The sequence below is a fragment of the Pelodiscus sinensis genome, chromosome 15, assembly GCF_052426305.1.
Source record: "Pelodiscus sinensis isolate ZL-2025 chromosome 15, ASM5242630v1, whole genome shotgun sequence".
Lineage (NCBI taxonomy): Eukaryota > Metazoa > Chordata > Testudines > Trionychidae > Pelodiscus > Pelodiscus sinensis.
Window position 1 is genome coordinate 14164072 of NC_143066.1, and position 1147733 is coordinate 15311804.

Below are 1147733 nucleotides of genomic sequence, written 5' to 3' on the forward strand. Positions count from 1 at the left end.
TTGCGCAAACCCCCCCCTCTTGTGCAAGAGCCAGTCTTCCTGAAAAAAATGAGGAAGAATGGCTCTTGTGCAAGAGGGAGGTTTTGAGCAAAAAGGTGCTGTGTAGATGGTGCCTTTTTGCACAAAAACCTCTTGCGCAAAAACGGCTCCTAATTAATTATGCAGATGAAGCATGGCAATATGAAAATCTGTGCTTCATTTGCATAGGCTTTTGCAGAAGAGGGAAGCTGTGTAGACGTAGCCTATGTGTTCTACCAGGGATGTGTTGCCCCAAAGTGGGACAGGGAGGACTGTATTCTGCCTCACAGTTCACACTGGGGCCAAGTCTCCATTTGAACTCCCCTGGGTCAATGCACATTACGTAGCCCTTTAACTCAAATGCACAATCTAGACTCTGAAAGGGAAACATATGTTTTAGTATATTACAAGAGAATTTAACTTGAATGAGAAAGAAAAACCCTTTCTTCTTGAACGAAATCACTAGAGAACTTCCAGAGTACCCCAAACTGTTATACCGCAAAAGTTCTAGAAAAAACAAATGACAAGAAGTCCTGTGGCACCTTATAGATGAACAGATTTATTGGAGCATAAGCTTTTGTGGGAAAAGACCCACTTCATCAGATGCATCAGGAACTCTTGACCTTCCAACTATGCTGTTTTAGGACATTGTCATCTAGATATAGTCAAACAATTCAGTAAAACAAAAAATAGCATCAACATCATTTTTGTATAAAAAATAGGTGGGGTACTAATGTGTATCAAATGTGTTGTATTGCTATCCTGTAGTGGTTCTATGTACACATTTTTTTCTAATAAGCACTACTGTAATGGTTACCATATACTAATTGATAATGCATCATCAGTGATTGCGGCATACAATCCTAAAGCAAAAGGTACTTCCGGGAGGCTGGTCCCTTCAAAACCATTTTTACTAGGTATCCTCAACGATTCTTAAAATCCTAGGTATCCTTAAGATTCTTGAAGAGATTTTTTTCAGTAGCTATTGCATTTCAAACACTGCAGAATCACAAGAGGATTCTCTGTGTTGTGTAATTCGAGGTTGCAAACAAGCTGACATGATATTTCTGCTTCTGACCTTATAAAATACTTTGCAACTCTGAAATGGAGTTGTTGTGTCATGATAACATATTAGATGTTAATGACCAGATTATGTGGGGAGTTGTTCTGGGAAGGAAGATCATATTTCTGTTGGTTGTTCGTCAAGGTCATCTTCAGACAATGAGGAGCTTTTGCTTACTCTTAGTATAAATATGGAACAAATGTAGTTGAGGAAAACTTCATCAGTATTCAGCTTTCTGGAGATCTACTCAACAATTCTTTGACCTGTATTGGTACAATCTAACAAATCAAGCCAGATATTGTGAGATAGATGTGAGGTGCACCGATTTTAAACAGAAAATAACTATCATGAGTGTTTGGGTTTGTTGAGATAATCATCTTAGTTTTGTATATTCGAAAGAATGGTGTGACACTGTTGGCAATTCATCCTGACAAGATTGCAGAGAGAAATTGTAAAAAATACAAAACAAAAAAACAAATAAAAAATAATAATAAAAAAATTACGGTGCACATAATTCTCCACCACAATGGCACTAAAAGTAATGTCAAACACTTGGAACATTTTGCAAGAATGTACTTCTACAAGCACAAAATAGATAGTTGGCCAATGGTTCTTGTCTTCAATATATTTGATGTTGCTGGCATTACAAGTTTAATCATTTGGGTCTTGTTAGGGGGTTTCTTACCTATCTTTGCAGCCCCCCCTCCCCTTATGAGGGGTGCTTGCTAGTCCCCGCAGCCTCCTTCCCACACGAGTGTCTTTTAGTTCCACCGTTAGGGTTGGTTTGCCAGTCCTTAAAACCCCCTCCCTCCAAGGTTGTCCTACAGTTCCACCTCGCCGTTCCTCATAGCTGTCAGAGTCCTCTTAGGTTCATCTAGACCACAGGCTTCTGTCGACCGAAGTTTTGTTGACAGAATCTGTCGACAAAACTGCTGTTGACAAAGAGCGTCCCAACTACATCGCTTTGTCGACAAAGCGATCAGCTTTGTTGACAAAAGAGCGTCCAGACTGCGGGACGCTCTGTCGACAGAAGGCGGCACCCAGAAGTGCTTCTGGAAGATCACAGGGGCAGCCATAAAGCCCAGGCATCCCTGCATGCTCTCTGCAGAGACGCATGCTTAAAGGGATACTCCTGGACAGCCGTTCCTCTGCTCCTGCTTCTGGCTTGCCTACCTCCTAGAGGGAAAGCAAAGCTGCTGCAGGTTTTTTGGTTCTGGTTACCCTACTTTGTCAGACACCACAGCAGTTTATTTTCTGGTTTGTCTGTTTGTCTGTTTTTTTGTGTGTTTGCATCTGTGCTTGTTTGGGTTTTGGCTTTTTCGGTTTTTTGTTTCTTGGTATTTTTGTCCTTTTGTTTGTTTGTTTCTTTTGTTCTTTTGTTTGTGTGTTAATTTGGCTTTTTTAGCCATGGAGCCTGAGCTGCCCCTGGACAGGCGATGGCCCCACACCATGCTACTGGAAACTCTGCTGCATGCTCAGGAGAGCATGATGACCTACGCGGCAGAGCTGGATTCTGAGCCCAGCTTTGAGCCCCTCGCTCAGGATGCAGCCCTGCTGCCCTTGCCCCCAACTTATTCCTGGAGAGGCAAGTTTGGAGGCTAGACACCAGTTTGGACTGGTGGGACCGGCTAGTGCTGCAGCAGTGGAATGACGATCAGTCGCTCCGAAACTTCCGCATGTGGAAGGCCACCTTCCAGGAGCTCTGTGTCGGTGTGACAGGGTGCCTGCCCTGCACTGGGCCTTTAAGCCCAAGGCTCAGGCCTTGAGCCTTAGGGTGGCTGGAAAACCCAGCTGAAACGGTTAGGCTAATGAGCCCCAGCTGTCAGATCTGGGAAGCCCGGGTGGCTAGGCAAGCCCAGCTGTCAGCTATAAAGGGAGAAGCCCAGTTTGCTGGGGGGAGTCAGTGTAGGGCTGACTGCAGAGGAAGCAGGAGCTCCTTGGAGGGAGACAGCTGCAGGAGAAGGACTGGAGAGGAGAGCTCTCCCTCAGCAGTTGCCAGGGACTCCAGGAGAGGCCTGGAGGAAGGCGGAGGCAAGTTGGTGCCACCCGGAGACTAACTGCCGAGGGGATGCCGGCCTGGAGAGCGCAGCCAGCTGGAGCCGTCCCTCCCGGCCCGAGAGCCTCGGTGCGTTTCGGCTGGATGGCCACACCGAGGGAGTGACCTGATACCCGGTCGCTCACAGAGCCCTGGGCTGGGACCCGGTGGAGTAGGGTGGGCCCGGGTCCCCCTACCTTACAAATGTGGGATTACCCCATACCCCCAGTGCCTTCCTCCCCAAAACCCCTTCTGGCCCCACATTCACACATTCTACTCCTTCCTCACACACTGAGAACAGAGACAGGTGTGGGTGAAACATTTCAACTGTTTATTGCACTGTTGCTTTTTTGAAAAAATAAAATAAACTCTTTTGTGCAGAGAAAATAAATTGTAAACAAAAGAAAGTGCTTCCCTCAATTACTGTCACTGGGGGGAAGGGGGACTGTCAACTGGGAAGGGGGAGGAAGGCTGCCTGGAGAAGAAAGGAAGAAGGATGATCCAGGGAATTATAGGCCGGTCAGTCTTACCTCTGTTACTGGAAAAATCATGGAAGGGATCCTAAAGGAATCCATTTTGAGGCACTTGAAAGAGAGGAAAGTGATCACGAATAGTCAGCATGGATTTACGAAGGGCAAGTCATGCCTGACCAATCTGATTAGCTTCTATGATGAGGTAACTGGCTCTCTGGACATGGAAAAGTCAGTGGATGTGATAAACCTTGACTTTAGCAAGCCTTCTGATACAGTTTCCCACAATATTCTTGCCAGCAAGTTAAGGGAATGTGGATTGGAAACGGTAAATGGACGGTAAAATAGATAGAAAGTTGGCTATAAGGCAGTGATCAACGGCTCGATGTCAGGTTGGCAGTTGGTTTCTAGCGGAGTGCCCCAAGGTTCGGTTTTAGGACCGGTTTTGTTCAATATCTTTATTAATGACCTGGATGAGGGGATGGATTGCACCCTCAGCAAGTTTGCAGATGATACTAAGCTAGGGGGAGAGGTAGATATGCTTGAGGGCAGAGATAGGGTCCAGAGTGACTTAGACAAATTGGAGGATTGGGCCAAAAGAAATCTGATGAGGTTCAACAAGGACAAGTGCAGAGTCCTGCACTTGGGATGGACGAATCCCAGGCATTGTTACAGGCTGGGGACCAATCAGCTAAGTAGCAGTTCTGCAGAAAAGGATCTGGGGATTACAGTGGATGAGAAGCTGGATATGAGTCACCAGTGTGCCCTTGTAGCCAAGAAGGCTAATGGCATAATAGGGTGCATTAAGAGGAGCATTGCCAGCAGATCCAGAGAAGTGATTATTCCCCTTTATTCGGCTCTCGTGAGGCCACATCTGGAGTATTGTGACCAGTTCTGGGCCCCCCACTACAAAAAGGATATGGATATATTGTAGAGGGTCCAGGGGAGAGCAACCAAAATTATTACGGGGGCTGGAGCATATGACCTATGAGGAGAGGCTGAGGGAGTTGTGTCTGTTTAGTCTGCAGAAGCGAAGAGTGAGGGGGGATTTGATAGCAGCCTTCAACTTCCTGAAGGGAGGTTCCAAAGAGGATGGAGAAAGGCTGTTCTCAGTAGTGACAGATGGTAGAACAAGGAGCAATGGTCTCAAGTTGTGGTGGGAGAGGTCCAGGTTGGATATTAGGAAAAACTATTTCACTAGGAGAGTGGTGGAGCACTGGAATGTGTTACCTAAGGAAATAGTGGAGTTTCCCTCCCTAGAGGTGTTTAAGTCTCGGCTTGACAAAGCCCTGGCTGGGTTGATTTAGTTGGGATTGGTCCTGTCTAGAGCAGGGGGCTGGACTTGATGACCTTCTGAGGTCTCTTCCAGCTCTATTGTTCTATGATTCTCTGATTCTATGGAGGAAGAGCCCCTGGCACTTTGGCTCCGGAGGCCTTGTCGCATCTGGCTGTGCATGTGGGCTGCCACAGCAGGTAGCTGGGCAGGAGGTGGGGCTGGACCTGAGTCTGGGATGGCAGGGTCTCGGGGGAGGGGGGCTGGGGGGGGCGGGCAGGCTGAGGAGAAGGGGCAGGATCAGGCACAGGACTGGGGAAGGCCATGGCCTTCCGGATCGCTGAGCAGATGTCCCTGCGCTGCTGGACGAATTTGTCCAACAACTGCTGGCAACACTCGGCCTCTGCTTTCAGCCTCCTCTCCATTGACTCCTGCATCCTTTGCAGGACTCCAACGTGCTGGCGCACCAGGTTTAAGTAGGTATGGCAGTGCTGACGGGTTCCCTGCAGCTGTCTGGGTGGTGGGGCAGGTGTGGCGCCCCCCTCCTACTCAGCTGGTCCAGCTGCGGAGAACAAGAGGGAAAAGTCATCAGTCATGCATGCTCACCCTTTCCATGAGAGGGCCTGCCCTCCTTCTTGTCAGCAGGCAGTGCCTGTCCTAGAAGATAGGATACACATAGAACAAGTTAAAAATCACTTAGGAAAGTTAGATGTCAGCAAGTCACCAGGTCCTGATGAAATGCATCCCAGGATACTCAAGGAGCTGATAGAGGAGGTATCTGAGCCTTTAGCTATGATCTTTGAAAAATCATGGCAGACAGGGGAGATTCCAGAAGACTGGAAAAGGGCAAATATTGTGCCCATCTATAAAAAGGGGAATAAGAACAACCCAGGAAATTATAGACCGGTCAGTTTAACGTCTGTCCCAGGGAAGATAATGGAGCAGGTAATTAAGGAAATCGTATGCAAACACTTGGAAAGTAATAAAGTGATAGGGAATAGCCAGCATGGGTTTGTGAAGAACAAGTCACGCCAAACTAATCTGATAGCTTTCTTTGATAAGATAACGAGCCTTGTGGATAAGGGAGAAGCGGTGGATGTCATATACCTAGACTTTAGTAAGGCATTTGATATGGTCTCGCATGATATTCTTATTGATAAACTAGGCAAATATAACTTAGATAGGGCCACGATAAGGTGGGTGCATAATTGGCTGGATAACCGTGGTCAGAGAGTTGTTGTTAATGGTTCTAAATCCTGCTGGAAAGGGATAACAAGTGGAGTTCCTCAAGGGTCTGTTTTGGGACCCGTACTGTTCAATATCTTCATCAATGATGTAGATATTGGGATAGAGAGTACTCTTATTAAGTTTGCAGATGATACCAAACTGGGTGGGGTTGCGACTTCTTTGGAGGATAGGGACATAATTCAAAATGACCTTAGCAAGTTAGAGAAATGGTCAGAGGTAAACAGGATGAGGTTTAATAAAGAGAAATGCAAAGTGCTCCACTTAGGAAGGAACAATCAGTTCCATACATACAAGATGGGAAGCGACTGTCTAGGAAGGAGCATGGCGGAAAGGGATCTAGGGGTCATAGTGGACCACAAGTTGAATATGAGTCAACAGTGTGATGCTGTTGCAAAAAAAGCAAATATGATTCTAGGTTGTATCAACAGGTGTGTTGTAAGCAAAACTTGTGAAGTCATTCTGCCGCTCTATTCTGCACTAGTTAGGCCTCAGCTGGAGTACTGTGTACAGTTCTGGGCGCCACATTTCAAGAAAGATGTGGAGAAATTGGAAAGGGTACAGAGAAGAGCGACAAGAATGATTAAAGGTCTAGAGAACATGACCTATGAAGCCAGGCTTCATGAACTGGGCTTGTTTAGTTTGGAAAAAAGAAGATTAAGGGGGGACATGATAGTGGTTTTCAAATATCTAAAAGGGTGTCACAAGGAGGAAGGCGAAAATTTGTTCCTCTTGGTTTCTGAGGACAGGACAAGGAGTAATGGGCTTAAAGTGCAGCAGGGGAGGTTTAGATTGGACATTAGGAAAAAATTCCTAACTGTCAGGGTGGTCAAATATTGGAATAAATTGCCAAGGGAGGTGGTGGAATCTCCCTCTCTGGAGATATTTAAGAACAGGTTAGATAGACATCTGTCAGGGATGGTGTAGACGGAGCTTGATCCTGCCTTGAGGGCGGGGGGCTGGACTCGATGACCTCTCGAGGTCCCTTCCAGTCCTATTATTCTATGATTCTATGATTCATGTGTGTCTCAGTAAGGCATAGTGTGGCCTGGCTCACAGCCACAGCTTCCCTGGAGCCCAGAAGGTGTGCAGGCCACCATCCTGCCCCCCCTCGCACACACCCCATGGCCAAGCAGCACAGACAAATGTCAGGCCACAGTTGGGGCTCCCGCAGAGTGCTGAGAGCCTTCAGCTGTGAGGCAATCCCAGCATTCCCGACCCATGCCTGCCCCTGGCATCCGTACCTGCAGGAGCAGGTGGTGCCTAGCAGCCGTGAGGGTGCAGGGGTATGATGGCCCTCCCTGAGGGCGGCCATGGGTGTGCCCCCATTCTCCTCAGGCTGTGATTTGCATGACATGTCGCAGTACTGCACTGTGCACTTTTCTCCCACCTGCCCTGCCCTGTGTGTGTTGGACTCTCATGGCACTCACCTGATGTTCCCTCCCCGGTGTCCGAAGTTTCCTGGGAGGCCTCCTGCGCCTAGGCGTCGGGCTCCTGGGTGCTCCGGGCGCTCTTCTCCTCCTCCTCCTCCTTCTCCTTTTGGACCTCCAGATTCTCATGTTGCTGTTGCGGCCGTTGCTGAGCAGGGGTCTCCAGCCCAGACTCCACCAGCTGCTCAAGAGGCAAGAGTTCCCCTGGCCCCAGGATCCTGTCCAGCTCCTCAAAATATGCACAGGTATGTGCCGTTTCACTGGAGCAGGAGCTGCGCTCACAGGCCCTGATGTACCACTGTCTGAGCTCCTTGACTTTGGCCCTGACCTGTGGTGCCATGTGGGGATGGTGGCCTATACTGGCCAGGCTGTCAGCCATTAGGCCATAGATGTCAGCATTCTTGTACCTGCTTTTAACGAGCTGAAGAGCCTCTTCCTCGGCTCACAGGTCCAGGAGAGCTTTCATTTCATTTCAGGAGGGTGGCTGGTGCTTTGTGCCCCTGACTTCCTGGGCGGATGTGTCCCTAGAAGGGCCAGTGGGGTCTCGGGGGGCTTATCACTGCACCATGGCTCACCACACAACAGAGCTGCACAGTCAGGGTCCACTCTGGAGCTGGCTTGTTGCCAGAGTGCCAATCCTGGGTGCCTGTGTCTTTTAAAGATGGCTTCAGGCAGGAACAATAGAGTTGAAAGCTGTGGCAGGAGTGTCCGCCAGGGGTCCTTCCTGGAGGCCTTTTCTGTCGATATAACTTCTCCCCTGCATCCACACCTGCCTTTTGTCCACATAACTCTGTCGACAAAGGAGTTATTCCTTGTGGAATGAGGTTTACAGCCATCGACAAAACTGCTGAGTTATGTCAACGTTATGTCGACAGAACTCAACGGCAGTGTGGACGCAGGTATAGTTTTGTTGACAAAACCCTATAGTCTAGACATACCCTTAATCTCCACGAGGGAAGGGGGACCTGGACCCTCCCTCGCTCCAGGTCCCAGCCCAGGACCCCGAGAACAGGAGTAACAATGTCCTGTTCAGCCTGGGGGGCGATGCCACAACTCACCGTCCCCGTCCTGGGCTCCTTCCTCCTCCCGGAGTTGCTCCGTCTTTCAGGATGAACCAGTGGTCTTCTGTTAGCTTGGGGCCGGGGTCACACTTTCCCGACGGCCCGTCCATCTGGTTGCTCCAGCCGCAGCCACTCTTCCTGGTGCTGGTCGCCTCTCGGCCTCCCATGTCTCACCGTCCTCCAGGTCCCCTCTTCTCCTGGTTCTCAGGACCGTGTCACCAACGCATCTCCTTTCCCGGGAGTAGGTGTGCTCCATTTTCAAAACCAGCAGCCTCCTTCTGGGATACCGGCACATGCGCTCCCCGGCTCTCCGGCGCGGTTGCCGGGGAAATCCCAGTACCGGCGCAAGCAGCGGCTGCCAAACAAGTGCTGCAGAGCTGCTTGCACACCACAGCACCAGGCTTCAGCGCTGCCCCAGTGCAGGGTGCAGAGCTTACCCCTTCAGCCCCCACCACCCCATCACAGGTCTGCAATAATTCCACTTGTCACCACTTGACCAAGACAAAAAAAGTATTTGTTGCTTGTCAGTCTAGGAAAATGACTTGATATCCATCATCTCACCATGTCCAACAAAGTGGCATTCTTGTCCCTTGCTGCCACAGTGTGACCACTGAGAGTATGTATTTCCACATTTGTGCAAAGTCAGCTGTCAGGAAGAGCAACCTCTGTTCTTCTCTATTACCCCCAGTGCTTAGGCTTCTGGTGCTGCCTTTCCTGTGGTGCCATGGCCTGGAGCTCCTTCTCCTACCACTGCTGCCAACTGCCTGCACCGCAGAGAATTACTCTGCTGCTCAGGCCAATGTTTCCATTTCTGGCCCCAGGCCCTGTCCTGCCCAGTTCCCTACCCAATCCCTTTCTCTGCTGAATATCCTGCTTCTCTTCCCAGCCTGCTCCTCTACTTCATCCCATCCCTGCTCCTGTTCCTGTCTCATACCTTGTCCCTGCTGTTCTCCCTATCCTCTTCCCCTCTCCTTACCCTATTGCTGCTACTCCCAGAGGAACCTTATTTGTTTTGGACCATTGGTCCCCCAAGAGGCAGTTTTTTGTCTCTCTCCCAGTATATCTGGGGCTGTTCTCCTTTTGCCACTATCTCAATCCCTGCTTCCCTGTATCACTTGGCTAAAGGGATCATAAGGGGGTCTGACCTGAAAACGTTTGGGTGCCTGAGACCCTGACACCTGCTGTGCTAAAGTCTGAGATGTGTGGTTTCTTGAAGAACAAGGGCTACGTCTAGACTGGCATGATTTTCCGGAAATGCTTTTGACAGAAAAGTTTTCCGTAAAAAGCATTTTCAGAAAAGAGTGTCTAGATTGGCACGGACGCTTTTCCACAAAAGCACTTTTTGCGGAAAACCGTCCCTGGCCAATCTAGACGTGCTTTTGCGCAAAAAAGCCCCAATCTCCATTTTTGCAATCGGGGCTTTTTTGCGCAAAACAAATCTCAGCTGTCTACACTGGCCCTTTTGCACAAAAGTTTTGCGCAAATGGGACTTTTGCCTGAACGAGAGCAGCATAGTATTTCCGCAAGAAGCACTGATTTCTTACAGTAGGAAGTCAGTGCTTTTGCGGAAATTCAAGCAGCTGGTGTAGACAGCTGGCAAGTTTTTCCGGAAAAGCGGCTGATTTTCCGGAAAAACTGGCCAGTCTAGACACAGCCAAGGTGTCTCTTGCCCTTCGGTGCTAGGAAAATGACCACTTTGTTCTCCAGACCTAGTCCTCCCAATGCTGCCATTCATTTTTGCCACTTTGAACACCAAGGGTTACAGGTTGGGTCTCCACTTGTGTCAGGTGCTCTATTTTCTTTGGGAAGGGGGAGTACTCCATCATATTCCTGCAAAAGACCCACACCACTCCAGCCACTAACTGGTAGCTGTACAAAGGCCTACCTTTTGGCTCATTAAGCCAGGATGGCAACCTTGTTTTCCCAACACCCATAGCCCAAGATGCTAGGGACTACCGAGGTTATGCCGGCTCACTTCAGCTCTTTTGATCCTCAGTTGTGCCTGGCACTGGGTGGGGATTTCAACTGCACCTTGGAGGGTAGAGTATCATTCCCTGGTGGACGACTGGTGAAACCACCCCCAGATGAGGACACTGCATTCATTTTTGTCCAGGTGGAAGGACAGTGGTCTTTCCACGCTGAGTTGGATCACATTTATGTTTCTTACAACCATCTTTCCCAGGCCTACTCCACCAGCATTCAGCTGGCCCCTTGCTCAGACCACCACTTGGTGTCCATGACTACCTCTTTCTCTTCAGAAAAGCCAGGGCTGGCCTACTGACATTTCAACAACAGGCTGCTGAAAGACACGGGCTTTGTTGCATCCTTCGAGGAGCTCTGGGTGTCTTGTCATGGACAGCAGTGCCCCTTTCCCTCTGAGCAGCAGTGGTTGGAAATGGGAAAGGTGCTTTCCCAACTCCTATGCTGTGACTACACTCAGGGTACTAGCTGGCATTGGGATGTGGCAATAGAGCAGTTGGAGCAGGAGGTTTTGGGGCTGAAGAGGCCATCAGCTCCAGAGATCCATCCCTCTGTAGAATGTACCAGGAGAAGCAGGAGTAGCTCTGGTTCTCAATGACCTTCGGGGACAGAGTGCCTTTGTTCATTCGCACATCCATCTCTTTTGGGAAATGGATCATGGCTCCCATTTATTCTACTCCCTGCTCACAGATCTGATGGAGTTGTGCTCTGGCCTTCTATGTTGCCCTTTTCTCCCCAGACCTGACTGATGCTGATACTGGCTGATGTCAATGCCAATGCTCTGGGTTGACCAGTGTGGGCGACTGTCAGTGTGGGCGACTGGGACCAGCTGGAGCTGTCTGTCACTCTGGCCAAGTTCTCAGAAGCCCTTTGTCTCATAGCCACCAATAAATCCTTGGGCATGAATGGGATGATACCCTGGTCCTGACCCCAGTTTTCCTCGATGACCTCCTGAAACTGATGCTTGGGTTCTTCTGGCCAGGACTACACTGGGTCTCTGCAGGGATTCTCCATCTTCCTCGGAGGAGGAGGGCAAGGCCTGACATGCTTGTGCAGGAAGGTCCATGTCTTCCATCTCCATGTCCTACAGAGGCTCCTCTGCGATGCATGTAATCTGGCATGGAGCACATTGATGCATGCCTTCCTTCACCACTTCCAAGGGCTCTGATATGACTGGCAGCTACTTTTTCTCCATCTGAGAAGTCTTCCATGAAACCTGTTTGAGCTGCCAGCCTTCTTCCAGGAACTTCTCCGAATCTAGAAGTTGCTTTCAGAGACCAGGTCCTTGTGGCCTGCAATGGGGGCAAACCTCCCCATGGAGCACCTGCTACAGAGTCCACTGCTATGCAGGTGGAAGAGACCCCCTCAGTGCATCAGAGTTTGGTTCTGGTGGAAGTCACCTGGATTGGAGACCTCCTGGACTATGACCCACAAGACTGGGTGGATCCTCTGATACTCACTCAGCACATGGAGCTCTTCACCCTTCATATTTCCCAGCATGTACTTCAGGAGATGAAGGACTCGCTGCTCAGGTTTACCTCAACTGAGTCCAGAGAGGGTGTGCACCCAACCCACTGCTCACTCTTGATCCTCTGGATCTCTCTATAGGCCCACAGGCCCATGTGCCTTCCCGGTCACCTCTCCTCTTGTCAATCACCGGCTGCATGCATTGCAGCTGGTCTGCTTTGAACCACACTGATACACCATCTATAAATGTTTGTGCTTCACACTCTTCACTTTCCCACTCTCGTGTCTCACCCAGATACCATGTGGTGGTACCCATTATCACGAGCCTATTTCCATTCCTGTATCCATTCATGCTTCCAAATAGAGTTCCTGTGAGCATCATCCATAGGTTCACTCAATGCTTTTGAGGAGCAGTGGGCACTGTCCAAAGCTCTCTGCTCAGTGATCCCTTCTGGTTCCTTTGTTTGGCCCTTTCACCTTCCTACCTGTACCTGTTTTTCTTTTTATTTGTACTAAGAAATCATCTGGTTTCCTGCTCTCAGTGAATCCTCCCCATAGGTAGGCTTATGCCCACCCACTGTTTGGGTTCCAATAGGACTGTGTCATGGCCTGTGCACACCCCGTCTCTTGGGAGAGGTTATCCGAGGGTATGAACGCCACTTAGTCAGCTGTTGGACCATTGGCAGTTTCTCTTTTAGTCTAGGAAGCCTGTGCCTAGGTCCTGGGTAGTATAGCCTAGTGGCTAGAGTCAGTGAGAGGCAGCCCTATGACTCAGGGTAGCATGGCTGAGTAGCCCCAGTCAATAAGATATGGCCCTTTAACACAGGGGCTATGTCTACACTGGCATGAATTTCCGGAAATGCTTAAAACAGAATAGTTTTCATTATAAGTATTTCCGGAAAAGGAGCGTCTACATTGGCAGGCTGCTTTTCCGGAAAAGCCTTTTTTCTGGAAAAGCGTCCGTGGCCAATGTAGATGCGCTTTTCCGGAAAAGAGCCCCGAGTGCCATTTTCACGATTGGGGCTTTTTTCCAGAAAAGACTACTGGGCTGTCTACACTGGCCCTTTTCCGGAACAGTGTTCTGGAATAAGGACTTATGCCCGAGCGGGAGCAGAATAGTTTTTCCGGAATAGCTGCTGATTTTGTACAGTAGAGCATCGTTGCTTTTCTGGAAATTCAAAGGCCAGTGTAGACAGCTCGCAGCTTATTCCAGAAAAGCAGCTGATTTTCCAGAATAAGTGGCCCAGTGTAGACACAGCCAGGGTATCAAAGCTTGGTAGTCCAAGTCAATAGGGTATGGACCTTTAATGCAAGGTGGCACTGCTTGGTAGCTCAAGTCAATAAGTTGTGGGGTTGGACCAATTGCCCTGGTAGGGGGACCCAGGCCCCCCCCCTGCTCCATCGTGTCCTGATCCAGGGCCCTGTGAATGGCAAAGCAGTCTACCTACCACTCTGTTGGCAAGGAATCCATCCGAGAAACACTGGCTATGTCTAGACTGGCATGATTTTCCTCAAATGCTTTTAACGGAAAAGTTTTCTGTTAAAAGCATTTGCGGAAAAGAACGTCTAGATTGGCACAGACAGTTTTCCACGAAAGCACTTTTTGCAGAAAAGCGTCAGTGCCAATCTAGATGCGATTTTGCGCAAAAAAGCCCCGATCACCATTTTAGCTATCGGGGCTTTTTTTGCGCAAAACAGTATTGTGCTGTCTACACTGGCCCTCTTGCACAAATGACCGTGCGCCTGGGCCTTGCCCACCATGGAGCAGCAGCTAGGTGTCATGCAGGGGCCCTGGCCTTGCAGAGGGGGGCTGGGTTTCACCCACCTTGTTCCCAGGGAGAATTGACCGCTGCTCTTGTTTCACCACAGCCGCAGCACCTGGGACTGCAGGGCACCCCACCCCGCCTGCAACAGTCACTCGCACCCAGGCCAGCAGGCACGCCAGGAACCAGGAGGACTACCAACAGCGGCACTGCGGTTCCTGGAGCACCAGCTCTGCACCCAGGACCACTGGGTCCAGGAGGACCTGCGGCTGTGGCAGCGGAGTGTGGAGGCACTGGAGGAGCAGGGCCATGCCTTCAGAGGCCACCTCCAGACCTTGGTCGACAGGTTCCTGCCTCCTCCTGCTCCAGCCCCTGCGGCCGTCCCAGCTCTCACTCCTCCTCTCGCCCTTGCTCCCTTTTCCGCTTCCTCCGCACCCCCTGTCCCTCCTGCCTCACCCTCCACACCCACTCCCCCCCGATGCCCCCGCACCCACAGTGCTGTGAGATGAGAGAGCCAGCAGGACCCCCAAGCCTGAGCTTTCCCTTCCTCCCCTTCCTCTCCCTCCTCCCAGGTTTCCCCTCCCCTCTCCCACCCTCCCTTCCCCCTCCCTCCTCCCCCCACCCCAGTTATGTAAAATAAAAAGAGATTTTGGTTGGCAAAACAGGTGTCTTTATTTGACATTAGGAAGGGGGGTTATGGAGGGAAGGGAGGAGAGGGTGGAAGAAGGCCCCAGTGGGGCATGCAGGGAGAGTTCAGTCCTCCTCCTCCACCTGGAAGCTCTCCCACAGGGCTTCCTGGATTCGGACGGGTCCCCTCTGGGCTTCCTAGACGGCAGTGGTGCGGGTCTGAGCGTAGTGGCCAGCCATGTGCTCAGCCTCAGCCATCCAGTTTGGCAGGAAGGCCTCCCCCTTTCTCTCGCACAAATTGTGCAGCACACAACATGCTGCCACCACGGGAGGGATATTGTGCTCGGCGAGGTCGAGGCGGGTGAGGAGGCACCTAAATCGTGCTTTCAATTGTCCAAAGGCCCCCTCCACCACAATGTGGGCCCTGGTGAGCCTGGCATTGCAAAAGGCATGGATTTCCTTTTCCTGTTCAACCACTGGTGAAGATTTGTTGCGCAAGTGTTGCAGCACATGTGTGGGGCCCACCTCTTGTCCTGATCTCCAATTTTGCAGCCAAAATAAAGGTGATAGGCTTTCTTAACCATAGTGGTTATACTGTGCTTTTGTGATGCAAAAGTCACTTCACCACAAACATAGCAGAATTTATCTGCACTGTTCACACAAGTATGAAGCATCTCTGCTCACTTTGGCTAAACAGAAATGTGTCCCTTTGCAAAATCAAACACTGACAAATAAAGAGAGCACAACACTGTATGATTTCTAGAGCTGATATAGGGCAATTTGTTCAGCAGAGTGATGTAAGCTTCGTTATGATTGCATCATCCACGACTTCTAGGAATAACATGATACAATTCATAGCATGTATGACACAATACCAGCTTCAGATTGCATCATTCATTGTTTTGCCTAAAAAGCAAATATTGTTCAAACTCAGTCATAGATTTATTCATAGATCCAGTCAAAGATGTATTATAGTCATTTCTGGTTTAAATTGAGATCCCTTCCCTTTATAACTCACTTATCCTCCGCCATTCGCAAGTCAAGGGTCGTATATACTGACCCAGTAGCATATCTTGAAAACTAGAGCCAATCAACAATTTTAGGCATCATTTTCATTCTCAGTGACCCAGAATTAGTAAAGTTTGACTACATTTATTTCAGAAGCATTTTGGCTGTATAGCAGTGTTATTAAAGTGCTTATACACAAACACTAGAAGCCTAAATTGTAAAATGGGTGAACTGGATTGCCTAGTTTTAAAGGAGTATATTGATATAATAGACATTACAGAAACTTGGTGGAATGAGGACAATCAATGGGACACAGTCATACCAGGGTACAAAATATATCGGAAGGACAAAACAGGTCATGCTGGTGGGGGAGTGGCACTATACATGAAAGAAAATGTAGAATCAAATGAAGTAAAAATCTTAAATGAGCCAAAATGTTCCATAGAATCTCTATGGATAGTAATTCCATGTGCCAATAATAAGAATATAGTAGTTGGGATATATTATCAACCACCTGATCAGGACAGTGATAGTGATTATGAAATGCTAAGGGAGGTTAGAGAGGCTATCACATTAAAAAAAACTCAATAATATTGGGGGATTTCAACTATCCCCATATTGACTGGGTACACATCACCTCAGGACAGGATACAGAGATAAAATTTCTTGATATCTTAAATGATTGCTACTTAGAGCAGCTGGAACCCACAAGGGGGGAGGCTATTTTTTATTTAGTCCTAAGTGGCGCACAGGATCTGGTTCAAGAAGTAAATATAACTGGACTGCTTGGAAATAGTGACCATAATGTAATAAAATTTAACATCCCTGTGGTGGGAAAAATTCCTCAGCAGCCCAACATTTTGGTATTTAATTTCAGAAAGGGGAACCACACAAAAATGAGGAAGTTAGTTAAACAGAAATTAAAAGGTACAGTGACAAAAGTAAAATCTCTGCAAGCTGCATGGAAACTTTTCAAAAACACCTTAATAGAGGCCCAACTTAAATGTATTCCCCAAATTAAAAAACACAGTAAGTGAACCCAAAAAGTTCCACCATGTCTTAACAACCAGGTAAAAGAAGCAGTGACAGATAAAAAGATTTTTTTTTAAAAAAGTGGAAGTCAAATCCTAGTGAGGAAAATAGAAAGGACCATAAACTTTGTCAAATTAAGTGTAAAAATTTAATAAGAAAAGAGAAAATGGAGTTTGAGGAACAGCTAGGCAAAAATTCAAAAAGTAATAGCAAAATGGTTTTTAAGTACATCAGAAGCAGGAAGCTGGTTAAACAACCAGTGGAGTCCTTGGATGATCGAGATGCTAAAGAAGGACTCAAAGATGATAAAGTCATAATGGAGAAGCTAAATTAATTCTTTGCTTCAGTCTTCACGGCTGAGGATATTGGGGAAATTCATGAGCCTTTCTTTTTAGGTGACAAATTTGAGGAATTGTCCCAGATTGACGTGTCATTAGAAGAGGTTTTGGAACAAATTGATAAACTTAACAGTAACAAGTCACCAGGACCAGATGGCATTCACCCAAGAGTTCTGAAAGAACTCAAATGGGAAATTGCAGAACTGTTAACTGTGGTTTGTAACCTACCCTTCCAAACCTAATGACTGGAAGATTGCTAATGTCATGCCAATATTTAAAAAGGGCTCTAGAGGTGATCCTGGCAATTATAGACCGATAAGTCTGACATCAGTACTTGGCAAACTAGTTTAAACTATAGTAAAAAATAAAATAGTCAGACACATGGATGAATATAATTAGTTGGGGGAAAGTCAACATGGTTTCTGTAAAGGGAAAGCATGCCTTACTAATCTGCTAGAGTTCTTTGGGGGAGAGGGGTGTCAACAAACATGTGGGCTACGTCTACACTGGCATAATTTTGCACAAGAACTCTTTTCCGGAAGAGTTCTTGTGCAAAAACTCTTCCAGAAGAGAGCGTCTACGCTGGCATGTGCGTTTGCGCAAAAGATGTGCTTTTGTGCAAGAGCATCCATGGCAGTGTAGACACTCTCTTGCACAAGAAAGCTCCAATGGCCATTTTAACCATAGGGCTTTCTTGCGCAAGAAATTCATGTTGCCTGTCTACACTGGCCTCTTGCGCAAGAACAGTTGTACAAGAGGGCTTATTCCTGAGCGGGAGCATCATAGTTCTTGCACAAGAAGCACTGATTTCATACATTAGAACATCAGTGTTCTTGCACAAGAACTCGCGGCCAGTGTAGACAGGTAGCAAGTTTTGGCACAAAAGCAGCTCCTTTGGTGCAAGATCACGCCAATGTAGGCACAGCCATGGACAAGGGGGATCCAGTGGACATAGCAGACTGAGATTTCCAGAAAGTCTTTGACAAGGTCCCTCACCAAAAGCTCTTAAGTAAAGTAAGTTGTCATGTGTAAGAGGGAAGGTTCTTTCATGGACTGATAACTGGTTAAAAGACAGGAAACAAAGGGTAGGAATAAATGGGAAGTTTTCTGAGTGGAGAGAGGTAACTAGTGGGGTCCTCCAAGGGCCTGTACTGGGACCCATCCTATTCAACTTGTTTATAAATGATCTAGAGGGAGGGGTAAATAATGAGGTGGCAAAATTTGCAGATGATTCCAAATTGTTCAAGATACTTAAGACCAAAGCAAACTGTGAAGAGCTTCAAAAAGATCTCACCAAACTAAGAGACTGGGCAATAAAATGGCAAATGAAATTTAATGTTGATAAATGTAAAATAATGCACATTGGAAAAAAGAATCCCAACTATAAATACAATATGATGGGGACTAATTTGGCTACAATTACTCAAGAGAGTGATCTTGGAGTCATTGTGGATAGTTCTCTGAAAACATCCACTCAGTGTGCAGTGGCAGTCAAAAAAGCAAATAGAACGTTAGGCGTCATTGAAGAAGGAATAGAGAATAAGAAGGAAAATATCTTATTGCCTCTATATGAAACCATGGTACGCCCACATCTTGAATACTGCATACAAATGTAGTTGTCTCATCTCAAAAAAGATATATTGGCATTGGAAAAGGTTCAGAAAAGGGCAACAAAAATCATTAGGGGGGTGCAATGGGTCCCTATCGGCCGATGGTCAGGGCAGAGTGTGTGTGTGTGTTACACCCGAGTCTTCAACTGCTGGGATGCAAAGTCCTGTCACAGTGGGCAGCCTAGGGAAGGCTGACGGGTGCCCCGGAAAGTTTAACGTCTATGTCTTTGACTACTAGGACTGGGCTACCTTTGCGGCGGGCAGCCAACAGGCTGACAGACGCCCCAGAGTTTACTGGGAGAGCTTATTCCACTTCAGACTTTGACTGCTAGGATACATGATCCCTTCGCAGCTCCTATGGATGTGTCCTCTGGAAGCGACACAATCCAATTGCCCAGCTCTGATTGTATCTGTCCCTTATGACCGACTGGACTTCTCTTAAATTGTGTTTGGTTCTGTTACAGCAACTGAAGGAGTCAGGTAAAAGGCTTAAACAGTTAGGGTAAGTCTACACTACAAAGCTAATTTGAACTAACTTTCATAGGCACCACACATACAAACCACTAATTCGAACTTAATTCGAACTAGCGGAGCGCTTAATTCGAACTAGGTAAACCTCATTCTACGAGGACTAACGCCTATTTTGAATTAAGTAGTTCGAATTAAGGGCTGTGTAGCCACTTAATTTGAACTAGTGGGAGGCTAGCCCTTCCCAGCTTTCCCTGGTGGCCACTCTGGGCCAAACCAGGGAAACTCTTCTGCCCCCCTCCTGGCCCTGGAGCCCTTAAAGGGGCATGGTCTGGCTACAGCGCTTGTGCCAGGTGCAATCCTGCCAGCACCTAGCCAGCAGACCCTGAACTTGGCATGGCATGAGCCAGCCACCCGCTGCCACCCAGCCTTCCACCTCTTCCCAGGACCAGGCTGGCAGCTCCCAGGAGCCTGCCCGGGGCCGCAAGAGGCGGGCACTCGCCTGGTCTAGTGCGGAGATCATGGACCTCATCCAGGTTTGATGGGAGGACTCCAACGTCCATGACCTCCGCACTAGGCACAGGAACGTGACCGTCTAAGGCAGGATAGCTGCCAGCCTGGCCACCAAAGGCCACATGCGAACCCAGGAGCAGGTTTGCATGAAAATCAAGTTGGTCCAGTGAGTCCCCCGACCCTGAGCTTAGAACATAAGAACTTAAGAATGGCTGTACTGGGTCAGACCAAAGGTCCATCTAGCCCAGTAGCCTATCTGCCGACAGCGGCCAACACCAGCTACCTTGAAGGGGATGGACCGAAGACAATGACCAAGCCATTTGTCTTGTGCAATCCATCTCAGCCTTCCACAAACAGAGGCCAGGAACACCGTTCCAACCCCCTGGCTAAATAGCACTCCATGGACTCAACCTCCATGACTTTATCTAACTTCTCTTTAAACTCTGTTATAGCCTTCACAGGCTCCTGTGGCATGGAGTTCCACAAGTTGACTATTTGCTTTGTGAAGAAGAACTTTCTTTTATTAGTTTGAAGCCTGCTACCCATTAATTTCATTTGATGTCCTCTAGTCCTTCTATTATGGGAACTAATGAATTTTTCTTTATGCACCCTTTCCACACCACATGATATTATAGACCTCTATCATATCCCCCCTCAGTCTCCTCTTTTCTAAGCTGAAAAGTCTCAGTCTTTTTAGCCTCTCTTCATATGGGACCTGTTCCAAACCCCTAATGATTTTATTTGCCCTTTTCTGAACCCTGTCCAAGGCCAAAACATCTCTTTTGAGGTGAGGAGACCACATCTGTACACAGTACTGAAGATATGGCATACCATAGTTTTATGCTTCCCCTCCTCCTTCTTCCCCTGGCTTCCCCCTTCCAGCTCCCTCCTCCCAGGTTTCCACTTCCCCTCTCCTACCTCCTTTTCCTAGTCTCCCCAGAGGTTAATCCCCCCCCCAGTTTTGTTAAATAAAGAGAGTTTCTATTTTTGAACACACATGTCCTTTATTTTTTACATCAGGAAGGGGGGCTAGGGCGGGGTGAGTGGAAGGAGGTGAGGGAGGAATGGGGTATGAGCCCCCAATGGGGAGGACTGGGGTGGCTCTACGGGATCCTCGGGGTGGAAGCTCTCCTGCAGGGTCTCCTGGATGCTGACAGCCCCCGATTGACCCTCCCAGATGGCAACCTGTGGCAAGTGCAGCTGGGCTGATGGCTGAGTGCTGTGATGTGTCGAGTGTGGGCACTCAGGGCACTCCAAGACAGGACTGCTTTGCTGTCCCTCATCGAGGTAGACAAGCAAGTGGGGAACCCTGAGAACTGTCTGTCCGGGGTGGGGGTCGGGTCCCTTTATGCACAGCCCTTGGCTAGCCTGAGGCAGCAGCTCCACGCTCTAAGTCCTAATCTGATGCCCTGCCAGCACCTGTTCCGGTCAGGCTTAACTTCGGTTCAGGGTCCACTCAGTTTGGACATGCTAGTTTGAATTAGCAAAACGCTAATTCGAATTAGTTTTTAGGGCTAGATGCACTAGTTCGAATTTGCTTAGTTCGAATTAAGTTAGTTTGAATTAGTGCTGTAGTGTAGACATACCCTTATTGGTTTATTAAAGAGGCTTATAAATCATATGGTTACAATGGCTATTGCTCTATTTCTTAACTGCTAGTAAATACAGATCTTAAAATGGTTACAAAGGAAAAAGGAAGATAGGAAATAATGGTACCAAGTGACAGCTTAATCTTTAAAGAACTGTATTCTATGTGTTGAAGCAAACTCTTCACTCACTTTATGCGGCTAAGCAGACAGCTTTATTGATCAGTAAAGCAAAGTGAGCCAAACGTGGTCCCAGTAAGGCTGGCTAATACAATCAATCCTAGTATCTTTATACCCTTAACCAAACAGTCTGATGTCAGGGTATCCAGTTAGAGAAATTATCAATTAAACTAGGAAGAACAAAGTCTTATCAACAAGATGGCAGACAGGTACGCGGGCGTACCTTTCCTGTCTGAATCAGCCCAATTAACACATTGCAATAGCACATCTGTCTTGGCCTGGTGCATGGGGTGATAGAAACTTCACTCTGGTCTATGTGCAAAAGCAAAAAGCTGAAATGGTTTCTATTATACAAGATGGCTTCTACCTAAATGTGAAATGGTTTCTCCAATTTCAACATATGCATGCACTAGAACAAAAGGACACATACGGGTACAGTTTTTACCCCCTTCTGCATCGCTCAGTCCCAGCGTGTCAGGCCGGGATCGGTCCCTCAATTCCTCGGAAAGATGAAATACGAGGTGGGCGTCCCCGTGGAACCTCGGGAGGCAATGCACCTAATCCGACCAGCAGGAAAAGGGTAGATTGGCACTCAAAGTGAGTGTGCTGCTGGACACATCTTTATACGCATGGGGTCACGTATTTCTCTTTCTTATCTGTGATGCCAAATGGTACTCGTCTGTCTTTGTGACGCCAGTTCTTACAAGGGAGTTGTGAAATTAATTTATACTTGTAAGAGAGAGAACTAAATTGGGAGGACTGGATATTCTTTTCTCAGTGGAAGACTCCTCTCCTAGGGACGACTGTGTGTGATTGTATCAATATAGATGCCAGCCAGGGCAGTTCTCTCAGCCTCGAGGTCAGCTTATTGACTTGATCGCTCTCTCTCCTGGAGCCTTACCCTGGGTAAGGGTCAGATGAGCCAGCATATCCAGGCCTCTTGTCAAGGCTTCAAAGACTATGCTGATTTTTATTGCTCCTTCTCTGCCCTGTATACAGGCACTTCAGAGGGGCAAACAAGATGGATGTGACGGGGGGGGGCGGGGGGCTGTCTGGCTACAGTCCCATATGAAGAGAGATTAAAAAGACTTGGACTTTTCATCTTAGAAAAGAGAAGACTAAGGGGGGATATGAGGTCTATAAAATCATGACTGGCATGGAAAAAGTGAACAAGGAAAAGTTATTTACTTATTCCCACAATATAAGAACTAGGGGTCACTAAATGAAATTAATAGGCATCAGGTTTAAAACAAACAAAAGGAAGTTTATCTTCACTCAGCACACAGTCAACCTGTGGTATTCCTTGCCAGAGGGTTCAGTGAAGGCTAGAACTTTAGCAGGGTTTAAAAAAGAGCTAGTTAGATTCATGGAAGTTAGGTCCGTCAATGGCTATTAGCCAGGATGCGTAGGAATGGTGTCCATAGCCTCTGTTTCTCTAGAGGTAGGTGACAGGGAAGGGATCACATGAGGATTACCTATTGTGATCCCTCCCTCTAGGGCATCTGGCATTGGCCACTGTCAGCAGACAGGAGACTGGGCTAGATGGACCTTTGGTCTGACCCAGTATGGCTGTTCAGATGTTCTTTGTGTCCTCAGGGTCTTGTACCTGGGCCTGCTCCCATGCTCGGCTCAAGATTTGGTTTTCCCTTTACTTCTATAGGAAATCTATATCCCTTCCAGTTCTACCTGAAGATCTTCCTCTGCTAGGCCCTCCTCAGGGTTTGGATTTACTAGGAGCCTTGGATGGCTGGAGGGTCCTTCCTGAGGGTCCGTCTCTACGGGGAGCCCCAGCACTCTTATTCCTGGAGCCGTATGCTGTTGCCTGCTAGGGGGACACTAGTTGCAGTCCCTTACAACTTTTCTAAATGTAGGTAAATCTTGCCCTAGCTGGACTGTTATGCCCACCAGGAGAATCTCCTTTTGGCCTCAACCCTCCAAGTTTACATGAGCTGTTGGGTAGGGTCACACATCTCCATGGATGCATTGTAGGTGAATTGTAGGCTGAGTATGAATTGCATACAAGTCCCCAATGCCTTCGACCACCACGGGGCTCACCAGTTTTCTGGGCTAGGATCTCTGTGCCTGATGCCCTGTGACCCAGGCCTGTCCATAGTTGCACTCTGTGGGGCAGTTTTTCCAGAAGTGTCCTCCTTGGCCATATTCCCAGCAATGGTTCCGGGGGCCTGTAGGTCGGGGACCATCTTTGGAATGACTTCCCTCCTATCATGGGGGGGAGGGGGCTTTCTTTCCCCAGTACACTCTGGGAGTATGTCTACACTAGCCCCCTAGTTCGAACTAGGGAGGCTAATGTAGGCATTCAAAGTTGCAAATGAAGCCCAGGATTTAAATATCCTGGGCTTTATTTGCATCTTCCCATCCGGGCTTTATTTTTAAATCCCCTTAGTCCTAACTAACTGCTTGCAGCTACACGCGACAGTTAAATGTTAATTCAAACTAAGTCCTTAGTTCGAATTAACTGTTACATCCTGTGGAATGAGGGGGCTAGTGTAGACATACCCTGGGTTACTGCTTTTTGGTGTTCATTCCTGAGCATCTCGGCTTCCTGAGCGTCATGCATAGGGTGTGTGGAGAGAGGAGGGTCCCACAGATTCTGTTTTCTGTGGTCTCCCTCTCCCCAAGGCCTCTCATCTCCTTGGGTTATTCGACCACTGAGGTTGAGCTCCTGTTTCTTCTGCTGCCAGGTAATTTTCTATTAGGGTCACTGCCACTGTCAGCATGGTTAGACAATGTCACTGCACCCACTCCTTGGCTTTTGGAGTACCTGTATGAATTGCTCCAGGGCCACAGCCTCTGTGACTTGCAGGCTGATGAAGTGGGTCTTTACCCACGAAAGCTTATGCTCCAATAAATCTGTTAGGGTATGTCTACACTACCACCCTAGTTCGAACTAGGGTGGTTAATGTAGGCAACTGAAGTTGCAAATGAAGCCCGGGATTTGAATTTCCCGGGCTTCATTTGCATAAAGCCGGGCGCCGCCATTTTTAAATGTCCGCTAGTTCGGACTCCGTGCCCGCAGCTACATGTGGCATGGACTAGGTAGTTCGGATTAGGCTTCCTATTCCAAACTACCGGTACACCTTGTCATGATTATGAGGGTTAGCCAGCAGCCTGGGGATTAAGGGGTTAACTATACCTAGCCAGGTGGAGAGACCAATAAGAATGTAGGTGGGACTTTTCAAACTGGGACAAAGGAATTTGGGTTTTTTTTCCTTTCTCCCTTTTTGTCTCTCTGAGAGTTCTCTGCAGCTACAGAGAGGGACAAGCATGTCTCTCTCTCTCCAAGACACCATTCTTCATTTTCTGTAGGTAGGGTAAAGTTTAGGCAGTTTCGTTAGATTTTATTGTTTTAAGGATTGGGTATGGGATCTGAGATCTGGCACTGTGTAAAAGATGTTTTGGCTTTTCTTTGTAACTAAGTTCTAGGCCCATGGAGTTTCTCCATGAGTATATTTTGTTACCTTCCTCTCTAGTCATTATACTTGCAACCAGAATATTGTTGTAATAATAAAAGTTCTTTCTTTTCTTTTATGAACCTGGCAGTGGTTAATGGTGTGCCCTGATTTTTGTTTTAGGGGGAAGATTTCCCAAATGATCTTTCCCCTGGTTTCTTTAGCAACATTTGGGTGGTGGCAGCAGAAGTTTTATTCCCAAGATCTAGGTTTTTAAGATCTTGGGGGAAGTTTTATACCAAAGCCTGGTAGGTAAGGCTTTGGGGTACACTTGCTGGCCCCCACTTCTGCATTTATCATGCCAGAGTGGGGAAGGAGCCATGACATGGTGGCACAGCGGTGGGATTATTTTGAGAACCCAGGATTTTTAAAAAGGGCACAAGTTTTCTTTTGAGTTGCAAGCTTTGCAGTTTTCCTTTTGTTTTTCTTTTGTTTTTGGGCTGCCTCAGGGAGGGGCAGACCTTAAGCCAGACACAGACCTACCCAAACAGTTTGTTTTTTTCTAGCTTTCGGGACAACTGGATAGCTAGGCTAGTTAAGACAGGATGTCCAACTCTAGGACAGATTCATTCCCCAAGGAGAGGGCAGGAGCAATGTATAGCAGCGCTTCTCCCCCCTCACCAATGCCTTCTACATGGGAAGTTGCCTGTAAGATCGGCAGGCCTCTAACTGACAAGGAGATGGAGTTTTTCCTACAGCTGGAGGACAGGCGTGCACGAGAGGCCGAAGACAGGCGTGCACGAGAGGCCGAAGACAGGCGTGCACAACGTGAGGCCGAGGAGAAGCGTGCCCAGCAAGAACATCTGGAGAGGCTAGCAGCAGCACAGGCGAGGCTAGCAGCAACACAGGCAAGACTAGCGGAAATAAAGGCCGAGACCAGGGGAATAGAAGTGGAAACACAGGAGAGGATTGCTAAAGCGAAGGCCCCATCAACTGACCATCCTGCTCCCATGAATGTTCCAGTCCCTGTTCAATATCCCAGGAAACTCCAGGTCCAGGGAGTGGAAGAACAACAGAGACTGTATCCTCAGGGGGGTTCAGTGGAGAACCATGTGGGGATGGGGTGTGATTATGGCATGAATAGTATGTATAATCAGGCGGATACCTTAACCCAGCCCCAGAACATGCATGAGGTTTGGGAAGGGGATGAGTGTGAATCTGGGAAGTTGTCTGTGGCTAGTCAGTCCTATGGGGAGCCAGGTAAAAGTTTTCCTCAATGTTTGCCTGAGGGAGAGAGCTGTGTGTCTGTGAGTGAGGTTTCTGCATATCTGCCTGGAGTCTCAGAGAAGAGGCTGGTGTCAGATTTTTGGGCTCTCCCTGCCCTGTTTCGGGAAAGGGTCCCTCTGGTGCAGTCTGGAGTGGCTGGCCAGAGTGAAAGCTTAGTTGGGAAAAAGATCAAATTCTGGAGGGTGTTCAGTGTGAGCAACCTCTGTGTGTGGAACCTGGCAGTTTGGCTGCTGAGGAGGGAGGTATGCATGTGGGGGAAGGGTTTCTTCCCAGTTCTTTGTCTACCGGAGGTGCCTGTCAGCCTGGATTGGCTGAGAAGAGTGCTGTGGGCCCCGATTTAGCTCTGGGGGCAGCTGAAGCCCAGAAGGGGGAGGGGGAGGTCTCTGATCTTCCCCCAGAGGAGTCTGGGTGTTTTCCTGAAGGGGGGCTGTGTGAAGACCTGCCTGTTCAGGGGATAGAGGGATCGCAGGAGGAGTTGGTGGTGGCTCAGCAGGGTGATGCTGCTGTAGAGCCAGGGGAAGATGAGCTTTTGCTTGCAGAAAGTCATAAGGAAGAGGATCCTTATGGTGAGGCTGGCCAGCAGGTTGCTGTGCCTGAGGGGGGTAAAAGTGACTTGGGGATAGAAAGATCCTGTGAGGAGCAAAGGAATTCCATAGCCATTGTGAGCAGGGGAGCCACACCCAGCCAGGCCTACCTCTGTGTGGGAGGGAGTTCACAACCTAAACCCACAGGGCATGGGGGAGGGGCAAGACTTGTGTTTGCCCAGGAAGGTTGCAACTTTTTAAATGTAAAAAGCCAGAATTGTCAATGTACAGTTGGGGTGGATGTGTTCCTACTGCTTATGTTAACTTGCATAACCACTGTACTGCTGTTACTAAGAATGGTAACTATGTCCACTATGCATGATTTTGTACCAAAACCCTGGAAACTGTTACAAGATGTACCCAAGGACACACTGGATGTTCAAAAGCTTTGGGACCCTGGTATTTCACTGTTAATACTTGTAATTAGTGTTGAAGCTTCTCACCTGAGAAGGGACATTCCAAAATTGATATGCTGTATGGGAAGGGAAACTGAGGCACGGCAACATTTTGTGCAAAGGGACCCATGTAAGGTGTCTAATGAAAGCTTGTTCACTGTTGATTCTATGTATGAGACATGTGTACAGGTGTGATGTTTATATATGAAGGTTCTCATTAACAATCTTACTCTCGACATTTTCTTCCTTTCAGTAATGTATCTTTAGAGTTTAGATTCTAAAGGATTGGCCCAGCGTGATCTTGTGGGTAAAATCTAAAGTGAAAATTGGCTTGGTACTGTGGCTGAGTCCTTTGGACCAGGAGGATCTGTTTGGAGTTGGTGAGTGGGTTTTGGTAACCTCTCACCTGTGTATGGAGGCCTAAGTCTGGTGATGGCACCGGGAAGCTGAAGTGTCTAAGGGGTTTTGCTGGTGAGGATTCCGGCTGACCGGGGAGGCAGCTGAAGTGCTCGGTGTAATTTGAGGGGTGCCTGGGAAAGGACCCCAGTTGAGGGCGGTAAATAGCCCTGGTTTTGTGCTCGGTGTAATTTGAGGGGTGCCTGGGAAAGGACCCCAGTTGAGGGCGGTAAATAGCCCTGGTTTTAAGCAATTCGCCCTGAGCTGACACCCTCAGCGGTGCCAAGACCTGGCCTGGTGTATGATAGTGGTATTTTTGCAAGAGGCACAGGACCTGGTCAATTGAACTTTAGATCAAGACCCCACGCTATTCTAAATTTGATTTTGAGACTGAGAGTTTGATTGGGTAATGAGGCATTTCTGGACTCAACTACTTAATATTCTCTGTATAGCTGTGATGGTACTCTATGCTTACTTTTTATGTCTTCAAGCGTTTAGTCAAGTGTGCATAATGTATTTACTATGTTTTATCTTAGACCTACAGGAAGAAATCACAGCCAGTGTGGCCAGAGGCTGTCCAGCACCGTCTATGATTTGGTGGGCATGTCATGATTATGAGGGTTAGCCAGCAGCCTGGGAATTAAGGGGTTAACTACACCTAGCCAGGTGGAGAGACCAATAAGAATGTAGGTGGGACTTTTCAAACTGGGACAAAGGAATTTGGGTTTTTTTTTCCTTTCTCCCTTTTTGTCTCTCTGAGAGTTCTCTGCAGCTACAGAGAGGGACAAGCATGTCTCTCTCTCTCCAAGACACCATTCTTCATTTTCTGTAAGTAGGGTAAAGTTTAGGCAGTTTCGTTAGATTTTATTGTTTTAAGGATTGGGTATGGGATCTGAGATCTGGCACTGTGTAAAAGATGTTTTGGCTTTTCTTTGTAACTAAGTTCTAGGCCCATGGAGTTTCTCCATGAGTATATTTTGTTACCTTCCTCTCTAGTCATTATACTTGCAACCAGAATATTGTTGTAATAATAAAAGTTCTTTCTTTTCTTTTATGAACCTGGCAGTGGTTAATGGTGTGCCCTGATTTTTGTTTTAGGGGGAAGATTTCCCAAATGATCTTTCCCCTGGTTTCTTTAGCAACATTTGGGTGGTGGCAGCAGAAGTTTTATTCCCAAGATCTAGGTTTTTAAGATCTTGGGGGAAGTTTTATACCAAAGCCTGGTAGATAAGGCTTTGGGGTACACTTGCTGGCCCCCACTTCTGCATTTATCATGCCAGAGTGGGGAAGGAGCCATGACACAGCTCATTCCACGTAGAATCCTATTGGCAACAGACCTACTCCTTGGGTATGTCTACACTGCAAAGAAGATGACCCTCTGGAGGTCAATCTTCTAGAGATTAATTTAGCAGGTCTAGTGTAGACCCCCAAATTGAATGCTGAGGGCATCTGTCAAGGTTGTTCCCACTCTGGCACTCTGAATGCAGAAGTTGGGGACCCACAAGAGAGCTTCAAACCCTTGCCTCTACAGGCACCAGTTAAAAAAATGTCCCCGCAAAAGCCTAGTATACAGATTTTGGGGAATTTGCTGCCACCATCAAGTGCTTTTCGATCCCTAAAAAAATCCAGGGGTGAACACTTGAAATCACCCCCAGGGGAACCCTGAGCTCTTTTGCCTCAAAAGAGCTTGAAAAAGAAAAGAGAAAAACAAGCTGCAGTCTCTGGTAGCTGACCCCTCATTCAGAGGCATGCAGATACCCACAGACAGACTTTCCAGGACACAAGAAGAAAATCATCACCTTAAAAGAAGTGATTTTTATTGCAAAACAAAAGATAAACTTGATAAAGCATACTTGGTTGCTAGATGTTACAGAGCAACTGAGGAAACCGAATTAAAACTGATAAAAAAAAATCTGGCACAATGCTTATAAGGTAAAGGGGAGGTGAGGTATAGAATCACACAGAGCAGTTCAAACCATATCACAAAATAAAGAAAAATTACCCTTAATTCAACTGGACTCACATTTTCCTGGTACTTACCTTCTAATTTTCTCTTTGTTCAGTCCGCTCCCATGCCCTGAATTCTATGGCGGGTGGGTATGGTAGTGCTGCCTGGGTTTAAATCATTCTGTGTCTTTCAACCCCTGATGTAACTCTTCCACTGAAAGAAAGCATGTAAGGAGCATATAACCAATTCAAATTTCAACCCTCTATCTCGATTGGTTCTCCCGGCCCCCTGGCCAACACCTTTGGCTAGGTACCTGAGTTAACCCCTTAGTCAGCACTCCTGTTCATGACAGCATCCCTGACTGGTGTCTTGTATCCATTCTTCCAGGCGTAAGGGAAGCCGACGAGAGCGTGTGCTTCTGTCAGCCTGCCGCTGCAAATGGCAAGCTGGAGCCAATGGGAGCTGCAAGGTTCTGTGGCTCTGGAGCTGATAAATAAACAAACAGCAGCAGTCAGTTAGCAGGTTTATCAAAATAGATCCACGGACCACTTTGAGAAACACTGCTATGTAAAATAGCTTACCTTCCTTTATTTCATTACTAATCAATAATGATTTAAAAGAAAATATATACTTCTGGCTCTCATAATTATGGACAAAAGCTTTATCAAGTGACCCTACTGCAAAAGAAAGGCTCAGAAACCAGATGAATATAACAAACCAAAATGTATATATTTTTAAGTATTGAACGATTTTTAAGCCAATCTCACTATTTTTTGAGTCCCTACTCATGATTTTTGAACACTTGGTTCTAGCAATGTTAAAAACTCCAGTAAATGTACCAATAGGGAACAACTGTACACTAGCAGGAAATTGGACTAGATCAGGGGTTTTCAAACTCTGGGTCTCAGCTTATAAGGGCAAGTGGCTAGCTGGCCATGAGATGCTTTGATTACAGGTATAGGTGATTGCAGCTCCAATGTGGAATGGGATACCACTCTCCACAGCTCCCATTGGCCAGAAATAGCGACCTGAGGCCAACAGAAGCTATGATTACCTGTACTTGCAGAAGTGCAGGTAAACAAAGAATCTCCTGGCTAGCTAGCGGCTTGACCTTATAAGCTGTGACTCAGGGTGCATCTACACAGTGCCAAATTTTGAAATAATGCAGTGTTTCAAGTCATCCCTTAACCCTAGTGGAAAAATATTTTGCAATAATGGGCAGCTTGTGAAGATGCGGGGTAGCTATTTTGGGACACCTCTGGTATCCCGAAATAGCCGTGCAGTGTAAAAGTACCCTCTGGCCACGTCTTCACTGTGAGATCTTCTGGCATAAAATATACTAATGAGGAGCTCATTAGCATATGTCATGGTCTCATTAGCATATTTTCTGAAGTTTCTTTTTGCGCAAGGGGTTTTTGCACAAAAAGAAGCAGTGTGGACTTTTTTTGGCTCAAAAACCCCATTTTGTGCAAGATCCTTATGCTTGTCCCAGCCGGGCATAAGGATCTTGCACAAAATGGGGTTTTTGCACAAAAAAACCCCCATCCACACTGCTTCTTTTTGTGCAGAAATCCCTTGCGCAAAAAGAAATGGCAGAAAATATGCTAATGAGATAGTGACATATGCTAATGAGCATGTGTTCCTCACTAGCATATTTTCTGCCGGAAGATCTCGCAGTGAAGACGTAGCCTCTGAGTTTGAAAATCCCTGACTAGATGACCTAATATGTCTTTTCTGTCTCATTTTTTAACTCTGTGAAAAAAAAAATTCTTCACTGCCAATGTTCAAAGGTATATATGTGCAGTATCGAAAAGAGAGTGTGGTTCTAACATTTCTACCTGCTTTGAATGTGCTTCATGTTTTGTTTTGTTTTTTAAATATTGTAAATCCCAAATGCATACGAAATCTCAATGTATGTGTAAACAAGATACTTAGTCTGTGTCGATATAAAACATGAGTTCAAAAAAGTCATTTTTAATTAAGCTAGAACCTGATTTGTCATGTTTTATTGTGGAGATATTTTTCTGTAAGGTCTCCTGGCCTTAACTTTCAAAATAAGTTTCTGACGTGAATTATGTAAAAGTTGCATTTCCCAGATTCTCTGATTTCTCCCCCGAGTACCATTTGTTTTTTTTCCCCTGGAGCCTTATTTTCCTTCAAGATGTGCGCCCACTTTTTTTGACATGTTGTACCATGACCATCTTTTTTTGACATGTTGTACCATCTGTTTATCAAGATGCAATAGGACTGCTCCTCAGTCTCTTAACCTATCAACCTGCTGAGGGAAGGTATTGTCTCTTGTCTGTGTTTACATGGAGCCTATTATTTTAGGGTCCCAGTCTATACTGGGGCTTTTAAACAGACTACCTTGCAAAATAGGATACCTCATTGTTCACTCTTGTTTAATCTATTCAAATAAAAAGGAGTCAGCTGTGAACTGGGCAGTCTCCATTCAGGAATACTGAAGTTTTGTACCAGTTGTTAATGAGTAATAATTTTAAAATAAATACCAATAGATGCAAGACGCAATTGCATTAGTTTCCATGATGGTGGTATATTGTGTGGATCGATTCAGTGAGATCCAAGGGAAACGAGAGAGAGACTTAACCACTTCCTTATTTATTGCAAGTTTTAAGCAGTTAATACTGTCCTTTAAATTTCGCAACCCTTAAAAGCAGTTAATACAGTTTTATGCATGTGTTCTACAAGCCCCAAGAACCATTATTAAAAAATAAAGCAATGCAATAACTATGAATGAAATACAGAATGCAACACATACACTTTATACATAATTCTTATTGCAAGCCAGTTATTACAATGTTAAATTCAGCTCACTCACAGTCCACCCATATCTTAGCTTTTCAATGCCAGACAGGAGGTCATTTGCCTCTTTATTTTCACACTCCTCGAGGTGTCCATAATTGTTGTTCCCAGGATGAACAGGTGATTACTTCTAGTTGCAAATGAGCAGGATCTGTGGGTCTATCCTACTCCCTACCTCCAGAAAATATTTTTGTAAAGCCTATTTTTATAACAAAGTGAGACTTGATTATTCACATTCATAATTGTCACATTTTCCTATGTATAAATAATTCCCTATTCTACTAACTATTACTATGCTGGCTTTTTACCTTATCTCATCTGTTCAGACACTAACATACAGTTGTCCCAAGTTGTTTACCCATTTTGTGGCAGGCATTTCTGAGAAATGCAAGGTGTGTCTATTATTTTGCTTTCTATTCCCACAAGCCATAGCAAAAATAATTCTGGAAAGTTTCAGCTATTTTGGTTATTTATGATCACACTTAGCAGTTTCAGCATTTACTTGTTCTTTATGATCAAGCCTTATGCAAGTCTGAGGGCAAGAATTTACATTTCCACATATTTGCTTGCGTGGGCCCTGCCTGCATGTACACTTGCACCAGGCTTTAGCAGGGCTTCATCTTACAAAACTGAACTTTCAAGCCTTTGGTCAATATTTCAGTCAAGGCACAGCCATGTGGACTCCTCCACACTCCCGCATCGACCAAGTTGAGTCTTTGTTGGTAATAGGTTCAAGTGGGAATGTAATTATTGAACTGAAACTGGATACAAGCAAGGCAAGAAACCATTTTTTTTGTATACAGACACAGGACTAGCCACAAGATAAGTGCTCCTAATACTACAAGGGGATGTATTAAAACTCTTAAAAAGCACTCTTGCTATGGGGGAATATTCAGCAAATATATTATACCAATATCAGTTACTCTATATCTGCTGCCAGTTTAAGCAACTGCTTCTTGTGGGCTACGTCTAGACTAGCATGATTTTGTGCAAATGCTTTTAACGGAAAAGTTTTCCGTTAAAAGCATTTTCGGAAAAGAGCATCTAGATTGGCACGGACGCTTTTCCACAAAAGCACTTTTTGCGGAAAAGTGTCTGTGCCAATTTAAACGCACTTTTGCACAAAAAAGCCCTGATCGCCATTTTCGCCATCAGGGCTTTTTTGCGCAAAACAAATCTGAGCTGTCTACTTTTGCCCGAACGGGAGCAATATAGTATTTCCGCAAGAAGCACTGATTTCTTACATGAGATCATCAGTGTTCTTGCAGAAATTCAAGCGGCCAGTGTAGACAGCTGGCAAGTTTTTCCGCAAAAGCAGCTGATTTTGCGGAAAAACTTGCCAGTCTAGACACAATCATGGTGTATAATTATAACAAATGCCTGCCTCTCTTGGATCAGGGCTGCACCATAAGTGATAATGGCCTGCTGCAATTGTCCTAATTAATTATAAATGGCATTCCATTTAGGGCCCAGGATGGTTGTCCAACTGACCAGAAAAACATCAATGTTTTCAGGGCCGGCTTTAAGCCGATTCCACCAATTCCCCAATTACACCATTTCCCCCAAATCGGGCCCTGTGCCTAAGAGGGCCCTGTGCCCTAAAGCTGTGGTCACGGACTGGTTGATCGCGAGGCGTTCGGGCCCCTCCACCCCCATTGTTCCCTCACCCCCGAGAAGCCCCACTACCTACCTCCAGCGTAGTTCCAGCTTCCTGCACTAGTCCTGCCTGCAGCTTCGCACCACTTCAGGGGGTTCCAGAAGTGTGCTGGCTCCTCCCCTCCCACAGCTCTGTGGCGTGCTAGGCATGCTGCGGGAGGCGGTGTTAGCCCTGGAGTAGGAGTGCGGTGGCTTCCCTGCGCCGTAGGAGGGGTGAGTTGAGTGCAGGGGTTTCCCTGCGCTGTGGGAGGGGAGGGCTGGCCCTGGGGTTTGGCCTCGGGGCAGGCGTGCTGGTGATTTAAAGGGGCTGTGACTCTTTTTTTGTGTGTGGTGTTGGGTTTTTTTGATCAACAAAAAATCCTGGCTGCTGGGGCCCCGTCGAAACAGTTGGGCCCCGCACTTCCTAATGCCGACCCTGAATGTTTTGGGATACTGCTTGAACGGGTTAGCATAAACTACTCCCTGGACAGTAAGTGCAGTACCATTGCAACAAAACTCACACACAGGAGAAGAAGAATTGCTTCCACCATTCCAGACAATCATCATGGTGAAAACTATACACAAACACCCTCGAGAGTTTTACATTACTATAGTATTTTTATTTTGTTGATAGGACAAGTCTAATACACAAGCACTGATTTTGATATTGTCCAGACTACAGAGGTCTGAGAATAAATGCCTAGTTTTACAATAACATTCATGTCTTCCCTACGGCTATGTCTAGACTACATAGTCATGTAAAATAGTTTATTTTACATAATAATTAAATAGTTTATTCGGCATAAACATGGCCACTGCGCTGTGCTGACAATCAGCTGATCCAGCACTGTGGGGCAGTCTAGATGCACCACGGTCAACAAGGGAAGCCTTTGTCGACCACTCCGGTAAACCTAGACTGCCCCGCATTACCCAGGGGGCCCAAATATAGTCCATTACAATAATGGAGACAAGGATATACTGATGAATGGGGACAAATTTGGTGTTTATAAGTACCAACTGGGCATGAATTTAACCTGATAACACACAGGCGCTTGAGAAAATAATATTAACAAACCAGGGGCTTACATTGTGTGCACCATGTGAATAATAACTGTGACAGGTTTATATTGGGCCTGGCTTGAACCAATTCAGCCTGTCTTGCATGTTGATTAATTGCAAAAATTTGCATGCTGACACAAGCAAAGACCATTCCCACCACAGTAGTCATATCTTCTAGGGTTTGCAGGAGCATTTGAGATACCTCTACCACCTTATGCAGACGCTGGAGGGTGACATGGAGGGTATTGCTATGGGTGGAATAAAATCTAGCACTGTTCTATAGTACACCATCTATAATTTAATAATTTAGTTGTTCCAAATTAGCCAATTTATTTTATACTGTTTCCTGGGCTACCAAATTTACTATTTCAGTACCCAGTCTGCTAAGTACCCAGTCCCTTGACAGCTGTTAAGTCCCTCTGAGCCCTTTGAGTACCCTCCTTATCCTGCATCCAGGTGTTGAGTATGGGATTAGCCCATTTACTACAATTGGGATTGTCATGATTATGAGGGTTAGCCAGCAGCCTGGGGATTAAGGGGTTAACTACACCTAGCCAGGTGGAGTGACCAATAGGAATGTAGTTGGGACTTTTCAAACTGGGACAAAGGAATTTGGGTTTTCTTTCTTTTCTCCCTTTTGTTTCTGGGAGAGAGTTCTCTGCAGCTACAGAGAGGGACAAGCATGTCTCTCTCTCTCTCCAAGACACCATTCTTCATTTTCTGTAAGTAGGGTAAAGTTTAGGTAGTTTCGTTAGGTTTTATTGTTTTAAGGATTGGGTATGGGATCTGAGATCTGGCACTGCTTAAAAGATGTTTTGGCTTTTCTTCGTAACTAAGTTCTAGGCCCATGGAGTTTCTCCATGAGTATATTTTGTTACCTTCCTCTCTAGTCATTATACTTGCAACCGGAATATTGTTGTAATAATAAAAGTTCTTTCTTCTTCCCCCCAAGATCTTAAAAACCTAGATCTTGGGAATAAAACTTCCGCTGCCACCACACAAATGTTGATAAAGAAGTCAGGGGAAAGAACATTTGGGAAATCTTACCCCTAAAACAAAAATCAAGGCATACAATTAACCACTGCCAGGTTAAGGGGATTATGAGGGTTTAACCTGGCTACATCTTTTAAGCAGTGCCAGATCTCAGATCCCATACCCAATCCTTAAAACAATAAAACCTAATGAAACTACCTAAACTTTACCCTACTTACAGAAAATGAAGAATGGTGTCTTGGAGAGAGAGAGAGACATGCTTGTCCCTCTCTGTAGCTGCAGAGAACTCTCTCCCAGAAACAAAAGGGAGAAAAGAAAAAAAACCCAAATTCCTTTGTCCCAGTTTGAAAAGTCCCACCTACATTCCTATTGGTCACTCCACCTGGCTAGGTGTAGTTAATCCCTTAATCCCCAGGCTGCTGGCTAACCCTCATAATCATGACAGGGATGCGTATGGGAAATATTAATATTCCATTTTAGAATAACAAAATATTTGATAATCCCAGGTGAAAACACTATAAAATCTTCAGGTATAGCATGACCCAAAAGAGTGGATACCTCCACTGGTTTAGTGGGCTCAGTGGATAGATAATACTATGCTGAGTCCTCCCATGCCAAACCCCATCTATATTCCCATGTGTACCCAATTTATTCTGCCCACTCTTCCACGGGTTTCCCACATGCCTGTTCCTGAATGTACGCTATCTGGCTTTTTGTCATAATCAAGTGAGCCATTTACATGTGTGATTATAACCATACATTTAAGTTGCAATCCATTTATAACCAAATGATTATAAGCCCACTATACAGCCCCAGTCCAATCATACTGCAGTAACATACTCATTATCTTCTGCCCATAATGTCCAGTTCATGTTGTTTGGGACTTAGGATATATCTACACGGGAACACTATTTTGAAATAACTAGCACTATTCCGAAATAACTTAGTCCACATCTACACAGCAGGCAGTTATTTTGAAATGGTGTCAAAATACTGCCAAGTTGGAGGACTTACTCCAAGGGTATGTCTAGACTGCAGAGGTATCCCAGAAAAATTCTGCTGCATCCAGGGAATGCATATGCTTTTTTGGAACAGTCTTCCTTATTTTATGAGAAATAAAGGATCTTCCGAAAGAGGAGATTTTCCCCAAGTTTGGCACTGGGCCAAATGTCAAAAAAGCCTCTTCTGAAAAAAAAGTGGAAAAAGCTATGCAAATGGCTTTTCACAATTTGTGTATCTTTTTCCAGAAGAGGAATGCAGTATAGCCATAGCCCAACTCTTGTAATCCTCATTGTACAAGGAATAAGGGGAGTTGGAAGAAGAGTGCTCTATTTTGAAATAAGTGCTGCATAGACGCTCCCTATTTTGAAATAAGCTATGCAATTAATGTAGCTCAATTTGCTTAGCTTATTTTGAATTAAGTCCTGCTGTGTAGACGCACCCTGAGATGTTAAATTAAAAATAAATTACTGGCTCTGCTAAGGATGACGATGCCCTCATTTCACACTCCCAAATTGATGCTGGCAATCTTTAGTCTGGGTAGACCCATATGCAGCCTATAACTCCAAAGGTGACATTAGAGATACTCACAATTTACCCAGTTGATAGATTGTTGTTAGTGGAAAAGTATGGTTCTTGCCCTATACAGTATTTGAGCAATGGGAGGACAAGTTAAGTTGACAGATATCAGGTGTGGAGCAACAATGGTTTTTACATTTATTCTTGTTTAAATATGTTAATATTCAACTGCTTTCACCATTCATAGGCATAGGATTAACAGCATCTGCAGAGAAAATACAAAACTATCTTGGGGTTTTAGATGTATGCCCAGCACAGAAATTAAGATGTTGCCAAGAGTTAAACTGCAATAGCTGCACCCCGCACACATGGCAAAGATAACCCCCTGTCTCCTGGCATTAGTCTTGAGATCCAGGTGCATAGCCAGTTTACCAACCCATCCTGGGGTTACAGCAGGGAGGGCATGCATTGTTTCCTATTGTTATCTCTGCATGTGCTTCAGGAATGGAGACTCCCCTTTAGTCCATCTGTTGTTTATATTTCATACCACGTTGGGCAACTGCCCATCCTTCAAAAGTTACTTTTACTAGCTTAAACAATTACCATACCAAGCTGTTACAATTCACAGGAATCTAAATTTTCTGTGCCTGCATTTCCTTTTCTTTTTTTATCCCTTTCACTAAGCCCTCTCTCAGAGCTGCTGCTTGTTTGGGCCCTATCCTTTTTTTTTTAACTTGCTAAACAGTTTGGCTACGACTACACTGGCAGCTTCTTGCTTAAGAACTGTTTTGCGAAAGAGTTCTTGCACAAAAAGTCTTCCACAAGAGTGCGTCTACACTGGCATGTGCTTTTGCGCAAGAGCATCCATGTGGACGAACTCTTCTGCAAGAAAGCTCTGATGGCCATGTTAACCATAGGGGCTTCTTGCGCAATAAATTCATATTGCCTGTCTCCACTGCCTTCTTGTGGAAGAGCTCTTGCACAAGAGGGCTTATTCCTCAGGGGAAGAAGAATAACTTCCGGAAGAAGCCCTGTTTTACAACGCTATACTGTAAATTTACTTGTGCAAGAACATAAAGTATATGTTCAATGTAGATGGCAGGCGAGTTTTTCCACAAGAATGCCTGTTCTTGCGCAAGAAGCTGCTAGTGTAGACATAGCCTTCCTTTTTATGACTACCTGCTCCAACCTCTGCTTTACTTACATAGTTTCAACAATATACTTAACTTTAGCAGCTTGCCAAGCCCTGAAAGTTTGCCGTAACAACCATGCTGCTGCCCAGTCCTTGGTCTTTAGATGGACCACCATGAAGATGAGTGTATAATTTGGCAGGAAGTGAAGGGGTAGGGAAGAGGCAGAGGTCTGATTAGAGAGTCATTGAATTTTCCTGCTTATTTCAATATCCCCCCTTTTCCCAAAACAATATACAATGCTAACATTGAGAAAAGCAGCACAAAATAAACATAAACCATAAAACATAATTTTTGTCTAAAAAATAAATCCATGGCTATGTAGCACTTTAACGACTAACAAGATGGTATATTAGGTGATGAAAGCTCCTGTTTTTTGTTTCAGCTAGACCAGACTAACACAGCTACATTTCTATTACTATTCAATAAATCCATGTTATTTTCAGTTGCTCTTCTGCTGGTACCAGCTCTTTCTGGGTATGTCTACACCACCGCGTTATTTCAAAATATCTTATTTCAAAATAGTTATTTCAAATTAGCTGATTCCAAAATAACACGTCTAGACACAAAATACATTTTGAAATAGCGTTTGCTATTTCGAAAAAGTGCATCCACACTAATCAGATGCTGAATCGCATTTAAGGCCGGCTGGAACTGGTTCTGGTAGGGCATCAGGTCAGGAGTTACCTTGTGTGGCTGCTGCCTGAGGCTATCTGAGGCCTGTGCTTAAAGGGACCCCCCCCCTCCCACCCCCAGACAGCCAGTTCTAAGGTTTCCCTGCTTGCTTGCCTACCTCACTGAGGGACAGCATAGCATTTTTTCTCTGCGTGCTCTGGTTGCCCTCACTCAGCACACCACAGCACTCTGCAGCATGGAGCTGGAGCCGTCCCTGGGCACCGCTGATGCTTCTCCTGGATGTATTGCTGAGAGCTTGGCAGCACATTCTACAGGCAGTAACAGTCTCCCTGGTGTGCTCCACTGTGGGCTTGAGCCTCATTCCTCCCTCACGTCCTTCCACTTAGACCTCCCTAACCCTCCTTCCTGCTATACAATAAGGCTGCATCTAGACTGGCAAGATTTTGCGCAAAAGCTCGGAGCTTTGCCGGAAAAAAGCACCAGTCTAGATGCGGATCTTTTGGAAAATAAAGCCTTTTCCGAAAGATCCCTTATTCCTCTTAAAATAAGGAATAAGGGATCTTTCAGAAAAGGCTTTATTTTCCAAAAGATCCGCGTCTAGACTGGCGCTTTTTTCCGGCAAAGCTCTGAGCCGGAAAAAAGCAGCAGCCATTTTTATGCAAATGAAGTTGGGGGGATTTAAATCCCCGCTTCATTTGCAATTGCAATGTGTCTAATTTGCATCCCTTTTACGGAAAAGGGATGCAGTCTAGACACAGCAATAGTGTGGTGACTCAGAGCCACCTTAAGGCTCAGTGTTTCTAATATTGCCATTTTTCCTTAATTCTTATACTATAAGTCTTATTTGATATTTTACCAAGAAACCCAAAATCTTTACTTGTTGATTCTCCCGCCCCCCCCCATTTTTCTGGTTCCAGCTGCCTCTTATATCAGCCATAACGTGATCTATAATAATATAAAGTATTGAGGTACCTTAAGAATTAAATACTAAGTACCAAAAGCCAAACAACACTAGTTACCTATATCTGGCAAAAGTATCTTGTCAGTTTTACAACTCTGAATGAAATGGCATTATTAAAAACAAATCCAAACCAATTAATTCATCCAAAGCCTACAAAACAGAATTTCATAAACACTGGTTAGGTCCTAGAAACCTCACTATATATATATTGTCATACACACACACACACACACACACACACTTTAAACATTTGTATGCTATTTCTATGTATTTGTAAAAAAATTACATTTCCTTTTATTCATTTTGGGTAGTTAAGTGTCAATAAAAAACCCTTATGCTCTTTTAACAAATTTTACTAGAATGTCATAATTAAATTATTTAAATCAGATTGTCTCTTTGCCTGGATTATTTACAGACATCTCTCAGGAAAGGGGCCCATTTTTCCTCCATAAAGGCTTCAAAGAAACCAAGAATTCTTTTTCACTTTTTTTTCTAGCACTTTTACAACATTTTAACTGCTCAGTTCCCTTCAGACTTTGCAGAGTTCATGTTTAACTCTTTTTTTCTTACTTCCCCTTTTATAATTCTATCAATTCCCCCAGTTTTCACCAAGCTGCTTAAATTTCGTCTTGATCTCAGCCCACTAGCAGCTGAGTTTGGCTTATATAATGTGCAAGGATAGTCCAGGGGTTACCAGATGACCATCTTGGCATCATCCCCTGGTCCTTATCCTTTCCTCCCACATCATTCCTGAAAAGTTGCATGGTTCACAAATGTCCTGGACCTGTCTGGATCCCCGCAGATCCTGTTCGTGATGTCAATTGTTGTGTGGTTCAATTCAATGATTTCCAATGGAAACCAGGACATACCAGAGAGACTTAACCACTTCTTTATTTATTGCAAGCTTTTAATCAGTTAATACAATCTGTTATGTTTTGTAAGCAATTAATACAATGTTAAGCATGTATTCTGTAAGCCTCAAGAGCCATTATTACAAAACAAAGCAATGCAATAACTATAAATGCAATATAGAATGCAACACACACACACCATACATAATTCTTATTGCCAGCCAATTACTACAATGTTAAACTCAGCTCACTTTGGCTACATCTACACTACAGGCTTCTTGCGCAAGAAGCTTTTTGCGGAAGTAATCTTCTGCAAAAACTTCTTGTGCAAGAGAGCATCCAGACTGCAAAAGTACATTGGAAAAGTGATGCGCTTTTCACCAGAGAGCATCCAGACTGCACGGACGCTCTCTCACAAGAAAGCTCTGATTGCCATTAACAAATAGCCACCAAGGCATCTGCTTTTTTCAATAGGCTGTTTTTGCGAACCCCCCTCCCCCCGCCCACACACATATTTTTGCGCAATAACTCTTGCGCAAAAAGGAGTTATTCCTTGTAGAAAGAGGGATACCTATGCCACAAAAACCCGTCTGTTTTGTCGATTCACTGTAAATTTTCTTGTGCAAAAGCGCGTTTGAGGTGTGGACACTCCTTGAGTTTTTGCACAAAAACTTTGCAGTGTAGACATAGACGTACAGTCCACATATACCTTAACTTTACAATAAAGAGGATGCTTGCCTCTTTATTTTCACTGTCTTCAAGGTGTCTGTAATTGCTGATCCCATGATGAACAGGTGATTACTTCCTGCTCATTGCAACTAGATCTGTGGGTCTATCCTACTCCCTACCTCCAGACTATATTTTTGTAAAGCCTATTTTTATAAAAAAGTGAGACTTGGTTGTTCACACTCATAATTGCCACATTTTTCTTACCCATATTCCCTATTCTACAAACTATTACTGCTCTGGCTTTTTAACCTTATCTCATCTATTCATACCCTAACATATGAAGTTATCCCAAGTAGTTTACTAATTTTGTGGCAGGCATTTCTGAGAAATGCAAAGTGTGCCAGTTATTTTGCTCCTTATTCCTGTAAGCCATAGAAAAAATAATTCTGGAAAGTTTCAGCCATTCCAGTTATTTATGATCACACTTAGCAGTTTCAGCATTGACTCGTTATTTACGATCAAGCCTTATGCAAGGCTGAGGCCAAGAGGTTACATTTCCACATACATACTTTGCCTAGGCCCTGCCTGAATGTACATTTGCACCAGGCTTTAGCAGGGCCTCATTTTACAGAACTGTACTGTCAAGCCTTTGGTGAAAACTTCAGTCAAGGCCAGGATTTCCCCACAGTGTTATATGGGCCATCAAACAAACAAAACACATCAAATGTTTTTAAATAAACACATCTTCTCGATCATCTCTCATCTCTTGTGTTTAATCCCAAATGCCTGTAGATAAATGATACTATGCCAACAGATGAAAAATTTTGAATACCAGAGAATGAATGGAGACTGCTGCTAGGTTAAAAGTGCATGGCTGCCTTTATTCTGCTGACCTAATTATGTTTAACTAAATTTGGTTTTCCTATAAACTTGACATTGCTCATAGTTTCTTTTTGCATAAAAGCAGCTGTTCTAATTTTTTTTCATATATGTGGTTTTCTATGGGTTTACAAGGTAAGGCACTCACAAATTTCAGAAGGCTCCTCATCCTATGCATCAGTTCATCTGTGAGGGTTGATAAAAGTAAATTGCTTGGATTGGCTTGTTTTCTTATTGCATGAAAATCAGTAATATATAGTACTCACTATTTTTTCAAATGACCATCTTGAACATGGTTTATTTTTCTTTTTCATGATGTGGGACAATTGTTCTTTCTGCTCTATCAACAGAGCAACAGTTATTTGCAGTCTACATGTCACTGAGGGTCTAGTGCATGTCAAGTGGTTTTGAGGCTATCTTTAAACATGTGGACACCTATTTGAACGTACCATTCCATGTGGTGTAGAAATGCTGTGTTAGTTATTTAAAAACAATTCTAATAAGCCCTGCCATTCTTGAAATCTTTATTCAGACCATATTCTAAATGACCTTAATGTGGGGTTTTAACCTGGAAAAGAATTGGGTAAGGGTAGTAAACACAGGTTACCGTGTGTGCACTTGTCTCCGCCTAGTGGCTGGCTCCAGTGATGCCAGGAACCATTTACTTATTTACTACAGCTAAATTTTGCTTTTCATTCAGATGATAGAACCTGTGCTTTTGAAGTTCAATCCAAAACTCCCACTGATTTCAATGTGTCTTGGTCAGAACTTTCATGATGAAGATTCTTTGTGGCCTGCACAAAAATGCTATATGTGCCTATAAGAAGAATGTCCTTTTATGAGCCCATATGTTCATTATATATCAAAACAGGTTGTAAATACCTGTAATTGTTTCCCCCCTTCCCTTTAAAAAAATATTGTTGTATCTTTAAAAGTCTCAGAGGGGTAGCCGTGTTAGTCTGTGACTGAAAAACATTAAAAACAGAAAATAGTTCTGCAGCACCTTAGAGACTAACAAAAAATATAAATGGTATCATGTGCTTTTGGGGGCATCTAAAGAAGTGGGTTGTGCCCATGAAAGCTCATGATGCCATCTACAGTTTTGTTAGTCTCTAAGGTGCTGCAGAACTATTCGTTATTTTTTTAAGTTTTTGCTGTATCTTGTTCATTAACTTAACATTAACAATTTCAAGTTTTCTTCTATCATGTCTTTGGCAACAATGGTTGTACACGCTTGTTTAAAATCAATTGGTCAAAGTAAAATACTTGCGCCTAATTATTTCCCAAATTAAAAGTTCATTCTCTTCCTTTGACTTCCAGTGGAATATGTTATGGATCACTTTCAGGCCTGTATCCTAACTGTAGATTTTCAGATATGAGACAAAATTAGGAACTATAGTCCCTTTCAGGACTGTTCTTTTGGCTTTCCATTCTGATGACACCTACTCTTTTAGACCATATTGAATAATTCATCCTAATTAACTATTATATCTAGTTTTATAATATATGATATGCTCCTCAGACTCTGGTTCACCAATTAAATGGCCTCATCTAAGATTTAACTCATTGATTCAATTACTGGGGTTCAAGGCCATGAAAGTCTTAATTGTTTTCCCTTAATTCTTTTGAAAAGCTAATTCAGACAGACTCATTAACTGCAGATGGCTGCAAATTTGGATAATGCCTTTAATCAAAGAAGTTTTAGCCACCCTTGATTAAAAGATTTTTCACAGATGTCAATTTAACTTTTGAAGTTTATCCACTGAGCTTCAGTTAAAGAATGAGTTTAATTCTCCAACATTTAAACTTCCTTAAACCTTTTCAAACATGCCACAGCACTAGATTTCCTCCCTAAATTTATAAGGGATCTGAATGGTAATTGCTATAGAGTAACATTTATGTTAATTCATAATCATTATAATAATTACACAGTAAGGATACGTCTAGACTACAGGGTTTTGTCAACAGAAGTTTTGTTGACAGATACTGTCGACAAAGCTTCTGTCGACAAAGAGCGTCTAAACTACATTCAGTTCTGTCGACAAAGCAGTTTGCTTTGTCGACAGAACTGAATGTAGTTTAGACGTTCTTTGTCGACAGAAGCTTTGTCGACAGTATCTGTCAACAAAACTTCTGTTGACAAAACCCTGTAGTCTAGACATTTAGACGTTCTTTGTCGACAGAAGCTTTGTCGACAGTATCTGTCAACAAAACTTCTGTTGACAAAACCCTGTAGTCTAGACACAACCCTACATGCAATAACACCTTCTGTCGACAGAAGGCGTTATGCCTCGTAAAATGAGGTTTACCAGCGTCGACAAAACTGCTGAGTTCTGTCGACGTTATGTCGACAGAACTCAGCGGTAGTGTAGACGCAGGTATAGTTTTGTCGACAAAAGTCCACTTTTGTCGACAAAACTCTGTAGTCTAGACACACCTTAACTGAAAAAATCTATGAACAAACAATTACATAAATGAGGCAAATAAACAAACAAGCATACCGTGCACTTAACTAGGTATTTCAGCACATTAAAACATTGAGATACTGAATTACCCCATTAAACATCATCCTGGAAGTATTCTTTCATGAGTAGGAAACCAAAACAAGGGCATATGTTAAAATTTGACTTGACAGATCTCAGCACCACAACTAGGCTTATGATCACTTTTGTCAGTTTTCTTAAGTTTGGAAGTGGCGAGGTGTGGAGAAAATGTTCTTTATCCTCCATTCAGATGGCCTCTGTAGATTCTCCACCATCACATTTAGTGTATGCCCATGCAGAGAAGGTCTGCCCTTTCTTGAGATCTGTGATGAAGAATTAGTTTTATGTAGGCCAGGGCTCAGTGGGGGCTGTGCCAATTTATAACAGCTAAAGTTCTAGCAGTAAAGTGTTTAGAATGTGAGCAATTATGCATGATTGCAACAAAAAGGTAATACCAGTATAAATTAGTGTCTGTGTGTATCAGTCTAATCTATTTTATATATATACAGAATGTCATTTCATATGACAGCAGACTGTGAAGATCTTGAAAAGGATCATAGAGCTGGAAGAAACCTCAGGAGGTCATCAAGTCCAGCCCCCTGCCCAAGGCAGGATCTCACAAAACTGGCAGATGAAATTCAATGTTGATAAATGCAAAGTAATGCATATTGGAAAACATAATACCAACATAATCCCAACTATAATTCCAACCTATAAAATGATGGGGTCTAAATCAGCTGTTATCACTCAGCAGAGAGTTCTTGAGGTCATTGTGGATATTTCTCTGAAGAAATTCATTCAAAGTACATTAGCAGTTAAAAAAAAGCAAATGGAAAGTTGGGAATTGTTGAAAAAGGGATACATAATAAGAAAGAAAATATCAACAAGGATTAAAGGAAAAGAACAGGTGTCATGTAAGGAGAGATTGAAACTGACCTCTCCTTGTAGTGGTGGAGATGCTTGCATGTTCCAATGACCCCGAGAGTGAAGCTACCTGGAGTCATGTACTTCCTGAGGGTCACCAATGGCAGAATAGTCTGTTTTCTGTGGCTACGTCTACACTGGCATGTGCCTTTGTGCAAGAGATGTGATTTTGTGCAAAAGCATCTGTGCCAGTGTAGACGCTCTCTTGCACAAGGAAGCTCCGATGGCCATTGTAAACATCGGGTTTTCTTGCGCAATAAATTAACGTTGCCTGTTTACACTGGCCTCTTGCGCAAGAACAATTGTGCAAGAGGGCTTATCCCTGAGCAGGAGCGTCAGAGTATTTGTGCAAGAAGCACTGATTTCCTACATTAGAATGTCAGTGTTCTTGCGCAAGTACTCGTGGCCAGTGTAGACAGGTGGCAAGATTTTGCACAAAAGTGGCCGCTTTTGTGCAAAATCTTGCCAATGTAGACTCAGCCTGAATGTTTTGAAATGTTACCTGTGAAGTAGAGCTGGTTTACACTTTAGGGTAATTCTACAATTTGGGCTAAGAGTGGGATTTCTTCTGCTTGTATACAAATACTCACATTAATAGTCTTTGCACTAAAACAAATATAAATAGCAGGGCAGGCACAGTAGTATGGGAAGTGGTAGCAGAGGCTTCACTGAGCCATGCTGAGTAATATCCACTTGTTTTCAGGAGGATTTACACTCCTGCAAGTATGACCGCCCTGCTAATTATATTGGTGTTAGCTGAGTACACAAGAAAGAAAAATCACATCCTTAGCTCACAATACAAACATAGCTTCTATAACAACACCTGAACTACACAAAGTCTGCCTTAGCTGGGATTTCACTACTATTTCCTCTGGCTTACTTACTGCTGTATCTGAGCACCTCATCATTTTGAATGTATTTATCCTCACTGCACCTCCATGAAGTCCAGCAGTGTTGTCATTCTCAGGGTGTGTCCAGACTACACCTCTCTGTCGGCAGGAATTTCAATTTTGTAATGGTTCAGTGGTTAATGCTAGCATGTGACTTGGTAAAGCCAGTTTCAGTTTCCTGCCCAGACTATCAGCAAGAACTATATATGAGAGGGATAAATACCAGGGAGGGAGAGGAATTATTTAAGCTTAATACCAATGTGGACACAAGAACAAATGGATATAAGCTGGCTAGTAGGAAGTTTAGACTTGAGATTAGACGAAGGTTTCTAACCATTAGAGGAATGAGGTTCTGGAACGGCCTTCCAAAGGTAGTAGTGGGGGCAAAAGATCTATCTGGCTTCAAGATTAAACTAGATGGGTTTATGAAGGGGATGGTTTGATGAGATAACAGGATCTTGGTAACTAATTGACCATTCATTATCAGTGGTAAATAGGTCAATGAAGGGATGATAGGAGTTACTATAGAGAACTTTCTGGGTGTCTGGCTGGTGAGTCTTGCCCACATGCTCAGGGTTTAGCTGATCGCCATATTTGGGGTCGGGAAGGAATTTTCCACCAGGGTAGATTGGCAGAGGCCCTAGAGGTTTTTTGCCTTCCTCTGTAGCATGGGGTACAGATCACAGCTGGAGGATTCTCTGCATCTTGGGATCTTCAAATCATTTGAAGGCTTCAATATCTGAGATATAGGTGAGAGGATTATTCTAAGAGGGGGTGGGTAAGATTCTGTGGCCTGCACTGTGCAGGGGGTCAGACTAGATGATCAGAATGGTCCCGTCTGACCTTAAAGTCTATGAGTAAAGTCTAACTCAGACACACTAGACTCTATGCCTCAGTGCCCCATCAGAACAACGAGGCTATGTCTAAACTACACCCCACTGTCATCAGAGGGACGTAAATGAAGCACTCGAAAGTGCAAATGAAGCAGGGATTTAAATATCCTGCGCTTCATTTGCATAATCGCATCATGGTGCTGTTTCGAACAAACACCATTTTGAAACTGAAACCGCAGTTTAGACGCGTTTTTTTCAACAACGGAGTGATTTTTCGAAAGATCAAAAAATGAGTCTAAACTGAGGTTTCAGTTTCGAAATGGTGCTTGTTCAAAACAGCACCATAACACGATTATGCAAATGAAGCATGGGATATTTAAATCCCCGCTTCATTTGCACTTTCGAAGTGCTTCATTTGCATCCCGCTGCCGACAGAGGGGTATAGTTTAGATGTAGCCTCATCGTTCAAATGGGGGCACTGAGGCATAGAATCTAGTGTGTCTGAGATCTTGCTGACAGTCTGGGCAGGAAACTGAAACTGGCTTTACCAAGTCACATGCTAGCATTAACCACTGAACCATTACAAAATTGGAATTCGGGCCACATTTATTGGTAAAGGCTCCACAGCGTCAGTAGAAACAACCTAACCTTTTTTTTTAAACTCTTCAGGTTCATATGAACCAACAGTCTCAAAGTACGTCACCTTGAGAACTAAAACCAAAATAAATCTATTGGATACAGCTCCCACATGGCTTGAAATTGCTGGGTTTTCCATAGCTCTAAATAGTTCTTGATGGGTCCAGAAACAGTACACCCAAGTAGGTGGCATTTTGACAAAGCTGTTCAGAATTAAATCGTGCTGTAGTGAGTATATCGTGGACCAGATGCTATGCCTTCAGTGAATTATTAATTGCTTTCTTCATTTCCTTTAGATCAATATCAGCATCTTGTTCTTTCCTTTCTTGTCATTGAGATTTCTCAAGAACATTGTGTGCTGTACATAAATAGAAATGTAATGCTCTGTAAAGCAGCCATTAGAGTTCAGCTTTCTAAGGGTGTGTCTACACTACACCATTTTAATGGTCGTTATTCCAGAAAAACAAGCATCCACGCTGCCATGGAGGGCTTTTTTTTGATAGTGGTAAACCTTATTTCATGAGGAAGAAGACTTTTCCCGAAACAGTTTTTTCGGAAAAGGGTGTGTGTGGATGCGGAATATTGAGTTATTTCGAAAAAAGAGACCTCCAGGAAATAACACAGGTTCCCTGCTGGTCACTCCATCCACACTTATCACAACTCTACAGTTCTTGTTCCTCAGCAGCTCTTAAAGCTGCAGACACAGGGTACAGGGCTTGTGACAGGAAGGAAACCTTGGGAGCTTCCAGCCTCAGCACAGCTGCCAGTTCCTGACGTCTGGGCACTATATCCAAGCCACAAGATCCCCAAGAACCCCCTGCTCATCCTAAGGAGCCTGCCAGGGGACACAAGAGGTGTGCGCCATTCTTGTCTGGGGCGGAGATCCTGGCACTCCTGGAGGCGTGGGGCAACCAGGAGAACCACCAGATCTCCACTGCAGATGCAGAAATGAAGACATTTATGACTGGATAGCCAACAGCCTGGCTACAAAGGGCCATACCAGGAGCCTGAAGTGGGTCCAAAGAAAGGTAAAGGAGCTGTGGTAGGCCTATGCCAGCACAAGGAAGCGCACCTCATGTTCTGGGGCAGGACCACACTCCTGCCCCTACTATGATGAATTGCACCGCATCTTGGGGGGTGATGCAGCCCCTTACCCACCCCTGATAATGGACTTGGGGATGGAGATGCCTCTTGTTGCCTGTTTGGGGGTCCCAGGCCATGTGGAAGAGGAGAGCAAAGCGGATGAGGAAGAGGATGCAGTCAGGACTGTCACTGTCTTCACTTTGGAGCCAGTGCCCTATAGCCTGGATGTGTCCCAGGCATCCTCTGAGGCTGGGGAGGGATCATCAACTGAGTGCTTTTAGTTTTTCACACACTGGGGGGGGAGGAGGCGGCACAGAGGGGCTGCGGTACAATCGTTGCTCAGCCTTCTCAGCTTGACCATCATGCTGAAGTCTGTGCACATGGATGCACATGCAATGCCAATCTGCACCATGCAACCCCAGGAGGCAGCCCTGGAGCATCCCTGGGCTCCTGCTCACAGGGCTCTGGGGAGGCCATCCACACTCCTGACCCCCAGGGCAAGACACCCTCCCACTACGAGCCACTGCTGGAAGGAAGCTGGGGACAAGGGCACAAACACACATGGACACAGACTCTGGAGTGCAGCACATGGCACAGGGGCATGCCTGCATGCTCGAGGCAGCACCCGCTCCTGGGGACAACGCTGCCAGGTGCAGGTGTGTGTGATACCTATGGAAGTACAGGCTACTTGAGGCCTCTCTCCTGGCCAATGGAACTCAGTGTGGCCAGCCATTTTCCTTGCCTGTTTGTCTGTGGGACGTGGCGGGGGGTGGGAAGCATGGTCCCCTGGGGACCTCTGGACCCCTGAAAGGCAGGGCCCACTGTCCTTGCTCCTGGGACCTTACTGTCCTCTGACCTGGAAACTGTTGCTCTCAACTCACTGATGAGGACAAGGCTTCAGGGACAGTGTCTCCAAGTATGACTGACCATCTCTCTTTATTCTCCCCAGCAGGACCATCCATGACTTTGAGGTGATTGACAGCAGTAGAGCCAGTTGCCCAACCCTGGGGAAGCTGCAGGCATTGGAGGGTGCAGGACCTGATGAGGAAGCATGTCTCCATCCTGTGGGATATGAAGCAGACTCTGGCTGAGAAGGTCCAGGACGATGCACAGTGGCGAGCCTAGATGTGGACTGAGCTGCCGCAGAGGGATGCAATATGTGTGTGACCATCCAGGGGATTGCGACCTACCCAGCAGCAGTCCCAAGTCCCTGCTCCAGTCTCTGTTCCAGTCATTGTTCCAGTCCCTGCTCCCCATCCCATACCTGACCCCACTCACCCTCCTATGACTTACCCTGCTCCCAGCCCCCCCTCCTGCATATCCCTCTATCCTCCCAGGATCCCCTTATCCCTGAGGTTGCCGAGGTCCCCAGACACGAGGCAGAAGAAGCACTCAAGACATGTGCCACTCTCAGTCCCAGCTTTGAGCCTCTCCTCCTCCATCCAAGTTTCTCAGCCTCCCTCTCCCATCTGTAAGGGGACTGTTACCCCTTACTAAAACTCTGTGGGAGTTTTTTGGTTTACCAGCTTCAGAAGGGGAAGGGTTCATGAGACTGACAGACCCCAGAGACAATGGAAAGCAGTCAACACTCCAGCTCAGCCTGACTGACAGGTTGTAAGTGGGGATTGTTCTGGCTCTCTCTCTGAGCAAACAGGGAGCTGAAAGAGCAGAGCGAGCTGTGTGCAGGAGAAGTCCTGCAAAGACAGAGATCTGGAAGAGGAGTACAAGAAGAAGTCCTGCAGCGACAGAACCAGACACAGACAGGCCAAGCAGTGCAGACCCTGTGTTGAGCAGCAGACTGGCAGTGCTCAGAAAGCCAAAAGGAACAGAGAAGCCACACAAGGAGCTGGAATTGGCCAAGCTGCACAGCCTGCAGCTGGATGTGGTGAGCTACTGGGACCTGCAAAGTGTGGGGAAAGGCTCTGGACTGGGAGAGGGGTCTGGCCACTTAGAGCTTGAGGCTGTGTGGTCACTGCCAGTGCAAGCGTGTCCAGCCTGCAGCCCCTTGCAGCACTTCCAGGGCTTCTAAGGAAGAGACTGTGAACTGTCCTTACACTCTGCAGACTGTTGTGTTGATGTCCCTGTGCTACAGAGCAGGGCTGTGTGTTCTCATTTAACCATTCTCATTGTTTCTTATTCTATTCTCTTTAATCAGTTAATGTTTAATAAATTGTATTTGCTTTGAACCTTATGAAGTGATCACTGGGCCAAGAAGGCCTGCAGTGTAAAGAGAGCACCTCGGAGTGGGGACACCCTAACTCCTGCCCCTAGTGACTACAAGGTCGGGGATTAAGCCCCAGGAAACCTGGGCCCAGCCTTGTTGGGGTTTCGAGGGCTCTGCTACTCAGGAGAGTGAAGGGGGAGCACTCAGGATCAGGGAGCCGTGGGGTAAAGGAAGTGGGAGCAGGGACTCAGATCCTTTCGCTGGTTCATTTCACCGGGGTGGTATAGAAGCCAGGAAAGTTCCCCACAAGAGCGGGATCATTCCCCCGCTTACACATCAAAGGTTCTCAGCCCCCTAGTCCAGTCCCCAATTCCAGGTTCTCTATCCCCCCACTTCAGTTACTTCTATCCCAAATAAACAACTAAACAGTTATTTTTTCAAAACAAAACATGGTATTTTTTCTGGAAGATCTCTTCCAAAAAAGCTTATTCCGAAAGAAGTGTGCAGTGTAGATGTACCCTAAGAAGCATATTATTCTGATGTATTAAATGTCAGTTCTGTAATTTGGGAACATGTGAGTAAGGAATCATAAATGCACCAAAAGTAGGTTCATCTGAGCCATTGATTAACTCTGCACCACTATCAGGAATCTTTTTCTTTTCATTTTTTCTGTTCTTTTCTTTTATTTATCAGCTTTACTATTATGAACGGACAGTGCACCTGGTACTGTAAAAGATGTGAAGAGAAGATCCTGGCTCTTAAATGCTTAAATTAACTACACAAATAAGACTCTAAACTCACTGGATTTTTAAAGAAGTTGGTAAGAGACGGTGTTTGTGCTGAGGTGAAAAAATAATGGCAGGTTTTCTGGAAAATGTGAATGAAATAAACCAGAAATAAATAGTTCTACTCATCCCAGAACTATTTGAGCATAAATCTCTTTTGTCTTCCCTTAAGTGGGCTTCCTGCAAAGTGTAAGAGCTATCTTGGAAGCTGTGCTTTTAAGGCAATATGGAAATAAGCTAACATGTGCATGCATGTGTGTAATTATTAATATTTGCAATGTTTCCTGCCTCACCCACATTGCAATGAATAATAAGAACAAAAATTGTCTGAGATGTAATAAGTGATAGAGTTTAGAATCTCTGGTAACATTTAATATGGTCATTTAAAATTCCCTATTATGTCTATCTCAGTTGTAGACCTTGTGTTGCCCCTTGTCAAAAGGCCGATTTTTCAACAAAGATTGTACATATGGCCAATATCAGCAATGTTATATTTGACACCTTTTCAAATAATAATTAATAAATAATAATAATAATAATAATAATAATAATTTAAAATTAAAACTTAAAATGAAAAACAAAACAAAAAAGAGGAAAAGATTCCAGTGGTGATAGACACTGTAACTTACAGTTAATCAGTGGCTCAAAGGATCCACCTTTGGCCCATTTCAGATACCATGCTAACATGCTTTCATTTTCATTAAGTAAAAATTGAACTTTGGTGCAAATAACATCAGGCACAAGACACTAGATAGTATAAAAATGTTTTGGAAGTGTCACTTTTACTTAGATACCATGAATTTTAAATTTTCAGATGGCAATGAAATTTTTGATTTTCAGGAATTAGTGTGCTATCTCCATAAAGTTGACTAAGGGCAGAGGAATTCTGAGTGATAAATTATTCACTGGCATTTAAAACTGGTCAGGAAATAATAATTTCCTTATGAACATTTTCAATTAAAATTAAACTTTGTTAAAGTTTAAAAAAAAAAATTCAGTGAACTTTTGTGTTGTATATCATAGCCTATAGTGGTTAGATTTCCTTTATATGAAAATCTAAAATTTTAAAGAGAAAATTTTTGCACACCCCCCTAAAATTTAAACCATATTTTTGACCAGCTCTACTGCTACTTCAGTTCTTTCCACCCCCTTCAGACCAAGTAAGGAGGATGAGTTTAGCAATTGAACAAGAGAAGAAACAAATCATACAGACATAGCAAATAAGAAAACTAACAGCCTTTCATCATCTTAAGACTAACGAAAGATATAGATGGTATCATGAGCTTTTGTGGACACAACCCACTTCTACGTGTGTTGTTAGTCTTTAAGGCGCTACAAGACTATCCATTGTTTTTTAAGTTTTTCTGTACAGGCTAACTTGGCTACCCTTGTGAAGCTTTTGATTGAAATTACGGATGCTCATGTAAGTGGTGAGAGATAACATAGTCCAGCACCAAACTTGGGCCAGAGCCAGGAAGACATACAAGTCTGTATGTGAGAAGGAAGAAAGAGGATTCTGGACTCAGACCTCACAATCACTAAGCATTGAGGAATGTTGAGAGTTCTAAGATATGCCAGTGAGTACTGATACCAAATCTGTGGCATGTCATCAGGAATTGTCCACAGGCTCTGGTAGCTAATGACTGTTTTTTATGTCAGTATAGTAAGCTGTATGCTTTCTAAACAACGGTTGTGCATATGGCCAATATCAGCAATGTAATCAAATGTTTGCTTTATCATTTTCACCCACATAGTCTCCCTTGACATTGAATTTACTGTTTTGAAGGTTAATGATACACAAAATCCTTGTAGGTTGCTGTATGGAATGTACATGTCTGCATTTAATTAATTCCCCAGCAAGCATTGTCATACTGTTCAGATATTCCAAGCAGCATGTTCAAGCTGTAGTGTATTTACACATGCCCAGAAGCCCGACTGCCTTCCCTAATTGAAGAAAGCATAACAGAGATAGTTTGCCAATGTGTCTGTGTTATCCAAAGCAGAGGTGAATGCAAGGAAAGTGATGTCAGTCTAATTCAAAAAGAGAAATATTTCCTAAATTCTGTCATTATACCTCCAAAATATTGAAAGGAAGAAAATAATCGATCTTCAGGAGCTCTCTGTACCTTAATACAAACTGGATTTCTGATTTTTTTCTTGCATTTCTTTTAGGATTACCACCATTAAATTACTTATTAAAACTAACATGCATGTACTACAAAGTAGGCCTGTCAATTAGCTTGTAGGATGTTTGAGTCAAAGGCATGACTATCTGCCCAGGAATCTCTCCCCCTATCGCCTCTCCTTTTCACAAATTGCTTCACTAGTGGACAAAAAGCATCCAAGGATAATTGTGTTGAATGAGCATCCAAAAATTCAGATGCTCATCTGAAAATACTGCAGAATGCAAAACTGTGATGCTTGTTTGTTTAGAAAGAATTTGCTGGTTTAGAAGAGTTATTGGTCCTGGTGAAATAAAATCTTGAAAAACAGCTTGAAAAAATGGTACAGAGATACAAGAAAAGTGAAATTTTATTAATGACCTGGATGAGGGGATGGATTGCATCCTCAGCAAGTTTGTGGATGACACTAAGTTAGGGGGAGAGGTAGATATGTTAGAAGGCAGGGAGTGACCTAGGTAAAGAGTGACCTAGACAAATTGGAGGATAGGACCAGAAGAAATCTGATGAGGTTCAACAAAGACAAGTGCAGAGTCCTGCACTTGGGACAGAAGCATCCCAAGCATTGTTACAGGCTGGGGATGGACTGGCTAAGCAGCAATTTGGCAGAAAAGGACCTGGAAATTAAAGTGGATGAGAAGCTGGATATGAGTCAACAGTGTGCCCTGGTAACCAAGAAGGCTAATGACATATTAGAATGCATTAGGAGGAGCATTTCCAGCAGATCTAGAGAAGTGGGACCTCTTGGGCAGTTAAAGCCTCTAGAACTGAGTGGGGCAGTGTCAGCCGACGGTCAGGGCAGTGAGTCCCTTATGACCGGCTGAAGTTCTTTTAAATTGTGCTTGGTTCTGTTACAGCAACTGAAGGAGTCAGGTTAAAGCTTAAACAATTACTATTTTATTGTTACAGGGTAAACTTAGTTGTTAAATGCTACTGCTGTGTTACAGATAACACAGCCACTACAAAGGACAGGACAGAAATTACACTAATAAGTCACTTACAGGTACCATGAAACCTTTTGGTTCTCTGAGCTCTTATTAAATGCATGCAAAATACACATAGCAGGTATATATTCTCACCCCTGCGTTCCAGACTTGGCGTGGCCAGCGTCTTTCTCTCAATCCCTCGGGAAGAAGTAGGGCGAGGTTGGGCGTCCCACAGGCCTCGGGAGACAATCAATACCTGCCAGCAGGTATAGATGATTGGAGCTCAAATAGGGTGGGCTGCTGAACCTCTTTTATACCCCTTGGGTCATGTAGGCTTCTTCCTGGGCTCAAGTGGCCAATAAGGAAAAATGGCTTTGAATGCCAAGTTTCCCACGAAGGGTGCAAAGCATAATTCACACCTGGGAAAATGCAGACAATGGGCACCTCTGGTATGTGATGGGCGAAGATTCCTCTCTGGGACAGTGCAGGCGTGTCAATTACTGGTACTAGCCATCAGGGCGACGGGAGGCCCCGGGTCGTCAGCTAGCCCATTTACTGTCTGGTAGGGCATCAAAGGCTGACTGCCTTTCTCTTGCTCTCTGGGGGGGGGGGGGGGGGGGGAAACAAGATGGGGCTCGTGGAAAAACAAGATGGGGTTTTTGTGTCTGGCTACAGGCAGGTGCCATTCCCAGACCCATCCCTGAGCCCCCCCCCATTTGCCTCCTCCCCAATTCTCCATTCCAAGTTCTTTCCCCAGTCCCTCCCCTGTTTTATATCCCCCAAATAAAGTGACTTGTTTATTCAAAAAAGGCTTTTTTATTTGGTCTACTGGGGAGGGGAGAAGATGGGAAGTGAAGGCATGGGAAGGGAGGGATGGGGAAGGAAAGGCACACGGAGGGAATGCAGAGGCCCCTTGTGGAGAGGCTGGGGGGCGGGGAGGAAGTCCCACAGCTGGCCTTGGCTGGAACTCTCCCTTAAAGCCTCTTGGATGAGCACAACCCCTTGATGTGCTTTCCATATGGCACTGGTATCCAGCTGCTCATAAGCCCTGGCCAGCCATTCAACTTCTGCCCTCCATCCTGTCAGGAAGGTTTCCTCATTGGTCTCACAGAGATTGTGGGGCACACAGCAGGCCACCACCATGAAGTGGATGATGTACTCGCTGAGGTCCAGGCAGGTGAGGAGACTCCTGAACCTCACCTTCAAGCAGCCAAATGCACACTCCACCGCCATGTGGCACCTGCTCAGCCTGGCTTTGAAGTTCTCCTTGGTGTTATACTTAAAGAACTGCACCAAATCTTTTTCAGGAGGAGAAGGCAAAATGCCACATTTACTGGTAATATTTATCAATATTGTATTATATGTATATAATTTACCATACTGGTGTACTCATACACACAACACACTCTGTCTTGTTGTTCCTTAGTTACCAACTTTTTGCTCCTCTTAACAAGTTCTGTTGGTTTGGACCAATGCTCTGATGTTGACGAGACCCAGGGTCCCATGCAAGACACACCACAATTATAGGAGCTTCCCTCTCATGCAAACCTATGGGCTACATCTACACTGGCATGATTTTCCGAAAATGCTTTTAACTGAAAAGTTTTTCGTTAAAAGCATTTTCGGAAAAGCGCGTCTAGATTGGCAGGATGCTTTTCCGCAAAAGCACTTTTTGCAGAAAAGCGTCCATGGCCAATCTAGACGCGGTTTTCCGCAAAAAAGCCCCGATCGCCATTTTCGCGATTGGGGCTTTTTTGCAGAAAACAGTACTGTGCTGTCTACACTGGCCCTTTTGCGCAAGTCTTTTGGAAAAAGACTTTTGCCCGAATGGGAGCAGCATAGTATTTCTGGAAAAGCACTGATGATCTTACATGAGATCGTCAGTGATTTTCCGGAAATTCAAGCGGCCAGTATAGACAGCTGGCAAGTTTTTCCGGAAAAGCTGCTGATTTCCCCATGCCAATGTGTGGCATCTGCAAGGGCAATGAGAGCACACTATGTTCCCTTTGTGTCCTATGAGGGGGAAGCAGTGTAGGACTGGTATGTGTGATGCAGCCATAGAGAAGAGCCCCTAAAAGCAGGTGTCTCAGCTAGCCTGACTAAGCAGCCACAGGAAGTGTCCGCCCTGCTGGTGCCCTCCCCAGATTGCTGCTGGGGGCTGTAAATCCAAGGCAGGCTCCAATCAGTGTGGACAAGCTATTTTAAAATAATCCTGAGCTATTTTGATTTTGTTATTTCAGGAGTTATTTCGATTTTACTTATTTCAAAATGATTTCCTAGTATAGATATGACCCATATAACCTACCTTGTATCTTTGTCTCCTTCTCTCTTTGTCCATCTCCCACCCACTGTCTGCCTTAAGTGTTTAGCTTCTGAGCTCTAGAGGTAGATATGGTCTCACGTTGTGCCCAGCCACAGTCCACAGGGGGCGAGGCAGTCCCTTCCCCTTCCCTGGTTGTAGACTCTGGGCTCAAGATGCCCACTGTCATCCTCGCATTGGGGAGAGATGACAAGGAGGAGGAGGAGGAGTACCCAGATGAGGCCAGCATCACCATCCTGCTGACCTAGGAGCCCCAAAGCCACCTTGTAGATATGTCCCAGGCATCGTCTGAGGCTGGGGAAGGTACATCATGTGAGTGCCATCACTTTCCCTTCATATAGGGGATGGAAGGGATGGTGGAGGTGGGAGTGGGGAGCTGGGCACTCCACGCTTTGCTCTTGCTGGCCACAGATTGCTCAGCATCCTGTGCACGTGGCCCAGGAGGAATCCACAATGGACCCTTGGGCTATTGGCCACAGCGTGTCTGGAGAGGCCTGCCATACTCCTGACCCTGGGGTGGGACACCCTCCCTCCACAAGCCACCTCCAGATGGGACACTTTCCCTCCATAAACCACCTCAAGAAAGAGGCAAGGGGCACACACACACACACACACACACACACACACACACACACACACACACTCACTCAGCAGTCCCACAAACAGCACATGGGCATCCCCACAGTCTCAGGGTAGCACCTACTTCTGGGGACATGTGGTCCCACTGGCCATAGCACACATGGCCTTGCTCCAAGCACATAGCCTGTGACAAAGCTGAGAACTGTCGCTCTCGGTTTGCAGATGGGGGCTAGGCTTCAGGCACTGTGTCTCCTGGGATGACTGACCATGTCTCTTTATTCTCCACACCCTGACCAGCTGTGAGAGGGGAGTGGTCAATACCACTCAGGACAGCCTTCTGGACCTGAGGCTTCCGAAGGCACCACTGTCCCATGGAACTCCTTGCCAGAGGAGGCTGTGAAGGCTAGGACTATAACAGAGTTTAAAGAGAAGCTAGATAATTTCGTGGAAGTTAGGTCCATAAAAGGCTATTAGCCAGGGGACTGAAATGGTGTCCCTGGCCTCTGTTTGTCAGAGGCTGGAGATGGATGGCATGAGACAAATCGCTTGATCATTGTCTTCGGTCCACCCCGTGGGGCACCTGGCGTTGGCCACTGTAGGTAGACAGGCTACTGGGCTAGATGGACCTTTGGTCTGACCCAGTACGGCTGTTCTTATGTTGTTTAAGTTTTTCCTGTTACAGACTAACTCGGCTACCCCTCTGAAGCTTTTCAGTTTTTGAAAGTTTTCTTCATTATGAAAGGAATGGCTGTCTGGTTATATTGTATTAGGGGGTGGTTCCAGAAATATATGTCTAAACCAGAGAAGCTTTTGTTTTTCTAAGACTGGAAGTGATTCATAGTAGATGTCTGTCCTTCCTATGAAAGCCTAAGTTACACTGCAATAAGCATCTACAGCTGAGGCAGTTGTTGGCTAACACTCAGACTTCGAAAATGGTTTGCTGAATGGACACAAATTAAATTAGAAGTAAATATATGTTTATTAGGCAGTTAACTCCTATGCCTATCTGGAAATATGCAACCATGTATCCTGTGAAAGTTCAAAGAAAACCAAAGCAGAGATGTATGGTTCTTAACAAAAGATTTTTTGAGTTGCTTAACTTTAAAAAAAAGTTTTAACATATCCAGAAATAAAAGTAACAGAAGTGCTAATTGAGAGATTCTAGGAAGTTTATAGGGAAAAAGCAATACATTCCACTACCCATCCCTGTCACCATATCAATATATTCAAATAGTTACACTATTCCAGTGTAATGTTACAGTATTTACCTGAGGTCTGTGGAATAGACCTTGCTGGTCACGAGTCTGGTCACTTATTTTATTGTATTAAAAATATGCTAAAATGGTTTCCTAATGCTACTCTTCTAAAAAAGCATTGCTATGGTTTCCACTGGTATGTCACATGATCACAAATGGGAGGAGCTAGAAAGATAGTATATGCCACTGGAAAATACAAGTAATTAGGTTAGATGAAGGAACTACTGGCTGAGATTTACCTGTGTCATGCAGGAGGTCAGGCTAAATGGTCATAATAGTCCCTTTTTGTCTCAAAATCTATGTCAACCTCCCCAGAATCTCTTTGGGGGAAACAGAAGCTGCTTTATCACCACGTGGTGCTTTCCCCCACTGCTTCATGGTCTGCACAACTCCTGACTCAGGAGAGAAGCCAGAAATACTCCCAGACTTGTATTAAGAATTGAACATGGAATGGCATTAGGTCATCATCTATCCATTCATTGATGCACCAACCATAGCAGATCATGGTTCAATTAAAATTTGAGAATGAAAACTTTAGTAATCCCTCCTTTGCTAGCAACTCTTATGCAAATGTAACCCTCTCTTTTCTCTCTGGGTTACGTTCACTAGTGTGCCTCCGCACCTGATGGTTTTAACATTAAAGGAGATCCTGAGTATCCCAGTGGCAATGTTGTACAGTTGGGGATTCCCAATCCACCACCTTGGTGCAGTCCATTGCTACGAAAGGAATATACAATGGCAGTGCCTCTGTCTGCCTACCTCTTAATAGTGTACCTTGGGAGCCCCCAGGTATAAAATTATTCCACTAGTAATCTGAATCTAACTCCAAAACAACAATTATAAATAATATACATCTAATTGATTACATTACAATTAACACACCATTACTTAACAACTTAAAGAAGCAGGGCATAACAGACTAAAAGCGAATAAAGTCAATTAACAAGGTACACAGAACTAAAGGAAACTTAACTGGCATTTACACTGCCACCATTTATCCAACCTCAGAGTGTGCACTTCTCTGGATCTCAGAGTCCCAGACACTTGCTTGTGTGGTCTGCAGCTGGAATGGAGCCAGCTTTGTGCAGATTCTGTATCTGTCAATTCAAGCTAAGCATCCAGTCCAGGCAATGCAGTCCAGCAGCTCTGATACACTGGGCAGATCACTCTGCTTCTCCTTGAACCCAGCGTCAGTCTGTTTTCTGTGCTCTGTCCCAGGCAGTACTTTCCCAAGCAGCCACAAGTAGTCACAGTACCATCTATGCAGAGTTATCCAGGACCTTCTCAGCCATAGGCACAGCCAAAGTCTCTCCCCTTCAATCAGCCTACTAGATTCAAGCCCCATAAAGCTCTCAGCAGCAGGCTCTAGTTTCCAACAGCAGCTCCTGGCCTGGAAAAGGCTCCATACCAACAATCTGGCTCCTCTCTCCAAAATGGAACTCCCCCCCCTGCAACTGTCTCCTAGAAGAGAACAAGAGTTTTCCCCTCCTTTTCCCCAAGGGCTCATGGGAGTTGTAATCTCTAGGGATAGATTGCAGCACAAAGAATCCTCATGGTAAAAGTCAGAGGCTCCTATAGTAAGGGGACTACATAAACAAAACAAATGAGTCGCCATTCTCAAAATCTTAAATAGATTAAGAGAATAAAGTAGCTTTATAGAATTTAGAATGAATCCTTTAATCATGCATAATGAAATGGTGAGAGAACCTCATTTTTTTTATTGCCATTATATACATTTTGCTTTTAGTGGGACTTGTGTAGGACTTTGAGATGATTCTGAGGTAAAATATATCATGCACTAAAAGCAAGTACACATGACCTGTCCATGTGCGAGAAAAGCTAGATTTGACCCATCTCACATTAAACAAGGAGAAAGGAAATCCATTTTATAAACAAGCATAAGGCTTTATCATACCAAAATGTCATGTATGGCCTGTAGTTTATTTTTTATTGATGTTTGTTTGTTTCAAAATGAATTAATGTCTGAATAGCCATTAAAGGCCCTGTTCCTGAAGTGTTTTCTCAGGCAAAACTTCCATTCACTTTAAGGGTATGTTACTGGCATTTGAAGAGGGATTTGGAACTTCATCCCTAACTGAGGATCTGGCTAGTATAGTGTTTGGATAAACGAGATCCACTTTTCACTTATTGCTATTTGTATTATCATAGGCTCCAATACAGACTGGGTTCCAATAAGTGAAATAGACAAATGGTGGGAAATGAAGTGACTTGACCAAGGATGCACAGATGCCAGTGGGAAACCCAGGAAGAGAACTCAATGCTCTTGAATGATAGTTCAATGCCCTGTGCTCTAACTCAGCTGTTTCTGCTTTTTTCACACAACATTTGGAGAAAATTAATGAATTTCAGAGAAGTTTGGTCAGCAACATTTTCTCTTCTTTTTTTTTACAAGCCTACACGGCTGAGATCAGATATGGATGTGATGGAAAGGAGTCAGAAAGCTTTCTTGTCTTGTGATCACAAACAGGAGATACTTGCTATTTTATGAGAGAACCTATGTTTGTGACACTTCCTGACCCCTTGCATACTCCCATTAGGTCAAATGGGTGCAAATGAGGGCACAGTCTGTCTCCTGGCATTTTTGGCTATGCTCTGCAGAAAATGTTGAACCTAAGTTAAAATGGCTGAAGTGGCTCATCTGAACCAAATCAAAATCCCCTGTGCTCTTAAGATTCACCCAACACTGATTGCTGTCAAATTTCTATTTAAATTCATTTTGTCCTAAAAATAGCCTTTTGCATGTTAGGTACAGGAAGGAGAACATCTGAAGAGACAGCTATTTGTCTCTGACCTTTGCAAATCTTCTAAAAATGGCTTTTGTGACACAAACATTACTGAATTATTTATAGGCTCAAGGGCAAATGTTAAACCATTGTATTCTTCTTTAATTTACATGGTCAGGGAAGAAAGAACTGCAAACATTGCCATACCTTCTTGGGCTAAGTGAAGGGGTTTGTTAAAGCTGTGCATGTTTTACAAAGTAAAGCATTCCTTTTTGCCCAGTATTCTGAGATTGTGGGGTGGGATTTTCAGAAAGTTGTCTAAGGGTAAATCTGCAGGCCTGCACCTCAGAGACAAGGTCATCTTTCTTGGTGCTTGTGCGGCTCATTTTATGGGCCTAAAAACAGAAATGTAGATGTTGGGACTTGGGCTGGAGCCCAGGTTCTGAAACCCTTCAATGGGAGTGGGTCTTGAAGCCAGAGCCCAAATCTCTACTTAATAGCATGAACTTGAAGCTATGTCTACACTGCTGGTTTTTTAGGCAGAAGATATGCAAATTGTGTTCTCATTTGCATATCTTCTGCAGATCCTTTTCGCAGAAGAAGTTTTGCCACTAAAAACCTGTGTAGACAGGGCCATTTGTCGGAAAAAACCTTTTTTTGTAAGATCCCGTATTCCTCAAAAAAGTAGGTTTATAGGATCTTGTGAAAAAGGGGATTTTTCAACAAATGGCCCCTTCTACATGGGGCTTTGGAGCAGCAAAACCTCTTCCACAAAAAGGATCGGCAGAAGATAGGCAAATGAGAGCGCGATTTGCATATCTTCTGCTAAAAAAATGGCAGTGTAGACATAGCCTGAGTCAGCTGTTTCAGGCACTATGGGTACGTCTAGACTACATGCCTCTGTAGACAGAGGCATGTAGATTAGACTAGCCGGCATAGGAAAATGAAGGGGCGATTTAAACAATCGCCGCTTCATTTAAATGTACATGGCTGCCACGCTGAGCTGATCAACTGTTTGTCGGCTCAGCACAGTAGTCTGGACGCGCCGCGGTCGACATCAAAGGCATTTGTTGACCTCCCAGGTATGCCTAATCCCAGGAGGCATACCTGGGAGGTCGACAAATGCCTTTGATGTTGACCGCGGAACTACCAGACTACCGTGCTGAGCCGACAAACAGCTGATCAGCTCAGCGCGGCGGCCATGTACATTTAAATGAAGCAGCGATTATTTAAATCTCCGCTTCATTTTCCTATGTCGGGTAGTCTAATCTATATGCCTCTGTCGCCAGAGGCATGTAGTCTAGACGTACCCTAAGACTTGCTGCCAGTGTTTTGTCTTTTAGGTTTTGGGCAAGGTAAATCAGCTGCTGTGTTACTTTCGATACAAGTACCACTATATTTCAATGCAACTTTTGTTCTTAAATTGTTTAGGGGCCAGATATTTCAAAGGTAACGGTCAAATCCTACTCACTTTATTTTGATATGAAGTAGTTCTGATGTCACAACTAAAGTGGAAAATCAAGGAAAATACTTCTGGACACATGCATAAACAAATGCAAGAAGACACTTCTAATATTTTAAATGTTGAGAAGACACACAATTTTGTGTTTTTACTTTTGGTCCAGAACACTCTCTCCCCTCCCTGTATTGAATCTGATGATTGAAAACACAATTCTATTTTCCCTCAATATTTAGGACACAAAGATGTAAACCGCTTCATTTTGTATCCATTTTTAGAGATAGATTTCTAGTGCCATGGCCCTCAAATAGTCTTTTTCTAGGAGCTTTCTAACTTTGAAACACAGTTCATCTTCATAATTGATTAGAAAAATTAGAAAAGTTGGTTAGAATCAGGTAGAAAAGTCATAACCTGGGGTGTGTGTAGACTACACCTCTCTGTCGTCAGAGATGTAGATTAGGTACATCGAAATTGCTAATGAAGAAGGGATTTAAATATCCCACACTTCATTAGCATAAACATGGCCTCCATGGCCGCCACTTTTTTCAAAACAGAGCTTTTTTGAAAAAAACCGGCAGTTTAGACGTGGATTTGTCAAACAATAAAGCCTTTTTTGAAAGATCCTGTAAACTACATTTTATGAGGGATAAGGGATCTTTCAAAAAAGGCTTTATTTTTTGACAGATCCATGTCTAGACTGCCTTTTTTTTTCCAAAAAAGCTCCATTTCAAAAAAAAGTGGTGGCCATGTTTATGCTAATGAAGTGCGGGATATTTAAATCCCCGCTTCTTTAGCAATTTCAATTTGCCTAATCTACATCTCTCTGTCAACAGAGATGTGTAGTCCAGACACACCCTTAGAAAGAAAAAGCTTGAATGTACTGCTCCTATGTGATAAATGTGGGTTACATAAGTATAGAACAGGTTTTACCTAGATCTGTGGTTCTCAACCAGGTATATGTTCCCTGGGAGTACACAGATGTCTTCCAGGGGGTACATCAACAAATGTAGATATTTGACTCATTTTACAACAGGCTACATAAAAGCACTAGCAAAATTAGTACAAATTAACATTTCATACGATCAGACTATCAGACCAAAAGGGGCTCATTCACCCACACATCTACAGCTGTGATATATGCCATCATGGATCAGCAATGCCCCTCTGCATTGGCCAAACCAGACTGTCTCTACACAAAAGAATAAATGGACACAAATCAGACAAAGAATGGTAACATACAAAAACCAAAAGGAGAGCATTTCAGTCTCCCTGAACACTCACAGGGTATGTCTACACTACCGAGTTAGTTCGAACTAACTTAGTTCAAATTAGTTAATTCGAGCTAAGCTAATTCGAACTAACGCGTCTAGAACTAAAAACTAGTTCGAATTAGCGTTTTGCTAATTTGAACTAGCAAGTCCACATTGAGTGGACCCTGAAAAGGGCTTAAGGATGGCCGGAAGCAGTGCTGGCAGGGCATCAGAGGAGGACTTAGAGCGTGGAGATGCTGTCTCAGGCTAGCCGAGGGCTCCGCTTAAAGGGACCCGACCCCCACCCCGGACAGACAGTTCTCAGGGGTGCCCCGCTTGAAAACCAGTCCTGGCTTGGAGTGCCCGGAGTGCCCACACTGGGCACATCACAGCACTCGGCCATCAGCCCGGCTGCACTTGCCGCAGGCTGCCATCTGGGGAGAGGGGACAATTCGGGGGCTGCAGGAGAGCTTCCACCCCCAGAAGCCCGCAGAGCCAGCCCAGTCCTCCCCATCGGGGGCTCGTACCCCATTCCTCCCTCACCTCCTTCCACTTACCCCTCCCTAGCCCCCCTTCCTGATGTACAAAATAAAGGACAATTGTGTTCAAAAATAGAAACTCTCTTTATTTAACAAAACTGGGGGAGACTGGGAAAAGGAGGTGGGAGAGGGGAAGAGAGAGGCTGGGAGAGGGGAGGGCAACTAACATGATCAGGGGTTGGAAACAGGTCCCAGATGAAGAGAGCCTACAGAGACTGAGACTGTTCAGCTTAGAAAAGAGGAGATGGAGCGGGGACAGGATAGAGGTCTCTACAAGCAGGGGTTGGGTGGAGAGGGTGCATACAGAAAAGTTCTTCATGAGTTCCCATAAAGAAGGGCTAGAGGACACCAAAGGAAAGGAATGGGTAGCAAGCTTCAAACTAATAAGAGAAAGTTGTTCTTCACAAAGCAAAGAGTCAACCTGTGGAACTCCTTGCTGCAGGAGGCTGTGAAGGCTAGAACTAGAACAGACTTTAAAGGGAAGTGAGATCAAGTCATGGAGGTTGGGTCCATGGAGTAGTCTTAGCTAGGGGGTAGGAGTGGTGTCCCTGCCCAAAGTTTGTGGAAGGCTGGAGAGGGATGGCACGAGACAAATGGCTTGGTCACTGTCTTCGGTCCATCCCCTCCAGGGTCCCTGGGGTTGGCCGGTGTCAGCAGACAGGCTACTGGGCTAGATGGACCTTTGGTCTGACCCAGGACGGCCATTGTAAGCTCAGAGCTCAGGGTCGGGGGTCTCAGTGGACCCCCTTGATTTTCATGCACACCTGCTCCTGGGTGGCCAGGCTGGCAGCTCTCCTGCCCTCGATGGCCACTTTCCTGTGCCTAATGCGGAGATCGTGGACAAGGTCCACGATGTCCGCACTAGCCCAGGAAGGTGCCCGCCTCTTGCGGTCCCGGGCAAGCTCCAGGGAGCCGCCAGCCTGGTCCCGGGAAGAGGGGGTAGGCTGGGGGACATCGGGTGGGTGGCTCTGTGCTGTGCCAGGTGCAGGGTCTGCTGGCTGGGTGCTGGCAGGCTTGCACCTGGCACGGGCACCGTAGCCAGCCCGTGCCCCTTTAAGGAGTCCGGGGCCGGGAGGGGGGCATAGAGTTTCCCTGGTGTTGGCCAGAGTGGCCACCAGGGAAACTTGGGGAGGACTAGCCTCCCACTAGTTCGAATTAAGGGGCTACACACCCCTTAATTCGAACTAGTAAGTTCGAACTAGGCTTAATCCTCGTAAAATGAGGTTTTCCTAGTTCGAACTAAGTGCTCCGCTAGTTCGATTTAAATTCGAACTAGCGGAGCGCTAGTGTAGTGCCTATGAATGTTAGTTCAAACTAACGTCCGTTAGTTCGAACTAACATTGTAGTGTAGACATACCCTTAGTGTTTTGCTAATTCGAACTAGCATGTCCACATTGAGTGGACCCTGAACCGAAGTTAAGGCTGGCTGGAACAGATGCCGGCAGGGCATCAGGTTAAGACTGAGGGTATGTCTACACTACAGCACTAATTCTAACTAAGCTAACTCGAATTAGCGCATCAGACTTAACTAGTTCGAATTAGCGTTTTGCTAATTCGAACTAGCATGTCCGCACTGAGTGGACCCTGAACCAAGGTTAAGGATGGCCGAAAGCAGTGCTGGCAGGGCATCAGATTAGGATTTAAAGCGTGGAGCTGCTGTCTCAGGCTGTGCTTAAAGGGATCCGACCCCCACCCCAGACAAACAGTTCTCAGGGGTTCTCCGCTTGCAAAGCAGTCCTGTGCCCACACTCGGCAAATCACAGCACTCGGCCATCAGCCCGGCTGCACTTGCCGCAGGCTCCCATCCGGGGGGGGGGCCGGTAGTCAATCAAGGGGCTTCAGGAGAGCTTCCACCCTGAGGAGCCCGCAGAGCCAGCCCAGTCCTCCCCATCGGGGGCTAGTACCCCATTTCTCCCTCATCTCCTTCCACTTACCCCTTCCTAGCCCCCGTCCTGATGTAAAAAATAAAGGACACGTGTGTTCAAAAATAGAAACTCTCTTTAACAAAACTGGGAGGGGTGTGGAATTAACCTCTGGGGAGACTGGGAAAAGGAGGTAGGAGAGAGGAGGTGGAAACCTGGGGGGAGGGAGCTGGAAGGCGGAAGCCAGGGGAAGGAGGAGGAGGGGGAAGTATAAAACTATGGTATGCCATATCTTCAGTACTGTGTACAGATGTGGTCTCCTCGCCTCATACAAGATATTTTGGCCTTGGAAAGTGTTCAGAAAAGGGCAACTAAAATGATTAGCGGTTTGGAACAGGTCCCTTATGAAGAGAGGCTAAAGAGACTGGGACTTTTCAGCTTAGAAAAGAGGAGACTGAGGGGGGGATATGATAGAGGTCTATAAAATCATGAGTGATATGGAGAGGGTGAATAAAGAAAAGTTCTTCATTAGTTCCCATAATAGAAGGGCTAGAGGACACCAAATGAAATGAATGGACAGCAGGTTTAAAACTAATAAGCGAAAGTTCTTCTTCACACAGCACATAGTCAACCTGTGGAACTCCTTGCCACAGAAGGCTGTGAAGGCTAGAACTATTAGGGTATGTCTACACTACCCCGCTAATTCGAACTAGCGGGGTAATGTAGGCATAGTGCACTTGCAAATGAAGCCTGGGATTTGAATTTTCCGGGCTTCGTGGAATGAGGAGTAACAGTAGTTCGAACTAGGAAGCCTAGTTCGAACTACCTAGTTCGTGCCGCGTGTAGCCACGCGGCACGGGGTTCGAACCAGCCGGGATTTAAAAATGGCGGCGCCCGGCTTATGCAAATGAAGCCCGGAAATTTCAAATACCAGGCTTCATTTGCAAGTGCACTATGCCTACATTACCCCGCTAGTTCGAATTAGCGGGGTAGTGTAGACATACCCTCAGAGTTTAAAGAGAAGTTAGATACATTCATGGAGGTTGGGTCCATGGAGTGCTATTAGCCTGGGGGTAGGAACGGTATCCCTGGCCTCTGTTTGTGGAAGGCTGGAGATGGATGGCACGAGACAAATGGCTTGGTCACTGTCTTTGGTCTATCCCCTGCGGGGTACCTGATGTTGGCCGCTGTCAGCAGACAGGCTAGTGGGCTAGATGGACCTTTGGTCTGACCCAGTATGGCCATTCTTATGTTCTAAGCTCAGGGTTGGGGGTCTCACTAGACCAACTTGATTTTCATGCAAACGTGCTCCTGGGTTTGCATGTGGCCTTTGCTGGCCAGGCTGGCAGCTATCCTGCTCTAGACGACCGCATTCCTGTGCCTAGTGCAGTGGTCGTGGACGTTGGAGGCCTCCCCCTAAACCTCGATAAGGTCCACTATCTCCACACTAGACCTGTTGGGTGCCCACCTCCTGCGGCCCCTGGGCAGGCTCCTGTGAGCCGCCAGCCTGGTCCTGGGAAGAGGCAGAGGGCTGGGGGGCAGCAGGTTACTGGCTCATGCCGTGCCAGGTGCAGGGTCTGATGGCTGGCAGGCTTGAAACTGGCACGAGCACTGTAGCCAGACTGTGCCCCTTTAAGCGCTCTGGGGTCGGGATGGGAGCAGAAAAGTTTTCCTAGTTTCACCCAGAGTGGCCACCAGGGCAACCTGGGAAGGGCTAGCCACAGAGGCTAAGTCTAGAGAGCAAGCTTCTTTCAAAATAAGCTTTTCCAGAAGAGATCGTACGAAAAAACTTCTTGCAAAAGAAAGCATCTGCACAGCAAAAGGGTATTGAAAAAGAAATCTGCTTTTTCAAAAGCTAGTGTCCACATTGATTGGATGTTATCTTGTATATGAGACCACCCGGAACCATTTTAAGGAAGGTGTGAGGGGGTTCACTCACCACCGCAGCACCCTCTGCCATCTGTCCTAGAAATTAGTTTCTTTGGCTGGCAGGGTACCTTCCCTCAGGTGGTGTTTCCCCTCTTTCTTCCAAGCCGTGGCGTCCTCTTCCATACACTGCCCTCTGGCAGTGCCCAAGTCAGTCTCTGAGCCCCCCTTCCGGGGGTAGTTGTTTCTCCAGCAGGCCGTTACTCAGGCCCTGCAGTCAGGGGGTTTGCTTGGCCAGAGCTCCGCTCCGCTCCGCTCCCCTTGCCTTGCCTTGCCTTGCCTTGCCTTGGCTCCAGGGAGCCTCCTACTCCCCCAGCAGCCAGGCTCTCACTGCCCTCTCTGGGAGCAGCAGCCCATGCTCTTATATAGCTCCCAGCTGGGCCCTAATCCACTAATGCAGCCTCAGCTGGGGCTAAACTCCTAGGCCCTGCTCCAGGCTGGGGTTTGCCCTTAAAGGGCCAATGCAGGGCGAACACCCTATCACACACCCTCCCCCTTAAGTATCTCTCACGGGGACGGGGGGGGGGGGAACCCTTAGCCGCAGGTCGCAACTGCACTGTCAGTCTTTATAGGGGTTCTCCGAGGCGGAGGGGGACCTGGGCCCTCCCCCTCTCCAGGTCCCAGCCCAGGACCCTAAGGATAGGCATCCTAGATGCGCTGACCGACTGGGGGGGGGCATGGCCGCAACTCGCCGGTCCCCGGGTCTCCCTGACCCTGTCCTGGGCTGCTTCCTCCGTCTCAGCCAGTCCTTGTCCATCTCCCCCTGGGTTGGGGGGAGGGGGAGCTCACCTCTCCTTGTCGGGTTGTTCCACGCTCCGGTCGGTGCCTCCAGCACCCCGTCAGTCCTGGTTCAAGTCTCCGCTGGCTCGGTTCTCCCTGGTCAGGTTCCCTGCTCTGTGCTCCCGCTTCCAGTAGGAGCCCGCCTTTAAAGTTGGCGCCTCTTGCCGGGGACACCGGCGCCTGCGCGCTGGGCTGTTGGCTCCCCTTGCTTGGGACGCCGGTGCCTGTGCACTGGGCCGTTGACCTCCCCCGCCCCCGGGCAGCTGACTCGGGGGTCGATTGTGCTTGCGCAGGCAGCCGCCGCCGAACATGCTCGGCAGAGCCGCCCCATCTTCCCGCCAGCTACGCCGCCCGGTGCTTGAGTGCGGGGTGTGGGGCTAGCGTCTGCAGCCCCTGCCGCCCTGTCACACACCCCCCCCTTTTGGTTTCTTGCCTTTCTCCCGTCTATGACGCTTTCCGGCTCGTCCGTTCTTGAAAAAAGTCCGCGTTGTGTTTTCGGCCCAGGTGGTGCGTCACTTTAAACCTGTAAGATTATAAGGCCAGATACCACCTTGTTATTCGGGGGTTTGTCTCTTTCATAGACTGCAGCCACTTTAGGGGGCATGGTCAGTTATTAACTTGAAAGAGTTCCCGAATAAGTAATACCGTAGGGTCTCAATTGCCCATTTTACTGCTAGTGCCTCTTTTTCTATCGTGGCGTATGCCCTCTCCTTGGGGAACAGCTTTCAGCTCAGGTATAGGATGGGGTGTTCCTCCCCGCCCACCTCCTGAGCTAAGACTGCCCCTAATCCTACCGCTGATGCATCCGTCTGCACTATAAACTCCTTCGAGAAATCCGGTTGCCTCAACACCGGGGCCCGCATTAAAGCCGTCTTTAACTCGTTAAAGGCCCTTTCTGCCTCCCCCAAGGGTATCACCCTTTTTGGTTGCTCCGCCCTCGTCAGGTCCGTGAGGGGGGCTGCTATTGTTGCAAATTGTGGGATAAATCTTCTGAAATACTCCACCAGGCCTAAGAATTGCCACACCTGCTTCTTGGTCACTGGAAACCTATACTCAGCTATGGCTTTCACTTTGCCCATCAACGGCCACAGTCTCCCCCTCCCCACCATGTATCCTAGATAGGCTACCTCCCATTGGCCTATATGGCATTTGGTGGGGTTGGCCATGAGACCAGCATCCCTTAACGTCCCCAACACCGCTTGCAGGTGTTGCGTATGGCCCTGCCAGTTCTGACTGTAGATGACTACATCATCAATATAGGTTGCTGCGTAGTCCCGGTGGTCCTGCAAGATTCGGTCCATCAACCTTTGGAATGTCGCAGCGGCCCCATGCAGACTGAACGGCATTGTTTTGAACTGAAATAACCCGAATGGGGTTGAAAAGGCTGTTTTTTCTCTTGAGGTTGGGGTAAGAGGGATCTGCCAGTACTCTTTCATCAAATCTAGGGTCGATATGTACCTGGCCTGCCCTAGTCTATCTAGCAGTTCATCCACGCGGGGCATTGGGTATGTGTCAAATTGGGATATCGCATTCACCTTCCGGAAATCCACGCAGAATCGGCGTGTCCCGTCTGGCTTCGGTACTAGTACGATGGCACTCCTCCAGCCACTCCGGGACTCTTCGATCACTCCTAGCCTTAACATCTCCTGGACCTCTTTTCGTACGGGGTCCCACATTTTCCGGGGTAGGGGCCTTATTGCGTCACATACCCTTTTCCCCGGGGTCATCGAGATGTGGTGATAAATTGCTGATGTTCTCCCAGGGGTCCTCGTGAGCGTGGTGGCGTACTCCTGTGCAATGACCTCCACCTCTTGGCGTTGGGCTGTCGTGAGGTCCTCTCCCATAGCTGGGGCTACGTCGTCCATCATCTCCCCCGCCCAGGTGCCCACTTCCGGCTCCTCTAGCTCCGTTGTGATCAGGAGCGCTTCGCGGGGTTTCCACTTCTTCAAAAGGTTGACATGATATATCTGTGATTTCGCCCGCTTCTCATCTAGCCGTACTTCGTAATCCACCGGCCCGACTCTCTGTACCACCTCAAAGGGGCCTTGCCACCGGGCTAACAGCTTTGATTCTTTTATTGGCAACAGGAGGAGAACTCGATCTCCAGCCTCGAACTCCCTCATTTTAGTGCCCCGGTTGTACGCTAGCTCCTGGCGGTCTTGAGCCTACCACAAATTTCTTTCTGCAAACTCACCGAGCCGCTTCAGCCTCTCTCTTAACTTTAGGACATAGTTTATGGTCCCCTGGACTCTGGACTCTTCCCAGGTTTCCTTGACCAGGTCTAAGATGCCTCATGGCTGTTGTCCGTACAGCAGTTTGAACGGCGAGAACCCAGTCGAAGCGTGCGGCACCTTTCTGATGGCGAATAACAGGGCCGGCAGGGCCTTATCCCAGTCGCGGGATTCCTCATCTAGAAATCATCTTAGCATTTCTTTCAGGGTCCGGTTAAATCTCTCAACCACCCCGTCCATCTGGGGGTGGTAGACCGAAGTCCGCAACGTTTTTACTCGTAGTAACCTGCACAACTCTTGGATCAAGTGGGATGTCACGTTAGTCCCTTGATCCGTTAGGATCTCTTTGGGAATTCCCACCCGGGCGAATATTTTGATTAGTTCCCCTGCTATCGTGGCCGCGGTGGTGTTCCTCAGTGTCACGGCCTCTGGGTAACGGGTTGCATAGTCCACCAGGACCATGAGATATTGGAACCCAGTCGAGGATTTTTCCACTGGTCCTACCAGGTCCAGGCCCACCCTATCAAAGGGGATTCCTACTACTGGGAGGGGCACCAGCGGGGCCTTGGGGCATAGCTGTAGGCACGTGCACTGGCAGGTGGGGCACGAATCACACTGGCAGGTGGGGCACGAAGTCCCGAACAGCTCTGTATATCCCCGGCCAGAAAAACCATTGCGTGATCCACTGTAGAGTCTTTTCCTGGCCGAGATGCCTGGACCAGGGATTCGCATGGGACAGCTCCAGTACCTTATTCTGGTAGCGGCGTGGTACTAGCAACTGCCAGACCACCCCCAACCCCTCGGTTTCTCGGGCTACGCGATACAGGCGATCCCCCCGTACTTTAAAGTATGTCTCTTGTTGGTTCGGCACACCACCTTCCTCCCCTCCTCGGGCCTGCTCCCAGGCTCGTACCAGTGTGGGGTCGTTTCTTTGTTTGTCGAGGAAGTCGTGCTCTGTGACCCAGTTGGGCTCAGTTTCTGTTGCCTCCAGCCCCTCTCTCTGCCTGTAAAATCCGACGGAAGCCCGGACAATCCCATCCTAGGACCACTGGGTAGGCGAGCTGGGGAGCCAGCGCTACCTGGCAGATGCCTTCTTCTCCCTCACACTGCAGCCGTACCCAAGCCGTGGTGTAGGGCTGTACATCCCCATGGATACACCTCACCCATACTGTGGTCCCGGCGGGCTCGGGGTTCAGGACCAAGTCCTCACGGACCATCATCTGCCCGCAACCCAAGTCCGCCAACGCCTGAACCGGGACCCCCTCTACCAGTACTTGGGTGGTTACTGTAGCTCCTCAATTGGGGCAAGGGGACACCCCCAAGGGTACCCCTTGCCCAAAGGAGCAGTCCATGAAGGGGCACTCCCACTTAAAGTGCCCCTCCTGTCCACACTCGTAGCAGCGGTTACGGGAGGACCCCCCTTCGGCCACTCCTTCTCCGAATGTCTCCTCCTGGGTCCCTCCTATTCTGGGGTTCCCGGGAAGGCCTTCCTTTTCGGCCTCCAGCTGCCTCCTCACCCATCCTCGCCCCAGGCCCCCGCGGGCCTCAGTTCCTTTGCCTCCCCTTTCTGCCTTCCCTCTGCCCCTTAAGGGTCGCTCCCCTCGGGCCTCTCTATCACCTCTCATCGGTCCTCCCGGAGGCTCGGCAGCCATATAATTTTCCATTACGGTGACCGCATCGGCCAGCATTTGGGGGCATTTGGGGGCATTGCTGGGCCCTTGGGGGGAGGATTTGCAGAAACTGTTCCAGGACCACAACGTCCGCTATCTGGGGGCTATCCCATTTGTCTGGTTCCAGCCATCGCCATGCCAGTTCCCTTAGTTTCTGGGCCACGGCTCTTGGTCGCGCCCCGTGGGAATATCATTCACTCCGGAACCTCTGCCGATAGGTTTCTGGAGTCACTCCTATCTGGTCTAGTATTGCTTCTTTGACTTTGTAATATTTTATTGCGTCCTGGGCTGCCAAGCTCCTATACGTGAGCTGCGCAGGCCCTGTAAGATAAGGCACCAAGAGGGTGGCTCAATATTCCTCAGGCCAGCGTGCAGCTTGCGCTACCCTCTCGAAAGTGACCAGATACGCTTCTGGGTTATCCCGGGGCCCCATCTTTGTTAGCTGAATAGGCAAGTGGGGGGAGAGGGGCGACCTGAACTTTTTGTGTCCTTTTGTGGATTTTGTGTCCACTGCCTGTCTCCCCAGCGCTCCAGGATGATGCGGTCCCACCAGTCGGTGCTGGTGTCCAGATGCCAGATGAGGCGGGGCACGCCGGCGTCCGGGCGCCGCCGCGGCTCCTCCACGGCCCCCAGGGAGGCCAGGCGGAGAGGCAGGGGGCTGACGTGCACCAGGTGGTGCCAGGCAGCCTCCAGCCATTGCTGGCAGGCTTGCAGCAGCAAGTCCACAAACTGCACCAGAAACTGAAGGGCGAGCTCTGGCTTCATGTTGCCACCTGCAGCGGCGTCCCCGAAGGGAAGCACCGACACAGATGGGCGCAGAGAAAAACGCTTTGCTGTCCCTCAGCGAGGTAGGCAAGCAAGCGGAAAAGCTGAGAACCGGCTGTCCAGGGGGGTCCCTTTAAGCACGAGCCTCAAATAGCCTCAGACAGCAGCCACACAAAGCAACTACTGACCTGATGCACTGCCAGAACCGGTTTCAGCTGCCCTTAAGTGCGCCCCAGCGTCCAATCAGTGTGGACGCTCTAGTTCGAATTAGCAAAACGCTAATTCGAACTAGTTTTTAAGTCTAGATGTGCTAATTCAAATTAGCTTAGTTCAAATTAACTGATTCGTGTGTGTGTGTGTGTGTGTGTGTGTGTTAGTTAGTTCGAATTAGCGCTGTAGTGTAGACATACCCTCCACTATTGTCCCAATAGAGTGGTAAAGTGCTGGAATGGGGTACGCTAGGGAAAGAGGGGGTTAGTGCTGGAAGCCTCCTAGCCCGGGAGGTTTTTCACTCCCTCCTTCACAAAGCCTTGCTAGGGGATTGGATGAATAGGGGGTTTCTCCTGGTGTGTTGTGGGAAGGGGGGTGCTCAGCGACGTCCCAGGGGCTCTGGCAACCCTGTGATTCTGGTTGTCTCTTCTACAGGTGGTGAAAGCCACCAACACCATCCTAATGCACAGGGTCATCAACCTTGGCGATGTGGACCCCATCATTGCTGGCTTTACTGACATGGCCTTCCCTAACTGTGGGGGAGGGGGAGCTACTGATGTCACCCACATCACCATCCAGACCCCTGACCACTGTGCATCTTTATACATCAATCAGAAGGGGTACTTTTCGATAGTCCGGCATAGTGCTTTTTTTGTAACTGTACATACCGGTATCTGGGAACACTCGCACCATGCTGCTTTCCCTTGGCACAGCCCCTAGCTGGCCATGGGAGCACTTGTGCAGCACTGCTTTCCCCCGGCACAGCCCCCTGCCAGCCTGGGAGCAGGAAGAAGGGTGGGAGAGGCATTTTTCAAATTTACTTTCCTCAAGAAATTAGTACTGGCACTTTGTGTGTGTGTGTGTGTGTGTGTGTGTGTGTGTGTGTGTGTGTGTGTGTGTGTGCAAAAAAAGCACTGATCCTACAGGCCATTACAGACCACCAGGCTGGTTCACGGACAGCTACATCGAGTGGCTGGCGAAGGCGTACGACACCTGTCTTCCGCAACTCCAGGGTCTTCCAGAAGCTGCACAATGGCACTTTTTTTCCTGACCGCACCATCAGGGTTGGGGATGTGGATGTGCTGATTCTAGGGGACATGGTCTAACCTCTGTTGCCCTGGCTAATGAAGCCCTACACAGGACACCTTGACCACACCAAGGAATGCTTCAATGCCAGGCTCAGTAGGGCCCACATGGTGGTGGAGGATGCCTTTGGGTGTCTGAAGGCGCGGTTCAGATGCCTCCTCAACTGGCTGGATGTCAGGGAGTGGAACATCCCCCAAGTGGTGGTCGCATGCTGTGTCCTTCACAATTTTTGTGAAAGGAAGGAGGAGACATTCCTGCCAGGGTGGGGGGCAAAGGCCGACCTGATTGTCAGGGCCTTCGAGCAGCTTCATGTGGCCGCCTTCCAGCAGACCCTTCAGGGGGCTATGTACATCCAGGAGGCCCTGAGGGAGATTTTCTCACAAGGACCCCAATGACACTGCCCCCCTGGGCCTCCCCACTAGGGGCCTGTGCATTGCCCCTCTGCACATTTCCTTCCATACCCCTGCCTTCCCCTGGCCTTCCTCCCCTGAAGAGACAATAAACCACACTTTTTGTTTTGGGAAAAATAAACTCTTTGGTTTTTTATTTGTAGTATAAATAACTGGGGGAGGAATTCAGGAAAGAACTTGGGAGAGGGGACGGGGAAGAGGGGAAACGAGGCTCAGGGCTGAGGTTGGGAGTATCACCTGGCTCTGGTGGTCCCACCATGTTGGGTACGGGGACCTTGGCAGCCACGGGAGGGGCTGGAGCAGAACCAGGAGCAGCAGCTGGAGCACAAGCAGGCACCATGATGGCGATGAGTGCTTGTACAGTCACACAGATGATACAACTCTGATCCAGCATCTCCTGCCATGTCTCTTGCCGCAACTGGATGTCCTCCTCCAGTATCTGGTACAGGGTGTGCTGCAGGACTCGCCGTGAGGACATGTGCTCCCTCTGGGATTCCTCCTGGGTTCTCCTACACCGCAGGTCACTCAGAGTTGGGAGGCTTCCCCAGGTGCCCTCTCTTGCAGCTGGTCTGGCTTTGAAGAACAGAAAGAAGATCAGTCATCCCTGGAGACACTGTGCCTGAAGCCTTGCCCTCATTTGTGAACTGAGACTGAAAGGCCCTTTTCTTCAGGGGCCCAGATGTCCAGGGGGGTGCCTCACTACCCCCACATCCCAGGGACAAGCATGCATGGGAAGGTGTCAGCCAGAGAGGGATCCTGTAGGAGAGAAAGGGTCTATGGGGCATCTGGGCTTCCCTCCATGCTGTGCACATACCAGGTACAGTTGTGGCAGCATCCCATGGAGAGTGGACTTGTATCCCTGCCCACTGGAGGAGAGGAGGGCAGTGTGTTGGAGGGGAGGTGTGTGGGAGCAGCAGATGCTCCTGAGCTTGGCCGTGCTGTCCCCAGGAGCAGGTATTGTCCCGAGCATGTGAGCATGATTGTGTGTCATGTACAGCACTCCTGAATGTGTATATGTCTCCATGTCCCCAGCCTCCTTCTAGATGGCTTGTGGTGGGAAGTTGTCCCACCCAGGTGTCAGAAGTATGGCAGGTCTCTCCAGACCCTGTAAGCAATAGAACAAGGGTCCACTGGTGCAGCCTCCTGGGGCTGTGTGCCCTGGACAGGTGCTCCATCTACACTCACATACACAGACTGCTACATGATTCCCAGGCTGAGAAGGCCAAGCAAGGAGTGAGTCCCAGCCCCTCGCTGCCCACCACTTCCACTCTGTGTGTGTAGAGAAAGTAATGGCACTCACCAGATGTGCCTTGCCTGGCCTCAGATGATGCCTGGGAGACATCCGGGGCATGGGGTACTGGCTCCAAGGTGAGCATGATGCTGCTGCTGGCTTCATCCAGCATTTCCTCTTCCTCCTCCTCCACATCTCAGTTCTCTGGAAGGGAGACAATGGGTGACTCCAGCCCTGAGTGCATTACTCGGGGGGGAGGGGTGTAGTGGTCTCAGGCTGTGGGTAGCCTTGCCACCTCCTCACAACCAGTCTCAGAACCCCATTGTGGGGTCAGGGTGAGGCGAACAAACAAACTCTTAGGCTGTGTCTAGACTGGCCAGTTTTTCCGGAAAATCAGCCGCTTTTCCGGAAAAACTTGCCAGTTGTCTACATTGGCCTCTTGAATTTCCGGAAAAGCACTGACTTCCTACTGTAAGAAATCAGTGCTTCTTGCGGAAATACTATGCTGTTCCCATTCGGGCAAAAGTCCCTTTTGCGCAAAGCTTTTGTGTAAAAGGGCCAGTGTAGACAGCTCAGATTTGTTTTCCGCAAAAAAGCCCTGATCGCAAAAATGGCGATCGGGGCTTTTTTGCGGAAAGCGTGTCTAGATTGGCACGGACACTTTTCTGCAAAAAGTGCTTTTGTAGAAAAGCATCCGTGCCAATCTAAACGCTCTGTTCCGAAAATGCTTTTAACAGAAAACTTTTCCATTAAAAGCATTTCTGGAAAATCATGCCAGTCTAGATGCAGCCTTACAGTTTAAAAGCCTGGGCCCTGGTTCAGGGCGGTGCTGCTGACAAGCAGTTTATGAGCCATAGTTCGGGTCTCCTTGCTGGTGGAGAGCTGACAGGTGCAGGCAGTTTCTTTTGGCCAGAACACACAGCCCAGCTGACCTCCATGTCCTTGACTGGTGCTAGGTCAGCTCCACCTGGGTTTCCAGTCACCCCTGGGGTCCTACCTTGCTCCAGATCTGATCGGCAGGCTCTGCAAGGGTCGAAGGAGCTGGCAGGGTATTCATAGGTTCCTCCTGGGTTGACTCAAGCAGAGGTCTGGGGGCCCAGCCCATTCTTTGGGGCCCAGTCTAGGTCCTGGGGGTCCAGGGCAGGCCTCAGGCCTTAGCAGGGATCTCTACAGCCACCCGTGATCACTGGGCTCTCTCAGTGGTCGCAGCAGCCTGGAGCAGTCCTCCACGTACGGCAGTGGTCCCAGCTGCTCAACCCAGGCCATGCTGCCTCCTTACAGGGGGAAGGGTCTGACCCACCCCCTAGGATGTGGTGCAGGTCTGAATAGTAGGGGAAGGTGTGGAGGTCAGCCCCAGAGCAGGAGCTGTGCCTCCCTGGCCTTGGCATAGGCCTGATGGAGCCCCTTGACCTTCATCTGCACCTGCTTCTGGGTGCAGATGTAGCCCTTGGTGCCCAGCCTCTCGGCCATCCAGACATAAACGTTGGCATTCCTGATTCTGGTGCAGAGATCCTGGAGGTTTGCCTCCACACCTGAGACCTCAATGAGGGCCAGGATATCCACACTAGACCAGAAAAACGTGTGCCTCTTTGGTCCCTGGAAAGGGTCCTAAGAGTCTGCTGTCCGCTTAGCTGAAGCCGTGGAGGGCTCGGATGGAGCATGGGAGTGGCTCTTGGCAGTAGTGACAGCTTTGCAGGTGTGTCAGAGGAAAAGTATGGCCTGCTGTCTGTCATAAGCCCTTTCCCCTGTGGCTGCCTCTTTAAGAGCTGTAGGAGAAGGAGGTTTTGATGGATGTAGACAGAGGGACCAGAAGGACACCTATGGGAAAGGCTGGAGGCTAATTCTTTTGAAATAACTCCAGCCACCCTGTCTACACACGCAGAATTCTGAAATAGCTATTCGGAATAGGCGTTATTCCTCATAAAATGAGGTTTACAGAATCTAACATAAAACACTTCTTATTTTGAAATTATTTCAAGATAACAGGCTTGTTGTGTGATGCTCACAAAGTTATTTTGGAATAACACCCGTTATTTTGAAATAACACTGCTGTGTAGACGTGCCCTTATTGACCAAAGTGGTTGAGGATATCCATAGAGGGAACATCTACAAGGAAACTGAAAAAAAATCTTTGTTGGAAGTGCAGCTTTCTTCATCTCTTCATTGTTAGATCACTTATCAAATATGCATCTTTCTGAGTTTCTACACTGCCTTTCAGCTGGCATAGATACAATTTCTCAATGTGCTGCCTTATCTATATGCCACTTCTGGGAAACGCCAGCATAGAAGAAACTGAGAGTATTTGGGTCGATATTATAATTCTGAATTAGGTTAATATGTTTGGTGGTTTTGATTGTTTCCTTTAATTCATCTTGAAAAGTTCCTTTCTTCCATAAGTTTTTAAAAGTTGGATGAACAGGGAGATGGAGAGTGTCTAATTATACAGTAAATAGTCATTAACCTAAGTATCATAGAATCATAGATAATAGAACTGGAAAGAACCTCACGAGGACATCAGGACTTGTTTCATATACCTATGGCAGGACCAAACAGCATCTAGATCATCCCTGACAAGTGTTTGTCTAACCTGCTCTTAAAAGTCTCCAATGATAGAGATTCCCACAACTTCCCTAGGGAATTTATTGCTCCTTAGTTCTCAGAAGAGAGATGATTCTTGATTAATCTGAAGCACTGGTCTATTAGCTGGGAAAATATCTGTAATTATATTTGTTTTTCAGTCATCGTTTTTATTAAACTTACAGCATTTTAGCAAAGAAAACACTACTACAGTTAAATGGTTATTCTGCTGTTCTGAGTTACACAGCTGTATACACAGACATAGAGATGAACAAACTTTTATAGTCTTGGGAAAACATTTTTGAGGGCAAATTTTAGACTCATTTTTTCTTGGGGAGGAACTTCAGTGTAAATGAGATCAAACTTTGGTCTTCTGGGCTAAGGTCATTCAAAACAAATCTTTTCAACCAAGTTATATATTGGCCTTGATTTTCAGTAGCATGATGGCCAGTTTATGGGAAAATAATGTAGTCCCAATTTACAGCTTCTTTACTCTTCCAGCAGTTTAAAAGGGTCTTACTGTAAAGAGATTCAGATAGTAAATGATGATGTCATTTAATCTAAGATAAGGTAAGTAAAATAATTAGCCACTTCCACAACTAGTTTGAGTGCTGCCATATGAATTTATACTAGCTAAGCATTTGTTTTGCGGTTATGACTGAAGCAGAATAACATAACTCAACTGCAAGGACAAGTGCAGAGTCCAGCACTTGGGATGGAAGAATCCCAAACATTGTTATAGCCTGGGGACCGACTGGCTAAATAGCAATTCAGCAGAAAAGGATCAGGGGATAACAGTGGATGAAAAGCTGGATATGAGTCAACAGTGAGCTCTTGTCGCCAAGAAGGCTAATGTTATATTAGAGTGCAATAGGAGGAGCATTTCCAGCAGAACTAGCGAAGTGATTATTTCCCTTTATTCAGCACTGGTGAGGTCACATCTGGAGTATTGCATCCAGTTCTGGACCCCCCACTATAGAAAGGAGATGCATTGGACAGGGTCCAGTGGCGGGCTGGAGCACATGACCTACGAGGAGAGGCTGAGGGATTTGGCATAATTCGTCTGCAGAAGAGAAGGGTGAGGGGGTATTTGATAGCACCCTTCAACTTCCTGAAGGAAGGCTACTAAGAGGAAGGAGAGAGGCTGTTCTCAGTAGTGACAAATGGCAGAACAAGGAGCAATGGTCTCAAGTTAAAGAGGGGGAGGTCTAGGTTGGATATAAGGAAAAACTATTTCACCTGGAGGGTGGTGAAGTACTGGAATGGGTTACCTAGGGAGGTAGTGGAATCTCCATCCCTAGAGGATTTTAAGTCCCAGCTGGACAAAGTCCTGGCTGGGATGATTTAGTTAGGGTCAGTTCTACTTTAGGCAGGGGGCTAGACTCGATGACGTCCCAAGGTCTCTTTCGGCCCTAGGATTCTATGATTCTAAGGATACTGAAAAAAAGGCAAAGTTTAAAAAAGCCACTTGAAAAAGGAATGGTAAAGGAGGCCTGTAGAGCTGAGTCAGGCTGTGGGTTGCAACAGGAACTAATGAATTCTTCAGTTCATGCTGAAAATAGTCAACAGTGCCGTTGTTTTTTTAAGAAATAATTGCTTTATTCAGGTAACTTTCCATTTTTTAAAATCTGTTTTGTGGAAAGCCACGGAGTTGAAACATTGAGTTGATTTAAGAAACCTAATGTTCCATTTACTTCAGAGCTTTGTATGAGGGAATAGCTTTTGGCTTCATGAAAAGTTAAGTTCTGGCCCTGGGTGAATGTCATTGACTTTCTGGGGCTAATCTTCGAAGCCAATAATAAAATCCCATTGACCCCAGGACTAGACTGTTCATTAGGCCACTGCCTTGGGAGATGGATATTCTGAGTCAAATTATGTGCTTCAGTTATGTTACATTCAGTACTGGGGATGTAAGGAAGCTGGTCATAACTCTTTGATTCTCTCTTCAGGCCCAGTGCAACCTATAGGTGCTCTAACCCATATCAGCTATCAGCAGTTGCTAGGGAACCCTCTACATGCTAAGTATAGTCAGAGTTCAGTAGCCTGTGGCCACTCTTCCTTATCTACCCCTGTGTTGGAATCTGCAAGGAAAGTGGCATAGGAGGCTATGTCGATGCTGCAGAGCTTTTCTGGGATACTTCCTGTATCCTGGAAAAGCTCTGCTGCATCCAAAAAAAAAAAAAAAAAATTCAGAAAAGCAGATGTGTTTTTTCAGCATCCCTGTAAATCACATTCTGCAAGAAAGAAGGGATGTTCTGAAAGAGGGTTTTTCTGACATTTGGCCCCGTGTAGATGGGAAAAGCCTCTTTCAGAAGAAAAGAAGAAAAAGATATTTCGAACAGCAATTTGCGTATCTTTTTCTGACTTTTCCCTGCAGCGTAGACATAGCTGAGACAGTTATGTTGTCTATATACCATTAAGGCCTTCCCAGTGCTGAAGGAATCCTCAGCTAGAAGGATATAGCCAGGCTCTGTAGCTCATCACAAAAACAATGTATACTTGGACTATGGAATTCATTGCCACATTATGTGGCTAATAAAATCATCCAGAGTTCTCCAATTTATTACAGCAGTATTTTTGAAAGGATTACTAAATGTTTCAGGGCTTAAGCCAATTCTTTAACTATTGGAGATCAGAATTAGACCTACCATGTCTGCTTTCTGCAGGATTCATGTACCTTCCTCTGAAGTGTCTGGTACTGGCTACAGATGGAAAAATGAATACTGGGTTAGTAGACCTCTGGTGTGAAGCACGTTTGGTCAATCCTATGTTCTTTTTATTGCCTGAGTAATGCAAAAGGAAAAGAACAAGGCAGAAAATCTACAGCTCTGTATGGCTATGTCTACACAGCAGCATTATTTTGGACTAACAACAGTTAATATGAAATAACGTAATGCACATCTACACATCAAACCCTGTAGGATCTGTCGAAAAAGGCTTTCTTTATCGACAGATCCCCCTCTAGACTGCCGCTTTTTGCTGACAAATGCTGAGTCGGCAAAACACGGTGGCCATTTTTATGCAAATTAGGTACAGGATATTTAAATCCCTGCCTCATTTGCAATGTCGACCTGCCTAATCTGCATCCCTCTGCCAACAGAGGGATGCAGTCTAGACATCCCCCTAGTGTAGCTCAAGTTTCATAGCTTATTTCGAGTTTAGCCCTGCTACATAGACATGCCTATCTAACTAGCCTCTCATTTCCCAATATCCCTCAATGAAGAGTCACTGGATAATATTTTTATATCATTCAGTATAATACACTGGCAAATTATTATGTCCCTTTAACATGCTTTGAGTCACTGATGTGGGCTGAACTTCCCTCCAAAAGCAGCTCCAGTCTATTGGCATTTCTCATTGATAGCAAATGACAAAAGACTCCCCTGAGAAAATCACTTTGTACAAATGATCCCTTTGTAAGATTATCCATGGGTAATGCAATGCCAAATTTGTTTGTATTTTCTTCAGCTATGCCAATGAGACCTAATTTATAAAACTCCATCTGGGCTTGCTTTCTTTAGCACTTCAAAGATTGTCACCAATAACAACCTTCTAGAACCCGAGCATGTAGATATCTTGCTAATCCTAAAGCAAATTAATCTGTTGACTAAAATTTAAACAGCAGAGCTAAAACCCAAAGATGTGAAACCATGCAGAATGTGCATCTAAAAATCAAGGTGACCTTTTATATCTGAATGATTTCTTTTGCACTTGAGGAACATTAATAAAAATGAATTATGGACTTGAAAGATAAATCCTCTTTAACAAAATGAACCTGAATATTAGTTACTAAATACCGCTATTGAAAGCTAGAATAACCATACAGTGTTAAATTGACATTGGTAATAAATGTTTCCACAGTTTATTGGACTTAATTAACTAAGAAGTGCAAAACAAATTAAAAATTAATATAGCCAGAGTTTTCAGCAAAGCAGTTTAATAGGATCAGCAGATTTCTTGTTTACAGGTAAGCAGTGAATTTTACTTGGTCCTCCCTAGTGTGAAACAGATTAACCCATCTACAACTTATTAAAATACAATCATAGTTAAAATGAAATAGGGATGCCAAAGGGTATTTTTCACAAAATAACAAAGAATGCTAGGGGACTACTTAATAAGAGGAGTATGACATTTCATAAGCTTCTACATAAGAAGGGCACGTCTACACTACAGCATTATTTTGAAATATCTAATTTAAAAATAGTTAATTCGAAATAAGATGTTTAGAAATAATGCATCTACACACAAAATGCATTTTGAAATAGCATTTTGCTATTTCAAAATAGTGCGTCCACACTGAGTGGACTCTGAATTGTATTTAAGGCTGGCTGGAACCAGTTCCGGCAGGGCACCAGGTCAGGACTTACTGTGTGGAATTGCTGCCTGAGACTAACTGAGGTCTGTGCTTAAAGGCCACCCCCTCCCCCCCCCCGGACAATCAGTTCTCAGGTTTCCCTGCTTGCTTGTCTACCCCAATGAAGGCCAGCAAAGCATTTTTTTCTAGACATGCTCTGGTTGCCTTCACTCAGGACATCACAGCACTCAGCAACATAGAGCCAGAGATGCCCCTGGGCACTCTGGTGCTTCTCTTGGACGCATTGCTGCAAGCCTGGTGCACTTGCTGCAGGCTGCCATCCAGGAGGTCCATTAGGGGGCTGTCAGTATCCAGAGGCCCTGTGGGACAGCTTCCACCCTGAGGAGCACTAACAGTTTCCCTGGTCTGCCCCACTGGGGGCTTGTGCCTCATTCCTCCCTCACATCCTTCCACTTACCCCTCCCTAACCCTCTTCCTGGTGTAAAATAAAATACACATATTTTCATAAATACAATCTATCTTTATTTAACAAAACAGGGGGGCGGGAAATGAAACTCTGGTGAGACTGGGGAAAGGAGGTGGGAGAAGTGTGACGGACCGGGCCGTGTCTGGGCACAGCGGAGGGCGTCAGCTCAGGGCGAATTGCTCAAATCCGGGGCTCCTTACAGTCCCCCTGACTGGCGACCTCTCCAAACAGGCCACAAACCAGTCTCACAGAGCGCTTCAGCAGCCTGCCTGAAGCCTCCCGAGCAAAACCCCTCCGACACCCCAGCAATATCCGTGCCCCAGATGGCCCCGGGCCTATACACAGGTGGGGGGTCCTAGCACCCAATCCCACCTACCCCGAACAAGTTCTGTCCGGTTCCAAGAAACCAGCCACAGATCCCTGGTCAATTTACCCTCTGGACCTTACCCACAAATCACGCTGGGCCAATCCTTTAGAATCTATATCTAAAGGTTTATTATTACAAGAAAGAAAAGCATGAGAGTAAGGTTATTAAAGTACAGTACGTTACATGCACCGAATCTCCCAGTCTCCCAGTCCTCGATGCAGGCTCTAGCAGAGATGTTGCAGCTGCTGGTTTAAAAGTTCTTATTGCACATCCTAAGGTCAGGATGGGTTCACAGGTCTTCCGGGCTCTTCAATCCCTGCAGTGCTGCCTCTGGGATGAAGTGCTGAGCTGAGAACAAAATGGCATCGACCACATGGCCTCTTTATACCCCCTCCCTGGCCTCTTCTGGTATGCAGCAGGTCACCTGGTCAGAGGCCTCTCTCTGCTGGCAGCTCTTGGGTCTCCGCCCTCCTGCTTTAGGTGTGTCTTTGGGCCATCAAGGGCCATTGTTCCACAGGGCTTCACTACTCAGCCTGTCCATAGCAATGCTCAACCACATTCACAGAAATATTCAGCTTCCACACAGATTACAGATTCCTACCTACACACATAGACATTATACACTCACATAAATAGCGTACATAAGATCAACAAACAATAATCTCCCATTCAATACCCCACATGGCTCCCCCCATACCAATTTCTGGGGCCAACACCCTCACCTAGGGGTGCAGCAGCGATCTGGCTGCTTCCCTCCAATTCAGCAACGTGACAAGAAGGGAGGGGGAGATCTGGGAGGAGGGAGCTGGAAGGGGGAAGCAAGGAGAAGAAGGAGGAGGGGAAGCTCAGGGCTCAGAGTTGGGGAGTCTCACCTGGCCACCTGTCTCCCAGCACTGTGGGTGCGGGAGCCTTGGCATCCTTGGAGGGATGGGGAGTGGATAGAGGGTGGGGGGAATGTGGAGGGAGAAGACGAAGGGGGAGAAGGAGTGGGAGGAGGAGCGCTAGTTGGGGAGGCAGCACGCCCTGAAGCGGCAGAAGGCAGCATGTTCTGCACCAGGGTCTGCAGGTGCTGGCAAGCTGGGCAAGCTGCTCCTGCTGGAGCTGCAGGTCTTCTTGCACCCCAGTGCTGGACAGTGTGGTGCAGGGCTTGCAGTACCCCCACGTGCTGCTGCTGGTACCCCTCCACTGCATGGATGGTCCTGCGGAGCCCTCGGGTGCGGAAGCATGTCTCGGGCGGGGTCGTGCGCCCTGCACATACAGCTCGTGCGGCTGTGGAGAAACAAGAGAAGTGGTCAGTTATCCCTGGGGACACAGTGGGTGAAGGCCAGTCCTCTGCAAGGCCAGGATAACCGTGCCCTGCACCATCAGAGCCAAGTCAAGAAGGCCCCTCAGGGGGAACTGGGAAGTGGCCCAGGGATAGCGGACATTGGGTCGGATGAGGACATGGAGGTCAACTGGGCGGGCATTGCAGTCAGGATCCCTGATGACCCTGTGACCTGCTTGGTGTGTTGCAGCCAGGATCCCTGCTGACCCAGTATTAGCATGTGCTGCCACTGTTAGGGCCCTGGGCTGCAAAGCAGTGGAGTGGGTGGGCTTGCGTTCCCTCTCACGTCCCCCCGCCACCCATTACCTTGTGTGTCAGGCTTTCCCCTGTTGGGTGAAACTCCTATGTTTGTTGGTTCTCTGCCAAAGAAGGAGACCTGTCATGCACAGACACACACACACATGCTCAACCTGCAAACAGGCCTGAGTTTTAAACTGTGTAACTGTTGTACTGTTGGTTTGTTGCCCTGCCCTGACCACGGGCTGGGCCTTATAAACTGTTTGCTCAGCCTGCAGCCATGCCTGAACCTTCAAATTGTTTATTGCCCTGACCCAGGACCTAGGCTTCTGGACTACAGCTCATCCCACAGGGAGGTTTGAGCCCTGAATTGTCTGTAGACCCCAACCTGAACAAGGGCCGGGTCATTGAACTATTGCTTAGCCCAAAGAAGGCCTGTGAACTGTTGCTTGACCAGAGCACTAGCCTGAGTCCTAAGACCTTTGACTGCCTCACCCTGACCTAGTGCCAGGGCTGTTATTTGGACAGGCTATAGGTTGGAACTCTTCCCTAGACTGTGGTGGGCCATCCTGATAGCAGGGCCTAATAGACCTACCCACTGGTAAGAGGGCAACGTAGTGAGTCAGCTTGGCCTCCCTCCATCCAGAGACAAGTACATTTTCCAACTCCCATCTTTCTTGTTGTTGGTGTTGGAGGGTAGAATTGCTGAGTGGCAGGTCCCTAAAGATTTTTTGGTCCAGTCAGAGGGATGGAGCTTGAATCCCATAAGCACTGAGTAATTCTGCCATCGGTGAGTATGTCTGGAATGAGGGGAGGCTGGGCTGAATTAAAGAAACATGTTTTGCCTTCATATAAATATTGATTCTATTTACTTGTGAGGAGAAAGGAAGAGAAAATGATCGTTTATTTTTAATTCCTTCATAACAAAATGTATAGTTCAAACTGAGCTCTCTTCTAAAGTGTTGACTGTGCGGCTTCTTGTATACAGGACTCCTTTGTGCTCCAACAACCACTGAATTAAAGGTTTGTTTCAGCACCAGGATTGCTACACAATACATCTTTTGGAAACACTTGTGTGAAACTGAAAAGAGAAGCAGTGTGAAGGCTCAGTTCTGCCACAACTGTCTTTTGGAAAACCAACTGAAAACTATTACGGTATTATGAGAATATGGAAAATCAAAACCATTTTCCAGTTATACACAGCTGTCTGCTTCATACTGCTAATCCATTTACAAAGCTCACCTCACATATGTAGCTTAAAGAGAGCTAGTGGAAGATGCATTGGACTCAGACAAAAGAAACTAGAGACAATAAAATATATTTTTCTTCCTTCTGCTTTCCTCCACTTATATGTCATTGAGGTTTTGTTTTTCCTTCTCTGTGCTATATGAGTCATGATGAATGTACAACCTCAACTACTTATTTTCAAGGGAAAAAATGAGTAATGTGTATATGTATATTATCATGAAATTTTTGTGGGCAAAACTCACTTCTTCAGATGAGTGGAGAAACTACAAAGAAATATCTCCCAATTTAAAGTGGAAAAAGAAGGGGTAGGGGAAAAATCCGGTCAATTGTAGTGCTGGTGCTAAATGAGGCTGAGTGGCCTGTAAGGATCTGTCTAGACTATATGGCTCTGTTGCCAGAGCTATGTAGATTAGTTTACTAGACATACCCAAATGAAGCAGCAATTTAAATAATTGCCACTTCATTTAAATTAAAATGGCTGCCGTGCTGAGCCAATCAGCTGTTTGTCGGCTCAGTGCGCTAGTCTGGACACTCCGCGGTCGACATCAAAGGCATTTGTCAACCGCCCCTTTATGCCTCATGGGATGAGATTTACCAGGGTGGTCGACAAATGCCTTTGATGTCAATCACGGAGAGTCCAGACTAGCGCGTCGAGCCAACGAATAGCTGATCGGCTCAGCGCAGCAGCTATTTTAATTTAAATGAAGTGGCAATTATTTAAATTGCTGCTTCATTTGGGTATGTCTAGTAAACTAATCTACATAGCTCTGGCAACAGAGCCATGTAGTCTAGACATACCCTAAGTGTCCTATACTTAGCTTTTGATGTCATTTGGGTATTGAGTATAACGACCCATGCAGTTCATGTCTTTGTTGTTTTTGAGAGATAGTGTCAAATTTGCATATGAAGGCCAGTTCCACGGTTTCCCTGTAGTTGGCTCCTAAAATTACTTTGTAGAAGAATGGCTACTTTTAAATCCATTAATGAATGCCCAGGCAAGGTAAAATGTTCCCCTACAGATTTCTGTGTTGTCATTTTTAATATCTGAGAAGCATTGCTGGCACTTGATGGCATAGATCACATTACAGGATGTGCAGTTGTATGAGCTTCTGAGGTAGTGGCTTATGAGGTTAGGTCCTGTGATGGTGTCACTTGTATAGATGTGTGGACAGAGTTGGCAACAGGGTTCATTGCAGCAGTAGGTTCCTGGGTGAGTATATTTGAGATGTGATACATATTTGCTGGAAAGAATTTGCTTCTGGCAAAGGGGTTGTCTGTAGACAAGTATTGCCCTGTCTTCCAAGGCCTGTGAGTGAGGGATAGGTTGTGGATTGTTAATGATGCACTGGAGGGTTTTAAGTTGGGTGTTCTGTTTTGCTTGTTGGGCCTATCTTGAAGAAGCAGATGCCTGGGTACTTGTCTGACTCTGTCAATTTGTTTTCTTCCTCCCCCTCAGGGGGGAGGGGGATTTAAGTTTTAAGAATGCCTGATAGTGATCCTGTAGGTGCTACAGGACTACTCGTATTTTTAAAGTTACAGACTAGCTAAAGTTACAGCTACCCCTCTGATGCTTATTTTCAGGTATTTCAAGTGGCAAGAAGCCCAACCAGGATCCATGTTGGAAAATGTATGTTAGGTAACTTGTTTATCTGCCTCTCAGTGGCAACTGTGTTTTAACCTCCCTTGGACACTTAGACCTGTGGATTCTCTGTTTCATAGCATTGCATAAAAATACCAGCATGCTCCATGTGCCAGTATTGCCTTACAGACTTAACACTCTACCCTGAATTGCAATAGAAAAGCAAGCTGCTTGAGTCCCTGTGGTTTGAACCTTTGACACTTTATTTTAAATACAGTGGGGCAAATTTTGCCCTTGAATGAATGGTCAAGTGGAATTCCCATTGACTTTAGCTGGAGCTCTGGGTGTGTGTAGGCAGTGTTTGGCCCAGTGAGCAAATAGTAAGATCTAATACAAATATAAGTATCTAATCAGCTGAAACTCTGAACATTCCTTATACAATGGAAGGTGTTACAACGATAAAACACTGGAAACAATCTGTGCTAAACATATTGAAGGAAAACATTATATTGGTGTTAATTAGGAGTTTTGTTTACCATCTTTCTTAATACATATTTATAGGTGTTTCCTCCTTTTACACTCACCATTGGCTTCATCACTTGGTTCCCTGAGATGGGAACTTCCTTGGAAGAATCTCTGAAAGTTTGCCTTACTATGGCAAGTTCTGTTCTGTGAGTGTATGTCTACACTACAAAGTTAATTTGAACTAACCGACGTTAGTTCGAATTAACTTTGATAGGCACTACACAGGCAAACCGCTAGTTCGAACTTAATTCGAACTAGCAGAGCGCTTAATTCGAACTAGGTAAACCTCATTCTACTAGGAGTAACGCCTAGTTCAAATTAAGTAGTTTGAATTAAGGGCTGTGTAGCCACTTAATTCGAACTAGTGGGAGGCTAGCCCTCCCCAGCTTGCCCTGGTGGCCACTCTGGGCAACACCAGGGAAACTCTTCTGCCCCCGTCCTGGCCCCGGAGCCTCTAAAGGGGCACGGGCTGGCTACAGTGCCCGTGCCAGGTGCAAGCCTGCCAGCACCCAGCCAGCAGACCTTGCACCTGGCACAGCAGGAGCCAGCCACCCGCTGCCACCCAGCCCTCTGCCTCTTCCCGGGACAAGACTGGTGTCTCCCAGGAGCCTGCTCAGGTCTGCAAGAGGTGGGAGCCCGCCTGGTCTAGTGCGGAGATCGTGGACCTCATCCACGACCTCCACACTAGACACAGGAAAGTGGCCATATAGGGCAGGATAGCTGCCAGCCTGGCCACCCAGGAGCATGTTTGCATGAAAATCAGGGCGGTCCAGTGAGACCGCCAACCCTGAGCCCTGAGCTTAGAACATAAGAACATAAGAATGGCCATATTGGGTCAGACCAAAGGTCCATTTAGCCCAGTAGCCTGTCTGCCGACAGCAGCCAATACTAGGTACCCTGGAGGAGATGGACTGAAGACAATGACCAAGCCATTTGTCTCGTGCCATCCATCTCCAGCCTTCCACAAACAGAGGCCAGGGACACCATTTCTGCCCCCTGGCTAATAGTACTCCATGGACCCAACCTCCATGACTTTATCTCACTTCTCTTTAAACTCTGTTCTAGTTCTAGCCTTCACTGCCTCCTGCAGCAAGGAGTTCCACAGGTTGACTATTTGCTTTGTGAAGAAGAACTTTGTTATTAGTTTGTAGCCTGCTACTCATTAATTTCATTTGGTGTCCTCTAGTCCTTCTATTATGGGAACTAATGAAGAACTTTTCTTTATGCACCCTCTCCACACCACTCATGCTTTTATAGACCTCTATCATATCCCCCCTCAGTCTCCTCTTTTCTAAGCTGAAAAGTCCCAGTCTCTTTAGCCTCTCTTCATATGGGACATGTTCTAAACCCCTGATCATTTTAGTTGCCCTCCCCTCTCCCACCCTCTCTCTTCCCCTCTCCCACCTCCTTTTCCCAGTCTTCCCGAGTTTTGTTCAATAAAGACAGTTTCTATTTTTGAACACGTGTCCTTTATTTTGTACATCAGGAAGGGGGGTTAGGGAGGGGTAAGTGGAAGGAGGTGAGGAAGGAATGGGTACAAGCCCCCGATGGGGAGTACTGGGGTGGCTCTGCGGGCTCCTCAGCATGGAAGCTCTCCTGCAGCCCCCCAATTGACCCTCCCACCCAGATGGCAGCCTGCAGCAAGTGCAGCCTGGCTGTTGGCCGAGTGCTATGATGTGCCGAGCATGGGCACTCAGGGCACTCCAAGCCAGGACGGTTTTGCTGTCCCTCATCGAGTTAGACAAGCAAGCGGGGAACACCTGAGAACTGTCTGTCCGGGGTGGGGGTTGGGTTAGCCTGAGACAGCAGCTCCATGCTCTAAGTCCTAATATGATGCCCTGCCGGCACTGCTTCCGGCCATCCTTAACCTCGGTTCAGGGTCCACTCAATGTGGACATGCTAGTTCGAATCAGCAAAACTCTAATTCGAACTAGTTTTTAGGTATAGATGCACTAGTTCGAATTAGCTTAGTTCGAATTAACTAATTTGAATTAAGTTAGTTCGAATTAGTGCTGTAGTGTAGACATACCCTTAGTTACACAGACATTTGCATCTTGGATTCATGGTGGTGAAACCATTTCTCAATTGTCTGAAAATGTGGTCAGAGAGAATTATTTTTTAAACGCAATGTGGTGGGCCTGATCTCACAAAATACATGGAGGAGGAGGAGGAAGATGATGAGGATGAGGAAGAAGAGCAGGAGGAAGAAGAGGAGAGAAATTTCCAGGGAAGGGGAATATGCACTTGAGGGGGCAGATTTTCAAGCACTCAGCATCTGCTGTTGGCTCAGAAGAGCTCAACTTGGCATGTAATAAGGGACAAATAATGGCCCAGCTTCCAGCAGCTCATATTAAGACAGGGTCAAGTTTTCCAGGACTAAACACCCAGTGCACTGAACCTTTCGGGAAACTGGATCACCAAAGGGAGGTACCATATGGAGAGCACAGGGGCTCTATATTAGTGAGAATCATGTCACATAGTCAATGATCATCCTCTTGCTGTCAGTATGAAGTGCAGTTTACTTAGCTGCATTTAAGGATTATGTATAATCCTAAATCTCTTTAAAAAGAGATTTTTAGGTTTATGTATAATCCTTAGAATGCACAAAACTTATTCCCAGCCTACTCTCTTCGGACTAATGAAACAGACAGGGCAGTGCTTTGAAACTTAATTCCCCTATGCATAAAAAAAAATTAGGTGATGAGCTTTCATGGGCTAGACCCACTTTTTCAGATCATATTCTGAAAGAGAACTGGCATGACCATATATAACAAAAGAATACAATGAAGAAAGTGAACACATTATAAACTAACAAATCCGATTTTAGAACAGAAGGTGGTGCGAGGGAGAGGGAAGGAGGAAATAACTTATTGTAAGTCAATGAGTAGCTAATCTGGAGTTACTAGGACTATCGATAGGTGGGGAAGCTGTAAGATTTCAGAATATGATCTGAAGAAGTAGGTCTGGCCCACGAAAGCTCATCAGCTAATAAACTATCTTGTTAGCCTTTAAAGTGCTAGATATTTTTTCCTTTTGTTTCACCAAGATCAGACTAACACGGCTACCTCTCTATTACTCCTCTATATGGAGTACAAGTCAGCTATTCAACCTTATTTGCACCCTGCACAGCATTCATTGACACTTTCACCAATTTATCAACACTCTGTTTTCTACTGTGCACTTCCATAGGTTTGTTCAGTTGTTGTTATAATGATTTTTAATACTGTGCTAGGTCCAAGATAAACCTGTAAATCTTGCCATTCTGCCCAAAGCCTTTATATAAAACAAGACTGAAGAAGTGACGCTAATAAACATCAAGAGCATAGTAGTGGAGGGAAGATGACTGGAGCAGCAATGAAAATGCATAGTCTCTTAGGCTGGGTGGGTGCACAAAGTCATGGAGCTGAATCTTTTACAAAGGAAGGGTGATCTGTATGAGAGAGAGAGTAAAATCTTGGGCAAATCACTTGGGACTGTGCCCCTCACTTCTCCATCTGTAAAATAATAGCATTGCCTAAAATTACAAGGGTGTTCTGAATATCAGAGCATTAAGACTGTGAGGGTTTCAGGGTTTGTCTCTTCTTCTAAGACTGTTAGCATCTATTTAGCCTGATTTGGAAATGCTTTCTTAATAGTCTTCTGTGTGTTGCTTCTATATTCTCCCTCCCTCCCTCCCTCCCACTCACCCATCCACCCGCCTGAACTAAAAACAGAACAGAGAATACAGAAAGGTAGGGGAATCAGAAAAGTTGACTCAACTTGTTCAAATATCAGTAGCTTTCCTTCTTCACTCCCTCCCCTCCCTATTTTTCCCTTTCATTCTCTGCTCAGTATTTCAGTTCAAGTTTTAGGAAACATTTTTACTTTATTCAGATTACTTTACTGTCTGTTCCCAGCAATAAATCTGGCCTGGCACCTTTGATCCTTATGGGTATGTCTACACTACAAAGTTAATTCGAACTAACAGCCGTTAGTTCAAATTAACTTTAATAGGGGCTACACACGCATATGGAGCACTTAATTCGAACTAGGTAAACCTCATTCTACTAGGAGTAACGCCTAGTTCAAATTAAATAGTTCGAATTAAGGGCTGTGTAGCCACTTAATTCGAACTAGTTGGACGCTAGCCCTTCCCAGGTTGTCCTGGTGGCCTCTCTGGGATAAACCAGGGAAACTCTTCTGCCCCCCTCCCGGACCTGGAGCCCTTAAAGGGGCACAGTCTGCCCACGGTGCCCATGCCAGTTGCAAGCCTGCCAGCACCCAGCCAGCAGACCCTGCACCTGGCACGGGATGAGCCAGCCACCTGCTGCCACCCAGCCCTCTGCCTCTTCCCAGGACCAGGCTGGCGGCTCCCATGAGCCTGCCCAGGGCCGCAAGAGGTGGGTGCCCGTCTGGTCTAGTGCGGAGATGGTGGACCTCATTGAGGTTTGGGGGGAGGCCTTCAACATCCACGATCTCTGCACTAGGCACAGGAACGTGGCTGTCTACAGCTGCATGGCTACCAGCCTGGCCACCAGATGCCACATGCGGACCCAGGAGCAGGTCTGCTGCAAGACTAAAGACCTGGGCAGGCCTACTCAAGGGCCTCCCAGGCAGGGGCCAACCCGGAGGCATGCCCTCATTATGAGGCCCTGGACCACATCCTGGGGGCTCACGCAGTCCATGCCCCAAAGGTGGTGATTGACCCCAGGACAGAGAGCCCCATCCCTGACACAGAGGAAGAGGCGAAGGATGATGAAAGACAGAAGCCTGCAGGGAGCCTTCCCAGGACCCAAGGCCCCCAAGGCATCCCACAGAGCACATCAGCTGTGTTGTCTGAGGCCGGGGAGGGCTCCATATGTGAGTACCTTCATGCTCCCCTTATGTGTATGGGGGGGGGGGGGGTGGAGAGGGAGCCCAGGGACCATGCCCCTGGGCCTTGCCCACCATGGAGCAGCAGCTGGATGTCATGCAGTGGCCCTGCCCTGTTCCCCACAGGCCGACTTCGCCTTGCAGAGGGGGGCTGGGTTTCACCCACTATGTCCCCAGGTAGAACTGACCACTGCTCTTGTTTCACCACAGCTGCAGCACCTGGGACTGCAGGGTGCACCACCCCGCCTGCAAGAGCCACCCGCACCCGGGCCAGCAGGCGCACCCGCAACCTGGAGGACTATCAGCACTTGCGGCTACTGAAGCACCAGCTCCTCACCCAGGACCACTGGGTCTGGGAGGACCTACGGCTGCGGCAGCGGAGCTTGGAGGCGCTGGAGGATCAGGACTGTGCCCTCTGCGGCCACTTCCAGACCTTGGTGGACAGGTTCCTGCCTCCTCCTGCTCCAGCCCCTGTGGCCGCCCCAGCTCTCACTCCTCCTCCCAACCCTGCTCCTCCTCCCACTTCCTCTGTGCTCTCTGTCCCTCCTGCCCTACCCTCCACACTCAATCTCCCCCCGACGCCTCCGCACCCGCAGTGCTGTGAGATGGGAGAGCCAGCAGGACCCCTAACCCTGAGCTTTCCCTTCCCTTCCTCCCCTTCCTCCCACTTCCAGCTCCCTCTTCCCAGGTTTCTCCCTCCCCTCTCCCACCCTCATTCCTCCCTCCCCCACCCCAGTTATGTACAATAAAGAGAGGTTTTTTGGCAAAACAGGTGTTTTTAATTTCATTAGGAAGGGGGGTTAGGGAGGGGAAAGGGGAAGGAGGGGAGGGTGCAAGAAGGCCCCAGTGGGGCATGCAGGGAGAGTTCAGTCCTCCTCCACCTGGAAGCTCTCCTGCAGAGCTTCCTGGATCTGGACGGCCCCCCCGCTGGGCCTCTCGGATGGCACCACCACGGGCATGATTGTGGCGGGTGAGGAGACATCTAAATCAGGCTTTCAGGCATCCGAAGGCCCCCTCGACCACAATGCGGGCCCTGGTGAGCCTGGCATTGAAGGCCTGCCAGGAGAGGTTGAGGTGCCCCGTGTATGGCTTCATCAGTCAGGTGTGTAGGGGGTAGGCCGCATCCCCCTCCGCCTGGGCAGGTCCATGTCCCCGAACCTGATGTGGTGGTCGGGGAAGAAGGTCCCAGCGTGCAGCCTCTGGCACACAGAGGAGTGGTAGAACACCCTGGCATTGTGTGCCTTGCCAGACCAGTCCACGTTTATGTCCGTGAACTGGCCCTGGTGGTGAGACATGGCTTGCAGGAGCACGGAGAAGTACCCCTTGCGATTGATGTACTGAGAGGCCTGGTGTTCCGGGGCATGGATGGGGATGTGCATCCCATCAATGGCCCCCACTCAGTTGGGGAAGCTGAGGGCGCCGAACCCCTGGATGACTGCGTCCAGGTCGGCAAGGCAGACCACCCTGCAGAGCAGCATCCGGTTGATGGCCTTGACCACCTGCAGAGAGAGACACCAAACCGCAAATCACTGGGGCACCCAGGTGGCTGGGAGTGTTCGTTCCCTGACACTGCCCCGCACCCCACTTCCGGAAGCAACCCCCACTGCAATCCTGGCCACCAGGGGTGGCGTGTAGTACGGCCGGGACAGACCGAACCCTCCTGTGCTGGGCTCTTTCGCCTCCTCCCCCCTGTTTTCCCTGGGGCTGCCCTTCCCCTCCTTGCAGCCCCCTTGCCCTCTGGTCCAGTGGCCGATGAGTGCCGTACCTGCATGAGCACTGCTCCGACGGTGGATTTCCCCAAACTGAACTGGTTCCCGACGGATCGGTAGCTGTCCGGCACGGAGAGCTTCCACAGGGCAATGGCCACACACTTCTTGAGGGGGATGACGGGCTTCATGCAAGTGTCTTGTCGCTGCAGAGCAGGGGCGAGCCACTCACAGAGCTCCAGGAAGGTGTCCTTCTTCATCCTGAAGTTCTGGCTCCACTGTTGGTCTCCCCAGCACTCCAGGATGATGCAGTCCCACCAGTCACTGCTGATGTCCAGACGCCAGATGCAGCAGGGCATGCTGGTGTCCAGGCGCTTCTGCAGCTCCTCTATGGCCCCCAGGAGGCCAGGGGGAGAGGCAGGGAGCTGACGTGCACCAGATGATGCCAGGCAGCCTCCAGCCATTGCTGTCAGACTTGCAGCAGCAAGTCCAAAAACTGGAGCAGAATGCCCAGGGCGAGCTCTGGCTCCATGGTGCCAACTGCAGCGGCGTCCCCAATAGGAACCACCGACACAGGCAGGCAGAAAGGAAACCGCTTTGCTGTCTCTCGGCGAGGTGGGCAAGCAAGTGAAAAAGCTGAGAACCGGCTGTTCAGGGGGGTCCCTTTAAGCATGAGCCTCAGATAGCCTCAGACAGCAGCCACACAAAGCAACTACTGACCTGATGCCCTGCTGGAACCAGTTTCAGCTGCCCTTAAATGCAACCCAGCATCCAATCAGTGTGGATGTGCTATTTCGAAATAGCAAAATGCTAATTCAAATTAGTTTTTGGGTCTAGATGTGTTATTTTGAATTAGCTTTATTAATTAACTAATTCGAAATAAGTTAGTTCGAATTAGCTCTGTAGTATAGACATACCCTATCTGGTTTGTGATCTTTGGGTCTCTCTTGGAGTCTGCTGCAGAGACTAAGTGCACAAGTCGAAATGGCACACATCACTGAGCACACACGCAAGCAGCCTTCTAGTTATCATCATCAACAGAGCCAGAGACCTGTGAAGACACCTTGGCAGTGAATCTGGACCACCTTCCCTGAATAACTACACAAATCACTTACAAAATCGACCTTATGTGGCTAAATTCAATGTAGATTCCTGGCGTACACCAGGCCTTAGAAGAATCTGCCATGGTCAACCTAAGGTTTATGCTGGTTTCACATTAATGCTCACTTTTTATCTCCCTGCACACAGGTGAAGTGTCATCTAATGAATGATCTTGTAGCCCTAACATTCAAATTTATTTGTATTCCTCAATTTTGAGCTATAGAATATTAGGTAGTCAACAGGAAAAACTATAATTTCTCAGAAACAAACCTTATATGATAACTACAGAGCCTCACACTATTTCATCCAGTACCTCCTTGGTACACTGATAGAAGCGGGCAAACACTGCAGCCATTGTTACCAGCTGGTTCGTCTGCTCTCTGGATTTCAAATTCATGTGTCACACCCTCCTTTATTTTGTATTGACACACTGATACCTGTTGATGACAAATATTTAGTTTCAGGCTAGTGTGCCAAAACAAGTCACTAAAAAAATGGTTACATATGGAATCCATATCAGTATTAAACATATGAGGAAGGAGACAGAAAAATCATGAACTCAGAATATCATTCTCCAATATTTTAGTAGATTACAGTCATAGGGGTCCAGACCCTGAGGTTTGGCAACGCTGCAAAGAGCACTGCTTAAGGAAGGTCTGGTCTTGGGTTTTCTCCATAGAGGACTGATTTCCAGTAAATAGAGCAGTTCTCAGGGTGTTTTCACTCATATTGTCAGCTCACATCAAATGGAGAGGAACCACCATGAGCAGTGGGTGAAGTTGCTGCTTGGGGAGACATGCTCTGCCTATGGCCCTGCCCATACAACACTGTTGCTCCACCCTCACTTTGCAGAGGTCCTACCTACTCCCCACTGACTCCCTCTTCTCTTCCACTTCTTGCTCACCCCTTCCAGTCAAATCCCTGAACTCAAATGAAGCAGGTGATATTTAGGGGAAAAAAACCCTCTTCTGCTTTTTCCTTCTAAAGAAAATGGAGTACATTTTCAACTGCACAATGGTAAAGACTGGACGTACTTAAAAGCAATACATTTGAGAATAAAAAATGTCAGTCACAGGTCATAGTGTGTGTGTGTGTGGGGGGGTATGTCTACACTACAAAGTTAGTTCGAACTAACTTTAATAGGCGCTACACTAGCGCTCCGTTAGTTCGAATTTAATTCGAACTAACGGAGCGCTTAGTTCGAACTAGGTAATCCTCATTTTACAAGAATTAAGCCTAGTTTGAACTAGCTAGTTCGAATTAAGGGCTGTGTAGCCCCTTAATTCGAACTAGTGGGAGGCTAGCCCTCCCCAGCTTTCCCTGGTGGCCACTCTGGCCATCACCAGGGAAACTCGTATGCCTCCCTCCCGGCCCCGAACCCCTTAAAAGGGCACAGGCTGGCTACGATGCTCGTGCCAGGTGCAAGCCTGCCAGCACCCAGCCAGCAGACCCTGCACCTGGCACGGCACGAGCCAACCACCCTCTGCCACCCAGCCCTCTGCCTCTTCCCGGGACCAGGCTGGCGGCTCCCGGGAGCTTGCCTGGGACCGCAAGAGGCGGGCACCCACCTGGGCTAGTGCGGACATCGTGGACCTCGTCCACGATCTCCGCACTAGGCACAGGAAAGTGGCCGTCTAGGGCAGGATAGCTGCCAGCCTGGCCACCCAGGAGCAGGTGTGCATGAAAATCAAGGGGGTCCACTGAGACCCCCGACCCTGAGCCCTGAGCTTACAATGGCCGTCCTGGGTCAGACCAAAGGTCCATCTAGCCCAGTAGCCTGTCTGCTGACACCGGCCAACCCCAGGGACCCTGGAGGGGATGGACCGAAGACAGTGACCAAGCCATTTGTCTCGTGCCATCCCTCTCCAGCCTTCCACAAACCTTGGGCAGGGACACCACTCCTACCCCCTGGCTAATACCACTCCATGGACCCAACCTCCATGACTTGATCTCACTTCCCTTTAAACTCTGTTCTAGTTGTAGCCTTCACAGCCTCCTGCAGCAAGGAGTTCCACAGGTTGACTCTTTGCTTTGTGAAGAAGAATTTTCTGTTACTAGTCTGAAGCCTGCTACCCATTCCTTTCCTTTGGTGTCCTCTAGTCCTTCTTTATGGGAACTAATGAAGAACTTTTCTGTATGCACCCTCTCCACCCAACTCCTGCTTTTAGAGACCTCTATCCTGTTCCCCCTCCGTCTCCTCTTTTCTAAGCTGAAAAGTCCCAGTCTCTTTAGCCTCTCTTCATATGGGACCTGTTCCCAACCCCTGATCATTGTAGTTGCCCTCCCCTCTCTCAGCCTCTCTCTTCCCCTCTTCAACCTCCTTTTCCCAGTCTCCCCCAGTTTTGTTCAATAAAGACAGATTCCATTTTTTAACACAGTTGTCCTTTATTTTGTACATCAAGAAGAGGGGCTAGGGAAGGGTAAGTGGAAGGAGGTGAGAGAGGAATGGGGTACGCGCCCCCACGGGGAGGACTGGGCTGGCTCTGCGGGCTTCTGGGGGTGGAAGTTCTCCTGCAGCCCCCCAATTGTCCCCTCTCCCTAGATGGCAGCCTGCAGCAAGTGCAGCCGGGCTGATGGCCGAGTGCTGTGATGTGCCCAGTGTGGGTACTCTGGGCAATCCAAGCCAGGACTGCTTTGTAAGCGGGACACCCCTAAGAACTGTCTGTCCGGGGTGGGGGTCGGGTCCCTTTAAGCGGATCCCTCGGCTAGCCTGAGACAGCAGCTCCATGCTCTAAGTCCTCCTCTGATGCCCTGCCGGCACTGCTTCCGGCCATCCTTAAGCCTGGTTCAGGGTCCACTCTGTGTGGACATGCTAGTTCGAATTAGCAAAACGCTAATTCGAACTAGTTTTTTAGTCTGGATCCGTTAGTTCGAATTACATTGTAGTGTAGACATACCCTGTGTGTGTGTGTTTTTCCCAACTGTGCTGCTGTGCAGGATCATCCACCTTTGTGACATGAACCCCATTGTCACTGACTTTCTTTCCATATGCTTCCCCAACTGCCGGGGGGGGGGGGGGGTATAGAATCATAAAATCATAGAGCTGGAAGAGACCTCAGGAGGTCATCATCTGCAGCCCCCTGACTAAGACAGGACCAATCCCAACTAAACCAACCCAAGACAGGGCTTTGTCAAGCCGACACATAAAAACCTCTAGGGATGAAGATTCCACCCTCTCCCTAGGGAACCCATCCCAGTGCTTCACCACTCTCCTAGTAAAATAATTTTTCCTAATATCCAACCTAGAGCTCTCCCACTGTAACCTGAGACCATTGCTCCTTGTTCTGCCATCTGTCACTACTGAGAACAGCCTTTCTCCATTCTCTTTGGAACCTCACTTCAGGAAGTTGAAGGCTGCTATCAAATCCCCCCCTCACTCTTTGCTTCTGCAGACTTAACAAACCCAAATCCCTCAGCCTCTCCTCATAGGTCATACACTCCAGCTCCCTAATCATTTTGGTTGCCCTCCGCTGGACCCTCTCCAAAGCGTCCACATACTTCCTATAGTAGGGCGCCCAAATTGGATACAATATTCTAGATGTGGCCTAACCAGAGCTGAATAAAGGGGAATAATCACTTCTCTGGATCTGCTGGCAATGCTCCTCTTAATGCAGCCTAATATGCCATTAGCCTTCTTGGCTACAAGCTCACACTGTTGACTCATATCCAGCTTCTCATCCACTGTAACCCCCAGGTCCTTTTCTATAGAACTGCTACTTAGCCATTCAGTCCCCAGACTGTAACAAGGCATGGGATTCTCATCAGAACCTCATCAGATTTCTTTTGGCCCAATCCTATAATCTGTCCAAGTCACTCTGGGCCCTATTTCTGCCTATTTCTACCTCTCCCCCCTAGTTTAGTGTCATCTGTGAACTTGCTGAGGGTGCAGTCCCAGAGGCATAGCGAGGGTGGTATGTGCCCGGGGGCAAAGGAAAAATTTGTGCCCCCCTCCCCTACCACCATGTGGCACGGCCCTGAACCTGGTGCATAGCTGGGGGAACTTGTAGCACATCTTCCCCCACCCCCTACAGTTTGGGGCTGGGCTCCTGCATGCACTAACCTGCCACCCCTGACAGCTACCACTCCGTGGGGCATCAGTTTGGCACGGGGAAGTCTACCATTGGGGACATCTTGAGGCAGGTAAGTTACTCTTGGGGTGTCCTGAAGAGTGGGGGGAGGTTGAGAAAGGGGGACTGCCAGGCAAGGGCAAGAGGGAATAGGGGATGGAGGGGAACTTGGAGGCCGCTCCTTGGCCACCCCAACACTGATGAGGGGGAAGGGGGCATCCTGTCAAGAGGAGAGGTGGGAGGGGAGAGGAGAAGGGTCCCCCCCAAGCACTTAGGAAACCTGTCTAACTCCCTGGTTTCTGTCTGTCTATTCGTCTCGTGTTGCAGGTGGTGAGGGCCATCAATGCGGAGCTGCTGAAGAGGCTCATCTGTCTTGGGGACCTGGACAACATCATCACCGGGTTTGCCACCTTTGGAACTGCGGAGGATCCCTCGATGGGATACACGTTGCAATCCACGCACCGCCCAATCGAACAGCCCAGTTCATAAACAGGAAGGGCTACTGTTCAATGGTGCTGCAGGTGCTCGTCGACCACCAGGGACACTTTACAGACTTTTGTGTCGGGTGGTTGAGGCAGGCACATGATGCCCGCATATTCACGAACTCCTACCTGTATCGCAGATTGCAGGCAGGAATATTTTTCCCCCAGCGACACCTTGCACTCAGAGGCATAGCGGGGGTGTTATGTGCCATGGGGCAAAGGAAAAATTTGCACACACACCCCCACCGCCATTTGGCACAGCCCGGAACCTGGTGCACAGCTGAGGGGAACTTGAACCACATCTTCCCCCACCCCCTACAGTTCGAGGCTGGGCTCCCGCATGCTCTAACCCGCCAGTGGAGATGGAGGCGGGTCGGGCTTGGAGCAGAGAGGCAGGGAGGAGGTTCCAGCTGCCAGTGGCAGGCAGAGTAGGAGCACGTGAGCTGAGGGATGATGGGGGGAGAAGAATGGGATTAAATTGGCACCTCCATACCATGGTGCCCAGGGGCAACTGACCCCTCCAGCCCCCTCGCTACGCCACTGCCCCCCCTCCTGCAGATCTATCGTCTTATGCATGTGCAAGATCTGTGAGAGCCATCCCATGAATCTACTGTTAGTGTCTGTGGCGCCTGCTTCTGGGGGGGGGGTCTCAATGTTGCCACATTCACCTCCAAAGAGGGGGCTTCCCAAAGCAGGCCCTTGCTGCTGACCCCCAAGTCATCCACAGGTCCAGTCTCCTTTCGATGGGCCCACTTCCCAGGACTCATTGATCTTGGATCTGGCTTCCATTCCCTCTCCAACCTTTGCAATTGCCCAGAGGTGCTCACCTTCCGCCTTATCCATTCCCACCTCGTTCAAGGGCAGCCCGTGCCTATAGGTAAACTAGGCAGCCGTCTTGGGTGCCAAGTTACATGGGGCACCAAATGCCAAACCCTGACCCTTCCATTTCCCCTTCCCCTTCCGGTGCCTTACCTGGAGCACGGCTTCCCTGTGGCAGGAGGGGGGTAAGTCCTGGGAGAGGCAGCACATGGAGGGGTTCCCCTGTGCTGTGGGGGGTCATCCCCAGAGGAGGAGGAATGCGGGGGTTTCTCCTGCCCCGTGGGAAGAGGGGGGTTGGCCCCGGGGAGGCAGGTGCCGGCTTCCCCTGTGCTGTGGGAGGGGGGGCCACCCCAGGAGAGGCACATGCCAGCTTCTCTCTGAGGGGGGTGGGATCTTGGGAGGAGGAGAGTGCAGGGGACTCTCTCCCCGGCCCGGCACCCTGTTACCTCTCCCCAGCCCCCAGGCCCCAAACTCCATCCCCAGCCCCCCAGCCCTCAGCCACAAAACTCCAACTCCATCCCCAACCCTTTGGCCTCCTGGCCCTCAGCCCCAGACCTCCATCCCCAGCCCCTCGGTCACCAGCCACAGAACTCCATCCCTGGGCCCCAGGCCCCCAGCCAGTAGCCACAGAACTCCATCCCCAGCCCCTCTCTCCCCAGAACAGAACCAAAACCCTCAGTCGATATCTGCCCTTGGGGTTGAAGGAGGCAGGGGCGCTGATTGCCTTGTTCGCCTAGGTCGCCAGTTGCTGGCAGCTAGTCTAGGGCCGCCTCTGACCTCATTCACCCCACAGGGACAGTCTCTGCCTCTCTTGTCCTAGGGACTATTCTACCAAAACGCAATACAATACAAGGTTTCCATGTGAAAGGACTCAATTCAAAGCTAAAAACTTCAATGAGAGAATGAATAATACAGAGACATGTCTACATCTGCTGCAGGGAGACACCTCTGCCTGCCTCCACCCCTCTCCCTCACAGGCTACAGCCCCATTGCAAAGCGGGGGAGAGGAAGGAAAGAGGCTGAGGCCCATCCAACAGGGCTGAAGCAGTCATGAGCAAGCCATGCCCGGGAACCATTCTCCTGTCCATTGCAGGTGCTGTGTTGCTTCAGGCACGCTGAAATGCAGTCACCTCTAGGGTGGGCTGGACAGCTGTTCAACACCTGCACGAGGTTTCAAGTGCAGGTTGCCTTCCTGCAGAGCCCCCATCAGAACCACTGTGCCCTCCTGCCTTAGGAAAGGAGGATTGGAAGTTAACGTGTACTGCTGGCAGGGAATGAGCCAGCTACATTAGGCCCCAGCTGGAGTATCGTGTCCAGTTCTGGATGCCACATTTCAGGAAACGTGGAGAAACTGGAGACAGTCCAGAGAAGATCAACACAAATGATGAAGGGTCTAGAGAACATGAGATATGAGGCAAGCCTGAAGGAATTGGCCTTGTTGACCTTGGAAAAGAGAAGACCGAAAAGTGACATGAGATCAGATTTCAAGTATCCAAAAGAGTATCATAAGGAGGAGGAAGAAAAATTGTTCTGCTCTGCCTCTGAGGTTAGGATGAGAAGCAATGGGCTTAAATTGCAGCAAGGGAGGTTTAGGTTGGACATTAGGAAAAACTTCCTGCCTGTCAGAGGGTATGTCTACACTACAGCACTAATTCGAACTAACTTAATTCAAATTAGTTAATTCGAACTAGTGCATCTAGACCTAAAAACTAGTTTGAATTAGTGTTTTGCTAATTCGAACTAGCATGTCCACACTAAGTGGACCCTGAACCAAGGTTAAGGATGGCCGGAAGTAGTACTGGCAGGGCATCAGGTTAGGACTTAGAGCGTGGAGCTGCTGTCTCAGGCTAGCTGAGGGCTGTGCTTAAAGGGACCCCACCCCCACCCCAGACAGACAATTCTAGGGAGTCTAAGTGGGAAATCCTAAGTAGATCAAAGCTCTTATTGACTGCAAGAGAGACAGGATTTCACCCTAAGGGTGGGTCTAGACTATTACGTTTCTTTCGAAAGAAGCTTTTTCGAAATAACCTTTTGAGAAAGCTTCTTTCAAAAGAGATAATCTAGACTGGGGTGGCCAACCCGTGGCTCGTGATCCGCATGCATCTCTTCACAGAAAAAATTGCGGCTCCCGCACCTGCACCTGCACCTGCACCTGCGGCTTGCAGCTCTTAGAGGGGCAGCATGTTTCTGTCTGAAAGAGGCAGAGCCAGAGTCGTGGCATCCTGTGCAGACTTCAAAATGGCAGCCTGACTTTTTTTTTCTCAACAGCTTTTTTCCCTCAGCTCTTTGCACTGTATCCACCACTATTTTGGCTCTTTGTCTGTAACAGGTTGGCCACCTCTGGTCTAGATAACGATCACTTTTTTCGAAAAAGCAATCTGCTTTTTCAAAAGAAAGCACCCAGGCAATCTGGATGTTCTCTTTTGAAAAAGCCCTGTTTGCGTTCAAGAACACCTTTTTTCCAAAGAACTCTAGAAAGCTGGCTAGACTGTCGGGCCCAACAGGAAGTGATCAACTGCTCGATGTCAGGTTGGCCGTCGGTTTCTAACAAAGTGCCCTAAGGATCTGTTCTTGCATCAGTTTTGTTCAATATCTTTATTAATGAACTGGATGGGGGGCTGGATTGCACAGAAGTGTAGTGAAGAGGAGCGGGGGGGGTAATTGCCCCCCAGTCGCCATGCTAGGGGGTGCCAGGCTGGGGTGGGAGCGAGCGCATGCTGCGCAGGCTCACCATATGCTTAGATCAGTGAGCCAGCAGCTGGGCCATGTGCTACCACCCGGAACACACTGAGCAGAGGCAACCAGCAGAAGCAGCCTCTTTTAAAAGTAAGATTAACTTGCCTGACTGGTTCCTCTGGGAGGGAGATTTGGTTGGGGGGTGAGTGCTGGGTTGCTTAGCTCTGAAGGAGGGAGATTTGGTTGGTGGGAGATGCGCTGGGGTTGCCTGTCTCTGAGGGAGGGAGATTTGGTTGTGGGAGGAGCTGGGCGTACCTGACTCTGGCATCATCTGGTAGAAAACCTGCCAGACTCCAGCGGCAGCTCCTGGTTGGGCAGGCCAGGGCCAAAGGGCATGGAGCAGGGGGTGGGGGGCCAGAGGCGTGTCAGGGCAGGCAATGGCAGGGGGAGAGCACAAGTGGGGGGTGGATCTTGGGAGGAAGAGGTAGCTCAGGAGAATTTTTGGGGTGTGGGACAGTGTGTGTGTGGGAGGCCTTGGGGCAAGAACAGCAGGGTGGGGGATCATGGGTCTGGGTGCTTGTGCCCTCCAACCCCATGTTTTGGGCATTTCTGTGATTCTGGGCTTGGAGAGCTGGGTCTGCTCCTGAGCAGTGCCCAGCCAAAGCAAGGGACAGCACATGTTAAAGACCCAGAGTAAAGTGATGGCTAGGGAAAAGAGCTTTGTCATTTGTGAACTCTGCCCACAAGTACTGGGAGTGGAGGCGTGAGGAGCCCCCTTCCCTGTGGTGAATTTGCCAGTGACCTGCTGCCTCGCACTCGATTCCCTACCCACTGTCTTTCAGCCACTCACTTGCCTGTCACTGGACTGCCTCACTTGATTTCATCTGGACACAAAGCGCTATCAAGCAACTGATGGCACCATCCACCCACTAGAATGGTACCAAGCCCGTGTGACCAAGGCTTGTCCTTGCCAGCCCTTGCTCTGCCCATTGGTAACACTCAGAGGGAGAGCAAGGAGGCCAACATTGTTCCTATTTTACAGCTGAGGAAATTGAGGCACAGTGGGGGCTGTGACATGCCTGAGGTCACACACCAGGCTGGACTAGAAGCTCAGTTTCCAGTATCAGCAGAACTGACTTAAATGGGGCCTGTGTGCTGTGTAGTCTTGCCTTAAGCTTTGTAGTCATACCTGTCAGTGTGAGAGAAGCTATTTGTATATATTTGCTTGCATATGCAACCACACTTGAGGCCCTCAGCACGTTCTGTAAGTATCAGTGTGGGCCCCGGGCTTCCAAAGTTGTGTTGTCCTAGCTCATCCCTGATAGCTAACATGGTCTTAAATATCTCCAGTGATGGAAATTCCGCAATCTCCCTGGGCAATTTATTCCAGTGTTTAACCACCCTGACAGTCAGGAAGTTTTTCCTAATATCCAACGTAAACCTCCCTTGCTGCAATTTAAGCCATTGCTTCTCATCCTAACCTCAGAGGCAGAGCAGAACAATTTTTCTTCCTCCTCCTTATGATACTCTTTTAGGGTATGTCTACACTACCCTCCTAATTCGAACTAGGAGGGTAATGTAGGCATACCGCAATTGCAAATGAAGCCCGGGATTTGAATTTCCCGGGCTTCATTTGCATGAAGCCGGCCGGCGCCATTTTTAAATGCCGGCAGTTCGAACCCCGTGCCGCGCGGCTACACGTGGCACGGAGTAGCTAGTTCGGATTAGGCTTCCTAATCCGAACTAGCTGTACTCCTCATTCCACGAGGAGTACAGCTAGTTCGGATTAGGCTTCTAATCCGAACTAGCTACTCCGTGCCGCGTGTAGCCGCGCGGCACGGGGTTCGAACTGCCGGCATTTAAAAATGGCGCCGGCCGGCTTCATGCAAATGAAGCCCGGGAAATTCAAATCCCGGGCTTCATTTGCAATTGCGGTATGCCTACATTACCCTCCTAGTTCGAATTAGGAGGGTAGTGTAGCCATACCCTGAGATACTTGAAAGCTGATCTCGTGTCCCTTTTCGGTCTTCTCTTTTCCAAGGTAAAAAAGACTAATCCCTTCAGGCTTGCCTCATATCTCATGTTCTCTAGACCTTTTATCATTTGTGTTGATCTTCTCTGGACTGTCTCCAGTTTCTCCACGTTTCCTGAAATGTGGTGTCCAGAACTGGACGTGATACTCTAGCTGGGGCCTAATGTAGCTGGCTCATTCCCTGCCTAGGGGATGTGAGATGGGTCACATTAATTTCCAATCCTCCTGTTTATTCCTTTCCTAAGGCAGGAGGGCACAGTGGTTCTGATGGGGGCTCTGCAGGAAGGCAGCCCGCACTGCCCGCTGCCTGAAACCTTGTGCAGGTGTTGAACAGCTGTCCAGCCCACCCTAGAGGTGACTGCATTTCAGCGTGCCTGAAGCAACACAGAACCATCAATGGATAGGAGAATGGCTCCCGGGCATGGCTTGCTCATGACTGCTTCAGCCCTGTTGGATGGGCCTCAGCCTCTTTCCTTCCTCTCCCCCGCTTTGCAATGGGGCTGTAGCCTGTGAGGGAGAGGGGTGGAGGCAGGCAGAGGTCTCTCTGTATTAATCATTCTCTCATTGAAGTTTTTAGCTTTTTATTGAGTCCTTTTACATGGAAACCTTGTATTGTATTGCATCTTGGTAGAATAGTCCCTAGGACAAGTGAGGCAGAAACTGTCCCTGTGGGGTGAATGAGGCGGGAATGTATAATGCTGAAGGCGAGCACCTCTGGGCATTTGCAAAGGTTGGAGAAGGAATGGAAGCCAGATCCAAGATCAATGAGCCATGGGAAGTGGGCCCATCGAAAGGAGACTGGACCTGTGGATGACTTGGGGGTCAGCAGCAAGAGCCTGCTTTGGGATCCCCTCCCTTTGGAGGTAAATTCATGGAGGTTGGGTCCATGGAGTGGTATTAGCCAGGGGGTAGAAATGGTGTCCCTGGCCTCTGTTTGTGGAAGGCTGGAGATGGATGGCATGAGACAAATGGCTTGGTCATTGTCTTCGGTCTATCCCCTCCAGGGTTCCTAGTGGTCGCCGCTGTCGGCAGACAGGCTACTGGGCTAGATGGACCTTTGGTCTGACCCAGTACGGCCATTCGAAGCTCAGGGCTCAGGGTCGGGGGTCTCACTGGACCACCCTGATTTTCATGCAAACCTGCTCCCGGGTGGCCAGGCTGGCAGCTACCCTGCCCTAGACGGCCACTTTCCTGTGCCTAGTGTGGAGGTCATGGATGAGGTCCACGATGTCTGCACTAGACCAGGCGGGCGCCCACGTCTTGTGGACCCGGGAAGGCTCCCGGGAGCCGCCAGTCTGGTCCCAGGAAGAGGCAGAGGGCTGGGTGGCAGCGGGTGGCAGGTTCGTGCCATGCCAGGTGCAGGGTCTGCTGGCTGGGTGCTGGCAGGCTTGCACCTGGCACGGGCACCGTAGCCAGCCCGTGCCCCTTTAAGGGCTCCGGGGCCGGGAGGGCGGCAGATGAATTTCCCTGGTGGTGCCCAGAGTGGCCACCAGAGCAAGCTGGGGAGGGCTAGCCTCCCACCAGTTCAAATTAAGTGGCTACACAGCCCTTAATTCGAACTAGTTAATTCGAACTAGTCATTAGTCCTCGTAGAATTAGGTTTACCTAGTTCAAATTAAGTGCTCCGCTAGTTCGAATTAAGTTCAAACTATCGGTTTGCCTGTGTAGTGCCTATCAAAGTTAATTCAAACTAACGTCTATTAGTTCGAATTAACTTTGTAGTGTAGACATACACCTTGACAGGATTCCCCCTTCCCCCTCATCAGTTTTGGGGTGGCCAAGGAGCGGCCTCCAAGTTCCATTCCATCCCCTGTTCCCTCTTGCCCTTGCCTGGCATTCCCCCTTTCTCAACCTCCCCCACTCTGCGCGGCCTGTCACCCAAGAGTGACTTACCTGCCTGAAGATGTCCCCAACGGTAGACTTCCCCATGCCAAACTGATTTCCCACGGAGCTGTAGCTGTCAGGGGTGGCCAGCTTTTACAGGGCGATTACAACCTGCTTCTGCAGGGGGATGGTGGGCTGCAGGTGGGTGTCCTGGTGTTCCAGAGCAGGGGCGAGCCAGGCACACAGCTCCACGAACATGGCCTTCTACATCTGGAAGTTGCAGAGCCAGTGTTCGTCATTCCAGAGCTGCATGACGTGCTCGTCCCACCAGTTTTAACTCGTCTCGTGCCTCCAAATCTGCCTGTCCCCAAAAAAGTTTGGGGGCAAAGACAGAGCTCCTGCATCCTGCAGGAGGGTCTCCTTGGTGCGGTCCAGGTCCTTATGGGGCAGGAGATTCATGGCAGAGTCATGCAGACGCAGCAGAAGCTGCAGTATGGCAGCGTGGGGCAATCACCTGCCCAGGGACAGCTCAGGCTCCATGGCCAAATAAAAGGTGAAAAGTAGAAAAAAAATGCCAGAAAATAAATTTCTGTGGTGTCCGAGGAAGCAGGACAAACAAAGCTAAAACTGCAGCAGCTTTGCTTTCCCTCTGGGAGGTAGGCAAGCCAGAAACAGGAGCAGAGCAACGGCTCTCCAGGGTGATCCCTTTAAGCACACGTCTCTGCAGGGAGCATGCAGCGGTCCCTGGGTTTTAAGGCTGCCCCTGTGACCTTCCAGAAGCGCTTCTGGGTGCTTTCTTTTGTTGACAGAGCGTCTGGCAGTCTGGATGCTCTTTGTCAACAAAGTGGATTGATTTTTCGATCCACGTAATGCAGTCTAGATGCTCTTTCTCAACAGAAGCTTTGTTAACAGATTCTGTCAAAACTTCTGTCGACAAAAGCCTGTAGTATAGACATAGCCCCTGTTTGGCAATGTTCCTGGCCCCAGCCTAATGATGCCAGACCAGCAGTGTTGCTGGACTGGGAATTCTGGATTATGGAGTTTCAACCTGCACTTTTTTATGATGTTGTCATGTATTGAAAAGTGCGTTGCCAACATGAGGATTGACCGTGGCTAAATAAATCCAACATTTTACAGTAAGGATGAGGTAATGGGAACAAGGTTGCAAAAAGCTAGATAGGGCAAAGTTTATGTAACCTTGGGGCTGGACACTACCATAGCATGCGGTGGGGGAGTGCAGAAAGGCTGAAAGAAACACAGAGCCCCTCAAGTCCACCTCCTTCCCATACTGCATTGCCTAGTGTGTTTATCTGGGAGCTGACCTTGTCCGTGAAGACAGAAGCAAAGAAAGCATTGAGTACTGCAGCTTTTCCCACATCATCTGTCACTAGGTTACCCTCCCATCCAGTAACGGCCCCACACTCTGATCACCCTCTTATTGCTAACATGCCTGTAGAAACCTTTCTTGTTACCCTTCACATCCCTTGCTAGCTGCCATTCCAATTGCGTTTTCACCTTCCTGATAACTCCCCTGCATTCTCAAGCAATGTATTTATACTCCTCCCTAGACATCTGTCCAAGTTTCCACTTCTTGTAAGTTTCCTTTTTGTGTTTAAGTTCACCAAGGATGTCCCCAGGGAGCCAATCTGGTCGCCTACCGTATTTGCTTTTCTTGGTGCATATCAGGATGGTTTCTTCCTGTGCCTTTAATAAGTCTTCTTTAAAATACTGCCAGCTCTCCTGGGTTCCTTTCCCCTTCATGTAAGCATCCCAAGGAATCCCGCCCATCAGTTCTCTGAGGGATTAAAAGTCTGCTCTTCTGAAGTCCAGTGTATGTATTTTGCTACTCTCCTTTCTTCCTTTGGTCACGATCCTGAAATCTACCATCTCATGATCACTGCTTCCCAGGTTGTCATGACCTCTACTTCCCCTACTAGTTCTGCCCTATTTGTGAGCAGCAGGTCAAGCTGCACATGGCCCCTGGTCGGTTCCTTCAGCACTTGTACCAAGAAGTTATCCCCAACCTTCTCCCAAAACTTCCTGGATTACTGCTGTATTGGTCTCCCAAGAGATGTCAGGGTGATTAAAGTCACCCATTAGAACCAGGGCCTGCAATCTGGAAGCTGCTCTCAGTTGTCCAAAGAAAGCTGCGTCTACCTCCTCCACCTGATCAGGCGGTCTATAGCAGACACCAACCACAACAGCACTCCTGTTGCTTCCACCTGTAAATTTGACCCATAGACTTTCAACACTCATTTCTCCGACACCACCTGCGCTACCACGAGTTTACTTCCTCAATTTGACGATCCCCACCCGGACCTTTTCCTTCAACCAGAAGGATGGACGAAAACACAACTTGCGCTTCAAATTCCTTGATCTTTCCTCCCAGTGCTACATAATCTGCTGTGACTCGCTCAAGGTCATTCTTGGCCGTATTGTTAGTTCCTACCTGGAGAAGCAGGAACGGGTAGCGATCCGAAGGTTTAATCACTTTCGGAATACACTTGATCACATCCTGAATGCGAGCCCCCAGTAAGCAGCACACTTCTCAAGCTTGCATGTCTGGACAGCAGATGTATGACTGAGTCCCTCAAGAAGCCCAAAGGCATATTAGCAGCAGCAGCTTACTTTCAATTCTACTGCTCCTGTTGTGGCCCAGGAGCCATGGGTTGTGCATTCCTACTGGTTTTGCAGTAGGGAGGAAAGGAGGAGGCAGGGTGGCAGAAGGGGGAGAGGCTACATCTACACAGCAGTGTTATTTCAGAATAATTGACATTATTCTGAAATAACAAAGGGTATATCTACACTACAAAGTTAGTTCGAACTAACGGACGTTAGTTCAAACTAACTTTCATAGGCGCTACACTAGCGCTCCGTTAGTTCGAATTTAATTCGAACTAACGGAGTGCTTAGTTCGAACTAGGTAATCCTCATTCCACGAGGATTACGCCTAGTTCGAACTTACTAGTTCGAAGTAAGGACTGTGTAGACCCTTAATTCGAACTAGTGGGAGGCTAGCCCTTCCCAGCTTGCCCTGGTGGCCACTCTGGCCAACACCAGGCAAACTCTACTGCCCTCCTCCCAGCCCAGGAGCCCTTAGAGGGTCACGGGCTGGCTACACAGTTTGTGCCAGTTGCAAGGCTGCCAGCACCCGTGCCAGCACACCCAGCAGCTGACACCCATGAGCCAGCCACCCTATGACACCCAGCCCTCCCCCTCTTCCCGGGACCAGCCTGGCGGCTCCCAGGACCCTGTCCGGGGCCGCAAGAGGCGGGCGCCCGCGTGGTCTAGTGCGGAGATTGTGGACCTCATCGAGGTTTGTGGGGAAGCCTCCAATGTCCATGATCTCCGCACTAGCCACAGGAACGTGGCTGTCTACGGCCGCATTGCTGCCAGCCTGGCTGCCAGGGGCCACCAGCGAAGCCGGGAGCAGGTGCACTGCAAGATCAAGGACCTGCGGCAGTCCTACTCCTGGGCCTTCCTGCCAGGGGCCGACCCGGAGGCGTGCCCCCACTTTCTGGCTCTGGACCACCTCCTGGGGGCTCATGCGGTCCATGCCCCCCGGGACGTGATAGACCCCGGGGCAGAGGGACCGCTCCCAGACACAGAAGAGGAGAAGGAGGAGGAGGAGGAGGGCTCCGAGAGCCTGCCGGCAGCCTGCCCAGGACCCAGGACCCCTGAGGCACCCCACAGAGCCGCTCACCTGTGTCAACCTGTGAGTACCATCATGCTCCCCTTATGTGTACGGGGGGCTGGGGCGAGAGGGAGCCCAGGGACCATGCCCCTGGGCCTTGCCCACCACGGAGCAGCAGCTGGGGATCCTGCAGGGACCTAGGCCTTGCAGAGGGGAGCTGGGTTTTACACACCTGGGCCCCTGGGGTAATTGACCGCTGGTCTTGTTTCACCACCGCCGCAGCACCTGGGACTGCAGGGCGCACCACCCCGCCTGCAGCAGCCATCCGCGCCCGGGCCAGCAGGAGAGCCAGGAACCAGGAGGAGTACCAGAGGCGGCACCTCCGGTTCATGGAGCAACAGCTCCGTATCCAGGAGCACTGGGTCCAGGAGGACCTGAGGCTGCGCCGGAGGAGCTTGGAGGCACTGGAGGAGCAGGGCCGTGCCCTGTGAGGCCACCTCCAGAGCCTGCTCGACCGCTTCCCAATTCCTCCTGCTCCGGCTCCCCCTCCTGCTTCCCCTCCTGCTCCACCTGCTCCTCCTGCTCCCCCTCCTGCTCCCCCTCCTGCTCCTGCTCCTGCTTCCTCCACACCCCCCGTCCCTCCTGCCCCACTCTCCACAACCATTCCCCACTGACGCCCCCGGACCCACAGTGTTGCGAGACAGGAGAGGCAGCCGGACCCCCACCCGTGAGCTTTCTTTTCCCTTCCTCCCTTCCCTCCCCTTCCAGCTCCCTCCTCCCAGGTTTCCCCCTCCCCTCTCCCACCCTTCTTCCTCCCTCCCCCCACCCCAGGTATGTGAAATAAAAAGACTTTTTGTTTGAAAAAACAGGGAGGGGAAAGGGGAAGAAGGGGGGGGAGGGTGGAAGAAAGCCCCAGTGGGGAATGCAGGGAGAGATCAGTCCTCCTCCTCTACATGGAAGCTCTCCCGCAGGGCTTCCCGGATCCGGACGGCCCCCCGCTGGGCTTCCCGGATGGCGGCGGTGCGGGGCTGACCGTAGTGTCCAGCCATGTGGTCAGCCTCAGCCATCCAGGCTGGTAGGAAAGCTTCACCCTTTCTCTCACACAATTAGCAAAATGTTAATTTGAACTAGTTTTTAGTTCTAGATGCGTTAGTTCGAATTAGCTTAGTTTGATTTAGCGCTGTAGTGTAGACGTACCCAAAGAGTGTGCCTATACTGCAAGCCATTATTTCAAAATAATGATGAACTGTAGGACTTCTTACTCTGATTCATGTAACCTTCTTTTTACAAGGAGTAAGGAAGGTCAGAGGAAGAGTGTTCTTCCTTTGCCTTACTGCTTTTTGACAGTGTCAAAAGCTGAATTAAGCTATTTTGATGTAAGCTATGTAACTGATGTAGCTCAAGTTGCATAGCTTAATTTGACTTTAACCCTGCTATGTAGAAGTGCCCTATGTGTGTTACTAGTATCTCTGTTACCATTCCCTCCATGGTTTTAACTAACCATGCTGTGAAAGAAATTGTTCTGTACACCTCAGATCTTGAGTTCTACTATCCTGGTTTCCTTACTGGGACAATAATAGCATTTTCCAGTCCTTAGGTATTTCATCTCTTCACCTTATGTTATATAATTTCAGCATCATAATCAGGTTTCTCAGCCTTCTTTCTGCTCTCAGCTTCCTGGCTTCGTACAAACTCAGACTGCCTCTGTCTAGTTGGGCTTCATCTTCAAGTATCATGTCTTGCAAGCCCACTTTTCCCTGAAGGTGCATTTTACCAGATTAAGTAGCTGCTTTTCAGTCACCCTTCATGGCAGGTATTAGCTGTACACCCATCACACCAAATTTAAAGGTTTGCAAATACACTGTGATGAATCTTTTTGGTTTTTTTTGTTTGTTTGTTTTAAGAAAAACACCATCATGCATGAAATCACACTTCAAAATATTCCAATATTTCTAATGTACAATAGTTCAGCTACAGATTAATAACACTTAATGGAAGTTCTACAGTTTAACTCCCACCACCGTATTTAAAAAATGACTCTTAGAAATTATCCATTTTTGGTCTACTCACATAGGATTTTGTAATTTGTGCATGCCTATTTGCAGCAACCATGTCTGCTCATGTAGGATTTTGTAATTCTGCTCTGGGGTGATTGCCTGTTTGTGCCAACCGTCTTTGTCCACAGCTCTCACAGTGTGCCACCTTTATGCCACTCCTCTTCTCTCCTGCCCTATTCCTGTCATTCCATGTCCCCTAACCTGTCCTTCCATTTAGATTCCCCTCCTGAGTAAATCCAATCTCCCCCTCCCCCTCATATAAAGAAGTAACATCTTTGCCATCATATCATTCACTGTGCATGTGCACTAGATTTCTTTTTTGCAGCTTGTGTCTGTCCTATTTATTTAGGATGTCAGTTCTTCAGGGCAGAGAATCTCTGCTACTTCATATTTCTGCAGTGCCTAGCACAATGGAGCCCCATTCTTTGTTGGTCTTTGAGTACTAGCATCATAAGAATTTTTATTAACACCACTAGCATTAGCTAAGTAGGAAGAAAGTGGCACTTAAACTTTTCAAACCTCAAGAATTCAGTAATAGCTAAAATGGTTAGCTATTATTCAGTTGTGGATGGAACAGTCTAGTGCAAAAGCACTGTGGAAAACAATGATGTGTAATGAGGAAAGATAGGTATTGGTTAGCATATACAATATATCAGGATACAATGAAATGCTGCTACATTAATTGTAATCAGAGAATTCATTAATGTTGGCATCACCTTTTGTTAATGTACTTAGTGTATATGCAGCTGTCTGTTACAGATGTTTTAATGAATTGCTCTTTCCAGCATTGTCTTTTTCAATTTGCACAGACCTGGGTGAAAAAAGTTGGTCAGTTATTCAAAAATATGTACACTAGCTCTGCACCACACAAAATATACATTCTCATCCATATATGCTGATTGGAATGGATTTACAGCTTATTTAAATACATTTTAATTGATTGTTGCCTAGTCATCAAAACTCTGTATGCTTGCAGCAAAGTCAAATAAAATACACGTGGAAAGAAACACGTCACAGGCATTCCATTTCTGCCCTCCAGTAAGATTTTCACTTCATCCTAATAGCATCTGTTGAGTGGATGCTTCCCAACAGTTTTCTAAAGGGTGGTACAGGAGTTAGAAAGTAGGCCACCAGCAATCTGTTCTTAATAGCAGTTACTCACTGAATGCACAGTTGAAATTTCAATGGAGAGAGTGATATTTCTTTATTAAAGAATAAAAGCACAGGGCCAACTCCTGAAGCATTCTGATGTACAATATGAAGGAGTTTATCTACCTTCAGAGGTGGCTGCCCTTCCCCGTTCAATGCAAGTTTCCTCAGAAAACCTTTACTTACTACATTTTGTAAAGCATGTTGAGGTCCCTTGATAAACAGTGCTAAACTCAGAAGAGAATTCCCATGTGAAACAGTGTCAGGCCAGTTATCCTGTTCACTTGAGTGCATTTATTGGAAATATTTGAAATAAATCACAAACCTCTTATGCTGCTTATTCCCTTGAGGAAAGTGTGCTTCTTGTTTGAGTATCCTGCATTAATTTTTGAAGTGAACATCACTCTTCTCCTTGAAGGCTGTTTTTTAACATGAATCATCTGGAAAGAAATAACTGCTTTATAAATGAGCCACAAGAGTGGACATATTCTTTATTCACATGACATGGGTAGGGAGGAAATGTGATGCCCAGCATCAGCTGCACAAGATCTCAAGTGAGGTGGGACAGAGAGCGAAGTCAGTACAAGATTCTCTGGCTCTATTGCTATTATGTGTGTCAGGATTTCCACTGGGAATCATCTTGCATAAGAAACACTAATGAAAATAGTGACTTCCAACAAAGGCAAGTGTAGCTTGACTACTAGTAGCTCAATCAAGACTGTGTTGCTTGTTAAAAGTCTTCAGAGGGGTAGCCAAGGTAGGGTATGTCTACACTACATAGTTAATTTGAACTAACGGACGTTAGTTTGAATTAACTTTGATAGGCGCTACACTAGCGCTCCGCTAGTTCGAACTTAATTCGAACTAGCGGAGCGCTTAGTTCGAACTAGGTGAACCTCATTTCATGAGGACTAAGCCTAGTTCAAACTTACTAGTTCGAACTAAGGGCTGTGTAGCCCTTTAGTTCGAACTAGTGGGAGACTAGCCCTTCCCAGCTTACCCTGGTGGCCACTCTGGCCAACACCAGGCAAACTCTACTGCCCCCCTCCCAACCCCGGAGCCCTTAAAGGGGCACGGGCTGGCTACAGTGTTTTTGCCAGTTGCAAGCCTGCCAGCACCCAGACAGCAGACCCTGCACCTGACACCCCATGAGCCAGCCACCCAATGCCTCCCAGCCCTCCCCCTCTTCCCAGGACCAGCCTAACGGCTCCCAGGAGCCTGCCCGGGGACGCAAGAGGAGGGCGCCCGCGTGGTCTAGTGCGGAGATCGTGGACCTCATCCATGTTTGGGGGGAAGCCTCCAATGTCCACGATCTCTGCACTAGCCACAGGAACTTGGCAGTCTACGGCCGCATGGCTGCCAGCCTGGCCGCCAGAGGCCACCACCGCAGCAGGGAGCAGGTCCGCTGCAAGATAAAGGACCTGCAGCAGTCCTACTCCCGGGCCTGCCTGCTAGGGTCCGACCCGGAGGCCTGCCACCACTTTCTGGCTCTGGACCGTATCCTGGGGGCTCCTGCCGTCCCTGACCCCTGGGTGGTGATTGACCCTGGGGCAGAGGGACCACTCCCTGACACCGAGGAGGAGGAGGAGGATGCCGAGACCCAGGAGCCTGCCGGCAGCCTGCCCAAGACCCAGGACCCCCGAGACACCCCACTGAGCCTGTGTCGTCCGAGGCCGGGAAGGCCTCCACATGTGAGTACCATCATGCTCCCCTTATGTGACGGGGGGCTGGGAGGAGAGGGAGCCCAGAGACCATGCACCTGGGCCTTGCCCACCACGGAGCAGCAGCTGGGTGTCATGCAGGGGCCCTGACCTTGCAGAGGGGGGCCGGGTTTCACCCACCTTGTCCCCAGGGAGAATTGACCACTGCTCTTGTTTCACCACAGCTGCAGCATCTGGGCCTGCAGGGCGCATCACCCTGCCTGCAGCAGCTGCCTGCGCCCGGGCCAGCAGGAGAGCCAGGAATGAGGAGGAGTACCAGCGGCGGCACCTCCGCTTCCTGGATTACCAGCTCCGCACCCAGGACCACTGGGTCCAGGAGGACCTTTGGCTGCGCCAGCAGAGCTTGGAGGCGCTGGAGGAGCAGGGCCGTGCCCTGCGAGGCCACCTCCAGAGCCTCCTTGACTGGTTCCCGCTTCCTCCTGCTCCTGCTCCGCCTGCTCCTGCTTCCTCCGCAGCCCCCGTCCCTCCTGCCTCAACCTCCACACCCATCCCCCCCTCGACGCCCCCTCACCCGCAGTGTTGCAAGACGGGAGAGGCAGCCGGATTCCCACCCCTGAGCTTTCTTTTCTCTTCCTCCCTTCCACCCCCTTCCAGCTCCCTCGTCCCAGGTTTCCCCCTCCCCTCTCCCACCCTCACTCCTCCGTCTCCCCACCCCACTTATGTTAAATAAAAAGAGATGTTGTTTGCCAAAAAACGTGTCTGTACTTGACATTAGGAAGGGTGGTTAGGAAGGGGAAAGGATAAGGGGGGGAGGGTGGAAGAAGGCCCCAGTGGGGCATGCAGGGAGAGTTCAGTCCTCCTCCTCCACCGCCAGGAAGCTCTCCCGCAGGGCTTCCCAGATCCGGACGGCCCCCCAGTGGGCTTCCCGGACAGCGGCGGTGCGGGGCTGAACGTAGTGGCCAGCCATGCGGTCAGCCTCAGCCATCCAGGCTGGCAGGAAAACCTACCCCTTTCTCTCACACAAATTGTGCAGCACAGAAGATGCTGCCACTACAGGAGGTATATTGTGCTCGGCGAGGTCCAGACAGGTGAGGAGGCATCAAAAGCGGGCTTTCAGTCTCCCGAAGGCCCCCTCCACCACGATGCTGGCCCTGGTGAGCCTGGCATTGAAGGCCTGGTGGGAGGGATTGAGGTGCCCTGTGTAAGGCATCAGCCACGGTTGTAGGGGGCAGGTGGCATCCCCCACCAGGCAGACGGGCATGTTCACGTCCCCGACCCTGATGTGGCGGTAGGGGAAGAAGGTCCCGGCCTGCAGCCTCTGGCACACGGAGGAGTTCTGGTACACCCGTGCGTCGCGTACCTTGCCGGACCAGCCCACATTAATGTCTGTGAACTGTCCCCGGTGGTCACACATGGCCTGCAGGATCACGGAGAAGTACCCCTTGCGGTTGATGTACCGGAAGGCCTGGTGTTCCAGGGCATGGATGTGGATGTGCGTCCCGTCGATGGCCCCCCCACAGTTGGGGAAGCCCAGGGCGCTGAAGCCCCGGATGACGGCATCCGGGTCGGTGAGGTGGACCACCCTGTGGAGCAGCACCCGGTTGATGGCCCTGACCACCTGCGGAGAGACACAGCAAAGCGCAGATCACTGGGGCGCCTGGGTGGCTAGGAGTGTTCGTGCCCTGGCAGTGCCTCGTGCCCCACTCCCAGAAGCAACCCCCCCCGGGCGGCGTGCAGTATGGCCGGGAGAGACCGGTGAGGGACACTTTCGCCTCCTCCCTCCCCCCCCTTTTTCCCTGGGGCGGCCCATCCCCTCCCTGCAGCCACCCTGCCCCCCGGTCCAGTGGCCGATGAATGCCGTACCTGCATGAGCACTGCTCTGACGGTGGATCTCCCCACACCAAACTGGTTCCCGACGGATCGGTAGCTGTCCGGCGTGGAGAGCTTCCAGAGGACGATGGCCACATGCTTCTGGAGGGGGATGGTGGGCCTCATGTGAGTGTCCCTTCTGTGCAGAGCAGGTGCGAGCCACTCGCAGAGCTCCAGAAAGGTGTCCCTCTTCATCCTGGAATTCTGGGTCCACTGTCGGTCTTCCCAGCACTCCAGGACGATGCAGTCCCACCAGTCACTACTGGTGTCCAGACACCAGATGCGGCGGGGCATGCCGGTGCCGGGGTACCGCCGCGGCTCCTCCATGGCTCCCAGGGCGGCCAGGTGGAGAGGCAGGGGGCTGATGTGCACCAGGTGGTGCCAGGCAGCCTCCAGCCATTGGTGGCAGGCTTGCAGCAGCAAGTCCAGAAAGTGCACCAGAAGGTGCAGGGTGAGTTCTGGCTCCATGTTGCCACCTGCGGTGGCCCCCCCGAAGGGAAGCACCAACACAGACTGGCACAGAGACCAACGCTTTGCTGTCCCTCGGCGATGTTGGCAAGCAAGCGGAAAAGCTGAGAACTGGCTGTCCAGGGGGGTCCCTTTAAGCACGAGCCTCAGATAGCCTCAGACAGCAGCCACACAATGCAACTACTGACCTGATGCCCTGCCAGAACTGGTTTCAGGTGCCCTTAAATGCCCCCCTGCGTCCAATCAGTGTGGACGCGCTAGTTCGAATTAGCAAAACGCTAATTTGAACTAGTTTTTAGGTTTAGCTGCGCTAGTTCGAATTAGCTTAGTTGTAATTAACTAATTCGAACTAAGTTAGTTCGAATTAGCACTGTAGTGTAGACATACCCGTAGTTTGTAATGGGAAAAACTTAAAAAACAATGACTAGTCTTGCCTTAAAGACTAACCAAACACGTAGGGTATGTCCACCCTACCACCCTAGTTCGAACTAGGGTGGTAATGTAGGCAACCGGAGTTGCAAATGAAGCCCGGGATTTGAATTTCCCAGGCTTCATTTGCATATAGCCGGGCGCCGCCATTTTTATATGTCTGCTAGCGCGGACTCCGTGCCGCGCGGCTACACGCGGCACTGACTAGGTATTCGGACTAGGCTTCCTATTCCGAACTATCATTACTCCTGGTAACGAGGAGTAATGGTAGTTCGGAATAGGAAGCCTAGTCCGAACTACCTAGTTCGTGCCACGTATAGCCGCACGGCATGGAGTCCGCACTAGCGGACATTTAAAAATGGCGGCACCCGGCTATATGCAAATGAAGCCCGGGAATTTCAAATCCCGGGCTTCTTTTGCAACTCCAGTTGCCTACATTACCACCCTAGTTCGAACTAGGGTGGTAGTGTGGACATACCCGTAGATGGCAGTTTTTCCAACAAAACCTGAGTTATGTCCACACTGAAATCATGTTCTTCTGAAACTAAGTCAGAAGAACAGAGGGGTTTTCCCATCATTGGCAATCCTCTTTCTATGTGGAAGAAGCCTTTTTCCAAAAGAGCTCTTTCAGGGAGGAGGGTTTTTTCGAAACAAGAGGACTCCAGGAAATAACACAGTTGCCCTGGTGGACACTCCATCCACATTAATCAGGACTCTATAGTTCCTGTCTTCTGGCCCCTCTTAAAGCTGCAGGCACCCTAGACAAGTCTTGTGGCAGGAAGCCGGACTGAGAGCAGCACCTCACCATGCGGCTGTCTCTTCCACAGGCCTTGCCACTCATGGCCCAGCCTCAATCCCCCCGCGGACCCTCCCGGCCCTCACATGGAGCAGCCCCAGGGGTCTAAGAACCCATCCAGGGGAATCAAGAGGTGTGTATCCTGCTGGACTGGAGCAAAGATACTGTCCCTCCTTGAGCTGTGGGGTGAGGAGGACACTTTGCAGGCCAGCACAATGCCAAAATATTAGAGTGCACGGCTGAGTACCTGGCAGAGCACGAACACCCACTCTGGACCTTGGAACAGTTGAAAGAGCTCCCCCAGGTTTATGTCTGGGACAGAGAGGGCAGCTCGCTCTCAGGGGCAGGTCCCCACACCTGCTCCTATTTCGATGAGATGCACCAGGTCCTCAGGGGTGGGGAAACATCTTCCCCACCCGTCATGGTGGATTCCGGCCTCCAGGCCCCCATCATCACCCATCTGGAGGTCATGGCAGAGGACGAGCAGGAGGACCAGAGCCAGCTAGAAGAGGAGGAGGAAACAGAGACCATGACTCTGTCACTGGAGCCAGTGTCTGTGAGCCAGGATGTCTCCCAGGCCTCGTTGGATGCCGGGGTGGGATCTTCAGGTGAGTGGTCTTAGTGTGTCACACACACAGGGCAGGGGAGGCTGGCGCACAGGGGGCCAGGGGCAAGAGTCGCTCAGGCTGTTTGTGCTGGACATCATGCTGCAGTCCATGCACGTGGAACAACGTACAGCATTAGTGTGCTGCATGTGGACTCAGCAGGTAGCCCGTGAGCATCAGTGGGATCCAGCTGCCAGGCTCAGGGGAGACCACACACATCCTGCCATAGAGGGAAGGGGGGCTCCCGTACCTCCCACGGCTGGAAGAAGGCTGGCCACAAGGGTGCAGGCGTGACCCCAGACACACTGAGGAGCGCTGCACACAGCACACAGGAATGCTAGAATGTGCGAGGCACCACCCTCTCCTGCGGGCAGCGCTGCAAGCCCCAGTTGTGTGTGCAGACACCAGTGAGGGCCAGGCTGTTCCCGACTCCTCTGCCACCCATGAAGGGATCCCACTGGTCAGGCACTTCCCTTTCCTGCTTGTCTGTGGGCTATGGGGGGGAGGTTGGGAACCAGGCAGCATGGTCCCCTGGGCACCTCAGGGCCCTGTGAGGCATGGCCAACTGTGCAGGTCACACATGGTCTTGCTCCCAGGATATCCCCCTCCTATGCCCCGAGGACTGTTGATCGCTGCTCAGAGGAGGGCACAGCCTCAGGAACAGTGTGTGCATGGATGACTAACCACCTCTCCCTCTTTGCGTTCTCCACAGCTGGGACTGAGGGGCAAGCCACACCACCAGAACCAGCCTCCAGAGCCTGGGCAACCTGAAATCAGGCCAGGGTCCATGAAGACCTGACGTGGCAGCATCCTTCACGATGTGCAGCAGACTCTGGCGCAGAAGGTCCATGAGGACTCAGAGAGGCAGAACCACACATAGGACTAGCTCATGCAGCGGTATGATAACGTGTGCCATCATGTTGCGTATGATGGCATACCCGCATGCTGTCGCCTCTTCTGGCTTCCACCCTCCTGCCCTCCTGCTATGCCCATTCCCCCTCCACGTGCCCTCCATGCAATGCCTCTGCCCCCTCCCCAGGTGATGCCCATGCCCCCTCTCCCTGCCTTCACTGCCATCTCTGACCCGGCTCCAGCCCTCCCTCCTTTCCACCCTTCTGTGGTCCCCGCACCCACCCAACCTCAACTCCAACAAGGTCCCCACACATGAAATGGCACATCTAGATGCTCCCTCCTCCTCTATGTTATGAGCCCTCCTTCCCCTACCCACCTATTTTCATTGTAAAATAAATACAGACTTTGTTTTGTTAACAACCAAACAGGTGTCTTTATTCTGAGGTCAGGGAAGGGGAGAAGGGAAGGGTTGTGGTGGGGAAGGGATAGTGCTGCAAGCCAGAGGCCCCTACTGGGAAGGCCCTGGGGAGTGACTGGGGTGCTTGAGAGAACCTCTTCCTCAGGGCCTCCTGGATGGGCCTGTCAGATGGCAGCTGTCCATGGCTGCTGGAAGGCTTCCCCTTGTGGCTGGCATCTGACCCCCACACTGAGAGGAAGGCCTCTCTCTTCCTCTCTACAATATCGTGGAAGACACAACACGCCGCAACCACCTCAGGGATGTTGTGCTCCCCACATCGAGGCAGGTCAGCAGATACCTGAACCACACCTTGAGGTGGCCGAAGGAGCACTCCACCTGGATCCAGGCCCGGCTGAGGTGGGCATTAAATTGGTCTGTGGTGGGGTCCAGGTGTCCAGTATATGGCTTCATTAGCCATGGCATCGGGGGTAGGCTGCATCCCCCACAATGCATAATGACATGTGCATGTCCCCAACTGCAAAGTCACGGCAGGGGAAGAATGTGCCTGCCTCTAGCTTTCCAAAATACATGGGCATTGTGCCCTGCCTTACTACCCGAGAAAAATGTCCATGAACTGTTCACAGTGGTTGACCAGGGCCTGCAGCACCACAGAAAAGTAGCCTTTCCTATAAATATACTGGGCCGCTCGATGCTCTGGTGCTCAGATCAGGATGTGGGTCCCATCTATGGCTCCAGCACAGTTCAGGAACCCCAGGGTGGCAAATCCAGCCATGATCGGATCCAGGTCTCCCAGGCGGATGACCCTCCACAGTAGGATGGAGTTGATGGCCCTCTCCACCTGCAGATGGAGACAAACAGACAACACAAAGAATGACAGAGGGAGTGCCTGAACCCTTGGGAGGTGCCTGCCCCCCTCTCCTTCCTTCCCCTCACTGCCTCCATACACCCCAGGAACCACCCCCTGTGAAGCTGGCCCCCAGCAGCAGGGCTGTGTGAGGACAGGAAGGCACAACCGCCCAGGGATTGGGCTTTTCTCCACCTCCACTCCACTTCTCCAACCCCACTTTCTGGAGGGTCCTCCTTTAACAGGACTCCCCCTGCCTCATGTAGGGACTGCAGTGTGAGAGTGCCTTACCTTCATGAGGAGGACCCTGGTTGCTCACCGAATGGTAGCTGTCTGGGGTGGCAAACTTCCAGACGGCGATTGCAACTGCTTCTCCAGGGGGATGTCGGGCCACAGGTGGGTGTCGCATCTCTGGAGGGCAGGGGCAAGCCAGGCGCATAGCTCCAAAAAGGTGACCTTCCGCATGCAGAAGTTTTGGAGCTACTGCTGGTTGTCCCACTGCTCCATGATGAGCTGATTCCACCAGTCTGAACTGGAGTCGAGCCTCCAGAAATGCCTTTCCACAGTGGGTTGAGGTAGCCAGAGTGAAACTCTCGCTCCCAGGGAGAGGGTCCCCAGAATGACCTCGGGGTCGAGCTCGGTCAGGACCAGGAAGGCAGCTGGCACTAAGTGCTGAAAAAACTGCAGCATGACTGTGTGTTGCTTGTCATATGCCCAGGGGCAGCTCTGGCTCCATGGCACCAAAAGAAAAGATGTGGTGTCCAAAAAAACAGGGCAACCACAGCAGGTACTGAGAGCTTTACAGTCCATCGAAGAGGTAGGCAAGCACACAGCAGAAAGCAGAGAAATGGCTGTCCAGGGGGGTCCCTTTAAGCACATGTCTCTGCAAGGCTCCAGCATCGGAACGTGGAAACAACGGGGTAGGGGCAGTCCTGTTAAAGGAGGACCCTCCAGAAAGTGGGATTGGGGGGCATGGAGTAGAGGTGGAGGAAAGCCCCATTCCTGGAGGATTGTGCCTTCCTGTCCTCACACAGCCCTGCTGCTGGGGGCTCAGGACTTAATGCCCTGCCTGAAGTGGTTTCGGTGGCGAAAGAGCGAAAGAGCATCCAATCAGTCTGGATAGCTTTTTTGATGTGCTTTTGTGTGTGGATGCGCTCTTTCTGAAGAAGGTTTTTTGAAAGATTAGGTTAGGTTTCACTTCTTCTGAAAGAAGCCTGCAGTGTAGACCTAGCTCTAATGACATATAAAACCAAATAATGGGTACTTAAGAACAATTTGCACCTTCTCTATCAGTTTCAGGTGGCATGGACATGCTAATTGACTATTTCTTTTCCCTTTTTTTCCTTCTCTCTCAGATGAGCAGCATGTGGAGCCCAGCTACAGTGGTGCTCAGCAGGGGCCCATCAATCTCTGGGCTCCATGCAGCCCTCCTACCACACAGGGAAGTGTTCTGCACTCAGCAGACAGCTGAGGCAGCAGCAGGGGGCTCTGGGGATGGGGCTAGTGCTGAGGGGCTCTGGGGATGGGGAGCTCTAAGAGGCAGGGGAGGCTGACACTGAAGTTCACTGTGACATCCAGGATGGGGAGCTGGCACTGGGGAGCTCTAGGGGTGGGGTTGGTAACGAGGGAGTAGGGGGCAGGGCTGGCATTAGGGTCAAGGCTAATATTCATGGAGGTTATGTCTATCAATGGCTATTAGCCAGGGTGGGTAGGAATGGTGTCCATAGCCTCTGTTTCTCTGGAGGTGGGTGACAGGAGAGGAATCACGTGAGGATTACCTGTTGTGTTCCCTCTCTCTGGGATATCTAGTATTGACCACTGTCAGCAGACAGGATACTGAGCTAGATGGTCCGTTGATCTGACCCAGTATGGCTGTTCTTATATTCTTATGTTAATATTGGGGGCTGGCATGGAGGGCCTGGGGGGACTGGGTGAAGTGGGGCTCTGGAAACTGGAGGCTGGCACTAGGGAACTTTGAGGGCAAGAAAGTGGCACTGTGGGGTTGGGTGCAGGGGATTCTGGGGTCAGTGGCTGGTGCTGGGGGGCGGTAGTGGAGGGATGAGGGGATCTAGAGGTTAGGGCTTGCACTGGGGGCTCTGGATGCTTAGTCTTTTTATCATAGGTGTAAGCAGCTCATTTCATTAGGGTGTGCACCCAAAGAATTTTTTTAAAATGTACTCTTTGACCCCCATTAGCCACACCCCCTGACTCCCATTAGCCACACCTCTGAAGGTAACACTCTTGGGGCAAGATGGACACATGACCTAGAAGTAACCCCCTCTAAGAACATTTCCCATCCTCCTCCTACCACTAGGGATTAGTTTAGCCCCCACCAAATCCCCCTCATGCAACTATCCTGCAAATGCATTAACCCAATGTGTGTGACATTAATTCAGGGGCAGAGAGGCTGAGGGAAGTGTTCCTTCTAAGAGTTTCCTCCCATGAGCACAATGAATTTTGTACTGTGCACTAGTACTGAGTTCATGTGGATTGTTTGGATGTGCCACTGTGGCACCCAAGTTATTAATAAATATCTTACAAACCTCTACCTTTTCCCTCTACTGCCATGTCTCCTCCCCTTGCTCCATCAGCTCCCCTGGTGCCTGCTGCCCCCCAACCCCTCACCTATCTCTGCTGTCCTGACTCCTGCCCTTCTCACTGCTCTCAGCCTTCCTGAGACCTGCCTCCCTCCCCCAGCCCTTCTCTCCCCCCTGTGTCCTCCTCCAGTAGCCCCATTCTGATCATGTGAGCTACCCCTCCTCATCCCTTCTCCTAATACCTCCCTCTACACACCTGCCCTGCCTCTCTCCTCTGGTGCTGGTCCCTCCACTGCAGGTGTCTGCCCTTCTGCTTCTCCCCCAGAATCCCCTGGCACCTGCACCTTCCCTTGCACCCTCCTGGTGCCTCCCCCTTCCCTCACTGCCCCTGCCCCCTTTGCTCTTTTTCCCTTTTGCCCACCCCCTCAACACCCTCTGCTCCCGTTCCCCTCATGCCCCTGTGCCCTCACACATGCCTTGCTCCATCCCCGCCTTCCTCATGCCCATCCCTTCTTTCAAGCCTTCTCCCAGTACCTCCCCCTCTTCCCTCTAGCCCCCAGTGCCCTTACCCTTTCCTCTCCCAGCATCACCCTGTCCCCTCTCTCACTGACACCTCCCCTCTTGCCCTTTTCCTCATTGTCTCCATTTGGCCCCCTGGTATTTGTCTCTCCTGCACCCTTCCCCTTGGTGCCTTCCCCTTTCTTCTCCTGATCTGCCCCACTCCCCTCAGCACAAGCCCCTTCCGCTCCCACCCTTTCCTCCTATTTTTCCCTCTTCCCCACCCTACCTTACCTTAGGCTTCTGCCTTCCAGTTTGCAGGGCTGGAGACTGTGGTCAGGCCCCAGAAGTCCCTGCAGCCCTGGCCCCAGCTGCTTCTGGGGCTTCAGACCACGTGTGGGCCATGCAGTGCAACGCTGGGCTCGCCCACGCCACCTCGGGTTCCTGCTGGGGTGCAGGGCGGGGAGAACACAGCCAGCCTCCATGCCTCCTGGCTCTCCTACTCTACCGCTTCCGCCTTCCCACCGGTTTTTAAATTCCCCATGCTTGACGGGACAGTGGGGTGACCTTGCTGTGTCCCTGCTGCCTCTTTTCACGGGGTCCTAAGCCCCGCCGGTTCTGACTGCGCAGCGCGGTGCGGCGTCTGTTTCCCAGAGTGCCAAAGTGTCACGCCTTCTAGCTCAGGGGCTCGCACCAGTCACATGGCCCTTTGAGACATTAGGATGTACCTGGGCCCACCCCATGCACACGCCTATACTTTTTATACTGTGCACTGGCAAACCTACTCACAACTTTTGGCAGACTGGTAACATTTTATATTAATATTTGAATATTTATTTGCACAATTAATATGCAAACATAAAAATAATTTTTTTCCAGTCCACCAAATGTTTGTGAATGGATTTGCCAGTCTCTGGTATAAAAAGTTTGGGAACCACTGATTTAATATAAACCAAATTAAGGACACATTAATTTGCAACGAGAGCGTCCACACAGAGTTTAATGCACTTTAAGTTTACACCTTTAGTCAATTTGGATTAATTTTCACAGGGCAATGGTCTCCAACTTTTTATACCCAAGATCACTTTCTAAATGTCAGGGCAAGCCAAGATCTACCCCATCCCTTCACTGAGGCTCCACTCTCTCCATTCCCTCATCTCCATTATTTCCTGTCTCTAACCCTTACTCACTCTCACTGGGTTGAGACAGGAGAAGCAGGCCAGGGGAGGGAATAAGGGATTTGGATGTGGGAAGGGGTGAGAGGTGCAAGCTCTGGGAGGGAATTTGGGTGCAGCAGGAGATGGAGAAAGGGATGCTGGCTCAGGGAAGGGGCTCAGGGAGGGGGTTGTTGGCCAGGGGAGGGGAGAGGGATAGTTCGGCCAGTACCTGGGGGTCCTGCAGCTGTGCGCTAAATCCAGCGTCTCAGGAAGCACGCACACTGCTCCTTCCCTCTCCAAAATAGCCAGTGTGCTTCCTGAGACACTGGCGCGCAGCTGGAGGACTTACCTCCCACACTCCGCAGGAAGCTGGTGCTACCTTAATTTTCCCAGGAGGATGTAGTGCCAGTGCAGGCTCCTTCTTGAGAATGGGGAAGGGGAACAAGAGGGAGGCTGGGAAGACTTTGTGATCAACTGGTTGTTCCCCCACAATTGACCAGTCAATCGCAATCAACGGGTTGGTAACCACGGTTGTAGGGTGTATCTGATAACAAGACTTGCAACTTTTGATCTTTGAAGTGCTTTAGAAATGTTGACTAATGAAGCCTCACAGAACATTTCAAAGTTAGGTAATTAAACATTATTATAATAGTTTAACAAATGGGGAAACTACATATGGCACTCTGCTGTTTCCTCAGATGTGTGGTTCACTTCTGATCTCCCTTTCCTGCTGAAAATCTCTCTTCCTTCATCCCCTGCATCCTCTTCTCAATCACAGACCCTTAGATTCACTACTGCCCAGTGACTCTGCAGCAGGAAGAGAGGGGTAAGGTTCAAGGTGTTGAGGGTTCATTTTCATGTCCTCCCTGCCCCTTCAGGAGCACTATAGGTTCTAACTGCAGAGCTGCTCCTCATCCTTTTCTATTCCAGCCTGGGTATCTTCAGGACATGTAGAGAAGAAATGGGACAGTCCTGCTGTTAAGACAAGGAAACTCTAGATACAACTTCCATTTCTGATGGAATGAAAAATGTGAATTAATAATATACTTCATTTATTATAGCAGTCTGTGCTAGTAATCTTTACAATTCCATTTTATGTCCTCTGAATTATCAGCAAAAAAGTACATTTTGAAATATTGTCGGGAAATTGCCCAGATTTAATTGGAAGGGAACTAGTTTCCTCAAACACTACTGGGAACACAGAGTGAAAGATGTTTCAACATTCTGTTTTTGTCATTACCAGTCATGATGTCTGTGAACTTCCTGTACATTGCAGAATAAACGTTTTCACCTGTTTCACTATAGAATTTTTAAACACATGGGCTATGTCTACATTGCCCCCTCTTGCACAAAACAACATGCAAATGAGGTGAAGCATGGAATACTGCTGCCCCTCGTTTGCATAATTAATTAGTCTCAATTTTTGTGCAAGAGCCATTCTTCCTGAAAAAAAGAGGAGAAATGGCTCTTGTGCAAAAGGGGGGTTTTGCGCAAAAACGGAGCCCCATTAATTATGCAAATGAGGCACGGCAATATTCCATGTCTCACCTTATTTGCATTTTTTTTACAAGAGGGGGCAGTGTAGACATAGTGGTATTTTTCATATCAACTTTATTTTTTTTTTTAAAGGAATGCTCTAAGAAACCCAAACATGCTATTAGCTTTTGAGCCAAAACTGGTATATGGAGACTACCTGGATAAACTGTCTAGTGATGTTTTGAGGATTTTGCTTTTTTATGAGGTCATTTGCTCCATGAAGTTTGTTAGCATTGTAACTGTCAGTAGCCATAGCACACTTCCATACTGTAGAGGAAGCAGACTCAAAACACTCTCTAGGGCGTGTCATGAACTGGAGGAGTACTGACTAGCACCCAGGGTATGTCTACACTAAAAAGTTAGTTCGAACTAACTTTGATAGGCGCTACACTAGCGCTCCGTTAGTTCGAACTTAATTCGAACTAACGGAGCGCTTAGTTTGAACTAGATAAACCTCATTTTACGAGGATTAAGCCTAGTTCGAACTGGCTAGTTCGAATTAAGGGCTGTGTAGACCCTTAATTCGAACTAGTGGGAGGCTAATGCTTCCCAGATTTCCCTGGTGGCCACTCTGGCCAACACCAGGGAAACTCTATTGCCCCCCTCCCGGCCCCGGAGCACTTAAAGGGCCACGGGCTGGCTACACAGTTTGTGCCATTTGCAAGGCTGCCAGCACCCGTGCCAGCAGACCCTGCACCTGCCACACCATGAGCCAGCCACCCGAGGACACCCAGCCCTCCACTGCTCCCCAGGACCAGCCTGGCGGCTCCCAGGAGCCTGCCCGGAGGCGCAAAAGGCGGGCGCCTGCTTGGTCAAATGCGGAGATCGTGGACCTCATCGAGGTTTGGGGGGAAGCCTCCAATGTCCACGATCTCCGCACTAGCCACAGGAACGCGGCTGTCTACAGCCGCATGCCTGCCAGCCTGGCTGCCAGGGGCCACCAGGACAGACGGGAGCAGGTGCGCTGCAAAATCAAAGACCTGCGGCAGTCCTACTCCCAGGCCTCCCTGCCAGGGGCTGACCTGGAGGCTTGCCCCCACTTCCACGCCCTGGACCGCCTCCTGGGGGCTCATGCTGTCCCTGCCCCCCGGGACATGATAGACCCCGGAGCAGAGGGACCGCTCCAGGAGACGGAGGAGGAGGAGGGCTCCGAGAGCCAGGAGCCTGCCGCCAGCCTGCCCGGGACCCCCGAGGCACCCCACAGAGCCGCTCACCTGTGTCGTCCGAGGCCGGGGAGGCATCCACCTGTGAGTACCATCGTGTTCCCCTTATGTGTACGAGGGGCTGGGGCGAGAGGGAGCCCCGGGACCGTGCGCCTGGGCCTTGCCCTCCAAGGAGCAGCAGCTGGGGATCCTGCAGGGGCCCTGGCCTTGCAGAGGGGAGCTGGGTTTCACACACCTGGGCCCCTGGGGTAATTGACCGCTGTTCTTGTTGCACCACAGCTGCAGCACCTGGGCCTGCAGGGCACACCACCCCGCCTGCAGCAGCTGCCCGTGCCCGGGCAAGCAGGAGAGCCAGGAATGAGGAGGAGTACCAGAGGCAGCACCTCCGGTTCCTGGATCACCAGCTCCGCACCCAGGACCACTGGGTCCAGGAGGACCTGAGGCTGCGCCGGAGGAGTCTGGAGGCCCAGGAGGAGCAAGGCCATAACCTGCGAGGCCACCTCCAGAGCCTGCTCGACTACTTCCCATTTCCTCCTCCTGCTGCTCCCCCTGCTCCCCCTATTCCCCCTGCTCCCCCTCCTGCTCCAGCTCCTGCTTCTGCTCCTGCTTCCTCCACACCCCCTGTCCCTCCTGCCCCCCCCTCCACAACCATTTCCCACTGACGCCCCCGGACCCGCAGTGTGGTGAGACGGGAGAGGCAGCCGGACCCCCACCCCTGTGCTTTCCTTTCCCTTCCTCCCTTCTCTCTCCTTCCAGCTCCCTCATCCCAGGTTTCCCCATCCCCTCTCCCACCCTCATTCCTACCTTCCCCCACCCCAGTTATGTGAAATAAACAGACGTTTTTGTTTGAAAACAGGTGTCTTTATTTTACAGTCGGTAGGGAGGGGAAAGAGGAAGGGGGTAGGGTGGAAGAAGGCCCCAGTGGGGCATGCAGGGAGAGGTCAGTCCTCCTCCTCCACCTGGAAGCTCTCCCGCAGGGCTTCCCGGATCCGGACAGCCCCCCGCTGGGCTTCCCAGATGGTGGCGGTGCGGGGCTGACCGTAGTGTACAGCCATGTGGTCAGCCTCAGCCATCCAGGCTGGCAGGAAAGCCTCCCCCTTTCGCTCACACAAATTGTGGAGCACACAACATGGTGCCACCACGGGAGGGATGTTGTGCTCGGCCAGGTCCAGACGGGTGAGGAGGCATCGAAAGCGGGCTTTCAGTCACCCGAAGGCCCCCTCCACCACGATGCGGGCCCTGGTCAGCCTGGCATTGAAGGCCTGGCGGGAGGGATTGAGGTGCCCCATGTAGGGCTTCATCAGCCACGGCTGCAGTGGGTAGGCGGCATCCCCCACCAGGCACACGGGCATGTCCACGTCCCCAACCCTGATGTTGCAGTCAGGGAAGAAGGTCCCATCCTGCAGCCGCTGGCACACGGAGGAGTTGCGGTACACCCGGGCGTCGTGTGCTTTGCTGGACCAGCCCACATTTATGTCCGTGAACTGTCCCCGGTGGTCACACACGGCCTGCAGGATCATGGAGAAGTACCCCTTGCGGTTCACATAACGGGACGCCTGGTGTTCCGGGGCACGGATGGGGATGTGCGTCCCGTCGATGGCCCCACCGCAGTTGGGGAAGCCGAGGGCGCCGAATCCCCAGATGATGGTGTCCGGGTCGTCGAGGCGGACCACCCTGTGGAGCAGCACCCGGTTGATGGCCTTGACCACCTGCGAAGAGAGACAAAGCAAAGCGCCAATCAGTGGGGCGCCCTGGTGGCTGGGAGCGTTCGTGCCCTGGTAGTGCCCCGCGCCCCACTCCCGGTAGCAACCCCCCTGGCGGCGTGTAGTACGGCTGAGACAGACCGACCCCTCCGGTGCGGGGAGCTTTCGCCTCCTCCCGCCCCCCCTTTGTCCCTGGGGCGGCCCATCCCCTCCTCGCAGTCCCCCTCCCCGCCGGCTCAGTGGCCGACGAGTGCCATACCTGCATGAGCACCGCTCCGACGGTGGATCTCCCCACGCCGAACTGGTTCCCAATGAATCGGTAGCTGTCCGGCATGGAAAGCTTCCATAGGGCGATGGCCACCCGCTTCTGGAGGGGGATGGTGGGCCTCATGCGAGTGTCCCTTCTGCGCAGGGCAGGGGCGAGCCACTCGTAGAGCTCCAGGAAGGTGTCCCTCCTCATCCTGAAGTTCTGAGTCCACTGTCGGTCCTCCCAGCGCTCCTGGACGATGCGGTCCCACTAGTCGGTGCTGGTGTCCAGACGCCAGACGCGGCGGGGCACGCCGGTGCCGGGGTGCCGCCGCGGCTCCTCCACGGCCCCCAGGGTGGCCAGGCGGAGAGGCAGGGGGCTGACGTGCACCAGGAGGTGCCAGGCAGCCTCCAGCCATTGGTGGCAGGCTTGCAGCAGCAAGTCCAGAAAGTGCACCAGAAGGTGCAGGGCGAGCTGTGGCTCCATGTTGCCACCTGCGGCAGCCCCCCCGAAGGGAAGCACCGACACAGGCGGGCACAGAGATCGACGCTTTGCTGTCCCTCGGCAAGGTTGGCAAGGAAGCAGGAAAAGCTGAGAACTAGCTGTCCAGGGGGGTCCCTTTAAGCTCGAGCCTCAGATAGCCTCAGACAGCAGCCACACAAAGCAACTACTGACCTGATGCCCTGCCAGAACCTGTTTCAGCTGCCCTTAAATGCCCCCGTGTCCAATAAGTGTGGACGTGCTAGTTCAAATTAGCAAAACGCTAATTCAAACTAGTTTTTAGTTCTAGACGCACTAGTTCGAATTAGCTTAGTTAGAATTAACTAATTCGAACTAAGTTAGTTCGAATTAGCGCTGTAGTGTAGACATACCCCCTGTTATTGCTAACATGCCTGTAGAAATCTTTCTTGTTACCCTTCATATCCCTTACTAGCTGCAATTCAAATTTCTCCTTCACCTTCCTGATAACTCCCCTGCATTCTCGAGCAAAATATTTATACTCCTCCCTAGAAACTTGTCCAAGTTTCCACTTCTTGTGAGCTTCCTTTTTGTGTTTAAGCTCATCAAGGATTTCCCCAGTAAGCCTTTCTAGTCACCTACCATATTTGTTTTTCTTGGTGTGCATTGGGATGGTTTCTTCCTGAGCCTTTTATATGGCTTCTTGTTGTTTCTTATGTTAGCAGCCAGAGGTGGCTAGGAGCAGTACATTTGGGCAGCCCTATCTTTGCAGCATATTATTTGTCTGCACACCCCACAACTGTCAAGAGTTTCTACAGTGGCATGCACTACTGAGATTCCACAGTAATTCACCCCTTTACTGCTTTTGGCTGCTGGTTTTGCTCTGGCATGTTGTATATACTAATGCTTTTACCCCTGGCAACTGTATGCAGAGCCTATGCCAGGGAAATTTCCCTTTGGCCAAATGCAGGGCCCAACTAGGCTTGTATACCAGTTCAGCATCATACATTGGCTTAGAAGGATTTATATTTTTAATGGGCGGTCTCAGTAAATGTGGGTTTCACCATATACAGAGAAAAAATATTTCCATGGCTAATAATTGAAATTTACATATGGGAAAATAAGAAAAATATTGCTTGAGGACAGGGAATGGGATTTAACAATATTTTAACATGATATAGATAGTATGTCTTAACAGTTCTAAAGGTTTAATTTATTTTAATCTCAACATCTGTTATTAAATTATTATTGTCTAATCCAGGAGTCGACAACCTATGGCTCATGAGCCAAATATGGCTTTCAAGGGAGCCAGATATGACTCTTCTAGAGCCCCAGCTCAGCTTCCCCCTTGATCCCCCCACAGCAGGGAGCCCATGCTGGAGCTACAACCTTTCAGCTCCCACAAGACTTCCCCCACACCCTCATGACCAGACCACCCCCCACACTCCTGGCCAGACAGCCAGACACCCCTTACCCTCAGTCCGCTGGCCAAAATCCCTGGCCAGACACTCCCTGCCCTTTGCCCCCAGCTAGACACCTCTTGCCTCCAGCCCTCTGACCAAAATCCCTTATGCCCCCAGGCTAGACAGCCCTTGCCTCTAGACCCCTGGCCAACATCCCCCCAGTCCATTGGCTAAAATCCCCCCAGCCCTTTGCTCCTTAGCCAGACACCCCCAGACCCCAGACCAGACATATCCTGCCCCAAGCCCTCTGGCCAACATTCCCCCTTTCTCCAGCCCCCTGGCCAGATAGAAACATAGCAAGGATGTTATGCACCTGGGGGCAAAGGCAAAATTTGTGCCCTCCCCGCTGCTGCCACTGTGCAGCAGGGTCCGGAACCTGGTGCATGGCTGAGCTCAACCCTGGGAGGAGGCAGGGAACTTGCACCATATCTTCCCCCACCCCCTTCAATTTGGGACCAGGCCCGTGCACACACTAACCCGCCTACGGAGATGGAGGAAGGTTGGGCTGGGGGCAGAGAGGTGGGGAGGAGACTCTAGCCAGCAGCAGGGGGTGGAGGAGGAGCATGCAAGCTGAGGGATGACAGGGGGAGTGTAAGGGGACTAAATTGGCGCCCCCCTAGCGTGGCACCTGGGACAACTGCCCCCTTACCCCCCTCACTACGCCACTGGCCAGACACCCCTTGCCCTCTGGCCGTTGGCCAAAATCCCCTTTTCCCTCTGCTCCCAGCCAGACACCCTCTGCTCCATGGCTAGCCAGTCCCTAGCTCACTCCTGCCTCATGGCCAGGCAGCTTGCCTCCTGGCCAGACCTCACCCCCTCCTTACATCCTACTTCCACCTGCCCAGACCATCCCTATCCCATTCATTGGCAGTCCTGTCCCACACACTTAATGCCTCATATTTGGCCCCAACCTAGAGGCTAGGGGGCCCCACAGAAATCACTGACTCTGGAACCTCAGAAGAGTAAATCTGGCTTAAGGCCTTGAACCTCATTCCTCCCTTCCCCTCCCCCCACTATCGGACTGGAGTACTAGGGGAGTGTGGTGTTTCAGTTGGGGTCACATAAGTGAGGGTTGGGGGGTTTTGGAGGTTTTATTTGTTTTGCTTCTCACTTGTGTGCTCCCTGACTGATTTGTCTGTGGGTCAGTAGCCCCAACCCAAAAACGGTTCCCCACCCCAGGCATAAATATAATGACAATGTTGAAACCTTTTGTGTTGGACATAATATTTTACTTTATTTAAAAATGAAGCCTGGCCAACAAGCCTCCAATTGGGGCCCAGCCCCCATCTGGCCACAGCGTCATAACACTCCTGCACCCCCACACGTACAAATGCTGAGCCTATCATATACCTGAACCCCCTGCCCTGAGCCCCTCATACCCCCATATCCCTAGTCCACTGCCATAACGCTCCTGAACCACCATACACCCCCACCTTGTGCCCCGAGTCATCCCCATTTCCTGCCTGAGCCCCTCATACATCCCAACCCAGACTCTTGCACCCCCACCTCTCCAGCCCCCTGGCATAAATTTGACAGAAAACAGCCTGAATATGTGCATGAAACTGGATTTGACCAGTTACGATATAAATTTCAAAGAAATGTGCAAAAAGATAGAGCAGCAAAAGTTCCATTAAATAAAGTCTGTCAGTACAATGTTTCATTTATACTATTATTAATCATTATGTCAATTATCAATAATTTAAGTTTGCAAATGGGAATTCTTATATGGCTCTAGCCAGCAGTCTTATAAAAAGGCAGCCAGAGCGAATACAGTAAGCAGCAAAACAGGGCAGTTTGCCTGGGAAACATTTGGGAGGACCTCAGGTAAGTGTGGGTCATGGGGGGTTGTCTTGTGAGCTGGTGGGATCATAGAATCATAGAGCTGGAAGAGACCTCAGAAGGTCATCAAGTCCAGCCCCCTGCTCTAGGCAGGACCAATCCCAACTAAATCAACCCAGGCAGGGCTTTGTCAAGCCGAGACAAACTGAGTATCAAAGTTTTTGTCTGTCTGTCAGCATTTGTTTGACTGTGTGTTTGGCTGTTTGAAAAGTGTGAATTGGGAGTGCTTTATTCCAGGTGGGCCTTCAAGGGCTGATTGGATTAGAGGCAAGGCTTTGAGACGGACCTACCCAGCAGAATTATAAAAAGTCAGTGGGAGTTCTGGATGCTCAACACCTTTGAAAATCAGGGTACCTATTTATTCAGTGAAATCTATACAAAAGATCCAGGAAGACATTTGCAGAGTCAAAAAACAGACATTCAAATCCCATTTTTGCCTTCTCTTAGGGACTAGCTATAAGCCCCTAGGGGTATGTCTACACTACAAAGTAAATTTGAACTAACAGCCGTTAGTTCGAATTAACTTTAATAGCGGATATACATACAAACTGCTAGTTCGAATTTAAATCGAACTAGCGGAGCGCTTAATTCGAAGTAGGTAAACCGCATTCTACGAGAAGTAACACCTAGTTCGAATGAAGTAGCTCGAATTAAGGGCTGTGTAGCCACTTAATTCGAATTAGTTGGAGGCTAGCCCTTCCCAGGTTGCCCTGGTGACCACTCTGGGCCAAACCAGGGAAACTTTTCTGCCCCCCTCCCGGCCCTGGAGCCGTTAAAGGGGCACAGTCTGGCTACAGTGCTCGTGCCAGTTGCAAGCCTGCCAGCACCCAGCCAGCAGGCCCTGCACCTGGCACAGCATGAGCCAGCCACCCGCTGCCACCTAGCCTTCCGCCTCTTCCCAGGACCAGACTGGCAGCTCCCAGGAGCCTGACGGGGCCGCAAGAGGCGGGAACCCACTTGGTCTAGTGCGGAGATCGTGGACCTCACTGAGGCTTGGAAGGAGGCCTCCAACATCCACGACCTCTGCACTAGGCACAGGAATGCGGCCGTCTACGGCAGGATAGCTGCCAGCCTGGCCAACAAAAGCCACATGAGAACCCAGGAGCAGGTTTGCAAGAAAATTAAGTTGGTCCAGTGAGACCCCCGACCCTGAGCTTAGAACATAAGAATGGCCATACTGGGTCAGACCAAAGGTCCATCTAGCCCAGTAGCCTGTCTGCTGACAGCGGCCAACACCAGCTACCCCGGAGGGGATGGACCGAAGACAATGACCAAGTGATTTGTCTCGTGCCATCCATCTGCAGCCTTCCACAGAGGCCAGGGACATCATTCCTACCCCCTAGCTAATAGCACTCCATGGACCCAACCTCCATGAATTTACCTAACTCTGTTATAGTTCTAGCCTTCACAGCCTCCTGTGGCAAGGAGTTCCACAGGTTGACTATGTGCTGAAGAACTTTCTTTTATTAGTTTAAAGTATGCTACCCATTAATTTCATTTGGTTCCTCTATTCCTTCTATTGTGGGAACTAATGAAGAACTTTTGTTTATTCACCCTCTGCATACCACTCATGATTTTAGATACCTCTATCATATCCCCCCTCAGTCTCCTCTTTTCTAAGCTGAAAAGTCCCAGTCTTTTTAGCCTCTCTTCATATGGGACCTGTTCCAAACCCCTAATCATTTTAGGTGCCCTTTTCTGAACCCTTTCCAAGGCCAAAATGTCTTTTTCAAGGTGAGGAGACCATATCTGTACACAGGACTGAAGATATGGCATACCATTGTTTTATACTTCCCCTCCTCCTTCTTCCCCTGGCTTCCCCCTTTCAGCTCCCTCCTTCCAGGTTTCCACCTCTCCTCTGCCATCCTCTTTCTTCCCCTCTCCCACCTCGTTTTCCCAGTCTCCTCAGAGGTTAATCCCTCCCCCCCACCCCCAGTTTTGTTAAATAAAGAGAGTTTCTATTTTTGAACATGTGTCCTTTATTTTTTACATCAGGAAGGTGGGCTAGGGAAGGGTAAGTGGACGGAGGTGAGGGAGGAGTGGGGCACGAGCCCCTGCTGGGGAGGACTGGGGTGGCTCTGCGGGCTCCTCAGGGTGGAAGCTCTCCTGCAGGGCCTCCTGGATCCTGACAGCCCCCCCCCCCCCCCGATTGATCCCCCTGGATGGCAGCCTGCAGCAAGTGCAGCCGGGCTGATGGCTGAGTGCTGTGATGTGCCCAGTGTGGGCACTCAGGGCACTCCAAGAAAAGACTGCTTTGCTGTCCGGCATCTAGACAGACAAGCAAGCGGGGAATCCGGACTGTCTGTCCAGGGTGGGGATCAGGTCCCTTTAAGCACAGCCCTCAGCATATGTCTACACTACCACCCTAGTTTGAACTAGGGTGGTAATGTAGGCAACTGGAGTTGCAAATGAAGCCCAGGATTTGAATTTCCCGGGCTTCATTTGCATAAATCCGGGCACCACCATTTTTAAATGTCCGCTAGTGCTGGATGCAGTACTACAGATGTGGCCTCACTAGTGCAGAATAAAGGTGATTAATCACTTCTCTAGATCTGCTGGCAATGCTCCTTCTAATGCACCCTAATATGCCATTAGCCTTCTTGGCTACAAGCTCACACTGTTGACTCATATCTAGCTTCTCATCCACTGTAAACCTCAGGTCTTTTTTTATTGAACTACTACCTAGCCAGTCGGTCCCCAGCCTGTAACAATGTTTAGGATTCTTTTGTCCCAAGGTCAGGACTCTACACTTGTCCTAGTTGAACCTCATCAAATTTCTTTTGGCCCAATCCTCTAACCTGTCCAGGTCATACTGGACCCTATCCCTGCCCTCCAACATATCCACCTCTCCCCCAGCTTAAAGTCATCCACAAATTTGCTGAGGGTGCAATCCATCCCCTCATCCAGGTCATGAATAAAGATGTTGCACAAAACCAGCTCTAAATCTGATCCTTGGGGCACTCTGCGTGAAACCGCCCACTAACCTGATATTAAGATGTTGATCACTATCCATTGGGCCCGACAGTCTAGCCAGCTTTCTATCCACCTTACAGACCACTTATGCCTTCCATATTTCCTTAACTTTCTGGCAAGAATATTGTGGGAGACCCTATCAAAAGCTCTGCTAAAGCTAAGGTATATCACATCCACTGCTTTTCCCATATCCAGAGCCAGTTACCTCATCATAGAAGCTGATCAGATTGGTCAGGCACGACTTGCCCTTCGTGAGTCCATGTTGACTATTCCTTATCACTTTCCTTTCTTCCAAGTGCTTCGAAATGGATTCCTTGAGGATCCCCTCCATGATTTTTCCAGGGACTGAGGTAAGGCTGACTAGTCTGTAGTTCCCTGGATTGTCCTTCTTCCCTTTTTAAAAGATAACTGGAAAAAGTCAAATGTATCTGGGATCTCTCCCGATCTCCATGAGTTTTCAAAGATAATGGCCAAAGGCTCTGCAATGACATTTGCCAACCCCCTGAGTACTCTCGGATGCATTAAATCCAGACCCATGGATTGTGTATGTCTAGCTTTTCTAAATAGTTCTTAACCTGTTTTTTATCCAATGAGGGCTGCCCACCTCCTTCCCGTTGTGCATTGCCTAGTGCAGTAGTCTGGGAGTTGACTGTGTCTGTGAAGACAGAGGCAAGAAAAGCATTGAATGTGTCAGCTTTTCCTACATCATATGTCACTAGGTTACCTCCCTCATCCAGTTATGGTGAGGGAGGTCTAGGTTGGATATTAGAAAAACTATTTCACTAAGAGGGTGATGAAGTACTGGAATGGGTTACTTAGGGAGATGGTAGAATCTCCACCCCTAGAGATTAAGTCTCAGCTTAACAAAGCAGGGTTGATTTAGCTGGGATTGGTCCTGCCTTGGCAGGGCACTGGACTTTATGTCCTCCTGAGGTCTCTTCCAATCCTGTAATTCTATGAGAGCACAGGCTTAGAAGAAGGATTATTTTGAATTGAGCCTTTTACAGACTGAACCTCTCTAGTCCGGTACTCTCTCATACAGCAACTTCCATGGTCTGACATGATTTTATTTAGGTAGATGTCCACTTATCATGGGTGTGGACAAGTATCCCGTGGTCCCATAAATTGTATTTACAGCCACCAGTCCTGACTCAGTGTTCTGTGCTATTATTTAGCTCTACTGCATTCCATTAATGGCAGTAAATATTGTTATCCTGTCTTTACATTTTTAGTTGGTTTTACACACAGACAAATTAAGAACAGAGACTAACCAGACAAATATGTAGATCGTATCATGAGTTTTCATGGGCATAATCCACTTCTTGCCAGGTGTCCTTTACTCTATTGAGCAGATTATCCTCATTATGAAGTAAAGTTTCTTTCTGTTGCACCTGGGAGCAAGAAGGAGGTGAGAAGTTGCCTTTATTGTTGGAAAAGAAGGTATTATTCAGATAATTCCAGAAAAGTTTCACTCGCACGTTAAAAATAAAGGGAGAATATTTGTAATATGCTGGCTGTAATGGTGCTAGGGATGATAAAGCAAATATGTTTAGAAGTGCTTTGCTTTGATGCCTCTGAATCCTATTTGTAAGGCTCCTTATCATACGGAGATTTAGTTCTGGACTGATTTAGAGCACCATGTTAACCTCTGAGGATCACAACAAAAATACCTGGCAATTCTGGGTTTTGGCTTAAATAAGAACAGCTAACCTACAGTATTTTAAAAACCTAACAGGTATTTACAAGGTAAAAAGTTCATCCAGCTAAGCACATATGGTAGACTTTAAGATGAACATATACATAATAACATTAATTTGGTGTGCTATTACACTGGAAGAATGCTGCTCAGGAGAAATGTTGTCTCCTAATATAATCTGTTTAAGAAGCTTTTGGATGCAAGGCCATCCTTACCCATACTCAGAATACATAGCTGCACAGGGCATCTGAAAATCTGGAGCACAACTGGGTTTTAATGTCCACTCACCTCTTCCTATTCCTGTTGTGTGGCTCTACTTCCTTCAGAGAAGAGCTAGTTAACTTAATAAGTCTGGCAGGCTTTCATTTTTAACAGAACATTGAACCTGTGAGAGCCAGTCAAGTGGCAGTGAAGCCATTTAACAAGCATTTGCCAATCCCACTCCTAGGCCCTAGAACGCTGTTCAGTCCACTAACTCACAGATTTAAGTACAGCAGCATGGGTCCTGCTTGTCCTTGTTGGCATAAGGGCTTCTGTCCCTCAGTTCAAAGGGTTAGTTGGGCTGATGTCCCTGGTCAGCCTGAGCTGGGTAACCAGTCCTCCCCAGCTAGGAGGGTGGGCTCTCAGGCTATTTGGGTTATGGAGTCCAAACCCTCCTGGTAGGAGCCCCTCACCTACTCTTTTATATCTGGCAATGCTGCTGTTTTCTATTTCAGTTTTTCTGATTGTTTTCTTATCAGTTTTGGCTTCTCTTGACCTCATTCCAAACTCCCCAGTCTCCATCCTGGTCTCAGTCTTGGTCTCATCTCCGCTGTAGTTGGGGAAGGCTTTTTAAAAGGCCACGTGGCTGCCTAGAGTCAAATCACCTGGTCCTTAATTGATTTGTAGCAGCCCCATCCCAGCTGCTTCCATTCTTCCCTTAATAGCCTCAGGCTAGCTGCTCCTGGTTGCCCTGAAGTAACCTTCTCTTCTCTCTTTCTAGCCCTCTAAGCTGCTCTTTTACAGTTTATAGTGTTAGTCAGCAGGACCTTAGTTTAAAATTTGCTATAAATATTTCATTAGTATGTTTTGAAGATTATAAAAATCACGTCTCTGGAAAAAATCATTCCTCCTAGGCTGCAGTTGGGCATAGGGGCACAGTTTAATAATACTGTGTAGGGTGTTATAAGCCCTATGGATGTCCTTGGGTGGCTAGATAATACTGGGAGCAGGCAAGCCAGGATAAAGAGCAATCCTGTAATATAATTTGTGTGTAAGAAAGTCATTGGTAAACCCTTATTCATTGACAGAAGCATGCATTTCCTGGCAACTTGAGGTAAAAAATAAACCCTTCCAATTTCTTCCACAGGCAGTAATAGTCTGTGATTAGATAAAGGGAATTCTGGATCCAAAATTGCCTCAAGATTCATAACAACTGGCAGCTGGCAGATCAACCCCATCAAAATGCTGGCTGGGTTTTATGCGATTTCTCAAGTCCTGCTTAGGTTGAATTCAGTGTCAGCCTGCTAGACTGTCTTTCCAAGATTTATCTACTTGGACAATTGGGTAATCCAGAGATACTCATGCCAGGATCCAATTTTCAGAAGTGTGGCAAAAGATGTACCCACAATTAAATGGTCGATGAAAGTATAAATACAACTTCTCCTAATTTTCTGATTTTGTGTAATGCCCCAAAATGGAAGGCCAGGAATCAATACATAGGACAAGTTTGAGGTAACTATAAACCACTGAAACAGAATAATTCCACTGAAACTTTATGTACCAATCTCCAGTTACTCTCTCTCGATCAAAAATAAGGAGTTTGTTTTCCCATTTTCATCTTATTGTTCTTTTGTAAACTCCACTCTCCTTGACTTCAGGTCTATGAACTTTTGCACCTGTAACCCTGTACTACTCTGGTTCTCCTTGAACCTCTCCAATTGCTCAGTGAGTACTTCCATAGAGGATCTTCCTGTATTCCTCCATTCTGCCAGAGCTTCACGGCTTTGTCCTACACTCACCCTTTTCTACCCATTTGTACACATGATTTCAGTTATCTGAGTCACTCTCTGCTAATGATTCAAATGACTCTCTACATATGCTGTCTCCACTTCCATCCAGGATCTGTGATCTTGCTTTGTGATTGGCTTTCTCACATATCATCAGGGCCCTACCAGATTCATGAAAAACACATCACAGACTATGAGATATGTTCTACCACCAAGAAATCTGGTCATTTGTGAGCATTTACACTAAACTATACAGATTTTATGGAGGAGACATGCATTTCTGAAACTATTTTCAGGGGTAGCTGCAGTATTTCCACCCTTACTTCTATGCTACTTTCAGAGCTGGATGGCTGGAGAGCAGTGGTTGCTGAGAGCCCAACTCTGCAGATAGTAGCACAGAAGGAAGGGTGTTAATACGATTCATGCCATCCTTACTTTTGCACTGAAGCTGGCAGTGGCGCTGCCTTTAGAGCTGGGCTCCTGGCCAGCAGACACCGTCTCCAGCTGCCCTGCTCTGAACTCAGCACCACTACCACAAGCAGCGTGAAAGGAAGGGTAATAGTCCTGCAACTCCCTCTACCTTGCAACACCCCCTACAACTCCTTTTTGAGTTGAACAATTATAATATGAAATTTCAGATTTAATAATGCATTTACTAATTTTAAAATCCTATCACAGTGAAATTGACCAAAAGGGACTTTGAATTTGGTAGATCCTACATATCAATGGGGGAGGTCTAGGTTGGATATTAGGAAAAACTATTTCTCTAGGAGGGTGGTGAAGCACTGGGATAGGTTACCTAGGGAGGTGGTAGAATCTCCATCCCTAGAGATTTTTATGTCCCAGCTTGACAAACCCCTGGCTGGGATGATTTAATTGGGTTTGGTCCTGTTTTGGGTAGGGGGCTGGACTTGATGACCTCCTGAGGATTCCATGATTCTATGATATCACATCAGCATACCTAGAAAAAGAAACATTGTTAAAAACTGAGCTCATCAGTTCTCTTTCTGAGCTCTATTCTCTTTCTCCCATTTTCATTATTGTCTTGAAATATTCAAGTGCTTCACTTTAAAAGAAGCCAGCATTAACATGCTAGATATCAAACTAGATGGGGACTTGGAAGACCTGAATGCTATTTCTGGCTCTGCCACTAGCCTGCTAGATGACCTTGGTCAAACCACTTGATATATGTGTAACACAGATAATTATGCTGACTGTTTTACTTTGTAAAGAACATTGATACCTTCTACTGAGCATTATTACATTTAAGCTTTCATGTGTTTGCAAGGGAGAGGCCTCAGACTGCAAGCTCTTTGGGGAAGAAGCTCTGTCTTTGTGACTTTTAAAGCCCTTTTAAAACACAGGGCTCCTGGCTGAGTTATGCCAATCCTCCCCCACTCTTGCCCTGCTACCCAACCTCCTCCTTATGCCTGGACTCTGTGGTCCAGGAACATCCGTGATTCTGCTGGACCATGGATGTTGCTGGATCAGAGTCCCAGTTAAGGGAGGTACAACCTGTATAACACTGGATTATGATTAAAGCCTTTTCTATCCAGACATAATCTTTTTGCAATGAAACATCTATATAGGTGAATAATAATAGCTCTGTCTCAGTAATCTATACTCAGTACAAACTCCCTGCTGCAAAAATTAAATCTTAAAAATTAATATCCCATGAACGTGATAAAGACTCTGACAGCAAACTATTTTCTCTCTCTTCCCCTCCCTTTTCTTGTGACTTGAACTAGTCCAAGAGCATTTTGTTTTCAAAACGAAAGGACAAATAGATGATATTCCTGGCTGAGTCTATGCAGAGAGATTTTTTAACTAGCTCAATTAACTCTTGAAATGGAGGAAGTGGTTATGAAATACTAACATGGTTTCAGTCTGAGCAATGCTAGCTGCTTGCACTATAATATATACCCACACTTCCATTCTATTATTTGTAATTTTAGACATGACTAAGGTTGTCTCTGGCACATTGTAGGGAACTCATAAGGGTTCCTGTTTTGACAACAGTTTGCTGGCTACAGTTATTTTATTGCCATGCCATCTGCCATAGGGTATGTCTACACTAGCCCCTTAGTTCGAACTAGGGTGGCTAATGTAGGCATTTGAACTGGCAAATGAAGCCCAGGATTTAAATATCCTGGGCTTCATTTGCATGTTCCTAGGCGGGTGCCATTTTTAAATCCCCTTAGTTCGAACTAGCATTCTGTAAACTATGATACCCACACAAGAAAGTGAGGAAACAGATTAACAGAGCCAGATGTGTACCCAGAAGCCTCCTGCTACGGGACAAGCCCAAGAAAGAAACCAAAAGAACACCACTGGCCATCACCTACAGTCCTCAGCTAAAACCTCTCCAACACATCATTAGTGATCTACAACCCATCCTGGACAATGATCCCTCACTTTCACAGGCCTTGGGAGTCAGGCCAGTCCTTGCCCACAGACAACCCACCAACCTGAAGCATATTCTTATCAGCAACTATACACCGCACCATAATAACTAACTCAGGAACCAATCCATGCAACAAACTTCGGTGCCAACTCTGCCCACATATATAAGCCAGCAGCACCATCACAGGACCTAACCAGATCAGCCATACCATCACTGATTCATTCTCCTGCACATCTACTAACATAATATATGCCATCATGTGCCAACAATGCCCCTCTGCTATATACATCGGCCAAACTGGACAGTCCCTACATAAAAGAATAAATGGACACAAATCAGATATTAGGAATGGCAATATACAAAAGCCTGTAGGGGAACACTTCAATCTCCCTGGACACACACTTGCAGATCTAAAGGTAGCCATCCTACAGCAAAAAAACTTCAGGAGCAGACTTCAAAGAGAAACTGCTGAGCTACAGTTCGTCTTCAAGTTTGACACAATCAACTCAGGATTAAACAAAGACTGTGAATGGCTAGCTAACTACAAAAGCAGCTTCTCCTCTCTTGGAATTCACACCTCCAGATCAGCTACTAGAAGCGGGCCTCATGCTCCCTGATTAGATCCACCTCATCATCTCTAGCCTGATTCTGGCCTGCATATTTATACCTGCCTCTGGAAATTTCCACTACCTGCATCTGACGAAGTGGGTCTTTGCCCACGAAAGCTTATGCTCCAACACTTTGGTTAATCTATAAGGTGCCACAGGACTTCTCGTCGCTTTTGCAGATTCAGACTAACACGGCTACCCCTCTGATACTTAGTTTGAACTGACTGCCCGTGGCTACATGCGTCAGTCAGAAGTTAATCCAAACTAAGTCCTTAGTTCAGATGAACTGTTACACCTCATGGCAGGACTTAGTTCGAATTAATGTTTCACTGCCGCATTTAGCCGCATGGCAGTGAGTTTGGGCTAGTGAAATTTCAAAATGGCGACCAGACGGGAACATGCAAATAAAGCCCAGGATATTTAAATCCTGGGCTTCATTAGCAACTCCGGTCACCTCATTTGCCTACCTCTCTTGTGTAGACATACCCCTGCTGTTTTATCTACACAGAGTAACTAATAACAGTAAGAAGGAATAAAAGAGGTTTAGCTAGCTATAGAAAGTAATACTATTGGGAAAACATTTCTAAGGCAGCAAGGTGTTATTGTCACTCATTGCCAAATATTCTTCAGTACAGGAAGTGTGATCATGGAAAATTTCCCAGTAAATACAGCTATCCCTTAGATCTACACTTCAGGGAGCGGGGGAAGAATTAAGGAAGAGGACTAGAATAATTAAACCTATAGTATACTACAAATGAGTTGAATCTCCCAACTGTTCTTTATTTCATTGAACTTTTTAAACATACTGGCTGTGTCTAGACTGGCAAGTTTTTCCGCAAAAGCAGTTGCTTTTGTGGAAAAACTTGCCAGCTGTCTACACTGGCCGCTTGAATTTCCGCAAGAACACTGACTTCCTACTGTCTGAAATCAGTGCTTCTTGCGGAAATACTATTCTGCTCCCATTCAGGCAAAAGTCCCTTTTGCACAAAGCTTTTGCGCAAAAGGGCCAGTGTAGACAGCTCAGATTTGTTTTGCGCAAAAAAGCTCCGATCGTGAAAATGGCGATCGGGGCTTTTTTGCAGAGAAGTGCATCTAGATTGGCATGGAAGCTTTTCCGCAAAAAGTGCTTTTGCGGAAAAGCGTCCGTGCCAATCTAGATGCTCTTTTCCGCAAATGCTTTTAACAGAAAACTTTTCTGTTAAAAGCATTTGCGGAAAATCATGCCAGTCTAGATGTAGCCACATTATATTTGTGCTGCTTGCACAAGCTAATTACTTTATACAAATAGATGCTATGACCCTGGTCCTCAAAGTTATTTAGACACATAAATCACCTAGATTTCAATAGAAACTAGGTGCTAAATACTTTACAGGATCTAGGACTATTTCAGTTATTTAGAATTAGCAAAATTCAAACTAAAAGTAGGCAGAAATGCTGGGAAGTTTGAACCCCTATAAATCTAATAGAATTTTTATGCCAACATTTCCTGTGCAATGGTTTCTTTTTAGCCCACCAAAATTTAAGCTATGTCTACACTTGCAAGGTTTGGAGACGAAAGTTCTGTTTACAGACAGGTGTCACCAAAACTGGGAACTTATCAAACTGTTTTGTGGTACCCATTGCTGACAAATCATGGCCACATCTGCAGCTTCCCCATCGACAGAAAGAGCAAAGCATTGCGAGCTTGCATACTTCACACACTAAGCACTCTGGGAATATGATGGGAACATGCAAAACATCCCATCAGCCATCTCTTTTCTTCTCAGAAATCTTTGGGTGTTTCCAGATTTCAAGAAAACATGGATCCCAGCCTTCTGGCCCTTATCATGAGCTCTGTGCAGAAGATATCACACATTACAGCATATCTAATTATGGACCTACCAGCAGGCAATTATGATGACTTGTCAGATTCGAATTTTGATTCGAAATTGGATTCAGATTCATCAGAATTGGAGGACAATGAATGAATACATCATTTGGCTATGGGAGACCTGATATACTCATTGGATATACTTTTGGACGAGGGAAACCAACTCCAAGTGATGGGACCATATTGTCATGCAGGTGTGGGATGAAGAGCAGTGGCTACAGAACTTACAGATGCATAAAGCAACTCTCCTGGATCTGTGTGCTCAGCTGGCCCCTGAACTACAGCATAAGGACACCCGCTGCTCTCTTGGTAGAAAGGAATGTTGCCATTGCTTTATGGAAGTTGGCCTCTCCAGATTGGTACCATTCAGTTGCAAATCAGTTTGAAGCAGGCAATTCTACTGTTGGGACAGTATTTGTGCAAGTGTGCAAGGCAATAAATCACATTTTGATGGACAGGACTGTGACACTGGGAATTGTGGATGACATAGTGGTTGGCATTCCTGAAGAGGGCTTTCCTAACTGAGGCAGGGGAATAGATGGGATACACATCCCCATTATAGTGCCACCCTACCTTGCCTCAGAATACATCAATCATAAGGGGTACTTCTCCATGGTGCTTCAGGTGATTGTGGATCCCCATCGCTGTTTCACAGACATAAATGTGGGATGGTCTGGAAAGGTGTATCATGAATGCATCTTCAGAAACAGTGGCCTGCATGCTGACACTTTCTTTCCAGACCAGATATTTGCAGTAGGAGATGTAGAAATGTCTATGCTTATCCTAGGCGGCTACCCCTTGCAGCTCTGGCCCCAGAGGGAGGGAACACAACAGGTAATTCTCACATGATCCATCCCCTGTCACCCACCTCCACAGAAACAGAGGCTAGAGACACCTTTCCTACCCATCCTTGCTAATAGCCATTGATGGACCTAACCTCCATGAACCTATCTGGTTCTTTTTTGAACTCTGTTAAAGTGCTAGCCTTCACCACATCCTCTGGCAGGAGTTCCACAGGTTGACTTTGCGCTGAGTGAAGAAAAACTTCCTTTTGTTTGTTTTAAAGCTGCTGTCTATTAATTTCATTTAGTGACCCCTAGTTCTTGTATTGTAGGAATAAGTAAATAACTTTTCCTTGTTCACTTTTTCCATGCCAGTCATGATTTTATAGACCTCTATCATATCCCTCCCTAGTCCCCTCTTTTCTAAGCTGAAAAGTCCAAGTCTTTTTAATCTGTCTTCATATGGGACCTGTTCCAAACCACTAATCATTTTTGTTGCCCTTTTCTGAACCTTTCCCAATGCCAATATATCTTTTTTGAAATGAGGCGACCATATGTAATATTCAAGATGTGGGTGTACCATGGTTTTATATAGAGGAAATAAGATATTTTCTGTCTTATTCTCTATCCTTTTTTAAATAATTCCTAACATTTTATTTCCTTTTTGACTGCCACTGCACACTGAGTAGATGTTTTCAGAGAACTATCCACAATGACTCCAAGAGCTCTCTCTTGAGTAGCTGTAGCTAAATTAGTCCCCATCATATTGTACGTATACTTGGGATTATTTTTTCCAATGTGAATTAGTTTACATTTATCAACATTTAATTTTCCATTTTGTTGCATAATCACTTAGTTCAGTGAGATCTTTTTGAAGCTCTTCACATTCTGCTTCAGTCTTAACTCTCTTGAGCAGTTTGGTATCATATGCAAATTTTGCCACCTCAATATTTACCCCTTTCTCCAGATCGTTTATAAATAAGTTGAATAGTGAGTACCAGGACAGACCATTGGGGGAACCCACTATTTACCTCTCTCCATTTGGAAAACTTACCATTTAGAGACACCATGAAGGTGTTTCTATTGCAGGCTGGTCCTTTTGGAGAATCATATCCCCAAGGTGGTGGCCACATGTTGTTGCATGCATAATTTCTGTGAGAGTAGGGGTGAACTGTTTCCCCATGGGTGGAGCACTGAGATATGGTGTTTGGGCTTACACTATGAACAGCCAGACACTCGAGCTGTCAGAGGAGCACATAGGTTGGCTATCAATATCAGGGAGGCTCTGAGGAACATCTTTGAAAATGAGGGGACCTGAGATTTATGTATGTTGGAGGGCCACTCCATGACATTGTCTTTATTTGTATTTTAACACTTAAAAGCTGTGCTAATGTCCAGCTGTCATTGTTAGTTTCATAGGGAGTAGAGTGTAAGGGGAAGAAACAATTGCTGAACTGTGATGTGTGTTGAGGAAGGGTTGCTGGATGCAGAATGGACCTTTGCAGCAATGTGTGATGATGTGGGGGTGAGAGGTAGAGGCACAGACTAGGAAAAGAGTTACGGATGGGGAGGAGGGGTTAGGTTATGGTCTCTATTATTGTTCATGAGTATTATGCTTCTCAGGATGTCATTTTGGTCCTCCATGAGCTGGAGCATGTGTTTGGTGGTCTCCTGTTTCTGTTCATTGGCCCTATCTTATCCCCTCCAAACATAACAACGGAGATTACAGTGGAAGAAGGACAATCCAGGGAACTACAGACCAGTCAGCCTTACCTCAGTCCCCAGAAAAATCATGGAGGGGATTCTCAAGTAATCCATTTTGAAGCACTTGGAAGAAAGGAAAGTGATCAGGAATAGTCAACATGGATTCATGAAAGGCAAGTTGTGCCTGACCACTCTGATTAGCTTCTATGATGAGGTAACTGGCTCTGTGGACATGGGAAAGTCAGTGGATGTGATATACCTTGGCTTTAGTAAAGCTTTTGATAGGGTCTCCCACAATATTCTTGCCAGCAAGTTAAGGGAGAGTGGATTGGATAAATGGACAGTAAGATGGATAGAAAGCTGGCTAGACTGTCGGGCCCAATGGTTAGTGATCAACAACTCGATGTCAGGTTGGCGGTTGGTTTCTAGCAGAGTGCTCCAAGGATTTATTCTAGGACCAGTTTTGTGCAACATCTTTATTAATGACCTGGATGAGGGGATGGATTGCACCCTCAGCAAGTTCTCAGATGACACTTGTCATGGCTCCTTCCCCACTCTGGCATGATAAATGCAGAAGTGGGGGCCAGCAAGTGTACTCCAAAGACTTACCTACCAGGCTTTGGTATAAAACTTCCCCCAAAATCTTAAAAACCTAGATCTTGGGAATAAAACTTCCGCTGCCACCACCCAAATGTTGATAAAGAAATCAGGGGAAAGATCATTTGGGAAATCTCACCCCTAAAATAAAAATCAGGGCACACCATTAACCAATGCCAGGTTAATAAAAGGAAAGAAAGAACTTTTATTATTACAACAATATTCCTGTTGCAAGCATAATGACTAGATAGGAAGGTAACAAAATATACTCATGGAGAAACTCCATGGGCCTAGAACTTAGTTACAAAGAAAAGCCAAAACATCTTTTAAACAGTGCCAGATCTCAGATCTCATACCCAACCTTTAAAACAATAAAGCCTAATGAAACTACCTAAACTTTACCCTACTTTCAGAAAATGGAGAATGGTGTCTTGGAGAGAGAGAGACATGCTTGTCCCTCTCTGTAGCTGCAGAGAACTCTCCCCGAGAGACAAAAAGAGAAAGGAAAAACCCAAATTCCTTTGTCCCAGTTTGAAAGTCCCACCTACATTCCTACTGGTCACTCCACCTGGCTAGGTGTAGTTAACCCCTTAATCCCCAGGCTTCTGGCTAACCCTCATAATCATGACAACACTAAGCTAGGGGGAGGTGTAGATATTCTAGAGGGCTGGGACAGGGTCCAGAGTGACCTGGACAGGTTAGAGGATTTGGCCAAAAGAAATCTGATGAGATTCAGCAAGGACAAGTGCAGAGCTCTGCACTTGGGACGTTAGAATCCCAAGCATTGTTACAGGCTGGGTACTGAATGGCTAAGTAGCAGTTCTGCAGAAAAGGACCTGGGGGTTACAGTGGATGAAAAGCTCGATATGAGTCAACCATGTGCCCTTGTAGCCAAGAAGGCTAATGGCATATTAGGTTGCATTAGGAGGAGCATTGCCAGCAATGAAGGGGCGGACTGCCTCTGCCCCTCCGAGGCGGATCCGCCCCACACTGACCCAGAAGTCGCCCTCGCACTCCTTGGGGTGGGCCGGGGGGCGTGGAGACTTTGTCCGCCGTGCATAGCTGCGGCAGCCCAGCTGAGCATGGGAGCGGGGTTCAGCGCATGAGCAGGATGTGGAGGCAAGAGGAGCCAATGCAGGCGGGGGGAATGACGTCATCGGGGGGCTGGGATGCAAGGACGTAAGGAGGATCGGTGGGTGATGTCAGGAGGCAGGAAGATTAAAAGACAGACAAGGTCCAGCGAGAGGGGGGAAGGAGGAAAAGCAGAGGAAAGAAGCAGATGGTGCACAGAGGGAGATGGGAGTGTGGTACGGGAGAAGGAGGGGGGAGGACTCGGCACAATCAAAGAAGGGGATTCGACGCGAAGGAGGGGAAAGGAAGGGAGAGAGTCACCAGACCACGGGGTAGGAAGCAGCCCAGGGTGGGGCCTGGAGGTTTGGCCGGTTAGCCGACAGGTTGCGGGCTAAGACCCCCACAGGCTGGACAGGTTCAAGGGAACCGGCCCTTAGGGCCCTGGGCTGGGGCCCATCAGAGAGGGCAGGCCCGGGCCCCCCTCCCCCGCGGCCACCTGTACGTAGAGGCTCCATTAGGAGAGGTGACGGATATCCTCTGTTCTCGGAGGCGGGAACCCCCCCCTTTTTTGGGGCAGTAGGACAGTGAGTGGTGGGCCTCTCGTATTCTGAACTGACTGGTGGGCCCCACACCTCAACACCAGCAGATCCAGAGAAGTGATTATTCTCCTTTATTCAGCTCTGGTGAGGCCACATCTGGAATATTGTGTTCAGTTCTGGGCCCCTGTGACAGGGCGGCGGGGATCGCGAGCTCCAGCCCCATGCCCTGCACTGGGGCACCGCGGGAGACAGGCGCCGAAATGCCTGAGCGGCTCTGCCACACTTGTTCGGCGGCAGCCACTGGCGTAAGCGGGGACAGGGCAGCGGGGATCGTAAGCCCCAACCCGGCGCCCTGCACCAGGGGCGCCGAGGGAAATCGCCACGGGGATGCCCGAGCGGCTCTAATGCGCCGGCCCAGGGATGGCGGCCGGCGCAGGCGCAGGAGTCTTCACCCGGAGGGGCCGCCCCTGCACATGCCCGCCCCCGCAGGCGCCGGCGTCCCTGAGCAGGGGCACCGGGTTTAACAGCCGGGTGGCCAGGACGCAGAAGGGGGAGGAGAAAAGGGCCGGAGCCCCGGCAAGCAAGGCGCGGAGACTCGCGCCGGACGGCAGGACATTGCACGGACCCAGACCGACGACCAAGCATCCTGGGACCGGAGTGGGTGAGTTAACCCCGAGACCCCGCTGAACCAGACCAGGACCGGCAGACCTAAGAGGGCGGAGGAAGTAGCCCAGGACGGGGTAGGAACCCCAGGGACCGGTGTGTTGCAGCCATAGCCCCCCCGGTCGGGCAGCGCATCTCAGACGCACTCCCTTAGGGTCCTGGGCTGGGACCTGGAGAGGGGGGTGGGCCCAGGTCCCCCTCCGCCCGGTCAGATACCGGAGAACCTCCTGAGAGACAAAGGAGGGCAAGATAATGACCCCTCACCCCGGGGAAGGGGCCGGGATTGTTACAGCCCCCCACTATAGAAAGGATGTGGACGCACTGGAGAGGGTCCAGCGGAGGACAACCAAAATGATTAGGGAGCTAGAGTGCATGGCCTATGAGGAGAGACTGAGGGATTTAGGTTTGTTTAGCCTGTAGAAGAGAAGAGTGAGGGGGGATTTGATAGCAGCCTTTAACTTCCTCAAGGGAGGTTCTAAACAGGATGGAGAAAGGCTGTTCACAGTAGTGACAGATAGCAGAATAAGGAGCAATGGTCTCAAGTTACAGTGGGGGAGATCTAGGTTGGATATTAGGAAAATCTATTTCACTAGGAGGGTGGTGAAGCACTGGAATGGGTTACCTAGGGAGGTGGGGGAATCTCCATCCCTAGAGGTGTTTAAATCTTGGCTTGACAAAGCCCTGTCTGGGTTTATTTAGTTGGGATTAGTCCTGACTTGGGAAGGGGGCTGGACTTGATGACCTCCTGAAGTCTATTCCAGCTCTGTGATTCAATTTTCAAAGCAGGTCTATTCAAAAAACTTTTATAAAATTTGAATATTGACAGATGAAGTATCTTCTTGACTTGGTTTATGTTTTTAAATTTAAAATTAAATAAAACACAAGCCAACCAAAGTCAATGGCTCAGATGCATAAGTGCCAGCAAAATCAAAGACTAAAATAAGTAACAGTAAAAAAAAATCAGGTGATTACATCTCAAAGAAACTTTTTTTGAAGCAGACAGATGATTAATGAAGGAAGCTTGCCTAAAGCATATTTTAGAGTATCATTTGAAGGAGTGGCATGTGGTCACCATCTGATACACAGGAAAAACTGTAACTATTTTAGGTATTGAGGGAAGTGAGGAAAAAGAAACAGGATGAGGGCATGATTACATAATCCAACCGCCCTCCCCCATCTTGCCCCTCCCATGTCAAGCTCAATTAGAATAAAAAAATGAAAGTACACTATAAAAATACAGAATGGTGAATGTAATAGTCCTTTTAAATGTTTACTATATAAACCAATAAAGCTATACATCCTTTCCATTCCTTAAAAGCTATTCTAATTACAGAAAATCTTTGGATATAACAATAAGGAGTGGGAAGGTGAAAATTTCACAATAGAACAAAAACTCTCTAGAGGCAAAAGCAGTCACATGCCTAATAACTATTTTAAAATATTATGTTAATTCCTTTGTTGTGGGTAACTATTGCAGAGGTGTGAACAGTTTAATAAGACTTGCTTCAATTAGCAGATATGTAAAATAAATATGCTGAAGACTTATTTAAATAATTTTCTCTCCCACATACTTAATTTGACACTTTGAGTAATTATAAATTAAAATAATTTATTAATTTACTATTTTTCTTCTTGTGTAGTGTCACGTTAATGGATTTTGAGGGGAGCAGCCAGATCACTGCTGCACCCATAGGTGGCGGTGTTGGCCCCAGAAATGGTATAAAAGGGGGCCATGTGGGGTGTTGAATAGAAGCTTACTGTCTGATAATCCTGTGTACGCTAGTCATGTGTATAATGTGTGTGTGTGTAGTTAGGAATCTGTAATCTGTGTAGATACTGAATATTTCTCTGCATATGATTGAGCAGTGGGAAGAGCCCGGCCTATGGACATGCTAATCATCGAGGCCCTGTGGGACAATGGCACTCAATGGGTAATCCCCTCAAAATCCATTAACGTGACACTACACAAGAAGAAAAATAGTAAATTAATAAAGGACACACCTAAAGAATGAGTGGTGACTCATACGTAAAGGCTACCAGCAGGGAACACAGGAATGAGCCGTGGGCCAGGTGATCTGCTGTAGCCAAGAGGAGACCAGGAAGGAGGGATAAAGAGGCCATGTTGTCAACGCCATCTTGGTTCTCAGCTCAGCACTTCATCCCAGAGGCAGCAGTGCAGGGATTGAAGAGCCGGAAAGACCTGTGAACCCATCCTGATTCTAGGATGTGCAACAAGGACTCTTAAGCCAGCAGCTGTAACATCTCTGCTAGAGCCTGCATCGAGAACTGGGAGATTCGATGCATGTAATGTACTAACCTTTAACAACCTTACTCTCATGCTTTTCTTTCTTGTAAGAATAAACCTTTAGATGTTAGATGCTAAAGGATTGGCCCAGCGTGATTTGTGGGTAAGGTCCAGAGGGTAAATTGACCAGGGATCTGTGGCTGGTTTCTTGGGACCGGACAGAACTTGTTCGGGGTAGATGGGATTGGGTGCTAGGACCCCCCTACCTGTGTATGAGGCCCAGGGCCATCTGGGGCACGGATATTGCTGGGGTGTCGGAGGGATTTTGCTCGTGATGCTTCAGGCAGGCAGCTGAAGCGCTCTGTGGGACTGGTTTGTGGCCTGTTTGGAGAGGTCACCAGTCTGGGGACTGTAAGGAGCCCCGAAGTTGAGCAATTCACCTTGAGCGGACGCCCTCAGCTGTGCCCAGACACGGCCCGGTCTGTCACATGTAGTGAATTTCATCAGCATTTAAAAAATGTAGGAAAGATGCTTCTGTGTTTGAGTTTGATTTTAATTCTCTGTATATTATAAAATATCTTTATAAACCATTCAGAGAGGTAGCCATGTTAATCTGTTTCAACAACAAGGAGTCTGGTGACACTTTAAAGACTAACATATTTATTAGGGTATGTCACATACCGACAAGTCTAGTCACCAGCAGGGGCTCCCCCAGTGTCTTTTTGTGCATGTTTGTAGAGCAGGGGCGGATGAGAGTGCTGCGGGGCCCAGGGCAGCACCGCGGGTCCCCGGGCAGTGAAATTTCACGGGGCCCCTCCTTTGACATGGCACATGCGCTGTGGTGCCATGGCGCATGCGCGGGGCCTTGGGAAGCGCGGGGACCAGGGCAGCCATCCCGCTCGCCCTGCCTTAAATCCGCTGCTGTTGTAGAGTACCATACCTGAAGGGATCCTGGTCTCTAACTAGCACTACGACAAATAAATGGGAATAAAATTTGGGCATATAATTTTACTGAAATTTATATATTTAACAGACTAACTGATGATGAAAAATAGTTGCAATTTAATGTGAATTAATACTACAAGAACCTTAATTTGTCTATTTCCAGACATGGGCATTTAAATTTACAAATTCATCCTAGGTTTTTCATTTAATGTTTCCAGTAGGTATATGATAGATTTGTGCCATTATTTGATAAAGAAATTCATTATTTCTTTTATTAAATTGAACTAAAGGAAAGAGGAAACCTTTTTATTATTTGTTTTTAGAGGCAGTCTAACATGCAATTTTTGATGATGTTTTGAGGATTAAAAAGTTGAGCGTAAAAATATATTATTGTACTGCAAAGTACAGTACATCGTTTACCTAACTCATATACTATTGATTAAAGCACTCAACAGTTCTAATATTTCACTTGATACATTCCAAGGTAATTTTTTTCATGGGACTGCCAATTTGAAGTACTCCTAGGTTACATTTATATGAGAATCTGGATAATTAGTGTTTTAACTGTTTCTATAGTGTAAACCATTTAAAAGGTTATTTTCCGTATTCTCAAAGGATATATAATTTAAGGCTAGATTTTGGCTTGGATCACTAGCAGGGCCAACAGCTACTGTAGGCCCCCAGGCAAGGTGGGAGGGGAGGCGGGCTCAGCTCTGCACTCCTGGAAAGAGTGAGGCCAATGACAGAAGAGGAGGGACCAAGGGGCCCCCCGGCCCTCAGCACCATAGGAATTATCACTACAGTGCTTCAGCAGCAGTTCAAAGGGGCCCGTGACAGTAGTGGTTGTGGCAGCTGGGAGTTCCGGACCCCTCTGAATAGTCACGCCCAGGGGCAATTACACCCTTGCCCCGCCCCAATCAGGAGGAATCTGTGGATCAAATCACCCACACAAAGAGTGAGAATCCTTCTTAAACCAGTGCAGGCTTCCTGGGCCTTGTGTAAACCTTGGCTCTGCCCCCTTGAGCAACAGCCAGTATGGCTAAACAATTCTGAAAGTGTCCTAATTTGCAGGTGCTAGCAGCCCCTTTAGGAAGGGGCAAGAGGAGATAGAATTGTGACTCATTGAGGTGTCTGAGGCACTGTATCTCCCAAGGCTGCTCCTGGGGTTGGTGCCATTTACACCACACCATTTAGTTAGTGCTGGCCTTTGTAGTTTCAATACTAAAGCTGTATGCTCATGGCGGATCTTGTACATCAGACTGTAAAATGCATGTGTCTCCTTTGCAGTTATATCTGCAATACTTAGGCACATTTTTAGTCATACTAATTCTTTGGCTCAAGTCTTAGAAAGGAAATAAGAGTTAAATGATGGACTTACCCCCCAAAAAGGCTCCCACTAAGGAGAAGTGTGAGGCCCAGTGGCAGGGAAAGCATGCCTTTACTGTGCTGTGTCTGTTCTGTAGGTGAAGAAAAAGCTTCAGTCCTAGCAACACCTTCCATCGACACTAAAATTCACTTTACAAATTCAGTTTGGGATGTAAACACTGGGTTTCTTATTCACAAGGATTAGTAAATTACTCTATGAGAAATCCTGTTGAGGACAATGGGTCTATAGGACTTGTAAAATACAGCTCCATGTGAGTAAGGATGACACAGTAATGATAGGTGACCAGATACCATAGTGACAGCTATTTATTAAACTAGTATGAAAACTCCATGGGAAACAGGTATATTATGCAGTCTTAGTAAGGAAGACACTTTATCCAACATACACATTCACAAATCTCTGAATAAGGCTATTGGGCTGAATCCTAATCAAGGATAAAGCTGGTCAAATGTAACTATTTATATAATTTAATTGAAAATAGTGGTGAATAGTAAAATCAAATTGAGCGCTATTCTTTTTCATTATGTGTTAGCTTAGGGATGAATCAGGTGATGTGTTAGTTTTTAAAATCAGTATAGAAATCCTATAAAACTGGAATTTTGTAAATTACTTTTTATAGTTGTTCTCCTGCAGGTACAGTCTACACATTTAATTGACGCTTTTATTACCTGGTCAAGCCTTGTATGGTGCCCCATTCACTTCCCTTTCCTACACAAATCTCTTGATGCAGCCACAATAAACTCTGTGTGGGAAATAACTTTAAAAAAGAGAGAAAGAAATGCTGGAACTGAGATCATCCAAAACATAGTGTTCCAACCCATTAAATGTCAAAGAAAAACATTCTCTGCTTTTCCTGAAATGGGTCCCGTCCCCCCAACAAGCTAAAGATAGATTACCTCCACAGCAGGAGGCTGACTGCTGAAAGAAAGCACTTGAAATACTGAAACAGTAACATCACACAGTGACCTGTATTAACATCAGGTGGTGGACTCAACAGCAGCTGAGGGCGAAGGGGGGAAACAAGGGGGAGGGAATAAATGAGGGCTTTTGCATTACCATTACAGGCAGTCCCCGGGTTACGTACAAGATAGGGACTGTAGGTTTGTTCTTAAGTTGAATCTGTATGTAAGTCGGAACTGACGTCCAGATTCAGCCGCTGCTGAAACTGACCGCCAGTTCTGACTTACATACAGATTCAACTTAAGAACCCCAGGCGTCCCCAAGTCAGCTGCTGCTGAAACTGATCAGCGCTGATTCCAGGAAGCCTGGGGCAGAGCAACTCTGCCTCCGGCTTCCTGTAGTCAGCGCTGGTCAGTTTCAGCAGCGGCTGACTTGGGGACGCCTGGGGCAGAGCAGCTGGGGTGCTGCTGGGTTGCTCCAGTAGCACCGCTCCTCGGCGCTACTGGAGCAACCCAGCAGCACCCCAGCTGCTCTGCCCCAGGCTCCTGATTCAGCCACTGCTGAAACTGACCAGCAGCGGCTGAATCAGGACCTGGGGCAGAGCAGCTGGGGTGCTGCCGGGTTGGTCCAGTAGTGCCCAGAGCAGGCGCTGCAGGACCAATCGGCAGCGCCCCAGCTGCTCTGCCCCAGGGTCCAAAAAAAAAGCCTGGTCCCCCCCCGCCCCCCCAGCAGACCAGGGACACCGGGAGCAGAGCTGCAGCGGCAGCGGGGTGCCGCGCCTCTGAGGCTTTGCTCTGGCAAAGTCTCAGAGCCGCGGGACCCCCCCCCACGGCTGCGGCTTCAGTCCCAGTGCCTGTGGTCTGCTGGGGACGGTCCCCAGCAGACCACAGGCACCAGGACTCAAGCGGCAGCAGCGGCGGTTCCGCACGCTTCTGAGGCTTTGCTCTGGCAAAGCCTCAGAAGCGCGGGAACCCGCCCGGTGCCCCTGGTCTGCTGGAGACGGTCTCCAGCAGACCAGGAGCACCCGAGCAGCTTACGAATGGGGCTTTCTCCCCCGGAGCTCGCAGGTAGCAATCCGCTACCTCGACCTCCGGGGCGAGAAAGCCCCGTTCGTAAGTGCGGATCCGACATAAGTTGGATCCGCGTAAGTCGGGGACTGCCTGTACTGATTACTGAAGACAGTGAAGCTAGGGAATATTAGACAGAGGGTGAATTATGAAAACAAAGTTCAGAGGCCGAATTCTCTTCTTACAAGGATGTAAAACAGGAATAATCCAAGTGAAATCAATGCAATCAAATTAGAGCATAAACTGGTGTTGAATCAGAAGACAAAGGGTCACATTCATTCATGGAGGATTGGGCCACAAGAAATTTGATGAGGTTCAACAAGGACAAGTGCAGAGTCCTGCACTTGGGACGGAAGAATCCCAAGCATTGTTACAGGCTGGGGACCAACCAGCTAAGTAGTAGTTCTGCAGAAAAGGACCTGGGGGTTACAGTGGATGAGAAGCTGAATATGAGTCAACAGTGTGCCCTTGTAGCCAAGAAGGCTAATGGCATATTGGGCTGCATTAAGAGGAGCATTGCCAGCAGATCCAGACATGTCATTATTCCCCTTTATTCGGCTCTGGTGAGGCCACATCTGGAGTACTGTGTCCAGTTCTGGGCCCCCCGCTACAAAAAGGATGTGAACGCATTGGAGAGGGTCCAGCAGAGGGCAACCAAAATGATTAGGGGGCTGGAGCATATGGCCTATGAGGAGATACTGAGGGAGTTGTGTTTGTTCAGTCTGCAGAAGTGAAGAGTGAGGGGGGATTTGATAGCAGCCTTCAACTTCCTGAAGGGAGGTTCCAAAGAGGATGGAGAGAGGCTGTTCTCAGTAGTGACAGATGGCAGAACAAGGAGCAATGGTCTCAAGTTGTGGTGGGAGAGGTCCAGGTTGGATATTAGGAAAAACTATTTCACTAGGAGGGTGGTGAAGCACTGGAATGGGTTACCTAAGGAAGGAGTGGAGTCTCCACCTCTGGAGGTATTTAAGTCTTGGCTTGACAAGGCCCTGGCCGGGTTGATTTAGTTGGTATTGGTCCTGCCTAGAACAGGGGGCTGGACTTGATGACCTTCTAAGGTCTCTTCCAGCTCTATGGTTCTATGATTCTATGTATGAAGCCATGACAATCTTACAATCAATATTGCTGATCACTCAGAACTTCCACTGATTAGGTCTTTGCCACAGGCTCTGTTCATAGGGCAACACATGGAAGGAATTGTGCCTCTTCCCTGTGCCAAAGGACATCTTTATCAGCTTCAAATTATAATTCTGGTGCCTGCCCAGCCAAAGCTTTCCCCACTCCCTTCACCTTTCTACTCTAGGTAGTGGAGAGGGCAAAGAGCTACCTTAGAAGCCCATATGTACCATAACAGAAAATTTGGTTTACTCCTCCTTAACTCTCTGGGTATGTCTACATTACAGCACTAATTCAAACTAACTTAATTCGAATTAGTTAATTCGAACTAAGCTAAATCGAATTAGTGCATCTAGACCTAAAAACTAATCGAATTCGTGTTTTGCTAATTTGAACAAGCATGTCCACATTGAGTGGACCCTGAACCGAAGTTAAGGCTGGCCGGAATTAGTGCCGGCACTGTATCAGGTTAGGACTTAGAGTGTGGAGCTGCTGCCTCAGGCTAGCCGAGAGCTGAGCTTAAAGGGACCCTACCCTCACCCCAGACAGACAGTTCTCAGGGTTTCCCACTTGCTTGTCTACCTCGATGAGGGACAGCAAAGCAGTCCTGTCTTGGAGTGCCCACACTGGGCACATCACAGCACTCAGCCATCAGCCCGGCTGCACTTGGCGCAGGCTGCCATCCAGGGAGGTCAATCGGGGGGCTGTCAGAATCCAGAAGGCCCTGCAGGAGAGCTTCCACCCTGAGGAGCCTGTAGAGCCACCCTAGTCCTCCCCATCGGGGGCTCGTGCCCCATTCCTCGCTCACCTCCTTCCACTTACCCTTCCCTACCTCCCTTCCTGATGTAAAAAATAAAGGACACGTGAGTTCAAAAATAGAAACTTTCTTTATTTAACAAAACTGGGGGGGGGGGGAGGGAATTAACCTCTGGGGAGATTGGGAAAAGGAGGTGGGAGAGGGGTAGAGAGAGGGTGAGAGAGGGGAGGGGAAAACCTGGGAGGAGGGAGCTGGAAGGGGGAAGCCAGGGGAAGAAAGAGGAGGGGAAGTATAAAACTATGGTACGCCATATATTCAGTACTGTGTACAGATGTGGTCTCTTCACCTCAAAAAAGACATTTTGGCCTTGGAAAGGGTTCAGAAAAGGGCAACTAAAATGATTAGGGGTTTGGAACAGGTCCCATATGAAGAGGGGCTAAAGAGACTGGGACTTTTCAGCTTAGAAAAAAGGAGACTGAGGGGGGATATGATAGAGGTATCTAAAATCATGAGTGGTGTGGAGAGGATGAATAAAGGAAAGTTCTTCATTAGTTCCCATAATATAAGGACTAGAGGACACCAAATGAAATTAATGGGTAGCATACTTTAAACTAATAAAAGAAAGTTCTTCTTCACACGGCGCATAGTCAACCTGTGGGACTCCTTGACACAGGAGGCTGTGAAGGCTAGGACTATAACAGAGTTTAAAGAGAAGTTAGATAAATTCATGGAGGTTGGGTCCATTAAGTGCTATTAGCCAGGGGGTAGGAATGGTGTCCCTGGCCTCTGTTTGTGGAAGGCTGGAGATGGATGGCATGAGACAAATCGCTTGGTCATTGTCTTCGGTCCATCCCCTCCGGGGTACCTGGTGTTGGCTGCTGTCGGCAGACAGGCTACTGGGCTAGATGGACCTTTGGTCTGACCCAGTATGGCCATTCTTATGTTCTTATGTTCTAAGATCAGGGCTCAGGGTCAGGGGTCTCACTGGACCAACTTGATTTTCATGCAAACCTGCTCCTGGTTTGCATGTGGCCTTTGGTGGCCAGGCTGGCAGCTATCCTGGCTAGACGGCCGCTTTCCTGTGCCTAGTGCGGTGATCGTGGACATTGGAGGCCTCCCCCCAAACCTCGATGAGGTCCACGATCTCCGCACTAGACCAGGCTGGCGCCCGCCTCTTACGGCCCTGGGCAAGCTCCTGTGAGCCGCCAAGCTGGTCCTGGGAAGAGGCGGAGGGCTGGGTGGCAGCAGGTGCAGGGTCTGCTGGCTGGGTGCTGGCAGGCTTGCAACTGACACAAGTACTGTAGCCAGACCGTGCCACTTTAAGGGCTCCGGGGCCGGGAGGGGGGAAGAAGAGCTTTCCTGGTTTGGCCCAGAGTGGCCAACAGGGAAACCTGGGAAAGGCTAGTTTCCAATGAGTTCGAATTAAGTGGCTACACAGCCCTTAATTCGAACTACTTAATTTGAACTAGGCTTTAGTCCTCGTAGAATGAGGTTTACCTAGTTTAAATTAAACGCTCTGCTAGTTCGATTTAAATTCAAACTAGCGGTTTGTATGTGTAGCCCCTATTAAAGTTAATTTGAACTAACGGCTTTTAGTTCGAACTAACTTTGTAGTGTAGACATACCCTAAGGCAACTACCCAAGGGCAATCAAGTGCTAAATCTTTGCTTTTATGCTCAAACCAAACTTGACCAAGAAGTGATTTTGGTTTGAAGATTTGGTTAATATTACTTCATTCACTTATGTGGTCATTGAATCCAGCCCGCTGCCCAAAGTAGGACCAACAGTAACTAAATTATCCCAGCCAGGACTTTGTCAAGCCAGAACTTGAAAACCTCTAGCAATGAAGATTCCACCTCCTCCCTAGGTAACCTTTTCCAGTACTTCACCACCCTCCTAGTGAAATATTTTTTCCTAATATACAATCTAGACTTCCCCCGCTGCAACTTGAGACCATTGCTCCTCATTCTACCATCTGTCAGTACTGAGAACAGCCTCTCTCTTTGGAACCCCCACTTCAGATAGGTCGAGTCTGATATCAAATCCCCCCTCACTCTTCTCATCTGCAGACTAAAGCCCAAATCCCTCAGTTTCTCCTTATAGATCATGTGCTCCAACACCCTAATGATTTTGGTTGTTCTCTGCTAGACCTGCTCTAATGCGTCCACATCCTTTCTATAGTGGGGAGCCCAAAACTGGACACAATACTCGAGATGTGGCCTCACCAGTGCTGAATAAAGGGGAATAATAACTTCTCTAGAGCTGCTGGAAATGCTCCTCCTAATGCACCCTAAGGCTATGTCTATACCAGTGGGGGTATGTCTACACTACCCCGGTAGTGCGAACTAGCGGGGTAATGTATGCATACCGAACATGCAAATGAAGCCCGGGATTTGAATTTCCTGGGTTTTATTTGCATAAGCCGGCCGGCGCCATTTTTAAATGCCGGCTTGTTCGAACCCCGTGCCGCGCAGCTACACGCGGCATGGGCTAGATAGTTCGGACTAGCAAGCTATTCCGAACTATCTGTACACCTCGTGGAACGAGGAATGGCTTGCTAGTCCGAACTATCTAGCCCGTGCCGCGTGTAGCCGCGCGGCACGGGGTTCGAACAAGCCGGCATTTAAAAATGGCGCCGGCCGGCTTATGCAAATAAAGCCCAGGAAATTCAAATCCCGGGCTTCATTTGCACATTCAGTATGCATACATTACCCCGCTAGTTCGCACTAGCGGGGTAGTGTAGACATACCCTGGGTTATTGTGCAAGAACGGCCGTTCTTCCTCAGAGCATCCACACTGCCCACCCGCTCTTGCGCAAGAAGATTTACAGTATGGCGTGGTAAGAGAGGGCTTCATGTGCAAGAGCTATGCTCTTTTCTAACAGGTGTAAGCTCTCTTGTGCAAGAGCTCTTGTGCAAGAGGGCAGTGTGGACGCACGGCAGGGGTTTCTTGTGCAAGAAAGCCCTATGGCTAAAATGGCCATCAGAGCTTTCTTGTGCAAGAGAGCGTCCACACTGCCATGGATGCTCTTGCACAAAAGCACATCTCGCACATGGCAGTGTGGATGTGTTCCTGCACAAGAGTTCTTGCACAAGAAGCCACCAGTGTATACATAGCCTAAGACTATACTACAAGGTTTTTGCGTCCACACCTCAAACATGCTTTTGCACAAGGAAATAGACAGTTAATTGACACAACAGAGGGCTTTTTGTGGTGTATGTATAGACTTCTATGAGGCATAACTCCTTTTTGCACTACAACTCTTGCACAAAAAAGCAAGTGTGGAGGCTCTGGAGAGGTTTTTGTGCAAGACTTGGCCCCCAGGGGAAAAAAATGGCCACTCCAGCCAAGTCAATCACAACTCTATAGTTCCTGTCTGCTGGCCACCCTTAAAGCCGCAGGAACCCTGCACAAGCCTTGTGGCTGGAAGTGTGCCTACAGCAGGTGCCCTCACCGCACGGCTCTGCTTCTGCCACAAATGCCCTCCCGGCAAGCTCCCCAAAACCCCTGGCTCTTCCAGAGACCAGGTGTCACAGGACCCTCCAAGAGGAACCAAAAGGCATGCCCCCATCTGGAGTGGCCCTGAAATCACCACCCTCCTGGAGTTGTGGGGAGAGGAGGAGTTCCTGCAGGATCCCCGGGCCAAGCACCACAATGAGGAGATCTTCTCCCGCATGACTGTATCCCTGGTGGAGCGAGCTCACTCTGCCTGGACCATGGAACAAGTTCGGGCAAAGGTGAAGGAGCTCCATCAAGGGTATGTAAAAGCCAGGGAGTGCACGGCTCACTCAGGGGCAGGACCCCACACTTGCCCCTACTTTAGAGAGCTCCACCACATCCTTGGAGGTGGAACCCTCTTCCCCCTCCATCATGGAGGACTCTGGCCTGGAGGATCCTGTCCTCTAATGCCTGGAGCCTTTCCCTGAGACAGAGGAGATGGAGGGGCAGGTCCAGCCCCTGACAGAGGAGGAAGATGGGGACCAGGACAGTAGGACTGTCACCTTGTCCCAGGAGCCAGTTCCTGCCACCCTGGATGTCTCCCAGGCTTCCAAGGAGCCTTGGGAGGAATCTTCAGGTACGATGGCACACACACACACAGGGCAGGGGAGGTGGGTGCACAGGGGACGGGGGGCACAGTGTCGCACAGGCTGCTAGGCCAGCACATGCTGCTGCAGTTTGTGCATGGGCAACCATGTGCAGCAGGAGGGTGTGGCATGCGGCCACAGCAGCCAGCCCATCAACATGTCCGGGAGCCTGCTGTCAGCCTCATGCGTGGCCACACAAGTCCTGCCCCCAGAGGTGAGGGAGCACACCCAGGTGCAAGCAGGTTAACTGCAAGGGCAGAGGCACAACCCTCGCCCCCCCCACCCCAACACACCCTGCAGTGCTGCACACAACACACAGGTATGCCTGCACGTGAGAGGCAGCAGCCGCTCCCACTGTGTGTGCAGACCCCAGTGAGAGGAAGGCTGCTCATGGCTCCTCTGCCCCCCATCAGGGGATCCCACTGTGGCTATATACTTCCCTTGCTTGCCTGACTGTGGTGTGTGTCCGTGGAGGGGATGGGGGAGGGACAGGGCAGCACGACTATCGGGGATCTTGTGACACAGGGCTTGCTGTGCAGGCCACACATGGCCTTGCACCACGGACATCCCCTTCCTGCAGGCTGTGGACTGGTGCAGTCGCCGCTCACACAGGAGGGCATGGCCTCATGGAATGTGTGTACAGGGAGGACTGGCTGCCTCTCCCTTTTCTGTGTTCTCCTCAGCTGGACCAGCCAGTGCGGAGGGACCAGCCACACCACTGCCATAGCACCTGCCAGAGTCCGGGGGAGCTGCAGATGAGCCAGGCCTGGGGAGGAGCTCATGCAGCAACAAGTCAATGTCATGCCCAACATTCATGACACTGTCACACAGGCTAAATGCCAACCTAGAATGGTGTAAGCGTGCGTGGACTGAGATGATATTGCATTGCGACATCTGTAACATCCTGTTCCGCATTGGGGAACACCCACCCAATGCTGCTGCTCCCGCCTTCCACCCTCCTGCTCCCCCTCCTATGGCCATTGCCCATCCATCTGCCCACCCTATTATCCCTCTCTTCCCTCCCCATCCCAGGCCTCTGCTCCCTCCCTTCCCAATGTCCATCCCCCCTCCGAAAGTGATGCCTATGGTCCCTCCTCCTGCCCCCACTCCCCACTAATCCTGACCCAGCTGTAGATGACCCTCCTGCCCAACTCGTTCAGTTCCCAGACCCACCCAACCCCGAACACATCCCCACACCCAAGGTGGCAGAGCAGGCCACCCCACTAATCCTCCCAGTCCCAATCCCCCCTTTTAGTTCAGACATCCCCCATCCCCCCTTCTTGATGTTGAATAAGAAAAAAAGATTCATTTTGTTTTCAAACCAAACAGGTGTGTTTCTTGGGAGGTCAGGGAAGGGGCAAAGGGGAAGGGAGAGAGTAGAAAGGCAGAAGCCCCTTTTGGGGAGGCCCTGGGGACAATTACTGGGGGGCTCAGAGAACCTCTTACTCAGGGCCTCCCGGATGTGCATACCCAACTGATGGGCCTGGAGGTGGCAGCTGGCTGGGGCTGCTGAAATGGCCCTCATGGCCAGCCTCTACCACCCACTGCAGGTGGAAGGCCTCCCCTTTGCACTCCACAATATTGTGAAGCACACAGCACACTGCCACCACCTCAGGGATATTGCACTCCCCAATGTCCAGGAGGGTGAGGAGGCAGCGGAAGCATCCCTTGAGACACCCAAAGGTGTATTCCACCTGCATCCAGGCTCAGTTTAGGCAGGCATTGAACAGGTCCTTGCTGGGTGCAGGGCTTCATTAGCCAGGGCATGAGTGGGTATGCTGCATCCCCCACTACGCACACTGGAATGTTGTGCTCACCCACCGCAAAGTACCGTCAGGGGAAAAAAGTGCCCACCTCCAGCTTGGCACACAGGCTAGAATTCCCAAAAACTCGGGCATCATGTGCTGTGCCCAACCACCCCACATAAGTGTCTGGATAGTGGCCCCGGTGGTCCAGGGCCTGAAGGACTACTGAACAGAGGTTGATGAAGTGGTCTGCTTGATGTTCTGGGGCCTGGATGGGGACGTGCATGCCATCGATGGCTCCCCCACAGCTGGGGAACCGTAGGGCAGCAAATCCACACATGGTTGCATCCAGGTCTTGGAGCCGAACGACTGCGCAGCAGCAGGGTATTGATGGTCTGGATGACGTGAAGGAGACAAAGAAATACACAGAACAGAGAATGAGAGAGGGGTTGCATGAGCCTTTGGGAGGTGCCCATCCCCCTTCCCTCCTCTCCTCCCCCAACCTTCCAGCAGCCACCTCCTATGAGCTTGGACTGCAACCCGGAAGCTCCTTACCTGCATCAGGATGGCCCCGATGGTGAATTTCCCCACCCCAAACTGGTTGGCCACTGACAGGTAGCTGTCTGGGGTGGCCAGCTTCCAGAGGGCAATAGCGACGCACTTCTGGACAGGGATGGCAGTCAACAGGTGGGTGTCGCATCTCTGGAGGGCGGGTGTGAGCCAGGTATAGATCTTGAGGAAGGTGGCCTTGAACATTCAGAAGTTGTGCAGCAACTGCTGTTCATCCCTCCACTCCATGACCAGCCGGTCCCACCACTCTGAACTGGTCTTCAGCCTCCAGACCCTCCAGGGTGTGGTGGGGTGTGGCAGCCACACTGGAGCAGCTGCAGACATGCAGAGAGACACAAGGAGGAGTTTGGTATCCATGTCCAATTGCTACAAGTAGGCTGCTGGGATCAAGTGCTGCAGGAACTGCAGCATGGCCGTGTGAGGCTGTCGCATGCCCAGGGGCATCTCGGGCTCCATGGCACACAGGAAGGTAAGAAGCTGTGTCGTCCCCAAAGAAAGCACAGGGCAAACAGCTTCCTAGGAAGCAGAAACAGAGAAGAGGCTGTCCAGGGGGGGGTCCCTTTAAGCATGTGTCTCTGGAGGGCTCCAGCAGCAGCACTCAAGCTCAACTTGTGACCTCTAGCCCAGCTAGAACTGGTTCTGGGTGGCTTTTATAAATGGGAGAGCGTCCAATAGTGTGGATGCTCTCTTGTGCAAAAGTGTATCGCAAAAGCGATGCTCTTTGAGGTGTGGAAGCAATCTTGCACAAGAAGTTTTTGCTCAAAAACTCCTAAGCAAAAGTCTTCTTGTGCAAGAAGCCTGTAGTGTAGACGTAGCCTAATATGCCATTAGCCTTCTTGGCTACAAGGGCACACTGTTGACTTATATCCAGCTATTCATCCACTGTTATTCCCTGATCCTTTTGTGCTGAATTGCTGCTTAGCCAGTGGGTCCCCAGCCTGTAGCAATGCTTGGGATTCTTCTGTTCCAAGTGCAGGACTCTGCACTTGTCCTTGTTGAACCTCATCAGATTTCTTTTGGCCCAATCCTCTAATCTGCCCAGGTCACTCTAGACCCTATCCCTATCCTCCAACGTATCTGCCTCTCTCGCTAGCTTAATGTCATCTGCGAACTTGCTGAGGGTGCAATTCATCCCCCCATCCAACTCATTAATAAAGAAGGTGAACAAAACCAGCCCTAGAACTGATCTTTAGGGCACTTCACTTGAAACCAACCAGCAACCAAACATCAAGTTGTTGATCACTATCTTTATATCTCAACAATCTAGTCAGCTTTTTATTCACCTTACAGACCAATTATGTATTATAATTCCTTAACTTGCTGGCAAGAATTATGTGGGGCACCAAATCAAAAGCTTTGCTAAAGTCGGATATATCACATCCACCAACTTCCCTATGTCCACAGAGCCAGTTACCTCCATATAGACGGAAATCAGGTTGGTTGGGCATGACTTGCTCTTGGTGAATCCATGTTGACTATTCCTGATTACTCTTCTCTCTTCCAAAAACCTCAAACTGGATTCCTTGACAACCCTCTCCATGATTTTCCTGGGGGCTAACTGGTCTGTAGTTCCCTGGATTATCCTACCTTCCTTTTTTAAAGATGGGCACTACATTTACCTTTTTCCATTCATCCATGACCTATCCCGATTTCCACAAGTTTTCAAAAACAATGGCCAAAGTCTCTTCAATGACATCTGCCCATTACCTCAGCACACTTGGGTGCATTAAATCCAGCCCCATGTATTTGTGTATGTCTAACCTGTTCCTTCTCCAATGAAGGCTGCCCACTTTCTTCCCATACTGTCTTGCCTGGTGCAGTAGCTTGGGAGCTGACCTTGTCTGTGAACACAGAGGCAAAAACCAAACAAACATTTATTACTGCAGCTTTTCCCACATCATCTGTCACTAGATGACCTCCCTCATCCAGTAAGAGTCCCACTCCCTCCCTGATCACACTCTTATTATAAACATGCCTATAGAAACCTTTATTATTTCCCTTCAGATCCCTTACCAGCTGCAATTCCAATTGTGCTTTGGCCTTCCTGGTTACAGGCTTTCTTTTTGTGTTTAAGCTCGCCAAGAATTTCACTGCTAAGCCAAGTGGGTTACCTATTATATTTGCTTTTCTTACTGTGCACTGGGATGGTTTGTCCCTGTGCCTTCAATAAGGCTTCTTTAAACTACTGCCAGCTTTCCTGGACTCCTTTCCCCTTCATGTTAGCATCCCCAGCCCATCAATTCTCTGAGGGAGCCAATGTCTGCTAATTAATTTAAATTCATTTTTTACCTTCTCTGTTCAAGGTCCAAATGGAAAGAGAAACAGCAGATTGTTGCCAAAATAGCTATTATGACACCATTTCAGACCAGGCAGCACACATAAAAGCTTCTGCTTTTGAAATTGTAGCCCAGCTATGAAGATGCGTGAGCTTTTTGTGCTTAGGATAAACTTGAGCTGAATTTTGATATTTGAATGTTGTCTTAAACCAAATGCAACACTTTCAGTAAAATATGAAAACAGCTAACAGAAGTTACTTAAGGTATTGTTTGTATGTAGTTGATGCTTCTTCTTTCTTGTCAACCTTCTTTTGGCCCAATCCTTCAATTTGTCTAGGTCACTCTGGAACCTATTCCTACCCTCCAGTGCATCTTCCTCTCCCCAAAGCTTAATGTCATTTGCAAACTTGCTGAGGGTGCAATCCATCCTCTCATACAGGTCATTAATAAAGGATCATCTGTCCTGTTTTTGCAGCAAGAACCAGTTTTTGCAAGTGACTCCTTAAACCAGGAAATGGAAAACAATTTGTTTCTTCCTTTTGAATTTTTCCTATACTGTTACACAAACTATATTGCCTTGGAATAACAAATTGACAGAAGTGAGAAAAGACACTGAGATAAGAAGGTACATGTCTGCAAAACAAAAGCAGTTGATAGGCCTGAAGAACTATTCCCATCATTTGGCAACCTCTGAGAAAAGGAAAACAGCAGCAATTCCTATATGAGTCTTTAGAGATGTATAAAGCAGTAGTCACTAGCTAGTGTATCTACACTAGTCACCATCCTTAGTTTATTTTTCAGTGGTCCAAACAAAATCCTTTTATGACTTAGTTCCTATTATTTAACATTTGAAAAGATATTGCACTCATTTACATGTGAGCAAGTGACCCAGACTAGCTGAGAATAAAAGGATCCAAATGAAAATAATTCAGGGATGACTCATGCATCTCCATTCTTTTCTTTTCCCCATCATCTCTTCTGTTACATTTTTTAATACATGCTGATTTGTCTCACTTTAATGTGTAGAGGTGGATCAAGTTGCTCCAGATATCTTAAAATATGGCTGCTGCAGCCTTTTTAGTGTCTTTTAGATTATTTTCCACAATTCAGTAATGAGCAATAAATGTCACTTTATAAAGAAAACCGTGAACCTATGGAAACTTGAGATTACAGAGTTGCGTGGACTGATTTGGAAAGCTGTTCCAACACCCTAAAAACCATTTCCTGTTTCTTGAACTGCACCAGAACTCAGTCTTTGGAAGGTTAGGATCTGTATGTTTCTGTTTTTTCCCTCCACCCAAAAATGGAAAACTCTATGGAATCTTGCACTAAGGATTGGACAGAACAACAAAGGTATGGCTGTATCTATTGTTAATTTCTATTGTGACCTAGACCCCACTAATGCAAGATTAGGACTTTGTTTTGCTAGAAATTGTGTTCCAATGACATGACAATCTATTTGACAAAAGACAATGAGTAGGTACAGTGAACAGGTGGGAGAAACATAGTGAGACAGTGAGCTAATTATGGTTAGCACATTCAAGGCTGCCAATATTTTGCACAACAGAAGTGAGTTTTTTAAGAAGGATATGAAGTAGGACAATATAGTCATTTGCAGGTATGTAGAGGAGCAGCATTGTTGACTTTTTCCACTTTTATTTTCTATAATGTTATGACTTATAGCAAGTGAGAAAATGGCTTCTCTCTCACAGCATGCAAAGACCTTATACAATCTACTAGAAGAAGCATGCATAAGCTTCTTGATTTAGTATATATAAGTAGCAGGAATTGCCACCTAAAAGTATAAGTTATGGTGTTGTTGGGGTCCTTAGCTTTTGAAATAAAAATGCAATAAGGGCTAGAAAACATGGACTACATACTTCACTTGCCATGCAATTTAACAATATACAACTGGTATGCAAATGCTGACCTTATACACAAAGAAAACCAGAGTCACATCCACAGGCAAAATGTAAGTGGATCCAGATTGTGATTTTAACACCTTCTAGCCCACTTGTTCCCTTCTACAAAAAAACTTTGGGAAGGGATGAGAGCTTTTGGCCTCCTTGTGTCTATCTAAATTTCTAGTGTCCTATTGCTACTTCCAGTATGTGAACATGATGAGAAGAAACATAGATAACAAAACTAACTGAAGCAGCACTGAGTATCAAAACTGACTCAGTTATAGAGTCTCAATGCCCCTGGACCAAATGGATTGTCTCCAGCTATCTGCATGAAGGGGGTGATGAGCAGGGATAGTATGATGGGCCTAGAACATGACTAACTCACTCTTAAGCCTGCTCCTTTACCATTCATCAAGTCTGGAGACTTATACCATATACCAGGGGTTCCCAAACTTTTTGACACGGGGACCAGTAAATCCATTCATGAACTTTTGGAGGACCAGTAATGTTCATTTGCATATTTGCGTATTCATTAATCAAATGATGAATATTCAAATAAGTTGTTTCTGGTCCTCCCAAAACCCCCAGTGCCAGCTTTAGCAAAGCTTTTGATATGGTCGCCCACAATATTCTTGCCAGCAAGTTAAGGAATATGGATTGGATAAATGGACTGTAAGACAGACAGAAAGCTGGTTAGACCAGGGTTTCCCAAACTTTTTACTTTAGTTGGAACCCTTTTTTTTTCCAATACTGCTTTTTGCAGCCCAAAAATATAAACACATAAAAAAACAAACTGAGAAAATACCAGACATATAACATGTCTGGTATTTTCTCATTAGATAAGTTGTATTATTATTAGATGTATCAGTTTGTAGTTTCGAACTGCCTGGCTGGTAAATGTGCTCAGGCTCCATGAGTGTGTCTCCCAGACAGACAGTTCGCAACTACTCAGGGGGAGTGTGTGTGGGGGGACAATAGAATCCCCAGGCTGGACTAACTCATGCGGGGGGTGGGGGGGGCAACAGGGGAACAGGGGCAGCGTCCCAAGATCTACATATGGCCAGGTCTGTCCCACTTCCCGCAGGCCGATTCATTCCTCCCCCCTGCTCCTCCCTCTGTGCCACTGGCTAGCCCCACTTTCCTCAACCCCCTCCCAGGCAGCCATGTCCACTTCTCCTCCCAATCTCCCTTGGCCAGCCCTACTGCCTGTATCCAGCCCTCCTTCCAGAGGCCGCTTCTTCTCCCCACCCCCAACCTCGCGCCCCCCCACCCCAGCAGCCCTGCTTCCACCGGCCCTCCAATTTCCCCAGCCTGCCCCAATTCCCCCATCCAGTGCTGCTTCCGGTGGCCAGCTCTCCCCTCCTCCTCACCCCAGAATCCCCTGGCACCTGCACCTTCCCTTAGCCCTGCACTCTCCTGGTGCCTCCCCCTTCCCGCACTGCCTCTGCCCCCTTTGCCCTCTCTTTCCCTGATACCCAACCCCTCAGCACTCTCTGCCCCATCCCCTCCTGCCCCTCTGTGCCCTCACACATCACTTGCTCCATCCCCACCTCTCTTATGCCCACCCCTTCTTTCAAGCCTTCTCCCAGCACCTCCCCCTCCAGCCCCCAATGCCCTTCCCCTCTCCTCTCCTCTCCCAGCATCACCTTGTTCCCCTCCCACTGACACTGCCCCTCCTGCCCTGTCCCTCATTGTCTGCACTTGGCCCCCTGGCATTTGTCTCTCTCCTGCACCCAGCCCCTTGGTGCCTTCTCCTCCCAAGCCCCTTCTCCTTCCACTCCTCCTCCTCCGCGCAAGGCCGCCGCCGCCTCCTCGCCTCCACCCAAGCCCGTTCCCTGCCTTCCACATTGCTGGGCCGGAGGCCGCCTGAGCCAGCGTGGCCCCGCCATATGGCTCCGAAGACTTTTAAAATCTCGGGCCGTGACGTCACGTCAAGCCCGGGCGTTTTCCCCGCCCACGTGCAATGCCGCACATGGGCAGCAACAGGCGGTGAGGAGGAGCCGCGCACGGCGGGGACGCACTGGGGGCGGGGAGGGAGGACACGCGGGGGGGCCCGCACCAGGCAGAACCGGGGGAGAGACCCAGCTGGCACCTCCGAGTTCAGGGGCGCGGGGCCCGAATCGGCCTGAGGCCGGCCCTGCCGGCAGTCACCAGGCACGCTGAGGCCCGGTATTTTTTTTCCGCGGCCCGGTACCTGGCCGCGGCCCGTAGTTTGGGAAACGCTGCCATATACTGTATCAGCAGGTCTGAAGATCATCAAAATCCCCTCACCTCCCACTACAAAGACCTTCGAGAAATTCTTGTTGGAGATGGGAGTTGCTAGTATCCCAGCCCATTTCAGGACCTCCAAAGTTAAAGTGTTATTTAATGTGAAAGTGGCAGGAAGGCACCTTCATAGCTGGGTGAAAATCAGAGAATGTGCTTTATTTACTAGCTGGGCAAAGTAAGCTAATGCTATAGACATAATCCTGAAAAAGCTGCTCACTAATATGATCTATCCTTGCACTCCTGCCAAATTAATAATTTGACATATCCAGCCCTACTAGTAACAACCACTTACTAATTTGTAAGTATTGTCACTTCATCAATGATTGCTGCTGACACATGAGGAGAAGCACAAAGGGCCCTTTAAAATGGATCATGTTAGATGAATAAAGACATTTGTCGTTTATTCTAAAGACAATGTGCATCAGCTTATTATAAATTTTAATTCAAAAGAATTACTTTAGGGAAGTCCTAAATCTAAACCCATTGGATGCACTGTTTTAAATGTGTCCCAACAGAATGCAATGCCCTGGGGAAAACAGTGTTTCCTTATGACTAGACCACAGGACATGTATCAGGAGACCAAGGCTCAGTTCCCAGCTCTGCCATTGGCTTGCAGAAAGAGAAACAAAGACCTTCATAACACCCTCTGCAATCAATTCCACAGATTAAAGTACTACAATTCCATAGAAAAAGTACTTCCTTTTACTATGTTTTAATCCTTCTACATATTAATTTCATTGGGTGACCCCAGTTCTTGTGTAATGAGGAGTAAAAAAAGCTTCCTTGTTCACTTTATCCACACCACTCATGACTTCACAGACCTCTATCATATCCTCCTGAGTTTTTCAAGCCAAAAAATTCCAGTCTTTTTAATCTTGCCACATTTGGAAGTTGTTCCATACCCTTAACTGAACTGATTCGCTTGTCTGAAAAACTCAAATAAATGGCTTCAGTTGTCTTTCCCATCCCTCTCAGCCCTCTCTCTCTCTCTCTTTTTTTTTTTTTTTTTGCATTAGGTATTTCTTGTCTGAAGAAAGGAAATCCCTTTTATCTCGGGGCCAATTAAAAATAGACTAAACAATAGTAGGTGCATACTTTATTCTGGCTTTAAATGTGTCTTGCTTTCGGGGCTTTTTGCTGAATTAGCAACACATAGGCAAGAGCCATAGGGTATGTCTACACTACAAAGTTAGTTCGAACTAACGGACGTTAGTTCGAACTAACTTTAATAGGCGCTACACTAGCGCTCCGCTAGTTCGAATTTAATTTGAACTAGCGGAGCGCTTAGTTTGAACTAGGAAAACCTCATTTTACGAGGATTAAGCCTAGTTCGAACTAGCTAGTTCGAATTAAGGGCTGTGTAGACCCTTAATTCGAACTAGTGGGAGGCTAGCCCTCCCCAGGTTTCCCTGGTGGCCACTCTGGCCAACACCAGGGAAACTCTATGCCCCCCTCCCGGCCCCGGACCCCTTAAAGGGGCACGGGCTGGCTATGGTGCCCGTGCCAGGTGCAAGCCTTCCAGCACCCAGCCAGCAGACCCTGCAACTGGCAAGGATTGACCCACCCGCTCGATTCCCCCCAGCCCTTCCCCTCTTCCCGGGACCAGGCTGGCGGCTCCCGGGAGCTTGCCCGGGACCGCAAGAGGCGGGCACCCGCCTGGGCTAGTGCGGACATCGTGGACCTCGTCCACGATCTCCGCACTAGGCACAGGAAAGTGGCCGGCTTGGGCAGGATAGCTGCCAGCCTGGCCACCAAGGAGCAGGTGTGCAAGAGAATCAAAGGGGTCCACTGTGACCCCCGACCCTGAGCCCTGAGCTTACAATGGCCATCCTGGGTCAGACCAAAGGTCCATCTAGCCCAGTAGCCTGTCTACCGACAGCGGTCAACCCTAGGGACCCTGGAGGGGATGGACCGAAGACAGTGACCAAGCCATTTGTCTCGTGCCATCCCTCTCCAGCCTTCCACAAACCTTGGGCAGGGACACCACTCCTACCCCCTGGCTGATACCACTCCATGGACCCAACCTCCATTACTTGATCTCACTTCCCTTTCAACTCTGTTCCAGTTCTAGCCTTCACAGCCTCCTGCAGCAAGGAGTTCCACAGGTTGACTCTTTGCTTTGTGAAGAACAACTTTCTGTTACTACTTTGAAGCCTGCTACCCATTCCTTTCCTTTGGTGTCCTCTAGTCCTTCTTTATGGGAACTAATGAAGAACTTTTCTGTATGCACCTTCTCCACCCAACTCCTGCTTTTAGAGACCTCTATCCTGTCCCCCCTCCGTCTCCTCTTTTCTAAGCTGAGAAGTCCCAGTCTCTTTAGCCTCTCTTCATATGGGACCTGTTCCCAACCCCTGATCATTGTAGTTGCCCTCCCCTCTCCCAGCCTCTCTCTTCCCCTCTCCCACCTCCTTTTCCCAGTCTTCCCCAGTTTTGTTCAATAAAGACAGATTCCATTTTTTAACACAATTGTCCTTTATTTTGTACATCAAGAAGAGGGGCTAGGGAAGGGTAAGTGGAAGGAGGTGAGGGAGGAATGGGGTACGAGCCCCCGATGGGGAGGACTGGGCTGGCTCTGCGGGCTTCTGGGGATGGAAGCTCTCCTGCAGCCCCCCAGTTGCTCCCTCTCCCCAGATGGCAGCCTGCGGCAAGTGCAGCCGGGCTGATGGCCGAGTGCTGTGATGTGCCCAGTGTGGGCACTCAGGGCACTCCAAGCCAGGACTGCTTTGCAAGCGGGGCACCCCTGAGAACTGTCTGTCCGGGGTGGGGGTCAGGACCCTTTAAGCACAGCCCTCGGCTAGCCTGAGACAGCATCTTCACGCTCTAAGTCCTCCTCTGATGCCCTACCGGCACTGCTTCCGGCCATCCTTAACCCCGCTTCAGGGTCCACTTAATGTGGATGCGCTAGTTCGAATTAGCAAACGCTAATTCGAACTAGTTTTTAGTTCTAGATGCGTTAGTTCGAATTAGCTTAGTTCGAATTAACTAATTCGAACTAAGTTAGTTCGAATTAGCGCTGTAGTGTAGACGTACCCTAAGTTATCATGAGATGGTTGAGTTCAGGAACCTGAAAAAAGGAATAAAGGAGAGCAGCAAAATACATATCTTGGACTTCAGAAAAGCAGACTTTGACTCCCTCAGGGAACTGATGGACAGGATCCCCTGACATACTAACATGAAGGGGAAAGAAATCCAGGAAAGCTGGCAGTATTTTAAAGAAGCCTTATTGAAGACACAGGGGCTGTGTCTACACTGGGCCACTTATTCCGGAAAATCAGCTGCTTTTCCGGAATAAGCTGCGAGCTGTCTACACTGACCCTTGAATTTCTGGAAAAGCAACGACGGTCTACTGTACAAAATCAGCCGCTATTCCGGAACACTGTTCCAGAAAAGGGCCAGTGTAGACAGCCCAGTAGTCTTTTCTGGAAAAAAGCCCCGATTGCGAAAATGGCGATCAGGGCTCTTTTCCGGAAAAGCGCGTCTACATTGGCCACAGACGCTTTTCCGGAAAAAGGGCTTTTCCGGAAAAGCAGCCTGCCAATGTAGACGCTCCTTTTCCGGAAAAACTGAAAACAGAATAGTATTCCGTTTTAAGCAGTTCCGGAAATTCATGCCAGTGTAGACACAGCCAGGAAGAAACCATCCCAATGTGCAGTAAGAAAAGCAAATATGGTATGCGACCAGGGTGTCTTAGTAGTGAAATCCTTGGTGAACTTAAAGACAAAAAGGAAGGTACAAGAAGTGGAAACTTTGACAGGTGAATAGGGAGGAGTATAAATATATTGCTTGAGAATGCAGGGGAGCAATCAGGAAAGGCAAAGGGCAATTGTAATTGCAGTTAGCAAGGGATCTGAAGGGTAACAAGAAAGTTTTCTACAGCCATGTTAGAAATAAAAGGATGATCAGGGAGGGTGTGAGGTCCTTAACAGATGAGGAAGGTAACCCAGGGTACGTCTACACAAATGTTATTTCGGAATAACAGCTGTTATTCTGAAATAACAATATGAGCAGCTACACAGCAATGCCATTATTTCAAAATAAATTCAAAATAACAGATGGCTTCTGTAAACCTCATTCCACGAAGAATAACCCCTATTTCAAAATAGCTCTTCTCCGGTGCCATTCAAAGTAATTATTCCTCAGTACCTCCTGGGGCTCTAAATCAAGGTAACACGTCCACATTAGGGGAGCCTGTCTCGGGCTAATTTTGATGCTTCCCTGTAGTGTAGATGTGCTATTTCACAATAAGCTATTTCAGAGTATTTGCTTATTTTGAAATAAGTTGCAGTCTAGTCACACCCCCAGTTACAGATGATGTGGGAAAATAAGTAATCAATGCTTTTTTTGCCTCTGCTTCACAGACAAGGTCAGCTCCCAGACTATTACACAAGACAACACAGTATTGGAAGGAGGTAGGCACCCCTCAGTGGAGAAAGAACAGGTTAAGAACTATTTGGAAAAGATAGACCTAAACAGATCCATTGGTCCAGATTTAATGCATCTGAGGGTACTGAGGGAGTTGGCAAAAGTCACTGTAGAGCCTTTGGCCATTATCTTTGAAAACCCGTGGAGTTTGGGAGAGGTCCCGGATGACTGGAAAAAGGCAAATGTAGTGCCATCTTTTAAAAAAAGGAAGAAGGACAATCTAGGGAACAACAGATCAGTCAGTCTCACCTCAGTCCCTGGTAAAATTATGGAGGGGATCCTTAAAGAATCCATTCTAAGGCACTTGGAAGAGGGGAAAGTGATCAAGAATAGTCAACATGGATTCACCAAGGGCAAGTCATGCCTGACCAACCTGATAGCTTCTATGATGAGGTAACTGGCTCTGTGCACATGGGGAAGTTGGTGGATGTGATATACCCTGACTTAGCAAAACTTTCGATTCAGTCTCCCACAATATTCTTGCCAGCAAGTTAAGGAAGTATGGATTGGATAAATAGACTGTAAGATGTATAGAAAGCTGGTTAGACTGTCGGGCCCAACAGAACAGCTTTCTATCCACCTTACAGTCCATTTATCCAAACCATACTTCTTTAATTTGCTGGCAAGATTGTCAGTCACAACAGGTAGTGATCAATGGCTCAATATCTAGTTGGAGGTCAGTTTCAAGCGGAATACCCTAAAGGTCAGTTCTAGGGCTGGTTTTGTTCAGCATTTTTGTAATAACCTGGATGAGGGAATGGATTGTACCCTCAGCAAATGTGCGGATGACACTAAGCTAGGGAGGGGGCGAGAGGTAGATAAATGGGAGGGTAGAGTTGCCTAGACAATTTGGAGGATTGAGCCAAAAGAAATCTGATGAGGTTCAACAAGGACAAGTGCAGAGTCCTGCACTTTGGATGGAAGAGGCTGAGGACAGAGTGGCTAAGCAATAATTTGGCAGAAAATGACCTGGGGATAACAGTGGAAGAGAAGCTGGATATCAGTAAACAGTGTGCCCTTGTAGCCAAGAAGGCTAATAGCATATTCAGTTGCATTAGGAGGAGCATTGCCAGCAGATCTAGAGAAGTTATTATTCCCCTTTATTCGGCACTGGTGAGGCCACATCTGAAATATGAAGGGGGATTTGATAGCAGCCTTCAACTTCCTGAAGGGAGGTTCTAGAGAGAATGGAGAAAGGCCGTTCTCAGTAGTGACAGGTGGCAGAACAAGGAGCAATGGTCTCAAGTTAAAGAGGGGGAGGTCTAGGTTGGATACTAGGAAAAACTATTTCACTAGAAGGGAGGTGAAGCTCTGGAATGGGTTACCTAGGGAGAGGGTGGAATCTTCTTCCCTAGAGGTTTTTAAGTCCTGGCTTGACAAAACCCTGGTTGGGATGATTTAGTTAGGGTTGGTCCTGCTTTGAGCAGGGGGTTGGACTCTATGATCTCCAGAGGTGTCTTCCAGCCCTAGGATTCTATGATTCTATTAGCACTGAAATTCCATACAAAAGCTTTTGTGAATGCCTCTCCTCTTCCTGTCCCAAAAATGTGAAAGTTGTGTAGAACAAAGGGTTTTTTTTAACAATAAGTCAAATGCTGCTCACATTTGAGTTCCTCTGGATTTACAGCAGTATAAATAAGAGCCAAATCTGGCCTAGCAAAATGTAAAAGTTTTTTAAAAAAACTTTCTTTCTGTTATCAGATGGAGTAAGCTTTAATTCATATTCTCTCTGCTTAGTATCTTTTGCATGAGCCAAACTATCTAATTTGTGGCCCGTCACAAAAACCAAACCATAGTGTAGCGCCTATGAAAGTTAGTTCGAACTAACATCGGTTAGTTCGAACTAACTTTGAGGTGTAGACATACCCTTGCTCCTTCCAGCCTCCCTGCTGCCACTTCCATCTGCCGCCTCCTTGCTCCTGCTTGCTCCACCTGCTGCAGATGGGTTTGGATCCAGGTCAAACCTAGTGATTTCAGCTCTCTGTGATTCCAGCTTCTCAGTGATTTCAGCTCTTGACCCACAGTGCAAGCCAGCAGAAAATAAAGAGACTCCTTAAGGAGTCTGTGTTAGTTCTATCATTAGAATGGCGGCAGGGGAGGGGAGAGAAACAGGTTGAACCAATCTTACAGCGCTTACCTGGAGGGCATATAGCCTTCTGGTTCAGAGTTCTGCTCTGCTCTCCCCCCCAATTCAATTCACTTGAGTCTGGAAGGGAAAGACTTGTCCATCCGAGATTCTTTACAATGACAGTGTCTCTTCTGCAAGCATTGGTAGTCATATTTTACAATTCCTACTTTTAGGGTTAACATGGATTGCGACCACACAACAGCCAAATTAGTTATAATAGACAAAATACCATTCTATCAGGTGTATAGCACTGGCTGAACTGTATTTACATAAACATACCCAGGATTTCTTTCCCATTCCAGCATGAACTGCATTTACATAACAGTTGAATACCTTACAGGGCTAAACAACTGAGTGAACATAACCACATTCAGGATTCCTTTTCCATTCCAGCTGACTGCATTGGAAATAGTGATTCAGATCCTGCTTACACATATACATAGATGGTTTGGGCAGGACTGAATTTCAATCTTAGCTTCAAATCTCCTTATTATGAGATTATAGAAGCTGATTGAGCCAAAGGGTTGCATTACACAGAGGCTTCTGGGATAACCAAACAGAGTGGGTGCATCTAGACTGGCAAGATTTTGCGCAAAAGCACATGCTTTTGCGCAAAATCTTGCCGCCTGTCTACACTGGCCATGAGTATTTGCTCAAGAACACTGACTATGTACTGTACAAAATCAGTGGTTCTTGCGCAAATATTCCGATGCTCCCGCTCAGGGATAAGCCCTCTTTGCACAAGTATGCCAGTGTAGACAGACTAGTTGATTTCTTGCGCAAGAAAGTCCGATGGCTAAAATGGCCATCGGAGCTTTCTTGTGCAAGAGAGCGCCTACACTGGCACGGATGCTTTTGCGCAAAGGCACATGCCAGTATAGACGCTGTCTTGCGCAAATACTTTTAACAGAAAAACTTTTCCATTAAAAGTATTTGTGCAAAATCATGCCAGTCTAGACGCAGCCAGTAGTTCTACTGGGGAAGCCCAAGAATATCATGTTAATAACAGGCTTTACACTGGCCATGGAGAAGTGGTCATTCACCTGCATCCAATAGAATTATGCTGTTTAAGTGGGGCACTACTCATAATTTAAGGGCAGGCCTACACTTACCCTGAGATTGACATTCCAGAGATCTATCTTCCAGGTTTTGAGTTAGTGGGTCTAGTAAGCACCCACTAAATCAATCACTGATGGCACCCCATCAATTCCAGTACTCCATGGGGTCATGCGGAGTAAGGGAAGTCAATAGGAGAGTTTCTCCTGTCAATCTCCCACAGTGGGAATGCTGCAGAAATTTGACTTAAGGTACAGTGAGGAGTTGCGTATCTTAGGTTGAGTTTCTTGCACAGTGTAGACCTGGCCTAAGTCTCAATCCTGCAAGGTCTTGGCCACATTACGCTAAGCACTGCACCAACACATAGTAAGGCTATATCTAGACTGCAGAGCTTTTCTGGGATACCAGAGGAATCCTGGAAAAGCTCTGCCACATCCGAGGAACACATCTGCTTTTTCAGAACAGTTTCCAAACAAGTGGACATGTTCTTTTGGCATCCCTGTATTCCTCTCGGTAAGAGGAATAAGGGATATTCCTAAAGAGGAGTTTTTTCTGAAATTTGGCCCCGTATAGATGGGCCAGATTTCGGAAAAGCCTCTTTTGGAATTTGCATATCTTTTTCTGACTTTTCTCTGCAGTATAGACGTAACCTAAGATACAGTCCCAAAAAGCTTCTAATTTAAAGAGACAGAAGAGAGGAGAGAAAAACACAGAGCACAAAGAGGGAACATGGTTTGCAGAAAGCCACACAGTGGCTGCACTGAGAATAGAAACAATATTTCTTAATACAGTGCTCTCTACATGTTGGACTATATTACTTGATACAGTTGTTAAAGACACAGGAGCTACGTCTAGACTGGTATGATTTTCCGCAAATGCTTTTAACGGAAAACTTTTCTGTTAAAAGCATTTGCAGAAAACAGCGTCTAGATTGGCACGGACGCTTTTCCACAAAAGCACTTTTTGCAGAAAAGTGTCTGTGCCAATCTAGACACGCTTTTGCACAAAAAAGCCCCGATCGCCATTTTCACGATCGGGGCTTTTTTGCGGAAAACAAATCTGAGCTGTCTACACTGGCCCTTTTGCGCAAAAGCTTTGCGCAAAAGGACTTTTGCCCGAACGGGAGCAGCATAGTATTCCTGCAAGAAGCACTGATTTTAGACAGTAGGAAGTCAGTGTGCTTGCGGAAATTCAAGCGGCCAGTGTAGACAGCTGCTTTTGCAGAAAAACTTGCCAGTCTAGACACAGCCAGGTATTTTTTAGCTGTGCTAAGGAAGACAAATGTAAATGCATCTACCACTTTAAAATCTCTGTGGAATGTCTCTAGTGTTTCTTGGCCATGTGTCCAGATCATAAAGATGTCATTGATGTAGCATAAGTAGAGAAGGGATAAAAGGGGACGGGAGTTGAGGAAACGTTGTTCTAGGTCAACCATAAAGATATTAGCATACTGTGGGGCCATGCGTGTACCCATGGCTATGCCGCTGATCTGGAGGTATAAGTTGTTCTCAAACTGGAAATGATTGTGGGTGAGAACAAAGTTACATAGGTCTGCTATCAAATTGGCAGTGGTGTCCTCTGAGATAGTGTTTCTAATTGCTTATAATCATGTAGGATATTGGTATATAGAGCTTCTACATCCATGGTGGCAAGGATGGTGTTATCGGGGAGGTTATCGATGTTTTGTAGTTTCCTTAGGAAGTCAGTAGTATCTCGGAGATAGCTGGGGGTGTTGGTTGCGAAGGGCTTGAGAAGAGAGTCTACATAGCTGGATAAACCAGTAGTGAGCATGCCGATACCAGAGATGATGGGACATCTGGGGTGTCCAGGTTTATGGATTTTGGGAAACAGATAGAACAATCCTGGTCGGGGGTCAGAAGGTATTTCTGTGTGGATTTGTTCCCAAGTAGCTGTAGGGAGGTTTTTAAGGAGACAGTGTAGTTTCTTTTGGTATTCCGAGGTGGGATCAGAGGAGAGAGGTTTGTAAAATGTGGTTTTGGAGAGTTGTCTAGTTGCCTCCTGGTTATAGTCGGCCTTATTCATAATGACCACAGCACCCCCTTTGTCAGATGGTTTGATTATAATGTCCAGGTTGTTTTTGAGACTCTGGATGGCATGGTGTTCAGCGCGGCTGAGATTGTGTGTCGCTTGTTGTCGTTTAAGAATAATGTCAGTCTGTGCGTTGTTGCGGAAGCTTTGTATATAGAAATCCAGATTGTAATTTCGACCATCAGGGGGAGTCCATATAGAATTATTTTTCCTTTGGTGTTGATAGGGGGACAAACATCAGACACTTCGCCAAAGGATCAATGCCCACAAAACAGATATTAGACAGGATCACAAAGAAAAAACAGTTTCTCGCCATTTCAACCAGAAAGGACATTGTCTCAATGACTTGATTACTTGCATCCTGCTTCAAAGGCCTTTTAAGACTACACTTGAAAGAGAATCCTCTGAACTGTCATTCATGCTTAAATTCGACACTTTACGCCTAAGTTTGAATAAAGACTTTAATTATCTTACCCGTTACAAAGATAGCTTCCCCAATTATCACCTCTAATATCATTAGCTCACAGACATTTACCTCTTCCCCCCATCCCCCTTCTGTTCTGAAATTTGATTTGTCCTTTTCATATGTGTTCATTTTTGTAATTGTATCCTTTGGTATATATGGTTGTGACAATTTTCTTTCACTATTTGATCTGAGGAAGTGGGTCTGGCCCACGAAAGCTCATCACCTATTAAACCATCTTGTTAGTCTTTAAAGTACTACATAGTCTTGTTTTTTGTTTCAGCTACACCAGACTAACATGGCTACATTTCTATCACTATCATCCTTAAGTGGAACCATTGACCTCTGCCTTAACATCCTTCTTCCTGCTTACACACAAACAACTTTACCTTAACATCTCTCTTCCTGCTCGAGGAACAAACAACATTTCTTTAATTCATTCTACTTTTACAATATAATTCAACCTACTTTCACAGGTGAAACAAAGCAGAGATGCCTCAACTCCTTTTCCTTCCTTACCAGCCTTCCATGGAACTCAGGGGCAGATTCATTTTCAGACTCTAAAGCAGGGGAACTGTAAGTGCCAGTTTTACTACCTTTTTGGGGTCTCTGCGTGGGGCAGCTTCATATTCCACCAGCAAATGCATAGGAGCCATGTGGAGTGAAAGCTGCAGGAAGGATGTACTTAATATAAATATTTTTCCAGTGTCCTGGGCCCACCTAGTGCTAGCTGCAATTAGTAAGGGAGTGAGGACCTCTTTTCTACACCATCCAGTATAGCCCACCCTGGTTGAGCCTTTATGGTTCATGTTTTTGAGTTTTTCCCTGCTATCACCAGGGATAGAAACTTACAAAGATGCAAGCCAAGAGGCTCACATAATCATATGATTCCAGCAGCTGGCACTTTGGCAAAAAAGCACCAAATATCATGCAAGAAGGTAACACTGTGGACCCTCTCCTTGTTCACACTTTCTGTTGCTGTATGTTCTAGACTGTGGTAAATGGTGGAGAAAGCTATCATAAATAGAAGTGTTGTCAGACATGCCATAAATGTATCGAACACATTTTGGCACAATGGGCATTTACAAACAAGACTATCCTAAGATGCAAATTAAACTCTCTCAGCAAGCAATGCTAAATCATTAAAAACAACCCAGACCTTATGGGAGACAACACAAGCCAAAGGAAAGGACACTGGATAGGAAATGAAGAGATTATTCTGTTCCCAAAACTGACCTTGATTGAAGGTGTGGCACTTTTTCCCTCTAATATCTTATTTTACCACCTGTAAAATAGGCATACAAATGTGTACTTTGGGAGATTTACAGCTTGCAATCACTGAATGGTTGTGTTATGGATAAGGCTTATGAGACAATTTCCACTGGAACAGTGTGATGGCGTCAGCATAGTCTGATTAAACAAACAAAAGGGCTTCAGTTAAAACAACTATCTGATTTGACCCAAAGTTCTCTTGACTTTCAGTGAATTTAAAGCACTTAAGTTACATAGGCTCCTATGCCATATAAGCACTTGGATGGAATGTAGTCACAGAAGACCCATTGGGGCTGCTTCCTAGTGTGCTGACAAAGCCACTGACACTAGCCTTCTTGCTCTCTGGGGCTTCCCACTATCTTTTCCTGCTGGGCCAGATACTGATCTCCCCCAGCCAAGGCACAGAACTGAGATCACTCCCCTTCCTCCTCCCCGCCCCCAAAAGAGCAATACTGACAGTGTCTGAGGAAAATGCACTTTCAGGCATAGCAATCAGAAAACCCACTCCCCAAAGGGGATAAGAATCCCAATCAATCAGCAAGCCCCCTTTAACAATGAAAGGAAAGTCTACACATGGATTGCTCCTCTAGGTAACAATTATTTACACTGGGCTTGACAGTAAATAAAAGTAATTTTATTAAGTTCAGGATTTAAGTGGTTGCAAATTAGAACAGTCAGAGCAAAGTAAAATACAAATGTTAAATGAACAGAGAATGCATAGCAAGTTCTAACACATTAAAGCTTATTGCAAACTTACCCTAAAACTGTTCTTATTTCCACTAAAACTCCAAGCCAGGGAAGATCTTTTTCCCCTGAGGTTTTGGGGGGGGGACCACAGGTGGATGTCACATCATTGGAGGGCAGGGGCGAGCCAGGCACACAGCTCCAAAAAGGTGGCGTTCCGCATGCAGAAGTTTTGGAGCCACTGCTGGTCACCCCATTACTCCATAACCTGTCGGAAATGGTGTCCCACCTCCAAAACCTCCTCTCTACTGTGGTGTGCAGTTGCGTGGCTCCCACACACAGGGAGAGGGTCTCCAAAAAGAGCTCTGAGTGGAGCTTGTGCAGGGCCAGGAAGGCAGCCTGCACAAACTGCTGCAGAAACGGTAGCATGGCCGTGTGTGGCCATTGCGTGCCCAGCAGCAGTTCTGGCTCAATGGCACAAAGACAAAAGCTGTGGCATCCAAAAAAGCTGGGCAACCAAAGCAGGAACTGCAAGAGTTTTGTTGTCCCTCAAAGAGGTAGGCAAGCACGTGGCAGAAGCAGAGAAACGGCTGTTTCTTAAAGGGTTCCCTTTAAGAGTGTATCTCAGCTAGACTTCGGCACTAGCACCTGGAAGCAAGTGGTGACCTAAAGCCCTGCCTCAAGTGGTTCCAGGTGGCCTTATATATGAGATAGCATCCAATAAGTCTGGATGCTATCTTTCGAAAAAGCAGATCGCTTTCTCGATGCGCTTTGTCAGCGTGGACACTCTCTTTTGGAAGACTGTTTTTTGAAGATCTCTTCTGGAAAACTTCTTCCGAAAGAAGCCTGCAGTCTAGATGTAGTCCCAGAATCTCTGAGGTATACTTGGCATAAGACTCAGTGGCTGTGTCTAGACTGCATCCCTTTTTCGTAAAAAGCACTTTTTGCGGAAAAGCGTCTGTGCCAATCTAGACGTGCTTTTGCGCAAAAAAGCCCCGATTGCCATTTTTGCGATTGGAGCTTTTTTGCGCAAAACAAATCTGAGCTGTCTACACTGGCCCTTTTGTGCAAAAGCCTTTGCGCAAAAGGACTTTTGCCCGAACGGGAGCAGCATAGTATTTCCGCAAGAAGCACTGATTTCTTACATGAGATCGTCAGTATTCTTGCGGAAATTCAAGTGGCCAGTGTAGACAGCTGGCAAGTTTTTCCGCAAAAGCAGTTGCTTTTGCGGAAAAACTTGCCAGTCTAGACACAGCCAGAGAGTTGATGGGTATAGGCAGCACCAGTAGAATGTCTGACAGCTGTTGGTTTGTTACAGTTTTCCATCAATCCCTCAATAGAAAGTTTCTTCAGCACTCTGCAAACATCAGGGATATTCAACATATTTCTCCAAACTCACTATCATTGATATAAATCATCCCTACAGTTCAGTGTTACACTATGCTATCGAGGCATATAATTAACAAGGCAGTAGGTGGAACAGCAATAATGTAAAACTGCAAAGTTCAGCAACACAAGGAACATTAACTAAAATATGCATTACTTATTAAGATCAACAAGTTCTGCTTAAAATTCAGGTCTAAACTTTCAGTAAAACTGATTTCATCTACAGTACTTAGCAATTCATTCATTAAAATTCATTGTTTACAGATAGAAATATTTTTAAAGCAAGAAAGTTGGGTACATAAAGAGGCATATAATTATAACTTCTTGTGAAAGCCTATTCACATTAGATACTCACTATTCACTTTAAATTAGTATTTTCACTTTAGTGTCTGATTTAAGCTTAGTTTTACTGTAAACATTACAGTAAATACTATAATCAGATATCACAGCTGTGGAAAGCTGTGGGCAACCAGTGGCATTGCATAAAATGTTTAGAGTATAAAAAAATGTATTAATTCCACTCAAACTTCCATTTTGCTAGCTTCAGAAGGGTATCCGAGTTAGTTTGTAACTGGAAAAACTTCAAGAACAACAAAGCCCCTCTGCTTTTTCTTTCTTTCTTTCTTGTAATAAATAAGAAATTGGTTAAGTATCTCTGGAGTGTCCTGGTTTCCTTTGGATCTAAAATAAATTGAACCACATGACAAGTAATAAGTACCATCAGTTTTAGCATAGACTAGAACAGTGCTTTGGAAAAAACTCTGGGGCTGTGTCTAGACTGCATCCCTTTTCTATAAAAGGGATGCAAATTAGACATATCGCAATTACAAATGAAGCTGGGATTTAAATCTCCCCCGCTCAATTAGCATAAAAATGGCTGCCGCTTTTTTCCAGCTCGGAGCTTTGCTGGAAAAAAGGGCCAGTCTAGACGCAGATCTTTCGGAAAATAAAGCCTTTTCCAAAAGATCCCTTATCCCTCTTAAAAAGCGGCAGCCATTTTTATGCTAATGAAGAGGGGGAGATTTAAATTCCCGCTTCATTTGCAATTGCGATATGTCTAATTTGCATCCCTGTTACGGAAAAGGGATGCAGTCTAGACAGAGCCTGGATGTTTTAATCTTTAATTCTGCATAAAGAAATCATGACTGCATAAGTTTAGATAATGATGCTCATGATTATCTAATCAAATTAAGGCTCTTCCATACAGCTTGGGTACAACAGAAGCAGCGGTAGACACCAAGTGCAATGTTCACATTGAAACATAGTTTGAAAAAATCGATTTCATTACATTTTTCAACAGGAAAAGGATTTTTCTAACATCAGACACTTCCAAAGGTCTCCAGAAAAGTCAGTTGTTCATGATCTCTCTTTCTTTACTGTTCCATTTTATGTTGTCTTGCTGGCACTGAGCCTGGGAAAGATGACATATTGCACATGTATTTTTCAGATGTTTTCAAAAATACCTGCACAATATGTTTTGTCCACATGAGCTGCTGTGCATTTTAGCACAGCGAGGATATACTCCTCTGAGTAACTGTGCAAGGGCACCTGGGCTTAAGTTAGTACTGAAACTTTCTGCAGATCCTCCTTCCCCTCATTAAGGAAAAAATCTTTAAATCCACAGAGAAAGGACCTTTGCTTTATCCCTTGCTACCCCCATCAACAAGAGGTGATCTATGGCCATGTTTTCAAAGTGCAGAGAATGCTGATCATAGTGCATTGCACTTCATCCCCACATTATCCCAACATTCATACATTTTCATCACAAAGAACAATGGCTTTCTGTTACAAGCTACACAGTCTGCTTTTTCCACCTGCAATATGCTGAGCAGGGCATATACATCCTTCCCTCACACATCCAGATGGAATCCCATTAAATTTTTAGCCTCATTTGAGCAGTGTTCACGTGTTACTGTCAGGAATCAACATACAATATAAAGTGATGCCTAAGTATACAGAGAACAGAGGCAAACATCCAAAAATATTTAAATAGATAGTATTCTTATTATTTTTACAGTGTGATTAATTGCCTGATTCATCAAGATTAATTTTTTTAATCACTTGACAGCCCTAAAAAAAGTGTTTGGGTTGGACTGTCTGTCTTTACAAGGTTAACCTTCCGTGTGCCTATTCCCAAGGCAGCAACAGAAAAGAAGAAAGAAAAAACTCCAAAGCTTGTAATCAGTCAAAAGAAAAACCTGTGTCCTTTTAAAATTCTGAATTATCAAAATGATTCCACACCACTGATCATCATGTCACGGCTCAATTCCCCAACATGGCACTTCAAGTGTAGATGTAGGGGCTGGCTAGCTGAATAAACTCTATAAGAACCTGTCTCTGTAACTCTCAGAGATAAACTTGTCCCGTCACAGTTTCCTTGAGACCCCAAAAGAAAGATGATTGGTTGCTGAAACCATTATAACAATTGTGTGCATCCCTCCATCTGGCTATGTCTACACTACCTTTTTTTTCCCATAGAAGATATTCAGATCTCACTCTCATTTGCATATCTTCTGCCGATTCTTTTTGTGGAAGAGGTTTTGCTACTAAAAATGAGGTTTACAGGATCTTGCGAAAAAGGGTTTTTTTCCCCAACAAATGGCCCCATTTACAAAGGGCTTTTTAGCAGCAAAACCTCTTCCACAAAAACGATTGGCAGAAGATATGCAAATGAGAGCGTGATTTGCATATCTTCTGCCAAAAAAATGGCAGTGTATACATAGCCTCTTTGCCCAATCCACAGAAGATATGAATTTGTTACGGTTCATGACTAGCGAGCCTGGCTCTTTGGATCAAATTGTAGAGACTGAGCGTTTCAGTGCTAAAGGTTCTTGGTTCAACCATTACTGTTAGCCAAGATTCATACATTCATACATCACAAAACAACATACAGTAAGGCTGGTCTTACTTGTCAATTATAAGGATGGGCCCAGCTTAAAGCCCTGTGTACAAAATCCACTTACATCTTGAGCACTGAACTCACATTCACATGGAATTATAAATAAGCTCTCTATTTATGATGGGCAGAACAAAAACAAACAAACAAACAAACAAAATCCCCACAGATTCATAACCTCAAGAACTATAAAGAAGCAGTGTAGTCTGGAACATAGGTTCAAATCTAGGAATCAGAGGACTTAAATTATATTTCTGGCTGTACCCATATTAATAATGAAATCAAATGTAGAGTCACTTATATCTGTTAGAGAAGAAACAGGCAACCCAGGAACGGATGGGGTAAATGGAACCGCTTTATTGCCCATGCACAATAACCTCGGACCCCCAACACATCGTTCCAAGTGGCAACAATTTGGCACCAATTACACCCTTTTATCTATTTTAGTATGTTAATACACATGTCTATCACTACTTTCCCTAAAATTGTATTTGGTATATTAATGCCCATACAATGAATATTAATAATCAGGTGATTAATATTATTATACCCGCCCCTAATTACTATTTACAGAATTTCTAAACAAATCAACACTTTCCTACACAATACATTTTCTGAATCAGCAGATTACAGAGATTATACAAAAAGTAACCCTGAAATATTTATATAGAGCCAGTGAGGGTAAATAAAAGACACGACAAAGAAGAGTAGCTGAAAGCTTATCTAATTTCCTAGGCTGCAAAAATGAAGGGAAAGAGCATATATATATATCAGAAAGGATAATATCTGCTTTGGCCAGACCCTAATCTAACTTTCCAGACTGCAGAAACAAAGGGAAAAAATATGCTTAAGGGCAATGCATGCTGTGGCTGAAATCCTTAACCACTAAGATATAGCCATCCCTATTAATTTTTACATATCCCAACACTATCCAAGCCTGGGCACGTCCCTATCAATAGTGAAGTTTCAAGAGAGCAAGGGGTCAGTAGCTGTGTGCACTAGGATGCAGCTTGCTTTTCTCTCACTCCTGGCTGGTGAAGGGAGGGGGCAGAAGTGTAAATCATGGAATCCAAGTACTTTCCCCTCACTCCTTTATCATAGTGCACACAGCTGCTGTGCTGCCTGCCTTGAAACTCCACCCAAGATCTCCCTCTTTATTAATATGGTATTTGTGTCTTCCTCAAGGTCCAATCACTGTTAGTGATGCCTCCTACTGGCCTTTCTGGAGATTTGCTCTGGCCAGCATTGTGCCTCCCACCAAAAGCATCTCTCCAGTTATTCTGTGGACCCCTCTTAGTTCAGGAACTCTTCTTCATGGCTCAGCCCTCTAGCCAGGTCACTATGCATGTTTCCCTCTTCTGTGGTACCTGTAATAGTCTTTCCAGGACTACCAGGCTGTCTCCTGTCTGGTAGGTGAACCCAGGTTTGTCTTTTACCCCAGATTCCAGCTCAGTAACCCTCCATTCATCAGCAAAGGTCTACAATCCTAATCCTTGTTGCTAATCCTCCAAGACAGTGATCACCAACCAGTAGATCAGGATCTACCAGTAGATCTTGGAGCCTCTGACAGGTGATCCTGACTGGACTGGCCAGAAAGCTGGCACTTCAGCTGCTCCTCCCTCTCCCCACTGATTGTCATGCTGCCCCTTCTCTCTGCCTTAGAACTTTCTTGCTGGGAGCCTCCTGCTTGTTGTGCAGGCTGTGGGAAGAGTAGTGGCTCTGATGTCAGGGTGCCCCTCATTACCCCACTCCTATACCCTAACTCCACACAGAGAGAAGGGGGGAGGAGAGCTTGGCAGTACAAACCTGTCACTCTTAGGGTATGTCTACACTACAGAGTTAGTTCGAACTAACGGACATTAGTTCGAATTAACTTTGATAGGCGCTACACTAGCGCTCCGTTAGTTCGAACTTAATTCGAACTAGCGGAGCACTTAGTTCGAACTAGGTAAACCTCATTGCATGAGGACTAAGCCTAGTTCGAACTTACTAGTTCGAATTAAGGGGTGTGTAGCCCCTTAATTCGAACTAGTGGGAGGCTAGCCCTCCCCAGCTTTCCCTGGTGGCCACTCTGGCCAACACCAGGGAAACTCATATGCCCCCCTCCCGGCCCCGGACCCCTTAAAGGGGCACGGGCTGGCTACGGTGCCTGTGCCAGGTGCAAGCCTGCCAGCACCCAGCTAGCAGACGCTGCACCTGGCACGGCTCAAGCCAGCCACCCGATGCCCCCCAGCCCTCCCCCTCTTCCCGGGACCAGGCTGGTGGCTCCCAGGAGCTTGCCCGAGTCCGCAAGAGGCGGGCACCTGCCTGGGCTAGTGTGGACATCGTGGACCTCGTCCACGACCTCCGCACTAGGCACAGGAAAGTGGCCAGCTAGGGCAGGAGAGCTGCCAGCCTGGCCACCCAGGAGCAGGTGTGCATGAAAATTAAAGTGGTCCACTGAGACCCCCGACCCTGAGCCCTGAGCTTACAGTGGCCGTACTGGGTCAGACCAAAGGTCCATCTAGCCCAGTAGCCTGTCTGCTGACAGTGGCCAACCCTAGGGACCCTGGAGGGGATGGACCGAAGACAGTGACCAAGCCATTTGTCTCGTGCCATCCATATCCAGCCTTCCACAAACTTTGGGCAGGGACACCACTCTTACCCCCTGGCTAATACCACTCCATGGACCCAACCTCCATCACTTTATCTCACTTCTCTTTAAACTCTGTTCTAGTTCTAGCCTTCACAGCCTCCTGCAGCAAGGAGTTCCACAGGTTGACTCTTTGCTTTGTGAAGTACAGTTTGAAGCCTGCTACCCATTCCTTTCCTTTGGTGTCCTCTAGTCCTTCTATTATGGGAACTAATGAAGAACTTTTCTTTATGCACCCTCTCCACCCCACTCATGCTTTTATAGACCTCTATCCAATCCCCCCTCAGTCTCCTCTTTTCTAAACTGAAAAGTCCCAGTCTCTTTAGCCTCTCTTCATATGGGACCTGTTCCAAACCTCTGATCATTTTAGTTACCCTCCCCTCTCCCATCCTCTCTCTTCCCCTCTCCCACCTCCTTTTCCCAGTCTCCCCGAGTTTTGTTCAATAAAGAGAGATTCTATTTTTGACCACATGTTTTCTTTATTTTGTACATCAGGAAGGGGGGCTAGGGAAGGAAAGTGGAAGGAGGTGAGGGAGGAATGGGGTACAAGCCCCCGATGGGGAGGACTGGACTGGCTCTGCAGGCTTCTGGGGGTGGAACCTCTCCTGCAGCCCCCCAATTGCACCCTCTCCCCAGATGGCAGCCTGCGGCAAGTGCAGCCGGTCTGATGGCCGAGTGCTGTGATGTGCCCAGTGTGGGCACTCAGGGCACTCCAAGCCAGGACTGCTTTGCAAGCGGGGCACCCCTGAGAACTGTCTGTCCGGGGTGGGGATCAGGTCCCTTTAAGCACAGCCCTCGGCTAGCCTGAGACAGCAGCTCCACGCTCTAAGTCCTATTCTGATTCTCTGCCGGCACTGCTTCCGGCCATCCTTAACCCCGGTTCAGGGTACACTCAGTGTGGACATGCTAGTTCGAATGAGCAAAATGCTAATTCGAACTAGTTTTTAGTTCTAGGATGCGTTAGTTCGAATTAGCTTAGTTCGAATTAACTAATTCAAACTAAGTTAGTTTGAATTAGCGCTGTAGTGTAGACATACTCTTACTGTGTGTGTCTCTGTCATTCTCACAAACACACACTGTCCTTCACTCTTATCTCCTAACCCAACACACATGTGGGTTGTTGCTGTTACTTCTTTTACTGCTTGCAAAGTGTGTTGTTTTTTGTTTTGTGACTGGTCTGTGCATTTCATAACTTTCATTTCTCTCTTACACTTAAATTTAATTCTTTGAGTAGTAAGTTCTAAATTGCCAAACCTGTTGTGGCTGGAGTAATTATTCCGATGGAAATTGCTGCTCCTGGAAGTGGCTGGCATATCCCTGCATCCCCTGAGAGACAGAGCAGGGGGTCTCCCCATGCTGTCCTTTCCTACAGACACCACTCCTGCCATTCCCATTGATCAGTAATGGGGAACCGTGGTCAGTAGAAGCTATTAGGTCAGTGCCTGTAGGAACACATGGAGCCATTGCTGTACATGCCAACTGCTTTCAGGAGTGGTGCAGGGCCAGGGCAGGAGTAAGTCTGCCTTAACTTCACTGCTCCACCATCTGGAAGTAGTACCCAGCCAAAGCCTGCTTCCTGAACCCCGTCCCAGCCCTGAGCCCCCTCCTGCACTCAACCTCCTGCCCCAGATGTGAGTCCTCTTGCACTCAAACTCCTTCCTAGAGCTTGCACCCTGAACCCCCTCATGGATCCCAATCCTCCACCCTGGGCTAAGGCTGGAGCCCCTCCCACACTCTGAACCCTTTGGTCCAAGACTAGAGCCTGCACCCCAACCTCCTACTCTATCATGGTGAAAGTGAACAAGGTTCAGGGAGGAAGGGGGATGGAGTGAGCAGGGTGAGGCCTTGGAGAAGAGGTGGAGCAGGCCTCAGAGGAAGGAAGTGGGGCAAAGGTATTTGGGTTTGAGGTAGATCTTATATTGCACTTACATTGAAAAAGTGATCTTGTGGTTGGAGACCCCTGCTCTAAGCCTTCACCTAGTTCCTTGGCTTCCCCCCAGCTGAGTTTGCCAGTCTTCCAACTCCCTCCATTCAGGGAGTAACTGCAACCTGCTTCCCTACAGCTTCCTTCTGTTCCCAGCTACCTGTCTTTATTCAGTCCTCATCTGTTTCTGCATACCTCAGCCTTATTTCACTTACGGTTCCCTGCTGGGGGCGGAGAAAGACAGGAGGAGGGAGTGGGGATTTCTCCACCTAACCCCTTCTAGTCTTGTGTGTGAGATGGACACAACAGCACAATATCCTTCTCACATCAATCCTGTTATATTTGTTAAGTATTCCCTCATCTGGTCTCTCAGCAGTAAAATGTTCGGCTACATCTACACTGGCATGATTTTCCAAAAATGTTTTCCATTAAAAGCATTTTTGGAAAAGCACATCTAGATTGGCAGGATGCTTTTTCGCTAAAGCACTTTTTGCGGAAAAGCATCCATGGCCAATCTAGACGCGGTTTTTCGCAAAAAAGCCCCGATCACCATTTTCGCGATTGGGGCTTTTTTGCAGAAAACACTACTGTGCTGTCTACACTGGCCCTTTTGCGCAAAAGCCTTTCGGAAAAAGACTTTTGCCCAAATGGAAGCAGCATAGTATTTCTGGAAAAGCACTGACAATCTTACATGAGATCATCAGTGCTGTTCTGGAAATTCAAGCGGCCAGTGTAGACAGCTGGAAAGTTTTTCCACAAAAGCAAATGATTTTGCGGAAAAACTTGCCAGTCTAGACACAGCCTTCTATAGAAGGAAATTAGTTTGATTCTGCTGCTTGGTTTAAAACTCAGGTGAAGATTTATTTCACTATATAGCAATGGTTCTTTAGAGGCCACATTTTTTTCCCCACGTCAGAAGACCAGCTAGCTGATGCTTAGTCAAAATGCTAGTCTTCTGCACTGGAATGAGATTTGATCAATAACAAATACACTACAATTATTTCATCGAAAATAAAGACTAACAATATGCAACTGAATACTAACATGAAAAAAGAAAACAAACTTAACAGCAACATCTCTAATTACTTTTTCTAGACCCAAAGAAAATCTCTACAGAAAAACTTCTCTTCTCCTCCCCTCCCCCAATCTGAAATTGGTCTAATAAGATACATAACCTTATCCACTTTGGGTATGTCTACACTACAGATTTTTTTTCAGAAACTGTCTCTTGCTCACAGCCTACCTCTGTTTTATATTAGCAAAGTCTTGACCATTGCTATCTAGGCTTTAGGCCTCATAACTGGCCTGTGATATGTGGGCTTATGATTTAGGCCTTCATCTTACTACAGTTAGAACCAAAGAAAAGTTTGATGCCTCCTTACAAAGCATATGGAATTGGCAGGTAAATTGTTTTCAAGCTGCTGGTAGTATTTTAAGCCATAGCATTTTCTTTCTTCCCTCTTGTTACCGTTATAGAATGGAGCAACAATGCAGTAATGCAGCCAAACCAATTACAGAAATTTTCTTGGGAGCCTCAATTTTCAATTAATAACTTTGCTCTGTATGGTTTGCAGAATTGTTGACTCGAGTCCCACGAGTTGAACTTGAGTCCGACTTAAGTCACCTAGGTGACTCAACTTGAGACTCAACCTGGGTTCATAGTTTGTGACTTGAGACTCGACTTGAGAGTTGCTAACTTTGTTAAATCGACTTGGTGAAAAAATTGTCCGAAAATGCTGATATTGATGGCTTGTACAAAAGTGACCTGACATTTTTTAAATTAAGACTTAAGACTCGACTTGGGACTTGACTTGAAAGTGACTTTAGGGACTTGAGACTCGACTTGAGACTTGAACTGTAGTGACTTGAGACTCGACTTGGACTTGACAATGACGACTTGAAGACAACACTGACGGTTTGCAAACTCAGTCAGCGTTAGAGATCAAAGTATATAATGGCTGTTTTTAGCATCTCTGCCTTAGGCTTTGGTTCACTTATTCTCTTTACAGCATATCTGCAGGCCTGTTTCATGAAGATGGGTACAGACAAGCCATTTGTCATCAGAGTGGGGCTATAATATATACTGATGCCCTCTCTCTGTTAGTAGATCCTAGATTAAATGTTAGTCATCAGCTGCCAGGAATGATTTTTTTTTCTTTTGCATCTGTAAAAAGAGTCTGTCATACCAGAGCATTTTGTGAAGGCTGAGAATTCTTTCTGTAACCAGTTATTCTGGAGAGCCGTAAGAAGAATTGACATCAGGGTGCCAGAAGCCTTTTGTGGTCCTTTATCTCTGCAGAGCCTTAAACATGTTTACTCTCTGATTAGCACAGCAGCTCCTTGCTGTAAGCCTTCACTGTGATATTACTCAGTCTGTTATTTGAAGATAGATTAAAGTTGAGGCTTGATATTACTTTACAGCCTTTTTCTTCTCTTTCTTCAACTGACAGGACAACAGCTTAAGGGTTTAACTTACAAAGCTTCTGAACGTCAGTGCATTTTGACTAAACACCCCAAAGTTTGGATATTTACCACTGATTATCCATGTTATTCAAACACTTCAGGCTCTTTCACTTCTTATCTTGAGACAACTACTCCTGCTCGCCATACAACTCCCTGTGCCTCTACTCTGCTTGAGCCATGCTCTAAACTCAGATAGATCTTCAGGTTTGCTATCCCCATCTAATCTAGAGCTGTCTTTATGGGTGGTGAGAAGGAAATCCTATTTCCTCCCTCCATCACAAGGCCCATGTATCTTCAGAATGTGATATGGGTGCAAACTACACTTCACTGGTGACACAGAACACCACATACTTCTTTATTGCATCCTGCTGACTGCTTTCAAGGCAGATTGGGGGCAGGTTTGGTTTTGTCATGGCCCAGAGGGCAATAACATGAAGAAATCCCCACGTGTGTGGACTCTCATCTTTTGTTCATGAGCCACTAACCTCGGAATGTTCATTCATTATCCTCATAAGGACATCACAAGTGAAATGCTTGGATATCACCACCAGAGGATGGATATTTGTACAGCCAGTTCAAGATAACGGGCACCTACAAATGTAAGGCAAAAAAGTTGCCTTAAAATGCATGGTGAAAGCTGCATTGCTTTCTACACCCAGTGCCACAGATTTAGCATAAAGAAGAGAAAACTCTCAGAACTTTGAGGAAGGGTCCCTACAGGGGGAATGTTGTTGCAAATGAGGGGGGAATATGTTCTCAACCATATTCTTGCACCTGACTAGAACTCTTCACATGAAAACATGATGGAAAAGATTGGTATTACTGGATCTTTAGACTGATACTCATAGACTCATAGACTTTAAGGTCAGAAGGGACCATTATGATCATCTAGTCTGACCCCCTGCACAGTGCAGGCCACAGAATCTCGCCCACCCCTCTTAGAATAATCCTCTCACCTATGTCTCAGATATTGAAGCCTTCAAATACTTTGAAGGCCCCAACATGCAGAGAGTCCTTCAGCTGTGATCTGTGCCCAATGCTACAGAGGAAGGCGAAAAACCTCCAGGGCCTCTGCCAATCTACCCTGGAGGAAAATTCCTTCCTGACCCCAAATATGGTGATCAGCTAAACCCTGAGCATGTGGGCAAGACTCACCAGCCAGACACCCAGAAAGTTCCCTATAGCAACTCCTATCATCCCTCCATTGACCTATTTCCAACTGGTAATGAATGGTCAATTAGTTACCAAGATCATGTTATTTCATCCAACCATCCCCTTATCACAGAGTCATAGAACTGGAAGAGACCTCAGAAGGTCGTCAAGTCCAGCCCTCCGCTCTAGGCAGGACCAATCCCATCTAAATCAACCCGGCCAGGGCTTTGTCAAGCCGAGACTTAAACACCTCTAGGGATGGAGACTCCACTACTTCCCTAGGTAACCCATTCCAATGCTTCACTACCCTCCTAGTAAAATAGTTTTTCCTAATATCCAATCTGGACCTCTCCCACCATAACTTGAGACCATTGCTCCTTGTTCTGCCATCTGTCACTACTGAGAACAGCCTCTCTCCATCCTCTTTGGAACCTCCCTTCAGGAAGTTGAAGGCTGCTATCAAGTCCCCCCTCACTCTTCGCTTCTGCAGACTAAACAGACCCAAGTCCCTCAGCCTCTCCTCGTAGGTCATATGCTCCAGACCCCTAATCATTTTGGTTGCCCTCCGCTGGACCCTCTCCAATGCGTCCGCATCCTTTTTGTAGTGGGGGGCCCAGAACTGGACACAGTACTCCAGATGTGGCCTCACCAAAGCTGAATAAAGGGGAATAATGACATCTCTGGATCTGCTGGCAATGCTCCTCTTAATGCATCCTAATATGCCATTAGCCTTCTTGGCTACAAGGGCACACTGTTGACTCATATCTAGCTTCTCATCCACTGTAACCCCCAGGTCCTTTTCTGCAGAACTACTACTTAACTGGTTGGTCCCCAGCCTGTAACTATGCTTGGGATTCTTCCGTCCCAAGTGCAGGACTCTACACTTGTCTTTGTTGAATCTCATGAGATTTCTAGTGGCCCAATCCTCCAATTTGTCTAAGTCACTCTGGACCCTATCTCTGCCCTTAAGCGTATCTACCTCTCCCCCTAGCTTAGTGCAAGCAAAATGCAGGACAATGTAGCACTTTAAAGACTAACAAGATGGTTTATTAGATGATGAGCTTTCGTGGGCCAGACCCACTTCCTCAGATCAAATAATGGAAGAAAACAGTCACAACCATATATACCAAAGGATACAATTTAAGAAAAATGAACACACATGAAAAGGACAAATCACATTACAGAACAGAAGGGGGATGGGGGGGGGGGGGGGGAAGGAAGGTGAATGCCAGTGAGTTAATGATGTTAGAGGTGGGGAAGGGGAAATGTCTGTGAGTTAATAGTATTAGAGCTGATAATTGGGGAAGCTATCTTTGTAATGTGTAAGATAGTTGGGTTCTTTATTAAGTCCGGTGTGGAGGGTGTCGAATTTTAGCATGAATGCCAGTTCAGAGGATTCCCTTTCAAGTGCAGATTTGAATGTCTTCTGAAGTAGGATGCACGTTAGCAGGTCATTAAGACTGTGTCCTTTCTGGTTGAAATGACAAGAAACTGTTTTCTCTTTGTGATCTTGTCTGATATCTGTTTTGTGGGTATAGTGTCATCTGCAAACTTGCTGAGGGTGCAATCTATCCCCTCATCCAGGTCATTAATAAAGATATTGAACAAAACCGGTCCTAGAACCGAACCTTGGGGCACTCCACTAGAAACCGACCGCCATCCTGACATCGAACCGTTGATCACTACCCTCTGGGCCCGGCCTTCTAGCCATCTTTCTATCCATCTTACCGTCCATTTATCCAATCCGCATTCCCTTAACTTGCTGGCAAGAATATTGTGGGAGACCGTATCAAAAGCCTTGCTAAAGTCAAGGTATATCACATCCACTGACTTCCCCATGTCCACTGAGCCAGTTACCTCATCATAGAAGCTAATCAGATTGGTCAAGCACGACTTGCCCTTTGTGAATCCATGCTGACTATTCCTGATCACTTTCCTCTCATTCAAGTGTCTCAAAATGGATTCCTTTAGGATCCCTTCCATGATTTTTCCAGGAACCGAGGTAAGACTGACCGGCCTATAGTTCCCTGGATTGTCCTTCTTCCCTTTTTTGAAGATGGGCACTACATTTGCCTTTTTCCAATCATCCGGGATTTCGCCCGATCTCCACGACTTTTCAAAGATAATGGCCAAAGGCTCCTCAATGACATTTGCCAACTCCTTCAGTACCCTTGGGTGCATTAAGTCTGGACCCATGGATTTGTGTACGTTTAGTTTTTCTAAATAGTTCCTAACCTGTTCTTTACCCACCAAGGGCTGTCCATCTTCTTCCCATCTTGCGTCGCTTAGCACAGAAGTCCAGGAGCCGACCTTGTCCGTGAATACAGAGGCAAAGAAAGCATTGAGTACTTCAGCTTTCCCCACATCCTCTGTCACTAGGTTACCTCCTTCATACATTAGGGACTGCACACCCTCTCTGATCACCTTCTTCTTGTTGACATGCCTGTAGAAACCTTTCTTGTTATCCTTCACATCCTTAGCCAGTCGCAACTCCATTTGCGCTTTCGCCTTCCTGATAACCCCCCGGCATTCTCGAACTATACATTTAAACTCCTCCCTAGTCATTTGTCCAAGTTTCCACTTTCTGTAAGCTTCCTTTTTGTGCTTAAGTACACCAAGGATTTCCCCTGTAAGCCAATCCGGTCTCCTACCAGGTTTGCCTCTCTTGCTACGCGTCGGGATGGTTTCTTTCTGTGCCTTCAATAAGGCTTCTTTAAAATACTTCCAGCTGTCCTGGACTCCTTTCCCCTTCATGTTAACATCCCAGGGGATTCTTTCCATCAGATCTCTGAGGGAGTCAAAATCTGCTTTTTTGAAGTCCAAGGTGTGTATTTTACTACTCTCTTTCCTTCCTTTGGTCAGGATCCTGAAATCTACCATCTCATGATCACTGCTTCCCAGGTTGTCACCCACCTCTACGTCCCCTATTAGTTCCTCCCTGTTTGTGAGGAGAAGGTCAAGCTGTGCCCGGCCCCTGGTCGGATCCTTCAGCACTTGTACCAAGAATTTATCCCCAACATTCTCCAAAAACTTCCTGGATTGCCTGTGTACTGCCGTATTGGTTTCCCAACAGATGTCAGGGTGATTAAAGTCCCCCATGAGAACCAGGGCCTGCGATCTGGAAGCTTCGCTCAGTTGTTCGAAGAAAGCCTCATCTACCTCATCCACCTGGTTCGGTGGCCTGTAGCAGACACCAACCACAACATCACTGCTGTTTGCTCCTTTAAACCTGACCCATAGACTTTCAACAAGTTTTTCTCCCTCTTTATACTGGAGTTCAGAGCAATCATAGTGCTCTCTTACATATAGTGCAACTCCTCCTCCTTTTCTCCCCTGCCTATTCTTCCTGAACAATCTATACCCTTCCATGACAGCGCTCCAGTCATGCGAGTCATCCCACCAAGTCTCTGTTATCCCAATTAAATCATATTTCTTGGTCTGGGCCAGGGCCTCCAGTTCTTCCTGCTTGTTGCCCAGGCTTCTCGCATTAGTGTACAAACACTTCAGGTAACCAGTTGATTGCACTATCTTCTCCATTCGAAACTGGGGTCCTCCTTTCTCACTCCTTGCTCTATGCATTTCTTCCCGGTATCTGACTTTCCCACTCCCCTCAGGGTTTTGGTCACCGTCCCCCGACGAACCTAGTTTAAAGCCCTCCTCACTAGGTTCGCAAGCCTGCCCGCGAAGATGCTCCTTCCTCTCTTCGTTAGGTGGATCCCATCTCTTCCTAACAATCCTTGCGCCCGGAACAGAGTCCCATGGTCGAAGAAACCAAAGCCCTCTCTGCGACACCACCTGCGCAACCACGCATTTACGTCCTCAATTCGACGATCCCTGCCCAGTCCTTTCCCTTCAACAGGGAGGATGGACGAGAACACCACTTGCGCTCCAAAGTCTTGGATCCTTCTTCCCAGTGCTACATAATCCGCAGCAACCCGCTCAAGGTCATTCTTGGCCGTATCATTCGTTCCTACATGGAGAAGCAGGAAGGGGTAGCGATCTGAAGGTTTGATCAGCTTGCTAAGCCTCTCAGTGACATCCCGAATGCGAGCTCCCGGTAAGCAGCACACCTCTCGAGATTCCAGGTCCGGACGGCAGAGGGATGGCTCAGTCCCTCTTAGGAGGGAGTCCCCGACCACCACCACCCGTCGTTTCCTTTTGGGGGTGGTGGCCGTGGAACCCCCATCCCTAGGACTACGCATCCCATGCCTTTCAGTAGATGGTGCTCCCTTCTGGTTTCTACCTTGTGAGGTCCCTTCCAGAGCTTTCAGCACTGCAGAGCCTGTGGAGAGAGCTTGAAAGCGATTGCTTACCTCTATAGCATCGGGGGAATCCCGTGCTGGCCTTTTTCCCCTTCTAGAAGTTACATGCTGCCAGTTCTCTTCTTGGTCGCGTACTACCCTCACTGGCTCCTCTGCCTGCCGTGCTTGAAGGATCAATTGCTGCCTTCTATCGAGGAAGTCTTTATCCTCTCTGATCAAGCGTAAGGTCGACACTTGGGCCTCCAGTCCTCTAATTTTTTCTTCCAAAATCTCAACCAGCTTGCACTTGGTGCAGATGAAATCCGTTCTTTCTTCCGGGAGGAAGACAAACATGGCACACGCCGTGCAGGTAACAACAGCAGCAGACGTATCATCAACCATCGCTGCTGTCCTGGAGAAGGGATTTAAAAAGAAAGACAAGAGAACCTCCCGCCCTTCCCTCTCCCCTTCCAAACTCCCTCTCAAAACTCCCTGTTAGCAATCACCTGTTCGCAAGGTGAAACAGAACAGTAGGTACTGCCTAATGAAGGACTGTAGAGTACTTTTAACTGTGTTAGTTTCTAGCAGGTGGTGTTGGGGCAGTATGATTTGCAGATGTGAGGGTACGTCTACACTACAGCGCTAGTTCGAACTAACTTAGTTCGAATTAGTTAATTCGAACTAAGCTAGTTCGAACTAACGCATCTAGAACTAAAAACTAGTTCGAACTAGCGTTTTGCTAGTTCGAACTAGTAAGTCCACATTGAGTGGACTCTGAACAGGGCTTAATGATGGCCGGAAGCAGTGCCGGCAGGGCATAAAAGGAGGACTTAGAGCATGGAGATGCTGTCTCAGGCTAGCCGAGGGCTGCGCTTAAAGGGTCCTGACCCCCACCCCGGACACACAGTTCTAAGGGGTGCCCCGCTTGCAAAGAAGTTCTGGCTTGGAGTGCCCTGAGTGCCCACACTGGGCACATCACACCACTCGGCCATCAGCCCGGCTGCACTTGCCGCAGGCTGCCATCTGGGGAGAGGGAATAATTGGGGGGCTGCAGGAGAGCTTCCACCCCCAGAAGCCCGCAGAGCCAGCCCAGTCCTCCCCATCGGGGGCTCGTACCCCATTCCTCCCTCACCTCCTTCCACTTGCCCTTCCCTAGCCCCCCTTCTTATTGATGTACAAAATAAAGATAACGTTTCTTCCAACATTGACTCTGTCTTTATTGAAAAAAACTGGGGGAGACTGGGAAAAGGAGGTGGGAGAGGGGAAGAGAAAGGCTGGGAGAGGGGAGGGCAACTAACATGATCAGGGGTTGGGAACAGGTCCCAGATGAAGAGAGGCTACAGAGACTGGGACTGTTCAGCTTAGAAAAGAGGAGACGGAGGGGGGACAGGATAGAGGTCTCTAAAAGCAGGGGTTGGGTGGAGAGGGTGCATTCAGAAAAGTTCTTCCTGAGTTCCCATAAAGAAGGACTAGAGGACACCAAAGGAAAGGAATGGGTAGCAGGCTTGAAACTAGTAAGAGAAAGTTGTTCTTCTTGACAAAGCAAATAGTTAACCTGTGGAACTCCTTGCTGCAGGAGGCTGTGAAGGCTACAACTAGAACAGACTTTAAAGGGAAGTGAGATCAAGTGATGGAGGTTGGGTCCATGGAGTCCTATTAGCCAGAGGGTAGGAGTGGTGTCCCTGCCCAAAGTTTGTGGAAGGCTGGAGAGGGACGGCACGAGACAAATGGCTTGGTCATTGTCTTCGGTCCATCCCCTCCAGGGTCCCTAGGGTTGGCCGCTGTTGGCAGACAGGCTACTGGGCTAGATGGACCTTTGGTCTGACCCAGGACGGCCATTGTAAGCTCAGGGCTCAGTGTCGGGGGTCTCAGTGGACCCCCTTGATTTTCATGCACACCTGGTCCTGGGTGGCCAGGCTGGCAGCTCTCCTGCCCTAGACGGCCACTTTCCTGTGCCTAGTGCGGAGATCGTGGACGAGGTCCACGATGTCCGCACTAGCCCAGGAAGGTGCCCGCCTCTTGCGGTCCAGGGCAAGCTCCCGGGAGCCGCCAGCCTGGTCCCGGCAAGAGGGGGTGGGCTGGGGGGCATCGGGTGGGTGGCTCTGTGCCGTGCCAGGTGCAGGGTCTGCTAGCTAGGTGCTGGCAGGCTTGCACCTGGCACGGGCACCGTAGCCAGCCCGTGCCCCTTTAAGGGGTCCGGGGCCGGGAGGGGGGCATAGAGTTTCCCTGGTGTTGGCCAGAGTGGCCACCAGGGAAACCTGGGGAGGGCTAGCCTCCCACTAGTTCGAACTAAAGGGCTACACAGCCCTTAGTTCGAACTAGCTAGTTCGAACTAGGCGTTAGTCCTCGTAAAATGAGGTTTACCTAGTTCGAACTAAGCGCTCCGCTAGTTCGATTCAAATTCGAACTAGCGGAGCGCTAGTGTAGCGCATAGGAAAGTTAGTTCGAACTAACGTCCGTTAGTTCGAACTAACTTTCTAGTGTAGACATACCCTGAGATAGTTATTCAAGCAAATTAGAGAGGAATTTGTTCAGGGACAGAACTGACTAAAGTGTGGAAAGATTAGAGTTCAATTAAAATATGTCTATTCAGCAAAGCTTAATCTGTGATTTACCCATTGTGTCATGAACCACTGGGGTATTATGTCTTCACTATATAGTTAGACCTTGGTGCTAATGACACAGGTTGAATACCCAAATTATTTTTTCTAGGGGTTAGCATCCCCATGGCAAAGTCCAACCCATATTAATGTCCACACTGTTTCTGCACTCCCCCATGTGGGCCTGGGAACATATCCCAGAGTTCTTTGCACTTAGATGCTCTAGGAGTCTTTCCCAGCCCATTTTGCCAAGTCTCAGAGTATGTCTACACTACAGCACTAATTCGAACTAACTCAGGGTACGTCTACACTACAGTGCTAATTCGAACTAACTTAGTTCAAATTAGTTAATTCGAACTAAGCAAATTCGAACTAGCGCATCTAGAACTAAAAACTAGTTCGAATTAGCGTTTTGCTAATTCGAACTAGCGTGTCCACACTGATTGGACGCAGTGGCGCTGAAACTGGCTCTGGCAGGGCATAAGGTCAGTAGTTGCGTTGTGTGGCTGCTGTCTGAGGCTATCTGAGGCTCGTGCTTGAAGGGACCCCCCTGGACAGTCGGTTCTCAGCTTTTCCTGCTTGCTTGCCAACCTCACCGAGGGACAGCAAAGCGTTGGTCTCTGTGCCTGTCTGTGTCGGTACTTCCCTTCGGGGACGCCGCCGCAGATGGCAACATGGAGCCAGAGCTCGCCCTGCACCTTCTGGTGCACTTTCTGGACTTGCTGCTGCAAGCCTGCCACCAATGGCTCGAGGCTGCCTGGCACCACCTGGTGCACGTCAGCCCCCTGCCTCTCCGCCTGGCCACCCTGGGGGCCGTGGAGGAGCCGCAGCGGTGCCCCAGCAACGGCGTGCCCTGCCGCATCTGGCATCTGGACACCAGCACCGACTGGTGGGACCGCATCGTCCTGGAGCACTGGGAGGACCGACAGTGGACCCAGAACTTCAGGATGAGGAGGAACACCTTCCTGGAGCTCTGCGAGTGGCTCGCCCCTGCTCTGCGCAGAAGGGACAGTCGCATGAGGCCCGCCATCCCCCTCCAGAAGCGGGTGGCCATCGCTCTCTGGAAACTCTCCACGCTGGACAGCTACCGATCCGTCGGGAACCAGTTCAGCGTGGGGAGATCCACCGTCAGAGCGGTGCTCATGCAGGTATGGCACTTGTCGGCCACTGCACCGGGAGGGGGAGGGGGGCTGCAAGGAGGGGATGGGCCACCCCAGGGACAAAGGGGGGGTGGGAGGAGGCGAAAGCGCCCCGCACCGGAGGGGTCGGTCTTTCCCAGCAGTACTACATGCCGCTAGGGGGGTTGCTTCCGGGAGTGGGGTGCGGGGCATTGCCAGGGCACGAATGCTCACAGCCACCAGGGCGCCCCACTGATTGGCGCTTTGCTGTGTCTCTCTCCGCAGGTGGTCAAGGCCATCAACCGGGTGCTGCTCCACAGGGAGGTCCGCCTCGCCGACCCGGACGCCGTCATCCGGGGATTCGGCGCCCTCGTCTTCCCCAACTGCGGGGGGGCCATCGACGGGACGCACATCCCCATCCGTGCCCCGGAACACCAGGCATCCCGTTATGTAAACCGCAAGGGGTACTTCTCCATCCTCCTGCAGGCCGTGTGTGACCACTGGGGACAGTTCACGGACATTAATGTGAGCTGGTCCGGCAAAGCACACGATGCCCGGGTGTACCGCAACTGTTCCATGTGCCAGCAGCCGCAGGACGGAACCTTCTTCCCCGACTGCCACATCTGGGTCGGGGACGTGGACATGCCCGTCTGCCTGGTGGGGGATGCCGCCTACCCACTGCAGCTGTGGCTGATGAAGCCCTACATGGGGCACCTCAATCCCTCCCGCCAGGCCTTCAATGCCAGGCTGACCAGGCCCCGCATCGTGGTGGAGGGGGCCTTCGGGCGACTGAAAGCCCGCTTTCGATGCCTCCTCACCCGTCTGGACCTGTCCAAGCACAGCATCCCTCCAGTGGTGGCAGCATGTTGTGTGCTCCACAATTTATGTGAGAGAAACGGGGAGGCTTTCCTGCCAGCCTGGATGGCTGAGGCTGACAGCATGGCTGGACACTACGGTCAGCTCCGCACCTCCGCCGTCCGGGAAGCCCAGAGAGGGGCCGTCCGGATCCGGGAAGCCCTGCGGGAGAGCAGGGGCAGCAGGGGGAGTAGGAGGAGCAGGGGGAGCAGCAGAGGGAGCAGGGCGCGCAGGAGGAATTTGGAAACGGTCGAGCAGGCTCTGGAGGTGGCCTCGCAGGGCACGGCCCTGCTCCTCCAGTGCCTCCAAGCTCCTCCGGGGCAGCCTCAGGTCCTCCTGGACCCAGTGGTCCTGGAGACGGAGCTGTTGCTCCAGGAACCGGAGGTGCCATCTCTGGTACTCCTCCTGGTTCCTGGCTCTCCTGCTGGCCCGGGCGCGGACAGCTGCTGCAGGCGGGGTGGTGCGCCCTGCAGTCCCAGGTGCTGCGGCTGTGGTGAAACAAGAACAGCGGTCAATTACCCCAGGGGCCCAGGTGTGTGAAACCCAGCTCCCCTCTGCAAGGCCAGGGCCCCTGCAGGATTCCCAGCTGCTACTCCGTGGTGGGCAAGGCCCAGGCGCACGGTCCCGGGGCTCCCTCTTGCCCCAGCCCCTCGTATACATAAGAGGAGCACGATGGTACTCACAGGTGGACGCCTCCCCAGCCTCGGACGACACAGGCGAGCGGCTCTGTGGGGTGCCTCGGGGGTCCTGGGTCCAGGGCAGGCTGCTGGGAGGCTCCTGGCTCTCGGAGCCCTCCTCTTCCTCCTCCTTCTCCGTCTCTTGGAGCAGTCCCTCTGCCCCGGGGTCTATCATGTCCCGGGGGGCAGGGACGGCATGAGCCCCCAGGAGGTGGTCCAGAGCCTGGAAGTGGGGGCACGCCTCCGGGTCGGCCCCTGGCAGGCAGGCCTGGGAGTAGGACTGCCGCAAGTCCGTTATTTTCCAGCACACCTGCTCCCGGCTGCGCTGGTGGCCCCTGGTGGCCAGGCTGGCAGCCATGCGGCCGTACACTGCCGCGTTCCTGTGGCTAGTGCGGAGATCGTGGACATTGGAGGCCCAAACCTCGATGAGGTCCACGATCTCCGCATTAGACCACGCGGGCGCCCGCCTCTTGCTGCCCCGGGCAGGGTCCTGGGAGCCGCCAGGCTGGTCCCGGGAAGAGGGGGAGGGCTGGGTGTCATCAGGTGGCTGGCTCATGGGTGTCAGCTGCTGGGTGTGCTGGCATGGGTGCTGGCAGCATTGCAACTGTGTAGCCAGCCCGTGGCCCTTTAAGGGCTCCGGGGCCGGGAGGGGGGCAGTAGAGTTTGCCACCAGGGCAAGCTGGGAAGGGCTAGCCTCCCACTAGTTCGAATTAAGGGTCTACACAGCCCTTAATTCAAACTAGTAAATTCGAACTAGGCTTAATCCTCGTGGAATGAGGATTACCTACTTCGAACTAAGCGCTCCGTTAGTTCGAATTAAATTCGAACTAATGGAGCGCTAGTGTAGCGCCTATGAAAGTTAGTTCAAACTAACGTCCGTTAGTTCGAACTAACTTTGTAGTGTAGACATACCCTTAGTTAATTCGAACGAAGCTAATACGAATTAGAGCAGCTAGACTTAAAAACTAGTTTGAATTAGTGTTTTGCTAAGTACTTTGAAGTAGGAATAAGAGCCTCCGGAAAAGGGCGCTTTTTCCGGAGGATCGGAGCCAGTGTAGACGCTCTTTTCCGGCTTTTTTTAAAGCCGGAAAAAAGCGGCGGACATTTTTATTTAAATGCCGCGGGGGATATTTAAATCCCCCGCGGATTTCCCTACGACGACTCATTAAATTTACATGCCCCTTCCGGAAAAGGGGCCAGTGTAGACGTAGCCTGAGTGTACCCTGAACTGGGGTTAAGGATGGCTGGAAGCAGTGCCGGCAGGGCATCAGAATAGGACTTAGAGCGTGGAGGTGCTGTCTCAGGCTAGCCGAGGGCTGTGCTTAAAGGGTCCCAACCCCCACCCCAGACAGACAGTTCTCAGGGGTTCCCCACTTGCAAAGCAGTCCTGGCTTGGAGTGCCCTGAGTGCCCACACTCGGCACATCACAGCACTCGGCCATCAGCCTGGCTGCACTTGCCGCAGGCTGCCATCCAGGGGGGGTCAATCTGGGGGATGCAGGAGAGCTTCCACCCCGAGGAGCCCGCAGAGCCACCCAAGTCCTCCCCATCGGGGGCTCGTACCCCATTCCTCCCTCACCTCCTTCCACTTACCCCTCTCTAGCCCCCCTTCCTGATGTACAAAGTAAAGGACAAGTGTGTTCAAAAATAGAAACTCTCCTTATTGAACAGATCTCGGGGACACTGGGAAAAGGAGGTGAGAGAGGGGAAGAGAGAGGGTGGGAGAGGGGAGGGCAACTAAAGTGATCAGGGGTTTGGAACAGGTCCCATATGAAGAGAGGCTAAAGAGACTGCGACTTTTCAGCTAAGAAAAGAGGAGAGTGAGGGGGGATATGATAAAGGTCTATAAAAGCATGAGTGGTGTGGAGATGGTGCATAAAGAAAAGTTCTTCATTAGTTCCCATAATAGAAGGACTAGAGGACACCAAATGAAATGAATGTGTAGCAGGCTTCAAACTAATAACAGAAAGTTCTTCTTCACAAAGCAAATAGTCAGCCTGTGGAACTCCTTGCTGCAGGAGGCTGTGAAGGCTAGAACTAGAACAGAGTGTAAATAGAAGTGAGATAAATTCATGGAGGTTGGGTCCTTGGAGCGCTATTAGCCAGGGGGTAGAAATGATGTCCCTGGCCTCTGTTTGTGGAAGGCTGGAGATGGATGGCACGAGACAAATGGCTTGGTTATTGTTTCGGTCCATCCCCTCCATGGTACCTAGCGTTGGCCGCTGTCGGCAGACAGGCTACTGGTCTAGATGGACCTTTGGTCTGACCCAGTATGGCCATTCTAAGCTCAGGGCTCAGGGTCAGGGGTCTCACTGGACCACCCTGATTTTCATGCACACCTGCTCCTGGGTGGCCAGGCTGGCAGCTATCCTGCCCTAGACAGCCACTTTACTGTGCCTAGAGCGGAGATTGTGGACGAGGTCCACGATGTCCACACTAGACCAGGCGGGCACCCGCCTCTTGCGGACCCGGGCAGGCTCCCGGGAGCCGCCAGCCTGGTCCTGGGAAGAGGTGGAAGGCTGGGTGACAGCGGGTGGCTGGCTCGAGCTGTGTCAGGTGCAGGGTCTGCTGGCTGGGTGCTGGCAGGCTTCCACCTGGCACGGGCACTGTAGCCAGCCCGTGCCCCTTTAAGGGCTCAGGGGCTGGGAGGGGGGCAGACAAGTTTCCCTGGTGTTGGCCAGAGTGGCCACCAGGGAAAGCTGAGGAGGGCTAGCCTCCCACTAGTTCGAATTAAGTGGCTACACAGCCCTTAATTAGAACTAGTTAATTCGAACTAGTCATTAGTCCTCGTGGAATGAGGTTTACCTAGTTCGAATTAAGCGCTCCGCTAGTCCGAATTAAGTTCGAACTAGTGGTTTGCATGTGTAGCGCCTATCAAAGTTAATTCAAACTAACGGCTGTTAGTTCGAATTAACTTTGTAGTGTAGACATACCCTCAGAGAATTTGTCTGTCTTTTGGGGAGAATGGTGGGAAAGGGACTGGGGGGACAGACAGCTCAAATGATTTCTCTTGCAAACTCACTGCAAAGTTGACAGCCCAAGTTGAAATGAGGTTCAAATTTTAATGTATATGCCCAGATAAATAAAATAACCTGGGATAAAAGCATGGGAGTCTGGTTTGTAAGACAGAGGGAGGCTGTGCCTACCCAATGCTGGGGCTACTGGCCCTGCCCCTACCCTTCCCCTCCCTGCCTCCAACTGCCATGTGGGGTTGCTGTAGAATGTTGTTAGCAGGGTCTAGGGTGGCTGGGAAGGCAGAGTAGCAGGGAGCCTTCTCCGCAGCCTTCCCCAAACGTGCATGGCACAGACACAAGGCTCCAATTATAGTCACATGGGCTTTCAGACAGCAGATAAGCTTCAAGAGGTGTGCTAATCCTTTTCTGAAGAGATCACCACACCCAGCTTACTGTGTCCCTGTTGCTGCTTGCTGATTTAGCTCTCTCCCTGATTGGCCCCTCACCCATCCAGTCCCCTTCCCTGCACTTTGGCGCACTTTTTTCAGTGGTTGGGAGCAGGGCTGGATGGAGGCATGGGCGAGCTGGGCAGCTGCCCAGGGCACCAACTGATGGGGGGCGCCTGACGGCAGCTGTAAGGGGTGCGTGGCATCTCTTACAGCTGCCATCAGGCGCCGCGCGCCCGGCTCCCGCAGCGCCGTCCTGCCCACAGCACTGGCCAGCAATGCCCTTCCCCCCATGGCCACGGCGCCCTACACGGCCCAGCGCTCACCAGCAGTGACAGCTGAGCCAGACTGCGCCGTGCGCCCCGAGGGCAGGCCCCAGGCTGTGCACCAGTGGCCGTAGCCAGGCCGTGCATGCGCCATGCGCCTAGGGACAGCACTGTACGCCCGTGTCCGGGGCACCAGAATGCCTCGGGCCAGCCCTGGTTGGGAGATTACGTTTGCCTGGTGAGAACAGGGCTGGGGATTTGGTTCCTTCACCCCTGAGGATATTGGATCTCCCAGTCTGATACACAAAGCTGGCACCATCATGACAGTGGGACATTTTACCTTCTTCGTTCTGTGAGCTGAACTGGTGCTGCTATTGTTAAAGCAGCAGCCATCCTGTATTTTACTGGCATGTCCCTTGGCAATTCTTATTCATTGTCTGAGGTGCTTACTGCTGTTGAAAAGATCAACATAGGAAGCCCTCAACCTGATTGTGTGAAGTAGTGAAAATGAGGTGGCAACTTTTGCAGTCTAATTAAAGTCATTTTCTTCTTGTCAGGGGCAAATGCCAGCTGAAGACTAGGCCTGACACCTTGTTTGGTTGTGTGAAGAAAGGACAGAGATTCCTCAATTAGCTTTAACTGGGCCTTGCCATTCTGTGTTCCACAGGATCAATTACAGCGGCTTGGGGCGTTTGCAAGCTGCCTGCATGTCAGCAATGAGGTATATAATAAACCTTTGACTGACTTTTCTTATTCCCAAATTTAGTGCTGTTAATTAGGTACCTTCTGCATGTGTAGAACATGGTACAAAACATGCTCCATTTTGTTGAGAAAGAAATCGTAGAAAAGTGGAGGTTTTTTTCAAAAATAATTTGCTTGGGTTCAGGTATTTGACTGGAAGGGGACAAGCACACAGTGATCAGAGACACAGGATGTGCAGGCAAGAGAGGAGGGAGACAGTGGGAAGGGGGCAGAGAAGAGGGGTGGGGCCTGGGTTAGGGGCTACTGCCTCCCCAAGTGGAAGCTTCACCAACAATCCAGGAATTTCCACCTCCAGTTCAGTGTGTGAGTATGGACATAGGTGGCAGGGATATGCTTGGATTAAAACCTGGGTAAAAGCCCAGTTTAAGTGGGCAGTGAAGACCTTCTCAGAAAAGCCTGTCTTGTCACTGTAGGCTAAATACAGACAATGTTACACAAAGATATTGCCTATTTCCTTGAGCTAAATAAATGCTCCCTAAAAGTCAAAGATATTGAATGATTGTTGATCATTATTTAACAAAGGAATTGGAGAACTGCCATGTATTACTATACTCTGCAAATCTTAATGAAAAATGATCCTCATAAGATCCAGATAGCTGGAAGTTTAATTAAATTAGCCATTTCCCTTAGCTGGCACTTTGCACAAAGAAGCCTTGCCAAACTAAGAGGACTGGTTGAGAACAGAATTTGTCTTATTGCCAGAAGGTCATGATGTTCAGCAGAATTTTGTGATACATTTGTAATCAAGAGTGATGGCCTGAGCTGCTGCTGTTCAGTTTTTATAAGAAAGCCAAGTTATTTGATTACCTGTGATTGGTACTTTAAATAGTGGCTGCTTAGAGTGGGATGCTAGCTACAGTCAGGTTTATGTATGGTGCATCTCTCAAATGCCTGCAGCATGAGGGAAAGAGGAAGATGAAATACTAAAGGGCAAATTTCTACCTGGATTTATGCCCTGTGCAATCTTCATCAAACTCAGTGGCTGTGTCTACACTGGGCCACTTATTCCGGAAAATCAGCCGCTTTTCCGGAATAAGCTGCGAGCTGTCTACACTGGCCCTCAAATTTCCGGAAAAGCAATGATGCTCTACTGTACAAAATCAGCCGCTATTCCGGAAAAACTATTCTGCTCCTGCTTGGGCATAAGTCCTTATTCCAGAACACTGTTCCGGAAAAGGGCCAGTGTAGACAGCCCAGTAGTCTTTTCCGGAAAAAAGCCCCGATCGCAAAAATGGTGATCGGGGCTCTTTTCCGGAAAAGTGCGTCTACATTGGCCACAGACGCTTTTCTGGAAAAAGGGCTTTTCCGGAAAAGCAGCCTGCCAATGTAGACGCTCCTTTCCCGGAAAAACTGAAAATGGAATAGTATTCCGTTTTAAGCATTCCTGGAAATTCATGCCAGTGTAGACACAGCCAATATGTAAATCAGAGTACAATGTGGCCCACAAAGCTTAATAATCTGAAATTTATCCTCTATGTTTTCAAATGAGAGAGAAAAAAGATTAAGGACATAGGCTACATCTACACTGCTGGCTTTTTGTGCAAGAACAGCTGTTCTTGCACAAAAACTTGCAGAGCATCTACACTGCACGCATGTTCTTGCACAAGTAAATGTACAGTAAAGCATCAGAAGAGAGGGCTTCTTGCGCAAGAGTTATTCCTCTCCCCATGAGGAATAAGCCCTCTTGTGCAAGAGCTCTTGCACAAAAAGGAAGTGTGAACAGGCAATAGAGGTTTCTTGTGCAAGAAATCCCTATGGCTAAAATGGCCATCAGAGCTTTCTTGCACAAGAGTGTCCACACTGCCATGGACGCTCTTGTACAAAAGCACATCTCTTGCGCAAAAGTACATGGTAGTGTGGACGTGCTCTTGCGCAAGACATTTTGTGCAAGAATTCTTGCGCAAAACAGTTCTTGCACAAGAAGTCTGCAGTGTAGATGTAGCCATAGGGCATGTCTACACTACAGTTTTTTTTGGAAAAACAGTCATTTTTCTGACAAAACTTTAATTACTCCCACACTGCAATCATGTTCTTTTGAAAGAAAACTGAAAGAACAGAAGAGTTTTTCCAGCATTGGTATTCCTCTTTCTATGAGGAAGAAGCCTTTTCCCAAAAGAACTCTTTCAGAAAAAGGCATGTGTGGACAGGGAAGAGGGTTTTCTTTCAAAAGAAGAGGCCCATGGGAAATAACACAGGTGCCCTGGTAGCCACTCTGTCCAAAGTAATCACAACTATATAGTCTCTGTCTCCTGGCCCCTCTTGAAGCTGCAGGCACCCTGGACAAGCCTTGTGGCAGGAAGCGGGCCTGAGAGCAGCACCTTGACTACTTGGCTCTCCCTGCCACGGGCATTCCCACCCATGGCCCAGCCTGAAGCCCTCCGAGACCACCCTGGCCCTCACAAGGAGCAACTCCAGGGGTCCCAGGACCCTTCCAGGCAGACTAGGAAGCAGGCACCCTCCTGGTCCAGAGCAGAGATCCTGTCCCTCCTCGAGCTGTGGGGCGAGGAGGAGACATTGCAGGATCTCTGCTCCAAGTGGCAGAATGCTGATAGTTTTGAGCATATTGCCAAGACCCTGGTGGACCATGGAACAGATCTGGAGTAAGGTGAAAGAGCTCTGCCAGGGATATATGAGGACCAAAGAATTCAGCTTGTGCACCATACTCGCCCCTATTAACAGAAGCTGCACCAACATTGTGGACTCCGGGCTCAACATGCTTGTCATCGCCCTGCCGGCGGTTCTGGCAGAGGAGGAAGAGGAAGACCAGGGACAGCAGCAACAGGAGGAGTAGGTGGATGATGCGGCCATTGCCATGCTCTCGTTAGAGCTGGTTCCCCTGAGTGTGGTCATCTTCCAGTCCTCCTCTGATGCCAGGGAGGGATCTTCAGGTGAGTGCTCTCAGTTTGTCATTCACAACGGGTGGGGGAGGTGGGTGCAGAGAGGAAGCAGTGTGTGCGTCTCTCGGCCTGATCAGGCTGGACATCGCACTGCAATCCATGTACGTGGAACCACGTGCAGCATTACTGGGCACCACGCGGACTCAGCAGGCAGCCCCTGAGCAGGGCTGCAATCCTGCTCCCCACCTTAGGGGAGGTCACACTGGGTACTGGGGAGGGGACAGCCTCCCTCCACCTGCCACAGCTGAAAGCAGGCTAGCCACAAGGTCGCAGGCACAACCCCAGACACACGAGGAGTGCCGCACACAGCACATGGGCACGCCTGCATATGTGAGGCACCACCAACTCTTGCGGGCGGTACTGCCGGGGCAGATGTGTGTGCAGGCCCAAGGGAGGTCCAGGCTGCTCCCAGCTCCTCTGTAACCCAAGGGGAGATCCCACTGTGGCTGGACGCTTCCTTTGCCTGCTTGTCCGTGGGCTGGGGTGGGGGAAGTGGGTAGCATGGTTCCCTGGGCAGGCAGGGCCCACTGTGCAGCGCACTCGTGGACTTGCTTCTGGGACATCCCCCTCCTCTGGCCCGAGGACTATTGGTCGCTCCTCACAGAGGAGGGCACGGCCTCAGGGACAGTGTCTGCATGGATAACTGATCACCTCTTTGTCTTTATTCTCCACTGCCGGACCAGCCAGGACTGAGGGGCAAGCCAAACTACCCGAGCCAGCCACCAGAGCCCAGGGTACCTGAAAGTGCGCCAGGGTCCAGGAAGACCTGATGCAGCAGCATGTCAGCATCCTGCGCAACATGCAGCAGACCCTAGCACAGAAGATCCAGGAGGATGAAAAGTGGCAGAACCGCACCTGGGGCCAGCTCATGCAGTGGTGCAATACCACGTGTGCCATCATGACGGAAATAGATGGCACACTTGGCTGCTGTCACTGCTCTGGCCTATACTCTCCTGCCACCCTGCTATGCCCATTCCCCCTACCCTTGCCCCCCAAGCAATGCCTCTGCTCCTTTCCCAAGCAATGTCCATGCCCCCTCCCCTGCCCCCCTGTCATCCCTAACCTCACTCCAGCACCCCTCCTGCCTACCCCCCTCTGGTTCCAGGACCCATCCAACCCCAAGTTCAACCAACCCAAGGTGGCACATCCAGCCACCCCCCACTCCACTCCCAGCCCTGAGCCCCCCTCCAGGTTATGAGCCCCCTTCCCATCTCCAGCTTTTTTTAATGAAAGATCAATTGGCTGTGTCTAAACTGGCCAGTTTTTCCGGAAAATCAGCCGCTTTTCCAGAAAAACTTGCCAGCTGTCTACACTGGCCGCTTGAATTTCTTCAAAAGCACTGACTTCCTCCTGTAAGAAATCAGTGCTTTTTGCGGAAATACTATGCTGCTTCCATTCGGGCAAAAGTCCTTTTGCGCAAAAGAGCCAGTGTAGACAGCTGAGATTTGTTTTGCGCAAAAAAGCCCCGATTGCGAAAATGGCGATCGGGGCTTTTTTGCGGAAAAGCGCGTCTAGATTGGCACGGACGCTTTCCCACAAAAGCACTTTTTGAGGAAAAGCGTCCATGGCCAATCTAGATGCTCTTTTCTAAACACTTTAAATGCAAAAACTTTTCCATTAAAAGCATTTCAGGAAAATCATGCCAGTCTAGATGTAGCCAGTTCATTTTGTTTTAAACCAAACAGGTGTCTTTATTGAGATGACTATTCCTAATCACTTTCCTCTCTTCCAAGTGCCTCAAAATAGATTCCTTAAGGATCCCTTCCATGATTTTTGCAGGAACTGAGGTAAGACTTATAGTTCCCTGGATCATCCTTCTTCCCTTTTTTGAAGATGGGCACTACATTTGCCTTTTTTGCAATCACCCGGGATCTTTCCCGATCTCCACAACTTTTCAAAGATTATGGCCAAAGGCTCCTCTGACATTTGCTAACTCCCTCAGTACCCTCGGATGCATTAAGTCCAGACCCATGGATTTGTGTAAGCTTAGCTTTTCTAAATAGTTCCTAACCTGTTCTTTACCCACCAAGGGCTGTCCATCTTCATCCCATCTTGCGTCACTTAGCGCATTAGTCTGGGAATCGATATTGTCCGTGAACACACCCACCCTTCCGCTGCGCTAAACTCATACCTCCTGTGGTGCGGGCAGCCGACGCACTCCTCCTCGGGGGCCGGCAGATTTTTGGTGGTGCCCCATTAGCCACACCCTCTGACCCCCGTTAACCATGCCCCAACCTCCATTAGCCACACACCCCGACCCCCATTAACTACACCCTGACCCCCATTAACCACACTCTGACCCCATAAGCCACACCCCTGACCCCCGTTAACCAGGCCTCTGGAGGTAACACGCTCAGGGTAAGATGGATATATGACCAGAAGTAAAAGATGTCACGCCACCGCTCTCGAAGGACTTTCCCCACCATCCTCCTACCAACAGGGATTAGTTTGGCCCCCACCAACCTCCCTCATGCAACTATCCTGCAATTGCATTAACCCAATGTGTGTGACATTAACTCAGGTGCAGAGAGGCTGGGGGAAGCGTTCCCTCTAAGGCTATGTCTACACTCGCGGCTTCTTGCGCAAGTACAGCCGTTCTTGCACAAGAACCCACTAAGCAGCCACACTGCCCGACTGCTCTTGCGCAAGGAAATTTACAGTATGGTGTGGTAAGAGAGGATGTCTTGTGCAAGAGCTACGCTCTTTACTAACAGGTGTAAGCTCTCTTGCACAAGAGGGCAGTGTGGATGCTCAGCAGGGATTTCTTGTGCAAGAAACCCCAATGGCTAAAATGGCCATTGGAGCTTTCTTGCTCAAGAGAGCACCCACACAAGAACCCTTGCGCAAGATGTTCTTGCACAAGAAACCACCAGTGTAGACGTAGCCTAAGAGTTTCCTCCCATGAGCAGAATGGATTTTGTGCTGTGCACCAGTACTGAGTTCATGTGGATTGTTTGGATGTGCCACTGTGGCACCCAAGATATTAATAAATATTTTATAAACTTTTACCTTCTCTCTGCTGCCATGTCTCCTCCCTTGCTCCATCATCTCCCCTGGTGCCTGCTGCCCCTCAACTCCTCACCCTCCTCTGCTGTCCTGACTCCTGCCCTTCTCACTGCCCTCAGCCCTCCTGTGACCTGCCCCCCATCCACTAGCCCTTCTTTCCCCCCTGTACCTACTCCTCCAGGAGCCCCACTCTGATCATGTGAGCTACCCCTCCTCATTCCCGCTCCTAACACCTCCCTCTACGCACCTGCCCTGCCTCTCTCCTCTGGTGCTGGTCCCTCCCCTGCAGGTGTCTGCCCTTCTGCTTCACCCCTAGAATCCCCTGGCACCTGCACCTTCCCTTACTGCCCCTGCCCCCTTTGCCCTCTTTTTCCCTGATGCCCACCCCCTCACCACTCTCTGCCCCATTCCCCTCCTGCCCCTCTGTGCCCTCACACATGACTTGCTCCAGCCACACCTTTCTCATGGCCACCCCTTCTTTCAAGCCTTCTCCCAGCACCTCCCCCTCTCCCCTCTAGCCCCCAATGTCCTTCCCCTCTCCTCTCCTCTCCCATCATCATCCTGTCCCCCCTCCCACTGACACCTCCCTTCCTGCCCTTTCCTCATTGTCTGCACTTGGCCACCTGGCGTTTGTCTCTCCTCCACCCTGTCTCTTGGTACCTTCTTCTTTCTTCCCCCTTCTCCTCCACACAAGCCCCTTCCTCTTCCTTCCTCCTCCTCCCCCTCCGCACAGGGTCCCCACCTCTGAATATTAACTTGTCTCCCATGGCACCTGGCACAGTTCCAGGTTCAGGGCTCGGGGCCCCTTTAGGTGCAGGGCCTCATTCGGAGGAATCGGGTGAATCGGACTAAGGCTGGCCCTGTTCATAGGTCATATGTTCCAGCCCCCTAATCATTTTGGATGCCCACCACTGGACCCCCCCCCCCCTCCGATGCATCCACATCCTTCCTGTAATTGGGGGCCCAGAACTGGACACAATACTTCAGATGGGGCCTCACCAGAGCCGAGTAAAGAGGAATAATCACATCTCTGGATTGACTGGCAATGCTCCTCTTAATGCAACCTAGTATGCCATTAGCCTTCTTGGTTACAAGGGCACACTGTTGACTCATATCCAGCTTCTCATCCACTGTAACCTCCAGGTCCTTTTCTACAGAACTGCTACTTAGCTAGTTGGTCCCCCGCCTGTAACAATGCTTGGGATTCTTCCATCCCAAGTGCAGGACTCTACACTTATCCTTGTTGAACCTCATCAGATTTCTTGTGGCCCAATCCTCCAATTTGTCTAAGTCATTCTGGACTCTATCCCATCCCTCCAGTGTGTCTACCTTTCCCCCTAGCTTAGTGTCATCTGCAAATTTGCTGAGGGTACAATCCATCCCCTCATCCAGGTCATTAATAAATATGTTGAACAAAACCAGTCCCAGAACTGATCCTTGGGGCACTCCGCTAGAAACCAACCACCATCCTGACATCAAGCCGTTGATTACTACCCGCTGGGCCCAACCTTCCAGTCAGCTTTCTATCTATCTTACCGTCCATTTATCCAATCCACTTTCCCTTAACTTGCTGGCAAGAATGTTGTGGAGGACCGTATCAAAAGCCTTGCTAAAGTCAAGGTATATACCATCCACTGACTTCCCCATATCCACCGAGCCAGTTACCTCATCATAGAGGCTAATCAGATTGGTTAGGCTTGACTTGCCCTTCATGAATCCATGCTGACTATTCCTGATCACCTTCCCCTCTTCCAAGTGCTTCAAAATGGATTTCTTGAGGATCCCCTCCATGATTTTTCCAGGGACTGAGGTAAGACTGACTGGCCTATAATTCCCTGGATCTTCCTTCTTCTCTTTCTTGAAGATAGGCACTACATTAGCCTTTTTCCAGTCATCCGGGATCTTTCCCGATCTCCACGACTTTTCAAAGATTATGGCCAAAGGCTCCTCAATGACATTTGCCAGCTCCCTCAGTACCCTCAGATGTATTAAGTCTGGACCCATGGATTTATGTACGTTTAGCTTTTCTAAATAGTTCCTAACCTGTTCTTTCCCCACCAAGGACTGTCCACCTTCATCACATATTGCTTCGCTTAGCGCATTAGTCTGAGAACTGATCTTGTCCATGAAGACAGAGGCAAAGAAAACATTAAGTACTTCAGCTTTCCCCACATCATCTGTCATTTGGTTACTGTCCTCATCCAGTACGGGCCCCGCACCATCTCTGATCACCTTTTTCTTGCTAACATGCCTGTAGAAACCTTTCTTGTTATCCTTCACATCCTTTGAGAGTTGCAATTCCAATTGAGCTTTCGCCTTCCTGACAACTCCCCTTCATTCTCGAGCTATACAGTTATACTCCTCCCTAGTCATCTGTCCAAGTTTCCACTTTTTGTAAGCTCCCTTTCTGTACTTAAGTTCACCGAGGATTTCCCCAGTGAGCCAATTTGCCTTACCATGTTTGCTTCTCTTGCTATGCTTCATTATATTATCTTGATGCTTAATTATAGAATTCTAAACTACATTGTCATGCTCAATCCATGATTCTATTGGCATAATATCAGTGAGAAGACAGAACATGTGACATCTTATAGATCCATATCTTTACCAGTAGCTTTTAAAAGCCCAGCCACTGATGGGCTTTTATACCATGTAGTTATGTAAAACACTACTGGAGGAAAACCCAAAGCTTTACAATTTCGTAGGTGTGACTGAGTGTGGTCACAGAAGGCTTTTTTGGGGCTGCTTCCTGGTGTGCTGAGAAAGCTATTAATACTTGCCTCCTTGCTCTCTGGGGCTTCTTACCACCCTGTTGTGTTGGACCAGTCTTCCCCCAACAAGCCACAGAGTTTAACTCACTGCCCCTCTGTCCCCCAAAGAGCAATGCAGACAATTAATCATTTGAGGTCTGAGTAGAATGCAGTTTCAGGCATAGCATCCAGGTAACCAACCCCTAACTGGGATCAGAACCCCCAAATAAACCATTCAGGTAAGCCCCCTTTAACAATTAAAGAAAGATGAACAGATTGATTGCTCTCCCTATTACCAATTATTTACACTAGGCTTGATAGTATATAAAAGTAATTTTATTACGTATAAACAGTAGGATTTAAATGGTTGCAAGTGAAACAAAGAAAAGTAAATTACAAATTTAAGCTAAACAAAAAATGCATCACTAATTCTAACACATTAAAACTTATTGCAGACTTACCCTAAAACTGTTCTTATTTCAACTAAACCTCCAAGCCAGGGAAGATTTTTTTCCCCTGGGATTTCTGGTTCCTTTTTGGGTTTCTCATGCCAGCCAAAGACAAAGGGACAGCTAGCTTCCCATTATTTTATAGATTCCACTTTGGGCAGGAACTTGTTGTTCTCTCTCCCGTCTTCTATGGAAAGTTTTCTAGTCAGGCCCTACCAGATAAGGAGGTCACATGTCTTTCTAAAACCAACAACTGCTTAGACTAAAAGGACAAAAGTGGCTGTTTACAGGTCATCACCCAGACATTGTGGGAAACACCCCTGATGCCTTTCATTTGCACATTTTAAACCATAAACCATTCCATATCCCATATATTTAAATTTACATAAAAAAAGATTCATACACCAAAATCAGATATATAGATCTAACACACTGTGACTTTAAAAATAATAGGTTACATGAGGTATTTTGTCCAAAAAATCTTCGAGTTATGCATATTTGTATCTATAAAACAATTTAATAAAGCATGGGGGGAGAGGGACCATCACAATACACACAATTCTAGTGGGATTTTTCCTTCAATTCTTATTGTCAATAAAAAAAACCCAAACAAATTACCCCTAAAACGAATAGCGGAGGCCTCAAAGCATATTTGCACTTAATGGAACTCGACAATTTACTACTAAAGGTATCTTAATTAGTAGAATGGGTAATCAAAATTACTCTTCGTATTTAAAGTTTGCTGAACTTATTTATACTCTCTGAACTAATTAGAATCCCAAGATCTTCTATTTCTTCTCAAAGACTAATGTTCCCAATCACTTGATTAATATTTCTTTTAAAGTGAACTACTGTAGGATCTAAATTTAGAAAGGCATCTGAACATGGACAGTTTTTGCATAGCTTACAGATTAATAGCTCATGAATCATTCTATGACAGATTTACATGACTAATATATTTTCTGTAATGAGCAGTATATATGTCTTTGTCAAACTTCACACTTATTTGGAAATAGACGCAATGTCCCTCCAGTACCCTATATAATACAATTTGGGGGGTACTTATACAATTAAAATGAGATTGAGATTTTAGCAATATTGCACTGGTTGGAACATTATGAACTGGAAAAAGGTTATGTGAAAAGGATGGCAAGCATACTTATGTGTCAGGACATTAAGCCTGTTAGGATTTTCACCATGCCCTAGTATATTTGAACAAGGAGCCATGGTCTCAAGTTACAGTGCAGGAGATCTAGGTTGGATATTAGGAGAAACTATTTCACTAGGAGGGTGGTGAATTACTGGAATGGGTTACCTAGGGAGGTGGTGGAATCTCCATCCTTAAAGGATTTGAGTTTCGGTTTGACAAAGCCCTGACTGGGATGATTTGGGATTGATCCTGCTTTGCGATGACCTCCTGAGGTCTCTTCCAGCCCTCTGATTCTATGGGATGACCTAGCATTGCGTAGCCAGTACTGCCAAGAAAGTTCTATGGTTCTATGGTATTTCTCTCTATGGTGGAAGAGATGGTAGCATGTTTACTCTGATGGGCCATACCAATAACATGACTAGCTGAGAGTCAGTACATCTGATGATTCTACTAACCACATTTACCTAGCCTATTCCTGTCTATAATTGAGCAACCTCAGAAAATACATATTTAAGGCTAGAATATAGTAATGATATAATACATGGTACAAATGAAAGAACATCGTATAGTAACTAAGGTCAAAGCAGCTAGTGCACTGTTGCTTTTGTGTATTTAGCTTTTCTTCTAATTATGACAACAGAAAATGGAATTTCTGAACCCCAATGGGAAGGGAAGATCACTCTGTTACTAATAGTTCTTGTTGTCTCCATGTTGCTAAAATTGATCATCGGCACCGGTGAAACCATGAGGGGAAAAAGGTTGCTTGGCCATTCCTAATGGTGCCAAAGTGTTATCTTCCTAATGCCATTAATAAAGCCCTTAATTTTTTTCTAAACATGCAATCAGCTACAAATTTTGTTCCTTACAGCCATCAAAAGCAAAGCAGGAACACACTTCACAGCAAATTATAGACATATAGACTGTGTCTACACTGGCATGAATTTCCGGAACTGCTTAAAACGGAATACTATTCCGTTTTCAGTTTTTCCGGAAAAGGAGCGTCTACATTGGCAGGCTGCTTTTCCAGAAAAGCCCTTTTTCCGGAAAAGCATCTGTGGCCAATGTAGACGCGCTTTTCCGGAAAAGAGCCCCGATCGCCATTTTTGCGATTTTTTTTCCGGAAAAGACTACTGGGCTGTCTACACTGGCCCTTTTCCGGAACAGTGTTCCGGAATAAGGACATATGCCCAAGCGGGAGCAGAATAGTTTTTCCGGAATAGCGGCTGATTTTGTACCATAGAGCATAGTTGCTTTTCCGGAAATTCAAGGGCCAGTGTAGACAGCTCGCAGCTTATTCCGGAAAAGCGGCTGATTTTCCGGAATAAGTGGCCCAGTGTAGACACATCCATAGAGTGCATATGTGGTTTCATCAGCAGTATAATCATAGTGAACATTTATTAAGGTTACTGCACAAAAGTCTTGATTTACTTTGGTGTAACTGAGGTTAGAATCTGGCCTATATGCAGCTTTTAAGGAAATCAGAATCTGGTTCTTAGAAATGTTGTCTACTAATTTGTCATTGATGCCAGCCTCAACTATCTGTTTATCCATTAATCCCCAAACCAGTGCTCAATGCATGTTGGAATGCTCTGGATTTCTATTCTAGCACTTGTTTAGAAATGGCATTACAATAAGAGAAAAGAGGTGAATCTGAGGGTATTTAGGGAAGTAGATTGGAATCTAGGAAGGAGGCATGGAAACTGGAATCGGATGCTAGTGCGGGAGAAGGAAACTCAGACTGGGAATTGGGGGAAGCAGGCTGAATCAACAAAACTAGGAGCTGGGGAGGAACTGTAAGGAGGTGGGCAAGGACACTGGGATTAGGAAACAAAATGGGAAGAAAGGGAGGGAGATTGAGATCAGAAAAGGAGCCAAGGAACAGACTGGGATTGAGTACCAGTGGAACAAGGATAAGAATGGGGAAAAGGAGACACATTTGACAATACAACAGAGTTTGGGGGTACATTGGGGCAGAGGTACTGTCAGAAAAAAGAGCATGGAACAAGAAGCCCAGGACAGGAAATGACAATAAGACTGGAAAGGTTACCGAGGCAAGAAAACTGGGACAGGCAACCAGGCAGAGATGGAGAATGGGGGCAGTCTTCAAGTAGTGACTGGAAGCCGGAGTAGAGGAGAGAAGATTAGATGAGAAATCAGCAATGAGGATAGAATGAGCTTGCTAGGCATGGAGACTGGAATGGAGAACCAGTGGGACAGGGATAAGAGTTTGAAGGAGGACAGGAGACAGTTCTGATGAGGTGCTAGAATTCAGGGGGGAGAACCTGGGACAAGTTATGGGGGAAGGGTACTAAAATTGGACAAGAATCCCATGAAGGGGAGATTGGGACTGGGATGCACTGGGGAGAAGGAATTTGAGAGGAAGGAGGACCACAAGAGGATCTAGTGTTCAAAATAAAGCCCTAGTTTGAACTACCTGTTAAACCTCATTCCAGGAGGAATAACAGGTAGTTTGAACTAGGGCTTTATTTTGAACTACCGGGTCCCTGCCACGTGTAGATGTGGGCAGTTAGTCCAGACTTGTAAATTTCAAAATGGTGACCGGTCGAGAAGATGCAAATCAAGCGCGGGATATTTAAATCCCGGGCTTGACTTACAACTTCGAATGCCTACATTAGCCTCCCTAGTTTGAACTAGGGGGCTAGTGTAGACATACCCTCTCATTTCAGAAGGCATTGTGGAGTCACTAATGTTTGTGAAGCTCTCAGATGTTGTAGTGACAAATGTAACAGAGAAGTTCTTGACAATAGTTTTGTCTTCAGAGCAGGACTGAATAATGTGCAGTAAATATTTTGAATTATACAGAGAAAAAATAAACAATGCTGCTTACTGAGTGACAACCATTTGATGCACTTAATGAGGCAAAATTCCTGTGGGAAAATAATGTGAGTATATAATTAATGGCTATCATAAAGCATATGCACAAACAAACTGAATTAGGTTCTGGAAGTAGTCCTCGTGGAAGGTACTGATTGTGGAACAGCTTCATGTGATGATGAACATGAAATAGTGGAATAGGTTAATCTTTATCTGCCTCAGTGTTCCCCATTTTCTGGATATACAACTTGATACCCTATCACTCTCAGGATCATGACTTAATTTTTAAAAAGAGACCCACTTATAAGGGCTGTAATGCCTTAGAAAATTCTGCAGAAGGAAACAACCTGACCCTAGATCTGGGTCTTGAAGAACAAGGAATAGAGAAAGTGTTTTTAAGGTTTATAATGTCACAGATATGGTCTCCAATAAGCTTATGATCTCTAAAACATTCTTTTCTTGGTAACGAGAGATTCTACCAAGATCTCTCCCAAGACCGTTTTGGAGGAGGAAAAGACACCTCCAGGAAGGGATTTCTATCACCCCCCAGAAAAAGATGCTGATAATGAATAGAACTGCTCCAAAAGAGAAGCAGATATCTGAGGGATGGAGATAGGTTGAGGAGATCCAGAAACAACTTTAACAGATGGAGATTGGTATGCTGAGGAAGATGGATGCAATAACATCTTTATCAATAATACACTGGGTTCTGGTATCAGGAGAGATTTTAGGTATCACTGATTATGGAGAAGAATCTGGGAGTGGAGACTCCAGTTCCGAAGTAATCACCAGATCAACAGGCAATATAAATGCAACCAGAACAGAGGAACTTTGTACTGAAGATGATGGACAGTACAAGGACAGTTCCAAGTGGACTGGTACTGAAGCAGATGCTTCATAGATTCAGGTATTATATTGGAATGCAGTTCCAAATATTCTGTAGCTGTTGGTACTGTAACTGGCATGGCCTAATCAGAAGAATAGCTCGTAGGCCTTTTCTTGGTCAGTACCTTCAAATAGTTATTGGCACTAAATGCAATCCAAAAATACTTGCCTCTTTCTACTTTACAAAGCATGCCTCACTAACTGAGGGTATGTCTACACTACAGAGTTTTTTCAGAAAAACATCCGTTTTTCTGACACAACCCACGTTACGTCCACACTGCAATAGCATTCCTCCAAAAGTAAATTGGAAGAACAGAGGGGTTTTTCCAGCATTGGTAATCCTCTTTCTATGAGGAAGAAGCCTTTTTCCAAAAGAACTCTTTCAGAAAAGGACATGTGTGGATGGGGAGGAGTTTTTTCAAAAGAAGAGGCATCCAGGAAATAACACAGGTGCCCTGGTGGACACTGCATCCAAAGGAATCAGGGCTCATGTCTTCTGACCCCTCTTAAAGCTGAAAGCACCCTGGTCAAGCCTTGTGGCAGGAAACTGGACTGAGAGCAGCACCTCACCATGTGGCTCCCTGCCAAAGGCTTTGCCACTCATGGACCTGCCTCAAGTCCCAGGTGACCCTCCTGGCCCTCACGGGGAGCAGCCCCAGGGGTTCCAGGACCCACCCAGGGGGACCAAGAGACCACTGTCCTGGTCTGGACTAGAGATCCTGCCCCTTCTCTAGCTGTGGGGCGAGGAGGAGACATTGCAGAATCTCCACTCTAATCTCCGAAACCCAGACATATTCGAGCACATGGCCGAGACCCTGATGGAGCGCAGACACCCACCTCGGACCTTGGAACAGGTCCAGAGTATCCGTCAGGGATATGTCTAGTACAGAGAGCACAGCTCGCAGTCAGGAGCAGGACCCCACATCTGCCCCTATTACCAGGAGCTGAACCAAATCCATTGTCATGGAATCCAGCCTTGAGACTCCTGTGGTCACCCGGCTGGAAGTCATGGCAGTGGAAGAGGAGCAGGAGGACCAGGGCCAGCCAGAGGAGGAGGCAGAGACCATCACCCTGTTCCTTGAGCTGATGCCTGTCACCCATGATGTCTCAGGCCTCATCAGATGCCAGGGAGGGATCTTCAGGTGAGTGCTCTCAGTTTGTCACACTCACAGAGCAGGGTAGACAGGAGCAGAGGGGGTGGGGTGCAAGTATCACCTGAGCTGTGTGGGCTGGACATCATGCTGCAGTCCGCGCTTATGGAACCATTTGAAGTATTAGTGTGTGCTATGTGGAGGCAGCAGACAGCTCCTGAGTACCGGTCGGATCCTGCTGCCAGGCTCAAGGGAGGCCACACACATCCGGGCTGAGGATAGGAGGGCCCTCCCAACACCTCCCTCGGCTTGAAGCAGGCTAGCCACAAGGGTGCAGGCATGACCCCAGACAAACCGAGGAGTTTTGCACACAGCACTTGGGCTTGCCTGCATGTGTGAGGCACCACCAACTCCCACGGGCAGCACTGCCAGGGGCAGGCTTGTGTGCAGGCCCCAGGGAAGGCCAGGCTGCTCCCAGCTCCTCTGCTGCCAATGGGGGGCTGGACGATTCCCTTTCCTGCTTGTCCGTGGGCTGGAGGGTGGGAAGAGGGCAGCACGGTCTCCTAGGCCACATATGGTCTCGCTCCTAGGACATCCCCCTCCTCTGGCCCAAGGACTGTTGGGGACAGTGTCTGCATAGATGACTAAATGCCTCTTCCTCTTTTTGTGTTCTCCACAGACAGACCAGCCGGGACTGAGGGCTGAGCCACACCACCAAAGCCAGCTGCCAGAGCTCGGGGGACCAGGAAGACCTCACATGCTGGCTTCCTGCATGACATGCAGCAGACCCTGGTGCAGAAGATACATGAGGGCTCAGAGTGGCGTAACTGTGCATGGGACAAGCTCATGCAGTGGTGTGATACCATGTAGTAGCTACCTATTCCACAAGGAGTAACTGTAGTTCGAATTAGAAAGCCTAATTTGAACTACCTACTCCGTGCCCCATGTAGCCGCGGGCACGGAGTCTGCACTAATGGGGATTTAAAAATGGCAGCGCCCGGCAAGATGCAAATGAAGCCGGGGATATTTAAATCCCGGGCTTCATTTGCAACTTCGAATGACTACATTAGCCACCCTAGTTCGAACTAGGGTGACAGTGTAGACATACCCTAACGGAGCAAGGTCACCCTCTTCGAACCATGGAACAGGTCCGGGCCAAGGTGAAGGAGCTCCATCAGGGATGTGTCAGGGTAATGGAGCAGAGGGGGTGCTCAGGGGCAGAATGTCACACCTGCCCCTATTATAGGGGACTTCACCACATCTGGGGGGGGGAACCATCTTCCAACTCCATTGTGGTCGACTCTGGGCTGGAGCAGCCCGTACTCCAGTGCCCGGAGCCTGTCCCTGACCCAGAGGAGATGGAGGGGCAGGTCCAGACCCCCCCAGAGGAGAAGGAAGAGGAGGACCAGGACAGCAGGACCATCATCCTGTCCCTGGAGCAAGTCCCTGCCAGCCTACATGTCTCCCAGGCCTCCGAGGAGGCTTGGGAAGGATCTTCAGGTACATTGGCGCGCGCGCGCACACACGGGGCGGGGGGCACAATGTCACATGGGCCAGCACATGCTGCTGCAGTCTGTGCACATACAGCCATGTACAGCGGGAGGTGCAGCATGCAACCACAGCAGCCATCATCTCAACATGCCTGGGAGCCTGCTGCCAGCCTCATGTATGGCCACACAAGTCCTGCCCCCAGAGGGTAGGGGGCCACACTCAAGTGCAAGCAGGCAAGCTGCAAGGGTGCAGGCACAACCCCACACACACCCTGGAGTGCTGCACACAGCACACAAGCATGCCTGCATGAGCGTGGAAGCAGCTGCTCACACACACAGCACAGTGAGCCGAAGCTGTGTATTCACCCCCCAGGGAGAAGCAGACTGCACATGGCTACTCTACTGCTCATCAGGGGATCCCACTGTGGCCACACACTTCCCTTGCCTGCCTGGCCACGTTATGGTGGGGGGGGGGAAGGGGTCAGCACAGTCCTATGGCCACTTCGGGGCTCCTGTGACACAGGGTGTGCTGTGCAGGCCATACATGGTCTTGCACTCAGGATATCCCCCTCCTGCAAGCTGCAGACTGGTGTGATCACCACACACACAGAAGGGTATAGCCACAGGGAGAGTATGTCTACACTACAGCGCTAATTCGAACTAAGCTACTTCGAACTAACGCGTCTAGAACTAAAAACTAGTTCGAATTAGCGTTTTGCTAATTCGAACTAGTGCGTCCACACTGATTGGACGCAGGGGGGCATTTAAGGGTGGCTGAAACTGGTTCTGGCAGGGCATCAGGTCAGTAGTTGCTTTGTGTGGCTGCTGTCTGAGGCTCGTGCTTAAAGGGACCCCCCCTGGACAGCCGGTTTTCAGCTTTTCCTGCTTGCTTGCCAACCTCGCTGAGGGACAGCAAAGCGTTGGTCTCTGTGCCCGTCTGTGTCGGTGCTTCCCTTCGGGGACGCTGCCGCAGGTGGCAACATGGAGCCAGAGCTCGCCCTGCACCTTCTGGTGCACTTTCTGGACTTACTGCTGCAAGCCTGCCACCAATGGCTGGAGGCTGCCTGGCACCTCCTGGTGCACGTCAGCCCCCTGCCTCTCCGCCTGGCCGCCCTGGAGGCCGTGGAGGAGCCGCGGCAGCGCCCCGGCACCGGTGTGCCCCGCCGCATCTGGCGTCTGGACACCAGCACCGACTGGTGGGACCGCATCGTCCTGGAGCGCTGGGAGGACCGACAGTGGACCCAGAACTTCAGGATGAGAAGGGACACCTTCCTGGAGCTCTGCGAGTGGCTCGCCCCTGCCCTGCGCCGAAGGGACACTCGCATGAGGCCCGCCATCCCCCTCCAGAAGCGGGTGGCCATCGCCCTCTGGAAGCTCTCCACGCCGGACAGCTACCGATCCGTCGGGAACCAGTTCGGCGTGGGGAGATCCACCATCAGAGCGGTGCTCATGCAGGTATGGCACTCGTCGGCCACTGCACCGGGAGAGAGGGGGACTGCGAGGAGGGGATGGGCCACCCCAGGGACAAAGGGGGGGCGGGAGGAGGCGAACGCGCCCCGCACCAGAGGGGTCAGTCTGTCCCGGCCGTACTACACGCTGCCAGGGGGGTTGCTACCGGGAGTGGGGCGCGGGACACTGCCAGGGCACGAATGCTCACAGCCACCCGGGCGCCCCACTGATTGGCGCTTTGCTGTGTCTCTCTCCGCAGGTGGTCAAGGCCATCAACCGGGTGCTGCTCCTCAGGGGGTCCGCCTCGCCGACCCGGACGCCGTCATCCGGGGATTCGGTGCCCTCGGCTTCCCCAACTGCGGGGGGGCGATCAACGGGACGCACATCCCCATCCGTGCCCCGGAACACCAGGCATCCCGGTACGTCAACCGCAAGGGGTACTTCTCCGTGATCCTGCAGGCCGTGTGTGACCACGGGGGACAGTTCATGGACATTAATGTGGGCTGGTCCGGCAAAGCACACGACGCCCGGGGGTATCGCAACTCCTCCATGTCCTTCTTCCCCGACCGCCACATCAGGGTCGGGGACATGGACATGCCCGTGTGCCTGGTGGGGGATGCCACCTACCCACTGCAGCCGTGGCTGATGAAGCCCTACACGGGGCACCTCAATCCCTCCCGCCAGGCCTTCAATGCCAGGCTGACCAGGGCCCGCATCGTGGTGGAGGGGGCCTTCAGGCGACTGAAAGCCCGCTTTCGATGCCTCCTCACCCGTCTGGACCTGGCCGAGCACAACATCCCTCCCATGGTAGCAGCATGTTGTGTGCTCCACAATTTGTGTGAGCGAAAGGGGGAGGCTTTCCTGCCAGCCTGGATGAATGAGGCTGACCACATGGCTGGCCACTACGGTCAGCCCCGCACTGCCGCCATCCGGGAAGCCCAGCGGGGGGCCGTCCGGATCCAGGAAGCCCTGCGGGAGAGCTTCCAGGTGGAGGAGGAGGACTGACATCTCCCTTGCATACCCCACTGGGGCCTTCTTCCACTCTACCCCCCTTCCCCTTTCCCCTCCCTACCTACTGTAAAATAAAGACACCAGTTTTTCAAACAAAAACGTCTGTTTATTTCACATAACTGGGGTGGGGGGAGGGAGGAATGAGAGTGGGAGAGGGGAGGGGGAAACCTGGGACGAGGGAGCTCGAAGGGGAGGGAAGGGAGTAAGGGAAAGGAAAGCTCAGGGGTGGGAGTCCGGCTGCCTCTCCCATCTTGCCACACTGCGGGTCCGGGGGCGTCGGTGGGGAATGGTTGTGGAGGGTGGGGCAGGAGGGACAGGGGGTGTGGAGGAAGCAGGAGCGGGAGTAGGAGGGGGAGCTGGAGGAGCAGGGGGAGCAGGGGGAGCAGCAGAGGGAGCAGCAGGGGGAGCAGGAGCAGGAGCAGGAGCAGGAGGAATTGGGAAGCGGTCAAGCAGGCTCTGGAGGTGGCCTCGCAGGGCATGGCCCTGCTCCTCCAGGGCCTCCAGACTCCTCCGGCGCAGACTCAGGTCCTCCTGGACCCAGTGGTCCTGGAGACAGAGCTGTTGCTCCAGGAACTGGAGGTGCCGCCTCTGGTAGTCCTCCTGGTTCCTGGATCTCATGCTGGCCCAGGCACGGGCAGCTGCTGCAGGCGGGGTGGTGCACCCTGCAGGCCCAGGTGCTGCGGCTGTGGTGCAACAAGACCAGCGGTCAATTACCCCAGGGGCCCAGGTGTGTGAAACCCAGCTCCCCTCTGCAAGGCCAGGGCCCCTGCAGGATCCCCAGCTGCTGCTCCGTGGTGGGAAAGGCCCAGGCGCACGGTCCCGGAGCTCCCTCTCGCCACAGCGCCCCGTACACATAAGGGGAGCACGATGGTACTCACAGGTGGACGCCTCCCCGGCCTCTGTGGGGTGCCTCGGGGGTCCCAGGTCCTGGGCAGGCTGCCAGCCGGCTCCTGGCTCTCGGAGCCCTCCTCCTCCTCCTCCATCTCCTGGAGCGGTCCCTCTGCCCCGGGGTCTATCACGTCCCGGGGGGCAGGGACGGCATGAGCCCCCAGGAGGCAGTCCAGGGCGTGAAAGTGGAGGCACTTCCCAGGTCTTTGATCTTGCAGCGCATCTGCTCCCAGCTGCGCTGGTGGCCCCTGGCAGCCAGGCTGGCAGCCATGTGGCCGTAGACTGCCGCGTTCCTGTGGCTAGTGTGGAGATTGTGGACATTGGAGGCTTCCCCCCAAACCTCGATGAGGTCCACGATCTCTGCACTTGACCAAGCGGGTGCCCGCCTCTTGCGTCCCCGGGCAGGCTCCTGGGAGCCAACAGGCTGGTCCTGGGGAGCAGTGGAGGGCTGGGTGTCCTCGGGTGGCTGGCTCATGTTGTGGCAGGTGCAGGGTCTGCTGGCTGGGTGCTGGCAGCCTTGCAACTGGCACAAACTGTGTTGCCAGCTCGTGGCCCTTTAAGGGCTCCGGGCCCGAGAGGGGGGCAATAGAGTTTGCCTGGTGTTGGCCAGAGTGGCCACCAGGGCAAGCTGGGAAGGGCTAGCCTCCCACTAGTAAGTTCGAACTAGGCTTAATCCTCGTAAAATGAGGTTTACCTAGTTCGAACTAAGCGCTCCGTTAGTTCGAATTAAGTTCGAACTAATGGAGCGCTAGTGTAGCACCTATGAAAGTTAGTTCGAACTAACGGACGTTAGTTCGAACTTACTTTGTAGTGTAGACATACCCGGAGTGTGTGTGCAGGGAGGACTGACTGCCCCTCCATCTTGTGTTTTCTGAACAGCCGGACCAGCTGGGACAGAGCGCCATGCCTTGCCATTGGAGCCGCCTGCCACAGTACGGGGGAGACCTCCTATGGCCCTTCCTTCTGCCCCCTGCCACCTCTGGCCCGGCTCCAGCCACCCCTCCAGCCCACCACATGGGGTCCCCAGACACACCGAACCCTGACGATGTCCCCACACCTGAGGGAGCTCGGCAAGCTGTCCCACCACTCCTCCCAGTCCTGATCCCCCCTCCCAGTTCAGATGCCCCCCCCTCCCCCTGCCCATCCTCATTTATGTTTAATAAAGAAAGAATCATTTTGTTGTAAAACCAAGCAGATATTTTTATTGGGAGATCAGGGTAGGGGAAGTGGGAAGTGGTGAGAGGAGGAAGGGAGAGATAAGGAAGGCCAAAACTCCTGTTGTGGAGGCTCTGGTGAGAGTTACTGTGGTTCGTGAGAGAATCTCTCCCTCAGGGCCTCCCGGATGTGCACCCCAGCCTGATGGGCGTGGCGGGTTGCAGCTGTCTGGGGTGCTCAAAGCCCCAGTCCTTGCGGTCGGCCTCTGACACCCACTCCAGGAGGAAGGCCTGGTTGTGAGCACACAGCAGGCCGCCACCACCTGTGCTCCCCAACGTTCAGGCAGGTGAGGAGGCAGCAGAATCATCCTTTCAGACTCCCAAAGGTGCACTCCACCTGGAGGCAGGCTCTGTTCAGGTGTGCATTAGAAATTTCACCGCAGGTAGTGTAGAATGGCCCTGGGGGTCCATTGCATGCCCAGGGGCAGCTCCGGTTCCATAGCATGCAGGGCAGAGTAGGCAAAAGCTGTGTCATGCCCAAAAAAGCACAGGGCAAACACAGCAGGCATTGCTGAAGCTTTGTTTGCCAAGGAAGCTAGCAAGCAGGAAGCAGCAACAGAGAAGCAGTTTTCCTGGGGCGGTCCCTTTAAGTGTGCTTCTCTGGAAGGCTCCAGCAACAGTACTAAAGAGCGACTAGTGACCTCTAACTCAGCTAAAACCAGTTCTGGGAGACTTTATATGCAGGAGAGCATCCAATAGTGTGGACGCTCTCTTGAGCAAAAGCACATCTCAAAAGCAATGCGCTGTGAGGTCTGAACGTGCTTTTGTGCAAGAAATTTTTACACAAGAACTCTTCCACAAAAGGCAATGTGTGTGTTGTGACTGGCAGGTGGAAGCTGTAAGCTTCTAATTACGGTTTGAAATCTAGAAGCCTCTGCTCATTGGTTGAGCCTTAGTTGGGGGAGGGAGGGTCTATCAGTCAGTCCAGGGCTTTATAAAGGAGTGAGTCAGCGACCACAGAGCTTGCAAACAGGAGCTGTTAACAGGGAGTTTGGAGAGAGAGTTGGGAAAGGGGCAAGATACACTTGCCATTCTTTAACATCTTTTCATTATACTCCTTCCCTTCAAGGAGGCATTGAATAATAACTGAGGAATCTCTCAGAAGGAAGGATGGTGATAGGTCTGCTGTTGTTACCTGCACAGCATGTGCCATGTTTGTCTTCCTCCCAGAAGAAAGAAGGGATTTCATATGCACTAAGTGCAAGCTGGTCACCATTTTGGAAGAAAAAATTAGAGGACTGGAGGCCCAAGTATCGACCCTACATTCTATCAGAGAGGATGAAGACTTCCTCGATAGAAGGCAGCATTTAATCCTGCAGGCACAGGAGGCTGAAGAGCTAGTCAGGGCGGTACAGCACAAGGAAGAAAACTGGAAGCATGTAACTTCTAAAAGGAGAAGAAGGCCAACTCAGGTATCCCCCATTCCTGTAGAGGTAAGTAAATGCTTTCAGACTCTCTCCACAGGCACTGCGGTGGAGAATGCCCTGGGCAGCGAAATTTTGCGGGGCCCCTCTTTTGACACAGCACATGCGCCGTGGCGCCACAGCACATGCGCGGGGCCTCGGGAAGCATGGGGTCCGGGGCAGCCACCCCGCTCGCCCTACCAGGGGCAGATGGCAAGGGAGTCTGGCCAGGGGGCAAAGGAGGTGTAGGGAGACCCAATTCCAAATCTCTGTTCCAGTGAAAATGTAATTATAGAAAGAGGATAAGCTTCAGCAGGAAAGATAGAATTACCTAGCCTAGGATAGCCTGGTACTAGGCCCATCACATGGGAGAGAGGGAAATCTAGGGTCAAATAATCTTTGGACTAAGAGTTATATATTGGAAGCTGCTATCTCCTCTGGCTATGTTATGAATCTAGTCCAATTTTTTTTCTGGATTAACAAATTCATGTCAAATGTGTGAATAATTTTGGGTTTACTGAAATGACTTGTATCAGTAAATAGACTATTTACAAAATGTCATGATCCTCTTTGGAACTGGAAAAGTACTTCACAGTTGCCTGAAAGAGCTTCTGTAGGCCAGGAAACATGGAGGATGCCATTTTGTCTGCATCGGAGCCTTTTTTTTTTCTATCACAGCTCAGAGAGCTTGAAAGCTTAGCAACATGTTATAAACTCTACTTGATGTAGTTCCTAAGTCTTTTCTTATTGAGGAGCAACTCAAGCTAATCGACTTGGTCCTTTTCATGTCCTTTCTACAATAAAGTGGAAAAAGGGAGCACAATGTCTAGCTATAGGCTTATTCACCTTTTGATCATTTGTAACAAGAAAAGATGACTCGAACTGTAGGAGTGGTACCACCTTTCAAATCAAATTATCAACTGAATAACAATATCCACAGGTAATCTTAAATTGTAGGTAATCCTAAATCCTAAACTTTGTACAGTAAAACTCAAATTGTCCAGCATCCAGTGGTCCGGCACTCCTGATAGTCTGGCACCAAATGGAACCCGGAAGTGCTCTGGCCAGCCATACAATTGGAGCTGCTCTGCCCCTAGCTTCCCCAAGTCCGCCGCTGTTGAAACTGACTAGCGACTGACTTGGGGAAGCTGGGGGCAGAGCAGCTGGAGTGATGTTGGGTTGGTCCCGCAGCGCCGCTCAGGTGAGGGACCACCCCGGCAGCACCCCACCTGCTCTGCCTCCGGCTTCCTCAACTCAGCCGCTGCTGAAACTGACCAGCTGTTGACTTGGGGAAGCCGGGGGCAGAGCACTCCAGCTGCTCTGCCCTCAGCTTTTCCAAGTCTGCCACCGGTCAGCAGCAGCTGACTTGGGGAAGCCAGGGGCAGAGCAGCTGGCTTGCTGCCGGGGTGGTCCCGCAAAGCCGCCCTCTCCCATGCTGTGCAGTTCCCCGCCACCCCCGCTCCCACCCCACACCCCTTATAGCCCCCCTTCCGGTACTCTGGCATATCTGATAATCCGAAACCCTCTGGGTCCTAAAGGTGCTGGATTATCGGAAGTTTACTGTATAATATAATAAGCAACATAGACAAGAGTAATGACTGTTTTTTATTTTCATATCAATAGCCAGAAAGTATCTTTATTAGAAAAATGAAATTTTCATGTATTTACATTTTTACATCATCTTATACTTGGCACATATGTTTTCCTCAACAGTTATATACATTTCAGTTTACCCAGACATGTTCCTCATTCACATAACATTTTTCTACATCTTTAACAAAAAATGAAGAACACAATACACTTTATAAGGTAACCATAGTAATTATATATTTTTTCTATCATAAAAAGTTTGAAGCAAACAGTATTTAGATATGTCTGAAAATATTTACACAGTATTAGCACTTAGTCATGCACTGAGTTAAAATATGTTAAGGGTAGATTGTTGGGAGACAGAATACATAGCAAAGGAAATAAAAATTATAGGGTTCACAACTCCTTTGGATTGTAGTGTGTGCTATTTGACAAAAACCAAATTACTAACCAGGGCTTTAAAGATACGATGTGGGAGAGGGGAAGAAGAGTGATCAGCAGTGTACAAACTGCATTGCAGATTGCGTGTGTGTCTGTCGTAAAACCCTTGTTTGAGTTCATTAAAATTAATCCTATCTGATAAAAATAGGTTTATAATTGGAATGTTAACTAATTTTTATTCATTGTATTTTTTCATTAACTTCTTTTTTGAAATCCATCAGGCTACTAAACACTAAACTCTATTCTCACTTACAAATGCATTATTTATTCTTTATCCCATTTGACAAATAAGCTTTTATTTTGAATCCAGTATTTTGATTTGTTTTCCCAGGCATTAAGGGATCGTCAAGCCCTTATCATTATTTTCTAGGGCTATGTCTACACTATGGCTTTTGCTGAAAGAGGCAATGCAAATGAAGCACTGATTAGCATTTTGTTGCGCTTCATTTGCATAACCTATTCTGAGCTGTTTTTGCACAACGGGTTTTGCTCAAAAACAAGCAGTGTGGCCGTGGCAGTTTTATGCAAATAGGAAACGGCAACACTGCTGGTACGATTCCTGGTAAGATGCTATTGATTTAATACATACTTTTCCTATTGGGGGAAGTTTGCTACTTTGTACTTGAAGAAAAAACAATGCTGGAATGATTAAATCTAATGCCTTTAAGGAAAAAAAAGGCTTTCCGCTGCTATTGTGAGTTTGTATTTTCAGAGTATACTAAGAAATGAAAATAATCTGGACTCAGAATTATGAGGCACAAACCAATATCAATGTAACTATCACTTAGAATTTACAGTACTATAAATAAGTCATGCCCAGGCTGAAAATTCTACTCTGTTCTCTTCAGACCTGTCTGTAAATTTTACTCTAGGATTCTGATCACAGTAGTGGATTTTTTCTTCCAAAAAAAACAATTTTTGTACATGAACATTATTGGAAATAACATTTACATTCAAGTAATTAGAGAAAACATTTTAAATTGTAACTGTTTTTTTAATCTTAAACAATTAGATTTCTCACTGTTTTTGATCCTGGTAGCACACCATCAATCAAAATAATTAAACAAGAAATGTGAAATTAATGAAAAAGGGCATGAAATGCCTTTTAGGTTTATTGTGGAACAAATTTAAATATGATGGATTAAAATTAATGCTATTAACTCCTAAATTATAGGCCAAGCACAGCACTTGAAAACAACACATATAAAAATGTGCATACAAACAGGATTGATGCATCTTCCTGACACTCAAGACTCTGTGTGTGTGCATGTATGTGTATGTGTACAAATTGATAGATCAGATTGTCTTTTCCAGTGCAAAATGCTAGTTGTGGAATTAATAAGATATTAGTTTAAAATCTTAGCATCAATTCCATTCAAAAGTGCACATAAGAAAGCTAATGTAAACTACAAATTGTAAACAGCTCTTATTAAAAATTGTACAACTTCACATAATTAAACTTTCATCCTTTTACTGCTCATCACTTGATCTATAGATCATTTCTGGATAATGGAGAAAAATAAATCTGATCCATCATTACTGTCTGAAAACATTTCTACTTAAATCAATTAGATAATACTTTAGTAGGGAATCCATGTTTGGTCCAGACAAAAGTAAATTAATTAAAGATAGTTTTATTGTAGACAAAGGACCCTCAATGAAAGATGCATGCATTCAACTGTAAGCAAAATTTGACCCTAAGGATTTTTCCCCATTAGGATTGAAGGAGGAAAGGTTAATGGACACAATTAAAATTATCAGTTAAAAAACCCCCAACCCTCAGGAAAACCTTGAGTGACCTTTCCAAAAGAGGAGTTATGGGAGTTTAATGAAAAAGCATGCCAAGAACTGGATACTTTTTATAATAATTTTTGGTTATTATAAAGTTTAGAGATCCATCAAATACTGCAGTCTTTTCTCAGCCCTTTCTCAGTCAGTGCAAGCCCTGATGACTTCATGAGCTGGCCCATTCAGGATTATTACCCCACCTACCTTGTCTCTTCCATTGAGAGGGTCACGCTATGACCACTGGCTAGACTATTTAAATGGATGCACTAGCAGGCAGTGAGGATATTTATTGTTGTGTGTTTCTAATAGTGTTAATAACTGATTTAATATATCAAACTCTAGGGGCTGGATCCTCAAAGAGGGTAAATCAGTATAATTCCCTTGAAGTCAACATAGTTGCACTGACATTCAAGCTGAGGATTTGGCTTTTCAATTTAATCAGCATGAATAAAATCTGCTTTTATTTTGGTCTAACTAGTTTTCACATTTATTATAAAAGAACAAAATGTATTTAGTTTGTCAGCTCTTTGAGACAGGGAATGTCTCATCCAAAGTGTTTTTACAACAATGGGCCTCTGGGCACTACTGTAATATAAATCAATCAATGCAATAAATGCTTCTCAGCACTTGTGGCATTATTAATATGAGGGTTTTGAGGGAGAAAAATGTAGTTACTTAAAAATAAAATATTTCTTGAAATGCTTCCAGTAGTACAACACTTGTTTCAGGAGATTGCTTGCACATCATCACAATTGCATGTGTATGCTTGTGTGTGTACGTATACTGTATTATATATTTAGGTTAGCATATTTAATTTAAAAACATTCTTATGGTATCTCATAATTATAATATCAGGCTCAAATAATTTAATAGTGCATCCAACAGTAGTAATATACAAGAAAATTACATTTTTTCTATTATACTTGTGCATATCAACATGATAGGATTTACTTTCCATAAAATCAATCTCTACCTATTTCATTTTATACCTTGTCCCCTTTTTGCTAAATAACCCTCATCCTTTTCCTCCAGTTTTTTTAGTGATAGGCTAGCATTATAAATTCAACAGGGCTCGAATCTTCCAGATCAAAAACTTCTTTATGCTCCAAAATTTCTCACTCTGTTAACCAGTATCCTAACTGTAGGATAGCTGCCAATATACATAATTTTAAATCTTTCAATTGTTTCCTTTTTCCAGTTCTGAACATAGGCTATGGCTATGCTATGAGCATTGCCAGAAGAGGCAATGCAAATGTAGCGCAGATTAGCATTTTCTCGCGCTGCATTTGCATAATCTCTTCCGGTCTGTTTTTGCGCAAGGTATTTTTGCGCAAAAACATGCAATATGGATATTTCCTTTTTGTGCAAAAACACCTTACACAAAAACAGACTGGAAGAGATTATGCAAATGAAGTGCGAGAAAATGCTAATCTATGCTTCATTTGCATTGCCTCATCCAGCAAAGCTCATAGTGTAGACAAAGCCATAATGTTCACTTTGACATCTGTATGATAAATCCCTGACAAAATCTATGAAGGCCTTTTGATATTTTATAAATAGTATTTTGAGTAAATATGCGTCATGGACAGTATTAAAAAATGGTTCATATAAAAACAGATAACACTGCTATTGATGTACATATGCAAAAATCTTGCATAGTGTGTGGGCCTTTAGTGGCACAACTCCTAACGTAAGTTGCAGAACTAAAAATTCTGTACGAGTCTTGACAATGCAGCTCAGAAACAGAATTCCCTCCCAAAGAAATTGCATAAATTGGTTTTCTGATTCATCAATGATTTATAATCAAAGAATCAAAAAATGTTTTTCTCCTTTTGACAAAAATCTGTAAAAAAGGACTTTTCTAAGAATATGTATACTGCAAAATACACTATTTAGATTAAAAGTTATTTAGTCTCATTATGTATTACCTATAGAAAAAACAATTATCTCCCTTTCATAAATGTGGTTCTTCAAAATGTTTAATTCATGTCCATTCTGATAGTTGTATACACATGCCATGTGCACGGATGTTGGAGAATTTTTCTCTTAGTGGTACCTGTTCGGTTGGCTGTGGAGCCTTTTGGTTTGGTACTTTCATTGAGTAGTATAGGACTCTGCAGATACCCCACCCTCTTAGTTTCTTCTTACCCAAATATTCTGACAGAGGGAAGGTGGGTGGGATTTGGAATGCATGTGAGCAACACATCTAAACAATAACAGTTATGAAAGGTATGTAACCATCTTCTTTGAGTGATTGCTCATGTATATTCCACTAGGTGACTCACCAGCAGTTTCCATGGAGGAAGGATTGGCGATCATCTGGATGCTGACTGCAGGACTGTCTTGCCAAAGGCCACATCATCTCATGCATGCTGGGTAATGGTGTAGTGAAACACGAAGGTGTGAATTGGATGAACATGTGGCTTCCCTTCAGATGTCCTGAATAGGAACCTGTGTGAGAAATGCTGCTGAGGAAGCATGCACCCTCATGGAGTGGGCTGTCAAGGCTGGTTCAGACCCTGATGCAGGATGTGATCCACAATCAGAGGTGCTAGGGCTGAGATGAGCCCTAACGCAATAAAGAGTTGTATTGATTTACCAAATGATCTCATGCTGTCTTTGTAAAATGCCAGGGTACTGTCCAGAGAATATTATTAGTATGGGGTTTTGGGAAGAACATTGTAAAAGAGATGTCCTGGTTTATATGGACATGTGAGATCATCTTAGATAGGAATGCTGGGTGAGGGTGTAGTTGCACCTTCTCCTTATAAAAATGGTATATGATAGTTCTGAGGGTGAGGGCTCAGAGCTCAAAAATTCAGTGAGGTGAGGTGATGACCACCAGGAAGACCACCTTCCAGGAAAGGTAGGAAATGGTAGGTTGGTAGGGGCTGAAATGGGGGTCCCATAAGCTTGTATAGACCCCTGATGAACTGCCCCACCATGGGGTTTCTAAAGATAGATTTACCACATTCCCCTTGGTGAAATGTTGAGATGGCCACTAAGTGGATTCTTATGAATGATATGGCCAGGCCCTGATGCTTTAGGTGTAGTAGGTAATAGAATAATGGGGATAGAGGCTTGCTGTGAGTGAATGCCTTGTTAAGTGGACCAAATATCTTCCACTTAGCCAGATACATTGTCCAGGTAAAAGGGTTTAGAGCTACCCAAGAGGACCTCATGGATAGGGTCCAAACACTGTTGCTCAAATTGAGTCAACCACAGGGAGGGACTCCAAATTGGTCCTGGATGATAAGATCTGGGATCGGAATCTTTGCCAATAGCCTATCCACTGACAGATTGTATGACAGTAATATGGTGAACCAGTGCTGCATGAGCCACTCTAGGGCCACCAGGATGAGGGGTGACTTGTCCTGCTGGACATTGAGGAGGGCACTGTGTATAAGAAGGAAGGGCAGAAGGTGTATAAAAGGTGGAGCAACTGGGACAGGTGGAACAAATCTGCTGTGACTTTGGAAGAAGCAGAAGAGGTGGCATTTCTGGTTGCTCCTTGTTGCAAAGAGGTCCAAATGGGGATTACCCCACCTGCAGAAGATGGACAAGCTGAGATGGTATACTAAGTGTTCTGCACCCCAGTAATGCTAGTAGGTAGATGTGATGGGATATGCAGATGTCCCAAAGGAGAATGGCCTCTTCGAGGAGAGGAGTGAGCATCTCCCCATTTGTTTATATAAAACATTGCTGCAGTATTTTCTGTCATCACTGGGAGTATGTCTACACTAGCCACCCTAGTTCGAACTAAAGCCCCTAATTCGGACTACCGTTCCTCCTCATTGCAGGAGGAGTAATGGTAGTCCGAATTAGGATCTTTAATTCAAACTACCTAGCCTGTGCTGCATGTAGCCGTGGGCAGGGAGTTCGAACTACTGGGCATTTAAAAATGGCTGCGCCCAGGAACATGCAAATAAAGCCCGGGATATTTTAATCCTGGGCTTCATTTGCAAGTTCGAATGACTACATTAGCCACCCTAGTTCGAACTAGGGTGGCGACTGTAGACATAACCTGAGATGCTCGGCTCCTACAGCTGCATCTGGAATGCCTGGTAGGCTAGGTGCACTGCCCACAGGTTCCTGATGTTGATGTCCAGTGTCAGTTTTGTAGAAACCACAGCCTTCGTGTCTTAAGAGTGCCTATTGACACTGGGCTTGTAGTCCTAAGCCAGCCAGAAGTGCAGTAGAGGCAGACATAGCCTGATATGCTGAACTACATAAATGCAGCCATATATCCCAGGAGCTGCATACAGTTCTGTGCTGCAGAGGTGGGGAACTGCGGAAGGGAGCGGATGAGATCCAACAAAGCCTGAAAGTGGCCCTTGGGCAGAGTCATTGCCATCCTGAAATCCAGCAGGAGCCAATAAACATTATGCTTTGAGTTGGGACCAGGGTGGATGTAAGCTTATTTAAGTGGAGTCCTAGATCAATGAAGATAGTCCTTGCTAGTGTGACAGGAGCCAGAACTTGTTTTCTGGACTCACCATTGATGAGAATCATTCAAGTGCAGGTAGACCTGTACTCTGCACTTCCAGAGAAAGGCTGCCATGACTACCATGCATTCTGTAAACACATCTCAGGGCCATTGAACAACTGAATTGGAACACAGTAAATTGATAATGGTGGTTGTTAACCACAAATCTGAGAAATCTCCTGTTGGCTGGGATAATGGATATGTGGAAAAATGTGTCCTTCAAGTAATGGATGGAGTACCAGTCCCTAGATCTAGGGAGGGTATGATGATGGCGAGGGAGACCATCCAAAAGTTGAACCTTTTGATAAAGGCATTGAGATTCCTCAGATCCAGAATGGGCCTGAATCCTCCCTTGGCCTTGGGAAAAAGGAAATATCAGGAGTAAAATCCCCTGCCCTTGAACTCCTGGGGAACCTCCTCTATAGTATCTTGTGTGAAGGAAGTGTTTATGACAATGGTTCCTGAAGAAAATATCCTGTCCCTACCATGCTCAAGAACCAGACATCCGAGGTGATCCGGGCCCAGGCATGGTAGAAGTGGGATAATCAGTTGCCCACTGGTGCTCCATCCTTGGGTGCAACCTCAAAAGTTGGGTTTCAATCTGGGGGTTCCTTAGAGGCTCAACACAGATTGAGATTGGCACCTCCTATGATACTGGCCTCTACGTTAGGAAAAATGTCTCAGTTTTCCAGGCTGTGCAGGCAGGAGGCTGTGTTCTCTGTGAAAACTGTCAAACAGGTCCTGGATGGTACTCTGGATTCTTGTAGGGATACCAGAGAAGTGCAACCACAAGCACCATCTCATGGTGATAGCAATAGCCCTTGTACAGGCTGCTGAGTCAGCAGAGTCCATGGCCACATGCTGTTTTCCCTTTTCTACAAGAGCTGCAAATTCCTGATGTGAGTTGGTGGAAACAAGCTCCTGGAACTTTGCCTGGGCACCCCAGGAGTGGAAAGAATAGCAGCTCAGCATGGCTTGCTGGTTGGCTACCTTAAGTTGTAGGCCTGAGGAAGTATACACCTTGTGCTCAAAAAGGTAACTCTTTTTAGGATTCTTTGATTTGGGCACAGGTCTCAGCTGCCCCTGATGCTCTTTGTGGTTCACTCCTTCCACCATGAGAGAACTTGGCTGTGGGTGCATGAAGAGGTACTTGTATTGCTTGTGTGGCACAAAGTATCTTCATCTTGGCCATAGGTGGCATGTATTCTGGGGTTTGCCATAACGCCTTTGTGGTGTTCTGGATTGTCTTAATCAGCAGCAATGCCACTTTTGAGGGACCATCAAGGACAAGAATGTCAACCACAGGGTCAGTGTCCTCAATGATCTCCTCTATCTGCAACTGCAGGTTTTATGCCATGCACTGTAAGAGCTCCTAGGGACCCTTAATATTCATGGCAGGGAGGTGAAGGTGTCTACTGGTGAAGGTGCCAGCCACCACCTCATCTGGGGATGGGGATGAGGACGAGAAGGCCCGTGGAAGAGAGTTGTCTTGGCCTTCCTGCTCCCTAAGTGGTTGGATTCAGGTGCTGCTTGTTGATTCGTGGCCACATCTGATGCAAGTGCCACATGAGATGAGACCCCGAGAGATTTCAGTGCTGTGCTTGGTGCAGCAAGAGGGGACCTCAGTGCCACACTTGGCACCATATGCACGGGCATGTATGCCTGCTTCCTCAGGGAATGCCATTGATCCAGGGGAACAGACAGATAGAGTGCAGGGCATAGATGCCATCAGTGTGTCCCTAAACGGCTTCCACTGGGTTTGGTGGTAGGCCCACAGGGTCCAAAAGGGCCATTAGACCAGCAATTGCCAGTGCTGCAGTTATGGAGGCATTGGTGGCAGTGCAGTACGAGGCCTATGATGCCAGGAACAATACCTGAAATGTGAGTAGTATTGGCTTCACCTAGATGTGGAGGACTCTTCACTTGAATTCAATGAGTACTTGAAGCCAGACCATGGTAGTGCTGAGGCCTAAAGTGCCAGGAAGCAGAACTGTGGTTACAGCAGTGTTGCATCATCAATGGTTTGCCCTGATGCCGGCCGCCTATGTCACAGATGATGCCGAGGAGGCTGCTGGAGATGAGGCTGACAGAGATGGCGATGCTAGGGGCCTCACTGGTGACTGTGATGGTACAGGGTCATGTGTTTGTGTGGAAGAAGGTGCTGGTGCCAGCACCTGCTGTGTCAGGGACTGTGCTGTCATGACTATGATATCCCTAGAGGCATCAAAGATGTCAGGCATGGATGGGAAGTCTCCCTCCTCTGCCAGTTCTTCCCTACTAGGGAAGACAAAGAGCACCAGACTCAACAAACCCCTTGCGGGGCTGGAGTTGATGGTGCCAATGCCTGCTTCCCCACCTTCAATTTATGGCACACCCTATTAGCATTCTTCTGAGTCGACTTCTGATCTGGCACCAGGGAGTGCGAATGATGCCATGTGGTGCCTGCTTATGGTGATGTGTGGTGTCAATGGTCCCTCAAGTCTTCTTTACGTGATGCTGAGAGGTCCTTCACTAAGGCTGGTGTGCTGCTCACCACTGGAGCTGGTGCTGACTCTGGTGTATGTTGAGGCCGACAGCTGCCTCCATAAGCAGGATCTTCAGGCAACAGTCCCACTCTTAGTCGGAGGCCTAAAGCTCTTACATTTAGGGCACTTATCAGTTTGATGGCCCTCTCCAAGGCACTTGAGGCACAAAGAATGCAGAACTCCCTCGGGCATAGGCTTCCTGCAACTCTTCAGACTCTGGCATGCCCTGGTCAGGAGAGCCGTAAAGTGGACGGGAACAAACTCTAATTCTAATACACAACAGAGGTGCTTTAAACTAACATACCAAGAACTCACTTGCAAAGCAAGAGGACAAAGAAGCTCCAATGACCATCACTGGCAATAAAATGGAACTAAAAGGTTGAGGGGGGTCAGTGGTGTCCATTATATCACTCCATGAACGTGCCACAGCTGACCCAATAGGTGCCGCTAAGAGAAAAATTCTCCAATGATCATGCACATGCCTGTTGGGTTGTTCATGAGCAATCACTGAAAGAAGAACATAGCCCTAATCCTGACAGCAGGACAACTACAAAACAAGAGCCTCTCCATGAGAACTTCATGTCAATGTAAATGCAACTATTTGACCCCATTAAAGCTTAGTACCATTCATGAAAAATGAGGGAAATTTTATTAGTTCCCTAATGAAGTATAATCTTACTTGTAATTTTATATTGCACTGCATTAGTATCACAATATTATATTTATTGGTATTTATTTTCACAGTTTTATAACATGCATATAGAAATATACTCTTGAACTATATTTGTAAAAACTAACACTAATACAAAAGGGAAAGGACAAAAGTATCTGAGAACATAACTAGTTATCACCATTACTTTTTAAGTTGTGAAGAATCAGAAACCTCTCTCTTTTAAATATTATGTAATACATTTTACACCAATTTAGTTTAGTTTTTAATACAAATAAAGAATTAACCCAAAATTATTAGAAAGGAGAATTCAGATATTTCAAACCAAAACAAAAAAGATCTAAGAAGCAAAGAGGTAATTCGGTGATCACCTTAATACTATTTTTGGTTCTTAAATTATAGGTATGATTACATAGTGAGATCATTATTGCATGATCCGCAGTGGAATCCTGACAGCTCTTTAGACTAACATTAATTTTAAAACCATTTAAACCATTGACGGTATATCATATATTTTATATGATATATATCAGATATAATAAAATACAACTCATGAACATGCAATAAAAAATAAGAGCATTTTCAATGTTTTGAAGAAACCTGCATTTATAATCCTAACTTTAAAAGATGCAGGATTTTGGAAGAGCACATAATTCCACAGAAGACACTCAGTAGGGGGAAATGCTGCAAAAAATGCAATATGTAAACTGATTGTTGACATGAGAAATAATTGGGGATCTTATTTACAAACACTGTGGTCTGTTCCGCAGAGGACTTCTACATCTCACCCCACATTTCAGTGTAGAATAGACTGCAATGAATACAAATCAACATATCTTAAGATCACAAACATGGTTCTTATTGCATTATAATGAAAAATTGGTATTCTACTAATACGATAATAAAAGCTAACCATTAACAGTAACCTTACAGTATGTACAGTATGCTTATTTCAGATTGAATATGCTGATAAATTATCAAAATTATGTAACAAGCATTTTGGCTTCCCTTTCAAAGCCAGCAGGAGCTTTGCAATTTACTTTGGTGAAAGCAGGTGGAGCTTTTTGTTTTGTATCATGTATAAATATGCAGTTGTGTTTATATTCACAAGTATACATGTGCATTTATTAATTTTTCCTATGAATGACAATAAATACTAATATTATGCAAATATAATAATACTAACACAGTATAGTGTTGATTGACTAGGAAAATGATTCTACAATGATAAAGTGATTATTTTTTCAGAAGTACTTTCAAGCACTGTTCAAATAGGGAAAGGATAGAACAGTATGTGGAAGAGTCTCACACTAGAAAGGATGCCTAGCCAAAAAAGTCTGCCATTTACATCCATTTGTGGAAAATACTTTCCACACCAAGACTACTTTACCCTTGTAATTCTATAGTATGTACTTTACATTGTAATGTACATTACCCGTTCTGATGAACAATCTGTAATAAGGATCCTAAGGATTTACACAGGATTTTTAAGGATGGAGAGATCCTCATGACAGAGTGCATGTTTCTACTCAGATTGAATGGAGCACATACTGATGATGAGTATTTGATATAGTCCATCAAGTATGTAAAGCAGTTATCACTGCATATTAAGAAATAGAGGACTGGCCAATAATGATGAATGTATTTAATAGCTCTTATCATATATCTTAATGAAATAATTGTGACTCAATCAGGAACAGATTTCATCTATTAATTTTTCTAAAATCTGAGGTTGACTCTTAGACCTTTGCCTTTGCTATGGTTCAGATCAGGAATCCCTAATCTATTGATTGATTTAGAGGTTTAAGCACATTGAATAATTCCATATATGCCCCTGCATTTTTTCTTTAAAAGTACATATAGTAATATAGCAATAACATAGACTTTAAGTTATTTGACAGGCCAACAGATTGTGATGCTCTACATTGAGTTATACTTTTACACCATGTGTGGTCACTTGAAAAACAGTGGGAACACTGGGGAGTAAGGTATTAGAATCTGACCCTAAATTATACTTTTACATATTTTGAAATTGTAGTTATCAACAATGAAATTAGCAACATCTGACTCTTTGCTTCCTTCAAAACTGTGTGGATAAAATTTACTTTTCATCAGAAAAAGATTTAAACCTGTTGTGTGGTCTTATGCAAAAGCAGCTGAAAGACAATGCTGACATGCAGAAAGGAAAGGGTGAACTATGAGAGTATGCTGGAACAGTTTGCTACATGTAATTGGGTTCAATTCCTCCCCAGAGCACCTGCCTATATCTGAGATTCTTGAGTACGGGGATAGTGAGGTAAGAGAGAAAAACAGGCAAAATATCAAATGAAAATTTGCCAGAAATAGGAAAAACATGTTTTTCTCTCCTCCCCTTGTGTTTAAAACTCATGTTTTTTCTTTTTCTTGTGGGAGTGGTAGTTAATGGGTGGCTGCAGAATATAACACAAAACCACAAAGAAACCTCTAAAATTCCTTCGAAACAGAAAAGGAACAAGAAACAAATATATCAGCAGTAGCAGTTTTCACCCCTATGTACCTGAGCTACGTAATGCTTCAGACAAAGTTCTTGGTCATAATAGTTATAGTGATGTGGAGTCTGATCCAGCTCCTGTTGGAGCCAATGGGAGTCTTTCCATCAACTTCACTGGGATATGGATCAACTCTTTAGTGATAACACTGACTAGCAAACTGCTATAGTAGTAATTGAGAAAGTGTAACAAGTCATGGGTGCTACCTAAAATAGAATTACAGTGATGGTGGTCAATGATGCACAAGGTTTCCCTTTCCTTCTCTAAGAAAGAGGAAGGAGATAAAGAAATCCTTGATCCCATTTTGATTGTTAAGTGCTATGGTATCAACAATGTGAGAGTACTACAGACAGAAAATCCAGACTTCCCCAGGCTTCTATGGCTTAGTAACACATGCTGAGGCTTTTCGCTCTATTGACAAAAGATTTTTTTCAGTTTTAGAAATTGCCTTTCTTTACATAAATCCATCAGTAACCATCCTATCATTGCCCTTGAAGATGAGCCTTTCTATTTCTTTTTTGTTTAGTTACATTGTATGCCACAATATCAAGATGGCAAACACACTCAGATAAGAATCCCCATAATTTCTGTAGTTCCTCCCATTCATTCCCATGTGAACAATTGTATTGCTTCTTAAATTTGGTTTCTTTGTGCTGCACATTTACTTTGCATCTACATAATCATACTTGTCTACAATGGCAAGTTACTGCACTACAATTTTCTCCTTCAGGCGTGTGAAAAAAAACCTCCCAGAGTGTACCAGTTACAGCACTATAAAATGTCCATGTAAATAGGCTCCAAAAACTGTTACTACATCAAGGTGATTTACCTAGGCTGTGTCTACACTGGCATGAATTTCTGGAACTGCTTAAAACGGAATACTATTCCGTTTTAAGTTTTTCCGGAAAAGGAGCGTCTACTGGCAGGCTGCTTTTCTGGAAAAGCCCTTTTTCCGGAAAAGCATCTGTGGCCAATGTAGACGCGCTTTTCCGGAAAAGAGCCCCGATCGTCATTTTCGCGATTGGGGCTTTTTTCTGGAAAAGACTACTGGGCTGTCTACACTGGCCCTTTTCCGGAACAGTGTTCCGGAATAAGGACTTATGCCCGAGCGGGAGCAGCGTAGCTTTTCCGGAATAGTGGCTTATTTTGTACAGTAGGGCGTCATTGCTTTTCTGGAAATTCAAGGGCCAGTGTAGACAGCTCGCAGCTTATTCCGGAAAAGCGGCTGATTTTCCGGAATAAGTGGCCCAGTGTAGACACAGCCCCAGTGTTCTTGCCATGACCATGCTGCTGCATGCAGTTTGAAGCACAACAATCTGCAGAATTCCACACACTATAGAAAAAGAACACACCATCGTAGTTTTCATTACATCAAATCTCCTTATACATTTCATAGAAGTATAACAATATTTTGCAAATGGGGAAAAAAAATCAACATTTGTAAGCACAGAATGAATGTATATATTCCACATTTAAAGCATGTGTGTATACACATAGAAACAGATGACACAACAAACTTATAATTATCAGATTGAAAGACTTACTGCAAATCATAATGATTAAGATGAAGTTGTTGCAAATTTTCATTTTGTAACAAAATTCCTAGTAACTTCAATATCACAGGTAGGGATGACAAAATAATTTGATTTATATAAGAGTTACTCTGCTTGTTCAAAATAATCTAAGCAATTAGATCATAGCTAGCATTGGACAAGCAGTGGAAACAATTTGCCACAAATATATTTGCTAAACCAGTTTGCGGTTCAATATAATAGTGTTTATACCCTTGGTTTGTTCACCTTCCCACAAACATAAGGCCAGCCACTTTTTGTCCACATGATTTTGTGGAAATAACAGAATTTTCTGAAAGAAGAGCTCACTGAACCACCTATGTGCTCTGAGTTTGGGTGTTTGGGAGTAAGAGTGTTAGGAGGCAAAAAGAAAAGTGAAAAAGAATGGCAGATATTTTAAAAGATCCCAAATAAACAATCACACTAAATAGCAATGAAGAGTAGGGCAGATGATGTTGAAAGAGCAGAACATATCCTTGCCCAAGGACATGTAATATAATCCAGTCTAGAAGATGGAGAAAGGTGCCTGCAACATGATGAGATACTAAGGTGGAAGGGATTTGTTTCTGGGGACAACAACTTCTCCAAACAAATCCATATACACACACTCCTACAGCCATATTGTTACCTGCAAGACATCAATGAACTCTTACAGACAGGGAAGAGGGTAATAGGAAGCACTTGAACTAGTTAAGCTCCACTACAGTAAGGTGGACAACAGTTAGAAGATGGTGCCTTAGAATTTCCTATTCCTGCTTAGCTAAGACTAGGTTTCTTGTCCTTAAGAGTAACTCTTAGCATCTTAGCATCTCTGAGAAATTCAGTGCCTCAGTGATTCAGGCTGGCATGTGCCTGTTACTCAGAAAACTTAGGCCAACTAATCAGGGACTCGAAACCCCACCAGTGACTCATAGACTTATCACAGAGACCTAAATTTTAATACAGATTTATTAAGGGATTACTCACTATGAATAGCAGGCAAAACCTCATAAATTTTATGAGGACCTAATAATTTCAACTGAGATTTTCTAAGGAGCTGAAAAGAGTTAGGTTCCCAATTCCCATTGAAATCCAATGAGGGTTGAGTGCCCAATTTCCTTTGGAATCTTTAAAAATACCAAAAACAGTGAGTAATCCTGCGGCTCCTTAGAGGCTAACCAAAATATATAGAATTGTGTGCCTTTGTGGGTAAAACCCACTTCATCAGATGGAGGTTTTGTCCATGAAAGCTCACAATTCTATATATTTTAGTTAGTCTCTAAGGGTATGTCTACACTACCCCGCTAGTTCGAACTAGCGGGGTAATGTATGCATACCGCACTTGCTAATGAAGCCCGGGATTTGAATTTCCCGGGCTTCATTAGCATAAGCGGGGAGCCGCCATTTTTAAATCCCCGCTGCTTCGAACCCCGTGTAGCGCGGCTACACGGGGCTCGAACTAGGTAGTTCGGACTAGGGTCCTATTCCGAACTACCGGTACTCCTCGTGAAACGAGGAGTACCGGTAGTTCGGAATAGGCACCCTAGTCCGAACTACCTAGTTCGAGCCCCGTGTAGCCGCGCTACACGGGGTTCGAAGCAGCGGGGATTTAAAAATGGCGGCTCCCCGCTTATGCTAATGAAGCCCGGGAAATTCAAATCCCGGGCTTCATTAGCAAGTGCGGTATGCATACATTACCCTCCTAGTTCGAACTAGGAGGGTAGTGTAGACATACCCTAAGGTGTCACAGGACCGCTTGTTTTTAAAGTTACAGACTAACATGGATATCCCTATAGATAAACCTTCTGAGATTTGAAAATGTCACTCACTCACTACCATCAACTAATTTGTAAAAAACTCATTATGGGCAATTCATTAACTGAAATGAAGCTCACATTATGTAATAAATTGTTTTCAAGAAATTGTTGAAGTAGCTGTAATAATGACTACATTTTGTCTCATCCCTCATTTTAGCCTTCTATGGTGAATGCACTCTATAAATATGTAGAGCACAAGAATGTTGTCTATATTTTCTCTCCTATGAAGTATTCTACAATTCATGACAACAGTTGATACTTATTATTGTACTTGTTTAATGTAGTGCAGATTGTAATATGAAATAATTTGGTGAGCTCAGAAACAAATATGTAAGAATGAATCTATACCTTCTGAATGGCTTTTAACCATTGATAGGTTATTTAACATGTCTCATGCGTGATAACAAAGATATTTTTCCTTCGTTTCTCTAGAACTACATTATTACATGTGGATTCGTTAAACCTTTATGAAGGGTTTGATTAGACAGGTTTAAAAAAATTAGCCTGGTGTTCAACAAACATAGAAGACATTCTAGAAGGAAAAAGTCACTAAAAGGGTGTTAATCTTTCATAATATAGTATAAGCGCAAAAATGGTATTGCATTCCTTATTGATTACATTAAACATATGTTGGTGTCTGACACAATATTAATAACTGTCATAATATTGACACACAGTTAATTAGATGTCATCACTACTGAATTGTGAACAATGAGCTAAAGGTGGTTTTATTATTATTTTGGTTTGTAATGAAGGGATAAAAGAGATACTATACAGCCCTGAGTAATGACCATTTGGGGTAAATGCAAACTTACATAAATATTAGGTTTCAAGATAAATAATGAGGTCCATAGCTCCACAAATTTAAACTCCATATACTGATATCTAAAAATATATATTCTAGTTTATGCAGCTTATTTTTGACATCACAATAAAACTGCAGAACTTTCTAGTAACTGAGTTTGTTAGTGCTTGTGAAATATAATGAAAGCATTTGTATGCCAGCATTAACCAATATCTATATGCCATCCTTTTGATATATAACAGTTTGTCCTTATATTTTCCACATTTATCTTTGTGAGATTAGAATGAACATAACATTTTTGTGCTAACACAGTTTTTTATTCCATTTTAGGGCCCTGAGTTTTTTTCTTTTTATTTATTTAGACTGTTTGAAAACAAATATGAACTGAAAATAGTTTTTAAAATTTAAATCTCTATTCTCTTTTACAACCCTGCCTTTTGTGACTGTGCAAATGCACTCTTAAGTGTTTTGTCGGTCAAACTTAAACATACATACCATATTGCTTATCCAGTATTAGAAAACCATTAAACATTCCCGATGACAGAAATAAGTTGAGTGATGCTAAGTAACAGAATTTAGTATAACTAAAATGGTAAAATAATCAAAATATAAAACAGCATAGTTGCCAACATATCTTGGCATAGGTGTCAAACTCCATGGCTACGTCTACACTGGCATGATTTTCTGAAAATGCTTTTAACGGAAAAGTTTTCTGTTAAAAGCATTTTCGGAAAAGCACATCTAGATTGGCAGGATGCTTTTCCGCAAAAGCACTTTTTGTGGAAAAGCATCCATGGCCAATCTACACGTGGTTTTCTGCAAAAAAGCCCTGATCGCCATTTTCGCAATCGGGGCTTTTTTGCGGAAAACAGTACTGTGCTGTTTACACTGGCCCTTTCGCGCAAAAATCTTTTGGAAAAGACTTTTGCCCAAACGGGAGCAGCATAGTATTTCCAGAAAAGCACTGACGATCTTACATGATCTTACACGATCTTACATCAGTGCTTTGCCGGAAATTCAAGCGGCCAGTGTAGACAGCTGGCAAGTTTTTCCACAAAATCAGAAGATTTTGCGGAAAATCTTGCCAGTCTTGACACAGCTCATGGGTGTACTCAGGCACCCTGGGGAAAAAAATAGGGGAAGCTCAGCACCCATAAATCAGCTATTGGGTGGGGTCACCGACAAGCACTCAGGGGAAGATGGAGTGCAGGTGGAGTACCCACTGGGAAAAATAAAAGTCAGTGCCTGTGTTCTTTGGGGCTTCTCAATTCAGCTTCCATTTATATAAATGGCTTCCCCCCACATTTCAGCAAGCTCTGGACACACACAAAAAGATGTCATAAACCTATTAGAGTACTGAGGATACACTGAGTGTTTTGCATATAATCATTTAGCATAGTACTGTTTAAGAATAGACTCTTTGCCTCTAAGATGGTGGCAACTATGATTCCCTATAGATAAACTGTAAATGGAAAATTTAAACATCTGATTCAATACTAGGCATTTTCTTATACACACGTCTATTGCTGCAGGAATTTAAAACTCTTGGAGTTGAGTACACGCTATTCTTATTTGCAACATAAGGCATAACATGCTCTGAAAGGTACATATCATTATGGATCCGGCCATCTCTGGAACTGTATGATGCTGTGGATCTTATGGATGACCTTGAATAATTATCATTTCTTGCTTTTGACGCTAGTGATTGTTTATAAAGATCAGCAGGACTTCGCCCAAAAACTAAGTGCTGGTCATCATGACAGGAGTGCAGGAAAGGGTTATCTGCAGAGTGATCAGGATATAATGATTTGCTTCGCTTACTGTCCTCCAGAGTTTGCGCTGTAAGTGAGGACTTGTTACTGAACAGTTTGCTTGGTGGGGCATGAAATGTATTTGCATAAGAGCTGCCTTCTAGAAACCTTTCTTTCTCTTTCAAGCTTATGCTTCGAGTAGGTCTTCCCATATCTATTTCCCTGCACTTATCAAGGAGGTTGTCAAAAGAGTGTTGCCTGTTGATCCTCAGCATGTTCTTTTTCTGATATTGGTCTGCATTATTCTGGACCCAGTCATGTTCATACATTTCTTCAGGATGCTCAGAATTGACTGCTTCCTGCAGTATTTGATCTTCATCAATATCATATAAGTTCCCCATCCGCAAGCAAGCATCACATTTATAGGGAGACCTGCTTGAATAATGACCTGTGTAACTGGGCAAATTGGAAAGGCAGCTCCTGCAATGAGTAAAATTCTGTCTGTATTTATCATTCACCTCAACTAAGGAAGCATTTTTATCTTTTAAGCTATAGTGCTTTGAATAAAGTTTGTATTGGTCATTATTTGGAAGACTGTCTTCATTATGTAAAGGAGTCCTCTTACCATGCTCTGCTTTCCTGTAGTTGTCATTGTGATCTTGGTAAACAGCAGGGAATTCAATAGTCTCCGGAAGGATAATATTTTCAATATACTGGGGTGGATTCACATGGAGGCCTGGCTGCTTGTCAGCATCGATTGTGTAAATTTTATCTCGAGGAGTGCTTTGTTTGGTTTTCAGATATGTCAGCTCCACTTCACTACAGTCCTTTGGGTATTTTGACCCCACTGATCTTTTTTTAACATTGTCCTTGGTTTTGTGGTGTTTATTATTGTGTTCAGGTTCCATATGGCAAGTGGCTCGGCTTGAGGTCTCAGATACATCCGAATGGACAATCTCTTCAGGAAGGTATCTTTGGCCCTTCACAGAATGCTGCCTATTTTCTTCTGAGCCATTTTCTCTTTGTGAACCTTGGCTCTGACGAATAGATTCTTGACGTAAAGATTCCACAGATTTCTTCCAAAGCTGCCTGGGTCGAGAGTTTACTTTTGCTTCTGCTGTAACAGCAACCTCCACTGTATTTGGATTTGATTCATTTAGTGTAAGAGGATGCTGACCTTGGAAAACATAGTTGTTAAGATTGTCTTTGTGGCGGTTGCTGACAAATGTTTGTAGTTCACTCATATTGTCACCAAAAAGGTTGTCCTGTGGCTGAAAGGACCTGTTTTCAGAGAATATCAAATTCCCCTTATCCATGACCATGTCCATAATTAGTGAACCCCTTTGAATGAAATCATCTGTTCTTTTGGGGGAATTAATTCTTGAAGAATTTATATTGGTCATATTTTTAGCTGTTCGAAGTAGTTTTAGCATGTTAGTCTGCGAGTTGGTTAAAGTAAAATCAGGCGATTTCTTTTTTTCCTCAATGTGTACTCCATGAATACAGCTAAAAATACCCTGTAGTAAGAGTAACATAAACAAATTACTTAAAATACTGTAATTTTTCATATTGCATTATTAGTAATAACATTTAATTGAATGTCACTTATTTAATGAGCACAAAAAACAGAAATGCATGCCTTTCTTCTGCAGCATATTTCTAGAATCATGCAAAAGACTAAATATTTCTTGATTTCATCTATGCAACAGTAAAAGAAAAGTATTGCTAAAAATAAAACAGAACATTTTCCCCAAAGTATATGATTCTTTGGCACCATCGGCCTCTGGCATTAAAAGGGAGAATGTTATACAATTATACTGTTAACATTAGATTAAAAAAATAGTTCCATGCATCCCGCCATATGTAAGCCACCACCTGCTCCCAATCTGTTACCAGTGTTCTGACTGGTATTTTGCTCTGTCCAATGATGATAAGCATTTGGCTGCATGTGTGTGCTCCCCCATATGTTGCACTGGCTCTGTGCAGGTTGCCAGCACAGCAGACTCCGAGAGAACCTCCAAGAACCACAGAATCAGATAAGGCACAAAGGCACCCAAATCAGGTTTCTTTTCAATGAAGCACTGTCCTAGTGTCTTGGCTCAAAGGTGCACTAACACATGTATGGCTGTTGCAACAGACACAGCTCAGCAGTCAGTGGTGGGAGTTTTCACTGCCCTCTTAGTTGCACAAATAATTAAATCGAGGTATTCCAACATTTATAAACTATAATAAATAATCTGTGATACACGCCTTATATATCATCTTACAGGTTTCATGACATTTTTGTTACCTCTACTGTAACTGTAAACTTTCACTCCTGATGTTTCAAATAAAATATCTCTATTCATTACTTTTGTCAAACTATTTTATCATTTGCTAAGTTGGGTGTCCATATATTGTCATGCTGTAATGAGTTTACATGTTCTATGCGTTTTAGCTGTGTTAACAATACTAAAGCTGTGTTCATGTCTGGACACTGACTTGAAGGTAAATTCTTGCTTTTAACAGGGCCTGCCTGTTACTCAATAGTATAATTCCTGCTCACTTTGGTTGAGGCCTCAGGCCTTACATCAGGTTCATGCGTCAGATTCTTTCTCCTACAGTGGGGGAAAGAAAGTTAAGAATATTTCTGGGCAGGAAGGAGGCAGGTCAAACAAGGACTTGAGCTCAACATATATCCTGACTCCTCTCTTTTTCTACAATCCTCCTCTGTGCCACAGCAACACATGAATATTCAAGATCCTGGGAAAATCATTAATCTTTAATGTATCATCCTCTTTGGCCTGACTGCCACCCTTACAAATATTGAACAGTTTTTAACTCTATCTGTGATCCTATTGAAACAATGGAACTAATTACATAGTAGGGTACTACTCAATTTAAGTATGTCAGGAACAGATCCTTCACAATAGTCAGTTTACAAAGGACTAATATATAGTGCAACATCAGCAGTGAATCTGAATGGGTGGCCATGGCTTCCCTAGTGAAAACATTGAAGATGTCTTACAGTTTTCTTGAATGCTAATCTTCACTTCCTGCTGGGTAACTGGTGTGACAGGTAGGTAAAATGTGTGACATACTTAAGGGTAGAGGAGTACCACTTGAAGGGCACTGTGACAGGGCAAGATCGCCCCACACTCCGAGTGCCCCAACCCCCTCGCTGAACGGGGAGCATAGAACCCAGTCCGCCACCTGTGCCACATGTTCACACGCCGCGGTGCAATTGAGTGGTACTGCAGTATGGGGCAGGGCGCCTCAGCCGCATCACGGGCACGCTGCAAGTGACGTAAGGGAGGGAAGGTGGAGCATCTGGGACACGCAGGGGAGATGTCACCGGGAGGGGCGGGCGTAAGAAGTGGGGCAGGAGATACAAAAGTAGAGTTGACACAGGTGAAGGGGGAAGGTGAGGGAGCAAGTAAAGGAAGCAGAGCCTGGAACAAGGGAGAGGGAGAGGAATGTCAGTGGCAGTGTGCCATCTGCATGGACTGAGGAGACAGCCAGGAGGGGTGCAGAGCCCTCCAGCTGTAACCGGGGTAGGAAGTAGCCCATGGCGGGGCTTCCTTTCCTAGCCTGCGGGCTGGCAAGTGCAGCAGGAGACCCCACCAGCTGGACAGGAACACGTCTGAGCCTGTCTGTAGGGCCCTGGGCTGGGACCTGTGAAAGAGGGCAGGTCCGGGTCCCCCTTCCTCATCTTCCAAGGGCGGGTGTAAGTGCACAGACTATTGTAAGCCGGGACTCACATGGACTGCTGGAGGGGAAGGTTGGACTATGAATAACCTGAACAGGGGGGAAATTGAGGGCCTGAGTGAGGCCCAGAATGGAGGGGAACTATCATGCTCCTTCACAGGCACCTACAAGATTTCAACAATTGTAACAATGATAACAAAGAGAAAATTTCATTTGATGTCTACAGACAATTGAAATACTAAGTTCAATAAAATATTTCTGTAAATTAAATTCAGTAAAGAGCTGCAAATTATGTATCTAAATGCATTTTATATTTTATTTGTTATTTGCTGATAATGATCAGCTACGGGGTAATTATGAGCTCTGTATAGCTATAATTATAGGGAAGTTTGGCGAGGGAGTTCTTCAGGTAAAGGAGGAGTGGTTATGTGACCATTGTGGTAAGTAGTTGTGTGTTTGTGTTTGGGGTGTTCTTACTGCTTCCCTGAAAGATACCATGTGCTGAGCTTTTTTTGTTTGAAGGACCATGTGCTGAGGTTAGCAGTCTGAGAACTTCTTAAAGAGGCTTTCAGATATAATCTTTTACACACCCATCAAGCCTTAACCAGGGGCCAGAGCTACTCAGGAAGGCCAGGGCTTTAAAAAGCCTGCTCCTAAACGACAAGTGGAGCTAGCAAACAGGAGCTAACATGGGAATTTGGTGAGGGAGTTTGAGGAGAGCTAGATATGCTTGATATTCTTTAAAACTTCTTGAAACTAAACTAAAACCAAAATCATCTCATTAAAAAAAAAGTCCTATCAAGAAACTAACTAAAGTTTTTGCCTGGGAGTAAAAAGAATGCAGCCAGAAACCCAGTAGTAGAGTGGAGGCTATCCAGTTTATTGCACCAAATATAGCATGTATGATTATCTGACCAATGGATAGGTGGCGTATATGTGCATTCAGTGCAAGGAGCTCCTGGCCCTCAGAGACTGCATACTAGCTTTGGAGACCAGGGTAGCTGAATTGGAGGAGCTAAGCAAGGCATTGATGAGACTTTCCAAGACACAGTAGAACAGTCCCACCCTCAGTCACACAGCCTCTGTGTTGTTGAGGAGAGTGAAAGGCTCAGGGAAGGAGCTCATCCAACTGTAGTAGAGGGAAATAATCCCATAGTTAGGACCCTCCTTCCAGATGCTGTTGCAGTATCCTCTCACACTGAGTATACTTCTCTGGGGGAGGGAACTCCAGTTATTAGGAAAAGGCAGGTGTTAGTAATGGGAGATTCAGTCATTAGAAACATGAACAACTGGGTTTGCAATGACGAGAACCGTACTGTGCCTTGCCTGCCCGGTGTGAAGGTGGAAGGTCTGTCGAGACCTCTAGATAGGTATATATGTCATACTGGGGTGGAGCCCGTGGTCATGGTACCAGTGGCTTTGGGAAAGATGGGAGAGAAATTCTGGTGGCCAAATTTAGGCTGTTAGGAAAGAGATTGAAATCCAGAACCTCAATGGTAGCATTCTCTGAAATACTTCTAATCCAATGTAGAGGGCCAAGTAAAGAGGCAGAACTGCAGGGTCTCAATGTGTGGATGAGACAATGGTACAGGGAGGAGGGGTTTAGATTTATTAGGAACCAGGGAAACTTTGGGATAGGAAGAGCCTATACAGGAAGGATGGGCTCCAGGTCAAACAAAATGGAACCAGACTGCTGGCATTTAAATTCAAAAAGGTTATAAGGGCTGTGTGACGGGCCGTCCCCGTCACTCACGCCGCATCCAGGCGGGCAGGCAGCTCGCGCGGCGAGCGAAGAGCCGGGGAAGCGCTGGCTGCATTGCCGCGCATGTGCGACAAGCTGGGAGCCGCTTTTAAACGCAGCCCCGGCACACCTGAGGGAGAAACACGCTGGCAAGCGGGAAACAGCGGCGGAGGACGCCAAGGAGGGGCGGAGGACACAGGGAAGGGCCGACGGACCGTGGAGGCAGTGGGCGAGCGGAGGACCCGGACAGCGCCTCCCTACCACCCCCCCAGGCAAGAGGGGCGCACTGAGAACCGCGGCAGAGAGCCCGAGCTGGGACTGACCAGACCCCAGGCCACAGAAGGGCAACTGGGCAACGCGAGACCACGGGAGTGACGCCCCGACCTGGACGGTGTCCCCGGACTGGTGAGAGCTGGACTAGAGGGATCCCCGAGACGGGGACCTTGGGGGGGGGGGGGAGGAGGCCATGGGGTTAAGTAGCAGGGTCCTGGTCATAGTGGGGCTCGACCCCGTTATAAGAGAACCCTACTACGCCCTATAGGCCAAGAGAAAAGGGGTCAGGGGTAGCGGGAAGCCCCTCCGTGAACTGAACGCGGGCTCCCTTACCCCACATTCCTACGGGGCTAGATGGACGGGGGGGGGGTGGTGGTTCCCTCGTGACAGGCTGTTTGTAAATAAGGGCTGGAGGAAAGCCAACAGGTGCAGAGAAGCACATGGATCAGGCAGAGACATCCCTATGGGGAGGAATTATAAGTACAGGTTATCTATGTACTATTGAAGAGGAGAGGATGGAAAATAAGATGCAAGTAAGAACAGATGAGAAATAGTCAAATGAAAGTGTCCCCTTCACTCACATCAGGTAACATCAGATAGCTAAATAGTGACAAGTTTTTAAAATGCTTATATACAAACGCTAGAAGTCTAAATAATAAGACGAGTGAACTAGAGTGTCTTGTATTGAATGAGGATATAGCTATAATAAACATCACAGAAACATGGTGGAATGAGGATAATCAATGGAACAGAGTCATACCAGGGTACAAAACATATCGGAAGGACAGAACAGGTATTGCTGGTGGGGGAGTGGCACTATACATGAAAGAAAATGTAGAATCAAATGAAGTGAAAATCTTAAATGAACCAAACAGTTCCATAGAATCTTTATGGATAGTATTTCCATGCTCTAATAATATGAATATAGCAGTAGGGATATATTACTGACCACCTTACCAGGATAGTGATAGTGACTATGAAATGCTAAGGGAGATTAAAGAAGCTATAACATTTAAAAAATCAATAATAATGGGGGATTTCAACTATCCCCATGTTGACTGGATACATGTCACATGTCACTGGATACATGTCACTTCAGGATGAGATTCAGAGAGAAAGTTTCTTGACAATCTTAATTGACTGCTTTTTTGAGCAGCTGGTTCTGGAACCCACAAGAGGAGAGACAGTTCTTGATTTAGTCCAAGTGGAGTACAGGATCTGGTCCAAGAGGTGACTGCTTGAAAATAGGGACCACATTATAATTAAATTTAACATCCCTGTGGTGGGAAAAACACCACAGCAGCCCAACATTGGGGCATTTATTTTCAGAAAGGGGAACTATATAAAAATGAGGAGATTAGTTAAACAGAAATTAAAAGGTATGGTGCCAAAAGTAAAATCCCAGCAAGATGCTTGGAAACTTTTCTAAGACACCATAATAGAAGCTCAACTTAAATGCATACCCTAAATTGAAATCATGTCTTACTAATCTACTAGAGTTCTTTGAGGGGATCAGCAGACATGTGGAGAAGGGGGGATCCAGTGGATATAGTGCGCTTAGATTTCCAGAAAGTCTTTGACAAGGTTCCTTGCCAAAAGCTATTAAGCAAAGTAAGCTGTCATGGGATAAGAGGGAAGGTCCTCTCATGGACTGATAATGGGTTAAAAAATAGAAAACAAGGGTAGGAATAAATGGTCAGTTTTCAGAATGGAGATAGGTAATGAGTGGTATCCCGTAGGGTTCCGTATGGGGACCAATTCTATTCAATATATTCATAAATGATCTGGAGAGAGGGGTGAAAGGTGAGGTGGTAAATTTTGCAGAAAATACTAAACTGCTCAAAAGAGTTAAGACCAAAACAGACTGTGAAGAGCTTCAAAAGGATCTCACAAAACTAGGTAAATGGGCAACAAAATGGCAAATTAAATTTAACATTGATAAATGCAAAGTAACGCATATTGGAAAACTTAATCCAACTATACGTACAAACTGATGGGGACGAAAATAGCTGTTATCATTCAAGTGACTGTGGATAGTTCTCTGGAAACATACACTCAATGTGCAGCAGCAGTCAAAAAAGCAAACAGAATGTTAAGAATAATTTAAAAAGGGATAGAAAATAAGATGGAGAATATCTTATTTCCTCTTTATAAATCTATAGTATACCCACATCTTGAATACTATGTACAGATGTGGTCTCCTCATCTCAAAAAAGATATCTTAGCATTGGAAAAATTTCAGAAAAGGGCAACAAAAATGATCGGGGGTTGGAATGGCTGCCATATGAACAGAGATTAAAAAGACGGACTTTTTAGCTTAGAAAAAAGGAGACTATGGGGAGACATGATAAAGGTCTATAAAATCACGACTGGTGTGGAGAAAGTCGGGGCTGGACTTGATGACCTCCTGAGATCTCTTCTAGCCCTATGATTCTATGATAAGTGAATAAGGAAAAGTTATTTACTTGTTCCCATAATACACCAACTGAATTTAAAACAAGCAAAAGAAGTATTTATTTACCTAATGCATAGTCAACCGGTAGAACTCCTTGCCAGAAGATGTTGTAAAGACCAGGACTTTAACAGGGTGTGACAGATACCCTCCCCATGCATTATGTAATGGACTTATGTACATGAAAATACATAGCTCAAAGGTGTTTTGAGCAAATTATGTCGTGTTACCCATCAATCGTCATGTCACGATCCACTGGTTCTGTTTATCTTACTTTGATGTATGTATCATGTGTGTGTGTGTGTAAAATTAGACATATGGGGTACATCTAAGCTACATGGCTCCATCAACGGAGCCATGTAGATTTCTTTGTTCAGCAAAAGGAAATGAAGCCGCGATTTAAATAATCGCGGATTCATTTACATTTAAATGTCTGCCTCGCTGAGCCGACAAACAGCTGATTAGCTGTTTGTCGGCTCAGCGCACTAGTCTGGACACTCCCGCACCGACATGAAAGCCTTTTATCGACCTCCTTGGTAAACCTCATCCTACGAGACATAATGGGGAGGTCAATAAAGGGCTTTCAGGTCGGCGCAGGAGCGTCCAGACTAGCGCGCTGAGTCGACAAACAGCTGATCAGCTGTTTGTCGGCTCAGTGCGGCAGCCATTTAAATTTAAATGAATCTGCGATTATTTAAATCACAGCTTCATTTCCCTTTGCTGATCAGCCTAATCTACATGGCTCCATCGATGGAGCCATGTAGTTTAGACACACCCATGGAGTGGGGAATACTTTGTGGGTTTCAGTGTATGAATGAGAGACATGGAGGGTGTTACCTTCAAAGTCTTGATGAGGAACTATTAAACTATCCCTTTTGTCCTTAAGTCCTAGCAGTAGTTGGTAGAGAGGGGCCTCAATTCTTTAACAAAAAGAATAGGAAAGCAGAGGCCTTGGTCTTTTGACTGGGCTGCACCTGAAGGAAGGAGCTGAAGATCCCAGGGTGGGGTCAGCCCTGGTTTGGAGTGGCAGCTGGAAAAGAGGCTTTAGAGTGAGTTTGAAGAGTTTGTACTGAGGTTTCAGTGTAGAATAGTGAAGCGTTTTGTTTCTTTTGATATGTAACCTACTTTGCTTTGCCTGTTCTCGCTTATTACCACTTAAATCCTACTGCTTCTATTTAATAAAATCATTTTTATTTTCTATTAAACCCAGCGTAATTGTTACCTGGGGAAGGGGGAGGGGGCAACCAGTGTGCACATTCCCCCTTTTATTGTTAAAGGGGGCTTACCTAATTCTTTGGGGTTTGATCCCATCTGGGGAGCGCTATCTCAGGAGGCTGGGCCCTAAACTGCACTCTACTTAAACTGAAGTGGTTCAGTGTCTGTACTGATTCTCGATGGGGGCAGGGACCTCAGCTCGGGGACTTGGCTGGGGGAGACCAGCAGAGCTGGCCCAGTAGGACCGGGCGGTGAGGAGCCCCAGACAGCAGGAAGGTGAGTGGCAGTGGTCATGTCAGCACCCAAGGAGGCACCCCTGAGAGGTTATCTGTGACTGCACGCCATCATATAGGGTTAAAAAAAGAACTAGATAAATTCATGGAGGATAGGTTCATCAATGTCTATTAGCCATGATGGGTAAGAAGAGTACTCCTAGCCTCTGTTTGTCACAGGTTGGGAATGGGTGACAGGGGAGGGATCACTTGATGGTTGCCTTTACTGTCCATTTCCCTCTGGGGCACATAGCATTGGCCACTGTCAGAAACAGGATACTGGGCTAGATGGACCTTTGTTCTGACCTAGTATGACCATTCTTATGTACAATGCACATAAATACATATCTGCTGCTCTCCCAATATTCTTGCTAACATAAAGAATGTCTGCATTTTTTTCCTACTTCTGTTTCAGCATGATAGCTATGCAAAAGCATTGGAATGCACTAGTTTATGAAGAAGGCCTCACAGATTGCTCACATTTGGTGAACTCAACTATAAAGTTGATTCTAAATAAATTGGTCAATTAGGAATTTTGGTGTAACGTAGTTTAAATACAAAATGCAAGAAAAGTTCTAAAAGTTACGTAGCATGTTAAGGTGTATGGATGGGATTGTTAGAAAGACCTTTGAAATCCTCAGCTTCTTAGTCACTGAGCAGATAGATATCCCAACACAGTTAAATGGCCAAATGCCCAGGTCAATCAATAATTTTGTATTCAGTCCTTACTGTAGTAAGTTGAGAGTCAGTAACATGGAGTCAGCAGGCCTGTAATATGAAAACAGCAATAGGCCTATAATCTAGTGGGCAAAACTTTGGTGCAGTAACACAGGAGCCAAGAAAGAGGCCCTATTGATAATTGTTAAGTTCGGTGGAGCATGGAAGGACACAGGGAGGCACTGGGTACAGACTGTAAGCCAAAGGGGAGTAGCGGAACATCTTAATAAGAAATGTCTTGGTACAAAGACTCCCCAAAAACTAATGTACATACTGACCTAGGTTCAGGACCAGGTTGAGACTGACAGCATAAAATATAGTAAGTAAGCCCCTCTTCCATAAGATGAGGGGTGGTAACTAGGCAACAGAGGGTGGCAACCTGGTACGTAAAAAAATTATGTAAGTTATTTGTACGTCTATAAAAGGACACCGCAAATGATGCACACTGGCTGACCTTGAGGGTGGAGGGGGGACACTAGGTGCCTGAACAGCTGGTGTCATTGCCTAGACTTTCAGAATGCACAGTGGCTTAACTCTGACTAACCGCTGTGAATATCTGTTATATTACAATAGGCCTGCTATGTGTTGGTACCTTGTCAACGTGGGCCAAAGGCGCAGTGGTGTAGCATTGTAGAATCTCTGCTACCAACTGTTAGAGCTTTGAATTTGACAATAAACCTGCTCAATTGATTTCAAATCTTGCCTGCATCTGTTGTTTCTGGGGGCTCTCAGAGATCTCCTGTGTTGACCCAAGTGCATGGGGTCTAACACTCTAGATAAAGGGAGCAATGATAGTTACGCACGCAGCCGAAAGTTTATCATCACCGATGGAGTAGAGGTCCTGACAGGAGCGCACCGGGACAACCCCGAGAACCCTGACCAGATGACACTGAATCGCTGACAGTACAGACCACTGAAGTACAACACTTTCTAGGGAAAAACTCTCATGACTGCAGCCAGTATTTTGCTCATCAAAAAGTGAGCAAAAGCAAGAGAATTTAGCCATAGTAAAATGCAAATCAAATATTAAAGGCCTTGCCCTGTTGTAACTGACTTTTTTATAATATCTTTTGGGTTTATTACTCTTATCTTACTTGTTTAAAAATCCCTACCCATCATTCCCTTTTCCTTTCCTTTCAACAAAATATTAACTATAGCCAACAATGAGGAAATCATAGAGGTTCAGTGAGAACCCAAAAGACTGGATGTTTATCTGAACTACTTGCACCCGTTTGGTTTCCAACACCAGAATAAAAATTGAGCAAGAACAGTCATTCCCATTTCTGGTACAATAGAAAAAGTCTGCACTTACTCTACTACAGCTCTGCTGTTTCCTGTCCCAGTCTGAATTAGTGTAGTGTATGGCAAACATGAAAAATAAATGTTCTAAAATGTTAAATTAACCTTTTAAAATTGGATTTGGCTTGTGTTTTGGAGTGAAGATTGAAGTCAGTTATTATTTTAATTTAAACCTTTTTACCCATCTGTACTAGGATTCTACTAAATTTTAAATTCTCCTTTTAGATTTATTAGCTGTGAGTTTGCTTGTGAAAGGAGTGGCTTTTTCAAAGAAGTTGGGAGAATTTCAAATATAAATAAGAGAATATAACAGGCAGACTTACAATATGTTGTAAAACAGAGCAGTTCTTTGGTTGCAAAAGCACAAGATCTTTGTTACAGGATTACACTAACATTTAAGGGAATGTAATAAGTCCATTTTCTGAACATTACAAAAGTATTTAAATGGACAGGACAGATAACAGGCTACATAGAAAATATTTGCATTAATCAGGATAAGAAAACCCTTAATGAACATCAGTAATTCCCATCAAAGGGAAAGTTTCCACAGGAATTTCGACAACTTTCACCCCACCATCAACCTTAGCCTGGACCAGTCCACACCAGAGATCCACTTCCTTGACATTACAGTACAATTAAATGAAGGCCATGTTTCCACCACCCAATACATTTTCCAATCAACTGTTTACAGCCAAGACCTAAGATATAACCGGATTTGCTCCAAGACCACAGACAGAGACAAACACCCACAGGATCTATACCAACCATTCTTAAAACTTAAATATCCACCCGGGGAAGTGAAAAAACAGACTAACAGAGCCAAATGAGTACCCAGGCATCAGCTTCTTCAAGATAGGCCCTACAAAGAAAATAACAGAACACCACTGGTCATCAGCTACAGTCCCCAACTTAAACCCCACCAGCTCATTATTAACAATCTACAACCTATCCTGGAAAATGACCCCTCACTCTCACAGGCATTGGAGGAAAGGCCAATTCTCGCCTACAGACAACCCCCTAACGTCAGACAAATTCTTCCCAGCAACCTCGCAGCACACTTCCATCATACTTATCTAGAACCCCACCCCTGCAATCAATTCTGGTGCCAGTTCCGTCCACACATCTATACAAGAGACCTCATCACAGAACCTAACCACATAAGCCACCACATCAGAGGTTCATATAACTACACATCCACCAATGTGATCTATGCCATCAAGTGTCAGCAATACCTCTCTGCCATGTATATTGGCCAAATTGGACAGTCTCAATGACAAAGAATTAATGGATATAAATCAGATATTCAAAATGGCAACCTAGAGAAACCAGTTAAGGAACATTTTAACTTGCCTGAGCACTCACTAATGGAGCTAAAAGTGACTTCATTATTACAAAGCAATTTAAAAAAACAGCTCGAGAGACAAGCTGTAGAACTTGGTTTTATTTACAAGTCTGACACCTTGAACCAAGGCCTGAACAAAGACCGTACTTGGATGGGCTGCTACATTTAACACCCTAATGACATTACAAGTTATGTATCAGGCATATATAGCCCATTCTATTAGCCTCAGTTAGCATGGACACTCTAATTGACACTCTGTTTGACCATTCTTTCCCTTTCCTTTCCTTTCTTTTCCTTTCCCATCCTCTCTTTTTCTGCTATTTATTTGCAACTCTGGACCCCTTGCTCCATTCATCTGAAGAAGTAGCCTGTGACCTTGAAAGCTTATGATGCCATCTATGTTTTTTGATAGTCTCTGAGGTACTGCAGGACTACTAGCTGTTTTTTAAGTTTTTCATCACAAGGAAGTATGACATACACCAAAAAAATATAACTGAAGATGCAATATGACAATTCCCTTTTCAAGTGCCTAGGTTTTACAAAGTAAATGAGAACTTTCCTTTTTAGCTACTCAAGCTCTTCTGAATTTCCATCTTAAAGTTGGTGTTATTTGTGTAGATGTGGGTTTTATTGCTTTCAGGGATGGTTACTATCTCAAGTCCTTCTAAGTAGACTAGATAGGCTCGTAATAGACTTAGATGTATCTTCTATGACATATCAGATGCTTTAAAAATAAAACTGTAAGACCAAGCTGATACTTTGGAGACTAGTTCCTCAAATATTTTCATAGAATCATAGTATCATAGGGTTGGAACAGAATTCAGGAAGTCATCCTGTCCAACCCTGCTCAATGCAAGACCCACCCTAAGTAAATCATCTCAGCCAGGGATTGTCAAGATGTTATGTAAAAATCTCTAGGGATGGAGATTTCACCATCTCCCTAGGTAACCTATTCCAATGCTTCACCACCCTCCTAGTAAAATAGTTTTTCCTAACATCCAACCTAGACCTGACCCAGTGCAACTTGAGACCATGCTCCTCATTCTGTCATCTGTCACCACTGCGAACAACCTCTTTCCATCCTCTTTGGAACCCCCCTTCAGGTAGTTGAAGGATGTTATCAAATCTCCCCTCATTCTTCCCTTCTGAAGACTAAATAATCCCAAATCCCTCATCCTCTCCTGACAGGTCATATGTTCCAGCCCCCTAATCATTTCATTGCCCTCTGCTGGACTCTCCGATTTGTCCACATCCTTTTTCATTGAGGAGCCTAAAACTGGATGCAGTACTCCTCACTGGTGCCGATAAGAGGGGAATAATCACTTCCCTCAATCTGCAGTCAATGGTTGGTCTAATGCAGCCCAATGTGCTGTTAGCCTTCTTGGCAACAAGGACACACTATTGACTCATACCCAGCTTCTCATCTCCTGTAATCCTCAGGTCCTTTTCTGCACAACTGCTGCATAGTCAGTCAATCTGCAGATTGTAGCTATGCATGGGATTCTTCCATCCTAGGAGCAGGACTCTGCACTTATCCTTGTTGAACCTTATCAGATTTCTTTTGGCCCAATCCTACAATTTGTCTAGGTCACTCTGTCCCTTACCCCTACCCTCCATCATATCTACTCTTCACCTCAGCTTAATGTTATCTGTGAAATTGCTGAAGGTGAAAACAAACTTCTCATCCAGAAAATGCTGAACAAAATTGGCTCTAGGATCCCTGGGGTACTCCCCTTGATACTGGCTGCCAACTAGACCATTGAGCCATTGTTGATTACTCGTTGAGCCCAAATTCTATCTACCTTATAGCCAGATTTCTATCTACCTTATAGTTCTTTCATTCAAGCTATATTTCTTTAACTTGCTGACAATAATGCTATTGGATACCATATCAAAAGTTTTGCTAAAGTCAAGATATTCACATCCAACACTTCACTCATATCAATAGAGCCAGTTATTTCGTCATAGAAGGCAATCAGATTGGTCAGGCATGACTTGCCCTTGGTGAATCCACGTTGACTGCTCCTGATCACCTTCCTCTTCTCCAAGTGTTTCAATGTGGATTCCTCGAAGATCATGGATTTCATTATTATAGCGTGTATCACAAATTAATAGATTGTTCAAAAAGAGGTGCTAGTCCATGAGACAATCATATGAACCATCCATTCCTCACCACATAACATCCTTGAGGTAACAGGAGCAATGACTTTTGTGGAAGAGTAAAATATTTTCAATGAAAACCAAAGGAGGGGAGGCAGAACCATATGACTATTTTACTATCCTGTCAAACCACTTGTGGTCCATACCACATAATTTGGGAAATGATGTTATTTAGAGCAAAGCAAACACTGGCCTTCCAAAACTCCATCTCTTCTGACCTTGATTATTGCCATATTTTTTCTCTATAGCCTCACAATGCTTCAGATCTTTGTGCACTAATATATGTAGGATGCTGCTGACTGCTGTCTCCCATGTACAAAGAAGCACAACTACAGTAGTAGCATGATGAGAATGGGCAGGTGGGTGGGCTACTAATTTGGGTGGCTGGGAAATGACTGGGGGGTTGGAGCTTTGGGGCTGCCTTTCTCCCCAAGTTGGCCTTGAAAGAGGGAGAGGGATAGATGCTCTGGCCAGGGGACATGACAAAAAAAAAGGAAGCGCCCATAAAAATGTGTGCCCTGCACCCTCAACTATCTTATCCCCACACGCTGAACTCTGTCTGCCAGGCATTTCTGCCCGGGAGAGGAGTTGGGGCGCAGGGCTTGCTCTGGTCTGTCCACCTGCTACTCCAACAGAGAAGAGTCAGGTTGCTGGGGCTTGCAGTTGTCTGCCTACCTGGTGCTCCCAGAACAGTGTGGGGTCAGGGTGCCTGGGTTTGATTTGCACCGGCACACCAGTATGTGTGGGGTTGGGTTAGTCCTGTTCTGCCTACCCAGTGCTCCAGCATGGGAGTGGGGCTTGAGGCTTCGGGGCTTTCAAGTCCCCAACTCAGGGAGTGGAGCAGGGCAAGCTCCCAACCCCACTCCCAAGGTCCAGCTGGAGTTCTGGGTGGAGAGGGGCAATTCACCAAGTTCTGGAAGGAGCAGAGTCAGGACTGGGGGTGGGTGGCCCTCTTCTACACCCCTAAAATATAGCAGCCTCATCTTCTTGTAAGTACTCCATAGCCTCCTGCTCAATTCAGGATCAATTAAAATCATATCCTACCAATGTACCAGGCATTGGTTTCCCTTCCACCTTCCCCTACTACCTCCTCTCTCCCCACCCAAAAAACACCCTCAACACTATTGAAGCAAGAGCCTTAACCTCTGCAGTTACTGTCAATCTGAAACAGCTTCTCTCTCTTTCTCTCTCATCAGTTCTGCAACTCATTACGAAACTTGCCTACTCATCAGACCTCTCACTTCTCTCTCCCTTGGTTATTTAATTCAGTAATTATATATGGGAACGTCTACACTAGCCCCCTAGTTCGAACTAGGGAGGCTAATGAGGGCGACCGAAATTGCAAATGAAGCACGAAATTTAAATATCCCGTGCTTCATTAGCATGTTCCCAGCCGGTTGCCATTTTGGAAATTGACTAGCCTGGAATAACTGCCCTGGACTACATGCGTCATAGAAGGGTGATTCCGAAATCAACCCTTTACTTTGAATTACCAGTTAAACCTCATTCCATTCCATGAGGTTTAACTGGTAATTCGAAGTAAGGGGTTTATTTTGGAATTGTCCTGATGTAGGAATCTACACAAAGAGCTGTTTGCACCTTCATTGAATGTTAGGTTGATAGTGCCCGAAACATCCTTTATCACAATTAAGTCCAATAGCATGAGAATTTAATTTTAAACAGCGATTAGGAAGATTGAAGTGTTCTCCAACAGGTTTCTGTATGTTCCCTTTACATATATCTGATTTGTGTCCCCTGTTTAAAAGATCTTCAAGTGTCTGTCTTGTCACAAACCAATTCTACTAACCAGATACACAGAAAAGTATTGGAATTAGAGTTCATCCGCAAATTCAATTCTCATGCTAATGGACTCAATCATGATGAAGGATGGTTGGGACAAAACTCTGGTCATCTGAAGAAGTGGGCTGTGCCCATGAAAGCTCATGATACTATCTATGGGTATGTCTACACTACCCCGCTAGTTCGAACTAGTGGGGTAATGTATGCATACCGAACTTGCTAATGAAGCCCGGGATTTGAAGTACAGATAGTTCGGAATGGCTACGTAGTTCGAACTATCTAGCCCGTACCGCGTGTAGCCGCACGGCACGGGGTTCTCACTAGCCGGCTTTATGCTAATGAAGCCCGGGAAATTCAAATCCCGGGCTTCATTAGCAAGTTCGGTATGCATACATTACCCCGCTAGTTCGAACTAGCGGGGTAGTGTAGACATACCCTATGTGTTTTGTTAGTCTATAAAGTGCTACCAGACCATTTTTTGTTTTTTTCTGTACAGACTAACTCAGCTACCCCCTGAAGCGATAATAATGAAAGTTAATCTTTATAATCTGATTAATGCAGGGTGTCATGAATAGTAGCTGCAAAGGAGAGTCTGACATACCTGGAGAGTGAGGAAATGGGTAAGCAACTTTGGAGATGCACCTGACAAGAGGGGGCTTTGGGCATTCAACCAATGAAATGCAGATAGGAATTTCAAACTGAGAGAGGGTTTCCCCCCCCCCCCTTTGTTTTTGGTCAGCAGCAGTTTTTCCCCGGGTAGCAGGAGAGACAGACTCTTCCAGGAACAGAGTCCTTGAATTCATTGAAATGTTCAAGTAGGGAAAAGTTTAGATAGCACATTGGGTTTTATTATTTTCCTTGTTTGGGGGTTTGGAAATTATGTCTGAGCTGGTTATTCATTTTTCTCTTTTGTAATTAAGGGTACGTCCACACTGCTCGCTTATTTCAAAATAAGCTATTCCAGAATAGTTATTCTGGAATAGCTTATTTTGAAATAGCACCTCTACACTGCAGGGAAGCCTCAAAATTAGTCCAAGGCAGGCTTCTCTAATGTAGACATGCTACCTCGATTTAGAGCCCCAGGAGGCACTGGGGAGGAATAACTTAGGGTCTGTATACACTTGCACCCTCTTTCAAGAAAGGGATGCAAATGAAGACATTCGAAATTGCAAATGAAGCACGGGATATAAATATCCTGTGCTTCATTTGCATTAAGGCGCTATTTCAAAATAGTGCTATTTCGAAATAACAGATGCTGTTAAGACGCGGTTATTGCGAGTGAAAACCCTTCTCTAGAAATAACCCTTATTCCTCATACAATGAGGTTTACCAGTTATTTTGAGAGAAGGGGTTTCTCTCAAAATAACTTCATTTTAAAAGCGTCTTTTATTTCAAAATAGCGCCATAACACGAATATGCAAATGAAGCACGGGATATTTAAATCCCGGCTTCATTTGCAATTTCGAATGTCTTCATTTGCATCCCTTACTCGAAAGAGGGTGCAAGTGTAGACATACGCTTACAATATCCCTGGTGAGGGGCTATTTCGAAATAGCAGCAATGGAGTATCTACACACACCTTATTTCAAAATAGCTATTTTGTAATAGGTGTTATTCCTCTTAGAATGAGGTTTACAGATTTCAGAATAAGCCGTCTGTTATTTTGAAATTATTCTGAAATAACGGAATGGCTGTGTAGATGCTCACATTGTTATTTTGAAATAATGCTAGTTATCTCAAAATAATGGTACACTGTAGACACGCCCTAAGGATTATAGCCTAATGATTCTTTCTGAGTCTATTTCAATCCTGGCTTTTAATACCCAGTCATTTACTCTGCTTGCAACAGTAGTTTTGTTTTAATAATAAAAGTGTTTTCTTTTTGTTTTGGTTAACACTTGGTTGATTTTTGTGTCTTTAAACTTACATGCCTAAGTTACTCAGGATGAGCAGAGCCCCTACAGATTCTACAAATTCTCTCTGTTTTTTTTCCTAACTCCAACCAAAACAGACATTGGGGCAGGTGGAGAGCTTTGCCTCAGGAAGGGAATTCCAAGTGTTGTCTTCCTTGGAAAATGGGTTATTTTATATTTTTAGTTACACTTGGTGTGGCAGCAATCAGTCTTCTTTCTTTTTGGGTCTCAGAAAAACTGAGACCAGACAAGTTTGTCTCTGGGAGTTAGAGAGACAAGTTCTTAGGGTATGTCTACACTGCCACCCTAGTTCGAACTAGGGTGGCTAATGTAGGCATTTGAACTTGCAAATAAAGCCCGGGATTTAAATATCCTGGGCTTCATTTGCATGTTCCCTGGCGCTGCCATTTTTAAATGCCCCATAGTTCGAACTACCTGCCCGCAGCTACACACGGCACAGACTAGGTAGTTCAAATTAAATCTCCTAAATTGAACTACCGTTATTCCTCCTGCAAGGACGTTTAACAGTAGTTCGAATTAGGAGCTTTAATTTGAACTGCCTCGTCCATGCCGCGTGTAGACACAGGCAGGTAGTTCGAACTACCGGGCATTTTAAAATGGCGGCGCCCAGGAACATACAAATGAAGCCCGGGATATTTAAATCCCAGGCTTCATTTGCAAGATCGCATGCCTACATTAGCCACCCTAGTTCAAACTAGGGTGGAAGTGTAGACAAACCCTTACAGAGTTTATTCTGCTAGCTGGCCACCATATATACACTCAAACTGCCAGGTAGTGGAATTGAGCTGTGACACAGGATTTTTTTAAAAATTGCTTCTTTCCAATGACTAGCGTGTTCCTGTTGATGAGCAAATCCTGTATTTCTTCATCAAACTTTTCTCTAATGACAAATCTATAGCCTGTTATTTCTGTATTTGCTTATTGACTATCCTGACATATGATTGTTCATCAGACTGCTTGCAGTTACAGTGGACAAATGAAAAACAATATAAAATCCCTAGGTATGCATATGAAATGCAATTGTAATAGACGCTGTGCAGAACATCTTATCAAAGTTTTAAAAATATTTCAAATAGTAAGCAAAGGGGTAAAATGGGAGAAAACATGTCTGCCTCAGAGGATATTGATTAGTGGCTTTAAAAAACTAATAATTATATTAACTACTGGATAAAAGATGTTTATGAAAGTTATACTAACCCTACTGATTGAGAACAACAATCCTGGCTTATCTGTGCAGATCCCAGTGAAGCAGAATCTGAGTTTCCAGTAAAACAAATGTTCCCAGACAAAGGTTATTAGGCTGAGTGCCATGGCTGCTGCGAGCATGTAAAATACGCCTGCCATGTTGTCAATATCCAGCTGGCTGCTCATGACTTCATTCTTCTCATTATGACAAATACCAGTCAGCCACAGTGTTTCCAATTCTTCCATCTCTCCTGCAGAAGACAAGAAATTGTACACTTAGGGTTTGAAAACCATCATGCATAGTATACTGAAAAAATTAAAATCTAGGATATAAAAATTCCATCTTGAAAAATACAGCACTTTATAGTTTCTCATTTATTAAGTGACTCTATTTCTATTTGCTAATTTAGGATTAAATTACTGAAATAGATTGCAGGGTATAATAATACCTCAGGGTGTATCTACACAGCAAAGTCATTTTGGAATAGCGGCCATTATTTCGAAATAACTATGCAAGCATTTACACAGCAATTCATAGAATCATAGAATCATAGAATACTAGGACTGGAAGGGACCTCGAGAGGTCATTGAGTCCAGTCCCCTGCCCTCATGGCAGGACCAAATACTGTCTAGACCATCCCTGATAGACATTTATCCAACCTACTCTTAAATATCTCCAGAGATGGAGATTCCACAACCTCCCTGGGCAATTTATTCCAGTGTTTGACTACCCTGACAGTTAGGAACATGATTTCCTTAATTACTACGCCATTATCTTCCCTGGCACAGAAGTTAAACTAACTGGTCTGTAGTTTCCTGGGTTGTTCTTATTTCCCTTTTTATAGATGGACCTTATATTTGCCCTTTTCCAGTCCTCTGGAATCTCTCCTGTCTCCCATGATTTTCCAAAGATGATAGCTAGAGGCTCAGATACCTCCTCTATCAGCTCCTTGAGTGTTCTAGGATGCATTTCATCAGGACCTGATGACTTGCAGGCATCTAACTTTTCTAGGTGATTTTTAACATGTTCTTTTTTTATTTTACCTTCTAAAACTACCCCCTTCCCATTAGCATTCACTATATTAGGCATTCCTACAGACTTCTCGGTGAAGACCGACACAAAGAAGTCATTGAGCATCTCTGCCATTTCCAAGTTTCCTGTTACTGTTTCTTCCTCCTCACTGACCAGTGGGCCTACCCTCTCCTTCGTCTGCCTCTTACTTCTAATGTATTTATAAAAAGTCTTCTTGTTTCCCTTTATTCCCATAGCTAGTTTGAGCTCATTCTGTGCCTTTGCCTTTCTAATCTTGCCCCTGCATTCCTGTGCTGTTTGCCTATATTCACCCTTTGTAATTTGTCCTACTTTCCATTTTTTATATGACTCCTTTTTTTATTTTTAGATCATGCAAGATCTCGTGGTTAAGCCAATGTGGTCTTTTGCCATATTTTCTATCTTTCCGACACATCGGAATAGCTTGCTTTTGGGCCCTTAACAATCTCCCTTTGAAAAACTGCCTACTCTCCTCAGTTGTTTTTCCCCCTCAGTCTAGATTCCCATGGGACCTTACCTATCAGCTCTCTGAGCTTACCAAAATCTGCCTTCCTGAAATCCATTGTCTCTATTTTGCTGTTCTCCCTTCTACCCTTCGTTAGAATTGTGAACTCTATGATTTCATGATCACCCAAGCTGCCTTCCACTTTAATATTCTCAACCAGTTCCTCCCTATTTGTTAGGATCAAATCTAGAGCAGCTTCCCCCCTGGTTGCTTTTTCAACCTTCTGAAATAAAAAGTTGTCTCCAATGCAGTCCAAGAACTTATTAGATAGTCTGTGCCCCACAGTGTTATTTTCCCAATTACAGTATTTTGAAATAATTTTGAAATAATGAACAGCTTATTCTGACTTCTGCAAACCTCATTCTATGAAGAATAATGCCTATTCTGAAATAGCTATTTTGAAATAAGGCGTGTGTAGACGCTCCACTGCTGCTATTTTGAAATAGCCCCTCACCGGGGCCATTGTAAATTATTCCTCCTGGGGCTGTAAATCGAGATAGCCCATCTACATTAGGGAAGCCTGCTTTGGACTAATTTTGAGGTTTTCCTGCAGTGTAGACGTGCTATTTCAAAATAAGCTATTTCGGAATAACTATTCCAGAATAGCTTACTCTGAAATAACTGTGCAGTGTAGATGTAGCCTAAGATAGCTCATATTTCATCACCATATTTAGTATTTCTAGCTAGAAGTTAGCTAAACTTGATTAGACAGGGATGATCTAGATCGGGGTTGGCAACCTTACCAAACCAAAGAGACAACCTACGTTAAAATTCAGAACAAGTGGTCAACAAAGAGCCATATAAAAATGCCCATTTTCATGACTGAAAATATACAACCTAATATTGTAAGGAGGTGCAGGAGTCTGCACTGGGGTGTATGAGGGCCTCAGGGCAGGTGGTTCAGGTGTCTGATGGATTCAGGGCACAGTGTTGGGGTATGAGGGATGCAGGAGTGTTATGGCAGGGGGCCAAGGATGTGGGGGTGCAGGAGTCTTGGGCTATGTCTAGACTACGGGGTTTTTCCAGAATACCAGAGTTATCCCGGAAAAAGTCTGCCATGTCCAGCAAACGTGTCGGCTCGTCCACTTTTTTTTGCGGAAGAGCAGACGTGCTCTTTTCGAAGCCCTGCGTTCCTCCTCCCAAAAGGAAGAAGGGCTCTTTGGAAAGAGGGGGTGTAGCTGGGCCAAATTTAGGAAAAGCCTCTTCCGAAAAAACTATTGGAAATGGTATGAAAATTGCAGAGCACAATTTGAGTACCTTTTTGCAATTAAACCCCATAGTGTAGACATAACATCTGTTGGGATATATGAGGGGCTCAGGGAAGGGGGTTTAGATGTATGATGGACTCCAGGCACAGGGGTGAAGGTAGGGAGGATGAGGGAAGTAGGGTAGGCCCTCCTAATGGCTAAGACCTCAGCCCCTAGAGCTTGGGATTGTAGGGTCAAATCCTCCACCCACCCCAGTCCCAGGAGCCACCACCACCAGCCTCTCTAGTGCAGGAGCAGCAACATTCCTCATTCCACGAGGAGTAACGGTAGTTCGAACTAGGAAGCCTAGTTCGAACTACCTAGTTCGTGCCGCGTGTAGCTGCGAGGCACGGGGTTCGAACGAGCGGGGATTTAAAAATGGCGGCGCTCCGCTTATGCAAATGAAGCCCGGGAAATTCAAATCCCGGGCTTCATTTGCAATTGCGGTATGCCTACATTACCCCGCTAGTTCGAACTAGCGGGGTAGTGTAGACATACCCTACGAGAGCAGAGAAGCTGCAGTGGTATGGGTTTCAGCCCAGTCTGGGTAATTCCCCTGGGTTATGGGCAGATTTGTACAGTACTCAAGTAAGCTAGCTGTGATTGCCATGTAAACAGACACTTAGTTAAAAATTAGTTGATTTTCGACTTTGTACATTTCAAAGATTTATCCACTCTATATAAAAAATAGTTCATTCTCATGAGAATTACAGTGCTTACTTTTTAACACCTCATAACACCATCCACAAGGAAGAACAGTTCTAAATTGTCCTTAAAAAATCACTTTATTCTGGGACTATAAATACATTTATTAATCACAATTGTAGCCCGTGATCAGGGTCCTTATATGTACTCCCTTAACTTAAAATATTAGGATTTTTATTGTTTGGTTTGTATTACAATAACTCCTCAATGAGATGTTGTTTTCCCATTTTTGTCCTCCCTAAGATCTACCATTAAAACACACAAAGACTGAAGAAAAGAAAAATGAAAGTCAATAGAAAGTGTAATATTTATTTCGTGTGTGTTACCTTCAAAGGCCCAGACAATGCATCTTTATTGATGTCCACAGTAAAATCAGTATTTCCCAACACTGTCAAAATAAGCTTGGTATAGCTGCTGTGCTCTTTCACCACAAATTTCATGGTGGGATTTAATTCTCTTTTTTATTACTGTGTATTTTGCATTTCCCTTCCTGCAACATGTACAACTAAAGTAACTAGTAATAAGACAATAAACAGCCTATTGAAGAATGACAGCACAAACAACCCATGCTTTTTTAAACTCAGATGTGGCTGTGGGATCAGTCCTCACAAGGGATGTTCTGGGATAAGGATGTTAAGCAAATGCTTATCGGATAGTCAAGTCAACTAGTCAATACCCCTTCTTCCCCCACTGCCTCTATCAGATAGAAGCGAAAAAGGGGGTCGAGGAAGAGGGGATACTTCAAAGCAGCAGTGCCTCATGGAGCCCGTACCTGGGATCTGTGTGGCACTGCCACTTTGAAACACAATGGCAGCATTTCAAAGGGGCAGCATCACACAACTGATCCCAGGCTCAGCTGTGCATCACTGCCCCTTTGAAACTGACCCCGGGATCCATGAGGGCGCTTCTGCTTTGAAATGCACCCTGGGACTCTTGTACATTTCAAAGCTGGCATGCTTGCATGCAGCCCGGAGTCAGTGGGACTTCCCACTGACCCCACGTTGCACGCAGAGTTCTGTATTCCTCCTTTGAAATGTACATCAAAGGAGGAATGTGGAAGTGCCTATCGACTAGTAGAGTAAGTTCATGGAAATTCCATCAACTACTTGACTAGTAAATTAACCGATATTTAACATCCTTAGTCTGGGAGCACCATCCAGTTTCATTCCTGACCCTAGCAACCTACAAGGAAAAAGGTGTTTTGCAGAGGTGCAAGTAGTGCTGTTGCAATACGTCTCTTTATACCTAGTTAAGAGTGCAATCATTTCTAGCAGACGGCTAATATATACACTCCACAACAATGTGTCTCATTTTGAAACTACATAACGTTCACCCTCCCCTACCCTCCCTAAAGAGCACCTGAGGGATGGAAGGCTCAGGTTTGGGGTGGTCCCTAATGGGGGGGCACCCCTACCCAGCCCCTTTCAACTGCTTGATGATTCTGGCTCTTTTCTGTCTGGTTTTATGAGAAGCAATCCTACTCCATGCACATCCCATTTTCCTGGCATAATCAAACTCTTACCTTGCTTTAAGTTATGACAAGAAGAAGCCATATACCTAGCTAAGTTACGATAAGAGGATACAAAACTGTAATGATAAAACTATATACCTAGCTCTTACCGTTTAGGAGGAGTTCTTGAACAAACTGACAGATTCACTCACAGGCAAACTCTCTGAAAAGTACAGATTATTTGAATGTGTGTGTTTTTTTTGGTGTGTTCACATAGTTTATTTTGTATATATACAATTGGTTATTCAATTACAGTCAAGTTAAAGTTATTGTAAGGCTGAACTTACACAATTTAATTCCATTGACAACACATGTCATTGAGAGAACACATGTCATTTCATGGTTTATCATTTATAAACATTTTGGTGTAATTATGGAATCTGATTTCAAATATCCCAAATTTTGGATTTGGGGTTTGGCTTAGGTCATTATAGTGATAGGAGCTATTTGCAACACTGAGTGAATTTGAATTCAAAGCACTGAATTTTGGGGTGGTCTTAATTTTGGTTCAGAATAAAGATACAGATTTTAGGTCCTTCAGATAGTCAGTACTCTGAGCTGGAAGTGGCCAGAGAAAAATGAACAGTAGCTACAGGTAAAGGACTAATCGTCTGTCCGCATATACTCTCCACATATGTGATGATGATGGCGCTCACTCGTTGCTGAGTATGATCATCTTCCATAGGAGTTGTGGACCTTCAAGTGAATTATAAGAACATAAGGACATACGAATGGCCACAGTGGGTCAGATCAAAGGTCCATCCAGCACAATATTCTATCTGCCGAAAGTGGCTAGTATCAGATGCCCCAGAGGGAGGGAACACAACAGGTGATCATCACGTGGTCTGTCTCCTGTCACCCACCTCCAGAGAAACAGAAGCTAGGGACACCATTCTTACCCATTCTGGCTAATAGCCATTGATGGACCTAACCTCCATGAGTCTATCTAGCTCTTTTCTGAACTCTGTTAAAGTCCTAGACTTCACAATATCCTCTGGCAAGGAGTTCCACAGGTTGACTGTGTGCTGAGTGAAGAAAAACTTCCTTTTGTTTGTTTTAAACCTGCTGCCTATTAATTTCATTTGGTAACCCCTAGTTCTTATATTGTGGAAATAAGTAAATAACTTTTCCTTTTTAACTTTTTCCACATCAGTCATAGGCCTCTATTGTATCCCCATTAGTCTCTGCTTTTCTAAGATGAAAATTCCTAGTCTTTTTAATCTCTCTTCATATGGGACCCATTCTAAACCTCTGGTTGTTTTCGTTGCTCCTTTCTGAACCTTTTCCAATGCCAATATATCTTTTTTTGAGATTAAGTTACCACATTTATACACAGTAGTCAATATGTGGGCATACCATGGTTTTATATAGAGGCAATAAGGGTATGTCTACACTACCACCCTAGTTCGAACTAGGGTGGTTAATGTAGTCAATCGAAGTTGCAAATGAAGCCTGGGATTTAAATATCCTGGGCTTCATTTGCATCTTGTCGGGCGCCACCATTTTTAAATCCCCGGTAGTTCGGACTCCGTGCCCGCGGCTACACGCGGCACGGAGTAGGTAGTTCGAATTAGACTTTCTAGTTCAACTACCGTTACACCTCGTTCCACGAGGAGTAACGGTAGTTCGAATTAGAAAGCCTAATTCGAACTACCTACTCCATTCCATGTGTAGCCGCGGGCACGGAGTCCGAACTACCGGGGATTTAAAAATGGCGGCGCCCGGCAAGATGCAAATGAAGCCCGGGATATTTAAATCCTGGGCTTCATTTGCAACTTCGATTGACTACATTAACCACCCTAGTTCGAACTAGGGTGGTAGTGTAGACATACCCTTCGAGATTCACCTGTGGGCTGGAAACAAAATCTGGCAACTGAATTCCTTCCACAAACTTCATTGAAGAGGTTGGATTCAAACTCCAACAATCAAACCCATGCCTAAGATTCTGGATTTGTCTCAGACCAAACAGGTTAGGCTTTCTTTCTAAAGTGCATTTGGATATGGTCCAAGTCAACAGAAAGTTCATGAGAACAGATGTAAAATTTCAGCCACAACTGAACTTTAGAGTGTGAATCTCAGAAATTCTAGCCTAAAACCTGAACCCTGAATTCTAGCTCTGTATCTCAATCCTCTACTTCTGTGCATAACAAGTTAATGGGAAAGCAGAAGGGCTAATGATCAAAGAAATATAGGAGATAAAAAAGACTAATAAATCCACATATTCCACAGATACAGTAAAAGACTCACCCAAATAAAAATAAAGGATAGAAATGCTTAAATGGAAACCTTGCCATGGCTAGTTTAAATTTTCCTGGCCTGGTCTCCGACCAAAGGTGCTTTTTAAAAAACAAACTGATTTCTTTCAATGACAAGTGATGAAGTAGTTGAGTATGGGTACAAAACTGAAAGTCAACAGAAGAAAACTACTTTTTGAAAATCACCCTTTGGCTATGCACAATGCAGATGTGCTAGGTTTACAAATGCTTTTTGGCAATGATGGAGAAAAGACAAAAAGGCTGTACTGTGAATGTTCCTTGAATGCAACAATTTGCATTATTTATCATTAAAGAAATGTCAAGAGAGAGAATACAAGCATGAACAATCTTTGTATCAGGAACTGGCTCACATTCTCGCTGCCTGAGGGAAAAAAGATTGAATCTTCAACATTTTAAATGGAGAGCCAAAATTCTCATTCAGCATGGATTCAATTAGAATTTTGCGACTAGTGTAAAGATAATGTTCTTGAACTTCTTCTGAAACAGATCAACAGCAAATTCACCCAATTCAGTTTCAATCCAACATTTAAATTATTACTTTTTTGTCAAAATGAGAGTTAAGCAAATTTCTTTTCTCTGAAAGATTTTCATCCATGCAGCAATAATGAAACATTTTGCAAAGCTGAATTTTTTATTCAAAACAACTTGACATTTAAAAAATTCCTTCAGTTTTATTGATTTTTTTGAAAAGCGCCTGAAATCTAAATTAATTGTTTTGATTAATCTGAAATGCATCTTCTTTAGAATTTTCAGTTCACAAAAAGTTTCATTATCAGCAAGGGAGCTGACAACCACCGTGGGCCTGGGACAAGGTGCAGGAGACCCAGTTCCACACCCGTTCTCATTATTCTACTGGAGACAGCCCTCAAATGTTGGTTCTGTAAAGACTGGGATTGCATTGCATACTGTATCCAGGGATACTCCAGCTTGAGGAATTTTTAGGTGATGGAAATGCTAACAGAAATGGCTGACTGCTTGATTCTGAAGAATCTCAGAACTAGGACAAAGGCTACCAATGCTGAAAGCTAAGTCTGAGTGTATCCTCCCTTCTTGAGTACAGATAGTCAATATCAACAAATTTGTATCAAGAGCCTAACTGAGGCCTATCCTCAAGGTGCCTCTTTTGGGCCACCACAGGATAAAATTAAGACACTAAGGACAAATAATGGAGAACAGATGATAGCTGGATTGAGAGCTTAATCATAGGAAGATATCAGCATGGTAGTCTGGATGCTCTGCGGTTGACAAGGGAAGCCCTTGTCGACTGTCCCGGTAAATCTCATTCCATGAGGCATAATGGGGCGGTTGACAAGGGCTTCGCTTGTCAACCATGGAGCGTCCAGACTACTGCGCTCTGCCGCCAAACAGCTGATCAGCACAGCACGGCAGCCATTTTGATGTAAATGAAGCAGCAATTACTTAAATCGATGCTTCTTTTTCCTATGTCTAGAAACCTAATCTACCTGGCTCTGTCGACGGAGCCATGTAGTCTAGACATACCCTTAGAGCTGTGGCTACAGATAGCACTAGCAGCAGAATATTCTTGCTTCCACCCAGTATGATCCCACAACAAAGTGTTCTACACGTGTTTTAAGGAATAAATGTATTCCTTAATTTTAATCCAGATTATTGCCCTCAAATGTAAAGAGAAAGGTTTATGTCCTCCCATCTAATTTTCACACTTGATCTGCTGTTTACAAATGACTGCTTTCCATCCTTTGGAGTACCACAAGCTCTCATAGTCACTGTATTATATATGCAGATGAGATGCAGATTTGAAGTATTGATAAAACTTAACACAAACAGAATTCCACAAACAACCTTAAATCCGAAAACCAAACAAGAAAAGAAAGATCTAATGAAAAATTCTGCAGCCCTGACCTGCAAGATTTGACTCAAATACCTGAGACATTAAAAAATGGATTATTGCTTTCTAGAGTGAAAATGAGAGATTATATTTATACTATGAGCTCTATCATGGAAAAGGTACCTACTGTAACAACTTGCATGGTTCTTGGGAAGAGGTGCACATATTGCAGGAGAAAAGAGTTTGGGAAAGGCACTGGAAGTTAGTCCTCATGAGTATAGTCTGAGGCTATGACTCTACTGCCATTTTTTCTAGTTGTTTTTTTGGAAGAGGCTTTTCTGAAATTTGGCCCATTTACATTGGGCCAAATTTCAGAAAAACCTCCTCTTTCAGAAAAAAATTGTCTTCTTCATGAAGACAGGGCTTCCAAAAGAGCAAAAAATGTTGGAAGAGCAGATGCGTTCCCTGAATGTAGCAGAGTTTTTCTGGGATACCTCTGGAAAGGTATCCTGGAAAAACTCCGCAGTCTAGATATAACCTGAATGAACGTCACATTTATAATACCTCTGTAAATAATTCTTTTAATAAAGAGCCAGTTTAGTTTGACAAGCAAGGAGTCCTTGTGTGATCATCTGAGCACTACAAAAGGACAATATTGAATACATCTGCACAAGTCATGGGTACTGATCATTGTATAATGGGTGTGGAGAAGGCACTGTACTAATGATAGTTGTAAGGGGTTTTTTTCCTTTCCTGTATCTCAGATTACCTCTCTGCTGTGGCATGGAGCAGAGAGTAGTCTTTTCAAGACTTTGATTTGTATATGTATATGCATGTTACACAGAGTTAAATCTGATAGAAGCGTTATAACAATTACTAAATACATATATACACACACATTTGCTTATAACAGTTGATTTAAAACCCTTGAAACATTTTCAAAATATTGTCAGTAACAATTCTTGTTTCCAGACAACTCATTTGGGAAGTTTCCCCCCAAGTTTTAGTGCTTATTAGTATCACAAGATCAAACACAAATTATAACGGTGTGTGTGAATATTCAGACATCCTTAGGCTCTGCTCTGAGAGGATTTATCCTTCTCTATCTCTATGGAATGATACTCAAAACTTTTGCAGGGCATGCCAGCTCCTTACTGTAGGGAAAGAAGAAATAGTTTTATACAAGATGTCTACACAGCAACTAAACACTTATGGCTGCCCTGTGCCAGCTGACTTGGGCTTGCAGAGCTCAAACTGAAGGGCTGTTTCATTGTTAGCTGGGCTTGGGCTAGAGTCTAGGACCTATTCAGCTTGCAGCCCAAGCCCTGCAAACCTGAGTCAGGCCAGCTGTGAGTGTCTACTTTCAGTGTAGACATTCCTATAGCTTCTTTCAAACTCCCCTGGAATCTTTTCAATAACATTCTGCAGTTTCTTCAGTCTAAAGTAGTATTATTCATCTTTCCTCCTGGGATGAAGGACTGTGCAGCTTCATCCAACAAAGCTAGCTGAGTCTTTCAAACACAGACCCTACAGAAGAGTTTTCTAGTCATTGCCAAGCCGCTTCCCCACAGTGAAAATCACCCACGCAGAGTCAGACTGCTAATGAGCACACTTAGACTATGTCTTCACTGCAATCTTTTTTGGAAGAACCATTTTTCAGAAGAGATTGTCCAAAAAATTTCTTCCTAAAGAGAGCATCCACACAAAAAAGTGCATTGAAAAAGCAATCTGATTTTTTGAAAGATAGTGTCCACACTGAATGGACGCTATCTCTAAGATATGATTCCTATGGACAGAGTGGCCACCAGGGCACCTGTGCTTTTTCCTCTTTCCTCTTCTTTCGAAAGAACTCCCTCTTTCCCATCTACACATGCCTTTTTCCAAAAGAGCTCTTTTGGGAAAAGGCTTCTTCCTCATAGAAAGAGGAAGAATTTTTACCAATGCCAAAAAATCCCCTCTGTTCTTTCGATTTACTTTCAGAAAAACGCAATTGCAGTGTGGCTGTAACTCAGGTTTTGTTGGAAAAATGGCCATTTTTCCTACAAAACTCTGTAGGATAGACATACCTGCAGTGTCCACCCAATTTCTAGGTGATTCTAGCCCACCCAGCAAAGTCACATCAACCCATCCAGCAAGTCTACAGGCATAGATTTCCCCAGAACAAAAACCAAGTACTCCTCACTATTTCATCCCTTATTTATACCACTAAATGCTGCAACGCAAGCATCTGGGTCATACTGCAACAGACCTACCATGACAAAAATTGTCTGCAGTGGGATGGAGAGCTAATCCTCTTCCTTCCACCAATAATCTTACCCCATGCAAGATGGACTATTGCCTGGGGAAGTAAAAACTGTGAAAATTAATTTCCTGCCTCCCATGATGTTCTACTCCATGTCCTGAAGCTATCTTTCTGAGAGGGTATGTCTACACTGAATCCCTAGTTCGAACTAGGGATGCAAATGGAGACAATCGAAGTAGTTAATGAAGCGGGGATTTAAATATCCCGCGCTCCATTAACATGATCTCGCCGGCGCGCTAGTTCGAATCACAGCTGATTCGAACCAGGAAGTGCGCGCCGGGACACGTTAGTTCGGACTAAAGCCCTTAGTCCGAACTAATGTTACTCCTCAAAAAAACATTAGTTCGGACTAAGGGCTTTAGTCCGAACTAACGCGTCCTGGTGCGCACTTCCTGGTTCGAATCAGCTGTGATTCGAACTAGCGTGCCGGCGAGATCATGTTAATGGAGCGCGGGATATTTAAATCCCCGCTTCATTAACTACTTCGATTGTCTCCATTTGCATCCCTAGTTCGAACTAGGGATGCAGTGTAGACATACCCTAAGTTCTTGATGGGTCTACCTTATAGGTGGGAGTTTCCACAGAGTTACCAATTCCCCAACTTCAAGGAGGAGCAAGTTTCAACTACTAAAGAGAGGCAAATTGTAGGTAAATTATCAAAATTAAACAAATGTGATAAATTATCAAAACAAAACCTAATGTGATATACCTTGATTTCTTTTTGAATGTCGCCTTATTTCTCTACAGCACTGCTGGCTCTCTAGCCCTTTAAAATGCACCATCTTCCAGGACAGCCTGATATGTAACTTAAAAAAAAACAAACTACCAATCTCTTGCTCTGCCATGATTTTTCATTGAGATGGTGAACAAACATCATATAGCATGAAAGCACTGAGGAGGGTTATTCGCTACATTTGTCAGAGAAATGCACAGGAATGCCTGTTGCAACTGATTTCACTTCAATCTCAGTGTTTTAGCAGATTGAGGATTTCTCTAGCTTCCCACATCGTTAGCAGAAAATACACACACAAAACTCAGGCTTTCCACATTGAAAACATTATTTTCAATTACCTCAAATTCAGTTCTGTTCTGCTTTATCAACCTTTGAAATTAATGGGGTTGCACAGGATGTAAATTAGGGCAGAATTTAATTTAAATATTTTAGAGTGCTGTTTTATCTGTTAAGCTTGGCAGAATCTTTGGTTCCAGTACCTTCTTAGGGTCATTTAAGAGCATAGCCAATCCTCCCAGAAAAGGAGGTCACAGAACAAGAGGATCTAGCGCTACTAATTAGAATAATCTAAAGAGCCTCAAAAACTTCAGAAACAGTTATGTCTGAGGCTCCAGGATGATACAAGACTGAAAACCTGCATAAACCAAATGATATTTCTAGAAAAATCAGGTAAAATATTAAAGATATAAGGTGGGTGAAGTAATATCTTTTATTAGGCCAACTTCTGTTGATGAGAGCCCTGGCTTACATAGGGCTGTTCAGGAAATGAAGATGAGTATTTAGGTCCTGAAGAAGTGTTCTGTGTAAGTGTGGCCAGACAGACTAACCCCCATATCATCCATCTTATTTGCCTTCCTGAAGCATACAGGACAGAGAAGGAGCAGTAAAATCAGCATAGTCTATGCTGGCTCATCTGATCCTGAGAAGCTGAAAACATAGATATGAGGAGAGAGCGATTAAGGCAATAAGCTGGCCTTGAGGCTGAGAGAACTGCCACCGGCTGGCACCTATGTTGATTCGAACACACACACAGTCCCTGGAAGAGGAATTTCCCACTGAGAAAAGAATCCCCAGTACTTCCAATTTAGTTATCTCTCTTACAAGTGTAAATTAAGTTCACAACTCCCTTGTAAGAACTGGTCTCACAAAAGACAGACCAGCCCCATTTGGCATGACAGACAAGAAAGAGAAATACGTGACCCCATGAATATAAAAGATAGGTCCAGCACACACTCACTTTGAGTGTCATTCTACCCTCTACCTGCTGGTCGGGTTAGGTGTTTGACCTCCTGTAGCCAGACACAAACCCCATCTTGGTTTTCCACGAACCCCATCTTGTTCCCCCCCCCAGAGAGCAAGAGAAAGGCAGTCAGCCTTTGATGCCCTGGGAACACAGGTGTGCTGCCTGTCCCTGACTCTACCATAAACAGAAACCAGACAGTAAATGGGCTAGCTGACGACCCGGGACCTCCCGTCGCCCTGATGGCTAGTACCAGTAATTGACATGCCTGCACTGTCCCAGGAGAGGAATCTTCGCCCATCTGCATTTTTCCCAGGTGTAAATTATGCTTTGCACCCTTCGTGGGAAACTTGGTGTTCAAAGCCATTTTTCCTAATTGGCCACTTGAAACCAGGAAGAAGCCTTCATGACCCAAGGGGTATAAAAGAGGTTCAGCAGCCCACCCCATTGGAGCTCCAATCATCTATACCGGCTGGCAGGTATTGATTGTCTCCCGAGGTCTGTGGGACGCCCAACCTCGCCCTACTTCTTCCCGAGGAATTGAGAAAAAGACGCTGGCCACACCAAGTCTGGAACGCAGGGGTGAGAATATATACCTGCTATGTGTCTATTTTGCATGCATTTAATAAGAGCTCAGAGAACCAAAAGGGTTTCATGGTACCTGTAAGTGACTTATTAGTCTAATTTCTGTCCTGTCCTTTGTAGTGGCTGTGTTATCTGTAACACAGCAGTAGCATTTAACAACTAAGTTTACCCTGTAACAATAAAATAGTAACTGTTTAAGCTTTAACCTGACTCCTTCAGTTGCTGTAACAGAACCAAGCACAATTTAAAAAAGAACTTCAGCCGGTCATAAGGGACTCACTGCCCTGACCGTCGGCTGACAGAATTGGCGTAGTCGGCAGGATTGTGCTACTGGTTCACATACAGCAACATGAAGCTTGTCATGATAGACATGGATCTTAGTGGTATAGAGAAAGGGTTTGCCCAGGAAGGTTGGGGCAACCCAAAATGGAATAGAGAAATGTTAGAAAAATGATTGGGGGAATCCTGAGGAGTTGTGGGTACAGTTCTGTAAGTATAGAACTGCCTGCAAGCTAAAGAATGGGACAAAGCCTGAGTCTGTGGAAAGGAGCCACTTTCCATTTAGCAAGGAAAACAGGATCAGGCCCAGACAAGCAGGCAAAAATGGAAAACAGGATCAGGCCCAGACAAGCAGGCAGGTAACAGATAAGATTGAAAGCCTTGTGGTAGAACTGAGAAAAAGGCTGTAAGTACTGGAAATCTAAATCCTTAAAGCATACTTACAAGAGTAATATCTGAAACAAGGCCAGTTTTATTTTAGAGATAAGAAAGTGTTTTAAAAAAAGAGAAACAGAGAATTTAAACTCTGCAGAGAATGGAGAGAATTGAGCAGTTGTGCAAATGCTAAAATGGTGTAGATAGAAATTGTGGTTTCTTTGCAGCCATTCTGAAGGAAAAATGGGCCCTTTTTCCAAAGGAATGTCTGTAAATAACACAGGCAAATTTGACTCAAATCCGTACATTTGATTAGAGAGACTGCTAAAAGAACTCTAAAGGGAGGGGGTTCTATTGGAACTTAACTACTCCATTGAATAAAAAGGGAATGTAATTGTTGTACAGCTATGTAGAAATAGTGTAAGAAAGGTTCAGAGAGAATGTATGTGTATCTGTGTGTAGATATATATATATATATATAGTGTAAATAATATGAAGTTTTCAAGGTCCAGTAATCTTGTTTGTAGGTTTAAAACAAATTGGTTTGGTAAGACCATTTTAGTCCAAGTTGTTTAATGAAGGTACAGGAAAACTGTAAGCATAAAGAAAGAGTTACACTATATGAAATTTTAATGTGGCTAAGTAGTGTTGTAAACAAAGATTGCACATTTTCCTGTAAACTATAGAATGAGTAAAAACTGCAAACAGACTAAAATGCAGTGAAAGCTCCAGGAGCCACACCAGGTTGTGATTTCCTTTGTGGTGCAAATGCCCTAGCTGGCAGCACAAAGAAGCTTTGCAGGTAATAGCTAAGTTTGATTAGCAAACTAGCTGAGATCAGAAAGTTCAAATTGTAACCCTCCAGAAAGAAAGAAAAAGGAGGTATTGGTATTGCTGTTTTAGTCCCAATAGGAGGTTGGGTATACTAAAAAAGGTTTAAATGTAAGCAGTCTTTTAAGAAGGCAGAGAGAAGACTGAGACAATTGGCATTTGTAAAAGATGTTACCCCTTTTGAACAAAATCTTGCAAAGGTTCGAGCATAGCCCTTGGTCTGATCAAGTGTTAATTGCTGTCCATACAATTTCAGACCTACAAGACAAATTGGCTAACTACTTGTGGATATGTAAACCCTTGGCTCCAATGGAGAGGGAAACAGCTGCAGCTTTTGTCTTCTATGGAAAACCTGTAATGAGGTGTTCTTCAAAATTGACTGAATAAGAATACAAATATGAAACTGCAAAAATGTAAAAGCCTCTGCTGCAGAAGTAAAAAGGTAGAAATGCATGTCCCTCAGTACCCAGACGAGCTAGATTCCCTTAAGGATGGGTGCTGAGAGTTAAAGCAACTCTCAGATTTATATTTTATTTTTTTCCTTCCCTCAGGAATATGCTTAAGAACAGGACCAGGAGGCATGAGGCTTAGTGAACAAGCTCACCCTCCTTACCAAATTAATAGTAGACAAACATGTGTCATTGTAAAAAGTCATTTAGCAGGAATTAGGATGGACCATAAGAAGGGGAAGGCAAAAAGTTTGGAGCCCTATAGGCAGAGCTGAAGGAATAAGGAAAGTAGAGCAGACATTGGAAAGTTACTAGGAATGAGAAACATTTTCTTTGAAAGAACAAAGCAAGTGATTTGAGGGAATGTGAAGATAAAGGTGGACTCCATGGGAGTGTGGAAGGAACTAAGTGGTGGTTGTAATATGTGAAGGGAAATCTTGTTTTAAAATGACACCTTGTTTCTTTGCAGCCTCTTAACAATGTGCAAACCATCTATGCAAAGAAACAATCAAATGTAAACATTTTGTCTATGGACACCTTTGTTAAATCTGCAAAGGAAAATTAAGGATTCTACTGAAACTTAATTGGTTAACTGCATAAAGGAATGAGCTCTATATATTGTAACCCTATTTTGTGGGTTTCAAATGAACTAGTTTCATTTTGTTTTGGATAATGTCCTCTTGCTTAAAATTGCAAACAAACAAGGCACAAATTGGTTAGTGCTTCTGTCGGGCATTCAACTCTTAAGGACATTTAACTTTCTAGAAACCAAATTATTAGTTTAGAAACTCAAGCTTTAAAACTTAACTGTCTCTTTCAAGGCTGAGTTGATAACACTTTTGGCTTGCTTTTAAATTCAACATTATATGTGAATACAGGCTGCCTGGTTATTTCAAAGGAAAGTGGACAGGGAAGGATGTTGCTGTTTCAGCAGACACATACACTGCACCCCTGTCCACAAACATAGAAGGAACAGCTCAGCTTGCAGAGCTGGCAGCAATCAATTAGCTTGTGAGGCAGGGGCCAGTACCATCTACACTAACTCCTATGCTGTATGGGCTGGAGCCACTCAGTGGATAACTAATTGAAAGAATAATAACTGGAAAATAGGAAAGCCTGTTTGGAGATTGGAATACTGGAAATGGATATACCAGCATGCAACCCAACATGCCTTAAGCATAAGTCATGTGTCCAAAAGAAACGACACCCTGGCTGCACAGCTAAATAACCTAGCAGATGCAGCAGCACAAATTTTTGCTGCCCAGGTGGATTGGGAACACCTGTACATTTGGCTACATGAAACCTTGGGACACACAGGAAGCGATGAGCTGGTGCGGCAGGCACATGCCAGGGGGTGGCCTATCACCCACAAACAAGCCAAAGATCTGGTACAAGCTTGCACCCTATGTGCTGAACTCAGGAAATATATAGCAGAAGGACAATGGTTTGCCAGACTAAGAGATGGAAAAGTACTATGGGCAACCTGGCAAGTAGATTATATTGGTACACTACCCACCAGTTAGCAAGGGTGGAAGTATGTTTTAACTGGAGTGGAAATTGTTTCAGGAATTGGTTTTGCTTACTCAACCCCAGTGGCAACCAGGTTGTTCACAGTCATGGGACTAAACCGCTTAATAGCCCTTGTCCCAACACCCCAGTTTGGGAACACAAATCCATTCACTGCACTCCTGCAAGGGAAAAGGAGTCTGGAACACCAATAACCATTACTGAGGCTTGGATTGTATCCAAGACCGGCGAACCTTATGTTTTATCACAGGAAACTGAGGCAATATCCCTGAACAGCGCTCCAGTGGGATGGATCCCTCCCAATGCTGGTGTGGATCTGGGAAACCACCATGAACTTTTGTATGTATATATATATATATATATATATATATATATATATATATATATATATATCGCTTGCTGTTGTAGCGCTTGCAACCACTGTTGTTAGTTACAGACTATTGAAATGAGACATGGTACTCCAACTCGCCATGGTCTTCTTCCTCATCCCAACTGCTACTGCTGTACCAGAACACCTTACTTGACTCCTCCACTGGACTGGGAATCGAGTTTGTCCCTCTCAGCCCAAATGACTGGTGAAACAAGAGTGACATCTTCAGATGGGGACCGGTATGGTTCGATGACAGCAACTACCGCAGCCCTCAAAATAACTTTGGGGGGAGGCAAGGGAAATGGCAACAAACGGTATGGGATAAGACATGCTGTAACTAAGAATGAAAATAACTCATGGCTAACTTGGTTAGCCCAACAGCTAAAACTTTCCTTAACTCCTTTCCTACACTCTATTATGACCACTGTTTTAATTGTTTTGATTGTTGTACTCCTTTTCTGCATAGCCCTATGTATTGTGCAATGCCTAGTTAATGTAGCTATCTCTTGTGTGCACATTCGATACACAGCACCAGGAAAGGTCCCTAGTCAATTCCTAGATCCTAAACCCTCTAATCAGGCCATTGGGTACTTTTAAATTCCTCCAAGGTGGGCAAGAGGTACTGGCAAGCCACCATCTTGCATTCCTGGGACGAGTTGTGTCGTATCAGGGGGTGGAATGTGGCCAGACAGACTAACCCCCATATCATCCATCTTATTTGCCTTCCTGAAGCATACAGGACAGAGAAGGAGCAGTAAAATCAGCATAGTCTATGCTGGCTCATCTGATCCTGAGAAGCTGAAAACATAGATATGAGGAGAGAGCGATTAAGGCAATAAGCTGGCCTTGAGGCTGCGAGAACTGCCACCGGCTGGCACCTATGTTGATTCGAACACACACACAGTCCCTGGAAGAGGAATTTCCCACTGAGAAAAGAATCCCCAGTAATTCCAATTTAGTTATCTCTCTTACAAGTGTAAATTAAGTTCACAACTCCCTTGTAAGAACTGATCTCACAAAAGACAGACCAGTCCCATTTGGCATGAAAGACAAGAAAGAGAAATACGTGACCCCATGAGTATAAAAGATAGGTCGAGCACACACTCACTTTGAGTGTCATTCTACCCTCTACCTGCTGGTCGGGTTAGGTGTTTGACCTCCCGAGGTTCTATGGGGACGCCCACCTCGTATTTTCGTCTTCCCTAGGAATTGAGGGACCGGCCCTGGCCTGACATGCTGGAGTCGAGAGGCACAGAAGGGGGTAAAAATTGTACCTGGATGTGGTCCTCTGTTGTAAGTGTACACATAGAAAGAGTAAGCTGTTACTTGGTACCATTATTTCTATTTTTCTATCTTTATCTTCTTTGTAACCATTTTTAAGATCTATATTTTGCTAGTAGTTAAGAAATAGAACAATAGCCATTGCAACCATATGATTTATAAGCTTCCTCAAATAAACCTGTAACTGTTTAAGTTTTAACCTGACTCCTTCAGTTGCTGTAATAGAACCAAGCACAATTTAAAAGAACTTCAGCCCGTCTTAGGGACAGATATAGGGAGAGCTTGGGCGTTTGGATTTGTGTCACACCCAGGTGGCACAATCCACTGGGGCACTCGTCAACCTCCTCCAGGTTGCCCGCTGCAAGGGACCCCGGTCTCAGCAGTTAAAGTCTCGAGTGTATAGTATACACATACACACCACTCATTCCCCTGACCATCGGTTGGCAGAATTGGGGCACTCCTCAACCTCCTCCAGGTTGCCCGCTGCAAGGGACCCCGGTCTCAGCAGTTAAAGTCTCGAGTGTATAGTATACACACACACACCACTCACTGCCCTGACCATCGGTTGGCAGAATTGGGGCACTCGTCAACCTCCTCCAGGTTGCCCGCTGCAAGGGACCCCGGTCTCAGCAGTTGAAGTCTCGGGTGTATAGCACACACACACTGCCCTGACCGTCGGCTGACAGTAAGCTCAAAAGCTTCTTTCTCTCACTGTGATGGGATGTAGCAACCTTGCACTGGGCCTGAAAAAGTGAACCAGGGATAGCTGACTGACAGAGCCCCACCCCCACAGCCTCGCTGGGCATGCTCCAACTGGAGGACAGTTATGAAGTCCAGTGGAGCAGCTCAGTCTGGGCTGACCGCTGCAGAGGAAGGAGCTACTTCCAGAGCTCTGCAAGAAGAGGTATGGAGGGACCAAACCATGGAGGCCAGACAGCAGGGAATGGTGGAGAAACCCTCAGCCAGGAAGAAACTGGAGAAGAAGCAATCAGCCCTGAATAGGGTAGGAAGTAGCCCACGGCTGGGAGGTAATTCCCGAAGAGCTTGGTGGGTTTCCTGCTGAGCTAATGGTGGGACACACCCATCACTGACAGGGCTTTGGGCTGGGACCCAGTGGAGAGGGTGGACCTAGAGGGGGGCTACAGCTGTGATCATTGACTCTGTCCATTAGATCTCACTGCCCTAAGGAAAGGGCACTAATTCAGGCCACTAGGCCCCACTGTTCTAAGGGAAGGGGGTGGAAATGACCCTGGCTTCTGGGCCTCACTACCTCAGTTCCCTGTAGGCTACGCACCTGCATGGGTGCACACAAAATATTTGAATCCCACCCACCTCCTCAGCAGAGCTGTACAGCAGCACTCATCTTCCTGGAAGGTAAGCAGCTGGTGGTGGACTCTGTGAGGGTATGTCTACACTACCCTCCTAGTTCGAACTAGGAGGGTAATGTAGGCATACCGCACTTGCAAATGAAGCCCGGGATTTGAATTTCCCGGGCTTCATTTGCATAAGCGGGGAGCCGCCATTTTTAAAACCCCGCTGGTTCGAACCCCGTGCCGCGCGGCTACACGGGGCTCGAACTAGGTAGTTTGAACTAGGATTCCTATTCCGAACTACCGGTACACCTCGTAGTTCAAACTAGCGGGGTAGTGTAGACATACCCTGAGAGAGTGGGGGGACAAGGTTGTGTGGTGGCTGCCCAGCTGCTCCTGAGGTGTACTGCATGGTGGGTGGCTGCCCTGTGTGCCAGTGCTGGAGCTGGAGTCGGCTCCAGACCAGTACATGGGGCAGCTGCCTGCCACATAGCCTGCCCAGGAGCAGCTGGACAGCCACCATGCAGCCCTCGATGTAGCTCTGTCCCTTCCCTAACACTGAACCTGTGGCCAGTGTGGGCTCCATGACAGCTGCCAGAGCTGAACCACAGCTGCACCGCAGCCCCAGCTCCAGTCCCGGGTCATGGGGTAGCCACCCACCATGTAGCCCACCCTGAGAGCAGCCAGGCAGCCACCACACAGCCTTTGCTGTAGCTCCAGTCCTTTAGGATTAGAGCTATGGCCAGGGTGATGTGGTGGGTGGACAGGGTGGCTACAGGGATCTGGGACTGCCTGGCTGCTCCAGCAGCAGGGACTGCTCCGGTGGCTGGGGCTGTGTGCTAGGCAGCTCCTCTGTAAGAAGCAGCCTGGGGCAGTCCCTGTTCAGTACACAGGCTGCCCCAAGAGCAGCGCTCCCTGGGGAGGGTACATCTTACCTTCTCCGCACTAGGTGTGGGGGGGTGATACCTGGGAGCAGGGCTTGGGGTTTCTGTGGTTGGAAAGTCTCCCAGTGAGCAGTGCCACTGGTGAGTGCTACACATTCAAACAAGTGCATGTGACCTTATTATTGGTGCACGAGACTAAACTCATTCTGCTCATGGATGGAAAATCTTAGAGGGAACACTGCTCACTACCCTCCGAAAAAGGGTACAGTACTGACTCTGGCAACTAGATTGGACTAATGTATGAGAGAAGGTGTGTAGTCAGAGCCAGCACCCCCAAAATCATGACATATGTAATGTAATTTATAGATTAATTTTGACTTATTAAAAATCTGAAAAGAAAAGAAGGATTGAGTAATAGCTGTGAACTTATTGTGAGCTAATGACTAGTCTGCATGCCCCTGTCATTCAAAGATGAATAAAATCAGAACAGCTAATCATGATTTCCAACATTACATTCTCTCTCATTGCTGTTTAGCTACACGCCCCCACCCCACATATCCACTCACACTCTCCAGTCACATTTGTTCCACTCACTGCTTAAGGAGGACACTAAATATATAAACAGAAAACACTGGTGCATTCTTCCTAAGCAACATGCACTATAAATATGTACTTTTAATCACAGCACATTTTTCTCTAGTCCTTTAATGTACAGTGTGACTCACAATGTATTATAATTAAAATATCAACTTGGAAAGCTTATACAAATGCATACCAGGAAAATAAGAGGTCAGGTTAGGGCTTTTTTTTCAAAGATTTAATGAGAAATCTTTTTTCCACATTTACATTTTCTCTGATAAGGGAGGGAAACACACATCTATGCATTGAGATTCACAATCAGTATAAAAAGCAGGTTTCCAGGCCATAAAAATTAACTAAAATTTGGTAGATTTAATTAACAGAGTAAGGGTATGTCTACACTACAAAGTTAATTCAAACTAACGGACGTTAGTTCGAATTAACTTCGATAGGTGCTACACTAGCGCTCCGCTAGTTTGAACTTAATTCGAACTAGCAGAGCGCTTAGTTCGAACTAGGTAAATCTCATTCTATGAGGACTAAGCCTAGTTTGAACTTATTAGTTCGAATTAAGGGGTGTGTAGCCCCTTAATTTGAACTAGTGGGAGGCTAGCCCTCCCCAGCTTTCCCTGGTGGCCACTCTGGCCAACACCAGGGAAACTCTATTGCCCCCCTCCCGCCCCGGAGCCCTTAAAGGGGCACGGGCTGGCTACGGTGCCCGTGCCAGGTGCAAGCCTGCCAGCATCCAGCCAGCAGACCCTGCACCTGGCACGGCTCGAACCAGCCCCCGAAGCCCCCCATCCGTCCCCCTCTTCCCGGGACCAGGCTGGCAGCTTCCGGGAGCTTGCCCAGGACCACAAGAGGCGGGCACCCGCCTGGTCTACTGTGGACATCGTGGACCTCGTCTACGACCTCCGCACTAGGCACAGGAAAGTGGCCGTCTAGGGCAGGAGAGCTGCCAGCCTGGCCACCCAGGAGCAGGTATGCATGAAAATCAAGGTGGTCCAGTGAGACCCCTGACCCTGAGCCCTGAGCTTACAATGGCCGTACTGGGTCAGACCAAAGGTCCATCTAGTCCAGTAGCCTGTCTGCCGACAGCAGCCAACTCTAGGGACCCTGGAGGGGATGGACCGAAGACAGTGACCAAGCCATTTATCTCGTGCCATCCCTCTCCAGCCTTCCACAAACTTCGGGCAGGGACACCACTCCTACCCCCTGGCTAATACCACTCCATGGACCCAACCTCCAGCACTTTATCTCACTTCTCTTTAAACTCTGTTCTAGTTCTAGCCTTCACAGCCTCCTGCAGCAAGGAGTTCCACAGGTTGACTCTTTGCTTTGTGAAGAACAACTTTCTGTTACTAGTTTGAAGCCTGCTACCCATTCCTTTCCTCTAGTCCTTCTATTATGGGAACTAATGAAGAACTTTTCTGTATGCACTCTCTCCACCCCACTCGTGCTTTTATAGACCTCTATCATATCCCCCCTCAGTCTCTTCTTTTCTAAACTGAAAAGTCCCAATCTCTTTAGCCTCTCTTCATATGGGACCTGTTCCAAACCTCTGATCATTGTAGTTGCCCTCCCCTCTCCCACCCTCTCTCTTCCCCTCTCCCACCTCCTTTTCCCAGTCTCCCCAATTTTGTTCAATAAAGAGAGATTCTATTTTTGACCACATGTTTTCTTTATTTTGTACATCAGGAAGGAGGGCTAGGGAAGGGTAAGTGGAAGGAGGTGAGGGAGAAATGGGGTACGAGCCCCCGATGGGGAGGACTGGGCTGGCTCTGCGGGCTTCTGGGGGTTGAAGCTCTCCTGAAGCCCCCCAATTGCCCCCTCTCCCCAGATGGCAGCCTGCGGCAAGTGCAGCCAGTCTGATGGCCGAGTGCTGTGATGTGCCCAGTGTGGGCACTCCAAGCCAGGACTGCTTTGCAAGCGGGGCACACCTCAGAACTGTCTGTCCGGGGTGGGGGTCGGGTCCCTTTAAGCACAGCCCACGCTCTAAGTCCTCATCTGATGCCCTGCCGGCACTGCTTCCGGCCATCCTTAACCCTGGTTCAGGGTCCACTTAATGTGGACATGCTAGTTCGAATTAGCAGAATGCTAATTAGAACTAGTTTTTTAGTCTGGATGCGTTAGTTCGAATTAGCTTAATTCGAATTAACTAATTCGAACTAAGTTAGTTCGAATTAGCGCTGTAGTGTAGACATACCCTAACAGCTCAGTGAAAATCTGAGGGAAAAAAAGTCTTTCCACTAACTTATTTCAAAATCTCCATCTCTACCATTGTCATGTCAGCCGATTTTTAAAGGCCAGTGCTCTCATGGAGGCCTCTTCCCAGATCTCCACTAGGTTTATCTCCTGGATTGTTTTGAAGGTAGGGGTCTGGCTTAGAGGTTGGTTAGATTGACTTTTCTTATAAAACTTTAAAGAGCTCAGTGAGACAAAGTGGTTATTATTTACTTTAATCAGATCCTTGCTATTAGGGGAATAGAATCCTACCAGTAGCCAGAACCATGATGCTGGCTGATAGCAAACAGCAGCATTGAACAGCATACCAATTCTTCCATTGCTTGCAAACCCAGTGCTACTAGGGTAAAGGGACATTTTATTTCTGGATATTAGATAAATGTATGCATGCACTTCAGTTACTTTAAGGAGCCCCTTCTGTGTAACAAACTGTATTGAATTGTATCTTGAAATAGACATTTTAAAAAATAAAACTGCAGATATTAATTATCAGGCTGGAGTATGTGTATAAATAAGGCAGAAATAGGGGGCAAAATCAAATCAGTATCTTAGATGCCTTTATACAAATGCAAGGAGTATGGGAAATACATGAAATGCTAATAAATGCTAATAAACACCACTATGACATTGTTGGTATTACAGAGACTTGGTGGGATAATACACACAGTTGGAATTTATAAAGGGGTACCAGTTTGCTCAGGAAGGATAGGTAGGGGAAAAAGGGCTTTATATATTGAAAATGTATTCACTTGGACTGAAGTGGAGATGGACACAGGAGACAGACTTGTTGAGAGTCTCTGGGGGTATGTCTACACTAGCTCGGTAGCTCGGTAGGCAAATGAGGGCAACCGGAGTTGCAAATGAAGCCCGGGATTTAAATATCCCGGGCTTCATTTGCATCTTCCCGGGCGCCGCCATTTTTAAATCCCCCTTAGTCCAAACTCCGTGCCCGCGGCTACATGTGGCACAGGCTAGGTAGTTCGAATTAGGATCTGTAATTCGAACTACCGTTTCTCCTCATGAAACGAGGTGTACCAGTAGTTCAAATTAGAGATTCTAATTTGAACTACCTAGCCCATGCCGCAAGTAGCCACAGGCATGGAGTTCGGACTAAGGGGGATTTAAAAATGGTGGCCCCTGGGAAGATGCAAATGAAGCCCAGGATATTCATTTGCAATTCCGGTTGCCCTCATTTGCCTACCTAGCTCGAACTACTGACCTACTGTAGACATACCCTGGGTGAGGCTAAAAGGGGTAAAAAACAAGGGTGATGTCATGCTAGGTAGCAACTACAAACCACCTACCAAGGTAGAAGAAGAGGTGGATGAGCCTTTTTTTAAACAACTAACAAAATCATCCAAAGCATAGGTGGTAATGGGGACTTCAACTATCCAAGCATATGTTGGGAAACAAAAACATCATGGCACAGATTATCCAGTAAATTCTTGGACTGCATTGGAGACAATTTTTTCAGAAGGTTGACAAAGCTACTGAGGGAAAACTGTTCTATATTTGATTTTAATAGGGAGGAACTGGTTGAAAATTCGAAAGTGAAAGGCAGCTTGGGTGAAAGTGATCATGAAATCACAGAGTTCATGAGTCTAAGGAATGGTAGAAGGGAGAAGAGCAAAACAGAGATAATAGATTTTAGGAAGGCAGATTTTAGTAAACTCAGAGAGCTGGTAGGTAAGGTCCCATGGGAAGCAAGACTATGAGGAAAAACAACTGAAGAGAGTTGGCAGTTTTTCAAAGGGACATTATTAAGGGCCCAAAAGTAAACTGCATCGGAAAGATAGAAAGTGGCTTAACCAGGAGATCTTACATGATCTAAAAATCAAAAAGGAGTCAGATAAAAAGTAGAAATGTGTCAAATTACAAAGGATGAATATAAGCAAACAATGCAAGTTTGCAGGGCCAAGATTAGAAAGGGAAAGGCACAAAACAAGCTCTATCTAGCTAGAGACATAAAGGGTTACAAGAAAACATTCCAGAAATATATTAGAAGCAAGAGGAAGACCATGGACAGAGTAGTCCCATTAATCAGTGAAGAGGGAGAAATGATAACAGGAAACTTGGAAATGGCAGAGATGCTTAATGATGTCTTTGTTTCAGTTTTCACCAAGAAGTTTGATAGTAGATGATAGTGGAAATGGAGTAGGTTTAGAGTTAAAATTTTTAAAAAAAGTTAAAAATTACTTATACAATTTAAAAGTCTTCAAGTCACCAGGAATGACGAAATGCATCCAAGAATACTCAAGGAGCTGATAGAGGAGCTATGTAAGCCATTAGCTATCATCTTTGTACAGTCATCAAAGTTGGGAGAGATTCCAGAAGACTGGAAAAGGGCAAATATCGTGCTCATCTATAAAAAGGGAAATAAGAGCAATCTACAGATCAGACAGCTTTACTTCTGTGCCAGGAAAGATAATGGAGCAAATAATTAAGAAATCCATTTGCAAATATCTGGAAGATAAGAAGGTGATAAGTCATAGTCAGCATGGATTTGTAAAGAACATATGATGTCAAACCAATCTGATAGCTTTCTTTGATAGAATAACAAGCCTTATGGATAAGGGGGAGATGGTAGATGTGGTATACCTAGACTTTCATAAGGCATTTGATACAGTCTGACATAACCTTCTCATAAATAAGCTAGGGAACTATAACCTACATGGGACTATTATAAGGTTGGTGCATAACTGGTATTATAAGGTGGGCACATAATTCATTCTCAAACAGTAGTTATCAATGGTTCAAAGTCATATCTAACAAGTGGGTCCACAGAAATCAGTTTTGGGACCATTTTTATTAAATATCTTCATCAATGATTAAATAATGGCATAGAAAGTACACGTTTAATGTTTGTGGATGACACCAATCTTGGAGGGGTTGCAAGTGCTTTGGAGGATTTGTCTGAGATAAATAGGATGAAATTCAATAAGAACAAATACAAAATACCCCACTTAGGAAGGAACAATAAATGTCATACATACAGAATAGGAAGAGACTGTATAGGAAGGAGTACTGCAAAAAGGGGTCTTGTGGACCGCAAGATAAATATGAGTCAGAGTGACACTGTTGCAAAAAAAGCAAATATCATTCTGGGCTGTATTAACAGGAATGTAAGCAAGATATGAGAAGTAATTATTTTGCTCTACTGTGTGCTGATCAGGCATTATTTGGAGTACAGTGTCAAGTTCTGTGTACCGCATTTTAGGAAAGATGTGGAGAAATTGGAGAAGGTCCAGAGAAGAGACATGATTAAAAGTCTAGAAAACACGATTTATGAGGGAACACTGAAAGAATTGGGTTTGTTTAGTTTAGAAAAGAGAAGACTGAGGGGGCCATAATAGCAATGTTCAAGTATCTAAAAGGGTGTTACAAGCAGGAGGGAGAAAAATTGTTCTCCTTTGCCTCTGATGATAGGACAAGAAGCAGTGGGCTTAAATTGCAACAAGGGAGGCTTACAAAGGAAGTTTTTTCTAATGTCCAATCTATCAGGGTAGTTAAACACTGGAATAAATTGCCTACAGATGTTGTGGGATCTCCATCACTGGCGATATTTAAGAGTAGGTTGGATAGATATCTATCAGGGATGATCTAGACGGTGAGTGGTCCTGCGGAGGGCAGGGTACTGGACTTGATAATCCTTTTCTTCTCTAGCATCCTATGGTTCTATAATAAGGCCATTGAGACAAAAAAATGGATATCTGCTATTGTTACGCATGTTTAATTCATTGTCTCTAACAAATGGGAAAACAAAAATATCAGCCTAAGTATTAAGAAAAGGTCAAATGATCCTCAGTAATTGATGTGATTCCTAACAAATGAATGTTTATCTTATATGTCCAGAAACAGGACTAGCCATAGCTGTATGGACAACTTAACTGATGAACATTTGGGACAACAACCCTTGACAACAAATAGGTTTCCTCATCTTATATCCTTTCTCTTGGACTTGTGAACTCTGTCCAGTCACCTAGCTGCCTTCTCCAATTTCTTATTAGGACAGGCAATTGATCATTTAGTATCATACTTCCTTCTTACCAACCATAATTCAGAGATGGACTCCCAGGTTATGTCTACACTGCCTCTGTTTTGTGCAAGAAATATGCAAATGAGGGGAAGTGTGGACTATTGCCGCACCTCATTTGCATAATTAATGAGGCTCTGTTTTTGCTCAAGAAATGCGGAAAGAAAAAATCTGAAAAAAATGTGAAAGAACGGCTCTTGCGCAAAAACCTCTTGTGCAAAAATGGAGCCTCATTAATTATGCAAATGAAGAGCTGCGATATTCCTTGCTGCACCTCATTTGCATATTTCTTGTGCAAAACGGGGGCAGTGTAGACATAGCCCCAGAGTACATGATATTTGGCACCATGACTTCACTTTGCAGTAGAACCTTTCCTACAATTAGGATATTGTCAATGTATTTTAATACAGCTTACCCAGTTCACAAGCAGCCCATAAACACAAACTCATATACTTCTTGTACCTGCCCTAGTAACCAGCATGTGATGGGATGCAGTCACAGAAGATCCCTTGGGGGATGCTTCCCGGTATGCTTTTAAAGACACTGACACTCACCTCCTTGCTCCCTGAAGCGTCTCACCACCCTGTCTTGATGGGCCAGATCTACTAGTCTCCCCCAGCCAAGGCATAGAGCTGAGTTCACCATGCCCCCAAAGAGCAAAACAGACACTGAAACTCTTCCCGTCTGAGGAGATTGCAGTTTAGGGCATAGTAGATCCCAACTCCCAATCTGATCAGTACCCCAAATAAATCATTCAGGCAAGCCCCCTTTAATAATGAAAGGAGGATATACACACTGATTGCTTTCCCAGGTAACAATTATTTACACTGGGCTTGATAGTAAATCAAAATGATTTTATTAAGTACAATCAGTAGGATTTAAGTGGTTGCAAGTGAAAACAGGCAGAGAAAAGTGAATTAAAGATTTAAAATATAACAAGAAATACATAGCTAGTTCTAACACCTACTTAAGCTTATTGCAAACTCACCCTAAAACTGTTCTTGTTTTGGCTAATGTTACTTGGCAAACCAGGGAAAATCCTTCAAACCAGGAAAAAATCCTCTTTTGCTTGTGATCTCTGGTTCATTCTCTTGGGAGTGACATGCTAGCCAAAGACACAGACTGAAACATTTTGCATCTTAAATAACCTTACTTTTAGGTGGAAATTCTTTGTTTCACATTCTCCCTTTCCATAGAAAACTACCTGGTTAGAGCCTACCAGTTGGGGTGATCACATGCTTAGATTTAAAAGACAATGAAGGCTGTTTACAGGTGATTACCCAGACATCAAAGTGTCTCAGCATTAGAAACACCCTTGATGGCTTTCATTTACAAATCTTAAAACCATAAACCATTCTCTAGTCCATATTTCTAACTTTACATACAAGAGTGATACATACACCATAGTACGATATACAGAGCCAGAAGATTGTGACATTAAAATTGATAAGTTACATGAGGTATTTTGTCCAAAGCATCTTCAAATTGTGCATATTGGTATTCATAAGTCAATTTAAAAAAAAGGATGGGTGGGAGGGTTTGTCACACAGGGGAACATCAGTTCTTTTTAAATGTCATCAGAGCTGCTTAATAACAAAAGGGGGACTTCAAATAATTCAGATGGTCATAGAGAATATCTGCATACACTGGAAGGCATTGAAAGAAGTTCCAGTATAAACCTCGCTTTCATACTAGACATTCATGTTCTGTGTTGACAAACCACGGTAAGGATAGTGCCCAAGCATAGCGACATGTCAGTTTGAATTGAGGGTCATGACAGAAAGTTAAAGCAACTTTTGAGCTTTAAAAATTACACACACACACATCACACTACAGGAATCCATCTAATTGGTAAGGACAAATCAGAGACGTGCACAAAACCATGTAGTATGTATGCTAGTTATGTTCACATGCACATATGTAACAGTGCCTTGTTCCCATGCAAATATCTGGCTAATACTTTCTTATTGAGAAAGTATGCAGATCAAAAGGTAATGTTCTTGTAACTCATTAAGAACTTTTCACACTCTTTAGATTTATAATTATTCATTGATATTCCTCAAAAAGAGATAAATATTCTCTTGTTGATCATATAATTGGAAGGGACTTCAAGAGGACATCAAGTCCAGCCTTCAAAGCAGGACCAACCACCATCTAGATCATCCCTGGGAGGTGTTTGTTTAACCTTCTCTTAAAAATCTCCAGTGCTTAACCATCCTGACAGAAAGTTTTTCCAAGGTAAACCTCCCTTCTTGAAATTTAAGCCCATTGTCTCTTATCCTTTCACCAGAAGTTAAGGAGAATAATTTTTCTCCCTCCCCTTGTAACAATCTTTTAGGTACTTGAAAGCTGTTATCATTTCCCATCTCAGTCTTTTCTTTTCCAGACTAAACAAACCCAGTTCTTTCAGTTTTCCTTCATAAATCATGTCTTCTAGACCTTTAATCATGTTTGTTGCTCTTCTCTCGACTTTTTTACAATTTCTTCACATCTTTCCTGAAATGTGCCACCCAGAACTGAACACAATACTCTAGGTCTACGTCTAGACTGGCATGATTTTCTGCAAATGCTTTTAACGGAAAAGTTTTCTGTTAAAAGCATTTTCAGAACAGAACGTCTAGATTGGCATGGACACTTTCCGTGCCAATCTAGACGTGCTTTTATGCAAAAAAGCCCCAATCGCCATTTTCGCGATCGGGGCTTTTTTGTGGAAAACAAATCTGAGCGGTGTACAATGTCTCTTTTGTGCAAAAGCTTTGCGCAGAAGGGACTTTTGCCTGAATGAGAACAGAATAGTATTTCCGCAAGAAGCGCTGATTTCTTACAGTAGGAAGTCAGCGCTTTTGCGGATATTCAAGCAGCCAGTATAGACAGCTGGCAAGTTTTTCCAGAAAAGCGGCTGATTTTCTGGAAAAACTGGCCAGTCTAGACAAAGCCCAGGTGAGGCCTAATCAGAATGGAGTAGAGCAGAAGAATTACTTCTTGTATCCTGTTTACACATCCCAGAATGTTTGCATTTTCTGCAATAGTACAGCACTGTTGACTCATATTTAGATTAGAATCATGGAATACTAGAACTGGAAGGGATCTCAAGAGGTTTTCAAATCCAGTCCCCTGCCCTCATGGCAGGACCAAACACCATCTAGATCAAGGGTTCCCAACCTGGGGTACGTGTACCCCCAGGGGGGTACGAGAAGCTTGTCAAGGGGGTACGGGGAATATTTGGTAAATAACTAGATTATCATAATTGAAATATTCCAAAAGTAGTTTAGTGAAAAAAGTTGTGGATTCTAACGTCTAGAATTTATTTCCTTTCATATTGAATAGGGGGTACAGGAAGGTTTACTAAAAGCCAAGGAGGTACAGGGACCGAAAAAGGTTCGGAACCCTTGATCTAGATCATCTCTGATGGCTTGTGGTCCACTGTGACCCATAGATTCCTTTCTGCAGCACTCCATCCTAGGTAAAAAAATCTCAGGCAGCTGTGTTTGTCTATAAAACAATGAGTGGTCCTGTGGCACCTTAGGGTGTGTCTAGACTACAGGGCTCCATCGACGGAGCCATGTAGATGAGTTTACTAGACATAGCAAAATGAAACAGCGATTTAAATAATCGCCACTTCATTTACATCAAAATGGCTGCCGCGCTGTGCCAATCAGCTGATTGACAGCACAGAGCGGTAATCGAGATGGGGATCAGCCGACCCCAGAACCCTTTGTCGTCAGATCCTTTATGCCTCGTGAAACAAGCTCCTCTCCCCCACCCCATGGCTGCCAAGGGCGCTGCACACAAGGTGGCGGGACCACCCAAGGCAGGTGCCAGTCTCAGCCCCATCCCTAAGCCCTTCCTTCTCCTTCCTCCCCTCTCCCAGGTTCTTTCCCCAGTCCCTCCCCAGTTATATTTATCCCAAATAAAAATAACAGTTTATTGTTTCAAACCAAAAAGTCTGGTTTATTTTTTCTTCAAGGGAGGGATGGGGGAGGAAAGGCACACACAGGCAATGCAGAAGCCCTTGTGGGGAGTCCCAGGGGAGAGTGTCACAGCTAGCCTTGTCTGAAACTCTCCCTCAGGGCCTCCAGGATGCACACAGCCCCCAATGGGCTTGCTGCATGGCAGGGGTGCATGGCTGCTCAAATATTCTGACCAACTGCCCTCCAACCTGGCAGGAACATCTCCCCTTTGTTATTGCACAGCAGGCTGCCACCACCTGGGGGATGTTCCAAAGGCGCCCTCCACCATGGAGCCTACTGAGCCTGATGTTGAATCGTTCCTTGGTGGAGGTCTATATGTCCTGTTTAGGACTTCAGTAGCCAGGGGAGCAAGGGAAAGGCTGTGTCGCTAACGATGTACATGGTCATGTCCATGTCCCTGACACTGATGATGCGGCCAGGGAAAATTGTGCTGGTGTGCATCTTCTGGAAGAAGCTGGATTTACAGACAATGCGGGTGTCATGTGCCTTCCCCGATCACATAATGTTAATGTCTCTGAACTGGCCTTGGTGGTCCATGTAGGCCTGCAGCACCATTGAAAAGTACCCCTTCTTGTTGATGTAATCAGAGGACTGATGGTTGGGGACCTGGATGGGGATGTAGGTGCCATCTATCCTCTCACATCCCTGTTAGGGAAGCCCAGGGCGGCAAAGCTAGCGACAATGGGGTCAACATCACCCAGGATGACTACCCTGCGCAGCAGGATGTTGTTGATGGCTCTCAACACCTATAGAAGGATACAAAAGAGAATCTTAGGGATGCCAGAGCCCTCAGGAATAAATTCTCCAAGCCCAAGCCCCTTCCCACAGCTGGAGCAACCCTAACTACTCCTGGCAGGGCTTTGTGAAGGCGGGACTAGAAAGCCTCCAGGGAGGGAGACTCCACCAACCCTCCTTCCTAGAGAACCCCATTCCAGTGCTTCACCACCCTCCTGGGACAATAGTCAGAGAGTCATACCTGTACAAGCACGGTCCCGATGGTCGATTTCCCCATGCCAAACTGGTTCCAGATGGAGCAATAGCTGTCCAGCATGGCAAGTTTCCAAATAGCAATGGCAACACACTTCTGGAGGGAGATGGTGGATTGCATGCAGGTGTCTCATCACCGGAGATGAGGGGGGTCGTCCCACTGTTCCAGGATGATATAGTTCCACCAGTCTGAACTTGTGTCCCAGCACCAGAAGCAGTGGTGCACAGTGTGCTGGGGAGGGTGAGAGGGGTTTTGGTGCATGAGCAGGATGTGGAGTGGGGTGAGGAGGTATCACAGAGTGAGCTGCTTGTCCTGGTCCTGCAGTGCCACATAGACAGCCTGCAGTAACTGTGCCAGGAGGTGCAGCATGAGAGCCGGTGAGTGCTTTGCAGAAGGTTCAGCTCCATGGCAGAAGTGCTGTGGCATCTGTAAGGCAACCAGAGCATGCAGTGGAAAGAGTTGTCTGTCTCTTGAGGAGGTAGGCAAAGGTGAAAAGTCTGAGATGTGGCTGTTGAGGGGAGCTCCATTAAGCACAAGCTTCAGGTAGCAGCTCCAGGAAGTGATTGCTATGCCAATGCCCTGCCCAGAGTGCTTTTCGGGGGCTTTAAATGTGATTCAGGCTCCAATCAGTATGGATGCATTATTTCGACATAATTCTGCACTATTTCAAAATAGTTATTTTGAGAGTTATTTTTTCAAAATAGTTATTGTGAGAGTTGAAATAACTGTGTAGAGTAGACGTATCCTAAGATCCCACAGGACTTACTTGTTGTTCCCTATTTTCACTGGCATTCATTATTTTATGCCCAATTGCCACAAACCTTGGTGATAAAGAATAATTATCTGGCAGCACCTCTTGCACAGGATTCATTTTTATGAGCCAATCCTACAGAAGTGAGTGAAGTGTTTATGCAATCAATACTTTGTGTATTTACCCAAAGAACTTAACTGACTCGCATGAAGGTGTCCCGTGAGGATTATCACAAGCATTTACTTTTTGGTTCACTTGACAACTGAGCAAAGATGTTCAGAGAAGTATCAGAATAATCTTCCTCTTTGGACTCTGTGTTCATGCTTTCTGAATACCCAATACTCAGTTATACAAAGTCTCACTTGAAGGAATTGTTGATATAACCATTGAAATTAGTGCTGGATTACATCCATCAAGTCATTTAGTCCCATCTCATTCCTACCAGAGTTGAGTTACTGAACACATTCCATTTTCTAGCGCTTTGTTCCATTTTATTTTCAATATGACAATTTCACTGATGGAGTTATTCTTAATATTATTTGTCAATTTTCCTTTTCGTGAGATTATCATAGAATCATAGGGTGTGAAGAGACCTCAGGAAGTCACTGAGTCCAATCCCCTGCTCAAAGCAGGACTAACTCCATCTAACTCATCCCAGCCAGGACTTTGTCAAAACCTCTAGGGATGGAGATTCCACCACCTCCCTAGGCAAACCATTTCAGTGCTTCACCACCTCCTAGTGAAATAGTTTTTCATAATATCCAACCTAAACCTCCCCACTGCAACTTGAGACCATTGCTCCTTGTTCTGCCATCTGTCACTACTGAGAACAGCCTCTCTCCATCCTCTTTGGAACCTCCATCAAGGTAGTTAAAGTGTGCTATCAAATCCCCTCTTTCTGGGTATGTCTACACTATGGGATGAGATTGAATAAAGATACGCAACTTCAGCTACATTAATTACGTAGCTGAAGTCAAAGTACCTTAACTTGACTTTTGGTGCTATCCACACTGCAGGAAGTCAAAGGGAGAACATCCTCTCTTTGACTTCTCTTACGCCTCATGTAAACAGGACTACCAGCATCAACTGGAGTTCCCCTCTCAATTTGAATTAGTGTGCCTTCACTAAACCCGCTAATTCAAACCTGAAGATCAACAGCGGCAGCTTCGATTTCTCTGCAGTTTAGACGTACTCACTCTTCTCTTCTGTAGACTAAATAAGCCCAAATCTCTCAGCCTTTCCTCATAAGTCATGTGCTCTAGCCTCCTAATCATTTTTGTTGCCCTCCGCTGGACTTTCTCCAAAGTGTTCACATCCTTTCTGTAATGGGTGATCCAGAATTGGATGCAGTACTCCAGATGTGGCCTCACCAGTGCTGAATAAAGGGGAATATTCACTGCTCTAGATCTGTTGGCAATGCTCCTCCTAATGTATCCTAGTATGCCATTAGCCTTCTTAGCTACAAGGACACACTGTTGACTCATATCCAACTTCTTAAATTATATATTTTCTTATCTCTAAATTTGGAGACAGGAAGAAATATTCCTGCAGGATATAGAATAAATGATCTTTGATAGAGTAGCTGGCTTAACTTCTTCTAGAACCTTGGGCAGGTAACCTACATCTGTATAGAATGGTGTACATCATGGAAATTATATCCTTCTATTGCAGGAAATTGGTATTGGTGGAGATCCTCCTTTCTGACTCTGTGTTGCAAACCACCATACTTCTTAAGCTGTGACCAAACAATATATTTTTTACAAATTTAGCCAGGTTCTTTAGAACAGAAAATGCACGTTTAAAAAACCTGAGCGGCCCAGAAATTCTTTTAAAGACTAAAAATAACCCAACATTATACATTTGTTCATATTCTTCATGGTATATTTATGAAACGTGTGTTTAGTTTCTAAGTGTTATTTAGGCAAATAATGTGTACTCCTGGAGACAGCCAGTATCGCATCCTCGACATGCATTCCATTTACACCAAGATCTAATTTATGCTGAAATATAGTAAATTAATCATAGTAAAAAAATTTCTAAAAAGTTAGACATGTCTTTAACGTAAGTTTCTGTGCCCCACCACACAGAGACTAACTGTTTTTCATCACATAGACAGAGCCAGGGCAACTAGCTACAATAGTTTGCTGGAGAGAAGATATGCTGGGATCTGGGTGAATGGTCTTCTGTTTCCTGAGTGAACTTCCAGAGACTGCTGCCACATAGTCAAGGCTAATTAAGAGCTTGCCTGAAGGAGCAGGCACCTGCAGCCAATTAAGGTCAGTTGCCCTATTTTAAAAGGTTCCCTTCAGGTAAGGGAGAAGAGTGAAACACTGAGAGGAGGAAGTACATTGCTGGAAAGCTGAGAAAGGAAAGACCTTTCCAGCTGTAGCAAGAAAGATTTGCTCAGGTACCATGGAGGCGGTACTAGGGGAGCATTTGGGAAAGTGACCCTAGGAAAAGATTACTGTATTGGGGCTAGAGAAAATCATCTGCTGCTACTTAGGAACCCTGGACCAGAACCTGGAGTAGTGGGAGAGCCCAGGTTCCCCCAACCCTCCCCATACCACTAAAAACTCTGCTTCTGAAAAGGGAGGCCAGGATTATGTAGAGGTTTCGCCCTAATCCTTTAACTTTGCCAATTATGACACTGGCTATGATACTGGCCTCTAGAAACAATAAGAGGAAGTGTGAAGGGTCACTATATATATATATATATATATATATATATATATATATATATATATATATATAAAATGACAAGATCAGTCCCACTCCTGGGTCCCAGAACCCTGTCCAGTCCACAATCCGCAGTCTAGGTACTGCAGCACAGGTCTTGCTTGTCCCTTTCAGCGTGTTGTGGTGAATGTCCCTTGGCAAAAATGGCTGTTGGGACAGATGCTCATGGTCAGCCTGGGCTGGGTTACCAGTTCTCCCCAGCTACCAGCTGGACTCTCTAGTTACTTGAGGGAAAGGAGCCCAAACACTCCTGTTGGAGCACCTCACCTTCCCCGTCCTTCAGCAATGCTGCTATTCTCTATATCAATGTCTCTGACTCTTAATCTTATCAGCTGTAATTCCTCTCCACCTCTCTCCAAGCTCCTTTTACATTCTCCTTCTTGCCCTCCCCCACTGAGAAGCCTTTTAAAGAGATCCAGGGGCAGTCTGAAGTCTGCTCAGTGGGCCCTCATTTGCTTTAAAGCAGCTTTGTCTCAGCTGCCCCCAATTAACCTTGCAGTGTTTGGAGAAAGAAGTTTTGCCTTGGTATTTTCAGCATCTTTGCTGGGTTTTTTCTTATTATTTTTCCAAAAATGCACATAACCTTAATTACTAATTTTCAACAGAGAAACTGAATTGTAAGCAAAACAAATTATTCTCTTACATGAGAGGATGACAAGTAACACTGGAAAAAATGTAGAGTGAAGAATGTAAATTATGAATTACAAAGTTTACATAATTTAGATTTTAGTCTACAAAGAGACATTATCAGAGAAATGCTTTGTATTGGACTAGAGCGATGTCGACTAATATTAACCCCAAAGCCAGCATTCTTACCCTGATTCTGACAATGATTCCCTTTGTGTCCTTTAGCAAGTAATGTAATCAATCTGCCTCATTTTCCCCAAATACAAATTGGAAATAATACTACAACATTTAAACAATCTTAGAAAAGCTGGCCATTGCACACTGAATACAGAAAGAAAGGAAAATAAACATTGTAATCAGTAAGAATCAAGGGAATTCATAAAAATAGAGTATTATTTTGTTTTATACTGGCTTTTTTGCTTATTAGCTGGCATAAGTAAAAAAGGTTTCTATCGTAGGCATCTCTGAATCAAACATATCGGTGATGGTGCCAGGCGAAACTGTTGCTCCACTTCAGACAAAAGTTAATGAAATGAGACAATGACATCTATTCCAGCGATTTTGTATTACAGAAATCCAAGCAATGCACTGAAACATTCACATTCTTAATATCCCCCCCATTTGAAAATTAATTCATTGATCTTGCCTTGATATGTATGAAGTAAGACCACTGGCCTGTCACGCTGTCCTATTCCATTGATACTGTCCTTTAGTTATACTTGCAATTACTGACCAGTGTTCCCTCTAAGCTGCGTGCCAGGGAAGCTCCACAGCTGCTTAATTAGCTCCACACAGGCAGTTCCATGAACGGAGCCCTAAGCCCCAACTGTGTGGGGCTGATTAAGCAGCTGTGGGGTTGTGCTGCTGTGCATCTTAGAGGAAATACTGTTACTGACCCATAAATCTATATTTGTTTCTCCGTTAGGCCATTCCATCCTAACGGATGAGGGCAGGAAATTTGTATAAGAGACTGTGGAGTTAATTTGACCTAACAACTGAAAGACTGATAATGGTCCTCCTAGTACAGGAATTTTCATTATGCTTTTACATTTATTGAGATATTGTCTATCGTGCACCCAGACAGTGGAAGAGTTAAGTTTTTCACTAGGTTCTGCTAGCCCTATAAGTTTCATAACCTGAAGAGGACCTCATGGGCAGTGGGTGAAGGTAGGGCTGAGGGAGGCAAGACCCATCCCAACCCCACCACTTCTGCCCCGGCTACACCCCGCAACAGCATGGGGAGGTTGGGTGGCATGCAGCCCCAGCCTCCCTAGCCTCAGAGCACAGGGGAGGGTGAGCGGTAGGGATGTTAGATAGTGTGTAATTGAATAGTCATGTAACCGCATGAAATTTTATCAGTTACACAACTATTCAATCATTCCAGTGTGTTCTGGCTCTACTCCTGGGGAGCCCCTTGCCACCCCATGCAAGGGTGACTATCAGATGCAGCAGCACAGGGTGACACGTGGGAGCTGGTCCGCAACAGGAGCCAGTTTAAAAACCAGACGCTTGTGCAGACTAGCTCCCACCTGTTGCCCCGCATGGGGCGGCAACCGCTCCTATCCATGGAGAGGTGCTTCCATTGAGCAACCTCTGTCTGCAGTGGGCCCAGGCTCGCCACAGACAGAGGCTGCTTCATGGAATGCTAATAGAGGCAACAGCATGTTTGTCGGTGGGAGGCAGGCAGCACCATGGAGCTGGTGCTGGGGGCAATTGGCTTTTATGTTGTCTACACATTGACATCACTAGCAAGTGATGTGCAACACCAGTCTCCCCTGCCCGAGCACTGGAGAGAGCAGCTAGCTTTCTGATTCAGACTCTCCGGCCCTAGACCACCAGGGAGGAAGGAAGATGTACAGCCTCAGACCACTGGGGAGTAAGGAAGGAGTGAGGGCCCAACCTCCTTTGCCCTGGAGCATGGGAAGGGTAGGCACTTGGGAGCAGCAACACTCCTCCCCCAGTACATGTACAATAGCATTTTGGGGCAGAATGTGGGTGGGGCCAAGCAGGAGATTTGGGAAGGCAGTGCCTTCCTCCAACTAGTATACCTGCCACCCTGAGAGGAGAGTGATCCACTCTTGTTCCTTAATAAGCAGTCATTAAGATCATGAAGTTGGAGGGGAAAAAGTGTATTGGGAGGGAGGATTCTCATCAGCTGGAGCTACTCCTCTCCAGTTGTTGGTCAGGAAGGAAACAGAACTATTAAGCCAATCACCTTGGTATCTGATTCTCCAGTGTCTTGTACTTTGTGTACCCATTTGACCCCAAATATAGTGAGCTTAAATGAAACCCTTCTGATTTCCATCCAATTTTCACAGGTATAATTGATTCACAAGGTGCAAAGCAGTAGAGAATCAGAACCTTTTTATTGTCTTTTGTGGTTTGGTTTGCTTCCTTACAAAAAAGAAGAGGCAGAGCAGTAGTTAGTTGACTGTTTAAAAGAAAAAAAATTCTGTCAACTCCTCTAGATACATATTTCTCTATTTGGATCATAAAAGAATGGCTTGTCTCCACTAAGGCAAAATATCTGTTTTAAAATGATTCTGAGGCCTTTTTAGGATCATTATAAATAATAGCTAGATAAAAGAGAAATAAACATTTAAATCTGCCACTGTTGACGAAACTTCAGGAAAAGAAGCACTTTAAACTCAGTATCAGCATTGTTCAATAATTTTCTTTGTAAATGGTCTTTACTCTTATTATAGTCATTCCAATTGTACAAAATTTACCAGATTTAGCAAGATTCAGAAAAGTAATTTATCCCACTAATGAACATTATTGCTAATGATCAACTATTAAGTCTTCAATAGACATCACTGTGATGCGGTGCTGTCACAGAAGACCCCTTGGGAGTGCTTCCCAGAGTGCTGACAATGTAAACCACTGACACTCACCTCCTTGTTCTTTAGAGCTTCTCCCCACCATGTCCTGCTGGAAAGATCTTCTAGTCCCCCCCAGCCAAAGCACAGAGCCATGATCACGCACCCCCACACTAACAAGCAACACAGACACTGAAACTCTTCAGGTCCAAGGAAAATGAAATTCTGGGTCCAGCTTCAAGGGAAACCAATCTCCAAATGGGATCAGAACCCCAAACGAAGCCCCCTTTAACAATGAAAAGAGGAAGTACACACTGATTGCTCTCCTGGTAATAATTATTTACATTGGGCTTGATAATAAATAAAAGTGATTTTATAAAGTATAAACAGTAGGATTTAGGTGGTTGCAAGTGAAAACAGGCAGAGCAAAGTGAATTACACATTTAAAATAACAAAAACGCATCACTAATTCTAACTCACACTCAAGATTATTACAAACTCAGATTAAAACTAGAAAAACTTACAAAACAACAAATAGACTAGTAGCACCTTAAAGACTAACAAAACATATAGATGGTATCATGAGCTTTCGTGGGCACAGCCCACTTCTTTAGATGACAGGAGTATTAGAAGTCCAGATCCAAGAATAAATAAGGGAAGCGGATTAGGGGGGAGAAAAAAAGGAGGGGGAAAGGAGAAAAAATAAAAAGAGAGAGACAGTGAATAGATGGATCAAATAGTTACAACAAGCTGATAAGAACAACTAGCACTTCCATTGTTTGGTTGGTAGGTTAAGTCATAGGATGTGGAAGATATCCTTGTTCATACTATTTGCAAAAGTATTAAACTTGTAAATGAAGTTAAGTTCCAATCCTTCTCTGTCTATTTGTCTTGTGGAATTAGCCTGAAAGGGTACTTCTACTCTACAAAGTTAATTCGAAATAACAGCCGTTATTTTGAATTAACTTTAATAGCGTCTACACATACAAACCGCTATTTTGAAATAAATTCAAAATAATGGAGCCCTTATTTTGAATGTGGTAAACCTCATTCTATGAGGAATATCACCAAATTTGAAATAGCTAATTTGAAATAAGAGCTGTGTAGACACTTATTTCGAATTAGGGGGTCTCCAGCCCTTCCCAGGGAGCCCTGGTAGCCACTCTGGGCACAACCAGGAAAACTCGTCTGCTCCCCCCCCCAAACCCAGAGCCTTTAAAGGGGTAGACTCTGGATGAGCCAGCAACCCGCTGCCACCCAGCCCTCCACCACTCCCCAGGACCAGGCTAGCAGTTCCTAGGAGCCTGCCAGGGGCTGCAAAAGGCGGGCACCTTCCTGGTCTAGTGCGGAGATTGTGGACCTTATTGAGGTTTGGGGGGAGGCCTCCAAAGCCCACGATCTCCGTACTAGGCACAGGAATGTGGCTGTCTACAGCCACATGGCTGCCAGCCTGGCCACCAGAGGCCACATGCGCAGCCAGGAGCAGGTGCACATCAAATTAAAGAACTGCGGCAGGCCTATGCCAGGGCCTCCCAACCAGGGGCTGACCTGGCGGACTGCCCACACTTTGAAGCCCTGGACCGCATCCTGGGAGGTCAGATGGTCCACGCCCCCCTGGTCGTCATCAACCCCGGGGCAGAGGGCCCTGCCCCTGACACAGGGGAAGAGGAGGAAGAGGAGGATGATGGCAGTCAGGAGCCTGCAGGGAGTGTGCCCTGCACCCAGGACCCCCGAGCCGAACTGGAGAGCCCATCAGCAACCTTATCCAAGGCCAGGGAGGCCTCCACATGTGAATGACATCATGATCCCCTTTTGCAGGGTTGGGGGGGAGGGAGAGCCCAGGGACCGTACGCATTGGCCTTGATGAGCATGGAGCAGGCGGAAACCTGTACATCTGCCATGCCATCCAGGTCATGTGGCCCCAGCTGGGTGCCATGCAGGGGCCCTGGCCTGTTCCCCACACATGTCTACGCATGAAAGCATGTGACAGGTTCCTGACCCCAGGGAGAGACACTGCACATTGCCCTCCCTCCAGACACCCCCTCTACACAGAGTCAGGGCACATCTTCCCTCCCCCGCCCCCACCACCACACTATAGGCGGCACAGGGGCTGGGATGCAGCCAGCTCATACTCCCAGGGATAGCAGGTGCAGTTCTCACCTTGCAGAGGGGGGCTGGGTTTCACCCACTGTGTCCCCAGGGAGAACTGACCACTTCTTTTGTTTCACCGCAGCCGCAGCACCTGCGAGTGCAGGATGCACTACCCTGCCTGGACCATTCACCCGCACCCGGGCCAGCAGGTGCACCCGCAACCTTGAGGAGTTCCAGAGGCAGCAGCTGTGATTGCAGGGACAGCAGGTCCACAGCCAGGAGCAGTGGGTGCAAGAGGACCTGCAGCTGCGGCGGGAGAGCTTGCGGGAGCTGCAGGATCAGGGCCGTGCCCTCCGCGAGCACCTGAAGGCCCTGGTGGACCGATTGCTGCCTCCTGCTGCTCCAGCCCCTGTGGCCACCCCAGCTATCGCTCCTCTCCCCACCCCTGCTCCCCCTCCTGCTTCTTCTGCCCTTCCCGTCCCTCATGCCCCACCCTCCATACCCATTCCCCCCTGAGAATGCCGAGGCCCCTGCACCCGCAATGCTGCGAGACGGGAGGGCTGGTAAGATCCCCAACCCTGAGCTTCCCCTCCCCCTTCCAGCTTTCTCTTCCCAAGTTTCCCCCCCTTCCCTCTCCCACCCTCATTTCCCTCCTCCCCCTACCCCAGTTATGTTAAGTAAAGAGATTTTTTTGTGGCAACACAGGTGTTTTTATTGTATATCAGGAAGGGGGGTTAGGGAGGGGAAAGGGGAAGGAGGTGGGGGTGGAATGTAAGGCACAAGGCCCCAGTGGTGCACACCAGGGGGACTTCAGTCCTCGTCCACATGGAAGCTCTCCCGCAGGGCTTCCCGGATGCAGACAGCCCCCCGAAGGGCCTCCCAGCTGGCAGCCGTGTGGGGCTGTGCGTACTGGCCAGCCATGCGGTCAGACTCTGCCATCCAGGCTGGCAGGAAAGCCTCCCCCTTCGTCTCACATAAGTTGTGGAGCTCACAGCATGCTGCCACCACGTGCAGAATATTGTGCTGGGAGAGGTCAAGGCGGGTGAGGAGGCACCTAAATCGTGCTTTCAGTCGTCCACAGGCCCCCTCGACCACGATGCGGGCCCTGCTGAGCCTGGCATTGAAGGCCTGCTGGGAGGGGCTGAGGTGTCCTGTGTAGGGCTTCATCAGCCAGGGCTGTAGGGGGTACGCCGCATCTCCCAGCAGGCACACTGGCATGTCCACATCCACGTCCCTGACCCTGATGTGGCGGTCGGGGAAGAAAGTCCTGGTGTGCAGCCTCTGGCATATGGAGGAGTTGTGGTTCACCCGCGCGTTACGTGCCTTGCCGACCAGCCCGCATTGATGTCTGTGAACTGGCCCCGGTGGTCAGACACGGCCTGCAGGATCACAGAGAAGTACCCCTTCCTGTTGATAAATTGGAGGCCTGGTGGCCCAGGGCACGGATGGGGATGTGCGTGCTGTCGATTGCCCCCCCGCCCCCACAGTTGGGGAAGACCAAGGTGCCGAACCCGTGGATGACCGCATCCAGGTTGGTGAGGCAGATGACTGTGGAGCAGCTCCCTGTTGATGGCCTTCACCACCTGCAGAGAGACACACCAAACCGCGAATCACTGGGGTGCTTGGGTGGCTGGGAGTGTTTGTTCCCCACCACTGCCCCGCTCCTCACTCCCAGGAGCAACTCCCGCTGCAATCCTGGCCACCGCAGGTGATCTTTAGTATGGCCGGGACAGACCGAACCCTCCCAGGGAGGGCACTTAAACCACCTCCCCCCCCGTTTTCCCTGAGGCAGCCCATGTCCTCCTTGCAGCTCCCCCTCCTGGTCCAGTGGCCAGTGAGTGCCATACCTGCATGAGCACCACTCCAACGGTGGATCTCCCCACACCAAACTGGTTCCCCACGGATTGGTAGCTATCTAGCATGGAAAGCTTCCAGAGGGCGATGGCCACCCACTTGTGGAGGGTAATGGCGGGCCTCATGCATGTGTCCCATTGCTGCAGAGCAGGGGCGAGCCACTCGCAGAGCTCCAGGAAGGTGTCCTTCTTCATCCTGAAGTTCTGGGTCCACTGTTGGTCTGTGTGATCCCACCAGTTGTTCCTGGTGTCCAAACACCAGATGTGGCAGGGCACGCTGGTGTCCGGGTGCCACTCCTCTAGGGCCCCCCACAGGCGGCAGGGAGAGGGCCACGGGGCTGGCCTGCAGCAGAAAGTGCCAGGCAGCCTCCAGCAATTGCTGCCAGGCTTGCAGCAAGACGTTCAACATGAGCACCAAAGTGCTCAGGGATGGCTCTGGCTCCATGATGCCGAGTGCTGTGGTGTTCCAAATGAGAGTGACCAAAGCAGACAGAGAGGAAAATGCTTTTCTGTCCCTCAGGGAGATAGGCAAGCAAGCAGGAAAGCTGAGAACCGGCTGTCCAGGGGGGTCCCATTAAACACGAACCTCAGACAGCAGCCACACAAAGCAACTACTGACCTGATGCCCTGCTGAAACCAGTTTCAGCTGCCCTTAAATGCGATCCAGCATCCAATCAGTGTGGACGTGCTATTTTGAAATAGCAAAATGCTATTTAAAATTAGTTTTTGTGTCTAGATGCGTTATTTCAATTTAGCTTATTTCAAATCAACTAATTCGAAATAAGTTAATTCAAAATAGTGCTGTAGTGTAGACATACCCAAACAAAGCAGTGACTTGGAGATCCATTAATGAGTGTCCAGGTAGATTAAAGTGTTCTCCAACAGGTTTTTGTGTATTGCCTTTTAGGATATCTGATTTGTGTTCATTAATTCTTTCCCACTAAAGAAAGTGAATCTACTCAGTGTCTCTCTGCAGTGATACATGTTTACAGTCACTTCTGTGGCTCTCAGTGGTCTGTGTTGTTATTTAGCTCTAATTAACCCTAAATGTCTTTTAAGAGCCAGTAAGCAGTGAAAATGTTGGTAATGCTGCTAGGCAACATTGACCTCCCTTGGTTCAGCAAATTCTCTGGTTCAGTCAGGTCCTGAAGGCAGGAGCTACAGGGCATATTTTTGAAAAAAGAAACCTCAAGAAAAATATTACATGTGAAAAATAATAAACTTATTCAGGTATCCACAATATGGGTCAATACACATTATCATCTCCTTTACAGAAGACCACATTTTTATTTAGTGTACATAATGTTATTTTGAGGACACCAAAAAGCAACTATTATGTAAATTACATCTTTGGGTTCTCTTCCCTGTCTTTTACTGCCTCAAATTACTAGGTACCTCTTTTGCCATGGTCCAGAGTCCACTGAATCAAGCTGGTACCTTACCTTTGAATTCAGAGGCTCTGAATTAGATCATTTGTTCCTGCTTGATAAATCCTTTCAGATTTTTTTAGTAAGAGCTGTAATATAGCAAAGTATTCTTGTCAAAACCCTGATATTGACAACTATTAATGAATATGTTAGAACCTGAATGCCATTCAGTGATTTAGACATGCAGACATAATCTCTAGCAACAAAACCAGTTGATTTGGCATATTTGTGTGGAAGTAGTCTTTTCATGAAAATATGACTCAATGGTCTTGAAGAATGTGGAGTGAGTTGAAGGGAATCACTGGGCTAGGTTGTAAACTACTCATCTCAGAATCTAGAAAGAATTTCAAAAACACTTACTTGAACAATAAAGTAAAATAATTATCTGTGCACACAAAATAGAAAAGAAAAAAAATTCGGCCCTACCATCACCAACAAACTGAAGGAGTGCTAGGTCAATCTGTCTTTTCCAAGGTGATCCCTTTTGGAGAGCTATTCCATAGCCTGTAGTGGCAAAGATGTATCCACTGCCTATTGTTACAAGTTTGCAACCCTCATCTCTTCCAGCCTTGTAATTCAGCACTGCTGCATCATAGATGAAAGCATCCAACTTCCTGAAATAAAAGACAGCATTTTAACAAACCAAATCATTAGGGACCAAAATTGTCTGTCTTCTTTCATTCTGGACATCATGACCCTGTTAAATGTCATTAATGATAACAAAGAAGCCAAATGACAAGTTGATGTGATGTACATTCTGATATTAACAAAAATCCATCTATATTTTAGATTTAGTTAGGGTTGGTTCTGCTTTGGGCAGGAGGCTGGACTCAATGACCTCCTGAGGTCTCTTCCAGACCTAGGATTCTATTATTCTATGATTTAGTGTGTGTGTATGGGACACAGGACACAGTTTTGAACTTCCATTTTAAGGGACCCTATTAAAAATAAACAAAGAGCATGACTAGTTGTAGTAATGACAAAGACCACCACATTATATATTTGTGGTTCATAATGAGCAACCAATACCTTGATATTCAACATAAACTTAAAGGACAATGGAAATGCTAGTAAATTAGAACAGAAGAAAAATGAACAATGAGCTTTTTAAAAAAAGCAGTAAGTCTGAAAATCTTGACACTTCCTTATCTTTCTCTCTCTTTCCAAAAATACAATGCACTAATGAATGAAGGTGCTGGATGAAAGATTTTTCCAGACCAGGGGAGGTCATTTCTGCCCCTGCCCTATCCCTCCCTCTGGGCTTCCTGGCTTCCCCCCACAGCCCAGCTGAGCTGCCACCCCCATCCATACCCTGCAGCCCTGCTGAGCTATGCACTGGCTTCTGTCCTTCCCTTCAATTCAGCTGTATTGCTCCCACAACCCCCTGCACGCCAGCTGAGCCACACACCTGACTTCCCAGGTCCTGCCTGCACATCACCTTCCTCCCCCAAACACATCATGCTAGGCTCTAATCCCTTCCACCCTCTGCAGTGCCCTTCAGGACCACAGATGTTGCTGGAACAGAGAGTTCCAGTTGATAGAGATGCAGCCAGTAGAGAGGAGAAGGGCATTATTCCAGAGAGAGAGCAAGAGTTTGCACACTTGTGTAAGTGGAGGCCAGTCAGTCAATGGTTAGCAGAGTGAAAGAGGATCTGATTCTAAGACAGAACATGAAAATGTATAGTGGTTAGAGAACATTTGAGCTAATGACTTACCGGGTGACCTCAGGAAACCCAAATTATGTCTCAGTTTTCCTAATTGTAAAATGGATATAATTATATATAAAATAGTAAAATAAATTATTTAGCTTGCAAATACAAACATTCCAAAGTCAGGAAATGCCAGATTTATGGTGACCTGTGCAGTCTTAATTCTGTCTGCTCACGTCTTCAAGCTGTGTGCTGAATGAAGTAGGGGTCTTGTGGAAAAGACAGTACAGGCAGTCCCCGACTTACGCGGATCCGACTTATGTCGGATCCGCACTTACGAACGGGGCTTTCTCGCCCCAGAGCTCGCAGGCAGCGGTCCCGCCACCTCGACCTCCGGGGCGAGAAAAGCTGCTCCCGGTGCCCCTGGTCTGCTGGAGACCGTCTCCAGCAGACCAGGGGCACCGGGAGCAAAGCCGCAGCCACCAGAGCAAAGCCTCAGAAGTGCAGGAACCCGCTGCTGCTGCGGCTTTGCTCCCGGTGCCCCTGGTCTGCTGGGGGGGGGGGCGCAGCTAGTGCCTCGGAGCAAAGCCTCAGAGGTGCGGCACCCCGCTGCGGCTGCGGCTGCGGCTGCGGCTTTGCTCCCGGTGTCCCTGGTCTGCTGGGGGGGGGGGGGGGGGCGCAGCTAGTGTGCCCCCCCCAGCAGACCAGGCTTTTGTTGTGGACCCTGGGGCAGAGCAGCTGGGGCGCTGCCGGTTGGTCCCGCAGCGCCGCTTTGGGCACTACTGGACCAACCCGGCAGCACCCCAGCTGCTCTGCCCCAGGCGTCCTGATTCAGCCACTGCTGGTCAGTTTCATGGGTTTTGCTCACAAAAGCTTATTCCCAAATAAATCTGTTGGGGAACATCTACATTACAACACTATTATGGGATACCAGAGTGTCCTGAAATAGCCATCCCGTGTCTTCCAAGCAAGCCCATTATTTTTGGGCTTGCTATTCCGATGTCCCTATAAACCTCATTGTACAAGGAGTAAGGGATGTTTCAGAATAGCATTTTATTTTAAAAATTCGGTGCTGTATGAACAGCACCAAATGACAAAATAAGCTATTTTGAAATAGCATTGAAATAAGATAAGCAATTTGTGTAGCTCAAATTGTGTATCTTATTTAAAGTTACAGTGCTGTGTAGCTGTGTCTTTGGAGAATGTCTACACTGGGGAGTTATTTTGAAATAACTTCCCTTATTTTGAAATAAGAAGCTGAGCTTCCACACAGCAAGTCTATTATTTTGAAATAACAGGCTTGTTAGTTTGAAATAATATCTCCTGCTCCTTATGAGGAATAATGCCTATTTCAAAATTGTTATTTTGAAATAGTGTTACTGTGGATGCTAGCTGCTATTTTTAAATAATTGGCCTCCACAGGCCTCTCACAGCTGCACTTGTGGCTACTCTGGCCACACACATGACAACTCTAATGCTCCCCTTCTCTTGCAGTTTTTAAAGCTGCAGACAGAAGGGAAAGGGCTTGTAGCACCACACTGGCCCTGCCAGCCCTGTGCCACACAGCAGCACCCTTCAGTGCAGTGATGAACAACCCCAGTGCTCCCTCCAAGCCCCCCACAGCTGCGAGCACACCAGCAGCCACCTCTGAAGCCCCTGGCCAGGGCCAGGGCTGGACTAGACTGGTGCAGAGATCCTGGATCTTATTGAGGTTTGGGGCAAGGAGTTAAACCTCCAGGAACTCCGCACCAGCTGCCAAAATGCTGATGTCTACAGTCAGATGGCCACCAGCCTGGCCCAGAAGGGGCACAGCTGCACCTTGGACCAAGTGTGACTGAAGATGAAAGACTGAGGAAGAGCTACACAAAGGCCAGGGAACAAAATTCTCACTCTGGGGTGTCACCACATACCTGCTGCTATCATGAGCAGCTGGATGCCATCCTGGGGGGGGGGGGGGGACCAGTCACCTCCCTCCTCCCCCATTGTCAACTCCGGCCAAGACATGCAAGACAGGATAGCATCAGCCTCCATGAGAGAGGGGCTGTGAAGGAAGATGACAGCAACAATGAGGAGGAGGAACAGACCAGCCAGGACACCGTGCCCACCAGCCAGGTCATCTTCAGCCTGGAGATGCCCCTCTCCTACCAGGATGTCTCCCAGGGCTTGGATGAAGTTGGGGAAGGCAGTTCAGTTGAGTGCTATCACTTTCCACATGTGGGGACAAGTGGTGGGCTGCGAGGGGCTGCATGCTCCTTCTCGGCCTGGGGGTTGCACAAAAGTCTGTGCACATGGAGGACTCAGCTCCATGATGCTCTCACACAGGCACACCCAAATCCTTTTCACAAGGTTCCTGCACAGGCCTGCCTTACTCTGGACTCCGTGGTGGGACACCTTCCCATGAAAAGCCATCACTAAGGAGGCTAAAATCTTAGAAACACATGGCAGTACCACGCATGGCACAGGTCCTCTCAGGCAGCATCTGCTCCCGATCAAATGTGGCGATGAGGAGGACACTGAACCCCTGCATGGAAACTCTCCCAACACCCTCCCCTCCTCTCCTCCAGCAGGCAGGCATAGAAGTTTTCTCTCTGTAGGATGCTACCATTGCTGGCCTTGGTGTGTGTGGGATACAGTAGGAAGCCAAGCTGCCCCTTCCCCCACTCCAGCCAAAGTCTCCTGGCCTAGCTGGCAACTTCCCATTCTTGCTTGTCCCCAGGACATGGAAGTAGTGAGGCTCCGCAGGATGTCTGTGCTCCTGCAGGAAAGTGTCCACTGTCTAGCAACAGATGGCCTTGCTTGTAGCACATCACCATTATCTGACATTCAATGAAGGCTCAGAGATTAGGGCGGAATGCTGGGATCGTCGCTCTGACTGGGGGCTGAGACAGGCATTCTGGGAGCAGCTGTTCTATCAGCATGAGGCTATCTGCTCCTCGATCATCACTGTTGTGCAGCACCTGGTTGTGGCTCTTGAGTGGTCCATCAGCCACCCCCAAACCTCCCCCCAACTCCCAGCACCTGCACCCACCCATCTGGCTTCTTCTCCTAGTCCTCCACGGTCCACCAGGTTCCACGAACGCGTGGTAGTGGAACCTCTCAGGCAAGCTGAAGCCTCATGAGGTACCCAAGGCAGGTGCCAGCCCCAGCCCCATCCTTGAGCCCCTCCTCCCCACCTTCCCTCTTTTCCTTCCTCCCAGTTTCTTTATCAAGTCTCTTCCCTGTTGTATATTCCCCAAATAAAAAATTAGAGTTGTTTTAGTTGTTTTTCAAAACAAAAAGACTTTTTATTTGTTCTGCATGAAACGGGGAGAAGATGGGAAGGGACAGCAGGGCAAGGGAGGGTAAGAACATAAGAACATAAGAACGGCCAAAGGTCCATCCAGCCCAGTACCCTGTCTGCCAACAGTGGCCAATGCCAGGCATCCCAGAGGGAGTGAATTGAACAGGTAATGATCAAGCGATCTCTCTCCTGCCATCCATCTCCACCCTCTGACAAACAGAGGTTAGGGACACCATTCCTTACCCATACTGGCTAATAGCCATTTATGGACTTAACCTTAATGAATTTATTTAGTTCTCTTTTAAGCCCTGTTATAGTCCTAGCCTTCACAACCCCCTCAAGCAAGGAGTTCCACAGGTTGACTATATGCAGTGTGAAGAAGAACTTCCTTTTATTTGTTTTAAACCTGCTGCCTATTAGTTTCATTTGGTGGCCCCTAGTTCTTATATTATGGAAACAAGTAAATAACTTTTCCTTATTCACTTTCTCCACACCACTCATGATTTTATATACTTCTATCCTATCCCCCCTTAGTCTTCTCTTTTCCAAGCTGAAAAGTCCCAGTCTCTTTAATCTCTCCTCATATGGGACCCGTTTCAAACCGCTAATCATTTTAGTTGCCCTTCTCTGAAACTTTTCTAATGCCAGTATATCTTTTTTGAAATGAGGAGACCACATCTGTACGCAATATTCAAGAAGTGGGCATACCATGGACAATAAGATATTCTCTGTCTTATTCTCTATCCCTTTTTTAATGATTCCTAACATCCTGTTTGCTTTTTTGACTGCCACTGAACACTGCATGGACATCTTCAGAGAACTATCCATGATGACTCCATGAGCTCTTTCCTGTTTAGTTGTAGTAAAATTAGCCCCCATCACATTAAATGTATAATTGGGTTTATTTTTTTCCAATGTGCATTATTTTACATTTATCCACACTAAATTTCATTTGACATTTTGTTGCCCAGTCACTAAGGGTACGTCTACACTAGCCCCCTAGTTTGAACTATTGAGGCTAATGAGGGTGACTGAAATTGCAAATGAAGCACGGGATTTAAATATCCCATGCTTCATTAGCATGTTCCTGGGCAGTCACCATTTTGGAAACTGACTAGCGTGGAATAACTGACTGCGTCTACACGCAGCAGTGAAACGGGAGTTCGAAATAAACCCCTTAACTCGAATTAGGTGTTAAACCTCATTTCACGAGGAGTAACAGCTAATTTGAGTTAGGAGTTTACTTTGAACTCCCGTTTCACTGTCGCGTGTAGACGCGGGCAGTTATTCCGGGCTGGTCAGTTTCCAAAATGGCGACCGCCCGGGAACATGCTAATGAAGCGTGGGATATTTAAATTTGAACTAGGGGGCTAGTGTAGATGTACCCTTAGTTTGGTGAGATCTTTTTGAAGTTCTTCACAGTCTGCTTTGGTCTTAACTACCTTGAGCAGTTTAGTATTGTCTGCAAACTTTGTCACCTCACTGTTTACCCCTTTCCCCAGATCATTTAGAATAAGTTGAACAGGGTTGGTCCTAGGACTGTCCCTTGGGAACCACCACTAGTTACACCTCTCCATTCTAAAAATGTACCAATTATTCCTATCCTTTGCTCTCTGTCTTTTAACGAGCTCTCTGTCCATGAAAGGATCTTCCTCTTATCCTATAACAACTTAATTTACTGTGCTTAAGAGCCTTTGGAGAGGGACCTTGTCAAAGGCTTTCTGGAAATCTAAGTATACTATATCTACTGGATCCCTCTTATCCACATGTTTGTTAACCCGTTCAAAGAACTCTAATAGATTAGTAAGACATGAATTCCCTTTACAGAAACCATGTTGACTTTTGCCCAACAAATTATGTTCTTCTATGTGTCTGACAATTTTATTCTTTACTGTTCTTTCAACTAATTTGCCTGGTACTGACATTAGACTTACCAGTCTGTAATTGCCGGGATCACCCCTAGAGCTCTTTTTAAATATTGGCATTACATTAGGGCTACGTCTACACTGGCATGATTTTCCAGAAATGCTTTTAATGGAAAAGTTTTCCGTTAAAAGCATTTTTGGAAAAGTGCGTCTAGATTGGCAGGACGCTTTTCCGCAAAAAAGCCCCGATCACCATTTTCACAATCGGGGCTTTTTTGCGGAAAACAAATCTCTGCTGTCTACACTGGCCCTTTTGCGCAAAAGTTTTTCAGAAAAAGACTTTTGCCCAAACGGGAGCAGCATAGTATTTCTGCAAAAGCACTGACAATCTTATATGAGATTGTCAGTGCTTTTGCGGAAATTCAAGCAGCCAGTATAGACAGCTGGCAAGTTTTTCCAGAAAAGCAGTCGCTTTTCCGGAAAAAGTGGCCAGTCTAGACACAGCCTAGCTGTCTTCCAGTCATTGGGTACAGAAGCTGATTTAAAGGATAGATTACAAACCATAGTTAATAGTTCCACAATTTCACATTTTAGTTCTTTCAGAATTCTTGGGTGAACGCCATCCGGTCCCGGTGACTTGTTACTGTTAAGTTTATCAATTAATTCCAAAACTTCCTCTAATGACACTTCAATCTGTGACAAGTTCTCAGATTTGTCACCTACAAAGGATGGGTCAGGTTTGGGAATCTCCTTAACATCCTCAGCCGTGAAGATTGAAGCAAAGAATTCATTTAGTTTCTCCGCAATGACTTTATAGTCTTTAAGTGCTCCTTGATCATCCAGGGGCCCCACTGGTTGTTTAGTAGGCTTCCTGCTTCTGATGTACTTAAAAAACAAAATTTTGTTCTTATCTTTTGAGTTTTTGGCTAGCTGTTCTTCAAACTGCTTTTTGGCTTTTCTTATTACATTTTAAAACTTGCTTTGGCAGTGTTTGTGCTTCTTTCTATTTACTTCACTAGGGCCGTGTCCAGACTCAGGGTTTTTTTCGGGAAAAGTAGCCTTTTCCCGAAAAAACTTCCCCTGCGTCCAGACTCAAGCCGCGTTCTTTCGAAATTATTTCGAAAGAACGCGGCTTTTCTTTCGATGGCAGTAAACCTCGTTTCACGAGGAAGAACGCCTTCCTTCGAAAGTTCCTCTTTCGAAAGAAGGCGTTCTTCAATGTAAAGAGGCCGTCTTCAAAAGAGAGCATCCAGACTCGCTGGGTGCTCTCTTTCGAAAAAGCGGATTTCTCTTTCGAAAGATCCGCCTGCAATCTAGACGCGATCTTTTGAAAGAGGCTCTTTCGAAAGATGCTTTCGAAAGAGCCTCTTTCGAAAGAAGCCTGCAGTCTAGACATAGCCTAGGATTGGACTTCCACTTTTTAAAAGATGTCTTTTTATCTCTCACTGCTTCTTTTACATGGTTGTTAAGCCACGGTGGCTCTTGTTTAGTTCTTCTACTATGTTTTTTATTTTGGGGTATACATTTAAGTTGGGCCTCTATTATGGTGTCTTTGAAAAGTGTCCATACAGCTGGCAGGGATTTTACTTTAGTCACTGTGCCTTTTAATTTCTGTTTAACTAACCTCATTTTTGCATAGTTCCTCTTTTTGAAATTAAATGCCAGAGTATTGGGCTGCTGAGGTGTTCTTCCCACCACAGCAATGTTAAATGTTATTATATTATGGTCACTATTTCCAAGTGGACCTGTTTTAGTTACGTCTTGGACCAGATCCTGTGCACCACTCAGTGCTAAATCGAGAATTGCCTCTCCCCTTGTGGGTTCCTGTACCAGCTGCTCCAAAAAGCAGTCATTTAAGGTATCAAGAAATTTTGTCTCTGTGTCTCGTCCTGAGGTGACGTACCCAGTCAATATGGGGATAGTTGAAATCCCCCACTATTATTGAGTTCTTTATTTTGATAGCCTCTCTGATCTCCCTCAGCATTTCATAGTCACCATTACTGTCCTGGTCAGGTAGTGGGTAATAGGTCCCTACTGTTATATTCTTATTAGAGCAGGTAATTACTATCCATAGCAATTCTATGGAACATATTGATTCGTTTAATATTTTTACTTCATTTGATTCTAAATTTTCTTTCACATATAGTGCCACTCCCCCACCCGCGTGTCCTTCCTATATATTTTGTACCCTGGAATGATTGTATCCCATTGATTGTCCTCACTCCACTAAGTTTCTGTGATGCCTATTATATCAGTATTCTCCTTTAACACGAGGGACTCTAGTTCACCCATCTTATTTTTTAGACTTCTAGTATTTGTGTACAAGCACTTTAAACACTTGTCACTGTTTATTTGTCTGCCCTTTTCTGATGTGTCAGATTCTTTTTTATGTGAATGTTTTTCATCTGATCTGGCCCATACTTTACCCTCTTTCATCCTCTCCTCCTGACTAAAACCTAGAGAATCTCTATCAATAGACTCTCCTCTAAGAGACTTCTCTGTCCAATCCACGTGCTCCTCTGCACTAATCGGCTTTCCCCAATCTCTTAGTTTAAGGGGAGGAAAAGCACACAGGGGCAATGCAGAGGCCCCTTGAGGGGAAGCCCAGCAAACAGTCTCACCGTTAGCCTTGGCTGAAACTCTCCCTCAAGGTCTCCTGAATGAGCACACCCCCCTGATGGGCTTGCTGAATGGCAAAGGTGCCTGGCTATTCAAAAACCCCAGCCAGCCACTCAGTCTCTTCTCCCCATCATGGAAAGTCTCCCCCTTGTTTCACACACATTTTGAAGCACACAGAAGGCTGCTACCACCTGGGGGTGTTCCGGTTACCATGTTCCAGGCAGGTGAGGAGACTCTGGAACCTCCCCTTGAGGCAGCTGAAGGCACCTCCACAACTATGTGGTATCTGCTGAGCCTGTCAAAGATCTCTTTGATGGAGTCCAGGCTGCACGTGTAGGGCTTCATCAGCCAGGGGAGCAAGGGGTAGTTTGCATCACCCATGATGCACATGGACATGTCAACATCCCCAACCCTGATGGTGCAGTCAGGGAAAAAAGTGCTGACATGCATCCTCAGGAAGAAGCTGGAGTTCCTGAATACATGGGGGCCAGTATGGGGATGTGGGTGCCATCAATGACCTTCCTCTCACAGTTGGAGAAGACCATGGTGGCAAATCCAGTGATAATGGGGTTGATATTGCCCAGTATGATGATCCACCACAGCAGGATGCCATTGATGGCCTTCAACACCTATAGAACCATAGAAACATAGAATCACATGGTTGCAAGAGTCATTGGGAAGTCACCAAGTCCAGCGTGATGAACTACCAAAGGGCGATGGTGATGTGTTTCTGGTGGGGAGATGGCAGGTCTCATGAGGGTGTCCTATTACTTGAGGGCATGGGCAAGCCACTTGCAGAGTTCCAGGAAGGTGGCTTCCGCATGCGGAAGTTCTGGACCCACTGCTGGTCATCCCACCACTGTCTGACGATACAGTCCCAACAGTCGGAACTGGTGTCTTGGCACCAGAAGCGGCATTTCCCCGTGTGCAGGGGAGGATGGAATGGAATGTGGTGCATGAGGATGACCCAGGCCTGGGTGAGGAGGTCCCCCGCTCCGCGCTGGTTGTTGTGCTCCTGCAGCACCATGTGGGCAGACTGCATGAACTCTACTGAGGCAAAGCAGGAAGTTAAATAATCTATTACTGCTTTGCAGAAGCTTTGGCTCCATGTTGGAAGTGCTGCAGCATCTGCAAGGGCAACCAGAGCGTGCGGCATGAGTTTACTGTCCCTCAAGGAGGTAAGAAATGGAGAAGAGGAGCATGAGATGCGCCTGTAGAGAGAAGTTCCTTTAAGCACAAGTCTCAGATAGCCTGTAAGCAGCTACAGGAATTGGTTGCAGTCCTGATGCCCTCCCTGGAGCGCTTCTGGGGAGGCTTTAAATGTGATTCAGGCTCCAATCAGTGTGGATGTGCTATTTCAATATAAATCTGTGCTATCTCAATGGAGACTTGTAGTGTGGACAAGCTATTTCAAAATAGCTATTTCACAGGTTATTATTGTGAAATAACTTATTTAAAAATAATCTTGTAGTATAGATAAAACCTTAGTCTCTAATCTCTGGTCTGCTGTAGGGAATAAATTCAAATTAAGATATGCAGCTTCAGAGACATTAATTGCAAAGCTTAAGTTGAAGTATCTTAACTCAAATTTTGGTGCCATTCACACTGCGGGAAGTCGAAGGGAGCATAGTCTCCCTTTGACTTCCCTTACTCCTTGTAAAAGCAGGACTATTGGCATCGACAGGAGTGCCCCTCTCAGTTCAAATTAGAGTGTCTTCACTAGACCCACTAATTCAAATGTTGGAAGATCAACTGCAGCTGCTTTGATCTTATCTGTAGTGTAGACATGGCCTCAGGTGCCATATGACTCCTCATTTGTTTGTGGATGCAGACTACCACAGCTACCTTTCTGATACCTGACTCAGACAAAGAATTATGAGGGCCATTGTCAAGAAAGTGCTTTGAAATCTTCAGGTGAAAGGTGTTACAAGTTGAACCTCTCTACTCCAGCACCCTCAGGACCTGACCAGTTCTGAACAAGAGAATTTTCTGAACTACATGTGGTCAATATTGTCTAGCACCATTACCAAAACTTCCACTACTTACTGGGTTGTTAGAGGACATTTAGGGGTAAGTTAGAGCTGAATAACAGCACAGAACACTGGGGCTACGTCTAGACTGGCCCCTTCTTCGGAAGAGGCATGCTAATTTCTAACTTTGGAATAGGGAAATCCGCGGGGGATTTAAATATCCCCTGCGGGATTTAAATAAACATGGCCGCCGCTTTTTTTCCGGCTTGGGGAAAAGCCAGAAAAGAGCATCCAGACTGGCGCGATCCTCCGGAATAAAGCCCTTTTCTGGAGGATCTCTTATTCCTACCTGAAGGAACTGTCAACAAAGCCTCTGTCGAAAAAGAGCATCTAGACTATAGCCAGTTCTGGTGACAAAGCAAGCCACTTTTTCGACAGAGTCTAGATGTTCTCTTTTGAAAAAGTGCAGTGTGGATGCAATAGCACCTTTTTTCGACATAACTCTGTAGAAAAAAAGGTGTTATTCTTTGTAGAATGAGGTTTACTGCCGTCGACAAAACTGCTGCATTCTGTCAACTTACTGTCGACAGAACTCGGCGGTAGTGTAGATCCAGGTATAGTTTTGTCGACAAAAGTCCACTTTTGTTGACAAAACCCTGTAGTCTAGACACACCCTGAGAGCCAGGACTAGTGGCTGTAAACAAACTTTATGGGACTATGGGAAAGGTGGCCACACCCATGAAAAGTGGACATCTGGCTAACTAAAATCATTCCAGATCATGGATGTTTCTGGATGAGAGAGTTGTGTATTAGAGAAGTTCAACCTGTATAGAATTTCAAATCATTGCTAATATTAATTAACACTATGATTTAAAATCCTCTCTCCTACCTGAGAAATAATGCTTCCAAATAGTAAATAGGTATCAAAATAGTGCTTTTTAAAATTACATTTGTTCAGAACAGGACTAAATTGGTCACACTTATATCCATAGTACATCACTGGTGGGCCCCTATATAAGCACCTAGACACACAAAACAGATTATTGCCTGTATTTTGGGCATAGCATTTGGCTGTGACAACTGTGGAATCTGAGAAATACTGGCAAAGAGCTTCTGTCTGTAAACAGCTAGCTGTATAAATCCAGTGTTTTGCACTTATACTGTATATTTGTCATGAGTTGGACTCAGTTATTATGGCAACAAGTAGCTATTTGTTGAACTGAAGCCAGAAATATTTGAAGAAAAAATTAAATGATTCCTTGGGGACAAAAGCAGCAAAAGCATATCAGCAACAAGCCCCAGGAAGTAGTTTAGAGCAATACCATTATGCCAAACATTTCAGGCCCAATTATATTCTATATATGACTTGCAAACAGCTATGCTCAAGCATGAGCACTGTGACAGTTCTCCACAGGCAACATTTCTACCCTTTCTACAGTGACATTCTGTCTACAACGTTCCAGGATTTACAATAAAAAATGCAGTATGCTTCATGGGAAAAACAAAAACAAAAATAAGGAAGGCTAGGGAAGACAGACAGCTCTTGATTCTGGTAAGATTTCAACAATCTAAGCCATCTTTTAAGTCAATAATCTATAAGGATAAACTGAAGCACAGAAAAATTAAGTGTCATGCCTAAAATCATTGGTACTTAATGTAGGTCCCAGGAATCACAGGAGTCTGAACACCATGCTTCTTCTATAGCCACTATCTCCGTACTTTCACAAATATTAAGTACATTATTTACAGCTGTTTCATTACAAAGAAAATGTGAAGAAATGTAAGAAGAGAGTTGGTTGATGTGTTCAACATTAAAATTTGTCAAAAATTCAATGCAAAAAATTAAAATTTATGCAATAATTGTCCATATTGTGTGAAATTTTCTGTAACATTTATTGTAGATATTTTATAGAAATGTTATCAAAACACTTGCAAAGTATTGGCTAATCTGTTAGTGAAGAAAATTGTCTACCATGATTAATAAAAATTGAATAAAAATATTGCCCAAACCAGAAAGTCAGTCCAAAACATCTTCAGAAATATTTGTGAAATTGTTTTGTAATTCAGCTTCTGTTCTTTGATGAAGTTCTTGGATCTAATTCACTCTATGGTATAAATTGGTAACTTTACTTATATCAGTAGAGTTGTACCTTTTTATGTACATAAAACTATGGGCTAAATCTGGATTTATGAGCCACACTTCAATGGGAGAGCCACACAGGGATTTTAATGCAGAATAAGCAGCAGATGTTCACAATGAAGAAAAAATATGTGTGTTACAGATTCCAAAACAACATTATGGAAACTGCTCCATATTAAACCAACAAAACATAAGCCTACACAAAGGTTTTCCTCGACAATTTCATCTTAATTTGTAGCAATCCATCACCTTGCTACCAAATAAGATCTCACTGACATGCTTTATAGTTTAAGTTTCTTTATAAAAGATAATTTAGGGACAAAATAGAAACAAATTTGCATGGTGAAATCCAGTACTTAAATACTTAGCACCTGATTTTCAGGGGTAATAATCAAAGGTTAGTTTTGGGTACCATTAAAAAGCAGGTGTTTAGGTGAGAGTTGGAGAAAGGAAGGCTAATTATTGTGTGTGACTGATATGGTTGAAAACTGCAGATGTAATTAGCACGTAGGCAAAGATGAATGCCAAAATTAGGCATTAGAGAGAAAAGTCACATTAAGCAATGTAAAATCAGTCAAACGTCACAGAAGCATCAGAACAGAGAGAAGATACTGTCCTTGGTCTTTTGTTACTACAAAAAGAGGAACTGTTCCCCATGTTTCCTGTATTGCTTTGGTTGCAGTTCAAGGACAGTCATCAGCTCAACAGTCACAGTCTGAGTCATAGTGAAGCAGAAGAAACCCAGTTTCTGAGTTTTGAGAAACAAAAGGTGTTGCAGAAGATAACCGAAGGGATGAAGTTGAGTTTAAGTTTAGGCCAAAAGAGGGGTTTTTTTCTCTCCACTTCTTCCTCAAACTTCATTTTTTAAATCCTCAGCATGTGTAAATCGGCATAGCTCTACTGAACCAGAAGATCTGGTCCTATTTTATTATATATTTAATATCCTATGATGCATTGCTAAAAAGCCTACATTTTGAACATTTCAGCTAGCTATTCAATGAACACTTGCTTCCTCACTTGCATCAGCTATTTCTATTTTAGCTATCATTCTCTTCTTATGTGTCTCTCTTGCTTTTGTGCAGTACGTTTAAAGGCAAATTATACAATTAGGACTAATTAATGGAAGGTGGTTAATAAACCACCTCTTCTTTTAATCATTTGTGCAGATTAATTTATGAAATCACAGAATCTTTTTTATTTTGGAATCTTCCCTAAATTATTCCTGATGTAACCAAACTTTACCCTAATACCTCTAGATTTTGTTTAAACAACTGACAGAATGACATGTGATGCAAAGTTTCTGTGGCATAGTTTATTGATATGGGCTATTGATTCTTCACAGAGAACAGAGAAACAGTTAATGATTCTTCAAACCATTGGTATTTTACAATGTTGTTTAGTAAGAGTATTCCTGGTTTTTGACTTTGCATCAGGAGCATGATTCTATAACTAAACTTATTTTGGATGTCAGCATAATTTCTACATGAACTCTGCAGACATTTTACACCTATTCTATCCAAATTCCTTGCCTTTTAAAAATAAATTCAGCAGTAACAAGAACAGCTTTCAGTTTTACTGAATCCCTTAAAGAAGAATTTTATTTTATTTTATTCTATAGAATCTACTGGAGTCCTGCTCAAGACTCGATGAAGCATGAGCATGACGTAGCCTTACAGAACTAGGTTGATGCAATGCAGCTTACATTGACCTAAGTCTAGGCTAGACACTAATCTAGGGGGAGAGGTAGATGCACTGGAGGGCAGGGATAGGGTTCAGAGTGTCCTAGACAGATTAGAGGATTGAGTCAAAAGAAATCTGATGAGGTTCAACAAGGGAAATTGTAGAGTCCTGCATTTGGGATGGAAGAATACCAAGCATTGTTATAGGCTGGGACCAATTGGATAAGTAGCAGTTCTTCAGAAAGGACCTGGGGATTACAGTGGATGAGAAGCTGAATATAGTCAACAGTGTTACCCTGTAGCCAAGAAGGCTAATAGCATATTAGGTTGCATTACGAGTATCATTGTCAGCAGATCTAGAGAAGTGATTCTTCCCCTTTATTTGGCTCTGGTGAGGCTGCATCTGGAATATTGTGTCCAGTTCTGGGCCCCCCACTATAGAAATGTTTGGATGCATTGGAGCGGGACTAGCAGAGGGCAACCAACATGATTAAGGGGCTGGAGCACATGACCTATGAGGAGAGGCTGAGGGATTTGGGCTTGTTTAGTTTGCAGAAGAGAAGAGTGAGGGGGGATTTGCTAGCAGCTTTCAACTTCCTGAAGGGAGGGTTCCAAAGTGGATGGAGAGAGGATGTTCAAAGTAGTGATGGATGGCAGAACAAGGAGCAATGGTCAAAAGTTACAGTGGGGGAGGTCTAGTTTGGATATTAGGAAAAACTATTTCACTAGGAGGGTAGTGAAGTACTGGAATGGGTTACCTACGGAGGTAGTGGAATCTCCATCCCCAGGGTTAAGTCTATACTGTTTCCCTCCTATGCAAAAGCCTATGCAAATGAAACGTGGATTATCATTTTGTGGTGCTTCATTTGCATAATTAATTAGGGGATGTTTTTGCGCAAGAAGCTTTTGCTGAAAAAGGAGCTGTGTAGACGGCTCTTTTTTGTGCAACCACCCCCCCTTGCACAAGAGCCTTTCTTCCTCATTTTTTCAGGAAGAATGGCTCTTGTCCAAACTAGGGTTTTGCACAAAAAGGAGCCATCTACACAGCTCCTTTTTGCACAGAAAACTCTTGCGCAAAAACGGCCCCTAATTAGTTATGGAAATGAAGCATGGCAATATGTTAATCCACGCTTCATTTGCATAGGATATTGCACAAGAAGGAAGCAGCAAAGACGTAGCCTAGAGGTTTTTAAGTCTTGGCTTGACAAAGCCCTGTCTGGTTGATTTAGTTGGGACTAGTCCTGCCTTGGGCAGGGGGCTGGAGTTGATGACCTCCTAAGGTCTCTTCCAGCTCTATGATTCTATGAGCATTCTTCTGTTGTGACCTGAATTGTGACACATTGTCAATCTAATTCCATTCAGGTCCTTCTTATTCCCTTCCAAGTATCTTCCAAATCCATATAAAATTTCTATCAGCAACAAAAATGACTGAAAGTAAAAGGTATTATGATGATGATGATGATTATTATTGTTGTTGTTTTATAATAGGATAGGTCTTGTTTCAATCTTAGAAGACGTGTGATGAAGTACTTCTAAAGCTTCAGTTTTTTAAAAGAAGAAACTCAAAACAAATATCTAGATGAGGGAATATATTTTTTAGATTTAAGTGTTAGCCTCAATTAAAGCACCAAAGTGAAGGATAAACACAGCACATATTAATGTGTGTCTTTCCTCGTGAAGAAATCAAACTGACAATAACACTAACACAGTAATTTTTCAGGAAAAACAAGAGATTTTCCAGATGAAATGGAGCAAAACAAGTAGTCCTTTAACTAATTCAATTGCCAGCCCCGTTATTTTATTTTTATTTTTTTAAAGGCTAAATATAATTATATTTTAAGGAGTGATTTAGACAGAAATAGAATTTAAAAAAGCCCTCAAGGATATGTATATTAACACCTACATAATGTCTAAAGGCATTTAGAAACATAGAGAAATAAATGGCCATAAGTCAGTATTTTCCGAAGTGTGGGGCACAATTTTCTGGGGAGCAAATATCTCTCAATTGTTCTTAACTTATTTTCTCCTCTTCTTAAAAATAAGTTTATCTGTTACACTTACAAAGAAAATCTTTAACATGTGACCTACCTGTAACTGACACAATGACTTCTGAGTTTGTAAATAATAATTATCATGTGTGAACTCCCCCATTCACTCTAATTGGTACTATGTCAGACACCAATGATACTTTAAATGGAGGCAGCATTACTAATTAGTTTATTGTTCATTAAAATATGTCAGAAAGGAGCGGAAAAAAATCACATGCAGTTCTACACAATCCACTATAAAGTTGACATTCTTTTCATACTGCAGGAATGATGAAAAGTGCCTACTTTTATTTTCCTAATAAGTAGATAAAAGAGCCTCAGCTTTCAAAAGTTTGGAAAACACTGCTACAAAGTTATGGACAATTTAATTCTCTACAATTTATGCACTCAGTGGCACATCTTACCTGCACTTCAGAGACTAATTTATGTTTACTTCAGGTAATAATAATAGTGCAATAATAAAAAGGAAGAAAATTAGTCCCAATTCAAATGCAAATTTAGACTTCTTAGATTTCACAACTGATATTTTAACAAACAGACCTCTGAATAAAGCTTTGTACTGGAGCAGCAAGATTATTGATATTACCCTTGTAACTCCCCACACATTCAAAAACAATTTTCCTCCCAGTGCCCAATCTGGGTGAATTAAGCTGTACATCAGCTGAGAATAAGTCAATTCACTGTGCAGATACGTGAATGTGAACTGAGGTTCAAAATAAAGTACAAGAATGCAAACTGAAGTTGAAGTGCCACAGTCATACAAAAATAAATGAAATTATTGACTATGGACGTTGACTGAACTCACTCAACCAGGAGAAAAGATATTGAAGTAGGACGATCATCTCAGTGGAATATTTGCATAGAATGACACCTATAAAGCCATTGCTCACACGTATACCTGTTCAGATGTTTTAAAGAAAACCTACTTGTATTTTACATTCAAAATTAAATAGGCACTGCTCATGTGTAAAGGTGCATCTTAAGAAGGCAAAGTATTTGTAAGGTGACTGGGAACTTTGCCTAGAGCACTTAGAATTAGAAGTTACTAGTGCATTTCTCTAGCAGTGTCCAGAAGAAGGAATTTCTTCACCAATATGATATGTTTTCAATTACTGATGAATTCAATTATTGATTATTCATAGGTCTAGTTCTGGTCAGGCAAGACCAGAGGTGGCCTTTGCCAGACTAGTCACAGTTCTTAAATCTGCTTTTCTAGACTGACAATTTCTTGACAGACCAATCTTTCTGTTTTTTCTAATCATGAATACTACAGGGACAGATTGTTTTCAGAATATCTTCTTGTAGTTCAGTCCAGAACCAGAAAATAAACAGATATAAAAATAAAAATGAATCTATATACTTAATGAAAAAGATTTTCAGAACTTTTTTGAACTTCAAACAAACTGGTCCAGATTCCATTTGAATCATGCCTCAAGTTCAAATAAACTAATTTATCTGAATTAATTTGCTTATCTATGTTTCATATTTCTATTAACATTTAGTTGCTGCTTTACAGATGTAAATGTCAGAAATGCATTCTTAGTCTACAAAAGTCTACAATTTATTTTCAGATAAATGGGCTGGCAGATGCAGTGTAAGGATTAAAGCTACCCAAAGGCTATTTAGGTAAATCCCAAGAGATACTTTGTTTCTTTGCCATTTCCTTGTAAAATATTGACAGTCAATTATTTAAAGCAAAAACTATTTATTTAAGTTAATGTTAAATTTATCAGTATATAATTTTATCAGCTCCTAAAAAGGAAGATCACTAGGTGCAATAATTTGTTCTTCAGCACACATGTTATTTAGACTCACAAAAATCTCTATGTACTAATGTCCTAAAATCCTGAAGAAATTTTGTGTAGCAAGTTTCCTGCAAGTTCCTTCTGTAAAGAATCTATACAAAGTATAATATAACTTGCAATTTAAAAGGCTCTCAAGTATTTAAGGGTATGTCTACACTACAAAGTTAATTCGAACTAACGGAGGTTAGTTCGAATTAACTTTGATAGGTGCTACACTAGTGCTCCGCTAGTTCGAACTTAATTCGAACTAGCGGAGCGCTTAGTTCAAAAGAGGTAAATCTCATTATACAAGGACTAAGCCTAGTTAGAACTTACTAGTTCGAATTAAGGGCTGTGTAGCCCCTTAATTTGAACTAGTGGGAGGCTAGCCCTCCCCAGCTTTCCCTGGTGGCCACTCTGGCCAACACCAGGGAAACTCGTATGCCCCCCTCCCGACTCCGGACCCCTTAAAGGGGCACGGGCTGGCTACGATGCCCGTGCCAGGTGCAAGCCTGCCAGCACCCCACCAGCAGACCCTGCACCTGGCACGGCTCGAGCCAGCCACCCGATGCCACCCAGCCCTCCCCCTCTTCCCGGGACCAGGCTGGCAGCTCCCGGGAGCTTGCCCAGGACAGCAAGAGGCGGGCACCCGCCTGGTCTAGTGTGGACATCATGGACCTCGTCCACGACCTCCGCACTAGGCACAGGAAAGTGGCCGTCTAGGGCAGGATAGCTGCCAGCCTGGCCACCGAGGAGCAGGTGTGCATGAAAATCAAGGTGGTCCACTGAGACCCCTGACCCTGAGCCCTGAGCTTACAATGGCTGTACTGGGTCAGACCAAAGGTCCATCTAGCCCAGTAACCTGTCTGCCGACAGTGGCCAACCCTAGGGACCCTGGAGGGGATGGACCGATGACAGTGACCAAGCCATTTGTCTTGTGCCATCCCTCTCCAGCATTCCACAAACTTCGGGCAGGGACACCACTCCTACCCCCTGGCTAATACCACTCCATGGACCCAACCTCCATGACTTGATCTCACGTCCCTTTAAACTCTGTTCTAGTTGTAGCCTTCACAGCCTCCTGCAGCAAGGAGTTCCACAGGTTGACTCTTTGCTTTGTGAAGAACAACTTTCTGTTACTAGTTTGAAGCCTGCTACCCATTCCTTTCCTTTGGTGTCCTCTAGTCCTTCTATTATGGGAACTAATGAAGAACTTTTCTGTATGCACCCTTTTCACCCCACTCATGCTTTTAAAGACCTCTATCCTATCCCCCCTCAGTCTCCTCTTTTCTAAACTGAAAAGTCCCAGGCTCTTTAGCCTCTCTTCATTAGCCTCTGATCATTTTAGTTGCCCTCCCCTCTCCCACCCTCTCTCTTCCCCTCTCCCACCTCCTTTTCCCAGTCTCCCCCAGTTTTGTTCAATAAAGAGAGATTCTGTTTTTGACCACATATTTTCTTTATTTTGTACATCAGGAAGGGGGGCTACGGAGGGTAAGTGGAAGGAGGTGAGGGAGGAATGGGGTACGAGCCCCCGATGGGGAGGACTGGGCTGGCTCTGCGGGCTTCTGGGGGTGGAAGCTCTCCTGCAGCCCCCCAATTGCACCCTCTCCCCAGATGGCAGCCTTCGGCAAGTGCAGCCAGTCTGATGGCCGAGTGCTGTGATGTGCCCAGTGTGGGCACTCAGGGCACTCCAAGCCAGGACTGCTTTGCAAGCGGGGCACCCCTGAGAACTGTCTGTCCAGGGTGGGGGGTGGGTCCCTTTAAGCACAGCCCTCGGCTAGCCTGAGACAGCATCTCCACGCTCGAAGTCCTCATCTGATGCCCTGCCGGCACTGCTTCCGGCCATCCTTAACCCCGGTTCAGGTTCCACTAAATGTGGACGCGCTAGTTCAAATTAGCAAAACGCTAATTCGAACTAGTTTTTAGTTCTAGATGCGTTAGTTCTAATTAGCTTAGTTCGAATTAACTAATTCGAACTAAGTTAGTTTGAATTAGTGCTGTAGTGTAGACATACCCTAAGACACTTTATGGTTACTCCTATCAGCCTGTCACAGAACTGGCTCTTTAAGGCTGTGTCTAGACTCGCAAGTTTTTCCGCAAAAGCAGCTGCTTTTGTGGAAAAACTTGCCAGCTGTCTACACTGGCCGCTTGAATTTCCGCAAGAACACTGACGATCTCATGTAAGAAATCAGTGCTTCTTGCAGAAATACTATGCTGCTCCCGTTCAGTCAAAAGTCATTTTGCGCAAAAGCTTTTGCGCAAAACGGCCAGTGTAGACAGCTCAGATTTGTTTTGCGCAAAAGCGCATCTAGATTGCCCACGGACACTTTTGCGCAAAAGTGCTTTTGCGGAAAAGCGTCCGTGCCAATCTAGACGCTCTTTTCCGCAAATGCTTTTAATGGAAAACTTTTCCGTTAACAGCATTTGCGGAAAATCATGCCAATCTAGACGTAGCCTGAGGGTGTCAGCTATGCAGCCTACCTCTACTGAAGTCCACCTGAGTATAGTGAATTGTATAAGTAACTGGACAGAAGTTAATTAAGCAAGGAGCATCTGGGCCCAATACAATCCTTAAGAGAGCTGAGCTATAAAAAGCTCCTGAGAAACGAATCTCCAATGGACAGGTCTTCCATGGGTGCAGGAACTGGGCAAAGGCTCTCCATGCAGCAAGGCCTGAGGAAGAGACCCTGAACAAGCAGGAGAAAGACTGCAGATATTTCCAGGCAGCAGAAAAGCCTAAGGCATTATAGCAGAAGGAGCTGCTGAGAGAAGCAAGAAACTTTTGTTTTGGGACTTAAGTGTTAGCTGGGCACGGAGGTAATAACCTTTAAACTCTTCTTTCTGAAGGCTTTACTAAAATGACATATACTGTGGAGTATTTGGGTTCTCCATGGCTGGTGGAGTTTGATTGACCTCATTAATGGAAACAAAGTCTGTCTACAGGAAAGTCACTCCTTTATCCCTCTGGAGGAAATTCATAAAACACTAGGGCTGTGTCTAGACAGGCAAGTTTTTCCGCAAAATCATCTGATTTTGCGGAAAAACTTGCCAGCTGTCTACACTGGCCACTTGAATTTCCGCAAAAGCACTGACGATCTCATGTAAGATCGCCAGTGCTTTTCCAGAAATACTATGCTGCTCCTGTTCGGGCAAAAGTCTTTTTCTGAAAAACTTTTGCGCAAAAGGGCCAGTGTAGACAGCAGAGATTTGTTTTCCGCAAAAATCCCCGATTGTGAAAATGGTGATCGGGGCTTTTCTGCGGAAAACCACATGTAGATTGGCCACGGATGCTTTTCCACAAAAAGTGCTTTTGCGGAAAAGCATCCTGCCAATCTAGACGTGCTTTTCAGAAACTGCTTTTAACGGAAAACTTTTCCGTTAAAAGCATTTTCGGAAAATCATGCCAGTGAAGAAGTAGCCTAGAACTGGAACTGGAACAGTCATACTGTTGACTCATATTTAGCTTGTGGTCCACTATGACCCCTAGGTCCAATTCTGAAAGACTCCTTCCTAGACGGTCACCTCCCATTCTGTATGTGTGAAACTGATGTTCCTTCTTACACAGAATACTTTGCATTTGTGCTTATTAAACTTCATCCTATTTATCTCAGACTATTTGTCCAGTTTGTCCAGATCATTTTGAATTACAGTATGACCTTATCCTCTAAAGCAGCTGCAACCCCTCCCAGCTTCATATCATCTGCAAACTTTGTAAGCATACTCTCTATGTCAATATCTAAATTGTTGATGAAGATATTGAACAGAATTGGTCCCAAAACAGACCCCAGCAGAACCAATTTGTTATGCCCTTCCAGCATGATTGTGAACCATTAATACCTACTCTCTGCGAATGGTTATCCAGCCAGTTTTGCATCCACCTTATAGTAGCCCCATCTAAGTTGTATTTGCCTAGTTTATTGATAAGAATATCATGCAAGACCGTATCAACTGCCTTACTACAGTGTAGGTATACTATGTCCACCACTTCTCCCTTATCCACAGGACTCGTTATCAGATTGGTTTGACATGATTTGTTCTTTACAAATCTATTCTGGCTGTTACCTATCACCTTATTATCTTCCAGGTCTATACAGATTAATTCCTTAATTACTTCCTCCACTATCTTTCCTGGCACAGAAGTTAAACTGACTAGCCTGTAGTTTCCTGAGCTGTTCTTATTTCCTTTTTTATAGATGGGAACTATATTTGTCCTTTTCTAGTCTTCTGGAATCGCTCCTGTCTTCCATGATTTTTTGAAGATGATGGCTAAAGGCTCAGATATCTCCTCTATCAGCTCCTTGAGTATTCTAGAATGCATTTCATCAGACCTGGTGACTTGCAGACATCTAACTTGCAGACATCATCTGATGGGATGCCGTGTGCCCCTTACAGCTGCCATCAGGCGCCCCCCATCGGTTGGCGTCCCGGGCAGCTGCCCAGCTTGCCCATGCCTCAGTCTGGCCCTGCTTCCCACTAGCATTGACTGAGTTACGCATTCCTTCATCAGATTTCTTGGTGAAGACCGAAACAAAGAAGTCATTAAGCACCTCTACCATTTCCAAGTTTCCTGTTATTGTTTCTCCCTCCTCACTGAGTAAAGTGCCTACCCTGTCCTTGGTCTTCCTCTTGCTTTTAATATATTTATAGAATTTCTTCTTGTTTCCCTTTATGTCTGTAGCTAGTTTGAGCTTGCTTTGTGCCTTTGCCTCTCTAATCTTGCCCCTGCATACTTGTATTGTTTGCTTATATTCATCCTTTGTAATTTGTCTTAGTTTCCACTTTTTATATGACTCCTTTTTTATTTTTAGATCATGCAAGATCTCCTGGTTAAACCAACGCAGTCATTTGCCATACTTTCTGTCTTTCCTACACCATGGAATAACTTGCTTTTGGGCCCTTAATAATGTCCCTTTGAAAAACTGCCAACTCTCTTCAGTTCCCCCCCGCCCTTAGTCTTGCTTCCCATGGGACCTTACCTACCAACTCTCTGAGCTTACAAAAATCTGCCTTCCTGAAATCCATTGTCTCTATTCTATTGTTCCTCCTTCCACCATTCCTAAGAATCATGAACTCTATGATTCCATCATAACTTTCACCCAAGCTGCCTCCGCTTTCAAATTCTCAACCAGTTTCTCCCTATTTGTTTAAATCAAATCTAGAACAGCTTCTCCCCAGTAGCTTTTTCAATCTTCTAAAATAAAAAGTGGTCTTTAATGCAGTCCAAGAACTTACTGGATAGTCTGTGCCCCTACGTACTTCCCATAGCTCTTGCATTTGCATATAGGCATCTAAGACACTAATTTGATCTTGCCTCCCACTTCTGCTTTGTCGCTCCTTTTTCTCTGATATTATAGCCCACACTCCCTCCCATTTCTGACCCATCTCCCAGATCTCCATGTTCTTCACTTATATGTGGGCTAGAATCATAGAATCATAGAACTGGAAGAGACTGCAGGAGGTGATCAAGTCCAGCCCCCGGCCCAAGGCAGGACCAATCCCAACAAAGTAAACCCAGCCAGGGCTTTGTCAAATTGAGACAAACAACTCTAGGGATGGAGATTCCACCACCTCCTGTGGTAACTGATTCCAGTGCTTCACCACCCTCCTAGTGAAATACTTTTTCCTAATATCCAACCTAGACCTTTCCCACTGTAATTTGAGACCATTGCTCCTTGTTCTGCCATCCGTCACTACCGTGAAAAACCTCTCTCCCATTCAGGAAGTTGACGGCTGCTATAAAATGCCCCCTCGCTCTTCTCTTCTGCAGACTAAACAAACCCAAATCCCTCAGTCTCTCCTCATAGGTCATGCACTCCAGCCCCCTAATCATTTTGGTTGCCCTCCACTGGACCCTCTCCAATGCGTCCAATCCTCTCTATAGTGGGGGGCCCAGAACTGGACACAATAGTCCAGATGTGGCCTCACCAGAGCTGAATAAAGGAGAATAATCACTTTTCTAGATCTGTTGGCAATGCTCCTACTAATGCACCCTAATATGCCATTAGCCTTCTTAGCTACAAGGGCACACTGTTGATTATATTCAGCTTCTCATCCACTGTAATCCCCAGGTCCTTTTCTACTGAACTGCTATTTAGCCAATTGGTCCCCAGCTTATAACAATGCTTTGTATTTTTCCATCCCAAATGCAGGACTCGACACTTTCCCTTGTTGAACCTCATCAGATTTCTTTTGACCCAAGCATCTAATCTGTCTAGGTCACTCTGGACCCTATCCCTGCCCTCAAATGTATCTACTTCTCCCCCTAGCTTAGTGTCATCTGCAAACTTGCTGAGGGTGCTGTCCATCCCCTCATCCAGGTCATTAATAAAGATATTGAACAAAACTGGTCCAAGAAAAGATCCTTGGGGCACTGCTAAAAATCGACTGCCAATCTGACATCGAACCATTGATCACTATCCGTTGGGCTCGACAGTCTAGCCAGCTTTCTATCCATCTTACAATCCATTTACCCAATCCATACTCCCTTAACTTGCTGGTAAGAATACTGTGGGAGACCAGGGCAGCCCGTGATTATAGGTGAACTCGGCCACCTCCTAGGGTGCCGCCTTCATTGGCGTGCCCGAGGGGCCCGATGATGACCTCAGTCCATTGTCAACTCTGCAGGCACCAATCGCGCATTCTGACTGGGGCGCCAGCTGCCACAGCCCACCTCAGACCACTCCTGTGGGAGACAGTATCAAAAGCATTGCTAAAGTCAAGGTATATCGCATCCACTGACTTTCCCATATCGACAGAGCCAGTTACCTCATCATAGAAGCTAATCATATTTGTCAGGCACGACTTGCCCTTCATGAATCCATGCTGACTATTCCTGATCACCTTCCCCTCTTCCAAGTGCTTCAAAATGGATTCCATGAGGATTCCCCTCCATGATTTTTCCAGGGACTGAGGTAAGGTTGACTGGTCTGTAGTTCCCTGGATTATCCTTCTTCCCATTTTTAAAGATGGGCACTACAGTTGCCTTTTTCCAATCATCTGGCATCTCTCCCGATCTCCACAAGTTTTCAAGATAATGCTCCGCAATGACATTTCCCAACTCCCTCAGTACCTTCGGATGCATTAAATCTGGGCCCATGGATTTGTGTATGTTTAGCTTTTCTAAATAGTTCCTAACTTGTTCTTTCCCCACCAAGGGCTTTCTACCTCCTTCCCATACAGCATTGCCTAGTGCATTTGTCTGGGGGTTCACCTTGTCTGTGAAGACAGAGGCAAAGAAAACATGGAGTACTTCAGCTTTTCCCACATCATCTGTCACTAGGTTACCTCTCTCATCCAGTAAGGGCCTCACACCCTCTCTGATCGCCCTCTTATTGCTAACATGCCTGTAGAAACCTTTCTTGTTGCCCTTGACATCCCTTGCTAGCTGCAATTCTAATTGCTCTTTTGTCTTCCTGATAACTCCCCTGCATTCTCGAACAATATATTTATTCTCCTCCCTAGACATCTGTCCAAGTTCCACTTCTTGTAAGCTTCCTTTTTGTGTTTAAGCTCACCATGGATGTCCTCGGTAAGCCAATCTGGTCGCCTACCATATTTGCTTTTCTTGCTGTGTATCGGGATGGTTTCTTCCTGTACTTTTAATAAGGCTTCTTTAAAATTCTGCCAGCTCTCCTGGACTCCCTTCTCCTTCATGTAAGCATCCCAGGGAATCCTGCCCATCAGTTCTCTGAGGGAGTCAAAGTCTGCTCTTCTGAAGTCCAGGGTGTGTATTTTGCTACTTTCCTTTCTTATTTTGGTCAGGATCCTGAAATCCTGAAATCTCAGGATCACTTCTTCCTAGGTTGTCACCCACCTTTACTTCCCCTACTAGTTCCTTCCTGTTTGTGAGCAGCAGCTCAAGCTGTGCATGGCTCCTGGTCAGTTTCTTCAGCATTTGTACCAAGAAGTTATCCCCAACATTCTCCAAAAACTTCCTTAATTGTCTGTGTACTGCTATATTGTCTCCCAACAGATGTAAGGGTGATTAAAGTCACCCATGAAAACCAGGGCCTGTGATCTGGAAGCTTCTCTCAGTTATCCAAAGAAAGCTTCGTCTACCTCATCTATAGGAGACACCAACTACAACACCACTCCTGTTGTTTCCACCTCTTAATTTAATCCATAGACTCTCAACAATCTTTTCTCCCTCTAAGTACTGGAGCTCCAAGCAATCATACTGCTCTCTTACATACACTGCAACTCCTCCTCCTTTTCTCCCCACCCTGTTCTTCCTGAACAGTTTATATCCTTCCATGACAGCGCTCCAGTCATGTAAGTCATGCCACCAAGTCTTCGTTATTCTAATCTAATCATAGTTCTTTGACTGGGCCAGGGCTTCTAATTCTTACTGTTTGTTTCCCAGGCTTCTCACATTGGTGTACCTTAGATAACCAGTTGATCACCCTGCCTTCTCCATCTGAATCAGGGGTCCTTCTTTGTTGCTCGTTCCTCCTTGTGAATCTTTCCAGTATCCTTACTTACCTCAGGGCTTTGGTCACCATCCCCCAATGAACCTAGTTTAAAGTCCTCCTCACTAGGGGTATGTCTACACCACCACCCTAGTTTGAACTAGGGTGGTAATGTAGGCAACTGGAGTTGCAAATGAAGCCCAGGATTTGAATTTCCCGGGTTTCATTTGCATCTCGCCGGGCACTAGGCTTCCTAGTCCGAACTACCTAGTCCGTGCCGCGTGTAGCCGCGTGGCACGGAGTCTGCACTAGTGGACATTTAAAAATGGCGGCGCCCGGCGAGATGCAAATGAAGCCCGGGAAATTCAAATCCCGGGCTTCATTTGCAACTCCAGTTGCCTACATTACCACCCTAGTTCGAACTAGGGTGGTGGTGTAGAGATACCCTAGGTTCGTAAGCCTGCTCGCTAAGATGCTCTTTCCTCTCTTGGTTAGGTGGATCCCATCTCTTCCTAACAATCCTTGTGACTGGAATAGAGGCCTATGGTCAAAGAAACCAAAGCTCTCTCTCTAGCACTACGTGCACAACCATATGTTTACTTCCTCAGTTCAACGATCCGTACCCGGATCTTTTTTTTCAACTGGAAGGATGGACGATAACAGCACTTGCACTTCAAATTCTTTGATCCTTCTTCCCAGTGCTACATAATCTTCTGTGACCTGCTCAAGGTCATTTTTGGCCGTATCATTAGTTCCTACATGGAGAAGCAGGAAGAGGTAGCGGTCCGAAGATTTAATCACTTTTGGAAGACTCTCAGTGACATCCTGAATGCAAGCTCCCAGTAAGCAGCATACTTCTCAAGATTTCAGGTGTGGATGGCAGATGGATGACTACCCATCTTCTTTTGGGGGTGGTGGTCGTGGAACCCCCATCCCTAGGACTGTGCATCCCATGACCTCCGGTAGATGGTGTTCCCTTCTGATTTCTTCCCTGAGAGGTCCCTGCCAAAGCATTCTTCACTGCAGTGCCTGTGGAGAGAGCCTGAAAGCAGTTACTTACCTCTACAGGAATGGGGGATACCTGAGTTGGCCTTCTTTTCCTTCTAAAGTTTACATGCTGCCAGTTTTCTTCCTTGTCCTGTACTGCCCACACTGGCTCTTCAGCCTGCTGTGCCTGCAGGATTAAATGCTGCCTTCTATCGAAGAAGTCTTCATCCTCTCTGATAGAATGTAGGGTTGACACTTGGGCATCCAGTCCTCTAATTTTTTCTTCCAAAATGGTGACCAGCTTATACTTAGTGCAGATGAAATCCCTTCCTTCTTCTGGGAGGAAGACAAACATGGCACATATTGTGCAGGTAACAACAGCAGAGCTATCATCATCCATACCTGGCTTCTTTCTGAGAGATTCCTCAGTTGTTATTCAATGTCTCCTTGAAGGGGAGGAGTATAGTGAGAAGATGTTAAGGAATGGCAAGTGTATCTCACCCTCTTCCCAACTCCCTCTCCAAACTCCCTGTTAACAGCCCCTATTTGCAAGCTCCCTGGTCATTGACCCACTCCTTTATAAAGCCTTAGACTACCTGATAGCCCCTTCCCCTGATTAAGGCTCAACCAATCAGGAGAGGTGTCTAGATTTCAAACCCTGATTAGAAGATCACAGCTTCCACCTGCCAGCCACAGCACTCACTCCATGAGGGGGGGAGGGAGGGGAAAGAGAAAGGAGGGGGGAAAAACAAACAGCCAAACACAAGCTCAGCACACTGCAAGAACCCTCCCCCCCCCACCCACCCACCCACCCACCCACACATTACAGACAGCCACTTCCCTCAAGCATCCTGTATTAGCTCCCTCCTTTATTTGGAGAACTCCCTCTCCAAACTCCTTGTTAACAGCCCCTGTTCGCAAGCTCCCTGGTCGCTGACTCACTCCTTTATATGTGGAATTTAAAGCCCTCCTCACTAGGTTAGCCAGTCTGCATCCAAATAAGGTCTTTCCCTTCCTCGAAAGGTGAACCCCATCCCTGCTTAGCAGTCATTCTTGGAATAGCATCCCATGGTCGAGGAAGCTAAAGCCCTCCTGTTGACACAATCTTTGCAGTCAGGCATTCACCTCCAGGATGCTCCTGTTTCTGCCTGGGCTCTTACCTTTGATAGGAAGGACTGAAGAGAATACCACCTGTACTCCCAACTCCTTCACCCATATTCCCAGAGCCCTGTAGTCACTTTTGATCCTCTCAGCATCACACCTTGCAGTATAATTGCTACCCACATGGATGAGTAACATGGTGTAGTAGTCAGAGGGCCAGATAATCCTCGACAGTGGCTCCCTAACATCTCAGATGCAATTCCCATTTGTGTGAAAAAGTTGCAGCTGAGGGTATTGGCCATGATATTCTTGTTCCCAGGCAGGTATGTCTATGTGATAGTTATGTTGTGGTGGATATACCAATTCCAAAGTTAGATCACCTCTGCACACAGTGAAGGGGATTTCGCATCACCTTGGCAGTTGATGTAAAACATAATAGTCATATTAGAATCATAGAACAATAGAACTGGAAGGAACCTTGAGAGGTCATTGAGTCCAGTCCCCTGCCTCAAAGCAGGACCAAGCACCATCCAGACTATCCCTGATATTGTCAGTGAGGATATGCACCAAAGAGCCTCGAATATGTGGAAAGAAGTTCTTGCACGTGTTGTGAACTGCTCAAAGTTTGAGCAGGTTGATTTGGACTCATCTTTGGACCACTTCCCTAGCACATATTGTTGTTTGAAGTGTGCACCCCAACCTAACAGTGAGGTGTCTGTAGTGATTTGTTTGGACAGTTGATCCTGGTGCAAGGGCACCTCTTTGCAGAGGTTCTGTGCCAGGGTCCACCACTGTAAGGAGATAAGGACTTTTGGAGGAGGTGAAACATGTCTATGGACGTGGAGGCTGGTTGGTGTATAAATTGAGGTGATCCAGTGTTGGAAACATTGAAAGAACACTTTAGCACATGGAACAACATAGGTGGCTGTGACAAGTTAGGATGGAGATGGTTGGGCTGGTGGTTATGATTGTGACCAGGCTTCTTATATTGTCTAAATGGTGATTGGGAAAGATAGGCACATGCTGTTGTGGAGTCTATGTAAGCTCCTATGAACTCTAGGGATGGTGCGGGTCATAGTGTGGACTTCTGGTTGTTGATAATGAAACCTAGAGACTAAAGGGAGGCCTTTGTGAATCTGATCATGTCCCTTGTGGTCTGTTGGGAGGGACCTTGTGTGACGGCGCGTTGGGGGTTCCCCATCTCCTGCACCCCGAAATGGCACAAACAGACTCCACCAGCCAGTGGAATTGAGGGTGGTTTATTGCTCCTCCAGCACAGCACAGCACAGATGTAATCTGGTTACAGGAACTGGGGCTAAGAGGCCTCAGTGCCCCCCCTTGAGATAGGGGAGTCCCAGCCCCCTCCCCAGCTCCTTATTCCCTGCCTTCCAGCCAGGAACTAACTAACCCTCTACCAGCCCTGCCCCCCAGCCAGGGCAGCATTCCACCTTCCTTTGTTCCTCTCCATGGGGGGTGTCTGGCCACTGGTTCAACAAGTTTGGCATTACCTTGGCCTAGTGAGGCTTTCCCTGCTGGGTCTTGCTCCAGACAGCAGGGGTCACCACAGCCCAGCAAGTACCCCCACTACGTCACACCTTGGATGAGGCAAACATCTAAATAAAGGAACATTGTAATACCATTTCTTCTGAGATGCACTGCTGCAACTGCCAGTGTCTTGGAGAAGACTCTGAGAGAAGGGGAGAGTCTGAATGGAAGGACTTTGTACTGAAAATGGTCTGATGCTACTGTGAGGCACAGAAAACGTCAGTGCATGGGATGCATCATGATGTGGAAATATGCATCTTGCAAGTCAAGGATTGCAAATCAGTCCTACCTGTCCAGTGCGGAAATGATGATGGCGAGTGTAACCATTTTGAAGTGTTGCTTGTGAAGGTATTTGTTTAATTGATGAAAGTCTGAGATAGGTCTCCCATCTCCTGTTCTCTTTTTGGTGAGAAAGTAGTTTGAGTAAAATCCTCTCCCTTCATTATTCAGGGACTCGTTCTATGGCTCCTCTATTGAGAAGGTGTTGAACTTCTTGGCAGAGCAATGTTTTGTGAGAGGGGTCCTTGAAGAGGGAGGGAGAGGGTGCGGAGATTGGGGAGACCGCTATAAAAGGGATAGAACATCCACGGATGATAATTTCTAGAACTCACCAATCTGTAGTGATTGCTGCCCATTGACTGTAAAAGGGATACAAGCAGTGGTAGAATGTGTTGAACTCACCTGGCACTGGAGTGGAGGGGAGGTTGGGCAGACCCTTGACCAAACTTTCAAACTGCTCTTTATAGACCTGAGTCACGGAAGAGTGGTTGTTTAGGGCTCTTCTGCACTGGTTTCGTGGCCAGAATGTAGGGATAAACATATCAATGTATTGAAAATGATTCCCCCAAATGGAAGTGACTCCCCATAGTTTGTTCCCCACAACTTAAAGTGTTTAGATTTATTATTAATTCTTCTTCTTATGATTATTATTTGTTAAGATTGTTAAATGTTTAGATTTATTATTATTATTGCCCCTTTAGAATATAATGTATTAGGTCATGTAACTTAGAACTGTTAAGAATATAATCCTATGTAGCCAGAAACAGCCCCCCTCTGTGCCCCAGGGCATGCTCAAGCTTGTGCAAGGGGCTGCTTGAAATTGACATTGCAGAGATACATTGTCATGGCACTAACTCTGCTATGGGAGCCAAGCCCTGTAATTGACTAAGGGCATTGTTACATAATTGACGCCCATTCTCTTTAAAACATTGTAACTTTACTCAGCACTCAGAGAATGTTTTAAGCAATACCACCCAGAAACTTTTGTAACTACAACTTTTATTATTATACAAAATACTGTATGGGAAACATTAATTAGGGAATGTATGTGACAGAGAGAGAGAGTGCTTGGACGATGAATGAATGGTTCTGAGAGGTGCCAGCCTGAGAATACAGCAACAAAGGGCTGAAGAAGGCGTCAGGTGCCAGTGCAACCAAAAGGTGTCAAGTGGAGAAAACCAAGTACTGGAGGTCCACCCGATGAGATCACTGACGAGCACCTGGCAGCCACCCTGGAGACATCAGCGTGATGCAGCAATTTCCATAGACTGGCATAGGAAGAAATTCCTATAAGAACTGGACTAAAAAAACTATGGAATCAGAGTCCAAGGTTCTGCTGCCAGCCTACCAGGAGCTTCAGATGCACATCTGATCAGCACTTCGCTCCCCACTACCATCACTTGTGTACAGAATACCTGGCCAGTATTCTGTCACAAGCAACTTCCAGGCTGGTAACTATAACAAATACACAGAACCTGAATGAATGGATGAATGAATGTTTATATGTATATGGGTTAAGTAGTTAAACAACGTTGTTTGCTTATATCTTTTCTTTATTTTTTTATTATTATCTTTACAATAAATGTGGCTTTTTGCCTTATCCCCCTCATAAGAGCCTGCTTGCTTCTATTTGGTATAACAAGAAGCAGTTTTGTTCAAATGGTCAATACTGCTGTTGTCTGCCAAAGGCTGTATCCCTGTGTCTCTGGTAGGGTGCGTAACACTTCCTTTGCTGTGGGGGAGTGTCTATCCGCAATGTATGTAAGGTGGTACATGAATCTTTCTAGAATGTAAGCCTTTGTCCATCCCTGAAGCAAACAATTTGGTCTTATCGAATGGTAGGTCCTCTACTTTGTCCTGGAGATCCTTAGGAACTCCTGCTGCTTGAAGCCAAGATGCACATCTCATTACTACTGGCGTTTCAGTAGCTCTTGGCGTGGTGTCTGCAGCGTTGAGGGCCATTTGTAGAGCTGTATGGGATATAGTATATCCCTCTTTAATTATGGCTTTAAGGATACATCTCCTGTCATCTGGGAGATGTTGTTTGAGCTTTGTTAGTTTCGCATAGTTGTTGAAACCAAGATTGGTAAGTAGGGCTGTGTAGTTCCTCCCAAACACATTCAAGTGTTTATGTTCTTTGTCTTGTGTATATGTTTTGTGTTGAAGATTTTTAAACCTTTGATTTGCAGCATCAACCATTAATTTTATAGAGGTCTATAAAATCATAAGTGGTGTGGAGAGGGTACATAAAGAAAAGTTCTTCATTAGTTCCCATAATAGGACACCAAATGAAATGAATGGGTAGCAGGCTTCAAACTAATAAAAGAAGTTCTTCTTCACAAAGCAAATGGTCAACCTGTGGAACTCCTTGCCACAGGAGGCTGTGAAGGCTAGAACTACAAGGCTACATTTACACTGGCATGATTTTCCGAAAATACTTTTAAAATTGCCAATGAAGCTGGGATTTGAATTTCCCACACTTCATTTGCATAATCAGGTTATGGTGAACTTTAGAAAAAGCACTATTCCGAAAGTAAAACCGCAGTCTAGGTGCAGTTCTTTCAAAAAGGGAAGGCTTTTTCAAAAGATTCTATAAAGCTGTCGAAAAGGGGACATAATCTAGACACAGCAGAGAGCATCCGTAATCATAACCCATGATTTGGACCATCTGCAACTTTTGTTCTGCAGAGTCTACACAGCACCCTAATATTGAAATAAGATACACCATTTGCGCTATGCAAATGGTGTATCTTATCTCGAATCTATTTTGAAATAGCTTATTTTGAAATTTGGCACCTCTATACAGCATCAAATTTTGAAATAACGCGCTATTTTGAGCCATGCAACGATGTTTACCAGGATGACGAAATAGCATGCCTGTTACTTCAAAAAATATTTTGAAATAAGGGTAGCTTGTGTAGACATAGGGTAGCTATTTGGGGATACTTCCAGTATCCTGAAATAGCTATGCAATGTAGACATACCGTAAGGGGAAATTATATCCAATCCCTTCTGACTATAGTGTTAGAATCCTGCTGGCATGATAGTCACTAGGATATAATCAAAGTAAAAGTGACACTTTTGTAGTCTGAAACTTCAGGAGCTGATGGTATATTTTTATTTGCCTTTTAATCCTTCTTTAGATGGCATGAGACAAAACACTAAAGAACTAAGCTAGAAGGAACAGTTGTCTCATACTGATCTGGAAATACTGTACATGGCAGATTATTTGCACCATCTGCTGCAAAAGTGTCAGTCAAGGAAAGCAGGGAAGATATTTAGGAATGTCCAGGTTGAGAAAACTCTTAAGAGGAGGATAAGAAACTCCAGTGGGAAAAGTTTACAGAAATGAGTAGTTCATCTGTCAAGAGGATTAAATCATATAGGGAGGAGGAACAGCTGGTGCAACAGCTGTTGTAAGTTTTGATGTTTAGTGGATATTCAGAATTTCCCTGCAGCCTGATAACACCCTTCCTTCACATGTTAACCTTGAGAAGTGTCTCATTTGTGATTCACAGCAACTTCTTAGAGTCTTTCATAGTACAAAAAGAGTAAAAGTTATATGCATAAAATGTGTACAAAAGAAACATAAAAAAATACAACAGCCCAAATACACAATCTTTGGCCAAAGCAAATATTTTTGTTGAGTGTAGCTACCTTCAAGAAGTTTCATACAGGAAGCAACAAGGCTCAGCGCTCCCAACACATGCACAAATTTGAAAAGATTTAACTTTTACTATTTAGGCATAAACTGCAGTGATGCTTTCAATTTTGGACACCTTATATTTTAAAAAAGACACTGACAAATTGGAAACAGTTCAAAAAAGAGCAATACAATTATAAAAGTTTATAGGGTTCCTTCTAACATTTCTATCCTTGGCTGGGTTGAATTTTCTTTTGGGTGAGTTGAAATTTCTTATGTGCAACAGCAATATTGAGGTAGAATGTGTATGTTCACCACCAATACAAACAAAACACATACACACATAGTGGCTGTGTCTACACTGGCACTCTTTTCCATAAAAGGGATGCTAATGAGACACTTCGGAATTGCAAATTCCGCAGGGGATTTAAATATCCCCCGCGGCATTTGAATGAACATGGCTGCCACTTTTTTCCAGCTTGGGGTTTTGCCGGAGAAAAGCGCCAGTCTAGACGGGATCTTGTGAAAAATAAACCCTTGAAAGTAGGAATAAGGGATCTTCCGGAAAAGGGCTTATTTTCCACAATATCCCGTCTAGACTGGCACTTTTCTCCGGCAAAACCCCGAGCCGGAAAAAAGCAGCAGCCATGTTCATGCAAATGCCGCGGGGGATATTTAAATCCCGCACGGAATTTGCAATTCTGAAGTGTCTCATTAGCATCCCTTTACGGAAAAGGGTGCCAGTGTAGACACAGCCAATATATATATATATATATATATATATATATATATATATATATATATATATATATATATATATATATATATATATTAAGCAGTCCATATGTGTGGAAGAAATATATTAAAACAAGACAACTGTGTCTAGTTGCTGTGTGGTAACATGGTAACATATACACAGCAGCACTAAAGTCGAATTAAGCTACACAATTTCAGCTATGTCAATTGTGTAGCTTAAGTCAAAATAGCTTAATCTGGCTTTTAGCGCTATCTACACAGCAGGAATTTGAAGGAAGAACACTCTTCAACTTCCCTTACTTCTCAGAAAGTAAGGGGTACCATGAGTTGGCATAAAAAGTCCTCCAGCTGGACATTATTTTGAAATAAAGGCTTGTAGTGTAGACATGCACTATTTTATGTCAGGATAATGTCAGTTATTCCAAAAGAATGCTGCTGTGTAAATCTACTTTTTGGGTGCATCTACACAGCACCCTAAACTCGAAATAAGATATGCAATTTGTATGCCTTTATGCAATACAATTTACCATGTATTAATTAGTAACACAGGATTTTAAGAAATCATTAAGTTTGGAGTTTTAGATATCTGCAACATTCCAAAAAACTTCTGTTGAAAAAAATCTTTTTCTTTCTTATCTTAAGCCATTAACACCTATGCAAATTTTGTTTGAAATGCAATCATGCAAATATTCTCCTAGCACAACCCTCCATGCAGCTTGCTTTCCCCTCTCTATCCAGCCTAACAGAGAGGACTACAACAAGTCAGGAGGACAAACCAAACAAGCTGCCCCATCTAACTGCACAGATGCCAGCACCTACCTACCCCATGCAGCCAGCTCCCTTCCCAGGCCAGGAGGGTTGAAGAGGCTGCGAGGTTTCTGCCTTTGCCACTTTGTGTCTCTCTCTTTCCTCTGGCAGATGGGATTCTCCAAACTCCCCTCCCCTCTGACTTTCCCCAAGCCAATAATGAATTACTCATTCACTCCTCCCAATCACTTATTGCCCTTTTATCTTTGCTCCTTAGCTTGCCTGCTTTTCTGCTCTGAGAGCTCCTCAGTTCAGCATGCAGCAGCATTTACCTGCTGTTTACATATGCCCAACCCCCACAGGTCAGCTGAGCTCTCTGCCTGCACAGAGAGCTTTGAACTTCTGAGTGGGGCTCAGAAAATAGCTGTGCAGCTGTGCAGCAAAACAGCTTAGAGGAAACTTTGAACTGGACCTAGAGTACATGTAAAGGCTAACAGAGACTTGATCATCTGGATATAAGAAGAGACATAACACAACTGTCTATCAGAACACAAAGAAGGTTTATATTAAAATGATAGGCTCCAGTTATTATGATTGGCCCAAACAAAATTAACAGGTTAAAACAGTAGCAGAAAAAATTAACTCCCATACTCATTTTAAATATTTATAAGAAAAGCTATGCATATGAGTACGTGACATTGCCACTGGTAGAAATATACTGCCACTTAATTCAATATTTGTTTAACTTGAGCATCTCATTTGATCAATACATTTGGAATTAAATTATCAATAAAAGTGAATAATTGCCTTCTTTTATTATACTTAAATATGATTATTTTATTCAGGCTTTAGTAAGAAAATGCCATATTCTGAAGATAATCTATTAGTTTATAAACGATTATTACAACTAATGTGTTGTTCAGAAGTTGCTACTGTAGTGATATGCACTGGTACATGACATGCAAGCAATGAGACACACCCTAGGGACAAATGGAGGGAGACCGCAAAGAGAAAAGATGTTCAAAGAAATGAAGGCAGTATACGTTTACATCTAAGTTAAAGTATTTCAGGAATAAGGACAATGATGCTGTTAAAATGCTGGCAGATGAATTAGGAGCCAATATTTGAGACTCCTCCCATCCCAAATGTTTTCACATCTCTTTTTATTTTTTTCCTCAATTTGAGAAATTTTAATTCCACATTTTGAACCTAGTGTATATTTGGTATCACAGCCTCCAACATGATTCAAATGGCACACATTATGTGCAGACAGCCTTTTCTCCCCTCTGATTACAAAGTTCATCTCTGAGAAGGAGAACCATACAGCCAAAATCAAAGGCCTGATGTCTGACCATCGCTTACCTTTGTAAGTGTAAATCAATATTCTGCGGTTTCTGTAAAATTAAAACAATAAAAAATTCTTACCCAGTTTTCAAGCTGACCAAGGCATCCTCAACACCTTTCTGATTATACTTTGTCATATAGAGATGCATATCTGGGTAGTTGTTTCTGATGTTTCTCTCTGTGCTCCCATTTGGAACTGTTCCAAATCGAAAGGGGGGTGAATAATCATATGGTCTTTGAAACTAGAGAGAAGCAAAGAAGCAGTCAAAAAAGACATGTAAATGCATGGCCTAGGTGAGACAACTCTATCAGATGTATTTCCCATTAAATAATTTGCATAGAAGGCCTGAGCTTTGTCAAGCTAAAAGTTCCATATATCCTGCTTCAAGGACAACTTGTGTTTCTGCCATGCTGGACTGACACCTTTTACAAAAGCTCCTCTTGTGTAGCTGTATGAATGTGCTCATGTCCAAAGTAACGTCATCACATTTACTCTACTATAGCTCTCTCACAATCTCTAGGGAATCTTCTTATGGCAGCTTAGTTGTCCACAGGAGGCATTATTAATTCTTTGATTAATAGTGAATTAATGCTCACAAATCAGACATCAGACATCTTCACAAGGAAAAACCAGTTGCTTTTCATTTCAGCCTACCTGGACATAATCTTAACGTCCTTACTACATGCATGTTACTTCAAAGAGACTTTAACACCAGATTACAGAGGGAAACTTCAGAACTTTCTTTCATGCTTAAATTTGACACTTTAAAAATGGGCCAAAGATGCTAATTACCTTAACCATTACAAAGATAGCTTCCCCACTTATCACCCCTGATTAGCTATTCATTGACTCATAAATGACTATTCCCTCTTTCCCTCTCCCTCACCCCACCTTCTCTATTAAATCTGATTTGTCAGTTTAATAATGTGCTCACTTTTTTCATGGTATATATGGTCATGCCAATTCTCTTCCAGAATATGATCTGAGGAAGTGGGTCTGGCTCACGAAAGCTCATCACCTATTAAACTATCTTGCTAGTCTTTAAAGTGCTACATGGTTTTCCCTTTTGTTCTTGAAAGATCAGACTAACACGGCTACCTCTCTATTATTACTCCGACTCCTGTAATCATCATTGTGAGAGGAAGAGTGTTCTATTTTGAAATAAGTGCTGTGTACACGTTCCTAATTTTGAAATAAGCTATTATGAAATAAGCTACGCAATTGATGTACTTCAATTTGCATAGCTTATTTTGAGTTAAGCCCTGCTGTGTAGATGCACCCTGACAGTTCTGGCTGGGATAATGCACACATAAGCCCAGCCCCAACTTATGACTTAAAACTGACAAGCTATGGAGCTAGGAAAGTCAGCATGGACAGGCACCATACTAGGAACACCTCAGTATTTCCCTTTGGGCTTATGGGTTTCAGACTGAGTAAACATTTGGATATCATTGTAAGAGAGCATTACCAGAAGTGAAGGTTAATTAAAATATTTTGCTAAAGTTTCCCCTAAAGTAACTTGACTAATGAGGAGCTTCAATTTAATATGACTAACAACAATTAATAGTGGGAAAGACATTATCTATGATCCTCACTCCACAGTTTCAGTGGTAAAATGCTCTTTCTATTATTACTGTAAAGGTTAGAGTCCCAATCCATCTACTGTATGGTATGAAAGTCAGCCAATATTCATTTATACAGCAGTTGCTTCCTTTGGACCACAAAGATAGTGCTTGCCTTTGTAAATTTTGCTCTTGCTAAAACAAGAATTTCCAGCTTCCAATGCCCACTGTGAGACAGATTTGTATAGGCTTGCCTATAAACTATTTGCAATAGGGACATTTTCACTTCCATCAAACCTTGGTTTTAGGCTCAAAATGGTTTCTTTATGCAATATATTTTCATGGGATGACACTGCAATTAAATATTTCATTTTAACAAAGCCTATGACCTAGAATTAAACTTTACTTTTATTTAATTTTGCTCCAATACACTTCTTCCTGTATATCTCTGTTTGCACATTCACACTCCTTTCCCATTTAAAGGATTATTTCCCTACCTTATCTGTGTCAGTTGATTTAGGTTTACCCTAAAATCAGACATTTACGCTTTAGCTCATACTTCTTGCGACTTATTTCTTGCTCTCTCCTTTCTGAATTTTGTAAGCAGAGTAAGCTAGATTATGTTCCCTGACATATACCCACAACTTCCAATTATGCCAGTGGGAGTCAAATTCTGAGAAAAGAATTAGGTCCAGGTATTTGTTTCACTTTACAATTAATATCTTAGAATTAATACGACTAATTTGTTAAGTACTAAGTCTTGCTTCTAGTTACTTCAAAGGCTGTTTTAATTTTGTGGGCAAAAATCATCAGATTTTCAAAATTCCAACCAAAGTTTTTGCAAAAAAATTAATTTTTGCTGTTATTGAAATAATTGACATTTTCAATATTCTGTTGAATATGGAAAGTTCTGTTCATATTACTAATGTATAAAAGCAGAATTGGAAAAAAAGTGAAAACCATTCCATGATGAGTACAGCTAGTTCGGATTAGGAAGCCTAATCCGAACTAGCTGCTCCGTGCCGCGTGTAGCCGCATGGCATGGGGTTCGAACTGCTGGCATTTAAAAATGGCGCCGGCCGGCTTCATGCAAATGAAGCCCGGGAAATTCAAATCCCGGGCTTCATTTGCAAGTGAGGTATGCCTACATTACCCTCCTAGTTCGAATTAGGAGGGTAGTGTAGACATACCCTCAGTCCTTTATTCTCATGCTGAGGTGTCTGTTGAGAAAAGCCGCTTCGCATCTCCCTGGTCTGCTGGGGGGTGGGGGTGGGGCGCACGCTAGCTTCGCGTCTCCCTGGTTTTCTGGGGGGAAGCAGCTAGTGTGGGGTTGCCTCACCCCATTTGTAAGTAGGGATCCGATGTAAGTCGGATCTATGTAACCCGGGGACTGCCTGTACTGCAAATATTTCCCCTAGCTCTAAGTAGAAATTTGAAAATCTTGATACATTAATAATAACTATTCTATAGGCTGGAGGGAGCCTACAGAACCACAAGTCCATAAAACATGGTTTTGAGGAAGTAGCAAAAAGTCCTACATCTAGCAAGCCTTGTTTTTAGACTCAAATTTTCACATATTTTCAATCATTTTGAAGCAACCTGAGGAGAATTAAAACATATGACAACTGTCAGGAAGCTGTTTTCTTTTTAGACCTTTTGTGAAGTATTTTCAGTTCATTTTAGTAATAAAATATTGAAATTAAAGGCAGAAAAAATTAATTTTGATCATAATAGGAATTTTCATATTATTCAAAAGGCTATCAGTCCCCATATTATGCCTGCTACTAGCACTGCAGCATATATAGCAACCAAAAATTCTTATCCACTGATCTAGGATCTCCCATACACATATATCAGCTGAGAGAACAGTCTTAGTCTCATTTTTATAATTTGTTTTTGTTTCTATGCCTTTCTACTCCAGATGATTTCTTCCAAGTGACTGATATCAGGTTATTATTCACAAGTAACTTGATCCTTCATGAATATATCCACATTTGAACTCTCTTCCTTTCCAAACAACACTATGGTTCCTGATATGCTGCCATCAATCTATTTCTTACAGTTACAGCATGAAGTGGAATTAAAAAAAATTATAGTCAGAGTTATCAAAAATACAGATAGAAGCTTCTACCTGACAATTCTGATGACTCTTTTGGAATGTCTGTTTCTGCTGGGAACATGCCTCCTATCCCAGATAGACAAACATATTATCTTGTGTCAAGCTAGCATACTAAAAATAGTTGTAACCATGTAGCTAAAATGTAGCTTTTTGCAAAGTAATATGCTTCAGTGTACTCTGGCAGCTACACTTCCTGAAAGCAAAAAGGATCTTTGCCTTATGCGGCATATTGCCTTTTCTCCCATAAAAATCCCAGGTGCTTCTTATAAGTGTAGCATAGTCGTATAGTCACCTGGTCGTATGGCTGGTCACCTGAGCATAGGTGGGCTGGAACCTAGGCAAGTAGTCTGTGCTACTACTTATGCCACAACATTCACATCACTGTTTTTAGCACACTCACTCAGGCAGAGCTGGTGCATATTTATCTACCCAGGCTGTCTATGTAGACATTTGGGCCATGTCTACATTGGCACCCTTTTCCGGAAAAGGGATGCTAATGAGACCAGTCGGAATTGCAAATGCCGCGGGGGATTTAAATATCCCCTGCGGCATTTGCATAAACATGGTTGACGCTTTTTTCTGGCTCAGGATTTTGCCGGAGAAAAGCGCCAGTCTAGATGGGATCTTGCGGAAAATAAACCCTTTTCCGGAAGATCCCTTATTTCTACTTGAAAGTAGGTGCTTTTCTCCAGCAAAACCCCGAGCCGGAAAAAAGCAGCAGCCATGTTCATGCAAATGCCGCGGGGGATATTTAAATCCCCCGCGGCATTTGCAATTCCAAAGTGTCTCATTAGCATCCCTTTTCCGGAAAAGGGTGCCAATGTAGACACAGCCATCCTGTGTTGCTCTAATAGCAAATGGGAAGGGTAGGAGGGGGAGAGAGGACAAGGCAAAACTTCTGTTCCAACTAGCCATTTAGCCAGGATGCATGTCGACTTAAGTCTGCTGTACTCTAGCAAGGATGCAGTGAACCATATTTCAGTAAACAACTGCTCAAACACACACACTATATTAGTCAACACAAAAAACTATGGTAAAAAACTTCATGGATGCAAAGTCAAGTAGTCCAATGTTAGGAAATACGAGAACTAAGGCTGGCTGTGAAAAAAAATCCAACAGATGCAGACATTCAATACATAAAATTTCAGCTTGAATAGTTAAAGTTTGGTAAAGTTAAAAGCAACGAAAATGATCTTATAATGGTGAGTGCAGGGCAACCTTAATAACAGGTGCAGTTGGAAGTCCTTAGGTTTGAAAGGATTTGATTTTTATCAGTTAATATCAGTAAATCTTGATTTCACTGTACTCACAAACCAATGACAAAAATAGTTCCATTGATAATAATCAAAATTTACAGATAGAGTTAAAATCCAATGATTTAGATTTTTTTAATTAGGGTGGTTACAAATATACTTTGTATATTTTGATAAATGATATTAATTTGTATTTTAATGGTTTACACAGCTTTAGCTTGTTTGAATTTTAATGTCTATCACCATTACATAATTATAAGTGATGCTGTTCCAGACATAAGGATTTCTAGGAAGAGATGGGATCCACCTAACAAAGAGAGGGAAGAGCGCCTCGTGGACAGGCTTGCAAACGTAGTGAGGAGGCTTTAAACTAGGTTCCTCAGAGGCCAGTGATCTAAGTCCTGATTAGGTTAGTGGGGAAGTAGGATACAAGGAAGAAGGTGCAACGGAGGAGGATCCCTGATTCATATAGAGAATGTAGGGCAATCAGCTAGTTATCCAAGGTGTCTGTACAAGAATGCAAGAAGACTGGGAAGAATTAGAAGAACCAGGAAGAATTAGAAGTCCTGGTGCAGTCAAGGAGTTATGACTGTTTGTTTGGAATAATGGAGACTTGGTGGGATGACTCACATGCTTGGAGCACTGTCATAGAAGGGTATAAACTGTTCAGGAAGGACAGGCAGGGGAGAAAAGATGGAAGAGTTGCGCTGTAAGTAAGAGAGTAGTATGATATAGAGGAAGAAAAGCGTAGAGCTCCAGAATATAGAAGAAGAAAAGCCTGTTGAGTGTTTTTGGGCTAAGCTTAGTCGCAGAAGCAACAGAGGTGATGTTGTGGTTGATGTTTGCTATAGACCACAAGATCATACGGAAGAGGTAGAAGAGGCTTTCTTTAGACAACCAGGCCCTGGTTCTCATGGGGGACTTTAATCACCGTGACATCTGTTGCAAGACCAATACAGCAGTACACAGACAATCCAGAAAGTTTTTGGAGAATGTTGGGAATAACTTCCTGGTACAAGTGCTGAAGGAACTGACCAGGGGCCATGCGCAACTTGACCTGCTGCTCACAAACAAGGAGAAATTAGTAGGGGAAATAGATTTGGGTGGCAACGTAGGAAGCAGTGATCATGAGATGGTCGATTTCAGAATCCTGACAAAAGGAAGAAAGGAGAGCAAAATACATACCCTGCTCTCGAGAAAAGCAGACTCTGACTCCCTCAGAGAACTGATGGGCAGGATCCCCTGGGATGCTAACAAGAAGAAGAAAGGAGTCCAAATTGCAAGGGACGTGGAGGGTAACATGAAAGGTTTCTACAGGGTTGTTAGCAATAAAAGGATGGTCAGGGATGCTGTGGCTATATTGTTGGGCTCAATGGATAGTGATCCAAGGATTTATGTCCAGCTGGTGGTTGGTTACAAGTAGGGTGTCCCAAAGATAGGTTCTAAGGCCGGTTTTGTTTGACATCTTTATTAATGACCTTGATGAGGTGATGGATTGCACCCTCCATACGTTTGTGAATGACTTTAAGGTAGGGGGAGAGGAAGCTACATTGGAGGTTAGGGATAGGGTCTAGAGTGACCAAGACAAATTGGAGGATTGGGCCAAAAGAAATTTGATGAGGTTCAACAAGGACAAGTGCAGAGTCCTGCACTTGGGATGGAAGAATCCCAAGCACTGTTACAGGCTGGGTACTGAATGGCTAAGTACCAGTTTAGCAGAAAAGGACCTGGGGATTACAGTGGAGAGATGCTGGATATGAGTCAACAGTGTGTCCCTGTAGCCAAGAAGGTGAATGGAATATTAGGGTGCATTAGGAGGAGCATTGCCAGCAGATCTAGAGAAGTGATTAATTTACTTTACTTGGCACTGGTAAAGCCACATCTCAAGTGAGTCACAGAAGTGAGACGCAAAAAAATAAAACAAAACAAACAAAAAATTCCTCACTGATGTGTCCCCTGAAGTGTGTTTTGCCCATGAAAGCTCATACCATCTACATGGTTTGTTAGTCTTTAAGGGTATGTCTACACTACAGAGTTAGTTTGAACTAACTTAGTTCGAATTAGTTAATTCGAACTAAGCTAATTCGAACTAACGCATCTAGAACTAAAAACTAGTTCGAATTAGAGTTTTGCTAATTCGAACTAGCATGTCCACATTGAGTGGACCCTGAACAGGGCTTAAGGATGGCCGGAAGCAGTGCCGGCAGGACATCAGAGGAGGACTTAGAGCGTGGAGATGCTGTCTCAGGCTAGCCAAGGGCTGCACTTAAAGGGACCCGACCCCCACCCCGGACAGACAGTTCTCAGGGGTGCCCCACTTGAAAACCAGTCCTGGCTTGGAGTGCCCGGAGTGCCCACACTGGGCACATCACAGCACTCGGCCATCAGCCCGGCTGCACTTGCCGCAGGCTGCCATCTGGGGAGAGGGGGCAATTGGGGGGCTGCAGGAGAGCTTCCACCCCCAGAAGCCTGCAGAGCCAGCCCAGTCCTCCCCATTGGGGGCTCGTACCCCATTCCTCCCTCACCTCCTTCCACTTACCCTTCCCTAGCCCCCCTTCCTGATGTACAAAATAAAGATAACATTTCTTCCAACATTGACTCTGTCTTTATTGAACAAAACTGGGGGAGACTGGGAAAAGGAGGTGGGAGAGGGGAAGAGAAAGGCTGGGAGAGGGGAGGGCAACTACAATGATCAGGGGTTGGGAACAGGTCCCAGATGAAGAGAGGCTACAGAGACTGGGACTGTTCAGCTTAGAAAAGAGGAGACGGAGCGGGGACAGGATAGAGGTCTCTAAAAGCAGGGGTTGGGTGGAGAGGGTGCATTCAGAAAAGTCCTTCATGAGTTCCCATAAAGAAGGACTAGAGGACACCAAAGGAAAGGAAAGGGTAGCAGGCTTCAAACTAGTAAGAGAAAGTTGTTCTTGACAAAGCAAATAGTTAACCTGCGGAACTCCTTGCTGCAGGAGGCGGTGAAGGCTACAACTAGAACAGAGTTTAAAGGGAAGTGAGATCAAGTCATGGAGGTTGGGTCCATGGAGTAGTCTTAGCCAGGGGGTAGGAGTGGTGTCCCTGCCCAAAGTCTGTGGAAGGCTGAAGAGGGATGGCACGAGACAAATGGCTTGGTCACTGTCTTCAGTCCATTCCCTCCAGGGTCCCTAGGGTTGGCCGCTGTCGGCAGACAGGCTACTGGGCTAGATGGACCTTTGGTCTGACCCAATACGGCCATTGCAAGCTCAGGGCTCAGGGTCGGGGGTCTCAGTGGACCCCCTTGATTTTCATGCACACCTGCTCCTGGGTGGCCAGGCTGGCAGCTCTCCTGCCCTAGACGGCCACTTTCCTGTGCCTAGTGCGGAGATCGTGGACGAGGTCCACGATGTCTGCACTAGCCCACGAAGGTGCCCACCTCTTGTGGTCCTGGGCAAGCTCCCGGGAGCCGCCAGCCTGGTCTCGGGAAGAGGGGGTGGGCTGGGGGACAATGGGTGGGTGGCTCTGTGCCGTGCCAGGTGCAGAGTCTGCTGGCTGGGTGCTGGCAGGCTTGCACCTGGCACGGGCACCGTAGCCAGCCCGTGCCCCTTTAAGGGGTCCAGGGCCGGGAGGGGGGCAATAGAGTTTCCCTGGTGTTGGCCAAAGTGGCCACCAGGGAAACCTGGGGAGGGTTAGCCTCCCACTAGTTCGAATTAAGGGGCTACACACCCCTTAATTCGAACTAGTAAGTTCGAACTAGGCTTAATCCTCGTAAAATGAGGTTTTCCTAGTTCGAACTAAGCGCTCCGCTAGTTCGATTTAAATTTGAACTAGCGGAGCACTAGTGTAGCGCCTATGAATGTTAGTTCGAACTAACGTTCGTGAGTTCGAACTAACATTGTAGTGTAGACATACCCTAAGGTGCTGCGAGACTGTTCATTGTTTTTTAAATTTTTTGAGGAGAAAGATGTTCCCCATATTCTGCTCACACACCAGAGCCTTGAGGGGGAAAGGCAGGCTAGTATATTTTGTGTGCTCCAACCCTGCAGCGGGATGACAGGCAGGATAGAGCAGCATTGCATGTTTCCCAATGCTAGGGGGAGCTCAGAGTCTCGGAGGCTGGATCCAGGCAAGCGAGAGAGCCTTAGATTTCCCACCTCCGAGCTAAACAAACAATATAATGTCAATATCTAAATTCAATCTACAAATTATGGCCATACTTGTGCAGATGCATTAAAGGGGCACACACATCCACACAGAGCTAGCACTTGAAGGAAGCTGGCCTGTGACTACCAGTGCCTACTTCTTCGGAGGGGTAGCCAAGTTAGTCTGTAAATGGAAAAAATTAAAAAACAACAAATAGTCTTGCAGCACCTTAGAGACTAACAAAATATGTAGATGGTATCATGAACTTTCATGGGCACAACCCAGTTCTTCAAATGAATGGAGTTATTAAAGGTCCAGTTTCTAAGGGTATGTCTAAACTATGGATTTTTTTCAAAAGAGGATATACAAATTCTGTGGGAATTTGCATATCTTTTTCTGATCACTTTTTCAAAAGTGGGTCTTTCGAAAGTGAAAGGCATCTCAACACGTTTTTTTCATAAAAAAAAAAACAGAAAAAATCACTCTTCCCCCAAAGAAAAGGAGGTTTACGCAGGGAAAGCTCACTCCACAGGGAAACCTTAGACCTTAACTTCATTTACAAGTTTGATTCCTATAACAGAGGTGTATGTATAAAGTCATTGGCTGGATGGCCAAAGCTACAGTATACTGTGAAACTTACAGTTGGGGATGGGAGGGAAGCCTTTTCTACATCTTACAAAAGATTTTGTAAAACCTTCAGAAATCTGTGCTCCCCTTTTTCCCACCTTGTCTCTGTTGTGCAAGGGCCAGTCACATTCAGTTTTTGGGCTCCCCAGAGAACAAGGCTGATACAGAACTGGCAGTCATAGAGACAGGTGGTCACAAACGAATGGAGCCACCAGTCATGGAGAAGACCACATGTTAAGGTGCCCATCAGCAAAAAATCCTAATTTTCTACTATTGTTCAATAATCTTTGTCATGCCCCCTGTGACAGGGCGCCTGCCCTGCACTGGCCCTTTAAGACCAGGACTCAGGCCCTGAGCCGGGGCTGGAAACAGTGGCCAGCTGAAGCTGTTTGGGCTAGGGAGAACCCAGCTGGCAACTATCTAGGGCAGCACAAATGGCCTGTAAAAGCCAGCTGAAACCATTAGGGTGAGTGAGAGCCCAGCTGGCAGGTATATAGAGAAGCACAGTTTGCTTAGAGAAGGAAGCCAGTGAAGAGCTGACTGCGGAGGAAGCAGGAGCTCCTAGGAGGGAAACAAGCTGGGGAGAGCCAGCAAGGGCTGGGAGAGGGCCAGCCAAGACTCCCCTTGGCTAGGGGCTGGAGACAAATCCCTGGTTTGGATGTGGATCACAGCACGGCTTAGGTAAGCAGGGCTGTGGATATAATCCCAATGCCAATGATGAGCAACCCATACAGACTGTAACTTGCCCTGAGAGGGGCTATATGAGGACAGTCAGGGGGCACTGAGGCACAGTGGGGGACGTGCACCCTGACAGATGGTGGAGAATGCGGGCACAGTAACCCCACCCAGAGGCAAAAAGGGGCTAGTGTGAGCCAACGGTGGTCAGTAGGCCACGGGACAAGAGTGGGGAATTGGGGGAGGGGGGGGAATGAATAAGTATTGGAGGGCCTGGGAGGCCCTACATGCTAGGCCATGGAAAAGGTGGAGCCGGCCACTACAAAGGTGCGACCCTGGACTCCATGATAAACCAGGCTCCAAGAGTTGGGGGCAAGGGCCGAGACTGAAAACTTGTTTTGCCTGTGGGCACAGGGGACACCTGAGGAGGGAGTGCCCCTACGGGGTGGGAGCCAGGAGGCCCCACACAGCTAATAGAGACAAAGGAAGAGCATCCCCTGTGAAGGCAAAAGGGGAGGCATGGACATGTTGGGCCTGTGGGGAGCCTGGCCACATACGGAGGGTGTGCCCTAGGAGGACCGGGGGAGCCCTGGCTAGCACGGGGGGAAGGTTGAGGCGACAAAGTGCCTGGAAGAAGACTCGGGACCACCGGCCCTGGATGGTAAGGGAAACCAGAGGGCGAACCGAAGGTGGTTTGGACGCGGTCGAAACCAATGAGCCAGAGAGCTCAGGCTGGAGTCCCTCCCCAAGGCCTTATGTGCCGGAACAAGTAGGACGCCGGCAAGCAGGCAACATCCATACAGAGGGTGCCTATGGTCAGGTGATGGCTGCTGACCTACGGGCGAAGCCACAGGATAGGACAAAGATTACCCTGCAGGTAAGGCTAGAGGGAAAGCCAGTGACTGCTCTGGTAGATTCTGGGTGCAGCCAGACAATGGTACGAATGGAGCTGGTCCCAGAGTGGGAGGCGGCAGGGGGAACCATCTCAATGCAATGCATACATGGAGATGTCAGAGCCTACCCCACCGGGTGGGTTCGTCTGTCAGATGGGGTAGACGAGGTGATCTGCAGGGTAGCGTTAGCCCCGAAACTAGTATACTTGGTACGACTGGGCCGTGACTGGTCGGGTTTCAGACGCATCCTGTGTAACTGGGAGGAGCAGGGGCAACTGCCGCCAGCAGGGATGGAGGACTTGAAAAGGGGAACATCCCGAGACCCAGAGGAGGAGCCCAACCCAGAGAAAACCTTCGCGTCAGAAGAAGTAGGAGGGGATGAGGACTTCCAAAGAGACCAACGAGAAGACCCCTCCTTAACCCATGCCTGGGAACAGACGGCAGGCGAGACCAGGAACCCCGACGCGGGAGCAGCTGCCCGACCAACCCCGCGATTCGAGGTAAGAGCCGACTGATTATATCGGATCGCGCAGTCAGCCGATGGGCAGACAGAGGTTAGCCAATTGTTGGTCCCCGCAAGGTACCAGAGGCCTTGCACATGCTAATCCCTGGGCAGGACATTTGGGGCGGGAGAAGACCCTGCAGCGCATAACGCAAAGATTCTTTTGGCCAGGGATTTATAAGGAGGTCAGAGACTTCTGTGAATCCTGCCCTGAGTGCCAGAGGACGGGTCAGGGAGGGGTGCCAAAAGCCCCCTTAGTCCCTCTCCCCGTGGTAGAGGTGCCCTTCGACCGGGTGGTTTTAGATTTAGTGGGACCCTTGGAGAGGTCCCGAAGAGGACACCAGTACATACTGGTTATAATTGACTATGCCACCCGATACCCTGAGGCCATCCCACTCAAGAATATGACGGCATCAACGCTGGCACATGAGTTGGTGCAAGTATTCTCCCGGGTGGGAATCCCGAGGGAGATGCTAACTGACCAAGGGACCAATGTGACTTCCAAACTGATGGCAGAACTTTGCCGCCTCTTAAACATTAAGACATTGCGTACCTCAGTTTACCACCCGCAAAAAGATGGACTTGTTGAATGCTTCAATAAGACATTAAAGGGGATGTTGCGGAGGTTTGTCGAGCTAGACCCAAGGGACTGGGACCGATTACTACCGGCACTGTTATTTGCGGTGCGAAAGGTGCCCCAGGCACCCCCCTTTATGAAAATTGACTTATGAATATAATACATAATTCAAAGACACTTTAGGCAAAATGCATTATGTGACATAACATTTTTAAACTTACAATCTGCTGAATGTGGATATTCTATTTCTGTGCATGTATCATTCTTAAATATGAAGTTAGCAATATGAAGTATGAATCTGTTTATAATTCTAAATGTGCTAATGAAAACCATTAGTGAGACTCCAGTAACATAATGGCTCAGTCTATGAATAGCTTTAGTTTTTCCTGTAAACTGTGGTTTGTCCTACAAAGACATGTGACCATGTCACCTGGTGCTGTAATCCATGTTGAATCTGGTATTTTTCCATGTGGCTGAGGAGATTTTCAAAAAATATTCCTGCCCTGGGCAAATGATATTTATGGGATGGGTGAGCCTTGGAAACTGCCTTTCTACCCAAAGAAGATACAAAAGTGGATGTTAGACCTAAGGTAGAGAAAGAGAAACTCTGTCTTGTGAAGGATTAAGAACCTAAGAACGGTCATACTGGGTCAGACCAAAGATCCATCTAGCCCAGTATCTTATCTTCCAACAGTGGCCAACCCCAGAAGGAGTGAACAGAAATGGTAATCATCAAGTGATCCCTTTCCTGTTATCCATTTTCAGCCTCTGATAAACAGAGGGTAGGAACACCATTCCTACCCATTTTGGCTAATAGCCATTGATGGACCTAACTTCCATGAATTCATCTAGTTCTTTTTTTAAACCCTGTTAAAATCCTGGTCTTCTCAACATCCTCTGATAAGGAGTTCCACAGGTTGCCTGTGTGCTGCATGAAGAAGAGCTTCCTTTTGTTTGTTTTAAACCTGCTACCTATTAATTTAGTTTGGTAACCCCTAGTTCTTATTGTTGTGTATTGGATTGTAGCTATAGATCTTGTTGTTATAGCAACTGGGTTAGGTTAATAGGGGTGAGCCCAGCCAGTTTGGTCTGGTTCTAGTTAGTTCTGTGTTATGAAAAAAAATGGACACTTGCAACTGCAATTTCATTTGCCATTTTGTTGCCCAGTCACTTAGGGTATGTCTACACTACCCTCCTAGTTCGAACTAGGAGGGTAATGTAGGCATACCGCACTTGCAAATGAAGCCCGGGATTTGAATTTCCCGGGCTTCATTTGCATAAGCGGGGAGCCGCCATTTTTAAATCCCCGCTGCTTCGAACCCCGTGCAGCGCGGCTACACGGGGCTCGAACTAGGTAGTTCGGACTAGGTTCCTACTCCGAACTACTGTTACTCCTCGTGAAATGAGGTGTACCGGTAGTTCGGAATAGGCACCCTAGTCCGAACTACCTAGTTCGAGCCCCGTGTAGCCGCGCTGCACGGGGTTCGAAGCAGCGGGGATTTAAAAATGGCGGCTCCCCGCTTATGCAAATGAAGCCCGGGAAATTCAAATCCCGGGCTTCATTTGCAAGTGCGGTATGCCTACATTACCCTCCTAGTTCGAACTAGCGGGGTAGTGTAGACATACCCCCTGTTTGGTGAGATCTTTTTGAAGCTCTTCACAGTCTGCTTTGGTCTTAACTATTTGAGCAGTTTAGCATCATCTGCAAATTTTGCCACCTCACGGTTTGCCACTTTCTCCAGATAATTTATAAATAAGTTGAATAGGACTGGTTCCAGTATAGACCCTTGGGGAACTCCACTAGTTACCTCTCTCCATTCGGAAAACTTACCATTTATTCCTATCCTTTGCTCTTTGTCTTTTAACCAGTTCTCAATCCACAAAAGGACCTTCCCTCTTATCCCATGACAACTTACTTTACTTAAGAGCATTTGGTGAGGGACCTGGTCAAAGGCTTTCTGGAAATCTAAGTACAGGCAGTCCCCGACTTACGCGGATCCGACTTACGTCGGATCCGCACTTACGAACGGGGCTTTCTTGCCCCGGAAGTCGGGGCGAGAAAGCCCCGTTGGTAAGCTGCTCCGGTGCCCCTGGTCTGCTGGAGACCGTCTCCAGCAGACCAGGGGCACCGGGCGGGTTCCCGCGCTTCTGAGGCTTTGCCAGAACAAAGCCTCAGAAGCGTGGGGAACCGCCGCTGCTGCCGCTTCAATCTGGGTGCCTGTGGTCTGCTGGGGACCATCTGGGTCCCCAATCTGGGTGCCTGTGGTCTGCTGGGGACCGTCCCCAGCAGACCACAGGCTCCCGGACTGAAGCCGCAGCCGCGGCGGGGTCCCTCACCTCTGAGGCTTTGCCAGAGCAAAGCCTCAGAGGCTCTGCTCCCCGTGTCCCTGGTCTGCTGGGGAGGGGGGGGCAGCTAGTGTGCTCCCCCCCCCACCAGCAGACCAGGCTTTTGTTTTGGACTCTGGGGCAGAGCAGCTGGGGCGCTGCCGATTGGTCCTGCAGCGCCCGCTCTGGGCACTACTGGACCAACCCGGCAGCACCCCAGCTGCTCTGCCCCAGGCGTCCCCAAGTCAGCTTCTGCTGAAACTGACCAGCGCTGACTACAGGAAGCCCCAGGCAGAGTTGCTCTGCCCCAGGCTTCCTGGAATCAGCTGCTGATCAGTTTCAGCAGCAGCTGACTTGGGGAGCCTGGGGTTCTTAAGTTGATTCTGTATGTAAGTCAGAACTGGCGGTCAGTTTCAGCAGTGTCTGAATCTGGACGCCAGTTCCGACTTACATACAGATTCAACTTAAGAACAAACCTACAGTCCCTATCTTGTACGTAACCCGGGGACTGCCTGTATAATATATACAATGGATCGCCCTTGCCCTCATGTTTGTTGACCCCCTCAAAGAACTCTAGTAGATTAGTAAGGCATGATTTCCCTTTACAGAAACCATGTTGACTTTTCTCCAACAAATTATGTTTTTATGGATCTGAAAATTTTATTCTTTTCTATAGTTTCAACTAATTTGGCCAATACTGATGCTAGACTTATCGGTCTGTAATTGCCAGGATCATTTCTAGAGCCCTTTTTAAATATTGGTGCCACATTAGCTATCTTCTAGTCATTAGGTACAAAAGGTGATTTAAAGGATAGGTTACAAACCACAGTTAATATTTCTGCAATTTCACATGTGAGTTCCTTCAGAACTCTTGGGTGAATGCCATCTGTTCCCAGTGACTTGCTACTGTTAAGTTTATCAACTTGTTCCAAAATCTTTAATTGCATGTTAATCTGGGACAATTCCTCAGATTTGACATCTAAAAAGAATGGCTCAGGTTTGGGAATTTTCCTAACATCCTCAGCCATGAAGAGTGAAGCAAAGAATTCATTTAGTTTCTCCACAATGACTTTATCATATCTGAGAGCATCTCGATCATCCAGTAGCCTCGCTGGATGTTTAGCAGGCTTCCTGCTTCTGATGCATCTGAAATAAGGACTGGGATGATAATTATGATTTGTAATGATCTCTCTTAGGGTACGTCTATACTGCATGCTTATTTTCAAATAAGCTATTCCGGAATAATTATTCCAAAATAGCTTATTTCAAAATAGCACGTCTTCACTGCAGTGAAGTTTCAAAATTAGTCAGAGGAAGACTTCCCTAATGTAGATGTGCTATCTTGATTTAGAGCCCCAGGAGGCACTGGGGAGGAATAATGTACAATGGCCCTGCTGAGGGGCTATTTTGAAATAGCAGCAGTGGAGCCTTATTTCAAAATAGCTATTTCAGAGAAGGTGTTATTCCTCATAGAATGAGATTTACAGATTTCGGAATAAGCTGTTTATCAAAATAATGGTGCAGTGTAGATGCCCCCTTAGTGTATTAGGATTAGCTGACATAATTTGTTTGTTTTGTCTTAGTAATTTACTTTGATCTGTGTGTTTTCTCTTTCTGTCACTTAAATCCTACTTTTTTATCTTTTGTTTATTATCAAGCTCAGTGTAAATAATTGCTACCCAGGGGAAGAGAGAAGCCACAGCTGTGCATCTCTCTCTTTTATTGATAAAGAAAGCTAACCTTATGAGCTTTCTAATTCTAAAGTTTTTATACAGATTAAGATGGATTTATTTGGGGGTTTAATCACTCTTGAGTGTTGTGTTCCTGGATACTGTCAAGGACCTGTATCTGAGCTCTGGTTCAGCATCTGTGTTGCTTTGCTAAGGAGCGGGAGCGTTACCCCAAATCTGTGCCTTTGGTGTGGGAGACCAGAGCATCTGGCCCAGCAGGACAAGGTGGTGGGGAGTCCCAAAGGGCAGGTAGATGGGCTCAGTGGCATGACCAGCACACTGGGTGACATCTCCAAGGGGATCTTTGTGACCAAATCTTTCATAATCTTCCCTATGGTTCTTTAAAAAGACATCCTATGGTATAATAAGTAACAGTTGCTCTGAATGTCAACCTTTTGCATGTACTTGTATTTATATAAAAAGCATACTGAGACTTCTAAAAATCCTTTAAAATAAAAAAGGATGTCAAAACATAATTTCTCCTTTCTTCTAACCTCTTACAGCATTGTGAGGAAGTTTCTGAACACCCACTTCCACTACATGCTGTGTGGGCACTCCTGGTGTGACAAGAATCACATGGAATTCAGTGACTCATTTGCAAGATTGCTGGAGAGAAAGGAGTCACAAAGGTTTCAAAGCCAAGGACAAAGGTTTGTCACCATATATTTATCAAAAACAATAGAAGAAGGGAGAAACATTCCTTAGATGGGAAGTTATTAAATTTTGAGTCAGGGACAATTTGCTCAAAAGAGGAGTCAGTCTCTCCTGACTTCTGCTCTCTTCTGTAAATACATCAGTGAGGGAGTGGACAGTAACACCCCATGTGCCTGGGTGGGATCACTTAATTGCAGTGACAATATTGACAGAGGAGCTTGACTTTTCATTTGTGACTAGAGAAAACAAGAAATATGTATTGATTAATCAGCCAAAAATTCAGATAATCAAGGGATTTATGTGCATCTTTATATCCAGCTCCTTAAAAATATATTACCATAGAGCATCTCTGTAACAGGTCTTTACAACTACTGGAGTTTTTCTTTAGCTGTTATGCAGAGTTCATTTGAACTGAGTTTCAAGATTGTTTGGTTCCTCCCCTGCCTAGAATCTAATCTTGCTGAGGATTTGAATTTACTAAAGAAAACCACTAAGAACTCATGGGTTATTGTATGAAAAGCATTAGGAAATCCTAGTAATGCTACCAATGGATGAAAGAAAAAAAATATTTACTTCAACCTGATTAGGATTGTTGCCCTCATAACTCATGGTTACTTTTTAAAAATGCTAATTCTTTTAAATCTGTAAAGCCTGAGAACATTTCAGGACATGGGAAGAAATGTGTGTATCTAAAAACATCTTGAAACAATCCACTTCTTTGACACCATAATACAATTCAATGATGGCAACATTACTACTACCCTATACAGGAAACCTGCTGACCATTATTCTAACCCACATGCCTCTAGCTTCCATCCAGGACACGTAATACAATCCATTTGCTCCAATCGCACAGACAGAGACAAACACATACAGGATCTTTATTCTCAGACACTTCACCAAAGGATCAATGCCCACAAAACAGATATTAGACAGGATCACAAAGAAAAAATAGTTTCTTGCCATTTCAGCCAGAAAGGACACTGTCTCAATGACTTAATTACCTGCATCCTGCAAGCCTTTTAAATCTGCACTTGAAAGGGAATCCTCTGAACTGTCATTCATGCTAAAATTCGACACTACGCGTCGGTCTCAACAAAGACGCTAACTATCTTACCCATTACAAAGATAGCTTCCCCAATTATCACGTCTAATACCATTAGCTCACAGACATTTACCATCCCCACCCCAGCATCCCCTTTCTGTTCTGTAATGTGATTTGTCCTTTTCATGTGTGTTCATTTTTTTTAAATTGTATCCTTTGGTATATATGATTGTGACTATTTTCTTCCACTATTTGATCTGAGGAAGTAGGTCTGGCCCATGAAAGCTCATCATCTAATAAACCATCTTGTTAGTCTTTAAAGTGCTACATAGTCCTGTATTTTGTTTCAGAATCTTTATTAGGCATTCTTAAAACTTAACACCCTCTCTTCCCCCTGGGAAGTGAAGAAACAGATTGACAGAGACAGAGAAGTACCAGGAATCTGCTTCTTCAAGACAGGCCCAACAAGGAAAATAACAGTACACTAGTCATCACATTAGTCATCACTTAGACCCCAGCTCATACTTCTGCAGCGCATCATTGATAATCTACAACCTATCCTGGAAAATGATCCCTCACTCTCACAGGCCTTGGAAGACAGGACAATCCTGGCCTACAGACAACCCCCTAACCTGGAGCAAAATTTTTCCAGCAGCCACACATCACTCCCCCAACACACTCATCCAGGAACCTATTCATGCAATAAACAGTGTTGCCAACTCTGTCTACACAGCTATACTAGCAACACCATCACAGGCCCTAACCACATAAGCCACCACATCAGAAGCTCATACAACTGCACATCCTCTAATGTGATATATGCCAGTAGTTCCAACTGCTGGTTCATAGACATGTGCTGGGCTGTGAACCACTGGCTGCTGGGCCACTGCCAGAGCTGATATGGTTCTTTTGGGGAAAAACCCCACCCTTTTTTGAAAGAACCCATACTCCTCATTTTTTCAGAAAGAACCACATCTAGACTGTGGTTTCACTTTAGAAAAACCCTTAAATCCGCGCTTCATTTGCACTTTCGATTTGCCTAGTGTACATTCCACTTTCAAAAGAGGAATGTAGTTTAGACGTGCCCAAAGAGTGAGAGTCACTGAGGAACAAGGGGCTGGGTTATTGCTAGGAATTAAGGAGGAAGATCTGGGGCTGAGGGAGGGCAGGGGATAGAGGGCAGTGGGCAAGAGGGGGTAGGTTGCAGTGGGTCAGTGGTTATGGAGCCTTGTTTGGCACAGCTAGTGCTTCTGTCTCAGGGGACAGCAGATCTCAGGGTATGTGAGCAGGTTTGGGGGGTCATTGAGGGAAGATCACAGTTTGGCACAACAGGCACTTATGGAGTTTCTGGAGCAAAGGGCACCAGGGGTAGTGCAGCAGGATCAGGGAGCACTAGAAGTGGTGGGGCAGGATCTGGAGAAATGGGAGGCTGTCAATTTAAATCAGGGGTTGCTGGGGCACAGAGTGCCAAGGTTGGTAGTGACAGCAAATGGAGGACAGGCTCCAGGCAAGATAGAGGTGGTTGGCAAAAGGAAGTTGGCAAGCAGTAGAGGGTGTTGGGAAGTGGGAGACGGTAGGTACTGGGTGAAAGGCTTGGCAAGACAGACTTATGGGCTGTGTCTACATTGGCACCCTTTTCCGTAAAAGGGATGCTAATGAGACCAGTCAGAATTGCAAATGCCCCGGGGATTTAAATATCCCCCGCGGCATTTGCATGAACATGGCTGCCGCTTTTTTCTGGCTCGGGGTTTTGCCGGAGAAAAGCGCCATTCTAGACAGGATCTTGCGGAAAATAAACCCTTTTCTGGAAGATCCCTTATTCCTCCTTGAAAGTAGGAATAAGGGATCTTCCAGAAAAGGGTTTATTTTCCGCAAGATCCCGTCTAGACTGGTGCTTTTCTCTGGCAAAACCCCGAGCCGGAAAAAAGCGGCAGCCATGTTCATGCAAATGCCGTGGGGGATATTTAAATCCCCTGCAGCATTTGCAATTCCTAAGTGTCTCATTAGCATCCCTTTTACGGAAAAGGGTGCCAATGTAGACACAGCCATGAAGTAATGGGGTTCGTGGGATACAGGAGTTACAGAGCCACAGAGTACCAGGGTTGCCTGGATGGGATCAAAGGGTTCTGGGGCTGGAGTTAGAAGGATGTGCAATGACAAGACAGGGTCAGCAGGTAAGTGGATCAGCAGGTGAATGGGTTGGTAACATTTCATTTGCATTTTACATATTTGCATATTCATTATATCCAGATATAATGAATATGCAAATAATCTGTTACTGGTTGGCCAGTTTGTGAATGGGTTTGCCGGTCCACAGTATAAAAACGGTTGGGAACTACTGATAGATGCCATCCAGTGCCAGCAATGCCCTTCTCCCATGTATATTGACCAAACTGGACAGCCTCTACAACACAACAGATATTAGAAATGGTAACACAGAGAAACTTGTAAGAGAACATTTTAACCTGCCTGGGCACCCATTAATGGATTCAAAAGTAGCCATTCTTCTACAAAGCAATTTCTCAAGCCAACAACAGAGAGAGAGTGAGGAATTGACCTTCTTGGGCCTAAACAAACACTTGAACTGGTTAACATATTATAACACCAGCTTTCCTTACATTGAACACCCTATTAACATAAAAAGCTAAGTATAGGTGTGACGGGGTGAACAGGCCCTGCACTGAAGGTCTGGGAGTAGCCCAGGCCCAGCTGGCTGAAAGAGCCCCGCCCCTCCAGCCCTGCTGGGCACACTCCCAGCATATAAAGGCAGAGGGAGCCCAACAGAAGAGGAGGCAACTGGAGGGGAGAAGGGCCCAGGCCGCAACCCTGGTGTTCCCGCAGCAGCTGTGGCCAGAGCGAGGGCCAGCATCGGACTCCGGGAGTGAAGCCGGCAGTCTACCCCGCCTGAGGGACTGGACCACCTACACCACCAGCCCCGGCCCTGGTAAGGACCACTGCCGAGGCGGACAGACCATAGGGGTGCCAGGGTGGTAGGAAGCAGCCCAGAGCAAGGGATTGCTATCACAGCTTGGTGTGTATCCGCTGGAGTCTCCACCGAGCAGGCAGGAGCAAGAGTTCCTGCCTACAGGGCCCTGGACTGGGACCCGGTGGAGAGGAAGGGCTCGGGTTCCTCTACCACCCCTTTCCGCACCCTGGACAATCACCCCAGCAAGGAGAGGTTTTTCCAGGAGCTAGGCCTCAACTACCATATATGCCCTGATAGAGGGGCCTGGACTTTGTAGTGGGATGGTTAGTACCATATATGCCCTGTTAGAGGGGCCAGGACCAGAACACGGGACCTTAGAGGGGGGGACGCACCCCATGTCAGGGGCGTGCCTCCCCGCCCGACAATGGGACATTTCTAGCCTAGATGTGGGGTTTGAGATGGAAGCTGAAGTCACATTATTGGATTTTAAAGTGAGCAGACAGATCACTGTTGCACCCATGGGTGGTGTTTGCCCAAAATTCTGTACAGAGTGGGTCATGTGAGGGCCATGAAAGCTTATGCTCTGCTGATTCTATGTATACTACTCATATACTTGTATAATGTTTGTATGTGGAGTTATGAATATGGGCCTGTCTGGGAGGGAGCAATGAGCCTAGACTAGCTATTGTGAGGAATGATAGTTCAGTGAATGGCTGTGCTAACTAGCACTGCTTCATGAACAATGGCTCTCAGAGTGGCCAATACACATCTGAGGAATGTGTCTGGAAGCCTGCAGACTAGCCAGTGCCTCATGACTGCTTGCATGTGAGAAACAAATAGGTCACTTGATCATGTGACCAGCTCCAATTTGGGAGACACCAGGAATATAAAAATCCTATGGGGGCATCTCCATCTTGTCTTCAATCTTGCTCCTGATTCCAGATGCATCCTTGCTAGGGACAGAAAGCCAAGACAGATTGCAGACCCATCCTAATACAGGATGTACATTAGAGACTTTTAAGCTAGCAGTTTGTAACATCTCTGCTAAGAGCCAGTGTCAAGAATTTGGTGATTGATGTATATAATGCATTCTCCTTAACAATCATACTCTCTATTTTTTCTTTTATTAATAAAGCTTTAGATTGTAGATTCTAAACGATTGATGCTCTTGTTGGTAAGATCTAAAGTGTAAATTGACCTGGGACTGTGGCTGGTTCTTTGAGACTGGGAGGATCTGTTCGGAGTTGGTGAGATCGGATTTTATAACCTCACCTGTGTGTAAGGGCCGGGGCTAAATGTGGCACAGGGAAAGCTGGGGTGTCTGAGGGGTTTTGCTCATGAGGCTTCTTGCTGGCCAGATTGGCAGCTGAAAGGCCACAAGCCAGTCACACAGAGCACATTTGGGAAAGGTCTCTAGTCAAGGACCATAAGCAGCCCTGGTTTTGAGCAATTCACCCTGAGCTGACACCCTCAGCAGTGCCCAGATCCGACCCAGTCTGTCACAGATGGGTGCATATGGGAGCTCGGGTGCATATGGGAGTTCAGGTTATTGGACTGGGGTGCAGGCAAAGGTGTTGTATTTGAGAGGGAATGTGGGTGAAAGAAGGGGTTGTGACCTGGAGCAGGGACTTTGGGTACAAGGTCTGGGAGGGGGGTATGCGTGCGGGAAAGGATTGTGATGTAGGGGAGAGGTGTAAGAGGGAGAGCAGAGTCTGGAAAGGAGTTAGTCAACCTAGACCTCCCCTATTGCAACTTCAGACCACTGATCCTGGTTCTGTCATCTTACTTCTGAGAACAGCCTCTCTCCTCTTTAGAACCCCCACCTTCAGGTATCTGAAGGCTGCTATCAAATTCTCCCTCACTCTTTTCTTCTGTAGATTAAATAAGCCCAAATCCCTCAGCCTCTCCTCATAAATCATGTGCTCCAGCCCCCTAATCATTCTTGTTGACCTCTGCAGGACCCTTTCCAATCCTTAATGAAATGATGGGCGCAGTACTCCAGATGTGATTCATACTCTAGTCTGGTCCTAATGCTGGACTATGAGTCATCATTTTGTGGCTGGAATCCCTGTCATTCTGCCCATTTTGTAGGGTAGCTGCCACCGCTGGAGTTCAGTGGAGGGGATAAGATGTCCCCATTGAACCGCAGGGATAGCAACCATATTGCACCAAAGATTAGGAGTTCACCCCCTGCCTATATGGAGTTCACCCCCTGCCTCAACCCCTAGACAACTTTAGCAATCACCTCCTGCCTGAGCCCCTAGGCAGCTACAGCTCTGCCTTGAATAAAGGCCACAACCCTATTTGTGATTCTGCCCGCTGAGAGAGAGCCAGTGCCTATCTACAGGCTATTTGTCACTGTCTGCTCCAATAATAGGAAAAACTGTGTAGTGGCTGCAGACTAAAGACTGTGGCTCTGCTCCACGCAGATAGCTAGAGCTTCCTGACAGCCTACTAATCACAGCTGTTAATTATTGTTTGCTCCAACCAGGTTGGCTAAAACCTGTTGTGTTTCACTCCAACCAGGGGGCTGGAACTCTGCCCTATGACTGTTACTTGAAGTCTGCTTATAATGAGGCAGTGTGGCCTCCCTCTCTTGTGAGTGAGGGACCTCTACAGTCTCACAATGAGACACAAGCACCTCACATGGTGATCACTGTGGGGATGTCCCCCCCCCCCACACACAACAGACAGCTCTTGAACCCTGTTAATAGTATCACACATGGCAAACTATTGTACTTAAACTCAACCTATGTAACTTATCTACAGAGAACCCCCCACAGAAATCAGAAACCAAAAGTGTGAGGTGAAAACCAGCTCCAATTCTAGCCATAGGCAGAAAGAAGGAAGTAAAGGGGGTTGAGGTGTTAATGCCCTAGGCTTATAGGGTGTGTCTAGACTACAGGGTTTTGTCAACAAAAGTGGCCTTTTGTCAACAAAATTATACCTGCGTCTACACTACTGCCGAGTTCTATCGACATGATGTTGACAGAACTTGGCAGTTTTGTCGACGGCGGTAAACCTCATTCTATGAGGAATAATGCCTTTTGTCGACAGAGTTCTGTCGACAGAAGGCATTATTGCATCTACACTGTCCTTTGTGTCGACATGAGCATGTCGACAAAGTGGCTTGCTTTGTTGACAGAACTGGATGTAGTCTAGATGCTCTTTGTCGACAGTATCTGTCGAAAAAGCCTTTGTCGACAAAAGCTTGTAGTCTAGAAGTACCCATAGAGTTGAGAGTGGAAACTAGCAGTCTAGGGCAGTGTTTCTCAACCAGTGGTACGAGTACCCTCAGGGCTACTGAAAATTTGGAAAAAACTGAATTTGTTAAGTTTTACAGCACTTTATTATTTTTTGTACTTTTAACACCCGAAAATTTCACAGCCCACCCGGCTATGATTAAATTATTTAAACAAATGTGGTGCAGTGGTAGAAAAAAAATTGTGTCTGAATACTGTAGGTACTGGGGTTACTTAATTTTTTTTAAAGGGGTACTTTATAAAAAAAGGCTGAGAAACACTGGTCTAGGGTATGAGTGCACTTTTACAAGTGCTGCTGGGCAAAATTCTCTGGCTTCAGTGAGCTGGGAATATGCATACTCATGGAATAATACACAACTACTTCTACGCAAAGAATGTAAGTTTGAATCATACAACTTAGTTTTAGATTACTTCATTGAATTGTATATTTTTTCCTTCAAAAAAAGAATATGAAGCTTCTATAAAAATAGTTTAATATGTTTTTATTATTTGAGCCTGGATTTTTAAATAAAGAAATAAGTTTAATATGAAACCACATAGCTTCACTGAAAGCAGCGACTGCAAGTCCTTGATAGGGACTTTTAGCATCTAGCATATCTTTGATTAATTGAATACAATAAATGGGAAGCTGGAGATTGTTTCTTTTTTCAGAGCTTGGACACATACCTTTTTATCACTAAGCCCAGTCACTTGATCAACAAATTCCTCTTGAATCATAAATGCAGCCAGGTTGGCAGTGTAGCTAGCCAGGAAAATGACAGCAAAGAAGGCCCAAACAGACACCATGATTTTGCTGGTTGTCCCTTTTGGATTTTGCACAGGCACAGAATTGTTAAACACCAGGCCCCAGAGCAACCACACTGCTTTTCCAATGGTGAAGGATGGCCCATGGGGAGCTATAATTGCAAACAGCACAGTAATTTTAGTTTTACTTGACTGCAGTTCAATTGGGTTAAATACAATACATATTAACAAAATATTCTCAAATAGGTGATTTAAATTCTTTCATAATGAACCCATCATAATCCTGATTTAATTCTTTAACCACTGTATTGAACACTGTAATTGTAGTTTTCATATTCGTTAACACATTATTTCAACATTTTTCAAGGTAGAGTTTACCAAAAATCAGTTTGAAAATGGAAACTGAAAGCATGCACTGTTAAGTTTAGATTTGGATGGCATACAAGTGAAGGGGATCACTCTAAAATACAAATTTATGCCACTGCATTTACCATACTATTAGTCTTATATGGCACTTAAAATTTAAAATGCAATACATTGGGGTGAGTGTTTTATAAGTAATTGCAAATATTTCTATTATTCAAGTCTTTGTCCTCTCTGCTCTATTTTAATCGTGCTTCTTGACATTATAAACTCTACTGATTAGTTTTAATGCAAAGCCTTTTCCCACTTAATTATTTACCTTCATAAGATAAAATTCTGACCTGAATAGTTCAGTCACATTTAAGGAAATTTCCATTCTGAATTCTAAGGGCCTATATTCAGCAAGGTTTTTAAGCACATACTTAACTTTAAACATGAGTAGTCCCATTGGCTATAAAGGAAATACTCGCATGCTTAAAGTTAGATATTGCCAAGTACCTTATTGAATCAGAGCTAACAGGTACATTTTCTTCTCAAAATGTAGAGTTAGTTCCCACTATCTTTGATTAAAGATGTATTGGAGGAAGAATCTGACAACGAATCATAGGTTTGATTGGATTTGAATTCACACTTCACAAGAAAGATGAAGAAAAAATAGCCACCCCTATACTCAAACAAAGAGGAATGATTCAGCAAGGATATTATCTATTTAAAAGTCATTTTATTTATATAACCTTGTATCAATAAGATACTAGAAAATTAAATTTAACTAGAACTCAGTAGGAAACTGTTTTCTGTCCTGCAAGAAGTTTTGAAATTTAGAAAAATTTCCCCCCAGAAGTCAATCTTAACTTTTGCAAACCAAAATTGAAAAGAAAAAAAAATCAGGACAAAATGTCAATCAACATGTTTAATTTATAACGTAAAATTGAAATAAAAATGAACTTAAATTTATCAAAAAATGTTTTCACCTCTGCCAAAAAATCAAACATTGTTTCAAAAATGGCAACCTGGACATCACTATTTCAAAACTGTTTTTTCTATTTTTTAAACTGAAAATTAGCTAAAACTGATCTTTCAAACAGTTTCAGTTTTCGAGACTCTGGGGTTCCTAATGCAAAACCATTAAATCAAAATTCCCAATCAACACTAGAATTAATAGCAATTGATTGACTTGTTTTTAGCTTGATTTACAAGAATTAATTTCTTCATAATTCAAGATTCACTATTAACCATTTGAAATACATAAACAATAGACAAATATTGAAAGGAATGAAAAAAACATTCTAAAGCGATAAACTACTACTCACACCAAGGGTATGCACTTTATAATTTATACTTTCAGCAGAACTCTTCCTTTACTACAACATTAATTTTTGATGTTACATTCAAACAGAACAACTTTGGAAAAGATTTTCTGCTTCCCTGACTGTGGTGGCACTATGAGAATACTGTGCAATAAATATTTGTAATGGAACTGACTTCTGGTTTATGAAAGCACCTTCCAATGCCATTAAAGGCTGAGCTCATAGTGTGGATAAAATGTACTTTATGTGTGGAGATAAGAAAATCATAAGCCATTAAAGAAAAGCCAAGCTGGATATAAAATCTTCAGTTTAGATTTTTTTTATTGCCATTCTTTTTGTTAATGGAATCTGAAATACTATTGGCTCTGATCCTTTGCTCCTATGAGTAGCACTATCCAACATGAACAAAGGTGATGCGTGGGAGGGCTAAGAAGGATGACATGCCCTTCCCCAGATGCCAGCAGGGACACATTCAGGCTATGGCTACACTGCTGGTTTTTTTCTGAAGAAGATATACAAATCGCACTCACATTTGCATATCTTCTTCTGATTCTTGGTTTTGCCATTGTTTGGCCCCGTATACACGGGGCCAAATGTTGGGGGGGGGGGACTTTCATGAGACCCCTTATTCCTCATAAATTGAGGTTTAAAAGGTTTCATGAAAGAAGGGCTTGTTCCAACATTTGGCCCCATCTACACGGGGCCAAATAGTGGCAAAACCTCTTCTGCAAAAAGAATCAGAAGATATGCAAATGTGAGTGCAATTTGCATATCATCTTCCAGAAAAAAACAGCAGTATAGCCGTAGCCTAAGAGAAACACAGCAGCTAAAGGAGCAGACCTTTGGGGTTGCCCAGAGGACCCTATGCCAGCAGCTCCTCCAGCAAAGCTGAATTGCACCCATCCTCACCCTCAGCCCTTCCACACAGCTGTGTCTCCTATTTGGGGTCTGTATGGGACAGAGCTGGAAGCAGGGCTGGGGATCGTTATGACTGTTACCTCCATGGTTTAAGAAATCTGGCTTATGAATATAAATATGCCTAATCAATTTTAATGTCAGTCTGCTGGATCTGAATATCATATTCTGGTGCATGTATCATCCTTGTATATAGGAAATTGTTTATCGTTTTAAATGTGATAATGAGAGCCATCAATGGTGCTCAGGAAGCCTCAACAACTGGGTAATCAACATAATGACTTGTAAACAGCCTTGATTGTCCTGAAGTTCAAAGGTGATTGAACTAATAAGACACCTGATAGTGGAATTCCGTTTTGACCAGGTAGTTTTCCATGGAAGGGGAAATGTAGAACAAAAGCTTCCCACTCTGCGGGAAAAGATTATTTAAGCAAGGGAAAGTTATTAGGTTTTTGTCTTTGGCTTACCAGGGAAATACTCCAGCATGCTTGGATACACAGGCTACGTCTAGACTAGCAAGTTTTAGCGCAAATACTTTTACTGCAAGAGTTTTTGCATTGAAGTATTTGTGCAAGAGTGTCTATACTGGCATGTGCCTTTGCACAAAAGATTTGCTTTTGCGCAAAAGCATGCATGCCACTGTACACGCTCTCTTGTGCAAGAAAGCTCCGATGGCCATTTTAGCCATCGGGCTTTCTTGCGCAAGAAATTGATGTTACCTGTCTACACTGGCCTCTGGCGCAAGAACACTTGTGCAAGAGGACTTATCCCTGAGCGGGCGCGTCAGAGTATTTGCAGAAGAAGCATTGATTTCATACAGTAGAACATCAGTGTCCTTGCGCAAATACTCGCGGCCACTGTAGACACAGCCATAGAACTCTAAAGAAGGCTCAAGACACAAGTGAGAATAAATAAGAGTTTGTCTCTGACTTAAGACTTCAAACAAAAACAGCTCTTTAGGGTAAGTATTTGCTTGCAATCAGTTTTTTAGTGAATTAGAACTAGCTGGGCATTCTTTCCTTTTTTAAGCAAAATGCAGGACAATGTAGCACTTTAAAGACTAACAAGATGGTTTATTAGATGATGAGCTTTCATGGGCCAGACCCACTTCCTCAGATCAAATAGTGGAAGAAAATAGTCACAACCATATACAGGCAGTCCCCGACTTACGCGGATCCGACTTACGTCGGATCCGCAGTTGCGAACGGGGCTGCCCCAGAGTACACGGACTGCGGGACCTCGCGGTCCTGCCGCCCGTGTACTCTGGGGCTTTGCTCTGCATCTCCCTGGTCTGCAGACCAGGAAGACGCAGAGCAAAGCCGCGGAGGGGCTCGGGCAGCGGGGCAGCCCCGCTGCCCGAGCCCCCCCCCCCACCCGCGCGGCTTTGCAAAGCGCGGGGAAGCCGGCGGCGGGGCAGTCCAGGCGCGCCTGGGGTGCCTCGCTGCCCGAGCCCCCCCCGCGGCTTTGCAAAGCCGCGGGGGGGGCTCGGGCAGCGAGGCACCCCAGGCACGCCTGGACTGCCCCGCCGCCGGCTTTCCCGTGCTTTGCAAAGCCGCGGGGGGGGGGGGCTCGGGCAGCGAGGCACCCCAGGCGCGCCTGGACTGCCCCGCTGCCGGCTTCCCCGCGCTTTGCAAAGCCGCGGGGGGGCTCGGGCAGCGGGGCACCCCAGGCGCGCCTGGGCTGCTCCGCTGCCGGCGTCCTCAGAGGCGCTCCCCGTCTCCCTGGTCTGCTGGTCTCCAGCAGACCAGGGAGACGGGGAGCAAAGCCGCGGAGGACCCAGGCGGCGGGACGCGCAGCATCTCGGTCCGCCGCCCGAGTCTTCCTGGTCTGCTGGGGTGGGGGGGGCGCAGCTAGTACGCCCGCCCTCCCCCCCCAGCAGACTAGGCTTTTCTCCGGACGCCTGTGGCAGAGCAGCTGGGGTGCTGCCGGTTGGTCCCGCAGCGCCGCTCTGGGTGCTACTGGTGCAACCCAGCAGCACCCCAGCTGCTCTGGTCCTGATTCAGCCGCTGCTGGTCAGTTTCAGCAGCGGCTGAATCAGGACACCTGGGGCAGAGCAGATGGGGTGCTGCTGCGTTGCTCCAGTAGTGCCGAGGAGCGGCGCTACTGGAGCAACCCAACAGCACCCCAGCTGCTCTGCCCCAGGCGTCCCCAAGTCAGCTTCTGCTGAAACTGACCAGCGCTAACTACAGGAAGCCTGAGGCAGAGTTGCTCTGCCCCAGGCTTCCTGGAATCAGCTGCTGATCAGTTTCAGCAGCAGCTGACTTGGGGACGCTTGGGGTTCGTAAATTGATTCTGTATGTAAATCAGAACTGGCGGTCAGTTTCAGCAGCGGCTGAATCTGGACGCCAGTTCCGACTTACATACAGATTCAACTTAAGAACAAACCTACAGTCCCTATCTTGTACGTAACCCGGGGACTGCCTGTATACCAAAGGATACAATTAAAAAAATGAACACATATGAAAAGGACAAATCACATTTCAGAACAGAAGAGGGATGCGGGGGGGGGGGGGGGGGGAGAAAGGAAGGAAGGTAAGTGTCTGTGAATTGATGATATTAGAGGTGGGGAGAGTGGGATGTTTGTGAGCTAATGGTATTAGAGGTGATAATTGGGGAAGCTATCTTGGTAATGGGTAAGATAGTTTGAGTGTTTGTTCATTCCTTCTCGGAGAGTGTCGAATTTTAACATGAATGACAGTTCAGAGGATTCCCTTTCAAGTGCAGATGTAAAAGGTCTTTGTAGCAGAATGCAGGTGGTTAAGTCATTGAGAGAGTGTCCTTTCTGGTTAAAATGGCAAGAAACTGTTTTTTCTTTGTGATCTTGTCTGATATCAGTTTTGTGGGCATTAATCCTTTGGCGAAGTGTCTGAGATGTTTGTCCAATGTACATAGCAGACGGACACTTTCGGCACATGATAGCATAAATTATATTTCTGGATGCGCAGGAATATGTGTTCTTGATCTTATAACTCACTTGGTTAGGTCCAGTAATGGTATCAGCAGAATGAATATGTGGACAAAGCTGGCAACGGGATTTGTTGCAAGGGAAGGTACCAGGGTTGGTATTCATGTTAAAATTCGACACTCTCCAAGAAGGAATGAACAAACACTCAAACTATCTTACCCATTACCAAGATAGCTTCCCCAATTATCACCTCTAATACCATTAGCTCACAAACATCCCACTCTCCCCACCTCTAATATCATCAATTCACAGACACTTACCTTCCTTCCTTTCTCTCCCCCCCCCCCCCCGCATCCCCCTTCTGTTCTGAAATGTGATTTGTCCTTTTCATATGTGTTCATTTTTTTAATTGTATTCTTTGGTATATATGGTTGTGACTATTTTCTTCCACTATTTGATCTGAGGAAGTGGGTCTGGCCCATGAAAGCTCATCATCTGATAAACCATCTTGTTAGTCTTTAAAGTGCTACATTGTCCTGCATTTTGCTTCAGCTACCCCAGACTAACACGGCTACATTTCTATCACTTTCCTTTTTTAAGTAACTTACTTTGATCTGTTTGTTTTCACTTGCAATCACTTAAATCCTACTGTACTAAAAACAGTTGCATTTACTACTATTTACACAGGCTTAGTGTAAAAAATTGTTACGTGTGGGGAATATCAAATGTGCCCTAGAAATGCTAGAATTGCATTTTCCTAGAGTTGAACTGATTCAGTGTCTGCATTAGTCTTAAAGGGGGCGGTAAACCCAACTCTGTTCCTTGTCTGGGGGAGACCAGAGAATCTGAGCTAGCAGAACAGTGTGTTGGGGAGCCCCAGAGAACAAAAAGGCAGGTGTCAGTAGCATGATAAGCACTTTGGGGAAAAATCCGAAGGGGTTTTCTGTGACTGCATGCCATCACAGTGGCACAGCAAGAAGGGTAATGTGCACAGCTGGTTGCTCTGGTTGATAGTAGCGATTTTAAGTGTGTTCTAAGTGTAGTGTTTAGTGAACCAAGTAGTTGCTGGTTTGTTGTTTTCTGTTTGCTTACTTTGGGTAAGGAAAATAGAGGCAGGAAAATCAGCAAAAAGAATGAGAAAAAAACTGGAACGTCAAAGAGCCTAAGCAGCAGAGAAGAAGGCAGAATATAAAAGACAAATGGAAAGAAAAAAGCGTGAGGTAGAAGCCATGCTGCCAGGAAAAAGGCTGCCCATGAGAAAGCCCTGGAACTCTTGAAAAAGCTTAAACAAAAGGCTGCTCATGAGCTAACTCTAGAAATCCAGAGGGAAGCCTAAAAGCTGCGTGAGGAGAGGGAGAGACTGAATGAACTGGTTGTATTTGACTAAGAGTTAGCATCCCAATGCTGTAAGACCCTCCTCTCCAAAAATCCAAGAGTAGGATGAACTGTGCCAGCTTATAATGAGTCTAGAGATATTGCTGAATATTTCATCACCTTTGAAAGTGTGCACTTGGTCAAAATGGAATTCCAATAGTAGGTGGTATGGTCACATGTCTTACTAGTCCAGTCACCTTTGGATTTACAAACTAAACAAGGCTGTTTACAAGTTATTCAACTGATCACCCAATGGTTCATGCTTCTGAAGCACAAGTGATGGCTCTCAATAGAACTTTTTATAATATAAACAGTCTCATACGCCTATTTCTAACTTTCCATACAAGAATGATACATGCACCAAAATAGGATATACAGATCCAGCAGACTCTGTAACATTCAGATTGATAAATTACATAAGGTACATCTTTGAGCTATGCATGTTTATATTCTTAAGCCCAATTTCATAAAGCATGGGTGGGGGAATGTCACAGTTCTACAGCCATGCTTGTGGAGTTGCCCAGTGAACTGAACCACAGGGCTCTCCTGAGAATCAGTGGCAAAAGAAGCAGTACTCCCAGTGTTGGCAGCTCCTTCAGTAAGGCTGTAATGATACCACCCCTAACCATGCCCTTTTGAGGCCTTAACAGCTCCACTGACAGGAGATGCAATTGCATAGAAGGGCTGGTGCAGAGCTGGAGTCCTTATAGACACGCTGGAGGCATGCTCAGCATGGGGCCATCCAGCAGCACCATGTTCTGCTCCTTTCGCCACTGTTGTTCCTGGGAAAGCCTTGCAATTCAGAAATCAGTATCTGGCCCAGCAGGAGGACAGCCCACTCTCTGCCCCTCCCCCAAGTAATGTTGGATAAAACGGGACAAGGAGAGCATGAGGACTATGGGCTGAGGTCAGGAAGAAGTTACCTAGAGGCTTCACATAGAGGCGTCACATGCCCTGCCTTTATCTGGTGCTCCCATTGTGTCTCTGCCATGATTTACCGACACAAGTATCCTGATGATTCCAAGACACATGTGGTTGGAATTAAAGGGGGGTATTGACATATATTTAGTGAAGATGGAAGGCCTGATGCCTAGGGACAACAATTAAGACTTTGGTAATATAAAGCAAAGTTAAGCTGTGAGGAAAAAGGAGGCTTTTCTAATAGAATTCCTACTTCAAAGTAGGAATAAGAGATCCTCCGGAAAAGGGCTTTATTCCGGAGGATCGCGCCAGTCTAGACACTTTTTTCCGGCTTTTCCCCAAGCCGGAAAAAAAGCGGCGGCCATGTTTATTTAAATCCCGCGGGGGATATTTAAATCCCCCGCGGATTTCCCTATTCCCAAATTCAAAATTAGCATGCCCCTTCCGAAGAAGGGGCCAGTGTAGACGTAGCCACCGAGTTCATGGTTTAAAACATGTTTCTCCAAGTGTTCCATGGGCCTGCTTTGAGAAACCAGCTAGCAGGCCCACGCCGCTTTGTTTATCTAAAGGGTCTATAGCCACGGAGCCTTGCAGCTCCCAGTGGCTCTGGTTCACCATTTCCCCTGGCTCCCCTTGGCTGGAAACACTGAATGGGAGCCACAAGGCTCTGTGGCTATGGACCTTTTAGGTAAACACAGTGGCAGAGGCCCACTAGCAGCTTTCCCAAAGCAGGCCCGACAATCACTTTGAGACACACTGGTGTAAAACACTAAATGGTGCCATGCACAGGCTATCAACACATTGCAGGAGGAGTAATGGTAGTTGGAATTAGGGGCTTTAGTTCGAGCTACCTAGACCTTGCCGAGTGTAGCCGCGGGCAGGGAGTCCGAACTACCAGGCATTTAAAAATGGTGGTGCCCGGGAACATGCAAATAAAGCCCGGGATATTTTAATCCCGGGCTTCATTTGCAAGTTCAAATGACTACATTAACCACCCTAGTTCGAACTAGGGAGGCTAGTGTAGACATACCCTTGGTGTGTTGGCTATTTGTGCAAGCCAACATGATACACAGAGGGGCCAAACATTCAGCCAAATATTTATCCTGATTGATGGAGTAGGAGACCTGGTGGGACATTTCACTGGTGAATCCTGGCTCCTATAGTGGCATCTGTTTAATTTTTCATGGCCTGATTTTCAAAGGCATTGAGTCAGATTCAAGTAGCCAGGACCTCAGGAAGTCAGATAAGCTCTATTTTAAAATTATGTCAAGAGTAAATATCTTTGCTCATCAGCAGATGTACAACAGTTATACAATATGATTTTCCTCTGAAAATAACAGATCTTCGTAACACTTAATGCATTAAGATAGATCAGACTATTAAAACCATTAGGGTTTGTTAATATTTTATAAAGATTAAACTATGAAGGCTGCTGGATATCTAAGAATTAGAGGAAAATGGCTAGATAGAAAAAGTAGAAATATTGCTCCTAAACTGCTTCTTTTACTGGTTGTTTTCATAAGGAATCTCTTCAGAAAATATTCCTAAATTCTTTTGAGAGAAATCCTGAGGAAAAATATAGTATGTCAAAAGTTTATTAACAATTGATATTTATAATCTGCCAAAGGTGGGTCTTCTACCTATTTCCTTAATTTATTATATGAGTACCTTTCTTCATAGTATCTGAGCATCCTGACACTTATGACACATGCTAGAATCTACTAACAGCATACAATAGTTCCTATGTCATTCCTCAACTTGAAAAGTTGTACTATAAAATAAAAAATGTGTGTTGCAGAATTTAAAAAAGCTAACCTATTAAACTGAATGTAAAATCACTAAGTTAGACGCACAGCATGATATAAATGCATATAAGAAATACTGACTCTTGGAGCAAAAGTGCTTCCACTATAGTTTATCATTTGATTTAATTGACATAGGTACATTCCCCATAATTTGATGTAGTGGTATAATTTGAAAGTCATTTTTGGGGGGAAATAAAGGAGTGAGTTCAACATACAGCTTTGCACATTATATTTTAAGGAGCATGGCTGCTCCAAGCTTCCCTTTTTAGAGATGAGTTTATTGCAAGGGATTTTTTTTTTAGCAAGGACTGTATTAGTGGTTTAGATCAATGAGTTTGAATGCTCAGTCAGTTCCCAAGAATCAATGGGAACTTGGCACGGCTACATTTCTATCACTATTGGAGTACAAGGAAACTGTAATCAGATTAATATGTGCTAATATACAACTGTATTAATTCCAGATATTTCCCATATCAGTACTCTGGGCTTACTATGGTACCTTGACCACTACATAACTTCAATGTGATTTTTCTATAATAACACTCATTCACCAACGTAGTTATTACAATATATTAATATGAAACATGACAAGACAGGCTTTCAAGCTGAGAAACATTTTAGTTAGAATAAATGTAATTATAAAGCTATTCAAATTGCTTTAATATTGTTATTTGTTTTGAGAGGTGGGAAGGGAGGGAGGTGTGTAATTCTTCACAGTCCTTGATTTTGTAAAACATAAAGCTTACCTTTCCCTTTCGCTAAGTTCCTGTTATATCCTACAGGACTAAAGTACTCAAATATAAAGACAGCCATGGCGGACACAATGAGAAGCATCACAAACATCATCACCCAGACAGAAGCACTAAAAGGCTCTGCAGCAAAACAGACAAAAGAAACAAACACAATTCATTAAACTAGTCACAGCACAACAAGAATTCTAATGTCTAGCAACTTTTTTGTAAACTATCTTTTACCACCAAAACACTAACTATGTAACGATATAGAATGAGAGGTCTGGTTGAATGGAATATTGAAAGAGGAAGAACCTGCAATCTGTCCTTGATTGCTGCTTCTATATTTAATTGTAAATAAAATTAAAATATTAATTCATCTTGAGTTGAAATTCAAGAATGGAGGCTGCATTTTGCTATAAACACTGGGCAAAATCTATCTCACATTAAATTTTAGTTTGATTTTTATCACATATCTACTGATTATTTGGTTCTCAATTATATAAGCATCTTGTAATTTTTGTTTATACATTTAATTATATATGCCTATATAAATATAACCACCCTAATCTATCTGAATCAGGATTATAATGAAGTACATATTCATCTCTTCCCCCCTCCCCCCATTTTCCCCCATTTATCTTAGCTAAGCCAAACTGTCAGGAAAAAGGGTAAATATCCGACTTTACAGACAAATTTAAAGAAAAACATTTACCATGCTCAGAAAAGGAAAGGATTTGCTGCTTGGAGAATCAGTTTATACCCATAATTATTACAAATATTACAGTTCTATTGAGGTTAGTACAATGAATCTATAATTTCTGAGCCTGTGATGATGAATCAGGGAATTTAGGTATCTTGCTGTGGGGACATCACTCAGATGCCTCATGTAAGGGCATGTGACCACAGAACACTGAAGAGAGCTTTTACTTTACTTTTTTTCTTCTCTTCCATTGAGCAGGCATTGCTATATGTTTCTACAATATGCAAAGATACCAGTTTGCAAGTTACATTTTAATCTCTGGATTAAAAGTTTCTTAAGGTAAATAGTAACAGTTCTTGGCTGGCTTTTAGCAGGTGTATCAATTTTGCTAAATTTGAATGACATGTTTTGAAAGATCATTTGAAAAGGGAGTGATGGACAGAGATGTATTTATTTAAATAAGATATCTCAGACCCATCTGAAATGAGAATAAAATTGCTGGCACAATGTAGCAAATAAGCAAAATAAGAAGTTTCTTAAGAGGTACAGGAAACTTCGACATTCATTTGGAAGTACACAGACATAAGGGAAGCCCTTTTAAGAAACCCAGCATTTGTTGATAACTGCTAATAATTGTAAGCTTCAGGAGGGTAGCTGAGTTAGTCTGTATAGGATAAACTTAAACAACAAATGGTCTGGTAGCACTTTATAGACTAACAAGTAGATAGTATCATGAGCTTTCGTGGGCACAGACCACTTCTTCAGATGACCAGAGTGTTAATTATTCTTATATCGATTGGCATAAGAGACATAAAAATGAGAGGTTAGGATGTATTTTCAAAGCAGTATTGAAAACCCAAAGATAATTTGAGAGGCTGATTTAGAAAAAAAAACTTAATACATTTTAATTTGGGAGAACCTAGTCAAGACACGACTTGAAATACTGATCAGAGGTTATAGAGTACAGTATTAGAAAAATTGTCTCAGAGGTAATAGAATGTCTGAGGATTTCTGTTCAGAAATAAATATTATATACAAAATATTCAAAACTCAGCTCAAATTAAACTCGAATAGAAATAAAACAGAACAGGGCACTGCAGCTAAGCTGAGCTATAAATACAAGTTTAAGAAATTGCTCTTAAATAATATAAAAAGCCTGGTGATGAGGTGGAGAATTTAAAAAAACAAACAGAAGCAAACCAAAAAGAGCAAAAAGCAGCACTGAACAACAAATGTAGACTAAATAACTAAGTGGATCTTCATATCTCACATTGTTACTTATAACAGGTCTGACCCAGTCATATGGTGTGTGAAGGATCGGAAGAGAGAGGGCATACAGACCCTGTTCAACCTGCCTCCAAGGCAAGCATCTAATAATAAAGCAGTGTCAGCAAAAGTTACAATCTACTAAAAATATATTAGAAAAAATGTGTTTAAATGATACCATCATGTACATAATTTGATTCGAAAGAGCAGAATTTCACCAAAGGTAAGACAAGAAAAAGAAATGCTACGGTGCATGTAACCTATCCATAGAAGTCATGCATACAAAGGATGAGCTTTCCGTTGGGAGGGATACTGCTGGCTCTCTCATTTATATCTAGGCGATCTCTCTCAAAGGTAGGAATTTTCTAAACAATAGGAAGTAGGTCAGGGCAATCAGTGCAGATTTAAAAAAAAACTACTTGCAGGATCTGATTTGTAAGATATGTAAAAGGGAATAAGGGAATTTGTGTGCAGCCATCTTGGTCTTGTTAACAAGAGAGCAAGAGTCAGGCTAAGTCTGTGGCCTGACAACGTGAGATCTGTAATTAGACGCTGCCTTTGCCTCTTGCCTCCATACGGAGATAAGGACAGAATGCTGACTCTGGCATGGACCTTGAGATATGGAGCATCTGGGTGGAACTAAAATAACTGTTAATCATTGGTGTTTGTAATGGGAAGGAGACTAGTTGTTGTTATTATATCTAATAGACAGTATATAAACTGCTTCATAATTGCTTGTATTCGAAGATCTGCCTCGGGGGGGGGGGGCTCCCCCCTGTCTGAACCAGTTTTTCCCTTGCTGCAGCTCATAATAAAACTGCCTCTGGCTACTTGTTGCTTAAACACAACACAGAGTGAAGGCTTGTTTTCTTCCACAACTTGTAATATTATAGTTAAGATATTCATAAACATTTTATAAAATATTATGAACTTGAAAACGTAACAGCAAATAGAGGAGCAATGCAATCAGATTCTTGGGGATTTAGATGTTTTAGTTCAATGTGCACAAGTACAGGATAAGTCTGAAGGAAATAAAGGTAGAGAGAACTGATCATAAATAGAATGATAATGCAGTACAATTAAATCTCTTTATTTGAGAACCCTCAGGACCTGACCGGTTCCGAACCAGACAAATTTCTGGACCACAGGAGGTCAATATTGTCTACTAGTATTACCAACACTTCCACTGCTTACTGAGCTGTTAGAGGATATTTAGAGGTAAATTAGAGCTAAATAATAGCTCAGAACATTGAGAGCTAGGACTGGTGACTATGAACAACTTTATAGGACCATGGGAAACTTGGCTACACCTATGAAAAGTAGACATCCAAATAACTAATATTATTCCAGATGATGGATGTTTCTGGACCAGAGAGTTCTGGATTAGTGAGATTCAACTTATACTGATCTAGAAATGAATATGTAGTTATCATAGAAAAATTCTCATTGCAAATATTATCCTCAACTCTATGTGGACACAGCAGTAGAAGAATAACAAACATATTAGACTCATCTTAAGATTTTTTTAAAATTAATCTTTAGTAAAGGTTGTACTATAAAAAGCATCTTTACATTTGTTTCAACAAGCGTTCGATCAAGACCTTAAAAGATCTGAAACATAGGGTATGTCTAGACTACATGCCTCTGTTGCCAGAGGCATGTAAATTAGACTACCTGACATAGTCAATGAAGCCGGGATTTAAATAAAAAATGCATTGGTAATCCTGACCATGCACCCACATAATAGAGACAGCACACAAACAATACACGCTTCAGTCCCAGGCATTCTTCACTATTTTTGTTGCAGCAGGATTTGCTGCTGTGTGAACTGACAATGCTGCAGTCAGATGGTTACACTTAGAGTACTTTCCATGATCAATGAAGTAATGGTTGACAGACTCTCCCATGCTTTATGAAATGGACTTATGGACACAAATATACATAACTCAAAGATGCTTGGGACAAATTGCCTCCTGTAATCTATCAATCTTCATGTCATAATTCACTGGATCTGTTTATCTTACTTTGATATATGCATCATTCTTGTGTGTAAAAAAAAAAAAAAAAAAAAAAAAAAAAAAATTTGACTTAAGGAGTACGGAATGCTTTATGGTTTTAAATGTGCAAAGGAAAGCCATCAAGGTGTTTTCAATGCTGGGATGCCTCAATATCTGAGCAATCATATGTAAATAGCCTTTTGTCCTTAGGAAGTCACATGCTCTCCCTAAATGGTAGGGACTGACCAGGCAGAAGTGGGAATCTTTAAAACAATAGCAAACTAGCAGGTTTTTGTTGCTGGCTGGCATGGCACATTCAAGGGACTGAAGCAAAGACCCCAATGAGTGGGAGACCCTGGTTTGATGGCTTAGCTGGAAAAGGAACAGTTTTAAGGTGAATGTGTAATAAGCTTGTACTGAGGTTTTAGTGTTAGAATTAGCTAAAATGTTTGCTGTTATTTTAAATTTGTAATCTACTTTGCTCTGCCTGTTCTCACTTATTACCACTTAGATCCTGCAGCTTATCCTACTTAGTAAAATCACTTTTATTTATTATCAAGCCCAGTGTAAATAATTGTTGCCTGGGGGAGCAATCAGTGCATGCATTCCCCCTTTCATTGTTTAAAGGTGCTTACCTAATAATTCACTTGGGGTTCTGATCCCATTTGGGGAGTGATATCCTGAGAACCTGGGCCCAAAACTGCATTTTCCTTGGACCTGAAGAGTTTTAGTGTCTGTACTGCTTCTCAGGGGAGCAGTGATCTCAGCTCTGTTGCTTGGCTGTGGGAGACCACATAGCTGGCCCAGCAGGACAGAGCAGTGAGAAGTCCTAGAGAGCAAGAAGGTGAGTAGCAGTGGCCTGGTCAGCATGCTGGGAAACACCCCTAAAGGGTCTTCTGTGACCACACCCTGTCACGATGGTCTTTCAGTGAACCAGTAGATTAATTCTAGTTATTTACAGAGGGTGAAATTCTCTCTATTGCAAAATTGCACAAGAGTTTAGGTAGAGTATAGGAGTGAACTAAACCCTGCACCCCCACACAATATTATCTGGTACTTCGTGATAACTAGTTGTAGCTTCACTGGAAAACATGAGAACTATTGCAAATTTAATGCTATTGCAAGACACCAAATTATTTATATCATTATTGCACTGATGGATGTGGTCTGTACATGTTAAACTTTTACTTTACATTGCCTGGGGAATTTCAGTTCTGTACAGTTTTCCTTAAATATTTCCAATGCCGATAATATTGACATTATTTTCCCCCAGTCCTGTCCCTGAAAGCAGCACTGTAACATGCAAATTCTACAGAGAGGAGAATCCATGAGAGATAAGGATGTAAAATATTTCAGAAGGTGCATTTTCTGCCCTGGAAAGACTGGGGAATACCTCATAGCATTTTTAATCACTCTCTTTATCAGTTGTAGATGGAGATGATTCTATTTACTTCAGCTACAATTTAGCCCAATTATGAGAAGCAGAGACACTGAGGTAAGAAGGTAAATAGGGGGAGGAGAGGGAAAAATAAAACGAAAAGCTATAAAATGAAAGAAATATATAGCAAGATTGAGGGAAAAGAAAGAAAATAGAAGAATTTAATCCCCGAGTCTTATCACTTTCCTATACTATGATTTGCTTTTCCTTCAATGTCTCCATTCTTCATCTCTCTGCAAAATTCAGAACGCAGAATGGAAAATTGACTCAGAAGTTAACTAGGTTCTGTATGTTACTCAGTTAATGCAAATTATTTTTTAGTATTTAAAGTCACATCCTTGTGTTGTCAACTAGAATTTAATCTCACTGTACATTAATTCTTTTTTCATTCACTCCAGAAGGTTTTTCTCTTATTAATACTGAGTTTACAAAATATAAGAGATGGGGAACTAATTATGGCATATAGGGTGATAAATATTATGCAGCCAGAACATAATTTTAAGAGGTAATTCTCTACAGGAAACTATTTTTGAGAAATGTATTTATAGTGAAGTTAATTGACTGGTTCTTAACTAATGCACCCAAAATAGCTAAAATTCCCTCCTTGGTATGTAGTGCACCTCACATACATTAATAGATAAGTCTGCTGTCCAAATTTTCTAACAAGTCAAAAAGTGACAGAAGTGTGTCACAGAAAACTTAGGTACAGGCAGTCCCTGGGTTACATACAAGATAGGGACTATAGGTTTGTTCTTAAGTTGAATTTGTCGGAACTGGTACATATTGTAGGGGAAACTCTAGCCAAACATTTCTCCAGAGCTCAGTTTTATTCTCCCACACCTCACTTCCCTCAGTCCTTTATTCTCAAGCTGAGGTGTCTGCTGAGAAAAGCCGCTCCGCATCTCTCTGGTCTGCTGGGGGGAAGCAGCTAGTGCGGGGTTGCCTCACCCCATTTGTAAGTAGGGATCCGATGTAAGTCAGATCCATGTAACCCGGGGACTGCCTGTATATCAAAAACTGTCAAAGTCTTTGGAAATTCAGTTAAATTGATCTGGAAAGAGAAAATAACATACCTAGAAATGCAGATGGAGAAACTGTACCATTGCTCCTTGACACCATGACACTTATTCCAGTCTCAACAAATGGTACTGAGAAGTCAACCACTTCTGAACGCTCTTCATTAATTGTAAGAGAACCGACAGCCATAACTGCTCTCTGATAGACCACCTGATCCAGAAAGAGAAGGGACATGAAGAGAAGAAATCAACAATGTTACCCTTACGTGGTATGCCTTATTTCCCCAAATTAATTCAAGCACTTGTTTGACAAGTTTTTACTTAAGAGTTTTTACCTAACAGAACTTACTTCACCAATCATTCCATTCCATACATTATTGACCTTTTTGCCATGCTTCCCATTGGTCACCAGATATAGGTCATATGTGAACTTCACAGTTCTAGATAACTTCTTCAGGATGTCAATGCAGAATCCCTTGCAACATTTCTTGATGTTAGTTCCTTCATTAGTTGAGTTGCTGATAAGATGACAGAAAGAACCAACCAATTCAGTTATGAAAAACAGAAGATACTACATACCACCAAGGTGAACTGCGCAATTTACCCATTTTTTTTAAAAAAGGGACACCTGCAGAAGGGTTTGAATATGGGACCATCCCTTTAAATATGCAAATATTGGTTGAACTTCATAACATTCCAGTGAGGTTGGTAAATGCCTTTACTATTACTCATTGGCTGTGTCTACATTGACACCCCTTTCCGGAAAAGGGATGCTAATGTAGACTTCGGAATTGTAGACACAGCCATTTTGTTATGTAGATAGTCACAGCTGGGTTAAGGGCCTGATTCAACACTACTGAAAACAATGAGATATTTCCTCCTATTGACCAGTATGGCACTGGATTAGCCTTGATGACAAGTCCAATATTCCAGAGAAAATCACAAACAGAGGCAGCAATAGAGCCTGGGAACCTTAGTCTGATAAGCATAACACAGAGTTTTCCCTTACTAAAAAGATGTAGTTTGTATAATATTATACATCTGCCACTGTCAGAGGATTCATCAAACCAGGAGAATTTCAACATGACTGAACATTCTTAAATCAGTTTTAAGAGCCCATGTTAACCTTTTCCCAGGAGTGGAATCTATGTCTATATGACTCAAATGACTACGTGGCCTTTTTTAGAAAAAACTTCCCCTGTGTCTAGACTGCAGCCGCATTCTTTCAAAAGTAAATCAGAGGAACGTGCCAGTTTTTTCGACTGTAGAAAAAACTTGTTTTACAAGGAAGAATGCCTTTTTTCAAAAGTGCTCTTTTGAAAAAAGGCGCTATATAATGCAAACTGTGCTTTTTTTGAAAGAACATCCAGACTGCCTGCATGCTCTTTCGAAAAAGTGGCTTGCTTTTTCGAGAGTACTGGTTGTAGTCTAAACACTGTTTTTTTAAAAGCTTTTTTGAAAGTATCTTTCGAAAAAGCCTCTTTCAAAAGAGACTTGCAGTCTAGACATAGCCTAAGTCTTCATGACTGAGAATTTACTGTGAACGTCTTATCCAGATATTGATTTACTATGATGTAAATAATATTATTCACTCTCAATTGTATAATCGTCCAAATTACAGAAAGGAAAACTGTGTACAAAGACATGAATCATGGGGCAAAAGAAAGAAATGCAGAAGGAATGGAGAAGAGAAAAATAGAAGAGAAAATTGAAATATATTTAAAAAAATGCAAAATAAAGGAAAGAATTGATGGGAAGAAAACAAAGCTAAAGATCAGATGTATTTGAAAACATTGTGCAAGAAAATTTATACTTACTTAATTTTGACAAATTTACGACATGGCACCGTATTTTTTACACAAGTTTCTGTCAAAGGATCCATATCCTCAACTATGACAAATGGAGCCTCCTCCAGGGTAACAATACTCAAGTGGTTGTCATCAGGGTCACTGTCTGCGAAAGAACTAAATCTTGGCCACACAGAATACCTCAGGCTTAGGGTCTTGTTCTCCCATTTTCCTACCTGAAAAATGAAGACATGCACACTGTTGACACATGCTTGCTAGGTGTCGTCACTCTTTGGCTGTGTCTAGACTGCATCCCTTTTCTGTAAAAGGGATGCAAATTAGACATATCGCAATTGCAAATGAAGCGGGGATTTAAATCCCCCCCCACTTCATTAGCATAAAAATGGCTGCCGCTTTTTTCCGGCTCGGCGCTTTGCCGGAGGAAAGCGCCAGTCTAGATGCAGATCTTTCAGAAAATAAAGCCTTTTCCGAAAGATCCACGTCTAGACTGGCGCTTTTTTCCGGCAAAGCTCCGAGCCGGAAAAAAGCAGCAGCCATTTCCATGCTAATGAAGTGGGGGGGATTTAAATCCCCGCTTTATTTGCAATTGCGATATGTCTAATTTGCATCCCTTTTACGGAAAAGGGATGCAGTCTAGACACAGCCTTTCAGATGCAACTTTTAGTGGTCTAGTACATAGCTTCAAACAAATTGTACTGGAAAATCAGTTTTAATTTTCCAACAGAATTGTTTTAGAAATATTCAGCTGACACAATAAAAGAGAGAAACCAGTATGGACAAGTCAACTGAGGATATATAAAAAAGAGCTAGATAAATTCATGGAGGATACAGCCATCAATGGCTATTAGCCAGGATGGGTAGTAATGGAGTCCCTGGCCTCTGTCTGTCAGAGGAGAAGATTCACTTGATGTTTGTCTGTTCTGTTCATTCTCTCTGGGGAACGTGGCGTTGGCCACTGTTGGAAGATACTATACTGGGCTAGATGAACCTTTGGTCTGACCTAATACAGCCGTTCTTATTTTCTTATATTTGCACTACTCTGCAGCAGCAACAGGCACCCCCAACTGTTCAGTCTAAAACACATGCAGTTTTCCCTGCTCTGAAGAGTTTCCTCAGCCCTAACTTCTGTACCTCACACACATCTGAACCCTCTAACATGAGTCTTCCCCTCTCCCCCACACACAGTCTACCCCACACTTAAATATCTTACAGGTACTATTGTATGGCCATGCACTCCCCTACCTCCAACCTTATACCCCTCAAAGGGACGGGCAGATTGATAGGATAGTATCTGTAAGAAATTTAAGTTACCTTCACCCCTGGTTCATTCCCTCTGAAATATTGCACTGGCCACTGCCAGAAGATGGGATACTGGTCTAGAGCAGTTCCTAAACTTTTCGGCATCACGTACCCTTTTTGATTTTTGAGAAACCCTCATGCCTTCCCCAGCAGCAAAACTTGTTGAGCAAAAAACAGTTTGGTCTAAACCCATGGTCTAGAGGGACCTTTGGTTTGACCCAGTATGGCTGTTCTTATGCTCTGAGGGTATGTCTACACTACCCCGCTAGTTCGAACTAGCGGGGTAATGTAGGCATACCGCACTTGCAAATGAAGCCCTCATTCCACGAGGAGTAACGGTAGTTCGAACTAGGAAGCCTAGTCCGAACTACCTAGTTCGAGCCGCGGGTAGCCGCGCGGCACGGGGTTCGAACCAGCCGGGATTTAAAAATGGCGGCGCCCGGCTTATGCAAATGAAGCCCGGGAAATTCAAATCCCGGGCTTCATTTGCAAGTGCGGTATACCTACATTACCCCGCTAGTTCAAACTAGTGGGGTAGTGTAGACATACCCTGACTGAAGAGTGATGTATTAAATCATTGTTAGAGTTGACTAAGTGAAGCACCAACGATTTCACTTTTCTGTGACCTGTAAAAATGACCAGCCCTAATGTCATATTTGGCAAACATGAACTCCAGTTGTGCATGTTTTACTTATTAAAAATAATTTATTCTAGCTTCTAACTTTACTGTAAATTTTATATTTTAATTTAGTTTTAAAAATTTGACCTCATTCCTAAGGTTATAGCCCTAATCCTGATCAATCCTGCATAAGTTTTACACCAGTGCCACTTACGTGACTGATTTAAAATAGAGTAATAAAGATTAAAATAAGGCTCAATATCAGTCTCTGCTCAACTAGTCTTAACTCTTTCTTTGTCCAAACAGTGACTATTTCCACATATTAGTTCAATACTTTGGGAACCCTTTTCATCTCTTTCCTCTTCAGACTTTTTAGCTGCTTGGCAACTGCAAATCCAATTGCATGGTTTACCTGAGCCCTCTGGTGATACAAAGTGCAAATAAGTGATTAAGCCACTTACCATTCATCCTAAGAATGTTTCCCAATCCCTGACTAATTTAGCAAAAACCCATTTAATAACATAATAATGAATCTGACAATCATTTCTTTCTCTAAAAACCAGACTGGAATTAACAATACAATCTGTTAGGCCAGATTCATGAAAGCAACATAGGGTTTGGTGGTATTTCTACATTCTTTTAGAAATTAAAAGACTAAATACTATTGATGTTTTGTCATCTTTAAAAATTAAACTGAGATAAATGAGGTTCAATTTCATTATAAATTGAAAACTGACCATTTAAGGGAGAGAGATCACAATCTGATGGTTATTTAAGTATCAGTTTTGTATGAATATGAAAATTCAATCTTACATTCAACTTCCCTAGCTACAAACACTACAGATATCCATCACAAACCCCACAACATTTAATCTTCCAAGAACTCCTGGGGTGCATCTTTTGAAGAACTGGCCTGTTGTCATCCTGGCTTTATATAATTTTCTATTCAGTGACTTAAGTGAAGCACTTCCCAATTGGCTCAAGTGGAAGAGGGAGAGGAAAAACAGGTACCTCACCTAAAATCCTGCAAAAAGAGGATCATCAGAAAATTCAATGGGTGTCTCATAGGTCTCCAGACAGTCATAGGCGAATATGCTGGTAGCACGCTGCTCCCAGACCTATTCTTAACATGAGTGAAATCTTTGGCTCAACTTTGCTGCCATAAATCATTCTCTGTGTGTCTAGACAGCGGCACTATTTTGGGATACTTTCAGTATCCCAGAATAGATATTCTCTGTCTTTTAAACAACCCTGTTATTTTGAAATGGCTTTCGAAATAACAGGCTCGCTATTCCAACGTCCCTGTAAATGTTGTTCCATGAGGATTAAGGGATGTTTTGGAATAGCGTTCTATTTCAAAATTTGGCACTGTGTAGACAGTGCCAAATTTCAAAATAAGCTATTTTGAAATTCACTTGAAATAAGCTATGTAGTTTGAATAGCCCAAATTGCGTAGCTTATTTTGAGCTGTGGGTGCAATATAGACACATCCCCAGTGACCTTGCTGATGGAGATCAGAGTGTGCAGCAGAAGTTAATGCTGCTTTTGGAAACATTTATTTATTTTCTTTTTTCAAGCCATAAACTACTTTTATTTGAATTTTTAGAGTCCTATCTCACATACTCCAGATAGAAGGACTTGTAATCAAATTGATCACATTGCTATCAACCAGAAGTGGAGAAGATCCATGAGAGATGTCCGAGCGCCTAGAGGAGCAGATGCCAACAGCGATTATCATCTTCTTCTTTGCAAGCTGCAGCTCAAGCTGAAATGGCTGAAAAGGACAGACAGAAAGACTGGTGGCCAGCTCTTTGACTCCAGTAGACTAAAACATCCAACAGTGAAGATTCAGTTCACTCTAGAGCTGTCCAACAGATTCAGCCTGCTCGAAGACCTGATAGCAGATGATATTAATATCACTGTGAGGAGATCTAGAAGGTATACCTGGAAACCAGCAAGATTGTACTGGGGTACAAGAAGAAACAGAGAAGGGAGTGGATTTCAGATGCTACATGGCAGCTCATTGAGAACAGAAAAGCGGTTAAAAAGAGCACTTGCAGGCAGTGACGAAGATAAAATAACAGCTGTACAGGTCTACAGGGACCTAAACGTTGCCATGAAGAGAAGTGTACGAAGAGATAAGAGAGCATATGTGGACAATATTGCCATGGAGGCCCAGTTAGCAGTAGACAGAGGTGATACTAGGACAGTGTACAAGATCACCAAGACTCTTATAGGAGACTTTACCAACAAGTCTACTGTAGTAAGAGACAAGAACGGGAAAATGCTGGTGATAGCAAAAGAACAGCTCAGCAGGTGGATGGAACACTTCAGGGAGACTCTCAACAGACCAGACCCAGAGGAAGAGGCTGACATTAGAAGTATGAACCGCCAAGTAGACATGGAATGTGGGGACATCAGTGAGCTGGAGATAGCATACACTATCAAACAGACGAAGGGCAACAGAGCGCTCGAGGAAGACCAGATCACTGCTGAAATGCTTATGGCAGACCTCAAGGCAAGTGCAAAAGCTCTGAAGGGTCTCCTCAACATGGTCTGAGAAGAAGAAAGGGTACCAGAGGCCTGGAAGAAGGGCATCATTGTGAAGTTACCCAAAAAAGGCGATCTGTCCATCTGCGGGAATTGGAGAGGCATTAATCTGCTGTCTGTGCTAGAAAAGATTTTCTGTAGAGTCCTGCTACAGAGAATGCGAAAGGGCATTGAGAAAATCCTCAGAGAAGAACAGGCTGGCTTCAGAAGTGGAAGGTCATGCACGGACCAGCTCTTCGTCCTACGCACCATAGTAGAGCAGTTAATAGAGTGTAACTCTTCGCTCTACATTAACTTCATCGATTTTGAGAAGGTGTTTGATAACATCCACCACCCCTCACTCTGGAGGATTCTACAAGCATATGGGTTCCCCGAGAAGATCATTAACATCCTGAAGGACCTGTACGCTGGGAATCAATGCTGTGTGCGACATGATGGACAGCAGAGTGACTGGTTTCACGTGAAGACGGGTCAGACAAGGCTGGGTAATCTCATCTGTTATCTTCCTTGTGGTCATCGACTGGGTGATGCGCAGAGCCACTGAGGGCAGATCAAGGGGAGTGCTATGGGGACCGACTGCTCAGCTTGAGGACTGAGACTTTGCAGATGACCTGGTGCTTCTCGTGCATGATCAGCAGGGCATCCAAGAAAAGACCGACATTGTTGAACGACAGCCAGAAGCGTTGGGCTCAGAATTTACCCTGACAAGTCCAAAGTGATGAAACTGAGGACAACTAACACCAATGAAACCACCATCATGGGTGAAGAGTTAGAGGAAATAAATGACTTCAGGTATCTCTGCAGTTACATCTCGGCAGACAGCAACATCAACAAAGAGATCTCCGCTAGAATTGATCTGGCAGCACAAGCCTTCCAAAAGCTTAACAACATTTAGAAGTCGTCAGTGTTGCAGACCAGGACTAAACTGAAGATCTATAGGTCGAATGTGCGCTCAGTCCTGCTGTATGCCGTAGAGACTTGGAGGACTAACAAGAAGATTGAGAGCAGACTCAGAGGCTTTGAAGGATGGTGCCTTCGTCATATCCTCAGTCCGCTGGGAACACCATGTTACTAACAAGGAGAAAAGCCAACACACTGGCATCAACAATGTTGTGGATGAGATCAAGCAGAGACACTGGAGATGGCTGGGGCATGTCCTTCCGATGAGCGAAACAAGACTCCCTCATATGGCACTCAGATGGACTCCACCTGGAAAGCGTAGAAGAGGGAGGCCGTTGGGCACCTAGAAGAAGACTGTGGAGGAGGACATGAAAAGGAAGGGCATGACCTGGGAAGAAGTCAGCCGGCTTTCTCAGGACTGTGAAGGCTGGAGAAGATACGTTGGCGCCTTATGCTCCATCAGGAATGAAGAGGACTAATAATAATAAATCTCACATACTATTGATTTTTATTATTAGTCACTGTGCCAATTGCTGTACAGTCAAAAAGATACAAAAGACACAACTACCTCCAAAGAGCTTATGTAAGGCATACCACATGCTTAAATCTACTCCCATTCAGGGCAGCACTTAAGCATATGCCCTCTAGCCTCATTTCTATTCAGTTTGTGTGTTTCTGCCTTCCTGGGATGCATAGGGACTCAGATCAATAATGTTAAATTTTACAAAGAACCCCAAGAATGGTTGCCTATATATTAAGGCTAACCTTTTCAAAGGTGCTGAATAGGTGTCCAATTCTAAATCAATGGGATCTGGGAGCATCCTACTTTGAAAGTTCTGGCCCAAAATTTGATAAATACAACCTTTCTCCATGTAATTCTTTTAATTAAGTCAGTCTATTGTGAGGAAAACAATGTCACACGCGTGAAAATAATGTTGTATATCTGCACAACACAGCTGCATTTCAAAAAGGGATTATCTGCCAGGTGAAAGTATGCAATCCCATTTGCAGCAGTATCCAGGCTAGTGTGTGTTAGCAGACAAACATATGTACATTTTTGCCCATGTGAAACCATTTGATGAACACTGCCAGCTGGTTCTAGGAGAATTGCAAAAGGATTAAAAACTTCAGTCAAAGGACAAACATTGCAATAAAAATAATCTGAATTTTAAAATGCAGATGGAGCATCTACCTACCACCTGCCTATTCATAGGGATATTTAACTAGCGATTAATTTACTAGTCAAGTAATCAATGGCATTTTCATTGAATACTTAACAAATTGATAGGCACTTCCACGTTCCGCCTTTGAAATGAAATGCATTTCAAAGTTGGAATGCCTTGTGGAGCCAAGGGCCAGCAGGAAGTCCTTCTGACTCTGGGCTCCACGTGGGCGCTTCCGCTTTGAAAGGCACAAGGGGCTCTTGTCGGCATTTGGCCTCTGGGAACGGAGATCCTGCATTGTTTTCTCCTCCCTCCTGAGCTCCAGGAGGGACAGGATCTCTGCCCCAGATCAGGAGGGCACCCAGCATTTGGTGCCCCTGGGTGGGTCCTCAGAGCCCAGGTGCTACTCCCTGTGTGGAGGGAGGGCTTGTGGCTATGCCATGGGTCAGCAGGCCTTTAGCACTCAGCTGTGCGGTCAAGGTGCTGCTGCAAGGCTGGCTTCCTGCCAAAAGGCTACTCCAGGGTGCCTGCAGCTTTAAGAGCTGGCAGGAGACAAGAACTATAGTCTTGTAATTAGTGTGGCTGGCGTGTCTACCAGGGCACCTGTGCTTTTTCCTGCCTCTTTTTTCAAAAAAACTCCCTCTTGGTAAATGAGGTTTACCAAGGTCAAAATGCCCCCTGCATTCTTTCGGTTTTCTTTCGAAAGAATGCAATAGCTGTATGGATGTAAGTGAAGTTTTTTTTGAAAAAACAGACATTTTCCTGAAAAAAGCCTGCAGTCTAAATGCACCCTTAGTGTGGTAAAAACACAATTCTCATGGAAACTCATTCAAAACTGCCAAGTTTGTAATCAAAATGAAAAAGAGTTTAATTATTTTTTTCAATATTGTTCTTAGCATTTTGTGCATGAATATGAAATTGAAAATAGATTTTGGGAAAAATATTGGAAACCTGTTAAGAATAGATTAGTACTTGAAGCAGTAAGATACAGAAGTGAAATAACATTAAATACTATTATTTTAATAATGCACTATATCAGTCTAAGATTTGTCCTCTTTTCAGCCCAAATCCTGTGAAGTCACACTTTGCCATGAGAATGTTGCCATTGACTTTAATGAGACAAAGCTTTGGCACTTGATGAATGTCTCCTCTACAGATTGTTGCAAAAATAGGTTTGAATTTGCACAAAGAAAGAACTCTCATTGATCCAAAGCTTACAATAAGTTTTAGTTTCAGTGGTTTGCTGAGCTTTGAGCCTGCAAGCAATAATAGGACTGACCCTCTGATAATGCAGGCTCTGGATCTGTCCATTACAAGACTTTGAAAAAATAGTTATCTTCTGAAACTAACTATATTTTTGGTGTTTGGATACTGGCTAAGAATGCTCCAGTTTTTAGAAACAAAAATAAATGTCCACAAAATTAAATTATAACACTGCTTTTGCTTCTACTATATTACCCAAAGCTTGGCAGAACTGATGGATTATTTTAATGAAAGCGACGAAGCCAATGCTAATTTGGACTTTAGCATAAACATTTAATAATATTAACCTTATTCATAGCAACTATGGTGCTACATAGCAAGCAGGACACACTAGGCAAAATTTTCAAAAAAGCTTAGATCCCATTGGGACTTCTGAGGATACACAGACTCTAAAGTCATGCAGATGCTTGTAACATTCTCTTCACTACAATTATATTTGAATACCACAGATACCATGAATCATGAGTAGTCATGATTTGTAAATTTTGTATTAAAGCTTTGAGTGTGTATTGGATCTAATTTTCTGCAATGTAGTGATCCCCAGCTTGGATGCATTCCTCTTTAACTGAAATACGTAAAAGATATTTTTCAAGGTATGGTGCTGACTGTGATGGGTTGGATCAGAGATCCCTTTGGGATTGACACCCAATGATCATACCACAGAGCCGGTCTACCTGCCCTCTGGGCCATCACCCTGTCTTGCTGGGCCAGAAATTCTGGTGTCTTCCAGAAAAGACACAGATTTGGGGTAATTGAGCCTTCGCAGACTAACAGACACTGATAACAGCTCAGCTTTGTGAGGGCGCAGTGACAGGGACTTAACAGCACCTAGGAGCACAGTCCCAATGAGATCAAAACCCCAGATAAATTTGTCATATTCTTTATAAATGTTTTACATTGAGAACTCAAAATTTGCTCTCGATCAATGAAAGAGAGATATGCACAGCTGTTGCCCCTCTTCCCCGGGTAACAATTATTTATACTGGGTTTGATAATAAACAAAAGTGTTTTTATTAAGTATAAAAAGTAGCATTCAAGTGATGACAGACAGATCACAGTAAGTTAGCAAGCTAAAATAAACAAAACATGACAGTTAAGCATAATACATTAAAAAGAAATTGTTACACATCATAATTTCTCACCCTAGTCCTTATTTGAGGTAAAGTTCTTCAGGTCAGAACTGATTTTTTTTTTTAAACTTGGGTCCAGCTGTCTTTCCCTCCCTTATTAGAGTTCTTTGTTTCCAGGTCTCTTCATGTGTCCTCTTGTGGTAGCAAATAGTCTATCTTCACCTGGCTGTATAATCATTGATTGCTACCCATCCCTTAAATAGAATTTCTGCCAATATGGGAACTCTTTGTTCAGTTCTCATTAGAACATAAAAACAGCCATACGGGGGCAGACTAAATGTGCATGTAGTCCAGTATCCGGTTTTCTGACAGGAGCCAATGTTAGGTGCCTTCAGAAGGAATGAACAGAATAGGTAATCATCAAGGATCCCTTCCTTGTTACTCATTCCTAGATTCTGACAAACAGAGGATAGGGGCACCATTCCTACCCATCGGCTGTGTCTACATTGGCCCCTATTCCGTAATAGGGATGCAAATGTAGCACTTTGGAATAGGCAAATCCGCAGGGGATTTAAATATCCCCCACGGCATTTGCATTAACATGGCTGCCGCTTTTTTCCGGCTTGTAGATAAGCCGGAGAAAAGCGCCAGTCTGGACGCGATCCTCCGGAAAATAAACCCTTTTCCGGAGGAGCTCTTAAGTAGGAAAGCCTGCGGCTTTGCTACCGGTGCCCCTGGTCTGCTGGGGACCGTCTCCAGCAGACCAGGGACACCAGGAGCAAAGCCTCTGAGGATGCTGGCAGCAGGACAGCCGCGGCGCGTCTGGGCTGTCCCGCTGTCGGCTTCCCCCGAGGCTTTGCTCCGCGTCTTCCTGGTCTGCAGACCAGGGAGACGCGGAGCAGCTTTTCTAGCCCCGGAGTACACGGGCGGCGGGACTGCGAGGTCCCGCAGTCCATGTCCTCCGGGGTGAGAAAAGCCCCATTCGTACCTGCAAGTTGGGGACTGCCTGTATGTTTATACCCGGCGTATAAGATGACCCCCGATTTTTGGGGGATGTTTTTTAGTATAAAAAGTCGTCTTGTACGCCGGAAAATACGGTAGTTCATTGTACCACTAATGGCTTTCACTAGAATTTTTAGATTAATAAGCAAATGTACACTTCATATTTCTTCAGTGAGGTTGTTTGCTACATTTTGCATAAAGCATATTTGAGTTATGTATATTCATATTCAAAAACATTTTTATTACAATATGCAGACTCACAGATGACAGCTTTAAAAAGTATCTTTACTCAGACTGCTGTTTTATTAAAGAGATGAATAATTGACTTTAATTTGTGTTTAAGCTCTTGTAACTATTTTGAAATAATTATCTCAGTGCAGAAAAACAGTATTCATATTTAACTAATTTTTTTGACTAATTTTAAACTTTTATTGAGGTAAACTTAGTGTATAGGACTGATATTCTATTCAATGATGATGATTAGCCCTTTTCACTTAAAATGTTTAATCTGAGGGACTGAGGTAGTTTATAAACATTGAACACACACATCTTAAGTAATAGATAATTAAATAGTTGAGTATTTACTATATATGGAAATATTTTGCCAAAGCTGGAAATTTTGTATGTAAGTGCATCTAACGGTTTACAATTCAATGCAATGATAATGAAATTACTTAATTTCCTGTTCAATTCTCTAACTTTGATTGTCTGATTTTAATTATATGAAACTCATAGATTTAAAGGAAGTTGGAAACTTTATCCTCCAATCAAATCTGAAAATCTACTAGCGAGTCAAATTGGGTTAGTTTTGTAAACAATTTTTCTCCCATTTGACTGTATCACTTACAAAGGCACAGAACACTGACCCTGTATATTATGTTTCAATATTTTAATTTATATTTTCTAAAATCTAAACTATATTTGATATGCATATATTTGTATGTAGAAACTCAAAAACAGGAAATGATCTCTCTCAGCTATGAATGAATTAACTTCAAAGCTTTTTAATTGTTTAGCAGTAGGTGTACAATGCTTGAGGGAGATAGGTGCACATTAGGAAGTGGGTTGTAGTATTACATCAAGGGCCTCTGGAAAAATTTTGGGTCAAGAAACATGTTCTCCTGGTTTAAAACATAGCTTAACTAGATCCATACCAATGTAATGGGATTTTTTTTTAATTGTATGCAAACACTTAATATATTCTGATGAAAACAGGCTTTTTAGATATCAATCTAAAATATGCAGAAAAGGAAAGCTGCCTCTTGGGGATGAAAGCTCTATTCCTGTGTAACAGGCAAAGAACCTGAATCAGAGGCTGGTATGAGGCTTAAGGCCTGGACTAAAATAATGGTCACGACTTTGCTAATTTAAAGCAAAGTAAAACTGTGAATAAGAGGCACATCTGCTCACAGAATCTGGGAAGAAGAGGGCTGATATTGCAGAAACACAACTAAGAAGTATGTGTCATGTAAACACCTTCTAGGTTAGTACCAAAACACCTCAACAACAGCAGACTCCCCACATAAGAGTTTATTGACCCATCCTAAGGATTGGGTCAGGATGACGGCATGATGAATAGGGATATTTTGATTGAACCAACACACATAAGATAATGGATGGCACTCAGCATGTTAGAGGTATGTATAACTTATTTTGGGGTGGATTTACAATGAAATCATGCCCTGGCATGAGCCCCCCCCATGACTTAGGGCCCCCATGGTCGGGCAGCGCAGTGCTGGGTCTGGAACACCCCACCCCTTGTGCAGGCTGTGGCCTCTCTGTGGAGGCGGGAAGTCCCTCTGCATAGAGGGCTGTGGGGTGCAGGCAGGAGAGCAGAGAGGCTCAGAAGAGCACAGGGCATCTATGTAGCTGGCTGGAGAAAAGCTGCATTCTGAAGCAGGAAAGTGCCACTTCAAGGGGATGGAGAGCCTGCAAACTGCACTGTCAGCAGGAAAAAGCCACACTTTGAAGCGGGAATGCACTTCTTCTCTCTGGCAGCTGGCTATGCTGCCCCTTCCTCCTGAGTCCTCCAGCCCTGTTGCACTGTTGTTGGTTGCCACCTGGTGAGTGGCTGTTTCCCCTGGGTGAAGGGGGCAGTGGCTGGGGGATGGAGAGCCGGGGATGGGGTGGAGGGGTGAGGGAGCAGTCAGGTGACTGTTGGAGCTATGCTCCCCATCACCTTCAGGTAGATAAGTTGAATAAGTTTCTTCAGAAGAAGTAAACTTTTATTTTTCCATTCATGCATCATCTAAACATTTTATTTTTACACATTTTCCAGATTAGCTTAATGGAAATACAAGCTTTCATCTAGAGCAGAAGTTCTAAAATTGTGCTCTGGGAACTCCATTAAGTGGACTGAGGAAAGGTTGTTAAGTTTTTATATATATATATAAATTGCTTTTATCCAAAGCACTTTACAATAGTTAACTAATGGTACAAACAATATTTGGAAAGATCATTAAGTGGTCCACCAAGACCCTCAGCAATTTTCAAGGGGTCCGTGAAAAAAAGTTAGACTACAAAAACTATCAAGGTACCTCACTTATTCTCATTTACTTCTTATTGCTTATAATATAGGAGGAAGATGAAGAAAAAGAATGAAAAATGGGAGTGGGAGGAACAGAGAATGTTCTTTTTCTTGTCTTGGTGTCCCTAGCCGCTCTAGTAACTCATCCACGCGGGGCATGGGGTAGGCGTAAAATCGTGACACGGCATTGACCTTTCGGAAGTCGATACAAAATCGCAGAGATCTGGTTTTGGAATGAGCACTATGGGGCTGTGCCACTCGCTGCGTGATTCTTCGATTACCCCCATCTCCAGCATCACTTGGAGTTCTTTCTGTACAGGCTCCCACATTTTCCTGGGTAGTGGTCGGTGCTGTTTCCGAACTTTATGGCCTGGTAGGGTGCTTATATGATGACTCATCACGTTAGTATGGCCTGGCTGGGTGGACAAGACGTGGGCGTACTTCTGGACTAAGTGGAGTAGCTCCTCTTTCTGGGCCGGGCTCAGTTCTTCTCCCAGGATGACCGGTCATTCTGTGGCGGGGTCGGCAGCCAAAGGTCCCAGGTTGTCATTGGATGGACAGGGAGCAATCAAGAGTCCTTCCTGTGATTTCCATTTTTTCAGCAGGTTCACGTGATAGATCTGCACTTCTTTCCTCCTCCCCGTCAATCTCACCTCATAATCTACGTGCCCCACCCTATGCACCACCTCGAATGGGCCTTGCCATTTGGCGTGTAGCTTTGACTCTTGTGATGGTAAAAGTAGGGGCACCCGCTCACTGGGCTCAAAGGTCCATAGTTTTGTCTTTTTGTTGTAGTACTGGGCTTGGGTCTTCTGTACCTGTAGGAGGTTGGCTCATGCAAACTCTCCTAACCTCTGTAGGTGCTCCTTTAGCTGCAACACATAGGGGACAGTGCCCAACACCCAGGACTCCTGTGTCTCCCAATCTTTCCTTAGGAGGTCAAGTATTCCTCGGGTTGCCACCCGTACAGCAGCTCCAAGGGGGAGAAGCCCGTCGAGGCTTGCGGCACTTCTTGCACGGCGAAGAGTAAGACCGGGAGAAGTTTGTCCCAGCCCCGGGGGTCTTCCTCTGCAAACGTACGAAGCATTGATTTCAACATCTGATTAAATCACTCCACCAAGCCGTCAGTTTGTGGGTGGTATACGGTTGTTCGCAGGGCTCTGATATTTAACAGTCTGCATAGCTCTGCCATTAATCTAGATCAGGGGTCTCCAAACTTTTCAGCCCGAGGGCCGCATTAACTATCAAACAGCAGTTGGGGGGCCGACTACACACTTGAGGTCCAAATAAAAAACAATCAAAACATGGATGTTGTTTTTAATTATTTATTTAATATTATTTTATTCAGTTATTATTTAATAACACATTGATACACTACACATGAACACCTGTATTAGTGTGAATGGTGAAATTGTTTCCTGGATGCCAAAATTGTTTCCGTAGACAAAAAGGTCTCCACGGGCCGGATGAGAGGGCCTCGCGGGCCGCATCCGGCCCGTGGGCCGTAGTTTGGAGACCCCTGATCTAGATGATACATTTGTGCCCTGGTGAGTCAATAGCTCTTTTGGTATCCCTACCCTGGAGAACACCTTAAGGAGATCTGCAGCTATAGTAGCGGCCATTGTATTTCTCAGTGGCACGACCTCGGGGTATCTAGTCGCATAATCCACTATAACCAGGATATATTGGCATCCCGAACTGGACTTCTCGAGGGGTCCCACCAGGTCCAGCCCAATGCGTTCAAAGGGTATTCCTACCACTGGCAGGGCCACCAAAGGGGCTTTGGGGACTCCCTTTGGGTTGGTGTGCTGGCAGTCTGTGCAGGATTCGCAGAACTCGTGCACCTCCTGATGGATCCCAGGCCAGTAAAACCTCTGGTCCACCTATTGTAGGGTTTTCTCATGGCCCAGGGGTTGGCATGGCCCACTCGCAACACCCCCTTTCTATACCTAGTGGTAACTAAGAGCTGCGCCAGTTCCTCCTCTGTCTGCGGGTCACAGACTACCTGGTAGAGCCGGTCGTTGCGTACCTCAAACCTGGGGCTTTGCTGCCTCAGTGCGCCCCCCCGGCTCCTTGCCCTCTGCCTTCTGGACCTGTTCCCAGGCGCGGCTCAATATTGGGTCCTCCCACTGGTCCCACAGAAAGTCTCCTCCGACACCCAGCCACTTTGTCTCGTTTCTCTCTGCTGGCGGCTGCGGGGTTCTCGCTTGGCCCGATGTCTCTGCTTCGCTGCCCGGTGCTTTGTTGCGTTCCGGGTTGTCCCCCTGGGCTGCTACCGTCCCACCTCAGGGTCTCCTTCCTACGTCAGATGGTTCCTCCTGGGCCCAGGCTTGGAGTAACCCGTGGAGACCGGGCCAATCTCGCCCCAATATCACGGGGTACGCCAGGCGGGGGGCCAATCCCACCCGGCAAATCTTTTCCTCACAGATATCGGCTATTTGCACTCAGGCTGTTGGGTATGACTTTGTCCCCACGTACACACTGCAGCAGGATGGGACCCCCGGCAGGCTCAGGGTCCACCACCAGGCTCGCCTGTACGAGCGTCTGGCTACACCCTGAATCTATTATGGCCTTGACCAGGGCCCCTTCCACTCGTACCTCCACCACGACCTTGGCTGACCCACTTCCCCGAGCCTGGCACCCTCGGTCAGTACCTGGGTGTATTCACAGTCCACTATCGCCCCTGGTTGCAGTTGCTGATCTTGCGGGGCTCAACACCCCTCGCTCAGCTGCTGGAAACGCTGTTGTTGGTGCTCCAGTTGGTGGTCCGTCCATCTCTGCAATGTCTCCCGCAGCTGTAGAAGTTGCTCCCACTGTCTGTCAGCCATCACCTCCAGCAATTTTGCGGGTTCCATCCCGCTGTCTTTAAATCCCTACGGGTATGTCTACACTACAGCGCTAATTCGAATTAACTTAGTTCGAATTAGTTAATTCGAACTAAGCTAATTCGAACTAACGCGTCTAGAACTAAAAACTAGTTCAAATTAGCGTTTTGCTAATTCGAACTAGCACGTCCACGCTTATTGGACACGGGGGCATTTAAGGGCAGCTGAAACAGGTTCTGGCAGGGCATCAGGTCAGTAGTTGCTTTGTGTGGCTGCTGTCTGAGGCTATCTGAGGCTCGTGCTTAAAGGGACCCCCCTGGACAGCCGGTTCTCAGCTTTTCCTGCTTGCTTGCCAACCTCGCCGAGGGACAGCAAAGCGTTGGTCTCTGTGCCTGTCTGTGTCGGTTCTTCCCTTTGGGGACGCTGCCGCAGGTGGCAACATGGAGCCACAGCTCGCCCTGCACCTTCTGGTGCACTTTCTGGACTTGCTGCTGCAAGCTTGCCACCAATGGCTCGAGGCTGCCTGGCACCTCCTGGTGCACGTCAGCCCCCTGCCTCTCTGCCTGGCTGCCCTGGGGGCCATGGAGGAGCCGCGGCGGCACCCCGGCACAGGCGTGCCCCGCCGCGTCTGGACACCAGCACCGACTGGTGGGACCGCATCGTCCTGGAGCGCTGGGAGGACCGACAGTGGACCCAGAACTTCAGGATGAGGAGGGACACCTTCCTGGAGCTCTGCGAGTGGCTCACCCCTGCCCTGCGCAGAAGGGACATTCGCATGAGGCCCGCCATCCCCCTCCAGAAGCGGGTGGCCATCGCCCTCTGGAAGCTCTCCACGCCGGACAGCTACTGATCCGTCGGGAACCAGTTCGGCGTGGGGAGATCCACCGTCGGAGCGGTGCTCATGCAGGTATGGCACTCGTAGGCCACCGTGCTAAGGGGGAGGGGGGCTGCGAGGAGGGGATGGGCAGCCCCAGGGACAAAGGGGGGGCGGGAGGAGGCAAACGCGCCCCGCACCGGAGGGGTCGGTCTGTCCCGGCCATACTACGCACCGTCAGGGGGGTTGCTTCCAGGAGTGAGGTGCGGGGCACTGCCAGGGCAAGAACTCTCCCAGCCACCCGGGTGCCCCAGTGATTGGCTCTTTGCTGTGTCTCTCTCCGCAGGTGGTCAAGGCCATCAACCGGGTGCTGCTCCGCAGGGTGGTCCGCCTCACCGACCTGGACGCTGTCATCCGAGGATTCGGCGCCCTCAGCTTCCCCAACTGCAAGGGGGCCATCGACAGGATGCACATCCCCATCTGTGCCCCGGAACATCAGGCGTCCCGTTACGTCAACCGCAAGGGGTACTTCTCCGTGATCCTGCAGGCCGTGTGTGACCACCGGGGACAGTTCACGGACATTAATGTGGGCTGGTCCGGCAAAGCACACGACGCCCGGGTGTACCGCAACTCCTCCGTGTGCCAGCGGCTGCAGGACGGGACCTTCTTCCCCGACCACCACATCAGGGTCGGGGACGTGGACATGCCCGTGTGCCTGGTGGGGGATGCCGCCTACCCACTGCAGCCGTGGCTGATGAAGCCCTACACGGGGCACCTCAATCCCTCCCGCCAGGCCTTCAATGCCAGGCTGACCAGGGCCCGCATCGTGGTGGAGGGGGCCTTCGGGCGACTGAAAGCCCGCTTTTGATGCCTCCTCACCCGTCTGGACCTGGCCGAGCACAACATCCCTCCCGTGGTGGCAGCATATTGTGTGTTCCACAATTTGTGTGAGTGAAAGGGGGAGGCTTTCCTGCCAGCCTGGATGGCTGAGGCTGACTGCATGGCTGGACACTACGGTCAGCCCCGCACCGCCGCCATCCGGGAAGCCCAGCGGGGGCCATCCGGATCCGGGAAGCCCTGCAGGAGAGCTTCCAGGTGGAGGAGGAGGACTGACCTCTCCCTTGCATGCCCCACTGGGGCCTTCTTCCACCCTACCCCCCTTCCCCTTTCCCCTCCCTACCTACTGTAAAATAAAGACACCTGTTTTTCAAACAAAAACATATGTTTATTTCACATAACTGGGGTGGGGGGAAGGGAGGAATGAGAGTGGGAGAGGGGAGGGGGAAACCTGGGATGAGGGAGCTGGAAGGGGAGGGAAGGGAGGAAGGGAAAGGAAAGCTCAGGGGTGGGAGTCCGGCTGCCTCTCCCATCTTGCCACACTGCGGGTCCGGGGGCGTCGGTAGGGAATGGTTGTGGAGGGTGGGGCAGGAGGGACGGTGGGTGTGGAGGAAGCAGGAGCGGGAGCAGGAGGGGGAGCTGGGGGGGCAGGGGGAGCAGCAGGGGGAGCAGTGGGAGCTGGGGGGACAGGGGGAGCAGCAGAGGGAGCAGGAGCAGGAGGAATTGGGAAGCAGTCCAGCAGGCTCTGGAGGTGGCCTAACAGGGCACGGCCCTGCTCCTCCAGGGCCTCCAAACTCCTCCGGCGCAGACTCAGGTCCTCCTGGACCCAGTGGTCCTGGAGACGGAGCTGTTGCTCCAGGAACTGGAGGTGCCGCCTCCGGTAGTCCTCCTGGTTCCTGGCTCTCCTGCTGGCCCGGGCACGGGCAGCTGCTGCAGGCGGGGTGGTGCACCCTGAAGGCCCAGGTGCTGCGGCTGTGGTGCAACAAGACCAGCGGTCAATTACCCCAGGGGCCCAGGTGTGTGAAACCCAGCTCCCCTCTGCAAGGCCAGGGCCCCTGCAGGATCCCCAGCTGCTGCTCTGTGGTGGGCAAGGCCCAGGGGCATGGTCCCGGGGCTCCCTCTCGCCCCAGTCCCCTGTACACATAAGGGGAGCACAATGGTACTCACAGGTGGATGCCTCCCCGACCTTGGACGACACAGGCAAGCGGCTCTGTGGGGTGCCTCGGGGGTCCCAGGTCCTGGGCAGGCTGCCAGCCGGCTCCTGGCTCTCGGAGCCCTCCTCCTCCTCCTCCGTCTCCTGGAGCCGTCCCTCTACCCCGGGGTCTATCACGTCCCGGGGGGCAGGGACGGCATGAGCCCCCAGGAGGCGGTCCAGGGCATGGAAGTGGGGGCACGCCTCCGGGTCGGCCCCTGGCAGGCAGGCCCGGGAGTAGACAGCCGCGTTCCTGTGGCTAGTGCGGAGATCGTGGACATTGGAGGCTTCCCCCCAAATCTCGATGAGGTCCACAATCTCCGCACTTGACCAAGCGGGTGCCCGCCTCTTGCGTCCCCAGGCAGGCTCCTGGGAGCCACCAGGGTGGTCCTGGGGAGCAGTGGAGGGCTGGGTGTCCTCGGGTGGCTGGCTCATGTTGTGGCAGGTGCAGGGTCTGCTGGCTGGGTGCTGGCAGCCTTGCAACTGGCACAAACTGTGTAGCCAGCCCGTGGCCCTTTAAGGGCTCCGGGGCCGGGAGGGGGGCAATAGAGTTTGCCTGGTGTTGGCCAGAGTGGCCACCAGGGCACGCTGGGAAGGGCTAGCCTCCCACTAGTTCGAATTAAGGGTCTACACAGCCCTTACTTTGAACTAGCTAGTTTGAACTAGGCTTAATCCTCGTAAAATGAGGTTCACCTAGTTCGAACTAAGCGCTCCGTTAGTTCGAATTAAGTTCGAACTAACGGAGCGCTAGTGTAGCGCCTATGAAAATTAGTTCGAACTAACGTCCGTTAGTTCGAACTAAGTTTGTAGTGTAGACATACCCTACCTCACCTTATTACTTCCGAACTGTCCCCTCAGTTCAGGGGTGATCGAGCGCCTGCATCCTCCACCAAATTGTCGTGGTGTATGCCCCTGACATGGGGTGCATCCCCCTTTTAGGGTCCTACGTCTCGGTCCCGGCCCCTCTCTCAGGGCATATACGGTACTAGAGGCCTAGCTCCAGGAAAAAGGCTCTCCTTGCTGGGGTGATTCCCCGGGGTGCAGAAAGGAGTTGTAGGGGGACCCGGGCCCTCCCTCTCCACCGGGTTCCAGCCCAGGGCCCTGTAGGCGGGGACTCTTGGTCCTGCCTTCTTGGTGGAGAATCCAGCTGATACACACCAAGCTGCATTATGAATCCCTTACCCTGGGCTGCTTCCTGGCACCCCTATCGTCTGTCCGCCTTAGCGGCGGTCCTTACCAGGGCTGGGGCTGGTAGCGTAGGTTGGCTGCCGGCTTCTCTCCCGGAGTCCAGTGCGGGCCTTCGCTCTGGCCTGAGCTGCTGCAGGAACACCGGGTTTGCAGCCTGGGCCTTTCTAGCCTCCAGCTGCCTCTCCCTTTGCCGGACTCCCTCTGACTTTATATGCTGGCTCTGCTGGGAGCATGCCCAGCTGGGCTGGAGGGGCGGGTCTCTTTCAGCCAGCTGGGCCTGGGCTACTCCGAGTCCTTCAGTGCGGGGCCTGTTCGCCCCGTCATAGGCTCCAATTTGGAGAGGGGAACAAGATTGCTGCTGGAAGCTAGAGCCTGCTGCTGAGAGCCTGCTGGAGCTTTGATCTAGCAGGCTGCTTTAGGGGCTGTTGGTGGTTGTCCCTGAAGGAGAGAGACTCTGGCTGTGCCTGTGACTGATAAGGGCCTGGATACTGTGAGTAACTGTGGCTATTTGGGAAAATACTGCCTGACTCTGGGTCCAAAGAGAGGCAGAGTGATCTGCCTAGTGAAACAGAGTTGCTGGTATTTGGTGGGGCCTGCTCCAGTGTCAGAGGGTTTTGCAGTTGTTGCTTCCTGGAATGATACACACACAACATGCATAGTGCTGTCTCCACACTAGCTTCAGATCTTCAAGTGTGCCCATGCAATCTGGGATTATGAGATCCAGAGGAGTGCACACTCTGGGATGGGATAAATGGGGCCTGGATACTGTGTAAATGCCAGTAAGATAAGTTTCCTTTAGTTCGGTGTACTCTGTTATTTGATTTTATTCACTTTTAGTCTGTTAAGCTCCATTTCTTTAAGTTAAGTAAAGGTGTGTTAATTCTAATTTAATCAATTAGATGTACATTATTTATAATTGTTATTTTGCAGTTAGATCCAGATTATTACTGGACTAAGTTTCTTTCTGAAGACTCCCAGGCTGTGTCTATACTGGCGCAATCTTGTGCCAAAGCGGCCGCTCTTGCGCAAAAACTTGCTGCCTGTCTATACTGGCCGTGTGTTCTTGCTCAAGTAAACTGATGTTCTACTATATAAAATCAGGGCTTCTTGCACAAGAACAATGGGCATGTTTACACTAGCTCGTTAATTCGAGCTAGGTAGGCAAATCAGGGAACCAGGATTGCAAATGAAGCCTGGGATTTAAATATCCCGGGCTTTATTTGCATTTTCCCATCTGGATGCCATTTTTAAGTCCCCCTTAGTCCGAATGAACTGCCCGCGGCTACACGCAGCAGTTTAAAGTTAATCCGAACTAAGTCCTTGAGGAGTAACTGTTAATCCGAACTAAGGACTTAATTTGGATTAACTTTAAACTGCCGCCTGTAGCCACGGGCAGTTCGTTCAGACTAAGGGGGATTTAAAAATGGCGGACGGACGGGAACATGCAAATAAAGCCCGGGATATTTAAATCCCAGGCTTCATTTGCAACCCCGGTTCCCTGATTTGCCTACCTAGCTCGCATTAACGAGCTAGTGTAGACATACCCTATGATGGTCTCACTCAGGAATAGGACCTCTTGCGCAACTGTTCTTGCACAAGAGGCCAGTGTAGACAGGCAACATGAATTTCTTGCACAAGAAGGCCCTATGGTTAAAATGGCCATCAGAGCTTTCTTGCACAAGAGAGCGTCTACACTGGCATGGATGCTCTTGTGCAAAAGCACATCTCTTGCACAAAAGCACATGCCAATATAGACGCTCTCTTCTGGAAGAGTTTTTGCACAAGAACTCTTTCATAAAGGAGTTCTTGCGCAAGAAGCTGCCAGTGTAGATGTAGCCCCAAGGTACACCATTACATGTGTACAGGGGACAGCCAGGCAGAGGCATCACCATTATGTATTTCTTTAGAGGTAAGGGACTGCAGCAAGGGAGTGGATTGGGGATCCTCACCTATCCAACTTCACCACTGGGATACTCAGGATCCCCTTAAATGTTAAAACCATCAGATGCCCAAGCACACAGGTAACTCAGGGAGGAAAGCGAAGGTTACAGATACATCTCAGAGGGGCTATCTTTGTCCAGCCTAGGCAGCAGTGGAAAGTCCCACTATTTGACTGAGCTGTGTGCATTGTAGTGGACACTCATGTGTTAGTGTACATGCAACCATCGAGCCAAGACTTTGGACCAGGCTTCATTGACAATAAACCTGGCCTTCACACCTTGCTGCTTGTGCAGTGAGTAGGGGTTCTCTCAGAGTTTGCTATTCTGACTACCTACCTGAAGTCAGGGCAGCACACAGATGCAGCACACACACAGAGTGTGATATCTGATAACAGCTAACAGAATGCTACCCCAGTGGTAACATTGATAATAATTATCAACATCTGTCAATGCCCTTCTCTGCCTCAGCACCACCCCCACTCTGCCCCAGATCTACCTGCTCCCCACTGTCTCTTCCTTCTCTTCCTTCCCTTTTCAGCCAGATCCTGAAACCCAAATGTAGCAAATGACATTTGAAAAAAAACCCACTCTTATAAAATGTCTTTCAAAAGAAAACGGAGCATGTTTTACACTTTATATCCAGATTGTGAAGAATGGACATGCAGAAGGTACCTAATTAAAAGCACTACATTTGGGAATAAAAAATGTCATTTTTTTTATATACCCTGAATTTTATCAGAGATTCCTTTGGAAAAACTTTGCAGTGAGGGCAAATCAGATGTCCTGCTGGATACAGCATTAAATATTATGGAATACATCGTGCAGCTCTTCTCTGTCTTACATTTTCTTAATCAGTATTTCTAAGCTGATTTTATATTTCAAGTGCACTCTTAAGCTTTCATGAAGTAATCATTCCAGATTGCTATATATTTAATGCAATAAAACAAAAACATTATCTTAACTTAATTAGTCAAAGCAGTTTAGTGTGTTCATAACAAAATTTATTGCTTTAAGAAAAAGGGAACTCCAATTTGTGTGATCTCCATAACAAGAGGCATGTTTATGAAATCTCACCATATATTTATGTTAAAAATGTTTCCAAAGATTTTAGGCGTAACAAAGGATTTTATATCTTACTAACATAGGTTATGTCTACACTACAGCGTTATTTCGAATTAACTTATTTCAAATTAGTTAATTCGAAATAAGCTAATTCGAAATAACACATCTAGACCCAAAAACTAGGGTCACAGACCCAGTGCTCCTGGTCGCGGAGCTGCTGCCCCAGTAGCCAAAGGTGCCACCGCTGGTACTCCTCCTAGTTCTGGGTGTGCCTGCTGGCCCGGGTGCGGGTGGCTGTTCCAGACAGGATGGTGCGCCCTGTAGTACTAGGTGCTGTGGTTGTGGTGAAACAAGAGCAGCGGTCAGTTCTCCCTGAGGGGACAGTGGATGAAACCCAGCCCCCCTCTGCAAGGCGAGGTCATCATGAGGGGAATGGTCCAGGGCCCCTGCATGACACCCAGCTGCTGCTCCATGGTGAGCAAGGCCCAGGCACACGGTCCCTGCGCTCCCTCTCCTTCCCCCCCACATAAGGGGACAATGATGGCACTCACATGTGGAGCCCTCCCCGGCCTCAGACGACACAGCTGATGGGCTCTGTGGGATGACTCGGGGGTCCTGGGTCCTGGGCAGGCTCCCTGCAGGCTCCTGCAGCTCCTGGCTGTCGTTGTCATCCTCTTCCTCATCTTCCCCTGTTTCAGGGGTGGGGCCCTCTGCCCTTGGGCCAATCACCACCCGGGGGACACGGACTGCGTGAGCCCCCAGGATGAGGTCCAGGGCCTCATAATGAGGGCAGGTATCTGGGTCGGTCCCAGGTTGGGAGGCCCTGGAGTAGGCCTACCACAGGTCTTTGATTTTGTAGCTGACCCACTCCTGGGTCCACAGGTGGCAGCAATGTGGCTGTAGACGGCCGCATTCCTGTGCCTAGTGCGGAGATCGTGGACACTGGAGGCCTCCCCACAAACCTCAATAAGGTCCACAATCTCCGCACTAGACCAGGTGGGCACCCATCTTTTTCAGCCCATGACAGGCTCCTGGGAGCCACCAGCCTGGTCCTGGGAAGAGGTGGAGGGCTGGTTGGCAGCGGGTGGCTGGCTCATGCCGTGCCAGGTGCAGGGTCTGCTGGCTGGGTGCTGGCAGGCTGGCAAGTGGCAAGGCACTGTGGCCAGAATGTGCCCCTTTAAGGGCTCTGGGGATGGGAGGGGGGGCAGAAGAGTTTTCCTGGTTTGGCCCAGAGTGGCCGCCAGGGGAACCTGGGAAGGGCTAGCCTCCCACTAGTTCAAATTAAGTGGCTACACAGCCCTTAATTCAAACTACTTAATTCAAATTTGGTGTTACTCCTTGCAGAATGAGGTTTACCAAGTTCGAATTAAGCGCTCCAATAGTTCGAATAGCGGTTTGTATGTATAACCGCTATTAAAGTTAATTCGAACTAATGGCTGTTAGTTCGAATTAACTTTGTAGTGTAGACATATCCATACTGATTTTTTATGGAGTATTCATCAAATAGTCAGAAGTGAAGAAAGTAAAGTTCAGCTTTCTGGAAGAAAAAGGGGTTTTATCTCTTTAAGGGCTCTCTTCAACATGGAGAAAGATTATAGCAGGGATGGACAGAAAGGAGAAGAAATCTTTGGAAGAAAATTTGTGTATTACAGTAATTAAAATGTTTACTTAAGTGTGGCCACTTGAAGAATTTATTTACAAATCTGGATATCCGAAGATCCAAGTATTAAAGGCTAAAGATGAACTACGCAAAAATGAGGAGTTTAGTTAAATATAAATTAAAAGGTAAAATTTCAAAAGCTGCATGGAAATTTTTCAAAGCCACCATAATAGAGACTGAACTTTAAGGCTGCATCTAGACTGGCAAGTTTTTCCGCAAAAGCAACTGCTTTTGCAGAAAAACCTGCCAGCTGTCTACACTGGCTGCTTTGAATTTGCGCAAGAACACTGATGATCTAATGTAAGATTGTCTGTGTTCTTCTGCAAATACAATGACTCTCCTGTTCAGGAAAAAGCCCTCTTGCGCAAATGCTTTTGCACAAGAGGGCCAGTGTAGACAACTGAGAACCCTTTTGCGCAAAAAAGCCCCGACGGCGAAAATGGCAATCGGGGCTTTCTTGCGCAAAAGCGTCTGTGTCAATCTAGTATCAGAGGGGTAGCCGTGTTAGTCTGAATCTGCAAAAGCGACGAGGAGTCCTGTGGCACCTTATAGACTAAGTGTAGGAGCATAAGCTTTCGTGGGCAAAGACCCACTTCGTCAGATGCATGTGTCAATCTAGAAACTCTTTTCCACAAATGCTTTTAACGGAAAAACTTTTCCGTTAAAAGCATTTGTGGAAAATCATGCCAGTCTAGACGCAGCCTAAATGTATACACCAAATTAAAAAGGAAGGAGAAAATGTGTTCCTCTTGGTTTCTGAGGACAGGACAAGGAGTAATGGGCTTAAAGTGCAGCAAGGGAGGTTTAGATTGGACATTAGGAAAAAATTCCTGTCAGGGTGGTCAAATATTGGAATAAATTGCCAAGGGAGGTGGTGGAATCTCCCTCTCTGGAGATATTTAAGAACAGGTTAGATAGACATCTGTCAGGGATGGTGTAGATGGAGCTTGGTCCTGCCTTGTGGGCGGGGGGCTGGACTCGATGACCTCTCGAGGTCCCTTCCAGTCCTATGATTCTATGATTCTATGAAAAAACGCAGTAAGTGAACAAAAAAAGTACCACTGTGGCTTATCAACCAAGCATAAGATGCAGTGAGAGATAAAAAGGCATAATTTAAAAAGTGGACCTTAAATCTTAGTTAGAAAATAGAGAAGAACAAAAACTCTGTCAAGTGAAATATAAAAATATAATTAGGAAGGCCAAAAATAAATTTGAAGAAAGAGCTAGCCAATAATAGCAAATTTTTTACAGTACATCAGAAGCAGATGGCCTGCTAAACCCCCAATCAGACCACTGGATGATCGAGATGCTAAAAGAGCACTCAAGGATGATAGGGTCATTTCGGAGAAACTAAATTAATACTTAGCTACAATCTTTACAGCTGAGGGCATGAGGCAATCTTTTTAGGTGACAAATCTATGGAATGCGCTCACACTGACATGTCATTAGAGAAGATTTTGGAACAAATTGATAAAATAAACAGTAGCAAGTCACCAGGACCAGATGACATTCACTCAAAAGTTATGAAAGAACTTAAATGTGTAATTGCAGAACCACTAACTATCATTGTAAACTATCCTTTAAATCATTTTCTGTACCAGTACTGGCTGATAATTATTGTGACTCTAATTTTTTAAAAGAGCTCTGGAGGTGATCCTGGCAATTATGGGACAGTAAGTCTAACTTTAGTACTGTGAAACTATAGTAAAGAACAGAATTATCAGACACACAGATTCACTTATTTGTTGGGGAAAAGTCAATATGGTTTCTGCAAAGGGAAATGATGCCTCATGAATCTATTAGAAGTCAAAAGCATGTGGACAAAGGGGATCCATTGGATATAGTGTACTTATAGTCTCAGAAAACATTTGAAAAGGCCATTCACCAAAAGATCTTAAGAAAGGAAGTTGTCAAAGGATAAAAAAGGAAGGTGCTCTCATGGCCTGATAACTGGTTAAAAGATAGGAAACAAAGGGCAGGAATAAATGGTCAGTTTTGAGAATGGACAGAAGTAACTAGCGATGTCCCAGAAAGGGTCCGTACTGGGACCAATCCTATTCAACATATTCATAAATGATCTGTAGAAAGGGATAACAGTGAGATGGCAAAATTTGCAGAAGATACTCAACTACTCAAGATACTTAAGTCCAAAGGAGACTGTGAAGGGCTTCAGAAGGAGCTCACAAAACTATGCAACTGGGCAATAAAAAGGCAGATGAATTTTAAATGTTGATAAATGCAAATTAATGCATATTGGAAAACATAATCCCAACAATAGGGGTATGGAACTGCTGCCATATCATTAGAGATTAATAAAACTGGGACTTTTCAGATTGGAAAAGAAATTACTAAGGGGGGGGATTTGATTGGTTTATAAAATCATGACTGGCATGGAGAAAGTGAACAGAGAAGAATTATTTACTCCTTCCCATTACAAGAGCTAGGAATCACTAAATTAAATTAATAGGTAGAAGGTTTAAAACAAAAAAAAGGAAGTACTTCTGACAATGCACAGTCATTCTCTGGAACTCCTTGCCAGAGGATGTTGTGAAGTCCAAGACTGTAACAAGGTTCAATAAAGAAACCATATTCATGGAGGATATGTCCATCAATGGCTATTAGCCAGGATGGGCAAGAATGATATCCCTAATGGCTGCTTATGAGAAGCTGAGAATAGGCGACGGGATAGATCACTTGATGCTTGCCTGTTCATTCATTCCCTCCGAGGCACCTGCCATTGGCCACTATCAGAAAGTAGGATACCTGTCATATGGCAGTTCTTATGTTCAATGATTTCCTGAGAATGGTAATTTGGTAGCAAAAACCTTTCCAAATCTAAATCAGTACTCTGTGTTTCACTTGTTATGCTGGACATGCTTCACTTCCTCTATTGGCTATATGAAACAGAAGATTTTTTTGCCAGATTGAATTCTCTGTGGAGAATTTAGTTCTCTTATATCAGAAAGGGATTCCTTGCCACAACCCCTGATATGGGCATTATATCTTGCACATCAAGGCTAGCTCCTGCTTTAATCAAAGTGCAAAATTGAGCCTCGGCCACATAGAAACATAGAATCATAGAAATGGAAGAGACCTCAGGAGGCCATTGACTCCAATCCCCTGCCCGAAAGCAGGACCAACCCCAACTAAATCATCCCATCTAGGACTTTGTCATGCCAGGACTTAAAAACCCCTAGGGATGGGGATTCCACCACCTCACTAGGTAACCCATTCCAGTACTTCACAATACTCTTAATAAAATCGTTTTTCCAAATATCCTCCTACCCTAGGTCACATCCCAAATCCCTGCACTCCAATCCCCTGCCCTAAGTCACAACTGCCTTCTTCACCCAAACTCCCTCCCAAATGCCAGTCTCCTTCCTGCACCCCAATCTCTTACTTCCTTCTGCACCCAATCTCCATCCCAGACCCCGCATCTCCTCCATTAATATCATGGAAGAGTGCGGCCCTTGATCACTTTACAAAATCTTGGAGTGGCTCCCTGTCAAAACTTATTGCCCATCCCGGTCTATCATAACATCTTGGTGGGTGCATAATGAACATTCCCAGAAGTGATATTTTTTCAACCAACCTTTTTCAAACTTGATTTTGGACCTCCCATTCCCATCCTCCTATTACCATTATTTAAACACTAAGTTTAAATTTCAAAGATTGCATGTATGAGTCATTTATAGAGGGAAAGTGATTTTTTTTTTTTTAGTTTTTACAAAGAGAACATGTATCCCCTTTTTAGCCTGTAACGACTCAGCTGTGGCTGAATGGATTTTCTGCACATTTAAATCTTGCAGCTAAATACAGCATAGGTATTTTTAGACCCAAAAGAGAAATCTTATGGAAGCTATAATGGAATAAAAACAAATTATTATATTATGAGCAATGGGAAACTGACTCAGGGGTGTTCATATTAAATCTTATACCTTCAGGAGAAAAGTAGAAAAAAAGGACTTCGCATTAAACAGAAGCAATTACTCACACTATAAGGTAATGATATGGCAATTTGTATGTACATTAGTTATACTGCAAGGACTAGTGGACTGTTGTACTATCAGTATTTTACGTGAGTGACCCATATAGTTAGACACTAGGATTTGATTCTTTTCATATATTAGTTGAGAACAATACTTGTAAAATCCCACTGAAACAGAACTAAGATATGACCCACCGAAACTATGCAAATTCAAGTAAAATTATTCTTAGCAGGAAATCAACAAAAGAAAGATGTTGTCTCTAAGTTTAATATTGTCTAAAGGTGTCAGACTTTCTGTCAAACTCCATTTTTTTGCAGAAGAGGATATGCATATTGCACTCTCATTTGCATATCTTCTTCACATTCTTTTTGCGGAAGAGGTTTTGCCACTAAAAACCCCCATGTAGATGGGGCCATTTGTCAGAAAAAAACCCTTTTTTGCAAGATCCTATAAACCTTGATTTTTGAGGAATAAAGGATCTTGAAAAAAAGGGTTTTTTTTTTTTGACAAATGACCCCATCTACATGGGGCTTTTTAGTGGCAAAACCTCTTCCACAAAAAGAATCGGAAGAAGATATGCAAATGAGAGCACAATTTGCATATCCTCTTACACAAAAATGATAGTGTAGCCATAGCCTTACACTATCTGGGGGGTACCTAGCAACACACTGCAAAGTGCAGAGTACAGGGAGTCAGCTCTCTACTAATCTAGACATAGGAAACCCCAATCCCCTTCCTCAGCTCTCTTAAGAAGATCAGGAAAAGTACATGGATCAGCTCCCCATTGACAAGATGTAGGAGTCACAACCCCACCCCTTATTAGTCCCCATAAGGCGTTTTTTTCTTCATAGTATTTTTCAATCCAATTTACCCCATGGCAATATCCTTTCCATACAGAAGACTGATACCCTTGGCTGCCTCTCTTACCCCCTTGCCCTCACTAGGCCCCCAAAGTCCACAGCTTCTCTTTCATTTTTTAAACCAAGGAGAGCCATATTTGCATCCCGTGTCTGCTCCTAAGCTACCAAAGAGTGTATAAGGTTACAGTAGATACAGCAGAGATGAATTCATGAATTCTCATCCTTTTTTGAAGCTTTACATGGAACTACAATGCTTCAAAACATATCTAATTACATGCAGCAAAGCCTGTACTCAGTCGTCCTCACTCTCCTATGATGGTTGCTTATTGAAATAGACACAAGTATTTGAATTCTGGAGAGTGTTCACACAAAGGAGTTTGGACATTCCCCATTCCCTGGTCAGTTTTCCTAAGCAGTTACTAGTTTACAAAACTGTATCAAGCCACTTGCTCCCAGTCCTTTGATGGTCTCTTCAGACAGATGTAATTATAAAGTTTATGATATTATGGTACCATGAGGATCATTGCTTATGTCTTACACCACTTGCTCTTTGAACTGCCTTATGCTAGTATTGACCTCACAGTGTGTTGTTATCAGAGTGATTTTTCCACAGGATAATATATAATTGGCAAATTAATGGTTACACAGAAGAATTCAGATTTTCATGTTTAGTTCACTCTGCATAATTTACATAATTTAATTCATGGCAATGAGTGTAAAGGAACACATCACATTATATGGAAAACTCTCTTTGTATGGTTATGATGTTTATTGAGACATTAGTAACTCCATCTAGATCATACACATTCAGCTCAGAAATTGATTCAGCAACATTTTGAGCATGAGTGGCTCAATGTCTGGTTGGTGGTTGGTATCAAGACATGTGCCCCCAGGGCCTGTTCTGGGGTCTGTTTTGTTCAACTTCTTTATTAATGACCTGGATGAGAGGGTGGATTGCACCACTAGCTTTTGCTAGTGCAAATTTTTTGCATATGACACTGAGCTAGGGGGAGAGGTAGATATGCTGGAGGGTAGGGTTAGAATCCAGAGCGACCTGGACAAATTGGAGGATTGAGCCAAAAGAAATCTGATGAGGTTCAACAAGAATAAGTGCAGAGTCCTGAACTTGGGATGGCTAAGCAGAAGTTTGGCAGAAAAGAACCTGGGGAATACAGTGGATGAGAAGCTGGATATGAGTCAACAGCGTACCCTTGTAGCCAAGAAAACTAACAGCATATTGGGGTGCATTAGTAGGAGCATTGCCAGCAGATCTAGGGAAGTGATTATTCCCCTTTATTTGGAATTGGTGAAGCCACATCTGGAGTACCACATCCAATTCTGCCACCACCCCAATTACAGAAAGGATGTGAATGCATTGGAGAAAATCCAGTGGAGGGCAACAAAAATGATTAGGGGGCTGGAGCACATGACTTATGAGGAAAGGCTGAGAGATTTGGGTTTATTTAGTCTCAGTGCGTGTGTGTGTGGGGGGGGGGGGATTTGATAGCATCCTTTAATTACCTGAAGGGGAGTTCCAAAGGGGATGGAGAAAGGCTGTTCTCAGTAGTGACAGATGACAGAACAAGGAACAATGGTCTCAAGTTGCAGTGAGGTGGGGGGCGGGATCTATGTTGGATATTAGGAAAAACTATTTCACTAGGAAAGTGATGAAGCACTGGAATGGGTTACCTAGGGAGGAAGTGGAATCTCCATCCTGAGAGGTTTTTAAGACCCAGTTTGACAAAGCCCTGGCTAAGATGGTTTAGATGGGATTGGTCCTGCTTTTAGCAGGGGTTGGACTCAATGACCTCCTGAAGTCTCTTCCAACCCTAGGATTCTATGATAGTCTGGCAACTGGAGCTGCATTCTGGGACTTCATGGATTTCTATGGGAGCTTTGGTTTCCCAAGTAGTATAAATTCAAGCATTAAGCATGTAAAATATATCTGTCAAGCTTATGTCTATTTTTACTGGGCCTTGATACAGTAAGCATGATGTCAATTCCAGCTTGCTCACAATGAACAGTCCCTTATTTGATTAATAATTGCATTCTTTTTAAGTGTATGCATAAATTTGTCAGAATCTGGCCCTCAGTAAATGCAGTTTCTATGGGAATACTATAAAATGAAGATTTGTAGGATTAGTCTCGTGATATATTTATTTATGTTCTAGATCACCACATTGCACAGCTTTAACATTTATCAAAGAAAACAGCATTACTTATTGGCTATAGTGCATTTTGTTCCATGGAGCACATTCCTTGGGCATGGAGGTTTATGTGCACCAATAAGAGCTTAGCTTGCAGTATAATTAAATGCATTTTAGATTAATCAAAACCTCCAGCCAAACTTAGAAAGCATTAAAATCAGGGGCGGCCCATCCATATAGGCAAACTAGGAGGTCGCGTAGGGAACCAAGTTAAATGAGGCGCCAAATGGTTGTGCAATATCATTGAAGGGTTTGGAGGTGGGGGCGCTGATTGCATGTTTTGCCTAGGGTGCCAGTTGCTGGCAGCTAGTCTAGGGCCACCCCTGATTAAAATTAATACTCAAAAGAAATTTAACACAATGAGTGTTAATAAATATAATTTTGCATGAAATATTGACAATTTATAAATTTAGGGTATGTCTACACTAGCCCCCTAGTTCGAACTAGAGAGGCTAATGTAGGCATTCGAAGTTGCAAATGAAGCCCGGGATTTAAATATCCTGGGCTTCATTTGCATCTTCCCGGGCGCCGCCATTTTTAAAAGTCCCTTAGTCCGAACTCTGTGCCCGCGGCTACACGTGGCACGGAGTAGGTAGTTCGAATTAGGATCTCTAATTCGAACTACCGTTACTCCTCGTGGAAGTAACGGGCGGTGCTGAGGTTTCTTGGCTCTGAGGGAAGGAGATTTGGTTGGGGGGAACACTTGGGGGTGCCTGGCTTTGAGGGAGGGAGATTTGGTTGGGGGGGCGCTGGCTGAGGTTGCTTGGTTCAGAGGGAGGAGGATTTGGTTGGGGCGCTCTTGGTGGTGCCTGGCTCTGGCATCAGCTGCTAGAAAACCTGCCAGTCTCCAGTGGCAGCCCACGGTCAGGCAGGCCAGGACCAGGGGGCATGGAGCAGGTGGGCCAGAGGTGCAGAAGGGCAAGCAGTGGCAGGGGGAGAGCGCAAATGGGGGATGGGTCTTGGGAGGAAGAGGTAGCTCAGGAGCATTTTGTGGGGGAGGAACAGTATGTGGCGGGCTTGGGGAAAGAACAGCAGGGTCGAGAATCACGGGTCCGGGTGTCTGTACCCCCCCCAATTCCACTTTTTAGGCACTTCTGAGACTCCACGCTAGGAAAGCCGGGCCCGCCCCGGAGCAGTGCCCAGCCAAGACAAGGAACAGCACATGTTAAGGACCCAGAGTAAAGTGATGGCTTGGCTGGTGAGGAAGTGAAAATAGCTTTGTCATTTGTGAACTCTGCCCGCAAGAGCTGGGAGCAGAGGTGTGGGGGGCCCCCTTTTCTGTACACTGAATTTGCCAGTGACCTGCCACCTGGCACCCGGTTCCCTGCCCACTGACTTTCAGCCACTCACCTGCCTGTCACTGGACTGCCTCACTTGATTTCATACAGACACAAAGTGCTGTCAAGCAATTGATGGCAGCATCCACCCACTGGAATGGTACCAAGCCCATGTGACCAAGGCAAGGCTAGTTCTCGCCAGCCCTCGCTCCGCCAATTGGTAGCATTCAGAGGGCTTTCCCAAGGAAGCCAGCATTGTTGCCATTTTACAGATGGGGAAACTGAAGCACAGTGGAGGCTGCGACATGCCTGAGGTCACACGCCAGGCCAAACTAGAAGCTCAGTTTCCAGTGGGTCAGGGACTGTCCACACGGGTAGCGAAGATGTGACCATAGAACAGGCCGGCATAATCTGGCTCGCTGTAATCTGGCTAATGTGGAGAACAACTGCGGGGCTGGTAGCTTCAGCAATCACGCCCTGGCTAGCTCGAGCTGCAATCAAGCTGCCCCTGCTCAAAGGAGACAGTCCTGGAAGCTGCCCTCCCATCCATGGTGCAGCCCAACTAATGGCAGCGAGGGGCAGAGACTGATAACCAGCAGCCACCCCCTGCCCCTGCTTCTCCTATCCGCTCAGCCCCACCCCCAGGCTTGCTGAACTCTGTGAGAGGAACGCTTCCGACCTAGCCAATTCACTCCCCTAGTGCGATGACACCTTCTAGGGGCACCCCAGGGCAGCCCCTGGGAGCCCACACTGTAGGAGAGAACAGGGCCTGATCTGACACCTAGTTCAAGGGATCCACTTGAGGGAGGGGCCTGGCACCAAAATCCCACTGGTGCTCAGGAAGCTACAGGGCCTCTCTAGGGGGCGCTGGCTCCAGTTCAGTGCCAGGGCAGGGGGCACAGGCTGGCTCACAGAGGTATGGATGGGCTCTGGGGACCCGTTCCCTCTAGGGGACACCAGCCTCTATCTAACCCCATGTGGGCAGTATAGAATCACAGAATACTAGAGCTGGAAGGGGCTTCGAGAGGTCATTGAGTCCAGTCCCCTGCCCAGGGCTACTCAACACATGGCCCATTGGCTGCATGCTGCCCATGGCCGGTTTGTTTGCAGTCCGCGGTGCAATTTGGGTTTATGTGGGGATCAACATGTGGCCGGTGGGTGGGAGCCAAAACAAAAAAGTAGTCAATGTAATGCTCTTCTGTTGAGATGCACAGTTAAATTCTTGGACTGTCATTGCTTGTGAAAAGTGCTGTCATATGGGTGGAAATCGGGTAAATGTTGCATTTTATTAATAGAGGATGTGACGCCCCGCCGCCACCCTGTGGCGGCGCCCCCACTCTTCCCCCGTGCGGTGTCCCTGCACCAGTACTCCTAGTCTTTCTTTCGCTCAACTTTGTCTTCGGTTTCCCTCTCCCAGGCAAGACGGGAGGGGAAGGGGGGCCCGGGCCCACCCACTCTCACGGGTCCCGGCCCAGGGCCCTAAGGGTGCGGGTTTGGTTCGACCCGCCCCGGCTGACGGGATGTGCCCCCTTAACGCGTCAGCCCACCAGTCGCTCCTGACTCTGCCCTGGGCCACTTCCTTCCCACCCCGCCACCGGGTGACTCACCGCCCCGCCGCTCGGGGTTCGCTCGGAGGAACTGCCAGGGGTGGGTCCACCGACTCCTTGGCGGGCCGCCCGCCTCCGTCCTGGTGCGTTCCTCTACTCCTGCTCTCGGTTCTGGCTTTTTAAATCTGGCGCCGGCGTCCCGGCGCCAGTGCGTCTCGGCGTCGCCGCCGCTCCGCGCGGACGTCGGCTTGTTGCCCCGGCAACGTGGCTGGCGCCGTGGCGCGCTCCTGATGACGTCACCCGCCACGTTGGGGCTGGAGGCGGCACGCGCGGCTGCCGAGCAACCAGGGCAACGCCGGTGGCTGCCTGACCTCCCGCCCCACAATGCCTCCCGGGGGGCTATCTCCGCGTGGTGCGGGCTTGCCTCGTCACAGAGGAACTAATTTAAATGGGGCCTGTGTGTTGTGTAGTCTTGCCTTAAGCTTTGTATTCATACCTGTCAGCGTGAAAGAAGGTATTTGCATATATATTTGCTTGTATATGCAACCACACTTAAGTTGAGGCCCTCAGCATGTGCTATGAGTATCAGTGAGGCCCCCAGGGCTTCCAAAGTTGAGTTGCCCTAGCTCAGTGGTCACCAAATGGTACATCAGGATCTACGAGTAGATCTTGGAGCCTCTGACAGGGGATCCTGACTGGCTTGGTCAAGATGCTGTCAAGTGCCTGCACTTCAGTTGCCTCTTGCCGCTGCTGCTGCACATCTCCTGCCCTTTGCCTTGGAGCTGTCCCCTCGGGGAGGGAGAGGAGGGTGTCAATGTCAGGGTGCCCGCCCCCAACTCTGTAGCCTATCTCCACAGAGCAGAGAGGGGACACAAGAGGACTTGGGAGGGAGTTTGCTGGCTGATTTTGGGAGTGGGGCAGGGCCAGGGCTGGGGTGAGCCTGCCTTATCCCGACTGTACCACCACCCAGGAGCCACCTGAGGTCAGCAGGGCCCAGCCAGAGCCCACATCCTGAAACCTTACCTCAGTCATGAACCCCCTCCTGCACTCCAAGCCCCTGCCCCAGCCCCGAGCACCCCTACATCCAAACACCATCCCAGAGTCTGCGGCTAGAACCCCCTCCAGCACCCCAGCTGCCTGTCCTAAACTCAGCTCAGAACCTCTCTCATATTCCAGATCCCTTCATCCAAGACCAGAGTCTACACTGCAACCCTCAGCCCCAGCCTGGCGAAAGTGATGGAGGATGGGGGAGGGAGGATGAAGTGCCCAGGGACAGGGGGCCTCAGAGAAGGGGCACAGAGAAGGCAGGGAAAGGATATTTGGGTGTGAGGTAGTTCTTTGATTCCACTTAAATTCAAACAGTGATCTTGTGCTTAAAAAGATTGGAAACCACTGCCGTAGCTCATCCCTGATTGGTGTCTATCTAACCTGCTCTTAAATATTTTCAGTGATGGAGATTCCACAACCTCCCTTGGCAATTTATTCCAGTGTTTAACCAACCTCACAGGTAGGAAGTTTTTCCTAATGTCCAACCTAAACCTCCCTTGCTGCAGTTTAAGCCTATTGCTTCTTGTCCTATCCTCAGAGGCCAAGGAGAACAATTTTTCTCCCTCCTCCCTGTGACACTCTGGGTACGTTTACACTACAAAGTTAATTCGAACTAACAGCTGTTAGTTCGAATTAACTTTGATAGGCACTACACGCGAACCGCTAGTTTGAACTTAATTCGAACTAGCGGAGCACTTAATTCGAACTAGGTAAACCTCATTCCACGAGGACTAACTCCTAGTTCGAATTAACTAGTTCGAATTAAGGGCTGTGTAGCCACTTAATTCGAACTAGTGGGAGGTGTGAAAGTAGAAAGAATTATACTGTAAGAGAAAGATGAATTGTGCTGTAATAATTGAATAAGTTGAAGGAATTCTGTTTGTCTTTTAAGAGGAAGAAGAAAAGTATGTTAATGTTGATTGTAGGTATGCAGATCAAGGTGCTAGCCAATTTGGGCCTGAGTTTAACAGGAAAAGAAACATTAGGTGTTAGACAGAAAGCAATTCTAGATAATCAGGGAGATATAGCCAGGAGATTGCTGTGTGCTTGATATTGAAATGAAGATACTTAACCACACTAATAATGTGAAGTTTTGCCACACCCTTTGATCTTGTTAACTTGGCCTTTTGACTGTATAAAATCAAGGGGTTTGAACCTTGTATGGTACTCACATTTTCTGAATGCATTTTAGCAAAGCTTTGCTGAAATAAACAGAGCAGTCTGCCAAATCTGTGAGTCCTGTCTAACTTTGACAATTTGGAGGTTCTACTGAGATGGCAACCGTCTTCGCTGAGGCTGTGTGATCCCTGACTGTCTTGCAGGATGACCGTGGTAGCCGGCACCTGGGCATTTGGCCTGAGCGGTCCTCTGCCAGAATGGAAAGGTGCACAACCATAGCGAAGTCTACGCTATCGAACCTGTTGGTTCCTGCTCTGTTCTGGTAGGGATCCCGGGATCTAACATTAGGACTCTGGTCAGGTAATTATTTTGTCCGGACTGAGGACTGTCTTGTCTCTGTGTCTATCCGTCTTCCCTGTGGTGTGAGTGAGTCTGGGAGCCATCCCTGTCCAGAGACTGGCCGACCAAGGGGCTCCTGTCCCCGCGGTCTGTGTGACTGGAATCTGCACAATCGCAGCCGCACCGCACCTTGGATAAAATCCTTGGAGTGAACGCAAGGGCGATTGAGGCAGTAGCCTGTGGGCTTCTTTTATGTGTTGCACTGGGCACCGCTCTGACGAACCCGAATTTCCTCCTTGTGTAATTGGTGTATGAAATCCTCCTGTATGGGTAACTAGACGTCTAAGCAGGGATAGTTCCCTAAAGGCTCAGTTTATATATTTTAGAAAGGGTCCGGACTCCTGTAAATTTCTGGAAAAATGATCTAGATTAACTCTGGGGGGATCCCAAAACTCAGTGGCCACTGTTAGGATCTTGGAACAAAGACCAAGTGGACGTCTTAAAAGACAAACTTGGCCTTCCTAAAACTAAATTGGCTAGAGGAGAGGTAGATAGCTTCATGCAGTGGTGGGACGAGGCAAATCTTAAATGAACTGAATCGAAGCTCGCCTCCCTTAAAAATTCTAATTATAAGAAAAAGCTTTATTGGAAACCTCCTCTCCCACCACCAGACCGAGCGCTTCCCTTTACCCCGTCCTCCAAGAAGACTCAGACCGGTCCCACTTGAAGCTATAAACCTTGGACCCACACGGAGCTCCACTCGATTTTAAAAGGTTTCCCAAAGCCCCAGGAAAACCATACCAAATTTGCAGAGGAATTTTGCTAGTGTGCAATGCCTATGAACCCTCTGAAGCAGACCTCCTGCAACTGTGTAAGCTACTTATAACCCCGTAAACAGCAACAAAGAGAAAAACCCGGGCAACTATCACACAGATTGACTGATGGTTTTTTTTGTGTGTTTGTTTGTTTGTTTGTTTGGGGGGTTTTTTGGGGTACAGCAACCAGGTAAAAATGGACAGGGCGCCCTGGCGCATGAGTTTGTTAATAGCCTCTTATCTGCTATTAGCAGTATGTTAAAGCAAATAAGTGTTGGATGGGAGGCCAAGACCATGGACAAATTGCAAGCAGTGGCAGAGCATTGCCACTGCACTCTAAAAGGAAAGAAGCAGTCCTCACAAAAGTTGATAGCTCTGCAAATACAGCATTATTCAGGGCAGGGCAGACAGTACTGGGAACGGGGAGGGTACCAAGAATGGGGATAAGGTCGGAGAAGGGGTTGTGGCACCCAGTTTTTGGGATTTAGAGGTTTCAGCTCCGGTCATATCCACCCTGTGGGAACAAGGCATTATTGTCCCCTGTTCCAGCCCCTGTAACACCCCTATCCTCCCAGTTCGAAAAGCTGATGGTAAATCATGGCGGTTTGTTCAAGCTATTAACTGCATTGTTGTACCCACCTTTCCTGTAATCCCTAACCCAGCAACTATTCAGGCTTCTATCACACCAGATGCAACTCATTTTACTGTTATTGATCTGTGTTCTGCTTTCTTTCTGTCCCGGGTGACACAGGTCCAATATGTAAATGATCTACTCCTCTGTTCCCTTTCATTATCTGCCTCAGAAACTGACTCTTTAGTGCTTCACACTGTCCCCTCCCCCTCCCCCCACCTTAGGGTCACCTAACTGCTGTAAGCCTTTTACCCTTTTCTGCCACGAGCAATCTGGTTGTGCACTTGGGGTTTTTACTCAGGAGCATGGTGGCAAAAATCGTCCAGTAGCTTATTTCTCTGCCACCTTGGATCCTGTTGCCCAAGGTCTACCCCCCTGTCTGCGGGCTGTGGCTGCCGCGGCATGCCTAATTGAAATGTCTGAGTCCCTTGTCTTCCGCTCTCCTGTTTCTCTCATGGTCCCTCACTCTATAGAAACTCTCCTGCTACAATGTAATACAGCTCACCTTTCCTCCGCCCGCCTCACTTTTACTGCTTTCGGCTTCGCATATCACCATAAAGTGCTGTTCTCAGTTGAACCCTGCCACTCTCCTTCCTCTGTCTAATGATGGTGAACCCCGTGACTGCCTTGCAAGTGCCTCTGCTGTCACCGTCCCATGCCCCGACCTTTCTGATGTCCCTCTCTCTAACTCCGACCTTGTGTTATTCACTGACGGTTCCTGCTTTAGAGATAGCCAAGGTCGTCTCCTTGCAGGATACGCTGTGGTATCACTCTCTGAAACCCTAGAAGCTGCGCCTTTACCTTCTGTGACCTCACCACAAGTTGCTGAACTAGTTGCCCTAACCCGCGCTTGCTTTCTGGCTGAGGGACGCTCCGCCACCATTTATACTGATTCTCGATATGCTTTTGGGGTTGTACATGACTTTGGCACCCTCTGGCAAGCTCGGGGTTTCCTTACCTCTGCTGGTACCCCTATCAAGAATGGCCCCTACATTGCTGCTCTCCTGTATGCACTCCCATCTGCATTAGCTATTGTTAAGTGCCCTGGTCACTCCACAGCAGATACTGATGTTGCTAAGGGTAATGCTGCCATAGAACCTTCCCCAGGTGCGTTTCTCGGTTCCCTTTCTGTTTCTGTACCACCGCCGTCCCTTTCTAAAGTCACCCTGCTCCAAGACTTTGCCTCAGAAACAGAAAAAGACTCCTGGGTCGCCCAGGGTTGCTCTCTACACCCTGATTCCCTTTGGCGCCCCCTTATTGGTGCCTTTGTGGCCCCCTTTTCGCTCTACCCAGCTCTGGCCGCCCTGCTACACGGCGTTTCGCATGTCGGAAAGGAGGGTATGATCTCTGCTGTAACTAAGGCAGGATGGTGGGCCCCCCATTTCAGCTCTTTTGCAGCTCACCACTGTGCCGCCTGTACCACTTGCCAAAGCTACAATGTTGGCAAACCTGTAAAGGTAGCTCAAGGGTTCTGGGGCCTGCCCCAAGCACTGTTCTTGCATTGGCAGCTTGATTTTGTACAAATGCCTGTGTGTCAACTATATGAATTTATTTTGATTATGGTATGCTTATTTTCGGGTTGGATTGAAGTCTTTCCTTGTTGCAAAGCTGATTCACTGTCTGTTGCCAAATGTTTGTTAAATCATATTATGCCTGCCAAAGGAATTCCTGCCACTCTGTCCAGTGTGTACACATTTTACTGAACAACTTGTTCAGCACCTGGATCGTGTGTTACATGTCACACACCTGCTGCACTGTCCCTACCATCCCAAAGACATAAATTAAGTCCTTTTGAAATTGTTTATGTGAACAATGGCTACCATTACTCCAGTCTCAGACTTGAACTTGACTCACAGTACACTCCTTCAGTACTGCAAGGGACTAATGCAAGCTGTAAGTCACTTCCATTCACAGGTTCAAGCTGCCTGGGCGACGGAACCCATCTCTGATGCCTGCCACGTGCTCGAGACAGATGATTGGCTCTATGTATGACACCACCAACGAAAACATGCCTTGGAACCCCGGTGGAAGGGCCCGCATCAGGTGCTGCTCACTACTCAGACGGCTGTTAAGCTATCTGGCATAGCAGCATGGATACATGCTTCTCAGTGTAAGAAGGCACCACCCCCAGCAGACCAGTCATCGCCTCAGGACCACGCAGAGTCAATTTTGACTCCAGAAGAAGACGTAGAGGAACAGCCTGCAATACCTTACAACCTACGTTCACGTAAGGGTTGCCTGAAGCAGACGACAACCAAAAGCAAGGCCCAAGAAGAAGCAGCAGTGAGCCTAGCGCCTGCTGCCTGGTGGACATAAAACCGTGACTGCGGTTCCCTCAGCTGAGGTTGTCAGAACCAAAAAGGGTCTTGCCTCCAGCATGTGCCTCTGGTGAAGCCTGTTCCTCAGCTACTGGTGTCTTAAGGTCTGGGGAATCCACAATGACAATGACAATTCTTTTATCCACCAGCAAGTATGGATTGCTCAGACCCTTAATATCTCTAATTGCTGGGTCTGCAGCCACATTCCATCCCACTCACAAGCTGGTTCCTGTCTTGGCAATCCCACTTAATTCCCCAGGCCTCACCCGTTTAACAAGACATGGAACAGTAATGACACTTGGGAAGCAGTGGGAATAAATGTATCTAAACGGATAAGTGTGGAGGAGAAAAAAGGTCACTGGTGTTTGGTGTGTAATGGGACGGGGCTGAATCTGGGGAGGAGCAGTTGTCTCCAGCATATTGTAACATCAGTACAATCTTTAATGCCATGCAAATAACACCACTCCCCGTAAGGAGAATCACCGTGTGCCCTTCGGGGGATATTACTCGTCCTTTGTAGACACCTATATGGCAAAGGGGTGCAACCGACCCTTCCCGGCTTTGATAGGGCATCATTGGGTCTGTGGGACAAAGGCCTATACCACATTACCAGTTAACTGGTCAGGTATCTGTTATCCCGCCCAACTCTTCCCACAATTCCGAGTGTTAGAGTCCTTCCCACGAGAACGCCTCCGTAATTTTAGGCGAAAAAGAAGGGACTTGTCGGATGCCCAATGGTATGTGAATCACATAAGCCCTTTAACTTGGGAAGAGGCTATTGGTGGTTCCTTTATCCCACTTGGAGGAGTAATACATCATGCAAAAAGGCTTCTGAGGTTACAAGCAGTAGTTGAAATCATGGCAAATGAAACTGGAGAAATTTTAAGGGCCCTGGCCAAAGAAACGGGAGCGATCAGACAAGTGGTCCTCCAAAACCGTCAGGCATTGGATATAGTGCTGGCAGTAAAAGGAGGGACCTGAGCTCTCATTGGCAAAGAATGTTGTGTATATATACCAGACAACACCAATGATGTAATAGATCGCGCTAGCTACTTAGAAAAGATTGCATACCTTTCCAACGAAGAGCCAAGTTCCCTGTGAAAATGGCTAAGTAACTTGTCCAATTTCTCTGGCATAGGAAACTGGTTGTTTCAGGAAGCCCTGACTATCCTATTTGGGATCTTAATAATTTTTGTATGTTTTCAGTTAATCTCCTGTTGTATCCAAAACTGTGCAAGACATGTCACAGACATGTCCCCTCACCAGAGTGCTAATCTGATGATTTTAAATATCACTGATAAACAGAGAGACAAAGAACGGTTAATGCAAGGAACCCAGTAATTGTTGGTCATAGGCGAGGCTTGACCAAAAGGAGGGATTGTGAAAGTAGAAAGAATTATACTGTAAGAGAAAGATGAATTGTGCTGTAATAATTGAATAAGTTGAAGGAATTCTGTTTGTCTTTTAAGAGGAAGAAGAAAAGTATGTTAATGTTGATTGTAGGTATGCAGATCAAAGTGCTAGCCAATTTGGGCCTGAGTTTAACAGGAAAAGAAACATTAGGTGTTAGACAGAAAGCAATTCTAGATAATCAGGGAGATATAGCCAGGAGATTGCTGTGTGCTTGATATTGAAATGAAGATACTTAACCACACTAATAATGTGAAGTTTTGCCACACCCTTTGATCTTGTTAACTTGGCCTTTTGACTGTATAAAATCAAGGGGTTTGAACCTTGCATGGTACTCACATTTTCTGAATGCATTTTAGCAAAGCTTTGCTGAAATAAACAGAGCAGTCTGCCAAATCTGTGAGTCCTGTCTGACTTTGACAGAGGCTAGCCCTCCCCAGCTTGCCCTGGTGGCCACTCTGGGCACCACCAGGGAAACTCGTCTGCCCCCCTCCCAGTCCCGGACCCCTTAAAGGGGCACGGGCTGGCTACGATGCCCGTGCCAGGTGCAAGCCTGCCAGCACCCAGCCAGCAGACCCTGCACCTGGCACAGCTCGAGCCAGCCACCCTCTGCCACCCAGCCCTCCGCCTCTTCCCGGGACCAGGCTGGCGGCTCCTGGAAGCCTGCCCAGGTCTGCAAGAGGCGGGTGCCCGCCTGGTCTAGTGCAGACATCGTGGACCTCATCCATGACCTCCGCACTAGGCTCAGGAAAATGGCCGTCTAGGGCAGGATAGCTGCCAGCCTGGCCACCCAGGAGCAGGTTTGCATGAAAAACAAGGGGGTCCACTGAGACCCCCGACCCTGAGCCCTGAGCTTACAATGGCCATACTGGGTCAGACCAAAGGTCCATCTAGCCCAGTAGCCTGTCTGCCAACACCGGCCAAGACTAGGTACCATGGAGGGGATGGACCGAAGACAATGACCAAGCCATTTGTCTCGTACCATCCATCTCCAGCCTTCCACAAACAGAGGCCAGGGACACCGTTTCCACCCCCTGGCTAATAGCACTCCAAGGACCCAACCTCCATGACTTTATCCAACTTCTCTTTAAACTATGTTCTAGTTCTAGCCTTCACAGCCTCCTGACTATTTACTTTGTGAAGAAGAACTTTCTGTTATTAATTTGAAACCTGCTACCCATTCATTTCAGTTGGTGTCCTCTAGTCCTTCTATTATAGGAACTAATGAAGAACTTTTCTTTATGCACCCTCTCCACACCACTCATGCTTTTATAGACCTCTATCATATCCCCCCTCCGTCTCCTCTTTTCTAAGCTGAAAAGTCCCAGTCTCTTTAGCCTCTTTTCATATGGGACCTGTACCAAACCCCTGATCATTTTAGTTGCCCTCCCCTCTCCTACCCTCTCTCTTCCCCTCTCCCACCTCTTTTTCCCAGTCTCCCCGAGTTTTCTTCAATAAAGAGAGTTTCTATTTTCGACCACACGTGTCCTTTATTTTGTACATCAGGAAGGGGGGCTAGGGAGGGGTAAGTGGAAGGAGGTGAGGGAGGAATGGGGTACAAGCCCGCAATGGGGAGGACTGGGCTGGCTCTGCGGGCTCCTCGGGGTGGAAGCTCTCCTGAAGCCCCTCCACTGACCCCCCCTCCGGATGGCAACCTGCGGCAAGTGCAGCTGGGCTGATGGCTGAGTGCTATGATGTGCTGAGTGCGGGCATTCAGGGCACTCCAAGCCAGGACTGCTTTGCTGTCCCTCATCGAATTAGACAAGTGAGCGGGGAACCCCTGAGAACTGTCTGTCCGGGGTGGGGGTCGGGTCCCTTTAAGCACAGCGTTCGGCTAGCCTGAAACAGCAGCTCCACGTTCTAAGTCCAAATCTGATGCCCTGCCGGCACTGCTTCCGGCCATCCTTAACCCCGGTTCAGGGTCCACTCAATGTGGACATGCTAGTTCGAATTAGCAAAATGCTAATTCGAACTAGTATTTAGGTCTCGATGCATTAGTTCGAATTAGCTTAGTTCGAATTAACGAATTCAAATTAAGTTAGTTCGAATTAGTGCTGTAGTGTAGACATACCCTCTTTTAGATACCTGAAAGCTGCTCTCATGTCCCTTTTTAGTCTTCTCATTTCCAAGCTAAACAAGGCCAAGGGTATGTCTACACTACCCCGCTAGTTCGAACTAGGAGGGTAATGTAGGCATACCGCACTTGCAAATGAAGCCCGGGATTTGAATTTCCCGGGCTTCATTTGCATAAACTGGGCGCTGCCATTTTTAAATCCCTGCTCGTTCGAACCCTGTGCCACGCCGCTCCTCGTGGAATGAGGAGTAACGGTAGTACGGACTAGGAAGCCTTGGGGGGCAGAAACTGCCTTGGTTGCCCTGGTAAATGACCTATGCCAGGAGATAGACAGAGGGAGTGCATCCCTATTGATTCTCTTGGACCTCTCGGTGGCTTTCGATACCATCAATCATGATATCCTTCTGGAGTGCCCGGTGGAGCTGGGTATCAGTGGCACCATCTTGCAGTACTTCTGGTCCTACCTGTCAGGACACTTTTAGAAGGTGGAGCTTGGGGACTGCTGCTCAATCCTGTGACAATTGTGCTACAGGGTCTCGCAAGATTCCATCTTGTCCTCTATGCTGTTTAACATATACATGAAACTGCTGGGAGAGATCATAAGGAGATTTAGAGGATGGTGCCATCAATATGCAGATGACACTCAACTCTATTTCTCTGTGACATCAGATCCAGGTATGGCAGTGATCCATCTGAACCAGTGTCTGGAAGCAGTGATGAAATAGATGAAGTCGAATAGGCTGAAGCTAAATCCAAATAAGACCAAGGTCCTGTGGATCAGGAAGCCATCTGTCCAGGAATGTGGTGTGTTACCTAATCTGGCTGGAATCACACTGCTCATGAAAGAACATGTACGCAGCTTAGGAATCCTCCTGGACCCTTTTTTAACATTTGAAAATCAGATTTCCTTGGTGGCCAGAAGTACTTTTGGGCAGCTTTGGCTGATCCACCAGCTGTGACCCTTCCTGAATAAGAATGACTTGGCTACAGTGATTCATGCTCTTGTCACATCCTGATTGGATTATTGTAATTCGCTCCACGTGGAGCTGCCTTTGAAAAGTCTTCAGAAGCTTCAACTGTCTAGAATGCAGCTTCTTGAGTTTTAACTAATACTCATTATACGGAGCACATTATGCTGGTGCTCCAGCAGCTGCACTGTTTCCAGGCACAATCCAAGGTCTTAGTTATGAATTACAAAGCCCTAAATGGGTTGGGACCTGGGTATTTGAAGGACCATCTCCTTCTATACAAACCTGCCCAGGGATTGAGGTCAGCTGGGAAGCTCTGCCCCGTGTTCCTCCACTTATGGAGATAAAGTTGACATCTATGTGGAGAAGGGCCTTCTCTGCCTTTGCCCCTAGGCCCGTGGTCCCCAACCTGGTGCCAGCGGGCGCCATGGCGCCCGCCGGGCTCTTTACATGCGCCCGTGGAGCAATCTGGGCTGGCAGGTGCCAGCCCCGGGCACATGGCCGGTCCCGGCCCCGGGGGCGCCGCGCGTACCCTTGCCAGCTCCGGCGCCGGACTTGGCCCCGCCCCCAGGAGCACCGCGCATGCCCTTGCCGGCTCTGGCGCCGGACTTGGCCCCACCACCGGGGGCGCCGTGCGTGCTCTGGCCCCGGCCTTGGCCCCGCAGCGCTTACGGGGGGCGCCGGCCCCGGGCGCGCGGCTATGGGGGGGCCCCCCCGGGCATGCGGCTGGGGGGGCCGCCCCCGGGTGGGCAAGTGTCCCCGCCCCCTGGCGCCCGGCGGGCGAACGGCCACGCCCCCTGGCGCCCGCCAACCTGAAAAGGTTGGGGACCACTGCCCTAGGCTATGGAATTCTCTCCCCCGGGACATTCACCTGGCACCAACATTGGCACTGTTTCAGCACCAGGCCAAGGCCACCCTTTTGGGGTCCTGTAGTTCACTGTTATATTTATTTATGTATTTATTTATTTAACTATTTATTGATTTTGTTTTTAAAAATTTGTAAGCTGCCACGAATATTTGAAGTAGAGAGGTAGGGTAAAAACATTTTAAATAAATAAATAAATTTAAAATAAATAAATAAATACAATATTTCATTAAATAGGAAATGTTTTGCAGAGATGTACTGATTTTGACATGTTTTCAACAGGAAAGTTTCTGAGGTCCTAGAGGGCTTTTCTAGTCACTTCTGACATGAAAGAGAGGAACCCTGGCATTGAAAACATGACAATTTTGATACAAAAATACTTACATGCATTGAGACAATTCTATTTCTCAAAAATGTTTGAAAGGTTTCTTTGTCATTTCAATAACAAGCAAAAACAAATTTCAAAACCTCAGGAATTGTTGCAAAATAGAATGGTCATCCATCAGCCAGCTATAATAACTATCTTGAAAATACTGCGCTCTTACAGACAACCTGTGACTGGGGTGGACCAGTCTTGAGTCTCCCTGCTAGAGGCCCTGTGGTCCTGCCACACCGAAAGGAAATAGAGAAGACCTCCAGGCAGACTAGAGTGGCTGCAAGGGACATAGCCAAGCAGGGGTGAGGAAGCCTATTTAAAAAGAGCTGCAAAGCAGAACAGAAGTTAGTTGCAGTATGGAGCTCAAGGGATGCAGACAGGGTGATGGGTTGGCTGAGAAAGCAGCACCATTGACAGCTTCCTGTCGAGAGCTTATTGCAGACCAGCGGACTATGCTGGGATTTGGAGTAAAAGACCTGAGGTGAGGGGAAAGACTGCCTCTGGGAGGGGAATGCTTGTGGGACCATTCTTTTCTGGAGTGGGGACTCAGAGACATTACAGAGGGCACTGAGATGGGCCCTTCTTAGATGTGTACCAAAGAAGGGGTTTGTATACTTCAGCACAAGGTATGTGTATATGTGACTTGGCTCAAAAGCTGAATCACTAAAGAACCTATGAATAGGAGAGAGTGCAGGCACATGCACTTGGCCAGAAGGAGGCTTGCAAGAGGTGAGTGCTGCCCTGTTACACAGCCTTACATCTAAGGACTTCAAATCACGAATGTATTAAGAGTCAACAATATTCCTATTAGGCAAATATTGTTATCTTTATTTTACTTAAGGAGAAACTAAAGCACTTAAGGTCACTCAAAATGTCCAGAACAAAACCAGGGGTAGAACTCATAAGCCCAGACTTTGAGTTATATGTTTTAGCCCAGTGGATCCTCCTTCCCCTACCTTCAGTCAGTGGCATGCACATTTGAAAGTATATGTTCCGTGTACATAGCTTAATATACACATTATGTTGAAAATAAGCTCATACCATAGCCCCAATCTATTTTGGAGATTTGCCTACATTTACAATAAGAATAACGGTGTATTCACTTCAACAAACTAGGAATTCAGAAGTTTTTCATGGGAGTGGGAGCAGCACTGAAATTTTCTCATCTTGCCTTCCAGGACATTAACACAAAGACACAAAGACAAATGCTCACCTTTTCCCATTTCCGGTCTTTATTCAGCACTATCACCACAAGCCTTGGATGTACCTGGTAGCCATCTTCTGTGAAGGACAAATCTTTACCTTCCCAGGTCACATTCATCATAAACCTAGCAGGAAAAAAGAAAAGATCAGTGAAAAAAGAATGAGCTGGCCAATAGTTACTAAGAACATAAAAATGGCCATAGTGGGTCAGCCCAAAGGTCCATCTAGCCCCATATCCTGTCTTCCAACCATGACCAATGACATGTGCCCCAAAGGGAATGAACAGAATAGATTATCATCAAGTGATCCTTCCCCTGTCACCCATTCCCAGTCTCTGAAAAACAGAGGCTAGGGATACCATTTCTACCCTTCCTGGTTAATAAGCATTGATGAACCTATCCTCCAAGAATTTTTCTAGTTCTTTATTGAACACTGTTAAAGTACTGGTCTTCACAACATCCTCTGGCAAGGAGTTCCATAGGTTGACTGTGTGCTGCATGAAGAAATACTTCAGTTCATTTGTTTGTTTTAAACCTGCTACCTATTAATTTCATTTGGTGATCCCAAATTCTTATATTAGGGGAACAAGTAGATAATATTTCCTTATTCACTTTCTCCATACCAGTTGTGATTTTATAGACCATATCCCCTTTTAGCCTTCTTTTTTTCGGAGCTAAAATGTCCCAGTCTTTTTAATCTCTCTTTATATGGCAGCTGTTCTAAACCCCTAATTTTTGTTGCCTTTTTCTGAACTTTTTCCAATGCTGAGAACTTTTTTTGAGATGAGACCACATCTGTATGCAATATGCAAGATGTGGGCATACCATGGATTTATGCAGAGGCAATAAGATATTCTTTGTTTTATTCTCTATCCCTTTTTAAATTATTCCTAACATTGTTTGCTTTTTTGACTGCTACTGCACATTGAGTAGATGTTTTCAGAGAACTATCCACAATGACAACAAGATCTCTCACTTGAGTGGTATTAACTAATATAATCCAGTTATATGAACAAAATTATGGGGACTAAGTTTTCCAATGTGCATTACTTTGCATTTATTAACATTAAAATTCATTTGCCACTTTGTTGTCTAGTCACCTAGCTTTGTGAGATATTTTTCAAGTTCTTCACAATCTACTTCGTTGAGCATTTTAGGATCACCTGCAAACTTTACCACCTCACTGTTTTACTCATTTCCAAGATCATTTATGGATCTGTTGAATAGGATTGGTTCCAGTAAGGCCCCTACAAGCTAATAAACAAGCTAATACCATCATCAGAACAATACTGAGGTCGTGCACACATTAAATCCTATTGCTGTTGTGAAAATCCAATGCCCATTTCTTGAAGGGAAGAGAAAGCAAAATATTCCATGCACATGACTTGCAATGCAGAGACAGACTATTATTTTCTACCTAGTTATGGGATTTGCTTTCCATCAATTTATCATTACTTCATTGAAGGCAGTTGAATAATAAAACACTCTGTGGTTTTGATGTGTCCTTTTACTGCACAGTAGACACATAGTTGAAAACTGTTGTGACAGGGTCAGAACTGAAGGCTATAAAAAAGTAGTGAAGGGGAGATAGATAAGCTTCAGACTGAGGAGATCCCTGCCTCCAGAGTAACAGGGATGGTCTGGTTTAGAACCAACAGAGGTAGTGGAACACCTGGGGCTAGCTGACCAAGCCTGCAGAGTCAGCTATAGCCTGTGCGTGGCTGGGAGGAAAGGAGATAACAACTAGGCAGACAAACGGGAGAGAAGGAAGGTGCTGGGGAAGGTGTGGGGAAGTAGCCTATGGGTCTTGGAGCTGTATTCTAGCAGGTGTCGAGAGTACTTGATGGGCCTGGAGTAGAGGGTGGTCCCTGTTTCCCCCCAATGCACGCCCTCTATTTCCACTTGGAGGAAGGACTATGGAGTTTATTCTCCATTTTACCATATACTAGCCAATGACGAGAAGAGCTCAACAAACAGCAAATTAAAACCCTGGGAATGATGCCTAAAATTATGGGCTTCTGTGAGCCTCTGAGGCAAGCAAATCTGCCAGGAAGTGCAGAACTGATTGAGTTTTCATAGGCGCTTTGTTACACTGTACAGTTCAACATAAGTCAAAGAAGCTCATGCAACTTTGTTAATAGATATTGTTTAGGCTAAGGAACAAACTGTTAATTTGAGTCTACATTTAATATATGCTCATACATCTATATTTTATGTCCTTAGCTATAACTTTACTGAGCTTTAAGTAAACGTATTACCAAAGAGGAACTAGATGCTCTATCTATATTGATACTGATGTTATCAGTAATCATATTTGATATTTGCTTACAATAAAATACTCAAAAAGGTGAATCACCCATTTTATCTCTATTTACATTGATAAAAGAGGAAAACTATAGAGAAATGCTACAACCTTTATGTTATACAGATCAACTGGAATATCAGACCGTGGTAACAAAATTTTTAAGCAACTTAATATCATGCCTTACTAGGGTCTTCCAATCTGACCTGAACCAGATGGGTTGAGGTTGAACGGGATCAAGTCTTGGCTCATCACCTTCTCCAGCAGCTTTGTGCCCTGCTTCATCTTGCCATCGCCCTCCCATTGCACTGTGTGTGTTACAGAGTGAGTGTGGCATGTGAGGCAGTGGTGGCTGGCAGCAGTGGGTCATGCAACTACTGCTACTCCAATTCCATGGGTAGGAAGCAAAGAGAGATGGATTGTGGGAAGTAGTGGAAATCCCCCACCAGGTCAATCCCTGAAGATGAGGCAGAAGTGTCACCGACATGGGTTCCAGAAGTGTTGGGACTAAAAAACACCTGACACTCTCAGATTGGGTTAAAAATCATCTGTATCTGGGCCAAGCTCAGGACTGGGTAGAGCTTTACAATTAGACCCAAGCAGTCATCTGTAACTTACCAATCTTCTATGTTATCTCTTTCCAATATTAACTTGATCTCCTTCATTCTCAACTAATCCCTTGGCATTTTTCTGTATTAAAACACAATTTGTTTGAATGGACCGAGGATCTCAAGCAATCCAAGTAACTCTGCATGGCTGCCCAATCATCATAAATATCTACCAGTTTGTGCATCAGCCATATATTTTATCAGCAATTATTTTATATTTACTTCCAGAATTTGTTGAATACCATCAGGCCTAATACCAATCTCTGTTGTGCATCACTAGAAACACCCCTATTCAGTGATTTTCTCCCACTGGCAACTATTTTATTTGTCAGTTCTTAATCCATTTAATATATGCTCTATTGATATCAGAAGACTAATTTCTTTATCAGAGTGTTGTACAGTACTAATCAAAATACCTTATTAAAGTCTTAAGTATTTCACATCTATGAAGTTACCATTATCAATCAAACTTGCAGCCCCATCAAAAAGTGAGATCAAGTTTACTTCACAAGACCTATTTGCTGCAAAACCATGTTGACTGGCATTAAGTATATCCCTGTTCATTAATTCTTTATCAATTGACTCCCACATCAACTTTTCCACCATTTTGCCTGGATTTTGATGTGAGGATAAGCAGTATGTCATCTTTTTTGTCCTTTTCAAACACTAGTAACCCATAAGCACTCTTGCAGTCTTCTGAAATTCTCCCCTTAATCCAAGAGGGTATGTCTACACTACAAAGTTAGTTCGAACTAACGGATGTTAGTTCGAACTAACATTCATAGCCGCTACACTAGCGCTCCGCTAGTTCGAATTTGAATCGAACTAGCGGAGCGCTTAGCTCGAACTAGGAAAACCTCATTTTACGAGGATTAAGCCTAGTTCAAACTTACTAGTTCGAATTAAGGGGTGTGTAGCCCCTTAATTTGAACTAGAGGGAGGCTAGCCCTCCCCAGCTTTCCCTGGTGGCCACTCTGGCCAACACCAGGGAAACTCTATGCCCCCCTCCCGGCCCCGGACCTCTTAAAGGGGCACGGACTGGCTACGGTGCCCGTGCCAGGTGCAAGCCTGCCAGCACCCAGCCAGCAGACCCTGCACCTGGCACGGCACAGAGCCACCCACCCAATGTCCCCCAGCCCACCCCCTCTTCCCAGGACCAGGCTGGCGGCTCCCGGGAGCTTGCCCTGGATCGCAAGAGGCGGGCACCTTCCTGGGCTAGTGCGGACATCATGGAACTCGTCCACGATCTCCGCACTAGGCACGGGAAAGTGGCCGTTTAGGGCAGGAGAGCTGCCAGCCTGGCCACGCAGGAGCAGATGTGCATGAAAATCAAGGGGGTCCACTGAGACCCCCGACCCTGAGCCCTGAACTTACAATGGCCATCCTGGGTCAGACCAAAGGTCCATCTAGCCCAGTAGCCTGTCTGCCGACAGCGGCCAACCCTAGGGACCCTGGAGGGGATGGACCGAAGACAGTGACCAAGCCATTTGTCTCGTGCCATCCCTCTCCAGCCTTCCACAAACTTTGGGCAGGGACACCACTCCTACCCCCTGGCTAAGACTACTCCATGGACCCAACCTTGATGAATTGATCTCACTTCTCTTTAAACTCTGTTCTAGTTGTAGCCTTCACAGCCTCCTGCAGCAAGGAGTTCCACAGGTTAACTATTTGCTTTGTCAAGAACAACTTTCTCTTACTAGTTTCAAGCCGGCTACCCATTCCTTTCCTTTGGTGTCCTCTAGTCCTTCTTTATGGGAACTCAGGAAGAACTTTTCTCAATGCACCCTCTCCACCCAACCCCTGCTTTTAGAGACCTCTATCCTGTCCCCCGTCCGTCTCCTCTTTTCTAAGCTGAACAGTCCCAGTCTCTGTAGCCTCTCTTCATCTGGGACCTGTTCCCAACCACTGATCATGTTAGTTGCCCTCCCCTCTCCCAGCCTTTCTCTTCCCCTCTCCCACCTCCCTTTCCCAGTCTCCCCCAGTTTTGTTCAATAAAGACAGAGTCAATGTTGGAAGAAACGTTATCTTTATTTTGTACATCAATAAGAAGGGGGGCTAGGGAAGAGTAAGTGGAAGGAGGTGAGGGAGGAATGGGGCACGAGCCCCCGATGGGGAGGACTGGGCTGGCTCTGCGGGCTTCTGGGGGTGGAAGCTCTCCTGCAGCCCCCCGATTGCCCCCTCTCCCCAGATGGCAGCCTGTGGCAAGTGCAGCCGGGCTGATGGCCGAGTGCTGTGATGTGCCCAGTGTGGGCACTCCGGGCAATCCAAGCCAGGACTGCTTTGCAAGCAGGGCACCTCTTAGATCTGTCTGTCCGGGGTGGGGGTCGGGTCCCTTTAAGCGCAGCCCTCGGCTAGCCTGTGACAGCATCTCCACGCTCTAAGTCCTCCTCTGATGCCCTGCCGGCACTGCTTCCAGCCATCCTTAAGCCCTGTTCAGAGTCCACTCAATGTGGACTTGCTAGTTCGAATTAGCAAAACGCTAATTTGAACTAGTTTTTAGTTCTAGATGCGTTAGTTCGAATTAGCTTAGTTCGAATTAACTAATTCGAACTAAGTTATTTCGAATTAACATTGTAGTGTAGACGTACCCCTAGCTACTCCGTGCCGCGTGTAGTCGCGCGGCACGGGGTTTGAACTAGCTGGCATTTAAAAATGGCGCCAGCCGGCTTCATGCAAATGAAGCCCGGGAAATTCAAATCCCGGGCTTCATTTGCAACTGCGGATGACTACATTACCCCCACTAGTTTGAACTAGCGGGGTAGTGTAGACATACCCCCTGACAGTTAGGAACTTTTTCCTAATGTCCAGCCTAAACCTCCCTTGCTGCAGTTTAAGCCCATTGCTTCTTGTCCTATCCTCAGAGGCCAAGGAGAACAACTTTTCTCCCTCCTCCTTGTGACACCCTTTTAGATACTTGAAAGCTGTTCTCATGTCCCTTTTTAGTCTTCTCATTTCCAAGCTAAACAAGGCCATTTTCTTCATCCTTGCCGCAAAGCTCATGTTCTCTAGACCTTTCATCATTTATGTTGCTCTTCTCTGGACTTTCTCCAGTTTCTCTGCATCTTTCCTGAAATGTGGAGCCTAGAAATAGACACAGTACTCCAATTGAGACCTAATCAGTGCAGAGTAAAGCAGAAGAATGACTTCTTGCGTCTTGTTCACAACATTCCTGTTAATGCATCCCAGAATCATGTTTGCTTTTTTTTGCAACAGTGTGACACTGTTGACTCATGTTTAACTTCTTGTCCACTATGACCCCTAAATCCCTTTCAGCGGTTCTCCTCCTTAGACAATCACTTCCCATTCTGTATGTGTGAAACTGATTGTTCCTTCCTAAGTGGAGTACTTCGCATTTGTACTTATTAAACTTCATCCTGTTTATCTCAAGCCATTTCTCTAGTTTGTCCAGATCATTTTGAATTTTGACCCTATCCTCCAAAGCACTTGCAATCCCTCCCAGCTTGGTATCATCTGCAAACGTAATAATCGTACTCTCTATACCATCATCTAAATCACTGATGAAGATATTGAACAGAACAGGCCCCAACACAGACCCATGTGGAAACCCACTTGTTATGCCCTTCTACCATAATTGTGAACTTTTAATAACTACTCGCTGAGAATGATTATCCAGCCTGTTATGCTCCCACCTTATAGTAGCCCCATCTAGTTTGTAGTTCCCTAATGTATTGATAAGAAGGTCATGTGAGAAAGTATCAAATGCCTTACTAAAGTCTAGGTATACCACGTCCACCACTTCTCCCCTATCCACAAGACTTGTTATTCTATCAAAGAAAGCTATCAGATTCTTTTGACATGATTTGTTCTTTACACATCCATGCTGGCTGTTACCTATCACTAAAATAATAATTCTAGATATTTGCAGATGAATTCCTTAACTATTTGCTCCATTCTTTCCTGGCACAGAAGTTAAACTGACTGGTCTGTAGTTTTCTGGGTTGTGCTTATTTCCCTTTTTATAGATAGGCACTATATTTGCCCTTTTCCAGTCTTCTGGAATCTCTCCTGTTTTCCATGATTTTTCAAAGATGATGGCTAAAGGCTCAGATACTTCCTCTATTAGCTCCTTGAGCATTCTAGGATGCATTTCATCAGGCCCAGACATCTAACTTTTCTAAGGGTATGTCTACACTTGCACCCTTGTTCAAACTAGGGATGCAAATGCAGGCATTCGAAATTGCTAATGAAGCGGGGATTTAAATATCCCACGCTTCATTAGCATGATCTTGCCAGTGTGCTAGTTCGAATCACAGCTGATTTGAACCAGAAAGTGCATGCCGGGACGCATTAGTTCGAACCAAACCCATTGGTTTGAACTAACGATACTCCTCAAAAAATGTTCTTTTTTTATTTTATCTTCTAAACCTACGCCATTCCCACTATCATTCACTGTGTTAGGCATTCCTTCATCATCAGACTTTTTGTTGAAGACTGAAAACAAAAAAGTCATTAAGCAAAATTTCACTAAAACGTATTTAATACTTCTTTCATGTAATAATTAAAATTTATTTTGATCTGTCTGTTATCACTTGCAACCACTTAAATCCTACTTTTTATACTTGATAAAATCACTGTTGCTTTTTAATGAACTCAGTGTTAGCAATTAGAATAGTGATAGAGATGTAGCCGTGTTAGTCTGGTGTAGCTGAAACAAAATACAGGACTATGTAGCACTTTAAAGACTAACAAGATGGTTTATTAGATGATGAGCTTTCGTGGGCCAGACCCACTTCCTCAGATCAAAAATGGAAGAAAATAGTCACAACCAAATATACCAAAGGATACAATTTAAAAAAAATGAACACACATGAAAAGGATAAATCACATTACAGAACAGAAGGGGGATGTGGGCGGGGGGGGGGGGAAGGAAGGTGAATGCCAGTGAGTTAATGATATTAGAGGTGGGGAAGGGGAAATGTCTGTGAGTAAATAGTATTAGAGGTGATAATTGGGGAAGCTATCTTTGTAATGTGTAAGATAGTTGGGGTCTTTGTTAAGTCCAGTGTGGAGAGTGTCGAATTTTAGCATGAATGCCAGTTCAGAGGATTCCCTTTCAAGTGCAGATTTGAATGTCTTCTGAAGTAGGATGCAGGTTAGCAGGTCATTGAGACTGTGTCCTTTCTGGTTGAAATGACAAGCAACTGTTTTTTCTTTGTGATCCTGTCTAATGTCTGTTTTGTGGGCATTGATTCTTTGGCGAAGGGTCTGAGACGTTTGTCCAATGTACATAGCAGACGGACACTTTCGGCACATGATAGCATAGATTATATTTCTGGAGGCGCAGGAATGTGTATTCTTGATCTTGTAACTCACTTGGTTAGGCCCAATAATGGTGTCAGCAGAGTGAATATGTGGACAAAGCTGGCAGCGGGGTTTGTTGCAAGGGAAAGTACCAGGGTTGGTATTAGTGTGGTATGTCCTGTGGTTGTTGGTAAGAATCATCTTGAGGTTAGGTGGTTGTCTATAGGAGACTATGGGTCTGTCTCCCAGAGCTTCTTGGAGTTTAGTGTCCTGTTCCAGTATAGGCTGTAATCTATTGATAATGTGTTGGACAGGTATAAGTTGGGAGCTGTAGGTGATGACAAGTGGTGTTCTATTGTTGGTTTTCTTGGGTCTGTCTTGTAGTAGATGGTTTCTAGGTATTCGTTTGGCTCTTTCAATTTGCTTTTTTATTTCTCCAGGTGGGTAGTTGAGGTTTATAAATGCTTGGTAGAGATCCTGACTTCCTAAGGAAACTACAAAACATTGATAACCTCCCCAATAACACCATCCTTGCCATAATAAGCTATTCTTCAAGAGGTCTGTATTTTTATTCCCCTTGGGCCCCTGTGAGGCAGGGCCCACTGTCCAAGCCACAGTTGGCCTTACTGCTGGGACATCACCATCCTCTGCCCTGAGAACTGATGCGCTCAGCTTACTGATGAAGGCAAGGGCTCCGGGACAGTGTTTCCAGGAATGACTGATCATCTCTTTTTATTCTCCAAAGCCAGACCAGCCATGACTGTGGAGCGATAGACACTACCCGAGCCAGCCGCCCAACCCCACAGGCATCAGAGGGTCCATGAGGGAGCATCTGGGACATGCAGCAGACGCTGGGACAGAAGGTCTGGAACAATGCACAGTGGTGGGATCAGATGTGGACTGAGCTGCTGCAGCAGGGCTGCAACATGTGTGCCACCATCTGGGAGATTATGGCATAGCCAGCACTGGTCCCAGTTCCTGCTCCAGCCCCTGCCCCTCCCCTCCCCATGCCAGCCCCTGCCTTGCCTGACCCACTCTAGCCTCCCCTCTCCCCCCGCATCCAGCAGCCTATGCCCCTGTTCTCCCAGGATCTCCCTACCCCAGAGGTCACTGAGGTCCCCAGACATGAGGTAGAACAAGCACCTGAACCATGTACCAGTGTCAGCTCCAGCTCCGAGCCTCTCCTCCCTACTCCAAGATTCTCACTCCCTCCCCAGTTCCAGTTCTCAGCCACACACACCCTTCTCCCTAGTTAATTTTATCCCAAATAAAAAAACCAGTTATTTTTTTGAAAACCAAATAGTTGGTTTTTTTGGGTCAGCAGGGAAGAAGGGTTGTAGGTGGTTGTTCAAAGAGCCTTCTCTCCCAGCTGGCCTCCCCTTCCTCTTCACAATGTGTTGCAGAATACAACAGGCTGACACCACCTGACGGAATTTGTGCTTCCCCACATAGAGGCGGGTCAGGAGGCACCCTGAACAGCGCCTTCAAGCAGCTGAAGGTGCATTCGGGCTGGACCACTTTTCCCTGCTTGAGTCAAAGTGGCTGATATACGGCTTCATCAGGCTGCATCCCCCACAATGCACAGTGGCATCTCAACATCCCCAACCATGATCTTGTGCTAAGGGAAGAATGTGCCAGCCTCCAGCTTCTGGTAGAGGCTGGAGTTGCAGAAGATGTGGGCATTGTGCGCCTTCCCCGAACAGCCCACGAAAATGTCTGAGAACTGTTCACGGTGGTTTACCAGAGCCTGCAGGACCATAGAAAAGTATCCCTTGCAGTTTATATAGTGAATGGCCTGGTGGTCAGGGGCATGGATGGGCATGTGAGTTCCATATACAGCCCTCACTCCCCCCCCCCAGCCGCAGTTGGGGAAACCCGAGGCAGCAAATCCAGCCACAATGGGGTTCAGGTCTCCCAGACAGATACTCCTATCCTGCAGGATGGTGTTTATGGCCCTCACCACCTGCAGAAGGAGACAAATATACAAAACATAAAATCAAAGGGGGTGTCTGAGCCATAGGAAGGTCACCAAGCCCCTCCAAAATAAACATCCCAGGAGCCACCCCCTATGAAGAGGCCCCCCTCCCAGGGCTTTGTAGGGTGGAACTGCAGAACCCCCTGGGGAAAGGGCTCCCCCCCAAAGTTCACCCCTTGTATCTCCAACACCCCCTTTCCCTAGGGTCTCCCTTTCCAGTACTCCCACTCCCTCCAGGGACTGCAGTCTGAGAGTGCCTTACCTCCATGAGGAGGGCCCCAATGGTGGAATTTTCCACATCAAACTGGTTGCCCACGGACCAGTAACTGCTAGGTGTTGTGAGCTTCCAGATGACAATGGCGACCCACTTCTCCAGGGTGATGGCGTCACATCTGGGTGTCATGTCATTGGAGGGCAGGGGCGAGCCAGGCATGCAGCTCCTAGATTGTCTCCTTCCTCATGCGGAAGTTGTGGCACCGCTGCTGGTCATCCCACTGCTCCATCACCAGACAGTCTCACCAATCGGAACTGGTGTGCAGTCTCCAAAAGTGTCTCTCCACCGTGGCGTGTGGTTGCAAGGGCCTTGCTCCTGCACACAGGCAGAGTTTCTCAGTGATGATCTTGGAGTCGAGCTCATGTAGGGCCATGAAGGCAGCCCGCAAAAATTGCTGCAGAAACTGCATCATGGCAGTGTGGGGCCAACACATGCCCAGAGGCAGCTCTGGCTTCATGCCAGGGAGGACTGAGGTGTCCTGAAGCAGGGCAATCAGAGCACGCACTGCACGAATCTCAGATAGCCTCAGGTAGCAGCACCCTGAAGCAAATGCTGACCTAATGCCCTGCCTGAACTGGTTCCAGGTGGCTTTAAATGTGAGATAGTGTCCAATCAGTTTGGATGCTGTCTTTTGAAATAGCACATCGGTATTTCATTGTGCTTTTTGTGTGCGTGCGCTCTCTTTCGAAATAAGCTTTTTTGGCAGATCTCTTCCAGAAAAGCTTATTCCAAAAGAAGCTTACAATGTAGACGTACCTGAGTCAGTGAAAGAGTACAGAAAAAGTCCTTGGGGTAGATGAGCAGTTACACAACACCTCTCTTGGGTCTTCCAAAGATAAAAGAATATAAAGAGGGTGATCCTGTTTACCAATGCCAGAATCCACAGACAATTTATGAAACTTCAAGCTGATTCTTCCGTATCTGTGCTTTGAACTGATCTTTGTCCATCTTAGGGAGGTCAGACAATAAGGCTGGCAAATTTTTTACAGTATATGGAGATTGAAACCTAAGGTTGATATAGAATGAGACGATTCAATGATTTCAGATATTGCCAAGCATTCATCACGACAAACATGACATCAATCATGCCAAAAGAAGTTCAGGGTAAAGACATGGAGACACTCAGAACCATGGAGACTGGAGCAACATATTTACTTGCAGAACATACACAAACTGAGCAGCACAGCTTACACGGCTTTGTTCCTGATGAAAGTGTCACACCTGGCTTCTCTGGAAAGCTCTGAGCTGATCACTGCACAAGAGGTCGATCGGTTACTAAAAGTGGTGTTCTTACAAGGCGGAACTCTCCTAGCTGTTAAAAGAGTTTGTTTCTGACACTTCAGTGTTTCAATCTTTTTAGTATTTCATCCCCAACTGGCCAAACATTGTACCCAACCTACTGGGAGAATCATGTCAGAAAACAGTAAAATAAACATAAAATTGTCAGGTGCCACATATGAGGAATGTTTGAAGAGCATAAGCCCAAAAACCCCCAGGAAAAAATATTTATAGAAAAAATATTCTAGCTCTTTACAGGCAGACTTCTGGAGTCAGAGCACGACCCTAAATTCCAGGTAGTGAAGAAATAGACACACTACTACCTACCTACTTTGCAGGGTGGTAGGTTGAGCATCCTTTCTTTCTGGATCTCAGAGCCCAGAGCATTTACATTGTTATTTTTAGTGGCATAGCACAAAGCTGAGTCAGTTGATCAAGGCTCTGAGACTTTTTGGTGGGCAGAGGGAGGTGACCACTGTGTAGACAAATTGAAAACAAACTGCTTTCAGTCTTCCAGGGTCAGGAAAAGAGATGAGAAATAGCAGGTTTTACGGCTGCTGCTGCTGCTTAAAGAACAAATGCTGACAAGAGTCTAAGCATCAATCTGCAGGCCAGACTACCTTTGATTGTAATAATATCAAATCTGCCCAGTGTTGTGCAGGATTGGCCTAGGTGATTCTTGGATCGGAGACTACCAAAAGCAAAGTCTGGAGCAAGTTTTGGTTTAGTAGTGGGTGTGATCCTGTTAAGTTCCACAGAATCACGTCCTCACATTGTGCTAAAGGTCACTCTGCTCCAAGATAGACTCATAGACTCATAGACTTCAAGGTCAGAAGGTACCATTATGATCATCTAGTCTGACGCCCCCTGCTCAGTGCAGGCCACGGAATCCCACCCACCCCTCCTAGAATAATCCTCTCACCTATATCTCAGGGTATGTCTACTAACGGACGTTAGTTCAAACTAACATTCATAGGCGCTACACTAGCGCTCCGCTAGTTGGAATTTAAATCGAACTAGCGGAGCGCTTAGTTCGAACTAGGAAAACCTCATTTTAGGAGGATTAAGCCTAGTTCGAACTTACTAGTTCGAATTAAGGGCTGTGTAGACCCTTAATTCGAACTAGTGGGAGGCTAGCCCTCCCCAGGTTTCCCTGGTGGCCACTCTGGCCAACACCAGGGAAACTCTATTGCTCCCCTCCCGGCCCCGGACCCCTTAAAGGGGCACGGGCTGGCTACGGTGCCCGTGCCAGGTGCAAGCCTGCCAGCACCCAGCCAGCAGACCCTGCACCTGGCACGGCACAGAGCCACCCACCCGATGTACCCCAGCCCTCCCCCTCTTCCCAAGACCAGGCTGGCGGCGCCCGGGAGCTTGCCCGGGACCGCAAGAGGCGGGCACCTTCCTGGGCTAGTGCAGACATCGTGGACCTCATCCACGATCTCCGCACTAGGCACAGGAAAGTGGCCGGCTAGGGCAGGAGAGCTGCCAGCCTGGCCACCCAGGAGCAGGTGTGCATGAAAATCAAGGGGGTCCACTGAGACCCCCGACCCTGAGCCCTGAGCTTACAATGGCCGTATTGGGTCAGACCAAAGGTCCATCTAGCCCAGTAGCCTGTCTGCCGACAGCGGCCAACCCTAGGGACCCTGGAGGGAATGGACTGAAGACAGTGACCAAGCCATTTGTCTCGTGCCATCCCTCTCCAGCCTTCCACAAACGTTGGGCAGGGACACCACTCCTACCCCCTGGCTAAGACTACTCCATGGACCCAACCTTCATGACTTGATCTCACTTCCCTTTAAACTCTGTTCTAGTTGTAGCCTTCACAGCCTCCTGCAGCAAGGAGTTCCACAGGTTAACTATTTGCTTTGTCAAGAAGAACAACTTTCTCTTACTAGTTTCAAGCCGGCTACCCATTCCTTTCCTTTGGTGTCCTCTAGTCCTTCTTTATGGGAACTCAGGAAGAACTTTTCTCAATGCACCCTCTCCACCCAACCCCTGCTTTTAGAGACCTCTATCCTGTCCCCCGTCCGTCTCCTCTTTTCTAAGCTGAACAATCCCAGTCTCTGTAGCCTCTCTTCATCTGGGACCTGTTCCCAACCACTGATCATGTTAGTTGCCCTCCCCTCTCCCAACCTTTCTCTTCCCCTCTCCCACCTCCTTTTCCCAGTCTCCCCCAGTTTTGTTCAATAAAGACAGAGTCAATGTTGGAAGAAACGTTATCTTTATTTTGTACATCAGGAAGGGGGGCTAGGAAAGGGTAAGTTGAAGGAGGTGAGGGAGGAATGGGGTACGAGCCCCCGATGGGGAGGACTGGGCTGGCTCTGTGGGCTTCTGGGGGTGGAAGCTCTCCTGCAGCCCCCCAATTGCCCTCTCTCCCCAGATGGCAGCCTGCGGCAAGTGCAGCCGGTCTGATGGCCGAGTGCTGTGATGTGCCCAGTGTGGGCACTCAGGGCACTCCAAACCAGGACTGCTTTGCAAGCGGGGCAACCCTGAGAACTGTCTGTCCGGGGTGAGGGTCGGGTCCCTTTAAGTACAGTCCTCGGCTAGCCTGAGACAGCAGCTCCATGCTCTAAGTCCTTATCTGATGCCCTGCCGGCACTGCTTCCGGCTATCCTTAGCCCCGGTTCAGGGTCCACTTAATGTGGACATGCTAGTTCGAATTAGCAAAACGCTAATTCGAACTAGTTTTTAGTTCTAGATGCGTTAGTTCAAATTAGCTTTGTTCGAATTAACTAATTCGAACTACGTTAGTTCGAATTAGCGCTGTAGTGTAGACATACCCTCAGATATTGAAGCCTTCAAATACTTTGAAGACCCCAAGATGCAGAGAATCCTCCAGCTGTGATCTGTACCCCATGCTACAGAGGAAGGCGAAAAACCTCCAGGGCCTCTGCCAATCTACCCTGGAGGAGAATTCCTTCCCGACCCCAAATATGGCGATCAGCTAAACCCGGAGCATGTGGGCAAGACTCACCAGCCAGACACCCAGAAAGTTCTCTATAGTAACTCCTATCATCCTTCCATGAACCTATTTACCACTGATAATGAATGGTCAATTAATTACCAAGATCATGTTATCTCATCAAACCATCCCCTTCATAAACCCATTGGCTGTGTCTACACTGGCACCCTTTTCCGTAAAAGGAATGCTAATGAGACACTTCGGAATTGCAAATTCCGCGGGGGATATTTAAATCCCCCGCGGCATTTGCATGAACATGGCTGCTGCTTTTTTCTGGCTCAGGGTTTTGCCGGAGAAAAGCGCCAGTCTAGACGGGATCTTGCGGAAATAGGAATAAGGGATCTTCCGGAAAAGGGCTTATTTTCCGCAAGATCCCATCTAGACTGGCGCTTTTCTCTGGCAAAACCCCGAGCCGGAAAAAAGTGGCAGCCATGTTCATGCAAATGCCGCGGGGGATTTAAATATCCCCCGCGGAATTTGCAATTCCGAAGTGTCTCATTAGCATCCCTTTTACGGAAAAGGGTGCCAGTGTAGACACAGCCATCTAGTTTAATCTTGAAGCCAGATAAATCTTTTGCCCCCACTACTTTCCTTGGAAGGCTGTTCCAGAACCTCGCTCCTCTAATGGTTAGAAACCTTTATCTAATCTCAAGTCTAAACTTCCTACTAGCCATTTTATATCCATTTGTTCTTGTATCCACATTGGTATTAAGCTTAAATAATTCCTCTCCCTCCCTGGTATTTATCCCTCTAATATATTTAAAGAGTGCAATCATGTCCCCCCTCGGCCTTCTTTTGGTTAAGGTAAACAAGCCAAGCTCCTTGAGTCTCCTTTCATAAGACAGGTTTTCCATTCCTCGGATCATCCTAGTGGCCCTTCTTTGTACCTGTTCCAGTTTGAATTCATCCTTCTTAAACATGGGAGAGCAGAACTGCACACAGTATTCCAAATGGGGTCTCACCAATGCCTTGTATAATGGCACTAACACCTCCTTATCCCTACTGGAAATACCTCGCCTAATACATCCCAAGACCGTATTAGCCTTTTTCATAGCCATGTCACAATGGCGGCTCATAGTCATCCTATAATCAACCAGGACTCCGAGGTCCTTCTCCTCCTCCGTTACTTCCAACTGATGTGTCCCCAGCTTATAACTAAAATTCTTGTTATTAATCCCTAAATGCATAACCTTACACTACTCACTATTAAATTTCATCCTATTACTATCACTCCAATTTACAAGATCATCCAGATCTTCCTGTATGATATCCTGATCCTTTTCTGAATTGGCAATACCTCCCAATTTTGTGTCATCCGCAAATTTTATCAGGACACTTCCACTTTTGGTGCCAAGGTCAGCAATAAAAAGATTAAATAAAATTGGCCCCAAAACTGATCCCTGAGGAACTCTGCTAGTAACCTTCCTCCAACCTGACAGTTCACCTTTCAATATGACCCGCTGTAGTCTCCCCTTTAACCAGTTGCTTATCCACCTCTCAACTTTCATATTAATCCCTATCTTTTCCAATTTAACCAATAATTCCACATGTGGTACTGTATCAAATGCCTTACTAAAGTCGAGGTAGATTAGATCCATTGCATTTCCTTTATCTAAAAAATCTGTTACTTTTTCAAAAAAGGAGATCAGGTGTGAAAGAGGATGTGCCCTCTTTCAGATGAAATGTGAAACCAAGTTTCTGAATGCCTGGGATATTGCAGTGGACTCTTTGAGACTTCACAAGAGATATACTACTAATCCCAGAGTCACAATTGAGTAGTTTCATTCTGGTTATCTGTATTTACCGCAAATTTCAGTTCAATTAAGTCACTGTCTCTGACTCAAACTTCTGTGTAAACATGCACTGTGGCAGGGGTTCTCAACCTTTTTCTTTCTTGAAGCCCCCTCCAACATGCTATAAAAACTCCATAGCCCACAACAACTGGTTTTCTGCACATAAAAGCAGGGATGACATGAGGGGCTAGCAAACAGAGCCATTGCCTTAGGCTCTAAGTTATAGGAGCTCCTGCAAAGGTGAGTTCATCTTTGGACCCAGGTGATAGGATTCAGCGTCATGCATTGGGGTTGTGGCTTTCTGAGCTGGCCCTGATTGGTGAACCCCCTGAAACCTACTTACAGGCCCACAGTGGGCCCTAGAACTCTGGTTGAGAACCACTGCACTAGGAAACATTCAGTGTGTACCAGCAGAGTCTACATGGGCTAGTGCACAAAACATTTGTGTGCTAGAATTCACACCTCACTGGTGTGCATTACTGTACTGTGAGGACAAGCCATCTGCCTTTTAATTGAATGGCCATTATCAAACGTCTCTGAGCTGGATCTTGGCTGGATTCAAGTTAGTAGGAGTTTTGCCATTGATTTGTTTATAGCAACAGTAGTGACCTCACTGTATATAAAATAGGACCCTACCTTACATACCAAATTCATAATCCATTTTGGTCAATTTCATGACCTTAGGATTTAAAAATCATTAATAATTTTGATCATTTAAATATGAAATTTCATAGTAGTGTAATTGTAGTGCCCTGACCAAAAAAAAGGAGTTGGGAGAGTCACAAAATTGAATAGTTTCATTCTGCTTTCCTCCATTTACCCCTCATTTTCAGTTCCATGAAGTCACTCTCTCTGAATTGATATTTCAGATTGTGGTAGTGCTACCCTTACTTCAGCTGTGTTGCCTTCAAAACTGGGCTGCTAGACAGCAGTGGCTGCTGGCTGGGAGCCCAGCTCTGAAGGCAGAGCAGCCACTAGCATCAGTGCAGAAGTAAGAAGAGCATAGTATGGTATCGACAACCTTACTTCTGCACGACTGCTGGTGAGGTGCTACCTTCAGAGTTGGGTTCCTAGCCAATTCTCTGGCCACCAAGCTCTGAATGTAGCACAAAAGTAAGGGCAGCAATACTGCAGTCCTCCTAAAATAACCTTGTGACTCCCTTGCAATTCTTTTTTGGATCAGAACTACCAATCTGAGAAATGTTAGTCTCCCCTGTGAAATTTAGAAAAGAACTCAAAAAGGTAAAAGCACACAAGACCAGTTTTCATGGTCTGCGATGTATTTTTCCTAGTCATGAATTTGAAGGACCATATATATAAATTGATTGGGTCTTCCAATGTTTGTGACTTCATATATATTTTAATGGAAATGAATGGCCAGAGGCCACTGGAAGGGACACCATATGATGACTTTCATAAATAAGTTCAGGAGACAGTGTGATTTTGCTTTTAGAAATGGAACAGCTAAGACAATAGCATATCCCCTTCCTGAGAAAGGTGAAAACATTTCATGTCTCTCAACAGTGTGCCTTGTGAAAATGGTGCTGGTTAGTCTTAAACTAGGAATTTCAAAACTTCTGTCTTTAAGAGTCTTATTCTAATTACAAGAGAAATTTAATTTCCATTGTAGTTCACAAAAGCAATAGGGGCATCTAGTGGCCAGATTACTTAACTACAGAAAAGACTTCTCACCAAAAGAATACATAGTGTTATGAACCTATAACATGAACCTTAGTCTACTTTCAGTTCTGCCTTATAATGAAGCTATGAGCTATAAATCACAGTGAGGAAGATGGTTACAGTCTAACCCAACAAGTCACAGTTCTGTTTGGATTCCAGTTGCCCTGAAATTGACATTTGGAATTTCTGGTTGCCTTCTTGACAACATTAATTTGAACGGACCAAGATGTTTTAAAAAGGTAACACTGATCCCACGCAGCTCAGGAAAAGAGTAATAATCAGATTACAATATGAATATGACTTCTGAAGCTCATGTCATATCTAACTACAAAACAAATCATTGGCCTGGCAAGAAGTAGTTTAGTAGGCAAGGAGTAAAAGTCATTAATAAAAAGTAATTAATTAATAAAAATATCACTGCTAAACTAAACATGAACACTAACAGAATTCAATGGTAATTATATTTAGGAAATATAATACATGTTCTGATAGAAAGAAATTACAAGTCCTTAGGATCCCTTACTATCTCAACTACAGCCAATAATTTCCTGGCCTTATCTTTCAGCCAACAAATTGATAAACTCAATAAATGTATAAGGTGGCATCATCTAGGATTATCATTTTTCATCTGCTGTCTGTCTCACTGCCCGGCATTGCAATTCCAAAACAATTGCAGGCAATACACAGAAAGTGAGAGAGATTGGAGGCTCAAAGAAATATGTATTTCATCAACACTTTAAAAAAAAACAAATTTCTAGACTTCAAAGTGAATCTTATCTCTTACAGGAAACATGATGTTTGCCAATATTTCAGTTTTCTTCAACGAATATGAATCACCAACTTTAATAACAGAATAAGACAGCCTATTTTGGCTTGGCATTCACCCAGTACTGAAGCTTATAAAACTTGGATCCATTTCCACTTTTTATCTTTGTTTCTTCATTTCACTGAATCCATGAATTATTGAGCTGCCATAATGTGGTTTTATGTGAGACTTTTGTAATTTTGGAAATACTAATCAAGAAGCACACCAAAAATATACATTATCAGAGAGTTCTCTTAACAAGAAAACATTCTAGAAAAATATTAGAAGCAAGAGGAAGACCAATGACAGGATAGGTCCATTACTCAATGAAGAGGGAAAATGTGTAAATGGCAGAGGTGCTTAATGACTTCCTTGTTTCAGTTTTCACTAAGAAGGTGATTGGGTGCCTAGCATAGCAAATTCTGGAGAAAACAAGGTAGGTTCAGAAGTTAGAATAGGAAAAGACCAAATTAAAATAACTTAGAAAAGTTAGATGTCTGCAAGTCACCAGGGCCTGATGAACTGCATCTTAAAATACTCAAGGAGCTGACTGAGGAGATACATGAGCCATTAGCTCATGAAGACCTCATGGAAGACAAGAGAGGTTCCAGAAAACTGGAAAAGGTCAAATATAGTGCTCATCTATAAAAAAGGGAAATAAGAGCAACCCAATAAACTACAGATCAATCAGCTTAACTTCTGTGCCAGGAAAGATAATGGAGCAAATAATTAGGAAATCCATTTGCAAACATCTGGAAGATAAGAAGGTGATAAGTAACAGCATGGATTTGTAAAGAACAAATCATGGGAAATCAGCCTGGTAGCTTTCTTTGATAGGCTAAACTTTAAAAACAACAAATGGTCTGATAGCACTTTATAGACTAACAAAACATGTAGATGGTATCATGAGCTTTCGTGGGCACAGCCCACTTCTTCAGATGACCTGAGAAACTGAAGAAGTGGGCTGTGAAGAAGTGGGTTTTGCCCATGAAAGCTCATGATACCATCTACATGTTTTGTTAGTCTATAAAGTGCTATCAGACCATTTTAAGTTTATCCTGTTGTTGACAAAAAAAAAAAAAAGCGCCTTGGAGCACAGGGAGGGTGGGCGCTTAGGGAAAGAACACTCAGCTTCAGTATGCCTACAGTAGGTGTTCTTGGGCATAGTGTGAGAGGGGCCATGCCTGGCAGTTTGGAAAGACTGTGCCTTCCCTGCCTAGCCGACAGACGGTACGGCTAGACTCCAGGCTTTTGTCGACAGAGAGTTTGTCGACAGATACTGTTGACAAAGCTACTGTCGACAAAGAGCATCTCGACTACATCCAGTTCTGTCGACAAAGCAAGCCGCTTTGTTGACTTGAGAGTGTAGACGCAAAGGACAGTATAAATGCAATAACGCCTTCTGTCAACAGAACTCTAGTGACAAAAGGTGTTATTCCTCGTAGAATGTAGTTTACCTCAGTCGACAAAACTGCCAAGTTCTGTCGACGTTATGTTAAAGGCCACTTTTGTAGACAAAACCCTGTAGTCTAGACACACCCAGAATGCCCATGCTTCTCTGGGTATCATATAAATGCCAATGACCTGACTCATTCACTTTTGTATTTAGCTTGTTTTGTTACCTATCTGTTTTAAGCTCTGATACATTTTTAGACTGTTGCTCATAACTACATACAATTGTACACTTAGATGTTTTATTTTTCTTAGTTCTTAAAATATGGATTTTTACTTCTCTTTCTAATTTCATGAGTGGTGGTAAACAGGAATTGTTCCCCATTGTCCTGGGTACATCTTATCTGGTATATCCTGGTTCTGTGAGAGAATTCTTGTAGAATTCCAGGCCTGGAGCCAGCACAGGATGGGAACAATGTGCTCAGCGGCTGTGAAAAAGTAGTGTCATGCCAACCATCTACGCCTCCTGCCAGCTGCTCCTTAAAGTGTTAGTTACATCAGCTTTGGCAAAGTCATGTTGTCCAGGACTGTACAAAATCAGCAGCAAAGTTCAGGACAGTTTAAAAAAGTTGAGGGGAAACTTGAAAAGGATGTTTCATCAGTCTACTCTGCAATATCAGTCATTACAGACTAGCAATAATGCAGCATATCTCAGACTCAGACTTTAAGGTCAGAAGGGATCATCATGATTATCTATTCTGACATCCTACACAATGTAGACAACTGAACCTCACCCATCCACTCTTGCAATAGACCCCAACCTTTGACCGAGTTACAGAAATCCTTTAATTATGGTTAAAGACTTAAAATTACAGAGAAAAACCTTTTACACTTGTTTAAACCTGCCAATGAGCCGTGTCCCAGGCTATACAGTAAGGTAAAATGATTTAAATGAGGCATGTACATTTTCATTTTAGTTTTCAAAAAACAAAAATTAATTGAGTTAAGGACCTGGGCAATGCCAGGTAAATTTTATAGTTATTTGAGGTTCATAGTTTCCAAAACAAAAACAAAAAAATTACATTGGTGTTTTGCCACTTGATGTAAATTTGCATCTCCAAACATAGCTTTTCTCTGAAATCTGATAAAATCCATGGGTCTGGATTTAATGCATCCAAGGGTACTGAGGGAGTTGGCAAATGTCATTGCAGAGCCTTTGGCTATCATCTTTGAAAACTTATGAAGATTGTGAGAAATCCCGGATGACTGGAGAAAGGGAAATGTAGTGCCCATCTTTTAAAAAGGGAAGAAGGACAATCCAGGGTACTATAGATCAGTCAGCCTTACCTCAATCCCTGGAAAAATCATGGAGGGGATCCTCAAGGAATTCATTTTGAAGCACTTGGAAGAGGGGAAAGTAATCAGGAATAGTCAACATGGATTCACCAAGGGCAAGTCATGCCTGACCAATCTGATTAGTGTCTATGATGAGGTAACTGGCTCTGTGAACATGGGAAAGTCAGTGAATGTGATATACCTTGACTTTAGCAAAGCTTTTGATACGGTCTCCCACAATATTCTTGCCAGCAAGTTAAGGGAGTATGGATTGGATAAATGGACTGTAAAGTGGATTGAAAGATGGCTAGACTGTCGGGACCAAAAGGTAGTGATCAACATCTTGATGTCAGATTGGCAGTCAGTTTCTAGCAGAGTGCCCCAAGGATCGGTTCTAGGGCCAGTTTTGTTCAACATCTTTATTAATGACCTGGATGAGGGGATGAATTGCACCCTCAGCAAGTTTGCAGATGACACTAAGTTAGGGGGAGAGGTAGATATGCTGGAAGGCAGGGATAAGGTCCAGAGTGACCTAGACACATTAGAGGATTGGGCCAAAAGAAATCTGATGAGGTTCAACAAGGGTAAGTGTAGAGTCCTGCACTTGGGATGGATGAATCCCAAGCATTTTTACAGGCTGGGGACCAACTGGCTAAGTAGCAGTTCTGCAGAAAAGGATCTGGGGATAACAGTGGATGAGAAGCTGGATATGAGTCAACAGTGTGCCCTTGTAGCCAAGAAAGCTAATGGTATATTAAGGTGCATTAGAAGGAGCATTGCCAGCAAATCTAGAGAAGTGATTATTCCCCTTTATTTGGCTCTGGTGAAGCCACATCTGCAGTATTGTGTCCAGTTCTGGGCTTCCCACTATAGAAAGGATGTGGACGCATTGGAGAGGGTTCAATGGAGGGCAAACAAAATAATTAGGGGGCTGAAGCACATGACTTATGAGGAGGGACTGAGGGATTTGGGTTTGTTTATTTTGTGGAAGAAAAGAGTGTGGGATGGATTTGATAGCAGTATTCAACTTCCTGAAGGGAGGTGTAGGGGGCTGCTCCCCCCTGTCCTGGGGTACACCTCCTTTTTGAAATCCTATGCCTGCTCAGGGTCATTCCCCAACAATATGCACTTTCCACAACGCCCACAAGGGGGAGTGAGGGGGGCTTGGGCCTGCCCTCTCTCGGAGTCTCAACCCAGGGCCCTAAGGTAGGGGGGACTCCTCCCCCACCTGACTGACAGGGCTGTCTGCCGCAACTCGTCAGCCCGCAATCAGAACTCCATCTGCCTGCCCTGGGTTGCTTCCTCACCCCCTCCAGGCTCACACTCCATGGACTGGCTACCTTGTCCGCCCGTACCCTTGCCTCCTTCTCCGAATGCTGACCCCTCACTCGGACCTGTTGCACCCTTTTGACAGGTTAACCCATCTTTCCCCAGCCATTCCCAGCATCCCCCGGCCCCATGTGCCATCCCATGCCTCCAGGTACGGCTTTCTACGACCTGGAATCTCCCCCAAACCCACCATGCATGCGCTGGGGCTTAGCGCCATCGCTGGCTCTCCCTTGCCCTGGCCCGTGCCAGCCGCTGAGTCTCTGGACCCTGCGCAAGTGGGGTTCCAGCCTGCTACCGGGAACACTTTTTCAGGTGGCTCCCCAGCAGTGCGGGGTTCCACTGCCCCATCACAGGAGGTTCCAAAGAGGATGAAGAAAGGCCGTTCACGGTAGTAACAGGTGGTAGAACAAGGAGCAATGGTCTCAGGTTACAGTGAGGGAGGTCTTGGTTGGATATTAGGAGAAACTATTTCACTAACGGCGACGAGTCCTGTGGCACCTTATAGACTAACTGAAGTGTCGGAGCATAAGTTTTCGTAGGCAAAGACCCACTTTGTCAGATGCATGTAGTGGAAATTTTAGATCTGCAATTGTGTGTCCAGGAAGATTGAAGTGTTCCCCTACAGGTTTTTGTATGTTGCCATTCCTAATATCTGATTTGTGTCCATTGATTCTTTTACGTAGGGACTGTCCAGTTTGGCCGATGTATATAGCAGTGAGGCATTGTTGGCACATCTCGGGCATTGGCACTCTCACTGAAGGACTGTCTGGCTATGTGGACTCTCCGCTCAGACCCTATGCCACCAGCACTCCCAGTTACCTCCGTGACACTACGGATTTCCTGAGAAAACTACAATGCATAGGTGATCTTCCAGAAAACACCATCCTAGACACAATGGATGTAGAGGCTCTCTACACAAACATCCCACATGCAGATGGAGTACAAGCTGTCAGGAACAGTATCCCTGATGATGCCACAGCACAACTGGTGGCTGAACTCTGTGAATTTATCCTCACACACAACTATTTCAGATTTGGTGACAACATATACCTTCAGACCAGTGGCACTGCTATGGGCACCCGCATGGCCCCACAATACGCCAACATTTTTATGGCTGACCTGGAACAACGCTTCCTCAGCTCCCGTCCACTTACACCCCTTCTCTACCTATGCTACATCGCTTCATCATCTGGACCCATGGGAAGGAGACTCTGGAAGAATTTCACCATGATTTCAACAGCTTCCACCCCAACATCAACCTCAGCATGGATCAATGTACACAGGAGGTCCATTTCCTGGACACCACGGTACAAATAAGTGACGGTCACATCAATACCACCCTATACCAAAAACCTACCGACCGCTACACTTACCTGCATGCCTCCAGCTTCCATCCTGGACACACCACACGATCCATTGTTTACAGCCAAGCACTGAGGTACAAACGAATATGCTCCAAACCCCCAGACAGAGACCTACACCTACAAGTTCTTCAACAAGCATTCTGTAAACTGCGATACCCACACGAGGAAGTGAGGAGACAGCTTGACAGAGCCAGATGTATACCCAGAAGCCTCCTGCTACGGGACAAGCCCAAGAAAGAAACCAACAGAACACCACTGACCTCTCCAACACATCATTAGTGATCTACAACCCATTCTGGACAATGATCCCTCGCTTTCACAGGCCTTGGGAGGTAGGCTGGTCCTTGCCCACAGACAACCCGCCAACCTGAAGCATATTCTCACCAGCAACTACACACCGCACCATAATAACTCGAACTCAGGAACCAATCCTTGCAACAAACCTCTGTGCCAACTCTGCCCACATATATACACCAGCAACACCATCACAGGACCTAACCAGATCAGCCATACTGTCACTGCTACGTTCTCCTGCACATCTACCAATGTAATATATGCCATCGTGTGCTAACAATGCCCCACTGCTATATACATCGGCCAAACTGGACAGTCCCTATGTAAAAGAATCAATGGACACAAATCTGATATTAGGAATGGCAACATACAAAAGCCTGCAGGGGAACACTTCAATCTTCCTGGACACACAATTGCAGATCTAAAGGTAGCCATCCTGCAGCAAAAAACTTCAGGACCAGACTTCAGAGAGAAACTGCTGAGCCACAGTTCATCTTCAAGTTTGACACAATCAACTCAGGATTAAACAAAGACTGTGAATGGCTAGCTAACTACAAAAGCAGCTTCTGCTCTCTTGGAATTCACACCTCCAGATCAGCTGCTAGAAGTGGGCCTCATCCTCCTTGATTGGATCCACCTCATCATCTCCAGCCTGATCCTGGCCTGCATATTTATACCTGCCTCTGGAAATTTCCACTACATGCATCTGACGAAGTGGGTCTTTGCCCACGAAAGTTTATGCTCCGACACTTCAGTTAGTCTATAAGGTGTCACAGGACTCCTCGCCGCTTTTGCAGATTCAGACTAACACGGCTACCCGTCTGATACTATTTCACTAGGAGGGTGGTGAATCACTGGAATGGGTTACCTAAGGAGGTGCTGGAATCTCCATCCCTAGAGGTTTTTAAGTCCTGGCATGACAAAGCTCTGGCTGGGATGATTGAGTTGGGATTGGTCCTGCTTTGGGCAGGGGGCTGGATTTGATGACCTCCTGAGGTCTCTTCCAGTTCTATTATTCTATGATTCTAAAATAACTTTTTTATATACCAAAAAGCAAGATTGTGCCAATTAAAAAATTTGTATTTTAATGCCAGCTTCAGGTCTATTTGTGCCAAATGGCGGGAAAAAGTGGCACATATTTAAATCACAAAATGTGGTAATCCATCTGTGAAACAGGCCTACTTTTAAATTCCTAAAGAAACTTTTGTTGTTAATCTTTCCTTCTGTCTCTCATCTACATTGACCTAATTTGCCAAGAAAAAGTGTTGTTTACATTTGAAGTAATTATAAAAACACACTTCTTCTTTACTACCCAGCCAGATCCCAAAGCATATTGCCATGCATAGGACTCTTCGTCCTGCAACTCCTGTTTTGATGGTGGAACATGACAAAGAGTTCTACCAGTTCATTTGCAGCTGATTAATGCCACTCTAGACAGTGCACTATGCTCTTCAGTAGTGAACTACACTTGCCATACAATCAGATCAGTTAATTATGCCAATCAGGAGCTGTCATCCATTCAGAAATAAACTAGAGAAACTATTTGAACATCTAATCTACCCGTTGTCATCAGGAAATGGCTCTCTGCAATGTATTTCTCAGGCATTTGTTCAGTTTAGGCATAATTTTTTCAGATCACCTTTTAGGTATCCTTGAATGGGGTTGTTTAAATGTAAATTGGTAGGACTGGAAGCCTGACATTTATTTGAGGCCCTTCATCTAGGCCACTTGTTTTCTCTGAAGATCTGAAAGATGCCAGATTTGGTTATTTTCACTCAAGGTGCGTCTACACAGCACAGTTATTTTGAGATAACTGACTTGATTTCGAAATAACAATGTGCATGTCAAAGGCGTAGTGAGGGTGTTATGCGCCTGGAAGTGAAGGCAAAATTTGGCCCCCCTCCCCCCCCGCCGCTGCCACTTAGCAAAGCCCCAAACTTGGCAAATGGCTTAGCCCAAGCCTGGGAGGAGCGGGGGGAGCTTGTACCCGATCCCTTCCAGCTTGGAGCTGGGTCCCGCATGCGCTAACCTTCTAGCAGAGGTGGAGGGGGGTCAGGCTGGGGGCAGAGAGGCGGGCAGGAGGCAGCTCCAGCCAGTGGTGCCAGGTAGAGGAGGAGCAGGCGAACAGAGGAATGACAGGGGGAGCGAAGGGGGACTATACTGGTACCCCACTAGCATGACATCCAGGGCCAACTTCCCCCCACCCCCTCCTTACTACGCCACTGTAAATAATCCATCTCTTAGGATATTTATTAACAAATTATTTATTTTACTAACTACAGACATATAAATTATAAAGTTTTGTGGTTTACATTCTGTTAAATAATTTTTTCTCTTCAATTTGTTCATATCCCGTTCTCATTAGGTTAATGTCTTTTACATAAAAATGTCAAATTCTCAAAATATATAAGTTTTATAAAACACAAGAGAAATAAATGTTATACAACCTAATATAAATTTCATCACTATATTTCAATCAAGCAGTTAAAACCATTGTTATAGAAAACAAAGCCTATTGCTTTAGGCTATGTCTAGACTACAAGCCTCTTTTGAAAGAGAGCGTCTAGGCTGCAACCACTTCTGTCAAAAAAGTGAGCTGCTCTTTTGAAAGAGAGCACCCAGACAGTCTGGATGCTCTCTTTTGAAAAAGCCCTGTTTGCATTCAAGAATGCCTTTTTTCGAAACAGCACTTTCAAAAAAAGGCATTCTTCCTCATAAAATCAGGTTTACTGTGGTCGAAAAAACTGCCACGTTCTTTCAATTTAATTTCAAAAGAACACAGCTGCAGTCTAGATTCAGGGGAAGTTTTTTTGAAAAAACTATGTAGTCTAGACACACCTATTAATGAATAAAAGTTAAAAAGATTTTGAGCATCTCAAATGTATTGTAAGCAATCTGTAATGCTTCCTCACTGCCTCATTACTTACCTAGTTAACCTAATTGTTTTTCATACTATTGAACAGACGTAAACTACATGAGAGTTATGAATGTCACATATGAACTTACCTGTTAAAATAACATTCAGAAAAACTTTGAAATAAAACTAACACACAACACAAGAATCACCCTTACTTTCTTGAAGGCACTTGAAGCAATAAGCAATACCAAGACGTGTGTGTGTGTGTGTGTGTGCACGCTCGCGCGCACTGATTCATATGCATATGGTGTTGACTGCTATATGTGTGTATCACTAATAAATGTAGCATTTTGCCTTTTCCCTCTGAAAAGATAATGTGCAGTACTCTTAAGTACAACACAACCACCTTTCCCCCAGTGCCAAGCACCCTCAGTGCCCCCCCCCCAACCAAAACCCTCTCCCTTAGAGCCAGCCATCCGCAATGCCGCCACAACCAAATCCTCCTCCTTTAGAGCCAGGCACACCCAGCACCCCCCCCAACCAAAACCCCCTCCCTCAGAGCCAAGCACACCCAGAAGCCCCCCCCCCCCCTGCCATCAAATCACCCTCCCTCAGAGTCAGGCATCCCCAGCGCCCCCCCATCAAATCCCCCTCCCTCAGAGCCAGGCATCTCCACAGCCTCCCCCACCAAATCCCCCTCCCTCAGGACCAGGCACCCCCAATGGTCCTCCCCCCCAAATCAAATCCCCCTCCTGCAGAGCCAGGCACAGGAGGAACTGGACGGGTAAATTAATCTTACTTTTAAAGTGGCCGCTCCTGCCACCTGGCCAGCTGCCTCTGTTCGCAGTGTGTTCAGGGCAGCAGCACGTGGCCCAACACCGAACTCACTCTTGTGTAAGCATCAGGTTGGCCTGCACAGCATGCACTCTGGTTCCACCCCAGCCCGGCACCCCCCTAGCGTGGCACCTGGGAGCAACTGCCTCCTCCTGCCCCCCCCCTTCACTATACCTCTGGGCTACGTCTACACTGGCACCCTTTTCCAGAAATGCTTAAAACGGAACAGATTTCCGTTATAAGTATTTCCGGAAAAAGCGCCTCTACATTGGCAGGATGCTTTTCGGAAAAACACTTTTTCCGTGAAAGCCTCCGTGGCCAATGTAGACACGCTTTTCCGGAAAAAAGCCCCGATCGTCATTTTCGCGATTGGTGTTTTTCTGCGGAAAAGACTACTGTGCTGTCTACACTGGCCCTTTTCCGGAACAGTTTTTCCAGAAAAGGACTTTTGCCCGAATGGGAGCAGCATAGTTTTTCCAGAAAAACACTGACAATTTTACAGAAGATCATCAGTGCTTTTCCAGAAAAGCAAGTGGCCCAGTGTAGACACAGCCCTGGTGAGTGTCTACACACCAATTCTGTTATTTCAAAATAATTTCAAAATAACAGATGGCTTATTTTGAAATATGTAAACCTTATTCCATGAGGAATAACTATTATTCCGAAAAAGCTATTTTGGAATAGCAGTAGTGTGAAAGCTCCACTGCTGCTATTTGGAAATAGGTCCTCTCTAGGGTCATTCAGAGTAATTACTCCCCAGTGCCTTCCTGGGGCTCTAATTAAAGGTAGAACGTCCACATTAGGGAAGCCTGCTTTGGACTAATTTTGAGGGTTCCCTGTAGTGTAGATGTGCTATTTCGAAATAAGCTATTTTGGGGAAAAATCTGAAATAACTTATTTTGAAATAAGTGTGCTGTGTAGACTTTAGGGCTCATATCCTCTCAAACACTTTTAATCAACTAACCATCACTATAGAAGAGTAGTAGTTTCACTTGCCATTTGGCTAAGCCATCTTTGTTTAGTTTCCTTCTTAAAAATAATCTGTTATGAGGCACAGTGATGAACACTGTCATATAAAAGTAATGGGATAATATAGTATCGGTGACAGGAAAGAATTTACATAAGCAATTTTTATTCAAAAAGGCTAACCATAGCCATTAAAATAGCAACTTGGTCAGGAATAGGACAAAATATGATACTAAAAAGAAAATATCAAGTATGCCATCCACCTATGTAATGTAAATAGAAATTCTGATGATTGAATCTTAACTATAATCTGGTACCAAACACAGAAGGCAAAATTAATCTCTGGTATAATCAGTGGATATGAAATGGGTCCAATTCAACAGTGAAGGGTACCTCAGAAATTAAAGAAGAAGCACTAGCAAGAAAATGAAAAAGGAGTGAATTTTTTCTTGTATTTTCTGAAAATAAAAGTATACCCAAATATACTTTTATCTTTCCATAGTGATTTAGGACAGCACATCATGGTGCAGTCTATGCAGTCTCTTTCTTCGACTTCCCTTACTGCTCGTGAAATGAGGGTTACGATAAATTGGAATAAGAATTCCTCCAGCTTGACATTATTTCAAAATAAAGGCTGGCAGTGTAGACACACACTGTGTTATTTTGGAATAATGTCAGTTATTCCAAAATAATGCTATTGTGTAGACGTACTCCAAGGCTACATCTACACTGGCATGATTTTCTGAAAATGCTTTTAACAGAAAAGTTTTCCGTTAAAAGCATTTTCATAAAAGCATGTCTAGATTGGCAGGATGCTTTTCTGCAAAAGCACTTTTTGCGGAAAAGCGTACGTGGCCAATTTAGATGCGGTTTTCCGCAAAAAAGCCCGGATCGCCATTTTTGCGATCAGGGCTTTTTTGCGGAAAACAGTACTGTGCTGTTTACACTGGCCCTCTTGCACAAATGATTTGTGCAAGAGGGCTTTTGCCCGAATGGGAGCAGCACAGTATTTCCGCAAGAACACTGACGATCTTACATGAGATCGTCAGTGTTCTTGCGGAAATTCAAATGGCCAGTGTAGACAACTGGCAAGTTTTTCCGCAAAATCAGATGATTTTGTGGAAAAACTTGCCAGTCTAGACACCGCCCAAGTGTGCTACTAGGAATAAAAATATTTTGTTCCAGACATAATCCATCTATTTATTTGAGAGAGTTTGTGTGTCTGTCTATACAAGAACTCCTCCTAAATGGTAAGAGCTAGGACCACCAAATTCAGTATGCAAGTTCTTCTTATCATAACTTAAATCAAGATAAGGGTCTGGTTGTGCCACAACAATGGGATGTGCATGGAATGCAATTGTTTCTCATGAAATGAAAAGGGAGGACTCTGATAGCAGGGACAATTATACTTCAGACTAACCACAGGGTCATTCCGGCCCTGGTCAAGGATGCCCCTGCCACCCTGATAGTCCTGGAAAGCTGTGGAACACCCACTATCTGGGCAGAATGGCCCATGCTGCCCCTGTCTGCCTCAGGGCAGCAGCCAGTGGCCAGGCAGCACAGCCCCTGCCATCCTGTCCTGTCCTGGGAATCAGTTGATGGCGGGCAGGGCAGCCTCTGCAGCCTGTCCCAGTCCCAGGGAGCAGCCAATGGCTGGCCCCACCCACTGCCCTGAGCCTCTCAACCCCTGCCCTAATTCCTGCACTACCCACCCCTGCCTTGAGCCCTTCCTCCCTCACCCCAGAACTCTTACTCCTCCATCCCAACCTTTCCTCTGAGTCCCCCCACTTCCAAGCCCCACCCTGACTCCTGCACCTCTACCCTCTGTCCTGAGCCCCCAACTCTCTTCCCTTACTCCAGAACTCCCCATGCCTGCCTTGAGCCCTTCCTCACACCCAAATCCTGACTCCTACACCCCCCATGACTCCAAAGTTCTGTCTTGAGCCCCACAACCATGACTCTTGCACCCCATCCCTTCCTCTGAGTCCCCCATTACCTGCCCTGACTTCTGTACTCTCCACCCCTTCTCTGACCCACTCCTGCAGCCCCAATCCTGGCTCCTGTACCCTCCACACCTCCAGCTCTTTGCTCTGAAGGACTGAAGTAATGCCAGGTAAATCTAGTTTATAAAACATTCTCAATCATGTAATAAATGGTGTAATGTTTATTTATTCCAATTTTTGACAGAATTTAATGAAATAAGAAAATCTGCAGTAAACTGTCTAAATATCTGTCACTGCATACAAGCATTACACAGACTTGTCAGATTATTCATTAAACTATTGCAAATCTAGGATTGATTCAAGTTCAAAAAATTGTTTAAAAGAACTAATCTGGCATTGCTAGAGGCTGGAATCCTCTAGCAGGATGGAAACCTAATTAATGAACACAATGAACAAGAGATTGTTATATAAAAAACCTTCTCACATATAGCATGGTGGGGAACCTACAACCAGTGGGCTGGATCCCGCCCCACAAGGCTGGAGCATGAACATCAGCTTGCCTTGCAGCACTGCCTTCTCCTTCCTCTCCCCCGCCACCCTGCCGCAGGGCTGGAGCACTGCTGAAGGAAGTCTTGCCTGGACTGGTTCAAAATAACCAAACTATCTCTTGTTTGTGCTTCTTACTTGTGTATGGCCCCATCCCTGAGATACAGGTTACAGGTTGGCAACATCAATACATCAGGGATGAGACTAAAATCATGGAATGAAGGAGAACGAGAATCATGTGAAAGACTAACCTCCACATGAGTTCAAATTTCCAAAGTTTTTAGGCTGGTTTGTTTTTATAAGCCACATTGTATAAACTTGAAATCATCAAAACAGGAAAATAGGTATTTGTCAATGTTTTGTTGATTTGTTTGCTGAATGAGGCCTCAAAGTTCATTCAAAATGGTCCCACTTCATGTGCCTGATCGTACTACTGATTTCGACTGGACAACCTTCTGGAGTAAGGGGCTACTTGTATCACCAGAGTTTATAGAAGGGTTTGAGAAAGAGCTCTGTGTAACTCAAAAGCTTCTCTCTTTCACCAAGAGAAATTGGTCCACTAAAAATATTTCCATGGACAAGTCATGCCTAACCAACCTGATTAGTTTCTATGATGAGGTAACTGGCTCTGTGGACATGGGAAAGTCAGTGGATGTGATATACCCTGACTTTAGCAAAGCTTTTGATACGGTCTCCCACAATATTCTTGCCAGCAAGTTAAGGAAGAATGGATTGGATAAATGGAATGTAAGGTGGCTAGAAAGCTGGCTAGATTGTTGGGCAGAATGGGTAGTGATCAATGGCTCAATGTCTGGCGAGTGGTCAATTTCAAGTGGAGTGCTCCAAGAATCGGTTCCAGGACTGGTTTTGTTCAACATCTTTATTAATGACCTGGGTGAGGGGATGGATTGCACCCTCCGCAAGTTTGCAGATGACACTAAGCTAGGGGGAGAGGTAGATATGTTGGAGGGTAGGATTAGAGTCCAGAATGACCTAGAGAAATTGGACAATTGGACCAATAGAAATTTGAGGAGGTTCAACAAGGACAAGTGCAGAGTCCTGCACTTGGGATAGAAGCACAGCTACAGGCTGGGGACTGACTTACTAAGCAGTAGTTTGGCAGAAAAGGACATGGGGAATAAAGTGAATGAGAAGCTGGTAGGTATCAGCAGTGTGCTCTTGTAGTCAAGAAAGCTAACAGCATATTGGGGTGAATTCAGGAGCATACTGGCAATCAAAATAGGACCGGGAAATGGGTTGAGAACGGCCCTCCCCATTACGTCACCCCTACGTGCCCCTCAAGCCCTGCCTCCTGCGTCATGTTCAGCATGTGGTAAGTGGCTGTCTGGAGTGTGTGTTTGTATGTGGGGGAGTTATTTGCAGTGTGCTGAGCTTGTGTTTGTCTGGATTGTTTGTTTGTTTGGTTGGTTGGTTTGTCTGTTTGAAGGAGCTTCTAAAAGGTTTGAAATCTAGAAGCCTCTGTTAATTGGCTGAGCCTCAGTCGGGGGAGGGGCTACCAGAGCTATATAAGCCTGTGACTCAGTGACCAGGGAGAGTGCGACCAGGAAGAGCTAACACGAGAGTTTGGAGAGGGAGTTTAGAGGGCACTTGTGACCTTCTTTAAAACATAACTCTTAGAATAATCTATACTCCAGAGGTTTAAAAAGAATCCCAGTTTATACTTAAACTAATTCATTAGAAAAATGGAGACAGAAGCCCAGCAGCAGAGTGAGGGCTATCCTGTTTATTGCGTTGAGTGTAACATGTATGATTACCTGCCCTGTGGGCGGGTGGCGTACGTGTGCACCCGTTGCAAGGAACTCCTGACCCTCGGAGACCAAGTTCGGGCTTTGGAGGCCAGGGTGGCTGAACTGGAGGAGCTAAGGGAGGTAGAGAGCTATGTTGATGAGACTTTCCGGGACACTGTAGTATTGTCCCACCTCCAGTCTGAGAGCCCCAGTGCTCTTAAGGAGGCTGAAAGTCTCAACGGAACAGAGCATTCAATGGGAGCAGAGGGAAACCATCCTGTAGTTGGGACCCTCTTCCCAGAGGATGTTGCAGTATCCTCTAGCACTGAGGATACCTCTGAGGGGGAGGGAATGCCAGTTAGGAAGAGGCAGGTGTTAGTAGTGGGTGATTCGATCGTTAGAAACATAGATAGTTGGGTTTGTGATGACCGGGAGAACCGTATGGTCACTTACCTGCCTGGTGCAAAGGTTGCGGATCTCTTGAGGCATCTAGATAGACTTATGTGTAGTGCTGTGTAGGAGCCGGTGGTCGTGGTACATGTAGGTACCAATGACATAGGGAAGGGTAGGAGAGATGTCCTGGAGGCCAAATTTAGGCTGCTAGGAAAGAGACTGAAATCCAGGACCTCTATGGTGGCATTCTCGGAAATGCTTCCAGTTCCACACGCAGGGCCAGGTAGGCAGGCAGAGCTTCAGAGTCTCAATGCGTGGATGAGACGATGGTGTAGGGAAGAGGGGTTTGGATTTATTAGGAACTGGGGACACTTTTGGGAGAGGGGGAGCCTATACAGGAAGGATGGGCTCCACCTAAACCAGGGTGGAACCAGACTGCTGGCACTAAGCATTAAAAAGGCTGTAGAGCAGTTTTTAAACTAAGAGATGGGGGAAAGCCGATTGGTGCGGAGATGCACGTAAATCGGAAGGAGACTTCTCTTAGAGGAGAATCCATTGATAGAGATTCTCTAAGCTGTAGTCAGAAAGAGAGGAGGGGAGAGGGAAAACCATGGGCCAGAGCAGACAAACAACCGCATACAAAGGAATCTAATGCATCAGGGAAGGGCAGACAAATAACCAGTGGCAAATTTCTAAAGTGCTTGTACACAAATGCTAGGAGTCTGACTAATAAGATGGGTGAACTAGAGTACCTCGTATTAAATGAGGAGATTGACATAATAGGCATCACTGAAACCTGGTGGAATGAGGAAAATCTGTAGGACACAATCATCCGGGGATATAAAATATATAGAAAGGATAGAGCAGGCCGGGTGGGTGGCGGAGTGGCACTGTATGTGAAAGATAATGTAGAATCAAGTGAAATAAAAATATTAAGTGAATCAACATGTTCAATAGAATTGCTATGGATAGTAATTCCATGCTCCAATAATAAGAAATTAGCGGTAGGGATATATTACCACCACCTGACCAGGACAGCGGTACTGACATTGAAATGCTGAGGGAGATTAGAGAGGCTACCAAAATAAAGAACTCTATAATAATGGGGGATTTTAATTACCCCCATATTGACTGGATACATGTCACCTCAGGAAGAGAAGCAGAGATAAAATTTCTCAATGGCTTAAATGACTGTTTCTTGGAGCAGGTAGTGCAGGAACCCACAAGGGGAGAGGCAATTCTCGATTTAGTCCTGAGTGGAGTGCAGGATCAGGTCCAGGATATAACTGTTACCGGACCGCTTGGGAATAGTGACCATAATATAATAACATTCAACATTCCTGTGGTGGGAAGAACACCTCAGCAGTCCAGCACCCTGGCATTTAATTTCAAAAAGGGGAATTACACAAAAATGAGGAGCTTAGTTAAACAGAAATTAAAAGGCACAGTGACTAGAGCCAAATCCCTGAAAGCTGCATGGAAACTTTTTAAAGACACCATAATAGAGGCCCAACTTAAATGTATACCCCAAATTAAAAAACATTGCAAGAGACCTAAAAAAGAGTCACTGTGGCTTAACCACCATGTAAAAGAAGCAGCGAGGGACAAAAAGGTATCTTTTAAGAAGTGAAAGTCCAATCCTAGTGAGATAAATAGAAAGGACAGAAACACTGTCAAATCAAGTGTAAAAATGTAATAAGAAAAGCAAAAAAAGATTTTGAGGAACAGCTAGCCAAAAACTCAAAAAGAAAAAACAAAATGTTTTTTAAGTACATTAGAAGCAGGAAGCCTGCTAAAAAACTTGTAGGTCCCCTAGATGATCGAGCTATACAAGGAGCAATAAAGGACGATAAAGCCATTGCGGAGAAACTAAATGATTTCTTTGCTTCAGTCTTCACGGCTGAGAACGTTGGGGAGATTCCTGAATCTGAGGAACTGTCCCGGATTGAAGTGTCATTAGAGGAGGTATTGGAACAAATAGAAAAACTTAATGTTAACAAATCTCCGGGACCGGATGGCATTCATCCAAGGGTTCTAAGAGAACTAAAATGGGAAACTGCTGAGCTATTATCTGTGGTTTGTAACCTATCCTTTAAATCGGCTTCCGTACCTGATGAGTGGAAGGTAGCCAACGTGACACCAATATTTAAAAAGGGCTCTAGAGGCGATCCTGGCAATTACAGACTGGTAAGTCTAACTTCAGTACTGGGCAAATTAGTCGAAACAATAGTAAAGAATAAAATTGTGAAGCATGTAGAAGAACAGAATTTATTGGACAAAAGTCAACATGGTTTCTGTAAAGGGAAATCCTGTCTTACTAATCTGTTAGGGTATGTCTACACTACAAAGTTAGTTTGTACTAATGGACGTTAGTTCGAACTAACTTTCATAGGCGCTACACTAGCGCTCCGTTAGTTCGAACTTAATTCGAACTAACGGAGCGCTTAGTTCGAACTAGGTAATCCTCACTCTACGAGGATTAAGCCTAATTCGAATTTACTAGTTCGAATTAAGGGCTGTGTAAACCCTTAATTCAAACTAGTGGGAGGCTAGCCCTCCCTAGGTATCCCTGGTGGCTACTCTGGCCAACACCAGGGAAACTCGTCTGCCCCCCTCCCGGCCCCGGACTCCTTAAAGGGGCACGGACTGGCTACGGTGCCCGTGCCAGGTGCAAGCCTGCCAGCACCCAGCCAGCAGACCCTGCACCTGGCACGGATCAAGCCACCCACCCGATGCCCCCCAGCCCTCCCCCTCTTCCCGGGACCAGGCTGGTGGCTCCCGGGAGCTTGCCCGGGACCGCAAGAGGCGGGCACCCGCCTGGGCTAGTGCGGACATTGTGGACCTCGTCCACGACCTCCGCACTAGCACAGGAAAGTGGCCAGCTAGGGCAGGAGAGCTGCCAGCCTGGCCACCGAGGAACAGGTGTGCATGAAAATCAAGGGGGTCCACTGAGACCCCCGACCCTGAGCCCTGAGCTTACAATGGCCGTCCTGGGTCAGACCAAGGGTCCATCTAGCCCAGTAGCCTGTCTGCCAACAGCGGCCAACCCTAGGGACCCTGGAGGGGATGGACTGAAGAAAGTGACCAAGCCATTTGTCTCGTGCCATCCCTCTCCAGCCTTCCACAAACCTTGGGCAGGGACACCACTCCTACCCCCTGGTTAATAGCACTCCATGGACCCAACCTCCATGACTTGATCTCACGTCCCTTTAAACTCTGTTCTAGTTCTAGCCTTCACAGCCTCCTGCAGCAAGGAGTTCCACAGGTTGACTCTTTGCTTTGTGAAGAACAACTTTCTGTTACTAGTTTGAAGCTTGCTACCCATTCCTTTCCTTTGGTGTCCTCTAGTCCTTCTTTATGGGAACTCATGAAGAACTTTTCTGTATGCACCCTCTCCACCCAACTCCTGCATTTAGAGTCCTCTATCCTGTCCCCCCTCCGTTTCCTCTTTTCTAAGCTGAAAAGTCCCAGTGTCTTTAGCCTCTATTCATATGGGACCTGTTCCCAACCCCTGATCATTGTAGTTGCCCTCCCCTCTCTCACCCTCTCTCTTCCCCTCTCCCACCTACTTTTCCCAGTCTCCCCCAGTTTTGTTCAATAAAGACAGATTCCATTTTTGAACACAATTGTCCTTTATTTTGTACATCAAGAAAAGGGGTTAGGGAAGGGTAAGTGGAAGGAGGTGAGGGAGGAATGGGGTACGCGCCCCCGATGGGGAGGACTGGGCTGGCTCTGCAGGCTTCTGGGGGTGGAAGCTCTCCTGCAGCCCCCCAATTGTCCCCTCTCCCCAGATGGCAGCCTGCGGCAAGTGCAGCCGGTCTGATGGCCGAGTGGTGTGATGTGCCCAGTGTGGGTAGTCCGGGCACTCCAAGCCAGGTCAGCTTTGCAAGCGGGGCACCCCTGAGAACTGTCTGTCTGGGGGGGGGGGTCGGGATCCTTTAAGCGCAGCCCTCGGCTAGCCTGAGACAGCATCTCCACGCTCTAAGTCCTCCTCTGATGCCCTGCCGGCACTGCTTCCAGCCATCCTTAAGCCCGGTTCAGGGTCCACTTAATGTGGACATGCTAGTTCGAATTAGCAAAACGCTAATTCGAACTAGTTTTTAGTTCTATATGCGTTAGTTCGAATTAGCGCTGTAGTGTAGACGTACCCTTAGAGTTCTTTGAAGGGGTTAACAAACATGCGGACAAGGGGGATCCAGTAAATATAGTATACTTGGATTTTCAGAAAGCCTTTGACAAGGTCCCTCACCAAAGGCTCTTGTGTAAATTACATGGCTATGGGATAAGAGGGAAGGTCCTTTCTTGGATTGAGAACTGGTTAAAAGACAGGAAACAAAGGGTAGGAATAAATGGTAAATTTTCAGATTGGAGAGGGTTAACTACTGGTGTACCCCAAGCGTCAGTCCTGGGACCAATCCTTTTCAACTTATTCATAAATGATCTGGAGAAAGGGGTAAGCAGTGAGGTAGTAAAGTTTGCAGATGATACAAAACTGTTTAGGATAGTCAAGACAGAAGCAGACTGTGAGGGACTCCAAGAAGATCTCACCAAACTGAGTGATTGGGCAACAAAATGGCAAATGAAATTTAATGTGGATAAGTGTAAAGTAATGCACATCGGGAAAAATAACCCCAACTATACGTACAGTATGATGGTGGCTAATTTGGCTACGACAAATCAGGAAAGAGATCTTGGAGTTATCGTGGACTCTGAAAACTTCCACACAGTGTGCAGCGGCGGTCAAAAAGGCAAATAGGATGCTAGGAATTATTAAGAAAGGGATAGAAAATAAGACCCAGAATATCTTACTGCCCCTGTATAAAACTATGGTACGCCCACATCTTGAATACTGTGTACAGATGTGGTCTCCTCACCTCAAAAAAGATATTTTGGCCTTGGAAAGGGTTCAGAAAAGGGCAACTGAAATGATTAGGGGTTGGGAACGGGTCCCATATGAGGAGAGGATAAAGCGACTGGGACTTCTCAGTTTAGAAAAGAGGAGACTGTGGGGGGATATGATAGATGTATATAAAATCATGAGTGGTGTGGAGAGGGCCGATAAAGAAAAGTTATTTATTAGTTCCCTAAATAGAAGAACTAGAGGACACCAAATGAAATTAATGGGGAGCAGGTTTAAAACTAATAAATGAAAGTTCTTCTTCACACAGCGTGTAGTCAACCTGTGGAACTCCTTGCCAGAGGAGGCTGTGAAGGCTAGGACTATAACAGAGTTTAAAGAGAAGCTAGATAATTTCATGGAGGTTAGGTCCATAAAAGGCTATTAGCTAGGGGATAAAATGGAGTCCTTGGCCTCTGTTTGTCAGAGGCTGGAGAGGGATGGTAGGAGACAAATCGCTTGATCATTGTCTTCGGTCCACCCTCTTTGGGGCACCTGGTGCTGGCCACTGTCGGTAGACAAGATACTGGGCTAGATGGACCTTTGGTGTGACCCAGTATGGCCGTTCTTATGTTCTTATGTGGCGCAGGCAGTGGGTCGGGCTCTACATGCCACATACAGAGCGGACGCGGAGCTGCTCAGAGTGAGGGGCAACGGTGTGCGGACACAACGGCCCACCAGACAACGGCCCACCGGGAAATTCCCGGTATCCCACCGGGCCAGTCCATCCCTGGGCACATTAGTAGGCTCTGGGGTGGGAATGAGGGATTTGGGTGTGGGAAAGGGTGAGAGGTGCAAGCTCTGGGAGGAAATCTGGATGCAGGAGGAGGTGGATAAGAGAACACTGGCTCTGGGAGGGGGCTCCAGGCTGGGCAATGTTGGGGTCCGATGTAGGGTTAGGGTACTAAGTAAGCCACAGACTTCTGGATGTGAAGGTTCAGGAATTTGTGTTGGGGTATGTGAGGGGCTCAGGGCTGGGGGTTCCAGTGTATGATAGGCTCAGATGTAGGGCATGGGGCAAAGGACAGTGCAGGAGTGTTACGATGCTGTGGCCAGATGTGGGCTTATCCCCAATTGGGGGTTTGTTGGCCAGGCTTCATTTTCAAATAAAATACTATGTCAAACACAGAAAGTTTCTGCATTGTCTTTATTTCTGAGAAGGGCAGGGAACCTGTTTTGAGTCAGGGGTCACTGACCCACAGAAAACTCAGTTGGGGCTATACAAGTGAGATGCAAAAAAACCCTCTTTCAACCCCCCCTCCCAAACTTCACTAATGTGGCCCCGACTGTGTTGGTGGGAGCAGGGAACATACTACTGGGGAAAGGTGCTAGTGGGTGCTTCGGCAGGGGACAAGGTGCCAGTGGGGACAGGTTTCTGTCTCTGGGGAGTAGGAAGAGGGAACAGGGGGATAGTGGGGGCAGAGAGTCCCCTGCACCTGCCTCCTCCCAGGATTCTCACCCCACCCAGAGGGAAGCCTGCACGTGCCTCCTCCAGGGCCGGTGCGTGCTTCCCTCAGTGCAGCCAAACCCCCATGGGCTCCTGCCCTGTGGCCAAACCCCCCTCCCGTGGTGCAACCAAACTCCTGTGGGCGCCTGCCCCGGGGTCAAACCCCCCTCCTGCGGTGCAGCCAAACACCCGCGGGTGCCTGTCCAGGGGCCAAACCCTCACCAGTGCCTACCCCGAGGACAAACCCTGGGGCTAACCCCTGCTCCCGCTGCAATTGGAAATCCCTGTGCTCGACTCACCCCTCCTGAAGAGCAGGGAAGCCGCCGCACTCCTCCTCCGGGGACAATGGCCCCTTCTGCAGCACGCCCGGCATGCCACGGAGCTGTGGGAGGGGAGCAGCCAGTGCGCTTCCGGAACCCCCGGAAGTGGCATGAAGCTGCAGGCAGGACTTCCGTCTACCCCATGGGAAGCTGGCACTACGCTGGAGGTAAGTAGTGGGGCTTCTCGGGGGTGGGGGGAAAATGGAGGGGCTGGGGTCCTGAATGCCTCACAATCAACTGGTTGAGGCCTGTTGATTTAGTCTACAGAAGAGAAGAGTGAGGGGGGATTTGATAGTAGCTTTCAACTGCCTGAAGGGGATTCCAGAGAGGCTGAAGAAAGTCTGGGTATGTCTAAACTACCCCGCTAGTTCGAACTAGCGGGGTAATGTAGGCATACCGCACTTGCAAATCAAGCCTGGGATTTGAATTTCCCGGGCTTCATTTACATAAGCGGGGAGCCGCCATTTTTAAAACCCCGCTGCTTCGAACCCCGTGCAGCGCGGCTACACGGGGCACGAACTAGGTAGTTCGAACTAGGCTTCCTAGTTCAAACTACCGTTACGCCTCATTTCACGAGGAGTAACGGTAGTTCGAACTAGGAAGCCTAGTTCGAACTACCTAGTTCGTGCCCCGTGTAGCCGCGCTGCACGGGGTTCGAACCAGCGGGGTTTTAAAAATGGCGGCTCCCCGCTTACGCAAATGAAGCCCGGGAAATTCAAATCCCGGGCTTCATTTGCAAGTGCGGTATGCATACATTACCCCGCTAGTTCGAACTAGGAGGGTAGTGTAGATATACCCTCTGTTCTCAGTAGTGACAGATGGCAGAACAAGGAACAATGGCCTCAAGTTGCAGTGGGGGAGGTCTAGGTTGGCTATTAGGAAAAACTATTTCACTAGGAGAGTGATAAAGCACTGGAAGGTGGTGGAATCTCCATCCTGAGAGGTTTTCAAGTCCCAACTTGACAAAGCCCTGGCTGGGATGATTTAGGTGGATTGGTCCTGCTTTTTAGTGGGGGTTGGACTCGACCTCCTGAGGTCTCTTCCAGCCCTAGGATTTTATGTTTCTACCTCTCCTACCTTGTCTCAAGGGTTTATAGGATCAGGCACTGTGTTTTAAGCACTGGTTGTCTTCAGTATTATGCCCTTTGCACCACCTGAACTCTGCACTGAAGGTGAATGAAGTCAGGTACAAGAATGACTGCTCTGTATTAGGCTTTGCATTCCTGACACCCCTGCTTTATGCCTTGCACATTTATGTTGTGCAAGGAGTAAGCAGGGGCTGCACACATGAATCCAGACCCACAAATAGGGATCAGATTCACTACCTATCCAAGCATAGTTTCTGGTCAATGTAGCCATAAAGTAGGTGCATGGATTTCACTCACACTGGTTGTATCTATATATGCACTTGCAAAACTCTGAGGGCAAAGAACAGACATTTTGCCATGCTAATCAAGGTACAGGTCATACCATCCCCTGACTGATAAAATGCCTTCAGACAGTGCATCACAGGAGTCAAGAGGTGAAAAATGTAGAGTTTTTGCTTTGTCACTAATTTCAGTTAAGAAAAATATTTTCTTTTAAAAATCATTATAATCTAGATGTGAAAAGTAGTGTGAAAAATGTTACCTAGCATCATTTACACACGAACTAGGTATAATGAAGAGGGTTTAGAATACAATGCTAGGTTTCAAGCTGAATTTGACAGTGATGATAAAAGCAAGGGTCTTAAAGCCTATTCCTCCCTTGCTTCTTTCCTGAGCTTCATTTAGCAGCAGGTAATACCTCCTGTGGGCCGTTTTTCAAGATACATTACTTCCCACAATTCACAAATTTGTCCTATTTCTGATTCCCTGATTTGTGATTCCCTGAACTGCACTCTCATCCTTGTAACCCATTTTAATGGTAGCTTTGCTCCTTTACAAATGCTTGAGCCAAAAATTTGGACTTTTATTTAAATCCCCAGACCAAAAAAATCACCGTAATATAGGGTGTTTATTGGGGGAAGAAAGAATACGGTCTGGATGGTTTTTTAAATTTCCCATATGAGTACTAAACAAGCAACCTTATGAAAGCACTAACACATTTCCAATGATTTGAAGACAAATAAAGGTAATTTTAATACAAGTTGACCCTCTCTAGTCCAGCACCCTTGGGATCTGATGAGAGGTCAATGTTGTCTACTAGCATTACAACACTTCCACTGCTTACTGGGCTCTTAGGCTACGTTTAGACTGGAGCACTTTTCTGGGATACTGGAGGTATCCCGGAAAAGCAATGCTGTGTCCAAAAATACATCCACTTTTCTGAAAAAAAATTCAGAAAAGCAGACATGTTCTTTCACCATCCCTGTAAACCTCCTTTTATGAGCAAAAAGGGATGACTCGAAAGAGCAGGTTCTTCTGAATTTGGCCAAATTTTGGAAAAGCCTCTTTCAAAAGAAAAGTAGAAAAAGATATGCAAATTGCAGTCCGCAATTGAGTTAACAAGAAGTTGCTTTAAGTGCAAAGGAAAACTCAACCTGACTTATGGAATCACTCACAACTGGTACCACTAATACAAAAAGTCTTAGTGGTAATAATACTTTAAGAAAATTCTACATTCTCAGAACCAAAATACTAATTCCTTCTTTTTATTGGAACATCCTCCTGAAATGTGTGAAAGTTAAAGGCTGCAATATTGTGCTTATGTAGGGGAAGAAAAAAGTTCTTAATAGGTAGCAGGTTAAAACAAACAAAAGAAAGTACTTCTACACACAGCACACAGTCAACCTGTGGAACTCCTTGCCAGAGGATGTGGGGAAGGCCAGGTCTTCAATTGGTTTAAAAAAAAGCTAGATAAATTCATGGAGAAGAGGTCCATCAAAGGCAGGAATGGTGTCCCTGGCCTTTGTTTGTCAGAAGCTGGGAATGGGCAACAGGGAATGGATCACTTGATGATTAACTGTTCTGTTTGTTCCCTTTGGGACACCTTGCTTTACCACTGCCAGAATACAGATTACCAGTCTAGATGGACCTTTGGCCCAAAGCAGGATGGCCATTCTATTTGTGACACACCCTTCCCCCATGCTTTATGAAATGGACTTGTGGACATAAATATACATAACTCAAAAGTGCTTTAAGAAAATCTTGTCTTGTAACCCAGCAATCTTCATGCCATGATCCACTGGTTCTGTTTATCTTACTTTGATGTATGTATAATTTTTGTGTGTAAAGTTAGACATAGGGTGTGGGGAATACTTTGTGGGTTTCAAATGTGTGAATGAGAGTGTTACTCTCAACTGTTAAACAATCTCTTTTGTCCTTAAGTCTGAGCAGTGGTTGGCAGGGAGTGGCCTCAATTCCTTAACAAAAAGAATAGAAAAGCCAAGACCTTGGTCTTTTGGCTGGGCTGCACCTGAAGGAAGGAGCCGAAGAGGGGGAGACAGCCCTGGTTTGGAATGGTAGCTGGAAAAGAGGTTTTAGGGTGAGTTTGAATAGTTTGTACAGAGGTTTCAGTGTAGAAGTAGCCAAGCATTTTGTTTCTTTTGATATGTAACCTACTTTGCTCTGCCTGTTCTCGCTTATTAACACTTAAATCCTACTGCTTCTATTTAATAAAATAATTTTTTATTTTCTTTCAAACCCAGTATAAATAATTGTTACCTGGGAGGGGGCAACCAGTGTGCACATTCCCCCTTTCATTGATAAATATGGCTTACCTACTGTCTTTTAGCGAATATACCCTGCACCCAAATATACCCCGCGTTTTTTTCCTTTTGAGTTAAAAAAATCTTGTATACCCTGCACACGAGTATAACCCGTGGGGTATACAAGGCTGTGCCGGGAACATTTATGGTGCGGGAGTGGGGGTGGGGAGGGATTTAGCCAACCACTCCCCTGCCCAGTTCCTGCGCAGCCTCCAGCCTCTGGGTGGTGAGCACTCCCCTGCCCGGTTCTTGCGCAGACTCCAGCCTCCGGGCAGGGGAGCTTTCAGAGCCAGAGGCTGGAGGACATGTTCATCTGCACAGCTGGATGAGCGCTCCTGCTGTCCCTTCCTGCGGCTGCGGAGGAACCAGGCGGGGGAGTGCTCACCGCCCGGAGGCTGGAGGCTGCACAGGAACCGGGCAGTATGTAAAAAAAAAAGCTGTATACCCCGCACCCAAGTATACCCCACGGGAGGTTGGGGGGGACGGAGGGTTTGTAAAAACAAATATAACGAATATAATTAGCTAAATTACGGTACTTCTTTGGGGTCTGATCCCATCTGGAGAGTGGTATCCCGGGAAGCTGGGCCCTGAACTACACTGTCCTCAGACCTGAAGAGGTTCAGTGTCTGAACTGCTTCTTGGTGGGGGCAGAGACCTCAGCTCGGGGCCTTGGCTGGGGGAGACCAGCAGAGCTGGCCAAGAAGGACCAGGCCATGAGGAGCCCAAGAGAGTGGGAAGGCAAGAGGCAGTGGCCATGTCAGCAACCCCGGGAGTCAGTCACTCAGTTCACTAATTGGTCCTGCCAGACTCAATTTTTTTTTTATTGCTCTTCTCTAAACATCCTCAGACTATCATTATCTTTTTAGGTATTGTGGTACCATAATTAAATCATAGAATCATAGAACCATAGAGCTGGAAGAGACCTCAGGAGGTCATCAAGTCCAGCCCCTTGCCCAAGGCAGGACCAATCCCAATTAAATCAACCCAGCCAGGGCTTTGTCAAGCCGAGACTTAAACACCTCTAGGGATGGAGACTCCACTGCTTCCCTACGTAACCCATTCCAGTGCTTCACCACCCTCCTAGTGAAATAGTTTTTCCTAATATCCAACCAGGACCTCTCCCACCGCAATTTGATACCATTGTTGCTGTTGTACCAGAGCCATTTACTGAAGGATTATTACCGCCAGGCTGTGTCTACACTGCACCCCTTTTCCGGAAAAGGGATGCAGATTAGACAAGTTGGAATTGCAAATGAAGCGGGGGATTTAAATCTCCCCCGCTCCATTTGTATAAACATGGCTGCCGCTTTTTTCCGGCTCGGGGCTTTGCCGGAGAAAAGCGCCAGTCTAGACGGTATCTTTCGGAAAATAAAGCCTTTTCCAGAAGATCCCTTATTCCTCTTAAAATCAGGAATAAGGGATCTTTCATAAAAGGCTTTATTTTCCGAAAGAGCCTGTCTAGACTGGCGCTTTTCTCCAGCAAAGCCCCGAGCCGGAAAAAAGCGGCAGCCATGTTTATACAAATGGAGCGGGGGAGATTTAAATCCCCAGCTTCATTTGCAATTCCGACTTGTCTAATCTGCATCCCTTTTCCGGAAAAGGGGTGCAGTGTAGACACAGCCCCATGGTCTATGAGGTGTTATCTTCAGCCCCAAATCAAACTGCCCTTTTTCTCAAGGCAAACTCATGTCTAATTTACTCTCCACTACCTTCCCTAAATATCATGGAGCATTACTGCTCTTTGGATTTTTTATCCCTGGTTGAATATCTGGCTTTTAGAGTGTTATTCCACAAACTCCGTTGCTTTCTATCATCCAGGGTAAATCTTATTCCATTTTCCATTCATATTTGCAGCCTCTTTGCATCATTTCTCTGCCCTCAGTGGTGTTCACAAGTCCTCCTAATTTAGTTTTATTTTCAAATTTCATCAACATGGTATTTACTTCCTCTTTCAGGTCATTAATACAGATGACAAATAACACCGTCATTCAGCACAGTGTGTGAGCAAATAATTAAGCTTGAAGTGATTTGCTGAATAAGGATGGCTGAAATAAAGAATGTTTCCAAGTTCTGCTCTGAACTGTGGCCTAAGGCCTCAATTCTGTAACTTACGTGAAGGAAATACCCTGTGTTTTCACAGAGCCCCTCAGCAGGCAGTGTTGCTATGTGTAGGTACAGGGGTTTATTTGCACGTTGTAAATTGCAAGACTGGGCCAAATCATGCTCTATCACCAGTCCTTTAATACAGGCAGTCCCCGGGTTATGTGCAAGATAGGGACTGTAGGTTTGTTCTTAAGTTGAATTTGTATGTAAGTCGGACTGGCGTCTAGATTCAGCTGCTGTTGAAACTGACCAGCAGCTGACTACAGGAAGCCTGAGGCAGAGCTGCTCTGCCCTGGGGTTCCTGGAATCAGCCGCTTATCAGTTTCAACAGCGGCTGAATCTGGACGCCTGGGACAGAGCAGCTGGGGCACTGCCAGGTAGGTCCCCGCAGCGCCGCACCTCGGCGCTGCAGGCACCAACCCGGCAGCGCCCCAGCTGCTCTACCCCAGGCGTTGGCGAGAAAAGCCTGGTCTGCTGGGGGGGGGGGCAGCTAGTGTGCCCCCTCCCCCAGCAGACCAGGCTTTTCTTGCCCGCGTCCTCCGTGGTGAGAAAAGCCTGGTCTGCTGTGGGGGGTGCGCACTAGCTGCGCCCCCCAGCAAACCAGGGAGACGCGGGTGGCGGGACCACCAAAACGTGCCACGGTCCTGCTGCCCGCGTCCTCCGAGGCTTTGCTCCACGTCTCCCTGGTCTGCTGGGGGGCGCAGCTTTTCTCGCTGCGGAGGATGTGGGCGGAGGGACCGCGGCGCGTCCTCCATGGCGAGAAAAGCCCCGTTCGTATGTAGGGATCCGACATAAGTCGGATCCACGTAACTCGGGGACTGCCTGTACTCCATTCAACATATCTCTCAGTTCAGTTTAGTGCCATTCATTGCTTATGATTGTTTAGAATAATTTCCCATCCCGTGGTTATAGCCAAGTCAATTTGAATTAATTTTAAGGTAATATTTTTGGGAGGGAGCAGTAAATGCTTTACTGAAATCTAAAGGTCTGGTTATGCTGTCTGTTGTGTTGGTGAACACCTTTTCACATAAGTAGGCTCATTTACTTTGACAATAGTAGTTTTATAGTAATTTTACAAAAGGGAAATCAAGTTTTCCGGTGAAGATTTGTTCTTCTTAAATCCATGCTGCTTATTTGTAATATTGTCTTGTGAGTTGCCTGATTCTGCAACTAATGAAGCAAGTGGAAGAAATCCCATTAATTGTAATTGACATTGGATCAGAGGCAGGGGTCGGCAAATTTTTCAAACCAAAGAGCCAAACTACATAAAAATTTAGAACAAATGGTCAACAAACACCCCTCTGGACTAGTGATGGGTGCCGAGGGAGCAAACTCTGACCCAGTGAATCCCCATTGGTCTGGATTAGCTCCCCCTGTGACATGTGAATCCGATCTCTCTAGATTAGTCCCCCCGGGACCAAAGGACATGAAAGGCCCCTCTGGCCAATGAGACATGGATGGGTAGCAGAAACTGAGATAAGACAAAACTTGCCTCACTAGAATGGCAATAAATGCTACTGGGAGCAGATTTCAATCAGCTGCTTCTGACTCTACACTGGTCCCGCCGCCACTGGGAACTCTTGGGGTTCCTCAGAAGGGGTGGCCCACCTCAGCTAACCCCTCTTCAGCCACGGGTTCTGTGTCCGGGGCTGCCCAATCTGGCCCCATTGCCATCAGAGGTGTCCTGAGGTTTCAAACCGGAGCCACCCGGCTGCTTCCAGCCCTGCTGCCATGCAGGGCAGGGGGTAGAGATCCCCAGCTGGAGATCCCCAACAGGACCGCCTGCGATCAGAAGCCCCACTGCAGCTGGAGTCCCAAGCTGGGGCTGGGATCATTATAGAATCATAGAGCTGGAAGAGACCTCAGGAGGTCATCGAGTTCAGCCCCCTGCCCAAAGCAGGACCAATCCCAACTAAATCAACCCAGCCAGGACTTTGTCAAGCCAGGACTTAAAAATCTCTAGTGATGGAGATTGCACCACCTCCCTAGGTAACCCATTCCAGTGATTCACCACCCTCCTGGTGAAATAGTTTTTCCTAATGTCCAACCTAGACCTCACCCACTGCAACTTGAGACAATTGCTCCTTGTTCTGCCATCCATCACTACTGAGAACAGCCTTTCTCCATCCTCTTTGGAACCCTCCCTTCAGGAAGTTGAAGGCTACTATCAAATCCCCCCTCACTCGTCGCTTCTGCAGACTAACTAAGCCCAAATGCCTCAGCCTCTCATCATAGGTCATGTGCTCCAGCCCCCTAATCATTTTGGTTGCCCTTCTCTGGACCTCTCCAATGCGTCCACATCCTTTCTGTAGTGGGGGGCCCAGAGCTGGATGCAATACTCCACATGTACTCCGGCCATTTGGTCCAGATCATGCCAAGGGTTCCTTTGCCAGGGCAGGAGCTTGGTCCAGCCACTGCTAGCCCAGCTGGGGCTCCCTAGCCCACGTTATCTCTGCTGGCTCCCACTTCCACCTCCAGGACTCTTTGGTCCAATAACATCCTGCTGGACCAGAAAGTCCCGGATTTCAGAGATTCAACCTGTACCCTAACAGAAGACTAGAGAGGATAGATATCATGTGTGTTTATTGAAACTAAACAAACAGTCACCAGTTAATATTGTGCTACTACTTCCATGTTAATATTGATGACTTTTTACATAGGCTTTTTCCAAGGTAAAATACTTATAAGCAGAGGTAGCAATACACTACAATAGTAACAGACTTCTGTTCCTGTCTGTTACTAGTTACTGAGATAAGCCTAGACTTTTATAATTTCCTGCATCATTACCATTTTAATACAGAGTAAAAAGATGTGCAAAGTATTAACTGATTAGATTCCTCAAAAAGTCAAGGCCTTCATAGAATTTTGATAATTTTACCCTTACATGATGATATTGGGAAATAATTAAAGACAAAATGGATATTTAATGTCCCACCAACCCACTATGCTAAAACCAAATTTCTGAAGGTATCAGATCCAATGAGGTGGTAGTTTGTACCTCAAGGAGGATGACATCATTTCCATGCATAGAAAAGTACAGGTAACAACATACCAAACATTTCAGCAGATTCCCCTAGAAATCTCTGATAAACAATAAATACAGCATATATTTTTTTAAAAAAAGGCTTAAGGAATTACTGAAAAGTATTATTTTGTTACAGGGAAATATGTTGGTACTAGTCTGGGAGGAAAAAAAGGCATCAAAACCAGTTACAGTATAGGAAAAAAGAAGAACATCTTACCTATATAGTGTGTGAGATGGCCGTTCATTCTTCTCCAGTTGTCCATAGCAGCTGGTTTTTGCTTCTGGAATGAAGGAATACTTTTCCAACATGGCTGATGCAGCTGTGCTGATAATCCCAAGACCGTCCCGCACCCGAGATTCTAAACTATAGTCCCATTCATCATAGGATGCTGAAATTAGCCCCGAAGGAAATTCCTTGGGAGTGATTTCTGTGTTGCCACTAACCAGGCTGGGGACTATCCAGAAGAAATCATAACCTGTAAGGCCTAGGGAACGGGCTTCATCCAAAATGTAAACAGCTTCATCCTTGGAACAGTAAAGCAGGATAACAGATGAATGAATTTTCTTCAACTGAATCTGGGTTTTGGCATCCCCAATGGCAGTATCTAGTGTGATCACATTCTGCATGTCCCAGCCCACAAAACTGTTTTCCACTGTGGTCTTGATGAAACTTATAAAGTCCCGATATCCAGGAAATGTGCTGGTCACCAGGGAAAAGACATGCCAGTCATAATCCTGCATCACTTTGAGCATGACAATGGCTTCCTGCTGGACAGAAGCCCCAAACTGGAAGAATGTAGACATCAAATCCTAGAATATACAAAAGACAACAAAAGGTTACTATAATTGGAGTGATGTTCAAAGAGGAGAACGTCTGTGTCTTCTGTGAGTGTGTGAAGTTAAAACAATTTTTTAATATATTTTATACATAACACAACCAGGTGGATGATGCTGTTTTTTTGTAGGCAGGAACACCAACTGACAGTAATTACTATGATTAAATCTTTAGGAAAAACAACATGATCACATAGTTATCAACTTGGGAAATCTCTCTAAGCACTTAAAGGTAAATGAAGTCAAACAAATAGTTACAGATAAACCATATAGCTCTCTACATTATTCAAATGAATTAACTCCCACCATATCAAAGAACATTTACCAGATCTTACTGTGAAGCAATGTACTCTACTGGATTGTTGACATGGATTATTAAACAAAAGGGGAGCAACTTTATTGAGTATGCAGTTTATATATGAAACAATACTTTACACACAGGCCTGATTCACAAAGATGGTGAGTTACCACAAATTTAGTTTATGTCAGTGACTGCTGTCAGCTCCTCTAAAAATTGAACCCACTCACATAATTGATGTTTACCACTCATCACGTTACAGTCAGGTCACACTTTTCATTTCAGATTAGAATAATATTATGTGCTATAATAAAACAACTACTATTGATTTATAATTATGATAATCTAGGAGGGTATGTCTACACTACAAAGTTAATTCGAACTAACAGCCATTAGTTTGAATTAACTTTGATAGGCGCTACACAGGCGAACCTCTAGTTTGAACTTAATTCAAACTAGCAGAGCGCTTAATTCGAACTTGGTAAACCTCATTCCACGAGGACTAACGCCTAGTTCGAATTAACTAGTTCGAATTAAGGGCTGTGTAGCCACTTAATTCGAAGTAGTGGGAGGCTAGCACTCCCCAGCTTGCCCTGGTGGCCACTCTGGGCACCACCAGGGAAACTCGTCTGCCCCCCTCCCAGCCCCGGAGCCCTTAAAGGGGCACGGGCTGGCTACGGTGCCCGTGTCAGGTGCAAGCCTGCCAGCACCCAGCCAGCAGACCCTGCACCTGGCACAGCTCAAGCCAGCCACCTGCTGCCACCCAGCCCTCCACCTCTTCCCGGGACCAGGCTGACGGTTCCCGGGAGCCTGCCCAGGTCCGCAAGAGGCGGGTGCCCGCCTGGTCTAGTGCAGACATCGTGGACCTCATCCACGACCTCCGCACTAGGCACAGGAAAGTGGCCGTCTAGGGCAGGATAGCTGCCAGCGTGGCCACCCAGGAGCAGGTGTGCATGAAAATCAAGGGGGTCCACTAAGACCCCCGACCCTGAGCCCTGAGCTCAGAATGGCCGTACTGGGTCAGACTAAAGGTCCATCTAGCCCAGTAGCCTGTCTGCCGACAACGGCCAACACTAGGGACCCTGGAGGGGATGGACCAAAGACAATGACCAAGCCATTTGTCTCGTGCCATCCTTCTCCAGCCGTCCACAAACAGAGGCCAGGGACACCATTTCTACCCCCTGGCTAATAGCACTCCATGGACCCAACCTCCATGACTTTATCTCACTTCTCTTTAAACTCTGTTCTAGTTCTAGCCTTCACAGCCTCCTGCAGCAAGGAGTTCAACAGGTTGACTCTTTGCTTTGTGAAGAACAACTTTCTGTTATTAGTTTGAAGCCTGCTACCCATTCATTTCATTTGGTGTCCTCTAGTCCTTCTATTATGGGAACTAATGAAGAACTTTTCTTTATGCACCCTTTCCACACCACTCGTGCTTTTATAGACCTCTATCATATCCCCCCTCCATCTCCTCTTTTCTAAGCTGAGAAGTCCCAGTCTCTTTAGCCTCTCTTCATATGGGACCTGTTCCAAACCCCTGATCATTTTAGTTGCCCTCCCCTCTCCCACCCTCTCTCTTCCCCTCTCCCACCTCCTTTTTCCAGTCTTCCCGAGTTTAGTTAAATAAAGAGAGTTTCTATTTTTGACCACACGTGTCCTTTATTTTGTACATCAGGAAGGGGGGCTAGGGAGGGGTAAGTGGAAGGAGGTGAGGGAGTAATGGTGTACGAGCCCCCGATGGGGAGGACTGGGCTGGCTCTGTGGGCTCCTCGGGGTGGAAGCTCTCCTGCAGTCCCCTGATTGACACCCCTCCCCGGATGGCATCCTGCGGCAAGTGCAGCCGGGCTGATGGCCGAGTGCTGTGATGTGCCGAGTGTGGGCTCTCAGGGCACTCCAAGCCAGGACTGCTTTGCTGTCCCTCATCGAGTTAGACAAGTGAGCAGGGAACCCCTGAGAACTGTCCAGGGTGGGGGTCGGGTCCCTTTAAGCACAGCCCTCGGCTAGCCTGAGACAGCAGCTCCACGCTCTAAGTCCTAATCTGATGCCCTGCCGGCATTGCTTCCGGCCACCCTTAACCCCGGTTCAGGGTCCACTCAATGTGGACATGCTAGTTCGAATTAGCAAAATGCTAATTCGAACTAGTTTTTAGGTCTAGATGCGTTAGTTCGAATTAGTGCTGTAGTGTAGGCATACCCGGAGTGTCTAGCCACAGGTTCCAGTTCTAATGAAATTAGTTAAATGGCAGTAAATTTGAAAGATGGTCTTGCATTGTATAAATTTCATTTATGTGTATTGTTCTGGTGGATACAACTGCATACTTAATTTGTATATCAGCCTATTATGTTTATTTCATCTAAGAAAAATGGTAGACATCCACTTATACCGTGATATTTGTGTGCACTTTATAATAAACTCTTTATAGGCTTCCAATATATCATACACGAACAAGTCATTTTCTAAATTTCTAATTGGCTTTTATATTCTAAACGTGTACAAATTAAGATTACTAGATTACCAAAGCATATGCCACCATTGATATAATTGTACTTTATTCCCAGTGATGAAAACACATGTTTATTTCATTTTCAGGCGCATGATATTGTGCATAGACTTTCATGCTAATATATGTATTTAAAGAATTACAGGCATCAGCTGTAAAAGGCTTCTAACACTACTGTTAGAAAAGTGATAGCCTTTATTATCACTAATGACTTTGGGTACTGTGACAGAGCAGGTTAAAGGACTTGGGGGAAGGGGAGAAAGGCTGCTCTAGCAGAGGGAACAGCAACAATCCTGGCTAATTAGGGGCAGCTGAGAAAGGGTGGATTCAAATCAATTAAGGGCCAGCTGAAGCTGGTTGGGGCTGCCACCAAACCCTCCCTGAGGGAGAGGAAAAGGGGGAGAGAAGGAGCATGGAGAGGAGGAAAACAACCCAGTGTAAAGGAGACTCAGAGTAGAGGAGCAGGAGGAACCACCATCCCTGCTAAAGGCTACAGGGGGAGGTGAGGAGTTGAGCAGGAGGTGTTGGAGGGCTCCCTTACCCCCACCCTTCAGGGCAAAAAAGGGGGCTTTCTGGTCAGCCGTGACTGGCCCAGGGCTTCAGCCCCATACAACATGCTTTATGCTAAGGGCCAGGAAGGCCCAGGGTCAAAAACTGCAGGCGAGGGTGCTGCTGCAGCCCTCAAAGTCTGGGACAGTGGACAGAACAGTGGTCGGGGACTCAGGAGAGAGACTAACCCTGCCACAGTACGTATACACTTGCACCAGCTAATGAGGAGTAACGTTAGTTTGAAAAAATGAGGAGAAACATTAGTTTGAACCAAGGGGTTTGGTTCGAACTAACGTGTCCCAGCACGTGCTTCCTGGTTCAAATCAGCTGTTGAGTGGAGTAACGTGCCGGAGAGATCATGTTAATGAAGTGTGGAGTATTTAAATTCCCGCTTCATTAGCAATTTCGGTCGCCTACATTTGCATCCCTAGCTCGAACTAGGGAGCAAGTGTAGACGTATCTTTTATTATCAGTACAAACATATAGTTCACCACAAACTGCCTTATGAATTCAGCTAAAAACTGTGACTGATTATAGTCACAGAGTAAGTCGGTGAAACCACACATCAATTAACCACAACTGAAACGCAGGTCTCTTAATGGCCAGTTCTGTACATTCACTATTGAACTATAGTGGTTCCATGCAGAAAGCCCTCTGCTCAGTTGTTTGACTCTTTTTGTTTGCAAAGTACCCAACAAGAGGAGTTTCTAGGGCTTAACCACAATACAAATCCAGTCACTGGGTCTGTAAGAGGGGGTCGCCTACCTCCGCCCGGAAAGACGCACCCCCCTGCACTTGGGGCTCAGACCAGGAGAAGCATTCGCCCGACAGCCTCCGGCCACTGCGGGCTTGCGCGTTAGTGACCCCACATGGGGCCGCTTTAGGACCCTGGGGAGGGATGTGTCACAGCAGGAGGCATCCGGCTGCACGAGTCGGCGGAGCGGGATGCTGGGGAGAAAGGCAAGGAGGGAGGTGAGGAGGGGGAGTTGCAGGGGTGATGTCATCCCCGAGCGCTGAGCCAAGGCCTGGTGGTAGGGGATTTAAAAGAGGGCCGACTCCCAGAGGGAGAGGGGGAGAGGATCTTGGCGTGGGCAGTTGGTCGCACTCTTATCCTCCTTTCCCCCCGCCACAGCAGGTACAGCGGCGAGGAACGCCAAGGAGCCAGCGGGCCAATGTAACAGCCTCAGGCCATGACGAATGGCAGTTCTGAAGCGAGGCAACTGAGCATGAATTTGAACTTTAAATGACCAGAAAGATTTGAACCTTGAAGAGGGAAAAAGCCAGACTAAAAGGCAGCGCAGGAACTATTAAGAGCCAGACTGGGGGTCTGGGTAGAACCTGCCCTGCCACACTGGTGGAGAATGTGGGCACAGTTTAATATAGTATAATAGAATAAAATTGAAAAAAAAAAAAGAGAGAGAGAATTAAGCTAGAGATAAAGAGTTGTGGTGGAGGCTACCCTTTTTGGATTTTATTTTGTCGCTTTGTTTTTTGTTTGTTTGTTGTCTTTTTCAATGACAGCAAAGAGGTGTGACCAGAGCCTGATGGAGACAAATAAATTACTCGAATGGCTGGCCGAGACTCACAGCCAGCATCAACAACAGCAAATGCAGTTACTGCAGCAGATGACCAACCAACAAAGAGAGCAGCAACAATTACTTTGAGAGATGGTGGAGCTCCAGCAAAGACAACAGGAAAGGTAGGTGCAGCAGGGGATCCTGAGCCCCGGGGCGGGAGCCAGGGGAAACCCCTTGGAGGGAGTAGGACCAGGGGTGGCCTGATATTGCCCTTACAGTTAACCAAGATGGGCTCAGGGGACGACGCAGAAGCCTTCCTAGTTATTTTCAAGAGGATGGTGGCCGTGGCTCGCTGGCCTGAAGATCATTGGGCCATTCTCCTAGCACCCTAACTGACGGGGTCAGCACAAATCGCGTATAGGAGTCTGTCTGCATGGAATGCCCTCCATTACCATCAGGTTAAAGAGGCCATATTAGACCAGACGAGAGTGACCCCAGAGAATTACCGCCGGAGATTTAGGGCAGAACGGTACCGCTCCGGGGAGTGACCCCGTGCAGTGCCTGCGGGATGTGGCCTGGTGTTGGTTGGAACCAGAGAAAAAGTCCAGTAAGCAGATAGCGGAATTGATAGTGTTAGACCAGTTTCTCCAGATCCTACCTGATGAGAGTGGTATCTGGGTGTGACGACACCAACCTTCAACACTGGGAGAAGCAGTCTCCCTGATGGAGAATTACATGGCAGTGGAGAGTGGAGAGATGAGAAGACCAACAGGGTCTGAAGATCAAAAGGGCCTGATCAGACAAGCCCATTTGGGATGAGGACGTGGCCATTTCAGCATAGGACCCATCACACCCAAGAAGGTGGAGGAGTCAGTCCGGAGAATGGCGGCAGAGGGGACAAACCGGATTGGACAAGGAGAGAATACCCCACTGTGACGGGGCAGGCACATGGTCCGCGCCGCCCCGCACTGAGACAGGGAACCCGGGAACAGGATCCCCGGCCGAGACGGCCGTCGGCCCGCCGCTTTCCCCGGCGCCGGGCGATGACGTCACAGGAGGCGACGGGGAGAGCGCGGGGAGGGGCGGGGCCTGGAGTCACGGGACCACGCCGGCCCCGGCGTCCGTAGGGGAGCGGGCCGTTCAAAAGGCGCCTGGCCATGGACAGGAGGGAGAGAGCACCGGAGGCAGGACAGAGGAACCGGGCTCGTTGGGAGGCCCCGGGGAGGAGACGCGTTACCCGCGGCGGCTGAAGCCCCACCCGAGACAGGGGCTCCGGGTGAGTCTGTCCCCTTGCTGGGGGGAACGTGCCGAACAACCGGCCGGGAAGAAGTGACCCAGGGCGGGGCCGTGGACCCCGCGAGTGGAGGGTTTGGGGGGAACGTAACCCCCTCCACTGACTAGGGACTAGCGTCCCCGTCTTAGGGCCCTGGGTCGGGGCTCGGAGTGAGGGAGGGCCCGAGCCCCCTTCCCGGCGTCTGCGAGCCAGTGCGGGCTCTGACATCCCACACGGTCGGGCGGGAACTACGATCGGACAGAGGGCCAGGAGTCCGATCAGCTGGTTAGGACGAGGGTCACCCGAACTCGGGGTGACCACCAGGGCACCGGGTTACACGTGGTGGAGAACGTGGGCATGACCTGAGCCCCGTTTAAGGGGGCACATATACACACACTCAAAAAAAAAAAAAAAAGGGGGGGGGGGGCTAGAGTTAAGGGAGCAAAACAGGTCGGTCTTCCCAGGGGCAGGGTCCCTCCTCTGGTTGTAACAAGCTAATTTCCCCAGGGATAATGGAGCTGAACAAAGTAGTGGACTGGCTAATAGATAACCAGAAACAGTGGCAGCAGCAGCAGTCGCAGGCGCTGCAACAGGTCCTGGATAAGCTCCAGGAGCATCAAGCTGGAACCAGCATGGCCGGTGGGGTCGCGACACCGGCGGGAAACGACGAAGACGTGGTGGGCCGCCAACTCCCCATCAGGCTGACGAAGTTGGGCCCTGAAGACGACCCAGAGGCCTTCCTGGTAACCTTCGAACGGGTGGCGTTGGCGGCGAAATGGCCACAGGACCAATGGGCAACACTCCTAGCTCCCTACTTGTCAGGGGCGGCCCAACTGGCTTACCGAGGAATGTCCGCAAGAAACGCGTTATGCTACTATAAGGTAAAGGAGGCCATCCTAGATCAACTAGGGATCTCCCCGGAATTCCACCGGCAAAAGTTCCGCGAAGCCCGGTACGGCCCAGGGGGTACGGGAAGCGGGGATGCGCTGGCTGGAACCCGAAAATAAGTCCGGAACGCAAGTGGCCGAGGCGGTGATCTTAGAACAGTATGTGAAGATCCTCCCAGCCGAGGGGCAGCGTTGGGTGAGACGACACCTCCCAGAGACTCTCGAGGAAGCCATCACCTTGATGGAACGCTTCCTTGCCGCCGAAGGAACAGAAGCGCCGCGCCCCCGCACCGGGCCACGAGAACCACATTTAGGAGGCCTTGCCCCAGCGAGAAGTGGCACAAAAACACACGGCCCCAGAACGCCGGCAGGCCCAACCATGGGACGAGGACTGGCACCCCGGTGGGACCACCCGGAGGGACGAACCCCAGATGCCGGAGGGCCAACCCCAGGGACGGAGAGGAACCCACAACCCGAAGGAGGAACCAAAGGAGCCTGCTACCAGTGCGGACAGGAGGGGCACTTTAAGAAAGACTGTCCCATGATGGATTGCACCTTCGGGCAAGGCCCCACGCGAAAGGTAACCCGGGGCGAACAGGGGCGGAGGCAAATGTTGCACGAGATAAGGGTTAATGGACGCCGGGTGAAGGCGGTGCTAGACTCCGGGTGTGGGCAAACGATAATCCGGGCCAACATCCTGGGGTCCCAAGTGCCCCGGGGGCCGAGAGTATACATGAAATGTGTACATGGGGATATCCACCCCTATGCGACGACAAGGGTGGAGATTGACGATGGGAGGATAAGGGACTCATGTATAGTTGCAGTGGGCCCCAATCTAGCATACCCCGCGCTGCTAGGCCGGGACTGGCCCGGACTGGGGTACCTACTAAGTAATTGGGGGTTGGGACAACGGAGTAAAAGGGGGGAAAGGGACAAAAACCCCAGGTTTGCAGCTCACGGGGAGGAAGTAGACGACCCAGCCGCCGGAGAGGAGGGGACGAACGGGACAGAGACACCAATGCCCCACCTGGACCTGGACGAAGGTGATTTCCTCGCACTCCAGAGAGAGGACCCGATCTTACAACACGCATGGGCTCAGGTAGGAGAAGCCAGAGACACCGGAAGAGGGGGACAGGGTCCTCGGTTCGAGGTGCATCAGGATCGCTTGTTCCGGGTCACGCCACAAGAAGGGGGGACGGAGGAGAAGCACCAGTTGCTCGTGCCAAAGCCCTACCGGGGGGGGGGGGGGTGCTAGAGCTTGCCCACGATCACACCTGGGCTGGACACCTAGGGACAGAAAAAACACAGCACCGGGTGCTCCAGAGGTTCTACTGGCCTGGGGTATATCAGGACATAAAAAATTATTGCGCCTCATGCCCCCAGTGCCAAAAGACGTCACCTACAAGGGTGCCCCCGGCACCTCTTATACCTTTAACCATCGTAGGGACGCCTTTCGAGCGTATTGCACTAGACCTGGTGGGGCCACTAGAAAAGTCCAGCAGGGGCTACGTCTACATCCTCGTCATTATAGACTACGCCACGCGATTCCCCGAAGCCGTCCCCTTGAGACGAGCAACCGCGGGGGCGATAGCTGAAGAGCTAATGAGACTATTCTCGCGGGTAGGCCTACCAAAGGAACTATTGACAGACCAGGGGACGAATCTAACGTCCCGAATAATGACAGAGTTATGCAAGGTTTTACAGGTACGAAAACTACGGACGTCGGTATACCACCCTCAGACAGACGGCCTTGTGGAAAGATTCAATCGTACCCTGAAAGAGATGTTACGAAAATTTGTCAAGGAGGATCCGCGGGACTGGGACCAACTACTACCCGCTCTGATGTTCGCGGTACGTGAAGTCCCCCAGGCATCGCTAGGCTTCTCGCCATTTGAGTTGCTGTACGGGAGACAACCCCGAGGGATCCTAGACCTGATAAAGGAGGGATGGGAGGAACAGAGAACGCCGGCCCTGGGAGTAGCCCAGTACGTGGGCAAGTTAAAAGGGAACCTCCGCAGGTTGGCAGAATGGGCCCAGGAGAACCTGAGGAAAGCCCAAGAGAAACAGCAGGCCCACTATAACCGAAGGGCCCAGGTAAGGGCGTTCGCACCGGGTGACCTAGTCCTCCTCCTACTCCCGAAGGGAGACTCCAAGCTAATGGCCAAATGGCAAGGGCCCTTTAAGGTAGTGCGACAAGTTGGGCCCGTAGATTACGAGGTATTGATTAACAGCAACCGAAAGGAGACACAAGTCTATCATATAAATTTACTAAAAAGGTGGAACCCGCGGGAAGCGCTCCTAATAGACCCGCGACCCCTAGATATCGAGTTCGGGCCCTGGGGTGAACCGGAGGTAGCGGTCGGCCAGGCCCAAACTGGGGAGGGTCTGTCACCCACCCAACAAGACCAAGTGAGGGCAGTCCTGCGGCAGTTCCAAGAGACCTTGACCAGCCGACCGGGGCAGACACAGGAAGTCTACCATGAGATAGCAACTGAGCCAGGCAAGATAGTTCGAGACCACTTGCGGCCCGTACCCCGGAAAATGTGGGATACAGTGAAGAAGGAACTGCAGAAGATGCTAGAATGGGGGGTGATTCAGGAATCACGCAGTGAGTGGCGGAGCCCCATAGTGTTGGTCCCAAAACCAGACGGGACCACTAGATTTTGTATAGATTTTCGAAAGGTAAACGCCATATCACGATTCGACGCGTACCCCATGCCGCGCGTAGACGAATTACTTAACCGGGTGGGGAAGGCCCAGTACTTGTCAACAATAGACTTAACAAAGGGATACTGGCAGATACCCCTGTCCCCCGAAGCTCAGAAGAAAACGGCGTTCGCTACGCCCTTCGGACTATACCAATTCTTAAACATGCCATTCGGCTTACATGGAGCGGCCGCTACCTTCCAGAGACTAATGGACCACCTGTTGCGGGACCACCACGAATACGCCGCCGCCTACATAGACGATATTGTCATTTTCAGCAGGTCCTGGGAACAACACCTCGAGCACATCGCGGCCGTTCTAGAGACACTCAGACGGGCAAACCTGACGGCTAACCCAAAAAAGTGTCATTTTGGGGAACGAGAGGTCTCTTATCTAGGATATACAGTGGGGCAAGGCAGGCTTAAACCCCTGCTGAGCAAAATCCAGGCAGTTCGGGATTACCCAGCCCCACCACAAAGAAACAGGTCCGCCAGTTCCTCGGGCTAGCCGGATATTACCGACGGTTCGTAGATAACTTTGCGACGGTAGCCGCACCCCTAATGGACCTCACCCGGAAGGAGCAGCCCCAAAATGTGAAATGGACGGAGCAATGCAACAACGCCTTCGAAAGACTGAAATATGAGCTCACTCATGCCCCAGTGTTAATTCAACCCGATTTTAATAAGCCATTTATCTTACAGACGGACGCGTCGGACCTCGGACTGGGAGCAGTACTCGCCCAGGAAGAGGAAGGGGCCGAACACCCCGTGTTGTACTTGAGTCGCAAATTGTTCCCACGGGAAAAAGCCTACGCTACTATTGAAAAGGAAGCCTTGGCCCTTAAATGGGCCGTTGACTCTTTACGATATTTCCTTTTAGGTTCCGAGTTCACGCTGGTAACGGACCACGCCCCCCTCCGATGGATCCAGGGGATGAAGGATACGAACCCCCGTATAATGAGATGGTACCTGAGCCTGCAACCCTACAAATTTGAAGTAAAACATAGGTCAGGTACTGCAAACGGGAATGCTGACTGTTTGTCGCGGGTACCAGAAAGGGGGACCGGGGGAGAGGCGGGGGACAGTGGGGGTACCTGGCTGGTTTCTATGCTGCTGGCTCTGGGGTAACCCCCACTGGCTGCCGTGGGTACCACGACCCAGCAAAACAGGATGAGTCACTATGCAAACCAGTGGCCAGACACCCCCCATGGAGAGGAACAAAGGAAGGTGGAATGCTGCCTTGGCTGGGGGGCAGGGCTGGAAGTTAGTGAGTTGGTTGGTGGCTGTCTGTGAGGATGGATGAGACAGCCTAGGGAGAGGAGCTGGAGTTTAGGGGCCCAGTCTCCCCCATCTCAAGGGGGCCTGAGGCATCCTAGCCCAGTTCCTGTAACCAGATTACATCTGTGCTGCGCTGTGCTGGAGGAGCAATAAACCACCCTCAATTCCACTGGCTGGTACAGTCTGTTTGTGCCATTTCGGGGTGCAGGAGACGGGGAACCCCCAACGCGCCGTCACACTGGTGTCAGGGGTGGGATGCACTGCACCCCGTGGATGAAGCTTCCAGCGGCAAGCGACAAGGCGCAGTAGAAGCAAGAGCCCTGGAGCCAGGTGTGCTGGAGACAGAGCGAAGCGGTGCCTGGGAATCGTGGGGCGCTGCAGCACTAGACTGGTGAGTCTGCACCGAGGGGCCCAGCGGGCAGATGGCCTACGCCCGACTCTTGAAGGCAGAGCTGGTGGGGCTGTGCAGAGAGAGGGGCTTGCCTGTGCGGAAAGCAACCAAGGCCCAGCTGATTGCTCAGCTAGAAGAGAACGACCAGCCACAGGGCCAGGATCTTGTCCCCAGGGGAAGCAGCCAGACCCCCCCTGAGAGTGTGTCAGGCTCAGAGAGGGGGAGGAGCGCTGGAACCCAACGGAGAGATGAGACAGCGTCTCCCGGGAGGCCTGCAAGCCGTAGCCCATCTAGGGCAGGGGCCAGCCCAGCGGAGCTGCGGCGGCTGGAGATCCAGCTGCGGATCAGGGAATTGGAAGTAGAGGACCGAGAGAAGGAGCGCCAGGACCGAGAGAAGGAGCGCCAGGACCGAGAGAGGCAGCGGCAGCATGAGCTGGCCATGGCAGAGCGGAGAACCGGCGGGGCTCCGGCTGCGCCAAGTGCGGATGGGCCCCAGGGTCCCAGGACTGCCAGGCGCTTGGAGAGGCTCGTGGTGGCCCAATTGAAGGACATGGGCGACATAGACGGGTTCCTCAGCTCCTTTGAGAGGGCCTGTGGACTGCAACGGGTTCCCCCAGCTGACTGGCTGCAGGAGCTCATCCCCGCACTGAGCCAGGAGGCGGCCGGAGTGCTCAGTCAGCTGGAGGACCTACAGCCAGGGGATTACAACCGAGTCAAGGAGGCCCTGCTGCACAAGTTCGGGCTGACCCCCGAGATGTACAGGAAGAAGTTCCGGGGGGTACAGAAAGGGCCACGGGAGACCTATGTGGACCTGGCCTCCCGCCTGGCACAATACTGCCGCAAGTGGGTGTCTGGAGTCGGAGCCCAGACCGCAGAGGAGCTGCTCAAGCTGGTCATGATGGAGCAGTTCTATGAAGCGTGCCCACCCAAACTGAGGCTGTGGCTCAAGGACCGGAGACCAGAGAACCCCCAGGAGGCCGGGAGACTGGCGGATGAGTTCACGGAGAGCCGGTCCGGGTGTGAACGGGAGTCCCGGAGAGAGAGGGAACCGCACAGAGACCGGATCTCGGCTGAGCGACGGAGGGAGTCAACTACGGGGCGAGACCAAGGAACAGGTCGTCTGCGCCCCGGAGAACCAGCCAGGGCCTGGACAGAGACAGCCCAAAGCCTAACTTGCCATCGCTGTGGGCAAAAAGGCCACAAGAGGGCTCAGTGCACCAGGTCCCGGGACCGGGGACTTTCCAGGGTTAACTGGCTGGGGCGGGAGGAAGGGCAGGCTGCCCCAGAGGCAGGGGCTGGCAGGCAAACCTCAGCTCAGAGAGAGGGGAAGGATGCTCAGTGCACCTCCCCTGGGAGGTCTGATTCTCAGGAGGCAGATTTCTCCATGTACCGGGTGGGGGCAGGACGGCCCCTGCGGAGCGAGTGCCTCATACCCCTGGAGGTGGATGGTAGGAAGGTGACGGGCTTCTGGGACACGGGGGCGGAGGTGACTCTGGCCCGATCCGACATAGTGGCCCAGGAGCGGATACTACCCCACGCGCAGCTGACCCTGAAGGGCATAGACGGGTCCCCGTTTAAGGTGCCTGTAGCCAGGGTGCATCTGAAATGGGGGGCCAAGGAGGGCCTCAAGGAAGTGGGGGTGCACCCGCACTTGCCCACCGAGGTGCTGATGGGGAATGACCTAGAGGAGTGGCCCCATGAATCCCAGCGGGCTCTAGTCACTACCCGGAGCCAGAGCCAGCGGGGGGCTGACAACGTGGGTCCAGGGAAGGACTCCTGGCAGCATCCTCAGGGTCCCATCCCAGTGGACACGGGGTCCAGCCAGGCTGGGACTCCGGACCTAGGCAGAGGTGGGGGACAGGTCCCGATCCCTGCCTCAGCAGCTGAATTCCAGGCTGAGGTGCAGGCAGACCCCTCCTTGCAGAGGCTGAGGGACCAGGCTGGCCTCCGTGCAGCTCAGCCCCGGGGGAGAGGTGGCCAGGAGAGATTCCTGCGGGAGCGTGGGCTCCTGTTCCGTGAGTGGCTCCCCCCCAGGAAGGCGAGGGCATGGGGGGTCCAGCGGCAGCTGGTCGTACCCCGAAAGTATCGCCTCAAGCTGCTGTATTTGGCCCACGATGTCCCCGTTGGGGGCCACCGGGGGATCCGGAGCACCCGGCTGAAGCTGCTCCAGCACTTCTATTGGCCGGGAATCTTTACAGCCGTGCAGCGGTACTGCCGGTCCTGTGACTCCTGCCAGAGGGGCGGGAAGGCCCAAGACAGGAGGAAAGCGGCTTGGGGGTCTCTACCCCAGATAGAGGACCCTCTGGGCTTGCTGAGAGAGTTATGGGAGGGGAAGTCCTCCCTGGATGGAGCATCGGGGGTGGAAGCCGCCCTGGCTGTCCAGAGAAGGCTCACTGGGCTCATGGCCCCGGCCCGAGAGACCCTGGCCAGAGATCAAGGCCAGTGGAAGGGTGGGTGTGACCCCCGAGGACAGGCCTGTGCCAATCACCCTGGAGCGGGGCGGCGAGTGGACAGAGGGAAGCCAATTCATGTGGGGCCTCGCCACGGCCGGCCCGAGTCAAGGGGAGCACCCATGTCCCCAGGGCGGGTTCCCACGCAGAGGACCTGAACTTCCCTAGGTCACGAGCGGAGTGACCCTGCTCAGTTCGCTCTCGGAGGGGGGAGAACTGTGACGTAGTGGGGGTACCTGGCTGGTTTCTATGCTGCTGGCTCTGGGGTAACCCCCACTGGCTGCCGTGGGTACCACGACCCAGCAAAACAGGATGAGTCACTATGCAAACCAGTGGCCAGACACCCCCCATGGAGAGGAACAAAGGAAGGTGGAATGCTGCCTTGGCTGGGGGGCAGGGCTGGAAGTTAGTGAGTTGGTTGGTGGCTGTCTGTGAGGATGGATGAGACAGCCTAGGGAGAGGAGCTGGAGTTTAGGGGCCCAGTCTCCCCCATCTCAAGGGGGCCTGAGGCATCCTAGCCCAGTTCCTGTAACCAGATTACATCTGTGCTGCGCTGTGCTGGAGGAGCAATAAACCACCCTCAATTCCACTGGCTGGTACAGTCTGTTTGTGCCATTTCGGGGTGCAGGAGACGGGGAACCCCCAACGCGCCGTCACACGGGGGTAGACAGGAGCCTAAGGGGGGAGGGATGTGACGGGGCAGGCACATGGTCCGCGCCACCCCGCACTGAGACGGGGAACCCGGGAACAGGATCCCCGGCCGAGACGGCCGTCGGCCCGCCGCTTTCCCCGGCGCCGGGCGATGACGTCACAGGAGGCGACGGGGAGAGCGCGGGGAGGGGCGGGGCCTGGAGTCACGGGACCACGCCGGCCCCGGCGTCCGTAGGGGAGCGGGCCGTTCAAAAGGCGCCTGGCCATGGACAGGAGGGAGAGAGCACCGGAGGCAGGACAGAGGAACCGGGCTCGTTGGGAGGCCCCGGGGAGGAGACGCGTTACCCGCGGCGGCTGAAGCCCCACCCGAGACAGGGGCTCCGGGTGAGTCTGTCCCCTTGCTGGGGGGAACGTGCTGAACAACCGGCCGGGAAGAAGTGACCCAGGGCGGGGCCGTGGACCCCGCGAGTGGAGGGTTTGGGGGGAACGTAACCCCCTCCACTGACTAGGGACTAGCGTCCCCGTCTTAGGGCCCTGGGTCGGGGCTCGGAGTGAGGGAGGGCCCGAGCCCCCTTCCCGGCATCTGCGAGCCAGTGCGGGCTCTGACATCCCACACGGTCGGGCGGGAACTACGATTGGACAGAGGGCCAGGAGTCCGATCAGCTGGTTAGGACGAGGGTCACCCGAACTCGGGGTGACCACCAGGGCACCGGGTTACACCCACACACGGAAGAAGGTGACGCACCGGGGGGCGTGCTATGAGTGTGGACAGGAGGGACATTTTAAAAGAGACTGTCCTTTCATGGACTGCTCGTAAAGAAGAGTATTGGCTGCCGACCTCCGAGCCCAAGTGTGAGACCTCCACCAAGATTATCACGCAGATAAGGGTAGAAGGCAACCCAGTAGATGTCCTTGTAGATACGGGATGTAGCCAGACTCTAATCAGGGCAGGGTTGGTACCTGATGAGAGGCCGGGGGGCCCACCTAGTTCATATGCAATGCATCCATGGGGACAGCAAAGCCTACCCAATGAAGTGAGTAACCCTGTCAGATGGGGTCATAGAAGCAGTCTGAAGGGTGGCCATGGCCCCCAGAGTGGCCTACTCCGTTCTCCTCAGCTGCCATTGGCCAGGATTTGGACGTTTAATACAGCTAAAGATGGGGGAAGCGGTAGAGTGCTGGAGCAAGCTTCCCGGGCTGAGCGCAGGGCAGCCAGGCGGGAGCGAAGAGAAGCGGCTTCCCGGCCAGCTGGGCATAGCACTCAGCCAGGGTGCACCAAGCTCCATGTGGGCTAGCGCAGAGGAGAAGCTGCCTCGCCAGCTGGCTGTGGCCTTCAGCCCGGAGGAGACTGAACCCCGCTCCAGCTGATCGGGCAGCTTCCCTTCTGCGCCTGCCCACGTGGAGCGTGGTGCACCCTGGCTGAGCACCATGGCCAGCTGGCCGGGCAGCCGCTTCTCTTCGCTCCCTCCCGGCTGCCCTGCGCTCAGCCCGGGAAGCTTGCTCCAGCACAGCTGGAGCTAGACGCAGCCTCCTTGGGCTGAGCGCAGGGCAGCTGGGCTGGAGGGAAGAGAAGTGGCTGCCCAGCCAGCTGGCCATGGTGCTCAGCCAGGGTGCACCAAGCTCCACATGGAGAGGCGCAGAGGAGAAGCCGCCTGATCAGCTGGAGCGCGGGGCAGCCTCTTTCAGCTGAAAGCCACAGTCAGCTGGCTGGGGTGTTTCAGCCTTCCCGACTTCCCAGCTCCCACCATTCCTTGCAGCTACTCACCTATGTTGTTGGTTGGTGAGTAGCTGCTCCTCAAATGAGGAAATCTAATGTAAATGTACTGCACAGGCGTGCAGTTCAGAGAGGGCTCAAGAGCTACTCTTAGAACCCCTGAGATCTACTGGTAGATCACGATCTACTGATTGGTGACCACGGGGTGAGAGAATGTAACATGCTTAAGATTTTGGAAAAGTTTTTGTGCCTGCTGGGGACAAGAATAAAAGGATCCCAGGATCGTGCAGCTTCTAAGTTAATGACAGTGCATGGGCTTAGAGCTGGGTGTAGCAGCAGAGGCACAACTAACCTGTGTGGAAAGGGAAACGGACACATGCTGCTTCACAGCAATGGTGACTAAATACAAAGACGTGCATATGGAGGGATGTTGCTATCTACATTTGGGGGGCACTGCTATACCCCCACATGTTTTGGATCATCGGGGGACAGGAACCCACAACTTTCGAAGAACTGCCAAGACTGACAGCACAAGGTTTGGTGGCACTGTATGGTTGGGCAGCCAAAGCCCAGGTGAACTTCTGGATACACTGCCTTTGCATTAGACACTGTCCGACCCTCTGGTAGGACTTTCAGGGGAAAGGTGTGATGGACACCCCCCATGATTTATGAAATGGACTTCTTGACATGAATATACATAACTCAAAGGTGCTTTGAGCAAATTCTTTCATGTAACCTTTCATGTTATGATCCACTGGTTCTATTTATCTTACTTGGTTGTGTACATCATTTTTTAGTGAAAAATTAGACATATGGAGTAGGGAATAATTTATGATTTTTAAATGTGTAAATGGAAAACTATCAAATGGGGCCCACAGTGTCTGGGCAGTCATATGCAAATAGCCTTTTGTCCTTGAGGCTTAGAAGTGGTCCATAGGGAGTGGCTGGGTGATTCCCCATACAACAAAGGAATTCTTTAAAAAGAATAGGAAGGGAGGAGTCTTTTGTCTGGACTGCACCTGAAGAAAGGAGCTGAAGACCCTCCGGTGGGGAAACAGCCCTGGTTTGGAGGGGCAGCTAGAAAAGAGGTTTTAGGGAAAGTTTGGAAAAGTTTGTACTGAGGTTTCAGTGTAGAATTAGCTAAGTGCTTTTGTTTCTTTTGATTTGTAACCTACTTTGCTCTGCCTGTTCTCACTTATTACCACTTAAATCCTACTGCTTGTACTTAATAAAATCACTTTTATTTTCTATTAAACCCAGTGTAACTAATTATTACCTGAGGGAGCAATCAGTGTGCACAGTCCCCCTTTCATTGTTAAAGGTGACTTACCTAATTCTTTGGGGTTTGATCCCATTTGGGGAGTGTTATCCCAGGAAGCTGGGCCCTAAACTGCATTCTCCTTGGATCTGAAGAGGTTCACTGTCTATACTGCTTCTCGGGGGAAAGGGGGGATAGGGACTTCAGTCCAGGGCCTTGGCTGGGGGAGACCAGTAGAGCTTGACCAGCAGGACCAAGCAGTGAGAAGCCCCAGAGAGCAGGAAGGCGAGTGGCAGTGGCCATGTCAGCATCCTGGGTGCCATCCCCCTGGGAGGCCTTCTGTGACTGCATCCCGTCCTAGTGGCGCCATGAGCAGGTTACTCAAGATGCATAATTTAAATACCAATCAAGAACATCAATTCTACTTAATTATGAACTATATTATGAGAATAAGGACATAACCAAGATATTTGCTATTTATTTTCCCCCTCGCCCTACTATTTAGGGGAAAATGTACAAGAAACTGCATATTTTTCTTTTATTTTGTGATCAGCATATTTTGTAATAATTTTGAAGATTTTATACCAGGTGTAGTAAATCATCCTCTGCTTTTATATTTATTTCTCTCTAGTGGTAAAGAGTTTCAACAGACTATTTTAAATTTTCATAAGAATGAACAGCTGAAATTCAGAAAGGGGTATTAATGAGCTTACTTTGATTAGCTGAATATCAAAAGCAGGAAAATAATCCTACAAGCTCAAGGGTGAGTGGCTATCATAGCTTGTAGAATAGCTTTGTCCATTTTTCACTACTTATTTCATATGTAAGGAGAGTGTAATTTTAGTTAGTATCAGAACTACTTTTGCTTTTTTTTTAACCTTGCATGAGGGAAAGGAAACTAGAGTCTGAAGATGGTAAGGAGTTGAATTGTCCCCTGCCCATGACTTACAAATATATGCTACATCCATGTTGTAAGACTTTAGAAAAATAAAATATCCAAGTTTATTGCTTAAAGGAGCAAAGAAAAGAGAAGCAGGATTTTAAAAAGTAAAGTTTAATCAAGCATGTTCATGCTTATCACATTTTTGTGGGATCTTTGGCATCAAGTAATAGCTCAGTCACGAACATCTTTGGGTCTTTATGCAGGCAAAACTTATAGAATTAGTTTGCAGAATTTGTTATCTTTGTTGAATCTGTAAGGGAGACTTGTGTTTTTGTAACATGGCTCTTTTCCAGTCTTTAGCTAAATAACAATATTAAAGGAATTATGTACTATTTAATTTTATAGAACTCTTCAGTCTCCCTGCTGCTCTGGTTCAAGTTTGAAGAGAGTACTAAGTTTTGTCTATATATATATATATATATATATATGAGCTTGCCTATCGGTTAGTCTGTCTGTCCATCTGACTGTTCATCTGTAAGTCCATTTGTTCAAGAACTCCTAAATGATAAAACCTAAGACCACCACATTTGGTATGCAGCTTCCTCTTAAATAACATAAAGCAAGATCACGGTTTGGTTGTGCCAGGAAAATGTGAAGTGATTGGAATGGGATTGTTTTCCATAATACAGAAAGGAAAGGGTCTGACAGTGAGCAGGGGAACAGTTATACTGCAAAGTGAGGGGAGGAGGGAAGCAACCACTCCAGGAAGAGTGTGACCAGCTGAGGCTGCAATTCTTCATGTTGCAGGCCACCTTCCCAGGTAAGTGACCTCTGCCCTAAGTCCCTCCTGCCACAGAAGCCATGTCAGCCAGGGCAAGGGAGTATGGCCCCGGTGTCCCACCTCACCTGGTAGAAGCCATGTGGCCCAGCCCTGGCACCCCTCTTTCTCCACCCGTCCCAGAAGTGCCACCAGATGGGCAGCATGGATTCAGGTGCCCCAGAACCAGTATCACTGCAGCAGCACTGCCCTCGCTGCTGTGGGTGGTCCCAATGATTCCCCCAAAACCTCTCAGCTTTGATATCTGCAACCTTCACCTTCTTCCCTGAGCCCTCACAAAGACCTGAGCAATGCTGGGTAAATCCTCTAGTTTTATATAGAGCAGAAAATCAAGTAAATACAAATACAATATGAATGAGTGGGAGGGGATGCTGCTGCACATTGTAGAATTCACTTTTCTGTGCTCCTTTATGTTCTTTTCATAAAGGAATGTGGGATCTAGTGTATAAAGTGTGTAAGACATGCTAGCACCTTGAAAAAAATGTAGGATTTCTAAAGAGAAAATAGTTTTGGCCACTGAGCATAATAATGTTATTTTAATTGGTACATACTTTGAGTTGTCACAGTGAACATTTAGGCTAGGTCTACACAGCAGCATTATTTCGGAATAACTAATGTTATTCCAAACAAACAAAGAGTGTGTCTACATGACAAGCCATTATTTCAAAATAATGACGAGCTGGGGGATTTTTTTATGCTGACTCTTGTAACCCTCATTTCACGAGGAGTAATGGAAGTCAAAGGAAGAGTGTTCTTCCTTCAACTTCCTGCTGTGTAGACAGTGACAAAAGCTGACAAGCTATTTTGACTCAAGCTATGCGATTGATGTAGCTTAAGTTGCATAGCTTAATATGACTTTTGTCTTGCTGTGTAGAGGTGCCTTTAGTGATTGCTCATACACTGGAAACTGTGGAGGCCAAGTCAGAGTTCTGTTCAACTGAAAAGGCTAAGTGAAAAATACTTGAAAACAAAAATGAAAGATAGTTAAAGGAGAACATTAGTGCAGTGCTCTCCAACCTTTTACCAAGATCACTTTTTAAATGACAGACCAAGTCAAGATCTACCGCCACGCTCCTTCCTTGAAGCCCCACCCCTTCCCTGAAGCCCCGCCCTCTCTATTCTCCTTCTCTCCATCACTTGCTATCCCCAATCCTTATACTGCTGCCTTTTTTTAAAAAAATTCTTCTGTAGGAAGAGATTTTTCCAACTTTTGGCCTGTCTAGACTGGACCAAATGTCAGAAAAAAAAAACCCTTCTTTTGGAAGCCACCTTATTCCTTGTGGAAAGAGGAATATAGGGGTGACTGAAAGAGCCTGTTTGCTCTTCCACTAAAAAAGCAGAACAAACGCAACCCAGGATGCAGAAGAGTTTTTCTAGGATATCTCCAGAATCCTGAAAAACTCCTGCAGTCTAGCTGGACCCTTGCTGTGTTGCGACAGGATGTGTAGTCTCTGGAGTGGGAATGAGGGATTTGGGTGTGGGAAGGAGTGAGATGTGTAAGCTCTGGGAGGAAATCTGGATGCAGGAGAAGGGGACACTGGCTCGGGAAGAGGTGCTAGTGGGCTCTGGGGCACAGAACAGAGTGTCAGGGGGGCAGGGGAGAGGGGGCAGGGTGCCAGGACAAGTTTCTGCAGCAGGGGACAGGGTGCTGGTGGGGACAGGTTTCTGTAGTGGGGAAGGCAGGTTTCTGCAGAGGAGAGCAGGGGGACAGGTTTCTGTAGTGGGGAAGGCAGGGGGACAGGTTTCTGCAGTAGGAGACAGGGTGCCAGAAGGAACTGGTTTCTGCAGGAGGGGCAGGTTGCCGGGGGACAAGTTTCTGCAGGGGGGGGGGGGCAGGTTTCTGCAGTGGGATGGAGGGGCAAGGGAGAGGGAACATGGGGCCAGGAGGGTGGGGGACAGGTTTGGGGCAGAGGAGAGGGAACAACGTTGGGGGCAGGAAGTTCCCTACACCAGCCACAGAGGGAAGCCTCCAACCCGCGCTCCCTCTGGACCGACCGCAGGGCAGTCGGGCTGGAGGGAAGAGAAGCGGCTGCCCGGCCAGCTGGCCATGGCGCTCAGCCAGGGTGCACCAAGCTCCACGTGGGCAGGCGCAGGGGAGAAGCCGCCGATCAGCTGGAGCGCAGGGCAGCCTCTTTCAGCTGAAAGCCAGTCAGCTGGTTGGGGTGTTTCTGCCCTCCCGACCTCCCAGCTCCCACCATTCCTCACAGCTACTCACCCGTGTTGTTGCTCGGTGAGTAGCTGCTCCCCAAACGAGGAAATCTAATGTAAATGTACTGCGCAAGTGCGCAGTTCAGAGAGGGCTCAAGAGCTACTCTTAGAGCCCCTAAGATCTACTAGTTGGTGACCATGGCATTAGTGAGTACATACCTGGTGACTGAACCTGGTCCAGTCTTATGTCAGACACATGGTGATACAAAAAGATCCATCAGTGATAGGCTCAGGAACCTGATAAAAGAACATTGCAAAACTGCATCCTTCTACAGCATGGGTTCCCAAACTGGGGTGCGTGCCCCCCTGGGGAGACATGAAGAAATTCCAGGCGGGGCGCAAGGCGACCCAGCCACACACCCCCCTGTCAATCCCACCCCAAGTTTTGCTGCTATTTTTGGGAGGGGGGGCGGGAGGGTTTCTCAAAAATCAAAAGGGGGCATGATGCCAAAAAGTTTGGGGACAACTGTTCTACAGGATAATTTTCCTCGCTCACGGTTATAGGGTGATTAGAGTGGATAAGCCTGCCCTTGTGAACATTCTTGCCTGTGATTTAGGAGGAGGTTGGATTTGTTGACTCTCTCAATACAGGTTGAACCTCTCTTGTCCGGAACCCATGGCACCTGACTGATTCTGAACAAGAGAATTTTCTGGACCATAGGAGGTCAATATTGTCTAGCAGCATTACCAACACTTCCACTGCTTACTGGGTTGTTAGAGGACATTTAGGGGTAAATTAGAGCTGAATAACAGCACAGAACACAGAGCTAGGACTAGTGACTACAAACAAACTTTATGGGACCACGGGAAACTCAGCCACACCCATGAAAAACGAACCTCCAGCTAATTAAAATCATTCTGGATGACAGATGTTTCTAGACAAGAAAGTTCTGGATAGAGAGTTCAACCTGTGTCTTGACAAGGACAGGTACCAGGCAGCTGACCCTTGCAAGTCCAAGAAAAAGACTAGGAGATCCTGACTTCACCTTAAATTTTAGGAATGGTTAAAATCTACTGGTGCACCTTCTCCCACTCCTGTATTATGGCAACTGACTAATATGAGGAAGCTGAATCAGTCCTGGATGTGGAACTCTTCAATATTTTTAATTAATGACTTGGACAATGGAATGAAGAGCATGCTAATACAATTTTCAGAGGACACTAAGTTTGAAGGGCATGCAAGTTCTTCAGAGGACAATTAGAATTCAAAATTATCTTGACAAATTGGAGAATGGGTAGTATTAAAGACAAGTAAAAAGTGAGTGATTTAGGAAGTAAAAATTAAATATACTGCAACAAAATGGGAAATAACTGGGTAGGTGATCATGTTGCTGAGAAGTATCTGGGGATCATACAGGTTGAACCTCTCTAATCCAGAACTCTCTTGTCCAGAAACATCCATCATCTGGAATGGTTTTAGTTAGCCAGATGTCCACTTGTCATGGGTGTGGCCAAGTTTCCCACAGTTGCATAAAGTTTAATTACAGCCACTAGTTCTGACTCTCAGAGTTCTGTGCAGTTATTCAGCTCTCATTTACCCTAAATGTTCTCCAATGATCCAGTAAGCAGTGGAAGTGTCGGTAATGATGCTAGACAATATTAACCTCCCGTGGTCCAGAAAATTCTCTCATTCAGAACAGGTCAGGTCCCAACGGGGCCGAACTAGAGAGGTTCAACTTGTAGTAGATTACAAAATGAAAATGAGTCAACAATGTGATGCAGCTGTGAAAAAGACTGAGATCACTCTGGCTGTATTAACAGGAGTGTTGTGTACAAGACCCAGCATATATTATCCCAGGCACCACAGCGCTGGTGAGGCCTCAGTTGGAGTACAATGTCCAGTTCTGGGCATCATTCTTTAGGTCCAGAGAAGAGCAACAAAAATTATAAAAAGAGTAAAAAACCTGACCTCTGAGGAAAGGTTAAAGATTAAAAAACAAAACAAAACTTGGGAATGCCTTAAGAAAAGGCAACCAAGAGAAGACCTGATAATCTTCAAAGCTGTTGTAAGGAAGATCATGATAAATTGTTGCCATATCCACTGGAGATAAAATGAGAAATAATGGGCTTAATCTGCAGCAAGAGAAATTTAGGTAGATATTAGGGAAAACTTTTTAACTATAAAAGTAGTTAACTCTGGAATAAACCTCCAAGAAAGTTTCTGAAATCCCCACCATTCCAGGTTTTAAGGACATGAGATTAGACAAACAGCTGCCAGGGATGGTCTAGGCTTACTTGGGCCTAATGCAGCACAGGTGATACACTTCATTTCTATGATTCTATGAAAGTCTATAAATCAATCACTTTATTGCAGCTTCTTCTCTACTTCAAGGAATATAGCTAACACCTCAAACTTCAGAATTCATTGAGGACACAATTAAAATTTTGCACATAATGTTCTTTAACTGATAATTTTTCAGACAGTTATTACAAATGATTGGAGATCTATAAGGAATGTTAATCTCTGTTCAAAAATAGAAAGGGCTGTTGCGATTAATCTACTTTAGCAAAAGAAAATACATTGCCATTGCCAGCTGTTTCCAGGAATTAAAATGAGACTATTAGAATTCATGTTCACAAATGTTTAGGCCCAAAGGGATCATTGTGATCTTCTAACCTGACCTCCTGCTATCACAGACTATAGAATTCTTTAACATAGCCAACAATATATCATGTGAAAGAGAAATGGTACACATAGCTCATTTGGATTTTCAAAAAGGCCACCGAATAAAATCCTCTCAAGATGCCTATTAAGCGGACCATTGGGTGAGAGTGAACATTGTGTTGTGGATTAGAAACTATTTCAAAACTAGAAAACAGCATAGGGAATATCTGGCCAATTTTCAGTGTGGGAGGAGGTTAACAGCAATAAGCCCCAACAGCTGTTCTAGGACCTGTGCTTGGTATCTGTTAATTAGAAAAGAGATTAAAGTGTGGTATCAAAATCTGCAAAAGTATTTAAATTAATCAGATCTCAAAAGGATTTTTAGGCACTTCAGGAGTAACAAAGCTTGGTACTTGGCAGCTAAACACAATAGCATATGAAGTTAGAAGAAGAGTGAGAGGTATATGGGAAGGAACAGTTTGAACCACTCATGTGTGTTGATGGGTTCTAAGTGAACTTACATCTCAGGAGAGAGCTAGGTGTCATTGAAGATCATCCACTGGCAATATCTATTAATTGCAGTGCAGTCAAGAAAGCAAATAAATGGTTACAGATTATTGAAAAGGGATACCATTATAAAGATTTAAGCATTATTCTCCACTATAGAAAATTAGAAGACTAACATTTGTAACTTCTTACTCTCAGAAAATAAAGCTCTATCATTAGGGAAGCTAGAGCCTTATGAATTCATAATGCAGTAAACATAAAAATTGCAGACCAATTCTGTGCGCCTTTCACAACAACTTATGTTGTAGGATGGAAAAGTTGTGTGAAAAATCTGCTCAAGTGCAGCTGCTACAGTGCTGAAGACTGTCAAGTGTAAATGGGCACTTTCCAATTAAGGGCTGCAAAACAGTAGCATTTGTTGCCACCACTGCACTTCATTAAAGAGCCCAGCAGAGCACTGCTTGGTGCTTGCAAGTGTGCTCTTAATGAGCTCATGTACAACTAAAGGGAGGTTCAGTGTCTCACCTAAAGTTTTGGCCGAGAGCTACCAAGATTAATTAAACAAGAAAAAATTTGCATTTGTGTCAAGAAACACAGCACTACTCCTGCTAATAATTTTGATTAAAGAAGCACCCATCTCCAGTATGCAGTATCAGAAAGCGGTCACTCAGCTGTCAGCACTCCAGGCTACAGAATAGCTGTAAATGAACTTCAAACTTATAAAGAGGCCTTAAAGGTAGACTATTATCAGTATCTCAGTATAGGTGCTGTGGAGATAGTCATACCAAATACTCGACACTGAAGAATAAGCAGACCTCTTTTACCTGATAAGGTATGGATTTGGAAAGAAAATGATATCCTATAGCAAGATACTGGTTTACAGCTTAGACATCTGTTGATGTTACAGAAAAGTTGTTCCATATATTCATTACCAAGTCAGAGAATTAAAAGTAAAAAAAAAAAATCTGAATTGGACAATCTATTTTTGAAGACTTATATGACGGGTCTAACAGGAGCTGAATGGGAATGTTATAATCCATGTAAGCACTTTCACAAACACGTAGCCAATTACCATGTTCACACTCTAGGTTTGATTTTGCTCCCCAAGGGATGGTTCACTATAGGATGGTTCGAAACTGTAGTCCCTTGAGAGAGTCCAGTAAAAATCCATTAAACTGACCTCTAATCAGTCCTCTGTTGACTCTGGTACTCCAGCATAACAAGATGAGTCAGGAGAGTTGACTGGCGAGTTCTTTTCTGTTGACCCCACGCAGTATGGACTCTGCTGTAAATAGATCTAAGCTATGTCCATTTGATTTACACTACTAACGTAAATCAAATTGCATACCTTAGATTGACCTATCCTTGTAGTATAGACCTGACCAGTTGACACAGTGTGCAGCTGGTAGCAACTGAATCAGGCCTAAAGGCATTCCTGATGCACATCAGGAACTGAATTGCTATTAAACAAATGCCACTTTGGCATCAGGTTCATATTTGGAAACATTCTATATGAGTTGAATTCCAAAAATTCTCACTGCATTTTGTGGCGGGTGGAGGCAGAAGGCAGAAGAAATATTCTAATATTTAACCAGTGGATTTGAAAATGGTCTGTTTTTTCCAAGTGATCTATCAGCTTATCATTGTGGCCATGGGCGTACATAAAAAGGAGCAGGTCAACTCCATCCATATTAAAGCAAATTAAGATGCAAATAGCTTTTATAGATTTCTCAGAAGTGCCAATTACATCGAATTTTGCACCTCAAACTAGCTCAAGGAAAGATAATCTTTGATCATGTTTTATCCAATAAAATTAAGGATATAAATGTAACTAGTATGCTGAAGAATAACATTAAAGTTACAAGTTTTATACTAATACCCATTGCGGAGCCTTTATTCATTATAGCCCAAAACAGGAACTTCCTGAAGACTTGTTTTATATACTTGGATAGTGAAATGAATCCTTTGTTATGTAAAATATATGTTCCATTATCCCAAGCTAAAACATCCTTGTGAGATACAGCACTCTCACTTAGGAAACTGAGGAGATAAAATTCAGATAGGTACAGATACATAAGCTATGTCTACACTACAGATTTTTTGCCGAAAAATGGCCACTCTTCAAGCACATTTTTGTGCAAGAGAATCAAAAGAACAGAGGGGGTTTTGCACAATTCATATTTCTCTTTCTACGAGGAAGAAGCCTTTTTGCGAAAGAGTTCTTGTACAAAAAGATGTGTGTGGATGGGGAAGAGGGGATTTTTCTCTACAAGGAGGCTGGCACATTCTTTCCCCAGATGACTTTTGGGTTGAGGACATGCAGATGCCACTGTGCATCATAGGGAGGGTGGCCTATCCCCTCATGCCGTGGCTGATGAAGCTGTACACCGGCCACCTGGTCCCTGGCTAGGTCCTGGGAGTCCTGGGCATGCTCTCTGTGAGGGCCAGTGAGCTCCTGGGGTGCCTGAGACTGGGCCATGGCTCAGGAGCAGTGTGACAGTGTAAGCTGCACAATGAGTTGCAGCTCCCAGGGCCAGCTTCTGCCACAAGGCTTGTCTCAGGTGCCTGCAGCTTTAAGAGCTGTCAGGAGACAGAAACTATAGAGTTGTGATGACTTTGGATGGAGTGGCCACCAGGGTATCTGTGTTATTTCCCGGAGGCTTCTTTTTTCAACAAAACTCCTACTTCTGCATCCACACACACCTTTTTCCAAAAGAGCTTTTTTGGAAAAGGCGTTCTTCCTCATAGAAAGAGGTTTACCGCCGTCAGAAAAAACCCTTCGTTCTTTTGACTTTTTGTTGAAAGAACGCAATAGCAGTGTGGACGCAAGTATTGTTTTTCCAGAATAATGACTGTTATTCTGGAAAAAGGCTGCAGTGTAGACATACCCTCAGTGTTGCCATCTCATTTCAGGATGCATTGATTTAGAGTCAATACTTCTAAGAATAGTGTTGTAATTCGTCAAGAAACCTTTCAAGAATTGTTTGAACAAATAATACTCTGCGCAGATGCATACTAAGGGTAACAAGGATTTTCCACTATGAACTGTATCTATGTTATCACGTTATTACACTTTAGTTGGGAAAAGGTAAAATATACACAGATGTGGTCCTTATTTCTAGCAACTATTAGAAAAATGTAATTTTGCCTGCAATATGGAGTATGGATAAAGGACATGAGAGCAGTAAGGGATAGCTAGAGATGAATTCAAGTTGTGAAGTCTAGATTATAATAGTTTCTCACATTTATTACCTCTTTATTTATAAGGTTTAATGAAAAGTTGTAGGGAGGTTTACAAATATTATGCTGGAATGGATTCTTGGTCTAGCAAATTGAATACTTTGTTTTTCGTGGTGGACAAAAAATAAAAGAAAAACAAATCCTCTTAATATGCTTAGCCAAATATTCGATGTAGTCTCATGGGACATGAAAGGATTTTCCTGACTCCTGAGTGTTTTAATGTCCTGAAATGTGAAACAATTACCCTTCTATTAATGTATCTAAGCTACATATTTATAATGGTCATAAAATCATCCAATCACTTTTGTGAGGCTTCCGCTAGTCATTTCACATTCACGATAACTTTATACTATAATATTTCATTTGTTTCACAGTATCATAAAAAATTAGAGTTGGAAGATACTAGGGAGGTCATCTAGTTCAACCCCCTGCTCAAAGCAAGACTGGCCCCAGCTAAATCCTTACAGACAGGGCTTTGTCAAGCCTTACCTTAAAAAACTCTAGGGATGGAGATTCCATAACTTCCCTAGGCAACCCATTCCAGGGCTTCACCATCCTCCTAGTGAAATAGTTTTTCCTAATATCCATCCTGGACCTCCCCCACTGCAACTTGAGACCACTGCTTCTTCTGTCATCTGTTACTACTAAGAATAGCCTGGCCCCATCCTCTTTGGAGCCCCCCTTCAGATAGTTGAAGGCTTCTGTCAAATCCCCGCTCATTCTTCTGTAGACCATATAAGCTTAGTTCCCTCAGCCTCTCCTCATAAGTCATGTGCTCCAGCCTCCATTTTTGTTGCCTTCCACTGGACTCACTCCAATTTGTCCACATCATTTTGCGGGGTGGGGACCAAAACTGGACATAATACTCCAGATGTGGGCTTACCAATGCCAAATAGAGGGGAATAATCACTTCACTCGATCTAGTGGCAATGCTCCTATTAAGGCAACCCAAAATGCCATTAGTCTTCTTGGCAACAAGGGTACATTGTTGACTCATATCCACCTTTTTGGACTGCTGCTTGGGATTCTTCTGTCCTAAGTGCAAGGCTCTGCACTTGTCCTTGTTGAACCTCATCAGATTTCTTTTGGCTCGAACCTGTAATTTGTCTAGGTCACTTTGGACCCTACCATCTAGCATGTTTACCTCTCCCTCCAGGTTAATGTCATCTTCAAGCATCATCCACCCCATCACCCAGAAAATTAATGAAGATGTTGAATGAAACTGGGCCCAGGACCAACCCCTATAGCACTCTACTTGATGCCAGTGCCAAGATAGACATCTTATGGTAAATGGAAAAAATGGCTAGAGAAATGTTCTTAACCTTTTTGCACAATACAGAGTGTAACCTGATAAAATTAATAGATAGCAGATTTAATAGAAACCAGAAAAAATACTTCCTTTCCACACAATGCATAAGTAAGCTGTGAAAAATCGTTGACTTTGGATGTTGTGACAGTCAGAAGTATAACTGGGTTATAAAAAGAGCTTGGTAAATTCATGGGAGTTCAAGTTCATCCATAAATGATTATTAGCCAAAATTATCAAGAACAAAATCCCATGCTTACACTGAACCTGATCCTTTGACAACCAGAAGCCAGGAGTGAAAGACAGTGGTGAATCTCTTCATAACTGCCCTGCTCTGTACATTTCCCCTGAAGTTCTGGCTCATACTACTGTCAAAAAGAAAATACAGGGCAAGATGGACTATGGTCTGATCCAGCATGATTGTTCTTGTGTTCACTCTTTCTAAAAAGCCAATTGCAGTTCTCAACTGTTTCAGGTTTAGAATAGTATGGTCATAGCTATTTCCTAATAAGCAATAACACTTTAAAGACTAACAAGATGGTTTATTAGATGAGCTTTCGTGGGCCAGACCCACTTCCTCAGATCAAATAGTGGAAGAAAATAGTCACAACCATATATACCAAAGGATACAATTGAAAAAATGAACACATATGAAAAGGACAAATTACATTTCAGAACAGAAGGGGAATGTGGGGGGGGGGGATGGTAAATGTCTGTGAGCTAATGGTATTAGAGGTGATAATTGGGGAAGCTATCTTTGTAATGGGTAAGATAGTTAGCTTCTTTGTTGAGACCGACGCTTAGAGTGTCGAATTTTAGCATGAATGACAGTTCAGAGGATTCCCTTTCAAGTGCAGATTTAAAAGGCTTCTGCAGCAGGATGCAGGTAATTAAGTTGTTGAGACAGTGTCCTTTCTGGTTGAAATGGCAAGAAACTGTTTTTTCTTTGTGATCCTGTCTAATATCTGTTTTGTGGGCATTGATCCTTTGGCGCAGTGTCTGAGATGTTTGTCCAATGTACAAAGCAGACAGACACTTTCGGCACATGATAGCATAAATTATATTTCTGGATGCGCAGGAATATGTATTCTTGATCTTATAACTCACTTGGTGAGGTCCAATAATGGTATCAGCAGAGTGAATATGTGGACAAAGCTGGCAACGGGGTTTGTTTCAAGGGAAGGTACCAGGGTTGGTATTAGTGTGGTATGTCCTGTGGTTGTTGGTAAGACACTCTACGCGTCGGTCTCAACAAAGATGCTAACTATCTTACCCATTACAAAGATAGAGGTGATAATTGGGGAAGCTAATACCATTAGCTCACAGACATTTACCTTCCCCTCCCTGCATCCCCCTTCTGTTCTGAAATGTGATTTGTCCTTTTCATATGTGTTCATTTTTTCAGTTGTATCCTTTGGTATATATGGTTGTGACTATTTTCTTCCACTATTTGATCAGAGGAAGTGGGTCTGGCCCACGAAAGCTCATCATCTAATAAACCATCTTGTTAGTCTTTAAAGTGCTACATAGTCCTGTATTTTGTTTCAGCTACACCAGACTAACACGGCTACATTTCTATCACTAATAAGCAATACAAATCCCACTCTTGATTTACCCATTTGAGTCTCGTGTGATAATAGATATATATTAAAATAAATTGTAGACATGGGGACTAGTTTAATATTTTCAGAACAGTGAGTTTATGGACTAATTTACATATTGATAACACACTACACATTTAGCACCAAATCTTGCAAGATGTTGAGAGCTTTCAGCTAAATCAGGAGTATCTTACCTTCCCATTGAGGTAGTCAGACATTAGAGCACACATTAATCTGAACTATTAGCCTCAGAGGTCAATTGAAATCCATTAACTAGATGTCACTTTATAAAGCCAGTCTTCCCTGAATTTAACACTTCATTTTTACATCAAAAGCTAAGTATGAGACACTTCCAGCCCATTTAATTAGCCTCATTAGCATCGGTCCTACAATTGACAGGTACCCTTTTTTTCTGTTATAAAATACTTGGTTTCTCTTATTCCTCTCCAGCGCATCATCTGATGAAGTGGGTTTTGCCCACAAAAACTCATGATACCATATGCATTTTTGTTAGTCTCTAAAGTGCCACAGTACTACTCATCCTGAAATACTGTGACAATGTTAATACAGGCAGAGGCATAAGGAACATTTGTTCTATGAGGCTACATCTACACTACGAGGTTTTTTGGCAAAAAGTATGCTAATAAGGGACTCATTTGCATGAGTCATGATCTCATTTGTATATTTTCTGCCGATCCGTTTTTGCGCTAGGGGTTTTTGCACAAAACAAGCAGTGCGGATGGGTTTTTTTTGTGCAAAATCCCCTTTTTCCACACAATCGGTATACTCCTTTTTGGGGGCATAAGGATCTTGTGGAAAAAGGGGGTTTTGCGCAAAAATAAAACATCCACACTGCTTGTTTTTGTGTAAAAATGCCTAGTGCAAAAATGGATCGGCAGAAAATATGCAAATGATAAGGCGACTCATGCAAATGAGTCCCTCATTAGCATATTTTTGCTGAGAAAACTCGTCATGTAGACATAGCCAGAGTGCATGGAAGGTTAATGTTCTCTAACACTAAAGCAATTTGTGGATCTATATTAGCAGTAAAACAATTATCTGAATATAAGAAAATGATTTTTGTTAAGGGAATTGAAGGTTGGTGGGATTTAGGCACCTAATTCTTAGGTTCTTTCAAAACTCCCATTTTTTTTGTTGTGGACCAGCTGTGATCTTTAACAGACAAAGCACTTGATCCTGTGTGAAGCAGAGTACCCTAACCCTGATTTCCTCTAACTAGAGTAATAGGCATATTGTGCATCCTGGAACTAAGAAATGATTCATAAAACTTGTTGGTGAACCTGGAATTTGCAATATGGATTCCAATTTAAGTGACACAAGTTAGTGTTTCATCACCAAGCAAAGAGACCAGCTCCAGTAATGGAAATCAACTGGAATACTTTCATTTACGCACAGTCCCTTGAATGACAAGGCTGTCTCAAAGCGTCCAAGTGAAAATTCTCAATACTGACAGCAAAGTCTATCTGAAACTGGCAACATGAAATACTGAAGGAAAAGAGGAGATGTCCTGCCTGTTACTGGAAAAACAAACAAACCAGGTAATATTAAAGAATTGGTTATTAGCAGCTAAATGGTGCACTTGGGGCATGCAGTTGGATATTTTCTTATATAGTAGCCCCTAATTTAATTTTTCTCACTACAGTTATTTAGCAAGAAAGACTATGAAGTCCTTTAAGTGATTCATTGCCAACAAACCTCATCTTGGGTAAGGTTTCTGCCAGACATTTCACAACAATGACTTTTATGCTCTAATATTTCACTGTTTCATCTTCTCCTAAACATTTTTGAAGGATATGGGCCCGAATTTCAAATCAAGGGTCACTGTCATGTGATATGCTATTGAAAAGGGAGAAGAATGGAAAACAATGCACTGAAATGAGATTAAATTAGAAGGCCCCACCAGTAGAAAACTATTCACAGGACAGTTTTCATTATCTAGTTCTATTGGTGGGGTGGGAAGAGATGTTCTGGCAGCTTCCATCAGCTCCCACATGAAATGTGTAGGATGATTGAGCCTCTAGGGGCTCCAGGCCCAGGCTCTATAAGACTGCTACACAGCCCCTTTGGTCCATTGGCAATGGAGATGCCATCTAAAGATGCCTCATTCCAGTACTCAAAAAGGAGATTTCTACATTGCTAAGAGCTCATATAGACTGAAGAAAGCTCCAAGTTAAAGGAGTTGGTAAGATGATGATGCACATAATGCACCCATCCCCAGGTATATGACCATCTCTCCCCACAAAGATTATTTTACCTTGTCCCCTTTCTGTGCAGAATGGAATGAGGATGGTCCAGTTTCCTAAGATGTATTATTCAGCTTCATTCAATTATTTATAACAGAAAGCAGGTGAGCTTGGAAAGTAGTCAAGCTAACCAATACACTGGAAACATCATTAGAACTAGTTAAAACCAACTTAACATATTTTTGAGAGTAAAAGCAGAAATCTGATCTTACTATGATTAGTATGTAATCCATTATTCACAATTACTTGGACAACCACTGAGTATTCATAAAAGTGTAAGACATTAATTCTGACAGCTTTACACATTTTAGCATGTATGTTTATTTTTCTGAAAATTGAGACCAGAAGTCTGTTTATGTTCATTCCTATTTTCCAATTTAAAAATATTACAAACATCCAATCTGACATAGGACTGCAATTGTACACTAGGTATATGGAATTATCAACCTAAAACATTCACGAACATCCACTCCAAATTATTGAGCAAATATTTAAGAACAACAAATAATGTTTAAAGAAATCAGCATTTGTCAGCAAATTAACCCAATATGGGCCTAACTAATTATTCTTCATAGCATGGTCCAACCAGCTTTAATTATCTGTGACACTACACATTATATTTGAACAGAAGGTATTTTATTAACCTTATTTATCTGTTTCTTAAATATAAAACATGAAGATTTGCTTTGTAAAAAGATGCAAGCCAAGAACAAGCAGAAATTAGTATCTTCTAAAATATGAACTTCTTACTAACTGCAGCAATTATTTATTCTCGAAAATAGACCATCAGTTTGCCACACTTCACTCTAATTGTTTACCTGGCTTTCATAGAAACCCTTTGAAATCATCGAAACTCAGTCCTTCAATTGATCACAATCTGAGCAGAGCGGCTGTTTCACTCTAGTCTTTAAACAATTCTGTTCCAAATGTGCATTTACAGGATGTGATAGTGCATTTAGACAGAATGGGTGTCCAAGGCCTAAAATGTGATGGGGGAGGGAGGGGTTAAATGAAAAATGTAGTACAGGAACATGTAGAGTCTGATGACATTAAACACTATATTTCATTATTTGCACTGAGACCAAGCTTCATGTTGTAGCTCTGCTTTGTCCACAAAATATCTTCTATAGCAGAAAAGTCATTCCTTCTATTATATTGTGTGTTCAAACACTCAAATGGTATGGAATATAGGGTAGCTCTGGAAATTAATTGCCTCTAATAGATGGACATAATTTAATTCATTCCATGGTCAATAAATCTTGTGAACATATCAGATTTGTTAATCCTCAGTCTTTTCACAAAAACAAAACACTTTGAACTAAGTGTAATCCCTTGTTTATGAAGAAACATGAAATCAAGTGTTAGGTCTAGAATAGCTGGAATATTCTAGGAGTTGTTTTCTGTGAAAAAATTGTTTTCAGGTGTGCGCCAGCGACTTTCTTCCCCCCGCTGCTTTCCTGCATGGTGGGGGGGAGTTGGAGTCCCGGAACCACACCAGCTCCAACTGCTCAGTAAGTGTGTGTGCTCTGCTACTCCACTCCCCACAGCAGCTGAATGCTTCCTGAGCAGTTGAAGCTGGTGCAGTCCCGGGACTCCTGCTCTACCCCCATGCAAGAAGGCAGCGGGGGAAGGAAATCACTGGTGTGAGACAGACTTGGCATTTCAGGAAATGCGCTAGTTGTTTGGGGGAAGGGGAGCAGCCTGTGTACTTCCTAAAACCCCAGACATGGGGCACAGCTGTGGGACTTTAAAAAAACCAAACCAAAACAAAACAAACTTTCCCTCCATCCCGCAGGCAGCTGGTGCTACCTCCATTGTAGGAGGTAGCTGGAGGTAGCATCAGCAGGAGCTTCTTCTTGGGGGTGGAGGGAAATGGGGGGCGAATGCCTCATGATCAACTCGTTGAGCCCCCTCAATCAACCAGTTAATTTCAGTCAATGGGTTAGTGACCATGGATGTAGACAGTGCTTGGTCCTGCCCTGAGGGCAGGGCATTGGAGTCGATGACCTCTCTAGGTTCCTTCCAGTTCTGGAATTCTGATTCTGTGATTCTATGTAGATAAGAACAGTGGTCAATAGGTTTCTGGTATAGGATGGTGTTAATGTAGCCATCATTTAATTGTACGGTAGTGTCAAGGAAGTGGATCTCTTGTCTAAGCTGAGATTGATGGTAGGGTTGAAATGGTTGAAATCCCTAAGGAATTCTTCATGGGTCTGCATCCCATGAGACCATTTGATGAAGATGTCATTACTGTAGCATAAGTAGAGAAGGAGGGCTGGGGGCAAGATGGTAGATGGTATCATGAGTTTTTATGGGTCCAACATCTGAAGAAATGTTGTTTGAAGTCAGTCGTAAAAATGTTGGTGTATTGTGAGGCCATGGGGGTGCCAATAGCAATGCTGCTAACTTGGAGGTTTTGAAGTAGGAATAAGAGATCCTCCGGAAAAGGGCTTTTTTCCGGAGGATCGGGGCCAGTGTAGATGCTCTTTTCCAGCTTTTCTAAAAGCCGGAAAAAAGCAGCGGACATTTTTATTTAAATGCCGCTGGGGATATTTAAATCCCCCACGGATTTCCCTATTACGACCTGTAAAATTAGCATGCCCCTTTCGGAAAAGGGGCCAATGTAGACGTAGCCATTTAGTCTACAGAAGAGAAGAGTGAGGGAGGATTTGATAGCAGCCTTTAACTATCTCAAGGGGGTTCCAAAGAGGAGGAAGTCAGGCTATTCTCAGTGGTGGCAGATGACAGGACCAGGAGCAATGTTCTCAAGATGCAGTGGGAGAACTGTAGGCTGGATATTAGGAAAAAACTATTTCACTAGGAGGGTGGTAAAGCACTGGAATAGGTTGAATAGGTCACCTAGGGAAATGGTGGAATCTTCATCCTTAGAGGTCTTTAAGACAAGTCGGGACAAAGCCCTGGGTGGGATGATTTAGTTGGGGATGGTCATGCCTTGAGCAGGGGGTTTGGACTACATGACCTCCTGAGGTCTCTTCCAACCCTAATCTTCTATAACCTGGCCTTTTCTCAGCTTCCATAGCCCTTTTGAGGCAGTTAAACACCCTGTTACAGTCTGGTAAATATATATAATTTCCTAAGGGAAGCACTGAAGTCCCCAAGTAAAATATAATTTTGACACCTTCATGGACTCCTTGCAGGCACCACATTTCAATCTCAGGCCATTGCTCTCTACATACTGCGGTATAATGCCACAAACTTCAGCAATTCACCATGATCACCCCAAGTAAATCTGACTTCAGTTTAGCACCTGCAGATCCATTCTCAAGGGCAATAATAGGGTCATTTATTGACTAGGAGATAGCAAAAAGCAAAGTACAATTTATTCAGAACAAAAACATTTACAAAAATACAGTTTAAGACCACACAGCTTATCCGCATATACTACCACCTGGAGAAGCTAGCAACTTTTAAATGATTCAGAGCCTCTCAGAAAGGTCTGTTTCTGTCCACAGGCTCATGCCTGCCATTTTGGGTATGGCTACATGGTGGGGTTTGCATGTCTTCTCTTTTTTTCGGAAGAGGATTTTCTGATATTTGGACCGTTACATGGGGCCAAATGTCAGAGAAAAAAATTTGGGGGAGGCCCCTTTATTCCTCGTAAAATGAGGTGTACAGAGGGCTTCTGAAAGCTTTTCCCAACATTTGGCCCTGCACAGATGGGCCAAATATCGCAAAAATCCTCTTCTGGAACAAAAATCGGAAGAAAATATGCAAATACAAGCACAATTTGCATACCTTCTTCGAAACCCATCCCCCTACACCCTACCCCACAGTGTAGCCTTACCCTTTGTCTGAGTCTAGACTGGCAAGTTTTTCCGCAAAAGTAGCTGCTTTTGCGGAAAATCTTGCCAGCTGTCTACACTGGCCGCTTGAATTTCCGCAAGAATACTGGCGATCTCATGTAAGATTGTCAGTGTTCTTGCGGAAATTCTATGCTGCTCCCGTTCAGGCAAAAGCCCTCTTGTGCAAATGCTTTTGAGTAAGAGGGCCAGTGTAGACAATGTGGTATTGTTTTGCACAAAAAAGCCCAGATCGCGAAAATGGCGATTGGAGCTTTCTTGTGCAAAACCGTGTCTAGATTGGCACGGAGGCTTTTCCGCAAAAAGTGCTTTTGCAGAAAAGCATCCGTGCCAATCTAGACACTTTTTTCCGCAAATGCTTTTAACGGAAAAACTTTTCCGTTAAAAGCATTTGTGGAAAATCATGCCAGTCTAGATGTAGCCTTTGAGTCTAACTCACTCTCTCCCCAGGTCAGAGCTAATATTTTAGTTTCAAGTTTTTTTTTCTTCTTAGACCTTTTCAACCAGGTCAAACCTATGCTATTCTGTTTCTCTAAAGGGGTCAAACTTCAAAGAAACTTGTTGCCTGTGTTGCTAAAGTATTGGGGATTGATACTCCTTAATGTAATGTAATGGCTTAATGTAAACAGTTTGAGATTCATCCTATAGCTTCAACTTTAATTACAGTGTCATAGCATCTTTGGTGGTGAACCAAAGAAAAACATACCATTGTAAAGTATCTACTGTACTTCTTACAATAGAATGCAAGTACCAGCTTTTTAATTTGTGACAAATTATGTAAGCCTCTTGTCAGACTGTAATCTAAGTGACTTGTTAATTTTTTGATCTGTGAGGGACACCATTAGAAATTGCATGGCATGACACTTCTGAGAGAGTAATGAGCTACTTGAAACTAAATTTTGTCAGGAAAATTACTTTTACATTAATGGCATGGAAGAATAGTTTCTTGCATTTTGCTGATCTGTGGAAACACAAATCTTCTGTCATTAAAAGGCTAAGGATGGAAATCAGTGGTGATTTTCTCTTTTTCCAATAATAGAAAGGAAATTAAATTCCTACCCTTTCAGATGAGTCATTTCAATCAGCAGTGGGAGAGAGTCCTGAGTGATCCATGTTACATGGGCCAGACCCTCATTTGAAAGAAATGGCACTCAACTGGACTTCTTTGCAGGGGAACTGCACTGGAACCCTTACATTTTTTACATATAGACATTTCTACAGAATTAATCACTAGCATTTCAGTACTTCATAAACCTTAATAAGTTTATCCTGAACACTGTAGGAAGCAATGGTATCCCACTGGTAAAGAAGAGAAACTAAGACACACTGTAAGTGTCTGATATCACACAGCAATTTTGTGAAGCCAGAATTGAACCTAGATTCATTCCTAGCATAGTACTTTAATCACAAGACAAGCTACTGCAACCTCCCCCTTTCTTCCCTCACCATGTTTTACCTCTTCATCTTTCACTCCATCCCAACCCAACAAAAGTTATCTTCCTGTTAATGAGGCTGCAGTAACAGAGGAATACCTGTGTTGTTGCTCAGTAGCCCATAATGGTAAAATTCTAACTTCCACTTCCTAGCTCTGTTTCAATTCCATTTACTAGGGCTTCTCACAGAACCCATTGAGGCCCATATTTTCACTTTATCAGCAGCAAATATTGCACTAAAAAGATGGTTAATGCTAATTTAGTAATAGCAGAGTCAGGAATGAGTATCTGTTTCTTATAAAATTAAGATAAATATCCAGACTAGAATTTCTAAATACAAGAAAATTATTTAGAAAGCTAAAATGTCTGACATCCTATTCTTAACTGAAGAAAAGAGTGACATTGATTACATTATATTGATCATAGGAATAGCTCATCCTAAAGGATATTATTTGTTGCAATTAGATGTAAGGCTCTACTGTCACCAGAATTCTGTTAGGCTATGTCTAGATTGCATTGCTTTTCTGGGATACCGGCTCGTTCGCCATACCTGTAAACCTCATTCTACGAGGCATAAGAGATGTGTCGAAAGAGCACTTTTTTCCAAAATTTGGTTCCGTGTAGATGTACAAAATTTCGGAAAAGCCTCTTTCAATAGTAAATTGAAAAAAGATATGCAATTTGCATGCCCCAAATTGCAGAGCTAAATCAGAAAAAGATATGCAATCTAGACATAGCCTAAGATTAGTCTGTCTAGACCAACATACCCCAGTCTTGCCGAACTGTCATTAACTCTGTTAACATTCTAGCCTTCACTGTATCCTCTGGCAAGGAGTTCCACCTGCGAGTACAGGCACTTCATAGTATGTTGTAGTTGCCATTGCAAGGTACTTATGTGCTTGATACATTAAACATTTGTATGCCCCTTCATGCTTCAACTTGTATCTTTTTTACAATGCAAATATCTGTAAATAAAAAATAGTTAGTGTTGCCAATTAATTGCAGTTAAAGCAGGAGATTAACACTTTTTAAAACAAATTAACAAATTAACAGTTTAAAAATGTGCATTACTCATACCCCTCCTCTCACTTCCCCAAGCTACTCTGGACTGGTAGCCTGCCTTCTGTCTGCTGTGCAGAATAGGAATAAGATCATGGGGAGAGACTGATGTTAGGATATCGCCCTTGACTGTCCCATATGCCTGGTTGCCCCTGAACTAATACTGGGGACAGGGGTAGCCTGGTAGCCTGCCTTCTGTCTGCTGTGCAGAATAGGAATAAGATCATGGGGAGAGACTGATGTTAGGATATCGCCCTTGACTGTCCCATATGCCTGGTTGCCCCTGAACTAATACTGGGGACAGGGGTAGCCTATCTGCTGCTGGCTCAGGAGTGAGTGCCAATAATAGCAGCTGCTGCTGGCTGGAAAAGCATTCAGACTCCTGAGTGCTCTGTTTAAAGAGAGAATACATTCCCAACACACACACACACACACACAAATATACACACACTCCCTCAACACCTAAAATATTTAAATAAATGATATTCTATTATTGTTTAACTGTGAGATTAAAATGGCAATTAATCACAACTATTTTTTAATCTCATGATTAATTACATCACAATTTAATCAATTGACAGCCCTAGTTCAAAATGACAGAAAAGATCTACCACAAATATCGACCTTTGCCTCAGCTAATCCAGAAGTGTTCCTCAGGCATAGTCTCCCTTAGTGCTTTGTTTGTCTGTATAACTTTCCTTATATTCAGACAAGGTTTTTTTTGTTTTAAAATTTCATCCCCTTCAGTCCTAGTTATAACCCCTCCCACCTACTTAGCAATTCAGCTCTCTCAATGGCATTTAAATCCTTTGAATGTATGTGGATGATTGCATAACCATTCAGAACTGTTGCTCCATATTCAAAAAGAGAAAGGATGGGTGAATATAACAAAAGGAACAGACTACCAGAGTCACACAGCCTACAACACAACACACTTGTACTGAAGCCAGAAGACACATGAACAATGAGAATGCATACATTGAATAGTACAAGGAAATATGGCTCAGTGCACAGATCTGAGATGTCTGGAGGCATGGTTTTCCTATAAAAATAATGAAAGAATCCCAGTGGGTGCACTCTGTCTCCCTAAAGACTCCATTTCATCTGTGGGCTGTTTCCAATTTCTAATTCTCCTCCCCTCCCGCCAATAAAATATATGTTGGTAATTCAGAATTCATGCTATAAAACAGCACACTCACCTAGGGTATGTCTACACTACAAAGTTAATTCGAACTAACATCCGTTAGTTCGAATTAACTTTGATAGGCACTAAACTAGCGCTCCACTAGTTCGAACTTAATTCGAACTAGCGGAGCGCTTAGTTCGAACTAGGTAAACGTCATTGTACGAGGACTAAGCCTAGTTCGAACTTACTAGTTCGAATTAAGGGCTGTATAGCCCCTTAATTTGAACTAGTGGGAGGCTAGCCCTCCCCAGCTTTCCCTGGTGGCCACTCTGGCCAACACCAGGGAAACTCCTCTGCTCCCCTCCCGGCCCCGGAGCCCTTAAAGGGGCACAGACTGGCTACAATGCCCGTGCCAGGTGCAAGCCTGCCAGCACCCAGCCAGCAGACCCTGCACCTGGCACGGCTCAAGCCACCCACCCGATGCCCCCCAGCTCTCCCCCTCTTCCCGAGACCAGGCTGGTGGTTCCCAGGAGCTTGCCCAGGACCGCAAGAGGCGGGCACCCGCCTGGTCCAGTGCAGACATCGTGGACCTCGTCCACGATTTCCGCACTAGGCACAGGAAAGCAGCTGTCTAGGGCAGGAGAGCTGCCAGCCTGTCCACCCAGGTGCAGGTTTGCCTGAAAATCAAGGTGGTCCACTGAGACCCCTGACCCTGAGCTTAGAATGGCCATACTGGGTCAGACCAAAGGTCCATCTAGCCCAGTAGCCTGACTGCCGACAGCGGCCAACCCTAGGGACCCTGGAGGGGATGGACCGAAGACAGTGACCAAGCCATTTGTCTCATGCCATCCCTCTCCAGCCTCCACAAACTTCGGGCAGGGACACCACTCCTACCCTCTGGCTAATACCACTCCATGGACCCAACCTCCATGAATTGATCTCACTTCTCTTTAAACTCTGTTCTAGTTGTAGCCTTCACAGCCTCCTACAGCAAGGAGTTCCACAGGTTGACTCTTTGCTTTGTGAAGAACAACTTTCTGTTACTAGTTTGAAGCCTGCTACCCATTCCTTTCCTTTGGTGTCCTCTAGTCCTTCTATTATGGGAACTAATGAAGAACTTTTCTGTATGCACCCTCTCCACCCCACTTGTGCTTTTATAGACCTCTATCCTGTTCCCCCTCCATCTCCTCTTTTCTAAGCTGAAAAGTCCCAGTCTCTTTAGCCTCTCTTCATATGGGACCTGTTCCAAACCCCTCATCATTGTAGTTGCCCTCCCCTCTCCCACTCTCTCTTCCCCTCTCCCATCTCCTTTTCCCAGTCTCCCCGAGTTTTGTTCAATAAAGAGAGATTCTATTTTTGACCACATGTTTTCTTTATTTTGTACATCAGGACGGGAGGCTAGGGAAGGGTAAGTGGAAGGAGGTGAGGGAGGAATGGGGTACGAGCCCCCGATGGGGAGGACTGGGCTGGCTCTGCGGGCTTCTGGGGGTGGAACCTCTCCTGCAGTCCCCCAATTGTCCCCTCTCCCCAGATGGCAGCCTGCGGCAAGTGCAGCCGGTCTGATGGCCGAATGCTGTGATGTGCCCAGTGTGGGTACTCCGGGCAATCCAAGCCAGGACTGCTTTGCAAGCAGGGCACCCCTGAGAACTGTCTGTCTGGGGTGGGGGTCGGGTCCCTTTAAGCACAGCCCTCGGCTAGCCTGAGACAGCAGCTCCACGCTCTAAGTCCTCATCTGATGCCCTGCCGGCACTGCTTCCGGCCATCCTTAACCCCGGTTCAGGGTCCACTCTGTGTGGACATGCTAGTTCAAATTAGCAAAACACTAATTCGAACTAGCTTTTTAGTCTGGATGCGTTAGTTCGAATTAGCTTAGTTCCAATTAATTAATTCGAACCAAGTTAGTTCGAATTAGCGCTGTAGTGTAGACATAACCATAAACAATATGGGTAATCTTCATTATTCAGTGAGGTTCCAGTTCAATTCCCACTAAAATTCAAGGAAGGGCTATTGCCAACTTAACTGTGCATTAAATCATCCTTTAAACAGACTGTGCTAAGGGAAAGTAAATGGTAATGTATCTACATCATGAACCTACACTGTGGAGTTGCTGTTCCTGTATCAGAGGCCTTGTCTACACTACACAGTGCCGATCTACTTCAGCTATGCTATTTGCAAATAGCATAGCTGATGTCAACTCGTACCCCATGACATCCTGTGTAATAAAGTCTGTGGGGGATGCTGTCCCATCTATGCTGGCTACTCTTCCTATCTTGATGGAGTACCATCATCGCCAAGAGCGCTCTAGGAGATCAATTTATCACATCTACAGTAGCCACAATAAATCGATGGCTGGTGGGTTGATCATTGCAGCATCAATACACCATATTGTGTATGTAAACAAAGCCTCAGATCTGCTTTACATTCACCAATCCATAGTTTTCTTAAAAATATTTTAATTCAACATGAGTTCAAATAATTGTATAGTTGATACAAAGAAAGCACCTTCTCCCAGATGTTAACAATATGCACCAGATCATGAACAAGAATGGAATCTCGTTAAGAAACCTCTGCAATTATGCTTGCTTGCAATAATATCTAGCTGAAGGATCATTTCCTTTATTTAGGAAGGCTCATTTCCTTTATTTAGTCCCATTATGTGCAATATGAGGAAATAGAACCTTTATATTTCCTGTGAAAGTGAACCCCTTTAAACTATCCAAATCCATTAGCAAAAGTTCCCCATTTACAAATGAACAAATTGCAGCAAGAAAATTGTAATAATTTGTCTTTTTAAAAAACCACAAGTGATGAACAGATTTCTTCAATTTAATAGCATTGAAGTGAAAGTTCTTTATACAAGGTTGAAAAACTAATGCACACAAGAAATATTGTACTGTCTCTCTCTTTTGGAATGAAAACACTAATAGAGGCATATTTAGTTAATACCACAGTAATTAATTTCTCCATGGTTATATAAAGCTTAACAGTTTTTGATGTGCCACATTCAGATTTGGATAGCTGCTAATATTTATTGTAGCACTTATTGTGACTTTTCACCCCTATATTTTTATGAAAATATGTTTTGAATATGAATGTCTAGCCTGCATGTGCTCTGTTCAAAATTTGGCATGTAACATACACTGATCATTGGAAAACTTGTAACCCCCTAAATATGTGTTTTCTATTTGTGTGCATGTATCATTCCTGTATTTGAAGTTAGAAATATGAAGTATAAACCTGTTTCTGTATCTAGATATGCTAATGAAATCCATTAGTAATACTCAAGGAAGTTAATTGACCAGTACTCAAGACAATGATTTGTAGATAGTCTTGTTCTTCCTATAAGCCTGGACTAAGGTTTGTCCTACAAAGGCAGGTCACCTGTTGCAGGAACCCATTTTGGATATAGTACTTTTTCCTGAGTGCTATAAAAAGGTTGAAACTGAACACAAAGGTTTCCCACCTTGGCCAAAATCTATTTTTAGGCAAGGAACCAGACAATAGGGTAGTTGCTAGACACAAAGGCACCCTCTGCTAACCACTGAGATGACTGCTGGAAATGTTGTGAATTAGTGAAGCTCAAATTCAATCTCCCAGTCTCTTCAGTTACTGAATTGGAATCAAACCTACATAAGAACGGCCATACTGGGTCAGACCAAAGGTCCATCTAGCCCAGTAGCCTGTCTGCCGACAGTGGCCAGCACCAGGTGCCCCAGAGAGGGTAGACCGAACACAATGATCAAGAGATTTGTCTCCTGCCATCCTTCTCCAGCCTCTGACAAACAGAGGCCAGGGACACCATTTCTATCCCCTGGCTAATAGCCTTTTATGGACCTAACCTCTATGAAATTATCTAGCTTCTCTTTAAACTCTGTTATAGTCCTAGCCTTCACAGCTTCCTCTGGCAAGGAGTTCCACAGGTTGACTACATGCTGTGTGAAGAACTTTCTTTTATTAGTTTTAAAGCTGCGACCCATTCATTTCATTTGGTGTCTTCTAGTTCTTCTATTATGGGAATTAATAAATAACTTTTCTTTATCCACCCTTTCCACACCATTCATGATTTTATATACCTCTATCATATCCCCCCTCAGCCTCCTCTTTTCTAAACTGAGAAGTCCCAGTCGCTTTAACCTCTCTTCATATGGGACCCATTCCAAACCCCTAATCATTTTAGTTGCCCTTTTCTGAACCCTTTCCAAGGCCAAAATATCTTTTTTGAGGTGAGGAGACCACATCTGTACACAGTATTCAAGATGTGGGTGTGCCATAATTTTATACAAGGGCAGTAAGATATTCTGTGTCTTATTTTCTATCCCTTTCTTAATAATTCCTAGCATTCTAGTTTCCTTTTTGACCGCCGCTACACACTGTGTGGAAGTTTTTAGAGAACTACCCATGATAACTCCAAGATCTTTCCTGATTTGTTGTAACCAAATTAGCCCCCCTCATACTATACGTATAGTTGGAGTTATTTTTCCCAATATGCATTACTTTACACTTATCCACGTTAAATTTCATTTGCCATTTTGTTGCCCAATCACTCAGTTTGGTGAGATCTTCTTGGAGTCCCTCACAGTCTGTTTCTGTCTTGACTATCCTAAACAGTTTGGTATCATCCGCAAACTTTACCACCTCACTGCTTACCCCTTTCTCCAGATCATTTATGAATAAGTTGAAAAGGATTGGTCCCAGAACTGACCCTTGGGGGACACCACTCATTACCCCTCTCCATTCTGAAAATTTACCATTTATTCCTGCCTTTGTTTCCTGTCTTTTAACCAGTTCTCAATACAAGAAAGGACCTTCCCTCTCTTGTGAGCCTGCTTCACAATCATTGTTTCATGCCTTAAATTTGACACAGTAGCAGGGCCTCATTCCACGAGGAGTAACGGTAGTTCGAACTAGGAAGCCTAGTTCGAACTACCTAGTTCGTGCCGCATGTAGCTGCGCGGCACAGGGTTCGAACGAGAGGGGATTTAAAAATGGCAGAGCCCAGCTTATGGAAATGAAGCCCAGGAAATTCAAATCCCGGGCTTCATTTGCAAGTGCGGTATGCCTACATTACCCCGCTAGTTCGAACTAGCGGGGTAGTGTAGACATACCCAGATGCATTAAATCTGGGCCCATGGATTTATGTATGTTTAGCTTTTCTAAATAGTTCTCAACCTGTTCTTTCTCCATCGAGGGCTGCCCACCTCCTTCCCATACTGTGTTGCCTGGTGCAGTATTCTGGGAGCTGACCTTGTCTTGAAGACAGAGGCAAAAAAAAGCATTGAGTACTTCAGCTTTTCCCATGTCATCTGTCACTAGGTACCTCCCCTATCCAGTAAGGGTCCCACATCCTCTCTGATCACCCTTTTATTGCTAACATGCCTGTAGAAAGCTTTTGTTACCCTTCACGTCCCTTGCTAACTGCAATTCCAATTGAGCTTTCACCTTCCTGATTACTCCCTCGCATGCTCAAGTAATATATTTACACTCCCCCCTAGTCATCTGTCCAAGTTTCCACTTCTTGTGAGCTTCCTTTTTGTGTTTAAGCTCATCAAGGATTTCCCTGGTAAGCCAATCTAGTCACCTACCATATTTGCTTTTCTTACTGTGCATCGGGATGGTTTCTTCCTGTGCCTTTAATAAGGCTTCTTTAAAATACTGCCAGCTCTCCTTGACTCCTTTCCCCTTTGTGTTAGCATCTCAGGGGATCCTGCTCATCAGTTCTCTGAGGGAGTCAAAGTCTGCTCTTCTGAAGTCCAGGGTGTGTATTTTGCTACTCTTTCTTCCTTTTATCAGGATCCTGAAATCTACCATCTGATGATCACTGTTTCCCAGATTGCCACCCACATCTACTTCCCCTACTAGTTCCTCCCTGTTTGTGAGCAGCAGGTCAAGTTACAGATTAGCATTTTCCTGTTTGGCATCTGCTGTGTTTTTACACTTAAAGAGGGACCTACCAATTGTGCAGCATTCTTCCTCCACAGTATGGGTACGTCTACACAGCAACATTTCAAAATAACTAGCATTATTTTGAAATAACTTAGTTCATGTCTATACAGCAGGCAGTTATTTCAAAATAATGCTGAAATACTGTCAAGCTGGAGAACTTCTTACTCTGACTTCTGTAACCCTCTTTGTAAAAGGAGTAAGGAGAATCAGAGGAAGAGTGCTTTATTTTGAAATAAGTGCTCCCAATTTCAAAATAAGATATGCAATTGATGTAGCTCAATTTGCGTGGCTTATTTCTAGATGTATATATGTCGTATAGATGCACTTTATCACATCATGTGCCCAAGGGTTCTATTTTCATGACACCTTTTTAGGAAATTATAATGTCTACAAATTGAGAGTTTATCTTCATACACTTTTCTGTATTCATAAAGAGTCAATTAGTAAACCACTTGTACCTATAAATAAGCAACTGCTGAAAACACGATAGTGACTCCAAACATTTTAAAATATTGCTTCACTATTTCAAACCTGTTTAAAATTAGGATACACCAAATTCACATGAAAATATGGTATCAACCCATAATTCCCACTTGGGTTTGAGTTCACAAAGCAGTAGCTTACAGCTAAATATAATAAGTGCTTAGGTTTGTAGGAATCCTTACAGTGTCTGAGTGAATTAAAATTGTAGGTGAAAAAGCATCCAAAGTTTGACGGAAACTCCTCACAATGCATCCATTCCTAGAGTTGAGACAGATCTGATTTAATTAATCCTGACAGTTTCACTTCAGTACTATTGCTCACAGTTTCTGCAAAGGAAATGAACAGCTAATAATCCAAATGCCAAAATGAAACAGTCTGATGGGAAGACTAGGCCCTGTGGATTTAAAATATTACTGAATAAATTTTAACCCTTAACTTTCTCTTCTATGTACAGAAATTTCTGTAGATACATCTTTGCATTACTGTACTTTTAAGTTTACCTCCCTACAGTTAGAGAGCCTACACTCAGGGGAGCATAATATCTTCTCATACAATGAAGTTCAATCAGCATTATAACCATCAGGACAACATTTGGTGAAAAGAATCTTGAGGAGCTAACAGACACTAACAAGGCCAAAGCAGTTAACATTGGATCCATAAGCATATTTGCTCTGGAACAAGCACCATATTGCTAAGGCACTGTGTGAACAGGATGTAAAGCAGATGGATTTCTTGCCATTTCAGTACGTTACAGACTACACATTCAGTATCCCTGGATATTGTGGAGCAGATTCAATTCTACTATTTTTTTCACAAGCAAGCTCTGCAGTAGAGCACAGCAGGATAATACCAGTTATCTTTCTTCCAGCTATCCCGAATCACAGGATAATTTTTAAAGTACCTACAATAAGAGATAACTGGACATCTCAGTGTGGGCACCCCAAAACTGGAGCTTCTGAAATTACCACTCACTTTTGACAATCCTGGCCATTTCCCTTCTGGGTTCCAGCTAGCTAGGATATGCAATAGTGAAATGGCTCTATTCCAAAATGCAGTCAAATGTGGTCATTCTCTTTTTCATTCCACAGTCCACAACACTGCCAAAAATGAGGATGAAGTTTCACAATTGTTAGAGACATGGCATGAGTGAATGTTAAGCAAAATTGTATCAATAATGGCACAATGCACAATGAAAATTTACTAGAGAAGAAAAATACAAAGTATCTAATGGAGAGTGTATTGAGAAAGAAAATGGAATTGGAAACTCACTTGTGTCTTAGATATCACCAGTACAGAAAAAATGTGCAGGATGCTATTCCCAATAGAGCTAAAATACTAAGTTGGAAAGGAAAAAAAGGCCAAGCTAAGCAAACCCCATTTTAACTATTGATTCTTCACTGAAACACAAATAACTTCATGCAAAAGAATTCAGATGCATTTTTATCAAAAGTTATGTGGAAAAAACTTCATGCAAAAGAATTCAGATGCATTTTTATCAAAAGTTATGTGGAAAAAATGTAAAGACCCAAACTATAAGGGACTTACTAGGATAATATCCAGAAGGTATACTGGCCATATATGACATGTGAGGAAAGCACAGTAGAAAGCACAGAGAAAAATACTTTGAGGTCAGATCTTCAACTCACGCTTCCAGCCCAAATGACTAAATGGAACTAGTCAAATGGACCTTAATGCTAAGGCCAGGTCTACATTAGGGGGCCATCTCAAACTAAGGTACGCAACTCCAGCTAAGTGAATAGCATAGCTGGAGTTGACATATCTTAGTTTGACTTACAATGGCATCTGCCCTGTGAGGAGGTCGATAAGAGAAACTCTCCCATTGACTCCCCTTCCCTTCTCACTCTGGTGAAATACCAGAGTTGATGGGAGTGACCTAGTAATTCAATCCCTGGGAGATCGATCCCCACCGCATCAATTTCCCATAAGTGTAGACAAGGCGTAGAAAACAAGGAGTTGGGCAAAATGGAGTCCTGCTCCTTGCTGCTGCTGTTAATTTTCCTACAATTATATTAAAAGAGCTTTGAAAAACAAAAGATAAAAAAGACTGTTTCCTCTGCATCTCAGCAAGGCATAAGTGATGGCCAAGGGAAAAGGTATGTCTGGGCCAAGTATAAAAAGGGGTGAAGGATCAGCTGTTCAGCAAAGTTGCCTCAGATGCAAGAGCTGTCAATCAATTATTAACCAAAAGTACACCATTCTGACAGATTCCTAGGCATTTTGGGAGGCCACCAGGCATGTTAAGGAGAAAAGTCCCATCAGCAGTGCAGTATTTGTAATTGATCCTAAAAGCCAGCTGTCCAACTCTGCTAAATGGGTTTTTCAGGGTGTATAAGTATACAAGGACTATAATACATTAGGGTATGTCTACACTACCCCACTAGTTCGAACTAGCAGGGTAATGTAGGCATACCGCACTTGCAAATGAAGCCCGGGATTTGAATTTCCCGGGCTTCATTTGCATAAGCCGGGTGCCGCCATTTTTAAATCCCGGCTGGTTCGAACTCCGTGCCATGCAGCTACATGCGGCACGAACTAGGTAGTTCGAACTAGGCTTCCTAGTTTGAACTACCGTTACTCCTCATTCCACAAGGAGTAACGGTAGTTTGGACTAGGAAGCCTAGTCCGAACTACCTAGTTCGTGCCACGTGTAGCTGCGCGGCACGGGGTTCGAACCAGCCGGAATTTAAAAATGGCGGCGCCCGGCTTATGCAAATGAAGCCCGGGAAATTCAAATCCCGGGTTTCATTTGCAAGTGCGGTATGCCTACATTACCCTGCTAGTTCGAAACATTCTGTTTGTGATCAATTCTCATATTAGCTATACAGAAAAAATGTGGGCATGACTGTCCCCACATAAATTTGCACAAACTGATAATTAACAAGAGTTACTTGCATGCCCGGGTGTCAGCTAACAATGCTGAGTATAGTTGAGGAAATAAACTTTGTTTAAAAATCCATTGTTAATAGGTTCTGAAAAGCTGAGCCTTAAAAAATAAGATGGTTCCTATACAGATAGGACGTAAGATTAGCACTAATCTGAGGCAACACTTATTGTGGTATCATTACAGACTGTCTTTCACAAGGCTGAACACTTTTTTCAATATGTTGGGGGCCATGTTATTTTCTGAACCTCAAAGGAACATACCTTTTCCACTGAAATAAAACAGGCTTAGTAAAGCATCAGATTTGATAGCTGTCATTTGATTCATCCATCACCCATAGTTATTCAATGTTTCTAGTAGCTTAAAGCAGAAGTTTGAAAAGCTGGAGGAGTAGCAGGCTGGCTGAAAGGAGCGCTCTGCATTATGAAACCAGTTTGTGCCATTTCATCAATGAATTGCTGGGAGCTTTGTATTTTAAAGACATTCATAATTTTATGAACAGGCCAGAGGTAATCTAGCTCTTGCCTGTTATTACAAGTAATAAGTCTATATGAAGACTAACCGATTTTCCAGATAACATTAGTAATGAACTAGTTTCATCTAATCTCCATCCAGATCAAATACAATACTATGCTTGATTGTTCTTCAATGGATGTTATAGTCTTTCCATGTGTTATATTTAGAACATTTCAGTGTCTATACACAGTGGCCAAATATTTTTGATAATACAGATAATTTTCAGATAATTCCCCAATATTATCTCACAGAAGTGTGTTTTACCAGAGTACCAATGATTATATCTACTAATTAAAACCACTAGTCCTTGCTTTTGTCTTCTTATCTATGGTAGGCCTGACAGTGTTAGAATGATTTGGCTTGTGGATTGCATACTGATGGGAGGGGAGACACAGGAAATACGGGATAATTTGCCCATTTAAAAAAAGCTAGGTACAGTGCAGGAAAGCTTAAATACCAGACTGACCCTTTAAAGATGGGATATCTGGTCTTCCTATTTGATATTGCCCTCAATGGACTTGGCAGTTCAGTTTAAATCTTGAAAATTCATCTGAACTGTGATATTGTCTCTCATCAGCTCTCAACCTCCTCCACTATCGTTCAAGATCTGTCTTTTAATATGACACCCCTATACTTTTACACCCTAAGAGGAGTACTTTTCCAAATTTTTATATAAGCTAAAAAGTTGTGTTTGATTTACACGTAGATTTGAGCTGAGGATCTGCACAATTCTTATTCACTATGTCACATACATATCTACTTTAAAAAAAAAAGAGCAATTTTTCACTTTCAGCTACTGCTCTTTTATAGCAGTACTGGCTCAGGAGGCAAAGAGCATTTTTTTCTATGTGATAAAGAAAACAGACCCAAAGGCAAATTTCACCATGTCTGTTGGATACAAAATATTGCACAAAGCTCTTGTATCATAGCTCTGCCAGCCACACTCTGCTGATTACATTTAATTGTCTCCAAGAAGATCAATGGCAATTTCTTTAAAATAAAATTAGTTGTGTGTACTAATAAAAGAAATCTGCAAATATTGCTGCATTTAAAAAACCTTGGATATGCTTAAGGGATTTTTGCCATGGCAAGAATCCAGTTTGCAATTAAGCAGGCAATGATTTCTAAATTATTTATTAGAGAATGGAAACAAACAAACAAACAAGGAAAGAAGATTGAACAAGAATTCAAAATGGAATAGGGCTCCACATTCCAGCACTATTCATCACAGATGTCCATCCATGAAATCATCTATGGGACAGCAATTTCAGTAAGCATTTAAAATGGGGGGGAGGGGAATAGTCCTCAGAAAGATTTGAGGAATGGTGGTGGTAAGTCCACTTGAAATATATATCGGTACCTAGAAATGCAGACCTGAGCTAGCAATAGATTCTCAAGATATTTTCTAGCACCCCTCCTTTCAGGTTCTTCTGAAATAAGTGCAAACTTGTAAAAGCAATGTAGCTTGGGGAAAATAACATCAAAACTAGGGATGTAAAACATGATTAACCGGTAAGTGTCAGGCTTACCAGAATGCATAGTTGGTAACTGTCTAATTGAACTCTAGCTATGTGGAGCCAACAGCTGGGAACCAAACCAGGTCAGGGCAGCAGGCAGGGCAACATAGTGGGAAGGCTGAAGCCCAGCCCAGCCCAGCCCCGGAGGTGACAAAGAGGACCTGGCCCCAGCTCTGGTCACACAGCATCAGCCCTAGAGGGAGCAGACAGGACCTGGCCCCAGCCACAGAACCTGGCACCAAATCCTGATCGCACTGCAGCCCTGCTACAGCAGCCCCAACCATTGCAGCCCCAGACCCCACCAGCAGTGACCCTAGTGGCCCAGAACTCCACCTGCAGCTCCAGACCTGGTGCCCCCCACTGGCTCCAGTTCTAGCAGCTCCAGTGGCCCCAAACCCTTGCAGCGACCCTGGACCCCAGCTGTTCTGCAGTGGACCTGACCCCCCAACATGACAGCCTGTCATCCTGGCTGCCCTGCCCCCTGCAACAGTTAACCAGTTAAATGACATACTTTTAATTGCTTCAGAGGGGTAGTCAAGTTAGTTTGTAACAGGAAAAACTTAAACAATAAATAATCTAGTAGCACCTTACAGACTATCAAAACATGTAGATGGTATCATGAGCTTTCATGGGCACAACCCATTTCTTCAGATGACTGGAGTGTTGGAAATCCAGTTCCAAGAATAAATAAGGGAAAGGGCTGGGGGGGGGGGGGGGGGGGGGGGGGGGGGGGGAGGGGGGGGGGGGGGGGGGGGGGAAAGAGACAATAAGTAGATATGCTTCAGAGGGATAGCCAAGTTAGTCTGTAACAGGAAAGACTTAAAAAACAACAAATAGTCTAGTAGCACCTTAAAGACTAAATAGTTACAAGAGGCTGATAAGAACCATTAGTTTGCACTTGGAAATTTTAACTCTGTAACCAGTTAACTGTTTTGATCTATATTTACATCCCTAATTCAAACATGTATAGACCATTTTTTAGTTTCTCTTGTACAAAATTATTTGTTAATCTCAATTGATACTTTTTTAAAAATCACAAAATTCAACCAAAATCCAACAGAGGGATAGCCATGTTAGTCTGTATGTGCAAAAACAACGAGAAGACTGCAGCACATTAAAGACTAATGGATTGATTTTTTTTCCAATCACACGTAGTTTTCCAATTATACTCCAACCACTCCCATGGAGCTTTCTTCCAATTGAAAAGCTAATTTCATACTTTTACTGAGTAAACTATCAGATGAAACTAGTTAGCATCAAGAAGATAAACTGTTGCAACTGTAGATAATAGAAGTATAAGGGACTGCAGGAGATGAACATGAAAAAACAGATCAGTGTGGAGATCAGTGACTTATCTGTAGTTTTGTTACCCGGAATATAACTATGCATACACAACTTGTTCTCCAATAAGACAATATGGAACCAGAACAGACAAACAATAAATTACATTAAGATTACAGAAGAAAACCAAGGCCAGGTCTGCACTAGACCAGGCAAGTCAGTTTAAGTTATGCCATCCAACTAAGCAAAATGTATAACTGGATTCACCATGCAGAGAATAAAAATAATTGATCTTGCTTCTAGAGAGACACTGCAATTCAGAGCAGGTGTGTGGGCAGTTGTGGGGCGGTTTTTGTGCACATTGTGACCTTACCCATCACATCTACAGATCACACTCTTGAGGAGATCTCAGATGGGCTGATCATACCCCTGAACCTGCCTATCCCACCACAGGGTATGTCTAGATTGCATCCCTCTGTCAACAGTGGGATTCTGATTAGGCAGGTCGACATTGCAAGTGAGCAGGGCTTGACAAATAATACAATCTACTCGCTCGGAAGAGCCGGGTTTCGGCGATCTGTGCATGCACAGATTGCCGGATAGTGCAGCTGGCAAGCGGGGCTCGCAGCGGTTCAGTGAGCCCTGCAAATGAGGCAGGGATTTAAATACCCTTCACCTAATTTGCATAAAAATGGCCACCGCGTTTTGCAGACTCAGCACTTTGTCGGCAAAAAGCGACAGTCTAGAGGGGTATCTGTCAAGAAAGAAAGCCTTTTTCAACAGATCCTGTAAACCTCCTTGCAGGAGGCATGCAATAGACGGATGCAGTCTAGACATACCCACACTGTCCTGCTGAGCCAGAAGCTCTGCTCTCTCCCAGAAAAGGAACAGAGTTGTGGTAAAAGCCCCCAAGCAGAGTAACACAGAAAAAAAAAAAAAAAACACTCAGCTCTGAGAGGGCTCAGTTACAGAGATTTGACAGCACCCAGGGAAGACCAAACCCCCAAATAAATCTCTTACTCTGTATAAAAGTTTAACAAAAAAAGAGAGAGCTCATAAAGTTTACTCTTTATCAACGAAAGAGGGATATGCACAGCTGTTGTCCCCCCACCTCCGCCCCCAGTAACAAATATTTACACTGAACTTGCTAATAAACAAAAGCTCTTTTGTTTAAGTACTAGCTGATTTACCCAGCATTGATCTGGACCTTAACTCAAATTATTTTTTGCTTGAAATGAAAAGGACATGTTTTATTTAAATAATTGTATTTTTCAAACATTGTTATTTTTATGAAGTTATTTTTTCTTTCAGATTTCTTTAAAAAGAGATTGTTAAAATTTATCAATTTAATGTTTTTATTTTTTTAAAATGGGAATTGCAATGTGTATTTTTTTCTTCATCTCCATAAACTCTTATTATTCACTATGGGTACGTCTACACTACAACGTTAATTCGAACTAACTTAGTTAATTCGAACTAAGCTAATTCGAACTAACACGTCTAGAACTAAAAACTAGCTCGAATTAGCATTTTGCTAATTCGAACTAGCAAGTCCACATTGAGTGGACCCTGAACAGGGCTTAAGGATGGCCGGAAGCAGTGCCGGCAGGGCATAAGAGGAGGACTTAGAGCGTGGAGATGCTGTCTCAGGCTAGCCGAGGGCTGCGCTTAAAGGGCCCCGACCCCCACCCTGGACAGACAGTTCTAAGGGGTGCCCCGCTTGCAAAGCAGTCCTGGCTTGGATTGCCCGGAGTACCCACACTGGTCACATCACACCACTCGGCCATCAGCCCGGCTGCACTTGCTGCAGGCTGCCATCTGGGGAGAGGGGGCAATCGGGGGGCTGCAGGAGAGCTTCCACCCCCAGAAGCCCGCAGAGCCAGCCCAGTCCTCCCCATCAGGGGCTCGTACCCCATTCCTCCCTCACCTCCTTCCACTTACCCTTCCCTAGCCCCCCTTCTTATTGATGTACAAAATAAAGATAACGTTTCTTCCAACATTGACTCTGTCTTTATTGAACAAAACTGGGGGAGACTGGGAAAAGGAGGTGGGAGAGGGGAAGAGAAAGGCTGGGAGAGGGGAGGGCAACTAACATGATCAGGGGTTGGGAACAGGTCCCAGATGAAGAGAGGCTACAGAGACTGGGACTGTTCAGCTTAGAAAAGAGGAGACGGAGGGGGGACAGGATAGAGGTCTCTAAAAGCAGGGGTTGGGTGGAGAGGGTGCATTGAGAAAAGTTCTTCCTGAGTTCCCATAAAGAAGGACTAGAGGACACCAAAGGAAAGGAATGGGTAGCAGGCTTCAAACTAGTAAGAGAAAGTTGTTCTTGACAAAGCAAATAGTTAACCTGTGGAACTCCTTGCTGCAGGAGGCTGTGAAGGCTACAACTAGAACAGAGTTTAAAGGGAAGTGAGATCAAGTCATGGAGGTTGGGTCCATGGAGTAGTCTTAGCCAGGGGGTAGGAGTGGTGTCCCTGCCCAAAGTTTGTGGAAGGCTGGAGAGGGATGGCACGAGACAAATGGCTTGGTAACTGTCTTCGGTCCATCCCCTCCAGAGTCCCTAGGGTTGGCCGCTGTCGGCAGACAGGCTACTGGGCTAGATGGACCTTTGGTCTGACCCAGGACGGCCATTGTAAGCTCAGGGCTCAGGGTCGGGGGTCTCAGTGGACCCCCTTGATTTTCATGCACACCTGCTCCTGGGTGGCCAGGGCTCTCCTGCCCTAGCTGGCCACTTTCCTGTGCCTAGTGCGGAGATCGTGGATGAGGTCCACGATGTCCGCACTAGCCCAGGAAGGTGCCCGCCTCTTGCGGTTCAGGGCAAGCTCCCGGGAGCCGCCAGCCTGGTCCCGGGAAGAGGGGGTGGGCTGGGGGATATCGGGTGGGTGGCTCGAGCTGTGCCAGGTGCAGGATCTGCTGGCTGGGTGCTGGCAGGCTTGCACCTGGCACGGGCACCGTAGCCAGCCCGTGCCCCTTTAAGTGGTCCGGGGCCGGGAAGGGGGCATAGAGTTTCCCTGGTGTTGGCCAGAGTGGCCACCAGGGAAACCTGGGGAGGGCTAGCTCCCACTAGTTCGAATTAAGGGGCTACACCCCCTTAATTCGAACTAGCTAGTTCGAACTAGGCTTAATCCTCGTAAAATGAGGTTTACCTAGTTCGAACTAAGCGCTCCGCTAGTTCGATTCAAATTCAAACTAGCGGAGCGCTAGTGTAGCACCTATTAAAGTTAGTTCGAACTAACGTCTGTTAGTTCGAACTAACTTTGTAGTGTAGACATACCCTATGTTTTACAAAATGGGCTATATTCAATTTGGTTTCCAATAACATTTTCTTCTAGTTTTCAAACCTTTAACCGTTGATTTGGCAGTACCAAAACAGAGTAATACCCAAAAATTCTCCCTTTTTATCTCTTTTCTGTAGGTTTATTGAGAAGCAATCATATTCCAGGTTCATCCTATTTTTCTGGCTCATCTTGGTTCACTCTCTTTCAACAGTCACTCAGCCTAGGTCTACACTAGAGAGTTATTTTGAAATAGAATAAGTGGAGCGCCCACATTATGGGTTTCAAAATATGGGGGGTTATGTCTACATTGCATTCCTCCTTTGAGAGAGGAATGCAAATGCAGACAAATGAAATTGCAAATGAAGTGCGTATTTGAATTTCCCATGCTTCATTTTCATAATGGCGTCCGGCCGCTTTTCCAAAATAACGTATTTTGAGGAAAAAACTGGGGTTATTTTGAAAAGAAACCCTTCCTTTGAAATAACTCTTAACCCTTACTCCTTAAAAAATGAGGAGTAAGAGTTATTTCAAAGGAAGGGTTTCTTTTCAAAATAACCCCAGTTTTTCTCGAAATACGCTCTCGAAGGAGGAATGCAATGTAGACATACCCTACCAAGCCTGTTATTTTGAAATAATGGGCTAACTATTTTGCAAGCTGTACTCCTGCTTTCCTTGGGGAATAAACTTATTTTGAAATAGTTATGTTAGGAGTTATTATTTCAAATTGAGTTATTTCAAAATAATTTCCTATTGTAGACAGGTACTCAGTTATGTCAGTTTAGAGGACTAAACAGGCAGTCCCCGGGTTACGTACAAGATAGGGACTGTAGGTTTGTTCTTAAGTTGAATTTGTATGTAAGTCGGAACTGGTACATATTGTAGGGGAAACTCTAGCCAAACATTTCTCCAGAGCTCAGTTTTATTCTCCCACACCTCACTTCTCTCAGTCCTTTATTCTCAAGCTGAGGTGTCTGCTGAGAAAAGCCGCTCCGCGTCTCCCTGGTCTGCTGGGGGGGGGGGGGGGGGTGCTAGCTTCACGTCTCCTTGGTCTGCTGGGGGGAAGCAGCTAGTGCGGGGTTGCCTCACCCCGTTTGTAAGTAGGGATCCGATGTAAGTCGGATCCATGTAAACTGGGGACTGCCTGTACTTCATTTGGCGATTCTTTCTCTCTTCTATTTGGCTTCATGAGAAACAATCCTACCCTGGGTGCATCCCATTTTCCTGGTACAACCAAAACCTTATGCTGCTTTAAGTTAAAAGAGAAAGCTATGAATGAGGTGGCCTCATCTCTTACCATTTAAGAGGAGTTCTTGATCATACAGACAAATTCGCTAAAATATATAGTAGATAAAATGTAGGATTAAAGTGGTTGCAAGTGACAATAGGCAAAGTAAGTCACTAACTAAAATAAACAAAACAAGCAGTCTAAGGATATGTCTACACTACAGCACTAATTCAAACTAACTAATTAGAATTAGCGCATCTAGACTTAAAAACTAGTTTGAATTAGCGTTTTGCTAATTCGAACTAGCGCGTCCACACTGATTGGATGCTGGGTCACATTTAAGGGCACCTGAAACCGGTTCCGGCAGGGCATCAGGTCAGTAGTTGCTTAGTGTGGCTGCTGTCTGAGGCTCGTGCTTAAAGGGACTCCCCTGGACAGCCAGTTCTCAGCTTTTCCGTTTGCTTGCCTACCTCACCGAGGGACAGCAAAGCGTTTTCCTCTGCACCTGCCTCTGTTGGTGGGTCCCATTGGGGACGCCACTGCAGTTGGCAACATGGAGCCAGAGCTCGCCCTGGGTATTCTGGTGCAGTTCTTGGACCTGCTGCTGCAAACCTGCCAGCAATGGCTGGAGGCTGCCTGGAACCACCTGGTGCACATCAGCCCCCTGCCTCTCCACCTGGCCTCCCTGGGGGCCGTGGAGGAGCTGCAGCAGTGCCCGGACGCCAGCATACCCCACCGCATCTGGCGTCTGGACACCAGCAGCGACTGGTGGGACCACATCGTCCTGGAGTGCTGGGGAGACAGACAGTGGACCCAGAACTTCAGGATGAAAAGGAACAACTTCCTGGAGCTCTGCGAGTGGCTCGCCCCTGCTCTGCAGCAACGGGGCACTTGCATGAGGCATGCCATCCCCCTCAAGAAGCGTGTGGCCATCGCCCTCTGGAAGCTCTCCACACCGGATAGCTACCAATCCATCGGGAACCAGTTCGGCGTGGGTATTATGGGGACGTGGGGATCATGGGAACGTAGGGATCATGGACGGCGTGAGCCCCCAGGATGCGGTCCAGGGCCTCAAAGTGGGGGCATGCCTCCAGGTCGGCCCCTGGCTGGCAGACCCTGGAGCAGGACTGCCGTAGGTCCTTGACCTTGCGGCGGACCTACTCCCTGGTCTGCATGTGGCCTCTGGTGGCTAGGCCGGCAGCTATGCAGCTGTAGACGGACACGTTCCTGTGGCTAGTGCAGAGATCGTGGATGTTGGAGGCTTCCCCCCAAACCTCGATGAGGGCCACGATCTCCGCACTAGACCAAGCAGGCACCCACCTCTTGCAGCCCCGGGCAGGCTCCTGTGAGCCGCGAGCCTGGCCCTGGGAAGAGGAAGAGGGCTGGGTTGCAGCGGGTGGCTGGCTCATCCCGTGCCAGGTGCAGGGTCTGCTGGCTAGGTACTGGCAGGCTTGCAACTGGCACAAGCAGTGTAGCCAAACCATAGCCCTTTAAGAGCTCCAGTTCCGGGAAGGAGGCAGAAGAGTTTTCCTGGTTTGGCCCAGAGTGGCCACCAGGGCAAGCTGGGAAGGGCTAGCCTCCCACTAGTTCAAATTAAGTGGCTACACAGCCCTTAATTTGAACTACTTAATTCGAACTAGGCATTAGTCCTTGTAGAATGAGGTTTACCTAGTTCGAATTAAGCACTCCGCTAGTTCAAATTAAGTTCGAACTAGCGGTTTGTATATGTAGCGTCTATGAAAGTTAATTCTAACTAACGGCTGTTAGTTCGAATTAACTTTGTAGTGTAGACATACCCTAATACACTAAAAGAAATTGTTATATATCATAATTTCTCACCCTAGCCCTTATTTGAAGTCAAGTTCTACATGCCAAAGATTATCTTTTTTCTAACCTGGCGAGCAGTCTGTGAAGCCAGCTAAAGAAACCCATAAATAGTTTCCCAAGGGTGTGAAATCTTTGTTCCACACTTCCCAAACCTATTAAAAATACCAAATTAAAGATGTATTCCAGTACTAGGTGGCCTGGTCACATGTCTTTGTAGAACCAACCCCAGGTTAGGCTACAGGAAAAACAAGACTATTCACAGATCATTATCTTGAGCACTGAGCCATAAAGTTCCTTAAGTACCATTAATAATTTTTGTTAGAAGACCTAAATAAAAAAGCAGATGTACACTTTATATTTCTAACTTCACATACCAGAATGATACATTCTGCACAAAAACAGCATATACACATTCGGACACTTACAAGCTATTGAAATACTTGCCCAATTTTGCATATAGTATATTTGAGTTATGCATATTCATTTTCAAATTTCTATAAAATAAATGGGTGCACAAGGTCACAATAGAATTTATGGCATTTCAATAAATGTTTGTTACTTGATTTGCATCTTGGAGTAAGACCATGTTTGCTGGCTTAAATAGCATGATGTAAAGCACACCACTTCTCACAGAAATATATCTTAGAAATTATGGGTGGTATTCTTAAAGGTTACAAGAGTCTTACAAGTTGATTTTGGTACATAATTTAATTAAGACTGCACAGCTTCTAGGGACTACAATGGGCACTTTAAGTTAATAAACTAACAGTGTACTCATTTATTTAGTTGTGAGTATTAAGATAGTTTAGAAGGTTATACCAGCTAAATTTGGTGACTGTGATGCATATGCCTCTGAGGATTTTGTGTGCCTTAAAACCCTTTATCACTACAAGGATTTCAAAGCGACTTAAGCATTCATGGCATGAAACATTTAAGACACTTGCAGGTTACAGTGTCTGCAGGCCATAGTCATATTAAGTGTGAAAGTCACATTCATGATATTGTCCTGAGACAATAAAAACTTAGCAAAATTAATGTAAAACACAATATCAAATTCAACTTGCATTGGTAAAGCACAGAAAGTTTGGTAAATGAAAAGGTTAAAGTTCTGACACTTCAGAATAATAACTCCTGAAATAACTATTTCGAAAAAGCACATCCACACTACAGATGCCCATCAAAATAGCACAGAATTATGTTGAAATAGTGTGTACACATTGATTGGTGCCCCAATCTCATTTAAAGCCCCCTGGATGCACTGCGGGCAGGGTATGAGGACAACAGTCACTTCTGAGGCTTGTGCTTAACAAGACAACCCTCTATAGCTGTGTCTCAGTCTCCTTTCCATTGCCTACCTCCTTGAGGGACAGCAAACTCGTCTCACTGCATGCTCTGGTTGCCTTTGCAGATGCCACAGCACTTCTGCCATGGAGCCGGACCTGCTGCAAAGCACTCACCGGCTCTCAGACCTCATGCTGCACCTCCTGGTGCAGTTACTGCATGTTGCCCATGTGGCACTGCAGGACCAGGACCAGCAACTCACTCTGGGTAACCTCTTCACCCCAAACCATGTGAACTGTGTGAGTGGCTTATCCCTGCCCTCAAGCAATGGGACACCACATGTGACCTGCCATCCCCCTCCAGAAGTGTGTCAGTATTGCTATTTGGAATCTGGCCACGCCAGACAGCTACTGCTCTGTTGGGAACCCATTCAGCATGGAGAGATTGACCATCATGCAGGTTTGACTCTTACTAATGTCCCAGGATGGTGATGAAGCATTGGAATGGTGTTACCTAGAGAAGGGGATAGTAGAATCTCCCTCTGCAGATGTTTTTCAGTCCTGCCTCTACAAAGCCCTGCCAGGAATGGGGTAGTTGGAGTTGCTTCTGTTGTGGGAAGGGGCATGGGCTCAGGGACTTACCATAGGCTCTGGCAATCCGGTGATTCTTTGTATCTTCTCACAGGTGGTGAGGGTCATCAATGCCATCCTGCTGTGCAGGGTCACCATCCTGGGACACGTTCACTTAATTGTGCCTTCATTGTGCCCAATTGTCATTTGCTATACCACCATGGGCTTCCCCAACTGTGTGTGGGGGCCATTGATGGCATCCATATCCCCATCCAAGATTCTGACCACCATGCCTCTGATTACCTTGTGAGGGGGTCACTCACCACCGTAGCGGGGGTCCCTCGTCTGTCCCACGGAATCAGTCCTCTCCGCCCGCACTGGCCTCCGCTTACGTGGCGTTTCCCCTCTGGAATCGTCCGGTCGCGTTGCTCTCTTTGCCACACTGCCCTCCGGCAGTGCCCAAGTCACTCGCTCTGAGCCCCCCTTCTGGGGGTTTGGTGTCTCTCCAGCAGGCCTGTCCGCAGGCCTAGCAGGCTGGCCGGTTGGCTGTCCGAGCGCCCTGGCCCAGCCTAACTCTCTAGCCCTGCCCTAGCTCCAGAGAGCATCCTGCTCCCTCGGCAGCCAGGCTCACAGCCTTGCCGCAGGCCTAGCAGGCTGGCCTGTTGGCTGTCCAAGCGTCCTGGCCCAGCCTGACTCTCTAGCCCTGCCCTAGCTGCAGAGAGCGTCCTGCTCCCTCGGCAGCCAGGCTCACACTCTTGCCGCAGGCCTAGCAGGCTGGCCAGTTGGCTGTCCAAGCATCCTGGCCCAGCCTGCCCTAGCTCCAGAGAGCGTCCTGCTCCCTCGGCAGCCAGGCTCACACTGCCTTGGCTGAAGCAGCCTTTCCCTTTTATAGCCCCCAGCTGGGCCTTAATTGGCCAACGCCGCCCAGCTGGGCTGACCTCCCCGGGCCTGCTCCAGGCTGGGGTTTGGCTCTTAAGGGGCCAGTACAGGGCAGCTGCCCTGTTACATACCTCAACCAGAAGGGGTACTTTTCAATGGTGAGGCAGGCATTCATTGACCACCAAGGCCACTTCACCAACATCAATGTTGAGTGGTTGAGAAAGATGTGGGCATTATATGCCTTCAGGAATTCCAGCCTGTTCCAGAAAATCCATGCTGCCACTTTTTCCCCTGACTGCACCATCAGGGTCAGGGACATGAACATGTCCATGTGCATTGTGGGCAAAGCAGCCTACCCCTTGTTCCTCTTTAAGGGTTCTGTCCCAGTGTCCCGATGAAGGTGGTAAATGTCCCAGAAAACCCGTTGGGATCCAGCTACAAATGGCACTGCCGTTTCCCCCCATCTCCGGGTCATCCTCGCAGACACCCAGCACTAGCGTGGCACAGCAGGAACACCCTGCCTCCACCCAACACATAAGCGGCTCCCTTGCTGCTTTGAGCGGGCACCCAGGACTGCTGGTGGTGGTGCGCAGTGTCTGGAGTGCCAAGCTCACCTGCAGCATGCGGCTGTCCAGCACGAACACCCCCCTTCCTCCCACGGCCCTTCCCTCCCGCTGTGTGACTGCCTCTGCCATGCACAGCCTCCAGCCTAGCCTCCTCCATCTGCTGCTGGAGTTTCGGCAGAGCACAGAGCCCAGCTGGAGCGCTGGAGAGCGGGGAGCGCTTGGGCTCTGCTGGTGCACTCTCTGCATGGCCCTTTCTCCCCCCACCCCTCCCCACTCCTCTGGGGGAGCAGCAGTGCACAGCCCCACTCACATAGCCATGCTCCACAAGCCAGATCTGGGGGGTGGGGACTTCCCCTCTCCCCCATGCTCCTGCTAATGTGAGCCAAAGTTGGTGCAGGGACTGCAGTAAAATTAGCACTGTGGGCAGCCCAGCTCCAGGCCCGGAAAGCAGTCCTGCCCCAGAAGCAGCTGGGGCTGGGACAGCGGGGACTTCTGGGGCCCGACCACAGACTCCAGCCCCACCAAATGGAAGGCAGAAGGTGCGGGAGGGGCAGAAGGAAACCTGGGGGAAAGAGGGTGGGAGAGGAAGGGGCTTGTGCTGAGGGAAGGGGGGAGGGCAGGAGAAGAAAGGGGAAGGCACCAAGGGACAGGGTGGGCATTGTGTCCTGGCTGGTCACCTCTCCACCTCCTTGTGCACAGCCCTGCCCTCCAGGAGGCTCATGATGGGTGTCTCAAGACTGGAGTCCATGTGAGGGGAAGGGACAGACTCCCCTTCCAGGATGTGGTACAGCTTCTCTTAAAATTGGCAGGTCTGTGACGCTGCTCCTGAGTAGGAACTATGTTCCCTGGCCTTGGTGTTGACCTGCCTCATGTTTTAAATTTTCATGTGCACCTGCTCCTAGGTGCACGTGTGGCCTTTTTGGCTGAGGTTTGTGTCCATCTGGCAATACACATCGGCATTCCTGCGCCTGGTGCAAAGATCCTGGAGACTAGCCTCCTCTCCCCAGATCTCAATGAGATCTAGGATCTCTGCACCAGACCAGGAAGGGGCACTTTTCTTCTGCCCCTGGGCAGGGGCTTGAGACCTAGTGCCAGCTTGCTAGCAGCTGTGGGGGCTCAGTGGCAGCACTGGGATTGCTCATGGCAGCACAACTGGGACCTGCAGTGCAGCATGGGGTTGGCAGGGCCTTCTTTGTGCCATGAGCTGTTTCCTCTGTGGCTACAGCTTTAAAGACTTCAAGGGGAGGGAAACTATAGAGTTCTGAGGGGTGTGGACAGAGTGGCCACCATGGTACCTGTGAGAAGGTTATTTTGAAATAAGCACAGCTGTGCCATCCACACACATCTTATTTCAAAATAGGCATTATTCCTTGTGAAATGAAGGTTTATTCCAAAATAAGAAGACTGCTATTTCAAAATTATTTTGAAAGAATTTCAAAATTATTTTGAAAGAATTTCAAAATAATATGTTTGTTGTGGATGCTCGCCTTATTTCAAAATGACATGAGTTATTTCAAACTAACACTATAGTGTAGATGCATCCTTAGTTCATTGTTTGACATAATATTTTCAATTCTTTTTTCCCTTCATTGAAGTTGCAGCATGATATATCACTTTTGGAATAAAATTTGCATAGGATTTTTCAGTGGCCAATTTAACATTGCTATTGAAATTATAGTTTTAGAATTTCTCAGCTTTTTGCTGAAACTTAAATAATTATTTTACAATTAATATATAAATAAAACAAAATTGAAAAAAATTGATCTTAACAGATAGAAACTTTACATTTATAATGCTATGGCCTAGTGAATGACTACTCCCTACTGTTTACAAATAAAAGAACTACTAATATGGCATCAAGTTCCACAACAGTAGTATACTTTTTGCTGCTACGCACAAGAAAAAAATTCCACTCACACTTAATACAAAGACAAAACTATATTATTAACTACATTACAGCTATATATTTCTGTAGCCAACTGCATTGATTATGTTATTACATAGAGTTCATTTCCAGAAGAAAGTCAGGTGCGTCCGTGAAATTAAGCACATTGTGGAAAGGTTACTTGTTACTAATCTATTTTGCCAGAGTCTTCTACTCATCTTACCAAGCAGAAAAAATGATATAGAATAGGGGAGAAAGAACCACTTCATGACTCAGCCAATAAATATGTTTTGTTAGTTTCCAAATGACTGGTCAGAAACTCAGAATCATAGAATCCTAGGGTTGGAAGAGACCTCAGGAGGTCATCGAATCCAGCCCCTTGCCCAAAGCAGGGCCAATACCAAATAAATCATCCCGGCCAGGGCTTTGTCAAGCCAAGACTTAAATACCTCTCGAGATGGAGATCCACCACCCCCTAGGTAATCACTGACCTCCTCCATTGTAATTTGAGGCCATTGCTCCTTGTTCTGACATCCATCACTACTGAGAATAGACTCTCTCCTTCCTCTTTGGAAAATCCCTTCAGGAAGTTGAAGCTGCTATCAAATCTCCCCTAACTCTTCTCTTCTGTTATTTGCTCCAGCCCCCTAATCATTTTGGTTGCCCTCCGCCTGACCTTCTCCAATGTGTCCACATCCTTTCTATAGTGGGGGGGCCTAGAACTGGACGCAATACTCCAGATGTGGCCTCACTAGTGCCGAATAAAGGGGAATAATCACTTTTCCAGATATGCTGGAAATGCTCCTTGTAATGCACCCCAATATGCCACTAGCCTTGTTGCCTACAAGGCACACTGTTGACTCATATCCAGTTTCTCATCCATTGTAATCCCCAGGTCCTTTTCTGCTGAACTGCTTCTTAGCCAGTTGGTCACCAACCTGTAACAATGCTTGGGATTCTTCCGTCCCAAGTGCAGGACTCTGCACTTGTCCTTGCTGTACCTCATCAGATTTCTTTTAGCCCAATCCTCTAATTTGTCTAATTTGTCACTCTGAACCTTATTCCTACTCTCCCCCCAGCTTAGTGTCATCTCCCCTCCTCCAGGTCATTAATAAAGATGTTGAACAAAACCAGCCCTAGAACAGATCCTTGGGCCATGCCACTTAAAACCGACCACCAGCCAGACATTGAGCCATTGATCACTACTGATTGGGCCTGATAATCTAGCCAGCTTTATATCCACCTAACAGTCCATTTATCCAATCCATACTTCTTTAACTTACTGGGAAGAATATTGTGGGAGACCGTAACAAAAGTTTTGCTCAAGCCAACATATATCATATCCACTGACTTTCCCATGTACATGGAACCAGTTACCTCATAATAGAAGCTCATCAGATTGGTCAGGGTTGACTTGCCCTTGGTGAATCCATGTTGATTATTCCTGATCACTTCCCCTCTTCCAAGTGCTTCAAATGGATTCCTTGAGGATCCCCTCCATGATTTTTCTGGGGACTGAGGTAAAGCAGACTGGTCTGTAGTTCCCTTTTTAAAAGATGAGCACTATATTTGCCTTTTTCCAATTATCCAGGATCTCTCCTGATCTCCACAAGTTTTCAAAGATAACGGCCAAAGGCTTTGCAATTACATTTGCCAACTTCCTCAGTACCCTCAGATGCATTAAATCCAGACCCAAGGATTTGTGCATGCTTAGCTTTTTCAAATAGTTCTCAACCTGTTCTTTCTCCACCGCAGGCTGCCTACCTGCTTCCCATACTGCATTGCCTAGTGCATTTGTCTGGGAGCTGATCTTGTCCATGAAGACAGAGGCAAAGAAAGCATTGAGTACTTCAGCTTTTCCCACATCATCTGTCACTAGGTTACCTCCCTCATCCAGTAAGGGCCCCACACCCTCTCTGATCACCCTCTTATTGCTAACATGCCTGTAGAAACCTTTCTTGTTACCCTTCACATCCCTTGCTAGCTGTAATTCCAATCGTTCATCTTCCTGATAATTCCCCTGCATTCTCAAGCAATATATTTATACTCCTCCCTAGACATCTGTCCAAGTTCCCACTTCTTATAAGCTTTTTTTTTGGTGTTTAAGCTTGCCAAAGATTTGACTGCTAAGCCAAGGTGGGCGCCTACCATATTTGCTTTTCTTACTGCACATCAGGATGATTTGTTCCTGTGCCTTCAATAAGGCTTCTTTAAAATACTGCCAGCTCTCCTGGACTCCTTTCTCCTTCGTGTTAGCATCCCAGGGGGTCCTGCCCATCAGTTCTCTGAGGGAGTCAAATCTGCTTTTCTGAAGTCCAGAGTGTGTATTTTGCTGTTCTTCTTTTTTCCTTTTATCGGGTTCCTGAAATCTACCATCTCATGATCACTGCTGCCCAGAAGAGGCAATACTTTAAAGAAGACCTTAAAGTACACAGGAGTGGTGAACAGTGGCAACCTTAATATGATCTGCAGGCCTTGATGCAGTGCTGCGTGGTCAGCTCTTTTTCAGAGTTGCCCTGAGCCACAGCAGTCACTCATGTGGAGCCTTGATGCACAGACTGGGAGTTCAGCTCTGGTTGGTTGGTTGGTTGGTTGGTTGGTTGGTTTGAAGGCAAAGGTTTCAAGACTTATTTTTCTGTCCACATGTCAGATTAATTGATATACTCTGAGGGCACCAGAAAAGCTTTTCATTCTCTGAGAGAGCTCATTAGTGGAAGTGACATTCTGTGAACAAAGGAAGCACCTCCTCCATACATGGTCCTTTCAGGACAAGTTGTGTCTCAGCCACATACATCTGTAAAGAAACACTAAGGCTATGTCTAGACTGGCATGATTTTCCGGAAATGCTTTTAACGGAAAAGTTTTCCATTAAAAGCATTTTCGGAAAAGCGCGTCTAGATTTCTCACCATAAAAAAATGATGTGCCCATGGTGTCAAAGCACATAGGCCACAACTATACTGACCAGCCAATCAACTCCGCACAGGTTGATCTTCTGGTGTTAAGTTTGGAGGGAAGGGGTCTATACTAAGCTGCTGAAAGTAGCTCCAGCCAGTGCTGGTATTCCTGCTTCTCACAAGAGAAGGGAGCATTTGCTCCCATTGGCCTCTTGCTGTGTGCACAGCATGGAAATGCAATTTAAGATATTTCGATTCCAACTATGTAATTAATGTAGTTGGATTTGTGTATCTTAATTCTGCTGTATTGTTGACCAGGTCTAAGAGATGGACAAGCAGGTATACAGGATCATGCACACACGATATATAGAGACTCTAAGACGAGTCTGTGCTTACTGAATTCAGAGGGAATTATTATAAATTTCAGGGAAATACATTTGCCAGCTTAAGTGCATGCAGACAAGTATGAGATGAGTTTGCCTGGTTTTATGCAGAAATCCATGGACCAGAGACTCAACAGAGTCTATTCTAAAACCAACAGATTGTGGAATTACTTTACATGTTGTGTGGGGAATATGGAGAAAAATTTAAGTTACAGAGAAACTAAAGGGAGTTTAAAATACTGTCAAAAATAAACCCTGTACTGACATAGTCAGCTACAGGCCACATGCAACTTCTTTGTAAAACTTCTCAGTTTACAGAGGGTGACCCATCCAACTTGAACTCAGACTTCATTTCCATTTTATTGAAGGATTGCTAACTTCATTCATATCTTTAAAACTTGTGTGGGCAAATGAAGTGTCAATTCCATTTGACATAGTTGACAGAGATCTTCTGTCAACAAGAAAGACAATTGTTGAGATTTTTTTGTAAGATACAATACAGATTCCCCAGTATTTGCTGATATCATTTTTACCAGGTTTTACATGAATTTTCCTTCCTTTCCAATTGGTTTAGAACTGTAACTTCAGATTACAATCAACAAAGCTGATGGAACACAACCCCTTGTTGCCAGGGGTTCAACAAGCACAGACTAGGCCAGCATGAAGCCAGTATTTACCCAGTGATAGAAATGTGTTAGTCTGGGGTAGCTGAAGCAAAAATGCAGGACAATGTAGCACTTTAAAGACTAACAATACCTCTAATACCATTAGCTCACAGACATCCCACTCTCCCCACCTCTAATATCATCAATTCACAGACACTTACCTTCCTTCCTCCCCTCCCCCCCCGCATGCCCCTCCTGTTCTGAAATGTGATTTGTCCTTTTCATATGTGTTCATTTTTTTAAATTGTATCCTTTGGTATATATGGTTGTGACTATTTTCTTCCACTATTTGATCTGAGGAAGTGGGTCTGGCCCACGAAAGCTCATCACCTAATAAACCATCTTGTTAGTCTTTAAAGTGCTACATTGTCCTGCATTTTGCTTCAATATTTACCCAATCACACTAGATATCTGAGCAGGTTTGTTGTTTACTGCAAGCCATTCACTCAGAAGAATTCACAATTCCCTACCACTTTTGTCTCTCACCTATAATATGTGCTAAACAGCTTACAAAGCAGCATCAGGCTAATTATCATCAAATCAGCTCTAATTGGAAGTGATTCAGCAGTCTTAGCTCATAGTAGAATTCCTTTCAGGATACTCTCATGTGGAAGGCTAATCCTGACATCAAGAAGTGTGCAGCTGTTAAGCTCCCAGTTTCAGAATGAAAGTTATGCAGTAACTGGAAAGTGTTCAGAAGCTACTTGGGACAAAGTATTGATATATTTAATTCACACTATTGGATCAGTTTGAACATAAAACCACCAACATCTGCCATAACATGCTTTTATTATTAAAGGGGAGGTCAAACCCAGTATTCAGTGGTCCAATAATCAGACTATGCTTTTGGCCAAAAAACTACCCCTAATCAAAATTGAGATCATGCAATCTGAGGGTACATTTATACAGCAATGTTTGGAATAACATCCCTTATTCTGAAATAACTATGCAAGTGTCTAAACCGCTAGCCAGTTATTTCAAATTTTTGGTGTTTGTAAACCTCATTCCATGAGGAATAACACCTTTTCTGAACTAGCTCTTTCAGAACAGCAGTAGCATGGATGCTGCACTGCTGCTATTTTGAAATAGCTCCTCCCCCAGGACATTCAAAGTAATTACCTCCAAGTGCTTCCTGGGGCTCTAAATCAAGGTACCATGTCCACATTAGGGGAGCCTGCCTTGGACTAGTTTCCAGGCTTCCCTGTAGTGTAGGAAAAATAGCTATTTTGAAATAAGCTATTTTGGAGTATTTCTTCTGGAATAGCTTATTCTGAAATAAAAGTAGCCCAGTGTCAGAGTCTGTAATGCCGAAATGCTGGCTGTTTTCTCTGGGGGGACGCTGTTGCTGAAATGCTGGCTGTTCCCTTTGGGTGACCCATGCTGCATCGGGAGTGCAGGGCCCAAATGACCGCTTGCTCCCCCGTGGCAGCCTGGCTGAGCAGCACAGAAGTCAGCCGAGCGCCATGGCGGGAGGGGAAGGGGGGCGGGGAGGTGATGCTCCAGGCCCCGCCCCTTGGCCATGAATGTCACTGCCCTGCCCCCCTTTGCCTCCCGCCGTGGCGCTCGGCTGACTTCTGTGCCGCTCAGCCAGGCTGCTGCATGGGAGCAAGTGGCGCAAGCGGCCGTTTGGGCTCTGCGCTCCCCATGCAGCACGGGAAGTGTTGAGCCCAAAAGGCCATTTGGACTCTGTGGTCCCCCGAGTGAGAGGCAGGAGGCGGGGAGAGCTGAGAGAGAGAGAGGGGGAGGCAGGAGGAGGAGGAGAGAGAGACATGGAGCGAGAGACCAGAGGCTCAGGAGAGAAGACTGACGGGGAGGAGGGACCTGAAAATCCCATCTTCTGGCTAATTGGCTAGTTCTGAAATAATTGTGGAGGCTACCTCTATACTGCACCTCTCTTCCACAAAAGCTTATGCAAATGAAGCATGGATGAGCATATTGCTGCACTTCATTTGCATAATTAATTAGGGGCCGGTTTTGCTCAAGAGGCTTTTGCACAAAAAGGAGCTGTGTAGACTGCTCCTTTTTGTGCAAAAACGCCTTCTTGTGCAAGAGCCGTTCTTCCTGAAAAAATGAGGAAAAATGGCTCTTGCTCAAGAGGGGTTTTTTGCGCAAAAACAGTCCCTAATTAATTATACAAATGAAGCATGGCAATATGCTAATCTGAGCTTCATTTGCATAAGCTTTTGTGGAAGAGAGGCGCAGTATAGATGTAGCGGAAGTGTAGATGTAGCCTAGGACAGCTGTGGCAGTGCAGTTAATTCCCCAATCTTTCTGAAGTGTAGTTACTCAGTTTATAAAGGGACCAAATTAATACAGATACAGGCAGTCCCCGGGTTACGTACAAGATAGGGACTGTAGGTTTGTTCTTAAGTTGAATCTGTATGTAAGTCGGAACTGGCGTCAGCCGCTGCTGAAACTGACCGCTAGTTCTGACTTACATACAGAATCAGCTTAAGAACCCCAGGCGTCCCCAAGTCAGCTGCTGCTGAAACTGATCAGCAGCTGATTCCAGGAAGCCCGGGGCAGAGCAACTCTGCCTCGGGCTTCCTGTACTCAGCGCTGGTCAGTTTCAGCAGCAGCTGACTTGGGGACACCTGGGGCAGAGCAGCTGGGGTGCTGCTGGGTTGCTCCAGTAGCGCCGCTCCTCGGTGCTACTGGACCAACCCAGCAGCACCCCATCTGCTCTGCCCCAGGCGTCCTGATTCAGCCGCTGCTGAAACTGACCAGCAGCGGCTGAATCAGGTCCGGGGGCAGAGCAGCTGGGGTGCTGCCGGCTTGGTCCAGTAGTGTCCAGAGCGGCACTGCAGGACCAATCGGCAGCGCCCCAGCTGCTCTGCCCCAGGGTCCAAAACAAAAGCCTGATCTGCTGGGGGGGGGACACACTAGCTGCGCCCCCCCCAGCAGACCAGGGACACGGGGAGCAGAGCCGCAGTGGCAGCGGGGTGCCGCGCCTCTGAGGCTTTGCTCTGGCAAAGTCTCAGAGGCGCGGGACCCCGCCGCGGCTGCGGCTTCAGTCCGGGTGCCTGTGGTCAGCTGGGGACCGTCCTCAGCAGACCACAGGCAGCGGGACTGAAGCGGCAGCAGCGGCGGTTCCCCGCGCTTCTGAGGCTTTGCTCTGGCAAAGCCTCAGAAGCGCGGGAACCCGCCCGGTGCCCCTGGTCTGCTGGAGACGGTCTCCAGCAGACCAGGGGCACCAGAGCAGCTTACGAACGGGGCTTTCTCGCCCCGGAGCTCGCAGGTAGCAATCCGCAACCTCGACCTCCGGGGCGAGAAAGCCCCGTTCGCAAGTGCGGATCCGACATAAGTCGGATCCGCGTAAGTCGGGGACTGCCTGTACATTCAATCTAAACAGTCATATTTCATGATTTTCAGTTGCCGCTTAATAAACTTCATGCCATGCTCTATTATTCTTACTAAAATGTACAAACAATGAGAAACTAGATCAAAGCAAGAACCTGATCAAAGCTTTGTTTTGGTTAGACATGCTCTTTGATTTTAATATGGACATAAAAGAGGCAGCACTCCCCCCTTCCACAGGAAAAGATGAGATGTCCACAAGTACTAAAACTCAGAGGGGGTACTGCTCCCCAGGCAAAGGGTGAGGAAGGGTGAGAAACTACCAGTGTACTAAAACTACAGTGATTAACGTGCTGACAACACGGCATCTTTTCCTTACTATCACTTCCCTGGTTATTAGATGACTTGCACCAAAGGAAACATGAAGAATTGAGATTAATTCTCCTAGTATCCTATAGGTGATCTGTACAGAGAAAGTACTGAGGGAGCCATGATATCCATACACAGAAGTGTCCGAGTCAGAATTACAACAATGGCTGCCCGTCGCAGGGAGCCATAGCCTGTAATACCTCTAAGGCTGGTATAGGGGGCTCTGTCTGTGAGGTGGAGTGTTTTCCATATAAGGGCATGTAAATTAATAATCTTCCCCTGCTCGCTACACCCATTGCAGTGAAAGATCAGCCAATGGGCTGACTTGTGCTCAGGCCTGCTACTCCACCCACTGCAGCAAAAACCAACCTATGGTGTGATAAGTTCACAGGCAATAAAACGGGCAGGCAGCCCCTCTCTCACTGGGGATTCGCATCGAGTGAACGCCTGGCCTGATCACCCAGACGCCTTGCACCCCCCGCTCTCGAGTCTTACTGAGCGTACTCTGAGTTGGTCGACCCGAGTGGAGACAGTTTATGAGCATGTGACCGGTACTTGTGTTCCTGCTGTCTCCAGAACTGGTATAACCCCCCTCCCCCCCCGCCATCATCCCTATCCTAATTGATTTTTTAGTTGTCCTTATTGCTTGTCAAGTGACAGTGGCTAAAAAGTTACTAAGTTAGTTTATAAATAGTTGTGGTTTAGGTTTTTTACTGTTTCCTTGTATAAAGTTGTGTAAATAATCAGCCCTATGGACAATACCAGTGTTAATTCAACTGTTCCTAATCCCTGGGCAGTTATTGGGAATTATTGTGATTTAGAAAAGCCTCAGGGAATTGTTTTGTGTTGTCTGGCAATCTGTTTAATTTTTGTTCTGATGAATGTCTGGCGTCATCAAAATAAAATCAGTTTGTGCTTTTTGAAACCCCCAGTTGTGGTCTCATCCTTTCCGGCATCCCTTCGAACCTCGTGTATTACGAGGACTGACAAGAAGCAGCTACATGTATATGGCTATCAGTGCCATTATTCTTCTGGAAGTCTAGCATGCTGGTAAGGGATGTCAGGAAATACTTCCTATGCTTTTGTATCAGTATCAGCTGATGTGCTGAACAGGCTTTCCAATGCCATGGGATATTAAGGAGATATCACTTGTATTTCTCCACAACAGTCAGAGAGAAGACAAAGAGTTCAAGCAGAATCGCTATGTTAAAGTGCACCTGGACACTAGCCAAGGGACCAGTACCTGGGTTATGTATTTTTGGCTGCTTGCTTACTTCTCACAGCTGTGATGTCTGCTTCATCACCTTCTTTTGTGTACACTCATACCCTTGACTACTAATAGCTTGCTTTCTGAAAGATAGCCTAGGGCAACATTCTATTGTAAAGCATTGTCTGTTCCGCTATCACAGTTTGGTCTTCTCCTGAAAGATTCCACATATATCTGGGTTTTTTTTAATAGCCACCATATCTGAAGGATGCAATTTCCTTTTTTTTCTACTGTTCAGGCATTCTATTTTCATGGAAGTGGTATATTTTCAGCCCAATAAAGGAAAATTAATTACTGCAGTTCTCCAAATACTAAGAATAGTTATTGTGATGCATTTTGTGGCAGGGGCTCATTTGACTCTCAGTGAGCACTTTTACCAACCAGGAGTGTTTGCTGCTCCCTGCTCTCTCTCCATGTTGATTGCAGTGACCCATCCTGGCAGTTAATTTCTACGGCAAGTTTTCAGAGACTCATTCGTATGGCCAACACATACACAGAATGAAATACACAACAAAAAAGACCCCTTCTGGGACAAGCAATCCAACATGGCCTATAACAGTTCTAGTCCAACTGGGCTTATCATAGTACCCTACTTATTGCTGCTCCAGGACTATTTTTCAAGGCATCTTTTCACCCCTCCTGGGCTCACTCAAAGGAGAAATCAACAGCATCTATGGATGTAATCAAAACCAAGAGGGCTGCTTTTTTATATGCCTTCCCCCACAAAATAACAAAGTGCCTCACTTCCATGATTGGAGCACTGTCGTGGAAGGGTATAAATTGTTCAGGAAAAACAGGTGTGGGAAAAACGGTGGAGGAGTTGCACTGTATATAATAGAGCAGTATAATTGTTCAGAGTTCCAGTATAAAATGGGAGAAAGACCTGTTGAGAATCTTTGGGTAGGAGCAACAAGAGTGATGTCATGGTGGGTGTCTGCTATAGCCCACCAGATCAGGTGAATGACGTAGACGAGGCTTTCTTCAGATAGCTAACAGAAGCTTCCAAATCACAGGCCCTGGTTCTCATAAGGGGGACCCCATAATGGGGTGCATTAGGAGGAGCACTGATGGCAGATCTAGAGAAGTGATTATTCCCTTTTATTCGGCACTGGTGTGCCCACATCTGACGTTCAGTTCTATGCCCTTCCCAATTACAGAAAGGATGTGGACACATTGGAGAAAGTCCAGCAGAAGGCAACAAAAATGATTAAGGTGGACATGGAGGACATGATTTATGAGAGAGGCTGAGGGATTTGGGCTTATTCAGTATACAGAAGAGAAGAGTGAGGATGGATTTGATAGTAGCCTTCAGCTACCTGAAGAGGGGTTCCAAAAAGGTGGGAAGATTATTCTCAGTAGTGATAGATGACAGAACGAGGAGCAATGATCTCAAGTTGCAGTGGAGAAGGTCTAGTTTGGAAAAAAAACTATTTCACTAGGTGGGTGGTTGTAGCCAGACAGAGACCCCTCCCCCCCATCACATCCATCTTGCTTGCCCCTCTGAGGTGCCTGGAGCACACAGGACACAGAGAGCAATAAAATCAGCATAGTCTTTGATGCCTTGACAGAGGCCTGGATATGCTGGCTCATCTGACCCTGGATAACTGTAAACACAGATACAAGAGGGTGATCAAGCCAATAAGCTGACCTAGAGGCTACAAGAACTGCCCTTGGCTGGCACCTATATTGATACAATCACATAGTCGTCCCTGGAAGAGGAATCTCCCTCTAAGAAAAGAATGCCTAGTATTCACAATTTAGTTATCTCCCTTACAAGTGTAAATTAAGTTCACAACTCCCTTGTAAGAATTGGCATCACAAAGACGAACCAGCACCATTTGGCACCATAGATAAGAAAGAGAATACGGGACCCCACGGGCATAAAGATGGGTCCAGCAACACACTCACTCTGAGCGTCAATCTACCATCTACCTGCTGGTCGGGTTAGGTGATTGCCTCCTGAGGTCCACGGGGACACCCACCTCATATTTGTCTTTCCAAGGAATTGAGGGACCGATCCTGGCCTGACACGCTGGAATCGAGAGACGCAGAAGGGGGTAAAAATTGTACCTGTATGTGTCCTTTTGCTTTAGTGCATGCATAGAATAGAGCTCTATAAAGATTAAGCTGTCACTTGGTACCGTTATTTTCTATCTTCCTTTTTCCTTTGTAACCATTTTAAGATCTGTATTTGCTAGCAGTTAAGAAGTAGAACAATAGCCATTGTAACCACATGCTTTATAAGCCTTTTAATAACTGTTTAAGCTTTAAACTGACTCCTCCTGTTGCTGTAACAGAACCAGACACAATCAAAAGAACTCCAGCCGGTCATAGGGGCAGACACAGGCAGAGCTGGGCGTTGGGTCCTGTTGCCTCCATGGGACAGACCCCCTGGGGCATCCGTCGGCCTTCCATAGGCTGCCCACTGCGAAGGGACCTTGTGTCCTAGTAACTAAAGACTCAGATGTAATACGCTCTCCCTGCAAACTTTGGGGCACCTGTCAGCCTTCTCCAGGCTGCCCACTGCAAAGGGACCCCGGTTCTAGCAGTTGAAGGCTCAGGTGTATAACACAAACACACCACACACCACACACTCCCCTGATCATCGGCTGACAGTGGTGAAGCACTGGAATGGATTACCTAGGGAGGTCGTGGAATCTCCATCCCTAGAGGTTTAAGGCCCAGCTTGATAAAGCCTTAGCTGGGATAATTTATTTGGGATTGGTCCTGCTTTTAGCCAGGGGTTGGATTTGACCTCCTGAAGTCTCTTACAAACCTATCAAAAACAGGTGGAGGCAACTGAGGCCTTTAAAACCAGCAAAAGATAGAGATCTCATTTTCTAGCTATGTCTGCCCCAGGAGACAACTAATTTAAATCTAATATTCCTAAAGGCTTCCCCTCTGATGCTACTTTGAGAGGGAGGACACTGGGGCTACGTTTAGACTAGCATGATTTGCCACATATGCTTTTAACAGAAAAGTTTTCCGTTAAAAGCATTTGCGGAAAGAGCATCTAGATTGGCACGGATGCTTTTCCGCAAAAGCACTTTTTGTGGAAAAGTGTCCGTGCCAATCTAGACACAGTTTTGCGCAAGAAATCCCCAATCGCCATTTTCATGATCGGGGCTTTTTTGCGCAAAACAATACCGCGTTGTCTACACTGGCCCTCTTGCGCAAAAGCATTTGCACAAGAGGGCTTTTGCCTGAACGGGAGCAGCATAGCATTTCCACAAGAAGCACTGATTTCAGACAGTAGGAAGTCAGTGTTCTTGAGGAAATTCAAGCGGCCAGTGTAGAGAGCTGGCAAGTTTTTTGGAAAAACTTGCCAGTCTAGACGCAGCCTGGGAGAGAAGAAAAAGTGCATAGTTAAACCTGCTTGCCTTTTCTTAAAAACTAGCTAATTAGACCATCATAAAATGGGGTTTTCAGGTCTCTCCTCCACGCCCTATTCCCTTTCTAGCTCGATCTTCTCAACTGAGCCTCCAGTCTCTCGCTCCGTCTCTCTCTCTCTCTCCCTCTCTCTCTCTCACTCTCTCTCTCTCTCTCTCTCTCTCTCTCGCCCCTCCTCCTACTGCCTCCCCCTCTCTCTCTCTTGCTCATCTCCTGCCTCTCTCTTCATCTCTCTTTCTCTTCTCCTCCTCCTTCTCCATGGGGAGCGTGGAGACCAAACGGTTGTTTGCACCGCTTGCTCCCGCGCATTAGCCAGGCTAAGCGGCTTCCTATGAACTCCATCTTTCCCTCTGCACCGTTTCCCTTCATCCCAGCACTGATTCTGCAGCCTCCCAGTTGTCCTCCACCTTCCTCTCCAACTTGTTTCCCCGCCCTCCCCCCAGCCAGGGTCTGTTAACGACCAGGGGGCGGGGCCTGGAGCCACTGTCATGCCGCACGTCACTGCCCCGCCCCCTTCACCTCCCACTGTGATGCTCGGCTGACTTCTGTGCCGCTAAGCCGGGCACTGCAGGGGAACAAGTGGTCATTTGGGCTCCCCCGCGGTGGCCCAACTGAGCGGCACAGAAGTCAGCCGAGCACCACAGTGGGAGGCAACAACCCCACCCAGAGGGAACAGCCAGAGTTTCAGCATTACAGAGTCACAGACATTGGGCTACTATATATATGATTACTGTAGAAGTGTTTTGGGGATCAAATGTTGGTGTTTTGTTTATGTTTATTCCTCTTCTCAGTGGTAGAGTTACAGGAGAGAAAAAGAGTGAGATTTTGTTCTTCATATGAACCTTGAGGCAGGGCACAATGGGTATGTCTAGACTACATGGCTCCGTTGACAGAGCCATGTAGATGAGTTTGCCAGACATAGGAAAATGAAGTGGCGATTTAAATGGAATGAGGAGTAACGGTAGTTCGAATTAGGATCTTTAATTCGAACTACCTACTCCATGCCGCGTGTAGCTGCGGGCACGGAGTTCGGACTAAGGGGGATTTAAAAATGGCGGCACCGGGAACATACAAATGAAGCCCGGAATATTTAAATCCTGGGCTTCATTTGCAACTCCGCTTGCCCTCATTACCCTACCTAACTCAAACTAACGAGCTAGTGTAGACGAACCCTCAGAGATTAATACATTTTTTCAGAGGCAGTATCCTATTCTTCAAAGTTGATAAGTCATTTACTTTTGTACCATTTCTATCTCATGATTCTATAACATTCTCCTGCTTTCCTTGCACACTTAGGATATGTCTACATTGTGCCCTGTTGCACAAGAACATATGCAAATGAGGCACGGTGATGAATATCGTCACGCCTCATATGCATACTTAATGAGCTGCCATTTTGCGCAAAGGGCTTTTGCGTAAGAAGGAACAGTCTACACTGAACAGCTCTTGCACAAGAGGGGGTTTTGCGCAAGAAAGAGCAGTGTAGACTGCTCCTTCTTGCGCAAAAGCCCCTTGCACAAAATGGCGGCTCATTAAGAATGCAAACGAGGCACAGCGATATTCATCACCGCACCTCATTTGCATATGTTCTTGCACAACAGTTCACAATGTAGACATAGCCTTAGGGTACATCTACACAGCAGCGTTATTTCAGAATAATTGACATTAGTTACAAAATGCATGTCTGCAAAGCAAGACTTTATTTCATAATGATGTCGAGCTGAAGGACTTCTTACTCCAACTCCTGTAACCCTCATTTCATGAGGGGTAAGGCAAATCGTAGGATGAGTGTTCTCCCTTCGATTTCCTGCTATGTAGACAGTGCCAAAAGCTGAATTAAGCTATTTCAACTTCAGCTATGCAATTGACAATTTGCCCTGCAGTGTAGATGTGCTTTAGACTCCTCAGAAAAGTATTTATTCCTCTTTACTGGGAGGAAAAATAGAGCACAGAGTGGCTTTTTGCTCAATGAATATGTTGCAAATACTGTTTTTTAAAATTGCTTCTTTAGATTTTTGGTGATTTCTTTAATGTTCCAATTGATAAATACCTTCCCTGCTGACACTGCATTTATGGAGGTAAAAGAAGCCATGCTTTTAAAGAGTGAACTAGTACATGTAGCAAATTAAAAGGCAAGGAAAAAAGTTTTAGAACCATGTTGGTACAATCAAAATGTAATACTTATATGGACAGAATTTGTAGTCTCAGTCCACCCCAACTGTCAGATGTGCAATTTACTAAATCAGTTTGCTGAATTCACATATTGGTATCCCTGCTAGCAGTCTCAGCCAAGAGGAAAGACCTCCATCCTGGGTCTTTTTCCAGGTCAGATTTGAGGAGCTGTTAAAGGTCATGGGGGAAAATTGTCCTGTCTCTGCTTATGTTGTATGTGTTCTGTAAATTAACAGGGGACTGTAGCCTTCAGAGAATGTGACAGAAGATCATTTTTAAGATGGCAAATTAAGCATCTAAGAAGCATTAAAGATAGAAGCACTTACTCATAGGAAAAAATCAGCACAAATGCTCAGCTACAGAAAACATCCAGCCAACAGCAAAATGTGTACTCTTCCCAACAAGAAAACATAATGTACGTTAAGACTAAGAATAGTCTAACAAAAATGAGAGCTGATAATGAAAAAGCATTTTGGAACTCAATATACCAATGTAAAAAGTTAACTTTACAATAAGCAGGAACTACAGTACATTTATTTTTAGATTGTGCATTTGTTCACTTCGTCTGTACTTAAAGGTTCTTCCCTTATTCATGCAGTTTTTAGTAGTTTGCATAATGCAGACACTAAGAGCAGAAACTAAGTAGAGTCTATAATATGAATTTATTGCAGATGATAGAAATGGAACAGTGAAAAAAAAAATCCATCCAGACCTTGAACTGAAAGATATTTGTGCTCAATGATTCAAACTTATCTTAATATTTATTTTTTTCTACAAAGCCTATGAGTGTTAATTGTTTCTTCAAATTTGTCAGTAAGTCCACCTAGCCACAAGAATAATGTTAGGATAAAGTCACTTCCTGTCCCTATTTCATTATTAATATTGTTTTCATTAATATTGGCCATCTATAATAGGATTTTTTTCATATGCTCACAGATGTTTTTAATCTGTGTAGAACATTGTTATTCACTCAATTTTATGGTGCTGTGACAGCAGCTGCAACAATATTGATTTTTCTTTCATATCTATTTTTCTCTCAATTGAATGAGCATTTGCCAAAACATGTGAAGTCTAATATAAGTTAATAGCACAAGGCCTTCACTCGCAATTGAAAGCATGGACAGACTTCTACATGTTAATAAGCCAGTAAACTGAGGAAGCTCTAATGTCATATTAAAGTAGTCTTGTTTGTGCTTATTCTTTAAGCATTTTCATTGGCGATAAAAGTACTTTTTCCAAAAGAGCTCTTTCAGGAAAGGGCTTCTTCCTCATAAAAGAGGATTACCAATGTAGGAAAAACCCCTCTGTTCTTTCAATTTTTTTTCTGAAAGAATGCAATTGTAGTGTGGACATAACTGGAGTTTTTCTGAAAAAACTCTGCAGTGTAGACATACCCTTTGGCTCTAGGTTTCTCATGTCAGGCACTCAAACCAGAGGCATCCAGAATCAGAAGCCACTTTCGAAAACAGACTTAAGAAACTTAACCAAACCAATACATGGCAGAGCCAGGATAAGAATCAGTCAACCTCACCAGAGTGGATTAAAACAGCATTGTAGCTCTTATTGCCAGGGAAAACAACAAAGATTTACAAAATACCGTCATGAGGATGTTAACAGCTGCATATGTAACCCACACACCTCTTAGATGTGGTGTTCTGTTCCAGCTAGTAGCAATGTAACCATTTGCAGAGAGAAAAATGTGTCTGCTTTGTAGCCTTAGCTAATAGAGCTGGTTTAGCTCATGCAGTAGAGGTTTATGCACTAAACTCCACAGATCCCAGGTTCAAAAACAAGAGTCTTAATGGAATTGTGGGGAAATGGGGGGAGAAGAGAGTGAAAAAGAAAGTTGTTCTAGATTTCAGACCAAAATCAAAGTTTGATTGTTATCCTGTAGCACAACTGTGTTCTGTTAAGATAATATTGTCCCATGAGCATGTCTGTGTGTTACCTGATTGCTATGAAAGGACAGAGACTTGATTATTCAGCTCCATAGTTAACAGACTGTGATCATTAGGACTTGATTATAAAAGGTCCTGAAACCTGAGAGCTCACTAGGGATGTTCGATAGCATGTAACCGAATAGTCAAGTAACTGCATCAAATATTAGTGGTTACATGATTATTTGATAGTCCCCGAGGGAGGGGTCAGCAGCCAGTGTGCTCCTGACCCCACTTCCCAGGAGCCCCTGCCATTCTGCATTGCTGCCTTTCTACATGTTGATATCCCTCCCAACATGGCCCATGCTGTGCCCAGCCAAGCCTTGCTGCTGGCCCATTGGCCTGGAATTTGGTGGCTTCTGGGGCTGCTGGGACTGGGGCTGCCATGACTGCCGGACTCTGTGGACACTGCTGGTCCCCAGCTACCACCCAGCAGCAGGGGCCATAACTCCCTGCTGTGACCTACTCCCTCAACCCGGGACTCTTGACTTAGTTATTCCCCTCCATCCCTGCTTCTGCCCTGTGGTCCAAACTCCTTATACCTAGACTCTGTGATCCAGGAACATCTGTAGTCCTGCCAGACCCTGGATGATGCTGGATCACAGAGCCCTGGTTAAGGGAGATACAATCTGTACTCACAGAACTGCAATCCATATTTATCAAAGCTGGCAAAATGGTCCCACCTTAGATATTGGTTGCCAGTCAATATAGGGATGGGGAGAAAAAAATCTACTTTCCTTTGACATTTCTGCCTGTTAAATGGCAAAAACTTAATTTAAATATTTTACTTTTTTGCCTTAGAAATTTTAAAATGAAAACTGGCATTAGATGATTAAACCTCACCACCATATTCCTAAATGTATTTGCAAAACAATATAATTAAACACATTTTGATCTGTAATAAATTAGATTCTAATACAGGCAGTCCCCGAGTTACGCGGATCCGACTTATGTCGGATCCGCAGTTACGAACAGGGTTTGCTCTGCGTCTCCCTGGTCTGCTGGAGACCAGCAGACCAGGGAGATAGGGAGCAAAGCCGCGGAGCACGTGGGCAGCGGGACAGCCCAGACGCGCCGCGGCTGTCCCGCTGCCGGCGTCCTCAGAGGCTTTGCTCCCCGTCTCCCTGGTCTGCTGGTCTCCAGCAGAGCAGCAGACCAGGGAGACGCGGAGCAAAGCCGCGGAGGACCTGGGCAGCGTCTCCCTGGTCTGCTGGGGGGGGGGTGCAGCTAGTACGTTCCCCCCCCCCGTAGACCAGGCTTTTCTCCGGACGCCTGGGGTGGGGTGCTGCCGGTTGGTCCCGCAGCGCCGCTCTGGGCGCTACTGGACCAACCCGGCAGCACCCCAGTTGCTCTGCCCCAGGCATCCTGATTCAGCCACTGCTGGTCAGTTTCAGCAGCGGCTGAATCAGGACGCCTGGGGCAGAGCAGCTGGGGTGCTGCTGGGTTGGTTCAGTAGCGCTGAGGAGCGGCGCTACTGGACCAACCCAGCAGCACCCAAGCTGCTCTGCCCCAGGTGTCCCCAAGTCAGCCGCTGCTGAAACTGACCAGCGCTGACTACAGGAAGCCCAAGGCAGAGTTGCTCTGCCCCGGGCTTCCTGGAATCAGCTGCTGATCAGTTTCAGCAGCAGCTGACTTGGGGATGCTTGGGGTTCTTAAGTTGAATCTGTATGTAAGTCGGAACTGGCGTCCAGATTCAGCCTGTTGAAACTGATCAGGGGCTGATTCCAGGAAGCCCGGGGCAGAGCAACTCTGCCTCGGGCTTCCTGTAGTCAGCCGCTGGTCAGTTTCAGCAGCGGCTGAATCTGGACACCAGTTCCGACTTACATACAGATTCAACTTAAGAACAAACCTACAGTCCCTATCTTGTACGTAACCCGGGGACTGCCTGTACATCCATTTAAAAATAAGTCACTGAAAATTTAAAGTACATCAAGAGAATAATTATAGCTGTCTGATAATATAGATCAAGGCAGAGCTCATTTTCCATCTGAAGCAGCTAGAAAGTAGGAACATTCCAAATTTTTGTAAAGCAAGTTCTTATTATGTGAACTCTTGATATCCTTGCTCATCCATTACATTGAGGTCAAATGAGTTTGCACCAAGTAAAAACCAGACAGAAATAAATAGTAAGGACTTCAAGATTTTGTTCATTATTTTTAAAGTTAGACAGATTCCAGTGTCTTAACTGATGTGAAGTTACGGTAAATAGTAATCTAAACAATTTTCCTACAAAAGCACTGGGAGTCTTTATTGCTTTCCATACAAGGAGTTGGATTTTGTCATTTTCTTTCCCTCCCAGGATATCATGGCTCTGTACACGTTTCATTACATGATTCAAAACCAGAACAAACTTGCCTAATTTCACATTGTATTCAAAACAAGAGACTCATGTGAGACCAACTGATGGGTTGGGTTGTGCCCTTGAGTGTGTGTAGGGCTTTATCAAATTCACAGCAATGAAAAAACAGACTATGGGTCATGAAAGCCTTGTATGCTTTTACCCTATAGTATACCAATTCCAATTCTCAAACTGGAGGTCCTGAGCCAAAAGGATTTGCAGGAATATTGCAAGGTTTTTTTATAGGGGATCACGGTATTGTTACCTTTACTTCTGCGCTGCCGTCAGAGTTGGTCGGCAGGAGAATGGTGGCTCTTGGCTGTGCATCCAACTCTCAAGATAGCACCCTGGAAGCAGTAACACACAAGAAATCCTTACTTCTGAGCTACTGCCTGCATAGCTTGGAGGTCAGAGAGTGGCAGCTACAGACTGAGAGTCTAGCTCGGCAGTTAGCAGTGCACAAGTAAGGTTGGCAATACCATGCAATGCCATCCTTACTTCTGTGCTGCTGCTGGCTCTGCTTTTAGAGCTGGACTTGTAGCCAGCAGCTGCTACTCTCCAGCTGCCCAGATCTGAAGACAGCACTACTACCAGCAGCAGTGAGATAGTGAGATATGTCTTGCGGTTGTTGGTAAGAATCATCCTGAGATTAGGTGGTTGTCTATAGGAGACCATGGGTCTGTCTTCCAGAGTCTATTGGAGTGTAGTCTCCTACAGACAGCCACCTAACCTCAGGATGATTCTTACTAACAACCACAGGACATACCTCACTAATACCAACCCTGGAACTTGCCCTTGCAACAAACCCCGTTGCCAGCTTTGTCCACATATTTATTCTGCTGACACCATCATTAGACCTAACCACGTCAGTTACAAGAAGGGACCCTGTCCTAGCAGTTGAAGACTTGGGTGTTTAATAGGGCTCACAGACCACTCACTGCCCCAACCACCGGCTGACACTTACCTATTACAAAGATAGCTTCCCCAATTATCATCCCTAATATCATTATCTCATAGACACTTGGGCTGTGTCCAGACTCAAGGGTTTTTTCAAAAAAAGTAGCCTTTTTTTGAAAAAACTTCACCTGCGTCTAGACTACAGCCACGTTCTTTCGAAATTAAATCGAAAGAACGCGGCTTTTCCTTCGACAGTGGTAAACCTCATTGCACGAGGAAGAACGCCTTTTTCGATGGAGATCCATCGAAAATAAGTGAGTGTGGACGCGGGGAGGCCATTTTTTCGAAAATAATGGCCTCCAGGAAGAAGCCCTGGTGGACAATCTGGGGCATGCCTTGCATGTCTCTGGTTCCTGTCTGCAGCCATTTCTTAAAAGGACAGGCACCCTCACAGAAGTGGCAGCAAAGCAGCCAAAGCACACGGCTGGTTAAGTGCAGCATGTCCCAGCCCCGAGACCCTCCTGGCCCTTCTAGAGACCCTTCTGGGGACCCAACCAGGGGCTCCAAATGCTGGGCACCATCATGGTCTGGGCCAGAGCTCAAGACCCTTCTCGAGCTCTGGGGAGAGGAGGAGGCCTTACAAGCCCTAAAAAGCCGGCGGCAAAATGCAGACATTTATGGCCGCATGGCAGAGGCCCTGGCCCAGAAAGGACACTACCCCCGCACCCAGGACCAGGTGCACTCCAAAGTTAAGGAGCTGCGCCAAGGATATGTGAAGGCCAGGGAGGATTAGCTCCCGTTCTGGGGCAGCCCCTATTATACTACCCCTACTCCTGCCCCATTATACTGAGCTAGACCACATCCTGGGTGGTGGTGAAGCACGTACACCACGGCGTCTCGTGCAGTCAGGCTTAGCGGACCCTGTGGTGGACGCGCCAGAGCAGGACCCAGAGCAGTCTGGAGACGGGGACATGGTGCCAGAGGAGGACATTGAGGAGACGGCGACCCTCACCCTGGAGCCAGTCACACAGACCCCAGAGGCCTCCCAGGTGTCATCTGATGCCAGAGATGAAGCAGCAGGTGAGTGCAGTGAGGTTGTGTAACACCCGGGGGAGGGGGAGGGTAGGTGGGTGCACAGTGGGTGATGCACAAGGGAAACCTGTAATGCTCAGGCTGATGCCCAGGTCACACACAGTGTTACCTTCAGAATGTCTGATTCCCCTGTCTCAAGGAGAGGGCATGCCCTTTTGGACAGCTGTTGCACACATGACTGATTGTGATAGAAATGTAGCCGTGTTACTCTGATCTGAGGAAGTGGGTCTGGGCCATGAAAGCTCATCCCCTAATAAACCATCCTGTTAATATTTTAAGTGCTACATAGTCCAGTTTTTTATCACTGATTGTGTCTTCCTCTTTTCCTCAACAGCCGGACCAGCCATGTAAGAGGGCCGCAGCACCCCAGCCCCACCTCCATCTCAGGGACATGGGAGCCGCAGACACAGGCATGTGTATGCGGACATCCTGAGGCAGCATGTGGAGGCAGTGCAGGAGCTCAACACCATCCTGCGAGAGAGGGTGGAGGCAGAGGATCGGTGGCATGACTGGCTGATGGAGGAGCTGGTCCAGCAGCGCACGTCCCTGTGTGCCAGTCTCAGGGAGGTTTGTGGCTTGCCTGTTCCTGTGCCTGGTCCTGCTCCTCCAGCACCCCATGACCCCGACCCACCAAACCCCCCTTCCACAGCAGCATCCCTTTCCTCCCCGGCCCTCCTCTCCCCCAGGCCTCCCAGTCCCAAGAGCACCTACCCACTGTTATCCAGCCAACCAACAGGCGTACCACCCGATCCCGTGGCCATGGTGGACCCCGAACACGAGGGCCAAGCAGGAGACTGAGATCAGGCAAGCACCGTGCAACCTGATCCCCTTCCCCCCTCCAGGTTTCAAATGCCCTTCCCCCCTCCAGGTTTCAAGCACTCCCATCACCCCAGTTAAATGACAAGGAATGTGTTAAAAAAAATGTTTATTGTACATAGTTTGGCATGAAAGTATATTTTCTACATCAAAAATGAACAAAAGCTTTTTTATGTTTGCAACAGTTATACTATTTTCTAGTGAGTGATATTTAAAAAAAAAACAGAACTTATTCTTTTGAGACAAACCCTGGTGTTTATTATTTCTCCAAACAGGGTCAGGAGATGGGTTGTGGAGGGAAGCTTCTATTGGGCCAGGGCCCAGTCCCCAGGCAGAAGCCCCTCAGTAGAGTCAGTGGCCTCCAATTGAGAATTGCTCCCGTAGGGCCTCCCGTATGCAAACAGCAGACCGGTGAGCCTGGCAGATAGCAGCTGTCCAGGGCTGGGCAAAGTGCCTCTCCTGACCATCAGCACCTGTACCCCACCCTGGTAGGAAGGCCTCCCCTTTCCTCTCCACCAGGTTATGAAGAACGCAACACGCAGCCACCACCTCAGGGATGTTGCTCTCCCCCATGTCTAGCCGTGTGAGCAAGCACCGGAATCTCCCTTTTAAACGTCCAAACGCACATTCCATCTGGTTGTGAGCCCGGTTAAGGTGAGCATTAAACTGCTCTTTGCTCTCATCCAGGTGGCCGGTGTAGGGCTTCATCAGCCACGGCATCAGGGGGTAGGCGGCATCAGCCACTATGCACACCGGCATGTGCACATCCCCAACCGCAAAGTCGTGATGCGGGAAAAATGTTCCTGCCTGAAGCCTCCGGTAGAGGTACGAGTTCTTGAAGATGCAGGCATCATGTGCCCACCCTGACCACCCAACACAAATGTCAGAAAACTGGCCACGATGGTTGACCAGGGCCTGGAGGACCATAGAAAAGTAGCCCTTTCTGTTAATGAATTGGGCTGCTCGATGGGGCGGTGCACGGATTGGAATGTGTGTCCCATCAAGCGCTCCTCCACAATTCGGGAAGCCAAGGGCAGCAAAGCCGGCCATGACGCTGTCCAGATCTGCTAGACAGATGAGCCTGTTCAGCAGCTCCGAATTGATGGCCCTCACCACCTGCAGAAAGAGACAGACAACAAAATGTTAGAAGGGATGCCTTATCTCTTAGGAGGAGAACCCACCACCCACTTTCCCTCTCAAACACCCCAGGAATCCCCTCCTCAGAACCCCCCCCCCCAACAATTCAGGGTGAGTGGAGGAGCTCCCTCCCACTCACACTCCCCTTTGCCCTTCCTGACAGTCTCCCTTCCCCCCACCCCAAACTGTGACTGTCCCCAGACAAGGACTTACCTCCATCAGGATGGATCCAACAGTAGACCTGCCTACTCCAAATTGGAGTAGGTAGCTGTCGGGGGTTGCCAGCTTCCAGAGGGCAATGGCGACCCTCTTTTCCAGGGGGATGGCGGGCCGCAAGTGGGTGTCCTGCCGTTGCAGAGCAGGGGCAAGCCAGGTACACAGCTCCTGGAAAGTGGTCTTTCGCATCCGGAAGTTGCGTAGCCACTCTTGGTCATCCCAGAGCTCCATCACGAGCCGATCCCACCAGTCAGAACTGGTGTCAAGCCTCCAAACACACCTGTCCACAAAGAAGTTTGGAGGCAAGGGCAGTGGGGCTGCTTGACGGACGATCCCTTCGTACCTGTAGTCTGGGTCCAGATGGGGAAGTAGCCTCATGACTGTGTCATGCAGATGCAGCAACAATTGCAGTATGATGGCGTGGGGCCATCGCCTGCCCAGGGGCAGCTCTGGCTCCATGCCAAAAAAACGGGTCTAAAACAAAAAAACCTCCACACAAAAAACCTGCTGGGGTGTCCCAGGAAGCTGAGCACTCCAAACCAGCACTGCAATGCCTTGCTTACCTCCTAAAGGGACAGCAAAGGCAGCTGCAGAAGCAGAGCAACGGGTGTTCAGGGGCGTCCCTTTAACCACGCGTCTCTGCAAAGGGCAGGCAGCAGCACCCGGAAGGAAATGTTGCCCCCATGCCCTGGCAGAAGCGGCTCCAGGTGGCTTTTAATTTCGAAAGAGTGTCCAGCAGTCAGGACGCTCTTTTTCGAAAAAGCGGATCGATTTTCCGATCCGCGTATTGTAGTCTAGACGCGCTTTTTCGAAAGAGGTTTTTTCGAAAGATACTTTCAAAAAAGACTCTTTCGAAAGAGGCTTGCAATCTAGATATAGCCTAACTTCCCCACCCCCTCATTCCTCCTCTGTTCTAAAATCTGATTTGTCAATTTTATATGTGTTCATTTTTTTTATTGTATCCCTTTGGTATATATAGTCATGCCAATTTTCTTCCACAATTTGATCTGCGGAAGTGGGTCTGGCCCACGAAAGCTCATCACCTAATAACCCATCTTGTTAGTTTTTAAAGTGCTGCATAGTCCTGTTTTTACTTTCATAAAATCACAGGCACCCTGAGGCAGCAAGTGCCTGATCTTGCCTCTGCTCTTTGGCGAACTAGTGTGTAGATATCAGACTCTGAGATCCTTATGCACCACTGTGCCTCTGGCAGTTTGCCACCAATGTGTCGCTAGGTCACAATATTTAATACAGATAGTTTCTCAAATAAAACCTTAACACTTATTGAACATTTGCTAAGATATTAACAGACTTTTTCCCTCTTGCTAAAAGTGGAAGCTGTAAATTGCCAAAAATATCTATTTGAAATAAGTCATAAAACACAAGATAATGAAGGAATTTAAATGTTTTTATGTAAACAAAATGGCAAATGCCAGTTTTCAAAGTTACATAAAAAACTGGAAAACGAAAGGTTTAAGTAAAATTCTTTTGCTGTTCTCACTTGAGATGGCTAAATGAAACAAAGCTTCATCAATACTGCCATCTAGAGAGCACTGCACCACAACAGGACAATGGAACAGCACTGAAATTGCTCAGTCATTTGTAGCCTGACAAATACTTGGGAACTTTATGTGTGACTCCTGACTTTGACATAGCAACACTGCCTATAATCAAACACTATATGGGCATTTTCCTCTACAATAATAGGGAAAAAATCCAAGTGCGGCATAAAAAATAAAAGTTCCAATGACTTCAATGTTATTGGTGTCCACTTATACAATGGACAGAAATTGGCCCTCGAGTATAAATGACATGAATTGCTGGCCAAATTATAATAAGAACTTCAATTTGTTGGAGCTTTTGAGATCTGTAATATATATTCCTGATACCGTATTCTCTTTCTGTAAGTGAGAGAATTGTCCTGCTACTGAGCGGCATTTTCCTGGCCTTTACACTACACCAGTGAAAGGATCTGAGTCCCCACTCTCACTTCCTTTACCCAGAGGCCTCCCTGACCTTAAGAGCTCCCCTTCCACTCTCCTGTGTGGCAGAGTCCTCATAATCCCAACAAGGCTGGATTCCCATACGTGTAGTGGTGAGAGGCTCATCCCCTACCTTGTTGTGGTCACTTAGGGCAGTGGTTAGGGTGATTTCACTCCTAGGTGCTTTCTTCATACTGGACATTTCCCTCACCAACTGATCATTATATACAGTTCAAAGCAAATACAATTGATTAAACAGCAATCAATTCTTAAAAACGAAAAAATGGGAAAGTTAATGTAAAACATGTCATCCTGCTCTATGGCAAGGGACATCACAAACACTGTCTCTGGAAAGTAAGGACAGGGTCTGTTCCTTGTAGATCCCAGGCCTATTTTTCAGGTCCTGACTGAATTGCAGGGATGCAGGGACACTCTCTCTGCTGGTGGCTGCACACCATCAAGCTCTGGGTGGCAGGACCTTTCTCCCAACATCAGCTCCACACAATTGAGGCTCCGATCCCCCTCCAAGACTGGCCTAAAAGGCCTCTTGGCTGGTGGTGTCTCTGGTTCCAGCTCCCAGTCTGCTGCTTTGGGTGGCTGCAGCTCTCCTCCCAGCATGTTCTCTAGGCTGTGCTTTAGGATCTGTGGCTGCAGCCCTGTTCCCAGCATTGATCTTCTTTTGAGCTGTTTCTCTGTTTTCCTCTGGCTGGTGCATCCTCTGCTCAGGCCCCTGATTTCTCCTTATCTCAGCCCCATTCTGCTTGATCTAGGCAAATTCATCTCACATGTAGGACAGGAGCCCGCCGCACAACCTCCTGACTCCCTTATTGCCCTGCCAATCAGACTGACCTGAAGCACTGGCTTCCTCCCATTGTTCCTAGGCGCTGTCAGTCTCAGGGTCATGATTTCTCATTGACCCTTCCCCTTCCTCGTGGTACTGGGAGCTAGCCAGCCAAAAGTCCCCACTTTGTTTTAGTAAGGAACCACTTGATGGGGTGAGCATTCCTTGCATTGGGCTGGAAGGGGTTTACACAAAACTGTGGACTGAAATCCTGCCTCTGCTGCTTTGGGTGGCTGCAGCAAACATGCTCACAGTGAAAGGAAGTAGCACAGCTCAGTTGAGAAGGGATGCAAGGGAGGAAGTCCGGGTGGTGGAAGATCCCACTGAGAACCTGCCAAAGACCCTCCTGTAGTAGCTGAGAACCCATAGACCCACATTAAGTCTCAACAGAGCACCAGAGAGCAGCCTGGATGGAGGAAACTGAAGATATTGAGGCTTCATGGACTGCTGTACCACTGACTATGATAGGAAACAACCCAGGGTGGGTGAACAAGTGATACCTCCCATTCGACTGTGCTTAGTGCATATCAGTTGTAGTCCCTGCTGAGCAAGGGATGGTGTTCTCTTTCACTGCCAAACTCAGGGATCAGGATCCCTCTTTGTGGGCCACCAGCACCTTTGTTGATGATGCTGTATGGACTTTGGCTATTAGCCCATGCTGCCCTGTGGCAAAGGGCTTCTGTATAGACTCTGGCTACTAGACCCCATTGCCCTGTAAAAAGGTAGGTAACCTGCAGCTCACTGGGGTTACAGCACAGACCCCCTTTCTGCTCTTCCCCCATTCACCTCTCATAGGGTATGTCTACACTACAAAGTTAATTCGAACTAACAGCCGTTAGTTCGAATTAACTTTGATAGGCGCTACACACGCGAACCGCTAGTTGGAACTTAATTTGAACTAGCGGAGCGCTTAATTCGAACTAGGTAAACCTCATTCCACGAGGACTAATGCCTAGTTTGAATTAAGTAGTTCAAATTAAGGGCTGTGTAGCCACTTGATTCGAACTAGTGTGAGGCTAGCCCTCCCCAGCTTGCCCTGGTGGCCACTCTGGGCACCACCAGGGAAACTCTTCTGTCCCCCTCCTGGCCCCGGAGCCCTTAAAGGGGCATGGGCTGGCTACGGTGCCCGTGCCAGGTGCAAGCCTGCCAGCACCCAGCCAGCAGACCCTGCACCTGGCACGGCTCGAGCCGGCCACCTGCTGCCACCCAGCCCTCCGCCTCTTCCCGGGACCAAGCTGGCGACTCCCGGGAGCCTGCCCAGGTCCGCAAGAGGCGGGCGCCCGCCTGGTCTAGTGCAGACATCGTGGACCTCATCCACGACCTCTGCACTAGGCACAGGAAAGTGGCCATCTAGGGCAGGAGAGCTGCCAGCCTGGCCACCCAGGAACAGGTGTCCATGAAAATCAAGGTGGTCCACTGAGACCCCCGACCCTGAGCCCTGAGCTTAGAATGGCCATACTGGGTCAGACCAAAGGTCCATCTAGCACAGTAGCCTGTCTGACGACAGTGGCCAACACTAGGTACCCTGGAGGGGATGGACCGAAGACAATGACCAAGCCCTTTGTCTCGTGCCATCCATCTCCACCCTTCCACAAACAGAGGCCAGGGACACCATTTCTACCCCCTGGCTAATACCACTCCATGGACCCAACCTCCATGAATTTATCTAACTTCTCTTTAAACTCTGTTCTAGTTCTAGCCTTCACAGCCTCCTGTAGCAAGGAGTTCCACAGGTTGACTATTTGCTTTGTGAAGAAGAGCTTTCTGTTATTAGTTTGAAGCCTGCTACCCATTCATTTCATTTGGTGTCCTCTAGTCCTTCTATTATGGGAACTAATGAAGAACTTTTCTTTATGCACCTTCTCCACACCATTCATGCTTTTATAGACCTCTATCATATCCCCCCTCCATCTCCTCTTTTCTAAGCTGAAAAGTCACAGTCTCTTTATCCTCTCTTCATATGGGACCTGTTCCAAACCCCTGATCACTTTAGTTGCCCTCCCCTCTCCCACCTCCTTTTCCCAGTCTCCCCCAGTTTTGTTCAATAAAGAGAGTTTCTATTTTTTGACCACACGTGTCCTTTATTTTGTACATCAGGAAGGGGGGCTAGGGAGGGGTAAGTGGAAGGAGTTGAGGGAGGAATGGTGTACGAGCCCCCAATGGGGAGGACTGGGCTGGCTCTGTAGGCTCCTCGGGGTGGAAGCTCTCCTGAAGCCCCTCGACTGACCCCCGCTCCGGATGGCAGCCTACGGCAAGTGCAGCCGGGCTGATGGCCGAGTGCTGTGATGTGCCGAGTGTGGGCACTCAGGGCACTCCAAGACAGGACTGCTTTGCTGTCCCTCATCGAATTAGAGAAGCGAGCGGGGAACCCCTCAGAACTGTCTGTCCAGGTTGGGGGTCGGGTCCCTTTAAGCACAGCCCTCAGCTAGCCTGAGACAGCAGCTCCACGCTTTAAGTCCTAACCTGATGCCCTGCCAGCACTGCTTCCGGCCATCCTTAAGCCCTGTTCAGGGTCCACTCAGTGTGGACATGCTAGTTTGAATTAGCAAAATGTTAATTAGAACTAGTTTTTAGGTCTAGATATACTAGTTCGAATTAGCTTAGTTCGAATTAACTAATTCGAATTAAGTTAGTTCGAATTAGTGCTGTAGTGTAGACATACCCATGCATTGGTGCAAGGGAATCCCACATTTCCTGCTCGTCACTCTTCCTCCCAGCACTTTTGGAGCACTATCAATCTGCTGATTCATGCTCTGTCCCTGCTCCCCCCTCTCCTTCCCAGGGTGAATTGGCTGTTCATGGCTGTTCAAGCTCTGGGAGGGTGGAGGAGGAGCAGGTAAATGTGGGGCTCCAGTGCCCCAGTGCATTAGGAGTGTGGGAGAGGGAGGTGAGAGGGTGCACAGGCTTCATATGGCTCACTGAGATAGAGGGCCACTCATGTGGCCAACACTAATCTTGGTTTTCCATCGCTACCTTAAACTAAGGGAATTGTGAGGCAGAGAGGCCACCTGTAGCGTTAACTACAGTGTCCTGTGTAGGCTGGGGTGTGCATACATCGTAACAAGCCATCATTCCCCTTACATTTCCATTGAGACATTCTAGTTCTGTGTGGTCTGATACTTGCTCACATTGATAAACTAGAGGGAATAAATGGGAAGGTTTCAGACTAGCTCAATTGAAACCTTGTGCATTCAGGGCCGGCTTTAAGCCGATTCCCCTGAATCGGGCCCCACGCCTAAGAGGGCCCTGCTCCCAGGCACATGGTGCATGCGCGGTGCCCTGGGCCCCAGGTGTGTGGTGCATGCGCAGTGCCCCAGGCACGCGGAACATGCACGGTGCCGCCCCGGGCGCACGGCACATGCGTGGCCCTGCCCCCGCGAATCGGGCCCTGCACTTCCTAAATCTGGCCCTGTGTGCATTCACTGGGAAATTTTAACCTTTCCTTCATATTTCTCCATTAAAAGAAAGTGTCAGATAAATACTTTACTTCTCACAATAACTTTATCTCCTCTAGAATATTTTTATCATGTTTCTATATCCTATTAGAACTTTAAAATAACAAAATTTACGAAAAATTTAAAAGAGTGGTCAAAATTAAAATGCATATAAGAGTGAAAAGAAAGAACCCGTGCTTGAAAAAGAATATATATATTCTATCTAGGGACTTTTTTACAATAGATAAAATTAATTGCATTATTTCCAATATTACTAAAGAATGCTTTAAAATGCATATGCTGTAAAATTAGCTTTCTTCCTTCAATACAGTTTGACCTCACCCTAGAAGATTTGGGTGCAATGACATCTCTGCTATATTCTGCACTTCAGTCATATTTACATACTAGCCAATTAGCCCGTCATAAAACAGGTTTCTCAGGTCTCTCCTCCATATCCTATTCCCTTTCTATCTCGGTCTTGTCTCCTGAGCCTCCGGTCTCTCGCTCTGTCTCTCTCTCTCTCTCCTCCTCCTCCTCCTACTGCCTCCCCCTCGCTCTTTCTATGCTCTCCTCCGCCTTCTGCCCCTCTTTCCATCTCTCTTTCTTTTCTCCTCCCCCTCTTGCCTCTCACTTGGGGGACCGCAGAGCCCAAACGGCTGTTTGGGCTCCACGCTCCCCATGCTGTATGGCGAGCATGGAACCCAAACGTTCACTTGTGCCACTTGCTCTCACATGGCAGCCCGGCTGAGCAGCACAGTAGTCAGCTAAGTGCCACTGCCGGAGGCTTAAGGGGGCGGGGTGGTGACATTCATGGCCAGGGGGGAGGGACTGGAGCTGCTGTCATGCCGCACATCAGCGCCCCGCCCCCCTTCGCTTCCCACCGTGGTGCTCGGCTGACTTCTGCGCCGCTCAGCCGGGCCGCCACAGGGGACCAAGCGGAGCAAGTGGCCGTTTGGGCTCCCCTGCGGCAGCCCGGCTGAGTGGCACGGAAGTGAGCCGAGCACCATGGCGGGAGGCGAAGGGGAGTGGGGTAGTGATGTACACGGCCAGGCCCCAACCCCTGACCGTGTACATCATTGCCCCGCCGCCCCTTCCCATCCCACCGTGGAGCTTGGCTGACTTCTGTGCCGCTCAACCCAAACGGCCAGTTGATCCACTTTCTTCCCCGCGGTGGCTCGGCTGAACGGTGCAGAAGTCAGCCGAGCACCACGGTGGGAGACGAATGATGCGACTCAGGCAACACAGCCGCCCAGAGGGAACAGCCAGCATTTCAGCATTACAGAGTCACAGACATTGGGCTACTAATATATATATATATATATATATATATATATATATATATATATATATATATATATATATATATATATATAAAATGAGGTTTCCTACAATGAAAACATGTTTTAGCCCAAATATACCCCATTTAGCATTAAGTAGCATATTCTCCCCTCAATGCACAAAACTAACTCCTGTTAGCAATAATGGAAGAAAGAGCTACATTTGTTCACATATTTTAAGTACTACAATATTTTAAGTACTACTTCAGCTCCACAGATCCTGAATTGCCGTGTGCTCTGGATGACAGATCTGACTTTGGGATAGACTCTTACAAGTCCTTTGTATTCAAAATAACACAACCAAACCTACAAAGATGAGTTTTTTCCCAAATATGGAGTAAGAAAACACTGTAAAGTGCAAGCATCTATTGAAGCTAAATATAGCTATTACTGAAGTAACATATTGACAAATGTTTTTATTCTATCATTTATATTTAGCTCTAATTCCATAATTAAAAGCAGCAATGAAATACCATAAAGCTGTCAGCTAAGAGCTCTGTAGTAATTTCAACATTTAGAAGAACACTGGCTATGAGAGAGGGTGCTTCAGAAGTACCTTAGCCTAGAGTGGTGGCTGGGACATCCCCCCTGTAAAATACAGAAACAGACTCATGAGTTCTAGGGCTACTTGAAGCAATGCATTCTGAACAAGCCTTTAAATTTCCTCTTAAATGTGTAGCCAGCATGCACCCCTTGCTATGAATAGTATCCAAGTGCAAGCTGGTGAGCAGCAGTCTGTAAGGGTATGTCTACACTAGCCCCCTAGTTCGAACTAGGGAGGCTAATGAGGGCAACCAAAATTGCAAATGAAGCATGGGATTTAAATATCCTGCGCTTCATTAGAATGTTCCTGGGCGGTCGCCATTTTGGAAATTGACTAGCCAGGAATAGCTGCCCGCATCTACACACGGCAGTTCGAAGCAAAGCCCTAACTTGAATTAGCTGTTATTCCTCCTGGAATGAGGTTTACCAGCTAATTTGAATTAAGGGCTTTAATTCGAACTCCCGTTTCACTGCTGCATGTAGATGCGGGTAGTTATTCCAGGCTAGTCAATATCCAAAATGGCGACCGGCCGGGAACATGCTAATGAAGTGCAGGATATTTAAATTCCACACTTCATTTGCAATTTCGGTCAATCTCATTAGCCTCCTTAGTTTGAACTAGGGGGCTAATGTAGACATACCCAAGGTATTATGGGAGAGGAAGTGAAACACAGCAAGCGCTCACTGCCATGGGCACTTCCTATTGGTCACTCAGGGAATTAGTTCATTGGTGCTGGGGCACCCCCTTTTGGCTGGTGTTTCGCCTGCTGTTACTTGTTATTCTCTACCACTCTTGATATTGCCCTACCACAGTGCCCCACACTCTGGGGCTCTCCCCCTCTGGAAATCCCCAAACCGCTATCCCCAACCTTTTGGGGCTGCCAGGCACCCGGGGGCAGGGTCACACATGCGCCGCACGCCCAGGGCTGGCACCGCGCATGTGACACGCAGCCAGGGCAGTGGCCGCCCATGCGCCACATGCCCTGGGCCAGCACTGCACATGTGCCACGAACCTGGGGCAAGGGCCATCCATGCACTGCGCACCGGGGCCAGGGCCAGCCCAGATCATTCGGCAGGCACACATAAATGCCCCAGCAGGTGCCATGGCACCCACGGGCACTGCACTGGGGACCACTGCCCTTTACCCAGTGACCCACTGCTAGTCATCATGTAATTCCTTACCTCAGGGGCAAACAGCAGTCTGAAATGGCCACTCATCATTGGCAAGGGTGTGTGGACCTGCTGCCTTTGCCTACCATGGCTGTTTCTCTGCAGCCCTAGTAGTCTCAGCCCTTGCTTCAGGCCCTGCAGCCAGGGAACTTGCCTGTCCAGAGCTTCCCCAGCCCTGCTCTAAGTCAGGAAGCCTCTCACTTTCCTGACAGCTAGATCCCTCCTGCTCCCAAGTAAGTCCGAGTTTCACCTCACCTCCAGGAGCCTTTATTTATATAGCCCTCAGCTAGGCCCTAATTGGCTAATATTTGCCACAGTTGTTGGCTCCATAGCTCCACCTCTCCAGCCCTGTCCCAGGGCTGTTTTAACCCTAAAAGAGCCTTTACAGGGCAGGTGCCCTGACACATGAGGTGTCCGGATTTTTTGCAGAATTCTATGTACTAGCATTTGCACATTACTATAGTTTATAGCAGTGTTTTCCAAATGATGTTCCGCGGAACCTCAGGGTTCTGTGAAGTGAAAATAAGGGTTCCGCGAGAAAATTCCATTACAATAACATGTTATGATTAAAAAATAACAATTAATATGATGTGATTTTTGTTTTTAAATATGTGCAATTAAAATAAATGTTGGTCTCATGACCGTCCTTAGTATTTGTTTATTATTATTCTTACTTATTGTGGTCTACTTTTTCTGCTCCATAAAATAGATTGTTATTAAGGGTTCCACAAAATTCTTTCAAGTTTAAAAGGGTTCAGTGGCCAAATAAAATTGGGAAATACTGATTTAAAGGTTCAAATGTGTTCTACACTGTTCACCAGATGGCAGGATCAAGGATGCCTCAAAGACATTTAATTAAATTAAAAGAATTTAGAGATAGTTACCATGAAACAGCTTTGCTGATTTCTGCAATATGACCATCTTTCAATAGGACAGCAAATGAGGACTAAGATCTAGTAAATTGGCCTATGTCCCTAGGTAGGATGCAGCAAGAAACTCACTTAGAAAGTCTCTGGTGGATGTTGGCATGCTTTTAATCTCTGTGATAGATACAAATAGCATAAAAAGAAACTCAGCAGTTTGGTATTATCCACATAAAGTGCCAGCATTATCCTAGTATCAGAGGGGTAGCCGTGTTAGTCTGAATCTGCAAAAGCGACAAGGAGTCCTGTGGCACCTTATAGACTAACTGAAGTGTAGGAGCATAAGCTTTCGTGGGCAAAGACCCACTTCATCAGAGTGGGTCTTTGCCCACAAAAGCTTATGCTCCTACACTTCAGTTAGTCTATAAGGTGCCACAGGACTCCTCGTCGCTTTAGCATTATCCTAATATCTAAGGGTATGTCTACACCCTCATTCCACGAGGAGTAACGGTAGTTCGAACTAGGAAGCCTAGTTCGAACTACCTAGTTCGTGCCCCGTGTAGCTGCGCTGCATGGGGTTCGAACCAGCGGGGATTTAAAAATGGCGGCTCCCCGCTTATGCAAATGAAGCCCGGGAAATTCAAATCCCGGGCTTCATTTGCAAGTGCGGTATGCCTACATTACCCTCCTAATTCGAATTAGGAGGGTAGTGTAGACATACCCTAAGGTAGGAAGGGCTGCATCCTCCCCAGTCCAATGAGGTTTAGGGTGGAAAAATGACTGCGGAATTATGTGATTCACATGAAAGTGCAAGAGAACTCATGGCAATAATAATGAGTGTGGTCTGGGGGATACCTTTGCCTTGAAGAAGACAGTGTAAAAGGGTCAGGGAGTAAATAATCAAAACCCTTAATTCACCAACTATTCAAGCAGAGGTAATTGCCAATAAAAGGTGGTTTGCATGGAAAGAATCAAAAGGGTACAAGTACTAGAGATTCAAAGGTTTCATTAAAGAGTTAAGAACAAAGTTCAAATTTCAAGTTGGGATGGACTCTGACATTTGGGAAGCAGTTGATTAACCCTTCAATGAATCTGGAAGTTGCAAGGGTGAGCAAAAACCAATAATTTTTTCATAGCAGAATGAAAACCTGTGATAGTCTGTACTGGAACAGGTCGGAATCCCAATCCTGTCCAGGGTCAGAGTGAGGACAATTTGCCTCACCAGAAGGCAGAACATGTAAACAGTCTGGCGCAGGCCCTGGTTCACTATGAGACAGCAGACAGTTCAGGTGCTCAGGCCTATGCTCAAGCTAAGCAAAGAATCTATATGCCCGGGCTCTAGTTCAGGGCATCAAGCAGTTTAGGTGCTCAGGCCTATTCTCAGGCCAAGCAAATAGTCAGTGTGCCCAGGCCTTGGTTCAGGGTGGGACAGCAAACAGGCCTAGGTTTAGGCTGAACAGCAATCAGGTCTCCTACCTCTGGTGGAGAGCTGACAACTGCAGGCTTTGCTAGACATAGGGTGATGGGGGGACGGGGAGAGCTGCCACCCACAGATTAAAGTGATGGGGAGAGAATTCAGGCCTTCCCACACTAGGGCCCTACAGATACAAACTAACCTGCCACTGGTTTGGTGGGGATCTTGACTGCAACATGCTGATTCAGTTCACTGGCATTGCCTCAGCCAGACCAGCGTCAGCTATCCCTGTGCTACTTCCCAATTCCCTTGGTACCAGCTCCTCTGGGTTCTCAGGGAATGTCACCATTGACAGCGTTTGCAGTTCTCGGTCTGGGCTCATTAGTGGATCTGGCTAATCCTCCACTTCTTGGAAGTACATGCCAGCTTCTCAACTCAGGGAAGGTATCTGGTTCCTTCAGCAGCTGGGGTTCAACTGAGCTCTCAGATCCATCCTTGGTTCTTCCAGCTCTGCCCCTCTTCTTTGTGGGGGTGAGGCAAGACTGATCTAATACTGCCCGCCAGGATACATTGGGGTGAACTTCCCATTCTGGGTCAGAGAGAAGCCAACCTGTCTTATTACATGGTCCTAGGAGAACTTCCATGGAGGTCAAATAAATGCTTCACAAGAAAGATATTCTAGAACCTACAAGATAGGGGACAGTTAAAAACATCAGGGCTGTGTCTTGACTGCATCACTTTTCCATAAAAGGGATGCAAATTAGACACATCGCAATTGCAAATGAAGCAGGAATTTAAATCTCCCCTGCTTCATTTGCATAAAAATGGCTGCCGCTTTTTTCCGGCTCGGAGCTTTGCCGGAAAAAAGCAGCAGTCTAGATGCGGATCTTTTGGAAAATAAAGCCTTTTCCGAAAGATCTCTTATTCCTTATTTTAAGAGGAATAGGGGATCTTTCGGAAAAGGCTTTATTTTCCAAAAGATCCGTCTAGACTGGCTTTTTTCCAGCAAAGCTCCGAGCCGGAAAAAAGCGGCAGTCATTTTTATGCAAATGAAGCAGGGGGGATTTAAATTCCCGCTTCATTTGCAATTGCGATGTGTCTAATTTGCATCCCTTTTACAGAAAAGGGATGCAATCTAGACACAGCCCAGTGGTAACATCTTTTCTATGTCCAAGGGTATATTTTCCTGATGGATTCCTTTCTACTGTTTCATAGGACTTGTTGGACCTCTCTGGAGCAGGAGAATTATAACCCCCAAAGCATACTAGTAACAAGTCCTGAGTCACAGAGTGCACATATAGGAATGACAAATAGTCCCCAAATCCTGAGTAAGAATCCTGGGAAATCAGTGGGAGATTGACGGCCAGCTAGGTGGAGAAATGAAAAAAGTAAGGAAACCACATTTGTCATGGCGAGGTTGGAAGAATTCAAGATTTTTGTGGCTTTGTCTTGTTTGATAATGTTTAGAACCCTGAGGATTAGTGGCTTTGGAGGGAAGATGTATAGGAGATTTCTCAGACAAAATAGCAAAAAGGCATCACCAAGAGAATGGCAAGTGAGAATATGCCTATAAGCAGAATTTCGCTCATTTTCAATGGTGGTGGTAAGATGGACTATGTTAAGAAAATTCCAGGTAAGTAGTATCTGATTCCCATTCATGTTCACCCATTCATTGAATTCCCACTCATGATCTTGAGTGAAGAGTTTGCTGGAGTTACCAATTATGGTATTTTGGGGCCAAGCAAATAAATTGCTATGATAAGGGTTCCATGGGTAATGGACCAGTTCCATAACTGGACTGGCTCTGACCAGAAGGAAGAGGAACTCATTGCCCCTTGGTGATTTATATAATACGTAGTTGTGACGGGGTGAGGCAGCCCCGCACTGAACTTGCAGGGCCCAGCCAGGGTTATCTGGCTGCAGAGGCCCCTCCCCCACAGCCCTACCAAGCATGCCCGGGCTGTAGCTGTGCTATAAAAGCCTGGGGAAGGACTCAGTCAGGAGAGACAGCTGGAGGAGAAGGACTGATGAAGGGAGCTCCCACTCAGCTGTTGCCAGGGTCTCCAGGAGAGGCCGGAAGGGACGCGGAGGCGAGTTGGTGCAACCCAGGGACTGCCTGCCATGGGGACACCGGCCTGGAGCTGGCAGCAAGCTGGGCAAGTACAGGGGAAGGAAGCCCGGGGATCCAGGTAGGAAGTGGCCCAGGGCAGGAGCGGGAGCCACCTCTCCCGCCCCGAGAACCTTGGCGCGTTTTGGCTGGATTGCCCCGCTGAGGGAGTGACCCGCTATCCAGTTGCTCACAGGGCCCTGGGCTGGGACCCGGTGGAGTAGGGTGGGCCCGGGTCCCCATACCAGGGGTGTGTCCCCGCTACAACCCTGAACTGCATGGTGGACTCAGGCTGGAGGGCCTAGGCCTTGCTTAAAGGGCCAGCTATAAACTGCATTGCGATGGTGTTGTGGACTCAGGCCGGAGGGCCTTGGCCTGGCTTAAAGGGCCAGCTATAAACTGCATGGTGGACTTGGGCCAGGGGGCCTTGGACTTAAGAAGGCAGGCGGGAGGGGCCCGCCACAGTAGTACATAAATAGTTGCTTGTCATACAGATGGATTGACCTTGTATCATGGGGAGGAAGTGGTGGCAAGCATACCTCATAGCACAGTCTTTAAAAGGTGATTTTATTAACAAAGGAAAAAGATATCCTTGGTAAAGCATGCTTGTTTGCTAGGTGTTATAGAGCAACTGAGAAAAACAGATTAAAGTGCAGAGAATTGCTTCTCTGGAATTCAGCTTTAGTTACAGTGAAAGAGGGGCACATGGACTTAGCACAGAATTTAACCAAACTATGAAACAAAGAAAATAGCCTGATTGCATCTAATTAAATTTTCACTATCACTTACATATCTGTAGCTTTAAGGTCCAGTCCATTTTTAGGCATGGATATTCTTGCATGACTTAATGCATCTTTCCCTCCAGCTTCTGGTTTGAACTCCCACAAAAGAACTGAAGCAAGCAGACTCCCTTTCAGTTCAAGTCTCTACACTTTCCTCCCATTGGTTCTCCTGGCTCCCTGCCAACACTTCCTGGCTACCTTGGGTTTAGCCCTTTAGTTACTGAATGCAGGGATGTTTAGAAAAGGGCAGCACTCCTCCCATCCTTCAGAGGGGTATAAACTGTTCTGAGTCATGCTTGCAAGCACCATAGATATAAGTGGCTGTGTAATATGATAAAGATTCATGCTGCCACATGTCTGAGTGGCTGAAACCAATTTTCGATAGAAAGAAGTGTATTATTCTCCATTGGTGAAGCTGGGCAGCAACTACTGCCATGACTTTTATAAACACTCTGAGACAATAGAAAATTAAGAAGGGAGAATTTAATGATAGTGGTCCTCAGGAAAACAAAGTGTAGGAATCTGTTGTGAGAGTAATGGGTCATGAAATGAAGATACATATCTTGAAGACTGAGGGTCACAAATAACTTCCCAGGTCCAGGAATGGAATAATAACTTAGTGCAGTGGTTCTCAACTATTTACTATTGTGAGCTGCATATGTAGCTCTCTATGCTCTGCCATCCTGCTTTCTCTAGCCTCCCATCTTGTGGGAATCGCCTCTCACATTTCTGCATCTCCTGGGAAGAGCTTGCCACCAATAGATGGCTGCAACCACACAACACATATATTACCTATACGGCGCTGAGGATGGACTACACATGGACTACAGATGTGTTCTGACTAGGTCATGAGTTAAGAATTTCTGACTTAGTGTTCCTCTCTTGAAGATCTGTGCCTTGACAAAGGTATTCAGTATCCTGAGAGCTAGAATGAGCTTTCACCACAACTCCTCTTTTAGGGAACAAAATATATTTGATGTAAAATCTGCTTCCTCTCTACTGAGTGGGCTTTGGTTCCATGGTTACCAAGCAGAATCGGGAAAAAATGTCTTGTTTCAGGACACATGAAACATACGTACAGATCAAAAGAAGAAAGAACATATCAACATAGAAAACAAACAAAAAAACCTAAAACAAAACAAAACAAAAACAGGAGAAAAAAACACTATACAATGGAGCATTCTGGACAATAAAAAAAAGATGATGGCCTTCTGGCTATTACCAGCCAAGGTGAAGACCATAGAATCATAGAACTGTAGAATACTAGAACTCAAAGGGTCCTAGTCTTGAGAAGTCATCATGTTCAATCCCCTGCCTTCACCGTAGGACCAAGCATGAGATTATAACGATAGATGTTTGTCCAACCTGCTCTTATATATCTCTAATCATGGAGATTCCACAACTTCTCTAGGCAATTTATTTCAGTGTTTAACCACATAAGAACATAAGAACGGCCGTACTGGGTCAGATCAAAGGTCCATCTAGCCCAGTATCCTGTCTACCGACAGTGGCCACCACCAGGTGTCCCAGAGAGGGTGGACCGAAGACAATGATCAAGCAATTTGTCTCCTGCCATCCCTCTCCAGCCTCTGACAGACAGAGGCCAAGGACACCATTTTATCCCCTGGCTAATAGCCTTTTATGGACCTAACCTCCATGAAATTATCTAGCTTCTCTTTAAACTCTATTATAGTTCTAGCCTTCTCTGGCAAAGAGTTCCACAGGTTGACTACATGCTATGTGAAGAAGAACTTTCTTTTATTAGTTTTAAACCTGCTCACCATTAATTTCATTTGGTGTCCTCTAGTTCTTCTATTTAGGGAACTAATAAATAACTTTTCTTTATCGGCCCTCTCCACACCACTCATGATTTTATAGACCTCTATCATATCCCCCCTCAGTCTCCTCTTTTCTAAACTGAAAAGTTTCAGTCGCTTTAACTTCTCCTCATATGGGACCCGTTCCAAACCCCTAATCATTTTACTTGCTCTTTTCTGAACCCTTTCCAAGGCCAAAATATCTTTTTTGAGGTGAGGAGACCACATCTGTACACAGTATTCAAGATGTGGGCGTACCATAGTTTTATACAAGGGCAGTAAGATATTCTGGGTCTTATTTTCTATCCCTTTCCTAAGAATTCCTAGCATCCTATTTGCCTTTTTGACCGCCGCTGCACTCTGTGTGGAAGTTTTCAGAGAACTGTCCACAATAACTCCAAGATCTCTTTCCTGATTTGTCAGAAGCAAATTAGCCCCCATCATACTGTACATATAGTTGGGGTTATTTTTCCCGATGTGCATTACTTTACACTTATCCACATTAAATTTCATATGCCATTTTGTTGCCCAATCACTCAGTTTGGTGAGATCTTCTTGGAGTCCCTCACAATCTGCTTCTGTCTTGACTATCCTAAACAGTTTTGTATCATCTGCAAACTTTACTACCTCACTGCTTACCCCTTTCTCCAGATCATTTATGAATAAGTTGAAAAGGATTGGTCCCAGGACTGACCCTTGGGGTACACCACTAGTTACCCCTCTCCAATCTGAAAATTTACCATTTATTCCTACCCTTTGTTTCCTGTCTTTTAACCAGTTCTCAATCCAAGAAAGGACCTTCCCCCTTATCCCATGGCCATGTAATTTACACAAGAGCCTTTGGTGAGGCTTGTCAAAGGCTTTCTGAAAATCCAAGTATACTATATCTACTGGATCCCCCTTGTCCGCATGTTTGTTAACCCCTTCAAAGAACTCTAACAGATTAGTAAGACCGGATTTCCCTTTACAGAAACCATGTTGACTTTTGTCGAACAAATTATGTTCTTCTACATGCTTCATTATTTTATTCTTTACTATTGTTTTCACTAATTTGCCCGAAACTGAAGTTAGACTTACCAGTCTGTAATTGCCAGGATCGCCTCTACAGCCCTTTTTAAATATTGGTGTCATGTTGGCTACCTTCCAGTCATTAGGTACAGAAGCCTATTTAAAGGGTAGGTTACAAATCACAGATAATAGCTCAGCAATTTCCCATTTGAGTTCTTTTAGAACCCTTGGATGAATGCCATCCGGTCCCGGAGATTTGTTAACATTAAGTTTTTCTATTTGTTCCAAAACCTCCTATAATGACACTTCAATCCGGGACAGTTCCTCAGATTCATCACCCACAAAGGATGGTGCAGTTTCAGGAATCTCCCTAACGTCCTCAGCCGTGAAGACTGAAGCAAAGAAATCATTTAGTTTCTCCACAATGGCTTTATCATCCTTGATTGCTCCTTTTATAGCTCGATCATCTAGGGGACCTACAGGTTTTTTAGCAGGCTTCCTGTGTCTAATGTTCTTAAAAACATTTTGTTATTTCTTTTTGAGTTTTTGGCTAGCTGTTCCTCAATCTTTTTTTGCTTTTCTTATTACATTTTTACACTTGATTTGACAGTGTTTATGTTCCTTTCTATTTATCTCACTAGGATTGGACTTCTACTTCTTAAAAGATACCTTTTTGTCCCTCACTTCTTTTTTTACATGGTAGTTAAGCCACGGTGATTCTTTTTTAGGTCTCTTGCTATGTTTTTTAATTTGGGGTATACATTTATGTTGGGCCTCTATTATGGTGTCTTTAAAAAGTTTCCATGCAGCTTTCAGGGATTTGGCTCTAGTCACTGTGCCTTTTAATTTCTGTTTAACTAACCTCCTCATTTTTGTGTATTGCCCCTTTTTGAAATTAAATGCCAGGGTGCTGGACTGCTGAGGTGTTCTTCCCACCACAGGAATGTTGAATGTTATTATATTATGGTCACTATTCCCAAGCGGTCCTGTAACGGTTATATCCTGGACCTGATCCTGCACTTCACTCAGGACTAAATCGAGAATTGCCTCTCCCCTTGTGGGTTCCTGCACCAGCTGCTCCAAGAAGGAGTCTTTTAAGCCATTGAGAAATTTTATCTCTGCTTCTCTTCCTGAGGTGACATGTATCCAGTCAATATGGGGGTAATTAAAATCCCCCATTATTATAGAGTTCTTTATTTTGGTAGCCTTTCTAATCTCCCTTAGAATTTCAATGTCAGTATTGCTGTCCTGGTCAGGTGGTCGGTAATATATCCCTACTGCTAATTTCTTATTATTGGAGCATGGAATTACTATCCATAGCGATTCTATTGAACATGTCGATTCAGTTAATATTTTTATTTCATTTAATTCTACATTATCTTTCACATACAGTGCCACTCCGCCACCCACTCGGCCTGCTCTATCCTTTCTATATATTTTATATCCCGGTATGATTGTGTCCCACAGATTTTCCTCATTCCACCAGGTTTCAGTGATGCTTATTATGTCAATCTCCTCATTTAATACGAGGTACTCTAGTTCACCCGTCTTATTAGTCAGACTCCTAGCATTGTGTACAAGCACTTTAAAAATTTGCCATGGCTTCTTTGTCTGCCCTTCCCAGATGCAATGGTGATCAGGGCTTTTTTGCCCAAAAGCGCGCCTAGATTGGCCACAGATGCTTTTCCGCAAAAGTGCTTTTTCAGAAAAGCCTCCGTGCCAATCTAGATGCTCTTTTCCGCAAATGCTTTTAACGGAAAACTTTTCCGTTAAAAGCATTTGCAGAAAATCATGCCAGTCTAGACGTAGCCTTTAAGTGTACTCTCTATGCCATTAGATGAAGATCTTGAACAGAACTGGTCCCAAAACTGATCTCTGCAGAACCTCGCTTATTATGCTGTTCCACTATGACTGTGAATCATTGATAAATACTTTCTGAGAATGGTTATCCAGCTAGTTATGCACCCAACTTCTAATAGCTCGATCAATGTTGCATTTCCATTATTTATTGATAAGGTCATGTGAGACTGTATCAAATACTTTACTGTAATCTAGACGTATCATGTCTACCACTTCCCCCTTATCCACAATGCTTATTATTTGCTCCAGGCACAGAACTTATGCTATCTACTTTGTAGTTTCCTGGGTTGTTCTTATTTCCCTTTTTATAGATAGGCACTATAATATCCCTTTTTCAGTCTTCTGGAATCTATCCTGCTTTCATGATTTTTCAAAAATGATGGCTAATGGCTCAGATATGTCTTCAATCAACTCTTTGACTATTCTAGGATATATTTCATCAGGCCCTGGTGACTTGAAGACATCTAATTAGTCTAAGTAATCTTTAATTTGTTCTTTTCCTATTTTAATTATTGAACTTATGCAATTTTCACTTGCATTTACTATGTGAGGCGTTCACTTGCAACCAATCTTCTTGGTGAAAACTGACACAAGTTGTTAAGTACCTCTGCCATTTCCATATTTTTTGTTTTACCAATGGGCTACCATGTCCTTGGTTTTCCTCTTGCTTCTAATATATTTGTAGAAAGTTTTCTTGTTACTCTTTATGTCTCTAGCTAGATTGAACTCATTTTGTGCCTTTGCCTTTCTAATTTTGCCACTACATACTTATGTCATTTGTTTATATTCATCCTTTGTATGCTGACCTGGTTTCCACTTTTTATAAGACTCCTTTTTGATTTGAGATCATTCAAGAGCTCCTGGTTAATCCAGGGTTATCTCCTGTCATATTTCCTATATTTTCTACATAGTCCACTCTTGTGCTCTTAATAATATCCCTTTGAAAAACTGTCACCTGTCTTCAATTGTTTTTCCTTTTAATCTTGCTTCCCACAGGATCTGACCTACCAGTTCCCAGGGTTTACTAAAGTCTTCCCTCTGGAAATACATTGTTTTTATTTTCCTGTTCTCCGTTTTGTCTAAGAGCAGGCCCTTTTTGTCCCTTTTAAGAGTAGGTTAAATAGACATCTGTCACACTGCGACTCCAGGCAGGGAGGCGGCTCCTTTTATTAATGGAAAAGCATGAACAACAAATACGGCATACCCGGCTGAAGTTCCCCATTCGGGGCTGGTTATAAACATAAGTACAGCCTGCTTGGCCAATGTTCACAGTTCAAGTGCCTCTGTAAGCAGGAATATGGCCTGCACGGCCCAAGGTTCATAGTTCAGGTCCATCCATAAGGTGACATATGGCCTGCATAGCCCAAGCTCATAGTTCTGGGCTTCTCTCCCTCTAAAGGAGGACACCACTCCTGGTCCTACTTGCGGAGGGAGGCAAAGTACAATAAAGGAAAAGAGGATAAGGGGGCCTGGGCCTTCCCTCACCACTGGGTCCCGACTCAGGGCCCTAAGAGCAGGGAAGCTCGGTTGGTGGGGGGAGCAACCCCTGCCCTGGGCCACTTCCTACCCACTTTTGGCATCTTCTAAAGAGGCTCTGCCGAGCTGCAATGCGAGAGTTGTCTTCTACTCTGTCTGGCTCGTCTTGGTCTATGGGGCGTCTGCGGGACTCTGATGTTACCCTTGTAGTCGCCGAGGACTGGTGAAGTAGAAGAGGGTCGCTTGCCCCCTGGGAGCACGACAAGTGCAGCAGCTGTGGATCAATCTCCCCTGCCTGCTTGGGTCCTGCCTGCAACCTGAAGGCCCCAGCACACGGTATCCCCGGGCTGGCCTGCACCCCCTCTGGGGGTTAGGGAAGTCAGCGTGCAAGCCCTCCTTCCTCCAAAGCCATCTGGGATGGCTCCAGTGTTGGCACTTTTCTCTCCGCCTCCTCCACCACTCTGCTCCTTCTGGTTCCATCTCCCCCTCCCTGTGCGAGCTGGACCCGTTTATATGGTCAGCCGTCTGGGAGCATGCATGGCAGGGGAGCAATGGTGGAGCCTTTTCGCTCCATAATGGCCCAGTTCCCCGGCCTCAGTGCGGAGTGCAGACACCCCATCACAACATCTATCAGGGATGATCTAGATGGTGCTTGGTTCTGTCGTGAGAGCAGGGGACTGAATTTGATGTCCTCTAGAGGTCCCTTCCAGTTCTAGTATTCTATGATTCTATGGACTCCATTTCATGATCATTTTCACTCAAGCTACCTTCCATTTTCAAATTCTCAGCCAGTTCCTTCTGAATTGTTAAAATCAAATCTAGAACAGCTTCCCCCAGTAGCTTTCCCCATCTTGTGATATAAAAGATTGTCTCCAATATTTTCCAAGAACTTGCTGTATACTCTGTGCCCTGCTGTGTTATTTTCCCAACAGATGTTTGGATAGTAGAAATCCCCCATCACCACCACCAAGTCCTGTGGTTTGCCTCATCCACCTCTTCTTTCTGGGTAGGTGGCCTGTAATTGACTCCTACTGGGACATCACCCTGGCTTTAACCCCTTTTAACCTAACCCAGAGATGCCCAACAAGTCTGTCTCCTATGTCCATCTCAACCTCAGTCCAAATATATTCATTTTTAATATATAATGCAATACCTCCTCCCTTCCCCCCGCCTATCTTTCCTGAACAAGATGCATTCTATACTAATAGTCTGATCATATGTATTATCCCAACAAGGGTCTGTGATACCAATTATGTCATAGTTGTGTGTATTTACTAGCATTCAAGTTCTTCCTGCTTATTTACCTGCCTCCATCAAATCTAATTTAAAGCCCTCTTCACTAGGTTATCTAGTCTTTATCCAAATACATTATGTAACACCTAGGATGAGTCTCATTTGTGTGTTTTAGTCCTATACATCTTTGGTATGGGGCACACACATGGATCCACTGAGCACTGATGCAAAAAATCTCCAGGCAAAAGCACATGGGGTAAAGTAAGTAGAGTTATCTATAGAATTGATTCCTGAACTGTGGGGCATACCTGAATGTCAGAGGGCTCCAGCAGGGCCTAAGCCAGTTCCCCATAGAGGACAGGTAGGGAGCACCACCCAATCCAATCTGCCCTCTGCTCCATTTCAGCTCTGGCGCCAATTACCTCCACTCCCAGCTCGGGGGAAGTACATTTAATTATATGTAAGAGAAGAGTGCAAGAGGAAAAGTTTGTGCACCTCTGACCTGTACAGACATGGTAAGAAGAATATCTGTTCATTTCTACCTGGGCACTTACAAAATTCATTAGATTCTATTCCCACTTGGCCAGTCCTCTTCACATTTTGCTGTTTAGGAACATATCATAATTTTTTCTAAACTTTCAAAAATACTGTGCTGTTTCTGAAATAAGTAAAAAAAGGATTTAGTTACTTTATTCGTAACACAAATCACAGAAGTATCTACGCACAACAGATACTTTGTATGTTAATTAACATGAACTTAGCATTTAACGACTATAAAACGTTTTCCCAACTCCAATGGTAATTACTGCATTCGGTGCACGTATTCAGTGTAAATACGTAGATTCAACTCTTGAAAATAATATTAAAATTCTCATTTTTATAGGAAGCTAAGTACCAAGAAGTAACACATGAATTCTATGACACTGCTGGCTTCCCATCTGCATAGGCAGATAAAGGCTACATACAAATGGCTAATAAAGCATCAGTGCATAATGAGGCGAGCATCAGGAATTGTGATGTGTTTTATTATATGGGATGCCAGGTGCAGAAGAACTGCAATAGTTCCCTGGATAGTATTATGACTGTTTCGTTTAGCAAGGTATTTGAATGCAGATGGAAGCGGACTGCTGGTTTCAATATGGCATCCACTGTAAGTCTTCTATAAAAAAGCTTAGTTGTGAACAAATCAATACCCTATTGACTTCACTTCTTTACAGTGATTTATTCATAGTCAGCTTTTTATTTGTACATGCAAAAATACTGCGCAATTCATTCTCATGCATAGACAGAGCAAAGAGCAAAGGTTAGAGTCCAACAACTGCCTCAGCATGAACAAGAAAATAGCTATGCATAACAGCCACAATATTCCAGCTCAGGCGATCAAATGCCCACTCTGCTGACTTGGGAACTTAATTCCACATTTAGGCCTCTAAGGGTACGTCTAAACTACATGGCTCCGTCGACGGAGCCATGTAGATTTGTTTGTTCGGCAAAGGGAAATGAAGCCACAATTTAAATAATCGCAGTTTCATTTAAATTTAAATGGCTGCCGCGCTGAGCCAACAAACAGCCGATCAGCTGTTTGTCAGCTCAGCATGCTAATCTGGACGCTCCCCTGCCGACCTGAAAGCCCTTTATCGACCTCCCCAGTAAACCTCATCCTACGATGTGGTCAATTAAGGGCTTTCAGGTCGGCGCAGGAGCATCCAGACAAGTGCGCTGAGCCAACAAACAGCTGATCACCTGTTTGTCGGCTCAGAGCAGCAGCCATTTAAATTTAAATGAAGCCGCGATTATTTAAATCGTGGCTTCATTTCCCTTTGCTGATCGGCCTAATCTACGTGGCTCCATTGATGGAGCCATGTAGTTTAGACACACCCTAAGAGTTGTGGGTGCTCAGCACTTGTGACAATTAGGCCACTTATTTAAGTCCACTAAACATGGACTTTGGTTTCTTACACTAAATACCCACATTTGGGCATTCTGGTCAAACGAGTCGCAATGATCACCTTATTGAGTAGTCACGTAAAGAAGAGTTGCCAACCCATTAGGATTGTCCTGGAGTTTCCAGGAATGACAGGTTAATCTTTAATTAAAGATTATGTCATGTGATGAGATCTCCAGGAGTATGTCCAATCAAATCTGGCAAATATCATGTACCATACCAAGTTTAAAAAGACAACTGTCAGATAATTACTGCCCTCTGAATCAAAAAACCTGATTTTTGTTCATAACCATGTTGATTTGTAATATCTTTGGAGTTACTAGTAATTATTTCTTGCGTTCAAAAGAATGCAATTGCAGTGTAGACATAAGTGTAGTTTTTTTTCCAGAAAAACAGACATTTTTCCAGAAACTCTGTAGTGTTGACATCCCCTCCTTCAAAACCAAGCTGGCAGTGCCGGAAAAATTCCTTCCCAGACCTCTTAAAAAGGAGTTACCAGCATTGTGCCCACAGCAAGTCCTAACCCAACCTGATGTTTACCTCTAGTAGGAGAGGGGGGCCAGGTTCTGGTTTTGTTTACTACATGTAACAAAGATTCTCCACACCCAGTGCTTGTACCTTTAGATCCTATCTTTCTGAGGAGGTGAGTCAATGCTGCAAAATGCCTGCTGCTTTTTGGAGCAGTTTCTAACCCATCAGCTATAAGCAGAGTTGTCTTTCTCCTGTAAGACCACACAACCCTCCCCCACTTAATTGTGGTGCGGTCAGTATACTACTTGGGACCTCACCTGCTCATAAACATACACATTTTCATTGTGGAAATTTACACATCATATTGCAGTTTCATAAAGGCGTCAGAATGGACATTATGCCTTCATACCAGATTCTACTTTGATTCTACGTCTACACTGCAGAGTTTTTGTGCAAAACAGCCATTTTTGCATCAAAACTCACAGAGCATCCACACTACAAACACATTTTTGTGCAGGAAAAAGTACAGTAGATCATCAGAAGACAGGGCTTTTTGCACAAGAGTTATTCCTCTTTCTACGAGGAATAAGCCTTTTTGCGCAAGAGCTTTTGTGCAAAAAGTTGTCTGGATAGGCAGGAGGGGGGTTATTGCAAGAACTGGCCTCTAGGAAAAAGCATACATGTCTGGTGGACACGCCATAGAACTCATCACAGCTCCATAGTTCCTGTCTGCTGGCCAGTCCTTAAAGGTGCAGGGCCCCTGGACAAGCCTCGTGGCAGGAAGCTTACCCCAGAGAACAGCACCTCACCACATGGATCTTCCTGCCACAGCCAGGACAAGGCATGTCTGCCCCTGAGGCCCCCTGCTGTTCCCCTGGCCCTCAGCAGGAGCAGACTCGGGGCCACAGGACACCCCCTCCCCAGGGGCACCAACAGGCACGCACCCTCCTGGTCTGGTCCAGAGGTCGAGGCCCTCCTGGAGTTGTGGATATAGGAGGAGGCCTTGCAGGATCCCCAGGCCCAGAGGAGAAATGCTAAGATCTTTGGCCGGATGGTGCAGGCCTTGGCCAAGTGCGGACACCCACTGCGAACATTTGAACAGGTCTGGAGTAAGGTTAAAGAACTGTGGCTGGCATACGTCCATGCCAGCGAGCATTCGGAGGCAGGACCCCACACCTGCCCCTACTTTAGGGAGCTCCATGCCATTCTTGGGGATGCGGGGGATGAATCCCCATCCACCCTGGTGAACTCTGGGCTACAGACTTCTGTTGTGAGGGAGCAGGAGCAGGAGCAGGAGCAGGAGGGCGAGGGCCAGCTGGCTGTGGAAGCAGAGGAGGAACTGGAGGAGCAGAGGGGCACTGTGATCCTGTCTTTGGAGTTGGTGTCCAGCAGCCAGGTTTTCTCCCAGGCCTCCTCGGATGCCTGGCAGGGATCCTCAAGTGAGCGGTCTCTTAGTCATTCACTTAAGAGGGAAGGGGACATGGATGCATAAGGGGACGGGGGGTGAGTGTTGCTCTGGCTGGACACCGTGCTGCAGTCCACACACGTGGAAACTTGTGCAGTGTTACTGTGTGGCACATGGATGCAGCAGGCAGCCCTTGAACATGCCTGGGATCCTGCTAGCCACACACATCCTGCCATGGGGGGAGGGACGATGCCAGCTGGAAGCAGGCTAGCCACAAGGGCAGAGGCCTGACCACACACACACCAAGGAGTGCCACACACAGTACGTGGCCATGTCTGCCCATGCAAGACAGTAGCTGCACCCGTAGAAGCACTGCAAGCTGCCCCTGTGTGTGCAGACCCCAGAGAGCCCCAAGCTGCTCCCGGCTCCTCTGCCACCCCTGAGGGACTCCCACTGTGGCCAGACACTTCCCTGGGCTGCTTGTCTGTGGGCTGCTCACAGAGGAGAGCATGGCTTCAGGGACAGGGTCTCCAGGGATGACTGATCGCCTCTCCTTCTTGTGTGTTCTCCATAGCCAGACCAGCTGGGAGTGAAGGGCCAGCCAGTCCACTACTGCCATCTGCCATAGCCCAGGGACCACGAAGGCTCACCAGGACCTGGGATCAGCTCATGCAGCAGCATGTCACTGCCGTACAGAGGATGGAGCAGACCCTGGCCCACAAGGTCTGCTCTGACCTCGAGTGGCAGCAACATGCCTGGGGACAGTACCTGGAAAGGTGTCACCACATGTACAATAGAATGGTCAGCATGGCGGCACACATGGTCCATGCTGCTCCTTCTGGCTCCCACCCTCCTGCCACCCTTGCCATGCCCATGCCCCCTCTTCGCCAACTCTGACCCTGCTCCTACCCCCCATCCTGGCAACCTCCCTGTGCTCCCCACCCGTCCACAACCCTGAGGTGGCACAGTCACCCATCCCTAGCAGTCATGAGTCCCCCTCCCAGTTTACAGCCCCCTCCCAGTTTGCAGCCCCTTTTGTTGATGGTCAATAAATAACGTTTATTTTTGGTTGCAAAACAAAGAGCTTTGTTTATTGACAAGTCAGGGAAGGGGGGAAGGAAGGGGTTATGGAAGGGAAGGGAAGGGATGTGGCTGCAAGGCAGGGGCCCCTTGGTAGGAGGCCCTGGGGACAGTTCCTGGGGTGCTTGTGAGAACCTCTCCCTCAGGGCATCCCGGATGCACCCGGATGCACAGCCTGTTGGGCCTGCTGGATGGCAGCTGTCTGGGGCTGCTCAAATGCCAGATGGCAGATGTCCAGGGTTGCTCGTAGCCAGTGTCTGCCTCCCATCCCAAGAGGAAGGCCTCCCCTTCCCTCTCGACAATGTGTGGAGGACACAACATGCCGCAACCACCTCGAGGATGTTGTGCTCCCCCATGCTGAGGTGGGTGAGCAGGCAACAGAAGAGCACCTTGAGATGGCCAAAGGTATACTCGAACAGGTTGCTGGCTCAGTTCAGATGGGCATTAAATTGTTCCCTGCTGGGGTCCAGGTGTCTGGTGTAGGGCTTCATGAGGGGGTAAACCATGTCCCCCACGATGCACAGTGGCATCTGCACATACCCTTCCACAAATTCCTGGTGGGGGAAAAGTGTGCCCGCCTTCAGCCTGCAGAACAGGCTGGAGTTTCAAAGGATGCAGGCGTCATGTGCCCTGCTCGACCACCCCAGAGAAATGTCAGTGAAGTGTCCACGGTGGTCGACCAAGGTCTGCAGAACCATCAAAAAGTAGCCCTTGCGACTGATGAATTGGGCCACTTGATGGTTCAGTGCTCGGATGGGGATGTGGGTCCCATCAATAGGTCCCCCACAGTAGGGGAATCCCAGGGCAGTGAATCCATCCATAGCCACATCTAGGTCTCGCAGACTGATGACCCTCTTCAGCAGGATGGAGTTGATGGCCCTGACCACCTGCAGAAGGACACAGAGAAACACAGAAAACACACAGAGAATTAGAGAAAGAGAGTGTGTGAGCCCTTGGGCACTGCCCACCCCCTTCTGATGCCCTCTTCCCCCAAACACCCCAGGAGCTCCTCCATGAGGCTTCCCCCCCAGCAGCAGGGCTGTAAGAAGGCGGGATGGCACAACCCCCCATGGGATGGGGCTTCCCCCCACCCTCTCTGCATTCCTCCAGCCAGAGCTCTCCCCCCCTCCCATGCAGGGACTGAAGCCCCAGAGGGCCTTACCTGCATGAGGACAGCCCCAATGGTGGACTTGCCCATACTGAACTGGTTGTCCACCGAATGGTAGCTGTCCGGGGTGGCGAGCTTTCAGAAAGTGAGGGCGACCCTCTTCTCCATTGGGCTGGTGGGCCACAGGTGGGTGTCTTGTCTCTGGAGAGTGGGGGTGAGCCAGGCACACAGCTTCAGGAACATCTCCTTCCTCATGCGGAAGTTCTGGAGCCACTGCTGGTCGTCCCACCTCTCCATCTATAGCTGGCCCACCAATCGGAACTGGTGTCCAGCCTCCAGAACTGCCTCTCCACTGTGGGCTGCAGTTGCCACAGTGTAGCCACTGCATCCAGAGAGAGGGATTCCACATTGAGCTCGGAATCGAGCTCCTGCAGGAGCAACATGGCTCTGTGCAGCAATTGCTGAACAAATTGCAGGATGGCCCTGTGGGACCAGGACTTGCCCAGGGGCATCTCTGTCTCCATGACACAAAGTGGAAAATCTGTGGCATCCAAAGAAGCACAGGGCAGGCACTGCTACATCTTTGCTGTCCCTCAAAGAGGTCCACAAGTACGCAGCAGCAGCAGCAGCAGCAGCAGCAGTAGCAGCAGAGAAACGGCTGTCCAGGGAGGTCCCTTTAAGCATGTGTCTCTGCAGGGCTCTGGCACCAGCCCTCAGAAGCAACTGGTGACCTTTTGCCCTGTCTGAAGTGGTTCCGAATGGCCTTTTTTGTGCATCATTATCCATGCAGTGAGGATGCTCTCTTGCGCAAAAGCACATCAATTTTGAGATGCACTTTTGTAGTGTGGACCCACTATAAAAGATCTCTTCTGCAAAAAGGTTCTTGCAGAAGAAGCCTGCAGTATAGACATAGCCCCTGTGTAGTTCACTGTCCCATGAAGTGGGATCTAGACCACAGCAACAGTGACTATCAAGAGACCTCTACAGCAGGGGCTGAGTGCTAGATAGCTTTTAGCTCAAAGGGTAGAGCTGCCTACATTAAGGGTACGTCTAGACTACCACGTTTTGTCGATGGAAGTTTTGTCGACAGATACTGTCGACAAAACTTCCGTCGACAATTTGCGTCCAGACACATGGAGTTCTGTCGACAAAGCAAGCCGCTTTGTTGACAGAACTCCGTAGTCTGGACGCAGTGTTACAGGCAATAACACCTTCTGTCGACAGAGTTCTGTCGACAGAAAGTGTTATGCCTCGTAAAATGAGGTATACCAGCGTCGACAAAACCGCGGAGTTCTGTCGACGTTATGTCGACAGAACTCAGTGGTAGTGTAGACGCTGGTATTGTTTTGTCGACAAAAGTCCACTTTTGTCAACAAAACTAGGTAGTCTAGACACACCCTAAGCTCCAGAGATCCCAGGTTCAGATCTACTCGGTGGTGATTACAACATAAGATTAAAGTTAGTTTTCTTCTTCTTGATGTTCCGTGATATTTGTCTGGTGAATACTCTTGTGAATAAACTCATCCAACTCAATATTTGCAAATACAAAGGTGAGTGAATAGAGTTAAAGCAAATTTATTTAAAAATGCTGATAAATACGCATGAGAGATCTTTACAATATTGACTAACAGGAGATCTCTGCAATATTTGCTCAATTACAGTTATTAGTTGGCAAGACATGGCTTCAGCCATTCTTCTATGTGCTGTGGTTCTGATATCCTACATGGTTAAGAAGTTATACTTGTGAAATCTATTGTTTTGGCAATGGGAACAGAGGAAGTGATTAAAGGAATTCCATGAAAAAATGAAGATTTTTTTTATTAGATTTGCCCCATTAAATATGACATGAAACATTGATTTTAGTTAAAATGATGTGAAATTCTCAAAGACTTCTCCTAGCACTTATTTTGGCTCTAAGGAAATGTGTTTTAGGGCAGGGAAAGAAGCAGAAGCATTGCCAGCTCTAAGCAGGTTTCACTAATACTGAAGACCCTTCTAAATCAATTTACCAGCAAGCTACAAGTGGTCTGAATTCCTTAGTGGAGCTCTATAATAAATATTCAGATGCACATTTTTTTGAGAAGAGTACTTTAATTACCTTTATATTAAAACAAAACTCATTTTAGGATTTGGACTAAGGATACAGTTAATTGATCATTGAATAGTTATACCAAACTCCTCTAGCAATAACAAGGTTTCTTTACGGTCAAAAACTGGCAGTGTATCTGTAACCGCCACCAAAGTGGATTTGAGCTTGAACCTGGGAAGCTGATTATAGGAGCCTCTACCCTCTGAGCTAAAAGCCAGCTGGCTCTCAGCCCATGCTGTAGAGGTCTCTTGAGCTTAACTATTGCAGTGGTCTAGATGCCATTTGCAGTACTCAGTAACCACACTTGGTGTGTGGGTTACACAACCACACCTCAAGCATGTTTTTGTGCAAGAGAATCAAAAGAACAGAGGGGTTTTTGAGCAATTCGTATTCCTCTTTCTAAGAGTAAGAAGCCTTTTTCCGAAAGAGTTCTCGTGCAAAAAGACATGTATGGACAGAGAAGAGGGGGGTTTTGCACAAAAAAAGGAAAGAGGAAAAAGTACAGATGCTCTGGTAGCCATACGGTGCATACCAATCAGTGCTTACTTTTGAGAGAGCATCCATGCAATGTGCACACTCTTGCGCGAGAACTTTTTGCAGAAGATCTCTTCTGCAAAAAGGTTCTTGCGCAAGAGTCCTGAAGTATAGATGTAGTCTTAGAGAGCAACTTTGTCTGATATCCTCCCTCTTCTGGCATCCACTGAAGCTTCTTTTTGTATCAGAAACATCTTTGTTTCCTATCCGACTAGTAGAAAGAACTGAATAAATGGATAAGAAAGATCATGTAGTTCATACAGTTTTATTCAGGAGTGTCTGAAATCAATTTGATCAGATTTCTACTTAATGAAAATTTTGTTGGCTGTCCAGCTTTGTTTGAAATTTGAGCTGAGCTACTTAGTGGCTATTGATCACAAGTAACATAGCATCTTTTTTGTCCTTTAACTGTGTGAGCATAGCCATTCAATCAAGCCACTGATGCAAATCATCACCAAAACCAAGCTGTAAAAAATAGCTTTTCAATAGAATTAGAACACAAAAACAAATAATTTGCCTTCCATGAGTATTTGTGCTAGTAAAAAATGATTGTACAAAAAATGTCTATCAAAGAGTTAGAAACATGGCTCAAAGAACATTCAGAAATTAAACTCAATGACTTGTTTGCTTTCTATATTCATCCAGCCCTACTTACTAGACGTATCTGCTCCACTTCTTGAGTGGTAAGTTCTATTATGCAGTGTTTGTCATGTATGCATACAAACCAGGCCACCAATCATAGACTCATAGACTTTAAGGTCAGAAGGGACCATTATGATCATCTAGTCTGACCCCCTGCACAGTGCAGGCCACAGAATCTCACCCACCCCCCTTAGAATAATCCTCTCATCTATGTCTCAGATATTGAAGCCTTCAAATACTTTGAAGGCCCCAAGATGCAGCTGTGATCTGTGCCCCATGCTACAGAGGAAGGCAAAAAACCTCCAGGGTCTTTGCCAATCTCCCCTAGAGGAAAATTCCTTCCCAACCCCAAATATGGCGATCAGCTAAACCCTGAGCATATGGGCAAGACTCACCAGCCAGACACCCAGAAAGTTCTCTATAGTAACTCCTATCATCTCTCCATTGACCTATTTCCCACTGATAATGAATGGTCAATTAGTTACCAAGATCATGTTCTCATCAAACCATCCCCTTGTCATAGAATCATAGAACTGGAAGAGACATCAGAAGGTCATCAAGTCCAGCCTCTTGCTCTAGGCAGGACCAATCCCATCTAAATCAACCCGGCCAGGGCTTTGTCAAGCCAGAACTTAAACACCTCTAGGGATGGAGACTCCACTACTTCCCTAGGTAACCCATTCCAGTGCTTCACCACCCTCCTCGTGAAATAGTTTTTCCTAATATCCAACCTGGACCTCTCCCACCATAACTTGAGACCATTGCTCCTTGTTCTGCCATCTGTCACTACTGAGAACAGCCTCTCTCCATCCTCTTTGGAACCTCTCTTCAGGAAGTTGAAGGCTGCTATCAAATCCCCCCTCACTCTTCGCTTCTCCAGACTAAACAGACCCAACTCCCTCAGCCTCTCCTCATAAGTCATATGCTCCAGCCCCCTAATCATTTTGGTTGCCCTCCGCTGGACCCTCTCCAATGCGTCCACATCCTTTTTGTAGTGGGAGGCCCAGAACTGGACACAATGCTCCAGATGTGGCCTCACCAATGCCGAATAAAAAGGAATAATCACATCTCTGGATCTGCTGGCAATGCTCCTCTTAATGCAACCTAATATGCCATTAGCCTTCTTTGGTACAAGGGCACACTGTTGACTCATATCCAGCTTCTCATCCACTGTAACCCCCAGGTCCTTTTCTGCAGAACTACTACTTAGCTGGTTGGTCCCCAGCTTGTAACTATGCTTGGGATTCTTCCGTCCCAAGTGCAGGATTCTACACTTGTCCTTGTTGAACCTCATCAGATTTCTTGTGGCCCAATCCTCCAATTTTTCTAAGTCACTCTGGACCCTATCTCTGCCCTCTAGCGTATCTACCTCTCCCCCTAGCTTAGTGTCATCTTCAAACTTGCTGAGGGTGCAATCCATCCCCTCATCCAGGTCATTAATAAAGATATTGAACAAAACTGGTCCTAGAACCGAACCTTGGGGCACTCCGCTAGAAACCGACCTCCATCCTGACATCGAGCCTTTGATCACTACCTGCTGGGCCCGGCCTTCTAGCCATCTTTCTATCCATCTTACCATCCATTTATCCAATCCACAATCCCTTAACTTGCTGGCAAGAATATTGTGGGAGACCGTATCAAAAACCTTGCTAAAGTCAAGGTATATAACATCCACTGACTTTCCCATGTCCACCAAGCCAGTTACCTCATCATAGAAGCTAATCAGATTGGTCAGGCATGACTTGCCCTTTGTGAATGCATGCTGACTATTCCTAATCACTTTCCTCTCATCCAAGTGTCTTAAAATGGATTCCTTAAGGATCCCTTCCATGATTTTTCCAGGAACCAAGGTAAGACTCACCGGCCTATAGTTCCCTGGATCGTCCTTCTTCCCTTTTTTGAAGATAGGCACTACATTTGCCTTTTTCCAATCATCTGGGATTTCTCCCGATCTTCACGACTTTTCAAAGATAATGGCCAAAGATTCCTCAATGACAGTGGCCAACTCCCTCAGTGCCCTCGGATGCATTAAGTCTGGACCCATGGATTTGTGTACGTTTAGCTTTTCTAAGCAGTTCCTAATCTGTTCTTTACCCACCACGGGCTGTCCATCTTCATCCCATCTTGCATCACTTAGTACATTAGTCCAGGAGCCGACCTTGTCCGTGAATACAGAGGCAAAGAACGCATTGAGTACTTCAGCTTTCCCCACATCATCTGTCACTAAGTTACCTCCTTCATCCAGTAAGGGCCCCACACCCTGTCTGATCACCTTCTTCTTGTTAACATGCCTGTAGGAACCTTTCGGCTACATCTAGATTGCATCCCTTTTTCGTAAAAGGGATGCAAATTAGACGTATCGCAATTGCTAATGAAGTGGGGATTTAAATCTCCCCTGCTTCATTAGCATAAAAATGGCTGCCGCTTTTTTTTCGGCGTGGAGCTTTGCTGGAAAAAAGTGCCAGTCTAGACGTGGATCTTTCGGAAAATAAAGTCTTTTCCGAAAGATCCCTTATCTTCATCCCCGCTTCATTAGCAATTGCGATATGTCTAATTTGCATCCCTTTTACGAAAAAGGGATGCAATCTAGACATAGCCTTCTTGTTATCCTTCACATCCTTTGCCAGTCGCAATTCCCTCTGCGCTTTCACCTTCCTGATAACCCCCCGGCATTCTCGAGCTATACATTTAAACCCCTCCCTGGTCATTTGTCCAAGTTTCCACTTTTTGTAAGCTTCCTTTTTGTGCTTAAATTCACCAAGGATTTCCCCTGTAAGCCAATCCGGTCTCCTACCATGGTTGCCTCTCTTGCTATGCATCAGGATGGTTTCTTTCTGTGCCTTCAATAAGTCTTCTTTAAAATACTGCCAGCTGTCCTGGACTCCTTTCCCCTTCATGTTAGCATCCCAGGGGATTCTGCCCATCAGGTCTCTGAGGCAGTCAAAAACTGCTTTTCTGAAGTCCAAGGTGTGTATTTTACTACTCTCTTTTCTTCCTTTGGTCAGGATCCTTAAATCTACTAGCAGGACCTCCGAGGGCCAGATCTACCTGCCTGGTGGGCCGGATCCAGCCCGCGGAGGCCTTTTTGACCAACCCTGGATTAGGCAGTTAAGCAAAGTGGTATGAAACATTAATAACAGATAAACCACAGGCGGGAAGGTGTCCCTGTTCCTAAAGCACACACAGGGGCAATAATGGAAAACAATGCATGCCCTCTTTACTGTAACCCCAGGATGGGCTGGTAAACAGGTCATGTACATGAATCTCAAGGCTAATGCCTGTAGACAGGAAATAATCATTACTACGGGTGTAGGGCACAACTATTGGTTCTTAATCCCTTATAACAACTTACTTTTTGTGCCAGGGTATATTTAAAACCTGGAGATTATTTTTGCATTTTCTCTGTAGATGCTGTTAATCCTATACCCATGGATCATTGAAGCATTGGAAGATCAAAATACTGTTATTTAAAGAAGAATACATGTAAAACAATTGCTGCTTCACATCTGATATCTGTCAACTTAACCTGTCCTCTCACATCTCAAACATTGTATGGGGAAAGAACCACTCTCCTCCATAATCATCCATCTGCTGATCAGTAACTTGGACCAAATTGTATGGATGGATCTCTCAAAATCAGCAAATTAACTAAAAGTACACACACACACAAAATTCAGGCTAGAAGCATGGCCATCATTCATTAAGGAGAAGAAATACTTAGAATAGCAGACCTGGGCTCAAAAATTAAGTGCTCATCATTGTTATGATGTATTTGGAGGATGAGCACCCACCTGGATCGTGGTCTTAAACATAGCCTTGCACCCCATCATTGTTATACTGATATTAATAGTGATTGGCTGTCTCTACACTGGCATCCCTTCCGGAAAAGGGATGCTAATGTAGCACGTTGTAATAGGCAAATCCGCGGGGGATTTAAATATCCCCTGCGGCATTTGCATTAACATGGCTGCCTTTCAAGTAGGAATAAGAAATCCTCCGGAAAAGGCTTTATTTTCTGAAGAATAACGTCTAGACTGGCGCTTTTCTCCAGCTTTTCCCCAAGGTGGAAAAAAGCGGCAGCCATGTTAATGCAAATGCCGCGGGGGATATTTAAATACCCTGCGGATTTGCCTATTCCAACATGCTATATTAGCATCCCTTTTCCGGAAGGGATGCCAGTATAGACACAGCCACTATGTTTATCTTTATGGCTGTGTCTAGACTGGCCAGTTTTTCCGGAAAATCAGCCGCTTTTCCGGAAAAACTTGCCAGCTGTCTACACTGGCCGCTTGAATTTCCACAAAAGCACTGACAATCTCGTGTAAGATTGTCAGTGTTCTTGCGGAAATACTATGCTGCTCCCGTTCAGGCAAAAGTCCTTTTGCGCAAAACTTTTGCGCAAAAGGGCCAGTGTAGACAGCTCAGATTTGTTTTCCGCAAAAAAGCCCCGATCATGAAAATGGTGATCGGAGCTTTTTTGCGGAAAAGCACATCTAGATTGGCCACGGACGCTTTTCCGCAAAAAGTGCTCTTTCGGAAAAGCATCCGTGCTAATCTAGACTCTCTTTTCTGAAAATGTTTTTAACGGAAAATTTTTCCGTTAAAAGCATTTCCGGAAAATCATGCCAGTCTAGACATAGCCTATGTGTTGTTTGTGTTGTTCGATCAAAAGAATGTATGTTAAATTAAAACCACAAGCCTATGTAATGTCTTGATATATTGCCATGAAACAGTTACAAAATACTTGAGAATGTGATCACTCAAGAATTGTTCTTGAAAGGTCAAAAGGGGGACAATGTAGCACTGGAATTGGAATTTTGTAACTAGTAAATCAGTTATAATAAATGTATGTTATAGCAAAAGTTTGGTTTAAACTTAAATACAAGATGTAGGCTTCAGACAGGCCAGGCAGCTTTGTTAACTTAGCTTCAGCTCTGTTTGATGTTAGCATGTTAAAGTGAAGAGATGGAATATTGTGATATATAGTGATGTTAGTGTTAGATAGAAAGAAGTTTAATGTAGAAAGACTTTGTGACTTTGTTAAAGTGGCTAGAAGTACCCTTTCTTCCATGCTGTAATTCTCTAAGGCTGCGTCTAGATTGGCATGATTTTCTGGAAATGCTTTTAACAGAAAAGTTTTCCGTTAAAAGCATTTTTCTAACAGAGCGTCTAGATTGGCATGGACGCTTTTCTGCAAAAGCACTTTTTGCGGAAAAGTGCCAATCTAGATGCGCTTTTCCGCAAAAAAACCCCAATCGTCATTTTCGCGATCAGGGCTTTTTTGCACAAAACAAATCTCAGCTGTCTACACTGGCCCTTTTGCGCAAACGGGAGCAACATAGTATTTCCACAAGAAGCACTGATTTCTTACAGTAGGAAGTCAGTGCTTTTGTGGTAATTCAAGTGGCCAGTGTAGACAGTTGGCAAGTTTTTCCGGAAAAAATAGCAACTGATTTTCCTGAAAAACTGGCCAGTCTAGACACAGCCTAAATGTATTGTTTGTGTGACTGAGAGAGGGAAACCCCGTTGCCAGCTTTGTCCACATATTCACTCTGTTGACACCATTATTGGGCCTAACCAAGTGAGTTATAAGATCAAGAATGCATATTCCTGCGCATCCAGAAATATAATCTATGCTATCATGTGCCGAAAGTGTCCGTCTGCTATGTACATTGGACAAACGTCTCAGACACTTCGCCAAAGAATCAATGCCCATAAAACAGACATTAGACAGGATCACAAAGAAAAAACAGTTTCTTGCCATTTCAACCAGAAAGGACACTGTCTCAATGACCTAATCACATGCATCCTACTTCAGAAGACATTCAAATCTGCACTTGAAAGGGAATCCTCTGAACTGGCATTCATGCTAAAATTCGACACTCTCCGCAGGGGGCTGAACAAAGACCCCAACTACCTTACCGATTACATAGATAGCTTCCCCAATTATCACCTCTACTACCATTAACTCACAGACATCTCCCCTTCCCCACCTCTAATATCATTAACTCACAGTCATTTACCTTCCTTCCCTCCTCCTCATCCCCCTTCTGTTCTGAAATGTGATTTGTCCTTTTCATATGTGTTAATTTTTTTAATTGTATCCTTTGGTATATATGGTTGTGACTATTTTCTTCCGCTATTTGATCTGAGGAAGTGGGTCTGGCCCACGAAAGCTCATCATCTAATAAACCATCTTGTTAGTCTTTAAAGTGCTACATAGTCCTGTATTTTGTTTCAGCTACACCTGACTAACACAGCTACATTTCTATCACTACTTATTTTATAGACAGTAATAAACAGCCATTCCATTCTAATTACTATTGTTAAAATAAACCTGAGCTAGTTGATCTGGTGTACAAGTGATAGACTACACCTGCAATCATTAGTTGCATCCAGAGACTGTCACATTCATTTCCTCTGAAGAATAGAATACATCTTTACTAGTGTCAGGTCATGCATATGCCTATATTTCAAGAAACCTTTTGCTTTAGGTTAATTATAAATGGCGGTTTCCCAGCTGAACAGCTAAGAATTTAACATATTCCTTGTTTTGTGGCACTGACAGATTTCTCTCATCAGGAAAGCACTTTTTTTAAAGTGATGCTTTTAAGGTAAGACCATTTTGGGCAACTCAACCTTGGTATAATTTTCTTTGTCAGCAAGAATTCCATGTAATGCTACATTAAATAGTCACATCACCTTCTGTAGAATTTACTGCAGGGAAGTGACCTTTCATCTTTTTCATCCCTCTGTCTTGTAAAAATGATCAGTGTGTATATATGAATTTATGTAAGCACAGACTGTCAAATTGATAACCAGCCCCAGTGTGCTTTCATAACCTAGAGTTATCTAATTCCATTATATTGCAGTACAGCATTTATCAGGCGTTGGTGTGTTTAAAAATAATTGTACATCACATCTCCTGAAATATTTAATTCTTTTAGTGTGAAGCAGTACCTTCGGAAAAAATTTTTAAGAGACTGAAGTTTGGAAAGCGTCTTTCCTTTGCCTCTCGGGTGTATTTACTTCTGCAAGGTTGCACTTTATCACCAAGTTGACTGAGCAAAGGCTTGTGAAATTGTCCCTGGGTGCTTCCTCATCTCTGATCATGCCTGTCTAATCATTTATTTTTTTCCTGAGAGATAACTATATTTACTATCTTTCTGTCATAAAGAAAAAACTTTCAAGGTTATTAGGTGCAGTGTTCATTAAAAGGCATGAGCTTTTCCCCTTTGCTTTATTAATAAAAATTCACCCCCAATGTTTTATTTGATTTTTAAGAGACCCCTGAAGTTTTACCCCTACATGTATTTGTTGAGAATCAAAAACCTGATAGCATCTTTTTATATGTAAGTAAAGATTTACATGGTCACACCACATGTTCTTCTTATCTGCACAGTTTTTCAGTTAGTCTGAACTTGACTATGTTTCAGCAAAAGCAATATTTGATTAGGAACAGGCTGCAAGTTTAATTCCAGAACAATGCTTGCTTCAGAATGAGGGTCCTCCTCATGCACAGTTTATCCAGACAGCAAGGTTAGGTATTTGTCCAATATTTTATGCATTTCCTTAAGTGTTCCTAAGATTTGTCTTACTGTGAGCACATGAGCTGTTTCTGTCACTTAGAAATACATAGTAAAACACCCCACATTCCTTTGATTTCTTCTCAAAACTCTCTTTTCAAAACATCTGTCTACTTTAATTCTTAGAAAATTTATACTGGAGCATTGCGACTTTTGGCCAAGTTCTTGACATAAGAATTTCATTTCTGATTTCAAAATCTCTCAAGTGAATTCTAGAAGGGCACTCAACCTTAGCAAAGTTGGCAAGTCAGCAAAGCATGATTAATTCACAAACCTAAGTTTGGAATTTGGCACTTTTAAAGCAATGCTAGCCAATGGGGAGGGCATTTCTTAGCAATTAATGAGAAGCTGGAGGCACTGAGAATGCCTTGGGCTCTCAACCTCAGTAATGACCAACTGGATAATGGTTGTGACTTTCCCCCGTAATTATAGAGCAGAAACTTTCAGTTGCAGTAGTTTTGATATTAGCTTCAAATACCTCCACAACAAAAAATGAACAAAATTTGCATCTCAGTGAGGAAGTCACATTGCCAAAAACTGAATACCAAATGGCTCCCTGTCTCTGCAGCGAGCAGAGTCCCAAAGATTTCAGTGTGTAGGACAGAAAACTAATCTCTATAATTGTGGCTTTGTGCACCACAACAAAGGTTGTGAAATTAAGGAATTGTACAATAACTGCTGATTGTTGTGTTCACATTGTGTCAACTTGCTCACGGTGCATATTGACAGCACTATGTTCTAACAAAGATCAGGACAGTAAATAATGGAAAGCAGAACTTCAATCACAGTTATATTGACAACATAGAATAAGTATATCAGCAACATCAAAATGAAAAAAAAAATAGTGCAGGAGGTGCCAAGCAACCTGCATTTCATCTCAGTAAAACTTAACAGAATAGGGAAGCACTTGCTTTAAGTGATGAGCTACTTAAAGAATCCCCACATTTTTAATATTATTTTGTAAACGTAAATTATTCTTCTACAAATAGGTCTTGACAAGAATGGTGCTGGTACTGGGTGTGGGACAAAAAGTGATGTAGAGAAAGCTATATTTTTTGCAACAACAAATGTGTAACTGTGGCGGGGTAGCCCCGCCCCTCCCGGAAACCGCCGGGGCACCGCGACCTCGGGGGAAGGACTCACCCCCCGTAGGGGAGCGGATCCCGGCCCGTCCTTCCCGAACGGGGGGGCCGGCGCACCGGCCGGGTGACGAGCCGGGGCCGGCAGATAGTGCAGGGATGGGGGTGCCGGCACACCGGCCGGGTGACGAGCCGGGGCCGGCCGGCAGCGCAGGGAGGGGGCGGGGCCAAGCTGACGTGATAGAAACGTCACAGGGAGGACGGCCCTGGGAGGGGCCGGAGACGGACGAGGGGGGTGACGTAATCTGCCTGCGACCGGCGGGCAGCTCAAAAAGCCGGAGGGAACCAGCCAAAGGGAAAAACGCGGAGGAGCCGCATCCCCCCCGCGAACCGGCGAGGGGCCGGCATTACTGGAGGCCCTGGGCAGGCCCAGAGGAAGGGCCCAGGTGAGCCTGCGGGACCGGAGGGGGAAGAAGCAGCCCAGGGCGGGGACGCGGACCCTGAGGGCAGGGGAGTTTAGGGGTCTCGACCCCCCCTGCTAGGTGGGGGAGCATTTTCCCCGACCTTAGGGCCCTGGGCTGGGGTCCGGAGAGAGGGCGGGCCCGGACCCCCTTCCCCCGTCCAACCGCCTATCCAAACCAATCGAAACTGGTCGCGTCAAGGCATTAATAACGGGAAAACCGAGGGGGGCGAACGTAAGCCCCTCCGCACAGGGGGGGATCCCCTACACGTGGTGGAGAATGTGGGCATAGTAGACCCCGAAACGGGGGTTCAGATAAGGGAAAGGATTAACAAAGTATTGATCACCAGGAGACAATGGAAGCCAATAAAATTCTGGAATGGTGGACAGAGACCCAGAAGGTACAACAGCAGCAACAGATGCAGGCGCTGCAACAGCTCCTCAACCAGCTCCAGGAGCGCCAGGAGCAGATGGCGCGAGGCACCCCAACGACGGTACCGGGGGCGGTAGCGGGGTCGGGAGGAGGAGAGGGGGTCGGCACCCAATTGCCCATAAGGCTGACGAAACTAGGGCCGGAAGATGACCCCGAGGCATTTCTGGTTACGTTCGAGAGGGTGGCCGCCGCCGCGAAGTGGCCACCCGAGCATTGGGCCACCCTCCTCGCGCCTTACCTGTCGGGGCCGGCCCAGCTAGCATACCGAGGGATGTCCGCCAGCGATGCCTTATGTTATTATAAAGTTAAAGAGGCTATTTTGGACCAATTAGGGGTAACCCCCGAGACTCACCGCCGGCGGTTTAGAGAGGCCAGGTACGACTCCCGCGAGCGACCACGGGCGGTGGCGCAACGAGTTAAGGAAGCAGGGATGAGATGGCTTGAACCCGAGACTAAGACGGGGGCTCAGGTGGCAGACCTCGTGATACTTGAGCAATATGTCAGCATCCTCCCCGCGGAAGGGCAGCGGTGGGTCCGGCGGCACCTTCCGGAGACCTTGGATGAAGCGGTGACCCTCATGGAACACTACCTAGCCGCAGAAGGGCCTGAGGGGAAAGGAGCCGCTGGGGCACCGAGAGAACACCGAAGGAACGAGGCTGGGACGGGTAAGCCCACGGGAACCCAGCGGGCTGGGGAAAGCGCCGGGAGTTCCTTGGGCCCCCTCCCGACGAGGAGGTTGGCACCTCGGTGGAACAGGCCGATCGGTGAGACCAGGGGAGACCGGGCGACCGAAACGAGGCCGGGCACCCCGCCACCCGAGGGAGCCCCGAAGGTGGTCTGCTATCAGTGCGGCCAGGAGGGCCACTACAAGCGGGACTGCACCCTGATGGACTGCACCTTTGGACAGAGGCGGGCGGGGAGCTCGGACAGGAAGACGGCCGGCGCAGCTCAGGTAATTAAACGACTGTGGGTTAATGGGAACCCGGTGGAGGCTATCCTTGACTCGGGATGCGGGCAAACCATAGTCCGAAGGGACGTGATACTTCCCGGGCGGGCCCGGGGTGCCCCCATAGCCCTCCGGTGCGTCCACGGAGACATTCACTACTACCCTACGACCCGGGTACGGATAGGGGACGGGGAGTTGGAAGGAGACTGTGTAGTCGCCGTCGGCCCCAAGTTAGCATACCCCCTCCTGCTGGGGCGGGATTGGCCCGGCCTGAAGCGGCTCCTAGGACAGTGGGATAGCGGAGGACATCCTAAAAGGGAGCCAGAAACGGGGCAGGGGACCTTGGTAGCCCAAGGAGAGCAAGATGAGGGGGGGGCCGAGTCAGCAAGGGGCCCGGACGCCGGGACACCACCCACCGTCCGTCTTGACATAGAAGAAGGGGACTTCCTCACTCAACAACGCGAGGACCCCACCCTACGGGCAGCCTGGGAGCAGGTGCGCACGACAAGCGAGACGCAGGAGGGGGACCAGCCCAATCAGCCGGACGGGCCACGATTTGAGGTAAAAGAGGACCGCCTGTACCGGGTGTCTGCGGGGGAACTCCCTGGGGAAGAAAGGTGGCAGCTGTTAGTCCCAAGACCGTACCGGTGGAAGGTCCTGGAATTGGCCCACGAACACCCGTGGGCCGGGCACCTGGGCCGGGAAAAAACCCAACAGAAGATACTCCAGAGGTTCTATTGGCCGGGGGTGTACCAGGAGGTCAAGAATTTCTGTAACTCCTGCCCCCAGTGCCAAAGAACGGCCGGGGGCCGGGTCCCGCCGGCTCCCCTGGTGCCCCTGCCGGTGGTAGGGACCCCCTTTGAGAGGGTAGCATTAGACCTGGTAGGGCCGCTCGAGAAATCTGGGCGCGGACATAATTACATCCTGGTCATCGTAGACTACGCCACCCGGTGCCCCGAGGCAGTGCCCCTGAAAAGAGCCACCGCCCCCGCCATAGCGGAAGCATTAGTTAAGCTATTCTCGTGGGTCGGGCTGCCCCGGGAGTTATTGACAGACCAGGGGACGAATTTAACGTCGAAGGTTATGACGGAACTGTGTAAAGTCTTGCAGATCAGGAAGCTCCGGACGTCAGTATATCACCCCCAAACCGACGGGCTGGTGGAGCGATTCAACCGCACATTGAAGGGGATGCTGCGGAAGTTCGCACAAGAGGAACCCCGAGAATGGGATAAGCTGCTGCCCGCACTGATGTTCGCCGTCAGAGAGGTACCGCAGGCGTCGCTCGGGTACTCCCCCTTCGAGCTATTATACGGGCGGCGGCCGAGGGGGATCCTGGACCTCGTAAAGGAGGGATGGGAAACGTCAGTATCGCCTGCCTTGGGGGCCGCCCAGTACGTACAGAAACTGAGGGGGACCCTCCACGACCTAGCGGGCCGGGCCCGAGCGAACCTAGAAAAGGCGCAAGAAGGGCAGAAGACCTACTATGACCGAAAGGCGCAGGTGAGGGAGTTCGAACCAGGCGAGCAGGTTCTGCTGTTGCTGCCTAGCGGGGAGTCCAAGCTCCTGGCCCACTGGCAGGGACCCTTCCGGGTAATCAGGAAACTCGGCCCGGTCGACTATGAGGTTCGGGTAGACGGGAACCGCCGGGCAACCCAAATCTACCATGTCAACCTCTTAAAGAAGTGGCATCCACGGGAGGCCCTCCTGATTGACCCCTGGGACACCGACATTGAGCTGGGCCCGTGGGGGGAGCCGGAGGTGAGGATCGAGGGCATACGGGTCGGAGAAGAGCTCCCGGGCCCAAAGCGAGAACAGCTGCACCACCTTCTCGACCAGTTCAGGACGGTCCTAACCAGCCGACCCGGACAGACCTCGCTAGTACAACACAAGATCGAGACTGAACCCGGCAGAGTGGTAAGAGATAATATGCGCCCCCTTCCCCGGAAGTTATGGGGCACGGTGAAGGAAGAACTCCAAGCCATGTTGGAGTGGGGGGTCATACAGGAATCTCGTAGCGAATGGCGAAGTCCCATCGTTTTGGTGCCCAAAACAGATGGATCAACGAGGTTCTGCATTGACTTCCGTAAAGTTAATGCGATCTCGCGATTTGACGCATACCCCATGCCGCGGATAGATGAGTTACTGGGACGCCTGGGGAGGGCCGCCTATTTGTCGACCCTCGATTTAACGAAAGGGTATTGGCAGATCCCCCTCTCCCCCGAAGCCCAGGCGAAAACGGCGTTCGCCACCCCCTTTGGGTTGTACCAATTCAAAAACATGCCGTTCGGACTGCACGGGGCTGCTGCGACCTTTCAGAGACTCATGAACCAGGTCTTAAGGGATCATCAGGACTACGCAGCGGCTTATATTGATGATATTGTGATATTCAGTGAGTCATGGGAGAAACACTTAGAGCACATTACGAGTGTATTAAGGGCACTGAGGGAAGCGGGACTCACGGCCAACCCAAAGAAATGCCAATTTGGGAGGGCCGAAGTTTCGTATCTGGGGTACACGGTAGGGAGAGGGAAGCTGAAGCCCCTAGTAGATAAGGTCCAGGCGGTACGGGAACACCCCACCCCGACGACAAAAAGGAAAGTACGGCAGTTCCTGGGATTGGCGGGCTATTATAGACGGTTCATCCCGAATTTTTCCTCCGTAGCCGCGCCACTGACAGACCTCACAAGGAAAGGGCAGCCCGAGAGGGTGAGGTGGACCGCGGCGTGCGACGACGCGTTTCAGGAGCTGAAAGACCGGTTGGTCCGGGCCCCGGTGCTGGCCCAGCCCGACTTTAACAAACCTTTCACCTTACAGACCGACGCGTCAGAAGTGGGGTTGGGGGCGGTACTGACGCAAGAGGAGGAGGGACAGGAGCATCCCATCCTCTATTTGAGTCGTAAACTGTTCCCTCGGGAGAAGGGATATGCAACAATTGAAAAGGAGGCATTGGCCCTCAAGTGGGCTGTCGATTCACTAAGATACTTTCTTTTAGGCGATGAATTTACCGTGGTGACGGACCACGCCCCGCTGCAATGGATGCAGCAAATGAAGGACACTAACCCACGGATCTTGAGATGGTACCTCAGCTTACAGCCATACAAATTCCGAGTCGTGCACCACCCGGGGTCCGCCAACGGGAACGCGGACTGGCTATCCCGGTCAGCGGCAAACACAGAGACCAGAACCGCGAGTATGGCACCGGACTTAAGGGGGAAGGTGTGTGGCGGGGTAGCCCCGCCCCTCCCGGAAACCGCCGGGGCGCCGCGACCTCGGGGGAAGGACTCACCCCCCGTAGGGGAGCGGATCCCGGCCCGTCCTTCCCGAACGGGGGGGCCGGCGCACCGGCCGGGTGACGAGCCGAGGCCGGCAGATAGTGCAGGGATGGGGGTGCCGGCACACCGGCCGGGTGACGAGCCGGGGCCGGCCGGCAGCGCAGGGAGGGGGCGGGGCCAAGCTGACGTGATAGAAACGTCACAGGGAGGACGGCCCTGGGAGGGGCCGGAGACGGACGAGGGGGGTGACGTAATCTGCCTGCGACCGGCGGGCAGCTCAAAAAGCCGGAGGGAACCAGCCAAAGGGAAAAACGCGGAGGAGCCGCATCCCCCCCGCGAACCGGCGAGGGGCCGGCATTACTGGAGGCCCTGGGCAGGCCCAGAGGAAGGGCCCAGGTGAGCCTGCGGGACCGGAGGGGGAAGAAGCAGCCCAGGGCGGGGACGCGGACCCTGAGGGCAGGGGAGTTTAGGGGTCTCGACCCCCCCTGCTAGGTGGGGGAGCATTTTCCCCGACCTTAGGGCCCTGGGCTGGGGTCCGGAGAGAGGGCGGGCCCGGACCCCCTTCCCCCGTCCAACCGCCTATCCAAACCAATCGAAACTGGTCGCGTCAAGGCATTAATAACGGGAAAACCGAGGGGGGCGAACGTAAGCCCCTCCGCACAGGGGGGGATCCCCTACAGTAACCAAGCCACAAGGCACAGCAGGCTGGGTTGTAACATTCAGTATTCTTATAAAACCTACTCCATGTTGTGCATAATAACCCTAATTTCCACTAGTTTCTGTCTGAAACCACAATGATAGGAAGATTGATTGAGAGCCCTGGGTGGAGGGGCTCTCAGGTGGCTGATGGAACTGTCTCCCCCCCCGCCTCCTTGCTCACTTCTCCAGGCCAGTTAGTGCAGGGCCACTGGGGCACCTGAAGCTGTCCTCCATGGCCATGGAGATCGTTGTATCTCCTCTGTCAGTCTTCTTCTCCTGCTCCATCATGGCAGCTCTGCTCTTGCACTGGGCACCCAGCTCCACCCCTTCCAATCGAGGCCCCGCCCGTCTGGGGCCAAGACCTGCCCTCCCCCCGCACATCTTGTCCAGAGGCCTATCTACTCTGTCAGCATCCCTGCCTGAACTCTTAGTTCCTATGCCTGTGGCCTGTACTCAGGGTCTGGACCTGCACCTAGGAGAGACAGAAGCTGGCTTTCACCACCCCACTATTAAAACTTCCCAGTTCCACTGGTGTTAAACCCAATTGGGAAATGGGTGATCCAGATCAGAGCCCACCCAGGCCCACCCATAGCTACAACCCCTACTCTTTCAGACATTTTTAATCTGCCTAAAAATCAGGGTCAGTTTTTTAGCAGTAACAAAATGATACTATTGTAACAGATCCCCCCCGCCCCCATGCTTTATGAAATGGACTTACAGACATGAATATACATAACTCAAAGGCGCTTTGAGCAAATTATTTCGTGTGACCCATCAATCTTCATGTCACAATCCGCTGCTTCTGTTTATCTTACTTTGATGTATGTATCATGTGTGTGTGTAAAATTAGACATATGGAGTGGGGAATACTTTGTGGGTTTAAATGTGTGAATGAGAGACATGGAGGGTATTACCTTAAAAGTATTGATGAGCAACTGTTAAACAATCTCTTTTGTCCTTCAGTCTGAGCAGTGGTTGGTAAGGAGTGGCTGTTTTCCTTAACAAAAAAAATATAGGAAAGTAGAGGCCTTCCCTGGGCTGCACCTGAAGGAAGGAGCGGAAGACTCCGGAGGACGGTAGCTGGTGAGACAGCCCTGGTTTGGAGTGGCATCTGGAAAAGTGCCTTTAGGGTAAGTTTGAAGTCTGTACTGAGGTTTTTGTTTCTTTTGATTTTTAACCTACTTTGCTCTGCTAGTTTTCACTTCTTATCACTTAAGTCCTACGGCTTTTACTTGATAAAACCACTTTTATTTTCTATCAAACCCAGAGTAAGTGATTGTTACCGGGGGAGCAACCAGAGTGTACATTCCCCCTTGCATTGCTAAAGGTGGCTTATATAATTCTTTGGGGTTTGATCTCATTTGGGGAGTGGTATCCCAGGAAACTGGGCCCTAAGCTGCACTCTCCTTAGATCTGAAGAGGTTCAGTGTCTGTACTGCTTCTTAGTGGGGGCAGGGACATCAGCTCCAGGCCTTGGCTGGGGGAGACCTGTGGAGCTGGCCCAGCAGGACCAAGCAGTGAGGAGCCCCAGAGAGCAGGAAGGTGAATGGCAGTGGCCGTGTAAGCAACCCCGGGAGGCACCCCCAAGGGGTCATCTGTGACTACACCCCCTCACAACTGAGTCTGGCAGTCAAAAACACAAAAAATGACGGGGAGGTAAAAATCTTGAAGTATTGAACAGAGCACATTCATTAAAAAGTACGAGTGAGGAAACATCTCAATGATCTGATCTCTTGCCAAGTTTTGGGGATACCAAAAGATGACTGCAAAAGTTAAACAAGAGGACTCTGAAGTGGCAATGGAACTACAGAATATTGGTAATTTTGTCTTCCTACGCTGAAGACATTGCATTATGGCCAAAATCTATTTAATTGAATATGATAGAATATAACCTAGTAAATAAACCAAAAAAATGGGTAATATGGAAAATTTGAATAAAGAGTATGAGGTTGGAGGATAAAAGCAATTTAGAGGTCTTCATGAGTTCCATTTTCTGAGAATGAAGAAAAATGGGACCAGAGAAATGAGTAACCGGTTGATTTTTTTTTGGAAACCACCAAATTGTTATGTTTGCAAATTATTCCCTGACAACAGTAAAGAAAAACAAACATTTGTCGATAGGCACTCTAAGTGGAGAAATGTTGCAAAAGATGTTGCAAAAGATGTTGCAAATGTTGCTAATCATAAACATTTCAAAACTCATATTAATGCTTTATGTAAGTTTATTCAAAGATGTAAATTATTCGGAAGAACTGATTCTACACTAAAGGCTCATTTTGAGAAGGAGTGTTCTTATTGGAGGAAAGTACTGAGACGTGTTGTTGCCATGGTGAAACTGCTGTCTTCCCTGGGACTACCTCTAAGAGGACATGATGAGTCATCAGTGTTAAATCAAAAAGGAAATTTTTAACCAGTCTTGAATATCTTAGTGACAATTTGACAATTTTCTCAATGGACATTTGAAAAATTAACAGTATTGTGGCTAAGGGAAGACCAACTTTTTAACACGCCAAGCCTACAATGAATTCATTACTATAATTGGCTCAGAAACAAATTGATTGATGAAGTAAAGGAAGCCAACTGTTATTCCATAAGAATTATTTCAACACTTGATGTGAGTCATATAGACCAATTAACATTAATATTAAGATATGTGACCGGCAATGGTGAAGTTGTAGATTTCTTTGTTTTGTCCGACTAAAATCCCATACATCTGAATATCTAGAGACAGCGGTTTTGGAAATCATTGCAAATTTAGGTTTGGACATCAAAAATTCTTGTGGGCAAAGTTTTGATAATGCCGCAAATATGGCAGGAAGATATTCAGGTCTACAGACAAGACTGAACAATGTAAATCCCTCTGCTTTATTTATGCCATGATCCAGCCATTCCTTAAATTTCATTTGCAACATGACAGACTCATCTTGTGAGGGAGCTACACATTTCTTTTACTTCATTCAAAACATGGTGCAGTATGCTGCAATCATTTTTGGAGTAGGTAAATGGACAGTCAAAAGAATTTGTGTCACTAGGTGGTTTGCTTGTGCAGATCCTGTTTTGGCTTTGAAAATGAGCTATGATGTTATAAAGAGAACCTTTTTAGATATAATCATATCAAATTCTGAAAAAACCACATGTGAAAACTGAAGCAAAATCCTTAGCAGAGAAGTTCAAAAAGTTTAATATTGCTGTTTTTAGTATTTTGTGGAAACATTTACTTCAAAGAATGAATGCTGTCAGCAAATCACTGCAAAAAGTAAATACAAATTTATTGAATGTTGCACAATTGTTCGCCTCAATAACAATTTGTCACGGAAGTTTGAAATGACTATAGGTCTGTGGAAGCAGAGGCACTAACTAACAAAAAATATAGGTTCCTTTAGTATATCTCAGGAGATGCATAAAAAAACAGGAAGGGTTTTTTTTTTAATGGAACTTGAGACAATAAAATCAATTTAAAAGGGAACAAGATCATTGTTGAGACCATCAATGTTATTTGTGACACAATAATAGTGCAACTGCAGAGTAGAGATGAATCTGTAAAGAAAACTGTTGATTTATTTTGCATGTCTTTTGACAGAAGTATGGATGAAAATGCTAAAAGCAACTACAGTAAGAAATTAAGTGAAATCTATTGAGAGGTAAATCTTTTTGAAGATGAAGTGAAACATTTCATTCATTTTATCAAAAATGATGAGGTCTATGCTTGGAGATCACCAGTTGTTTTGTATAGACTCGTACATAGCAGTTTGCAGGCAATCTTTCCAAATGTAGAAAACATTCTGAAAATATTATTAACAATACCAGTCACAAATGCTTCTCATGAATGTTCTTTTTCTGTATTGAAATGAGTTAAAATTATTTGTGAAATATGAGTCAGACGCATTTGACAAGTTCAGCAATATTGACAACTTAAGGTGCCTCTTTACAAAATATTACTTATGATGACTTAATTGATGATTTTGTAAAGAAAAAGTGTAGAAAAAAAGTTATCTGAATAATTTTTTTTCAAATTGAATAAGTTTCTTCAGCAGAAGTTAACTTTTATTTTTCCATTCATGTGTCATTTATACCTTTTATTTTTACACGTTTTCACATTAGCTTAATGCAAATACAAGCTTTTCTCTAGACCAGAAGTTCTTAAACTGTACTCCAAAGCACTTTACAATAGTTAGCTAATGGTACACACAATTTTTGGAAAGATCATTAAGTGGTCTACTAAGACTGTAATGGGGAGCCCTGCGGGTAGGCAAGCCAGTCCGCAGCTGGACACCGCGAGCCCGCGGCTGGGGGAAAGCCCGGATGTCTCCTGGTGGGCAGCAGGAAGCGGGCGGAGCCAGGACAGGGAGCGTGGTGTCAGGAGCGTCCTGATGCAGGGTGTAGAGCCACCTCTGGCACTGGCGGGACCTTTAAAAAGTGGCCTAGACCCAAGAGTGGAGGGGGGGCAGGAAGGCGGGAGGGCACCAGAAGCAGCGGAGAAGTGGTGGACCTGGCCGATGGGAGTAGCAGCCACAGGGAGTGGACGCGGCCCCCTCTCAGATGGGGGGAGAGTGGGCCCAGAACCCATCGACGACCCCTATGGAGCATAGACACAAAGGATCAGGAGCTGAGGGTAGGAAGGAGCCTGGGGCAGGGAGTAACAGGACTCGCCTGTGGGCTAGTGTGTTTTGGGTGTTGTATCCCCGCTAGCCATGCAGCGGACCGTGCACCTGCACTGAAGGGCCCTGGGATGGAACCTGGTGGAGAAGGTGGGCCCGGGTCCCCCTGCTCACCCACCTTCATATGGTATTGAGTCTGAGGAGTTGTCAGAGCAGAAAGGGATCCCCCAGAAGGCTCACACAGTCTGGGGACCTACAAACTGTGGAAGAAAAGCGTTGGCAGCACAGGAACAGGAAGTGGAAAAACAAAATGAGACTTCTTCCCTGCCTAGGACCGACCAAATAAGGACGGAAGAGGATCTGCAAACTGAGGATGAAGACTTTTTACGGGACCAGAGAGAGGATCCCTCACTACAGAATGCATGGGAGCAGACCTGCACTGCTGGGGAATGGACGATTCCGGGATTGCAACAGCGTCTGGGACTGCAACTCAAGGTACATAATGACCACTTCTATCAGGTGATAGAAGGGGCAGTAGGTCGAGGAGAATTGTGGCAGTTGCTGGTACTCTCTTGACATAGGTGACGGGTACTAGACTTAGTGCATTCTAATCCCTGGTCTGGTCACCTGGGCAGGGAAAAGACTCAGGTGAGAGTGACCCAAACATTTTATTGGCCAGGGGTTTATAGGGCCATTCGAGACTTTTGTGACTTGTGCCCGGAGTGCTAAAAGACGGCTCCAGCCAGAGTACCAAGGGCCCCATTAGTACTATTATTGGTGGTTGGGTTCCCCTTTGAAAGAATCACCTTAGACCTAATTGGGCCCCTCAAGGAGTCCCGAGCAGGGCATAGGTACATCTTAGTAGTGGTGGACTATGCTACCAGATACCTCTAGGTGGTGCCATTACGTAGTACCACCACCTGGTGTGGGCATCAGAATTAGTGCAGATATTTTCCCAGGAGGGGCTACCCCGAGAAATCTTAACAGACCAAGGGACTAATGTCACGTCGCAACTGATGTCTGAGTTATGCCGCTTGCTGACTATCAAACCCTTGAAAACCTTGGTGTACCACCCCCAAACGGATGGGTTGATGGAAAGATTTAATAAGACCTTAAAATCCATGCTACACGGCTTTGTAGATGAGGACCCTCAGGACTGGGACAAGCTACTTCCCATCCTTCTGTTTGCGGTCCGAGAGGTGCTCCAGGCCTCTACGGGCTTTTCTCCCTTTGAGTTGCTATACAGGCGTCAACCGCAGCGAATACTTGATATACTAAAAGAAGGCTGGGAGGAGCAGGGGTCCTAAGTCAAAAGCATGGTTCAATATATAGTACAACTAAGAGAGAAATTGCAGACCCTCAGGGAATTCACCCAGGCTCACCAGTACAACCAATCTGTGAAGTTGTGGCAGTTTGAGTCAGGAGACCAGGCGCTACTGCTGCTGCCGTCACATGAATCCAAACTATTGGCGAAATGGCAAGGACCATTCCAAGTGCTGCAAAAGGTCAGAGAGGTTGACCATGAGGTACAGCGCTCTGGGAAAAAGAAGGATAGGCAAATTTTTCATGTAAACCTTCTAAAAAAGTGGAAATTTCGAGAAAGCCTAATGATAGATCCCAGGACTCCTGAGCCTGAATTAGGTCCCTGAAGTGGGGAAGTCATGGAAAATGAGCCAGTCAGGATAGGTGGGGACTTGACACTTCCTCAACAGGATGATGCCTGGTGAGTCGTACAAAAGTACGCCAGGGTCCTGACCACTCACCCCAGTAGAACAACTCTAATAACGCACCAGATAATCATGGAACCAGATAAAAAGGTACGTGACCCGATACAACCATTACCGCGAAAGGTGTGGGACACAGTCTGGAAGAAGTTGCAAACAATGATACAGTGGAGGGGGGTGGAGAATCCCACAGCGAATGGTGTAGCCCAATAGCCTTAGTGCTCAAGCCAGATGGAACAGTGCGTTTTTGCATTGATTTCAGGAGAGTGAACGCGATTTCCAGCTTTGATGCATACCCCATATCCAGGGGGGACAAACTATTGGAACGCTTAGGCAGTGCCCAGTATATATCAATGTTAGACCTAACCAAGGGCTTCTGGCAAATCCCCTTAGCCCCTACGTTGTGAGAAAAGACAGCATTTTCCACCCACTTCGGGCTTTATCAGTTTGTGACCATGCATTTAGGTCTGCATGGGGCAGCCGCCACATTCCAGAGACTAATGGATAAAATCCTGTCCAAACGTTGGCATTATGCTGCCGCCTACATTGACAACATCATAATATATAGTACAACATGGGAAGAACAACTACAGCACCTCGAATGCTGATCTCCCTGGGCAAGGCAGGCCTAACAGCAAACCCCAAGAAATGCTGCATTGGACAGCATGAGGTTTCTTACCTCAGGTATATGGTAGGGCGAGGAAAACTAAAACCCCTAGTAAGTAAAATAGGGGCCCTGCGGGATTATCCTGCTCCCGTTACGAAGAGGTAGGTGCATCAATTTCTACCAATGGTTTGTGTCATGATTATGAGGGTTAGCCAGCAGCCTGGGGATTAAGCGGTTAACTACACCTAGCCAGGTGAATTGGCCAATAGGAATGTAGGTAGGACTTTCAAACTGGGACAAAGGAATTTGGGTTTTTTCCCTCCTTGGTCTCTCTGGGTGAGTTCTCTGCAGCTACAGGGAGGGACAAGCATGTCTCTCTTTCTCCAAGAAACAATTCTTCACTTTCTGTAAGTAGGGTAAAGTTTAGGTAGTTTCGTTAGGCTTTATTGTTTTAAGGGTTGGGTATGGGATCTGATATCTGGCACTGCTTAAGAAATGTTTGGCTTTTCTTTTTAAGTTCTAGCCCATGGTGTAATTCCTCCAGGAGTATATTTTGTTATCTTTCCATCTGATCCTTATGCTTGCAATAGGAATATTGTTGTAATAATAAAAGTTTTCTCTTTTCTTTTTATTAACCTGGCATTGGTTACTTTTGGGTCCTGATTTGTATAATAGGGGTGAGAGTTCCCAAATGATCTTTCCCCTAATCTTGTTATTAAAATTTGGGTGGTGGCAGCAGAAGTTTTATTCCTAAAATCTAGGTTTTTAAGATTTGGGGGGAAGTTTTATACCAAAGCCTGGTAGATAAGGCTTTGGGGTACACTTGCTGGTCCCCACTTCTGCATTTATCATGCCAGAGTGGGGAAGGAGCCATGACGGTTTGTACCAAACTTTGCAACACTAGCCGCCCCCTTAACGGATCTAACTAAATTCTAACCTGGCAAAAGTACAGTGGACTCCACAGGCAGAGAGAGCCTTCCAAGGGCTCAAAGACCAGTTAACCCATGCCCCAATTCTAACCCAACCTAACTTCTTGAAACCTTTTATGTTACAAACAGATGCTTCAGAAGTTGGGCTGGGAGCTGTATTAACTCAAGAGAACCAGGGAGAAGACAACCTGATACTCTAATGAGTAGAAAGCGGTTACTCCATGAACAAAAGTATTTAACGATCGAGAAGGAAGTGTTGAGGGTGAAATGGGCCATCGAATGGTTACAGTATTATCTCTGGGGAAATAAATTCCAGTTAGTAACTGATCATGCCCCACTTAAGTGGCTACAATCCATGAAAGATACGAATCCTAGAATTATGAGATGGTACCTGGCGTTGCAACCATATTGTTTTGACATAATGCATCGTCCAGGTAAGGACCACCAGAACACAGACTTTTTCTTCCAGGTCACTGAGAGAGAAGGTGTGGGAGAGCAAAGGGACTTAAGGGGGGAGAGGCAAAATGGGGCACCCGTGCCCCACACTCAAGCCAGGCCCCTCACCGGTAGGCAAGCCCATCCATGGCTGGACACTGCAGGCCCGCAGCCAGGGGAAAGCCCAGACATCTCCCAGTAGGCAGCGAGAGGGGGGCAGAGCCAAGACGGGGAGTGTGGTGTCGGGAGCGTCCCGACACAGGGCATAGGGCTGCCGTCAGCACTGGCAGGACCTTTAAAAAGCGGCCCAGATCCAAGAGCAAGGTCGGGAACAGGAAGGCAGAAAGGCTCTGGAGGCACAGGGAGTGGCAGAGAAGCGGTGGACCCGGCAGACGGGAGTAGCTGCCATAAGGGAGTGGACGCGGCACCCTCCCAGATGAGGAGAGAGTGGGCCCAGAAGCCGTCGACGACCCCTACAGAGCATAGATGCAGAGGATCAGGAGCTGAGGGTAGGAAGCAACCTGGGGCAGGGAGTAATGGGACTCGCCCGTGGGCTAGCATGTTTTGAGTGTTGTACACCCACTAGCTTGTGCAGGGGACCAGCCCTGGGCTGGGACCTGGTGGAGAGGGCGGGCCTGGGTCCCCCTACTCACCCCTCTGTCATATGGTATTGAGTCTGAGGAGTTGTCAGAGCAGAAAAGGATCCCCCAGAAGGCTCACGCGGTCTGGGGACCTACAAACTCTGTGAAAGAGGGAGCAGGGACTCGGTTCATACCTGCTCAGCACGCGTATACTATAAGTACTGTTTGGGGTAGTGGTAGCACTAAAGAGGGAGGTGGGTACCAACGGGGGGCCGTTGCACGGAGAGTACCTCATTACAGAGACCCTCCGCAATTTTCCAGTGATCTGTGGGAAAAAAAAGTTAGACTACAAGAACAACCCACTCACTTTATTTTCATTTACTCCTTATTACTTGTAATATAGGAGAAGGATGAAGAAGAAAAATTAAAATGGGAGGGGCAGGAAGAGTGAATATTCTCCTTCTTGTCAGGATACCCAGGGGGGCCCCAGAAATGAAGCTGAGCACAGGGGCCCACTAACTCTAAATCTGCCACTGCTTTCTCTTGATTCTAATTGCTAGATCTGCAGGTTAATGCTTAATTTTCCTGAGAAATGTCCAACAGCTTTGTCCCACAGTTGATTATGTAGATTGCAGCTCTGGTGGGAACTGCATTCAGATGTCATTCCCGATGGTATTTACCACTCCATTCCAAAAGCCAAGCTCCTGAACATTGATATCAGCATTTAGCAAAGCTAATTGCCTATTATAGTGTAATTAGCCTATTAGTCCATTATAAGATGGGATTTTTAGGTCTGTCCTCCACGTCAGTCTTCTCTCCTGAGCCTCCGGTCTTGCTCTCTCTCCCCTCCTCCTACTGCCTCCCCCTCTCTCTCTCTCAGTTCTCCTCCGCCTTCTGCCTCTCTCTCCGTCTCTCTCTTTCCCTTCTCCTCCCCCTCCTGCCTCTCACTTGGGGGACCGCGGAGCCCAAACAGCCATTTGGGCTCTGCGCTCCCCGTGCTGCATGGGGAGTGCAGAGCCCAATCACTTGCACCACTTGCTCCCATGAGGCGGCCCGGCTGAGCAGCACAGAAGTCAGCCAAGCGCCACTGCAGGAGGCGAAGGGGGGCAGGGCAGTGACGTTCATGGCCATGCTGTGGGGCCTAGAGCCGCTGTCACGCCGCATGTCACCGCCCCGCCCCCCTTCGCCTCCCGCCATGGCACTCAGCTGACTTCTGTGCCGCTTAGCCGGGCTACTGCAGAGACCAAGCGGAGCAAGTGGCCGTTTGGGCTCCCCCACGGCGGCCCAGCTGAGCGGCGCAGAAGTCAGCCGAGCGCCACGGCGGGATGGGAAGGGGGGTGGGGCAGTGACGTACATGGCCAGGGGGCGGGGCCTGTCCATGTACATCATTGCCCCGCCCCCTGGCCCTGTACGTCACCGCCCCGCCACCCTTCCCATCCCGCTATGGCGCTCGGCTGACTTCTGCGCCGCTCAGCCGGGCCGCCACAGGGGAGCAATTGGTGCAAGTGGCCGTTTGGGCCCCGCGTTCCCCATGCAGCAGGGGGGTGCTTCTTGGGGACCACGGGTGCCCAAATGGCCCCTTGCACTGCTTGCTTGCCTGCGGCGGCCCGGCTGAGTGGCGCAGAATTCAGCCGAGTGCCATGGCGGGAGGCGAACGACATGACTCAGGCAACAGCGCCGCCCAGAGGCAACAGCCAGCATTTCAGTGTTACAGAGTCACAGACATTGGGCTACTATATATATGATTAGACTTTAAACCAAAAGTGCTGTACTACTTTCAAAAAGGCATCTTTGTGATTATAATAAAAAGTCTAAGATACACAGTCCTCTGGTATTTTAAGGTATTTTAGTCTTTCCTTAATACTTGAGTTTTACTCAGAGTTTGTACTGACCATGTGGTCGCTACCCTGGTGGAATAAATAAAAATATCATGAAATAATGCACCCAATCTGTACTCCAAAACCTCAAAAAGTTTGGGTATAATCCATGGTGTGACAATAGCTTAGCTAATGTTTATACCATGCAGATCTTACAAATAAATTGGCTAAATATTTACTGGTTTACAGACCCTTAACCTCAGTCAAAAAAATACTGCCACAGTCTGGCCATCATAAAAAGCCTGTAATGAGTTGTTTAAAAAAGTTAGCTGACTGCAAAAGTAAACATTTAAATTTGACCAGAAAAAGGAACCAGAAGATGTTGGGGCTAGTTAAGGAGCTCACCCTTCTTGCTAAATTGGTAGTAAAACAAAGCCTGTGTCCATGGAAAAGGACCATTGAGCAAGAAAAGCAAAATCAGGCCCAAACAAACAGCCATTCAGTAAAAAAGTCAAAATCAGGCCCAAACAAGCAAGCAAGCAAGCAAGAAAGATTGGAAAATAGGTTCAAAGTTTTGAAGGCACAGTAGCAAAAATAAAGAAAAGCAATAAGTACAGGCATGAAAAATGTAAATTATTGAAACAATACATGAAATGGTACTATTTTTAAAAAGCAAGTAATTTTTAGAAAGTAAAATTAACTTGGCAAAGTTTTAAAACATTAAGCACTTAAAATGCTGTAAAATGCTAAAAAAAATTTAAAAAGGCAATATATAAAAAATGCTTAGTTTCCTTGCAGACTTTTTTTAGAGGACCCTTTTCCAAAAAAGTCTATAAATAATCCAAACCAATCTAATAACCATTTAACTATAAACACTTTAGTCAAATTTGCTAAAAGAATACAAGCAGTTTCTATTAAAACTTAACTACCTCAAAAGTATAAAAAATATAATTTTTGTACAGCTATGAAAAAAAATAATTAAAATGTTAAAAATATGTATGTAGCTATGTGAACATCTGTACATATTGTACAAATATGTAAGGTTATACTATGAGTAATAGACAGGTTGTGTCAAAAGCAAATGTTTGCCTGCAAGTCAGTGTCTCTCGGCACTAGAACAGCTAGCGCTGATAAAAGCACATGAAATATGTAAATACATTCCACCAGGACAGTACAAGGACACCCAGCTGAATACATGATAGAATCTTTAAAAACAATAAGGCTGTGTCTACATTGGCACCCTTTTCCGGAAAAGGGATACTAATGAGACCAGTCGGAATTGCAAATGCCGCGGGGGATTTAAATATCCCCCGCGGCATTTTGCATGAACATGGCTGCCGCTTTTTTCTGGCTCTGGGTTTTGCCGGAGAAAAGCACTAGTCTAGACGGGATCTTGCAGAAAATAAGTCCTTTTCCGCAAGATCCCTTAATCCTACCTTGAAAGTAGGAATAAGGGATCTTGCGGAAAAGGGCTTATTTTCCGCAAGATCCCGTCTAGACTGGCGCTTTTCTCCGGCAAACCCCCGAGCCGGAAAAAAGCGGCAGCCATGTTCTTGCAAATGCCGCGGGGGATATTTAAATCTCCCGTGGCATTTGCAATTCCGAAGTGTCTCATTAGCATCCCTTTTCTGGAAAAGGGTGCCAATGTAGACACAGCCCAAGAGTGAAAGCATAACAATGGGAAGTGAATGCCTTGGAGAAAAGTACAAGGGGAGACACTAAACGTGAATGCGTAAGGTGATATGTACGGTACGTATCATAGATTATTCATTTCTGTCTATAAATTTTGGGGTACCTCAACTTAACTCTTTGACTGGCCTGAGTTCAATAGTGAAATCCATACTATTGATTGAGCCATGTCCATTGTCATTGGTACAAATGCATATGGACTCTGAGGCCATCTGACTATTGACAACTATTAATGTAATTTATTCAACAATAAACCCGACTCCGGTGCCTTCATATCTTATCTGAGTCTATAGTCTTTGGGGGCTCTTGTAAAGTCTATTATGCTAGGTTCCTACGCAGAGCTGGCATGATATATTGAGGGAGCATATGAAAACATATGCAGACGAACATTTATCATCACTGACGGAACAGAAGACCTGTCAGGACGACATACTAGAGAATCCTGAATTTACTGTATTTCTGTCCTAAACTACTATACATACCAAATGGACTGAAGGTAAAAGATCCATTGCAATCGACATACTATTCAGACTATGGTGAGAAATTGTGCTGCATGCTCTCAAAGAAATTGGGAAACCACCTGATCAGCATCCTGTACAGCAAGCAGGAAAAGATCAAGGATGAGCTCTCTAAACTGGAGACGCATAAAATAATAACCTTCCACACAAACTTCCATACGGCTGGACTTTATATAAACAAGACAAGAAATTTACAAAACACACTCTACTTCTCTACAGAAGGAAAAGGACAGTAAATTATCTAAACTCTTATAAGCCACAGGGGACACAACAATCGCACTCTTAACTCACCCAATAATATTGTTAATCTATCCAACCTCACACTTAGCCCAGCAGTAGAATCTGTCCTGTCTCAGGGATTCTCTTTCTTCCGCACCATCCCACACATATGATACAGTTCTGAGGTGATCTGGAAGCCTACTTTCACTATCTCCTGCTCAAGGAATATTTCCAGCACACAAATGGACAATGCATTGACACATAGGTCCCTTCTACTGACACTACAAGAAGAATTCTGTTGGGACTCCTATTGATGGTCAAAACAATCAGATGGACTTCTACATAGAGTGTGTCCACATAAGTGCACAGTCTGAAATTGTGAACAACTGTTGATGAGGAGGTGTGAATACCAACTGTTGGGAGTGGGTCACATCCACTCTGACTGAATTGGCTTATTACAGCAGTGGGAAAATAGTGGCCATGGGCCAGGTCCAGTTTGCCAGGATTAGCCTTGGGCAGATCACTGCTGTATTTACCTGCACCTCCACAGGTGCTAGTGCTTGCAGCTCCTGTTGGCTGTGGATCACCATTCCCTGCCAATGGGATCTGCAGGAAGTGGTGTCCCAGTCCACACCACTCCCCATAACTCCCACTGGCCAATAACAGCATTCTGCATCCAACAGGAGCTGCAAGCACTCATACCTGCAGAGGTGCAGGTAAATATAATAGCAGTGGTCCACCAGGGCTAACCCACTTGATAAAGAAACTCCCTTCTTTTTATATGCTGGTATATTTATGCGGGCCTCTGTAAATTCCACTCCAATGCATCTGATGAAGTGGGCCTTTGCCCATAAAAGCTTGTGCCCAAATAAATCTGTCAGTCTTTCAGATATCATGGGACTCCTTGTTGTTTTGGTAGGTACAGACTAAAAGAGCTGTTCGTCTGATACTGATAGGTATTGGGATCAAACTGCATAGGTTATCTTTGATTTATAGCAAAGTACATATAGTATCAGATAGGCTTCATGGTTGTGTCCTCCTGGTTTCCCCTATATTTATGCTGGGGAAGAAAACATTATGTATCACCTCTCTCCTTAATTGGTTTATAATGCTATTTGTACACAACAAGCTTTTCACAGACATTGTTTAATTTGGACTTACTGTTATTTTGATACAGCTTGTGTTATCATAAAACAAATTAAAAACTACCACAAACAGATTGTAAAAGGAGCAGAGACTGGGTGAGGTCAAGACAGCTTGCATTGACGAAACATCTGCCTGCGGTCAAATCCCCTGATTAAAAGGTTGTGTGCACCTCCTCAGAGCTATTCATAATGACAGCAGAACCACAGTTCCCATTCAAGGTCAAGAAACACAAAAAAACCCATATAGGAAGGCAGCTGCAACAAACACGTGGAGCAGACATCTAGGACTAATGAAACACATAAGCCATTTCTCAATAGTCAAACATATTAGCTGTTTGGTTCAATGAAAGCTGTACGATGCTGACCTGATTTCTATATGATCTTGCACGGGACATTAATTTGTGTTTTTGTGCAGACTAATAACAAAGCAGCAACTGGAATGGTAACTTCTGGACTTATATTTTTGCCATGTGTTGTTTTACATTGGCATATGCAGACTATTCTTAAATTTGGAAAAAGTAAAGCACGCTATAGCACAGTGAGCATTTCACCAAGACTCACTGTCTCCATTCTTGATAGGAACAACAAGTCATTTCACAAATGCTCCCAAATAAACAGTTGTCAACATTTGGAACAGGATTGCTCTGGTGAGGATGATACAGAAATGAACGGCTTCACCAATCCCGAGTGATGGAATCTTTTAATGGAAAAAAAACCCCTCACATAAGTTGCATAAGACAGACACTGTTTGCAATTGATAATCATGTGCCTGTGGTTGAATTTACTGAAAAACTGGTTTCACAGAGCTCCTCTATCATTTATGACTGAAACGATACCAAATTCACAGTCCACTTGGTCAATTTCACAGTAATAAGTTTTGAAAATGGCAAATTTCATTATTTTAGCTATTTAAATCTGAAATGTCATGGTTCTGTAACTTTAGGAGTCCTGATCCAAAAAAAGATCTTGTTAGTCTTTAAAGTGCTACATTGTCCTGCATTTTGCTTCAACTACCCCAGACTAACACGGCTACATTTCTATCACTGATCCAAAAAGGAGTTGTGTGTATGGTGGGGTTATAGGGTTATTGTGGTAGTGATTGTGATACAAGTTGAACTTCTGTGGTCCAGGACTCGCTGATCCAGCAACATCTGTGGCACTGGGATGAGAGAGCCCCAGCCTATCGCTTGACTGCAGGCTTCTTTCGTAAGAAACTTTTCCGGAAGAGATTTTCCGAAAAACTTCTTCCAAAGAGCGCATCCACATTGCCAAAACCCACCAGGGCACCTGTGCTTTTTCCTCTTTCTTCTTCTTTCGAAAGAAAACCCTCTTTCCCATCCACACACGCCTTTTTCTGAAAGAGCTCTTTCAGAAAAAGGCTTCTCCTTGTAGAAAGAGGTTTACTAATGTCAGAAAAAACCCTCTGTTCTTTCAATTTTCTTTCAAAAGAACGCGATTGCAGTGTGGATGTAATTGAAGTTTTTTTTGAAAAATGACTATTTTTCTGAAAAAACTCTGTAATGTAGACATACTTCCAGTGGCAGAGGATGCTAGGGGCTGGGGAGCAGAGCAGGCTGGTGTGGCCAGTGGGGCCACAGACACCATGGGGCACCAGAGCCTGCAGCCAACATGGCAGGTACACTGGCAGAGCTACTGGAGCTCTTCGGACTGCAAACACCGGCAGAGCTGCTGGAGCTCCCAGAACCACAAGTGCCAGGAAGGCTGCCAGAGCTCCTGGGGCTTGGGAGCAGCAAAGATGACAGGGCTGCAGGAGTTTACGGGGCCACGGGAGCCTTGAAGGCAGTGCAGAAGTAAGGTGGCAATTCTGCAACACCCTTAAAATAACTTTGCAACCTTTTTTGCGTCAGAACCCCTAATTTCAGAAATACTAGTCTCCCCCATGAAATCTGTATAATATAGGGTAAAAGCACACATACACACAAAAAGACCAGATTTTACAGGGGAAGATAAGATTCCATGGTCCCTGTCACATTTTTCATGGCTATGAATTTGGTAGAGCCCTATTCATGACAACAGACTCCGTTAATGCTTTGCAAGAAGACAAAGCAGATCATTTCCTGAACACAGATCTAGGATTAAAGTTTTCAAGAGCAAGAGCACCTAATTCATTCAGAAGCTCACGCTCTCATGAAAGCAATTAGGTGTTTCTGAAAATTGCACCACACATGCTTACCACATTTCTTCTGCAAGTAGAAATGTCGTCAGTTTCATGTGCTTGAAGAAATGGCAGAAGCTGTCAATAGAAAAACTGAAAACAAATGAGCCTTTTTGGTAGGATTGTGGATAAGAGCCAGAACCATGCTGCCTTGAAATTCCCATGCATTATAGATTAAGAAAATATAAACTAGTCTCAGGATACCTCAGGATACCAGCCTGCCAGAACAGAAAAAAGTTTTGTACAGCATGAGTCACAGTATTTCATTGGGTTAAATTTTATTGTGGCAGTTCATCTGCATGGTTTGTGGGGAACTGGTGTAACAAATGAGTGATGTTTATTGCATGCATGTGAAAACTCTTTCTGATCCGTGATGAATTGAAAATTACAATGGACAAACAATTATTAAAACTTAGAAAATAATTCTACTTTAATTCGGTTCTTATCATATCAGAGTTGGGGAAGGCAGAACCGCAAACCAGTGGAGTGGAAGGACAAAGGGGGCAACTGCCCTGGGACCCAATGATTCAAAAGGGCCAGGGACTCCCAGCCACAGCAACCGCTACTGCTGGCTGCAGCCCCACCCCTGCTGGGAGTGCTCCCACCTCATGCCCCACACACACACACATATGGCCAAAGATCATGGCAAGGCTGTCGTGCACCCTGGGAGAAAAACAACATTTGAGTGGGAAGTTGCCTTGAACTGAAATCCACATTAGTTGGAATGTTAGACACAACAAAGGTATTTCATTTGTCTTCTGATATTCACTCATGGGACAGTGTTAGTCCCTGCTATCCTATAGCTCAGGTATACTCTGGTTGCTTTTTTGTGGTACTTGTGGAGTTTTATACAAGGCACAAGATTTTTTTTTTTTACAGCATGGTGTAATTTTTGCATTATTTGAACATGTGTGATACTTGGGTACCTCAGTGATAAGCACTTCAGGGAAATCCTAGACTGATTACACAGTTTGGAGAGAATTCTGTTCAGGAAATCAAACAGCATAAACTCATGATGCCAGTATAGCAGCAACATTTGACATTCAGTATTTCATAAAGGACTTTTGAAGTTGAGACAATTTCCTGGACAAACATTTTTTAATTAAGTTTAAGTTTTTAGGAGTTCATTGTATTAAAAAGCAAATGTTTATGTATTACTGCAGGACTCTATGTATAGCCTCCAGGTGAGACACCCGACTAAGGCTAATCTGCAAAGTGTCTTCTAAACAACTTTGTGAAATACTGTGAACTTTTAAAGTTAAGTGGGTACCCAGAAAATCTTTAGTGAATTACAAATGTAATTCCTCCAGCCATTCAAAATCCCAGCCTTTTAAAGTTATGCCTTGAGGAGAAACTGTTGTCTTTGAGTTACAGATTATAAGATTGTGTAACAGAAAGACTCTCAGATTCATGAACGAATTTGTTCTGAGTCAAGACAGTTCTAAACTTATGATGGGGGAAAAAATCAGGATGGCGTCTGAAGGACTGCTCAACTGCCTGGGATTTTTTGGAGTTAGGGTGAACTCTGGTAAGCTAATTAGCATCTGTCGACATCTTTTTATTGCTTTTAATATGTTTTCTCTAATACTTTTATCTTCAGAATAAATATGCTTGCTGAAAATAGCTGTACATTATCTTAAATATGGTCATAGCAGTGATGGGCTGTGTTCCTGCTAAGCTGTGCAGCAGCACAACTTCACAGGTGGTTAATCAGCCCTGCCCAGTCAGTCATCTGTATGCAGAGAGCCCTCAGTCTCTGACTGGGTGGGGCTGATTAATCACTTGTGAAACTGCGCTGCCATGTATCTTAGAGGGAACACTGGTGATGGGCAACCTGTAGCCTGTGGCCTACATGCGTCCCACTGGAGTTCCACCTATGGCTCTTTCATCCCGTCTGCCCCCTCCTCTGCTGTTTGTGGCTGTTCAAGATTTGGGAGGGAGGAGAAGAGCAGGGATGGAATGGGAATGAGGGGATTCATGGTGCTCTGAAAATGCTGGGAGAGCACAGGAGGAGTAAGAAGTGTGGGACTCCAACGTACCAGAGGAGTGGAAGGGGAAAGGAGACAGAGATGTGGTGCAGGGGCCACAGGTGGAACCCCAATAAGCTGCAGGCTGCCCGCTGCTGGCAATCATGCAGCCCATTCACTAGTCTTGGCTGCCCAGCACTGGTTTATAGCCACTGAGGAAAGAAGACAGCCTGACTCGCTAGGGAATTCACAGAGCAGGCAGACAGCTGCACAGCCTGGAAATACACTAGTCAGAAGGGAGAGATAAAGGGTGATGTCTGGGGAGCCAGAAACCTAAAATGTATGCCCCTGATGGACCAGAGGGGAAATACAGGTGCAGATTTCCTGAAATGGCAGAAGTATCTTTTGATATTAAGGAGATTAAGTAGAACACTCGTTTTGTTTATTGATTTGATTAATGTCAGGTCATTTGGATATCAGTCCACCCTTCCTCTCTCCTCAGTTAGTCTAAGATAAGAACATCTGCTAGCCTTGACCTTTCAAGGGTTCATTAATATCCTAAAACCAGGACACATCAGTAATTAAGAATATTTATAATTTTATTAATATGGCACCGTCGATCCATCCCATCTCAACAGCTACCCTCAGCAAGAAATCATAGCATTGATTAATTTTAATTACAACAGAACAATGAAGTAGTCAGTTTAAAAGCTATTAATAAGTATTTTCAAAAGTAGGGAATTATTGTGGTGAATAAATAACTGATGTTTGGGTAATTCAAATGGTATTTAATTCAGGCCTAAACCTTTATTTTATACATTACTTATTCATTCATTATTATTATTATTTATTATGTTCTGAGACTAAAATCCCCAAATAGCATAAGGGGAACCCTAATACTTCTGCCCAATTACACACACAAGTAAATATATTCAGTCACCTCTGGAACATAGGTGCATTAATCAGTGCATAGCCCCCATATAAAACCATCCTAAGATTTGTTTGGGTAAGCATGCCAAAATATGTAGCATTTGAGAAGCTGAGCTGAAAGGTCATACAAAAACAAATTTACAAGATTTGCGACTTCCTGCTATTGTTTGTCTGGAGCTAGTTTGAGGAGAGAAAACCAGACTTGATTTGTGTTAAATTTTATTTCCAGTCTCATTTAAAAGCAGGAATGGAACAAAAATATGTTAATTTAAGCTATTAATATTTATTCTTTTCCCACCACAAAAATGTCAACAGTTGATTTAGGTCTGGTTTATGTTTTATTTTTCTATTTCTCTTAAGTAGGTCTAAGGTGCTGTCCGAGGCTGTGAACAATCTTCCACTACAGATCAAGATGCACTCATACAAACCTTAAAAGACAAAGAAAGCAGTTTATTATTTCTTATAATAGATCCACACTCTGTGGTCTTGGTACATGTTTGTACAACATTTCACCTAACAAAGCCCTGATTGTAGACAGGCAGTGGCAATAGTATTGAGAATATACAAGTATATTTTTTGCAGTGACATTGCACAATATTTTACTTACTCATTGTTAAGTGGCAGAGGTATGTCAGTTTACAGTATAGCTACAAAAGCCAACCCTAAATCCTAATGTCTTATCCAGATTACTGTGAGCCCCAGCAGTCCAGTATTCCATTTAACTTGCTACAAGGCACTTATCATTTCAAAGACTACTCTCACAATGCTTGGAATATCCTTTAGCTTACCATATAGTTCAGCTTTTGGCCTGATTTTAGAAAAGATTCAAGATATCTAGAGAAATGAATTGCAAGTGCAATGCCACATTAAAGATATCTAACCATTCACACAGCCTGAGTTGCACTATTTTGTAATTTAGAAACATCTGGACTACAAATTATGTGCACTAGAATTTCAACTCATGTATACACAGCAGTTACCTGGCTTGATTGCTCCTCATTTTAAACAAAAAGCTATCTGATCTGGGCATTTGCTTCTTTTTGTACTCAACTTCATTCTGCCATAGTTTGACAGTACAATTACATAAATAAGCTCACATGAAAATGCTGTCCTCAGTACCACACTAACAGTAACTTGCATACACAGAGAAGAAATGTGCACGCACCCCTTGACATTTTAGAACATAGTAAATAAGCTACAGTACATTTCTTGCATGTATTGTTTTAAGCTAATGATATTACAAAAGCAACAGAAGAGGCTATTCCAAAGTGAATAATTAACATTTTCTCTGCTCACTGACAATGCTGCTAAAAGAAGAATCACATTTTTATTGGTTCACTGGTTCTGGTTAAATTACATAATACAATACAAAATGTTCCACAACCATGCTTAAGTCCCCTAAGATATTCATCTTTGTCAGTCATTGCTTTTTGGGATCATCTCCGTCTATAAAAAGAGAAAACACACAGGCACTATCAAATCTAATATCTTAGTAACTGTTCTTGACAAGATAATTGCCCACTTGCTACCATCTCATGAGAAAAACAATTGGGAGGATAAAAGTTCGACAGGAATTTAGTTTCAATCTAATTGTTTTGCTTGATTCCACTCAAAAGGAGACAGATATGTATGGAGCAGGGGTGGATCCCCTGAGAGAACAGAGTAACAAACCTGGATGGAAGTCAGAAGGCCAAGGACTCAGACCCTCCATGAAAAGCCATAACCTCCAACAAGCTTATCACACTCTTCCCTAGCAGCATAACCCCCAAGGCATAATTCTGCTGAACTGCTATCCCTTTGAGCCAGTATCCAAATTCCTTCTAGTCCTTACAACATTAACTGCTGATCAGCTTGCCACTTCAAAATCAATTGGATAGGCAAGGAAGCATGCTATAGAGCAAGTTGCGACTTCCTAGATCCACCTCTGTGCGCTAAATCCTACACTGTAGTTAAGAGATTCTCTGAAAGAATTAAATAAAGACAGAATTGCTAAGCACAGCCTTCATAAAGGCAATACTGAAAATACCATGAATGCCTTGATTCAAAGTAATGTATACGCTCTCATTTTGGTGTTTTCTTAATTTCCTATTTATTACTACATCTTCTCCTGGGGCAAGGAATGACCTTTCCCCCTCATTGAGTGTACTTCATCTAGCCAAATCCGAGCAGGACTGAACTCACGCATGACTATATAGATTTGTAACTTAGTAAACAGCAAGAAGAAGCACTGTACTGCACACACTTCCCAGTGATAAACAAGCTACTTTAGCATTAAATCTGTTGCTTGTTTTATAAATTTGACCTGCAGTGGCTGGTAACTATGATCTCGGTAATACTAGATAGTATGTGCTTGACCAGTTTCAGATCAAATGACATCTGAGAGAACACCTGTCCCTTACATAGCCCAAGTACACATGATGGACTATGGAGAAAGCAACAGAGACCTAAGAGAAAGATTTTCTCCCCCAGGCCAGAGAGTAGCTGCAGACCATTACTAAAGGCTCAAGGCTGCAATAGCTGCTGCATTCCCCATCTACAGGTGAGACTGGCCAGTTAATCACCATAGCTGAATATCTACCATCCCTTTGTCCAGTTTCTTGCATGAAGTGGTAGGGGGAACTCCTGCAGATCAGAATGCTCTGACATGGAGGCTGGTTAGTGCATGTCTACTTTGCTATGTCTAAGGCTGCTGCATCTAGAAATGCTTTTCTTTTTTCATTCTCAACAGAAGGGGGAGGAGGACAAGAGTTGTGCCCGGATTTAACCTTCCATGCTTAGCAAATCTATTTTATATCCTAAAAGCATGGTTTCCATTAAAAAAAAAACAACTTTCCTTCAAAGAGCAGTCAGTTACCTATGACTGAAAACAATCGGCTAGCTTCTAGATAGAGATTGTAGAACTGTACTGGGGAGAGTCACCCCTATTCTGGTGGTAGTTCTCTCATCATCTTTCTCCTCTCCCAGGTGGTGTTAGCAAAAACTACAGGATGGTACAAGACAAAGACTCCAACCAGTCAAAGTAGCTACAGGGACAATTGCACTGAGGGGGACAGGTAAAATGGGGATTAGTTTTGATCATCCCTCCCTCCAGCAGCCTCTTGACCCATAACTGTGAGGAAAAGTCCCCCACTCTTGGGGTAGTCTGATCCAAATGATACCGCCCCTTCCCTCTACATATGGCATTGTTGGAAGAGTGCAGGTAGAAACAAGCCAGAGACCGCTAATAATAAATACAGATGCAGAAGCAGCCAAAGCTGGGACCTCTGGACATTCAGATAACTTCCTACTGTCTCACCTAGACATCCTCTGCCTGGCACTGATTAGTTGTTTGTTCCAGCCCTCTCCCTCTAAGCCCCAATTTCTTCATCTCAGCTTCAATCCACACCTGTCTTTCTAACCTACTTCTCATCTTTTGACTCCTCTTTTTTCACTTTTCTTTCCATTTATCATCTTATCCCCTAACTAAACCCACCCAAACATGATGGAACTCTCTCTCTTAGCAGTCACTTAATAATGAGTAGGACGTCTTCCTGTCACCCTCCTATTTGTGGATCCGTTGATGGCTGACCAGCCCGATTCTGGAGCCGCAGGTCTTATCATAGAAAGGGCAGGCTGTGGTAGGATCTCTCAAGTTTCACCACCCCCTCATGGATTGCTGCTCTCCACTGGGGATGGTCCTGGGCAAGGTTCTCCAAAGTGTCGACACCGGTGCCACTCTTTTTTGTGTTTGCCTTCAACATGTCCTTAAATCACTTCATCTGCCCCCCAGCGCTCCTCTGTCCTTCCTTCAGCTCAGAAATTAAATTCTCTTTTGGGAGGTGCTGATCAGGCATCTGGACCATGTGACCAGTCCAGCAAAATTGTTGATAGATGATGATAGCTTCAATGCTGGTCATGTTTGACTCTTTCAGGGTGCTAGTGTTCATGTGCCTGTCTTCCCAAGAGATATTTAGGATTCTCCTGAGGCAACATTGATGATATAGTTCAAGTGCCTTCAGATGATACTTATATGTTGTCCAGGTTTAACATGTGTACAGCAGTGTTGGAATAACCACTACATGGTACATAAGGAGCTTTGTCTTGGCACTGATGTCTTGGTTATCAAAGACCCTTTGTCTCAGGCAGGCAAAAGCAGAGCTTGCGCAGCTCAGGTGATGCTGGATTTTCGCGTCAATGTCAACTTTTGCAAAAAATTACTTCCAAGGTATGGGAAATGCTCCTCATTTTCCAGCAGTTTTCTGCTGATTTTAATAGATGGTACGTGAGATCATCCTGTCAGCGAAGGTTGATGGACCAGCTTGGTTTTTTTGATGTTCAGTGTGAGGCCAAGATTCTTGTATGCTTCAGCAAAGATGCATAAGATGGTTTGAAGAGCTACAGGGGAAAGAACAGTGACCATATTGCTATCCGCGTACTGGAGCTTCATGATCAAAGTCATGGAGGTCTTGCTTTTGGCCTTCAGTCTCCTGAGATTGAAAAACTTCCCATTCATTCTGTAGACAATCTTCACACCATTGGGAAGCTTGCCATCAATAAGATGAAAGGTCATGGCGATGAAGATGCAGGACAGCCCTGGGGCAATGACATAACCTTGTTTGACTCCTGTTTTGACTCAAAGGGGTTGCTTTGGGATCCGTTGTTCCTCAGCACTGTGGCAGTCATGTTGTCATGAAGCAGCCTCAGGATGCTGATGAATTTTTTTAGGCAGCTGATCTTTGAAAGGATGGTCCACAGGACACTACGACTGATTGAATCAAATGCCCTGGTCAGGTCAATGAAACTCACATATAAGGATTGATTTTGTTCGCAACATTATTCTTGCAATTTATGAGCAGTGAAGATCATGTCCACTGTTCCTCTGAATGGTCAGAAGCCACATTGGGACTATGGAAGAATTTCTTCTGAGAGTGGCAGGAGTCAATCGGCAAAGATTCGAGCTAAGATTTTCCCTGCCGTTGCCAGGCGGGAGATGCCGGGGTAGTTTCCACAGTCCAATTTGTCACCCTTCTTGAAGAGACAGACGATCAGTGTATCTCTGAATTCTTGCGGTATCTGCTTCCTATTCCAGAACTTGAGAATCAGGAAATGGAGTATTTGTGGAGCTCTGTCCCACCTTCTTTGAAGACTTCACTGGGAATTCCATCTAGTCTAGTAGCCTTGTTGCTCTTCATTACTTTGATGGCAGCTTGGACCCCATTCAGGATGCTAAGGGTCTTGGTCAAGGGATTCTGAGACTACGATGGAGGAGCAGTTCAGGAGCTTGTAAAAGTGCTCCTTCTAGCAAGAAGCAATGGATTCATTGTCTTTCAAGAGTTCGGTACCATCCTTTGATCTCAGGGGATTAATTCCATGATTTCTTGATTCATAAACAGCTTTGGTGGCAATGAAGAAACCTCTCGTGTCATTGATATCTGCAAGATGCTGGAACTCTCATGCCTTCTTGGTCCACCACTGATTTTTCAGTCTTTGTTTTGTGTTGGACTTCTGCCTTGGCATGTGCTTCTCTTTTTGTTGTGTAGCTGATGTTGCTTTGCCAAGCCCTGAAGGCTTTCCTTTTTATCTCAGTCAGATGTTCAATTTCCACATCATTCTCATCAAACCAATCCTGATGCTTCTGGACTGGTAACCAATAGTTTCTCCACAAGCTTCAATTATGGCATTTTTCAGTTGAGACCAGTGGTCTTCCATGTCTTCAGGGTGTACTACTGGCAGCTTCCTTTGGAGCACTATCTGGAAGTGACTTCATCTGGTGTGGTCCTTCAAGCCTTGTATGTTGATCTTTCATTGGATCAGTTTCTTCTGAGTTTTTCATTTGGTAATAATCCTAATCGCCATTGTGGATCAGATGAAGTGCTGATCGCTCCAGCAGTCATCCACGCTAGTCATTGCACACGTGATAAGGACATCGTGACGATCCAGAGAGCAGACAATGACATAATCTATAGAGTGCCAGTGCTTCAATCGAGGATGTTGCCATGAGGTGTTAAATTTGTTCTTCTGGAAGAAGAGGTGTTTGTGATGACAAGCTCATGTTCTGTGCATTTCATAAGGAAGAGCATTCCATTGGAGTTACTATTGCCGCCTCCTTCTTTTCTAGTGGTGGTCTGCCAGAATTCCATGTTGCTTCCAACCCTGGCATTGAAATTTCTCAAAAGAATAATCTTGTCTTCTTTGGGGATATCTTTCAAGACTATGTCCAATTGGGTGTAAAACTTCTCCTTCACATCATCTTAGGTCTAAAATTGGTGAGTAAGCACTCACGACAGTTGCCTGTTAGTTTTTGGCAGTCTTCAAGTGGAGAGTCATGAGATGCTCATTGATGCCAACAGGGACTTCAGATAGGATCTTTGTCAGTTTGTTCTTGATGTCATATCTTACTCCATTAATTCATTTTTCTTCCTTTGGGGTTCCTTTCCAGAAAAAGATGTACCCTCCTCCTCCTCCTTTCTCTTCTTCTGGTCTACGCTTTTCTGCCAGGGCAGCTATGTTGATGTTAAAATCATCAGAGTTCATGGGTGATAATTGCCGTGCATCTTTCAGGTTGTCTGCTGTCTGGATTGTCCACTAAAGTTTGAATATTCCATGTTCCAAAATTTAACCTTTGATTTTGACAGCATAAAGGCAAACCCACAGTTATCCAGTCAGGGGTTTAAGGTGGACTATGTTTAGGGTGCCTTTTCTAGGCTCCTCCCCATATGGGGTGAGCAGAGTGGAGCCTAAATAGGGCTGCTCAGTCATAGATGCAGGTGCTGGACCGTTCTACCACCTTGGTCCTTAAAATGGAACAACTGATACACACATCCACTGCTTACGTGCTGGTCCATGACTAAAAGCTTCTGGATTTCACAATCCTGCTCCCGTCACCATTCACCAGTCACTGTAGGGCTTAAGCTTAGGAGAGTAGTACGCATAGAAAGACACCAGTGCATAACATCTTTTAACATGGGGGGACTGCTGCACTGCAGCCACCACATGATCCTTGATGGATAGAAGGCCCAGGTCCAATGGCATGAAACTCATGATGATTGGGAGTCTCCTGTCCACTGCAGCCTTCATCCACCTTCACAGCCATTGTAGCATTACCCTTGCTATCCTCTGCCTGTTCTGCCATTAGGACTTTTAGGATCATTCTTCATCTGATCCCTCCCCCTTGACCGTGCTGCCATGGGTGACCCTACTGGGTGTACAAGACTCCCTATGGCGTCGCTCTCAGGTTCATTGGAACGTGCAAGCCCACTCACCATGACAAGGTGATGATCCGGAGAGTGTTCACTCTGATTGTGTGTTAACCTCTTCCCTCACATTGCATCTATCTTGTCTACAGCCGTTCCCAGAGTTATGAACAATGCTTGGTCCGTAACTTGAAGTGTTCATAACTCGGATCCCATAGAGTTACAAGGCGACCGCACTGTTCATCAGCGTGGATCGCCATTCGTAACTCGGATCCTCATTTATGACCGCTTTGGTCGTAAGTGCGGATGGTCATAAGTGGAGGTGGTCGTAACTTGGGGAGCAGCTGTATTTTGATTGTTAGCTCTTCAGGGCAGGACTGTCTGCTACTCTTTTTATACAATGCCTAGCACAGCAGGGCCCACGTTTAGATGGTCCTTAATACTATTGCAATAAACATGTTTCTTATTAATAAACATCTCTCCCCACTTACATGAGAAACTTGCCACATGCTTACAATCTCTATCAGTTTTTTATAAAAACGTGATTGTTCAAATCAATGTATTTCAAGTAGATCTTAATGTAGGAGTGTTACATTATTATATATTATGTATTTCTTTACCTAGTTTTAAATACTTTATAAATGTTTTCAAAGATATCAGTTTAACTATTTACAAATTGGTATTTAAGATTCGAAACTGATCTCTATGGAGTAGTACATCTGAGTCTGAATTAGGAGCTTAGTATAATCAAGACAGGTCATTTTTAAAATTTATTTTATGATTCACTTCAATAATAGGGAAGGGGAGAAATCCTTTATCTGGAAAAATGGCTGTTAAAGATGAACTGTTAAATAATCATTTTGAGCAGACAGATAGCAAGCAAGATTCGAAACAGTTTAAATGGTTTTTTTTTCTTTGTGAGAATTACAAAACTGGGCCCAAGAAAGCCAGCCAACCAAGGGGATAGAAGGCTTGACTTTTCCTTTTTGCTTTCCACAATAACTACAAGTGTCATCCTAGACTAAAAAAGACACACATGGTAGCTATGAACCAAATCTAAACAAGCAGAACCGTGACTCAAGAAACAACGATAAAACAAACTGGGGAGCAAGTTTTCTGGCTTTGCCCTGTTTAGTAACAAGTATAATCAGAGTGTTTTAATCTTCAATAAATTGAAAGTGTGCACTATATATCTATGAAGAATAGCACATCAAATCACAAATGGTGAGTTTAGTGGCATGAGTTTAGCTTCTGATGAGATGCTGAACATTAAACTCCCACTGCAGCCAAAAAGCAGGCTAAAAAGGATTCTTTGAAAATATATTTTCTTACTATTTGATTTAAAAATTGTGAAATTAGGTAACTTCAAAAGCCAACTTGAAGTTCTGCATCCCCTTATAGTCTTACATGCCTAAGTCTCCTTTATGCAGTGTATCTGCTATATAAGTGAATGGTGTCAGTCATTTGATTGGTGATCTGTCAGAAATTAAGCAACTTCTTTATATAGTGTGGTGCATAGACTTCATGAGAAAAATGTGCTTTAGATAAATGCATTTTGAAGTCTTATGCCATGTCAAAGTAAATGTTCCAAGAAAAAATCTCTACTATAGTGACCACAAAGTCTTGATTATGGAGATTATGGAGTTGTCTAAAGGACAATGTTTTTAATCAAAATAGTCTCCATGCAGTTGCTGATGCAAATCTACCCCATGATGATGGAATTTCAACTTATTTGAAGATACAAAAGCTTCACCAGATAGTCTGCAGCTATTAATATCTGGAGGGCTCAAATACTAGGGCTTCTGTATTTGGATTTCTGTTGGATTCCAGATCTAGCAGAAGAGCTTCATATCACAACCTGTATTTTGGAACCTTATCCTTCCCGGCTGGCAAAGGAGAGCATGGAACCACTGGTACTTTTGCTGATATCAGTGCTTCTTTCAAAGAGATGCCACTTGTTTTTGAAGAAAGCTTGTGTTTGGCCTCTGTTCAAAAACAGTCAGCCTTCCATGTTAACAATTCTTCCAACTATTGGCTGATATCTAACTTTATATATAGTTAAGATTCTAGAAGAGAACGCTGCTTTGACACCTCTGACTTTCTTGTTTGTTTGTTAATAAGGACTCCAATCTGGATATGGCAGAGTGCACTGCTGGTGTTGGTTGATGATCTAAGAGTGGATTGAGATCAGGTGTCCATGCTGATCCTCGTACATCACCTACTTTAATTAACATGGATTATGACATGCTGACAAGTCTGTAGTCCCTTTGGATGGGTATTTTCCTGTCTCTCAGATCCAAAGAATAATGTTGGGTAAGTGCTTTTCTACTCCAATGGCTTTTGCGTAGAGTTCCACAGTTATATAATACTGTCATCCCTCATACAATTCATATGTGAGCTCATTAGGAGAGTTACCAATTTGCTGGGGAAGAGAGTCTCAACCAGAGTCTAACATTTAGGTCTATGAGAGCACAGTGTCATGTCTTTTTAGTCCTATTACTATACACCCTTACTTCCTATATGTTGTGAATAGAAAATTGGCTTGAGATCCCTAAGCCAAATATGAGTTGGGATTTATTCCTTCTCTAACAGTTTGTATTTGTTGTAGTCATCTCAATTGTAAGGTTCTTTCAAGTGCCATAGTATGATGAAGCTATTTCTTGCAGTTGCTATTATTTTGAAACAGGTTCCCTCCTTTGTTAAGAAATTTGGGGGAATATCTCTTAGGATGAGTTTTATCTAAAAATACGCTGAAATATTCTTGTACATTTGTTATGAGTGACCAGAAATGTTTGGATTTGTGGCTGGTCTAGATGTGCGTATGGGAGGTAGCATGTCTCTATGCTCACCAACAGCAACTGGTGATGTTAGAGATTTGTTGACTACTTTGTTGACTACTTTCTACTGAAATTTTCTCTGCCAGAATATAGCTGTATAGACATTTTCATTTTCAACTGAATGGAAATGAGTCTGAGTAGCCAAAACACAATAGCAATGGGCACCATAAAGAACTTAAATATTGGTAAATATGCTCTGAGAGGGAAAATATTTCCAACCAGAGAAAAAGAAAGATGTGTCTCTTTGAAAGACAGAAAAGTCTCTTTGGGTTAGTGTGATGGCATAAGCATACCCCACACTGGTTAACCCCACACAGTGGGCAGAGGAAGTCCATTCCTCCAGAAATAATGAGCATGCACAAAGTGCTGGGACAGTATAAAATGAAGCAGCTCAGCATGAAAGGGATGCTAGAGAGGAAGGATGTGTGCTGGAAGCTCTTGCTGAGAACTAGCCACAGACCATCTCCACAGGATAGTTGGGATTGGTCCTGCCTTGGGCAGGGGTCTGGACTTGATGAACTACTGAGGTCTCTTTCAGATCTATGATTCTAGGAGCAGAGGCTCAAGTAAAGCTTCCATGGACAAAAAAACACCAGCCTTCTTGTACTGATGCCCCACCGACTGGCTGTCTTTAGGAAGCAACCCAGAGTAGGAGAGCGAGTAGTACATCCTACCTGGGTGAGCTCAGAGTGTTTTGGTGAGATTCCCTGCTGAGCCCGTGGCAGTCTGCCCTGCCACTGTCAGGGCCCTGGGTCAGGGCCAGTGTTCCCTCAAAGCTGCACAGCATCACAGCTTCACAGGCAATTAATCAGCCCTACCCGTCAGAGACTCAGGGCCCCCTGCATGGAACTGACTGCGTGGGGCTAATTAATCACCTGTGAAGCTGTGCTGCCTTGTAGCTTAGAGGGAACACTGCTCAGGGCCCCCTTTCCTGGTCACAAAGCCATGCTGCACTGGTGCAAATTCCTTTGCCCTAGACCTTGGATTGGGGTGGGGCTTGAAGGCCACCCTGAAGAGTTGACTGCAGTGTCCCCACACCGTATGGGCTGGGGTGTGCACACATTATGACAGTAAGAAGAAAGGAGGAAAAATGCAAGGTGGGCAGAAGAGGACCAAAGAAAAATATTTTCAGAAAAATAAACACTTTTCCTATGACCAACTATATCCCTTTTAGGCTGCCTATTCAAAGAATAATAATAGAGAAGTAGCCGTGTTAGTCTGGTCTAGTTGAAACAAAAGACAGGACTATGTAGCACTTTAAAGACTAACAAATGAGCTTTCATGGGCCAGACCCACTTCCTCAGATCAAATTGTGGAAGAAAATTGGCACGAGAATATATAACAAAGGGATACAATTTGATTGTATTGGTCATGCCAATTTTCTTCCACAATTTGATCCAAGGAAGTGGGGCTGGCCCACCAAAGCTCATCACCTAATAAACCACCTTGTTAGTCTTTAAAGTGCTGCATAGTCCTGTATTTTATTCAAAGAATATTACTTGGGTGATCAGATGTCCTGGTTTTAAAGGGACAGTCCCATATTTAAGCCCTCCTGCAGGTGTGTCTATTTTTTTCATAAAAATGGGCAAATAGTCCTGTACTTTCTTTCTCTCCCCTCCCATCGGTATTAGTGGGTCATGCTGCTGGCTGGATCCTTGCTTGCCAGCTACTTACCCACCAGCAGTGAGTGGTGGTAGAGGTGAGGGTCCAGTAGCTGATGCTGGGGCTGGGAGTGCAAGGCTGGTGGTCCAGCAAAGCTGCAGTGTGTGGGGCTGGCTGCTGCCCCTGCTGGTCTATTAGTGCAGTCCCTGCTGAGTGACTCCTGTTCGCCAGCAGATTTTATTAATCCCAAGAAGCCATTTTGAGCTCTGATTTTTTGCCAAATTCTCTCAAACTGGCCAGTATTTTTCTACTGGTGACAAAAGTAGATGCTGTTATGTGTGATATAATTAAAATCTCGGTCCTCTATGCTAGAGTTCAAGAGCAATATGTTAGAGCATAAATAATTTCTTCTATATTGGTTATCTTTTCAGTGAGCAAGGAGCAATACAGAAGTAACTTTCCAGCTCCATTTATTCTAATAACTGTATAAAGCACAAAAAACTCTTCCCATATTTTAATGACTTTGATCCAATTTTCAATACTGTTGGCTTACTCCATTTAAATGTATTCCATTTAATGTGAAAATATCACCATTATTGTCACCACAGTATATACCTCTCTGCTCTGGCACTCTTGGGACCTGACCATTTCTGAACTAGGGAATTTGATGGACCAGGGGAGGTTAATGCTGGTCCCTCTGCTGCCACCAACTGCAGGGTTCTGCTGGGGTGGCAGCATAGGGGCCAGCGTTGACGGAGGGGAGCACTTGAAGGAAGAGGCAAGCTGACTATGGAGTCATGCGGCTAGGGGCCAGGAGTGCAGCCCCACAGGAAGGATACTGAGCCCTGAGGCTCTGGAGTTGCATGCCTATTCTCTGACTGCAGAGCCCTGCAGCTACCTTGCCACTTACACCGAGTGTTCCTCCGGCCTCACTCTTCCCCTCTCTCCCTGAGCTTGAACACTTAAAATGAGCTATTTGTGGTGCTCTGGAAGCTCAAGGGGGGTGGGTAGGGAGGAGTTGCTGAGTGTAGGAATTGCAAGTGACTTTTCCCTGTGAGTTCTCCAGGCTGGAAGCACCCATGAGGATGCCAGACCAGAGATGTTCTCAGAGGAGGTAAGTCTGAACTATTGAAGGGCAACTTGTAGATATGACTTAGCATACTCTTGTTTGTGAAAAATCCTCAAGAGGCAACAAAGGGAGAGAGAACTAGCTTGGAGTTAAGATTCACCCTCACATCACTACCCAAGACTGGGGGAACAGGTGACGTAGAATTTGCGTGCAGAAACGCCATCTCCTTAGCTCAGGAAACACAGAAATTTCTCCAGAGATTAAGTCCAGCTATATGGGTGAAGCTTGTGCCACAGCTCTGCTCTACTAGCAGAAAGGTGGTGCCAGGCCCCTTCTACCACACCAAAATGGGGAGTTACACAGAGTAATGACAGTGCTGTACCCAGAAACTGAGGGTCTCATTTCATCTATTGTATTTCTGGGAAACTCCTGGGAGATGCTCAGTTATTTAAGATAAAAAGGGGGAAGAAGATACAAAATTTTTACAATATTCCAAGTCACTTTGGAGCTTGATTTGTGTCAGATCTATATTCATCCTAAACCGGTTCACCTTTAAAATACTTTGAATGCTGTTATTAATGACTGCACATATTTAGCTATTTGTGTTTTTTATATACAGTACTGCATTTTGAGAGAAATGGTTCCTATTTCTGAAAATAGAACTTTCTCCTCTCCTAACTTTAATCCAAGAATATATTTTCTTTGAAGTGGGCTCCTGTTAACTTTTGCAGCCTCCTTACTTCTTTAAATATAGCATACCTGCAGCTAACAGACTTGCGTAAGGTTCCTATTGACCTACTTGAAATGCTTTTCTTTTCTAACACAATTTGCATTAAGTGGGTTTGAAGTAAGTCTGATTTATTTTAAGAGAGTATTTGACTTAGATAATATTAAATACACAAAAGATACCAGCAGTAACACCAATTAAGTCCAGTTCTTACCTTTGAATAATTGATATAACTGAACTGTCTCACTTATTATATCATATATGAAGACGTGCTTTTGTTACATTCAGGATAGATATAGACAGAGCTGGCAATGATGCTTTAATGTTAGATTAGCATTTTCTAGTATAAGCCTCTTTTTAGGTTCATGTGATACCTTTGCCAAACTTCAGTCATTCATGCTAAAATCTTCCTGATTGATTTCTGCTTCAGGCTAAGTGTATTTATTAATTTTTTTTTTCAGCAAAAACTCAGCATTAAAAAAAAAAAGGTTTTTTAGGAAGTACATTCCTCTCTGGCCCTTTAAAAAACTCTACTATTTCCTTGGCTTGCAGCAGAATACTGAGATTTAGCAGGAAGAATAATTATGGAATCAAAACATGAGAGGGTTTTTTTTGGGAGTGGGGGGGGAGAAGTTTAGTGTCCTCATGAAAATGAATCTAAATTTGACCAAACTAAGCCTCTAAAATTATATTTCTACATAAAGGAAGGGAAAAGTTTAGGAAAGCACACTAGAGCAAACACTATTCAGAAATTTATTCTAGGATTGTTACTAGCCATATAGAGCAGATGAGAACTGGTCTAAAGTTATAGCCACAGGTGAAAGTAACTTCAGATTTCTTACAAATATTGTCCTGTTGCAACTCGGTCCCTGCCAGCTCTTTAAATAGCTTCCTGCTGGCTGTTGCTGGAGCTTGGTCAGCTCTTGCTGGAGCTGCATACCTGTTTGCTTTTACCTCTGGTTTCAGCTGATAAACACCAAAGTTATTCAGCTTATCCCATATGAATGGTTGTGAAGCTAAGTTGACCTCAATGAAATTTACCTATTTTTTTCATAAAAATTATATCCGACATACCAGGGGACAATCCATACTAATGGGTTGGTGACAGCCCATCCTGTAACATGGAGTGCACTTTATAGTGCTTTGATGCTGTAGCCTCTTGGCCAGATTACTCACAAACAACCTCCAACATGCAAGTCATTCCCAGCTATGTCTGTATGTGCTGCACCCTGGGGCCACAAAGGCTTGTTGGCCCCTTCCAGGAGTGGCATGGGACTAGGACAGGCAGGGAACCTCAGCCTCATTGCACCGCTGGAGCCATGGGCAGTAAGTGCCACCCAGCAGAAACCTTCATTGCAGCCCCTAGTCACCTCCCAGACCCAGCACCCATTCTGAGTCCCTGTCCCAGTTCTGACCCCCATCCCAGAGCCATCCCTTCCTGCTCCCTGAACCTCCTCCTGTACACCAAGCACCTGCCTTAGCCCAGAAAAAATGAATGAGAGTGGGGGAGAATGAGCGACAGAGAAAGGGGGGGATGGAGTAAGTAGCACAGTGCTTTGGGGGAAGGGAGGGACCTTAGTTTGGAATATGCATTAAGAACACCATACAGTGGAATCTTCTAACTTCACATACAACATTGCCATACGTGTTTTATATGGGCAATATTGACCAGCAAATTATGAGTTTTTTAATGTTATCTTACAAGTCATACTTTGAACAATGATTATTAAAATAGCATATAGGGTCTGGACATGGAGTTATGTTCTGTCAATGTTTAATTCTGAAGAATACGAATTTCATCACAGAACACTTTCATTAGCACTAGTAGGACCATTGCTTAAGATGTACTCAAATAAGTCATTCATACACATTGATCTTTTGGAGATACTAATGTACTTAATTTCTCTGTCTCCTTTTACAGACTGGAGTAAAGACTTTAATGTTTAATTGCTTGATTATTGGTGATTTTGTGATCCTCCTTGTGCATTTATTTTCAGACTTTTAGTGCTGTGTTTTAAAAGCCTAATCGTTTCAGTAGAGTACCACAGGTGCACACAGCTGCAAATGAGCTCACAAGCCATACTTGTATAGATTGTAATAGCCTTGTAACAGTTTGTAACTTGTCTGGTTAGGATATCAGGCCTAACAATTCTGCAAAAAGTGTTCAGCCTCAATAAACTCGGAGGGTATGTCTACACTACCCCGCTAGTTCGAACTAGCGGGGTAATGTAGGCATACCGCACTTGCTAATGAAGCCCGGGATTTGAATTTCCCGGGCTTCATTAGCATAAGCGGGGAGCCGCCATTTTTAAATCCCCGCTGCTTCGAACCCCGTGTAGCGCGGCTACACGGGGCTCGAACTAGGTAGTTCGGACTAGGTTTCACGAGGAGTAACGGTAGTTCGGAATAGGCACCCTAGTCCGAACTGCCTAGTTCGAGCCTCGTGTAGCCGCGCTACACGGGGTTCGAAGCAGCGGGGATTTAAAAATGGCGGCTCCCCGCTTATGCTAATGAAGCCCGGGAAATTCAAATCCCGGGCTTCATTAGCAAGTGCGGTATGCCTACATTACCCCGCTAGTTCGAACTAGCGGGGTAGTGTAGACATACCCTTACATAGCATAATGGCTAAATATTGAAATTAAGTCTGGGGGGGGGAAGGGAAACACATTTCAGAGTTTGTCTGAAGTCCACTCTATTAATGTTTCTCTGTATCTAAAACTGTTCAAAGAAAATCTTTCACTTGAAAAAGACAAGAAAAAGAAAAACCTCTTGGCTCAAGGAAGAGCAGCTAGAAACTGCAGACACATTGCCTTACCATGCCAAGACCCAGGAAATTAATTTCATATTTTGTAGCCCATTGAGCCCTGGTCTACGCTAGGAGTTATTTTGAAATAATAAGCAGAGCAGCCACACAACCAAGTCTGTTATTTCAAAATAACGGGCTAGTTATTTAGAAATGTGTACCCCTGCTTTCCTTGGGGAATAACGCTTATTTCAAACTTGTTGTTTCGAATCGTTAGTGTGGATGTACCAGTGCTGCTAATTCAAAATAATTGGCCTCCAGAAGCCTCTCACAGCTGCACTTGTGACCGTTCTGCTCACACCTGCAAGCTTCACTGCTCCCCTTCTGTGGAGCTTAAAACTACAGGCAGCAAGAGAAGGGCTTGTGCCATGTGTAGAGCTCTGCCAGCCCCTTGCCACATAGCATCATCCCAGAAGCCGTGACAGACCCCAACACTCCCTCAGAGCCTCCCCCAGCTGCCAGCGCTCCTGCTGCTCCCTCCGTTGCCACTAGCTAGGGATGCAGGAGAGCTCTGACCTGGACTGGTGAGGAGATCCTAGACCTCATCAAGGTCTGGGGGGAAGATACCAACCTCCCCAGAGTGCTTTCAGGGGCTCTAAGTCCAAGAAAGGCTCCAATCAGTGTGAATACGCTATTTTGAAATAATTCCAACTTATTTTGATGCTTCCCCATCGCGTGGGCACGCTATCTCACTTTTATTATTGTGGGAGTTATTATTTCAATTTTGCTCATTTTGAAATAATTTCCTAGTGTAGACATGCCCTGAATGATTTTATTTTATGGCAATAGAGATGCAGCAGTCACAGCATTTTAGTCTTCTTTTGCTGTCTTTCATATCTATCATTTCACCCTGGAAAAATAATTAGTAACTAACTCAAATGCCTTCAGCAGTTTGTCATCTGTACTGTATCAAAAGTGAACATAAACTGTATTTTTAAATGACAAAAAAAGCATGGTCTTCCCTTACATTCAGATCTAAGGAAGGCACGTGCTACCTCTGATGAATTTGTCACTTTTTCCATGAGTACCAAAAAGCATAAACTAATTAGACTTGAAACTAAACAAACCTTTTTATATCACCTCTCCTCTATTGAAAATTGCATCAATCTTGAATTAGCTACAGGTGCTGTCATAACAAAATCTTACTCTTGAAACAAAACTGGCAGAACACAAGAAGCATTTCACTGATCCAGCAAATCCTTTGAACAAATGTGTACATAATCTCTGAGGGCATGTCTATACAGCAAAGTTATTTTGAAATAACAGCCGTTATTTTGAAATAACTTTACCAGCGTCTACACAGCCAAACTGCTATTTCAAAATTAAATTTTGAAATTGGTAAACCTCATTCCATGAGGAATAGTGCCGATTTCAAAATTGCTATTTCGAAATAAGCGCTGTGTAGACACTTATTTCGAAATATGAGGCCTCCAGCCCTTCCCAGGGTGTCCTGGTGGCCACTCTGGGCACAACCAAGAAAACTCCTCTCCCTCCCCCCACTCGCCAGAGCCCTTAAAGGGGTAGACTCTGGCCACAGTGCCTGTGCCAGCTCCAAGCCTGCAGCCTGCAGCCCAGAGCCAGCAGTCACTGCACCTGACCCAGTGGCCCCAGCATAAGCCAGGCAACGAGTGCCAACCAGCCCTCCACCTTCCCCCAGGACCTATCTGCTAGCTCCTAGGAGCCTGCTAGGGGCCAGAGAAGGCAGGAGCCTGCCTGGTCCAGTGCGGCGATCAGGGACCTAATTCAGGTTTGGGGGATGCCTCCAACGTCCATGATCTCTGCACTAAATGGAGGAACACAACCGTCTACGGGCGGATGGCTGCCAGCCTGGCCACCAAAGGCCACATGTGAACCCAGGAGCAGGTTCGCATGAAAATAAATGAGCTGTGACAGGCCTATGCCAGGGCCACAGGAGGCGGCTCCCAACCAGGGGCCTACCCAGACCCCTACCCCTATTTTGATGCCATTGACCACATCCTGGGAGGCAGGGTGGTCCATTCCCTCCAGGTGGTCATCAACCCTGGGGCAGAGCTTGCTGCTCTAGCCCCTGCTGCCTCCCCAGCTACCGCTCCTCCTCCCACTCCTTCTCCCCCTCCCACTTCTTCCTTCCCACACTACCCACACCCCCAGGGATGCTGAGGTCCCCACACCCGCAGTGCTGGGAGACAGCTGGGCCCTGAGCTTCTCCTTCCTCTTCCTCCCCTTGCCTCTCCCTGCCAGCTCCCTTCTCCCAGGTTTCCCTCTCCCCCTCCCACCTTCCATTCTCTGCTCTCCCACCTTCCTTCCCCAGTCTCACCTCAGTTTCATTCTCCTCCACTCCAGTTTTGTTCAATAAAGAGGCTTTGTTGTAATTAACACATGTGTCTTTTATTGTACAGCAGGACGGGGGGTTAGGGAGGGGTAAGTGGAAGGATGTGAGGGAGGAATGAGGCACAAGCCCCCAGTGGGGCACACCAGGGAGACTGTTACTGCCTGCACAATGTGCTGCCAGGCTCACAGCAACATGTCCATGAGAAGCACGAGAGTGCCCAGGGGCAGCTCTGGCTCCATGCTGCAGAGTGCTGTGGTGTCCTGAGTAAGGGCAATCAGAGCACACAGAGTTTCTCAGCGAGGTAGGCAAGCAAGCAGGGAAACCTTAGAACTGGCTGTCTGGGGGAGGGGGGGCATCCCTTTAAGCACAGGTCTCAGATGGCCTCAGGTAGCAGCCACACAAGGTAACTCCTGACCTGATACCCTGCCAGAACCGGTTCCAGCTGGCCTTAAATGCAATTCAGCGTCCTATAAGTGTGGACGCGCTATTTTGAAACAGTAAAACACTATTTCGAAATGTATTTTGTGTCTAGATGCGTTATTTCGAAATAAGCTATTTCAAAAGAAGATATTTCGAAATAACGCTGTAGTGTAGACATACTCTGAGTGATCTGCAGTTAATGGTGCAGCAGCATTGAAATAATGAAACTTTGTCTAATGAAAGCAACATAGGAGAAAGGGAAATGCCATGAATTTATGGTCCCTGAATCTCAGACCAAAGGAGATTTAGTATTAGGGCAAATTAGACTAGCAGATAAACTGCAGGAAATTACTCATATATAGAGAGCTGCAGGTCTGTCAATAATATGATGAAACACATTTCCTCTGCAGTTTAGATGTCAGAGGCAATTGCTTCAGAATACCTAATGAATAAAGTGTAGGATGCTGCTGTCATTTCAACTTGGGTCAAAACCTACATTTTCTATACCTTGCAGGAGGCTCTTTTCATAAAAAATTAAATATTAGTATTATTTGATGGCATAGTATGTGAATACCTGAAATAATTTGATTTACCAATGCAAAAGGCTAACATAAGGCTTAGCTATATTCATAGATGTAGAACATGAACAGCTAACAGGAGAGTTTGGAGAGGGAGTTTAAAGGGGGAGGTTACAGGGCACTAGTGACTTCGGGCCTTCTTTAAAACATAACTCTTAGAATAATCTATATTCCAGAGGTTTAAAAAGAATCCCATTTACACCTAAACTTATTCATTAGAAAAATGGAGACAGAAGCCCAGCAGCAGAGTGGGGGCTATATTGTTTATTGCGTCGAGTGTAACATGTATGATTACTTGCCCTCTGGGTGGGTGTCGTATGTGTGCACTCATTGCAAGGAGCTCCTGACCCTCAGAGACCGAGTTCCGGCTTTGGAGGCCAGGGTGGCTGAACTGGAGGAGCTAAGGGAGGTAGAGAGCTATGTTGATGAGTCTTTCTGGGACACTGTAGTACTGTCCCACCTCCAGTCTGGGAGCCCCAGTGCTCTTAAGGAGGATGAAAGTCTCAAGGGAACAGGGCATTCAATGGGAGCAGAGGGCAACCATCCTGTAGTTGGGACCCTCCTCCCAAAAGATGTTGCGGTATCCTCTCGCACTGAGGATACATCTGAGGAGGAGGGAATGCCAGTTAGGAGGAGGCAGGTGTTAGTAGTGGGTGATTCGATTGTTAGAAACATAGATAGTTGGGTTTGTGATGACCGGGACAACCGTATGGTCACTTGCCTGCCTGGTGCGAAGGTTGCAGATCTCTCGAGGCATCTAAATAGACTTATGTGTAGTGCTGGGGAGGAGCCGGTGGTCGTGGTACATGTCAGTACCAATGACGTAGGAAGGGTAGGAGAGATGTCCTGGAGGCCAAATTTAGGCTGCTAGGAAAGAGACTGAAAACCAGGACCTCTATGGTGGCATTCTCGGAAATGCTTCCAGTTCCACACACAGGGCCAGGTAGGAAGGCAGAGCTTCAGAGTCTCAATGTGTGGATGAGATGATGGTGTAGGGAAGAGGGGTTTGGATTTATTAGGAACTGGGGACATTTTTGGGAGAGGGGGAGCCTATACAGGAAAGATAGGCTCCACCTAAACCAGAGTGGAACCAGACTGCTAGCACTAAACATTAAAAAGGCTGTAGAGCAGTTTTTAAACTAAGAGATGGGGAGAAGCCGATTGGTGCGGAGATGCACATAAATTGGAGGGAGACTTCTCTTAGAAGAGAATCCATTGATAGAGACTCTCTAAGCTGTAGTCAGAAAGAGAGGAGGGGAGAGGACAAACCATGGGCCAGAGCAGACAAACAACCGCATTCAAAGGAATCCAATGCATCAGGGAAGGGCAGACAAATAAACAGTGGCAAATTTTTAAAGTGCTTCTACACAAATGCTAAGAGTCTGACTAATAAGATGGGTGAACTGGAATACCTCGTATTAAAGGAGGAGATTGACATAATAGGCATCACTGAAACCTGGTGGAATGAGGAAAATCTGTGGGACACAATCATACCGGGATATAAAATATATCGAAAGGATAGAGCAGGCCGGGTGGGTGGCAGAGTGGAACTGTATGTGAAAGATAATGTAGAATCAAATGAAATAAAAATATGAAATGAATCAACATGTTCCATAGAATCGCTATGGATAGAAATTCCATGCTCCAATAATAAGAAATTAACAGTAGGAATATATTACCGACCACCTGACCAGGACAGCGGTACTGACATTGAAATGCTGAGGGAGATTAGAGAGGCTACCAAAATAAAGAACTCTATAATAATGGGGGATTTTAGTTACCCCCATATTGACTGGATATATGTCACCTCAGGAAGAGAAGCGGAGATAAAATTTCTCAATGGCTTAAAAGACTCCTTCTTGGAGCAGCTGGTGCAGGAACTCACAAGGGGAGAGGCAATTCTCGATTTAGTCCTGAGTAGAGTGCAGGATCAGGTCCAGGAAATAACCGTTACAGGACCGCTTGGAAATAGTGACCATAATATAATAACATTCAACATTCCTGTGATGGGAAGAACACCTCAGCAGTCCAGCACCCTGGCATTTAATTTAAAAAAGGGGAATTACACAAAAATGAGGAGCTTAGTTAAACAGAAATTAAAAGGCACAGTGACTAGAGCCAAATCCCTGAAAGCTGCATGGAAACTTTTTAAAGACACCATAATAGAGGCCCAACTTAAATGTATACCCCAAATTAAAAAACATAGCAAGAGACCTAAAACAGTGTCACCGTGGCTTAACCACCATGTAAAAGAAGCAGCGAGGGACAAAAAGGTATCTTTTAAGAAGTGGAAGTCCAATCCTAGTGAGATAAATAGAAAGGAACATAAACACTGTCAAATCAAGTGTAAAAATGTAATAAGAAAAGCAAAAAAGATTTTGAGGAACAGCTAGCCAAAAACTCAAAAAGAAATAACAAAATGTTTTTTAAGTACATTAGAAGCAGGAAGCCTGCTAAAAAACCTGTGGGTCCCCTAGATGATCAAGCTATAAAAGGAGCAATCAAGGATGATAAAGCCATTGCAGAGAAACTAAGGGTATGTCTACACTACCCTCCTAGTTCGAACTAGTAGGGTAATGTAGGCATACCGCACTTGCAAATGAAGCCCGGGATTTGAATTTCCCGGGCTTCATTTGCATAAGCGGGGAGCCGCCATTTTTAAAACCCCACTGGTTCGAACCCCATGCAGCACGGCTACACGGCGCACGAACTAGGTAGTTCGAACTAGGCTTCCTAGTTCGAACTACCGTTACTCCTCATTTCACGATTGGAGAGGGGTAACTAGTGGTGTCCCCCAGGGTCAGTCCTGGGACCAATCCTTTTCAACTTATTCATAAATGATCTGGAGAAAGGGGTAAGCAGTGAGGTAGTAAAGTTTGCAGATGATACAAAACTGTTTAGGATAGTCAAGACAGAAGCAGACTGTGAGGGACTCCAAGATGATCTCACCAAACTCAGTGATTGGGGAGCAAAATGGCAAATGAAATTTAATGTGGATAAGTGTAAAGTAATGCACATTGGGAAAAATAACCCCAACTATACGTACAGTATGATGGGGGCTAATTTGGCTATGACAAATCAGGAAAGGGATCTTGGAGTTATCGTGGACAGTTCTCTGAAAACTTCCACGCGGTGTACAGTGGCGGTCAAAAAGGCAAATAGGATGCTAGGAATTATTAGGAAAGGTATAGAAAATAAGACCTAGAATATCTTACTGCCCCTGTATAAAACTATGGTACGCCCACATCTTGAATACTGTGTACAGATGTGGTCTCCTCACCTCAAAAAAGATATTTTAGCCTTGGAAAGGGTTCAGAAAAAGGCAACTAAAATGATTAGAGGTTTGGAACAGGTCCCATATGAGGAGAGGTTAAAGTGACTGGGACTTTTCAGTTTAGAAAAAAGGAGACTGAGGGGGGATATGATAGAGGTCTATAAAATCATGAGTGGTGTGGAGAGGGCCGATAAAGAAAAGTTATTTCTTAGTTCCCTAAATAGAAGAACTAGAGGTCACCAAATGAAATTAATGGGTAGCAGATTTAAAATGAATAAAAGAAAGTTCTTCTTCACACAGCGTGTAGTCAACCTGTGGAACTCCTTGCCACAGGAGGCTGTGAAGGCTAGAACTATAACAGAGTTTAAAGAGAAGTTAGATAAATTAATGGAGGTTGGGTCCATGGAGTGTTATTAGCCAGGGGGTAGGAATAGTGTCCCTGGCCTCTGTTTGTGGAAGGCTGGGGATGGATGGCACGAGACAAATGGCTTGGTCATTGTCTTCGGTCCATCCCCTCCAGGGTAGCTGGTGTTGGCCGCTGTCGGTAGACAGGATACTGGGCTAGATGGACCTTTGGTCTGACCCAGTATGGCCATTCTTATGTTCTTATGTTCTTAAGTTCTTAACATAATTTACAAAAAATCAAGCTACTGCAATGTGTGAAACTGCAGATGTGGGCACTGTAATCAAAATTTCATATCTGAAAGTTCAAGAGAAGCCCAAATGAATCAGAACAAACACACATAGTTGTGGTTTGGTATGCAGACCAAACCACAGAACAAATATAATCTTTGAAAGGCAGATTCTGTAAATAAACGGTAGCAAAGAGGGAAAACTGATACAATTTATACACCTAAATTATGAAGAAATGTTCAGCATTTCCTTTGGGGGAATAAAGAGCAGGGATGTAGCCAGGAGTTCCAATTTGTAACATAGGTTAACTCTCAAGACCCTGTCCTCAGCCATCTTATATATATAATATAGATATAGGATACACACATTGCTGCAACACTTTATCTCAATATCCTAGTCACTTCATAAACAAGTTTCACATGAGGATGAGACCCAGAACGCACCTGTTACTCATTGGATGATCTGCTTATGATCTTAAACTTTCATATTTTTTGTTATTGCTTGAGCTATCTGCAGCCTTTGACACCAGTGACAAAGTGCTGACTCATACATTTAATCTAGCAGCTGTGGACAAATAGGGTGAGGCTAGGAGCAGCCAGCCCTCAGCACAACCCAAACAGCACTTTGTCTCCCTGGCCAGCCCTCAGAGCTGTCCAGATTGTGCTGTGTGTGGCTCCAGTGGCAATTTAAAGAACCCAGAACCCTGGGTCTTTTTAAATCGCTAGACTCTGGGGCGACTGCCTGCTTTGTCCCCCCGTCAGTGACCTTGTGGACAAAGTAGTAATATAGATATGATGGGAGTTCCCCAAAGACCCTTAAATAGATCATACTAGGTTAGTACTCTCACTACTCCTTTTCACTAAGACCCTGGGAAGCCATGGATGTCATTAGAACATGTTCTTATAAATTAATGTAGCTCCATTGTCACCAAGGCATCCTCTTTTCTGGAAAAAAAAACCCAAGCAGAATAGAGAACAGCAGACAGATCAAGTTTAAACCAAGAAAGACATTTCACTTCAAGAAGCTTGCCAATATAGTATCTCTGTCATTGACTATCATTGATGAGACGCCTCTCCTGGGGTATGTCTACACTACAAGGTTAGTTCGAACTAACTTTCATAGGTGCTACACTAGTGCTCCATTAGTTCGAATTTAATTTCCTTTGGTGTCCTCTAGTCCTTCTTTATGGGAACTAATGAAGAACTTTTCTGTATGCACCGTCTCCACCCAACTCCTGCTTTTAGAGACCTCTATCCTGTCCCCCCTCCGTCTCCTCTTTTCTAAGCTGAAAAGTCCCAATCTCTTTAGCCTCACTTCATATGGGACCTGTTCCCAACCCCCTGATCATTTTAGTTGCCCTCCCCTCTCCCAGCCTCTCTCTTCCCCTCTCCCACCTCGTTTTCCCAGTCTCCCCCAGTTTTGTTCAATAAAGACAGATTCCATTTTGGAAGACATGTTATCTTTACTTTGTACATCAAGAAGAGGAGCTAGGGAAGGGTAAGTGGAAGGAGGTGAGGGAGGAATGGGGCATGAGCCCCCGATGGGGAGGACTGGGCTGGCTCTGTGGGCTTCTGGGGGTGGAACCTCTCCTGCAGCCCCCCAATTACCGCCTTTCCCCAGATGGCAGCCTGCGGCAAGTGCAGCCGGGCTGATGGCCGAGTGCTGTGATGTGCCCAGTGTGGGCACTCAAGGCACTCCAAGCCAGGACTGCTTTGCAAGCGGGGCACCCCTGAGAACTATCTGTCCGGGGTGGGGGTCGGGACCCTTTAAGCACAGCCCTCGGCTAGCCTGAGACAGCATCTCCACGCTCTAAGTCCTCCTCTGATGCCCTGCCGGTACTGCTTCTGGCCATCCTTAAGCCTGGTTCAGGGTCCACTTAATGTGGACGCGCTAGTTCGAATTAGCAAAACGCTAATTCGAACTAGTTTTTAGTTCTAGATGCGTTAGTTCGAATTAGCTTAGTTCGAATTAACTAATTCGAACTAAGTTAGTTCAAATTAACGCTGTAGTGTAGACATACCCCTGGAGAGTGCTACAGATCACTACAATAAGCAAAGTGTATTTTTTTCCCTTCAGGAGATTACACAAGTTCCTAATGGATGATTAATTTTCTTGTAACTTAAGCATCTCTCGCTTCTGGGCTAAAATCCTGCACTGACTTTACCTGGTAAGGTGAGTTAGAGCAATCTAACATAGAAGACTAGATAACATAACAAAGAAACCCATCTATTAAGCTAAAGGGAGGACTCATCCTTCCACAGGATCCCACATTGATTTTAGAAACCCTAGTTTTAATCTAAAATAGCTAATGCTAAAACCTGGCTATCCTAAAGGCTGCCTTCTGAGAAAAGCTCATTAAGAAAACTGCAGCCTCACTAGAAGTTCTGCTGCTTTGAACACAATAGACATCAACCAAAAAACTCCTGAAAGTATTAAATCCTATCACCTTTTATGTGAAAGACAAACAGGCTTAAACAATGTGAGAAAAGATTTGTTCTTTATCGTTATGCACAACGTGGGACTTCTGAATCATGAAAGCATATGTATTTTGCAAAAATACTTCATACCTATGACAAATTTCATTGTTGCAGATAAAGATTCTTAAGAAACCAGTTTAGTCTTAAAATATGAAAAAAACCAGAAAATTATTCACACAGTTCTTCCATGTATCCTAACACATTTTTATGAAAAATCTTAAATCAAACATACCCATCAAAGCACCTATTAATCCTTTAATATCCTATTTTACAGATAAGTAAATGAATTTCATAAACCGATATACAAATATGTGCAAGAGCCAGTATTAGAACTACTATTGTGCAATTGTAAATATCCTCTCATTTTCTCTAGATTAATGACTTTTTATTCCAGTATCAAAAATCATTCTTTGACCCCTCCACAGAAAAAAAATCAGTGTTGCATCTGAAAACCTGAAAGTGATTGCATGGTTTTCATTACTCAAAAGCAAAGTCTTGCTACACCCTGAAAAATCACTTCTTATTCTAGACATTCTAACAACATTGCTAAGACAACAGTTACACTCAGTATGAGTTTCTTGCAAACACCATTAAACTCAGTATAATGATGGGCAAACCTTCTGGTCTAAAATCCAATATTCTATGAATACACGGAAAAAGAAAGTGTTTTAAAAAATCAACAACTGGAAAAATATGTTATGCTAGGTCTGTAAAATACACAACAAGCAGATCACACATAGGGCATGTCTATACTAGGAAGTTATTTGAAAATAAGTTATTTTGAAGTAATAACTTCCAAAACAACAATTTTGTTATAGTTCTATTCCACTTCACAAGCAGGAATTATTATTTTGAAATAACAAGCCCTTTATTTCAAAATAATGGGGTTGGTAGTGTGGACACGCATCTTGTTATTTCAAAATAAGGGGAGTTATTTTGAAATAACTCCCTAGTGTAGACATGCCCTTAAAGAGCAAAGTGAGCCATAAAATATGAAGGGTCATTGTACTAGATCATGTCAGAGCCTCGATTCTGTCCCATGTCAGAGGGAGGATACCTGCCTCACTACAAGCAGTCACCAGCCCAGGTTTTAGTTTGGAGTAGACAGTCCACAAGCCAGTGGACTTGCCCCGGCTGCAGGCAGAACTGGTAAATAGTCTGGCCCAGATAAGCTCAGAGTGGGCAGCACACAGTTCAGGAGTTTGGGCCTATGCTCAGGTTGAGCAAACAAAGCATTTTGCCCAGGAACAGGAAGGGGCTGACACCCATGGATGGATTGGCAGAGGGGATGCAGGCTCACCCACTCCACTTCATCCTAGCCTAGGGCCCTAACAGTGGCAAATGATGGTCCTGGCCAGTCTTTGCTTTCTTGAGGTGTATAGCAGCCCCTCGTCAAAAGAGTTCGGGGAAGGCATCTGGTTCCTCCAGTGGCTGGGCCCCATCTGAGCTCTAGGCTCCAGTCTTTTTACTTCTGGCCCTGCCCCTGTGCCTCCAGGGGGTGAGGCAAAATTGATCTGTCCCTGCCCACCAGAGTGCATTGGGATTGCCTTCCTGTTCCAGGTCATAGGGGAGCCAACCCACCTTGCTACACTCCTTCCCCCCCCCCCCCACCCCAAGTCCAACTCTCAAACCCCAGGGCTGACTTCCAGACTCTCCCTGGAGTGGGAGAAGAAGTCAGCATTCATATGCTCTTTTCCACCCTGGTTACAGATCAAGAAAGCATACTGTTGGAGGGTCAAGTACCAATGCATAAGATGAACATCATGGTAGTCATCTTATGGTATTCATCTTATGCAGCCACTACGGGGGTATGTCTACACTACAAAGTTAATGCGAACTAACAGTCGTTAGTTCGAATTAACTTTCATAGGCGCTACATATGCAAACCGCTAATTTGAACTAGCAGAGCGCTTAATTTGAACTAGGGAAACCTCATTCTACGAGGACTAATGCCTAGTTCGAATTAAGTAGTTTGAATTAAGGGCTGTGTAGCTACTTGGAGGCTAGCCCTTCCCATCTTGCCCTGGTGGCCACTCTGGGCCAAGACAGGGAAATTCTTCTGCCCCCCCTCCCGTCCCTGGAGTCCTTAAAGGGCCACAGTCTGGCTGCGGTGCCTGTGCCAGGTGCAAGCCTGCCAGCACCCAGCCAGCAGACCCTGCACCTGGCACGGCATGAGTGCCACCCAGCCCTCCGCCTCTTCCCAGGACCAGGCTGACGGCTCCCAGGAGCTTGCCCAGGGCCGCAAGAGGCAGGTGCCCGCCTGGTCTAGTGCAGAGATTGTGGACTTCATCCTGGTTTGGGGGGGAGGCCTCCAACATCCACAATCTCCGCACTAGGCACAGGAAAGTGGCTGTCTAGGGCAGGATAGCTGCCAACCTGGCCACCAAAGGCTACATGTGAACCCAGGAGCAGGTTTGCATGAAAATCAAGTTGGTCCAGTGAGACCCCCGACCCTGAGCCCTGAGTTTAGAACATAAGAACATAAGAACATAAGAACGGCCATACTGGGTCAGACCAAAGGTCCATCTAGCCCAGTAGCCTATCTGCCGACAGCGGCCAACACCAGCTACCCTGGAGGGGATGGACCGAAGACAATGACCAAGCCATTTGTCTCGTGCCATCCATCTCCAGCCTTCCACAAACAGAGGCCAGGGACACTATTCCTACCCCCTGGCTAATAGCACTCCATGGACCCAACCTCCATGAATTTATCTAACTTCTCTTTAAACTCTGTTCTAGTTCTAGCCTTCACAGCCTCCTGTTGTAAGGAGTTCCACAGGTTGACTATTTGCTTTGTGAAGAAGAACTTTCGCTTATTAGTTTGAAGCCTGCTACCCATTCATTTCATTTGGTGTCCTCTAGTTCTTATATTATGGGAACTAATGAAGAACTTTTCTTTATGCACCCTCTCTACACCACTCATGCTTTTATATACCTCTATCATATCCCCTCTAGGTCTCCTTTTTTCTAAGCTGAAAAGTCCCAGTCTCTTTAGCCTCTCTTCATATGGGACCTGTTCCAAACCCCTAACCATTTTAGTTGCCCTTTTCTGAACCCTTTCCAAGGCTAAAACATCTTTTTTGAGGTTGTGACGGACCGAGCCGTGTCTGGGCACAGGTGATGGCACCCGCTCAGGGCGAATTGCTCAAATCTGGGGCTCCTTACAGCCCCCAGAGACTGGTGACCTCTCCAAACAGGCCACAAACCAGTCCCACAGAGCGCTTCAGCAGCCTGCCTGAAGCCTCACGAGCAAAACCCCTCCGACACCCCAGCAATATCCGTGCCCCAGATGGCCCCGGGCCTCATAAACAGGTGGGGGGTCCTAGCACCCAATCCCACCTACCCCGAACAAGTTCTGTCCGGTTCCAAGAAACCAGCCACAGATCCCTGGTCAATTTACCCTCTGGATCTTACCCACAAATCACGCTGGGCCAATCCTTTAGAATCTAAAACTAAAGGTTTATTATCACAAGAAAGAAAAGCCTAAGAGTCAAGTTGTTAAAGAATAGTACGTTACATGCACCGAATCTCCCAGTCCTCGATGCAGGCTCTAGCAGAGATGTTACAGCTGCTGGTTTAACATCTTGTTAAACATCCTATCATCAGGATGGGTTCACAGGTCTTCCAGGCTCTTCGATCCCTGCAGTGCTGCCTCTGGGATGAAGTGTTGAGCTGAGAACAAAATGGCATCGACCACATGGCCTCTTTATACCTCCTTCCTGGCCTCTTCTTGTATGCAGCAGGTCACCTGGTCAGAGGCCAATCTCTGTGTTTCCTGCTGGCTGCTCTCAGGTGACAGCCCCCATTCTTTGGGTGTGTCCTTGGCCCATCAAATGCCATTGTCCTACAGGGCCTGGCTAATCAGCCTGTCCATAGCAATGCTTAACCACATTCAGAGACATATTCAGCTTCCACACAGATTACAGATTCCTACCTACAGACACAGACATTATACACTCACATAAATAGCGTACATAAGATCAGCAAACAATAAGCTCCCATTCAATACCCCACATGGCTCCCTTTTATACCAATTTCTGGGGCCAACACCCCCACCTAGGGATGCAGCAGCGATCTGGCTGCTTCCCTCCAATTCGGTAATGTGACAGAGGTGAAGACACCCTGTCTGTACACTGTACTGAAGATATGGCAGTGGTCCCCAATGCGGTGCCCGCGGGTGCCATGGCGCCCGCCGGGGCATTTCTGCGCGCCTGCCGACAACCTGGGCCGCTGACCCCAGGAGCGCGACACGCACCGGCACCTGGTGCGCGGCGCTCGGACGGCCCCAGCCCCGGGGCACATGCGGGCGCGCGGCACTGGTGCCGGCCCCAGGCGTGCGGCTCGGGCGGCGGCACCGGCTCTGGGCCCACGGCACAAGGCGCTCGGGCGGCCCCGGCCCTGGGGCACATGCTGGCGCCGGGTGCAAGGGCATCCCCGCTCCTGGCGTGCCCCAGGACGCGCGGCCCCACCTCCTGGGTGCCCGGTGCGTGAGTGGCCCCGCCCCTGGGCACCCGGTGCATGAGTGGCCCTGCCCCCAGGCGTCCGGGAGCCTGTAAAGGTTGGGGACCACTGAGATATGGCATACCATAGTTTTATACTTCCCCTCCTCCTTCTTCCCCTGGCTTCCCCCTTCCAGCTCCCTCCTCCGAGGTTTCCCCCTCCCCTCTCCCACCCTCTCTCTTCCCCTCTCCCACCTTCTTTTCTCAGTATCCCCAGAGGTTAATCCCCCCCCCAGTTTTGTTAAATAAAAAGAGTTTCTATTTTTGAACACACGTGTCCTTTATTTTTTATATCAGGAAGGGGGGCTAGGGAGGGGTAAGTAGAAGGAGGTGAGGGAGGAATAGGGCACGAGCCCCCAATGGGGAGGACTGGGATGGCTCTGCGGGCTCCTTGGGGTGGAAGCTCTCCTGCAGGGCCTCCTGGATCCTGACAGGCCCCCGATTGACCCCCCCCCCCGGATGGCAGCCTGCGGCAAGTGCTGCCGGGCTGATGGCCGAGTGCTGTGATGTGCCGAGTGTGGGCACTCAGGGCACTCCAAGACAGGACTGCTTTGCTGTCCCTCATCGAGGTAGACAAGCAAGCGGGGAACCCCGAGAACTGTCTGTCCGGGGTGGGGGTCGGGTCCCTTTAAGCAGAGCCCTCAGCTAGCCAGAGGCAGCAGCTCCACACTCTAAGTCCTAATCTGATGTCTTGCCGACACTGGTTCCGGCCAGCCTCGACTTCGGTTCAGGGTCCACTCAGTGTGGAGATGGGGTACAGGAGTGGGGGGAGGAGAGACACCCAGACATCAGCACCCCCTTCTTCTCCCTCCCATACCCTGCACCACAAGCAGGAGGCTCCCAAGGGGCATCTCCAAGGTTGAGGGCAGGAGCAGTATGACAGTAGGTGGACGGGCAATTGAAGTGGCAGCACCTGATGGCTTCCCAGCCAAAGAAATCAGGATCCCCTGTCAGAGGCTCCAAGATTTACTGGTAGACACCAATCTACTGGTTGGTGATCACTGATTTTATGGGGGAAAAATACATCCCAAATGAGGACCTGATTTTATCTTTAGTCTTGCAAAAATAATCCCTTGGCATCAATATTTCTCCGTATGCAGGATGGTGTACAGAAAAAATATTGGTCTATTGATTGTGTATCATTGTATTGATTACTTAAATTGCCAGTTAACACTTAGGTTTGATGGGTTCTTGCCCCAAGATCAGGCCCAGTATTAGAATCACTTTTCAGTTGGGAACCCTGGTGTGTGGTTGTGACACTTATGCTTAGGAAAAGCTTCTGAATTTGCAAATGTCTAATTAGTAAAATTACAAACATTCCAAACCCAGCAAGGTAGAAGAATACATGCCTGGGAATCTATATACTCAGTGTCCCATGGTGTCCAATGAGTTCTGAGTCAGTAGCCACTATAGTGGCTATAGCAAACTAGCCACACTCAACTAGCCAAATAGTCACATGTGGCTAGTGGCTAGCGTGTTGGACACCACGGACGTACACCATCCCTTGCAAAATGACTTGAAGCATCAGTCATCATCATCTTGCCACCTCCTAAGGCACAGAGACCATCATACAAATTTTACAATGTGTTACACTAATACCACTATGCCTAATGAATATTCTGAAGAGATTTCTTCCCTTTCCCTTATGTCTTTCCTCATCTTACTAAAATTGGGGTGTCCTTCTCTCATATATAACTAGGCCTTTTACTTCAAACTTATTAGCATATATATCAATTAGTTACCATCACACTCTTGCAGTCAGACATTTGCTGACGTTCCTACCTTAAAATATCCTATGCTGGTATAAACTAGCATCTTGTGATTTCCTGTCAGTAGTTTAGTCACTACAGCAGTCTATCTTCTAATCTAGGATTAGTCTTGCTTAGCCATTTATACTAAGGATTGTGCGTCATATGCCTTGTAGGTTCATTACATTACTCCCTTAACTTATACCTATGCCATACCTAGCAAATACCTACAACTACAGAACAAATATAGAATCATAGAAATGTTGATCTGGAAGGGATCTTAAGAGCCCTTCTAATCCATCCCCCCGACACTCGGGCCAGACATAGCTGGTATAGTATAGCTAGATCATCCTGACAAGTATTTCTCTAACCTTTTCTTAAAAACCTCCAATAATGAGGATTCCACAAATTCCATTGTTAACCTATTCCAGTACTTAACTATTCTTATGGCTAGGATGTTTTTCCTAATATCTAACCTTTGCTGCAAATTAAGCTAATTCCTTCTTGTCCCACTCTCAATGGGCATGAAGAATAATTGACCATCACCCTCTTTTTAATTATTTTAACATATTTAACTCTTATAAGGTCCCCTCTCTGGCTTCTGTTCTCAAGATTACATATTCCCCATATTTTTAATTTTTCCTTATAGGTCAAGTTTTCTAGAATTTTTTTCACATCATTTTTATTATTCTCCTGTAGACTATCTCCCATTTGTTCATGTCTTTCCTAAAGTCTGGTACTGAAAACTGGACAATGCCAAGTAGAACAGAATACTTACCTCCATATCTTATATGCAACTCTCCTGTTAATACACATCAGAATGACATTAGCATTTTTTGTAACATATACAATTTCTGATCCACTAAAATCCCTAAATCTTTTTCCACAATACTACTGCCTATCCAGCAATTCTCCATTTTGTATTTGCGCATTTTTACTTTTCCTTCTTAAGTGTAATAAATTTGCACTTGCCTTTACTAAATTTCATCTTGTTGATTTCAGAACAATTCTCTAATTTGTCAAGGTCATTTTGAATTCTAATCCTGAAAATGCTTGCAATCCCCCTGCAATCCCCCCTGCCTTAGAGTTATCTGTAAGTTTTGTGAGTATAATCCACTCTATTATAAAAAATATTGAAATATTTAACAATATCAGACCCAGTACAGACCACACAGGAGACTAGTACATATGTCCTCCCAGACTGACAGCAAACCATTGCTAACTACTGAGTACAGACATTCAAACAGTTGTGCACCTACTTTTCAATGTCTTTCAGACCAAATTTCCCTAGTTTACTTATAAGTAGGTCTTGTAGCACTTTGTCAAAACTTATCACATCTATTTCCTCTTTAGGTCAGTATCCCTGTCACAAAGAGGGAAAATAGGTTAGTTTAGCATGATTTATTCTTGACAAATCCGTGTTTTCTATCACTTCTCCTATTATCCCCTGGATAATTAGTTAATAGTTTGCTACAATATTCTTCCAAGTATCAAAGTTAGGCCACAACTGTATGGGTGTGTCTACACTACATGGCTCTGTCAACAGAGCCATGTAAAGTAGTTTACTCGACATAGTCAATGAAGCGGGGATTTAGACTCATAGACTCATAGACTTTAAGGTCAGAAGGGACCATTATGATCATCTAGTCTGACCCCCTGCACAGTGCAGGCCACAGAATCTCACCCACCCCCTCCTAGAATAATCCTCTCACCTATATCTCAGATACTGAAGCCTTCAAATACTTTGAAGACCACAAGATGCAGAGAATCCTCCAGCTGTGATCTATACCCCATGCTACAGAGGAAGGCGAAAAACTTCCAGGGTCTCTGCCAATCTACCCTGGAGGAAAATTCCTTCCCGACCCCAAATATGGCGATCAGCTAAACCCTGAGCATGTGGGCAAGACTCACCAGCCAGACACCCAGAAAGTTCTCTATAGTAACTCCTATCATCCCTCCATAAAAATGGCCACCATGCTGTGCCGACAATCAGCTGATCCGGCACAGTGCAGCAGTCTAGACGCGGCACGTTTGCCAAGGGAAGCCTTTGTCGACTGCTCCGATAAACCTCATTTCACAAGGCATACCGATGAAGTTGACAGAGGCCATTTTTATTTTAATGAAGTAGGATTGTTTAAATCCCCACTTCATTGACTATGTCGAGTAAACTACTTTACATGGCTCCGTAGATGGAGCCATGCAGTCAAGATGCATCGTAAGATTCCCCAGCTCCTCTTTGTTTCTCTCCTTTAGAGACAGAGGTACAATGATTGGCCCTTACCAATCCTCCAGAACCTCACCAGTCCTCCATGAAGCTTTCAGGATGTTATCACTAATGATTTCAACAATGTTGCAGCTATTTTCTTCAGCACTGTAGGGTGCATTTCCTCAGGACAGGACAAGGTAGATAAATTCACTTAACCTGTTTGTTTTCAGACACCAAGTGGATCCACACATTTACTAACACTCATTTAACCTTTAAATTAATCCATTTTAAATTTAGAACTTCTAGTAGCGCAGGGACAAAAATGAATCACAAGACCACGTTAGAGTCAGACATGCTAAAAACAACGACAAAATCCTCGCACAATAGCTTAAAATAGAAGCAAAATGCAGAGTTTTTAACTATTCAAAGCTGCACTGACATTTCATTTGAGAAAGTGAGACCATTGCCTGAAAATTGAGACAAATATTTTTTTGTTAAAAAACAAATATAAAGTCTTAGTGGGTCAGAAACAAGTGATGAGGAAAAATCTTGTTGCCACTCACCTCAAAGGGGAGAGAGTGGGTAGTCTGCAGACAGTGCTGCTTAGAAATGTGGAAGTCCCCCCCCCCCCCCCCGCAAAAAAAGACTTGGAGGTTTTGCTCATGTCTTATGCCCACTGCCCCCATCAGCATCCAAATAAATTAGGTATTTTCAACTTTTTTTCCATATAAACTAACAATAAACTCATCCTTATAGATTTGCTCATTAAAAGGATAACAGGCCTCCTTTTGTCCGTGCAGTGTTTATTCTGAATCAGGATTCAATATTTCAGTCTCAGAAGTCCCCGTTTTACAAGTAGTCACAAATTAATGCAGCCAGAAAATTCATTGTTTTCAGAGTTGCTCTTAATGGCTCAAATATATCTTAAATCAACACCAATGTTAAAAAAAACCCACAAGTAATGGTCATTAGATTTTTTTAATAGATGTTGGGATGCCAAGCACACTAAAAGAAACTTTAGCTACAGCAATTATGAATAAAAAGTCACCTAGTTTTCCACAATATTTCCCTACTCTTAAAATAGAAATAACTGCAAAATATCAACCATTTGAATATGATGTGTGTCAACCACAGTAGTCTTCCTCCTTACATTTCATGAAGTATTTGGTTTTACAGTGGGAATCATGGAACACTAATATAAATTTTGAAATTAATTATATTAGTGCATGTTGTCCTAATGCAGCTATGCAACAAACAATGCAAATGTCATTGGTATCATATCAAAGGTAGATATATAACATAAATATATTTATTATCTGCATATTTTCATTGTTTATCATGCATATCTGCATGTTAAGAAACCAGGGAAATGTATTTTCCATGATATTTGAATTGAAAGCATGATTTAAGAACTCAAACTTGAATTCAGCGTTCAAAGGAAATACTGCACACTGAAGAGAGGCTGGAATATAGAATCTCTCTTAACAACTGTAAAATATATAAATGGGTCTTTTCCAGAAAATTGGGTTTTGTCTTTGAAAGAGAGAACAGAGGCACTATGCTTTTCTAGTAACTACCTCCAAGACCACACACTCAGGTGCAGGAAAGGTAGGGGACTGAGGACTCAATGAGATTACAGTTACATGAAAATTAGAAAGGAGTGGGAGTCTTCCATTAAGGCCAGCATTGTAGTCAGACTGGGATTTTCTTGATTATGTAAGGTCATTTTGTTTTCTCCCTTGCAGCCACTACATTATTTTAAAAAACCCTACAAGAATAATATGCTGAGAGAAAATCCATGCCCAACTTCTGAGGTGGTCAAGCCTTTATTTTCCCTTTTCTAACAACAACAACAACAACAACAATAGAATTTCTCCATGAGGAAACTTAGGGTTTCTCCATGAAGCAGCCCTACTTCTAACTTCCTCGCTAACAAGAGGCAGGCCTAACTTCCCTCCTTGGTGTCATCTTTTTGCCTGCTTTTTTAGTTAGGCAGAGAGTGGGAAAGTAGAAAGAGTCTGAGCCCCTGGATTCTAACTGTAGTTTCTTGACTCAGGTTGGCCAACCACAGACTGGTAAGAATTTAAATGGCTATATTAAACTAGTGAGCATAACAAAGACGTTCTGAGCACGTGTGTGCTCCAGTGCTTAACCATATCATAGCTTCAATGTACATGAGTTATAACTAAAACAAAACTCAACCGGCTTTGGGAAGGTACCACAGGCTATCAATGTAAGATTACTAGTATAGACCAAATAAATCTGGGTATGTCTACACTACAAAGTTAATTCGAACTAACAGACGTTAGTTTGAATTCACTTTGATAGGCGCTACACCAGCGCTCCACTAGTTCGAACTTAATTCAAACTAGCAGAGCGCCTAATTCGAATTAGGTAAACCTCATTCTACGAGGACTAATGCCTAGTTTGAATTAGCTAGTTTGAATTAAGGGCTATGTAGCCACTTAATTCGAACCAGTGGGAGGCTAACCCTTCCCAGCTTGCCCTGGTGGCCACTCTGGCCAACACCAGGGAAACTTGTCTGTCCCCCTCCCGGCCCCGGAGCCCTTAAAGGGGCACGGTCTGGCGACTGTGCTTGTGCCAGTTGCAAGCCAGCCAGCACCCGGCCAGCAGACCCTGCACCTGGCACGCCATGAGCCAGCCATCCGATGCCACCCAGCCCTCCGCCTCTTCCCGGGACCAGCCTGGCGGCTCCCAGGAGCCTGCTCAGGGCCGCAAGAGGTGGGCGCCTGTTTGGTCTAGTGCGGAGATCGTGGACCTCATCGAGGTTTGGCGGGAAGCCTCCAATGTCCACAATCTCCGCACTAGCCACAGGAACGCGGCTGTCTACGGCCACATGGCTGACAGCCTGGCTGCCAGAGGCCACCAGTGGACCCGGAAGCAGGTCTGCTGTAAAATAAAGGACCTGCGGCAGTCCTACACCCGGGCCTGCCTGCCAGGGGCCGACCCATGCCCCCCGGGTGGTCATCGATCCCGGGGCAGAGGGACCCGTCCTGGACACTGAGGAGGAGGAGCCAGAGGATGCCACGAGCCAGGAGCCTGCTGGGAGCCTGCCCAGGACCCAGGACCCCCGAGGAACCCCACAGACTACATCTGCTGTGTTGTCCGAGGCCGGGGAGGCCTCCACCTGTGAGTACCATCATGCTCCCCTTATGTGTAAGAGGGGGTGAGGGGGAGAGGGAGCCCAGGGACTGTGCGTCTGGTCCTTGCCCAACATGGAGCAGCAGCTGGGTGTCATGCAGGGGCCTTGGCCTTGCAGAGGGGGGCTGGGATTCACCCACCTTGTCCCCAGGGAGAACTGACCGCTGCTCTTGTTTCACCACAGCTGCAGCACCTGGGACTGCAGGGCGCACCACCCCACCTGCAACAGCCACCCGCGCCCGGGCCAGCAGGCGTGCCAGGAATGAGGAGGTCTACCAGCGGTGGCACCTCTGGTTCATGGAGCAGCTGCTCCGCAACCAGGAGCACTGGGTCCGGGAGGACCTTCGGCTGCGCCAGCGGAGTGTGGATGCGCTGGAGGAGCAGGGCCGTGGCCTCAGAGGCCACCTCCAGACCCTGGTGGACCGGTTCCTGCCTCCTCCTGCTCCGGCTCCTGCGGCTGCCCCAGCTCTCGCTCCTCCTCTCACCCCTGCTGTCCCTGCTCCCTCTGTTACCCCTGCTCCCTCTCCCGCTTCCTCCGCACCTCCTGTCCCTCCTGCCCCACCCTCTACACCCGCTCCCCCCCCGAGGCCCCTGCACCCGCAGTGTTGCGAGACGGGAGAGCCAGCCGGACCCCCAACCCTGAGCTTTCCCTTCCCTTCCTCCCCTTCCACCCCCTTCCAGCTCCCTCCTCCCAGGTTTCCCCCTCCCCTTTCCCCCCCCCCCCCACCCCAGTTATGTAAAATAAAGAGAGAGGTTTTTTTGCCAAAACAGGTGTCTTTATTTGACATTAGGAAGGGAGGTTAGGGAGGGGAAAGGGGAAGGGGGGGGAGGGTGGAAGAAGGCCCCAGTGGGGCATGCAGGGAGAGTTCAGTCCTCCTTCTCCACCTGGAAGCTCACCCGCAGGGCTTCCCGGATCCGGACAGCCCCCCGCTGGGCTTCCCGGATGGCGGTGGTGTGGGGATGAGTGTACAGGCCAGTCATGCAGTCAGCCTCAGCCATCCAGGCTGGCAGGAAAGCCTCCTCCCTCCCTCTCGCACAAATTGTGCAGCACACAACATGCTGCCACCACGGGAGGGATGTTGTGCTCGGCGAGGTCAAGGCGGGTGAGGAGGCACCTAAATTGGGCTTTCAGTCGCCCGAAGGCCCCCTCTATCACAATGCGGGCCCTGGTCAGCCTTGCATTGAAGGCCTGGTGAGAGGGGTTGAGGTGCCCCGTGTAGGGCTTCATGAGCCAGGGCTGTAGGGGGTAGGCCACATCCCCCACCAGGCACACGGGCATGTCCACGTCCCCGACCCTGTTGTGGCGGTTGGGGAAGAAGGTCCTGGCGTGCAGCCTCTGGCACACAGAGGAGTCCAGTACACCCTGGTGTCGTGTGCCTTGCCGGACCAGCCCACATTAATGTCCGTGAACTGTCCCCGGTGGTCACACACGGCCTGCAGGAGGACGGAGAAGTACCCCTTGTGGTTGACATACTGGGAGGCCTGGTGTTCCGGGGCACAGATGGGGATGTGCGTCCCATCGATGGCCCCTCCGCAGTTGGGGAAGCCGAGGGCGCCGAACCCCCGGATGATGGCATCTGGGTTGGCGAGGCGGACCACCCTGCGGAGCAGCACCCGGTTGATGGCCTTGACCACCTGTGGAGAGAAACAGCAAAGCACAAATCAGTGGGGCGCCAGGGTGGCTGGGAGTGTTCGTGCCCTGGCAGTGCCCTGCGCCCCACTCCCGGTAGCAACCCCCCCAGGCGGCGTGTAGTATGGCCAGGAGAGACCGGCCCCTCCAGTGTGGGGCACTTTCGCCTCCTTCCCCCCTCCACCCCGTCACTCCATTTTCCCTGGGGTGGCCCATCCCCTCCTTGCAGCCCCCCCCTCACCTCCGGCCCAGTGGCCGGCGAGTGCTGTACCTGCATGAGCACCGCTCCGACGGTGGATCTCCCCACACCAAACTGGTTCCCGACGGATCGGTAGCTGTCTGGCATGGAGAGCTTCCAGAGGGCGATGGCCACACGCTTCTGGAGGGGGATGGCGGGCCTCATGCGAGTGTCCCTTCTGCACAGAGCAGGGGCGAGCCACTCACAGAGCTCCAGGAAGGTGTCCCTCTTCATCCTGAGTTCTGGGTCCACTGTTGGTCTCCCCAGCACTCCAGGACGATGCAGTCCCACCAGTCGCTGCTGGTGTCCAGACGCCAGATGCGGCAGGGCACGCCGGCGCCCGGGCGCCGCTGCAGCTGCGCCATGGCCCCCAAGGTGGCCAGGCAGAGAGGCAGGGGGCTGATGTGCACTAGGTGGAACCAGGCAGCCTCTAGCCATTGCTGGCAGGCTTGCAGCAGCAAGTCCATAAACTGCACCAGAAAGTGCAGGGCGAGCTCTGGCTCCATGTTGCCACCTGCGGCAGCGGCCCCGAAGGGAAGCACCGACACAGATGGGCGCAGAGAAAAACGCTTTGCTGTCCCTCAGCGAGGTAGGCAAGCAAGCGGAAAAGCTGAGAACCGGCTGTCCAGGGGTTCCCTTTAAGCATGAGCCTCAGATAGCCTCAGACAGCAGCCACACAAAGCAACTACTGACCTGATGACCTGCCAGAACCGGTTTCAGCCACCCTTAAATGCTCCCCTGCATCCAATCAGTGTGGACGCGCTAGTTCGAATTAGCAAAACGCTAATTCAAACTAGTTTTTAGTTCTAGATGCGCTAGTTTGAATTAGCTTAGTTCGAATTAACTAATTTGAACTAAGTTAGTTCGAATTAGCGCTGTAGTGTGGACATACCCTCAGACTCATGGCAACCAAATATCTTATCTATAAAGCAATACAGGACAAGTAACAGCTCATTTGGCACCTCTCTGATTTGAAAGATTTCCTGCTGTGAAAACAGTAATACATTGGTAGGGATGATGACACATATCAACCATTTTTGATACCCAGGTTTAATCAGCAATATGTCTAATATTTTAATCTCAGTGAAACACTGGGCCAAATTTTCTCTGGTTATGCAAGGGAATTTGCTGCATTATGTTTGTCCCATTGGCCTGGTCTACATTGCAGTGAAAGATCGAATTAAGATACGTGAATGTAGATCTCATAGCTGGAGTCCACGTATATTAAATTGCACTTCCGTGCTATCCACACAGCGGGAGGTCAATGGCTTCCCTTATTCCTCATGAGGAGCAGGAGTATCAGCATCAATGGTGGTGCTCTCTGAGTTCGATTTAGCGACCAGTAAATCGAACCCCAGAAGATCGACCATGGCAACATTGATCTTCTGTGTAGTGTACACATGACCATTGTGTTTTAACCACATTCCAAGCAAATACCTTTGGGTATGTCTACACTACAAAGTTAGTTCGAACTAACGTCCGTTAGTTCGAACTAACTTTCATAGGTGCTACACTAGCGCTCCGTTAGTTCGAATTTAATTCGAACTAACGAAGCGCTTAGTTTGAACTAGGTAATCTTCATTCCACGAGGATTAAGCCTAGTTTGAACTTACTAGTTCGAATTAAGGGCTGTGTAGCCCCTTAATTTGAACTAGCGGGAGGCTAGCCCTCCCCAGCTTTCCCTGGTGGCCACTCTGGCCAACACCAGGGAAACTCGTATGCCTTCCTCCCGGCCCCGGACCTCTTAAAAGGGCACGGGCTGGCTACGGTGCCCGTGCCAGGTGCAAGCCTGCCAGCACCCAGCCAGCAGACCCTGCACCTGGCACGGATCGAGCCACCCACCCGATGCCCCCCAGCCCTCCCCCTCTTCCCGGGACCAGGCTGGTGGCTCCCGGGAGCTTGCCCAGGACCGCAAGAGGCGGGCACTCGCCTGGGCTAGTGCAGACATTGTGGACCTTGTCCACGATCTCCACACTAGGCACAGGAAAGTGGCCAGCTAGGGCAGGAGAGCTGCCAGCCTGGACACCCAGGAGCAGGTGTGCATGAAAATCAAGGGGGTCCACTGAGACCCCCGACCCTGAGCCCTGAGCTTACAATGGCCGTCCTGGGTCAGACCAAAGGTCCATCTAGCCCAGTAGCCTGTCTGCTGACAGCGGCCAACCCTAGGAACCCTGGAGGGGATGGACTGAAGACAGTGAATAAGCCATTTGTCTCGTGCCATCCCTCTCCAGCCTTCCACAAACCTTGGGCAGGGACACCACTCCTACCCCCTGTCTAATACCACTCCATGGACCCAGCCTCCATGACTTGATCTCACTTCCCTTTAAACTCTGTTCTAGTTCTAGCCTTCACATCCTCGTGCAGCAAGGAGTTCCACAGGTTGACTCTTTGCTTTGTGAAGAACAACTTTCTGTTACTACTTTGAAGCCTGCTACCCATTCCTTTCCTTTGGTGTCCTCTAGTCCTTCTTTATGGGAACTCAGGAAGAACTTTTCTGTATGCACCCTCTCCACCCAACTCCTGCTTTTAGAGACCTCTATCCTGTCCCCCCTCCGTCTCCTCTTTTCTAAGCTGAAAAGTCCCAGTTTCTTTAGCTTCTCTTCATATGGGACCTGTTCCCAACCCCTGATCATTTTAGTTGCCCTCCCCTCTCCCAGCCTCTCTCTTCCCCTCTCCCACCTCCTTTTCCCAGTCTCCCCCAGTTTTGTTCAATAAAGACAGATTCCATTTTTGAACACAATTGTCCTTTATTTTGTACATCAAGAAGAGGGGCTAGGGAAGGGTAAGTGGAAGGAGGTGAGGGAGGAATGGGGCATGAGCCCCCGATGGGGAGGACTGGGCTGGCTCTGCGGGCTTCTGGGGGTGGAAGCTCTCCTGCAGCCCCCCAATTGCCCTCTCTCCCCAGATGGCAGCCTGCGGCAAATGCAGCCGGTCTGATGGCCGAGTGCTGTGATGTGCCCAGTGTGGGTACTCCGGGCAATCCAAGCCAGGACTGCTTTGCAAGTGGGGCACCCTGAGAACTGTCTGTCCGGGGTGGGGGTCGGGATCCTTTAAGCACAGCCCTTGGCTAGCCTGAGACAGCATCTCCACGCTCTAAGTCCTCCTCTGATGCCCTGCCGGCACTGCTTCCGGCCATCCTTAAGCCCGTTTCAGGGTCCACTTAATGTGGACATGCTAGTTCGAATTAGCAAAACGCTAATTCAAACTAGTTTTTAGTTTTAGACACGTTAGTTCGAATTAGCTTAGTTCGAATTAACTAATTCGAACTAAGTTAGTTCGAATTAGCGCTGTAGTGTAGACATACCCTTTGTTATGTTTGCACGGATTTTGATGTAAGTAATGTTTCTCTCCTTTCAGTTTGCTGAAGATGTACAGGTACAGATATACGCTTATATAGAGATGTAGCAGACATTTCACTGGTAGTTGAAACCCAAACCAATGGTTTTATAAAGGTTTATAAGATTTATAACGGTTAATGTATGTATTGTGATTAATGTATGTGTACTGTGGGGTGGTAGGAGGGGCTGATTGGTTGTGTTTAAAGATCTTGATTTATTAATTCCATGCAGATTTCCAGGACAGTCTAGTTCTCTCAAAACTGCACTGGAAATCCTGTGTAAAAGAAAAGATTAGTCAGTGGCTCTCCCTGGCTGTTAACTGAATGAAAGAAATCTACCGACTTCCTTTTAGCCAGACACTTGAAAGCTTTTTGGTTCAGAAACCTAAGCCCTTCACTCTGCCCCAGCTTCCTTCCCACAAGCTTCTCCTTACTTTCTAGTGCAAATCTTTTCACGAGTTGCTGAAAATAAGCCCAATTGATTCATTTCATTGCTTCCATTTTTTGTCACTTTTCTGTCATATATGTACCTGTATATCCCATCAGACTGATGCCCTGCAAGAGAACACCCCCACAATTCAGTGAATTTGGCTCTAGAGCTGAATTCTGTGGCTCATGTTCAGACTCACTTTTAGAGGGCTGGTGAAAAGCAAGAGTACAGAAATCAACTTCAGTGGTCCCTAAGGGTGATGCAACAGGATTGGTAGTGTGGACACATCACTAAGAAAATCTACATTGTATGACTATAGTCAACGTAAAGTCCTATTGTAGACCAGGCCTAATTGTATGTAGAATTAAAAGCTTCTAGGAGAATGGTGTCAATGTGTTACTACATTGCCATTAAAATGTTTGCTGTGAGTAGTTTAACTCATTGTAAAAATTCATTTTTAAAAACTTTGGATAATAAAATAATTAGTAATGATTTCCATGTTCACTGCTAACTGTCAAAGGCATATTAGAAGGCTTATCTTTATTTTCTTTGGCATAAGGACCTGTAAATGAGCTGGGTAGCAATGATACGGGCCTCTGGGGAGAAGAGGTAATTATGTTTTGCTCTATCTATTTCATTGCCAGTGTATCCAATTTTGAGGGAAGCGTGTATATTTTCATATTTTTAAAAGAAAATAATCATCCAGGATTCTCAGAAACATAGGTGGTGAAATGAAAAAAATAAACATGAGTTGGGATGAGGAAAACATTTGGGAAGAAGTAGAAAGAGCCAAAGAACCTCCAGCAACTGTGGCCAGGATCTCTATGACCAGTCTCTGCCATAGGCTGCTTTATTGTAGTGTATAAGAGAAAAGGCAAACTACTGAGAAATTATGCTGATTCAGTACTGCAGAGAACTCTGCAAAACACTGAAAAGAAACTTCAATGAAAGTCCAGTTTCAGTGGAAACATGACATTGAATTTCAATATCTTTAATCTTTAGCATTTATCAAGTCCCATATAAATCTTTGTCTATTTACTGATATTATACACAGGGGATTTTCTTTGCTCCTGCTGTTCTCTTCCTGTAAATGTTAGCACTCAAGCTTTAAGGGTAACCATTTGAAACTAAAAGGTTAAGATTTATAAAGCTCAGATATAGTAACTTGTGCCAATTAATGATTTTTTAATAAACACCATTTTAAAACTATGACTCAAGCTAGTGGAAATATAAAACATTTCTCTGTAATGAAATTTCTATGTTTGCCTAAACGTATGTTAGCAATTTTATTCAAATTAGAGCAACTTTTCTTGGACCACCTGAGCTTTAATTTTCAGGCTCCTATTTTTTCTTGTTACTCCTATAAAATAAATTCATTTGTCCATCCATTTTCCATTACCTTTCAAGCAAAAGGGGCAGTTATTTTTCAGTTCCAATATGTTTTCAGATTTAGCTAATTTCTAGAACACTATTTGGTAAATCACTAAAAACATTAATTCAGATGAATGCACTTACCCCCAGCATATCCATGTTAGGATACTTGCTGGCCAGATTTTGCAAGATAACTTACATCATTCTTGCTCAGTGCCTTGATGATTCCACCAACAAACAGACAAGGGACTCAGAAATTGATGCTAGCAATTTCAGTGAGCATCAGTTAGGACTGTATCAATGCAGTGTTGTGACCATCCCTCAGATATAAAACCTCTGAAGATCTGGGGGAATTTCTAATGGCATGTCTCTTTGCAATACAAAAATACATTTAAAAACAAACAAAAACTTTGATAAAGAGACTCCCTGTTATCATGGAAGGGAGTCACTTTATGTCCATGGTCCCCAACACGGTGCCCGCCAGGTGCTGGCCTGGCCCCGGGCACATGGCGCACGGGCGCTTGGCGGGGGGAGCACCGGGCACGCGGTACTCGGCGGGGGGGAGCGCCGGCCCCGGCCCTGGGCACGCGGCAGGGGGGAGCGCCGGCCCCGGGCGCGCAGCGGGGGGGAGCGCCAGTCCCGGGCGCATGGCACTCGGCGGGAGGAGGGGAGCACCGGGGGCAGGCCCCCCCAGTCATGCGCCCGGGCGCGCGGCACTCGGTGGGAAGGGGGGAGCGCCGGCCCCGGGCGCACGACACTCGGCGGGAGGGGGGAGCGCCGGCCCCGGGCGCGCGGCACTCGGCGGGAGGGGGGGGAGAGCGCCGGCCCCAGGCGCGCAGCACTCGGCGGGAGGAGGGGGAGAGCGCCGGCCCCAGGCGCGCAGCACTCGGCGGGAGGAGGGGGAGAGCGCCGGCCCCGGGCGCGCGGAACTTGGCGAGAGGGGGGGGGAGTGCCGGCCCCGGGCGTGCGGCACTCGGCGGGGGGGGGAAGCACGCCGGCCCCGGGCGCGCGGCCCTTGGAGGGGGTCCTGCCCCCGGGCGCGCAGCTATGGGGGGGCCCCGCCCCCGGGCGCGTGGCTGGGGGGCCCGCCCCCAGGCGCATGACTGGGGGGGCCTGCCCCCGGGCGCGCAAGTGTCCCCGCCCTCTGGCGCCCGGCGGGCAAACGGCCATGCCCCCTGGTGCCTGGCAACCTCAAAAGGTTGGGGACCACTGCTTTATGTATTTCCAAGGTGCTGCAAGTCAGCTTTCAAATGAAAAAATCTAAACAAACTTGAATAGTGATAGAGATGTAGCCGTGTTAGTCTGGTGTAGCTGAAACAAAATACAGGACTATGTAGCACTTTAAAGACTAACAAGATGGTTTATTACCATACTATACTAATATAACATACCATACTAATAAACCATCTTGTTAGTCTTTAAAGTGCTACATAGTCCTGTATTTTGTTTAAACAAACTTGGTTTTCCAATATAGTAGACTCTAATGGTATAATCAGTTTTTAGCCAGTCCAGAGAGCATTAGCTTGCTAGTTTTTAGACTGCGTTCTTTTCAGGTGAACTTTTAACTTTTATTGTGTTTCTCTAATTAGGACACTTGGGCTACATCTACACTGCACATTAATTATGGGAGAGGGAGTTCTCCAGGTAAGAGAGAAATGACTACAGGGCTCTTGAGGGAAGTGGCTGTGTATAGTGTGTGTTGTGTTTGGGGCTTTCTTGCTGTGTGCTGAGTTTGTGTTTGTGTATGTGTGTGTGGTGTGGGTTTTTTCCCTTTCTCTGCTCACCCCCCCCCCCCCCTCCCATGGAGTGTGTGCTGTGTCTAGCAGCTGGAAACTGTTGGCTTCTAATTAAAGTTTGAAATCTAGAAGCTTCTGCTGATTGGCTGAGCCTTGGTAGGGGGAAGGACTATCAGGCTTTATAAACGAGTGAGTCAGCGACCAGGTGATTGCAAACAGGAAGTTTAGAGAGTTTGGAAGGGGAGAGGGAAGGGGGCGAGGTACTCTTGTCTTTCCTTTAAACCCTTTCTTAGGACATCACGTATGGATGGTGATAGTTCTGCTATTTGCCATGTTTGTCTTCCTCCAGAAAAAAATAAGGGATTTTATCTGCACTAAGTGCAAGCTGGTCATCATCTTGGAGGAAAAAATTAAAGAAATTAAAAATTGGAGGCCCAAGTGTCAACCCTATGCTCAATCCGAGAGGATGACGACATCTTCGATAGAAGACAGCATTTAATCCTGCAAGCAAGGCAGACGGAAGAGCCAGAGAGGGCAGTACAGGAAGAGGAAGAGAACTGACGGTATGTAAATTCTAGAAGGAAAAAAAAGCCAGCACGGGAATCCCCCATTCCTACAGAGGTAAGTAATTGCTTTCAGGCTCTCTCCACAGACTCTGCTATGGAGAATGCTTTGGAAGGGACCTCACAGGGAAGAAATCAGAAGGGAACCACTTCAGCTGGAAGGCATGAGATACACAGTCCTAGGAATGGGGGTTCCATGACCACCACCCCCGAAAGAAGGCGGTGGTGGTGGTCAGGGACTCCCTCCTAAGAGGGACTAAGCCATCCATCTGATGTCCAGACCTGGCATCTTGAGAGGTGTGCTGCTTACCGGGAGCTTGAATTCAGGATGTGACTGAGAGGCTTACAAAAGTGATCAAACCTTCGGATCACTACCCCTTCCTGCTTCTCCATGTAGGAACTAATGATACCGCCAGAATGACCTTGAGCGGGTTACTGCAGATTACATAGAGTTGGGAAGAAGGAACAAGGAATTCAGAGCGCAAGTGGTGTTCTCGTCCATCCTCCCTGTTGAAGGGAAAGGACTACGTAGGGATCGTCGAATTGAGGAAGTAAATGCGTGGTTGCACAGGTGGTGTTGCAGAGAGGGCTATGGTTTCTTCGACCATGGGACTCTGTTCCAGGCACAAGGATTGTTAGGAAAAGATGGGATCCACCTATCAAAGAGAGGAAGGAGCATCTTCGTGGGCAGCCTTGCAAACCTAATGAGGATGGCTTTAAACTAGGTTTGTTGGGAGACCCTGAGAGGAGTGGGGAAGTCGGATACCGGGAAGAAATGCAAAGAGGAATGAGCAATAAAGATGGACCCCAATTCGAATGCAGAGGGTAGGGCGATCAACTGGTTATCTAAGGAGTTTGTACACCAATGTGAGAAGCTGGGTAACAAACAGGAAGAATTGGAGGCCTTGGCCCAGTCCAAGAACTACGATTTGACTGGGATAACAGAGACTTGGTGGGATGACTCGCATGACTGGATCACTGTCATAAAAGGGTATAAACTGTTCAGGAGGAACAGGGAGGGGAGAAAAGGAGGATGAGTTGCACTGTATGTAAGAGAACACTATGATTGCTCAGAACTCCAGTATATAGAGGGAGAAAAGTCTGTTGAAAGTCTATGGGTCAAGTTTAGAAGTGTAAGCAACAGCAGTGATGTTGTGGTTGGTGTCTGCTACAGGCCGCCGAATCAGGAGAATGAGGTAGATGAGGCTTTCTTTGGATAACTGACAGAAGTTTCCAAATCGCAGGCCCTGGTTTTCATGGGGGACTTTAATCACCCTGACTTCTGTTGGGAGACCAATATGACAGTACACAGGGAATCCAAGAAGTTTTTGGAGAATGTTGGGGATAACTTCTTGGTACAAGTGCTGCAGGATCCAACCAGAGGCTGTGCACAGCTTGACCTACTGCTCAAAAACAGGGAGGAGCTAATAGGGGAAGTAAAGGTGGGTGACAACCTGGGAAGCAGTGATCATGAGATGGTAGATTTCAGGATCCTGGCTAAAGGAAGAAAAGAGACTAGTAAAATACACACCTTGGAATTCAGAAAAGCAGACTTCAACTCCCTCAGAGACCTGATGGGCAGAATCCCCTGGGATGCTAACATGAAGGGGAAAGGAGCCTAGGAGAGATGGCAGTATTTTAAAGAAGCCTTATTGAAGGCACAGAAAGAAACCATTCCAATGTGTAGCAAGAGAAGCAAATATGATAGGAGACCAGACTGGCTTACCGGGGAAAGCCTTGGTGAACTTTAAGCACAAAAAGGGAGCTTACAAAAAGTGGAAACTTGGACAGATGACTAGGGAGGAGTATAAATGTATTGCTCGAGAATGCAGGGGAGTTATCAGAAAGACGAAAACACAATTGGAATTGCGACTCGCAAGGGGTGTGATGGATAACTAGAAAGCTTTCTACGGGTATGTTAGCAAGAAGAAGGTGATCAGAGGGGGTGTAGGGCCCCTTACTGGATGAGGGTGGTAACCTAGTGACAGATTATGTGGGGAAAGCTGAAGTACTTAATGCTTTCTTTACCTCTGTCTTCACGGACAAAGTCAACTCACAGACTAATGCGCTAGGTGACGCAACATGGAACAAAGGTGGACAGCCCATGGTGGGAAAAGAACAGGTTAGGAACTATTTAGAAAAGCTAAACGTACACAAATCCATGGGTCCGGACTTAATGCATCCGAGGGTACTGAGGGAATTGGCAAATGTGATTGAGGAGACTTTGGCCATTATCTTTGAAAAGTCGTGGAGATCGGGAGAGATCCCGGATGACTGGAAAAAGGCAAATGTAGTGCCCATCTTTAAGAAAGGGAAGAAAGACGATCCAAGGAACTATAGGCCAGTCAGTCTTACCTCAGTCCCTGGAAAAATAATGGAGGGGATCCTCAAGCACTTGGAAGAGGGGAAGGTGATCATGAATAGTCAGCATGGATACTGGCTCTGTGGATACGGGGAAATCAGTGGATGGTATATACCTGGACTTTAGCAAGGCTTTTGATACGGTCTCCCACAATATTCTTGCCAGCTAGTTAAGGAAATATGGATTGGATAAATGGACTGTAAGATGGATAGAAAGTTCAGGCTCAGCAGGTAGTGATCAACCGCTCAATGTCAGGATGGCAGTCGGTTTCTAGCGGAGTGCCCCAAGGTTCAGTTCTGGGACCTTTTTTGTTCAAGATCTTTATTAATGACCTGAATGGGGGGGGGGCGGGTGGATTGAACCCTCAGCAAGTGTGCAGATGATACTAAGCAAGGGGGAGAGGCAGATACGCTGGAGGGCAGGAATGGAGTCCACAGTGACTTAGACAAATTGGAGGATTGGGCCACAAGAAATCTGATGAAGTTCAACAAGGACAAGTGCAAAGTCCTGCACTTGGGATGGAAGAATCCCAAGCATTGTTACAGTCTGGGGACCAACTGGATAAGTAGGAATTCTGTAGAGAAGGACCTGGCGATTACAGTGGACGAGACGCTGGACATAAGTCAACAGTGTGCCCTTGTAGCCAAGAAGGCTAATGGCATATGGCAATGATACCAAACTGGGTGGGGTTGCAACTTCTTTGGAGGATAGGGACATAATTCAAAATGACCTTAGCAAGTTAGAGAAATGGTCAGAGGTAAACAGGATGAGGTTTAATAAAGAGAAATGCAAAGTGCTCCACTTAGGAAGGAACAATCAGTTCCATACATACAAGATGGGAAGCGACTCTCTAGGAAGGAGCACGGCGGAAAGGGATCTAGGGGTCATAGTGTACCACAAGTTGAATATGAGTCAACAGTGTGATGCTGTTGCAAAAAAAGCAAATATGATTCTAGGTTGTATCAACAGGTGTGTTGTAAGCAAAACTCGTGAAGTCATTCTACCGCTCTACTCTGCACTAATTAGGCCTCAGCTGGAGTACTGTGTCCAGTTCTGGGCGCCACATTTCAAGAAAGATGTGGAGAAATTGGAAAGGGTACAGAGAAGAGCGACAAGAATGATTAAAGGTTTAGAGAACATGCCAGGCTTCATGAACTGGGCTTGTTTAGTTTGGAAAAAAAAAAAAAGATTAAGGGGGGACATTGTCATGATTATGAGGGTTAGCCAGCAGCCTGGGGATTAAGGGGTTAACTACACCTAGCCAGGTGGAGTGACCAATAGGAATGTAGGTGGGACTTTTCAAACTGGGACAAAGGAATTTGGGTTTTTTCTCTCTTTTCTCCCTTTTGTCTCTCTGAGAGTTCTCTGCAGCTACAGAGAGGGACAAGCATGTCTCTCTCTCTCTCCAAGACACCATTCTTCATTTTCTGTAAGTAGGGTAAAGTTTAGGCAGTTTCGTTAGGTTTTATTGTTTTAAGGATTGGGTATGGGATCTGAGATCTGGCACTGTTTAAAAGATGTTTTGGCTTTTCTTTGTAACTAAGTTCTAGGCCCATGGAGTTTCTCCATGAGTATATTTTGTTACCTCCCTATCTAGTCATTATGGTTGCAACAGGAATATTGTTGTAATAATAAAAGTTCTTTCTTTTCTTTTTATTAACCTGGCAGTGGTTAATTGTGTGCCCTGATTTTTATTTTAGGGGTAAGATTTCCCAAATGATCTTTCCCCTGATTTCTTTATCAACATTTGGGTGGTGGCAGCGGAAGTTTTATTCCCAAGATCTAGGTTTTTAAGATCTTGGGGGGAAGTTTTATACCAAAGCCTGGTAGATAAGGCTTTGGGGTACACTTGCTGGCCCCACTTCTGCATTTATCATGCCAGAGTGGGGAAGGAGCCATGACAGACATGATAGCGGTTTTCAAATATCTAAAAGGGTGTCACAAGGAGGAAGGAGAAAATTTGTTCCTCTTGGTTTCTGAGGACAGGACAAGGAGTAATGGGCTTAAAGTGCAGCAGGGGAGGTTTAGATTGGACATTAGGAAAAAATTCCTAACTGTCAGGGTGGTCAAATATTGGAATAAATTGCCAAGGGAGGTGGTGGAATCTCCCTCTTTGGAGATATTTAAGAACAGGTTAGATAGACATCTGTCAGGGATGGTGTAGACGGAGCTTGGTCCTGCCTTGAGGGCGGGGGGCTGGACTCGATGACCTCTCGAGGTCCCTTCCAGTCCTATTATTCTATGATTCTATGATTCTATGATATTAGGTTGCATTAAGAGGAGCATTGCCAGTCGATTCAGAGATGTGATTATTCCTCTTTACTCGGCTCTGGTGAGGCCACATCTGGAGTATTGTGTCAAGTTCTGGGCCCCCAATTACAGGAAGGATGTGGATGCATTGAAGAGGGTCCAGCAGAGGGCAACCAAAATGATTAAGGGGCTGGAGCATATGACCTACGAGGAGAGGCTGAGGGAGTTGGGTCTAGTTAGTCTGCAGAAGAAAAGAATGAGGGGGGATTTGATAACAGTCTTCAACTTCCTGAAGGAAGGTTCCAAAGAGGCTGGAGAAAGGCTGTTCTCAGTAGTGACAGATGACAGAACAAGGAACAATGGTCTTAAGTTGCCGTGGGAGAGGTCCTGGTTGGATATTAGGAAAAACTATTCACTAGGGGGGTGGTGAAGCACTGGAATGGGTTACCTAGGGAAGAAGTGGAGTCTCCATCCCTAGAGGTGTTTAAGTCTCGGCTTGACAAAGCCCTGGCTGGGTTGATTTCATTGGGATTGGTCCTGCCTTGGGCAGGGGGCTGGACTTGATGGCCTTCTAAGGTCTCTTTAAGCTTTATGGTTCTATGAAATAAGCTATTCCGGAAGATATCTTCCAAAATAGCGTGTCTATTCACAAAGTGTACGTCTACTACATTTTACTTTCAGCGGGAATTTGCATATCTTCTTCTGATCGCTTTTTTGAAAGAGTTTTTTTCAAAAAAGCAAGCAGTCTAATTGCGGTTCTTTTTTTTTAAAAAAAAAACTTTTATCGAAAGAACCTGTAAACCTCAACTTTTGAGTGTGGACAGAGAAGTCAGCAGGGCACCCTAGGAATGTTGAAGGCCTCTTATTTCAAAATAACTGCAGCTGCCTTGTCTGCATAGCCCCTATTTCAAAATAACTATTTTGGAAGACATGTTATTCTTCGTGGAATGAGGTTTACAGATTTTGGAATAAGATGCCCGTTATTTTGAAATAATTTTGAAATGACATCATTGCTGTGTAGATGCTCGCATAGTTATTTCTGAATAACAGCCATAATTCCAAAATAACTTTTCTGTGTAGACATACCCTTGCTTATTCTCAACCTACCCTAGGTGCTGACTATGTGGGTGCTCCAGAACTGGATCATATACAGGGAAAAATTAGTAGGTGCTGACCACCCACCAGCAAGCAAGCTCTCCCTCTTCCCTCCAAGTGCCTCTCACGTACTCATGGCCCCACTGACTGCTCCCTCCCCCACGCTTGCAGAGTACTGTGAACTGGGGATGTTAGTTATCGAGTAATTGAATAGTCGAGTAACCGCATGAATTCTTAGTGGTTACTCGATTATAGTCCCCAGGGGCAAGGCTGGCAGCCAGTTCAATCTGGCCTCACTCTCGGGGAGTCCCCGCCACCCCGTGCTGCTGCCTCTGTATCATAAGAACATAAGAAGATGAGAACGGCCGTACTGGGTCAGACCAAAGATCCATTTAGCCCAGGAGCCTGTCTGCCAAGAGTGGCCAACAGCAGGTTCCCCAGAGTGGGTGGACCGAAGACAACGATCAAGTGATTTGTCTCATGCCATCCATCTCCAGCCTTTGACAAACAGAAGCCAGGGACACCATTTCTATCCCCTGACTAATAGCCTTTTATGGACCTAACCTCCATGAAATTATCTAGCTTCTCTTGAAGATGGGACACCTTGCTTCATTGTTGACTTACTGGAAGTTTGGATGCCACATGTGATGGGAACTAATAAATAACTTTTCTTTATTCACCCTCTCCACACCACTCATGATTTTATATACCTCTATCATATCCCCCCTCAGTCTCCTCTTTTCTAAACTGAAAAGTCCCTGTAAAATATATTTTATCTCCTGCTTGGCTTGTCTATAGGAGACTATGGGTATTAGTGTGGTATATCCTGTGGTGGTTGGTAAGAATCATCTTGAGGTTAGGTGGTTGTCTATAGGAGACATACCACACTAATACCAACCCTGGTACCTTCCCTTGCAACAAACCCCGTTACCAGCTTTGTCCACATATTCATTCTGCTGATACCATTATTGGACCTAACCAAGTGAGTTATAAGATCAAGAACACATATTCCTGCGCATCCAGAAATATAATCTATGCTATCATGTGCCGAAAGTGTCCGTCTGCTATGTACATTGGACAAACATCTCAGACACTTCGCCAAAGGATTAATGCCCACAAAACAGATATCAGACAAGATCACAAAGAGAAAACAAAATGCAGGACAACGTAGCACTTTAAAGACTAACAAGATGGTTTATTAGATGATGAGCTTTCGTGGGCCATTTTAACCAGAAAGGACACTCTCTCAATGACTTAACCACCTGCATTCTGCTACAAAGACCTTTTACATCTGCACTTGAAAGGGAATCCTCTGAACTGTCATTCATGTTAAAATTCGACACTTTCCAACAAGGACTTAACAAACATTTGAACTATCTCACCCATTACCAAGATAGTTTCCCCAATTATCACCTCTAATACCATTAACTCACAAACATCCCACTCTCCCTACCTCTAATATCATCAATTAACAGACACTTACCTTCCTTCCTTCCCGCCCCCCCCCCCCCCCCGCATCCCCCTCCTGTTCTGCAATGTGATTTGTCCTTTTCATATTTGTTCATTTTTTTTAATTGTATCCTTTGGTATATATGGTTGTGACTACTTTCTTCCACTATTTGATCTGAGGAAGTGGGTCTGGCCCACGAAAGCTCATCATCTAATAAACCATCTTGTTAGTCTTTAAAGTGCTACATTGTCCTGCATTTTGCTTCAACTACCCCAGACTAACACGGCTACATTTCTATCACTATTCCAACTGGTAGCAGTTAGGTCTTAGTATTCCTGTTTCTAGGAAATTATAACTTAGTTTAATAGGCTCTGTGGTGATATAGGAGAACCTTAGAATTACAGACACCAACTAATGGGTCAATCATACACCTTATTTGAGACCAAAGTATGCAATTGGCAGCAGAAACAAAAAATACCCACCACAGTATAGTATTGTATTAAAGATAAACCACTAAAATAAAGGGAAAGTTTTTAAAAAAAGATTTGATAAGGCAAGGAAACTGCTTCTGTACTTATTTCATTACAATGAAGATGGTTAAAAGCAGCATTTTTCTTCTGCACAGTAAAGTTTCAAAGCTGTACTAAGTTAGGGTATGTCTATACTACAGAGTTTTGTCAGAAAAAGGCTGGTGGGGAGCTTTTCCTTCTTTTTTTTCTCAACAAAAATTGCTCAAAATTCTGGTGCGTCTCTTTGCATTTTTTCTGCCACAGTTTCAGCTCTCTTCATTTAGTGGGTTGGCCACCCCTGTCCTTCAGTGTTATATGGGAAAATGCCTGCCTCTTAGTTTTGTGGATGGTGACTAAAAAATAGGAGCGGGGATTAATCTCCCAGCCAAAGAAGTGAGGTTGAAACTCACACTACCAGTGTGTTAGCCAGTGCTCCACCCCCTAATATTACACTTTGGGTATGTCTAGACTGCAAACTTCTTTCAAAAGAGAGCATCCACACTTCAAAACCAGATCAAAAAAGTGATCTGCTTTTTCGAAAGAGAGCATCCAGACTGCATGAATGCTTTCTCGAAAGAAAGCCCTGATTGCTTTTCACAATAGCTCTGCAGGTAATTTGAACCACAGATAAAAGTCTTTGTTACAATAGAATATCTCTTAAAATACGTAAATAGACTTTAATTTGTGGTTCAAATTACCTGCAGAGCCTGTTGCTAATTATTTATGCATCTCAAGGGATCCCGTTCTGCATTAATGTGGCACTTTAAATGATGACAAAGTCTGCCAAAAGGTAAGTGTTTACCTTGAAGAGTAACTCCCATGATTAACTAGTGTAAATCTAATAAGAAACAGCAAGATTTGCCTTTTGGAAACATGATGAGTATTTCAAGGAAAGGCAAAGTAAATTCTTAGTAAGATTTTGGATTTGCTTAAATTTACAATCTAGTGCAAAAGTCAAGGAATAGGTTACTAGAATAGTAATTTTTTTGCAGCTACTTAGTTAGTACCTAATGTTTACTACCTACAGCATCTTCTATCTCAAAAGGTCATAATATACTTAAAACTTTATACACTGAGGATGAATCATTTCATCCCTTGGTGAGGTGTAGCCTTCTGGCTGGGATGGACCAGCTTTTTAAATGACACCGCAACACCATACTTTCCTAACAGGAGATGATGAGTGTACCTTGCTTTAAATTGCCCCCTTTAAATTTGCACTGTAATAGCTTTCACGTTTAAATTTATGCCAAGAGACAATTCACCAGATTTAAAGTATTCAGACAATCAAGAAATGGAAGATGTCTAAATTGAAGGCTATATTGTTCTAATGAAACAGTTACTACACTTATCTAAGAAACTGTGAAGGAGCTTACTTTTAAAGATCTTTGCAATAAAATTAAGCATTATTCAGTGCTAAACTGAGACTTTCCGAATGGAAGTCCAGAATCCAGCAAACACTTGATAATCATCTGGCGCTCTGATAGTTAAGAAATTTGCAAGGTTCTGGTATAATGTATGAGGACCAGTTTTCCAACTCTAGTGGATTTCCTCATGAAATGGATATAATCTGCATGATGGAGGGAACCACTAAACATAGGGAAGAGACTGCTCAGAAAAAACATACATGTTCTTGTTGGATCTAAATTCAGTAGATTCCAGCTATAGAGTTAGGGTATGTCTACACTACCCCGCTAGTTCGAACTAGCAGGGGTAATGTAGTCATCCGCAGTTGCAAATGAAGCCCGGGATTTGAATTTCCCGGGCTTCATTTGCATGAAGCCGGCCGGCACCATTTTTAAATGCCGGCTAGTTCGGACCCCGTGCCGCACGGCTACATGTGGCACGAACTAGCTAGTTCGGATTAGGCTTCTAATCTGAACTAGCTGTACGCCTCGTTCCACAGGGTCCGAACTAGCCGGCATTTAAAAATGGCGCCGGCCAGCTTCATGCAAATGAAGCCCGGGAAATTCAAATCCCGGGCTTCATTTGCAACTGCGGATGACTACATTACCCCCGCTAGTTCGAACTAGCGGGGTAGTGTAGACATACCCTTAGGTATCTTCACGATTTTAAAGGTCTACATAGTACAAACAGAGTTGTTGCTAAGCTGTGTGGGACTTTATAATTATATTCCCTTTTAAAAATTATCTTCCTGTTGCTGTTAGAAAGACTCACAATGGAAAAATATCAATATGGGAAGAATTGTAATTTAAATGGTGTTGTCAAATGTACTAAGTAAAAAGAATGAGGAATATGTTTTCTGTCATCTTTCAGAAGTAGTAATCTTTGTACATGTTAGAACATAAGAACGGCCATACTGGGTCACACCAAAGGTCCATCTAGCCCAGTAGCCTGTCTGCCGACAGTGGCCAACACCAGGTGCCCCAGAGAGGGTGGACCGAAGACAACGATCATAGAGATTTGTCTCGTGCCATCCTTCTCCAGCCTCTGACAAACAGAGGCCAGGGACACCATTTCTATCTCCTGGCTACTAGCCTTTTATGGACGTAATCTCCATGAAATTATCTAGTTTCTCTTTAAACTCTATTATAGTCCTAGCCTTCATAGCCTCCTCTGGCAAGGAGTTCCACAGGTTGACTATGCACTGTTTGAAGAACTTTCTTCTATTAGTTTTAAACCTGCTACCCATTAATTTCATTTGGTGTCCTCTAGTTCTTATATTATGGGAACTAATTAATAACTTTTCTTTATCCGCCCTCTCCACACCACTCATGATTTTATATACCTCTATCATATCCCTCCTCAGTCTCCTCTTTTCAAAACTGAAAAGTCCCAGTCTCTTTAACCTCTCTTCATACGGCACCCATTCCAAACCCCTAATCATTTTAGTTGCCTTTTTCTGAACCCTTTCCAAGGCCAAAATATCTTTGAGATGAGGAGACCACATCTGTACACAGTATTCAAGATGTGGGCGTACCATAGTTTTATACAGGGGCAGTAAGATATTCTGTGTCTTATTTTCTATCCCTTTCTTAATAATTCCTAGCATCCTATTTGCCTTTTTGACCGCCACTGCACACTGTGTGGAAGTTTTCAGAGAACTATCCACAATAACTCCAAGATTTCTTTCATGATTTGTCATAGCCAAATTAGCCCCCATCATACTGTATGTATAGTTCCGGTTATTTTCCCCGATGTGCATTACGTTACACTTATCCACATTACATTTCATTTGCCATTTTTTGCCCAATCACTCAGTTTGATGAGATCTTTTTGCAGTCCCTCACAGTCTGCTTCTGTCTTGACTATCCTAAACAGTTTGGAACCATCTGCAAACTTTATCACCTCACTGCTTACCCCTTTCTCCAGATCATTTATGAATAAGTTGAAAAGGATTGGTCCCAGAACTGACCCTTGGGGGACACCACTCGTTACCCCTCTCCATTCTGAAAATTTACCATTTATTCCTACCCTTTGTTTCCTGTCTTTTAACCAGTTCTCAATCCAAGAAAGGACCTTCCCTCTTATCCCATGGCAATGTAATTTACACAAGAGTCTTTGGTGAGAGACCTTGTCAAAGGCTTTCTGAAAATCTAAGTATACTATATCTACTGGATCCCCCTTGTCTGCATGTTTGTTAACCCCTTCAAAGAACTCTAATAGATTAGTAAGACATGATTTCCCTTTGCAGAAACCATGATGACTTTTGTCCAACAAATTATGTTCTCCTACATGCCTCACAATTTTATTCTTTACTATTGTTTCAACTAATTTGCCCGGTACTGAAGTTAGACTTACCGGTCTGTAATTGCAAGGATCGACTCTAGAGCCCTTTTTAAATATTGGTGTCATGTTGGCTACCTTCCAGTCATTAGGCATGGAAGCCGATTTAAAGGATAGGTTACAAACCACAGATAATAGTTCAGCAATTTCCCATTTGAGTTCTTTTAGAACCCTTGGATGAATGTCATCTGCTCCTGGAGATTTGTTAACATTAAGCTTTTCTATTGTTCCAAAACCTCCTCTAATGATACTTCAATCCAGGACAGTTCCTCAGATTCATCACCCACAAAGGATGGTGCAGATTTGGGAATCTCCCTAACGTCCTCAGCCGTGAAGACTGAAGCAAAGAAATCATTTAGTTTATCCACAATGGCTTTATTGTCCTTGATAGCTCCTTTTATATCTCGATCATCTATGGGGACCCACAGGTTTTTTAGCAGGCTTCCTGCTTCTAATGTACTTAAAAAACATTTGTTTATTTCTTTGAGAGTTTTTGGCTAGCTGTTCCTCAAAATCTTTTTTTTGCTTTCCTTATTACATTTTTACACTTCATTTGACAGTGTTTATTTTCCTTTCTATTTATCTCACTAGGATTGGACTTCCACTTCTTAAAAGATGCCTTTTTGTCTTTCACTGCTTCTTTTACATGGTGGTTAAGCCACGGTGACTCTTTTTTAGGTCTCTTGTTTTTTAATTTGGGGTATACATTTAAGTTGGACCTCTATTATGGTTTCTGTGACGGGGCAGAGGCGCCTCGCACTCCGGTCCTCCTGGAAGCCGCCTACACGGTGGCACTCGGGCCGGAGCCGGACGCTCCAGAGCCGGCTGCGCTGCAAGCGGCGGCGCTCGGGAGGAAGCCGGGCGCCCCGGAGCCTGCCGCTCCGTGGTTAGCGGGCCAAGCGGCCCTAGTGCCCGCCAACTGGCGGTTCGTCGGCTGTTCCTGTGCAGCCTCTGCTGCGCGGCGCGCAGACCCGACGGCAATCGCCAGGGACGTCACCAGGGGGGTGACATCACCATGCACCCTCGCCGCCCAGCCAGAAGCGGACTCACACACGGGGGGGCGGAGACCCCTCCGGCGCCAAGCGGTGCAGGCATTTAAACCCCGAGCAGCACTGGCAAAGCGGGGAGCTCGGAGAGAGCCCTCCTGCGACATAGTGCAGCGGATGGGACCCAAACCGAGGAGGTAGGCCACCGGCGCAGACATAGTGGACCGGCGGGGAGAGGAAGTAGCCCAGGGCGGGCAGAGTGAGCCTGCGGGCTGGCGCGTTACGGCAGATGCCCTGCCAGCCAGACCAGACGGCACAAGTGTCTGCGTCCTTAGGGCCCTGGGCCCGGACCCACTTCTCCCCGCGACGGGAGGTAAGGCAGCCTCTGTCCATGAAGAGGTCCCTTGGGCCGACAGTATAACTGACCGGGATGCCCGAAGGCGATTCACTGGGTGACGGGAACACGGGACTGGGGACGGAGAGTTTGGGGGTGCCATCGGGGCCCCCCGATTGACTCATTTACAGTGTCTTTAAAAAGTTTCCATGCAGCTTGCAGGGATTTGGCTCTAGTCACTGTGCCTTTTAATTTCTGTTTAACTAACCTCCTCATTTTTGTGTAATTCCCCTTTTTGAAATTAAATGCCAGGGTGCTGGACTGCTGAGGTGTTCTTCCCACCACAGGAATGTTAAATGTTATTGTATTATGGTCACTATTCCCAAGCAGTCCTGTATAAGTTATCTCCTGGACCTGATCCTGCACTCCACTCCGGACTAAATCGAGAATTGCCTCTCCCCTTGTGGGTTCCTGTAATAGCTGCTCCAAGAAGCAGTCATTGAAGCCATTGAGAAATTTTTTCTCTGCTTCTCTTCCTGAAGTGACATGTATCCAGTCAATATGGGGGTAATTAAATCCCCCATTATTATAGAGTTCTTTATTTTGGTAGCCTCTCTAATCTCCCTCAGCATTTCAATGTCAGTATCGCTGTCCTGGTCAGGTGGTTGGTAATATATTCGTACTGCTAATTTCTTATTATTGGAGCATGGAATTACTATCCATAGCGATTCTATTGAACATGTTGATTCATTTAATATTTTTATTTCATTTGATTCTACATTATCTTTCACATACAGTGCCACTCCGCCACCCACCCGGCCTACTCTATCCTTTCGATATATTTTATATCCCGGTATGATTGTGTCCCACAGATTTTCCTCATTCCACCAGGTTTCAGTAATGCCTATTATGTCAATCTCCTCCTTTAATACGAGGTATTCCAGTTCACCCATCTTATTAGTCAGACTCTTAGCATTTGTGTAGAAACACTTTAAAAATTTGCCACTGCTTATTTGTCTGCCCTTCCCTGATGTATTGGATTCCTTTGAATGCGGTTGCTTGTCTGCTCTGGCCCATGGTTTGTCCTCTCCCCTCTGTCCTCAGGGGGTCCGAGCTCCCCGTGGACATATGTTGCTTTGCATCCCACAGAGTAGCCTCTGTCCACAGAGAACTTAAGCCTGCCACAGACAGAGGCTGATCCCTGGCAGCAGTCCCTGACCAAGGGAGGTCAGAGCTCCCCTCAGACAGAGGCTGGAGTGGCCTCTATCTACAGGGGCCACCTGGGGCCTCTGCCATGGACAGAGGCTGCTTTGTGGCAGTGTCCCCTTCCCCCAGCAGCTTCTGTCCATGGGGAGCTCAGACCCTCGCAGACAAGGTCTGCTGCCACCCCACGCTGCTGCCTGTGTATCAGAGACAGCAGCGCAAGGCAGCAGGCAGCTGGTTTATACAGGGAGCTGTTTTTTAAATTGGCTTCCCTCACAGACTGACTCCCACCTGGCACTCCCCTGTATAAAACCATGGTACGCCCACATCTTGAATACTGTGTACAGATGTGGTCTCCTCACCTCAGAAAAGATATTTTGGCCTTGGAAAGGGTTCGGAAAAGGGCAAGTAAAATGATTAGGGGTTTGATCTGAGGCATTAGAATGTGGGTCAAGCTCTGACACTTCCTTCACCAGGGAAGTCTCCTCATTGGTTGCCCGGGCTGGTCTGCCCACCAGAGTAGCCTTCTGATTCTGGGCTGGAATTTGGGTCCCTGCTCTTTTATTCTATGATCCAGTTTTGGGGACACACACACACACACACACACATTGCAGAAAAGATGTGGCCAAACTGCTAAGAGGTCAGTGGAGGGAAATGAAAATGATTAGGAGGGTGAGGCACATGACTTATGAGGAGAGGCTGAGGGATTTGGGTTTATTTAGTGTACAGAAAAGTGAGGGGGGATTTGATAGCAGCCTTCAACTATCCGAAAGAGTGAGGGTTCCACAGAATATGGAGCGAGGCTATTCTCAGTGTTGGCAGATGACAGTGGGAGATCTGGGTTAGATATTAGGAAAAAAATATTTTATTGAGAGGGTTGTAAAGCACTGTAATGGGTTGTCTATAGAGATGGTGGAATCGCCATCCCTAGAGGTTTTTACATCCTAGCTAGACAAAGCCCTGGCTGTGATGATTTAGTTGGGATTGGTCTTGCTTTTAGCAGAGGATTGGACTAGATGACCTCCTGAGATCTCTTTCAACCCTAATCTTCTGTGATTTTCTTCCAGAAATCCTGAGTGCATTTCTTAATCCACCTGTTTACATTGATTTTAGAAGCTTGAAACTGCCTCACAAATCAAGTATCTGACCTATTTTTATTCTAATTCTGAGATCCCAAAAGTTCTACCAAATAACATTTAAAAATAAACTGAGATGTTCTTGAAGAGAGGTAGTCTTTCCTTCAGACATGCATGTTGCATTCCTGGAAGTTGAATTGACTCTGTTTGTAACAGCCTGGTAGATATTTTTGCAGTTAGAGGATGGTTTCCCCTTTTTTGTTAAGAACTGAGTTTCACTCATAGTTGTGAAACTGAAGAATTGGGAGATGATGCTGCAACAGCGGCATTTCCACTCAAGAAAAACAGCATCAGAAACTCCTGAAAGAAAGACTAGGAGAGGAAATTGATGTTGTGAATAGCAACAGTCTAATTAGAGAGAATGAGCAAAATGAGCTACTCAGGTGCATCATAAGAATGACTAAATGCAATGTGAAGCAGTGTCCACATTTTCACTGTTTGCTTTAAAAAGCTCCCGCAGAAAACCTTAGTGGAGTAAAGTGTGTTGAGGCTTTCCATACAATATGGAAAAGAAAAAGCTGTACAACTGCTACCAGAAACAGACAAGGAATGTTTAAAGGCAAGATAATTTTTAAAAAAGGGAAGGAGAAACACATTCTGACCATGTCGCCGATGAATACCCCCATTCTATAAATTTCTTCTGAAAAGATCTCTTGCACAAATAGCACATAGCGGGGGGGTCTTTAGAAGGGGGAACTTAGTCAGAAAGGGGTCTGACAAATGATCTTTTATAAGGTACAATATGACATGAATTTGTGTGCCGTGGTCTACACTAGGGAGCAATTTTGAAATAACTCTCCTTATTTTGAAATAACAAGCAGAGCATCCCCATTATCAAGCCTGGTATTTCAAAATAACGGGCTGGTTATTTAGAAATAATAATTCCTGCTTCCCACGAGAAATTACACTTATTTTGAAATAGTTATTTCAAAATAGCAGTAGTGTGGATGCTTCACTGCTGCTATTTTGAAATAACTACTCCCTAGAGTCATATTAAGGAAGCCTGCCTCAGACTAATTTCAAGGCTTCCCTGTAGTGTGGAAAAGCTATTTTGAAATGATAATTTCAGGAGTTATTATTCTGAAATAAGTTATTTTGAAATAATTTCCTAATGTAGCCATGACCTCAGTGTGTGTTTGGGGGAGGGGAGGTATGTGTGGGGGGAATCAGAATATTATTTAAGGTAATAAAAGTTACCAGATTTCACTTCAAAGGCAAGTTCTAAACAGGCATATTCTTGTCCATACTCTTTTTAATAATACGAAGTAATTGGTCACCATATTCATTTTTGCAGTGGCATAGATTTGAATCACTGGAAAGAAATGTTAAAGAGAACAGAAAATGTGGCTATGTTCTATTAGCAGAAATCTATCCCTATAACTATTCAAATGCAAAATTTTTCAACCAAGCAATAATCACAAGACACACTTTACAGTTTATATCTAGTCAATAATTCACTCTAATCAGGGGACCACCAAAACTTACATTCATAATTTGCCATCTAATTATTTCAAATATTCCTTGTTACCTAGTGACCTATCAGGAGTGTACACATTGGTAAATCCCAAATCTTCTAACTTTCTCAACCTTAAGTTTCTGTAACTGAAAGTTTACAATTAGGATACGTCTATACAGCAGCATTGTTTTGGACTAACTGATGTTATTCCAAAATAACATAATGCACATCTACCCTACAAGCCTTTATTTCAAAATAATGTCAAGCTGGAGGACTTCTTACTCCAGCTCATGGTAACACTCATTTCATGAGGACTAAGGGAAGTCGAAGGAAGAGTGTTCTCCCTTAAACTTCCTGCTTTGTAGACAACGCCAACTGCTGAATTAAGCTATTTCAACTTCAGCTATGCAATTGTCATAGCTGAAGTTGCATAGCTTAATTAGACTTTAGTCCTTAGGGTATGTCTAGACTGTGTTCCTCTGTCAGCAGAGGGATGCAGATTAGGCAGGTCGACATTGCAAATGAGGCAGGGATTTAAATATCCCATGCCTAATTTGCATTAAAATGGCCACCGTGTTTTGCCGACTCAGCACTTTGTCTGCAAAAAGCGGCAGTCTAGAGGGGGATCTGTCGAGAAAGAAAGCCTTTTTCGACAGATCCCTTATGCCTCCTGCAAGGAGGCTTACAGGATTTGACATCAGCCATTGTTGGAAGACAGGATACTGGGTTAGGTGGACCTTCGGTCTGACCCAGTATGGCTTTTTTATATTCTTATGTACAACATTCCAGGTGTTAACAAAGCCAAAAAGAAAAAAGAAGTTTCTCTTTTCCAAATCTCTTTAAAACTTATTTCTAACATGCAGCATACCTATAATGGTGCCTTCATCTTCATATCTAAACTGTTTCTCTGAGACATAAGGTATGCATCCTGTATCCATGTGGGCTGTGAAGGGGATTAATCACTGTACTGGAGCTGTCAGATTTCCAAGAAAGGGTCTCTAACGATGACTCATTAGAACACAAGCTATGAATTGTGGGGTAGGCAGAAATTAAGCTAAAAGTTTTTAAAGAACACATGAGCATGCTAACATGTCCTCCATGTGGAAATGTTCGGCTTATTTCCTGTGAGTACTTTGCTGCACTGGAGCAAAGAGGCAGGTTTTTATGTATACCTGTTGAAGAACACTTTAACCTGCCTGGACACTCATTAATGGATCTCCAAGTCACCGTTTTGTTTCAGGCCAATTCCACAAGACAAATACACAGGGAAGGATTGGAACTTAACTTAATTTACAAGTTTAATTCTTGTGCAAATGGTATGAATAAGGACATCAGCTGGCTTGCACACTATCTTCCACATCCTATGACTTAACCTACCAACCATACAATTGAGGTGCTAATTGTTCTTATCTGCCTGTTGTAACTATTTGAACCATCTACTCACTGTCTCTCTCTTTTTACTTTTTTTCTCCTTTCCCCCTCCTTTTGGTTCACTCCCCCACACTCTTCTTCCCTTATTTATTCTTGGATCTGGACCTCTAATATTCCTGTCATCTGAAGAAGGGTACGTCTACACTAGCTCATTAGTTCGAGCTAGGAAGGGTAATGAGGGCAAGCGGAGTTGCAAATGAAGTCCAGGATTTAAATATCCCGGGCTTCATTTGCATGTTCCTGGGGGCTGCCATTTTTAAATCCCCCTTAGTCCGAACTCCATGCCCGCAGCTACACTTGGCACGGAGTAGGTAGTCCGAATTAAAGATCCTAATTCGAACTACCGTTACTCCTCATTCCACGAGGAGTAAAAAACTTTGATGAATTTCATTTTCCACTACCGCATATTGGGACAAAGTTCCTCCTGAACATGTGTGGGTCCCATGTGTTTAGGCAGATTACTTGTCTCAGAGGCTCACAGCAGCCCTCAGTTTAGAAACCAGCTTCCTTTTTGTTGAGCTACTCTCATCATTGGCCAGCATGGAAAAAAGGAGGAGAAACCAAACTTCATAGTCTCTATGGCCTCTCTGGGTATGTCTACACTACAAAGTTAGTTCGAACTAACGGACGTTAGTTCGAACCAACTTTCATAGGCGCTACACTAGCGCTCCGTTAGATCAAACTTAATTCGAACTAACGGAGCGCTTAGTTCGAACTAGGTAATCCTCATTTACCCTTAATTGGAACTAGTGGGAGGCTGTGTAGCCCCTTAATTCGAACTAGTGGGAGGCTAGCCCTCCCCAGCTTTCCCTGGTGGCCACTCTGGCCAATACCAGGGAAACTCTATTGCCCCCCTCCCGGCCCCGGAGCCCTTAAAGGGGCACGGGCTGGCTACGGTGCCCGTGCCAGGTGCAAGCCTGCCAGCACCCAACCAGCAGACCCTGCACCAGGCACGGATCGAGCCACCCACCCAATGCCTCCCAGCCCTCCCCCTCTTCCCGGGACCAGGCTGGCGGCTCCCGGGAACTTGCCCGGGACCGCAAGAGGCGGGCACCCGCCTGGGCTAGTGCGGACATTGTGGACCTTGTCCACGATCTCCACATTGGGCACAGGAAAGTGGCCAGCTAGGGCAGGAGAGCTGCCAGCCTGGCCACCCAGGAGCAGGTGTGCATGAAAATCAAGGGGGTCCACTGAGACCCCCGACCCTGAGCCCTGAGCTTACAATGGCCGTACCGGGTCAGACCAAAGGTCCATCTAGCCCAGTAGCCTGTCTGCCGACAGCGGCCAAACCTAGGGATCCTGGAGGGGATGGACCGAAGACAGTGACCAAGCCATTTGTCTTGTGCCATCCCTCTCCAGCCTTCCACAAACCTTGGGCAGGGACACCACTCCTACCCCCTGGCTAATACCACTCCATGGACCCAACCTCCATGACTTGATCTCACTTCCCTTTAAACTCTGTTCTAGTTCTAGCCTTCACAGCCTCCTGCAGCAAGGAGTTCCACAGGTTGACTCTTTGCTTTGTGAAGAACAACTTTCTGTTACTACTTTGAAGCCTGTTACCCATTCCTTTCCTTTGGTGTCCTCTAGTCCTTCTTTATGGGAACTAATGAAGAACTTTTCTGTATGCACCGTCTCCACCCAACTCCTGCTTTTAGAGACCGCTATCCTGTCCCCACTCCGTCTCCTCTTTTCTAAGCTGAAAAGTCCCAGTCTCTTTAGCCTCTCTTCATATGGGACCTGTTCCCAACCCCTGATCATTTTAGTTTCCCTCCCCTCTCCCAGCCTCTCTCTTCCCCTCTCCCACCTCCTTTTTGCAGTCTCCCCCAGTTTTGTTCAATAAAGACAGATTCCATTTTTGAACACAATTGTCCTTTATTTTGTACATCAAGAAGAGGGGCTAGGGAAGGATAAGTGGAAGGAGGTGAGGGAGGAATGGGGTACGAGCCCCCGATGGGGAGGACTGTGCTGGCTCTGCAGGCTTCTGGGTGTGGAAGCTCTCCTATAGCCCCCCAATTACCCCATCTCCCCAGATGGCAGCGTGCGGCAAGTGCAGCCGGTCTGATGGCTGAGTGGTGTGATGTGCCCAGTGTGGGTACTCCGGGCACTCCAAGCCAGGACTGCTTTGCAAGCGGGGCACCCCTGAGTACTGTCTGTCCGGGGTGGGGGTCGGGACCCTTTAAGCGCAGCCCTCAGCTAGCCTGAGACAGCATCTCCACGCTCTAAGTCCTCCTCTGATGCCCTGCCGGCACTGCTTCTGGCCATCCTTAACCCCGCTTCAGGGTCCACTTAATGTGGACATGCTAGTTCGAATTAGCAAAACGCTAATTCGAACTAGTTTTTAGTTCTAGACGTGTTATTTCGAATTAGCTTAGTTCGAATTAGCTTAGTTCGAATTAACTAATTCGAACTAAATTAGTTCAAATTAGCGCTGTAGTGTAGACGTACCGTCTAAGGCTGTGTCCAGACTCAGGGGGTTTTTCGGGAAAAGTAGCCTTTTTCCGAAAAAACTTCCCCTGCGTCCAGACTCAAGCCGCGTTCTTTCGAAATTAAATCGAAAGAACGCGGCTTTTCTTTCGATGGCGGTAAACCTCATTTCACGAGGAAGAACGCCTTCTTTCGAAAGTTCCTCTTTCGAAAGAAGGCGTTCTTCAATGTAAATAGGGCTTCTTCAAAAGAGAGCATCCAGACTCACTGGATGCTTTCTTTCAAAAAAGCAAGCCGCTTTTTCGAAAGTTCAACGTGCAGTCTAGACGCTCTCTTTTGAAAGAGGCTCTTTCGAAAGAGGCTTGCAGTCTAGACATAGCCTTAGTGTAGGACAAACCCTTGTACCAAAGCCAGTCTCCTTCCAGGACTGAAATGGAGAGTTGGTGGGAGGTGGTGGGACCTGGACCAGCCCTCTACTCTGGGCTCCAGCCCAAGGACCCTGTGATAGCAAGTTTCAATAATGTCTCTGGTAAGAGTTGTGTAACACTGGCCGACTTCCCTACAGCCTTCCCCAGCACCTTCCTTACTGCAGGTTCTTCCTCCTGGTGCGTGCTTTCACTTTCTTCTCTCAGGGTACGTCTACACTACAGCGCTAGTTCGAACTAACTTAGTTCGAATTAGTTAATTCGAACTAAGCTAGTTCAAACTAACGCATCTAGAACTAAAAACTAGTTCGAATGAGCGTTTTGCTAATTCGAACTAGCGCGTCCACACTGATTGGACACAGGGGGGCATTTAAGGGCAGCTGAAACCGGTTCTGGCAGGGCATCAGGTCAGCAGTTGCTTTGTGTGGCTGCTGTCTGAGGCTATCTGAGGCTCGTGCTTAAAGGGACCCCCCTGGACAGCCGGTTCTCAGCTTTTCCTGTTTGCTTGCCAACCTCGCCGAGGGACAGCAAAGTGTCGGTCTCTGTGCCCGTCTGTGTCGGTGCTTCCCTTCGGGGGGGGCCGCCGCAGGTGGCAACATGGAGCCACGGCTCACCCTGCACCTTCTGGTGCACGTTCTGGACTTGCTGCTGCAAGCCTGCCAGCAATGGCTCGAGGCTGCCTGGCACCACCTGGGGAACGCCAGCGGTCAATTTCCCCAGGGGCCCAGGTGTGTGAAACCCAGCTCCCCTCTGCAAGGCCAGGGCCCCTGCAGGATCCCCAGCTGCTGCTCCGTGGTGGGCAAGGCCCAGGCGCACGGTCCCGGGGCTCCCTCTCGCCCCAGCCCCCCGTACACATAAGGGGAACACGAGGGTACTCACAGGTGGACGCCTCCCCGGCCTCTGACGATGCAGGCGAGCGGCTCTGTGGCGTGCCTCGGGGTCCCGGGTCCTGGGCAGGCTGGCGGCAGGCTCCTGGCTCTCAGAGCCCTCTTCTTCCTCCTCCATCTCCAGGAGCGGTCCCTCTGCCCCGGGGTCAATCACGTCCCGGGGGGCAGGGACGGCATGAGGCCCCAGGATGCAGTCCAGGGCATGGAAGTGGGGGCAGGCCTCCGGGTCAGCCCCTGGCAGGCAAGCCCGGGAGTAGGACTGCCGCAAGTCCTTAATTTTGCAGCGCACCTGCTCCCGGCTGCGCTGGTGGCCCCTGGCGGCCAGACTGGCAGCCATGCGTCCGTAGATGGCCGCGTTCTGGTGGCTAGTGCGGAGATCGTGGACATTGGAGGCTTCCCCCCAAACCTCGATGAGGTCCACGATCTCCGCACTTGACCAGGAGGGCGCCCGCCTTTTGCGCCCCCGGGCAGGCTCCCAGGAGCCGCCAGGCTGGTGCTGGGGAGCAGTGGAGGGCTGGGAGCCCTCGAATAGCTGGCTCATGTTGTGGCAGGTGCAGGCTGTGCAGGCACGGGTGCTTGCAGCCTTGCAACTGGCACAAAGTGAGTAGCCAGCCCGTGGCCCTTTAAGGGCTCTGGGGCCGGGAGGGGGGCAATAGAGTTTCCCTGGTGTTGGCCAGAGTGGCCACCAGGGAAACCTGGGAAGCCTTAGCCTCCCACTAGTTCGAACTAAAGGGCTACACAGCCCTTAGTTCGAACTAGCTAGTTCGAACTAGGCGTTAGTCCTCGTAAAATGAGGTTTACCTAGTTCGAACTAAGCGCTCCGTTAGTTTGAATTAAGTTCGAACTAACGGAGCGCTAGTGTAGCGCCTAGGAAAGTTAGTTCGAACTAACGTCCGTTAGTTCGAACTAACTTTGTAGTGTAGACATACCCCCAGACTCTCCACAACTCCTTCTTTCCACAAACTCATCATACAATGCAAAATGCAGGACAATGTAGCACTTTAAAGACTAACAAGATGGTTTATTAGATGATGAGCTTTCGTGGGCCAGACCCACTTCCTCAGATCAAATAGTGGAAGAAAGTAGTCACAACCATATATACCAAAGGATACAATTTAAAAAAAATGAACAAATATGAAAAGGACAAATCACATTGCAGAACAGAAGGGGGATGCGGGGGGGTGGGAAGGGGGAGGAAGGAAGGTAAGTGTCTGTGAATTGCTGATATTAAAGGTAGGGAGAGTGGGATGTTTGTGAGTTAATGGTATTACAGGTGATAATTGGGGAAACTGTCTTGGTAATGGGTGAGAAAGTTCAAAGACTTGTTAAGTCCTTGTTGGTAAGTGTCGAATTTTAACATGAATGACAGTTCAGAGGATTCCCTTTCAAGTGCAGATGTAAAAGGTCTTTGTAGCAGAATGCAGGTGGCTAAGTCATTTAGAGAGTGTCCTTTCTGGTTAAAGTGGCAAGAAACTGTTTTCTCTTTGTGATCTTGTCTGATATCTGTTTTGTGGGCATTAATCCTTTGGCGAAGTGTCTGAGATGTTTGTCCAATGTACATAGCAGACGGACACTTTCGGCACATGATAGCGTAGATTATATTTCTGGATGCGCAGGAATATGTGTTCTTGATCTTATAACTCATTTGGTTAGGTCCAATAATGGTATCAGCAGAATGAATATGTGGACAAAGCTGGCAATGGGGTTTGTTGCAAGGGAAGGTACCAGGGTTGGTATTAGTGTGGTATGTCCTGTGGTGGTTGGTAAGAATCATCTTGAGGTTAGGTGGTTGTCTATAGGAGACTATGGGTCTGTCTCCCAGAGCCTCTTTGAGTATGGTATCCTGTTCCAATATAGGCTGTAGTTTATTGATAATGTGTTGGACAGGTTTAAGTTGGGGGTTGTAGGTGATGACAAGTGGTGTTCTATTGTTGGTTTTCTTGGGTCTGTCTTGAAGTAGATGGTTTCTAGGTATTCGTCTGGCTCTTTCAATTTGCTTTTTTGTTTCTCTGGGTGGGTAGTTGAGATTTATAAATGCTTGGTAGAGATCCTGAAGCTTCTGGTCTCTGTCAGTGGGGTTAGAGCAGATGCGGTTGTATCGAAGGGCTTGGCTATAGACGATGGATCGTGTGGTGTGTTCTGGATGGGAGCTGGATGCATGTAGGTAACTGTATGAGTCAGTGGGTTTTCTGTAGAGAGTGGTGTCTAATTTTCCATTGTTGATTTGTACTGTGGTGTCCAGGAAGTGGATCTCTCGTGTAGAATGGTCCAGGCTGAGGTTGATGGTGGGGTGTAGGTTGTTGAAATCTCTGTGGAATATCTCCAGTGTTTCTTGGCCATGTGTCCAGATCATAAAGATGTCATCGATGTACCGTAGGTAGAGGAGGGGTGAAAGGGGACGGGAGTTGAGGAAACGTTGTTCTAGGTCAGCCATAAAGATGTTAGCATACTGTGGGGCCATGCGTGTACCCATGGCTGTGCCGCTGATCTGGAGGTATAAGTTGTTCTCAAACCGGAAATAATTGTGGGTGAGAACAAAGTTACATAGGTCTGCTATCAGGTTGGCAGTAGTGTCCTCTGGGATAGTGTTTCTAATTGCTTGTAATCCGTCTTCATGTGGGATGTTGGTATATAGAGCTTCTACATCCATGGTGGCAAGGATGGTATTATTAGAAACTACACTGTCTCCTTAAAAGCCTCCCCACAGCTACTCGGGAACAAATCCTCACAGAATCACCTTCTGACCCCCGACCAGGATTGTTCTATCTACTTCCCAAGATCCATAAACCTGGGCACCCCGGACGTCCCATCATCTCTGGTATTGGCACGCTCACTACTGGTCTATCCAGCTATGTAGACACTCTTCTCAAACCCTTCGTAACCAATACCCCCAGCTATCTCCGAGACACTACTGACTTCCTAAGGAAACTACAAAACATCGATAACCTCCCCAATAATACCATCCTTGCCACCATGGATGTAGAAGCTCTATATACCAACATCCCACATGAAGACGGATTACAAGCAATTAGAAACACTATCCCAGAGGACACTACTGCCAACCTGATAGCAGACCTATGTAACTTTGTTCTCACCCACAATTATTTCCGGTTTGAGAACAACTTATACCTCCAGATCAGCGGCACAGCCATGGGTACACGCATGGCCCCACAGTATGCTAACATCTTTATGGCTGACCTAGAACAACGTTTCCTCAACTCCCGTCCCCTTTCACCCCTCCTCTACCTACGGTACATCGATGACATCTTTATGATCTGGACACATGGCCAAGAAACACTGGAGATATTCCACAGAGATTTCAACAACCTACACCCCACCATCAACCTCAGCCTGGACCATTCTACACGAGAGATCCACTTCCTGGACACCACCGTACAAATCAACAATGGAAAATTAGACACCACTCTCTACAGAAAACCCACTGACTCATACAGTTACCTACATGCATCCAGCTCCCATCCAGAACACACCACACGATCCATCGTCTATAGCCAAGCCCTTCGATACAACCGCATCTGCTCTAACCCCACTGACAGAGACCAGAAGCTTCAGGATCTCTACCAAGCATTTATAAATCTCAACTACCCACCCAGAGAAACAAAAAAGCAAATTGAAAGAGCCAGACGAATACCTAGAAACCATCTACTTCAAGACAGACCCAAGAAAACCAACAATAGAACACCACTTGTCATCACCTACAACCCCCAACTTAAACCTGTCCAACACATTATCAATAAACTACAGCCTATATTGGAACAGGATACCATACTCAAAGAGGCTCTGGGAGACAGACCCATAGTCTCCTATAGACAACCACCTAACCTCAAGATGATTCTTACCAACCACCACAGGACATACCACACTAATACCAACCCTGGTACCTTCCCTTGCAACAAACCCCGTTGCCAGCTTTGTCCACATATTCATTCTGCTGATACCATTATTGGACCTAACCAAATGAGTTATAAGATCAAGAACACATATTCCTGCGCATCCAGAAATATAATCTACGCTATCATGTGCCGAAAGTGTCCGTCTGCTATGTACATTGGACAAACATCTCAGACACTTCGCCAAAGGATTAATGCCCACAAAACAGATATCAGACAAGATCACAAAGAGAAAACAGTTTCTTGCCACTTTAACCAGAAAGGACACTCTCTAAATGACTTAGCCACCTGCATTCTGCTACAAAGACCTTTTACATCTGCACTTGAAAGGGAATCCTCTGAACTGTCATTCATGTTAAAATTCGACACTTACCAACAAGGACTTAACAAGTCTTTGAACTTTCTCACCCATTACCAAGATAGTTTCCCCAATTATCACCTGTAATACCATTAACTCACAAACATCCCACTCTCCCTACCTTTAATATCAGCAATTCACAGACACTTACCTTCCTTCCTCCCCCTTCCCACCCCCCCGCATCCCCCTTCTGTTCTGCAATGTGATTTGTCCTTTTCATATTTGTTCATTTTTTTTAAATTGTATCCTTTGGTATATATGGTTGTGACTACTTTCTTCCACTATTTGATCTGAGGAAGTGGGTCTGGCCCACGAAAGCTCATCATCTAATAAACCATCTTGTTAGTCTTTAAAGTGCTACATTGTCCTGCATTTTGCTTCAACTACCCCAGACTAACACGGCTACATTTCTATCACTATTCATCATACAATCTGAGCTACCAGAAACGGAGCCCTTTTGAAGCAGTCTCTACTGGTTCTTCATTGACCCCGTTGTTCTGATTAGTCTAAATTATTTGACTCTGGAAAGCTTCTAATTGACTCCAGGTAACTTAATTGTCCTGATTAGTTATAACAGGTTCCTGCTGATTCCTTGTTAACCTGGGAACACTTACTCAATCTAGGGCTAATATACGTCCCTTCTATCACTCTTCTGTACCCCTCAGGCCTGATCCTATCACAATATATACTAAGAGAAAGAAAGATACCACAAGAATTCAAAGTAAAGAGGAATAAACATTATAAATTAACTAATCCCAAAATCTGTCTGTGTCTTTCAGAACATTGGGCCAGAAGATGTGAAAGAAAAGCATTTTCTTGCCCATGAATTATTTTGGTTGGTATTTTTGATGCAACAGTGGAAAAAGGGTAAGTGGCAGAGGTTTCGCTGTACATTGCCCGTAACGGAGAGTACTGACACCTAAACGTAATGTGTCACAGTGAAAAACAGTTTCCAATTACTGTAAAACATGTTTATTGCTTCCAAATTTGTGTATTTTCTGGAATCTATCACTTTAGAATAGGATTTACAAGGTTCCAAACAAAGGGCATCATTTATGGACGGTTTGGAGGGCTGTAGCTCCCCCACCCAAGTTTGAATCCCCTGGATTTCATACTTGAGGTCTGCTTAAAGCTTCATGCCCTGATTCCAGAGGCAGTTCTTAAATGCAACAGAGTTTGAGCTGCTTGCAGCTTTGCCTTTCAGGCAAGGAGTTTGTTATAAAAAGAGGAAGGCAGGGAGATTAAGAATAACAAAAGGCTGGGCATTCCAGTAATTGAAGGATGGTTAGACCATCATGAAAACATTGCCGGTTACTTCACTTAATAAAAAGGGGGGAAAGAGTAGGAATGAGTGTTGTGCTGCAGGGATCTGTATTTGGATTACTGTGTTAAACTTACAAATGTTCTTGAAAAAAGGAGTGAACAGGGACTAATCCAAAACTGACTACAAAGAACTACAAAAGGATTTCACAAAATTGGGTGACTAGGCAACACAAAAGCAGATTGAATTCAGTGTTAAGTGCAAAGTAATGCACATGGAAAAATATAATCCTAACTATATATACAAAATAGCTATTACCACTCAAGAAAGGGATCTTGGAATCATTGTGGATGAAAACATCAGTTCTATGTGCAGTGGCAGTCTAAAAGTTAAAGGCTAACAGAATATTGGGAATCATTATGAAAGGAATAGATAAGACAAAATACCATATTGCCCCTGCATGAAGTCATTGTATACCCACCTCTTGAACATGTCATCCTGATTATGTTTTTGCCTTCAGATCTATGATAGAAGAACAACTGGAGGAGCTGGATCTGGGGGAGAGGGCAACAGCAGTATCACTCATTCAAATTCTGAGTGTGTAACTGAGTGCCTAAACTTAAGTATATCACAGACATGGATGCTTAAGTCTTTAGGAAATGTTGCTCGAGGTGTAGATATGGGCACTTAGATTCCCAAAAAGGAGTAATTATGTGTCTAACTTTCAACCATCGAATTTGAAAATTGGGTTCTGACTTGGCCAGTGTGCTCAATCTTCAGCTAAGAATTAGAACTGTTGAAAATTACGGATACCCTTCCACTTTAATTTCTTTGGAAACATCACTAAATGAAAAGAGGAATGTATCATTTGCATACACAGCTTGCTGCTGCACTAAATATATCTTCTGGCTCTCCATCTGCTCGCTCCTCTCACTGTACTTTGGAAAGCACCGGGTGAACCCCCAGACACAGAGTGTGTGGCATAGCTGCCATTCAGAGGCACATGAAAGTGAACTGAGTGGGGGCTACTTTTTGTTTTCAACCTCCAGCTAGACATGGTCAGTCACTTGATGCAGCCAAGAGTTTTAAACACCAGTCAGATTAGATCAGCTGTTTGTCCTTGAGGAAAGGAATGAACAAGACTTTATTTTAAAACAAATCTAACATTTTACATATGGGAAAAGTCAGGGACAGGTTGTAGACATGGTGCAGGGTGGGGAAACATGAAGCAGAAAGACACTTCAATTTGAATGGTGAGGGAATAAGGCTAATACAACAACCAGACTTTCATCCTTCCTCCCCAGCAGTTCACTGGACATATTGGACCTGAACACAATGACAGGGTTCCATGAGTTTCGGGGCTAGGAGCAGAGCTAGTATGCAGCACATTTTTGTAGCACATTTCCATCTTTTCAAGGTAAAAAAAAACACCCACCTTTCGCAAATTAATGACTCCACTATCCTTATGTGAATGGGGAGGGGAAGCACAAGTGCAGCAGAGCCAGCCAGTGGACACATATGGTGTTAATTCACCAGAGGCTATGACTTTATTCTTGAAAGAATGCTCCACTGTCCTTGGAAGAGTCAAGTCAGAACTATGCGAACATCTTCAGACCCTCCATTCTGCCCTATACACAAATATACTGAGCATGGATGTAAGATGTGTAGTATAGTATTATAGTTGAATCAATTCTATTAAAAATGAACCACTTTTCCTATTTTGCAAATTCCATCCATCCTCCTTACTCTCCTCCAGTTGCAAGGATAATTGGGCCACTACACAAATGGGCATGTGCCCTACAGGAGATGCTCTGTAATTGAGTATCTCCCTAGCTTCTAAACATTACATGACCAAATGCTGTGCCCCTAATTCACAACAAATATTGAATAGTAAAAATGTAACCTAAGATCTGAGCAAGGAAGTGTTTAGATGTTTTTCCCCAGGGGAAGGGAAGGTGCATGTAGCTTCATATTTTCATTAATAAGAACATTAACACAAAATAATTGGCTTCCGGGGGTCCCTGAAAAAGAAACAGCTGGCAAAGCCAAATAGATTATGCTAATGCCAATATTAATGAAGTTCTGGAAGCAGCCTGAATAGCTCCCGGGAAGAAATAGGGAAACAAGGCATGGTCATTTTGAAATAGCATTTAATTCGATTCACCATTCAGCCATATCTAAACCACAAAATTATTTTAGGTGATTCTATCCTTGTGTTGCAGACTGTATGTAGCATTCATTAGCACACCCATGCAGCTTTGCTCTCAAGCACAATAAATTAGCAGTAAAGATTTAGGTCATTCTTTTAAAATCTATTTTTGGAAGGCATGCCATTTCTGCAAGAATCGTGTTTTAGTCCTTTTATCACTGCTGAGTAGAACCACAAACAAAATAATGCACAGTAATGAAAATTTTTATATTCCTCCCTGCCAAAATCCTGCTGTAATTACTCATATGTTCTGAATATGGAGTAGTGCTTTTCAGGTACTAGCAACATATGCCTACACAGCTCGAATCTTACAGATTCTGGGATGGATTTCCCCCTCATTTTTATTTGTTAGTGAGCATTATTCACCAGTAAGAAAAAAATAGAAATAAATTCACTGTGTTTACCTCAAATACAAAACCTTTATCTATTTCTGTCCAGAAAGACCTGAAGTAAGGTAAAGTAGTGTAATGCACATGTTTGAATTTGAGCCTTTCTGGTGTAATTAAATGAAAGAAAGACTGGGGAGAAAACAGAGTTACTTTTTTTTGGTTGGGGGGGAGGGGGGAATCCCATGCCTTCAGACTTCCCAGAGCAAAGTGTGGTCACTCTGCTGAATGGGCTAAACTCATCCAGAAATAAGGTGGGCTCTGGGGTATGTCTACATTACCAGTTTATTTCAAAATAACTTATTTTGAAATAATCACTCGCAAAATAACTACTTTGACATAAGCTTATTCCTCTTCACAAGCAGGAGTTATCATTTTGAAACAACAGCCTTAGTATTGTGGACACTGGCCTTCTTACTTAGAAATAAGGGGAATTATTTCTAAATAACTCAGCAGTGTAGACATGCCCTAGGTGAGCTCAATTACTTTTTGAAGTTATTTAGTTGATTTCCACAGTGGGCAAGCAGCTGGCGGAACACAGCTAGAGTCATTCTAAGAGTGGAAACCATGGAAACTCAGTGGGAAGGGGGAAGTCTATCAATAGGATGGGTGGGAGTCAGACTGAAGAACTCTGCAGTGAATCAGTGCAAGCAGCAGAAGGGCTGGCTGTAAGGACTGTGTACCAGGGATATAACTAGTTTTCTTGTATCAGATTGCAGACTCCTTCACCCCACTGGAAAAAGACAATGACTAGAATTTGCTGCAGGCTATGCAAATTGCAACCTGAAGTTACAAAGACTCAAGGAAAGTTTGAAGGAAAGTGCAGGACTATCTTTCTTTCCACAGTGACTGAAAATGATAAATCTATCCAGAGAAGACCTGCAGGGGATTATGTGTGTGTACATAATTATATGGTATTACCTCAAGTTCAAATTCAACAGCATTATCCAGCAGAAAGCACCTGTGACCCTCTGGGTCCCAGGCCTTTGGACATCTCTGAGGGTATGTCTACACTAGCCCCCAGATCGATCTAGGGAGAATAAAGGGCCACCGAAATTGCAAATCAAGCCCGGGATTTAAATATCCAGCACTTGATTTGCATGTTCCCGGCCGGTCGCCATTTTTAGAAATTGACTAGCCTGAAGTAACTACACGTGGCGGTGACACGGGATTCCGACTTAAAGCCCCTACATCGAATTAGCTGGTACACCTCATTGCAGGAGGAATACCAGCTAATTTGAGTTAGGGCTTTAAATCGCAGATGAATCCACCCCAATAAATAAGGGTACGTCTACACTAGCCCCCTAGATTGATCTAGGGAGGCTAATGAGGGTGACCAAAATTGCAAATCAAGCCCGGGATTTAAATATCCCGTGCTTGATTTCCATGTTCTTTTGGGAGTTATTTTGGGCCAGTCATTTTCTAAAATGGTGACTGGCTGGGAACATGCAAATCAAGCGCCCGTTATTTAAATCCCGGGCTTGATTTGCAATTTCAGTCGCCCTCTTTAGCCTCCCTAGATCGATCTAAGGGGCTAGTGTAGACGTACCCTTAGGGGTTTGTTCATTTTCATAGATGGTGCAGGATTACAGCCCCTTGATACTAACCGAGATTACCTCTACAGATCTAACTTTGGCTCGGCCCTGACACTTGGTTTCCTTTAGTAAAATGACTAGCTGAAGTTACCTGGCATTGCTCGGTCCTGCTCCCTGCCTGCCGATTCACTTCCCCACCCACCCGCCAGACCTGCTTCCTGCTAGCCAGTTCTCCTCCTCCCGATCTCTCATGGCCAGCCCTGCTCCCGTCGGCTGCCCCCTCACCCCGATCTTCCCTGACCAGTTCTGCTTCCCGCCGGCTGCCCTCCCCTGATCTCCCCTAGCCAGCGCCGCTGTCCCCAGGTCCCTCCCCCCCGCCAGCTCTGCATCCCGACCCCCGCCCCTTTCTTGTGGCCAGCCCCACTCCCCTCCCGGCCGGTTACTCCCCACCCACCCCCGATCAAGTGTGTCCGGGTTTTTTTTAAGACTATCTGGTAACCGGAGCCGTGGGGGGCAGGGCGGGTGCCTGAGCCATTGTGCATGTGGGGATGGGGCGAGTCCCGGATGGTGCTGGGGGCCGCAGGTGGTGGGCACGTGACCTAGAGTGAGTGGGACTGCCCCTGCAGTGCAGCGCGGTGGTATATTTTTTATTTTTACAGGTTGAGATCAGGCCCAATTGAGTCCAAAAGTACCTTAAAACCTTCTCCTGGAGGAAAGGTTATCCCATGCAAAGTTTGGTTAGTGTCCAAGTTATTAGCACACAAACATAGAAACGTTCTTCTTTATATATTAGATATGCTAATCAATGACCAAATTACTTCCTTAAAGTATTTATTTAGAATATTCATCTTAAAACAAACATATCCTAAAAATCATTAACAATCCACAATCTATTCTGGAAAATGATCCCTCAGTCACAAACCTTGGAAGACAGTGGTCTTCTTGCCTACAGACAATCTGAAGCTAATCCTTACCAACAGCCACACATCACATGTCAAACACACTCAACCAGGAACCAACCCTTGCAACAAACCCTGTTGCCAACTTTCTGCCACATATTTATAGAAATGACACCGTCACAGGACCTAACCACAATAGTTCTATAGCAAAAGAAATTGAGAAATTGAGCAGGGCACCTGGGACTGAATATAAGTTTGTGACAAAGCTGAGAAGAGAATCCCAGTATGTTCTGACATACTCTGGGCAAAAGATCATTCATTTGAAAGGATAAATTATCTTCTATTAATAAGATCATAGAATTACATTAATATTTTTCTTTTTTTTAAAAGCAGATTTGAAAATGTACATATAATTTTCACCTAATTTTTGTTATGCTTGCTCTTTTGTGTTTATAAAACCCCTCAACATTTTTTATATATATTTTTATTAAAGAAATCAAACATGCAAAAACAAAAGGCTCAACCATTTTAAAATGCTAATGTGTAAATTGCTAATTGTAAAATTCCTTTTTCACTTTTGAAAGGGAAACTAGGAAATGTCACCAAATCTTCCAAAAGTGGCTTTGCATTTGAAGTTCCTTCATATATTTGACTAAGTGCACACAGATAAAACTGGATTAAATCTAAATTATTATAAATGTGCTAAATATGCTGACACAAGCCTTTCCTGGACAATTGGTATACAGTATGCAGTTCACATATGTTTTTTTCTGATGAAATATGGTCACCTCAAGACCCAGAACAACAGAGTCTCCTTTAAGCTTATAAATGTCACATCTGCAAGCTTTCACAACATATGCTGCTATATGTTATTACCTCAGGAGACAGGAGTAGAAGTAGGAGAAAATGTTTTAAGATGAAATACCAGAATATCAGAGCCAGGTCTTTATTTTTAACCTCCACACCACAGTAGCCAGCAGTTACCAACATTACTGCATAAGCATGTTTCTGCAGTTAGGCTGAATCTTGACATTTTTAGTCAAGAACATCTCTTATTGAATTTTTTTGGGATTTGGCTTTGTCAAAATCTAGATAGTCACTAACAATTTCAATACAATTTTGTATCCTTCAGGAGAAAAGATTGTTCAGACAGTACTGCAAAACATTCTACATGCCACTGAAATGCAGCCACCTCTGGAATGGAACAGAAGAGCTATTTAATATTTATTTAGCATTTTATGACAAGTAATGAAGACCAATATCCAAATGAAACTGTCAGGGAGAGTAGGAAGACAAAGTCTCATCAAATGAAATTGAAGTTTGGCCAGGACATCACTTAGCACAGTTTTTAAAAGGACCAGATCTTTGGAGACATAAAACCAGTGCTCTGGGCAGTCATTTGAAAAACAGTAGCCCCAATAGCATAGTAACTCCTAATATGTTGAAGCATTTCTTTTAATGACTGCTCTTCTAGGTAGTGCTAGTTATTAGAATAAGATCTCACTCACCCTTTAATCCAAGGTTCTTAAAGCTGCCATGTTATCTAACACAGACTGTAGTCTAGAACAGTGTTTCCCAACTGGTGTTCTGCAGAATCCCGGGGTTCCGCAAAGTGAAAATAAGGGTTCCACGAGAAAATTCCATTACAATAACATTTTATGACAAAAAATTTAATGTTTAAGCATTTATTAATTTTATTGAATTTGTGTTTGCCATGATAATTAACCCTGTGTAATGCCAGCTTAGCAAGAGAGGGGGATGATAATGTCACTACTCAGTGCTGTGCGTGCAGTCAGTGGTGCGATCATCTGTTCCATACCATCATAAATCCCCGTACTCACTCACTCTCAATGTTATTTTTGTTTTTAAATATGTAACATTAAACTAAATGTCAATCTCATGACCTTGTTTATCCTTACTTATTTGTGGTCTACTTTTTCAGCTTTCTAAATAAGACTGTTATTAGGGGTTCCACAAAATTCTTTCAAGTGTAAAAGGGTTCTGTGAACAAATTAAATTTGGAAACACTGGTCTAGAACATCAGTAATGTTGTTTACAGAAAGCACAAACTGAGTGTATAGTCAGTACATACTAACAAAAAGATATTCTGCTGATTCTATACTTACATATTTAGGAAAAACATTTAGAGACTTTAAAAGATTATATTGCAAATCAATTAACATTTGTTTGCTCAGAATCTAATCCTGCTCCCTTTATTCACATTAAAACTCACAGGACTAAATTTTGTAAGCAAGATGAGAGTGATTTTACCCTCCACTTGATACTTCATATATTAGTATTATTATTTGGAATCCTCTGGCTTCTTGGATGGCAACTGTGAATATTAAGCAGAGGGGAGCACAGTTCATATGTTAACAGCAAGCTGCCTTTCCTGTATAAGGCAAGAGGATTGCTAGTTTCCCTTCTTGTATGTCACAGAGTTTCACACCCACACTTTCTTACTATGCAAGGTAATCAGGGAAACTAAGATTCTCTCTCTCATTCCCACTTCCTCCATAAAATTCTGCTATCTTTTGAGGCAGGGCATCCACTGAAGCCAATTTAATTCAATATGACTTCTATTTGAATACAGATTGCAGTACTGGGCCTTGACAATTTATCATTGGCAGATACATCTCAAATTAGGACTTGAATCTATGACCGCTGACACTACTTTTAGCAGGGGGTTGGACTCTATGCCCTCCTAAGGTATTTTCCAACCCTATGATTCTATGGCGTAAATCAAGATTAATTCCACCCAACTCAGAGTCACAATAGTGTAAACATGAGGGCTATGTCTACACTGGCCCCTTTTCCGAAAGGGGCATGCTAATTTCACAGATTGTAATAGGGAAATCCCCCGCGGCATTTAAATAAAAATGTCCGCCGCTTTTTTCTGGCTTTTAGAAAAGCCGGAAAAGAACGTCCACACTGGCCCCGATCCTCCGGAAAAAAGCCCTTTTCCGGAGATCTCTTATTCCTACTTCGAAGTAGGAATAAGAGATCTCCGGAAAAGGGCTTTTTTCCGGAGGATCGGGGCCAGTGTGGACGTTCTTTTCCGGCTTTTCTAAAAGCCAGAAAAAAGCGGCGGACATTTTTATTTAAATGCCGCGGGGGATTTCCCTATTACAATCTGTGAAATTAGCATGCCCCTTTCGGAAAAGGGGCCAGTGTAGACGAGCTCGAGGAGAATAAGACCTAGGGTATGTCTACACTACAGCACTAATTCGAACTAATTTAATTCAAATTAGTTAGTTTGAACTAAGCTAATTCGAACTAGTATATCTAGACCTAAAAACTAGTTCGAATTAGCATTTTGCTAATTCGAACTAGCATGTCCACATTGAGTGGACCCTGAACCGAGGTTAAGACTGGCCGGAAGCAGTGCCGGCAAGGCATCAGGTTAGAACTTAGAGTGTGGAGCTGCTGCCTCAGGCTAGCTGAGGGCTGTGCTTAAAGGGACCCGACCCCCACCCCGGACAGACAGTTCTCGGGGTTCCCCGCTCGCTTGTCTAACTCGATGAGGGACAGCAAAGCAGTCCTGGCTTGGAGTGCCCTGAATGCCCACACTCAGCACATCATAGCACTCGGCCATCAGCCCAGCTGAACTTGCCGCAGGCTGCCATCCGGGGGGGGGGGAATCAATCGGGGGGCTGCAGGAGAGCTTCCACCCCGAGGAGCCCGCAGAGCCAGCCCAGTCCTCCCCATCGGGAGCTCGTACCCCATTCCTCCCTCACCTCCTTCCACTTACCCCTCCCTAGCCCCCCTTCCTGATGTACAAAATAAAGGACACGTGTTCAAAAATAGAACCTCTGTTTGTGGAAGGCTGGAGATGGATGGCACGAGACAAATGGCTTGGTCATTGTCTTCGGTCCATCCCCTCCGGGGTAGCTGGTATTGGCCGCTGTCAGCAGACAGGCCACTGGGCTAGATGGACCTTTGGTCTGACCCAGAACAGCCATTCTTATGTTTTTATGTTCTAAGCTCAGGGCTCAGGGTCGGGGGTCTCACTGGACCAACTTGATTTTCATGCAAACCTGCTCCTGCGTTTGCATGTGTCCTTTGGTGGCCAGTCTGGCAGCTATCCTGCCCTAGACAGCCACTTTCCTGTGCCTACTGCAGAGGTCATGGATGTTGGAGGCTTCCCTCCAAACCTCAATGAGGTCCACGATCTCCGCACTAGGCCAGGGGGGCGCCCACCTCTTGTGGCCCCGGGCAGACTCCTGGGAGCCACCAGCCTGGTCCCGGGAAGAGGCGGAGGGCTGGGTGGCAGCGGGTGACTGGCTCGTGCCATGCCAGGTGCAGGGTCTGCTGGCTGGGTGCTGGCAGGCTTGCACCTGGCATGGGCACCGTAGCCAGACCATGCCCCTTTAAGGGCTCCAGGGCCGGGAGGGGGGCAGAAGAGTTTCCCTGGTTGTGCCCAGAGTGGCCACCAGGGCAAGCTGGGAAGGGCTAGCCTCCCACTAGTTCGAATTAAGTGGCTACACAGCCCTTAATTCGAACTACTTAATTTGAACTAGGCCTTAGTCCTCGTAGAATGAGGTTTACCTAGTTCAAATTAAGCGCTCCGCTAGTTCGAATTAAGTTCAAACTAGCGGTTTGCCTGTGTAGCGCCTATGAAAGTTAATTCGAACTAATGGTTGTTAGTTCGAATTAACTTTGTACTGTAGACATACCCTAGCTAGATATCATGAATGTGCCTCTGAGTACAAATAAAGTTTCAGCAGAAGCAAGCACACAATAAAGGAAATATTTAAAGATTTCTCTCACCTCCAAAAGATATACATACCTCAACTGGCAGCAGTTTCCAGTATAAATAGTCCATATGTCAATTCTCCCAAATTCTAAATTTTGTAACAATTATGAGAACTTTTTACAATGTTTGGATTTTTCAGGAGTGGAGTCTCAAACCTTTATTTCACATCTTTAGAAAGAACACCATCCTCCCCAACTTTTCCACTTCTAAACTACTGTGTAGTACTCCTCAAACCTCATTTATTTGTTTACTAACCCTAACTCATTCGTATTGGCATCCCTAATTCAGACATTCAGTATCATTTTGCTTAGTCTTAAATAACTAGATACTTTGCAGAAGTTCCCATGTTTCAAAATGGTATTATATAATTACAGAGAAGCCGACTAATGATATTTTTAACTTAATGGATTGCCTGTATTTCAGGACCGGTATGTAAGGGAGGAGTTTGCATTCTATTTTTAGACTCTGCAAATTGTTATGACAGAAAAAGAGGGCAAGTACACTACCAGATTAGCATAGATATTGCAAACTCACTTGCTGACTTTACTCAATATGAAAAATTAAATTGACATGAAGCTGTCTTCATCACCTGAAACAAATGTATTAAATCTACCACAAAAAATAAGAAATCTTCCCTCAATCCATGTTCTGAAGAGTTGCATATATCGTCTTGCTTTGGGGTAGAAAACATGAAGTCATACTGCCAATATTAACATTTATTTAGTTCATAATTCATATTTTGTCCATAAACTCTGGTAAGATTATGATTACTCAACTTTGATTTCATAAACGCTGGTCCAGGAAAACATCTGCATCATTGAAATGCTAGGATTCCCAACCTGGATTCTCATGCATGTCATAAGAGAGATTGTGCAGGGAATTGGGGTAACCTGTCTGATACCCCAAAATAGCAACTTTTCGTCTTTAAATTAGTATTGTTTCCTGCCCTCCAAACCTCTGAAGCCCTAAAAGCATGTTAAAAGTTAAACCAACATAACAAGCAAAATTCCTACTTCCTATGGACTAAGAATTTAGTAGTAAAGGGGAAAAAGGCATCTCGAAAACACATCCACTTAATGGGCTGATTAGTGGAAATGTTTTTAAATGAACATGCACACCACTCTGTAATGGAGAAGGAGAAGTGTGACTGAAAGAAAGCTAATTTTAGTCCTGCAAGTTGGAAAAATGATTGGAACGCTTTTTGGCCTTCTATAAAAAGAAGAGATTTTCATGGTAAGAATATGTCAGTACTGGATTAGTAAATCACAAGTTAGTCAACACTTCCCTAAGATAACGAAGGTAAAGCCTCAAAAAATACAGAAGAGACTTGACAAAGAATGCCAGAAGAAAAGTGTAATGGGAGCTTACAATCCTCTACAAAAGGTGCAGCTTACAGTAACCAAATGCCACAGGCTCAGTTACAGATCCTTATCTCACAGAGATTTAAAGAAGGAGTTACAGGATATCATTTCTGGAAAATGTGCCTTTAAAAAGATAAACCTACAAAGTGTTCAGTGGTAACCACAAGAGACAGAAGGTATCACTTTGGGAAGAAAGTGCTCCCAGAAGCCTAAGAGCCAGGAATATGTGTAGAAGCCAGTACTCTGAAGTTCAGCACTGGAGGCTTTATTCTGAGATAATTGTGTGTTTTAATTTTCTTTGATGTATTTACATAATTAAACTTCCATGATTTCTTGAGATCAGTTATTCCTGTTTAGGGTTTATCACCATCTATGTTTTCTGTTGAGTTTATCGTAACCTTCTACTTGTTTTAATTTGCCACCCTCTACCCCTAAATATAAATATCTTTTAACTCAAACGTGTGCAACACCATCTCTTCTTGCCCTCTCAGGGTATGTCTACACTACAGCGCTAATTCGAACTAACTTAGTTCGAATTAGTTAATTCGAACTAAGCTAATTCGAACTAACGCATCTAGAATTAAAAACAAGTTCGAATTAGCGTTTTGCTAATTCGAACTAGCGCGTCCACATTAAGTGGACCCTGAAGCGGGGTTAACGATGGCCGGAAGCATTGCTGGCAGGGCATCAGAGGAGGACTTAGAGCGTGGAGATGCTGTCTCAGGCTAGCCGAGGGCTGTGCTTAAAAGGTCCCGACCCCCACCCCAGACAGACAGTTCTCAGGGATGCCCCGCTTGCAAAGCAGTCCTGGCTTGGAGTGCCCTGAGTGCCCACACTGGGCACATCACAGCACTCGGCCATCAGCCCGGCTGCACTTGCCGCAGGCTGCCATCTGGGGAGAGGGAGCAATTGGGGGGCTGCAGGAGAGCTTCCACCCCCAGAAGCCCGCAGAGCCAGCCCAGTCCTCCCCATCGGGGGCTCGTGCCCCATTCCTCCCTCACCTCCTTCCACTTACCCTTCCCTAGCCCCTCTTCTTGATGTACAAAATAAAGACAACGTGTCTTCCAAAATGGAATCTGTCTTTATTGAACAAAACTGGGGGAGACTGGGAAAAGGAGGTGGGAGAGGGGAAGAGAGAGGCTGGGAGAGGGGAGGGCAACTAAAATGATCAGGGGTTGGGAACAGGTCCCATATGAAGAGAGGCTAAAGAGACTGGGACTTTTCAGCTTAGAAAAGAGGAGACGGAGGGGGGACAGGATAGAGGTCTCTAAAAGCAGGAGTTGGGTGGAGACGGTGCATACAGAAAAGTTCTTCATTAGTTCCCATAAAGAAGGACTAGAGGACACCAAAGGAAAGGAATGGGTAGCAGGCTTCAAACTAGTAACAGAAAGTTCTTCTTCACAAAGCAGAGTCAACCTGTGGAACCCCTTGCTGCAGGAGGCTGTGAAGGCTAGAACTGGAACAGAGTTTAAAGGGAAGTGAGATCAAGTCATGAAGGTTGGGTCCATGGAGTGCTATTAGCCAGGGGGTAGGAGTGGTGTCCCTGGCCAAGGTTTGTGGAAGGCTGGAGAGGGATGGCACAAGACAAATGGCTTGGTCACTGTCTTCGGTCCATCCCCTCCAGGGTCCCTAGGTTTGGCCACTGTCGGCAGACAGGCTACTGGGCTAGATGGACCTTTGGTCTGACCCAGGACGGCCATTGTAAGCTCAGGGCTCAGGGTCGGGGGTCTTAGTGGACCCCTTTGATTCTCTTGCACACCTGCTCCTGGGTGGCCAGGCTGGCAGCTCTCCTGCCCAAGCCGGCCACTTTCCTGTGCCTAGTGCGGAGGTTGTGGACGAGGTCCACGATGTCCGCACTAGCCCAGGCGGGTGCCCGCCTCTTGCGGTCCCGAGCAAGTTCCCGGGAGCCGCCAGCCTGGTCCCGGGAAGAGGGGGAGGGCTGGGGGGCATCGGGTGGGTGGCTCAATATGTGCCAGGTGCAGGGTCTGCTGGCTGGGTGCTGCCAGGCTTGCACCTGGCACGGGCACCGTAGCCAGCCCATGCCCCTTTAAGGGGTCCGGGGCCGGGAGGGGGGCAGTAGAGTTTCCCTGGTGTTGGCCATAGTGGCCACCAGGGAAAGCTGGGGAGGGCTAGCCTCCCACTAGTTCGAATTAAGGGGCTACACACCCCTTAATTTGAACTAGCTAGTTCGAACTAGGCTTAATCCTCATGGAATGAGGATTACCTAGTTCGAACTAAGCGCTCCATTAGTTCGAATTAAATTCGAACTAACGGAGCGCTAGTGTAGCGCCTATGAAAGTTAGTTCGAACTAACGGACGTTAGTTCGAACTAACTTTGTAGTGTAGACATACCCTCAGAGAATTCGTCTCATTTGTTCCAACTAATCCAGTCTTCTCATTTTAGTGCCACTGCTCCTTTGTGCTATGCTCAGGTAGCCAGCAACTCCACACTATCAAATACATTCCTATAAGGCCATGCATTGGAAATTGCATATAGCCCTTCCAGGATGCTGAAAGAAATGCTAATGCAATCTGTAGTCAGAAAGGACAGCCAGTAGGCCTGGGGAAAGACTTAGGTAGCTGCAGAAAATAAGACTAAGCCATCTTAATGAAATGAAAGAAGCAAGACTAGGATAAGGGATGGCCCAAAACATAATAGAAAGGGTGGGGTGAAGAGAAAAGATGTTTGAAAACTGCTGTGTTTGGGGGAAAGAGGATCTGGAGCTGGATGGATAAGAAAGGCAGTGTAAGGAGTTGTGCTCATAATAACCCCTAGCATCAAAGCATGTTATTCCAGGGATCTTTGTCTCCAGCATCTGCTGCTGACAGCTTCTTTAGCCCTACAGTAGCCCATCTCTGGTTGTGTCTAAACCTCCAGACAGTTCCAGTTCAGATCTCTTCTGAAATAACTAAAGTCCAACTAAAATGTCCACTATAACATCCAAACATAAAATCCTTCTATCCATTGTGGGCTCCGTTGATATCCCTCTGCTCATCACTCCTGGTCTTGGGGCCTGCAGAACTGTTCTTGTTATTTTTCACCTAAGCACTGCTTTGAAGGGCTTTCCCCTAGATGCCATGATTCTTCTTAGCAGTTTTCCCCTGCCTTGCTTCCTCTCCTCTGGGATGCTGGCAGCTTCCCACATTTTATAGTGCCTGTCTCAGGGTTCCCACAGGAACAACTCCATGTCGTTCATCTCAGCCTGCCTTCACCAGGCTTGCCCGAAGATCTTCTTTCTGACTCCATAGTCCTTCCCAACTCTATTACAGCTTGGGTTATTAATGGAAATTAAGCCACTACATCAGGATCAGCTGGTAGTTAACAGATACATCAGCATAGGCAATGCTGATCATGGGACTGGCACTTTTGATGAGACTGTGTTCAGTTTAGTTTAAAGTTCCTGTTTGGTAGTTTCCAAATTAATTTGCTACCACCCAAGGGGCAGCTTTAATGTCCCCAATTATCAATTGCCAAATGTATTCTTAACCAGACCTCTTCACTTTTACTGTAGAAACTTTACTGACAACGGAATAAAGCACACTCTCTAATACTAGTTCAGTGTCTTATTACATAGTTTGAAACTTGTTACAGTTTATGTCCTGTCTACAGGAATTATTCAGCTATTCAAAGAAATCTCAGCTGTTAACACTAAGATCACTTCTGATACATTTTCAGCCATTTTGAAGATAGTGGTTTTGACTAGTAAAAATACAGGTGGAGAAAGTAAGACAAAGGAACTTAAATGCAACAGAAAATAGCACACTATTTTTTTCTTCCAAAGGGAGTCTACGATTCGGTGGCCCACTGTTCTTTAAAGAAACTGCATATGATGAATGTGCAGGTTCCATCTTTTCCCAGTGAGGTGCTTGTGCATACATGTACTTATCTCTAGCCTCCCTCCATCCTCCAAGCCCAGATGCAGCACTGTTTCTCACACTCCCAATAGTAGTCACTTCCTTAACCAAAACAGTCCATTCCAGCCAATCCTTTCTTTGTATTGCCCTTCTGGATCTTCTGTGACTCAGACCTCTGGACAAGTCACACAAAAGTTTGATTGCCTTCCAGGGTTCAGCACTAAACAAATACACATCCTTTGCCTCTCCTGGACTACTTCTTCATTCCTTGGTCCTCACAGCCTACCTCAGTGCCCCTTTCCACTAGGGTTCTAACACAGAAGTTAACTCTATTCCTTCAGCTCTAATGACTACCTGCAGCCAGTCCCATTCCAACAGGCCTTTTTCAAAGACCTTCTTGGGGAGAAGAAACTCTCTGTAGCTCCTGTCTCCTGGGTCTTCCCAAGTAGAGCTCTTTAGACAACTTAGCTCCACCTCCTCTGATCAGGAAGCAATTAACCAGTTACTTCCAAAATACAAGGCATAACCAACGATGTATTTACCCTTGCTTTGCAGTTGATAGGGATACGCCCCTTCACAGTTCATCATGCGACTTTAACATTTCTGCCACCACAATTTATCCATAACACTTAATTAACATAATACAAAAACATGTAATTTATTGAATAATTATATGTTTCTTCAACTGCTAAAAACAAATCATTATCGGAATGTTGTGCACTTAAAATAGATTACCTTACTTCTATTTTCTGTGTATTCAATTATAATTGTTTGTGCTAATATTGTAAGTTGTATTGATCTGGCAAGCAATTATAAAATCCTTGCTCTTTTGGATTCCATATTGGTTTTAAACAAACACAGGCTTTCCACTAGACAAAAATCAAAGTTGTGAAACTGTAGTATTCTTATTCTTAATTCTAGTCACGTGAAGACAGAAACTGGTAATGCAAACAATCACAACTTTATACTAATTAATCAAAGTAAAATGTATTGTCTTGAAGCAGAAGTTAGAGAAAATACTCTAGAGGACACAACATAAATGGGACTCAGCTAGAAATGACATAGGCTATGTCTACATTGGCACGATCTTGCACAAAAGCGGCTGCTCTTGCGCAAAAACTTGCTGCCTGTCTACACTGGCCGCGAGTTCTTGCACAAGTACACTGACGTTCTAATGTATGAAATCAAGGCTTCTTGCGCCAGAACTCTGATGCTCCCATTCAGAAAGAAGCCCTTTTGCCCAACTGTTCTTGCACAAGAGGCCAGTGTAGACAGGCAGCCAAGAGATTTTGTGCAAGAGCCGTCCAAACAGAAAAAAGCCCTAGTGAGATGAGATACACCTCAGGTTGCGATAAGCATGTATAAGAGCCATTGATCTTGAAAGGTGTGTTGTGATGGGAGTTGAATGTAGGACAGCATGAACATGTGTTGTGGTGCATGTTGATCACGGACTGCTCAGAGACACTGGATTTATGGCTTATTACAATAAGCTGTAACCCATCTATCACCTCCTTTGTCCTAGCCCCATAGAAGTGTTAACAAATGCATCATTCTACAATGAATGGTCCCTTACAATGCACAATTGTAAGTTTGGAAAAGATCTCAGAAGGTTATTGATTCCAAACCCCTGCTAAAAGGAGGACCAATTCCACCTAAATTATCCCAAGTAGGGCTTTGTCAAACCTCTAGGGATGGAGATTCCACCACCTCTCTAGGTAACTCATTCTAGTGCTTCACCATCCTCCTAGTGAAAGAGTTTTCCTAATATCCAGCTTAGACTTCCCCCACTACAACTTGAGACCATTGCTCCTTGTTCTGTTGTTCTCATGCTGAGAACAACCTAGATTCATCCACTTTGGTATTGGAAGCCTGCTATCAACACCCACCTGCAACTCTTTTCTGTAGATTAAATAAGCCCAAATTGCTCAGACTCTCCTCATAAGTCATGTGCTCCAGCTCCCTAATCATTTTTTTTTTGTCCTCTGCTGGACTCTCTCCAATCCATCCATAACCTTTCTGTAATGGGGGCCCACAGAATTGGACACAATGCTTCAGATGTGGCTTCACCACTGCCAAATAAAGGGGAATAATCACTTTCCTAGATCTACTGGCAATGCTCCTACTAATGCACCCCAATAAGCCATTATCCTTATTGGCTAAAAGGGCCCACTGTTGACTCATATCCAGCTTTTCATCTACTGTAATCCCCAGGTCCTTTTCTGCTGAACTGCTGCCTAGCCAGTTGGTCCCCAACCTTTAGTATTGCATGGAATTCTTCTGTCCCAAGTGCAGGACTCTGCAATTGTCCTTGTTGAACCACATCAGATTTCTTCAAATCCTTCAATTTTTCTAGGTAAGTGGTTCCCAACCACCAATCTGTGGACTGGTGCTGGTCCACAAACCGCTAGTGTTTGGGCCGCCACAGCTGTCAGAGCTCAAGCCAGCTGTTCATGGTGGCTCAGCTCCAGCAGCCATGGTGGCTGAGGTAGCATCAGGAGGAGGTGGAGCAGGAGGCCCCTTCCTTCCCCTCTGCACTTGGGGAGATACTTGGAGAGGGAGAGGACACAAAGGAGGACGGAGCATATGTGCCCCCAATGGCTGCTCCCCCTGCCCGTGTGGCTGCTTTTGCCAGCGATAGTGCTGGGGCTGAGGCGGCGGCAGGAGGAGGCGGAGCAGGAAGTGGCTCCCACGGGCTCTGTGCTACCCCCGCCTGCTCAGCCACTTTTGCAGTGGTGGTGCTGGGGCTGAGGCAGCAGCAGAAGGCAGAGCAGGAGGCACCTCCCTCCCCCTTCAGCCATGGTGACTGGATGTAGCTCCATGTTCCACCTCCCTCTACCCATGAGGACACAAGACGTGCTTGGGGAGGCAGGAGTTGCAAAGGAGGAGGGCCGCTTCCCCTACCCATGTGGCAATAACAGCCACGCCCCCTAAACAGGGCGGGCTCACTCTGGGAAGTGAAGGGGTGCAGCCAAGGCAGTGTTGGGTAAGGGTGTGGTTGAGTCATGGGGCAAGAAGGTGTTGACATGGGCTGTAGGGGTGGGGGTTCAAGGTTGTGAGACACTGGGGAGCAACGGGCTAGGCTGGGGCTAGGTGGACGGCAACATTTTATTTGTATATTTTCATGTTCATTAATTGCATTATGAGTATGCAAATAAAATGTTACTAGCCCTCCAAAAGTTTATGAATCGGTTTGCTGGTCCGTGGCACAAAAAGGTTGGGAACCACTGATCTAGGTCACTCTGGACTCTATCCCTACCCTACAGCATACCTATCTTTTGCCCACCTTTGTGTCATCTGCAAACTTTCTGAGGGTACAAGCCCCCCCCCCCTCATCCAGGTCATTAATAAAGATGTTGAACAAAGCTAGCTTTAGAGCCAATCCTGGGGGCACTCTGCTTCATACCAACCGCCAACCAGACATTGAGCCATTAATCACTATCCTTTGAGACTGATGATCTAGCCAGTTTTCTAGTCACCTTACAGTCCATTTATCCAACCCATGCTTCTTTAACTTGCTGGCAAGAATACTGTGGGAGAATGTATCAAAAACTTTATTAAAGTCAAGGTATATCATATCCACTGATTTGCCCATATCCACAGAGTCAGTAACCTAAAGCATAGAAGGCAATCAGGCTGGTCAAGCATGACTTGCCCTTGGTGAATCCATGTTGACTATTCCTCTTTTTTCCAAGTGCTTCAAAATGGATTCCTTAAGGATCCCTTCCATGATTGTTAGGGGACTTAGGTAAGGCTGACCAGTCTGAAGGTCCCTGGATTCTCCTTCTTCCCTTTTTAAAAGATGGGCACTACACTTGCCTTTCTCTAATCATCCAGGAACTCCTCTGATCAACACAAGTTTTCAAGACAAAGACCAATGGCTCTGAAATCATATTAGCCAACTCCCTGAGCACCCTTGGATGCATTAGATCCCGCCATATATTTGTGTACAGGCAGTCCCCGGGTTACGTACAAGATAGGGACTGTAGGTTTGTTCTTAAGTTGAATCTGTATGTAAGTTGGAACTGGCGTCAGCCGCTGCTGAAACTGATCAGTTTCAACCGCGGCTGAATCTGGACGCCAGTTCTGACTTACATACAGATTCACCTTAAGAAACCCAGGCATCCCCAAGTCAGCTGCTGCTGAAACTGATCAGCGGCTGACTTGGGGACGCCTGGGGCAGAGCAGCTGAGGTGCTGCTGGGTTGCTCCAGTAGCGCGGCTCCTCGGCGCTACTGGAGCAACCCAGCAGCACCCCAGCTGCTCTGCCTCAGGCGTCCTGATTCAGCCGCTGCTGAAACTGACCAGCAGCGGCTGAATCAGGACTCCTGGAACAGAGCAGCTGGGGTGCTGCCGGGTTGGTCCAGAGCAGTGCTGCGGGACCAACCTGGCAGCTCCCAGCTGCTCTACCCCAGGGGTAGGCAAGAAAAGCCTGGTCTGCTGGGGGGGGCCCTAGCTGCACCCCCCCCCAGCAGACCAGGGAGACGGGGTGGGGACGCCCAAGTCCTCCACGGCTTTGCTCTGTCTCCCTGGTCTGCTGACCTGGGAGACGCAGAGCAAAGCCGCAGAGCACACGGGCAGCGGGACAGTCCAGGCGTGCCGCGCTGTCCCACTGCTGGCGTGCTCCGAGGCTTTGCTCCCCATCTCCCTGGTCTGCTGGTCAGACCAGGGAGACGGGGAGCAAAGCCTTGGAGCACGCCCGCAGCGGGACAGCCCAGGGCTGCCCGGCTGCCCGAGCCCCTCCGCGGCTTTCCTCCTCGTCTTCCTGGTCTGCAGGGAGACGCGGAGCAGCTTTTCTCGCCCCGGAGTACATGGGCGGCGGGACCGCGAGGTCCCGCAGTCCGTGTCCTCCGGGGCGAGAAAAGCCGTGTTCGTAACTGCGGACCCGACATAAGTCGGATCCGCGTAAGTCGGGGACTGCCTGTATATTCATCTTTTCTAAATAGTTCTTAACCTGTTTTCTTCTGAGGGATGCCCACCTGCTCTCCATACTGTGCTATCCCATGCAGGAGTCTAGGAGCTGACTTTGTCTCTGAAGACAGAGGCAAAAAAAAGCATTGAGCACTTCTGCTTTTTCCACATCATCTTGTGATGGGGTGAAGTCACAGAAGACCCCTTGGTGGTGCTTCCCAGTCTGCTGACAAAGTCATTCACACTTGCCTTCTTTCTCTGGGGCTTTTCATCATCCTGTGCTTTTGGACTAGCTCCCTAATCTTCCCCAGCCAAGGTACAGAGCTGAAATCACTGTCCCCCACCTCCCAAAGAGCAGTACAGACTCTGAAATTGTTCAGTTGTGTCTAGACTGGCAAGTTTTTCCACAAAATCATCTGCTTTTGTGGAAAAACTTACCAGCTGTCTACACTGGCCGCTTGAATTTCTGCAAAAGCACTGACGATCTCATGTAAGATCGTCAATGCTTTTCCGGAAATACTATGTTGCTCCCATTCGGGCAAAAGTCTTTTTCCGAAAGACTTTTGCACAAAAGGGCCAGTGTAGACAGCACAGTACTGTTTTCCGCAAAAAAAGCCCCGATGGCGAAAATGGCGATCAGGGCTTTTTTGCAGAAAACCGCGTCTAGATTGGCCACGTACGCTTTTCCATAAAAAGTGCTTTTGCAGAAAAGCATCCTGCCAATCTAGACGTGCTTTTCCGAAAATGCTTTTAACGGAAAAGTTTTCCGTTAAAAGCATTTTTGGAAAATCATGCCAGTGTAGACGTAGCCTTCAGGTCCAAGGAAAAAGCAGTTTGGGATTCCGCTTCTTGGGATACCACTCCCCAAATGGGATCAGAACACCCAGTGAATTATTTAGGTAAGCAAGCCCCTTTAACAATGACAGGAGGATGTACATACTGATTGCTCCCCAGGTAACAATTATTTACATTGGGCTTGATAGTAAATAAAAGTGATTTTATTAAGCATGAGCAGTAAGATTTAAGAGGTTGTAAGTGAAAACAGGAAGAACAAAGTAGATTACAAATTTAAAATAACAGAAAATCCTTAGCTAATTCTAAAACTAATACCTCAGTACAAACTTATTACAAATTCACCCTAAAATTGTTCTTATCCCAGCCTAGCCTCCAAACCAGGGAAGTTCCCTCTCACTGGGGTCTTCGGTTCATTCTCTTGGGTGTGCCACACCAGCCAAGACAAAGAAACTCCTAGCTCCCTATTGTACTATAGACATAGGCGTGTGCAGCACATTTCATTAGGGTGTGCACCCAAAGAATTTTTTTTAAATGCACTTTGATCCCCATTGGCCACACCCCTGAGCCCCATTGGCCACACCTCTGGAGGTAACATTCTCAGGGCAAGATGGACACATGACCAGAAGTAAAAGATGTCATGTGACTCTTCCCTCCAGACTTTTCCCACCATCCTCCTTTTCCCACCAATTGGGATTAATTTGGCCCACACCAAACCCTCCTCATGCAACTATCCTGCAATTGCATTAACCCAACGTGTGTGACATTAACTTGGGAGTGGAGAGGCTGGGGGAAGTGTTCCCTATAAGAGTTTCCTCCCATGAGCAGAATGAATTTTGTGTTGTGCACTAGTACTAAATTCATGGGACTTGTTTGGATGTGCCACTGTGGCACTCAAGTTATTAATACATATCTCAAACGTCTACCTTTTCCCTCTGCTGCCATGTCTCCTCCCCTTGCTCCATCAGCTCCCCTGGTGCCTGCTGCCCCCCAACCCCTCACCTATCTCTGCTGTCCTGATTCCTGCCCTTCTCACTGCCCTCAGCCTTCCTGAGACTTGACCCCCTCCCCCAGCCCTTCTCTCCCCCCTGTGCCCACTCCTCCAGTAGCCCCACTCTGATCATGTGAGCTACCCTGCCTCATCCTCTCTCCTAACACCTCCCTCTACACACCTGCCCTGCCTCTCTCCTCTGGTGCTGGTCCCTCCCCTGCAGGTCAGTGGTGCTGCGCGGTGCTGCCGGGCTGGGAAGGGACGCCCTGGGGGGACCATGCAGTGCTGCCAGGCTGGGCAGGGGTGCCCCCGGGGAGACCATGCAGTGCTGCTGGGCCAGGCAGGGGCACCTCAGGGGGGCCACATGGTGCTGCCGGGCTGGGCGGGGGCACCTTAGGGGGGCCGCGTGGTGCTGCTGGGCTGGGTGGGGGCACCTCAGGGGGGCTGCGCGGTGCTGCCGGGCCGGGCAAGGGCGCCTCAGGGGGGCTGTGCAGTGCTGCCGGGCTGGGCAGGGGCACCTCGGGGGGGCTGCACGGTGCTGCTGCTGGGCGGGGGCAGGGGCCCGGGCCGCAAAAATGGCTCGGGCTGGCATGGGTAGTCGGGCCCCAGCTCCCTCTGGAGCTGGGCAGCATGGTTTTAAAGTCCCGGATGTGACATCATGCCTTGCCTGGGCGTCTCCCCTCTCACCTGTTGCACGGCGTTTGAGGATGCCGCGCATGTGCTCTCTCTGCCCCACAGTGCCCTGTAGATGTCCGCGGGGAATTTAAAATGAGGGGTTGTGGCGCCCCATCATAAATCCCCTTCTAGCAGGCCCGAGTCATTTACTTGGCCTGCCCCTACAAATTGGGGCTGACATATGTGTTCCTAAAACCAACTACTCCTAGGATTTAAAGGACAAAAGAGGGTGTTTACAGTTAGTCATCTAAACATGGAAGGTAACACCCTTCATGGCTTTCATTTGCACATCCAAAACTATAAACCATTCCATGCTCCATGTATCTCACTTTACACACAAGACTGATTCATACACCAAAATAAGATAAACAGATCGATCCGATTATGACATTAAGGTTGATAGGTTACATGATGTAATTTGTCCAAAGCATCTTTGAGTTATGCATATTTATGTCCATAAGTCCATTTAATAAAACATGGGAGGAGGTCCGTCACACATCTGTCAAAGATTACTTTGTGACCACCCTCTTATTGCTAATATGCCTGTAGAAACCGTTTTTGTTACCTTTCACATTCCTTGCTAGGTGTAACTTCAATTGCACTTTGGCCTGCCTGATTACACTCCTGTGTGCTAGCAATATATTTCTACTCCTCCCTAGTCATCTGTCCAAGGTTCTACTTCTTGTAAGCTTCCTTTTTGTGTTTAAGTGCAAAGATTTCAATGTTAAGCCAAGCTGGTCAACCTACAATATTTGCTTTCACATTAGGAGTGTTCCTGCACCTTCAGTAAGCATTTTTTAAAATATAGACAGCTCTCCTGGACTCCTTTCTCCTTTGTGTTAGCGTCTCAGGGGATCCTGCCCATCAGTTCCCAACAGAGTCAAAATCTGCTTTTCTGAATCATAGAGGGATAAGGGATCCCTTATCCCTTATTTCATAGAGGGATAAGGGATCTTTCAGAAAAGGCTTTATTTTCCGCAAGATCAGCGTCTAGACTGGTGCTTTTTTCCGGCAAAGCTCCGTGCCGAAAAAAAGCGGCAGCCATTTTTATGCTATTTAAATCCACGCTTCATTAGCAATTACGAAAAAGGGATGTAGTCTAGACGTAGCCCCTGATTGGTTCCCAGACTTCTTGTTCATGTACAGACACTTAAGATAACTAGCCAATTGCCTACTTTCTCAGTATGAATCTGGGGTTCTCCTCTGTTGCACCTTCCTCCTTGTGCTTCTTCATGGTATCCCACTTCCCCCACCTACCTCAGGGCTTAAGTCACCGTCCCCCGATGAATTTATTTTAAAGCCCTCCTCACTAGTTTTGCAGCCCTACTTGTGAAGATGCTCTTCTCTCTCTTTGATAGGTGGGTCCCATTTCTTCCTAGCGATCTGTCTGCCCAGAGTAGCATCACATTGTTGAAGAATCCAAAGCCCTCTTTTCATCTGCACAACCACCCATTTACTTCCAAAATTAGATTATCCCTACCTGAGCCTTTTCCTTCAATAAGGAGACTGGACAAGGACACAACTTGTGCCTCAAACTCCTTGCTCCTTCTTCCCAGTGCCACATAATCTGCAGTGACCCACTCAAGGTCATTCTTAGTAGTATCATTGGTTTCTATGTGGAGAAGTTGGAAGGGGTAATGATCCGAGGGCTTCATCAGTCTCTGAAAACTCTCAGTCACATCCTGAATTCTAGCTCCAGGCCAGCAGCACACTTGGGAGTTCTCCTGAAAGTCACATGCTGCCAGTTTTCTATCCCATTCTGCACAGCCCTCTCTGGTTCTTCAGCATTCTATGCCTTCAGTACCAAATGCTAGAGTATCAAATGCAAATATCTTTAACTATTGATGAAAAACAATCTGTTATACCTTGTATTTTGCTGCAATGTTGGTAATTCCTTTCCCAAACCAGAAGAAGAACTTAGTGGCTCAAAAGCATGTCTCTCCCACCAACAGAAAAATGGTCCAATAAAAGATATTACTTCACCTAGCTTGTCTCTTCATTATGAATATTATAACACAGTGAGTGGGATGTAACATAGCTAGGAATCAATTGTACTGAAATAACCCTACTAAACAGAACAGTGTCATAATAGAATATCTAAGATTTGGGTATAACCCAAAGTATCTATTAGGCTACGTCTTCACTGCCAGTTCTTCCAGCAGAAAATATGCTAATTAGTTGCAGTCTCATTTGCATATTTTCTGCCATTTCTTTTTGAGCAAGGGGTTTTTGCACAAAAAGAAGCTGTGTGGAAGCTGTGTGAGGCATGAGGATCTTGCGCAAAATGGAGTTTTTGTGCAAAAAACCCAAATGTCCACATTGCTTCTTTTTGAGCAAAAAACTCTTGCGCAAAAAGAAACAACAGAAAATATGCTAATAAGATAGCAACTTATGCTAATGAGTCCCTCATTAGCATATTTTCTGCTGGAAGAACTGGCAGCGTAGATGAAACCTTAGAGAAAAAAATAGGACTGAAAATGCATTTTCCCTCCATAATTTTGTGAAGACTAAGCACTGAGGTGGCAGACCCAAATGGAGTTATGCTAGATCATCTAGATAAGTGAGCACTCTCTCAAATGAATATGCTTTTCAATAGCAATCTAAGGGTATGTCTACACAGCAAAGTTATTTCGAAATAACACCCATTATTTTGAAATAGCTTACTAGCATCTACACAGCCAATAAGCGAGTGCTTATTTCAAATTTGATAAACCTCATTCCACAAGGAATAACGCCAAATTCAAAATAGCTATTTTGAAGTGCTGTGTAGACACTTATATCGAAATATGGGTCCTCCAGTCTTCCCAGGATGCCCTGGTGGCCACTCCAGCCTCAACCAAAAGCACTCCTCTCCCTCCCCATTTCCCCCTCCCTGGAGCCCTTAAAGGCATTGACTCTGGCCACAGTGCCTGTGCCAGCTCCAAGCCTGCCAGCCCAGAGCCAGCAGTCACTGCCCCTGACCCAGTGGCCCCAAAACATGAGACAGCAAGCCACTGGCAGCCAGCCCTCCATCACTCCCCAGGAGCAGTCTGCCACCTCCCACCTTCCTATTTGAAGTAGGAATAAGAGATCCTCCAGAAAAGGGCTTTATTCCAGAGGATCGCGCCAGTCTAGACGCTTTTTTTCCGGCTTTTCCCCAAGCCGGAAAAAAAGCAGCAGACATGTTTATTTAAATCCGCAGGGGATATTTAAATCCCCCGCGGATTTCCCTATCCTGACTTATCTGATTTGCATGGCTTTTCCGGAAATTGTGGCCAGTGTAGACGTAGCCAGAAAGTAACCTGATCACATCTAAACAAACATTCCCTGTGTACTTATATTTATTGCTTCAAGGTTTTGTTCTGCTAGACATGGTTAGTACTATACATTTCATTTCTGTCTCACAGGCTCATTCCAGCTCTCTTACAGCCCTTGTTGCTTCTCTTACACAAATTCAAATCTTAATACTTTCTTCTCATTGGCTCTCCTGGCTCCCTACCAACACTTCCTGGATTTGTTCATGGATTCTCTGAGTATAACCCTTTATAGACAGTATCCCTACCATCTATCACAGTCTTATTTAGAAAAAAAGAGAGAAAAAAACATTTTCTGCAGTCATATATCAGACATATAGATATATGACAAAACTAAAACTAATTTCTGAAACCAAAAAATAATATACATTTGTGAAAAATTTTAAATAAAAATCTTTCCAAATATGCAGTTCAAAAATTATTTTGAAGGTTCACACATAAACTTAACACTGTTTAGCTAGCTCTATCCATGATGCACCAACACCCTCTTATTCCTCCACTGCTTTACAGTCCCAGAAATCACAGAGTTACATCAAGAAAGATGTTCCCATTGGAACTATAAATTTCTATATAGATAGGCCTGTGGGTTTTATTTGAATTTGTCATTTTCTAGATGTGTTTGATAAAAGCTTTCCTCTCCCTGAAATTTTCACCAAATTTAATAATGTTTAATTGCCATGTACTTATAAATATAATTATACAAAGAAGATTTAAGTCCAATTTATGATCTGGGGTATGCTGAATACCACCAGGATATTGTTTTGTTGTTAGCAGTTAATTTATTTTTATGACGGGTTGCTTCCTCCGTGGATAGTTGGAAGTTTCACTCACTATTCAGATAAACATGATTGTCTTCTTCCAAGATGCTGACTATCTGCTTTTATTACTTGTTTCAAATGTATGGTTATACTTGTCAGATACTCTTAGGTGGAGTCTGTCTCATCACACCTAACTAGTCCAGCCAATCGCTTTCATAGGGTGTGTCTAGACTGCGGTTTCAATTTCGAAATAGTGCTTTTTCGAAAGAGCGCCATTATGTGATTATGCAAATGAAGTGTGGGATATTTAAATCCTGGCTTCATTTGCAATTTCGAAGTATCTAATTTACACCCCTCTGTTGAAAGAGGGATGTAGTCTAGACACACCCATAGAGGATAGATTTCCCTCTGAATATGCCTTTTCTGCTCTCCCATAGAGCTATTCTCAATGGGCTACCTCAGTTTCTGTTTAATCACTTTGACCCTTGCTATGTATATGTGTGATAGAGAGGATAATTGTGGTCAGGGTTAAGGAACAGATGGCCTAAAAGACCCAGACAAATTAGCTAGATAATGTCCAGCAGCAATAATGTGCATGTGGCAAGAGTAGCTTGGCATGTCTTTATTTATTCTTATTTACCTTATTTTTTCTCTACCTCTTTTACCTCACTTCCTGCTCTGTTCCTATAAGTCTTTCCCTCTCTATCCTGCCTCCCCACTCCAGGTGCCACATATTGCTGGACTGGAAATGCCACAGACTAACTCAGGTGTGAATTTCAACAAGAAAAAAAAACAAAGCATCTGTCTCATTGGTGGAAACTCCAGTGATCTGATAAGCAATATCACAAATCTGATAAAGTCTGACTGCAAATCTTACATTCTCCTGTTAAATTTAGAAAGGCTTTCACTCCATATTTGAAAAGTGGGATGAGGTTGCACAATTTGAGCTCTGCAACACAAAAAACAGAATTCAAACACTTTAAATTTTACAAACCTACTATACATTTCTGCACTTCAAAATCTTAAGCACAGATCCCCTCTCAAGAACATTACTTCTAATTGAAATAGTCAGTGTTGATGGTCTTTAAGGCTATATCTACACTGCAGCACTATTTCGGGATACCAGAGGTATCCCGAAATAGTTATTCTGCATCTTTTGAATGCACTTTTTATTTCAAAATATAATGGGCTTGCTATTCCATCCTCCCTGTAAGCCTCATTCCATGAGGAGTAAGGGGCATTTCAGAATAGCAATTTATTTCTAAATAAGTGCTGTGTATATGGCGCCAAATTTTGAAATAAGCTATTTCGAAATAACATTGAAATAAGATAAGCAATTTGCAGAGTTCAAATTGCATATCTTATTTTGACCTATGGACCAATGTAGACACACCCTAAAAGACTTGGGGGGAGGAGGAAAGAATCTTGAAAACATCCCAGGGATTTTTAAAAACAATAGTGTGACAGATGGTTTGGAAACAATCCAAGTTGAGTAGGGTGGGTTCCTTCAGATAAAAACCCACACAACTTGGTAGCTTGAGGAAAAGACAATATAAAGCTAGAGTTATAACAGAAACAGGAATAGATGTTCTCATTTTCTTTACCATAGCCCCCTGGGTATATCTGCCAAAACGGTTCCCAGGTCTCCCCTCAAGCCAGTCCAAAGCCATCAACTATATTGCAATCACATCAGAAACAAAACAAAAATAGAAATTCATAAAGTGAGGCTGCTTGTTTATTAAGCTTTACCATCTAGGTAACAAAAATAAAACAAACTATTAAACTGTCCATTCAAATTAAAGTAAACATGTTCTCATGTGCAGTTAATGGATGAAAAATAGTGCAAACTGATACAATATGGGTCTCCTTTCTGTTGAGCTCACTGTGTAAGTTTCTAAGGGTAAGTCTAGACTACATGCCTCTGTCGCCAGAGGCATGTAGATTAGGCTACCAGACAGAGGAAAGGCTCCAGGAGGCATACCTGGATGGACGACAAATACCTTTGATGTCGACACCCGCGCGTCCAGACTATCGCGCTGAGCTGACAAACAGCTGATCAGCTGTTTGTCGGCTCAGCGCGGCAGCCATGTAAATTTAAATGAAGCGGCGATTATTTAAATTGCCGCTTCATTTTCCTATGTCTGGTAGCCTAATTTACATGCCTCTGGCGACAGAGGCATGTAGTCTAGACGTACCCTAAGAGTGCATGCTCCACAAATATGAAGTAATTGCTGAAAGTACTGTATAGAAGTCCTATTACTATTTTATCGGTTATTAAATATAAAACCAACTTGATTTCTTTCAAGAAGTGTTTGAAAAGAGAGCTCTTGAAAGTTACCTGATTGCTTTCAAGCAGGTGGTTAAATGCCAAACTGATGGTTGGGTGTTCTAGTTTTATAGTTTGGCTTCTAACAAGTTAAAATTTAAAATAGCTTGGATACCTTGTGTGTGAATGTTCTGTCTTGTGTACTTCTGGATCATATGAAGCAGTGATTACAAATGAATTTATCAATAGTTTAAATGTTTAGTCTCACATCAGTAGATGAACTTATCAGTGTCTAATGTCAAAGGGTTAGTCTGTATCTGTAACAAGTAGTCCTCTGGCAACTTAAAGATTAACACATTTAATTGGGCATAAGCTTTCGTGGGCAATGTCCCACTTTGTTTTTGCCTATGAAAACTTATGCCCAAATAAATCTGTTAGGGTACATCTACACAGCAACATTATTTTGAAATAACTAGCATTATTTCAAAATAACTTAGTCCATGTCTACACAGCAGGCAATTATTTTGAAATAATGTCAAAATACTGTCAAGCTGGAGGACTTCTTACTCTGACTCCTGTAACCCTCATTATACGAGGAGAAAGGGTAGTCAGAGAAAGAGTGCTCTATTTCAAAATAAGTGCTGTAGAGATGCTCCCACGTTCAAAATAAGCTATTTCAAATTAGCTATGCAATTGACGTAGCTCAATTTGCGTAGCTTATTTCGAGTTAAGCCCCGCTGTGTAGATGTACCATTAGTCTTTAAGGTGCCACAAGGTCCACTGTTGTTAATAATTTCTGTTTTAAAACACTGTAGGAAATGGCAGGTTAAAAGTAAATCTAAATGACATTTTACGAGAGAAATTACACTATTCTTGTGGTGAAAAATCTTGTGATAGGCCCTATTTAGGCATAATTCCCCATTTACATAAATGAATACAGGCTATGTAGTAGCCTCACTCATAGACCAGGCAAATCTAGGACCATGTGAATTTAGTCCTAACCACAGTAGCCTACACCAAAAATCAACTGTGTTCAAAAGTGATATTGAATATAAATAATCCTATTTGCACAGCCTGAGTCTACATATACTGCAATTCCCAAACCTCAGAAGCTGATCCTCCTCACCATTCAAGAAAATGAAACCAATTTTGTCTTCCTTCAACTCCTGCATGCATCTGAACAGTCCTTTATTCCCCCATATTAGGAAGAGTTAACATTCCCTTCCTCCACCAAGCTTAATGAACAAACTTGATCAGTAGAGGGCCGTCTGCTGAGAAAATCTTCATGAGATTTTGAAAGTAGGAATAAGGGATCTTCCGGAAAAGAGCTTATTTTCCGCAAGATCCCGTCTAAACTGACACTTTTCTCCGGCAAAACCCCGAGCCGGAAAAAAGAGGCAGCCATGTTCATGCAAATGCCGTGGGGGATATTTAAATCCCCCGCGGCATTTACAATTCTGACTGGTCTCATTAGCATCCCTTTTCTGGAAAGGGGTGCCACTGTAGACACAGCCATCGTGTGTGTCTCTGTCAGTTTCACACACACGCACTGTCCTCCACTCTCATCTCCTGACCTAACACACACATGGGGGGTTGTTGTTACTTCTTGTACTGTTTGCAAAGTGGGTTAGTTTGGGTTTCTGACTGGTCTGTGCATTTCATAATTTTCATTTCTCTCTTACACTTACACTTAATTCTTTGAGTAGTGAGTTCTAAAATGCCAAACCTGTTGTGGCTCGAGTCATTATTTCTATGACAAATGCTGTTCCTGAAGTGACTGGCTATCCCTGCAGCCCCTAGGAGAGGCAGAGCAGAGGGTCTCCACATACCGTCCTTGCCTGTGGACACTGCTTCTGCAGATCCCATTGATCAGTAATGGGGAACCGTGGCCAGTAGAAGCTGTGGGCTCAATGCCTATAGATGAGGGCCAGCACATGGCACCATGGAGCCATTGATGTACATGCCAGCTGCTTTCAAGAGTGATGCAGGGCCAGGGCAGGAGTTAGCCTGCCTTAACCCCACTGCTCCACCATCCAAAGCCGTCTCAGTTAAATGGTGCCCAGCCAGAGCCTGCTTCCTGAACCCCATCCCAGCCTTGAACCTCCCCCTGCACCCAAACTCCTTCCCAGAGCTTGCACCCTGAACCCCAATCCCCTGCCCTGGCCTATGCCTAGAGCCCCTCCTACACTCAAACACCTTGGCCCAAGACCAGAGCCTGCACCTCAATCCCCAACCCTAGCCTCCTGAAAGTGGATGAGGTTCAGGGAGAAAGAGGGATGGAGTGAGCAGACAGAGGCCTCGGAGAAGGGGTGGGAAGGAAGTGGGGCAAGGGTATTTGGGTTTGAGGAAGATCTTGCATTGAAATTAAATTGAAAAAGTGATCTTGTGGTTAAAAAGGTTGGAGACCACTGCTCCAGAACCTCTCTAGCCTCCTGGAGGATTTCTCTAAGGCCTTAGGGCCTAACCCCATTACAGTGACGTAATGGCTTTTACTGGACCAATTTCTGTTAGGAGAGAGGCAAGATATTGAGCCTACTCAGACCTGAAGAAGTGGCTTGTCTTTCACCAACAGAAGTTCATTCAGTAAAAAATATTACCTCACCCACCTTGTCTCTCTAATTAGACAGGAGAGTAAAACACACATCCCGTGAATTGAGGGTTTTCCTAATTCTGCTGTTTAATGCGATGTCCCTCAAATACTTACCTTTGGCTTTTTAAAAGTCTTGGTTTTTTACTATTACAAAGATACAGTAAGAACAATATAAACCAAATGCTGCCTCCTAGTTAACTCAATCTTACAGAACACTGTCTCCAACCGAACTAAAGCAGCAGAAATGCTGTGACTTCACAATTCACTTCAATGAAATATGGAGTTCAAAGCATAATTAGAACCATTTAATACAAATATTATGCATAGAAAATACTGCAGACAATGAGCCTTAACATGCAAATAGTCCTTAACACATGGCTATTCCCATTGGTTTTAAGGAGCTAGTCAAACACTAAAGTATCTTTTTGCCTGTGCTTCCACATTTTGTATAATGTTGCACAAAATGTTGGTTTTTATCTCACAGAGAAAAGAACACAGATAACATATATATATATATATATATATATATATATATATATATATATCATACAATACTGGTGATGGATGATAGAAGTGTTAGATGATTAAATGTTTGTAAATACAAGGACAAATAATCATTAATAATAGTGATAGAAATGTAGCCGTGTTAGTCTGGTGTAGCTGAAACAAAATACAGGACTATGTAGTCTTTAAAGTGCTACATAGTCCTGTATTTTGAATCATTTATAAATTAATTTTATATTAATACTTTCAAGCCCCCAAACAGTTGCACATTGGGAATATTCATTTAAAAAAGGAATGTCCAGCTAATTTTAGGTGTTCTAATGCACAACGGACTTCAGAGAACTAAAGAAAAAGAAGACTATATTAATGTAATTTATCAGTGTAAGTTACTTTCAAAAAGTCTGACACAATAATTATACACTAATGCTTAATTTTCTTTTTGGGGGGTTCATCTCTTTAGCTCAAGTCTCCTAAACTTGTTTCAAGAAGTACCACTTCCTAATGATAATCTCATTGGAATGTGCCACATATCATTAGGATTATCAGCAATTTCAATATAGGAAATGCCTTTTTGTAAGTTTGTATGTCTATTATTATAAAAAGTATTATTAAAAGTCTATTATTAAAAGCAGCGTACTAGAAAAGTCTGTATTGAGTTTTTAGAGGTATATCAATGCAAAATAAATAGTTTACTGAGGACACATGCTAATTGCTCATTGTTACACGGCTTTTTTTAACTATCCAAGCTACTACATAAAGCTATTTTGCAAAAATAAACCCAACATGTCCATATGATTGTAAATATGATACGTATTTTCCTACTGTGACAACCAAACAAGGAAACTCAAATGCCAAAAATTCAGTACTGCAAAGATCACAGATCAGGCTTTAATGTTACACAGGCTATTCGAGGCAAAACCTAGTGGAAAAGATAAAGGAGTGAGTCTGAGCTTCATATTTGATTTAAAGCATTTAGGAGGTATTGCCAAGTATGGCACATGCCTGAACATATAAGTAACCTGTACTTATGGAAGCCATCCTACTGAAATCTTAGGGGTTACAGGATCATTACTAAAACAACAAAAGATTATGCTTTGCAGAGGTCTAATGTCTAATTCATGTTGATGCACCTAACCTTGCCACACAGACAAGTTCCAGGAACTGAATGGCCACATAGCAATACCCAGTGCACTATATAAAGGGTTTATATGCTGACAGCCTAATCTAGTGCAGAAAGCAATAGTGGGGTAGGAGATGGGACAAGAAAACTAACATTTATGCAAACATCCAGTATCACAGAACAAAAAGAGCACTACCCTGAAAGCTAACACAGCTCTATAAACTAGAATAGTCATAGAATCAGAGAAAATTGGGGTAGGAAGAGACTTCAGGAGGTCATCTAGTCCATCCCCCTGCCCAAAGCAGGACCAACCCCAACTAAATCATCCCAGCCAGGGCTTTGTCAAGCCCATTCTTAAAAACCTCTAAGACTTGAGATTCCACCACCTTCCTAAGTAACTTATTCAAGTGCTCCTAGTGAAATAGTTTTTCCAAATATCCAACTTAAACATTCCCCACTGCACCTTGAGACCATTGTTTCTTTTAAAGTCATCTGCCACCAGTAGACTAAGTTTCTGACCCAAATCATGGCACTGGTTTGGGAACTGGGTTTCATATTCCAAGACCTTCCTTTCTTCAACAATATAGTGAATTTTACCTGTGCTATGCAGGAATTTTCTTCCCAAAGAGAGTTTAAAAAGCTACACATGTAAATATTATTACTGTCCAAAGCCCAGCTTGGAAACACATTAAGTACATGACAAAAATTATTCTACGATTAAGGCAATTTATGCTTATTATATGCATGCAAAGGTTCTATTCAACTGGTTAACTACTTTATGATGGTTTCATAAAGAACAGAACTATTTTACTCCCAAGTGAAGATCTTGAAAATTTAAGTTTCATCTAAAGCAAGCATTTTTAAATACCAAGTCGGAATGACCACTAAAAAACAGATGTCAAAACAGAAATAAATACAAACAGTTAATTACAGGATTAATATACTACTAAAACACCTCTGTTTTAGTGATCTAAATCAAGGTGTATCTATTTTACAAGGTGACTCTATATTACACATATACCTATGTGTATGTAAGTTAATAACCTCTGGAGACCTGCACAAGATTAACTACTTCATTTTCTCAGATACCTCCTCTAGTTTTTAAATTTGTGGCAGGTGGGATTTTCAATTGCAAGTTTTTTGATTAGGTATAAAAATGCGGATCTATTTAAATATTAGTTTTATCAAGATTGTATAACCTTACAAATAATTCAGTAGCTCATGATGTAATAGTTCTCATAACCTCATCATCATGGGCATGTCTACACTAGGAAATTATTTTGAAATAACTTATTTCAAAATAATAACTCCGGAAATAGCTATTTTGAAATAGTGTTTCCACATTACAAGGCAGCACTGAAATAGCACAGAATTATTTTGAAAAAGCAAATCCACACTGATTGGAGCCTGCATTGCATTTAAAGACCATGGAAGCACTCTGGGGAGGACACCAGGAGAGCAGACACTTCCTGTAGCTGCTTGCTGAGGCTAGCTGACACTCATGCTTAAAGGGGCTCCTCTCTACAGTCGTGTCTCACATGCAACTTTTCCACTGCCTACCCCCTCGCAGGACACCACACTTACGCCACATTCTCTGTTGCCTTTGAGGACACCACAGCACTGACTACATGGAGCCACAGCTGCTGCAAAGCAGTGCCAGGCTCAAAGGCCTCATGCTGCACCTCATGGCATAGTTGATCCACACTGCCCGCATGCTGCTTCAGGACCACAACAGGCAGCCCTGACCAGGGGACCTTTTCACCCAGACCCTGGTGTGCCTGCTGCAGCAAATGATCCTCAATACCCTGCATACCATGGAACACCACTTCTGGCAGAGGGAGGCAAATTCTGACTGGTGGGATGACATCGTCCTGCAATGATGGGACACCAAGCTCCAGAACTTCTGCATACAGAAGACCATCTTCTTGGATCTGTGTGAATGGCCCTACCCTGGCTTCAAGCAACTGGACACTCAGCTGAGACCCGCCATTCCCCTGCAGAAGCACGTCCTGATCACCCAGTGGAAACTCACCACGCCAGACAGCTACTGCTCCATGAGGAACCAGTGGGGAAATCCATGTTCGGGGCCATGCTAATGCAGGTGATCAAGGCCATCAACATCATATTGCTGCAGAGGGTCATCACTCCAGGGAATGCTGAATCGATCGTCATTGGCTTTGCTGCCATGGACTTTCTCAATTGTAGGAGGCCCATAGATAGCACCCACATCTCCATCCTGGCAAGGGTGCTATTTCGGGCACCTGAGGGACAGCAGCCATGTGCTCTGCATCACAGCTAGCTTTCCATACCGTTCCCAAGACACTAAGGGAGGGAGAGGAAAGTGCTTGAATTCCATGCATTCCTCTCACACCTGGCTGGTGAAGGGAAGTGGCTGGTGGTCCACTCCATACGCACAGTCATGTGCTCCATGACTGATATTATTGAGGAGCACATCGCCTCATGCTTGTGTAACAGCTGCTCCCACATAGCCTTTCTCTGCTCCCAGTGCTCCTCATCGAAGCTCTGGATGAGGGACTGGAGGCAGGCCATCTGGTCCCATAGCAGTTTTTCCCTGGTGCACTTCCTCAGGCAGATCTCACGGAGTCAGGAAGATGACATGGGAGGGTGTGCCATGCTCACAGCTGGGCCAGCTGAGAGGAAAAGTGACAAGGATAGTCATCTTGGTAAAAAGGAGACACTATACATGAAGCCTAGCCCTGATGTCTGAGACAACACTGAAGGTTTCAAGTTCAGAAGATGGTGATGTGCTTCGAGTAAGGCCATATGTTGCCTACACAGTGGGCACTTTCCTATAGGGGTATGGACATCACAGGGGAGCATCACTACTCCCACAGCCCAGGGACAAGCAGGCCTGGGAAGATGCTGGCCAGACCAGGAGCCTGCGGGCAGGAGTGGGGATGGGACCGCTCGGCTTCCTTCCTTGTCCTACACACACCAGATCCAGCATTGGTGGCATCCTGCAAAGAACTTCTACCTCTGCCTGCGGGAAGAAGGAGGGTGTTGGGGGAGGTGTGTGTGAGTGGCAGAGGCTGCTTGCCAGACAGAGTGTTTCTGGGTTCCTTTTCTCACAGCAGGTTCCCATGCAGGTGATCGGTCTCCTCCACATTGCTGTGCTTAACTGTGAGTGGATGCTGCCTGACTGCAGGCATGAGCCTGTGCTGTATGTGGCACTGTTGTGTTTCCATGACTCCAGCCTCCTTAGCAGTGGCTTGTCATGGGAAGATGTCCCATCGCAGAGTTCGAAGTAAGGCAGGCCTGTCCAGGAACCTTGTAAGAAGGAACGAAGGGTTCCTGTGTGAAAGCATCATGGGGCTGAGTGTTCCAGACTGGCTCTCCATGTGCACCTATGTGCACAGTCTGTTGTGCGAACCCCAGGCTGAGAAGGCCAAGTGAGGCATGTGCAGCCCCTTACAGCCCGCTGCCTGCCCTGTATGTATATAGGGAAAGTTATGGAATGCACCTGAAGTGCCTTCACCAGGATTGTCCAAGTGCTGGGAGACATCCTGAGATGGGGGGCATTGGCTCCAGACTGAGGATCAGCTGGCTTGCGGACATGGTGTCCTGGCTAGCCTACTCCTCCTCATCTTCCTCATCATCATCATCCTCCACTACAGTCCTGCCCTTGTGGAGGCTGACGCCGTGTGTGTCCTGGCCGGAGTCAATGATGATGCAAGGGGAGGTGACCAGTCTCCCTCCCAGGATGGCATCCAGCTGCTCATAGTAGCAACAGGTGTGCAGTACCACCCCAGAGCAGGAGTTTTGCTTCCTGGCCTTTGTGTAGGTCTGCTGGAGTTCTTTCATTTTCATCCAGACCTGGTCCAGTGTCCTGGTGTGCCCTTACTCCACCAGGCTGGTGGCCATCCAGCTATACATGCCAGAATTGCACCTCTTGGTGCAGAGATCCTGGATGTTGGTCTCCTCCCCACAGACCTCACTGAGATCCAGGATCTCTACACCAGTACAGGCTGGTGCCCTCTTTTGCCCTGACCAGGGGCATCGAAGGGTGCTGTGGGCTTGCTGACATCTGAGGGGGGGGTTCAGAGGGAGTGCTGGGGTCACTCATGACTCCACTAAAGGGTGATGTGTGACACGGGGCTAGCAGGCCTCTCCTGGTGCCACAAGCCCTTTCCCTTCTTCCTGCAGCTTTAAACTCTGCAGAAGAAGGGGAGCATTGGAGTTGTAAAGGGTGTGGCAAGAGCGGACACAAGTGCAGCTGTGAGAAGCCTGTGGAGGCCAATTATTTCAATATAGTAACAGCTGAGCGTCCACACTACCACTATTTCCAAATAACTATTTTGAAATAATGTTATTCCTCATGACTAGCGGGAGTTATTATTTCAAAATAACCAGTTGTAATTTTGAAATAACCATCTTGTTAGTGTGGATGTTCTGCTTGCTATTTCAAAATAAGAGGAATTATTTCAAAATAATTGTAAACCAAGGCTATATATGCCTTTAGCATTTAAGGTAGTAACATAATGAACTCTGTGTCAGAGGGGTAGCCATGTTAGACTGTAACTAAAAAAACATTATATATATATAATCATGAGCTTTCGTGAGCACAACCCACTTCTTCAGCTGAATAGAATAAGGGGTCCAGAGGTACAAATACATAGTAGAAAAAAGGAAAGAGGGGAAGAGTAAAAAAATTGTCAATTAAAGTGTCTGTGCTAAATGAGGCTAATAGAGTGGGCTGTAAGTGTCTGATACTTAGCTTTTATATCATTTGGGTGTTGAATATAACAGCCCATCCAAGAAATGTCTTTGTTCAATCCCTGGCTAAATGTGTCAAATTTGCATATGAAGGTTAGTTCTGCAGTCTCTCTCTCTAGTTGGTTCCTGAAATTACTTTTGAAGAGAATAGCCACTTTTAAATCCAGTAATGAGTGCCCGGCCAAGTTAAAATGTTCCCCAACAGGTTTGTGTGTGTTACCATTTCGAATATCTGATATGTCCATTAATCCGCAGGTCTGCCTATAGAAATTCCACTACAATTCAAACATATATTTACTGAACCATTATATGACATTGCCAGTAGTAATGATAAAGGTCACTCAAAATACTAACACTGAAAGAACATCTTTAGTCCCACCAGTTAATAAAACGAGTGAAATGCTAAGTCAGGAATTATTTCTGATTACTCCTTCAAAGATCATACATAATCCATCTCTTCTGTTCTTCACATTTAAGAAGTATATCTAGACTCACTTTACATAATTCTTTTCAACGTTTCTTTGAATCTGTGTGAATTTCTACCCAATATGTAACAGTCTCCTTGCCTCCCTTGTTTTATTGCTACAGAAAAGCTTTCTTCAGCTGCTTGGAAATTATACCTCATTTCTCAGTAATATTTTTGTCCTTGATAATGGTTTTAGAGAATGATGTGCTGAAAAAGTATTTCCTGAAATGTTAATAAATGACTTTTGACTCAGCAAGTGTGCTGAATAACCCTTGTCTCTTTACAGAAGTGACAAACAAGGCGGGTGCTAGAGCTTTTCAGCATCAGCCAATTGTTTCTTGCCCCATCGCTCAGCCAACACACACTGACAGTGGAACTGATCAGGACATAGGGCTTGATCCCTTAAGATACTGGGCACCCTGTAATCCTTGGAGATAGAACACTGCACACCAGGCTGTGTGTGCTAGAGGGGGCGTTTGCCATACCTCTGAAGCCTCCAGTAAGGAATGTGCACTGGAGGTGTAAGTCACTTTTCTAGTACTTCATAATCTTAGGATGAGTGATATGGAAAAACATTTTCCTAAAAATCATCAGTTCACATTATTTCAAGAGTTCAAAGGCTAACCAGCCGCACACCATAACCTCATGTTTACCACAAGGGAGTCCAATTAACTGTAACACAGGTTCTCAGTAAGCTGTTGTAACATTAGGTAAATATCAAAGTATGGACCTTTATATACAACTGAGGTCAATTCCCAGTAAACTATTAATGGGGGAAAAATCAAGTCTAAACTGAATATCTGTGTACAGTATTTACCAAAAACCTCTAAGTTCTCTATTACCACTACCCTCATCAAATCCATTCAAGTGTATTGCATGTGATCTTTCCCAGTGTGGCACTTCTTTCTAGTGTTGCCAATAATATTATGCCTTTCTTTTAAGATGAAAAATAGGACAAAACATTTTATTGTTACAATTAGGTTAAATAAGCCATCAATCTTTGGGGTCATCATCAATATAACATGACTAAAATGATCAGAATCTAGCTTAGGGGTAACTAAACTGTCAGTAAGAACATTCTTTATGTAAACAAACAAATTGCAGACATAAACCCCACAAAAAAATCTTACAGAGATTGGGTGGTAATTCAGTACAAAACTGCAGGATAATGTTGTTTTAAAGTTCAGAATATAGGCTGTTAGAGGCATCCTCCTTTGAGCTGCTTGCAGAGCACATATTCTGAAGTTAGTATGCACAATGAAGGTACACTGGTGCAACAAAAGCTTTAAATAATTTTTAAAAATTCCTACCTTATCAGCCATGATCATGGAGGAGCCGCCATGAATCCCCAGAATTGGAATAAAAGTCTGAGATGAAATAAAATCCAAAATCTGAGCTATTGCCTCTTGATCAGTATCGTCTCCAAAAACTACCCCATGGATCTTGGTGCCTGACATCAAGTCACAAACATGTGTTATAATGCTTTTGGGGTCAGTCTGGTTCACCAAAAGGGTCACTACATTAACATCAATGGCCAGGTCTGCTGACATTTCCCTGCTCCAGAGAGCTCGGATGTCTCGTTCTGTGACATGCTTGGTCCTCTCCAGAATTACTGCAATGTTGAGTATGGGATAACTTTTCTCCACTCCATGAACAAGATCCAATTGCACCAGAAGAGCTTGGAGTACCAGCAGAGCACAGCCAATTTTCCCCATCTTTGCCACCTTTATCCCCTGCAGAAATGAATGCATTGCATGAGAAAAAAAAGAATAAAATATGCTACATAGTCCCCTACTAAGCTTTTGATGCAAAATATCTCAATAGAATGCGTCCTTGTTAGCTTCCTTCCACCTTAGTCTTCATCTGACATCATTTTAACTATCCCATGAAATTAGCTCCCTTGTGACAGCGTTATGAACTGTTTACAACAGACTAGAAAAAAATGCAGTACAAGTTCTGGGAAAAGGCACCAATGTTTCTGATCTAATTAAAATTAAATGAGGGAACCAATTAGCACTGGGAAAAATTGCTTAGGCTCTCCCCCCCACCCCCCCACCCCCACCCCACGAACCTGTATTTTGAAATCTGGTAATGGACTGAAAGGGAGATGCACCTTTCCCATAAAATTAGCCCAGAAAGACACTAGAATCCCACACCTCATGCATCCCACCCATCTTGAAGAGCCCCAGAAATGTAATTGTATTTGTAAATCTTTTAAATGGCTGCAGCTAATGCATTACTACTGCGAGTCTGAAACAGATTCAGACATTATTCTAACCTATTTCTCCCTATCTCCTTTCCCTACTCTGCATTGACTTTTACATCTCTGAACTGAGGATCTCAGAGACTAAGCTGCTATTGGTGTATTAGGGAACAGCGTGTTCAATACATGAGCATCAGTGCAGTGGTTTGCTCTGTCCCCCAGTATTTTTAGGAGGAGGAGATGAGCCCTGGACAGGGTGGGGAGGGTGATTTGAGCCGGCCAAGCTCAGGGTCTCCTTTTGCCCCTGTGTCCTGACTCCCAAGACTCCGGGCTGCCTTTTCCAGGTCTCCCTTCTCACCCCGCTAACCATAATGTCTCCATCAGCATCATCTGTTGCCGAACAAACCCAGGAATCTCGCTGTGACTGAAGCTGTTCCTGTGGGGATGGGCTGGGAATTTCTGATACCACTGAACTGCATCTCAGCTGCACCGGGCTTCCCAAGCCATTATGCTGCATGCCAGGTTCTGATGACTGCAGCAGCAGATGCAGCAAAGCAGGATTATAAATAATGTAACCCAAGCCCTGCAGATGTGAAGCTGCTTTACCCGCTCACGGGCCCAGGGAAGAAGCTGCTCTCCCCGCCGCTGGAATCGTGGTTTCCTTACCTAGCTAGACTGCCCAGGGAAGCAGTGATTGCACCATTACATCTGTAGGCACACGCACATCCCCCACAGGGGAGCTGAAACCTGCAAAGTCCGTCCTCGGGCGCGTGCGAGCCGCGCTGCGAGCTCCGGTTCCAGGCAAGGCAGAGAGGCACGCGCGGGGCAGCAGCGCCACTTGCTGGCCGCGGTGCGCGCCGCCTGGACACAAACTTTGCAACCTACCGAGGATGCCCGAAAACGTAGTTGCTGCTATTTGGCACGCGGCGAAGTTTGGCATTTCGTAACCCTCAGCACCAAGGGGCCGGGGCTGCTGCCATCCCTCGTCCCAAATACAGGAGCCTGGCCGCAGCCTGCTTTCCGCATCGCATCCCAGGGCGGCAGCTACCCACGCAGGAAGCGAGGCGAAGGGGGGCTGCAGGGGGGCAAACGGGGCGGGGGAAGAGGACAGAGGAAGAAGAACATTAGTCAGAGCGAAGGTGCAATGGAAACAGCCTCCCGACTCCGATGTGCACATGAAACGAGCAAAATGCCGTGGTCTCTCCCCCCCCCCCTCCCCCGCCACCGCCGCTCTATGTAAAAATAGCAGCGAGGAGACCTCCCCCAACAGCAGTGACAGGGCGGCCGGTCTTCCCTGGAAGTCCGCCCCCTCCTCTCCCCTCCTTCCCCCGCAGGTGGGCTAAATATTTTGTGCTAGTAACAGTCTATTGCCTCCAACGACAGGGCACTGCTTGTGCTCCAGGGATGAGACACCCAACCTGGAGCGAGCAGCCAGACGGTAACTAATTCACAAGATCAAGGACAGGAGTTTTCTTGACAGGTTCAAAACAAGCATAACGGGGGCGGAGGGAACAGCTGAATCAATATGGAAAACGGCTCTTTTTTATCCCGATTAGAAGCAGGCTGGTTCTCAGATCATCCTAAACAACCAGCGAGCTGCAGAATAGCAGCTCCCCCCAGCTCCCTTGGTTTTGATTTTGTATTCAATATGTCTAGGAAAAAATAAAGACACTTCCTAAAGTAGCCATGGCTAAATTTAGGGTGATGGCATGTTTGGCAAATAAAAAATCAACATTTACTGGAAGCTACGTAAGAGTCGACTATAAAGTAAAACCGAGGCTTTAAAGACAGAGGGAGACTGCAACATTTTACATGTGTATCATTCCATAGCTAAGAGCCCATTTGCATCTAACAATGTGTCGGTGCTAGCCATGAAGGGAAATACTTACTGCATTCTCCCGCCACATAGTTCCAAGCTTAAGATCCTCAAAGTCATTTCAGTAGATTCCCTTGTAAAGAACAAAGTGGAAAATAGGTCTTTTAATCCCTGGATTTCATCCTACAACTTGCTCCCACCGCAGTAAATAGAAACCCAGCTGCTCCTTATTGCTTAAAATCCGCCGTGATCAAGTTTTAGCAAAGCCACTTGCAACTGAGATTTGCTTTTACCCTTGGCAAAAAAACCAAAACGTTCAGCATCTTCATCTCTTTAACAAAAAAGGCAATTGTGTTACTGCAGCAGATCTACTGGACAGCAGCCCCGGAATTCCTCCCAGCTTCCTGGGAACTGAGCAGATTGTCAGCATTACATCCTTAAAGAGTGTTAGAATTACAGTGCATACTACAAAGCACGTTCTCCCTCCCTCTCCTTCCGGGAGAGTGTTGCACTGTCCTGCACACGAGAGAGAAGAGCTGCAGTCAGGTTCAGAGTTGAATGCACTGATTCTGTAGTAACAGGCTGCAGGCAGCACAGCTTTCCAGCAATCCGAGACGGGGGGGTTCTCTGCAACTCCTCCCCTCACTCCCAACCTCCACGCGGGAGAGGGAGGGTGTTTGGAAGGAGAAATTACACCCATCTGAACCTGGTAAATAAAATCCTGACAAATACTTACCATTTAAAATGATCTGCGTGGTTTCTTTCATTTGAAAGGCTCCCTGTGCCTCCCTTCCTACTCTCCCCACCCTCTACCCCCAGCTATTAGACCTGGACCAAAATGGGGCAGTCCCCGGGGCTAGCCGACTCCATGGATTCAGGGAGGGGGAAAACAGCAATACCATGAGCAAGAGCAGCTCCGGGAAGTCCCACAACATCCACTGCACCAATGCCAGGATGGCAGCCCAGTTGGGAATCTCAGCCTACTCGTGACCCACACTGGGGGTCATTCAGAGACATGGGAGCACAGGGCAATTGGAAGGAGCAGCTCCCAAGATTAAGCCAGAACTGAAAGGTAGAGACACTCCTCCCAGAGCAGAGGGAGCAGTAACACAATGGGGAGGGGCAATTTGCCTCCTTCCTGTCCTGTCTTCTAAAACAATACAGGGCACCACTCCAGGCACCATATCCCTGTGCTGTTCTAACCCACACACCTCTGACCCTCTGTACATTCTTGATGCCAGACTCTTTTAGCTTGACTCTAGATATTTTCCCTCTGTTGATTGGTTGTAGGTTCTGCCCCCTTTCCTGCCCCTATAACTTCTGCCTATCCCTGAATTCCAGGCTCTCTACAATCCTTCCCTCTCCTTATTTCCTGCTTTTAGAGGGCTTTTTTTTCCTGCTTTTTTCCCAGTTCCTTGCTCCTATTACTGTCACCACCCCACTTCATCTTCCTTGTCTCACGCCATCTGCCATGATGCAGTTTTTAAAAACTGGACTAAAATGCCACTTACCCACTGCTATCCAGCTCCTACATTACACAGGGGCTACTACTATAATGAACGAGCCACACTCAACTAGTCAAATAGCAACATTGTTCAAGCCAACTAGCCACATTCAACTTGCCAAATAGCCACATGTGGTTGGTGGCTAACGTGTTGGGCACCATGGCTCTATGCATTATATGGATCTCATCTGCACAATTTATGTACCACGTGTATGGCTCTGGGGATGTCACATGGGCCATAGCTGTGGGCCCCAGGTTGAGATCCACCAATGCAGACTGTTAACCCTTCAGAGCAGAGGCCATCTATGCATTTGTGCACCCCTTTGCATAAGGGGGAACTGATTTCACCTGGGTTGTCTGGGCTTTATTACAGTACAAACCAAGCAACCATTGACTTGTCTGGCATTGCTTTAGTCCAAAAACCTGTACCTAGTATCCCATGAATCATAATAGTTTTATTGCCCTTGACAGCTTCTTGATACAATCCTCCAGTATCTATATACTTTTTCTTTTGGCCTTTGAGCTTTAAAATATGGAGAAGACTTCAAAATATGAATTGCTATAGTTCTTCTAGAAAAGCAGTTAAATATAACCCTGAAATTTAACAAATATTTGAAGAATTAAGCTTTAGTACACTTCTTGACACAGTTCTCATCTACAAAGATAATATTGGCACCTAGTAATATGACTATATTTAAGGTTGTGTCATTGCAGTTATACATCCTTTTCCAAGAGGTTATCCTTAAGCCAAGCAAATCACAACAAGGAATGCAAGATCTTAAGCCAGATGTGAAATTCTCAAGAACAAAAACTGGGTCTAACAATGGCATAGAACAAGTTTACTTTTTATATATCAAAAAGAGCTTAGATATATTTGACAAATACTTAGTGCATAATATGTGCTAATTGCTTGCAGTAATTTGAAAAGCAGAACTTTGAAATAGTTGAGATCTTTAACTTTGAAATATACATGTTGAATCTACAATAGAGTTACAACTGTACGTGTTGTTTGCATTGATATTTTAATAAAATAAGTTTGAAAAAATACCCAAACATATAGGCTACGTCTAGACTGGCAAGATTTTCCGCAAATGCTTTTAACGGAAAAGTTTTCCATTAAAAACATTTGCGGAAAAGAGCATCTAGATTGGCACGGACGCTTTTCCACAAAAGCACTTTTTGTGGAAAAGCGTCCGTGCCAATCTAGACGCACTTTTGTGCAAAAAAGCCCTGATCGCCATTTTCGCGATTGGGGCTTTTTTGCGCAAAACAAATCTGAGCTGTCTACACTGGCCCTTTTGCGCAAAAGCTTTTGCACAAAAGGACTTTTGCTCGAACGGGAGCAGCATAGTATTTCCGCAAGAAGCACTGATTTCTTACATGACATCGTCAGTGTTCTTGCAGAAATTCAAGCAGCCAGTGTAGACAGCTGGCAAGTTTTTCCGCAAAAGCAACTGCTTTTGTGGAAAAACTTGCCAGTCTAGACACAGCCATTTTCTTTATAATCACACTTAATACACAACTGTTACAGTTTTTATCCAGAAGGGATAAAACTCAGCCATAGAGGCTAATTTTGAAAATATATATACCTTACTCACAGGAGCAATCAAATTTTCTTCAATTAGATTCCATGTGAGCATTGTTTACCCAACTGATTAAAAGGTGCAGAATCACATTTTTATGTACTTTCATGAGATTTTTTTCTCTTTAAAATTAACGAAATTAGATGCAAATATGTCAACAGGCCAGTTTTACGCAGCAGAAACAGAAAAACCACAGCTAACATTAAAACATCCCTAACTTACCATAGTATGCAAGTAAAATGAACTGCTTTTTCAGTAATCACTGTAATAGGGGCAGGAAACCCTTTTTGGGTCAGGTCTGCTGACCCACAGAAAAATCAGCCAGGGGCCATACACAAGTGAGAAGCAAAAAAAACCAAAAACAAAACAACAACACCCTCAACCCTCACTGATCACTGATGTATTCCCAACCGAGAAGCAGAAAGGCACTCCTCATATTCCCCTCGCACACTAGAGCCTAGGGGAGTAGTAGATTTTGTGTGCTCCAGCACTGTGGGGGAATGCCAAGGAGGCTGGAGGCCTTAGGTTCCTCACCCCATCCCTATAATGAACAGTGAATTCCACAAATGTAGTAGATTAAAGAAAAAATATGTCAAAATGTTAATCTGATTTCTTTTTGAAGGGCAGAGGATACATTGAAAAATAATCTTATTAAAGAGATTGCTATAAATATAACAGGTATTTTGTCTAGAAAGATTGTTAAACAACTTCAAAAAGTGTGAAATTACACTGCTGAAAAGAACATGAGTTTTTCCCCCAGAAGTCCACAATTATAGAATTCGGAATATATTTCATTTTTTCCACCACTGTGGGATGCTTTATGTCACTGTTCAGTCTTTAAAAGCAAATATGAAAATATTATTCTATTTTTCCTCTAGAATATTATCTGATTTGTACAGGAGAAAATGACACTGACATTGAGTTCAAGAAATAAAGAGAAAACTGGCCAAGGGAATGTGGCCTAATGGTTCATAGCAGAGAGACAAAGCGGTCTATTTCTAACTGTCACTGAGGGCACATCTACACAGCAGCATTATTTCAAAATAACTTGTGTTATTTTGAAATAACAAAATGAGCATCTACACAGAAAGTCCATTATTTCAGAATAATTTCAAAATAATGGGTATCTTATTCCAAATCCTGTAACCCTCATTTTATGAGAAATAACACTAATTCTGAAATAATTATTTTGAAAAAGGGTGTGTGTAGATGGGGTAGATGGACTTATTTCAAAATACCAGGCCTCCAGGGCTTCCCACAGGTACCTTGGTGGCCACTCTGTCCTCACTCATCAGAACTCTTTAGTTCCTCTTCCCCTGCAGCCCTTAAAGCTGTAGCCAAAGGGGAAAGGACTTGTGGTACAACACAAGTCCTGCCAGCCCTTTGCCACACAGCAACGCCCAGCTCTGCCTTCCCTCTGCTATGGCAGACCCCAGCATGCCTTCAGAGCCTTCCATGGCTGCCAGCAGTGCTGCAGTTCCAGGATCTCATTGAGATCTGGAGAGAAGAGGAAAACCTCCAGGATCTCTACACCAGAAGCAGGAATGTCGAGATCTACGGACAGATGGACAACAGTCTGGGTGGAGGGGCCACATGTGCACCCAGGAGCAGGTGCTCATGAAGGTCAAGGAGCTCAGGCAGGCTTACACAAAGGCCAGGGAATGCAATTCCCCATTCAGATGTGGCACCTCAGACCTGATCCTACTTTGACAAGCTTCACCATATCCTGGGAGAGCAGATGAGGTCTTCCCCCCACCTTGTTGTGGACCCTGGGCTGGAGACACCCATCATCACTGTCTCAGGCCTGTGGCTGAAGAGCAGGAGGAGGAAGAGGAGAAGGAGCAGGACCAGGTACCACCATACCTGCCAGTCAGGAGCTCAGCCAGTCTCTGGAGCCAGTACCACCCTCCTAGGATGTTGCCCAGGGATCTGACAAAGCTTGGGAAGGCCCATCAGATAAGTTCCATTACTTTCCCTAGGCACACACGGGGGGAGGCAGCGGGCGGCGAGGGGCTGCATGCTCCTCAGTTGACCTTCTCAGCCTAGGGATCACACATGCATGTGGGTGTATGTGGAGTGCCAGTCTGGAGCATACAGCCCCTATGAAGCTGCCTCAGAGGACCCTTGTGCTCCTGCTCACAGAGTTTCTGGAAAGGCCTGCTTTATTGCCGACTCCAAGGTGGGACACCCTCTCACCACAAGCCACCAGTAAGGAGGATGGGGTCAGGGACAGACACACACACAGCAGTGCCATGCATGGCACATAGGCATGCCCATTGTCTCGGGGCAGTATCTGCACCCAGGAAGGCATGGCAAGGTAAAGGACAATGAGCCCCTGCCAGGGGAGCCTGCTGGGAGGGGAAGGAAGTGGAGGGGACCGCAGTAGTACCCTCCCTGGCAAGCTGCTCCTGCCACTCACATGCACCTCCCCCACTACCCCTTCCCCCTCCTCCAGCAGGCAGGGATAGAAGTCCTCTCTCTGCTGGATGCCACCACTGCCAGACCCGGTATGTGTGCAGCATGGAGGGAAGCCCAGCCACCCCATTGCCCCTTCCCGCCCGCACATTCCTGGCCTGGCTGTCATCTTCCCATGCCTGCTTGTTCCCAGGATATATGAAAACCAAGACTCCCCATGGGGACGTCCATGCCCCTACAGGAAGAGGCCTGCTGTCCAGGCCTCACATGGCCTTGCTCCAAGCACATCGCCTTTGGCTGACCCAAGAATTTTGGTGCCACCTCAGAGATGAGGGCCAGGCTTCGTGCACACTGTCTCCTGGGATGACTGCCCTTCTCTTTGTTTTTCACAGCTGGACCAGTTGCGAGTGAGGCTCCTGCAACACCTTCCGTGCCATCCTCCTGACCCCACAAGAGCCACCGCTGCAAACAAGTCTGTGAGGTCCTGGAGTGGAAACACGTTGCCTGCTTGCATGTTCCCTAATGGTCACTGGAGTAGCAGGACCAGTGGTGGAAAGCTGACCAGGAGCTGTGCCACAACACCTGGCAGGAGCTGGCCCAAGAGACCTGCAGCATGTGTTCAGCATACACAGCCACCCGTCAACCTCATACGTGCAGCTATTGAGTGGTCCAGCAGTTACCCCCACACACACTCCCACCCCAGCTCCCACCCGTCTGACTTCTCCCCTCCCCCCCCCCAGCCCCTCTAATGGCTACCGAGGGCCCTGCAGACGAGGTGGTGGGACCACCTGAGGCAAGCACCAGTCCTAGCCTCATCCCTGAGCTTCTGCTCCCTGCTCCTTCCACTTTCCCCCTTCTCTCCTGACAGGTTCTTTCCCCAGTCCCTCCCCAGTTTTCTTTACCACAATTAAAAAAACAGAGTTTATTGGTTCAAAATGAAAGGTCTTGTTTATTTTATCAGCAGGAAAAGTGGAGGAGTGTGGGAGGAGAAGGGGCATAGAGGGGCAATGCACAGGTCACTTGTGGGGAGGCCCAGGAGAGAGTCTCACAGAGCTCATTTGAAACTCTCCCTGAAGGCCTCCCAGATGTGCACTGCCCATGCACAGCTCTGGCGAGCTGCTCGGCCTCTGCCCCCTACCCTGGCAGAAACGTCTCCTCCTTGTTCTCACAAATATTGTGGGGGACACAGTACACCACCATCATTTGGGTGACGTTCTACTTGCCAAGGTTCAGCCAGGTGAAAAGGCAGCAGAACCTCTGTTTGAGACACCCAAAGATGTCCTCCACCATCATGTGGGCCATGCTAAGCCTGGCATTAAACAGTTCCTTTGTGGGGTCCAGGTGTCTTGCATAGGGTTTCATCAGCCACAGAAACAGAGGCTGTGTCCCCATGATGCACATTGGCATGTCCACATCCCTGACTCTGATGGTGTGGTTTGTGGTTGAGGAAAAAAGTGCTGGTGTAAAATTTCTGGAATAGGCTAGAGTTGCGGAAGATGCAGGCATTGTGCACCTTACCTAATCAGCCAAAGCTGATGACCGTGAAGCAGCCAAAGTGGCCCATGATGTCCTGCAGGACCATAGAAAAGTACCCCATCCAGTTGATATAATTGGATGCCTGGTAGCTGGGGTCCCAGATGGGGATGTGGGTGCAGTCAATGCCCCCCCTGCAGTTACGTGCCATGGTGGCAAAGCTGGTGACGATGGGGTCTATGTCACCCAGGAGGATGAGCCAGTGAGGCAGGATGGGCTTGATGGCCCTCACCACCTGGAGAAGGAGACAAACAGGGAACCTGAGGGCTGCCAGAGTCCTTGGGAGGCGATGGTGACCTGCTTCTGGAGGGAGATGGAGGGTAGCATGTGGGTGTCCCATCATCTGAGGACAGGGTGATCCACTCACACAGCTCCAGGAAGGCGTCCTTCCGCATGCAGAAATTCTGAAGCCATTGCTGGTTGTCCCACTGCTCCATGATGATTCAGTCCCACCAGTCAGAACTGGTATCCAGTCATCAGAATTAGCAGTGCATGATGCACATGGGAGGACAGAAAGGGCTGTGCTGATTGAGCAGCATGTGGAAAGAGGTGAGCATGTGATGAGGTGTCTGCAAGGGCAACCAGAGCAGACAGTGAGAAGGCTTTGCTGTCCCTCAAGGAGGCAGGCAAAGGAGAGGAGCCTGAGACTCTGCTGTACAGGGGGAGTCCCTTTAAGCATGAGCCTCAGATAGCCTCAGTCAGCAGCTCCAGGAAGCTATTGCTGTCCTGACGCCCTGCCTGAAGTGCTTCCGGGGGCCTTAAATGTTACTGAGACTCCAGTCAGTGTAGACAATCTTTTTCAAAATAGCTCTGCACTATTTCGATTGGCATTTGCAGTATAGATGCACTATTTCAAATAAGCTATTTCTGAGTTTTTATTCCAATGTAAGCATGCACTGTAGACATACCCTGAGTGACTCACAGTTTGCTTCACTTCACTCCTGTGTAAACATATACCCACCTCACAGATGATGTGCTGTTTAATTATGAAGGGTCTAATTCTGCTCTCACACAGAGGCAGGTAACTCTGGGTTTGTCTACACTAGCTCATTAATTTGAGCTAGGTAGGCAAATCAGGCAACCAGAGTTGCAAATGAAGCCCAGGATTTAAATATCCCTGGCTTTATTTGCATGTTCCTGTCCGGCCGCCATTTTTAAATCCCCCTTAGTTCGAACGAACTGCCCACGGCTACATGCAGCAGTTTAAAGTTAATCCAAACTAAGTCCTTAGTTCAGATTAACTGTTACTCCTCGCGGAATGAGGTGTAACAGTTAATCCAAACTAAGCATTTAGTTCAGATTAACTTTAAACTGCCATGTGTAGCCACAGGTTTGAATGCCTACATTAGCCTACTTTGCAAGTTTGAATGCCTACATTAGCCACCCTAGTTTGAACTAGGGGGCTAGTGGAGACATACCCTTAGAGGTTTCATAGGAAAGAAGAATAGTATTAAGTATAATTACAACCTTTTTAGAGAAAAGAATTCCTAAATAATAACACCCAAGTTGCCTGTAATCTTCTCCCCCAGACATTAAGTATAATTATAAAAATATTGCCATGCTATATTCAGAGAAGATAAATTAGAGATAGCCATTACTGTAATTATTTAAACAGAAATCAATAAATCTCTCAGCTGAATTGAAGAAGGCAAATAACTCAATTCTCACTATTCTCTGAAGCAGCAGTATTGTGTTAACACTTTGTCAGTTTTGAAAAACTGAAATCGGTAAAGAGATATTATAAACAACTGTCTAGAAACAGTGGACAATTCTAAAACTTCTTTTAGTTTTTAAAATATTATTGGTTCCAACAGTATTCCTAGTACTTAAAAGGGAGAATGAGTCTGAGACCAGTAATATCTCTAAAACAGAATTAGCTTTTTAACTGCACCTATTGTATAAGCATACTTTGTTTAGCTGATAAACAAGCCTTATGCCATGATGAGTATCCTCCCCTCTCATTGAAGTCACTGGGAAGAGTAATCCTAAGTATCCAGGCCCTATGTGAAACTCATATACTATGCAATTGTGCATCAGCCTACTGGTTTGAAATTATGCTTTAGGTAAACACAGAGCTCTAAAGTTGGGTGGCTGTGAGGTGGAAGACGACATACATGCACTGAATGAATCATAAGAAACAGAGGAGAAAAACTTGTTTTCAAACTTATTAAAACATTTGGCCACAGATGGTCCCCTTATTGAAAACTGGCTCAGCTATTCATTTGGCAATGTCCTTTCTTGCACAATTTACCAACCCATGCATGAAATGATGGCCTTGAGCTCTGCAAAGGACGTGAGCTGGCTGCTGCCTGACACAGGAAGTGACAACCCTAAGCCCAGAGGCTGCTGCAGTATCCCCCCTCCCTCCACACACAGCCCAAGCAGGGAACCCCCAGGGACTGTATTCCAACAGACATTTCCCAGGCCGCTCTGAGTTTTCCTTTCTCTCTCATTATTAGGAGGGGTCATTTGAGGTTTACAGTGACTGTCTCTGCCTCCCTTTTGTAATCGTTTCTCTCCCCACCACCACCCGCCTTCCATCAATTTAATCTCTATCTTTATTCCAGGGCTGCTTTATTTAACACCCAAGGGAAAATCTGTTTCCCTGGGAAATCACTAAATTAGTCATATCTGGCTTTAGGTCAAACCAGAATTTCATTATGAACTATTTACTGTTTAATTAAAGCTGCTCAATTGAAAAAGGAGCATGAACTGCAACAGTGCAATAAAGTCATTCTATTACACACCCTCATGTTCACAAAGGTCTCTTTCCTCAGAATCCCATCCTCAGTTGCAATCCACATCCATACATGGTAAAAGAGAGCACTTTTGTTTTGAAACTGAAAAATAAATGTGTGTAGACATTTCACATTTGTAGGGAGGAGTGGCACAAATGTTCCCAAATCTCATAGCTTTGTTTGGCCTCAACACAGATTCTATTTACAGAATCCAGATGGGGTATTAACCATTTTGCTTACTAATTTAGGACCTTAATACGCTAAATTTACATCTTGAGTTGACAATATTTTTTACCTGAATGGTTAATTAAGCTTTGTTCTGATGGTTTTTCAGTCAGGAAAAAAATAACTATAAGAAACTCACATGTATGTTTGATACAATCCTGTCTTTTAAAAACCCCCAAAGATGGTACAAAACCCATTTTCCAGAACAGTAAACTAACAGCAGGAGACAATTTCTTTGCTGAGAGCTTCATGCCCCTCTCAACTAGCATTCAGACCACAAGTTCTCTTAACTTTTTGAAGGGCCATGTTTCTAGTGGTGCTGTGGCTGTAGTTGGAGCTTTCTTCTTTCTCAACTTCCCTGGTCTTTCATAGATCTCACAAACATGAACCTTCACAAAACAATACTCCCCAAAATCCTCCTCTCCACCTGCCTTGCATGTGCCTTTTATTTTGGGTGGTAAGCTTGGCCTGTGTTTGAAATGGATGATGCTTTTGTCATAGATAACCTGTGTTTAACTGTGTCTTGCAAATACTTTAAATGAAGAACAGCTGCTACACCCACCACAACCAATAGCAATACATACAATGGCATGGTCTATACCTAACAGGTTGACACTATGTCTTTCAGGTCTTTGAAAAAATGTGCACCCGGTGCAACATATCTAAGTTGACCTAAAACCCGCTGTTGATATAGCTAGGTCCATGGAAAAATGTTCTGTCAACTTGGCTATCACTTCCTGGAGTGGTGGTTTATCTACAGTGACAGCAAAATTCTTTCTTTTCATCTATGAAGTATCTATGTTGGAGCACTACAGTAGCACAGTTGTAGCTGCATAATTGTACCACTGTAGCTGGAGAAGCATAGAGTATGTCTAGACTGGGGGGGGGGGGGGGGGGTTTCGTGATACCAGAGATATCCTGGAAAACCTCTGCCACATCCAGGGAATGCGTTTGCTCTTCTGCTTTTTTTTGCAAAAGAGCAGATGTGCTCTTTTGGGAAGTTCTCTATTCCTCGTCTACAAGGAATAAGGGCTTCTCCAAAAGAGGAGGCTTTTCCACCATTTGGCCCTGTCTAGACCAGGCCAAATGGCAGAAAATCCTCTTCAGGAAAAGCAAGTCAGAAAAAGCTTTTTCCGATAAAAGGCTATAGTCTAGACATTACTTTACCCAAAACAACATATATTTTGAAAGATTTGTTCTTGAACAGAAGTTATTATCATTCTGATGAGAAATAAATAAAAGTTCTCAAGTGTGTAACTATATTTATCCATGAAACTGAAGGGATTGTTGACTGTAGTACAGATATTACAGCCCTATTCACCCACTATAACATAAAGTCCGCAAGAAACCTGTCATTTACTATTTGATAAGATTAGAATAGCTCAGATGAATTTATTATTCCTAAGTTATTTGTGACTCTTTTCAAATTCCTTTCTTATTGAACTTAAGAACCTTAGCAATTTCAAATCCATCTGAGCTAAGCTACAATCTTATCAAATAATTAGTATATTACTTGAGAGCCATGTTAATTTTCTTTGACTGTATTGGCCCAAGTGTTAGGTTAAATAATTTTAGAATCTTCAGTTTTGTTTTTAAAAATTGCATTAAGTAGTGATTCATCAGAAACAAAAGACCGTCTTCATTGGTGGTATGCCTTCGCTAAGGCTGGGCACTCTATTGAGAGGGGAACACCAAAATGCTTACACTGCATCTGCTTCTGAGTTCTTCATTGAGCAAGTTTCTACTAGGTGAGAATCAGAGCTTTTTACTCCAGAAAATAAAATTTAGTAAGGTGGATGAGAACTTCTCATCAACAGAGTCACTTCACCTCATGCTAGGTCAGGGGTGGCCAACCCATTTAACAAAGAGAGCTGAAACAGCAGCAGAAAAAATGCGAAGAACCGCTCCAGAATTGTTGAGAGAAAAAAAAAAAAGGAAAGCCCCCAGAATTGTCAAGCAAAAAAGAAAAAGAAAAAGAGGCTGCCCCTTTGAGAAACAAGCATAGGCTTTATGGCCACATCAGGCTCCCATCGATGGCTGCCATCTTGGGCACCATTTTGAATTGCCGCCCCAGTAAGCACAGAGGAACCGGGGATCGGCGGGCAGGGGCCGTTTCAGAGGAGGGAGGGATGGAGCACTGGAGCAGCTTTGCAAGCCACACTTTTTGGGGAGAAGAGCCGCATGTGGCTTGCGAGCCGCAGGTTAGCCATCCTGTGCTAGAAGTCATTTAAAAAGAAAAAAAGAACCAGACACAAAATTTCCTCTCGGACCTGAACTACAGTTCCGCTTTGTGAGTCTCATAGCCGACTCATAGACTCATAGACTTATAGGCTACGTCTACAGTGGCATGATTTTCCAAAAATGCTTTTAACGGAAAACTTTTCCGCTAAAAGAATTTTCGGAAAAGCACGTCTAGATTGGCAGGATGCTTTTTGCAAAAGCGCTTTTTGTGGAAAAGCGTCCGTGGCCAATCTAGACGCGGTTTTCCGCAAAAAAGCCCCGATCGCCATTTTCGCGATCGGGGCTTTTTTGCGGAAAACAGTACTGTGCTGTCTACACTGGCCCTTTTGCGCAAAAGTCTTTCGGAAAAAGACTTTTGCCCGAACAGGAGCAGCATAGTATTTCCGGAAAAGCACTGACAATCTTACATGAGATCGTCAGTGCTTTTCCAGAAATTCAAGTGGCCAGTGTAGACAGCTGGCAAGTTTTTCCAGAAAAGCTGCTGATTTTCTGGAAAAACTTGCCAGTCTAGACACAGCCTCCGGCTATGTCTACACTGGCATGATTTTCCGGAAATGCTTTTAACGGAAAAGTTTTCCGTTAAAAGCATTTTCGGAAAAGCGTGTCTAGATTGGCAGGATGCTTTTCCGCAAAAGCACTTTTTGCAGAAAAGCGTCCGTGGCCAATCTAGACGCGGTTTTCCGCAAAAAAGCCCCGATCGCCATTTTCACGATCGGGGCTTTTTTGTGGAAACAAATCTCTGCTGTCTACATTGGCCCTTTTGCGCAAAAGTTTTTCGGAAAAAGACTTTTGCCTAAACGGGAGCAGCATAGTATTTCCGCAAAAGCACTGACAATCTTACATGAGATCATCAATGCTTTTGTGGAAATTCAAGCGGCCAGTGTAGACAGCTGGCAAGTTTTTCCGGAAAAGCGGGTGCTTTTCTGGAAAAAGTGGCCAGTCTAGACACAGCCATTTTCTTTATATTCACATTTAATACACAACTGTTACAGTTTTTATCCAGAAGGGTAGCATGTGAGATTGAAACATATCAGTATTCATAATCATTGTGGACTGTGTATATGGGTACATATTTAAGGAATAATGTAACTGTATTGAAAATTATGAACTTATTAACTTGGAATGAAAGTGAGCGTATGTGTACAAGGCACCTGAGCAACTGTTGCTGGCTCATGGCAGCCGACTCTCATTCACAGGGTTTGGTCTCTGGGGCTCTTCTATTGCTGTGTAGACTTTCAAGCTTGGGCTGGAGCCTGAGTTCTGGGAGCCTTCCACCTCTCAGTGTCTTAGAGTCTGACAGACGTTTTACTACACTTGAATGTGTGAATTGTGCTACATGGGATAGAGAAGTAGACTAATGTAAAATTATGGTTCGGTGCTTCTTTGGGAGAAAAGGATCAAGGATTTTGGTGGGTATCCAGTGAGATGGGGCTGAATACAACAGGGAGACATTTTGTAGGGACATGGCCTGGGATGTGTCTATTGTCAAACTGCTGGGTGAAAACAGGGCTGATAGGGTATTTCTAGACTACATGGCTCTGTCGACGGAGCCATGTAGATTTGTTTGTTCGGCAAAGGGAAATGAAGCCGTGATTTAAATAATCGCAGCTTCATTTAAATTTAAATGGTTGCCCCACTCTGCCGATCAGCTGTTTGTTGGCAGATCGGGGCAGTCTGAACGCTCCCCTGTCGACCTCCCTGGTAAACCTCATCCTACGAGGTATAATGGGGAGGTCGATAAAGGGCTTTCAGGTTGGCGCGGGAGAGTCCAGACTAGCGCTGGACTACTGCTAGCACTGATCAGCTGTTTGTCAGCTCAGCGCGGCAGCCATTTAAATTTAAATGAAGCTGCGATTATTTAAATCGCGGCTTCATTTCCCTTTGCCAATCTGTCTAATCTACATGGCTCCGTCGACGGAGCCATGTAGTCTAGATACAGCCATACAGCCCAGAAGTGAGCCTGAGTGACAGACAGACTGGTTGTCTTATGGTGATGACAACTGGCAGCATGTGAATTTGGCAAGCTCCCAGCCCCACCTCCAGCTCTGCCCCTGCTGCTGAGGCCCGGCCCCTTCCCTTCCCCCCACAGGCAAGCAGGGCAGTGTGCCAGGTGCACCTCCCCCAACAACCACCGGAAGGGGAGATGAGTGGGAGGGTGTGAGCTCGCCCCAGCCTCCCCAGCTTTGGAACACCAGGAGAGGGAGGAGGGCACACTGTGTTGCCCCAGGCTCCTCTGCCCCAGAGCACGGGGGAGGGAGTAGGGCACACGGCCCAGACCCAGACTCTCCAGCACATGACCTATGAGGAGAGGCTGAGGGATTTGGGCTTATTTAGTCTGCAGAACAGAAGAGTGAGGGGGGATTTGATAGCAGCCTTCAACTTCCTGAAGGGAGGTTCCAAAGAGGATGGAGAAAGGCTGTTCACAGTAGTGATGGATGGAAGAACAAGGAGCAATGGTCTTAAATTAACAGTGGAGGAGGTCTAGGTTGGATATTAGGAAAAACTATTTCACTAAGAGGGTGGTAAAGCACTGGAATGGGAGGTGGTGGCATCTCCATCCCTAGAGGTTTTTAAGTCCTGGCTTGACAAAGCCCTGGCTGAGATTCTATCCTTGCTTAGTTAGGGTTGGTCCTGCTTTGGGCAGAGAGCTGGACTCGATGACCTCCTGAGGTATCTTCCACCCTGGGATTCTATAATTCTATGTATCTAAAGGAAGTATGTACTATGTTGTGTGCTACACTAAGTTTAGGACTTCTATATGGCTTCTGATATTACAATCAGCTCTTCAAAGGGATGTAGTTTCCTAACGACCTACAGGAAAGTGTCAATTTAAACTATTTGTCTGTTACAGCTCTTAACCCAGTTACTGAACTTTAGTCTGACATTTTGGCTGTGTCTAGACTGGCAAGTTTTTCCCCATAAGCGGCTGCTTTTGAGGAAAAACTTGCCAGCTGTCTACACTGGCCGCTTGAATTTCTGCAAGAACACTGACTATCTCATGTAAGAAATCAGTGCTTCTTGCGGAAATACTATGCTGCTCCCGGGCAAAAGCTTTTGCGCAAAAGGGCCAGTGTAAACAGCTCAGATTTGTTTTGTGTAAAAAAGCCCTGATCGCGAAAATGGCGATCAGGGCTTTTTTGCACAAAAGCATCCGTGCCAATCTAGATGCTCTTTTCCTCAAATGCTTTTAACAGAAAAGCTTTTCCTTTAAAAGAATTCGTGGAAAATCATACCAGTCTAGACGTAGCTTTTATGATGGAACCACTAAGACTTTATCCACAGACTTCTCATTAGTTGATTGCCCTGTGAATTATTAGGTTGGGAAAGCAATGGAAATGTTTTCTAACATCCAGTGATGCCACTAATTCATAAACAACGAGGTGAAGACTGCCAGAAGCAAGATCTGATACATTCCTGCTCAGTATTACAGTGTACTTCCATTACCAAGTCCACTATTGAGAAGTTGACAGTGATGTTTAGTCATTTAAAACTCAAATGTTATACACAAAGGCTACGTCTAGACTGGCATGATTTTCCGCAAATGATTTTAACAGAAAAGTTTTCCGTTAAAAACATATGCGGAAAATAGCATCTAGATTGGCACGGCTGCTTTTCCGCAAAATCGATCACTCCTCCGCAGTTTGAAAAGTCCAGGGCAGCAAATCCAGACACAATCAGGTCCAGGTCTCCCAGGCAGATGACCCTGCACAGCAGGACAAAGTTGCTGGCCCTCACAACCTGCAGAAGGAGAAAAAGAAACAGAAAACATAGAATTAGAGGGATTGCCTGAGCTCTTGGGAAGTGCCTGTCCCCCTCCTCCTGTCCCCTCAAACACCTCAGGAACCACCCTCTATGGGTATGTCTACACTACAAAGTTAATTCGAACTAACAGCCATTAGTTCAAATTAACTTTAATAGAGGCTATACATGCAAACCACTAGTTCAAATTTAATTCGAACTAGCGGAGCGCTTAATTTGAACTAGGTAAACCTCATTCTATGAGAAGTAATGCCTAGTTCGAATTAAGCAATTCGAATTAAGGACTGTGTAGACACTTAATTCCAACTAGCTGGAGGCTAGCCCTTCCAAACCAGGAAAAACTCTTCTGCCCCCATCCCAGCCCCGGAGCCCTTAAAGGGCCATGGTCTGACGACTGTGCTTGTGCCAGTTGCAAGCCTGCCAGCACCCAGCCAGCAGACCCCGCACCTGGTACGGGATGAGCCATTTACCCACTGCCACCCAGCCCTCCACCTCTTACCAGGACCAGGCTGGCGGCTCACAGGAGCCTGCCCGGGGCCACAAGAGGCGGGCGCCCGCCTGGTCTAGTGCGGAGATCGTGGACCTCATTGAGGTTTGGGGAAAGGCCTCCAACGTCCACAATCTCTGCACTAGGGACAGGAAAGTGGCCGTCTATGGCATGATAGCTGCCAGCCTGGCCACCAAAGGCCACATGCGAACCCAGGAGCAGGTTTGCATGAAAATCAAGTTGGTCCAGTGAGTCCCCCGACCCTGAGCCCTGGGCTTAGAACATAAGAACATAAGAACGACCATACTGGGTCAGACCAAAGGTCCATCTAGCCCAGTAGCCTGTCTGCTGACAGCGGCCAACACCAGGTACCCTGGAGGGGATGGACCGAAGACAATGACTAAGCAATTTGTCTCGTGCCATCCATCTCCAGCCTTCCACAAATAGAGGCCAGAGACACCATTCCTACCCCCTGGTTAATAGCACTCCATGGACCCAACCTCCATGAATTTATCTAACTTCTCTTTAAACTCCATTATAGTTCTAGCCTTCACAGCCTCCTGTGGCAAGGAGTTCCACAGGTTGACTATATGCTGTCTGAAGAAGAACTTCCGCTTATTGGTTTTAAACCTGCTGCCCATTAATTTCATTTGGTGTTCTCTAGTCCTTCTATTATGGGAACTAATGAAGAACTTTTCTTTATTCACCCTCTCCACACCACTCATGATTTTATATACCTCTATCATATTCCCTCCTCGTGAAACGAGGTTTACCGCCATCGAAAGAAAAGCCGCGTTCTTTCAAAATAATTTCGAAAGAACGCGGCTTGAGTCTGGACGCAGGGGAAGTTTTTTCGGGAAAAGGCTACTTTTCCCGAAAAAAACCCTGAGTCTGGACACGGCCTATAAGTCCTAACCTGATGCTCTGCCGGCACTGGTTCCAGCCAACCTTAAATTCGGTTCAGGGTCCACTCAATGTGGACATGCTATTTTAAATTAGCAAAACGCTAATTCAAATTAGTTTTTAGGTCTAGATGCACTAATTCGAATTAGCTTATTTCAAATTAACTAATTCGAATTAAGTTAGTTCGAATTAGTCCTGTATTGTAGACATACCCTAAGAGACTGTTCCTTATTTATATTTCAGTAGCTTGTGTATATGAAACAAAAATTGTCATTAAATTCAGCCATTTTTGTGGTGTTGCTGCTTTCATACTTAAGGGCTACGTCTAGATTGCATCCCTTTTTCGTAAAAGGGATGCAAATTAGACATATCGCAATTGCTAATGAAGCGGGGATTTAAATCTCCCCCGCTTCATTAGCATAAAAATGGCTGCCGCTTTTTTTCGGCTTGGAGCTTTGCCGGAAAAAAGCGCCAGTCTAGATGCGGATCTTGCGGAAAATTAAGCTTTTTCCGAAAGATCCCTTATCCCTTATTTTAAGAGGGACAAGGGATCTTTCAGAAAAGACTTTATTTTCCGCAAGATCCGCGTCTAGATTGGCGCTTTTTTCCGGCAAAGCTCCGTGCCGAAAAAAAGCGGCAGCCATTTTTTTGTTAATGAAGCAGGGGAGATTTAAATCCCCGTTTCATTAGCAATTGCGATACGTCTAATCTGCATCCCTTTTACGAAAAAGGGATGCAATCTAGACGTAGCCAAGATGTCTCATTATTATTTTGTCTTCTGAAATTTCTCAGAGACCCTAGCTCAGTTTGGGCCATGTCAAATAAAAAGAGGTTTATACTACAATGTATTACATATAGACAATTAAATTGGATATGAAAGCACTCAAATAAAAACACTTTGCCTTGGATACTGCTGTGCAACTTTGATCAGAGACTGAAGTCCTCAGAGGATCTCACAGTACAAATGATCAAGACAATCCATTCATGTTGTGATCCTCTTCTGGTGATGAGGAATTTATAGCTTTACCCAAAACAAGATCAGAAGAGCTCTACTGTGCAATTGGTCAGCAGGGAATCCAGATACTGTCCAAATGTCATGCACTTTTGCCTTAGACATTCATAACTCCTATAGTAATGATTTAGCTTCCAAAAATGTCTCTTTATACACACACTAGTAGATGTACCCAGCATTGCTTGGGTCCTTAACTGTTTTTGGGAGAGGATACAGGAGTCCGGGCACAGTGTAGAGCCGTGGTCCCCAACACGGTGCCCACGGGGGCATTCGTGTGCGACCGCCACGTGCTTGGGGCTGGCCTGGCCCCGGGCGCGTGGCGCTTGGGGTGGGGGGCGCTGGCCCCGGCCCCGGCCGCTTGGAGGGGGGGGGTGCCGGCACCGGGCGCACGGAGCTTGGGGGGGGGGCGCCGGCGCCGACCCCGGCCCCCGGCGCTTAGAGGGGGGGGGCGCCGGCCCCCGGCGCGCGGAGCTTGGGGGGGAGGGGGTGCCGGCCCCGGCGCACGGAGCTTGGGGGGGGGCGCCGGCCCCGGGCGCAGCTATGGGGGGGGCGCGCGGCTATGGCGGGGCCCCGTCCCCGCCCCCTGGCGCCCGGCCACCACCACAGGTTGGGGACCACTGGTGTAGAGGGTACAGGAGTCAGGGGAGGGGGTACGAGACTCATGGAAGGGGGTTGTGTGCGTGTTGGTTAGGGAAAAAGATGGGGGTGCAAGATTTAGGGCACGGGTGGTAGTCTCAGGGCAGGGAACTGGGTGGTTGGGAGGGGAGGCTCACCATTGGTCCGGAGGCAGCAATGGCTGCTGGGACACCAAGGTCTGACTTGGGACACTGCCAACAGCTCCCCTGGAGTGCCTGGGGCTGAGATGGGTCTGTGGCAGCAGCTCCCAGAATGCCCCAAGAAGAGGATTGCACTGCCCACCCCCTTGTCCAGTGCTGGGGCTGAGGGGAGGAGGTGTAGTTTGGGCTCCCCCTGTGGCAGGGCAGGGGAGGACAGTAGCTGCACCCCTGTGGTCACTATGAAGTATATCTGTTCATTTAGCATCTCCTTCCCTTTCCATGTAATGGAAAACAATCCCATTCCAGGCAGCTCCCATTTTCTGACCTTGCTTCAAGTTAGGAGAAGAGGAAGCTGCATACTCAATTTGGTGGCCCTAACTCCTACCATTTAGCAGGAGTTCTTGAACAGACTCAAACACAGAGAGACAGAGAGACAGACACATATTTCTAAAATATAGATAGATATGCAATTTGAGCTGACATATATAAGATTACTGGATGCCTTGATATTTTTCTTTGGGTACATCTATACTGCATGGTTATCCAGTATCCCAAAATAGCTACCCCAAGTCTACACAAGCTGCCCGTTATTTCAAAATATTTTTTGAAACAACAGGCACACTATTTCACCATCCTAGTAAACTTTGTTTCATGAAGGTTAAGGAATGACTCAAAATAGTGTGTTATTGTGAAATTTGGCATTGTGAAGATGCACCAAATTTCAAAATAATCTATTTCAAAATAGATTCAAAATAAGATATGCAATTTGTGTAGCTCAAATTGCATATCTTATTTCAAGTTGAGGGTGCTGTTTAGATGCACCCTTAGTCTCTGAACCAATAACACTATGGAACTTGCTTGGTCATTTTTATGAATTATAAAAACCTTGAAAGCTGTTCTCTTCTGTAATCTTTAAATTCTGCATGACCTTGTGTGACATAGTGGAGGTACTTGCTGGGCTGTGGTGACCTCTGCTGTCTGGAGCAAGACCCAGCAGGGAAAACCTCATTATGCAAAGGTGATGCCAAACCTGTTGATCCAGACACCCCCCATGGAGAGGAACAAAGGAAGGGGGAATGCTGCCCTGGCTGGGGGGCAGGGCTGGAAGAGTGTGGGTTAGTGGCTGTCTGGGGGCATGGAGGAGACAGCCTAGGGAAAGAGGCTGGAGTTTAGGGGCCCAGTCTCCCCCCATCTCAAGGGGGCCTGAGGCATCCTAGCCCAGCTCTGTGACCAGATTACATCTCTGCTGTGCTATATCCTGGAGAGGCAATAAACTTCCTCTGTTCCACTGGTGCAGTCTGTTTGTGCCATTTCAGGGTGCAGGAGACGGGGGACACCCAACGCGCCGTCACACCTTGTTTGATTTAACTTTTCTTTGCTGATAACACATTTACACTATATTTTTGAGAATACGGCATCCCTCTTTGAAAGTACAAAGAACCAAAGGAAAAACAGAGATTGATCAGGTATGAGTCTGCTAAAGGAAATAATAGGTAAGATAATCAGACTCCTAGAAGTTACCTTAGTACAGCCTTGCAAGAAGACAAGCAACTGTCAAGACATTAGCAGATTACAGCCAAATCTCGTGTCATTGAACACATAATTGGAGCAATCCTGGAGTTAATATCTTCACAGGTTCAATGACACATTTATAATCCTAGACACAAAGTGTTTGGACCCCACAAATTTCAAAGTCTTGGAAAGTTGGACTTTTATCTTTGTGTACGGCTCAAAGAATTTACTATATTACAAAACAAGGGAACATAGGACTGTCATAGTCTGGCCTCCTGGAACTAAATGACAATATAATATGAAGAGTTTAAATCCTCCATTAGTCTGGGATTATTCGTGAAAAAAATCCTTACTGGGAAGAATATCAAGTGACAAATTCAAAAACAAAACAAAAAACAAAAAAAACCTAGAAAACATTTTACTCAATAAAGTGCCACAGGAAAGACATGGAAAATAAGAATGGCATTTGCTCTGAATGCTATGTAGAAAAAGTGTGAATGCATTAGATTGAATTTTCTAGCCTTCTGGTCCATATCAATCTAAAGTTAACATTTAAAAATTAAGCAGTGTATAAGCTGGCCAACAAGCTATCCAAGATTCCATGAACACACCTATATAACAAACATAACACAGCATGTCTAAATAAATTTGTACTACCATGTGTCACATAGGGATATATACCAGTAACTGCAGAGAACTGTAAAGAAACCCTTGACATCTCAACTAAAGGAAGCACATTTAGATTAGACATGTAGTGTGCATTTTACTTTCCCAGATTATAATTATTAGTCTACATGTGAAATCAAATATTTAATATTAAACATTTCACTGTATAAAAAGGCCTCTTGTTGCAGTATATGCACACCCCATACTTAGGGGATGGTATATAGGGTGTGGATGCTGCCTAGTCGGCCATTGAATCGTTGGCAATTTCTCTCTCTGTCTAGGAGCATCAATCCTTGGTCCAGGGTTGTACCGCCTAATGCCTAGAGTCAATAAGGAGCAACCCGCTAATGCAGGGCAACCCGGCCTAGTAGCTAAAGTCAGTAGGCGTAGGCCCTTTAACTCAGAGCAGCACGGCTTGGTAACCAAGGTCCATAGTGGTCAGCCCATCGCAAGACAGTATGGCCTAACGGCCAGAGTCAGTTGTAGTCAGGCCCTGTCTTGAGGTAGTACGGCCTAACAGCAAGAGTCTACAGTTAGTCCTTATCCCAGGGTTGTACAGCCTATTGGCTAGAGTCAATGGGGTTTGGAGGCAACCACTTCAGTAGGAGGACCCAGGCCCACCCTACTCCACCATGTCCCAATCTAGGGCCCTGTGGGCAGTAGAGTGGTCTTTCACTCCCTCGGCAGGGAATCCGGCCAAAACACGCCGAGTTTACCTGAGTGGGAGAGGCTGCTCCTGCACCCTCCCTGGGTCACTTCCTACCAGTGCCAGTGGGTCAATGTCCCATGTGGCCCCTGGGTCCTCTAGTTCCCTGGTAGCCGCTTCTCCCTAGGGCTCTTCTGGCACTGTGTACCAGCGGTCTTCTGGGGCTCTGGTTACCACTGTCAGGGTCACTGGCTAGTGGGGCCCTGGAGCTCCTGTTGGAGTTCCTTCTCCTTCTGCAGCCAGCCCAGACTGAGCTGCTCTCTTGCCAAATGCTGCCCCAGCATTTGGAGCATGCCCAGTCTGGCTGAAGGGGAGGGACTGCTTCTGCCCACAGAGTTTTAACCCCACCTGCGTCAGTGTGGGGCATGCACACACCGTCACATCTCTGTTGAAATGTCTCATGTCTTGACCAGTCTGAAACATTCACAAGGTTTCTAAATACTTACAGTTCTGGCCAATTCCATTATAACATCGCCGACCTACATCCTGGTGTTTGAAATCCCTTTGAGAAAAGAGAAAACAATCCACACCCTAACAAAGGCAGAACATTGGTCTGAAATGTCAACAAACATTAGATAATCCATGGGGACTAAAAGTAGTTTCAAATTTTGTATTACACGACAATTATTCAAGAAATTAGTGCCATAAGTCAGAGTATGCCACTTTTGTGGGTTATATGAGCATTAAATGGTCTTTGTTTTATGTGAAGTATAAACATCAAAGTTGAACACTGAAGCTATGGTGCAGGCATGCTCAGCACTAGAAGTAGAATTAACCTGAATTTCAAGGTTGTATACCAAATGGACTACATCGAGCAGGCCAAATTAGGACAGAGGCTTTAGAAGGTGCGGCCCAGAACACTGGGATACAGCCACTAAAGCCCCCATGTGCTGTGTTGTGGGCTGGCTCTGCTTGGCAGGTGGAGGTCCATGCACTGCCGTCCTCTGCCCAGGGCTGGAGCCACATGCATTGCCAATAGTGCAGGGAAGCTTTCCATCCCTGTGCTCAGCTGCAAGCTTTTGCTCTGTCACTCCCATTGGCCAGGAATCATGGCCAATGGGAGTGGTGCAGGGCAGTGCATGCAAATGCAGTGGGTGCAGAACAACCTGTTGCTTCCTGCCAAATGGAAGCTGTGGCAGGTAATCTCCCCAATTCTTCGCCTTCTCCCATGATCCTGCACATCCACCCTCCTCCAGAACTCTACCTCCCTCCAAGACCCCACACCCTCACACCACTCCTGTACCCTATCTCCTGCCCAGATCCTTCACCCTTACCCCCAGCCTGCTCCTGTACCCTACCGCCTTCCAAGATCCCACACCCTCACCCTGCTGCCTGGCACCCCCTTCTTGCACAATGAACCCCTCATTTTGGCCCCATCCTAAAGCCTATGGGGGCCCACAAAATCAAAATCAACTAGCTTTGGGTCCTGAAAAGAGTTAATCCAGCCCTGATGCCAGCAGTCACTTTCAGTTATTTCCATTTCATGTGCACAATTGTTTTTCCATACCAGTCTAAGTATTAGTGCAATTTATTTGCTGGGAAGAACACAGATATTTAAATGGTACCGATTGTGCTCAACATGTTTGCAGAAATGCAGGCTAAGTTTAAAACTGAGGCCCATATTATGTATTGCAGCATTATATGTATTTAGGAAAATATAACCTATAGAGAATCAGATATGTGAGAAATAGTTTCCTGATGAGACAGCTCCTGACAGCCCCTAGTATGTCAATCAGAGGGAAAGCCCCTTATAGTTCTCCTATAAAATACCAAGAGGGTCTGTCAAGGCAATTCCCCACTCTGGCACTATGAATGCAGAAGTGGGGGACCACAAGAGCACTCCAAAACCTTGCCTCTACAGGCTCTGGTACAATAACTTCCCCCCAAAATTCTAATACCCAGACTTTGGGGAATCTGCTGCCACCACCCAAGTAATTCCAAGAAAAACCAAGGAAGAGATTACTTGGGAAATCTCCTTCTTAAGGTAAAACTCTCCCTCTGCCCCAACCTCCGTTTTCCTTGGAGCTGGGAAAAACAGAGGGAATTCACAGACAACAATGGACTCTGTCCTTGTAACTAAGCACTGAGTCCTAAGAACACAACAATCAACCAATCCCAGTTAATTAGAAAAGAAAGCAATCCTTTATTATCAAAACAGAACTACAGTTACAAGCGTAATAAAGTGGCTAGATGGAAAGAGCCACCAATTGATATAGATACCCGGGGAAACCTCATACGCTAAAACTTAGGAAAAAAAGCATTTAAAAAGCTCAGACATTATTTCCACATCCCCAAACAAGGAAAACAATCAATCCTGATAAACTAGCTAAACTTTTTCCTACTTACACCTTGTAAGAAGTCCGTTCTTGGAGAGAGAAGTGTCTCCCATCTCCTCTCAGTCTTGAAAGAAACTGCTCTGCCTCTCAACTACAGAAGAGAGAGAGAAAAACCCCTCTTTTCCAGTTTGAAATTCCTACCTGCATTGTTATAGGCTGACCACCCGATACCTGGCTACGTACAGGAGACATTAGTTAACCACTTAGTCACCGGGTGCTGGTCAGTACTCCTGGTTATGACAGGATCTTAACTCATGTCCTAGCTATAGCAGCACTCAGAGCATAAGTGCTCCCATATCAAAAGTCCAGTCACTATATGGGAGAATCCATTACTTGTTTAAACCTATTCTAGGATTTGCAAATACAGTGTAAACTGGAACAACAAGCAGAACAGATTATTTTAACCAACTGCATTTTTTTTTGTAATATAATGCCTTGCTTGCATGAAACCCAATATCCTGAGTTCATATGCAGCATACGTGAGTTATTTTGGTATGCCTCTGCATAGAGAATACTTTCAAAACTGGGTTGAGGATGTAGAGCAACATTTAAATTGCTTACAAAGAAACTGTTTGAGAAGAAATACAAACACCATCCATGTCAAATTACTGTGTTTTGTGGCATGATATCTACTCTGAAAAATTAGTATGCCTTTGTGATAGTTAGAATGCATCTAACCAAAGGAAATGACTGACTTTTAACTCTTTGCAGGCAAATCAATCATGACTAATGGAATTGTAAATTAGCCAGGCTTAGCTAGTATGGGATTGATCCCTTAGCTAGTGTGGGATTGGTCCCTTTCTGCAGACCTGTATCCAGACTCTGAATACTTGGGGCAGGGAAAGCTTTTACAAGCTGTCTCAAGCATGCAGTCACAGCATGAGGGTGTGTAAATTGTCTACAAGCAAGCACACTACATGGCCTCCCTACTATCCAGTCAAACTGTTGATATGGATTGTCAGAATGTTTTATGCATGCACCTTCTCTTTTATATCACCGAAGTGCTCGATGAATTGATGTCCCCTCGTGTGTCAACTGCAGGACTAGGATTGCTCTTTTCTAATGTTAGTCTTCTCTCAATCTATAGAGGATTTTGGCATACACTAAAACTAACAGTTTGGTTCTGAAATGTGTAACAAATTCAGAAGCTGAGGAGTATATTCCTTTCCCTTTAAGAACTAAAGCTATATCCCATCACTCTACCCTGCCTAATAATGTATAAAAATAAATGTAAATATCCACTGATCCTTCAATAGTGCATCATTTGACTCTGGCCCAAAGAAAGAAAGGAGGACATATGAATTTTACCTGGAATATTCTCTCTGTGCTTGACAAAGCTTGTGATGGGGCAAGGGGAGAAAGAGGGGGAGGCGAAAGGAGACAGACATGGCAGACAAAGGGTAGTAACATGTCACATGCCTTTTCATTCACATAATTGGAATTCCATTAATCACTTCACTTCTTGAGCCTATCTTTACAATGAGGGTACATCTTCTACACAGCAACATTATTTTGAAATAACTACTGTTATTTCAAAAAAGAATCATAGAATCATAGGACTGAAAGAGACCTCAGGAGGTCATTGAGTCCAGCCCCCTGCCCAAAGCACGACCAATCCCAACTAAATCATCTAAGCCAGGGCATTGTCAACCTCTAGGGATGGAGATTCCACCACCTCCCTAGGTAACCCATTCCAGTGCTTCACCACCCTCCTAGTGAAATAGTTTATCCTACTATCCAACTTAGACCTCCCCCACTGTAACTTGAGACCATTGCTCCTTGTTCTGCCACTTGTCACTACTGAGAACAGCCTTCCTCCATTCTCTTTGGAACCTCCCTTCAGGAAGTTGAAGGCTGCTATCAAATCCCCCCTCACTCTTCGCTTCTGCAGTCTAAACAGACGCAACTCCCTCAGCCTCTCCTCATACGTCATATGCTCCAGCCCCCTAATTATTTTGGTTACCCTCTGCTGGACCCTCTCCAATGCGTCCACACTATTTCTGTAGTGGGAGGCCCAGAACTGGACACAATACTCCAGATGTGGCCTCACCGGAGCTGAAAAAGGAGAATAATCACTTCTCTGGATCTGCTGGCAATGATCCTCCTAATGCACCCTAATATGCCATTAACCTTCTTGGCTGCAAGGGCACACTGTTGACTTTTTCCAGCTTCTCATCCACTGTAATCCCCAGGTACTTTTCCGCCTAATTGCTACTTATCCAGTCAGTCCCCAGCCTGTAAAAATGCTTGGGATTCTTCCATCCCAAGTGCAGGACTCTGAATTTGTTCTTGCTGAACCTCATCAGATTTCTTTTGTCCCAATCCTCTAATCTGTCTAGGTCACTCTGAACCCTATTCCTGCCCTCCAGCATATCTGTCTATCCCCCCATCTTAGTGTCATCCACAAACTTGCTGAGGGTGCAATTCATCCGCTCATCCAGGTCATTAATAAAGATGTTGAACCAGGGCCAATTTATCCATTAGGCACAGTAGGCACAGTGCCTAGGGCCCACGATACTTTTAGGGGCCCATGAAAATGTTTTAATTTCTTTTAAAATCAGAAGAAAAAAAATGACTTCTTAGGGTCGAAGAAAATGTTTTTCGACTGCATTGGTATAAAGACGAATATAATCCAGCCTGGATTATATTCGTCTTTATACCAGCGCAGTCATAAAATATAATATTTAATATATTTTTTTATGGAGGAAAGGGCCCATGAAGGCAAAAGTGCCTAGGGCCCACGAAAGTCATAATGCGGCCCTGTGTTGAACCAAACCAGCCCTAGAACCAATCTTTGGGGCACTCCACTTGAAATCGACCGTCAACCTGACATTGAGCCATTGATCACTACCCATTGGGCCCCACAATCTAGCCAGCTTTCTATATACCTTACAGTGCATTTATTCAATCCATACTTCCTTAAATTTCTGGCAAGAATATTGAGGGAAACCATATCAAAACCTTTGCTAAAGTCAAAGTATATCACATCCACTGACGTCCCCATGTCCACAGAAGATAATTAGATTGGTCAGGCATGACTTGCCCTTGGTGAATCCATATTGACTATTCCTGATCACTTTCCTCTCTTCCAAGTGCTTCAAAATGGATTCCTTGAGGATCTCTTCCATGATTTTTCTGGGGACTGAGGTAAGACTGACTGGTCCAGAGTTTTTCCAGAGGTATTCTGGAAAAACTCCACAGCATCGTGGGAACATGTCTGCTTTTCCAATATTTTTTTGCGGAAGAGCAGATGCGCTCTTTCAGAAGCCCTGTGTGACGGGGCGAGGCAGCCCTGCACTGAACCTACAGGGCCCAGCCAGGGTTACCTGGCTGCAGAGGCCCCTCCCCCACAGCCCTACCGAGCATGCCCGGGCTGCAGCAGGGCTATAAAAGCCTGGGCCAGGACTCAGTCGGGGGAGACAGCTGAAGGAGAAGGACTGGAGAAGGGAGCTCCCCCTCAGCTGGGGCCAGGGACTCCAGGAGAGGCCGGATGGGATGCGGAGGCAAGGTGGTGCAACCCGGAGACTGCCTGCCGAGGGGACGCCGGTCTGGAGATCGCAGCCAGCTGGGCAAGTCCAGGGGAAGGAAGCCCGGGGATCCAGGTAGGAAGTGGCCATGGGCAGGAGCGGGAGCCGCCTCTCCCAGCCCGAGAACCTCGGTGCTTTTTCGGCTGGATGGCCCCGCCGAGGGAGTGACCCGCTACCTGGTCGCTCACAGGGCCCTGGGCTGGGACCCGGTGGAGTAGGGTGGGCCCGGGTCCCCCTACTTGGGGTGCACCCCTGCTACAACGATAAACTGCTTTGTGAACTTGGCCTTGCTTAAAGGGCCAGTTATAAACTGCGGTGTGTTTTCAGGCCGGAGGGCCTTAGCCCTGTTTAAAGGGCCAGTCATAAACTACTGTGTGGACTCAGGCCAGAGGGCCTTAACCCTGCTTAAAGGGCCAGTTATAAACTGTCTTACAAGGGTGTTGGGGACTCAGGAGGGTGGGGCCCGCCACACGTGGTGGAGAATGTGGGCACTTGCTTCCCTTGCGACAAGGGGAAGGTAGGGAAACCCACTTAGGGAAAGAGAGAGAGAAAAAAAATCCGGGAAAAGACAAGATGGGGCAGGGTAGAAAGAGGAGGTGCCCCCAGGGCTGTAACTATGGGCAGGTGTTGATGGCCGGCCAGAGGCCAAGATTATAATACCCGTGCGGGTGAACGGAACCCCCACCACTGCCCTGGTGGACTCTGGCTGTAGCCAAACCATTGTCCGGGTGGGGGTGGCCGTAGGAATGGACCAGCGGGGACCCCCCGTGCAAATGATGTGTATTCACGGGGATGTACGGTCCTACACCACCTGGGTGAGATTGGAAGATGGGCAGCGAGGGGCACGCAGGCTAGTGGTGGTGTCCCTGAAGGCGCCCTACCCAGTGATCCTGGGGTGGGACTGGCCCGGGTTTAATGAGGTACTGCAGGAAGGGGGTGGCCTAAGGGCAAATATGGTCCGGACATGGCAGGCTTGCTGGGCCCCGTGGAGCCCCCCCCTCGAGGCAGCGGCGGGGGAGGGGGCCTTACAGCCCACTAGGTCCGAAGCCCCTGCGGCGAGCACGGGCGGCGACTCCACAGGTGCCCCACCTATCGACCTAGAGCTAGACAGGGACTTCCTGGAAGAGCAACGGAATGACCCCACGCTTAGCCGGGCCTGGGAACAAGCGGTTACGTGCCTAGATGGGGAGGAGCCGACTGCAGGTCAACCCCAAGGACCCCGCTTCGAGGTACAGCAGGACCTCCTTTACCGCCTAGTACGGGACCCCCAGACTCAGGATGAGATGCACCAGCTGTTAGTCCCACACTGGTTCCGCCGGGGCCTGTTACAGTTGGCACACGCAAACCCTTGGGCGGGCCATTTGGGCCGAGAGAAGACCCTACAACCAGTGGCGCGACGGTTCTTCTGGCCAGGAATCCACCATGAAGTGCGCGAGTACTGTGCCTCCTGCCCCGAGTGCCAGAAAGCTAACCCCGCCAACATTCCCCGGGCTCCGCTGGTGCCACTGCCTATAGTGGGGACACCCTTCGAGCGCATCGGCCTAGACTTTGTGGGGCTGTTGGAAAGGAGCCAGATGGGACATAAGTATATCCTCGTCGTGGTAGACTATGCTACGCGGTACCCAGAGGCCGTCCCGCTGCAGACGACTACTGCCTGCATCATCGCTGGTGAGTTGCTGGAAATATTCTCCCGGTTGGGTCTACCCCGGGAGATCCTCACCAACCAAGGGACGAATTTGACATCACAACTCATGGCGGAGCTGTGTCGGTTACTGAACATCCGGGCGCTCCGGACCTCAGTCTACCACCCACAGATGGACGGGTTGGTGGAGCGCTTTAACCGCACCCTGAAGTCAATGCTGCGCAAGTTTGTGGAGGACGATGCCCGTCATTGGGATAAGATGCTCCTAGCGCTGATGTTTGCAGTGCGAGAGGTGCCTCAAGCCTCTACCGGGTTCTTGCCCTTTGAGCTCCTGTATGGACGACAACCCCGAGGGGTTCTAGACCTCGTCCGAGAGGCCTGGGAGGAACAAGAAACCCCCGCCCGAGGCTCCGTACACTACATCCTGCGCTTGAGGGATCGGCTCCGGGAGCTAGGGCGATTGGCCCAAGAAAACCTACGTCAAGCCCAGGAGATCCAGACCGCCCATTACAACCGGGGGTCCAGGACCCGGACCTTCCAGCCAGGAGACCGGGTACTACTGTTGCTCCCGTCCTCAGAATCCAAGCTGCTATCAAAATGGCAAGGCCCGTTTGAGGTGGTGAGACAGGTGGGGCCGGTGGATTATGCAGTACGGCTACCAGGGCGGAGGAAAGAAGTGCGGATATACCACATAAACCTGCTCAAGGGGTGGAAGGAGCGAGAGGCCCTGATGATCACCCCGTACCCTATGGAGCCAGAGTTGGGGCCATCCGCAGAGGCGGACCCCACACCCGTACTCTTGGACATCAGTCCTGACCTCGAAACCAGATAGCAGGAACAGCTCCGCCGGCTACTGAGCGGCTTTCCCCAGGTCCTGTCATCAAAACCTGGCCAGACGGATCTAATGAGCCACCATATTGCCACCCCACCAGGGCAGAGGGTACGTGATCACCATCGCCTGCTGCCCAGGAAGTTGTGGGACACGGTGCGGAGAGAATTGGACCAGATGCTAGCTCTAGGCATGGTGGAAGAGTCCCGAAGTGATTGGAGGAGCCCCATAGTGCTGGTGCCGAAGGCAGATGGGTCAGTCCGGTTCTGTGTGGACTTCAGGAAGGTAAATGCCATCTCCCGCTTCGATGCCTACCCAATGCCACGGGTGGACAAGCTGCTGGAACGATTGGGGCATGCCAAAGTCATATCAACCCTCGACTTAACTAAGGGCTACTGGCAAATCCCCCTGACACCAGCATCTCGAGAGAAAATGGCCTTCCCAACCCCGTTTGGGATCTTTCAATTCACAACAATGCCTTTCGGCCTCCACGGGGCAACAGCCACTTTCCAGAGGCTCATGAACGAAGTACTGAAGCCACATAATGACTACGCAGCGGCGTATATCGATGATATCGTGGTATACAGCCGGAACTGGGCAGACCATCTCTAACATCTGTCCCAAGTGCTGCAGGCGTTAGCAGAGGCTGGTCTCACTGCCAACCCAGCCAAGTGCCACTGGGAGTTTCCGGAGGTGAGCTATCTCAGCTATACTGTGGGGAAGGAGCAGCTCCAACCCTTGACCGACAAAGTCCAGGCGTTACAGGAAAGCCCCACGCCTACCACGAAAAAGCAAGTACGACAGTTCCTGGGGCTGGCAGGCTACTACCGCCGCTTTATACCCAACTTTGCGACCATTGCAGCACCCCTGACAGACCTCACGAAGAATCCCCGAGAGCGCCGCATAGAGTGGACCCCAGAGTGCGAAGCGGCCTTCCAGACCTTGAGGGAACGGCTGGCTCAGGGGCCGGTGCTCGTTCAGCCGGACTTCAACAAACCATTCATTTTGCAAATGGATGCCTCCCGAGTAGGCCTAGGAGCGGTGTTATCCCAGGTGGTAGAGGGGGAGGAGCACCCTATCCTATACCTTAGCCGCAAGTTGTTCCCGTGAGAGACTAAATACTCGACAATAGAGCAGGAAGCCCTGGCGGTGAAATGGGCCATAGAGTCCCTAAGATATTACTTACTGGGGATCCCGTTTACTTTAGTGACTGAACATGCCCCCTGAGATGGCTCCATGCCATGAAAGACTCAAATGTGCGGATCATGCGTTGGTACTTATCATTACAACCATTAGCTTTTCAGGTAGTGCATCGGCCGGGAAAAGCCCATACTAACGCAGACTTTTTTTCAAGGACGAGTGAAGAGGGGTTGGCTGAAACCCCGTCGCCGACCCTCTTAAGGGGGAGGGTGTGTGACGGGGCGAGGCAGCCCCGCACTGAACCTACAGGGCCCAGCCAAGGTTACCTGGCTGCAGAGGTCCCTCCGCCACAGCCCTACCGAGCATGCCCGGGCTGCAGCAGGGCTATAAAAGCCTGGGCCAGGACTCAGTTGGGGGAGACAGCTGAAGGAGAAGGACTGGAGAAGGGAGCTCCCCCTCAGCTGGGGCCAGGGACTCCAGGAGAGGCCGGATGGGATGCGGAGGCAAGGTGGTGCAACCCGGAGACTGCCTGCCAAGGGGACGCCGGTCTGGAGATCGCAGCCAGCTGGGCAAGTCCAGGGGAAGGAAGCCCGGGGATCCAGGTAGGAAGTGGCCATGGGCAGGAGCAGGAGCCGCCTCTCCCAGCCCGAGAATCTCGGTGCATTTCAGCTGGATGGCCCCGCCGAGGGAGTGACCCGCTACCTGGTCACTCACAGGGCCCTGGGCTGGGACCCGGTGGAGTAGGGTGGGCCCGGATCCTCCTACCTGGGGTGCGCCCCCGCTACAACGATAAACTGCTTTGTGGACTCGGCCTTGCTTAAGGGGCCAGTTATAAACTGCGGTGTGTTTTCAGGCCAGAGGGCCTTAGCCCTGCTTAAAGGGCCAGTCATAAACTACTGCGTGGACTCAGGCCGGAGGGCCTTAACCCTGCTTAAAGGGCCAGTTATAAACTGTCTTACAAGGCTGTTGGGGACTCAGGCGGGTGGGGCCCGCCCCACCCAGTCTTCCTTGTGCCACGAGGAAGAAGGGTTCTTCCAAAAGAAGATTTTTTTCTGAAATTCAGCCCTGTGTAGATGGGTCAAATTTTGGAGAAGCCTCTTCCAACAAAATTATCAAAAAAAGTTACGAAAATTGCAGAGAGCATTTTTTTCTGATAAAAAGCGCCAGTGTAGACATAGCCTAGTGTAGAAGCTTCAACACTAGGTAACCTCCCTTATCCAGTAAGGGCCCCACACCCTCTAATCATCCTCTTATTGCTAACATGCCAGTAGAAACCTTTCTTCTTACCCTTCACATCCCTTGCTAGCTGCAATTCCAATTACACTTTCAACTTCCTGATTACTCCCCTGCATTTTCGAGCAATATATTTATACTCCTCCTTATCATCTGTCTAAGTTTCCAATTTTGTATTTAAGCTCACCAAGGATTTCCCTGGTAAGCCAGTCTGGCTGCCTACCATATTTGATTTTCTTACTGCACATTGGGATGATTTATTTATTCCTGTGCCTTTAATAAGGCTTCTTTAAAATACTGCCAGCTCTCTTGGACTCCTTTCCCATTTGCGTTAGCATCTCAGAGGATCCTGAGGGAGTCAAAATCTGCTTTTCTGCAGTCCAGGGTGTGTATTTTGCTGCTCTCCTTTTTTCCGGATCCTGAAATCTATCATCTCATGGTCACAGTTTCCCACACCTCCTTCCGCCCTACTAGTTACACTCTGTGAGCAGCAAGTCGAACTGCACATGGCCCCTGGTTGGTTCCTACAACACTTATAACAGGAAGTTATCTCCAACATTCTTCAAAAACTTCCTGTATTGTCTGTGTACTGCTATATTGGTCTCCCAACAGATGTCAGGGTGATTAAAGTCCCCCTCGAGAACCAGAGCCTGCCATCTGGAAGCTTCATACAGTTGTCCAAAGAAAGCCTCACCTACCTGATCTGGCAGTGTTTAGCAGACACCAACCACCACATCACCCCTGTTGCTTCCACCTCTAATCTTAACCCATAGACTCGCAACAGGCTTCTCTCCCTATATATACTGTAACTCTGAGCAATGATACTGCTCTCTTAGGGTATGTCTACACTACAAAGTTAATTTGAACTAACAGCCATTAGTTCGAATTAACTTTCATAGGCGCTACACATACAAACCACTAGTTCGAACTTAATTCGAACTAGCGGAGCGCTTAATTCGAACTAGGTGAACCTCATTCTACAAGGACTAACGCCTAGTTCGAATTAACTAGTTCGAATTAAGGGCTGTGTAGCCATTTAATTCGAACTAGTGGGAGGCTAGCCCTTCCCAGCTTGCCCTGGTGGCCACTCTGGGCACCAGCAAGGAAACTCGTCTGCCCCCCTCCCGGCCCCGGAGCCCTTAAAGGGGCATGGTCTGGCTACGGTGCCCATGCCAGGTGCAAGCCTGCCAGCACCCAGCCAGCAGACCCTGCACCTGGCACGGCATGAACCAGCCACCCGCTGCCACCCAACCCTCCGCCTCTTCCTGGGACCAGGCTGGTGGCTCCCAGGAGCCTGCTCAGGTCTGCAAGAGGCGGGTGTCCACCTGGTCTAGTGCGGACATCGTGGACCTCATCCACGACCTCCACACTAGGCACAGGAAAGTGGCCATATAGGGCAGGATAGCTGCCAGCCTGGCCACCCAGGAGCAGGTTTGCATGAAAATCAAGGTGGTCCAGTGAGACCCCCGACCCTGAACCCTGAGCTTAGAATGGCCGTACTGAGTCAGACCAAAGGTCTATCTAGCCCAGTAGCCTGTCTGCCGACAGCGGCCAACACTAGAGATCCTGGAGGGAATTGAAGACAATTAACAAGCCATTTGTCTCATGCCATCCATCTCTAGCCTTCCACAAACAGAGGCCAGGGACACCATTTCTACCTCCTGGCTAATATCACTCCATGGACCCAACCTCCATGACTTTATCTAACTTCTCTTTAAACGCTGTTATAGTTCTAGCCTTCACAGCCTCCTGCAGCAAGGAGTTCCACAGGTTGACTATTTGCTTTGTGAAGAAGAACTTTCTGTTATTAGTTTGAAGCCTGCTACCCATTCATTTAATTTGGTGTCCTCTAGTCCTTCTATTATGGGAACTAATGAAGAACTTTTCTTTATGCACCCTCTCCACACCACTCGTGCTTTTATAGACCTCTATCATATCCCCCCTCAGTCTCCTCTTTTCTAAGCTGTAAAGTCCCAGTCTCTTTAGCCTCTCTTCATATGGGACCTGTTCCAAACCCCTGATCATTTTAGTTGCCTTCCCCTCTCCCACCTCCTTTTCCCAGTCTCCCCTAGTTTTGTTCAATAAAGAGAGTTTCTATTTTTGAACACACGTGTCCTTTATTTTGTATATCAGGAAGGGGGGGCTAGGGAGGGAAAAGTGGAAGGAGGTGAGGGAGGTGAGGGAGGAATGGGGCACGAGCCCCCGATGGGAAGGACTGGGCCCTCTGTGGGCTCCTCGGGGTGGAAGCTCTCCTGCAGCCCCCCGATTGATCCCCCCCTGGATGGCAGCCTGCGGCAAATGCAGCCAGGCTGATGGCCAAGTGCTATGATGTGCCGAGTGTGGGCACTCAGGCCACTCCAAGCCAGGACTGCTTTGCAAGCGGGGAACCCCTGAGAACTGTCTGTCCGGGGTGGGGGTCGGGTCCCTTTAAGCACAGCCCTCGGCTAGCCTGAGACAGCAGCTCCACACTCTAAATCCTAATCTGATGCCCTGCCGGCACTGCTTCCGGCCATCCTTAACCTCAGTTCAGGATCCACTCAATGTGGACATGCTAGTTCGAATTAGCAAAATGCTAATTCGAACTAGTTTTTAGGTCTAGGCGCACTAGTTCAAATTAGTGCTGTAGTGTAGACATACCCTTACATACAATGCAACTCGTCCTTTTTTTCCCCCCTCCCCATTCTTCCTGAACAGCTTTTACCCTTCCGTGGCAGTGATCCAGTCATTTTTCAAGATTGCCTATCTCCTACAACTGGAAGGGACCTTGTAAGGTGATGAAGTCCAGTCCGCTGCTTTCACAGCAGGACCCAGTACAATCCCTAGCAAATGTTTGCTGCAAATCAGCCTCCGCAAGGATTGATCTCATAATCCTGGGTTTAGTAGCTCAATGCTCAAACCATTGAGCTATCCCTCCACCCACACATCAGCCTACCAACTCTCTGTTATTCCAATCAAATCATAGTTCTTTGACTGGGCCAAGGCTTCTAATTCTTCCTGTTTTTTCCCAGGCTTCTTGCATTCACATACAAACACCTTAGATAACCAGTTGATCGCTCTACCTTCTCCAGTTGAATCAGGGGTTCTCCTTTGTTGTTCCTCCCTCCTTGTGTTTTTTCCCAGTATTCCACATCCCCACTTACCTCAGGGCTTTGGTCACTGTCCCCCAATGAACCTAGTTTAGAGCCTGCCTCACTAGGTTTACAAGCCTGCCCGCGACAATGTTCTTTCCTCCCTTGGTTAGGTGGATCCCATCTCTTCCTACCAATCCTTTTGAAGAAACCAAAGCCCTCTCTCCGACACCACCTGCACAACCACGTGTTTACTTCCTCAATTCCATTATCCCTACCTGGACCTTTTCCTTCAACAGGGAGGATAGACGAGAACACCACTTGCGCTTCGAATTCTTTTATCCTTCTTCCCAGCACTACATAACATGCTGTGATCCGCTCAAGGTCATTCTTGGCCGTATCGATAGTTCCCACACAGAGAAGCAGGAGGGGGTAAAGATCCGAAGGTTTGATCAGTTTTGGAAGACTCTTAGTCACATCCAGAATTCTAGCTCCTGGTAAGCAGCACACTTCTCAAAATAACTTAGTCCACGTCAACACAGCAGGCAGTTATTTCAAAATAATGTTGAAATCCTGTCAAGCTGGAGGATTTCTTACTCCAACTTCTGTAACCCTCATTGTACAAGGAGTAATGAAAGTCGGAGGAAGAATGCTCTATTTTGAAATAAGCACTGTGTAGATGATTCCAATTTCAAAATAAGCTATTTTGAAATAAGCTACGCAATTGATGTAGCTCAATTTGCATAGCTTATTTTGAGTTAAGTCCTGCTGTGTAGATGCACCCTGACAGTTCTTTAGGAGAGAGAACCTGGTTTTTATATCCTCCATGAGATACCTAGCACACTCTGGAAGGATGAAAAAAATAGAAATACTGGTACTCCAATCTTAGTTTCTCTCATGGAAACTTATTTCTAAAGTACAATTCTGCCAGTCTCACTCCTTTGCACTTGATGTGCAGCACCACATTATGCATTTCAAAATAAGGAACATGAAGAAAAATCCTGATTTACAGTTGATTCTAATAACTTTGAGGGGGTCCAAGCCACAAAAACTGAGGAGGGGGAAGAAATGTTATCAGACTCACAGGACAATCCTAGTGTCTTTTTGGAAGGATCTTTTAGGGGAGAAATGTTTTTGATGCCTTGCAGAAGTTAGAGGGATGGGTCAGAAACAGATTTCAGTAGGGTGCCTGCCCTGTACCTTAGGACCCATGACAGCACAGACAGACACCATTAGAAATCAGAAGTTGCCAACAAGTAGTACAGTGGTATAAAGACCCTCAAACTAGTATTTCATCATACCTAAAATTTAAAAAAAAACTGGTGTTTTTAATAATGACTTTGTAATGCTAAAAACAGCAAGTTATGACAATCTTTATAAAGCCTATGGAAAAGGGGAACAGAAACCAGCATTATGTAATGTTAATGGGGAGACTATGCACGAACAAGTCTTTTAAACTACTTTGAAATTCAGAAATGTGGGAAATTTGATTCACTTTCACTGTTTATGCCATATTTCCCTGTGCATTAAAGGTGGTCAGACACTTCTTTTTGCTAAATGCTGCTCTTTTGAAGCTGCAGTAATATTTCTAGATGTCACTCTTTTGCACAAATTGAATATGAAAGGCTAGAAAATAAAATACCCCAACAATGATTGCAAAGGAAAGTTTTAGGGGTCAGCAAAGCACCACTATGTGGAGAATACCAATTTGTCATCTAGACTCAAGGTATGCTGGCTATTTTATTCCTAGTGGATTTTTTTTCATATACTTGTAAAGCTATATTTGTTGTGCCCTAGTTTCATTATTATAAATTATTACATTTGAATCGGCTTCTGACCCAAATCTTTAGGAACTGGAGATTTCCACACTGTAATTCAGAGATGCTAACTTCTTCTCAGTGACAGCAACTGTTCCGAGACATAGGTTCAGATTAATGTGACTGGGGAAGAGTATTGGCAGGCATGTGACTACAGCTCAGATGCTCACTCTCGCTGACGTCAATGGTAAAACTCCAATAGGGCAAAACTGTCCCTTCACTAAGGGCCCAATTTCCTAGCAATGTCTGCCAGTGACTTAGACTGTAGTATTTCAGACCAGGTGGGAGCAAGACAGGTTAGGCTTCTTCCTAGAAAAAGGCTCCTGTGATAAAAACAACCTATTTTATTGTTTGCTTTTTCTGTTTTGAGTGCCATCCTCATTGAGATATATCCAATTTCTTGGGTAAATAAAATTGCAGAAACAAGAGATCCCATAGATTGGCTTGTTCAAAATCGCAATTCCTGGAATCCAACAAAGTCAGTTTCCATATAATCAGTTATGATACCCAGCAGATAGGACAGATGGGTAACTGGCCATTTATAGTTCATTTCTATTCAGTTCAGAATTCTCCTGCTCTATAAATAACTGAATAGGGACACCTGCTTCTTGGTAACACAATAGAAATTTCTGTTTTCTTTTATTTTCATCCCATTTGCAATGGAGGAGAATGAAACAGAATAAAACAATAGTACTTTCCCATTGCCAAGATGATGTGTATACTTCCATTGCAGTCTTAAGTGTGATTAGTTAACATCTGACATACTTGAATGAAAGCCACTTTCCTGAATTAAACACTCTGCGGGGGAATTCATCTTTCATTGCCTTAAGTTTGGTGTGCTGTTTGATTCTCTTTCTGGGACTACCAATAAAAAATCACTACTAAGTTACATATGTTTCCTTTATTAATAAGCTCTTTGACTGTTTTAAATTCTATTTGAAAGCAGATTTGTGCTGTTGAAGAGCCCAGTAGTGATAATTTTGGAGACCAAATTCTTTTACCTGCAAAAGAATGAAAGCATGCAGGTGGTGGACTCTTCCTTAACTTCTCACTAGTAACTTAACATGCATATACACTGCACCACTATTTCAAGATAACCAGAATTATTTCAAAATAACAATGCGAGCATCTACACAGCCATTCCATTATTTCTGTAAACCTCATTCTACGAGGAATAACGCCTATTCCAAAACAGCTATTTCAAAATAAGGCATATGTAGATGCTCCACTTCTGCTATTTCCAAATAGCCTTTCACCAGGGCCATTCTAAGTTATTCCTCCCCACTGCCTCTTGGGGCTCTAGATCGAAATAGCACATCTACATTAGCGTAACCCACCTCAGACTAATTTTGAGGCCTTCCTGCAGTGTAGAAGTACTATTTTGAAATAAGCTATTTTGGAATAACTATTCCAGAATAGCTTATTTTGAAATAAGTGTTCAGTGTTGACATACCCTTAGAGGAGCAATCATCATGGGTGAGAAGATAAGTATCCATGCTTTGTCATTTCTGATGGTCTCAACAAGAAATCATTGTAATAGTGATTTGTGGCAAGGACACAATGCAATGGAAATAGTGACTGTCCTTATAGTCCCTATAGTCTTATCTCCCAACCAGTTGTATTAGACTTCAGCCTTTCGTTGCATTTTTTTTTTGCCTCAGTATTCATTCTTATTTATTATAAAACGTATAAATTTTAAAAACCAACAGAGACCTTTGAACAGAGACACCTCAAAAATGAAAACAGTTTCCTGCTTTAAGTGCCAACAAGATGAAAGAAGAAATTGGCAGCTGCTTTGTTCCTCACAGCCATATTATCTGGAAACTGAACCAAGAGGAAGCTAGACAAAACATAGCCTTTCTCATAGACTCATAGGCTGTCTACACTTGGCCACTTATTCTGGAAAATCAGCCGCTTTTCCGGAATAAGCTGCGAGCTGTCTACACTGGTCCTTGAATTTCCGGAAAAGCAACGATGCTCTACTGTACAAAATCAGCCGCTATTCCGGAAAAACTATTCTGCTCCCGCTCGGGCATAAGTCCTTATTCCGGAACACTGTTCTGGAAAAGGGCCTGTGTAGACAGCCCAGTAGTCTTTTCCGGAAAAAAAGCCCCAATCGCGAAAATGATGCTCGGGCTCTTTTCTGGAAAAGCGCGTCTACATTGGCCATGGATGCTATTCTGGAAAAAGGGCTTTTCCGGAAAAGCAGCCTGCCAATGTAGACGCTCCTTTTCCGGAAATACTTATAATGAAAACTATTCTGTTTTAAGCATTTCCGGAAATTCATGCCAGTGTAGACATAGCCACTGACTTTAAGGTCAGAAGGGACCATTATGATCATCTAGTCTGACTCCCTGCACAATGCAGGCCACAGAATCTCACTCACACCCTCCTAGAATAATCCTCTCACCTATATCTCAGATACTGAAGCCTTCAAATACTTTGAAGACCCCAAGATGCAGAAAATCCTCCAGCTGTGATCTGTACCCCATGCTACAGAGGAAGGCGAAAAACCTCCAGGGCCTCTGCCAATCTACCCTGGAGGAAAATTCCTTCCCGACCCCAAATATGGCGACCAGCTAAACCCTGAGCATGTGGGCAAGACTCACCAGCCAGACACCCAGAAAGTTCTCTATAGTAACTCCTATCATCTCTCCATTGACCTATTTACCACTGATAATGAATGGTCAATTACTTACCAAGATCATGTTATTTCATCAAACATCCCCTTCATAAACCCATCGGCTACGTCTACACTGGCCCCTAATTCCGGAAAAGTCATGCAAAGCAGGTAAGTCAGAATAGGGAAATCCGCGGGGGATTTAAACATCCCCCACGGATTTAAATAAACATGTCCGCCGCTTTTTTCACGGCTAGCCTCCCACTAGTTCGAATTAAGGGGCTACACACCCCTTAATTCGAACTAGTAAGTTCGAACTAGGCTTAATCCTCGTAAAATGAGGTTTTCCTAGTTCAAACTAAGCGCTCCGCTAGTTCGATTCAAATTCAAACTAGCGGAGCGCTAGTGTAGCGGCTATGAATGTTAGTTCGAACTAACGTCCGTTAGTTCGAACTGACATTGTAGTGTAGACATACCCAAAGCTACTACTGACCTGATGCCCTGCCGGAACCGGTTTCAGCTGCCCTTAAATGCGACTCAGTGTCCAATCAGTGTGGATGCGCTAATTCGAATTAGTTTTTTGGTCTAAATGCGTTATTTTGAATTAGCTTATTTCAAATTAACTAATTTGAAATAAGTTAGTTCAAATTAGCGCTGTAGTGTAGACATACCCTACACTAAGCTAGGGAGAGAGGTACATAAGCTTGAGGGCAGAGATAGGGTCCAGAGTGACTTAGACAAATTGGAGGATTGGGCCACAAGAAATCTGATGAGTTTCAACAAGGACAATCTGATGAGAGTCCTACACTTGGGATGGAAGAATCTCAAGCATTGTTACTGGCTGGGGACCAATCAGCTAAGTAGTAGTTCTGCAGAAAAGGACCTGGGGGTTACAGTGGATGAGAAGCTGGATATGAATCAACAGTGTGCCCTTGTAGCCAAGAGGGCTAATGGCATATTAGGATGCATTAAGAGGAGCATTGCCAGCAGATCCAGAGATGTGATTATTCCCCTTTATTCGGCTCTGGTGAGGCCACATTTGGAGTATTGTTTCCAGTTCTGGGGCCCCCACTACAAAAAGGATGTGGATGCATTGGAGAGGGTCCAGCAGAGGGCAAAGAAAATGATTAGGGGTCTGGAGCATATGACCTAAGAGGAGAGGCTGAGAGAGTTGGGTCTGTTTAGTCTGCAGAAGAGAAGAGTGAGGGGGGATTTGACAGCAGCCTTCAGCTTCCTGAAGGGAGGTTCCAAAGAAGATGGAGAAAGGCTGTTCTCAGTAGAGACAGATGGCAGAACAAGGAGCAATGGTCTCAAGTTGTGGTGGGAGAGGTCCAGGCTGAATATTAGGAAAAATTAGGAATGGGTTACCTAGGGAAGTAGTGGAGTCTCCATCCCTAGAAGTATTTAAGTCTCGGCTTGACAAAGCCCTGGCTGGGTTGATTTAATTGGGTTTGGTCCTGCCTAGAGCAGGGGGCTGGACTTGATGACCTTCTGAGCTCTCTTCCAGCTCTATGGTTCTATGATTCTATGATTCACTTATGGGACTGTGGGGAGGTTAACCATTTTATCAGTGTGCTGTTTTGCTTACTTGTTCTCTCATATGGAGCTGAATTCTCCCTGCTGCCAATTCCCCCTCCCACTGGAGCGCTCCTGCAGGAACTAGGTTCCTCAGGATGAGGTTCTTCCCACTTTAGCAACACACAGACACTCATACTCACTAACAGAGCGCGCCTGAGAGGACTGAGTAATTAATGCTCACAAGCTGACCCCTCATATGTCTCTGGATTCAGCAGACTGGGTTAAACAGCAATGCCACACTGCACCCCCATGAGCCTTTGGACTCAGTGGGATGGATTAAACAGCACTTTAAGCTGCCATCCTCATAAGCCCCCAGGTTCAGCATCTCCTATCCCCACTTTCACACCACAATCATTCACTGGTAAACCACACGATGAGCAAACCCCACAGGATTTTGGGCACTACAGGGATCTTTAGCTTGGGTACAAGAAGCGTTGTTGCAGAGTGAATGGGGAAGCCAAAACAACACCCCTTGAGGAAGAGTCAGCGAAAGAGAAAGAAAGAGAGAGAAGCAACCAGCTTAACAATGAAAGTTATTTATTTCTGGGTAGTGATAGGCAGCCAAACACACATAACAGTTACAATATTAAATCTAACAGTTACAATATTAAATCTAAATTGAAACAGATTACAAATGTTAGGGCTAGCTAACCATATAACAGTTTACATAGGGCAGAGTTAGGAGGCTTTGCTTTGGGGGAAGGAAGAGAGAGAGAGACCTCACCACTCTGTGGAGCTTGCACTGATCGGGGTTCCCAGGCAGTGATGGTAGCTGGGGGCCCAGAGGGCAGGAGACAAGCAGAGCAGAGCCCCCAGCATGATCGGATAGGAGTTGAAGTCTCAATGGAACTGATGCAGTTTAAATCCAGGTATCAGAACAGTTTTTCTTAGGCAAGGGTAGGATTTTTTTATAGGGATAGGACAATAGTTCAAAGAGAACGCTGGATTTGTTTATGGATAAACAGAGGTGATCACACCTGGTTATGGATGATATTCCTTGACCGAGCTCACAATGCAACTAGGCAGCTTCAGTATTTTGGATGTCAATAGGATCCATTACTAGAATTGGTCTGAAAATGACTAATTTGGATGTGAGCAGGCCTGGGTTGATTAGCATCTGGAGCACAGATTTCTCATCAGGCAGTGCTTCTCTGTTTTCAGTATCCCATAATTCAGTGTGGTTCCTGCTTTGGAAGAGCTGGTCTCCATTCTGTATGCTAATGAGATGTCCCTCTGTTCTATATTCAATGCAGTTGAGGCTGGGGTGTTTCCTTTATTATTTTAAGTATGTCTTCCCCAGCCTTTTCCTTGTTTTGTCTGATTCTAGCAGAGGCCTAGGGGATGAGGAGGATAATTTTCCATTAATGTCACTCCCTGGCTCCCCAAGAGCACATGGCTGGTAGGTAACATCTCAACTGTGGGCTGTGGGGGCAGAATCATCAAGACGGTCTACTCATATTGCTGCAGAACCTACAGCATGGCTGAGTGGAACCATCGCATGCCCAGAGGCAGCTCTGGCTCCATATTAAAAAAAAATGCCGTAGCTTCCAAGAAAGCTGGGCAACCAGCGCACGCACTGCTAAAACTTTGCCGTCCCTCACAGAGGTAGGCAAGCATGCAGCAGAACCTGAGAAACTACTGTCCGGGGGGTCTCTTTAAGCACGCCTCTCAGATAGCCTTAGGCAACAGCACCCGGAAGCAACTGCTGACTCAAGTGGTTCTGCAACCCTGGCTGAAGTGGTTCTGGGTGGCCTTTTATGTGAGAGAGCATCCAATGAGTGTGGACGCTTTCTTTCAGAAAAGCAGATCACATTTTTGATGTACTTGTGTTGTGTGGACGCTCTGTTTTGAAAGAAGTTTTTCCAGAAGATCTCTTCTGAAAAAGCTTCTTTTGAAAGAAGCCTGCAATCTAGACGTACCCTTAGAGAAAAAAATATTGAAGACAGTTGGCAGTTTTTTAAAGGGACATTAGTAAAGGCCATGAGCACATCATTCCACTGAGTAGAAAAGATAGGAAGTATGGCAAGAGACCACTTTGGCATAACCAGGAGATCCTGAATGATCTAAAAATCAAAAAGGGGTCCCATAGCAAGTGATTCTAAGGAATAGTAGAAGGGAGAATTCAGAGATCTCATTTTCTTAGCACAGCATCCCTTTCTCTGAGCTAGGAGCCCCACAGGGTCTTTTAGGGAGTCGCTGTACCAAGGAAATGTAAACAACGCTGCTTCCGCTTGTTATCCTGCAGGAAGCCTATGGCCACAGGCTTCCTTCAGTGCTAGTAACTTCTTACCTAGAGGTGTCAGGTTTATCAGTCCTCCCTAGGGTGCAAGTAATTTAAATTTGTGTCACAGCTCCTCCTTGGGGGTGAGTCAGGCAGGAGGTGTGGGACGGTTGCAATAGGACAGTACCTGTAAGAAATTTAAGCATGGGATAGAGTGCCAGGAGCTCAGGGCAGGAGGCTGTGAGGTGTGGGAAGGGGGTTCAGAGTAGGATATGTGGATTTGGGAGGCTCAGGGAAGAGGATTAAGGGTGTAGGGGAACTCAGGGCTGGGAGTGCAGCCACTGTGCTGCCTAGCCACCAGATCCCCAGGGCTGACCGGGGTGTCATGGGCTGCACTGCCTGGTTGTTGAATTCCTGTGGTTGGCTGGGCCAGCAGGGACCACACTCCCCAGGGTGCCAGCAGCATCCAGAGCCCTATCTCCAAATGTCTGGCCTTTTTCCAGTGCTGGGGCACCAGCTTACTTTCACCTCTGGTCCACTGACCACCTCACTCATTCAACTTTCAACTCTATCATTCCTTCAATTTCTTCCCTATTAAAAAAAAAACATACTTTATTTTCATCCCCAGAGCTTGGTCACAGGCAGGATACCATGAACAATGTGCTTTGCCATGTCCTCACACTATTTGGTTTATATATCTTGCTGAATGCCTGTAACTTTCTGTAGGGGTTAATTGCGGAAGAACTTTGTACGTGCAAGTTTAGGGGTGGTGAGTCCTGAATTCTCCCCCCTTTCCCATTCTCCACCCCGCCCTTTCCCTACTACTGATGAGCCAGAAGCAAGCCTCTAGGAACATACGCCATTGTAGCAAGAATGAATTGTAGATAAGGGCAAGAACACAACAATCTTGTTTACCTAAATGTACTGATCGTGTAAACAAAGTCAAAGGACACACAGTACAGCTAAGCCATACTGTAACACGCAATGAGTAACCCCCGAATATTTCCAAACTGCCACAGACAAGGTAGAGACACAGTGTTTAAAGCTGCACCAGAGCACAGCAATTTGGACCTCACCGATGGGCTTTGGGTACTGGTGCCTCGGAAGCTGAGACAACCTCCCACTTCATCTGCAGCCGACTCGGGATTCCCAGCTAGCAGGAAGGGATGTAAAATATGCTGCTTCTTTGTTATGTTGCCCTTCTAGTTAAGAGGTGCAGCTGTTAGCTGTCAGGAAATAAACTACTTGTGTTTGACCGATACCTGTGTAGCGGTATTCCTGTTCCTTTGTACTTTGAGAACCCTGTGTTGGACCTGAGACTTACACTTGCCAGCAACATTTCTTGCCGGCAACACTTTCAGAGAATAATCTGTGGCTCAGAAATATTTGGGATGAGGATCAATAGCCACTTTGTTTTCATTGCATTCACAGTGAGATCTAGCTGGCTCTCTATAACATCTTATGTGGCTTAACAGAAGCCACTTTTTCAGACACTAAGAAAGGTTTGGCTCTTTCATACAGGTCTGCTTCCTCTGAGGAGGCAACTAAAATAAAAGAGGTTGTCAATTAATATGAATTTGTTCCAATCCTGTTTCATAAATATGACTCAGCACAGAGTAACCTAGTTGTTTATGTAAATTTAAACCTAGTTGTTTATGTAACAAGCAAAGCCTTTAAATAAAATTCCTCGATTGTTTAGATAATGTGATATCCACATACATGAACTATATATCTCTTTCCAGTTTTCTTATAGTAATGTAGTCTGTAAGGTTTCATTTTCTGTTGGAGAAATTTTGATTTAATCTCATCTAAAGGACAGATTAAACTAAACTCCCTTCTTCCTCTGATAGTGTGGACACTCAAATGTATAGAGTAGGGAGTGTGCCCATTGTCCAAAGCATCTTATTCCAATGACACAAAGTTTAGAATGGAAAGTTATGAAGATATTAGTTATGTTGCTAGGGCTCAAGTGATTTCAGTTGTGCTGAGGCACATTGCATAATGAAGGTTCATAGCAGTGTGAGGGCTCAAGCCACTTATTTAAATATATTTTTTATATGTATTGATATTAGAATTGCAGTGGCACAAAAACATGATAGAGGCCTATGCACACGCCTAAGACACAAGGCTGGTGTAAACGTGGTCGGGGGATATGGCAGCAATATTATGTATACCTCTGCTACACTGACCTTCCTGCACTTCAGATTGACTTTTTGCTGAGGCACAGATCAGAATTCTGTCTTTTCCAGATGTTTCTGAATGTAAACCTTAGGGCTACAGCACATCAAAACCCAATAAGTAACTGTTAATAGTTCCTTGTCCACTTCAGAAAGTATCACAGGTTCTTAGAAAAACAAGCATACAGTGCACACCATTGTTGACAACTGAAATGATAAACAACTAGCATAAAACATTATGCAGAATACTTTGAGTAACTTTTAAAGAAAAGCTATTACGGTAAATCTCCTGGTGTTTCATATACAGACTTCCCCACATTGTTATGACATATATTTAAATAGAGCGTTTCAATCTAATATTTGCTCTTCTGTACTGTAGCACACGCGTGCATGCACACACACTGATTTTTCAAGAAGATTTCTCAGTCTTTATAGTGTGATCATAATATGTAAAGTGTCCCCTGGATTCTTCAGCAATGAGGTCAATGTCAGTATATCAATACCATCATAGGGAGCCTCACAACTAGCAGTTTCCAGCCCTTAAGTTAGGCTGGTCATCTCAGTTTTCCGGGACACCTCTGGTATCCTGGAAAAGCTCTGCAGTATAGACATAGCCCAAGACACGAGAAGTTATTCTTCTGCACTGTGCTGATTAATTTGAGAATTGTGTTCCGTTCTGGGCGCCACATTTAAACAAGACGTGGAGAAATTGGAGAGGGTTCAGAGAAGAGTGACAAACTGATTAAAGGTCTAGAAAACATGAGCTATGAGGCAAGGAATTGGGCTTGTTTAGGTTGCAAAAGAGAAGACAGAGGGGACATGATAGCAGTTTTCAGTTATCTATAAGGGTGTCACAGGCAGGAAGGGGGAAATTGTTCTCCTTGGCCTCTGAGGATAAGACAAGAAGCAATGGGCTTATACTGCAGCAAGGGAAGCTTAGGTTGTACATTAGGAAAACCTTCCTAACTGTCTGGTAGTTAAACACCGGAATAAGATGCCTAGAGAGGTTGTGGAATCTCCACCACTGGAATTATTCAAGAGCAGGTTAGACAGACACCTGTCAGGGTTGTGCTTGGTCCGGTTGTTATGGCAAGGAACTGGACTTGATAATCTCTCGAGGTCCCTTCCAGTTCTAGTATTCTATGTTCTATGATTCTATACTCAATGTAATTTAATCTTTCTTTGACAATTCAGAAGGCACTTCAGGATCTTGCAGTGCTTCAGAGTCATCATTACCAACATCAATTATCTTTGTAAATGGAGAAGCTTGTAGAAAATTGGCCTGAATCTGTAATGACCCTCTCACATGCCCTGGAAGCTGCTATTTTAAATAAAATCCCTGATATCAGCTTGTTTACTTGACTTCTGCCTCTCTTCCAAAAAAGTAGTAGTGCAGAATGTGGAATTGAATAATGTATTAGGCAGTATATTACTCCCGATGACTACACTGGATATTTATATTGGGTGATATCAGGAATGCTGGTTAATTGAGCTTTCTGGTTAATTACGAGCTGGATAATAGAACATTTACTATACTGTACTGAAGTCAGATCTTAAAGGAGATGAAATAAAGAATGCTGTGGTTGCCAGAAAGTTATGGTCTCAAACCTGATTAAGTATCTAATATCTAACCTCAACCACAAATTATTCAGAAATGTGAATGAATTGATAGAATACAGGAATGATAGCAGAACAGATGGAAAAGAAAACTAGCATTTTCCTTAAACTGCTGCGTCCGGTACAGCAGGAAAAATAGTATATCCTACCATTTCTATCATTTTTTAGAGACAATGTTATTTCGAATTAAGTTACAAATGAGGAACAGAACATACTACTGAAATGCACATGAAAAACTAAGTACAGTGTTAAAACGGGTGACCTGCAGTGTGTTAACAAGGTTAAGTGAACTAATGAGAGAATAAAATATGACAATAATTAAACAAGTGCAAATGAAAAACATTAAAAATGAATTGCAACCACTGCATCATTAATTATAACGAATCTGCAAAGTTTGAGATAAAATATGTCTTTTCTGCAATAAATATGTCTAGACTGTGAGCAAGATAAATGGAAATGCTGAGGCTTAGCAAGATGTACCTAGTTTTAAAAAAAACAAAGGTTACAAAGGAGATTATGCAGATAAATTAATACCCAAGACATCTAATTATTAAAAGCCTTTCTTTTTCATAAAAGGGCTCAACCATACTCAGCCTCCAGAAGAAATTCCATTTCAAATTGGTACCATAGCCCACACTATATGAGTATGTCTAACATAAGTAGGTACTTCAGTCTAGTATTTAAGCCACTTTCTGATTATTAGCCCATACTTATTTAAAGACAAACTTAAAAAACAACAAATAGTCTGGTAGCACTTTAAAGACTAATAAAATATGTAGATGTTAATCTTTAAAGTGCTACCAGACTATTTGTTGTTTTTAAGTTTTTCCTGCTACAGACTAACTCAGCTACCCCACTGAAGCTTATTTAAAGAAGTTAATCAAATAATTTCTATCTTCTACTGATACTGTACCCTGACAATTCCTCAGATTCTTCGGTCTCAGCTTACTTTAAATTCACACTGCAAAAACTATCAGTCAAGATGAGGGTTTATTATTTGCCACTCACCCTTCAATGTCATATTAAATAGGATTTTGTAAGTTTCCAGACTGGTGGCCTACGTAACTGCATAAATTGGTGACAAGTTACAGATGACAGAATGAGGAGCAACAGTCTCAAGTTGCAGTGGGTGAGGTTTGGGAGGGTGGTGAGGCACTGGAATGGGTTGCATATGGAGGTGTGGAATCTCTAGCCCTAGAGGTTTTTAAGTCCCAGCTTGACAAAGCCCTGGATGTGATGATGTAGTTGGGGTTGGTCCTGCTTTCAGCATGGCGTTGTACTTGATGATCTCTTGTTGTCTCTTCCAATCCTATGATTCCATGATTCTATAAATGTCCAAAAATAAAAGACAATATGATTAAATCTTTTCTATACCATGGAGAATTATATGCTTGCCACCCCTACTAATATGACCTGAAAGCATTAAGAGCTTACTCCAATAGAGTCTGGAGAAGAAGTTTAAAAGGCTTTTTTTTTAATTGAAAAATTGAATGAGAGATAAAAGACTATAGCTGTGTCTATACTGGGCCACTTATTCTGGAAAATCAGCCACTTTTCCGGAATAAGCTGCGAGCTGTCTATACTGGCCCTTGAATTTTCGGAAAAGCAACGATGCTCTACTGTACAAAATCAGCCGCTATTCCGGAAAAACTATTCTGCTCCCGCTTGGGCATGAGTCCTTATTCTGGAACACTGTTCCGGAAAAGGGCCAGTGTAGACAGCCCAGGAGTCTTTTCCAGAAAAAAGCCCCGATCGCGAAAATGGCGATAGGGGCTCTTTTCCGGAAAAGTGCGTCTACATTGGCCACAGATGCTTTTCCAGAAAAAGGGCTTTTCCGGAAAAGCAGCCTGCCAGTGTAGATGCTCCTTTTCCAGAAAAACTGAAAACGGAATAGTATTCCGTTTTAAGCAGTTCTGGAAATTCATGCCAGTGTAGACACAGCCATGGTGTAAAGGTGTCACAGCCATCCTTACTCATATACAGATTATTCAGCTACATAGGGTACCTGAAAATGTGGGGTACCACTAGGTCTTAATGGCCATCCCATCTACCTCTTCCTATCCCTGTTCTGTAGCTTTATTCCTCTGGGCTACGTCTACACTGGCCCCTTTTCCGGAAGGGGCATGTAAATTTCACTAGTCGTCGTAGGGAAATCTGCGGGGGATTTAAATATCCCCCGCGGCATTTAAATAAAAATGTCCGCCGCTTTTTTCCAGCTTTTAAAAAAGCCGGAAAAGAGCGTCTAGACTGGCCCCAATCCTCCGGAAAATGTGCCCTTTTCGAAGTAGGAATAAGAGCCTCCGGAAAAGGGCACATTTTCCGGAGGATCGGGGCCAGTCTAGACGCTCTTTTCCGGCTTTTTTAAAAGCCGGAAAAAAGCGGCGGACATTTTTATTTAAATGCCGCGGGGGATATTTAAATCCCCCACGGATTTCCCTACGACGACTAGTGAAATTTACATGCCCCTTCCGGAAAAGGGGCCAGTGTAGACGTAGCCCTGGAGTGGATCTAGTTAACTTGAAAGTGAAAAAGCCTGCCAGACGTATTAACAGAACACTGAACCAGTGAAAGAGATATTCAAATGGTAATGAAGCCATTTAACAGGTATTTGCCAACCACAAGTATTTGCTGTCAGTTTCTGAATTTACTGTACTAGTCATCAGGACCTTAGTTCAACATTTACTTTAAAAATATTTCATGTCTCTAAAAAATCACCCCTCTTCCAACTGCCATCAGGGTTAGGGCCACCAGTTTAATAGTACTGCATAGGGCCCAGTAAATCCTAGGCACATCCCTGAGTCTTGGACTACACTACGGAGTTATTTTGAAATAACCTCCCTTATTACAAAATAATAAAGGGAACGTCCACACTACCAAATCCACTCTTTCAAAATAATGGGCTAGTTATTTCAAAATCTGTGCTCCTGCCTTCCTCAGGGTACGTCTACACTACAGCGCTAATTCGAACTAACTTAGTTCGAATTAGTTAATTCGAACTAAGCTAATTCGAACTAACGCATCTAGAACTAAAAACTAGTTCGAATTAGCATTTTGCTAATTCGAACTAGCACGTCCACATTAAGTGGACCCTGAAGCGGGGTTAAGGATGGCCGGAAGCAGTGCCGGCAGGGCATCAGAGGAGGACTTAGAGCATGGAGATGCTGTCTCAGGCTAGCCGAGTGCTGTGATTAAAGGGTCCCGACCCCCACCCCGGACAGACAGTTCTCAGGGGTTCCCTGCTTGCAAAGCAGTCCTGGCTTGGAGTGCCCTGAGTGCCCACAATGGGCACATCACAGCACTCAGCCATCAGACCGGCTGCACTTGCCGCAGGCTGCCATCTGGGGAGAGGGGGCAATTGGGGGGCTGCAGGAGAGCTTCCACCCCCAGAAGCCCGCAGAGCCAGCCCAGTCCTCCCCATCAGGGGCAAGTACCCCATTACTCCCTCACCCCCTTCCACTTACCCTTCCCTAGCCCCTCTTCTTGATGTACAAAATAAAGGACACGTGTGTTCAAAAATGGAATCTGTCTTTATTGAACAAAATTGGGGGAGACTGGGAAAAGGAGGTGGGAGAGGGGAAGAGAGAGGCTGGGAGAGGGGAGGGCAACTAAAATGATCAGGGGTTGGGAACAGGTCCCATATGAAGAGAGGCTAAAGAGACTGGGACTTTTCAGCTTAGAAAAGAGGAGACGGAAGGGGGACAGGATAGAGGTCTCTAAAAGCAGGAGTTGGGTGGAGAGGGTGCATACAGAAAAGTTCTTCATTAGTTCCCATAAAGAAGGACTAGAGGACACCAAAGGAAAGGAATGGGTAGCAGGCTTCAAACTAGTAACAGAAAGTTCTTCTTCACAAAGCAAATAGTCAACCTGTGGAACTCCTTGCTGCAGGAGGATGTGAAGGCTAGAACTAGAACAGAGTTTAAAGGGAAGTGAGATCAAGTCATGGAGGTTGGGTCCATGGAGTGCTATTAGCCAGGGGGTAGGAGTGGTGTCCCTGCCCAAAGTTTGTGGAAGGCTGGAGAGGGATGGCACGAGACAAATGGCTTGGTCACTGTCTTCAGTCCATCCCCTCCAGGGTCCCTAGGGTTGGCCACTGTCGGCAGACAGGCTACTGGGCTAGATGGACCTTTGGTCTGACCCAGGATGGCCATTGTAAGCTCAGGGCTCAGGGTCGGGGGTCTCACTGGACCCCCTTGATTTTCATGCACACCTGCTCCTGGGTGGCCAGGCTGGCAGCTCTCCTGCCCTAGCCGGCCACTTTCCTGTGCCTAGTGCAGAGGTCGTGGACGAGGTCCACGATGTCCGCACTAGCCCAGGCGGGTGCCCGCCTCTTGTGGTCCAGGGCAAGCTCCCGGGAGCTGCCAGCCTGGTCCCGGGAAGAGGGGGAGGGCTGGGGGGCATTGGGTGGGTGGCTCGAGCCGTGCCAGGTGCAGGGTCTGCTGGCTGGGTGCTGGCAGGCTTGCACCTGGCACGGGCACCGTAGCCAGCCCATGCCCCTTTAAGGGGTCCGGGGCCGGGAGGGGGGCAGAGGAGTTTCCCTGGTGTTGGCCAGAGTGGCCACCAGGGAAACCTGGGGAGGGCTAGCCTCCCACTAGTTCGAATTAAGGGACTACACACCCCATAATTCGAACTAGCTAGTTCGAACTAGGCTTAATCCTCGTGGAATGAGGATTACCTAGGTCGAACTAAGCGCTCCGTTAGTTTGAATTAAATTCGAACTAACGGAGCGTTAGTGTAGCGCCTATGAAAGTTACTTCGAACTAACGTCCATTAGTTTGAACTAACTTTGTAGTGTAGACATACCCTCAGGGAATAAGCTTATTTAGAAATAGTTATTTCAGGAGTTATTATTTCAAATGTAGTTATTTCAGAATAATTTCCTCTTGCAGACATGCCCTGAATCGGGTCCACACAGTTGTGGGGCAGTGGTAGGAGAGCCTGAGGCTGCCCACTCCTTCAGGCTCTGACCCTGGGTCCTATGAAGGTCAATAGCATTTGGTCTCAAGGCGGGGCCCTCTGAGCTACCTTCCCAGGCTCACTTCCAATCCTGCCCTTCTATAAGACAAGTACAAAATATAAAATTTGAAATGTAAATTAAATACAAAAATGGGATACTTCTCCTTGCCATTCAGACTTAGGCATCTGGATTTTGTCTTTAGAGGTAAGAAATTCTAGGTAGTAGGATTCAGTAATATAACTAATATAAGCAATATAAGTAGATTTCTAAAAGAAAAGTTCCCATCTTTGGATGTAATACGGAGGCAAATATCACATTACAGTTCTGGCTGAATGATATACTATTGAAATAAGCACCACTTCTTTTAAAAAAAAAGTGCTTTTAGTGGTTCAGGTTTTAATGAAGCTGAGATCCAGTTTTTGATGTACTCTATTCCTGTAAATTCCAGCCTGTCTATTCCATACTAATGGGGACAGCTTTCAAACAGCTGACAACATGTTCTCTGCTGTACCAGTCATACAAGATGGCTTTTCTGGTAGCAATCACCTCAGACAGAAGGGCTGTGTCTACACTGGCCACTTATTCCGGAAAATCAGCCGCTTTTCTGGAATAACTTGCCAGCTGTCTACACTGGCCCCTTGAATTTCCGGAAAAGCACTGACGATCTACTGTAAAATCATCGGTGCTTTTCCGGAAAAACTATGCTGCTCCCGTTCAGGCAAAAGTCCTTTTCTGGAAAACTGTTCCGGAAAACAGCCAGTGTAGACAGCACAGATTTCTTTTCCGCAAAAAAGCCCCGATCGTGAAAATGATGATCTGGGCTTTATTGCGGAAAAACTCGTCTACATTGGCACGGACGCTTTTCTAGAAAAAGTGCTTTTCCGGAAAAGCATCCTGCCAATGTAGACGCGCTTTTTCTGGAAATACTTATAACGGAAAACTGTTCCATTTTAAGCATTTCCGGAAAAGGATGCCAGTGTAGACGTAGCCAGGGTGTCTGAGCTCAAGGCCTTAACTTCAGAGGCCCAGATACTGTGTTTTTTAAGGACAAAGATCAGCTCAGGCTGCATCCAGCTTTCTTTCCTAAGGTTGTCTGCAGGTTTCATGTCAATCAGAACATCTTCCAGTTTGCTATCCTAAGCTGTACTCAAGCAGCAGGGAGCAAAAACTTTACTCGTTGGAAGTTCACTGGGTATTAGACTTTAAGGCTACATCTACACTGCGCATTGTTGTGCAAGAAGATGTGCAAATGAGGCATGGCGATAAATATTGCCGTGCTTTGTTTGCATACCTAATGAGCCAGCATTTTGCAGAAGGAGCTTTTGCACAAGAAGGATCTGTCTTCACTGCTCTTTCTTGTGCAAAAATCCCTTCTTGTGCAGGAGCCATTCTGCTGCTTATTTTCAGGAAGAACGGCTCTTGCGTAAGAGGAGTTTTTTGGCGTCTCATTAGGTATGCAAATTAGGTGCGACAATATTCATCGCCACGCCTCATTTTCATATCTTCTTGCACAACAATGCACACTATAGACATAGCCTAAGGGTACGTCTACACTGCACAGCTATTTCATGACTCCAGAGGTATCCTGAAATTGCTACCCTGCATCTACACAAGCCACCCATTATTTTGAAATATTTTTTGAAATAATGAACGTGCTATTTCACCATCCTGGTAAACCCCGAGCCCTTAGGATGGCTCAAAATAGTGCATTATTTTGAAATCCGGCGCGATGTAGATGTGTCAAATTTCAAAATATGTTATTTTGAAATAGTTTCGAAATAAGATACGCAATTTGCATAGTGCAAATTGCATATCAGATTTCGAGTTTAGGCTGCTGTGTACTCTTACAATGAATGAACAAAACCATTTTGGAAGTCCATTCAGCTTTGTTGCAGTAGTGGACAGAATGAAAGTGCTTCTAGTGTCCTCCCAGAGGATTTCATCATGGACCACGTCCTTCTTCTGGGCATGCTACGAACTGGTGAAGATACTTGCTCTCCACTTACAGCACACTCTATGAGGGAGCAAACACCATCAGCAGCATTCCTGCAAGAAAATCTGCAGAGCTGTGATGTGGTAATCAGTACATATTTGACCTCACATTACACTATTACCCTGCAGGCCAGAGATGATGCAGGCTTTGGTAGAGAAGTGCTACAGTCAGCAAACCTTTGAGCTCTGATACCTCTTCCAAAACTTGGACTTGGTAATCACCTACTTAGAATTAACATGAACAATCACTCAAAGAAGAAAAACAGTTACTTACTTTCTCATAAATGTTGCTCTTCAAAATGTGTTATTCATGTTCATTTCTATGTCCACCCTCCTAGCTCTCTGTCACAGCAGCCAGCAGAAAGCAACTAATGGGGTGATGAGTAAGCAGGGCTCTATACCCAGAGCCATGACGATGCATACTCACAGGATGCCAGGATATTGCTATCGGGAAAATTTTCCTGCTGCCATGCATGCGGCACATACACTACTAATTGGAATGGACATGAACAACACATATCCGAGAACACTAGTTATAAGAAGGCAAATAACCAGGGTTTTGGGTTTTTGTTTTGTTTTGTAGTTTCACAGGAGTATATTTCAGACCTCTGCAAGAGAAGCTACAGCAGTTAGACAATCCTAATTATAGTTCTGGGCCCCCCACTATAGAAAGTATGTGGACGCATTGGAGAGGGTCCAGCGGAGGGCAACCAAAATGATTAGGGGGCTGGAGCACATGATCTATGAGGAGAGCTGAGGGATTTGGGTTTGTTTAGTCTGCAGAAGAGAAGAGTGAGGGAGGATTGGATGATTTTGTTGCTCTTCTGTGGACCTTCTCCAGTTTCTCCACATCTTTCTTGAAATGTGGTTCCCAGAACATAAGAAGAACATAAAAATATAAGAACAGCCATACTGGGTCAGACCAAAGGTCCATCCAGCCCAGTATCCTGTCTGCCGACAGTGGCCAATGCCAGGTGCCCCAGATGGAGTGAATCAAACAGGCAATGATCAAACAATCTCCCTCCTGCCATCCATCTCCACCCTCTGACAAGCAGAGGCTAGAGACACCATTCCTTACTCATACTGGCTAATAGCCATTTATGGACCTAACCTCCATGAATTTATCTAGTTCTCTTTTAAACCCTGTAATAGTCCTAGCCTTCACAACCTCCTCAGGCAAGGAGTTCCACAGATTGACAATGCGCTGTGTGAAGAACTTCCTTTTATTTGTTTTAAACCTGCTGCCCATTAGTTTCATTTGGTGGCCCCTAGTTCTTATATTAAGGGGAACAAGTAAATAACTTTTCTTTATTCACTATCTCCACACCAGTCATGATTTTACATACTTCTATCATATCCCCTCTTAGTCTCCTCTTTTCCAAGCTGAGAAGTCCCAGTCTCTTTAATCTCTTGTCATATGGGACCCGTTCTAAACCCCTACTCATTTTAGTTGCCCTTATCTGAATCTTTTCTAATGCCAGTATATCTTTTTTGAGATGAGGAGACCACATCTGTACGCAGCATTCCAGATCTGGGTGTACCATCGATTTATATAAGGGCAATAAGATATTCTCCGTCTTATTCTCTATCCCTTTTTTAATTATTCCTAACATCCTGTTTGTTTCTTTGACTGCCACTGCACACTGCGTGGATGTCTTCAGAGAACTATCCACCATGACTCCAAGATCTCTTTCCTGATTAGTTGTAGCTAAATTAGCCCCCATCATATAATATGTATAGTTGGGGGTTTTTTTTCCCCGATGTGCATTACTTTACATTTATCCACATTACATTTCATTTGCCATTTTGTTGCCCAGTCACTTAGTTTGGTGAGATCTTTTTGAAGTTCTTCACAGTCTGCTTTGGTAATAACTACCTTGAGCAGTTTAGTATCATCTGCAAAATTTGCCACCTCACTGTTTACCCCTTTCTCCAGATCATTTATGGATATGTTGAATAGGATTGGTCCTTGGAGAACACCACTAGTTACTCCTCCCCGTTCTTAACATTTACCATTTATTCCTACCCTTTGGTCTTTTAACCAGTTTTCAGTCCATGAAAGGATCTTCCCTCTTATCCCATGACAACTTAATTTACATAAGAGCCTTTGGTGAGGGACCTTGTCAAAGGCTTTCTGGAAATCTAAGTATACTATATCTACTGGATCCCCCTTGTCCACATGTTTGTTGACCCCGTCAAAGAACTCTAAGGGTGTGTCTACACTGCCACCCTAGTTCGAACTAGGGTGGCTAATGTAGTCATTCTAACTTGCAAATGAAGCCTGGGAGCCGCCATTTTTAAATGACCCGTAGTTCGAACTACCTGCCCATGGCTACACGCGGCACAGACTAGGTAGTTCAAATTAAAGCTCCTAATTCGAACTACCGTTACTCCTCATTGCAAGAGGCTGTTCTCAGTAGTGACGGATGGCAAAACAAGGAGCAATGGTCTCAAGTTACAGTGAGGGAGGTCTAGATTGGATATTAGGAGAAATTATTTCACTAGGAGGATGGTGAAGCACTGCAATGGGTTACCTAGGGAGGTGATGCAATCTCCATCCCTAGAGGTTTTTAAGTCTCGGCTTGACAAAGCCGGGCTGGGTTGGTTTAGTTGGGAATGGTCCTGCTTTGGGCAGGGGGCTGGACTTGATGACCTCCTGAGGTCTCTTCCAACTCTATGATTCTATTATTCTAACCACTGTGCAGAACCAGACCCTAGTTTTGGATTAGGGACAAAATCACCATAATTGCAGCCAATTAGTTCATGTTATCATTTAATTGTGTAATTGTTGTAGTCAAATCACATGTCATTTTATATGTAATCAATGTGTGATGAATAGATAAGTAGGATAGGATTATAGGAGTAAAAGCGTGACAAGTATTTAGGAGTGAAAAGTGTGTATTAAAGATACAAAGGTAAGGCAGTAGTGCACAGTTTACAGGCTAAGGCTAGTATGATTTCAGCTTAGCCATACTAGGCCACAGTCTTAAGAAGACTTGACACGAGTGGGTAACCTAAAACTGACACTGCGCCAATAAAACCACAATATTACTGTCAAAAGTGATGTTATGGAAAAAAAGTGTGCAATAGACCACAAAACACCTGATTGTAACATCATGAAAAGTTGCAGGTTACTCCAGAAACAGGTTGACATAACAGTTAATAAGGTGGAAAAGGGGAACTAAGAAAACAACCCTGGAAAAGTGGGGCACCCCAGAATTTATGGTGTATGGAACTACAAATAAGGGTAAGGGGGTTGGAATCCATCTGTATATGCACAAAGTGTTAGCCATGTCCAGCACAACAATAAAAAGAGGTTCTCCCTTTTTGGATAAAAGTGGGAAAACCCCAGCAGGAACTATCCCTCCATCAATGACCACCTATTGAGAGATCCACCAGACTCTATAATGTTTTTGGAGATGTGAGTATAAAATACAGCATTGTCTATTGTTTGGGGCTCTCTTAGTTTGGGTAGATGTGTTTGTGAATGGAGCATATAATTATAACTTGTAATACAAATAAGATTGTTTTCTTGTGAATGTGTCTATGGTCAGTGTACTCATTCTTTGTGTCTCATTCAAAGAGTCTCTCAGTCCAAGAAAATCTTAAAGGGAAACTTTCACCCTGTTGATTTGGAAACAGTAGCAATAGGCGTTGAACCTATTGTAGGTTAACATAGACTCGTTCAATCAATTTAACTGAAAAGGCTATGTTAGCTATTAAACCTGTTGTGACAGAGTGTGCAATACCCCACACTAGGGCAGAACTAAAACCCCTGTGGATGGAGGAAGTCCCACCCCTTCAAGCCGACTGGGCATGCTCCAAGTGCTGGGGCAGCATAAATGGCAATACAGCAGCTCAGTCTCGGCTGGCCAGCAAAGGGGAAGGACACACAGCCAGAGCTCCAGAGCTCCAACAGCTGGCAACGCAGACAGTGGGAACCAAAGTTCCAGGAGATTGCCACCACACAGCCCCAGCGGAGCCCAGGGAGAAGCCACTGAGGGGGAACCGGGAGACCCTGCCGCTATGTGGCATGACGCCCCAGCAGCACCAGTAAGAAGCAACCTAGTAAAAGTACAGGAGCAGCCTCTCCCACTCAAGTACACTCGGTGTGTATCAGCCGGATTCCCTGCCAAGGGAGTGGTAGACTGATCTGCCACTCACAGGGCTCTGGGTTGGGACCTGGTGGATCAGGGTGAACCCAGGTCTCCCTACTGGGGCACTAACCCTCAATCCTACTGACTCTGGCCCTTAGGCCACACTGCCTTGAGCCAAGGGCTGCTTACAGACTCTGGCTACCAGGCTATGCAGCCCTGAGACAAGAGTTACCTACTGACTCTGGCTCCGAAGCCATACTGCTCTGAGACAAGGGCTACTTACAGACTCTGGCTGGTAGTCCATACTGCCCTGCGATAAGGGCTACTGACTCTCTGTGTTGTCCCGAAACAAGAGCTATCTATTGACTTTGGCTAGTAGGCCATCTGTCCTGAGACAAGGGCTGTTTACAGACTCTGGCTGGTAAGCTGTACTGCCCTGTGAACAGGGCTACTAACCGACTCTCTGTGTTGCCCTTAGACAAGAGCTATTTGCTGACTCTGGCCTTTGGAACATAATACCCGGTGACCAGGGCTGCTTATGGACTCTGTGTTACCTGAGACAAGGGGATATTTACAGACTATAGAGCTGACGGATGACCCTGTGGCCAAGCAGGCAACATTTTCGCCCTGGATATTCTCATACCTGTGACAGGGTATACATATGCCACCCTGTAAATGAAGTCTAGAAAAAGTATTAAGATGACAAATATTGCCAATTTAGCAATTAATTCTTGCATTAAAGTGCAGTAATTTTAACTTAGGGTATGTCCATACTGAAACACTATTTCGAAATAACTAGCACTATTCCAAAATAACTTAGTCCACATCTAAACAGCAGGCAGGTATTTTGAAAGAGTGTCAAAATCCTATCAAGCTGGAGAACTTCTTTCTCTGACTCCTGTAACCCTCATTGTATGGGTACATTTACACTGCACAGCTATTTTGGGATACCGGAGGTATCCCGAAATAGCTACCCCGTGTCTACACAAGCCACCCATTATTTCAAAATAATGAGGGATATGGGAGAAGGGATGGCTCGAAATAGCGCCATTGCTGTGTAGATGTGCCAAATTTCAAAATAAGCTATTTTGAAATAGTTTCACAATAAGATATGCAATTTGCATAAGTGCAAATTGTGTATTTTATTTCGAGTTTAGGGTGCTGTGTACATGCACCCTACGGGTACATCTACACAGCAACATTATTTTGAAATAACTAGAGTTATTTTGAAATAAATTAGTCTGCATGTACACTGCAGGCAGTTATTGCAAATAGTGTCAAAGTACTGTCAAGCTGGAGGACTTCTTATTCCAGCTACTGTAACTCTCATAAAACGAGGAATAAGGGAAGTCAGAGAAAGAATACTCTATTTTGAAATAAGTGTTGTGTAGCTATTTCGAATAAGCTGTTTCAAAATAAGCTATGCAATTGAGGGTAGATGCAACCTTATTAGTAAAGCATACAAATATCTAAAATAAGCATATGTGCATTTGTTGAATTAGACGTTTCGCTAATTTCCACTCTCCACGCCCTCATCTCATGAACTGACTTTTCAGAAAAAGCACGAGTAACAAAAAATGGTTATAGTTCATTTTGTTATTTTTGTTTCTCTGCTGCTGCTGCTGCTGCTGCTGCTGCTGCTGCGTACTTGTGGACCTCTTTGAGGGACAGCAAAGATGTAGCAGTGCCTGCCCTGTGCTTTTTTGGACGCCACAGATTTTCCATTTTGTGCCATGGAGCCAGAGATGCCTCTGGGCATGTCCTGGCTCCACAGGGCCATCATGCTGTACAGAGCCATGCTGCTCCTGCAGGAGCTCGACTCCAAGATCAATGTGGAGTCCCTCTCCCTGGATGCGGTGGCTACACTGTGGCAACTGCAGCCCACTGTGGAGAGGTGGTTCTGGAGGCTGGACACCAGTTCCAATTGGTGGGACCAGCTATACATGGAGAGGTGGGATGACCAGCAGTGGCTCCAGAATTTCCATATGAGGAAAGAGATGTTCCTGGAGCTGTGTGCCTGGCTCGCCCCTGCCCTCTGAAGACAAGACACCCACCTGTAGCCTGCCATCCCCATGGAGAAGATGGTTGCCCTGGCCCTCTGGAAGCTTGCCACCCTGGACAGCTACCGGTCGGTGGGCAACCAGTTCGGTGTAGCCATGTCCACCATCGGGGCCCTCCTCATGCAGGTAAGGCCCTCTGGGTCAGTTATCCTGCACCAGAGGGGGAGAGAGTCCTGGCTTGGAGGGGGGGTGCAGTGTGGGTGGAGGGAAGCCCCATCTCCTGGGGTGGCAGCCTCATGGGGGGTTCCTGGGGTGTTTGGGGGGAGAGGACATTGGAGGGGGCTGGGTACCACCCAAAGGCGCTCACACCCCTTTTCTCTCATTCTCTGTGTGTTTTCTGTGTTTGTCGATGTTCTGCAGGTGGTGCGGGCCATCAACTCCATCCTGCTGAAGGGGGTCATCCGTCTGCGAGACTGTGGCTGGATTCACTGCTCTCGGGTTCCGCAACTGTGGGGGAGCCATTGACCCACTTCCCCATCCAAGTACCGGATCATCGAGTGGGCTACTTTTTGATGGTGCTGCATCATAGCATGGCTTATGAATTCCTACACCAGACCCCTGGACCTCTGCAAGGAACAATTTAATGCCCATCTGAACTGGGCCAGGAACCAGGTCAAGTGTGCCTTTGGTCATCTCAAGGTGCGCTTCCATTGCCTGCTTACCTGCCTCAGCATGGGGGAGCACAATATCCCTGAGGTGCTCACAGCATGTTGTGTCCTCCACAACATTGTGGAGAGGAAGGAGGAAGCTTTCTTCTCGGAGTGGGGGGCAGACACTGGCCACAAGGGCCAAGTGTTTGAGCAGTCCCAGACAGCTGCCATCCGGCAGGCCCAGCAGGCTGGGATGTGCATCTGGGAGGCCCTGAGGGAGAGGTTCTTGCAAGCCCCTCGAGTAACTGTCTCCAGGGCCTGATACCAAGGGGCCCCTGCCTTGTGGCCACATCCCTTCCCCACCACAACCCTTCCCTTCCCCGACTTCCCAATAAACAAACCTCTTTGTTTTGCAACCAAAAATAAACTGTATTTATTGACCATCAACGAAAGGTAGGCAGGAGGAGGGGGGTGTAAACTGGGAGAAGGAGGGGGCTCTAAACTGGGAGGGAGACTCATGACTGTGAGGGGCAGCTGCTGGTGTGGGGGCCTTATTGGGGTTGTGGACAGGTTGGTGTGGGGAGCACAGGGAGGTGGCCAGGACGTGGGGCAGGAGCAGGGTCAGGGTTGGCGGGGGACGGGGCTGGAGAAGGAGGCATGGGCATGGCAGGGGTGGCAGGAGGGTGGCAGCCAGAAGGAGCAGCATGGGCCATGTGTGCCGCCATGCTGGCCATTATATTGCACATGTGGTGACACCGCTCCTGGTACTGTCCCCAGGCATGTTGCTGCCACTCGAGGTCAGAGCAGACCTTGTGGGCCAGTGTCTGCTCCATCCTGTCTATGGCAGTGACATGCCGCCATATGAGCTGATCCCGGGCCTTGGTGTGCCTTCGTGGTCCCTTGGCTGTGGCAGGTGGCAACGGTGGACTGGCTGGCCCTTCACTCCCAGCTGGTCTGGCTGTGGAGAACACACAAGAAGGAGAGGTGGTCGGTCATCCCTGCAGACATTGTCCCTGAGGCTGTGCCCTCCTCTGTGAGCAGTGACCAGTAGTCTGTGGCCAAGAGGACCAGGATGGCCGCTTCCCCATTCCCCACCCTCTCCCCACAGCTCACAGACAAGCAGCCCAGGGAAGTGTCTGGCCACAGTGGGATTCCCTCAGGGGCGGCAGAGGAACTGGGAGCAGCCTGGTGCTCCCTAGGGGCCACACACAGAGGGTATGTCTACACTACCACCCTAGTTCGAACTAGGGTGGTAATGTAGGCAACCGCAGTTGCAAATGAAGCCCAGGATTTGAATATCCCGGGCTTCATTTGCATAAAGGCGGGCCCCGCCATTTTTAAATGTCATAGAATCATAGAATCATAGAATAATAGGACTGGAAGGGACCTCGAGAGGTCATCGAGTCCAGCCCCCCGCCCTCAAGGCAGGATCAAGCTCCGTCTACACCATCCCTGACAGATGTCTATCTAACCTGTTCTTAAATATCTCCAGAGAGGGAGATTCCACCACCTCCCTTGGCAATTTATTCCAATATTTGACCACCCTGACAGTTAGGAATTTTTTCCTAATGTCCAATCTAAACCTCCCCTGCTGCACTTTAAGCCCATTACTCCTTGTCCTGTCCTCAGAAACCAAGAGGAACAAATTTTCGCCTTCCTCCTTGTGACACCCTTTTAGATATTTGAAAACCGCTATCATGTCCCCCCTTAATCTTCTTTTTTCCAAACTAAACAAGCCCAGTTCATGAAGCCTGGCTTCATAGGTCATGTTCTCTAAACCTTTAATCATTCTTGTCGCTCTTCTCTGTACCCTTTCCAATTTCTCCACATCTTTCTTGAAATGTGGCGCCCAGAACTGGACACAGTACTCCAGCTGAGGCCTAACTAGTGCAGAATAGAGCGGCAGAATGACTTCACGAGTTTTGCTTACAACACACCTGTTGATACAACCTAGAATCATATTTGCTTTTTTTGCAACAGCATCACACTGTTGACTCATATTCAACTTGTGGTCCACTATGACCCCTAGATCCCTTTCCGCCATGCTCCTTCCTAGACAGTCGCTTCCCATCTTGTATGTATGGAACTGATTGTTCCTTCCTAAGTGGAGCACTCTGCATTTCTCCTTATTAAACCTCATCCTGTTTACCTCTGACCATTTCTCTAACTTGCTAAGGTCATTTTGAATTATGTCCCTATCCTCCAAAGAAGTTGCAACCCCACCCAGTTTGGTATCATCTGCAAACTTAATAAGAGTACTCTCTATCCCAATATCTACATCATTGATGAAGATATTGAATAGTACGGGTCCCAAAACAGACCCTTGAGGAACTCCACTTGTTATCCCTTTCCAGCAGGATTTAGAACCGTTAACAACAACTCTCTGACTACGGTTATCCAGCCAATTATGCACCCACCTTATCGTGGCCCTATCTAAGTTATATTTGCCTAGTTTATCAATAAGAATATCATGCGAGACCGTATCAAATGCCTTACTAAAGTCTAGGTATATGACATCCACCGCTTCTCCCTTATCCACAAGGCTCGTTATCTTTTCAAAGAAAGCTATCAGGTTAGTTTGGCATGACTTGTTCTTCACAAACCCATGCTGGCTATTCCCTATCACTTTATTACTTTCCAAGTGTTTGCATACGATTTCCTTAATTACCTGCTCCATTATCTTCCCTGGGACAGACGTTAAACTGACCGGTCTATAATTTCCTGGGTTGTTCTTATTCCCCTTTTTATAGATGGGCACAATATTTGCCCTTTTCCAGTCTTCTGGAATCTCCCCTGTCTGCCATGATTTTTCAAAGATCATAGCTAAAGGCTCAGATACCTCCTCTATCAGCTCCTTGAGTATCCTGGGATGCATTTCATCAGGACCTGGTGACTTGCTGACATCTAACTTTCCTAAGTGATTTTTAACTTGTTCTTTGTGTATCCTATCTTCTAAACTTACCCTCTCTCTGCTTGTATTCACTACGTTAGGCACACCTCCAGACTTCTCGGTGAAGACCGAAACAAAGAAGTCATTGAGCATCTCCGCCATTTCCAAGTTCCCTGTTACTGCTTCTCCCTCCTCGCTAAGCAGTGGGCCTACCCTGTCCTTGGTCTTCCTCTTGCTTTTAATGTATCTAATGCGGACTCCGTGCCGCGCGGCTACACGCGGCACAGACTAGGTAGTTCGGACTAGGCTTCCTAGTCCGAACTACCGTTACTCCTCGTTTCACATTTCACGAGGAGTAACGGTAGTTCGGACTAGGACTACCTAGTCCGTGCTGCGTGTAGCCGCGCGGCATGGAGTCCGCACTAGCGGACATTTAAAAATGGCGGCGCCCGGCTTTATGCAAATGAAGCTCGGGAAATTCAAATCCCGGGCTTCATTTGCAACTCCGGTTGCCTACATTACCACCCTAGTTCGAACTAGGGTGGTAGTGTAGACATACCCAGAGGGACCACTTGCAGCACTTTCTATGGGCACGGCTGCTGTCTTGCACAGGCAGGCATGACCATGTACTATGTGTGGATAAATCTCTGTAACATTTCCATATAACCGTGTGTCATTCTCATATCACTTTGTATTAAGAGAAACATGGTAAGTCCTTTTATGTATATAGAGCTTGTCCTTTTAGATATATCTTTATGTTAAGCCTTCTTAAAGAATCCCTTGAATTAAGAGAAACCTTGTATCCATTCTTTTCCATAGAAACTTTGTATCAAGCTCTTTATGTTATAGGTCTTAGGAATAGTTAAGGTAAAGAAAAATGTCTTTTGCTAGGAGTAGACTGTCTTTTGCTCTCCCCTTTCCTTGATTGTCCTGTTGAAATGAATGAGGTGTGAATAGAGAATGAAAGGGGAGCACCTCCAGCAGCAGTTGCAAGGGTGGAGAGGGGCTGGGAGCCAGATCCAAGACAATACCTGTGAAGGGAGCTCATTGAAAAGAAGATTGGACATACAGACACCTTGGGAGTCAAGCAGCAAGTGCCTGCCCTTGAAAGAACTCTCTTTGAAGCAGCATTAAGAAAGGCAAGTTGATAACTAACTGGCTGCATCAGAGGGATAAATATGAGGCATCTTGCAGAGGGACCCCGGGGTTTTCATCTTGTCAACATCAGAGCATGGATCCAGATTGGCAGAAACCCGGCTCCACCCCTCCCTCATCTAACTCACCTGGCCAGTGTAGTTAGGGGGAGCAACTACTGGTAACAACAAGACGGAGTGTGTGTGTGTGTGTGTGTGTGTGTGTGTGTGTGTGTGTGTGTGTGTGTGTATAAGTGCATGAGTGTAATGTATCATATGCATATGATAAAGTATTGATTGATCTATGTATATTCAACAAATGTGGCGAGCTGCCTTATCCCCCTGAAAAAGATCCTGGATGCTTCTTTTAAGCACAACATGTGTGCAGCACTTCTTGGTGTGTGGGGTCAGGCCAGTGCCGTTGTGGCTAGCCTGCTTCCAGCCAACGTCTCCCTTGCCCCCTCCCATGGCAGGATGTGTGTGGCTAGCAGGGTCCCAGGCGTGCTCAAGGTCTTCCCGCTGTGTCCACGTGCCACACAGTAGTGCAGCACAAGGTTGCACGTGTGCGGATTGCAGCACCGTGTCCAGCCAGAGCAGCCCAAGCGACACTCGCCCCCCCGCCTCCCGCATACCTGCCTCCCCCACCCTCTGAAGTGAGTGATGAAGAGACCACTCACCTGAGGATCCCACCCAGGCATCTGAGGAAGCCTGGGAGATGTCCTGGCTGCTGGTTCCACCCCAGAGCCGTGAGAAAGCCATGAGCTTCTGCACCCCTCCCACCTATGGGGCTGTGTGTGACTCCAACTGATTTTTTTCTGTGGGTTAGTAGCCCCTGATAGAAAAAAGGTTCCCTTCCACCAGTTTAGACTATTTACTTGCTCCATTACCTGATTTACATGCTAGTTCTAATACCTGCCTATTCTTTTCACTGTAATATTTTTCAGCAGCCTTTTGCCTCCTTATTTCCAAATAGACCATTCTCAAATACTTCACTTATGCTCACAAGTTACATAGACTTTGGTTTTACACCTTATCTTAAATACTGGACTAAAATGATTATGGGTTTGGAACGGGTCCCATATGAGGAGAGGTTAAAGCGACTGGGACTTTTCAGTTTAGAAAAGAGGAGACTGAGGGGGGATATGATAGAGGTCTATAAAATCATGAGTGGTGTGGAAAGGGCCGATAAAGAAAAGTTATTTTTTAGTTCCCTACATAGAAGAACTAGAGGACACCAAATGAAATTAATGGGTAGCAGGTTTAAAACTAATAAAAGAAAGTTCTTCTTCACACAGCGTGTAGTCAACCTGTGGAACTCCTTGCCAGAGGAGGCTATGAAGGCTAGAACTATAATAGAGTTTAAAGAGAAGCTAGATAATTTCATGGAGGTTAGGTCCATAAAAGGCTATTAGCCAGGGGATAAAATGGTGTCCTTGGCCTCTGTCTGTCAGAGGCTGGAGAGGGATGGCAGGAGACAAATCGCTTGATCATTGTCTTCAGTCCACCCTCTCTGGGGCACCTGGTGCTGGCCACTGTCAGTAGACAGGATACTGGGCTAGATGGACCTTTGGTCTGACCCAGTACAGCCGTTCTTATGTTCTTATGTTCTTATGTCCATAAGACTTATACTAAAGCCCCTAATAACAAGTTGGGAAACTGGTTCAGTACCAACTCAGAGAACAATGCCACCAACTGCATCATTAGTGTCTAAATAACTAAAAAACTAAAAGAAAAAAATTAGATGAAGGGGACAATCAGTCATTTCTCTCTCTGCTTCTCTCCACCAAGAAAGTATCTTAACCATTTACAGGTCTGACAGAGGTAATATATTAGAGGATGGCTTATTAGTAAAATAAAATATGAAAGTAATAACTCAGTGATATTTTTAAACAGAATGTCTTGCCTTTTTATCTACTATTCACATCATTTTAAAGTCCCATTATTATTTCAATAGCCGTCTGAATTCAAGTCATAATAATGTGACAATTTTGATAGACATAACAGTAACACAGGACATTGAAAGAAGTTGTAATGGGTATATAGCTCAAATTCCAGATTTGTCAAATCTGCAAGTGGAATGGTTTTTGCACAGTACAAATCTTAACTGTAATATATCTACTATATATTTGAGAGCGTTTGTCTGTGTGTCTGTGCATGAGTTTGTCTGTTCAAGAGCTCCTCCTTGTGGAAGCAGGCTCTTTGCTGGCCAGGCCTCTCGCACATATTGCCATCCAAGCAAAAGGTCAACTTCCCCTTGATGAAAACCCTTACACTATGCAACTTAAAGATCAGTGACGAACAAGAACCAAAACCGGACCTGAAAAGTTCATGTAAAGTTCGTGCTGACTGTGCCATGCCCGATAAGGCAGAAAAGGAAAAACAGGAAACCATCTCACCCCCTTACTCCTGTCACTTAACAGACAGGGTCTGCTAGCCTATCACAAAAAGTGCGCAAAAGCTCTCTCTATAAAACAGCTACCCTTCCTATATCAAATTGAGGAATCCCGAATAAACATTGGATGGCAGAATATGAGCCAGGTCCAAGGACTGATCACCCGAGGGCCACCTCCCGCTCACCGAACTAAACAAGCTCCTGTAGAGCGTAACGTATACCAAACATAACGAATACCAAATATGTTGTTGTTATTGTTGTAGTTTGTGTGTCTGTTAAATGTAAGTATTGTTATCTGAAATTGTTTAGAGGTATTGTTAAGTAGTAGTGTTAAAAGTTTTAGATAAATGATTAGTCTTATAAGTAACACTGATGTAAATGTAAGTGTTAATAAACCCTAGTCCCTTGTTAACAACTATTGGGATTTAGAAAAACCTCAGGGAATTTTCTTTACTGTATTGCATTTTGCTTATTGGTCATTCTAATAATTATTTGGTGCCTACGTATGTAAGAAATTGATAAAATCATAATTTATATATAGAAGCCCTTTAATAAAAGTGTAAAAGATATTTGGTAATAGTTTGCCTGTTTCTGCACCTCCCTGGGGCTAGCCACATTTCTGAACCTTTTACTTTAAACCACACTCCTAAATGGTAAGACCTATGACCACCGAATTTGGTTAACAGTTTCCTCTTATCATAACTTAAAGCAAGGTAAGGGTTTGGGTGTGCCAGGAAAATAGGACGTGACTGGAATGGGATTCCTTCTCTTAAAAACCATACAAGAAAGAGAGAGAATCACCAGGCAAGTGAAAGGAGCTGGCCGGGGCACCCCTTCATCTGGTACTGTCCAAGCCTTGAGCCCCCAAGCACCCTTTAGGATGTGAGAAGGTTGAAGCTCCCCTCTCCTATCCCTGATTTGCATGAGGATGTTGCTGATTGTTCCCCTTCATCAACTGAGCTGGGGAAAAAGTTTGCGGCATTCCTTTCTCTGACTGGGGAGTTCAGGGGCCAGACAAACCTGGACCTGCCCCAGCCAGGGGGACAGGCATCCTTCCCCCGTCTGTGCCTGTTAGAGCTGCGGCAGCCATGGAAGGGTATTTCTCACCTGGTCGCAAGCTGCTGCCATGAGAGAAGATTGTGGCAGTTCTCTCTCCCCATGACAGCCTTCATAGTGAACAGGGCTGTCCTTAGGCATACGCAGAGTACGCAGTCACGTAGGGCACCACACTTTCTGGGGCATCACTCTGCCGGCCCGGGACGGAGGGGAAGCATACGCATGTGCTCTGCACCGGAGCCAGTAGGGGCGCTTCCAGCACTTACGGCCCTGCCAGAAGACCCCACCGGGCCGAGGGACTCCAGTGAGGAGGCCGGAAAGCTGACCCCAGCTGGAGAAGGGGAGCTGTCAGCCCGGGCAGCAGCGTTGGGTGGGGTCACGCCTGGCTTGGTGATGCGGCGCCATTTTAAAAAATGGCCAAGCTGCACCTCGGCAGGAGACGCACCGAGCGGGGTGTGGGGGAGCAGAGCCTTGCTAGGGCAGGATCAGCCGTGTTGTGATGGGCCAGGGCTGCGAGTGCCAAGTGGCCCAGCTCCGGGTCCAGCACGTGGTCTGGAGCCCGGGCTGCGGGGACTTCTGGGGCCCATTTGCAGCAGACTCCAGCCCTGCAAAATGGGAAGGCACAAGGTAGGAGAGGTGAGGCGCAGGGAGGCGAGGTGAGGGGGAGGGGTGGGAGAGGAAGGGGCTTGTGCTGAGGAGAGAGGGGGAAGGTCAGCAGAAGAAAGGGGAAGGCACCAAGGGGAACAGGTGTATGAGTGACTAATGCGGGGAGGAGGGGGAAGTGGAGACAATGAGGAAAAGGGCATGAGGGGAGGTGTCAGTGGGAGGGGGGACAGGGTGATTCTGGGAGAGGAGAGGAGAGGATAGGAGAGGAGAGGAGAGGAGAGGAGAGGAGAGGAGAGGAGAGGAGAAGGGCATTGGGGGCTAGAGGGAGAGGGGAAGAGGAGAAGGCTTAAAAGAAGGGGTAGGCATGAGAAAGGTGGGAATGGAGCAAGTCATGTGTGAGGGCACAGAGGGGCAGGAGGGGAATGGGGCAGAGAGTGGTGAGAAGGTGGGCATCAGGGAAAAAGGGGGCAGAGGCAGTAAGGGAAGAGGGAGGCACCAGGAGAGTGCAGGGCTAAGGGAAGGTGCAGGTGCCAGGGGATTCTGGGGGTGAAGCAGAAGGGCAGACACCTGCAGGGGAGAGACCAGCACCAGAGGAGAGAGGCAGGGCAGGTGTGTAGAGGGAGGTGTTAGAAGAGGGGATGAGGAGGGGTAGTTCATGTGATCAGAGTGGGGCTACTGGAGGAGTGGTCACAGGGGGGAGAGAAGGGCTGGTGGAGAGGGGTGGGGGCAGGTCTCAGGAAGGCTGAGGGCGAAGAGAAGGGCAGGAGTCAGGACAGCAGAGGAGGGTGGGGTGTTGGGGGCAGCAGGCACCAGGGGAGCTGATGGAGTAAGGGGAGGGGACATGGCAGCAGAGGGAAAAGATAGAGGTTTATAAGATATTTATTAATAACTTGGGTGCCACAGTGGCACATCCAAACAAGCCACATGAACTCAGTACTGGTGCACAACACAAAATTCATTTTGCTCATGAGAGGAAACTCTTAGGCTACGTCTACACTGGCATGATTTTGTGCAAGAACTCTTTTGCAGAAGAGTTCTTGTGCAAAAACTCTTCCAGAAGAGAGCGTCTACACTGGCATGTGCCTTTGCACAAGAGATGTGCTTTTGCGCAAGACCATCCATGCCAGTGTAGATGCTCTCTTGCGCAAGAAAGCTCTGATGGCCATTTTAACCATCGGGCTTTCTTGCGCAAGAAATTCATGTTGCCTGTCTACACTGGCCTCTTGCTCAAGAACAGTTGCACAAGAGGGCTTATTCCTGAGCGGGAGCATCAGAGTTCTTGCGCGAGAAGCACTGATTTCATACATTAGAACTTCAGTGTCCTTGCGCAAGAACTCGCAGCCAGTTTTGACAGGCAGCAAGTTTTGGCACGAATGCAGACGCTTTTATGCAAGATCGCGCCAATGTAGATACAGTCTGAGATGGAACACTTCCCCCAGCCTCCCTGCCCCCCAAGTTAATGTCACACACATTGGGTTAATGCAATTGCAGGATAGTTGCATGAGGGAGGTTTGGTGGGGGCCAAACTAATCCCTATTGGTAGGAGGATGGTGGGAAAAGTCCTTGGGGGGGAGGGGAGTGTCACATGACACCTTTTAGTTTTGGTCATGTGTCCATCTTGCCCTGAGAGTTTTGCCTCCAGAGGCATGGCTAATGGGGGTTAGGGGTGTGGCTAATGGGGGGAGGGGTCAAAGAGTACATTTAAAAAAAATTCTTTGGGTGCACACCCTAATGAAATATGCTGTGCATGCCTATGACAGGAAGCATTAGAGTATGTAACAGCAGGGCTGGGTCCTAGAGAGCTGAATGCGCTGCCTGCAGCACAGTCTGAGGGAAGGGATTGGCTGCTGTGGTTTCTGGGAAGGGGAGGGAGTAGGGGTGGAAGAGCAAGTCAGTCATAGGGGCACCAGTTTAAAAATCTCACGTAGGGCACCATAAATCCTAAGGACCTCCCTGATAGTGAACTCCTCATCTCCAGCCCCACCCCAGAGCAATGATTGAAATGAAGAAAGGCAAAAACTAATTGAGTTAAGGATCCAAGCAACACTGGGCAAATCTTCTGGTACACAAATATTTATATGTGCTAACCTTTGTTCTATGTTGAATGTGCTTGAATGTGGATAACCTGTAGCTCACAGGCTGCATGCATGTGTGGCCCACATGCAGGGTTGCATCTTTTCACTAGTTTCTGTCTGTGTTGTTTTTTTCCTCAAGTATTACTGAAGTAACACACTCGCAAGTACGGGCATTCAAAGTGAGGTACATGCCAATTGCACAGAGTATTTACTGTGAGAGCCATGTGCTCTCTCTGCATCTAACCAAAGCACTACCATGGTTCAGTCAGCACATGCTGCAAATTATAGATACACAACTGTGGTTACAAAATTACCCTATCCTGAGAGACCATCTTGGTTACAACAACCTTGTGGGCCACTTGTTACCCTAGTTTGTCCATTGCTGTGATTGAGTCTTCAGTTATTTTTGAAAGGCTGAGATCTAATGAGTAAATGCAGAGAATGTTGCAATATTGAGTGGATTTCTCATGTTATGACTGCTATGCAGTGATGACATTCTTAAGGAATTCAAATTCAAAATTTCTTTATTTCTAATTTTGTATTCAAATTTCAGCCAACACATCTCCAAGATCTATTCTATGCTTGTATCTTATAGAAAGAAAGGTTAATGTCCAATGTAGGTTATTTTAATTCATGATAATAAGTTTTGGCCTTAACATAGGTTACTGATTTCAAATTTATTTTAAATTTTGTTTAATTAATTTAAATTTTATAAAATCCACTTTTATTTTTTTTAAATCTATTGTTATTCATCCTGTATGATGCCATTTTGTACAGCATTTAAAATTTATTTTATAGTTATACTAGAAGATTTACTCAGCATTGCCTGGGTTCTTGTGGGGGCTCAGGGCAGAGGGCTGGGAGGCACAAGACTCAGGGAAGGGGTGGTCCGGAGGTGGGGGAGACACAAAGTGGATCTGGTAGCACTGCATCTGAGGGACGGTGAAAGGGGTTTGAGGCAGGAGGGCCACTTACCAGTGCAATGGCCATCAAAATGATGAACCCTGGCTCCAGCTAGCCACTGTCTTGTTGGTGCGGCTGTCCCCCTTATGGTAGAACTGTTCCCTGCACTCACTGTCCCCAGTGGTCACTCTGCAGTATAGCTGTTCCTCTGATCAGCCTCCTCCCTTCCCTGAGATGGAAAACAATTGGATTCCAGGCACATCCCATTTTCCTGGCACAATCAACTCCTGACCTTGATTTTAAGTTAGGATAAGGGGAAAGTGTATACCAAATTTGATGGTACTACCTGTTATCATTCTGGAGGAGTTCTTGAAGAAACAAATTCATGGACGGACAGACAGACAGATGCAAGTTTCTAAAATATATTGATAGATTGTATTTTTACTGTTCAGTATACTTTGCAAGGGATGGAACAGGACATGCTTTATTCATGTTCACAGCCCCGTTGTGCTAGGCACTGTGCATATACAAAGGAAATTATGCTCCCTTATTGCAAAGAGCTTGCTCCTACAATGACATTTTTCTGCATGCTTTCACTTTAAATTCAAGCAGAAGCACTTTGTGTATTGCAACACTAATTTTATATGTACCATTTAGATTCAGCCAAGAGGGGATATAAATTTGCCACCTTTGCATATGGATTTTTCAAAGCTATATGTAACTAATGCCTTGCTTCCAGTGCCAGATTTATGCACAAACTACATAAGATACAGCTTAGGAACTCAGATTATGAAGAGCCTCCATGGGCAGTTGATGAAGGCAGGGTTGGGGGAGGCAAGCCCCCAGGCCCACCTCCAGCCCTGACTCTTCTGCTAGGTCCCACCCCTTCCAATCTCAAGGAGGGCAGGGGAAGAAAGGGGAGCAGACGTGTGTACATTTGCTGCAACCTCCCCAGCCCTGGTGGAAAGCGCAGCATGTCGTGTGAGCCCAGCCCAGCCTGTTGGGCACTGCAGGAGGCAGGGTGTGCTGTGCCATGAGGTCTGACCTAGTTCAGCTTCTCCAGCCACAGAGCACTAGGAAGCCTCCGGGCACTGGGGGCAGCAACACTCTGCCCCCAGAACATCTACAGCAGACGTTCTGGGGGCAGAGTGTGGGCGGGGCTGTGCCTGGTGGTTTGGGAAGGAAGAGCCTTCCCCCACCTTACATACCCAATGCCCAAGAGCCTCTAAGTACAAAAAAAATTACTAGCATTTAGTTGCATCCTTGCCTATGTACTGGTATATATGAAAATACTTTATTTCTATTTTCATTTTCCTTTATATTAGAATAATACACATTTTTTTGTGAATGCTATGGGGCCTCTTAAACTTGACCTAGCTTTGGGCCTCAGTATATCTTAATCTGGCCCTGCTTGCTTCTTATGTAAAGATATCAAGCTTTGCAATTTGATACTTACTACTAAGTCAGTTGGTAAGCAGATATGCTACTAATATTAAATGCTTTCTCAACTGATTTTATTGCCTTGTATCTACTGTACATTACCACATTGATGCTCTGTTGTATTTTCCTCTAGATTTATTTCTGCAATCTTTTAGCAATAGAAAAATTTGATTTATAGTCCTGATATGCTATTATAAGCATTTCTGAAGCTACAAAAGTTGATTTCAGTTACATTCTAAATGTAATAGGATTCCCTATCCTCAGCCAAGATACACATTTTTAACAAAATGCAATTAAAAACTGAACCCCATTCCAGCAGAGAGAAAAAATGTCCCATATACCTTAAGAAACATAATTTTCATTTGTATTTGGTATTGGTGTTTGATGCATCATTTTTCTTACATTTATAATAATTATGAGTTGATTTTGTAGCATCAGACTTTTTCTTCATTTGCCACATGGCTCTCTTTTGGAAGGCAAGAACACTGATGTTCATCTTCATAATTTTCTCCAGGTAGTCACACTTGCCCCATGCTTTGGGGGTCTCCATGGTGGCCACCTCAACCATCCTATGGATGGGACTCACAGAGCCTAGGGCATTCTGGAGTTTACTTGGGAGGCCTGGCATGGGATGGCAGCAGGAATTGGCCACCTGCAATCACTGTGGCTATGTCTAGACTGCAGGCTTCTTTCGAAAGAGCCTCTTTCGAAAGCATCTTTCGAAAGAGGCTCTTTCGAAAGAGCGCGTCTAGACTACAATGCGCGGATCGAAAGATCGATCCGCTATTTCGAAAAAGAGCGTCCAGACTGCTGGACGCTCTTTCGAAATTGAAAGCCACCCGGAACTGCTTCTGCCAGGGCATGGGGGCAGCATTTCCTTCTGGGTGCTGCCTGCCTGCCCTTTGCAGAAACGCGTGGTGAGAGGGACGCGTCCTGAACACCCGTTGCTCTGCTCCTGCAGCTGCCTTTGCTGTCCCTTGAGGAATTTTGCAAGGCATTGCAGTGCTGCTTTGGAGTGCTCAGCTTCCCGGGACACCCCAGCAGCTTTTTTCTTGTGAGGTTTTTCTGCTTGCAGACCCTTATTTTTGGCATGGAGCCAGAGCTGCCCCTGGGCAGGCGATGGCCCCACACCACCATACTGCAGCTGTTGCTGCATCTTCATGAGACAATCATGAGGCTCCTTCCCGAGCTGGACCCAGACCAGAGGGACGAGGGGTTCCTCCGTCCGGCAGCCACACTGCCCTTGCCTCCAAACTTTTTCGTGGACAGGCGTGTTTGGAGGTTTGACACCAGCTCTGAATGGTGGGACCGGCTCGTGATGGAGATCTGGGATGACCAAGACTGGCTACGGAACTTCCGCATGAGAAAGACCACTTTCCAGGAGCTCTGTACCTGGCTCGCCCCTGCTCTGCAACGGCAAGACACCCACCTGCGGCCCGCCATCCCCCTGGAAAAGAGGGTCGCCATTGCCCTCTGGAAGCTGGCAACCCCCGACAGCTACCGCTCCGTGGGACACCAATTTGGCGTGGGGAGATCTACTGTCGGGGCCGTCTTGATGGAGGTAAGTCATTGTCTGGGGACAGTCACAGTTTGGGGTGGGGGGAAGGGAGACTGTCAGGAAGGGCCAAGTGGAGTGGGAGTGGGAAGGAGCTCCTCCACTCACCCTGAATTGTGTGGGGGGGAGGTTCTGAGGAGGGGATTCCCGGGCTGTTTGAGAGGGAAGGTGGGCGGTGGGTTCTCCTCCTAAGACATAAGGCACCCCTTCTAACACTTTGTTGTCTGTCTCGTTCTGCAGGTGGTGAGGGCCATCAATTCGGAGCTGCTCAACAGGCTCATCTGTCTACCGGATCTGGACAGCGTCATGGCCAGCTTTGCTGCCCTTGGCTTCCCCAATTGCGGAGGAGCGCTCGATGGGACACACATTGCCATCCGTGCACCGCCCCATCGAGCAGCCCAATTCATCAATCGAAAGGGCTACTTTTCTATGGTCCTCCAGGCCCTGGTCGACCATTGTGGACAGTTTTCGGACATTTGTGTTGGGTGGTCAGGGCGGGCACACGATGCCCGCATCTTCAGAAACTCGTACCTGTACCGGAGGCTTCAGGCAGGAACATTTTTCCCCCATCGCCAGTTTGCGGTTGGGGATGTGCACATGCCGGTGTGCATAGTGGCTGATGCCGCCTATCCCCTGATGCCGTGGCTGATGAAGCCCTACACCGGCCAGCTGGATGCGAGCAAGGAGCAGTTTAATGCTCGCCTTAACCGGGCTCGCAACCAGGTGGAATGTGCGTTTGGCCGTTTAAAGGGCAGATTCCGGTGCTTGCTCACACGCCTCGACATGGGGGAGACCAACATCCCCGAGGTGGTGGCTGCGTGTTGCGTCCTCCATAACCTCGTGGAGAGGAAAGGGGAGGCCTTCCTACCAGGGTGGGGGAGAGCTGCTGATGCCCAGGAGAGGCTCTTTGCCCAGCCCCAGACAGCTGCCATCCGCCAGGCTCACCGGTCTGCAGTTGGCATCCGGGAGGCCCTCCGGGAGCAATTCTCCAGTGGAGGCCACTGAGTGCACTGAGGGGCTTCTGCCTGGGGACTGGGCCCTGGCCCCCAGTAGAAGCTTCCCTCCACAACCCATCTCCTGACCCAGTTTGGACACATCACTTACACCAGGGTGTGTTTCAAAATAAAATGTTCTCTTTACTTATTTATAATTTTGTAAATATTATCAAACAATGTTGCAAACATAACAAAAAATTTTTTCATTTTTGTTGTTGCCAAACTATATACAATAAACAAACAGTTCGTTTAACCCTTTGTTTGTGCTTAATAACTGGGGTGATGGGGGTGATTGAAACCTGGAGGGGGGAAGGGGACTGGAAACCTGGAGGGGGGAAGGGGATCAGGTTGAACGGGGCTTGGCAGATTTCCCTTTCCTGGCTGGGCCTCGTGTTTGGGGTGCTCCCCGGCTACAGGATCGGGTGATGCACCTGTCGGTTGGCTGGCTGCTGGGGGGCTCTTGGGACGTGGAAGCCTGGGGGAGAGGAGGGCCAGGGGGAGAGAGGGGCTGGGGAGCTGGGGGGGCTGGGGGAGAGGGAGGTCCAAGGGGGGAAAGGGCTGCTGTTGTGGAAGGGGGGTTTGGTGGGGTGGGGTCATGGGGTGCTGGAGGAGCAGGACCAGGCACAGCAGCAGGCAAGCCGCTGACCTCCCTCAGGGTGGCGTACAGCACCGTGCGCTGCAGGACCAGCTCATTCATGAGCCGATCACGCCACCGCTCCTCTGCCTCCGCCCTCTGTAGCAGGATGGCGTTCTGCTCCTGCACAGCCTCGACGTGCTGCCGGAGGATGTCGGCGTAGACACGCCTGTGTCTGCGGCTCCCATGTCTCCGAGATGGAGATGGAGATGGAGGTGGGGCTGGGGTGCTGCGGCCCTCTTCCACGGCTGGTCCGGCTGTGGAGGAAAAGAAGAAGACACAATCAGTCCTATAAACTGGACTCTGTAGCACTTACAATACTAACAGGATGGTTTATTAGGGGATGAGCTTTCCAGGGCCAGACCCACTTCCTCAGATCAGAGTAACACGGCTACATTTCTATCACAATCAGTCATGTGTGCAACAGCTGTCCAAAAGGGCATGCCCTCTCCCTTGAGACAGGGGAAGCAGGCATTCTGAAGGTCACACTGTGTGTGTGTGTGTGTGTGACCTGGGCATCAGCCTGAGCATGACAGGTTTCCCTTGTGCATCACCCACTGTGCACCCACCTACCTCCCCCCCCCGGGTGTGACACAAACTCACTGTACTCACCTGCTGCTTCCTCTCCCGCGCCAGATGACGCCTGGGAGGCCTCAGAGGTCTGGGTGACTGGCTCCAGGGTGTGGGTCGCCGTCTCCTCGCTGTCCTCCTCCTCTGGGCCCATGTCCCCGTCTCCAGACTGCTGTAGCTCCCGCTCTGGAGCGTCCACCACCGGGTCTGCCAGTCCGGACTGCACGAACCTCCGTGGTGTGCGTGCTTCTGCACTGCCACCCAGGATCTGGTCCAGCTCTGGGTAGTAGGGGCAGTAGTGGGGGGCTGCCCCAGACCGGGAGCTCTCCTCCCTGGCTTTGGCGTAGCCCTGCCGCAGCTCCTTTACCTTGGAGCGCACCTGGTCCTGTGTGCGGGGGTAGTGGCCCTTCTGGGCCAGGGCTTCAGCCATGCGGCCATAAATTTCGGCATTTCGCCGCCAGCTTTTGAGGGCCTGTAAGGCCTCCTCCTCTGCCCACAGCTCCAGCAGGCTCTTGATCTCAGCGCCGGACCAGGATGGTGCCCGGCGCTTGGAGCCCTTGGCTGGGTCCCCAGAAGGCTCTGTGGAAGGGCCAGGATGCTCTTGGGGCTGTGACATGCTGCAGCAAGGTCGCCATGTGCTCTGGCTCCTTGTCTGCAACAAGTGGCTGTGAGGGTGCGCCTGTCCCTTTAAGGAATGGCTGCAGCCAGGAACCACAGACGTGCAACCCATGGCCCAGATTGTCCACCAGGGCTTCTTCCTGGAGGCCAATAATTTCGAAAGAAAGGGCTCCCCCCGTCCAGACTCACGTTCTTTCGACGGATCTCCCTCGAAAAAGGCGTTCTTCCTCGTGAAACGAGGTTTACCGCTGTCGAAAGAAAAGCCGCGTTCTTTCGATTTAATTTTGAAAGAACGCGGCTTGAGTCTGGACGCAGGGGAAGTTCTTTCGAAAAAAGGCTACTTTTTTCGAAAGAACCCCTGAGTGTGGACACGGCCTGTGGTGATGGAAGCCAAAGCCTGTGGCATGGGGTACTGGCATGGACAACCCACCTCAGGTACTGGGGGAGGGGTTGTCCCAGGCCCTGCCACTCCTGGAGACTGCCCTATTGGACTCTGAGACTTATATATCATTCAGTTGGCAGATTGCCTACTATGTTGTCTCTGAAAAGGTAGGCTTATTTGGTTCTCTTTTGACTGAGAGGTTGATAGTCAACATTTTGTTGCTGGGTTGATGAAGGTAGTCAGTTTGGGTACGTCTACACTGCATCCCTAGTTCGAACTAGGGATGCAAATGGAGACAACTGAAGTAGTTAATGAAGCGGGGATTTAAATATCCCGCGCTCCATTAACATGATCTCGCCGGCACGCTAGTTCAAATCACAGCTGATTCGAACCAGGAAGTGCGTGCCAGGACACGTTAGTTCGGACTAAAGCCCTTAGTCCGAACTAATGTTACGCCTCATTTTTTGAGGAGTAACATTAGTTCGGACTAAGGGCTTTAGTCTGAACTAACGCATCCTGGCGCGCACTTCCTGGTTCGAATCAGCTGTGATTCGAACTAGCGCGCCGGCGAGATCATGTTAATGGAGCGCGGGATATTTAAATCCCCGCTTCATTAACTACTTCAGTTGTCTCCATTTGCATCCCTAGTTCGAACTAGGGATGCAGTGTAGACGTACCCTTTCCTACTTAACAGGGTAGGCTGAAGGTCATGGTCTACTGCCTGTGTTCAGGTAGTAGGCTAAGGCTCTCTTCATATCTAATGTGCTCTCTTCATATCCACAAGAGCAAACTAGTCCACTGCATTGTAGAGATAGGAAGATAGGAAATATGGCAAGAGACTACCACGACTTGACCAGGACAGCTTCAAACTGTCTTAAATAAAAAAGGAGTTCTACAAAAAGTAGAAACAAGCCAAAATACAAATGATAGGTATAAACAAATAACATAAGTATAGAGGGACAAAATTAGAAAAACCAAGTCTCAAAATGAGATCAAACTAGCTAGAGACATGTAGGCTGTGTCTACATTGGCACCCTTTTCAGGAAAAGGGATGCTAATGAGACAAGTCAGAATTGCAAATGCTGCGGGGGCTTTGCCGGAGAAAAGCGCCAGTCTAGACGGGATCTTTCGGAAAATAAAGCCTTTTCTGGAAGATCCCTTATTCCTGATTTTAAAAGCCCCGAGCCAGAAAAAAGCGGCAGCCATGTTCATGCAAATGCCGCGAGGGATATTTAAATCCCCCGCGGCATTTGCAATTCTGACTTGTCTCATTAGCATCCCCTTTCCGGAAAAGGGTGCCAATGTAGACACAGCCGTAAGGTATATTTTACAAATACGTTCAAAGCAAGATGAAGACTAAGGAAAGGATAGGAGCAGTATTCAATGAGAAAGGAAAAATAATAACAGAAATGTGGAAATTGAGGAGGTGCTCAATGCTTTGTTTCAGTTTTTACCAAGAAGGTTCATGGTGTGTGGATATCTAGTATAGTTAATGGAATAAGGTAAGATCAGAGGCTAGTAGGAAGGAACAAAGTATCTTAGATCTCTTCAAGTCACCAGTCCCTGATGAAATCATAAAATCATAGAAGATTAGGGTTGAAAGAGACCTTATGAGGGGCACATCTACACTTGCACTGTTTTTCTGGAATAATGGCCTTTATTTTGGAAAAACAATACTTTGTTCTCATGTCCACATTGCAACTGCATTCTTTCAGTCGAAAGAACTGAGGGGTTTTTCCAACAGCGGTAAACCTCTTTCTGTGAGGAAGAAAAAGGCATGTATGGACGTGAAAGTTGGAGTTCTGTCGAAAAAAGAGGCCTCCAGGAAATAACACAGGTGCCCTGGTGGCCACTCCATCCAGACTCATCTCAACTCTATAGTTCCTGTCTCCTAGCAGCTCTTAAAGCCGCAGGAACCTGGGACAAGGCTTATGGCAGGAAGCTGGCCCTGGGAGCTGCACCTTACTGGGTGGCTGTCACTGCCACACTGCTCCTTAGCCATGGCCCAGCCTCAAGCCCCCTGAGAGCCCACTGGCCCTCACAGGGAGCATGCCCAGGGCTCCCAGGACCCAGTCAAGGGCACAAAAAGGTGTGCGCTGTCCTGGTCTGGGATGGAGCTCCTGGCCCTCCTGGAGGTCTGGCTGCAGGATCTCTGCTCCAGACAAAGGAATACCGACATATATATCCAGATGGCTGAGGCCCTGGCCATGAGGGGCCACCACCACAGGAGTCTCGAGTAAGTCAGGAGCAAGGTGAAAGAGCTAGGGCAGGGGTATGCCAGGGCAAAAGAGTGCAGCTCTTGCTCCAGGGCAGGACCCCACTCCTGCTCTTATTGCAACGAGCTCCACCACATCCTGGGGAGAGGGGTGCAAGCCCTGCCCCACCCCTAGTCACTGACTCAGGACTGGAGATACCCTTTGCTGCCCTCCCGAGGCTCCCAGGCTAAGAGGGGGAGGAAGAGGATGACAAGCTGAAGGAAGAGGAGGAGATGGCCAGCACCGTCACTCTCACCCTGGAGCTGGTACCCCAGGGCCTGGATATCTCCCAAGCATCCTCCAAGGCCAGGGAGGAATCATCAGGTGAGTGCTTTTAGCTTTTCACACACACACAGGTGGGGGAGGCAGGCGCTGAGGGGTTGGGATGTGATCATTGCTCAGCCTTCTTGGCGTGGACATTGTGCTAAGTACATGGAAGCATGTACAGCACCAGTCTGCGCCACACGGAGCACCCCCGGGCTACTGCTCACTGGCTCTAGGGGCCCACACACATGTCTGACCTCTGGGGGCCCTCCCACCACCCGCCACCTGTGGAAGGAGACTGGGGACAAGAGCACCCACACACCCGCACACAGACTGAGGAGTGCTGCACACAGCACATGGGCATGCCTGCACACCCGAGGCACCACCCACTCTTGCGGACAGGACTGCCAGGCATAGGTGTGTGTGCGGCCCCCATTGAAGGCCAGGCTGCTTGAGGCCCCTCTCCTGCCAATGGGATCCCAGTGTGGTCAGACACTTCCCTTGCCTGATTGTCAGTGATGAGGACGGGAGACGGGAAGCATGGTCCCCTGGGCACCTTCAGGGCAGAATCCACTGTCCAGGGCACATATGATCTTGCTCCCGGGACATCACCATTCCTCTGGCCTGAGGACTGCTGCTCAAAACTCTGAGAGGAGGGCAAGGGCTCAGGAACATCTTTAAGAAAAGGAAGAAGGACAATCCAGGGAACTACAGTCTTACCTCAGTCCCTGGAAAAATCATGGAGGGGATCCTCAAGGAATCCATTTTGAAGCAGTTGGAAGAGGGGAAGGTGATCAGGAATAGTCACTATGGATTTATGAAGGGTATGTCGTGCCTGACCAATCTGATTAGCTTCTATGATGAGGTAACTGGCTCTGTGGATATGGGGAAGTTAGTGGATGTGATATACCTTGACTTTAGCAAGGCTTTTGATACGATCTCCCACAACGTTCTTTCCAGCAAGTTAAGGGAATGTCGATTGGATACATGGATGGTAAAATGGATAGAAAGCTGTCTGGAAGGTCGGGCCCAGAGGGTAGTGATCAATAGCTCGATGTCAGGATGGCGGTCGGTTTCTAGCGGAGTGCCCCAAGGTTCGGTTCTGGGACCAGTTTTGTTCAACATCTTTATTAATGACCTGGATGAGGGGATGGATTGCACCCTCAGCACGTTTGCAGATGACACTAAGCTAGGGGGAAAGGTAGACATGCTGGAGGAAAGGGATAGAGTCCAGAGTGACTTAGACAAATTGGAGGATTGGGCCACAAGAAATCTGATGAGATTCAACAAGGACAATCTGATGAGAGTCCTGCACCTGGGAAGGAAGAATCCCAAGCATTGTTACAGGTTGGGGACCGACTGGCTAAGTAGCAGTTCAGTAGAAAAGGACTTGGGGGTTACAGTGGATGAGAAGCTGGACATGAGTCAACTGTGTGCCCTTGTAGCCAAGAAGGCTAGTGGCATACTAAGTTGTAGTAAGAGGAACATTGCCAGTCGATCCAGAGATGTGATTATTCCTCTTTACTTGGCTCTGGTGAGGCCACCTCTAGAGTATTGTGTCCAGTTCTGGGCCCCCAATTACAGGAAGGATGTGGATGAATTAGAGGAGATCCAGCAGAGGGCAATAAAATGATTAGGGGGCTGGAGCATATGACCCATGAGGAGAGGCTGAGGGAGTTGGGTTTGTTTAGTCTGCAGAAGAGAAGAGTGAGGGGGGATTTGATAGCAGCGTTCAACTTCCTGAAGGGAGGTTCCAAAGAGGATGCAGAGAGGCTGTTCTCAGTAGTGATGGATGGTAGAACAAGGAACAATGGTCTCAAGTTGTGGTGGGAGAGGTCCAGGTTGGATATTAGGAAAAACTATTTCACTAGGAGGGTGGTGAAGCACTGGGGTTACCTAGAGAAGTAGTGGAGTCTCCATCCCTAGAGGCGTTTAAGTCCCGGTTTGACAAAGCCCTGGCTGGGTTGATTTAATTGGGATTGGACCTGTCTTGGGCAGGGGGCTAGACTTGATGGCCTTCTAAGGTCTCTTTCAGCTCGATGATTCTATGATATTCTATGACAGTGTCTGCATGGATGACTGACCACCGGAAGATCTTCCTCTTTACTGTCCACATCCGGACCAGCCACGACTGAGGAGAGATCACCACCAGTCGAGGCAGCTGCCTGACCCCAGGGGAGCCGCAAGTGCTGGAGGGTCCAGGAGGACCTCATGAGGGAGCACGTGGGCATCCTCTGGGACATGCAGCACACCATGGCTCAGAAGGTCCGTGGTGACACCCACTGGCGAAGCCAAATGTGGACTGAGCTGGTGCAGCAGGGCCGTAATGTGTTCCACCATACAGGAGATGATGTCATACCCGGCTCCTGTCCCTTCTTCCTCCCCTGCCATGTTTGTCCCTGCTCCTGCTCCACCTTCCATGCCTATGCCTGCCCCCTCTCCCTGCCATGCCTATGTTTGCCCCTGCTCCCTCTGCCACGCCTGTCCCCGCCCCCCTTGCCAGTCCCCCCCTCCCGGCCTGTCCCCATTGTCCCTGCTTCCTCACCCCCAAGGTCCCCAGACCTGAGGCAGAACTTCCAGCTGCACCACTTGCCACTCCTAGCCCCAGTTCTGAGCCCCCATTCCCTCCCTCTATCCAGGTTCTAAGTCCCCTCCTCCCCAGTTACTTTTATTGAAAAACAAAATACAAAGTTATGTTTTGAAAACAAAACCATTGTTTTTATTTAGTTTATAGAGAAGGGGGGAAGGGTGCATTTGTTGTGGGAAAGACATAGGGGAACAAGGCCCAGGCCCCTAGTGGGGAGGCCCTGGGGAGAGTTACTAGGGTCCTTGAGAGAAACTCTCTCAGGGCCTCCCAGATGTACCTCCCCAACTGATGGGCCTGGCAGATGGCAGCTGTGCACAGCTGCTCGAAGGCACTCCCTTTGCAGCCAGCCTCTGCCCTCCACCCTGGTAGGAAGGCCTCTTCCTTCCTCTCCACAATGTTGTGGAGGACACAGCATGTGGAGACCACTTTGGGATGCTGTGCTCCCTCACATCAAGGTGAGTCAGGAGGCACCTTCAAGCACCCAAAGGCACATTCCACATGCATGCGAATCCTGCCCAGGCGGGCACTGAATTGGTCCCTGCTGGGGTCCAGGTAGCCCTGGTATGGCTTCATGAGCCATGGCATGAGGGGGTAGGCCACATCCCCATGATGCACAGTGGCATCTGCATGTCCCCAACCTGAAAGTCATGCTTGGGGAAGAATGGGTCAGCCTCCAGCTTCTGGTAGAAACTGCAGCCTCTAAACATGAGGGTGTTGTGCGCCTTCCCTGACCACCCATCAAAAATGGACATAAGAACATAAGAACGGCCATAATGGGTCAGACCAAAGGTCCATCCAGCCCAGTCTCCTGTCTGCCAACAGTGGCCAATGCGAGGAGCCCCAGAGGGAATGAACCAAACAGGTGTTGAAGCAAAAAATCACTCCTCTCTGTTTAGGCAGCTAACAAACAGCATGAGCCAAATGTGGTCACAGCAGAGCCGGGCCCAGTAAGGCTGCTAATACAATCAATCCTAGTATCTTTATACCCTTAGCCAAACAGTCTGATGTCAGGGCATCCAATTACAGAAATCCTCAATTAAATTTGGAAAAACAAATCCTTATCAACAAGATGGCGGACAGGTACGAGGGAGTACATCTCCTGTCCCAACCAGCCCAATTAACACATACCAATAGCCTTTCCTATAGGCTTCTTCTCACGGGGTGACAGAAAGTTCACTCTGGTCTACATGCTTGAGAGAAAAGCTGAAATGGTTTCTGTTCTACAAGATGGCTTCTAGCTAAATATGAAAATGGTTTCTACAGCTTCTACACAGGTAATGATCAAGCGATCTCTCTCCTGCCATACATCTCCACCCTCTGACAAACAGAGGCTAGGGCCACCACTCCTTACCCTTCCTGGCTAAGGGGACGAGGAGTCCTGTGGCACCTTATAGACTAACTGAAGTGTAGGAGCATAAGCTTTCGTGGGCAAAGATCCACTTCGTCAGATGCATGTAGTGGAAATTTCCAGAGGCAGGAATAAATATGCAGGCCAGGATCAGGCTGGAGATGACCAGGTGGATCCAATCAAGGAGGATGAGGCCCACTTCTAGCAGCTGATCTGGAGGTGTGAATTCCAAGAGAGCAGAAGCTGCTTTTGTAGTTAGCAAGATATTCACAGTCTTTGTTTAATCCAGAGTTGATTGTGTCAAAAAAAAAAATTGAAAGAATCGAGGGGGTTTTCTGACATTGATAAACCTCTTTCTACAAGGAAGAAACCTTTTTCCGAAAGAGCTTTTTCCGAAAAAGGCATGTGTGGACGGGGAAGAGGGAGTTCTTTTGGAAGGGGAGGAAAGAGGAAAAAGCACAGTTGCCCGGTGGCTTTCAGCTTTCATGCGAGATAGCATCCATTCAGTGTGGATGTTATCTGTCGAAAAAGCAGACCACTTTTTCGATGCACTTTCGCAACGTGGACGCTTTCTTTTGGAAGAAGGTTTTTTTTTTGAAAATCTCTTCTGGAAAAGTTTCTTCCAAAAGAAGACTGTAGTCTAGACATAGCCTTGCTGGACAGCATGGTGAAATAGCAAAGTTTTTCTAAGATCTTTAGAATACTTCATTTAGCCTTGGAGCTATTTCCCCTTGACCATGACTGACTAGGGCAGTAGTCTCCAACCTTTTTAACCACAAGATCACTTTTTCAATTTAAGTGCAATTTAAGAGCTGCCTCAAACCCAAGTATCCTTGCCACACTTCCTTTCTACCCCTTCTTTGAGGCCTCGCCCCTGCTACATCCCTCTCCAAGGCCTCACTCTGCTCACTCCATCCCCCTTCCTCCCTGAATCTCATTCACTTTCACCAGGCTGGTATAGGGGGTTGGGGTGCAGGCTCTGGTCTTGGGCCAAGAGGTTTGGAGTGTTGGAGGGGACACCCTCAAGGTAGGGAGGTGAGGTGGGTTCTGGAGTTGCCTAGGGGATAGGGCATTTGCCTGGGGAGTACAGGGTTGGGGACTCAAGTCCCTCCTGCCCTCCCCCTGCCCACTCTGGGAGCAGCCAGACAGCCAACACAGGTTGCTCCAGGAATGGAGCTGGCTTCCACATTAGGGAAGCAGAACAAGGGACCTGATGAAGATAAGAAGGTGGTGTGGGTTTAGGAGTGGCCTAGGGGGTAGGACATTTGCCTGGGAGCAGTCGGACAGCCAGTACATGCTACCCCAGGGATGGAGCTGGCTTCCACATTAGGAAGTCAGGATAAAGGGACCCTCCAAAAGTGGGGTGGGTGCTGGAGTGGCTTATGGGGCATGGGGCATTTGCCTAGTGTTATCAGATTTGCCCAATACTCTGGGGTATGCTCATTTATCAGGGTTACCCTTATGGGACTGAGGGAAGATTAACAGTTCTATCAGTGTGCTGTTGGTGCTTACTTGGGCTCTCATATGGAGCTGAATTCTCCCTGCTGCCACTTCCCCCTCCCACTGGAGCTCTCCTGCAGGAACTAGGTTCCTCAGGATGGGGTTCTTACCACCTTGGCAACACACACAGACACTCACACCCACTAACAGAGCACGTCTGAGAGGACTGGGTACTCAGCACTCACAAGCAGACCCCCTCATATGTCCCTGGACTCAGCTGGCTGGGTTTCACAGCAATGCCACACTGCACCCTCATGTGCCTTTGGACTCCGTGGGCTGGATTAAACAGCACTTTAAGCTGCCATCCTCATAAGCCCCCAGGTTCAGCACCCCCTATCCCCACTTTCACACCACAGTCATTCACTGGTAAACCACATGATGAGCAAACCCCACAGGATTTTAGGCACTACAGGGATCTTTTGCTTGGGTACAAGAAGCGTTGTTGCAGAGCGAATGGGGAAGCCAAAACAACACCCCATAAGGAAGAGTGAGCAAAAGAGAAAGAGAGAGAAGCAACCAGTTTAACAATGAAAGTGATTTATTTCTGAGTAGTGAATAGATATCAAACAGTTACAATATTAAATCTAACAATTATAATATTAAATCTAAATTGAAACTGATTACAAACGTTAGGTAACCATATAACAGTTTACACAGGGCAGGGTCAGGAGGCTATACTTAGAGAGATAGTTGAGAGAGAGAGAGAGAGAGAGAGAGAGAGAGACCTCACCACTCCACGGAGCTTGCACTGATCGGGGTTCCCAGATGATGATGGTAGCCGGGGGTCCAGAGGGCAGGAGAAAAGCAGGACAGAGCCCCCAGCATGATCAGACAGGAGATGAATGAAGTCTCAATGGAACTGATGCAGTTTAAGTCCAGGTATCAGAACAGTTTTCTTGGGGCAAGGATAGGAGTTTTTATAGGGATAGTTCAAAGACAAAGAGGAGAGACAATAGAGACTGATCACCCCTGGTTATGGGTGATGTTCCTTGAATGAGCTCACAATGCAACTAGGCAGTTTCAGTATTTTAGATGTCAATAGGATCATTACTAGAATTGGTCTGATAATGACTAATTTGGGTGTGAGCAGGCCTAGGTTCATTAGCATCTGGAGCAGGGATTTCCTATCAGGCAGTGCTTCTCTGCTTTCGGTGTCCCATAGTTCACTGCGGTTCCTGCCTTGGAAGAGCTGCTCTCCATTTTGTATGCTAATGAGATGTCCCTCTGTTTCATCTTTAATGCAAATGAGGCTGGGGTGTTTCCTTAATTATATCACCCTTGTCTGAAGCAGTTTAGGTGTGTCTTCCCCGGCCTTTTCATTGCTTTGTCTTTGATTCTAGCAGAGGCCTGAGGGAGGGGAATGGTTTTCCATGAATGTCACTCCCTGGCTCTCCAAGAGCACAAGGCTGACAGGTGACCATGTTCTGGTTTCCCAAGAATCACAGAGCTGGTGGGTAACACTAGGGAACACAGGGTGGTGGGTTCAAGTCTCTTCCCCCCTTCCACCCACCCTGGGAATGGCCAGAGAGCTCCCGCAGGGATGGAGCAGTGGAGCTAAGGCAGGCTTATGCCTGTCCAGGCCCTGCACCACTCCTGAAAGCAGCTGGCATGTACAGCAGTGGTTCCATGTGCTGCGCCTCATCCACAGCCTCCACTGGCCATAGTACTCAATCATTGACCAATGGGGGCTGCAGGAGCAGTGTCCACAAGCAAGGACAGCATGTGGAGACCCCTGCTCTGACTTTCTCAGGGACTGCAGGCACATGCCAGCCACTTCCAGGAACACAATTCCCACAGGGATAAGTATTCCACACGACAGATTAGGCATTTTAGAACTCAAAAAATGTAAGTGTAAGAGAGAAATGAAAGTTATGCAATGCAGAGACCAGTCAAAAACTAAAAATAACCCACTTTGCAAGCAATAAAAGTAGTAACAACCCCCCCCCTCCCCCCATGTACATGTTAGGTCAGGAGATGAAAGGGAAGGACAGTGTGTTTTTGTGAGAGTGACAGAGATTTGCATTGCCAAGCTCCCTCCATCTCCTTCTCTCTGTGTGGAGATAGGGTACAGGAGTGGGGGTGGGGGGCAGCCAGACATCAGAGCCCCCCTTCTCCAGACCACACTCTGCACAGCAAGCAAGAGGCTCCCAAGAGGCAGCTCAAAGGCAGAGAGCAGGAGCAGCATGACAATAGGTGAAAAGGCAACTGAAATGCCAGCACTTGAGAGCTTCCTGTCCAAACCAGTCATGATCCCCTGTCAGAGGCTCCAAGATCTCCTAGTAGATCCCAATCTACTGGTTGGTGACCTCTGGACTAGAGTTACCATATTTCAAAGTTCCAAAACAAAGAGGACACTGAGGGTACATCAGAGAGGTACCCTAAAATAGCTACCCCATGTCTTTTGACCACATCCGCTATTTTGAAATATAGTAGACACGCTATTTTGCCATCCCTGTAAACCTCATTGTACAAGGAGTAAGGGATGGCTCAAAATAGTACTGTATTTCAAAATTTGGCGCTGTGCAGACATCACCAAATGACACTATAAAGCTATTTTGAAATACACTCGAAATAAGCTACGCAATAATATTGGAGCAATGTACCATTGAAGCCTCTTATTAAAGACAGGATTTTAAAAAACACATTGTTGAATTTGATTAGACTTTTACTTGCAACAGCCCAATTAATCAAAACAATATAAACTAACAATGTTATCAATTACTGTTCTGTCCCATCCCCCACAACAGTATAACTTGTTTAACTTTGAGTATTCCTGATATCAGTTTACCAAGTCATTCATTCAGATGAACCTTTGTTTTAACTTTAGTCAGGGTGCTAATTGCTTTCACTAGTGCTGAGTTTGGTCTTTTTGCCTGCAAGTCTTACACGCTTTTGTTAGTTTATCCTTTAATGTTAGCAACTTTTTTAACTCCCACATGAGTCTATTGGAAAGAAAACTTTAGTTTATGATTTTACTGTTTGGCAAGTGTAATTTATTTTAAGCTGCACTTCTTTAATGCATATTTATTCCATATTCAACAAGCTATTTAAAGAAAAATCATGTATTGAGACAATGCAGCAACTCTACCACATGATGGAGCCATTAGACGGATCCTAGCTATCTGCATCTGTTCTAACAGCAGAAAAGCTCTCACATACAATAATCACTCTATCTATACATTCTTAGAAAAAATAAAGTATATATGAAGCACAAGTATTGGACACTACTGATATAGTAAATCTGTAGCTGAGCTATAGTATCCCTATGTTACTTGAGCTAAGTATTTGTAAAGAGCAATCTATCTGAATTTACTATTTAAAATTAATATTTTTAAATTCCATATTATGCCTATAGACTGACACCTATAAAATTTTATTTAATAATATTTATATCTACTATATATTTGACAGTGTTTGTCTATCTGTCTGATTGTTCTAGAACCCCTAATAAAAAATCATTAGTGGGCAATCATTTTTGATGCGGGGGCACTCCAAGAATTTGGTAAGTGATCGAGGGTCACACTCTTCCATGATATTAATGGAGGAAGTACAGGGTCTGGGATGGAGTTCGGGTGCAGAAAGGAGCTTGGAGTAAGGGATTGGGGAGTAAGAGGGTGTGTGGGTAAAGGAGGTGGTTGTGACCTGGGGCAATGGACTGGGGTTCAGAGATTTGAGATGTGACCTAGGACAGGAAGGGGTTGTGTGTCCTGGGGTGCAGGGGTTTGGGTTGTGACCTAGGGCAGTAGGGATTTGTGACCTGGGACAGGGGGCTGGGGTATAGGAGGGGATGCAGAAGTTTGTGTTGTGACTTAGGGCAGGAGAGGAGTGTGACCTGGAGCAGGAGACTGGGCTGCAGGAGAGGGTGCATGGGTTTGGGGGTTGTGACCTAGGGAAGGGGATTGGGGTGCAGGAGTTTGAGTTGTGACCTAGGGGCAGGAGGGGATTGTAATCTGCAGCAGGGGATTAGGATGCTGGATCTGGAAGGGGATATAAGTACAGGAGAGGGACAGAGGATTGTGAGGAGGGGGAGGTTGGGGTGCCAGAGGCAGGCTTTAGCTGGGAGACTTACCTCAGTGACTCCTGGCTAGCAGCCCAGCACTTTTCTGAGGCAATCTGCCTGACTGCCATGTGCATGTGAATAACTACAAGCTGGAGGGAAGGGGGAGGAGGGTGCTTCGTGTGCTGCCAGTTATTCAAACAGGCTGCTTCCATTGGCCAAAAAACGGCCAATGATTGTGCTGGGGACGAGAGCAGTGCATGAAACCTTCCCCACCCCCACCCCCCAGCTTACAGTTGTAAAAGTGAAATGGCCTGGCAGCTGCTTTTCTGAGTGGTGTGCAGGTGGGGCGAGACATGCAGGGAGCCTGCCTGGGACTCCCCACTACATCCATGGGCCAGGGCCGGTAGCTTGGTGGGCTGGATCCAGCCTGCAGGCTGAATTTTGCCCAGCTCGGTCCTAAACAGTAAGAGCTAGGACCACCAATTTGGAATACAGCTTCCTCTTATCATAACTTAACACAAGGTAAGGTTTTGGTTGTGCCAGGAAAACAGGATTCTCATAAAATCATACAAAAGAGAGACAAAATCACCAAGCATGTAAAAGGAGCTGGCTGGAGGTGCCCCTCTGTTCACAGGAACTGCCCTAGCCCCATCCTTTTTACCCCTCAAGTGCACTATAGGGATGGGAGGCTCATGATCTCCCCTTCCACCTTCCCCTACTCACACGGGGACATTGTTGGCTGTTCCCCTTCATCAGGGAGTGAAAGGAAAGTGCACAGTTTGCTGCACTCCGCACTCTGGCTGGGGAGCATAGGGGGCAGATGAACCTGGACCTGCCCTAGGGTATGTCTACATTACCCTCCTAGTTCGAACTAGGAGGGTAATGTATGCATACCGCACTTGCTAATGAAGCCCGGGATTTGAATTTCCCGGGCTTCATTAGCATAAGCGGGGAGCCGCCATTTTTAAATCCCCGCTGCTTCGAACCCCGTGTAGCGCGACTACACGGGGCTCGAACTAGGTAGTTCGGACTAGGGTGCCTATTCCGAACTACCGGTACACCTCGTTTCACGAGGAGTAACGGTAGTTCGGAATAGGACCCTAGTCCGAACTACCTAGTTCGAGCCCTGTGTAGCCGCACTACACGGGGTTCGAAGCAGTGGGGATTTAAAAATGGCGGCTCCCCGCTTATGCTAATGAAGCCCGGGAAATTCAAATCCCGGGCTTCATTAGCAAGTGCGGTATGCATACATTACCCCGCTAGTTCGAACTAGCGGGGTAGTGTAGACATACCCCTAGCCAGGAGACATGCACCCTACCCTTGGCTATGCCTGCTGGAGCTGCAGCAGCCATGGAGAGGTGCTTCTCTCCTGGCCTCAGGCTGTTGAGGTGACAAAGGACTGGGGCAGTCCCCTCTCCCCAGGGTAGCCTGCATACTGATCCCCTCATTCCCAGCCCCACCACAGAGCAATGATTCAAATGAAGCATGGCCATTTTCATTTGATGTTCCAACCCTCCCCCCCTACAAAAACTGTGTTAAGGACCTGAGCAATACCAGGTAAATCTTCTAGTATATAAGTATTCTTAAAATCTGAGTGAGCTGGGGAAAGCTCCTCATTATCTAACTAATATAAAGGGGGGTTACTATTTTAAATTAACTATGTGCTTGAGTACAATTTCTAGCAGCGGGAAACAGAGAGCCCTGGGGCTAGAGTGCTCTACTTCTGACTGCTAGAGCGTAGCTGGCTGGAAGAGGGGCAGTGCTGTGAAGCAGGGCAGGCTGTTGGACCACTCTGGATCCTACCTTGACAGTGAGTCTGGGTGGGGGGAGGTGATCCCTGCTACTGCCCTGCACCAGGCCCCCGAAATCCCTCAGGTCCTTCCTGTTCATAGGACAGTTGAGGCAGAAACAGGGGGCCCCCAAAGCATGGGGATTGGGGCAGCCACCCTGAATAATCATATGGATGGGACAGCTCTGACTAGCTCCAGGATAGCCTGTCACCAGTCTTTAGGAATTCTCGTGTCACCTTACGATTTTAAACAATCTGCTCATCCATTATATGCCTCTCTCACATATGCCTCATTTCCTGGACAACCCTCTAACACGGTCAGTTTGGACAGTTATGGAAGCAACTCTATTGAAGTTAATGATGCTTAAAGCAGCCTTAGCTCGTAGGTGAAATTTATTTCAGAAAACCATGAGATGAAGTGGGGATGGTGATACAGAAATCATCATTATCTTCCCTGTCTCATAGACTCATAGACTTTAAGGTCAGAAGGGACCATTATGATCATCTAGTCTGACCCCCTGCACAGTGCAGGCCACAGAATCTCGCCCACCCCTCTTAGAATAATCCTCTCACCTATGTCTCAGATATGGAAGCCTTCAAATACTTTGAAGGCCCCAACATGCAGAGAGTCCTTCAGCTGTGATCTGTGCCCAATGCTACAGAGGAAGGCGAAAAACCTCCAGGGCCTCTGCCAATCTACCCTGGAGGAAAATTCCTTCCTGACCCCAAATATGGCGATCAGCTAAACCCTGAGCATGTGGGCAAGACTCACCAGCCAGACACCCAGAAAGTTCCCTATAGCAACTCCTATCATCCCTCCATTGACCTATTTCCAACTGATAATGAATGGTCAATTAGTTACCAAGATCATGTTATTTCATCCAACCATCCCCTTATCATAGAATCATAGAACTGGAAGAGACCTCAGAAGGTCGTCAAGTCCAGCCCCCCGCTCTAGGCAGGACCAATCCCATCTAAATCAACCTGGCCAGGGCTTTGTCAAGCCGAGACTTAAACACCTCTAGGGATGGAGACTCCACTACTTCCCTAGGTAACCCATTCCAATGCTTCACTACCCTCCTAGTAAAAAAGTTTTTCCTAATATCCAATCTGGACCTCTCCCACCACAACTTGAGACCATTGCTCCTTGTTCTGCCATCTGTCACTACTGAGAACAGCCTCTCTCCATCCTCTTTGGAACCTCCCTTCAGGAAGTTGAAGGCTGCTATCAAGTCCCCCCTCACTCTTCGCTTCTGCAGACTAAACAGACCCAAGTCCCTCAGCCTCTCCTCGTAGGTCATATGCTCCAGACCCCTAATCATTTTGGTTGCCCTCCGCTGGACCCTCTCCAATGCTTCCGCATCCTTTTTGTAGTGGGGGGCCCAGAACTGGACACAATACTCCAGATGTGGCCTCACCAAAGCCGAATAAAGGGGAATAATGACATCTCTGGATCTGCTGGCAATGCTCCTCTTAATGCATGCTAATATGACATTAGCCTTCTTGGCTACAAGGGCACACTGTTGACTCATATCTAGCTTCTCATCCACTGTAACCCTCAGGTCCTTTTCTGCAGAACTACTACTTAACTGGTTGGTCCCCAGCCTGTAACTATGCTTGGGATTCTTCCGTCCCAAGTGCAGAACTCTACACTTGTCTTTGTTGAATCTCATGAGATTTCTAGTGGCCCAATCCTCCAATTTGTCTAAGTCACTCTGGACCCTATCTCTGCCCTTAAGCGTATCTACCTCTCCCCCTAGCTTAGTGTCATCTGCAAACTTGCTGAGGGTGCAATCTATCCCCTCATCCAGGTCATTAATAAAGATATTGAACAAAACTGGTCCTAGAACCAAACCTTGGGGCACTCCACTAGAAACTGACCGCCATCCTGACATCGAACCGTTGATCACTACCCGCTGGGCCCGGCCTTCTAGCCATCTTTCTATCCATCTTACCGTCCATTTATCCAATCCACATTCCCTTAACTTGCTGGCAAGAATATTGTGGGAGACCGTATCAAAAGCCTTGCTAAAGTCAAGGTATATAACATCCACTGACTTTCCCATGTCCACCGAGCCAGTTACCTCATCATAGAAGCTAATCAGATTGGTCAAGCACGACTTGCCCTTTGTGAATCCATGCTGACTATTCCTGATCACTTTCCTCTCATCCACGTGTCTCAAAATGGATTCCTTTAGGATCCCTTCCATGATTTTTCCAGGAACCGAGGTAAGACTGACCGGCCTATAGTTCCCTGGATCGTCCTTCTTCCCTTTTTTGAAGATGGGCACTACATTTGCCTTTTTCCAATCATCCGGGATTTCGCCCGATCTCCACGACTTTTCAAAGATAATGGCCAAAGGCTCCTCAATGACATTTGCCAACTCCCTCAGTACCCTCGGGTGCATTAAGTCTGGACCCATGGATTTGTGTACGTTTTCCTCTGTCAATCCCACAGAGGAAAAAGCATCCACTAAATCCTGAAGAAACAGTGTTCAAATGGAATTTCTTTCCACATATGCAGGAAGGGGTTCCAATTTTAGTGAGGGACTCAGAGCTGAGGTGCAGGAGGAAGTATAGGCTTTGGGTTGGGGATTGGGATGTAGAAGAGGGGCTGAGGATGAGGGTTTTGGGGTGTAAAAGGGTGCTCAGGGCTGGATGGGCTCAAGATGAAGCAGTGGGTTGGACTTGGGCTTACCTGGGTGGCTCCATGCTGGGGATGGCGAGGAGGGACCCCTTTCCCCTGGCCAAATTAGATCAGTGGTAAGGTCAGCAGTGCAGTGCTCCTTTTCACTGGCCATGCAGTTTAGCAGGAACTTAAAACACAACACTTCTATCTGATACATGATTGGTACAAATATGCTTTCATTTAAAGTCTTTACTTTATTTAGTCTCCAGCACATACACAACATGTTAGTGCACCCAAATCTAGTTACTCAAATTCTGGAAGTCTTGGAGAGGAAGCTGTGTTAGTCTGTAACTAAAAACACTTAAAAGCAGCAAAGGCCCTGTAGCACCTTGGAGGCTAATACAAATATATAAATAGAATCATGAGCTTTCATAGGAACAACCCACTTCTTCAGATGACAAATATGGACCAAGGGGCATGGAGTATTCTTCAATTGGATGGCAATAGGTTTTCAGAGTTCAGTCTTCTGTCTGCTGCTGGGTTTTTAAGACCGGTTTACAGAAGAGTCCGCTCAACTCAGAGCGGTTACAATAACATGCTCCCCAAAAAAAGTGAAGCTGATAATTTCAAGCCATTAATTGTGCAGATGTATTTCTACAGACCAGCAAGTCAAGTATAGTTAAAATTTCTGTTTTTCAAAGTCACTTGCTTCGGCAGTTTTAAAAGACACCCAGCTGGATAGCAGTAGAGGCATGCTCAGCTCTTGTGGTCCCTTAATAGCCCTGTCCTCAGTTATGCTAAGGTTGCTACAAAAGCCCTACAGGTACTTGCAGTAATAAGCATGATAAAAAGAAGTTACTCACTTTGTGCAGTAATTATGGTTCTTTAAGATGGGTGTCCCTGTGAGTGCTCCACTGTTGGTGTCGGGCTCGTCCTGGTACCACGGACAGGAAATTTTTACAGCAGTGTCCAGCTAGGTTGTGCATGTGCAAGAGGCATGTGGTGTTCCTGCCTTTGAAGTTAGGAGTTGGGCTGCGTGCACTCTCTGTTTCTTTTTTGACACCCACCTGGCAAGTTGTTAGTGCCTAAAGAAGCAGGGAAGAGGATGGGTAGTGGAGCACCCACAGGGACACACATCTTGAAGAACCATCATTACTGCAGAGAGTGAGTAACTGCTCTTACTTCTTTGAGTGATGTCTCTGTGGGTGTTCCTCTGTTGGTGACTGTGTAGCAGTGCCCAGTTAGATGGTAGGTGGGTTTAGTCCAGTTGTTGCAGGCCATCGAGAGGACCACCGTAGCTACTGCGGTGTCCGTTGTCGAGCATGGTGGAATCACATAGTGCTTCATGAACATGTGGTTAGATGACCATGTGGTGTTCAATGTATTTCATAGAGCGACACTTCCCCTGAGGAAGGCTGTTGATGTTGCCATCGCTCTGGCAGAATGAGCTTTGGGAATCATTGGTAGTACTCTATTCTGGACTGAGTAGCAGGTGGTAATACAGGATGTTATAAGTTTTGATACTTGCTGGGAAGAAAGTGGTTTTCCCTTGGACCTTTCAGCTATAGATATGAGCAGTCTCTGTGATAGTCAGAAAGATTATGCCCTGTCTAAGTAGAAGGCAACGACCCTCCTCACATCTAGCATGTGTATTATGGCTTCGTCCCTGAAACGATGTGGTTTTGGGTAGAAAGTGGGAAGGACTATGGATTCATTGATATGAAATTCAGAACAAACTTTGGGTAAGAAAGAGGGGTGGGTCACAGAATAATTTTATGTTTGTGAAAGGTCATGTATGGAGGTAAAGACATGAGAGCTATGAGTTCACTAACCCTTCTTGCAGACGTGATTGCCAGCAGGAACACCATTTACATGGTGAGAAAGTTAAGTGATGAAGTTGCCATTGGCTCGAACAGTAGTTTTGTTAGTGAGTGGAGAACCAGGTCTAAATCCCACGTGGGAAGTATGGGTATCTGTGTTGGGTGAAGATTCTGTAGGCCCTTCCAAAACCTCTTAGGAGATGGGGTGGGCAAATATGGAGAATCCATCTATAGGTGGGTAAAAGATCATGACCAAGGCCAGATGCACTCGGACTGATAAAAGAGATAAATTTTGTTGTTTCAGGTGCATGATGTATTCCAGGATGAAATGTAGCAGAGCCGTAAATGGTTGGACTCCCTTCTGGGTGCACCACTGTGATCCTCAGGGCTCGACAAATACACTCGCCCGCTCGCCTGTGGCTAGTAGATTTTATCAGCTGGCGAGTGCAGGGGTGGACTGGCCCGATGGGCTGTTGTGATGGGCTGGCAGAAGCCCGCACTACGGGCAGCGTGGCCCCATCCAATCCACTGGCCAGCGGAGGAGCAGAGCACAGCTGGGAAGGAGGAAGTACGGTGATTCTTCCCCCCGGGCTGTCTGCGTGCAGCTTCGGTGCGAGGAGGTGGGGCAGGATGCCAGGACGCTGGCGTACCATGGCCCCACTGATTTTAAAGGGCCGTGGCAGCTCGGCTTTGGCCGCGTGTCCCTGGGAGCTGGCAGCGGTACGTGGAGCAGCCAGTGCCCGCCCTGCCAGCTCCAGTCCTGCCATGGCCCCTACCCCCCTTTGTCTCCATGCCGCCCGTTCCCCACACCGCCCCTGCTTCCCTGAACTCCGGACCCTCTGCTCTCCCTCTTCCCTGCGACCCTTTGGCTCTGCGCCGCCCTTGCACCCCGCACCCTGCTCCCCCCAATCTCTGACCCCCAGCTCTCTGCTGCCCATTCCCTGCACTGCCCCTAGACCCCGATCCCTCTGCCTCTCCCATTCTCCATGTCCCATTCCCACCGCACCCTGCTCTCCCCGATCCGTGTCCCTCTGACTCTGTGCCTCCCGTTCCCCACGCCACCCCCGTACCTCCCCTCTGTTCCCTGCACTCCTCTAGCTCTTTGCTGTCCCTACACTCTGCTCCCCCTTGTGGGTCAGGTGTTTGTCCATAGGGAGGAGCTGGACAGGGCAGGGAAAAGGCTGCTGTGACCCAGCAGCGAGTGAAAGGGGGAGTTCACTTTAAGTGCTTTTGCCTTTATGGAAAAAAAATGAATGAAAATGCTATTTGCTATTTATAGGGCTCAAATGCCGGGATAAAAATGAAAACAAACATAAAAACCCCATTGCAAAACGCAAACGTGTAAGAGATAACAAAAAGGGGGGGGGGGCGGCCAAAAATGTTTTGCTTGAGGCAGCAAAAAAACCTAGAGGTGGCCCTGGGGGAGGGGAAGGGGTTGGACTGGGAAAAATATGAGGAAGGGGCTTGTGCTGAGGGAAGGGGAGGAGGTCAGGAGGAGGAGAAGAAGAAAGGGGAAGACACCAAGGGACAGGGGTGTAGGAGAGACAAATACAAGGGGGCCAAGTGCAGACAATGAGGAAACGGGCAGGAGGGAAGGTGTCAGTGGGAGGAGGGACAGGGTGATGCTGGGAGAGAAGAGGGTAAGGGCACTGGGGTAGAGGGGGGAGGGGGAAATGCTGGGAGAAGGCTTGAAAGAAGGGGTGGGCATGAGGAAGGCGGGGACGGAGCAAGGCATCTGTGAGGGCACAGAGGCATGAGGGGAATGAAGCAGAAGGAGGTGAGGAGGTGGGTATCAGGGAAAAAGAGGGCAAAGGGGCAGGGGCAGTGAGTGAAGGGGGAGGCATCAGGAGGGTGCAGGTGCCAAGGGATTCTGGGGGTGAAGCAGAAGGGCAGACACCTGCAGGGGAAGGACCAGCACCAGAGGAGAAAGGCAGAGCGGGTGTGTAAAGGGAGGTTTTAGGAGAGGGGATGAGGAGGGGTAGCTCATATGATCAGAGTAGGGCTACTGGAGGGGTGGGAACAGGGGGGAGAGAACAGCTGGTGGAGGGGGGCAGGTCTCAGGAAGGTTGAAGGCAGTGAGAAGGGCAGGAATCAGGACAGCAGAGGAGGGTGAGGGATTGGTGGGCAGTAGGCACCAGGGGAGCTGATGGAGAAGGGGAGGAGACATGGCAGCAAAGAGAAAAGGTAGAGGTTTATGAGGGTACGTCTACACTACAGCGCTAATTCGAACTAACTTAGTTCGAATTAGTAATTCGAACTAAGCTAATTCGAACTAACGCGTCTAGAACTAAAAACTAGTTCGAATTAGCGTTTTGCTAATTCGAACTAGCGCGTCCACACTGATTGGACGCAGGGGGGCATTTAAGGGCAGCTGAAACCGGTTCTAGCAGGGCATCAGGTCAGTAGTTGCTTTGTGTGGCTGCTGTCTGAGGATATCTGAGGCTCGTGCTTAAAGGGACCCCCCCGGACAGCCGGTTCTCAGCTTTTCCTGCTTCCTTGCCAACCTCGCCGAGGGACAGCAAAGCATTGGTCTCTGTGCCCGTCTGTGTCGGTGCTTCCCTTCGGGGACGCCGCCGCAGGTGGCAACATGGAGCCAGAGCTCGCCCTGCACCTTCTGGTGCACTTTCTGGACTTGCTGCTGCAAGCCTGCCACCAATGGCTCGAGGCTGCCTGGCACCTCCTGGTGCACGTCAGCCCCCTGCCTCTCCGCCTGGCCGCCCTGGGGGCCATGGAGGAGCCGCAGTGGCGCCCCGGCACCGGCGTGCCCTGCCGCGTCTGGCGTCTGGACACCAGCACCGACTGGTGGAACCACATCGTCCTGGAGCGCTGGGAGGGCCGACAGTGGACCCAGAACTTCAGGATGAGGAGGGACACCTTCCTGGAGCTCTGCGAGTGGCTCGCCCCTGCCCTGCGCAGAAGGGACACTTGCATGAGGCCCGCCATCCCCCTCCAGAAGCGGGTGGCCATCGCCATCTGGAAGCTCTCCATACCGGACAGCTACCGATCCGTCGGGAACCAGTTCGGTGTGGGGAGATCCACCGTCGGAGCGGTATTCATGCAGGTATGGCACTCGTCGGCCACCGAGCCGGGGGGGGAGAGGGACTGCAAGGAGGGGATGGGCTGCCCCAGGGACAAAGGGGGGGCGGGAGGAGGCGAAAGCGCCCCACACCGGAGGGGTCGGTCTGTCCCGGCCGTACTACATGCCGCCAGGGGGGTTGCTTCCGGGAGTGGGGCACGGGGCACTGCCAAGGCACGAATGCTCCCAGCCACCTGGGCGCCCCACTGATTGGCACTTTGCTGTGTCTCTCTCCGCAGGTGGTCAAGGCCATCAACCGGGTGCTGCTCCGCAGGGTGGTCCACCTCGCCGACCCGGATGCCGTCATCCGGGGATTCAGCGTCCTCGGCTTCCCCAACTGCGGGGGGGCCATCGACGGGACGCACATCCCCATCCGTGCCCCGGAACACCAGGCGTCTGTACGTTAACTGCAAGGAGTACTTCTCCATCCTCCTGCAGGCCGTGTGTGACCACCAGGGCCAGTTCACGGACATTAATGTGGGCTGGTCCGGCAAAGCACACGACGCCCGGGTGTACCGCAACTCCTCCGTGTGCCAGCGGCTGCAGGCCGGGACCTTCTTCCCCGACCGCCACATCAGGGTCGGGGACGTGGACATGCCCGTGTGCCTGGTGGGGGATGCCGCCTACCCACTGCAGCCCTGGCTGATGAAGCCCTACACGGGGCACCTCAATCCCTCCCGCCAGGCCTTCAATGCCAGGCTTACCAGGGCCCGCATCGTGGTGGAGGGGGCCTTCGGGCGACTGAAAGCCCGCTTTCGATGCCTCCTCACCCGTCTGGACCTGGCCGAGCACAACATCCCTCCGGTGGTGGCAGCATGTTGTGTGCTCCACAATTTGTGTGAGCGGAAGGGGGAGGCTTTCCCTGCCAGCCTGGATGGCTGAGGCTGACCGCATGGCTGGACACTACGGTCAGCCCTGCACCGCCGCCATCCAGGAAGCCCAGCGGGGGGCCGTCCGGATCCGGGAAGCCCTGCGGGAGAGCTTCCAGGTGGAGGAGAAGGACTGACCTCTCCCTTGCATGCCCCACTGGGGCCTTCTTCCACCCTACCCCCCTTCCCCTTTCCCCTCCCTACCTACTGTCAAATAAAGACACCTGTTTTTCAAACAAAAACATATGTTTATTTCACATAACTGGGGTGGAGGAAGGGAGGAATGAGGGTGGGAGAGGGGAGGGGGAAACCTGGGACGAGGGAGCTGGAAGGGGAGGGAAGGGAGGAGGGGAAAGGAAAGCTCAGGGGTGGGATTCCGGCTGCCTCTCCCGTCTCGCCACACTGCGGGTCCGGGGGCCTCGGTGGCGAATGGTTGTGGAAGGGGGGGGACAGGAGGGACGGGGGGTGTGGAGGAAGCAGGAGGGGGAGCAGGGGGAGCAGGAGGAGCAGGGGGAGCAGCAGGGGGAGCAGGAGCAGGAGGAATTGGGAAGCGGTTGAGCAGGCTCTGGAGGTGGCCTCGCAGGGCACGGCCCTGCTCCTCCAGGGCCTCCAAACTCCTCCGGCGCAGCCTCAGGTCCTCCTGGACCCAGTGGTCCTGGGTGCGGAGCTGGTGATCCAGGAACTGGAGGTGCCGCCTCTGGTAGTCCTCCTCATTCCTGGCTCTCCTGCTTGCCCGGGCACGGGCAGCTACTGCAGGCGGGGTGGTGCGCCCTGCAGGCCCAGGTGCTGCGGCTGTGGTGCAACAAGACCAGCGGTCAATTACCCCAGGGGCCCAGGTGTGTGAAATCCAGCTCCCCTCTGCAAGGCCAGGGCCCCTGCAGGATCCCCAGCTGCTGCTCTGTGGTGAGCAAGGCCCAGGCGCACGGTCCCGGGGCTCCCTCTCGCCCCAGTCCCCCGTACACATAAGGGGACCACTCACAGGTGGACGCCTCCCCGGCCTCGGAGGACACAGGCGAGCGGCTCTGTGGGGTGCCTCGGGGGTTCCAGGTCCTGGGCAGGCTGCCGGCAGGCTCCTGGCTCTCGGAGCCCTCCTCCTCCTCCTCCTGGAGCGGTCCCTCTGCCCCGGGGTCTATCACATCCCGGGGGGCAGGGACGGCATGAGCCCCCAGGAGGTGGTCCAGGGCGTGGAAGTGGGGGCAGGCCTCCGGGTCGGCCCCTGGAAGGCAGGCCTGGGAGTAGAACTGCTACAGGTCTTTGACCTTGCAGCGCACCTGCTCCTGGCTGCGCTGGTGGCCCCTGGCGGCCAGGCTGGCAGCCATGCGGCCATAGACAGCCGCGTTCCTGTGGCTAGTGCGGAGATCGTGGACATTGGAGGCTTCCCCCCAAACCTCGATGAGGTCCACGATCTCCGCACTTGACCAAGCGGGTACCCGCCTCTTGCGTCCCTGGGAAGGCTACTGGGAGCCGCCAGGCTGGTCCTGGGGAGCAGTGGAGGGCTGGGTGTCCTCGGGTGGCTGGCTCATGTTGTGGCAGGTGCAGGGTCTGCTGGCTGGGTGCTGGCAGCCTTGCAACTGGCACAAACTGTGTGGCCAGCCCGTGGCCCTTTAAGGGCTCCGGGGCCGGGAGGGGGGCAGACAAGTTTGCCTGGTGTTGGCCAGAGTGGCCACCAGGGTAAGCTGGGAAGGGCTAGCCTCCCACTAGTTCGAATTAAGGGTCTACACAGCCCTTAATTCGAACTAGCTAGTTCGAACTAGTCTTAATCCTCGTAAAATGAGGTTTACCTAGTTCGAACTAAGCGCTCCGTTAGTTTGAATTAACTTTGAACTAACGGAGCGCTAGTGTAGCACCTATGAAAGTTAGTTCGAACTAACTTTGTAGTATAGACATACCCTCCGATATTTATTAATAACTTGGATGATATTTATTAATAACTTATTAGTAATTACTGTTCTTATTCTCATTAGGAATTTATGCCATTAAAAAACAACAACACACTTTTTGTGGGGAATGGTGGCGAGTCCCTTTTTTGTCTGGCGAGTAGGGTTTTCCATAATTTGTCAACCCCTGGTGATCCGGAATAGTCAACATGGATTCACAAAGGGCAAGTCGTGCCTGACCAATCTGATTAGCTTCTATGATGAGGTAACTGGCTCTGTGGATATGGGGAAGTCAGTGGATGTGATATACTTAAGCAAAGCTTTTGATATGGTCTCCCACAATATTCTTGCCAGCAAGTTAAGGGAGTATGGATTGGATAAATGGACGGTAAGATGGATAAAAAGCTGTCTAGACTGTCAGTTCCAACGGGTAGTGATCAATGTCTTGATGTCAGGTTGGCAGTCAGTTTCTAGCGGAGTGCCCCAAGGATCAGTTCTTGGACCAGTTTTGTTTGACATGTTTATTAATGACTTGGATGAGGGGATGGACAGCACCCTTAGCAAGTTCACAGATGGCACTAAGCTAGGGGGAGAGGTAGATACACTGGAGGACAGGGATAGGGTCCAGAGTGACCTGGACAGATTAGAGGATTGGGCCAAAAGATATCTGATAAGGTTCAACAAGGACAAGTTCAGAGTTCTGCACTTGGGATGGAAGAATCCCAAGCATTTTTTTACAGGCTGGAGACTGACTGGCTAAGTAGCAGTTCAGCAGAAAAGGACCTGGGGATTACCGAGGATGAGAAACTGAAAATGAGTCAACAGTGTGCCCTTGTAGCCTGGAAGGCTAATGGTATATTAGATTGCATTAGGAGGAGCATTGCTAGGAGATCCAGAGAAGTAATTATTCATTTTTACTTGGCTCTGGTAAGGCCACATCTAGGCTATGTCTAGACTGGCCAGTTTTTCCGGAAAATCAGCCGCTTTTCTGGAAAAACTTGCCAGCTGTCCACACTGGCCGCTTGAATTTCCGCAGTGCTTCTTGCAGAAATACTATTCTGCTCCCGTTCAGGCAAAAGTCCCTTTTGCGCAGAGCTTTTGCGCAAAAGGGCCAGTGTAGACAGCTCAGAATTGTTTTCCGAAAAAAAGCCTGGATCGTGAAAATGGCAACCGGGGCTTTTTTTGCAGAAAAGCGTGTCTAGATTGGCACGGACGCTTTTCCGCAAAAAGTGCTTTTGTGGAAAAGCATCCGTGCCAATCTAGATGCTCTGTTCCGAAAATGCTTTTAACGGAAAACTTTTCCATTAAAAGCATTTCCGGAAAATCATGCCAATCTAGACGCAGCCCTAGAGTATTGTGTCCAGTTCTGGGCCCCCCAGTATAGAAAGGATGTGGATGCATTGGATAGGGTTCAGCAGAGGGTGACCCTGGGTGGTCGACAAATGCCTTTGATGTTGACACCCGCTGATCAGCTGTTTGTCGGCTCAGCGCGGCAGCCATGTAAATTTAAATGAAGCTGCGATTATTTAAATTATTACCTATGCCTGGTAGCCTAATCTACATACCTCTGGCGACAGAGGCATGTAGTCTAGATGTACCCAAAGTAGGTGAGCGCGGTGAGGGCAGAGAGCCTCTCATTGATGGAGGGAGTGAGAGTGATGTTGTGCCAAGGACTTGCTCAGGGACCTGGTTCTTGGTCTCCTGTCAATCACTGATGGAGCACATGCTTTGCCACATGCTAGGGAACGGCAGCAGCTTAATGGTTTATGCCTTGGTGCCAAGTCTGCAACCCTGGCAGATCTGAGGTCCATCTGCACCATGAGAGGAGGGTTGGGGTTTGCCTGGTGTTTTCTGGGTGCCAGAGTCAAAATGCTAGGGACTTGCAGGGAGCCAGGGGTAGTGCCAGTGCCGGTGGTGCCTTTGCTGATTCAGGGCCCTTCCTTGGTGCCCTTTTAAATGGCTGGGGAGTCAGCATCACAGGCTGTTTAGCACACATTTTTGAGCCCGAAAACAGGACTATGTAGCACTTTAAAAGACTAACAAGATGGTTTATTAGGTGATGAGCTTTCGTGGGCCACACCTACTTCCTCAGATCAAATTGTGGAAGAAAATTAGCACGACCATGTATACCAAAGGATACAATAAAAAAAAAACACATATGAAAAGGACAAATCAAATTTCAGAACAGAGGGGGGATGGGGGGGAGGTAAATGTCTGTGAGCTAATGATATTAGCGGTGATAATTGGGGAAGCTATCTACAAACTGAGAAACATACTTATACCATTTTACATGTTTAATAACATCTCCTTTTACATCCTTTTATATCATGCTCCAGGTGTCTCAGGCACAACATACCTATTCACTACTTCTAGCTGAGTGTTATGTCAGGATTCCCCTGGGCTAATGTCTGGAGTCTGTTTTATAGACAGTATCTGTTGCTTCAAACCCACTAGTGCAGTGGTTCCCAAACTTTTCGGCATCATGCCCCCTTTTTGATTTTTGAGAAACCCTCACTCCCCCACACTCCCAAAAAACAGCAGCAAAACTTGAGGGAAAAAAATGGCCCTTTTAAGAATACAGCAGGCATTGCACTTTTACAGTGGCCATTTTGAAGTCTGCCCCAGCCAGCACAAGCTGCACATGTTCCAGCGGACGGACAGACCGGGCTGTTTCTTGTGGGGGAATTAATGGGGGGGGGGAGGCTGGGTCGCCTCGTGTCCCCTGCCCCCCAGTTTGGGAACCCATGCACTAGTGCCTGTATTTTACCCACACTAACACCATTTTTGCTAAAGTCACATAGTGAATTTGCAAACATCTATTTTAATACATGCATTAACTTTGGTTCATAGCTGCCATTTCAGGTTTTGGACCAGGTCCATTGTTCCAGCCTGTCTTTTTCTTCTACAGTCATTAACTCAGACACACAACAGGTAAACCTTATGCTCCTGTTCAATCCCACTTTGAAGAACAGTTCATTCATGATTAAAATATTTTAAGATAAAATCTACAGGATAAGCAAAATCATTAGAAACAGGTTTCCACTGTCAACATGGCCAGGCAAATTTTCAATGTGAATCTGATGGTATAACACTAATAATTATGGCCAATGTGTATACATGTCCAGCACTACTTTTGCAGGACTTTCTTTTTAATACTTAAATTTGAAAAATAAAAAAACCCTGGAACAATCTAGTCTTGCGCAATATGACTTTTCCCCTCAGACTGAGTCTCCATGACAGTGGTATGTGACAAGATGCATTTTATTTTCTGAAAAGTAAAAAGTCAAGCTGTTCTCCAATATATCAATTTGCTGTTTTTAAGGAGTTAATTATTTACAGCTGTGCTCTTATCTTTGTATGTTGCTACAGTGAAGACAAACACCAGCAAATTATTTTGTTCTATTAAGTTCGGTGATGTGAAAGTGAAATCTACCGAACAACAGCTTTTAAAAATTATTACAGTTTAAATCTATGTGAATTTATAATTTGTCCTCTGATATATAATTTAAACCCAACTCATTCAATGATATTTACTTAATAATATGCTTAATATAAATGTTGTATAGCACTGTAGTATCTGAGGCAGAAAGACTTAGGGCAAATCTACACTTGAAAAGATCCAGTGACACAACTGCACGGGTTTTAGTGAAGATGCTACAATAGCAATGGGAGAGCTTCTCCTGTCAGCATAGTTATTTCACTACGAGATGTGGAGGGATGGTAAGAAAAGCTGTCGTCTGTCTATATGGAGGGGGAGGTCAGTAGAACTGTTTTGCTCATGAGTGTGCATGTAGTTATATCAATGTAAGCTAGTAGTGTAAGCTGCCTATAAGTGTACTGCCTTTCTCTAATCATTACTCATGTGCAAATTATGCTATGTCTAAACTACTAATTATGAGGGTATAATTTATGTTGTTCAGGTGTGTGAATAAGCCACTCCTTCCCCCTTTCTCTCCTATGAAATAAGTTACACTGACATAAGTGCCAACGCGGCCAGCATTATGTCAGTTCTCCTGTTGACACAGCTACAGCCTCTTGCCAAGGCTGGAGTAATTAAGAGAATGGGAGAACTAGAGCAGCTACCTTAGACCTGTGTTTCTCAACCAGTGGTACGAGTACTCTTAGCGGCACCCGAGAGAAGTCTGAGGGGATATGTCAACAACTGAAATTTGGAGAAAACTGAATTTTTGGTTTAAATTTTACAGCATTTTACTATTTTTGTACTTTTTACCACCATCCAGCTACGATTAAGTTGTTTAAACAAATGTATTGCAATGATAGAAAAAAAATTGTATGTCTGAAAACTGTAGATACTGGGAGTACTTATATACATAAGGGGTACTTTATAAAAAAGGTTGAGGAACACTGCCTTAGACAGTTTATAGTGACATGGCTTCTTTGGTGCAGCTGTAAGCACTCTGGTGTGGCCGTAGGCGCTAAGGATACATGGTAAGCTTTGGATAGAACTTCTACTGAAGATAGCGTAATGGTGCTACATTTGTTTACCTAGACTGGCATGATTTTCTGCAAATGCTTTTAACGGATGTTGTAAAGCAGGCTTTTTCTGTCCACGGCCTTCGCGTATAGCCCATCCTGTCACACAAGGCCCCTCACACAAAACCCAGATACTCAGAGGAGCATGGGCAGCACAATGCAGTTTTTGTGAATGGAATTTGACCTTATAGGCATCCTGGAACTCAAAGGCACCAAGAAAATAGGGAGGTAAGCATAACTAGATAACGCCTAGCTGAATTTACAGATAAGCCTCATTTGACCGTAGCTTGACCAGTCTTAGGGGCAAGGGAAAAAGTAAACATAGGGTAATAAAACACAACTGTCTCACACTAACTATGCCCCATCTGGTCCTGTCCACGAGGGGATCACGCATACATCACGAAAATTCCTATAGGGCAGTATTGTCATACTACCTCATCACTAGCCTATCAGGCCCTGCCAAATGCAGACCCTAGCATGGCACAGACACCGAAGTTTTGTTTAAAAGACCCTCAATCCCTTTGTTCGACGGAGGTTCCGTGTATTGAGGGCACGTGTCTTTTTTTTTTTTTTGCCCGGCTAAAGGATTGATCACCCTGAGGCTGCCTCCCCACCCTTCGAATCAAATATAGGGGTGCACGAGTCCTGAGCATGCTCCGAGTTCTAGTATGTCTTTATGTTGTTATCGTGGCAGGATTTGTAAGTATTGCTTAAATTTATTAATTGGTGGTTTAGTTAATAGCTAAGCTGTATTAATTATATCCTATAATCCTGTGAAGTATAAGTAAGTCATATTAATTGTATTGTATAGATACTGTGATTTTGTGCTATGTGAAAGAGTTAAGCTTTAGCCCAGGTATTAGTGTTAGAAGAAAAACCTTTGAGTTGTCAACTTGTAACAGTAAAAAATCAATGACTAACTCCACCAGCTGTCCTAAAGTGACATTGGAGGGATTGGCTGTGGGTGGTTCTTTTATTATCATTATTTTGGCTTTGGTTTTTGTATTTTTCATTTGTATGCTATGTTGCCTTAGGCGAATTAGGGATAGTGATTTGATATAAGTGAATTGTAATCAAAGAATTGTAATCAGTTGGGTATAATTGTGCCCAAGCTTTTCTACGCTGTAAAAGTACTGAGCAATTGCTAGTTTAAACACCTACTTGTTAATTGCTGGTTTTGACCACTTAATAAAAATCATTTGTTTCACCATCATCCATTAGTTTTCACTGGGTTGTTGGCTTTAACCCTTGAGGCTCCCATCACATCACCGAACCAAGGTGTAACAACGGAAAAGTTTTCCATTAAAAGCATTTTCGGAAAAGAGCGTCTAGATTGGCACGGATGCTTTTCCACAAAAGCACTTTTTGCGGAAAAGCGTCTGTGGCCAACTTAGACGCGCTTTGCGCAAAAAAAGGCCCAATGGCCATTTTTGCGATCGGGGCTTTTTTGCGCAAAACAAATCTCAGCTGTCTACACTGGCCCTTTTGCGCAAAAGTTTTGTGCAAAAGGGACTTTTGCCCGAAAGGAGCAGCATAGTATTTCCGCAAAAAGCACTGATTTCTTACAGTAGGAAGTCAGTGTTTTTGCGGAAATTCAAGCATAGACACCTGGCAAGTTTTTCTGGAAAAGTGGCTGATTTTCTGGAAAAACTGACCAGTCTAGACACAGCCCTAATGTTTGCAACATCACCAGTGAAAGATTATTTTTCAAACAATTTTTCTTTCTTTTTACAGAATGGAAATGCTAGTTCTCTGAAAACATCGACTTCATGTGCAATGGCAGTCAAAAAAGCAAACAATGTTGGGAATCATTAAGGGATACATAATAAGACAGAAAATATTTTAATGACTCTTTATAATCTAATCTAATCTTGAAAACTGTTTGCACATGTGATTGCCCCATCTAAAAAAAATACTATATTTGGAAAAGGTTCAGAAAAGGGCAACAAAAATGATTAGCGATATGGAAGGCTTAATAAGACTGGAAATTTTCAGCTTGGAAGAGAGAGAAATAAGGGGGGGGAGAATATATGCTAGAGGTTTATAATATCATAACTGATGTGAAGAAAGTAAATAATACAAGAATTAAGGATCATCAAATGAAATTAATAGGTAACAGGTTTAAAACAAATAAAACAAAGTTTTTCTTCACACAATGCACAGTCAACCTGCGGAATCCTGTGCCAGAGGATGTTGTGAAGGGCAAGACTTTAACAGGGTTCAAAAAAAGAACTAGATAAATTCATGAAGGAGAGTTTTATCAATGGCTATTAGCCAGGCTAGGCAAGGATGGTGTCCCTAGACTCTGTCTGTCAGGGCTGGGAATGGGCAACAGAGGATGGATCACTTGATGATTTCCTGTACTGTTCAAGAGGAGACAATGAGGAAAAGGGCGGGGGGGGGGGGGAGTAGGGAAGGTGTCAGTGGGGATGAGAGAAGGGAGGGAACAGGGTGATGCTTGGAGAGGAAAGGGGAGGGACAATAGGGGCAAGAGGGAGGAAGAGAAGACAGAAGGAGTGGGTGCCAGAAGAGGGGTTGAAAGGAGGGGTGAGCATGAGGATGGCAGGGGATGGAGCAAGTCATGTGTGAAGGCAGAGGTTCATGAGGGGAACTGGGGCAGAGGGTGGTGAGGGGGTGGGAACCAGGGAGAAAGAGGGCAAGAAGGTCAGGGGCAGTGAGAGAAGGGGGAGGCACCAGGAAGGTGTGCAGCTGCCACAGGATTGTGTGGATGAAGCAGAAGGGCAGACACAGGAGGAGTGAACACAGGGGGGAATGAAGGGCTGGTGCAGGGGTCAAGGAGGACCCCAAAGGACTAGGGGGAGTGAGAAGAGCAGGAGAGGAGGATAAGCGGTGGAGGGGGGGCAATAGCAGGCACCAGGGGAGCAGAAGGGGAGGGTGGGAGACATGGCAATAGAGAGAAAAGGGAGAGGTTTATAAGATAGGTATTAACAACATGGTGCCACAGTGGCCCACATATGAACAAGTGCACACGAACTCAGTCCCGGTGCATAAGACAAAATTCACTCTGCTCATTGGAGGAAAATCTTAGACTCTGGGGACACTTCCCCCAGTCTCTCCCCTCCAGTTAATGCAATGCACATTGGGTTAATGCAATTGCAAGCTAGTTGCATGGTGTGGGGGGGTGGAGGTGATGTGGGTTGCAAACCCATCCCTATTGATAGGACGATGGTGGGAGAAGTTCTTAGAGGGGTCACACAACACCCTATACTTCTGATCACGTGTCCATCTTCACCCCGGGGAATACTACCTCCAGGGGTGGGACTTCTTGTGGTAGGGAGTGTGGCTAATGGAGTGGTCAGGAGGCGTGGCTAAGCTGTCCCTAAGTTTGGCTCCGCAAATATGGTCACCATACTTATTGAACTCGTGCTGGTGAAAGACAAGCTTTGGAGCCACCCATAGCTCCTCCTCAGGTCTGAGGAACGACAGGGGAGAACAAGGAAAGCTTCTCTCCAGGTCCACTTCAATAATGGTTATTGCCTCATCCACCTTGCTTTGCTCATATGCCGTGTTAAACGCTGCGCACTGCAGGAGGACTCGGCCTCCCCGCCCCTTCAGTGGGTGCAGACTACCGGCGGAGCGGATACGCGGCTGAGACGTTGACGAGACACAGCAACATCACAGCCCTTCAGCACAGAGGAAAACTTGAACCGGGGGGTGCGCCGTATGATGCAGCCCCCTAGCCGCTCTCCGCAGCAAAGACGCAGGGTTTCCCGCCCTTTCTCTCCCCTGGAGAGCAACGTGCCTATAAAACTCACCTTCCCCTACCCTCCGGGAACGCCGGCCGCCGCTCGAGCGGGGCGAGCTTGGCGCAGGCTCGCAGGTGCTAAGTTCGCTCCAGGCGGTCGCTAGGCCCTGATTGGCCGGCGGCGCTCCCTGACGTGCCCGGTCTCAGTGATCCTGCCCTTCCGTGTGATCGCGCGCTACGGGGCGGTCAAGTGTTGAAACGAGCTGGTGCAGGGCTGCGCGGCGATTCCGGAGCAGCCAACGGCTCGTCACCGCCCCTCGCCCGGTGAGTGAGCTGACCACGCTGTCTGCAGCGCAAGGCCCGCCCCTGCTCCGAGGTGGGGGAGCTACCGAGGTCCTCCCCAGCTCCGGCGAGCGGCCGGTTCAGGCTGCTTCCTTGGTTTTCCCAGCGTGAGACACGCAGGGGGCCTCGGTGGCCGGACGGAGCTTAAACCTTCTCGGGCGTGTGAAGCCCCCTTCCCCTGCCCGCGGCCGGGCCGCCAAGGCCTCAGAGGCCATGTTACCGTCTCGCTCCGAAGCCCTTCCCCAGGGGAGTGGGTGCCTGGGCATGGGGACGTCTCAAGGAGGCGCCCATCCCGCCATGCTTCTTACGTGTGAGTAGGGGGAGCCTCGTGGCTGGAGGCACCGGCTGCAGCGTGCCCACTGGTTCCCTGTGTTCCCTCCTGCCCTGGGTGCAACTGGAGCCCTGTCCTACACTGCAAATCATCCCCACTGGAAATTGCGAGGCTGAAATGGCGCATGGTTATTTGAAGGCACTGTGAAGGAGGTAAAAGACAGGACTTAACTGTTTTAAAAAGGTGTGAAGGCCTGAACTTTATTTGCCTTCGGGAAAGGGAGGGAAAGCAGGAAGGGGATTTTGCTTGTATTTATTTAAGATTCAAAATCAAGTGATTGTCTATACTAACAAGCTGAACATGCATAATTAAAACAGTAAAACCCTTTCCACTGTGGACACATTGTTATGAAGACTCTTCATACTGGAATATCAGAACCGGAATAAATGTAGGTTAAGTTACCTATAATAGGCTTTGCGGTATAGTATAATTATTCCATTTCTAACTGAATGAGATATGCCAATAAAATTGGATGAGTAGACTAGACCTCAAGTGCTATATAGCCAGACAGATATTGTGAAGATTATAGAGCTAGTGAAGCAATCATGCCATAAAAGTCAAAAAATAAAAATTGATATGGGATGGTGTTTTTCTTTTTAGATAAACTCTTATAACCTTTTATTTTGTTCCTCTTTTTGTAAGGACCAACAGTGTATATGTGGGATTTGACGTAGGGATGTTAAAATGCATTTAAGTAACTGTTTAATTGCTGAAATTTTTCAGTGATTACATGTGGGATAGCAGTCCGCTCCCTGGGAGGCATTGCATGCAAACAGTTGGCTTTTAAGCCGGCTCCCCATGTGTACCGGCTCCCGTCTGACCTCAGCACTGTTGCCATGGAGCGGGAGGAGAGAGGGGGCAGGCGGCTAAACACGATTATTGCTATAGGCAATCACAAATTTAATCACTTTTTACAAAACAGAAAGATAACTTCAGATAATTGAGCTATTGCTTAATAAAAGAAAATATACATGTGAGCTAGAGATGTCAATGTGATGATTAACCACATTGACTACATGATTAACTGATAAGCCTGCCTCAGAGGCAGCAAGGGAAGAGGTAGCAGAAGCTGGTGCCCTTGAGGATCTGGCTTTAAGCAGGCTCCCCACAAGAACTGCATCCACCCCCTTCTCCCAATAGAGAGGTAGCAGTGCAGTAGATGAGGGGAACAGGCTGGAGTCGATATGCGCAGGGAACCAGCTTTCAACATTCTGAAACATCCCATAATCCTTGTTGAATGAGGTTTACATGGACATCGGAGTAGCGAACTCATTATTTTGAAAGCTATTTCAAAGTAACGGGCTTCTTTAAAAGACATGGAATAGCTATTTTGGGATACCAAAAGTATCCCAAAATAGCGCCACTGTCTAGCACCTTGTGACTACAGCGCACTTAGTATAGAGCATACTTTTATGAAATGTAGCTTACAGTTTAATACAGGCTGTCCTCACTTCAAGTCCAAGATACATTCCAAAAAACTTGGACTTATAGTAAAGTAACTTAAAGCAGGGAATTTTTTTTCCCGTGGCTGACTTCCATTTGTGCAAATTGGGGGTTTTTTTTGTTTTTGGTGTGTAATGTGGGAATGGGAGGACTTGTAACGCATCAGTTCCTACAAGCTAAGGATATTAACTAATGAGTAATTTACTAGTCAAGTAGTTGACAGGCACTTCCGCAGCAAGGAGAGGGGGAAGCGACTAGTGGACTATTCTGTCGACTATCTGATAAGCATAGTTGACTAGTCTTTTACATCCCTAATATGCATGTGTAGGATTTCCACAGAGTGAGGATCTTCGGAAATTAAAACTGTGGTTTTCAAATTACTAAAATTGACCGTAGGGGTTGAGCAGCTGATGTAGCACTTTAGACTACTATTTGGAGTATTAGATAACAAAACATCTTATGAAAACCTATTCCATAAGAGCATGTGCAATGTTTAAATACTTGGCATGTAATTACACATCAGATATTCTGTAAAAACAAGTATACGTTGGTTTCCACTATTAAGAATATTTTACATTCCTGTCGTGCCTTTAATCTCCCTGATCTCTGTACTTTACACACTCTTCAAATATTAGTAGGATATGGAATAATAATATCGAAACAATAGAGAAACTGAATGTAGAGATAGTTATGCAATGAAAGGAATTAAAATTAACTTAAATTTGGTTTAATATCTCTTTATTGTTTGTGGCTTATAAGGAAAAAACTCCAATCAATGAGTAAGAGAGCCGAGAGAATAATAAGTATTACTTACTTTTTGAACAATATATCCTTCCCACAATACAAATAACTGGTGAAATAAGGAGCTGCAGTAACAAAGCAAATAAAATGTCTTAAAGGAAACAAGCATAAGCCTTCTGTTCTGTTGCTTAGCAAGAAGGCTGGCGGGAGGAAAGGCCTTGTGAAGACAGGCAGTTGTAACTCTTAACTGGATTAAGATGGGAAATAAGTGTTGATTGTCTCACAGGTTTATATCTGATGCCAGTAATTACCAATGCGACCGTTTGTTTGAATATAAAAATTAGGGATGTTAGTGAGTGTCAATTACACAAGAAACCAATAAGGCTATTTTTATTGGTAAAAGGTATCAACTACATGCAATTCCCCTCCCCTTGCTGCTTCTGTGTCAGAGGCAGCAGCGTGGGGGTGTGGGGAGGAGGGTAGGCAGGAGCCAACATGCAGGATAAGCCAGTTTAAAAGCCAGGTCTCTAGGGGCACAGGCTATGGTGGAGCTGCCTGTCCTTACACCCACACACTGTTGCCTCTGATAGAGTTGCAGCAGTGTGGAAGGTGAGGGGAAACATGCAGAAGATGGCTTTCAAGCTGGCTCCCTGTGCGTATTGGCTCCCATATTGTTCTCTTTATCAGAGCCAGCTGTATGGGGGGAGCCTGTGGTCATGCCTGCCCCTCTCCCCATGTACAAATGTATAACCTCTAGAATTTCCAGCAGTTACACGTTACACAAATAAACAATAGTTAACATCACTAATAGCAATGTACTTTTAATACCTATCTGACAGTGTCAAAGCCAACCAATATGGATCTAAGTAACTTTGAGCTTAGGCCAAATTCTCAAAGGTTTTGTTATTGTTTGGATGTAGTAAATTTTATTTAGGCTTTTGAGGCATGGTTAGATCAAATTGCGTAAGTATCTTTGGATTTTAACAAAGGAATTTATGGTTAAATTAGTAGTCAGTGGTTTCCCATCTTAATATCAATTTCAAAAACTAATAATTCCAACATAGACATAAGGTTAAGCCACTAATATAGACTTCCAAGTGTAAGTAGCTGGTAAGGGCAGACCTGGAAATAAAAGCCATGTTATCTGATTATTCCCCTTCAAGGAGGAACATTTTTATTAAGATCAGAGTATGTATGACTTGCTGAATTGATATGAGAAAGCCAAGAAAAAATATAGCACCCGCAGATGAGTCATAGAACATCTTCATCCTTTTCAGATTTTCTATTTTTGTATCACAGTCCAATAGCTGGAAGTTGAAGCTAGATAAATTCAGACTGGAAATTATATCAGCGTTTTTCTGGCATCTTCTGTCTTCTCTCCTCTCTCCACATAAACAGGCCTGTTTGTGCTGTTACCTTATCTCTTCACATACCACACAGACATACCTCATGTACACAGAACAGCTCAATGATTTCAAGAACAAAACTTCTTACAGAACAGCTCAGAACTAAACAATTCTAATCTTACTAAACTGTTATAACAAAATCAATTCTTCGTAATCATCTAAATCACATCATATACTTTATGCTAATAATACATACAGACATTGCAAACTAAAACAATTTCATCAGATTGGCCTACACATAACCTGTTTATACCATTTCATGAATTAAAATGGCACGAGCTAGAATAATGTGGAAGAATGTCTTCAGCACAATGCCATGCAATTTTTTAGGCTGGGATTTTCAAAGTAGCAAAATGGGATTTAGGTATGCAAACCCCATTGAAATTAAGTGGGAGTTGAGCACCTCATTTCATTAGGGTAGTGGTCACCAACAAGTAGATGGGGGTCTATCGGTAGATCTCGGAGCCTCAGATAGGACATCCTGACTGGTTTGACCAGAAAACTATCAAGTGCCTGCATTGCAGCTGCCCTTGCACCCACTACCATGCTTTTCCTGCCCTCTGACTTGGAGCGCTTTGTAGATCTTCCTGCTTGCTGTGCAGGCTCAGGGAGATGGAGTGAGCAAGGCGGGGAGGCTTGAAAGGAGGCAGGACAAGGGAATTTGGGTTTGAAGTAGATTTTGGATTGCACTAACTTTAAAATGTGGGCTTGTGCTTAAAAAGGTTGGGGTCCACTGCAGAAGGGGTTGTAACCAGTTAACTTATTGTCACCTAACACAGTATTGCAGCCACTTGGGTGGTTAATATGCATTAACTTTAGAAAACTGCCTACTTTGCAAATGCTTTAGATCAGTGGTCCCCAACACGGTGCCCATGGGTGCCATGGAGCCCGTGGGGGCATTTCTGTGCGCCCGCCAAGTGCTCGGGGCTGGCCTGGCCCCGGGCACGTGGCGCATGCATGGTGCCGGAGCCAGGCATGGCGCACGGTGAGCGCCGCGAATTGGCCGCCCGTGCCCTGGGTGCGCGGTGCTTGGGAGGGAGGGGTGGCCGGCCCCGGGCATGCGGCCCTTGGAGGGGGGGCCGGCCCCAGGCGTGCGGCGCATGGGGGGACCCTGCCCCCGGGCACGCGGCTATGAGGGGGGCCCTGCCCCCGGGTGAGCAGGTATCCCCACCCTCTGGTGCCCAGCAGGCGAACAGCGACGCCCCCCAGCATCCAGCAGCCTCAAATGGTTGGGGACCACTGCTTTAGATTGTGATGCAGTTGCTAGCTTGTAACTGAGTTGATGCATAAATGATGCTCCTAGCTTTGCCTTTCCTGCCCTCTTTGGTAGGAGACATAGGAAGTATCATCTGCTAAATACACTACTTCTCCTCTCTGTAAAGCATTGCAGAATAGTTGCTCAAATTTTTCTTAGTGTTGGATGCAAGGAATAGATCACTCCTAAGTGTTCTGTGTGTTTGGTGTAAAACAGTGTTAAAAATCTTATGTTCCCTATACTAAAAAGACTTCCATTGTTCTCAGGTGTATTCTCCATAACTTGGGTGGAAAAACAGATGTCCAACCTCTATGAAATGGTAAAGGCAGCCTTCTGGGCATTCTTGTATACAATAAAAGCTCTGCTATCCATCATGTTAGAGGACTAGGAGGTGCTGGTTCTGGTTAACTGAGAGTTTTACTTCACTAATTGAATACCAATTTTCAAAGAATTAGAACACAATAAAATGAATAAAGTATAAAATAGAATATAGGTGCTTAGGGTTGCCAGGTGTCCGGTACTTGCCCCTCCGCCCCAACAAGATGTGGCAGGGGAAGAATGTCCAAAGTGACCTTCTGTCCTTTTTTTGTTTAAAAACAAAAAACTCAAAAAAACAGAAAATGTCTAGTATCTTCTTTTTTCTTGGACAGAAGGCTGCTTGGGACATTCTTCCCCTGCCATATCTGGTGGGGGCATGGAGAACGTGTGGATTTAAAGGTGCCATGACTCTCCTTTTTTTTTTTTTTGGCCTAACCAAATTTTTTTCCCCCGCCATGGTCGGTACTTTTTTGCGAAACTATCTGGCAACCCTTTAGGTGCTCACCAGTCCTACATACTGTTCTGCGGAATGGTTGGTTTCTTGAAGCACTTAGTTGTATGCATGTACAGTTTTCTATAGAGTAGGTTTTTATGAAACTATATAGCTATGCAGGCAGCACATAGCATACACCCAGATCACTAAAACTATACTGCTTCATTATTTAGTATTTCTTGATTCAGAAGACACTTCAGGATCACCATTATCAACCTCAATTATTATTGTAAACATAAAAGATGAGGGAAATTGGGCTGAATGTGTAATGACCCTAGGAAACACCTTGGATTTTTTTTAATAATAAATCCCTGATTTCTAGAGGCAGAAGACAAGTAAGCAACTTTTGCATAAAAGTAGAGTGCAGAATATGCAATTGCATAACATGCTGGACAGTATACTAGTCCCAGTTACTTGATTGAAGTTTTATATGAGGAGATATCAGACATGCCAGATAATTGAGTTTTCTGGTTATCCAGCATCCCAGAAACCAGTTAACAGAGCTTTTATTGTATTACTTGACACAGATTTGATAAGGAACTAAGTTTTGGCTAGCCAGTTCTCTGTATTGTGCTTCATTAACACCAGCCTATTAGGGTAGGTCTCAGTTCTTTGTGTGATGTAGATCTGAGTACTGTTGGTGTGTTCCATATCAGGGCTGGTTCAGAGAATGGTATAGTAAAATCTTTTTAATGTATTTTGACTGGGAAACTCTAGAAAACAAATATGCTTGATTACTTCTTATCAGAATTCAATAATTTGGCAATTGTGGCACAATGTATTTTTTATATTTTAATATACAAGAACATTTAAGACTAGTCTGAAGATAGTGAACTGTTAATAGTTTAAGACATCACAGAACTTTCTATTGAATATTAGAGAAATGAGAGGACAAGTGAATTTATGTGCAAATTATATATCTATATTAGCAATATGCAGATAAAATTCTGCTTTAGGTTTTTTACCTATTTGTTGTCTCTCTAGATAACATTTCTGTATTTTTTGAATTGGGATAGTTTGTGTTTTACTTTGTAAGGCACCATTACTGTTAGACACAATGCCTGTATAAAAGAGGAGGTTTCTACAGCTGTTAGGTACTCAAGTAAAATCTTACTGCACCAGAAACAGTTCAATTAAACAAAAAGTTGAGGACAGTAGGTGCAGATGGAGCTCTAAGTCCAAGTATGTTAAATCTAAATTTAAAGCTGAGATCTTGAGGCATCAAATCCTGAAGACCAAGTTGATAACAAAAGTAGGCATGTGAAAATTTTATAATTTGAAAGCTGGCACATGATATATGCACAATGAAAAAAATGCTATATGAGGATACTTTGCATCTACGAGATGTGAAGGTCAGAGAGGAAGTAGGAAGCTGATGTCTGACGGCATTAAGAATGGGGAGTAATTTTTGATGTAGGGGCCCACTTCAAGATTTTTGGTAAGTGGTGAAGGGCTGCACTTTCCTATGGGGAGGGTGCAAAGTCTGGGGCAGAGGTTATGTGCAAAAAGAACCTAGGAGACTGGGGTGCAGGAGAGGGAGTGGGGTCTGAGAATGTGTGTGTGAAGGAGAGAGTTGTGACCTGAGGTGGTGGGGAGGAGGGTGCAGAGCATTTGGGTGGTGACCTGGGGCAGGTGATTGGGTTGCAGAGTCTGGGGGAGGGGGTATGAGTGCTAGGTACGTTTTAGTTTAAGATTTGGTGAGATTACACAATTATTATCAGTTATGTGATTATTTGATGTCCCCAGTGGCGGGGTCAGCAGCCAGTGTGTTCCCAGCCCCACTCCCGCAGAGCCGCTTGCTACCCCACATTGCTGCCTGTGTTAGAGGAAGCAGGGTGGGGTGGCAAGCAGGAAATGGTTTGTGGGGGGAGCTGGCATCTCATGGAGAAGCCTCTCTCTACAGTGAGCCCTGGCCTGCTGTGAGCAGCAGTTGCTCCACAGCAGCAGCTCCTGTCCATGGGGAGCCTGAGCTCCCTGTGGACAGAGGCAGAATCAGCATCCCACGGAGCAGCCTCTGTATGCAGTGGGCCTGAGCATTCTGCCATCCCTCCTCCCCTGTGCTGCTGCCTCTGATAGAGGGAGCCTCTTATGTGGGAGGCAGCTAGGGGGCAAGGCTCTGTAGAACTGGCATGTGTGGAGAGCCACCTTAATAGCTGGCTCCCCATGGGTACTGGCTCCTGCCTCTCCACCTTCCCCCTTGCTTCCTCTGTATCAGAGGAAGCAAGGGTGGGGGAGTGTGTGTGTGGTCATTTGGATTCAGTTCAGTCTTGAATAATGAGTATAAGATGGTCTAGGAATTACAGGATATTGGCTAACTATATTTACAGAACAACATATTTGTGGCTTTATGTTCCTAGGGACTCCTGATTCCTTGAGAGCATAAAGAAATAGCTGCAAACGTGATGAAGTTAAATTTTAAATTCCTAATACCTGGGGAAATAATAAGGCTTTTAGGTTGAGACTCAAGTCACGTATTTTATTTATTTAAAACATAGCTCGTAGACAGCACATAAGCTTGGCTCCTAAGCCAATGACAGTGCTATTTTTTGTGTAGTTCTAGTCATGGATTATTGACAACTAGACCCCTAGAATAGCATTTTAAAAGCCCTATTTTAAACATGTCTCCCACTGCTGGTGTTAGAGACTTCATGATTTTTGAATAGAGAGGATTGAAGAAACCAGATTAGAAGATCAGAAATTCTCCATCCTCTTGACAATTCAATAAGCTTTTCAATTCCTATATTCATTTTCAATTTGCAAATTTTACAATTTTATCCACTTACACTTTCATTTGCAGTATATACTGTGTGTCAAGAGTATCAAACTCGTAATGTTGTAAATGGGTACATAGTTTAGGCAGCTATTTGCTCAGTAATAATAGCACCCATGGTGTCTGTTTCAGGATCATGTTTATAATCAAGACCGGGGTGGCAGACCAGTTAGAGACAAAGAGCCAAAATAGTGGTGGATAGAGTGCAAAGAGCCATGTGTTATATATTTCTTTTTATATATCTATATGTAGAAAGATAGATAGATATAGTACACCAGTGTTTCCCAATTTTATTTGGCTGTGGAACCCCTCTGAAAAAACTGCTGGAGGAAACTGGTTGACCAAAAAAACAAGTAAAAAAACTGTCAAGTAAAAACAAACAAACGAAAAAATGCCGGGGGTAGGGGAAGAAGGGAGGAAAAACTGTCAAGCAAAAAAACCACGCTGGCCTGCCCCTAAGACTGCGGCGGCTGGTGGCCCCTTGGAAATGGTGGCCCTGGGTGACCGCCCGGCTTGCCTGCCCCTAAGGCTGGTTCAGCGGAGGGGGGGAGGAGGAGGAGGAGGAGAAGTGTTAGGGTTCTCATGGAACCCTTACTTTCATTCCGCAGAACCCCAGAGTTCTGCAGAGCACTATTTGTGAAACACTGCAGTACACAAAATGTAATGATAAAAATAACATTGACAGGACATTTTGGACCAAAACCAATAATAAAGTCTCTAGTCCAGTGTTTCCCAATTTTATTTGGCCACGGAACCCTTTTCAGCTTGGGAAACAGTGCTCTAGTCACTTAAATTCATAGCCAGCCATAAATCTTCAGACACCCTTTAAAAAATACAGTAATACTCTCACACCAAAAAAAAAAAAAAAAAAAAAAAGAAGCATCCCCACCATGTAAGCATCCCACCATGTGGGAGAGGTCCAGGTTGGATATTAGGAAAAACTATTTCACTAGGAGAGTGGTGAAGCACTGGAATGGGTTACCTAGGGAAGTAGTGGAGTCTCCATCCCTAGAGGTGTTTAAGTCTTGGCTTGACAAAGCCCTGACTGGGTTGATTTAGTTGGGATTGACCCTGCCTAGAGCAGGGGGCTGGACTTGATGACCTTCTGAGGTTTCTTCCAGCTCTATGAGTCTATGTATTTTAAATTTAACACTACTGCCCTATTATGTCCTGTGGGGGTGTGTGTTTTTTTTTATTTTTTTTTATTTATTTTATTTTTTATTAAACTGAACTGAGAAGTAAATTAACACAACTTGAAGTACCCGTTTCACTCCAGCTTGTTGCTCTTTGGTATAGTTTCCTTTTTTTTTTTTTTTTTTTGTTAAACTTGTGAAGATGGCTGTTTTTATAATTCTAAAAATTCAGGGCTGACCCAGACTGCAAATATGAGAGGTTCAAAAACAAAAAGGGAGAAACTTCTATCTCAGAATAATTGCTTCAGCCTGGAAAACAATAGCCTTTGAATTTTCTTTAAAGAAACACAATGTAAACCAGGTAGATGCTGATTCTTTTTTTTGCCCTGGAATTTAAATATGACAGGAATCTCAGTGATTTGAGCATTGGCCTGCTAAACCCAGGATGGTACTTGGTCCTGCTGTGAAGGCAGGGGACTGGACTTGATGACCTTTCAAGGTCCCTTCCAGTTCTAGGAGATAGGCAATCTCCATTAATTTATTTAATTTAATTTATCCGTGTTGGCTGTCTTATTCTGCATCCACGAAGACTTTGAATATAAGGTGCTTCTGCCCCCTTCCCCCCCACTCTAACCCAATACTGAAAATAAAGCCTTTTCCGAAAGATCCGTTATCCCTTATTTCAAGAGGGATAAGGGATCTTTCGGAAAAGGCTTTATTTTTCAAAAGATCAGTGTCTAGACTGGCGCTTTTCTCCAACAAAGCTCCATGCCAAAAAAAGCGGCAGCCATTTTTATGCTAATGAAGCACGGGGGATTTAAATCCGAAAAAGGGATGTAGTCTAGACGTAGCCAGGGTGTTTCTACTATATCAGAGGCAGCAGTGTGAGGTGGGTATCTGGCCTGTGTGGGGAGCTGGTTTTTAAACTCGCTACCCTCGCAGACTGGCTCTCACCTGGTACCCATGCTGTTTCCTCTGATATGGGGACTCTTGCACTAAGGGTCTATAGAATAGTCAAGTAGCCGATAAGAATTCATGTGGTTACTCAACAGTTCAATTACCCCATATTTAACGTCCCTATTCATCACCCCGTAGCTATGTAGTCCCCAGCCTGGATGTGGGCTGCTGCTGTGACAGTAGCAAGTCTTCAGGTAGCTCTTCCTTGCAGGGTTTCAGAGCAGCTTCTAAGGTTGCTTTTCTTCAATAGGTTTTTTTCTTACAGATGTTTGGCAGTGTTTTGCTCTCTTGCTGGTGCCTGTCACTACAGAACTGTACAAAGCTTTATTTGGCCAGTCATAGCCCTTCATACACAATTTGGCCATCCAGCTCAATCAGCTTTCAGTAGTCTGCTCTGAGGTCATATTTCCTAACAGCCAATTTCTAGCTGAATGATGATGTCATTGCCTAGTCACATGGGTCCTATGTCCTTTCTCATGTGATGGAAGACCCATTTACCTCTGTGTTCAATGCATTTCTGTGGAGTTTCTCAGTTGACCCTTAGATGAACCCAAGCTACTTGTCTAGAAATTTCATTGGTTTCTAATCATACAATGTCTGTGGGACTTTACTGAATCATGCCAAACAGTAGTAGAATTTACCATTATATCACAGAGAGTAGAATTATTACATCACTTGCAGTGGACCCCTATGATCTTTATAGGTGGAATCTTCCATTCTGTTTCATCCTCATAATTGCCATTACTACATTTTATATTTTAAAACTTAGGACTTTTTTTATTAAATTAAAGCCTTATTCCTAATACTGCCCACTGAAAGTTGCCAAAGAGTCCTGATATCATCACTCTTTTTGTGTTTAAATTTGGCAAATTTTAAACCCATTCAGTGGGATTTTTTTTGTTTTTGTTTTTCCCCCCTGCAGATTTTAAAGTGATAAAGCTGAGACTGTTGGTCTATAATCCCAATGTGAAGGCCTTGTAGATTGCCTATGAGACAGGCTCTATAATGCACTATAGTCATGCTAAGAAGAAGAAAAATATTAGCTTGTTAGAATTACCAGAATGAGAGAACCTTTGCCTGTGAGCTAAGTTACTAATTGTTAATTTTTAGCAGACTTCGTTAGTATGTTTTCATTGACATAAAAGAAGTGAAGTGAATGGTGGCGTTCCACAGGAATGTCATCTGATGGGCTATAGGTATTTGTATGGGTATTTCTGGTTTTGGAGGAATCTATTGCCTTATTGGTTGCATAGGACAGGGAAATTGATTATTTCTTTTAACATGGAGACTGCTATATTTTGTAGCTGCTCTAGAACTTTATTCTAACATACTCATAGAAGAAATGGGTCGTCACTTAGGATCAATTTTTAAAAGCTTTGTTTTCAGAATAAAAGTAAGCATTTTAGAAACTATAAATTATGTCGTTGATTTTAAATCTGGGTTTAACGTGAAACTACCATTATAGGTTGAGTGGCTTATTACAGCAAGGTGTATTTTTTAAATACTTAAATAGCAATCTTTTTCCTTTCCAATCGTAAGAGGAAAGTAGTTGTGTTATAGGTTTTTATGTTTGTGTGCAAAGAAAAAGCAAACTAGTGAAGAAATATAAGAAATTAATTGCTTTGTTCATAAAATGAAAATGACTCCTGTGGTTGCTCTAATCTGTGGCATTGAATGCCATCATCTATAGCAGTGGTTCTCAGAGCGGTCTTTGGACCACTACATCTTGCAGGCTCAGTGCTTGTCCTCATTTGTAATGGGCAGCCTGCACTGGTGCTCCAGACCTGTGTCCCGCCCCTTCCTTTCTTCTCTCCCCCCCCCCCCCCCGAGATTGGAGCACCAGTGCTGCCTTCCTGCTGCGGGGGGGGGGAAGGGGGGGGAAGAATGTGAATCTCACAGGCTGGATCTGGCTCACAGGGGAAGGAAATGGTGCTGCTGCTCCTCCTCCCCTCCCCCCTCCCAGCTGGGGAAATTGTTGCCTGGAGGCTTTCCCTGCTGCTTCCATTGGCTGGAATCATGGCCAATGGAAGCAGTGGGGGGGTGTTGCCTGGGTACAGTGGAATGCACAGAGCCTGATAAGCACGCTCCATCCTCCTTGCGTTCCCACTCTCCCGCAAAGACACCACATCCCCATCCTGCTCCTACATCCTAACTCCCTGCCAGATCCCTCTCCTCTCCCAGCTACTATTTTTTTGTCATGGGTGGTTGACTGGTAGTCCATGGAAAGATCTGCGTTGAGTTGAGTAGGTTGGGGGCCAAAAAGTTTGAGAACTGCTGACTGATAGGAAGATCATGGTTTCATGAAATTCATGACTATTTCATTGCTCCTGGGAAATGTAGCTGTCCTGGGAGTCCATGGTCATGGAGGGAGAAGTGATATTTTGGATAGCTCGGGCCAGATACTTTAAATATCAAAAGCTTCAGAGGGGTAGCCGAGTTAGTCTGTAACTGGAAAAATTAAACCCCAAATAGTCCATATGTTTCGTTAGCCTTTAAGGTGCTACTAGAGTAGACTATTCATAGTTTTTTGTATACAGGCAGTCCCCAGGTTACATACAAGATAGGGACTGTAGGTTTGTTCTTAAGTTGAATTTGTATGTAAGTCGGAACTGGCGTCCAGATTCAGCCGCTGTTGAAACTGACCAGCAGCGGCTGAATCGGATACGCCTGGGGCAGAGCAGCTGCGGTGCTGCTGGGTTGGTCCTGCAGCGCCGCTCCCTGGCGCTGTGGGACCAACCCGGCCGCCCCCCAGCTGCTCTACCCCAGGCGTCGGCAAGAAAAGCCTGGTCTGCTGGGGGGGGGGGCGCGCGTCCTCCGTGGCGAGAAAAGCCACTCCGCGTCTCCCTGGTCTGCGGGGGGGAAGCCCCCCCGCGCCGCTGGAGGTGGCGACAGTGGGGGAGGCACCCCGCACTAGCAGGGGCCCCCCCCGGTTCGTAACTAGGGGTCCGACCTAAGTCAGACTGACGTAACCCGGGGACTGCCTGTATCAGGTTAGGGATCATAAACTAAACCAGCTGTCCCCAACCAGTCAGGCACAATGGACTGGTTGATTGTGGAAGCTTTGTCATTTGATCTCAATCTCAGTTCCTTATTTCCCCCTTTGTTCAACTGAACTGAAAGTACAGGTTGTATGCGCCATAGCCCCAGGCTGATGTGCTGGATGCCTTCTCAACAGGGGTTGTTACCTTTACTTTGAAAGGTGCTTAAAGGGACAGAGAGGTGTTGAGAGGGGCCTGGGCTGGACTTACTACTTTGAATTGCTGCTAGGTTCTTTCCTCTGATCTTGAAGAGGAGTCAGCAGAAAATTGCTCACCATCTGTGTCTGCAGCACAAGTTTCAGCAATGCCCGGTGAGTCAGGGTGCTTCTGTTCCACAAGAAGAGACTACTGGGGGAGGGAATCCCCTGTAGTCTTCTAGTCCTGCAGCTGCAGCTGGACTTGGGAATCCTCCACAGCTTCCCAGCCCTTTCATTGATGGGGAGAATCTCCAACAGTTCAACAGTCACTGCAGTACTGGTGGGGGATGAGGTGGGAGAAAGGAAATCAGTGTTACCAGTCAAAGGAAGCCCCAGTTTGAGAATAGGCTTGATTAAACAAGTCTCAGACAGGTTAATTCACACACATGCAAGGCGCATACCAACCTCATCCCTAAGAGAGAGGGTTAACAAAAGCTGCCACCTTGGTAACTGACACAGTATGATATGAAATCCTCTTGTCTTCTCACTAGGGCTTTGAAATACCATTAACTGAGCAGACCCTGTTTCCAGCACAGAGCCTAGTATTCTCAGCCAGAAGTGATTGCTTGCTCTCTATGAATTCAAAATGTATTTGTTCTGTTATTTATTGTCATAACTGGAATAACACAATTCATTTTACGAATTTGGAATGAGTGAGCCAGTCCTTTTTGGTAACATGAATACCAAATAAGAAGGGAGGGATGAAGTGACTAGCAGGAGGGAAAGTGTCTTGGCCCTCTCAGCCTTCCTGAAGAAAATCCAGTCACTTCCTAGAGAGCACTGGACTGGGATGGTTATTACGTGGATAGCTGTGTGCATGTGTTTGAATTGTGTTGAGCTGTCGGTGGGACCATCATCAGCATTTTTATCAGTACATCTCAGCAAAATAATCTGTAATGGCAAACAGCACATTTGCCTCCTTTCCACTCCCAGCCCATGCCCTTCCCTCTGTTCCACATGATCCCCTTCCAGTCCCAGCACTCCTCACCTGCTTTTCTTCATCTTCCTCTTCCCTAGGAGTCTGTCTCCCAGAATCCACCTTCCCTTAGCTGACTCTGCTCTCCATTGAACCTTCCCTCCCCCTTTCAATTTAAAACTTTGGCAGAGACTATTTCTCTCAAAAAATATTTTTAAGTAGTTTATGTTGATGGTTCTTTTTTCTGCAGTGAGGTGGGTAAATGGTAGGCATGATGTATTCTGAACCTCCTCTAGCATGACAAACCAAGAACCCCTCCCTTCTCCTTTCATGGAGCCCCAGAAAAGAACAACACTGGGACTCTAGTGATCATAAAGTGGTGTCAGAGCTGGTCACATTTCTCCAGCAGGGAAAAGGGCCATTTGCAATGACCATGCTGATCAAGTGAGGCCTTGGACAGCTAGGTCTCAGCTAGAGCTTCTTTGGGCACTGTAAAACATGCTGATCTCATAGACAACTTTGTCATTTACTAGAAGTGCTGCCTTCTGCCCCATTATCTTCCAGTTACTGCTGCCCTTTCCCCATGCTCTTGACTCCTGTGCCTTCTGTGGCCTCTAAACCCTCAGTTTATGCTACTCTCCTTTCCATCCTTCTCTTGGGGCCTCTCTAATTTACATCCTTTCTGCTGATGCATTCTCTACCCCTACCCTTCCACCCATTTGCTATTCTTCTTCCCACTCTTTGCTGTCCCCATCAACTATTTGCTGTCTTCTCCAACTATCACCTTGGGCCTGGCTGCTCCCTCCTTCCCTGCTGACTACCCTGTGATCTTGTTCAGGAAGATTGCTAGTGCTCGCAGGGGCTAAATTGGGATTTTTATGAGAGAGTTGTTCCATCTGCTGTGGCAAGTGGTGAATCTGGCCCGCAAGAAGGTATTTCTCTGAAGGTGGCCCCCACAGCCTCAGGAGGAGAGAAGAGGCTGATTGCCCCGGTCATGGCTGCATTCAATAGGATGGGATAAAAATTCACAACCATTTACAGATGGAAATACATTTTTTGCCAATGCTGCTGTTTATCCAGTAGCAATGAAGAGTACAAAAGAAATCTAACTTGTGGACTGATTTAAATATCTGGAGGCAGATGGCCTTCATAGTGCAGAAAGTCATATTCTTCAAATCACTTCCGTCTTCCTACTAGCATCATTTTGGACTTACTTGGGTTTAAGTGTAGGCTGCTCATCCAGCTGCTCATTTCACTTAAATGCTGAAACAGCTAAGAATTTGTATCAAATCTTTTTAGCGCCATAGAGGTGACTATTGTGCTTACTGCTAGAACTAATGTCTTTACTTTCTCCCACTAGCTCCAGGTTGACATTGAATAACATGAAGTAGAGGACTGATTCTTTCTTTCTTAATTTAGGGCATGAAAGATGGAGACTTCAAATACAATCCTCCCCAAGCCTTTGCGAGCAAGAAAAACGATGACTCCAAGTAGTCGAAAACAAGTGGAAATGCTGAATAAAATAAAGAATATTTCAGGACAAGAAAAGAATCTAAATGGCTTCAATACTAAAGATTACCACGTTCAGTTAAATACAGTGGATGTAAACCACAAAAGAAATGATTCTGTAAAAGAAAGCTCACTATCTGAATCAAAAACAGATACATTCCCTGAAAAAAGTGAAATGTTACCTCAAAAATTAACAGCCTCAATACAGGGGTTCACTGTTAACTCCAAAGTAAATGAAGAAATAAAGCAATGCTCAGATAACAAAAATGTTGATCAAAACTGTAAAGAAGAATCACAAGAGACTCCCCATGAGAAATCTTGTAACAAAAACTCTGATGCAAAACAGTTTCTAAATGCTGGGTGTTTACAAGATATTCTGCATAAATGGTATGAAAATGAATTAAATACACCATCCTCCAAACCAGTAGAAGTGCATTTGTATTCTAAACAAAATACTGTACCTGTTGACCAATTAGCAGACAGTGCTTGTTTAGAAGATCCAGTTAACGGTGATAATGGAAACGAAAAAAGAAATAACATGATTATTCCTATTTTAGAAAAGATAGACACAACAGCAGAAAGAAATAGTGCAATAGATGAGGTTATTCCCACATTAAAAAAGGTAGACACAATATCTGATTCAAATGATGTGAAACACATATATAACCTCACTCATTCAGTTACCCCCAAACTGCCTGGGACAGATGAAACAGCTGATGGTTTTGTGCGTGAAACAGCTGATGGAAACGGTAGTCCAAATATTTCACCAACTGCAGAAGCTGCTATTATGCTACAGGATGCATCACCTGAATATAGTATTGGTAAGCACTTTCCTTCTAATCTAATGAGATATACATTGAACTGTTTCCAAGACCATTTCTTGATTTCTGTAAATTTAAAAGCTAAAATTCTTATTTCCAATGTTCTTTTAAATCATGGGTGTGTATCTTTGGACACATTCTCTCCCCTTTTGCCATTCTCGATGCTGTTTAGTCTGTTTGAACAGTGTCAGGAATGGCAAAAGGGAAGAGAATGTGTGCAGTGTTGAAGCATCTTGGATGGGTTAAGCACTAAGTGTCCAGATGCAGTCTTTCCACCTACTTTGCTTCATTGAAATGTTCATGCATTGTGTTTGATACAGGAGAAGAAATATAGCAGATTTAGGATATGCAGCAGGAGGAGTAGATTGGGTTGGGGGGGACAGGGTGGAAGGGAGAGAACCCAGAGAATGAATTAAATAATAAAAAGAGGAAAGGAAGTGGAAAAAGTAATATATATAAAAGATAATGCTGTGAAGAAATGGAACTGAATAGTAACTGAAACCAAAGAATAGAAAACCAGAGAAACAGGAAAGTGAGTGTGTCCATTCTGAAATGATTATTCTAAGCCAGGGATAGGGAACCTCCAGGCTGCATGTGGTTCTTCAGGGTTAGCTTCTGGCAGTGGCCAGATGGTTTGCTGTTCCTGGCCAGTGGAAGCCGCAAGAAGCTTCCTCCATTGTCTGGAGTAGTGAACTGAATCCAATAGGAGCTGCGAGTGGTTGTGCCTGTGAACGCTCAGGTAGACAAACCATCTGGCAACCTGTCAGCAGCTAACCCTGATGAACTACACGCAGCCAACGCAGTGGAAGTTCTGCACCCCATTCTAGGCCATCAAATATAGAACAGCTATTTGTTCTAGAAAAGCAGGCTCAGGCACCAGTAAGTTGAAGGAAAAAAAAACCAATGAAATGAAATTGGCTTGCCCTAGCCCAGGTGAATACACTGAATTAGGGGAAAAGAAAGAAACAAACGGGAACTCAACATAACATATTTTCAGTCATCATAATCTTGTTTATAGATCTGCAGCTAAATCACTGATTTGCCATCTTTTGCATGGGTGCATTCTTGGAACATTTGAGCATTTGTCTGATAGTGCTTCAGCAGTTATTATAATGCTGATCTCTGAGAATTAATACACCTTAATAACCTATTGGGCAATATGCTCCTATAGTTTAAAAAAAAAAAAAAAAAAAAAAAGCTGGAAGGCTGAGGTAACTCATTTGATTGATCCACAAACATTGTTAGAGGCTAAGTTCCCAGTTGAGCAGCTTTCCTTTAAGCCTTTTGCAGGAGCTATTAAGCCCCCTGCAGGGACTCGGGGCTATCTCTTCCCAAGCCCTGAAGCTGCCAGGGATGGCAGGGAGGAGCCCCTTCTTACCAGTCCCAGCACCAAGCTGCCGGAGCTGGCAGAAAAGGAGTACCTATTCGCTGTCTCCAGCAGGAAGTCCTCCAAGTAAGCCCGAGCCACAAGCCCCTGCCCATCTCGAGACCAAAGCACCCTCCTGCACCCCATACCCCACACCTCCAACCCTGAGCCCGTACCACCCTCCTACACTCCAGCCACCCTTAAACCTGGAGCCTCCCTCATCCCTAGCCCTACCCCAAAGACTATGCCCTCAGTCAGAGAGTTTACTTCCATCACTGGGAAAACTCTCTCCGAACTCTGGTGCTATGACAAGTTTGCTGCATTAAAGTGCTACCATGGCTATGCTTTAAACTTGGCATTAGACAAAGTCTTAGGCAGTCTGTATTAGGGATGTAAGCAACTAGTCAGCTAGCTGATAAGCATAGGATTATTGGATAGTCAATTAGTGAAGCGACTAGTCTCTCTCCCTCCCCCCCCCCCTTTGTTTCCTCTATTAGAAAGAGGCAGCAAGGGTGGGGAGCAGGAGCTGGTGCTGGTGGGAGCTGGCTTAAAAGCTGGTTGCGCCCAGGACCATCTTCGCAGGGGGCAGGAGAGGTAGAGGCACAGTGGGAAACGGTGCAAGCGGGGACTGAAGCAGTCTCCTGTGCTGCTCCCTGCGGGGCTTCTGCTTTTGAACAGTAGCAAGAGTCTGGCAGGGCTCTTGCTACAGTTCAAAGGTAGAGGTGCCCTTACGGACTAAGTGAATAGTCAATGGAAATCCCATTGGCTATTCAATTAGTTAATTAATGTAAATTTAACATCCCTAGTTTGTATGCAGACTAAGTTTGCTTATTTGACCCTACTTTTTGTCTTCTCATTTTCACTCTTTCCCATATCTAGTAAGTCAGCTTCCCCTTTTTGTGGGCCTCTTGTATACTAAACAGGAGCACTCTACCCATGTTAGAATTCATTTACAATTCATTTATTTAAATTTCATAGCCAAGTGATCATGGCATAAAGTCTAGCAGAAGCTGCTGAATAAATGTTGGTATGTTAATTATAACACTCAGAAGAAAAAGTTGCTTAGGGGTAGGAATTTTTTTGCTTTATTAGGTGATGTGGGTTCTGAGAGACAGAAAATTTTTAATTCAGGGAGATGGAAAGAAACAGGAAAAATGGGGGAAAAAATAGGTTGTCTTCAGAATTGTCCCTAAAAGATTAAACTATCTGATCTATTACTTTAATTTGAAATATGTATTTCCCAACTCCATTCAATGTTTTTAGGAAGATTGTCTCCAAAACCCAGAATCTTTTATAGCTAGGGTTGCCAGGTGTCTGGTATTTACCGAGACGGTCCAGTATTTTCACCTCCTGTCCAGTAAAAAAAAAATTCAGAGAATACCGGACACCTGAGATGTCCGGTATTCTCTGAATTTTTCCCCGGCCAGGAGGCGAAAATGTTGGGCACCTGGCAACCCTACTAATACTCAGCGCCTGGCCTCCATTCCCCCCCGCCCCTGGAACTTCCCTTTGGCCCTCAACACCCCCAGCCTCCATGCTTACCTGGTTCCCCAAGGCTGCTGGCACAAAATGGCTGCTGGCCAAAAGACTTTTTTTTTTTTCCTTTCCGTCAACAATATCATCTCTCCCCCCCCACAGAATTTTTTCCCAGTGTTTTATTTTGGGGGGGAGGGGTATATTTGTTTCAACCACCTGGCAACCCTAGTTATAGCTTGAAAATGAAAACATAATAAAGGTGGTGCTGCCTTTGGTTATATTGAAACAGACAAAAAGAGGCCATTATAATTCCACAAACAGAAGGTAGATGTTCAATTGAAATGCCAGAGTATTTTCTACATTAATTTATATCTTATGTAGTCACATAAATCAGTGAAGAACTGATCTCTTCTCTGAGATCCACTTCTAAATTCCAGGCAAATAAAGAAAAGATTCTCATAATCCCTGATTGCTCTACTCATGGAAGCGCTTCAGAATTCTTCCCCCTCTCCCACCACGTCTCATTTCCTAATTAATCTGGGTTGGAGAAAGAAGCAAGTGAGTCCTTTACTATAAAAATGTAGGTAGGTGATCCAGTGGTGGTTATGGTGGAGGAGAACCAATAGTCTGAGAAATAGCAATAGTATAGTTACTAACAGGCTGTTTGTCACTTATCTAAGGTAATGCTGGGAAAAAGCCTTCTTTCACTTGAGGTGGCCTGTCTGCCTTTTTTCTATGGCATTAGGAGCAGCAGTTTTTCTTAATTGTTTTTGTGTCTAGGGAGTAGCAGACAGCATGTTACCGCTACTAGGGAAAGGGAGATGTAGCCAGCTCCTGGCACTTGCCCCAGTGCAAGGCATCCTGAGAATTAAATATGATCTTACCACTTGGATATGTGAAAGTGTCTGGCTGACACCCTGTAAGTGATCTTGCTTTTTCCATTTTAATTGAGCTCATGGTTTCCCCGTCATTCCCGCCAAAAAGTAGTAAGACTCTTCCCATTCAATGCAAAAACCAAACTATGGTGTAATGGACTGGAACTACAATTATACATTTAACCTCTACTTAGGGTTGCCAGGTATCCAGTTTTGAACTGTAAAGTCCAGTATTGGAGCTTTCTGTTCAGGAAACAAATTGAGAAAATATAAATGTCCTGTATTTTCTAAATAAGATGACATTACATCACAATCTACATTACTAGCGTGTCCAATATTTTTGTTGAAACCATCTGGCAACCCTACATCTGCTTTGAATGGTACTGTGTCAGTAAGGGTATGTCTACACTGCCACCCTAGTTCGAAGTAGGGTGGCTAATGTAGGCATTCGAAGTTGCAAATGAAGCCCGGGATTTAAATATCCCGAGCTTCATTTGCATCTTGCCGGGCGCCGCCATTTTTAAATCCCCGTTAGCGTGGACTCCGTGCCCGCGGCTACACGTGGCACGGAGTAGGTAGTTCAAAGTAGGCTCTCTTAATTCGAACTACCGGTACACCTTGTTCCACGAGGAAGGCATTCGAAGTTGTCATTAGTCACCCTACTTCGAACTAGGGTGGCAGTGTAGACATACCTTAAGGCATTAATTTGTATGTTCGTTCCTCATATAGTAGTGTTAGAGGAAAAACATGACAAACATTTACCTCACAAATTAATTTTCTTTAAGACAATGCTCAAAGGAAGAGGGTATGTTCAGAAGGCAAGGAAGACCGTCACTGTAAGCGCATAAGAACTTCATATGAAAACAAAGAGAATATATGTGTTGTATCAGAAGAAGAGGAAATGTTTTGGGGAAAGGTAACTTGCTTTATTTTATAGGCTTAAAGCTGAAATCTTTCATGCATTAAATATTTTAGTTGCTGTCTTATTAAAAAAAAAAAAACCTACTTTCAATGTTAATTAAAGATATAGTTGTCGGCTATGCTGAGCTACTTAGGCCAAGTCCTATGGATGTGATTCTAGAAGACAGTATTCAGTTTGGTTTGAGGAAACTGAGAACTTTAGTAATTTTTAAACTGGTTCCTCCAATTCCTTTAATAATTTTAAATTGGTCTAGACATTTGAAAAATATTCTTTGCCATATAAAAATATATAAATGTACAAATAAAATGGACACCTGCATCTGACGAAGTGGGTCTTTGCCCACGAAAGCTTATGCTCCTACACTTCAGTTAGTCTATAAGGTGCCACAGGACTCCTCGTCGCTTTTGCAAATAAAATGGGTTACTTATAAATACACCCAATTTTGCAGGTCTTAGTAGAGGAAATAACATTAATGTAAAATCACGAGTATAATGCGCACTTTTCCCCCAGTTTCTTAGGCTCACAGCCGGGGTGCACATTATAAAGTTTTAAACTCCTCCTCCCCTCTGCATAGAAACTTTCCTGCTGCAGTGCAGTGCAGGGGCCGCCACCCCACCAGGCTTCCAGACAAGGTGAGGAGCCAGCAGCGCTGCCAGGCTGCAGTGCCCTGGCTCACTGCCTGCCCGGTGCTCCTTCAGGCTACGCCTGGGAGTCCCCGCAGCGGGCGCAAGCTTGGTGTGTTTCCCAGGCGAGCCTACAGGTAGGAGCGGCATGTCCCCCACTCCCACTCTCTTGCAGCCCGGAGCTACCTTAGGGAAGTGGGCAAGGCTGGGCTTGAGGCTGATGGGTCAGCTCCTGGCTCAGTGGGGCAGGCTGTGTTGGACTACAGAAATTCTGAATTTCAGAAACCGGTTACTTCCCGTTCTCCTATACAGTGGGAATGGTACAGAACACACAGAAGAAAAATAAAGACTGCCTGAGATTTTGGGGTATAAACCTGAAAACAGAATATGAATAAAAGACGTGGCTGGAAAACTAGCTGAGGAGCACTTTGCCTTGCTAGTGTGATGTAGCATAATGGTGAAAATAGCGAAAGCTGCTTCTGATTGTAAAAGCTTGAAAACCTTAACCTTTGTGACATTTTGTTCTTCGAGTGTTTGTTTATGTCAATTCCAATTAAGATGTGTGTGCATCACGTGCACAGTCATTGGAAACTTTTCTCTAGCGGCCTCCATCAGGTCAGCCTAGGAGCCCCCTGGAGTGGTGCTGGTATATGGTGCTATATATGACCCTGCTGATCCTCCCCTCCTTTTCTTCTTTGGCGTCTGTGATGGCATTGGAACATCGCTCGTTTACTCTGTAAGTGTGCCATTCTCTAGCTTAGCTCGTATTCATTGTTCATAGTTGGTGGTTCTCACTCTAGCATTTATTGTTATAGTAGTTAAGTTGTTGAGGTGGCAGATACCAGTTACTGCCTTTCTTGGCCAGTATGCAGTGCCACAAGACCAAGGCTGCAATGCCTGCCATAAGCGTACGCTGAATAGTGATCCCCACGACTCCTGTCTACGCTGTCTGGGGGAACCTCCCCAAGCAGACCATTGTAAGACTTGCAAATCCTTCAAGACACAAACAAAAAAGGAGAGGGACTTTTGTTTGCAGCAGCTCCTGATGGAAGTGGCTCTTAGGCCAATGGCACCAGCTCAACTAGGCCCCAGTTCGTCAGTGTGCAGTGCCCAGGCAGCAATGTGTGCCACACCAATGCCAAAAGAAGCCACAGAAAAGCCTCGGCACCAGAGATTAATGGTAACATTGGTCTACAATTTTTTTTAGAAGTAGTCTGCTTCAGAGATAAAATGTGCTATTTATTATGTATTTTGATGTGCTGAATTCAAATATGACAATTAAAACAACTGATTGGCTACTGTTTCCAAGATATTTAAGTTTTTATATTTTACGTCTATGTATATTGTGTAGATAGCAGAGTTTTAATCATAAATTGTAAACCTAGGTCTTTTCATGTGTTTGTGGTTGCTTTACATGATAATATTTCACCTGTCCTGTTTATGTAAAACTTTAAAAATCAGCAAAAGGGTTATATAAATAAAATTTATTATAAAACAAAAGGCAAAAAACTATTATGTACATAGTTTAGTCCTATTCAGTGTCTACTCGGCGCTTCTTGGCTTGTCTCTTGTATTCATTAAATGGAGCATCTCTTGTCACTGTCCAGCAATAGTCTGCAAGCATTGATGGGCTTCATTTGCCCTGATAGCGTTTCTCCATTGCAATGTCCTGGTGAAATCGCTCGCCGTGCTCGTCGCTCACTGCTCCGCAGTTCGGTGGAAAAAAATCTAGATGGGAGTGCAAAAAATGTATCTTTAGTGACATGTTGCAACCAAGGCTTTTGTATGCCTTGAGGAGGTTTTCCACCAACAAACTGTAGTTGTCCGCCTTGTTGTTTCCGAGAAAATTTATTGCCACTAACAGGAAGGCTTTCCATGCCGTCTTTTCCTTGTCACGCAGTGCATTGTCAAATGCATCATCTCGAAGATGTTCACGAATCTGAGGACCAACAAAGACACCTTCCTTTATCTTAGCTTCACTTAACCTTGGAAATTTTCCACGGAGGTACTTGAAAGCTGCTTGTGTTTTGTCAATGGCCTTGACAAAGTTCTTCATCAGACCCAGTTTGATGTGTAAGGGTGGTAACAAAATCTTCCTTGATTCAACAAGTGGTGGATGAGCAGTCTCCACTCATCTGGCTCGTGAACGATGTTGAGGGCTGCCATCGATGTTGTTGCAGGCTACAAGATCACCTTCCATGAAGAAGAATGGGACAAGATCCTTTTGACGGTCATGGAACAGGGAACCCCTAACATTACCTGCCAGGAGATTCCACTGCTGTAGTCTGGAGCCCAACAGCTCTGCCTTACTCTTGGTTAGTCCCAAATCCCTGACAAGGTCATTCAGTTCACCTTGGCTGTGTCTACACTGGCATGAATTTCTGGAAATGCTTAAAACGGAATACTATTCCGTTTTCAGTTTTTCCGGAAAAGGAGCGTCTACATTGGCAGGCTGCTTTTCCGGAAAAGCCCTTTTTCCGGAAAAGCGTCTGTGGCCAATGTAGATGTGCTTTTCCGGAAAAGACTACTGGGCTGTCTACACTGGCCCTTTTCCGGAACAGTGTTCCAGAATAAGGACTTATGTCCGAGCGGGAGCAGAATAGTTTTTCCAGAATAGCAGCTGATTTTTGTACAGTAGAGCGTCGTTGCTTTTCCGGAAATTCAAGGGCCAGTGTAGACAGCTCGCAGCTAATCGCTTTTCTGGAATAAGTGGCCCAGTGTAGACACAGCCCTTGTGTTATGAGGTGTGGTTCAGAGGAGGAGGATGGGAGAAAATATAGGTCCTGTGACATTGATGGTTCAGGACCAGAAGTTTCATCCTCTTCCTCTTCCTCATCTGACTCAAGTGAGAGTGATTCTGGTGCATCAGGAACCGGCAGTCCTTCTCCGTGGGGTACTGGGCGTATAGTTGATGGAATGTTTGGATCCACTTTTCTTCTTTGACACACCTTTCCCAACTGGAGGCACCATGCAGAAGTAACAATTGCTGGTATGATCTGTTGGCTCTCTCCAAATCATTGGCATTGCAAAAGACAGATTTCCTTTTCCTGTTCAACCACTGGCGAAGATTTGTTGCGCAAGTGTTGCAGCATATGTGTAGGGCCCACCTCTTGTCCTCATCTCCAATTTTGCAGCCAAAATAAAGGTGATAGGCTTTCTTCACCATAGTGGTTATACTGCGCTTTTGTGATGCAAATGTCACTTCACCACAAACATAGCAGAAGTTATCTGCACTGTTCACACAAGTACGCGGCATCTCTGGTCACTTTGGCTAAACAGAAATGTGTCCCTTTGCAAAATCAAACACTGACAAATAAAGAGAGCACGACACTGTATGATTTCTAGAGCTGATATATGGCAATTTGTTCAGCAGAGTGATGTAAGCTTCGTTATGATTGCATCATCCATGACTTCTAGGAATAACATGATGCAATTCATATCATGTATGACGCAATACCAGCTTCAGATTGCATCAGTCATTGTTTTGCCTAAAAAGCAAGTACTGTCCAAACCCAGTCATAGATTTATTCATAGATCCGGTCAAAGATGTATTTTAGTCATTTCTGGTTTAAATTGAGATCCTTTCCCTTTGACTCACTTATCCTCTGCCATTCGCAAGTCAAGGGTCGTATATACTGACCCAATAGCATATCTTGAAAACTAGAGCCAATCAACAATTTTAAGCATCATTTTCGTTCTCAGTGACCCGGAATTAGTAAAGTTTGACTACATTTATTTCAGAAGCATTTTGGCTGTAGAGCAGTGTAATGTGCGAGTCAGCCAATGTAAACCATTAGCATGAAAGTTAAACTTGAGAATGAAGTGGAGTTCCAGTCCTTCTCTCTGTGTATTTGGCTTGTGGGATTGGTCTGAAACAAAACAGCAACTTGGAGATGAGTGTCCAGGGAGGTTAAACAGGTTTCTCTGTGTTGCCTTTGTGGGAGAAAAATCAAATAACTCCAATTGTGTCTAAGGGGGGACTGTGCAGGAAATCAAAACTCTCTAAAAGAAAACTGCTGTAAGGGTTAAAAAGTTTTCCAGGCCTCTCTCCCTGTAACAGAGAGAAATCAAATTAGCTCTAATCAAGACCCTTACAATGCCTATCTCAAGTTCATGGATACTCCTAGTCTGTCACAATTTGTCATGTAAACCCTTATCTTTGTCACAGTTTGCCTTGTAGACTTCTCCACTCCACATTCTCATGTGCCTTTGTTTTGTAAAACTTACTTCTAGCACTCCTGGGGTGAACAGAAGTCTCAGAGTACTTCTGCTGAGACTTTGATTGTTAAAGAATAACAATCAACAACTGAACTGTCTAAGCATTCTGTATATAGGATACCTAAACCTGTATCTCAGGGCTGCTTTCACTCTTGGTGTGACAGCCTGCATGCATGCATCATAAAGTTTTTCCTTCTAGATTTCTCTCCTGCCTCACTGATTTGACCTCCAGCCTCGGACCCTTCTGGGGGCTCTGTACCCCAGGGGAGCGAGATTTCCCCCTCACCTTTTTGGATATCTGATGTGTGTTCATTAATTCTTTCCCATAGGGACTGTCCAGTTTGTCCAATATATATTGCTGTCGGCAAAAGGGAACTTGGGAGGGGGTGGGTCAGCAGGGCTATATATTGGCACTATAGAAGTGCTACTTCGGGGGTGGGTGGGTGCCCAAGCTGACCCTAGGGCTAGCTGCTAGGGGAAGAATCTTCACACCTGATGGAAATGGACATGTACACCACATCTCAAAGAAAAACAGTTACAAAAAAATCGTTATGTACCTTTTTGTATGAGTGGAATTGAAACATTTACAGTGCAAATATTTGTAATACATATAAAGTGAGCACTATACACTTAGTACTGTGTTGTAATTGAAATCCGTATATTTGAAAATGTAGAAAACATCAAATATTTTAAATAAATGATATTGCTTAACTGTGATTTATCGCAATTAATTTTTTAATGGAATGGCAGCCCTAAGATGTAAACATTTTAAAAATAAAATGTAGTTAAAATTTTAAAATATTAAGTAATTTGTATATTTTTATTACCTCAATAATGAGTGATTTCTAGATTAAATGTGTAACTTTTTTTCCATTATAGGTAAAATGCTTGATTCAAAAGCGGGTGGATATTTTAAATAACGATGTCTTTAACCAGAAACTGGAATGCTTAAATGGAAGAGTTGAACAAACACAATGTCGAAAAAAACATGAAGAAATAGCTATTACATTTCTAGTAAGTTTTTTGCATTGTGTGTATATTAAAATATTAATGTATTGATGAAGGAATACATTTGTACCTATAATTCATGCTGGATTTGCTTACACTAGAATGAAGATTACACTTCTTGTTTATAGAAAAATGTTAAATCTATTTTTTTTTTTAAAACCTTTTTATTGTGTGACATGTCAACCTCAATTACTGTTAAGGGGTATTTTGCTGCTGCTTATTACATATTCAGAGTAGCAAATATGTAAATGTGTATTATTTTAAGTTAACACTTAAAATGATTCTTTTTTTTCTTGTAGAAGAAAGTGTCTAAGCTTGAGAGACGTATTAATACTGTGATAGCATTTCAGAAGAAAATATTATCGAAAATGGTTGCTAGTAAGGTACCGTAAAATACATAATACTTCAACGTAGGGATCCTATTGCCAGTTAGTCATGGACTCATGGGCAGTTACAAATGATTTATACTAAGTACATGTAATATGAAAACATAACAAAATAGATTTGGAGGAAGCTGTATTAGTGTTATGTTACATAATAGCAACTCAAAAGACTAAACTTCTATAGACACCTGTCACTTGCGCTCAAAGATGTTTAAAATAATTGTATTTATTTACAACTGAGTGGTAAATTGAGAGCTTTTGTTTTTCAGTAGAATAAACTTTTTTCTTTTGTATCGCTTCTGAGGTCATAGGTAAGCAGTCTCCATTCTGACAGGAGGAGCAGCCTCTGAGATATCAGCTGACATCCCTTCCCATAGATGATTGAGTACTTTAGACCCTCAATAGCATAGTCAATAAAACACAAGCATTTCACTTGGAAATCAGGATATGATACAGCCAGAACAATAGCTTAAGAAAATATCAGGTATGGGGCTTTTTGCTTCCTCGTGGACAACAGCTCTTGACATAAAATATGAAGACTTGTTGGCCAGGGAAAACCCATGTTTTCGACCAGTGCCAAGCTGTGTATAAATCTGCTTGGAATGCTAACTTCAGACTGTTTTAATGGGTGACCTTGAGAGCCTTTAGCATCTTTTAAAGTTGAGGGTGCAGGTCTTTAGTGTAAATTGTGGTACCTTCAATGACTTCAGTAGGGCTATAACAGTTTAAAAATTAAGCAATGTTGGTAGGACTAGTCAGATGTACCTCAGCTGTAGTTATTTTTCTTTTATAAAACAATAGGCTTTCTATCTAAATTTATATACTGTGCTATGACAAAAGGTTAAAAATCATGGTTTAAAGGTCTCATTGTAGAAATAATCTTCTTCAGCTTCTCTGTATTTGTGCTTTTCCCCCAAAAAAAGTTTCAGAAACTGTTTTGATGCAAAATGGTATTCTAGAAAAATGTAACAGACTAAATATTACATACAAATGAAAAGCTTCCTTAGGGAAATGCTTAACACTTAGCATAGTAATTTGTGTCTTGGTGAATATTTTTGCTAAACTTTAGAAAGAAAGGAATAGCAAGTAACACTTGGGTTTCCTTTGTTTTATATTGACTGTCTGAATGATATACCTTACAGGAAATCATTTTCTTTCTTTTTTTAGGGAAAATATACTCACTGAAAAGTAAAGAGTAGTTGCTAAAAAATTTAAGTGAATCGTTTGTACATTGTATATATGATCTCAACCTTAAATGTTCTATTGTGTTGTGAAGCTGGTTTAGTCTGGTATTTTTTAAATTAGTCAGAGGAAAAATTGTCATTTTACAAGTACGGTACTTTTGAGTAATTGATGAAGATTTCAGCAGATAACTATTTCAAATCAAATTATTATTAGATGCTATATCTTTCTGAGGTCAGCTACTCAGACATAGTGGAAATCCAGATGTGCAAGTAACCTAATGTTAATTGGAAATGGAAATGAACAGTGGATTGTTTCTGTACTGACTTAATGTTCACTGGGTATAAGAAACAATGGCTTGTCAGGTGCCCAAGAGGGAATGAACAGAACAGATAGTCATCAAGTGATCCATCCCTTGCCTATTGCCACCTTTCCTATTCTGGATAATAGCCATTGGTGGAGCTATCCTCCATGAATTTTTCTAGCACTTTTTTGAACCCTGTTACGCTTTTGGCCTTCATAACATCCTCTGGCAAGGAGTTCTACAGGTTGACTGCATTGTGTGAATACTTCCTTCATTTGTTTTAAAACCTTCTACCTGTTAATTTCATTTGGTGACCCCTAGTTCTTGTGTTATGGGAACAAATAAATAACTTTTCCTTATTTATTTTCTTCATAGCAGTCATGATTTTGTAGACCTCTATCATACCTCCCTGTAAAAAGCTCTGCCCTTCGTGTGAGAGCCCCTCAGTGGCCGAGGGAGTCTTGTAGTCTGTCTGCTCGCCCAGCTGTCTGCAAGAGAGAAAGTGTCCAGTATGTGGCCTGGGACCAGGCTTCTTCTTACTCCCTGTTGTAGCTGCTTAGAGTTGGGGAAGACCTAGGTCCATCCACTCCTCTGGGTCCTGATGCAGGGACCCTGTAAGTAGCAGTTACCCGATGAGTCTCAAAGAAGTCGTTTGCTGTCACATTTCCTGGCCACTTCCCTGGGAAGGTGCTCTGATGAGCCCTTTCTCTTGGGCCTTGTGGTCAAGTTCTCCCTGTCCAAGGTTCTGCAAAGTCTTGCATTTGACTTACCAGCTAATCTTCAGCTGCTAGACTTGGTTCTGACCAGGTCTGAAGTCCAGCTCCCACTCTGAGCTGTCTGGAATGCTGCTGTTCTGCTAGTCAGCCCTTAGGTTTGCCTGGGTCAAGCTCCAGCAAGGAACTGACAGGCCTTGGCCCAGCAGCTTTTTATATCTGCCTGCTATGCCCTGATTGGCTGCAGCAGATGCTGCCACGCTGTTTTGCTTGGAGGGCTTCTCTTCTGCTCCTGTCGCTGGGCAGGGTACAGAAAAGCCTCCAGCTTCCAGCAGGGATGTTGTGGCTTAGTCCACTTCTCTCCCTCTTGGAAAAGTTCGATTGGAGTGTGTCCCCGAAATCAGTAACTGCAGCTGCCCTAGAGAAGAAATCTGCATTCCCATGTTGGGACCATGAGCGGTATCCAACTGTAAAGGCATACGGCTGCAGTGCCAAATACCGCAGTGTAATCTGGGGGTTTGTGTCCATCATGTCTTGTAGCCATTTCAAAGGTGCATGATCCGTGATGAACTAGAACAGAGCTCCCAATAGGTAGTAGCTCAGGGATACCACTGCCCAGCGAATAGCAAGACATTCTCATTCAATGGTGGAGTACCTAGTTTCCCCATGGGTGTAGCTTCTTGCTTAAATATAAGATGGGGTGTTCTACTCCCTGGAAATTGAGACCACATGATCCCCAAACCTAGAGTAGCATCCCTGTGTAAGACGAATGGTTGAGAAATCAGGGCATCAAAGCACTGGTTGCTTTCCTAAAATATCTTTTATACTTTGAAGTGTCTTTTGCATTCTGGTGTCCAATTGACATTTGGTGCTAAAGCCTTGGTTACATCTGACAGTGGAGCTGCCAGAGTTGCAAAATGCGGAATAAACCGGTAATAACTGGTCAACCCCAAGAAGGCCCAAACCTGCTTTTTTGTTGTGGGAAAGGGGGTTTTGTCTAGGACTTCAGTTTTATCTTGAAGGGATTGTATCTTCCCATTCTCCACCAGATATCCCAAATACCTGGTCTGCTTCATGCCAGTGCTATTCTGGTGGGTGCTCCACTGTGAGTGGCAGGCTGCCTGGAGCTGCATATCGGAGCCTTGCAAAGCAGCTTCCCCCATTGGGCTGCGCATGTGCAGGAGGCATCTCATTACATTCCTGCCCGAATGTGCTACTCGCTCAGCTCAACCCCTCCCTTTCAGTCCCTCTTTATTCTCCCTTGTCAGTGGATGGAGTTTCAACATCTCCCTCTCAGGCTGTTACCTAACTTAGTATTTAGCATTTCACAGTTACCACTTAGATAGTGTTAATAGTTTATATAAATAGTTTCCCTCATTCAGTTAGAGGCACTGGCTCCAGCAGTACCACACATTCCTACAGCCATGTTGATAGTGCATACGGACCTGCAGCTGATGCAGGCAATAGTGAAGATGCTGCAATCAACCCTTAATAGAGCAAACATCTGCATTCGTGCCCTGCCTCTGCAGGTCTCTCACCTGCTATGTCTTCAGCCTGTAGCGCTCCTCACATACTAAAATATCTGGTTCTTTCTCACCACCGTCCTTTATCTGATGGTGACCGGATGCGTGCATTCTCCTCACTGCATGCATTGCCAATGGGCTCATGCTCATACCATTATAGAGTAGGACCTCATCAAAACCCCTGGCACCCACACTGGGCTTACCCTCCCTCCACTTCCATCACAGTGGTCACCTTAGGAATATTGAGACCCATATAGACACTCTACACCAGCAAGAAGATGCTTGCCTTCAACCCGTCCCTTCCTCCTACGGAAGACTCTGAGGAGGAGGGGGGACAAATAGCTGACAGACCCAGATTGTCATGCATTCAATGCTTTCCCAACAGACAGTTATTCCTCACTGCCAGATGACACGGTCATACCATCTGACACATGCCCAACGAACGATCTTAAACAATTTCAAGAGCTATTTAAAAGGGTAGCAGCAAGCAAAAAGTCTCTCTCCAAGAAGTACAGGAAAAACAGCACTGCTCGTTGAATGTACACCCCACCTTGCACGGGAAGATCGCCTTACCCATAAACAAGACAATTATAGAAACATCCGATGAACTATAGAAAACACCTGCATCTATTCAGCCTACCACCAAGAGAGCAGATAGGAAATACTTTGTTCTTCTTCGAGTAGTGTCCCTGTGGGTGCTCCACTCTAAGGTGAAGGGTCGCCCTGAGCCGCAGATCGGAGCTTTGCAAAGCAGTTTCCCCCCTGCTGAGCCGCGCATGCTCAGAAGGCGTCTCGAGCCCTTCCCGCCCTCTGCAGCGCACGGCTCAACCCCCTCCCTTTCTGTTCCTCTTCAACCGCCCTCATCAGCGGTCGGAGCGAGCAGGAGCTCCCTCTCAGTCTCTCAGACTGTATTTCCATTAGTTAGGTTACCACAGTTTTTCCCCTGTTATACTCCAAGCTAGTTTCCCTTGTTTTTTCTCTTTCAAATAACAATTTTTTTTTTGTAAGAAGAACGAAACTGACAACAAAATCTCCCCTCGGGGACTGAAACTTGCTTTAAACCGGAGCCCCGGTGAACCGGGGCGCGCTCTCTCTCGGCTCCTCAGCTGGAGAAACATATAAACCACATGAAAGGAAAGGACTATAACAACAGTCACAAATAAATAAAACACTGAGAATGCCAACAGTTTAAAGAAATAAGAATCTCCCGAACTATGTCTGCCTCCTCAGGCTTTAAAAAATGTGAGCAGTGCCGCAAGCCTATGCCAGCTTCTGACAGCCATACAAAATGTATTCGCTGCCTGGGGGAAACTCACTCACCCCACAGCTGCACATATTGTGCTTCCCTCACAGCGAGAGCTAGAAAGGACAGAGAGCTCCGCCTGAGGATGATTTTGTTTGAAAAGGCTCTGCAGCCTACAGAGCAGGGGGAACTGCAGCATGAAAACCCCCCGCCACCAAAAACTGCAAGGCAGAGATCCTTACCGTCACGCTCTCTCCCACCTTCTTCCTCCCCAAAGACCCAGGGACAGAGGCAAGGAAGTCCGAGGACCCCTGCTAGCAAAGCAGAGGGAAAATCCTTGCATTCGGCACCGGGACTGGTGCGCGCTGCCTCTGAGCCATCCCAGGAACATGCTAACCACACAGGGCGGAGAAAAAAGCCGGCGCCGCTTCAAGCCCCGGCGCCGCTTCAAGCCCCGGCGCCGTGGAAAACTCTGGCGCCACTTAAAGGGTTGGCGCCACTCAAACTCTCGGCACCGCAACAGAAGAAGCCCCATACACAGCCGGCACCGGCTGCAACTGCAAACCAAATTTCTACACCGGCGCCAGCAGCAGACAGTGAGATGCACCCTCATGAGCCTGCTACAGAGCACTCTCAGACAGCGTCTGACACTTACAGCAGGCAACAGCATTCATGCCTGCCTCCCACTGACTGCTCACCTGGGAGATCCTTTACAAGGCATTCCCCTCCCAGATCTATGTCTCCAGTGTCCTTGCAAGACGCTCCCTTACCAGATGATGACCGTCATACGACATATTCTTCGTGACACACGTCGCCAAGGAGGCCTCGTTCCTACTATAGGGCTGGACCACAACAAAGCCCATGGCACCCTTATTGGTCTTACCCACCCCCACCTTACCCACCCCAATGGGGGCCCTGGGATCATTGGGACCCATACAGACGCCGGTCCTCAGCCCACTCCATACCATCTCGAAGGAGTCTGCCTCATCCACAGCCCCTACCTCCTGCAACACACATGGAGGAGGAGGAGGAGGAACGAATTTCGGACAATGAATCCGATATTCAATCAATAAACATCACACACCCAGACGACCTAAGTGCCCAACAGGGCGATGCAGTTATACCATCAGATACAGTAGCAATTGATGACCTCAAACAGTTTCAAGAACTAGTCAAGCGAATAGAGACAAGTCAGCATGTCTCCCTACAAGAAGTGCAAATGAAACAACATCACTTGTTAAAGAACCTGCATCCTATATTGCATAGTAAGATTGCCCTGCCAATTGACGAGGCAATCATGGAAACCTCTGAGGATCTGTGGAAGACACCCGCATCCATCCAACCGACTAATAAAAAGATTGACAGAAAATACTTCGTTCCACCAAAAGACAATTTCCTGTTTACACATCCACAAGCAAACTCCTTAGTTGTTGAATCTGCACAGCAAAGAGCGAAGTTACCGCAATACAAGAATGGCAATATGGACAAAGACCATAAAAAGCTAGACTTCTTCGGCAAGAAGATATACTCCTCTTCTACCCTACAATTAAGAATATCAAATTCTGCCCTCTTAGCAAATCATGATTTCGATAATTATTCGAAGTTGGGAGAACTGATACCACATCTCCCTGAATCCAAAAGATCTATCTTGAAAGCAATAGTCCATGAAGGCCATACGATCGCTCGCACTGCTTTCCAGATGGCAATGGATGTTGCTGACACAGCAGCCAGGACTACAGCGACGGCGGTAGTCATGCGAAGAACTTCCTGGCTACAGTCATCTGGAGTTCCCCGAGAACTTCAGCCCAAAGTAGAAGACTTACCATTCGATAAGTAAAAATTATTTGCAGCTTCTACTGACGAAATGCTACACAACAGTAAGAACTTGAAAACCACACTTCGCACATTGGGCATGTACACACTGCCTTTCAAACGCAGACAATACACCCCATATAACACATACAATCACTACAGATATGGACAATACAGCCGACCACAGAGACCCTATGAAGACACTAGGCCAAGACAGCAACCTCAGAGGAGGCGCCCTAATCAAGGCCGCCCACCAACTGCTCAGTCCTCCAAGCAACAAATTTGAAGATGTGGTCGAGGGTCTGCAACACCTCCCTCACGATCTAGCAACAACGCAACATGGCCATCTTTTTACCCACCGTTTACGGCCGTTCCTTCCACAATGGGAATCTATAACATCGGACCACTGGGTTCTAGAGATAATTCGAGTAGGCTACACTATCCCATTTACCCCTACCCCACCTACCCTTCCCCCTACCCCGTCCCTTTTCAGGGACCCCCTCACGAGACTCTACTAAAACAAGAGATCGATCGACTCCTTTCAATCAGAGCCATAGAAGGAGTACCAGTAGAGTTTCACGGGAAAGGATTTTACTCAAACTATTTCTTGATTGAGGAAAAAAAACGGGGGGCTGGAGGCCCATATTAGACCTCCGCAAACTGAACAGATTTCTCAGGAAACAACGCTTCAAAATGGTCACACTTACAACAATCATTCCTGCGCTAGATCAGGGAGACTGGTTCGCAGCCCTCGACCTGCAAGATGCGTATTTCCATGTAACTATCCATCCTGCCCACAGACGCTATCTACACTTTACTCTCGGCCCAGATCATTTCCAATACAATGTTCTCCCCTTCGGCCTCTCGTCAGCTCCGAGAGTATTTTCAAAGGTACTAGCAGTTGTCGCTGCGTACCTCAGACGTCAAAATGTCATCATATTCACCTACCTAGATGACTGCCTTTTAAAGGGCTCGACACAGGACGAAACCGCCTCCATGATAAGTACAACCACATCCCTCCTCAATTGTCTAGGTCTTCTACTCAACGAAAACAAATCAACACTGCACCCAGTTCAAGATATAGAGTTTATTGGTGCATGCCTGGACTCAATCACAGCTCGAGCATACCTACCTTGACAACGTTTCATAACTATACAAGAAATTATAAGCATGATGTTTACAACTCCTACCACTACAGCACTTACTTGTCTCTAATGGGTCACATGGCTTCCACCACCTATGTAGTCCACCACGCTCGTCTGCATTTTCGGTGCTTCCAACTCTGGATAGCAAGTGTGTATATACCGTCACGACACTCCCTCAACAAGACGGTGACTATTCTACCAAACGTTCTTGCATCCTTACGATGGTGGACGGTACCGAACAACCTCCTGACAGGCATTCCATTCCAACAAATCAAACCCACTATACAGATTACCACAGATGCTTCCCTCCTTGGCTGGGAAGCACATATGAATGATCAAGGGGTTCAGGGAAGGTGGTCCCCATCCGAGGCACAACTACACATCAACCTCCTCGAACTGCGGGCAGTAAGGAATGCCTGTGCACACTTCGCCTCCAACATTGCCAATCAGACGGTCCGCATCCTAACGGACAACATCTGCACAATGTTCGACATAAACAGACAAGGCGGAGCCCGCTCCCGCTCCCTCTGCGTGGAAGCTATCCGCTTGTGGAACTCATGCATGTCACCCTGGTAGCATCCTACCTGCCTGGGGTGAACAACACCAGAGCAGATTCACTCAGCCACAACTTCACCTCTGATCACGAGTGGGAGTTACACACGGAGGTCGCAAACTCAATCTTCCACCTATGGGGATGGCCATCTATAGACCTCTTTGCGTCTACCCAGAACGCCAAGTGCCCCGCCAAACTTGGTACCCGTACCTGCACAGACTAGCGGTTCACCCTCCTTACCTACTACCACACCGTGTAGACCTGATATCTCAGAGCAATGGCACGATACTACACCCACAGCTCCATACCCTACACCTTCAGGCTTGGCTGCTCTCTGGTTCTCGGGGAGAGAAAATCACTGTTCCCAGCAAGTGAAGGACATCCTTCTCCACAGTAGGAGACAGTCCACTCGAAAAACTTACCTGCAAAAATGGACATGATTCTCTCACTGGTGCCAGCGAACTGGTGCCAGTCTAGAACCCCGTGTCGCCCCACTAAAGACTATCTTGGACTACATTCTAGACCTTAAAGTGTCAGGACTATCAATCTCTTCTTTAAGAGTCCATCTTTCCGCAATAACGGCGTTCCATACCTTGATTGATGGCTTCTCCATATTTGCCCATCCTATCACTGAAAGATTCCTTAAAGGGCTCCACAACGTGAACCCACCCTATAAGGCACCCACCCCCCTTATGGGACCTAAATCTTTTTCTCCACCACCTCACCAGTCCTCCTTTCGAGCCTCTGGCTACAGTACCACTCCCCTTTCTTGTTATGAAAGTCTGCTTCTTATTAGCTATCACATCGTTCAGACGGGTGAGTGAACTCGGGGCATTAATGGCAGAACCCCCTTACACAGTTTTTACGAAGAACAGGGTCATACTTAGACCTCACCCAACATTCCTGCCAAAGGTCTGTACAGAATTCCATGTCAACGAACCGATCGTACTACCTACCTTTTTTCCAAAACCACATGCTTCACAGAAGGACGCCACTCTGCACACTCTGGACATTCGGAGGGCTCTCGCCTTCTTCCTAGAGAGAACGAAACCATTTCGTAAATCCGAAAGGCTTTTTATATGCATCGCTGACCATTCTAAAGGAACACCTCTATCACAACGAATCTCAAAATGGATCTCGACATGCATAGTCAAGTGTCACACCCTGGGCAATAAGCCACTACAGTGCCCACCACGAGTGCATTTCACTCGAGCCACGGCCGCTTCTACAGCCTTTTTGAACAATGTCCCCTTAAGGGATATTTAGTGAGCAGCAACGTGGTCTTCAGATCATACCTTTGCCAGACATTATGCAATCCTACCGCAACTTAAAAAAGACTCAGCAGTAGCTACGGCAGTGCTCTCTACCACTGCTAAACATTGACTCCGGCTCCCTCCAGCCATATATTGAATACTGCTTTGTAGTCACCTAGAGTGGAGCACCCACGGGGACACTACTCAAAGAAGAAAAGGGAGTTACTCACCTCGTGCAGTAATGAGTGTTCTTCGAGATGTGTCCCCCCGTGGATGCTCCATGACCCTCCCTTCCTCTCCTCTGTGCGGAGTCTAAATTACTCGGGCGGAGACGGGGAACTGAAAGGGAGGGGGTTGAGCCGCGCGCTGCAAAGGGCGGGAAGGGCTCGAGATGCCTTCTGAGCATGCGCGGCTCAGCAGGGGGGAAACTGCTTTGCAAAGCTCTGATCTGCGGCTCAGGGTGACCCTTCACCCTAGAGTGGAGCACCCACGGGGACGCACATCTCGAACACTCGTTACTGCCTGAGGTGAGTAACTCCCTTTTCCCCCGAAACATGGAATTTCTGTTCACACACCTCCAAGCAAACTTCTTGGTTGTAGAATCAGCCCAGCAGCGATCCAAACTACCATAGTATAGATCAGGTAGTCAAAATAAGGATCATAAGAAGATAGATCTCTTCAGCAGAAAGATCTACTCCTTCCTCCACACTGCAATTGAGAATTGCAAATTACTCTGCTCTTTTGGCAAACTACAATTTTGATAATTATTCAAAATTGGGGGATCTCATGGAACACCACCCTGAGTTGAATAGACCTATCCACACGGCAGTAGTTCATGAGGATCATATGATCGCAGATGCAACTGATCTCCCCAGCACCCCTCTGCTTTCACTCAGTGCAGAGCTCCCCGCTTGCCATGGAAACTGACAGTGCCTCAGTCCCTAGGAAATCACTGTCAAAAACTCATATAAGACATAGGTCTGCCTCCCCAGTGTTCTCCCCAGATCCATCTCTCTCTCTCTCTCTCTCTGCCAAGGCATGCACAATACCATGATTATAGCGTCTCTCCTGTCCATGTCACATACAGACTGCGCAATTATAGAGATGCAGTATATTCAGAAGTATGTTGGTCCTGCTCACGATCTCGTTCACCTGGATGGTCATCCAGGTCTGGGTCCACTAGACACTCTCCACAACGCGTCTGTTACATCAAGCGCAGTAGTGCACGCTCGTCACATCATTCCTCCCCGTCACGTTCTGAGCGCTATTGTCACTACTATCCATCATACAGTAATCGTCCCCACCACGCTCATACGTCATCCCATCGGCAGTTTCAGGAGCATCCCTTGTCACCAAGTGTGCAGTACTTACCTCAACAACCACAGCATTCAAACTCACCTACCCCATCGAGGAGTCCAACTATCCAACAGGATCAGTCCGAGCCAGAAGAGGGACAGCTGCCTGATGTGGAAGATCCTAAACCGGAAACTTCTCCAGCAGACTGTTCATTATCACCAGATGAAGCGATATTCCCAGGTGACATATCTCCATCGGATGACCTAAAGCAATCCAAGATCTGTTTAAACGGGTAGCAGGCACACAAATACAGCTGGCAGATGTTTTAGTTAGAAAATACCGCCTCCTAAAGAATCTCCGTCTGCAGCAGCGTGCAAGGATCGCCTTACCGATTGATGAAGCAATCATGGAAGTGGCGGATGAGATATGGCAGGCACCAGCATCGGCTGTTCCTACGAGTAAAAAGGCCGATAGAAAATACGTTGTACCGGCAAAGGGGTTGGATTTTCTATTCTATCACCCCCAGCCTAATTCATTTAGTAGTTGACGCAACACAATGAAGTGCTAAGGCGCCGCAGTACAAAAGTGCGTTCCAGGATAAAGACAATAAAAAACTAGATTTATTTGGTAGGAAAGTCTATTCTTCAGCCATACTTCTGTTGCGCATTGCAAATTATTCAGCCCATTTATCAAACCACAATTTTGATAATTATTCGAAATTAGCTGAGTTATTACATTATCTCCCAGACAACAAGAAACCATTACTAAAAGCAATAGTACAAGAAGGATACGCAACATGTAGCACTGCACCACAGATTATGGATGTGGCTGACAGATGCGAGAGCTCAATGCGATACCAGTAGCAGTGGAAGATCGTCATGGCTTTCGTCTGCAGGAGCACGAAGAGAGCTACAAGGCAAGGTTGAGGATCTGCCTTTTGATAAGCTTAAGCTTTTCGCGTCAAACACTGATTAAGTCCTTGATTCAGGCAAAGATTCTCACACCGTTCTACATACACTGGGGATGTACATGCCCTCCTTTGAACATAGGCACTATTAGCCTAATCAGCGGAAATATGATTTCAATTTTCCAAGACAACAAAAGTGTACCTTTGAGAACCAACATCCTAGACAACGTCCTCAGCGGAAATGGCCCCAACAAAACTGTTCGGCCAATCAATCTTCGGCCAAACAGCAGATTTAACTTCTCTGTCGAGGATGCAAGCATGCCATCCGTAGTAAACGCGGAAAATGAGACTGTTCATCTCTTTCACCATTATCTGAGATCGTATTACCATCGTTGGTCCAACATCACCACAGACAGATGGGTACTAGAGGTGGTACAGTCCGGCCTCTCCATTCCCTTTCTCTCCATTCCCCTTACCACCGCACCTGCCCTGTACCTTTTCAGGGACCCCTCTCACGAACAACTGCTGAGACAAGAAGTTCAGCGCTAGCTCGCGATCGGGGCAATAGAGAGAGTTCCCAAACAGTTTTGGGGAAAAGGGTTTTATTACCGATATTTTCTCACACCAAAGAAGTCGGGAGGCTGGAGACCCATCTTAGACCTTCGAAGTTAAATTGCCATCTTCAAAAACATCGATTCAAGATGCTGACCTTAACAACTATCATTGTCATTGAATAAAGGAGACTGGCTTGCAGTCCTCGACTTGCAGGACGCTTACTTCCATATTGCTATTCACATGGCTCACAGACGTTTTCTTCGGTTCCACTTGGGAGATGAACACTTTCAATACAGGGTTCTACCATTCGGACTAGCATGTGCCCCCAGGGTTTTCACCAAAACCGTAGTGGCAGTGGTGGCCCACTTACGCAGATTGGGGGTGACAATATTCCCCTATTTAGACGATTGTCTTCTCAAAGGCACAAAATATATGGAGACATGTCATATGGTACGGACCGTATCCAACGAGTTTGCTTCTCTGGGCCTTCTCATAAATGTGTAAAAGTCATCACTGGTTCCGTCCCAATATCTGATTTTTATAGGTGCACGGCTTGACTCAACCATGGCACAGGCATACCTACCGATGGAATGTTTTGTGGTGATCTAAGACCTTGTACATACTGTGACGCATGCTCCAACAATTCCTACGCGCGTCTGTTTAGAACTGATGGGCCACATGGCTGCCTCCACCATCGTGGTGCAGAACGCAAGGTCATGTTTTCGTTGCCTCCAGCATTGGTTGACCACGATTTACATTCCAGCGAAGCACAGCATTCACAGACCAGTACTGGTACCACAACACGTACAGGAGTTCCTTCAGTGGTGGGCCAACCTGAGCAATCGTCTCATGGGCATCCCATTTCATTGCCCACAACCTACAAGGCAAATAACCACAGATGCTTCTCTTATGGGCTGGGGAGCTCACATGAACAACCTGACGATCCAAGGTCGCTGGTTGACGCAAGAAATGATGTTGCATATCAATGTGCTCGAACTACAGGCAGTAGACATGCTTGCAAGCATTTCCGGTCCCACATACGGAATACAGCTACCAGTATTCTGATGGACAACATGGCAACTATGTTTTATATCAGCAGGCAGGGAGGTGCCCAATCTCATTCTCTGTGCGGAGAGCGTCTGGTTATGGAATTGGTGTATCCACAACAACACCGTTTTAACAGCATTTTACCTACTGAGTGTCGACAACTCGATAGCGGACTCACTCAGTAGGCGTTTTCCTCACAACCACAAGTGGGAAATTCGCATGGACGTTTTGAATCGTATATTTGCTCAATGGGGGTTTCCGACAATAGACTTGCTTGCGACAGAAAACAACTCAAAATGTTCCACTTATTGTTCAAGAGGCAGAATAGGGCGTCATTCACTGGGATACACTTCCCTTCTCCACTGGGGAAGGTCGCTGTCATATGCTTTTCCCCAGTGGTTCTAATACCAAAGGTTCTCGAGGAAAATCAGCTCGAGTGATTCTTATAGCCCTGGCATGGGCTCATCAACCTTTGTTCTCAATGCTCCATCAGATGTCGATAAGAGCACCGTATCCCCTACCTCTTCTCCCGAGTCTCTTGACCCAGAACGGATCCCTGAGTCATCTGAGACCTGAGATTCTATACCTCACGGCATAGATGCTTGCTGGTTTAGCAGTTCCCAACAACTCTGTTCCCAGCGGGTCAAGCAGGTGTTAATACATAGTAGGAAAGAATCGACATGAACCACATATAAGGCTAAGTGGTCCAGATTCCAGGTATAGTATGCGGGCAACAATCTAGATCCTCGCTCTGCAACCTTACCTCGTATATTGGAGTACATTTTGTAGCTCCATGACAGTTGGCTGGCAGTAGCTTCCCTATGAGTGCACTTGGAAGTGATTAATGCCTTTTGCCATATGGATGAGTGCTTCTCCCTCTTCGCTCATCCCACTACAAAAAGGTTCCTGAAGGGGCTCACAAACCTTAATCCACCTCGGAGACCCCCCTCCCACCTTCATGGAATCTGGATCTAGTATTGGAAACTTTAACTCGTCCTTCCCTTTTGAGCCTCTGGCCACAGTTCCATTACGCACTTATGGTCAAACTTCTATTTCTCCTAGCCCTTACCTCAGCTCATAGAGTAAGTGAGATGGTCGCTTTTATGGCTTTGCCTCCTTATACAGTTTTTTCTAAGGATTCAGTGACATAGGTCTCACCCAGCGTTTATTCCAAAGGTTTCCTCTGATTTTCACATTAATGAACCAGCGGTTCTACCATGCTTCTTTCCTAAACCCCATACCTCAGTGCAAGAAGCGACACTACATGCGTTGGACGTAAGGCGAACCTTGGCATTTTACATTGACAGAATGTGGGATTTTAGGAAAACAGACTGTTTAATAGTATCATTGGCAGACCGTTCAGAAGGGCAACCATTGACCTCTCAGCGCATTTCGAGACTGATAGTTTCATGCATATCTGTGTGTCACTCTATACGAGGAAAACCTCTACCATGTTCTCCAAAGGCTCATTCCACCAGAGCGGTTTCTACTGCTATATCCTTTTTAAGGGGAGTTCCATTTTGTGACATTTGCAGGGCAGCGACATGGTCTTCTAATGTCACCTTTATGAAACATTATGCTATAGTTGAGCATTTTACTTCGGATTCCTCAGTGGCTATGGCAGTACTTAATCATAATTGTAAATTTTGATTCCGGAGCGCTCAGATTTTTTTTGGGGGGGGGGGAACTGTTCTGGAGTCACCTAGAGTGGAGCACCCACAGGGCCACTCGAAGAAGAAAGAAGTTACTCACCCTGTGAAGTAACGATTGTTCTTCGAGATGTGCTCAGTGGATGCTCCACGACCCGCCCTTCCTCCCCGCTCTGGAATTGTTTCTTTTCTCTTTCAGATGAGCGGGTGAGAGGACCTGACGGTTGCCGGTCCGTGTGCAGCTGATCAAAGGCGTGAACGGCGCTTTAGAGAAGCTGCGCATGCGCGGGCCTGCGGAGCACGGCTATGAGAATTCTCTGAGCTGTGGCACCGGGACGGGACCTGACACCTAGAGTAGAGCACCCACGGGGCACATCTCTAAGAACAATCGTTACTTCAGAGGGTGAGTAACTTCTTTTTCTTCATACCTCGATGACTGCCTGATGAAAGGAAGGTCATGGGAGGAAACCACCTCCATGATAAACAAGACCAGAGCCCTCCTCAGTTGTCTGGACCTTCATATCAACAAACCAAAATTGACTCTGCACCCAGTCCAAAACATGGTTTATCGGCACTCACCTCAACTCAGTTTCGGCGCACACATACTTACCTCAGCAACTCTTCTTAGCTATACAAGATTTCATAAGCACCATATCCATGACCCCTTTCACCACGATACTCACCTGCCTCCAGTTAATGGGCCATATTTCCAGTTATATATAGCTGTAACTATTTATGTGGTCTGTCATGCCCATCTGCATTTCTGCTGCTTTCAGTTCTGGATAGCAGCTGTGTACATGCCATCTCGCCACTCTTGAAACAAGAGAGTTGCTATCGACAGTGGACGTTAACGGGCAGTTTTCTGCCAGGGATTCCATTCTACCAAACCAAGCCCATCGTACAAAGTACGACGGACACAGCTTTCCTAGGCTAGGGGGCTCATATGAATGACCAAGTGATCCAAGGAAAATGGACTCTGCACAAGACATCATTGCACATAAATCTGCTGGAGCTGAGGGCAGTAAGAAATGCATGCACACATTTTGTGCCCAGAATTGTCAATCGCGCAGTTCAGATCTTCACAGACATCTCCACAATGTTTTATGTGAACAGATAAGGCGGCGCCCACTCCCGCTCCCTATGTGCAGAGGCCATCTGCCTATGGAATTGGTGCGTCCTCAACCAGGTTACACTTATAGCATCAAACCTACCTGGGGCCAGCATCACCATGGTAGACTTTGAGCAGCAATTTTTCTGCGGCCCACAAATGTGAGCTACATCAAGAGGTCATGAATTCAATATTCTACCAATGGGTTGATAGACCTCTTCACTTCTCCCCAGAATACCAAATGCCCCCAATTCTGCTCCTGAGTGGGACTCAGCAATTAATCCCTGGAAAATGCATTTCTGATCCAATGGACAGCCCCTCCACTTTTTTTCCCCATGCCTCTTATTCCCAGAGTCCTACACAAGATCCGCACTAACTGGGCTTGTGTCATCCTGATAGCTCTGTTGTGGTTGCACCAGATCTGGTATCCATACCACACAAACTGTCAGTTCAGCTTTCTGTAGTATAAGCCGTAAGTGGGCCCACAAGTCCAAGAGCTTAGGATGGATATTCTCAGTCCTATATTTCATCCCTGGAACCTGAAACACCAGCTGGCCATTATCAGCTTTAACTCAAACACTTGATCTAGGAAACTACTAAGCAGTAAACAAATTTGGTCTCTGTCTCAGCTTCATAAGAATGGCATTGAGCCAGAAAGCAGTCACCGGGTAAACAGCAGGGGATACAAAGGCATTGGTGGGTCCCGTGCACATTGTCTCACCAGGGACCCAAATGTAAGGCGGGGGGGGGGGGGGGGGGTGCCTGGACCTCCCCCAGCTGTAGCCATGTCCACTGCAGTTTCTTGCTGTTGCCTCTGCTGCTGGAACTGAAGTACCTCCAGGAGTATGCTATACTGTTGCAGGGCAGCTTACCTTGCCTCTTGCTGTGCTTCTAGCAGTGCCTTCTGTACCATTGCAGTGCTATGCTGCTGCGCCACCGGCAACCTCACCAACTTCTCCTTTACCTATAGTATACATGTAGAGGTGGCTCAGGACTTCATTCCTGGTATCAGTATAAAGGGCTCTGCCCTTTTTGTGAGCACCCCTTGGTGGCCAAGGGGAGTCTTGTAGTCTCCTGACTGGGTGCCTGCAGTAGAGGAAGTGTCTGGTATGTAGCCTGGGACCAGCCTTCTTCTTACCCCCTGTTGTGGCAGTTGATGGGAGGACCCAGGCCTGCCCACTCCTCTGGGTCCCGGCCCATTGACCCTATAAATAACAGTTACATGCTGAATCTCTAAGAGGTTGTTTACTGTCATGTTCCTTGGGCCACTTCCCTGGGAAACTGCTCTGTTCAGCCCTTTCTTTTGGGCCTTGTGGTCAAGTCCTCCTTGTCCTGGGTTCTGCAAAGAGTTGCTGTTGGCTTACTGGCTAGTCTTTCAGCTGCTGGATCTGGTTCTGATCAGGTCTGAAGTCCAGCTCCCACTTGAAGCTGTCTGGAGTGCTGCTGTTCTCCCAGTCAGCCTTTAGGTCTGCTTGAGTTGGCTCCAACAAGGAACTGGCAGGCCCTAGCCCAGTAGCTTCCTTTATATCTTACGGCTGGGCCCTGATTGGCTGCAGCAGAGGCGGCCACTCTAGTCTGCTTGGAGGACCTCTCTTCTGCTCCTGTCACTGAGGCAGAGTGCAGCAAGGCTTTCAGTCTCCAGCAGGGATGTCGGGGCCTAGACCACCCCGTTCACTCCCCTCAGTAGTGTCTTTTCCACGCTCAAAGTAACTGTTCTATTAACCTCTCCTCATATGGCAGTGGTTCCATTCCTGATCATTTTTGTTGCCCTTTTCTGCACTTTTTCCAGTGCCAAGATAAAATATCTATTTAGATTGTAGTGACCCCATCTGCATGAAATTTTCCATATATGTGTGTACTGTGGATTTATAAAGAAGTAATAAGATATTTTCTGTCTTATTCTCTATCCCTTTTTAATTGTTTGCTTTTTTTGACTCCACATTGAATGGATATTTTCAGACAAGTATTCACAATGACTTCAAGATCTCTCTTGAGTGTTAACAGCTAATTTAGTTCCTGTCACTTTATGTATAGTTAGGATTATGTTTTCTAATATGCATTACTTAGCATTTATCAACATTAAAATGCATATGCCATTTTATTGATCAGTCACCTAGTTTTGTGATATCCTCTTGAAATAGTTCTGTCCAAACCAGACTGAAGTATCTTAAGCAGTTTGGTATCATCTTTAAAATTTGCCACCTTACTGTTTATCTCATTCCCCAGATCATTTATGAATATGTTAAATAGGATTGGTCACAGTACAGACTCCTGTTTACTAGTTTACCCATCTCCGTTCTGAAAACTAAAAACCTAAGAATGGCCATACCTGGTCAGACCAAAGGTCCATCCAGCCCAGTATCCTGCTTGCTGACAGTGGCCAATGCCAGGTGCCCCAGAGGGAGTGAACCAAACGGGTAATGATCAAGTGATCCTTCTTCACCCTCAGACAGACAGGCTAGGGACACCATTCCTTACTCATCCTGGCTAATACCCATTAATGGACTTAACCTCTAGGAATTTATCTATCTAACTGATCATTTATTCCTGCCCTTCATTTTCTATCTTTTAACCAGTTAGCAATCATGAGAGAACCTTCCCTGTTATCCTATGACAGCTTACCTTGCTTAAGAGGCTTTGGTGAAATCCCACTTAGCTTGTTAAAGGTTTTGTGGAAATCTAAATGCCCTATACCCACTGGATTCCCCCTAATCCACATGCTTTTTACCCCCCTCAAAAAATTGCAGTAGATTGGCAGGGAATGAGTTCCCTTTACAGAAATCATGTTGACTTTCCCCAACAAATTATGTTCATCTATGTTTCTGCCAATTCTGTTCTTTACCATAGTTTCAACTATAAGATAGGTTAAAAACCACCAACAGTACTTTCCCAATTTCACATTTGAGTTCTTTCAAAGCTCTTGGGTAAATGCCATCTGGGTCTGGTGACTTGTTATTGTTTAGTTTATCAATTTGTTCCAAAACCTCTGACATCTCAGTGTGGAGCAGTTCCTCTGTTATCTGCACAGATTTCTCTGTCATGCCCACACTTTAGGGACACACACCCTTACCCAATTCCTAGGGCTCAGGGCATAACCTCCTGTGGGTTTGCAGGATTTGTTACCACTGAAAGAGCCTAACACAGTAATATCCTCACTCATTATTTATTAGCCGTTACCAAACAGAATGCACATGCTAAGCGCGTACCAGTCCTGATAAAGGCAGGTGAACTTTCCCTGTTGGCAAGGTCAGTCTCATCTGGATGCTGGTTGCTATATTGTACTTCCTGGCAGCTCTGATCTTAGGCTGTGTTTTGGAGGTGAGTTGTTCTTCCAGGTCTTTCCTCCTTTGTTTCTTTCTTCCTTTTCCCTTTCTGATGGTCTCCTTGGACCCCAGTTGATATAGTGAAACTTGAGTCCAGCTTAGTTATTCCTTAACAGATTATTTTGGTAAAATTTTATTAACCAGTTGTAACATACTATAACAGAATTACCTAACCAATCATACCCCTCCACCTTAATTGATTTATAGCTAGCAAAAATACAGCAGACAGAAATAATTAAAAACCAGTCAGAGATCCTACAGGCAAACAATAGGAAAGTGAGGACCATAATAACAGAATGAGGATTCCACAACTATTAATAAGGAGCTTTTTGCCAGATAAAATGCTATTTCTTTACCCATCTTGAGCTCTATTTCTTTACCTGGTAGTAGTGGGTGCCATTAGGATGGAATATCCTTATCAGCCTGGTATGACATTATTTTAATGCAATTTAGATGGAATATGAGTGTGTTTCCCACTTTTAAAGCTAGCAGCTGCTGCTCTTTCAGTCTGGCTACAGAAGAAGATTTTAGGCCTTCCAATATAGCAACAGAAAAACCATATGTTACACCTCAGATTTGTCACCTAAAAAGAATAGCTTAGGTTTGGGAATCTTCCTCACATCCTCAGTCGTGAAGACTGATGCAAATAATTCATTTAGTTTTTCTGCAATGATCTGTTGTCTTACATTTTCCTGATAGAATTATCTGCTTCTGCCCATTGCTTATATTCCTACTATATTTGACCTGACTTTTTTTTCCTCCAGTTAACTAAAGGAACCAAGCGTGATAGAAGTTATGCCCAGAATATGTTTAATAAGTTTTTGCTCTTCAGTTAAGTGAATGCTTAGACTGGTGAAAGAAATGAGTGTTCTGCTTGTGTGAGCTACTAACACACACTGTGGATTGGGTCTGGAGAGTGATGAAAAATTGAATTCATCCAACAATAAAATTTAAAACATCCCCTCTCTTCCCCCTCCCGGCCCTCCGCGCCCCCCCGCCCCCCCCCCCCCGGACAGGTTTGGAAAGTATTTAGAAAGTAGGTTGTAATTCTGTGTGTGTGTGTGTGTGTGTGTGTGTGTGTGTGTGTGTACGTACGTCTGTCCGTTCATCCGTCCATCCCCCTACATGCCCTCAGTGTTTGGTCTAGAAAGGCAGTTTTGAAATTCGCACATGAGGAGGGAAGGCAGGTTAAAAAAGACACAAATCACCAAATTCAAAAAAATACCATCTGTTGCTCTGAAAACAAGGTGTGAATGAAATCCATGAGTTCTGACTAGCTCAGCACGGGTTGTGGACATGAACAGATGTTGCAATGACTTATGACTTTTTTTTCTTTATCTTAGTCAAATTTTCCAGGTGCAAACTCGCAAAACACAATACTAAATCGAACCAAATCTGCTTCAGCATTGCCTAAAAACGTAAATGGACAATCAGTTTCTTCAGTTAAACCTCTTTCATCATCCTGTAGACAAACTGGTTCTACTACTGAATGTGTTGCAGAAGAGAATGTAAGGTAAGAGTCTACAATGACCAAAAGAGTTAAATAAATTTAGCTTACAAATTACGTATAATTTTAGAGCATTTACTTGGACAGAATCTACATTTTATCTTCAAAGTTTATTCCTAAAAGGTGCTAAATTGGTTAGCAATTGTGTCATGGATTAAACTGAGTTGTCGTCTATGAGCCTGTAATATTGCTGGATTTGTGCCCAGCATTCTCTTTAAGCTGCATGCTTACATGGCTACTTAAGTTCTGCTCAGAGATGTCTTGCTCAGAGCTGCCATAGCCTCCTCTCCCCTGGACATGGTAGTTTCCTGCTGGCACCAGAAGAGCGTGCCTCCTCCTGCCATGGCTGAATTAAGAATGGGGCTTTAGGAGCCACAGCCTGGGGCCCTCCTTAGCACAGAGCCTTGGGCTACAGTCAGTAAAATCCCTGTGTTCCAGGCCAGCCCTTTGTGGCTAGAGGGTTTGTGCTCCATGTGCTGCCATTTCTTCACCCCCTTGCTGGAGCTGCATCACAGCAGGCACCAGGAACCTGTTTCCTCATGCAGCTTTCACCTTGAGGGTCTGCCCCTGCAGCTCCCATTGGCTGGGAAACATGACCAATGGGAGCTTAGGGAGAGAGTCCCCACAGGTGAGTGCAGGGCAGTACAAGCCACCTGTTCCTTCATCAGCTCTAAAAGAGAGCTGCCCCCATGTAATTGTCCCATTCTCCAGCCCTGAGCCGCCTCCTATACCTTAACTCCCTCCCGAATCCTGCATCATAGCCCTTAGGCCTCTCCTGCACCTTAATTCCCTCCTAGACTCCATTCTCCAACCCTGAGCCCCCTCCTGAATCCTAGCTATCACCTAGATCCTGTAGCTCCATTCCAACCTCCTGCCCTGAGCCTGCTATTTCACTCATGACCACTCTGCCCTAGCCTCGAGCTACCTGATTTGCCTTCCATTGAAAACATACACATCCATTTTGTAATTCCTCAGTTGGCAAATGGCTTGGTCTCCAGTCCAGAAAGTCTTTTTCAAGAAAAGCAGTGAAGGTATTGATTTAATGTAAAAAGAAAACAGAAAGAGAGCTCATATGTGGCCATAGAATCCTCCTTGTTTTATAAATCTGTGCTGTATGATTCTATGGGTGACAGCAGCTTTTGTCAGCTGAAGATAGCTATTCAAATCCTGATTATGATGAATTACTGCAGAACAATGGGTCATAGGTTTGGAAAGGGTAGATTCATCTTTTTGTCTTGCTTGTTTTACTTGGTCCACCGATCCAAAACTCTGCCTTTATAGACTATGTTTCCTGTAACTAGGGTTAATCTTCATCCCTTTTCTTGGGAAAATGAATCACTGGGGCATCTCTTTCCAGAGGGGCGGCTCATACTTCCCTGCACTCACCTGTAATTGGCTACACTTTCACTAAGTGTTGCATACAAAAAGACTCAACCAAACATTCTGATTTGGAGAACTTGAAACATGTATGTGAAGTTCCAGTTGAAAATCTTGATATAACTTTCTTTTGACATTGAGTTTCTCCGTTTGCTTGTAGTTTGAGAAAGTTTTGTGATCCCTGCTGTAATTTGATAACTTCTGTGTCTCTAACATATGGCAGTTAATGTACATGCATTGCACTTGGGCAGGTATATGCTACATCCAAATCTTAAATTTTGTTCTTAACCGGTCTGCTATTGGATTTCCATATCTAGCTACACAGAAGGTGTAGTTAGCAGTGAGTTTTGTGCCTGCTGGGTGAAAATCATATACGATATACATAGCAATTAATAAACTAAAGTGGCACTTCACATCTTCGTAACTAGAGCTGGAAGAATAACAAACACATTTTTTTTTCCTCAAATTCACAAAATTAGTATCTGTTCATGTAACACTTTCCCAGGTGTATAAGCCAAGAAATAATGGTGAAGGATTTGATGGTTCTGAAATAATCAGTCAAATTGTTCTATAATTCAGCAATCTCTAGCCATTGATGTCATGAGAGATTATAAATGTTCTTTTCATCATGAACATTTCTTGAAGGTTCTAATAGTTCAGTATGACTCTAAACTATGGTATTAACTTGTTTCTAGCCATTTTATCTTAAACAATTAAATATTACTGTCACTGTCAACAACAGCATTTACCCAGAGTTTGACAGTCGCCATGACCAGATATCCAGATATTAGAGGCTTTGTCTTACATAGGCAACCCTACCACCCCCACATGCCTCCCTCTCTCCCATTTCTCCTCCAAAATGTACCAATTTTTCTCACTTGCTATCTGGTCACTCTATTGGAGTACCATGTTTCCAGTACAGAGGACACATTCTGTATGTGCTGAGAACCTTCTTTGCTCTTGCTATAGGTCTTATGCCATAGTGCTGCAGTTTGAAGCAGTAAGGCACATGGTTGGAAGTGTCTCAGACATAAGAAGACAGAGGTGTTTGAACATTGGGGCAGATTATCTAGAAGGGCACTGTAGATCGAATAGCTCATTCCTTGATTCCTGAAGCCAGAACTTCATGAAAACATGGACAAATAGAATGTGGATTTGTCTCTGAAGACTGTTATAATCAGAGAGAAGCTTTCTGTGAGCTTCCTCATAATTCTGACTTAAGCTTGAATTCACCCAGATCCTTAAGTTCTGGGTTAGTGGGCCAAATCCTGAGCCCACCACTGCCCTAAACAGAGGCAATGAAATCCCAAGTGCTTCAGTCCCACGCAGATGCTCTGTAACCTGAGCCCTGAGGCTTTAGTTTCAGTTCTGGATGCTGCAGCTCAGGCTTCAGCAAGTCTAAGTTAACCTTAGCAACCCAATTCAAGTGGAGTTACAACTCATGTTAGGGTCCTGATCGGTGTTCCTTTTAAGATTTTTCCATCCTTAGGGTGAGTTTTCTTTTGGATGGGTTGAAATTTCTCATGTGCAACGCTAATATTAAGGTAGTGTATGGATGTGTACCCACCAGTAAAAACAAAAAAAATAGATATAAATATATATTTAAATAGTCCATAGATGTGGAAGAAAATATATTTAAAAAGGGATAATTAACAAAAAGAAATGCTTATGATTATTTAATATGAAACTAAATAAAAAGAAAATTAACACTACTCTTAGATGAAGTTGATTATGCCCACGAAAGCTCATGATACTATTTATACATTTTTGTTAGTCTAAGGTGTGTGACAGGACAGGTTTAAAGGTCTTGATGGACGGGGAGAGAGGCAGCTCTGAAAAAACAGCAATGGCCCTGGCTAATCATGGGCAGCTGAGACAGGGCTGCTATAAATCAATTAAGGGCCAGGTGAGCTGACTTCAAGCTGCCATGGGGCCTCTTTAAAAACCTTCCCTGTGAGGGAGAGTGGAGAAGGAGTTTGGAGAGTGGAGGTGGAGAGTTGATAAGGAGAATCAGAGGAGCACTACTAAAAGTTGCTGGGAAAGGTGAGGGGCTCCAACAAGCAGCGTTTGGTGCTCTCTTCTCCCCAGGTGGCCAGAAACTAGGGGTGCTAAATATTGAGTAAATAACTAATCAAATAGTCAATGCATTTTTGCATTGATTATCCTATTGATAGGGTGCCTCCGTCTTTGAAGTGTAGCAACAGCCCTAGGGTGAAAGCATCACATGGAGCCCAGGGTTAGCTGCGGACTCCCCTGGTGACCCAGGCTTCATGCGGCGCTGACACTTCGAAATGCTGTGGAGAGCCTGGTGTCAGGCTCCTTGCGGCATTTCAAAGCGGCAGCACCATGTGGAGCCCGGGATCTGGCCCCAGGCTCCATGCAGTGCTGCTGCTTTGGAGTACCCCTTCCTTCCCCCTTGCCTTGCTGCCTCTTTCTGATAGAGGCAGCAAGGGGTGGGGAGTGACTAGTCAACAAGCCTGTCGGTTATCCAATAAGTATTTGCTTATCGGATAGTTGACTAGTTGTTCACCTGCCTACCAGAGACTTTAGCCGGTGGCTGAGCACGACTGTTTATTCAGCCTCTACTGGCCAGGTGAATCGGCCCCAACATACTTTGTTTTGCCAAGGGACAGAAGGTCAAACGATAAAAGGCAGTTGAGACTTGTACTGAGGCTCTTAAACTCTGGGATAGTGGGCAAAACGGGTTTGGACCCAGGAGTAGGACTGACTCTGCCACAGGTGCTCTAGGACTGTTGTAGCTTTTAAAGATATATATATTTTTTTAGTTATACACTAACACAGCTACCCCTCTGAGACTTTAGAGTACATGTATCATCATCCTTTCTAACAGACAGATGCAAATTTCAAAGTCCTTGCAATAATGTTATTTAAGTGCTTGCTCATCTCCATTCCACTTAGGTGTGCACACGCCATGTGCACTGATTGTCAGAGAGTTTTCCCTTAGTGGTACCTGTCAGGCCAGCAGGGAAGCCCCCTGAAGTGGTGTTGCTATATTGGGGCATATATACCCCCGCTGGCCTACTGCTCCCTCAGTTCCTTCTTTACCTCCCATGACAGTTGTTGGAGCTCTTTTCTCGCTTGCCTGCAAGTGTGACCTCAGTGGTGTTCTAAAGCCATTACAGTAGTTAGCACCTAGTTAAACCCTTTTTCTTTCCAAGTTGCTTTCCCCTGTTAAGTACCTGTTAGTTAGTGTTAGATAAGTTGTTTGGGTTGGGGCTCACCTCATAGACTTTAAGGTCAGAAGGGACCATTATGATCATCTAGTCTGACCCCCTGCACAGTGCAGGCCACAGAATCTCACCCACCCCCTTCTAGAATAAACCTCTCACCTATATCTCAGATATTGAAGCCTTCAAATACTTTGAAGACCGCAAGATACAGAGAATCCTCCAGCTGTGATCTGTACCCCATGCTACAGAGGAAGGCGAAAAACCTCCAGGGTCTCTGCCAATCTACCCTGGAGGAAAATTCCTTCCCAACCCCAAATATGGCGATCAGCTAAATCCTGAGCATGTGGGCAAGACTCACCAGCCAGACACCCAGAAAGTTCTCTATAGTAACTCCTATCATCCCTCCATTGACCTATTTACCACTGAGAATGAATGGTCAATTAGTTACCAAGATCATATTATCTCATCAAACCATCCCCTTCATAAACCCATCTAGTTTCATCTTGAAGCCAGATAGATCTTTTGCCCCCACTACTTCCCTTGGAAGGCCGTTCCAGAACCTCACTCCTCTAATGGTTAGAAACCTTTATCTAATCTCAAGTCTAAACTTCCTACTAGCCAGCTTATATCCATTTGTTCTTGTGTCCACATTGGTATTAAGCTTAAATAATTCCTCTTCCCTCCCTGGTATTTATCCCTCTAATATATTTAAAGAGTGCAATCATGTTCCCCCTCAGCCATCTTTTGGTTAAGGTAAACAAGCCAAGCTCCCTGAGTCTCCTTTCATAAGACAGGTTTTCCATTCCTTGGATAATCCTAGTGGCTCTTCTTTGTACCTGTTCCAGTTTGAATTCATCCTTCTTAAATATGGGAGACCAGAACTGCACACAGTATTCCAAATGGGGTCTCACCAATGCCTTGTATTATGGCACTAACACCTCCTTATCCCTACTGGAAATACCTCGCCTAATACAACCCAAGACCGTATTAGCCTTTTTCACGGCCATGTCTCAATGGCGGCTCATAGTGATCCTATTATCAACCAGGACTCCAAGGTCCTTCTCCTCCTCCGTTACTTCCAACTGATGTGTCCCCAGCTTATAACTAAAATTCTTGTTATTAATTCCCAAATGCATAACCTTACACTTCTCACTATTAAATTTCATCCTATTGCTATCACTCCAGTTTACAAGGTCATCCAGATTTTTGCTAATGGTCTTGCAATTTCATGTGCCAGTTCCTTTAATATTCTTGGATGAAGATTATCTGGGCCACCCGATTTACTCCCATTAAGCTGTTCAAGTTTGGCTTTTACCTCGGATATGGTAATATCTACCTCCATATCCATAGTCCCATTTGTTATGTTACCATTATCCCTAAGCTCTTCATTAGCCTCATTAAAGACTGAAACAAAGTATTTTAGATATTGGGCCGTTCCTAGATTATCCTTAACCTCCACTCCATCCTTAGTAATTAGTCGTCCTACTTCTTCCTTTTTTTTTTTTTTCCTATTTACATGGCTATAAAAACTTTTACTATTGGTTTTAATTCCCTTTGCAAGGTCCAACTCTACCTGACTTTTAGCCTCTCTCACTTTGTCCCTATATGTTCTAACCTCAGTAAGGTAGCTTTCTTTACTGATCCCTCCCATTTTCCACTCCTTATATGCGTTCTGCTTTTTCTTAATCACCTCTCTGAGATGCTTGCATTGCGTTCCCTTTCCTCCCAGCCCACAGGGCATACCAAGGCCTCACAGCTTTAAGAACTGTGTTGGCTGTTCCAAGCCTGTGACCTGTGGTGACCTGCACAATTCCTGCTTGAAGTGTTTGGGTGAGGCCCACGTCCCGGATAACTGCAGAATCTGCTGCAGTTTAAAGCCCCAGACTCGGTGCGAGAGAGATTGATGTCTGAATATATTCCTGATGGAGTCGGTGCTTTGCCCATCGGCACCAGAATCTCGCAGCACATCACCCTTGGTGCGGGAGACTCCTGGATCTTCAGGTGCCTTGTCAGCATCAAGGTGCCCTGTGGTGTGGCACTACTCCCAAGCACTGGGACAGCGCAAGAAGAAGAGAACAGAGAGGGGCAGGTCTCTGCCCTGGCATGCACCAGTGGTGTGTCCCCCATCAGGGTACCCTGTAGCTCCTGCATTGGCAGCAAGGGCTGCTTCTTCTGGGCCGGAGTGTGGCCAGTCGAGCACAACCAAGAACTGTGGTGCAGCGGAGGAGCCAGTTCTGGTTGAACAACCTACCACTCCGGGCTCGTTTGAGGTGACATGGGAACTGATTGAGCTGACTGCTGACTCGCCCTTGCCTCTTTCAGAGCGCTGGGACCAGTTTTGGCCCCGTGCCATGTCAACATCACCAGACCCGGGTAGGGTCGCACCATCATTGGCACCAGAACCCCATGTGGTACTGCACTCCCTGGCGCTCATGTCTACACCGGCACCAACTGGTCCTTTGGTACCGATGGCTTTGCTCTCTCAGGAGTCCAGCAAGAGCTCGGCTTTGAGCACACTCATCCTGGTTGCCCAGTTCATGGTGCCGGAGCACCTCATGCGCCCACCGCCAGTGCATTACCAGGGCAAGCCGGCATCCATGGTTTGGCACACGGAAAGGCACCATTCCCTGGGTCTGGCCTCTGCCCAGCCTTGGTTGGAATTCGACTATTCATCCAATTCTGACGTGGAGTCAGTACTGTCTTGAGCGTCAGTCTCTCGATCCCAGTCCTGGCGCAGTTCTTGATCCCAGCGCCATTCCAGGTCTCAGTGCCACTCTCGCTCCCAGCACTGCAAGCGTCATGACAGTGTCTCGGGTCTTTTCTCAGACCTGGCCTCTGCAGTAGCAGCATCTGGACCAATGGACGTTTTGGACCCTGTGGGTATACCCACCAGGCCCAAGGGAGTGCTCCTTCTATGGCGGGATCCTTACGTTTGGGGATCCAGGCCCCTCCTTCGGCCACTCCAGTGCCCTGGCACCACAGGTTTTGGCAGTGAGGGGAGGAATCCCCTGAGCCCCAGTCAGAGGGGTGCAGGGATCATGGGTCATTGGGGCAGTCTGCCCCTTCTCAGGCGTTGGAGAGGCTGAGTAAGATGGAGGACTCAACTGTTCAGGAGTATTCATTGTCTTCCCCTGATGAGACCCTAGGGTTGGCCACTTCGTCAATGCCAGCCATGGAGTCCCAGGCCCATCAAGAGCTCTGCCGGAGACTGGCCCAGAGCATAGGGGGGTCAGACTTGAGCAGGCCTCTGAGGACTCCAATCCTACAGTTGACATCCTCAACGCAGAGATGCTGTCTCGTGTGGCCCTGCCCTTATATAAGACCAGGGCTTGACAAACCCTGGTGAAAGCCACTCGCCAGCCCTGTACTGTGCATGCGCGAAGCGCTGGTGAATGGCAGCGGTTTGTCAAGCAGCGGTTTGTCAAGCCCTGAATAAGACAGCGGGCAAAATCATGAAGGCCCTCTGGCAGCTGCTAGCTCTATTCCACCTGTGGACAAAAGGACAGACCGATGGTACTTTGTTCCGTAGGTGGGCCATGAGCACCTGTTCTCTCATGCGCCACCCGGATTTTTAGTGGTGCAGGCCGCTAATCACCATGTGTGCCAGGGCCAGCCTGGCCATACCCCCAAGAACAGAGAGGATAAGTGCAAGTGATCAGACTTATTGTAATAAGACCTCCACCTTGGGGGTAGTGGGGAGAAGACAGGGGAAATGTTCTCCTACTCAGTATTGCTAATCAGCAAGTCCTCCTGAGTAGGTATGACTTCCACTTGTGGGCAGCTATGGACAAGTTTGGGGAGTCGCTGCCACAAGACTCGGGGCAAGAGTTTAGGGCCTTGTCTGAGGAGGGCAAGGTAGTGTCCCGGGCCATGCTCCAGGCAGCCCTGGACTTCACGGATGTGGCAGCCCGTACCATAGAGATGGGCCTGGTTCTGTGTAGGGCCTCACAGCTACAGGTGTCTGGCATTCCTCCTGAAGTCCAGAACACAATTCAGGACCTGCCCTTCAAGTGGTGGTGCCGGACTTTTTTTCTGAATGAACTGATACTAGCCTCCATGGGCTAAAGAATTTTAGGGCAACTCTCGGGTCCCTAAGCATTCATACCCCTGCCCTGCAGAGGTGTTTCCTCCATATGGCCCCATCCCACCTTTTCCAGTAGAGGAGTAGGTCGGACTTCTCTAGGCGTAGGGTTCATAATAATAACAGCAGCAGGTATTCCTCCCACTCCTCTTCTGACGGGGGGGCAGGCCCCTCCAGCAAGCCACAGGGCCCTAGGTCGAATCTTTGAAGGTGTGAGCAGGAACAGCACATCAGTCTCAGACTGGAGGCCTTTTACCAATCACCTTTTCCCCTTCCATCTTGCCTGGTCACTCATTATAAAGGACCACTGGGTCCTAGACATGGTGAAAAGGGGATTTTTCATCCCTTTCCACTCCTGACCTCCCTCCCATCCCCCTTCCCTGTTCCTCTTCAGGGACCCCCTCACGAGCATCTCCACAGGGTGGAAGTGCAGAAACTTCTCGACCTGGAGGGAGTGTTAGAGGTCCCCTGGAACCGCAGGGGAAAGGATTTCTACTCCTGCTAGTTCCTGGTTCCAAAAGCCAAGGGCTGCTTCCCTCAGGTCCAGAATAGGGCGGATCTAAATACCTTCATAGTAAAATCCAAGTTCAAGATGGTTACCCTGGCATCCATCATTCCTTCCCTAGGCATGGGAGACTAGTATGCTGCCCTCAATCTCAAAGACATCTACTTTCACATTTCTATTGTGCCTGCGCACAGCATTTCCTCTGCTTTGTGGTGGGTCAAGACGATTATCAGTTTACGGCCCTCCCCTTTGGCTTTTCCACAGCTCCAGGGTTTTTACAAAGTGCATGCAAGTGGTGGCCACTTTCCTCAGGGAAGCGGTGGGTCCAGGTTTATCCGTACCTGGAAGATTGGCTCTTAAGAGGCTCCTCTCCATCCCAAGTGATCAGCCATATATCCCTTGTAAGGGAGGCATTTCTCAGGCTGGGCCTTATACTGAACGAGACCAAGTCTACCCTGGTTCCATTTCAAATGATAGTTTGTGGGAGCTCTTTTGGACATCACAGGGCAGGGCCTCCCTCCTCCTGGGATGCTTCATGCGGTTCCAAAATCTGGTTCTCATGAAACTTATGGGTCCCCCTTTTGAGCCATTGACCATGTGCTCCCTCCTGCACCTTTCCTGGAAAGTATCCTTCCTGGTGATCATTACTTTGGCCAACCGTGTGTTGGAACTGAGGGCCCTATCGGTGGACTTTCCCCCCTGCCCCACGTACACTGTCTTGTTCAAGGATAACGTCAGACTGTGCCCCCACCCTGCCTTTTTGCCCAAGATAGATCTTACTTCCATGTCTCCCCGGGACATTTTTCTTTGTTTGTTACCTGAAGCCCCATAGCGCTGGGACAGAGCAGGCCTTACACTCACTTGAGATGAGACGTCCTTTAGCTTTTTATTTAGAGAGGACCAGGCCCTTCTGTAAGTCCCCTGAATTGTTTGTGTCTATAGCAGACAGGATGAAGGGCCACCCTGTGTCATCCCAGCATATCTCATCCTGGATCATAGCTTGTATTAGAGTTATGACTTGGCACAGGTTCCAGCGCCGCCCCTTACAGTTCATTCCACAAGAGCCCAAGCATCTTCCACGGCTTTTGTAGCCCAGGTGCCCATCGTGGAGATTTGCAGGGCGGCTGCCTAGTCATCGGTGCACACCTTTGCAAATCATTATGCCATTACGCAGTATGCAAGGGAAGATGCTGCAGTAGGTAGGGCTGTGTTGCAGTCCATCTGTAGGTAGGCTCTGACCCTAACCCCGCCCCCCCCCCCCCACACACACACAGCAAAACTTGTTGAGCAAAAAAAAGGGGGGGGGGGAACCAACAGAGTCAGCAAAAAAGGAACTGATGGGGGGGGGGAGGGCTGGGTTGCCTCACGTTGTCCTCACCCCTCCCCTCCTCCCCCCCTGGTTTGGGAACCTATGGTCTATAAGGTGCCACAGGACTCCTTGTCATTTTTGCAGATCCAGACTAACACGGCTACCCTTCTGATACTTGACACCTAGTACTTGCTACTTCTAACTCATAGGAGCCAGAGCTCTAACACAAAAGATCTGACCTTAATGGAATACAATTTACCATTTATTAGTTAGTAACACCGGATTTTTAAAAAATCATTCAGAGCAGAGTTTTAGATACTGGCAACACTAAAAAAAAAAAATCTGTTTAAAAATCTTTTTTTTTTTTTTTCTTACCTTAAGCTATTAACACTTTGTTCAAAATGTAGTCATGCAAATGTGATACACACAGGAGGGGAGTATAACACAGGATCCCAGCCCAGCCAGCTCCCCAACAGAAGGACTAGGGGAGAAGCAAGAAGTGAAGGAGGCTGCTGCTCTGTTAGCAGTTCACAGGGCAGGGGAGGATTTGGGAAGAAGTCAGAGAAGTTGATCCTATCTTCCAGCTTTTTCCACGTGACAATGAAAAGGCACGTGCCTTCCAGCAAGTAATGAAGCACGGATCCTTCTTACCCTTCAGCCAGCAGCTTCAACAGGATCTAGATCACATGATCCCCCAAGTACTTCCTGCCTCCTGATTGGAGAAACTCACCCCCGCAAGTACAGACCCTCCGTGGGGTGGAAGACTGGAGTAAAGGCTAGAGCCAGTATAGCAGGCAGCTGCTGCTTCTCCTACTCCACAGTGAGGGAGCAAGTACCTGCCCTCCCCCTTTCTCCAGCCAATCAACTGAGTCCCCTGCCTGTGTAGGGATCTCTGAACCTTTGTGTGGAGCTCAGAAAAGGGCCTCAGGAATGAATAAATGATGCTTTTATCTTTTACGTGTGAAGTTTATATTTAACCTTGCTTTTCCTATTTCAGCTTTATGGTATAATGAAAAATGAATATAAATAATGTATTACATCATTTTCATCCCTGACTAAGGCAGCAAAGATGATGCTAGAATGAGGAATCAAATGACTGGGGTTTTAAATCATGGAATTTGGTCAGCGGATATGTTCTATGGTTCTATGATTTTAGATTTGATATAGAATCATGGGGTTGGAAGAGATTTCAGGAGGTCGAGTCCGACCCCCTGCCAAAAGGAGGACCAACCCCAACTAAATCTACTTAGCTAGGTCTTCATCAAGCTGGGACTTAAAAATCTCTAGGGATGGAGATTCCACCACCTCCCTAGATGCGTTCCAGTGCTGCACCACCCTCCTAGTAAAATAGTTTTTCCTAATATCCAATCTGGGCACACACACCCCACCTTCTCCTGAGTGCACACACACTGCAGTTTGAGACGGTTGTTCCTCATTCTGTCATCTGTCACTACTGAGAACAGCCTCTCTCCATCCTCTTCAGAACCCCCCATTCAGGTAGTTAAAGGCTGCTACCAAATCCCCCCCTCATTCTTCTCTTCTGTAGATTAAATAAGCCCAGTTCCCTCAGCCTCTCCTCATAGTCATGTTGCTTTCTGTTGGACTTTCTCCATTGTGTTCACATCCTTACTGTAATGGGGGGAGAAGGGGGGCAGAATTGGATTCTGTATTCCAGATGTGACCACAGCAGTGCTCAAAAAAAGGGGAATAATCACTTATCTAGATCTGCTGGCAATGCTCTTCCTAATGCACCCTAAGGATATTAACCTTCTTGGCTACCAGGATACACTTACTCATATTCAGCTTCTGATTCATTGTAATCACAGGGTCTTTTTCTGCTAAACTGCTGCTTAGCCAGTCTTATCTCCAGCCTATAACAATGTTTGGGATTCTCCTGTCCCAGTTGTTGAACCTCATCAGATTTCTTTTGGCCCAATCCTCCATTTTGTCTAGGTCAGTGTGGACCATATCCCTACCCTCAAGTGTATCTACTGCTAGCGTTGTGTTATTTGCAAACTTGCAGAGGGTGCAATCCATCCTCTCATCCAGGTCATTAATAAAGATGTTGACCGTAGAACCAACCGTTGGGGCGCTCCGCTTGATATCGATCACCAACCAGACATTGAGCCATTTACCATTACTTAGTGAGCCTGACCATCTAGCCAGGTTTCTATCCACCTTACAATCCATTTATCCAATCCTTACTTCCTTAACTTGCTGTCAAGAATACTGTGGGAGATAATATCAAAATCTTTGCTAAAATCAACGTACATCACGTCTACCTTTCTCCCCCCCCTCCCCCCCCATATCCACTGAGCCAGTTACCTCATCATAGCAGGCGATCAGGTTGTTCGGACATGACTTGCTTTTGATGAATCCATGTTGACTATTCCTGATCATTTCCTGTCTTCTAAGTGCTTCAAAATAGATTTATTGAGGGTCCCCTCCATGATTTTCTGGTGACTGAGGTGAGGCTGACCATCTATAGTTGCCTGGATTGTCCTTCCTCCCATTTTTAAATATGGGCCCTATATTTGCCTTTTTCCAGTCATCCAGGTCCTCCCCCAACTGCCACGAATTTTCAAAGATTATGGCCAATGACTGCAATCACAGCAGCTGACTCCTTCAGCATCCTCAGATGCATTATATCTGGCCACATGGATTTGTCTATGTCCAGCTTCTCTAAATAGTTCTTAACCTGTTCTCCCCTGATGGTTATCAACCTCCTTCCCATTCTGTGTTGCCTAGTGCGATAGTCTGGGAGCTGTTCTTGTCTGAAGACAGAGGCAAAAAAAAGCAATGAGTGCATATGATATGTCCAAGGTCAGGACCTTGGGATAATGAGCTGTTTGCTATTTTTATTTATTTTTTTTATGTGTGGGTCTTGAAGGTTACAGGTTCAAAGTATACATACACCTTTCAAATACCTTCATCTCTGTGTACTTTTATTCTGTTTTGGGTTCATTTACCGTGATTGTTGCCATAAAGGAATTGATAGACTTCCTAATATATTAGTTTTTCTAAGATGAAACAACCAGAGTTGTTTTTTGAAAAGAGGCTGTTAGAGTATGAAAGCTTTTGAAGTATGTTATCTTTTCTGTTATGTAGTGGAGATTCAGTAATAGTCAGATCAGTAAATTGTAATTCAAAGCAGAAGGGATTTTAAAAAGGGTCTGCCTAATCAGATATTGAATCATGGTGTTTGCAGAGCTTGTTAGTTGAACAATTGATACTCTATAATTTTGGAGTCTACAGCTAGCCATGGTGCTATAACATGCTTTTTGTTTTGTTTTGTTTTTTGTTTTGTTTAGTCAAATACAATCGAGATCTTGTTAAATCAGCTACTAAGCCTCTTGACTGATAAACATGCTGTAGCTAGTTCTTGATACCTTATTTTTGAGACGACTGGGAACTGTTTTCATGCATCTGTATTGTTTGATTTTGGTGAAAAAAATTTTTGTTTTGTTTGTCAGCTCTGATGAAGTTATACTGATTTCTGTGGAAAGCAGAAATTCAACAACTGTAACAACTGCAAACAATTCAGGTATCCAAAATGCTAACCTTAGCATGCATATATTCTAATAAACAGATTTGACTAAAATAAAAATTAATCTACCACATTAGCCTACAATTAATGTTTTTACTCGTTTTAATGATATCAAAAGAGCGACCCTTCAGTTATTATAATTTAAACTTCCTTGTGCTTTACCTATCTTACTAACCATACTTCAACATTTTTTAGAGGGCACTATCCAATTGAAAAAGTTTAGCATCTGTGCTTGCCCACTGAAGAGCATTCCGAGACACACTGCTGGGGAGACTATAGCCTAGTATTAGAGGGATCTGGATTTCAGGGGTCTCTGTAGAAGAAATCTTGGCTGGCTGACTTGATTTCATTAGGGTAGAGAGGGTAGTATTGATCAGTCTAAGAGCACATCTACACTAGCCCCCTAGATCGATCTAGGGAGGCTAATGAGGGTGACCAGAATTGCAAATCAAGCCTAGGATTTAAATATCCCACGCTTGATTTGCATGTTCCCAGCCGGTCGCCATTTTAGAAATTGACTAGCCCGAAGTAACTGCCCGCATCTACAGGGATTCCGGAATAAAGCCCCTAAATCGAATTAGGTGGTAAATTTCATTCCATGAGGAATACCACCTAATTCGGTTTAGGGCTTTTTTTCCGGAATCCCATTTCACTGCCATGCGTAGACACGGGCAGTTACTTCGGGCTAGTCAATTTCTAAAATGGCGACCGGCCGGGAACATGCAAATCAAGCGTGGGATATTTAAATCCCAGGCTTGATTTGCAATTCTGGTCACCCTCATTAGCCTCCCTAGATAGATGTAGGGGGTTAGTGTAGATGTACGTTAAGGGAGTCCTTCTGCCTCTCACAAAGTCTACTGCCAGATGTATGTCTCCAAGTCTATTTGACATTTTTCTGGTATTCCACTTACTACAGGGGTGGGGAACCTTTTTTAGATTGGGGATAAGGTTGCCAGATGTTTTCAACAAAAATACTGGACACACTTGACATTACATCACAATCTACATTACATCTCATTTAGAAAATACCGGAACACTTATATTTTCTCTGTTATTTTTTCTCAATTTGTTTCCTGAACAGAAAGCTCAAATACTGGACTGTCCGGTTCAAAACTGAACACCTGACAACCCTAGTTGGGGGGGCCGTTGACTCAGAGAAAAATAAATCAGGAACCGCATGAGAGCCTAGGGAGGTCTAAGCTAGTAGATTTTTGTGAGCCCCCATAAGCTCTGAGGTGGGGGGCAAAGATGAAGGGTTGAGTGTATGGGGGGGAGGGTACCAGGAAGCAGGCCTGTGGTATGGGGTCGCGGTGAGAGGAAGAGCATGAGAGCTAGCTTGAATAGGAGCCCTCAGTCTTGGGGGCCAGATCCAGGCAAGTCGGAGGCCTTATCCAGCCCCTGGGCATTAGGTTCCCCACCCCTGTATTAGATGGACATTTTTATATCCTACATCAGTCAGGCTTATTGATTGGAAGTTGAATTTTTAATCTTTTGTGAAAATTGTTTCAGATGTTCAAAAAACAATCGTTTCTACACAAGAAGTTTCTACTAAAGCTCAATCCAAAAATAAGGTAGGTTGAGTTTTTTTTCTCATGTTCATCTTTTAAAAATTAAAGGTAATTGTTTGTGCATAAGGTAAAGAAACAAAGCCTGTGGGGTTTTTTTGGTTTTTTTGTGTTGTTTTTTTTAACTGTAGTTGTGGTGATACTTGTTACTTCAGGCCATTTAGCATACACAGCGATCATTTTTCTTTCCTTTGTCCTTCCTTCTGTAAGGTGCCTGGTGTGCACATTGCTGTACTACCTCATTTTCAACATCTTAAAGGTGAATTTCAAAGAAGAAATTACTGGGCTTGTGCCACCTTCTACTTTTCTGTAAGCTATGAAGACTGCATTAAAGGTCTCTAATATGTTTCCTCTCCTTTTTTTTTTACATTGGAAATGTAGTTCTTGTCCTCCCTGGAAGACTTTAATGCTTGGAGAACTAGTGAAATTATGAGATGAGATCACAAGAGACAAAAAAGTTCAGCAAATGAAAGGGAGAAGAGGGGTTTTTTTTTTTCCTCTGTTCCAAAATTTCCTGGTTTGTCTTTTTATCTTTTGTGTTTTTGTTTTCCCATTCAACTCCAGTGATTAACAGTTTGAGTAAAACTAAAGTGCAAATCCAATTTAAAAAGATCATGAACAACTCACCTTTTTAAAGCAGCAAGTGTTCCCTAAATTAAATTATAGAAATCACTTATGGCTTTCTTAAGAAAGATAACCTTTAACATGAAGCAGATTATAGGTGTCACAGCTAAATATGTCCCTCATGTCTTTGCTTTCTTCAAAAGACCCTGCATTCGCCCACCAAAATACACACTCCCTAAGCTTATCAAATGGAATATTTACTCTGGAAATTCTTAGATCTGCTGTACAAGAAGGCTAAGGAAAGAGAAGATCAAGGAAGCAGATCCTCTTCTCTTCCTGTACATTTGGGAGAGTTACATGCTCTTTATAATCTTGACAGATAATGATGTTTGTGTTTTATTTTGAGGGGGGTATTTGACAATTCTTCTTTGAGAGAGGTCCCTGTGGGTGCACCACTCTTGGTGCCATCGCACCACCCTTGATCAGAGAGTTTGATAGCAGTCCCTTGCTGGCAATGCATTGGTGCTGTCTGGCTCTCACTCCATTGTTAGTTGTCCGTTGTTAGTTGGAGTAGCATGTGCACAGTCAGCATCCCCTAGTTCTTCGATGAGTTTCCCTGTGGGTGTTCCATGCTGCTGTATGTCTAGTAAGAAATTTTTGGTAGCAGTGCTCTCTGGTGAGCTTCACATGCGGAGTAGACTGCATGCGCAGCGCCACTACTATGCATACGCAGCAACTATCCCCTCAGTTCCTTCTCTGCCATCACCGGCATGGGTCGGGACCTCTTTGCTCTCCAACATAGAAGTATAGTGAAGCATAGTTGCCTGTTAGGTGTTATCATAGTTGATAGTTAAGCAGTTAGTGTTTGTTTTAGAGGGGGAGGGGAACTTTTTCTTCAATTTTTTTGGTTAAGGCTGTTTTTTCTGCCTTAACAGTTCTCCTCCCTGGAATGCCGAGTTCCCCAGGCTTTAAATGCTGCCTTCCCTATTACTCTCTGCTCTCTCTGTTTTAGACGGGCACTCAGTGTGTCCGGTGCTTGGGCAAGCCACACACCACAGCTCAGTGGCAACATTGTAAGCAGCTGATGGCCCAGATGTGGAAGGCCAGGGAACTGAAGTTGAGCTCTCTGGAAAGTACACCTTGGAAGCCCTATCCAGTGGCTATGTCCGAGAAAGCAGCCCCATCTGCCTCTGCTGCTCAGACTCTTCCCTAGACCCATCCAGGAAGAGGTCTCATTTGTCGAGCAAAGGTGACTCCCCCTCAAAAAAACACAGGCAAACACCTAAAATACCCCCTGTACTGACCCAGTCTAGGTCCCAGGACAGGGAGGTACCCGGACCATCATCATCTCATGGCTCCCAAGGGTGCAAGCACCTCACAAGGTGACTGACAGGGCACTCGATAAGCCTAAGTCAAAGTCGGCACTGCCAGCACCGCCCACCTCTGACTTGGCACCCACAAAGGCCAAGTCGAACACAGCACAACACAAGGGTGTTCCATCGGCTTTGAAAAAGCTTAACTCGCACACTGCATCATCAGCACCATATCGCTGCCAGTACCATGAAAACCAAAGCAATTACTACCTGCTATTCTGTTGGTGCTGTCAGCACCGCTAGTAGCTGCAGTACCACCATCTTCAGTTCATCTGGCACTGATCCCGTTAACGATGACTGAGGAGCTCAGAGTGACGTCTGTGCCGACCACACCATTATTCGGCACTGATGGTACGCCTGCTTCTGGCAGGTTTACTTTGTCCACTTCTGTAGGCTCAGCGCCGCCATTGTCAAGCGACGAGGATGACAAAACACCTTGTCGGTCACCATACACCAAGGTACTCTTCACTTAAACAGACTCACCTGCAACACTAACCAGCACATGCAGCAACCAGCACCCCAATGGCAAATACCCTGGTGGCTCCCATCTCCAATCCCTATGCCACCCAATTGAACATACTCAGATTCTTGAGGTCCTTACAGGATCCAATTGCCACAATAGGCACTGACACAACCAGCCTCGGCTGTACCATCCAAGTCTGCCTCTATACCATCATTGGATACCTCTCTGTGCCAAGAGGATGAGCCTCCTTCAACTGATGATGAGTCTACAGTTTCTTCACACCCACCTACACACACACCTTCGTCTTCCCCTGATGATACTCTGATGCCGTGACCTCCCACACCGGGAGATGATTTTAAATCGTTCCAAGAACTATACTGAAGTGTAGCAGGCAGACAGACATCCTAGAGGTCTCATTGGTTATCCTACTGGAGGCTTAACACAAATTAACTGATATCCTGCATGCCTCCCTAGCAGTTAAACTGGCACTTCTTGTGGACCCAGTCCTCATGGAGACGGTGCAAATGCTCTGGCAGACACCAGCTATCATACCACCGGCATGCAAAAGGCCAGACTGCAGATATGTTGTGCCTCAAGGTGCTGACTTCTTATTCTCGCATCCAACCCCTAACTCCATAGTTGTAGATGCGGTGAACCAAAGAGGCAGACAGGCTGTGACTAGAACCACCCCCTATGAGAGAGAATGGAAATGCCTTGACCTCATGGGGAGAGAGCCATATTCCCTAGCATCCTTACGGCTACGCATATCAAACTATGCAGCCATGCTGGCCAAGTACACACACCGCATCTCTGAGCAGATGACACATTTTATTGAGGCTCTGAGTACAAGAGACCAATACAGAATCAATATTAACGAGGACACCCTGATATCACGCATGGCCCTTCAAGCCACACTTGATGCTTCTGACACCACTTCCCAATCTATTGCGACGGCAGTGTTGATGAGAAGGTCATTTTGGCTAAACCTGTTGGGTTTTCCACATGAGATCTAGGCCATGGTCAAAGATCTCCCCTTTGAGGGATTCAAGCTCTTCGTCAGCACCACAGATGCCTCCATTCACTCCCTGAAGGACTCGTGCTATCTTGAAGATGCTGGATATTCATGTGTTTTCAGTAAAACATAAACAGGGAAGAAGTTTCACTCAGAGGTACAAATCCACACCTTTTAGCCTGACGTTTTGAAGGTCAGGTCAAGAGTCTGGTAACCATCTCCTGGTTCAGGGCAACCTCACTCCCTATTCTGGCATCCTTTTTCCACCAATCGTCTGCCATAACTACCGACAGATGGATACTGAACATTCTAAAGAACGGATATTGTATCCCCTTTTCTTCTACTCTCCTTTTCCACTCACCTTTCTCATCCCCCTTCAGGGACCTATCTCATAAGACCATCCTCCTCCAGTATTTCGAACATCTACTCCATCTTGGTGCAGTGGAACATGTACCGCAGCAATAGGAAGGGAAAAAATTCTTCTCCTCCTACTTCTTCACCACAAAGAAGTCAGGAACCTGGAGACCAATTCTCAATCTCAGGAGTCTCAACAGACACACATGTCCACAACAATTCAAGATGGTCAGCCTATCCACCACAATCCCCATCAAGACCAGGGCTTGACAAACCGTGGCAAAATCTACTCGCCAGCCCCGCACTGCGCATGTGCCAGACTCGCATTGTGCATGCGCTCGCTGCCGGTGAATGGGGCAACCAGCTGTAATCTACTAGCCATGGGTGAGTAGATTCACTGATTTGTTGAGCCCTAGTTATCAACTCTTGACCTCCAGGACATGTATCTTCACATATCCATTCACTCTGCTCATTGCAAATTCTTTAGATTCATAATCGGCAGGGCACACTTCCAATATACAGTGCTTCCATTTGAACTCTCTTCAGCCCCAAGAGTCTCCTCAAAGGTGCTAACAGTTGTCGCAGGGGTCTCCATATTCCCATATCACAATGATTGTCTGATAAGAACAAGCACAAGCTTGGAGACCCAAGAAGCAGTCTCTGACCAGATGTTTGTTTCAGACTCTAGGGCTACAGATAAATCTCTCCAAGTGCAAACTTCAACTATCTTAGATAATGGAGTTCATTGGAGCTCACCTCAACTATTTGAGGGCCATAGCTTCTCTACCTCAGCAGATTTTCAGACTATAAAGGATCTCATAGTGATTCTCCAGACCTCCTTACAGACAACTGTGAGGATTTGCCTACAACTACTAGGGAATATAGCTGCAGCCATGTCAGTGGTGTTGCAGGCCGGGCTTCATATGAGAGCAATGCAGCAGTGGGTCAGGACAGTATACAGGCCACAACACAACTTCATTACCAAACTGGTGTCAGTCCTAACCAGAATCAATTTTTCCCTAGATTGGAGGACAGACCCAAGAAATGTGTGCACTGGGATGCCTTTTCACAGACGTTCACAGTCCATGACTTCCATGATGGATACCTCCCTTCTTGGTTGGGGAGCTCATTTGGGCCCTCTCACAACTCAGGGTCAATGGTCCCATCAGGAATCCAACTTGCACATAAATGTACTGTAACTCAGAGAGGTATTCTATGCATGCCATCACTCTCTATACTGAATATACAGTAGCACGGATCAGATTTCAACAGACAATCAGGCAGCAAAGTTTTACATCAACAGCAAGGGGGGGGCCCAGATCGTACCATTTATGCAGGGAGGCCTTCCACCTTTGGACTTAGTGCATAGTGCATAATATATACCTGCAGGCCTCATACCTACTGGGCAGGAGTAATCACACTGCCGACAACCTCAGCAGGAATTTCAAGTCCAATCACAAATATGAAATTGACATGACTATCTGACACCAGCTGTTTACTCATTGGGGATTCCCCACGGTGGACTTGTTTGCAACCAATGCCAACAAGAAGCTCCCACAATACTGTTCATGTGCAGGCATTCTCTGAGAGGTGTGTTTACAATACAGTGGAATGCAATGCTTTTCTGTGCCTATCCTCCCATCCTGCTCATCCACCGAGTGGTCAACAAAATCAGATCAGAAACCACCACGTTACTTCTTATCACCCCAAGTCTGCCTCAGCCACTCTGGTATACTTGCCTGTTCCAAATGTCCACAAGACGACCATGGCTGTCTCCCATTTCTTCCTAACACAAGGGCACGGGCATCTTTGCCAGCCCAACCTACAAGCACTCCACCTCCATGCATGGTTACTCAATGACTTACCTTGGAAGAAGCAACATGCTCTGAACAAGTCAAACAGATCTTACTGAACAGTTGCAGACCATCAACAAGAAAATCTTATCTTTACAAATGGCAGAGGTCCTCTCAATGGACAGAAAGAAAGTTTGAACCAACCACAATTCTGCTGATGGCCATTCTACAATATATCCTAGAGTTAAAAGACTTGGGCCTGTCACTCAGCTCTCTGAAAGTCCATCTGGCATCTGTAACGGCTCTTCATCAACCTTTTGATAATAAATCTGTCTTCCCCTATCCAATGACCAAATGCTTTTAAGAGGTATACAGAATTATTTACCCACCTAACAGGCCTCCTACTCCGGCATGGAACCTTAGCTTGGTTCTTCAGGCTCTCAATTCTAAACCATTCAAGCCTATGGCAACATGCTCCATGCTCCACCTATCCATGCAGGTGGCCTTGCTAGTAGTGCTGATGTCTGCCAGGGGGGTTAGTGAGATCAGTGCTCTCATGGCAAACCCTCCATTCATGATATTTCACAAAGATAAGATTGTTCTCCTTCCTTACCTAAAGTTTCTCCCAAAAGTCCCCATCCCCTTCCACCACTGTAACAAGCCCATAAACTTACCTGTCTTTTTCCTAAAGCCCCATGCCAGTGTGAGGGAGGCTGTGCTGCACATTCTTGACACCCGTTGAGCAATTGTCTTTTACTTGGACAGAACTAAACTGTTCCACAAAACAGACGATCTCTCTTGACTATAGAGAGATCCCTGGGAATGCCAGTTTCCACCTGGAGATTATCTAGGTGGATAAGGGGGGCCCAGAATGTAGGGCAGGTGGAGGGCTTCTCCAGTGGTGCAGTGGATAAGTACCCACCTTGGGAGACAAACATCAAGGGCTCAAGCCCAGCCCTCAAAAAACATGGATAGTAGACTGCATCCAATTAGCTTACTCTACTCATGGTCAACCATCTCCTTTTTTCAGCTGTGGGCCCACTCAACTAGGGCCACTTCAGCCTCTACGTCCTATATATATGGTATCCCACACATTGACATTTGCAGATCAGTGACGTGGTCCTCCATTCACATATTCGTGAGGCTCTATGCTCTGGACAGTCACCCCTCCCGGGTATCCATTATGGACACACCCTCCTCAATACAATATACAACAACACATAACTGAAGCACCCGCTTACTTCATAGATATTGCTTTTTAGTCACCTAAGGTGGAGCACCCACAGGGACAACCATTTTGAAGAATCTCGGTTACTGCACAACATGAGTAACCTTCTCTTCCTTTTCAATTGCCCCGGCTTGAGATGGAGCTTCACACTAAACTAAAAGTGAGGGTTCACTGGAACAGGGACCAGAGGCTTAAGCTTATACTCTTGGAGAAGTCCCTGAGGCCGGCTTCACACACAGGATATCATACAGTTCCTACAGTAATTCCATCTCCACAAGTGAGTTCTTACTACATTTAAAATGCAGAGCCACAGCAGGGCTGGTTCCATTTATGCTGGCTCCAGGACTGCTGAAGCTCTGCCTCCCCTACCCCACCCCCACACCATGGAAACGGTGCAGGGGGAAACTGGCTTTTAAGCAAGTAGTCAACTTGACTACCCAATAAACCTATTTAGTAAGCTACTAGTCAACTACTCCCTTACATCCCTATCGACCAGCACATTGGCACAAACTCTGTCCACGCCGAATTTGGCCACAGCACCTTCTCAATTAAAGACACCTGTCATATTGGCATCACAACCATTTCTGTAGCACAGTGACATTAGATGTATCTTCAACAGCACAGTTGCCTTGTTTGGTGCTGATGTTTCAGAACCTTGGCACTGCAGCTCTTTGGCACCATCACAATTCTCTAGTGATGATTCTGAAGGTATTCAATCTGTTTTCACTCCTCAGCACCCCTCTTCTACTAGACATCACTGACACCTCCAAGACTAACTCCTTACCATCAGTACAATTATGACATACTCCTGTTGTATGGACATCCTGGGATGCCACCACCCATGCCTTACACCTCTTTCATTTTCCGTACTGTAGTCCCTGGGGTTTGTATAACAGACATTCTACCAGGCAACCTAGCCCTACCACACACCATTCTAGTCCTTCTACTCAGGTGTCTGTACACCACAGTGCACTCTAACCTGCACACCAGGAATGGCTGAGGTAACAGAGCCAGCCCTTGATGTATCTCCTCCTATCATCTCCTCTTCCTCTCCAGACAAATCAATCATGCCTTTTCCTCCGACATCCACAGATGACTTTTGGCACTTCCAAAAAATTTTTTTAATAGTTGCCATGGAGCTTAAAATAGCTTTAGAGGAAGTATTGGATTCTTTGAGTGCTGTCCCTGTGGGTGCTTCACTTCAGGTGCTGGTGTGTCCTCATGCCAGTGATTGGAGACTTTTCCTAGCAGTGCCATGCCACACATGTAGTGATGCTCCATTGTACTATTGGTGTCCATCAATTTCACACGTAGTGAGGCTCCTCAGTTCCTTCTCTGCCGTCCTTGGCAGCAGATGGAGCTCCATGCAGTCACCTTTCTTTTGACCAACTTTGTATATCCCTTCTTCACTCCCTTTCCCTTTAAGAAAAACAAACTTTTTTAAAAAAACATTGTTGTTCCAGCTTGTTCTACCCGTTAACCACCATGCCTGGTTCTCCAGACTAGAAGAGATGTGACTCCTGCAAAGACCCAATGCCTGTCTTTGGCGGGTATTTATCATGCATAAAATGCTTAGAAGAAGGCCCTTGTCTCTTAGGTGCCCTCACTGCTCTAACCTAACAACCAAAGCAAGACATGGCAGAGAAACTCACCTTACAATGTTTCTCTAGGAAAAATTTCTCCAGCCCTCTCATGATGACCTTGCCACTCCTGACAGGTTCGTGCTAAAGACAAATCATCACTTCTTTAAAAAAAAAAAAAAAAAAAAAAAAAAAAAAATCCCTCCTTTGCTGCCATTTTGTGTGCTAAGGCCAGGACATCCATGGCCAGGTCTCTGCCTCCCATACACAGGTGACAAACCTGTTACCTTCAGAACTGCCTTTGCCCAGGACCCAATGGCACCTATCCTCCACCCTTGTCCTACTCACCACGCCCTTTTCTGGGCTAGTGGCCACCTTGGCACCCACAGTCCTCTTATAGAAGCCAATACACCACACCCTAAACACTGGCTAGAAGAGCCATTTAGATCTCCTCCACACCACAGCCGAGAGACTCGTTCCATTCCCCCTCCAGAGGAAGATCTACCTGAGGAAGGCTATCTTTAAATTACTGAAGAGGTTCGGGCTTCCCACCTCACAACTTTTCCTCATCCCTGAATGACGCGATCATCCCTACCACTTCTACTCCTACAGATCACTTGTAGGAATTTCAGGATCTTTTTAAACAATGACTACTACCCAAGAAATTGCTCTCCCAAGAAGTCCAGGAAAAACGATTCAGACTTCTTTGGATTCTACAACCTTTCGCCAATCCCAAAATTGCTCTTCCTATGGATGAAGCCCCATATTACATCTGGCTGATGCAGTTTGGCAGAGTAGTGAGCAGGGATGGCCTCTCACTGACCCCAAGGAGAGAGAACCCCTCTCTGAGTCCGGATGGGCTAAGCTGGAGCCTGCCCCTTTAAGTCTGCAGTAGCTTGGGGGGAGGGGCTGGAAATAGAAAAGCTAGGCCCAGAAGCTCAGTAGGGACCTGGCTGTTGGAGAGAGCAGAAGCCTACCCTGAGAAGACTGAGGAGCTGGCTGGGGCGGACGACTGGCCTGGGCCACCAGGCACTGGCCCAGAGAAGGAGACCCTTTTTTGCCCTACATCTAGACAGACCATACAGACACTGGGGACCCGCCCCAACCAGGGGAACAGGTACAACCAGAGGGGGAGTCTGGAAGTGACAGCAGGTAATTAAGGAAATGGAGCAGGTAATTAAGGAAATCATATGCAAACACTTGGAAGGTAATAAAGTGATAGGGAATAGCCAGCATGGGTTTGTGAAGAACAAGTCATGCCAAACTAATCTGATAGCTTTCTTTGATAGGATAACGAGCCTTGTGGATAAGGGAGAAGCGGTGGATGTCATATACCTAGACTTTAGTAAGGCGTTTGATACGGTCTCGCATGATATTCTTATTGATAAACTAGGCAAATATAACTTAGATAGGGCCACGATAAGGTGGGTGCATAATTGGCTGGATAACCGTAGTCAGAGAGTTGTTGTTAACGGTTCTAAATCCTGCTGGAAAGGGATAACAAGTGAAGTTCCTCAAGGGTCTGTTTTGGGACCCGTACTGTTCAATATCTTCATCAATGATGTAGATATTGGGATAGAGAGTACGCTTATTAAGTTTGCAGATGACACCAAACTGGGTGGGGTTGCAACTTCTTTGGAGGATAGGGACATAATTCAAAATTACCTTAGCAAGTTAGAGAAATGGTCAGAGGTAAACAGGATGAGGTTTAATAAAGAGAAATGCAAAGTGCTCCACTTAGGAAGGAACAATCAGTTCCATACATACAAGATGGGAAGCGACTGTCTAGGAAGGAGCATGGCGGAAAGGGATCTAGGGGTCATAGTGGACCACAAGTTGAATATGAGTCAACAGTGTGATGCTGTTGCAAAAAAAGCAAATATGATTCTAGGTTGTATCAACAGGTGTGTTGTAAGCAAAACTCGTGAAGTCATTCTGCCGCTCTACTCTGCACTAGTTAGGCCTCAGCTGGAGTACTGTGTCCAGTTCTGGGCGCCACATTTCAAGAAAGATGTGGAGAAATTGGAAAGGGTACAGAGAAGAGCGACAAGAATGATTAAAGGTTTAGAGAACATGACCTATGAAGCCAGGCTTCATGAGCTGGGCTTGTTTAGTTTGGAAAAAAGAAGATTAAGGGGGGACATGATAGCGGTTTTCAAATATCTAAAAGGGTGTCACAAGGAGGAAGGAGAAAATTTGTTCCTCTTGGTTTCTGAGGACAGGGCAAGGAGTAATGGGCTTAAAGTGCAGCAAGGGAGGTTTAGATTGGACATTACGAAAAAATTCCTAACTGTCAGGGTGGTCAAATATTGGAATAAATTGCCAAGGGAGGTGGTGGAATCTCCCTCTCTGGAGATATTTAAGAACAGGTTAGATAGACATCTGTCAGGGATGGTGTAGACGGAGCTTGGTCCTGCCTTGAGGGCGGGGGGCTGGACTCGATGACCTCTCGAGGTCCCTTCCAGTCCTATTATTCTACGATTCTAAGTGGCCCCGGGAAGCAACGGATAATCAGGTGGATCTGATCACCCTTTAACCTGGGTCAGCATTCTTCAGTGTGGATCCCCTGCTGACCCCAGTGGCTTCGAGGCTGCCACTGCTAGGGCTCTGGTCCAGGACATGGAGTAGGGAAGGCCTGTGTCCCCTCTGCCACTCCTGCATTTGGGTGGCTGTCTCCCCCTTTCCACTTGTGCTGCAGGAACTGTTTGTCTGCCCTGCCCTGAACTAGGGCCCGGGTCGCCATTTTGCCTATGGGGAATTGTTTGTTTGTTTGGCCCACCTTACAGCCCTGGTCTTAAAGGGGCCGCCAGACTAGGACATACAGGTCCAACCACTGGGCAGGGACTCGGGACCAAAGAAGAACTCTTACAGGCAGACGCCAGCATCAGCTTACACTTTCCCCTAACAAAAGAACAGATAGGAAATATTTTGTACCAGCTAAGGATATGGACTCTGCTTTCCCATCCCCCCTCTCCCCCACCTAGTTCTCTATTTTTGGATTCCATACCCCATAGGGCCAAGTATCCACAATTCCACACCGCATGACAGACCATAAGTGCTTTGACATCTTTGACAGGAAAGTCTACTCCTCAGCAACTTTACAACTCTTTGTAGCTAACTACTTGACATTCCTTACTGATTATGACTACACTAACTACTCTAAGTTATAAGACCTCCTAGAGTACCTTCTAGACCAAAAATGCTCTCAACTCCAAGCTGTAATACAAGAGGACGCTCAATCACTTGTACAGCCTTCCAGGTTGCTCTAGACGTGGCAGACATGGCAGCGTGCAGCACAGCAATTGCCACAGTCATGCACAGAGCTTCTTGGCTACAGGCGTCTGGCATACCTAAACAACTCCAGATGAAGGTCGAGGATCTTTCTTTCGGTAGGTTTCACCTCTTTGCCAGTAAGACTGAGGTCTTACATATGATGAAAGACTCTCTCACAACCCTTAGGACTCATGGCACGTATACTCCCCCAAACAAATGCCAGAGATACAACTCTTACCTTAGACTGAGAGACTTTTAGATAGACACAAAGACCTTTTGATTATAGGCAGAGACGAAGATGGCAGAGACGCAGACACAAGAACACCAGACTTCAGCAAACCAGCTGTCTCCTTCACACCTGTCAGTCCATTGATGATGACTCTTGATGACTCTTGAGGGGATTGGGGAGCACCCATTCAGTCTCACCACACAAGGCATATACATCCATTTCCTAAAGTTGCAGGTCCTGCACAATGCATGCCACTTTCTCTTGCTTCTCCAGAACCAAGATGTATACATGATGATGGACCTCATCACCTGCATGTTTTACGTAGAGGCAAGGGGGGAAGCCAGATTCCATTCACTATGCAGGGAGGCTATAAGACTATGGAATTGTTGCATTATATACAACATACATAACTCAGCTGCACACACATTAAGCTCACACAACACTACTGTGGACAAGCTGAGCAGATGCTTCCCTCCTCACCACGAATGGGAACTCGACACCACCGTTATTACACACATCTTCAAGAAGTGGGATTAACCAACCACTGATCTGTTTGCTACAAGCTACAATGCGAAATGCCCACCCTTCTGTTCCAAAGCATGCATCAGCAAAGGCAACATGTTTCTACTAACCTGGGATGGAAACCTACTCCATGCATTTTCTCCCCATTGCTTTTCTCTCCAGGGCCATCGAAAAAATCCTGGTAGACCGAGCCAGAGTCAGTTTGATCATCCCTGCGTGGCCTGGGCAACCTTGGTTTCCTTTCCTCAAACACATGCTAGTCAGCCAATCTCCCCCTCTCCTCCCACTCCAGCAGAACCTGCTAACACTGGTATTAGACAAAACTCTACCATCCAGATCTCCACAGACTTCAGCTCACAGCCTAGCTCCTCCATGGCTCTCACATGTTGAGTTAACTTGCTCTAACCTGGTACAACACATTTTTTTCCCACAGTAAAATACCTTCTTCTTGCTCCTTCTACTTCTACAAGTGGAAAAGATTCATGATTTGGTGTGCCTCTAAATGGGTGAGTGCACAACAGGCAGCTCTGCCGCTCCTACAGGACTACCTCCTCATGCTCAAAAAGTCAGGCCTATCAATTAGCGCACTCAAGGTTCACCTAGCAATGATACCTATACCTGCATTCCATCACAAAATTGATGTTTCCCTATTCATTCTCACAATCACAAAGTGTTTTTTGAATGGACTTTCAGTTCTCTACCCTGAAGTCAAACCTCCTGGGATCTAGATTTAGTCTTCCATCGTTCATGCACAAGCCCTTTGAGTCCCTTGACTCTTGCTCTCTTCTCCAGCGCTTTATGAAGGTCGCTTTCCTCATCACTATTACCTTGGCACATTGCATGGGAGAATTAGGAACCCTTTGACTGATCCACCATATGCCATATTTTTTAAGGATAGAATTAGATTTCAGACTCACCCACAGTTCCTTCCAAAAGTACCCTCCTTGTTCCATATCAATAAACTGCTTCAACTACCAATCTTCTTCCCTAAACCTCATGCTAATTCCTTTGAAACCTCCATCTCACATCAAGGGTGTGGCATAAGCTTTAGCATTCTATACAGACCGGACCAAGGTCTTTAGGAAATCTCTACGACTTTTCTTTTTGGTAGCGGATCATTCCAAAGACCTTCCTATATCCAAAGAGACTCTAAATGGATGTGTTTGCTATTGTCTGAAGTGCCTCAAACCTCTTTCTACAGTTAGGGCCCACTCTACCAGATCCATACCTTCGCCCAACATTACGTACTCATGCATCATCCCAGAACAGAGATACAGCTGGGCAGAGCAGTTTTATCATCCGCCTTTCAACATACTCCAAAGCCTCCACCATCTAAGGGCACTGCTTGTTAGCCACGAAGAGTGGAGCACCCACGGAGGCATCTCTCTCAAAGAAGGGAAAGTTACTCGACTTATGCAGTAACCAGAGTTAGTCAAGATGAGTGTCCCTATGGGTGCATCACTACCGCTCTGCTCCCCTCTGCTTTGGCAATATAGCTTTTGACATAGAGAAGGAATTGATGTGCTGGCCGGGCATGGAGCTACTTGAACTAACTACAGACCATGAGCCAAGCAGCGTGTGTGCATCGCTAGCAGGGGACTGCTATCAGTCTCTCCAATCAAGGGCACCAGAAAGATACCAAGACCAAGAGTAGAACACCCACAGGGACATGCATCTCAAAGATCTCCAGTTATTGCGCAAGTTGTATAACCTTCTCTTATTTAATGACAGTGAAGACTGAGATTCAAAAAGTTAAAGCCACCGTAAAAACATATTGTTAACGTCACATGTCAACACATACAGAATATTCTTACATGAAACTGCAATAAGTTCTCAAGCAGCATTTTTCTTTTCCTGTCTCTAAACTTTGATTATTGATGGAAATATTTTTTCATCTCTTTGTATGTATATGTGATGAAACTTACTTTTACTGATACAAATCCAATCTTTCCAAACCTATATAACAAGTATTAAATAACTGTATGATTTGTTCCCCTTTGATAAGCAAGGTGGGGTTCAATCCCAAACACTTGGTCAGAAAGCGGTGTTCTGTTCGGACTGGTGACCCATCTGAACATAAGAATGGCCATACTGGGTCAGACCAAAGGTCTTGTCTGCCATCAGTGGCCAATGCCAGGTGCCCCAGAGGGAGTGAACCAAACAGGTAATGATCAAGCAATCTCTCTCCTGCCATCCTTCTCCACCCTCTGACAAACACAGGCTGGGACACCATTCCTTACTCATACTGGCTAATAGCCATTTATGGACCTAACCTCCATGAATTTATCTAGTTCTCTTTTAAACCCTGTTATAGTCCTAGCCTTCACAGCTTCCTCAGGTTGACTCTGCGCTGTGTGAAGAAGAACTTCTTTTTATTTGTTTTAAACGTGCTGCCCATTAATTTCATTTGGTGGCCCCTAGTTCTTATATTATGGGAACAAGCAAATAACTTTTCCTTATTCACTTTCTCCACACCACTCATGATTTTATATACTTTATCATATCCCCCCTTAGTCTCCTCTTTTCCAAGCTGAAAAGTCCCAGTCTCTTTAATCTCTCCTCATATGGAACCCATTCCAAACCCCTAATCATTTTGGTTGCCCTTCTCTGAACCTTTTCTAATGCTAGTATATCTTTTTGGAGATGAGGAGACCACATTGTTATGCAGTATTCCAGATCTGGGCATACCATGAATTTATATACAGGCAGTAAGATATTCTCAGTCTTATTTTCTATCCCTTTTTTAATTATTCCTAACATCCTGTTTGTTTCTTTGACTGCCGCTGTACACTGCGTGGATGTCTTCAGAGAACTATCCACGATGGCTCCGAGATCTCTTTCCTGATTAGTTTGTAGCTAAATTAGCCCCCGTCATATTATATGTATAGTTGGAGTTATTTTTCCCAATGTGCATTACTTTACATGTATCCACATTCACTTTCATTTGCCATTTTGTTGCCCAGTCACTTAGTTTGATGAGATGTTTTTGAAGTTCTTCACAGTCTGCTTTGGTCTTAACTACCTTGAGCAGTTTATTTTCATCTGGCTTTCATCTTGGGCTAAGAAACAATATAATTTTCCAAGATAAGATCTTTCAGACTGGTGTCTGAAGGAGAGTTGTGGACTTCAAAAATGCTAACTTTAACTCTTAAATTACTGATATATAGACTCCACCTTAACTTCACTTTTTCCTGGAATATTTTCCTACATAGATATGGTTGAATCATGTCATTTGTATACTTGTAATCAAAGGGTTAATATCCTTATCTGCTGTTCATTTACAACACACTAAAAGCTTTTCTACATGGTGTGGCCAGGGCCAGACTGAGGCATGGGTGAGCCTGGCAGCTGCCCGGGGCGCCAACCAATAGGGGGCGCCAGATGGCAGCTGTAAGGGGCGCGCGGTATCCCTTTCAACTGCCATCAGGCGCTGTGCTCCCGGCTCCTGCAGCGCCAGCCCCACAGCACTGGCCAGCAGCGCCATTCCCCCCACAGCCAGCAGCACTGACCGGATTGGGCAGCGCATGCACCGTGTGCCCCAGGGGTGGGCCCAGGACTGCGCGCCAGCAGCCATGCGTCCTGGGGGCATGCCCTGGGCTGCGCACCAGGGGCTGTGGCCAGCCCACGCATGCACCATGTGCCCTGGGGGAGCACCTGTGCACCTGGGGGTGGCCCCCGCGCCCGGGTCCAGGGTGCCAAAAGGGCTCGGGCTGGCCCTGGGTGTGGCATGTACATTATGAGTGTGATTTCTAAAGTGTAATGTTCTCATTAAATCAGTCAATCTAGATTCTGCTGTTGTGTACTAAAGCTTTCCTAATGCTCTTTAATCTAGTTTCAAATAAGGTAGAGCTTGTTAGGGGACATTTAGTGTACACCAGAGTAGGTTCTACTCTAAATGAAACAATAAATGTTCAAAACTTTAGTGCACAATAGGGGTATGTCTAGACTGCATCCGTCTGTCGGCAGAGGGATGCAGATTAGGCAGGTCAACATTGCAAATGAAGCAGGGATTTAAATATCCTGTGCCTAATTTGCATAAAAATGGCCACCACATTTTGCTGTCCCTTATGCCTCCTTCAAGGAGGTTTACAGGATCTGTCGAAAAAGGTTTTCTTTCTCAACAGATTCCCCTCTAGACTGCTGCTTTTTGCCGACAAAGTGCTGAGATGGCAAAACGTGTGGCCATTTTATGCAAATTAGGTGCAGGATATTTAAATTCCCACTTCATTTGCAATGTCGACCTGCCTAATCTGCATCCTTCTGCTGACAGAGGCATGCAGTCTAGACATACCCTAGAACTCTCACTCCCTTAGAATGTATTTCACCACAGTTTAGAGAAGTAGTTCAGGATTCTCATTGGGTTTATCATTAAAAACTTTATTTTAACATTGACTTTTCAAAATGTAGTTTAAATGTTTCTCGTAACATAACTGCATTTCTTATTTTGTTCGTATCAGAGAATCTTTTATATAATTTTAAACAGATTAAGCATAAGGTTAGACTTTAGCAACAGAGCATGTTAAAAAAATGTTAGGATGTCGTGTGTCTAGATTGTTCTACATCACTTTAATGGTCAAAGCTTCCTATTTTGCCTTTCTCTGTCCTTCCTCTCCCCCCTCTGCCCCCACCCCCCCCCACACACACACAAGCAGGAATTTTTAATTTGTGTTAGTTAATGAAAAGTGGGGATTCACTGGTGATTGCAAAAGTGCAAACAGTGGTTTATCTGGGACAGGTAGCATTTCTACTAGCGTGTTCTATAAGCCTGCTCAGGGATATTTAGATAAGATGATGGTGGGAAAATTGTTCTTTTCCCACTATCCCTCAGCTACCAATGCTGAACTTCACTAGTGGGAGCAATTGCAGGAATTAGTGAAGTGAAGATTGTGAATACAAGATCTAACTTGTTTTTAAATCTAAATAAACCCACTACATAAATACTTGCTGAGTTACATTAAATGATTCCTTAAGTTCATAATTGGAACCCTGGAAATAAAAAGTTTATTGGCAGCTTTGTGCATTGGCAAACTATCTGAAAACTCATCCAAAGGACAGCTATCTAGGAGGAAACTAGTGAAAAACTGTTCTATGTAGTTTTGCTCTGAGACAAGATCTGTATAATTACCATTTGAGATCCATTAACATTTAAGAAATCCATTTTTTATAGTTTTGTCCTCATATTTTTGATCGATCACCGTAGATCTCCCTGTCAATCACGTATATTTTTGAATGTTTGATTTCTTACAGATATTGATATTTATATACATCTATACTTATTTCTGTTATCTTTCACATCTACACAGTTTGTATAAAAATGCGCATTTCTGAAAGTTTAATGTACAAGTTTACATCGTGACCATTCATACATTTTAACAGAAGTATTTATATGCATATTTTTAATTAAACCATCATAGAAATAATTTAATCAGAGCTGCCATTGTTTTTACAGCATACTGAAGAATTAACAAAATCTCCAGTGATTGATCTAACAGAAGAAGGTACGTACAATTTTGATACTGGTGAATGAAAAATTATTTATAGAGATATAGGGAAAAAACTTAAAATATAAGATATAATTAATGAAAGGTTTCATTTAGTAATTTATTTTAAATGTACAGGAAAATAATCTTGTGGAGTTGAGACTGGGATCTAGTCCTTAGAAGAAAAAACTTTCTCATGAGGGGAACTGCTTCTGCACATCTCCATTTTAGTAGATTACATTGTAATCCAGTAACCATACCAAAATTGTTTGATTTTTAAGAGATGTAAGTTTATTTACTCATGGATCCAATGCCCCAACTGTAATTATATAAGACCCTGCTACTGTAACTGTTCCTAGTCCCTCTTTCTGGTGATGCAAATACAGTAAAACTCCAATAGTTCGGCACCTAGTTGTTCAGGATTCCCGAGGCATCAAAATGTCAAGCGCTCCTGTCCAGCTGATTAAAAAGCCGGCCGCTCAGCACACGAGCCAGCTGTACCCGGACTGAACATAAGGTTGAGGGGAGGGGGGTAAGTGGGATCATGTTACAGTATGGAGAAGAGCTTTTTGCTTCAGGGAAGGGAAAAGGAGAGTGGAGGGGGGAGGAGGATCAGGTTACAGCACAGAGTAGAAGCAAAGAGGAAAGGGGAGAGGAAAGGGAGGGAGATTGTGTCCCGGCCAGCTGTTAAGCCGGGCAGCTGTACCAGGACCTCCGGATACTCCTATCCGGCATATCTGATAATTCGGCACCACCTAGGTCCCAAAGGTGCTGGATTATCGGAAGTCTGCTGTAGATGCCATTATGAACCACTACTTTACTCAGATTGAAGGCAACAGCTGACCAGTCTCTTTCACCCACCAAACCACTGAAATAGGCATCAGGAACCCAGAGCCAGTTGCTCACAATACAGGCTGATTAATCTTCTTAAATATCTCCCATAATGAAGGGAAATTAGTCCTCCTCATTCACTGGTAGGTGAAGACTTGCTACCCACCACAGAATGAGCTGACTACTTACCAACCACTGCTCCTGCAATGATGTTAAATAACATTCTTTTTGCTATAAATAATATGCAACTATCCAACTTAAGGTTTGGACACAGTTTGATTTCAGTAAAACTTGTTGCTTGGGGTGATTTGTAATCTCATTAATTTTTATAAATGAAGCAGAGCTTGTTCTAGGTCAAGTCCTGGATGGGAGAAATCAGTGTGCTGGAGGACCAGTGGTACAATTAAGAAATGTTTTGCCAGTATGGGAGTAGGAAGGCCACTTGACGTTGCCATGTATCTAAAAGGGTGTTATAAGGAGGAGGGAGAAAACTTGTTCATCTTGGCCTCTGAGGATAGAACAAGAAGCAATGGGCTTAAACTGCAGCAAGGGAGGTTTAGGTAGGACATTAGGAAAAAGTTCCTAACTATCAGGGTAGTCAAACACTGGAATAAATTGCTCAGGGAGGTTGTGGAATCGCCATCCTGGAGATATTTAAGAGTAGGTTAGATAAATGTCTATCAGGGATGGTCTAGACAGTACTTGGTCCTGCCATGAGGGCAGGGGACTGGACTTGATGACCTCTCAAGGTCCCTTCCAGTCCTAGTATTCTATGATTCTATGTGACCCGCACTCCTAGCCCAGGACCCCTACATTATTCTCTTTCCCGTCCCGTTAGCTGGGGGAAGGGAGCAGAATCCCTGCCTCTGCATAGAGCTGCTGAATCTGTATACAGTGCTGGGGGCAGAGTTCTTCTCATTTCCCAGAGGGGAGGGCCAGTGAGGAAAGGAGAACTACCAGTCCTGTCCCACTCTCTCTCTCTCCCCTTTCCCCCCGACTGCTCCCCAGGGAAAATGAGATTTCCCAGCCTAGTTCCACACACAGCCTTATAGATGCAGTAGCTCTGTGGAATGGGGAGTAGAGCCATGCCAGAGATCTTGAGAGGAGATGTGAGGGGGCAACTTGTTTTATTCAAGGATGCTATACTGGCTAAAAATAGCTTGGTGATACGGCATCCTGGAGCGTGACACCTTATTTGCAGTACTGTGCAAGATACAGTATTAGTGGCTATGGTTGGCTTGGTAGGTTGCCTTCTTTCATCTCTGTGTGTAGAACTAATCTTCAGTCATGGAGTTAAAAAGCACTATGCTGTTGTTGATTTTGGGTATGCATTTTTTTAAAACGGAATCAAAATCTTTGTAGTAATTTAGGATCCCATGCCACCTTTTTCAGTAGGGTGGGTATTAGGTAGTATTCTGGAATAATTCCTATTGGAACAAATAAGTTACTTCTTCCTAAATTCTTCCTGCAGCTAGTTTAGTGATTTCTTTTTTATGTTATTTTTCTAAACTAGCATGTTAATGTTCCTGTGCTGTTAAAATGCTCTTGCATCCCACCAAGACAGTGATGCATTTTTGTGGTGATTTAGCATAGAAGCTTGTAAAATATGTCAAATGCAGCAATTATTTTGGAATTGATGAAGATGTTGTATTTAATGTAAGATCTTAGAGATGTTCAGCTAACTGTCAGTTGAGTAGTTGGTGTGTTTCCATTGTAGATAGGAGTAAGAGCTTAAGAGTGGCCATACTAAGTCAGACCAACTGTCCATATAGCCCATTATCTTGTCTTGTGATAGTGCCAGATACTTCAAAGGAAATGAACAGAACAGGGCAATTTATCAATTGATCCATCTCTGGCATCCAGAGTATGGGATTGTGTCCTTGACATCTTAGCTGTCAGCTGATTTTCCCCTCCCCTTGTCCCTCCCCCCATGAACTTGTCTAACTCTTTTGAGCAATATGTAAATTATAAAGATGAATAATTAAATGGAATGAAGACTAAACTGTCACCTCACGGTCTCATAATGGTAGCCCATACATGTTAGCTGAAGCGCTTTAACAGTGTGAACAAGTTTCTAGAACCTTTAACAATCCTGAGAAATCCTTATTATGTAAAACAAAACCCAACATCTGTCAAACAAAGTTTTTAACCCAATTCACTTTCAGTAGGTACAAAATTACAGGATTTAAAACTTGCATTTTGTTCACAGGCAAGGTAAAAGAAGACCAGAATTCTGTGTCCCACAAAAGGAATTCAAAACCAAGAGGCACCAAATCAGATTGCCACGAACCATTAGCACAAGCATCAAATATGGTATTTTTTTCTTTTTTTAAACTTTCTATAATTTTTATTTTTAATTTTAGAGTGTTTACAAACTCCAGCTGACTAGCTCTTCATAATTCAACAATATACAACTTAAGGGAAATTAAAAAATACTTTTAAACAACATGTTTTATTAAAAGAACTGTATCTGGGTAAACTTACTCTAAGTTACAAGAAGGCAGTGCTGTATTACAGTGAAGTCTTCAGAAACCATCAAATTACTTGTACTATAATAATGGTTTCTAAAACAGTGGAAACTCTTAACAAAAATTCTACCTCTTAGGAGAACCAAGATTGAAGCAAAGAATATAGACCAGATGAGCATTGCTACATGCTAAAATGAACTTCTCTAAAAACTATTGTAGATGTTGTAGTAGAAAAATCTATCATGGGACAAAAACCAGGCAAGGAAAATTTCAGTCAAGGGTGAAAAAATTACCTTTTTTCAAATTGAGTGAAAAAGGGTTAAAATTTCATTTACTGTGGTTCATAATTCTTTGTATTCAATCCTGCTCCAGTGCCTTAAAAAACAGCTAGAATGAGGGACCAGAAATGTAAAGATCAAGTATCTAAATGTGCATGTTTTATTACTGTTGGACAATTAAGATTCTGAGAGATTTAATGGATATAGATTAAGGATGTTAAATTTCGATTAATCAGTTAATCAAGTAGTAGACAGAATTTCCATTGACTGCTTGATTAGCCAATAAGGGGGAGGTAGGGCGTTCGCTATGTCGATTGCATCTCTGCCTTTTAAATGTAGTAAGAGCTGAAGAGCAGTGGGGAACCCAGGGTGAGTGGGGACTCAAGCAGTCTCCGCTCATCCCACGTTCCGACTGCTCTGCTTCTGCCTTTGAAACGTAGCAAGAGCCATGCAGCTGCCTGCCACGCGACTCTCCAGAGGAGATGGGCGGGGTAAGAATTTTTTTGTGCACAGAAACGCACCTTAGCAGGAAATATGACCTGTAGTTTTATTCACATCGGTACGATTTACTTTTGTAAACCTTTCAGTCCTGTGATGTGGTTTAGTCTGGCTGAATCTCTAGGCACTTTTTGGAAAATTGATCAGAGTGCAATAACAGAACACTTAAGTGAATTGTGACGCTGCAATTCTATCTAGATACAATGTTGAATTCAACAGTACTCAGTTTGGAACAACCAAAATAATCTTAAGACGGTGTTTGTTAGTGATGTCTTCTGATGTGTCGTTGAGGATGATGGGTGGAAAGTATTGGATATTTGAAAAATAAATTTGTTAGCAAAACATGTTCCTGTAACACTTCTTTTCTGTTGACCTCTTAGATTAGGGGTGGGAAACCTCTTTTGGGTCAGAAAAATCAGTCAGGGGCAGTACACAAGTGAGAAGCAACAACAAAAACCAAAACCCCACCCTTCACTGATATGGCCCTGACTGAGAGAGAGAGAGACACTCCCCACATTCCCTTTGCACACTAGAGCTGGGGGGAAGGGGGAGGGACAGCCTTAGTAGATTGGGGAAGATTTGGAGCACCAGTGTGGGCTCCCCAACACTGCGGGGGACCTGACCCTCAGAGGCCACATCCAGCCTGAGGTTCCCTACCCTCGTGGAGGGATAGTTCAGTGGTTTGAGTATCGGCCCGCTAAACTCAGGGTTGTGAGTTCAATCCTTGAGGGGGCCATTTAGGGATCTGGGGCAAAATCTGTCAGGGATAGTACTTGGTCCTGCCATGAGGGCAGGGGACTGCACTTGATCTCTCAATGTCCCTTCCAGTTCTGTGAGATAGGTATACCCCTGTCTTAGAGACTGTAAAATAGGGCTAGTTTTGAGGGAGTCTTTTGAAATATTTTTAAAAGTGGTAAAGTAACATAAATTCAGTATGACCTTTCAAAGGCCCTTCAAGTCCTATGATTCTATATATGACAGCATGACATACCAGAAAAAACAATTTAACAAAATACTACTTTTTTATTTTAATTTAATATTGTTATCTATGTAGTTATTCTAATACTGAACTAATAAATAAAATGACTAATGCAGCGTTATTTACCACATTACAAAAAATCTTGCTCCTTAACATTTTTTAAACTGTTTCCAAAAATGGGAACACTAAATCTGAATCAAAAGTTAGCACACTGTGGTTGATTTGTTCATTGAAGAAAAAATACAGTAATAACTTATTCACTTTTTTTAAAAATTATTATTCTCCCTAGTTTCTTGAACATCTTCCTCCGCTGCCCAGGATACCTCCATACCTAGAACTCAAGGATAGATTCAAAGACACTGTGCCACCTCAGAAACCTGAACTAAAACTGGCTCAGGTGCAAAATCCAAAAGGTATTGCGCTCTCATGGACTGTTACGGAGATTGATCCTAAATGCGCTCCTGTGGAGAGCTATCACTTGTTCCTATACCATGAACATCCCAATAACAGTACTGCATCACACTGGAAGAAAATAGGAGAAATAAAGGCTTTGCCACTACCAATGGCTTGTTCTTTATCACAATTTACAGCCTCCAAGAAATACTACTTTACTATACAATCAAAAGATGTCTGTGGACGTTATGGACCGTTTTGTGATATACAGTCAATTTCTTTAATTTCTCTGGAAAACTCGTAAGCTATTTCAATAATTGTTACACATTTGTTTCTTTGAAATTCTGTATTTTTACTTGTAAACAATTTAGAGTCAAGAAATTAATTGCACCACAGGCTAGAGATGTAAAAAAAATATATAACAAATATTAACTGTATAACCAATAAAAATTCAATTGGGTACATGGTTAAATGGGGGGCTTGGCTGTGCCACGGTCTGGCCCTACCTTGAGTTTCACAGCAGGTGATGGGCCAGGCCCGGGCACCAGTTAACTGGTTGCCCATTTATATCACTTCCACACAGTATTCAGTCAGTTTTGTTTCTTATCTATGATGCCCGTGGCCAATTATTTATATTCTGAGCATTATTGAATACATTTTGTAAGTTGTTTCTAAAAACTTGAGGCTAAGAATTCTAGTGTTAAAAACAAATTTCATTTCCATCCTTAGTTGTTTTCCTTCTGAATCCTTCCCCTACTATTTCTTTTCTGTGAGCATCTTTGCATGTAGGATATACTTGGGACCTAAAGGGATAAAAGTTTCCACTTGGTAGCTATGAATTTTGATGATGATCATGAGATGAGAAAGATAACATCATGAGTTCTGTGGTGTTTTCCTCACCTTTTTTTGTATTTTGGGAGAAAATAGTGGGTTTTGTGCGTTCCATTCGTTTCACCAAATGGTGCACAAACTTTCAGAAAATTTTAATTCTTGTACTTCAGTATACTCATCCAATACTGCAGGAGCACATCCATTATTCTGAAGCCTCTGAAAACTAATTGTAAGGGTAAAAGTTCCTGTCATTGGGATGATAATACCAACACTATAGTGTTTAAATATTGGAATCACCTGAGACAGTCAGCTGGACTTTGTAGAGATGCTTCATTGTACAGAACACCAAGTAAGAGTGTTTCATTATCACTCATTTTGAGCAAGAATTAAGCTTTTTGAGAATTTGATTGAAGTGTTTATAAATAAATGTTTTTCAGTGCTGTATTTCACTTGTTTGTGTGTTCTGGTTTTGAAGAGGCTACCTTTTAGGTACTACCATGGGCCACCTATCTGTGGTATGATGGGAGTAATTACTTTCCGAGACAGACCTTTCATATGCTATAAAGAGATAGGTGGCACATTACTTACATTAATTAGTGATGATTCTAGAATATTAGTTTCCAAAATTATTAATTAATAACGAAGGCAATGTAGTGGCGGTTGGCATTTTGTTTTTGGAAATGTGCATACTGAAATTAATTCAGTGATATTTGTAGTGTTTCCAGTACAGCAAGAATATAAAACAAAGACAAAATCTGATTTAATTTAAATTTAATAAATTTTATACAGTTTAAATCATGCTGTGTGGGATACACACAAGATTAACTGAATAAGTTTGATTCTTTCAGTGTTAAACTTGTTTTTATGTATGCTTAACCACAACTTTAAATTGTTACAGTCAACATGCAATCTTTCATTTCAAAACTTTTTAAAACTGGTTTCAAACTTAACTGCCCTGAATTCCCACTACCAATTTTGAAGTGTCCTATTCACACTTTTGTTGTTTTGCTTTCCTCTGTTTTATGAAAGAAATGAAAAACTGAATGATTACATGGAGGAAACAGTGAAAATGACTATATAAACTTTTATTACTGGCTTAAATAAACTGTCTTAAATAAACCAAACTGAAGGAGGTAATCTTTCCTGTCAGCTTTCAATTCCAGTAAATTCAAGTGTTGTAACAATGGGTTAAAATGTCCAGACATTAACCTGTGTCCCTTGATTAAAAAGTTTTATAAAGTCTTTATTTTCATATATACATATGTCAGCCTATGGTCAGGTCAGTGCATGTGGTCTGTGTGTGTGATACACCCGAGTCTTCAACTGCTAGGACAGGGTCCCTTCACAGCAGGCAGCCTATTGGAGGCTGACGGGTGCCCCAAAAGTTCGCAGGGAGAGCTTATTACACTCGAGTCTTTAGCTGCTAGGACGGGGTCCCTTTGCAGCAGGCAGCAGACTGACGGGTGCCCCAAGGGTTTGTCCCGTGGAGGCGACAGAACCCAAACCCCCAGCTCTGCTTGCATCTGCCCCTGTGACCGGCTGGAGTTCTTTTAATTGTGTCTGGTGCTGTTACAGCAACAGGAAGAGTCAGGTTAAAGCTTAAACAGTTACTGGTTTATTAAAGAGGCTTATAAAGCATGTGGTTACAATGACTATTGTTCTACCTCTTAACTGCTAGCAAATACAGATCTTAAAATGGTTACAAAGGAAAAGGAAGATAGAAAATAACGGTACCAAGTGACAGCTTCATCTTTAAAGAGCTCTATTCTATACATGCACTAAAACAAAAGGACACATACAGGTACAATTTTTACCCCCTGCTGCGTCTCTCGATTCCAGCGTGTCAGGCCAGGACCGGTCACTCAATTCCCTGGGAAAGATGAATACGAGGCTGGGCGTCCCCATGTGGATCTCGGGAGGCAATCACCTAACCCGACCAGCAGGTAGATGGTAGATTGATGCTCAGAGGGAGTGTGCTGCTGGGCCCATCTTTATACCCGTGGGGTCACGTATTCTCTTTCTTATTTATGGAGCTAAGTGGTACTGGTTCGTCTTTGTGACGCCAGTTCTTACAAGGGAGTTGTGAACTTAATTTACACTTGTAAGAGAGATAACTAAATTGGGAGTACTGGACATTCTTTACTCAGCAGGAGATTCCTCTCCCAGGGACGGTTGTGTGATCGTATCAACATAGGTTGCTAGCCAAGGGCAGTTCTCGCAGCCTCTAGGTCGTTTATTGGCTTGATCACCCTCTGTTATCTGTGTTTTACAGTTATCCAGGGTCAGATGAGCCAGCATATCCGGGCCTCTGTCAAGGTATCAAAGACTATGCTGATTTTATTGCTCTCTGTGTCCTGTGTGCTCTGAGGCATCTTGTAGGAGCAAGCAAGATCTATGTGACTGGGGAAGGGGAGGCTCTGTCTTGCTACAACATACAGGAATTTTAAAAGTTGGGAAAATTCTAATAAAAGCAACTTGGAAGATCATTTTTGTTGCAGTAATTTGCTGTTCTTTGAATGGCCTCTACATAGTCCCACTCTTGGATTGTGTCCTGGGTGCATCTTGTTATGGAATGTTTTCTAGCAGAGCCTGTTGGAATACTCCCTTGTCTTTTCCTTCTCTGTTCTTGACCATTTTGAAGATGACCCTATAAAAGGAGTTTATTTAAGCCAGTAATAAAAGTTTATATAGTCATTTTCATTGTTTAGAAAAGAGAAGATTAAGGGGGGACGTGATAGCAGTTTTCAGGTATCTAAAAGGGTGTCATAAGGAAAACAGTTTTTGGTCCTGCCATGAGGGCAGGGGACTGGACTTGATGACCTCTCAAGGTCCCTTCCAGTCCTAGTATTCTATGATTCTATGGTACTCAGAACACCTCAGTTCATTCCAGTCATTTTTGTGAATGGTCTCTAGAACTTCACCAGAACTAACTCTTCAAGCAAGACACCATAATTAGCTAGCTTTAATCATAGCTGCTAGCTATAGTTAATTATATATTTTTATTTCTATTTCTTTGGAACCTGTATATCTTCTACTGCAGCATCAACTAACAGGAAGAGCAGTAATACAAGTTCACTGCTTCTTCAGCTGATGGTAACTGATCCAGAACATACTTCTGGATTCTAAAAGGGAAAGAGATCAGTGATAAGAGAAAGACAGTAGCTTCTCCTGTGGTAGGTGTTGGATGGAGAGAGACAAACGATTGTAGAGGATAATGATACTTTTCCAACTAGTTTCCCTGGAAGTTTGCTTCCCCATTTTCAGTTTTAAGGTTTCAAAGACCTTTAATTTCACCACTACTTTGGATCTGAGGTTAGATTAGTCAGATAGGGACAGGCCAATAGTTCTACCACCTCAGTTCCATTTACTGACAAAATACCATTTTAGAGCACACACTAGACTAATGCTTCATGTAGTCTATACATATAGACTATGCCTATATCCTAGTAGGTTCTGCAATAGAGAACCTGATTCTGGTGACTTTCATTTTTTTTCCTTGGGCTGGATAAGTCTACTGGCTTTCTCTGATCCACTATGGGGAGGTTAAATAAAACCTTGTAGAGGAGTCATCCCTGCAAAACCTCAATGGAAGCCCCATTCACCAGATCTGATGCTCTGGAATGCTATCCGTTCATTATCCCAAATAATTAATCAGAAGAACCATCTATGGGTTGTGGAATTTCAGTATATTGGTTTAAAGCCTGGTGACCAGAGAGCCACAGGTGACAATGGAGCTGTTACAGCATCTTGCCTGTCTCAATATGCCATACAATTTCTTGAGCTGGTGCTGAGAAGGACTTCTGCTTGAAAGATGACTTCCACAAAAACTCATGTTGTTGCTCTTACTGACTTTGATATTGTGGAACAGGTGTCTAATTCCAAGATCACTCTACCAACATTAATAGGACTTTTACAGCTTGCCAGAATCATGTGATCAAATCCAGCAATGAACTTGGCAGTGCACTGGCAGTGTCAGGTTTACCCTGATTTGTATAACTGGCTCACGAAGGGTTTACAAAAGTCCTCAGACATGTTTACTTTTTGAGAAAGGGGGACCCAGAATAAATTGAAAGAAATCTTGCCTTCCTACATAGAAAGTTTTTTTTCTTGTTGTTTTTTTTTTGTTTGTTTTTTGTTTTTAATCTAGGTGATTTTTAGATTTCAGAAGTGAGTCACCCATTCTCAAACATCAAGATAATTCCTTCCAACAGTAATATTCTTTTTCTAGATAATAATCTTTATGGCTACAGCAATATATCTTTCCATGCACTGACCTCAGAATGAGAATGCTATAACATTGGCTGGTAACTGGCTCGGTGGACATGGGAAAGTCAGTGGGTGTTATATACCTTGACTTTAGCAAGGCTTTTATACGGTCTCCCACAATATTCTTGCCAGCAAGTTAAGGGGATGTGGATTGGATAAATGGACGGTAAGATGGATAGAAAGATGGCTAGAAGGCCGGGCCCAGCAGGTAATGATCAACGGCTCAATGTCAGGATGGCGGTCGATTTCTAGCGGAGTGCCCCAAGGTTCGGTTCTAGGACCAGTTTTGTTCAATATCTTTATTAATGACCTGGATGAGGGGATGGATTGCACCCTCAGCAAGCTTGCAGATGACACTAAGCTGGGGGGAGAGGTAGATACTCTTAAGGGCAGAGATAGGGTCCAGAATGACTTAGACAAATTGGAGGATTGGGCCACAAGAAATCTGATGAGGTTCAACAAGGACAAGTGCAGAGTCCTGCACTTGGGACAGAAGAATCCCAAGCATAGTTACAAGCTGGGGACCAACCAGTTAATTAGTAGTTCTGCAGAAAAGGACCTGGGGGTTACAGTGGATGAGAAGCTAGATATGAGTCAACAGTGTGCTCTTGTAGCCAAGAAGGCTAATGGCATATTAGGTTGCATTAAGAGGAGCATTGCCAGCAGATCCAGAGATGTCATTATTCCCCTTTATTCGGCTTTGGTGAGGCCACATCTGGAGTATTGTGTCCAGTTCTGGGCCCCCCACTACAAAAAGAATGCAGATGCATTGGAGAGGGTCCAGCAGAGGGCAACCAAAATGATTAGGGGGTCTGGAGCATATGACCTATGAGGAGAGGCTGAGGGAGTTGGGTCTGTTTAGTCTGCAGAAGTGAAGAGGGAGGGGGGATTTGATAGCAGCCTTCAACTTCCTGAAGGGAGGTTCCAGAGAGGATGGAGAAAGGCTGTTCTCAGTGGTGACAGATGGCAGAACAAGGAGCAATGGTCTCAAGTTGTGGTGGGGGAGGTCCAGATTGGATATTAGGAAAAAGTATTTCACTAGGAGGGTGGTGAAGCACTGGAATGGGTTACCTAGGGAAGTAGTGGAGTCTCCATCCCTAGAGGTGTTTAAGTCTCGGCTTGACAAAGCCCTGGCTGGGTTGATTTAATTGGAATTGGTCCTGCCTAGAGCAGGGGTCTGGACTTGATGACAAGTTCAGACAACATGTGTGAAAGCTAATTCTCCTAAAATTGCTGTTCTTATCTCTTATTTCATGGACACAGCACATCCTAACCTGGGACCGGAAGTTCATTTCAATAACCAAACACCCCATAGTCCTTTTCTTTTGAGTGATTGTTAGTGTGTATTCCACTTCTAGTGACTTGAAAACAATGATTTTGTAGATTAAAGATGGAAGTTCAATTTATTTGAATTTCTGACGAAGCATACACTGGATCTTAATGCTGTGGCTAGGGAATAATACTGTGTAGCAGTGCTGACCTCATGTTGAAGCTACCTGGAAGTTTTCAGAGATTGGTATGTGTGACGGGGTCGTGGAGGACAACGGGGGCAGGGCAGGGAGCCGGCCCCAGGACACTGGCACAGGCACAGGAGGGGAGGCGGCAGTATTAAAAGGAGGAGAGGCGGAGAACAGGGAGAAGCGGCCCCGTCAGCCACTTGGGTGGCATCATGAAGGATCACCCCCACCTCAGGGGCCTGGGCCCACCCTCTCTCCAGGCCCCAGCCCAGGGCCCTAAGGTGGGGGTGATCCTTCACGATGCCACCCACCTGGCTGACGGGACTAACTTTTGTGTGTAGTTAATAGTCAAGTCCTAGCCTCAGTGATCTGTCATGTTCAGTATGCTTATTATAGACAAGGCTTCTGTTTAAATTATGTTGTCTGTTTAAATTATGTGCCGTTTGGCTTTTGTTATCTTTTGCTTACCTCTTGGTTTAAACACTCAGCTGAACCCTTATTAAATTTATGTACTAGCAATAAATATATACTGAAAAGCAGGCTACACTTTAATAAAAAGGTCCCTTTTCACAGGCACACAGTGTTACCCTAAAGTTCTAACTGCTTAGTTAGTTCTAGTCATCTAGGGCATGTCTACTCTATAGAGTTTTTTTTTCTTTAAATAGCCATTTTTCTGAAAAATCTTCAATTACGTCCACACTACAGTCGTGTTCTTTTGAAAGAAAATCAAAAGAACAGAAGGGTTTGTCCAGCATTAGTAACCCTCCTTCCACAAGGAAGAAGCCTTTTTCTGAAAGAGTTATTTCAGGAAAAGGCATTGTGTGGGGTACATAAGGACTAGAGAGCGCAGCCCCTCCTACCAGGAGTTCCACCAAATCCTTGGGGGTAGGGAAGCCATCCTCCCTCCCTCCCTCTGCCCCCCTGTGGTGGACTGTGGCCTTGATGTGCCCATTGCCACCTGGCTGGGGGTCACAACAGAGGAGGAGGACATGGACAACATAGCCACCGTCATGCTCTCCTTAGAACCAGTTCCTATGAGCCAGGATGTCTCCTAGGTCACCTCTGATGCTAAGGAGGGATCTTCAGGTGAGTACTCTCAGTTTGTGACATACACAGGGCTGGTGCAGAAGGGGAGAGGTGCAAGCATTCCTTGGCCTGGACATTGTGCTGAAGTTTGTACACATGAAACTACGTGCAGCGTTAGTGTGCGCCACACCCACTCAGCAAGCAGCCCTTGAGCACACCAGGGATCCTGCTCCCAGGCTCGGGAGGCCACACACGTCTGGCCCCCTAGCGGGGGGAGGGCGCCCTCCCACCAGCTGCCATAGCTGGAAGCAGGTGAGCCACAAGGGTGCAGACACCCCCAGGAGTGCTGCACGCCGCACACAGACATGCCTGCATATGCAAGGCAGTAGCCACTCCCACAGGCAGCACTGCCAGGTACAGATCTGTGTGTAAGCCCCAGGGAGGGCCAGGCTGCTCCAGGCTCCTCTGACACCCGGGGGGGGAATCCCACTGCAGCTGGACACTTACCTTGGCTGCTTGTCCATGGGCTGGAGGGGAGTGGAGTGAGCAGCATGTTGTGCAGGTCACACGTGGCCTTGCTCCCGGGACATTCCCCCCTGACCCGAGGACTGTTGGTCGCTGCTCACAGAGGAGGGCACGGCCTCAAGGACAGTGCCTACATGGAGAACTGACCGCCTCTCCCTCTTTGTATTCCCTCCAGTCGAGACTGAGCGGTAAGCCACGCCACTCGAGCTAGCCACCAGGGTCTGGGGAGACCTAAAAGCACGCCAGAGTCCATGAAGACCTGATGTGGCAGCATGTCCGCATCCTGTGTGACATGCATCAGATCCTGGCGCAGAAGATCCAGGAGGACGCAGAGTGGTGGAACTGTGTGTGGGACCAGCTCGTGCAGCAGCGCGATAGCATGTGTTCCATCATGTGGGAAATGATCACACACCTAGCTGCTGTCGCAGTTCTTGCCTACCACCCTCCTCCCTCTTTGTCATACCCATGCCCCCTTCCCCTTCCATCCCTGATCCTGCTCCAGTTCCTCGTGCTCAGCCCCCTGTGATCCCAGGACACACCCAACCCCAAGTCCAGTGAGGTTCCCCACACCCAAGATAGCACATAACTCCCTCCTCCTCCAGACTGAGGCTCCCCCCCCCCTTTTTTTTGTAAAAGACAAATACAACATTTGTTTTGTTCAAAACCAAACAGGTGACTTTATTGAGAGATCAGAGAAGGGGCAAAGGGATTGGTTGTGATGGAAAAGGGATAGGGCAGCAAGCCAGAGGCTCCTGGTGGGGAAGCCCTGGGGAGAGTTACTGGGGTCCTTGAAAGAAACTCTCACTCAGGACCTCCCAGGTCCGCACCCCAGCCTGATGGGCCTGGCAAATGACAGCTGTCTACTGCTGCTCGAAGGGTCTCCCCTTGCAGCTGGCATCTGCCCCTGACCCTGGGAGGAAGACCTCCCCCTTCCTCTCCACAATGTTGTGGAGGACATGACAGGCCGACACCACCTTGGAGATATTGTACTTCCCCACATCTAGGCGGGTCAAGAGCCACCTGCACGGCACCTTGAGGAGGCCAAAGGCGCACTCCACCTGGATCTTGGCCTGGTTCAGGTGAGCATTAAATTGGTCCCTGCTGGGCTCCAGATGGCTGGTATAAGGCTGAATTAGCCACGGCATCAGGATGTAGGCCACGTCCCCCATGATGCATAGTGGCATTTGTACATCTCCAACCATAAAGTCCCAGTGGGGGAAAAATGTGTCTGCCTCCAGCTTCCCATAAAGGCTGGAGTTCCGAAAAATCCTGGCATTTTGTGCCCTGCCTGACCACCTGACAAAAATGTCCATGAACTGTCCACAGTGGTTGACCAGGGCATAGAGCACCATAGAAAAATGGCCCTTGCGGTTGATATACTGGGCCACTCCATGTTGTGGTGTGCGGATTGGGATGTGGGTTCCATCAATTGCTCCCCCGTAGTTTGGGAACCCCAGGGCAGCAAATCCAGCCATGATCAGGTCCAGGTCTCCCAGACAGATGGCCCTCCACAGCAGGATGGAATTGATGATCCTCACAACCTGCAGAAGGAAACACATACACACACACATACACACACACACAGAATGAAAGAGGGGGTGCCTGAGCCCTTGGGAGGTGCCTGCCCCCCCTTCCATTCCCTCTCCCCCCTCAAACATACCAGGAGCCACCCCCTATGTTACCACCCCCCCAGCAGCAGGGCTGTGTGAGGGTGGGACAGCACAACTGCCAGGGGATGGGGCTTCCCTCCACCCCTGTTTCCTGAGGGTCACCCTTTTCCAGGACTCCCCTGTTCAAGCCCCCCACACACACTCCCCATGCAGTAACTGCAGCCCGTGAGTGCCATGAAGTGGGCCCCAATGGTGGACTTCCCCACACCAAACTGGTTGCCCATGTACCGGTAACTGTCTGGGGTGGTGAATTCCAGATGGCGATTGCGACCCACTTCTCCGGGGAATGGCAGGCTGCAGGTGGGTGTCATATCATTGGAGGGCAGGGGTGAGCCAGGCACACAGCTCCAAAAAGGTGGCCTTCCACATGTGGAAGTATTGGAGCCTCTGCTGGTCATCCCACTGCTCCATAATCATCTGGCCCCACCAGTCAGCACTGATGTCCAGCCTGCAGAAATGCCTCTCCACAGTGGTTTATGATTGCCAGGGTGTAGCTCCTGCATCCAGGGAGAGGGTCCCCAAAATGATCTTGGGGTTGAGCTTGGTCAGGACCATGAAGGCAGCCTGCACAAAGTGCTGCAGAAACTGCAGCATAGCTGTGTGGGGCCATCAAGTGCCCAGGAGCAGCTCTGGCTCCATGGCACAAAGGAAAAAGCTGTGGCATCTGAAAAAGCTGGGCAAGTATAGAAGGCACTGCTAAAGCTTTGTTGCCCATTGAAGAGGTAGGCAAGCACGCAGCAGAAGCAGAGAAATGGCTGTCCAGAGGGGTCCCATTAAGCGCATGTCTATGCTAGGCTCCAGCACCAGCACTCAGAAGCAACTGGGGACCTAAAGCCCTGCCTGAAGGGTGGCCTTTTATGCGAGAGAGCATCCAATCAGTCTGGATGCTATCTTTCAAAAAAGCAGATCACTTTTTTGATTCGCTTTGGCAGTGTGGAAGACATTTTTTCGTAAGATGTCTTCTGGAAAAGCTTCTTCCAAAAGAAACATGCAGTCTAGACGTAGCCCTAGAGACAACTATGTAAAAGCTACCTTTTCTGACGAAATACTTATTTGCTACTGCCCCCATAAAGAACACTAGCTTATTTTCATTGATATTGTCTTAATGAGGATCTCACAGTGGAAGTGAAGAGCTATTAATTTTTACTTATTTGCATAGAAATACAAGGTTTAAATGGATCCAGAACTTTAAGGCAATGTAAGTAGGTGCTACCCATGTATCAAACTTGCTGTTATAATACAGTAGTTTCTGCTTTATTGTCATGTACAATTTCAGAGTATATAAAACATAGAAAATGGAGTATTTTCAAGGCAGAGTAGGTAAAAAGGACAAATATGGTTTTAGGATATTCTATCACAAAACATAGTTCAAACTTTTCTTTCAGTGTACAAAAGATTCACACTTGATCTAACTAAATATGACAGCATCCATAGATAGCTGTTTGTACTCTTCCAGCATATGCTATTTGGTTGTGGGGGAGGGGGGGGCAGGGCTTTCATTATGAAAGCATGATTTTGTGTACATCTGTGCACATGTATGCATGCTATATCTTACATATTTAAATAGTCACACTATAAAATGACCCAGGCAAGGTAATTGACTATAGGTAACTGAAGTATCATCATTGGTCAAGTAGCCAGTAAGCAGCACAATTAGTATTTATACTATAATATATGATCTTTTATAAAACTATTGGACTGTTAGCTATAAGTCTGTTATGTAGTTTTGTTCCAAGTATTTGCTTTATAATTTCATTAGATCATTTTACTGTTCATTACATAAACTGTAAACTAGAATACCAAATTCTTAAGGTGAAATCTACTTTAACCCTTTCCTTATATTCTATTGTGTGTACCTAATTGTTTCTTTAATATAATTTGAGGACAAACTTCTTACAAATTAAAGGAATGTGGGTTGGTAACTGCACACAATTAGGACACACTTTAAGGCAGATAAGAAATTAGCAGTGTCCTGATACAAGGGCAAGAAAGCATAGTATTATGACTGTTTTTAACTCTAGCTTTCTTCTTCCTTTATCTTTTGTCTAGTCCGCAGGTTTCTCCTGCTCCCTGAAAGTAATACATAACCCTACCATTATGGGAAACAAAGCAAGATCCATTCCCATGTTTGAGATACTTCACTTCAACTTGCATATGCTTCTACATTGTATGTAATCAAACAACTGTTATTGCACTGAAGATATGTGGGTCACATACTTAACTGATCGTAGTTTAGCTCTGACTGCAGTAGAGCTATGCAACTTTGCATCTAATGCATCTTTGCATCTGATCTAACTCAAATGTTTTCCTAAGCTATATAGCTCTGTTTACTTAAGCTTCCTTAAAATGACTTAGATTTTTTTTTTTTACATAAGTTACAGGCTTATTCAAAACCTTTCCTTTTCTAGGCCTCATGTTTGTCAGACTATAGTAGACATAGAGAAGGCCATGATTATGCCAAACTATAAAATGTGACTTTTAAACAATGAAGCTACACTAGACAACTATAAACCACAATATTCAATATCTAGGATAATCAGCCATCCTTAAAATCACCATTAAGCAAAACGCATTTTACAGTAGAGAGCATTTAAATTGAATAGCCTAGTATATCAGTTATTTCCATATTAAAAAAATCCTAAATTGTTTTGAAGAAGTTTAAGTAAACAGAGCTAAATGGCTTAGGAAAACACAACCTGGTGTGTGTAGGCTTCCTTAAACAGCTCCAATAGACGTTAAATGCCATATGTATATGTTTTGCCAGTATTTCCTAATGGGCAGTCCTGAATAATACTTTTGTATGGCATTCATCTTTGCATCAAATTACAAGGACAATAAATACTTCATGCTAATCTGTATATTCAAATGTGTGTGTGCTATCAGTGGAGCACATATTGGCTTAAAAAAAAAGATGCCTGAAATAGAGGCAAGCAAATTTTAAGATAAATCAAGACTTGAGTAAAACTATACACAATGCAGAGTTAAGAGCATTTAGAGTTTGTTTGTAAGTTATCTTCAACTAGTACAAACAGAACTAATCCGAGACCTAAAATGTGCAATGAATTCCCTGGAAACTTGTGCTGCTTGAGGATACTCTGGAGATAATATGAAAATAAAATGCATATTCCAGCATACAAGAAGGATTGGGAGTCAAATAGCAAGAATGTAGATTCCTAGTATGATAGACGGTGGACATATCTTTGAACTCCCATAACGGATTTTTAAGTAGTATACTGTGTCCTATTTCCCCATGTTTATCCCCAAGCATATAGATCGTGATTGGGGCTATGTCTATACTGCACTCTTCTTGCAAAAAAGCCTATGCAAATGAAGTGCAGATTAGCATATTGCAAAATTAATTAGTGGCCGTTTTTGTGCAAGAGGCTTTTGTGCAAAAAGGAGCTGTGTAGACGGCTCCTTTTTGCACAAAAACCCCTTCTTGCGCAAAAGCCTATGCAAATGAAGCACAGATTAGCATATTGGCACACTTCATTTGCATAATTAATTAGGGGCCGTTTTTGTGCAAGAGGCTTTTATGTAAAAAGGAGGTGTGTAGATGGTTCCTTTTTGCACAAAAAACCCTTATTGTACAACAGCCGTTCTTCATTTTTTCAGGAAGAACAGCTCTTGCGCAGGAGGGGGGTTTTGCACAAAAAGGAGCTGTCTACACAGCTACTTTTTGCACAAAAGCCTCTTGCACAAAAATGGCCCCTAATTAATTATGCAAATTAAGTGCAACAATATGCTAATCTGTGCTTCATTTGCATAGGCTTTTGCACAAGAAGAGTGCAGTATAGACGTAGCCTAAGAATTAGCTCATTGCTAATCATGTAATAAGCAAGTACTGTATCTTTTAAACTACGCATGGTGTGTATCATTTAGAAGGTAAGATCAAACTCTTGTTAATGCCTAGATAGCCAGTTAAAGTTGTGAAACATAGGAAACCTAATATAACCTTGGCTGGCAAAGTGTTCCAGTAAGTTTGCATTTTTTCCGATAATCTTTCATACCAAGAATGCAGTACATTTTTAGAGAAACAATACCTTTACTATAAAAACACAAATGGTTTTATACAAAAGTGTTACTGGAATTCTGCTTCTGTACTGCAGTAACAGAAATAACTGTCTGCTGACATTTATTTACGTTTCCTTAAAACTAGGTACATGACACCACTGATCAGAGTAAAAACAAATGCAATCCAAGCTAAGATGAAGGAATATCCATATTGGCCATTTAAAATCTCAGATGGGTATCCATGACTCTCGTGCAAATCTTTATGCCTGTTTGTATAAATGGAGGCTGCAATCATAACGCAGAGGCCTGGAGGAGAAAGAAAGCATTAAAGGCATGTCCATCACTCTTTAAAAGATTTAAGACCACTATACTGGCACACTAGGTGTAGCTCTTTAGCCACACTATTTGTCCTCTCTCCAGTTGCTGCTCTTTGCAGACAATTACGTTTCATACTCATCTGCACTTACAGTACCTCAGGGCTTCCAAATCATTTTCTTAGGCCAGATATAAGTAGTCATGTTATTAAAGGCTGAGAGATTTGGGCTTATTTAGTCTACAGAAGAGAAGAAGGAGAGGGGATTTGACAGCAGCCTTTAGCTTCCTCAAAGGGGATTCCAAAGAGGATGGAGAAAGGCTGTTCTCAGTGGTGACAGATGACAGAACGAAGAGCATTGGTCTCAAGATGCAGGAGGGAGGTCTAGGTTGGAAATTAGGAAAAACGATATCACTAGGAGGATGGCGAAGTACTGGAATGGGTTAGCTAGGGAGGTAATTGAATTTCCATCCCTAAAGGTTAAGTCCCAACTTGACAAAGCCTATGTAGGATGATTGGTCTTGCTTTTAGCAGGGGATTAGACTCAATGATCTCCTGAAGTCTCTTCCAGTTCTATGATTCTAAAGATGATATTTTTCAACCAAAACATTTTTGGCAAAAAGGGAGATTCTATGACACCAAAATATTTTCAGAATTAGCGTTTATTTTCACTAATTGCTTTTTTTAAAAGTCCATGAAATCAAAACATTATTTTGAAATATTATTTAAAATCTAGTACCAAGCTAGAAATCTAACTAAAATGTTTGTCACAAAACTAAGGGTTCTTCCCCACTCTCCCAATTTGCTGGGGATTTTTTTCTCAAAATTAAGTACCTACTCTAAAATTTAAAAAAGAGAGCTTTTTTGCCCAGTTCTGTCAGGTACCATGTTGGTCTGAAGGGAACTAGGAAGTTTCCAGGCATTTGGGCAGTTCTAGACCTGTACTTTGTCAAAGTAAGATATTGAACCATGTTCCTAAGTTAATACTGTGACAGAGCAGGCTAAAGGGCTTGATGGGAGGGGAGAGTGGAGAAGGAGTTTGGAGAGTGGAGAAAGAGGAACAAACAACTGATAAAGAGGCTCAGAGGAGCTGAGCAGAACATCACCATCACTGCTAAAGGCTACGGGGGAGGTGAGGAGCTGCGACAGGGAGTGTTTGGAGGCTCCCTTCCCCTCAGGTGGGCTGAAACCTCAGCCAGTGGCTGAGGAGGACCGTTTACTCAGCCCCGACCAGCCAGGGACATCAGCCCTCAATACCCCTTTTGCCAAATGGAGAGAAAAGGCAAGTGAGACTTGTACCGTGGTCCCTAAACTGCGGGATCGTGGGCAGAACAGGGATCTGTGACTCCGAGTGAGACTGTCCCTGCCACAGTACATTTAAGAAACCTATCTGGGTTTTCCTTCAAAATTTTAGCATGATATGCCTCTGAGCAAGAATAATGCCATCTGCTTTTTAAATGATCTGGTTAATGTTACTAAAATTTTAGCCTGTGCTTGAGAATAAACTCACTGGTCAGTTTTTAGAATTAGTCTTGCACTTTTGTTTCATCTGAACAAACTTATCAATTATGTACAACGTTTTTCTGCTTCTACTTTGTGTTGTACCATTGCTCTATTCTGAGCCCTATTTCCTACGTTTAATGTAAGGCTCATTGAAGTGAGACATGCCAAAGAGCTACTCACATGACAGCAGCTGAATAGTAGAAGTTAATACAAATCTTTCTCCTTGCTTTAGACGGAAGAGTTGAAGAATGAAAACCAGAAATGCAACACAACAAAAGATAGTAGACAGGATCATAGTGGCTTGAACAGCCTGCACAGACTGATATTCTGTGAAAATAAAAGCAGGTTTTATTATAAATGTAGCTTCTTCCCCAATCACACTTCCACTACCAGCACCAACCCGTACACTCTCCCAACTGTACTACGCTATTAATGGGATTTGCTGGCTCCCCTCCTCCTTGCAGTTTCCCCTTTCCATTTAAGCCACTGCCTCTGTGCCACCTTCCCACTTCATCACCCTTCCTCTCTGACTTTTCTAAAAGATATGCTGTAGGAATTATGTTGGGGAAGTTCTATTGTCTATACAAGATATATGACTGATGATCTGAGACCCTTTTGGTCTTAGAATATATTACTGCTCTTCCATTAAAGGCAGCTTTTAAAACACTACATGCCAGCTCTGCAAGCACAATTCACAAATGGAGCTTCCTCAGCTATTCCTTCCCAATTCCACCTCTTCCTTTCTCTCAGATGCCTGTGATCTCTTACATAGAGGTAATCTGAGAATATAGCAGTGGAAGTGTTAGCAACAGTGTTCAGGAAAATGGATTCCAACAGTGCTGCTATTTACAGAACACCTGAAGTCCTGGGCTAATGCCTGTCCAGTTGCCTTTTTTAAAATAAGGACAAGTGGACAGTGCAACACTGAGCAGCAGGGCTACTGTAGTACACTCCAGTATGAATGGATGGATCACTTCTGCTTTCTATACTGTAGCCCTATAATGCAGTGTCTGCCAGCCCTGAAGAGGTATGTCTATGCTGCATATAGAGGTGTGAGTGCAGCAGAGGTAAATATTCTTGAGCTAGTTTTAATCTCACTAGCTCAAGTGCAAACATCAGTGAAGTTCTAGCAGCATGAGCAGTAGTGTAGAATAGCTGCCCAAGTATAAGCCTGCAGGGAGCCTTGGTATGTACTCAAGCAGTGAGCTCATTGCCTTTGATATCTGAGCTAGTTAGAATAGTGATAGAAATGTAGATGTGTTAGTCTGGTGTAGCTGAAACAAAATACAGGACAATGTAGCACTTTAAAGACTAACAAGATGGTTTATTAGGTGATGAGCTTTCGTGGGCCAGACCCACTTCCTCAGACCACATAGTGGAAGAAAATTGTCACAACCATATATACCAAAGGATACAATTTTAAAAAATCGACACTTTACACCTGAGTCTGAATAAAGGATCTAATTATCTTACCCATTACAAAGATAGCTTCCCCAATTATCACCTCTAATATCATTATCTCACAGACCTCCCCACCCCACCCCACCCCACCCCAGTTCTGTTCTGAAATGTGATTTGTCCTTTTCATATGTGTTCATTTTTTTAATTGTATCCTTTGGTATATATGGCTGTGACAATTTTCTTCCACTATTTAATCTGAGGAAGTGGGTCTGGCCCACAAAAGCTCATCACCTAATAAACCATCTTGTTAGTCTTTAAAGTGCTACATAGTCCTGTATTTTGTTTGAGCTAGTTAGATTAACTCTGGCTCATGTGCATCTGCATTCACACTTCTAATTGCTGTGTAGACACCCTTACTCTTGATACACAAAGCCTTCAATAGAACAGACTTTAGGTATTAAAGGCACTGTATCTTCCTCCAAAATAACACCCTCCGATGCCAGCTCTCTTCTACCAGCACAGTGAAACTCAGCCAATGGATGATGGCTCATAAATGCAGTGCAGGGGATTATAGCAGAAGAGGTAAGTGGCCATGGACCTACCAGTTTTCAACTCAGTGCAAAACACTCGGTTAGTTAATATTTTCCTCTGTTTTGACTCATAGCTGGATTTATTTTCGGGATTATCTTGCTATATATTTTAGAAATGTGCGTCTGTCTGTCCATCCATGACTCAATCAAGATTTCCTCCTACATGGTAAGAGCTAGGACCACCAAATTTGGTAAGCAGGTTCCTCTTATCATAACATAAAACATGGTAAGGATTTTGTTGTGCCATGACAAAAGGATATGCCTGGAATTGTATTGTTTCTCATAAAATGGAAAGGGAGGGGTCTGGTAGGAGGAAAAGTTATACCGTAGAATGACCACAGGGGCATCATGGAGTCAGAGATGGGGATTGGGACAGCTATAACCCCATTAACCCAGCACGGAATAGGAATGGAGAAAGGGACAGATTTTTACTACATATTTCAAAGAGTTTGGCCCCCAGTTATAGGACATGCACCCCTCCCCCAGCTGTGCCCGTTGCAGTGGCCATTAGAGGCGCTTCTCACTTGGCCCCAAGCTGCTGTGCTGAGAGAGGGTTGGGGTTGTCCTCTCTCCTCTGATCAGCTGCATACTGAACCCCTCATTCCCATCCCCAGCCCAGAGCAATGATTTAAATGAAGAAAAACAAAACCTTATTTGAGTTAAGGACCCAAGTAATGCCAGATAAATCTTCTAGTAGCTCTATAAACTGAAATGAAAAGGGTTTGGGGACTTTAGTTTTGTTTTGTTTAAATAGTTTGAGGTGCTTACCATAGCCATACCATGATGAAGGCCATAAGCTACCTCTATAGTCCTCATAACTGCTTATTAAACTAACTTTTAGTTAGAAAAATCTTTGTGTTGTCCATCTGTCTATGATCACAAGCATTTTTGTCTTGCCAATATTTTATAGCCTTACATGTCACTTCTTAAAAATAACTTCTAGTTTGACTGCTTAATAATAGTAAGTAATAATACTCACCTGAATTGCTTTCATTAATGACTGTACAGTTGGTGATGTTGACACAGACTTTCCAGACATCTGTGGAAAAGTCTTTTCCTACCCACCAGGCCTGAAAAACATATAAAGGAAATGTATAAAAATTCAGACCATGAAAGTTAGATAAATGGCCTTATTTTTAATGGCTTCTTAAAATGGTATTACACAAGACCATTTTGCTTCTTGAGATAGGCAATCCTTGGAGTCACTTGCCATCCATGCTTCAGACTAGAGCAGCTCCTCTGGGTGTCTCCCTCTCCCCCACCCCTGCTCTGCAGAGATAGGGTTCAGGAGATGACAACACCCTGACTTCAGCAATTCCCTCTTACCCCTCCATCCTGTTCTGCACAGCTAGCAGGAGAATCCTGAGAGCAGCTCAACTGAAGGACAGAGCAAGGGGAGGAACAGTGAACACAAGCTTCCGGCTGTAAGTATGCACCTCTGCTAACCACTGGGTAAGCTGGAGAGAAATGCTTAGTGGACTGGGATCTGGTCCCTGAGCCTGATGTTGCCCACTCCCAGCTTAGGCAAATGTTTCAGGTGATTTTTTTAAGACTGATTAAAATTGCAGCTTATTCTGATTTAAAACTCCACTTACATACTTGCTTCTAAGTGTGGGACTTGTACATTACTATGTTAGGAGATGCACCAATTTTCTGTTAGTCAGAGGTCCTCTTATCCTCAAGAAAAATAGAGATCAGATTCCTAGCTCCAACTCCTAGAATTCACATTTTCTGAATTTCAAATGTGTTCCCCTAAGGATTAGGGAAAATTTACATGTTTACATTGTTTTTCTAGAATTTTTCCATGCATATTAACATTTTGTATTTCTCCCTATGGCTTTAAACCCTATCAGCAGGTGAGTGGCACTGAAAAGTGTATTGCTGTATATGTATCCAGTGGGGTAGTAAACACCATTGCAATACTATTAATCTATGCTCCATTGCCACTGTTGCCAAAATAACAGAGCTCCATTTGGAGAATTGGGGAGCAAATCTTTCTACCCATCTGTAAATGGCTCCGCCCTTCTTGTGAGCACCTCTTGAGAGCCTTGTAGTCTCTCTGCCCAGCTGTCTGCCGGAGAGAAAGTGTCTGGTACGAGGCATGAGACCAGTTTCTTCTTACTCTCTCTTGTGACTGCTGGGGGTTGGGGAAGACCCAGGCCCACCCACTTCACTGGGTTCTGGTCCAGGGACCCTGTAAGTAGCAGTTACCTGCTGAGTCTCAAAGAGGTTATTTGCTGTCATGTTCCCTGGGCCACTTCCTCAGCCCTTTCTTTTGGGCCCTGCGGTCAAGTCCACCCTGCCCAGGCTTCTGCAAAGTGTGGCCGTTGGCTTACCAGCTAGTCTTCACCCACTGGTTCTAGTTCTGATCAGGTCTGAAGTCCATCTCCCACTCAGACCTATCCAGAGAGCTGCTGTTCTCCCAGGGTATGTCTACACTACAAAGTTAGTTCGAACTAACGGACGTTAGTTCGAACTAACTTTAATAGGTGCTACACTAGCGCTCCGCTAGTTCGAATTTGAATCGAACTAGTGGAGCGCTTAGTTCGAACTAGGTAAACCTCATTTTACGAGGACTAACGCCTAGTTCGAACTAGCTAGTTCGAACTAAGGGCTGTGTAGCCCTTTAGTTCGAACTAGTGGGAGGCTAGCCCTCCCCAGCTTTCCCTGGTGGCCACTCTGGCCAACACCAGGGAAACTCTATGCCCCCCTCCCGGCCCCGGACCCCTTAAAGGGGCACGGGCTGGCTACGGTGCCCGTGCCAGGTGCAAGCCTGCCAGCACCCAGCTAGCAGACCCTGCACCTGGCACGGCACAGAGCCACCCACCCGATGCCCCCCAGCCCACCCCCTCTTGCCGGGACCAGGCTGGTGGCTCCCGGGAGCTTGCCCTGGACCGCAAGAGGCGGGCACCTTCCTGGGCTAGTGCGGACATCGTGGACCTCGTCCACGATCTCCGCACTAGGCACAGGAAAGTGGCCGTCTAGGGCAGGAGAGCTGCCAGCCTGGCCACCCAGGAGCAGGTGTGCATGAAAATCAAGGGGGTCCACTGAGACCCCCGACACTGAGCCCTGAACTTACAATGGCCGTCCTGGGTCAGACCAAAGGTCCATGTAGCCCAGTAGCCTGTCTGCCGACAGCGGCCAACCCTAGGGACCCTGGAGGGGATGGACCGAAGACAGTGAACAAGACATTTGTCTCATGCCATCCCTCTCCAGCCTTCCACAAACTTTGGGCAGGGACACCACTCCTACCCCCTGGCTAATACCACTCCATGGACCCAACCTCCATGACTTGATCTCACTTCCCTTTCAACTCTGTTCTAGTTCTAGCCTTCACAGCCTCCTGCAGCAAGGAGTTCCGCAGGTTAACTATTTGCTTTGTCAAGAACAACTTTCTCTTACTACTATGAAGCCTGCTACCCATTCCTTTCCTTTGGTGTCCTCTAGTCCTTCTTTATGGGAACTCAGGAAGAACTTTTCTCAATGCACCCTCTCCACCCAACCCCTGCTTTTAGAGACCTCTATCCTGTCCCCCCTCCGTCTCCTCTTTTCTAAGCTGAACTGTCCCAGTCTCTGTAGCCTTTCTTCATCTGGGACTTGTTCCCAACCCCTGATCATGTTAGTTGCCCTCCCTTCTCCCAGCCTTTCTCTTCCCCTCTCCCACCTCCTTTTCCCAGTCTCCCCCAGTTTTTTTCAATAAAGACAGAGTCAATGTTGGAAGAAACGTTATCTTTATTTTGTACATCAATAAGAAGGGGGGCTAAGGAAGGGTAAGTGGAAGGAGGTGAGGGACGAATGGGGTACGAGCCCCTGATGGGGAGGACTGGGCTGGCTCTGCGGGCTTCTGGGGGTGGAAGCTCTCCTGCAGCCCCCCAATTACCCCATCTCCCCAGATGGCAGCCTGCGGCAAGTGCAGCCGGGCTGATGGCCGAGTGGTGTGATGTGCCCAGTGTGGGCACTCCGGGCACTCCAAGCCAGAACTTCTTTGCAAGCGGGGCACCCCTTAGAACTGTGTGTCCGGGGTGGGGGTCGGGACCCTTTAAGCGCAGCCCTCGGCTAGCCTGAGACAGCATCTCCACGCTCTAAGTCCTCCTCTTATGCCCTGCCGGCACTGCTTCCGGCCATCCTTAAGCCCTGTTCAGAGTCCACTCAATGTGGACTTGCTAGTTCGAATTAGCAAAACGCTAATTCGAACTAGTTTTTAGTTCTAGACGCATTAGTTCGAATTAGCTTAGTTCGAATTAACCAATTCGAACTAAGTTAGTTCGAACTAGCGCTGTAGTGTAGACGTACCCCCAGTTAGCCCGTAGGTCTACCTGGGTCAAGCTCCAGCAAGGAACTAGCAGAGCATCTGATTGGCTGCAGCAGAGGCTGCCACTCTCTTCTGCTTGGAGGATCTCTCTTTTGCTCTTGTCACTGTGCAGGGTACAGAAAGGCCTCCAGCAGGGATGTCGGGGCCTAGTCCACCCCATTACGCTATGCGCCTTTGAAATGGCTACAAGACATGAAGGACACAAACCCCAGGATTACACGGTGGTATTTGGCACTGCAGCCAAGCCATATGCCTTCACAGCTGGGCTCTGCCCAGGGTCCCAACATGGGAATGCGGATTTCTTCTCTAGGGCAGCTGCAGTTACTGATTTGAGGGACATGCCCCAACTGAACTTCTCCGACGGCTCCCAATAGGTAGTAGCACAGGGATACCACTGCTCAGCAAATAGCTAGACATTCTCGTTCAATGGTGGAGTACCTAGTTTCTCATGGGTGTAGCTTCTTGCTTAAATATAAGATGGGGTATTCTACTCCCTGGAAATTCTAAGACAACACGGCCCCCAAACCTAGAGTAGATGCACCCGTGTGTAAGATGAATGGTTGAGAAATCAGATCATCAAAGCACTGGTTGCTGTCCTAAAATATTTTTATACTTTGAAATGCCTTTTGGCATTCTGGTGTCCAATAGACAGCATTTGTTGCTGAAGCCTTGGTTAGATTGGACAATGGAGCTGCCAGAGTTGCAAAATGTGGAATGAACCGATGGTAATAACTTACCCTTACCTGCTTTTTTGTTGTGGGACCTGGGGTTTTATCTAGGGCTTTAATTTTGTCTTGGTAGGGAGTGTGTCTTCTCATTCTCCACCAGATTTCCCAAATACCAGGTCTGCTGCATGCCAAATTTGCATTTCTTGGGGTTTGTCCTGAGCCCAGCTTCTCTCAGTGCCTGCAGAACGGTTGCTATGTGGGTCAAGTGTGATCTCCAGTCTTTCACTAAAGATGACCACGTCATCTAAATAGGCTTCTGTGAAGTGCCCAAAATGTTGCAGCGTCTGATCCATTAGATGGTGGAAAGTGGCTGGTGCCCCATGGAGTCCGAAGGGCATAGTTACAAACTGGAAGAGTCATAGTGGGGTGGCAAAGGCTTTCTTCTCATGAGTCCTCTGTAAGTGGTATTTGCCAATAGCCCTTAGTTTAGTCTAAAGTTGCAATGTATCATGCTTTCCACATGTGGCCCGGGGTACGTGTCAAACAGGGAGACTGCATTTGTGGCTCTGAAATCGACACAGAAACAGATGGTGCCATTGGGTATAGGTACAAGGACCACTGGACTGCATCAAGGGCTTTGGGATTCTTCAGTAATTCCCGAGTCTAACATGGCCCAAACCTCCTGTTCTAGGGCCCCCCAGAGCTTTTCAGGAATATGTCCCGTGTTGAGGTTTAGCAGCTTGAGTTGTCCAGATCTGCTGTGACACCAGATGGGTTTGACCCGGTAGTGAGGAAAAGAGATCGTTGAAATGTTCCAACAGGTTCCTGGCTTGCCATTGCAACTGTGGAGGTAGGCAGTCCGCAATGGGTACATTAGGAGGGCCTGCCAGGGATTGCACTTCCAGGCCTAAATCCTCTGGTACTTCCTGGGGAGGGGTCTATGAACAGGGCCTCCTGTACTCTTCAGGGTTTTAATAGATTAACATGAAAAATCTGTTTTCCCTTTTTCTTCCTGGGACAGCGGATTTCATAGTCCACCTCTCCCACTTGAGATATAACTTCATAAGGCCAAGAATTGCCATTTGGCCAAGAGTTTACTCTTGGAGCTGGGTAGCAGCAGCAAGACCTGGTCTCCCAGCTTTCTTGGACCCCTTTTGTTATAATGGTGAGGTTGGGTTTGTTGGGCTCTCTCTAGATTTTCTTGAGCAAATCTGATTACCTGGCCTAGCCACAACTATATCTCCTCCATGTACTGGATTACGTTCTGGGACGGGGGGGGGGGGGGGGGGGACTTCCTCTTCCTAGGTCTCTTTGAGCAGATCCAGTATCCCTCTAGATTGTCGACCATATAGCAGCTCAAAGGGAGAAGAGCATGTTGAGACTTGGGGTACCTCCTACACTGCAAACATCAAAAAAGGCAGTAGTCGGTCCCAAGTATGAGGGTCTGTATTCACACATTTTTTCAGAATGTTCTTTAGGGTCCAATTAAAATTCTCAACCAGGTCATCCATATGAGGATGGTAAACTGAGGTTCAAAGAGGTTTTACTTTTAGGAGTGTCCAGACCTCTTAACAGTTGTGATATAAAATGTGCCTCCTGGTCAATCAGGACTTCTGTAGGAAGGCCCATCCAAGAAAAGGGGTGTACCAGCTCAGTGGCCACGATTTGTGCCCTTACTGAGCACAAGGGGATTGCTTCTGGGTAGTGTGTTGTGTAGTCTACGATGACCAATATATGCTGGTGGCCCCAGGTGCTATTCTCTAGCAAACCCACAATATCAACCCCTATTCTTTCGAAGGATGTATCTACAAGGGGTAAAGTATCCGGGAAGCCCATCCTGAACCCTTCAGTGCTACTAGTTGACAGTCTGGACATGACGCACAGAAATCCACAGCTTCCTCATAGACCTCTTGGCCAGAAAAATCCAGCCAATAAGCAGGCTAAGGTCTTCTTCCGCCCCAGATAGCCAGCAGAGGGGATTGAATGGGCCAAATGCAGAACTGGTCTCCTGGCCTCCCAAGGCACCAAGATTTGGTAGCTGATCTCCCCCATGTTTGGGTCCTTGTCAGCTCAATAAAGAAGGTCTTTTCTGAGCTAAAAGGGCAGGAGGCTGGGAGGCTGGAGCTTCCTGAGGAATGACCCCATCAATGACTGCAATCCAGGAATATGCCTCTCTCAGGGTTTCGTCATCTTTTTGTCCTCAGACAAAATTATATGAGCTAGTTAAATCTTCCAAATCTACCTCAGTGAGGGGACTCTCTTTCAAAAGTTGCCCTGGTTTGAAGGGCATATCCCTTTCCACGCAGGGGGTATCATCTCTTTGCTGAGACAATTCCTCTTCTGGCTCAGTTTCCCCAGCCCGATGACTTTGGAGCCATGTTCAACACTCTTTCTAATGCCTCGGGCGGAATTTTCCCACCTTCTCAGGGGAAGCAGGTCCTTCCCAGAGGTCTGAGTTCACTACAGGAAATAGTTCCTCTAACATCTGAGATGCTCGTTCTTCTGGAGCTGTCTGGTGAAAGGAACAACAAGGGAAACCATCGCCAATCTCTGCCAATTATGACCTTCCAGGGAAGGCGTTTTGCCGCCCGAACCCTTGCCTCACAGTCCTTCACCTTCAATTGGACCCACACCGTGGGGTAGGGGTGCACATCCCCATGTGCACAGGTCGCTTTTAGGGGATAATCATATTGGAGAGTGCTAAGGTCCAGTACTGACTCCCAGATCAGTATTTGGGAGTACCCTGAATCTATCAGTCCAAGCATCATGTGTGCCCCTCCCCCACCGGGACTGGCATCACATAGGCCTTATGCCACCGGTCAGGCCCCAGGACAAAACCACTACAAGTTTTGGTAACCCCACAATCTAAAAAGTCACACTCCATGATGGGGCACAACCTGCTGAAATGTCCAGGCTTCCCACAGTAGAAGCATACCAATGGTCCCAGAGTGGGACCCAACTGACTCTGTCCCCTTCAGTCACTTGGGACATGACTCGGTGATGGCCAGGGAGAAAGATGCCTCTGTGGGTACGGGGCTCCAGGGTGTCATATTCCCTGGCCACTTCCCTGGGAAGCTGCTCCATCCAGCCCTTTCTCCTGAGCCTTATGGTCAAATCCTCTCTATCCAGGGTTCTGCAAAGTGTGGCCATTGGCTTACCAGCTAGTCTTCAGCTGCTGGACTTGGTTCTGACCACGTCTGAAGTCCAACTCCCACTTGGAGAGCTGCTGTTCTCCCAGTCAGCCTTTAAGTCTGCCTGGGTCGAGCTCCAGCAAGGAACTGGCAGGCCTTGGCCCAGCAGCTTCTTTTATATCAGCTTGCTGTACCCTGACTGGCTGCAGCAGAGGCTGCCACTCTGTTTTGCTTGGTGGATCTCTCTTCAGCTCCTGTCACTGGGCAGGGTGTGGAAAGGCCTCCAGCCGGGATGTTGGGACCTAGTTCATCCCATGACACCATCTTTGCCATAAGAGGCTCCCAAGGTACCTCTCTGCAAGGCAACAGTGAAGCAAGGTGGGTATATTGAGGGTAAGATAGGGGAGTGCACATAGCATAAGTCTACAGACACCAGAACTGTAAAACAGAAGCTGATAGCAGCCGAGGTTGACAGCCAACATTGCCGCAGGGCATTTCAGAGATGAATATTTCATGCAATTATTCTTTTAATGAACAGAAGTGAAGACTTTCCTTATACATTTAGTGGGGCCCTATATTATATGACTATATAAGAGACTCTTATAAAAAATTGCAATTAATTGAAGCTTTAATTAACCTGTTAAATTTCAATTGGTATTATTTATTAAATATTTTGGATGTTTTTCTATGTTTTCAAATATATTGAATTGCAACACAGAATGCAAGGTGTATAGTGCTTACTTCACATTATTTTTGATGGCAAATGTCTGAACTGTGAAAATGACAAAAGAAATGCTATTTTTCTATTTATCTAATACAAGTACTGTAGTGCGATCTCCTTATCATGAAAATGCAACTTACAAACATATTTTTGTTATTTTAACTGCATTCCAACAAAGTTAAACTTGAGGGCCTACAAGTCCACTCAGTTCAACTTCTTGTTCAGCCAATTGCTAAATAACAACTAGTAAGTTTACATCCATGAGAGGCTAATGTGCAGAGGAAAGGAGTCCAGGAGATCTGGCAGTATTTTAAAGAAGACTTATTGAAGGTGCAGGAATAATCCCAATGTTGAGAAAGAATTGCAAATATGACAGGCAACAAGCTTGGCTTAAGAGAAATCTTTGGTGAGTTTAAACAAAAAGGAAGTTTACAAGAAGTGGAAACTTGGACAGATTAGGGGTTTGGAATGGGTCCCATATGAGGAGAGGCTAAAGAGACTGGGACTTTTCAGTTTAGAAAAGAGGAGACTGAGGGGGGATATGATAGAGGTCTATAAAATCATGAGTGGTGTGGAGAGGGCTGATAAAGAAAAGTTATTTATTCGTTCCCATAATAGAAGAACTAGAGGACACCAAATGAAATTAATGGGTATCAGGTTTAAAACTAATAAAAGAAAGTTCTTTTTCACACAGCGTGTAGTCAACCTGTGGAACTCCTTGCCAGAGGAGGCTATGAAGGCTAGGACTATAATAGAGTTTAAAGAGAAGCTGGATAAATTCATGGAGGTTAGGTCCATAAAAGGCTATTAGCCAGGGGATAAAATGGTGTCCTTGGCCTCTGTTTGTCAGAGGCTGGAGAGGGATGGCAGGAGACAAATCACTTGATCATTGTCTTCGGTCCACCCTCTCTGGGGCACCTGGTGCTGGCCACTGTCGGCAGACAGGCTACTGGGCTAGATGGACCTTTGGTCTGACCCAGTACGGCCGTTCTTATGTTCTTATGTTCTTATGACTAGGAAGGAGTATAAAAATATTTACACGAATATGCAGGGATGTAATCAGGGAGGCCAAAGTGCAACGGGAGTTGCAGCTAGCAAGGGCTAGCAATAGGGGGGCTTGGAGGTAGGGGAGTTAGCAGTTCGGCCGGATGCAGAGGGGCTCACCAGGGGAGATGGAACTGGCAGTGGAGAGAGGCCACAGTCTCAGGGGCTGGTGGCAGGAAACCTCCACTGTTCCAGCAAATTCCCTCGTGGGACCAGTCAGGTTCCAAGAGTGCCAGACCAGGGTGGTTCAACCTGTATTTTGAACACTGATTTCTTATACAGGTTTTTTTTTCATTGTCATATTCAGCATTCTGCAAGACCAATGTAGGCAATGACAAAAATTGAGAAGATGGTTACAAACCGGTAGGCTTCAAGTTTTAAATAAACAATCCCACTAGAAGACCAAGAATGTATGCTTCTATATAGCTGGGGGTTATTTTGGGTTACATTTGCTTGGATACTAGTGTATGATAATTGCGCTTACATTAACATATTTCTTAACTGTCTCAGTCAATAGTTCTTTAAAGTGCTTATAAAGGAGACAACTGATAGAAGTTGAGTTCTTAAAACAGGGTTGTAAGAGTCCACTCCCCTGTTGCAGGCAACCCCATCAAAGAAGCAGTTATCATTTTGCAAACTTGAAATTTCTGCTAATATTTGGGCTGAGGAGGAGAAAATCATTTTTGTAGAAATTGACTATCTTATAAACATCAAATGCAGAGAACCAATTGTGATTAAAAGAAGTCAGATGAATACCTATAACTTAATATTTGAGAAATAAAATGTAGGAAATAAAAGTCCATAGCATCTGTGAATTGTAGGACCTGTGTTAATGAGGCTAATTAAGTGGGCTGGATATGTCCTGTTCATAGCTTTTGATGTGAAAATGTAGATATTAAAAGGCAGAAGAAATTGGCTTGTGATGCACCACCTAGTTCTTCTGTACGGAGGTGGAGTAAGCATTGTAAGTGGCTTGGCTTATATAGTTTTTGTAAAATCCAGCCATGTGGAAGTTTGTTTTTTTATGGGAGTCTCTAGTTTTGAGAGCTCCTTCTTGATTTTCTTCTGTTTTCCTTGATTTTTCTTTCTGTATACGATGCTGATTAGGTGGTTCCTCATTTTCTTTGAGAGACTGTAGACTGTGCAGTATGTTGATTATAATGGATTTTTCACTTTCAGTATTGGGTATGATGTTCATCTGGTTGCACATTTCATAGAGGATAAGTACAATGCCTTTCATGTTAAAAAATCTCAGAGGGTAGCTATGTTTTCAACTTCTAGTGTGTCTTCCATGGTATGTTTTAGGCACATTGCATTAATGAATTAATTAAAGTCTTTCCCAAACCAAATCATAATTTTACTGGCATGGTGAATGTAACATGGGCAGGAGTTCAGTAGAATTTTCACCTCTCCTCAAACTCAGCTATACGTACCCAAAAGCCACAATTTCAGCCTCCAAGCTACAGTTGTGTTTGTAAATTGCAACATTTCTTCTATATGAAGTTCTTCCCCAGAGATCATGAAATTGCAAGTCCATGGATCACATCCCTCTGCTCTGCAGCCAAGTGCTGTTCAGTGAGACATAGGGCTGTAGCATTGATTTGGATAGCCTTTTTCTAGCACAGTAGCTGCAGGAGGTTTCTGGTCTTACAAGCAAGTGCAAGAAGCCTAGAATTTCCTTAGTTTAAAGCATTACTATGGCTGGGATTTGAACTGTTAAATGTAGACAAAGCCTTAGTTACAGTGTTGGTTCTATACCTGGAAATAATAGCTAGCATTTACCTGGCTTTTGGGAAATGAGGGATCTGATAAAAAAGGGCCTTAGTTCAGCAGAGAGGAGCATTGTTTAGGTTAAATATGCTGGTTGATTACATTTGGATTGGCCTGTGTCATTTTTTATCAGTACTTTTAATGTTCAGCTAAATCATAGGGCCAGGAAATGTTTCTCTCCACATTTATATAAAGGTGCATTTGCTGTGAATACACTGCAAGAGAATACCTGCAGCTCAAATCAGTATAACCTATGTCTCTGAATTAGAATTTCTAGGTGGAATGAGACTTACATTGTCAATGGTTGAGATGAACAACAGCGCTGCTGAAGTTATGTGAAACACAATAATGAAAGCCAGAAGAATCAACATGCTTGCTCTGCGAAGGTTTAGTGTGTGATAAAGCTGTTAAAAAAAAGGCATTATATAATTAGATTACCACTATGCAAACTGAATAGTTGATATCTTAAAACATGAATATGATCTCAGTTATTTATGGAATAGAAAGATCTGAGTATTAATTCTCTTCAGAGTAAGGACCTGCCACAATGTTTACTGTTCTTTAGGTTTTGAACCGGGAAGTTAAAGCAATCTTTCTTATACAGATAAAAGGCTCACCAGTAGCTCTCTTCAATTTTATTTTAGGGTAGCATCAAGTAACAATTTCACTAGATATACAGGATTAGTCAGTGAGTTCTTTATGTCCATTCCTATCACAATGAGTTACAACTTTATTTTTAAAAAGAGTGTGAATTGGAGTGTTGCTGTTTGTAATACACCAATTCCAGAGAGATATATTGTCCTACCCTTGTGGGGGACACACAGTTCCACAGAATTTCCTAGATGCACATACATTTCGTACTGTGAGCTTTTTTGGCAAGGAAATGGGGCTTCAGGAAACAGGGTCAAGGTTTCCTCAGGAAGGAAGGAATACTCAATTCATAAAGGATGATATTGCTGCTCAAACCAGAACAAAAGTAAGCAGTTCAGGATTTAGTTCGCAGATTAACTAGGTACACTATATTATAGCATTCCAAAAAGGTCTTAGCTTTTGTTTGAGGAAAACCCGTTCTATGCCTTTTGTCTATTGCTGACTTAGTGGTACTACTTTTTCCTCTGTAAGTGTAGCTTCACTCATTCTAACTGGTTTAATGTCAATAATTTTTCCCAGTCTTTTTATTTCCCCTGCGTTTCCTACCAAAAAATGACAGAGAGAGCTGCCAAACATGGCCCAACCGGCCCTCCCGTTGACATCAAGAGCAATCTGAAAGGAACCACTCATAGAAAGGTATGGGCAGTTGCCAAACACAGAGGGGTGTGATGTTGGATTTTTTTTAACAAATTTAAATGTGTGGTATTGCCTATGGCTATCTTTTGCCTTTTTTGCTCTTACTATTTAAGAATGTTTGACAATGAAAGTGTATTTTAATTATGTTCTGTTGAGTATTTTTCTGAGGGGTAGCTGTGTTAATCTGTTCCAGCAAAAGCGAGGAGTCCAGTGGCATCTTAAAGACTAACAGATTTATTTGGGCATAAGCTTTTGTGGGCTGGAACCCACTTGAATCCAGCCCATGAAAACTTATGCCCAAATACATTTGTTAGTCTTTAAGGGTATGTCTAGACTGCATCCCTCTGTCGGCAGAGGGATACAGAATAGGCTGGTAGACATTGCAAATGAGGCAGGGATTTAAATATCCCGCTCCTAATTTGCATAAGCATGGCCACTGCAATTTGGTGACTCAGCACTTAGGCTTGAGTGTATTGATTTTCACCACCAAATCTACGGTAGCATATGACTGAAGCCTCTCGTCATGTTTGTGTCTATTAATGTCAGAGAGCTCTTCCTTGAATGAAGAATGTAAGTCTTGTGGTTTTGTAGAAAGGTAGTCTGAAATCATCTATACAACTGATCTCCAAAGTGAATGGAGAGAACACTTCCTCCCTAGCTTAAGATTTAATTTTCAGGACAAATTGTGCCCAAAAAAGAACTTAAATCAGGTATCAACAAAATGCTTGATGTCTTTGGTGCAAATATCTTTTGAGGCCTTCAGTTTTATGATTCTTAAGTGCAGGCATGATTGGGTGTAGGATGAGCTGGGCACCACAGGTTTAGGTAGAATACAGGTAATTTTGAGACTAACGTGCCCTTCATAGTGAAGGGTACTGGGGCATGATACACTAAACTGGGGCTTCTGAGTTTCTCTATAAGGCTGCCTGCCTTTTTAAGGTTTGAAAAGAAACAGCCCTTCCTCAACTCCCTCCTCCTGACTTGTAAGCAGCCTCCTCTAGGATATGCTGGAATGCCTCAGAATGCAGTGGTCCAAACCAAAGAAGCTGGCCCTTAAGGATATTGAGGAGGTCAGGGGAAGAGTGAGATGCCTCAAGTGCTAGCCCAGTAGCAAAGCAGCAGTGGAAATAAACCTGCCAACCCACCCTGCTTTAGTAGGGTAGAAGCCCAGGAAGAGGATGAAGAGGTCTGTATAGGTCAGACATTATGAGCATCAACTCCCCTTTGTCTCAGGGCTGAGAAGAGCAGAGTTATCCCTAGTCAACTACACTCTGCCCTCCAAGTAACAGAAGCAGTAAGGTGGTGTGTTAGACCTAAGTGCCATATAACTTAGCTGCTTTTCCTGCTGAGACCATCCTGTAGCACAGGGAAGAGTCCACTCCCCTGCTGATACCCATAGCAGCTGTCTCAAGCTGCAGGGCTATAAAATAGCAGTGTAGATATCCCCAGAGGGTCCCAGAGCCTGGTCTCTAACCCAAGCCCTATAGTTTACAGCCCTCCCCTCTTCCTCCAGTCTGAACCCCATGAGCCTAAATCTGCTGATACAGATCAGCTGTGAATGTTTAATGGCAGCATAGACATACTCTCAGACACCAGCCCCCATTCCCTGCCATCTCTCGCTGGGGACAGCTACTGGCTCTCTCATCCCATCCCTAAGGGAAACCGCTCCAATAGAGGAAGTTCAGTTCTGAAGCAAATTATTCCCCCTGCCATTCTTGTTCTTCAGAGTTTGTGTAGGTTTTTTTTTTAAATGGGAAGTTGTGATGAGTTATTTCCCCTCTGCCCCTCAAATGTTGTGAGAGTTAATGAGTGCCAAAGAGGAGGCAAATTAACCCGACAGGCCAGAGCCGAGAGGAATCAGGCAGGGATATATTCCTGGAGTGGGCAAGGGAACCCAGCTGAGGAGGAATGAGATGGGGAGGACACATAAAGAACAGAATTTGGAAGTAGTTAGGGCCTCTGAGAAAGGGGAAACACCCCCAGCAGAAGGGGAGGAATGGTTGGAGACTGCAAAGTGTGTTGGCTGCAGTCATGGGCTTTGGGAATGAGGAGACAGCTCAGAAAAGAAGCAGTGAGGCTTATGAGAGAGCCTGGACTGCTGAGCTGAGTGTCCTTGGGCTAGAAGTTGTAGATGAGGGTGGCCTGACTTCTACTGGGAGTTGCAGAGAGGCAGTCAAGGGGAAGGCCGACTAGGAATACTAGAGAACTATACTTGGGGAGGGGGAACTTTGACTGACCTAGCCAGAGGGCTGAGTCTCAGCAAGGACACTGCAGTTCCTGAAACAGAGAGGAGTTGCAGGCAGGCCAGTGAGTTGGAGTCACTGCACACACTGCAAACCATCCAAGAAAATGGTGACTGAATATGTTAATTCCCAGAGCAATATGCAGGAGCTGGTATAAATCAGTGGTGGGTAACCTCAGGGACCTTTTGTTTATTGTTGCCCACGTGCAGGGTGGCCAGATTCCACTAGTTTCTGTCTGCATCATTTCCCCACCCCCAGTATTAATAAAGTCACGTGCACATAAAACAAGGCCATGTGAAGCATGGGGTGTGGTGATTGCACACAACATTGACTAAGAGTGGGGTGCTCCCTCTGAAGCCACTCAAAGTGCTGCTGCAGTTCAGTCGGCACACCTCGCAATTTCTAGGCATGCAAAATTACCCTAACCCAGGAGACTACAACGACGATGAGGCCCATTCACTAGCTGTGTCACCCATTGCTTGGGTAAATGGTGAGTGGTGTGCCCTGTGACAGGAATATTAGTGAACAGATTTGATCTGTATGCACACCACATTCCAATATGCAGCAACAGCAGTGATACCTCTGTAAAAATTAAGCTACTCCCTGCGTGATGGTGGTGGTCTTCGTTACACAGCATTTTGTTGGGATGGGAAAGGAGATAGTAGGGGTACATCTAGATTACATGGCACTGTCGATGGAGCCATGTAAACTAGTTTACCCGGCTTAGGCAAAAAAGCGGGGATTTAAATAATCCCCGCTTTGTTAAAATAAACATGGCCACCGCGCTGTGCCAACGATCAGGTGTATTAGAGCTGGAGGCTCCCTGCAAGAAGCCTCGCGGTCCTCCCACACCCATTCCAAGAAAGAGCAGTAGAAGAGAGTCCTCCAAGCTAAGAAGCTAATCAGGCTCAATGTAAAAAGAGCTGCAGGGTCAATGTGCATTCAGTCAGCCAGTAGGGACTGGGGAGCAAGGAAAGTGCTCCTGGCTGCTAGGACTCTAGAAAGATAAGGGTCACAGGGAAGTTGCCCAGGAAAATGTAGTTAATTAAAAGGATGTGGCTGATATTTAGAAGATCCCTGGGTTGGGGTCTGGAGTAGTGGGTGAGCCTCAGTCCCCCCAATGGCAGCTGGAGGGAAGGAGGCTCAACTGAGACTGATTCAGATGGAGATCTGGGGATTTGTGAATTGAGTTCAAGAGAAGTGACTCAGCTGGAGAGCTGGGGTCTCTGAGGACTCAAGAGAATCCGAATGAAAGCAAAGAGTCTCCAGCAAGGAAGCCCTAAGGGCATTGCTCCACATCAGAGTCTCCAGTGAGGAAGCCCTAGGGGCATTGCTCCACATCAGAGTCTCCAGCAAGGAAGCCCTAGGGGCATTGCTCCACATCAGAGTCTCCAGCGAGGAAGCCCCAGGGGCATTGCTCCACATCAGAGTCTCCAGCGAGGAAGCCCTAGGGGCATTGCTCCACATCATAGTCTCCAGCAAGGAAGCCTTAGGGGCATTGCTCCACATCAGAGTCTCCAGTGAGGAAGCCCTAGGGGCATTGCTCCACATCAGAGTCTCCAGCGAGGAAGCCCTAGGGGCATTGCTCCACATCAGAGTCTCCAGCGAGGAAGCCCCAGGGGCATTGCTCCACTTCAGAGTCTCCAGCGAGCAAGCCCTAGCGGCATTGCTCCACATCAGAGTCTCCAGTGAGGAAGCCTTAGGGGCATTGCTCCACATCAGAGTCTCCAGTGAGGAAGGACTATTGAAGGACTGAGCTCAGGGAAAGCTGTAAGACACTGATGGGCAACCTTGGCTAGTGAGTGGGCTGCATAAGTGGCCCTCTGTCTCTTTGGGCTGCAAGATTGTCGTAACCAAGACAGCCTGCTGGGATAGAGTAGTTTTGCTAACCACGCTTGCATCCCTAGACTTTGCGAGACATGCTGATTGATTCTTACCATTCCGACTGAACACAGAGGGAGCACACAGCTCTTAGTCAATGTTGTGTTCAATCCACACACACTTCATTTCCCCTGCCCTTGCTTTACATGTATGTCACTTTATTAATACTAGTGGGGTAAAGAAAATGATATGAATGGAAACCAATGGAATCTGGCCACCCTGCACATGTGCAACAGTAAACAAAATGTCTCGTGAGCCACACATAGAACCCCAATGGGCAGCAGGTTGTCCACCACCGCTACAGGACACTATTGAGGGCATTGAGATAGGCCTAGCTGGACTGTATGCTGTGGTGGGATTTGTTTAGTTTCACACATGAGCTGAGTCACCAAAGGTCCTCCTAAAGAGCGCAGCACCGTGAAGGGAGGAGACAGAGAAAACTGCAGGTGTGCACACATTCAATGTGGGCTACTCATGCGAGATGAGTACACTCTGTTACAATGGTATTTTGTAGATCCACCAAAATCAACATTACAATCCTCGTGTTCCTGTTCAAGTTAGTACTCGCTGAAGAAAAGAAAAATAAGTAGTCTTGAAGAAGTCATAGGTTTTTAATAAGAGTAACAAAAGTTTGCTGTTAAATCAGAGGCTTGTCTGTCTAATTTGCCTCTTTGCAGGCTAGTTATAAGTGGATCACTTATTTCAGTGACCAGAAAGTATCCAAAGATCTTCAAAACCTTTAAACCCAAAATTTAGACACTGGTGCTGCAATATAATATTTGGTTCTAAAAAATTTCTTATCTTTTGGGGACTTGGAATGACCCTGGCTCTTTATCAGTATCCATTTCTCCTATTCTAAAATGATTAGCAAGGAAACTGTCATTCACAAGTTTCCTGTGTTTAGGCTCTTTGTCACAGGAAAGGTAGTTTGTACTGCTCAAGGACCTTCCTGAGCAGAGTTACAATTTAATATTCTGTCATTTGGAAGAGTGCCTGCTCTTCCAGGTCAGGAAGCCCTGTATGTGTTAATTTTAGATGGCCACAACAAAAATAAACAAGTTTAGATCAATTGAACTCACCAGGATTAGTCATGTACAAAGCTACTGAGATGAATTATTTGCAAGATTAGACAGATTATGCTTGGCATACAGCATATGTTAATATGCTATTCATATAAATAGTCTTAGCAAACTAAAAGCTTCTAGAAAGGGGTAAAGTTTGGTTTATTTAATAACATTTAAAAAGTCAAATATGAGTTGTCAGTTAGTAATATTGCAATAGTCCTATTAAACCTGCAAGTTTCATATTTATAAGTTTCCAGATGGATCTGCTTGTTTCACATGAAAAAGTATCAGAATCACAAAAGGCTGAAAGCATTCTGGATTTTAAGTCCAAGCCAAAACTTCAGAAAATCTTTAAGATAGTCAGGTTGCCAAAAATGTTAAGTTGCTTCCAGACTTCTAATATCGGCCCAAAACCTAGGAAATGCCTAATATTTTGCAAACCAGTTCCCTATTTTGAATGTTTTAGGCTTACTGTCGGAACAATGTATTGAATACGCAGTGTCAACTTCAAGCCTTAATATTTAACACCACTGTATAAATATGTAGAATTGCATAACTAAGTGCCAAAATTTAGCAAAACAATATTGTGTAATCTATTAATCACAAACTATTGAGTTATTAAAATCCTATTGAATAGATCCACATTTGAGATAACAAGCATTTATAGTTATACTCATGTAAATGGTGAGAACAGAAGCTCGGTTTTTATATTAACAGCAAAAAAGTTCCAATTAATACATAAATGAGTATCAGAGCAGTAGCCGTGTTAGTCTGGATCTGCAAAAGTGACATGGAGTCCTGTGGCACCGTAGGGATTTAAATGTCCCGGGCTTCATTTGCATGTTCCCGGGTGCCGCCATTTTTAAATGCCCCGTAGTTCGAACTATCTGCCCACTGCTACACGCGGCACGGACTAGGTAGTTTGAATTAAAGCTCCTAATTCAAACTTCCGTTATTCCTCCTGCATCTGACGAAGTGGGTCTTTGGCCATGAAAGTTTATGCTCCAATACATCTGTTAGTCTATAAGGTGCCACTGGACTCCTTGTCGCTTTTACATAAATTAGATATCCCTGTTTTATTCCAAGGATATACTCAACTGCTATCTTAGCTTGCTATAGTAGGCAGGAATATTATACGCAGCTTCCATTTGTCTTTTTTCTAGCCTTTTCAGTTCCACACCCTCTGGGTACAAACTCTTTGCACTTTGTATTTATTATCACAACTAGATAAGCTTGAATGATGTGCCTATGCAGCACATCCCCTCTCTGCCTGCTCTTCCCAATCATTTGAGATACACAGATGTTAGTGCCTTGTATAAGGTGTCACAGCAACTTAGTCACAGAGCTGGGAAGAGAAAACAGGTTTTACAACTGCTTTGTATTATACAGAGCAGAAAGATTTTTAACAAAGACATCACTGGACTGTGAATAGCTTGCCTTTACATGCCATTTTAGCATCAATATACTATAGGATTTATGCTGGCCTGTTACTAAGAAAATCAGGTATCTTCAACCTACTGATTTATAGAATTACAGGGTTGGTAAAGACCTCAGAAGGTCATAGAGTCCAACTCCCTGTTAAAAGCAGGACAAATCCCAACTAAATCATCTAAACCAGGGCATTGTCAACCTCTAGGGATGGAGATTCCACCACCTCCCTAGGTAACCCAATCCAGTGCTTCACCACCCTCCTAGTGAAATACTTTTTCCTAATATCCAACCTAAACCTCCCCCATTGCAACTTGAGACCATTGTTCTTTGTTCTCTCATCTGTCACCAATGAGAACAGACTCACTTCATCCTTTTTGGAACCCCCCTTCAGATACTTGAAGGCTGCTATCAAATCTCATCTTACTCTTCTCTTCTGCAGACTAAATAGGCCAAGTCCTTCAGCCTCGCCTTGTAAATCATGTACTCCACAACCTAATCAATTTTGATGCCCTGCGTTGGTCTCTCTCCAATGGGTCCACATCCCTTCTGTAGTGGGGAGGTCCAGAATATTCAGTGCTCCACACGTGGCCTCACCAGTGCCGAATGAAGGGGAATAATCACTTCCCTAGATCTGCTGACAATGCTTCTACTAATGTACCACAATATTCCATTAGCCTTCTTGGCTACAAGGACACTCTGTTGACTCATATTCAGCTTCTCATCCACTGTAATCCCCAGGTCCTTTTCTACTGAACTGCTGGTTAGTCAATTGGTCCCCAGCCTGTAGCAGTACTTGGGATTTTTCTGTCCCAAGTGCAGAACTCTTGTTGAACCTCATCAGATTTCTTTTGGCCCAATCCTCCAATTTGTCTAGCTTTGGATCTTATTATTATCCTCCAGAGTATCTACTTCGCCCCCTCTCCCCAGCTTAGTGTCACCCGCAAATTTGCTGAGGTTACAATCCATCCCCTCATCCAGGTCATTAATAAAGATGTTGAACAAAAACTGGCCCCAGAACCGACCCTGGCATACTCCACTTGATACCAACCACCAACCAAACATTGAGCCATTGATCACTACCTATTGAGCTTGATGATCTACCCAGCTTTCTACCTATCCACCTTACAGTTCATATATCCAATCCATAATTCTTTTACTTGCTGGCAAAAATACTGTGAGAGACTGTATCAAAACCTTTGCTAAAGTCAATGTATATTATGTTCACTGCCTTCCCCATATCCACAGAGCCAGCTATCTTCTGATAGCAGGAATATTTGGCTGTTCCCAATCTTCTAAGCACTTCTTTTCCAATGTTTAAATATAAGGCAACACAGGAAAAAAATGGGTTATCTGTTTCTGCTAATGCAGGACATCTCTTCAAAAGAATCACTGCTGCTTTCCGGTCTAGATGTGGCAGATATCTTTCCATTGAGAGACTTTTCCTTATCAGGAAGATTCCTGATAACCAGCTTCAGTTTCTCATCTTTATTTCCTTGATCCTATTTGAAACACCCTGTTAAGCCCTATTCAATTTTAACTTTGTGATGTTTATCGCCTGGGCTTTTTCCCCTCCTCTGTGCCAATTGTTCCTCCCCCTTTATATGGCAAGTTCAGGCCTGTACACAGGAATTTGTGTGTGTGTGTGTATGTGTGTGTGTGTGTGTGGGGGGGGGGGGGGGGGGGGGATGCTTTTTTGTAACTGTGGACTGCAAGGGTGTGAATGCACTCTCATGGTGCCCCCAGTAAGCAGGAAATCAGCCCCAGCCTTCCCCCTGATGGTCAGGCCATGGGGGAGGGAGGCTCAGGTAGCGCACTGCTTCCCCGGGCTGGCTGGAGCATGCTTACCTGGGGGACCATGGGAGGTGTTTTCGCAACTCCCCCTCCCCCACCCCATGCACGGGCCTGAAGTTGTTTACTAAAGTTTAAAGCTTGAACAAATCTGTCTTTCCTGACTAAAGACCCAGTTCTGGAAGGCAACTTCAGCATCCCCCTCCTGCCTGTCAAACTCTCACTATTTGTATATTGAAACAAAAAACAGGACTATGTAGCACTCTAAAGACTAACAAGATGGTTTATTAGGTGATGAGCTTTCGTGGACCAGACCCACTTCCTCAGATCACATAGTGGAAGAAAATTGTCACAGCCATATATACCAAAGGATACAATTTTAAAAAATGAACACATATGAAAAGGACAAATCACATTTCAGAACAGAAGAGGAATGGGGGGGGGGGAGGTAAATGTATCTGTTTTTTGTTTCAGCTACACCAGACTAACACTGCTACATTCCTATCACTATTTGTATATTGTTCATTTACTGTGACCCACAGAGCATCACCATGGAAAGATGATTTAGTTACTTTTATCCTGTGCTGACTGTGCTTAGTTGGATTTTTATTGACAAAGCTAGTACTTGCCATGGCAAAGCTTTTGTCATGAGCGGGGAGGGTTAAGCACCTGTGAATGACCAAACCTTTGTCACTCACATGCCAGTGTAGATAAACTGAGATAATTTCTTTGTCAGACAAAGAGAAGTAATTAGGGTATCTGTGGTAAAGCACTTTCCACACATTTGAGATTTCTTTAACGAGAAGAACAGACAAGTTCACCAGGGGTTAAAATTTGATTTCAAGCCTTGGCTGCATTTTCTTTGTCAGTAGTAATACAAAACGGAATCAGAGGAAGCCTGTCCTCTATTTATGAACCCACAGTAGTGTAAGGCTACATATTTTAAAGTTAGAAGAAAAAACTTTGTATGCACTGGCATGAGAGGTTTGTTACTTATGATGGATCACAAGAGTTTTGACTTAATCACAATAAGTTAATTTTACTCAGAGTTCTTGTGCAATATCTTATGGTTTCTTGTGATATCTCACATGTAAAACAGAAGCCTGTTAATGTTTTCATTGTACCTTTGTCCCCTAATCTTGTATAAAATTCACTGGTTTGTACGAACAATTGGAAATGTGTGATTTTTTAAATCTAGGATGTTTTCCATATCCAATCATCTTCAGTAAGAAAAGCAAAATAAGCTGGTTCGCTTAGTGGATTTTTTTTCAAATTAGCAAAAGCTTTTTCTGTACACTTCTTAACCTACTAAGCCTTAAATGTATGAAAATGTGCAAGACAAGTCATACATTCAGGAAGCTTAATATTGTTCGATTAACTCCTTTAGGGTATATCTACTCAGCAGGGCAAAAGTCAAATTAAGATACACATCTTCAGCTACATCAGTTGTATAGCTGAAGTCAAATAGCTTTTGGCACTGGCTACACAGTAGGAAGTCGAAGGAAGAACACTCTTCCTCCAACTTCCCTTACGCCTCATAAATTGAGGGTTACAGGAGTTGGAGTAAGAAATCCTCCATCTCCACATTATTTCAAAATAACATTGCTGTGTAGATGTACCCTTAGTGAAAACAACAAACTTTTGTTTCAGTATTCGAGTCTGTTTAACAGTATGTTTGGGGAGCACAATTTTGGGACTAAACTAAGTGCCATTCTTTGTGATGAGGAACAGACAAATAGGAGACATTGGTTGCTTTTCCATTTGAATAAATGTCATTTTCTTAAACAGGATAGAATATTAAAATAAGCAGCATGAAACCTAATAGAAACAAAAAACAGGACTATGTAGCACTTTAAAGACTAACAAGATGGTTTATTAGGCTATGAGGTTTCGTGGGCCAGACCCACTTCCTCAGATCAAATAGTGGAAGAAAATTGTCACAACTAATAGACTTTAAGGTCAGAAGGGACCATTATGATCATCTAGTCTGACCCCCAGCTCAGAGCAGGCCACAGAATCTCACCCGCCCCCCCAGAATAATCCTCTCACCTATATCTCAGATATTGAAGCCTTCAAATACTTTGAAGACCCCAAGATGCAGAGAATCCTCCAGCTGTGATTTGTACAACCATATATACCAAAGGATACAATTTAAAAAATGAACACATATGAAAAGGACAAATCAAATTTCTGAACAGAAGGGGGATTGGAGGAGGAGGTAAATGTCTGTGAGCTAATGATATTAGAGGGGATAATTGGGGAAGCTTTCTTTGTAATGGGTAAGATAATTAGAGTCTTTATTCAAACTTAGGCGTAAAGTGTCAAATTTAAGCATGAATGACAGTTCAGAGGATTCTCTTTCAAGTGGGCTATGTCTAGACTGGCATGATTTTCCGCAAATGCTTTTAATGGAAAAGTTTTTCTGTTAAAAGCATTTGCGGAAAAGAGCGTCTAGATTGACATGGATGCTTTTCTGCAAAAGCACTTTTTGCAGAAAAGCGTCTGTGCCAATCTAGACGCGGTTTTGCGCAAGAAAGCCCCGATTGCCATTTTTGCGATCGGGGCTTTTTTGTGCAAAACAATACCGCGTTGTCTACACTGGCCCTCTTGCGCAAAAGCATTTGAGCAAGAGGGCTTTTGCCCGAACAGGAGCAGCATAGTATTTCCGCAAGAACACTGACAATCTTACATGAGATCGTCAGTATTCTTGCGGAAATTCAAGCGGCCAGTGTAGACAGCTGGCAAGTTTTTCCACAAAAACAAGCGGAAAAACTTGCCAGTCTAGACGCAGCCGTGTAGTCTTAAAAGGTCTTTGAAGCAGGATGCAGGTAACCAAGTCGTTGAGACAATGTCCTTTCTGGTTGAAATGGCAAGAAACTGTTTTTTCTTTGTGATCCTGTCTAATATCTGTTTTGTGGGCATTGATCCTTTGGCGAAGTGTCTGAGACGTTTGTCCAATGTACATAGCAGACGGACACTTTCAGCACATGTAGCATAAATTATATTTCTGGTTGCGCAGGAATATGTGTTCTTGATCTTATAACTCACATGGTTAGGTCCAATAATGGTGTCAGCAGAATGAATATGTGGACAAAGCTGGCAACGGGGTCTGTTGCAAGGGAAAGTTCCAAGTTGCAAGAATCATCTTGAGGTTAGGTGGTTGTCTAACCTCAAGATGATTCTTACCAACAACCACAGGATATACCCCACTAACACCAACCCTGGAACTTTACTTTAGGCAACTAGATACAGGGCCGGACCGAGTCATTCCAGCGCCCTGGGCAGACAGTTTAATTGAGCCTCGGGTTGGGGGAGGGCTCATGCACGGCCCCGCCCCCACCCTGCACGTGGGGGAGGGTACCTAGAGCTGGCGGTGGCAGGATGCACCTGCCCGGCCCGGCCCAGCCCGGCTACTGCCGCTGGCATGCAACCCAATGCCACCCGGGGCGGGCGGGCCGAGCCTGGCCATATAGGGCCTCGTAGCTGATGGGAGAAGGGCGCTGCTGGCTGGCACTGCGGGGGTTAACCGCTGGGAGCTGCTGCAGCTCGTGATCTGCAGCCGGGTGCCTGATGGTAGCTATAAGGGGCGCTGCACATCAGGTGCCCCCCATAGGTTGGCGCTCTGGGCAGCTGCCCAGCTAGCCCATGCCTTAATCCAGCCCTGACTAGATATTGACATCTTAGCTTCTAAATACTCTTCAGAATATTAGCCCTGTGGATCTGTAAAGTTCGTAGAGTAGTGAATACATTATATTCTTTACACCCTGTGTATAAGGACACTTCAAGCTCGATTCCTTACTTGTATTAATTAGGAATGTGAAAGGTTAACTGGTTAACCAATCAGAGCTGGAGCAGCTCTTCAACCAGTCAGTAGGAGCTGAGAGATTGGCCTGGTGGGGGGGCAGGAGCAGTGCAAGCCTCTGCCCCCTCCCGCCTATCTGGAGCAGAAAGCCATGTGGAGTGAACAGCCTAAAGTTTTAAGCCATCTGGGACTGCAGCAGGCAGGGAGCCCAGGCTGCCCTGGGGGCACTGCAGGGCTGCTGGCTGGGAGCTGCTTAGGTAGGTGCTTCCTGGACAGAGCCTGCCTCTGGCACCCCAGCCCCTCCCTTAGCTCCCTCTCCCAGGTCACCATCAAAATCCTGTGCACCCCTTGCCCCAGGTCAGAACTCCCTCCCAGACCCTTCACCATAAGAGCATAAGAACGGCCATACTGGGTCAGACCAAAGGTCCATCTAGTCCAGTATCTTGTCTGCCAACAATGGCCAATACCAGATGCCCCAGGGAGAGGGATCACAACAGGTAATCCTCACGTAATCCCTCCCCTGTCACCCACCTCCAGAGAAACAGAGGCTAGGGATACCTTTCTCACCCATCTTGGCTAATAGCCATTGATGGATCTAACCTCCACAAATCTATCTTGCTCTTTTTTGAACCCTGTTAAAGTTCTAGCCTTTACCACATCCTCTGGCAAGGAGTTCCACAGGTTGACTGTGCGCTGAGTGAAGAAAAACTTCCTTTTTGTTTGTTTTAAATCTGCTGCCTATTCATTTCATTTAGTGACACCTCGTTCTTTTATTGTGGGAATAAGTAAATAACTTTTCCTTATTCACTTTTTCCACACCAGTCATGATTTTATAGACCTCTTCACAGTCTGCTTTGGTCTTAACTATCTTGAGCAGTTTGGTATCCTCTGCAAATTTTGCCACCTCACTGTTTACCCCTTTCTCTAGTTCATTTATAAATAAGTTGACTAGGATGGGTCCTAGGACAGACCCTTAGGGGATCCCACTAGTTACACCACCTCCTACACCCCTTCCCCAGGCCAGAATCCTCTTCTGTACCCCAGTCCTTGACCCAAATCACAACCCCTTCCTTCACTCAAACTCCCTCTCAAACCTCACACTGTCTCCTGCACCCTACTTTCCCTACCCCATGCACCCTTCTGCACCCAACCTCCATCCTAGACCCTGCACTCCCTCCATAAAAAAGTGACCACTTGCCAAAATTTTGGAATACCTTCCCCCCCAGAAAATTATTGCCTGCCTCTGTTGTAGTATGTGTACTTTTATGTTCTATAGATATTTTGCAGGTTTTCTAATTTGACGGTTTAAAAATGTCCTTATCACCTAATCATAGAATCCTAGGGCTGGAATAGACCTCAGAAGGTCATCAAGTTCAGCCTCCTGCCCAAAGCAGGACCAATCCCAACTAAATCATCCCATCCAGGGCTTCGTCAAGCTGAGACTTAAAAACCTCTAGGGATGGAGATTTTAACCCCCTTCCTAGGTAACTCATTCCAGTGCTTCCCCACCATCCTAGGGAAATAGTTTTTCCTAATATCCAACCTAGATTTCCCCATACTGTGTCAGATGAAAGGATCCTGGGTTACATGTACCAGTCTCTGACTCTGGCTAGTGCTGGCTGTTTCAGAGGAAATGAACAAGACAATTTTGAGTGATCCCTCCCTATGACCAAGTATGTGGCAGCCAGAGATTTTGGGACACACGGGCTGTGTCAAGACTGGCAAGTTTTTCCACAAAAGCACCTGCTTTTGCAGAAATCTTGCTAACTGTCTACACTGGCCGCTTGAATTTCCGCAAGAGCACTGACAATCTCATGTAAGAAATCAGTGCTTCTTGCGGAAATACTATGCTGCTCCCGTTCGGGCAAAAGTCCTTTTGCGCAAAAGCTTTTGCGCAAAAGGGCCAGTGTAGACAGCCCAGATTTGTTTCGCACAAAAAAGCCCCGATTGTGAAAATGGCGATCGGGACTTTTTTGTGCAAAAGCGCATCTAGATTGGCACAGACATTTTTCCGCAAAAAGTGCTTTTGTGGAAAAGTGTCCGTGCCAATCTAGACACTCTTTTCTGCAAATGCTTTTAATGGAAAACTTTTCCGTTTAAAGCATTTGCAGAAAATCATGCCAGTCTAGACGTAGCCATGGAGTTGTCTCTCTCACCATATTGGACATGGGTACTTAATTTGGCTTAACTACATGTCTCAGGGGTATGGATTTTCTGCACCTGAGTGTTATATCTGGGTTGACCTAATTTTCTAGTGTAGCCCATCCTGTATAATCTCCACTCTACTGGACTACTGGCTACACATCACCTTCTCTTACAAGGGTTTGGTGGGTGGAGTGTGGGGTGGTGGTGGGGTGGGTTTCTGGGTGGGTTTTTTTGGTCTTTCTGTTACTTGGAGGGGACATGATAAAAGTTCTTATAAAAGCCCAGACACATTTTATACATGCTAGGATTCTTTGATCCCATACAAGCCCTGAATAGGTTAAAAAAAAGGCAAATGAATCCTGGGACAGCCTGGAGCTGGAAGACAGGGCAGATAAGGTCTAATATTGATGCCCCACTTATCAGAGAAAGGTTGAGTTGGCATAAAACTAGGAACCAAAGCACAAAAATAAATTCTATAGAGAGTCACACCCTTGAGTAACCAGGGAGCAGGTAACAGATGGGTCTCCTCCTTAGCCTGGAGAACTCCCTTGCAAAACTGCCCTGGTTACTGCTTCTATTTACTTGCCAGGATAACACCCCATTTCTATGAACGTCCATATGTCTACTTGGTTCCCAGAGAACTAAACATACTAGAGAATTTGAATTGCGAACAGTTTAAAAGTGCCAACCTTATTCTGAACCCCTGAACAGGCTGCAAGGGCTACAGAAGTGAAGGGAGCAGGAATAAGGAACTCTTTGTAATCCTGTGCGTGAAACTGTCAATCACCCCTATGACTCTGTACCCTGACTAATTTGAGGTGAGGCTGGCTTTCTGACTGTCCTTCACACACATAAAAGAGGGATCTAGATTTCATTCCTAATCAGTTTCTCATTAAGCTGGGAAGGCTGAGGCAAGGGGAGAAGGTAAGATGGCAATCTAAGGCAGCAGATTCAAAGACTTTTTTTTCTCATGGTATTCTGACCTTCATATGGGTTTCATATGGGAAAAAATTCTCACTTTTTTAGGTGCACAGTGATAGGGACCATGCAAGAAATTAAGTAGGTATAATGATGTCTCTTTACCACATAATACTGATCTCTTCAGCTTACTAAACTACCAGGGCAGATACTGAGTGCCATTTGTCTGGAAGCAGTGTGGCAATGGAGGGACCTTGAGGACAAAGTGCTAAAGAGAGGGTAGTCTTCTGTTAAGGTCTGTGCAGGAGATGAGTCCTGGAAGGAATCTTCACCCCATGTGACACTAAGTGGTGTAAACATACAGGACAACTTATCTTATGCAGGCTACATAAGCACAAACTTATTGCTGATCTTGAATCTGGGAGTGCTACAGCAGTGTCCTTAGGAGTACCTGGCACCACCAGTTGTTTTCATTTATGCTTGGAGCAGATTCCCAGCTTATGCTAGCTCTCATCAGCCTGGTATATTTTAAAACAATAGTGTAGCTGCATTAGCATGGGCAGTGGTGAGTGGCAACACAGGCTAGCCAGTCGGAGTACAATGTCACTTGGGCCCAGTTGATGTGTAGTTGGGGCAGCTTGCCCATATTTATGGTGATCATATTTTCTGAACCCTGAAACCGCTAGCCACGCCCCTGACCCTTAGGCCCAGCCCGTCTGTCTCAGGAAGTCCCACCCCTAGGGTAGTACTTCCAAATCAAAATGGACACATGACCAGAAGTAAAGGGAATCTTGTGACACCCCTCCTAAGAATTCCTCCCACCATCCTCTACCAATAGGGATGGGTTTGGGCACTATAGAAGCCCCCCATGCAACTATACTGTAACTGTATCAACCCAGGCCTCAGACCTAGGTCTCAGGACACTGCAACACTAGGGGTCCAACCTTGGTTCAAGATGATATCCAGGATCCAAGACCTATTACATTGCAGTTAGATGCAGCCCCATTTGACCCAAGGCCTGGGAATCATCCAGAACTATCCCACAATTTCACAGGACAACTTCCTTAGTCCTCTTAACGGATGATACTTGCCAGTTCCAATTACGTGGTAATCAGAAGAGACTGGAGAGGGCCTGCTGCAGACAGGGGTTGCTCTTGTCTAGAGCAGCCCCTGTCTGTGGAGAACCCAGGAGCCACATGCAGGGACTGTGCCAGTGTCCAGAGCAGCCTCTCTCTGTGGGGAGTCCAGCTTGCTGTGGGCAGGGGCTGCTCCGGAGGGGGCTGGGAGCCGGTGGCAGCCCCAGTGTGACCGAACATTAACCGGTTAACTGATGAATGGGAATTTGCATCCCTAATGAATGGACTGCAACTGCATTTTTTGAAGTTACTACAAAACTATCACGTGTTTTGATAGTTATATAGTTTAGTTTGATAGGGTATGTCTACACTACAGCGCTAATTCGAAATAACTTAGTTAATTCGAACTAACACATCCAGACTAAAAAACTAGTTCGAATTAGCGTTTTGCTAATTCGAACTAGCATGTCCACACAGAGTGGACTATGAACCAGGGTTAAGGATGGCCGGAAGCAGTGCCGGCAGGGCATCAGATGAGGACTTAGAGCGTGGAGCTGCTGTCTCAGGCTAGCCGAGGGCTGTGCTTAAAGGGACCCGTCCCCCACCCCAGACAGACAGTTCTCAGGGGTGCCCCGCTTGCAAAGCAGTCCTGGCTTGGAGTGCCCGGAGTACCCACACTGGGAACATCACAGCACTCGGCCATCAGACCAGCTACACTTGCCGCAGGCTGCCATCCGGGGAGACGGGGCAATTGGGGGGCTGCAGGAGAGGTTCCACCCCCAGAAACCCGCAGAGCCAGCCCAGTCCTCCCCATCGGGGGCTCGTACCCCATTCCTCCCTCACCTCCTTCCACTTACCCCTCCCTAGTCCCCCTTCCTGATGTACAAAATAAAGGACAATTGTGTTCAAAAATAAAATCTCTCTCTATTGAACAAAACTGGGGAAGACTGGGAAAAGGAGGTGGGAGAGGGGAAGAGAGAGGGTGGCAGAGGGGAGGGAAACTACAATGATGAGGGGTTTGGAACAGGTCCCATATGAAGAGAGGTTAAAGAGACTGGGACTTTTCAGCTTAGAAAAGAGGAGATGGAGCGGGGATATGATAGAGGTCTATAAAAGCATGAGTGGGGTGGAGACGGTGCATACAGAAAAGTTCTTTATTAGTTCCCATAATAGAAGGACTAGAGGACACCAAAGGAAAGGAATGGGTAGCAGGCTTCAAACTAGTAACAGAAAGTTGTTCTTCACAATGCAAAGAATCAACCTGTGGAACTCCTTGCTGCAGGAGGCTGTGAAGGCTAGAACTAGAACAGATTTTAAAGAGAAGTTAGATAAAGTCATGGAGGTTGGGTCCATGGAGTGGTATTAGCCAGGGGGTAGGAGTGGTGTCCCTGCCCGAAGTTTGTGGAAGGCTGGAGAGGGATGGCACAAGACAAATGGCTTGGTCACTGTCTTTGGTCCATCCCCTCCAGAGTACCTAGGGTTGGCCACTGTCGGCAGACAGGGTACTGGGCTAGATGGACCTTTGGTCTGACCCAGTGTGGCTGTTCTAAGCTCAGGGCTCAGGGTTGGGGGTCTCAGTGGACCACCTTGATTTTCATGCACACCTGCTCCTGGGTGGCCAGGCTGGCAGCTATCCTGCCCTATACGGCCGTTTTCCTGTGCCTAGTGTGGAAGTCGTGGACGAATTCCATGATGTCTGCACTAGACCAGGCGGGCACCCGCCTCTTGCGGACCTGGGCAGGCTTCCAGGAGCCGCCAGCCTGGCCCCGGGAAGAGGCGGAGGGCTGGGTGGCAGCGGGTGGCTGGCTCGAGCCGTGCCAGGTGCAGGGTCTGCTGGCTGGGTGCTGGCAGGCTTGCACCTGGCACGGGCACCGTAGCCAGCCTGTGCCCCTTTAAGGGATGCGGGGCCAGGAGGGGGGCAATAGAGTTTGCCTGGTGTTGGCCAGAGTGGCCACCAGGGAAAGCTGGGGAGGGCTAGCCTCCCACTAGTTCGAACTAAAGGGCTACACAGCCCTTAGTTCGAACTAGTAAGTTCGAACTAGGCTTAGTCCTCGTAAAATGAGGTTTACCTAGTTCGAACTAAGCGCTCCGCTAGTTCGAATTAAGTTCGAACTAGCGGAGCATTAGTGTAGCGCCTATCAAAGTTAATTTGAACTAACGTCTGTTAGTTCGAATTAACTTTGTAGTGTAGACATACCCATAGATATCAACCATTTTCACAAGCCAGAATGACAATACTGAACTAACCATGACAATTACAGGGTGGAGAAGACCATGTTCCTAACCCTCACTGTCATTGCTTGCAAGGTACATTTCCCATGGAGATCACTGGGGCTGGGCTATTTTATATGTAAAGCTACTGAGAAATGTATACGGCACTATCATGATGTCAATGCCTATATTATGTAAATAATACCTAATAATAATTGCCAAATGAGACCACTTCCCAACCTGCTTACAAAGGTCCTGAACCAATTTAAACTTTAAGCTAGGATTAGGCACAAAGCAATCTGTTGATATTACCCAAGGAGATCCAGTTAACATTTAGGGTATGTCTATACTTCAGGGTTTTGTCGACAGATACTGTCGACAAAACTTCTGTCAACAAAGAGCGTCTAGACTCCATCCAGTTCTGTCGACAAAGCAAGCCGCTTTGTTGACATAACAGTGTGGATGCAAAGGACAGTGTAGATGCAATAATGCCTTCTATCGACAGAACTCTGTCAACAAAACGCGTTATTCCTCGTAGAATGAGGTTGACATACGTCGACAAAACTGCTGAGTTTTGTCGACGTTATGTCGACATAACTCAAAGGCAGTGTGGACACAGGTATAGTTTTGTCGACAAAACCCTGTAGTCTAGACACACCTTCAGTCACCCTTCAAGAATATAAGGGCATGTCTACATTGCATTCCTCCTTTGAGAGAGGAATGCAAATGCAGACAAACGAAATTGCAAATGAATCATGGATTTCAATTTGCATAATCATGTTATGGTGCTCCTTTGAAAAAGCACTATTTCAAAAGTGAAACCACAGTCTAGATGTGTATCAGAGGGGTAGCCGTGTTAGTCTGAATCTGCAAAAGCGACAAGGAGTCTTGTGGCACCTTATAGACTAACTGAAGTGTTGGAGCATAAGCTTTCGTGGGCAAAGACCCACTTCGTCAGATGCATTTAGTGGAAATTTCCAGAGGCAGGTATAAATATGCAGGCCAGAATCAGGCTGGAGATGACGAAGTGGATCCAATCAGGGAGGATGAGGCCCACTTCTAGCAGCTGATCTGGAGGTGTGAATTCCAAGAGAGCAGAAGCTGCTTTTGTAGTTAGCAAGCCATTCACAGTCTTTGTTTAATCCACAGAGCTCTAACACAAATGGCTTCAATGTTTTCTTTATTTATAGCAAGGGGGGAACCTTTTTTGGATTGCGGGGCCACTGCCCTGCTGAAAAATTAGTTGGGGACCACATAATTTGGATTAAACAAAGACTGTGAATGGCTTGCTAACTACAAAAGCAGCTTCTGCTCTCTTGGAATTCACACCTCCAGATCAGCTGCTAGAAGTGGGCCTCATCCTCCTTGATTGGATCCACCTTGTCATCTCCAGCCTGATCCTGGCCTGCATATTTATACCTGCCTCTGGAAATTTCCACTACATGCATCTGACGAAGTGGGTCTAGATGTGGTTATTTAAAAAATGGCAGGCTTTTTCGAAAGAGAGTACAGGATCATACCCTAAGGGACCAATCAGTCAAAGCCCCAGTGTCTGGTAGAGGCAATCTTTGAAGAAAATCAGAGAGACTTTGAATTTACTTCTTCTGACAGCAGCACTTTCTCTCACTGGACATGAGGTCTTTACCAAACGTTTCACTTAGTGTGTCAGAATAACTCAGAAATGCGTTGTCACAGCTAACTCCATTCAGGATTAGGCAACGTGCGGCCCAAAGACAGAGGAACAAATCCCTTGAAACTGGAAGCCAAAACATCTCACCTCTTCACAGAGCTCTAACACAAATGGCTTCAATGTTTTCTTTATTTATAGCAAGGGGGGGAACCTTTTTTGGGTTGGGGGGCCACTGCCCTGCAGAAAAATTAGTTGGGGACCACATAAGTGAGAAGCAAAAAAACTCCTCCAAGAAACCCCAACCCTCACTGACTACCCAATTAGTCGATAAGGTGAAAGTGAGGCGCTCGCTATCCCAGCTGTGCCTCTGCCTTTTAAAGGGCAAGCGGCTCTTACTACATTTAAAAATGAGAAGAGCAGTGGGGAACCCAGGGCGAGTTGGGAATCAAGCAGTCCCTGCTCGCCCCAGTTCTGACTGCTGTGTTTCTGCCTTTGAAATGTAGTAAGAGTCCCTGCTCATGCCATTTCCCCGCTGTGCCTCTGCCTTGCCCCCCCCCCTCACCCCTGCCATGTAGTTGGTGCTAGGGGAACCGGCTTTTAACCTGTTTCCCCACAGCACTGACTCCTGCTCCCCCCTTGCCATCTCTCTCTGATAGAGGCAGCAAGGTGGGGGAAGCAACTAGTCAAGTACCTACTTGACTACCCAATAAGCATATGCTTATTGGGTTAGAGAACTAGTCGTTTACATCCCTAACCCCAACCCTGTGCCCTGAGTCCATCATATGCCTAAACCCCCTGCCCTAAGCCCTTCATATACCTCAACACAGAAACCTACACCCCATATCTCCAGCCTCCTGCCATAAGATTGACAGAAGACAGCCCGAATATGTGCCTGAAGCTGGATTTGATCAGTTATGATGTAAACTTCAAAGAAATGTGTGAAATGATGTAGCAGCAGAAGTCCCATTAAATAAAGTCTGTAAGTCCAATGTTTAATGTATGCTATTATTAATCATTATGTCAATTATCAATATTAAGTTGTATATTTTCTGTCATGCAAATGGGCATTTTTGCATGTCTCTTATTCTGAATTTTGATGTAGTTTGGCTCTTCAGTTTGAAAAGATTGCTGACCATTGTCTTTGGAGGTTGGGTGCAGAAGGGAGCTTGGGGTAAGGAATGAGGGTGCAGGTCTGGGAGGGAGTTGTGACCTGGGTGAGAGGGGGTGAAAAGGCTTTGGGGGGACCTGAAGCAAGGAATGGGGGTTCAGCAAAGGGTGCAAGGTCAGGGAGAGGATATGGGTGCAGGAGAGTATTTTGACCTTAGAGAGCTGTGTAGGAGGGGGTGCAGGGTCTGGGGGGGGAGTGACCCTGACCTGGTTTGGGTAGTAACCTGGGACAGGAGGGGGTATTGACTAGGGATGTAAAATCCTGTTTAATCAGTTAACTGGTAGACATTACGTTTCACTGGTTAACCGCTTAAACAGGGGTGGGCAAAGCAAGCCTAGTTCCACCACTGTGGGCAGGTGCTGCTACAGCTAGGTGGGGCCTGCTGTGGGCAGGGGCTACTCCGGCCAGGCCAGGTTTACAATAGGAGCAGGCGTCTCCCCCTGTACTGGGGTACCCCCCACCTGTGACATGGCACAGTGGGCCCCGTCCTCCCCCAGCGCAAGTGTGGGATGCTCTGGCTGGGCTGGAGGGTCCCCCGCCTGCGGTGTGTCAGGCTGCTCTGGCAAGGCTAGGTTCACTGTGAGTGGGCGCTGCTCTGGCCAGACTGGCCACTCAATATGTCAACAGATGTGCAGTGTCCAGTATACACTGCTGGACAGAGAGAGAGAAGCCACCTGTCTGAGACATGTTGCCCTCAGATTTCTGCCTTAACATAATTTTCAGTACAGACAACTCTTTTTAAATGTAATCCTTATATGCATTTTGCAGTGATTGATTGACTAGTGGGCTACTGGCGCCTGTAAAATACTATACAGCCAGTGTGCCCTTTGCCAGCACCTTGTGGCATCCATCTCTTCATGATCCAATTGAGTAAAACTGCTCTTTTTACAACCGTAATAAGGTCCAAAATCACTGCTACTAAAAAACCAGATTTCTTCAGTGCACAAACAATCCATCTCGCAAGAACAGAACAAGTTCTACTAGGCACTTCAGTCCCAAGGCAGGTCAGTCTGGTTATACCCACAATTTGCTTTTTGTAGTACCCCCACATACTTTAAAATCATTCTTGTAGATTCAGGTGACCTAGGGGCCTCTAAATTCCTTCTTATCTTTGAATTCTTTCTTCTTCAACCTACAGTCCCACTGATTACTATAAAGACCAAAAAAAATCTTAGAAATTCAATTTTGAACTACATAGCCTGGTGATCAACACTAGTGGAGGTACCTAAAACTGATCACTACTGGAAAACCAGCCATCTCAAAAGAAATGTAGAATTCCTTAAGTTTATATTTTTGGGAAGGAGTCTTCTCTATTTTTGAAGGAGCTCCAAATAGTTCCTTTCACATCTTGTACCTTGGTCACTGGGTCTTATGAAGAAGTATATGGTACTCTTTGGCATCTGCTGGCACATTAATCTTTCTAACATTGAGAAGCAAGTGATTTGAGGCCAGTTTTACTGAAGTTGAAACAGAGAAATTGGGGAGTAGCTATAACTACCTAAAAGCTCCAGAAAAGCCATGTGGGTGCCAGCTCATGAAGGGAGTGATTGAATCAATGCTTGATCTGGCCACACTCCTTCCCAGCCAGAGCTTGCCCACTTTGGGAGGGTGTGACTAGCTCCCCTTCAGTCTCTCCCCCATGCAAAGCATCAGAATTTATTCCATCAGGGTGTCCAGCAACATCTATGTTGGCAGAAATCTGAGGTCAGTCACTGTTGCAATAATTCTAGACATATCAGTATATTTGTAAGAGAACATCTCAACAAGTGACTTCTACTGAAAACCATTCTCAGTTTATTCAAACTGTTATTCTAGCCTAAGTGCAGTAGAATGGATAGACTTCTGCCTTTGTTTGTGACTAATTCACTGGAACAGTGTAAGTCAGACTATCTTCCCAAATTAAGCAAAATGCATTTAATTTAGTAGAAGAGCAAGAATTGTTCTAACTTTGGCCAGTGAATGATATTTGATTGCTATCTATCCAATACTTCATGCTTAGTTATACAATTTTTAAACTGTTCTGATTGTGGCTATAATTCTATAGATGTGTTTTTGCTTTCAGCTAATGTAAAGTTTACACCTAAACTGCCAAAAATAAGAGTGACATCTATATGTAAGCAGGGGACTCATCCTGCTATTGAGGGGGACTTTCCTGGCTCCCACCACTACTGCAGTGAAATGAGCTAGAGAAAGGATCTGAGTCTCCACTGTTACCTAACAGCCCTGTGCTCTTGGGGAGCCAGGGAGAGACAGTCATGGAAAACCATCTCCCTCCCCCAGGCCTCTGCTAGAATCAGACAAAGCAATGAAAAGGCCTGGGAAGACACACTTAACTGCTTCAGACAAGGGTGATAGAATTAAGGAAACACCCCAGCCTCATCTGTATGGAAGATAGCACAGAGAGACATCTCCATTAGCATACAGAATGGAGACCCGCTCTCCCAAAGCAGGAACCACACTGAATTATGGGATACTGAAAGCAGAGAAGCACTGCCTGATGAGAAATCTGTGCTCCAGATGCTAATCAACCCAGGCCTGCTCACACCCAAATTAGTCATTATCAGACCAATTCTAGTAATGATCCTATTGACATCTAAAATACTGAAACTGCCTAGTTACATTGTGAGCTCTTCAAGGAACATCACCCATCACCAGGTGTGATCACTCTCTATTGTCCCGCCTCTGTTTACCCATAAACAAATCCGGTGTTCTCTTCAAACTATTGTCCTATCCCTATAACTATAAAAACTCTTACCCTTGCCCAAGAAAAACTGTTCTGATACCTGGATTTAAACTGCATAAGTTCCATTGAGACTTCAACTCCTATCCAATCCTGCTGGGGGCTCTGCTCTGCTTGTCTCCTGCCGTATGGACCCCCAGCTCCTATCACCATCTGGGTACCGTGATCAGTTCAAGCTCTACAGAGTGGTGAGGTCTCTCTCTCTTTCTCTTCCCCCCCTCCCAAAGCAAAGCCTCCTAACTCTGCCCTATGTAAACTGTTATATGGTTAGCTAGCCCTAACATTTGTAATCAGTTTCAGTTTAGATTTAATATTGTAACTGTTTTGTGTGTTTGGCTCCCTATATATATCTATTCACTACTCAGAAATAAATAACTTTCATTGTTAAGCTGGCTGCTTCTCTCTCTTTTTTTTTTCTTTCTCTTTTGCTCACTCTTCCTCAAGGGGTGTTGTTTTGGCTTCCCCATTCGCTCTGCAACAACGCTTCTTGTACCCAAGCTAAAGATCCCTGTAGTGCCCAAAATCCTGTGGGGTTTGCTCATCATGTGGTTTACCAGTGAATGATTGTGGTGTGAAAGTGGGGATAGGAGGTGCTGAACCTGGGGGTTTATGAGGATGGCAGCTTAAAGTGCTGTTTATTCCAGTCCATTGAGTCCAAAGGCACATGAGGGTGCAGTGTGGCATTGCTGTTAAACCCAGTCTGCTGAGTTCAGGGACATATGAAGGGTCAGCTTGTGAGTGCTGATTACTCAGTCCTCTCAGACGTGCTCTGTTAGTGGGTGTGAGTGTCTGTGTGTTGCTAAGGTGGGAAGAACCCCATCCTGAGGAACCTAGTTCCTGCAGGAGAGCTCCAGTGGGAGGGGGAATTGGCAGCAGGGAGAATTCAGCTCCATATGAGAGCACAAGCAGCACACTGAGGGTATGTCTACACTACAGCACTAATTAGAACTAACTTAATTTGATTTAGTTAATTCGAGCTAAGCTAATTCGAACTAACGCATCTAGACCTAAAAATTAGTTCGAATTCGCATTTTGCGAATTCGAACTAGCATGTCCACATTGAGTGTCCACATTGAATGGGTTAAGGATGGCCGGAAGCAGTGCCAGCAGGGCATCAGATTAGGACTTAGAGTGTGGAGCTGCTGTCTCAGGCTAGCCGAGGGCTGTGCGTAAAGGGACCCAACCCCCACACGGGACAGACAGTTCTCAGGGGTTCCCCGCTTGCAAAGCAGACCTGACTTGGAGTGCCCTGAGTGCCCACACTTGGCACATCACAGCACTCAGCCATCAGACCGGCTGCACTTGCCGCAGGCTGCCATCTGGGGGGGAAATCGGGGGGCTGCAGGAGAGCTTCCACCCCAAGGAGCCCGCAGAGCCACCCTAGTCCTTCCCATCGGGGGCTCGTACCCCATTCCTCCCTCACCTCCTTCCACTTACCCCTCTCTAGCCCCCCCTTCCTGATGTACAAAATAAAGGACAAGTGTGTTTAAAAAATAGAATCTCTCTTTATTGAACAAAACTTGGGGAGACTGGGAAAAGGAGGTGGGAGAGGGGAAGAGAGGGTGGGAGAGGGGAGGGCAACTAAAATTATCAGGGGTTTGGAACAGGTTCCATATGAAGAGAGGCTAAAGAGACTGGGACTTCTCAGCTTAGAAAAGAGGAGACTGAGGGGGGATATGATAGAGGTCTATAAAAGCATGAGTGGTGTGGAGAGGGTGAATAAAGAAAAGTTCTTCATTAGTTCCCATAATAGAAGGACTAGAGGACACCAAATGAAATGAATGGGTAGCAGGTTTCAAACTAGTAACAGAAAGTTCTTGACAAAGCAAATAGTCAACCTGTGGAACTCCTTGCTGCAGGAGCCTGTGAAGACTAGAACTATAATAGAGTTTAAAGAGAAGTTAGATAAATTCATGGAGGTTGGGTCCATGGAGTGGTATTAGCCAGGGGGTAGAAATGGTGTCCCTGCCCGAAGTTTGTGGAAGGCTGGAGATGGATGGCATGAGACACATGGCTTAGTCATTGTCTTCGGTCCATCCCATCCAGGGTTCCTAGTGTTGGCTGCTGTCGGCAGACAGGCTACTGGGCTAGATGGACCTTTGGTCTGACCCAGTACGGCCATTCTAAGCTCAGGGCTCAGGGTCGGGGGTTTCACTGGACCACCCTGATTTTCATGGACACCTGCTCCTGGGTGGCCAGGCTGGCAGCTCTCCTGCCCTAGACGGCTGCTTTCATGTGCCTAGTGCGGAAGTCGTGGACGAGGTCCACGATGTCTGCACTGGACCAGGCGGGTGCCCGCCTCTTGCAGTCCTGGGCAAGCTCCTGGGAACCACCAGCCTGGTCCCGGGAAGAGGGGGAGGGCTGGGGAGCATCGGGTGGCTGGCTCGAGCCGTGCCAGGTGCAGGGTCTGCTGGCTGGGTGCTGGCAGGCTTGCACCTGGCATGGGCTTTTGCGGAAAAGTGTCCTGCCAATCTAGACGCGCTTTTCTGAAAATGCTTTTAACGGAAAACTTTTCTGTTAAAAGCATTTCTGGAAAATCAGGCTACGTCTATACTGGCATATGTGTTAATGCCACATTCCATTTCTGAAGACACTTGTCATGTTACTGCTATTGACCATGACAATTCATGTCTTCCTTCCAGCTGAAGCATCTTCCAGACTTCAATGAACACTAGAACCTCTGGCTGTTCCAGAAGGTGCACGTGTGTGTGTGTGTGTGTGTGTGTGTGTGTGTGTGTGTGTGTGTGTATATATATATATATATATATAGTGCGTCTGTCTGCAAGACTTTTTGTTCAAGTACTCCTCCTAAATAGTAAGAGCTAGGGCCATCAAATTTGGGAAGAACATATAAGAATGGCCATAATGGATCAGACCAAGGTCCATCTAGCCCAGTATCCTATTCCAACAGTAGCCAATACTAAGTGCCCCCAGAAAGAATGAACAGAACAGATAATCATCGAGGCTACATGTACACTGCCTCTTTTGAGCAACTTTCTCGCACTTCATTTGCATAATCTCTGCCCAATGCTTTTTGCACAAGAGGTTTTTGTGCAAAAACAAGCAGTGTAGATGGGTCAGTTTTACGCAAAAAAACCCTTTTATGCAAGATCTGTATACCTCCTTTTTTGAGACTTAAGAATCTTGCACAAAAGGGGTTTTTTTTTTTTGCACAAAACAGACCTGTCTACACTGCTTGTTTTTGCGCAAAAAGCAACAGATGAGATTATGCAAATGAAGCGTGAGAAGTTGCAAATGAGCACTTCATTTGCATTACCTCTTCCACAAAAAAGCCTAAGTGATCCCACACCTGTCACTTTTTCCCTGAGAAACAGAAGCTAGGGACAGGGCCGGCTTTGGGAAGTGTGGGGCCCACTTTGAACAGTTTTGGGGTGGGACCCCCTCCACCATCCAGGATTTTTTGTTGAAGAAAAAAATAAAACAAAAACCCCACACTCCACACACACACACACACACACACACACACAAGTTTCAGTACCTTGTGCCCTATATTATAAATATCAAGTTGGTTAAGCTGTTATCTGAGAGACTTAGGTAAGCAATTGCTGTGGAGCCTAAGCAATTAATCAAAGCCTATCCCCCCACAAAAGCCAAATTCAGCCTGGTGTTATGTGTCTATCACTGCTGGACTGACAATCACAAATCAGGACAGAGAAGGTTTAGGGCCAAACCATGTATTTGAAAGTTAAAGGTGCACAACAACAAGCAACTGCAATGAACCCCCCCATCCCAGAAGAAAGAAAGAATAGGAGACAGCTGTAGATGCCTGTGACCTACAATCCCTTGGCTAATTGAAAGCCTTAGGAGAGGATCAGCAGGGAGATCCCTCCAAGCGATGATCTAGCGATTGATGCCTGCTACCGACAGAGACATGTCTACATCTGCTGCAGGGAGACACCTCTGCCTGCCTCCACCTCTCTCCCCCAGAGTCTACAGCCCCATTGCAAAGTGGGGGAATGGAAGGAAAGAGGCTGAGGCCCATCAACGGGACTGAAGCAGTCACGAGCAAGCCATGCCTGGGAGCCACCCGATGCCCCCCAGCCCTCCCTCTCTTCCCAGGACCAGGCCGGCGGCTCCCGGGAGCTTGCCCAGGACTGCAAGAGGCGGGCACCCGCCTGGTCCAGTGCGGGCATCGTGGACCTCATCCATGACCTCCGCACTAGGCACAGGAAAGCGGCCATCTAGGGCAGGAGAGCTGCCAGTCTGGCCACCAAGGAGCAGGTCTGCATGAAAATCAAGGTGGTCCACTGAGACACCCCGACCTTGAGCCCTGAGCTTAGAATGGCCGTACTGAGTCAGACCAAAGGTCCATCTAGTCCAGTAGCCTGTCTGCTGACAGTGGCCAACCCTAGGGACCTTGGAGGGGATGGACCAAAGACAGTGACCAAGCCATTTGTCTCGTGCCATCCCTGTCCAGCCTTCCACAAACTTCGGGCAGGGACACCACTCCTAGCCCCTGGCTAATACCACTCCATGCACCCAACCTCCATGACTTGATCTCACTTCTCTTTAAACTCTATTCTAGTTCTAGCCTTCACAGCCTCCTGCAGCAAGGAGTTCCACAGGTTGACTATTTGCTTTGTCAAGAAGAACTTTCTGTTACTAGTTTGAAGCCTGCTACCCATTCCTTTCCTTTGGTGTCCTTTAGTCCTTCTATTATGGGAACTAATGAAGAACTTTTCTGTATGTACCCTCTGCACCCCACCCGTGCTTTTATAGACCTCTATCATATTCCCCCCCTCCATCTCCTCTTTTCTAAGCTGAAAAGTCCCAGTCTCTTTAGCCTCTCTTCATATGGGACCTGTTCCCAACCTCTGATCATTGTAGTTGCCCTCCCTCTCCCACCCTCTCTCTTCCCCCCCTCCCAGCTCCTTTTCCCAGTCTCCCCCAGTTTTGTTCAATAAAGAGAGATTCTATTTTTGAACACACTTGTCCTTTATTTTGTACATCAGGAAGGTGGGCTTGGGAGGGGTAAGTGGAAGGAGGTGAGGGAGGACTGGGCTACGAGCCCCCGATGGGGAGGACTGGGCTGGCTCTGCGGGCTTCTGGGGGTGGAACCTCTCCTGCAGCCCCCCAATTGGCCCCTCTCCCCAGATGGTAGCCTGCGGCAAGTGCAGCCGGTCTGATGGCCGAGTGCTGTGATGTTCCCAGTGTGGGTACTCCGGGCACTCCAAGCCAGGACTGCTTTGCAAGCAGGGCACCCCTGAGAACTGTCTGTCTGGGGTGGGGGTCGGGTCCCTTTAAGCACAGCCCTCAGCTAGCCTGAGACAGCATCTCCACGCTCTAAGTCCTCATCTGATGCCCTGCCGGCACTGCTTTTGGCCATCCTTAACCCCGGTTCAGGGTCCACTCTGTGTGGACATGCTAGTTCGAATTAGCAAAACGCTAATTTGAACTAGTTTTTTAGTCTGGATGCGTTAGTTCGAATTAGCTTAGTTCAAATTAACCAATTCGAACTAAGTTAGTTCGAATTAGCGCTGTAGTGTCGACATACCCTAAAAGTGTATCATAAGGAGGAAGAAGAAAAATTGTTCTGCTTGGTCTCTGAGGTTAGGATGAGAAGCAATGGGCTTAAGTTGCAGCAAGGGAGGTTTAGGTTGGACATTAGGAAAAACTTCCTGCCTGTCAGGGTGGTTAAACACTGGAATAAATTGCCCAGGGAGATTGCGGAATCTCCATCATTGTAGATATTTAAGACCAGCTTAGAGAGACACCTGTCAGGGATGAGCTAGGCCAACTCAACTTTGGAAGCCCCAGGGGCCACACTGATACTTACAGAACATGCTGAGGGCTTCAACTTAAGTGTGGTTGCATATGCAAGCAAATATATACAAATAGCTTCTCTCACACTGACAGGCATGAATACAAAGATTAAGGCAAAACTACACAACACATAGGCCCCATTTAAGTCAGTTCTGCTGATAGTAATAAAATGCAATAATTACCTAATTTCTACTCATATGACAGCATTTTCATGAGCAATGGCAGTCCAAGTATTTAACTAAAACACATATCAACAGCAGATCATTACACTGACTACTTTTTTATTTTGGCTCCCACTCGCCGGCCACGTGTTGATCCCCACATAAACCCAAACTGCACCGCGGGGCGCTAAACTGGCCGTGGGCACATCCCAAGTTATTAATAAAGATTTTATAAACCTTTATCTTTTCTCTCTGCTGTCATGTCTCCTCTTCTTGCTCCATCATCTCCCCTGGTGCCTGCTGTCCTCTTAACTCCTCACCCTCCTCTGCTGTCCTGACTCCTGCCCTTCTCACTGCCCTCAGCCCTCCTGATACCTGTCCCCCTCCCCCAGCCCTTCTCTCCCCTCTGTGCCCACTCCTCCAGTAGCCCCACTCCGATCATGTGAGCTACCCCTCCTCATCTCCTCTCCTAACACCTCCCTCTACACACCTGCCCTGCCTCTCTCCTCTGGTGCTGGTCTCGCCCCTGCAGGTGGTCTGCCCTTCTGCTTCACCCCAGAATCCCCTGACACCTGCACCTTCCCTTAACCCTGCACCCTCCTGGTGCCTTCCCCTTCCCTTACTGCCCCTGACCCCTTTGCCCTCTTTTTCCCTGATGCCCACCCCCTCACCACCCTCATGCCCCAGTGCCCTCACACATGCCTTACATAACATACATAAGAACGGCCGTACTGGGTCAGACCAAAGGTCCATCTAGCCCAGTATCCTGTCTACTGACAGTGGCCACCAGGTGCCCCAGAGAGGGTGGACCGAAGACAACGATCAAGCGATTTGTCTCCTGCCATCCCTCTCCAGCCTCTGACAGACAGAGGCCAAGGACACCATTTTATCCCCTGGCTAATAGCCTTTTATGGACCTAACCTCCATGAAATTATCTAGCTTCTCTTTAAACTCTATTATAGTCCTAGCCGTCACAGCCTCCTCTGGCAAGGAGTTCCACAGGTTGACTACACGCTGTGTGAAGAAGAACTTTCTTTTATTAGTTTTAAACCTACTCCCCATTAATTTCATTTGGTGTCCTCTAGTTCTTCTATTTATGGAACTAATAAATAACTTTTCTTTATCGGCCCTCTCCACACCACTCATGATTTTATAGACCTCTATCATATCCCCCCACAGTCTCCTCTTTTCTAAACTGAAAAGTCCCAGTCACTTTAACCTCTCCTCATATGGGACCCGTTCCAAACCCCTAATCATTTTAGTTGCCCATTTCTGAACCCTTTCCAAATATCTTTTTTGAGGTGAGGAGACCACATCTGTACACAGTATTCAAGATGTGGGCGTACCATAGTTTTAGACAGGGGCAGTAAGATATTCTGGGTCTTATTTTCTATCCCTTTTCTAATAATTCCTACCATCCTATTTGCCTTTTTGACCACCGCTGCACACTGTGTGGAAGTTTTCAGAGAACTGTCCACGATAACTCCAAGACCTCTTTCCTGATTTGTCATAGCCGAATTAGCCCCCATCATACTGTACTATAGTTGGGGTTATTTTTCCCGATGTGCATTACTTTACACTTATCCGCATTAAATTTCATTTGCCATTTTGTTGCCCAATCACTCAGTTTGGTGAGATCTTTTTGGAGTCCCTCACAGTCTGTTTCTGTCTTGACTATCCTAAAAAGTTTGGTATCATCCGCAAACTTTACTACCTCTGGGTATGTCTACGCTACCCCGCTAGTTCGAACTAGCGGGGTAATGTATGCATACCGAACTTGCTAATGAAGCCCGGGATTTGAATTTCCCGGGCTTCATTAGCATAAAGCCGGCGCCGCCATTTTTAAAAGCCGGCTATTGCGAACCCTGTGCTGCGCGGCTACACGCGGCACGGGCTAGATAGTTTGAACTACGTAGCTATTCTGAACTATCTGTACTCCTCGTTTCACAAGGAGTACAGATAGTTCGGAATGGCTACGTAGTTCGAACTATCTAGCCCGTGCCGCGTGTAGCCGCGCGGCACGGGGTTCGCACTATCCGGCTTTTAAAAATGGCGGCGCCGGCTTTATGCTAATGAAGCCCGGGAAATTCAAATCCCGGGCTTCATTAGCAAGTTTGGTATGCATACATTACCCCGCTAGTTCGAACTAGCGGGGAAGTGTAGACATACCCTCACTGCTTACCCCTTTCTCCAGATCATTTATGAATAAGTTGAAAAGGATTGGTCCCAGGACTGACCCTTGGGGTACACCACTAGTTACCCCTCTCCAATACCATTTATTCCTACCCTTTGTTTCCTGTCTTTTAACCAGTTCTCAATCCAAGAAAGGACCTTCCCTCTTATCCCATGGCAATGTAATTTACACAAGAGCCTTTGGTGAGGGACCTTGTCAAAGGCTTTCTGAAAATCTAAGTATACTATATCTACTGGATCCCCCTTGTCCGCATGTTTGTTAACCCCTTCAAAGAACACTAAGGGTACGTCTACACTACCACCCTAGTTCGAACTAGGGTGGTAATGTAGGCAACCGGAGTTGCAAATGAAGCCCGGGATTTGAATTTCCCGGGCTTCATTTGCATAAAGCCGGGTGCCGCCATTTTTAAATGTCCGCTAGTGCGGACTCTGTGCCGCGCGGCTATACTATTGTTTTGACTAATTTGCCCGGTACTGAAGTTAGACTTACCAGTTTGTAATTGCCAGGATCGCCTCTACAGCCCTTTTTAAATGTTGATGTCACGTTGACAACCTTCCAGTCATTAGGTACGGAAGCTGATTTAAAGGATAGTTTACAAACCACAGATAATAGCTCAGCAATTTTCCATTTGAGTTCTTTTAGAACCCTTGGATGAATGCCATCCAGTCCCGGAGATGCCTTGCTCCATCCCCACCTCTTTCATGCCCACCCCTTTTTTCAAGCCTTCTCCCAGCACCTCCCACTCCCCCCTCTAGTCTCCAATGCCCTTCCCTTCTCCTCTCCTCTCCCAGCATCACCCTATCCCCCCTCCCACTGACACCTCCCCTCCTGCCCTTTCCCTCCTTGTCTTCACTTGGCCCCCTGGCATTTGTCTCTCCTCCCCCCTGTCTCTTGGTACCTTTGATCTAAACCTCCCATATCCTTAACCTAAGTTACAGCTTGTTTGTGCTTTGAAAAATAGTCTACTATTCTTTGGTGGATCATACAATCTGCCTTTTCAAACATACATTAAACCTCTTTCCTTCACACTGATACAAACCATGAGTGGTATTTAAATAGTTGTCTTAATTAGCTTTGCAGTAATTTTTTCACTGAAGTTTCAGAAGACACCCAACCGTATTAGCTGATTAGCTAAAACATGTAGAACATAGCGAACAAGAGGTATTGCCTCACTACTGATAAATACATGTAACTGGAATCTGTTAAGTTATCTAGACTCACTTTAATCCTTCCATCTGATTTCAGCTAGAGAAGCTAGGATCTCCTTGAAAATTTATCTTCAGAAGACCAGTTTAATTGTTTGCTTCAGCATACATTTGGAAACAAGAGGACTTTTCCTGACATCCTGTTTTTATATTTGTGTAAAGTAATAGCATTAAAGTATAGTAAAAAGTATCCATAGGAGTATAAAGTGTCTCGTATGATACTCTTGTGATAGGGTTCACTTGCCACTTTGAAGTCTCTTGCCAGCTGTCACGGGAATAGCTCTACTTGCCAGTGTGCCCGTCAGTGGTGGAGTCTCACTGCTGTCACTTTTATTCTGGGACCCACGTCACTCAAAGGACCACAGCATCCTCTTCAGAACATAGCCTTCTGGCTTTGCCACACCTTGTCTTCCCCTTTCCAGGGGACAGCATCACCAGTCCCTCAGTACATCCACTTCCCTCAGGGACTACTGCAGCCAATCGTCTAGTCAATTCCTCAGTGGCAAGGCCAGCATCTTCTTTGCCCTTATTTTGGGACCTCAGTCTGCAGATCCCTGCAGACCACTAGGAGCTGCTTTTAGTTCCAAAGATTTCTGCCTAAAGCAATGCTCTGTCCAGGGTGCTTGCTGCCTTCAGCCTTCCAAGCAGCCAGGTATCCCTCCTCAAGCTCCAGGAAATGACTGAAGCTGCTCTGCTCAGCAGCCCTTCCTATATGGGCCTAATCCATCCATGATTGGCTGCTCCTTTCACCCCCTTTCTAATTGACTACCTCTGGTACAGCCTCCCTACAGCTCCAGTAATCTTCCTGGTTTGTTGAAGATCTTTACAACAGAATAATAGAGAAAAGTACAACATGTACTTGGGATATATCAAACAATACTGGTAGTTGATGCCAGATTTGGGTTCTAAGTTATGGCTCTGTTTTTCTTTTGCTTGACATTTTTATATGCTTATTTTGTTTAGCCACTCACTGTTTCAACGTATCTTTCTAATTTGTCATCTCATAATTCTGGACAATAAACCAGAGCCTCAGAAAATCTCTAGCCTAGTAGTAGTTCACTGCACTGCCATTTAAGAATTCTAAATTTGATTCCTAATCCCAGTTTGTTGCTCAAAAACAGAACTTAAAGGGAAAGGGAAAGTACCCTCAGAGTGTTAGCACACAAGTATGGAAGAGGACAAAGATATGCTGAACAGTTTGGTATATTTTATCTGTGGCTAAACCTAGCAGTCTGCTTTAGAGTTTATGACCTTTATCCTGAATCCAGAGAATATGTCATAAGTTACAGCAATCACATAAGAACTGGATCTTGGGGTGCCAGTCACCTGACAATCTAACAAAGGAACAGAGCACTAAGCAACAGCGGCCCAAACCTATGACAAATCTGTCCATTGCGTCTTTTTTCCCTTTAGTCCACAATTCTGAATTGCTGAAAAACAGTTCTTTATGATTCTGTTTAAATCTACTAGTCATTAGACAATGGGTCGCAGAAACCATTCCCATTAAAAATCTTTCTCCTTTCAGTTTGTTTTTGTTTCCATTTCACAAGAAACGAATATAATTAGTAAAGCCTTTTGCTTGTGTGCCAAGTTTTTTTTCTTAACTAACCAGACGTACTTTATAAAATGGGGAAGAAAGTGTTCTTTGAAAAGGTTTGCTATTTTGGAACCAGTAAGAGTTATTTATTTAATGAGGTCTGGAACCCATTTCTGAATCCAAAATATTTTTCATCTTTGCAAAGTGGTAGAATCTCTTCCAGATAAATAACAGTGCAGCCAGTCTCTCCCAGCATTTGTTTCTAAAACTACTACCCTGATAGAGGAAAGAACCAGCAATTATTCAAAAGGGTCAATACCATGAATGTGGGAATGATAATTCCTACAACTGATCCTCTTGTGAATTGTTGCATTTGAATTCTGTTTTGTATTACTTGTGCAAAAATATATAGAAGGTCAGTCAGTGAAAATTGAGACTTTTAGTCTCAATCCCAGGTCCACTGCATGTCTTTGAAATACACAATCCTGGAATAATAGCTTGTATCTTTGTAGTCACCGTGTAATGCCTCTGAAAACTTATTTGGTTTCCTTTGGAATTAGGCTTCTTGTAAATCTGATTGAATTAGATGCACAAAATCTTGGATCAATGCATCATGCTGACATAGGACTATCTGTAATTGATACTCTAGCATTGATTACATTGTGTGCTTTGGTTAGCACATTCAGGATATGTCTAGACTACATAGCTCCATCGACGGAGCCACATAGATGAGCTTTCTAGACATAGAGAAATGAAGTGGCGATTTAAATAATTGCCGCTTCATTTACTCATTCCACAAGGCATAACGGGGTGGTCAACAAGGGCTTCCCTTGTCGACCACGGAGCGTCCAAACTACCGCGCTGTGCCGCCAAACAGCGATCAGCACATCGCGGCTACAATTTTGATGTAAATGAAGTGGAGATTATTTAAATCGCCACTTCATTTCCCTATGTCTAGAAAGCTCGTCTACAGGGTTCCGTTGACGGAGCCACGTAGTCTAGACATACCCACAGTGTCTGCCTTCAACATGTTTCTACTGGTCTGAAAGCTTTTACTTGATATTCCTTATATATACAATGGGGAATAGCAGTTGAACTGGTAAAAATTCAAACTTGTAGAAATTTCACCCCCAAACTTAATCTAAATAAGGAAATTCCATAAGGCCTTATTTTCCTTTTGCCCTGCACAAAGACTCACTGTCATGTGACTGTTTCCATTTAAGTTGCTTGGACATAACATGGCACTTTCTACATGCTTCTGTCTTTTATCTCACTGAGAAGGCAAAATGCTGCCCTTTATCTTCACATGCCAGTTCTACTCAGAGGTCAGTGGAAGTATCACAAGAGCACCATGCACTATTTCACAATTCTGTGAGCATGCAGTGCAGCCACCATTGTTAGCTAGAGAATGGGCGCAGGGTGTCCAGCTTTCCCATTTGGACAGGAGAGTTTTGTACTGCAGGTTGTAGCCAACAACAGGTTTTCATTGTGATTATTAGAGCTGTGTAATATTTAAATAAATCTAATGTTAAATACAAGCTCTCTGCTTTCTAGTAAAGAGAACATTGCAGTGGGCATGATTCTTTTCCTTTGGACCATAAAACTGGGATTCTGGACTAAAGAGGATTGAGATGCATCAGCTCCACAGTAAGGCTGGCTTTGTAGCCACAACTTTATATGCCACGAGTTTGTGTGCAAGAAAAATCTCATTGCCCCAACCCCCTGCTTAAAGAAATTAACGGCATAAAATCAGCTACTGAGATTGCTATTATGTATTGCAACATGACTTTTAAATGTGCATGGACTGGGTTCTCATCCTTACTCATGCTGGACAACATCTGAGCCCCCTGCACTCTACCACACACTTAAATTTCTTAAAGATACTCTCATCTGGCATCCCCCAATCTCTTTCCTTGAACCTTCCTCCTTCCCCCAGGAGCAATGCAACAGTACCTCTTAGAAATGTAAGTTGCTTTCATGGTCCTGGTGATTTATTACTGTTTAATTCATGAATTTGTTCTAAACACTCTTGTACCGAATTACCAATGTGGGACGGACAGTAAGGTAGATCTGGAAACATTGGTACCAGGTCTGCTACTGAACTCAGCATCTGCAGACTGAGCTTGCTGTTTCTTCCAGAAAGAATACTGAGGTTGTGTATTTAAAATCCAAAGTTTGGAGAAAAACTGGCTTCCTCTAGCAATCTGTTCTAGAAGATCTATTTCTACAATGACCAGACCTGGACACTATTGCAAATGAGATCTCATTTACTCTGTGCACCAGGTTAGATCACAGAAATCTCCATGGGATTGGCTCCAGTGCGCTGGTCATGTCACTGATGCCCACTTTCTTGCTCTCAAAGGCTCCCCGATACACTGTCCTGATAGGCCAGAAGCTCTGGTCTCCCACCAGCAAAGGAACAGAGTTGGGATTGCCATCCCACTGCAGAGCAACACAGACACTGAACCAAACTCAGTTCCAGGAGAGCTCAGCTATAAGGGCTCAGCACCCAGGAAACCAACACACCAAAGGGACCAAAATCCCAAACTAATTTGGGTAAGACAGTTGAGAAAGTTTTACCCTGTGTAAAAGATGAGAAAACTCATAAAGTCTTCCCCCATTTTGCACAGTGGTTATCCTCCCCCGTTCCCACCCCTCTAATAATTATTTACAGTGGGTCTGACAATGAATAAAAGTGCTGTATTAAGTACAAAAAGTAGGATTTAAAGTGGTTACAAGTGAAAACAGTCAGAGCAAAGCAAGTTACTAAATTAAAACAAACAAAAATACCAGCTAGTTCTAATCCACTAAGAAACTTGTTACATGCATATTCGTGTCCTAAGCATCTGTTCTTATCTCCAGTAAAAAGCTTCATGTCAGAGTTGATGTTTGCTCAATGTTAGAGAAGAAACAGGAGACCCAGGAGCGGATGGGATAAATGGAACTGCTTTATTGCCCAGGCATGTTTACCTCGGACATTTGACACAACATCTGAGTGGCAACAAATTGGCAACAATTACATCCTTTTATTTGAAACAAAAGACAGGATTATGCAGCACTTTAAAGACTAACAAGATGATTTATTAGGTGATGAGCTTTCGTGGGCCAGACCCACTTCCTCAGATCAATTTGTGGAAGAAAATTGGCACAACCATATATACCAAAGGTATACAATCAAAAAAAAAAGTGAACACATTTAAAATTGACAAATCAGATTTTAGAACAGAAGGGCAGGGAGATGAGGGAAGGTTAGTGTCTGAGAGGTAATGACATTAGGGGTGATAATTGGGGAAGCTATCTTTGTAATGGGTGAGATAATTAGCATCTTTAAGACTCATACCTAAATTGTCAAATTTAAGTATTAATAACAGTTCTGAGGCTTCTCTTTGAAGTCTGGAGTTAAAATCTCTTTGAAGCAATATGCATGTTTTAAGGTCATTGAGAGAATGGTCAGTCTGCTTAAAATGGCAAGCAACAGTTTTCTCTCTATGAAACAGCCTGATGTCTGTTTTATGTGCATTGATTCTTTGGCGAGAAGTTTGTCCAATGTCTGAGAAGTTTGTCCAATGTACATAGCAGACGGACACTTTAGGCACATGATGGCATAAATTATATTTCTGGATGAACAGGAATATTTGTTCTTGATCTTGTAACTGGCATGGTTAGGTCCAATAATGGTGTCAGCAGAGTAAATATGTGGACAAAGCTGGCACCGGGGTTTGTTGCAAAGGAAAGTTCCAGGGTTGGTATTAGTGTGGTATGTCCTGTGGTTGTTGGTAAGAATCATCCTGAGATTAGGTGGTTGTCTATAGGAGACTATGGATCTGTCTCCCAAAGCCTCTTGGAGGGTAGTATCCTGTTCCAGTATAGGTTGTAGTTTATTGATAATGCGTTGGATGGATTTAAGTTGGGGGCTATAAGTGATAACAAGTGGTGTTCTGTTGTTGGTTTTCTTGGGTCTGTCTTGAAGTAGATGGTTTCTGGGTATTTGGCTCTTTCAATTTGTTTTTTTATTTCTCCAGGTAGGTAATTGAGGTTTATAAATGCTTGGTAGGGATCCTGAAGTTTCTGGTCTCTGTCAGTGGGATTAGAGCAGATACGATTGTATCTAAGGGCTTGGCTATAGTTGATGGATCATATGGTGTGTCCTGGATGGGAGATGGAGGCATGTAGGTAACTGTAGGAGTCAGTGGGTTTTCTGTAGAGAGTGGTGTCTAATTTACCATTGGTCATTTGTACTGTGATGTCCAGGAAATGGATCTCTCATGTAGAATGAGCCAGGCTGAGATTGATAGTGGGGTGTAGGTTGTTAAGATATCTGTGGAATGCATCCAGTGTTTCTTGGCCATGGGTCCAGATCATAAAGATGTCATCGATGTAGCATAAGTAGAGAAGGGGTAAAAGGGGACGGGATCTGAGGAAACATTGTTCTAAGTCAGCCATAAAGATGTTAGCGTACTGTGGGGCCATTCGGGTACCCATAGCTGTGCCGATGATCTGGAGGTATAAGTTGTCCCCAATTGGAAATAATTGTGAGAACAAAGTTACATAGGTCTGCTATCAGATTGGCAGTGATATCCTCTGGGATGGTGTTTCTAATTGCTTGTAATCCGTCTTCATGTGGGATGGGGGCGGCCCATGAGCCCAGACGAACTAGGCAGTTGCCTACAGCGCCGCTGGCCGGTGCACCCCGTGATGATGTTACGGCCATTGATGTCACGGCCGTGCGGGGGGGGGGGGGGGACGCCAGCTGCCACAGGTGGCCTCGGGCTGCTCCTGTGTGGTATATTGGTGTAGAGAGCTTCTATATCCATGGTAGCAAGGATGGCATTATTAGGGAGGTTATAGAGTTTTGTAGTTTTCTCAGGAAGTCAGTAGTATCTCAGAGACAGCTGGGAGTGTTGGTTGCGTAGGGTTTGAGAAGAGAGCTGGATAATCCAGCCGATACCTGAGATAATGGGGTATCTGGGGTGTCCAGGTTTATGGATTTTGGGAAGCAGATAGAACAATCCTGGTCGGGGTTCCTAAGGTGTTTCTGTGTGGATTTGGTCCCGAGTAGAGGTCAGGAGTTCTTTAAGGAGACAGTGTAGTTTCTTTTGGTATTCTGAAGTGGGATCAGAGGAGAGAGGTTTGTAAAATGTGGTGTTGAAGAGTTGTCTAGTTGCCTCCTGGTCATAGTCGGACTTATACATAATGACCACAGCACATCCTTTGTCAGTTGGTTTGATTATAATGTCCGGGTTGTTTTTGAGACTCTGGATAGCATAGTGTTCAGCGCGACTGAGATTGTATGTCACTTGTTGTTTGTGAATAATGTCAGTCTGTACATTGTTGCGGAAGCATTGTATATAGAATTGTTTTTCTTTTGGTGTTCATAGGGGGTATCTGGTTGGTCAAATTGATGTTCATTGATAGTTTGGAAATATTCTCATAGGCAGAGGCGGCAAAAGAAAGCCTCAAGGTCACCACAAAATTGAATCCAGTTCGTGGGGGAGGTGGGGCAGAAAGAAAGACCCTGGAATAAGACAGACTCTTTTGCTGGGTTGAGTTTGTAGCTAGAGAGGTTAACAATATCATCCGGTGGGCTGAGGTAGTTGCTGTTGTACCCTGTGGTGTGGAGCAATTTAGAAAGTTTATTGTCTTTTCTTTTTTGTAGGGAATAAAAGTACGTATAATAGATTTCTTGTCTGGTGGAACAAAAGTCTTGTGAAGTGTTATTTAGCGTGGAAGTCCCGGTGCCCACTTTGTCCACATATTTACTCTGCTGACACCATTATTGGACCTAACCATGCCAGTTACAAGATCAAGAACAAATATTCCTGTTCATCCAGAAATATAATTTATGCTATCATGTGCCTAAAGTGTCCGTCTGCTATGTGCAATGGACAAACTTCTCAGACACTTCGCCAAAGAATCAATGCACATAAAACAGACATCAGGCTGTTTCACAGAGAGAAAACTGTTGCTTGCCAATTTATCCAGACTGACCATTCTCTCAATGACCATAAAACATACATAATGCTTCAAAGAGATTTTAACTCCAGACTTCAAAGAGAAGCCTCAGAACTTTCATTAATGCTTAAATTTGACAATTTAGGTATGGGTCTTAACAAAGATGCTAATTATCTCACCCATTACAAAGATAGCTTCCCCAATTATCACCCCTAATGTCATTACCTCTCAGACACTAACCTTCTCTCCTCCCCCCACCCCTCTGTTCTAAAATCTGATTTGTCAATTTTATGTGTGTTCACTTTTTTTTTATTGTATCCCTTTGGTATATATGGTCGTGCCAATTTTCTTCCACAAATTGATCTGAGGAAGTGGGTCTGGCCCACGAAAGCTCATCACCTAATAAACCATCTTGTTAGTCTAAAGTGCTGCATAGTCCTGTCTTTTGTTTCAGCTAAACCAGACTAACACAGCTGCATCTCGATCACTATCCTTTTATCTATTTTAGTATGTTAATTCACACATCTATCACTACTTTCCCTAAACCTTATTTAGTAATGTTAGCTCCTATGCAATGAATATTATTAAGTAGGTAATGAATACGGTTGAGCCCGCCCCTGTTCGTTGTTTACTGGTTTTTAGTTGAATCAGCATTGCGTCTTAATCAGCAGCTTATAGGGAGGGGGAAAGCACTTCAACCCTGAAAATGTTTTTACAGACAAGTGCGAAGACAAAACAAGACACTGTTCAGTTCAACCATCTTTCAAGGCTGCCAAGACAAAGGGGGAAAGCATGTTTAAAGGCCAATAGCAATGCCTATTCTGGCTAGACCCCTTATCCACTGAAGTATAGTTATCCCAGATCCCTATTAATTTTTACATGTCCCAACACTCTCGTTTCAGACTACAGCTTTTCCAGAGTTCTTTGTGGTCAGGTATCCTCTTGGAGTGGGTCAGGCAGTTTCAGAGGCCAGCTGAAGAAAAGGGCTGATTGCTTCTGATTAAATAGATTTTCTCCCAAGGTGGGGACCTTTTGGTCAGCACCCCCCATCCCTATGGAATAATACCAGATTCAAGATGGGATTCTAGTATCAGGCATGTATTTCTAGGATAAACCACAGTTTTGGCTTATAGGACCAACAGAACCATTCATAGGTTGTTAGTTTGAGTAGTGAGTCACTAAGGGTATGTCTATACTGCCACCCTAGTTCGAACTAGGGTGGCTAATGTAGGCATTCGAACTTGCAAATGAAGCCTGGGATTTAAATATCCCGGGCTTCATTTGCATGTTCCCGGGTGCCGCCATTTTTAAATACCCCGTAGTTCAAATTACCTGCCCACGGCTGCACGCAGCACGGACTAGGTAGTTCGAATGAAAGCTCCTAATTCAAACTACCGTTAAACCTCCTTGAAGGAGGAATAATGGTAGTTTGAATTAGGAGCTTTAATTCGAACTACCTAGTCTGTGCTGCGTGTAGCCGCGGGCAGGTAGTTTGAACTACGGGGTATTTAAAAATGGTGGTGCCCGGGAACATGCAAATGAAGCCCGGGATATTTAAATCCTGGGCTTCATTTGCAAGTTTGAATGCCTACATTAGCCACCCTAGTTTGAACTAGGGTGGCAATGTAGACATACCCTCAGTACTTGAAGTATCATTAATGGCCCTCATTTGCACATTTAGAATTATAAATAGACTAACTGGCCGATTCTCCTCCTCCCAATCTCCCATGGCCAGCCTTGCTCCCGTAGGCTGCCCCCCTCCCCTGATCTCCCCCGACCAGCTCTGCTTCCCACTGATGGTCCCTCCCCATATCCCCCAGCCAGCCCCGCTACCCCCGACTCCCCCCCCCGACCAGCTCTGCTTCCCACCAGCCACCCCTCCCCTGATTTCCCCCAGCCAGCCCCACTGCCCTCACCCCTCCCAGCTCTGCTTCCAGGCCCCTCCCCCTTCCTCCCATGCAGCCCCACTCCCCTCCTGGCTGGTTCCCCTCCCCCCCAACATCCGATCAAGTGTGTCGGGGGTTTTTTTTTTAGAGACTATCTGGTAACGATAGCCGTAGGGGGCGTGAGCCGTTGTGCGTGTGGGGGTGGGGTGAGTCCTGGATGGCGTAGGGGGCCGCAGGTGGTGGGCATGTGACCTATGGTGGGCGGGCTGCCCCTGCAGCGCAGCGGGTTATTTTTTATTTTTACAGGTTGAGTTCAGGCCCAATCAGGTCCAAAAATACCTTAAAACCTTCTCCTGGAGGAAAGGTTATCCCATGGAAAGTTTGGTTGCAGTAGGTCTTATAGTGTCCAAGTTATCAGAGCACAAACATAGAAACATTCTTTTTTATATATTAGATTCACACTTCGTATTTCTAACTTCATATACAAGAAAGATACATGCACAAAAATAGAATATACAGATTCAGCAGTAACTGTAAAATTGGTATGTTGCATGACCTGTTTTACATAAAGCATGAAGCATGGGGAGGAATGACATTCTAGTTCAGGGGTGAGCAAAAGATCCTCTGCAGGCCAGATCCGGCCCACCAAGCAGGTTAATCTGGCCCTCAGAAGCCCTACCACTCTCCTGCCCCAAGGCTAATCAGGACCTAGGGACGGGGGAGTGCTCAGTGCTTAAGAATCAACCTTGGCAGTTGACTCTAAGCACTGGAGGGCAGGGAGTGAGAGAGTTCACACTCCCCCCGCCTCCAGGCCAATCAGGGCTTGGGGGCAGGGGGAAGCACATAAAGTCTCCTCCCACCCTGCCTCTGCTATGGAAGGAGTGCACTGCACTTATAAACTTGCAGGACAGTGGTAGGGTGGGAGGGTACTTTGTGTGCTCCCCTCACCTCCCAAGCCCTGGTTGGAGTGGGGGAGGGGTTAGCACATGAAGTCTCTTCCTGCCCTGCAAGGGGCTCGGCACTTAGAGTCACCCACCAGCTGCTGCTCAGCTGGCACTCCTTTGCAGGGCTGGGGCAGACTTCACATGCTTTCTCTCCAGTCCTGATTGACCTGAGGGGGAGGGGAGGAATATGAAGACTCCTCCCACTGCCAGAGGCACAGGTGCCTAGAGGGAACTGCCATCTGTCAGAACACATGCCAGTTCTCTCTGTGGGGGGAGGGAGGAGTAAAGACTTCATGTGCTCCCCCAGCCCCACACCAATCAGGGTCTGTGGGGGAGGAAGCATGGAAGTGTCCTGGCCCCGCCCCTAGTAAAAAATTATTGCCCACCCCTGTTCTAGTTCCTAACACTCTGAGGGTATGTCTAGACTACATTCCTCTGTCGGCAGAGGTATGTAAAATAGGCTATCCGACATAGTCAATGAAGTGAGGTTTTAAATATCCCCGGCTTCATTAAAATAAAAATGGCCGCCCTGCTGTGCCAGCTCAGCTGATTGTCGGCATAGCGCAGCAGTCAAGATGAGGATCAGTCAACAGGGGAAGCCTTTGTCAATCGCTCCCTTATGCCTCGTGAAACGAGGTTTACAGGAGCGGTCGACAAAGGCTTCCCCTGTCGACCAATCTGCGTCTTGACTGCTGCACTATGCCGAAATCAGCTGAGCCAGCACAGCACAGTGGCTGTTTTCATTTTAATGAAGTCGGGGATATTTAAATCCCCGCTTCATTGACTATGTCGGATAGCCTATTTTACATGCCTCTGCTGACAGAGGCATGTAGTCTAGACATACCCTAAAGGTAATTTAATTCATACAATGAAGGGTTGTTTTTTTCCCAATTTTTCTCATGGCAAGCACTATGCCAAAAATTTTGCCAGGAATTTGCTCATCAGTGACAACATGTCTATCTTGGAATCCATAAAATAAATTATACAAGGTTCAGGGTAATGATTATCCAGTAACACATTTGTATTTGGAAGTATTTGGTCTCTTACCAGCACTTCTGAAGGGTTACTATGCCCGTCGATGTCGTCGCTTTTAGAAAGTGAGAAAATGATCATGCAATACAATTAAAAGGTGGCGAATAAAAGCCCACTCTTCTCCCATAGAAGTCAGTGGGAGTTTTGCCATCATCCACCCAGATAGGATCACACCATTAGCCCTCTCCATTCAGATGTAGCTCAGTTAAACTCAGCTCTTCCCAACAGACTTCACAAAGTTCATATTAATTCAACTTGAAAATCCTTAAGGTTGTAACATCAAAGAACACATCTAAAAACTTGTCATTATGTGTTTTGGAAAACAGATTTTGTGGATTTGATAAGGCTATGCTAAGAGCACAGAGGCAAAAAAAAAAATCTACTTGCACAGCCCTTGCCTCTTTGCTGTATTACGTTCGTTCACGGGGATCAAGTGCTTTCAGTTTCTAGTCATAAGACATCACACAGGAAAAAAGAATCCATTTTGTATCATTGTGCAGGTGATATCAAATGATTTGCCACATTTTTTATTGTAAAAAAGGAAGTAATTTGCATATAGTCAGGGGAACATAATAGACATTTGCAGATGTCTTAACAAAGGTCAACTTTAGTGTTATTGGAGACTTGGTTATTTGTAAAAGCGACAAGGAGTCCTGTAGCACCTTATAGACTAACATCTGCTAGTCTATAAGGTGTTACAGGACTCCTTGTCGCTTTTGCAGATCCAGACTAACATGGCTACCTCTCTGATACTTGGTTATTTGTCTAAATCTTAAGAAACAGTCAGGATCCAAATTCAGATCAAACACCTAGGCAGTGAGAAGAGGGAAGTCTCTTAAGAACACTTGGTGTAAGTCATGTCCTTCTTTCCTTCTTACATCCCCTGTCCAGCTGCTCTTTCCTGTCACTCCCATTTCATCTGGGACTTTCCCTCAACATTGACTTGTTCTGGAAATAGGTGCCCATCCACACAATTTTTAGTGGTGCAAACTAACTGCTCATTCCCAGTGCTTCTTTCGGGAAATGAGCCAGTTGAGGCTAACACACCCATAGTCAAATGTGAGTCTTTTAGGAACTGATTTGTGTGGGAACAGATTCACTAAATAGCCTTTTTACAGCATGAGGTAGAAAACTATTATGACAAAGAAAATGTTTTCTTGACAGCAGGACTATCTATCTCCTTCTGGCTCACTGTAGAGCTTCTGTATAGAACAATTCTCTACGTGCCTGGTTCAGTTCTAAAATACTTGTAGAACTGTCCACTGGAGGCAGCTGTACCACCAAGGGAGGGGCCAGTAGGCTGGGGCTCTGCCATCTTGTCTACCAGCACACCTGCAAGTAGCCCCCTTGCCCCAAACCCTTTCCCCTCTTCCAGCCCTTGGCCACAGTGCTGGTGAGGGGGTGGGGGAGGGGTGAGAGAGAATAGGCCTCAGGCAGACTGAGGGAGGCCCGTTGTGGGGAGGAACAGGCCCTGGGTGGCCTGGGGGGTGGCTTGGGAGTGGAAGAACAGGCCTTGGGCAGGCTGAGGGATATCAGTGGGGGGGGGGGGGGTAGGGAGGAGGAAGAACAGGCATTGTGCAGGGTGGGGGGTGTCAGGGTGGGGGAGAACAGACCTTGGGTGGACTGGAGGAGTGGCCGGGGGGGAGGAGGAGAACAGCCCCCTGGCCCTATGCCTCCTGCCTCCCCTTACTCTCCCACACACATGACAAAGGCCCTGCCCTGAATCACCCAGGCTACACTAGGTAAGTCTGCTTGGGTATGTCTACACTACAGCGCTAATTCGAACTAGCGCAGCTAGACTTAAAAACTAGTTCGAATTAGCATTTTGCTAATTTGAACTAGCGCATCCACACAGAGTGGACCCTGAACTGGGGTTAAGGATGGCCGGAAGCAGTGCTGGCAGGGCATCAGATGAGGACTTAGAGCGTGGAGCTGCTGTCTCAGGCTAGCCGAGGGCTGTGCTTAAAGGGTCCCAACCCCCACCCCAGACAGACAGTTCTCAGGGGTTCCCCACTTGCAAACCAGTCCTGGCTTGGAGTGCCCAGAGTGCCCACACTCGGTACATCACAGCACTCGGACATCAGCCTTGATTTTCATGCAAACCTGCTCCTGGGTGGCCAGGCTGGCAGCTATCCTGCCCTAGACAGCCACTTTCCTGTGCCTAGTGCGGAGGTTGTGGACGAGGTCCACGATGTCTGCACTAGACCAGGCAGGTGCCCACCTCTTGCGGTCCTGGGCAGGCTCCCGGGAGCCGCCAGCCTGGACCCGGGAAGAGGGCGAGGGCTGGGGGGCATCGGGTGGCTGGCTCGAGCCGTGCTAGGTGCAGGGTCTGCTGGCTGGGTGCTGGCAGGCTTGCACCTGGCACGGGCACCGTAGCCAGACCGTGCCCCTTTAAGGGCTCCGGGGCTGGGAGGGGGGGCAATAGAGTTTCCCTGGTGTTGGCCAGAGTGGCCACCAGGGAAAGCTGGGGAGGGCTAGCCTCCCACAAGTTCAAATTAAGTGGCTACACAGCCCTTAATTCGTACTGGTTAGTTCGAACTAGGCTTAGTTCTCGTGGAATGAGGTTTACCTAGTTCGAACTAAGCGCTCCGCTAGTTCGAATTAAGTTCGAACTAGCGGAGCGCTAGTGTAGCGCCTATCAAAGTTAATTCGAACTAACGTCTGTTAGTTCGAATTAACTTTGTAGTGTAGACATACCCCCAGTTGCAAATATTTTTGTTTAGAAAACTAAAGGGCCATTCATTGGGGCCATTCATTCATCAGTCCTGCTCTGGATAGCTGTCATACGGATGCTGGCTGATGAATCTGAAAGTGAATAGAATATGCTGGTTTTCATTGTTAATCGAGAGCAAAAATAAGATTCTGGATTTTCAGCTTCATTTTGGAAGATCTGGCATGTATTTTTACAGCCCTTCCACAGGACCTACTTCAGATGCTTCAGGGAACCCAGTCTGCAATACACAGAAGGTTCAGGCATCTACAAAATTCAGGAGGAGCTTCTTTCAAACCTACACCTATAAAACACTTAAAAGATGCACAATCACATTTTTGAAAGAGAAACTGCTCTGAACAAGTGATTTCTGTCAACTGCATATTAATGAGTGAACCTAACTCCAACATCTGAAAACATACTGGAACAAATTATCAAACAATCTGTAAGCACCTAGAGGCTAATAAGGAGGTAAGGAATAGCCAGCATGCATTTATCAAGAACAAATCATACCAAACCAACTTAATTTCCTTCTTGAAACTGGAGGGGAGGGGAAGAGTTGACATGATAGCTAGATTATAAGAAAGGATTTTGACAGTCCCATATGACATTCTTATAATCCAACCAGAAAAATGTGGTCTAGATGAAGTTACTCTAAGATGAGTACACAAACCATACTCAAATAGTGATAGAAATGTAGCCGTGTTAGTCTGGGGTAGTTGAAGCAAAATGCAGGACAATGTAGCACTTTAAAGACTAACAAGATGGTTTATTAGACGATGAGCTTTCGTGGGCCAGACCCACTTCCTCAGAGAAGTGGGTCTGGCCCACGAAAGCTCATCGTCTAATAAACCATCTTGTTAGTCTTTTAAGTGCTACATTGTCCTGCATTTTGCTTCATACTCAAATAGTAGCTATCAATGGTTTTCAGTTTAAATTGGGAAGGCATATCTACTGGTGTCCCACAGGAGGTCAGTATTGGGTTCAGTACTTTTCATTAATGACTTGGACAACAGTGGAGAATATGCTTATAACATTTGCAGAACAAGATTAGAATTCGAAAAAACTTTGACAAATGGAAGAATTTGGTCTGAATTCAATACGATGAAATTCAATAGAAACCAGTGCAAAGTACACTTCACTTAGTAAGGAAAAATCAAATTCAAAGTTATAAAATGGGGAATAACTAGCAAGATTGTAGTACTGCTGGAAAGGATCTCCAGATAAAAGTGGATCATAAATTGAATATGAGCCAACAATAAGATACAATTGTGAAAAGGCTAATATCCTAGGGTATATGATATGTAAGACCCGGGAGGTAATTTTTCCTCTCTGCTCCATACTGTGTCCATTGCATGCTACACTTTAGAGAAGATATAGACAAATTGGATGGATGGAGTCCAGAGGAAAGCAAGAAAAATAAAATTTAGGAAAATCTTACCCATGAGGAAAGGTTTTAAAAAAATTGAACGTTTAGAGTCTTGAGAAGTCTCAAGAGACCTGATAAGTCTTTAGATATATTAAAGGCATTTACAAGGAGACAAGTGATCAGTTCTCTATATCTACTGAAGGCAGACAAGAAATAATAGGGCTAAACTGTATCAAGGGAGATTTAAATTAATTAAGAGAAACTTTCTAACTAGAAAGGTAATTAGACTCTAAACTAGTCATCCAAGGAAGGTTGTAGAATTCTCATATTTTGTAGGCTTGAAAGAACAGGTTGGACAAACATATCCACGAAGGTCTAGGTGGCTCTCAACTTTTCAGGATCCCTTTCAGGAGTCTGATCTGGCTTGAGTAACCCGGATAGTCTCACTTCACTTAAAGTGCCATCTTACAAAATCAGACATGAAAAAACAAAAGTGACAAAGCACAATAGTACTAAATTCTTATTTTTTCATTTTTACCATAACATTATAAAATCAGTATAAATATAAATATTGTACTTACATTTCAGTGTCTACTGTATAATATGTAGAACAGTAATGTATAAAATACAAGTCAATGTATAACATTTGAGTACTGATTTTTGTACTGATTTTGCTAGTGCTTTTCATGTACCTTGTTATAAAACTGGGCAAATATGTTGATATACCTCCTGAAAGACCTTTGTGTACCCCTCAGGTACACATCCCCCTGGTTGAAACTACAGGTCTGGGTTTATTTAGTCCTGCTGAAGTGTGGCAAGTTAGACGTGAGGATTAAAAATTTTGTGTTGACAGCATGAACAAGCATTAGTAGCTTCCTGAGTGTCACCTAGCTGAACTGGGGAGAATTGTGGAGCTTGTTTATCTCCAAATAAGATAACTTCTAAAATTATTGTGTTACGAGTGACATGAATTACTAAAGGATATTGGCCTGAATCTGGCAATTAGTCCTTCTGAAAGAGAAAGGACTACACATCTGGAAAGAGGCATCAGCATGCAACTGGAGGAAGGCAGCAGGCTTTTACAAACTGTATTCAAGAGGAAAAAATATTTAATATCTGCAAGAATTTTGTAAGCCAAAAATCTGTACTGTTGTGCTTCCACTAGGGGGGGCACAATAGTCAAAATCTACCAGAGGTCTTGCTGCAGTATAGCTATAAATCAGGTACAAAGAGACTGTCCCAGAAAAACATAACTATTGAATTGTCCAGGGTCTAAGTTACTTGCAACAAAGGTAATTTCAAGTTTTTCCTTCCCTATTTCTTTACCCCCAAGGTCCTCTTGGATCTTGCTGGGCTTAACAGTAACTTCTTATGAAGACTCTTAATTTTTTTAGTCACTTTGTAAGAGAAACTAAAAGCTTTTCAAAGTACTGCCCGATTCTTCATGGAAGTGAATCATTTTCAAGGTTCTCCTAGGCAGAGATTCACAGGAGAAGGGCAACACCCCTTTAAGTGCCAACTTCAGCAGCAATAGCATAAACGGAAAACACATGTTGATGTGCCATTTCTAGAAGTTAAGAAATCTTTGTCCTAGACAAAACCCTGCTTTCTTAGTCTCTCCCCTTCTTTGCTGGAAAATCAATTGCTCTCCCTCCAACAGTGTAGCGATCCCTGTCCTCTCCCACTCTCCACTAAATCCCGACTGGAAGCTGGCTTGTAAAACCTTTATTTCAAAATAAAATGCATCTCGCACATATCCCTCCCCCCCAAACCCTAAGGCTACTCACAGGCTGAGTGTGGCCACAGGAGCTGCCCAGAGCCGAGCAATGCAGATCCAAGGGGAAGATGCTGTGGGTTGTTTTGAAGGTCTGACTTCTGCTCTCTCCAGCCCTCCCTCCCTGGATGAATGATGTCAGAAGCAAACTGGGTGTGGAAAGAAAATAATTTTCAAAAGTACCTCTCAACTGCCTGGAAATGCGTGGAGGAGGTGGGGAAACCTGGAACAAACCTTTCCTGCCTGCTTCAATCTGCAAACACACAAAGATGGTTAGGTCTCCCTTTCCTAAGCGCTAATAGGTAGGATCGGCTTCCAAACTCTTCATATTGGGGGCCACAGATAGCTCCTGAGAACTAGAATTTCTAATTTCTTCTCCACTGAAAATTGTCAGTCTAATAAACTGGCTTTGTCCAAGAGGAATAAAAAAAGGGGATGCTACTGTAACCACCCCTGAGATTAGGGAGAGTGAACAGAAGAGTCCCTTTTAAAAAACGTTCCCTTTTTAAAACACTGTGGCATTTGGAAAGTAGTTTCTGTGGTTTAGAGGGGAGTCTTTCAAGCATATACACACCTGGAAGTACCCAAATGTCTTCCAGGGGAACAACTCAGCTGATACTTACCTAGTTTTACAACTGGCTACCTAAAAGCACTAGGGGGGAAGTCAGTAGAAATTAAATTTGCATACAGACAATGCCTTGTGCATACTGCTCTGGGTGCTCTGTATACTATACACTGAAATGTAAGTATGTATTCCAATCAATTCATTTATTATTATATAGTAAAAACGAGAAAGCAAGCATGCTGTGACACTCTGGCTGTGTCTACATTGGTGCGATCTTGCGCCAAAGCAGCCGCTCTGGCGCAAAAACATGCTGCCTGTCTACACTGGCGGGGAGTTCTTGTGCAAGAACACTGATGTTCTAATGTGTGAAATCAGTGTTTCTTGCACAAGAACTATGATGCTCCCACTCAGGAATAAGCCCTCTTGTGCAACGGTCCTTGGACAAGTGGGGAGTGCAGATAGGCAACATGAATTTCTTGCGCAAGAAAGCCCGATGGTTAAAATGGCCATCAGAGCTTTCTTGCGCAAGAGAGCGTCTACACTGGCATGGATGCTCTTGCACAAAAGCAAAGCTCTTGCGCAAAGGCATGCGCCAGTGTAGACGCTCTCTTGCGCAAATACTTGAATGCAAGAACTCTTGCATTAAAGAGTATTTGCGCAAGATCATGTTAATGTAGACGTAGCCTCTGTGTTTCTGCTTACAAAATCAGAAAGGTGGGGGAAAGGGGATTTTCAGTCCAGCAAAGCCATAATGAGTTGATCCTCCCCAATACAGTCCTCTGCTGATATCAGCTGACTAGGTTGCCCTATGCACCTGTTGTTAGAAGGGGTGGAGGGAGATGTTGTATTTTTCCTGGCCCTGTTTGGAATGAATGAATGCCTGATTTGAGCTTCAACACCTGTAAGTGCAAACTATGTCACTCCTTCCTTCTGCTCCTCCAGTCAGGTCTACCAACAGCTCCCTCCCCTGGTCAGGACTACAAACCTTCGTCTCCTTGCCAGCCCCATTCTCTACCTCAGTGGTCACCAACCAGTAGATTGGGATCTACTGGTAGATCTTGGGCCTCTAACAGGTGATCTTGACCGGTTTGGCCAAGAGGCTATCAAGTGTCGGCACTTCAACTGCCTCTCTCCCCACTGCTGTGCATCTCCTTCCCTTTGCCTTGGAGCTGTTCCCCTATCTCCACAGAATGGAGAGGGTGCACAGGACTTGGGAGTTTGCTGGCTGCTTTTGAGAGTGGGGCAGGGGCAGGGTAGGGATGAACCTGCCTTAACCCTACTGCACCATCTCCCAAGAGTCTGTGGTAAGCAGTGTCCATCTGGAGCCTGCATCCTGAATCCCTGTCATGTACCCTCTCCTGCACCTCAAGCCCCTGACCTAGCTCTGAGCCCTCCTAGACCCAAACTCCGTTATAGAGCCTTACCCTGAACCCAACCCCTGCTCCCCAACCTCTGCCCCAGGCTCAGCTCAGAGCCCTTCTTACACTCCAAATACCAAGAGCAAAGCCTGTTCCTCAACTCTTTGCCCCTGGCTGATGAAAGGGAGGAAGAATGCGGGAAGGAGGAAGGATGCAATGATAAGAACATAAGAACATAAGAACGGCCGTACTGGGTCAGACCAAAGGTCCTTCTAGCCCAGTATCCTGTCTACCAACAGTGGCCAGCACCAGGTGCCCCAGAGAGGGAGGACCGAAGACAATGATCAAGTGATTTGTCTCCTGCCATCCCTCTCCAGCCTCTGACAGACAGAGGCCAAGGACACCATTTTATCCCCTGGCTAATAGCCTTTAATTGACCTAACCTCCATGAAATTATCTAGCTTCTCTTTAAACTCTATTATAGTCCTAGCCTTCACAGCCTCCTCTGGCAAGGAGTTCCACAGGTTGACTACACGCTGTGTGAAGAAGAACTTTCTTTTATTAGTTTTAAACCTGCTCCCCATTAATTTCATTTGGTGTGCTCTAGTTCTTCTATTTAGGGAACTAATAAATAACTTTTCTTTATCGGCCTTTTATAGACCTCTATCATATCCCCCCACAGTCTCCTCTTTTCTAAACTGAAAAGTCCCAGTCGCTTTAACCTCTCCTCATATGGGACCCGTTCCAAACCCCTAATCATTTTAGTTGCCCTTTTCTGAACCCTTTCCAAGCCCAAAATATCTTTTTTGAGGTGAGGAGACCACATCTGTACACAGTATTCATGATCAAGGACAGGGCCTCAGAAAAGGGGCACAAAGGAGACATTCAAAGGTGTTTGAGGTAGATCCTGGATTTCACTTAAATTAAAAATGTGATCTTGTGCTTAAAAAGGTTGCCCAGGGCAGCCTCAGTGTGCTTCCTTGCCCTTCCCTAGACACAACCTGACTGCTGGGGAAAAGCTACTTTAGTGTCTCTTGATTCAAAGGCGCTTTTGATATACCCCCAATAACTCTGCCCCAGAACCTGCATGGGACATATCAAAAGCATATTTGAATCAAGAGACACTACAGTAGCTTTTCCCCAGCAGGCAGGCTGGCTGTAGGGAAGGGCCAGGGACCCCTGGAAGGGAGAAGACAGGAATGGGAAAGGCTTGCTGCTCTTAGGTTTCATTGATTTTCTGGGGAAGAAAAGTGTAATCGCGCCCCCGTGGGGGGGGAGGGGTGCGTGGGTCTGACGTCCCTGGTCCTTCCCTTTCCCCAGTCTTGGGACATCTGGCCTTCTGAAGCCGGGCAGCTCAGCCCCTTTTGGCTGAAAACTTTAATCACTGATCCAGATGTCACGCCTAGTTTGGTCTCCACTTGGGACGGAGGAGAAAGGGGGGCCCGGGCCCGCCCTCACTCGCAGGCCTCAGCCCAGGGCCCTAAGGACTCAGACTGCCAGGCAGTCCCAGTCCGGCTGATGGGGTTGTGCCCCTAAACGCGCCAGCCCATGGGCTTGGTTCACTGCCCTGCCCTGGGCTACTTCCTTTCTCCTCCTGGCTAAGTCTTACCAGATCCCTCCGGTCTCTCCAGGGAGGTGGCTCTGGGCGTCTACTCCTCTCCTGGTGAGCCCGCTCCCCCTTGCCTGCCTCCCCCTCTCTCTGCTGCCCGGCGGGTTTTAAAGTTCCTGCTGCCCCCGAACGCCGGCATACGCCCCGCCCTCTGCGCCGGTCGGCTGGAAGTTCTGCCCCTCCCCCTTCCAGCGGTCACCGCGGCATTCCCCAGCCATGCCACGGCTCGGGAGCATCCGGCGCACGGCCGGTAGATGCTCTCCGGCAGCGTCAATAGGGCGCTTGCCCCCCTGGGCTCAGTGCGGGGTCTTGGCACCCCGTCACACAAAGGAAGAACAGCAGAAAGGGGCTGCACTTGGAGCTCTCCCAGCTGGGAGGTGCCAGAGCTACTGCACATGAGATGAGAGTCTCCTATCTTCTCTCCCTAGCCTGAGGTTGCAGCAGGAGGGAGAGCCCCTCCCTGGCATATGGAGCAACAGCAAGCAGAGGCTTGCCTCAGGGTCAACCCAGCAGGAAGTAAAAACCTGTCCTGAGCAGCAGGCAAAGCTGAGCTCCCAGGGACAGACACTGAGAAGTGTGGGAGATGCTGTGCAGCTAACATGCAAGGTAACTCAGAGTGTGTCTAGACTACAGGGTTTTTTTGAAAAAAGTGGCCTTTTTTCGAAAAAACTTTACCTGTATCTAGACTACCGTCGCATTCTGTCGACAGTAAATAGAAAGAATGCAGCGGTTTTGTGGACAGCGGTAAACCTCATTCTAAGAGGAATAACGCCTGTTTTCGGAAGTCATCTTTCAAAAAAGGCGCTATTGCATGAAAACAGGGCTTTTTCAATAGAGAACGTCTAGACTCTCTTTCAAAAAAGCAAGACACTTTTTCAAAAAAATTTCTTGTTGTCTAGATGCTCTTTTTCGAAAGAGGCTTGCAGTCTAGATGCAGCCTCAGTGAGACTTCAGCCTCCCACCACCTGACCCAGTCAGAGAGCCCTGAATGAAGGATCTGCAGTTCTCTGTCAGCTGATCCCACTTCCTGCCCCCAAAGGGAGGGAGAAAGGGGGCTGAAATGGCACTGGTGCAAGACTGTCTTGGGCCAAGTTGTTGATCATTTACATTCTGGCTTCTTCCCTGTACGATAAAGGGTGTTGCAGTCCCCTCCTCCCCTAAATGATGTTAAAGTGCCACTCCGTTACACTCACACATGCCTCTGTGGCTATACAACTTCACAAGCCTTTTTAGCTGCATAGAATTCTTCTTCAGATCGGCAAAAGCTTCTCTCTTTCTCTCTCTCCCCCTCCCCCCAACAAACCTTGGTCCAATTAACAATATCGCCTCACCTATACTTGTCTCCACCAGCACTGCATAAATGGATTGTATTTTTCAAAAGCTGAAGTATCTTCTATATTCCATTTTAGGAAAAATTCCCTGTAGTAGAGAGTTACAGTTTTATTTAAGGCAAACAAGCAGCATCATAGATCATAGTGACTGATCCACTGAGCAATCACTTGTCAGGAACTGCTCAATTCTATTAACCCTAGTGACCTTAAACAACTGCCCAAAGCAGCACCTCCTGCTGTTTGCCTGGTATGGCGAGGGGCACTGTGTGGGAGGGGCACAAGGGGTCACATGCAATGTTCCTTGTAAGCTGTGCAATTGTGCAGGCACTCAGGAGAGATTCAATAGCTGCCCAGCTTATTAGCAGAATGCCCACAGCTAGGTTTTTTGTTTCTATTGATGATGCACTTTCACCCATGCACATAAAAATGTATTCCACACGTAGATGGAAAAAAATCCACACATGGATAGAAAAGATTTGAGGAAACATTGGTCATATGCTGTGGGCAGGAGCCTAGAGGGGACTAGAGGAGGCAGATGTGTGCATCAGGACTCACCAGCAGGGGAAGTGGAGCAAGGCTGGGTGTCATAGTTTAGGGTCTGTCTCTGTTTCTGGGTTCAGACTCCATGGGCCAACAGGCAGGGCAGCTGCTTTTCAAAGGGCCTTGAGCCCTGTGTGAGCTGAGAGAAGCTGATAATGATTAATAATAGCATAAATGAAACATTGTACGCACAGACTTTATCTAATGGGACTTTTGCTGCTGCATCTTCTTGCACGTTTCTTTGACGTTTACATCATAACTGATAAAATACGCACATTTAGGCTGTCTTCTGTCACTCCTGTGGCAGGGGCGGGGAATGTGGGGATGTAGGGGTGCAAGAGTTTGGATTGTGGTACATGAGGGGCTCAGGGCTGGGGGCTTGATGTACAATGGGCTCAGGGCACAGGTTTGGTGTGTGTGTGTGGTGCAGGAATGTTACGGCAGGGGACTGGGGATGTGAGGGTGCAGGAGTATGGAGATTTCAGGTGAGGGGCTCAGGGTAGGGGGCGCACGTGAATAATGGGCTCAGGGCTGGGATGTGTGGAGGCGTGCAGGAGTGTTATGATGCTGCAGCCAGATGGGAGCTTATTGGCCAGGCTTCATTTTTAAATAAAGTAAAATATGTCCAAGTAAAATGGTTTCAACATTGTCTTTATTTGTGGTGGGATTGAGGCCCCATAGAAAAATTAGTTGGGGACCACACAAGTAAGTAGCAAAAAACAACTCCTCCAGAAACCTCCAACCTTCACTGATGTGGCCTCCAACTGAGGCACCTCACTCTCCTGATACTCCAGCCTTGGCAAGGGGCAGGACAGAAGGGCAAGGAAGACTGTCCTGGGGTGGGGACAAAAATGGGGGGGTCCAGTGTGCAGGACAGAGCTGCCAGTGAGTGGAATAGGGATGGAGGTGCAGAATCTGGATGGAAGGTCGGGTGCAGGAGCAAACTGGGAGTAGGTGCCTGGCCAGGTGGAAGGAGGCAGGAGCAGGGTGCAGGTGGGTGCCTTTCTACCCCTTCTTTGAGGCCCTGCCCCTGTTCCTCCCCTTCTCTAAGACCTCACCCTGCTCACATCATCCCCCTTCATCTGTGCTTTTTATAGTTGGGAACAATATTTGCCCTTTTCCAGTCTTCTGGAATCTCCCCTGTCTGCCATGATTTTTCAAAGTTCATAGCTAAAGGCTCAGATACCTCCTCTATCAGCTCCTTGAGTATCCTGGGATGCATTTCATCAGGACCTGGTGACTTGCTGACATCTAACTTTCCTAAGTGATTTTTAATGTAGAATCAATTTTTACTCAGTCAGAGGTTACAGAAAGAAGCTAACAAAAGGATTGAAGTGGTCTTGAGAGGAAGAAAATTAGTGCAAATTCCACCTGGCACATCCCAAAAAGTGCCTGGAATTCTGCAATTTGCTGTGCACGAATTGGAGACTGCTGTAATGCTGGAAAATCCAGGTGCTACAGTTGCACCTGGTGGGCTAGCAGTTCCACCTGAATTTGTTAGTCACTGGCTCCAGTATGAGTTTAGGAGTACAGGTAAAAAACCTAACAAGGGAGGATGTTATATTGAAACCTCACACCGTCTTTGTGAAGGGACAAACAGAGTAGTGGATAAAATCAGTGCCAACTCAGGTTTCAGCAGCTACGACTAAAGAAAGAGATGGTGTCATAGTGCCACTTGACTTTGAAGGATTCCTCTCTTAGTGCTGTGGAGAAGAGGACTGCTGAAATTATCAGTATCGAAGCATATAAGGCTTTTGCTGTTCATGACCTAGACTTTGGAAGAGGTTCAGAGTGACACATATAATTGAACTTACACATAATTTACCTTTTAAAGAAAGAACTAGAAGGATTTCACCTTCAGATTTTGAAGATCTATGTCAGCATCTATGTGATTTGGTGGCCCTTGGAGTGATTGAGGAAATCTGTAGCCTAGAGGCATTGCCTGTGATGCTGGTGGGAAAGAAGACAGAATACTTTCTGTTTCTTCTCTATTCTAAAAAGCTTTTTTATAAGGTTTTATGTCATTCAGTCAAGGTGCTGGAAATTAATTAACAGCCTCATAAAATGGCAGACACTCAATCATTTAGACAAAAAATAAATAATAATTTTTGGACCTGATGGTAAGTTTTAATCATTCCCTTTAAGATATTTTACCTTCCCTGACATACCACAGTGAATGAATTCTCTCTTAATGGGAGCTAGTCCAACCAGCTAGTTCTGGAAAAAAAAATGTTTTAAGAAGTTGTCAAAGGTTCTTAAATTTATTCTATACATATATCTCCTTATGTGTTGGAGGGAGTTATCTTATATACTAATTACTCCCTTTGGTCGCATGCAAATGTTCTTTATTTCACGTAGGAGCCTCTTCACTATCAATTAATAGAATAATATTTATGTTGTGGAAATTTTGTCTAACACACTAGAGAGGCAGTAATTACAGAACTGTAACAGGCACAACGTGGGCAGCAATACATTCTTGAAGGGACACTGATGGAAAAAACCTTAACTAGTACCCCAGGTTCAGAACAATTGCAAAAAAAAAAGTGTACATGTTTAAACCATTAAAAGGCCAATTTTAAAGGTTCTCACATGACAAAGCTAGTCATATTGCACCACTCAGTCATGAAACTCCTGCAGTCAATCAGTAAGAATTTAATCCTTTGGTTATATAAGTGCAACCATCATAGCTTTGAAAAGCTGCAATGTGTATTGGACTTATTCCTTGTCTCTTCTTCCCAATCTATTCTGAGTTCTACAGCCAAAACCTCCAGGGAGGCTAAAAAAAGAATGGTCACAGGTATTAAATATATGGAGATATACCTATCTCATAGAACTTGAAGGGACCTTGAAAGGTCATCAAGTCCAGTTCCCTGCAATTGAGCCCATCACCCTGCACTCCCCAAGCAAATGCCCTATCCACAAGTACACTCCAGAACTCACCCCATCTCCCTGCCTTCATGATGTCCATTATCCTGCCTTCTTAATGTGGGAGCTAGCTCCAACCCTGGGGCAGCTGGTGTTGGCTGTCCAGCTGCTGCCTCAATGGGTGCCATGGGGCAGGGACTTGAGTCCATTATCCTGTGCTCCAGACACTGATGCCCTATCCCCTAGGCCACTCCTGAACCCACACCACCTCCCTGCCTTCAGCAGGCTCCTTTTCCTGCTTTCCTAATGCAGGTGCCAGCTCCATCCCTGGGGCAGCCTATATTGGCTGTCTAGCCATTCCCCAGGGTGGACGGAGGGACTCAAGTCCCCAACCCTACGCTCTCCATGCAAATTCCCTATCCTCTAGGCCTCTCCAGAACCTACCCCACCTCCCTACCATCAGGGCATTCTCTCCCACACTCCAAACCCCTTGGTCCAAGACCAAAGCCTGCACCACAGTCTTCTCCCCTAACCTGGTGAAAGTGAATGAAATTTGGAGAGGAAGGGGGATGATGTGAGCAGGGTGAGGTCTTAGAGAAGGGGAGGAACAGGGGCAGGGCCTCAAAGAAGGGGTAGAAAGGAAGTGGGGCAAAGGTAATTGGGTTTGAGGTAGATCTTACATTGCACTGAAATTGAAAAAGTGATCTTGTGGTTAAAAAGGTTGGAGACCACTGATCTAGCCCAATATTCTGTCTTCTGATGGTGGCCAGGGCCAGGTGCCCCAGAGGAATGAAAAGAACAGGTAATCATCAAGTGAGTCATCCTCTTCACCTCTGGGCCGCCCTGCCGGCAACCTTCTCCTCAGTCTCCATCCCTGCTCCACGGCTGCTGCGAGCGCCTACGTCTGCGGAGCTTCACCAAACGAACACTAAGGTCCCAGCGTTCGCTACCCCCATACCTTCCCCCAAACAGAAAGTTCTGCCAGGCTCGCAGCAACACATCCAAAAGAAGCACCAGAGGTGCAGAGTGCTGTGGTGTCCCAAGTGAGGGCAACCAGAGCATACAGAGAAAAAAATGCTATGCTGTCCCTCAGTGAGGTAGGCAAGCAAGCAGGGAAACCTGAGAACTGGCTGTCCAGGGAGGTCCTTGTAAGCACAGGCCTTAGATAGCCTCAGGCAGCAACCACACAAAGTAACTCCTGACCTGATGCCCTGCAGCAACCGGTTTCAGCTGGCCTTAAATGCGATTCAGCATCCAATCAGTCTGGACACTCTATTTCAAAATAGCAAAATGCTATTACAAAATGCATTTTGTGTGTAGATGCGTTATTTCGAAATAAGATATTTTGAAATAACTCTGTATTGTAAACGTATCCTGTGACACTGCAAGAGCTACTATTGTGGACGTACTCCACCATCACAAGGTGCACAGTGGAGACACAACAGTGGTTTCCCTGCAGTGCTCTATGAGCAGCACTGTAACTACCATCTTTACATCTGCCAGTGTAGACATGGCCTACAGAGTTTGGCAATTTCACATTCATGTAGATGGGAGTTGTGTGTCTTCCACTGATTTTCTCTGCCAGTATAGACTTGGCCTAATATAATGCAGCAACATGGTTGTGCTAATTTTCCTTTTACTTGTCATGCAGATTTACAGAAATGAAAAGGATGGATCTTGTGTGTTCTTTTGCAAAGTGTCCCTTTTGTGTTAATGCTGTAAGTACTTTAAGAATCCTAGTAAAATTCTCACACAAACCGCCAAGACAAACTGAAGCTTTATCCCTGGAAATGTTATTACTGGATCAGACAAAGCTATTTGCTAGTGAAATGATCTTATTCTTAAGAAGTCCAACTTTTTACAGGCAGTATTTCTGAGGATGACTTAGGCTTTGTCTATACTACACAGCTTTTAGAGACATGGCTGTGTCAACACGGCCATGTTGCTAAAAACTGGGTAACAGGGGTTGAAGGAAGTGCTGAGACTTACTGGTACTCTGGGATCCTTAGGCAGAGTGGGGGTAGCTCTGGGTCTCTGGGGTGGCAGGGCCTTGGGTTGAAGGAGTGGGTATAGAAGAGCAGATGATTCCAGCCAGGGCTTCATGGCCGCTGCTACAGGAGCCCTGGGGTTGCAGCAGCAGCTGGGCCATGCTCCTCCCCCTCCCCCCACTGTCTTCAGTGTGGAAGAGTGCCGTAAGACAGGCAGACCTCTAAGGGTGAGATCTGGGTACGTCTACACTAGCTTGTTAGTTCGAGATAGGTAGGCAAATGAGGGCAACCGGGATTGCAAATGAAGCCCGGGATTTAAATATCCCGGGCTTCATTTGCATGTTCCCGGGCGCCGCCATTTTTAAATCCCCCTTAGTCCGAACTCCGTGCCCACGGCTACACGCGGCACGGAGTAGGTAGTTCGAATTAGGATCTCTAATTCGAACTACCGTTACTCCTCGTGGATCACCTGATTGCTACCCTTTACCACCACCAGACAAATGGCCTGATGGAGAGATTGAATGGAACTTTGGGAACTATGATATGCATATTCATAAACAAACACTCCAATGATTAGGACCTGGTGTTGCAGCAGTTACTGTTTGCCTACAGAGATGTACCCCATCTCAGTTTGGGATTCTCTCCCTTTGAACTTGTTTATGGCCGTGAGGTTAAGGATCCATTGCAATTGGTGAAGCAGCAATGGGAGAGGGCTACCCCTTCTCCAGGAAGTAACATTGTAGATTTTGTAGACAACTTGCAAAACACCATCAGAGACTCTTTAGCCCTTGCTCAACAAAATGTACAGAATGCTCAGCAAGAGCAGAAGGCCTTGTATGATGAACATGCCAGAGAGCGTTCCTTCAAGGTGAATGACAAGTCATGGTCTTGAAGGTACTCTAGGCCAATAAGATGGAAGCATCATGGGGCAGACCATTCACGGTCTGAGATCACATAGGAGCTGTTAACTAACTCATAGCATTTCCAGCCCATAACCTTAAGCCTAAGGTATATCATGTTAATTCTCTAAAGCTCTTTTATTCAAGAGAATTCAAAGTTTTTCAGTTCACAGCACACAAGAGAGATGATGCTGAGTGGCCTAAAGGGGCCTACTTCAACGGGAAAGGCAAGGGTGGCATTGAAGAGGTAACTCTCTCCGTGAGCCTCAGCCATGAGCAGCGACAGCAGATCCAGGAGCTGTGCATCAGTTTCGCACCAATGTTCTCAGCCACCCCAGACTGAACAGGCTTACCACTCCATTAACACAGGTGAAGCTCACCCAGTCAAAACCCAACTCTACCTGAATGGCTCCTTCAGCGAAAGCTGCTATAGATAAGGAGATCAAGGACATGTTAGAGATAGGTGTAATTCACCCCTCTGAAAGTTCGTGGGCCTCTCCAGTGGTCCTAGTCCCCAAACTGGATGGAGAAATCCACTTTTGTGTGTACTATTGTAAGTTAAATGCTGTAACTCACCCAGACTCTATTCAATGCCCCGCACAGATGAACTATTAGAAAAACGGAGACACACTCAGTTTGTTTCCACCCTAGACTTAACCAAGGGATACTGGCAAGTACCTCTGGATGAGTCAGCCAAGAAAAGGTCAGCCTTCATTACACATGTAGGGCTGTATGAATGTAATGGTCTCCCTTTCAGGCTACGCAATGCATCCGCAACATTTCAAAGACTTGTAGTCAATCTACCAGCAGGATTTGGTGAATTTGCAGTAGCCTTTCTGGACGATGTAGCCTTATTCTCTGATTCAGGGAGGAACAAGTAGAATACCTCCATGTTGTCTTCCAGTGCATAATGGAGGCCAGGCTGACTGTTCAGGCTAGGGAATGTCAAATCAGCCTAAACAGGATAATTTACCTGGGACATCAGGTCATTCAAGGTACTATCAATCCTCTACAGGCTAAAGTAGAGGCTATCCAAAACTAGCCTGTCCCTATGTAAAAAAACCCAGGTCCAATCCTTCTTCGGCTTGGCAAGATATTACAAGCGATTTGTAACGCTCTACAATGAGATCTTGGCACCACTAATAGATCTGACCAGAAAAAAACAACCAAACATAGTTTAAGTGGACTGAGAAGTGTCAGGAAACTTTTAAGCTTGGGGGCAGTTTTGATGCAAAGAGAGCCAGATCAACAATTCCACCCTGTTTTTTTCCTCAGTAAAAAAAATTTCGGAGAGGAAAGCCATAGGTTTATCTCTGACAAAGAATGCTACACCATTGTATAAGTTCTAGAGAAGCTATGACCATATATTTGGGGACAACGCTTTCATCTGAAGACTGACCATTCTGCTCTGCAGTAGCTTCATTCAAAGAGACTAACAAGACATTGGAGTTTGGTTCTCCAAGTCATTTACTTTGACATTCCACACACCTCAGGACTTCTAATGGTGGCTGATGTGCTCTCCCATGAAAGTTTCCCAGATTAAGCCAAGTAAAACTCTCCCTACATCCAGGTCGTTGTATTCCATGTATGTAGGGAATCATTGTTTAGTTCTTTGATATTCAGTAGTAAATGTGCTGTGTGCAGGTATATTATTAACTATGTTTTATCTTAAACCTACAGGAAGAAATCACAGCCATTGTGGGCCAGTCTGTCCAGCACCATCTGTGATTTGGGTGAGCGTGTGATGAATAGGATGGCTGGTCAGCACTTGGTGACTGAAGAATTATACTCAGGTAGCTAAGGGTGGTGGCAGAGGGCCAGAAGAATCAATGGGATACAGTGCTGAAATTTAAGTCTTCCTGTCCTTTCTCTTTGTGTGAGTCCTAAGTTAGCAACTGGAGGAACAAGATGAAATAATCAACCAGAATTACCATGCCTACAAGAAATATTGGCATAGTAATGGAATGGGCCTTGAGGTACTGATCAGTATGGATTGTGAGCAGAAGGAAAATGTATATTTAGTCATGATCAGGTTATTTTTCTTTATTTTGCTGTTTGGTAAAACTTCTGTGTGAAATCCATGTGCCTCCAGAGATTTCATTTTTTTCTCTGTATTTTAATCTGCTCTTTCCCCAATTGCACTCAGGGCCGGATGAAGGCATGGGCTAGCCAGGCAGCTGCCCAGGGAGCCAACCTATGGGGGGGCACCTGATGGCAGCTGTAAGGGGCGTGCAGCTCATTCGAACGAGCCGGGATTTAAAAATGGGGGCGCCCGGCTTATGCAAATGAAACCCGGGAAATTCAAATCCCGGGCTTCATTTGCAAGTGCGGTATGCCTACATTACCCTCCTAGTTCGAACTAGGAGGGTAGTGTAGACATACCCTGAGAGATAAGTAACATTTGATTTATCTCATGATTTGTAAAGTTAAATTAGCACTCAGCATTATTAGGAGTTTATTAGCATCTCTACTTCCATTAAAAAGTATGTTTTAATGTCCAGGGTTCCAAAGAAAAGATAGAAAACATGATTTGAATGTAATCTAATGGTTCAAAAACAGAAGGCAAAGATAATATCTCATATTTAATGTTATTAAAAATCTCTTGATTTTAATGCTAATCTTACGATTTTTTAAGACACAGGTTGAAGGTTTGGTATTAACAAAACTTGTCAGCGTACATCTAAAAGAAAAAAAAATTCTCCCAGCAATAGCCTTTGGCAGGTAAGCTTCATGTTATTTATTTGAGTGCTGATAGCATGTTTTGGACAAGAAGTAGATTGAGGCTCTGCACAAGGTGCTATGTAAAGATTAAAATACAATATACCAATCAGACACAGAGTTAAGATTAATTAGGCAGGCTTGAGTAAAAGATCCTCCTTTGCTCCCCAGCAGTGAAATGTCTTCCAGGGTGAACATAGCCTGTGGAAATGAGTGTCTATTACTAAAACTTGTGTTCCTCCCTGCAGTGCTATCCTCAGTTCACTCTTAGGGTACGTCTAGACTAAAGGCTTTTGTCAACAGAAGTTTTGTTGACAGATACTGTCGACAAAGCTTCTGTCGACAAAGAGCGTCTAGACTACAGCCAGTTCTGTTGACAAAGCAAGCCGCTTTGTCGACATGACAGTGTAGACGCAAAGGACAGTGTAGATGCAATAATGCCTTCTGTCGACAGTACTCTGTCGACAAAAGGCATTATTCCTCGTAGAATGAGGTTTTCTGCTGTCGACAAAATTGCTGAGTTCTGTCGATGTTATGTCAACAGAACTCAGCGGTAGTGTAGACGCAGGTATAGTTTTGTCGACAAAAGTCCACTTTTGGGGTACGTCTAAACTACATGGCTCCATTGACGGAGCCATGTAGATTTGTTGTTTTGGCAAAGTCAAATGAAGCCGCGATTTAAATGATCGCGGCTTCATTTAAATTTACATGGCTGCTGCGCTGAGCCGACAAACAGCTGATCAACTGTTTGTCCACTCAGCACGCTATTCTGGACATTCCCCTGCCGACATCAAAGCCCTTTGTCGGCAGCCCCCGTAAACCTCATCCCACGAGGAATAACGGGGCTGCCGACAAAGGTCTTTGATGTCGGCAGGGGAGCGTCCAGACTAGCGCGCTGAGCAGACAAACAGCTGATCAGCTGTTTGTCGGCTCAGCACGGCAGCCATGTAAATTTAAATGGAAGCCGTGATCATTTAAATCGCGGCTTCATTTGACTTTGCCTATCTGTCTAATCTACATGCCTCTGCCGACAGAGGCATGTAATCTAGACACAGCCTTGTTGACAAACCCTGTAGTCTAGACACACCCTTTGTCAGAACACAGTATGGCCATGCATGAACGAAAACCCCTGCTCCCCAGCCCCTGCCCAACTGCACCACGGGATTCTGTGGGGCAAGGGGTTCCCTGCCCTTTCCCCTGACCAGCTATACAAAGGGATGCCTACGCCACCAAAGCAAGAGTTTTCCTGCACCTTTTCCCTCCCCTACTGCACCTAGGGTTTCCTTTGGTGCCCTTATTGGTGAACTCACCATTATGGGATTCATGTAAACTATGTACACTCGGAAAAAAGCAGTGCTAGGAATGTGGATAGTCAAAGGAGTTGGACAGTGCTATGCCTAGAGCAGTGTTTCTTAAACTTTTTGAGACCGCAGAACACCAAACAATTATATTTTTTTATGCAGAACACCTATGAAAATTTTCTTCAAAAAAAATTGTTGTCAAGACAAATAAAGACAAAAACAACAAAAACAAAGAAGAGGTCACGGCACAACTGTGAAATGTTCACGGACCACCAGTGTTCCATGGAACATAGTTTAAGAAACACTGGTCTAGAGTTTACAATAGTCCTTTTGTGACATGTTGCAGTTTTGTCCTTGATAGAGACAGCTCCAAAATGCCAATCTCAAGAAGTTCTGCAGAGCATCTGAAATGTGTACGGAAGTGCCCAAGAAAGACTTGAGAGGAGTATTTGTGGACAGAAGCGCAGGGGTTACTGGGATGCAAAGCGATGCACCACAAGGCATTTGGACAGGACCCCGGATGCCCCTGCCTTCCCACAAATCTCTGCAGCAGAAAAGAAGGTGCTCTGTGGGATAGCTGCAAGTATTCTGTGTGTGGCCACGCTAATGCGCTGGGAGCGGCGCTGTAAATGCCAGCGCTTTACATCTGCCAGCGTAGACGTGCCCCAAATTTGAAAATGTTTGATTTTAGATATGGGGGGGGGGGATGCAGGCCAAACTGACACACACTGTCCTCACTGATTGGAGCTGCAGTGTGCTTTGGGCAATTGTTAATATAAACACTTCCAACCGTTCCTTTGTCAGACAAATGTTTGTTGTCAGCCACACAGTTGGGGCCTTTTCTTCGTTGCTTCTTGCATTTATCCTGAGATCAGTCTAGACTTGTCCAGCATTGCTGTGCCTTCCTGGCAGCTTTCAGGAAACATCTGCCATGCTGGCACAAATTTAGGCTCTGCAGAATGAAGGCGACACAGGTTAGGAAGTTGTTTTTGAAACTCCAGCAGTAAGGGCAGGGGCGGCCCGTGGCTATCGGTGGACTCGGCCGCCGCCTAGGGCGCCACTGCCTGGGGCGCCTGATGATGACTTCTGTCCATCGATGGCCCTGCAGGCGGGGTTGCCGATAACGCCTGGGGTTCCGCCTAGGGTGCCAGCTGCTGCAGTCGGCCTCGGGCCGCACCTGAGTAAGGGTACAGTTCTTAAAATCATAGACTCATAGAACTGGAAGGGACCTGAAGCGATCATCGAGTCCAGTCCTCTACCTCATGGCAGGACCAAGCACCGTCTAAATCATCCCTGACAGGTGTCTGTCTAACCTGCTCTTAACTATCTCCAGTGATGGAGATTCCACAATCCCTTCCCCCTCCCAAGGTAATTTATTCCAGTGTTTAACCATCATGACAGTTAGGAAGTTTTTTCTAATGTCCAATCTAAACCTCCCTTGCTGCAATTTAAGCCCATTGCTTCTTGTTCTATCCTCAGAGGCTATGGAGAACATTTTTTTCCCCTCCTCCTTGTAACACTCTTTTAGATACTTGAAAATTGCTATCATGTCCCCTCTCAGTCTTCACTTTTCTAAACTAAACAAGCCCACTTAAGAGCTCACTCTAAGCTTTCCCTCTCTCCCCATCTCAGTCAAAATGCCATGTGGAACAGTATTTACAGGCCAATGGGGTGGGAAATTTATATAGGCTCCGTTCCTCTGCAACTATTTAATAGCCATCAGTACTCAGAAGAAGACATCATGAACTAATCAGTCAAGAAACATAAAGAACACTTTTGTTCCTGATTGTATGTAGTAGTTTTGTAAGGAAGGGAGATTAAATACAAAATATACCAGAGGTGAATAACAGGAAATCTCAAGAGGATTCACAATTTATTTGCATACTGTTCTATACAACATAACTTTATGTGTTCAGAGCTTGCAAGGGAAATGACAAAAAGGTTAAAAGCCTGTTAAAAGGCTTTCACTGATAATTTTTGGCAGCTCAAAGCCACTATTTTTATTTCATGTGAAGCTGGGCATCTAAGGAAGCGACCACACCCACATCTGGCATCAGTGCAAGAACAGTGCAAAGGTTTTTGGAAACTGATTCCCCTCTACTGGTGAGGTAAATTATTCTAATGGACAGAACAGGGCATCAGATCTCTTCAGCTGGTTTCTTTTTCTGTAACTCTGCTGCTGCCTAATCTTTTGATACATGGGAAATCCCATAAACTGACCTGCCACCACAGATGTTATGAAGTCCACTCAGTTTGTTTGTAAAGTGCTCTATGACTCTATCAAGAAAACTGCTGTACAATTGCAAGGTATGAAATATAAGTGATGATTATAAACTGTTATCGTTCTTTTGTTTATAAAGCACTGTGACAGCTTTTAACTTGCTGCATTTTGAGAGGAGAACTGAAATGTACTATACATCTGGACTCTGGAGTGCAGCTGAGTGCTGTGAGCAGCCCTGAGCCACCTGGAGGGCAGCTGAGAGAGGGGCTTTTCTTCCTTCAGGTTGGCAAGAACTCTCAAAGAAATGCTGTTTTCTCAGGGCACGGAATGTATTTCTGCCTGTCTTGTGTCCAACTGCAATTATTAAGCACTCAAATCAATATTTGCTGGGCTGTCAGCAGCTGCAGATACTAAAAATGGCAGCTTTGCACATTATTTGCATTCAATGAATTACACATATGTATCTCTGTCCTTGCCATTTTGACTCCTCCCTGGCATGTCCTCTTGGCCCCATTTATATGTGCATAGTTCATTTCAGGCATTGAGACTCTCAGATTTCTTTGCATGATGACTAATACTCACTATGCAAATTCTGGGTATTGGATACTTCAATGCCAAGAGTTACATTCTAAGATACAAAAGCAATAAAAATCCAACTTGATACTGAGCTGTAAGATGTAATGAACATGGCCACTTATGTTCAAAGAATGAAATCTCTTCACAGAAGACCCTTTGGGGGTGCTTCCGGCACAGAGCAAAGATCACCATTCCCTCAAGCAGCAGTACAGACACTGAAACTCTTCAGGTCCGAGGAAAATGCAGCTTTGGGCCCAGCTTCCTGGGATACCATTCCCCAAATGGGATCAAACCCCAAATGAATTATTTAAATAAGCCCCCTTTAACAATGAAAGGAGGGATGGACGTTCACACTGGTTGCTCCCCCAGGTAACAGTTATTTACACTGGGCTTGATAGTAAATAAAAGTGATTTTATTAAGTACAAGCCATAGGATTTAAGTGGTTGTAAGTGAGAACAGGCAGAGCAAAGTAGATTACAAATTTAAAATAACAAAAAATGCATAGCTGATTCTAATACTTATCACAAACTGATTATAAACTCATCTTAAAACTGTTCTTATTCCAGCTAAGCCTTCAAACCAGGAAAATTTCCTCTTCCTTAGTCTCTGGTTCATTTTCTTGGGAATGACATGCCAACCAAAGACAAAGAAGCTGCTAGCTTCCCATTGTTTTATAGATTCCCACTTTGGGTGGTGATAGAAATGTAGCCGTGTTAGTCTGGGGTAGTTGAAGCAAAATGCAGGACAATATAGCACTTTAAAGACTAACAAGATGGTTTATTAGATGATGAGCTTTCGTGGGCCAGACCCACTTTTGATCTGAGGAAGTGGGTCTGGCCCACGAAAGCTCATCATCTAATAAACCACTTTGGGTGGGAATTCTGTTTCTACATTCCACCCTTCAATGGAAAATCACAGCTGGTCAGACCCTCCCAGTTTGGAGGGGGAGGGGAACCACATGACTTCCTAAGACCAACCACTGCTATTTACAGGACAAAGAAGGCTGTTTACAGGTCATCTAGATAATGAGGATAACACCCTTGATGGCTTTCTTTTGCACATTTAAAACCATAAAGCATTCCATACTCCGTATATCTAACTTTACACACAAGAATGAGACATACACCAAAATAAGTTATGCACAGCCAGTGGATTATGACATTAAGATTGATAGGTTACATGAGATATTTTGTCCAAAGAATTTTCGGGTTATACATATTTGTGTCTTTAAGTTCATTTCATAAAGCATAGGGTGGTGTCCGTCACACCTTTCCCCTGAAATTACTGCTAGAGGGTTGGACAGCATCCAATGCAAAGACAGTGTATCCAGAAATTCACTTGGGCTTTGGTTACACAACTGTTCAGTGTCACCAAATCCTGTGCTGTCGCTCATGGCAATTTTTCCAAAGTTCTGGGCTCCTGTCCCCCCAAAACAAGTTGGGGTGTAGCAGTGCCCCCAGAATGCAGATCACAATGTTTTTACATGTGCATTTAGTCCCCAACACCATGAGGCTGTGTGCCTAGCTCTAAGTCTGTGCACAGTCTTCAGCTTAGAATCTGCATGCTCATGAGATCCTCTTGTCCTGTCCCCAGCAGGCACCAAAACAATTCTGGCAGCTGCTGCCCCTGAGCTGCTATTCCAAGATTTCCTAGCTATGAATGTGACCCAGTAAGGTGTGACATGAAAACTCTTCTCTCATAAAAGTTTAATAAATTCCTGTCATACTAGTCAAAACTTACATCTGGTAAGAGGAGAAGATAGACAGTGAGGCCTGAGACAAGAAGTTAGTGTGTGTGTGTGTGTGTGTGTGTGCGCGCGTGCATGGTGGGGTGGAGGGGATAGTACATAACACTTTACTCCCATAGTCTCTTTTAATTTATCTTTTGCCCTTCAGACATAATACAAGTGCAGAAATAATCAGTTGGAAAAGAATGTCTGTGCTAAAAGAATAAAGCAGAAATCTGTTCCTTATTGGAAATTGTGGGGTTGTGTATTTGTCCATTACTTGTTTATGGCACTTACATATTTAAAGCTAAGAGCTCTGTGTTTCATAAAGTGCCCCCGGGGCTCCCTCCTTATCTTTGGTTGCCACTGAGCAGTGGAGTGTAGTGAGGATAGCAGCCTGGAACTCAGCAGAAAAGCCAGCACATCTGTGAGCAGTGCATTGACTCAGGGAGACAACAGACTAGCCAGGCCCCGGGCAAAGTGGGGTGGAGGTCTCCATGCTTTCAGAAGGCAATGTAAAGGGTCCGGGCCTCTGGCCACTGCTATTGCCACAGTAGTGGCAGTGGCGGCCGGAGCCCTGGGTCCTTATGAATTGCCAGGCCTTTAATGGAATAAGTTGAATACTATCTTTATTTTTCAGCTTAAAAAATACAAAGTTGGAATGTTGGGGACAGTAGGGAAATGTAATGCCTTTCGATAGTTTGGTGTTCATGCAAGTTATCACTCTATCTATATATGAGTTTCTGTATCCCCCCACCTTTTCTCATAAGAATTTCCATAGTGCCTTAATATATCATGTTTGATTCTTCGAACTATGTGTTAACTTTTTCAGACTCTATGATTGTCCTGGGAGTCAAGATCTGCTCTGCCTTTGGTGGTTGATCTGAGAGTGTAATATCTAAGAGGAATATTTTTATACCATTAAAGATGTTGAAACAAATTTAATCTTTGCATATCAGATATTTAATGGCATTCAATAGTTTACAACAATGCACAGAATATGGATGAATGCAGGATATACAGCATGAAAGGATTTTATATAGTTCTGTTTTCCCAGTGAGAGGCTAAAATCTGGACTCAGTTTTTTTTTTTCTCCTCAAGGCTTACCGAGAGGTCTACTACAAACTTTCCACCTCGGTGAGTTAGCATGATCATCTTGGCTCACAGCCCCAATCCCAGCTGAGCTGACATTTTCCCTCAGTGTTTCCCAGAGATGGCTCTTGGTCAAAATACTGTCACGCCTCCCAAATTCTAGGACCATTATTACAAAGCCTTCTTCCTTTCCCAGGATTTTGTTGGTTTTAGTATGAAGGTCTGGTGGAAACAAATATGAACTCCCTGGTGTTCTCTACCCCTTCTCCCCTATTTCATTACCCACTCATATTTTCTGAATTTTTGCTATATCATTCTGAGATACTTGCAATGTCTTCCCGCTGTTGTCTACTGAACATCAGGGTAAAGGGCAATGGAGAGTGTAGGTAAACAGAGAAAGTTAAAATTAGACCAAGTAGGGCAAGGCAAACATATCAGGCTTTTCCATGGAATTAATTGTCATTATTTATTTCTAGAAAAACACAAGAGAATTGGTCATATTTCTCACCTATGCACCTCAAGATGCAGAAAAAATGAGGGGAGGGAGAATTGCCTCCACAGATAAATGGGGTTTTCTTGAGCAAGTGAAACAGACTCTAATTTCAATGGAAACTTCCCACAAAATATACATCTGATTCTTTTCTAGGGGGGATGAATTCAAGCAGAAACTTCAGATCCAAAGGTTTGGGGTGCTTCTGAGATGGGTTTAGATTTTCAATGCTTCTCCAGACTTCTCATCTTAAATGTGGTTAGTGCTATTAAATCCTTCTAGAAGGGCTGTCTTCTGAAGTATGAAACAGCAGATTTCAGGAGGGAACGCTCTAGCTGCACATCCACTAAAAGTAGCAGTTACTTTAATGAACAAATTAATCCAATTAATAAAAGCTTGGGTATCTGGCAGATACTCTGCTTTGGAAAGTGGTTCCTAGAACAATAAACCTACAACCATCACAGCTGTGGATTTACTAGAGAGAGAAGTTTAAAAAATGCCACACTTAAGGCTATAGGTACCACTTTTGTAGGTACCTCTGTGCCTGAACAGACCATTGGTTCATCTCTTGGCAATGGCCAGGACTGCATGCTTCATCAGATGCTGTTTCAAAATCCACCACAACATTCCTATTGTAAAATCGTACTGTTCAGGATTTTCCGAGTGACCCACCCACTAGTCAACATACACCAGAATGCCCCTACAGTTTTATCTTTGTAAAGTGTAAATTTGTATCCTATTTGCAACTAAGTCAAAAGAGTCAATGGGAAGAGCCTTTCTATGTCTTTTGAGTCTTGTCAAAAAATACCCTGGATATGCAAATGTGAACAAATATTAATTGAACTATTTAATGAGCAATAAAAGTATATTGGTCTCAAAGTAGGTATGAATCAGCTTTCTTATTTGACTTGAGCTAGCTTCCCTACCCTTAGGCATTTCTGCCTAGTATTGGGTGTGTTCCTTGCCTGATCAGAACAACTCCTTAAAATGTCATCCTGGCCTGATGAGCAAAGTGTGTTTTTAAAAATACACACAAATCTTTTTTGGGAGGGTCAGATTACACTTGCCTGTTAAATAACAAAAATATAAATTGAAAATTGGATAAATCAAAGATCAACCTTTTTCCGTATTTGCCTTAATGCACTTGGTATTTTCTATCTTCCCCTATGACTGTGACTTTCCTTCTCTCTTAATTGTCTTCTACCATATCTTATGTTTAAATGGGACATGGAAACTTGATCTGTTTCATGGTAATCTAGTATAGTGGGCTGAGTTTTTCCAGATGATTTAGGCTCCTAAAAACTGAAAGTCAAAAAGCTGCAATCAAATGATCATGTGATTCTTTGAGAATTTTCAAAAACAATCATTAAAAAAAAGAGGCTGACACTTTCCCCCTTTATAAACGAGCAGCAGATTTTCATGCACAAGTCTTTCCTGGTAGGCTATGACAGCCTGTTATGTGAGATCTGTATCTGTCCACTTCTAAAAATTTTAAAAGGTGAACAGCAGCTCCTTTTTCTCCTTCAAATTAAAAAAGAGACTCATATGGCATCCTTTGGCCATATGAAAATCTTAATCCCAAGTCATGAATGGTGCATGCTGGAAAGAGTTCACCCCTACTGGTTCATAAGCGGTATCACAAAGCAACTACTGCACTGCTTGCTCTTTTGACCAATTCTTAACCCTAATGCAGCTGGTATGGATTTGTGCACCACATCTGACTGGCTACATACTGCATGGATATTACTAAAATAAATCACAGAGGTGTAATTAAACCACACTACAATCAGGAGTGAATTGAGCAGGACAGTTAGTTAGCATTCTGCTGAAGTGCCATACTGCTTACTGGATAAGCTAGTTTTATCTGACCCTTTTAATCTTTGGTACCAATTAGAAAATGAGTGTCCCATGCTGACACTTTTATGTGCATCATTGTAGGCTTCAATTTTATAAGCAGAAGAGAAGCTGCAGTTCGAAACTAATCCCGTCTGATTAGCATGACGCTGGTGTGCTTTGAAAGAAACAACTCGGGGTAAACTCAGCAGCTTCAGATGGTTTCCTTCAGATATTTGCCTTCCACAACATCTATTTTAAACAAAGATTTGGATTACAGGCAAAGTTAGTAATTAGTGTTCTCCTGTTTTAGCTGCATTTATTCAGCTATCATTTCAAAGTTAGCCATTAATTTTGTTTCTCAAGTGTATTCCACTCACAAAAGTCCTGGGGGATGGAGGTCCCAGTAAACATACAAACATTTCCTTAAATATAGTATTTACAAAACTGCTATTGAGTGCCAAATGGTGCAGTCACTCATACTATTGCATTTAGTTCTGCATTTGATTACATAGCACCTTTGAGTCAATAGATAGGTCTTTAAAATAGTTCTCAGAACACTCCAAAGAGATCCGTCCTTTGAGAGAGGAATGAAATGAGGCACAGCCAATAAGTGATTTATCATGCAGAAGTCAGAGGAACCAGCAATTAAAACTCGAATCTCCTAATTTCCTCTGCCTCAGTCACTACAATGCTCCTTTTCATCATACACTTCGTGGAAGCTGGTGCTCTCCTGGCATTTTATTGGCTCTTATTTAAATACATTAGCTTTTATTTCCCTCTGCAATGTTTCAACAGGAATTAGAGGATATAAAGCAGTGGTATGAATTGGGCAGAGGTTGAAGAGTAAGTGTCTCTAGGAGTAGGAAGGAACACATATTGTAGAAATTTTATGTTTTTATATCTATTAGGGGCTGTGCAGGTTTACTTGCATTAAGGTGCTCAAAATGAATTTTTATGGACTGACAAACATTGGCGAGATAATGTAAATCCTACATTACAAAGAATACTTTGTATATAAGAAAACACTCCACCTTCCATATCTAAATGTTAATTAAGTTTCCCTAGATCAATATGCCTTTATGAAAAATTATTTGCATAGAAGGAAAGTTATTCTAGAGTCAGATAAAGGCAGAAAGTTTTGATCTAACAATCTGATAAATCCAATATTTACATTGTGGTAGTAATAGTCTTAATGAACACAAACCACCAGATTAAAAAAGGCTTTAGTGTACAGCTGTGTGCAGAGGGACTGAAAGGCTAGTACTTGCAATGCAGCATTTGTTTTATATAGATCTCTGAATCTTGCGTAACTTGAAGGATCTGGCTGAGTCCCACAAAAGACAGGAAATGCAACATTAAACTTAAAACTGTCAACTATGTTTTCCCAGTTGTGCCAAGTTTTTTCAGCTCATAGCTCTTAAAGAGGATTCTGCCCTGCTTTTCATGGCTCCTGATTTATAACCAGCCCAGATCCTTTGTGTGTTTTTATTTATTTATTTATTACTATTGCTATTACTATTACTATTACGATTACTATTACGATTATTATTTTTATTATTTTATTTTATTAATTTTTTTTAAGTGAGAAAGAGTGTGTGTGTATTGGGTTCCTCTAGTATGGAAAAAAAATCTCAATGGATACATGACCCAGGGGCAAATGAATAGCAAACAGATGTGAAGGTGTTGAGCTAAAGACAATGTTGCTCAAAGGAAAATGCCATTGAGGTGGTTTGGCATAGACAGGGATAAATATAGTGAGTGTTAACATGAGTAAGTAGTCTCAGAGTAGCCCTTCACTTTCTCTGATCCTTTGGCATGACCTTGTCTGTCTTTTTTGCTCTCTTTTCCTCTTTGTCCTTACTCTCTGACTTTGTCTCTCAGACTCACAGGAACAAGCCTTTTTCTCTCCTATGTGCAAAAACTTAAAAAAACAATGATTAGTCTTGTAGCACCTTAGAGGCTAACAAAACATGTAGATGGTATCACGAGCTTTCATGGGCACAACTTACTTCTTGGAGTGGGCTGTGCCCACGACAGCTCATGATACCATCTACATGTTTTGTTAGTCTCTACGTCTATGTCTACACTACAAGGTTTTTGTGCCAAAATGGCCATTTTTGCTCAAAAACCGTCAGAGCATCCATACCTCAAGCATGTTTTTGTGCAAGTAAATCGTCAGAACAGAGGGCTTTTGCCGGTAGAGTTATTTCTCTCCCCATTCCATGAGGAATAACTCCTTTTTGCACTACAGCTCTTGCGCAAAAAGGCAGGTGTGAACACTCCAGAGGGGTTTTTGCGTAAGAAACCCCTATCAGCAAAAGCTCAAGTTTCCTGTGCAAAAGCACATCGCTTTTCTGATGCGCTTTGAGGTCTGGACATGCTTTAGCGCAAGAAGTTTTTGCAGAAGATCTCTTCGGCAAAAGCTTTCTTGCACAAAAACCCTGCAGTGTAGATGAAGCCTAAAGTGCTACAAGATTTTTTTAAGTTTTTTAAGTTTTTCCAATTACAGACTAACTCAGCTACCCCTCTGAAGATTCTCCGAATGCATTCACTCCTGTGAGATTTGAGATGGAAGAAAATATTTTTCATGCCAAGACTACCAATGTTCATTAAGCAGCAACAGTTGTGTTTTCCAAAAATGATTAATAACAGTGCACAGATCTTACTGAAATGCTACTGTGAGAGAAACTCTGCTTCAAGACACTAAGTTCATTAGATAGCTACATTGTTTTGCTTATTTTACAATATTAGGTTCAGACACACAGAATCTCCTGCTTTTCGTGGCACTTTTAGATCTCTCATCACTGAAAATCTAGAGTATGGGGTAAGCCAGTGTCCTGGCCTTTTCAAAATATATATCCAAATAGCTAGCATACTTACACCAGCAATTAAGAAGGTGCTATTTTTTAAATACTAGATGCAGCTAGTATCTGAATCATTGTTTAATACCATGGTCCCCAACACGGTGCCCGCGGGCGCCATGGCGCCTGCGGGGGCATTTGTGTGCGCCCGCCAAGTGCTCGGGGCTGGCCTGGCCCCGGGCACGTGGTGCATGCGCGGTGCCGGAGCCGGCCCCAGGCACATGGCGCACAGTGAGCGCCGGCCCCGGGAGCGCCGCGGATTGGCCGCCCGCGCTCTGGGCGCACGGCGGCTGGGGGGGGGGGGGGGGTGAGCGCCGGCCCCGGGCGTGCAGCGTTTGCAGGGGGCGCCAGCACCGGGCGCGCAGAGCTTGGCGGGGGGAGAGCGCCGGCCCTGGGCGCGTGGTGTTTGGAGGGGGCACCAGCCCTGGGCGCGTGGTGTTTGGAGGGGGCACCAGCCCTGGGCGCGTGGTGTTTGGAGGGGGCACCGGCCCTGGGCGCGTGGCTATGGGGGGGTCCCGCCCCCGGGCATGCGGCTATGGAGGGGCCGCCCCGGGCGCGCAACTGTCCCTGCCCCCTGGCGCCCGGCGGGCGAACGGCCACACCCCCTGACGCCTGGCAACCTCTAATGGTTGGGGACCACTGGTTTAATAAGATTGTCTATAAAAAGTACAATTAAGCCAATCTCTAAATTCAAAACCATGTTCCCTAAATGAGCAAGAATATTTCCTCAACAACCACAAGTTAGACCAGAGCTGAGCAAAATACGGCCCAGGTACTGGATCTGGCCCATGGACCACCCTGCTGGGACCCTCAGCCACGTAGCTGCGTGGTTTAAAGCTCAGTCCACGTGTTTCTTTGCTCTGCAGGGAGAGGGAAGTTTTGTGTGATCTCCCTGCTCCCAGCCCAATCCTCAGCTCCTAGTGGCCAGAAACAACCGGCCAATAGGAATTGACCCCAGCCAATCTCTCAGCTCCTATTGGCTGGAAACAACCAGCCAATAGGAGCTGAGAGATTGGCCTGGAGGATGGGAGCAGTGCAAAGCTTCTTCCCCCTACCAAAGCTGAGAGCCACGTGTAGGGAGCAGCTTGCAATGTTAAGTAATATGGGGCTGCAGCAGTCAGGGAGCCCAGCCTGCCTTGGGGGTGCTGCAGGGCTGCTGTCTTAGGTAAGCGCTTCCCAGCCAGAGGCTGCCTCTGGCACCCCAGTCCCTCCTGAACCCCAACTTCCTCCCCCAGGTCACCATCCAAACTCTCTGCCCCCCTTGCCCTGGTCACAACTCCCTCCTAGACTCCCTCTTACACCTCTCCCCCAGGCCAGAATCCTCTCCTTCACCCAAACTCCCAGACCCTGCACCCCATTCTCCTGCCCCAACTCACTCTCTGTGGTCTGCACTCCATTCTCCCAGGTCACAGCTCCCTCCCAGACTTTGCACCCTCTCTTAGGCTACGTCTAGACTACACGCCTTTTTCCAAAAAGAGCATCTAGACTACAATCAGTACTTTTGAAAAAGCAAGACGCTTTTTCGAAAGAGAACACCCAGGCAGTCTGGATGTTCTCTTTCGAAAAAGCATAGTTTGCATTACATAAAGCACTTTCGAAAAAAGGCGTTATTCCTTGTAAAACAAGGTTTTCCGTGGTTGACAAAACCGCCACGTTCTTTTGATTTACTGTCTACAGAATGCTGTGGCAGTCTAGACGCAGGTAAAGATTTTGAACAAAGGCCACCTTTTTCGAAAAATCCCTGTAGTCTAGACACACCCCTACTTCCCCTCTCCCAGACCAGAATCGTCTCCTGAACACATACCCTCTCTGTGACCTTACACCCCTATATCCTGACCCAGGACACAACCCCATCCTTTGCCCAAATTTCCTCTCAAACCTCACACCATCTCCTGCACCCCAGTCCCTTACCCAATGCACCCTTCTGTGCCCAACTTCCATCCTAGACCCTCCACAGAAAAGTGCAACCCTTGACCACTTTCCAAAATCTTGGAGTTGTCCCCCACCAAAAACTATTGCCCACCTCTGAATTAGACTGACATTGTTTGCATATAGTCAATTGAAGCAGGAGATCCTTAAAGTGCCAAGAGGCTGCTGATCATATTTAAACATAGTCAGTGAGAAATGGTTCCAGTGACTACACAGTAGAAAGTGAGACAGCCACAGTTTGTTTCCCAGTCAACTTCCTCATCCCTGGCAGTGACCCCTGGGCAGGCAACAACAGGCATCTCCAGCCCTGAGTCCACCACCAGGGAGTGGGTAGGGGCTGTACCGCCCCCCAGGATACGGTGCAAGTCTTCATAATAGGGGCAGGAGTGGGGTTCTGCCCTGAAGTGGGAGCTATGCTCCCTCGCCCTAGTGTAGGCCTGGCAGAGCTCTTTCACCTTGCTCCGCACCTGCTCCTGGTTCCTGACGTGGCCCTTCGTATCCAGGCATTCTGCCATGTGGCTGTATATGTCGGCATTGCGCCATCTGGAGTGGAGATCCTGTGTCTAAGTTCCAAGATAGTAGATACTTTCCAGCTTCATGCAGTCACTGAGAAATACATTAAAGATTGAGGCACTCTGGTCCTATGGTAATGGGGGTCATATAAGTGCATAGTGACTTGCCTACCCTGGAACAGTAGAGCACATCAAGCTAGGGTGTGAACTTACAATGCACTACCTACCCCAGGATACCTACCAGCTTCCCACATGGACACTTTTAGGGTGCATCTACACAGCAGCATTATTTTGGAACAACTGACATTATTTCAAATAACAAAGTGAGCGTCTATACAGCAAGCTGTTATTTCAAAATAATGTCGAGCTGGAGGACTTCTTATTGCAACTCCTATAACCCTCATTTCATGAGGCGTAAGGGAGGTTGAAGGAAGAGTGTTCTGCTGTGTTGAAGGAAGACTTCCTGCTGTGTAGACAGCACCAAAAGCCAAATTAAGCTATTCTGACTTCAACTACTCAACTGACGTAGTTGATGTTGCGTAGCTTAATTCGACTTCTACCCTGCTGCATAGACGTGCCCCTACTGTGCACTGCCAGTGCCATCAGACAGTGTAGTATAGAAAGGTAAACAGTCAGATGGCACTTTTAAAGCACAGCAAGTTGCTGTGTGTGGAGTTACGCTGGGGTAGCTAGTGACCTGTAACTTCATGTCCTAGTTTGGTGTACACCAGAGGTGAAAGGAAGTGGGTGTATCCTAGTGCACAGCTCTGGTAAGAGCTGATTGAGCTGAGGCAAAAGCCAGCAGGGAGCTATTTAAAGAGCTGACAGGGACCCAGGTTGCAATAGGACAGTACCTGTAAGAAATTTTAAGTTACTTTCACTGCTGGTGCTCACTAACTTCCCAGAGTAGACTAGCCCTAAGAGAGATAGGGTGGAAACCACTTGAGGCTGCCGGAAGTGGACTGTACACAGGACCAGAGAGGTTCAAAGGACACTAAGGGGATCCAAACTCTTGGAACCTCAGCATCTTTTTTATCTTTAATAGAAATTATTAATCCTTTACATCACTCCTTCACACATAGGCAAGGAAACCACTTACTCCAAAGTAAGAAAGGGTATGTCTACACTACCCCGCTAGTTCGAACTAGCGGGGTAATGTAGGCATACCGCACTTGCAAATGAAGCCCGGGATTTGAATTTCCCGGGCTTCATTTGCATAAGCGGGGAGCCGCCATTTTTAAAACCCCGCTGGTTCGAACCCCGTGCAGCGCGGCTACACGGGGCACGAACTAGGTAGTTCGAACTAGGCTTCCTAGTTCGAACTACCGTTACTCCTCGTGAAATGAGGAGTAACGGTAGTTCGAACTAGGAAGCCTAGTTCGAACTACCTAGTTCGTGCCCCGTGTAACCGCGCTGCACGGGGTTCGAACCAGCGGGGTTTTAAAAATGGCGGCTCCCCGCTTATGCAAATGAAGCCCGGGAAATTCAAATCCCGGGCTTCATTTGCAAGTGCGGTATGCCTACATTATCCTCCTAGTTCGAACTAGGAGGGTAGTGTAGACATACAAAGATAGTACCATGCAAGCGGCAACAGCTTAGGCACCAAACAAACCTTTTACTTCAGCTCCTTAGTCCAAGCATTTTGGGGAGTTTATATATTCCCCTACTCCCACCACCACCACTCTAAAACAACCTACACTTTCTTTCTATGACTACAACCCATCCAATCCCACAGTCAAATTTTGGGATGAAGGTTATAGTAAAAAACAAACCCAACCCTAAGACTGCTTAGTTGCCATGGGCAAAGAGTTTATGTACAAATGGTGCTATGCAAGCTTCTTCCCTTCTCCCATTTTTTGCCAGGCATGCCCCCTAGAGTAATGCTGCTTAAAAAAAGGCCAGGCATTCAGCTGCACAGATCCTGGAATCCTGAGAGATGTGGAAGGGAGAAACACTGAACCACTTTGGGACTGAGCAGAATTGAGGCAGCAGCAAGAGGAAAAGGTAGGCAATAGGAAGGAAAGAAAGAGCCACTCTTTCCATCTCCCCTAGTTCCTCACACCCGATGGCTCCTAGAAAGCCACAAGGTATTGCCAGTATTTCTTCCTTCAGCTTGTAGGGTGTAGAACATTCTGATCCACTTCCTGGTCTTGCTTCAACTGCAGAGGCAAGAAAAAGAAGGATTACAGGGATCATAGCATAGGAGTTCCACATAGACAAGACCTATCATCCTGTCAGTCCAAGATTACTCTTTACAGTTCATTTTTAGTGCTTTATTCAGTCCAGCAACATGGCTTTCTTTGTGGGACTGTTCCCAAGTATTAAGATGTTTGTCATTGCCTGTTACTGCAGGGATCAGTTTGTGGCCCTATGCTATTTAATATTTTTTATCAATAACCTTGTAGGAAACATTAAATCATCACTGATAAAGTTTTCAGATGACAGAATCTGGGGATAATGAAGAGGACAGCTCCCTAATTCAGTTTCGTCTGGATCATTTTGTAAACTGGGTGCACGCAAACAGCAGGCATTTTTAATAGGGCTAAATGTAAAACACGGACATCGAGGAACAAAGACCACAGGCCAAACTCTATCATGAGAAGCAGTGACTCAAGAAAAGATTTCGGCTCATGGTAGATAAACAGAACATGAGTAGCAGCTGTCAGTGTGAGCCAGTGGCTGCATAAACAGGTGACTCTTGAGTAGGTGCAGAGGGCTTATTTTACCTATTTGGCACTGATGTGACTGCCAGTGGAATCCTGTATCTCATTCTAGGGCCCACGGTTCAAGAAGGATCTTGATAAATTGCAGACGGTTAGGAAGAGAACCCTAAGAATAATTAAAGGACTAGAAATGATGCCTTATAGCAAAAGACTCAAGGATCTCAATCTCTTTAGAAGGATAAGGGGTAATTTGGTTGCACTCTGGTAACTATTGGTTTCTAATTTGGTATTTATGAGCATACAACAGACTGTCAGGCCCTGAGCAATGTGGGTAGGGCCGGTTCCAGACCTCTTGAATTGGCAGGGCCTTGGGCAGATGGGCAGGGCTAGCCAGGGGTCTGGCAGAGGTTTAAAGGGTCCAGGACTCAGGCAGCTACCATTGCCTTTTAAATTGCCACTTGAGCCCTGGGCAACACATGCCAGATGGTGATTCACACCCAAAATAATCCTCCCTTTGCCTCAGTCTGCTCCACTGCATAGCTTTTGTAGCCCTGCTTTCTCAGCAGTGATTTGTCTCCTGACAATCCTCATTTCTTCGGATAATTTAGAAGCTTTTTAACATATATAATCAAAGAAGAACATCAATAAATGAATGCACAATAAACAAACTTGTACAAATATGAAACACCCGCACTAGCTTCAAAGATGGAGATCCACCCATCCCTGTTAAAGCTGGTAGTTTGAGAAGGTGTTTTAACTAACTCCCTCCCAGAATCAGTGGAGACTGCAGGGACCAATCTTCATGGATAAACAAGACTCCAGCCCTTAGCTTTGAAAATGTCCCTGATGTTTTGGCTAATGTAAAAACATTTCCATCCTCTACTTCTCCAAGGCCATGGAGATAAAAGAAGATCTTTTCCTGCCCCCACAAATGAACACCCTTCATGCAGGCTTCCATGCCACTGAGCAACTGTTAGTCTGTGTTTCGACACCTTTCGACAGAGGGATGTAAATTCAACACTTCGAAATTACAAATGAAGCTGGGATTTGAATTTCCCGTTTTTCATTTGCATAATCGCATCATGGCGCTTTTTCGAAAAAGCGCTATTTTGAAAGTAAAATCGCAGTCTAGACGTGGTTCTTTCAGAAAGCGCAGGCTTTTTCGAACGATCCTGTACTCCTCAAAAAATGAGGTTTACAGGATCTTTCTAAAAAGCCTACCCTTTTCTAAATAACCGTATCTAGACCATGGTTTTACTTTCGAAATGATGCGTTTTTGAAAAAAAGCGCCATGATGCGATTATGCAAATGAAGTGCAGGAAATTCAAAATCCCGGCTTCATTTGCAATTTCGAAGTGTCTAATTTACATCCCTCTGTCGAAAGAGAGATGTAGTCTAGACACAACTTTGCACATATCTTTGTTGTCTGCTGCTGGTGCCCAGTCTCAGAGCAAGCAAATGGGGGCAGTCACCACTCACAAAGAGGAAATGATTTTCTCTTCCCACGTCCATTTCATGGATCAGCTCCATTTCATAGACTCATAGAATCATACAACCATAGAGCTGGAAGAGACCTCAGGAGCTCATCAAGTCCAGCCACCTGCCCAAGGCAGGACCAATCCCAATAAAATCAACCCAGCCAGGGCTTTGTCAAGCTGAGACTTTAGGGATGGAGACTCCACTACTTCCCTAGGTAACCCATTCCAGTGCTTTACAACCCTCCTTGTGAAATAGTTTTTCCTAATATCCAACCTGGACCTCTCCCACCGCAACTTGAGACCACTGTTTCTTGTTCTGCCATCCATCACTACTGTGAACAGCCTTTCTCCAGCCTGCTTGGAACCTCCCTTAAGGAAGTTGAAGGCTGCTATCAAGTCCCCCCTCACGCTACTCTTCTGCAGACTAAATAAACCCAACTCCCTCAGCCTCTCCTCATAGTTTATATGCTCCAGCTCCCTAATCATTTTGGTAGCCCTCCTCTGGACCCTCTCCAATGCGTCCACATCCTTCCTGTAATTGGTGGCCCAGAATTGGACATAATACTCCAGATGTGGCCTCACCAGAGCCGAAAAAAGGGGAATAATCACATTTCTAGAGCTACTGGCAATGCTCCTCTTAATGCAACCTAATTTGCCATTAGCCTTCTTGGCTACAAGGGCACACTGTTGACTCATATCCAGCTTCTCATCCACTGTAACCCCCAGGTCCTTTTCTGCAGAACTGCTACTTAGCCAGTTGGTCCCCAGCCTGTAACAATGCTTGGGATTCTTCCATCCCAAGTGCAGGACTCTACACTTGTCCTTGATGAACCTCATCAGATTTCTTTTGGCCCAATTCTCCAATTTGTCTAAGTCATTCTGGACTCTATCCCTACCCTCCAAGCGTATCTACCTCTCCCCCTAGCTTAGTGTCATCCGCAAACTTGCTGAGGGTGCAATTCATCCCCTCATCCAGGTCATTAATAAAGATGTTGAACAAAACCGGTCTCAAAACCGAACCTTGGGGCACTCCGCTAGAAACTGACCGCCATCCTGACATCAAGCCGTTGATCACTACCTGCTGGGCCTGACCTTCCAGACATCTTTCTATCCATGTTACTGTCCATTTATCCAATTCACATTCCCTTAACTTGCTGGCAAGAATATTGTGGGAGATGGTATCAAAAGCTTTGCTAAAGTCAAGTTATATCACATCCACTGACTTTCCCATGTCCACAGAGTCAGTTACCTCATCATAGAAGCTAATCAGAGTGGTCAGGCATGACTTGGCCTTCATGAATCCATGCTGACTATTCCTGATCACCTTCCCCTCATCCAAGTACTTCAAAATGATTTTTCCCGGGACTGAGGTAAGACTAACCGGCCTATAGTTCCCTGGATCGTCCTTCTTCCCTTTCTTAAAGATGGGCACTACATTTGCCATTTTCCAATCATCCGGGATAAGAACATAGGAACATAAGAACGGCCGTACTGAGTCAAACCAAAGGTCCATCTAGCCCAGTAGCCTGTCTGCCGACAATGGCCAGCACCGGGTGCCCCGGAGAGGGTGGACCGAAGACAATGATCAAGCAATTTGTGTCCTGCCATCCTTCCCCAGCCTCTGACAAACAGAGGCCAGGGACACCATTTCTATCCCCTGGCTAATAGCGTTTTATGGGCCTAACCTCCATGAAAGTATCCAGCTTCTCTTTAAACTCTGTCTCGATCTCCACGAGTTTCCAAAGATAATGGCCAAAGGCTCTTCAATGACATTTGCCAACTTCCTCTGTACCCTCGGATGTATTATGTTTAAATCAGGCCACATTCCTGTCTCCAGCTCTGAACTCATCTCCCAAATACTATCTGGTTAGCTAATTTGGGAACTACCCTCTTTGTAGTGCTCTTCCCGCCTGGCTTTGCAAACAATCTGCCCTTTCGATTAAAGGTTACCATAGGAAGATAGAAAGTTAAGTGACCTGCTGCATCTGCTTTGTTCCCTGCTTGCTTTTTGCCATCATCCCTCATAATGGCAGGCTAGGGGAGGGTTTTTCTTGGTGTTTCATGCTTTCTGATGTGGATGGAACCCGCCAGTGGTATTAAATGGGATTTAAATTCCCCATTTTAGACAATTGAAAGTCCTAGAAGAATTGACAGTAATTAGGTCTGTTCAGGCCTGACAACAGGGTGGGGAGGGGAACAAATGAACCCCGGGCAACTCAAAGGGTACTCAGGCTGCTGGCCACTGCTGTTGCTACTGAGGCAGTGGCAATGGCTGAGACCCAGGCCGTGTAAATCACCTCTGGAGCCCCACACAGAACGTTGCAGAGTCCCAGGTGGCATGCTCCAGATGGCGCGGGGGGGTAGCTTGGGCAGTGCCGAGGACCGGCTGCCCTGCCTCCACCACATCTGCCTGGCACCTTGCTCCTTCTGGAAGCATGAGCCACCCCTCCCATGTGGCTCAGGAGCCTGGCAAGGCCGGCAGCTTGCCTGGGCCTATCTCAGGATTAGACACTGATTGTAGAATATTCTTGGTGTTTTATAAATTGTCAAGATTAATTAGCAGCACTCATCTCATTTCCCTGAGGGACGGGATTTGAAATAGAAGTGGTGTGAGTACTGGAACTGGAGCAGGCCCGACATGTGTGCACCTTTACTGCCCCAAGCTTTCTGCTCCCCCCATACCTGAGGCTGGTGGACCACAGCCTTGACTTCAAGACTAAGCCTGTTTTGCAGATTTCTTTTGTGACTAGCTGAGGCAGAAAGGCACCTGTCTCAGGCTTTCTCCTCTGTCTTTTGTTTACTGGGAATTAATGAAATGGGAACTGTAGCTTCATCCAAACAGCAGTATGAGGTGTGTATGCTGTGGCAGAACAATTCTTCAATTATATAGTTCCCTCCCTGGCCTGAAAATACTTGTTCCCTAGACTTGCTATTATTGTCTGGACTGATTGATCTTGTTTCGGGGAAGTGCTCTGATGTCACTTTCCTCCCCCTCCCTAAACTTGCCAGGCCAGTGAGAAACAGGTTTTTTTTCTTCTGACAATGTCTGCAGCTCTACCAGGTGCAAGGTGTGGCAGCATGGGAGCTGAACTGCTCTGTGATCAGTTATTAATCTTTACTTGGAAACCTGGATTTACTTGGTTGTGACTGGGAGAGAAGGGGCTTCCAATTAGATTACAAGCCAAATTAAGATGTCCGTAGCTAGAGCAGCTTTATCCATTTCCAAGGCATTACACCTGTTTCAACCAGTAATTTGACCCACTATTTAAGAATCCGAGTTTGTCCTTTTGGAATGCCCTTTTTGTTTTCTCCTAATGATAAACAGAAGAAATCATATATTCATAACTATCACCCTTTCATTATTTCATGTATTTCCTATATACTAACTGTGCCTCTTGGCTGAATATTCAGATTTAATTCAGTGTTTGAGAACTCAAACCCTAAAGGCAAACCAAGAGGCAAATAAAAATGACCAAAAATTTACTTTTTAAAAAATATCACCAGTCTCTTTCCAAGTCGATCTCATGATTGTTAGGGATGGGCCTGGTTACTTCTGAATGCTTGGGACTGCACTTCTGACTTTCAGATCCTGATCTTGCAATATGATCCACTAGCATGGACCTTTGCACCCACATAGTATTGCTGGAGTCAGTAGGACCCTGCTGTATCTCATATTGCTATTTTCTCAGTTCAATAAGTTATGACTACATACATTTTTCTCTTTATCCACCTAATTGAAATCATGTGGGTATATGATGTTCAAGATTTCAGGGCTGCTTGATACTTTCTGCTTTCCAAGAGAGATGCAATCTGCTGAAAGCATTTTAGACTTGCTAGCAGGAGGAGCTGCCAGTATGCTTCTATAAGGATGTCACCATTTCCATTTTACGATTTTCCATAAGAAGGTGGAAAAGCCTGCTTGGATAAAAATAAATCACATGCTTGAATTGAAACCAAAGTTGAATTGAAACCAAAGTATTAAAAGCTGACTGGAGCAGGAATGTCTGTTTTCAGTTTGGGTAAAATTACATGATCTGAACAGGAAGAAACAAACCCTGTCTGCAGATAATAGTAATCCCACAAGATGAGTATTGTATTTTGGTCATGTCTGCTAATTATGCTTTGGGAAAATTTCTGCCAATTTGATGGTTCCAGCTTAATTTGGGGATGAAATATAGCGCCCAAGGCCAGAGTGTTCTTTTTTGTTGTACAATGTTCTTTCACTTGATACACACCCAGCCACACACTTCACAAATTTTGTCTGCATGACACTCCAAAGTGACTTTTTTTAAAAAATTGTCATAATGTTGAACACATTTTTTATCCAACTCATTTTAAGATATGCATTGATATTAATGTTTTGATTAGAACTGAGTGAATAACTTTCAGCAGATAACTTAATCTATTTTTTCTTGTTCATCAAATGCATGAACAGGTCACAGTATCTTCAGATATTGTTGCTATCTGAATTTATTCAAAACACCCAGCTCTCTGGATCAGATGTCTACAGGTCTGCTAGTACATGAGTACCCTCTGACAGTGGACTCAGCTCAGTCAGTGGTGGGGTTTTTCACTGCTCTCTAGCCTGGACAAGAACAACCCCTCTGAGATACATCTTTATACATGCATACTAATAAGTTATGCATCACACCCGGTGTATCAAGGTGCCACCCACTGACGTACCTGGGTGTCACTCATTACCTTGTATAATGTATTTCAATCAAAACATTGTTATCCATGATACTGGTCATCCTGAACCTGGGTCAGTATGTTCCTATTATCTTTAGGAAGTGTGATGGCACTGCTAGGCTTAGGGCTGGGCAAATTGGGTGCATTTCTGGGCACCGGAGCTAGGGGGTGCCTCAGGCTTCTCCTTGCTGCCTGTGGTGCAGACACTTCTCTGGCCCCTCCCTCATACTAGTCTGGGAGGCTTTTTCTCACAGCCTCCCCTCCACCCTCTTGCTCCTCAGCCACCCTGAGAACTCCTGCTCTACCTCTTCTCTCCTCCCAGGGAGACCAGAGCTGCATGGAGTAAGTCCCTCCCTTCCCGTGTTGTTCAGTCCCTGGCAGGGGCAAGGCCCCATATAAGCATGATGTAAGTGAGCAAGTGGGACCAGGCTGGGCAGGTGGGGTTTGGACAAGGCTGGGGATAGAGCAGGGGGAAACTTGGGCAATAGAGGCTGGAAAGAGAGGGGGAACTGAGTTCAGAGCATGGCACTTCAGGGAGTGGTGATGGGGGAAGGAACCAGGCTGGGGATGGAGCTGGCCTGGGAAAGGAAAAGAGCAGGGGGAGTTCTTTGCTTAGCTCAGTGAGCTAGCAGTGAATGTGCTCGGACTTCATGGGGAGCAGGCTGGTGCCCCTGGGGAAGAGCAGCTGTTCTGAGCTGCCCCACACTGCACATGCCCCCTCCCCTCTTCTGCCCATGCGCCCTGCCCTGCCAGCAACACTCTGCAATCTGTACAGACTCCTTTCCGCTCTACCCCCTATACCAGGGCTCAGCCAGGGATCGGATCTGGCCCACAGACGACCCTTCCAGGGCCCTCAAGCTTGCAGCTGCTATGGTTTTAAGTGCAGTCCCTACATTTCTCTGCTCTGCAGGAAAGGGGGAAGCTTCATGTGATGTCCCCTCCCACAGCCCAATCCTCAGCTCCTATTGGCCAGAAACAATCGACCAATAAGACCTGACCTCAGCCAATCTCTCAGCTCCTATTGGCCGGAAATAGCCAGCCAATAGTAGCTGAGAGATTGGCCTGGGAGACAGGGTTAGCGCAAGCCTCTTCCCCCACCGAGAGTTGAGAGCCACGTGGAGGAAGCAGCTTGTATTTTCAAGTGGTCTGGGGCTATAGCAGGCAGAGTTCCTGGCCTGTCCTGGGGGTGCTGCAGGGCTACTGGCTGGGAGCTGCTTAGGTAAGCACCTCCAAGCCAGAGCCTTCCTCTGGTACCCTAGCCAATCCTGCACCCCAACTCTATCCCCAGGCCAAATCCAAGCCCTCTGCACCCCCTGCCCCAGGTCCCTCCCAGACCCTGCATCCCTCCTACATCCCTCATCCAGGCTAGAATCCTCTCCTGCACCCCAGAACCTTCCCAGACGCTAGACCCCATTCCTCTGCCCCAGGTCACAACCCCTTCCTTCACTCAAACTTCCTCTCAGACCTCACACTGTCTCCTGCACGCTAGTCCCTTACCCCATGTGACCAGATGTACCCAGCCTCCATCTTAGACCCCACATCCCCTCCACAGAAAAGTGAAGTCCTTGACCATTTACCAAAAACTTTGAGTGCCCCCCCCACCAAAAATTATTGCCCATCCCTGCCCTATACTCTGAAATTTAAGCCCAGAAAGCAAAGATTCCCTTTGGACTTTTTTTTTCTCCTTCCTTTCCTACCAGAGATCAGCAGCAGATGGGAGGAGAAAGAGGCACACACACAACCTGGCTGAGGAGAAAGAAAAGAAAAGAAAAGAAAAGAAAAGAAAAGAAAAGAAAAGAAAAGAAAGTGGCATTTGCTTCTACCCATGATAAACAATATGCCTGTGTCAATAGGAAACTAACACTAAAACAAAAGGAGGGGTTATGTTCTTGGAGCAGAAAAGCAGCAATCAGGGCTGCAGAATGCAAGGGAAGGAGTGACTTGTTATCTGGGCAGGAAGATGCATTTGCTCTTGGCAAGGCTGGAATAGCTGAAAATTTTTATTTAGGGAAAAGAAACATTTTTTCCCTTGTGGATCCAAGTGTCTCCAGGGCTCTTTCCGCAGCTGGTAGAATTTTGAATGAGGCAGAATTCTACACTGTGGGATTTTTAAGGAAGCTGGAAGAATGCAGCACATTCTTCCTCACCTCTGGGAAAGTCCTTTAAAAACTTCCTTAAATAACCCATAATAAAAGCCAGAGTTCAAATGAGAGCGGACTGACTTATGGCTCCTGCCCCATTGTTGAAACTGTATGCTGATTTATACCCAGTATAAGGGATTATACTGAGCCGTTTGTGGCATTCAGGTGTGTAAGTCAGGGAAGAAAAAATGACCGGTTCCTGAATGGAATTCCTTTTTTGACTAAACTGCACATCCCATGCACTTCTTTACTTTTCAGGCTTACAGGGAAATGCCAAGTCCATTTGGGAGGTGATGGCCCAGCAGGCACGGCCCTGAATGGGAGCTGGACTCAGCCATTGATATCAGCTATTTCTTTTTTGTCATTAAAATAGTTTTGGGGTCATGGTTGACATCCCAGCCATCATGTAAAACACCTCCCTGTAGCCTTTTGCCATGCACATGGAGGTCTCTCACGGCCAAGCCCCTATCTCCCACCTTCATGCAGCCAGTTTGCCACTGTCATGCTGGAGCCTCCACATTTAGGGTACGTCTACACTACAGCGCTAGTTCGAACTAACTTAGTTCGAATTAGTTAATTCGAACTAAGCTAGTTCGAACTAACGCATCTAGAACTAAAAACTAGTTCGAACTAGCGTTTTGCTAGTTCGAACTAGTAAGTCCACATTGAGTGGACTCTGAACAGGGCTTAATGATGGCCGGAAGCAGTGCCGGCAGGGCATAAAAGGAGGACTTAGAGCATGGAGATGCTGTCTCAGGCTAGCCGAGGGCTGCGCTTAAAGGGTCCCGACCCCCACCCCGGACACACAGTTCTAAGGGGTGCCCCGCTTGCAAAGAAGTTCTGGCTTGGAGTGCCCTGAGTGCCCACACTGGGCACATCACACCACTCGGCCATCAGCCCGGCTGCACTTGCCGCAGGCTGCCATCTGGGGAGAGGGAGTAATTGGGGGGCTGCAGGAGAGCTTCCACCCCCAGAAGCCCGCAGAGCCAGCCCAGTCCTCCCCATCGGGGGCTCGTACCCCATTCCTCCCTCACCTCCTTCCACTTGCCCTTCCCTAGCCCCCCTTCTTATTGATGTACAAAATAAAGATAACGTTTCTTCCAACATTGACTCTGTCTTTATTGAAAAAAACTGGGGGAGACTGGGAAAAGGAGGTGGGAGAGGGGAAGAGAAAGGCTGGGAGAGGGGAGGGCAACTAACATGATCAGGGGTTGGGAACAGGTCCCAGATGAAGAGAGGCTACAGAGACTGGGACTGTTCAGCTTAGAAAAGAGGAGACGGAGGGGGGACAGGATAGAGGTCTCTAAAAGCAGGGGTTGGGTGGAGAGGGTGCATTCAGAAAAGTTCTTCCTGAGTTCCCATAAAGAAGGACTAGAGGACACCAAAGGAAAGGAATGGGTAGCAGGCTTGAAACTAGTAAGAGAAAGTTGTTCTTCTTGACAAAGCAAATAGTTAACCTGTGGAACTCCTTGCTGCAGGAGGCTGTGAAGGCTACAACTAGAACAGAGTTTAAAGGGAAGTGAGATCAAATCATGGAGGTTGGGTCCATGGAGTCCTATTAGCCAGAGGGTAGGAGTGGTGTCCCTGCCCAAAGTTTGTGGAAGGCTGGAGAGGGATGGCACGAGACAAATGGCTTGGTCATTGTCTTCGGTCCATCCCCTCCAGGGTCCCTAGGGTTGGCCGCTGTCGGCAGACAGGCTACTGGGCTAGATGGACCTTTGGTCTGACCCAGGACGGCCATTGTAAGCTCAGGGCTCAGGGTCGGGGTTCTCAGTGGACCCCCTTGATTTTCATGCACACCTGGTCCTGGGTGGCCAGGCTGGCAGCTCTCCTGCCCTAGACGGCCACTTTCCTGTGCCTAGTGCGGAGATCGTGGACGAGGTCCACGATGTCCGCACTAGCCCAGGAAGGTGCCCGCCTCTTGCGGTCCAGGGCAAGCTCCCGGGAGCCGCCAGCCTGGTCCCGGGAAGAGGGGGTGGGCTGGGGGGCATCGGGTGGGTGGCTCTGTGCCGTGCCAGGTGCAGGGTCTGCTAGCTGGGTGCTGGCAGGCTTGCACCTGGCACGGGCACCGTAGCCAGCCCGTGCCCCTTTAAGGGGTCCGGGGCCGGGAGGGGGGCATAGAGTTTCCCTGGTGTTGGCCAGAGTGGCCAGCAGGGAAACCTGGGGAGGGCTAGCCTCCCACTAGTTCGAACTAAAGGGCTACACAGCCCTTAGTTCGAACTAGCTAGTTCGAACTAGGCGTTAGTCCTCGTAAAATGAGGTTTACCTAGTTCGAACTAAGCGCTCCGCTAGTTCGATTCAAATTCGAACTAGCGGAGCGCTAGTGTAGCGCATAGGAAAGTTAGTTCGAACTAACGTCCGTTAGTTCGAACTAACTTTCTAGTGTAGACATACCCTTATTTATTGACACAACTGGTAGACTTTTCAAATATTGTGCACAGAATGTTTAATGTGTTGGTTCTGAATACCCACAGGAATATGGGGTGCTGGGCAGTTCTGGCAGGGCTGTGAGAGGGGCACTGAGATGTGACACCATGGAACACAGGGCACAGGGATCTGTGGTGGAGATCTCTGAGGGGCCACTGGGCATGGAGTTTGCTGGGCAGAAGGGATTGAGTGGCACTGGGCAGGGAGGCAGTGTGGAAGGCAAACTTGCAGTGCAACTTTGGGGACACAGGTGGGAGGGAAGTGCAGGAATTAGGGGTAAAGGTGGTATTGTACTAGGGTGAAGGAGGGGACAGGAGTTAATGGCAAAGGGGGCATAGCACAGGGGTGCAGGGGTTGGCGAGCCCTTGTGGCCCAAGGAAAATAGGGAGCATCATGCCTAGGGGCCTGTAAGATCACCAACTGTTGGCCTCACCATAACGGTACTGTGAAATTCTAAGTGACTGTAAATATTCACAGATTCCAAGGCGAGAAGGGACCATTGTGATCATCTAGTCTGATCTCCTGCTTAACACAGGTCACAGAGACTATGTCTACACTATGAGATTATTTCAAAATAATAACTCCCAGAATAACTATTTTGAAATACTGTGTCCACACTACAAGGCACATAAGAACATAAGAACGGCCGTATTGGGTCAGTCCAAAGGTCCATCTACCCCAGTAGCCTGTCTGCCGACAATGGCCAGCACCGGGTGCCCCAGAGAGGGTGGACTGAAGACAATGATCAAGTGATTTATCTTCTGCAATCCTTCTCCAGCCTCTGACAAACAGAGGCCAGAGACACCATTTCTATCCCCTGGCTAATAGCCTTTTATGGACCTAACCTCCATGAAATTATCTAGCTTCTCTTTAAACTCTGTTATAGTCTCCTCTGGCAAGGAGTTCCACAGGTTGACTACATGTTGTGTGAAGAAGAATTTTCTTTTATTAGTTTTAAACCTGATACCCATTAACTTCATTTGGTGTCCTCTGGTTCTCCTATTAAGGAAACTAATAAATAGCTTTTCTTTATTCGCCCTCTCTACACCACTCATGATCTTACATACCTCTATCATATCCCCCCTCAGTCTCCTCTTTTCTAAACTGAAAAGTCACAGTCGTTTTAACCTCTCTTCATATGGGACCCGTTCCATACCCCTTAATCATTTTAGTTGCCCTTTGCAGAACCCTTTCCAAGGCCAAAATATCTTTTTTGAGGTGAGGAGACCACATCTGCACACAGTATTCAAGATGTGGATGTACCATAGTTTTATACAGGGCAGTAAGATATTCTGGGTCTTATTTTCTATCCCTTTTTTAATAATTCCTAGCATCCTATTTGCCTTTTTGACTGCCGCTGCACACTGTGTGGAAGTTTTCAGGGAACTATCCACGATAATTCCAAGATCTCTTTCCTGATTTGCCATTGCCAAATTAGCCCCCATCATACTGTACGTATAGTGGGGGTTATTTTTCCCAATGCGCATTACTTTACACTTATCCACATTAAATTTCATTTGCCATTTTGTTGCCCAATCACTCAGTCTGGTGAGAACTATTTGGAGTCCCTCACAGTCTGTTTCTGTCTTGACTATCCTAAACAGTTTGGTATCATCCGCAAACTTTACCACCTCACTGCTTACCCCTTTCTCCAGATCATTTATGAATAAGTTGAACAGGATTGGTCCCAGGACTGACCCTTGGGGGACACCATTCATTACCCCTCTCCATTCTAAAAATTTACCATTTATTCCTACCCTTTGTTTCCTGTCTTTTAACCAGTTCTCAATCCAAGAAAGGACCTTCCCTCTCATCCCATGGCAATGTAATTTACACAAGAGCCTTTGGTGAGGGACCTTGTCAAAGGCTTTCTGAAAATCTAAGTATACTATATCTACTGGATCCCCCTTGTCTGCATGTTTGTTAACCCCTTCAAAAGACTGTAATAGATTAGTAAGACAGGATTTCCCTTTACAGAATTGTCCAACAAATTATGTTCTTCTACGTGCCTCACAATTTTATTCTTTACTATTGTTTCGACTAATTTGCCCGGTACTGAAGTTAGACTTACTGGTCTGTAATTGTCAGGGTCACCTCTAGAGCCCTTTTAAAATATTAGTGTCACATTAGCTACCTTCTAGTCATTAGGTACGGAAGCCGATTTAAAGGATAGGTTACAAACCACAGATAATAGTTCAGCAATTTCCCATTTGAGTTCTTTTAGAACCCTTGGATGAATACCATCCAGTCCCGGAGATTTGTTGACATTAAGTTTTTCTGTTTGTTCCAAAACCTTCTCTAATGACACTTCAATCTGGGACAGTTTCTCAGATTCATCACCCACAAAGGACAGTGCTGATTTGGGAATCTCCCTAACATCCTCAGCCGTGAAGACTGAAGCAAATAAATCATTTAGTTTCTCCGCAATAGCTTTATCATCCTTGATTGCTCCTTTTATAGCTCGATCGTTTAGGGGACCCACAGGTTTTTTAGCAGGCTTCCTGCTTCTAATGTACTTAAAAAACATTTTGTTAATTCTTTTTGAGTTTTTGGCTAGCTGTTCCTCAAAATCTTTTTTCGCTTTTCTTATTACATTTTTACACTTGATTTGACAATGTTTATGTTCCTTTGTATTTATCGCACTGGGATTGGACTTCGACTTCTTAAAAGATGCCTTTTTGTCCCTCACTGCTTCTTTCATGTGGTGGTTAAGCAACGGTGACTCTTTTTTAGGTGTCTTGCTATGTTTTTTAATTTGGGGTATACATTTAATTTGGGCCTCTATTATGGCGTCTTTAAAAAGTTTCCATGCAGTTTGCAGAGATTTGGTTCTAGTCGCTGTGCCTTTTAATTTCTGTTTAACTAAGCTCCTCATTTTTGTGTAATTCCCCTTTTTGAAATTAAATGCAAGAGTTCTAGACTGCTGAGGTGTTCTTCCCACCACAGGAATGTTAAATGTTATTATATTATGGTCACTGTTCCCAAGCGGTTCTGTAATGGTTATCTCCTGGACCTGATCCTGCGCTCCACTCAGGACTAAATCGAGAATTGCCTCCCCCCTTGTGGGTTCCTGTGCCAGCTGCTCCAAAAAGCAGTCATTTAAGCTATTGAGAAATTTTATCTCTGCTTCTTTTCCTGAGATGACATGTATCCAGTCAATATGGGGATAATTAAAATCCCCCATTATTACAGTTCTTTATTTTGGTAGCCTCTCTAATCTCCCTCAGCATTTCAATGTCAGTATCTCTGTCCTGGTCAGGTGGTCGGTAATATATCCCTACTGCTAATTTCTTATTATTGGAGCATGGAATTACTATCCATAGCGATTCTATGGAACATGTTGATTCATTTAATATTTTTATTTCATTTGATTCTACATTATCTTTCACATACAGTGCCACTCTGCCACCCACCCGGCCTGCTCTATCCTTTCTATATATTTTATATCCCGGTATGATTGTGTCCCACAGATTTTCCTCATTCGTGGAATGAGGTGTACAGCTAGTTCAGATGAGAAGCCTAATCTGAACTAGCTAGTCCATGCCGCGTGTAGCCGCGCGGCACGGGGTCCGAACTAGCTGGCATTTAAAAATGGCGCCAGCCGGCTTCATGCAAATGAAGCCCGGGAAATTCAAATCCCGGGCTTCATTTGCAACTGCAGATGACTACATTACCCCCGCTAGTTCGAACTAGCGGGGTAGTATAGACATACCCTTTCTGACTACAGCTTAGAGAATCTCTATCAATGGATTCTCCTCTAAGAGAAGTCTCCATCCGTTTTTTGTGCATCTCCGCACCAATCAGCTTTCCCCCATCTCTTAGTTTAAAAACTGCTCTATGACCTTTTTAATGTTTAGTGCCAGCCGTCTGGTTCCACCCTGGTTTAGGTGGAACCCATCCTTCCAGTATAGGCTCCCCCTCTCCCAAAAGTGTCCCCAGTTCCTAATAAATCCAAACTCCTCTTCCCTACACCATCATCTCATCCACACATTGAGACTCTGAAGCTTTGCCTGCCTACGTGGCCCTGCGCGTGGAACTGGAAGCATTTCAAAGAATGCCACCACAGAGGTCCTGGATTTCAGTCTCTTTCCTAGCAATCTAAATTTGGCCTCCTGGAAATCTCTCCTACCCTTCCCTAAGTCATTGGTACCTACTTGTACCACGACCACTGGCTCCTCCCCAGCACTACACATAAGTCTATCTAGATGCCTCAAGAGATAGACCTTCTCCCAGTCTTCACAAACCCAACTATCTATGGGTATGTCTACACTACAGCACTAATTCAAACTAACTTAGTTCGAATTACTTAATTCGAACTAAGCTAATTCAAATTAGTGCATCTAGACTTAAAAACTAGTTCGAATTAGCATTTTGCTAATTCGAACTAGCATGTCTACACAGAGTGGACCCTGAACTGAGGTTAAGGATGGCCGGAAGCAGTGCTGGCAGAGCATCAGGTTAGGACTTAGAGTGTGGAGCTGCTGCCTCAGGCTAGCCGAGGGCTGTGCTTAAAGGGACCTGACCCCCACCCCGGACAGACAGTTCTCAGGGGTGCCCCGCTTGCAAAGCAGTCCTGGCTTGGAGTGCCCAGAGTGCCCACACTCGGCACATCACAGCACTCGGCCATCAGCTCGGCTGCACTTGCCGCAGGCTGCCATCCGGGATGGGGGGTCAATCAAGGGGCTTCAGGAGAGTTTCCACCCCGAGGAGCCCACAGAGCCAGCCCAGTCCTCCCCATCGGGGGCTCGTACCCCATTCCTCCCTCACCTCCTTCCACTTACCCTTCCCTAGCCCCCCTTCCTGATGTACAAAATAAAGGACACGTGTGTTCAAAAATAGAAACTCTCTTTATTGAACAAAACTCAGGGAGACTGGGAAAAGAAGGTGGGAGAGGGGAAGAGAGAGCGTGGGAGAGGGGAGGGCAACTAAAATGATCAGGGGTTTGGAACAGGTCCCATATGAAGAGAGGCTAAAGAGACTGGGACTTCTCAGCTTAGAAAAGAGGAGATTGAGGGGGGATATGATAGAGGTCTATAAAAGCATGAGTGGTGTGGAGAGGGTGCATACAGAAAAGTTCTTCATTAGTTCCCATAATAGAAGGACTAAAGGACACCAAATGAAATGAATGGGTAGCAGGCTTCAAACAAATAACAGAAAGTTCTTCTTCACAAAGCAAATAGTCAACCTGTGGAACTCCTTGATGCAGGAGGCTGTGAAGGCTAGAACTAGAACAGAGTTTAAAGAGAAGTGAGATAAAGTCATGGAGGTTGGGTCCATGGAGTGGCATTAGCCAGGGGGTAGTAATGGTGTCCCTGGCCTCTGTTTGTGGAAGACTGGAGATGGATGTCACGCGACAAATGGCTTGGTCATTGTCTTCGGACCATCCCCTCCAGGGTACCTAGTGTTGGCTGCTGTTGGCAGACAGGCTACTGGGCTAGATGGACCTTTGGTCTCACCCAGTACGGCCGTTCTAAGCTCAGGGCTCGGGGTCGGGGGTCTCAGTGGACCACCTTGATTTTCATGCCAATCTGCTCCTGGGTGGCCAGACTGGCAGCTCTCCTGCCCTAGACGGCCACTTTCCTGTGCCTAGTGCGGAGGTCATGGATGAGGTCCACGATGTCTGCACTAGACCAGGCGGGCGCCCACCTCTTGCGGACCTGGGCAGGCTCCCAGGAGCCGCCAGCCTGGTCCCAGGAAGAGGCGGAGGGCTGGGTGGCAGCGGGTGGCCGGCTCGAGCCGTGCCAGATGCAGGGTCTGCTGGCTGGGTGCTGGCAGGCTTGCACCTGGCATGGGCACCGTAGCCAGCCCGTGCCCCTTTAAGGGCTCCGGGGCTGGGAGGGGGGCAGACGAGTTTCCCTGGTGGTGCCCAGAGTGGCCACCAGGGAAAGCTGGGGAGGGCTAGCCTCCCACTAGTTCGAATTAAGTGGCTACACAGCCCTTAATTCGAACTAGTTAATTCGAACTAGGTGTTAGTCCTTGTAGAATGAGGTTTACCTAGTTCGAACTAAGCGCTCCGCTAGTTCTAATTAAGTTCGAACTAGCGGAGCGCTAGTGTAGCGCCTATCAAAGTTAATTCGAACTATCATCTGTTAGTTCGAATTAACTTTGTAGTGTTTCTAATGATCGAATCACCCACTACTAACACCTGCCTCTTCCTAACAACTGGCGTTCCCTTCCCCTCAGAGGTATCCTCCGTGCGAGAGGATACCGCAACATCCTCTGGAAGGAGGGTCCCAACTACAGGATGGTTTCCCTCTGTTCCCATTGAATGCTCTGTTCCCTTGAGAACACTGGGGCTCTCAGACTGGATGTGGGACTGTACTACAGTGTCCTGGAAAGTCTCATCAACATAGCTCTCTACCTCCCTTAGCTCCTCCAGTTCAGCCACCCTGGCCTCCAAAGCCCGAACTCGGTCTCCGAGGGTCAGGAGCTCCTTGCAACGGGTGCACACATACACCACCCACCCACAGGGCAGGTAATCATACATGTTACACTCAACGCAAGAAACAGGATAGCCCCCACTCTGCTGCTGGGCTTCTGTCTCTATTTTTGTTATGAATAAGTTTAAGTATAAACTGGGTTTCTTATTAAATGTCTGGAATATAGATTATTATAAAAGTTATGTTATAATAAGGCACCATTCAAATAGCACAGAATTATGTTGAAATAGTGCAGCCTCACTGATTGGAGCCTGGATCTCATTTAAAGCCCCCTGGAAGGACTCTGGGGAAGGCATCAGGAGAGCAGGCAGTTCCTGTAGCTGCTTGCTGAGGTTAGCTGAGATTCGTGCTTAAAGGGCTCCCCTCTACAGCCACATCTCATATGCCACTTCTCCACTGCCTACCCCCTTGCAGGACACCAAACTCACGCCGTGCACTCTGATTGCCCTTGTGGATGCCAGAGCACTTCCAACATGGAGCCAGAGCTTGCTGCAAAGCAGTGCCAGGCTCTTTGACCTCCTGCTGCACTTCATGGTACAGTTCATGCAGACTGCTCACATGGTGCTGCAGGAGCACGATGACCAGCCGGGAATGGAGGTCTCATGGCCAAGTGCTCCTCATGTACCACATTCCCTTCCAGCCTCCCCTATGCACTGTGCAATGCCACTTTTGGCAGCAGGAGATCAGTTCCAACTAGTGGGACCGCATCATCATGTGATGGTGGGATGATCAGCAGTGGCTCCAGAACTTTGGCATGCAGAAGGCCACCTTCCTGGAGCTTTTTGAGTGGCTCACCCCTGCCATCAGGTGACAGGACACTTGTCTACTACCCGCCATCCCCCTGCAGACATTTTGCCATTGTGCTTTGGAAGCTCACCATGCCAGAGAGATACTGCTCTGTTGGGAACCAGTTTGGTGTGGGGAGATCAATGGGTGGGGCCATGCTCATGCAGGTTTGACTATCTTACTATTTCACTGGGAGGGCAGTGAAGCACTGGAATGGGTTCCCGGAGGGCGGGGGAATCTCCATCCCTAGAGGTTTTTCAGTCCTGGCTTGACAAAGCCCTGCCTCAGATGGTTTAGGTGGGATTGGTCCTCCTTTGGGAAGGGGCTTGGACTCAGTGACCTCCAGAGGGCTCTTGCAACCCTGTGATTCTATGTTCCTATGAATCTATAGGTGGTGAAGGCCATCAATGCCATCCTGTTGCGGAGGGTCATCACTCTGGGCAACATGGATCCCATCATCACTGGCTCTGCAGCCATGGGCTTCCCTAACTGTGGGGGGGACCACTGACAGTACCCACAACCCATCCTGGCCCCTGACCACCGGGCCTCTTACTATATCAATAGAAAGGGGAACTTTTCAATTCTGCTCTAGGCCCTTGTGTGGACCACAGGGACCCGTTCATGGACATTTACATTGGGTGGCCGGGGAAGGCACATGACATTTGCATTTTCAGGAACTTGAGCCTCTTCCAGAGGATGCACATCAGCACTTTTTTCCCTGACCACACTATCAGGGTCAGGGAGGTGAGCATGTCCAGGTGCATCCTGGGTGATGCAGCTGACCACTTGTTCCCCTGGATTATGAAGCCTTGTATAGGAAATCTGTGCCTCAGTAAAGAGACGTTCAACATCATTTTCTGCCCCATCAGTCCTACGTCAGCCCTGACACCACATCCTTACCTCTGCTCCTCCAGCAGCTCCAGGGGATTTCTGTACCCTGCTCCATGCCAAGGGGCAGGCTGTATCAGGGGCCCCTCTTCCCTGTCCCAGGATTGCAGGGAGAGAGAGGATGAGAACAGTCCCATTGTTGACAGGCAGCAGGAGAGGACAGAAGGGAGTCACTGGGCTCTTTCTGTGGTGGGTGCCTGGCTGTTTACACTGCAGGAGATGGGGAAGCAGGGAAAGAAGCCAATTCAAGGGGTTTTTCCTCAGACAAGGATGAAAGCCCAGTCAGCAACCCAATTCCAGGTTTAGAAATTTTATTTGCAAGATCTGTTACCTCTTTTAACCAGACATCCTTTAAGTACCAGTTCCAGGGTTGAGACAATATGTTTTGCCATGCCAGCAAAGAAAACCCACAAAGACTTTGAGGTTTAATTTATCTGCTCTGCCAAAAAATACTTTAAGTTTACAAATTACAACAATCTGCTTAGATTAATAAAATAACATGAGAAAAAAATTGTTGTGTGCTTTCCTGTGGAGTGATGGTGGCTTCTAATTGGTTACATTTAGTTACTACAAGATTTGGACTTTGCTATTTAAAAAAAAAAGCCACAAGGCAGATGCTGCTCTCAGTAGCAGTGTTGTAAAATAGGATTAGCAGTAGAGAAAATCAGAGAAATTACTCTGGATTTAAACCAGTTTCATAGACAGCAAAATCTGGCTCCATTCCTCTTTACCAAGCAGGAAGTTCACCTCTGCAATTGAAGCCTGTGGGAACTGAATGTTTTTTCTAGATTCCCAAAGGAAACACTTTCAACCAAAGTTAGAAATGGCAGAAGGACAAAGAAAGTAAAACCACACACCCACTGGGTTTGGACTTACAGAGAGCTTGATGCTGCACTGTGATTTACAGATGCTTATGACATGTAAAATAAACAAAGAGTCTCTTCCAGATGGAAATAGTTTACATGGCACTGGCAGGTTCAGTCAGGCAAAGGCTCCCTTTAAGCCCACCCAGTTAGAGCTACTGTCTGTAATTTACAAGGGTCTGCATTTGAGTCTTGCATGCAGTGATGTGCAGATTGTTCACCCACTGGGTGCTGGCAGGCTTGCACCTGGCATGGGCACTGTAGCCAGCCCGTGCCCCTTTAAGTGGTCCGGGGCCGGGAGGGGGGCAGACGAGTTTCCCTGGTGTTGGCCAGAGTGGCCACCAGGGAAACCTGGGGAGGGCTAGCCTCCCAAGAGTTCGAATTAAGGGGCTACACACCCCTTAATTCGAACTAGCTAGTTCGAACTAGGCTTAATCCTCATAAAATGAGGTTTTCCTAGTTCGAACTAAGCGCTCCGCTAGTTCGAATTAAGTTCGAACTATCGGAGTGCTAGTGTAGCGCCTATGAAAGTTAGTTCAAACTAATGTCCGTTAGTTCGAACTAACTCTGTAGTGTAGACATACCCTTGAAAATCTCCATTTCATCCCAGTGTGGAATAAGCATTTTAGAATTTTAAGAGTTGATGGAATGGGAAATCAGTTTTTTGTCCTGCTTTAGTATCACTCCCCTATGTAATCCAAAAGGGTAAAGAAGGGAATATAGGGAAAAGTCAGTATAATTAAACTGTTATACCAGACTCTTAGTCCGGTGTCATGCATTCTGCAAGGAAAGCTTTGTATGTTGATGATCAATAATATAAAAATGCAGTTCAGTGTCACTGAAGTAAATAGATTCCTGGCACCTTACTGTTAAGTGATATTTTGCAATGAGGACTATATCTGGTGATCTGACTCTGGAATTATGTTCACGTGTGCTAGGAAACACCAAATGATGACACTGTAGAAACAGGAATGCACATTCCAAAGGTATCTTTCACAAGCTTACCAACAGGACTAAGAATTAGGCCTCGGGTGAAGAAGTTATATTCTAACTCATGGGCAGGAAGGAGGGGATTTGACTGCCTAGAAATGTCTCTAGGGAAGTGGCTGTGCATTACCATGTTGCACACATGTTTCTGTGATAGCATCTGAGGAGAAAATTTGTAACCAGATTCTCAGAGTGGTGATGGATGGAATATCCAGATATATTATGAAACCTGAGTGGAGGAGGACAGAACTTCCGGATGAAATAAGCGACTTAATCTATGCATACCCCGATGTTTAGCTTACTGTGCATTTATGCATACCACAATGTATACCTTACTTTCAAATAAGAACCACATAACCATTGGAGACAAGATTTATCAGTTTTCAATAAAGCTTTTCTTCTTCTGTGATAAAACACACTCAAAAGGAAAATGTAAATGGATATTCTGAGGTAAACTATTTGGCTGTGTCTAGACTGGCAAGTTTTTCCACAAAAGCAGCTGCTTTTGTGGAAAAACTTGCCAGCTGTCTACACTGGCCGCTTGAATTTCCGCAAGAACACTGACGATCTCATGTAAGAAATCAGTGCTTCTTGCGGAAATACTATGCTACTCCCGTTCAGGCAAAAGTCCTTTTGCGCAAAACTTTTGCGCAAAAGGGCCAGTGTAGACAGCTCAGATTTGTTTTCCTCAAAAAAGCCCCGATCGTGAAAATGACGATCGGGGCTTTTTTGTGGAAAAGCACGTCTAGATTGGCACGGACGCTTTTCTGCAAAAAGTGCTTTTGTGGAAAAGCATCCATGCCAATCTAGATGTTCTTTTCTGCAAATGCTTTTAACGGAAAACTTTTCCGTTAAAAGCATTTGCGGAAAATCATGCCAGTCTACACGTAGCCCTCATGTTTTGATGCTTTTGAACAGGGAAGCAGAATATGTGATCCAGAAGCTGAAGATGTAAGCATATGTTGTGAGGGCACATACATTGCATTTGTTTCTATTCCTTGTTTTTCTTTTCTGGAATTCTACAACACTTTGTCTCTTTGGAACCCTCCTCTGGAAAATGTGCCCTACCCCTATAGCTTATAAATTTAATTTTTTTTCCTCTTTCGGTGGCATTGTGTATTTAACTCTGTACATTCTTTGAAGCTTTACAGGTGCAGGGAATTCTGAGCCAAAAGGTCACAGGCTACACATTTGAAATACTTCTTTAAGAAAAAAGTCTGTTTTAAAGCAGCCTGTTTGGAGGCTTACATTGGATGAAAACCAAGTCTCAGGCTGATATGGCGAGTGTAGTGCGGTGGCTAAATATGTCCAGGCTTATTTGTCCCTTCAGAGGGAATAGTGCATCAAATGGTTGACAATCGGAGATTATCCTTAATCCAACCAGGGACAAATGAGGAATGAGAGAAATCTAGTTTGTTTTTAGGTGGAGGCAGACGGGAAAATTGAAAACTATAAAAAATAAATTAAACTTGCTTTTTCTTTAGTGTTAGTCACCCTTGTAACTGAGCTATTTGGAATGTCTGGTGGATAAAATTTGTGGTGTGGGAAGTAAACAAACAATATGCTTATTGTGTGCTGCCCACAATCATGCACTGAACAATGCTTTTCATATTTATCTAGGCACACAATTGTGTCTCCCCTTAGTCAAGTGCACAGTGTCCTAATCAACTATGTGCAGTTAGTCTGCCAAAATATAAATCACTCTGTGCTCTGATGGCATATTGGATGTATCTCTGTGATGAGGACAGTGTAGAGCCAGTGGTCTCCAACCTTTTTACACCCAAGATCACTTTTTAAATGACAGACCAAGCCAAGATCTACCACCCCGCCCCTTCCTTGAAGCCCCGCCCTCTCTATTCTCCTCATCTTCATCACTTGCTATCCCCAATCCTTATACTGCTACTTTAAAAAAAAATTCCCACCATTCCTCGCAGCTACTCACCTGTGCTGTTGCTCGGTGAGTAGCTGCTCCTCAAATGGGGAAATCTAATGTAAATGTACTGCGCAGGTGCGCAGTTCAGAGAGGGCTCAAGAGCTACTCTTAGAGCCTCCGAGATCTACCAGTAGATCGCGATCTACTGGTTGGTGACCACGGGTGTAGACAGTATGGCTACATCTACACTGAAGGCTTTTTGTGCAAGAACTGTTTTGCACAAGAGTTCTTGAGCAAAAAGTCTTGTGCGAGAGTGTGTCCACACTGCCATGTGCTTTTGCACAAGAGCGTCCATGGCAGTGTGGATGCTCCCTTGCACAAGAAACCCCTGTTGCCTGTCCACACTGCCTTCTTGCACACGAGGAATAAGAACTCATGGGGAGAGGAATAACTCTTGCACAAGAAGCCCTCTGTTCTGATGCTTTACTATACGTTTACTTGCTCAAGAATGCACATGCAGTGTAGACATTCTGCAAGTTTTTGTGAAAGAACAGCTATTCTTGTGCAAGAAGCCTGCAGTTTCAAGGCATAGATGTGGGAAAGTGACAGTTTGAGTTTCAGCCAGCCACCATGAAGCCTGCCTTGACTCCACTGCTGGGGCAGCTGTCTGGCCACTCCTGGGGTGGAGAAGGCTTGAACCCACCATCCTACAGCCAAATCCCTGAAAGCTGCATGGAAACTTTTTAAAGACACGATAATAGAGGCCCAACTTAAATGTATACCCCAAATTAAAAAACATAGCAAGAGACCTAAAAAAGAGTCACCATGGCTTAACCACCATGTAAAAGAAGCAGTGAGGGACAAAAAGGTATCTTTTAAGAAGTGGAAGTCCAATCCTAGTGAGATAAATAGAAAGGAACATAAACACTGTCAAATATAGTGTAAACATGTAATAAGAAAAGCGAAAAAAGATTTTGAGGAACAGCTAGCCAAAAACTCAAAAAGAAATATCAAAATGTTTTTTAAGTACATTAGAAGCAGGAAGCCTGCTAAAAAACCTGTGGGTCCCCTAGATGATCGAGCTATAAAAGGATCAATCAAGGACGATAAAGCCATTACGGAGAAACTAAATGATTTATTTGCTTCAGTCTTCATGGCTAAGGACGTTGGGGAGATTCCTGAATCTGCACCGTCCTTTGTGGGTGATGAATCTGAGGAACTGTCCCAGATTGAAGTGTCATTAGAAAAGGTTTTGGAACAAATAGAAAAACTTAATGTTAACAAATCTCCAGGACCGGATGCCATTCATCCAAGGGTTCTAAAAAAACTTAAATGGGAAATTGCTGAACTATTATCTGTGGTTTGTAACCTATCCTTTAAATCGGCTTCCGTACCTAATGACTGGAAGGTAGCCGACGTGACACCAATATTTAAAAAGGGCTCTAGAGGCGATCCTGGCAATTACAGACCGGTAAGTCTAACTTCAGTACCGGGCAAATTAGTCGAAACAATAGTAAAGAATAAAATTGTGAAGCATGTAGAAGAACATAATTTGTTGGACAAAAGTCAACATGGTTTCTGTAAAGGAAAATCCTGTTTTACTAATCTGTTAGAGTTCTTTGAAGGGGTTGACAAACATGCGGACAAGGGGATCCAGTAGATATAGTATACTTGGATTTTCAGAAAGCCTTTGACAAGGTCCCTCACCAAAGGCTCTTGTGTAAATTACATTGCCATGGGATGAGAGGGAAGGTCCTTTCTTGGATTGAGAACTGGTTAAAAGACAGGAAACAAAGGGTAGGAATAAATGGTACATTTTCAGATTGGAGAGGGGTAACTAGTGGTGTACTCCAAAGGTCAGTCCTGGGACCAATCCTTTTCAACTTATTCATAAATGATCTGGAGAAAGGGGTAAGCAGTGATGTAGTAAAGTTTGCAGATGATACCAAACTGTTTAGGATAGTCAAGACAGAAGCAGACTGTGAGGGACTCCAAGAAGATCTCACCAAACTGAGTGTTTGGGCAACAAAATGGCAAATGAAATTTAATGTGGATAAGTGTAAAGTAATGCACATCGGGAAAAATAACCCAACTATACGTACAGTATGATGGGGGCTAATTTGGCTACGACAAATCAGGAAAGAGATCTTGGAGTTATCGTGGACAGTTCTCTGAAAACTTCCACACAGAGTGCAGCGGCGGTCAAAAAGGCAAATAGGATGTTAGGAATTATTAGGAAAGGGATAGAATAGAAGACCCAGAATATCTTACTGCCCCTGTATAAAACTATGGTACGCCCACATCTTGAATACTGTGTACAGATGTGGTCTCCTCACCTCAAAAAAGATATTTGGGCCTTGGAAAGGGTTCAGAAAAGGGCAACTAAAATGATTAGGGGTTTGGAACGGGTCCCATATGAGGAGAGGTTAAAGCGACTGGGACTTTTCAGTTTAGAAAAGAGGAGACTGAGGGGGGATATGATAGAGGTCTATAAAATCATGAGTGGTGTGGAGAGGGCTGAAAAAGAAAAGTTATTTATTCGTTCCCATAATAGAAGAACTAGAGGACACCAAATGAAGTTAATGGGTATCAGGTTTAAAACTAATAAAAGAAAGTTCTTTTTCACACAGCGTGTAGTCAACCTGTGGAACTCCTTGCCAGAGGAGGCTATGAAGGCTAGGACTATAATAGAGTTTAAAGAGAAGCTGGATAAATTCATGGAGGTTAGGTCCATAAAAGGCTATTAGCCAGGGGATAAAATGGTGTCCTTGGCCTCTGTTTGTCAGAGGCTGGAGAGGGATGGCAGGAGACAAATCGCTTGATCATTGTCTTCGGTCCACTCTCTCTGGGGCACCTGGTGCTGGCCACTGTCGGCAGACAGGATACTGGGCTAGATGGACCTTTGGTCTGACCCAGTATGGCCATTCTTATGTTCTTATGTACATTCCCCAAGCAAATGCTCTATCCTGTTAGCCCACCCCACTGCTCTACTTTTATGGCATCTGCCTTCATTATGCAGGAGTCAGCTCCATCCCTGGAGCAGCCTGTGTTGTCTGCCCAGCCTCTGCCTGGGTGGATGAGACTCAAACCTCCAACCATGCACTATCCAGGCAAATGCCCAGTCCCCTAAGTTCACTCAAGAACCCACACCACCACCCTACAATCAGGGTGTGTCTAGACTGGCATGATTTTGCGCAAGTACTTTTAATGGAAAAGTTTTTCCATTAAAAGTAGTTGCGCAAGAGAGTGTCTATACTGGCATGTGCCTTTGCGCAAAAGCATCCGTGCCAGTGTAGACGCTCTCTTGCACAAGAAAGCTCCGATGGCCATTTGCAAGATGGCTTTTTTGTGCAAGAAATTAACTTGACTGTCTACACTGGCCATCTTGCACAAGAATACTTGCGCAAGAGAGCTCATCCCTGAGCGGGAGCATCGGAGTATTTGATCAAGAACCACTGATTTTGTACAGTACAAAGTCAGTGTTCTTGCGGAAATACTCGTGGCCAGTGTAGATAGGCGGCAAGATTTTGCGCAAAAGCAGCAGCTTTTGTGCAAAATCTTACCAGTCTAGAGGCAGCCTCAGAGTCCCTTATCCTGCCTTCCTAATACTGGAGCCAGCTCTATCCCTGGGGCAGCCTGTGTTGGCTCTCTGGCTTCTTGCACAGTTGGGTGGGACAATGGGTGGGACTCAAACCCCCAACCCTGGGCTCTCCAACCAAATGCTGTATCCCTAAGGGTATGTCTACACTACCCTCCTAATTCGAAATAGGAGGGTAATGTAGGCATACCACAATTGCAAATGAAACCCAGGATTTGAATTTCCCGGGCTTCATTTGCATAAGCGGGGCTCCGCCATTTTTAAATCCCCGCTCGTTCGAACCCCGTGCCGCACGGCTACACGCGGCACGAACTAGGTAGTTCGAACTAGGCTTTCTAGTTCGAACTACCGTTACTCCTCATTCCACGGCACAGGGTTCGAACGAGCGGGGATTTAAAAATGGTGGCACCCCGCTTATGCAAATGAAGCCTGGGAAATTCAAATCCCGGGTTTCATTTGCAATTGCGGTATGCCTACATTACCCTCCTAATTCGAATTAGGAGGGTAGTGTAGACATACCCCAAGAGCCTACATCACCTCTCTACCTTCAGAGGGTCCTTTGTGCTGTGTTGGCTGCTTTGTCACTCCCTGGGTGAATGGAGGAAGAGAAAGGAAGTGGGATTTGAGCCCACCACTCTGTGCTCCCAAAGCAAGTGCCCTAGCCCCATGTCCACTCCAGAACTCACCGCACCTGCCTATCTTCATGACATCCCTTATCCTGCCTTCTTAATCTGGGAGCCAGCTCCATCCTTGGGGCAGCCGGCGTGGCTGTGCAGACACTGCTTTGGTGGATGCTATGGGGCAGGGACTCTAGTCATCACCCTGTGCTCCAGACACTGATGCCCTATCCCGTAGGTCACTCCTGAACCCACACCACCTCCCTGCCTTCAGCAGGTCCCTAGTCCTGCTTTCCTAATGCGGGATCCAGCTCCATCCCTTGGGCAGCCTGTGTCTGGCCACTCCCAGGGTGGACGGAGTGGGGGAGGGACTCTAGTCCCCAACCCTGTGCTCCCCAGGCAAATCCCTTAGGCCACTCCAGAACCCACCCCACCTGCCTACCTTCAGAGCATCCCCTCCCACATTCCAAACCCATTGGCCCAAGACCAGAGCCTGCACTCCAACTCCCTACACCAGCCTGGTGAAAGTGAATGAGATTCGGGGAGGAAGGGGGATGGAGTGAGCAGGATGAGGCCTTGGAGACAGGGTGGAGTGGAGTGGGGGGGAGGGGGAGGGCTCAAAGAAGGGGCGGGAAGGAAGCCAGGCAAGGGTATTTGGACTTGAGGTAGATCTTACATTGCACTGAAATTGAAAAAGTGATCTTGTGGTTAAAAAGGTTGGAGACCCCTGCTGTAAAATCAAAAGAAATATAAGGCAAATATTATAGCTTTTGTCTCCATATACCAGGACCACAACAAGGGCGAGGCGAATAAGGCACTTGCCTCAGGTGCATAGCTGAGTGGGTGCGGACAAATAATATAGAAAACTAATTATTTTAAGACAACTACTTATTTTAAGACAGCGCTGCTTCCCTCCCCTGCCCATTAACATCAGCCAGCCCACAGTTTACATGTCAGGCTGTACATTGCTGCTCCATGATCCAACCGTCACCAGCCCTGGCAGGCGCCCAGCACATCAGCTGCTTCCAAGTGGTGCAGAAGGCTGGGTACTGGCTCAGCCACGCCAAGGGCTGCCTTAAGGTGCCCTAGTGCAGTTCCCAGGAGCAGGGCGTGGGGCCGGGAAAGAATGGGCTCAGATTACCCTGCACAGGGACAGAGGTGCAGAGGGTGAGGTGGGGATGTCAGTCTGGGAGCCAGGTTTTTGTCTACTGGGTTTTGTCTCACCTCTGCTAGGGGAGTGGTTCTAGGTCTTAGGGGTATGTGATTAGAGCTGGGGGTCTGGAAGCTACGATCTCTGGGTTCTGTGGGTCAGGGTCTAGGCCCTTAGCCTGTTGGAGTCATGGTTTCCCCTCCAAAAACTGGAGCCCATGCTGCTGAGCCACTAGTGGCAAGTGCTTTGAATGTGCTACCCAAACCAAGGGGACAAGGCAGTGACTGTGGCTTCTTGGGAAAGAAGTTTTAGTAAACTAAAATTAATTAAGAATTACCATCGAACATCCATGGGTCAGGAAAGATTATTAAATATGTCCATTTTATCAAAAGAACGTGAGCTAGTAAATAATATTAATTTCAATGCAATTATTGATGAGTTTGCCTCATTAAAAGCAAGCAAAGTACAATTATAAACAAATACCTAATAGTAGCTGACATGGTGATATTTTATAATTATATGTATCTATGTATTAATTGATTGTTTATGCAGCTTTCATAATTATAATAAATACACATTGTATTATTATTATTATTATTAATATTAATATTATTATTATTATTATTATTTATTTTCCCTTTTTCTACAAAATAACTACTATGAATATATACACGAGAGGGTGCAATTTTATATTCTTGCCTCAGATGCAAAATTAGCTACTTATGGCATTCCCATATACTGTAAGTAACATGTCCCCGGCCAATTTTTAGTCTCTCCTCAGTGAGAACTCAGTGTTATGTGTGCTTGCCTTGTGTGGGAAGTTTGCTTATGATCTTAAAGCTATAGAAGGCAGCTTAGAATTAGACCTCATACAGTAATAAAGCTGCTGCCAGGTCCCTCATTGATGTGTATGGAGATCATGATTAAATTCACATGTTTGCTTTGGTTAGAAACAGCTGTTCAGTGTGCTTGCTATACTAATTACATAAGTCCTGTTTCCCTCTGGAGGTCTTTTAAGGGAAATCCATAATATCCATAGCTACTGCTGAAATGGGACCTCTGTCATGGGGAGGGTCTGGAGAGGTGCCTTGATCTGGTCTTGGAACTTCTCCATCCACTGACACACCTCACAAGTCTGGACATAGCCAGCCACATCCTTGCCCATTCCCTCCCAGTAAAATGACCTTCTCAACCGGTCGTTGGTTCCATTCACCCCAGCATCCTAGAGGCTAAGCTTAAAAGCTTTTCCCAGTACTTAGTTGGAACTACCAACTATTCTTTTTGTGCCCACCAGAAAGAGACTCTCGGTATAAAAGTCCTCTTCCTACCACAAACTTGGACCTGTTAGAACAGCTGAGAGGCAGTGGGTCACTTCTGGCCACCCTCCAAGCTTCCTCGAGGCTCTCATCTGCTTCCTGCTCTGCCCAGAGCTGCTGTCTCAATGCTGGAGGTGTCGGTACCTTGCTGGGTTGTGGACTTGGTCCCTCTGGAAACAATGCAGGTGAGGCAGGTATCTCTATGGGCGAGGAACCATTTTCTGCTGGTGCACGGGGTTGTGTTGCAGGCTCAGGCAGGGCTTTTTGTGCAGATTCAGCTGCTGCTACAGGCTCTGTGGCACCCTCTAAGGCTGGTTCCAATCCTGGCACTGGCTGCTGTACCCATTCTGGCTCTTGGGCTGGTTCCACATGAAGTTCAGGAACTGGATCCACTGCTGCTGTTGTAGTTGCTGGTCTGGGGTCTGGATCTGCCACTTTAGTCTGAGTCTCCAGTGCTGGGGTGTCTGGGTGCAGATTGGTCCCTGGGGGGTGGCTCAGAAATGGTTTTAAGGTGTGGAGGCCTGCTTAGCCTTTTTGCGAGTGACCACTCTCACCTTCTTAGCCTTTTTCACCTGGTTGTCTAGGTCTTCTCCCACCAGCATAGGAATGGGATAATCATCATAGACAGCAAAAGTACAAGTTCCTGATCAGCCCTTGTATTGCAACTGGCAACTCTGTGGTAGGCAGGTCAAAAGGATCTGCCTTAAAGGGTTGAATAGTGACTTGGGCCTCTGGGTTAACGAGTGTGAGGTCCACTAGGGATTGGTGGATCACTGACACATGCGCCAGTGTCTCTCCACATGACAACCTCCGTTCTGCCCACACTCACAATCTCCCTTCACTCTGGGGGTATCCATGAGGCATCTGGGCTTGGGGTTTCTTGGGGTGATCTCAGTGCGATGAGCTGCAGTCTGTTGGTGCTCTTGGGACAGTTGGCCTTTACATGCCCTGGTTCGTTACATTTAAAATAATGCATGACTGGTGTATCACTGGAGTGAGGTGGGTTGCTGGAGGATGGGTGAGGAGGGAGGAGGGAGGGGTTGTCTGTATTTGGACTCTCTGGCTTTACAGGGTTAATCTTTTGCTTTTCACCAAGGCAGCAACAGAAAAGAAGAAAGAAAAAAACACCCAAAACTTCCAAACAGCAAAACAGAAGAAAAAAAAAAGTTTCCTTCTAAAATCCTGAGGTCTGTGTTCCTGGTTCAAAATGATTCCATCACTCTGCCACCATGCCAGGGCTGTTCCCCACTCTGGCACTCCAAGTGCAGAAGGTGAGGGCCCGCAAAGACTTTAAATGTACTTTACCTCTACAGCAGGGGTCTCCAACCTTTTTAAGCATGCGCGCACTTTTTGAAATTAAGTGCAGTACAGGATCTACCTCAAAGCCAAACACCCTTGCCCCATCTCCTTCCCGCCCCTTCTCTGAGTCCCCACCCCTGCTTACTCCATCCTCCATTCCCCTAACCCCACTAACTTTTATTAGGCTGGGAGCAGAGGATTGGGGTGCAGGGGAGGGGGCTGCAGTCTCTGATCTTGGGCTAAAGGATTTGGAGTGTGGGAGGGGCTCTCAGCTGAACCTGGAGCAGGGAGTTGAGATGCAAGAGGAGGTTGAGGGTGCTGGATCTGGAAGGGAATTTGAGTGCAAGGGGACTCAGGGCTAGGGCAGGGGTTTGGGGTGCAGGATGGGTTCAGGACTGGGGCTAGGGTTCAGATGCAGGCTGGGCATTGCTTACCACAGGTGACTTCTGGATGGTGGTGCAGGGGTCTAAGGCAGACTTAACCTTACTCTGGCCCTGTACAAATCCCCCCAAAAAGCCAGAAAACTCTCTCCATCTCTGCTCCCATCTGCTCTGTGGAGATGTGGTACAGGGTGAGGGGAGGGGCACCCTGACACCATCACCTCCTCTTCTTCCCGTGTACTGCACAGCAAGAAGGAGGCTCCTGGGGGTGGTGGCACCTCCAAGGCAGAGGGCAGGAGAAACACAGCAGTGCTGAGAGGGGTAGATGAAGTGTCAGCACTCTTCTCAAACCCTTCGTAATCAATACCCCCAGCTATCTCCGAGACACTACTGACTTCCTAAGGAAACTACAAAACATCGATAACCTCCCCAATAATACCATCCTTGCCACCATGGATGTAGAAGCTCTATATACCAACATCCCACATGAAGACGGATTACAAGCAATTAGAAACACTATCCCAGAGGACACTACTGCCAACCTGATAACAGACCTATGTAACTTTGTTCTCACCCACAATTATTTCCAGTTTGAGAACAACTTATACCTCCAGATCAGCGTCACAGCCGTGGGTACACGCATGGCCCCACAGTATGCCAACATCTTTATGGCTGACCTAGAACAATGTTTCCTCAACTCCCATCCCCTTTCACCCCTCCTCTACCTACGGTACATCGATGACATCTTTATGATCTGGACGCACGGCCAAGAAACACTGGAGATATTCCACAGAGATTTCAACAACCTACACCCCACCATCAACCTCAGCCTGGACCATTCTACACGAGAGATCCACTTCCTGGACACCACCGTACAAATCAACAATGGAAAATTAGACACCACCCTCTACAGAAAACCCACCGACTCATACAGTTACCTACATGCATCCAGCTCCCATCCAGAACACACCACACGATCCATCGTCTATAGCCAAGCCCTTCGATACAACCGCATCTGCTCTAATCCCACTGACAGAGACCAGAAGCTTCAGGATCTCTACCAAGCATTTATAAATCTCAACTACCCACCCAGAGAAATAAAAAAGCAAATTGAAAGAGCCAGACGAATACCTAGAAACCATCTACTTCAAGACAGACCCAAGAAAACCAACAATAGAACACCACTTGTCATCACCTACAACCCCCAACTTAAACCTGTCCAACACATTATCAATAAACTACAGCCTATATTGGAACAGGATACCATACTCAAAGAGGCTCTGGGAGACAGACCCATAGTCTCCTATAGACAACCACCTAACCTCAAGATGATTCTTACCAACCACCACAGGACATACCACACTAATACCAACCCTGGTACCTTCCCTTGCAACAAACCCCATTGCCAGCTTTGTCCACATATTCATTCTGCTGATACCATTATTGGACCTAACCAAGTGAGTTATAAGATCAAGAACACATATTCCTGCGCATCCAGAAATATAATCTATGCTATCATGTGCCGAAAGTGTCCGTCTGCTATGTACATTGGACAAACATCTCAGACACTTCGCCAAAGGATTAATGCCCACAAAACAGATATCAGACAAGAACACAAAGAGAAAACAGTTTCTTGCCATTTTAACCAGAAAGGACACTCTCTAAATGACTTAATCACCTGCATTCTGCCACAAAGACCTTTTACATCTGCACTTGAAAGGGAATCCTCTGAACTGTCATTCATGTTAAAATTCGACACTTTCCAACAAGGACTTAACAAACATTTGAACTATCTCACCCATTACCAAGACAGTTTCCCCAATTATCACCTCTAATACCATTAACTCACAAACATCCCACTCTCCCTACCTCTAATATCATCAATTCACAGACACTTACCTTCCTTCCTTCCTCCCCCCCCCCCCGCATCCTCCTCCTGTTCTGAAATGTGATTTGTCCTTTTCATATTTGTTCATTTTTTTAATTGTATCCTTTGGTATATATGGTTGTGACTACTTTCTTCCACTATTTGATCTGAGGAAGTGGGTCTGGCCCACGAAAGCTCATCATCTAATAAACCATCTTGTTAGTCTTTAAAGTGCTACATTGTCTTGCATTTTGCTTCAACTACCCCAGACTAACACGGCTACATTTCTATCACTGTCAGCACTTGACAGCCTCCTGGCCAAACCTGTCAGGATCACCTGTCAAAAGCGCCAAGATCCCAATCTACTGGTTGGTGACCACTGCTTTACAGGCTCTGGTTACAAAAACTCCTCCAGATTCAGTTTCACTTGATGGTAGCTGCCACCATCAAGTTATTTATCCCTAAAACCAGGGGAAACATTTGAATTCTCCCCTGGAGTGGCCAACCCTCTTTTGCCCAAAAAAAGCTTGCAAAAAGAAAAGAGAAAAACAAGATGCAGTCTCTGGTAGCTGACTGCCCAATCACAGGCAAGCAAATACACACATTTTTTTTTTTGTCCCCCTGTTACTTTCCAGGACACAAGAATCAAGCCATCACCTTAAAAAAGTGATTTTTATTAAAACAACAAAAGGTATACTTGACAAAATAATGCTAGATATTACAGAGCAACTAAGGAAAACAAATTAAAATACTGAGAAAATCTCTGGGAACAATTCTTAGATGGTTAATGGGGAAGGGGAGGCAAACATTCACATAGAGCAGTTCAATCCAAACCACAAAATAAAGAAAAATACCCTGATCATGATTAGATTCACTTTCCCCCCTTTCTTTACTTGAGATCTTCTCTTGGTTCAGTCCATCTCCATGCCCTGAATTCCTTGGAGGCATGGTAGCCCTGCCTGGGTTTAAATCATTCTGGCTGTGTCTACATTGGCATCCCTTTCCGGAAAAGGGATGCTAATGAGACACTTCGGAATTGCAAATCCGTGGGGGATTTAAATATCCCCCGCGGCATTTGCATTTACATGGCTGCTGCTTTTTTCCGGCTCGGGGTTTTTGCCGGAGAAAAGCGCCAGTCTGGACGCGATTCTCCAGAAAATAAGCCCTTTCAAATAGGAATAAGGGGTCCTCCGGAAAAGAGCTTATTTTCCGGAGAACTTTCCCACACAACGGGTATGTCACAGCTGCCACAAACTGCTGTGGGACTGAGTTCTGCTTTAAGTAAATGAGCAACTCTAATCATTATCTTCAGTGAGACAGACTGGAGCTTTATGAAGCAAAACTTTTGAATGGTTACTGGGGGCTGTGCCCCATGATTGCTACATTTGCCAATCCCCATCTGTCTGGCCACTTTTGCAGCCAGAGATCCTGATGATGTCATTCTGTCACATGATAGGAAAAACTTCTGTATGGCTGTGTCTAGACTGCATCACTTTTCCGTAAAAGGGATGCAAATTAGACACATCGCAATTGCAAATGAAGTGGGGATTTAAATCCCCCCACTTCATTTGCATAAACATGGCTGCCACTTTTTTCCGGCTTGGAGCTTTGCCGGAAAAAAGCGCCAGTCTACACAGGGATCTTTCGGAAAATAAAGCCTTTTCCGAAAGATCCCTTATTCCTTATTTTAAGAGGAATAAGGAATCTTTCGGAAAAGGCTTTATTTTCCGAAAGATCCGCGTCTAGACTGGCGCTATCTAGACACAGCCTATCTGTTTAGAGAGAAAAGTAAAAATGTGGGTAAGATTTTCTTTTGCATCCCAATGCAGAGTACCCCTACTGGGAGCTTTGCTGTTCCTATACTTTACTGTTCAATTCACCAGCTGGGAGAGTTCTCAATGCTTTTTCTTTACACAATACTTGTTTTCTTTGGGTGCAGGCTATATCCTGACTGAGCTATATACAGGCAGTCCCCGGGTTACGTACAAGATAGGGACTGTAGGTTTGTTCTTAAGTTGAATCTGTATGTAAGTCGGAACTGGCGTCCAGATTCAGCCGCTGCTGAAACTGACCGCCAGTTCCGACTTACATACAGAATCAACGTAAGAACCCCAAGCTCCTCAAGTCAGCTGCTGCTGAAACTGATCAGCAGCTGATTCCAGGAAGCCCGGGGCAGAGCAACTCTGCCTCGGGCTTCCTATAGTCAGCTCTGGTCAGTTTCAGCAGCAGCTGACTTGGGGACGCCTGGGGCAGAGCAGCTGGGGTGCTGCTGGGTTGGACCAACCCAGCAGCACCCCATCTGCTCTGCCCCAGGCGTCCTGATTCAGCTGCTGACCAGGGAGATGCGGAGAAAGCCCTGGAGTACATGGGCGGCAGGACCCGTTCGTAACTGCGGATCCGACGTAAGTTGGATCCGCGTAAGTCGGGGACTGCCTGTAGAAATTTTTCAGGATACATGCATGAATATGTAGAGAGGAGCCCTCAAGTTTCACCTATCAAAGCCTGCAATCCTGGCTTATTTTTAGTGGCAGTTATGGATCATAAGAGCCAAGAAGAAATTCCCAAAACTGCACCTCAGTGTCTGACTCGTTTGCAATATTGTCTTAACTTCTATAATGCGTTTAAACTAACTCTCCAGATGAGCTATCTGCCAAAGAATATTTCAAATATTTGCTTTCATTTGAAGCAGAAACAGTTTTCCAAGTCAATCTTCTTCTTCTTCTTCTTCTTCTTCTTCTTCTTCTTTTAATTTATATACAGATCCTACACATCTGGGATGAAGGAGGAGGGGAAAGATTTACTATGGAAGTATTATATGGGAAATGTCATTTGTGGTAATTACATTGTTCTTGCAACAAAGCAGATATATGCTGATCACTGAAGACAAATAGTCATAGAAATACATGTGGGTGGGTGTTTTGTTATGCACAGCATGGTAATTAAGCATTTCAGCCAGGCTAGGCAATTGCTTTTACAATTATGGGGGTTCTCAGAAGGTCCTAAGGGAGTTGGGTGCTCATATCCTATTGCGTTTCTAGTTTCCAAATAAACCCCAGTTATTCTTCCTAGTGTTTAACTCACATTAATGCAAAATCTGTACAAAATGTCCATATTCAGATACCTTGTGAGTAGCATACATAGAGAAAAACTGCTGAAAATCACTTTACATCCTTTCCCTAGTTGAGCAACAGCTTGGCGGTTCAAAAATGGGCAATCTTTAAGCAGTGTAAATATTTGCATTTCTTTATAACTTAACCTTTTCTCAAATGACCTTGTTGTTCAATTTGTACTGAGGTTGTTTTTTGGTTTGTTATCTAATCTTGGAGTTGACACAAATGCACATGAAAGACAACACTTCTTATAATTTCTTCCTGTTCAGTCTGTCTTGAGTGATCTTTAAATGCAGGCTCAGGGAGAGAAATTTATACTTTGTTGTTCTTCCAGTAGCAGAGAGAGAGCTGCCAAGCCCCATGACGTTAAAGTCCTGCTATTTCTTTGGAGGCTATTGCCAGGGCTCTTTTTGGCTGCCTATTGACAGATTATCTTCAGTTGAAGAGGACAGGAGCTATAGTATAAAGATGCAGCTTTGGGACAGGTTCAGCTTTGGGACTGTCTGGATCTGCTGCTTTGTTGCAACAATCTTGAATTGTAATCTGACCAGAAAAGTTGGAAGGTTGTCAAAACTATTGGTTTGGACTGATTCCTACTTTAAATAGATATCTGGTAAATGGGGGGCTGGAGAACACAATATTAAGACAAGCTGGGCGAGATTATGTCAGGGGCAATATTTAATTTAATTCAATTACAGCCTTAGAATAAATGGACAAAACTTGTATGAAAGTTCCAATACTTGGTAGATACTCAAAATTCATTAAGTTGGATGAAATTTACTTTGTGATATTAACTATATCTGTGATTTACTGATGGCAGGGATGGGCCCAAACTTAAACCTCTGACCTTAGGGCCATGTCTACACAAGGAAACTATTTCAAAATTACTACAATCGATTTAACAGAATCGAAATAGCATGTCCCCATTATGGGGAAGCCTTGAAATAAGTTAGAATTAGTCCAAAATAGCACATCCACAGTCAACGGAGCCGGCCTTGGACTTAGAGCCCCCAGAAGCACTTTGGGGAGGACGCCAAGAGGATGGATACTTCCAGTGGCTGCTTAGTCAGGCAAGCTGTGATGCATACTTACAGGGGCTCCTCTCTACGGCTGTGTCTCACACACCACTCCTCCACTGTCTCTCCCTCATGGGAAGCAAAAGGGATGCAGTGGGCATGTGTCTTCTTTGCTCTGGTTGCCTTTGCGAATGCTACAGCACTCACAGCATGGAGCCAGAGCTGCTGCAAAGCAGAGGGGGAGGGTATAGATGGCACACACATCCACATCCTGGCCCTGGACTTTATCAACAGGAAGGGCACTCCTCCATGGTGCTGCAGGCCCTCATGGATCACAAGGGTCGCTTCACCAACTACAATGTGGGATGGTCAGGAAAGGTGCACAACACCCTCATCTTCCTGACTTCCTGCCTGTTCCAAAAGATGCATGCCAGCTCTTTTTTCCCCAGCCTCACCATCAAAGTCAGGGAGATGGACATGCCCTTCATAATCAAGAGCAATGCAGCTTACCCCTTATTCCCCTGGCTCATGAAGCCCTATATGGGCAGCCTGGACCCAGCAAAGAGCAGTTCAACACCAGACTGAGCACATGCCACATGGTCATGGAATGTGCATTTGTCTGTGAGATTCAGGAGTCTCCTCACTCACCTGGACCTCAGCAAGCACAACATCTCCTTTGTGGTGGTGCCTGTTGTGTGCTCCACAACCTATGTGAAAGCAAGGGGAAGGCTTTTCTGCCAGGATGGGGGGGCTGAGACCAGGGAATTTGAGCAGCCAGACACTAGTGCTATAGGGAGAGCACATCAAGGGGCTGTGCTCATTGCATAGGCCTCGAAGGAGCGTTTCAGGCAAGGCCAATTCTGGGACTCTCCCTCGTGCTCCTCCACAAGGAGCCCCTGTATTCTCTGTGTGTGTCTTTCATCCCCACCCCTTCTGTGCCCTGTCCTCTCCTCCCCTCTCCCACAGAGCTGTGACAGACCCGGCCGGGTCCGCACTGACCGTGGGGGAGAGACTGCTGCGAAGGCCAGCAGCCGGCTGAACGGCGCGCGGCTAGCATGGACCCGCCGGAGGATGCGGGTAGGTGCGCGCCGCGGAACGAGGAGGGAGGCTCAAGCCGCAGTGCCACGCCCGGCCAGAGCACCGCGCTTTGCCTCGCAGGGCGGGGCCACGGACGTACGGCGGGAGGAGGGCCACGGGCAGGACGCCGGGGAGGCGGGGCTTACCCCCACAGCGTCATTCCCTGGTGCCTACAAAGGCGGCAGCGGCCTGCCCAGAAGGGGGAAGGGCAGGGAGCCATCACCCTGGCTTCCAGGGGGGCCCGACATCTGGTACCCCGGGCAATGAGAAAAGACGGTGCAAGCAGCTGGCGACTCGCCTTGGGATGGACCCGACGCCTTCGGCGGGGTAAGCGAACTGGCACCGGCTCGGCTGTGGGGGCTGACTGGCGGGGAGTGGAAGCAGCCCGGAGTGGGACCCTTTTGGCGCCCGTGGGCAAACGAGTTGCGGGCATCAGCCCCATCTGCCGTGGGGGACAGCCACTAGACGCTGTACTCCACTTAGGGCTCCGGGCTGGGACCCGGAGGTGAGGGTGGGCTCGGGTCCCCCACTCCCCACGCACCCCAACCCCGAAGCAGGTGTTCGGAACTAGAGACTTTCGCACGGGGGCGGGGCGAGGACTGAGTCGCAGCCCCGAACCCCCCCCTCTCCCCAGATGACTGCTAGCCCAGGAGGGGCAGGGGGGGTCCCCGCCCCGGACCACAGGGGAGGGGACGCACGTGGTGGTGGGTCCGCTGAACCCCCCCCCCACCCGACCTAGGGCAGAGGGGGTGATCGCACCCATCGACTGGCACCACGATTGAACTGGGCTAGGGACGCCCGGGACAGTTAAGAGGTGGGTGGGTCCGCAGAGCCCCCTCTAACCCCCCCCGGAGGGATAGAGGCGCGGTGTTCGCACCCAGAAACCCCGTCACAAGAGCAAACAATAAAGCTATGTTTTGTGAAAAAAAAGGCTTCTTTATAGGAAGGACATTCAACAGGGTTGGGACTGGGTGAAGAACCTGGAATGGGGGAGGTGGGCAGGGCCTCAGGAATGGGATTGAGAGTGGCTCCTGCCTCTGGGTAGTCTGGAGGCTTTGGCTGCCCTATAGGTCCCACTGCCTCAGGTTCTGGATCTCCGGCGGCCCTTAGGGAGCAGTGTTCCCTCTAATGTGCACGCCTGCATGGGTGCTCACCAGGAATTTGAGGCCCACTCACCTCCGCATCAGGGCTTCAGAGTGGCTGCTCAGCTGCTCCAGGGCTGGACCTGCAGGGCTGTGGGGCAGGTGTTCCAGTAGCCTCAGGGTGGGCCAGAGCCCCATGGCAGATGACAGCTGTTCTGGCAGCCTAGATTAGGACCAGAGCCAGACCCACATGGAGCATGACAGCTCTTCTGGTGGCCCTGGCCAGAACCAGAGCTGCATGACAGGTGGCAGCTGTTCCAGTGGCCTCATCCAGGGCCAGTGCCATGTAGTGGGTAGTGGCTGGGACCGGAGCCACATGGTGGATGGCAGCTGCTCCAGCATCCAGAACTGTCACAATTGCAGTGGGAAGCTGCCTCTGGCTCTTGTCACCTGCGGGTCCTGCTGCTGGATGTATCCTGGGAGTAGGATGTGGCAGCAGCCAAGGAGTTTGTGCTGTGTAACCTGCTGGAGACAGGTGAGAGCAGCCAGCGCCCTGCCCATACTCCGGAGGTAGTTCATTCACATGGTGCTGCCTGTTCCAGATTAGGTTGCCAGCATCTAACCTCACCCCTGAGTGCTCCCTGCCACAGACACTCCCCAGAGACAGCAGCTGCCAGCTTATCCTTTGGCCCATGGCCAGGGAGATTGGGACATGGGGCTGGACTGGCAGTGAGTGTCCCAACACTCGCGTTTGGGAGATATGAGGGAGCCTGGTAGCAAAAATAAATTATAATCAACAGATGTTCTAAGCTCCTTGGGGGCAGGAACCCCGCTGCCTCTGTCTTTTATCTGTGTCATGTCTAGTCCCAGGTTTGCTTTGAAACTTAATCCCTAAAATGTGTTGAGCTGACCCTCAAATGTTAATGTAAGCAACATTGTAAACACATGCCCCCTTCCCTGCCTGTTTCTCCTGCTAGTTCATCCCCTGGCATCTCATAATCCCATTGTGCCGAGCCATTAGTCAGAGCTGAAGACACTCTATGCTGGCTGAGGGGAAGAACAGAGCTGCCTAAAAGTTGATGGTGCTGGGGACAAAAGTACCTGAAATCTTTCTCCTGAGGTTTGATTGCTTAGGGCTTGTGTCACCATTTATTATTGGTGTTGTGCAGAAACGTAGCACGGGTCTTTAAAAAAAACATCTTATTGTTCAAACTTTGCAGGTAAGTGTGTGTGGGATGGGGATGATATCTTTTTACCTTCTCTGTAACTGATGGCATGATACAGCACATTGGCACTTAGGGTCAGCCAAAATAATAAGTATGTTTGGGTGAAAGTTTTGACTTAACAGCTCTTTTCATTCTTTGTGACTTGGAAAGACTACTTTAGTACTGCATTCTTTCTTCCATAATATTTAAATATATATGAATATGATATTTGTTAGTAATTAGTGGGTACCACAGAGGCACACATCCGAACAAGCACACATGACCTCACTGTTGGTTCACAAGACAAGACTCACTCCTCTCATGGAGTGAGCTCTGCTGTGTTGGGGAGCCTTGGAGGAGAAGCAATGGTGGCTAGTGGCCCACTCCATAAACTACACCATGCGTTCCATCACTGAGGTGAGGGTGGAGAACATGGCATCATGCTGCCACACCAGCTGATTCTAGGCAGCTTTCCTCTACTCCTGCTTAGTCCAGCACCTCTCCCAGTTGGTGTTCATCCTGGTCGGCGGTCTGCTCCTGGCACTCATTCTCGAGTCTCCGAATGAGGGACTGCAGGCAGGCCATCTGCTCCTGCATGAGCACCTCCTGGATACATTTCTGCCTGTGGATCCCACTCAGTTGGGTAGATGGTGTCAGAGGTGGGGGGTGTGCCCATGCATGAGATCAATCTCCTCCACATCACTGCACTTGACTGGGAATGGATGTTGACTGAGTGTGGGCATGACCCTGTTCCATGTGCGGTGCTGCTGTGTGGTTCCATGACTCCAGACTCTTTAGTGGTGGATTCTTGTGGGAAGGTGTTCCACCATGGAGGCTGGAGTAAGGCAGGCCTGTTTAGGAACCTTGTGAGAAGGAGCTGACTAGCACTCCATGTGCACACATGTGAACAGGCTGTTGTGCAACCCCCAGGCCAAGTAGGCTGAGAGAGGAGTGTTCAGCCCCTCACAACCCATCGCTGGCCCCCATGTGTAGAGAGGAAAAATTGTAGAACTCACCTGAAATGCTCTCCCCAGGTTTCTCTGAAGCCTGGGAAATTTTCTGGAAGAGGGCGGGCTTCTTCCTCTTCGATGTCATCCTCCTCCACCACCCGCCCTCCTGCAGGCTGATGTCCTGGCCAGACTCAATGATGACGGCAGAGGCGGTGACTCATCCCTCTCCCAGCATGGCATCAATCTGTCATAGTAGCAGCAGGTGTGTTGTGCTGCCCCAAAGTGTCTGCTCTGCTCCCTGGACTTGTGGTAGGCCTGCCACAGCTGCTTAATCTTCATGTGGCACTGGTCCAGAGTCCTGGTTGATCCTTTTGTTGGCCAGGCTAGCGGCGATCTGTCTGTAGCTGTATGGGTTCCTTTTCCTGGTGCAGAGATCCTGGAGGTTGGTCTTCCCTCCAGACCTCGATGAGGTCCAGGATCTCCATAGCAGTACAGGATGGATCTCTCTTGTGTGCCTGGGCAGTGGCTGCCATGGGAGCAGCAGATGTGCTGGCACCATTGGAGGGTCTGAGGAAGCATTGGGGTCACTCATCTCTGCCTCAGGTCATGGTCTTTCTCACAGGTGGCCACATGTGAGAAGCCCGTCTCCAGCTCCTAGGAATGTTAAGAGCTCTGCAATAGGAGGAGAGCAGTAGAGATGCCAAGTGTGGCCAGAGTTGTCAGAGCTGTAGCTGCAAGAGGCCTCCAGAGGCCAATAATTTTGAAATAGTGACACTGGAGCATCCACACTAACATTATTTTGAAAAAAGTGATAGAAATTTTTGAAATATTTTGAAAAAACTATTTCGAAATTAGCATTATTCCTCAAGAAAAGCAGGAGTACAGCTTTCGAGTTTAGTGGCCCATTATTTCAAAATAACAGGCATGGTAGTGTGGACGCTCCACTGATAAATTCGACCTTAGGGGGATTATTTTGATAGTGTAGACTGGGGATCGCTGTAGGTTTTGGATTTAGATCTGAACTTAGTAGCTCAGGCTATTCTTTCATTGGCAGCAATATGGGAAAAACCAGCATAGGCTGTAAACCCTTTGGGACAGGAACTGTCTTAAGTGTTTTCACAATGGCAGAATGGGGCCTTGGTCTATGACTGAGACTCTGAGATGCTATTACCATATAAAGAGTTGTTCTAACAATGTAAACTGCTAATTATGTAGGAGAATGGGACCAACAAAGGCTAGCCAAGAATCTTGGACCGAGTCTGAACAGAAATTCTGTATACTGAAGAAAACATACAGAATAGCAACTCCTAAAACAGCACTATGTAGTCTGGGAAAATAGCAAGCCTTTTCTCTGTAACACCTTTCATCCATGAATCTCAATTTTACAAATGTTAATTTCTAGCTTTTCAATTATTTTTGGTCACAGGAAATATCACAACTGAACAATCATTAAACTGTGAGAAAGATTAAAGGGGACCATCATGAAGAAAGAGGGATGAAAATGTTCTTTTTTAGGCTGATTTGTAAAGCCTTCTAAACTTCAGGCTAGACAATGTGTGGTGTAGTTTTTGGGGGCAGGAAGCAGGGAGCTGTCAGATTTCTTCTTGAGAAATTCAAATATAGCTGTCCTGTCTCTTTCTGAAAGACTGTGGACAAATGAAAACTTTGTACTGCTGAATGTGCCTCTGCTTCTAGTAGTTAAGGAAGAGAATGAAGGAAAACTATGAAGATGAGGACTTATATGGGGAACGATTTCATCAGTACTAAAGTAAGCAGTCCTCAAATCAGTGCAACCAGGATAATATCTGTGCAACCAGGATCTGCCTGCCAACTTTTGTCTGAACAATCTCAGTCCTAAACTTTTAAAATTCATAATTTTTTAGTGGCTGTTTGGCAAGATGCTAAGCTATAAATGATCTTCACTAGACATGATGTTCAGCCCAGCTTTGCCCTTAGCTCTAGCCATGTTTGCAGTAGACTTGCTAATATCAGTTCACAAACTGCAAAGTCTGCAAACACAGGACAGAGTAAATTCCATTTCTCCCATCCCTCTCCCCACAAAGCAGTCTTCTTTTTTTTAAAGAAATCATTAACAATGAATATGAATGTTATAGATTCATTGTCTATGCTAAATACTTTTCTAAAGTCTAAAAAGGTGGATAAAAAGCTTTTTAAAATAATCAATAGATTCGGCTGCCAGATGCTTTCCAGATCATACAGTGAGGGTAAAGAAATATGGACTTTTGGCTCAGCACAATCCCTTTCTTTTTTCATATTTGTTTCAAAACAAGTTCTTGTTTTTAATAATAGAAAAAGACTTGGCAAGTAAGAGGCAAATATATAATTAAATCTAAATTATACACTGAATAGTCTTGATTCTGCAAGTGAAATATGATTTAATTTCAAGAGTATTGTACAGAAACATAAGGAACTTGAATAAAGGAAAGTCAGAAAATCCTTAAAAACCACAGATGGGTTTTTAAAAAATAACTGGGTGTTTGCTTTATGAACATTGAAGAATGTTCTGTATGTGAAAGATCTGAAAATAGTAAAATTAGCATTTTAATGACTTGATTTGTGTCTTTTTTTCCTTGTCCAGTTTGTAAAGGCTCCTTGTTCAGTGAACTCTGGGAATTGAGAAAGGAACAAGCTACCACTTTGTTTTCTGTTTACACCCTGACATTTATAAACAACAGAAAAATGCAGCCCACTTGTGAATACACAATATTCTCCTACTTGTCAGGAAATAACCCAGGTAAGTTTGGCTATGTCTATACTAGGGAGTTATTTCGAAATAATAACTCCTGAAATAACAGTTTTGAAATAATCTATTCCTCTTCGCAAGTAGGGATGTTAAATATCGGTTAATTGAATAGTCAAGTGACCTCATGAATTCTTATTGATTACTTGACTATTCTATAGTCCCTGGGGGCAGGGCCAGCAGCCAATGCGCTCCGGCCCCACACCCGAGGAGCCCCTTGCCATGCGGGAGGTGGTCTGCGAAGCCAGTGCGCTCCAGCCCCACACCCACGGTGCCATGCTGGAAGTGGTCTGCGAAGAGAACCAGTTTAAAAAACAGCTCCCCCCCGCACACCAGCTGCATGTTGCCCTATGCTGCTACCTCTGATACAGAGGTGGCAGCAGCCCCTGTCTGGGGAGGGCGTGTCTAAGCTCCCAGACCATGTGTGAGTTGGAACTGAGCCGGGCTGCCTGCCCACCTAGCTCTTAATACTCTTTAAATGCAGAGCCACAGCAGAGGTGGGTCCCAGACCTGTCACAAACCAGGACTGAGGCAGGCTGCTGGCCAGCCTGCTAAAAAATATACTGACAGGGAAGAATGCATGTAGTTTATAGCATTAACTGATAATAAGCTTTTGCTTATCAGTTAATCAGTTAATTGACTACACTATTACATCCATATTCACAAGCAGAAGTTATTATTTCAAAATATCAGGCTTGGTAGTATGGATACTTGTCCTGTTATTTCGAAATAAGGGGAGTTATTTTAAAATAACGCCCCAGTGTAGAAATGGCCTTTGAGTATGGACCTGCTTTATTTTGGTAATTACGTAGTTCACATAAATCATTTGGAACCATCGAGAGTTAGATGTTTTAAACCTCTCTACCAGGGAGGAGCAAATAAATCCCAGCTCTGCTTTTCCCAGGTCACGTATATAATTAAGGTAATTCTTTTTTCTGTGCTGAAAAAACTATTGTATCAGCACATGTACAAGTGGTGATGTCACACAAACCGTAAGCATTAAACTGATAAAAAGACAGTGAGGCCATTCAACTGCCATTTACTCCCCTGAAAGGGCTTGTTTGCATGAATAGTCTGTAAAGCTTGTTTCCATTCAGCAGCATTCACAAGAATGATTTCTGCAACCTTCACAAATGATATAATATGACAGGACCTTGACTGAAAGTATCATATCTCATTTCCAAAGTCAAAATTAAGTCTAAGCAGTAGGCTTCTCACAACATTATTTCCCCATTCTCATACTATGAAAGGAGCACCACTGTCATGTCAACTACCTGTAATTATATATCCAGCCTTGATAGTATACTTTATGTATTCAGGAAGGCTGACTTCTCTAAATACAGGATGAAGTTTGATGTAGTCACATGCTTTGTGAGTGACTCTTTTCTTATACATTTACTCATCAAGGTTGTTCTTTTCAATTTCTGTCCACAAGAGAAATGGTTGTGTTTCTTCTTTTGCAGACTGAATGGAAAGCCTTGAGAGTGTCTCTGATGGTATGACAGCAAGATCTGTCCTGGATTTGTTCAGTAACACTAAACTCCATTGCAATTCCTGCCAGTTCACTATGAAGCCATGGTAAGAACATGAGTCAAATTTTACTCAGACTGCCCTGAATGTTACACAATATCAGCAGGATCTACCTTATCACCTTTAGTAGGAACTGACAGAGGAACTGACAGCAAAGGGATGGGATTTTGGTGGTAATTATAATTCTAGCTACTAAATTTCCAAATTGACCCTGATCTATAGTATTAAAACCATTCTCCTGCCTCTCCAATTGCTCTATCTAAGCTTCCCACTTTTCTAATGCAGACCCTGACCCTATGCTTCATTCCCCACTCTTCAAACCCTGAGCTACACCTGCTGTCCTCTGTTGCAACCCTGTGTGCCTCTGTTTCTTGATACACTTACAGTTTCAAACCTCTCGATTTTTAATGAGTCTTTTCTACACTTCCTTCCCAGCCTGTAGGTTGGAGACACAGGTAGCTAGCTGACAATAGTCTGTTCTTACTCCAGGTGAAGGTCTAACTGACTAGCTCTTTTTCTGTCAGCTTAAGACAGTGAGGCCAGTGTTAGAAAAAGGGAAATAAGTCACATTCTTTGGAAAAAGAGAACTTTTTAAAAATGGCTTGATCTGTGATTTTTAACTCATAACTTCAGCTCTGCTGTTAAACACCTAACATAGCTGTTTGGATACTTTCCCTGTTCCTAGTGATTTTTTTCCTGTTCTGTAAAAGGAAATTTGTTGTTGAATGAGACTGGTGCTACTCTGGTAATAGATACTTGTTGACTTCAGGCTATTTTTTCTGCCAAGTACAAAGACATGTTGATGTCAGTGGCATGTATGATGAAGCAAGAAAGTTGTGCAATATAAGCAGGAACTGTCTAAGGTCAAAATTCAGTTTGTATTATAACATGTCTGTGTTGCTATTTTAAGATTTGTACTCAGCTGCTGCCAATGAAAAGTAAGCATCTAGGATTCAGACAAGAGCAAAGCCACAGTAGCTTACTCAGCAAATAAAGAAACCTTAAAAATATTTTAATCAGTCTTTGGTGATGGTCATGTTGCCTTGCCCACTAGGTTCCAAGTTATTTCAGGAAATCTGTTTCAGCTATTTTTAGACTGTTTAAAAATCCAGCCATGGTGTGTCCCTTTTCTCTGCTGGTACTGGAAATTGGTCAGAAAGCCAAATCTGTGAGTCACAATGTGTAGCAAAGCTCCTCCCCTCTCCACTATTTGCAAGAAGTTTTTTTTCCTGCTTTCTCCAGGAAAATAGCACATAGCTCCTGATCTCCTATTTATAGAGAATGAGAGATATCGAGTTGTCCACATTTGTGTCCATCTAATCAGATAATTTTACTGATGTGTAATGATTTTGCTAGTGAATGTGATGAATGGTGGCCAGGGTTTCCAAAGAAATCATTTCCCACCAGAGGCATTTCAGACTCCACTTCCATACTCTTATTTAAGCCTGTTTCTTACAATTCTGTGATGGGCACATGTCCATCACAGGAAGTGTACTGCCTGCCCCCTCCCCTCATCCAGCCATGTGAAGAGAAGATTGATTTGTTCTTTGTCCGCCTCTGTGATGGATGGAAGGGATACATGCATGGACCCTCTTCAGCTGCAAAGTGCTGTGGTAATCATAGCAAACACCTCACAGCATATGCTGCAGTTTATTCAGAGAGTAGCTAGGAGCTACCAGAACAAAGAAGAATGTGAGGAGGCCACAAACAAAGACACGTATGAAACACTTGAGTGGAGCACTGGGCAGATGCTGGTTGCATTAGATCTTTTCGACAGAATGCCTGTTCTGGTGCCATCAGACAAACACAGACTTGTGGGACCACACAGTTATGCAGTGGTGGCTTGATAGGCAATCTAATTCCATCCTTTGCACTGATGCAAGACTACAGAGTGTCTAGACCAGGGGTTGGCAACATATGGCCCGCATGCCATAAGTAGCATGCAAGATGATTTTGAGTGGCATGCGGAAAGCCTGTGCTGCTGCTGAAGCCTCGTGGTTGGCACACAGCTACAAGGCTGCAGCACCATCTCCGAGGGGCAGGCAGGGAGGTGAAGAAAGCAAACTCACACACATGCCCCGCTTGGGCCGCAGAGTTACAGGTGGAGGCACCCTGCCCCTCTCCATGGAAAAGTCCTGCCCACTGCTGGGCCTCTACTTCATTTGCTCCTGCAGAGCAGGCTGCAAATTGGGCTGTGTAGGACCCAGCCTGGCAGGACAGGCTCTCATGGTGCATGAGCAGCCGGTACCTTCCGCCTTCCCTGGCAGCAGGTTAGGCCGTACCCGGTGGTGGTGGGAGAAGTTGGCTCTGGAACTGAGGACCCTGCACACATGAAGGCTGTGTCTACACTGGCGCGATCTTGTGCGAAAGCAGCTGCTCTTGGGCAAAAACTTGCTACCTGTCTACACTGGCCGCTTGTTCTTGCGCAAGTAAACTGACGTCAGAACTCTGACATTCCCACTCAGGAATAAGCCCAGATGTGGCCTCACCAGAGCCAAATAAAGGGGAATAATCGTGTTTCTAAATCTGCTGGCAATGCTCTTCCTAATGCAACCTAAGATGCCATTAGCCTTCTTGGCTACAAGGGCACACTGTTGACTCATATCCAGATTTTCATCCACTGTAACCCCCAGGTCCTTTTCTGCAGAACTGCTGCTTAGCCATTCAGTCCCCAGCCTGTAACAATGCATGGGATTCTTCCATCCCAAGTGCAGGACTCTACACTTGTCCTTGTTGAACCTCATCAGATTTCTTCTAGACAATCCTCTAATTTGTCTAGATCACTCTGGATCCTGTCCCTGCCCTCCAGTGTATCTACCTCTCCCCCTAGCTTAATGTCATCCGCAAACTTGCTGAGGGTGCAATCCATCCCCTCATCCAGGTCATTAATAAAGATGTTGAACAAAACTGGTCCTAGAACCAATCCTTGGGGCACTCCATTAGAAACTGACCTCCAACCTGACATTCAGCCATTAATTACTTCCTGTCGGGCCCGACAGTCTAGCCAGCTTTCTATTCATCTTACAGTTTATTTATCCAATCCATACTTCCTTAACTTGCTGGCAAGACTATTGGGGAAGATCATTTCTAAAGCTTTGCTGAAGTCAAGGTATGTTATATCCATCAACTTCCCCATGTCCACAGAGCCAGTTACCTCATCATAGAAGCTAATCAGATTGGTCAGGCATGACTTGCCCTTCGTGAATCCATGTTGACTATTTCTGATCACTTTCCCCTCTTCCAAGTGCTTCAAAATGGATTTCTTGAGGATCCCCCTTCATGATTTTTCCAGGGACTAAGGTAAGGCTGACTTGTCTGTAGTTCCCTGGATTGTCCTTCTTCCCTTTTTTAAAGAGGGGCACGACATTTGCCTTTTTCCAGTCATCCGGGATCTCTCCCGATCTCCACGAGTTTCCAAAGATAATGGCCAAAGGCTTCTCAATGACATTTGCCAACTCCCTCAGTACCCTCGGATGTATTAAATCTGGACCCATGTATTTGTGTATGTCTACCTTTTCTAAATAGTTCTTAACCTGTTCTTTCTCCACCAAAGAGCTGCCCACCTCCTTCCCATACTGCGTTGTCTGGGAGCTGACCTTGTCTGTGAAGACAGAGGTAAAGAGAGCCCCATCACCTCTTGCCTGTCAGCAGCCCTGCTGATCTATTCCTTCCCATCTGTCCCAGTGCCTCCCACCACTGTGAAACAGCTGTGCAGCATTCAGAGACTCTAGAAAGGAGGAGGAGGAGCAGGAATCATAGAATTGTAGGACTGAAAGGGACCTCAAAAATCCAGCCCTCTGCACTCATGGCAGGACTAAGCACTGTCAAAAAAGCATTGACTAAGAAGTTTGCTAAGTGTCTTCATTGTTTGGTCCTAGTACAGGAGACCATATTCTGCAAACAGTACTGCCATTTTGATTGGCTGTGATTACCAGTGAGGTTGAGGGTTTTTTTGATGGCTGTAATGTTTGTAATCGTGAAGCATATTTCAGTCAGATTGGCTTATAGGGCTTCTTGCTTCTATTACAAATGCACCAGCTCAATTTAGGGACAAAACAAACAGTCTGTTCTTAAGCCAGAACTCTGGAGAACTAGTATTTACTCTACAGTCTGTATATATCACCTACTCTAACCATGCTTGGTTTGTAGGGCTAAATTCCCATTGAATGTTTTCACTGCTGCTGTATTTATTTAAAAATTGGTTTTCATGTGCTGAATTTTGTTATTAATACTTGTTTCATAATTTAGAGTTCCTGTCAGAAATCTTCCTTGTTTGTTGTGCAAGCATGTTTGTTGCTGACTTTCATCTTAAGATTCCATTCCCTCTTAGAAACTGCCTTGAGAATGTCTCATTTCACCACGTACTACAGAGAATGTCTCATTTCACCACAAGAAGCCTTATTTGTTATGTTATATTTATCTGTTTTGCATTAAATGATCCAATTGAGAATGGGTATTGGAAATCTTAGGTGTGAGGATATATCATTATCAGCACTGCCCTTGCCCACATCCAGTAAGTAAAAGGCTGCAGGAGTCCTAACTGAATGTGAAAAGTTCAAACTAGTGCTTCAACACACCTGGTTATTTGAATGTTAGGAATGTAGTAATTGTATTTAGTCTCTTTTAACAGATGAGAACATAGACAGGTAAAGGAGATCTTGTATGGGATGAACAAAGTTTCTGGATCCAACATTCATCTGAGCTCAGGGTTCCAAATAACTTTAAGGGTATCCTCATTCACCAAATTATTTTTTCTGTGCTGATTTGTACACTATTCTCCTGCTTAAATGCAATTTGACAACTTAAGAGCAGAAAGCGATGTGTATATTAGGGTTTACAGCAGGCCTTGGGCCAAAGAACAGATCTGAACTGGCAATGCACATAATCTGGAGGTAGCAGTTATTGTTAAGACTCTTATGAAAAAAAAAGGATGCATGTTTCTACATGTTGTGGGAACATAAATCAGTAGCAGTGAAACCGTTTTTCTTAGCACATTGTCTCCAGTGGTTCTCGTTTTAACTTTAGCCTAGAGCTATCAGCAATGCCTGCTTTTACTCACATTAGTGTTCTAATGGGACAACTCATCATGTGAGTAATGTTATTCAAATACCTAGGGATTTGCAGGATTGGGGCTTCAGGTGTGAGCTCTTTGGGGCAGAGAAGTCATCTTTATCTCGATTGTCAGACACACTTCCCCTCTGTGGTTGCTAAATAAGGGCTTGTTCATATAAACATTTAGGGTAGCAAGTGGTGTCAGCTGCTCACACACTCCTCCCCCCAGCATCCTCCCCCTTCCTCTCCCTGTAGGACACTGCCACTGCCAGTCCTGACATGTGAGTGGCACAGAGGGAAGCCAAGCCGCCCTGTCAATCCCTTCCTGCCCACAGGCTTCTGACCTGCTTGGCATCTTCCCATGCCTGCTTGTCCCCAGAACATGGGGGTAGTGAGGCTCCCCCCGGGGACAACTGTGCCCCTGCAGGAAGGGGGCCTGCTGTCTAGGACACCAATGGCCTTGCTCTAGCACATCACCTTCATTGACTCAAGTGTCTCCTCAGAGATGAGGGCCAGGCTTCATGCACCCTGCCTTCTGAGATTGACTGCCCTTCTCTTTGTTCTTCACAGCTGGACCAACTGCAAGTGAGGCACCTGCAACACCTCCTGTGCCAGCCTCCCCAACCCTGTGGGAGCTTCTGCCACAGGTAAGCCCATGAAGATGTGGAGCGGGAGCACATCAGGCCCTGCAGTGGTCTCTGTAGGTGGACATGGAGCTGCACCACATGAGCTGGCAGGAGCTCTTGCAGCAGGGCCAGACCATGTGTGTAGCTTACACCATTGCAGTCGGCCACCTGCAGGCTGTTCCTGCCCCAGCTCCTGCCCTTCTGGCTTCTCCTCCTAGCCCCTGCCCCATGGCCACTGAGGGCCCCGTGCATGACATGGTGGGACAACCTGAGGCAGGCACCATTCCCAGCCTGATCTCAGCCCCTCTTCCCTTTCTTTCCCCCCCTCCAGGTTCTTTCCCCAGTTACATTTATTCCAATTAAGCCAAAACTAGAGTTCCTTGTTTCAAAAACAAAAGGACTGCTTTATTGTGTCAACAGGGGAAAGGAAGCGAGGAAGGGGAGGGGACAGGGAAGGCAGAGAAAGAGAGGGATGGGGAAGGGAAGGCAGAGGGACACTGCAGCGGCCCCTTATGGGAAGGCCCAGGGGAGAGTGTCACTGAAGTCCTTGTGTGAAACTCTCTCTTAGGCCTCCCAAATGCACACAGCTCCCCGATGGACTTCTGGATGGAAGCTGTGTGTGGCTGTTCAAAGGCCCTGGCCAGCTGATTAGCCTCCACTCCTCACCCTAGCAGGAATGTCTCCCCCTTGTTCTCACATATATTGTACAAGGACACAATATGCTGCAATTTCTTGGGGGGCGTTCTGCTCGCTGAGGTCAAGGCGGGTGAGGAGGCAGTGGAACCTCCCTTTCAGATGGCCAAAGGCGCCCGCCACAATCATGCAGGCCCCGCTGAGCCTAGCATTGAAATGTTCTTTGGTTTGGTCCAGGTGTCCCGTGTGGGGCTCCATAAGCCAGGGGAGCAGAGGGTAGGCTGCGAACCCCCATGATGTACATTGGTATGTCCATGTCTCCGACCCTCATGGTGCGATCGGGGAAAAAAGTGCTGATGTGCATCATCTCATGGAGGCTGGAGTTGCAGAAGATGTGGGCATCGTATGCCTTCTCTGGCCACCTGACTTTGATGGCCGTGAACTGGCTTCAGTAGCCCATGAGGGCCTGCAACACGATTGAGGGCATGAGCAGCATAGACAGAGGAGAGGAAATGCCCCACAATGAGCTGGGGGTCCTGTTGCTGCAGAGCCACAAGGGCAGGCTGCAGTAACTGCAGCAGGAGGTGTGTCATGGAGTGTAAGAACTGTTGCCTGCTTGGAGGCAGGTCTGGCTCCATGGCTGGAGTGCAGTGGTGTCTGTAAGGGCAACCAGAGCAGTACTATTTCGATGGGCATTTGCAGTGTAGATGTGCTATTTCAAAATAAGCTATTTCAGAGTTTCTATTTCAAAATAGCTTATTCCAAAATAATATGCCATGTAGATGTACCCTAAGTTCATGGAAAGCTGGGGTGCAAATCTACCAGTAACCAGCTGAACACCAAGACTACATCTACTCTGCAGCACTATTTTGGAATACTGCAGGAATCCCAAAATAGCTATTCCGCATCTTTTGAGCACGGCCATTATTTTCAAATATAACCGGCTCACTATTCCGATGTCCCTGTAAACCACATTCCACAAGGAGTAAGGGCCAGTTTGAAAAAGTGATTTTTTTCAAAATAAGCGCCGTGTAGACAGTGCCAAATTTTGAAATAAGCTGTTTCTAAATTAACTTGAAATAAGCTACACAATTTGTTTAGTTCAAATTGCATAGCTCATTTCAAGCTACAGTTACAGTGTAGATGCACCTTAGGTGTATATGTGAATCTGGCTAGTGTGTGCTAACAATTCTGTAATGCACTTTAATCTGCTTCTGGTTCAAAGTACATGGGGAACTTTAAGTGTGCCTCAACAAGGTCCACATGAAGCCTTGCTGTGCATCAGGCTACTGTTGGGGAGATTTACACCCTAGTTTGCTGTAACCTCAAGTGTGTGACTAGACTCAAAATAACATAAAAACCAAACTGCTGTTATGTTCATCAGAATACGTTTCTCTTCATCCTAAATTACTCACCCTCTGGCCCAGCACTGACCCTGTCATTCGTAAAGTTATTAAGTACTTTGTTTGCATGTAGTATGCTAATATTGAGTCCACACATTTTTATGAGCTGTGGTTAGATAATTTAAAGGAAATCCCTTGCCTGAGACTAAAAGCATCACATTTTTTGACACAAGCAGGGACAGGTTTTAGTCTTGCCTGTCTTAGCCAATTTGTTATGTGTCAGATATGATCTGAACATCAGGTCTGTTCATTAAACTTTTTCATACATGAAAAACTAGTGGAAAAACTTATTGAAATCTGTAGTTTCACATATGTAAATGAGAGCAAAATTTGGTTCGTTAGCAGAGATTTTTAAAAATAGTTTTTTATATTGATTTCATTGTATCGGAAAACCTCTCCAAAATCCAAGAATGAGCATCTAGTTGTCCATTAGGAGCTGGATCTGTTATACATAGACTAGTATCCACACCACATGTGGAATTCCAAGGTCCCTCACCAACAGCTCTAAATCAAAATATGCCATCACGGGATAAGAGGGAAGGTCCTCTCATGGACTGATGACTGGTTAAAGACAGTGTAGGAATAAATGGTCAGTTTTCAGAATGGAGAGAGGTAACCAGTGATATCCCCAAAGGTCCATACTGGGAACAATCCTATTCAACGTATTCATAAACAATCTAGAGAGAGGGTAAACAGTGAGGTGGAAAAATTTGGAGATAATACCAAACAGTTCAAGAGAGTTAAGTCCAAAAAGACTGTAAAAAGCTTCACAAGGATATCACAAAAGTAGGTGACTGGCCAGCAAAATAGCAGCTGAATTTTAAAGTTAGAATCATAGGGTTGGAAGCCACCTCACGAGGTCATTGAATCCAACCCTCTGGTAATTAAATCATCCCAGCCAGGGATGTCAAGCCATGACTTAAAAATCTCTAGAGATCGAGGCTACATCTAGACTTCACGCCTTTTTCAACAGAGGCTTTGTCGACAGTATCTTTCGAAAAAGCCTCTGTTGAAAAAGAGCATCTAGGTTACATTATGTGGATCCACACATATTGATCTGCTCTTTCGAAAAAGAGCATCCAGACTGCCGGACGCTCTGTCAAAAAAAGAAGGCACCCGGAAGTGCTTCTGGCAGGGCATGGGGGCAGCCTTTATTTCCAGGTGCTGCTGCATGCCCTTTGCAGAGACGTGTGCTTAAAGGGATCCCCCTGGACAGCCATTGTTCTGCTCCTGCTTCTGGCTTGCCTACCTCCTAGAGGGAAAGCAAAGCTGCTGCAGTTTTTGCTTTGGTTGCCCTGCTTCCTCGGACACCACCGCAGTTTATTTTCCAGGTTTTTTTTTCTGCTTTTCACTTTTTTTGGCCATGGAGCCTGAGCTGTCCCTGGGCAGGCAATGGCCCCACGTTGCCATGCAGCAGCTTTTGCTGCATCTTCATGACTCTGTCATGAATCTTCTGCCCCATATGGACCCGGACCGCACCAAGGAGACCCTCCTCCAGAATGCAGCAGCTCTTTTTTGGGGACAGGCAGATTTGGAGGCATGAGAGGAGTTTAGACTGGTGGGACTGGCTTGTCACGCAGCTCTGGGACGATGACCACTGGCTCCACAACTTCCGGATGCGGAAGGCCACATTCCAGGAGCTGTGTGCCTGGTTCGCCCTTGCTCTGGAACACCAGAACGCCCTACTGTGACCCACCATCCCTCTTCAGAAGCGAAAGCGACGAGGAGTCCTGTGGCACCTTATAGACTAACTGAAGTGTAGGAGCATAAGCTTTCGTGGGCAAAGACCCACTTCGTCAGATGCATGTAGTGGAAATTTCCAGAGGCAGGAATAAATATGCAGGCCTGACTAAGGCTGGAGATGACGAGGTGGATCCAATCAAGGAGGATGAGGCCCACTTCTAGCAGCTGATCTGGAGGTGTGAATTCCAAGAGAGCAGAAGCTGCTTTTGTAGTTAGCGAGCCATCCACAGTCTTTGTTTAATCCAGAGTTGATTGTGTCAAACTTGAACATGAACTGTAGCTCAGCAGTTTCTCTTTGAAGTCTGGTCCTGAAGTTTTTTTGCTGCAGGATGGCTACCTTTAGATCTGCAATTGTGTGTCCAGGAAGACTGAAGTGTTCCCCTACAGGTTTTTGTATGTTGCCATTCCTAATATCAGATTTGTGTCCATTGATTCTTTTACGTAGGGACTGTCCAGTTTGGCCGATGTATATAGCAGTGGGGCATTGTTGGCACATGATGGCATATATTATGTTGGTAGATGTGCAGGAGAACGTACCAGTGACAGTATGGCTGATCTTGTTAGGTCCTGTGATGGTGTTGCTGCTGTATATATGTGGGCAGAGTTGGCACCGAGGTTTGTTGCAAGGATTGGTTCCTGAGTTCGAGTTATTATGGTGCGGTGTGTAGTTGCTGGCGAGAATATGCTTCAGGTTGGCGGGTTGTCTGTGGGCAAGGACTGGCCTACCTCCCAAGGCCTGTGAAAGCGAGGGATCATTGTCCAGGATGGGTTGTAGATCACTAATGATGCGTTGGAGAGGTTTTAGCTGGGGACTGTAGGTGATGGCCAGTGGTGTTCTGTTGGTTTCTTTCTTGGGCTTGTCCCATAGCAGGAGGCTTCTGGGTACACATCTGGCTCTGTCGATCTGTCTCCTCACTTCCTCCTGTGGGTATCGCAGTTTACAGAACGCTTGTTGAAGATCTTGTAGGTGTAGGTCTCTGTCTGAGGGGTTGGACCATATGCGGTTGTACCTCAGTGCTTGGCTGTAAACAATGGATCGTGTGGTGTGTCCGGGATGGAAACTGGAGGCATGCAGGTAAGTATAGCGGTTGGTAGGTTTTTGGTATAGGGTGGTATTGATATGACCGTCACTTATTTGTATCGTGGTGTCCAGGAAATGGATCTCCCGTGTAGATTGGTCCATGCTGAGGTTGATGGTGGGGTGGAAGCTGTTTGGCATGGGGAGGTCTACAGTTGGGGCTGTCTTGATGGAGGTAAGTCACTCTCGGGGTACAGGCCCTGCTGCGTGGAGGGGTTGAGAAAGGGCGACTGCCAGGCAAGAGCAAGAGGGAATGGGGGATGGAGTGGCACTTGGAGGCCACTCCTTCACCACCCACACTGCCAACTCGCCTGTGTGTGGTGACTCCTCAAAACACTCACCAGATGATCCCTCCCCGATGTCCATGGATGCCTGGGAGGCCTCTGGGGTCTGGAGGACCAGCTCCTGGGAGAGGGAGCTGCTTCCTCTTCCACCTCCTGCTCTCCTGGTGCAGCTCTCCCGCCTCTCCTGCCTGGTCTTCCTCCCTCAGGGGTCGGTCCATGCTGTGGGGGGTAACCCAGACTCCACCACATGCAGTGGAGTTCGGGCTTCCCCCCCACCCAGGATCTGCTTCAACTCTTTCTAATAAGGGCAGCTCCCTGGGGCTGCCCCAGAGCAGGAGCTCTGGTCCCTGCCGCTGGCATATCCCTGCCGCAGCTCTTTGACCTTGGCCCTCACTTGTGCCATGGTGCGGGGGTGATGCCCTTTGGTGGTCAGTCCTTGGGCCAGGTGCTCATTGATGTCTGCATTCCTGCGGCGTGTCTGCAGGGCCTGCAGGGCTTCTTCCTGGGATCAGAGCTCCAGCAGGTTTTTTATTTCTGGCCCTGACTAGGCTGGTGCCTGCCTTTTGGTGCCCCTGGGTGGGTCCTCCTCTCTGTCCTGAGAAGGGCCAGGGGGGCTTTGAGGCTGGGATGTGGCTAGCACGGCAGGCACGGGTGCTCTGGCTAGCTGCCGGACAGCAAAGCCTGTCTGGGTGCCTGTGCCTTTAAGAGGCTGCGGCCAGGAACCACAAGACATGCTGTACCTGTAAAGGCTAGACTGTCCACCAGGGCTTCTTCCTCGAGGCCTTTTTTTCGACAGAACTGGCTCCCTGCATCCACACACCTTTTTTTGACCGATCTCTGTCGACAAAGGTGTTCTTCCTCGTAAAATGAGGTTTACCACTGTCGATAAAATTATCACATTCTGTCGATTTACTGTCGACAGAATGCAGAGGTAGTCTAGATGCAGGTATAGTTTTTTCGAAAAAAGGCCATTTTTTTCAAAAAAAAATCTTGTAGTCTAGACTCACCCAGAGATTCCAGCACATCCCTAGATAACCCATTCCAGTGCTTTACCACCCTCCTAGGGAAATAGTATTTCCCAATATCCAATCTAGAATGCCCCTCTGCTATATACATCGGCCAAACTGGACAATCCCTACGTAAAAGAATCAATGGACACAAATCAGATATTAGGAATGGCAATATACAAAAACCTGTAGGAGAACACTTCAATCTCCCTGGACACACAGTAGCAGATTTAAAGGTAGCCATCCTGCAGCAAAAAAACTTGAAGGCCAGACTTCAAAGAGAAACTGCAGAGCTACAGTTTATCTGCAAATTTGACACCATCAGGTTAGGATTAAACAAAGACTGTGAATGGCTAGCCAAGTACAAAAGCAGTTTCTCATCTCTTGGTGTTCTCACCTCCACATCAGCTGCTAGAAGTGGGCCTCAACCTTCCTGACTGAATTAACCTTGTTATCTCTGGCCTTAGTCTGGCCTGCATATTTATTCCTGCCTCTGGAAATATCCACTACATGCATCTGACAAAGTGGGACTTTGCCCACAAAAGCTTATTCTCCAATACATCTGTTATTCTATAAGGTGCCACAGGACTCCTTATCACTCTTGGGTTGTGTCTACATTGGCATCCCTTTCCGGAAAAGGGATGCTAATGAGACACTTCGGAATTGCAAATCCGTGGGGGATTTAAATATCCCCCGCAGCATTTGCATTTACATGGCTGCCGCTTTTTTCCAGCTCTGGGTTTTTGCAATGACTTTCAAGTAGGAATAAGGGATCCTCCGGAAAAGGGCTTATTTTCCAGAAAATCGCATCTACGCTGGCGCTTTTCTCCGGCAAAAACCCCGAGCCGGAAAAGAGCGGCAGCCATGTAAATGCAAATGCCGCGGGGGATATTTAAATCCCCCATGGATTTGCAATTCCGAAGTGTCTCATTAGCATCCCTTTTCCGGAAAGGGATGCCAATGTAGACACAGCCTTGGAGTCATTGTGTCTGAAAACATCCACCAATATGCAGCAGCAGTTAATAAAGCAAACAGCATGCTAAGAGTAATTTAAAAAGGGATCAAGAATAGGAGAGAATATCTTATTGCTGCGACATAAATCCATGGTACACCTACATCTTGAATACTGCATGCAGATGTGGTTGCCTAATCTCAAAAAATATATCTTGATATTAGAAAAAGTTCAGAAGAGGGCAACAAAAATGATCAGGAGTTTGGAATGGCTGCAATACTAATAAGACTGGGACTTTTCAGCTTAGAAAAGAGGAAAGTGGGGATATGATAGAGATCTATAAAATCATGACTGGTGTGGAAAATGTAAATAAGGAAAAGTTATTTACTTGTTCCCAGAACACAAGAACTATGGGTCACCAAATGAAATTAATAAGTAGCAGATTTAAAAAAAAAACAAAAGGAAGTATTTCTTAATACAGAGCTACTCAACACATGGCCCATGGGCCGAATGCAGCCCACAGCCCATTTGTTTGTGGCCTGCGGTGCGGTTTGGGTTTATGCAGGGATCAACACACAGCCCACTGGTGAGAGCCAAAACCAAAAAGTAGTCAATATAATTGTCTTCTGTTGATGTGTTTTAATAGTTAAATTCCTGGACTGTCATTGCTCATTAAGAGTGTTGTCATATAGGTGGAAATCAGGTAAATATTGCATGTTATTAATATCAGCAGAACTAAATTAAATAGGGCCTGTGTGTTGTGTCATCTTGCCTTAATTGTATTCATTGTGAATTGCGAAAGAAGCTATTTGCATATATATTTGCATTATATGCAACCACACTGGTTGAAAATTTGAAAGTGGAAGGCAGCTTGGGTGAAATTGATCATGAAATCATAGAGTTCATGATTCTAAGCAATGGTATAAGAGAGAACAGCAAAATAGAGACAATGGATTTCAGGAAGGCACATTTTAGTAAATGCAGAGAGCTGGTAGGTAAGGTCCCATGGGAAGCAAGACTAAGGAAAAACAAGTGAAGAGAGCTAGCGGTTTTTCAAAGGGGCATTATTGAGGGCCCAAAAGCAAACTATTCCACTATGTAGGAAAGATAGAAAGTATGGCAAGAGATCACGTTGGCTTAACCAAGTAATCTTACATGATCTAAAAAAAAAAAAGAGTTGTATAAAAATTGAAACTAGGTCAAATTACAAAGGATGAATATAAGCAAAGTCAAAAAATGAGCTAAGTCAAGCAAGAGACATAAAGGGTAACAAGAAGACAATCTACAAATAATATTAGAAGTAAGTAGAAGATCAAGGACGGGGTAGGCCCATTGTTCAGTGGAAAGGGAAAAACAATAACAGGAAACTTGGAAATGGCAGAGGTGCTTAATGACTTATTTGTTTCGGTTTTTGTCAAGAAGATGGATGGTGACGGGATGCCTAACATAGTGAATACTAGTGGAAATGGGGTATGTTTAGTAGTTAGAATAAAAAACAAAAAAAGTTTAAAATACTTAGAAATGTTACATGTCTTCAAGTCACCAGGGTTTGACCAAGTGTATCCAAGAATACTCAAGGAGCTGATAGAGGAAGCATCTGAGCCTTTAGCTATCATCTTTGAAAAATCATGGAAATCGGGAGAGATTCCAGAAGACTGAAAAAGGGCAAATATAGAGCCCATCTCAAAAGGGAAATAATAACAAACCAGGAAACTACAGATCAGTCAGTTTAACTTCTGTGCCAGGGAAGATAATGGAGGAAATAAAAAGGTGACAGTTAACAGCTAGCATGGATTTGTAAAGAACAAATCACGTCAGACCAATCTGATAGCTTTCTTTGATAGGATAACGAATCTTGTGGATGAGGAATGAGTATTGGAGTATTGTGTCCAGTTCTGGGCACCACATTTCAAGAAAGATGTGGAGAAATTAGAAAAGGTTCAGAAAAGAGCAACAAAAATTATTAAAGCTCTAGAAAAAATGACCTACGAGGGAAGACTGAAAGAACTGAGCTTGTTTGGTTTAGAAAAGAGAAGACTGAGAGGGGACATGATGGCAGTTTTCAAGTATCTAAAAGGGTATTACACGGAGGAGGGAGGCAAATTGTTCTCCTTGGCCTTTGATGATTGGACAAAAAGCAATGGGCTTAAATTCCAGCAAGGGTGTTTAGATTGGACATTAGGAAAAACTTCCTAACTGTCAGGAAGGTTAAGCACTGGAATAAATTGTGTAAGAAGATTGTGGAATCTCTATCTCTGGAGATAGTTAAGAGCATGTTGGATTGACACCGGGTAGGGATGATCAAGACAGTCGTTAGTCCTGCTGTGAGGGCAGGGGCCTGGATTTGATTATCTCTCAAGATTCCTTCCAGTTCTAGTGTTCTATGATTCTATGATAAGCCTAGGCTTGTTGGTTAGTCGACTAATCAACTACTCTTTTACATCCCTAGTCCAGATAGTGGAATATAAATTCCGGGCTACACTTGGGGCTCAGTCAAGAAAGGAAAATGACTACATCTGATCCTCAGAAGGTAACTGTCTCTGAAATGTTATTCTGACAGAAACCAACAATTTAGCTATTGCTGTTTATTTGTAGAATAATAATGGCTATAAGGCTTGCACTGAATCTGATCACCATAGCAATGACCCAAAACATCACCAATATCATCCTCCTACTAGAAGACAATTGTTCCCTACAGGCTGGCCCTGTGGGATATGGGGCCCAGGACAACCCCCATCACAGGCTCTGCCTGCCCCACCTCTGCTCCACCCTATCCCTCTTCTGTCCCCATGTCCCCTCCCCCACATGAAATAAACTGGGATGTTACTGGGGACTGGGCAGCAGCAAGGATCACCTCCCTCCCTTATACTCACTCTGGCAATGGGAAGCCAAGCACCTTGGAGCTGCAATGGGTTGGGGAGGGCAGCAGGGCAGAGCAGGGCAGGCTGGCACGCTGCTCTGGCTCCCACAGCTGCAGTGAGGGACACGAGGGGTATGTCTACACTGCAACGTTATTTCAAAATCACTAGGGTTATTCCGAAATCACTTACTCTGTGTCTACACAGGAGACAGTTATTTTGAAATAATGTCAAAATACTGTCACGCTGGGGGACATCTTAATCTGCCTCCTGTCACCTCATTCCACGAGGAGTAACGGTAGTTCGAACTAGGAAGCCTAGTTCGAACTACCTAGTTCATGCCCCGTGTAGCCGCGCTGCACGGGGTTCGAACGAGCGGGGTTTTAAAAATGGCGGCGCCCCGCTTATACAAATGAAGCCCGGGAAATTCAAATCCCGGGCTTCATTTGCAAGTGCGGTATGCCTACATTACCCCGCTAGTTCGAACTAGCGGGGTAGTGTAGACATACCCTAAGATACTTTATTATTTGAATTCTGCCTAAAGGCCTGGGATCCATTGTGCCAAGCAGCAATGACAATGTCTGCCCCAAAGAACTTACAATCGTACATATTCCTGTTATGCTGACCCCAGGGGTGAAAGTAACTGGCGTTTCTTACAGGTACCGTTGTATTGCCTCCTCAGGCTGGGACACAGGGAGAAGGGGGTGGATGATGCAATATGACAGTATCTGTAAGAAATTTAATAGTGCGGTGGAGTGCAGGTGACTATGATCAGGAGGTTGGGGTGTGTGGTTGTTTGGGGGGTGGTCTCAGAGCAGGGGCTGATTATGGGGGAGGTGCAGGAGTTAGGGCAGAATGTGTATGTGTGGAGAGGTGCAGGGGTCAGGACTGGGAGTGTGGTGGGCCTCAAAGAAGAGAGTTGGAGTGTATGGGGGGTCCAGGAGTCAGGGATTGAGGTCTGAGAAGGAGCAGGAATCAGGGCAGAGGACTAGGGATGTGGGAGGCTCAGGGCATGGGGTTGGTATGTGGAAAGAAGTACAAGGAAGCAAGGTCGCTCTTTAGGAAGGATATAGCCCCCTTCCCTCCCAGACTCCTACTGATGCTGCCTGTTGCTTGCTCTTCCCTTTCCAACACTGTCAGAGACTGAGAGGACAGCATACTGCATGGGTCACTCACTCCTCTGCCCCCTGACCTCAGCAGCCAGGAGGGAGAAGGCAGGTGAGCCTGCTGTCCTCTTGCTCCCCGGCAGTGACTGAATGGGAACAACAAGCAACAAGCAGCATTGGTAGGAATTTGGGGGGACTTTAGTTCCCCTTCCCTATCATAGAATCATAGAGCTGGAAGAGACCTCAGAAGGTCATCAAGTCCAGCCCCTGCTCTAGGCAGGAACAATAAATCAACTCTGCCAGGGCTTTGTCAAGCCAAGACTTAAACACCTCTAGGGAGGGAGACTCCACTACTTCCCTAGGTAACCCATTCCAGTGCTTCACCACCCTCCTTGTGAAATGATTTTTCCTAATATCCAACCTGGACGTATCCCATCGCAACTTGAGACCATTGCTCTTTGTTCTGCCATCTGTCACCACTGAGAACAGCCTCTCTCCATCCTCTTTGGAAGCTCCCTTCAGGAAGTTGAAGGCTGCTATCAAATCCCCCCTCCCTCTTCACTTCTGCAGACTAAACAGACCCAACTCCCTCAGCCTCTCCTCATAGGTCATATGCTCCAGCCCCCTAATCATTTTGGTTGCCCTCCGCTGGACCCTCTCCAATGCGTCCACATCCTTTCTGTAGTGGGGGGGCCCAGAACTGGACACAATATTCCAGATGTGGCCTCACCAAAGCCGAATAAAGGGGAATAATCACATCTCTGGATCTGCTGGCAATGCTCCTCTTAATGCAACCTAATATGCCATTAGCCTTCTTGGCAACAAGGGCACACTGTTGACTCATATCCAGCTTCTCATCCACTAACCCACAGGTCCTTTGCTGCTGAACTACTACTTAGCTGGTAGGTCCCCAGCCTGTAACAATGCTTGGGATTCTTCCATCCTAAGTGCAGGACTCTGCACTTGTCCTTGTTGACCTTCATCAGATTTCTTGTGGCCCAATCCTCCAATTTGTCTAAGTCACTCTGGACCCTATCTCTGCCTTCAAGCGTATCTACCTCTCCCCCTAGCTTAGTGTCATCTGCAAATTTGCCAAGGGTGCAATTCATCCCCTCATCCAGTTCATTAATAAAGAGATTGAACAAAACTGGTCCTAGAACTGAACCTTGGGGCACTCTGCTAGAAACTGACCGCCATCCTGACATCGAGCCATTGATCATTACCCGCTGGGCCCGGCCTTCTAGCCAGCTTTCTATCCATCTTACTGTCCATTTATCCAATCCATATTCCTTTAACTTGCTGGCAAGAATATTGTGGGAGACCGTATCAAAAGCTTTGCTAAAGTCAAGGTATATCACATCCACTGACTTTCCCATGTCCACCGAGCCAGTTACCTCATCATAGAAGCTAATCAGATTGGTCATGCATGGCTTGCCCTTTGTGAATCCATGCTGACTATTCTTAATCACTTTCCTCTCTTCCAAGTGCCTCAAAATGGATTCCTTAAGGATCCCTTCCATGATTTTTCCAGGAACCGAGGTAAGACTGACTGGCCTATAGTTCCCTGGAACGTCCTTCTTCTCTTTTTTGAAGATGGACACTATATTTGCCTTTTTCTAATCATCTGTGATCTCCCCCAATCTCCATGACTTTTTAAAGATAATGGCCAAAGGCTCCTCAATGACATTTGCCAACTCCCTCAGTACCCTAGGATGCATTAAGTCTGGACCCATGGATTTTTTTATGTTTAGCTTTTCTAAATTGTTCCTAACTTGTTCTTTACCCACCAAGGGCTGTCCATCTTCATCCCATCTTGCGTCATTTAGCGCATTAGTCCGGGAGCCGACCTTGTCTGTGAATACAGAGGCAAAGGAAGCATTGAGTACTTCAGTTTTCCCCACATCATCTGTCACTAGGTTACCTCCTTCATCCAGTAGGGGCCTCACACCCTCTCTGATCATCTTCTTCTTTTTAACATGCCTGTAGAAACCTTTCTTGTTATCCTTCACATCCTTTGCCAGTCGCAATTCCACTTGAGTTTTCATCTTCCTGATAACCCCGCTGCATTCTTGAACTATACATTTTTAGACCCCTCCCTGGTCATTTGTCCAAGTTTCCACTTTTTGTAAGCTCCCTTTTTGTGCTTACGTTCACCAAGGATTTCCCCTGTAAGCCACTCCAGAATCCATCCCACCTCCCTACCTTCAGAGTGTCTTCTCCCACACTCTGAACCCCTGGGCCTAGGACCAGAGCCTGCACCTCAACCCCCTTCCCCAGCCTGGTGGAAGTGATTGAGATTCGGGGAGAAAGGGGGATGGAGTGAGCAGGGTGAGGCCTTGGAGAAGGGGTGAAGAAGGGGCGGGGCCTCAAAGAAGGGGTGGAAAGGAAGTGGGGCAGGGGTAGTTGGGTTGGAGGTAGATCTTACATTGCACTTAAATTGAAAAAGTGAACTTGTGATTAAAAAGGTTGAAGACTAGTGCTGTAGACACTATTGCTGTTCGCCAAACCACCTGTTTCAAAGTGGTGAATAACAAAGTGCATTAACAAAATGCTGGACAATGTAGCACTTTAAAGACTAACAAAATGGTTTATTAGATGATGAGCTTTCGTGGGCCAGACCCACTTCCTCAGATCAAATAGTGGAAGAAAATAGTCACAACCATATATACCAAAGGATACAATTAAATGTCCTTTTCATATGTGTTCATTTTTTTAATTGTATCCTTTGGTATATATGGCTGTGACTATTTTCTTCCACTATTTGATCTGAGGAAGTGGGTCTGGCCCACGAAAGCTCATCATCTAATAAACCATCTTGTTAGTCTTTAAAGTGCTACATTGTCCTGCATTTTGCTTCAGCTACCCCAGACTAACAAGGCTACATTTCTATCACTAAAGTGCATTAAGAACTTTAAGCACATAGAGAGGGCCCACACAGGCACACAATGCATGTAAGCTAGTAGATCCATACCCCATCTTACCACCAATTACCACATTTGGTATAGACATGCACTTAGATTATGTCTACACTGCACAGTTAATCTGACTCACTGACACCAAGGTTATCCTGGAATGGGTGTGAGCATTCCTCCTGCAGTGTGCTACCTATGGTACTATGTCCTCACCGTTTTTGCACTCCCCATGTGTGTGATGGCTCTTCATGCGGTGATGCTGTCGGACTCTCATGGGAGAACTTGTCTGTCCTCTGTGGGGGTAGGGGTGAGGGAAGGCACAGGAGACTATCCAGACTTTGTAGATTTTTGCCTGAGTTCTCACTGCAAAGTGGTCAGATTCCTGCCAGAGTTAAAGCAAAGGCTGGGTTCCAATCTATATCACCAGCTTTGTAAATTACCCTGATCTTGGAGCACCCCCAAACCAGGCCAGCAATTTTCTGTGTGGCTGACAGGAGGGTTAAGTGACTAAAACCTAGCCAAGAGTCTGGGTTAACTGGCTATTTGTTTCCAAAAGTATCAGCAGTAGAGAGTCAATGCTGACATTTAATCCGTTTGATTTTGGAGCTGACACCCTGAGCTGAGTATGGAGAGTTCACATTTCTGAATATTTACGCCATCTGCAGACTCAGACAGAAATCGCTGCAATCAAACTAACTCAGTTCATATGTGACACATATGCAGCAAACAGGCCTGGCCAAAGAGTGCGCGGGGCCCAAGGCAGCACACTGAGTCACACGGCCGCATGACTCCCAGCCAGGTGGGAGGGGCCAGGAGCTGTGCAGCTTGGGGCCCTGAATGCACAGAGCCGCGAGACCCTGAATGCACAGGGCCCAAGGCAACCACCTTGCTCACCTTGCCCAAAGGCCAGTCCTGGTAACTAAGGGTATGTCTACACTACCCCCCTAGTTTGAACTAGGGGGGGGTAATGTAGTCATACGGAGTTGCAAATGAAGCCCGGGATTTGAATTTCCCGGGCTTCATTTGCATAAAGCCGGCCGGCGCCATTTTTAAATGCCGGCTAGTTCGGACCCTCGTTCCATGAGGCGTACAGCGAGTTTGGATTAGGAAGCCTAATCCGAACTTGCTAGTCTGTGCCGCGTGTAGCACGGGGTCTGAACTAGCCGGCATTTAAAAATGGTGCCAGCCGGCTTTATGCAAATAAAGCCCGGGAAATTCAAATCCCGGGCTTCATTTGCAACTCCGTATGACTACATTACCCCCCTAGTTCAAACTAGGGGGGTAGTGTAGACATACCCTAACTCAGTTCATATCCCCCTGTACAAGAAACTTAATTTTCACAATTAGGCTTATGTAAGTGGAGGAATGATTCTGCTATTGTGGGGAACTTTCCTTGTTCCTACACTACTCTGGTGAAAGGGGCTAGCAAAAGGATCTGAGTGCTCATTTCCACTTCCTTTACCCTGATCTCAAAGGCTTCCCTTCCACTCTCCTGAGTGGCAGACCCCTCATAACCCCAGCAAAGGCCAGACCAGGATTTCTGGGGCTTGACCTCTAACTATGTTGTGGTCACCTAGGGCGGGGGGTGAGTGTCCCCACTCCAGGGTACTATCTTTGCATTGAACACTTCCCTGACCCATTGATGATTAAACACAGTTCAAGTAAATATAATTTATTAAGCATCAATTAATCCAAAAACAAAAGAATAAGGAAACAATGGGAAAAGTTCCTAGAAAACACATCTCTCTGCTCATTGGCATGGAGACCTCACAAGCAGTGTAGGATAGTTCAATCTGTTCCTTGTGGTCTCAGGCTCTGGCTGTGTTACAGAGATGCTGCAGGTCAGACACTTGATCTGGGTAGCAGGACCC

The 1147733-nt window shown here is 46.0% G+C and overlaps 3 protein-coding genes and 1 pseudogene across 5 annotated transcripts; 1 reads left to right on the forward strand and 3 right to left on the reverse strand.

Moving 5' to 3' along the window:
• Positions 1 to 255528: 255528 nt before the first annotated feature.
• On the reverse strand, positions 255529 to 766557 carry GRIN2A (glutamate ionotropic receptor NMDA type subunit 2A). The gene is made up of 12 exons (XM_075899286.2): positions 766140 to 766557; positions 499732 to 500324; positions 450106 to 450220; positions 403149 to 403354; positions 401681 to 401849; positions 401389 to 401542; positions 394927 to 395052; positions 384513 to 384742; positions 359666 to 359826; positions 322167 to 322354; positions 276367 to 276605; positions 255529 to 257794 (listed from the first exon to the last, which is right to left on the reverse strand). The coding sequence occupies exons 1-12, from the start codon at positions 766542 to 766544 to the stop codon at positions 256004 to 256006; spliced, it is 4377 nt and encodes a 1458-aa protein (XP_075755401.2). The 5' UTR covers positions 766545 to 766557; the 3' UTR covers positions 255529 to 256003.
• Positions 766558 to 880055: 113498 nt separating this feature from the next.
• On the forward strand, positions 880056 to 969698 carry ATF7IP2 (activating transcription factor 7 interacting protein 2). Of its 3 annotated transcripts, XM_089782287.1 has the most exons (12): positions 892958 to 893301; positions 894326 to 894407; positions 896629 to 897539; positions 902042 to 902172; positions 907899 to 908033; positions 908327 to 908410; positions 929367 to 929536; positions 943467 to 943537; positions 945050 to 945111; positions 962946 to 962994; positions 966017 to 966120; positions 968320 to 969698. In XM_089782287.1, the coding sequence occupies exons 3-12, from the start codon at positions 896639 to 896641 to the stop codon at positions 968725 to 968727; spliced, it is 2115 nt and encodes a 704-aa protein (XP_089638413.1). In that variant the 5' UTR covers positions 892958 to 893301; positions 894326 to 894407; positions 896629 to 896638; the 3' UTR covers positions 968728 to 969698. The 3 variants fall into 3 exon arrangements, with proteins under 3 accessions (XP_075755406.2, XP_089638412.1, XP_089638413.1); XM_075899291.2 differs by lacking the exons at positions 892958 to 893301; positions 894326 to 894407 and adding an exon at positions 880056 to 880193; XM_089782286.1 differs by lacking the exons at positions 892958 to 893301; positions 894326 to 894407 and adding an exon at positions 880501 to 880694.
• A 9626-nt stretch (positions 969699 to 979324) lies between these two features.
• On the reverse strand, positions 979325 to 1049746 carry EMP2 (epithelial membrane protein 2). The gene is made up of 5 exons (XM_075899292.2): positions 1049611 to 1049746; positions 997959 to 998069; positions 986999 to 987089; positions 984209 to 984355; positions 979325 to 982518 (listed from the first exon to the last, which is right to left on the reverse strand). Exons 2-5 carry the CDS (start codon positions 998034 to 998036, stop codon positions 982334 to 982336), a joined length of 501 nt encoding a protein of 166 aa, XP_075755407.1. The 5' UTR covers positions 998037 to 998069; positions 1049611 to 1049746; the 3' UTR covers positions 979325 to 982333.
• A 60134-nt stretch (positions 1049747 to 1109880) lies between these two features.
• On the reverse strand, positions 1109881 to 1122062 carry LOC149523550 (uncharacterized; annotated as a pseudogene).
• Between the last annotated feature and the right edge of the window lie 25671 nt (positions 1122063 to 1147733).

Bases quoted from the DNA above. Each gene is read 5' to 3' on its own strand.
- GRIN2A (XM_075899286.2), bottom strand. From the start codon at position 766,544: ATGGGGAAAATTGGCTGTGCTCTGCTGGTACTCCAAGCTCTTCTGGTG. The intron at 450,221-499,731 runs GTAAGATGTTCT...TTTTCCTGCTAG, and splicing joins CCATCTCACACACTATATAG to GTTTATGATGAATGTGACCT. The intron at 257,795-276,366 runs GTTAGTATAACT...CTCTTACTACAG, and splicing joins TGTTGTTCTCAATCAGTAGG to GGTATTTTTAGCTGTATTCA.
- ATF7IP2 (XM_075899291.2), top strand. From the start codon at position 896,639: ATGGAGACTTCAAATACAATCCTCCCCAAGCCTTTGCGAGCAAGAAAA. The intron at 902,173-907,898 runs GTAACTTGCTTT...TTTCCATTATAG, and splicing joins AGGAAATGTTTTGGGGAAAG to GTAAAATGCTTGATTCAAAA. The intron at 966,121-968,319 runs GTATTTTTTTCT...TATTCTCCCTAG, and splicing joins TAGCACAAGCATCAAATATG to TTTCTTGAACATCTTCCTCC.
- EMP2 (XM_075899292.2), bottom strand. From the start codon at position 998,036: ATGTTGATTCTTCTGGCTTTCATTATTGTGTTTCACATAACTTCAGCA. The intron at 987,090-997,958 runs GTAAGTCTCATT...TATGTTTTTCAG, and splicing joins TCATCTCAACCATTGACAAT to GCCTGGTGGGTAGGAAAAGA. The intron at 984,356-986,998 runs GTGAGTATTATT...TTATTTTCACAG, and splicing joins CATTAATGAAAGCAATTCAG to AATATCAGTCTGTGCAGGCT.